Source organism: Lycorma delicatula, chromosome 4 (assembly GCF_047948215.1).
Source record: "Lycorma delicatula isolate Av1 chromosome 4, ASM4794821v1, whole genome shotgun sequence".
Taxonomy (NCBI): domain Eukaryota; kingdom Metazoa; phylum Arthropoda; class Insecta; order Hemiptera; family Fulgoridae; genus Lycorma; species Lycorma delicatula.
In genome coordinates, this window is record NC_134458.1 from 96,495,758 (window position 1) to 97,582,793 (window position 1,087,036).

A 1,087,036-nucleotide genomic window follows, 5' to 3' on the forward strand; every position below is an offset into this window, starting at 1 on the left:
ATTTAGTGTAAGCTGTTTTTTCTATTCAGCTCATTTATTTGATAGCATTTAATTACCTAAAGGTAAATCATAACCAGTTTTGTGTTGTTTATCTTTTACAACATAAACAAACTTAAATTTGCATAACTATGCGAGTGCAAAAGATATCTATGAATGAATTTAGACCGGTGAGTATTCTATAAGATATCGAAGTGATGCTTATAAAAGAAAAAAGATTAAGTTTTGATAAGTTAGATATACAGTATGACAGCATCATATACATATTTCAGTTCTTTTAAAGTAAGTGATCGGATCTGGTATAATTTAAAGATCAGTCGTTTAGTGGCCGGGAAGGGAAATGAACTGAAGAATTCAAACAAATGTTAATAAATAACCCGTTTTGATTACTAACTAAATTATTGCGGTCGATTTGTTGCTGATTGTATAATGGGTAACAGTTAGTGGTATGTTTTTTTTCCCCTTTTTTTTGGAGTTGTGGTGAGGTAAAGTGACGTGGACTCACTAGTTACTGTTGCCGACCTTGCCAAATACGGTCGAGACCTTGCAGTTCCCAAATAGGTAGTAACCCGCTGTGGCTTGTTAGATCAACTCCCTCACCTTTCACCAATGGCAGCAGCTTGGCAGGTGGTATGTGAGCAAACAGTGATGTCCTCAAATAAACCCTAGATCGCATAACAACAGTCGAGTGAATTCAAAGTCAACCTTATTTAACTTTTAACGTATGTTAAAATCGGCCGTTAATCTTTCATCGGTTCCGATCACACCGTATTCGAACTAATGTTCGTTTTAAAATTCAACGAATAAACTCAAGTTAATTGGCTTATACAAGTCGATCGATGTTCTATTGAATTACTATACTCTAAATCGATCCGTATAATTATAAATCGAAGGCGTACTACGAATAATCATGGGACGTTGCCGTTTAAAAACATGATATCGTTAAAAGTAGCATTAGTACTAATTAGTGTATATTTTCTTTTGTTGTAACGAAGGTTAAAAAAACAAAACAAAATTACAGAAAAGTTTTTTGTATTATACATTTATTGAGTAATTTCGCTTTGAAATGTCCCAACAAAATGTAGCTTGTCATAATTATTAAACATTTATTATGCCTATATATATTCTCGACTAAAATGTAAGTCGATAAACTAAAGTCAAAACGAATTATCGTTAAACAAAAGTAGCCTATCAGATCTTTGTTCGGTGCTGCAAAATATGAATGCAGATATATATACAATAACTTAACAATTCTAACTTATCCGTGAGCATATATTTACGAACGTACTATCTTTTCTAACAAAAGCAGAAATAAATAAAAAGAAATTTCCGTCGTCCAAACCGAGCACAAAAACAGAGCTCTTTATATAATATTACGTAACAACAAAACGCTTCGGCCTATCAGAAAGGGCCTTATTATTCTTCTTTTTTTCAATCAGACCATCATAAAGATCTTCTGACCGACCTGTTTTATTTTAGTTTTAACTAAATAAACCTTTATTTTATGCATCCTCTATAATACTTGCTTATAAATAATATTTACGCAAATATTTTCCTATTAATGTCTTGATAATTTACCAGATTTCTTTACTGATTTTATTAATTTAGTTAAGTTTCCACTTTATTTAGTTTTATATTTTCCATTATTATTATTATTATTATTATTATTATTATTATTATTATTATTATTATTATTATTATTATTATTATTATTATAATTATTTATATTAGGCTTTTTATTAATCATTACAGTACATTATTTCGCATATTTCGATGTACATTTTACAATAATTCTAAATTATTTTATTAATTACATAAAAAAATATTAATATATATTTTGCACTTAGGTATTTTCATGTATTAAAATAAATTATTTGCACAGTTCCGTGCAAGAAGACCGACTTTTCGTTATTTTGTTTTGTTAACTTTTGTCCCGCTTAAACACATACCCAGTCATCATGACTGGGTATACTACATACTAGGTAATGCTAACTGAATACGCCGAACAATATTGCTAAAAATAGATACCGCTGATAAAGAAACGTCAACGTCCCAACTTGCAACATCATAATAAACCTAACTTACCTAGCTCAAATTTTTTCGACCTTAAATTGAGTATAACTCAAGAAGGCGTCGACCGATCTTCATCAAATTTTCACATGTTCTGAAGTGCAAATTTCACAATTCTGAAGTGCATGAAACAGCATACAGTTGAGCAATGGCATGCTCTAGTACAGTATCTAAACACTGTACTAGAGCATGTCTACATTTCAATAAAATTGATCAAGTAGTTTTGGATATTTTCTAACCACAAAATTTTATACGTAGGCCTATAAATAAATACATAAAGAAACCACAATTTAAGTGAACGCTACTTTCATACCCCTCATACCTCAAAATGTAAAGAATATTTATTTTCACTCCCGCACTCCCACAATGCGTCCGAAAGTAATGCCGTTCTTTTATTTGATAAGTCTGTAAAACAATCTTCTTTTTTATTACAAATTTTATTTTGGTTTATATTTTATCGAAAGTTATAATTTTATCTATAAAATATTAATTGTATTTATTTACGTTTATACTTTGTAATAAAACACAGATTGTTGTTTTCATACGACTTTTCTCCTTTATTCCAGCCAAACGTTACTTCTGTTAAGCGTAAACTTACCTACCTATTCCTGATATGATTTATAAAACATCTAACAATATCTACCGATCTGATTAAAATCTGTCAATTTATTTGTTTGCCAAAAATTTCATAAAAAATTTGAAGCATCATTTCCTAAAAATATGGGTTCCATATTAAGAGTTTTATAATAAAACTAAATTATTTAAAAGAAAAAAAATAGTTGAAATTAAGATTTATTACAATTATGAGTTTAAATTCTGTTATAATTATTTTGTTGTATATATATATATATATATATATATATATATATTTACGTATATATTTACTTATATATACGTGTGTGTGTGTGTGTTTTAAATATTTTTAGCAATCATAAAACTATATAAAACCGAAAGTTTGTCTGTTTGTTCTCACACTACGTGAGAATCAGCCGACTGATTTCTTTTCAAATTTGAAGGATACATTCATGTCATCCCAGGGAAGATTTTAAGCCATATCCCCCCTTGGAGGTGAAGTTGTGAATTAAAGATATTCATTAAAAATATATATATATATAAAGATTTAATCTTTTTACTTCGTTATTATATTTCTGTCACCATGGCAACAAAAAAAAAGTTATGAATTTTTCGTCGTCAAAGGTGCGTCTACTTTAATTACTATAGTTATTACTATTCTGTATTTTGTAATTTAGTTTCCTTTTTAAGTCTGAATACTTTGTTATTTGTTAGTATTATTCTCACAACCATACGGGTAACGAACACTGTGGGGGTTAGGCAAGACTGTAATGGCGAACGAGCTCTGCGGCCCTGGGTTAGGACCCTGGAGCCCCTGAATCGGCTCCGGGGGTTCGCCTGGGCAGACTTGGGCCCTGGGGCCCAGCTAGAAGGGCGGGCGAACGAAGCGAGCCCCGACAGGTTCGTAATAATATAATTTACTTTTTTTTAGAAGTATTTTTATGTTTACGCAATAACTTTAACAAACACATACTTAAACATCTTTTAATAAACGAATTTTCGATGAATCATGCTTAGTTTCTACATTTTAAATTTAAAATTACTGTTAAAATGTTTTATACAGAATTTTAAAGAACAGCTTACCAAAATTCCTTAATCCTTCCGGTTCACCATCTTATAATGAAATTATTAAAATTTACTCGAATCTATAAGGTCCAGTTAATACAGGATTTGTGATGATTTACTATATTTATCTTATCGAATAAGATAATTACAAAATTCTATATTATGATTACTATTTAAATACTTATCTGAATAATATATAATTATCAAAATGTAATTTTTTTATAATCAGTTTTTTTTTTAATGAATGTTATTTTTAATACGAAATATGTTTTCAAACTATTCACTTCTTATCCTTTATTTACATATTTTAACATTTTCATGTAGTTTTTAATCTTATTACCAAATTAGATGTTTTAATGATTTTGAATAAATATACTTCATTTTTTCTCTGAAATTTGTAATTCTAACTTTTTGTAAAAAAAAATAGAAAAAACAATATAGATTGCAAAAAAAAATTCCGTAAAGATATTAAAATAATACACAAAGAAACGCACATGAATTATTGTTGGGAAAGATAACTTTATTTATATAAATAAAAATGTAAATGTTCGTTTGTTCAAAATCTTAAATCTCCAAAAGTTCTTCACCGATTGCTTTGAAATTTTGACACAACGTTGCATTCGAGTACGCGCGTGTTTTTATATACCTACTATTTATATACCTAAGATGTCACACCTTTGACAGGTAAAAAGATAGTTTTTTTGAAAAACATCGCTATCTGTTTGAAGTAAAAGCAACACACGCTACAATAAATATTTTACGATTCCATTTCATTGTTTCCGATATGTGTGTCCGCTATAGACAAAAAAACTACTGAACCAATTTACTCAAGGGGGGGGGGGGGTAATGGAGAAACGGAAAAATCGAAAAAGGTAACAGGGAAGAAGGTAAAAAAAAGAACAAGGGGAAAATGGAAAAAAGAAAAAAGGGGAAAACGAAAAAAGGAAATGGAAAGGGGTAAGGAAAAAAGTAAATAAGTGAAAGAGAAACGGGGAAAGGAAAGGAGTGAAATGGGGGAAGGGAATATAGTAAAAATGAAAATGGGAAAAGGAAAGGGGGAAAGAGAAAAAGTTAAATTTTGTGAAGTTCCGAAATGTTCATTTTGTTAATGTTTTATCAAACTTTCAATTGTGTTCATTTAATATATATATACTCAAATCTAGCAATACCGAAGCATTACCAGGTCTGCTAGTTAAAAGATAAAATTTAAGAAAACATATTTTGATAATTGTGTACTTTTGACACGCCACTATTATATGTTATTCAATTACATAAACTGCATATTTAAATAGTAATAATAAATTATTAAGTTTAGACATTTTATTAACCGATAAAAATATATTTATAATAAATATCCTGAACAAATTTATTTTTATTAAGTAAATTTTAATAATTTTATTATTAGACAAGGAACGGAATATGTTAACATTTCTGCAAAATACATCACAAAATAATTAGTATATAAATATTTTCTTTCTTTGAAAAATATAGATAATGACAGATGAAAAAAGTGCTATTCATTTTCTAAATAAGTATTTGAATATATGTGACTCCAGAAGTACAGTATCCAGCGCACAATGATGAGTGTATACACCCACTTATAAACAAGTTACGTACGAAAAGAAACAAAAACATACCTGCCCAGAACAAATACTAATACATTACGCTAACCTGCAGCAATAAAAATTCACACAAAATAATTGCCAACAGAAATGTTGGCGATTGAAATAAAACAAAAAGTAGGAGTATATGTTATATCAACAAATTTTTATTTTTATTTTTGAATCTTATAACATAACATTATGTTTGAAAAACAATATCATTCATAGGGCCTCCACGGCTTTGCTTGACATAGACAAGTTTATCAACAAAACCTTTCGTGGCTCTTTCGCACAAATCAATTTGAATTCCGCTAATAACGCGTCGAATATTTCCTTTTAAGTCATCAATCGTTGGTAGTTTATTGTTATAGACTTGTGACTTAACATAACCCTGGAGAAAACAGCCTCAGGGAGTTAAATCACACGATCTTGGTGGTCGATTGACATTACCGTTTCGTGAAATTATCGAATAGCAAACTTTTGACAGGATAACTGGCACCATTCTGTTGAAACCACATCTCATTCAGATCAAAATCTTTCAAATTTGCAAACAAAAAATCACTAATCATAGCTCGATAGCGTTCACCATTTACCGTAACATCTCCTTGCTCATTTTCGAAAAAAAAATGATCCAATGATGATAGCAGCCCGTAATCCACACCAAACAGTGACGTTTTTCGGATGTAATGGTCGCTGTTGAATCATTTGTGGATTGGAATCATCCAAAATACAGATAACTTTGCATGTTTACAAATCCACCAAGCCAAAAATATGAGCCTCATCTGAAAAAATAATTTTTTATGAAAATTTGGATCCATTTCGAGCTGCTCTAAGTACAATCAGCAACCGTCTGCGCAGAGAATGATCTCGTGATTTTAATTGTTGAGTTAGTTAACTCTTAATGGTATTGAACAATATTTTTACGCAAAATTCGCCACGTTATTGTTAAAGAAAGGCCCGGTTCTAATGAACAATGTAAAACCGATAAATCTCGTTTTTCACAAACGCACTTACAGCAGCAATATTCTCTTGATTCCTTGCATTTCCTTTGTGAATGAATCAGTGTTTCAACAACAAGTAGAGAAAACTTTCTTTGAATATTTTAACCAAACGATGGATTGTGCTTTTCTTTGGCCGATTATGCACACCGTAAATGTCGCGAAGCGCACGTAGCAGTAACCGATTCCCTATATCGATAATAAATGTTTAATTAATTTTTTAGTCTCAAATACATTTTCTTCTTTCCAAAACAGATTTTATCTCATATTTTACGTTTAAACGTTATCTATTGCAGCTGATATGCTTAAGTAATAATAAAATAAATAAGTTATTTTGCGCTAATAGCTCAAAAATATGTTTATCAATTTTTACTAAAATAAGTAGATTTAAAGTGGAGAGGATTTACGGTGGAGAGGAAAGCGGGGCTGGCGCTAGGAAGCGCCAGAAACGCCGCGACTCCGTGCCTCCTATGGAGACGGAGCCCGTAGCGGGCTGCAGCAAGGCTGCAGCAGCCGCCAACCCGCAGGCTGATGATGGGGCCCCATCACAGCCTGCTACCGTCAGGCGGGAGAAAATCCCGCCGATAATGCTGGACTGCCCGAAGGAGTGGCCAGCATTGGCGAGGGACATAAAGTCGAGGATTGGGGGGCACCTGGTGGCAAAAAGCACCGGGCTCTCAATAAGGCTGCAGCTGGGCAGCGAGGCGGATTACCGGGCGGTGCAGAGTTTCCTGCACTCGAAGGGAATCGCCTTCCACTCCTTTCAGCTCCCGAAGGACAGGGAGCTGAAGGTAGTTATACGGGGGTCCCCTATGGGGCTACCCCGGAGGAGATAAGGGAGGAACTGACCTCCCTTGGTTTTGAGGTGACTTCGGTCAAGAAGCTCCTCACGAGGGACGGTCGGGAAACCCCGACCTGCCTAGTGGCCCTTAAGAGGACCCCTAGCGCCCGCAAAGTTTATGACCTCAGCGATATTTTTTATTGCAAGGTCGGAGTGAGGGGGGCCGCCCCAGTGCCACAGATGCCAAAAATTTGGGCACTCTTCGAATTATTGCCGGAGAGCCCAGCAATGTGTCAAGTGTGGTGGGGACCACGACACTGCCACATGCGTTAAGCCGCGTGAGGAATCAGCCTCATGCGTTAACTGCAAGGGGCCTCATCCGGCAAATTACCGGGGCTGCCCCTATTATAAGGAGCAAGTCAACAGGGTCAAGGGTATTCAAAAGCCCGCGACTGTTGACGGCCGCAGCTGAGCCCGTGTTGCCGGTGGGGGAAAATCAGCCCCCAAACCGGAGGTGCCGGCAGCTGTGGCCAAGGCGGTAGTGAAAAAAGGGGAGGTACCCTCCCCAACACCGGCCAAGCCAAAACCGGCGGCAACCACCAAGAAGGTGGTAAAACAAAAGGCCGCGCCAAAGCCGGCCCTGGCGAAGAAGGCCAAGCCTTCCTCGACGGGAAAGGCAAAGCCTGCTCCGGCTGGGAAGGCCAAGCAGGCTGTTAAAAACACCGCGGCCCCTGTGGCCCCGCGCCCCACCAAAAGGGCGGCCGCTACAAAAGGCGCCTCCAGCGGCAAACCGAAACCGGCTACCCCGTTGGAGACCACGGGCATGGACTTCCTGTCACAGATGACAGTGAGGGATGTCCTCCCAGACATTATGATGGTTTTGCCACGCCTGCTCCAGGCAAAATCTCTCAAGGACTGTATTCAGTCCTTAATAGAGTGCCTCATGGCTGTACTGTCCAGGTATGGTTAGGCCCACCCTCAGACTCTTGCAGTGGAACGCCAACTCAGTAGTAGGCCGGACGGAGGAACTAAGCCGTCTGGCCGAGGATCTACTGATAGACGTGATACTGTTGTCTAAGACGTGCTTGAACCCAAACAGGCAACTGACCCTTCGGAACTATTTTACATATAGGACGGATAGGCCAGTTCGACCCGGAAATCGCACCTCTGGTGGAACTGCGGTTTTAATCCACAGACGCCACATGCATACGCGCGTTGTTCTTCATACAAACGTGATGGAGCAAACGTGTGTACATGTGGAGCATCTAGGCACGGTGTATCGGCTGGTTTCGGCTTATAGCAAGCCGAACGATGCGGTAACCGGCGCAGATCTGGATGCCGTGCTGGAAAATTGGGATGGGCCCATGATACTCATGGGCGACCTCAATGCCAAACACGTGTCATGGAACAGCAATCTGACAAATCCGAATGGCAGATTGCTGTACGAAAGGGCGAGAGCCCGCCGCTTGGTCGTCGTAGGCCCTGAGGTGCCCACGTTCGTTCATCGCACAGGCAGATGTAGGCCTGACGTGCTGGATATCGCAGTCATGAAGGGGGGTACCCTCCCGTTCATGATTGAAACGATAGAAGACCTCAGCTCGGACGATTCCCCTGTCCTGTTGGAACTAGGTCAGGCAGGGGGTGGCCGAGATCCCCCGCCTATACCCCGAAGGTCAGTTAACTGGAAAAGGTTCTACGAGACCCTCCAGTGGGAGTACAGGCCGGTATATCCTGAGCTCCTGAACACCCCGGAGGAAATCGACGACACTGTCGGGCGCGTCACGTTGTCAATGACCGAGGCCCTGGCAGGCAGCTCATCGGCCAAAACTCGAACAGTTGTTCGAAACGACCTCCCTCCTCATATCTCCGAAGCCATAACGGAGAAACGACGACTGAGGAGGAGATATCGAATCACCCTGTCCCCCGCTGATAAGCGGGCCTTTTATAATCAAACGGACAGGGTAAAACAACTGCTGACAAGCCATCGAGAGGATTCGTGGAACGAATACCTCGCTTCGGTCTCTGACGACATCTCCTCGGTGTTCAGGTTGAACAGGAGACTGCGAGAAGGGAAGAAGCCTCGCCATCCGGTTGTGGGGCAGCGAGGTTTTCTTGCCTACTCGGAGGCGGAGAGGGCCGAGGTTTTCGCCGACACCTTGGAGGAGCAGTTCACTCCAAACCCCCCTCCCTCCCCGAACGACGAGCACACAACCGAGGTGGAATCCTTTCTTGTAGATTATTTCTCACAGGTGGAGGACGCCCCCCTAGAGATTGACCAAGTCACTGAAGCGGAAGTTTCCGCAGCCATTAAGGCCACAAGCCCCGACAAGGCCCCGGGTGTCGACGGGATCAGCGCCCGTGCATTCCGGAACATACCGGCCTCCGTGATTACAGCAATTTCGGTGATATTCACGTCCATTTTGTACGTTGGATATTTTCCGAATTGTTGGAAAACGGCCAAAGTCGTATGTTTACCCAAACCGGGGAAAAGTTCACTTTTCCCACGGAATTATAGGCCAATCTCCCTGTTACCGGTATTGTCTAAGTTGTTCGAGCGAATTTTCCTCGAAAAACTGAGGCGATACATGGAGGGAGAAGTGCGGCCCGAGCAATTTGGGTTCAGGGAGGGTCACTCAACTACCCTCCAACTGGTAAAAATAATAGATGACCTTGTCGGAGGCCTGAACAGGAAAGCGGTGACTGCAGCCGTTTTTCTGGATGTGGCCAAGGCCTTTGACAAAGTTTGGCATAGCGGGCTGCTTTATAAGCTAGCGCGATCGGCGATCCCTTACCGCTATGTCAGACTGATGCGGTCATATCTGCTAGACCGACATTTTGTCGTGCGCGTAGGGGAAACGATTTCCTCTACCAGAGAAATAGCCGCTGGGGTCCCCCAAGGAGCAGTGCTCTCCCCGTTCTTGTACACTATGTACGTGAACGATATGCCGCTGTCGGAAGGGGTCAAAACGGTCCTTTACGCAGACGACACGGCATATTTCTACAAATCCGCAAATGTGGATTACGCGGTCCGGAGGCTCCAAAGGCAGCTGGACTTAGTGGAACCGTGGCTCGACATGTGGAGAATCAGGGTCAACGGTGAAAAATCGGTGGCCGTGATGTTCACATGCAAGACACGAAAACCGGCCAGACAGCTGGAAATCTCAGGGGAGAAAATCCCATTTGAGAAAACAGTTAAGTACCTGGGGGTGGTGTTGGACAGGCGGCTTACCTTCGGCGAACATGTAAATTATGCGACCCGGAGGGCTAAGGCCGCCAGAGCCTCGCTATACCCAGTGCTGAACAGTGCCAGCCCTTACCCACTGGCAACTAAGCTTCTCATTTTTCGGCTGTACGTACTGCCGATTCTAACATATGCTTACCCGGCATGGGGGGCAGTGTTGAGCTCCTCGCTTCAAAAGAAGATCGAGGCCGTCCAAAACATCGCGTTGCGGACGATCTTTGGAGCTCCGTGGTTCGTCAGGAACGCCACTCTCCGATCTGATGCGAGATTTCAATCCGTGTCCGAGGTGGGGGTGGCGCAGGCGCGCAGACTGTTCGGGAGAGCGGCTGTGTCCGAACACAGTCATCTTCGGGACATCTGCCGAGAGGACCCAACCCCGACAGTTGTAAGGAAGCGGCCTCACGCCGTACTGGACGAACCACCGTGATGGTGCGGTGCGGGAGCCGAGAATCGACAAACCAGGCTTAGGGGCCTCCATATCGCATGAGCCATAAACGGAATAGCGCGTCAGACGCGTTTCCGGGGTCGCGAGTGAATAGTTTTCGCGAGGTATACAATCAGAAGATAATACAGCAAAATACGGTAAGTCGCGCATAAAACAAAAACGCGGTCAAAATTGTTTATTTTTTATTTTTTCCGCAGGTGTTTTGTTCTGCTTCTCTTGTTTCAGAAACGGGAGAAACGTGGATGTGGAACGACTCGTCGTGCCGTCTTGGGAAACGGCCTTTCCTTCCTCTCATCCTGCCAGTCCAAAGGAAAGTAAAAATCAAATTTTTATTTTCTATTTGTATTTATTTATTTTTTTTACTTCTTTTTCTTCGTGTGTGTGTGTTCTGCTTCTTTTGTTGCAGATACCAACAGCCACCACAAAACAAATGGTTTCTTCACTGCGGCCACGCGGTCCCCCCAACCCCTTCTCGGACACACGTGTGTCTGAAGGTTAATAATTACGTGGAGTAAATAATTTCTGTTTACTTCTTCTAAGAAAATCGCCGCCCCAAAACCGCGATCGCGAATAGGTATCACCATTCTGTAGGTTCCCTATTACCTTCCTTTCCTTTCAAGAAAGAAGAAAGAGGGAACGAGCCCAGCAGCCATCAGCCCAGCAGTCACCTGCCCAGCAGCCACTGACAGCACGGAAGAACGAAGAAACCTGCACTTTCCCCCGTTCAGCCCTTTGGGGCCTCGGGAATTTCAAGGTTAATGGTATGTAACTTCGGTTACTACCAATTCTTGGAAAGTGCAGGCCAAAGAAGAACGAAGAGGTCTTCGGAAGAAGAGGAGGGAGAAGAAGAAGATGAAGAAGAAGGAAGACCCACCACTCGTCTCAACATCACGGACTGGAGTCCGGAACAGAGCCCAGCAGAGATGCGTCCTGAAGGGCAGCCATACCAGAAGCGGATGAAGAGCTTCTACACAACCTCTCCTTTTCAAAACTTACAGTAAGATAAAATAACCCAGCAATTGCGACTCCTCCGGAAAAGGAGACGCATTGCTCCCTACGTATAGGTAGTGCCCCGTTGTGGCGTATTCCTGCTAGCCTATTAAGAGTTAGCACCGAAAGGACTTCAGTGGACGGTCTGAAGGGGAATTACGTCGGGAGGACAGGCTTTATAAGCCTAGCCTTCCGCGGTCGGCCCATGAAATGGGTTCGATAACGCTGGTTCAACAACGGATTGGAATGCAATTAAATCCGTCTTAAATTCACTAAAATAATAATACACGAAACTTGAAAAAAATTAGATCCGACATATAAAATAACCCTTTTAAAAACCAAGCCCGATTAGAATCATCCAGCAGCAAGGGACTCTGTCCAGGTTCTGCGATAAAGTAGGGAGTAATAAACTCCCGCCAACTTTGCATTCCATTCCATTCCGAATTTTCAAAAGATCCAAACTTCCTTTTCCACCTCCAGAAGGTGAAGAAGATCGAAGACAGAGAGCGACGATCGAGAAAGAAAAGCCCAGCAGTCACCATCCGTAAGATAGAAGAGCCTGCACTTTTCCCCCGTGATGCCACGGGACAATACAAGGTATACGATCAGTATTTTACTTATAGCCGGTTTACGGAAAGACAGGCTTAAGAACAAAAGAAGAATGATAAAACGGCCCGCTAAAAAGAATGGAGTCTGGCCGAGATGCAGCAGCGAAGACAGGCCGAGGGAAGAAAGTCCCCTAACTTCACCTCACCAAACACCCATCAACCTTTCCTAAAACTTACAATTATGTACCAGCCAGCATATCCGACTCCTTCCGAAGACGGAAGCGCATTGCTTACTCCAAATTCTAGGGCCCTCAAAAGGAGTATTCCTGTTAGGCCGGAAGGCGCTAGCACCGAAAAGACTTCAGGGGACGGACTGAAGTTTAATAACGCCGGGAGAACGAAGCTCATATGCGCCTAGTCTCTCACGATCAGCCCCGATCAACAATTTCTCACCGGTCTAAAGGATCGGAACGCAAATAACAATTCTGTCCGTAAATAAAACAAAATATTTATAACCGCCACTAAATAAATAATGATCCCCACCCCGATAAACGAAAGACGCGAATCCGTTCCGAATTTTCAATTCGTCGCCGACCACCACCTGGAGAAGAAGTAGAAGAAGAAGATGGAAGAAGAAAGAAGTTCCCTGGCCGGCTCAACGTGAGACCTCCCAGCGGATGCCAACATCCCCGCCGGAGCAGCAGGCCTGGTCGGCCCCCCGAAGGAGCCGCAGGGCGCTGACGCTGCCTTCCCACACCAGCTTGCCGGGCTTCAAGTGCCCTGGCCAGCGGGCCCAGCAGCAGGGGTCGGCTCAGCGTGGGATCGCTCGGGGAGAAACGCTTCTGCCGAACCGGCGGAAGACGACCGACGCCGACCTGACACTGAGGGGCTCTGGGGACCACTACTGCCTCGCTGTAATAGGGACTGAATTGCCGCTGAGGGAAAGCTCGGTCCGATTCCAGCTGAAGAGCCGCAACTCTCCGACTACAGCTAGGCCGACCAGCTTCCGGACCCAACAGCTCTTATCAGGGCTACCTTACAAAACGCACAAACGGCCCTTTTCAGAGCCATCACTCCAAAAACCTCAAACAGCCTTTTTCAGGGCTACCATAAGGTTTTAATGTGCCACGTGCCGTCGAAACAATTTTTTAATTCCTCAGTTAGACGATGATGACCAAGACGAACCATAGTGAATGTTGGGTGACAAACTTGATGTGTTTTTCTATAAAATGAGACCTCAGCCGAATCTAAGTTAGCTAAATAAATTTTTATATGCTTTTAAATTTGTGAAATACTTTTTGAATCACCGGTATTTTAAACATTGGGACATCGGTGGATATTTTATCGGCAGCAACATAATTGATGTACGTTATTTTATTAATATTTATTTTTAGCTATTAGATTTCGCTACTACTAGCATCAACTACTATGCAACTATAATTTTTAAACTAGCAAGATATTCCCTTTTTGCTGCTAGAGAAAAAACTCTTTGGAAGACAGAAAAAAGTTAAATTACGCAATTGACTAAATATGTAAGGAAGTTAAGTAGAACAAGATCTGAGTAAAAGAGAAAGAGTAAAATCACTAATTTTCTGTGACGTCTTCGCAAAAGAAGAATGCTGCTGAATGTTTTTCAACTACTCCCTTCTTTTCGCTGTTTCTCTTTTATTATAAAACTTGTTATAGCTAGTTTACAAATTGCATATCTACAAATTATTCTGAATAAAACCTTTAAGTAATGCGGTATATTCAAAAGCACATGCTATTAAATCACAGTATAATACCATTTGCGACAATACAACGCCTACTGTGTTTAATACTCTTATTTAAAAAACAGTGATAAATTAAACATCTTCTTTTCAAAATATATTGAAATACCTACTACCATTATTTATATATTTATTATTATTATTATTTTGTTGAAAAATTATAAAAGAAAAGTAGGACAAATTAAAAAAAAAATCTTTTATCACTTAATAAGATAAATTAGAAATTATTTTTCACGAAACAGGTGTACGATTCTGTATATTCAATTTTTTTAAATAAAATAATGAGAAAAAGAAATCTTTATTAATCAAAATGATGGCCGAGCACGATTTATGTCTATTGTGTATAATAATGCTTAAATAAATGATTTTTTTTTTTATAATTAGAAAAGAAGGTTAAATCTTCAATTCTTATATTTATAAACTTTTCATTAGAATATTTAACAAAGAAATTTTTTTCAATAAAACTAACAAATACTTTCCGATTTATATTTTAATAAACAGTATCTGATATTTTATAATATAACAGAACGCCTTTATTAAAGTTTGTAATTTACAGTTCTTTAAAATTGAACTAAATTTAATATATGCCAAATTGAATTTATTTATTTGTTTTTATGTATGTTTCAGATAATTTGAGAGCCTATGAATCGATTCCACTTGGATCAATACAGATAGAGAAAAAAGTAAACCGTCGTCGTTCACTGAAACAAATATGATATACAGATATTCTCACGCGGTATCTAACCCGAAAAGATATCATAAAATATAGAAGTAAACAAATTTCTTATACGTTTTATTTTTTACCTCTGGGTCCACCGTTAGGCATTGCTTCAAAGGATAAGATGAATGATTTGTAGTGTGAAAATGCCATGCCTGACCGGGATTCGAACCCGGGACCTCCGGATGAAAGGCCGAGACTACCACTCGCGCCACGGAGGCCGGCATACATTTACTTAAAGCCAAATTATAATAACGAAAGGAATTTAAATTATTCCACCACAGAGTGAATAACATGAACAAAAGCTACTAAAATAATAAAAAGCGGACCCGTGCGAAAATTTCGCAATTTAAATTTTATAAAAATAAAAACAAATCGCGTTAACTGTAGCAATAACTTATTTCTAAACGGAGGAAAAGTAAGAACAATGACTGTAATATTACAGTAACAAACTGTACAGAAAACATGGAAAATATTGTTACTACGAAACATCACAGCGACCGGACCGTGGCGATACAAATTTGAATTTTAACTAAGTTTTTGCACTTTCAACACCTTTTCACTTTCTTTTTCGTCTTAAATTTGTTGCACACCCGGAGGATAATTCCCTATCCAGAAATACCACAATTACGGGAATTTGTGTTAGTGGCGTCTTATAAAGGGTGCAAAACCATCGTCATTCCTTAGCGTATTGTAAATAAATAGTTTACCTCATAACTGTTATGTTGACCTCCATTCACAACTTTAAGGAAAATCTTTATATTTAAGTATTTGTCACATTAATCATTTCACTGTAGTTTCCTCAACATTGAACCGACGATTAATTTTAGAAAAAAAGTAAATTTTGTCCGAAATACCTAATAGATCCATGTAAATATTTATTTCATTTTGTTCAACTTTTTAAAACAGCTGGCAAAGTATCGAATGACTTTCGTGGCTATTAATAATAAAAATAAAAGACTTACGAGTCAAAAAACAGAATATATATTTTTTAGAAGCGGGGAATACATTTTAAGGACAGTTTTCTAAAAATGTTCATGTATAGGCTAAGCTTCACTAATTTGCTTAAGTAAAGTTTTCTCAAACACCCCCTTCAATGAAGGATAAAATAAGAAAAAGAAATTTCATAAAACCTTTCTGGATTTTAGATCCGAGGTCTATAATATTAAAAAATTGTAGTTATTTCTTGGTAGCTCTATATATGATATAAACTTTCAAAAAATGTTCGAAATATATTTAAACCGAAGGGAGGTAGATCAAAAAAACAAAAACTTATTTCAATTCTAAGAAGTGGGAGTTGATTTCTTTAGAAAAAATATTTGTTGGATTATTTATATATGCATTGTAGGTAACAAATTTGCTTTATTAAAGTTTTCTCTAAAATGTCTATGAAAAAAATAAAAATTGGCTTTTTCACGTAATTTTCAGCTCCTTAACGAATTTTTTAAATAATAAATATGATCAATACCTCATATGTAGAAATATTTGAGCCAAATTTGAAGAAACTCGGTTCAGTTAATCCTGAGCTACAAGACCAAAAGCAGTGCGACGCATGCGTACATATTTTTTTTTTTGTTTAGCTGAACTAGTTGACTCCACTGCAAAAAACCCAGTACCCAATTTTTGACGCGATCACCATATACTTTCCCCTTTAATAGCTTTCCTTGTAATGCGAAAATTATTCGCCGGGAAAGTAAAATGTAGAGAATTTACAATGTTAAAGATATACCTGTATTAAGACTGAAAAATGTTCAGCGATTTTTGTCAGTTTAATTGAACTAACTAACGGGTATATGTACAGGTTTATTATCAAATTATAAAATTTATCTTTACTTTGTTTTGCATAACAACTACTAATATATATATATATATATATATATATATATATATAGAGAGAGAGAGAGAGAGAGAGAGAGAGAGAGAGAGAGAGAGAGAAAATTTAAAATTCTACCACTCCTACACATTTTGGCTCGCAGTAGATATACTTAAACGATTTTTTCAAAACTTTAACGGAAACTATTAGTTATTTTATGAGGTAACACACAAACGCGCACGCGCGCGCGCACACACACACATGTATTAATATGTAATAAACTCGTAGGTGCACAGTATTTCTACAGTTTTTTTTGTTCTCGATGAGTCGGAGAAATACCATTTACGTACCCTCATAAATGTGGGAGTGTCAGACTCGCACGGGTTCAGCTAGATGTTATTAAGAGCCTATTTGTTCCCGCACCCTACCGACTAAAACTCCTATCTCACCGTATCCCCCACCTGGAGCCGGATCAGCATTTAAGCACTTACTTAGCTCCGGGGGGTGGGGGAGCTGAGGACCAAGGGGGAGCAGCACCAGGCCCGGCTATGCCGTTTCCAGCCGCCCCAACAAGTGGCCGGGTCTCGGTCTTTTCCGCACAAGGGGTCGGCAGTCCCACCACTTCATTGCTGCCGCCCATCCTGGCAAGCCTAGACGAACAACAACTCCACGGAGGGCTGTCCCATCTCCCCTCGCTCCTTTCTTTCTTATCTGTATTTGGTGTTAATCTTCACCCCAGTTTCTAGCTTCATCTTCCTTGGTCTTCAGTATGTCAGCGGTTAACTTTTACACCTCCTCCCACTGAGCTCGTCCTCTTATCAAATATTCAACGGTATTACCTGGTGTCAGCCACCCCCAGCCCATAAAGATGCCTATTCTGATCCCACCTACGATAGTTGTAAAAGGTATGTTCAGCTCTATCTTCTAATCCGCAGTATTGACAATCAGGTGTCCTCCTTCTTTGGAACCTAAACAGGTAAGAGGAAAACACAGCTGTTTAGTGTCGACAGCAGGTATTCACTGATACCCCTGTCCCTCAATGAATCCATAACAACCGGCCATGGTACACTGGTAAATGCGTTTTTCAAGTCGAGTAAAATTATCAGCGATACCGCCAACTGCACCGGGTGCCCGCCGCCCTGTCTCTCACATTGTCCATCATACCTATTATTGCATCTACGGTGAATTTTCCCTTAGTGAATCCATATGATTCGAGGATAGCCCACCCCCAGCATCTAGCTCATCCCCTAGCCTCTCAGCAACCATTCTCTCGAACAACTTGCCTAAGGTACTAATTAGACACAGAGTAAGCAATTCCCCTACTTTTTTTGCTCCTGGTTTCGGGAGGAGGACCAATCTGGCCTCCTTCCAGCGTTCCGGGAACTTGCAGTCCGTTAATGCAGTATTTATGGTGTCAAGAACTGTCCAAAGGCACCTTTCAACTAGACCGCTTATCAACGCACCAGGAATACTATCAGGTTCCGGGCTCTTTTTCTTATTGATTCTGGCAGCAGCCCTGTTCAAGTCATCTATTGTAAAGCGCCGATCATGGGTGCAAGGAATTTCCGTTCTTTCTGTTTCCTCCAACGGAAAAAGGGACAGTACAGTCCTTAGCCTCTGGCCTCTAGACAGGCTTGGGAGTCGCCTACCAAATTTCTTTGTTACAACCTGGCAGGTTTTACTACATGGCTTATCATCTAACTCATTAATGAGTTCTTCCCAAGCATCGGCCTTTGCTTTCTTTATAGCCGCTTCAAATCTCTTTCTGGCCTTTCGGTATTCTTCAGCCTCAGCCTCTGAGTTTGCGTTTCCCCGTTTGGCTCATTGCATAATTCTCCTTAAACGCCATGAGGATTTTCTTAACGAGGTGATCTCCTCTATCCACCAATATACAGTCTTTTTTTATGGGTTTCTGCCCCCGTTAGCAACGTCCGGCGCGGTTAGTACTTGGATGGGTCTCTGAGCCGCAGTTTCCCTCTGACATGCATTTTTATCACTGCCATCAGTTCTTTTGGATCAGTTGTTCTGCGCTGGCCCATCTCCATTGCGACACGATCAGCTATTCTCTTAATATGAACTTCGTTGGGCCTTCATCGGCCTGAACGTAGACGGCGCTGTTAATCACAGTAAAAATTATTGGTCTGTGGTCGGAATGAAACTCTTCGTCCAAAACAGGCCAGTCTGTTATTCTCGGAACAATTCGTTCTTCAACAGCAGTTACATATACAACTGAGCCCTTACCTCTACCTATATATATTGACACTCCCTGGTCGTTCAAAACTGCAATGTCCATCTCACTAAATATATTAGTCAATATGTATCCTCTACCGGTAGACCTGAATCCCCCCAATTCAACACACTCCGAATTCAGGTCACCGGCAAGAATCACTGCCTTTCTTAACCTCCTGATATACAGCTCTAGTCCTGCTATAAAATCTTCATATCTTTCTAGATCACAGTTAGGCGATATATACCCTGAGATCAGTATACATTTGGTCAGTTCTAATACTACGAAACCATCTCTTGCTATTACACTCAGAACTGCAAATGCCCCAAAAACATCTATGACAGCATCTCCACACTTGCCCACTTGCTACGGTCCCGTAGAAACCATCCTGCTGTTCGGTTCCGACACTATTAAGAAGTCAACTCCGCTAGCCAGTGCTGCAGCCCAAACTAATTCGTGGGCAGCCACACACCTGTTCACACTGATCTAGAAGCACTTCATGTTTTCACCTTACAGACGTGGCTGCCCATCCGATGACCACTCACATTACACACCAGACATTTGATATGTTCACTGCAGTTTTCCCATTTGTGTCCCTCTGCTCCACAGTTAAAGCAGCATTGACTGCGGTCCGGACCATAACAGTTCGAGGTGGCATGACTCGACCCCCAGCACCTATAGCAGCGCTCATCAGATTCTCTGAGTTGGTTCCGGCAAAACACCCACCCGATCTTAATTCTATTTTCGATCAGCTTCCTGGCTACCTTCATGGAAGTGATGACCGTGGCATTCAAAGTCGCACCGAACGCCGATCCCACAGAAGTGACACTAAACTCTCCCACGTCACCAATGACTTGAGCGGCCGCATGCCGAAACTCATCCACTGTTGTCCCGGCCTCTATATCCTTTATATGGACTATCGCCCTGCGGCCTCCCCTCGACCACAGATCTACTTGTAGTTCCCCGAATTGTTGCGTATCACAATTTTAAGCTCCTCAGCTTTTTGGGAACCATTCACCCATAATTACAGCTCACCTTTAGAGCCCTTTCTGATAGACAGGATCTCCCCCGCCTCGTTCATGGAGACAGTTTTTTTCACTGCTTTAAGTAGGTCCGCATAGGATTTCCCTGCTGACTTGATTATTATGGTTCCACTGTTCTTTACCAGTGGCGATTTTTTAAGCACACCTTGTTTCTTTGGCTCATGACTAACCTCCGCAACGGATGGAGTATAGACACTGGCCTCATCTTCCATACCTTTACAGAGGTAACTCAATAGTTTCCTAATGGTTTCCTCCAATCGACCAGCCGGCATAACAAAGGTAATTCTCTTGCCTTCCATAACAATCCTCCTCAAGGCCACCAGTACATCAGTCAGGTACCTCTCCTCCTCGTTCTCACTGAGATACTGTGTAGTGTAATTATTTTTATGAAGTCGGAGACATCATCTCCTAACACTTCCAAATTTTCCTTCGTGATTACCCCAGATTTAATGACATTGCTTAATATGTCCCCCTTTGGCGAATCAGAATTATTTTTCATAGTGACCAAGTCACGGAATTGACAGACATTATTAGCAGCAGAAAGGTTTTTTCACAACTCGTATAGCCTTAGTCATCTCCGTCGGCCATCTCCTTAGGGCTATAACTACAATCTCCGCATCCGTCAACTGACCCTCTAACAATAATCGGATCCCGCTTGCCAGATCACTCTCTCGTCTGGGAATAATGGTCCACCATAAGTTTGGGGAAACACGCCTTATAGAGATCCTTACCCGAATCTTCTACACTTCCCGCTCGGTCACGAATACGCCTGGCACAGTACTTCAACTCCTGGTTTCCCCGGAGCCGGCCAACAAGACTGCACAAAACTCGAATCTCCTCCATTAATCGTTCTTTTTAAGATGTCTGAAATAGTACTGGTATTGTTAATGGAAGAGATAGTGTACTGTCAATAGACATCGTAGGTAGCAAGAAACCAGTCGCCGGTCCAGGAAATTCCTTCCCAACGCATCAATCAACTTGTTAAACTTTGACAAATAGTATAAATATTTATTAAATTTAGAATATATATATACAAATATATCTCCGAAAATGTTTTGTTATCGAGTTACGGCTAGCGAAAGATTCCCCCCCTCCCCGATTTCAGTTACCCCATTGAAATGAGATCATACTGAAATTTTTAAGGCGTCATAAGGGGTAAACTTGATGGTTTCTTACGTTTTTTAAACTGAAAATCTGATAAAACAGGTCCGAAAACTGTACCTCCCTTAATTTTCCTGATATCCAACAAAACACAGAAAAACTCAATTACAAAAAACAAGTTTTTTTAGGCTTGAAGTACAATAAATGACTAATAAATGCGTAAATGCCGATCTCTTTGGCGGAGTGGTAGCGTTTCGGCCGTTCATCCGGAGGTCCTGGGTTCAAATCCCGGTCAAACATGGCATTTTTCATATACTACAAAAATCCATTTTCATATCCCACGCAAAAACTTCAAGCTTTTATGGCGATACCATCAAGCAAATATAAATTTTATTATCAAAACTTGTAGAGAATTTAATTCTGAAAAATTTGATGTAATAAAGTCTATCAGAAACAAAAAAAAATAAACTTTTGAAAACAAAATAAAACTTTAACCGAAAAATGTTATGAATTTAAAAAAAATAAAACCAGCTGTTTTTAGTACAATTGGACTTTTGAAAAAATTATATTAGCAACACTAACTGTATGCTTTCAAAAATGTTAGAATACAACTCATTGTTGTCATAAAATTGTGGTTACGGGTTAATAAACACGTTAGGCGGGTAGGGTTGTTTTTGACATAATTTTGACTGTATTTAATTATTTTTGTGAATCAAATTAGTAGTATTTTGTGTTTTTTTTGTTTTTTTTAGTCTAAACTGTACCTATATGTTGCCAATTTAATCTGAATTTTAAAAAGTGAAATTCCATTTTCAGTTCTTTGTTTTGAAAAATGCCGCGTCTTTTCTTTCCCTCATGTAGAATATGCTGATATGATTTTTGTGTGAATATATGTATATTTCTGTGTATATGTTACTTAGTATTCCATGTAAAGTTATTAGATTATTACTGTTTCATTTTTATTTATCTTTTTACCTAAGCTGTTTCCGTCGTTATATCAATATCGTCAAGAATTTTCTGTTTAAAAAGAATAATTGTTCCAATAAAAAATAAATAAAGCATTAAAAATAATAGAGTTCGTTGTTCAGTAGCCCCTTAATTTATAAGAGGGTTTCGTACCAGTAAAATTCCTCGTAAACTAAGAAACAGTAAATTAAGTAATATGGTTTCTGTTTAAAAAAAGTCCCCTGAAGTGTACAAGAATTATTGTACTTCAGCATAATATACGTAGTGAACTAAAATTTTAAAAACTGAAGCATAATTTTTAATATTCTATCAAAAAACAGAAAGAAGAAACTAACTTAAAAGTTCCTGTTTCTCAAAATGGAACAGTTCCTGTTCCAGTTCCTGGTTATCGTCGTTCTTTTTGTCTCCTTTTATAAAAATTCTATTTGCAAATTGTACGGAGCCAAACCCTTCTAAATCTTTTACTACGGAAATTGACAAAATTTTGCACATCTATTAGTCATTTAACAAAGCTTTTGTATTAAAAACGTAAAAAACGTGTTTTAGACAACAAAGTTTTCTGTTTTACGTCGGATATTATGAAAACTACAGGGAATACGGTTCTGAGATTTATTTTATTCAATTTTTCAGCTCAAAATCCACAAGAAACTATCAACTTTACTCCTTAATTTGGGTTCCTAGAATTTCAGTATGGTTTTATTTCACTCTTTGCCCAGGGATCAAAGCGAAATCATTTGTAAGCTGCAACTCGCTAACGGAGGGTTTCTGGACCCATGTTTATGAACTTTTTCCATTATTTTTGTTAGTAGAACGAGCTCAGAAAGCGCCGGTAACACTACGTAAATCACTCCGTATATAACATAATTACCTGTTGCAGCTTATTTTATTTATGAATTTAAAGTTCTACTTTTTTAATTTTCTTGTGCATCGACCAAATCTTTTTAGATAAAGTAGGCGTTTGCTTAAGTGAAAAGAAACAAAGGAATTAAGAAAATGGATACAATAGGACGGCAGGTAATTTTATCGGTGAGGATAGAAAAAAGACACATGGGATCGGGAGTACCGCAGTAATCAAGCATTTATCTTCCCCATCACAAACAGGATTAGAAAATAATGAATTATATTGTATATCCAGCTGAACGGACTCGGAACCAGCATAAATAAATGAAACGGACCATTTCTAAAGCTTCAAATTGTAATCGAAAAGTTGCGCGTTGTATTTTGCGGTGTAATATAATAAAGGTTACTTTAAGAATAAATGAAGATAATTTTAATAATAATATTATTGTTATTTTCAGGAGTGCGTATATACAAAAAGAGTTTTCGAAAGGATAAAGGTATGTCATTTATAATGCATTTTACACGAAATTCAATTCTTAAATAAAAAATTCGGTCGATTTTTCATGAGTACGCATTATCGCTTAAAGTTATCGAGATGTCTAAGTTATCTATCTAGATATCTAAGTTTTAAACTGATGAAACCAAATCATGAGGATGAAGTTAAAAGCGGCGATAGATTTATAACAATCATTTTTTTTATAGAACTTTTTCAGTATAGAACCATGATACATTCTCAATCGACATGCGAGATACGGATAGTTTCAAGGTATGTATGAAGAATTCCTAGGACCATGGCAGATTAAAGATCTGGCAATAACAGCATTTAACTTACAAATATATAAACAAAAAACAAAAAAAAAACTGTAAATCACCAGAATATCTTTATGGTTCATCCAAAAGTTGATCGTCACTTAAAGTACGTAAAGATAAATTCATTATATCAGAACATACATAGAAAAAAATTATTATATCGATTTTTGTTTTATTTTGAATTCCAGATGATATTAATGTTATGTATATAATATTATGGAATTATATAATGTTATGGAATACGTTATATAATATAATATAATATGTTATATAATATAATGTTATGTTACACGTTTTATATTAAAAAAATAAATATTACAGATCAAATAACTTTTTTTTTAGATAGCGTTGTACAGAGTATATTTCCTTAATCCTTGTTCACTGTGAAGTTAAAACATAACTGCATCGATGGGATTCAATAATCCCTTACTACTCGACCTATCCTTATAAATTAGAAGCTAGTACTTAAAGGGCTTAAAACCAAGTATTTGTAATCATAATAATAATTATATTACCAACATGTAAAATTTAAGTGATTAAGAAAAACTTATCATTACAATTGTACAGCACATTATTATGAAATATTTATGTTACGAGAAAAAAATTACAAACATGAACAGAATAAACAAACTTTATTCCACACTGTATCTGAGATCCTCGAATTGAAAAACGATCTGGATGATAAGTATAAACGAATGTGAAACATGATACTCTCATACGTAACTATACGTACGTAGAGAAAAAAACAATTATTAATAGAAAATACATTACTAGAAAATTTAATATTGCGATAAACATTTGTTAAAATTAAACCAACACATTATTTCCATATAAATAAAATATTTTTGAACACTGAAGGGAAAAGGTTATTATAATAGATAGATGGATAATATAATCGTTAAAATGATTGTGCAATTTTTGAAAATACTGATAAAATCCATTATTTCATTAATAAATTACTTGATAACGACAACTGAAATAACAGAGGTATTGATGTAATGATGGTCATATAAGCTGTCTGTGATCGATAGATTTTGAGTTATGATAATTATCAGCGTAATGTGGAACAAATCGATAGACATCAAAAAAGAACATATGATTTTCTAACAACGGGATTCTTTCGTTTATCTTGCTTCTTCGATTTGTTAAAATGGCGTCCAATCCATCAAGCTATCGGCAAATACTTTATCTGTTTATTGTAGCATTATTAAGATGAAGTGCTTGATAACTAATCGATGTAGAAATTGTTATAATGGATGAAACCTTTTTCCAGTAACATGTTTTCATATGCTTAAACGTTAATGAAACAATAAAAGATTTCTTTCAAGAAATGGGCCGTGCTGATTTGTTGATCTTTAGGGTCAGTATACATGCACAACCGTTGATGGTCCGACGCAAAGCGTCGGACGAGAGATGCGCGATTTACAAGAATATTATTTTAGATTGTTCAATATCCGCGACATGAACATCCATGTCCGGGACTTGTAACGCCGCAGGACTGTTATGCTATCTTTACTACATCCCACATTACGGTTATGGCACTAAATAAATACGTTTCTAAGAAACGAGCATCAGTTTATAGTTAACCAGTCTAATTTTGGATATATATAACTTCGTACATTTAGACGCTTTTAAAAAAGGATTTTATGAAATATTTACGTTAGATATTTTTATTTTATCCAAAGGGAGTAGCAAACTAAGCTCTTCCAGCCGGTATCTCGATTTATTCATGAGATAATCAAATGATAGTATATTTAATTTAGTATTTCGGCAAATTGTTTTAATAATTTACGTAATACAGGTGATTCGAAAACTAATACTGACTTCACAAATTTATAAGCATATAAAAATTTACTGAGATAACTTACAGATTCGGTTGAGATCCCATTTCATAGAAAAAAACATTAAGTTTGTCACCCGACATTCATTTTGCTTCGATATGGCTTCCATTTTTAATGTGACATACATCCCACCTGAAGTCGATTTCATTCCAGACTGTAACCAGAAAGTCGTGCGTTAATTTTAAGTCTTAGCTAACAAGATCGGCAGACAAAGGCGGTATATAAACCCGATCTTTAATGAAACACCACAAGAAAAAATCAAGCGGGATCAAATCTGGGGGCGAGGTGGCCGTGCGATTGGACCTTCACGACCGATCCACCGACCTGGGAATCGAGTATCAAGAAAATCTCGAACTTTTAGGCGGTAGTGAGGTGGTACCCCTTCTTGCTGGTAATAATGGCGTCCGTCTTGGTCATCATCGTCTAACTTAGGAATTAGACATTTTTGAAGGGTGCCCAGATAAACGATACCATTTACGGTTGCCTCCTGGAAGAAGAACGGGCCGAACAGTCTTTGTTTGCTTAGAGCAAAAAAAAAAAACATTGACCTTAGGGCTATCACGAATGTGCTGCAAAACTTCATTAGGGTTTTCGCTACCCTATATAAGGCAGTTATGGGTGATCACCTTGCCACTGATGTGAAATGTTGACTCATTACAAAAAATTACTCGTCTAAAAACGTATCGTCATCTACAATTCTATCCATTTCTACACAAAACTCCAGCCGAGCAACTTTGACGCCATCTGTAATGTGTTGTACCACGGTTATTTTGTACGGCTTCAACTGCAATCGTTTACGTAATGCGCGCCGAACAGTCGTTCGTGAAATGCTAGTCGAGTTTGTTTCTTCGGATTATATGCAAAGCTTTCTATGAGTTCTTCTGCAGAAACTTTAGGGACGCGTGGGCGTCCTGGTGATTTTGTATGTTTAACAGAACAACCTGTCTCAATGAAGGTTTAGTCCCAAGAATAAATCGTACGCCTACTAAAAGACTTCCTACCGTACTCTCTACGAAAATTACGTTGAACTCCAGTTGCAAATAGTGAAACAAAAACACACAGCGAGCACGTTCCGCACTAGTAAATGTAGCCATTCTTAACAACACTGATGACAGCGCTGGTGGCCGAATTCAGTACTAATGAACTTCGCGAATCTAAACTTGATGTTTTTGCAATGAAACGAGACCTCAACCGAATCTGTAAGTTATCTAAATAAATTTTTATATGCTTTTAAACTTATGAAGTCCTTTTTGAATCACTCGATATAATGATAAGGCTTCAGGTAATTTTATTTGCTACGGTAATCTTCGGCGTAATATGAAGGAGGAAGACGCAACCGATTAATGGTGTTTATTTCATGAACATTTCAGTAGATTTATACAAGTCGGCATTTTGTAGTCTAATAAATAAAATTTTGTTCACAGTTTTCTAAGGTATACATTTTTTTACCCGAAAAAGTTAAATATTGAAACTTTGTAACGTAATTTTTTTTCTTGTTTTACTGAACTAGAAACTTATTTTTTGTTTATTTTATTACTTTTTGTTTAGTATTTAGTCCTATATTAGGATCTGGCCTGGAAAAAGAAATTAAAGCTACTACGAAAATGAATAAAATAGACAAATAATGTAGATATAATAAGCACCCAAACCGAAACGTTTGTAGGCGACCTGACGGGAGATAACAGTCACTATCGAATGCGGTGTAACAATCTTAAAAGTAACTTTCCAGGCCTTTTCGGAAAAGTACGGATAGAGTAAAGTACTTATCGTTTGCTTTCTTTATTTAGTCAACATAATGTTGCACATTGTCATATGCCAAGCCTACTGAAATTCAGGTATTATTGTGCCTTAAAAACAACATTTTTACTCTCTTCACTACAGACACTGGCTATATAATGAACATCATTAATTTCAAAGAAAGCAATTCTGCTTGTAATGCAGTTCAGTATAAAAAAAGTTATAAACCCACCAAGTTGGTCTACTGGTGAACGCGTCTTCCCAAATCAGCTGATTTGGAAGTCGAGAGTTCAAGCGTTCAAGTCCTAGTAAGTCAGTTATTTTTACACGGATTTGAATACTAGATCGTGATACCGGTGTGCTTTGGTGGTTGGGTTTCAATTAACCACACATCTCAGGAATGGTCGAACTGAGACTGTATAAGACTACACTTCATTTGAACTCATACATATCATCCTCATTCATCCCCTAAAGTATTATCTGAAAGGTAATTACCGGAGGCTAAACAGGAAAAAGAAAAGTATAAAAAAAGGTTATTTTTATTAAAAAAAGATTATACAATATTTAAAAACAATTTTTTTAAATTTTAAATAAAAAATGAGAATTGTTTTAAAATTTGTTCACGTCGACTGTTTAGTTAATAATATACTTAATTTAAGTTTAATTATCAGGTATTGAAAAAGTATAGGAAGGAAAGTTATGAGACAATTTTCATTAATTCGGTGTTTTATACGCTTTACAAACGAAAGGGGAAAAAATTGGAAGAAATATTTTGAAGCAACAAATTCTTTCTGTTGTAAATAAAGCGTTAAATAAATTGTCACCGATGTGAAGGGGGGAAAACAAATATTAAAAATTAATATTTCAGATTTACATTACGAAAATTAATTTAAAAAAGAAAAAACCGGAAAAAGTTTTTAACTACCATAACTTATTAAATAAAACCCAACGATTCTATTGTAGCGATACCGTAAGTATACCTGTAACTTCAAAACTAAAGTCTGGTGAACACATACACCTCCCGCGGATACCTTCGGTGAAATTTCTTCAAGAGATTTTATTTAACAAGTTTTTATTTCATCGAATCACAAGTTTAGCTTTCATAAAACAAAGCTGTATTATTTTTTATTAAATAAAAAAATCATCGATCTCATTCCGGGAAAACTACAATTTCAATAGATAATTGGAAAAACAACTAACTGGAAAGTACAATAGATCACGATCTATTGTAATTTCCCATTGCGTTTCACGACTTAATTTATTCTAACTGATTCCTTAACAATAAAATATCAGATTTTTTAAAAATAATATAAATAAAGAATAGATTTATGAAATACATATTCGTTTCTCGATCGAATTTAACCTCTGTATTTATATATACAAATAATTCTCACTCGTGCAATAATGACCAGAGGTTTTTACTACGATTAGAACTAATATCATCTGATTCTACTTTACCGTACTCCTTTAAAAAAATTTTAATTTTTTTTTTTTTTTTTTTTTTACAAAAAACCTGAATTTAGTTTGGCTTTAAGTAAAACCTAAGACCGATAATGCATAAACGTTAGCTTTTTATCTACCTATAAACGTACATGTTGATACGTCCAGAATTAATTAAGTCCGTAATATTAAAATATATATTCACATTTTGTGCAATACAAAAACGTATAATTTAGACCCTTATTTAATTACGTTCGGTAGAAGACGTAGGAGAGTAAAAAAATAATTATTCAAGTATTAGAAAAAAAAAACAAACAGTAATTCCATTTAATCAGAATGGATTATTCTATTCTATACATCGTCTGGCAACTTGGTATTTTACTTATGCCTGGTTCGTAAGAACCTATGAATTATGTGACAGAAATAATAAAAATATTTTATTATAGTATTAATAATATTTTAAAGGAAAATTATGCCTTACACACATTTAAGTCTATATGAAATAATGATACAGTATTAAAAAACGAATTAGTTATCTGTTTATTAATCTGGTTACATGGAGAACATAGTGCGTGCTGTAATACTGAGCCGGTTAGATCGATCAGTCCAATAATTCTTTAGTTAATTTGTTCATGGCCGATCGTATTAAATCAGAACCTTCAAAATATCTCCTTCAATGGCCAAAAATATTTATTAGGAAAATATATAATATATTTGATGCCAATTTAACTGACTTTTTCGATCCGCCCAATGTTTTATTTAATAATAATAATACATACATATATACTCTATAAATCAACTAGCAAGTCATTAAATTTTGTAAATATTCCGGTATTTTTTGTGGCTGTAAAAAAATAACTATTTGGTTTTGAATATTTTTTATTATGCGTAAATTTTAATTGTATATTAAATTTTTTATCTTCAATAAAAATAATGGCGTAATTCTACACAAGAATGTAAAAGAGTAAAGGATTTTGTCACTTAGATTAAAAACAGATCTATTATCAATGTAAGTTATACGCTATGTACATGAAAAATCGCTTGAACCTACATCAACGATAAAAAAAACACATTCATATGCTTGCATGCCAATATACACACGTATATTTAAGTAAAACGACACTACTTGAAATTTAGCAGAAAATAAAGCAGTCTGATTGAAACGCAAAAGCTATTTATTCTAATAACAGGCAAAACCTCCCTTTTTAAAAATTAATTTTTTATATTTACGAAATATAAATACACATTAACTGGATATAAAATAAATGTATTTTTTTTTTATTAATGTATAAAAAATATAAATTACACATTTAAAAATGTTTACTGATCACTCGCAAAAACTTAAAAAAAGAAATGAATATTAAAAAAAAATATGTTTTTTCTATGTAGCCACAAAGTTGTAGCATCATCTGAAATTACTGTTCAAAAATGTTTGTCTTAATGTAAAATTTTAAAACTGAATTTTTTAAAAAAGGTTCTTATGATTTTTATAAAATTAAAATGTGTCCATACCTGAGTATAATATTATTTTATTATATATATATATATAAGTGACATCACTTGCCGAATTATAAAACAATAAACCTTTTTATTAGATCGTAAATATCTCAACACAAGAACAAAGTCAAGTTTGATAAATAATATACCAAATAAATTTCAGTATGTTTTCCAAATTTTATTCTGGGTTATAGTTATGCATTACAGCACTTGATTTAGTTACATATTATTACTAAACAAAAAATAACTGTCATACGATTTTCTCTCGGTCTATCATATTGCACACAGATCGGTCCATCGATACCTCAGTTTTAAGCGAATATTTTATTTTCAAAAGCCGGTAAACATTTGTATTGTCGGGCGTATGTCAAGAAAGACTCAGAAATTCTGAATTATCAATAAATATCAATCTTATTTATTTTTACCCCTGAAGGCCGACCGTCGGAATAATGCGTTTCGATCAAAAATTGCATTCTTTGTTCCTCTGTTAACTTTTGAATGAATATATCGATTTTATGTGGTTTTCTCGAAATTATTTGTAACTCAAATAATTTCATAGTTAACAACTCTATAAGAAAGGTTGTCAGCTATTTAATATACGAAATTAAATTTTCACGTAATTGAATTTTGATAAGAGCACCCGTAAGAACCAGCCGTGACGCTGATTCTGATCGTCGCCAGAAAGCAATCTTTTACGAACGCGCATACAAACGATTTATATACAAAAAAAGAAGCTTTTTCCTCCTTAAGGGTTTTAAAAATTGAAATTTTTTCTCGTTTAATTAAATTATATTTTGATTTTTTATATTTTATATTTTATTGAATTATAGCATTTTACCACTGTACTCTTTCATTAACTATTAATTGAACCGACATGTATCGATCACAAAAAACCCAGAAATTTCATGAAAACCCAAAAAACTTAATAATCTATTTTCAGATTTCCAGAATCCCAGTATGCCTATCTGTGTCTGTATGAATGTGTGTATTCACAGAGCAATTCTTTTAAACCGATTTTTTTAATATATACACACACTCGCAGATGGATGCGGATATTCATCTGAAAGAATAAATTATCTATTCTAATAATTTCCTGACATTTACAGTCCATATTGACACAGTACATCAAAATAACAACTCTCTCTTACATTATTATGATACGATACAGTAATATAATTTTTCCAAGTAAATGTGTTTACGGTTCCTATCGAAGCAGATTAATATAATTTATGAATAGTGGAATAATTTAATTATATTTCACGCGTTGTGTGTGTTGTGCGTATGAGAAAGAGAGATAGAGATAAAAAGTGAGATGGAGAGAGAATATGTGTATTTGTGTAATAACCTTCGTAAATAGCAACTACTTCCATTGAAAACATCCCAGCGGCAGGTTTTTGTTCAAAATTAGTCATGCTGCTAGGCAAGGCTGTCATTTGACATTCCCTTTTTGGTCTCAATGAAGGCTAACTAATATCACCCGGTTATGTTATTAAACTCCTTATTTGGAGTCTTTAACTGCCCCTGAGACCGACTAGGCACAAACTTATATCTACAATCTTTTAATCACATGTGCGTGCGCTGTGTTATAGAAAATAATTGTGTAAACCTAATAATATTTATTGAAGAAATTTCTGAGTATGTAATTAGGGTTGTTGTGTTTTATATTGTATATACATGATATTGTAATCAAGACAGTCCCCAGATATTTTATAAAATATTTAATACAAAATATTCTATATTCTTAAGTTTTTGGTGCGTTTAGATATGAATTTATATATTTAATTTTGTAGAAACTAATTGAAAGGGAGGAAACAAAACAAAAAAAAATTAAACCGTGTTTTTATTTTCATTTAAAACTTATACATTGAAAAGTATAAGAATATTACACGTTGTTTGTTATTTTTTCGTAATAGTTTAGAAGATATAACGGATCAAATTTTGGCAAAAAAATGTTAAACGCTCATTTTTATAGTATTGAATCAAAATCTTATCTCATGTCTTGGATCAAGAAATAAATAAAGTACTTTTTAAAGTATAATAAAAATGACGGTAAAACGTACGACTGTGGAAAGATCTCAGTACGCTTGAGTACAGAAGACTAAAGATACACGAAAGCGCGAAGTAATTATTTCTTTTAAGATGTCAACTTATTAAGATTTATAAGAAAAATAGATGTCATAACACACTATTCGTCCAGTGAGAGTAGAAAGCCGCGGTTCTAAAAGCCATTGTTTAAGAGATTAATTACATTTTTTAAAGTCTTCAATTACAATTGTATTTCACGGCAGATTATTAAATAAATTTTTACCCTTATATTTTGGGAAGATTCAAACAACACGAAAAATAACAGTATATTTTAATAAATATTTTTTCTGATTAGTTAGACATCTTTTATTACTTCTAATGTAGCAGATGAGTTCAAAAATAAATTGCAAAAATGTTTAAATATTTAGTTTATGAAAGACATAGGCCGAATTATTATGACAATAACACTAAAACGTTTTATTAAATATAAAAAGTAGGCAATGTTTAAGTGATTTTTTTTCATTTTGTTTTAAACGGAGATTTTTAGCGATTTCGAAACTGTTTATAGTTTTATTATATTTTAACCTGTTTGTACCGAATACAAAAGCAATGAATCGGTTTTACAGTAATCTTTACAGTTACAAGACGAGGCGCGAAATTAATATACATTATTATTATTATAAATAAAAAAATAACAATATATACTTATATTAGTATAACAACATGTATGACAAACATATTTTATCAGACGCAGCTAAATACCTTTAATAAAAACACATAATAATAAATACATTTGAATTATACGCACAAAAAATGTTTATATTGTTATGGGGTTTTAATAATAATTTTATAATAAGTGTTTCTGTGACCGCAAGATGTATCAAATGCCAGTTCATTAAGTTTTGCCGCAACTGAATCTTTATGAATGAATTGAAAAATAAAAAATTATAGTCGAATTATTATTACAAATGAAGAACGCGTCGGATGTCCATCCACGGCCATAAGTATTGAGCGTGTACGTGACATGATTCTGTTAGCCCTACGAGTGATTATTAATGAAGTCACAAATTATATATAAATTAGTCATACATAGCCTGTGAAATTATTCACAATAAACTTGGCTTTAATAAAGTTTATGACAGATGAATCCAAAAACGACGCACAACATTACATAAATAGACGCGCTCAGATATCTGAAAAAAAAACATTTGGGTCGCTATGGTAATTTAAGTAACGCCTTTTCAGACAGAATCATCAATGTCGACTAACCATGAATCCAGTATTACAAGCCGAAGAGAATATGGAAAGGAACGTTTTCAATCGCCCAGCAAGACTAATTTTTTAGGGCTCAAAAGGCCCAATAATAAAGGATTATCACACGAGTGAAATTAAAAAAACCACAGTGCTTGTTGCTTCGAGATGTTTATCGGAAGATTAAACCCTGCATTTCGAAGCTGACGCCGAATGTTATCGTCGAAAGATGTTATGTACCAATACTGCTTCTCATGTTGAAACCCTCAATAAAATGAAATTTAATGTTTCGGGACATCCTCCGTATTGTCCTGAACTAGCCCCTTCAGGCTATCATTTACTTTGTATATTCCAAGAGATACGAACATGCCATCTGTTCGCTTCGGACCAAGAACTACAAGAGACCGCATGTATATTGCTCCCTGTTTAGCCAAAACGTTTTTTCTGAGAGCATAAAGATTTTAAAACGATGGAACATCTATTTTCAGAACCAACTATTTTAGGAGGAGGACAAGGCCGTAAAACAACCGTTTTAAGTACTTTAATTTTATTTACATAATATTTATACTGTAGATAATTTTTATATAGCCTCATATACAGAGAGTATCGTGAAGCTCCCCCGAGACTTTCATACCCTATTCTACTCGTGAAAATAATGGAAAAGGTTCATATAAACGTACGTCCTAAAATGCTTCGTTTGCGAGTTACAGCTAATGAAAGATTTCTGTTACTCCGGAGAAATGAGGTCGTACTGACAATTTTAAGACCTTAATTAACGAGTGATTTCTTATAGGTTTTGACCTAAAAAATCGAATAAAATAGGTCCTAGAACCGTATCTACTGTAGTTTTCGAAAAATCTGGGGTAAGAATCAATAAATTGGGGTAAAAAACCTGTTTTATATGTTTGACGTACAATAACCTTTAAACAAAACTAACTTGTAGAGAATTTAATTCTGAACAAAATGGTTTAAGATAAGTTGAATAAAAGAAAGAAAACTTAGAAAAATTTTAATTTTATTTAGAAACAGTGCATTACTACATTTGTCAGAAAAGTACTTATTTAATGCAAACAAAAACCATATTCTTTTTTGGTGATGTAAAAGATTTTTAAAAACAAAATTTACTGTTAAAAATTGCTGTTAAAATATTTAAAAAAAGAAACTGGAAATTACACAATTATAAAATAAAAATTACTTAGACAATAATTTTTTTATTAATGACAGAAACACAACAATTTGTCTGAAAAGTTATTATTTCAAGTTGGCAAAAAATAATAACAGCTGATCAACAATGCGCAATCCTGTATTAGTGTTTAAATCATTCTGTAAGATAGATTAAGTATATCGGGTACTGTGAACTGTGCTGTCGTTAGCAAAGGTTTTCTGTGAATTTTTGTTTGAACGTGATCGGTTTGCCATTGAAATAATGCTGTACTTATTTACAGCAGAGGACTACGCTTATATAGTATTTATTTTGGGTGTGTGTGATGGTATAATGATGTGCAATGCAGCTGCTGTTGTAGAATATGATAAACGTTTTCCGAATCGCAGGATTCCAGATCCTAAAACAATTTAGAACGACTTTTCGCAATCTTCGGGAAACAGTTTCATTATCTAAGTATTGGTACCAGCTACGAACGATCTGACCAACACGACGCTGTTATTGATGAAATTATAATCTATGGAGTTTACCGCAGTTCAGGCGCCAGTACACGATGTCTTTCTAACCGGTTCGGATTTTTGCACTCGATGGTTTGGAAGACACTTACACAAAACAAGTTTTATTCTTATCGTAAACAGCCAGTACAACATCTACACCCAGGAAACGGTCCGCTTCGCTTGGAGTTCTGCAACTGGTGGAGTACAAATCGAGATAGACTTAAAGAATACTTCCAAACGATGACGCGCCTCCCCGCTTCTCTTGTGCCGTTTCCACTCACTTAAATCATCATTTCCTAAAAAACGGATCGGTCTTGGAGGTCCACATTTCTGACCACCAAGACCGCCTGATCTAACACCTTTCGATTTTTGTATCTAAAGATGGATGAAAAATATTGTACACAAAATAAAAATACATTCTCGTGAGAAATTAATTGTCGTAATGAATTCTGTCGTAAATGGATGCGGCTGAGCAACTTAAAGACAGTTCTGAAGAACTAAAAAGAGTAACAAACGCAGTACAAAAGCGTGTAAAGAAATGTGTTGAAAATGGCGGGCTCATTTTCGAACATTTATTATAAAGTGGTACGTATAATGCATTTTGGTCTAGTGTACTCTTTCTAAATAAAATTCCTATTTTTCTAACTTTTTTTTGTTTTATTCAACTTATCTTACCAATTTTGTTTAGAATTAAATTCTCTACAAGTTTAGTTTAAAAGTTTAATGTGTTTATTACCCAATTAACAAGTTATAGTACGTCAAACAAAAAAAACAGGATTTTTTACACCAATTTATTGGTTTTCACCCCAGATTTCTCAAACACTACTGCAGATATAGTTGTGGAACCCATTTTAATCGATTTTTTAGGTCAAAAACCATAAGAAATCACTAATTCTGTCCCTTAATTAACGTCCTAAAAATTTCAGTGCACCTCATTTCACCGGGGTAGCTAAAATCCGAGCGAAATGTTTCACTAGCCGTAACTCGCAAACAAAGCATTTTAGGACATATATTTATACGATCTTTTGCCATCATTTTCACGAGTAGAATAGGTTTTGAAAGTCTCGGGAGAACTTCGCGATACAGCTTGTATAACTTACGATATCAGTTGTTACTCAATTACTAAATAATTTTAACCAATTTTTTATTACGACTCATTTAATCCAGGGAATAGTAATGAAATATGAACTACAAAAAAAATTATAATTGTGATTAAAAAAAACCACAAATCTTAAGCATTTGCACCACGGATTCTTTCTATAGAAGCATCAGATAAATACAGTCACCACCCCTAAATTTATCAGAAGAATCGCGTAACTGAACGGTTCTGATAAATTACAATACGCCACTTATACAACCAGATATCGGCTGACTAAAATAAATCACAAAATAACTCTAAATCACAAGACGGTTAAAATAAATCGTAAGACATATAAATCACAAAAGGTATACAACTCCCCAATCAGAAAACAAAATAAACAATCTTCTAATTATAAGACGTAATTATTGTACCATAATCTTCTGGATTAATAAGATTAGATCACAATCGTAGTCTTTTTGATTTTCTTCCAGCGATTCCTTTTTTTCTTCTAGCTTAAAAAGCTTGGAGAAAACATACATATTTCAGAAGACGTTAACATTTTTATACTATGTTTAATTCTTGTGCACTAATTTTATTTGCAATTTATGTTTAAAGTCTCTATTTTCCATGTTATCTTTATCTTACTATATTCTCACCTCTATATCTTTTGTTAATATCATCCATCCAATATTCTTTTTTTGTATTCTTTATATTATGTTCCTCTTTTCTCTACCTGAATATTTTTTCTTAGTTATTTATTTTTTTCGGTATTGTGATTATGATCGGTTTAATTTATCTTAATACAAGTATTTTCTAAGCGGTTGAATATTTGTTTAATTTAACTTTACCAGTTTTTATTTACTTATTTATTATTTTCTTTTGTTTTGTGACCAGATAATAAGTGCTAATTTATTAATAATAAGTTTGCTAATTTATTACATAATAGTCGTTTTAATGAATTAACTTTTTTGGCTGAGAAACAGGCTTAATAAACAGGTTTATTTGTCGAATGATAATTAGAAAAGTAAAGAAAAATAAAGTGAATACGTAAAGAACTGTAACGTTAGAAAAACTACTCAAAATGACAAGCAAGGAAAAATAACCCAATTATTTAAACATTTTTACCAATTTTATTACTTGTATTCTTCTGGTTATTAATCCCTTTTTCTTTTGCTGCTTTTTGTTTTACTTTGTAAGAATTATACAGATCTAGTACATAAATCTACTAATTTTCAAATAGAAATTGCGTATTTAGTTGCACGTACCGATTTGTAAACGATGCAAACAATGGGACTGCAAAAGTGCAGTGGCATTGTTAAGTTTTCTAGGAAAATATCAAAAAAATTTCACATTTTTTATACAATATTTAATTCTTTATAATAATTGTATTTGCATTTTATTTTTGATGTGTAAATAACAATGAGAATGTTGAACTTAAATAACCTTATCATCAAAAATCTATTTTGAGTCAAAATTTTACCAGAGTGAACTGAACTTATCTACCTACTAGTTGTCTCGTTTAATTTTAATCAAAAAATTAATTGTGGGTTGAACCCATGAAATATAGTATGTTAGCAAAAAAAGAATCGGTAGTCTTTACACATTTTAGCGTAGTATTTGTTTTTTCTTAAAAATACCAAAAAAATTGTAATAAGGATAAAATCAAAACCTAAACCGACAACGATTGTTAACGTCTATATGCCTACAAGCGCCCATGATGATGATGAGGTAGAGTGTGTATACGAAGAGATTGATGAAGCAATTAAACACGTAAAAGGAGATGAAAATTTAATAATAGTTGGAGATTGGAATGCAAGCATTGGAGAAGGCAAGGAAGGAAATATAGTGGGTGAATACGGGCTGGGCAAAAGGAATGAAAGAGGGGACCGACTTATAGAGTTTTGCACGAAGTATAATTTAGTAATTGCCAACACCCAATTTAAAAATCATAATAGAAGAATATACACTTGGAAAAAGCCAGGCGATACTGCAAGGTATCAGATAGATTATATCATGGTTAAGCAAAGATTTAGAAATCAACTCGTTGACTGCAAAACTTACCCTGGAGCAGACATTGATAGCGACCATAATTTGGTGATAATGAAGTGTAGATTGGGGTTTAAAAACCTGAAGAAAAGATGTCAGATGAATCGGTGGAATTTAGAGAAGCTTGAGGAAGAGGAGGTAAAGAAGATTTTTGAGGAGGACATCGCAAGAGGTCTGAGTAAAAAAGATAAGGTAGAAAATGTAGAAGAAGAATGGGAGAATGTTAAAAAGGAAATTCTTAAATCAGCAGAAGCAAACTTAGGCAGAATAAAGAGAACTGGTAGAAAACCTTGGGTTTCAGACGATATATTGCAGCTGATGGATGAACGTAGAAAATATAAGAATGCTAGTGATGAAGAAAGTAAAAGGAACTATCGGCAATTAAGAAATGCTATAAACAGGAAGTGCAAACTGGCGAAAGAAGAGTGGATTAAAGAAAAGTGTTCAGAAGTGGAAAGAGAAATGAACATTGGTAAAATAGACGGAGCATACAGGAAAGTTAAGGAAAATTTTGGGGGACATAAATTAAAATCTAATAATGTGTTAAACAAAGATGGTACACCAATATATAATACGAAAGGTAAAGTCGATAGATGGGTGGAATATATTGAAGAGTTATACGGAGGAAATGAATTAGAAAATGGTGTTATAGAGGAAGAAGAGGAAGTTGAGGAGGATGAAATGGGAGAAACAATACTGAGATCTGAATTTAAGAGAGCATTAAAAGATTTAAATGGCAGAAAAGCTCCTGGAATAGACGGAATACCTGTAGAACTACTGCGCAGTGCAGGTGAGGAAGCGATTGATAGATTATACAAACTGGTGTGTAATATTTATGAAAATGGGGAATTTCCATCAGACTTCAAAAAAAGTGTTATAGTTATGATACCAAAGAAAGCAGGGGCAGATAAATGTGAAGAATACAGAACAATTAGTTTAACTAGTCATGCATCAAAAATCTTAACTAGAATTTTATACAGAAGAATTGAGAGGAGAGTGGAAGAAGTGTTAGGAGAAGACCAATTTGGTTTCAGGAAAAGTATAGGGACAAGGGAAGCAATTTTAGGCCTCAGATTAATAGTAGAAGGAAGATTAAAGAAAAACAAACCAACATACTTGGCGTTTATAGACCTAGAAAAGGCTTTCGATAACGTAGACTGGAATAAAATGTTCAGCATTTTAAAAAAATTAGGGTTCAAATACAGAGATAGAAGAACAATTGCTAACATGTACAGGAACCAAACAGCAACAATAACAATTGAAGAACATAAGAAAGAAGCCCTAATAAGAAAGGGAGTCCGACAAGGATGTTCCCTATCGCCGTTACTTTTTAATCTTTACATGGAACTAGCAGTTAATGAGGTTAAAGAACAATTTAGATTCGGAGTAACAGTACAAGGTGAAAAGATAAAGATGCTACGATTTGCTGATGATATAGTAATTCTAGCCGAGAGTAAAAAGGATTTAGAAGAAACAATGAACGGTATAGATGAAGTCCTATGCAAAAACTATCGCATGAAAATAAACAAGAACAAAACAAAAGTAATGAAATGTAGTAGAAATAACAAAGATGGACCACTGAATGTGAAAATAGGAGGAGAAAAGATTATGGAGGTAGAAGAATTTTGTTATTTGGGAAGTAAAATTACTAAAGATGGACGAAGCAGGAGCGATATAAAATGCCGAATAGCACAAGCTAAACGAGCCTTCAGTAAGAAATATAATTTGTTTACATCAAAAATGAATTTAAATGTCAGGAAAAGATTTTTGAAAGTGTATGTTTGGAGTGTCGCTTTATATGGAAGTGAAACTTGGACAATCGGAGTATCTGAGAAAAAAAGATTAGAAGCTTTTGAAATGTGGTGCTATAGGAGAATGTTAAAAATCAGATGGGTGGATAAAGTGACAAATGAAGAGGTATTGCGGCAAATAGGTGAAGAAAGTAGCATTTGGAAAAATATAGCTAAAAGAAGAGACAGACTTATAGGCCACATACTAAGGCATCCTGGAATAGTCGCTTTAATATTGGAAGGACAGGTAGAAGGGAGAAATTGTGTAGGCAGGCCACGTTTGGAGTATGTAAAACAAATTGTTGGGGATGTAGGATGTAGAGGGTATACTGAAATGAAACGACTAGCTCTAGATAGGGAATCTTGGAGAGCTGCATCAAACCAGTCAAATGACTGAAGACAAAAAAAAAAAAAAAAAAAAAAAACCAAAAAAATTCCAACAAAGATTTTTTTGGCAGTAAATCTATAAAATTCCTGTCATTTCGTCCGATTAGAACTATCCGCTTATTTATTACTTCAGGTTCCGTAAGGTAAGCGCATGACTATAATACCGATAGTGATGCTACCAGTTCCATTTAAAGGTTGTCACATTGCCAATACGTGCGCAGAATTTTAATGCGTTCACCAACTATATCAGATTAAGTTAATCTGAGAACCTTTACTCACTGCATCTATTCATGTAATACCAGAAGTAGCAATAAAAGGAAAAGGAGTCCTCTTTTAAAGTGCCCGTATGAAGTTAAAAATAAACAGAGACATTCTCAGATTATGAAGTGTTAAATTTATTCGTTTAAATAAGGAAAAAAATCACAAATATTTATAGATTGAGAATTATAAAAAAAAGAGGAATTTAAAATATTGTTTTAGGTGAAAAAATCTCTTTTGGAATCGGCAAGGTGATGAACTCAGCGTATATTTATATACTCTTAACAACTAAAGGTCGATGCCTGATTTAAGCTACTGTTTTGTAATGAAAGATAAGAAATAGATTTTGTAGCGCATGAAAAACTGCCAATCTTACCGGAATTCAAATCCAGAACCTTTCCGATGAAAAAAGAATCTTTTATTAGTCCGCCGTTGAGGTAGAAATATTATGTTCTCATTTTAACATAGGAAAACTGACGACTCGACTGACAAATTACTTATAATTAACATTTAATTAAAAAAAGGAACGAAAGTCTGCACTGTTTTAATCTTCTTTAAAAAAATAAGATCATTTTTAACTTAGTTATGTTAAAAAATTTCAAATTAGAGATATAAAAATCAGAATTCATACTTTAATTTTTATTCCAGACCACCGATTGATTCGTACAATATTCAGGAAGTTTCCAGACACCGAGTGCATAATACAGGTTTTTTGATTCGAGATTTTTCGTTCGTGTATTTATAACTTCTTATATTCTCATGGCCAGCTAAGCATGTGCTGTTAATTAGAACCCAACAACAGAAAGATGGCGGAGAGATAGTATAGAAGTGCCATTAGTGTTAAGTATAATTAATCCGACCGGGCCTTGAACCTCTCTCTCCCAAACGGGAAACGCTAATCTTTTGTGTCCCTCCGAATTTCATTCGATATCATGTCGCCTTAGAACAGGTCAGAAGCTAATTACTGTCCGCGAATCGGTGCACTGAAATCAAGGACCCCCCCTGGAGACAATGTCATTAATTGCAACCCGACCAAAGAAATCCAATGTACTTCAGCCTGGTTCCCGTAGTTATGATAGAACGGCAGTAATAATAGGTAATCTGCGATAATGACCAATTCGCTCGACCAGCATCCTGAATTTCTCATTTCACGGGGCTAGAAGCGGCGTTACATATTAATACACTTATCAGTATACAGCTAGTAAATTTTTTCAATAATTATCTTTTAAAAATCAGAACTCTTTAAATATACTCGTATATAAAAAAAAAATCCCTTTCGGCATGCCGGAGGTAGATTTCATCGGTACTAAGTAGAGGATAAAAAAGATTTACACCTTAAAGTTAAGAAAAACTTACTCAACAAATTTACTCCATACAACAATGGTTACATGTGAAAAAAGTTTTAAATGTTTAGCATACAAGCCCCATCTTAAAATTCCAGCAACATTTTGGTCATCCCTTGCCGTAAGGGTTGGTCACATCAAAAATTGTTTCAGAAAAAAGTTTTAGGTAATGTATACAGATCTAACGATCACTTTAAAAAGATTCGATACTATGCCTATTAAGGTAGGTATGGTTATTTGTCTTCGAAACGTCACTTTTTCCACCCCTAGGGCCAATGGTTGGTGATATAAAAAAAATTTACTTACATAAATTATAGGCCCTTATCCAAAGAATAGTAGGAACTTTAAATGAATTCGATATTTTCTTAATAAGAAAGTTATAGCGATATTTTGTTTCTTCGAAAAAAGTCTCCCCATTTCCAACCCCATGGTCAGATTTTTGCCGTTAACAAACTCGACCGAGATTTTGGGAAGAGTTATTTTTAAGGAACAATTTGAAGGTGCTTGGCGCAAAATTACGGCAGTTATTGTGTTCACAAGAAAGTAGAATATATATGTGTGTGTGTATGTATATATATATATATATATATATATATATATATGTGTGTGTGTGTGTGTGTGTGTACATAAACGTTTGAGCTGACAGTGGTTTTGGGGTCTGGGGATGTGAAACGCGAAGATATGTCGAAATTTTCCGAAAGTCGGATCATGGTACCCATTAAAATACGTTTAGCTTTCTTATGAAGGGTTAAAGCTAGGTTAGCTTTCTTATGAAATCTACCTAAAATAACGACATCCAGTCCGCAGTCATTACTTTTATAAAATTATGTACGTTTTTTTTTAAAATTATTTGTTTGGGTGTGCTAATTTACATGTTATACTCACAAGTGGAATTTTTAGGACTCACTCGAATAGCCCTACATAACTACAGAACCTCCGGTACTTCGGAAACGATCGATATAGGTACTGACAAAAACCAACAATCCTATTTTGATGTATATGAAACACTTCTTTATCCCTTTGTAATTACATTGAAGATGCCAATTATTTGTTTAAGTTCTCAACTCTTTTACTGATATAGGAATTCCATAAAACATTAACTTCTAAATAGCGTGAATAGAACGTTTTTTTTGAAACTTGGATTTTCTGTACAACGTTGAATGATTACTAGAAAAATAAGCATTATAAGAAATTATAATATTTAAGCAGAATTCAATATAAATTTGTCCACCCATCGCCAACAAGTGCTTAATAAAAAAATAAAATAAAAAATGTAATTTCAGATTATCTAAACCTTTATTTTGACTTTTTATATGAAGGTCCGTGTGTGTAGTGGTTGAATTTACTCGTGTAGCAATTCTTTTAAACGGATTTTTATTTTTGAAAGGGTTGCAGTGTTAAAAATTTGATATTATTTCAAAACAAAATTCTTCCAACCAAAACGAATATTTCTAAAATGGAAATGGCAGCCGATAGTGTGGAAAAGATTTTAAAAAATTTTCATTTAAAAAATATGTTCTCAGTAATTATAACCGTCTGAAAATTATTTGAAGTTGGTTATCATATGGGAATATCTATTACACAAGCAACATAAAACTTTATTAAACTCGTAAGAACCGTTATTAACTTGAATTTTAACATTTTTATTAAATATAAATAAATAATTTTATGGGAATTACTAGCTAACAGTAAAAACTTGGGTAAAAATATGCTGTTCTACATAACCATAAACGCGCTAAAATTTATATTAAAATGTATAAACCGTTTTTTGATGAGCTCAGATACAATCAGTTATCGATGAAAAGTCTAGTAAGACTTTTCCAAACGAACATTCTTATTATTATTACTGTTTATTATTAATTAATTTCTAACAAAGTTTGCTATCACTAATTTTACTTGACTCAGATAACATATTACATGTCCGTGTAATATATTTGAGTATTATTGTTTGATTTCACATATTACGTTAATCATAATTTACAGTTTTATATAACTTTGGTTCCTTTTCGATGTCTATTACAATTGAAAAGTTATACATTTTCTATTTTTAAATTTGAAAAATTTTTTAAAACATCTGGGGGTTTAAAACATATAGGGGTCCTACATGCGCTAATTTAATGTAATTTATTTATCTCGGGTTTGGCGGTTTTATGACTTTTTTCCAATTATTAAAAAGTTAGCTTTCCCGCCGTTTCGAGATCTAACAATCGATTTTTAAAATTGATATTTATATATTTATGCATTTTAGTAAACTTTAGATTAATGCGTTTGAACCATCTCGATAGCTTACACCATTATCGCGTAATGATTATTACGAAATTTTTAATCTGTAGTGAATTCGACGGCTATTCGTGTATTTTTGTGTTCCTCTAAAGATGCTTAATCTGATTCTAAAATCAAAATCAGAGACAGAAAGTATTCACACACACATTGAATTCAATAACGAACTGTTCTTCGTTGAAAATTTTCAAAATACTTATATTTTATGTATATATCTATCCAAAATACGTATTTTATTTCCACTTGGTTTTTTTTCATTTGGTAGGTTTAAAATATGATAAATAAGTGATGATATACAAAGATAATAGTAAAAAGAACTTTTTCTATTTAAGATGAGAAAAAAATTGTCAGTGTGAAATTTTAGCGATGAGTGTACACATTAATTTAAACAGAAAAGTCAATACCTAGGACAGCAGAATTTAGGGTGACGGGAATCCCCATGAGTATGTGAAAAGTGTCCTACAACGCGTGTGCAAAGAGATCGACTCTAGTGATGAGGCATTTCCCATTATAACAAACAATGCTGCCGCTGAACTGTAAACAATAATAAAATGTTTTATTGAAAACGTATGTTTTAAGACGATAACCCGTCTCCATTGTTAAATATGTAATTGTATAAACATTCAAAACTATAAATTTACATTTCATTCTCATTGAATTTAAGTGTTAATTAATTAAATTAATTAACTTAAATTTTGTTAAATATAAATATAATTTTATAAAAACTTTGTATGTTTTAAAAACTGTTTTTTACATTTTTTAAATAAAAAATTAATCTAATAAGTATACAATTAACAAATAAATTTACGATCATAATTATGTAACTGATTTATTTATTAAATATATTTAAAAAGTAGACATATATAATTTTTAATATTTTGGCATTTTCACAGAGCTTAAATGTAACCCTTTTCCTGAATGATACAATTAAAAATTATTATCCATACGAAGTCTTATTTAAAATGAGGTAATTAAAAATATTCTAAACATTTTTTGTTAAAAAGTAAAAAATAATAAAATTTCAACAAATTTAAAACTTTTATCGATAACAAACAAATTAAAATAAATTATTAAAAACTGAAAAACCCGACTATCAGTTATACGCATCTACCTAGAATAATGATGAAAAACGAACACTTAACCTTAAATATTAAATTGGCCAGTTGTTAGGCTGAGTCCATAATTATATACAATAACCAGTTATTTAGTATTTAGTCAAAAATAATATAAATTACAATTATACAGTGCTGAATTACGAAATTATTGGTACTGTGTAACTTACGAAGGAGGTAAGTCGGCTGAAAGGGGTTTAAAACGAATAGTTTCAATTGTAACAAATAACTTAGGTCCTAAATAAGTTATATTCCAAATTTCATCAAAATCGGAGGTGAGTCCATAATTGTACATAATTATAAAAAAAACTTTGCGATTAATATTTCAAGTTAATCTTTAGCTATTATTTAAACCAGAGTTGAGATACGTTCATCCAAGCTGATTTGGAAGTCGAGAGTTCCAGTGTTCAAGTGCTAGTAAAGGCAGTTACTTTTATACGGATTTGAATACTAGATCGTAGATACCGGTGTGCTTTGGTGGTTGAGTTTCAATTAAACACACGTCTCAGGCACGGTCGAACTGAGACAAGACTAGACTTCATTTACACTCATACATATCATCCTCACATTCACCTCCGGGTAATTCCCGGAGGCTAAAAAAAAGATGATTTCATTTACCCACTGGGTTGGTCTAGTGGTGAACTCGTCATCTCAAATCAGCTGATTTCGAAGTCGAGAGTTCTAAGGTTCAAATCCTAGTAAAGGCAGTTACTTTTATACGGATTTGAATACCAGATCGCAGATACCGGTGTTCTTTGGTAGTTGGGTTTAAATTAACCGCACCTCTCACGATTGGTCCACCTGAGACTGTACAAGACTACACTTCATTTACATTCATATATATCATCCTCATTCAACCTCTGAAGTAATACCTTACGGTGGTTCCGGAGGCTAAACAGAAAAAGAAAGAAGATGATTTCGTTAAAATCGTTTTATTGCATGAAACGGAGAAACAGATATGATTCAAGATAATTGGCTAATCTGTTTAAAAATTTTATAAAACTTATAGGAATCATTTGACGAATATCGAAATATGATCTTCAAGTTCATATATATATATATATAGAGGATGGCAAGCCTAAGGAGGTAGCGATAAAAATTTTCGTTTATTCAAAATTCAGAGGTAAGATTTTTCCAAAATGTTTTCTTTATATCTAAAACAATTTACTGTAATATGTAAATCGTATTGTAATATAGGCGTATATTTAACGTAATATATAAGCGTGTAGAAATTGACTGATTCGTTGTCCAGTTATTAAGTTAATGATAAACAGGAAAAGTATGAGTCAAACTTATTTCTAAGATACACATCATAAATATGATACATATCATCTTTTATTACCGAAAGTCGTTTGGATGTAAAATTTGATGAATCACACTCATTTTTCTATTTACAATAAAATAAACAGATATAAAATAGTTCATATCAAAAACTTTTCTGACTAATAAACTAATTTAATCGATTCTACTCGGCCTTTTGAAGTTCTAATACATTGTTGCAAAGCTTTAAATTACTATTTTTTTAATTTTTTGTTTAAAAAAAATTGAAATTGAAACCATTCAATCCATTTTTACTGGTAACGTCACAAAATAATTAATGGTTAGACGTCCTAAAAATCTCCAAAGGTTTGACATTCCGTATTATTAGAAACAAAAAATATTAATTATATTTAAACTCTTAAGACACAATACGAGAAACACGTTGTTTATCACTAAACAACGTGATCGCTAATCAACGAAACTCGATGATTATCACTAGGCAACACAAAATTTGATCTAACATATTGCACAACTTTTCTCACTGTAATTTGGGCGCTGATTTCAAATATGCAATTGAAATTATGCTACCACGTAAGGTTTTACAAAATCGTAAATTTGTAAACTTTCTTTGTAATGCACTCACTTTGATCAAGTACTAGTTACAATTAAGAATAGTTTCTGTATTTTTACTTTTAAATTTTATGCAAACATGCTTCATGAAGAAGAAATAAGTAAGTATATATACACTGTATCATGAGACATAGACACGTACAAATGTATCTGTATGATGACATCATATCCACATCTGTTGTTGCCTACTAGAGATCTTAAAATTCTATTCAGCCTCTTTTTCCTGTTTAGCCTCCGGCAATTAACTTTCAGGTATTACTTCAGAGGATGATTTGTATAAGTTTAAATGAAGTGTAGTCTTGTACAGTCTCAGTTCCACCATTCCTGAGATGTGTGGTTAATTGAAACTCAACCACCAAAGAACACCGGTATCCACGATCTAGTTTTCAAATCGGTATGAAAGTAACTGCCTTTACTAGGAATTGAACGCTGGAACTCTCGACATCCAAATCAGCTGATTTGGCAAGACGCGTTCACCACTAGACCACAACCCGGTGGTTGTCTAGCTTCACTTGTCTATACTGTGTGTTGTGTTTCGCCGAGTTATTAGAGGATTGCTATATTTTCATCAGTTCATTATAATACAAAACGATTTTTCTCGTTTTTATTTGCTAAAAACAATTTTAGACCGAAATTTATCGGTCCTCAAATCAAGAAACTGCTTTAAGGATTCAACTTTTGACGATAAACTTAGCGAATATGACTAACTGCATGGAAGACCTTCAAAGACGTTGTTGGTGATTTTTTAGGCAACAGAAAAGATGAAACTGTATTTTTTTTTGTTAATAAGCTCTTAGAAAACGTTTAGGATGTAGGATGTCATTAAAAACTCATTTTCTACACTCCCAGCTAGACTTTTTCCCCGAAAATTTGGGCTCTGTCAGCTATGAGCAAGGAGAGTGTTTCCATCAGGATATTCTGACATGGAGCATCGGTACCAGGGAAGATGGGATCCTGGAATGATGAGTGACTATTGTTGGCCTTCGTTTAGAGAAACTGATCAAACATCGTACAAGCGAAAAAGTTTATCAACATATTTTAAAAATTAAAGGTAAAACAATTCCAGTGATTTAAACTTTTAAAAGCTGTTATATTAAAGACATTTCCAATTATTTAGACTTTTAGAAACTGTTATTTTAAAATTGTATTAATATATTTCAATTTATCAGTGTTTGAATAAATAAAAATTTAGTTGATTTAAACAAATGTTAGATGAATACACAATTTTTTTTTTTTAAATATTGATTTTACAATGAACATGTATTTATTGGTAAATAACTCGTATGTATCTAAAAAAACGTGTTACAAAAATGCTGAAAACAGTTTTGAATTCAGCTCCACAAAATTAATTAAAATCACCGTGTACGATTCCAGATAGACGAAACAGCCTTTTCTTTTTTTTATTGACTAGTTTATCAAAGTATGAAATTTTTAAAAGGAGCAAAAATCTTCTTTAAATATTGTTATATTCCATTCTGTCAGAATTTAAACAAAATAGGGATTTTATGTGAAATCAAGTTTTAAATGTTTATAAAAGTTTTGATTTTATGTTATTTCACACAACAGTTAAACATTTTTTAAATAAAAAATATGCTTTCGGTAAGTTTCATTTCAGTTAAAAAGACTTGAAAAATAAAACAATAAAAGTATAAACGGCGGCATAAAATGAAAATTTATTATTAATTAAAAATGATTCATTTAAAACTATACAAAGCCAATATATATTTATATACAAAGAAATTTACCTTTAAAATTTATTGGATATCTAAAACTGTTTACTATTTAATAATACTGCTTAAAAAGTTTTCTTCAGTTTTTTTTTCTGATAGCCGGTATATTTTATAAGGAAACCTTTATGGATCTTTAATTTTATTTTCAAGACATTTATTACACAACAAAACTGCAGTATATTACAAATTCACTGCCTTATTGAATACTATTAATAACATTATTCGCATAACAAAATTATTCGCATATGTATACTATTAATTTGTGCATAATAAACTATTCACGGACGCGCGCGCGCACACACACACAAAAACCATTATTCCAGCCATTTAATATTTTGCAATACTGTAAAGTTTTCATTCAGTTTTGCATAATTTCTGTAAGTACAAGAGAATAAAGAACCGGAGCCTTTTTATCTCGATTGCTGGTTGACTGGATACTATTTTCGAATGAATTATATAAGTTTCTAGGTAACATTAATGATTTTATTTTTTAGTATTAAAAGAAAAATGAGTATTGGTAAAAAATAAAACCGGAAAATAATCTCTTGATTACATTTCCAAACGGATGAAAAACAATTATAACTCAAATAAAGGGCAGGCAGGAGTAGGTTTCGTAATAAACAAGAAGATAGGGAAGAGAGTAGACTATTTCAAAAAGCTTAGCGATAGAATCATTGTAATCAAGATGACATCAAAACTTAAGCCGACAACAATTGTTAACGTCCAAATGCCTACAAGTACCCGTGATGATGATGAGGTAGTGTGTGTATACGAAGAAATTGATGAAGCAATTAAACACATAAAAGGAGATGAAAATTTAATAATAGTTAGAGATTGGAATGCAAACATCAGAAAAGGCAAGGAAGGAAATATTGTGGGTGAATACAGCTGGGGGAAAGGAATGAAAGAGGGACCAACTTGAGTTTTGCACGAAGTATAATTTAGTAATTTTCAATACCCAGTTTAAATATCATAATAGAAGAATACAAACATGGAAAAAGTCAGGTGATTCTGCAAGGTATCAGATGGATTATATCATGGCTACACAAAGACTTAGAAATCAACTCGTTGACTGCAAAGCATATCCTGGAGCAGACATTGATAGTGATCATAATTTGGTGATAATGAAATGTAGATTGGGGTTTAAAAACCTGAAAAAAGGTGTCAGATTAATCGGTGGAATTTAGAGAAGCTTGAGGAAGAGGAAGTAAAGAAGCTTTTTGAGGAGGACATTGCAAAAGGTCTGAGTAAAAACGATAAGGTAGAAAATATAGAAGAAGAATGGGAAAATGTTAAAAAGAAAATTCATAAATCGGCAGAAGCGAACTTAGGTGGAACAAAGAGAACTGGTAGAAAACCTTGAATATCAGAGGATATATTGCAACTCATGGGTGAACATAGAATGTATAAGAATGCTAGTGATAAAGGAGGTAAAAGAAACTATTGACAATTAAGAAATACTACAGGGTGATTTTTTAGTCCCGTTACCCAATTGTTAATGTCTGGTAAATTTTTTCTAAGAAAGGGAAATTTTGTTTTGTGACACGAAGTTGGTAGCGCTAATCAACCGGTATAGATACGGCAGTGTGAGGCTTGCTGAAATCAACAATACCGTACTTGAGGTTCCAGGAGGGACACAAATTGGCGCACAATATTCCTGTATACTTCATCATTTACTGTCTGTTCGAAGAATATGGGTCCGGCTATACGATGACGAGATATCGCACACCACACACCAATTTTTTCAGGATGCAAAGATTTGTCTTGTAAAGCGTTAGGATTTTCAACCGACCAAATTCGACTGTTTTGACTGTTCACATAACCATCAAGATGGATCCAAGCTTCATCATTAAAGAACACTGTGTTTAAAAACTCGATTCCGTTATCATTTAAACCACCTAAACCAACCTATATTGCAATCCGTTTAAATATATTGCAATCGCTTGTTTAAATCTGGAGGTTGAAGCTCTTGGACTAATCGTACGCGATACGGATACAATTTCAATTTTTCACCTTTCTGAACACTCGAATATGACAAACTAACTTGCGTGGAAAGTTTTCGTAAACTTTTCCGTGGAGAATTGAGCAATCTTGTTTTCACATTCTCTAAAACGTCATCTGTCAAGCGAGTTGGTCGACCACTACGTTTTCTGTCGCAAACACTACCTGTCTCTCGAAATCGGTTTGCTAGCCTAGAAATTGACATTTTTTCTGGCGGAGGAGCACTAACAAATTTAATTTGAAATGATTCTTTTACACTCGCGTACGATTTCGTAGCAAAATATTGTCAAAGAATGAAAACTCGTTGTTTTATGGTAAAAAAACATTCTGTTCGTAACACGACCGGAAACGGCACAAAAGTTTACACAGCTCAAGGAGAATCAGCTCACACTGCCGTATCTATACCGGTTGAGTAGCGCTACCAACTTTGTCACAAAACAAAATTTCCCTTTCTTAGAAAAAAATTACCAGCCATTAACTATTGGGTAACAGGACCAAAAAATCATTCTGTATAAACAGGAAGTGCAAATTAGCAAGATATAGGAAATCTTCCCCGAGGTTTTACATCATTGCAGGAAAATAAAAGATTCCGATCAATTTGATTTTTGAAGATTCTTACGGATAAAAACACAAACCAACAATAAAGTCAAATCGATCAGTGAATCACAGAATAATTATTTAATAAGATTGATTATTAAAACAACAAGAATGATACCGAAAAGTTTTAAAGATCACTCAACATAAATTGTTTATGATTTAATAATGAAAGGGTTGTAAAATTAATTATTGTCATATAGGGAAATAAAGCCTTCATTCGTATACCTGATATATAAAATTCCATATTCGTGATTACTGGCAAATTCAATTTGAAGGTTTACATGACGTTAAAATTGTCACGCAAAGTACGGGAGAAAAATACGCGTAGTCTTGAACTAAAATGAATTACAGTAATTTATTAATAATAAAAAAAATGACTTTAAAGGCATCTGAACATCAGTGATAAATTTTGCTTACTCTAAAGCACGATAATGAATTTATCTAATATAATAATTAAAAAATATATATATATAATCTGTCTATACATAATTTTTAGGTCGACTTCATAAGAAAGCTACCTACTGTAATGGGTACCATAATTCGAATTCCGGAAAATTTTGACATATATTCGCATTTCACATTCCCCAGACCCTAAAACCACCGTCACTTCAAAAGTTTATATATACATAAAATATATTCCACTTTCTTGTGGACACGATAACTGCCGTAATATTGCGCCAATCACTTTCAAATTAATACATAAAATATAGCGACTCAAAATCTCGATCGAGTTCGTTAATGGGCAAAATCATCCCATGAGGTTGGAAATGGGGGGGACTTTTTCGAAAAAACAAAATATCGCTATAACTTTCTTATTAAGTAAAATATCGAATTCGTTTAAAGTTTCTACTATTCTTTGGATAAGGGCCTAAAATGGATCTAGGTAAAGTTTTTTTGATATCACCAACCATTAGCCCGGGAAGTGGAAAAGATGGGCTTTCGAAAACCAAAAAGAAATCATTCCTTCCTTAATAGGCACAGTATCGAATCGGTTTATAGTGGTCGAGTCCGCTAAATATTACCTAAAACTTTTATCTGAAACAATTTTTGATATGACCAACCTTTACGTCAAGGGATGACAAAAACAAAACAAAAAACAGAGAAACAAAATATCGCTATAACTATCTTATTAAGTAAAGTATCAAATTCGTTTAAAGTTCCTACTATTCTTTGGATAAGGGCCTAAAATTTATCTAAGTACGTATTTATCTAAGTAAGCATTTTTTGATATTACCAACCATTGGCCCACGGGGTAAAAAAATGGAGTTTCGAAGAAAAAAAATCATACCTTCCTTAACAAGCACAGAATCGAATCGGTTTGAAGTGGTCGTTTAGTCCCCTAAACATTATCTAAAACTTTTGTCTGAAATATTTTGTTATATGACCAACCCCCTTACGGCAAGGGATGACCAAAATATTGCTGGAATTGTAAGAAGATGGGCCTTGTCGTATGGAAGAAACTAAAAAAAAATTCCACTATAAAAATGTAAATGCAATAAAAAATTACCATAGATTTAATTTTTGAGGGTAGGGGTGAATTATGATGAAATTTTATTATCATATTGTTACTAAAAGTTTATTATTTCAACTTTTAACTTTAAAAGTTTAAATAAACCCAAAAAAGTTTTGAAAGATTCAAAAATCGATATTTTTAAACTTTGATCATCTTCCCACCTCCAATATAGCCCCAAATTTATTTTTTTGATCGCTCGCACTATTACTACGCCAAGAGACATTAAAAAACAAATTGTTAAAAAATAAGTAATAAATAAACTGATAGCTTTTTTCGATTTTTGTGGAAGGGGGTATCTTGAAGAAAATTTTTTTTAAAAATGATAAGATAAACGTGCACGCATGTACTGAGCTTAATATAAAGTGAGGTTATGTTTGAAAAATTTTGAAAAAATTAACCCCAAAAAACCCCTCTACCCTCTGGAGATATTAACCCCAAAATGTTACCAATAAATTGCCCCAAATACACAAGTCTCTGTATCAAATTTCATCAAAATCGTTTTATCCCGTCAAAAGTTATCAAGCTTCAAACACGCCAACGCACGTACATACATAAAAACGTACGTATAACAAATATTACCCTCCGACTGTTTTTTGGGGTCCCTGGGTCATGTAACGTAGAGAAATGAAAAAAACCTCATACCCCATTTTTGGACTGATTACCTTACTATCCTAATAGAACGTTTTGCTAATGTTTTAATCAAAGAAGGACATCGTTTTAATTTTATTAATCAAAGTAGTATAATCTATTTATATTATAAAATAACATATATATTAACAGCGGTTTGAACTGATAAATAACAATGAACGAACAATTTAACGATTCGTGATGGTATCAGTTTATAAAACATAACAGAACAGATCTGATTATTATTAAATACATACCTTATCAACATCATTCTTAATTACTGTAGGGTATTTTTAAATTGTTACAGATAGATAAATAATCACTCAGAATAACTGTATGTATCAAATAAACATTTAAAAAATTACATAAACAATAGAACAGCTGATAACAATAAAGTTAATTATTCGACCAACATAACCTTTTTTTTCTGTTTAGCCTCCGGGAATCACCGTCAAGTATTACTTCAGAGGATGAATGAGAATGATATGTATGAGTGTAATCTTGTACAGTCTCAGTTCGCCCATTTCTGAGATGAGTGGTTAATTGAAACCCAACCACCAAAGAAAACCGGTATCCACGATCTAGTATTCAAATCCGTATAAAAGTAACTACCATTACTAGGACTTGCACGCCGGAACTCTCGACTTCCAAATCAGCTGATTTGGAAAGACGTGTTCACCACTAGAGCAACATAACCTAGCTTTAAAATAATCAACTATAGTTATAATTTTCTCAAACAGTTGCGTCATAGATAACGTCATCCTTTAGTACGTGAAACAGCTGTTTAAAAAATCAGTTTATTGTATGGATTATGATTTGTAACAGCGATATTCCAAATGTGTCTAACCTAAAATAAAAGAAACATAAATGATAAATATTTATTATTTGAAATGAATGATTTGACTATCAATATAATATTTCAGCGCACTTTAAAAATACTTTGAAACCTCCAAATCCAGATGATATGTGTTTCCTCTAAAGATTTCTAAATCCGTTAATTTGAGCACTTTTTTATTTGACCGAGAGACAGTGAAATATTTCTCTTTCATTGTAAAAAATTGTAAAAATTTGGAATCGAACCTGGGTACTTTCAGTTTAGCAGTAGGTAATGAAACTTAAAAGAGCCATGAATACCTAGTTTCAAAAATGTTTGTTAACGTAATGATTTAATTTTTTTTTTGTAAACATGATTTTTGGGTTATTAACGTAAGAATAAAATAAATAAACTGTATATGTTTTCGTGTCCCATAAATTACATCAGCAACTGTATCTGGAAAATTTCTTCACCTAATTTCATGAAATAACCACATTAGCTAAATGCAAAGTCGACAATAATTGAATAATTTTAGGCACTAACATTATCACAGATATATTCTACGAAGGAAATATATTCTTACTTAAAAATAAAAAATTAAAATTTAAGTATTGAAGAACACTCCACAAATTTCATAAATTTATGCACTATTGTGATGAGTGATACGTAATGAGTGGTACACTCATTAGACGAACTAGGAACGTATATAGGATCTGATTTAATACAGTGACATACTGTATCCAGTAATTTCCAGATTAGCATATGAATCTCAAAATCACATTAAAAAATTATAATAAATCCAAGAATTTCTATTAAAACAACTCAAAAATTGTCGTCTATGATACGGGTTCATGCATACTTCTCAATAACTATTGAACTAATTTTAATGATACAACGCCAAAATATTTGATTACCTATAACTACTGTAAAATCACTCAAATTTTCTCCAGGTAAACGTCTAAAAAATTGCTGAAATATTATTTTTATGTAGGATAAATAAAAGAGAAACTTTAAGGTATATTTATGGAAAGAGAATCAAAATACTAGACTAGAATATTTCTCAACCGATTTTAATTTAAATGAAGCTTTAAAATAAATATTCAAAATTTTAAAACATTTAAACAGAAAATGAAATTAGACTTTTATTATTCAAATAATTTTCATAATAAAAAGCTTTATTTTATATGTAAATTTATTTATTTTAAATGTAAATATAAAAACAGATAAGAACGGTATTTTGTTTTTTTTTATTGTATATTTTGACAACTGAATTCATCACAATTGAATCGACCTAAAAAAAAAAATCTTATTACACTTCTGTCGCCGTGTTCAGAAAATTACTGTACATTCTAAAGATCTTACAATAGATTAATTTAAAATTACACTTTAAAAATGTTTTTTTAAAGGGACATTTTTACAAAAAAAATACCTTTTACAAAAATAATACGATTCGGTCGATGAGTATTTAAATAACACTTAATTCATTCATCTTGAATCTTCTGTAAACTCGTTTAATATGTACAAATAATAATATGTATTCAAATACTTCTCAATTAATGACTCAAAATTACTGCATTATTCTATACCGAGTTTATTTATTTGATTTCCTCGCATAAAATCATTATTTAAAAAAGAAATGTATTTGTATGGATTTTAGCTATTTTTTGTGTACTAATTTTTTTTTTTTTTTTTTTTTTTTTTAAATAGTAATTTTGTATTCTGACCAAGTTTCTGCTAGATCTATTTGACAAACGCTAGGAAGCAATCTCCTTTTACTATCTGTAGAGTACCATATCTAGCCATTCCCAGTTGTAATTTATTTTCATACAATGTATAATTATGCTCTGATCCGAATAAAGTGTTTATTTGTTTATTCATTTAGTAAATCTTGTATCAATTGTTGTACCAATTATTCAAATGACACGCAAAATAAATTACGATAAGATAATAAAGCGTAGTTTAAAAGCTACAATATCATTCATTATATTTATATAACCGATAAACACCGTGAAAAACAAGGTAACATTTTAAAATCATTAAATATAAAATGATATATTAATACAAATTAATTCTTCTTTCAAAGCGTTTTAAAATCTAATTATAAAAATATTTTCAGTGAAGCTTCCGGTAGCATTAAAATGTTTCCTTCTTCTGTGCTACCGGAAACTTCGGTCAAGAAGATGCTAATAATTATCACCGAAAGGCCTTCGAAAGAAAAGGTACCGTTATTTCTTTGAACGAGTCATTTAATATCTATTCATCTTTATACCAAAATGGACGATGATACACGAATATACTTACAATTATATTTTAGAATGATTAAAATTAGATATTTTTTTCAGGGATTTTTTACGGGGTCATGCGTAATAATAATAATAATTATTATTATTTCACATAAAATGTTCAAACGTAATGTATATTTGTTATCGTGTAGGCGTTGAATGAGAATTTACTGGCCCAGGGTGATTTCTGTAACATAATGAAGGTTAGTTGCGACTAAATAAGGTTTTCTCTTAGTCTTAGTGTTGTTGAGGACAGCCGGACTCCAAATACAGAAATCGTTTAAACTATTGACTATTGTTAACCCCAAATACAGCCAACAGCTGAGGTGAGTCAGCCGAACCTTTTTACGCATCCGTTTCCCCACAACTAGACGTTAAATCTACTATAAAACAAAATTAAAGTAATGGTACCCCGATAATCCCACAGAAAAGCTATTTTCTCTGCCTACATATTCTCGAACTTGTTAATAGGAAAAAAATCCAAAACAAACTCCTACATATATTAATGTAATTAAATTTCTATTTACGTAAAAGTTATTGCATGTAAAAGGACACTTCATATAACTCATTTTGCATATCTAAACGCTGGCAAATCTATTTTTTCTTTTGCTTTTTTGCTTTATTAATCACAATAAAACAGTTTGTTGTTTACACGCTAAGGATCAGTACAACTGAAATAACGGTTTTCATATTTCTTTTATGCTACCTACTTATTTTCCATTTAAATAAAACAAGTTTCTTCATATTACTACAAAGAAAAATATAATAATCTATTTTTTCTAGGATCGGTCGTTATTAAGTTCGCGCGTGGTTGTAACATCAAATCGTATGAGTATCTTTTTTGCAAAATGTCCTATCGTATTTTATATAAATTATAATATTATTACATAAACGTCAACTCCTTAACATACGTTATTTATAAAAGTCAATTTTATCGCCTTATTTATCAATACTGTATTTAGCTATAGAATATTTCCAGTTTCTCTAAGAAAATTATGTCATTATACACACCATATTAAACAACAATATAAAAATACAGAATAAATAAAGCTATTGTGGCAGAAATAATCGATCGTGGCTTCTATTCGTTAGAACAACTTCTACGTGGTACGACAAAAAAATATTTTTTTGTTTATAGTTTAAATATCTAACGCTGATTTCTTCAAAATATTTTGAAAAAAAGATAAAAATACTAACTAAATTATTACAATAATATTTTTTTTAAAATAATAAACATCCTTAACTTCATCATATCTCTTTCCTTTCTTTTCAAAATTTATCAAAATTTTGTTGTAATCTTTTCGGATGTACAAAATTTAATTTTGGAAAAGGTATACGAAAGCAAATTTTCCAAACAATAATGATTTTTTTTTAATTTAGGAAAATTATTCGACATGTTATTTTTTTTAATTCTTGCACACTAAAATACGCATATTTCACTACATCCACTGATTCCGTAGGAAGTAAATAAAAAAATAAAAAATGAATTACATCCATCATTTACAGACATCTCCTGATTGAAATTAAAGAAAAATCTCATGAATATTTTTAAAAAATTAAAGTTTCTCTCTTTTAATTCTTCCCCGCTAAAATTCAGCCTAAAAAGTAAATAATAAAACGCAACTTATTATTTACTCTAATTTTTTAGCTCGGCTACTAAATAGTTCCGTAACAGGATATAAAAATAGAATTGTTCGTGTCACTAAGACAAAATGAACATTACCTTTTAATTATATCGGTATTAGAACGGTACGATATTATAAACTTAAAAAAATAAAGCGGTTAACCTACAGAAATACCTTCAATGCGCCCCAGATTCGTAACGTTTTGGAAATTACCTAAAAATACGATTTACATATTTGTATTTTATTTAAGAAAGGATTAGAAAGTCTCAGATTTTACCGACAGGAACATCAACCGTTACCCTTAATACATAGCTACCGAACGGGGAAGTCTAAAGATAGATCTATATTCCCGGATTACATTAATGACGTACCAGCTCCACAAATCTCTTCAAGATGAGCAATGACCTGGTGGAAACTTGATCTATGGCCCGTAGAACCAAAAGTGCGGGGAGGAAGAGATCAAGTATAAAGAGAAAGATATTAAGAAAGGAAAAGTACCCGCGATGGAGCTGTACACGAGTCAAATAATCTCATGAAAAGGATAGATTTATTTTCAAGGTAGCAATTCATCCCGTTTGTAACTTATCGGGGATCAGCGAAATTTTCCTGGAATGGTAGAGAAACATTACATCTACGGAATCAAATTCATCTACGGATGAATTTCAAGCTTAATAACTCGCTCTAAAATCATATTAAAAAACTGCGTTGACTTTTTTTTTTTAATTCCACACACTTTTTTTTAACCTACGTAGTTTATTTCATCTCTGAAAAATTTCTATAACAAGAAAGAAAAATGAAAATAACCATTAGCATATTCAAGTTTACATTCGATGTAAAACGAAAAAAAGTTCAAAATCTTATTCTATTAAGTAACTACCTCGTTTTTCAAGTAACTACCATTTTATTCAGTATGGATAATTTTTTAAAAAATGTTAAAGAGTTATATTTGTTTTAATACTGTAAGAAAGATAGCTTTTTCTATCTAGTAATGAAAAAAATTACCTCACAAATGAAGAGATATTTGAAAAAAAAAAACAGATTAAATATTTTACATCGGTAAAGACGATGTGAACTTTCAAATGAAAATGATTTATCAGCGCATCACCCTTTAGGTAAGAGTCCAAATTAGCAGCTATGTACAAATTTACCGTATAAATAAGACCGTTCCTGACTAAAATAGTTATTATTTAAAATGTAATCGGTAACTTAAAAATCGTTATTTAAAAAACATATAAATCAGAGAACGATAGTCAGAAGTTTTAGTTATTAGAAATATTTTTCTTCGATGTTTGGATAAAAAAATTTAAAAAGAAATTTTAATGTTAACAAAAAAAAAATATTGGGAATAAAATTCGTTAAACTTTGATTTTTACCACAACTATAAAGCAAGTTACGCATATTAATCTTCAAAATGCCGACCTTCACTGTACAGAGTAGTAGCTTCTTTGTCTATCAATCGTCAGGAATTCCGGTCAAGTTCTGCATTTTTCATACGCTACCAAATATTATATATCAATAATATTCCCACGCACAGCAAGCAGTGCGTTTATATGGTGAATTAATAATCGGATAAAAAAAAGGCTCATCACATAACGCGACTGATATAAATCACAGAACTTTATTTGATTTTTTTTTTAATCTTAGAGTTTTAACTAAATTATTATAGTACGAAACATTTAAATCAAAATAAAAGCGATAAATTTACTCAGATATTAAAATAGCGTGTTTTATGTTTTAATAAAATTAAATTCAACAGGAAATTAATCGATCCTTTTTTCAAATCAAATGACTAGTAGGAAGTTGTAAGGGAGGCATTGCCATATAAAGTAAAAGCAAGTAGATCAGACGTTGGCCTACAAGCTCTAGCTTTTTCATTAATTTGTTTTTTTTTTTATCAGGTAGCACTGAACATTAAACAAGTTTTTTTCTGTTTTATAATCAAAGAATATAAATTAGTCATATTATATTAAAATAAATATAAACTTAATAGTAATAATATTAATTCTAGGATTAAGACTGAATTTTAAAAATATTCCACAGTTTTATTTATAGTAATTTGTAAAATGAAATATTTTAAAAAAAATTTGTTTACTTATTTGTTCATTTATCTTTCTTTTTTAAATACAAGCCGCTTATTTTTACTATCACCTTATATAGTATTAAACGAATAAAAACTAATCTATAAAAAATAAACAAACTAAAGTTAAAAACTTATTCTTAATATATTGTATCACAACTCTAATAATGTTTTTGAAGATATTTTTTAAAAATAAATATTCCGAATGCATAAATTAATCTTTATTAGTATGAATTTATAGTGTTCCCGATTAGTATTCATGATAGGTTTGGAAATTAAAAAAGAATTAGCATAAAACATTAAAAGATCGATATATCTTTTTATAAAAAAAAAGATGATTGATTTGAAGCGCGTCTAGTTGAACATTAATGCCAATATATATATGAAAATTAAAATCAATTAAAACAGTTATTTATTTTAGATCTTCTCTTGTAAAGGATATTTAGAAAAGAAAGTCATGCGTTGACCAAACTCTTAAAGCTAAGTTTGAATAACGAAACAGAATACTTTATTTAAATACTAAAAAACTTACTTACTTTATTTTAATATTAAAAAGATTGCAAAGAAAACAGAATTATATTATACAAAAATTCTCCTTTATTTACTAAGAATAATGATTTAAAAATAATTCTACAAAGTGTGTCCTATATATCATTCATTTCGTTCATATATTTTTAGAAAACGTAGAACACGATCTTCAAGCACTTTTTAGATATATTCGATTTTAAAAGTCCATAACTTTGATAAAATAATTCCAGAATGTACGGGCTGTTCTACAGGATGAGCAGTTTAAGACCGAACCGAGCCGCAGTTGTTGATTGTCAACTTTAAAACACTTTGAGTGCCACCTATACAGGAAGTAAAACGATTTTAATGGCCAATTTTTTTCTCATATAGTTTCATTCAGTATCACAAAAAAATGTATTAGTAATAACTGTCACTCATTTGAGTAAAAAATACGTTTTTAGCGACTGTTTTTTTTGTGTGGTGACATGGCTTCACGCGGCCAGTAACAGTTAAAACCTTTTCCCATCACAATGATCCGCGGTTGATTAGCGCTCCGCGAAAATATGTTGGTATCTGATTGCCTCCCTTCATAGTCTTATGCTACCCTCTTGTGAAAAAAATTTCAAAAAATTACAGTATATAAAGAGATTTAACAGATTCTGACAAAAAAACCAAATCAAGAGTTATTGCTCACCTCTGAGACGTGGAGTGAAGTGGTACAGAAAACTTGCTGTAGAATTGCTTCTTGTTATCAATATAGTAAATGCGCTATACTTATACAATCAGCTTACAAGTGGAAACATGCAAATCATCGCATTCAAAGAAGAATTAGTCGAAGAACTGACATGAATCAACGTTAGTTCCTCCTCCTCCGACACCAGCAGACCAACCTCACCGCCTTGTCGATGTTGGCAGACAAGGAAGAAGGCGATGTCATAAATGTTATGAAAAAAAGTCAAAGGCCGAAGGCAGGAAGATTGCCATGCGAAAAACTACTCAAACCAAATATAAATGTGTGGTGTGTGAAAAACACTTTTGTTTGGACTGTTTTTTTGGTGTACATTAATATTTTGTCTGAAAAGTTAATTTTTTTTTATTTTCAAGTTGAAATTTTATTATCTATATTTTATTTTCAAGCAGATTTTCTGCAGTTGCTTTTGTATAGTTTTTGTCAATAAAAATAACATCATATTGTAATACTGATATTCTGCATTATTTCATTACATTTATCATACAGTAATAGCCATGTGACACCAGTGTGGACTCGCTATCAATAGGCCAATAACAGTTTCATGACATACTGGCCATGCTCTTTCACTTGCCATGTGTTTTAATAGGAACTATGAAACCAAAGCGGAGTTACACGGCCATATAACTAAACCTAACATGTGGTGACACATTCGACTCACGCGGCCATTAGATCTGTAATTCTGTGAATCCACGTTGGACTCTTGAAGCATGCTTCAATGATTCGGCATTTTTAACCGAATCGTGTATGTAAAGAGTAGCATACACGATTCAGTTAAAAATGCCGTACACGAGGATCGGTTTTAATGGACTCCAGAGGCCATAGGCGATAATCAAAGAATTTTTGCCGATCTTAAAAAATTTAGACGTAAATTACCACAATAAATTGGTGCAAAATATACATCTTCCACTAAAATTCTTTACAATTTAAATTTGAAACCAAGTTAAAAGAACATACAAATCGAAATTCTTAATTACAGCGAATAGCTTCTCATAAATATTGCCGATGGACAAATAGACCCGATGCTGAATTTCATATCAGACGAGACGTGGTTTCGTTTATTTTGAGATGTTATTTCTCATAAAATCAGATATTGAATGACTGAAAATCGTCACTGGATGTTTGGACGTCCACTTAATGATGATAATAGTACGGTAGGTTGTTTCTGGTAATCGTACAGTAGGGGCTAATATTTTTTGATCGGACTATCAATATAAGTGTTCCGTAAAATTACTGAACAGAAGAATTCTATGCTCGGTTAATAGATCCCGAAAAAGAATACGGCTTCTTCTAACAAAACGGAACAAGCAACGTGTCATAAAACAAACGATTCACTAGCACGCGTACTTGCGGCTTTTACAGAAGAATGAACTGTCAGTTGAGGGTGGTGGCCTCCGGGTTCCCCGTATTTTTCTAATGAGATTATTTCCTTTGTGGCTATTTGAAGAATACAGTTTGCTGCACAGGGAGCTCACTTCAAACATTTTTTGTAAAAATATGGTAAATATGTAAACTTTCCCTAATGTAAATACAGAATTTAGTTTATGTTTTCAATTTATTCATAAAATATTTCATGTTGCAACTATGTTTAGTCTGTAGTGGTTTTGTTTTAAGTTGCTCAGTAGGTATATTCTGAAATACACATTTTTATCTTTACAATCATTAAATTTTAAATTACCGTATCTGTATTTCAAAGATGGTAGATATTTAAACGAAAACTGATTTTCCATGCCAAGATTTAGCTTTTAGAGTTAGTATAGAGAATCAAGAATCTATCTATTTCTAAATTTGGGACGACAGAAAAAGGAAGGTTACTGAAAAAAGAAATCCATTAAAAGCCTTATTCGACTATCAACTTCAACGTAAAAATCTACCGCATTCTTGTAGCAGGTACAGTCGCTTCTTGATGATAGCAATATTAGCATAGTATTTAATATTAGATTGTATATTTTTTAAAGAAGATTTAATGGTGGAGTCTTGTTATGATATTAGATACATACTTAATCTTTCAGGCATATAAACATACCTCAGATTCTGTAAAGAAACTTAAACCTTGGCTTTTTATTTTTTAAGTAAATGTGATTTTAATTTTACTGATAATATTTTAAATTTCAACTGTAAAATAGTTTATTATTGTGACAAAAAAAAGTGTTTTTGATAACAACCTGACCCCCCGTAGGAGAAGACTCCCGCCTTGTGACGATCCCGGTCGCCATACCAACCCCTTCGTTCCTAGTACTGATGAACTTTACCGGAGATCATCTTTTAAACCCTCTAAACTTGATACCACATCACAGTCACCAGTTTTGCCTCTGTCAGAATGCCACCGATGCAAATGCCTCGGCAGATATTTCCATCAGTGTATTTACACAACCTTCTATCGCCTTCGTATAGCCTCTTCCAACCACGACCGCCTAACATAACTTATAACCCTCAACTATCATATTAACCGATTCGTGGAAGCGCGATCTCCGCGCCTTCCTCTAACACAGAAGGTTTCACACAAAAACTCTTCCTATATCTACCTTCAGTTAAGACTATGTACTCAGATTACTTGACTGAATCTTAAACACCAAAAATACTATCCTCATACCAACAAAACAAGTGCTGATCGCAACAAAGACAATTTTGTCCTACGATTCAATTTACTCATTTACTTAAAAATCAAGAAACAGATTCACAAATTTAATAAGCCTCTATTGAAAATATATCTTATCTCTCTCTGCTCTGGTCCGCTTTTGGGAGCGAAGTTAATGCCTACACCCTCCCACACCGCAACTCCATCATACAGTTCTCCACGCATCCATCTCATTCTAGCAGCAAATATTTCAGCTAACCGGGCTCGATGCCAAAACGTCTATCTTGGCAAAGTAAGCACCCAACCGGACCCCTAGCCACCCACGTTGCTGTTCTATCTACACATATATAACTCAGCCATCCTCCACAGGGCTAAGAATCTAGGGAAGCCAGTAACTATGTTCCATTTCCTTTTGTTTTTCCAGTTAACTTACAAATCAAAACCAGAATTAATCCTTGTACTTTAGTACGTTCAGCTTCATACCTGGGCCAGACATATAAGACATGGAATGCATCATCAATGACTCTATACTCTGGACACAAGCCTGAATTAATCAAACTAAATCTGGTCAACCTATCTTGAAAGGCACCATGTTCAGAAAGAAACTGTGTAATATGCCGATTGGGAAAATCCACCTAACTACCTGCCTACTTCTCACATCAGGAAAAATACCATGTGTGTAACGGCCATCGAACAATTCAGTCCACCTGACCTGCCATCAATGGAAACCTTGGTCATCTATTTCTTTTATGCACCCAGAGGTAAGTTGGCTTACCTTCTTACCATCAGAACGTAACTGGCTCTCAGTTGCAAGGATATCAATGAGCTTAATACCAGAAATAACAAGGACCACCTCTTCAAAGACAGTTCCACAGGCACCAATCACAGATAACAGTAAGAGATGTTGAGCTCTCAACAAAATATTACTATAAAATTTTTACCTCATTCGATGAACCCAGACAGGTGCAGCTTATAGCTTTGCATACATCCTTATATAGAACATGCATGGTTCTGAAATTAAGCCCCTGATTGGTGGGAACTGTTCTCTGAACACCCAAGAAAGCAGAACAAGTCTTTTTGGCAGCATATTGAAAGTGCTCCTTGAATCGAAGATTCTCATCAAGAATAACACTTAGATACTTCTGCAGTGGGACATATCTAATTTGATGACCTGCTATTGTTACACGAGGTTGTCATGTAGCAGCTAGTCTGCCCATGGGCTAAACATCATTTTATGTTGCAAACTCCACAAACAAGTATCTTGCAAGCCTGGGCTGCCTTGAATTCGATCTCATTCATAGAATCTCCTTTAACCACCCAAAGCCCATCATTCACATACACGATAATGTGACACCAGTGGGTAACCTCAACAGCATCAAAGAATCAGAATCCAACAAACCAAAGCAGGAGTCCTAAAACATTACCATGTGCACAACCTTTAGATGGGGTTTTTCCTACATCTGAGACGCCATCTCAAAGAACAACATCTTGATTGCTGAAATAGCTATATGACACGTTCAGCTGATTCTGTGGACAATCATACTACTGGAGCAAAAAAAGGGCAGAGGGTGACCACAAATTTTATATATAAAAGCTCCTGATATGTCCAAACAGATACCAAAGACATACTCAGACTGACTAGAAGAAGCAATATTCATAACCTTAAGAATAGCATCTTCTGTGCCCCTGCCTAGGCAAAAACCATACTGATCATCCATCAACAACTTTCTATTAACAAATTTAGGCCAGTCCGCCTTCCTGTGCAGGAAATGCCCCTGATGAACAGGTAAATTGCATCTATAAGGATTTCATAACTCTCTAATTGACTCAAAGATAATTAATTAATCGATGATCACTAGAACAATCATCAAAAACAGACATTACATCAACCCTACCAGGAATATTCCTACCAACAGTAATATCAATATTTGTTCCAGCAAACAATCTCCTTCCATTTAGCTGATAACATAACATTAAGTGAGGATGGAGATACACATTTTCTTTTAAAAGAACTATCACCATTGAAATAATGGACAAAACAACCTGAAACTTATTGAGCGTAGAAATAAAATCCTTATTTTAACTAAAATCTTCTGAAATTGTTTTATTGAAGTTATGAAGCTTGAAAATAACACATACAATTGGGTTTAAAAGTTATGTTTTTCTAAAAATATAAACCATATGTTTCTTGCGACTTACTTGGAGTTTTTAATAGATTAATGTTATTTCAGATTTCCTGTAAATTTCCCCATCATGCTTTACATGTTGATTTTGCTCTTATTATTTTCACAGAAAAAATAACTATCAACAAACTGTAAAATAAAAACTTACATACAAGGAAAAAATATTATTTTTTTTTTTTTTACAAAAACACTAAAAGAAAAATGTAATTACGGTTTTTATTCAAAATTAAACCAGAAGGCATAAAATTAGATACTTGCCTACAAATAATGAACTGAACATGAAATCTCTGTAAAATAAAATAATTTATGTTAGAGTATTTAAATAGGTTATATAAAAAAAAAAATACTTTTAGAAGACTATGGGAAGCTGCAATAAAAGCAAGAAAATCAAAGGAGGGAGATTGAAATGGGTAGAATCACGGATACAAGGATACATGGAGGGGGTAGTGAAAGCTGGTTTAAATTGCAAGATAATTCACAAAGAAAATATAAGATCTAATGATGAATATGTTTTTTTAATTTAGAAATACTTCCTTAAATTTGTAATAATATAAATAATTATAAATTATTATTATTATACTTGTTTGTACGTTCACTAAATTATTGACCCTGACAGTTATTTATTCGTTATTATTATTTTTTTTTATAACAATTCAGTAAAATAAAAGGTATAAAATTATACAGCTTATTGAATGAAAGAAAGCTTTTTTTAACCTTTGTATGAATAAGTTCTAGGCCTGTGTAATATGACCTAGCCTTATTGGGTTGTTAATAGCCCAGTTGTTTAAGCAATGTCATAATACAAAGTAACTTAACATGATGAAATGAACAATATACAAGGCTGACTCGGTCAAAAAATATTTTTTTCCATTTTCACATAGAGTAATTGAATTATTCAATGGTTATAATAACATGCAATGAAAGTTATACTTTAGAATTCATAAGTCTATTATTATCATAATAAGCATTTGGCAATCGGTTTAATGTAATAAAAACAACACGGTTTAGATATCATATAAATAGAATGATTGTAAAAGGCAACAAATATCGTGAATGATCTTAACATACTTTTTGTACAATTACAATACCGCCTTATATGTAAAAAACATCTTACATGTTCTTCCAGTTCATCAAATAAAATTGATGACATTCAGTAAGTAACCTGTATATTTTAAATAGTGCTTCAATAACATAGCTAAATATTCAGACATAAATTATTCACATTTTCTTTAAAACAAATTAAGTTGGCAATCATCTATAAAAAAAATCATTAAAAAATTAAAATTTATAGCTTTAAGAATATAACAAGATAGTGATACCTAACTCAGATAAGGTTAATAATAAATTGCAAAGAAGTTGAATGCTTCAATCATAATATGCTAGTCGACATTATATACCTTAAATATGCAAATATCAATTTTATTTGTTATCATTTCAAAGAAACTTCTGAAATATATAAGTGCTTTTAAAAAATGTTTTCATTAATAAATCCCTTTTATCAACGTAATTTTAACTTTTACAATTTTCTTTTACTTTTTCATTATTTCTTTATTGTACAAATTGTTCATGTAAGAAAAAATTTGATACTCAACTTATATCAGATTTTTACTGAATACCTTTGTAAAAATCAAATCTACAGTATATCCATATTACAATACAAAGCTAACAATCAATATTAATTTTTACGATTTATCTTTTCTAATAATAGATTTAGTTTCACAATTTTGAATGGCAGTGAGAGAAAAGAGGATAATTTTTTTTTAATGACACTTGATAAGTCAGTCAAAAATGCCTTAAATAATCTGTAAATTAAAAAACTATTTAGTAATATATAAACTTGTATTTTTCATATAGTTCTAATCACCACAACAAAACAAAAAACCTACCTAAGAAAAAACACAAAGTTGGGTGAAAACCAAACTAGATTTGGGTGGTTTGTTAGGATTTTTAAATTGGTTGGGTTTTATTTTTAATAGGTTTACTTTAAATGATTTCAGGATATGTATATATTTATTTATTTATGTTAACGAATTTAGAAAGGTGTGCTTCTTTATCAATAAATATATATTATTTATTGACAGTATTGTTAATCAACAATACTGTCAATCAGTTAAAGATGAAGTCATAATTTAAAAAAATAATTAAATGAAACAAAGCACATGAAGTAAATAAAAATAAAAATTTTCAAAAAATGATAATTGCATAATTTATTTATTTTATTTTATTTTAAAAAAACATATAATATAAACAGGTAGACATTTTTAATAATTTATTTTCATTAAGTTTTTATTTAAGTGATGATGTAATGTATTTTAATGATTTAAACAAATTGGAATAACAGGTTACATACATAAATAAAATGTTCTATAATTTATGATATATATATATATATATATTGTTTTTAGATGATTAGGGCTGATGATCAAGAAAATGGTGAAGGGAATTCAACCTTATATTTTTACTGTAACAGCCTTGAAATTTCAAATAATTTCGTAAAATGTGGTATATATTAAATTAAGATGATCTCATCATGTTCAAAATTAAAATACTTCAAAGGATTAATATAAATTTTTTGAAAAAAATGCATGCTTACAAACAGCATATTCATATCATATCTAGGTTCAAGAAATATTTTAACAATTTCTGTTGAATATGCAAGAATGAGACAAATGAATCAAAACATAAGAGCTTCACAAAAATCATTAAAAAAACTCAGGAAACTGTAAATATCAAAGCACTGTTTGAAACAATTATTAATGGTCTATTGAAAATAAACAATTATTAGTAATGAAGTAAATTCAATAAGAACAATAAGCAAATAAGTTGATCCTAACAGAAAGATCAGCACTGAATAAACCAGTTCATTTTACAATGAGGATTCAATTATATAGATTACTTATTTTTCTTCATCATCAGTAGTCACATCTTTCTTAGCTTTGTTTGTAATTTCTAAGTCAGACTAAAAGTACAGGAGGCATACTCCCATATCACATGCCCAATGAAAAGTGATTTCTTTCAAACACTGGTACAATAAATGGAGTAAATTCCAAAGTTAGTTTTGATTATTCACCCTTACTGAAACATCTTATGAATTATGACTTTTGGTAGAAATCCACAATCAGTTACAAAAGATTTAGATGATCAGAATAAATAATTACCTACTCTGTGTATCATTTCTCAAATGAGGTTCTCTCTATCCACAATGAAGAATTAAATATCCAAGAAAAGAACTCCACTTACCCCAGAACTAGGCACCATTTTTTTCTGTTTAGCCTCCGGAACCACCGTACGTTATTACTTCAGAGGATGAAATGTATAAATGTAAATGAAGTGTGGTCTTGTACAGTCTCAGGTTGACCGTTCCCAACCCACCGGGTTGGTCTAGTGGTTAACGCGTCTTCCCAAATCAGCTGATTTGGAAAGTCAAGAGTTACAGCGTTCAAGTCCTAGTAAAGCCAGATATTTTTACATGGATTTGAATACTAGATCGTGGATACCAGTGTTCTTTGGTGGTTGGGTTTCAATTAACCACACATCTCAGGAATGGTCGAAATGAGAATGTAGAAGACTACACTGCATTTACACTCATACATATCATCCTCTGAAGAATTATCTTAACGGTAGTTACCGGAGGCTAAACAGGAAAAAGAAAGAAAGGTTGACCGTTCCTGAGATGTGTGGTTAATTGAAACCCAACCACCAAAGAACACTGGTATCCACGATCTAGTATTCAAATCCATATAAAAGTAATTGCCTTTACTAGGATTTGAACCTTAGAACTCTCGACTTTGAAATCAGGTGATTTGTGATGATGAGTTCCCCACTAGACAACCCATTGGGATAACTAGGCATCCTGTCAAACAATGTCTTCATTACACTCTACATGAATCTTCTGTGCTAATTATGTAAGGTATGAAGTTTCCTACTTCACAACCTTTAATTTCCAGGATGATACTTTGTTAGACATTGCAGGTGTTGTGGAAAAATCAGGCTGTAAGGAATACAGTGGGCTGTCTAACCTAAACCACTTACTACCCTCTTCTTGAAGTTACAAAGTATAATATGTTATAATGAAATGCATTATTCAAAACTTTCCTTTCTGTATAATTGAGAAAAATTTATAAGTAATAGCATTACATTACATTATTTAAAATGTAGAATAATCATTAACCCTTTGGAGTTTACCAAAATAAATAAAAATAGTAGCTAAAATTATTTCAAATAACATGTTGAAAGGTAAGTGTAGATAATTTCATGGAATCTAATGTAAGGTAGTAGAAAAATAACTGGAAATTGTGAGTAATAAAAGTAAGGAGTAAGGTTAATTAAAGATAAGAATAGAGAAAAATGTTCTCTTTACAAAACACAGAAAGAAACTGACTGATGAATCATAGGTGTCAACTCATCAGTGAAGTTTATCATAAATGTGAAATATGGAATAAGAATTAAATATCATAACTATCACTAACATTTTAATACTTGTTCAGCAATACTGCAAGTTACAAAGCAAAGTCCACAGAATGATTTACTGATTTCATTAACTTTAAATTGAATTTGAATTCCTGAATGTAACTTGATTATGGATTCATTAACTGTTCAACATTATCATAGCATGGCTGGTTTGAAAGAAACAACTGTTTGAATGCACTATTTTGCAAGGCAATATAATGTAGAATAGAATAATTATGAAATATTAAGAATATAATAAAATAGGAGTAGATCTGAACTGAAAGATAAAAAAAAATTACAGAAAATGTTAAAATTACTTTGGTTTTAGGCAACCCAATCTGTATTCCCAAATCAGTAGTTCCTCTTTGGGTTGATTTACCCTTACTCTTTCCTTGTCTTCTATCGATTTTTCTGTGGAATCAATTATGGGATTTCCTGCCATCACTGTAGCACCATGATAGAACCTTCTAGCCACTAGCAAAACAGCTGAGTATTATTGGGTTCAATAAGGTGGTGACTCTGTTAGCAGGACTGTTCAGATATAATGTTCCTTGCTCCTGAACTGCGTAAATAGGAAACTAGTAGCTGAGATGTCAGTTAGACAAAGCTGGATCTTTTTCTTTTTTACCTAAATTTTAAAATAAAAAGTCTATTTTTAGTTGCTATTAGCAACTGAACATATTGAGAAATCACACATCGAGAAAATGAGATGTAAAATCAGTCAAAATCATGAACTGTAAAACTAATTTTTATATGAATTAGAGTACTGGTCATATTAAGAGCATAGTGGGTTCTGAATAACATGATAAAACGACCGCAATCTTCAAGAGCTCAAAATATCTAAATGTTATTTATCCTTATCCTTACCTTTTCCCTTTATATATTCTTTTCACTTTTTCTTCATTAGTATGAGAAATAGGTCACTGTTCCTAGAGTCTTTGGTTTCCTTTGTGTAATTATGTATGATGATGACAGCCTGCGAGGTTGTGTCAGGACTCATTTTCTCCTTTGGGAGTGGCACAAGGGATTTAACTGATCGGACAAAAACCAGCATCCTAGTCTTCCTACAGTCTACATGTTAGACTCACTAGTGTAACATACAGGCTGTTCTGACATAATATACAGGAAAACAAATAGCAAGCTGCATTGATAATTCAGTGATTTAGTTCTTAAACAACTACATTAGGTAAATATATTTAATTTTTCTAGTTTCTAGGAAACTCTGATTTTGGCAATATTTTACATATACCGCTGGCTAACAAGAAGTCAACTGTATAAACATTTTTAATACAAAGTTTCATTATTCCTTATTTATTTTCTGAACATTAAGAAAATATTGTTGATGTAAACTTCCTTTTGGCATACCTATATCAGCAGCCAAAAGATATATAATAATGTAGCAGGTAGTTAAGGATTAACAGTAAAATGTATGAAGACAAGAAATAACTAAAGATATCTACAAGTAAGCTAAATTCATACGTAGAATATATGTAATTAAACAACTCATGAATATATATTAGATGAATACAGTGAGACTGATACAATGTCAGGATCTGTAATGATTATTGGTATTTTTAGACTATTTTTCAACTTCTTAAAAAGTAGTTAATTAATTTCTTGTCTCACTTGGATGATTTATTTAACATAATGCCAAATGCCAGGTCTGTAATATGATAATCCATAGCTATAATACAATTACAATATATTACAATGTGTTTGTACAATACAATTTTCTAAATATTCTCTTATGTCAATCTTATCATTCTAGTCCTTTCTTATGGAGTAATTTTCGGTTAAGATCCATATTTTTATGGATTCTTTTCATTACTGGATTGATTAGTTCTCTCTTTTTTATTCAACATGTACTGGGCTTTTACCATATTAATTATGTTAAAAAGAATGACTTAAGTAGTTACCAAACAATTCCCCCCCCTCCCACTCTTTATTATTATTATCTGATTAGTTATAAGCTCTAAGCCGAGCTTCAGGTGATGTCTTACGTATTCAGTTTCTTCATAAACTGTATTCACAGATCGTCATATATGATGTTTTTATACAAACAACTTTCCTGTTAAAATCTTAACAGGAAAGAAATTTTTAAATAAAAAATTATTTGCAAAATGTTTGAAAAGAGAATTAATTTAACCCTGAAACCTGCCAAAAAATTTACACATTTATTACTGTAGATCTCTTTATCAGTAAATTAATACATCTTATGGGCCCATGAGTTTTGTAATATATTTTTCAAATTTTGTAGATTATTTATAAGTCACAGTGTTGCACACAATGCATGACTATGTGTAGGTTTAATATATATATATATATATATACACACACACACACACACAAAATATCCAGTTGTATATATACTGATTGATTTGAACATCACCATTGTGAACAATTTTACAAATATATTTCTTTTCCGTCTAATTTTAATGCATTGACTGATGAAATCATTAGTCATTGAAGAGGAACATATGACTATCCATCTGAAGAGCAACTGTAGACAAATGTTTTAACTCTGTTCATGTACAGAGATTTATTTATTGTATGCTGTCATCCATTGGTACTCATTCTTACTTAAATATCTATCTATTTTCATAATATTGGTGACTGAGATGTTCATACAATTGAAAAACAAATATGTGGTTATAAGGTGATGCAAAATAATGTTATGAACTGTTTAAGAAAGTGGAACAATTTACAACTGCTCAATTCCTTTCTCCTCCAGAGGAAACAATATATGTTTAATTTTGTAGGGGTAAACATGAGCAGATAATGAATCAACTTAACTGGATAAAAGCTTATTTTTGGAATTAATATACTTCCACTAAGAATTAATTTATATGAAGAGTAATAGTCAATTGATGTTAAATAATCAATCAATTGGTTAGGATCTTAACTGGTGAACTCAAAGGATACAATCTAGAATTAAAAAAAAAATAATAATATTAACCAATAATTGCAGTTTATTTGGATGCATGTACAAATCATTACAAAAATTCATCAGTTTTAAATTAGTTGCCGATAGAAAGGACCAAACCAAAAATTATAATTTTAAAAAGAAAACAATTAAATATAAATTAGTTCAGTTTATTAACCCATATATATGTAATATATATATATATATATATATATATATATATATATATATATATATTTAAATAAATTAATAAACGATTTTCATGCTCATAAAGTATAAATATTAATATACATATATATATAAATATATATATATAATTATGAAGTACTTATAATAAAAAATATACACTCAAGAAATTATAAATTAATGGTCAGTTATAAAGAACACAAATGGAAAAATCATACAAAAAAATGAAATCACAATATAATATAAAATACTTAAAAAAAGGGTTAAATAATATTAAAAAATGTATTAAATAGTTAAAATTACATATTAGTTTATATTAAGGTAAATAATTTTCAATAAAAATTAGAAAATAATTAAAGAAATTATGAAAAACAGTTAGTGTGTTATGATTATATTTTTCATATTTATTGAGCTCTATAAGCCCTACCGGTTGGCTATATACAGCCTAATATTAATTAATCGTAATGTATTTCAATAGGCACAATATTTCACCATTCTCTAAAACAAACCACGCTCTCATTCTTAGTCACATGTACATAATAAAAATTTACAAATCCCAAGTAAATAATAATAAAATAAAATGAAAATAACATTTATAAATGATGAGCAACTAATAAATGAATCCCTCGCACTCAAATATATTAATAATTAATCTTCTTACAATATTTGAAAATCAAAATAACAATAACTTAAAAAAAACCACAATTTGTTTTCAAATGTTATATTAATAAAATATAAAAAGCAATAACTCTATTTAAAAGATAACATCAAATGTAACAATAAATTTTAGTAATAATCATAATAAAGTAAAATAGTAACATATCCGAAACATTTCTCTTATTTATGAAAACAATTTTTAGCATACATAATCATGTCATTAACTGTAACAAAAAAATTTTAGTATTTAATATATTCTATAAGACTTAATAAAATAATAATAATCTTAGCACCAATAAATAATATGAAAAAATTATTAAATGACAACAAAACGTTTTTATTAGTTCAATTTATTAACCATAACACAGAACTGAATAATAATTATAACAATAATATTGTAATATAATAATAATAATAATTAATAATATAATAATAAAGCTAACATTTATATGACTTATAATTTAATAGCACCTATTAATATTACAAACTAAAGGAAGGTATAATAATAATGTTATGCTTGCTCTTTTCTCTTACACTTCGAATTCTTATCTTTTTCTTCATTCTCTCTACTTCACTATTTCTCATGAATCTAAAACTCATTCCTTTAATGTATGCTTGTATATTATGCAGTGTGTTGTGTATATATGTTTAAGCATTTAAATAAGAGCATATTAAGGATAGTGCTCCATGATATAAGGTTCAGTCGCTTTACATAAATATACATTTAAAAAGACGATTCAATTAATAAAAGATTACATTAAAAGATATGATTTTACATTAATACATTACGATGAAATAACATCAATTTATATTAGCTCTATAAATAAAATAGTTTTAGGCCTATTTCAGTCTAAAAATTAAAGAATTCATTACTGTTGACTGTACAATATTTTTTACATACGTATACTGTGGTCACATCAAGAAAAGTGATTATTTTAAAAGGGTGGGAAGCAGATGTGAACCGGCAAAGTGCACATCAAACAGTTCATTAATCCTTCTATCATCCATCTATCTGTAAGCATGTATACGATTATTGATACACGGGTCAACATTTTTAAAAACTATAATACAGTTCAGCCGAGAGATATATATTACTTACTAAATTAATCCCACTTATATCATTTTTTGTATAACCACATTTTTTTTTTTACTTTTCTTTTAAATTCTAAGTGTACTACACTATATAACAACAGCAAAGTACAAGGATAAAGTAAAATACTTTAAAGTTATACAAACTAAAGTTGTACAGTAAAATGTGTCTTCCGACTTATATGCTTTTAAATTTACAACCAAAGAATACATAGCCTGAAATTCGACAGTATGTATGCAAAGGACAAAGGACAGATTAGTAGTAAGTTTTTATCTGCTATTTATTAAAGTACTGTTATTGTTATTCATAGATGGAACAAGAAAAGATTTTCAATAGTAATTAAAAAAAAATCAGTTCTAAAGAACTTAATACTGAAGAATTGAGACAGAAAAGCAAGTAGAACTTAAAGACAGTTTACTGTAAAAAAATATATACGTGTATGTATATATATATATATATATATATATATATATATATATATATATATATATAAATAAAGAGTAAGGCATCTAGGTGATAAAAATAATAGTATATTTTAAAATTAAAAACAGTACTAGAGCAAATATTAATTGGGAAATTTTATAAAAAAAAATATATATATATATATATTAAGAAATAAAGTGGTATAATAATGGCAATTAAAATATATTAATTTTTTTTCAACGAATGATAATTTGAAGAATGTGTTTTATTCAAAAGTCATGGACAGTGAGTTCTGAAAGAAAGAAAAACTATTGTGGTAAATATTAGATTCTTGTCAAGTACACGAGTAATTTATTTTGAGGATTTAAATTCCCCAAAAAACTAAAATAAATAAGATTAATTTTGAATCTTTATTACATAGTTTATTTAATACTTTTGAAGTTAAAAAGTAAACAAGCTTTTAAAAGAAACAAAACGATAAAAAGAATAACAGAATTTAGTACACAATTTATTAGTCCTATTCAAGTTATAAATGGGAAGTTATTTACTGATATTTATACTAAAATTTAAAATAAAATCATTAATAGTTTCAAATCAAAAAAAAAAAAAAAATACACTAATAATGGAAAAGTCATAAAATATATAGAAATCAGATACAGGATCACATTAAATTATTTTTAAAGTCTACAATATGTTTGAACTAACGGTAAAAAAAAAAATTATTACACAGAAAATTGACCGAGTAATGTATAATAATAATCTTTGCACTGAATTTGAAAAGTAATTAATTCTGTAAAATATACAAGGTTATTCATCTACATAAGATTTATGATCGTAGACAGTTAATTTATTAAATTCATAAATTTTATTTAAAAGATAAAAAAAATTAAATATTTCAGAACACTGAATAAACTATTATAACAGTTCTTTTAGTACGCAATTAAAAAAAAAAAACTCATCAGAATATTTAATTACAGATATGCACACACATACTGTACATACATGCTCACAAACACACTCATACTATTAAATTGGCTGAAGCCATCCATACAATACAATTTATTAATATATCAATATAATAATTAAATACAATAATATATTAAAAATGATTTAACATAAAACACTGTTTTCCTTCCTTTAAAAAAAATACATGCAACAGATACAAGATGAATAATTAGCTTCAAATTTAAAATTTATAACACAATAATTTCCAATATTCATTCTGCTATTAATTTAAATACTTCATAATGAAGTATCATTTAAAATCTAATGATAAATTTTATACAAATTCATGAAATACTATTTACTCATTTAAACATCTAGTTATTGCAACAAACACAGTTTTCTATTTAAACATTCTAAAATGTATAAAATTATACAATTCTAAAAAGTTACACAAAATGTTTACAAACAAAAACAATATAATAAATTCATATTAAAAGAGACATTTTATATTCATATTAATTTAAATTATGCATAACATTAGTCATGTACATTTTGTCAATCTAGTTAAAATTTATATATTTTTCATTTAATATATGATTTATATAAAAACAAAAAAACTTAAGTGTTTTTCAAAACGTAAATCAAAATGTCTGTCTGTGTGTAAAGATATTCAATTATAATTCAGGAACCACAAGACCGATCTGAAAATAATTCTTTTACCGATAAACTCTAGGAACATTTTAGATATAAATTTATATGTATAAAACTTCATACTCGGGTGAACAGTATTATAGCTTAACTGAGAGCACGTAGTACTACACAGCATCATTTTTTTGCAGTGACATCATTTTGATTTACTAAATTACTCATTATAAGATAAATATTACATTACATATTTCCTTGAATGAAATTTAAAAAATTTAATTTATTATTACGAATAATTATTATAATCAGATATTATGTTCTGAAGTTATTATTGACTTAATGGAAAACTCTATTGTCTCAAATTTTTAGTAGAAAGCAAGCAACATAGTTTTTCATAGCAAGCTGAATCTAGATAATGTAATTTTATGTTTTGTCAATACACAATCTATAAATACATATGAAATCTATGAGAAAATATTTAATACATTAAACTCTAAGATCTAATTTTGTGCACTTTTCCAGGAAAGGGAACATTACAAAGTTGGGTATAAGTGAAAACTCCTGTAAACCCTACATCTGAACCACCCACCCACCTGACAGGTTAACACAGGGAAAAATGTGCGTGTTATACTTTAACAAACATAATCTACTTTCAAAGAAAAATAAAAAACTTAAGGGGACAAAGAGCTCCTTTATACCCCTAAACTCTCTATAGCCATCCGACTTCCACATATCATGGAGATTAGATTCCAAACGTTATGAAGATTCTCGGTAAACTATTTAACTGTTGATCATCTGATGGTCTTTTAATTAATATAAAACTGAATTTTGATGTACATTTTTCACATCTTAGCATGACTAAAAACAAAGTTTCAGATCGATCCATTATCCCTACTATCGGTTAATTTTTATCTTACCACCAAGCAATAAAAGTGAAAACCTATTTTAATATAGGTCTAACTAGAATAGGGAATTAATCTTAAGCATAACAGTAATATATTTTACCTTTTAACAGAAAAATAGTCATGGTGGTGAAAGGGGATTTAATATTGAGAAATTTACATTTAAACAAAGCAATTAAATAAAGTAAAAAAAAAGCTTTTTTCTAAATTTCAAATGAGTCTACTTTATTTTTAAACAATAAACATTATTTGTAGGTTTACTCTCAGGGTTTTTTTTTTATAAAAACTTGGTGAAAAAAAATTCAAGAGCACAAATTTTGGAACAGATTAAAAAAAAATTGTTTAACATTTCGAACAAGAGATTTCATTTATGTATAACAAAAATTATTAAAATTTATCTTTTTCATAAAAACTTTTTTTGTGGGTATATCACTTCTATGATTAGATCGTGGTAGTGCATGATTACCATCTGGATAAATCTGGGTACTACCACTAGTATACGTAGTACAACAGAATCAACTGTACAATATTTTAATTATGTACGTGTATGTGTGTGTGTTTATATATATGTATACACACACAGCACCAATTATTAAATATTTTTATTATTAAATAATATATAATGAAAATAATAAAACCATGCAGATTAAAATGTAATTTTTAAAGCTAGTTATCTGTTGTTGAACATACATTACTGAATAATAACTGAAAGAAGTCTTTTAATAATAAAAATTATGTTAATAATAATGTATCAAAGTAAGACAACCTGTATTTGGTAATACTGAAATAAAATTTTACAGAAAACGTTGATGTATTTATTTACTTTTTTTTTGCTGATATGGAATTTCAAATTATATATTTGTATTATTGAGGAATATGTTAAATCCATACAAAATATATTTATATTTGCGTATATAAATAGTTATTAATTGAAATTACCAGACAACTTATTGCTATTTTAAACTTCTACTTGTATGCTATATTTCTACTGATTGTTATTTAATGATTAATAATTTTCCTCATCGGTTACAATTATTTAATATTAAAAGTTCATTGTCTTTTAATACACTTTCTTGATTAAAAGTAAATTATCGTTATTATATATCGCCATTAATTAAATGACACTTCTAATAGATTAAAATTATTTTGCCTGGATTCATCAGAACTATTTTATTTATGCAGTAACTTAAATGAAAACTCGATATTTATATCGTCTACGTTCTATGAACCGGAGCAGGTATCCGTGTAGTTACACCGGAATCTGGTTTCGAATCCTTTCTTGGACTAGGCATCATAGCGGCGTACTGTTGCATAATATCAGCGACTTGTTGACAAAATGTATCCGCTGATATCGTCGGACGCTGTTTCCTACTGCTACCGCTATTCCACGTGTTTCGACCGTGCTGTTGCATTATCGGGGTATGCGAATGAGAATGTCTAGCAGAACGATTAGCAGGAGCATTACGCCTCGACGGGGAACTCTGACTGTCTTGACCGCCGACTGAACGACTGCGAACCGGTCGAGGAACCCTTACCGGCGAACCTATGAAAAAAAAAGTTAAATAAAAATTTTTAATTTAAGTTTCCTAACTCAAGGGGCATCAGTAAAAGATATCAAAAAATGTCACGATAGTTGGAACAGGAAAAAAGGGACTTACAATTTACTGGAAGTTCCTTTTTTCTATTCTGACACTTTTTGCTTTCAATAAAAACCAAAACCTATTCCAAATGATATGTACTGACCCCCTCTGTTAAACTATAGTGATTTTTAAAGGATAAAGGATAGAAATCCAAACTTAAATTATCAGTGTAATTTCTTAAATTTACATCATATTAAAGAATAAAAATTAATTGAAAATAAGTTCTATTCATATTTTTTCCGCGTGACAACGCCTCATTTAGGAAAAAAAGTAATACGAAACATTTCAGGTTGATAGGTCGAAACAATAAAAAAGTTAGAAAAAATTAAAGAATATTTAAAAAAATGGAGGGGCGTTTATATACATATATTTCAGAAAATTTTCAATGGTTTTGTATCAGATTTACATCTGAAATTATTTTTCTTTAAATCCAATTCTCAAAGAGAATTTATCACTCTCTCATTCAATTTTTGAAGCGTTTAATCATGATTTAAATAATAAATTACTTAAAAATTTTCATAAACAAAATAATTGTTTTACTCGTAATTAAATTTAAAAAAAAGATTTTAAAAAAGAAACAAAAAATGGTACCCACACAAAGTTATATCAATAATTATACAACCTGCTCGTATTATTTTGCCGATAAGTCTGAGGATTAACCTAATTCATAATTTCGATAAAAAATCGCGGAAGTTCTTATTTTGTGCCTCATTCAAATTTCTTCTAACCGGTAAAATTTCATCCCATTACTAAAATTTTTATCCAAAAAAATTTAAAAATAACTGAAGTAAAGCACCTTTTCTTGGCAATTAACTCGAATCTACCTATGTCCGTGGTGTTAAAGGTACAACAAATTTAAGGATGCCCTATTTATTACGTTTTTCTCATTGTTCTTAATCAATTTGAGAGAGTTTTGGGCCAAGTCAGTTAACGGTAATTTTTCAAAAATAACTTTTTCTGTTACGAATGGTTATTTTTAAAAATAAGTAATTATCATAATATTACTTTTGATAAGGCGAATAAGAAAACAAGAAATAATAAAATGGAATTAATAAGAAGCGGACAAAATGGTATTTGGAAAACATTACAAATTAATTGCTGCATTGAGGAAGGCACTGTAACAATTACACCCTATCAACTGTTATTACGCGCTACTGCTCATAAAACATTAGCCAGCTAATCACTTTCTAACGAAAATTGCTATGCGTCATCTACTCTGGTGCGAAATATTTGTAATTACATTTTTATTTAAAAATAATGTGCCTTACTGGCACATAATGTAAATAAACGATCATCCATCTATTTATATAAATTCCAGTGCTATTTTGGTATAGATATGAGTCGAGTAGCAATGTTTGTACTAACAGGAAAAAGACCGAGGACATTATAAAAAAAGTTATATTAAAAGAAAACTTTTGTTTTGAATATTAAAAAAATCGCTATAAATAACAATTTAAACAACATAAAAAATCCGTATAGCGCGTTTTTTATATTAGTCGGTAGGAATCTCCTTTTTGAACTAAAATATTTCCTAAATAATTTACTAAACAAAATAATGCTGATTTATAAATAAGTATCTTCATGGCTAACACATTAAAACCAGCCGATGTAAATTTAGTGATCAGATTCATATAATTAGATTATTTTATTAAAAAAAAAATTAGTGAATTCTATCAAGGGATAAGAACAAATTCCAGATATTGAAAATGAATATTATATAAAACCTGGATTAAATCTTAATTTCCACAACGCAATTTTTGTATATTCGTAAATTAGTGGAAATCGTTTAGAGATATCACATTCAACACCACATAATAAATAAAAGTCTTTTCTTTTTTCTTATTATTTTATCGAGAAATCTAAAGAAGAGTTACATATGGGTGATTAATAGTTCAATTCAAAATAGTGAAAAAAACAACATTTTTACGGCCTATTTTATACGCACGATGTTTAAGCTAATTATTAAAAAGTTTCCAAAAAATAAACTTTTATCTCTACCTTCACAAAATGAATGTCTGATTTCTCCATTATTTTAACCTTGGTACCTCTTAAAAAAATTTAAAACCAATTTTTTGACTGTTATAAACAATTTTATAAAAAAATTATTATATAAATTAAAATAAATTTAAAGAGTTATTAAATCAACTTTGAAGGAAACCACCTTAAAAAAGTAAAAAATATGGTTTTTTTTATTTTTATTTTAAATTTCGACTCTTGAAATTGGCACTAAAGTGATTTTCGATTCGTTGCAGAATTCAAAATACCCAAATTCAAAAAGTATTTTATATATATATATATATATATATATATATAAACAATAATCATAATTATTGTTGAATTGATGTGTGATGAATGACATTAATACCGTTGCACTATAACATACGAAAACTTAGCAAAGATGACGACAAAAGTAATACCTTTTTCATATCAAAAAAAGAATGCTGCTTTTGAGAAACTTGTGATTGAGTTAAGGCTCTTATAACTGTGAAGTATGTATTATTTTTTACTCTAGGTTTTTCATTTAATTTCCTTAAAGTTTTGCGTGTAATAATTTGAATTACGACCGACTATATATATCATTACGCCACAACAATAAAAAAAGAAAGAAATTTTCAAATTGTCTTTGTAAACAATGCGATTTATTTTTAAAAATCTTCCAATTAAATTATACGGAAAAAATCTTTCAACAGGGGACCACCAGCGCACTTTCTCTACAAAACAAGAAAATAATCAGTGAAATCCGTTAATCTGATGTATAAAACTTACAAGATAAATACACAAATAAAATAAAAAACCAATAAATACGGTCCCGTTTTGAGAACCATCCATTAAAGTTGGTTAAAAAGATGTTAAATATAACAAAATATTTGTATTAATTCTGGCATTTCCCCGTACACAACGCAGAAACAAGTCATTACGTGCACGTCAGAGTAAACACGGCGATAATTTTTTTTAATAAGGTAGGGAATATTTATAAGCAAGAAACTAATATTTTTATCACTGGGCAGTAATCATCATACTTTGGTAATAGAATAAACTTATTCTAAAAATGTTTCGAGACATTTTTTTAAAGGCATTTCTTTATCCATTTACAGCTCTCATTCTCTACAGCCCACCAACGTAAAACTTATGAGTTAAGTTTAACTGGCTAAATTTTTTAAATTACTAGAATAACATTGTTTATTACACAGACAAAACTATTTTTATACGCAACATGCGACTTTTTTTAGCCTTTAAAAAACAGTTTATTTTGTATCAGTGAAACGGTGCACAAAATGATATGAAATTTGATCATTTACTTTTAGACAACAATATAAATGACTTGTTTCTTCGTATTTAAATGGGTCTTATAAAAAAATTACAAAAAAAGGAAAAGACTTTTAATCTAGTACGCGATTTGATTCTTTCAACGGTTCTTAAACAAAAATTACGAAAATTCAAACTCATTTATTTTCTTTCTTTAACTAAATTATTTAAATATATTATAATTATTCAGATTGTTTCAAAAGTTTCTTATATTTGCTTTAAAACCATTTTAATAGCAGACGTAAAAAAAAATCGTAAGAGTATTTTGTCATTAAAGATAAAATTGGCTTACGTTTAGTATTTATTGCATCATATTCTCGTTATTTTAGTATTTTATCAGTTGTAAGGTTAATTAAAAACTTTTGACAGTTTGAGTGATAAATCGTTAAAAATTATTGACAGCAAAGGAGTTCTAAAAATTCTTTTAAAAGATCCGTAATCACGTATAAAACAAATTATCTGAAAATCGACGACTGAAATGAAAAACATAAGAAATTTTAAGTATCACGATATTGTTTAATTAACAGATTTAATACAACACAACATTTAATTCTATTAAAAAGGACAGATTGAGTATTCTGTCAAATCGTGAATTACCAGTTTTGTAGATAGAAAATCCTTTTAATCCTCGTTTTTTGGGAACGTAAAAAAGTTTGTTATAATTAATCCTTCTTGATCGTTTCGAAGAACGCAAAAATGAAAATCTGACAAATAAAACGACAAGACCTTGAGCGCTTTAGGCTTTCGCGAATTAAGAAAATATATAAAATATTACTTTAAAAAATATCTTTCATCATTTTCAAAAATTAATGTTCATTTTTGTTAAATATTTAAGAAAATATACCGATGATTGTGAGAAAATTAGTAGACGTCTAGTTTTACTTTTGAATAATTTTATCGGTGTGAGGTTAACTTAACGTTATTATTTAATAATATTAATTAGGCGGAGTGCTGGACGACTAAAAAAAGAATGAAACTATACGAAATGCATGTACCGAGATGGATAGGAGGAATGACGAAACTGGAAAAAGGAAACGAATATAGGAGAGGCAATTTCAGGGTAACATGACCGAAAACGCAGAAATTTTATATAATTTAGGCTTGCTATATACAAAAAGACCATATAAATAAGTAATTTCTGGAAATAAGGGGAGATAGAGAGGAAGGGACGGCTACCGATCGGATGTAGGAAAACGATATGAGGATTTTAATGTGAAATGGAGGATAAATAAAGATAATAGAATATTAGCGTTCAGAATTTGAAAGATTAATCCCAAACCGACGTGGGACGCGACGAGGGGGATAAATGGTTATATGATAATCCGGAGAATTCTAAAATATTTTTTGTAACTACATACACTCGAGACCGACCACGGTTAGCAAAAGAAGGTAATGTTATACTCAACCGTTTTCTGGCACTACTTCCGGCCTATATTAATATTTCTTGAATTGTTGCTGATCCCAATTTGAATCAGATCACTAAAAATCAGTAAATTATCACATGAAATGCTTGCATAATTATAAAAATAAAAATCTACAAAAATATTACTCAACATGAACATACCGTGCGGGGTGTTGCCGGCTGATAAGGAATTACTCGGTGCAGTGACAGGAGCAGAAGCCGGTGTGGTAACTGGTGTTGTGTTTACGATTCCCAAGCTTCTATAGCCCTCATCGGAAACCTCCGAACCACTGTCGTTGTTAGTTTGAGGATCAGAACCGAGCGAGTCCAACGCAGCAGCGCTACCGTATTTTACTATCCTTCTAACGTACTGCGGATCAGGTAACTCAAAATTATCTGATACTTTACGCGAAGGTGTCGTATCGACACCGGATGTAATTTCAGTTACGGGCGTAGGACTTCTACGAGGTGCAGATACGCTTAGACGTGTGATATTAGGTAGATTTTCAGAAACTTTATGTGCCGGAGACGTATCTACACCGCTTTCATCATCACCCAGTGTGCGCCAACTTTCTGTATGATGTTCTTGCTTACCGGAAGACGATTCGTTGAACTCTGGCGGTACAGTCAACGATGCGCTCCTTTCTTTAGATACTCTTAATAACTCCTCCTTGAAAGAATTCTCCGAGTTATTCAGGGTCACAGGCTGAACAGTGGGCTCTGGTTCCCTCATCGGAGTCGTAGAACGCGATCGGTGTTTTGAGCTAGCGCGCGATGAGGGCCGAAGATCTCGCCTCGGAGTAGGTGATCTCGATCTACTGAAGAATACATGTGTTAGTAAAATACTATAACAAAACAATATAAACGATTAAGTTTTCAGAAAAATAAAACAGGCAAACTACAAGTAAGTAACACCATAAATACGTCATAAAAATACAAGTAATATATAAAATTTACGTTTGTAATGAATGTTTGCATATAAATGATCCTAACTAAAAAATATTCTAATCCGTAATTAAGTTTAGCTATTATTTACACAAATGAAAGTAAATAAAATTGTAGACAACTAAAAAGATAAATAAAAAATAAACAGAATAAAATTTATCATTGAAAAAGTCATTAAAAAAATAAATAACAAAGAAACAGTTCGCAATATATTATCCATAAATCTGAAGATTTATTAATTATATTTCTTCTTTCGTGTCGCAACTACTGAAGCGGTGGGAAACGTTACTGGAGATATGCCATAATCTTACAGCAACAAGTGGTTTAAAGGTGGGATGTATTAAGAGTTGCACTCGTGTTTATTCGTTTAATTAAAAGTTGTACTAATGAGGTGTAAAATATAAATTTAAACTAAGGTTAACATGTTGGAAATTGAATAAATGTATTGTTATCAGAATTAATATTTTATTAAAATCTTTCTTAACCAATGATATTTTAAAGATAATCTTTTCAGTGTAATGAGATTTGAAAACTTATTTCAAATCGTAATCTTGTTCCATTGAAGCGACGGCAAGAGTAAATTTAAGCTAAAGGAATAAGATTTATTATACAAACCTTTATGAATAACGTTTTTTTAGTTAGTTCATCGAATAACTTCAACGGTATGACAAAAAATACATTCAATAATAGTATTTTGTAAACGTGTTCACCCACTCAGGATAAAAAAGAGAAGCCATCGCGAAAAAATATGAGATCAACCAGTCTCCGTCACTTCTTAACTCTTCTACTCTACTCAGAGATTAAGAATCAAAATACTAGTTTCTATCATACTTTTATAAAGTTACCAGTATTATCGGCTGAACTTCATTAAATTACAACTCGGTAAAAAATCACTCACTTCCTCCCGCAAGCTTTGTCAAGAGAGCTCCGTTTTGCCTCTCTCCATGAATTGTATAGACACCCAATAGACGACAACGTTTCTTCTTTTCATTTCAATTGAAGAGCATTTTTTTGCGGGTTTCGAGAGAATTTGGAAATCGCTACTGCGTCAGTCATGTTTATATACATATGTCTGTATAAGAGTTTTTCGTCCGCTCTATCGTACGCAAATCTTAATCGTTTTTGACGAAACTTGGTGGAATGATACAACCTATTGATAATAGAGCTATATTGATTTTCAAGCGAATCAGTTCACAGGAACCGGACGGAGTTAGAGCCAAAATCGGGTTTTTTTGGGTACAATGTTTTTCTCTTGAAAATAAGCATTTTCAGAGGTAGACTGGTTTGATGCTTATCAACTGTTCTATACAAAGCCTATGCAGTACTGGTGAAGCATACAAAATACTTTTATTAATACTGTCATAGGTAATATTCAAATAAATGATAATATATAATATATTAAATGTGTAATTATATGCCAATATATATCTTCTATGATTAAGTTTTGATATCAAAATAACGGAGAAACTTAAATACTTAAACAATAAGGGGTGTCGGGGGGGGGGGGACCAGCTTTTCTTTAAGTTTTGGAGTCTCCTGAACACTACTCATATGTATATGTAAGATTTTTCGTCCGCTCTAACGAACGCAAATCTTAACCTATTTGACAAAACTCGGTGGGGTGATGTAACTACATTGGGAATAGAGCACTATTGACTTTCAAGCAAATCGGTTCAGAGGAACCGAAGTTAGAGGAAAAAACTGGGTTTTTGGGTTTTCAAGGTTAACTAAAACCGGAAATCCGCTCTTCTGACGCATTTACAGCAACAGTTTTATTTCTTTTTTCTGTTCTCTACCGTCATTTGGTTTTCATATTAACTTCTGTCATCAGTTGCAGTTTTCTTATTTCTTTTTGTCTTGCTTAGAACGGTTCCGACTCTAATTTTCTTTAATGTGAAATTAATTTTGTAAATGACCCTGGAACTGATTTTTTTTAGAAATTTTTCTACAATTATTCTACTATTCCATTTTGTTTTTACCTTTCTTTTCTATTTCTATTCATTAATATATTTTCAATTTTCTTCTAGGTGATTACTTTAATTTTTTTAATATCCATTCTTTTTTAATTTCCTTTTTATGTGTTCATTTTTTAGCATTATATACAAACTTAAACAAACCTCATTAAAAAAAAAATTTTATTATTAAACAAGAAAATTTCCAACTTCTTAATACCAAAACCTACAGTTTTGAAGATGGTTGGTATTGAAGAATTACTTTTACATGTGTTCAATGTACTTTATTTACCAAGTTAAACCTTGATTATGGATAATTCAAGGTATAATGCAAAATTTTAATATAAAATACAGCTTCTAATATTGACATAATTTTTTTATTAAAAATTAATAAAATAATTTATTAAAGTGGTTAAACAAACAGAAAAGTTTTAATTTTTAAAAATTAATTAAAAATTTCAAATAATTTATCAGATTATCCGTTTAAGATACAAACAGAATAAATTATAACTAATAAAAAATTAATTGTTACTTGCGCATGCCAAAATTATTAAACTGTATTAAATCATGCATTAATATTTATTACAATCTAGCTGATCGCCTAAAGCAGAATCATTGTCTGTAATTTAAACCTGAAACTTATATAATAATAAATTTGCTGCAAATATTACTGCACTACTGAAATAGAGGTAGTGAATAAGCCATTACTGAAAAATTATCAAAATAAACGTGAAGCGACGACGCAACTGAACTACAACAAAAATAATATTGTAGTAATAGCAGCACGGGCGCATAAACACATACACACACACACACACACACACACACACACACACACACACACACACACACACAACACATGTATCAGTAGATCGAAAATATAATGTTATAGCACACTGTCAAACTGCTATAAAGGCACGCTTATCTATGATTTGAAGAGATGAGTTAACTCATTTTTGAAGCATTTAACTTTAATGTTGAACAAATTTTAGATCCTTAGGTTCAATTACTCATTCGCAACTGAACCATTCTGTTCTCGGTTGACGTAATGCGTTTTGTATTTTCTATAACATTTCAAGAATAAATAAACAAACACAAAAAAAACTGAAATAATCATGGGAAAAAGAATGCTCAGTTTAATTGGATTATTAATATAAATTTAAAATAATTATTCATATTTCTTTCAATTATATTTTTTCTTACACAGAAAAAATATTCAACTAATTAATCTTCATTGTTTCCTGAATACAGATCTTGCCTTATTCAGGAAAGTAAATTCTTAGTAAGTAGAGTGTCGTCTTATTTCATTTTTCAAACGTTTTCTGTTAATCTATGAAATTATAATTTTAGTATTTGACTATTATATATTTTGACTATTATTTTAAAAATTAAAAAAATAAATCTGTATATTCCTGTTTTAAAAGCTAAATAAGAAAACGTGTACAGTAATTAAAACAAACTATTATTAAGAAGCGGATAAATAGATAACTCTAAGCGTAAACGAGAATAAATATTTTGCGTCAGTGCGGGTGTTGTAGTATAGTACCTTCGTAAGAAAATGATTTCCCGGGATAATGTTTTATAAGCAACATTCCAGAACAAGAGAGCATGTAGTAAAACCGTAATATCTAGCCGCAGTACTTTTCCCTCTCAACAGTATTTAACATACCGGTTCCTGTAAAAGATTTTCTTATTTTTAATAACAGAATACCACACGTTTTCAGATCGTGGAAAAGAATAAACCAGTTATTTTTTAATTTTTAAAAATAAACCAGTAAAAATAGACAACCTTTTTTAAAAATAAATATTAAAAAAATAAAAATAAATAAATAGCTACTATTTGGAAAACAGCCGAAACCGGGTAACTGTTAATCGTAATACGCCCAAACTGGGCTCATATGATGGGTAAGAATTATTTATTAGGAAGCTAATAGGGTAAATTTTACGTAAATACTGTACATTTTAAAGAAATTTATTATGCCATTCACACGGACGGTAAATTCCTGTTAGGTTAAAAATTATCTAAAGGAGTAGTTTTATTGAAGACAAATTTAAGTAATGAAATAAATTTGGTACCGGTAAAAGAGGTATTAAAAAAAAGAAAAAAAAGAACGGGGAATAGAATAGAACCTGTATTACTGCTATTAAGAATCGAATTATTAATCTTGCAACTCATCGGTGGAGATATAACGCGATTAACATCTGATTAATTGTAAATTAATTCTGTTAAAGAATAATAAATTAAATTAAATCAATGACGTATCCAAGGAGGCTGTTTATGAATGTTGTAATTATATATATATCTCCTCTTAATTTGGAATAAAAATTAAATATACTTTATTCCACAAAATTTTACGCCGACAAGTAAATTCCGGATTTACAAGGCAAAAATATTAAGAATAACTTATATTAGAAAAGGCCCATGTAAGCTTTCTTACTACGACATAATTTTTTGACTCTTTTTTTAAAAAAAAGAGATCTAAATACGGCCCTAATTAAAATATGTAAGTGATATTTTTTAATTCGAGTAAATGAATCGATATGAAATGTGATGTTTACGTAGTAATTTAAATAAATTGTTTCGTAATTTGACTGTTTTAATAAAAAACAATAATTATTAAAAAAAAAAGAAAAAAGTTAACTGCATAAAAACGACTGCTAAACAGTCTTTTAACTTCGACTAAGCGCCTTCAAAATTTCTATTCTAAATTTTTAATCCAGAAATTGTATGGTTAAAGTAGGCTTTACAGCTGACTACCAAACATACCAATTTTTGATGAGAACTGTCATCGATGGAGGAAAGTAAAGTACGGTCAGATACAGTAGTAGTTGCCTCATCGATCCCTTGAGTACCATAATCTACTCGTACTAGACGAGGTAATCTGTCTCACATGTATAATTAATTACGGATAAATTTATAACGGATGGTTTGTAAGTAATACCTATGAACAACTGAATTCCATAATGACATATAAAAAAACATATATAACTTACTTTAAAGTCTACGTAATTAAATAAGAATGTAACAGTTAGATAAATGACATTCATTAGACATTTACCATTAAATAATGTATATTATAGTTCAAATGGAAAAAGGTTCAACTGCGCCTCTTCTACTCTTATTAGTGGAAATAATGCAACAGATTAGGATCGGAGAGATTATGGTCCTAGTCCTTGTTATCTGTGAAGGCGGCAGCACAAGCAATTCTCAGTCGCTATGGAGTTAAAGACTATGAAGGAAGATCTACAAAGGGCGGGTCCAGTAACAAATAAAGTGTTATATGTCCAGCTTAATTAATACAAAACTTTGCAAAAATCCAGGTTAAAAATCCGTTCACGACAAAAAAACGGTATATGAAGATTGAAGTGGAGATACAAGAAATTACTTACGGTTCTAAAAAACTAAAACTTCTGATAAAGACTAGGCCTCAGAGGAAGGCTGAAAGCGATCCTCTGATATAGCTTAAAATGAGACCGTTCAGAACAGCATTAAAAAAATAATACAGAGTTAAAATATCAATTGGCGTCTTTAGAATAATTTCCTTTGTGACCTACATTATCTTAATGTCGGTCAGACGAATAGTACGGTTCACGGCCTTGACAGCAGAAATCATTTTAACAGAGGTACATAAAAAGTTCTCAACGATGTGATTATGTATCAATTTATTTTCTAATAGGTTTTTGAAAAGATAATATCATTTATTTATTAATATAAATATAATATGGAGATGAGGAAACTTAAAATAGATGACCGAACCGTATCGGATATTTTGAGAGATATTTTTAAGAGGAAGGTACTGTAATAGTTTTTAAACCCAGAATAATGTTACTTCTAATAAAACTACAGTTAATTAATACCTATTTCTCGGGTTTATATCGATGGAGTCGTAGCGTCCCGGTGAAGGGGCAGTAGCACGAGTGCGTCTGGGAGTCGGTGAAGCGCTCGGGCTACGGCTGCGATCTACGGAGCTTCGGTGTCCAGAAACAGAAGAAACTCGTCGCGGGGACAGCGTGGTCATTGTAGGCCCGGGACTGATGCTTCTTTCTCTGTCCAACGAACCGCCACCGAATCCATGTCTCGAAGAAGGAGAACGGCTTCGGGTCCTCTGATAAGGAGCCAAACTGCATCCGCCTCCGTTGCTGCCGATACTGGAGGCCGATGAACGTCTAGTACGTGGAGGTGACCTACGGGTCACACCAGCTTTCAACCATTTTCGTCACATTTAAAATCCAACACCAATAAAGTCCCACTAAAAGCTTAGCATCGGCATGCATAAACTAACATTTCACTGTGCGTAAAAGTTAATTAGATATGTTACAAAATTAATAAATTAGTAAACTATCTCGATGACGATCTAGTTAAGAGTATGAAAGTACTAAGAAAAGTACAGCAAAAGGGTGAACTGCAGCAGTAACCGAGTCGATTACTTTTTATTTTATAAAATAATTTTAATTATCGCTATTATTATTACTATTATAATTTAAAACCCAACACCAATAAGTTTCTTACTTATAACTAAAGGAAACGGTAAAAGTACCAGCAACGTTCAGATACAAAACAAATTACAGTCTCCGATCGGTAGAAAATAACTTCATATATAGCTAAGTAAAGAAAGAAAGAAAGAAAAAGTCTGGCTTTGAGACCCGAGAATTTGAAATGGCAATAAACACTCATGTATAGAGCAGTACAAAAGGAAAAATAAGTGAATTTTATTTTGCTCTATGTAATGGATAATGGTAATCTCCAATAGATGTGGATTTCTTTTGTTAAACAATTATCATCAGTAGATGTAAAGAAGAAATAAGTAAATGTAAATTCACAAACATAACGTAAAATATACAAATAAAAAATTAACTATTAGCAATAAATAAAATATTTATAAATCATTATAAAAAGTATTTTTACCGATGTTTATAAACATAATTGTTAAGCGAAAAATAATGCAAAAAGGCTTTAAATATGTCAAAAGAGAACAGCAAGCTTAAATATATAGTAAACTACTTCAACTCCCCGACCGAACTGGCCACCACGGGCTTTTCTCACTTTCTAATACAGGTAGATTAAACGTTATCACAAAAAAAAAAACAGACAGAAATATTACCTTACTAGAAATATTTCCTATGAAAAATATTTTTTTTTAAGAATTGAACAAGGTATTTACGTTATGAAAAAAAAATAACAGAAAATTCTAAAATATTACTTTTTGGTTCCCTATCTTTATTCAGCCGTAAAATTATTGTTAATATATTAAAGGTCTCCCGACTATATTTTTGCTTACAATGGATATTACTTAAAATATTAGTTTATGACAAATGTTTATTTCTATCATCAATTATTTAGATTATATTTAAGCTAACTGTTCACTTTCAGCTTGGATTTTCCAAAGGAGCTTGGATATTACATCATTTTTTTTTTGTAACAAATGAAGATATCAACTTGATTTTTGGCGTGTGTAATCATCATGTGAATATCTAGAAATCAATTTGTAAATTATTTTTTGAAATTCGACCTTAAAAGGGGTGAAGAGAGGTAAAAAAATTTTAAACAATGATTGAAAATTTTCCCCATTTCAGACTATACAAAACGAGATATTCATTAGATTTGGGCTTGCAAATATTCTTAAGATAAATATCTAAAAACCATTCTCGATTTTTTTAAGGGGTTCGACAGTGAACAGCGCGGCGGCTCAACCAATACAATCATTGTTATTATATGTGCGACGCTATTGGCTGCACCTGCCTCCGGTTACTTCAGTGAAGAACATAAAATAAAAAAAAATTTGACAGCGTCGGGGATGCTAGTGTGTGTGTGTGTATGTGTAAACATCGGTAAAATACTTTTTAAAGTTTTATAGCCATTTTTAAAAATTATTTTTACTAATTGTTAATATGTATTTTACGTTTCCTTAAAGTATTATTTTTTAATTCCTATGTATCTACTGATGATGGTTGTTTAACAACCGAAATGCGCATGTAGTGTTTAAGATTTTTATTTTTTTAAGTGGTTTTTGAATACTAAGAGGTTTTATTTCAGTAACTTCACGTATCTCATTCTTTGCATTGAAATTACATTAATATAATTACATGTTTTTGCAGACTACGCAGTTTTTTTCATTTTTATTTTTTATAAATTTTAAAAAAGATTTTAATCATTTTAAAAATTATAAAATTTTGGTATTTATAAAATAAATTTATGAACCGGATGAATTAGATGTTTTGTTAAGCTGGTAGCTGCATTGTATTCATAATTATGAGTTGTATTAAAAAGGAAATACGTAAACGGAAATTAAAATTAGATATTTATATAAAGAAGTTTCATTTTCCGTCAAAAATACAAACATATTTTTTTTAAATAATAGTGCGTAATAATTTTTTTTTTTTTTGAAACAAAGGGATATAACTTAATGGATTAATATTTAATAAGGATGTAACTTATCAATAACAGACAGTAAAATTGGAATAAATACGCCGGTTCTATATTTAGTTTACTGTTCGCAAGAACTGAAACGTGCAATCTTTTTTTTATTTTCATTATTATATATATTTTTTAAACCAGTTGTTGACAGTGACTAATGGTCCAGTAAGAAGCAAGCGGATCCGTGATGACCTTGAATTAAGATCAGTGCACCGGAAGAGTGGACAACACAGTTGGGAGGTAGTTGCCCGCCGAACTGGGTACGGCTCAGCGAACCCAGAGTCACGAACTTAAAAGCAACAAGACAGTACATTATAATAAATTAAATTTAAATCTATGCTGATTTAAATACAAATTATTAACCGGTTTAAGCTCTTACTTTTTATTTCTCCACTTATATATATATATTTATTTTTTTTATTTTTTATAATGTAATAAATAAATGAAGCACGTAATGTATGAATGAAAAAAAAATGAACTTGCATTTATAATTATTTAAGTTAAACAATTTTATAAACATTTAGTATTCTACAAGCGTTAATATATATACATACAAATAAAATATAATAACAAACTTAACGATGTTATAAAAATATAAGAATAAAGAAACATGCAAATTAGCTCCATAATATATATCTTAAATAACACTGATATTTCATAATTAAAATTTATTTATTACATTGCATCGTGCATGAATTTAGATTAAAAAAATATACTTACTTATTTACAGATCTGAAATGATAAATTAATTAATAAAAATTATTATGTTTGAAAAAATAATTTGAACAACTCAAATCAACTTATAAGAAATGATACGTTGAAAGAAATTACTTCCCAACGATCAAGTAATTTACCGATTCGTTTAAATTGGATGATAAGAATCTGCATAATTTAAAATGACATGTATATATAGAAAGAAGAAAAGATAAGACTTGAAGTTATTTGACACGGAGGATTTAATAGGGAGCGCGCGTGTACGGCTACTAAAAATCTCCAGGAAAAATACTATAAAATGCGGTAATAATATAAAATTTATGGTAGAAGTAAATCAAATCAATATCGATGAAATAGAAGTATTTCAAAGAGGACTGAAAGTAGCAGATTAGCTCAAGAATATAGAAATTTCTATAAAGATATTTTAAAATTGGATTTCCCTTTGATATAGCACCTAATCTAAGAAAAATCCGACCAATAAATTATATAAACAAAATGAAGGCTTTGTCGGCCGTATTATTATTTTTTTTTGAACGACCATATTTAGAAAATTCAAGGTTTATGATCTATCTATGGTTACCCAGAAATGAAGCTTAATACGTGAAACCACACGATCGACAAACTATTAGCTTATTTTACATATTACAATATTTACTAAGGACAAACACAAATGAGAAAGCGTTATATCTCAAGTACAATATGATAAAATACCTTCTCAGGTTTAAAACAAGTGAATTTAGCATAGACGTTTAAGGTTGTATAAAAACAGCCTTTTCTCTTCTAGCTCCGCCACTGAGAAATTTATTAATTAGTGATACTGCAATAATCAGAACGCTTGTACTTATATTATAAACCGAAAAGAAGGTACTTATGTATAATGCTGATGTTACGCACAATTTCTAGTTAATATGATGGAGCAGAAGTCTACAATGTACGTCATTATCTGTTCAAACATGTCGACATTTAGGTTGCGTTTCCGTAAGAACTACACGTTTTCTCTTTACTGTATAAATCATGGACGAGTGACAGGAACGACATATTAGTGTAAAATCATAATTCAATACGAGATATAATTCAAACAACGGTTTAAAGCAGAATGAAACTGAAACTTGCAGCGAAATGGCAAGTAAAAGACTGAAAAAACTTGCATTATCGATAAACTAAGAATGAAAAGAATAGTTTCACTGTAAATACAGCATAATCTATCAAAAAATTCAGTTTTATCATAACAATAAATGTCAGTGGCGGAGTTCTAACAGAAAATAGCCAATTTCGTTAAATTTTAATAATCTTCAAATAAAATTATTTTTCTTCAATACCGCTCTTAAAGAAACGTCAACGTTCTAACATGCAGCATCATAACGAATCAGGCTTCTAACTGGCCCCGCTCAATATTTTCGCCCTTAAATTGAGCGTAACTAAGAACGACTCAACCAACCTTCATAAAATTTTCACATGCACAACTTCAGGATAAACTACTACAGCATAACTAAATTTCAATAAATAAATAAATATATAGGCCAATAAATAAATAAATATATATATATGCTCTTGTGTGTGTGTGTAGAAACCACAATTTACGTGAACGGTATTTTCGTAATTCTTATACCTGAAAACGGAAAGAAAATGCATTTTCACATCCATATTCATACCATGTAAGTGAAAGTAATACCGTAATTTTCTCCGAAAAGTCGGTAAAAACCATAGACAAGTTATTTAAATAAAGCTAGTATAATAATTTATGCTTTTGAATATAAATGGAATTTCAGAAAATATTGCGAAATGAGAGATAATTGAAAAAATTCAAGATATCGAAACGGTCGTTTAATTAATTCTCATAAAGAATTAAAAAGAATAATTCGGTACTAACCGTTACAGAGTGCACAGTATTATATATTTACTCAATAGTTTACGCTGGTAAACATAAACAGGGCGTTCCATTTAAAAACAAATAATAAATTAATTTAAAATAGTGTTAACCTTGTTTTAGTCAATGAACAAAGCATCATGTAAAAAAATCAAACACTACTACAGTTAAATAAAAACAAAAAAAGTTTTATACAGATAAATTATTCAAGATACGAATTTGTTTTTTAACGATCAAAAGAAACGTTAAGCAGTTAACAAGGCATAAATTGTATTTTACATGATGTCACTCACCTTTCGTAATGCACCTGAGTATGGGTTAAGTCGACAGCCGGTCCTCCCAAACGCATACCCACCACTTTTGCAGAAACTGGGGCACGGTGTGCTGAAACAGATAAATTATTTTCTTTAGTTATAAGAATATCAACCTCAAATAATCGGATAGTAAACAAAACTTTTAATCAAAACACGAAAGAAATTCAACTACCATTATAGTGGTTTATTTTGTTGGTTGCTATATTGGGATTATTGGTTCAATTCGCGTAGATAATTTTTTTTCCTTTTCTTAGTTTTAATTATATATATATATATATATATATATACATACATACACACACACACACACACACAAAGTCGAAGCTAAATGATCAATTATTCCTTGAAATGGCATAATGTTTCCGTATCCAATACATTCACGGGTCTTTGCATTTATACCTTTCAGCCGAATCTGAATTTCACCACTTACCTCAATAATGATGTCTTATTAGAATATGGTCACTTTGAATACCATAAAAAAGCTTTTTCTTGAATAAACCTCAACGTACTAAACACCGGTCAAGTAGTTATAGCCACCAGGACGCATCGGGTGTCGGCCAAATTCGAATCCAGCTAAAGGTAGGTTGATGTAGATAGCTTATTGGAACAATACTTTGCTATTTCGCTAGTAGAAAAACTAGCCGTTGCGTCGGTTTGGTGAACAAAATTTGTTTATATGAATCTGACTACATCAATAAAATATCTTCTCGGGATAAACAGATCCCTACAAAATTTTTTTGTGACTTTTAATCCTATTCCCTGCTTTTTAATTTTATAATTTATTTTACAGTATTTATTTTTTAATTTCAAAAATTGTTAAGTATTAATTTCACGATTTATTCAGTTTTAATATTGACAATTTTATTATTACAGTATTGTTTTAAAATAATTTTTTACATAACGAACGTGGCGTAATTATTATGAAATAATAGCATATCATACTGGTACTTTTTCGGAATCCAACAGCCTAATTTTTCCAATAGTTTCTTCCAAATAAGTGGGTATTTGTAGGTATTTGAAGAGAAATTATAAATATAATCTAACAAAACTTAATCTACGCTCACTAACCTATTTTTTTATTTCTATTCGTCGATTTTATTCAAACATGAATCTTCTTATGTACCTGCGAGAGGTCCAATATAAGCATTACGCTTGTAATTATAAATATACAATCTAACCAAACTTAACCTAGCTCGCTAATGAAGGTTAAGTTTGGTTGGATTATATTTATAATTTTTCTGCAAGTACCTCCAAATACCCACTGATTTGGAAGAAAAAATTGGAAAAACTGGCTGTCTGATTCCCAAAAAGTATCGTCATTCTTATTAATAATCAATTCAACTAAATAAAACATAAACTGTCATTAAAATATATAAACCGATCTTACATGAAAAATAAACATTTGATTAGTTACAATAATTTTGGGAGTATGTGGTGAACAATAACTATTTAGTCATTATACGAGGGTAAGTCAATTATTATCCGCAATTTAGTTACATTTTTGTTTATGCTGGTAGTACTGTCGTGTTGCATAGATGACGCATGCGTGGTTTAATTATTGTTATGTCTGTGTAGGTTTGATGCTGCTATGTTAGTTCCATTATCGCTGCCCTGCCGTTAATCATGGCTGCTCCGCTTTCTGTTTGCACCAGAGAAGAGCAACGTTCAGCGATCCGTTTTTTGTGGTCGGAAGATGTATCAGGGACCGAAATTCATCGAAGACTTTCGGTACAGTACGGGAACAGTGTGTTGTCGCAACGGAGTGTCTACGAATGGATTAAAAAATTCAAAAACGGTCGCAAAGTGTTACGCACGACGAAGGAGCCGGAGGACTGTTTACCGCCACAAATGAGGAAAACATTGAGCGTGCACATGACATGGTTTTCTTAGACAGACGAGTAACTATCGATGAAGTGGCACATCGTCTGCAAATTAGTCACGGTTCTGCCTACGAAATCATCCACAACAGACTTGGGTTTCATAAAGTCTGTGCAAGATGAGTCCCAAAACAACTCACAGAGTTGCATAAACAAACGTGTTGGACATTTGCCAACAACTTTTGGATCGCTACGGTAACGAACGGGATCTTCTTAGACAAAATCATCACCGGTGACAAAACATGGATCCATCATTACTAACCGGAGAGTAAACGGCAGAGTATGGAATGGAAACATCCAAATTCGCCCTGCAAAAACATTCAAGACCCAACCGTCCGCAGGAAAACTGATGCTTACAGTTTTTTAGGACTCACAAGGCCCAGTACTGGAATATTATGAGGAAAGGGGCACGACAATAAACAGTGCGCGTTACAGTGAGATTTTGGCTGCCAAGCTGAAGCCTGCAATTCGAAGCAAACGCTGAGGACTGCTGTCGAAAGGTGTGTTATTGTACGACAATGCCCGTCTACATACTGCTGCCCACATTGCTGAACGCTCCAGAAACTCAACTTTGAACTACCGGCTCATCCTCCGTATGGTCCTGATCTTGCCCCTTCTGACTACCACTTGTTTGGTCCACTGAAAGAGGCATTAATGAGCCGTCGATTTACCTCGGACGAAACAGTGAAAGAAGCGGTGCATTCCTGGTTTGCAGCTCAACCGAGAACCTTCTTTTATGCGAGCATCAGGAAGCTTGTTCAACGATGGACCAAGTGCGTTGAAATGCAAGGGGACTATGTTGAAAAATGATGTACATGTAAGTTTCCTATTTGTATTGCAATAAAATTTATAACTACATTGCGGATAATAATTGACTTACCCTCGTACAATTGTATAAATACACAAAAAGCGATTGTACTTCTTTTAAAAGACTAGCGCGCTTTAAACAGAAGGACAGCAGCACCCTCATCTACACTTAACTGTTTCCAAAGCCTAGAAGAATGGTCTTAACGAAGAATAATGTTCAGTTACAGTGTAATGTCCAGATGCACTGTAATGTTGAGTTACGCGTCTGTGAACATAACCGAATGACATGGCAATGGGGACCAATTATTAGTCAAGTATTTTGATGTATTGTCTTTTCCTTCTCTGCTAGATCGAAAAGCACTATCACCGAAAGGCCTTCACTGGTCGAACTGAGGAGGAATCGCGTCGGGAGATGGACGCAAAAAGTTTGCTAATTCCCGAAGAATAATCTCAGTAAAATGTTAACAAAACCACGATTTAAAAACGGATAGGAACCCGACCCTAAACTCCGTCGATCTTAAAAACAAAATATATAAAATATATAAACGACAGTAAATATAAATACCCGCCAGTTAACTAGAAAGATCCAGCAGCAAGGGACAGATATCCAGGCTTTGCAATATATAAGGAGAAAAAACATCCCCACAATATTCACTCAGTTTATTTCCTGCTATCACACATACAAACGTGCATTATTAAATCCGATGATAGGAGCGTACATATTTCGTAAATACCTGCGTTACTTTACTGCCAGTAAAGAGGTAACGAGGGAATCCGGAAATAGAGACGGGGGTTATTATGAAAACGAAAAAAGGATTAAGTTTGGCAAGAGCGGCATAAGATACAGACAGCATTGTCGTAAAATGTCGTAGTGCTACTTACCAAGCTTTGCGCATACTACAGATAAACACTTGAGCTTGTCGCATTACATATTAGAGAAAATTATGTAATATAAAATTATATTTTTGAAATGCCTAAGAAAATATCCGTAGAGATCTTCAAAAGACTAACACACTTTGAAGAATTCCGGAAATTTGGTTTATCAAAATATTCGTAATTCTTAGTATATAGTTACCGACTATTATAAAAAAATATTTTCATACAATTCTACCCACTTTTTAATTCCATATACCTTCCCTTACATTATCCAATGAATACCCCCTTTTAAGTGTACTTATCAGCTGTTTTTTTAACGATAACCGTAAAGCTTTCGATTTCAAAACATTACAGTCGTTTGCGTAATATTAAACTTTTTACGATGAAATAAAATTAAAAATTTTGGAAATAAATTTTATTTTCTTTCGATTAGTTCTAATGTAACTTCTATTCGTTCAAATATTTATCGATTTCTTTAGCTTTACTTACGATTATACTATCATACAAACAGTTTAACATCCGATTTCAAAAAGTAGTTTAAGTTATTCGGTTAAAATCTGACCGGTCTTTATGTATATTTTTCACCCGACGCTCAATATACTCCTGTAACTAGCATTCCATCAAACCAAAAAACAATAATGGAAAGCAAACTTATCTTATGTACAAATCTATCTCCACAATTATTAATTATTCGTTAAAACTTACTGTTTAATACAAAGAGAGAACTACGCTACACGATAATTGAAATAAAATGACAAACAGAAACTATCAAAAACCTTTAAAAAAATCTTTTACTAGATGAGCATATGCTTGTTAAATAATCATCAGAAAATACAAAATAAAAATAATAATAACTAAAATAAATAAGAATCCATTTATCATCATTGCAACATAAGTTGTAGAGAACAGTTTCAAGTCGAAAGTAAAGGTAAGTGTGGTATATACCTCTTAAACTTTCAAACCGGATGACGTAACAGACTAGCCGGGTAAATAAATTTATTATTTTTCCAATTTTGACTGTCCACAGCTAATATGTATTAACAGTTTTATTTATTTAATTCTATAACAGTAGTTTTTTTTTTATATAGCGCTTCGTAAGTGTTTATTGTTTATTACTTTGTATTTATCCTTTTCACGATTTTATTTTATATTCATATTTAATAAATTCCTCCATCTCTACCGGTTATAACTGTATATCGGTTGAAATGCACCTTTAGTAATAGATTCCCACTTTTTTTGTAAACGATTCTTGAATTTTTCCCCGTGTTGTTTTCTTAAAAATTATTAAAAACTGTTTAAAAAATTAAGGTAGAGAAAATTCAATACACTCCGCCTTATTGGTACTACGGTAAGATACCAGAAGTAATAACACACACAACACAGATATATATGTATATGCGATACACTTTTGGGCCGAGTTCGATGTCCGTATTAATAATGTTGTAGTTTAAATAACGGCAAGGATCGTTCAGAAATTAGAAGTACTAGAGTTTGAATCCTGAAATTCTCCTACCTGCAAAAATCATGAAATATTTTGTAAACTTTACGCACACATGTTACATTTTCTACGATACCAGATCACATCTAGTAAACATGTAGTTTATATGTAGTTAATATTAAACCGCCGTACTATTTTTTTATTTATTTTTTTTTTAAGCGATAACAGTAGATAAACTCAATCCTGTTCACCTCGAAATAACAACACTGCTGTAAAATTTATTACCATTTTTAGATATAAGAATAAATGTAATACGTAATTGAGATAAAACGTCTATATGTTTAATACGTGAAATAATTTTTTTTAAATACATTTAAAAAAATGTTTTTATTTAGTTTATCGGTTATAAAACTTACTAGAAAACTTATGCGTAATTTATTTCCTGAAATAACTTTTATATTTGTTTTTCAAAAGTAATGGAAGTCGCCGTCAAAATTCACAACTATTATTTTCAGTCGTAAAAAGCTCTAAACCTTCGTGAAACATACAAAAGTATTTCTTTAATATGACATTTATTAGTCCACCCGTGTATTCGTTTTTAAAGGTAAAATTTTAAATAACTTTAACAAAATGTCAGTTTTGATAATTCGACAATAATTCATTTATTATCTCTTTTATTTACGTTATTAAAAAAGAAATAAAATATATAATTATCAGAAGGAAATTGTAAGTTATAAGAAATTTTTCAATAAAAAACGTTTTTCTTGCACAATTCATTATCTTCGGTGGGGATCGGACTAAATTATTTATAGTTAATGGTCGGATATTTCCATACGCATCGGAATATCAGAGAAGAGTGACGTTATTTCATTAAGAAACTTTGACTTCTTTTTGAGAATTATTTGAGAAAAAATAATTTTTTTTGCGGTATTTATTTGAAGCGGTCGATCTAAAATCTTTGATCGGTTGCTGTTGTCATCGGTGTAAAAATTCCCTGATCGGATCCATCGAGGTTGAAATCCCGGATCTTTCTTCAGAATAAGATCGTATATCTACTTGGGTTACTGCGAAGGTCCTATTTCATCAGTCGTACATTTTCCTTATCCTTCATCCTTTCTTCTCTCTTTTTCCGTCGTTACGTCTTACTCGACTTGTAGTTGTTAAGATAGGTTCGGTATACCGAGATGCATAGAGCCATTCTCGGTGTGATTTAACGTAGGATTCGATCCGGTGATTTCGTTTCCTCTACGGTGGTTGTACATTAAGGTTAAAGCTAATAGTGCTTAACGGGTAAAGCTAGATCTTATAAAATTCTAACACCCACTGAGAACTTTACTGAGAAGCACCAGTGTTCATATAAAACGGGTCATACCTAAACGAGTACGGTAAATCCTAAATATTTTGAAAGGGTGAAAAATTTTACGAAGTTTTCCAGCAAATGAAACACAAAATGAATTAAAAATCATTTTCATAACTCGCGGAAATAAAAAGGGTTTTCTTGGTACTAGCAAAATGTAATACGAGGAAATTAAGATTAGCCAAGGTTTATTTTTCATATCGTAAAATTCGCTAAAGAGTAATTTAACACGCGGCTAAACAATAAACACAAAAGATGTAACTATAGCAGCTTTACTACGTGTTGTTATGTATAAAATTACAAAACACAACCGCTAAGTGAGCCTCCTTAGCTCAGTGGCAGAGCACTGGTCTCGTAAATCAGGGGTCGTGAGTTCAAATCTCATAGGAGGCACGTTATTTTTATTCCCCAAATTTTCATAATAAAAATCGGCATTAATTATTTGAATTAATGATACGTCTACGAGAGCTCTTCTATCTATTAAAAAAATTCAATTTTTTTTTAAGAAATTGATCTACAATTGTATATGTTGGGTACAAGAAAATATGTACAATTTTATCATATAAATGATTTTTTTTTCAAACCATCACATAAAAAAATGATGTAGAGTAGTTTTAAAAAAAATCCAATAAAAGGTTTTATTTTTTCATAATTTTTATTACGTATTCAACATCTAAGTAAAGCAAAATTTAAAAAAAATAAACTTTTTTCATGAAAAAGAACAGAACTAAAAATTAAAAACGAAAAAAGTTAATTTAATATTAAATACTCAATAATGATTATTTTTTTAAATTGTTGCTTCCTGAATAATAAAGACAATACTAGAAAAAAAATTTCGGATAGCTTGGTGAAGTGAAGTTATAAAGAAAATTAAAGCTTTAAAAAATATCTTGAAAATATAATGAATATATTTCAAACTTCTGTTTGAAGTAAATTTTTTGTTAAAAGATAGAAAGATTAAATATGTTTCGGTAGTCTTAGCCAAAATTATCTTTTGTGTATATCTGAATCATAGTAATAACCAGTAGTATACGAGTTTACTTAATATCATCGGTCAACTAAATGTATTTTCCATAAAAATATGGAAATTTAATTCAAGTATTTTGGGATGGCCATGAAGAGCACTTAAAAAATCAAACATCCCTGTAAACGGCGAGTTAAAAAAAATTAGAAATAATTTTTATGATTACAGAACCTCTTTTGGTTTTCTCGGAATTCGTAAATCAATTTGTTTTTTTAGAATAAAATGTTGCAGCAAGAACTAGATGTCGCTTTAGGCATTATGGAAGCCAATAATGTGGAAATTTAATACAAAATAATAGCAAGAAGAAAGAATATGCTTACATGATCGAACATACTGCCCGTCAAAAAAACATAAGATTTTTTTCTTAAATGTTTATACACAATAAATATAACAACAGTAATAATAATGATAAAATAAATTAATGTTTTTACTACTGTAATTCATTCATTTAGAATCATAGCAGATCTTAAAACACAACTATTTTATATACAAATAAATCAATACTGAAAATACTATCGATCTAGAATCGTAAATATGTGTTTTTGTGGCCTTTTAGTTACAAACATACATATACACATATTTATATAGCCTATGACACTCCCTGTAACGTAAGGATCCCAACCACCGTAGGGAAAGACATCCACTTTGTGACGATTCCGGTTGTCACCCCCACCCCGTTCCTAGCCCTGATGGGGTTTAACGGGAGTCGTCTTCAGACCCTCTAACCGATTACACCTCACAGTAATAAGCCAGGCCTCGGTTGGCATGCTACCGATGTAAATGCCTCGGTAATTTTTACACTCAGTATTTGCCTTCGCTGTAGACTGACTGCAGGACATCCCAACCCCTTACGGGAAGACACCAGCCTAGTGACGTTCCGGTCGCCACAACCCCCTCAACGTTCTCAGCCCTGTTGGGCTTTCACGGGAGTCGTCTATCGCCCTCTGACTTTTTACATCTCGTAGTAATAAGCCTGGCCTCGTTGGGATGCCACCGATGCAAATGCCTCGGTCGACATTTGCATCGGTGATTTAATAACTCAGCTTTTGCTTTTCGCTGTAGGCCTCGGCCGGACATCTTGAATGTCCTACATCGTATCCCTCTGAACTAGGTAACCGAGCTCGCAGAAGCGCGAACCCCGCGCCTAGTTCTACTTATTATGAGCCAATTTCGAGAATGCCTCGTAATTCGAGGCAAATTAAACACAACATACCACCAAAAATGTTGATCGCAACAACGGAATTTAGTCCTAGTTACCTTAGTGAACTCAACTTTAAATCAAAACCCAGACAGGTTAAATTATGAACTCCGGTCTGTTTCACTAGGGAGAGGCGGACAGACCTACTCCCACTCGGCTCCAGCACAGAGACCCGCGTGACATTCACCTCATAAACCATCGTCGAGATGCCGCTACAACTCACGGATGCATGGTATCCCATTCCCTCGGCAGTGAAGTCGCCGTTCCGCCGACAGTTTTTACAATCATAATCACCTCTTATCTAATTAACCGTGGCTCGCTGCCACAGCGCCTACCTTCGGTCAATCAAACTGTGCAGGCGGACCCCTTAGCCGCCCGGGTTTATTCCACTTCGGCCTATTCCACTTAATACCTTCGGTCGCCCTTCGTTGGGCGAGGAATCGAAGGAAGCCAGCCACGATTGTCCAATCTCTGCGAGTCCTCCAGTTGACTCGCAGAACTGACTGCAGGACATCTCGATTCCCCCCCGAGGGGAGAAGATCCCGCCAACGTAGCGTGTCACTACACACGAGGGGGAGGTGTCACTACACCTCCCCCTCCGTTCCTTGCCAGTAGTGGCTTTAACGGAGGTCATCTTCTTGCCCTCGTACTGATCACATTCCAGTGTTCAGTCCGGCCTCGGGAGAGATGCCACTGATGTAGATGCCCGGAGGGACATCTACATCAGTAATTCCGCCACAGTAAAAGTCCGCCTTCCGAAGAAGACTCGGACACCTAACGCTACTTCGTAGCCCTCAAGAACTAAGCTAAGAGTCTACACGCGGAAGCGCGAACCCCACTGCAGGACATCTCGACCCCCCCACCCACCGAGAGGAGAAGATTCCGCCAACGTAGCGTGTCCGGTCGCTACACCCCCCACCCCTCTGCAGGACAGTCAGTTTATATGGAAACAGCTTGAGATCACCGCTAAAATTCTTTGTAATGTACGACGAGATATTCCATTTCTCTTGAAGCTCGCCGTGTAAACTTCCCAAGTTACGTTGCATAGCATCTTGAAGTGCTTCGATATATTCCGGAGAACAAACGAAGCTGCTTTGGGTAGCTTTTCTTCTTTTATCCTGCCTTCTTCCTCATATTTACTTTATAAACGGAAAAATTGTTTTTGCTGAAGTCCATCGAGTGTTAAAATGAGCTCGAAATCGTCGCCGAGTCGCTTTTTGATTCAGCATAAAGAAGCAAAAATTTAGCGCGCTGTGATTTATGCAAACGTCCACGATCGGCCATAGCTCAACAATAACTGATATGTTGCGGAATCAGAAACGAATTTAAATCCTAGGCGACATCTACCGATATTTCCAAGAAATAGGGATTACGTACGCACAATATGAAACAACAAGTAAAAAAATATTTTTTTATAATCGACTTTATAAATGTTTCAACTTATTGTGCGCCACTCTATAGTATAATACTCTAAGGAAAGACAACGGTTTTGCACCATTTATAAGTCGCCATCGACACAAACCTCCATAAATGTAGTATTGTTGGGTAGGGAATTACCCTCCGGGTGTGCATCAAACAGATTTAAGAAGAAAGATCAAGTGAAAAAGTGTAAAAAAAATGAGTAAAAATTCAAATCTGTTTCACTGGTCCATTGATACGTCACTCGCCACCGTCCAGTCGCTCTGATACAACCAGAATCAGCATTAATGTTTTGTAGCAGCCATATTTTTCATGTTTTCTAATATTCTGTAGTTTGTGATTGTAACATTTCGATCATTGTACATATGTATATTTGAATCACTGTGCATAAGTATATTTTAATCATTGTATAGCTGTTATTTACATGCTTAATGTTCATAAATGTATCTATGAATGTAACAGTTAACGTATTAATGTTTTGTAAAGCTATATTTTGCATGTTTGCCACTGTTCAGTAGTTTGTTACTGTAACATTTCAATAATTTTACTTACTTTTCCTCTGTTTAGAAATAAATTGTTACTGCAGTTAACAGGATTTATTTTAATGGTTTTTTAAAATTTAAATTGCGAAATTTTCGCACGGGTCCGCTGATATTATGTAAAATACGTGTAAAAAGGAATTATTTCTAGCTGTTTAAAACAAATAATTTCTTTTTAAAAAATTACTTCCTATCTTCGAGTTAAAGGTTGAAAACTTATTCTATTATTCTGATAACACCTCATTAAAAAAAGAATAAATTGTACAGAAATACGAGAAGTATTGAATAATACTTTAATAGGTTTAAACAAATCGATCATTTTATATTTTTTTCTCAAATTATTATTCAAGGTTTCAGTAGTATTTTTCATTACAATGCTTTCCGACAAACTAAAAGCACCAGCAAAATTTTAATAAGCTTCCAAAATTCAACATTCGATTTTACCAACAATTAAATAAAATTAATTCCCCTAACAATAGTTATAACTGTAACATTATAACAATTATATCCTCATATATCAATAAACCCAAGTAGGTGTCAATACAAATGCTAACCCCGATGCATACATAACCAAGATTTTTTTAATTTTTCGACTAAAAGGTGACAAAATCTAAAAAAAATTAAGAAGTCAGCAATATAACAGTAACAGGCCAAACTACAGTACTGTTGTAAACTATAAAAAACGAAATGAAAAAGGTGTTTTTTAAACAATATTTTGTAAATTATTTGCAATTTCTCAAAGTTATGAGAAAAATTTAGCATGCCATACAATAAGGCATTTTATTCGAAAAAAACTGCTGAAATTATTTTTCATACAAGTACGAGTGTATATAAGTCAAAGATAAACATTGAATTTTATAAAAATTTTAAGACCCTTTTTCTGAAATTCAGCTTTAAAATGATTCTACAGTTATGGTGGTGCTGCATGCAAAAGTAGCGCCTAACAATGCATTTTTACGTTTTGATTACCGGTTTTGTTTCAAGCTCAGAAAATTAAAATTTAAAAAAACGATAGACTTAATTTTTATGATATAATAAACAGAATTAGAACTATACTTTACAAACTTCAGTTCATATGATTCCTTTAGGTAAATAATTAATTATTAAACATAATAAACAGTAATCTGTAGTTAGTCTAACCCCTACTATTTATTACGTAGGTTATACGCAACCCCTATTAAAGAAAGTTAGGGTATCTGGTTTTAATACAATTTTTTTCCGATTGTTTTTACTTTGTGTTGGTCAACTAAATTTTTGTTTCACGATGCTTCTCGAAACATAAATTTTATTTCAAACGTTTTTCACGAAGTTTATTTCTTTGTAAACACCTAGACTGAAAACTCATTTTAAAGAAAATCATCTCATTTTACAGAATGATTTTATCTCAGCCGTAATTAAACACTAGGCTGTTTCACATAAAACTGAAGTTTTTACATTAGTAGATACATACACTCGTACTTAAGTAATACGCGCTCGAACGCACGGATATATACTCAGGCTACTAATAAAATACCTAAAACATATTTCGGAATCATTCTCAGAACTGTACTTTTAAATAGTTAATTTAGTTATTGTACCTAAATATAATTCTTTAATAGTATTAAATATAATTTAATTGGGTCTATCAAATTACATCGTTTGAAGAATATTCATCGAAATTTCTGTGAAGTGGTGCAAGTGATTGTGGCATGGCGGAAGGTCCAGGTGAAACCTGGTCTACTACAGGAATTAAAAAATATTTTATAGAAATAATAAATAAATAAATAAAAATTGTTTATTTTAACTCCTTTTCAAGAATTCCATAAATCTGAATATCAATTCTTAAAATGAAAAAAATAGATAAGTAGAAAGGAAACAACTCAAGGATGTGACAATAGTTGATATGTATGCACACGCATGTAGATAGTAAACAAACTAAGAATTCGTCATATTTCTCTGTAATAACAACTATTTATATATATATGCATGTATGTAAATGAAACGTCTCTTTATGTCAAACATGCATCCGTAAAAATCCCACAGCAAATAAATTAAATAGATAATCGGTGATACAACGCTTTAAGCTTTTATTTTTATTTTATTTTATAATTTTATTTATTTTTCGTACGGTATAATAAACGGAGTAAGTAATTTCATTATGATAATGCGAATAATTTCTTTAAATCTTGCTATAAACTGATAAATTATATTAGATGATAGTACATGCTCGAGATATATCAATTATTATTACGTTACATACACATTTGCAGATAATAAATCTGAAAATTACATACTTAATTCAGCTAATATTTTACAATGTAAAGATTTTCTCCAAGAAAAGACCATTTCCGCTTATTTTATCCATTATTTAACAATTCCACCGTTCTAGTTCTAGAGGATGCAGGAATACCATAACTTATTAAGGAATTATTATTTCTGTTTCCTAGACATAGAGAAATAGTTCATATATAACATTTATTTTAATAAAAGAATGAATATTTCTTCCAGCCATCTATTTGGAAAAAATGATAGTTCAAATGAACTCAGATAGGAGAAAACATTCACAGTCAAGTTTGAACGGCTCTTATGTGTGGCTTAAGTTGTACAGTACAATGTATACTACTTAACATTGAAATATTTAAAAAGAAAGATATATATATATATGTCTGTGTGAGTGTGTGTGTGCACACGCGCGCACAAACACAAAAACACACTAGCGCGCGCGTGGGCGTGCATATGAGAATTTAAATATTTATTTTTTCCTTACAATTGATGCTTTCGTTGGTATTCCATATATTTAAGAGTATACTTAAGCTTAAAATAATAAAACATTAATATTTAAAGTAAAACAGTATCATTTTTAATAAATCAAGAACAAAAACATATTTTGAAAATTATTTTATTATTGGTATATTAATTTTTAAAATAACCTTGGTAATGTTGATGCACCAATGAAATGGTTAAGGTAAAATAAGTAATTTAATAATAACAATATTGTGTGTATATATATATATGTGTGTTAATTTTTATGTCTGATGCAATTAAGATCTATTGAAAAGAGCTATTTTAAATAGATAACTTCATTGATTGTTTTTCATTATCATTAAAAGTACGGTATTGGCATTTATCAGTTCACTTTCGTTTTTCCAACGTGGTGACCAAATCTATTTTTTAAAATAGAATCCCCCTAATGTTTTTTCAAGTTTTCTGCAGAAAATATAACTATTTCAAAAACCGTTTTTATTATTTTTCCCTAACTATAATCGTTCACAAGCAACACCTGATCTTTAGTCGGACCTATTTACAATATACATTAAACTTAAATTCAGGTTCAGTTTAAACTAAAATGAACAGCCTAAAATTTATAATATAACCATAAATTTCAAACTTAAAATGTATGCTCTATATATATATATATATATATATATACTCATACACACAATGAGAACATATGTATATGTTCACATATGAGCACGGCATGTATACACGTTTAAATGTATGTAAATGTATATAATAAATATATATATATATATACACACAAAATAAATAAGAAAAGTGCAATAACTAATTACCTTTTTTTGCACGAGACATCAATTTATTTAGCGGTAAGTAGATAATTTATATTTAACTCGACAGTCACTTACAAAAGACTGCTTCCCTCATATTATTTAAAACACTACGCTTCATTTATATACAAATAAATTTCAAGTTACTGTATCAGGCCGGTTCTAATACGTAGTCGTTCAAGTTATTATCAACGACTGAATTTTCAACAGAATTTATTTAAATGATTAAGTACAGAAGTAAAATCTATTTATTTTTTTTATAAATGTTTAATAAAGTTTGAAGTTATCGCAACACGCAGCGAACGACTACAAGATAAGGTGCAGTTAACTGCTAGCGCTGCCTCCCAGTCATCCCACAAGAATGTTTTTGTACATTGCAAGGTTTCCGCCCATATCAAACAGTAAAAAGATTAACTACCCGACCCGATTATGTCATATATTCAGTTACCGTTTTTATAAAGCACGGGCTACATCTGGCCCGTATATGATTATAACATGTAGTATAAATGGGCCGTGTAATTTATTGATATCTTATAACGGATTACTTCATACTTATTATTACGCTTCTTGCTAAAAACGATTCTATATTAATTTATTTACTTCGAGCTACAATATCTGTTTATCTTTTTAATAAGAGTCTAAACGGTTATTGAAATAATTTCGTAACGCTCAAATATTGTTAAAAAAGTAATGAAATTTAACAGTACTGTAGTCGTGCATGTCATTTAAAAAAAAAAAAAATATATATATATATATATATATTTTTAGAGGGTTCCAAAAAAATGTACTCGCTGTTTCTAATTAAATAATATCTAAACAAAAGACTTACACTCATTAATATAATATGTAGCATAGTGTAAGGTATTAAATTTGTAGTGTTAGGCGGAGTTGGCAATTTATGCCGCGCATGCATGGGTGGTTTAGTGGTGGAATGAGCCAGTCATATTAGCCGGTGCAGCAGAAGACAGTCGAATAGTAGCAATGGCTGAGGTTCGCGTATCATATCTTGAACGGAAGGATGTGTTGAAGTGGTACTGGAAGTAAGATAACATTCACGAGGTACAACAGCAGTGGCAGAGTTTGGAACACCGCCACCAACACGTCGAACAATGGCCCGTATTCGCGATAAATTCGAAGCCGACGGAACTGTTAAAGATGTGCACAAGAAAAGATCCGGCCGACCACGAACTGCTACAAGTCCGGCGTCCAGTGCTGTGGTGTTGCAACATTTCACCCGATCACTACAAAAATCAGTGAATCAGGGAGCGCGCGAAAGTGGGGTAAACCGGTCAAATGTAAGACGCATTCTGAAGAGTGGAAAGTGTACATTCCAAGACTGCTACACGCGATAATTGAGGACGATCCAGATCGAAGGATGGAGTACTGTGAATGGTTGGCGAGGATGAGGAATTTGCAGGGAAGTTTGTGTGGACTGACGAGGCGCAATTCAAACTCAACGGTACTATGAACCGCTACCAATGTGTACTGGGCTCCTGATAATCCTCATGCTCATGTGGACAGGGCAGTGAATCTACTGGGGGTTGCTGTGTGGTGTGGTCTATCAGTGCATGGTCTGATTGGTCCCTTCTTCTTCGAGGTACCGTAACTAATCAGGCGTATCTTGATATGCTTCAAACAAAGATTTTGCCTGCCATTCAAAACCTGACCTTTTTTACGTGTAACAAGACGGAGCCCCGTCTCACTACCATCGAGATGTCAGGTTTTACCTCTATAAAACTCTACCCGGACGATGGGTGGGTCGAAGAGGTGGTGTTCTGTACCTACCTCGGTCTCCTTATTTGACACCTCTGGAGGACCGTCAAGAATGACTTGTATCGAAAAAACCAGCAACAATCGACGAGCTAGGTGAATAAATGGTAGTCGTGTGCTGCCATTACGCCAGATACACTAACAGCCGTAATTCGGAGTGCAGTTCGACGCCTTAGGCGTTGTAAAGAAGCTGCTTGTGGCCATTTCGAGCACATACCATAACCCTCTCTCAGTGCCAAAAATTGTCACGTCAGATCAAATTTGTCGAGATATGAACTAGCAAACAGTGAATACATTTTTTTAACCCCTCTTATATATATATATACATATGTGGAGATATATGAAGAAAAAAATAAAATTACAGATGTGGATAAATGTTGGATATATATATAGAAATTAGTAAACAAAATTAGGTACGGTATTTTAAGCTAAAGTTTTGTTTAATTTAGAAGGTATCTGTACGGTAGTTGAAGTTTCAGTTGCTATGTTTTTCTTGCGATAAATTTTTATTTTAACCAGCCTTATAAAAGGGGCAGGTGTTAAGATTAAGATGTGATGTCCAGTCCGAACGAAGGGTTTAAGTAATTTAGACACCAAACTTTTCGCTTCTACTTGGGTTGACTAAAACGAAATAATACATTTGTTAGTCGAACGTTTAATTTTATTTAAAATAAATAAAAAATGTAATAATCAGCATAAGAGTACCTTTATTTATATAAAGAAAAAATATACATGGTGCGTTAAAAAAAAATAACGAGGATTTTCATTTTACGTAAATAGAAAATATTTTTCGATTTTTTTTCTAACGCGAGTGTAAAGTAAATTTATGCTAAAAAGAGCGCTTTTTTCTTTATTTATTTATATTTTAAGAAAGTTTCATCAATGAATTAAATAGATATAAGAAAATCGAGTGGAGAATAAAATAAATCCATCCTCAAGTTTTAACGTTATTATAATTTATTTTCTATTCCTAATGTAAACCTTGCGATCTGTTCAACCTGTGAACAATAAGCGACCCCATCGGTAAGATGAGGATGATATATGACATGTAAATAAGGTACAGTCTTGTACAGACTCGGCCCGAAAATTTCTGATATATGTGGTTATAATTGAACCTCCACCACCATCGTCAAGTATTCAAATCTGATAAAAGTAACTAACATTTACTACGATTTGAATTTCACAAACTTCGACTTCGAAAAGTCAGCTGTCAAACAGCTGATTTTAGACGACGATTTTTATTATCATACCGAAACGATGGTTGTTGTTGTTGTTGTTGTTGTTATGAAGAGAACTATTAAGTTTCAAACTCACCGGCAAGAAACCAACATGATTAGTAATTTGTGTATTACTTCTTTTAGGCCCTTTTTTTAAATAATAACAGGAAACAAAATTGTTTGAATCATTTCTGAGAAATTCAGCTTTTAAATTAAACATTAAAAAAAAATTGTGCTTGTCATATAAAGCTTTCACCATTCGACAGATTTATACTACAAACCTCATTAGAACGATCACAGAAGTCTAAAAAATATCTCTAAACACTAATGTAAAAAAAATAAATGAAATATTAAATCTTCTGCGTTAAATGACCTTAACAATCTCTTGCGAGTTTCAAAAATCAATAATGCTCACGTAAAAAGACAGCGACGCAATGTCTCCCTGAAATCAGCACCTTTTTATACTATTGTCGATTATGAATCCGACCTTTATCTTCCTCTCTAATATTTCTCGATATATTAATACTTTCACAGATGAATATTCCATATCTGTTCATAATAAATGTTTATTTGAATAATCAGAAATCGTTCTATACGTTAGGATATTTCTTCATACAGTACTTATGATTTTTTTTTTAATAAAAATAAAATCACAATATAATATTTTAAATAAGTACGGTCATAAACTACAAACGATTCATTGAAACTGTCTATAGTAATGGTGTAGAAACAATAAATACGCACTGTGAACAGTACGTGCTGTTTAATGGGATACGGTTATTCGGAAGTCGTATCTTTTGTTTTTTCAATAATGTTGTGTCTAGAACATCGTTGAAATAATCTTATAAATACCCCACGCTAGTAATCTGTAATTAGGTGAGTGGCATGCAAACAAGAAATCAGATGTTGTGCGTAGATTTAAAAAAAAAGAACATCTTCATAGCCTATCATAAGGATGCATGTAAATACTCCATAACATAAGAAAGATGTTCTTCAATACTTACATTTTATTTTCTTGGATGTTATAACGTATGTAACTAAGAGGAAATTGCAATCGATTAAAAACCATAAAGGTTCTGAACTTATTTTGAGACCAAAACCGATAAAAGTTTGATTAAACTATTCAGCGTCAATGAATTATACCGTTCCCTTTATATGAATTTACATTTCATGAAAAGTTTTACTTACAAACATGATAACTGTAAGACGTATACTTGGAGATTAATTCCATTATACAACAAACAAAATTTGTTACGTGGGGAAATTCGATGCACTGGAGTTATAAAAATTTAGTCCAAAAAACACAATCAATAAATTACGAAATCAAAGTTTAAAAAATCCCCGCACCCAAAAATTGAATTTTTATATATTTTTTTTTCTAAGATCCGACAGTTAGGTCCGATCTATTTCATTTCTTTTATTAATTTTTTATCTAAATAAAAACGCGGAATAAAGTGTTATCCTGTGTGTCTTCGTAACCAAAGAGACAGAAAGCCTGGATATATTTGAAATGCGACTGAAAAACTAACTGAACGAATGCTGTGTTGAAAGACAAATAAAACAATTTTTATTATCACAAACGTAAAAATATAATAAAATAAAAATTATAATAATACAACTAATTTAAATACAAACAGAATCGTTTACCTGTTTTACAACGACATGGATCATGTTTGTCTAAATAATGTGATAATGTGTCCCAACCACCACCGACTCGTACCATCACATGACTTCGCAAGACCTTTGTGAAACAAAGAATAAAAACATATTAAAACATCAAAAACAAATATTACAATAACTAATAAACAAAATTAAATTAATTAATGAATGATTAAAGCTAAAATAATTGGTAATAATTAATATCGGAATCTGATTCAATAGAATCAAAGCAGTGTACATTTAAAATTTTAACAGCTAAGTAGTAGACTAACGAAAAAGTACTAAGTACAGATATAATTTACCTTTCTTGTAGCTTTCTAAAGAATATTATTCTATATATTTTTTAATCCACGTCGTTCATATACAAATAGATTAATTTTATAACTAAAAAGTAATGAAATGTGATAACTAAAATCTATAATGAGATAAAATTAAGATGGAGAACGTTGTTTCAAATTAATGAAGAGATTTGCCATTTTAAATTTTCGGTAGGCTAGCTAAACGGTTAATAATTCCGTTGTTTACTCTTTTAAGTCAAACAACTCCGGAGTACTCGGATGTATTTTTGAAAGTCTACGGCTGTTCTTGGGTAACTCTTTAATTTTTGAAAAAAAAAAATTTTTGTTGCAGTATATATTGAAATACATTAACGCAAAATCGTTGATCAATAATGTACTGCTAAAATTCTAAGCATAAACGTCAAGCTCTTCCGAACGATTAAGGCTTCTAATGGTAATATCCTTTTATTGTTGTCCTTTACACAAGATTAACTCGTGACAAGGTTCCTAATGATTAATCATTTTTCCCGGAATGATTTCTACAAGTATAAATGCAGATAATCCTTCTAGGACTGCACTGAAGATGATGAGATTTGTACCGGTCGCTGCATTACTTTTGCGATCCGGTAGAGACAAGTTTACCTGTAGACATGTCTGAAAACTTGTGTTTCTTGTCCGATCGCTGTTCAATAAACCTAAGGTAATCATTAAAATTTAAAAGAATATAAAAAGGATGTTTAAAATAGACTAACGCAATAAAGTACAGCCTTCCTTTAGAGTAGAATTCTGATATTAAGAATTTAGGAAAATGAGAGTTAAAAATATCTATTGGCGCAAGAAGATTTATAGTACTGCGATAAAAATTAACGGAAATAATACAGATAAATAGATAAAAGGCGTTTGAAGCTGTATTTCAAATAAAATATTTTTCTAAAATCGATTAGAGAAAAGAAGATTAACAGGCAAAGTAATCAAGGAATAAACTGCTAGTTATTTTTGTAATGGAAAGAAATATACAAATTAAACCCTAAATAATCGGGTACATAAATCAAATCGCTGATGCGATTCTGATGAGATTAAAAGAATATTACAAGAAAATATAAAAAAAGAAGAAAAATCATCAAACAGCTTTCTGATAAGAAATAGAATTTTAACAATAGCAGTAATTTTTTTTTTAGATATACTGGTTCCTAATTTTCTTGTTTAATTTTTGAAAAATACTGTCCTACATAATCATAAAATTGTACGAAAAATGCTTATTTAAAGGGAATACAAGTACTGTACAAAGATGAAAGTACTTAAAAAAAAAGTCTATAAAAAATTCGATAAGGGCAATGATTTTTTTATCCCTCTCAATTTGTTGTACAATTCGATCAAACCAAACGGTATAAAATGAGAAGAAATTATGCGGTACAGAGATAAGAGAACACCAGTTGTATACTTATTTTTTCTGATGATGGTCTGAGAGAGAGAATTCTGAAGATAATGTGTTAGTTATACGGAATGAGAATAACTTTGACGGTTATCCTAAGCTGATTTCGTAATGAATATTAACAAAAGCCAGAATAAGTTAAGTCAGAAAGGAAGAAAATAGAGAAGAGAACTTTATTATAAAAGGGGTGGATAAATTTAAATATTTACTGATGATTTTTTAACAAGATGAAACAAATGAAGTAGAAAAAGGCAAAGAAATTTTTGGGATAGAAGTTTTATACAAGCGCTTAAGTCTACTTTTTGGAATGATAAAATAAAAAGGAGAAAAACTCTGTACATACAAGGAGTCCGTAAAAAAAACCCTTATGTTATAAAGTAGGGGAAGTCTAGAATAAAACAAAGAAGGTAATGCAAGTATAACTTGCTCGCTATAGCAAAGACCTTGAAGCTACTAGTGGTTTAAAAGGTAATTGGCGGTAGTGGGAGATTTAAAAATTACAGTAAAAATTCAGAATCTATGAAGTAGATATTGCAACCTTCTAATGTAGACTAGTTAATCCGTTACCATTCGTCGTCAAATAATTATCCCTTTACCCTCTCACATCTCTCCCCCATTGAAAGCATAACCACCCTTTTTTCAAGTATCATTTTAAATCAAAGGAACTATTAATTAAAATTAATCTACAGATGATAAACTGCGGATAAAAATAATGATCGTTATCCAAGGTTCACCCTATCACATAGTTTTAGAAGAGTCATAGTCGAAGTCCTTTCGTTTTAAGTCATCATAATTCGACATATATATATATATATATATATATATATATATATATATATATATAAAATGTTATAATAAATTATTATATTCTTCCTACTAGCTAGAATTCTTAAGAAGAAGAAAAATGTTATATTTATGTATAAAAAATATGAAATACAAAAGTTGGGAAAACAAATTGCAAGTACTTTGTTGTAAGATGTAATACGTTTAAATTAAAAAAAAAAAACTGGTGTACAAATTGAAATAAGATGGAAAAGCTCATCAAACCGGTTAATTAGTTAATAACAAAAAAGTGGCAACGGAGTTGCTATATCTTTACCAGGATTAGGATTAATAAACTGAATCTGCATTTCGAAAACAGGTTTTTCAAACGATTTCAAGATTTTTCCTTACAACTGTTTTCATTTAAACTATTATTTTTAAAAATAAATAAATTTATTATGTTCTACTAATTCGTTACATTTTTTATTTATTTTTTTTTTAACTACTTAAGTAAAATATCGAAAAATAAGAATTCCCCGCCCCATCCGAAAATTTGTACAAAATTTTTAACGCGAAAATTTTATATAAATACATACCTACTGATCAATTTTGAGCATTATCGGTTCATCTAGTTTGAAGATATTTATGGAAAACCAGTGGACATACATACATACGAACATATATCCATCACGAAAAATGTTTGTTTTTTTGTATTAATGAATTCCTTAGGTTAAAAAACCGTCGAGATTTGATAAAAAAAAACCCGGTAGGTGATTTTTTGACTGATCACATTTCGTACATAGCAGGAAAAGTAAAAATATTATTACGAATATTTTGAAAACGAAAAAGCGAATTTGTACCTTATTTGTAAAAATTTGCGAAATAATAATAATGGTTTAATAATTGCGGTATGTAACAACACTAATCATTAATAAAACGTTTATTATCACTGACGGAAATCCAAAATTGTGTAACTTAGATTTGATCAATCCCTCTACTTTCGAAATAATTACAGGGGTAGGTAACTGGAACATAAAATAAAGCAAAAAAGCAATATTACAAAATTAAAGGAGACAAAATTTCTCTGCTTAGTTATTGATCTTTTGTTCTGATATCTAACCACATCTTTTTTTGAAAAGTTTTGTAATTTTTTAAGTACAAAACAATGCAAATGTAATCTAAACGATTCCATGTAATTAAGTTTATAACGTACGGGGAATTATAAATAATTTTATTTAAATAAGGGGTTATATCATCTCCATCAATGGAATGAAAATGAAAAGAATAGTGGATACGATTCACGACAGGGCACAGTGCTCAACTGAATTGTGGTTAGAAGCAAATAAAAATGTACAACAGTACTACTTATATTATTTCCGCTTGACTCATGCGTTACTTTACACTACCTCTTATCATAACTATTTATACATTTCTACTTAGAAATTACATTAAATACATACAGCGAGAAGCTTTTAATTTATAACACCAAATAATAATGACTAGTAATTTTAATCTGGGAAAGCAGTATTATGTCCAACTGAACGATTACTTTTTAAGTGGGTTCACAAATAAATTCTGAAATTTTCCCTTGAGCTCTTAAGTAACAGTATTCGTTTGTTCGTATGCTATAACACTAAAATTTAGTTTTCGAAAATCAATTTTCCCGTGCAAAAATAAAACGATGTTTTTCATTCGAAAACAACAGTCTTCTTTACAATTGTTATCATAATTAAAACTGATAATTATGATTTTTCTACCTCTGATTACGAAAAAGATGCGAGTAGTTGTTAAACTTATTTCAAAATTAAGGAATTCGCTCATCGAAGCAAATAGAAAAGATACACATCGCTTCGGGGTTTGTTCCACTGGTGAACCGGCATGCTCATTATCTGTCGGACAATATAAAAAGGATTTACCCCGTAATTCATGAAAGTGTACGAAGTTCAACGAGAATAAAACATTTCGTTTCTTCACATTTACCAACCACCGTTTGAACCGATGAGAAGAGAAGCGTCAAAGATTCGTCCTCCGATTGTTCCTCAAAGTTTGTGACTATTCGTTATTTAGCATCTTTTCTTTTCGCTTAAGTCGACGGAATAAATTTGATTACGTATAAGGTATCAAGTAAAAAGTGTCCTTCACCTGAGCAGAAAGGATTTTAATATTAAAATGGATGTACAGTTGGAAGTTATAATTTGCAGTAAAAGCTCTACCTGCATAGAAAGGTAGACAATTATAGCCGTTAAAAATACTTCATTTGATAACTGATAATATATGAGGTTAAAGTACATTACTTAAAACCGTGTAAGGTATATAATTTACCATGACTGAAGTTGCGATAACAACCATTCACTTCTTGAAATATAAATAAATTCAATATACGGCCGGATTAATGAATTATTTAAGAAAATTAGAATCGGTCTAAGCCACAAAAGATTTGCACTTCTACATCCTGTCTTAAAAAGGAAAAAAATTAGCGTCAAGGTAGAAACGAGATCAGATAAAAGCAACAGTTTCTTTTACAATAGTATAAATAATTAAAAAATCTAATTTGAACTATATTTTCAAAAATATTGTTTTAAAAAGTACAATCAGATATACACTTTTTTGTTTAAAAAAAGTACTTACTTTTGATGTAAACCCCACAAAAAAATAACAATTCTTTTGTTGGGGTAAACCAAAAGAAAATGATTTTTTCTCTAACCCATAAAATTAGTGAAAATAAACAAATCGCATCGAATCATCCTTAGTACAAATATTTAACAAACCTCCAATACGAAACAGGAAATAAATATCAAACATTATTACAGCTATATGTGCTTAATAATATACTTAATTTGGACTTTACATGCGATGGAATTACACAAGTATAAACACTATTGAAAGAAAGCTGATATTATACAGTAGACTATTGTAAATTTATATCAAATGGAAAACAAATGAACTTACACTAAACCCGTATGTACCTTACCGAAAAAATAAAACTCAAATTTTAGAAGCAAAAGGAATAAAAATGCTATGCAAAAAAAATTTCCTTCCTAGCTAATATACTAGCAAAAAACAACGCATAATTTTCCCGTCATCGGCTGGTCAGTATTTAGTAAGAATAATACAACTTTCTTGAGAATATTTAATTAAATAGAATCAGGTCGTCCAGTACTTTCTTTAGCCCCTTTAAGAAAACTCCATTAGTACAACAGGCGGCGTAAAGCTCGGCATTTGTGAAAAAAAAAGAAATTGTGTAGTCAGTTGCCGGGTTCAATGATGCCCCGTTGAAATAACATCAAAATATATTGCTATAACATTTTAAGAGAGTATTGATGATTGTTTATTTAGTTACAATATCATTCTTAGGCGTACTATTGTTATAAGTATAACAAGCGTCCAGCAGAATGTGTGAGATAATTATAAAAAACACGAATAATTTTTTAACTAAAAACATCAGAATAAAATAAAATAATTGCATAATTTGTATACATAATTTACGTGAGTTATACAAGCAGTACATGCATATTTTGCATATATAAATATATATATATACACACACATACAGTTGTAATTACCCATATAATTACTCGCACTGCAATTTCGGAGGCGTCGCTTCTCAGACCCCACGTCTCCTGTTTGCTCTATTTTTGCGTACAGTTATTTAATATTTTCAAAATAATTCTTCAATAAACACATCTTACTGTATTGCTGGGTAATTTATAAGGGTAACACAACTAAATTGTAACTTAACTCAAAAAGGTAAGGAAAAAATGTATATTGTTAATTGTTATATTAAGAACTCGATTTTTTCATCAAAATGAAATCCGATGCAAACTGATTTTATTCACAAACGATAGACGAAGTATGAAATGAAAATCATACTAAAAAAGAGTGATTTTTTTTTAATTTTGTGAAAATTACCTGTAGATGCTAAAAGTACGAGCAAAAATTTCATATTCCGACTAAAGATAAATGAAAGAATATTATCGAAAGTCCTTGATAAATTTTAGTATTTATAAAAACATAAATGATTATTTTTTAACATTTATATTAAAACTGTTTGCACGAACAAAAAATATGTAAAAATGTATATATATTTTACATACAAATTAACACATTTTATCAATTGTTTTAGAAATTTCGAGTTAAAAGTTTATAACAGAAATGCAGTCTAGCATACTTTAGTGGTAGTAGATTCAGCAAGGACAGTTTTCATTTACTATTTTACTTTACTGGTCTTCATTAAAAATAAAAAAAGCCCAGTTCTTGGACGATCTACCTCGTAAAAAAACAACATAAATAAAAATTATAACAAGTTTCTTACTTCACCAAAATATATATTCTGCGAAGGCTATTTATTTTAAATTAGCAGGAGGGTCACAAACATATCGCTCGGCGGCGTATTTGTTCTCTTTTTTAGAATTCTTCTATGTATTAGTATTCCACCAAATAACCCGCTAAGCTTCTACTTCAGGGCCCATCATTTCCTTCCACGGTTTAATTATAACTTATAATAAAACCTATGAAATATACATTTTTTACTACGTTTTGAAAGAGAAGTAAGAAAACTTAGGGGATATTACAAAAATAAAAAAAATAATAAACCTCAAAAAATAAGAAAAAATTATTACACAGAATAAAGAGTAACAGACTTTCCCCGAGCCGCTCGTTTAAGATAACTTTGACGATAAGAATATTTATGAAAACCAGTATACTGGATTAATGAAAGTATCATATTTAAACTTTTTTAGTTAATTCAAAACCTGAATAAAAACTCCGGAGGACTTACATTATTTGATCTACATTAATGTATAGATCGATACGTTGATTACAAAATGATAGTATTTATTTATTTGTTTAGCGTATGGCACCAAAACATAACACCAATTACAGTCAAAATTACAAAAAAAAGATTTAACAAACTAATATATGCTACTGATTCTGGAGTCGCCATCAGGAACTCTTCAGGATTCATAAACCGTCCTTCATAAACTGTCCTAGGGCAAAATTCTGTGATATGTCTAACAGTTTGATTTTCACCACACTCGCAAAGGGGCGTCGGTGTATTACTAAAAGCCCGGAGGCCTTTGAGTAATACATGAGATTTGGTTATTCTGCTTTGTGGTCCATTCTCGACGCCAGGCGTCAGTTAGGTTAAATCCGTCCGCTGTGGCAGCAATTGCTGTTTTGATAGGTGGCTTTCCAGATCGAAGGCGACCGCGATTGGCATCCTCAATGTCCTCATGTATTGGCAGGTTTCGATTGTCCATAATCTTCTTGTACTCTCTTACAAGAGTGTTCATACGGCGCAGGTTCGGGGGTGGTATGTGGCTTAATACCGGGAACCATTCCACGGGAGTAGACCTGATAGCCCCAGCAATCATTCTCATAGTTATTAAGTTGAGCATCAATTCTATGAACATAAGGGCTGTTAAGCCACACTGGCGCACAATATTCAGCAGCCGAGAAGACCAGGTTCAGAGCTGATAAACGCAAAGTTGAAGCCGATGCTCCCCACGTCGTTCCACAAAGCTTATGTAAGATGTTGTTTGTCGCTCTCAATTTCCCTGCTGTTTTCATTAGGTGCTCCTTAAATGAAAGCGCTCTATCAAGTGTCACGCCTAGGTATTTCGGTGTCTTATTGTGAAAGAGCCATGTATCCTCGAATAGAATTTTAAGCTCCCTGTTAGCAAACTTGTTACTCAGATGGAAGCATGACACCTCTGTTTTACTAGCATTCGATTGGAGGCGCCATCTCCGGAAGTACCTTCCCAGTTTCTCCAGGTCAGCCATCAGGACCTCCTCCGACTCTTCAAATGATCTACATTTTATTGTTAGCACCCAGTCATCGGCGTAGCCATCCTTTTTAGATCTTGTCTCCGGCATGTCCGCAACATAAAGGCTGAAAAGGAGAGGCGCAAGTACGGAACCTTGTGGCAGGCCATTCTTGAGTTTCCTCGGTGAGCTTATATCGGATCCCATGATAACTTGGAACATTCTGTCGTTCAACATGTTATAAAGGAAGCGAGCTGTTAGTTTGCATGGGATTGCACGGAGGACCTTACAAATCATGCCTTCTCTACTGACAGTGTCGAAAGCGGCTGATAAATCAACGAATGCAGCAGAGGTTTTAAGATTTCTTTGGAATCCCGCTTCAATGTACGGTGTGAGGAGAGAACCTGGTCGGTGAACCTTCGTTTTGGCTAAAGACTGCGCGTTCAATTGGTATAACATCATATATCCTCTGACAGATTCAGCTGTAGATAAGCCTTTCTAGTAATTTATATGTCACTGATAGCACAATGCTATAGGCCTGTAGCTCTTAGGTAAGTTTGCTGGTTTCCCTGGTTTTAAAATGGCTACTACCTTCGATCGCTTGAACTCTCTAGGCACGCTACCGGTCTGCATTATGTCAGTGAAGAATCTGGCCAGACAAAGTTTTGCGTATTTTCCGCAGTTTAATAAAAATTCCGGATTGATACCATCAAACCCTGGTGCTTTCCCTGGAGCAACATCTTTCAGCGCCGACTCAATCTCTTCAAGTGTAAAAGGGTGAGTGTACTCAGTCTCTTCTGTCTTCCTCCTCAAGTTTCTTAGTTCACGTTTTATCTCAATTGTGTGCAGCCTGTCTCTTGGTGCTCTGGATGTTGCCAATATGTGGGATGCCACGGAGTTTGGGGAGACACCTGCTTATGGTCTCTGAATAGGGGATCCGCTTCCTAATTTTCTTAGCAGAGTCCATGCATAACGACTCGAGGTCTGAAAGTTCAGGCTTCGCACCGTTTCTGACCATTTCTGTTGTCTTGCAGCATCGAGGCTATGGAGAAGCTCGTCTGCCACCTCTTGATCGCCCGTCTCGAGGAAGCTTCGGTAGAGAGCTTCGCTATTTCGGGACCACCCTGCGATACACTCTCTGCGAAACCCTCTAGGGATGCACTTCTTAGCGGTATTTGTTACCGCTCCAATAAATCTGCTATAGTTTTTGCTGATTGGTGGTATCCAGCCTAGGCATTTATCCAGATCCCTATAAAAATTTTCCCAATTAGCCTTTTTTAAGTTCCATCTACGGCGGGGTACAGAGGTCAAAGAAATTTGGCTACCTACCTCTATAATAACTGGACGGTGCTGGCTGTGGGGAAAGTCGCAGAGAACTTTTCGGGTGACTAGCAGCGGCCGACGTTTGCAGTCAGTTTAGGTGAAACATAGATCAGGGTTATACTCCCGCCTCCTAGCCGCTGATTTAAAAGTAAATCGGTCTTTAACATCAAAGACAAGACTAATATTCTCATCCTCAGCCCATCTCACCAGAGCCTCACCCTGATAGTAAAATTAGGTAACAGATCATTTCAAAGAGATCTAGAAATATTTTAATTAACAAAAAAACGAGATTACGTATATATAGGTAGTCTAAAGAATATTGAGCCTTTTGCGCACGAGATAGCGTAAGCGTATTCCGGCAAAAATCGAGGAAAGTCGGCATGTAAGGAGTCATGACATCGCTAGTAACCAAATATCCATCACCAAACAGCGTTAAATCGTTTTGAGAAAGCTGGATACAAAAAGAAACTCGAAGTTTGGGAACCGCATGATCTGACTCGGAAAAACTTACTCGATCGAATTTCTTTCTGCGAATCTCTAATGAAACGTAACAAAATGAAGACATCTCATCACGAGTGATGAAAAGAGAAAACCTACGACAATAATGTACGAAAAATATCGTGGTCGAAGCGTCAGTGTGGTTTTTGCCACAGACCTCCACGGTCTGTAGGAAAAACCCACACTGACGCCAAGGAAGGTTATGCTGTGCGTTTGGTGGGATCGGAAAGGCATCGTGCATCACGAGCTGCTACCGCCAGGCAGAACGATAAACTCAGACCATTACCGTCGACGATTAGCGCGATTACACCTAGCATTTTAAAAGAAAAGGCATGAACCAGTCAACAGAAAGGGTGTCGTATACCGCACTGACCACGCCAGACCGCAACCATTTTTAATGACCCGTCAGAGATCGAGAGAACTCGACCGGGCGGTTTTAATGCATCCACCATATAACCCGGACCTGGTACTTAAAGTATCATTTGTTTCGGTCTCTGCAGAATTCCCGGAATTTTGTTAAGTTAGTTTCAAAAAAGGCCTGTGAAAACCACGTGTCACAATTTTTTGACCGGAAACCACAGTAGTTCTACGACGACGAGGTTATGGTATTGCCAGAAAAATAGCAGAAAGTCATCGAAAAAATGGAGCATATGTGGTCTCATAATGTTATTTTCCAGTAACCATGGAGATGTTCTCAATTTTGACCTCCAAAGGCTCAATACGTTTTAGACAACCTAAATTAAATTCCACAACGAACACTTTAAGGATAAATGTATTTTATAATAAAAGCAAAATTTATAAAATATATATTTTGTTTTTGGCCAGATCCTATTTAAAAAGAAAAAAATATTGGAAATTCTAGGTAAGACATTATGGTCCCAGATTCCATAAAGGGGAAAATACTTATATTCAACTAGCCGTAGAGATATCGACGTCTGGTTAACAATCGGCAAACTAATGACACTCATTGATCGTGAATTTCCTGTTCTGTAGGACGCATCAATGAACAGCAATTTTCAATTTTTCGGTGACGATAGATGGGCGTTCAGATCTTGGTATACCATATAAATCTGTTCCCTTCGTTGAATAACTGTCAACATATCCCTACAGATATGTTGACGGTTCCTTCATCCCACCTCATACGATTCGACTAATCGATAGATTAATTTCAGCCGGTTAAATGTTCTTTTGCGTTTAAAAACCAAATCGCCGATCATACCTCACAGTCAATAGGAACGACGATCAGCATAGTTTATGAAGTTTGATGCGTTCAAAAGCTTGCCGATACCCGACAAGTTGGACACGTTTCCTATAAGGTTACATTCTAAAGCATCAACTTATGTTGTCAATATATGCAAACAATTCTTACTTTAAAAATTTCTCTCATAAAAACGAAATAGGTTAGGTTATGTAAAATTATCTCAGATGGTAAAATTTCATCTTTTATAAGAGCAAAGAAGAATGAAGAAGATTCGCAACCAGTCGATCTTTCGATTTAGAAACAAAAGAGAAACCTAATGATTAACAACGCCTGAACGTCGCAGGGAATATGATTTAAAAACGTACGGATAGACGATAAGGATATCGAGTTAAATAAAATTTTATAGATATTTCACACCAGAAAGTGGTAGATAAATATGTCGGTCCAGCCTTTCTTACGGCTGCCGTGCGTATCGCTTATAAAACACTTGATGTACAAGAGGTACCGGTCTGAAATGTAATGATGTTCATTTCACAAATTCCTGTAGTGAACAGAATTATGAAGTTGATTATCACTTGCATTTCAATCGGTTTAACACTCCAATACAAACAAGCCTGACAAGAAGATACGGGTAATCATCGTTCTCAGTACACCTGACAGTAAATAATAACCCCTTTGTTAACAGTAAACATCGGATTATTATTATTCTTAATAACGTGTCGTTTCTTTGAATGTTTATAGAAATTAATATCAAATTACCAATAACCGTTATGTTACTTAATAAACAAGGATTGACATATACGTTCAAGCCCGCTTTAATAATAATCCCCTTGTTTTTATAAAATATCACTGAAAAATAACATAGTATAATAGAGAAATATAGTTGGTACTTAAAACAAGCTTTTTTTACAAAATAAAACGTGACCGTATGACGGTTGTATCTAAACTCTCGTAACTTCAAAAATCATAAAACCAGAAGAATGTAGTTAATTATCGATATAAGTTAAGTAATTTAGGAGAAAAAAAATGCTACCACGGTTCTTAAATTAGGGTCAAACTGAGAAGTATTCGATATTAAATTGTCACGGTCATTTAAAATATACTTAATATCAACAAGACTCAGCAGGAGGTTAGGCCGAGTTTACAACCTAGACGAGGTTTTAAAAATATTATATACGAGAAAGAAATATAAATAAAAAACACATTGTTTTTATTTCCCATTATATTCTTACATTTTAAATCCTTTTTTGTGTAATATAATGAAACACACATCACGTTTATTTCATCACAGGTGAATAATAATCATCTATAAAAAGCGCATAAAATAAAAATCATTGTATCGTAAAATATCATAAGCACAACTAAATTTGTTTTTATACGAAGAATAATATAACGTTGTGGGATTGAAAAAATTAATTAACTAACAAACGGAGGCCCATTATTTTTAATAGCCAATCTTCCACGAGAAGTTGAGTAAATTGTTATTATTTTCTTTTTATAATCTGTAGGATAGAATTATTTTTTTTTTAAATACCGTCCTACGGCGATACACATACAAACTACTTCTCGGGATCTGATTAAAAGGTGTAGTCTGAAAGGATTAATAATATTAAATATGTTGCAACATATTCGTACAAATATACCATAATATATCGATATAAAATAGTAGGTTGACTAGAATAAAAACGATATATCGATTATTTAAAGCCAACTTTCACGTTTCAATTTTCATACAGCACTTTTATTAAATTTTAAATCAGACAACCGAATAATAAGTGAGTCAGTTTTGAATGGTGGGCCGGTAAACAATATCTATTTATTATTTAATCATAAATATTTTATTTAAGACAGTAAATAATATCATTAAAAATGTATGTTCGGTACTACATAAACTAAAATAATTCAGAAACAATTTCTTTTTGTTTTGCATAACTTTACCGACCGTAAAGAAAAGTTGCTGGGCTGTTTTTAGATGAAAAATTCTTTTGGAATTATCAAAATAATTTCGTTTGAAATAAAATCTAACTTTACGTTTTTCTTTGAACTGTCTTAATAAAACAATAAACTTATTATTAAACATTTATATGTCTACAAATAATGCCATCTAAAATATATCATCACTTCCGGCTTGCTTAAAAAAGTCAAAAAGATTTTTCAAGTTATAAAAATCGACCGTCAGATTGGCGCCTACAAATATGGATCAAGTCGATCGATTTTAACTAAGTAAATTAAATATTTTAACTTATCTATATGTTCATATATATCAACTACAATCTTTGTTAGAAACAAATCGCTTAATTTAAAAAACAGAATAACAACAATAACCACATATAAAATCAAATAACAGATTTTGGTGTAACTAAACACAATACTTCAACTTGTGAATACGTACATTATCGTGCTTACGTTGCCAGTTTTAAGAAGTTACCGACCCGTTTAAAGATCTTCCAGACAATTTCTTTAAAACAAAATTAAAAGTTACTTTTAACGGAAACAATATTTCTCTGTCGATGATTTTTTTTCAAAATACGAACTAAACGTTAAAAAATCCTGAATTTTCTATATCACCATTCAACTTGTACATACGCTCACGCTATTTTCATTAACGCCTTCTAAATTGTTAATTACTTTGTGCAGTTATTTATATATTTAGTGTCTTTATGTATATACTTTAATATTATTTCGTGCTATAATTAAATGGGTCTTTCTTGACGCTGTTCTGAGCACGGTTTTCCTTGATCCATCCAGGCAAATGCTAGGACAGGTCCTTTTTTTTAGCACATATAACCATTCTTGATGCGATTTATATACTTTTAAGTGTCTATCGAAATAAAATTTTAATTTATTTATTTATACACGAGAGCTGTTCGAAAGGTTGTCGGCCTCAAAAAAAACACAAGATTTTTCTTTTTTTCAATGTGAAATTCGATACATTCAAACCAACGACTTTCCATCTAATTTAATACCTTCAGTATACCCTAGAATATCCAAGTCTACGAAATAAGCGGTTGTCTCAGCTTTGACCTCATAATTTTTAGTGAATCTTCGTTCATTGAACCATTACTTAAGGTTTTGGGAAGAGGAAGTAATCGCTGAGAGCCAAATATGGCGCATATGACTTCGCAAATATGACTTCGAATCGTAGGTCATAGAGTTTTGCATAACAACCCAAGACTTTGTGCAGGCGCATTAATGTCGTGAAACAGCACTTTTTTTTGGCCAGATGCGGACGTTATGCCTGAATTGTACCCTTCAATCTATCCAGTAGTGAACAGTAATACTCCCTGGTGATGGTCCTGCCTTTTTCCAGGTAGTCAGTCTATGAACACCACACTACGGGAATTAAAAAAAAAAAACGTACTCGTGACTTTTCCTAAGTTGTATTGGCACAGTTTTACCTGCCCTACCCACTGTTTGGTTTCCGAAGTGCAACAATGAATCCAAGATTCATCTACTGTTATAAAACATAGAAGAAACTCAATGGAATCGCGTTTAAATAAGTCTAAACATCTTGGGAAGTGTTCGGTCGAATGAGTTTCCGGTCGACTGTTAACAAACGCGGCACCCATCGAGCGGAAAGATTTTACATACCTAAAACACGGTGTATAATGTGGTGGACACGATTTATCGAGATGTTTGCGATGTCAGAAAGCTTGCGTACCTCCAGTCAGCGATCGTTTAATATGGCGTAGTGGATTTCTGTGACGATTTTAATGATCGCAGAGATATTTGGGCGTCCCAAAGGCCACTACAAAATAACCTTCGAAAACGAAGAAGAATCCTTTAAAGTGAATTAGCTTTTTTTTCTACGACTGCCGGGGTTAAACCTCTTAAAAAAAGTACTTTGTAACAACTCGAACTTCAATATTATCAGTTTTTCAGAAAATGTCAATAAATGTTTGCTTTACTCGATCGCCACAAACAAGCAACTTATTGAACCGTGTATGTAAAGGATCATTCTTGACAAATAGCACAGTCATTTATTTATATTTGCGCCATCTCTGTCTGTATCAGGCCAAGAATTTTTCGAACTCTCCCTATTAGTTATCTCTAGTAGTTATTCTGCTTGAGAAGTTCAAATTTTTAATAAAATACTAATTCATATAATTAAAATATTCTTTTCAAAAACATAATTACAGAAACGAAAACATGTTAACTCCACTAAAAATTATAAAAAGTACAGTTATAAATGATAATAACAAAGGTAGTAAATAAGACGCATGCAACCAAAACTAGGTTGGACGTAGTGACAGGTACAATAAAAACATTGTCCATGCTTTATCTGTAAACAAGGATATAAAGAGCATATAAAGTTATACTTTAATTCTGAAGATATCGATAGTAGTTTTAGAACCAGCCATAGGGAGATTTAACCAGAAAGAAACAGATGTTAACAACAATATTAAAAGATTAAATAACTTTTACTTCTTTCATAGGAAAGAAGGACTAAAAATCTATAATAAAATAAATGTTAGAAGTAAATAAGAAAAAATCAAGTTAGAAGAGAATAACAAAAATTAAAAATCAGAAGAGATAGTGGGTTTGAAGTGTATGTGAATTTAGATATAAGATTACCGGAAAGGAATAAAATTAAAAATGTCGGTAAAATTTGAATAGCCTGGATTTAGTAGAGCGAACTATAATTAAAGGTGAAATCCGAAAAGAAAAACAAACAAAAGTAATCGAACCAGTATGTAATACTGAAGTGTCAGAATAAATATTCTTTGCCTTTAAAAGAAAACTAAGTGTTACACCATCTTTTTACGTAAAATAAAAAGAAAAGAAAGAGACAACATTTGATTATGGGATGAGAACAGCTTACGAAGAACCATATCGGCAACATAGAAAACTAAATAAAAAGACATCTACTGATGACATAGTGTATACAAACAAAAACCCCGGTAGCATATAAAGGGGGCACTGGGGAATGATGTTTAGAAAAATCTAAAGGACAACACCAACATCTGATGTTAACAAACACGGAAGAAGAATATACTTTTAATGGTTGCATTAAATTAATTTGATCGTGGCAAGGACTAGTCGCATAAAAGTAGAAACTTTTATGCGACTGTTGACTCAGAAGTGAGAAAATGCCTCCCAAATTTCCTCAACCATCATTAATATGTAGTGAAAATACTCTAATTCTACATAATTATATGTATTTTATAATTTTTTTAATTAGATTTTAAATTATATAAAAGTATGTTACTTACACGAACAAATATGAGTACTTTGGTGTCACCGATTCTATATTTTCCTTCAGATACACGTATCATTGGAAACTGTGTTGGACACTTGCATCTCTCCACCAGATCTCGTACCTAGAAGAAAAAAGAAACTATAAATAAATCCGAAAAACATATTAAAAAAAACTATATACCTTAAGTAGAATTAAAAATTGAACAATTTTTTAACTAACGATGCAAAACGATACGGATAAAGTTCAACAATATATTTTTCCGTTGCCGTGAAAGAAAAAGTTCGTTTAAGTAGTAGATAAGAATGTCCTTGTAATATGTTATAACACGATCCTTAAAGCCTCCGGCAGTTTACTAATGACTTAAAAATGATCGCTCCGTGCTGTTATTTTTTTTAAGAATTTCAACTGGTTGTTGCCATAATCGTAAAAAAATATGCCGAACTGGTTACATTATAATTTTCTTTACCCATCATAACACAAGCGTACTAATACAAAAGTATTCAACTTAAAATACAAAAAAGGACATTTAAAAATTTTTTTCTATATTTTAGGTCTGGGATCCACAGTTTTAAAAAATCTGATGTGGACACTACATGACTTCCTTGTATTAAATTACATATACACATTTAAAAAAATGAAAAGTACATAAAATTTTATTTCATTAATAATTTCTGATATTTTTACATTTTTTTTTTTATTGTTATTACTGAATTATTATTTATTGTAAACACTTTTTTACAATCAGAGGTTAATCTCTATTAATAAATCAATATATTTAAATTAAAAAAAAAAAGTTAAATAAAAGAGATGAAGTCGTATTTGAACCGACGTATCCCTTGTAAGATCCAAATATTTCATTAATTAAAATTTTATTTGGCTATAACTCTGGAACCAATGAAAATAATTACCACTTATGATATATCGTTGAAAAGTTCTCAATGAGGGCTTACTACTACAGTTAAGAAAAAGTCCAAAATCCAAATATTTTTGATTTTGGGCTTTTTTGGACACTTTTGTAATAAAATGGGGAGGTGCCCAATTAGATGTTACAACAGTCCTAAATCCAAAATTTCAATATCCTACGGCTAATCGTTTTCGAATTATGCGAGATACATACGTACGTACAGACGTCAAGCCGAAACTAGTCAAAATGAATTCAGAGATGGTCAAAATGGATATTTCCGTTGAAATCTGAAAACCGAAATTTTTCGCAATCACAATACTATACTTCCTTTACTTCATACAAGGAAGTAAAACTGTAGACATTTCTTGATAGTTCTATAAATGAAGTATAAACTTTCAAACATTTTTGAAAAATATTTATACAGAAGGTGTTGATTTTAAAAAAAATTGTTTTGGATTATTTATTCGTGCATTTTAGGTAACAAATTCGCTTTAATAAAATTTTCTCTAAGATGCCTCTGAAGAAAATCGAAATTAGTTTTCCCCCCTTATCGAATTTTGAAAAAATTAATATGATGAATATTATTCCCGTATACACCCGTATATAGTAAAATTTGGGCCAAAATTGAAGAAAATCAGTTCGATCAATCCTGAGATAAAAAGCCAAAAGTACTGCGACACACCTAAGTACATAATATACACATAATTATATGTTTTTTTGGTCTAGATGAACTAGTTCGAACGAAAACGTAAAAATTTGTAAAAGAAACCGATACCCCATTTTTGATATGATCACCAAAATAACCATTCTAGCTACATTCGCCGGGAAAGTAAAATTATTTTTCTTTAATAAATAATTTGAAAAAAGTTATTTATTTGTTTTTTTTTTTTATATAACATTGATATAAGTCCAATATTTAGGAATTTATGAAAAATGTCTGCTGTATATTTTGATTTTTTGAATTCTTATTTGGATTTTTCTTCTATCGACATATATATATTACATACACACACGTGATAATAGAAGAACGCTTCGTAATAAAGTTGGTTTGTAGAAAAAGAAAAATATAGCATCTTGACAAAGTGTTTTTAACACTATAAACTAAAAAAAAGAAAGGTTGTAGCGAAACGGGATGGACAATGTAGCTCGTAACGGATAAGGAATGAGTGAGCTAATTATGGAGAAGTGTGGAGTGACAGGACACAAAAAAAACCACTTAAAAGAAGGAAACTGCTTGGTGACGCTGTCGATCGGCTCTAGTTTAAAATGACACACAACTAACAATGCGAACGAGAAAAAAGCTTTCCATTCTGTTTTTACTAACTTATCTCACCTTTCATTCATTATAGTTATGCTGTAAATAAACTCGTTCGAGTAGTTTTTTCTTTTTTATCTGCTGATCCCACTTCTAATACATTTTATTTTACACCTCTATCCACAATACGAATGCAACAAGAAAATGTAAAGTTATTTTTAGAATTTTACATAAAATAAACGAATTATGACATAACAGGTCGGTAAAAAACGCACCATGAAAGTGAACTAAGATGAATATTATCTAACAATATAAAAAAAAAATTGAATTTCATTAACCGAAGGAAAAAATTTAAACAAAATTGAGGTATTCTAAGTACATGTACTTAGCTAATGTATTTTTATCGACTCGAAAGATTATTTTAACTATTTATATTCATTATCGCAGTATTTATCAGACTACGGCGCAAATTAAGAAAAAAGTGGATTTGAGAAGAAAATTAATACATAATACGATTAATAAAAGTATTTTTTTTTAATTTTACATATTTAATAATGAAGAAAAATTATAGGATATAGATAGTTAACTATATAAATGTAAGTAAATTCAGGGATTAAATTTGTATTTTGTTTTGTTCACTACAAACAAATTTATAAAATGAAAAATTAAACCTTTTATATACGTTTGGAAAGATCGAGAGCAAGTGTTAAAATAAGGTTTTTGTGTTAAAATAATCTTTTATTTCTTTAAAATATGCGTAACTTATCCCTTAGGGGACTGCCGGGTCAGAAATTACGTCATACTATTTTAATTCGTTTCTAACTTCTCCCCTCCGTGATTTTTCATGTTTCTTCGTACCCTACCCTCCTCCAAACGGTATCATTACGTCATTATATTGCACATATTCCTCTTACAAAACAATCACGATATCGAGACAATATTTTGTAATTTTTATTAGATTAGAACTTAATGTACAACTATATTTCATTTGCTTTTAACATTTTTCCAAGTTTCAATAATTTTAAATTGATTTTCCAAGTAAATTTTTTTTACAGGGAAATTTCTTAAATCATTCTTATTAATTTTTGAAGTTATACATTTTCCCCTACTTTTAAATGACACATTCATATACTAGTTATAAACAACTAAATTATCTTCGGAATTAATATTTTAATAAAATCTCATCCAGAAAAATGTTTATGAACAGTTTAATAAGTATCTGTAAATAGAACTTCATTTCGGTTGTTACAACAAACAATTTTACAATAAATAGTATGAATTTATTGTAAAATTGACGATTAATTTGATAACAGAAATGCCCATATAGTTTAAAATTTTTATAATTGTAAACGGTCTTGACCCGTTTTCTCTCTAACATTTAATAACATCAACTGTTAGGTTAATTATTATTATTGTTATAATTTTTGTTGTAATATTGATGGTTTTAAAATTAAAAAATAAGAAACATCCCACTTCAAATTGAGGTAATAAATTCTATATAACAGCAAATAACGATAAGTATATTTCGATTAAAATATGACGTGTCACAGTCAAAGTAAAACCTAATATGGTAACACGCATGAAAAAAAAGAATAATTACCACTATTTTATTTTTTTTTAATTGGTTGCCGTTTTTAATACGAAATCAATTGAAATAATTTTTAATATTTTTATTGTTACATACTCGTACATTTTTTTCAATTAATATAAAAATATTTAATGTAACTTAAATTACTAGATTTCTTAAAAGTTTAATTTACTAGATGTTCTTAAAGTTTTCTTTGAATTAATTTAAGAAGTTTCAATAATTTTTCTCAGCTTTTTCTTTTGGAAAAATAAAGAACAGTTAATAAAAGATTTAATCTATTTTGCTCCAAACTTAAATTACAATTATAAGAAATTTCTAAAGGAAATCAACACAAAGAAATTACATAAGTTTCTTTTTCAATTCAAAAAAAAAAGAAAGCATAACGTATATATAACATAGGCTTCGCCCCTCAAACACAAAAAATAATTTTACTAATGACTCCAGTAGTCGTAAAAGGCACGAAATAATTTCTGAATGATCGCTTTGATATCAGAAAAAAGGCATAAAAATTAAATTTTTAAATTGTTTTTTTTTCACTTCTTTGCTGTGATATTTTTGTGTGTGATGTCTAAAAAAATAATTAGTTTACTGTTAACTTTTTTAAAAAATTATACTCATATTTACTTATTTATTTATTTAGCGTATGGTAACAAAACATAACACCAATTACAGTCAAAATTACAAACAAAGATTTAACAAACCAATATATGCTACTGATTCTGGAGTCGCCATCAGGAAATCTTCAGGATTCCCTTCATAAGCTGTCCTAGGGCAAATTTCTGTGATATATCTGACAGTTTGATTTTCACCACACTCGCAAAGGGGCGTCGGTGTTATACCCCATTTATACAGGAAATAGGCGCACCTACCATGCCGAGTCCGTATTCTGTTTAGCGTTGACCATGTCTTAAGTGGCAAGTCAAAACCCGGCGGCCTTTGAGTAATACATGGAAATTGGTTATTCTGCTTTGTGGTCCATTCTCGACGCCAGGCGTCAGTTAGGTTAAATCCGTCCTCTGTGGCAGCAATTGCTGTTTTGATAGGTGGGTTTCTAGATCGAAGGCGACCGCGATTGGCATCCTCAATGTCGTCATGCATAGGCAGGTTTCGATTGTCCATAATCTTCTTGTACTCTCTTACAACAGCATTCATACGGCGCAGGTTCGGGGGTGGTATGTGGCTCAATACCGGGAGCCATTCCACGGGAGTAGACCTGATAGCCCCGGCAAGCATTCTCATAGTGTTATTAAGTTGAGCATCAATTATACAAACATAAAGGCCTTATATACTCATATATCTATATATAAAAGAGAACATGTCGTGGGCGATTCATAATCAACGCCCAGCAAAAACTACTGAAGATAGATTGATGAATATTTGTATACACGTTCTTCTTACGGTGTAAGTGCACACTAAGAAAGGATTTTTTTAGAAATTCCGAGTTTAAAGGGTTAAGATGAAGTAACGTTGAAATTTACTACTTTTTAATTTCCCTGTAACAAATAAATATAAATTGATTTTTTGTGTGCACAATTTTCATGTGAATATCTAAAAACCGATTTCTACATTTCATGAAATTCCGAGTTTAAAGGGTCAAAATGGGCTTTTGAATTTTTTTTTGAAACCCAGCTATTTTTTTTAATTTCTCGGTAACAAATAAATATGTAAATTTATTTTTGGTGTGTGTAATCTTCGTGTGAATATCTAAAATTCATCTCTAGATTTTTTGAGATTCAACCTTGAAAGAGGTGAAGAAAGGTAAAAAAAGTTTGAACAATAATTACAAATTTTCTCCACTTCCCATTACAGCAAACGAGATGTTCACTAGAATTGTGCTTGCAAATACTCTTCAGATAAATATCTAAAAACCATTTTCGGGTTTTTTTAAATTTCAATTTTTTAAGAGGTGCAACCGTGTACTCAACGCTCAACTCAGGCGCGGCGGCTCAACCGACACAACTACTGCCACGTTTACTGTATGTCCGACGCGAGTGGCTGCACCTGTCTTCAGTTAAATGATTAAACAGCATAAAATTAAAAAAATAATAAAAATAACTGACTACGTCGGGAAACGCATGAAATCATACAGCGCGAGCGAAGCCGCGACAGGAATGCTAGTTATTATAAATGCTTCGCAGCAGCTTATTAAACATTTGGGATATTAGGATAAAGAGTAATTTATGGAATAAACTGTTCTAAATTTTTAAATTAAAAATGAACGGAAATAAATTCTAAATTATTTCAAATCTTTAACGTTTTCTCTCGTTTTCATTCATAATATTTTTTTTATAATACTATTATTTTATGTTTTCTATAATGTAAAAGCTGAACTATAATATCAATTTCTTTCAACTTAAATTAAATTATACCATACATTATTGTTGGTTAGCGGTAACGTAAAGTAACCGTGAAGTAAATTAAAGAGAATAAAAAATTAGGCTAAATTAACAGTATCTCATAAAACTAGAAATAAAAAAAACAATAGAATAACTTTCCAAAATGTGTATCTAATACCTGCAAATAATGGAATTATTTCGATATGATATTAACCATTTATAATTACCAATTCTTTATTTTCTGAAAGCAAAAAAAAAGTTAATCCTAATATCCTAAAAGGTGATATATCTAACAAATTACCCTAATAGGGATAATAACAAAAAAAAACTATTTCAGATTTTTTAATGAATAAAATTGAAAAATAAACTAATTGTGTACAATTAATTTTATTTAAATTTTAATATTAAATTATTATCTCTCTTTTGTACATGTCTTTTAATTAAAATGTTATAATCTACACTCCTAATATAATCTTTTGCAATTTTTTTTTTTAATTTTTAAACATTTTACTCCTGAATAATAATATCTTTGGAAAATTATTTTACATATTCTCTCAAAAAAATATTTTCTCTTCTATGGATTTTAATAAACTTAACGATTTCGCCTTGGTAAGAGTTTTAATATTATTTTCTATTTATACATTAAAAAACAACAAAGTAAATGAAACGATTTCCGACGGATTTAAAAGATTTAAAAACTTAAGGAGAAATCCATAATCGTTTCGTTGTCTACGGGTTAATAAAAATAAGAAATTCAGGAAGAAAACAAAAGTGTTTGAAATATGAGATAATAATCTTTTAAAAATTATATGTGATACAGAGCACGAAATGAAGAGGTTTTAAAATGAAAACAACATAATGCTTGCGAAAAAATGTTACGAAACTAGGATTCAGGTCGCACAGTAATATATGAAGGCACGTCTTATAGTAATTTAATTTGGTAATGGAAGGAAAATTATATAATAAAAACGGTAAGAAAGACAAAGATTACACTATACGAAGTATATTACCGAGCGAGTAGAATTAATTAATCGTAGTGAGCAAAAAAAGAATGAAAAATCACATCAAACCGGTAAAGTAAAACGTATCAGAAATCCTACAATAAATTAAAGATACGTATGACTTTTTACGTAATCAAAAAATTCATCTGATGAAATATTTAACTAAAAAAAAGTACGTGTTTTATTTTAACCTTAAAGTGGTACCTTTTTTTTAGTAAAATGGTGAATCTTTACTCATAATTACTGGTCTCGATGTTTATTTCTTATCTTGTAGGAGTTTCAGAATTTCTACCAGATAACTTCAATGGAGAGATTTTAACGAAAAATTAAGAAGTCACGTAGACTGTTTCGGTTATCTTTTTTTATTTATTCATAATCAATAACTAGTATCGACTATTTATATTGGTTGATATAGAGTATTGTACAGAGAGCCAAAATTCATTCTGAAATTTAAAGGAATTTCACGCGAAAATTTATAAAAATTAGTTGGGAGAACTTACAGTCAAAAAAACCATATATTTCAGACAACTTTCGTTCAAAGTGTTGTTGTTATGTAACAATCTTCCTTACCATTCCTTGTCTTACTTTTAATCAGATGCAAGTTTCTTCTTTTTTGTGTTCTTGCCACGGTTCTGTTTATAAGAATGAAAAAAAAACCATTTAAAAAAAAAATTTTTAATTTTCAATGAATGCAGTAAAAAAAAAAATCATTCAGTTGTTTAAATTAAGAGTTTATGAAGTCGACACCAATTGAAAGGTTAAAAAGATACTAGAGATATTCTGTTTTTAATTTAAAAAATAATTGAATAGTGTTATTTTTAATGTTAGCACGTTTTTAGAAGTTGATTTAATTTTTTAGGTTTGTTTTATTAACAGAAGATTTATTTTAAAATCTAGATTAGAATAAAAATTAATTAAATAATGCATTGTAGGAGCACAATAAAAAAACTTCTAATATTTTGTTAGCGTTTTCCCTGCATCAATATGAAAAAGGTTTATATAAAGTACAACTCCGAAAAGTTAACGTATTTTTTTGTTTCAGGGTTTTAAAAATAAATTATTATACAAAAAAATGGATCGAAATATTTTAATAAAACTTTTTACGTATATTTAAACTGAAATTCGTAACTAAATAAATACATTTTATGTAATTAAATAAAAAATAGGCGACCAAGTTAATTCTTGGGCTATTAAATTAATATATTTTAAATTATTATGAATGAAATGACCTGCGATTTTGTTCAGATACGAATTCAAAAAATTATGGGGGGAATTTTTTATAGTATATAAAGCTAAAATTCCAAAACTGTGAAATAATTCAGGCTACAAAGATAATTTTATACAAGATTTCTCTCGTCCAATAAAAAAAAAATTAATAAAATGATGTATTTACCCAGGAAACATTTGAAACTAATAATAATTCATTTCTGATTATTAGTAGGGAATAATCGATGAATTAAAATTAATAGTATATTAATTTTTGAACGATCTTTTTTACGCACCCAGTGTATACAATTTTATTAAAGCTATTTATTTCAATAAATAATGCTGAACAGGATGTTCAAAATGTTGTCTTATATTGCCAGTCACGATTTTAAGATCATAGATATTAAAGGTAAATACGTTGCGATTAGAATGCTAGTGAATTTTCTGGCCGGCCAACAAGTTGCCGACGAAGTGGCGTTTCTAATTCGCTTGTAGCAATCATCTCCTCTCTAGCTCGCGCATTTTTCAATAAATTATGAACGCTTTGAAGTTTCACTATGTAGATATATCACAAATAATTATTTACAATGGCCATTTAAAAATAATTAATTTTTTAATACATTTTTTTTTGTGAAAATAACTTGCTCAACAATTTTTTTTATTAAAGGAAACTCAAAAATATAATTTAATTGATGTAAATAATTCATTAATATGATTTTTCATCTTTTACCTATTAATTTAAAAACAGATATTAGAAGAATAATATATGATAAAAATTATTGATTCAAATTTTATTATTTCACGTTTCCCACTGAAATCTTTTAGTATAATGCATAAGAACGAAAGACCCTAACACATTTTCTAAATATGTTTCCTACAAAATTTATTGCTGAAAATCGTACTGGCTATAATTTTTGTAAAAATATTTTTTTTCTTTGGTAAATTAAATGTGAAAAAAAAGGTTTCGTTAAGGTAGTAACGTGGCCATCAGCAAATGTTATAAATAAAATATAGTTAAGATTTCAATGGAATTCATCCTGCAAGCTTCGTGAACATCGGTTTACTAGCGTGATAAAAATTTATTTTATTTTGTTCATTTTCCATTTATACACTTTAATTTATTACAATTATGTATATACTTACGTACGCGTTTCAGGTAACAAATACGAATGCACGTTAAAGTTATCTTACAAAATTTCCGTAGAGGAAAGAGAGTAGAGAGCCATTTGGTAATATACGACGGGAAGACTAGGTTAGCAAATTCCTTTCTAGCAGTGTGATCTTGTGGTGTAATGTACTGCAATATTTGTAATTTATAAAGACGCAATTTTAATCGTTTCTTCAAAACATCGTGAATGGTAGATCAAGGCAAATTTAACTCGCGCGCTGCACTCCGAGTCGACTTCCCAGAGCTGCGAACAAAAGGCGGACGAATGATATCCATTTTTTCATCTGATGTTCTAAGCCTGCTTGCAGACTTCTTATAATCAACGCTGCCAGTTTCTTTAAATTTATCATACCGTGACGATTACTTGCTCTAGAGGGTGGCACTAAATTATACCGAGTTCCAAAATTGCGTCGAATTTGTGTCTGATTTTGTTTTAATAAACCACTCTAAGCATTGTGTTTTCATCTGTGGATTCATGGCTACTGATATATGCGGTACATGCACGATCACAACGCAATCTAATACTTTCCGAGGAAAACTTTATGAGTTTCCTGTTAAAGAGAGCCTAACCATTCATTCATTAATAGGACTATTACATTTTTTTTTCTAATAAGACATCAAAGTTCAGATAATTCTCGGGCACCCATAATAATTCATTCATTGGTTTACGAGAACGGGTTGAATAACTTTTGAGAAATATTTGTGAATAAATATACCGAATATTTTGTGGATTCATGATATCTTAAAAATAAAAAACCCATCTATAAAAACAATTTTTTTTCTTTTGAAAATTCATAATGATAGGGAGATCTGAGAAAGCGGGTACATAAAACCCTTTCAGAGTATTAGTATGTACCCCGGTTTGTAACAAAATATACATGCTTTTAACGATTATGAATTTTTTTATCGATAGTAAATAAAAATAATTGATTTTAATTTTATTTTAAAATTGTATTCGAAGAGAATCCAGAGGAAAGGAAAGATAAAGAAAAAGGTTGATCAATAAAATGTGTCGTCATAATTTAAGAAGAAGAAAATAGAGAGAATACAGAAGACGAGAATAACGAGGAAAGAAGAAAAAAGAGATTACGATGAAACAAAGGGAATATAAGAAAAAAATATTACAGGAGGGTAAGACAGGGGAGGAAGAAACAAAAAGAAGAGATAGTGGTAAGGAAGAAATATGGATGAAGAAACGAGTTTTAGGGAGACTCGACGAAAAAGCTTTTAGCTTTACAATTTATTTGACGCTTAATAAACGGTTTCTGGCAAACCGGCAGAATTTTCTGAATACATAATTATGAGTATTTCCCAATAATAACGAATTAAACAATAAATAATTACCTCTTTGAAATTCTAATTCCACGTTTTACCGTTAAATTTTACAGTTATTTTTTTAATTATTACAAGTATAATAAATTATTTATTATAAAAATAGCTAAACGTTAAGCTATAAAAATAAATAATATGTTGTAAATTTAACATACAAATGGTACAATATATAGACAGTGTTACAACTTTAGCCTTGGCTCGAACAATTCTTTAAGTCAAAGATAAACATTAAACACACGTTACTGCTGATTGTCACTGATAACTTCCGGATGCATTTTATTTTATTGTATTTTTATGTCTGAAATCTTAATCATCTTTTAGTATAACCATAATTAGAATGCATGGTAGCCATAAAAATTAATACATCAAACACGTTCCGAAGGTTGCAAATTATTATCGATTCAATCGCTGTTCGCTTTTTGAAAATTAATAAACTTACAGTAAATATTTCAAGTCATCGGTAAAAAGTAAAAAAAGCTAGTTAATATTCATATCAGTTCTCTTATCACATACTTTAACAATAGTTCTAAAATGAGTAGTTATATCCTCTACTTTACACAATCTTTAATTAAAAACTATATTGATAAATAAACTGATATTTCCAAACAAGATAATAGTGTTTATAATATGTATTTTATAATGTCTAGAAAACAGTATTTTGCTTTAAGAATATAATTCGGTAATTTTGTACGATTTGGCTTCTACGAACCACTTTACAACCCTTATTTTGCCTTATCCTACTATTATCTCTTTTTCCAATATTTTTTCATCATTTCATTGTGGCATTTCTTTCTCTCTTCCGACCACTGGATTCGTTTTTTTTCACTTGGAGACCCTTCGATTTTTTCCTAAACTTTTCACTATATTGGATTTCCTGTTTAGAAATTTATTTTTCCCTGAAAGCTTTTTCTAATTTCTGAGAACTAAATCAATTCAGTCTTTCAGTTATTAAATAATCTGAATATCTTCTTTATCGATCTTATTTTTTTTGTCTATACTTAAAGATGTCTACAAAACATTAATCTTTTATAAATCATCAAATCGGAAAGGTTTTTATCAATTATTTGGTAGATTTCGGAATTATATTTTTCCTCTCTTTTGTGGTTCTAAATTCTTTTTTAATTTTTCTCTCTTTTTTATAATTTTCCTTTTTCTCGTATACTGCTCAGATTTAAGGCTCCGATTCGTAAAAATTTTCCGGTTTAATCGTTCTGTTATAATTTCTTATTTTTAAGTTTGTTGGTGAGGCATTTTTTTTTTAGGTATATCTTTTAGTTATTCCGTAAGGTTTTTCCATTTTCCGATTCTTTCATGAATCGCCAAATTCTGTCGGGATGTATACTAAATATATAATTGTATTATAATTTAGCATTCTGTTAATTGAAATAATAACATTTAATTTAGCGATTTAATCATAATCTTTTTTTTTATCATGAAATGATTTATTTTTTAATACAAATCGATGTATATTTTTGTTCAGAGTATTATATTGTTTAAAAAATTTAATAAATCTTAATTGTAGTTTAGCAATAATGTTACAGAAGCTTTAAAAATAAAAAAAAAACCTGTATTAGACTGAACTGAGAAACCACAGAACTATACAAAGGAGTTAATTAACAGGTAATTTTACACCATCTAGCCCAGAGTTTATTACGGCTGTATCGTAAAAAAGCATGAAATACAAAAGAGTTGACTTGTCAGTCACTTTTTCTGAGAGGAATAACGTACACAATCTACCCATAATGAAGGTGAGACTTGCAGGGCTGAATATCAGCTCCTCCATTTCGGAAACATTTCATTCTAGTATTTGACATTATAGTCGACTCATTGAAGATGATAATTGTTTAATTCACACTTGTCGTAGTAAAACCGAAAATGTATGTTTATAATTGGCATTTTCGGCAACGGTTGGTGATTCATATCAGATCGTTTACAATATTTACGGTTATGACATTTAAAATAAACACATAATTTGAAATGCACTGAAATATAAGTAGAAACAGTACATATAAAATATTCATGATGTAAATTACGTTAAAATGCGTTTAATTGTTCTTGCGTGATGAGAGACAAATAGGCAGAGTTAAATCAAGATTAATCGGATAATTTCTTATAATGACCTTTACTTTAACATTTTATTCAAAAAATTTAAATAAAATTCAAAGGCAAAGAGTTTATGTTAAATGTCATAGATATAATCTTTTATAAAAGTGTATTCTGAAAATGTATTAATAATAATAAAATATTTTTTTTTAAATCCCAGTAAAACAAAATAAACGAGCCAAAATTTCTCAGCTACCTGTTAACTTTTCGGAAATAATCTTTTTTGAAATTTTAAACCGGGCTACAAGTCTTAGAGAGACCATTTTTCTACTATATCATCTCCAAAGAATTTTATAAAAAAAGTTCAAAAGATTAAACTTAAGACAAAATTTGAAAAACTTCAAGAGAAACATTTATTGGAAATTTCACCACGTTTTCTCGTACTGACAAAAGAATTTATAATTAAAGGAATATTTGGTTATTCAGCTTGCTGATAACAAAAAAATATATATCTTTAAAAACTACGTGGAAAAGCCACTTAATAACTTTTTCTATTTATTTTTAAAAACCTTCTATAGGATGTATATATTCAGAGCTGTAACAGTTATAAAATATTAACTAAATAGATTAAAAATAAAAATCAGTAAAAATTTCTCATTTCCATAATTTATCTTCTCACAACCCGAACCATGAAAACGGATAAAGTACGTTTTAAACTGCAATATATAAACGGAAAATTCCACCGCACTGAACTTTCTGAGATCAGTAAAACTAAGAATTCGAAATCGTGAAGTTACGTACAAATTGAATAAAACTTTGACTGTCACGTGCCTGAAATTATTTATCGCATATCTCTTACTCGCTGTAATTTATTTTTTAACTGAAGAAAGAAGTATTAAATAATTTTACGCTATTCAAATTTTGAAGGTATAATATGAAAGGTAAAGAAAAAATAATAAATAAATCACGCCGTTTTCAGATTCTATTATTTTTTATTTTTTATTCGCTAGGCAAAATCTTAAAATTTAACATTCAAATACATAAAATAAATAAATATAAAAATGTGCCTCTTTATAAAAACCTTATTTTAAATACCTCAAATATCTTTAATCTCGATTGAAGATCAACTTTTTCTTTAAAACTCATTTTTAAACATAACCGATAACTCAACGGCAGTGACATCAAAACCAGGCTACTTTTAACCGATCGACTAATGTTGCCTCCACAAAATGCCCGGTAGTTTATGAAGTCTTTTCTTTTTCTTCTTCTGGAGCAGTAGAGTAAGAAAATAGCGAAGAAATTCAACTTATTAAAGAAGTACGGGCATTTAATCCAGAATGTTAAATTAATATGTAAGCATGGATATATTACACCAAGCGATTACGTGTAACTGGCAATAGTAAGAATAAAGAACCGAGTTAACGCACTCAAAAGACCAGAACGAGGAGATTATATGAGAACAAGGGTCATGAATGAATTAAAAAAGCCACGGCTTATGAAAAGAAATATTAATAAATTTTCACTAAGATTTTATAATTAGATATTTATTAGCTTTTAATAAATAAATCAACTTATAACATAAAAACAATTTAAATAACCGGTCAACAGATGTAAGTAAAAAATTCGCCTGTAGACTGCTCATTCGGTTTATCCTGGATTCTAGTCTCAGAATGTGCCAATCAATTTTCAACATTTAACCTTGTCATTATAAAATAATATGCCGTTATTATCGGGCGTATACTTATAGCAATAACAAACAAAGAATTTAAGTTGAAAGTATATTACGATACGATATTAAATTTAATGCGTTATACTGGTATTCCATCCTCCTGTACAATTCTCCTCGTTTTATATGTGCTTTCTCTTTTTGACGGCTAATTCGGCGAAACAGTACACTAGATTAAATTAATATCGCTTTAACTATTATTATTGAACATTACGCAATGTTTTTAAAACTACAGACCGCATATTGTTTTTTGGTTGTTAAACATCGTACTAATTAATTTTCCAGTTAATAATTCGTGTTTACTTTATAATGTATCCCATCCTGTTTTAGAAGTTTTATTTAAATTTTAGTTTTAACTTTAATTTATTAACATGAATACTCTAGTAGTTCTGCTGGACTTTGTCCAAACGCTATGGATGGTTCGCGCCTTCTCATATACTGTACAAATATAATTTAAACAGAAAAAATTTAGAAAAAACAAGCTAACTTTTAATTACATTTTTTAATGTCGTTTGTTATAATGACACTTAATTAAGTGAAAACTTACCGAATTGATTTCGGACACAGTAGGTCGGAAAGCATTATCTTCGAACCGGTTAGAATACTTACAAAGTCGAATGACGTCGATCGGTTAATCGCTTTGACTTCCAACATTAATATTTAAATATATATTTTTCATTATCATTTCTAAAAACCTTTTGAACATATTTTTTACAGTATTGATTAAACGGAGCGCGTAGTTGTCCTATTAAACACCGCGTAACGTTACTTTCATACTTAACTGTTATTACAAAATAGTATCTTTTGTAATTTCGTCCGCGTTCAGCGACTTACTTTTTAGTAATTTTTCTATCTTGGTACATTTTACATTTTATTGTTAAAAAATAAAAATTTTCTTTTAACTACTAAATAAACATCAAATAAACCAAAACTCACACAAAAACACATCAAATAACAACATTTTTTTATTGAGTTGAACTGCTTCAATTGTTTAACGGAACTCTTTTTTGTGTTGACAATATGATACACAGCACGATATCGTATATGATTTTATCATTAGTAATAATGATTTAGAATAGTACATTTAGCAGTTTAAAAAATTAATCCCAATATCTTTTTGCTTTTATATTTACAGTATACAGTTCATGTCTCAATTCTGTTCTCGTACGTGGGAGAGAAGTATAACACTTCTTTCTCAATAAATCATCTTAGAATCAAAATTATACTGCTGTTTGTTTAATACAGATCCGTTTCTCTGGAATTTTACATTACCTACATCTAAAGTATATAGATTATATATTATATTTTATTTCACATCCACATAAGAATTATTTTTAGAAATTTAGGTGAATTATGAAAATAAATGAATCCTCGGTATATAAAACAGCTATTATCGTTACGTATGCAGTTTATTACCTTACTACAAGAATAGAAACGTGCTTGTATTCTAAAAATACATAAAAAGTGATATGTTACTATAAAGATTCGGCAAATCTTTCAAGAAAATATAATTCAACGTTTTGACTGAGAATAAATTACACACTGCTATCAACCAACCGCCTATAACAGTGACAACAACAATAGATTTAAATTCCTCGCTATTGTTTTTAATTCGATATAAAATGTGTACGATAAATTTACTTTGGTATTTCAAAAATCACAATGAAACGTATTAAGTTTCACTTTTTTCCAGGGATTTAAGTTAAAATTATATTAATATATGCACGATAAATAAAGTAGCGTCCACCGACAACCTTTGTAGATACATTGTGCCGTTATCCAATTACGAAGTAGAACAGAAACGTAACGTATGTACTACAAAACCTATAAAAACTGATAGGGTACGTTAAAATTCAGTACACCATTAGGATTTAAAAAAATATTATTTTATATATTTGGACATTCTGGGATATTATATTCTGCATTCCAGCCGACCAACGCTCGCGTTAGAGGCAAACTGGATACATAAGTTCCCTTTTTATACTTTTATTCATATAAAATATGCGCATTAGAAACGGTCGATCTATTTTAAATGAAAAGTTATAAAAAAGATACAAAATTATTATTTTTTTTTTTACAACTAATTCGAGTAATTAAAATGAAAAAAGAAATAAATGGATCCACGTTTAAAAAAATGCTGACCAACCGATCGCATAGGAAAACCTTAGAATGTTATCATATATACTTTAATATTTAATGTTTCAGCGACAAAATCTGTATAACGTGATAGGCTCTAATAAAAATCACAAACCAAAAAAACGTTTTAAAAGATTTACAAAATATTTACATCATGTTCGTTTATGCATCACAGCCGATCAAAGGTTAAGTGTGGATAACTAGATTTAGATTTATAATTTTTTTTTTAATTACTTTATAGAATGTGCATGACAACAAGTCCATTTTGTTTGGAAAGTTATAGTATAAATAATTTTTTTTCCGAGTTAATTTCGATAACTAAGGTGAAAAAGGAAATTAACGAACAAGTGATGTGTGAAGCGACAACCGACCGACGACTTAGGCAGACCTCTGTACTTAAATACAAATATACGAGGGATATCTCTAAAGTAAAGACCGCTGGAAAATTTCTCTCGTTAAGGTTAGCGAACCTGTGTCGTTCATGGCCACGCTAGTAATGTACACACAGCATTGTTGTCTGCAAGTTGTCGCATTGTAGTATCTTTGATTACGTTTTAAATTGAATAGGAAAATCGATGTTGCCGCCGACTATGATATACATGGAGTAATACGTTTTTTAAGCCATCAAACATTAAGCCAGATGAAATTCATAGGCAGTTTGTTACTGTGTACGGTGATAATGTAATGAATGAAAGAAACGTCCGAAAATGGTGTGAACGGTTTAGAAATAACAGAATTAATTTGCACGATGAAGAACGTTCGGGGAGGCCCTCGATAATCACCGAGGACTTGTTGAAACGCGTCGATGATGAAATCAGAAAAGATTGTCGCTCAACGATTTCCGAGCTGGATTTTTCCTGATGTTTCAAGAACTGTTATCGGTCGCATTGTTCATGACCGTTTAGGCTTCATAAAGGTTTGTGCACGTTGGATGCCGCACGTCTTAACGGGAAGTCACAAAAAAATCCGAACGGGATCTGCTTTGGAATTCTTGATGCGCTACACAGTAAAAGGTGATGAGTTCATTAATTCAATTGTTACCGGCGATGGAACATGGATTTCGTATTACACGCCAGAGAAAAAACGGCAATCAAATGAATGGCGTCATCCTCAATCACCAACCAGACCGACAAAGGTGAAGCCACAGCCATTTGGACGTAAACTGATGGCCACAGTCTTTTGGGATCGGTTTGGCACACTGCTAACCGATTTCATGCCATGTGGAACGAGTATAAATAAAGAAGCCTACGGCGAAACTCTACGTAAGTTACGGCGCGCCATTCAAAATAGGCGACGTGGGCGGCTGATCGTCGTCCTGCTGATTATCGTGCAGCAGGACAACGTCCTGCTGCACGATAATGCACATCCACATGCTGCGGGTCCGACACTTGATTTACTAAGAACATCTGGATGGGAAATTTACGATCACCACCATATAGTCCGGACTTAGCTCCTTCTGATTACCATTTGTTTAGGAGATTGAAAGAATATTTGAGTGGTAAGCGGGTGACGATGGACTTACAAATGATGTTTATCAAAGGCTAAATGGATTGGCAGCAGAAAAATACGACGAGGGTATATTGAAGCTGGTGTATCGCTACGATAAATGTCTTAATTCATGTGGCGATTACATAGAGAAGTAGTATAAGGTATGTAGTTTAAGAGAAATAAAAAATATTTATAAAGTTTTCAGAATAAATTTTTTTACAATGAAACGGTCTTTACTTTAGAGATAACCTCTCGTACAAACGAAATTTATTCCACAAAATCTACAAAAGATGAGAGAAAATGAAAAAAATTCAGGAAGCCAATACGATGTTAGAAAATATTATTTAACGCATTCACGCTTTGTTACCGTCAATCGTGGGAATGGATACTCTTATCAACATTTTCAGTAGTTATATATTAAACTGATAGAAATGTCTATGAAAACATTATTCTGGTACAGAAAGTAACAGAATGAAAACAATTAAAAAATTGTTTCACAATTTTTTTGGTATATTACATGAAAATTAAAATGCATGATATAAGAAATGGTGACCGCCCAAATATCTAAAATAACCAAGATAAAAAACCAAGATGTTATGTAAAAATAGACAAGGCTATTTCTTTTTGAATTCTCCTCTAATCAAAATCTGTTCGACTATCGACTCCCACAAATACAGTTCTCTGCGTCGTCTTCTCATCCGATCATAATCTTCTAGTATCGTAACTGATGTAGTCAGTAATTGCGGATTAAATGCATATTTACTCAGCAGTGTGAAAAATGCTAGTATCACAGAGTAGGAGAGATGGGTGGAGTAACGTTATGACATTGACAATATTCTCTTTTAAAAACCAGACCTGATAAGAATGAACAGAGGGCATTACTCTGTATCCTAAATTACGTGGAGAAACAAAAATTCCAAAAAATCTATACAAAATTATATGCTATAACAAAATTCAATGAAACAATAATATTTCCAGAAAATGTTATTAAACAATTTAGTCTAGAACTAGATTGCGCATATCAGACGTCCAGCGATCGCGCTTAGGAGTTGAATATCTGGATTTAAATTTAAAATTCCTTTGAACATAACGGTTCATTACGATATTATTATGAAGTAGATGGGAACAGAATAAAATAGATTGATTTCCTCTAAGTATAATTAAGGGAATTATGAAATTAATGAATGTATGATATTCAATTTCTAAGTAGAGACCGCCTTACTGAATAAGTGAAACATTTATCTAAATTCATTTATAAAAACGTGATATTTGTTCAAGAAAAAATGTATACAATATGATATACTATGATGAAAATAAGTAAACCGATAAGATTTACGAAAAGTTATTCAACATTTTGACTCAAATTAGATAACAAATTCCAGCTAACCGCCGATCACTATGAAGTGAACAAATATCCTAATTTAGATTTCCCAGAGTTATATTTTATACAGATATAGAATGCGAATTATACATTTTTGTATAATAAGTTAAATTAGATCAACGGTTTTTGAATTTTTTTAGTAATATTAATGAAAATTGAAATAAAGTAAATCTCATCTAATTTTACATCGTATAAAATCTCGTAAGAATTTTATTTCTTTATTAGTATATTTTAGCTAGGGTTTATGAACTGTGATTTAAAGTTAGCTATAACTGGATTTGCTGATAATAAGGGCATATTTTTTTTATTAAACATTTGTTTGTTTTGTAATTTTTCCTTTTCTGAAAAGTTTAAAAAGGTATACTAGTATGTATATTACAATGTATTTTTTGCACCGTAATAAAGTAAAAGTAATCACAGAATTAATTTCAATAGATAGGTACGGAAGATAAATATAAGTATTCAAAGGTAATAGGTGTCAACAAGCAGATATGCTGATAGGATAATAATTATATAACAAATCTTCCCGATGCTAATTTATTTTTATTTAAGTTTAGCTCAAATAAATAAAAAAGCTGGTAAAGTATGGCATGACTTTACGGTTATTCCGGTCAAGTCATACAATACCTTGGTGAAAAATCTACTATAATTTTAATAGCCCTTTAATGATGAAAAAGATTTGGGTTGGGGAATAAAGTTTAAGGAACATTTTTCAAAAAAATATTCATACGTAGGCTAATTTTAACAAATTTGCTTAAGTAACGTTTTCTAAATCGAACATACCCTCTTCACTCTTCAATAAAGGCTAAAACAATAAAAAAATAAAATTTTCAAAAAACCTTTCTGTATTTTAGGTACGGGGTTTATAATTAAAAAAATTGTACACATTTCTTGATAGCTCTATACATAAACTATAAACTTTCAAAAAAGTTTTGAAAAATATTTAAAACGAAAGGAGATAGAACAAAAACCATGTATTTCAATTTTTAGTGGTGGGGGGCTGATTTTTTAAAAACATGTTTTTGGATTACTTATATACGCATTGTAGGTAACAAATTTACTTTAATAAAGTTCTCTCTAAAATACCTCTAAGAAAAACGAAATTGGTTTTTGACTTGAAACGTCTTTAAAATCACACCGAAACGTACGGGTACCAGAACAGAAATTTTTAGCGTAACGAAAAGGTCTATATCGTCCTGCATTAATAATTCCCTAACTATTAGTCTCAAAGACGTAAATGCGGTGTCATTTTATAACTTACATGGTCAGCTCGCCGATACGACTTTGAGTTAATATAGTATATCATAGTATGATCAATGCCCCATATATATACTCAAATAAATAAATATATATATATATATATTTATATTTGAGTCAAATTTGAAGAAAATCAGTTCCGTCATTCACGAGATATAAAGCTAAAAGCAAATGAGACACACATACGTATATACACATGTATTTTTGGTCTAGATAAACAATTTGGACCCTAATAAGATTTGAAAAAAAATCTGATACCCCATTTTTGACACTATCACCTTATACTTTCCCCTTTAATATAGCTATTCTAGATATATTAACCGAGAAAGTAATTGACTACAACATTTATAATTTACTTAAGTACTTTTTTTTTAGATGAAGCGAGAAAGCCACCAAAGATTATCGTAAATATCTATCTGTTAAAACTATAAATACGTAATTATAAATTCTAACTGTAAACGGAATGAATAATTATCCACCTATTTAAGTTTTCTTTTATGCGATACTTTAGGTAAATATCTCAAACGTTAATATAATATGAAAATTTGTAAATAACATTATCCTGTATAATTTTCTTGAGGATAGTTTTATAGGAAAATAATGAGGTTAATTTCCATAGAAGTTAAAAATGTTCAGTGTCTAATCAGCGTGTTAAAAAAAATCCACGGGAATAAGGAAATCCATGATTATTCTGTTTAATTCAACGAATAAAGGATTACTAAAAAAGCGCTGACTTTATTTTTAAAATTGTAGCTTTTATTTGAAATGGATCTCAAAATATACTTGAATAATTTTTAGGGACGGTTTAAAAAAGATAAAAAAAACAACCAATATTTTAATAGAATGTTAGAGATATGATATCAAGAATTTATAACCAGTTCAGAAGATAATACGGTGTAAGACAAATTTAATTCAGTTTGTCTCGCTTATGGGTGGTTTTAAGCTATATTTAATCATTTTGAATAAATATACATTAAGAATTATTGGAGTAAATATTCATTACAAAATTTGGTGTTACATCACAACTGGAATAAGGTAACAAGATATTTTCTTAAGATCATGCAGATTTTTAAACAAAGGAGACATATTTCATGTCACGTTAAACTCATTTTTGTTAAGTAAACCACAATTTCCAGTAGGATAGATATTTTTTTTAATGAAAATTAATACACGAAAAATTATATATCGACTATTTGATTGTGCATTCAAACTCGTGTAAACATATAAGTTGCTGTTAGGTTGATTCCGTGGTTTATTACTTATTATTCATTAAATGAAAAGAAACGACAGAATTTTTGGTTAACAGAATTCTCGTTATTATATAACAAGAATTCTGTTAACCAAACGTCTGTACAACGAAATCTGGATTAAACAAAACGTTAGAATGTGTAAACATGATGGTTAAAATATATCACCTGTACAAGAAGTAAAAATTAAACAAAATGTCATTTTTTTACTTTAAAATACATACAGGAATAAAGGAATTTTTTAATTACATTATACAGCTAACTTCAATGAAAATGTATACATAAATACATACATTTTCATTGAAGTTAGCTGTATAATGTAATTAAACTTCTTTCTATTATGACAGATGAAATAACAAAAGATGACCTCTCACTTGAATTTCTCTATTTTTCTACGATAGATTCACCCAAAAATAAAAATAAATATTAAATAAAACCTGTATGTAATATGTACACAAATGAGTGGGTGTGTTAGTATGAGAATGTATTATATGGGTGATTCAAAAAGGATTTCAGAAGTTTAAAAGCATATAAAAATTTATTGAGATAACTTACAGATTCCGTTGAGGTCTCATTTCATAACAAAACACCTCAAGTTTTGATCGCAGTTTTGTACCGAATTCGGCCACTAGCAGTGCCACCAGTGTTGTTAAAAACGGATATATTTGCTGGTGCGGAACATGCTCGCTGTGTGTTTTGGTTTCACTATTTGCAGTCAGGACTGCAGTTCGCAGAGTACTATGGGGAACCTCCTAATAGTTGTACAATTTACTCTTAGCACAAAACCTTCATTGAGACAGGTTGTTCTGTTAAACTTACAAAATTACCAGGACGCCCACGCGTCCCTGAAGCTGTTGTGGAACAACTCAGAGAAAGCTTTGCACGCAGTCCGAAGAAATCAACTCTACGTGCGTCACGTGAAACTGGCATTCCACAAACGACTGTTTGGCGTGTGATTGCACTTGAAACCATACAAACTAGCCGTGGTTCAACACATTACAGGTGACGATAAAGTTGCAATTTTGTGTGGAAATGATGCATAGAATTGCAGACGGCGATACATTTTTATACAATGTAATTTTTAGTGATGAGTAATGTTTCACATCAGTGGCGAAGTGAACACCCAAAACTGCCGAATATGAGGTAACGATAGCCCCCATGAAACTGTTTGATCGCAGCACATTCGTGATAGCCCTAAAGTCAATGGTTTTTCTGCTCTAAGCAAACAAAGACTGTACGGCCTGGTTTTCTTCCAGGAAGCAACCGTAAATGGTATCGTTTATCTGGCTGGACACGCTTCAAAATTTTCTAATTCCTCAGTTAGATGATGATGATGACCACTGCTATCAGCAAGACGGGACGACACCACCTCACTACCGCCTAGAAGTCCGAGATTTTTTTAATATTTGATTCCCAGGTCGGTGGATCGGTTGTGAAGGTCCAATCGCATGCTCCCTCGCTCCCCAAATTTCATCCAGGTAGATTTTCTCTTGTGGGATTTCATTAAAGATCTGGCTTATGTACCTACCGCCTTTGTCTGTAATGAACTTGTTGAGCTAAGACTTCGAATTAAGGCCGCAGCTGCAGAGGTAACGCTCGTCTTGCTGGTTACAGTCTGGAATGAAATCGACGTCAGGTGGGATGTATGTCGCATTACAAACGGAAGCCATATCGAACAAAAGTGAATGTTGCGTGACAAACTTGATGGTTTTTGCTATGAAATGAGATCTCTACCGAATCTGTAAGTTATCTCAATAAACATTTATATGCTTTTAAAACTGTGAAGTCCTTTTTGAATCACCGGTATTATAAAGAAAAAATATAATTTAAAATAATATTAAAACGCATTTTTGAAAAAAATAATAAACAACTCAAACATTCACCCTAACCAATAAAAAAAAATTGTTTTAAACATTTCGACTTAAAAATTGATATTTTTTTTAATGAAGGATAAGTTTTAGATTATTTGGTAAATTTTCTATAAGCTTAATATTTGTTATATCTGATTTCTAATAAATATTTCTTAGAAAAATTAAATTACACAGGTAGCCACAAAAATTACAATCATAACTATCAAGAAAAGGTAAAAATGTAATTTTAAATCGTTTTGTACGTTACAATGTTTCTTTATAGGACGAAGAGAATGGAGTATATACAAAAAAAAAAATAATAATAATAATAGTACTAAAAGTAGACAGCGGAGGATAAGAAATCTTTTAAATGTCTCACCTTACTGGAAACCAATCCCAACCTTTAAATCTGTAACAGTGTCCATAGTAACGCGCAATGTTGCCAAGATGATTACACTATTACGAAAAAGTAAGTGTGGGACGTGTGTCGCCACAGAGTTAATTAAATGTTTGTACGATATTACGTAATTTATTTGTTAATATTGTTGGCTTTTTTTTCTTTATTTTTATTAGACATCATGATTATCCTTGAGATTTTGTTCAATATTAATTACTAATCTATTTCCTACTTTTATTTTCAACATTTTATAACTATTTTTTCTCCAAAAAATATTAAATAATAATCTTAAAATCCATAGATGGTTTCATTATGTAGATTTTGCAAAAGATTTTTACTGAGTTGGTGATTTTTATTAACAAATTGTAATAATAATTAATCTAAAAATTAAACTGGGCGGTTTCATTATACGTAATAATAGACCGTGCTGCGTGACAGCAATAATCCTGTTTTCAAATATTAATACCATTCTAATTTTAATAGTATCATAAATAGTAAGATGATTCTTTAAAAAAAAATAATAATGCATTTTTATAAGCAATTTCTAATACTTTTTCATTTTAACATAATTTTTCAGTTATACATCATTGAAGAATGGTATTTTCAACTGGACTGTAGCCCAGTCGAGAGTTGAGTGGAAGGGCCAAAAAAAAAGTTTTCTTCATTAGCTTTTTTCTTTCTTTATTAACTAACTACTATTTAAAATTTATAAACGGTACATTTTTGAATTTGTTTTATAACTATTAATTATAAAAACAAATAGTTTCGTTACTCTTCCTGGTGTCGAAGATAACAAAATTATTTTTTAAAAGGTCGATTATCACTGAAAAAATACACAAAAAAGACCTTATGTTCATTGAGGAACGATATAAAATAAAACTCCATATTTTAATATAAACCAGTTAAATATTTTCATAAATTGTTTAAACGAAGTTACGGAACTTGAAAATCGAATAAACAGAAAAATTTTATCTTGCGTTTTTATAATAAAAAGTATTGAAGAAGTTTTTTGTAAATGAGTTCTTAATTAAATATAACAAGAAGTAAATTATTATATAAATTTATTTTTTTCAACAGTTTATTGGGTGGGAGATTTTAATAGTTGAAATTCAGGTGGTTTCTTACGTAGTAAGCCGACTGTAATAGTTTATAGATTATTGCTCTTCCGTCACAGGAATGAATGGCAGCTTAGAAAGAAATACCACAGTTCCGCCTTTGTACTAGTATTATGAGTAGGACCTCGAGGTTGTTCTATTGCAACGCCGACCGCAATATTTTGTGTCTAGATCGAATGTCACGTCAATTAATAGATTAATTATAATTATTAATCGACGTTCGATCAATCATTGTCCTGTCGGTCGGAGGCTCCTACAACAGTGTAAGTTAGCTCGAGCTTCTATTCCTGTGGCAGGCTCAATAACCAATAAACTGGAACGTCCGCGTTACCGGTAAACTTTGATCGTTAGCGTTTAATAACTGAAGTCTTTTGCAACTGGTCGGACCGAATATATAAGACTAACAGTCAATCTGTAATCGGGTATAATGCCTGCGCTGTGAGGCAGTACAGTGTAAAAATAAAAATAGAAAAACAAATGTACTACTTACCATTTCATCCAAACTTTTGAGGTCATTAGTAACAATCTGCGGAAGAGGACCGTACTGTGCGACGTCTTCATCGTCACTGAGGTCATCTTCTTCTTCTTGCTGATCCAGTCCGTAACCGCTGAGACCTCTTTGCATTTCCCTTTTATCAGCCGCAATTTCACGATCGATTTCTCTTTCTAATTGTACAAGCATCGGAGCTGGCATGCCTAATTTTGCACCACGACGCGCCACTTCTAATAAACAAAGTATTACGTGTTTCTCATTTTTTCTCATAATTAGATCATCCGTTTCAAACAGCAAACACTCAAACACTCCCAATCCTCTACGACACCAAGATATAAAATTTGAAACGTTATCGCGTGCAAAAAATGTACCCGGTTTTGCACCCGGAAGAAAACGCACCGGAGAAAGACGAAGAACAGAGCCGGCGATAGAAACCTGTGCTTTACCTTGCGCCTGACGACGCACTACGTATTCTTCCGCGTATTTTCTAACGCTGTTGGCATGCTGTAAACAAAAGAAGAAAAAAACTGAATTAGTGATAATAATAATAATAACAACGACTAATTATAGATAAAGAGTAAAAAAACCACGTAAATTTATAACTTAAGTTGCGTATTAGGAACGTTCCGATACTAATATAAAGCCATTAGAGATAGAAAAACCTTCATAGATAAACATAAATTCACGTGTTGAATATCCGACTCAATGATATTTATCAATAAATGAACATATAAATCCAACTTTTTTTAATGTTTAAAATTGAAATGAAGCGGACAAGCAAATTATGTTAACGGCATGATAGAGAATACGTAGATCGTACTTTTCTTCGAATAACAACGTAGATTATAGCAATAAAAATAAGCTCATAAAAATAATACGCTGATAACTGCAACATACAACGGGTTGATAACTTTTCATATAACTCAATAGGGTTTCGGAATTATATCTCTATGAAAAGTTTTAATACAGAAGAAAAAAATGATTTTTTAAGAAATAAGTGATAGCAATAACAAAGTACAAAATTTCGTTTATAAAAATCTAAAACTGATATTCGTTCCTTATTACATTTTTTTGAAATAATATTAACTGCAGGCCGACAGATTTAAAAAAAAAGAAGAATTCAGACATTCTAAACTCTTATTATTTTAATGTAAAAATCATCTTAAGTAGGCTAAAAATTGATGAGAAAATTATCGTATAATATCAAAACCAGTGAAAGAAAAAGGAATCTTTCGAAAAAAAAGACAAAAATGTTTTATTTCTTAGAAGAATACGCTTTCACTGACTATTAATAATTATTATAGGTTTAAGATTAAACCACACAATTTGTGAGAGAATCTCATGAAAAGAAAAACTAGACTGGTGAGAGAAATATCAGGATATAAAAATGTATTCTTGTTATTTAATAAGAGAGGAAAAAACTAATAATTTCTATTAAAAAAACTCTTAACGTTATGAGAGATGTTAAACTCTTTCAATTTAACATGTATGATTTTTTTTTGTTTTTAATAAAATACGAGATTGCCAAACAAACTGACAAACGGAAAGGGATTGGTTACATTTTGTCGTGGTCGTGGAGCACAAGTTTATTATCGTGGCTGGAGCGCACAGCAGAGGCCTGTTCGGAAAACATTATTTTAATTTTATTAAAATCGTGTTTGAAACTCTAAAGTGATTTATCATCTAATTTTATTTTGTTACTTATATTATTTTTTTAGTCATAACTATTATTATTATAGTGTATTTATATAAGCATATAAAACATAGTGATTTTTAACAAGGTTGTTGAATTTTCTTTTATACAATAATTACTACCAGAATTTAAATATAAAAGGATTGTCTTCCGTTATCCTCCCGCCAATTATTAATGAATCTTTCTGATATTTATTTTATTTATAATAATAATATTATAATACTTCAAATTAAAAGCTTTGTCAAAAAAGTAATACAGTGAGAATTTATTAGATATCTATTTATGCGAATTTCTCAGGCGCCATAAAGTAGATGTAAAGGGTCGGAATCTGTTCCAATCCTTTCTGGAAGACATTGCCGATTTTTGGCTGTGTAGTAAGTTACTAGCTGGTTTTTGTAAGCACAATAAAATCACTTTCATACTACAATATTCTTCTTAAAAATAATTTCTCTGAAAATATACATGATGTAAAAATATCATATATAATTAAAAAATATTATTTTTTTAAATAAATTCATTTAATTAATTATAATTATTATTTATTATTAATAAGAAAAAAAAATTACAAACTTTTATTGATAAAATCTGGTTGGAGATAACAGATAAGAGTTGTGATAACAATTTCATACTTTCGATTTAGATACTAAGAGAAGTTAAGATTCATTAGTTTTAACTATTGGTCTAGTACAGTATAGCTTGTTTGTTCAGTGGTGACCACTGATCTCTATGTAACTGGACAGAGTTCAATATTGAAGCATGCTCCAGCGCCCCAGAATGAGTGGCTGAGAACTAAAAAACCATTCTACGCTTGCGCGACTATAATCGTAAGGTAGGGCCCTACTCCTAAACTAACTCTGCGCATGCGCCTTTCATTTTATTAAGTTCTAATTACTCATTTGGTGGCGGTAGTTTATCCTTCAAATTTTACCAATTCCAATACACTGGATCCTCTCTCCAGTTATAAAGAGATCAGTGGTGGTAACAAAAAATTGGATGCGCCGTAGCATCGCAGCAATAGTTTTGTGGTGGGGGTAAACAACCTGTCATTTGTGATCAAAACTCCGAGCGTAAAACATCGTGTTAATGTACTTTTCTGAAAACATTCTATACGTTCTTTATAACCGATAACTGGATTTAATACTTAAATAATCGACCTTTGTTCGCAGCTGTTATTTGTTAATAACTTTATTAATACCTAGTATTATTAACGAAAAATTATTTTTTAGTTAACTTTATTTGAATCATTCGTAAATTTAATTTATTGTAGTGTAAACATTAACCCATAATGTCGGAAAAACCTGTAAAATTGGGGGAAAGGGGATTATCAAAAGTTAAGACTCGAACAGTTATTCTCATAATTTATGAAAAAGAAGCCAAGAAGGACAAACAAAAAATTTAAAAGAAAAACTGACTCGTGTTTCTAAAGCGACCGATGTATCCATTAAATTCCTTTAGCACATTTAAAGCAACAAGAACAACACGAAACCAGTGGAAGTAAATTCATTACTCCTTGTAAAAAAAACGGCCAAGGAAGAACTTGAAAAATGACCTGGAAGATTTCAGCAATGATTTATTTCGAAGGATGGTGAATGAGTTTCACTTACGGCATGGAGAACGTCCCTCTGAGTAAACTTTTGCCATTAGTAAAAAAAGCAAATAACGTTTGAAGGTGACATTTGGGCTCTTCGTTTAGTCATGAAAAATTTAGGCTTCCTGCAGAAAAAAGCTGAAAAAACAGAAAAAAATTTTGATCGAGAATGATGAAATACGAGATAAAATGTTGCCAGTACCTGCACTTTATAACGAGGTACAGAAAAGAAAATCGTCCAATTATATATGTAGATAAAACCTATATACATTCTTCCTACACGACGGGTCCGATGGTTCTTTAGAAAGGCTAAAAGCTCCCGTTTCTAAAAGGAGTCGAGCAATAATATTATTTACTGGGAGAAGACGGTTTTATCGAAAATGGTTTCCTAATATTTAAGTCGGGTCAAAAAACGGGCGATTACCACGACGATATGAATTTTAATAATTCTTAAAAATGGGTTGTGTCTCAACTGCTACCGAATCTGTCGCCGATATCTGCAATAGTCACGGTCAACACACCGTACCACAATGTTCAAATAAATCCTGCCCCTAATTCGAATTCAAAAAACAAGACATGGCAGACTGACTTATTAAAAATAAGACTCCATTATGACATAAAATGTTCACACCTGAATTGTATATGCTGTTAAAACTACACACACCTCGATTTAAAACCTACAAAATAGATTCTTTGTTTGCTGAAAAGGGGCATATTGTTGTCAGATTACCACCTTATCATTACGACTTAAATGCTATTGAGAATTTCTGGACATGTGTTAAAAATTGCATTGCCCAAGGGAACGTAACATTCAATTTTGAATACACAATAGATCTGGCGAAACAAACATTTAGAGAAATAAACGTAAACTTCTGGAAGGCAGTTTGCAAAATTGTAAGACAAATTATTAAAACTTGAACCGACGTTAGACAAAATTTCCGAGTGTTTTACTGTAAAATTACATGAAACTAATTTCTGTTCCACGGACAGCGATGACAAGGAGGGCATACCGAGTTGAGTTGAAGAAATATTGATACTTTGTAAGAAATTAAATGTTTTCTGTTAGGTAATGTGTTAATTTAGTGAATCTAGTAAAAATTATTTACAGAACCAATCTGTAAACTGTATAATATTATGTGATTAATTCTGGAATTCCGGTAAGTTGTTTGTTTATTAATAAGTTAATTTTTTACATACTATTAGCATCATGATTTTAATACTTTTTAATGATTTTTTTTTTTTATTATTATTATTTCGCTGACAAATAGTTTCTATTGACATCAAATGAGTTAAAATTTCTGAGATGATTTATAGCGTATATTTTGTTTAATATTTTTGATTTGTGTAGATAATCGTTAATCGTGTACGTTGGACATGTGGTAAATATTTTTGGAAATAAAAATAATCATGAATTAATGTCACCATCAACTATCATATAACTAAATATAGAACTACAATTACTAATAGTTAAAACAAGAACAAAAACCAGCTTTGTTTTACTGAAGAGCAATACATATGTGTAATATCATAGGGACAAAAGGAACTTGGGCGAAGGTGAAATTATGGACCCAAGTGTTCTTATCTACGACTGGAGATGAAAGTTTACTTTCTGTATTCCTGTCTGCAGATCGAAACTCTCCTTGTTACTGGATCGAGACAAATAAGAGTTTGCGCAGCTCATACGCCATCAACCGCCTAACAAACAGTAAGCGTGCTGAAGGTGTGTCCCCGTCTTTGTTAACTGAACTGTCGGCTGGGACGGAAGAGAGGGTTTGTTGTACAATCCAACCGGATGACATCATCCGATAACCAATAACTTGACACATTTGTATATAAAATGCAAACACAACAGACTACTAGACTAGACACAGCAGCTGACGAGGGGAAAACTTTCAGCTCACGCATTTTTTTAAAGGGGGTGGAAGTCAACGCAAAATTGGAATCTATACAAAAGAAAAGCTGAAAAACGAAGTTAATGGTTGTTTATTTACCCAGCGTATAACATTCTGTATAACAATATATATTTTGTTATCACTAAAGCCACGATAACGACATATGTCAAACGTATCAGAACCATTGTGCGCTCGTCTCATGTGCAGTTTACCACGTATTCGGCTACCGTTAAACTATACAATAAAATATTATGAGAATTTAAAAATCAATATTTGTCAATCACTCTCCATACAACCCTCTGCGCATAATGTTGGTTTTTGTTTCAGTTTGTTTTGTTTTTTTACTGAAATTAATGGTTAAATAAGTATAATTTAATACTCCATATAATGAATTGATAAGAACAAATAGAGGATGATATAAAACTTGTGCATCTCTTCGTGTTATCAAGCAACTGTTACGCAAACACTTCCGGAATTAATTTAACAGTCGTTAAATGAGCAAACGAGACAATAAATCTTTCAAAACAATATATTTTTTAATAAATGGATCGCATACTATTAACTCATATTGTTCAAAAATAATAATAAACGGGTATATAAGTGCACGTGTTGTGCGTGGTATTTATGCCCGTTAACCAATATGGAATGTGGATTAATGTATGTTGTGGGCAAGGAATGTAGTTGCGAAATAAGCTTTCCCTACTCACAGCTTGACGACAATCGGCCGAGACATAATTTTATATGTGTTGGTCGACTGTGTATGATAATCATACTATCGATCCAGATATTAGTGTAACAGAATTAAAACAAAAACAGAAAGAGAAAGAGAGAATGAATGAAAAGAGACGGATTGATTGGTCGATTAAATTTATTTGTTGCCAATCATGAAATATCTATGAAAAATAAATATACATGTTTAAATATAAGATAAATTCTAACGGTACAGAACAAGAAAACGATAAATACACAAAAATATTATTAAAGCGACGTAGTGTTAAGGCTCATCAACAAAAATAAGTTATTCTGAAGTAATCAGTCGGTGATCGGTTTAGTACCATTCTCAATTCCTTCCAATTCTATGCTAATTTGATATATTTACTACTACGCTACAACCTCAACTATCTCTTATTTATATTAAAAAACCGCATAAAATTGTAAAACATAATACAATTCAGTTTTTTTTTAAGTTTCTACTTTTTAGGTCGACGCTATATTGAAAATTATCTATTATTAACTTCCTATAGCTTGTTGTTTCTTTAAAAGAAAAAAGAAACTGAATAATATATATATATATATATATATATATATATATATATATATATATATATATATATATATATTAGATAGTGCTTTAAATTTGATTCATTAATTTAAAATTATTTAGTTTCATTTTTATATATAAGCCTAATAAAAATGAAATATAAAGTTTACCGATTAAATTTGTAGAAGATTAACGTGAAAGATCGTAAAAACTTCAGGCTATATTTGTTGATTATGCTACAATTATTTATTGGGTAATAATTAACAATGACGACAAACTAATACAAAATTACTTCTAATCATCTACTTCATCGTATGCATTGTACGTTTCACGAAAGGAAAATCTTTAAAACTCTAAACAAGTGTTTCTCACCCTGTCGGGCGCGCCTCCCTAGGGGGCCGTGATAACACTAAATAGGGGGCACGAGCATATCGAAAAAAAAAATTATTAATTCCCTAAAAGAAAAGCAAAACAAAATACATTCCGACATAATAAATAATAAAATAAACATTTACCCTAATATAATACATTTATAAACAGGATTGTATCAGTAATGCACAATGTATTTTACTTAACTTATCAATACTAAATCAAAAACAAGTTTAATAATTATTAGAGACTCTCTTTGGCCTGTCTTGCAGAGTAATGTTTTTTGAAGGAAGGTGTAATATTAGAAATACATTCGAGTTCTTTTTCTATATTTAGCTGAAATCTATATTTTGTCTTCAAAGCAGCCGCAGCAGAAAATCAGGTTTTGCAAAGGTAGGATGTTGAAAAAGGTAATAGTATACGAAATACTCTTGTTTGCAATGCAGAAAACTCATCTTCCACCCCTGCACAAAATTCAAAGAGTGATTTATTACCAAATTGTCTTTTGTTTTCGCCAGCTGCCGTGAAGTCTATGAAGATTTCTTCTTCGGCAATTGAGAGCCCTTCAGGAGTATTTTGAAATGGATCCCTAACCCACTCGTAACTTGCTACCAAGTTGTCAGCAAGAAAATACTTTTTAAAATTCTTTGTCAGCATGACTAAATAATTTTCAATGGTTATAAAAACAACTTTCACATGTTCTTCAGCCTTGAAATTTTTAACACATTCATCCGCATTTGCAAACATTTCTATGTTTTTTGCTTTAAATATTTACTCCAAAATATCTATTTTCTACAAAAAGCATTAACTTATCACTTGTATCCAACGTATGTGTATTTGCTCCTTGAAGTTGAAGATTCAAGGTATTTAATTTCTCGAATATGTTGACCAAGTTGCTCAATTCCATCACATATAAACACTCTCGAAACTTTTCGGCTTCCGGTCGGTTTTCTTCTTCTAAAAAAATGGCGATTTCATCTCTTAATTCACAAACACGTTGCAAATATTTCCCACGTGATAACCATCTTGCCTCGCAGTAAAATAGTACCGCTAAATGTACTGCTGCACCCATGTCTTTACAAAGTGCAGAAAAGATTCTTGATTTTAGGGTCTCAATTTTATTTAATTAACTACGGTTACAATCGTCGTTAGCACAATATTCAGACCAGGACTCATTTCTTTGGAAGCTAGAGCTTCTCTGTGGATCATGCAATGTGTCCAGACACACTGTGGCGATTTTTGTTTCACAAGTGCTTGTATACTCTGGAATCTTACAGACATTGAACGAGCACCATCGGTGCATATTTCGACGCATTTTTTCTACTCTATGTTTGCCTCGTTTATAAAATCTTTTAAGATAGGAAATAATGCAAGTGCTGTTGCTTTGAGATCTATTAGTTTGCAGAAAATAGTTCTTCTACTGCTGAAATACCATCACAAAATCGAACATAGACAACGAAATGAGCATCTTTATTGCTATCTGTTGCCTCATCAAGCTGAATTGGAAACAATTTGTCACGCAACTTCCCGAAAAGCTGATGCTGTACATCTTCAGCTATATCACCGATTCGATGGGAAATAAATCACATTTGATAGAGGTATGGACTGCAACTGTTTGGAAAAATTATCTCCAAAAATAGTTTCTGCAATCTCAATTGCAGCTGGAAAAATAAGCTCTTCACCAATGATGTGAGGCTTTTTACATCTGGCTATTTTATATAAAACCTAGGTAAGTAAACCTTTTTCATTCACAGACAGTTTTTTTTTAAACAATGTTTTCTCTTCACATGATTTTCATTTTAATTCGAAGAATTTTCGGAGTTTGTTAATGTACTCATTAAAAAGCGTTTCCAAATGTCGTTAAAGTTTATTATGTTTCACGCTGTCTACTGCCAAAAATTTTGAGCAATGAAACACAGGGTCCTTTCTTCTCCATTTACTTCAATACTGGAAAAACCCAAAATTCTAGACAATATTTTCATGATTTTATTTTCGGAACCACGCTCGTCTGTGCATTTGTTGATGCTTCACTATCGACTAATGCTAGTTCACGCCAACTTAAAAATTTATCCATGATTCTGTATAAATCTACTGCCGTGAATATTTAATACCGTTAATTGCAATTAACACGCAGATTACAACATATACATTCACAATAGATTCAATAGCGATAGAAGGACCGATTCGACTGAGACTAGCTGGAATTGAACGAGGTGCAGCATTTATAGATGTTTCCGCAGACGTTCCAGAATGTTCGAGACAAATCAGAACTTCTCGCGAAGCCGCGAGAATGCCCGATATGGTGGACGTAAAACAAAGAGCAATAGAGAGGCATCAATTCTGGTTCTGTCAATGCAACGGATCTGTTCCCAAATGTCAATAAATTAACTTATTCTTGGTAATTTTTAAGGTTTGTAATTAAGGTCGCTTTAGCGTCAATATACACAAAATACATTATTACTGTGCGAGAGGGGGACGCGATGAAAATTGGGTCGCAAATACTGAAAGGTTGAGAAACGCTGCTGGTTGAGAAACTGTAATTATTATCCAAAATATTTAAACTAGTATGCTCTAAACTATTAACACATTATCATTATAGTGTATTTCTTGAGCTTTGAGAGTTTTTAGATGTAAACTTATGTAAACAATTACATAAAACAGTACAACTCAAACAGAAAATGTACAGTGTCATTATCATTAAATAATCGTAAGTACTTTAAGTATAGTAAGATTACAGTGTTTTTCACTCAATATTTTCAGATTCTTATTAAATTAAAATCCTGACATATCTCGCGAATGAAATTTCAACGATTTCTATTTATTTACATAAATCGAACGATAAGTTCCGAAAGATTAAGGGAAATTTTTTCACATTTCTAAAACAGGCGATATAAATAAATTTTCGTAATAAAAAATTAAATATTTAAACATTTGAAGATGTACCTTAAATAATAAAACCCTAAACAGTAACATTCAAACTGTTACGTAAACATTTTTGTAAATTACGGTGCGATTTTAAAAAAATTCAAAACTTTAGAAATTACATTTTCTTGCCATGAAGCTAATTTGTTTTTACACTTATAACAAATTTTTGTACAATGTGAAAAAAATCAGATCTAAAATTACCGACACACACATAGACACTAAGAATTATTTTAAAAATGGAAATAATTAGCTTTAAATAAGCTTTGACCTTTAATGTTTTAACAATGAACAAAATAAATTTTTAAAATACTTAATTTTCCATAAAATAACAGTAAAAAAATTCAAGTAAGGTCAGTGGGTCTTAGTTTCATGAAAAAAAGGAGATAGCATCTGGTTAATTTCAGTAGGTAACTGATGTCAATTGTTAAATTGTAGGCTGGAGCATTTTTGTTGTACAACTTTACTGGTGAATATACAACATTTTAAATAACTATCAAAGTAAAAACTATATTAAAAATATAAAGCCTACATCTACTTTGGAAGAATTAAAAAAAATATAACCAAGTAGAAGTAAAGAAATATGGAAGAAAAAAATACAAATTTTAAAGAAAATAAAAAACATGGATTTCCAGTTGAAAAATTTTTTGTAACGGGTAAAGTGAAAAAATGTGTGATTGTTTATATGAAAATCAATTAAAATAGTTAATGTTATATATATTCATATCTAGTTACTCTGGCTACAGTTATTCGGATGAAACATAATGTCATGTAATGTCAGTATCGATAAGAAAGTAAATTAAAAAGGAAAAAATATGTCTTCGCAGTTTGTGAAACCCTATATTATATTGTGTAGGAGCAACCTACCTCAACCCACTGTTACGATACTGAAGCAAAAGATTTCTATAAAAGGAGATTTACTCGATGAAAAAAAAAATGTAACAGGCTAAACATAACAAAAATGGATATGATAATCCGATCCACACGAGACTTACTAACACATGGGTAAATACCAAAGTTTTTTTTAGTTTTTTTTAATTAATAATTTTTTAAATAAAAAATTCATCGATCATATTTAGCGATTACATGTATCTCGTCAATTATTACACATGAGATAAAATTATGTGGAACATTGGATAAATAATACATTTATACCAACTGACGTTACTAGGAAAATAAAATTAAAGTAGACACTCTTTGAAACCGCAAGATTGATTTCATGTAGTACTTGTAGACTACACAAACTTCCTTTCTAAAAAAACAATGGTTTTATTATCATCAAATACTTTTATATATATTATATATATATATATATATACACACACATACACTCTCGCGCGCACAGTGTATTTAATATATTATATATTAACAGATTTAGTAAAAATGTATGATTTTACAGTATAACTGACTTTTATAAATAAAACTAGATAGAACATTTTACCTGTTATAAAAGCAAGTTTAAAAAATTAATTTAAAAATTTTAAAAGCTTCCGTAATACAGATGTTTTTCTTCTTTTTTTAGAATTAGCAATATCGACTAGCAAAATGGACTCATATTTAAGAAATTCATCAAAAATCTAAAAAGACTGCTACGCCAAATATGTTAAGCATTTTATAGATTTATATAATAAAATATTCCCGAAAAAGGGAGAACTTCACGCAATCTAAGCTTATAGTTATAATCTGACCGGAAGTCACGGGGCGGGGGGGGGGAGAAGATCCTAATGTACTCCACATATTAAACAAGCCTTGATCTAATCTGCTTATAAGGCACCCGTATGGATAAACCTGATTAAGTGGATTTACTGTGAAAATAATTAATGATTCTATTTCATCCCATACCGTATGATGCCTGCGGGTACTTATCCATTCACCTCACCCGATTTAAGACGCTGAAACGTCCTGGTAACATTATGAATGAAAAACAGTTATGCCAAACAAGTTACCTATCAAATTAGCAGCCGTATTGACTTACTGAAATCAGAGAAATCCGTGCGGAATCAGAAAAACTAGCCTGAAACCTTTAAATTTAATAACTTCGAGGTCAAACAACGGTGACGAATGACTAGGGATAATAATAATTGTCAATGGTTCCAAGAGTAAACGTTCAGGTATCCGACTTTGATCTACCTAGAAACATATGGTGCAGTGGTACCAGGATTAAACGTATAAATAAGTAGGATATACTATTATCTACCGCAGTTTACGACTGCGTAGAACCTCTCCAAACGATGGAGCAACTTAACTTTGTGCTACCAACAAAGAGATTGCAAGACACATCAACTGAACGTGCACCATTCATTTCCAACTCGACATAAGATTTTAGATTGAACACTTACCCTTAAAAACATAAAATAATAAATTTATATTTTATAAAAATTTATTTAAAATACGATAAACAAATGAATAATCTTTCATTCAGTTACCTTAATTTAATACATTCTACACTTCATCAAAGGTGATTCTGTTTATTTCAACATTTACATCAACAACAACACAAATCACAAGGAGCAAGGCCCAGTGATCATAGAGGCCACTTGATTGTAGCACGCTTTCCATTAAACGAAAATATCATCCAACAATTGATAAATTATCCGTGAAATATTTGTAGAGTATTGTAGTGAGTATGTAGAGATTGTAAATACATACTAACTCCAATAAGTAGAACTTCTAACGAGTTAGATATATAAAAGATAATATATATATATATATATATATATATATATATAAAAGATTAAAAATCAAGATTTACAATTTGTATTGTTGTAAGATAATCTAAATGTCGTAGGTGAACTGAAAAATCGGCTTATTGTAAACAGCGCCGTCATTTTGCAATGCGCCCGACAAATGGGAAAATTATCTAGCAATTTCTAATCAGCCTGATATATTTCAAACCTATTGTAACGGGCCCGTATAAATTTAGGCCTATTAGAAAATGTGTAATTGTTTGCTCAAACAGCTTGGTTTCATCCAGGCTTATTGCAATAAGCTCAAGGTAATGAAGGCTTATTAAAAGGTAAGCAGGTAAAATAACTATGCTAATTAGTGCTTACTTTAGTGAACTTTTGAATTAGATATCAATTACTAAAGAAAGAAAGAGGTAATTTAAAAACTACGTAATAATATTCTTTTTAAGGAATTATCATTATTATTAAACAAAAATTATGTAATAAATGTTATTGTTCTCATAAAAAACGTTGTTAAATGAATAGTAAACTAAATTAGACTTAAAAACTACGAAACAATAATTTTCATTATTAATGATCATATTAGTAATCTGTAGTTGTCAACTCTAGATTTATTTCCATAAGGTGAACTCTTATGACAGTTCGATGAACAGTTGATTAGCCTTCTTACACGCGCACATTTTTGTTCGACACTGAGCACTCTCAACTGCCATACCCCTGGCCACCAAACTTCGATTCATTCAGTGCAGCTTCACCAACAGATATATACGAGTATATTTCTCAGACGTTTTCAAGGATTTGTGCACAGGAAATCGGGAAGTCATATCTAGCAAACCGCTTTTTAATAATGCCATTTTTTTATCCAATCTGGTAAACATTACCACCTTAAGAATTTTTGCAATTATATTTGGACAGTCTAAAGGACCACAGTCTACTTCCGGAACATTTAACAAAATAAAGTCTCCGACTGCAACAAGTTTCAATTTATTCCCAGTAATTTAAATCATTTTTTCTGCTGATCTCTTCTGGCCTTCGGGTGCTTTTTGACGATCCTTTATTATTTTTTCTTGTCTTTTGCAAATATCACAGTGATAATGGGCATAATTCTCCTCAAGAGCTTGAGGCAACGCTTTGACAACAAGTCGCGTGAATTTTCACACAGCATGATACAGATGATTTTTCATTCAAAGTGCGTGAACAAATAGAACACATCTCTTTTTCCAAGTTAGCGACATGATTTTCTTCTTCTTGAGCAATTTCTCTTTCCTTGCCGCCCTCTCTAAACCGTTCCAAATTTTCTTCGTTGTCAATTTTTTCTAATATTTCTGATGGGATATTCGTTAAACCTAATTCTAACTTTGGGTCTGTCCCAAAAAGTGCGGTGTACGGGGTTCGTCCTATTACTCTATGTATGAGGAGTTTTTTGCCACTGAACAAAACGGCACCCTGTTACTCGATCTAACCCTCCGTTGTCGTCCATCCAAGCAAGTAACATATTTGCAACATCCTAATTGTAACGCTCTACGCTCCCTTGTGACTGTGGATGTCGTGGTCTTCCGTGGAGTATTTTACTATCAGGCCGCACAACTGAACCCACCGGGTTGGTCTAGTGGTGAATGCGTCCTCGCAAAACATCTGATTTCGAAATCGAGAGTTCAAAAATTCAAATTCTAGTAAAGGCAGTTACTTTTATACGGATTTGAATACTAGATCGTGGATACCGGTGTTCTTTGGTGGTTGGGTTTCAATTAACCACACATCTCAGTCATGGTCCACCTGAGATTGTACAAGACTACATTTCACTTACTTTTTTTTTGTCTTCAGTCATTTCACTGGTTTGATGCAGCTCTCCAAGATTCCCTATCTAGTGCTAGACGTTTCATTTCAGTATACCCTCTACATCCTACATCCCTAACAATTTGTTTTACATATTCCAAACGTGGCCTGCCTACACAATTTTTTCCTTCTACCTGTCCTTCCAATATTAAAGCGACTATTCCAGGATGCCTTAGTATATGGCCTATAAGTCTGTCTCTTCTTTTAACTATATTTTTCCAAATGCTTCTTTCTTCATCTATTTGTCGCAATACCTCTTCATTTGTCACTTTATCCACCCATCTGATTTTTAACATTCTCCTATAGCACCACATTTCAAAAGCTTCTAATCTTTTCTTCTCAGATACTCCGATCGTCCAAATTTCACTTCCATGTAAAGCGACACTCCAAACATACACTTTCAAAAATCTTTTCCTGACATTTAAATTAATTTTTGATGTAAACTAATTATATTTCTTACTGAAGGCTCGTTTAGCTTGTGCTATTCGGAATTTTATATCGTTCCTGCTTCGACCATCTTTAGTACTTCTACTTCCCAAATAACAAAATTCTTCTACCTCCATAATCTTTTCCCCTCCTATTTTCACATTCAGTGGTCCATCTATGTTATTTCTACTACATTTCATTACTTTTGTTTTGTTCTTGTTTATTTTCATGCGATAGTTCTTGCGTAGGACTTCATCTATGCCGTTCATTGTTTCTTCTAAATCCTTTTTACTCTCGGCTAGAATTACTATATCATCAGCAAATCGTAGCATCTTTATCTTTTCACCTTGTACTGTTACTCCGAATCTAAATTGTTCTTTAACATCATTAACTGCTAGTTCCATGTAAAGATTAAAAAGTAACGGAGATAGGGAACATCCTTGTCGGACTCCCTTTCTTATTACGGCTTCTTTCTTATGTTCTTCAATTGTTACTGTTGCTGTTTGGTTCCTGTACATGTTAGCAATTGTTCTTCTATCTCTGTATTTGAACCCTAATTTTTTTTAAAATGCTGAACATTTTATTCCAGTCTACATTATCGAATGCCTTTTCTAGGTCTATAAACCCCAAGTATGTTCGTTTGTTTTCACTTACACTCATACATATCATCCTCATTCATCCTTTTAAGTAATACCTGACGGTGATTCTCAGAGGTTAAACAGGAAAAAAAAGGTCGCATAGCTGAAATTTCCTTGATCATTTCGGTAGTAAATTCACGCCCGTTGTCGCTCAGCAAAATGTGAGGTGCACCAAAATCTAAAAATATTTTCAGCAATTCAAATGTGACTTCAGCAGCACACTTTGTTTTTCAGGGGCGAAGAAGGCAAAATTTTGTTATACGATCTTGGTAGTTCATTTGTATTCTCCACAGGGAGTCGACTGAAAATCAACCAAATCAACTTGACTTCGAAAATAAAAATCTTTTGTAGTGATCGGTCGTACAACAATGTTAGATGTTGAGTGTTTTCGTGTTACACGTTATACAAAGCGATACAATAATTTCAACTGCTGGCCTGGGAACATAAAATTTATTTTTCAACGCAAACAACATTTTAATACTTCTGCCGTGTCCAGCGGCACAATGATACTGAAGCGTGTCAAAATATTCTGTAACAGGAATTATTACAACTACAGAATCCTTATTATTATTTTAATTAAAGCTCTTTTTTCACCCACCTCCATACTGTGTTGTATTTTCTAGTTAATGCATATTGCCTACTGGTCTTCTTTTTTCCGGGATTTGATTCTAAAATTTTACAGATGGCTTCTTCTACGGTCGCATTGGTTCACGGCCATTTAACTACATCGTCACTCTTATTACTGTATTCATTCATTTTTTTATTTATGTTTAACTTCATCTTATGAAGTTCTTCTTGGGGGTCACTCCCATCATTGTTACTGTCCTCCATACTATCCTTCACGTTTTTAAGTTTTTTTTAATTTGTTCGGACTTGATGCTGACACACACCAAGATGAAATAAATATAAAAATGTCAGTACGCAAACTGACAAATAAAAACACATGATATCACTAAGCAGATCGCTGTACAGAACGAAAACGCCAGCACGCTGAGACAATTCAAGTGCCACTGAGCAGTGCTGACAGAGGCTCTTGCCGTTTGAAGCTATGCATGTTTCGACAGGTCTCCGTCTATCGCTGTGCATGTTTCGATAGGCTTTTCATGACCGAGCTGTGCCGTTCTTTTCAATACGCCTACATAGAATAAGGCTTATTGCAATAAGCCTGGATGAAACCAGGCTGTTTGAGGAAACAATTGCACATAAAGTAATTGTTAAAGTAGCCTAAAGTTGTACGGGCTCATTACAATAAGCCTGATAAATATCAGGCTGATTAGAAATTGCTAGATAATTTCAAATTCGCCGGGCGCATTGGAGACTGACTACGCTGTTTACAATAAGCCTGATTTTTCAATTCTTCCACGACATAAATAACAGCTTAACATAACACATATTAGTAAGAATAAAGATTAACTTTGGTACTATATAACTGCTCTACAAAATCGGTGAAAACATAATTTATCGTTTTCCTTTAATACAACGTTCACAGTAAAGATATTAATAATAGTAAAGTAATTAAGTAATGCTACAGCACGCTGTCGTAAATTAACTAATTACGTGCATGATGTAAGGTTGAAATCTTTTGTACGGTTCAATTATAAGTGAACCATTCAAATTTTTTCTATTGTTTTTTTTCAATACTTTGTTACAATTATACTTAATAAGAATAAATAACACAAATACGTGTAACCGACTAAAAAAATTCTCGACACCACCCAAACCTACCTAACAATCAAAGTAACGTAGTCTACTTCACAACCGAAATACTAAGATGAACTGAAAATAAGTTTCGTATCATAAATGAAGATTTTTTGACAGCTACGATAATATAAGTTAAATAAAAGTAAGCCATAAACATGATATATTTTTTTTTGTTACAGTCTTAAAAGCATACTAATTTTTAGGCCGTTCATTAAAAAATGTATTTTAAGATTCGTTATGCAACGGATAAATAATGTAATTATATTCTATTTTAAACGAAGAAATTATGGAGGAAATACGGTTATCCGTTTAACTCGATATAACGCTGTACTGAGAAAATTTCCTGACGGCCGTACCTTCAGAATTTATTTTGAAACCGGCCGAATGGATTACAAAAAATGTATTGTATATAAATACTCATAATTAAAAAAGCAGTGAATATTTGTAAAACATTTTATTAATGCGTCCTATTAGACCTAGATTAGACAAAAGGGTTTAAAATATATTGGCTTGATTCGGTAACAAAAATTTAATCATAAAATACAAGAAATAATCTGAACATGATTTTTTTTTTCTTTAGGTATTAAGATTGCCCATAAATTGCGTTTTTTTTTTAAGTGAAATATACCAACAATATTTTTATCTTTTTCAAGCAATGATGAAATATCAGTTTACACTGCAACCAATTCCTTTAGGGTATGCTGTATTATTTTGTGAAGAAATCACTGCGTCTTTGCATGAGAAAATTATTGCTGCATTACTTTCATTAAAGGATACTATATATATATATATTTATTTATTCATGCGAGTATGCGCCCGCGCACGCGTGTATGCATGTGTACAATGAATGGCAAGTGGAAATGATAAATTAGAATCATCCGGTTTAAATCACTAAAAAGAAGTCTCATATTATAACCTCTTCTAAACCAGTTTCAATTCTCACTGAATAAAATTGATTACGTTCTTCGTATTAGTAGTAGAATAATTTAATTTGATTTTATAATGTAATTATGCATGGAAAAATCATTTCATAACCTTATGCAATAGCAATTTGTATCCAATATTATTAACTTTAATTACTATTAATTTTCCCAGGAATCAATCATTTTTACTAAATAAGAATACAAGGTAATAAATAATCCATACTGTTAATCTTATTTTCATTTTTGGGTTTTAACCCCTTGCCAGGAAAAGTGTTTGAGCAAAAACTATGTTACTTTTTAGTATTTTTTTTAAGAAACACTGTTTCTTGAACTTTTTTTGATCGCATATAAATTTTGTTTTTCTTTTTATAATTAAATCAGTCAGTTCTCTAATTAAAAAAAAAAAAAACTAAAACATACGGCAATTAAAGAAAAACATTTAAAAATAAAGTGCTGGAACAATTTCACCAATAAAGCCTGTGTTAAACACAGGTTTTATGACTAATACTGTTGCAACCAACACCCACAAAAGAAGTAGGTAAAAACGATGTTACTAATAACACGCTTCCAAACGCCGTGATAAACTAAGGAATTAATGCTTGTATAAAGGCTACCTAATATTTGAATAGAAATCATAAGAAAAATTTACGACGTAATAATACGTTAATGGGATTTTAGCTTAACTGACAAAAACGCAATAATGCGTCAGAGACGTATTGTTACGTCACTCATGGGAGTTAAAATTGTAGGCTTATATGTATTCAACAAAGCTGTGAAAATTTTATTTTAGGTTTAACTTATTAGATATTTTTACTTATACTGTACATCCTACTTAAAAAAAAAAAATTGTAAAGAGCCGCTGCTAAAACTTTAACAATCACTTGTAGGAAGCTTTACAGTCTTTAAGTGGTTTCTCATCATAAATATTATTATTACCGTGTTTTTTTATTTTATATAATGTCCTACTGAAGATTTATTGTACCTGGCTCGTATTAATCTTCAGTACACATACTTATCTATATAGTGAATCGATCAATAGTGGTGATGTATACTTCTAAAAAAGGAAAGAACAAGTTCACCTAATAAAACTGTAATAAATTTACCCCAATACAATTGTTTAATGATACCAGATTTTTTTTTAACAGTTGATGTAGTAATAGAGATCAAATCTGTCATCCGGTTGATAATATTTATAGCTGCTGCGTCTTTACAAAAGAAAGGTACTTTATTACTCATCTAATTGAAAAAATGTTAGAATACTATTGAAAAAAAAAATTTAAATAAGACTAGTTTTAATTCGAGTAAATATTCAGAAAAATTTGGACCCTCTTTGAAAACATGAAAATTACGGATGAAAGGAGTAACTTTTATGCTTAACTATCCGTAATTCATAGAGTTTTCCGTCAAAGAAATTTCAATTATCAACAATAATATATTTATATATATATATATATATATATATATATATATATATATATATAAATTTTAATATAATATTAGTTTTTGTCATAAAATAGTTCTCAATGCATATCTCTATCATTAGGACGACTTCACGTCGAGAAAAGTAAGCTTCAAATACACTATAGGTTTATGGTGGAATAATATTTATAATAAATTATAATCTTATTGTAATAAAAAATTTCGTAAAATTAGTTTAAAAATGTACATTCTTAAATTGTACACTGTTTTACTACACAACGTTGTATGCATATTTAAAAAAAGAAAGTAATTAACACGGGATACTGGTAGAAACAGCAATTATTTTCTCATTACAAAAACTCTTCTTAGAAACCAATTAACAAGCATACAGCGGAAGCTACTAAAATCTGGAATTTATATTAGTTGAGATCATTATACGAATCAATTAAGCTTGCATAATTACATGCACGCATTAAAATGCCGAAAGCATCATTTAAACATATACACACGCGCACTTAACATATACAAACCACTTTTTTGTAACGCACATCATCTTAAAGTTTTTGAATTTAGGTAATATATTTTCCAGCAATAATCTTTTCTTGTAAAATATTTACTTGAAAAGAACCTAAGTAATTGCGTAACATGTTAATAATATTTTTACGTCAAACATATTTTCTCTTAATTAATGGACAAATGTTTACTTTTAAGTTTTAGTTAACTGAATAAGTTTATATTGACATGTACATTAATGATACGAATATCGAAAGATAGGAATTTATTACAATGGACAATATAGATAAGCAGGTGATAACAAAGAAAATTATCTATATTAACAGATACAGATAATTAGATAGTTATTACAGCTTGTTGATATAATAGTATGTTATATAATTGATAGATAAAAGATTTTTAATAGTGACAATAAAAATTAATATAATTATGCTTTGCCGATAAGTTTAAATCTAAATAATCCCTTCATCATAAGGAAAAAATTGAGGTTGGTACTGTTTATTACCCGATTACTTTTCAGTTAACTAATCCAGTTTAAATAATTAATTTTGACATTTTTCTTCAAAAAATCGAAGAAAAGTATACTTTTGATTTCTTTTGAATTTGGGAAGACTTTATACCTGCGTGAATGCAGAAAACGTTTGTTAAATATATGCTATTAACTACCTAAGACTAATCTCTTTTCTTTGGTCTCCCTTCATAATGAGAATTTTTAGAAAAACAGTAATCAGGTTATCTGTAACATTTTCATATAATTATTATATTTTAAACGAACTTCAAAGTTCGTTAAAAATTTAATTTAATAACTTCCATAGTTAACTGCTGTAGAGGTGATAAATGTACTAAAAAAATCAAATAATAATAATAAAAAATACAGTCTACATTATGGACAGCTACTCATGAGTCAATGTTCCGGCTAATTATTTTCTTACATCAACAGCACTAACACGAAATATTGTACCTCATTTTTATTTCCAAATACCAATTTAATATAATTATGGTTTTTATTATTATTATAATACATATATATCAGCTTATCTAACAATACACCTGTCTATCTATACACATATATAAAACAATTCCTGATTGTAAACCCAGTAATTGTTACTTGGGAAACGGCCGATAACCGAAATAACGTTAGTGCTAAAAAGAATACTCAAACTGATCGAGGAAAATGAAAAAGAAAAATCAGCTATTAGGCTGTTAATAGTTTATATTTTTAGATTTGTTCGCGCGTTTCACTCAAATTAGACTGAATCAAAAAATTGTATTACTCATCTAAGATTATAATATCAATTGAAGCGCAGGATGGGGATGGATTGCTGGACCGCTGACTGGCTTCTTGCTACCTAAGATGTTCTGTTGCCGTACACTATCACAAGTAGAAATACTGCACATCTACAGTCGCCACCAAGTAACGGCGAGCTTGGAATGGTAACAATTACTACCCCGACGTAAGTCGCACCATGTTTATGCTACTAGGAGACGACTAATAACGGTGTGTCGATGTTTCACAGAACAATAGTATAGCAGTAACGTGCGGGATGATCATCCAAGCTCGCCTTTACGCGACGGCTACTGTACGTGTTTAAGCTTTTTAAACTTTGGTAGTAATACTTCTTATTTACATATAAATAAATGAAATTCAATCTTACCAACAATTCGTCCGCGTTCTCTTTTCTAGTACATTCGGTCATTCGACCATCCTCAGGAAACTTATTTTTCAATTTCAGATAATTAAAATTAAATTACGTAGAATGTAAATTTATAAAATGTTAAAATCACAACTGGTCGTCATAGTATAAAATTAGTCATGTCTGTTATATAAGAAGATCGCAGTTTTCATCTGCGACAGGCATGACTAACTTTATACCATGACAACCAGTTGTGATTTTAAACATTTTATAAATTTACATTCTACATAATTTAATTTTAATTATCTGAAATTGAAAAATAAGTTTCCTGAGGATGGTCGAATGACCGAAAGTACTAGAAAAGAGAACGTGGACGAATTGTTGGTAAGGTTATATAAATAAATTATTTATATATAAATAATTTCATTTATTTATATATAAATAATATTATATACCAACTGTGCCATGTTTAAAAACTTAATACTTCTTATTGGCTTTTCTTCATATTTTTTAAGTAAAATATTCCACTAATAAAATTAAATTTGAGTAGTTTAAAAAAAGACAAGACTGGAGAATAAAACAGGATAATCTGAGATTTTTTTAACATTATGAAGCGAATTATTAAATTTCAAAAGCATCGGCAAAGATATACTCTATTACAGTATTTTTAATTAAACAAGATTCCTAAGTTTACGGCGATTTAATTTTTAAAATGAATAAATTTCTAATAATGATGTAATAAATAAGAAAACAGAAGCTCGTCGGTGTTTGCTTCCGTTCTTTGTCGGAATCTACCGGTTCTAATCTCTTTGCTCCACAATGTTCTAAAGTTTTCCCCCTACTATCTTTCTCTGTAGTACCGATCGTTCAAAAGCATATGTGAAGTAGGCGGATTAAAGTAGATTCTCTCTTCTTGTTTAGTCCTCTACATTCAAACGCATTTTTCACTATTCTTATAGCGGTAACTCTTTTGTTTGCATGCACGAGAATATATGTGCACAAATATGAATTATCTTAAAAATATAGAGATAAAGTTATCATACACTAAATAAAAGAAGAAGAAAAACATAATGAACCGTAAATAAATAAATAAGAATGTTGTTTTTATAGTCAGATGAATACAATGATAACTGGAATATAAATTTCATACTACTTGTAAATAAACTTAATTTAGAACTCTTATAACCACTTCATTTCTGGTTATGGCATTACATTTATTTAGACGTTAAAAGTGGAAAGACGCTAGGGGGGGTCTTTATCCTAGCAAAAGATATTCTCTAGCTCACCTAGCCCCACCTCTGACACCCTGTGGTGTTAACCGCACCTCAAACGCGGGACTTAGTAAAGATAAATCGAAGATTTGTGAAATTACATTTTATTTTACAGAGTAGTGTTGTATATATAAATACGTATCAACTAGTCTACAGTGTCCAGGAAACTAGCTCCAAATCGGTTTTCGGTTAAACATAAAGCTAAATTTTTTTCGATGATTATTGTTATTATTATTATGTACTATTGTGAACTTCATTATCTGTTACATAATTCATACCAGTCTATATTAAATTTACGTTTGTATGTCCATAAATATTATATTTAAGCTAAATATACTTTTTTTTAATCTCCAATAATACTAGGAATAATAATAATATAGTTTTGGCTGAGAAATTGAAAAAAATTACAATTTTATTTTAATATTAAAAAACTCACGAACAATTTTATCGTTAATCAGCTGTTCTGGATAAGGCTACAAGTCTAATTAAAGATGTGTAGTTGATTTAATCGGATATTAACCCGCTTTTTATGCATATACTGATAAAATTCTTATTACCGATATACCGAATCTATTACTTATTTACGCATATTATACAAACATATATTTGCGATGTCTAAAGCAGAAAAAATTTCTTTTTTTTTCATTTTCTAATTAAAACCCTTGTACTATCATCAGTTATAAGATGTTAAAAGTTTTATATAATTAAAAATATTAATAAAGTTAAAAAAATCCTTAAACAAAGCAGGAATAGAAATTCCGGACTCGCAAAATCAGAAATTAATCAGGAAAAGATATGTCGAAAGAAGGATTTTTTAAATGAAGCTCAAAAACCAAACAAAGAGTAACAAAAAAGAATAATACAGGAAAAATTCCAGAAAAAGGCTTGAAAAGTACTGGCAGGAAAGGAAAGAGAGGGACGCTAAGAAAAGTGTTATACTTGGTACACAGTTGGCCAAAATGTAAGAGGGAAAAGTAAATATATATATATATATATATATATATATATATATATATATATATATATAAAATTAAAAAACCTACCTGGGACTATAAGATATGACAGAATCTGAAAATTAGAAAAATTAAGTACAACCTACTGAACTACTTATAGCGAAATTTTATTATTTGTTATTGTTATATTCTATAAAAACAGAGGTAATTTCATTTGTCTGTTTCTTAAGTGGTTTTTATCAATAATTTTTTTATGTTTTTTTTTTTTTTTGTTTATACTTATTTTTTTTATAAATTCTCTTTTTAAAACTAATGATGACTGTTTTATAATCGATATGCTAATCTAGTTAACCTTATAAATGATCTTAAATTAAACTTCTTTTTGAGTAGTTTGGCAGGTAATCGTTTAATTAAAAATTAAAAAAAAATAATTTTAAACCTTATAATATATTCGTAATTATTTTTATGAAAGAAAAATTCGAATAACTCGTACAAGTACCTTATAAGAAAAAGAATAATATATGCATATGCTATATAAGATACCATATAACTAACATATGATACAGCAGCATATGTGTGCATAATAAAATGTCTAATGATATTTAATTATGTAATATTTATTTATACATGCATTGTACGCACACATATACACACATAAGTAAATACATACATTATATAAGTATATTTACATACAAATATGAACAACTACGTGTGTGTGTGTGTGTGTGTGTGTGTGTGTGTGTGTGTGTGAAAGAACGCGCACGCCTATAAAAACGATTGCTTTATAAACCTTGCCGTGTCAGTCTTTTCAAGTTGGATATATATTATTTAATTTACTTAAATACAAGTATTAAATTGCCGGCCTCCGTGGGCGAGTGGTAGCGTCTCGGCCTTTCATCCGGAGTTCCCGGGTTCGAATCCCGGTCAGGTATGGTATTTTCACACACGCTACAAATCATTCATCTCATCCTCTGAAGCAATACCTAACGGTGGTCCCGAAGGTGAAAAAAAAGATAATAAATTACACTGATTTTTAGTTTCATAATGTGTAGACTACGCAAAATTTCAAAATAAGAAAGATATTTCCTCATCATCAAACACACATTCAAATATCTTTTCAATGCTAGAAAATTTATTTTAAAATTACGTCTTCACTTTTATTAGTCTATGTGTCTCGGCACTAATTAACTAATAAAAGACTGACTGTTTTAATCTCGCTGGTACTGCCTATTTACATTTATTGCATAATCTCGTTATTCTAGATTTTCAATTTTTGTATACTATTATTATTATGCGTTATTCTACATATTTTAACCCTAATAACCGCTCATTTTTTACTAAAAAAATAATATAAATTAACGCCATTTTATAGAATTAAACAGTGAAATTAAGTTTAACGTTATAAGAACTTGAAAATTATGTAATTTAAGGAGAGGTTTTCGTTATTCTATGAAGTAACTGATTCATTTTAACGATTACATTCGTCACGGTACTCGAAACCGAAAGCAAAAATGAATTTTATTTGATGACGCATGCCTATTTAAAATTATTATGCACAAATTACAGCAGTTTACATATAATATAGAACGTTAAATGTTAGTTACATCGTGTTTTTGTTTAAATAATTAATAAATATTCACTGTGCAAAGAATTTATCATACAATTTTTATGATACGTTACAATTAAAATTAATGAATGACTCGTTAAGATTTTGCAATAAAAAGAATCCGCTTCGGTTTAAAAGGTCATAACATTAATTTGTCAAGTCTAATTAAAAGAGTTATTTGCTAGCTCCTAGATATCTCGTCATTTTGAGTATTTATTCCATGAATACACTAAATATGAATCAAATTTATTGTAGTACAAAAATAAATATGTAGAAACTAATCAATTTATTGATATAACTAAATTTTAATAGTAAAATTGTTAATTAAAAAAGTTTTTTAAGCGTTTTATTTTGTTTACAACTGTTTATTTCCTTTAAATTATATTTGAGGTAACCTGAATTTATAAGGAACGATGGATTCGGGGCACCAGGTGACCTGATGAATCCGACATGCTTTCGATATTAAAGAAGCGTAACTAGGATAAATCTAATCTTATAACTTCAACATCTCAATAATATACACTAGTATCGAGGCTTGGTCCAACTTTGCCCGAATTTATTTAAGTGTTTGCTCATAAAATACTCCCACACAAAAACTTAGTCAGGTATTCAACCACTAACCAAACAGCTATGTTAGTGGCGCATTCATAGAACTTTGATCTAAATAAAGCCAAACACTTTTTTTCTTGATATGGTCGAAAACAACTTTCCCCAGAATGACACCCTCATACCTGTTACTACAAAAAAGTTCAATCCCAAAAGTTGACTACAGCTCTTGAGATCTCTACTCTAACACACTCAGGACTTTTACTATAATGTACGATATAGATCCATTTTCTACATTAGGTATTCTTCACTTGTTTCCCTTAGCGTCAGACCAAATTGATTTTTTTTTAGGGATGACAATTAAATATTCGTGGCATAAGAATTAGCGTCTGTGAGATCAAGTAATAATCTGTGTATATATATATTACGGACAGAGTAGTTTACTGAAATTTCCTCAAAAGTGATTCTAATACTTAAAGAAAAAGGTTAATAAATTAATAACGTGTATGTTAGATTACAACATGTAAAGTACTAAAAGTAAAATGTTTAATTAGGTTAGGTTAGATAGTTTGGGAACAGGAAGAGGAAGTTTACCCACCGGGTTGGTCTAGTGGTGAATGCGTCTTCCCAAATCAGCTGATTTGGAAGTCGAGAGTTCCAGCGTTCAAGTCCTAATAAAGCCAACTATTTTTACACGGACTTGAATACTAGATCGTAGATACCGGTGTTCTTTGGTGGTTGGGTTTCAATTAACCACACATTTCAGGTATGGTCGAACTGAGAATGTACAAGACTACACTTCATTTACACTAATATATATCATCCTCATTCATCCTCTGAAGTATTATCTAAACGGTAGTTACCGGAGGCTAAACAGGAAAAAAAAAAGGAAGAGGAAGTTTGGAATTACCCAGAAGGGATTTCATGTGCTAGTTCGGACCTGAATAAAATGCAGGCGACTGAAATGAGAAGATGTAAGTGAGAACCGAATGTGCACTCCAATATTCTAGTATATAAAGACAACATAACAAAGGACTGGACATATCCCTGCTTATGTTCAATAAGCTAAGGAAGTTGATGTTTTACAAATCTGGTAGGAAATACAAAGTTGGAAAACGCTTGAACAGAAGCTTTGGAGACAGGATGAGACAAATATCGTTAAGTCCTCGAAGCGGAAAAATGTCGTATGAGACGGAGTTTGGCAATACCCATTTAGTAAATTCATATTAATCGTTAGTACTTGAACATTCTGAGAGGTTAGCTAATCAACTCAAGGTAAGGAATTTCTAATAATTAAATAAAACTCCTAATCAAAATTGGTTCCTGTGAATCAAATTAAATATTAGTTAAAAGATATTTTTATTTTTCACAGCTGCGTTTAGATGTTTGAACGAAAACTCACTGTTGTACCTGTTTTAACCAAAGTTTATGTCAACGCCTACAAACTACGTAGGTTAGGACCAATTAATGGAATATTAAGAATACTTACATATTTCACGGGCAAAAAGCCAGCCATGTCATTATCCTCAATTACCAAGTACAAATGCACCCAACTCGACTCTACTTGTTAAAAAATGAAAAGTTTAATTACCACAGCTTAATATTAAAATTGTATAAAGGGATTACATACTACAGAGTCAGTGAATTACAAAATAAAATAAATCCTGCAGTGATTTAAAATCGATAGACCACCTATTGACATGATGCGTCTCAAGAAATTATTTTAAAACATGTAGAAGAAAATACGAAAAGAACAACCAGAACGCTTAAGAAATGTTTATAAAAAAGTTTTAAAACCTACAACTACCTGCATATTTTGCCAGTTAAAAAGCTCATCTTCAGTAGTTTTTTTTCGTTTCGACCGATACGGATATCGTTTGCATAGCTTTCACTTCTTTTTCTTTTCACAAAAGTTTTTCACTCTTTTGCTCTGTTGTTGTTGTCGTCTTTCTTCCGTCCTTTCTCTCTGGAAACTTAGATTCCCGAATCACTTTCCTAAATATGGTTACACAATTACATATTACACAAATCTTTACACAGATGCCGGTTTCATAAATTTTATTATATACTGGTATTAATTTTTGTAAGACATCAGGCACGTTTTTAAAAAATTCATAAAGTATTCTACCATCTCCAGGAACTTTATTATCTTTCATTCCTTTAAGAATACTAACCGGCTCAGAAAGTCCAAGAGGAGCATCTAAAACCTTGCCTAGTATTTTTGGCTTCGCGTAACATATTTTACATGACATAACCTTTGGATTCAGTAAATTTTCAAAATAACGTACCCAATCATCTGCTGAAATACTATTATCAGTAAAAAATATTTTCTTTTTAAAAATGCGAACCGGCTTCTAAAAATCACCTGAAACTCTAACTTCTTTTAAACGGTTTGTACAGACTTCCCAGTATTTTTTTCCTGCTCTCCTCGCACATTTTCTTGTAACGATCATTATTCTCCCTCCATATATTTAATTTTTACCATAGCTGAGTTAGTTCTGTACAGAAATAACAAGCGGAAACTTCCTTTCTGCTACTGTAACATTTAAAGTTAAACCAATTCTGCTTAAACACTAAATTATTCATGCCAAAATTTTGTTAGTAGTAGAGTTTAAAATGATATCAGTTATAAATCTTATATCCTCAAGAGGGTTATTTGTCCACTGCCTACCTAGTACCATCGTTATTTTATCCTGATAACATCTCTTTTTCTCAGCATCTCATTTCAACTTAGGAAGAATTGGCGTAACATTGTTACGCCTATTAGTGGGAACAGCAATTTTGTACCTAACATTTATCGGCAAATGATCCGAAAAATCTGCAATATCGACTTCAAAAAAATCTATATATGTCAACAAGTCAATATCCGACGAACTCTGAACCGCAATAAAAGTAAATTCACCATTAATGTCTCCAGTTATCCTACCATTCATATAACTAAGTTAAATTCTTCAAAAAGCGTTAACAATCATCGCCCATTTGCATTTAGTACCCAATTCCTTAGAGTTTTTTGAAAACTTAGATAAATAATGAATAGTTGTGATCAAAGTTTTTTTCAATAAATTGCTCATTGCTTATTCTATCATTGAAATTCCCAATTAGTAATATATTCATGTTACTAGATTCAATAAGAAAATTGTAAAGTTTATTGAAGTTTAGATTCCAAGCATTACAATTTAAGTATACTGGCAAAATAACACTGATTCAGAGTCATACTTCATCTTTACAACTACAATGTTTGACATTGTACGAAATTTTTACACAGAACTGTGTTTCCCTCCCTTCTTTATACCAAAACAGGAGCCTCCATTTGCCCTACCAAAATGGGCCGTTATTATAGCAGGTATCCATTTTAGATCATAATTAGAAAAAAAAGTTAAATAATTTTTTCAAATAAAAACGTTTGAAACAGAAAGAACACATTGTGCTCCTCTAAAAAGCATCGAAATTCTAGATTACATAATTTATTCTTAATATCAGATACATTATAGGCTATATAATACTTAAATAATCAGATTGATATGGCACATTAGGATTGTCTTTAGGCTTCAGTTGACTCAGAGGGCGTTGCAAGATCGGTTCTGCGACGAAAAAAATCGGCTATATTTGATCCTTTTTTTCAATGTTTTTGATATACGTCCCTCTCCTCTTTTTAACGTTTTCTTTTCCGTAGAATTTGCTTCCATTTCCATGTTAACTTCACTATTATATATTTCCACAAGATCATACGTATTAAATTTCCCATCCTCAAGAAGTCCATTTCGACGCAATTTAGAAGACTGCCCAGATGCATACAGCTTACTTCTAATACCCATCAACACCTTACCTTCTCAGCATCATAGTCCTGAGAAACAAAAATCTTCATACCCTTTCGTTTCACTTCATTGCTTAAAATCATTCCTTTCTTTATATTGGACACAAAGGAAACTATAATAGGCCGAGCCCGGTTTGATTTGACTCCTATTCTTGTGACATAATTAAGTTCTGTTTCAATTAACTCTACGCCCATAACAGTTCAACACAATTCAACAATTTCGCCTTTTAAACCATCCAGATTTTCACCTTCCGTCTCAGTGATACCATAAATGACTAAGTCGCTATATAGAATCTTTCTGCTGCTTGACAATCGTCTGCTTTAACTCAATATTTTCCTTGAATAACCTTTCTATCTTTTTATTTTGATCTTCCATAAAAGCAGCTATATTTAAGATACCTATTTCTCTTTTAACTACTTCCTCCATTTCAGGCATAATTTTATTTTTTAATTTTTCCAAAAGTGGTAACAATAATTCCATATCCACTGACGAAATGCAACATTTATAAATACAATATTAAATATACAATTCATGTTATTATTATTCCAGCTTACTACTCGATAACTTTAAAAGACACTGTTATCTAAAAGTTTAATTATTATTCCAATAGATGATATATGATGCAAAGGAAAAATGAGGCGTTGCCAAGACAGCTATAATATCATTGGAAAGGTAGGAAGCCTACTACATAATCGAGAAGACGGGATAATATTAATATAATAATCAAAAATAAAAAGAACAGAATGGCTAATAAAATTTAAAAAATTTTGAAAACTATAACAATAAAAATAAAAAATGTCACTGAATGTTGCTATGAAAGAAAGAGCATAAATCGAATTCTTAGGAACGTAAAAAACTAAATAAAAATATATTACAAGACATGTCACTAATTCTCAACTAAATCCGAGTTTTAAATGTAAACAAAGTGAGTCACACTCCACAGGAAAAAGCGTACGTGCTTTTCTAAGAACCCAACTATAATTAAATAACAAGAGCAGATTACTTTACTTTACAAACCTGTTTTTAGGTTATGAAGACTCCGCACGCTTAATTTAACTATAATTAACAATAAGAGGAAATAATTACATAGAAAATAACATCAACTAATACACAAATTTCACAGAATCATTTTAAACCAGAATTCAACCAGCAAAAAAAAAAAGGAGAAAAAACCAATCAAAAACAATAAAACACACAGATTAAACGAAACCACCTTCTAACTAAGTCCACGCAGCGCTGCCAATATCTCTTTTTTCCAATAATTCTTTAGTAAAACTCAATCTTTATAGAATAAAAGAAATAACGTAAATAGTTAATAAAGAATTTTTAACAAAACTTTTAACATTATGTGCAATTAAGAAAAAAAATTACAGTATGTATTCAGAACAACCACAAACTTTTAACAATTCTTCTCTTGGTCGAAGATATTTTATTTTACTTAGAATCCAAGGTAAAGGAATGAATTGAACTAATCAAGAAAATTCATCTCAAATTGCATCTTCAATCATTAGACTGGGAAAATGCATTTGACATATTAATGAAGAATAAACAGTGTCATCAGTTGTCATTAAATTTTACTTGAAATGTATTTTCATTCATTTTGAACTTTATTTTCATGTGGACTCTATTCAAATAATAATGTATTCTATATCTATATAAATTGTCTTCATTGAAAAACTGTTTATCTTTTAACTTTAAAAATAAAATTACTCCATTTAATATTGTTATTTTCTTCAGAAAAACGAGGTAATTTTTTCATGAGATTTTTAACAAGTTTCCTTTCTTGTTTTTTTTATTCAGTTGAAAAGTAAGGGGAAAAGTAACTTTTGCCATTAATTAAAGCCCATTTTAGAGTTAAACCTACAGGTTCAATTCTTCGGTAATGAAAAAACTTGTAAAACATTACTTTATTCAGTGAACATTAACAGAATGAACTTTTTTTTAATAAATTTATAATTTATTCCACATTATGCATAAGAAACCTAGAAAATTAGTTCAAGAATTATTAATATTTTCTGTATAAATAAAATTTGAAAGAAGTTAAAAAACAATAAAAGATGTATGTATATCTTTATTGCCGTAATAAATTACATCCTACAAAAATAATTCATTTATAAAAATATTATTTATTACATCACAACAAATAGTAATCAAAATTTAATGAGTGATTTAACAATAATATAACTTTACATTAGAACTGCCAGGTATTCTGTACCCTTTACGTTAATATTATGCCACACAACACATAGAGTAATATGTAAGCTCCCTGCTCTATATTGATCGTTTCGAGACGCCCAGTTACCGCTGCAACGCCCGACGTCACTTTCAACCACGCTGTTATATGTCTTATGACTCAATGTAAATGACACAGTATGCACGAAAAATGGAAACCCCACACAAAATATACATATTTGTCGAATAACGTAGGCCATGACTAGATTTGAATAAAAAAATAATTGAATATTAAAGAGACAAATAAAATAATTGTCAGTATTTTATTTTTAAATTATAAAAAGTTTATCGGCAAACCATAAAACTTTGTGTTAATTTAAAATAACTAATACAAAAAAAAAATCCTCTAAAATATGTCCCTTCTTAGAAGTTATAACAGCTTAATTTGAAAACCATAAAACCTTACCAATCTAGGAATAATGCCCAAGTCGTGCGCGCGCGCAGCCACACACAGAGAGAGAGAGAGAGATTCAGGAGAAAAGGGAAATAATTTTGGAAATGATTCTAGAGCTTGAAATAATGAAAAAAGTTCATACAAATATAGGTCCGAAAACGCAAGCTCTAGAATCAGTTCACAAATTATTTCCGTTTTCTCCTGAATCACTCTCTTTCTCTGTTTCACGCTCTCTTATATATTTACTTATATACAATGCCACTCATTCCCAAAAAAAAACAACGATGATATTTCGCCGACGATTTAACTTTATTTTTTCCATTTTTACTAAAAAAAAGGGGGTAATTTAAGGTAGAATTCAAAGTTGTTGTACAAGTAAATAAAAAAATAAAAATAAACAGGAAGCAGTCTAACTTACAACATGTTCTTGTATCCAAATACCATAACCGTAACGGTTGTAGTCGAGGCATAAGTCACTCGTGAAAACAGCAGATATTTTCAAAAAAAAAAAAGCATACCATGATAGATTTACTAGGGTTAATGAAGAATGAAGCAACATTCATGGTCTTCACGATGCTGAATATTGTATTGCAAATTGCTGAACCTACCGAAATCGGTTGAAATTCAACTCAACGATAAAACTGTCACACCATTCATCTCAAGAACCGATTGTACAGTGAACTTTGTCAGTCTTAAAAAAACTGCGATCAGCGCTTTTTGTATCTCACGTGCTTCACATTTTCACAACCGTTAAAAAACGATTGGGACAGTAGTTAACATAAATTAATTTATCTCTTTTTGTTGTGAAATAATGCATTATATTATCTCACATTGTTAAGTTTAAAATGGTGTACATGTACAATATTAATGTTTAGAGTATTATAATTAATGTATTTATACTTAGTTTAAAATTTTAAGTCACATCCTTTAATCATTTATTTAGCCTAACAATACTATTAGAAAGAAAAATACATAATAAAAAAAACAGCTGTTGAATTCAACTAGGATAACAAATTTATATGCTTTACATAAGAAGAAAAGAGTTAGTTTATTTACCATTAATAAGGAGGACATGAAACTGAACACTTATTTCATAAACTTAATTACATTGGATTAATATTTTATTATTGTATCATATTTTAAAGAAAGGATTTTTGTTATTCGGTTAAACTTTAATAGAAACTAGTGGCTCCTTGCTGTTCCGCAACCTTATTATTACAAAGTAATATTACATATTTAAAAAAATCGGCTAAAAACTTATTCCGACTAAAAACCTAGTAGATCCGTGCTGCTCCACAACGTTATTATTACAAAGTAATGTTGTATAATTTAAAAGACCGGCTAGAAACTTATTCCATTTACAACACGTCTCATCCCCAACCCCCTTGTTTTTCTCTTTCCTTTCGTACCACAAATAAAATGCGTGCACAAAACCTATTTCAAGTCCGTCCAGACGTTGGACGGATCGGGCTGATTTTTGTTTTATTCTGTTTGGAATGGCCCGCTGATAAGTCATCAAGTATCGACAGACCTTCAAAGTGATTTTCCTGTGAGTAATAACCTGGGAAAGTTCCTCAATTAAGTAACAAATGAGATATTTTTTTTGAAGAATTCTCAGACTCAAGTTTGGGGTCTGATGACGCTTGATGACATATCAGTGGGTCATTCCGACCAGAATAATAAAAAAATCAGCCCGATCCTCCAGTAGAACGCCCACCCGGGCGGGAAATTGGTTTTTAGCACGATTTTTAAATATATAAGATTAACCTTTCAGTACGTAGGTCAAGTACTAACCGTTATGGTGGTAGGTTACCTGCAAGAAAACATTCCTGTAAACGAAACAGGCATCCTAAATCATAATAATCATTTCACGCCAGACTTACTAAAGAAAGTGACGAGTAAATTGATTTCTCGTTACATATAGTAAAATATATAATTGTACTCAACATGTCACGTCCGTCGAAACGCAAGTGATTTTGAACTCTACCGTTGTCAACGTCACACGGTTCACCAAAGACTGGTTACATAATGATCATCATTAATCTCAGAGAGATCAATTTTTGATTAGCGACTTGTAAAATTGTCTAAGAAACAAAGGAACTTCGCGGAAACCTTTTTATTCTAACCGTGATTATTATTACAAAACCAGCCAAAGCGTGGACATTTCGTATGAAAATTATTAAAATATCAAGTAGATAATAAAAGTAATAAAAATAGATATTTCTTTACGCAACAGAAATAAAAGATGTATTTCTTTTAAAATAAATATTATTCGAACTGATATCGAATAAGACATTTTTACAAATACACTGCACATGAAATTTAGTAAAATAATTAAATCCACGATTTGCTGAAAGATTTTTAAATTTGGCGATTTGTTCATGCACGGGGAAATTACAAATGTCGGTATTGAAAAATTCGTACCACCGGTGCTTCGTGTCACTGACGTAAGAAGACAGGAACAAATATTGTAAATCAACAAATAATGTACCTGCTTTCTATCGAGAAATCACGCATTGCATACACTCCCTCTATTCATAAGAAGAAATCCTTTCATTATATATAATTAAAATACATGCTTTAGACATTTTTATAATTTCCATGACTCGGAGCTTAGGACCAACTGCCTACCTTGGAATACGGATAAATATTCATATTTTCACTTATTCAGTGTAAAGTTATTTATTAATTGTAATATGAATAATAATCTTACTTTCTAGAAAATATTTTATTTGGTTCACCTTATTCGAGCGTTTCGAAGAGACGCAAGTGGTTAAAGTTAGCAAACCCGCGCGGAAAATTGGCAGTTCGAGGACCGACCGAACCGCTTACATTTTAATGCTAACGGATTCTTCTTGTTACTATCCTCTGCCAAAATAACGCTGTTGGGATCTAATTAACAATACATCCTGGTCTAGTGAATAGAGACTTACGAGACATCAAATGAATCAACCAATTAATCGTTCATGAATTTACTCCGTAAAAAGGAATTTTGCTAATTAATATTCTACAACTTTTTTTCAATTTGAGTATAAACAAAAAGGAAATATCACAATAACCCAAATATCAAGTTCATAATAAAACATTATTATTCATATTAACAAAAAAAAATTATCGATTAAAAATCTGCCATTTTCCTAATTATTTAGTTTAATTTAAAAAAACAATTAATTATATAATATTTAAGTACATTATCTTACACAATAAAATCGGGAAACTTGAAAATTTCTGTAATTTTCACTGATGTATTTCGAAATGCGCTTTTGAAAGTCATACCTCGTAAACACATATAACTATGGCTAACGCTATCTGCGTCACTCCGAAACGCTCAAGTACGATGAACCAAATAAAATATTTCAAATATAATTATGGGTGTAGAAAAAAAATTACAAATATATGAAACTTTTATTTTGTTTTTTAGCCGAGGTATGTTTGTATATTTGTTTTTTGTAACTGCAATAAAATCGGTAATATTTTTTATTTTTATTATTTTTTTATGACTCTAATCCAACGTGGACTTTGGCCTCCTCGACAACTCGTCTCTAACCTGCGACAACAACCTCCAGTTCACAACACCCATGCTTCTCAAATCTCCTGTCACATCCTACAGCCATCGAGTTCTGGGTCTGTTTCTTCTCCTTGGTACTCTCATTTCTCCATCCAAGATTTGTCTCTGTTGTCGATATGCTGGCATTCTTTGTAAATGACTCAGCCAGCCACTCTTGGATTTAATCAATCATACAATATTTCTTTTTTGAAGTACAGTTTCTATTTTTTCATTACATCTTAACGTCCAGGTTTCCATCCTCATACATTCTCCATATTATTCCTTTCAAAGACTAGCGGCGATTTTATGTCTGCTGTATTCAGCATCCATTTTTTGCTGCCATTAAAAGTTACCATCGGTTTTAATAATGTTTTATACGGCTTATTTTTAGTATTACGGGAGACCGTTTTAGATTTTAAACACTTCACATTTGCAAAATGTGCTTTTTTACCCAGCATTATTTTTTTAAATTTCTTGGGACACTTTATTGTCCAGGGTGAGTTCAGGGATGTATCGACGACACATCCTTGTTCCTATCATCCTCATACACTTGGTCTTCCCTTCGTTCACCTCCAAGTCCATATCTCTTCCTTCATCCTCTAATATCCAGAAAGTCTCTCGTAGTTTTCAAATATTTCTAGCTACCAATGCTACGTCATCTGCATTTGTACGCACCTGAATCGTTCTGCAGGCAATTTTTTGGGTTTTAATTTTACCACCTCAAATACTGAAGAATACTCTTTGAAAAAAAATATACGTAACTGATAACGAATTATAATAGAAATAAATAACACTACATTAAAATTTTACACATATATAATTATATACATAAAATATAACATTTACATGCATATTTAAACTACTATATAAAAAATTATTATAATAATTATCAATTACAATATTTATTATATATATACGAGGTGCGACAATAAAGTAATAAGACTGATTTTTCTTTGCAAGATGTGGCAACCCTGCAGCTTGCGTAGGCACACTATCTTTGACCTTGGTCTATAAGCTACTTCTAGTCCAAGCAGCACATTGATGCAACTGCTCAGTCGTGAGTTGTGCTGTAATAAGTGAACACGTATTTGTGTCTCTCGTCACAGAAATGAAACCGCAAAATATTGCGCAACGGTATGCCATTAAGTTTTGCGTTAAATTGGGTGAAAACGCGACGACAACTTATGGTAACCTTCAGAATGCTTTTAGAGAGGAGGTTATGTCAAGAGCTCAAGTTTTTCGGTGGCATAAAATTTTTAGTGAAGGCAGAACGAATGTTGAAGATGAAGACCGCAATGGACGACCATCAACCTCACGGACAGATGTCAACTTGACCAGGGTGCGTGAAATCGTACGATCTGATCGAAGATTATCCGTGAAAATGATTACAGAAGAACTCAACATCGATCGAGAAACGGTTTGTATAATATTAACTGAAGATCTTGGTATGAGAAAGATTTGTGCAAAAATGGTCCCCAAACATCTCACACAACAGCTAGAAACACTGAAAAATGTGTCAGCCGACCTGTTAGAGCAAACTGAAATCAATCCAGATTTGTTGAGCCGTGTTATCACTGGTGATGAAGATTGGTTTTTTCAATACGATCCAGAGACAAAACGCCAAAGTTCGCAATGGTGCTCAAAGGGATCACCCAGACCAAAAAAAGCTCGCATGTCAAAGTCAAAAGTGAAATGCATGCTTGTGTGCTTTTTCGATTCCAAGGGAATTGTTCATAAAGAGTGGGTGCCTCCTGGACAAACAGTTAACCAATATTTCTACAAAGAAATTTTAGAAAGACTTCGTAAACGAGTTCTTCGTGTCCGTGCCAACATTGCTGATAATTGGATTCTGCATCACGATAATGCGCCATCCCATACTGCTCTGTCAGTACAGCAATTTTTAACCTCAAAACAAATTTCAGTACTATCACAGCCACCTTATTCACCAGATATCGCTCCGTGCGACTTTTTTCTATTTCCAAGAGTCAAAATGGCGGTCAAGGGACACCATTTTCAAACAACACAAGATGTCCAAAAAGCTGTGACGAGGGTTTTGGAGGATATTACAGAAGATGAGTTCCAGAAATGTTACCATCAATGGCAGAAGCGCTGGAATAAGTGTGTGCAATCAGAGGGGAACTACTTTGAAGGAGACAACACTAAACATGACTAAAACGGTAAGCAACATTTTTTTTCACATCAGTCTCATTACTTTCTTGTCGCACCTCGTATATATATATATATATATATATATATATATACACACACACACACACACGAGTATATATTTTTATATGGCTTTTTGAAAGTAAACTTTTCGTAGTATTTCCCATATTGATGAGCTGATTGTAGATGTGTTGAAAGAAAATATATATGAATAGATACAGTGTTCCATTCAACAAAATTCTCGTATATTCAGCAAGATAACATTGACTATTCGTTTAGTTCGGAACTTTGTAAAATATGATGTATGGAGAATTAAAAATAATTTACCTCCTTTAAAAACAAAATGTTAACTTTGTGGTTAATATTTATATACAGTAATGTTAAATTATTTTCAAAACTTTTATGACAAAGTAAACATCTTGTTAAATTTATTTAGAAGTAAACTAGAGTTTAAAATTAAAGCTTCGAGTAAGATATTAAGAATTGGCAAACAAATCAACCAACCGGAACAGAAATTCGTTCGACCTCAACAGATCGTAAATGGTAAATTACTGATAATATTATTTAGAGCAGTCTTTTTTTTCTTTCTTTTTTTAATAAAACTGCAAACTTAAATTTTTTAGTATTTATTAAGAAATTATCGTTTAATATTTCAACGAGAACAAGAGTAAAATAAGCTGGCCTGGATATATAAAATATAATTACGTATGTTATGACAGGACGTAGTTAGCTGATAAAGTAAAACAAGTGTATGTATTACAGGATACTGATAAGAAGTGAACCGTACAACCCAAACATAATACGCGATTATAAAATAACAGTTTCGTTCGTTAAATAATACGATTAGTTGTGTATTATAAAATGTTTAATAATTCACTCCTGTTTAATAATGCAATATCCAATATGAGTGCATCTATTACTAACAGAATACATAATTCCCATACAACATAACTTAAAGTGCCCCCCAAAAAAATCTTGAGTTCATCTTTTAAAATAATCATTACGAATATTTCGCTATTTTAAGTACAGAAGTAGTTAGATGTCACCAGACCCTTGAACTCGATAGCTACAGGTATCACTACGAGAGTCGGCACACTCGTAGTGATACCTGTAGCTATCGATAAAAATTTTCAGTTACTAACCTTCTACAAACATCAGCTGCAGTAGAGAACGAAATAAAAAAAAAAGTTATTTTCGTGAGACTAACACTATCAGTTAATGTTTTCAGTTATCCCGCTATCACATCCACATCGACATCTTGATGGCTAACTGAATCGCATATAACATTACTCGTTATAATGAGTTTTTTATTTGATATTGATTTCTCTAGCGGTTCATTAGTTCATACCCGGCCGGATAGCGTCTTATTCACGCTTCTGTATCAAATTAAAAAATTATTTCTATAATTTTAATACAGATAAAAAATAATAATTCATAATTCCGCTGGTAAATATCGCTGGTTATGATAAAAATAAAAAACGCATTTATTTTTTACGTAGGCATAAGCGATGTTTTTATATTTCCAGGAATTTCTTCAATAAGTTGAAAGGATGAAATTTTCACGAGCGTTTAACCTCTATGAGTTGGAACTCATAGATCGTAATGCGTATCCGATTTCTCTATTCAATTATATCTAAAATCCCCAACCGATTTTGAAGAATAACGGTGCAGTTTTGTAGAAGCTGCACCTCAAAATCTATGATAACGTAGAAATTAAATAATGGCAATAAATAAAATACTGGTCAGTAATTTATAGTAAAAATACTTAATTTAACCTTTTGTGCGAAATACTGAAAAAAAAGATAATAAAGCATCCTTTACGTAGAATATTTCGTCGATGTATATAAAAGATTTTCAAATGACTTGTTCGTATGTTTTAGACCGATTGTATTGTAAGTTTTTAGCATATAAGATTTTACACATAAATAAATTGCTATAATATGTAACTAAAATTTACTACCGATTTAGTAAAATTAATTAAAAAGAATAAAACCGATTGAAAACATAGAAAAATTGTTTTATTAATTTAATTAAAAAGTATATAGTTTTATTTTAATTAATATTTAAATAGGAATATTAAAATTAAATCGATGATAATATATTTTATAGTAATTATGTTACACATATTTTTCTTTATTTTAGTGCAAATAGAAACAAGTTTTTAAAAGATCAATGAAAAAAAGATAATCATCAAATTCGATGAGGCTTTCGGAAGGATACTTCATTTAATGAGCTGACAAAAGGAACTTAAAAGCGGTTCAGCGTACAAGACGTCATGTTATAAAAAAAATGATCAAAACTTTGCCGGAAAAAAATTGAGTGGTCCGATAGAATCGGACGTAACTTAATTATGTACGATATAATTACAGGTTACTTAAACATTAGCAAAATATGATTATTATGTTTATCAACATTTGACCGATGGCCTTCATGTTCAGCCACCCTATAAAACTAGGTCTTAAAATTATAACTTTGTTTAAGGAAACATAAAGTAGGCTGAGCTTATAATAAAATGTAATCAAAAATATGTAAAAAAAATTTAAAACACCACTCTTAAATTAAACGCACTAAAAGCTAAAAAATAATTTTAGGACGGTATCTCAGAATGGATTTGACAACGAGCTTTGATGGTGATATGTAAGATTATGTAAGTCATAGCTTCAAATAAAAAAAATTAATGTTTTTGCCAATTTTTCTTATGCGGGATGAATGGCCTAAAGAGTGGAGTGCTCATGTCAAAGTACAAATCTTTGCACCCCACTCTTTAGGCCATTCATCACGCATAAGAATAAAAATTGGCAAAAACATAAAATTTTTAATTCGAAGCTATGCCTTTTACATAATCTTACATATCATCATCAAAGCTCGTTGTCAAATCCATTCTGAGATACCGTCCTAAAATTATTTTTTATTTTTAGTGCGTTTAAGAGTGGTTTTAAAACGTTTTTTACATATTTTTACTTTTTAGTCTTCATAAGTTAATACTTTACAGCTGCGCAGCGCTCAGATTTGAGCGTATTTAACGAAAGATCGGATCGGCACGTTTTACGGTGGGCGAGTGCAATCAAAAGATAGGGCTAAACATTTTAATTTCCGGATAACCAACATCCCGTCGATCAAGAGTGTACCCGATGGGTTAAACAGATAGCGCTCGACCTCCTGATACATAACCCGTTTGAATCGTAAAAAAATCGGACGAGCGATTACCGAGATATTACGGTGGCATCCCATCGCACCCTCTCCACAATTTCCGAACTGCGCCCCGGGGGCATTTGAAATATTATCATCCGACGGACACCATGGGAGCGGATGGGTATTGTTAAGGGTATCGAACAAATTTTTCAGAGTGTTAGGACCGACCGTTTTCGAGATATTTGCGATTTTCGTTCGAAAATTCGGATCCGGTTAAAAAGTACTAAATTTTCCCAAAACTTCGGTCGCTCTTGTATAGAATTTCTAGTAGCAACTGTATATCCTAATATATATCTCACTTGTCTATAAAATAGCGTGTTATCATTTACCACCAGTCGGTTATTATAGTAGGTAGCGCTACGTTTTGGTAAAATTAAGAATTTAAAACGTTGCAAATTTTAGATCTAAATTTACTGAAACAGAATAGGTTATCTTTCACTAAGAAAATATGCATGTAAACGAGGTTGCATAAGTTCAAGAGACATTTTTTTCCACTTAGCAACTTAGGGGCATCTTACCAACTTGAAAATGTCGCTAAAATGTGTTATCAGGAGAAAACCTGTACGCAAAATTTCAGAGCGAATGTATATGCGGAAGTGCTTCAAAATTCGACTAAAAGGTACCGTAACGTGAATCTCACATACATACTCCAAGAGTGAGTTAATATAAGAGTAGTAATAATAACAAAAACTGCATTGTTGCATGAAATATATGTGCGATAATATATATTACATACATATTGTTTACTTCCTTGTACGAAGTAAAGAAGTATTGTGATCGCGAAAAATTTCGGTTTTCAGATTTCAACGGAAATATCCATTTTGACCATCCCTGAATCCATTTTGACTACTTTCGGCGTGACGTCTGTATGTACGTATATATCTCGCATAACTCAAAAATAATTAGTCGTAAGATGTTGAAATTTTGGATGTAGGACTGTTGTAACATCTAGTTAGGCACCTTCCCTTTTGATTGCAATCGACTGCACCAAAATTGTCCAAAAAAGCCCAAAATCCAATTTTTTTTGGATTTTGGACTTTTTCTTAACTGCAGTAATAAGTCCTTATTGAAAGCTTTTCAACGATATATCATAAGTGGTAATTATTTTCATTGGTTTCAGAGCTGTAGCCAAATAAAATTTTAATTAATGAAATATTTGGATCTTACAAAGGGAAGGCATATCGGTTTGAATCCGGCTTCATTTACTTTTTTTAACTTAAATATATTGATTTATTAATAATTATTAACCTGTGATCGTAAAAAAAATTACAATAAATAATAATTCAATAGCAGTAGCAGTAAAAAAAAAAATTATGAAAAACTATCAGAAGTTAATGAAATAAAATTTTTGTACTTTTCACTTAAAAAAAAAATGTGTATATGTAATTTAATAGGCATACAAGGAAGTCATATGGTGTCCACATCAGATTTTTTAACTTTGTTGAATTTAGGGAAAACCCATACGTAGGTAAAAATATCTGGAACACATTTTCAGCCATCGAAACATCAAACAAGAAATAAGGAAGACGATAGAAAATAATTCTCCCTAAAAATAATAGGACGACATTTTTCATAGATTGTTGTACAAAGCTATCTTCAACATACAGTGTATGAAAACGGTTATAAACTTTTTCTCAATAATTTTGTAGAAGCTAAATTTTAATTAAAATTTGTGGTCGATTGTTCTATCCTCCTACTTTATACGATCAGCAGCAGTTAGATTAATAACCGAGTAGCCTGTCAACCTTCTTTTCTCAATCCAGCGCAAATTCATAAATGACTAAACGATGGGCGATGGTTAAAAATAAATAGATTTCTGTCAGTCATAATACAGTAACACGCAATACATAAACACGTTCAAATCCTAGTAAAGGTAGTTATTTTTACACGGATTTAAATACTAGATCGTGGATACCGGTGTTCTTTGGTGGTTGGGTTTCAATTAACCACACATCTCAGAAATGGTCGACCTGAGACTGTACAAGACTACACATCATTTACACTCATACATATCATCCTCATCCATCCTCTGTTGACGATGATTTCCGGAGGCTAAACAGGAAAAAACTTTGTTCTTACCTCTTATTCGTACAGTGGCACAGCGATTTTTCGCCGCCGTCCATATTCAAACCGCCCGCATTCGCACAAGGCATTTTTTAAAAATAAGTACATAATTTAAATTATCTAAAATACTATTCTAATAAGGGGTTTCTTCTACAGGAAATGTACTCTTATCGAGCCTTGCTTTCACTGGGTTTTTTTAATAGACTTTATTGCAATTTTTATAGCACAAAAAATACGTAAATTTAGCCCTATATGAAACTACAAAATTAACTTATGAAAATATCAGTGAAGATGCATTAATCGATCGAACATGGACTAAGATGTAATGATTTAAATCCAGAGAAGTCACACTAAAAAGCTCAAGGATGTTTGTAGCTACGGATCGGTCGGATGGTCAAAAGAATGCGATTCTAGACAGATTCTTCGTTTAGATGATTACATCATCTTGCAACTCGTATAGGAAAATCAACATTAAAGAGAGTACAGATGTTTTTAAAGAAGAAATAGTGTTTTCAATCAAAAGTATATATTTTTATTATCGACTTTCATTAAATTTTATCCTACTAAACGTACTGTAATTACTTCGTTTTTTTTGTAATTTTCAAGAAATTATATTTTCTAAAAGATACAGGAACTTAACTTAATTTCTCTTCGATTAGTTTTTTGAAAGATTTTTCTAATATTTTTTTAATGTCTTTTACATGATTTTTTTTTTAAACAGTAGGGAAATAAATTTTTTATTTCTTACACATAATTTTTGTAAATTTTGATTTTTTATAAGCAATTTTTATTCACTGTCTTTTTTTTACGTTATATGTATATTTTGAATAGGTTTACCCATTAAACATTAGAATAAATCCAGAACGTACGATAAATCTTTATTAATTTTCAAATCATCCCGATTTGACCTTGCAAAGGTCAATCTGGATAATCGTCATCCCATTGTAATTTTAACTACGTGAAAGAGTCATTAATTACAAAACCCTAAAAATAAAATAAATATAAAAAATATTAATCGATAAAACAAAAAAATTACTTCTAAAAGGGTTTATAGAATAAAAGTAAAAAAATAAAAGCAGCACTTCTGGTTTAGATATAATCCCAATCGAAAGCGTACAAACAAATATGTAAATCAATAAAACCTCCGACAATTTTTTTTTCTTTTTTTAATTTTTACTTCTGTTCTAAAATAAATAAAAGTGTTAAAAAGATTAATTTGTATTTTTATGTGTTTCGTGTATTTTATTTGTTAAAAAAAGTTAATTGCATATATTACCTTTCTCCTTCAGTACAACTAATTTTTTTTTTTGTTAATCTATATTTTATTTATTACTTCGTTAACATGTATTAATGATAATAATTATTTGACGATCAGAATGAATATTTTAGATTCTAAGTAAAACATTTTTTGGTAACGGACCTTAATTTTGTCTTCTTTTTCAATTTATTTCAATAACCATTCCAGAACAGCTCTTCCTTTATAATTCTCATACGTTCTATTTGTATTACAAACTTGAAATCGCATAACATTAAATCTCTAAGAAACATATTTTTAAAACTGCTTCCGATAATGTAAAATAAATTCAACACGAACATTTTATTTATCGATTACAATTTTTTTAAATGTATTATACTATGAAATAATATAAACGTTTTGTAACTTAAACTCAGTTTTAAGCTTTAAGATAATATAATATCTGTCTCTATTATGTAAAAAATGGTCATTTCTGCGTTCGGCAAACTTGGTTTTTATATTGTGCCTCCCAAATTTTCTCACATCTCGGTCCACGAAAATGTATATGATATTCTTAAAACCGTAGTAACTTATATGAATAAAAACATACTACCGAGTGATACTTTACTCGAATGAATAGGGCTGGAGACACGAAGTAAGAATTTTTTTTAAGGATTTTTACTTTTATATGAGACGTTTCGATCAGCAGGATGGGTTTAACGACTGATGTCATCATATTTTCCGCTTTATAAATTGAAAAAAGTCGTTTTCTTCTTCATTGTTTTATTTTCCACTGAATTCGCAATATATTTCTCTAAATTTACTTCATGTATGTCAAAATAACTTATTTTAATTAATTCGTTTTTAAATCGACTTTCTGCTTCTCAAAACCGATCAAATAAGAAAAGAAAGAGAAAACCAAATATACAACGAGAATAGAAGATTGACACGAGAAAGATAGATGAAAATAATGCGGCGAAAGAATTTCTTCTAACTTCTCCCGAACTATTTTTAATGTACTTGTTAACGCATCCCCAGTTCGCTAACAAGAAAAACGTAGTGTAAGATTCCAGCGGCCGAGAATATCACTTGGGAGGGCGTCTGACATTTAGCACAGACTTTTTTTTTGTACAGTCTGCTACTGTATACGGTCAGAATATCTACTAGACGAGACAGGACTACAAACTGTACAGTACGTTACGACTAAAAATAGAACGATCCACTACAGTTTGGACGATCGACCCGACATGACTTTTCAACTACGTTTGGTCTGCAGTAATTTAACCTATGTATAACGTATGTTGAAAATCCACTCGGATGTCAAAACGACAAGGCGATATAATCACCAAAATTCTAGCGTTTAACGCGGGTTACCTAGACAAATATTTGTTAATTAATTCACGATGGAATACTAGTACTGTTGTATGTCACCTCGCACCTCGCTCGCACACACGCTTACGTATAACAAATACATATTCAAATATACGTAACCGCATACTGTAACTATGTAAAGCTGGAGAATTTAAACATAGTTTATAATATTCATCTCATTTTAATTCACATTCATTTCTAAAGGGTTAAAAGCTAAAATAAATTAAATGTAAAATCTGTTTTCTAATTAGTACGAGAACAACATCCATAATTGAACAGATCCGTTTTTAATTATATATACTGGGCAAGAGTAAATATCAAGCGAAACATACGAGCGATAATTAAATTCACAACAATTTTTTGAATATTTAAACTGATTTTAGTGAAACGTTCAAAGGTTTTGCGATTTTAACAAACTAGAAGAAAAATAAAATTTACTAAAGAATACGGTTATTTTATTTTTAGTTATAATACTAATTTATGTTACAAAAATTAATTTTTTTTCATTTTAAAGAAAATCCTACAGATTTCACAAAAGTATACGACGTGCAAAAAAGAGGTAATAAGCAGTCATGTACTATTTAAGCGGAATGTTTACACAAAATAAGCGATGCTAAGCAGAAATAATCGATTACATAAAAGTAGAAATAAAGTACTAAATACGCATTTCATATGTTAGGCAATTATCATCAATACTAATAATAAATAAATTCAGGTAAAATAAACTGCACATACTGCATAGAAAAAACGATCAACTCGTCATATTAAAAACAAAAAATTAAATATAATAAAAACAATGTACCTGTATTTATAAAGTAATCAAAATAATACGAGTAATAAAATATTTTTTTATACAAAATTAATTCGTAAAAAAAAATAGACATCCCGGTATTTACCGAAAAGATGCGCACACGGATAGATATATTATCAACGATTCTGTTCATTTCACGCAGATTAAAAAACGTTTAGAACGCGACGATTTTCACGGTCAGTAGGGTATCATTTAGCCTGGAATCTTATCGCATAGAAATGAATTATTTAAGAAAGAAAGAAAAAGAGATGAGAGAGAGAGAGACTGTGTGTGTGTGTGTGTGTGTGTGTGTGTGTGTGTGTGTGTGTGTGTGTGAGAGTTTAGTTCAATGGTTTCACTAGAGAAACACAATTTACAACATAAAAAGTAATAGAAATAGAAAAATTCTTAAAGTTAGTAAAACAACCTTAATCTAACATATATATATATATATGTATACAAATTTAGTGGCGTCTGTGAGATTCTGTAACTATCACACAAAAACTACCCAACCGATTGAGCTGAAATTTTTGCATGAACATAATTTTTATGGCTCGAAAAAACACAGAACTACTGCCATTACGAAAATGTTTTACCTTTTCAAGATTGGTGGCCGTTTTAATGGCTTGCGATAACAACCGGATTAAGTTCCTTGCCGATATTCAAAACTTGAGTATAGCCAAACCGTTGGTCAAATCAAATTCTGAGACCGCTTGCAGTATTGGAAATTGAATTTTATACCAAAAGTCACTTATGTATTTTTCCATACCCCTTCCGGTTATCAATAAAAGTAGTTTTAAAGGGGCGATGATGAACGGCGCGGCGGCTCAACTGGCACAGCCACTGCCACCGTAACAAACATTACCAAATACAGATTGAACATCTGGGGTTTGTCGGATAACATTAAGAACCGTGTAAAATACTGTTTTACCAGTAAGAAAGACAGGTAACCGGCTATAGCTACTATTTTTAAGATTGGAAGCGACTTATTCTGACACCCGCATTCTTCAAATCACTCAAAGTTTCGAATCGTGCTGACCAAATTCTTGATCTGAAGAAATTTCAATACACTAATTTTTTTTTTATAAATTGAATACGCTTTAATTGTTATTTATCAGTATTATGCTCAGAAGTATGAGGCTAATGAACAGAATGGGATGTCCTGTGGCCGTCTCGGGAAGGGCGAACGAAGCGAGCCTTGATCAGCTAGTTCTTAATAAAAGACAAGAAAAACTGTATAAATTGCCTACCGTTAAGTAATAGGTAAAATATATCTTTATATTAATATACAAACAAACAAATACATATTTTAGTATATAATTTCAAGATAAAAAAGAGACAAAACATTTTACGAAATACATTTTTCATTCTGTATGAGGTTTTTCTTTCGAGTAGTAAGTAAGAACTGACATCAGTAGAAACATAGGGAATTCAGTCTGTATACGAAAAATGAGAATACAATAAACTAATGAATTTAACTATTTTCGTTGAATTAAGTGATAAAACATTCTACACCTATTAGAATAAGTAAAACCAAACTCATCGATTTATATATATATTGGTGCATTATTCGCGTCTTTTAACCGTAAAAATAATTCATATTAATGCAATGAATAATTCAATATTCCATTCATAATGAAGGATGATCTTTAGCATATATTGTAAAAACGTTTTGGAAATTATAAAGTCTGGAATTTATTCCTGATTATTCAAGCGCTCAAATTATTTATAGCATGAATTTCTCCAACTTTAATGGCACCTTCATTCTCACTTCTATCTTAGATTAAACAATATCTCTTATTCCATTCGACTCCACTTTTCTACCATTATCTGTCATTCATGTGTTGTTTGGTAAGGCTCTATTTACACGCAAATCTAAAATCATCTACATATATATTTCTATTAATTACAATAATGATTGGCGGAAGAGTATTTTCAATAACTTAGTAATTATTGATTACCGTCTGTTTTTAAATCATTAAAGATTTACGAACGGATAACAATTAAATTTACGATGTTTGGCCAGTAGAACATAGAACATAGGTTTTTATTACGATAAATAATAAACATTTTATAATTCTCTGAACTGAAATTAAAAAATAATTTTAAAATATACTGAATCGGATTAGGGACTGATTGCCAAGGGAGCAATTTAATTTGAAATTAAATAGAAATAAAAGAAATGTAATGAAATGTCATAGAAAGGACAATATGCAGTTAAATATTATGACAGGAAAACATCATAAAATACAAAAGTTGAGAATTTTGTTATTTAGACAGTAAAATAAAGTCTGGATAATGTAAAGTAGATAAGGATAACAGTATACTAACACAAAAAAAAATAAAGTTTCTATAAGGAAAATAAATTTGATCGAATATAAATTTAGGATTAGAAAAGAAATAGTTTTTAGACTATTCTGCACGTAACGTACCGATTTTCCTTCTTTTTTTTGTATGAAGTACAGGAATTCATAAAAGTGAAACGCACATAATTGGAAACCTAAAAAATGAAGAATGCAGTTTTTGAAACTGTATTTTTATATAAGAACATCGTAAATTATGTGGTAGGCAGATTTCGAAGGGAAGAAATTCTAAATCGAATCGTAGAAACTCACTATTTGAAAAATTTTCACTGCCTGAACCGGGTCGGTGGGTTATGCATTAAGGCACTCAAGGATATTTAATTTATTAATGGAAAAGAGTGTAGAAGGTAAAACTATAGGGAAACAAAGATTAGATCATTTATATAAACCGACCGCTTACGTATGTATGTATGTATGTATGTATGTATATATATATATATATATATAAGATGTAACAAATACGTTTGGATTAATAGATTAATAAACCTAGCTGAGAATTTAATGTAACAAACGATCGAGTAATAATGAGAAAAAAATATTAAAAAAATATATATATGTATATAGGTACATATTTTCTAAGTTAGTACTGTAAATCAGGTAAGGTACTTTTCTAATATGCACAATTTTTACATTTTCAAGAACGAAATTGTTGAATTTCATGTCTAAAATGGGGTCGGACCATTACAACTCAAGCCAGAATTACCGGATGGCGTGACATAAATCGCTTCGTTCTCTTGAACCTATTTCAGCATAATATATTAAGATTATTGACATAAAAGTTGCAATCTATCATTATTAAATTATTTTTTTTAACTTAATTCTGTGATGTTCCTTACTTGTAACCGAAAAAAGGAAAAATCACAATTCAAAGAGTAATAAAATAAATGGTTGAAAAATGTACGTTTAATACAAAAATAAAAAAATTGAATCGCCTTCTTCCCTATTCTCAACAATAAAGAAAGTAAAAAATTATCATACGGTATTCTTTTAATACTTCTGGTAAGACGTGGGGTCTACGAGTCGGAGTACAATTTTATTATAACGTACAGTACATTTGTAATGTCTACATGAATGCATTATTTATTTAACAGACACTGTTATTTATTTGTTTATTTAACAATACTTTTTTATAAGTTAAAAAAAATTTGTATAAACTGGATTTAAGTGGCTTGTACCGCTCGCGGTAAAGAGAGAGTCCTGTCTATTTGTGTTGACATGAAAATAGTGTAAACAGATGACTACGCAAAACAGTTTGTACGTCGTAACTATTGCGAATATATTATTATCGGCTAAGGAATGGACATTTTTACACGAGTTGTACGTATTGAAATAAAAAATAAATTTTTTTTATTTATAAGATATTATTGGACTTTACTATTTTACTCTAAATGCGGTAGGGAACAAAACTGACGGGAAATTTCCCATGGAGAAGCAATTGGAATTATTTCTGCATAGCAGAATCAGTTAAAATCACTGTAAAACAATTTATACAAAAAAACTGAAAAATTATTATGTCGTTATAACTATTTTTGATAAATTACCATTTTATTGAAGAGGTATAAAACAAAAGCAGCAGAAAAAAAATTACCCGAAATGTCCTGAAATTTTCATAACAAAAACACTGGTCTACAAAAAGAATAAACTTAGTTCCAAAATATTAAAATCTTGAGAACATACATACGAATTTAAAACAAGTTACTTTCTTATCTAAAAAAAACAGTTTCATTCAAACAAAATCTGCATGAAAATGTGTGTAAAATTACTAATCAGCAAAATTGTTAAATTTATACGTTGATAGGACATCATATCGGACATAACCTCATTTCAGTTGAGTGGAAATAAGAAACGTATCAGGTACTCCAGAAATAAAATAAAATTTTGTACAAAAGTAACGCAGAATTTAATTGTTTATTCTTTCTGTACGGCGTGGAAGCCATCAAGAAGAAGCTACGTCTTTCCTTTCGTCGTCAAAAAAATTTCACGTCGAACGGGGAAATTTGTGTTGTATAAATGCATCTGCTATTTGATTTCATGAATTGATTTGGAAAAACTGAAATTGTAATTCAGGTTACAATATTGCAATTTATACTAATTCCCCAAGTAGCTGTAATATTAATCGATATTATTATACTTTTCGACTTGATAATTTAGATTGCATCTGGTAATAGAAGACTGAATAAGAAAGTACGAAAATTTGGCGAAGATTACATACATTTTCATTAAGAAGACTGTAAATTCCACTCAACACAAATAAAGTTTTAGAATAAATTAATGGTTTATGGTAACAAATAAACAAACAATACCATTAAAAAAAAAAACAAGAAGCCTAAAATACATAAATAACTACTCACATCCGTTTTATACAAGAACGTTAAGAAGAAATGCAGTTTTCTTTAATTTTTTAAATAAAATTTAAATGTGTTCTAAAAGATTTTTTTTTTTTTTTGAAGTCTCAAGTCAACTTTTTCATTTTTAGTGGTTCGGATTATAATGATTTTAATTTTGAATTCTAATTTTAACAAGCAATTTAAAAATAAATCCTTTTCTTTAATAGATAAACGGAAGACAGACAATAAATAAAAAACTGACATTTAAGTAAATAAGATTAAAACCCACGATGAAATAAACGTTGAGTAAAAAGATATTAATAGTCTTGAAAACATTCAAAAGCGGTTTTGAAGAAACATATCTACTGCAGCCGCCCTGGTGGCTTATAACCGTAAAAAAATCGAAGAACCTGCTCGGAGGTGATACCTACGTAAGGCAAAAAACAAGATCAAAATCGACCCAACCGTTTTAAAGAAACACATCTACTGCAGCGCCCCCTGGAGGCCTATAACTGTAAAACTAATCCAAGAACCTGCTCTGAAGTGATATCTATATAATGCAAAAAACAGCTCGAAATCGGTCCAGTAGTTTTTGAGGAGAATGAAAACAGACACACACATACACACCCAAAACCTCTTACCCCAAACGCATATACCGTCTCTGTTCCGTCGTGGGTAAAAATGCTTTTACAACAATTATATTAATCATGAAAGCATAAATTTGGTATCGGATTATTAAAACTACATAAAATTCTCTCATATTTCAGAAACTAGTTTATATTTTGTAAAATATGAGAAAAATATTTCCTCTCATATTTTATAAAACGACTGGGCCTAGTGGTCTAGTGGTTCACGTCATCGCAAATCAGTTGTTTAATTACTGATATACGAAGTCGAAGATTGTGAGGTTGAAATCCTAGTAAAAATTAGCTGCTTTTAAACGGATTGGAATACTAGATAGTGGATACCGATATACCTTGGTGTCGGGATTCAATAAACCACAAGTATCAGGAATCGTCGGCCTTGAGTCTGCACAAGGCTACACCTAGTTTACATGTCATATCCTCATGTCATTGGGCCGTGGAGATGGGGTTGAACAGATTTGTTGAACAGATTGAACAGTTGAACAGATTTCGACGTACAAATTAGTGAAATAAAAAAACAGATAAATATTTTAGAAGATTAGTTTTCTCCAATTCGTCTTACGTAAGATTTATTTTGGATATAATTTTATGGTAAAGGGTTAAAAAACACTGACTAATCATTTGTTATATATATCAAAATAATGAAACTTATTTAATAGGACTGTCAGTAGCGTAAACAGTACCAGTACTTTGTTTAATTTTTAAAAAACATAAAGTCATTAAATACGTCTACTTATAGTCAACATAGGTAAAACTGGTAATGAATAGTACAGCATTATAATAGAAGAAATAATTGAAATGAACAAAACAACTAGTGAAAAATTGCTAAAAGATTAGTATTACTCATATCTACAAATTATTTGAATAACCTATGAATCATAGTTATAAATATACATAAGCAAATATACGAGTATTTAGTTTTGGAGTCAACGGTCATTTGACTCGTTTCAAATTATCATCTTGCCCAAGGTACGCACAAATTTTTTTCAGTTATTTGCTATAAGAAGAGTGGCTAGAAGTACAATAATTAAACTTACAACAGTTTACATATCGACAATATTTGCCGTGGTTACTCGATCGCTTTTATTGGTCAAAACGACTGTTACAGCCACTATCACCACTCCACTTCTGTATAAACATTAACCATTCCGATACGTAAAAAAAAACTGTAGAATTAAGAAAAAATTGTTTTAAAAATACATTTTATCTACGTGACAAACTAGATAATATGCGCAATATAAATACTGAATATAAATACTGTCCATAGAACTGGTTATTATATAAAACTAGAGGCATAAAATATAACGTAATAGTATAAAAAAATAATTATTTATGCCATTTTAATTAAATATGTAATTATGTACAGTACACCCACCCAGATGTTGAATTTGATGTCAATATATATATAAAATACTAAAATAAAATTACAAAATCTTACATAATCTTATATAAAAGATTATCCTATAATAAGATTATAATAATGAAAAGATTAATAATTTTCCCTGAGTTAGATAATTCTTACGCCCGAAACACACCACCTACATTCCACGTCCAGGGCGACAACAGTTGTACATACGTACAATTCATATAGCTGGCTAATGGGGCTCCGAGTGTTTTCCTCGGAAATGTGATGATTTTTTTTCTTGTCTACCACTTTCAGGTCACTATGTTGGATTGGATTGTCTCGGCCACCTGCAGATCATGCACATTATAAATGATTTGGAAATGGACTTAATACACATTTAGACTTAAATGCTCTAAATACAAATTTAGGGCCGGCAATGTGGCGGCCAGGATCGATATTATTGCAGGTGTAACGGAGATCCTTCTATTGAGCACATGCTTCCTGCGATGGTAAGCATGTAGCGAAGGTGCCATATATGTCGGTACATGGGAGCCCTAAAGCTTTGGTGAATAGGGACCTGCACTCAGTGCAGAGATTGCTCATCCGCTCTGTGCCAGGACATATGGCGATTCCACCGGAGAATCGGATCGGACCTCCAAGATTAGTGGACCTGGAGTGGGGGTGTACCCAGACCAACACATTTAGTAATTACGAGAGAGAATGAAAACTTTCAGAAAGTCACCCCATTCTTAATCGCTCGAGAAATTACAAATTTTGCTGGTGGTCAAGGAGATTTTCAAAACTTTTAATGGTTTGTTCATCGAAACTGTAAACGATAATCAAAGCCAAAAAGTTCAATCTTTGAAGACGATCGATGAGTTTCCGGAGTCTGTACAACCTCACAGTACGTTTAATTCATCGAAAGGAGTCGTTGTTTGCCGTGATCTTCTCAATTGTACCGAAGAAGAAATAATAGAGGAAATGTCAAACCAAGGAGTGACTCAATGTCGCAGGTTAACCATACCTAGAAATGGTGAGGTTCTCCCTTCGGCGTCGCATGTGTTAGCGTTAGGTCTAATCTACCTCAGAATTTACGTGCTGGCATACATCGTCTAGATGTACGCGCACTCATCCCGCAATCTATGCGATGTTTTAACTGCCAACGTTTCGGTTACACTGCGGTCAGATGTGAAAGGCAAGAAATGTGCGTGTGTGGTACGGAAACTCATGAAGGCGATCTGTGTAAAGATCCTCCAGTCTGCATTAACTGCTAAGGAAATCACAATTGCCGTTCAAGAAGCTGCTCAGAGTACAAATTAAAAACAGCCATTCAGGAAGTTAAAACGCTGCAAAAGATAAGTTACCTTGGGCGAGGAAAATTTTTAGCAGTAGAACAACACGACCGACGACTTATGCAGAAGCAGCTGCTGTCCCTTCGTCATCAAAAGTTAACGTGGAGCAGTTGCTTTCTGCGATTGCGCCAAGTCTTGCTACTATGATAGAGAAAATCAGTGACACAAAGAAAGAATCTACTCGGCGAAAGGAACCACTAAAACTCGCGAAGACTCATCCACAGATGGACACTAGGATCGAATCTTCTCAACGAAGAGCCAGAAAACCCAGCGATGATGCAACCACCAATCGATGTTGTGCGTAAGGATAAGAAAACATCTGAAACATCCAAAAACATCATCCTTCAACCAGTCTTAAGGCGAAGGAAGGTGTGGAAGGGTGCAGAAAAAGTCTGAAATTAGTATGATGCAGGTGCAAGTAACAATAGAGAAAACACCGGATATAGAAATTACACAATACGCAGCTATGGAACCTCCAAAAGCTCAGAGGACACTTAAGGAGAGGACGAGTACGTCAGCCGCCCCAAATATACCACTGGAGAGTGCATCAAGTTTAGATTCAATAACAACCATGCTAACCGCTCCATCTATGTTGTCATCACCTGATGTCAGCCGCAGAATGTCACTGGTCTGAAAGGGAAGAAGATACCATGTCGGAGGACTAAGAAACTTTATCATAAGAGTTGAGGCCGTAAGGATGGAAAAAAGTTGTAAGAAAGGTTGGCCAAAAGAAAAGCCTAGGCGGTAAAGAAATGTGATATATTCAAGATTCTTAGCGTTTGTATTTCAGTATTTGTTTGCAATCAAGAATGAATTAACAGTCTTCATGACTGTTTCACATGAGTGTGAAAGTTTTTTTTTTTTTTATGAAATGGAGAGAGGCTTGACCAAAGTAGTCATGCCCCTAAATTCTCAACAAAAAAAAAAATAGGTTTTATACATTCGTAGAACAGATATAATAATTACATAATGAAGTAGCTTATATCTAAAACAAGCATTACAAGTAAAAGTAACAATTCTTGTAAATGCTAATGTTCATAGATCTATGTATCTGGACGGTAAAAAATTACGATACATATTCAACTAAATGGAATAAATTATCCAAGTTTTTAATGTGTGTGTGTATATATATGGTGTGTATGTGTGCGCGCGCGCTTGTGTGTTTGCATACATGACCCAACCAACGGATGTTTAAAAAAAAATGTATATAAGTAAACAAAACCTTGTCATTTACAACGGCTGTAAATTATCTCTAGTCTTATCATAAAAACCCTTTACGAACTGTATGATAAAAAAACTCCTTATAAATATTTGTCAAGTATTAAGTATGAAATACGTACACAATTATTTTACGTAGTTACACAAAACAAAAACATAAATGACTGTTATATGTACCATATTTTTTTTTTAACGTTCTATTAAACGTAGCAAATAAGAATTATTATAGAAATGCAGATTGTTAGTACTGGTACATTTAAACGTGAAAGTCAAATGTATTATATTAATAATAAAGAGTAGATGATATATATATATATATATATATATGTTACGCATATTTTGTAATGCATTTTAACTATTTACATACATCGTATGTATGTATATAGTTTAATGCAATGTATGGATATAGTTTAAATGAATTACAAAATTCGCGTAACTTATATAAAAAAATAAAAAACTCAAGGTCATTAAAACGTGTTGAACTAATTAAAACATACACTTATATTTAAATAAAAAAGTAACTGAAAAAGGTAAATATTATAAAGAAAAAGTAATATAAAAAGCATAAAAAAGTAGGATCGTAATATAAATGTTGAAATCGCCATAAAATAAAAAAAAGTGAATTGGCTTTCGCACGACGTTCTTCCCAAAATTAGGAATAAGAAGCACATGCGATAGGATACGAATAGCTGTTGTTAAAATACAAAATAAAATCCTATATTTTTAAGGTTTTGACAGAGCCAAGATGCACGTTAGTTACAATACAATAAGAAAAGCTTTTATTTGAATAGTTACATCTTATGAACAATTTGACGGGAAAAATTAATTTTATCCATATGAAACTTTCTTCTTTTCTACGTTAATATCGGAAATTCAAATTTACTTAAAGAAATCCCCTAGAAATTACGGAAAATTGTGCATGAAAATAGTACTCATTTTTCATAGGTTTTGCGTTGGGACGATTTTCGATAAAACAATTAATATTTAAGAACATTTAATAATAGAGTTTTACCTTTCCTTTAAGAATTAAAAATATAAATCCTCCAACGGTCGGTTTCAATATGGCAAACATTTAAAAAAAAACAGCTATTCTTGTCCTCGGTAAAGATAGGAAATTTTTAATGGACTGAACTAAGAGTTTTTATTTTTAACATTACTATCACGGGAACTATATGATTTCTATGTAAACAATGAAGAAAAATGATGTAAATGAAAAAATAATTTTTATGGAGAAACGGACGAGAACCTCCGGTAAGTGTTAGATAAAAATACAGTCCGTTTACATAAGGATGAAATACAGTACTAGCAATGTATTAATTCGAAGAGCTGTTTGGCTATACAGAAATAAGAGACGGGAGTAACATATTACAAGTTGAGATTTAGACGTATACTAACTCAGCTGGAATGACGGGTCCAGAGATTTTATAGAGGACAAACAGACCGATAATTTGTTTTTAATGCTATAATTAACACGCTATATAATAATAGCAACAGCTTACATATAAAAACATAACTCTTTTTATCTAATAAAATACATTTAATATTACATAAAATATACAAAAACGAACAATTTATAACTTTAAGAAGAAAGATTAAAAAGAAAAAAAGCAAGCACAATCACATCGCTTTTATATTAATCTTAGATTATCAAACAAAACACTACAATCCATTTGCTGAGGACGTGTAAGGAGAATAGGAAACAACAACTGAATATAAATAAATTAATCTGTCGCTTAAATTATCTGCCACAATCTTTCTTATAATTAAAGCGCCTGTAAAACATCTGAGATATACAAGCGGCACTATATGTTAAGTTCCTTTAACACTATAAGTTCTATAAGGCACTATAAGTTCCTTTCACTGAAAGTAATTATGTTAATTACACAAACAGCCTGTCTGTAAAGTGAACAGAGTGAAGATGCCACTTGCACGTTGAATATCATCAGCGTTCTGGTAGATCATGCTGATATGCCAATAGTACATTTTGCTCAAAGGAAAAACACATTTTTACTCACTTCCCTTAGTAAGCCTGGTATGGGATACTTGTTATTTTTAGGATGGTTCAGCCATTTTAGGGAATGACTTTTTTGAGAATTAGATCATTTAAAATCATTATGAATATGGACCTAACGCACATACAAATAGTTTAAGTAATGGAAAATACACCTATACGGTTTAAGTAATTGAATTTTTTTTCACGACCAAACATAGTATCTGTTTAAGATATTTAGCGATTTGAATAATTGAGATACGATAAAGTCTGACGATATTTACTAACATCCCTATCGATAACAAAACGTAGTCGCCGTTGAAAAAATAATAACATAATAATTTTCGAATAAGACAAAATAAACGAACGTATGCTAAGTACAAGAAAAAAATGGCAAGATATCAGATTATCGTGATGCATATATTGCGTGCGATAGTTCTTCTATATTATTATCATCAGATGTATATCCAAGACAATTATATAAAATATTCATTTTCAGATCACTGCCTTTAAATTACGACGGAATTAAATAAAGATTTCGCTATGTAAACAGTATAACTATAAGTTGCATTGTTTAACTAATGATCATATTCAAATAACATCATTAATTATTCATTTTATTTGTTAATTAGACCATCTCAATAGAACAATAAAAATTCATTATATAATACCGGTATTAAGAGCTGTTAAACAGAAACGGTACCTAATTTGAATGACAACGACGACAAAAATATTTAACTATGATACACCTTTATTTATGTTTGTTTGTATTAATTATATATGTGATATTATAACTACTAATTAGTTAAATTTAAATTGTTATCGTGTAAGTTTGTAACGTATAAAATTAAATATATCTTAAATTTCACCTAAGTTAAAAATCAAATTAACATAAATTTTTACTTGTTAATTGACTTGCCTTTTTGTTGTACGTCCCAAACATGTTTTTATGTCATCATTTGAAAATAAAAGTAATGACAACTTACTCTAAAATTATAATTTAAACCATTAGGTTAACGTACTGTCGATTGACGTTAACCCACTCTCTGGTATTCATTTAGTGAAGAGTACGACAAATAATAATTTTAAAAAGATGAAAATATCTAACGCAGGAAAATGTTGCAGACGGTTAATTAAAAATTTCGGTAGTGAAAAACGTATTAATTTTTAAAACATAATTTCTTAAATAAAATAACTAACAAAACTATTTAATAATTTGATAACATACGGAATTAAAATTAACATAAAAAATAAAGAATTAATAGTAACCACGCCTGCAATGACCAATAGTAGGCGTGGCTAAACATTAAGCCGATGGAAATTATGAAATAATGCAACCCACGTGATTTAGCAACCAATAAATATCGATTTCTCACGCTATCTCAATTCATTTGCTTTTTTTAATGTATTACTTGTAATTTCATTGATAAGCACAACATAAATGCAGTGACCCAATAGGAGTTGGCCAAATTTAAGGACTGATTCAGGATATGAAAATAAACAAAAGCGTTCATATAGACAAATGTCTTACCTCGCATTATATAACAATTATAATAAATCCCTTTGTTGCCATTTTATTTATTTTTCCAATAAAAATATTAATCTTAATAACAGATTGGCATATTTTAAAGATGTATGACGTATATATATATATATATATATATCCAATAACATTTTTTAAATAAATAATAATAATACATTTTTTTTTAAACAAATAAATTTGAGAATCTCATCTTTGAAAATTCTAAAATTGGGGCCGTTAAAATTTTTACTCATTAATAGCTCCATAATTATTAATTTTATCAAATAGTAAGCCTATTGTGAACAAAATATCATCTCATTTATTCAAATCAGTATGTAGACAAACAATTGAGATTTGGCTGAAATTGCTAAAGCGAATCGAAAATAATATGCAGTTACAAATTATTCGCCTGTTCTATTATTACTCTAATAACAGAAACTATTTTTAATTTAATTAGTAAAGAAAGTGAAAAAGTGATCGATACATCCTGGGTCAAACTGCATATTAAATTTTCCTTTTAAATTGTCCTGGTTAAGAAATTTCAGATAATTATTTTATTTAACTATAAGTTACGATTAGGTAAATATAATCCAATTATATAATTAGTAATAAACAGCGACAAGAAAAAACTTCATTTAAATTAACTTTATAACTAACGTCGTTACAATTTAAAAAGGACGGAAAATATGTTGCGAGATGAAGATGAGTTACTAACAATTACAAAAAGGCTGTTAAAACTAAAGCCTCAGACAATCAAAGATTATGACTGTTACGAAAGTCTGTTCAATTTTATTGCCTTCAATAAAAAAGACATGATAAATCCATTATGAACATAGATTAGCATCTTCTTTATTATATATATATAAATTAATATAAAAAATATATAGTAGGCTGTTATCGAAGCTTTTAATACGCGCCTTTGAACGCTACTTTAACCACATAATCCACATACAAATAGTTTACACACGACTGCACGAGATATTACAAATGTGGTTATTTGGAAATGCCTAAAATAGTAACAGATTTTTTTTTTACAATTTTAGACTTTTAGATATCAAATTTATCGTTCGATATTTATTCATTACTTCATTCGTATAAATTCAACAAATACATACAAAGGCTTATAAATTTTGGTTAATATACATATGAAAAAGAAGCAAAATTGTAATATTACAAGATTCAAATAGTTTTAAGGCGTGCCGAATAACGTAAACTAAGGTGACATTTTTTGCAATGTACTTTTCTTCTTTGTATGTTATAAATCGGTCACCTTTTAATTCAGTCATACTTTTCTTATCGGCTGCAAACGTAACAAGTTTGAGAAAACAAACAGCAAAGTGATTATAAAACAGCCAAAAACCAGCACATTTTAGGCATTATCATAGCAGAGGGTTTCTTTAAAATGTTTGAACTCTTAGTATAGAAAACAACAGAGTTTAATAAATAAATTAAACTATTCCTTTTTTTATCAAGTAGTCTTAAGAAATATCTCTTCTAAGATAAACTTTTTTTCTTCATCCCGAATACTTTACAATTTTCAAAATTAATAGAAAAATAGAAATTTATAATATAAAAAAATGTTAAATTAAACCTGAAACTATTGTTAATTTTATTATTTTATTAAAAAAAGAGCATATAAACAGATTAAGAATAAATTATCAATTAGTGGGCTATCTTGTCTGCCTTCACGAGCAAATTTTACGTTCGTACCTTAGTGTTATAGATCTTAGCATAAAGTAACCGAACTTGTATCCTCACCGAATCTTTTATAAACATGTTAACCAAAATTTATTTTTAAAAAAACCGGTTCACCGGTTAGGATATACAGGTGTACGAGCTAACACAGGCTATATATATTGTGTTTAACATTATTCCTTTGCGTGTAGCTATCCAATAAAAAACGTTTATGAAATCACAATACAATAATAAAAACTCCCGAAAATATTTTAGTATGACAGCGTAAAGAAACGACCAATATTTAACTAATAACTAATGATTTATCCATATAACTATCACGGGCAAACTACTCAAGTAACAATCATATCAATCATATGAGGTCGTTCACCTTTGGGATCTCATTCATTACCTTGTACGATGATGTATTTTTTTTTTTAATTTTCTATCTATTAATTTCATACCGTAGTTTATTATCGATTGTATTTACTGTGGCTGTCCATTGTCTATATCTCGACAATGTTGAGGTGTGTGGCGAGATTTATTTACTGGGAACTGGTTTTACCAATGTTAAAGGATGTTCGAAAGTAGTTCGGTTTTGAACATACTTGTGCAGCAATAAAATGTAATGTAATAATAGTAAAAATGTAATTAACTTTTTTCTTAATTTAAAATAATAAAAACTATTAAATAAATTGTTTATCGGCAAATTCTAAAAATACGTAATACTAACAGAACATTTATTTTTATTCTTATAAGAAATAAAAAAAGGAAAAGAGAATATAAAAATAAAAAAAACCACAAAAAAAATTTCTTATAAGAATATAAAATTTGGTCAAAAATAAAAATAAGGTTATACAAAAAAGCGCTAAGGGAAGTAGTTGTGGACGGTTCAATACCATGAAGGGAATTTTTTATGGATTAGAAAAAAAATTTTGAGAAAAAAATAATCAAATAAAAGAAGAAAATATGTGGAGAATGAACACATAAACCGTTCAAAACAAGTGGGAAATGTATAAGCTGCGATATGGAGCAGGATTTAATGACAAAACCAAAGCGAAAGAGAATAAGGTGGGATGAACGATTTTGATAAACGTCCGAGAAATAAATTAATAAATTGTTTAATGAAAGAACGAGGGAAAGATCGAGAAAGAAATGTGTCGATTACCTGTAAGTTGACCTACGATGGACATATAAAAGAAGACAAATGGCAACGACAACGAGGAGATATCAGTGAAAGAATTCAGTAAAAACAAGTTATAATATCGGTTAGCATCGATTAAGAACGAAGAAACACTTTTAAATATTAAGGTGTATCTTTACATCCTGTCAGCTTAAAATTTAAAAGCTATTATTATTATTCATCAAAGTCTAGAAAGCTCAATCGAATAACAGAATGGGGATGGATTGCTGGACCAGCAACTGGCTTCTTGCTGAATACGACGTTCAGTTGCGTTGCACTACCCCCTCCACTGAACTATTAGCAGTGCTAACACATTATATCAGACACTTTGAGTAGAAATACTGCATGCCCATGTAAACTTTTAAGATTACAGTACAAAATTTAAAAGAAACATACCAGATCTGGAGGAAGATGAAAGTTTCTACTAAAATTATTATTTTTGAATTTGGGAAAAGTTTATAATTCAAAATTTTCACTTTTTTTAAAAGAGCTCAACATTTTTTAAGAATAACATTTTGATTATGCCCGGGCTTAGCAGACATGTGGCCCCTTACTCTCCTTTGAGAGCCCCGACTCCAAACTTAAATAGCATCAATGTCCTGCATGTACAAGTGTCATCGTACCTAAATTTGAGATTTTTTATCTTACGGTTTATCGATTGGAGTTATTAACCCCGAAATAGACGCCAACACAGGCACTTTCGTAAACATAGAATTCACCCTACTTTTTTATTGTATTTCTAGACTTTCATGATCCTCTTAGCCCGAAATACCAAAAAAAAGAACGGACATTTTTGGTGCCATGATACGTTCCCCTTGTTATCGTATATACTATTTGTATCTTTCGGGAAAGTGAAATAAAAGGAGTTTTAGTTTTTATATTATTATTATCTGAAGGGGCTTAGATGAGATGGGTACATCCTCTAAGTAAAGATCGTGAATCCTTCCCTTGTTTGAAGTCACTGCAGATTTTACTTTATAATTGTTTTTTATTATTATGTACAAATAATTTTCTGGGAAAGTTCACAACGATGTGGTCTGTTTTTTTTTTTGTAAAAAATTGAGAGATGTATATAATTAATTTTTTTATGATAATTTTATCTTTATTTTCGGTAATTTAGTTTTGTTTTGAGTTATAAGAATCAACCGGGCCACATTTTTCTGTGGAAAACCTACTTATCACTATCCTTTTTCTCATTTTTGCATTTTCCAACGTAATCCTTCGTTCAGATATTTTTTTTCTGTTTTTGTATCTGTTTTCTATTTTTTTTCAATCGGCAGAGAACTTTCTACTGTTCCGCTGGACCCATCACAACTTCAAAAATGAGTGTCTACTAGTGGCAACCGTGCACATGTTTAACAATAAAATATATAATGGTAGAGAAATATTAATAGTAAAAACAAAATAATAATAATAATAGAAACAGAGGCGTGAAAAGTGTTTTTAGAAAATATGGTAAATTAGGTGGGTTGACAACATGAAAAGGAATAAGTTTTAATATATTACGACTTGAATAAGTTAATAAATTAATGTCGTATTTAACCAAATTATTATGTTAATTTAAATCAGCTTCTGAAGTAATTAACATAATGAAGTAAAATTCAGAATTTACGGACCGTAGAGAAAACATCTGTCCGCAATAGCTGATAGTCAGTGAAGTAAGATGTACATATAAAAGCGTGAATTTATTGATTAAAACATAAGTTTTACTAAAATGTATTACGAATTTCCTTATTTTTTTAAAAGTAACAAAATTAACATAATTTTTTATTAAGGATTAAATAAATTTGTTATTGTAAAAATGTAATTAAACTGCAAACAATATACTGAAAAGAAATCAGAAGAAACTTCTACGCATCACTACTACAAGGGCTGTTTGTAAAGATTTATTCCTGTGCTTATCGACTCGGTTTAGTACCTCTTACAAGACCTAATACCGTATCCATTAGGTTTGGATACTGCTCCTGTGAAGAAAGATAAGATCAGACGATCGACCATCTTCTCATCGCAAGAAATCTTCATTCCATCGTGGTATATTTTGCAGTCTCCACGAAATGTTAATAAAATCTACATGTGTGATCTCTATCAAAGAAACTTAATGTCTTTAAAATACTTCCTTCAATAAACAGACCCGTTTATCAGATAAATTTCCTCGATCGAATCTATATAAATTATCTTCATAGAGGATCTTATCTGGATTCATATTTAATTTGAATAAATTATATCTTAAATAGCCTATAAAATATTTCTCATCGTTTTTATTATAAAAACTGTTTAATAAAATACGAAGTCTGCAAGATTATTAATGGTAGTTTGAAGGGCTTTTTTCCCTTTATAAATAAAATAAAACACATTATTATATACATTTTTTAAGAAACACATTCATGTTACTTTCTGCCTACTTTTAATGATAGGATAAAAACCATATTTAGAATAATCAATGAATTTATTAACTTCAAATTAATTTTTAAATAATAAAACTTAATCATGGATAGAACAGAGAACTGTACGTTTCACAAAATCACTGTTTGGTATCATTTAAGTGGCATCGATCGTTATAAAAATTAGACCAAAAAAATATTTACCGCCCTATTATATGACAGTTATCAGCCAGCAGACTGTATATATAACTCAAATAAAATAAAATAGATCACTCTTTTAAATTTTATTAATTGATTATTAGTAATAGATGTTTTATTCTGAGTCGCGGCTTATTCACCGAAGATATAGAAGATTGTTTATTCCGATACCATTTTCCACACCTGCAAAATTTATGTCGTAAAATAAAATAGGCTGACTAAATATAGGCGCGTCAGTTTGTAGTTGCGAATGGGAATAAATAAATAAGCTATAACGCAGTATTTTCCTAAATAATTATCCTTTTCTTATTGAGGTGACCGAAAGGATATAACTAAAAATGGAAGGGAGAAATCTGAGGTCAATGGTTTTGTGGGATAGGCACCACTGATCTACAACATAAAGAATTTCAATGTACATCCGAACGTCTAAAATTTTACGAATAAATATTTTAATAATTTAAACATTATAAATAAATTTCCAACTTCTGTAGTCACGGCCTTTCATCCGGTAGACCCATGTTCGAATTCCAATCAGGCAATGTATTTTTCATACGCTACAAAATTCCATTACCTTATTCTCACCTATATCCTTTTCAGAGCTTCTGTAGCGAATTAATTCGTCAATCTAGAAAAACATTCATCCGAAATTTCAGTACTTTTATTAGCCCGTCGACCAATAAATTGCTAACTTTTGGGTTATTGTTAATATTACCCAGTATAGCCTATATTTCTATTTTTATAACCAATTATTTATTTTACAAATATAATTTAACCAAACTTAACCTACGCTCGCTAACCTTGACTAATTAACACGAGGTTAGCGAGCGAAGCGAGCGTAGGTTAAGTTTGGTTAATTTATATCTATAATTATAAACAATAATGCTTATATTTTAAATACGTAAAATATTTTAATGATCCCGTAACTTTGAAAATACTTCTAAGTTACGGGATCATTATGGTTATGATCGACAGGCTAATACGCAAGTATCGAAATTTCTTTCCGATTTATATTTATAATTTTCCGATCGTATTTGATAAATACTAGTCGATTTCTTTTTTCATGAAACATTTTTTTTTGCTTATAAGCCAATCTGCATTACTTCGTCCATCCTTTGTAATTTTACCATTTATACAACAAAATTCTCCCTTTTCAGGTATATTATATAATCCTATCTTAGCACGGTTAATGTAGGATTCGTTATAATATAAAATTAGTTTTTCGATGCTTTAATTTCTTTTTTTTTTATTTTAAACAATGATTTTCAATAGAAATATAATTTATACACGTTCCAACCACACCCATAATCGCATTTTTATGCGTTATTTTCTCCTAAAACTCATATTTTAGGAGAAAAAAAAAGACTTATTAAAGATTACCTAACCGTTCTTTTTTTTTCTGTAGATAGAATATTTAAAGAGAATTTCAAAAGAGAATTTTTTAAACAATATAGTATAGAATAAAAAAAGATGTACTAAAACTTTTATTTAAAACAGTTTCATCCTTTTGTAGTCAAATTATAAAAGCGGATAAAAAAGTCATTCGTTCTGTCTATCTCGCACTCAAAGAGTCCCCTCCCTAACAAGCTATACCAAATGCTCTCTTATCTGACATTATTATCAAATAAAGCGGTCTATCGAATGCTGCAACGGAAAAAAAAATCTCTCTTCATGTTTATAATAAACGACGCAAAAAAGACTACAATGCCTCCTACTGCAATATTTCTATTCGTTCAGCATAAATGGAATTTCAATTGTAAGAACAGGCTGCACAAAAGAGGCTTTTAAATTTAAAAAAATAAAATAAAATTGTCTTCATGAGGCATTTTAAAGATTTGAAAACATATCTTGTACTTTATTTGGTACTGACAGTCGTATTTTCTAGTTTAATCACACATTTATCGCTATTTATTTTGTTTACTTTCCCTGCTGTTATATTACGAGTATATGAGGGAAAGTATTGCCTTAGATAAAAAAAAAAAGACAACGCGGATTTTTGTACTTATTGATTACTTCAAGTCTTCTCAGTCTAAAACTATAAATCATGGTTATAAAATTCAGTATGTTTGCGTTGGCGTTTATTATTTTTTTTTACATCTACGGAAAGGCTAATGATGAACAAAGCAGGAGAAATTACAACTAGGATATTTATATATATATATATATATATATATATATATATATATATATATATATAATTATTTACGAGTGGTTCACCTATCAAGTGAAAAAAATCAAAGCTGGCGTTAGCGAAAGAAAAATGATGCAATAGTGTTACAGAATCTCAAGCGAATTTTTTCTGACAGAATCATGTAATATGGGACTAGAGGAATGTCAGAGGTTTATTGTGAAACAACGAAGAAGCTTCAGAGGTGAATATAAAAGAAAAGGCGTAGGATGTTTGTCTGGACGGCAACACACGGCCCACTCCGTAAAAGTACTTTTGCTTTATAAGCACAAATGTGATATATAAATCACATGTGGATAATAAATAGTCGGGTACCTTGAAGAAGGAGTTATTCGACAAGGGTCTGCAAAAGTAATTCTCGTGACACGATAATGCCTGAACGTGAATAGAGCGGTTTCGAGGAAAAATTAAATATGTGTATAAAATCTACTGGAGGACTGGTCTTCTATTATGAAGGCTAAGGACTTCACCGGCAGGACCAGTGAAGAGATAGCAATCGCTTCGCTCTGTAGAAGGAACGGTCGAAAATCTCCCGCTTCAACTTTTCAATTTTTTGTAAGGCCTCCAAAATGGAAAACGTATTGACATATAGACGAAGGATAGTTTAAGTCGTGTGTTTCGGATCGACATCTGAAATTTCTTCCATGTATTGTAATAAATTTTATTATTGTCCTAAGTTAAAAAATTCAATCAGAAAAAATGTCCGTGTAATTCCAAAACACTACAGAAGCCATTGCTGATTTTTTAACATTCTTTCCATTAGCTAACTAATCGGTAGTCGATTGTGCTATAGCTCTCGTAATAACCGAGAAATATGGGATAATAAAATAGGTCTCGAGTTATTAAAGATATGAATTAGTTCGTTTGTACGACGAAACAAGACCACGATCGTGTTTGAAAAAATCACAATGTTTTCTGGCTTCATCAAAAATGAGACTGCATAATAACGTTAATCATTGTAATTTGTTATTTTTTTATAAATTATGAAAAAGGAATAATCGATATAATAATTCAAAAGAATTCGTTTCTTTGCCGACAAGATCCAGAAGGTAAAACAAAAGGCAATAAATGAAATGCGACAGAGAAGATAGTTAAATATTACGTTAGATAGGTATTATAATAGAAGATAAAATAACAGTGATAAATTCAAACCAGAGAAATAAAAAATTAATGTTGCAGGATAAAGCAAACAATTACACTTACTTAAAAATTAGTAAACTTAAAAATATTTTCTTTTGCAGTACCCTGGAGAATTTTTAATGGGATCTCATATAGATTTCCAATACAAAAAATAAAAGCGCTTAAACTGATATCATCAATCTTCAATCAAAATGATGTATTTGTTTTACTAAAATCGTACTATTAATTCATATCATATTGTAAGTATTATCATACAAATATTTACCATGCCACACGAGCGCGCGCGCGCGCGCACAAACACACAATATACGCAGCCGTGGTCAACAAGCCAAATTATTTGGTTGTGTAATACAGCAAAAATCAAATACAGTTTTATTGTGTTTTAAAATTTGATAAGATACAACCAGCATAATTCCTTTGTCAATTTATTCATAATTCAGAATGGATTTCATACTTATGTATTTCCTCAACACCTTTCATAATTTATTCACGAACAATGAACTCTGCTTATTAAACAACACTGCTCGTTATTTTGTATTTTACAACGTAATTATTTCCTTGTATTACAGTATTAATATGAGATTTAGATAGCTTTAATAATGTAAAATATAATAGTAAAAATAATAATAATACAATTTCCATTAAAGCATTCTTGCTTACATTTTATTCTAATGATCCACTGAATTATTCATAATTTGATTTAGATAGATACTACTATTATAACAAATATTTGATTAAAAAAATTATATATCTGTGTGATGAGTTTGAAGTATAGTAACTCGCTTCATAATAACGGTTAAAACATTGAATTCTAAAAGAAAAGAAAAAAGTACAATTTAAACTACTGTACTTTTTAATATAATTCGGCTTTACTCGCGTTTTCTGTGTGAAAGAGGGGAAAAATTTTAAATACAATTAGCTGCGCAATAACTAATGTTTTCTTATTTCCCTCGCCAATTTGAGCGCTTTTTTTCTGACCAATATATTTCCATTTATAATCACTCTACGCATTTTTTTATTCAGCTTAACAAAACACCAATTATTAAAAAAAAAAAAATTAAAGTAATCGTTTCTAATAAAGTAACTCCTTGAAATACAAAGGTCTACAACTGGAAAACTATTGGGCGAAACACACTAAAGAGAAAAATTTGTTGTAAGTCAATTGATATGACTTTTTTTTAATTTTTATTTAACGAATGCTAATTTGTATTACATATAAAGCAGACAATAAAATGATACATTTTAGGTTTCTAATGAAATATAATCGTTTACCACTATCGTTTTTTTACTGTTACTGTGAACTGCGATTTTTAAGGAATTACAATCGGTAATTATTAAAAAAATATATACAAAAAAAAAGAAAATTTATTAATAATAAATTTAAGAAACACTACAAAAAAAATCCCTATTTGTATTTATAAAATTACTCGAAAACTGAAAATATAACCTTTTAGTAAATAGTTTAAGTCGAAAGCAAACGGTCGTTCCGCTATATTGTATTCCATCTAAACTTTTCACCGCGGCTGCCCACAACAGGTTATAGATACATTTCGACTCTCCTTTAATAAATTAGGTAAAGATAAAATTTTATCTCATGGAAGACAGGGAATAAAATATTTCAACCATCGCAGAATTATATCTCATCTTTAAAGAAAATAAACAGGATAAATATTTTAGCGACCGTAATAGAAAAACTTTCTGAAATAATTTTAAGAGATTTAAGCATTTTAAAAGGTACCCGTTTTAAAAATATTTCCCAATCGAGATTCAATTATATTTATATTATCTCTAATCATTGCAAAAAAAAAAATTCCTAAATATCTAATCTCTGTTAATTATAAACGTTCTGAAAAATTTAACTTCTAATAAATTTATTATTTTTAATAGATATCAAAATCTTGAGCCACAGCAAATTTCTCTACTTCTGTACATAGAATGAGCAAAATTCCCCTCCTCCCCGTACTGTGAATCCTTTTTCCGAAGCAGCTTTTCCTTATCTGTAAAACTGAAATGTAAAATTCCCGTTAACTAAATGATACATGAATTTAGCTTTATGTTTAATGTTTCCGTGTATGGGAATTAATAACAAACAAAAGTAACGTTAAAATTATTTTTTAAAGATATTTTTAAACCTTACAGCTATACGAATGTGTAATTGTTTCCATGCTTTATTTGTTTTTACTCCCATGTAAAATTTTAATCGCATTAATAATTTTTTTATTACTTTTTTGCCGATGGTTCATTAATAAAACAATTAAACTCAGCGTACACAATTCTTAGATATGAGTTTATATTAAAAAAAATAAAAATTAAAAAAAATTAAAAAGACAAATATTTAATCCTCTTTTTGACGAAAAATCGTCATTATAATTCTTTTTCTTTTTTTGATGTTAATGACTTCAACGAAAATTTTATGAAATAAAAATGAAACACTAAATTTGAAATAAATTATTCAGAGAATATTTTTTTGATATATAAAACAAGTTTTACGACTCACTTCTGATTGAAGCGTATTTTTTTATTATTGACCCAAAGAAATATACATCCTAAGAAAATTTTTTAGAAAAAATGAAAGAAAATAGGCATAAATGGAATCAGCTCTGCGAGATTAATTTATAAATTTTCAAACAGAACGGTAAATGTTTTTTGTAAAATTTAACCAAAACTTTTTTGTAGCAATTTTTTTGGGAAGCGTTAAAAAATAAGCAAATAAATAAGTAAATTAATTGTGTGTAATAACTGGGAAAAATGTTTTTACTATTTCACGCAGAAGTTTCACCTCGACTTGGAAATAACTATCGATGCGTTCACTGAAAAAATTCATTTTTAAAAAATTTTTTAAATATAAATCATTAATAGGGTAAGGTTATTTTACATTTTAAACTGGGATAAAAGTTCATACTTTTGGGAAAGTATCGAAAAAACTGAGCAGCAAGAATTGAAACACGAAAACCGAACAGAAATCATCGGATATATTTTTCGTAGAGAATTTCTTTTCCGATAATAGATAAGAACTAGCAGGGTAATTCGGCTGGTATTAAATACACATAATTTGTAATTTACAAATTACGATATTTCATATTTGAATAAAGATAAATTAATAAACATTAAATATATATTTAATAAGGTCAACGGTAACAAATTATTTTCTCAACGTACAGTTAATAACGATTTAAATTATTACTGATAACCCGGCGCATATAGGCCGATATTAGAAATACTAGTTTTAGAAAGTGTCTGAGTAATCGATGTACTATAAGATAATAATAAATATCTAAAAATATTGTTTCGAGTAGCCAAAAATAAAAGTTTAAAAACATAATAATAAGAGTTCGATTGCCAACGCATTAGAAATGATGGAAGTATTTAGTTTTTTTTTTTTGGAATAAAATCCAACAATTTGTAATTTTGTTTGTAAGCCTACAATATTGGACAGCATTTTTTTCATAGGTAAATAGAAATCGGCTTTTTTAAATATGTAAAAATGTAATTTTGGAGCAAAGCTATGTTTTTTTCAGATCGGAGTCCCGTAAAATAAACTCGGGTAATACATATTTTAATTAAAAATTTTCATCGAATTATATTTGAAAAAATACGTCGTCAGGATTACCGGTTAAAATATACATTTAACAATACAAATAACTGAATTAAAAGCCTTCAAAAAGACTTTATGGAGGTTAAGTAACTAATATTATTAGTATCAAACAAATGTACTGAATTAAATGAATAGATAAATTATAATTCAGAAACCTTGACGAATTATGTTCCTACATCACTAGTTGCAACACACGATATCAACAGAACGGCATGTAAAATCAATATCGATTAAAATTAAACGGTCCAGTTAAATAAACAATTATTTTTAAAGCAAATAAAAACATACGATTAAAAACATTTAGAAAGCAGTTGAAGAAAGAGAAGAAAATATCACAATTGTAAGCGAGACAGAAATTGTAAGTAATGAAAACATCGATTCAAAAACGAGTAAGACAAATATGTTGTTAATTTTGCGACTTGCAAATGGAAAAATCAAATAGAAATTCATATTTAGAAAAATGAGATCAGAGTAACAAATACAGTTAAAGAAAATAAAGACGTGAAGATTCGCTAAAGGGATTAATAAACGTTGTAAACTTAGGTTAATACGTCGGTATCATTTTTAAAAAAACAAATAAAAAAAAACAAAAATAATTAATCGATGGGTGAAGTCATTACTCGATGAAAATCCATCCTAAACAATATATGTTATTTGATTTTTCACAAAATTTATTTAAAAAATAACAGCTGTTTTGGCACACAGTACCTTCCTCAGATGTTATGTACATAATACTCTTTACAGGCGAAAATCAAATAAAAATTTTTTTTTCTGACAAAATTAATTAAATCTATGCCAAAAAAGATGATAGTGACATGTTAAATATTAAGTTACAACGAATTACTGTAGTACACCAGAAATAAAAGAATTTTGTTATTTAGGCAGTTCGGAAAATATCAAAGTAGATTAGCTGGTTTGAAAAATTTAACTTTTTTTGCAGAAAAAATTCGAGTAGTATGAATTACAAGTAGAAATGAATAAAAACTTGTACGAGTGGTAATACTATACGGCGGCGAAATATAAAAGAATGGAGGATTTGAAACGGACTGTTACTAAATACTGAAAATTTGGTGATCTCATAAAGTTCTAATAAAGAGATTTTGAAATAAATTTTAGAAGAAAGAAATTTGTCCCTACTAAATCGGTGATCTTTTAGTAGGAGTTCTATTTTGAATAGAACTAAATCGGTGATCTGTATATTAAAAGACATTTAAGTTTAATTAAAATGGTGTAAGTAATGAAGGGTAAAAACTGCGAAGAATAACCTATATAAAACTCGCAGTTACGATACGGATGTAATAGATATGTTGAAGTTGAAAGATTAACCCAGAAAATTAGAGAGCGATTAAGAGCAAATCGGAAAACTGATGATAAAAAATTGGTTGAACTGTATAAAATATAGGGTACTTTAATCGAACGCAACAACGATTTAGAGTCATTATAGGAAGCAAAAGAATGGAAAATGATCTCTTATCGTCAGCTAATTAACTTGTGATGTTCGATTTCACGTATAATTTACAATACACTTCAAAACTAAATAAGTTAAATTCAGTAACGAGCAAATAAAAACAGTCGTCAGTATAACGATTGTTGAAAACTGATATGTCTAATTAATATACATTAATCTTCTGATAAAGAGAACTATGATCATTATTTTCATTACAAACAGTAACCTTTTATGTTGAAAAATATAAAATAATTACTTCTTTTAAGTGTTTTCTCGATTTTTATTGCGTTAAAATTTTGTAGAAAAACCTAAAATGAACTATACAATTTTATTAACTGTCTTTTTTTCTTTTTTCCTGTTTAGCCTCCGGGTTTACCGTTCAGGTATTACTTCAGAGGATGATATGTATGAGTGTTAATGAAGTGTAGTCTTGTACAGTCACAGTTCGACTATTCCTGAGATGTGTGGTTAATTGAAACCCAACCACCAAAGAACACCGGTATCCACTATCTAGTATTCAAATCCGTATAAAAGTAACTGCCTTTACTAGGACTTGAACGCTGTTACTCTCGACTTCCAAATCAGCTGATTCGAGAAGACGCGTTCACCACTATACCAACCCGGTAGGTTATAATTTTATTAACTCAGCTGTCGTAAAAGTTATCGGTTACATTTTTAACCACTAGATATCGGTGAGATAAACAGTATTAAGATTATAGCAGTAACAACTAATATTAGGAAAAATAATGTAATTCTGACATAATTAAAGTGTACTTCACTTTAGAAAATGCATTCAGAAGTCGAGACAAATATTTATATTCAACTAAGACGGTTCCTTTCCATTAAATAGATATTATAGAGCTACACAAGACAAAAACGGTAATTTTATTTTTTTACAGTATTGATCTCTGAATTCATAATGGTTATTGACGAAATACAAAGGAATTCACGAAAAATATAAAAAACTTTCAGGACATATTCTACTCGTGAAAATAAAGAAGAAAGTTGTATAAACGTAGGTTCGATATCGAGCGTAGTTGGCGAAAGACTTCGTTCGCCCTGATTTCTACGCCTTCGGTAAAATTAGCTAGACTGTAATTCTGCGGAACCAAATTAAGGGATAAGTTTAGTGGTTTTATATGAAATGTTACCTAAAAAATTGAAAAAAAACCGGTCCGAGAACTGAATTTTTAGTAGTTTTTGAGTAACCTTGGATAAAACAGTAGGATCGAAAAACACACTTTCTAATGTTTGACGTAAAATAACTTTGTTAAATGGGTAAAAAATACAAAAATATATTTAAAAAAACTTTTAAATAATATGATTCTGAGTAAAATGGTGTGAATAAAGTCACAGAACTAAACACAAATGTAACAATCTTGAAGTTTATTAAAAACGAAACATGAATACGCGGCAATTTTATAAAAATTTTGTAGTAATATAATAAATTTGTTTATGTTTTTTTATATATCAAAAATGTTTAACGATTTTCTTTCAAAACCACTCGGAAATTGTAATTCAGGTCTTATCGTAATTAATTACGTAACTACACATTAACAGGCGTTGGATAATTTTTTGTAAGTCCTTCGGTATTCCAACTATCAAGTAGATATGAAAGTGAATCTTTAATTTCTTTTTTCACATATTTTTTTTAAAGTGTTGCTACCACTTTTCCACCAAGTCACATGGAGGAAATGTTGATCATTGTCAGGTGTTATTTTATGTAACAAAGAATAAAACAGGAACAATTTTTTTTCTGTTAAACACAAATATTGTTTTATAGTAAATTAAATGAATATTGCTATTCAGTGTGAAAGAAATTTAATACGGTATTGACTATGACAAGTTTGTTATTATCGAGCAATATTCTTTTTAAAAAAAATATTAAATACAAATTTTAAAAATGGATATTTTTTAATATTTTCCTTAAGAAATCAATCGATTACACTAAACATATCTTTCTTACAATCCTAAGATCTTTGATCGTATTATGCTCATTTTTTAAGTGAACTCTTAAATATTTGATGTTAGTGCTTCTGATAATGTGTCTGACTGTTGTTCCCAGTTAGAATTTTAGAAAAATCTATAAATTATTTTGTTTCCAACAGGTCTTTTGAATATGAAGCAATTAAATAGTCAACTTTACGGTTTACATATTTTCATTAACAATTTCAATAAAAAATATTGTCCCAAAACACTTAATAAACCATCTACAGTTGAAAAATTCAGACTACCTAATAATAATTCAGAGGTTGGATGTCGATAATGATAATCGGTATAATTTAATTTCAACGAAATTTCAATAAAAAGTAAACTTTTCTCAATATTTATTCAAAATATTATCGTGAATGATGTTGAATTTACGTGTATTCAAAAATGTCACTGTCAATCGCACCGATGCAAATTAAATAAGACAAACCGATTGAAAATAATTTATCAAACGTTAAGAGAGAAAAATTGAAATTTTTAAAGATTTTTGCCATGTTAAACATTAAGAAAATACTTGTTAAAGTTAAGAAAGCTCAGTTGACGCACACGGTGGAAATAGATCGCTGGAGTGGGAGTGATTTACTGCTACCGACGACTTAGTATCACGGTACACTATCCCCTCCGATGTACTATTTATTAGCAGCGTCAACTTACTTAAAACACCACAGGTAAAACTACTGCGCACCTATGTGTTTACGCTTTTTAAACGTTCACTAGGAATACCCGCCTACAGATACCGCATGCAACTCTCTCCGCGAAGGGAGATTGTAATGTACCCTCCAAAAACTAGGACCCGATAAGGCCCATTCCTACTAAACCGAAAGGCCTTCAGTGGAGCGATTAAAGAGGAATCGCGTCGAGAAAAAAAACGCAAATATCTCGCCGATCTCTCAAGGAATAACTCGAGTAAAAACATTTCAAAACCCGATTTCAAGGGACCGGAACTCAATCCCCGACTCTGTCCATCTTAAAATAAAAACAAATATATAACCGCCACTAAAAAATTAAATATCCGCAAGATAATTAGAAAGACCCAGCACGAGGGACTGACGTCCAGCCTCTGTGATGAATAGACGGATAAAATATCCCCCGCCGGGTTCCGTTCCGATTAGGAATGCAAAATAATGTAATATAAAGCTGCAAAATTTTATTAAAATTAAGAAAACACTACGTACGACTGATTATACCTAAGCGTTAAAAGTTCACAAATGTTTATTAATTAAAATAATATGTTTACCTATCAGTAAGAGATGTAGTCGGTTTTAGAGTATTCATTACAGGGGGGCATCATACCCTTAGACTACCAAGGGGGGTTCCAACTGCTCGTACCTTACAGTTTTATCGATTTTACAGGAACCGCTTGTTTTAAAATCATTTATTCTAAGCTATGTGTCAAAAACAGTTCTCTTTTGCGGAAAAGGTAGAAAAAAAAAAATGAAAAATGCACATTTTTACACGTGACAAATAGAAAAGTTACATGGAATCCCCACGTTGCTAATCGGTGTGACAATTTTTTAGGCATAAGAATGTCAACTTGTAAAACACTAGTTATTTTACTTCATTCAAGATGATTATTTTTTTTTAAATTCATTTTTATCTTTGTACAAATAATATTTTTTTATTTATAATTGCCCAGGAGTAGAGGTCAATGTTACATATGGAAAAAGGAAGCATCATCAAAAAAAAGCAAAGGATAAAGTGAGCAAACAATTTCAATATTGTTACTCTTGCAACAGACACGTGTGCAAGAAGCATTCAGAAACTGTAGTAAACTGCACCCGATAGTGACTCGGAATGAACGTGTTTCAATTTATAAAACAATGTTTTTAAAAATAAATACATAAGGTAAAAACATTTTTTAAAGTAAATTCCTGTGCAAGCTCTACAAAGGAATTTTTTAGTAATATGTAGATTAAACTGTATTAATTTTAATAAATTAGCGTCATAACCAGGTTAGTTTATATTTTATTGGTAAAATAAAACCAATGAAGCCTGACTGCTGCGGGTTCTAGGAACCCCCCCCCCTCAAAGGTAATCATTGTAACAAAAAAAGCTTGGTAGTCTAAGGGTTAAAGATATTTTACATTATTTTATTTTAGATCTCTGTAAATATTAACTCCCTAAAAAGGTGTATAATAACTACTCCATAATTCTTTCAGATATTTTTCAAAATATAAATTGTATTCGAGATATTTGTATATGAATCTCGTTATGATACCGATACGTATCGTTTCTCGCAATAAAAGGTATTACGGATGTGTGATATAAGTAAATGTGTGTGTGGACACGCCTTTAATATAATTATATTATTACTAAGACTGTTGAGAATTTATTACCGTGATTATTATTCATTAAATCGCTGAGATTAAATTATTATTTCGGTACCAAAAATAAAGGAAGGTCGGTTGAAACCAGACGATCGATGATATAAATATACAAAAACATAATACGCACGCGTGTAGACGAACAAAAAGCACTTTAACACGTACATAAATAACGGTTTATATTTTTTCAGCTGTGTGTGATGTGTAACGACAAAGACAGGACATGAAACAATACTAAGAACTCGACCGACCCTGACCGGTTAATTGTAAGCGAATAAGCAATAACGAGAGACGTATGGTACTATAGAAGTAACCTGTGAACGCTGGTTTGCAACAAACCGGTCCACAGTTTTTATTTAATTCCGCGATTATGTCCAAGGTCTCTGCAGTCACGGGCAACAATTTCTTCTATGGTTTTAAATTATCCGAGACAGTTAATCGAGTGACTCCTTCCGCCGTCTGTATTCTATTGTTACAACATAATTACAGGTCTTAACAAATTACTTTATATTTACGTTACATTTATTCATTTACAGTCAGGCTATACAAATAAAACAACATACAAAATATTAAATCGCTCTTAATTACCGATTAAGTTATAATTTGTTATTTTATATTTATTTATGAGACATTGATTTTAAAATTTCTGAATTTATATATTCTGAAGCCTGATATACTTTCCAATTTTTTTCCGAAAAATTATAATCGTAAATATGAACAAAATTTTATCAAAAAATAAAATATAACTGTACATCAGAAGTCGCTAAATTTGATACATATTAATAAAAAATTCAATTATAATCCTTACTTTCTGAAAGGACTTATGGAGTTGTATTCTTTACTAATGAAAAAAATCCCTTTCAGCACGCCGGAAGGCGGAGGTAGATTTCATCTGTATTAAGTAGGGGATAAAAAAGATTTTCACCTTTAAGTTAAGAAAAACTTCAAATTTACTAAACACGACAATGGTTGCATGTGAAAAAAAGTTTTACATGTTTAGCATATGACAAGCCCCACCTTACAATTCCAGCAACATTTTCGTCATCCCTTGGCGTAAGGACTGGTCATATCAATAATTGTTTCAGACAAAAGTTTTAGGTAATGTTTAGAGGAATAACGACCACTTTAAACCAATTCGATACTACGCCTAATAAGGGAGGTATGATTTTTTGCCTTCGAACCTCATTCCCCCCCCCCCCTGGACCAATGGTTCGTGATATCAAAAAGCTTTACTTAGATAAGTTTTAGGCCCTTATCCAGCAGAAGGAATTTTAAACTAATTCGATATTTTGTTTTTTTCGAAAAATCCCCCATTTCCACCCCCATGGTCCGATTTTGCCCATTAACGAACTTCACCGAAATATTGGGTCGTTATATTTTATGTATCAATTGTAAACTGATTGGCGCAAAATTACAGCAGTTATCGTGTCCACAAGAAAGTGAAATATACATATAAATATATACATATATAGATAACATTTTGAGCTGACGGTGATTTTGGGGTCTGGGGGATGTGAAACGCAAAGATATGTTGAAATTTTCCGGAAGTCGAATCATGGTACCCATTACAATAGGTAGCTTTCTTACGAAATCTACCTACAAAAAATAATAAACCCAGACCTAAAATGCAGAAAAGCTTCTAGAAAGTTTTTTCTTATTTTAACCTTTATCGAAGGGGGTGTTAGATTTATAGAAAACTTTACTTAATCGAATTTGTTAAGCTTAACCTATCTATGAATATTTAAAGAAGTTTTTTCTTTAAATTTATTCCCCACCTCTAAAAAATATATATTCTGTTTTTTGGATGTACTCATTTAATTTTTATAGTTAATAGCCGGGAAAGTCACGCAATACTTTGGGGGATTTTAAACAATATTGTTATTTTAATTCTCTTTTTGTACTAATTACGGGCCTTTATAAGTTTATTTAATAACCTATAATCTCAAAACCTAATAAAATGATTATTATAACGAAACATGATAATCTACATGAAACGAAAAATATTAAATTAAACGGGTTTTTTATTACGTATTAAAAATAAAATAATAAGTAAGAAACGCTAAGTTATAAAATCTAATTAAAACTAATTTTCAATAATATATTCTTTTTTAGACATCTTATCTACTTGACTTAATCTTTTGTAGTTTTTATTTTATTTTTTATCTGCAGGGAATAACAAAGAGTTTATAATTAAAAACTGATAAAATCTTATTGTAATCATATAATCAGTATCATAAATTAGACATATGCATATTAATGCACTTTCACGTTACAATGTAGTTAAGATATCTATCTGCTGCAACACAGTTTATATTGTTTATTTTCTAAGAAAAATAGCATTTAAAAATAATTATTTTAATAAGGAATAGATACTCACTAGATTATATACATATATATGTTGTTTTTAATAAATCTTATAATTATTTGTTTTCTCTGACACCAATAACTTTGTGTGTATAAATATATGTTCATCATTAAACAAATAACTAAGCACTGTAACTCAGATACACACTTATTTAGATACAATTAAACGGACTTCTTCACAGAGTAAGATTTTTAATTGGTGCGTTTTTTATTTAATATAAAATAATCACGTGATAGCACGATGACGTAAATTATGTAATGACCGACAACCCACTCTAATTATTCATTGTGCGTAAACTATATAACAATTTTCAGTTACCATCCAAGGAAAACATGAACGCTATATTGTATTTATATTGATAAATACAAAATATACTTATGAATATTTAATACTGATGGCTTACAAAATGGAATGGTCTATTATTATAAGTTAATTGGTAAAAACAGAAAATCGGTTTGTCCTAATTACTATATATTCGGGTATGATATTTAATAATTATTGATAAATTACGATAGTTTTTATGGTATATAAACAAATGTTACATTGCTTTTCACGCGAAGTGTTAAATTAAATATTAATAAGTCTTACAGATCTTAGGCCGTTTTATTCATACGATTTAACAATTATCTTCCAGCGCCGTTCATTCATTAAACCACCGTTTCGGCCGAATAACCTTTTAAACATATGATAAATGATAAAGTTATGTTGTACTATACTGGTGAAAGATCACGTACATAAGGCAGATCTTAGGTTTAGTTGAAGATTAACTATTATAAAATTCAACTACGTAAAAATAACTTCATAATTATCATGAGAATTTATAAATATATGATTATATATTCTCAGATTATACTCAGGGTAGGAATTTTTATAAGATCTTTATATTTAATTATAATCAGAGTCGGCTACATCAGACCTTATCCGAAGACCTTACCCGAGCTAGATATTCTGCACATTAGGGAAGTAACAGTCAAACTGAATTCGATAAAAATTACAAAACCAACTTATTTTAACGCCGATTGAAATTTTTGTTCAATAATTCTTAACCCAGAAAATTTGGTTCGTAACAACTTTCGTAAAAAAGTTTTTCGTTTAAAGAGAAAAAAGAATGTGACCGTGGAGGAAATATTTGTTATTTTCTTATATTACGAATGCAATGATTCCAACTATGAATAACAAACATCGACGAATCCCCAATAAAACTTTATAGATCAGGATATTATTAAATAAAACCCAATAAATTACGGCAAACTCAACTGAAATATTGATGTAATAATTTTGCACGTAAAATTTCACGACGATCCGGTAAGGTTTACAAAAATTACCGTACGGCTAGATTGACCGATTACTGAAAATTTTTTAGGGTACATGAGTTTTTTACAAGACAATTAAAGCTAATAACGACCGATTCATATTCGTATCATATAAGAACACTTATTTAACTTAAAAATCTAGTTATTTTTAGGAAGGCGACTCTAGAGTTAACTATCGTTACATAGGAAGTATAAAATTGGAAAGTTAAACAACTTCTTTAAATACATACTTCCCTTATAGTAACTTCCCTCCTGGTCTGAAGAGCTGAAACCGATCGACCGTATAATCTGTTTCAGTTAAATGTGTTATTTAATAATACTGTATCGGACGTATCGTACTAGATATTTTCAGTGAACTTAGGAATATAATTTTTCGATAACCGTGCAGGCCCTTTGTTTTAGTCTCTTGCAAAAACAGAACGGACTTTAACGGAACAGTGTAATCTTACATTTTAATCGACTCACATCCGTAATTAAAATGGACAAAGTTATTTATAAATATAAAAAAAATTGAGGGACAAATATCCCATCTATAAGACGGTTAGATTAGACTGAAATCATCTCAAAAGTTTTTGTGAAAATAGAAGTCTATACACCGTTCCTATTACAACAAAGAGGTAAATTTCGGTTGAGATTAGATCGTAATTTCGCAGTTGTATAGAACCAAACACAGGTGTGTATGTGTGTGTGTGTGTATACACACACACACACACACACACACACACACACACACACCTGACAAACATATAAAGAAATGATAATTGTTATTACGATAATAGGTATGATTAATAGATAAATATACGTGGAGGATATGATAAGAGGTTAAAGCCTCAAAAGATTAAGTATAACAGTGTAAAAGAAAAAGTCGAGATACAAAGATACCTATAAAAAAATCTATTTTGCTTCAAAAGATTGAAAAATACCGAAAATAATCTTGAAAAATTTGTAGTCGGCTTCAATTGTTTGAACTATCTTAATTATTTTAAAATTAAAAAATTGTATTTACTATTAAAAGGAAAGAAAATATCCTCGAATTCTAATAACATATATAATAATAATAATATATAATTCTAATAACAGTTAAATTTTAACATCCACAAACTGTTATTTACAACACCGTGAAAATACTTCGGATCGCTTTGTACAGATTATTATATAGATAGATAGATAGATAAGCTTACAACGTAAAAAAAAGTAATAATAATAACTACACAACAATGAAGAAAATACGCATTTTTTTAGGTGTGGTATGTTAGTAGTTTGTAAAGAATATTGATGTTTGACCTTCGTTTATGTATTCTTAGTTCTGTTACATACAACTGTTACTTGCACAATCATATTAATTTATGTTAGCTATCCTAATTACAAAATAATAAATAAAATTTCATCAAACAACTACTGCCGACTACAATACAGTCGATAAGCGAGTTTTTTTGAATGCCGTATATAACTGAACAGGTGTGCAGAGGCGTTCCGAACGAACCTATCCCCTGGCCCCGCCATTCGTACGTTTCAATTGCTTCGGCCCACACTCGTAACGCCTACCGACTATGAACGCAAGTATAAACGGAAAAACTATTCTAAATAAGAAAAAGAGATTCTATATAGCACAAGTTCGGATTTTATTTTAATATTAACCGGTATAATATATGTATAACGTAAAATGAAATTAAAAAAAAAAAAAACTTAAAACAGCTGCAATAACAAAATTCATACATTTATAATAACAAACAGGAAGTCAATAAAATAAATATTAAAGGTATGTATTAAACAAAAAAATTCTAAAAAAATAAATAATATAAAATATTGTTTCGCTGCAAAGAAGTCGTTATAACTAATTAACTTATACTGAAATAACAATAACAATAAAAATAAATTGAGAAAATTCAACGATAAAAATAATTAAAGTTTTTTAAAATTTAAGTAAAAAAATCTAATTTATCGAAAAATAGTACGATTCAAGAAAAACGTTACGGATGACGGAGTACTCAATGTGCAAACCAGGGTCAAGGACGAATTCAACAAGGAAGCGCAGCAGCACGTGCCCTAATAATCACCTGACGAAGTGTGACTTTTTTTCTTCACGTATTAATAATTAAAAACGCATCAATTTCTCCAAAAACGTTGTTAATAGTTTGTAATTTGTTATACACTAAAATATTTGATCACGGACAACTAAATCACGAGTTGATGGCAATACAGCATTAAATATCGATAGAATTTTCAAATCGAATAGTTAGTTTATGGGAATAATTGCAAAATTTATTGGAAAATTCAGTAAAAGATCCTCTAATAATAATTATTTCCACACACCGGTTCGACTACAATTGAATCAACGTAAGCTAGAAGGCGGTCGGAATTTCAGTGGAGAATTCACTTATAAAGATAGGATTTATTTCTACGATTTTTTCCATTGAAAAAATACTGAAAAATGAAAAAGAATACCTCCAGAAATTTTTTCCAAATTTGTTTTGATCTGGAATTCTCTTTTTTTTATAACAATAAAAATCGTTCAATTAAATATTTGAAATGCGACAATAATAAAGATACAAACAAAATTGATATTTCAGTATTTCGATTACAAGCGTCCAAAATTTCCGTTAATATATAACATTATTAGCCCTTCCACTCCTTAAAATAACGTTTCTAAATCAAAACTGTACTCTTAATATTTTTTAAAGAAATCGGCTAATAACGCTAGTAATATTTTTATTTACTTTTATCCTTTAAAAATATTAAGTATGATAAATATTGTACAAATAAAATACGCTTAAGATACATTAGACAAATCTTTTTAATTGTTTTATAGAAAAAATGACTGTACAAGATGCTGATGAATCTGAAAACCGGAAACGATTTCACCGAAATACCGTTATCAGTTTTTTAGTGAAGGGTATATGTCAAAGTTGACAGAAATGTAAATTGATGAAAACTGGCAAAAAAATTCTCATATCAGAACAACAAAAAAGCGTTAAAATAACTAAAATATCCTACGAAAGAGGCAAAATATTGATACAATGTTAAACTATATTGAAAAATAAAAGTAAGTTCTTGAAATGTATGTAGACATAACGATCATATTCAGCAAAAGTTAATATAAAGAAAAAAATATTTTGCTTAATTATGTTTAAAATATAATCTATTGCGTTTAACATTTTTAAATATGTACCTAGTCCCTCTTAAAACAGTTAAGCCTTTAATTTTCATAAAAATTAAAAACAAAAAAATGATTACGAATGCTCAAACGAAAAACTTACGAAAAGAAACCGCGAAAAATTCTGTAAGAAAATATATCCGATCCCGATTAGCCCAATCGGTAAAAAAATCTGCCATAGATATGGCTTAACTCATAATAAGATTCCTAAAAAATTATGTTTGGGTTCAACAAGAATGGAGATACGATAATTTTTTTATCGATAAATCTTACGCAATAACCTTAATTTTATAAACAGATATTTACAGGAATAAATTTTTGTTTCTCATAATCATGCATACGTCGTTTATTACGTTACAGACACACTTAGTAGGTTGTTACAATATAAAGCAATTTATGTAACAAACCAGTTTTTAAAGCAGAGGCTTGCTTCTATAAAATATTTGAAAATATTTATTCCTCAAATTGATACTTTTTTGATTTTTAAAATACCATCGAATTTTTTCAGGAAGGACTGTAAACTCATTAATTTCCTTATAGTTAATATGATAACGTAAGGAAGATTAGTATGTAGAGAACAAAGAGAAAATAATAATAATGCAATAAAATCAGAAAAAGTTCAACATAATATGAAAATTATACATCGAGTGTATCGCTGAAAATTAAAAATTTAATCTTAAACAGACTAGCGTATAGCAAGGCGAGTTAATCAGTATGCCCCCGACTACAGTACTAATATGAAACACAAATACACATGTTTAATTTTTTTTTACTAGTAAATCTGTAATAAAAGTTTTATTAACTTAATATCGTACGAAGAATGGACTTCCGATCAGCGACAGCGTGATTAATCATTATGTTTCAACTATAAACTATATTAAACACGTTATCACTACAAAGGTGTTTAACCGAAAAAAACGTGATACAGATTACCTTATATCATTAAAGAGTTTGATAACCGCATCTATAAAGTAATCAATCAATAGTTTAATCGATAAAAAAATAATAATAAATAATAAGTATAATTTCCAACAATGCTACAGAAATTATAGAATCGTTAAATTAGTAAAGTAATCGAAGACATTTCACAATCGAGACGTATTCTATTGACTGAATAGTAAGCTTTCGATTCTGACCCGGTTTTAATCGAATGCAGACAATTGATTTTCACTGATTTTGAACAACTGCCACTCAACTATTTTCCGATTGAGGGTTAAGGTCAGGTTTTCACAATATAATTACGTATTGTTGAAATTTCAGTGAAAACACAAGTAGTAAGGGTGATTATTTGGAGCAGCAAGTGAAAACTAAGTCAAACTGATTCTCACTTAACTTTCTCTTAAAATAATCTTCACTTTGAATTTTCTTAAAATAATTTCCACATGATCTCCTCTTATAATAATTTCAATGGACACAGCTCATTAAAATCTTTTCTTCGTCACCATAGCCATAACGTACAAATTTAATTTTAGTATCGGCAAGTTAAGATATCTAATATTCCATAATTTTCTTCTGGTATCATCCTTTTATAATCAAACCGAAAATTCTCTGAACTCTTTTTATTTAATCTTTACTTCTCTTGTGATTCGACTATAAGTTACAGCTACAGATTCGGTTCCTCTTTCGACCACTTTACGCGTAAATTCCAGCACCTTAGAATTTGTGTAGTTTAAAGTAAGCCCTTTTATCTTATTACCAGACTTGCCTTTTAAAGTTGTATAAGCGTAACTCTTACGACCCATGAAACTAATTCAAGTATTCTCCAAATTCATCTGTCCACACGCCAACCATACATCTAGTCTCTATTGTATTTTCACCATTGTTGATATATATATATATATATATATATATAAAACTGAATTTGTATCATCACATTAGCCTGACCTTCGAAATGAATTACCAGTTTTAACTACTTAAATAATTACACGGTATCTCTAATAATGCTAACAACACAAACAAAATAAAAATAAGAGGAAGCAAGAAGTAGTTAGAGTATAATGTAAAGGGAACAAGAGAAAATAGTTGGAAAATCATGAGGGGTGTTAAACAAATGTTTTATTGTAATAAAAAAATAAAAAATATGAATGAATTAAAAGTAGTTACAAATAATGTTCCTACTACTACAGAAACTACAATAAAACGTTTATTTGGAATGGACATAAAAAAAGCAACTGTTGCTGGAATAATTAATAGACATTTTATAGAAAATATGGGAATCATGTTACAGATATAGGGGATATAAACTATTCTGATAACTACCGTAAACAAAAAGATCCTTTAATCCATTAACAGACCCTTATTTCGACAACATAATTATTTTACAAATTTTACATGCAAAACTTAAAACGGAAAATTAATGGTTAAAAAAGAAATTTGCGGATCTTGTAACACGTATTTACCGGGTCAATCTTCCAAGTACAAGTTAGTAGGACATGGGGTTAACGCTAAAAAAAAAACCTAATATTATTGTAAACAAAAACATATAAAGTTAAAACAGATTTTAAGAAAAGAACTGGAAACTGTTTTCGACAGATACAGAGGCAGAAGGAAAATAGAACAACTTTCAGAAGATCTACCTGGAAATTTAAACAAAATTGGAAGAGATTTATTTTCTTTTGGATTCGGACGTTACACAGGATTTCACAGGGATATTTAGTAAAAGAGAAATGGAAACATATTTAACCGAAAATTACAATTTTTCCATAGCTTGGGATAAGTTTGATAATAACACCACGAAATTAATTGTTAAAAATGACAACATTGTATTATTAAATTTCACAACATGGCTTAATTCCAACACAAGAACTAAGATTTATAATAAGTTTGTTTGTCAGTTTAATTTCTGCTGGAATAAATAAAACACTAGGTAACCGCATCGTAAATTTCTTATACAGTCCGGGTAAGAGATTAGGAGAAACGATTAAAACGAAAAATCCAAGAGACATGGAATAACACATGGAAGCTACAATTTACAATTATAATAAAGATTTCGAAGTAGAATATTACTGATCAGTTAAAGATCATTTAAGATATTGTTGGTAGATGTTTTTAAGAAGCAGTCGAAAGTATTTTAAAGATGCTCCGTTTTATTTAGTGCCTCTTGCAGAACAGTGGAAAAATTTGCGATTCTTCAAGAAGGTGTTGTATTGTTTATAAAAAAAATTTAAATTACGGACATCGAGGGGTAACTGAATAAAAACGGGTAACATTGTTGGTTACAACATTAAGCTTCCAGAAAACACACAGCAAAGAGAAAAAATATTGTATTATTAACGCGTTTTGTTTTAAACTTTTATTGATAAATTATTTATAAATTTTAGATAACGCAAAAGATAAAATGACTATAACTTATGCGCAGATTTTACATTAAATCTAGTAGAACATATTTTTCTAAACCTACAAGTTTGATAGAACCTATACCAGTTGTGGATTTAAAAGAAAGGGACTTAATACATACAGAAAAATGCAAACCGTTTGTAAAATGAAAAAAAAACATAAACAGTAATCTAAGAATGAACAACTGCATGAAATGACCCCGCTTGTAGAACCTAAAGTTTCTTACTTAAATTAAAGAAAACAAGAAGTGGAAGAAGAAGAACTTTTAAGAAAAGAGTAGAAGAGTAAAAACACAAAATCTTTAGAATAAGCTAAAGAAGCTTCAGCGATAACAGAAAAATAAATGAAAATTGTTATGCAAGTTAAATCACAATGGAAGGAATTAATTTTTCATTCCAAATTCAATTTGTCCGTTTTTTTCGGTAAACGACAAGGCAAATTTATGTTAGTGTTTTATTAAAAAAGTAAGTAGAACAAGATTTTAAGGTGTGTTATCTTAAAGAACCATTAAAGCAGAAATTTATAGTGTCTCATAACAACTGACACTCTTGCTGAACTGACGTAATTATTTTTATACAATGACGATCAGTTGTTATGCCTTTAATATTTTATAATATCTTTAATTGATATTTTAATTTGTATGTTTTAAATTATGAAAAAGTTTTTTTCTGAGGATGGTCGAATGACCGAATGCGCTAGGGATATAATATAAACTGTTGGTAAGGTTGATTTTTATTCTATTTTTATATTATAATAAATTTGGTTTAATTTATTTTTATTTAATTCTATTATTTAAACTTACTTCCTAAGTTAGTAAATTTCAAAATTTACCCCGCCGCCATTTTAGGTACAGACATTGTAACAACTTTTTATTTATACATTTTTTTGTCTTAAAGAGACCTTTAAAATGATGTATCGCACAATACCATTTAAAATATCTTAATTGCAACCCCTTGACTACTGCCCCTCCGAAGGGGTTGAAATTCTATTCCTCGTCAAAACGTTAAGTAGTTGACCGACACCTTGTCCTAAAAATAACAATATTTTATCTCGGACGGTTTTACAGTTGTTTTGAGCGATTTTCATACTTTTAACTCGCTCTGTGTAATAGTAAAGATTTGAAGGACAATAAAACATGTATAACTGTTTAAAAGGACGTTGTGTTGCTTTTAATTATTAATTACTGTAGATCAATTAATTTACCAAACGATTGAAGATCTTAAAACGTATTAGTAATTTTGTTATATTGTCCCGACAAATGGTGTAATATTCTGTTATTATTTTTTTTCTTCTGAGTAACTATTTAGTACGTGTCTAAGAGTTTAGTTTTTTAAGTGTTCATTTAATGTGACAATAAACGTAATTTTTCTCTTTGCTAGAAGAGAAATTCTATGAATTAGTAGAAAATTTTCTATTTTATAAATAATTACGAAATACAAAATAAGATTTGTTTCAAAAGACGCATACAGAATAAGTTAAATCAAAATTTCATTTCCAACTTATTAAAATCAAATGATATTATCGAGCGATCAGTTATTAACGCCTGCGTAAAACTGAGTGAGCGGCATGCTTTCCAGTGGTTTAAATAATATTCAATATTTTGGTTTTATGGATAATCACTTTTTTAGATTTTATTACGGGCTTATAGATGATGAGGAGTATAATTTGGTTAAAAATACTTGGATTGAAGGAAGATATTACGAGCGGCATAAACAACTGACACGATAGCTATAGAATGTTAGGTAGAAATACTAGTATTTATAACGTGTATTCTACTGTAAACTATTAAGAACAAGGAGTATTTGATAATTATCGGACACAATCAGATAATCAAATATATTTAGAAAATTTATGTTTACCTGACAAACTTATTTCGGCTCTTTTGCATAATTATACAGATATTATTGCCGTTACTAAATTAAGCGCGTAATATGTTATTCTCTTGAAAAAATCAATTACTCATTCAAAACACAAGGAAGTGCATAATAAAGAGGTAAATTTGTATTTAAACTTTTTGTTAGACTTAGGTTACTTTACTGTCGTAGAGAAATATCACAGAAAAGGCAATATATATTACAATTTAACTATTCCTAATAATGCAGTAAAAAATGAAAATTTCGGACATGTAAATGATTTTAGAGTTTAAAAAAAATAAATCTGCGGTTTCCAATTTATTTATGTTTTGAAGAATTTGTAAGTGTATGTGTAGATTATTCAAGCAAAAAGATTTCCCGAAAAACGAACAAGAACTGCAAAATCCGTTGAAGGTATTTCTGTAGCACTTCGATAAACATTTTATTAGAGTGGAGAATAAGTATCCGACTGTTAAAAATACATTTACGACTTGTTGATCGCACGGAAAGATTTTATAGGCATAATCGTAAAGCTTAAAAATAAGGAAATTTCATCATGGAAAGCGCTTCAATAAATTGTTAGGAAGGAAAACACATATTTATGATGTATTCCACACTTATTAAGATTAAAAATAGAATATTAATAGTTTATATTTAGACAGAAAAGGTAAATCCAGTGTATGTCATTTGTATAATAATTTGAAATAAGTAATGCTAACACTATTATTATTTAGTATTATTTGTGTGTGTTTAGCAAAACTGGGTTATAAGTGTCCCTGTATAGGAAAGAAAATCATAACTATGAAAAAAAAGTATAACAAGATTGTTTAGACATAAAGATTTTTAATTTAAGCAAATGATAAAAGTGTGTTACTAAAATGTAGTTTTTCACTCAGTTTTTTTAATCATTTTCTAAGATAGTTGTTTTATAGCCTATACAGCATTTTTTATCATGAACACATACGCCTACTTTTTTACTATTTTTTAGGCTACCAAGTACTTTCTCATAAATCCAAATGTAAAGTGGTTTTTAAACCGTTTTTTTAACGATCGATTAATCTTTTTATTTTTATATACATTCGATTACGCATAATTTGTATCTGATTTACAATTGAGCTCCTGCTATTTTTATTTTTTATCAAAAAATAACAATAAATAAGCGTGTATAATTTTTTAGATGATATAAACGTTGGAAAAGATTTTTAATATCTGTGACAGAGTTTTGTTAATGTTATATTTTCCTTGGCGCTTGGCGTTTGTTAATATTTTGCTTTTAACTGAAATTAATAATAAAGGCTTAAATAGGATGTAATCATTTTCTTATAATGAAATATAATTTTCCTTTAGAAAGTTGCCAGTTTCTTCCTTTATAAGATTGCGCTTATTATATTTTATAAATTTAATTTATTTACCGGTAGTACTTTTAAATTTTGAAAGAAATAACAGCTTTTTCCTGTATTCCTAACACTTCTGACGTGAAACCATTAATCCATATTTTAATAGCATATACAATAAATAAGACTGCATAAAAACGAAATACACTTTTTTTAAACATTTCCTCTTTTGCCACATTTAAAGCTTTTAATTACTTTATCTATTTGAAACTTCAAAATCATCTTTTTATCCATTATGCTAGCTAGATACTTGTATGAGTCAACAGCTTTAACTGTTAGGCAGGTACAATTTTTGTCAAGGTCGTAATCATAATTATGTATTAGAATTCTGTTATCGTGTCATAATCTTAGAAAATTTTACATATTCTGTTTTGCTTAGATTTGAAGATAGTTTACTGGCTTGCAGCCAATTTTTTAAAAAACCATTTAAATCATTATTTGTTTTAGAAAATAAGTCCATGTCTGCTTAAACAATTAGAGCTGTATCGTCCGCAAAAAGTATAATTTTCCCATTTAAATTTGTAATGCTACTTACGTATATATATATTAAATACGTAATAACGGGCTTAAAAAGGTTCCCTGTGGAGTTCCGCAGGTTATTTTTCCCATTTTGATACATTATTTTTAATTTTAGTACTACAATATCTTTCGTTAAAATAAGATGTTTATCCATTTAATATAGAGATGTCGACTACAATAAATGCTTTCTGGAAACCTAAAAGTATTACAACGTGTTAGTATCGATTTTTAAAATTAATTTAGAGATAGCAATTTCTGTATTTGATTTTCTTCTAAAATCGAATTGAGATTTCGAGACAATTTCGTATTTTGTTACAAAAAATATAAGCAATTGTAAAAGCATTTTTCAAACATTTTATTAAATATAGGTAACAAGGAATGGGTCGGTAACTGCTTGGAGCACATTTTTTACATTTATTTTTGTAAATTGGTACAATTGTGTGTCTTTTTTTTAATCTTTTGGATATATACGTTTTTCTATAAATAAATTAAAAATTTATGCCACTGGTTTACGTAAATGTTCTTCTAGTATTTCAACAAGTGAGAAAAGGATATTATCTGGACACCAAGTTTATATATTTTTAATAGTTTTATTTTGTTTGAAATTTCCTGTTTTGTAACCACTTCCAGATATATACGAGTACTATTAATGTTAATTTTTTGTTTTAATTTTATTTTTAGGGGAATGGAATTAGATAAGTTCACGCTTAAATTTGCAAACTGAGAATTTAAAGAATGTATGTTGCCTGTAAAGGATGTATCCTTATCTGTTTTTCAAAATCTACTTCATAGGTTCCATTGCTTTTTGTTATTGTTTTTAGAATTTTCAATTTACTCTAAAATAATTAATTTTCAAATATTAATATGATGTCTAATTTTGGATTTGTAAAATTTATCTAAGCTATTCTTTTTTAGAATTAATTTGTTTCTAATTTTTTTGGAAGTAATTACACCATTGTTTGTTAACCACGGTTTTTCTCTTTATGAATTCTATAGATTATCTTATTGTTCTTTACAAAGTTATAGCACATTATTTTAGAATATGAGTTGTACGGTATTTCTGGGATTTTCTATAAACTACTTCTAAAGCTAAAACTAAATCACTTATCTTGGCGTCCATTTCGTTTTCTGTACAGTTGAAGTTAGATGTTCTTCCATTTGTATCCGCGTTAAAAAGTTTGTGTAACTTTTAACAGAAGAAATAGTTTGTAACACACCGTAGTAAAAAAATTAATAAATATTTTTTATATTGTATAATAGTTCTAACAGTTTTTTTTTCTCAGTTGTTAGCAATTTAACGGAAAACATTTTTAAGATTAATCTTGTTGTATTATTTGTAAAAGCCTTCCTTTGAATAATTTATTGATGTAAACTCGTAAAATTTGTGTATACTAATGTAAAAAATTTATTAAGTACTTCCTAAATTGTATAATAGTTTTTTAGTTGTTGAAAATTACATTAACTCTTTTTAAATTGTATAGTAATGTAAACAGTTCTTTTTTTTTGTAATTTAACGGAAATTTTTATTTGTTTATACGTAATATAAAAACGATTCCAGAAATTTTAGTTAACGTTTCTTAAATTATACAATAGTATAAATAGGTTTCTGTGGATAATTTAACGTAAATTTGTAGTAAACGAAATCTCTTGTAAATTATGTTAGATTTATTTTTGTAAAAGTCTCGTAATAAAAATTAAAAAAGAAACTTAGAGGTAATTTGTATAGATTAGCCATTAGAATTTATATACCCAGTTCATATCTTGTAAAGAGAAGATTGCAGATGTTGTAGATAAGCAGAAAAAGGTTGCCACTTTCTGTTATTAATTAACGCCAATCTGTTACTTATGAAATTTTCCAGGTACAAATGATTCTTCGAGATGTTAAATATTCAGCTTATGTACCAATTATTTTCCAAAAAAATTTGGAAAAACAGATTTAATCAAAAATCTTAGTGCGAAACATTTGCATAATGTGTCGTTGGATCTAAAGAATAAAAGTATTTCGCACATAAGGCATATTTGTAACCTTATGAATGACGTGATCTAAACAAGAAAGCTACTGAAATGTAACATTAATTGCTATAAAAATACATCATAAAGGGAAAATATGAGTAGACAAACACTAAAAATAGATTTTAGTAAGCCTATTATCAAATTATTTTTCCTACTATAAATTTATTCAAATCGGTCCATGTTTACCTCTGTTGCCCGATTAATTCGTCAATTACATGTTACATTTTGGCGTCATGAAATGGTACTTCGAAAGAGATTACCAATTTTGGGAGGATTTAGTTACAAATTGCGAATGTTTCAATAAGAAAAAAAATAAAAATAACTTTATAAGTTAAATGTCACTTAAATACCAAATCGGTGTCTAAGAGAAATATTACTAACTTCGCCAACATTATTAACATTTCTTTAATTTTTGTTGAAGTTGTTTTAAATTTGTCCTTTTTTATACGGAATTTAGAATTTCAATCTACAGAATCTCTTTTTCCGCCATTTCTTTTTCGAACCAATAGTTAGAAATAAATAAATAAGTTTTTTTTAAAAACATATATCGTGTTTTACCAATGTATTGTACTGGTTTAATTATTTCCCGTCTTCTACAGATTCTAAGCGACTACAATTTTTTATAGGATAAGTTGTATTTTTATTTTTAATAGCCACAACTTCAATCTGCTCTTACGCGTATTTAAATTCATGCAATTATTTTGGATCTTGGAATACTTCGAACTTAATTACGCACACTATATTTGGGAACAAAGCGCCCTTATAATTTATATCGCCTTTAGGTTCTATTTTTAAAAACGGTTTTTCTTTAGGCCAAAAATAAATTTGTAATCCCGAATTAGATTGCGATAAATATGAAACGTTAAAAGAAACCTTCTCGTTTTAAAATTTCAGTTGGTTTAGAAAATTCTATTAATTAATGCTTTAATGCTCCTTTAAGATAACAAACCTTGAAATCTTGTTCTTCCGTTTTTATTAGAACACTAACATATATAAATTTGCTCTTGTCGTTTACCGAAGAAACAGACAAACTGAATTTGGAATGTAAAATTAATTCCTTCCATTGTGATTTAACTTGTTTAACAATTTTCATATATTTCTGTTATCGCTAATACTTCTTTAGTTTATTCTAAAGATATTGTGTTTTTACTCTTGTACTCTTTTCTTAAAGTGCTTCTTCCACTTCTTGCTTCCTTTAATTTAAGTAAGAAACTTTAGGTTCTACAAGCGGGGTCATTTCATGCACGTTGTTCATACTTAGATTACTGTTTATGTTTAATCTTTTTCTTCTTACACACGGCATGCAATTTTCTGTATGTATTAAGTCCCTTTCTTGTAAATCCACAACTGGTATAGGAGCTAACAAACTTGTAAGTTTAGAAAAATATGTTCTACTAGATTTATTGTAAGATCTGCGCACAAGTTTTAGTTTCTTTTTATCTTCTGCGTTATCGAATATTTCTAAATAATTTATCAGTAAAAGATTAAAACAAAACGAATTACTAATAAAATGGACTATTTTTTCTCTTTGCTGTATGTTTTCTGGAAGCTTAATGTTGTAACCAACAATGTTACCCGTTTTTATTTAGATAACCGATGTCCATAATTTAAAATGTTTTTATAAACCATACAACAGCTATTTGTTAAAGAATAGCAAATCTTTTTCCACTGTTCTGAAAGAGGCACTGAATAAAACGGAGCATCTTTAAAATACTTTCGACTGCTTCTTAAAAACAACTACCAACAATATCTTAAATGATCTTTAACTGATCAGTAATATTCTACTTCGAAATCTTTATTATAATTGTAAATTGTAGCTTCCAAGCGCGTTATTCCAAGTCTCTTGGGTTTTTCATTTTTAAACCTTTCTCCTAATCTCTTATTCGGACTGTATAAGAAGTTTACGATGCGGTTACCTAGTGTTTTACAGTCGAACCTCTGTATAATGGAATCGAGAATCCTGGGAAAAAATAAGTTAAATATAGGTTCTTCGGAAAGATTATCGGTGAACTGTAGATATGTACTGAACAATAGAGAATTATGTGTTAAACGTTTTCTAAAAATTCTATTTGTTGTCTACGTACTGCACATAAATGTTATGTCTCGTTTCGATAAATGAATAAGAATTTGCAAAGTAATTTTAGTGCTCTGCGTTAGTTAATGGATTGCGGGAAATTCCGCTACTTTAATGTATAGAAAAACAGTAACTGCAGAACACGTGTTAAATTTTTTGTTAGAATTTTATTGTTAATGGGTTATAAGAGAATCTTGGTAATTTTCACTTTACCAGTTCAATCAAAACAACCTGTCATTCTTAACTATCGTCAAGAATACTTTGTGTTTGCATACAGGTACAATTTAGGTAGAGAAATCAAAACAATAACTACTTTACACTCACAGAGATGTCCAAAATACTAAATTTAATGCCGTTATTAAAATGTCACGATGCAGTAAAAAAGTTGTATAATCGAGGTTATTGCAATATCGAGGTTCGTTATGTAGAGGTTCAACTGTATTTACTCTAGCAGAAGTTAAACTGACAAACAAACTTATTATAAATCTTAGTTCTTGTGTTGGAATTAACCCGTGTTAAGAAATGTAGTAATACAGTGTTATCGTTTTTAACAATTAATTTCGTGGAGTTATTATCGAACTTATCCCAAGCTATGAAAAAATTGTAATTTTCGATTAAATATGTTTCCATGTCTCTTTTACTACATATCCCCGTACAATCCTGTGCAACATCCTAACCAAAAAGAAAATAAATCTGTTCTAATTTTGTTTAAATTTCCAGGTAAATCTTTTGAAAGTTGCTCTATTTTCCTTCTGCCTCTGTATATGTCGAAAACAGTTTCCAGTACTTTTCTTAAAATCTGTTTTAACTTTATATGTTTTTGTTTACAATAATATTAGGTTTTTAGCCTTAACGCCATGTCCTATAAACTTGTACTTGGAAGACTGACCCGGTAAATACGTGTTACAAGATCCACAAATTTCTTTTTTAATCATTAATTTTCCGTTTTTAAGTTTTGCATGTAAAATTTGTAAAATAATTATGTTGTCGCAATAAGAGTCTGTTAATGCATTAACGGATCTTTTTGTTTACGGTAGTTATCAGTATAATTTATATCCGCTATATCTGTAACAAGATTCCCATTTTCTATAAAATGTCTATTAATTATTCCAGCAACGGTTGCTCTTTTTGTATCCATTCCAAATAAACGTTTTATTGTTGTTTCTATAGTAGTCGGAACATTATTTGTAACTACTTTTAATTCATTCAAATTTATGTTTTTTTTTTATTACAATAAAACATTTGTTTAACACCCCACGATTTTCCAACTATTTTCTCTTGTTTCTTCTTACTTTATATTTTAACTACTTCTTCCTGCTTCTCCTTATTTTTCTGTTTATCTTGTTATTATTATTAAATCTCTGTGGTGATACTGTGTTAAGTATTTAAATAGTTGGAAATTGATAATTCATTTTGGTTAGATTTTTCCTTATCTGATACTAGAAGAAAAAGGGAGTAATTCATACCTACCTTGGCGATACTAAGATTGTATGTGCGTGTTATGTTTACGGCAATGACATAAAGGAATTTAATGGGCTGTGATCCATTGTAATTATTTTAACAGAATTCACATTGAAAAGAAAAACATGTGAACACTAAAGTCAAAATTACTTTAAAATGAAATTAAAGTGGAAATTATGTTAAGAGTAAATTTCAGGTGGTTGTTCAAAATCGTCACCATTACTACTAACACACACATACGCCCGCTCGCACGCGCACGCGCACAAACACTTTAAATCTTTAAGAAATGAGATTTATCATACAATTCGAATGAATAATTTTAGTAAAGTTAATTTTACCATAAATTATTTCATAATATATGAATTAAAATAAAATAATATTTTAAAATCATTTATTTGATTAATCTAAGTTACGATTTTATAGTTTATTTTAAGAAAAATAAAGATGAAAATCTGGAGTCTATTAGAAAACTTTTTCGAACTATTATTTATAAAATCTAACTGAGAAAGCATTAAAAAAAATGCTTAAGATTTTGCTTTGATATTTTTTCATTTTACTTTCCCGGCGAATATAGCTAGAATAGGTACATTAAGGGGAAAAGTACGGTGATCATGTCTAAGGTAGGGAATCGGGTTTTTGCAAATCTTTTATGTTTTAGGATCTAACCAGTCTAACTAGATCAAAGAACCATATCTATGTGTCGTACTACTTTTGCGTTAATAACTTTTGCTTCGATCAATCAAATTTGGCTCAATGATTGCTATAAAAGGGAGGGGGGTATGGCTAAAAAAACCAATTTCGATTTTCTTCAGAGATATTTTAGATAAAACGTTATTAAAGAAAATATGTTACCTACAATAGATAACCCATAGAAATTTATTTATTTAAATAGCCCCCACAAAAAATATTCAAAACATCAACCCCTTACAATTGAAATGCATGTTTTTTTTTGTTCTTTTGCTTTATTTCCCTTCGAAATTAAAAATATTTAATTTTAAATATTTTTAAAATGTCTACAATTTTTTAAATTACAGATCTCGGACCTAAAATGCAGAAAGGTTTTTTGAAAATATTCTTTTTCTTATTTTAACCTTTATTGAAGGCGGTGTTAGATTTAGAGAAAATTTTACTTACGCAAATCTGTTACTGGCGAAGCCGGCAGGATTGTGCAATGAAAAAGCTTTTCAAATTATTGTATGAATTGACCGACGTAGCCGAGAAAGTCAAGCGATACTTCGCCCCAGCTTTTTTTATTTCTCTTAATTCAAATCTCATTTTTCTATATAATTATGAAAATATTATAACAATAAATAAATTTTAAAAATATGAAAACTAAAGGATGACTCATTTTTGTCCGAAATGCTTGTTTCTTACATGAATCGCAAAAAAAAATTAAAAAACCTACAACAAACCTTACCACCCTACAAAAAATGAAACAATAAATTTATTGATTCAATGTTACGGTAATTTAGAATCGTTATTATTACAGATATTCATACAGATTAGACCGCGTAAATAAAAAAATAAATTATTATAATAGAAAAACACTGATTATACAATCGACAATAATTTGAAATTAAATAAATAAATAATACGTAATTATAAAATAATTTTGTAGACACACGCGAACAGAAAAAAAATGGTCGCGTGTTCGTGCGCGTGCATACAAAAATACATACAATCGAAATAATGTAATAATATTATACTAAAATATGCCATCAACTATTTAAAATTCATATTATAAAACACCGGCGGAAGAGGCAATAAATATTTCCGGCTTGCGAATAATAAAGTAATGATGTTACGCCTGCTGTTTTATTATTAAGTTACGAGAAGAAAAACTGTAAATGCGTATAAATATTTTATTTATTCATTTTTATTACATACCTTACAAAGTGCTACTCCTGTATCTAAACGATCCATAAAATTTTCAACATTAATGTACAGCTCTGGATATAAGTTGCTTAACCATTCTGCCAAATCTTCTTTCATAGCGTACAGGTATTCTTCGCTAGATTTAAACGGTCTAAAAGACCGCGATTCTAAAAGCACCGACATCTGAAACAAAAATATATTACAATTACATCCTTTTAAATATTAATAAAAATTAAATTTACAAATATATTTTAATAAGTATACAAACTATGAATACGGTCAAGTAAATGAGAATCAAGTAAAAAATAAGGATTTATATTAAAATTAAAAAATCGTCATGCATTCCTATAAACTGGTTTCCTCAACTCGATACATAAATATAATAATGGACATAGTATCACTTAATTTTTCATTTTATGATTTTTAGACAGAATTCCAAATTTTCGGACCGGTTTGATTTATTTAAATAAAGAATATACCGGTACACATACACGTTTAAACCAATACAATATGAATTTATATATTAAATATAATATAAAGACTGAAACGTTACGTTTTTAAATTTACAAATAGTGGTAATGTTAATTTATAAAAATTTATATCTTTGAAAACTATTTTTTAAAAAATTATATTTTCTTTTAAAATTTAAAACTAACTATTTTTAGTTCTGTGAAAGTGACCCCTAATGCATGCATGTAAATATTATTTCAAACTCAATTGCGGTGGATATTATCAAGTGACTTAAATTTCAAAACGATATATAATCTTTTGTGAAGAAATAATCTTCTCAGTTACAAACTATTTGAAGATTGAAATTTTAAATAAAATTGTTAAAACTTTAGTTATAAACAAAATGGCTAATTAACTTCAAATGGAATTATTGTTAAAAAATAAATATGTGAAATTCAATACAATATTGTTTGGCAAAAAAGGAAAATATTTTTATATACAGTAAAATAATAAAACTTTCATTTTTTAAATACCTACCGTGTAAGTTATTTCTCCTTTAAATTACCTATTTATATTGAGTTACTAATAACTGCTCTATCTAATAACAAGACAACATATATTTATATATATAAACAAATGTTTAAATCAGATTTACGTATGAAAAAGTATTTGTACATTAAATCAAATAAATTAATCCAACAATGTTAATCTGATGCAATGTAAAATAATAACCTTTATCAAAATAAAAAAAGAAACGAAGCAGTTCCTTCAAGAATAATTACTAAAATTCTATAAAAAAATCAAAATCTCTTAATACTTGAAAAAAAAAATTGTATCGGCTGAATTAAATTCAGAGACTGTTTAGTGAATAGCTATACTATCTCAAACAAAACCAAAAATTAAAAAAAATTTGAATAGCAGCTCGATTCAAAGCCGGAAAAGAAAATTAATTTGTAAGTAAACAAGAATGGAAAAGAAATATAATGATAGAATAAATGATAACAATAAATTGAGTATTAAATAACAGAATATACAGCTACCACTAATAGACATTTTTAAGTTTTAACTACGATGACAATGCGGGAAAGAAATTAAAAAAGCAAGGAAGTATTTATGTAACAAAAACATTTTTTCCGTAAAAATTAAATTGTATCTATTGAACATAGATTACTGAATTAAAAAAAAATTGATAACCTTTTGTGCAGAATATAGTGTTTCACAGATTTGTAACAATAAAAACTAGAACGCCTAAATACAATTCAAGAAATTTTGAAAATACGGTGGTTTTTTAATAAGAACATTGAAAATCATGACGGCTGATAAAGTGCAATATGAAAAAGTTGCGATACGAATTTGACATATAATAATTTTTTGGTTAATTTCCACTAGATCAATTATAGGTTGATAGGACTTATTTAAGGGTACGGGGGTTAATAAATAATCTTAGATGCAGAAAAGCGGAGAGAGGAAACTGCAATATGAACAAAGCGATAATTTAATCTAATATAAGAGTATAGTATTAGTAGAAATGAAGAAAAAAATATTCTGTAAATTAGTTCATAAACAACAGCGACGTACATGAAACTAGTGCGACTGAACTTATAATATCAACTAATAGATAATTAACGAATTGAATTTACTACATATCTGTAATTATATATGTATAATATAAAATATATAATAAATATAAAATAATATCTGTAATATAATAATCAAAAATAAATTACAAAAATTAATGAAATATACCACCACTAAAAATATTTGATAATAAAAGTTATAGGTAGATAAAAATCGGATTTTAAAATATTTACAAATAAATGAATAAAATATAAACTTTAAGTTGTTATATGACCTCTTTGTAATTTATAATCGAAACAGTCATGTTGACTTATAATAATCACGACTATGGATCACGTTTTCCCGTACGAATAAACGTATGGCGATTGTAATTTTACTTCCTGGTAAACATTATTATATTCATTAAATCAAAGAATTACCTAGTACACAAGCCTATCCCTAAGAACCACAGAATACAGCAACTCACATTACGCTTCTAATAGACTGTTTCGATTCGGCAGACCTAACCTAACAAACACAGTAACACAAAGTATTGAATATTAATAAAAAGGAAAGCAGAAACGTGTTTAAATTAATAATCTATTTTCACTGTTAAATTAAATATTCGTTTATGTAAATTTTCAGTTACAATATAATTAATAAAAATTTCTGATAATGCAACTTTTTTTTTAACTGATTTTTCAATTTTTTTTTTAAATTTAAAATTAAAGGTAATTCAATTCTCCATTATCTCTCTATTCTAACTCGCAAAAGAAAAAGAAGGCCGCTACGGTATACTAATCTTCTCGTCCTTGAATTATATTATACTACTATTTCTCAGTCGATTTATTTCATTTTATGTTACCAAAGCATGGAAATTGTACCGATAAAAAATTAAATACCTTTAGACATTAGCTACGTAACCGGTGAGTCACTAACACTAAATTCACCGCGGATGTATATACAGAGTGATTCCAAATTGCACGGCAATCTCTCGGGAGATAATTCTATAGCCAAAAGTAATGAAAAAAAGTTCATACAAACAAAGGTTAGAAAACAGTTCGTTAGCGAGTTACGGCTAGCAAAACATTTGGCCCTGCTTTCTCTCCCTCTGTGAAATTAAACCGTACTAAAATTTTGGGGGATACAAATCAAGGGATAAATTTGGTGCTTTTAGTTTTTTACTAAGAAATTGAATAAAAGTGGTCCCAGACCTCTATCGCTTTCTTTATTTTTCCTGTTTAGCCTCCGGTAATTACCGTTCAGATAATACTTCAGAGGATGAATGAGGATGGTATGAGTTTAAATGATGTGTAGTCTTGTACAGTCTCAGTTCGACCATTCCAGAGATGTGTGGTGAATTGAAACCCAACAACCATCAAAGAACGCTGGTATCCACGATCTAGTATTAAAATCCCTGTAAAAATAACTGACTTTACTAGGACTTGACGGCTGGAACTCTCAACTTCCAAATCAGCTGATGTGGGAAGACGCGTTCACCACTAGACCAACCCAGTGGGTAGACCTCTATCTCGCTTAGGTTTTAAGAAAAACGGAGTAAAAAAAAAATGTTTTGAAGAAAAATACACTTTTTTAGGTTTGGAACATAATAACTTTGTTATTTTACCAATAAACAATTAAAAATTTCTAATTAACTTTGTAGAGGATTTAATTCTGAGAAAACTGATGTAAATAACATCTTAATTCAATTTTCTTAAAATAATAAGCGAAACAGATTGTTTATATTGTAGATTTATATAATATAAGCAAATAAAATATGCACATTTAATCTGTACAAACATTTGTTAGTATATCATTGTCATAAAACTTGATTGAAAGATAAAACTGAGATTTCTATCATTTATATTTTTTTGATAGCAAATCATTGTTGTAACTTTTACAACGATCCAGTACGAGGAATCTCATATCCCATTATTTTATTTTCCATATAAAAAATTGTATAGCAAAATATTACATACAGAAATTATACTATTTTTAATAACATATTTGTTCTTCTGTAAAGTACAAAGACAGTTGAATAACTAATTATCACTTTATTCCTTTTTATCACTAATTATTCCTTTATCCTGGTATTCTGTAATGCATTCAAAACGATTTTTAGGTTAAATAATGTCATTTCAGGGCAAAAGGTAAGCAAATTAACTCTATTTTGAACATTTTTTCATGCATGAAACAACCAAAATTATGTGGTGATGTACTGGTTATCAAGAAATATGACTGACAACATGAAACTAGATAGCCGACAGGAAGTTTAAAAAGGAGCTTTGATAAAGTAAAAAAAAAAAAATGTTATTACTAAAAGGAGTTTGATCAGTACTGTAACTCTGATGTGGATGTATTCAACACAGAAGCTAATAAAACGCTAGCAATAAATTGCCAATATCGATCCATTTGTGTTTGATCGCATGGGGATTTAAAGATCGAATTACAGGGAAGAAGGTGTGATAATAATTATGATAACCGTGGTAAAAAGTGTCAATCATTTAGCCTGATACGTTCTCTGGGGTCAGGCATTCTCTGATAGCGGAAAGGCACGCCGCATGCGGTGGCTGAATTATTAGAATTGTAAAGAAGACCAATAATACTTTTTACCAGTAACACGGATGCTTTTGGCACGACTCTCCTACATGCTAGATATCAAACGGTCGATAATAATGTTATGTGGCTGAATTTAATTAAGTTTAAAAAGATTCGTGAATACATTAAGCGGATGAGGAAGATCAGATCACTGTTATCGATGTAGAGGAACACGATCAGGTTCCTAGTTATAAAACGATGAACGACAATCAATATTTCACGTCATACTAAGCAAAGTCAATCCTCGAGGTGAATTCATCAGGGGACAACAACAAGGTCTAGGTGAATACTTATGTAGGCTATGTAGATGTATATGTACAGCATAGTTATGATCTAACCGTCTTCTTCCTGGCAGGAAAACTTGGTAAATTTAAGAACCCGGATCGATTAGATCTTGCTCGGTATAAATTTTGTGCTTAAAGCGGTCTATGCTGCCTGTTAAAATCCTTTGAGTACCTAGTGTGCTTAAGAGAAAAATAGATTTTTCTGAGATTATTCACAAAGATGCGGGCAATAATCAGGGTCAACGTTTTAGAGAAGGTCTTAGAAATATTTAAAGTTTGTGACTTAAAGGACTATCCAATAAGCTGCTCAAGGGATACATCAGACATTATATTAAGATCAAGCTTCAATATGGAGACCTCACCTTGACAGAATGATTATAAAACCAAGTAGAAGCACATCGTGGAATAAATCGAAAGAATACATATAGAGCGGTATACGTACAAGACGGAGGAATAACATCGTTAAGTGAGCTATAACGAAGATACGCTTGAATAACTTATGAGTTAAGTTCGAAGGGACATTAATTAAATCGAGCATTGTATCCGAATGATTCATTTTACACTGTAACACTGGTCGATCATTATATATGACCGAGAAACCTTTTTATAAATATCAGGATGTAGAAATATCCAAAAAAAAAAAAATGAAGGAATTATTATATATGTAGGACGCGACTGCTGTGAACTTGGTCGAAGAAATGTTCTTAACTGATAATTCAAGACCGCCTTCATACGAGGTTTTTGACAAATTCGGAGAGTGTTCTGCATTCAAAAATGAACACTACGTCTTAAGTAGATGATGGGGTATAATCATAAAAGATAGGAAGTACGTCGAACGAGTGAGGTGATTTTATCGGTAAAGATGACTATATTAATGAATGAATCGGCACGGGACCCGAGAGTTATTCCTAAGAACTCAAAGATGATAAAGATAAGTTTAAGATCAAAGGATTCACTCTGAATTTCAGGAAATCTAAGAAGTTGAATATCACGTTTATGAACGATGTTGGTTAAAGAGGCGTCTAAAATTTTGAAAATTAATACATTAAGGGAATTAAATATTTGGTGGGGTAAAGCTAGTTCGACTTCAGAAAAAAATGTTGCCAAGGCGGATTTATTGCTATAGTCTAAAATTTGTTCCTCCTTATTACAACCCGAAGACCCACAGAGTTTAATGCGTGATGTTCATTTAAAGAAATTTGTAAGTAATCACTCGTAAAGGAGTTCAAGGTGGATTATGACGAGAGAATGATACATAAAAAGAAAATGTAGTATTATGGATGCACTACCTTGGGGATATTACGAACAACTAATGTTAACTAGCATGAGTGTAACATAACATAAATCTAAGTTCACAACAGCAGTACAACTTACACGGTGAACCTGTTTCATAATAAGTACTACATACGTAACATAAAATGCAATTCTACTTACAGGAAATCATAAATAAAAGTAAATTTATTTTTAATAAGCGTAAATTAAAAGCGGCTACAAATTTTCAGGATTTTAGCGGTTCAGCTTTAGGGGTCAAATTTTAGCGGTTCCGGATTTCAATTTTTAGAAAACTCTTCGGTGATTTCAAATTTTTTCCCAATAATTTTCGTAACGCATTTTGGAAAAACATAAGAAGCTTTTTTCGGATCGGAAATTTCTAGGAAAAGAATTTTAGAAAAAAAGGATTCCCTTAAGGTCGGTAGGGTAACGAGAATTTAACGGCTAGTCGATGTTCTCTATGTAAATATACTCGTAGATTGCTGAAACACACGTACATAAGACCGTAATTCCAAATTTTATTTCTGTGGACTAATTAAAGATGATATTTTGTCATACAATAACAACCGTTTACTATAACTCAATACTTTAATACATCATAGCTTACTAAATTAACATTATCACTGGAAATTAGAACTCATTATTAGTCTTAAGATTAGAAGTTATAAAAAATTAATTTAATTTTAATCAAACGAACAACTGAATCAGAAACAACATTTTTAACTATAAAAACGGCAGGTTGACTTGCAACTCAGACATAGAGAAATAGTAAGGTTACTGCTTTATTACTGGAGAAACATTAAATATTTGATGCGCAGTCAAGTAATCCAAGGATAATCAATCTGATCATATACTGAGAATTTCAACGCAACGTGAGATGTAGTATCAGAACAACAATTTCCCAACATTTCTTAACGCTTCAGTGACTCTTTATTTTTAATTCCTCCTTATAGCTAATACACGGAATTCAATCGATGGACTTCAAAAGTAAAAAAATAATTTCACATCAGTTGGATCTATAGCGGTCTAGGAATTATTGGATTTTTTTTAACTATTATATTTAGTATACGTAGTTTATTTACTACAATTTATAAAATCAAATTTAAGTTTCCATTTCTTCATGGAAAATAATTTTTTTTTAATATTTTTTACAACCCTTTTTTTGTTGTAAATTTTAGTCAATAAAACTCACCTCAAGTGGGGGTTTGGTGGTTTAGTTCAGTTGGACACTTTAACACGCCATTCAACTGCGGTAACAGGAAAGGTTGTTCGCTCATGAATCCTGCACCTGCTTTTACTGGCTCTTGAATTTCCGGTGAGTGGATGCCCGTACCTGAACGGAGCCTTAGCTTTCCACCGAGTGGAGTTGTTTATACGGACAGACGAGGGCAGTTTTTGAGTGCAGCGAAGGCAAAAGCTGAGTTATAAATCACTGATGTAAATGTCTACCCAGGCATTTACATCGGTGGCAAACCAACGAAGCCTGGCTTATTACTATGAGATGTAAAAAGTTAGAAGGCGAAATCCTACTCCCTTTAAAGCCCATCAGGGTTATGAAGGGGGGGGGGTATGTGGCGACCGGAAGCGTCACATACCTTCTGTCTTCCCCTACCTTCTGTCACATGTCTTCCCCTACGGGGTTGGGATGTTTATACGAACAGCGGTTCTTTAAAGGTGAATCATCTTCACCACCCACCGTTTTTCCTTATCATTAACCCTTCTTCCTCACTGTCGGTTTGATGGGTGCAGGTCGAAACCTACTAAATTCCATGCTGAGAACGTCATGACCTGAAAAGCCATTTCATTCTTGGTATCTGACTTGTGGGAGAGGCCTGAACAACCCACGGGTTGATTCAGGGACTCTTCCTGTCCGGTGGATGGATAACAAACCTAACGGTTGAAGTACCTTGTCGGTTAAATTAGAGTCTCCTTATCTTTTCTAAAATATCTAATACAATACAAAAAAACACATACAATTTAAAATCCAACATATCCGTACATAAATGCTGTAATTCACCACATAAACCTGAAATGTGTAAGTGGAAATTTTACGTCATTTTTATACGAATAAGAATACTACAAAAGCTGATAAGGATTTCAACGTAGAACCTTCCAGATGAAAACTGGAGTGGGTTTGGAATTATATTAAAGAATAGAATTTTTCGTCTAAATGAAAAGAATACATAAACCACTTCACTCCTAATTTTTCGAATACATTCGATATAGTAAAGCGGTTACCTAAAACAGATGTACCCTTTTCCGGAGCGATTTACGTTTAACATCAGTTCGTCTATAAATTGTGATTACGACAAATAACTGAAAACTCGGATCACGGAAAATTCAAACTTTTTTTTACTTAAAAATTTTAAGTTTACTGTACAAGCATATTATGAGAAAAACTGCATATGGTTATTTACAAGAAACTTAAGTACTGTCTGTAAATCACATAATATGTCCTAGTTTCATAAAAATTATAAACAAAAGTCAGTAATCTCGATCTGATCTGTACATCATGTGAATTAAGGTGAATCAAATTGGTTTTAAACAAACTTGTCGAATGGATTTATCCGAAACATTACTGTAATTCGATTTGCGTACTAAATTAAAAAAAAAAATCAAATTTTTACGCAATATATTTTTATCCTACAGATCTAGACAGAAAAGTATTCATAATTGACTTTAAGAAAAAATTTTAATTAAAAAAACGAAAGAAAATTAATTTTGAAACAGCTTTCGCTGCTAAGATTTTTTTTAAATTTATTCCAGGATTCTCTTCTATAAGAAAGAAGAATTTATAGCTTACGAATTGCGGGTAATTCGGTTAGCAGAAACATAAGATAAATACAAAGGTTGAATACTGTATTTGGATATGTTAGTTTTTTCATTCGATCATTCTTTCTTTCTTTAGATAATAAGTCGAGACGATCGGCACATAGACAGATCGAAGGTGGCAGCCGCTATCAGACCTTCAAGAGACTGGCTTGGAATTATTCAAGGACACCACTACCCGATTTATTATGTAAAATCCATTTACACAAACCTCCATATAAAGGAATACCTATCACGACAGGTTTCCTTTCTGTTTACAAACAATTTCAAATCATACTCAATGACTTGCGCACACACACACACACACACACAAACCTCACATAATACAGTACAACTTATTAATATAAGCAACACTCACGCTGCCATTAATATTATTATTGTGAAAATAATGTAACAATGCTATTACAAGTATTTCCTTATAACTCCTAAACAGAATTAATTATAGATTCCTTATTAACTAATGTCTAGAAATAGGGCACAGATAAACCATATCACCTTGTTAATGGGCTTATTTGTGTGAAATATAATATTAATTATTAAAAAAAATCACCGTTAGTCCAGCGAAACCCAACCTCAGTAAAAGTCATAATTTTTTATTTACAAAAGTTAAACATTTTTTAATAAGTTCTACTTTTTTTAAACGCCAATATTATTACGAACACGCCTTTTATCATTAACTATTAACTTTTGTTATTAACTATTATTAATTTTGACAAAAATAAATAAAAAATAACGAATTATTACGTTAACTACAAATTTTACAGCTGGTTTTCTTGAAAATTATTTGTACAATTTTACCGTTTATTATTATCTATAGTATAACTCAGTAAAGATGCGATAATAGCAAAAAATACAAATATGCAGATAAGGAGGTACTGATATGTGTATATGTAACTTCGTCATGAATTGTGAAGCGTCTCCTAATATAACAAACTAGCATCGGTATTGATATGCTAGCACTTAACAGTGCATCTGCTTACAAGTTTAATTATTATTGAATAAATGTTATTATCTTATTTATCTGTATAAATAAAAATGTAAATATTCGTTTGTTCAAAATCGTAAATCACCGAAAGTTCTTCACAGATTGTTTTGAAATTTTAACACAACGTTGCATTCAAATACGCGCGCGTTTTTATATACCTACTATTTATATACCTGTCACACCAGTGACAGGTAAAAACATGTTTTTTTTTAAAACAGCGCTATCAGTTGGACGTAAAAGAAACACGCGCTATATTAAATATTTTACAATCCCATTTAAATTTTTTTGATATGTGTGTCCGCTATAGAGAAAAAACTGTTGGACCGATTTACGCGCGGGGAAAAAGGGTGAAAGGGGAAAATCGAAAAAGATAAAAGGGAAGAAGGGGAAAATTGAAAAAAATAAAAAAGAGGGAAACAGGGCAAAGGAAATGTAAGGGGAAAGGGTAAAAAAGAAAGGGGAAAGGGAAAGAGAATGGAGGAGGAAGGGGGCATTGGGAAAGGGGAAGTGGGGGAAAGTGAATATGGTAAAAATGAAAATGGGAAAAGGGCAAAAGAGAAAGGTTACATTTTGTGATGTTCCGTAATGTTAATTTTTTATCAAACTTTCAATTGTGTTCATTTAACATATATATATACTCATAACTACCAATAGCGAAGCATTGCCGGGTCTGCTAGTTAATAATAAATAACTCTAATATTATAGTCAAAATGCCGAAAAGTAATACGACTAGTTTATTATAGTAATGATTTTAAATAAAAGTTTAACGGTACAAAATATGTACGTGATGTAAGAATATAAGTGATTTTAATAAAAATTCTCCAAGCAATTAATTATTAATTTTGACAAGAAATTATACCTTTATTTTAGGAACAATCGCGCTAAGTGTAAAATTAACTGCATCAACATATTGCAAGGAAGTATGTTATTTTATATAAGCAATGTCAACGTAATTCAGATGTATATTTCTCAACATATTTTTAGAATTTGTTTATAAAATTTAATAATTTATAGAATTTTTTTAATCGCTTTTTTAATTTTAGTTCTCCCCGACAGAGTGGTAGCGTCTCAGCGTTTCATCCGGAGGCCTCGGGTTCGAATCGCAGTCAGACATGGCATTTTTTAAACGCTAAACAAATTTCATTTCCATATTCCACACACAGGCTTCAAGCTTATGTAGCGTAATCATCAAGCTTAAAAAAAGTCGCTAAAATTTTAAGGACGATGGTAAACGGACCAAAGGGTTCAAGGGATCTACAAGACTATCAACAAAATTACCGTTTTTACGAATTTTTTTATTTATAAAAACCAAGATTATAAAGCCACTCCTCGTCATCATCTCTTACCGGTGGTTCCCATATTTATTAATTGACAAAGATTGAAAACTTTTTGTTAACATTCAGATTGGTCTATGTATATTTATCATCCCGTTCGGTCTGTTATTGAAACTGTTATGATTTTTACCACTCTTACATTAACTCGCTCTTGGACTATGTACGTGAGATTTATGGTACGGACCTTTCAATCGAATTTTGAAGCACTTCGGCTTATCCATTCGCTCTGAAATTTTGCATACAAGTTTGCTTCTGATGACAACACATTTCAGAAACATTTTCAAGTCGCTAAAATGCGTTAATTAGTGAAAAAAAATATGCCCCTTGAACTTATGCAACTTTGTTTACATGTATATTTTCTTACCTAAGAATTATCCGTGTTTCTGATATTGTCGTTTCAATTGATTTAAGTGAACGAAAGTATTTTTTCTACGGCTGATGCAAAAATTCAAATTTCATATAACAGTTACATTCAATATATATGTCAGATGATTCATGATAATTACGAGCTAGTAAATAAAAGTCATTACTCCTCTTCGATCATAAGTGAGAAGTGCGCATTTTCCCCGCGTAGACTAAAAATTAAGTTTAAAATCACCTTAAAACTGAAAAAAAAAATCATAAAGGTTCAAAAAAATAATTATGCTGCCGACTGAACTTCAACAATCGAACGCACACACAGTGAAATAAAATGCCCGCAACACACGCCGGCTGAACAAAAAAAAATTATATAAAAGTGCTGTGTGCGAGCAGGATGTGCTGAATCCAAAAACAAATTACTGCATGCACATCTACATTATGGGAACAATCAAATGCAAAAGAAAAAAACGATTTCTCCATCTTGCTCCAGTCAAGGGAATATGAGTATATACAGTAATATTTTAAGAAATATGAACCTTTAAAGTGCCTATACTCTTGTCTGCGGTATTGGAAATTGAAGGAATGTAAACTTCGAAAGATCGCTCAAACCTGTGCGCCAGCGCAGCTATAAAGTATAAACTTATGAAGACTAAAAAGTAGAAAATAAAAAAATATATAAAAAACTTTTTTAAAAACCACTCTTATATTAAATGCACTAAAAAGTAGAAAATATAAAATACGTAAAAAAATTAAAACACCAGTCTTAACCTAAACGCACTAAAAGGTAAAAAATAATTTTAGGACGGTATCTCAAAATGGATTTCACAACAACCTTTGATGGTGATATGTAAGACTATGTAAAAGTCATAGCTTCAAATTAAAAATTTGATGTTTTTGCCAATTTTTTCTTATGCGTGATGAATGGCCTAAAGAGTGGGGGTGCTCATGTCAAAGTACAAGACTTTGCATTTTGCTCTTTAGGCAATTCATCACGCGTAAGAAAAAATTGGCAAAAACATCAAATTTTTAATTTGAAGCTATGACTTTCACATAATCTTACAACACCATCAAAGCTTGGCAAGTCCATTCGGAGATATCGTCCTAAAATTATTTTTTACCTTTTAGTGCGTTTAATTTAAGAGTGGTGTTTTAAAACTTTTTTTTACATATTTTTATTTTCTACTTTCTAGTCCATTTAATATAATAGTGGTTTTTAAAGTTTTTTTTTTACATATTTTTTATTATTAAATTTTATCGATACAAATGCAAAAAAAAATGTGTACATGATAGATTGATGTTTGCCGTATCGGTCACTCATCCACCGCTTTTGACACCAAAACCCCAACACAACTCTTAAGTCTTAGCATCACCGTAATGAAATTTTTCTTGAGAAATTCTCAACGTTTTAAATAAAATTTTAACTTTTTTAACAGTAGGAGGTGAGTGAATTAACCCTATACGTACGTACACGCACACATTAATATACAGACTATTAAATGCCGAAATGTGACGTCTAAAAGTATTAAGTTAAAAATAATATATTTTTCAAGATAAAATATATTTAATAAATATTATATTTAATATTTTTATGAATTTATTTCCGACATAAACCGTAGAATTCGGCAGTACTGAAAAAATAAAAATAAATACAATTTCCCATGAGGCAAAAGTTATAAGGATCTCTCATCAGCTCAAGATAAAGTTCTTACATACTTCAATTCTAAAAGTTAAATTTTTTATTAAAAACGAAACAGAATGAAACTTAAAAAATGTTATGGATTTGTAAAAAGTGAAAACAGCTGTTTTAGTACAATATATAAATTCAGACCTTTAAAAAATTAAAATACTTTTAATTTACTTTAAAAAATATAATCACTGTGGATAATACTGTATTAATGTACAATAAATGTTCGAAAATTCCACCATTGAAATCGATACACTTTTCAACTCGTTTGCTTACATTTTCTGTCGCCAATCTAATGGTATCTTCGCGATCCTTGATGAGGGTATCAACATTGAGAATGCAAGGAGCGATCAGATCATCACGCGTGTCAACTTTTTCCTTGTATACCTATCATTTCATCCATTCCCATAAACAGTAATCTAAGAGAGTAAGTTCCGATAATCTAGGTGGCAGATTTACCGGCGCTCTACGTTCAACCCGTCCACCAGTAAATCTTTCATCAGAAACCATTAAGCTTATCCCTTAGTATATAAAGCCGTAAAAAATTTCAGTATGAGCTTATTTCACCGCGGGTACTGAAATCCGGGCGAAATATTTCACTAGCCGTACTCGATAACAAAACTTTTTCGGACATATGTTTGTATGAAATTCTTTCTTTATTTCAAGCTCTAGAATCAGTCCCCAAATTATTTACCCTTTTCTTCTGAATCGTACTATATATATTTATATAATTAAAATCTAAAAAAATAATTCCCGCAAAATAGAAGAAAAATCTTTCATTTCAATTTACAAAGCTTATTCAAATATTTATTGAATTCAAAAGGCCATTTTAAATTAAAAGAATTGAGCTGTTTCGATTCTTTACAATCTAAGGAATCGAATTGGCCGTCAAGATTTTATTTACATTTAAAAAAAATTTATTTGTAAACTGTTTACGAACATTTTCTATATTAGAATTAATCTCTATAAACGTTTATCGTAAATCTTTATTTTTATTATTTATTGAATTTTATGCTGAAACGTTTGGAATATAAATCGAGATGTAGCTGGCTGTTCAATCACTTTTACAACGATTTAAGCCAAATTATTTATTAATTGAAAATTTCGTTCATTAATTTATGTTCATAGAAATAAAGGAATGTCTATTACAAATCTGACTCAAAACATTGGGTAAAATTCTAATCTTTTTTCGACTTGAAAATAATACCCTGAAGTGTATAAGTTTCTTCAAACTGTACGTATAACAACGTGAACAAATGCAGCTAAATGTGCAATGCAATGTATATGAATTCAACTATTTTATAATGTAAAAGATTTAATCTTTTTAATTTTTTATTAATTTCAAAACATAATAATAATAATAGTAGTAGTAAACAATAAATTATAAGGTAAATAACGAATCATATCAGTGATATAATGTTCATTGTCGCGGTGAAAGCCAAAACTTTCTTTCTTTAGGCTAATCGTTAAGGCCAACGTGAAGTGGTTTTGTAATGTTGCATATAAAAATATATTATACAGTTACTCGGTTTCCGTTCAAGGCCTGCTGAAGGTGTCAACGTTAAAAGGTAGTAACAAATAAACTCATTATTACAATAAAGCCACATATTCTACAAAAAAAAAGTCACGGATATACAAATATATATATATATATGCTGAATATATAACCACGCGCGCGCGTAAACATAAAATATAAATGCAAACATGTTTTAGTATATAATATGCATACATTTTAAATTCATGCATTATATAACCTTCACATATTCTTTATAGAGGGGGGGGGGGTTAAGGTAACGCATTTTTATGCGGTACATTTACATAAAAAGGTATTTATTACGATGTAAGTATATACAAATGCATTTAAGAAAAATAAAACAAAGACAAATTATCTTTTAACGAAAATTTATTAGGATAAGAATTGTTTGAATAATTATTTAAATATTTGTTGCAGTTAAAATGGTTGATAATAAAAAACTTTAAGATACAGTAAAAGTATTTTTTACGTGTTATATTTTGTTTCCCACGACTGCTGCAACGTTATAATGTAGTATTTCAATACACAGTAGGATACCGATTATCCGAGCTGTAATCTCTGGTAAACTGTAAATGGAAAATTGTGGATAACCTTAATATTCAATTTTTCATGCATCGAACAGTATATAGGTTATTTTTTAAATAAAATGGACGCTGTATGGTGTGTAAAATTACGAAAAAATAGAAAACAAATTACAAAAAAACTTATTTCATTGACACAAAAATGAAAACAAACATATTTACTGTAATTACAAGTTTTTTTTGTTTTTTTTAAATACCTTAATTCGAATAAAAATTTAAAGAAAAACCAATCTATAATAATTGAAATGTAGATTATTTAATTAACAAAAACATATCAAATCTCTTAAAATCACAAATTATTTCTAGGTAGGAACCTTTAATGAATGTTAGCTTTGGATTTATCCTAATTTAAAAAGTGAAAAATAAGCAAACATAAAATCTGAGCAGATAATTATTCTTCTAGCTGCTCTAACCGGTTTAAAGCACTCCAGTTTTCAGATAATTGATATGGGACAAAAATATCGCTTAATTATTTGTCTTTTTTACTAGATTACAATGATGCGAGTTATTTTTATTAACATAGTTATTAAATTTTCCATATTATAATTGGAACAAGCGACGAGCCGTAACTAATTTATATTGACAAACAAGGTGGGCGGTCGAACCTTCCGGACATGGTAAATTGTTTCAACATAGATAGAGATGGCTTATAAATAATTTAAAATCGATTGCATTCTTGTACCTCATCTTTAAAGAAGTTTTAAAGAACTTCTACAAATGCGAGAAAACTGGCAAATCCTGTAAGGTACAAAAACGCGCACGCGCAATGTTTAGAGTTCGTTTATAGAAATAGTGATAAGATAAAACCTGCATTATGTTTTTTACAACTGTGCTGCAGCAGGGCTTTGAACAGTTGATACTGATATTCATTCAGCCATCTAAATAAACAGATTGATGTCACACGTACGATACAGAAAGTGATCCTGCAGCCATCTGCTAACATCATTGAAAGGGTAATATAACTTATTTGTTCAATCGCTTACCCTCAACCTCTCTTTCGTTATCTAGCTCACTTTAATAGATGCAGGCAACTTTGCTAATATCCAAATATTTTCTGATAGTAAATACTTGTAAAAATCAGGTAAACAGTTATTCGATCGATAACTTTAACATCGATAATTAAGATAGCGCATAGAATAAGTTTGCCGGTATGATGCACTAATCTTTAGAATTTATAGCGATAATTAAATTAGAAAATTTTAAAAATGAAGGTACACTGTTGAAATTCTGACTCATATAATTCTTATAAGAGATAAAAATGTTGAAAATAATTACAAAGCACACCGTTACTATATAAGTGAAACGTAAAACGATCCCTTAATGAATGTTTATCACGCCGAGTAAATTTTTACATCAAGTAAAACAATTTTATTTGGGTAAATGTTTTATGAACCCATAAACTGGATATAGGTAGAAGGTATACCAGCAATTCCATTCTAAAAACATCACTATTAAGGTGTTGATTAGCGCAATCGGTTCTTTTAGGATGATTCTTCAGGTATAAATGAAATAAATGTTTTTAGAACCGAGTAAAAGAAACTTAACCGTTATCACGCTAGACGCACAAGAATTTACTGGCGGATACTTGAATAAGCTATAATAATATTTACTTAAAGGCTTTACTATATTTATTAATATTACCACCCATAACGAATTCTCATCGAAAACAATAAAATGGAATATAACTGTAAAAAGTAATTTTAATACAGTAAAACAATATTATGAATAAATTTACAATTTATACTGCAGGATTTTATGAATACAAATTACATATTTATACCGACGTAACGACACGGTAGGAAAATATAAGTAAAATTGCAATGCACACATACATACAATTTACCTTGAATAAGTAAACTGTTAACGATTTCTTGCACAACTGAAAAGAAAAACAATATGGATCACAATTTTATAAAAAAGTTACTTAAGCTTATGCGTAATGATTGTTAATTCATTTTTTGCACTTCTCATTTAAAAAATTAAATATTAACATTTAAGTTAGTTTTTTCTTTTAAGTATTCTCTCTTTCACCCTAGTTTGACAGATGTGTATTTATTGACAATATAATTAGAGATGCCACACAATACATCATATTATTAACGGTTAAGCTTTTTAAAGCCGAATAAATTTAATTACTTCAACCATAAACCACAATTTAAATCGTTGGTTTCATCGATTGACATCTTGAATAAAATAATACCGCCGAACCGACTTTTATATAAATTTTAGCCGTTATAACTTCTAGTCTTCTTCCGATGCAGTGTTTACGATACGAGGTCCTAGTATTCAAAGAAGTAATTGAAATTTTAATTAACATAATTTCATATAAATTGAAAAGTTATTTTTTATTATTTTTTACGGTACTTAGTACATATTAGCCCGTCGACCAATAAATTGCAGACTTTTGTTGTTAATATCACCCGCTATAACCATTGTATTACCATTTTTATAACCATTTATATTTATTTATTTTATAAATATAATTTAACCAAACTTAACCTACGCTCGCTAACCTTGACTAATTAACACAGTAATGTTTTGAGTATTTAAATAATAAATTCAGTAATGATTGCTATTATTTATTATTTAAATAATCAAAACGTTACTGTTAATTAGTCGAGGTTAGCGAGCGAAGCGAGCGTAGGTTAAGTTTGGTTAATTTATATGTATAATTACAAGCAATAAACCTTACATTTTTAATATGTAAATATGTTAATGATCCTGTAACTTTGAAATTACTTCAAAGTTACGGGATCATTACGGTTATGGTCGACGGGTTAATACGTAAGTACCATTTTTACTTTTTCGGCAAATATAGCTATATTAAAGGCGAAAGTATAGAGATCGTGTCCAAAATGGGATATCGGATATTTTTGTAAATCTTTACGTTATACTGGTTCATCTAACCAAAAAAGAAAACATATCAATGTATGCATGCACGTACGTTTATCGCACTTCTTAGGATTGACCGAACCGATTTTCTTTAAATTTGGCTCATGTATATATATATGCGACTTTTATCATATTAATTTTTTTTAATTTGTTAAGGGGGTCGGGAGATATCCCGGAAAATTGAATTTTTTGAAAGGCATTTTAGAGAAAACTTTATAAAAGTAAATTTGTTACCTAAAATGCATTTATAAATAATCCAAAAAATCATTCCTCTTAAAATTGAAATATATGTTTTTTTCTTTTCCTTTATCTCCCTTCGGTTTACATATTTTTCAAAATATTTTGAAAGTTATAAATAATATATATTATAAATATACTTCAAATATAGCTCTATCAAGAAATATTTACAATTTTATTAAATTATAGACCTCGGATCTAAACTGCAGAAAAGTTTTTGAATTTTTTATTCTTACTTTATCCTACATAAGGGAGTGTTAGATTTAGAGAAAACTTTACTTAAGAAAATTTCACTTCTTGTGATGGTGATGATTAGTCTAGCTTCGCACGAAGTGTTTGCATCACCCCACTACTCTAACCTCACACTCAGTCCCCAATGGGACCATTATCGTTAAATAGAATTCTTTATATTTATTTAATATTAGTTTATTTTATTTGACGTAAATTTAATTCTATTATCTTTGTAATATTATTCATTCGGTTCAGAGCCAGATTACACAGCGATAAGAGGCTCGCAGTTCACAGTTCATTAATTCAATTCATTAAAGTTTGTGCTTCAACCGGCAAATCTCTACTACTGCACATATAGTTATATAAATATATATACATATTTATATAGCCTATGACACTCCCGGTAACGTAAGAATTCCAACGTGGGATCAAACATCTAAATCGGTTCGGCCAATGAGCTGCTACAGTGGAACAAACATACACCCTAAATACATTACAGTCTTTTTTGGGCAGTCGTGTAATTAATGAAGAAAAAAGATTACTCTATTAACTGAAACAGTGATGAAGAACATCGATAAGACTACAGTTGTTAGAAATAAAATCTCATATTGTATCAAATATTGCAGAAGACAACCGAAATGGAAAAGTTCTTAAAAACAGTAAGACAGGTTGAAAAATGTTGCAAAAGTTTTTAGAAGAAAGGAACAACGAAGACAGAAAAGAATGAAGTAGAATTGTTATGGAATCCAGCCAAAGAAAAATCGAGAAAATAAAGAGAAACAGATAGATATATATGTTTACACACAATACTATACTACTGCCTACATATATTTCACGATAACAATTAATTCTGATGAAGAATATTAAAAATATTTTTTCATTACAATAAAAAAATGACAATTAAATATTTACAAACTTAATCATAAAGTAAGTTAATCGAATATTTAATTCTACCTATATTAACTATCAGCTTTACATAAAATTTCACGCACTTAGTATGCATTAATACACGTGAAACTGTTAAGTGAATAGTAACGAGAAAGTTTATAGTAACCTAAAATAACTCTTAATAGCATAAAGTAAGTGAAAAAAGTGAAATCTTAAAACAAAATTTCCGTCAGGTGTGTTTTTAAATCAGTCAAAACTTCTTTTAAAAAATATTTTTCGTGTCAGGTTTTGTAGATATATAATTAAACAAATAAATACAAATGTATGTTAGCAAACAACAAGCATTAATTACAAGAAATATTGAACAAAAAATGAATAGCTTTTTAATAAATAGAAATAGAAAACACACACACACACACACACACACACACACACACACATATATATATATATATATATATATATATATATATATATATATATATATATATATATAAAATTATACGTCATGATGTAAAACTCTAATCACTTTCTTACAGTAAAGGAGGTATTGCGGAATTACAATAAATTTAAACGCACATAAAGGTCAGATTTATAATCTCTGCCCCTTGATCAGTGTGTGTCCGGGTCTGTATTTGTTTGTAGACATTTTAAAATTTAAGATTTTTAAAATGCGATATTTTGTGAACTAAGTAACTTTTTTTTTCACGCAAATTTTTTACAATTGTAATTATGGGCTAGATTCTAATTAATTAAGAGAAAAAGGTTTTTGAAGGTATTGACGAGAATTCAGTAGTACTATTTACGAGTATCATCAGAAAAAAATAAAATTTACGGAGAAAACTTTTAGCAGTTTCATAAAAGAAAAATTTTGATAAAATTATTAAGTTACAACTCTTTAAGATAGCCCAAATAAATTTATATACATAAAGCAAACAATAATCATGTAAATTATACTGCTTGTGTGTTGTTTCAATAAATCTGCTGTATAATTATCGAATGGGCAATAGTGGAGAGTTTTGTAGTATACTTAGTAAAGGAGCTCTGCTTGGATTTCTCTTTTATTCTCTTTTTGTTGATGTTTTGTTTTATAAATTATGTTTTTGTTGTTCTTGTCCTTGTTTTGTTTCAATGTTACTGTGTTGTTATTCTTCCCCATGTAATATTTTTATGTTTCGTGTTGTGTTGAACTCAATTTTGCCTTCTATGGGTAGGTAGTTCAATTCCTTTGTTAATTAGGTATTTTCAGTCTTGCTTAAGACATGATGAGCCGTGTGAGATTGTTTTGAGTTCATTAATTAGTAGTACACGGATGGGAATGTCACACGTGGCATTCGCATCGGTGGGATCCTGGCCGAGGCGGATTGGAATACGTCAAAAGCCGAGGTTTCGAAGATGACCTACGGTAAAGCCCAAGGGCTCGGAACGGAGGGGTTGGCGAAGAGTGTCTTCCCTGTCTTCAGGATCAGGATATATACTTATCACACCAGAAAAAGTTATAACAGAAGTAATACAGGTTGGCGGGCGAAACAGTTACAAAATACCAACATATCGATTTGAGTATTTTATCTGCCCTTCCTAGCAATGTCACTCTTAACAATCGTAGTCGACGCGTTTCGGAGTACCTCCATTCTCAAAACAACCTTAGCACCGAGTCTTCCTGGAACGGAAAGGAACTCAAGGATAACGGGGGATACATATCTCCCTAATAATCATAGGAATTTTCCTGAATCGGGATCGCCGAATAATCAGCTCCTCCCACTCACCATCTCTATTGTCATGATCGCTTTTGCTTTGTCCCTCCCGCTCTAACGGTTATACAATTTCTTGAAACTAAATTTAAAATTTTCAGACATTACATCGGATTGAATGGTTATTTGTTCATTAATTATGTTCTGTCTTTTAAACAATAGATATGGGGAGAGGGAGGAGCTTAACATCGCTATTTATCTGAGATCTCAACTCAGGAAGAATCAGTGCTAAACGTAGCTTTGAGAACGAAGGTACTCCGAAACGAATGGACTATGACTGTTAGAGTGACAATGCTAGAAAGGGCAGAAAATAACACTCAAATCGATTATGATAATCCTAGCGGAAATACAAAATATTCTGAAAAAAAAATAGCCACAATCCCTAGCAAAATTCTGTAGTACAAGAAACTTCTTGTACTACAGTGTACCTCTTGTACTTCTTCAGAAATTCTTTCTGAAGAAAGAATTCAGCCTGAATGAAATTACACGTCAACCTATTCATTTGATCAGTTCATGTTATTTTTGAGTCATTCTTTAGCCGATGTTTTCAGCATGAAACTTACGCATCTGTAATATAAAAGCTGAAATATAATAAAATAAATAAATGTCTTCCATAAATATGGAGTTTAATCTTACCTATTACGTCATCTACCGGCCAACCTAAATTTATTCCTAAAGTACGTATATGTGAGATAAATATATAAATTATCAATCTTTTCCTCTTCGAAAAACTGTACCCGTTTTAAAAACAAAACGCCTATTAATACGGCATGAAGACAAAGATCACATTCGTAGCTTGCAAGAGGATGTTATGCAGATGAAACTGTTTAACAACGCATACGTAATACGACAGTACATAACTTACCGCAACCACATTTAATAAATCCATATAACCTTTTCTACGATGCGCTCAATTTTTTTCTACTACACGTGTAGTGTATATGTGTGTCTGACAGCCTCAGAAAATGATGATCGATGATATACTCATCTATTCTTGTAGAAGAAGTGTCAACCGATCCGTTTCACAAATATCACATTAAATCGTGCAGGGTTCGCCTGCATTGTATTCCGCATACTTTGGATGCAGTAAAAAATTAATTAATAACATTGACGATCAGTATATATGACGTGTACGGAAACGATTGATGTTTTTCTTTCATTCAATACTTTTATTCGGTGTCTTGAAAAGTAGTTAAGCTACTTCTGCGCAACTATTTCCAATGATATTTTATACATTACTTCATACTTTGTTATAATTATTAATAAAATCAGTATTTTAAGAAATGCAATAATTAAAAATTGCCGTGCTAGACTCTAATTAAATGTGTCAGAACTTCGTTACGGAACAGTGTTTTATTAAGGTGATCTATCACATTTAATCGAAGATTTTGTTGTCACTAAGTACAGTATCATTAAAAATTTTCGACAAGTAAAAAATATTTAAAAAAAAATTTGCAGCATAATTCCGAAAATAATTATGTTAAGATAAAAGAACTGAAAACTAAGAGATTTAAATTGTTTTCTTTGTAGAATTTATAGCTAAATTTTGTCTTAAATTAACTTTTTTTTTACTTCTTTAATCAATGATAATCTGAAAATAAGATTACACATTATGAAAATTAAATAAATTCCCAGTAACTTTATTAAATTGTTGATTAATAATTTATACTTACCTTTCATTTCCAGGATATAAATTTCCAATTAATTACATTGAGAAAGGTATACTAAATGTGAATTTAATAAAACAAGGTCGAAATTAAAACTTTTTAATTTTTTAAATGCACACTTTAATTGAGTTTATAATTGTTTTATACTTTTCTGTAATTTCAATTTTAAATTAACCAAACACGAGTTTGTAATGTGAAATTTTACAGCGAAAAGGATTTAATTAGGCAATTTTAAATTTATATTATAAGATTTTTAATATTATTATTATTTTATTTATTTATAAACCACGCACTGAATTAAAAACTAAAATGGTAAAGTAAGATTAAATTGATTTTATGTTTACTTTTATGGTAATTTTTATTATAAAAATATTTTGAAAATAAATATTGTAATTAAATTCTTTTATTATAAAGTGATATTTCCTTTTTAAAATTAATTATTATTACTTTTTGGGTAATACTTTAAAATAATACGATGAAATTCTAAAACTGTCATTAGTGGGCGGTTTACAACAACAACAATAATAATGATCAGGAGAAACCCAACCCCACGTCCGTGCAATAACATCTACGCACACGTCCGGGGCGGGCAACGATATGGTACTTCAGTTCGTTCACTTTTTTAGGCCAACGGGGTAATAGTCTTGCGAATTGTCCGAGCTGTTGTGGTTGTGTTTCTCGGATTCGCTGTTTCCAGCGGGGGCAGAAGGCATGACCGTGATCTGTTTTGCCGACATTAGGCGGAGTGCGGACGGAAGGGCCCATCCTTTTTTCCTGTTGTGGAGCAGGGTTGAAGGTAGGCTGCTGTGAGGTTAGCTTTGCCGAAGACTTAGGTCGCTCAGCGTAAGTCAGTCACTTCGGCCCTTGTCAGGAATTGTCCTCTGGGTAAAGATATCGGAACCCTTACTGCTACGTGCGAGCCCTGGGATGTCGGTAGCGTGGGTTAGGCACCTGACTCCTCGACCCGGATTAAATTTGTGGGAAGCGGCTGACTGGGGGAACCCTGGCAGGATCTATGATCCTGGGTACGCCCAACCGTTTCTCCGCCCGAACCTTATGACACATTAACTGACGATACTATAGACTATGGAACCATTTACATCCACATCTTCCGTGATAAAGGGTCCAAAAACCCTCGTCTAGGAGAATCTTCGTCTTCGGAACGAATAGGTGGAAGAGCGTCGAGCTCAGTGAGAAAGAGAACAGCCGAACTAATTTTCGACCTAAGAGCTATGGACCGATTCCAAAGTATCTGGTGATAAGGAAGAAAGAAGGGGTTTTTCTAAAGTTAGCCTTTCTTGATTGCTCGAGGGATCACCGAAGTTGCAGAAGGACCTGTGAAAGAGACAAGGAAGACTGCTATGGGCTTGTCTGTGGAGACCGTCAATGACATACAGTCATCACGATTATTGAAAGCTACGAAGATAGGACTTATCAACGTTGAGATTGTACCCCATGGTACACTAAATACCTCCACGGGTGTTGTGTGTATGGACCTTCTAAATTACTCAGAAGAAATTCAGAAGCAAGGAATTGTTGCATGTCGACATTTGGATACCCAACGTAACGGAGACGTTGTATCTTCTGCGTCGCATGTTTTAATATTTAACAAACCTAAGTGTCCCGAGAAAATTATGGCTGGCTTTCATAGAGTAGATGTCCGTCCTTTCATCCTGACTCCATTGCGGTGTTTTGGTTGTCAGAAATTCGGACATACCGAGATAAACTAAGAAACAGATCTGTCCCCCCTGTGGTGATCCATTACAACCGGATGACTCCTGCATGGATCCACCGGTTTGTGTTAACTGCCGTGGATATCCTTCTAGATCGCGAAATTGTCCGATCTATAAGAAGGAAGTTGCAATACACGAGTAAAGACCATTCAAAAGGTCAGCTACTTCGAAGCCATAAAAACTGTCCTCAGCAGATCAGCGAAGCTTACGTCCTACGCTCAGGTTGCTGCGGCTCCTGCAGTTTCTTTTAAGCCAAAGGACGTAATTTCAGTACTGGCATCAGCACTGGCATGCATGATTGAAAGTATCATCGATCAAAAATTGAAGAGTCAACCAATTAGAGAAAGTAATCCAAAGACGATAAAGAAAGAAGCGGAAGTCTCTACACAAATAATTGTTACACAACTGAGGAATGAACCTTCGGCAAGTCAAAAGGCGGAAGAAAAGCGAAACCAAAATGAAGAAAACCGAAGCTAAAGCGGAGACAGAAAAAACTCAGGGACCTGCGAAACTAGAAGTAAATATTTTGGAGAAGGAAGATTTCGAAAAACCAATAATGAAGCCTCCACCAGTACGGAAGCCTTTAGGTGAGAGGGCGAGAATTTCGGCCGCTCCACACGCTCAAGCGGAGAGTCCATCGAGTCTCTACTCTGGTACACTGCTGACCGCACCATTCGAGCCGGTGTCATCTGATGCCGGCAGCAGGAGATCCTCCGTAATTTACTGCGGAGGATCGGAAGACTTCATCTCCGAAGCCTCAGATACCTTGGAATTCGACATCAAGGCCTTTAGAAAGATGGAAAAAGAAAGGATGGCCTAAGAAAAACCTAGACGATAGAATTAAGGATAGAGATAGCATTTTATGAATTTTTGAAGAATCTTAATCAAAAAAGAGTATTTAATTTCTTTTGACTGAATTTATTTTCATAGTATTAACAGTATAGTATTGATAGCATTTCGTTAGAAATGGTTTGAGATTTTTGAAGTATTTTTAGTGCGTTAATTTTAAATGTTTTTTAAGTGACAGGGGCCCTTTTCACCCTTGTCACGTTGTTTTTCTTTTGGAGTTTTTTAATACTCATTGACAAGTCTATTTTTGAATGATCTGTTATGACAAGACTAGTCTACTGACTACGTCGCTTGTGTTTAACAGGGAGAGGAAAGAAATTTTCCTTTTTTTTCTTTTTGATGTGGAAAGGGGCTAACGACTACAACAGTCGATGCTCCCTAAAACTTAAAAAAAAGTTTTAATAATAATAAATAAAGTATTATTATTATTATACAAAATCAAAATAGTTTTTTTTCTGTTAATAAGCTGACCTCATTTTAATACTGTTCATGAACATTGGTGTAAAATAATAATTTTAAACGAATTAAGATTAACTAAACATGAACACCCAATTCCCATAACTATAGAGAAAAATTAATAAAAACTGAACAGTACTCAACATATTAAAAAGCACAGATAATTTATACATAAAAAATTTTGTTTATCTTATTCCAATATGTAATTAAAATTATTTACAAAGTAATTCAATAATGAAATGAATATGTTTTAAAAATGAAAACTATAACCATCTCAATTGTATCTGAAAATAATGTAAACTACATCGAAAGGCTAAATTAATAACAACATTCCTACGTGGCCAAAAGAATCGTTACGTATCGAATGGCTTCCGATACAACCAGGTGTCGGTAGGTAGTAAAAAGGAAAATAATGAAAACATGTTATAAATAAATTAAGTAAATTATATTTTATGAATAATTTAATAATTCTGGGATGTGCCGGGGCTAAGCTTTTTCAGTGAGTTCAAGGACACAGCCCACCAATAACCTAGTAGATCGTTTATATCAATTCCAAAATTAATAGGAATGTATTTTTCAGTACTTGAAAAAAATTTCTATTTATTTAAATTTTTTCTTAAAACTAATTCGTTGTTTCCAGCCTACTTTAGTCCGACAAATGAAAAAATGCATCTGAACTTAGACTGCAATAATTTCTCAACAAACCATCGTAAAAAAAGGTAATATATACAAAACCAAGGCTTGTTCTTTTATTCAAATAACAATGCGACTTTACTATTATCAAAAAAACGGAGGGAACCACTTTTTTTTTTTAAATACGCAACTTCACCCTCTACACATTCGACAACAATTTTATAGAATGTGCGGTTTACTAAAGCCAAAATATGGATCATTATCTTGAACCTCATCAAGTTTCAGTTCGTTTCGTCGTTTTGGCAATGGCAAACCTTTAAAAATTACCATTTTAAAATTTATTTCTGCTAATTGTTGTTTTGAATAAATTCTTTATAAACTAATGTAGAAAGCAACAAGCTCTAGTTTGGTAAGTATTGCCATTTTTACGATGATTTACTGAAATTTTTTTTTTAATCAGCTCTAAAGTTCGACGTGGACCTTGGCCTCCTCTACTACTGTCTCCATTCGTCTAATCTGCGTCAACTCCCTTTAATTTACAATACCAATGCTTCTTAAATTACCAGTCACATCCTGCAGCCATCGAGTTCTAAGACTACCTTTTTTACCCTCTAATCTGCGTCCAAGATTGTCTCTGTTGCCGAAAGGCATTCTTTGTAAACGGTCCAGCCAGTCGATTCTCCTTTTCTTTTTCCTCCGGTAACTACCGTTCAGATAATACTTCAGAGGATTAATGAAGATGATATGTATGAGTGCAAATGAAGTGTAGTCTTGTACATTCTCAGTTCGACCATTCCTGAGATGTGTGGTTAATTGAAACCCAACCACCAAAGAACACCGGTATCCACGATCTCGTATTCAAATTCGTGTAAAAATAAAATGACTTTACTAGGATTTGAACGCTGGAATTCTCGACTTCCAAATCAGCTGATTTGGGAAGAAGCGTTCACCACTAGACCAACCCGGTGGGTTAGCCGATTCTCCTGGATTTGTTGAATTTTACAATATTTATTTTTTTGCAGTACAGCTTATTGAGACGTTATTGAATCAAGATATATTCTTTCGTTTGCCAGATTATAGACGAGGCCGATAAGTTTAAACGTTAATATCTCGCTTCATAACAATGTAAAAAAAAAAAATCTGAAGTAATCTTTACCTCATTACTCAATCAATATTCTGTTAACCGATGCAATTTCATCCGATTACTGAAATTCGTCTTCAAAGATTAAAAAAAAAACAGTTTCACTACTTTTTAACCTAAATCGACTATAAGTCCGTTTGAAATGCAAAAAAGTACCCTATAAAATGTGTATTAAGTAGTATTTTCTCATGCTGTTGGTTGAATCTGAATGTTTTTTTAAACCAATCGTTTTCTATTTACCAGTCATTTTTCGAGTGTATTCCAGGGTAGGATGATAGTTAGTAAAAATAAAATTAAAGAACTGGCATATTCGTTTTGATAAGATAAATAATAAATGAGGATTAAAAATGTGTAACTTCACGGCAGAACGGTAGCTTTTCAGAGTTTTATCCGAAAGGTCCAGCGTTCGAATCCAAGCTAGGTTTAAGATTTTTCATTACGCTACTAAACTTTCATTTCATATTTCCATGTACAAGTTTCAAGCTTATAAATTGTGAATTAGTTATCTTAAAAATAAAGTAAACATTGTTGCAGGTTTTAGAAAAAAAAAATTAAACTACTAGATTAACTGCATCGATAAGAATTAAGTACCGTGACAGCATTATAATAATATAGACTACATGTATCAGACTGAATTGCTGCTTGTAAAACGAAGCCGCCGGCTTATAATTTTCTTGAGAGTTACTTGTATTCCATCGGGGTGAACTATTTAAACACATTTTTATTTACAAATATCAATTAATCTACTACAAAACTTTTTCAGCATCTGTAACGAACATGGCAGTATTTTTATTTATATATATATATTTTTTTAATAACTATACGTACTTGGAAAGTGGATAATAACTAGAAAAAATTTTGCTTAAGTCGTCCAAATTTATTAAAATCAATGGAAAAAATTATTTATAAGTAACTAATCGGCCATACAATTAGAATTTCTGTTTCGCCATTTTACACGAGCGGTAAATTTGGGTAAATTTAAAAAGTAATAAAAAAAAGGAAACTTTTCCTCAATTTTCTTAATTTTGAAGACACTATTAGTAATGAAATGAAAAGTAACAAAGTAATAAAATAAGTTTAACCTATATTTTCAAGCTATTATTATGAAGTATGCATTATCAATCTTCAAACTCATTGGGAAATATACAGCAAGATTAGAATAAATTGAATTCTCCCTACCGTTCTGTTGAAACAGAACGGTATGTATTGTTCTATGTTTTTCCAAATTCCTAATTTATCTGATCCATTTATACTAATCTCTTACTATATTAACTTTTGTACCGTCAATTATCTTGGATATAGTAATGTTTAACTCACTAACCTTGTTTTTCTTTTAACAAAATTCCACAAACTGTAATTGGAAAGGGATAGGGGGTTTTCTGATCTACAAAATTTTCGAAAATTCAAAAATATCCAAACAGAATTAAATTTACCTTAAAAATGTCAATACCTCTTTCATGATAACTTAAAATGGAAATTTCGTAGTTTTTCATCTGATGATACCAAAATTTAACAAACATTACATTTTCAATGAGATCTAAAGTTTGTATAACTTATTAAAATACTTTCGTTTTTTTTTATCCCTCCTGATATTATCACAAAAATTTAGCCGAAGGTCATAAAGAAAAGAACAAGCTGTGAAAAGTTGCAGTAATAAATATAATTTAATTGTTTACCTTTAAAGGAAAACTTGATTATAAAAGCTACTTTGATAATAATAATACTAGCCAAAACACCTTCTTATTAAAATTTTTAGCCGATAAATTTTGTAATAACAAGGCATAAATACAGAAAATCGTTGTTTACCATTTAATTATACATAAGTAGCCTAACTTTGGCATTATATGCCGAATTACGACTGCTGTTTTGAGAAAACGTTAACATTCCTCAAAAACATTTTTATTTAATTTTAATTCAATAGTTACATATAATGCTTTTTTCTCGTAAAACTTTAATCCAACGGAGCAATTTTCATAAAATTATTGAAAAATAGTTACTTTTTATATATTTTAAAGGTTAATTTCTAAAAAATTTGTTCGTATAATTTTGATAAAGTTTTAATAAATTCATTCGTTTGTAAAATATTGGTTTTTTTTTCCTAAGCATTTGCAGTGGGTTGACACGTAACTAATGGCATATAAAAAACTTTTAATTCAACATTTATTTCAAGTTTTAATTACTTCAACTTAACGAAAACCACTTTAAAAATGTCACTCATTTCACATCTTAATGACGCAATTTCAAGTTATTATTAAAAAAAAGTTAATTTAAAAAATATAAAAGATTTTCTGTAAGTCCTATCAACTATTCGCACATTATATGGTTGAGTACTAAAGATATATCCCAGATCATTTGAAACGTTTTTTTTCTTCTAAACGATAGGAGGAGGAGTGCCTTATACTCCTCCTCCTATCTAAAGACGATAGTAGTGTCAAAAAAAAGCATTTACCTAAGTAGGGAATTGATATTTTACAATTCTTGTTTTTATTTAGTTTTCGTATAGTTACAATAAAATCTGTAGAATACAGTCGATTATACTTTATGTGGGTTTCTATGGTATAGGCTATAGGGTATTTATATTTAGGGCGTTTGTATGGTATAGGCCGTAGCTACACCGAACAGGGTACATTATAATATGCGAAATTTAATATTTCACATAATATATATATATACATTTTATATACACATCATATTTTTATATTTTAATTTCTGAAAAAAAAAAATTTTTTTTTAGTTACGTCATTTATTTTAATATAGGCCTACTTTAATCAAATTTTAAGAAAATTAATGCAAAATATCACGTATTTGAGAAATATTAAACTTCTCTTTTTCCTGTTTAGCCTCCGGTAACTACCGTTTAGATAATTCTTCAGAGGATGAATGAGGATGATGTGTATGAGTGTAAATGAAGTGTAGTCTTGTACATTCTCAGTTCGACCATTCCTGAGATGTGTGGTTAATTGAAACCCAACCACCAAAGAACACCGGTATCCACGATCTAGTATTCAAATCCGTGTAAAAATATCTGGCTTTACTAGGACTTGAACGCTGTAACTCTCGACTTTCCAGATCAGCTGATTTGGGAAGACGCGTTAACCACTAGACTAACCCGGTGGGTTAAAGAAATATTAAACTAGCGGGAGTGCTCCGTAACGGAATTTTTATAAATATTTTTAGTCCAATAACCAATAATAAAAGAAAATCAAAATTGTTGGAAAAGAACAATTGAGCTGTAAACTGAGTTAATATATACGGATTCTTTTGATGGTACAGTGACTACAAGGCACGATTCTTAATAACAGACTGTACCGGCCATATTTTAAAACGTGATATTTTTCATTGCAATAAAAATTAAAATGTTTCATTATCTTCTATATAATTTCTGAGAAATTCCATTTCAAATATTAAAACTGTGGTTCCGTCTATCATTAAAAAATAATACCTTACGCAATCGGCACAGAACGTTTGATTAATTTTTTTGAATGCCTAAAAATCATCCCTTTTTAGTAAATTATCTATATTACGTTAACAGAATAAAAAATTATAATAATCAATATGAAGATTTTTGTAATTTAGAATAAAAAACTGTCGCAGTAAGTGCGTCAGAAGGGCGGATTTCCCGTTTTCGTTAAGAAAAAAAGGATGTTGCAATGCTGTAATGATCTTTGAAAATAACATTGCTTTCGGTGTATTTTGTATTTCATTATATATCAGTATTACGTGTCCTTTTATAACATCGCGAGGGACTGTATTGTTCCAATAAATACATTATACTTCTATAAGTGTGATTTTCTTCATCCTTTTCACAAGGTCGTTCGGGTCGTAACTGGATCAACTACTACTTGCTAACAACCACTTTGATACTGCTATCCATAATTTATGGGTTTTAGAATCATGCTCACAAAAAAAAAGATTCAAACTGAACCAAAACAGACCCAACTGAAACTTCAAAAATGATTTTTTGACACCAACCATTTTCCTTCATGCCAGACCAAATTTTGGATTATTAGAAAAATAAAGTACTATAGCGAAAGTAGCTCCCTCCTGGCGGTGCTCGCAAACATTTGTTTTTGGATTCAAACAAGATATTTTAAGATTGAATCGTTTGCGAAACCAATTCACAAAAATCTGATTTGGGCTACAAACTTTATGTTTTGAGACCCCTGGGAAACCAGCTCGTACCTGGGGTGCTCGCCAAAATCTAATTTTGGCTTCCTAACTTGTCACCCAAGTTACAACATAAAAACCCAAAGAATCTTGAAAACGTAACCGAAAACCCAGTTTTTTGCCTCTAACTACGGTTCCTGTGAAGTAATTCGCTTCAAAATCAATAAGGTTCTATTTCTACTAGGTTTATGTCATCCTACGAAGTTTCATCAAATTGGTAAATAAATTCGCCCAGTAGAACGAAAAAATCTGAAAACGTACCTAAAAACCCTGTTTTTTGGCTATAACTCTGGTTCCTACGAACCGATTCGTTTGAAAATCAATAGGGCTCTATTCCCAGTAGGTTTACATCACTACACAGAGTTTGATCAAAATCGGTTAATATTTGCATCCGGTAGAGCGGGCGAAAAATCTTATACATACATACATAAGTAAACTGTGCACGATCAAATAATTAATTCTGTAGAACCTGAATAATACAAATTTAAAAAACGTACAATTACAATAAGTTACTGGAAAATTGTCTTACTTCCAAAATTATAAGCTTTTCTTTTTTTATTCTTCTTAATAATACCTAAAAATGGTTTTAATATATCGCATATAATAAATTCAATCCAAAAATATTTAAATAATAATAGTTTTCAAGAAATATTTTAAACGTAAATATTTTTAAGTATTCAAAATTGTTTAATAAGATTATATCTTAAAAAATATACAATAAATAAAAATATGATTTTAAAATTTAAAAAAAAAAAATTGAGATAAGTATAAAAATAATTTAATAGTTCAAGTTACATAATCGATACGAAGTAACCAACTCTTTATAAAATTTCAATTTCAAAAGAAATGGATCAAGCTGTTCTCAAGCTGAACATCTTTTCATTCACTTTTTACTTTCTTTTTTTTAACGGAGTAGGAAGATTACGTTCCATTCTAATCATTTTAAGGAAATAAAAACAGTTCTGAAAGGAAAGCAATTTTCTAACGATGAGTTACAACAACGAATAAAAAAATAAAAACGTCAATAACAAGAACATTAAAAAAGAAAAGGATTCTTTTTTCCTTAAATAAAAGTTTACTTCTAAAATAATGACAGTTTATATCCATTCACTCAAAATTAAGCGTATTTATAGAAATAAAAATAAATTGTAATTTTACAGAAAATTTTTAAAAGGATAAATTTTTTAAACTAAATCAATATAATTATGTGCGTACAATTTAAATTCAAAATGTAATATTAATAGCACAATAATAATAATAAAAATATAGAATCAAGTCATAATTCCAAACAAAAATCTGGTTTGTTAAAAAGAATAAACAAAATGAAATTTTTCCGGGATCTTAGTAAAAGATATTACAGTTAAAGAGAAAATAAAATGAGTTAGTCAATTCTTTGATTAAATATGATACGTTTTCGTGTAAACAATTAGCGAACCATTTTAGTGATTGAAAATACGTTTACGTCTTTTAGAGATGTTTCTAAGCAAATGAAAATAATTTTCCGGAGTAAAATATTAGCTATACACATGATTTTTGTATGTTACGTTGGGTTTTTGTTGGTTAGGGTAGGTTAGGAAAGAATAGGGTAGGTTAGCCTACTACAGAAAGAATATCCAGCTGGCGTCGAACTAGTGGCTTACGCGGATGACCTCGCGGTTCTTATACAGGGCAGATCTATAATGGAAGTACAAAATAAGACGGACGAGACCATGACTATAGTAGGACAATGGCTGGTCTTCCAAGGCATTAGAATTGTCGGTAGACAAATGTAAATATATAACATTTACTGGCAAAAGACACCTGGAACCGTTAAACATCAGAGTAAACGGAAGCGCTATAGAAGAAGTGTCATCTCTGAAGTATCTAGGAGTAATTCTACAAAATAATTGCAAATTTACAGAACATATAGATAGGGTATGTAAAAGAGCAGAAGGTACGGTTAAAGGCCTCAATCTAATTATGTCTATGCAAAGAGCGCCTAGAATATCTAAACGCAAGCTATTGGCTACCTTTGTGGTATCCTCTTTGACGCACGCGGGACCAGTTTGGTGGCCTGCGATAAACATAAAAAGAAATAAGAACACGTTGATAAAGATACACAGAAGGGTGCTTTTGAGGTGGCCTCAGCGTATCGTACGGTTTCGTACGATGCGCTGTGCGTGGTGGCAGGGGTACTTCCTATAGATCTAACCGCGAAGAAACACGTAGAAAAAGCGAACGGAAAAGGACGAACAAGAGATCAGGAATGAGGTCATGAACAACTGGAAAAACAGGTGGATGGAGGCGGGAGTAGCGCGCTGGACAACGGGACTCATCCCGGACATTAAGACCTGGATTGAGAGAAAGCACGGTGAGGTAGACTTTTTTGTTGCACAGTTCCTCACAGGACACGGTAATTTTAACCATTACCTGCACAAGGTAGGAAGACGAGTGGATTCTACTTGTATGTACTGTGAGGAACTCGATGACGTCGAACACACCTTCTTTGCGCGTAATAAATCCGCCACCTATAGAGTAACAGCAAATATCCAGGGAATGAGTCCCCTCAACACAGTAAAAAATATGTTGGAAAACGAAAATAAATGGAGGGATATATCTGATTTTATAAGGAAGGTTATAATACAAAAGAACGAGGATGAGCGGCGTCTGGGTTTTTAGTGCTAGGGAAGGGTGGATAGCCCCAACGGGAAGAGTCGGCATGCCGAGGTGTGCCGGTCTCGATGAACCGAAGAAAAAGGGCAATTTGAATGTCTCAAAAGATCTGAACCGGTAAGCCGACCTGCCATGCCGGTATATAGGCGGATAGCAGGTAGGCGGGGAGGCTTATTAGAGTCTATAGACGCTCCCCTGGGCGGCGCAATACCAACAAGTCGGACCGGCCCAGGGGAGTAGAGACAAAAAAAAATTATTTTGTTATAAGGTTAAGTCGAACCGTTTTAACTATTATGATAATAATAGTTTGTCTTACATAAATCAATTTCATCGAATTAATTCTTCGGACATATAAATTACATTATTTATTATCATTATGAATAAATAAATCAAAGAAAAGAAAGAAAATGCACGTAAAAAGGTTCAAAGGTTCATTCCCTAGTAGTTCAGACATTTAAATTTTAGTAACAGGTATAATTAACGGAAATCTGAAATTAAATCGAATCGATTAAGAACTATTTAGTACAATATTTAAAAAATCAATACAATTAAGAAAATATTGTTAAAATTAGGCGTACATTACTGGTATACTAAGAAATAAATCTTCATAATATTTACTAAGTAGAAGATTAAAAAAAATTAGGTTTATTGTTTAAAGTAGTTAATTTTTTTAAATTAAAGTTTTTTTATTTAGGACCCCATACATTTTTTTCAAATATACGTATCTTCTATTTAGAAACTAAAAATATGCTCTCAAGCAGAATTTCTAGTTTGGTGAACGAAGAAATTTAAATATACAAGAATTTAGAACAATGGAAAACCATAGTCATTAAGGTTCCGATTGAAAAATCGAAAGATATCATTTCTTAGATGAAAATAAAATATATAAGAAACTCTTTACCATTTTATACTGTTACAAGCCAGAACCTGGATCCTCGGGGTTCAGGTCAGCCCAGCCCAGGCGAATCCCGGAGCCAACTCGGGTCTCCCGAGGCCAAGGGGCCTACCCCACGGCTGCAGAGCTCGCTTGGCTCGCCATTCCCGATTTTCCAGTGGGGTTGGCGCCTTGGACACCCGCAGAGCTTGCTTCGGTCGCCAATCCCAACTACCCAGAGGGCTCCACCTCCTGGACCCCCGCACTATACGTTATCCTCATGGTTGTGAGAATAATATTGATAAATATTATAGTATTCAGGTTTTAAAAAAACCTGAAAAAGAAACTAAATTACAAAAGGCAGAATAACAGTAACTGCGGTAACTAAAGTGCATACACCTTTGACAACGAAAAATTCATAACTTATTTCTTTGCCAAGGTGGCAGAAATATAATAATGAAGTAAAAGCATTAATCTGTTTTTTCCCTTAATGACTATCTTTAATTCACAACTTCAACCTCCTTGGGGGCGAAGAAATAATGAATATTTTTAATATTTTAACCTTCAAGGAAGCTAGGGCCCCTGTCGATGGCTTAAACCTTCCCTGGAATAACACCGAATGTATCCTGTAAATTTGAAAGTAATCGGTCGGTTGGTTCTCGCGTGATGCGATAACAAACAAACAGACAAACTCTATATACGTATATACATTTCCGAATAACCTAGATCGAGATTGTATCTAATGCACGCAAAAGTTAGCCTTCAAGCCACTAACAAATACCCCGTTTGAATTTTGAAAATCGACCGACTGTTTGCAGAGATATTATAAGAGCACCCCCATTGCACCTCCCAAAACAGTACCCAGGAGCACCCCATTTGTTACCAGTTGATGGTGATGGTCAGTCAAGCCTCCCACTAGGTGCTCGCATACCTCACCACTCTAGCCTCACACACAGTCCCCACGTGAAGCCCATTTCAAACAGAAATTTTGTTAAAATGTAGTATTATTTTATTTAATGTAAATTTAGTTCTATTATTTTTGTAATATTATTCATTCGATTGATTCGAATCATTCAATTCACACAATGATAGAAACTCACAGTCTTCCCAGCCTTCTTAGTTATACCAAGAAACACGGGTAAAAATCTGGTTGCGATTGTTCGAATAGACTTTTTTGTTTATTCCGAACAAACAAAAACCCTCTTCTTCTTTATATGATAATGTAGATTTCATTCTTTTTTAAATACGTACAGAAGGTTATATATTTAAGATGTTTTATTAATCAAGCACAACATGCTTGAAATACATTAAGGTAAATAACATACCGTAGATATTTTTAATGAGAAAGAGAGATCGACATCATGAAAGCCGACTGTATTCCGTGCGTAAAATTACTTCAGGGATAGAAAAAACAATCCTGCAGACTCACGGTTGTATAAGAAAGTGAACAACACATTTTTGCATTTAACCCCACAACAATCTACACCGTATTACACGGAGCATACAAAGTTTGATTTGTTTTATGATAGCATTCCACAGGTGAAATTATGATTAATTCATTTAGATAAACACTAAAAACAATTGAAATATCTAATTTCAATATATTAAAAAGTAATTACATGAATATCTGATAAAAATAATTAAAAAATAAATAACATACATTTTTTGCGGTAAAACTATATAGTAAGCTGCATTGCTAGTTATAATAAATTATTTAACCTCAAAATCCTCAAACCAAAACGGTAATTATTTTCACAAAAATTACGGAAGTATAGTATAATTATATGAAAGTACACCAAAGCTAACGCAAAATGTAAATTATTGTTTCTCTAATTTTGATTTCCTTGACCTCCTTCCTCAGCAGTTAAATATATATTACTAATATAAAAGTGAAGAAAACATCCCTTAATCGTAGCTTTTTAAGATATCCACCTTCTTAAAATATGCCGACCAAAAAGAGTAATAATTAAATTCTGTATTTAATAATCAAATATTAGAACGCATAGTTATACTTCAACACTTTTCTTTATTAAAAAAAAAAAAATAAAAAAAATAAGGTAAATTTTTGTAAAGATTTATTGAAAATCTAGTACTAATAACAAAACACTTAACAAAATTCATTCCTTTTTTTGTGTAATTGTAAGTAACATTCGCACCTTTTATGGTAAAATCGAACAACATACGTAACGATAAAAAAACAATTATTACATAAAAAAAAAGTAAAGAAGACTAATATGAAATAAAAGCAAGGTCGATTGCCAGGTGTTTAGAAATAAATAAGAAGCATAAATGGTTTGTTAGGTAAGGTAAAATAAGGTAAAGTAGGGTTAAAATTGTGGGTTGGACGTTGTACTGGAACCGGACAAGTTTTACAAATAGGGCATTCGTCTTGGCGATGCATTCGTATATCCAAACGAAGCTTCATGCAACCTCTTCAAATACATTTGTCATTTATTTCATTAAAAAAAATGTTCACGTAGATCCTTTTAAGGATTTACGTGTTATTCTTAACACATTATTCTTGATTCTTTTTTAATATATGAAATAAGATACAATAAAACTAACTTACTAGTTTGAAATGTATGTAAACAATACTAATTAAAGACACTTCCAAAAACATAAATTATAATAAATAATTTATAAAGTTAAAACATATACAGAGTTGATTTATCTGTTATCGATTTTATAACAAACCCAAATTAAATGGCATAAAAAAGGTTTTACTTCTCGATTAGTATTTTGTTTTTAAAAGTTGAATATCTTTAAAAGGATTTTTATAAATTTTTAGTATACTTATTATCGATTAAAATAATACGTTTTTGCGCTTTTATACAAACTTAAGACACGTTTTTACGTATAATAATTGAAAAAAGTCAATTTTTTTCGTTTAAAGTTTATACTATAACGTTTTAGTAAAATTAAAGAAAATCATTTTAAAACAACTACGAAAGTAAATATATACATTAAATTCAAAGGTTAAAACTCTTGTAAAACTTATAATTTTTAATAAATTGTATTTTTAAAATATAGACTTCGTCATCCTCGTCTACGACAAAAAAAAATCCTAATACATCAATAGGTTTTTCTTTAAAACCGGAATAATTTTTAATTATTAAATCATAAAAAGTTGTTCAAGAATAAGTATAATATTTAAAAATTAAAAGCATTTTAATGTAAATAAATAGATGTAACTTAAAAATCCTTTATTTAAATTTGACAGAATATTAATTAAAATATTAGAAAATAAAAACTACTTAAATATAGAACAAATTTATTTTATAAGTAAGAATATTACAAGATTATTTCCCTACTAATTATAAAAAGAGTAATTTCGACTCGATTCAATTAGTGTCATAATTTTGGTACACAAAAAATGCTATCGAAATTATCAGCAAAGAAAAAAGGAACTTACAGATGATCGGGAAACTTATTTTTGATTTTTGAGTAACGGATTGAATCCGTTAGGAGTTGTATAGCGATTCTTTAAACTGTGGATCATTTATTATTTTAATGAATATTTGTAATAAAAATTTGAGATTAAGTGTAAATGAAATGTATTCAAGAGGAATATAGTCAAACCGTACTAGTCAAGTCAAAGTACTATGGCTGGAACCCACCAATAATCTTTTTTATTTATACTTGGTTACTTTTTCAAATTTTTAATTACCTTTTTATTCATTATTATTATTATAATTTTATTAAAGAACCTCGCTTCTTTGCTCGCGCTGTTTGATTACTTGCATTTCCTGTCGCGATCAATTTTTTTTATGTTTGTTAGTCAAGTAACCGAGGGCAGTTGTAGCCAGTCGCGTCGCACATACAGTAACAGTGGATATGTTGGTTGAGCCGCTGCGTCGTACACGGTCTCACCCATTAACAAATCAAAATTCAAGAATCCCGAAAAAACTGTTTTTGGAACAGCAAATGGTTATCTGAAGAGTATTTGCAAACCCAAATTTAGTGAATATGTCGTTTAGTACAGTCAGAATGGGGAAAATTTACAATCATTAATCGAAATCTTCATTCCTTTCAAGGCCGAATTTCGAAAAATCTAAAAATTGGTTTTTAGATATTCATATGAAAATTACACATACCAAAAACCAAGTTGATGTATTCATTTTTTACCGAGAAATCAAAAAAGCAGTAAATTTCATTTTTACTCTACTTTAACCCTTTGAACTTGGAATTTAAAAACTTTTCTTTCTTAATATGCACTTACACCGTTAAGAAGAACGTGTTCATAAACTTTCATAGATTTATCTTCAGTGTTTTTGCTGGAGGTTGATTATGAATCAGTCACATTTTTTATATATATAATGAATTGAAATTTAGTTAACGTGACTTTTTTTTTTTTTTTTTTTTTTAAAAATACTGTAATTCCATAAAAGTTATAGACAAAGAGGTGGCTCATAATTGTATTATTGTAATTTTAAAAAACATTCGTGTATTTTACTTACCTTAGTGAATGATATCGAGTAGATGCCTATCCAAAACTACAAAACTAAACTTTTAAAAACCAATAGAACGTAACGGTTATTAGTTTACATAAGCATATACAACATTATTTATTATGTTATAATACAATACAGTTTTTATAATCATTTTTAATGAATTGCAAACAGGCATTTAAAATATATCAATAAAGATTTACAGTAATAAAAAAAACAAAAATTTTATCTAAATTGTATGAATCTTTTTAAAGAAAATTAATTTTGAAATTTAGTTTGTAAGAAATATATATATATTAATCTGTAACGTGTGATCAAAATGTGTGAAAAAATAAAGTATTTTATGTACCAATAAACAAATTAAAATTGTATCCGATTCGTATGAATCGTATTTTTGAAAAAAATCGACTGAACTATTTTATAACAAACTGCTGTTTTTCTGTTTAATTCAAAATGAAATTTGTATTCGGCTTAAGCTTGTTTACGGTCGGTTCATAACTTACAGTTTAATGATATAATTTATAAGCCATAAATACTGCGTATATAAAAAAAAAAACACGGATTATTTGTTGTTTAACTTGACATTTATATGTAATAAATGTTCTAAGTTTTGTTTCCTTTCACTTTGTTTCATGAATCTAAATTTCTGTCACAAATTCGTATGATTTCATTTCGAAAATGATTTATTATTTGCCCGAGATGTTTAGATCCGTTTTAATTAAACAGCTTATAGTTCTGTAAATTGATATATAATTAAAAAAAGAAACCTATTACAAAAGGTCTACTAAAAGTTTCCGTACACTTAACTAAACGACATTACCTCCCAGTGCTAAACGGGAATGGTCAATAGTCAGCCGACGTTCTCCACAAACACGCCCTGGTTTCCACAACAATGCAAGTGGCCTGTTATAATGTCATACATCAATCGATAAAGAAATATATTTTACGACGTACCTAACCTCGTAAGAATTATAATTCGATAGGAAAATAATTTATTACGCAATTATAATAAATACAAAATATGTGAATTATTTCATATATTACTCGTAATATAACTTTTTAACAACCGCCTTCTATACTAATTGAACTAAAACTCGATTTAAAAATAATTTTCATCTCGTTAAATGATTTAATTAATGTTTCATAGGGGAGTTATTTTGTGTCGTGCAGTCTTTTTCTGAACGTTAAAAACCTTTATAAAGGTTAAAAGAACAGAGGTGAAGTTCTTTCCTTAGTTCAGCCCAAATATATGAAACAATGTTATTATTATTAATTGAATATCTAAAATCAGACTTTATAACGATGCAATTTTTAAGTTTTTATTATAAAAAAACTCATCGATAAAAAATATTTACGATTTGTTTCTGTATTTTTTATTTATTGAAGAAAAAATATATATATCAGTTTTTTTTTGTTGCATTCAAAAATCAAACCTTGCTATATAAAATTCCAGTTTTTAACAACTTAGGAAATTGTTTTTACATCGAAATAATTACCTGCTACAAATAAGCTGAAATTTCCAATATTCATTACGATGAATTTTTTCAAAAAAATTAATAATTATAATGATGATTATTTAAACTGAAGGTTATTCAAAATTAAAACTTAATTAAAGAAAAAAGTTTTAAAAATTGCCATGGCTTAAAAATGAATTACATTATACGGTATTTGTAAAATTTATTCTATAATAATTCTTTTTATATCTTTAATAAATAGGTTATGAGAGTATTCTCCTTCAATCAGCCCCATTAAGATAAAATTTAAAAAAAAGACAAAAACATTTTACTCTCGCGATCTTGATAACCATTGTAAAATTTCGGTACAGTATTCGATCCACTGATTGCATTACATCGTTTATCAGATTCAGTTTATTTGTAAAATGATCAGGAACAGTATTTTCTTGAAAAATAATAGGTAATTACTGGTAAAAATGCAACAATAATGTGATTATTTTACAGATTTAAATATCTATCAAATATTATGCTGTTGAAAAAAAAGGAATCAAAACAGAATAATTGGGATTAAGAATTTTCAACGTAGTTGAAACAATACGAAATAATCCTGATACATTAAGAATAACCATCCAAAACATTTTAAAGTCAAATTGAACAAGGAGAACATGGTGAATAATTACTGTAATAGTAAATATGTAAGCGTACGTCTTTATTTATTTATTTTAAGCAAAAAAAGGAATCAAAACAGAATAATTGGGATTAAGAATTTTCAACGTAGTTGAAACAATACGAAATAATCCTGATACATTAAGAATAACCATCCAAAACATTTTAAAGTCAAATTGAACAAGGAGAACATGGTGAATAATTACTGTAATAGTAAATATGTAAGTGTACGTCTTTATTTATTTATTTTAAGCAAAAAAAGGAATCAAAACAGAATAATTGGGATTAAGAATTTTCAACGTAGTTGAAACAATACGAAATAATCCTGATACATTAAGAATAACCATCCAAAACATTTTAAAGTCAAATTGAACAAGGAGAACATGGTGAATAATTACTGTAATAGTAAATATGTAAGCGTACGTCTTTATTTATTTATTTTAAGCAACTGATTTTGTTTGTAGATATTTTCCGAAATAATTCTTTTGCGGTCTGTTTTGTTTTTTTATAAAACCTAAATTTATTAAACTCTTCTTAAAGATCAGTTGATCATACTCGCAGAACTAAATTCCCTATAAATTTTGCAGAAAAATTCTATTTATTTACAGGCAATTTAACGAAGTTATTTATGTCAAACCTAACGAATTGTTTTATGGAACACCAATTTTTTTGTGTTTTATAATTTTCTGATAAATTACTTGAGATACAGTTCTGGAACCTGTTTTATTTAATTTTACTGATCAAAATCCATAAAATTTACTCCTTAATTTAATATCTAAGAATTTCAGTATTAGCTTAATTTTCTCCTCGGAGCTGAAATCAAAACAAGAATTTTTTCGTAATCTATAATTAGAAAACGAAGCGTTCCTACAACCATGTTTTCTTTATTTTCACTTGTAAAACACGACGTGAGAAATTCTTTTCGTTTCTTCTAGACACTATGTGTATTTGTCCGCGTGAGCGTTCGCATATATAATTTAAATGTTAATTTTCCGAGATTTTGTTTTCATTCTAAGAAATAAACTGAAGGTTTTTACAAAGAACGTTCCATTTTTTGTTTACCCCAAGAAAATAAAAACACCATCACGTGGTCGTATACATATAAAAATAACATTGTTTTACGAAAATATTAGAAACAGTTCTTTATAAATTTATATAAACAAAACATCTACACACACACACACACACACACACACACACACACACACATATATATATATATATATATGGCAATGCATGGCTATTGCTAGATTTCAATATGTACATATATTAAATTAACACAATTGAAAGTTGATAAAACATTAAAAAAACTGAAAATTACGGGACTTCAGTAAATTTAACCTTTCACTTTTACCCTATTTTCCTATTTCCCTTTTTTCAATTTTACCTTTCTCTTCATTTCCCTTTTCCATGTCCCCTTCACCCTTTTCCCCCTTCTCATTTTCCCGCGCTAAATCGGTCCAGCAGTTTTTTAGTCTACAGCGGACACACATACGAACATTGCCTTTTATATTTATATATATATATATATATATATATATATATATATATATATATATGTATATTTGTTTTGTACATATATCGACTCCAGCGCCACGTAGCGGGTCCATTTTTTGCAAAAATATTTCTTTTCGCGTAACTAATACATATTCTGAATACGAGCCAAATCAGACCATAATACAATTTTTTGAAATATCTCGACCCCCAGCGCCATCTAGCCGGTCCATTTTTTGCAAAAATTTCTTTTCACGTAACTTACATTCTTAACATGAGCGAAACCGGATCATAAATACAATTTTTCGAAATATCTTTAGCCCAGCGTAACCTAGCGGATTCAAACTTATTCAGAAACCTTCGCGAGCGTGATCACACTCACCTAAGTTTCATCGCAATCGGATTAATGGCATACGAACGCATACGGGACAAACAAACAAACATCAATTTATACTTTTATATATATATATATATAAAACATGTAGTGAGTGAATCATAATCAACGCCCAACAAAAACTAGTGAAGATAAATTGATGAAAATTTGTATAAACGTTCTTCTTACGGTGTAAGTGCACAATAAGAAAGGAGTTTTTGAAATTCTAAGTTTAAAGGGTTAAAATGGAGTAAAATGAAATTTAAAATTTTCTGAATTTATCGATAACAAATAAAGATATAAACCTGATTTTTGGTGTATAATTTTCGTGTGAATTTCTAAAAACTAATTTCTAGGTTTTCGAAATTCGACCACGAAAGGAAGAAGTGAAGAAAGGTAAAAAAAATTAAAATAATGATTGTAAATTTTCCCCATTCCGGACAATACAATAAGAGATATTAAGTAGATTTTGGGTTGCATATACTCTTCAGTTAAATATTTAAAAACCATTTTAGGGTTTTTTTTTTAATTTCGATTTTTTAACGATCCGACGGCGTACGGCGCGGCGGCTCGACCAACACAACCATGTCACTGTTACTGGATGTGTGACACGACTGGCTGCACCTGCCTCCGGTTACTTCACTAAAAAAATATAAAATAGAAAAAAATTGACCGCAACGGGAAACGGAAGTAAGTACATAGCGCGGGCGAAGCCGAGACGTGGATGCTAGTATCATATAAATGACATGTTACAAACATTTTAGGGAAATATTAGGAAAACAGTAGGCTACTTTATAAATTTAGATTAATAAAATATTCAAGTATATAATCGTTTTGTCAAATATAACATCCTATTTATTAATTATTTTATTTTTAAACATATTTAGAATTTTCTGAATTTCAAAAAATATTTTTTTTTAATATTATGTTACTCAAACTACTAACGGAAAAAATATATAAATTTATAAATACACAATAAGTATGTACTATAATCTGTTTATTCTTATAGCACACCTAAAAAATTAAAAATAGATATCATTGTTAAAGATAACAGTTAACCTTGTTCAAATGGGTGTGTCTGCGATCATAATTAAAATAGATAGGCTGCACACAGATTAAATATTTACTAAGGTGTAAATATTTATTATCAAAAGAACTACACGAAGAAGGAAAGAAATTGAACTCATTTTCAGATTTTACCATAATTTTTTTTTTTTTTTTTTTAAACTATGATAAAAATAATCGGTTTTCTTACTAACGTTATAAAAACAAGATTATAAGATAAAAAATTCTCAATAAGTATAGAGTTTAAATAACTTATTATCTCCGTTATTCATTTTTTAGTATAAAACGCTAGTCACAGATCATACTATTAAAATTGCACGACACGGCTGTTTTATGCCGTTATATTAAACATTATCAATATCACTTTGATGTGATATTATTGTTCGAGTAATAATTTGGTTAAGGTTATTGAATCTACGCATCACTATTGAGTACGACAAAATTTCTTCCGGTTTCGCCAAAAAATTAATACATAATTGGAATTTTTGTTTTTATTATTTCTTATTTTGAAGAGAGAAATAGATTAACGACGTAATAAGTTACATAATAGATAAAGAAAATTACTAAGTTACAGGAACGATTAAAGATCGAGAAAAAAGTATTTTTTAATTGTTCTGTCTTGAGTCCAATATTATTGACTGTTATAATAATAGTCAAACTAAGATGAAAAACAAAAATGTAGAGGCTTTAACTGACAGAGTCAGTTAAAGCCTCTACATTTGAGGCTTGAATGTTTGAGGCTTTAACTGACAGAGTCAGTTAAAGCCTCTACAAGAAGAGAAGATGGGCATTATTATTCTAGGTATTTTAGGTTTCTCACTTGCAAAAATGATATTCTTTGTTCGTCGGTGCTTATATATATATATATATATATATATATATATATACTATTTCAACAATGTGAGATACTTTGAAAGATCTTCTGTAACACCAGGGAAAATAATGAAGTTGAATTTATTACTTCTGAATTTTTATGTTTGAATCGAAACCTTGAATAATATACCTCGTATACTCCTAGGGATGTGTAATAATAAGTTAGGTCTCTTATGTGTAAATATACCTTTCTAGTCCTCAATGTTTTGCCGATATAATGTCGACAACACTGACTGGATATATTTCGTACATTAATTGCATATTTATTTAACTTTTATTTCTGTAAATATCATGTCAATAAGTTGTGAAAAGGCAGATAATTACATTTTTACAAAAAGTGCTAATATTCGCTTCGAAGCAGTAAGTTAGGTTTTTATAAGCATAAAATAAGTTACCGAGTGAACTGTTGAATGCGTAACAACATAAACAGTCGTACTGGATGCGTGTAAAAAAAATATCACACGTATATAAATAGAGTGTGTGAAACCGAGCGTAAATTTTAATGCAACTTTACGAATTCCAAACATAGTTTTTATCAGTTATCTTGCACAAGCAAAGAATGCAGCAAATCGGAGCGTCTCAGTACCGGCTGGATCAATACAACTTGTGAACGAGGTATAATATTGTCCTGAACCCTCCCTTAAAGAAAACAGCGAGGAAACGAAATCGTCTGCCTTAAGAAAAGTTAAAAATATTATTTTTTTAATAAACCTGCAGCTTTAAACCCCCCCCAAAAAAAATTAGAAAATTAACGTACACAAAACCGATGTCTATAGCTAAGATTCTTAAGTTAAATTCTTAGAAACACCAAAATTATATAATTTTTATATTCGTATGAATGAAGCGTGCATGTATCATATTTTACCGGAGTTTTGTTCGATCGACTGAAATTTATCTGTTATGATGTAAAAGTTTTAAAATTTCCTATTATGATCCCCCTTCAGAATGTTAATTTTTCCAAATCACCCGGTACTTAAAAGCGGGTAAAATATGTAAACTTTTAAGTTATGGATAACTTTCTTGAAACTGAAAAAAAAGATTACAAATTGGTAATAATTTCTGAAAACATTTCCATAAATTATTTAAATACGAAAAAAATTAGTATCTACATAAAAATACGCGCATTTTATGATGTTAATGATTTGAAATACTCTTTTTTTTAAATTTATTAATTTCTTTTTATGAAACAAGAAATAATGTTAGTACATATAATAAAAAAAAAAAAAAACATAATGAATCACACAATAAACTAATGTATTTTAAGTTACAAGACTGTTATATTAACATATAATTCACAATTTTTGTATGTTTGTTTCTTAGTTACGATGTTCATTTAAAATTCAAAAACTACTGGACCTATAAGAGATTTTTTGCAATTTTATTTCTTAACATTAGGAACAAATTTATCTATAAATAACCCCATCATGAAGCGATCAATAAAATACAATAAATACAGACAGAGTGTTTAATTTTAAAGTTTTACAGAGCTGTTTTTCGTGCAGAAATAATTTTAGTCGCCGACTAAATTACTTTCTAGAACTGAAAACGTATATGGTTCCTGTGAGTGAAATTTCATTAAAAAAATTAGATATTTAATTTTATTAAAATCGAATTAACTGTTCTCGAGATAACGCAATATTTTATTTATTACGAATTTCAGGTAGGCGGAAGATGTAATTGTTTGTAGCAAGCGCTATGTACTGGAATAAAAGTAGTTTAAACCTATACGTTCATATTATCTTTGCGTACTACACAGAACTAAAGCATAAGGACTTTTGCATCCATATCTATTTTAATTTAAATTTGCGACCTTTATCTCGATTTACGTCTGTTTTACTTATGTAAAGGATTATGCACGAACGGATTATCCTGTTTTAATAAAACCGGTTGAATGAATTTACTTTAACTAAACACAGTAATACCCGCGATAAAAATATTAGCAATGTCTTTTACTATGTGATATTTAATAACGTTCTATAAAAATCTCTTTAATAATCCTTAGATTACAACTGATTATCAGAAAATTAATTATTCATATAAATATTTAAAGATACAAACCTCTTTTTTCAATATTTAATTCAATATTTTATTATAAGAGAAAAGAATTTATTATTAAAAAAAATTTAATCAAATAAGTGACAAGTTAAAATTTTCTTTATTACTTTCTCCGCGATTATTATTAAAATAGCTATTTAAAGGGAAACGTGGGGTGATCATGACAAAAATCGTATGTCGAATTTTTTGCAAATCTTTTCGTTCATTAGTTCATCCGAGTCCGATTAGTTCATCTAGACCAAAAAAAAATATATGTATTTATATGCGTGGGTATGTACGTATGTGTCGCACAGCTTTTGGCCTTATATCTCAGGATCGACGGAATCGATTTTTTTTTTAAATTTGGCTCAAATAATTCTGTATATGGGACAACGATCATAATATTTTTTTTTAAATATCGTTAAGGTGGTGGGGGTAAATTTCGATTTACTTCAAAGGCATTTTAGAGAAAACTTTGTTTAAAGAAAATTTGATATCTACACTGTACAGGCGTGAATAATCCAAAAATCTTCTTTTTTTTCAAAAAATCAATCTCCAGCTCTTAAAATCAGAATACTTGTTTTTTGTTCTTTTGCTGTATCTCCCTTCGGTTTAAATATTTTTCAAAAATTTTGTGAAAGTTTATATTTCATATATAGAGCTACCAAGATATGCTACAGGTTTTTAAAAAATTACAGACCCTGGACTTAAAATGCAGAAAGGTTTTTAAAAAATTATTTTTCTTATTTTAGCCTTTATTGAAGAGGGTATTAGATAAAGAGAAAACTTTATTCTTGCAAATTTGTTAATCTTTATATGAATATTTTAAGAAAAACGTTTCTTAAAATTTATTTCCAACTTCTAAAAAATATATATTTCGTTTATTGTCTCAACTCTTTTAATTGCTGTTACCAAAAAGTATCTTTCTTCATCACTTAAAGGGCTATTAAAGTAACTTTGGAACTTATATTTCGGATCCAAAATGAGAAGCAATTCTTTTCATTATTTCATAAAATTTAAACTTGGTTTTTCAATATTTTTAAACAATTCTCTTTTAATTAATTTTTTTCGTTAAGGATGTTTCATCATAAATAATGTTTTCCTAAATTTTACAGAGTAAGATAACCTCTAAATTAAAAAAAAAATTGTATTCGAAATTTGGGAATTTCGATGCTTAAATCTTATTTTGGTAATCATCATATACAATAATATTTGAGTCCTTCATACTTGGGCTCCCAAATTAAAAAAATTACGCAAAACGTTTTTTTAGTTTTTTCATCTCAACATTTATAAAACTAATTTTGGGAACATTAGCGCAATTAAAAACAATTTCGGCAATATGGCAAAACTGTACAAGAACATATATGATTTTTTAAAGGCTATTTTATTAAACAATTTCGTAGAATTTCTTACGAATTTATTTTTTTCAACTTTGTTTTTATTTTTTTATAAATTTGTAGACGTTTTTATTTTAGAATTTTTTACGATCTACAAACTACTTTTGACCGGAGTTGCCGGGAAAGTCATCATGCAATACTTTGGCAGCTTTTTTTACAAGTTTTTCTGTATATTTAAATCATTAATTTTAGTTCATCAATTTTTCTCATCTCTAGTATGATTATTTAATAAGGAAAAAATTTTGTTCTGTTGTATTTTAATACCTATAATTAATTTAAAAAAAATTATTAACATAAAAAAATGATTAAAAGTAGTATTAATTAAAAAATTATGTTTCTTTTGGATAAAAAAAGGTTTTAATTAACTTTAAATCAAATTAATTTTTATTAATACGTGTTATGCGTACACGAGGTTCTTTTTACCATCTTTCTCGGGTTTAGTACATTTCGAGAAATTAAAGCAGTATTCCAATTTTTATTGATTTTTGTGATTTATTTACATTGTTTATTTTTTTTTTTTTAATTACTGATTTAATAAATGAATTAACTTATTATATTTTCTTTAAATAGATTAATTTTTACTAAATAGAATAAAATAAAAAATTAGCAACTGAAACAGAATTAAATAGTTATGTTAAAAAAAAGACATCCTTATGTTCATATAAAAAAAATCCTTATTTAATAAAGATAATCTTAATCAGAACGTAACATGTTCTGTAGTATATTATTATTCAGAACATAACATATAGGCCTGTAGATTTAGATAATAATCTATTACTTATTGTCCGTCAGTAACAGAAGGTGAACGATTCCACCGATAACGAAAAGTAATTACTCTAATAACAATTACAATGATCAGTGAAGCATAAATACAGATTTAGTAAGAAACTAATTACAGTAATCTGTATTTTATAGAAAATGAAACTAAACGCATACATTAAGAACTAAGCACACTTCATAAACTAACACAGCTATTTAATTACCGTTATATGAATAGCAACCATTCATATATGTAGCATGAATAAATAATAATGAACGATTAATATTACTATTATAAAGAAGATAAATAACAAAATTACACTAACAACGAAATGAAAGATGTTTAGAGATAAATGTGAAGAGCTCGTGGTAAAATCTTGTAAAAAGAACTAGGTTGGTAGGCCGTATATTACGACAAACAAAAGGGGTATATCGAGGGTAAAAACTATGCTGAAAGACAAAGATTGAAGAATATAAAATAGATAACCGGGGTGTAAAATGTAATAGAAATTTCGAGGTTAAAAATTAGCGTCAAATGAAAAGCCACGGAGAATAGCATCAAATTAGTCAAATGACCGATTCAAAAAATTATATAATTATTACGTTTATATTTAGTCAGGCGACATGATCAACGTATAAATTATATTAATTTAGTAGAGTAATAATATAATAGAATTTCCTTTAAGATAAACTAACATCAGGATAAATAACAAACTTACATTTTCTCACTAAAATATTTATTTGCGTCGAAGAAATCAAATAACTGCTTTCTTTTAATGTTGCAATCGACTGTTTTTAAAGGGTTTCTCAGAAGCAGGGATAATAAAACTGAACAAAGTATACTTTATACGCGTAAAAAAAAGTAAATTAAGTGTAAAACGCTATAGATCCAACGGATATTCTACGATATAACTCTTGTAAGAATGAAGGATTTTTTGTTAAAATAAATATTCAAAGGACTCGGTAGAAGTTTTAATAACTTATTATTGATTTAACAAAAAACGAATCTCTTGACAACAGACACTTTGACGGCAACAGATTTCACATATAAATTGCTTCTAACATTCTAATAACAAGGCGTTGGAATTTATAATATCTGTATTCGGTATAAGAAGTTATATCAACGTCCTCCTGAGAAATTTTATTTATATTGTTATATTTAATAACAAAAAATTTTTATCGGGTAAAAAATTAAAACTATTGCAAAGAATTTATTTAAATCAATATTAAAAAACAATATACGTTGTTTTTAATTCAAGATTCCACGAATAAAATTACACTTAACAAAATCGCAAAATATTGTAATTTGATAGACAGATTATCCTTTACCCAAATAAGTGATGAAATAAATAACAAAATCCTAAATTATGTTACGGAGGGGAAAAAACAACGGGGTTTATGAAATAAAGACTTTCCTTACGTCAAATAGTATTCTTAAACAGAATTTTTTTTTAATAAGAGGTTTGTTTGTGCTTCTCTTATCCTGGATAAATACTTCACAAGAAACTGGGAGACGAAATGGGCATCCAATACCCACCTATAGGATCCTTTAAATATTCTTTTCGATTCGATTATTTTATCTCCGCGGTTCTTCTTTGAGTAGATCAGCTTTTCTTAGTACAAATCCTTTCTCTTACCTTTAATTTTTTGGGTTGATCTGTGGATTTTGAGTAATTCTCCCGCTGGATCCGTGCTACGGACGTGGATATTATAAGATACCTCTCCACCCACAGACCTGTCCGAAGACTCTTTTTCCCATTCGGTTCGATGACGGCAGAAAAAGCTCAATTTCAAGTGATTACGGGGTAAGAGAATAGCTGTTCTCTGCATCTCGAGAGCGATTTCGTTTTTTTCTGACCGTATTTGATCTTAAACATCAATATTTCCTTAAGTTTGATACGGGTAATGCTCTTGATTTAAAATAATCCTAATACGAATTTAATCTTATTTTAGCTTTTATTTATTTCAGCAGTGCCCTTTTAATAAAAACTAATTAAAATGTAAACTTGAAAGGGATTAAAAAATTATTTAAACGTATTAGAAAAAATAAAAATTTTATGTATTTACAAGTAATTTTATTTTTATTTTGGAAAAACTGAAATAAATATTATTCATTGGAAAGTCCTGTAAACAAAAGTAGATAAATTTACCCGGGATACTTGAAACTGATTTTTCATATTTAAAATTAATATTAATCGCACACACTTTCAAATGCTTAAAATTAAAACAATTCATTTAAATTATATACAAAACTTAATATACCTATTTTTAGAAGTGAATTACAGACGTTAAAATTATATTTTTTGATATTTTAGACTAATCTTATAATTTTTCCTTAAAACTTAAGGCACAGTTTGTGTATTTGATTTCATAAATGTTGTATATTAAGAAAAATTGGGCTGAAAACTTATTTCCAGTCCGTATTGATATTTTACTGGACGAATCTTGCTAATTTCTTTTTTGTTCTTCTCCGAATGACCCGCAGATATATCATAAAGTGTCATCGGACCCCAAAAATTGAGTGTCCTCTGAGAATTCCTCAAAATAATTCTCATTTCTTATTTAATTGAGGAAATTTCCGTAGTTATTACTTACAGGGAAATCACTTTAAACGTCTGTCGGTGCATGATGATATATCTGCGGGCCATTCCAAACAGAATAAAAAAATATAAAAATCAGCCCGATCTGTCTATTATAACGTCTGGACGGACTGGGAATAGGTTTTGAGCCTGTGGTAGAAAGAAAAGAGAAAAACAAGGGGATTGGTGGTAAGACGTAATCTAACTGGAAAAGTTTTTAGCACAGATTTTTTTTAATATGAAATATTACTTTGTAATAAAAACGCTGTACAGCAGCACAGGTCCACTAGGTTTTGAGACGGAATGTGTTTTTTGTCGATTTAAAAAAAATACATAACATTACTTTGTAGTAGTAACGCTGCGGAGAAGCAAATATCCACTAGCAAAACGTTATTAATGAAATCATATAGACAAACAATAATTAATACTCACAACAGAAATACTATAATAATCGACAATCAACATAAAAAAATTAATACCGAATTACAAATCGTAAAAAAAATTACAAACTTGACTGAAATTTAAAAACTGTTTTCTCCAAAATAATTACCAAAAACTGATGGAAATTGTTAATGGAACTCGATGAACTCTCAGTAAACGTATGAAAAATGTAAGAATATTCAAAATAAACATATTAACCGGTTTACAAATTATTAAATTTCGATAATAAATATAATGACCATCGGTTAAGCGTAAACTGTTTTAAAAGAATTACATTTTATAGGATATAACGACGTAATCTTGGTGTTGAACATTTGACAATATCAAAATAATCCTACTCACATTTCCTATGAACACAAAAATAGTATTAAAAAAGGAAACTACCAAACAGAAAATAAGAACATACAAATTAGTAACGTAATCAAAAATCAGGAATAGTCCGGAATATGAAATAATAAATACGATTAAAAAACACTTTTCTGAATTCTCATCAACATTCAAAACGTAAGGGTAATGTTTAATGAACTTAAAATTATCGTTAAAAAAATAAACAATAATGACGATGCACTATTCACCGAGAAAATAAAAATATTTTAAGAATACTGCCAAAGAGTACGGAACGGAACGCACGCAAGGACATAGGAAGATACATGCAACACGCCTATTCATCGCAAAGCCCCGACATCAGTCCCTTGCCGCTCAGTCTTTCCTAATATCGGGCGGGTATTTGTTTACTTAATGGAGGTTGCATATTTGCTTTATTTGTGAACGGAATCGGGGATTGTGTTCCGATCCTTACATTCGGTTTGAGATCATTACTCGGGTTATCCTTGGGAGACTAACAAGGTATTTGCGTCGGTTTCCCGGCGCGATTCCCCGTAAGTCCGTCCACCGAAGGCCTTTTTTCGATCTAGCAGGAATGCACCTGACGGGATCCTATTTATTGGAGAGTGTGATGCGCTCCCTTCACCGGAGGGAGTTGCATGTACTACCGATAGTTCAAAATTTTAAGTTTCAGGAAAGAAGGATAATAGCATAATTTTTAAAACGGCAGACCTCATTAATTTGTAATATATTAGAACGTTCCTCGGAGCATACTAGTAAGATATTTACTTAAAAAATAGTGAAAGCTACGATTAATAATCATAAAATATAACAATTATTATACGAGTAATATTTGTCGTAAACAAGTTTGCGTTTGACGGATTAACAAATATGCACATTTATGCACGGTTGTGAAAGGAGAAAGGTACTATTAAATCATATTCCTTCGGTTAATATGCTTCATCAGCGTTCCAGAGCTCAATAAGATTTACATCAAATATGACGGTAGCATTAGTTACGAATGAAATCAACCTTCAAGGTGATAACTTATCCTTCAAGATCGTAGTAGAATTTTCAACGAAAAGCGGTCCTGAAATAAGTTCGTACAGTAGCACATAACTCACCCTCGTGGAGTTCCTAACTGAATAAAGGGTGACTATAATAAACAAATAATATAATTTTTTTAATCTGAAAAAAATTTAACAAAAACATTGCGACTAAAAACTCTTGTTTTAAATTTATTAATCTTCTTAAGCAATAATATTTCTCGCACATCAGTTGCAATTATAAAAAATATAATTTATTTTAATTCACTTCACAGAAATTAAAACTAAACAGAATTATGTACAACTTATTCCATAACTATCATCCGGTTAAGTTAATTATGAAACTCAAGCGAATAAATGTTACTAACCTTTACCGGGATTATCAACCTTAAACCTTACTCGTAATTGCCTATTAACAAAATTGAAAATTTTTTCCCCCAACTTCACATTTATTATCTTATGGAACCAATAAAAAAATAAAAGATCGTAAGATTTTGAAAAACCAGAACGAGTTACAAAAAACCCACCGGGTTGGTCTAATGGTTAACGCGTCTTCCCAAATCAGCTGATTTGGAAGTCGAGAGTTACAGCGTTCAAGTCCTAGTAAAGCCAGTTATTTTTACATGGATTTGAATACTAGATCGTGGATACCGGTGTTCTTTGGTGATTGGGTTTCAATTAACCACACATCTCAGGAATGGTCGAACTGAGAATGTACAAGACTTACACTTCATTCACACTCATATATATCATCCTCATTCATCCTCTGAAGAATTATCTAAACGGTAGTTACCGGAGGCTAAACAGGAAAAAGAAAGAAAGAACGAGTTACAAAAATCTTCACCGATCAGTTCGTATTTTAAGGCACTTTGTCCTAAAGCAACATAATATTCACTTAAAAGGTTACATCAAGTAACATTATTTTGGGCTACTGAGGTATATCATCTTCTACTCCTATCATAATAATGGTAAGCTGCACTCTGATAATACCTTGTAATAAAGAAAATAAAAATTTTCAATTCTACAGGTAAAAATATACAAAAATTAAAAAACTATACAAATTCAATTTTAAGGAGTATTTTTTAAAATCAATTAGTTGTACGTGCTTTCTACTTTAAATCCCTAATTTTTCTTTTATTTCTGATCAGCTAAAATACATTAACAAGTAGATTGCAGATTCTAATTTTTCAAAACTTATATACCTTATTGGCCACAAAAATTTCAGATATTACTAGGATAAAGCGAAACAGACGCTAAAATGTTTCAATAGTCAGAATTTTGTAATTAAAATTTTAGTATTTTTCAAATCAGGGATCTCAAAAAGATTAATAAATATAAAAACCCAAGGATATCATTTTTTACCCGTGGGAATACATTTCAATTATTATATGCACTAGTCGCGAAAGAAAACATATTAAAATTGCTACACAAATAATTTCATAATTTAAATGATTATTTACGTACGAAAAACTACTTTGCAAACATAATTTTTTTTTTTAATTATTGAATATACGTAAAATTAAGATAATTTAATAAATATGATATTAAAAAGAATTATCGTTATCCAACATATTGAACAGAATGCAAATTTGTATAATACAACATATTTTAAAAAAGAAACCCAGTAGAGGGCATGAAGCTAGCCCGGTTGTCACGGCAACCAGCGGCGTACGCTCAACACGATGGAAAGAGTAGGGGACAGTTGGCAATCGATGATGAAACAATTTAATCCGGGATTCCACTTTCCCACACCTTTACTAGGTTTCTGTGTTATTGTACAATTGTATTCTATTAAACACGATTTTAATTATTAAAACGTGTGGGAAGGGAAAGTTAACAGATCGCTTTTATTTCCTTTAAAACCGGAAAAGAATCACCACAATTAATTTTTTTTTTTTTATTAAAACAAAATATTATATATATATATAAAATAAATAAATATATATATATATATATATATATATATATGTCTGATTAACATTAAATATTAAGCGAGTATGAGGATTATTTTCCACAAAAACTGTTCAGTTATCTCGAATTAGATCTCGACTAAAGGTTCCGAACCCGATTGGAATATGCGATACGAGTAAATCTTATTAATAAGAATAAAACTACCTAATATTTAATGTTAACATCCGAAACAGTATAAACGAAATAACAATTACAGAACCTTTCAATTTTGCAGAATTTTCGCCGTTAAGAGGTGAAGAGATAATTATTTACCGATTCCACTTTAAAAGAGGCAAAGAGAAACATAAATTTACGGGAAAGAAGATGAAGAGAAATGAAGTTCTCGTGGAATAACTTGTAAGATCACATGATTCGTTATATATATGAAGTGTATTAAGAGGTTTTTTGACTCTCTTAATAGCTCTCCTCTTTCTCTACTAGTGCAAAGCGAAGAGAAACAATGAAAGCTTCATTTGTTTCCTCTTCATTTCGTCACTTACGATCCCGTTCAATATTCTGCGTGTCATTTCATAAAACAAGCTCTTGTATCCAATTATAACTTATTTTCCCAAGTGGAAAAAAAATTGTTTTTCTTCGCTTTATATTCCGATGTCTCATTGGGGAACAGAACATAAATGTAATTAATTTATATTAATACAGTAAAACCTGAGTTAACGGAACCTAGATTTAACGGAATCCTATCTGTAACAGAAAATTTTCCTGATCCCGTGAATTTTACCAAAGATATGATGTTAATTTTCCCTGAAATAACGGAAACCTGGCTGACGCGGAAATGGAAAAAAATCTCGCTAGTTAACAGAAATGTTTTTTGAGAATCGTGTACAGTACTGGAATTTATGCAAAAAAAAATACGTATACCCATTTAATGCTATACATAAGTGTTGTACAAATTTTTCCCACGATATAAAATAGAATACGTATACTGTACACAGTGTATTGTATGTTACAAATCATTTTGTATAAACAAAAATAAAAATACTCATGTCAACTGATAAATTCTCATTTAACACTACATAATTGTTTACATTTTCAGTAACTCATCGCATCATAATAAGCGACGACAGACAGATGTTAAAACCTTGTACAAGCGACGATAGACAGTCGCCGTTGTTTTGACAGTAACCAGCTTTTATGCCTACTGCCCTGTGAATCATTAACTTAACACACTCTCATCATTCCGTATCACGAGTCACAATTTTTATTTAAGTAATGCCAATATAAGTAACTTATCCATGTGTCGTTTTTGTTCATTACAACAGTCTTCTTTACTGTGCGTGCGTGCGTGCGTGCGTGCGTGTGTGTATGCATTTTTGTTTTCCGTTCATTTACTGAATTTACCATTTTAATATTATTTTTTTTTATTTTTACGGATCCATATTACAATTCAGCACCTAAGTGACAGAACTGTACAATGTGATTGTTAGTTTAGTATTCTTCCGGATACTGTGAATTAGTGAACAAGTGTGGCATCGAAAAAAAAGAGTTGTGTTGGAATTAAATGAAAAAATCAAAGTAACCGAAGCCAGCAAAAAAGACAAACTATCCGTTAAAAACTGAGCCGAAAAATTTGGCGTAGGTAAGACTCAAAATTATGAAATTTAAAAAATTAAAAACTGAATGGTTAAAAGGGAGCGGTTCAAATAAAAGGCATATGCGAAAAACTGGCAATGAAGAAATTAACAAAACTGTTTGGGAGTGATTTGTGAGTGCAAGGGTAAGAAATTTACCGATTTCAGAAGTAATTCTACAGCATCAAGCAAAGGAAATTGCAGAGAAATTAGGTAGCATCAATTTCAGCGCTTCAAATGGTCGGCTGGAAAGTTTTAAAAAGCGGCATCAAATTGTGTTTAAAGAAGTATGTGGCGAGGCTGGAGATGTGCGTGACGAGGCAGTAACTGACTGGAAAACAGAACTTGCTACTTAGACTTAAAATTACGAACCTAGAAATATTGCAAACAGGGACGAAACCGAATTTTTTATCGTGGACTACCGAGTAAGACTTTTTGCTTGAAAGGAGAACGTTGTACAGGAGGGAAGCACTTCAAGGAAAGGTTGACGGTTTTTGTTTGCGGTTTTATGTCAGGAGAACGGGAAAACCCGCTTGTTATTGGAAACGCTGATAAGCCGAGGTGCTTTAAAAATCTAATATAGATAATCTTTCTGCAGTATGGAGATCCAACAAAAAATCATGGATGATGTGTATTATGGAGGAGTGGTTGCAAGGGTTTAACCATAATAAAGCAGCAAAATAAACACGTTATTCTCTTTTTAGTTAACGTCATATGTCATCCGGATATTGCATTAAGCCATGTTAAATTAGCTGGGTTCCCACCATATTTTCGGACCTGCGAAATTCCGTTAACTCAAGTATTACTATAGAAACAATAAAAAAAAAAAACAAAAACGATTACACTGTAGAATGAATAGGGCAAGAACTGAGAATACGTTTTGACTGGGTCTCGCATATTTTTAAAGAGTATAATGAAAAAAAAAATAAAACAACTTTGTCAACGGCCAACTGCATTTCTTCATCGTATGTATACAATCAATATGCGTATCCACCATCCGTCTCTAATCAAATCCCAATAATAGATTTCAATAGGCATCCAAAGAATTCGATTACGACTCCATTCAACAGCTGTTGAATAGTATTAGACTTGAAACAAGAAACACACTCGCGGAGAAACACACTTGTACTAGGTCAAGTGTGATAGCCGAGTCGTACTGGAACCTAAGGACATTACCTTGTAGAAAAATTACCATAAAATATTGTCTGTTCCACGATTCCCCGTCTTCTTTAATTATGTATATGAACATTATGCCCGAGTCTCGATATAAATCTTTCATCGCTGTTGTTCATACAATGCTACATACACATATATTTCTTTAATTCATATTTTAAACGGCATCACAACGACATCTTTAATTCATATTTTAATCGATACATACAAATCTTATAATAAGATAGTAAAACGCAGTTCATCTGCCATCGTGGAAATTAAACAACAATAATTTCACAGTGCAGTATTCCATACGGTAAAAGTAACATATGTGAAGAAACTAAATAGGGAATTCGACCAAGAAAAAAACAACCTATAACAAAATGTAATAATAGCCGTTAGAAAACAGAAAAGTTACCTATTTTTTAATAATTAATATTAAATATTTAATTATTAATTAAATAAAAAATAAGGAACATAAATAGAGCGATCTATTCATGCAATGTTGCATATTTTTAGATGTGTTAATTATTATAATCTATTTATCCATAGATAAATTCAAGATGTAATTAACCATCATAAAAAATAATAATTATTGAAAAATGTTATTCCTCTCTTCTATTTCTTGTTTTAAAGTAAAGGTTAGCTAACACAAAACCTAAAAAGCTTAAAGATCCATTACAGAAAGAATGGAAGAAGCGGTGGTCGAGGAGTAATTCAATGAAAAAAGAAATCTACATCAAAAGCAAGAGATCAGACCAAATAATCTATATAATATACTGTTTAAATATCTCATATTTTTTGTACCTTTACGAACGGAATATTACATTTTTAGAACTATAACCTCGCTACCCTTTGTTCTAAAATCTAAATAATAGCCTCACTAATAATGCATATCGCATACTGTATTATAATTCTGTATAAAACGGAGTTTCTTTGCCGATTATGAATTCAAGGCACGAAGTGTTTCTTAAAGAGATATTAGTACTCATAATTACATCGTCGGAAAATAAAATTATGTTCATAGCTATTTACTTAAAAAAAAAAATTAAATAACCTCGTGGAAATAATAAAGAAGCAGTTTTCTTTTTTTAATAAAATAATTAAGAGGCTCTTGTCAAACAATAATTTCTATAGAAATATAACTTTTGTTACCCTACTCCAGCGCCTATTAATAAATCTAATAGGATATATCTTTACGTTTCGTACGTATAATCCATTATTAGAAAGTTTCGCAATCAATTTACTTAATTTTTAAATAATCTACACTATTTTAAATTTGATAAATCTTTTTCATTATAAAAAAGTTTAATTAACTAAAATGCATTACTTTATTTAACAAATTTAATAATCGGAGATATTTAAAAAAATAAAATAATTGCACATTTAGAATACATAAAATAAATATTTAAAAAAATTATCGATTAAAAACCTCACAATAAAATGTCAAATATCCGATAATAAAATGCAAATCGAAATTAAAAAATAAAATAATGATTTAATCGACGAATACCTTAAAAAAAATGTTAAAGATTATTTTCTGCACTTCACTTTAAATAATATTACACAAAGATTTCTTGACCTGCTCGCGCCTTACGAAGCACCTTCATACATTAAACGTATAACCCGCTTTAATCCGTCGGTGATAAAACCGTATAATGAAATAATGAGAAATTACATATTAAAATAGATAATCATAATATACCAGAAGTTGAGGAATACTCTGCTAACCGAGGAATAAAGAAAACATAAGATAAGCCGAGAAAGGTAGAAATAAAAAAAAAACTAACAAAGTATTACATGACTTTCCCGGCTACGCCGTTCAAGTCATGATTACCAAAATAAGATTTAAACCATCAAAATTATGAATAATTTTTTTTTTTAATTTTAGGAGCTTCCTTACTCTGTGGGGAAAATTTTGGAAAGATTTATTTTAATGAAGTCAACATTAACAAAAAAAAATTTCTTCTTATTTTTGATCCGGTTCCCGATAGCCCTTTAAGTAATGAAGAAAAATACAAAAAAAGGTTTTTTAATAAAAATAAAAAAATTATAAGAGTTAAACCCAGAAAGCAGAACATATATTTTTTTAGAGGCGGGTCATAAGTAAAAAAAATGTTTTAAACATATTCGTATATAGGTTAAACTTAACAAATTCGCTCAAGTAAAGTTTTCTCTTAATCTTACAATCCCTTCGATAGGGGCTAAAATAAGAAAAATAAAATTTTCAAAAAAGTTTCTGCATTCGGGGTTTAAAATTTTAAAAATTGGAGAATTTTTTGATAGCTCTACATATGAAGTATAAACTTTCAAAAATAGTTTTGAAAAATATTTAAACCGAAGGGAGGTAAGGCAAAAGAATAAAAACCATACATTTCAATTTTAAAAGGTGGGTGTTGATTTTTTTTTTTGAAAAACAGAAAATTTTGAATTTATATATGCAATGTAGGTAACAAATTCGCTTTATTCAAGATTTCTCTAAAATGCCGAGGAAAAATCGAAATTATTTTTTTGCGATAAAAAACCCCACCCTCTTAACAATTAATATGATGATTCCCCCATATGTAGAAATATTTGAGTTAAATTTGAAAAAATCTGTTTGCTTAAATCCTGATATAAAACAGGACTGACCTAAAGCAGTGCCACCCATACAGGCGCGCGTGCGTTTTGTCGGTTTATATGAACTAGTCGGATCCTAAACCGTAAAGATTTGTAAAAAAAAACCGTATACCCCATTTTTGACACGATCACCGTACATTCCTTTAATATAGGTATTTTCGCTATATTCGCCGGAAAAGTAAAAGTAGACTGGCATAAATAAGAAGAGCTTTCATACAAAAAGGTAGGTCTGTTAGTATCAGATATGGATCGATGAATTGAATAAATGTTCTTGAAAATAATTACATAGAACGTGTTGCTTTACGGTAATAAAACAAGAACGATATAAAAAAATTAAAAAAAAAGAATAAACGTATTTACAAAACATTATGTTACACGGGAGTATTGCAAATTAAACGGGTTAATATAATACAAAATGAAGCGTACTTAAAACAAATTGACGAAGAGAAGAATTTGTGGTAAAATATTGAAATAAAACGAACTAGATCGGAAGTAAATACGATAGGATATCCAGGTTCAGTTAAATCGGTAATAGGGCGATATTATATTGAGGGTAAAACTGTAAAGGAAGACAATATGTAATTTATATAATAGATAGCTGAGCTACCGGATATAGTAATTATGTACAGGTAATAAGAATCGATTAAAAAGAAATGGAGAAAACTATCAAACCGGTTAAATAACTAACAAAAAAAAAAAAATTATTCCGCTTATCTACTGATGTCTTACTCAAAATTATATTATCTTTGTGAAGAATAATACCTAATAATAATAAAATCTATATAACTATTAAAAAAATTCCTAATATCTATTTTACGAATAATATTTTTTAAAAATATGTATAAAAACAGTTTCGTATAATGAAAAATAAACTTTACCGGATTACATTAAATTCCCATACAGATTTAAGAAGATTAAATACCAAAGAAAACGTTTTTAGTGTAATATAGACGACCGCAATCAATGTGTCAAATCATTTAAAATATCGTAGTACAACATACCCGCAAATTGACCTTTCACAAAATAAAACAGGAAGAAATCGATGGGTCAAAAAAGGATGTCGACAAGCGTATACAATTTCGCCACAACAGGCGTAATAATTCATAATACATAATAGTCTTTATTTGTTTTAATCCGAAAATAAATCATAACTTCCTCCTCCAAAAAATATTTATCATAAAACAGATCCAAATATACTATCTGTTAATACCCTGGTAAGATTTTAGTTATGTGAATTTAAGACCGATTTTAAAATTTCGTAAAAACTGCTTAAGCCGATTACGCGTAACGTTTTACGTAATCAAACTTGACTCGAGATGAAATTAATTATTTTTTTAAATAAGATTAAATCGTACAGATTTCTTTTGAGGTAATCCAACGGTTGTATGTATAAATAATATTATTTTATTAACAACCCGTACTTACGTAAAAAATTATAAGATTCCAAAATCAAATAAAATATCTTTAATACGTAATGATACAATCGTACGAAAAAACTTTGTATTTAAAAAAAAAATAAACAGTTTATTTTTGTTAACAATAAGTACTGTACAGTTATTCCATCACACAGTTATAGGAAGGAGAGCAAGGAAAGGCTATTGTGACGTGTGAAGGAAAGAGATGAAATCGTAATGCCACTTTCATTACTAAAAATTATGATACCGCTGTTATTAATGAACACCATTAACTACTAAATAGGTTCAGGATCACCTCGGTCTAAGTGGAATCGACCCTAATAATGACTTCGTTTTCATCTTCAAAAATACACACTTCCTTGCTTTTTCCTGTTTAGCCTCCAGGTATTACTTCAGAGGATGAATAAGGATGATATGTATGAGTAAGTGAACTGTAGTCTTGTACAGTCTAAGGCGGACAATTTCTAAGACGTACGGTTAATTGAAACCCAACCACCAAAGAACACCCACCGGTATCCACGATCTAGCATTCAAATCCGTATAAAAGTAACTGTCTTTACTAGGACTTGAACGCTGGAACTCTCGACTTCCAAATCAGCTGATTTATGAAGACGCGTTCACCACTAGACCAATCCAGTGGGTCCAAGAATACAAACTGTAACAAAATAAAAAAACCTCTTAACGTAAGAAATAAATATTATTTTCTCGTTTACTTTAAATCATGAATCACCAGTTTATATACTGATAATTTATGAGTAAAAAAAAGCGTTCTTAAGTCTTTTAATTTCGCTTAAATTTTTGTGTTCTATTTTAAATCAGTCAGATGCAAATCTCAGCCACGATACTTCTTTAATTGTTTAACATGAGGGTTAAAATATAAATCTTAGCCTTAATAACTCGTTAACAATCTCCTAGACATGTATAACTCTTTCTAAAAATGATACGTCTCACCAAACTATATCTGTTTATGCCAAAACTAAAATGAATGCCGGCTACCTGAGACTAGATAAAAGTCAACTGAAAACATTTTCAATTTTCATAAACGATCATCCCGAAACAAAGCACTTTTTAGTGTAGTGGAGTATGTGAAAAGTGACGTGATTTTTTGTTGACTTCAATAGGACATATTACACTACACTAAAAACTTTCATTTTTACACTGAATTAGGTAGAACACAACAGATCCGGTCAAAGTTTTTTTTACTTCTAATTTCATTTCTAGATATCTTATTAACTTTAGATTAGTCTTTACAAGACGATTACTTCGGAAAAGATTATTTTTCAGTCCATACGTCTAACTCAGTATTCCGCATACTTCTGGGGAATTCCTAACCGCTATTAGAAATCCGGTAAACACATTCTAATTTCATAACTGAAACGATAGCTTTATTTATTAAAAGATTAGTATTGAATGAGATTTAAACCGTCAACATTTTAAATTAAATTGCATACACTTAAAATATATCAGTCGATAGTAAAATTGCAGGCTTAATTAATGAAAAAACAAATCGACTCGAAACCATTTATGTTAATTCAAGAGGCTACTTAAACGATCCTAAATGATTATGACTGTAATCGGTCTAAGATTAACCTTTATTGTTGAATATATATATATATATGCAAATAAATTAAATTCCCCACTAAATTTAATAATAATTCCATTTAGTACATTATTAACTGACAAGCAGTGAAATAATTGGGTATGAAGTTTAGATATAATGGTAACATGACAGCTTTAATATAACCTAAATACTGTCATCATCACGTATGCAAATGAGCACAGATAAACAATACGATTTTGAAATAAACAAAATACTGATGACCTAAAAAAATTATATTTTTTAATTATTGGTTAATCATTTTAATTTTTTTAATTTTGTAATTTTAAAGATAAAGAGAATAAAAAATAAAAAAAGTTTTAAAAAGTATCAGTAGGTCTAGAATTAATGAATCCATTGTGGAAATTTAATTTTAGATCATTGACCGATCGGTATGATATTCCAGAAGTCTACAGATGTATCTAGTGGAGTTCTTAATTCGGAGTCCTTAGTAATAAGCTGCATCATTTGTACGTGTACTGTTAGTTTGTTACGTTCATAGGTCGCCAGGCTAGGACATGTTATTAGTAAGAATTAAATAATAGAAAGGTGGCCGAAGACAGACAGTATCGAGGAGCCCGTCAGCGTTAAAATATGTAACTGGTCCGTACAATCCTTCAACTGTCAACCTCCCACACGGCAAGGCAAGGATTAACCGTTTACGCCGAACTTACATTAATTAATTTTATACTAAGTAAATTATGACAGGTCGATAATTCATAAATTTTCGAATAAAATTACGCAACTACAACATAATTCTCTTATACCGTAACTTTTTTCCTGTTTAGCCTCCGGGAATCACCGTCAGGTATTACTTCAGAGGATGAATGAGGATGATATGTATGACTGTAAGTGAAGTGTAGTCTTGTATAGTCTCAGTTCTACCATTTCCGAAATGTGTAGTTAACTGAAACCCAACCACCAAAGAACACCGGTATCCACGATCTAGTATTCAAATCCGTATAAAAGTAACTGCGTTTACTCGGATTTGAACATTGGAACTCTCGACTTTGAATCAGCTGATTTGCGAAGACGCGTTCACCAGCAGACCAAACCGGTGGGTTATACCGTAACTTAAATCACACCAACCGAAAGTTTAGTTCATTCGGATAATTTCCGTGGAACACTAATTAATTTGTAGAACACTACACAAATTTAGAGTGAAGTTTTAATTTCCGGAGGTAAAAGAATTTTTGTAGTACGTCTAATCTGATATAAAGGTAGAAACACTTATCACCCGTCACCGCTCCCATCCTAAGTTAAATGACCCAGATCTTCGACGGGAACAGGTAGAATAACCACATCCTCTGGATAAGTCTAATATTTCACGCTGTATTTTCTTCTTCCCCAGAAATCCTTCCTCAGTACTTTCTCGTTTTCCTTATTCTTGATCTTTTCTGTACTTTAATTTCTGTAGAATACGGTCAGATCCAGGTAGAATTCAGGATCCAGAGACATGTAAAATCATTTCATCTTTAGTAGGTTCTGATGAGGGGTAATTATCTCCAGATCTGTAGTGGATTTCCTGTTCGGTGGCGGCACGATAAGCTTAAATATCGCAAAAACCCGAATTCGATAACCCGGATAAACATATTAAAATATATAACAATAATTTTTATATCTTATACAATGATTTGTATTAAAATCGTCTTTAACACGGCTTATAACGCAGGCAATAAAAGAAGCCGAATAGACTACAAGAACCGAGCGAGTTTTAGGAGAAAAATTTCCGCCGTTTCACTTATGAAGTTATCAAAGTGTCTACATATAAGCAACATACAAACGGTAGTAATTTCAAAGTAGGACAATGAAAGGGTACCGCTTAAGCCTGGTGAAGTAAAAGGGAACTAGTTGAAAGAGGAAGAAACGTAAGAACTGCAACGAGTAAGAAAAATTCAAGTCGATTTCTTTTGTTGCCTACGGATTAGTAGTAATGAGAACAGTCTTTATTTATAAATGAATAGTTAATAAAGGAGGGTAGAATTACAAAGATCATAAACAAATTCGGATTCTACACACAAAAATATAAAAATATGTTAAATTATTTTATTTAGAATTCCGTTACATTTAAACAAGAATTTTTTTGCTCTAAACGAATAAAGAAAATTAAATAAAATATGTAATTTCTTTACACCCAGAAAAATGTGTAACGTTATACGAAGGATACACAGATTTAAGTGCGATGAACTTTTTCAAAAATACCCTCAATAAATCAACCCTAATTTAGATATAGGTTAATGTTATTCACGGTGAGGAAAAATAAAAAAATAACTTTGTAACTAGAATCAAGCGAACGGACGGGAATAAAATTCAACCCTTCGACTCAGAAATTAGTCAGACTATCTTTTATGAAAAATCGATAAGCTCGTAATTAAGTTTGGGTGCTTTCATTTTGATCGCGTCGACCGCTGACAGAACAGGTTCATTTTCCAGCATTCTCACTCGCCTGTTCCCTCTCGCAAATACATCAATAAATTTGAAGCAAACCGTTAATAATAAAAACATAGTAACACTTTTCAAAACGGCAGTTTGTATTTTGTAATCGGGATTAAATGCCTACGGCTTTATCTGACAGGCATCGGGAAAAGTCGATAGACACTTCAGCCATTAGGCTTATCGAACAGGAAAAAGAGTTCCCAAGTAGTTCTATAGGAAATTTCTCTATTGGATACCAACGAGACGCTGGCTCCCATCGTTCTCGAGACGGAGAATCCAACAGGAACAGACAGAGAGACCCCTTCATCCGCAGAACTAACACTGGGAAGGGATATGGAAAAGGACGGTCCATCCGGAGAGATCAGCGTTTATTGTCTTGCCCTAGACAAAAAACAGTAGTCACTTAAGAGTGATTAAATATATTAATAAAAAAAAAAACAAGTAGCTACGATAAAAGATATCGCATTTACCAATCCTTAAATAAGTACAAAAAGTTAACAGCATTAAAGAATAAATTATTAATCGACCGGTGCCACACATCTACCATTACCTCAGGACTTACATTTAACTCAAGAACTATAAAAAAATATGGATTAACCATAATTTACATTCTCAATCATTAAAATAGAATTTTTTAGTAAATCAGCAAGGCCAATCAGTGTAAAAAGAAATCATTCATTTCTTCACTTTTAAAATTTTATTAAAATTAAGTAATGATTCATAATTGCGAAAATACAAAACATTAAAAATAGGCAATTTTATACATTTAACTTGAAAATTTAGTCACCGAACATCAGTAACCAATACAATACTTCTTTGGATTGTTAATAACCATCTGAAAATTTATGTAAATTAGATTCAGATTTTACAAATTGTTTAAAAATGCCACTTATGAACTTTAATCGTATGCATTTATTAAATTTTTTTATATTTACTTTTCCTTATCATTTTCAACCGATAAAATTTGATTTTGAAAAGATGGATTTTCTTTTAATATAAAATAGTAAGTAAATTGAATACATAGAATCTTAGTTTTATTATTATTTTCTTGAAAACATAGAAAACGAACAAATTTAATAAACTTACAAATAATTTCGTCAATGTCAGTAGTCACTAAAATTGACAAAGTATTTTGCTAAAATCAAAAATAATGAAATGAGGTTAAATAAATTAAAAGTAGAGATATGTATTATCCAAAAACATTTTAGAATAGCAAAATAAATAAATAAAAAAACTAGCATCCCGGTCACGGCAACGCCCGCGCTATATTGTTACTTGCGTTTTCCGTTGCGGTCAATATATATTTTTTTATTTTATATTTTTTTAGTCAAGTAACTGAAGGCAGGTACAACCAGTCGCCTCGAACATAGAGTAACAGTGGCAGTGGGTGTGTCGGTTGAACCGCCGCGACACCGTCGTACCCGTTAAAAAAATGAAATTAAAAAAAACCGGAAATAGTTTTTAGATATTTATCTGAATAGTATTTGCAAGCCCTCATCTACTGAATATCCCGTTTAGTATACTCGGAAATTGAGAAAATCTGCAATCATTGTTCAAATTTTTTTACTTTTCCTCACCCCTTTCAAGGTCGAATTTCAAGAACCTACGAATTAGTTTTTATATACCACATGAGGATGACACAAAAAAATCAGATCGATCTTTATTTTTTATCGAGAAATTAAAAAAAATAGTAAATTTCATTATTACTCCACTTTAACCCTTTGAACTCGGAATTTCAAATACTCCTTTCTCAGTCTGCACTTACACCGTAACAAGAACGTGTATACAAGTTTTCATCAATTTATCTTCAGTAGTTTTTATCGGGGTTGATTATGAATCACTCACATGTTTTATATAAATACTAGCAGACCCGGCAATGCTTCGCTATTGGTAGATTTGAGTATATATATATATATATATATATATATATATATATATATATATATATATATATATATATATATATATATATATATATATATATATATGTTGAATAAAATATTAAATGAACATATATAATAAATTAAATAATAATAAATTAAATGAACACAATTGAAAGTTTGATAAAATATTAACAAAATGAACATTACGGAACTTCACAAAATTTAACCTTTCTTTAACCTTTCCCTTTCCCATTTTCATTTTTAACCATATTCCCTTTTCATTTCCCCAGTTTCCCCGCCATTTACTCTTTCCCTTTTTCTCTTTCTCCTTTCCCTTTTTCATTTTCTTTTCCCCTTCTTCCCTTTTACCTTTTTCGATTTTTCCCTATTTCCCTTTTTCCCGCGCGTAAATCGGTCTAGTAGTTTCTTAGTCTATAGCGGGTACACATATCGGAAACACTGAAATGGAATCGTAAAATATTTCGTATAGCGTGTTTTTCTTTTACGTCCAACAGATAGCGCTGTTTTTTTTAAAAAAAAGCATGTGTTTACCTGTCACAGGTGTGACATCTTAGGTATATAAATAGTAGGCGTATAAAAACCCGCGCGTATTCGAATGCAACGTTGTGTCAAAGTTTTAAAGCCATCGGTGAAGAATTTCGGAGATTTAAAATATCGAACAAACGAACATTTACTTTTTTATTTATATAGATAGTAATACTGTAAACCTGTTTATTTATAAGAAAACAATTAGTTTATAGTACAAATAAAACTGAAAAAAAACAACATACATTTCTATTTTGGTAACAGAATGAGAAAGAAATCAAGTGATTTATGCGGGTATTTTGTCTGTTAAAAAAATATAATACAGTCGGTTCAGCACTTCATGGTCAGCGGTTTATTGAATTAAAGCTCAACTGTATAAACTGAACCTTTTTTCTCAAGAAAAAAAAAATATATATATATAATTTTTTTTTCTAAACCAAGAAAATGAGCAACGCGATGGTCATTTAATTAAATTTTTATGGAATCGTTTACAAGTTGCGGTATACAGACAGGATTATTTAATTAGATATGTATTTATCAATGGAGCTTAAAATAAACTGAAATTTTTATGTTTTTTTTAATTCTTTATCAATTTCTGTTTTACTAGCGCTTAAAATGTGTATGCATGTGCGTGTGTGAGAGAGTGAGTGTGTGATGTGCGCGCGCGCGTTTTAAATCTAATAAACACATGTTACTGTAAATATATGAGAGAGAGAGAGAGAGAGAGAGAGAGTGACAGCGCATAGCAATTAATCATAGTAACAATAATGCGTAATGTTTTTTGCCTGAATATTAACAGATCTTAAATTTAAACAAAAATTAATTATTTAATTTGGATAGAAATTTAAATATAAAAACTACATATAGTTACTAATGCAGAAAGAGTATTGTGATTATTTTCTTGAGCAAATTCGAATAAATTGGAAGGTACTGGAATTAAATCTCAGTTAAAATAGGTATTTTTCAACAGCTAAAAATGTTGCATGTGAAATATTGTTGGTGTAAATACAAAAATAAAAATTACAAATATTACTTATCTGATAATTACACGGATAAGGAAGTCAGCTGGAAGGAGAACTTCTACCACAAAAACTAATTTTTCCCTAATCATGCGCATTCATTCCCTTTCAAATATTAGTTATAGTCAAAAACCGTCAAAACTACACTTCTGATAAGAACAAATGAATTTAATAACTTTCATCAGCCCTTGGATACTAAGTATTTCGATCATAAGACGACATCATCTTCAAAAAGATTTTAAATTAAAAATTACATATAATTCAACACTATAAATTACATCATATTACATAAAACTATTATTAAGCAGTATTTTTATTCCTTTGTAATAAAATAAACTACTGACCTATTATTACTTTTGCGTCATTTTTTTCTAACGTTACACTTAAAAACAAATGATGAATGAAAAATGAATATAGTCCGCTGACAATGAGATAGTATGACGATAGATGAACACACGACATACATTATAAGCATAAGATAATCTGTGTATAAATATTACGTATTACAAAGGGGGTAAGAGGAGGAGAACCATAAAGAACGCATGGTAATATTGTTTATCACACAGTAAAGAAAATGAAGTCGCAATATATTTAATGAAATAGTAATAAATTACTATTGTCGAATCAATAGATGTTATTACTTAATACTAAACTGTTAAAATTATTAATTTAATCAACACATTTTACTGTTTCTAAATAAATTAAAATAGCAAATAAATTCAGTTATAAGAAACAATTTTCATTCAGTCTCAATAAATATTTAATATAATTTCACGCTGAATTCAATAGAATCATTGTGATGTTTGAAATGATTGGAATCAAATCGAATTCGAGATCGAATCAAGATCGGTTACACAGACTGTAATACAACTAAAACCAAACACGACGAACGACTCATTGTGATAATTAATCGATTAATTTTTTTTGGGGGGATATAATAAGACTTTCGGGTACTTTTATCGAATACCGACGCGACTAACTATTTGTTTAAATATCCAATTTCTTTTTTTTAAACAATATAGGAATGTCTATTTAATTATACACCCCGAACAGAAAATATAAGTGTCTTTATAGCAATAATAATTCAACTCTGTATCTATATCTAATGTATTGCAACCGCTTACCTAGTTTTGCGAGTTCGTGCGATTATCGAGAAAGCGGTTTAATTTAGTTACCGACAATTAAAATGAATGTTTGGAATTTGCCGACTAATGAACACGATGCCATTTAGTTCTGGCGACCGCAGATGACAATGCCATTCTATCGAAAACAATGACATGTGGCAACAGACACGTTAAGCGTCTTTACGAAACTGGCGGTGTTGTATGGCGTTTGCAAATTGTACTTGCCGATCGAAAGTCAATATACGAGTCAGTACGCGCCTGAAAACTCATACGTTTTCAATGTTTTGGACGTTCGAACTATCAAGTATTGTCGCTAGATCGGGTATGGGTCCGAAATACAACGGTCAACTGAAGTAATTTCACTAGAGAAAAGTATTTCAACTGTACTAAACGACACAGACAAAGTAAAATTGGGGTAAATGGTATGGTCATCGAAATCGATGAGACGGTTCTCGAGACGCATAAATCATGCTGACCGGGTATACCCGTAACTTTGGGTTTACGGCAGCATTTATTGTGAAAACGGTAAGTATTTCGTTGTGAAAGTCCGTAACAGATTGATTCAAATCCTGCTGAATGCCACCAAAAATAACGTTAGTGATAGGAGCATTCTGGTATTACTGTATTGTACTCGGATTCCTGCCGCGCGTACCAAACCGATGCACTAGAAACGAAAGGGTATTGCCATTATACTATGAATCATCGGTACCGCTTTGTTGATCCCCACAGCGGTGTTCTTACTCAAATAGTTGAACGATTGTAAGAGTCGCTGAAACGGCTGAAAAAAAGCGCAGGGGAACTGCCAAGCACGACGCTGAATCCTACTTCGTCGAATTAATGTGGCGTCGCATGATAGGCCACGAGAACCCGTTCCAGAATATACCCGATACAATAAAGGAGACCTGACTGCCGGAAGTCGCTATGTTTACTTACAGTCAGCAAGTAAATTTCCATGATCTATAAGTTGAAGTAATGCAGCAGTTCGTAAATTAACAACGGATAAAAATTTGATTTGAAGGTGGCGTAGGTATGATAAAAGTACCGACTTTTGATCTTCAGATTTCTTATGCGATCTTTGTCGATTCGGTGCCTTTGGGTAGCTTTAATCGCTTATTCGTATAACGAGTTTAAATTTAGCCTGCTATATCCGTGGACTGCCAAGGTAGTTTGTTAATCAGAATTCGACAAGATAGTGGCTCGATCCTTCTGCGTACGTTCAAATGTATCGGGTGGTTGAACAATTTCTAAATCTGACGTTAACATTTACAACGGATTAAAATTACATTTAGTAAAAATTACAAGAGATTACCAGGCACTGAAATTACATAAAACATTTTGAACGTTACAAGTAAAATTAATTATTTTATAAATTGGAAAAAATTACATTCAAAAATCGTTTAACTTGAGGTATAAAACAAGATGGCATTTCAACTGTTAAACGATCACCGTTAGTGGATAATGGGGAAAGGTATACATATTAAAAATTAAAAAAAGTAGAAAAAGAAGAGATAATAATGAGGATTAATCGAAAAATAAACAATACTTGCGAAACATTACACAACGGATCTATATAATAATGTTTTTTAGACTACGAGAAATACTCATTTTATAGAGTACTATTATTAATATTATTTATTTATCGTCATATTTATTTATTTAGCGTCAAATAATGGGCAGGCAGGAGTAGGTTTCATGATGAACAAGAAGATAGGGAGGAGAGTGGAGTATTTCAAGACGCATAGCGATAGAATCATTGTAATAAGGATAAAATCAAAACCTAAACCGACAACGATTGTTAACGTCTATATGCCTACAAGCGCCCATGATGATGATGAGGTAGAGTGTGTATACGAAGAGATTGATGAAGCAATTAAACACGTAAAAGGAGATGAAAATTTAATAATAGTTGGAGATTGGAATGCAAGCATTGGAAAAGGCAAGGAAGGAAATATAGTGGGTGAATACGGGCTGGGCAAAAGGAATGAAAGAGGGGACCGACTTATAGAGTTTTGCACGAAGTATAATTTAGTAATTGCCAACACCCAATTTAAAAATCATAATAGAAGAATATACACTTGGAAAAAGCCAGGCGATAATGCAAGGTATCAGACAGTTTATATCATGGTTAAGCAAAGATTTAGAAATCAACTCGTTGACTGCAAAACTTACCCTGAAGCAGACATTGATAGCGACCATAATTTGGTGATAATGAAATGTAGATTGGGGTTTAAAAACCTGAAGAAAAGGTGTCAGATGAATCGGTGGAATTTAGAGAAGCTTGAGGAAGAGGAGGTAAAGAAGATTTTTGAGGAGGACATCGCAAGAGGTCTGAGTAAAAAAGATAAGGTAGAAAATGTAGAAGAAGAATGGGAGAATGTTAAAAAGGAAATTCTTAAATCTGCAGAAGCAAACTTAGGCGGAATAAAGAGAACTGGTAGAAAACCTTGGGTTTCAGACGATATATTGCAACTGATGGATGAACGTAGAAAATATAAGAATGCTAGTGCTGAAGAAAGTAAAAGGAACTATCGGTAATTAAGAAATGCTATAAACAGGAAGTGCAAACTGGCGAAAGAAGAGTGGATTAAAGAAAAGTGTTCAGAAGTGGAAAGAGAAATGAACATTGGTAAAATAGATGGAGCATACAGGAAAGTTAATGAAAATTTTGGGGTACATAAATTAAAATCTAATGTGTTAAACAAAGATGGTACACCAATATATAATACGAAAGGTAAAGTCGATAGATGGGTGGAATATATTGAAGAGTTATACGGAGGAAATGAATTAGAAAATGGTGTTATAGAGGAAGAAGAGGAAGTTGAGGAGGATGAAATGGGAGAAACAATACTGAGATCTGAATTTAAGAGAGCATTAAAAGATTTAAATGGCAGAAAGGCTCCTAGAATAGACGGAATACCTGTAGAATTACTGCGCAGTGCAGGTGAGGAAGCGATTGATAGATTATACTAACCGGTGTGTAATATTTATGAAAAAGGGGAATTTCCGTCAGACTTCAAAAAAAGTGTTATAGTCATGATACCAAAGAAAGCAGGGGCAGATAAATGTGAAGAATACAGAACAATTAGTTTAACTAGTCATGCATCAAAAATCTTAACTAGAATTCTATACAGAAGAATTGAGCGGAGAGTGGAAGAAGTGTTAGGAGAAGACCAATTTGGTTTCAGGAAAAGGATAGGGACAAGGGAAGCAATTTTTGGCCTCAGATTAATAGTAGAAGGAAGATTAAAGAAAAACAAACCAACATACTTGGCGTTTATAGACCTAGAAAAGGCATTCGATAACGTAGACTGGAATAAAATGTTCAGCATTTTAAAAAAATTAGGGTTCAAATACAGACATAGAAGAACAATTGGTAACATGTACAGGAACCAAACAGCAACAGTAACAATTGAAGAACATAAGAAAGAAGCCGTAATAAGAAAGGGAGTCCGACAAGGATGTTCCCTATCTCCGTTACTTTTTAATCTTTACATGGAACTAGCAGTTAATGATGTTAAAGAACAATTTAGATTCGGAGTAACAGTGCAAGGTGAAAAGATAAAGATGCTACGATTTGTTGATGATATAGTAATTCTAGCCGAGAGTAAAAAGGATTTAGAAGAAACAATGAACGGCATAGATGAAGTCCTAGGCAAGAACTATCGCATGAAAATAAACAAGAACAAAACAAAAGTAATGAAATGTAGTAGAAATAACAAAGATGGACCACTGAATGTGAAAATAGGAGGAGAAAAGATTATGGAGGTAGAAGAATTTTGTTATTTGGGAAGTAGAATTACTAAAGATGGACGAAGCAGGAGCGATATAAAATGCCGAATAGCACAAACTAAACGAGCCTTCAGTAAGAAATATAATTTGTTTACATCAAAAATTAATTTAAATGTCAGGAAAAGATTTTTGAAAGTGTATGTTTGGAGTGTCGCTTTATATGGAAGTGAAACTTGGATAATCGGAGTATCTGAGAAGAAAAGATTAGAAGCTTTTGAAATGTGGTGCTATAGGAGAATGTTAAAAATCAGATGGGTGGATAAAGTGACAAATAGAGGTATTGCGGAAAATAGATGAAGAAAGAAGCATTTGGAAAAATATAGTTAAAAGAAGTTGAGACAGACTTATAGTCCACATACTAAGGCATCCTGGAATAGTCGCTTTAATATTGGAAGGACAGGTAGAAGGGAAAAATTGTGTAGGCAGGCCACGTTTGGAATATGTAAAACAAATTGTTAGGGATGTAGGATGTAGAGAGTATACTGAAATGAAACGACTAGCACTATATAGGGAATCTTGGAGAGCTGCATCAAACCAGTCAAATGACTGAAGACAAAAAAAAATTATTTATCGTGAATATTTATTTATTTATTTATTTTTTTCATTTTTAACTTTACTTTCACAATATCTACTAATGACGATCGTCTAATAATCGAAATAGCAATCAAGTTTCCGATTTAAGAAAAATGTTTGCTAACGGTTTTTGAAGGTATTCTTGTTTTTCAATTTATTTAAATAACCATTCAGGATAGCTCTTTTTGTGTTAATTATTAAAACAAAAGTGTTATAGATTTTATATTTATGTAAAATAATATCATTATAAAACGGGTAGTATCAAGGAAGAGTTGGCACATAGAAACCATTACAATATAAGATAGCAATGAAGAAGAAAATTTATGATAATAGATATTAATTTAATAAACTTTTCTTATACATTTTATTGTGTGGATTGGCTAGAAACCAAATTACTTCTTTGTACTATTCGCGCTTTATCTTTATCGATGAATGTGTATCTTTAAAATAACGATTAATAAATCGAGGCTAGTCATATTTTAATCCTCAATTAATACAAACACATTTATAAAAAAGATTATCACATATTTCTTTTTATTATTATATACAGAATATATATGGAAGTCATAAACAAATACACGGTAACTGTTTAAAACTGTCATAACTCTTACGCGTCATAAAAAAAGATTACATCACTCATTTATAAAGAAAAAGAACTAAGCTGATACGAAGAATTAAACGTAAACTTACGTGTGATATTGAAGCGATCTGGATATTTTAAATGAGGTGTACACACACTTCTACACGTAATTTATCTGAGATAAATACAACAACTGATATTATGTAATATATTTAAAAATAATTGTTAGCTCGTAAGTGTTCTTGAAAACTGTAAAGTAATTTTAATAGGTTTACATATGCAAATACGTTACATTAAGGAAAACCTTTACCGCCTACGAAAAGGATTCTTTATTGTTCGTTACCGTACGTGTGTATGTGATACTGTGTGATAAAACCTTAAACAGGGCGCACTGTCTCAAAATATATAATTATATATTAAAAAAAAATAAATCAAAATTAAGTTCATAATAATAATATTAAAGGAACGAACGAAGATACTGATCAAATAAAATCATAACCAAACAATTTAGAAGGCGTTAAAAAATATTATTTGTTATTTGTATACGTTAAACAAAGCTATAAAAAATATTTTTTTCAAATTAATAATAATAAAAAAAAACCCCCATCTGCACAGTAATATTCATTCTATAAAAGAAAATCATTAATTTTATTTTAAAAAACTAACGCGGAAATTCTTAAAAATGTGCCTCTAATTCATTAAAATCGGTAGACGAAGCCATAATAAGGTCCTTTCTTGTAAGCCGAATTATCGTGCTATGTTATGCAAAAATGGTTTTGTTATTTGATTTTATAAGATGGAAAAAGACCGCTATTTTTTATCTTTAGGAACAAATTACGTTTTTTTTTTTTTTATGAAATAGTATATGCACCTGAAAAATAAAAATTTATAATTAATTAAAGGTTCATTTACGACAACAAAGAAAAATCTTGGCGCTTATTTATTTTTTTTCTACTAGCCCCAAGATATAATATTATATTTTAAACTGGTGCATAAGTAGTCATAACAAGGATTTAAAATTAATTCCGAGCTTAGAAATCGATTAAGATATTTTAAAGTAAAACAATATCGTTTTGTCTTTAAAAAAAAGAAGTTATTCTTTGATATTTATAACCAACTGACTTGGGGACCCCAAGAAAAATTTATGAATGGAATAGCGTTCCTAAATCGAATTATTCGTAACTTTCAAATGACTAAAATACGCGAGAAGGGTGTTTGCCTTATTATGTACACACAGTGCGCAGGCGCGCGCGCGCGCGCACCCACACTATTAATACTATCTATTTATTATACGTTCCTATTTAATTATATTCCCTAGAATAAAACTTTAGTTAGAAAAAAGGAAATAAACATTTAATAAGATATTACTTGCTTGGTTTTAAATTATAGATAGCTTAGTTTAATAAACATATATTTATGGTTTTATAATACACAGAAAAATAAATACATTATAAATTCTTCTTTTATTAAACTATTTCGTGTTCCGGAAATATAATTTTATAAAATTATTTACGAAAACCACAAATGTAAAGAAAATTAATAACGTAGAAGCGACACAAAACAACAATACAACACACGTTATTTACCGCAGCCGTATTACAGTACCACTAGGCTGGGAAACAGTAGTAACAGCTGACATTACAAATCCCCTCCGTTCGTTAAATATTAGTTAAATAAATGATATACGCTGTACTTCCTCGACACCGGACTTCAGAATTGGAATTTCTTATTAATATTTTGCATCCGCTGAAAAAGGAGTAATTTAACTTCAAACAAATCGACTAAAATTAATAGCAATATATTAAAATATTGTTATAATACTATCAACAAATAAAAACTTATTTATAAATTTTTTAATTTACAGGAGACGATCTAGGCTTGGTATAATCATACAAAATTGATATTTTGTCTGTACATTAATCGTATAAGTTTTTCTCGTAGAATTACACGTAAATCATAAGTAAATTAAAAAGACTATTCTAAAATCAACTTCCATCATTTTTTGTTACCGTTAAAAATACCTAACACTTCTGCGTTTGAAATTTAATTAAATTTGAAAAATTTTAACTATATGTTTACTTAAAACGTTCAGAATTGACCAACAACTTTTAAATGAAATAAGATTCTAAAATGTTGATCAGGTGTTGTCATTCATTCATTAAGAATAAACTATTTTTCTGATTTACTTGCCGACGACGTTAGAAAAATAAAATAAATAAAGGTAAAAGAGAATTTAAAATAAATATTTTAAAAGCATTTCAAACAGGGTTCCATCGCCTGCTCGTTTCCTCTAGTTATGTTAATAAAACTTACGTTATAAAAATTACTCGTAATTTAAACGACTACATTCTAGTTATGTAAGTAAAATCTTTATTACGAGGTAATATAACATGTTATAAAAATAAAATTATGAAAATAAAAACCAAGTTTTTAATAAACAAAACAGAGTTCAAAACAAAGAAATAGAAATTAATACTTTTTCAATTCTTTAAAATTCGAACTTTACAAATCATAGTCGATTTCAGAGTGAAAAAAAAATGTAACGTACAATTTCATTACTTTTTTTAAAAATGTTTGTTTATATTATTAATTAAAATGTACGTAGACCGCAAAAAAATTAGAATAGAAATTCAAATAAACGAGATAAAAGAACGGCATCTATCATGGGCTAACGTCGTTTGAAATGCAAACATTTTTATTTATCCGAAGTTTTCTAACTAATTATCTTATATTTTCGCGTGAAACTATTTTCAATATCGTAATAATTAAAGATTTAAAAAAATTTTCCATGTAATTTTTCTTTTAGAAAATCTTTTACTTAAATAATTTAGGGAAAAAAGTCGATCAAAAGGCTCCTCTACCGAACAAAAAAGGAATAATTGAAATCATTCCATTCAGTGATCAGTAAGCTTCTTTAAATCAATTAAAAATGAAAAAAATTACAATATTAAATTGGATCACAGTTGATGCTGAAATGGTATCCTTCACTTAGAAAAAAAATTATTTCGTGATTTTTTACCTCAGCGCGTATCTCGCCAATAAAATTAAAGCAAATTAAATATTAAACACATTACCAAACAATTTTTTTTATAAATTTTATAGAGTTTTGTTTTTATTATTTATATTTTGTGATTTAAAATCTCAGAGTAAAAAAAAAATCAACGAATAAAAATTAGTGTAATAACATTTTTAAAGGCTCGGGTGGAAATTTGTTTTAACTGTCTAGTTTCTCTCTTTGCAGCAGATAAAAGCAATTTACCCATGGAACGCCGAACAATTACGATAAATATAAATAATCTACAAAAAATAACAATTATTTTACATAATCTATACAAAACCTCCTTTTTTACATGTTTTCTCACACACACATATATATATATATATATATATATATATATATATATATATATATATTATATAAGCCCATGAACACATACATCAAACTGATGTTAACTTGCTACTTTTTTATTACTAAAACACATTGTGATTATCTTTTGACAATGCAATTAAATGAAACAACCGCCAATATATAAACAGCATTTATTTACACTCGTTGAGTGCAGATAAACCATAATAAATAAAACAAAATAGTTTTCTGAAATTAGATGGATCAAATGGTCGGTCAAATCCAATAAAAAAAAGAAGTTTTCGTCAGACATTTCAAACAAAAGGCTATTTTTCTCGATATCCGATCGGATTAAGTCGAAACCACACACGTAGAACCGCACGAAACAACCCCAACTAAGCTAGGAACCTTACTATCAAGTGTTCTATCCCTATTTTAGGACTAAAGATAAGAGAAAAGGTAATTGGGTTAGTCGATTTTTCTTTTTGTTTTACTACGTAATCACCGCCAGCTATCGTTTTCGGTTGTAACTGAATTATAGGATAAACTAAAACTTCAAGAAAAATATTTTAAAGCTTACTTTGACGTGACATCCTAAAATCACATCACAAAAAAATGTTAAAATTTTGAGAAATGAAAATAATAAAAGTTAGAGATAGGGACAATGGCTGTCGGATAGGGTAACTCCGCCTCTTCCCTTTTATTTTGTTTCAGATCTGTTACTGGTACTGCAGATATGACACCTTTCTCGCCTCGCGATCCCACCCCTTTTTAGATATACACGTTCAAAGGATACATTCGTTGCTCAACTTTTTTTTTATATTTCTGTACATAATCATCATTATGCGATCGCTTCCATCCTCGCATACGCGAATAATTTAATTTAATATTGAATTATAAAACTTTTCTGCACTCGTTATTCTTAATAATGGAGAAAAAGAAGACCACCATACGACAGCAACAGAAAAACCGAGAAGAAATTCAGCAACCGTCCGACAGAAAGAAAGAGGAGTCTTACACTCTTCGCTGTGACTCCCTTCTCGGGACTTACAGGTCTTGAGGTTATAGGTTGTAAATATTTACAAACCGACAAACACGGAGAAATAGATTCATACCAGAAGCGAGAAAACCTTCCCGCGAAAGCGGAGACAGCACAGCCCAGACCGCCAGAAGAAGAATCCCCACGAATCAGATTACCTTCCCTTCCTTCATGTTACGATATAAATAAGCGGGCAACCGCCTCCAGCCACCATATGCGACTCTCTCCGCGAAAGGAGAGTGTACTCCTCCGCAAAACTAGAACCCGACCGGGCGCATTCCTGCTAGACCGAAAAGCCTTCAAAGAACAGACTGAAGCGGAATCGGACAGGGAAAAAGACGGTAAGATATTCCAATTCTCCCGTGGAATAATCCCTGTAATGTATTAATAAATTCACGATCTGCAAAGGCTCGAAACGGAATCCCGAAATCCATCAGTCTTTAAAAATTAAAAATACATAACCGTCATTAAAAATTAATACCCCCCCCGGATAAATAGAAAGACCCAACAAGAGACTGATGTTCGGACTATATAATAAATAGGGGAGATAAAATATCCCCCAATACGCACGAGTTCCATTCCGAATCCAAAAGATATTACTTTCGCATGGATAGCACAAACAGTATTCTCAGCGCATCGTATTTTATAATTAATGTAAACTTTAATAAGATTTATTAAGATCGAACGATTAATTATAATATTAAGTTTAATGCAAATACGAAATATTCAATAAAATTTCTCATTTATTAAATACTATGAATTTCAAATATAAATTTCCCAGTTAATAGATTTTTTAAAAACTGTATTATTTTCATTATTATGTGAAATACTAAATTTATACTTCTCAACACTTACGAATAATTTTACCGAGAATTACTGTATAATATTGTTTCTTTAATTTTTAATCTATTCTTTTTTTGTATCGGTTATACGAAGAACACAGAGTTCTTTCTAATTCTGTAACCGATATAATATACAGTTACGAAATTATTTTTCTTATTTTATAAGAAAAAATTTAAGATCTAAGGTTTCATTTGTGAAATCACGATTAAATGTTTAATTTAATACAAAGGCAGGTTCATTTCTTTTATCAGCTTCTTTCATACATTAAGCACCTACGTAAAATATGAAAATTTGGATAAAAAAAGACAAAACAAAACGATCCCTTTTTTTATCTGTTTACCAGAGAAAAGTACAATAATAAATTCGTGCATATGTTAATTTAAAAATATATATATATGTATATACAGTCTCAAATAAACGTCTCGAATAAACTTCCGTCTTGTTATAACTAGAAAGCGAACAGGGACAGAAATGACAAAACCATACCGGCTGACAGTTTAAAACATCTGTTATCACTCTCGCTCATCTCTAGATTATATGTTTTTTATTTATTTTGTTATAAATATGGCCGAAATTCAGTTGTTTTTTTACCAAAGTAAGCTGCTTTTGAATTTTACTGGAAAACCGGGAATGTTAAAGAATTCAAAGACGTTCGGCAATGGAATATGGAATATCATCACCGACGAGAGTAACGACTGCAAAAATTCGTGACAAGTTTAAAGCTAATGGGAATAGTAGAAAATGTGGGAACGGTCTGGGCAAAGAAAAGCCTCTTCAGGTAATGAAAATGCCACTTCAGTAACGCATACCTTTACATGATCCCCAAAGAAATCTCTCAGGCGATGTTTTCGTAAGACCGGTATTAAAAAAAGATAGTATTTATAGGATTTTACGAGCTAATAAATGGAGACCGTACATCCCAAGACTTTCTACACGTATTAAATGAAGATGATCCAGACAGGCGAGTAGAGTTTTGTGAATGATACCGGAAAAGTAAGAAAAAAATTAAGGGTTTAAGTTTTAATCGTTTGGTAGGATGAAACCACTTATAACCTTAAAAAACAATTAACAGGTATAACAATGTTCACTGGAGTATCGCAAATCCACATATGTAACTGAACATAAAACCCGTTAATTTACCAGGCCTAACGGTCTGGTGCGGTTTATCTTCTAGCGGGATTGTCGGGCCATTCTTCTTTGAGGGGACTGTCACCGGCATTTCTTTCTTACATATGCAACAAAACATTATTTCTGCTCTATATAATTTTTTTTGACGATGAATAATTGTATTACTTTCAACAAGATAGGACTCCAACCCGCTATCACCGTGACGCGATGGAATTTTTTGACACACCTTTCCTGAACTCCGGATAAGGCGAAGAGGAAGTGTTTCGGAGTTCTCAGCTCCATCTCCAGGCTTAACGCCCGTGAACTTTTCGTCTGGGGTGTTTTAAAAGACATCGTGTACATTAAAAAACTAAGAACCCTGCAGAAACTGAGCCAGATAATAGAAAATATAGCTACAGTACAATTAGCATATCGCCGTGCATTAAACCGTTGCTTTAGGTGTACTGATGTTTTAACAGTGGTTAATTTGAACATTTATAAGTTAAAAAAATAACACAAGCATAATGTGTCTGTTTTCTTTAACAAAATGCTTTAATCGAACGGTGTATACACTTTTTGGAACACTGTACATATACAGTGTATATGTACAATTTATAATGCGCTTTTTTCATTTATAATTTACAAAACCGGAAGCCAACACACGCTATATCAGCAAGTATTCGGTCGTAAAAGTTGTTATAGGTTTTATAGAACTGATGTATGAATTCGCGTAAGTGCGATAATCTGTGATACATTTTTTCTTGTTTCGTTTTTTCGGTGGTCACCACGTACTTCCGATTCCCAGATTGTGAGCTCCAGTTTGAGGACCTACAAAATTATATAAATGATTAATCTTATGATGATTTCTGCGGCGAATTTTGATTCTCTATATATGCTTACCGTTCATCAAAAGTAACTTGAAACCGGAAAGGATACAGCGTTAAATTACAGGCAACAACTGATCCGCACTTTCATTTTCCACAGCTTATATAAGTTTTTCGTCTCACGGCAAGATTTAGGGGGTTCTAACGGCGAATATAGGGACAATATGTAGAGAAGGAGGAGATATTTCCTTAAGGAGAACAAACTTTCATCGATCTCAATTGTCAAACTACGATTACCTACGGGTTTTCTTAGTAAATATGACTTATACACGTCACCTAAGCGACCAGAATAGAAGACTACTATTATAATATAATTAAACTCAGATTCCTATTCACAAAATTACGCGGTTGAAAATTCCGTAGTCCGACAATAAATAAAATGATTTTTCTTAAGACAATTTCGATCCGGTTAGAAATAAGTCGTCATGAACTAGCTAGAGTTTCACGACACTCCCGTTTTCCACAGCTCCGCGTCGCCTATCATCCGTACACTGTGATCTCATCATGACCGTCGCTGTTGACACGAGGTTTATCTAAAATCCCTTTGTCTCGCAAATTCACACGCTATCGCACCTTTATCGGTATGAATCACATCTACCGAACGAATCAAATTAAACGATCGACCAGTTAACCCAGTATAATAAACGCCCGACATATAATTTTAAGCTATACCAAATTTAGCATTAAATTAGTCGTTTTATAACAAATAAAGCGACTTCAGTGAAGCCCTTCCGATGACAGGTGACAACTGTACGTGTGTATGTTTATATATATATATATATATATATATATATATATATATATATATATATATATATATATATATATATGTATAACTGTAAGTACACATTAAAATAAACAACATAAAAGAGATATACCGGTAAAGGGAGGAATCCAAAAGAACCTTTTCAGCATATTGCTCTCTATATTACCGGTTACAGTTTTGAAAATATTAACGACGGGAAGAGAATAATCCATGATAAAAAGCTAAGTTTAGTAAAAACAAATTAAAGAATAATCCTTTAAAGATTAGAAATTTTTTTAATGAAATAGAGATGCGGACTCTTTAATGAAAATTATATGCTAGTTTCTAACTATTATTCTACGTCGGTTACACCTTATTGTTGATAACACGGAACTAAACATTTTTTATTTATTGTTAAAAAAAGATTTATAAATTACGTATTTTAAATATTAGCATAACGGAAATCGTACTTACAGCATAATTATTACATAATAACGAAATAATAAATATTAATTTACTAAAAATTATCAAAATAGAATATTTACACTTAATCGGTAACAGTTAAATAAAAATTATTATTTTAATTAAGTTATCTTTATTTTATAATACAAATTATTGTTATGTAATGAGGAGAGTCGTTAATTAGCATTTTCGTAAAAATAAATAAATATATAAAAATATCATTAACTAATACTAATTTACACGTACATAGGTTCTTGTGAAAAAATGTGAAAAACAAACTACAAAAATTATTTTCTTTATTTAAATGAAACATTTTTCTGTCACGTTTCGTTCTATTTTTGTTTTAAATTAAAATCAAATCTTTTTAATTATTATTTTCTTTCGGTTGACTTTACGTATGCGAAAATTTCTGAGAATCAAATTCTCTAAAAATTTATTATTTACTGTCGATTTAATAAAATATATTTACTACGAAATTAAAAAAAAAGAAGTTTTCTCGATTCCAGTTTTTCAGGCTTTACAATATTTCTACTGGAGATTCGGTTCTGAGACCCTTATTTAAAAAATTCTCTAACGCCACGGACGTTAAAAAAAATAACGTACTATATTTACGAAATATTTCGGCTTCTAAAATCCTGTATAATACACGTGCGCTTGCAAACGTAAATGTGACACTTGCAACAAGAAGTTCGACCAAGACTCCAAAAAACAGAACTAACTAACGACTGACTGCTATGTTTCATTCGCTACGTTCACGCATCATTGAATATTATGATATTAAATCTGGCGATATCGTTGTCCGTAAGAACAATTTTTTTCTAATCTTTGCAAGCAGTATAAATAACAATAAAAAAATATCATATTGAAAAAAATTAACAAAATTATATAATTTTTTTTTTAAATTCTAGTTTACGTACAGTATTTATTAGTTTAAGAATACATAATAAAATGTTGAAATTTATAGTTTTTAAATGTAAAGACTGTATAGATGTAACAATTTTTAATACGATAAATTTATTTTTAAAAAGACATAACTGTAAGGCTAAATTACTTTTAAAAACGATTGAGGGGACGTACAAGATAAACAGTACAGAAATACTTGTTGAAACAGACGGCAATTGAAGATTACAATTTTACCGGTACGAAATTTCATTAAAAAAAATTATCTTCAAATAATAATACGACGTTAATAGTTCTGGAAAATTAGAAAAATTAACATCAACGACATATATTAACTATTTTCATGAACTAAAATTTATTATTTTATCCCGTTATTATAAATAAAGAAGTTTATAATAATTTTTTAATTAATCTTGATTATCTACTACGGTCTGCGATAACAGGTTACAATAAAATAAAAAATTATTCGTTCATACTTTCAAAAAAACAATAAATATATATTTACTACCTTCAGTACTGTGGTAAGAAATCTTTAAAATACGATAATTATAATCAGTATTGTCCGGCCGTTTTTAAAATTATTATTACAATTACGCGTAAACTACTTCTATTTAAAGGTGTAATGTTCCGCCTGGTTTTAATTATTTATTTAAACTAAACGAATGTGTAATTACGTAAACAAATTATTGCGTATAAAATTATTTTAGTGTTAAGGAAGTGTAAATATTAACAGGAAACAACCGTTCACATGTAAAATAAAGAATTTTTCCATTAGCACTGGTTTTTTTTCTACTATAACAATTTATAAATAAAAATTTAAAAAATACGTGTATATATATATATATATAAGATAAATGAAAATTTTTATTATATTTTCATAATGAAATAATAATTTTATTTATAAGCATTTTTATTTTACTTATAACTGATTTGTTTATTTGATATTAAGCGGGTGTTCGTAAGTTTTCCTAATCTGTAATGAGTAAAGAGGGTACTTAATTCACCTTACAACACATAAACCAGAATAATACATTTATCTTAATTAGGATCGTTCAAAAATCGGATGAAAGTAGTTTTTTTTTCGGGTATTAAAAAGAATGCAGAACACTAATATAATGTTTAAAAATAAAGTCGAGTATTCTTCAAAAAATTAAATTATGAAACTTCAAGAATAAGTCATCCTTGTTTTGTATTTAAAAAACGATGTTTTGTTAAATTTTTTATTCAATTTATTTTATAATACCCATTTTTTTATATTTTCGTATTTTATCACAACAAAATTTTTGTGTAAATTAGTATAATATACTTAGAAATTTGCAAATTTCAATTTTGATTTTTGATTTTGAAACGAGAATATTCTCACCTAATTCTTATTGGATATTAAAAATATATCGATTTTTGGCCGACTGGTTAAAAAATTAAGTGTTTTTTTTTTTTGAGGGGGGAATTCCGAAAAGTCTGATGAAACGAATAACAAAAGTAAAAAAAAAAAATTATTAATATTTACTAATTATTCATTATTAATGTAGTAATGGTAATGAATTCTGGAAGAAATTAACAAATTTTTTTCAGAATGTAAATGCAAAATAAATAAATACTTCATTCAGATTAGAAAAAAACTATACACTAAATAAATCACGTCGAAAGTGATGCGTATACTATTCCACAGAAAAAAAAGGAACTACTCCGTGAATTTTCCTGAAAAGATCAAGGAATCTTGGGGAATTTCCTTGGAATGATCGTAACTTAAATTTTAATCGAAGCAGCATAACAAACTATAAAATTAATAGGCAAAAATCAAGCGGTTGTAGTTCGTATTAATAAATACATATAATTAAACTAAATATTAGAGATGAAAATACGCGTGAAATTGATAAATAAAATCTAATATAATATAGAATAAAAACATAAAAGGTATTAGTCAATAAATTTGAGTCCATATTTACATATACGTTAACCAGATGAAGAGAATTCATGTTTATCTGATCATTATTAATAAAAAACTCTTCGATACAGTAAATATTGTAATTTGATTTAAAATAAATTGAACGGGGAAGGTCTTTTTAAAGCGTCGGATAGTTTATTAAAAGCGATACATTAAGTATAATAAGAACCTTTCACAAAGGCCAAAGCATTATTCTGCGTAACGCAGAATAATTACGCAGTATTATACTGCGTTAACAGTTCTGTTGTAAGGCACACGATACGACTGAATATCGTAATTGTTTAATATTATACGACAAAGTTTTAAACAAAAGCTGTAAATTCGTAAATATAGAGGCACGGAGCTACAAAAACGTTTAATTTATAAAAATGTATCTATACAAATCACATTCATTAATACCATACAAATTTCTGATAGTTCAATTTTGTAAGCTGAAAGGTAGTTTTGAATGTTTGAAGTCGTTCCGAGTTGTAACATTATACTGAATACGCAAGAAAAGATGTAAGTATTTTCAATATTACAAAGTAGTAAATAAAACGAACGTTTTTTTTTTTCTATTCTGAGAACCAAATTTCATAACTACATAATAAAATATATTTGATCGACAAATTTCACGTCACTAATTTCTGTTAAAAAAGAATAGTCCGGACAGAATTATAAATCAATCCAAAAGGATACAAAGGGAACATAAAAAGCTTTATTAAAAATTTAATATTTTTAATAACAATAACAAAAAAAAGCGACACATTTTTATATATCTTTTACATTACATCAATATAAAGTCCAAAAATTGCATTCTTTAATGTAATTTAAAGTATTTAAACTGAAAAAAGTTTCTTTAAAAGTAATAACGCAAAGAAAACAGGTCCTTTTTCGTATATTTTTAAAAATGTATTATTCCACAAAACAGAACTTTAAAACGAACGTTTTTGAAAAAATAATAATTTTCTTGTAAATTGTTTGAATGTATTAAATAAAAAAAAGATTCAAAAATATATTTCGTACATCGCATAAAATTGAGAAATTAAATTTTTAAATAATAATTAAACAATTTTTTATTTGATAAGATTAAAACTTCATCGTAAAAGCCGTGTATATGATAATCTTTAAATTATAAACGATTAAATTTTCTTTAATATTTTTAATTTAATCTTTAAAAATGTATCGGGAGATTCAGAACCGTCTTCTTTTAAAAAAAATCGTATAACGTAATTGACAAAATAAAACTTTTAATGGGAAATATTGGGAAAAATGTGATCGTGCTATTCATGCGAATATGCTTTTCGGTTTACCCTGCTTTTAGAAAGTATGTTATGAAACAAAGTCAATCGATGTATGAAAAACTGTATCTGTGTACTCATTCGTTCTATATAATCGTTAACGCGCGCTCCACGTTATTTCCACGACTCCAGTAGTAAAGAAAAAAAAAATCTGTTGTATATTTAACTGAAAGTTATATTTTATAAAAAATAGGGGAACAGCAGCTGCAATACAAACAAGCCAAGAAAGAATTAACGCATCTATAAGATAGACCAACGCACGGTTCAGTCGATTCTAAATATGAACATATTTCTCGGCAAGCGATTTATTTGTAAAAACACAAAGAACGCCGCTTAAAACGAATTAATTTTCGAATAAAAAAAAAACAAATTTTTTTACGAATTCGATCCCTTATTATATATATCTGAGAAGCGAAAATATCTAATATATTTTAAGAAAGATATTTTTAAAATATTTATTCATTAATTCCGTTAAAATTAAAACGAACAAAGGTCACTATTTTAATTATGTCGATAACTAATTAAGGAATAACATACAATATTTATGTAACCTAAATTTAACAGTAACACCTACTCCCTATACTTTACGATAGATAAAACATGGGAAATACAAAATTTTAAACATAAACAAACGTGGACTTAAAGCGAACTTTTTCTCTCTCCACGCTTGTTTAAAAAAACCCTCTGTCTTCAATACGAGGCTTTATTATTTAAAAATACCTTTGTTTTCCCATATATGAAGACTAAAATTTTACAATATTTTTTTTTTTTACAAATAATTCGAAACTAATGATCAAAATAATCCTAAAATATATATATATATTGTTACATATATAGTAGAGTGATAATGATTGTCACTGTGTTTATTGTTTTGAAAATGTCATCCGTTTCATAGTTTTTTGTTAATATAACAAACATTATTTTAATTATGCTCATTACCCAAAATAATTTAAAATTTTGTAAGACACTTGTTAATGTGTCCAGCTTATATACATATGCCAAATTAAATAAAAATAAATACATCGACTCACCCTGATAATATATTACTCAGACCCTTGATGATAATAAATGTATCATTTACTACACATATCACATGCGGGTGCGATCACTTTTCACGTATTATTATAATTATATTTTTTTCAGTCACTTCAGTTAGTTTTTTATTATTTTTTTAATTGATGGTGATAATTAATCGAATTAAGTTAAAATAAGGCACAATAATTATTTATTTATCACACACAACGGACAAATATCCTTTTATCTGTGAGGTCCCATACTGTATAACGTACACAGTTAATAAACATATGTACAAAAGGCACAACGTGCTAACAAAGCTGTTGTCCAACACAGCAGCAACATCAACAAAAACAAAAACAACTGCAGCTAGAATAGCTAACCGACTGACTGCGGGCTTCTGAAAACATTTCCAGCGAACTTGACATCGAATCTAAGAGGTGGGGGACGAAGGTCACAGTATTTATGATGCTGTGAAAGCAGCTGCCATCTAGCGGCTATTGTTGAACACTAGATTCCTTTTATAAGGATGAATGTGTAAAAGGAGTACAACGTTCAACAATTTACATTAACGAAGCATAATCATTCATTAGCGTCGCAAAGATTGGCTCGCGGCTACCCCGCGACGGTCGTGATAGCTCGGGGAAAGAATCTCGTAATGATTCTCAAAATAAACAATAAAAAAAATGTTGTTTATTTTTACATATACGGATTAATGTATTAACAAAATATGAATATTTATTTGTTTATTTATTGTTACTGGTCAAAGTTTATAATGCGTAAACACATAGTTGCGCATTACTTCTACCAGTAATTACTTTACCAGTAAGGGGGGGCGGTCTTAGGTAGTGAAACGCCATAATAGTACAGTAAAGAAGATAGTAAACCGCGACAGAATTTCGCAGGTATCAAGAAGCTTTGTTGCAATCGTGTTGCTAATTTTGTGATCTTAATTCCCACGTTAATAAATAGTATTTTTTAATACTTACCACACGCAGTTTTTATTTTTATTATTCATTCATTATTACCTTTGCAATGCCTCAGCATTGATTTAACTCCGGATTAAGACGAGAAGTGGTTTAAAAAAGTCAAAGCAAGTGAACAATTACAACAAAATAACTAAAAAAAACCCAGAAACGTTACATTCAGAAATTCAAACTTGCATAGTTGATCTTTGCGGAGTGTCTGACAATATAATAAATAACGCCATAACTGAAACAAACTAGAAGAAAATGAAAATGTCAGTACGCTTGGGCTTGGAAAACTTCGTAAAAGAATAAAGGAGTTGATAACTTTCAAAGATGTACGTTAAGAAATATTGTGTGCAATTTTCTGAAGCAGTATAAAAAAATACCGACATTAACAAAACTATTATTGACTCTACAAACCGAACATTCAAATTTCCACGCACGAAACTTTACGGAAAATTCTTGTGTGTGTTTTAATGGGATAAAACTGAAAAATAATAGGAAACTTTTTATAGAAAAACACGATATACATTTCAAACAAGTAAATTATTTTAAACAAATTATCATTTACAGATGGAAAGACCATTTATTTTTTCAAGAAGGCATACATTCACTAAATACAATTAAATAATTATGGTTGGAGCGATGATTCTATTAATGGCTACAAAAATACTTGTATCAAAAAGATTGGAGTTGATATTGGTGCACGTCGGTACTGTTGTAGAAGAAATTCCGGGTCTTATTTCGAAAGAGGATACATCCTTTAATTCTCATTTTCTGAATTACTAATACCGTTATGTAAATTATTTAAAGATTAAGTAATGATATTATTGACTGCTAATGTTTATCTTATCTCTTGCTGTTGTAGTAATTATATTTCAGCCTGTCTTATCTGATCATAGATATATCACTGAATATGTAGTTGGTGCAGTTAATTATTTCAATCGTGTACTGCGTGTATTTGTTGTGCTTGCCACTACTCATTACTTTCATCTGACATAGGTTTGATTGACTTAATCCGGAGGTGCCAGATAAACAACATGTTCGTTTTTACAAGCCAAAGGAATTTTACATATTCCTACGTTTTGCATGCAGGGTCTATAAAATGTCTTTATTGTTAAGTAACAGGAAAGATAAGTGGAGTTGTGCAAAGGTAAGTTGTCCCGATTCTGCTACTTTAAGGAGCGATACGTGGCTGCAATTCTGCAAACTGAAATTGGAAGTTGTTAATATCCTGTATGCGTGGAGTAGAGAATACGCCAGTTTGAAGTTTTGTAACAAAGAATTATGTACGAGTATGCCGCTGTAACTGTCTGGAAACATTTAGTAAGGGAAGTGTGGGTGGACATTGTAACTATATAACCCAGTAATAGGCGGGAACGGTCTGAACGTGGAAAGAGATGAATTTCTTTTTCAAGACGAAAATACAGTGTGGGGACAGTTTACCCTCAGAAGTGAGTGTTTGCGGGAATTTGCAGAGATACAGAAAAATGTTTCTTATATGCGATTCCCGATCGAACAAAAGACAAGTTACTAAGTGTTACAAAGGAGTGTATTAGACCTGGGACGAACATAATTTCTGATTATTGGCGGAATTACGATGACATACCTAATCAAAAAAGTTACAATTTTACACAACAATCTATTAATCGTTCGATTAATTTTCGAAATCCAGTTACCGGGGTGCGTACATATACAGTGAAGAGTTTACGGGCAGTAGCGAAAAGAAGGAATCGCAACAAGTATGGTACACCGATACTCCTATTTATGCGAATTCATATGGCGTCAACGTAATATGACAGGAATCGGTTCGATCAAATTTTGTAGGATATCACCTTGTTTTGACCTCCACAACAGTGAATATAAGTAAGACTTATGTTTTACTATTATAATAGTTATTTAGTAAATGTGTCTGCTTTCGAAAATAAGACCCGAAATTTCGAATACATTTTCGATTTTTAAATCGGATCAAAAGCAGGAGAATAGCGGAAAAACGTTAATTTTGAAAACTACGATAAGTTGCTAGAAACAAAGTTAATACCGAACCATTCACCTCGTTAAATTTTGGTTATTGACAACAGTCGTTATCATTACGTAAACCGTACAAGGCATCGAACTCACATTGTAGAGAACAACTTAAATTACTAACAATCAGAATTATTCCGCGCTCAGAAGATGTGTACAAAACTGAACTGTGTGAATTAGTGCGATTAAATGTATTCTGCGATGAAAAATACTGTAAAATTACGGTCACAACATTTTAAGAAAAATCAAGTCTTGAAAGAAAATTTGATACAACGGCAAATATGATAAAAGAAATAACTGAAGGAATTTTTTAAACTACCAGCTGAATACTGGAAGCCGTGTTGCAAACAAATCTAAAAATCAGAACAGAATTACTATGCCAACATATAAACCGAAAGTTTACAATTGTTAACAAAATGATAGCGAAAGCATAATTGTAATCAGAGCAGTGATGTAGCTCCAATGAATCTCAGTCATCATACAGTGACGGTCGGATAACATGGATGGGACAGAGCAGTTAAATAAAAAACAAACCTAACCGTTCCTTCCTACTTTTCTTTTGTTAAAATAAAGAAACAGAAATATTAAAATTTGAAAACAATAAATAAAAAGCAAAAAGAAATTAAATAAATTGAAATGTTAGAAAATTGAATGTAAAAAATAAATTTATTCGTATATAAATAGAAATGTAAATGTTCGTTTATTCAAAATCTTAAATCTCCGAAGTTTCTTCACCGATTGCTTTGAAATTCACAATGTTGCATTCGAATACGCGCGTGTTTTTATATACCTACTATTTACGAACCTAAGATGTTACACATGTGACGGGTAAAAACATGCTTTTTTAAAAAAAAAACAACGCTATCTGTTGGACGTAAAAGAAAAACACGCCATACTAAATATTTTATAATTCCATTTCAATGTTTCCGATATGTGCGTCCGCTATAGACTAAAAAACTACTGGACCGATTTACAGGCGGTGAAAAAGGGAAAAATCGAAAAAGGGAATGACAAAGGGAACATGGAAAAAAGAGGAAATCGGAAAAAGAAATGGAAAGGGAAAAAAGAAAAGGGGAAGGGGATACAAGGGAAAGATAAATGAGGGAATGGGAGGAAACATGGGAAAAGAAAATCGGAAAATGGGAGGAAGATATGGGAAATATGGTAAAAATGAAAATAGGCGGAAAAGGAAATGGGGGAAGGAAGAAAGGGTAAAAGGGAAAGGTTAAATTTTATGAAGTTCCGTAATGTTAATTATGTTAATATTTTATTAAATTTTCAATTGTGTTCATTTAATCTATATATATATATATATATATAGTGGTAATAAATATATATGGTGGTAACTATTCTGTTACTCTTTCACGCTAAAAACTACAGTAGTAGGAAAATAGGACTGCTACATTATCCGCTAGGAGCGCTAGTGTCGCAGCCAGCCGCCATCTTGGATTTACATACGAGAGGTGGTGGTGAATTCCTTTCCTTTGTGGTACATAGTTAACAGCGAGAACATTACTTTTTAGATAAGACGTAGTTAGTCTATTTAACGTAATCGTGTCTAACTGCATATTCAATGAATCGTTTAATTTAAAGGCCTTTACGCGTTTATCGTTCACCTCTTGGAAACCAGAAAATACTATTTATTTATTGCCAATAATACCAATCGTTCCCACATTCAAAGTCACAATAAAGTTTTTCATTATTCATTGGATCGAAGATCATCTTTATAATTACATTTTCACTGTCTTTATCAAAAACACGACCACTAAAGATCAACAATGTATACATAACTGCACTTCAATTTGAAACACATCTATGACAAATGTTCGTTTACCAACTGTAACATCTACCTGCTTAATTAGCTCCATAATGCACACACGAAGAGGTCGATGTTAACACTTCAAAGTCCAAACTTGTAATGAGATAATTTACAACTTCTTTTAAGGCTTCTTAACTAACTGTTACCAGTCATGAACAACCTTGAACATGTCCGAACAGGTTTATCAAATAATTCCAAGAAACGCTCGCACACAATTTTTACAAACTTAATTTTAAATCTTTAGCAACCCCATCGTCTTTTATACCCTAATAAGTTAGCTTCATCGGATGATGTCTTACAACTTTCATTTCGTCTTCGGTAAATATGTTTGTATATCTTCTTGGTAAATATAGCTGAAAACACTACGATTCGTTGTCCGAAGAATCAGAGTCGCATAAGATGACACATATGCGAACCTCATCGTATTGCGTAAATACCTTTTTCATATCCAACAATATGTAGCCCATTCCGATATGAAGATCATCCAACGTCTTGTGCGGTAGTTTCTTGAGAAAACGATCTTCAACGTTGGAAACGTTAATAAATGATAGCGCAACCATCATTACATTCGTAGAGCTCACACTCGAATGACTGACCAAAGGTTCCGTGTAGACATTTATTTCAACTTCTACCTTTCCCCCACTCCTCTCGGCAATTTTACAAAATAAACGGTACAGTTCGTTGTAATCGATAAATCTACAAGCGAACGGAGTACTATCCCATAGTAATTCAAATTTGTTTTCGCGCAACAATGCTTTAAGTTCCTTCACGTTACCAATAATCAACCCAGTGCTCGACAAGCATCATAAAACAATGGTTACATAAGTACGGTGCAACCAATCTCAATTCGTTAATCAAATCGGTAAAAGTCTTCTGTTTAATAACCATTACTCTAAATCTGATAACTGTTTGCACAAAAACATACGTCTTTGTAAACGTTCAATGCACAATTCGTCTTTATGATTCTATCGTTTGGCCTTTTTAGCTTCTTCTCCAAAAATACACGGATATCACACTCGCTCACCACAATCCAATCATTATAATTGATTATTCTGTAATTAGTATTAATAATTCAATAAATAAAGATTACAAAAACCAGAATTCCAATTTAGATGTATTTTAAACAAAAAAATTCGTAACTAGTGCTTGAATGTATTTTGTACTCGTAATTACACTAAATTAGACGTACAATTTTAATTGTATTTGTACGTACAATATTTAGAATTTTCTAATTCCTTTTTTTTTGTACGATTGTTTTCATTGTTGAGTGTATTATTATTACTAACACTTACTTGAAACTTGCATTATATGTCCAGTTGCTGTGCAAGTCCACCATCTTCTCTGTCTTTAACGGAACAGTCACTTTCACCAGCACTGTACATAAATGAATAATAAATTTATCCGTCACGTCGATTAGCGGTTCCATCTTCTTATACTCAGTTTCAACTTTTTTTATATGTTTGCAATACTGTTTCCAATCATTCTTATTCATTTCTTCCTCGGCTAAATTTTTAATATCTGACATTAAAAAAATTGTGTTATTACTACCGACATATCTTTTCAGACCCGACCATACCATCTCGATCGGATTTAAATCGGGATAGTAAGGCAAAAGTAGCAGAACCTGATACCCGTGTTTTTTTAATAGTTCATCAACAAAATGGTACTTTATTTTTTAATTTCTACGCGATTTAATTATGCCATACGATTCTGGTTTTAACATTACTTGATTAAACGGAACACTGTTATTTTTTAACCGATCATGCCACTTTTCCTATCATTTGGATTCGGAAACTTCTCTAGAAGTGAATTGTGGTATGGCGCATTATCGATAACAACCACTGAATGGAGAGGGAAAGAGACCAGGAATTAATTTTTCATCTGAAAAATTAATTCCCACTTCATAAAATTGTTTTGTTGACGCTGTCATAATAGTCACCGCTCTATATAACTAATAAAACTGTAACTATAAGTTATAACTAATAAAACTGAATACGGTAATAAATTAAACGTGCATTAATAAAAGTACAACGATTGTTATTGTCATATTAGATAGGTCAGGGCCGGATGTAGGCGGTAGGCGACTGCCTACAGCAGCAAAACCACCTGAACTGGAGCGCAAAAAAATATACACAACCCACAAAAATATATTTCAATTACTTGAATCTAAAAAATAACATTATTTACTATTTATTAGTACAATAATATTATTATTATATTAGTTTTGTTTATTGTTTTAAAAGTATATTTAAATTATCTCTGAAAATAGTAGGTTTTATTTTGTAAGTTCGTTGTTAGCTAGTTAAAAATGTAGATTTTGTTCTTCAATAAAACAACTTTCCGTAAACCTGTATTAGTATTATTGTATTTTAATTCAATTATACGTCATTTTTCTGATTAATATGGTTCTTTTATAATTCTGTTTTTTTTTTAATTTTAAAGCTTTTTGAAGCTTGAAGGGCGGCATTTTTTGTGTTTGCCAACGGCGGCAAAAACGCTAGGGCTGGCTCTGGATGAGTGTAAATGTTTTCAGGCTTGGTAGCAATGCAGTCTCGACCTTCTCCAACACAAACTTTTATTTTCATCGTACGCACTATACTAAACTACATTATAACAAGACTTACAGAAATGTCAAAAACGGCGGATACTAATGAACTTTATTCGTTTTCACTTACATACTACGATTAAGTTTAATCGATAATAAATTACTCGTAGTAAGAAACATTTGTAATAATAATATTATAATTACTATGACCACACTAATAATTTAATAATAAGACGTAGCTTACCTTTGATAATTCATCCATGCACTTCCACAAATAAATTTAAAATAGAGAAATTTGTTTTTAATTTACTGAATAAACAGTGGCGGCTCGCGTATAGGCACTGTGGAACTGCAGCACTCCGTATTTCCACTTGATATTATCGATAACATTTAATGTAATGAGTCCCTTTTTCTTTAATTCTCTCTTTATACTTGTACAATATATAATCTTTAAGCTTATGTCAGTAGCCATCCCCCAGTTTATGAAAAAGATACAAAAATCTTTGTAAGGAAGTGTGCGCTTCACAGTTCTAGCGGCGTGGTGTTTGGCTGTTGTGCGCATGCGCACATAGGAGCTGCACGCGAGAGAGCACTGTCGCTTCCGCAGTGTCGACCCTGGCGTGCTGGTGGAAGGTAGTTTTTTTTTAATCGGCGTGTGTATGGAACGTTCCTTGTTCGTTGCCTTTTCTAGTTTCGTCGCTGGAGGGAATATCAGAGCGGTTTAGTTTTTTTCAGTAGGGATAGCAGATAGTAAGGATTCTTTGATTGCTAAATCTGTCCAAAAACACGCTGGAAGGGCGAAAGAGAAGGTAATCAGTAAAAACTAATTAAGTATTTGTTTCTGTGTACATAGAAATTTAAATTAAGCACCGTTGGACTATAGTGTTTTTAAGTGGACATTTTATTAAGTTATCTAATAATAATAAAAAAAATTATCTATAGTGACATTTTATTTTTTATTCGGTTAAACCGAATACGGTTTTTAAGCAAAATGTGCTTAAAAACCGTGTACCATATTCTTGAATCTGATAAAGTGTAGAATTAGATTATTATCCTGCTTCCAGCTATTCTACTTGATTCATTTTTTTCGGTAGTTTTATTTTACAGAAAACTTTAACCACGGCCTTGAAAAGACTCAGAAAAAAATTTTCTGGAGCAGCACCCCCACTAATTTCAGTTACGAGCCGCCACTGTGATTAAAATACAGTATGTGTAAAAGCAGTGACTCATCTTAAAATTATCTATAAAAACTTATAAAAATAATGTAAAAATTGTTTAACAAGATATTTTAAAAAAACCTTATTAATTTTCACTTGTTTATGAAAGTCTATGATCTTCCGACCACGCATATGTTATTTATACAGAGTTAAACGCAGCTAATGGCTCTAGCAACCGACTCCATTACAAAAAAATTATTTTTTTGGGTTTAAGAAATCAATTAAACATATTAGGATCAGTCTAGTTTTTTTTATAATGAACTATAATTCTGTTAATAAACAAAATTCAGCGAATGAAAAATTATCACGATTTTTAACTCAAAACAAACAATTTTAACTACATAATTGCTGGATTCACACTAGATTAATAAAAGTCGAAAAATGTTCATTTACATTGTATAATAAAAAGATTGTTGTAATTAGCAGTTATTTTTAAACAAAACACACATTTTTCCCCACACTTAATACCAGCTTTTAAAGAACAATTGATTTTCTTTTTTTAAATTGATCAAAAAACAGACAACAATAGAAAAAACACCTAGTATCCAATTTTTACAGCATTACTTTGCTTCCTAAAATATTGAGTACATTAGTTATTTGTTTTACACTATCTATTCTAATTTATTCTACAATTGTGACACATATAAAACACCTGAAGTACAAGCAACACTACTGCAAATTGTTTTCTCTGAAAGTAATGAAATAAAAAACTAGTCCATATAGTATACAGAAAGAATATGTAATTTGTAGCTGAATACTATCTGCATGTTTGTAGGTTTTATATTGTAAATTCACTAAAAATCACTTCACTCATAACTTTCTCTAGTATGCATAGCACGGGAAGCATGCTATTCTCAAGAATGGCTACACTACTTTCAGGATTGTTGCATTGTTCAGATCATCCACAATCATTAAGTTTATTACAACTAACATGCATATAACCAAATATTACAATTTTAAAAGTACAGACTATTTTAGGAGATCATCAATGTCAGTTTAAAAAAAGTATTGACATTGTTTTTTGAAAAAGTATCATGATGTCATCGTTAAGAATTCCAGAACTAATAACTGCATGGTTTTGATTTTTAAAAATGTCAAGTCAGCATCATTAAAAGTTTGTGAAAATTTATTTAAAAAAAAGATTAATTTATCATAATACAGTGTTGTATCACGTATCATAATGCAGGCTTGCGCTGTTGTCAGAAGAGTTTCAACTTTGAACATTAAATGGTAATTTAACTGTTGCACAGATATACACTAAGTTATAAAACTTTAGTGTACATGTTTAAATATTCTCAATGCACCATCTCATTTTTTGAGTATTATAGTGTAATTGAAAAATAGCAGAGTGATATATAATGACAATTTTCATTTTCATTTTCATCTTTATCTCATGGATTTAATTAAACTACTTTGCACTTATTTTAAATTCTCAGTATCGGCTATGCGCAAACAGTTATAAAGTAAATAACCAACAAAGAATCCATAACAGTACTAATAGTTCTGTGAACATTAGACTTCATTTATTTTATACTGAATTTTAACAAATTGAGTGCTGCTATGAAATTGAATTAAATGAAAATTAAATTAAAGTACAAAATGAAATTTTAGGTATTCTAAGATCTTTATAAAGATTTTAAAGATATATAAGAAAAAATTGAAATATTAGTTGTAAATAAATACATGAACATCAGTAAATGGTAAAATTAATTTATGTTAGAGAGCAGTTTAATACCAGAGAATTGGTTAGTTATACTGACCGTACGGAGAGAACAAAAGCAGCTAAAAATTTTCATCGTATATGACTTCATTAATGATTTCAGTTTTATAAAAAATTTAATTTATGTGAATAACTGAAAGATAGTAGCAAAAAATCAAGACATACTAGAGAAAACATTATTATTTTCATTACAACTATAACTTACAAATATTTACTGACATATAAAGATCAACGGCACTCAAATATACTTTTTCCATTTTGTGTAAATTTATTGTTACTGAAAAATCCATTAGAAGAGCGAACACCTTTGTATTTTTGGTCTGTAATTAAATATACCTTTTGTTTATGGAGAACAATTCCAATTACGAGGTTGAATGCTTTAATTATATGTTTGACTAAGAAATAACACAATATAAAAAAACACTGTATTGAAATTTTATAAAATATTCGCTGTTGTACCTGGTCTGTATGGTAATGAAACATAGACACTGACTATAGAAGATAGATGGGGAATCTAGGCTCCATAAATATGTTTCTTGCAGCTGACATTTGGTGTGTTGAAGAGAGATTTACGGTATAATGAAAAAGTGAGAAATAACTGGCTTCTGCTAGTTGAATGTATAAAATTTAAACAACAAAGTTTGTTAGATTGTGAGAAGTAGTTACAACATGTTTGTCACAAAAAAGCTGTCAAACAAATTAGTGAATCTATTCCTAAAGGGAATAGTTGTATACGCAGACCTTTAAAATGATCATTTATCAATTTTAGTGAATAAAAATTGAAGCTTCCAAGGTCTAATGACTGAAAAATTAAACTTAAAAAATAATTTAGTGCTTAAAAATTCTACATTTTTGTATATAGTTAAGGTAAATGATTACTGATGTATAATAATTTTAAAAATATAATATATATGGGTGGGATCTTCTGCCATTGGGTTCTAAAGAAAAAAACCTGTACAGAGAAAATATTAAAAAACTATTTAAATAATGTATATCACTGTAATATAAAAAATAACTTATGTTACAAATGGTAAAAACCATAAGGTCTTAAAACATCACTTTTTAACTATTTTTAAATATATGAAATTAATACATATGTACTCTTCTACCTTCTAGTTTGCTCTTCTACTAAGAGCTCATTCTATTTTATAAACGGTTTCCAATGAGCCATGTTTCAAAGCCACTTAATATTTAATATAATTCTTGCCTACTTTTTGTTTCTAATTGTGACTATAACAACTCCACTTTATAATGTTGCTTCTTCATTTGGAAATTCCTGTTCTTAGATGATTCAAAACTCCTCAGATGCTATATAGTAGCCGGTGGAGGTTCTTTTATCAAAAGTATTTTATACAGATGCACTCAAAAACTGCATCCATACACACCGGATCCTATCTGATTTACAATATTTTTTAAAAGCTAATAAAATGCTAATTCTATGAGAATATTTTTTTTACATAAAAACTTCTTCAGTCATATTAAATATATGTGATAAAATATTCTATTCCTTATTTCCCTTATGCTTGTATTATAACCAAACAAAAAAAATACTTAAGCTCTTACAATTTGTATCACTTTTTTACATATCTAGTGCATTTTTTACCAGATTCTTCCAGCGATTAAACAATATTTTTCAAATCAGGAGCTTTAAAACACCAAACAACTGGATTTTTATGGCACATAATGTCATAAAATGATTAAATTGATTGAATTTATATTTTAATGTTAGCTTTGGTATTCATACAGAAACATTTAAACAACCATCAACATAGCAATTACCAAATAATTTTTTTTATTATGTACTATAATTAATAATAACTAAAAATGTTGAAACTAAACTATGGATACACAATTGACTATCATCTATTAGCTTTGAGCTAAAAAATTACACGTTTTCAAATAAAAATTTATTTTACAGAATATCATAAAAAAAAAGTTTTATTTATTTTATTAAATCAACCAAAGTACAGAATAAATAAAGTAGGATGTAATGTGGAATAAAGAAGGACCTTATTCCACTATGTATGGAGGAGTGCTTTCACAATTTATTCAATTGCTAACATTTACAGGAACCAAACAGCAACAGTAATAATTAAAGACCATAAGAAAGAAGCCGAAATAGAAAAGGAAGTCTGACAAGGATGTTCCCTATCCTTGTTACTTTTTAATATAGAACTAGCAGTTAATGATTTTAAAGAACAATTTAGATCTAGAGTAACAGTGCAAGGTGAAAAGGTAAAGATGTTATGATCTGCTGATGATATACTAATTCTAGCTGAGAGTAAAAAAGATTTTGAAGAAACAATGAATGGAATGCGTGAAGTCCTACGCAAGAACTACCACATGAAAATAAACAAGAACAAAATGAAAGTAATGAAATGTAGTAGAAATAATGTAGATGAACCATTGGATATAAAAATAGGAAGGAAAAGATTACAAAGGTAGAAGAATTTTATTATTTGGGAAGTAAAATTACTAAAGATGGATGAAGCAGGAGCGATATAAAATGCTGAATAGCACAGGCGAAACGAGCCTTCATTCAGAAATATAATTTGTCTACATCAAAAATTAATTTAAATATCAGGAAAATATTTCTGAAAGTATATGTTTGGATTAAATGATTGGAGTACCTGAGAAGAAAAGATTAGAAGCTTTTGAAATGTGGTGCAATAGGAGAATGTTAAAATTCAGATGGGTGGATAAAGTGACAAATTGATGAAGAAAGAAGCATTTGGAAAAATATAGTTAAAAGAGACAGACTTATAGGCCACATATTAAGACATCCTGGAAGAGTCGCTTTAATATTGGAGAGACAGGTAGAAGGGAAAAATTGTGCAGGCAGGCAACATAGGATGTAGAGGGTATACTGAAATGAAATGACTGGCACTAGATAGGGAATCTTGGAGAGCTGCATCAAACCAGTCAAATGACGAGGCAAAAAAGAAAAAAGAGAGTCTTATAAATAGATTCATCTTTTATATTCCATATGTCAACCACTTTCCAGAAGTTTTGAGCAGCTTAATGGATTGCTATCTAGATCTTTGAATCATTCCTTAATGATACATAACAGAATACATTTTCACTATATAAAATGACCAATCAAGTATGAATGTCACAAAAAATTAGATAACACAGCAGAGAAAATATTTATGATAAGGAAAAATAGATACAGTGTGTCCATAAAATAATAGTGGAGTTTTAAATGGTTATAGCTTCGGAACAAAGCATTATAGAGTGATGAACTACACATTAAATGAAAAAAAAAACACTCTGTTTATGTGTATGAACACATGCGTGTTGTGTTTCCAGTACACACAAGCATATTAGTGTCATCACGTTTGTGATGCAGAGAAAGGTTCAATGTGTGTTGTGGCATGCTATGTTTGAGTCAGTTACATCTGTTTGGCATGAATACCAACTAAAGAAACAGGCAGCTACTGAAGCAAACACATCCAGGATGGTCATCAATGTCTGATGAAATGATTGAAGCAGTGCGAGCAAGTTTCTTGTGTAGCCTGAGGAAATCCATGTGGAAATGTTTTATACAGTTGGGCATTCCTAAAACAACTGTTCACAATATGTTAAAAAGACAGCTATGTTTCACTGAAATTAAGAGAGGTTTCAATTTTTCTATCCCCGACATGTTCGCACCAAAAGAACTGTGATGCAGTCTTTACTTTGTTTCCCACTGTGACATTTATCACCTTTAAAAGTTAAGTTTTGTCAAGTAAACATTCGTAAAACAGTTCACTTTCATCACTGTTAAAAATATCAGATTCATTGTATGTGCAAATAATTTCTTTTTGCGTACAGTTTATCCACATATTACAAACTTCTTCATTTACACTGGTACTTTCTTTGTTATCACATAGTACAGGAAGTGAATCATGCTTGTTTCATATTTCTGAACTGAAAAAAAGATCAGTATTATAGGCCTAATGTTAAACTTCAGTTTTTTTTATTTTATTTTTTATAATAAACTAATCAAATTTTTACTTCGACTAATAGGATCTTTGTTTGAGTTAAAGGAATTATATCTCCGTATAATCTAATACAATATGGGCAGGAATTAAAATAAATTTTGAGTTACAGGAATTTGACTGTATACAAAAATGAATATTTTTTGTTTGTTTGTCCCGTTATGTGTATCTATACCATTCATCCGATTGCAATGAAGAGTTGTGCACATGCCTGCGAAGGTTTCTGAATTAGTGTGACCCACTAGTTGGCGCTGTCGAGATATTTCAAAATATTGTATTTATGGTCCGATTGGGCTCATATTCAGAATATGTGTTGCTTACATGGAAAGAAATACTTCTGAAAAAAGTGTACCCACGAGATGGTGCTGGAGTTGAGATATTTGGATAAATTGCATTTATGGTCTGACTTTGTTCACATTCAGATTATATATTAGTTACATGTAAAGAAATATTTTTGTGAAAAATGGAAATAGAGAAGATGGGAAAGGTTAAATTTTGTGAAGTTCTGTAATGTTCAGTTTTATCAAACTTTTATTTGTGTTATTTAATCTCTCTCTCTCTCTCTCTCTCTCTCTCTCTCTATATATATATATATATATATATATATATATACATACTAAAATCTAGCAATGGCAAAGCATTGCCAGGTCAGCAAGTATGAAATAAAGTTAATGGAACTAATTTAGTATTCTACCATTAGCAAAAGATTTCTCTGTAAATGTTTTTTATGCAACTCTCAAAATTGAGAAATCAGAGTTCAGCAAGCTTTTCCCTTGAAACAAAAGGTAGGCCTTTTCTTCCAAATTTAGAAATAAATTCTATTTCTGAACACCTCTGTCAGCAGGTTCATTGATTGACAGGTTATACATGCCATGGCATAATTTTTTTTAAACCAAGCAATTTTAATTCACCACATTTACTGTTTCTGTAAGGAATCTATGGATGACTATTCTTCTCTTAGCAATTAATATACATACTCCCACAGTTTTTGATCAGGCAGAGGCTATTCACATATGATATGTGAGTTTTCAGGTAACCATACATGTCATGAATGTTCAATTGTTTGAACATTCACATCATATAATAAATGAAACCATTGTCTGGCGAGTAAAAAAAATACGCAATCCAACATATTATCATTAGTGTTTGATAGAAAAGTTTGGAAGCAGTTTGTAATAAGATTTTCTTGGTTATTTATTACTAATTATTGAACAGCAGATCATTTTATAAGTAGTTTTTGTCAAACTACTTTGTAAGCACATATAAGCCAAATTTGTCTTGATAGGTTGAATACATAGCTATATGTGTCTAAAAATCTGTGTGTGTATAGTTGAAATGTGATAATGCTCTACTACAGTTGTTATTTACTTACTATAAGTTTCAGTACATGTACCGACTTGCTAATCTAAACTTTCGACAACTTTCATTTAGTAAAAAACTCTAGATAAAAAATGTTTAAAAATGCATTATAACAACACAAAAACAGTCACATGATGATAAACTAGGTAAAATATTTTATCTTTAATCTTACATCTTATTTGGATACGTAACATAAAAAAAAAAAAATAATAAAAAAAATATGAAAAAGGTTTTAAAGGAATAAAGAAACTAAGAAAGTCTGTTTATTATAAAAAGATAGAAAATAAAGTTGGTTCCAATGATAGATACAGTAAATAATTTATTTAATTACCTTTATTAAATTATATATTTACATAAAATACAAAATTAACTTTCAACAAAGTTTTAAAAATATTACTGGTCTATCACAAAGAAATAATTAAATTCTATTTTAAAACACAATGATTGTTATATTAATGTATTATTTGAGTGAAATATTTGTAACAGACCTGATTAAAAATTTGTAAAAGTTACAGAGTAATTTTTAAAAATAAGTATAAATTATAAAAACTTGCTTTCTAAATCTGAACAAAAACGTATTTCCAGAAGAAAATTTTAATCCTTTATTTTATTTTATTTTAAGCGGCATCACTGTGTTTTAGTCAGCTCCTACCAGCCACCTTCATGAACTTTTATTTATAAGAAATACTTTTATTCACTGCTAAAAGATTACATTAGAATTGTTATCGTTAATATCGATAAATGTTATCATTAGATTGTCTTACTCTCTTTATTTCTAATTATTCTGTGATCTATAAAGTATTTGTTGTAAGTAAATCTTTTATTTATTTTTCAGATTATAACATTGTACTGGTAGGCTCAGTGTTGGAACCTATACTATGGAATAGTATAAGGCCATTTGATAGGATCTTACGCCTAGAGCACCCAGAAGGGGTGAATGCAGTAGCATTTGCCAAAGACCTCGCTTTGGTGGTTGCAGAAAACAAAGAAGATGTTGTGAGGGCGGCAAATGAAGCTTTAGATATGGTAAGCAGATGGATGAAAGCCAGAGGCCTTCGATTATCATATGGGAAAACAGTGGCTATCTCTATGATGGGTAGGAGAATTATAGGACTTATACCGACTGTGACTAATGAAGGGCCGATCCAGGCAGTTAAGAATACAAAATACCTTGGGTTGTGGTTGGACCACAGGAGGTCCTTCATGTTTTATGTCCAGGAAGTTTGGGTAAAAGCCGAACAAGTTGTTCAAAGCCTGAACAGATTGCTGAGAATTTTGACTAGGCCGCGGGCTTCTAAAAGGAGGATTGTATTCACACATAGTAAATTCCATTTTACTGTATGGTGTACCAGAATGCTACAGAGCTCTGAGGTATGATCGTAACAGACGACAGCTGGAGGGAGTACAAAGGAGGGCAGCCCTGAGAATTGCGTGTGCCTACTCCTTGCTGTCCATGGAGGCTTTATTTGTGGTCGCCAGGGTGTTTCCACTGCAGCAGTTGGCTGAGTAGTGATGTAGCGGGAGGACTCCAGTAGCCTCTAAGCAAGTGAATGATACCAATGACCAAAAGGAAGGTAAACAGTGATGTAGGATATGAATACCAGCCAAAGTGAGTACAGTTGGTAAGTCATTATGTTATCTAGATTATTGATTAAACTATAGTTTTAACTAGTTGAAGCAGTGAACTACAACAGTCAGAGAAGAAACAGTAAGAATAATGTAGCTGTCAGAAGTAGCGTCAAGAGTCAGAAGGTGAGGGACACCCTTCAGTGGAGTTGTCGTCTGTCCGTGCTTGTGCGGGTGGGCAGCAGCGATGGAAGCTGCAGGACTCCTAAGCCCTCCTGCCTTATCACCCCCAGGGTTGTGAAATACTTAATTGCAAAACTGGCCCCGGGTGGAGAGGAACGGTTAAACTGGAGTTTTAGTTGGTAGGGTGCAGGCACACATAGGCTCTATAACAACATCTAGCTGAACCCGTGCGAGTCTGACACCCCCGCACCTTGTGGGGTATGTAAACGGTATTTCTCCGCAAAAAAAAAAAAAAAATTCTATCTTTCCCTTTCATACTAAACAAGCTTCAACGATTGTCAAGTAACCATGACAATTTGTATAGATTCCTTCAGCAAAATCTAAGTTTGGAAACCATACATGAGATAAGGTGTTACACAACTTTCTGTACACTATTCACCTGGTTGTTATACATAATGAGTATAAGTGACCGATATTTTTTCCAAGCTGCTGCTATCCTTCTTTGGGTTTACTTTCTTGTTCTTTCCTCACAGTTCACCGGTTGCTGTAACTAGATTGTTTTGTTTGCTTGATATATTCTCTTTCTGAGCAGTTTTAATTCTTTCTTAACCATTTGTTAGAAGAACAGTCTTTTATTCATTAATTATTAAATCGGCTGTCCGGCCTTGTTTTTCCAATTCATTCAACATTTCTTCTAACATTTCTGGAGATGAAGCAAATAGTACCAGATTATCTGCAAACCTTATATTTGTCAATTTTCTACTGCTAATACTATTTCTAAATTTTTTTCTGTCCATTTCAGTTTTATAAATACTTCCTCTAAGACTGCATTGAATAAAGCCAATGATAGGATCTCCCTGTTTTACTCCTTTTTCTGTTTTAAAATACAAACAGACTTATCATCACTATTCTGGCCTTACTTGATGAATGTATATATTTTACTAAATTGATGTATTTAGGAGGCTTGTTTTGGGAGCTTAATGCTGTGTATAGGAACTGGTGCTTTAAGGAATCAAAAACTTTATACTAATTAATGAATGCTATGTATATCTGTATTTGAAATTCTACTGTGATTTCAATAACTTGATTAATAACCTGGGTGTGATCTATTGTAGAGAATCCTGAACTAAATTCTACTCGTTCCAGCTGTTGATGTTTTTCCAATTCAGGTTTAATTTTGTTTGAAATAATTTTCATAAATATTTTTCTTATAGCAGAGGTAAGTGTTACAGGTTAGTAATTATTAAATTGGAGTATCTGAGATACTCAAGACTTAAATAATTTCAGACCAATTAAATGAGAAAATTAAAATACAAGTGGCCAAATCATTTTGGTAAAACGGTTGTGTTCATCATGGAAGTTATATAATACTGTTCCTGTTTGAAAAAGTGGATAAACATTTTGTATCTTCTGCTAGGTAATGGTTGCAACATTTGAAGCATCTTGAGACTAAAAGAAAAAAATGATTTTTAGCGGTTTTAATTTTTTATCACCTGAGCTTTTTTTTATTCCCTAAAACTAGAACGGATCAAAGGAATATTTTTATTACATTAAATACATTTAGAAGGCTCTCCTTTCACAGCGTTAATGAGTAGACATAAAGGTATGGTTATATGTATTCCTGTAGGATTGACAGGATACAGACCACAAAATGTGAACTTGGAAAAAATTACATTGAATTCATAACAATTAAACTGTTAAAACAGAATCAAAAAAATGTGTTATTAAACTAAATAAACAAACACACATACACAGACAGACAGAGAGAGAGTGAGAGAGAGAGAGAGAGATATTCCAGTTTTGATCAACAATAATACTTAATTCAATAAATCACAGATCATATATCAACTAAATACTGTAGTTCAAATGTCTATATACTAACAGATCCTTGAATACTTTTGTAGAAAGGTGAAGATGATTCAATTAAAATAACTGATGAACTGTTGTATGAGAATCTGAAATTTAAAAGAAAAAACACAATAATATTAGTACTTGCTATATCAAACAAATATTATTGTTTGATGCAAACAGAATAATTATAAAAACCAAAAAAAATAGGACCAATAGATATTATCTAATTGCTACTAAATGCTCAGAACTGAAAAAAAATTTCAAAGTAACAAAAAGTTATATTATGTATACATAAAATTAATATAATTATTAGAAAACATCACCTATGAACACACCAAAATCACAAGCTTAATATAAATTTATCAATTTATATAAGTTTTTTTGAATCCATGGATTCATTATCGGTTATAAATACTATGCAGGTATGTTACTTGTAACATTTATCATTGCTACAAGCAAAAACTGATAATTGTCACGATCAACTACTTAACAGCATAGACTAAAGATAATGCCTGCAGCCATGCTCCATCTCACAGTATACATACGATATTTGGTTCTTTTTTGTTGTAAATAACAGAAATATATAGATCACTGTAATTTTTAAGTATATATTTAGTTACTTTGATCACTAAAAGAGGTGTCTGGATAATGAAAGCAAGCTTTCATTAAATTACAACTTCGGTTGTGATTTAAATATTGTAACTGACAGATTTAAAAAAATACTTAGCTAGATGTTTACTGTGTTCTTTGATGAAAAGCTTTTAAGTTTGTGTAAGAAAAAAAAAACATGTTCAACTGTTATTTACTGTAGTTTTTTTAGTTTGGTGTTGTGTTGTAGGTATAATGTATGAAATGCTCATATGAATTTCAGCAGAAATTTCCCAGAGAACCTCCAGTTTCAAAAGGGAGTAGTGAGAACGTATTAAAAAAAAATGCATGGAAAACTGAAGTGAATATTTATCTATTCTTAACGTGATCGGAAAGAAACCAAGAGATTAAGACTTTCATGACTACAACAGGAGTCTTCAACATTGAGTCTTCCAGCTCATCTCTTCAAGCCAAAATTCTACCATATGTTAAGAAGCTTTATAGCTGGTTTCCTAAACATTTTTAGAAAAGAGGAAAGCAGTTCAAAGGGGCCCTGAAGAAATAGCCAATTGAAAGACCTCATTATAGAAAAGAAGTATGAGAACAAGGAATCTTACAATATCTTGCAATAAGCTTTCATATAGCAATGAAATGTTTGTGTAGAGTAATATAATTAATTCAGTAAATCGGTCAGTCTAGATGAATGATTTAATGAAATCGTATTAAATTATGAACTAAAAATAATAGTCATTTTAATTTTGAGAGGCTAACTGTAATATTGTTGTATCTTATAAGTTTATGTAATAGTAAATTAACAACAGTTTTATAATCTAAGAAAAATATTAAATAACGAAGTGGGTGTAGCTGTAACACTGCAGGCAGTTCAGGTCCCTACAGGCATTACTGTACTGTCAAAAGTTGACAGCTCTGAGGATACTACACAATTTATTTGTACATCAAAACCATCTTTATGTGAATGCCATAAACTTTACCCATCTGCAGAGATAAAGTAATCAGTGAAAATATAGAAACATAAAACACACTGACAATATTCTCATTGAATCACTTAGAAGGTTTGGTTTTGACAGATAGGCACCTTACTCAATAAATAAGTATTTGCAATCCCTGGAAGGAAAACAGAAAACACAACAGTCCAAACAAAATCCCAAACATTCCTAAAAGCATTATTTTGATACCAACCATTATTCTTTAATGAAGCACCACCTTATTGACTTACACGATGCCAGCATGACACCAAAGTTGGAGGTACCAATTTGAGGAAGAAATGCTAAATAGTAAGGGAGAGGATGATCAATCCATAAAGACAATTACTTCTGATCAAGGTAGTGTAACATCTCACCCAGAAATATTTTTATAAATAACTAAATCATATAGTTATTTTTTAAATGTAAACTGACACACAACAGTCAGAAGATCTACACAATTATTTTTCTTAATTACATAAATATTAGTTTTTTATAATTATTAATACAACTTACCTCAAAGTATTTTTGTAAAGTCCCTGAGGTTTATAATCAAGAGAAGAGGGTAAAGTCATGCCAAAACATTCAGTTAGATTTTTTAAACTAAAGAAAGTTCCGCATGATGTTTCTTTATAATAAAAGGCATATGCCATTCTATAACTGAAACATTCAAAAGGAGATATTGTTCTGCAAAACATGGAAAGGATACATAAATACTTTATAAAATTTATAGATCAGTTATTTAAGGAAATAAAACTGTTTTTACTAATTTGGTAGTAAGTAACATTTATTATTTTATTTTCAAGCAAGCATGGCTTAATACCAAGTTTTCAGGGGCAATACAAAATATTTTTAGTCAGTAATACAAAATATAATTCTCAGCTATACACATTAATTTCTAATCAGCTGATTATATTTTCCATTTTGAAATGAATTTTTCTTTTTTTTCTAAGTAATTTGTAAACAGAATCCTAGAGAAAGTGACTGAGCCCATCACCCTTGGAGCCACACCTGCTTTTTAGAATATGCATTATATGATTTAATAAAACTCGAATAAAATGTGTAGTCTACCATCTTTACAACATAATCTAAATTATTAAATTAAGGCCTAATGTGTATAAAATAAAGTTATATAAATAAAAATAACTTAGGGACAATGTCCCTTCATTGGGTAGCTTCGCTAGATTGCAACTATCTGATTTAGCTTTGCCAGCCAATGTCCTACACAATACTGTCATCTGAATAAACTTTGCTGAAGACTGAATGTACCTTCACAGATGAACTAATCCTTTTCAGATTTACTGATGAATAATAATTGAACAAAGCAACTTTATCAAGAAACTCCCACATAGTGCAGCAACTCATGCAATGGCAGTGAAGCTCACACCACGAAGCCTCACCATTAATGAAAGGCCAGTTTTCTGTCAAGGCCTTGAAGTTCCAGAGCATAACATGGTCTCTAGAACAGGACAGTCAAGCATAAGATGTTAATTTAATTTGACCATTCCTCCATAAGCCAAGATTCATTAGCCACTATGCAAACCTCTTTATACATTGCAAAATTACAGTGACTGGACAGTCTCAGCAACCACCAAACTTACACAAAATTTGGAAGTGTACCATCCCTCTAAATCTTAAAGCCTTAGATATAATGGATATTATGTTCGAGTATAAGTCATTTTTAATTTATACATGTATAATACCTTGAGCGCATTTGTATAATATCAGTGATCAAAATGTCATTATCAATCTGACATGTTGAGAGATCACTTTGTGATAAGTGAATGGATGTGCTATGTTGAATTATAGTCTCTAACTTCTTGTAATATGGCTCTTTCAGCAGATCTTGGCGATGTTCTATCCATGCTCCAGCATCACTAAATATGTAAAAAAAAGAAAAAAGTACATATTAAATGTCTTGCCCGATCTAGACACAGATCTTCACCAAAATTGATTTATTGAACAATTACATCAAAATTTTTAAGTATCAAAATACAGTTGCATCAAAGCATTCAAGTCTGAAATTGTATTTAAGATCAAACAAGCTATTAAGAACTGAGATCTGTGACTGCAGATCTGTACACTCATGCTAATAAAAGATATCTCCTTTAAACTTTACCTGATTTAAAGGACTATGAAAAAATTAACCACCTGGGTTAGTGCCACCTGCAAAAGCCAAACATTCAACATGCCAAACATTCAAGATTAATCTGCCAGGAGGTAAAATTATGATCAGAAGGGTATATAGGTGGTACAATTTTGTCTTTACACAGACCATCAAAATTCACTAATTATGATAGTTATTATTATTACTAAATTGAACAGACAGTTATACTGATAATGTTTAGCTAAACTGTACAGATGACAGAATAACAATACACAGTGTTTTTATATAATTCATTTATAAAAAAAAAAAAATACTTTGGATTAATTATTCACCCCAAAGGTGAACAAAAAATGTAGCTATTTACCAAAAAGTAATAAAAAAGTATATGGCAATTTCTACCCAAAAAGTAAACTAACAAAATATCACATTAGGCCCATATTATTTAAAAAAAAGGAATTATCACACAAATTCTTTAAAACAAATCTGAATTGGTGAATTGGCACTGGATGACATGAGACTCTTCCAATACTTCTTTCTTAAGTCCCAAGAAATTGCTTTAAAAAAATTCACCAATTTAGCTTGATAGATATTTTATTAAATAAAGTTGGCACAACTGATTTCTAATACAAGTACACTGACTAAACATTTACAACTATTTGCAAAAAAGAAAAAAAAAATCATTTTTACCTTACTATTATTATAATTATAGTATTAATATTTTACCTTATAATGATATTGTAACAGGACCGCTAAAATTGACCAGGTTAATGGATTCCTTCCAATTAAGAAGAAAAAATGAGAAAATAATAATGAAAGGATTCCTGAAGGAACTAAAGGGATCCCTTTTCTCAGGTGAACAGGTCCGTTTAACAATCTGTTCTTTGTAATACAGACAATGGTACTTCCAACAGCTGTTATTTGACAAGAATAGACTGGACTGGAATAAGAATTTATGGTTAAATGTAAGGTTGCGGACGATGAAAACTATTACGCTTTAATAGTTAAGGGATGAGGTGGGTACTGGTTTTGCAGGCCTGGGGATATAAAAACTGCCAGGACCAGCAGGAACCGTCAGTAATGCTGCAAGGCCATGTTCAACGTGATTGTGTGATTGGTGATATCAGTAAGTGCTAGTAACAATAAATGAAGAGTACGTCATAAGCATTCTGATGTGGACAGTGGCTAAATGCAGGAAGTTGTTTGGTAAGTTATTGGTAAACAGTAGTGAAAGTGATAATACTAAATTCATTCACAAAGTGTAGGGTAGTTTTATTGTAAACAGAAAAAGTAATAATATTAGCAGAGAATTGAATTGTATGAACTTTAGACTTTCTAATCTTATCTTGTTGTTAATGCAATATTAGGTATTAATATAAGCCATTAGGTAATAATATAAGGTCATTATAACATTATTAGTAATTAAACTATATTCTGATTTTTATAATTTAACTACCATTAAACAAGTCTTGTGCTTATTTGAATTTTGTGATATATTTATTATTATTATCGTTATTACTATTATCATTATTATTTATTTATTTATTTTATTTTCTATGTTCTAGAGTAATAAATTGTATTTATAAGAAATTTTTAGTTTGTTGGTTTCTCAATATCCTGGTCGAGCCATGAACATGTGACAACAGTTTTTTACAGCTACAGAGCTTTCTGACTGTCAAAAACACACTATTGTCATTAATAATATTATGATAATAGAAACTGCACTTATAAGCCTGTCAACACCTTGTGAAAAACAAAATGTTACACTCTTTTTCTATAAATAAAAAAATAATCAAATTACGATATTTATAAATGAAATACATAAAAATTAAACATTAAAAGCTAATACAACCTTCAAGAAAAATATTTAATATTTACTGAAATACTGTATTGCGCATTTGTAAAATAAAACTGTAAACACCATCAGCAAGTCAATATCAACTAGAAACAAAAAACTGAATCATCAACAAGATCATTCAAAATAAATAGCATTGTCTGATAATGGGTAAATATTATTACTGGAAACATCACAAAAGAATTTATTGAATTTTTCAGCTAAATGTATAAGATAGGAATGAAAGTACTTCTTTTTTCTAGTTTTACCGGGAATTCTACTTTCACTATATCCCACATGGATCGTTTTATTAATAGAATGAGGTATTAAATTATCATTTTATCCTTTAAACAAATTCTATTGTGATTTTTCATGGAACACTGGAAGTTAAAAAAAAAATTGATACTCATGCATATTCCTAAGTGCAGAGCTTGACTGTATATCTTCTTTACCAGTAAGTGCATTTCTCTCTTTGTTCTTAAAATGTTTCTTTATTTACTAAAAATAAGATAAAGACAATCTTTCAAAAAAGTATTAAGAAAATGAACAAATTTTTCATTAAGCCTAAATTATTGTTAATCTCAAAATTTGCTAGACGATAAAATGCTCAATTTTTTTATTGACTGTCCTTTTATAGAATAAAAGAAATCATTTCTCATAACTAATTCCCACCTATAAGTCATAGCTCAGTGACTTCTATTTGAGAACTGAAAGACATTAGCTTACATAAAAACCCAGAAATCAATTTGACTTAGATAAGCTAATATAAAATATTGTTAATAGAAGTGAAGAAGTACATGGGATTTAAGTTGGCTGGGAGATGGAATACTTAGCCATGCTAACTCAAGCGGAGTTAAAAAATGTAATTTACAAGATTAAAGAGTCTAGTTATATCATTAAATTGTCTAAAAAATTAAAATAAAAAACACCACATACTATGAAATTAATAGTAATATAAAAACAATTCCTAAGGAATTCCTTTATTTATAAAAGTTTTAAATTAACCAGAAGATGATGTATTAAATTGCCGTATACAAATGTAGTAAATAAGAGCCAAAAATGTATTTAAAAAAGTAAAAATATGCTTAAATGAAACAAAAAATTAAATATTTATCATTGATACAATTGAATCATTAAAATGCACACATGCACACTTACTTGCTCACACTTTAAAATAAAACTTGAAAATTAATAAAGAAAATACTAAAAATTAAAAAGGATGAAAACTTGTAAACTTATATGAAAACCAGTTTGCAAGTAAACAAGTCTACAACCACATGGAGAAAGAATGTTTTACATCTGATGATTTATATATTAACATTTTTAATATAAAAAATATATTTTAGTGTTTAAAAAAAAAAAATTAAAAATGTTTTCATGAAAAGAACAGTAAAAATACTAAAAACTGATGCTTTGCACATGTCATATTTACATCTTATTCATTAAATACAAGCAAAGTAAGACATGCAATAAAGTTTCTTCTTATTTTATACAGTAATATGATAGCAATAACAATAAATTTAACTAAAATTCTTACATGTTAGTAATACGTGGGATTGAAACCAAATCTACTAATGTTTCAAAACTGAATTGATTTTTCAATATATTTAAAGGTCGTAATAGAACTCTTGATACTTCTGGATAGATTATTTCACCTCCACTAGCTCTGATAACTTCTTCCCATCCCAGAATTGATCTGTACATAAAAAAAGCATTGATAAGATAATATCTATTAAATAATCTGAATGAATACAATTTAAAAAAAAAAAAAAATGAAAGATGTAATGGATATATATAAATACCTCATATTTTTCTTGCTTAATGTTTTTTACATTGAGAAATTCATATTTATTATTAAAAAAAAATATATGAATCCAAAGTTTTTTAACACCTATTCTGAACTACATTATCTATTCATTTAAAATGTTATATGAATATAACTGTAATGACAATATTGAATTTACATAGTTTAGAAATAAGAGAAGAGATTCATAATGAGGAAAACAATAAAGATAGTATAATAAATATATATTGATATATACCAGAAAATTATATAGAGATAAGATGTTTTGTAATAGAAAATGCTAAATAACTTTGAAGTTTTATTGGCAATAAAAATTGATTTGATGTATGAAAAAGAAATAACTAAAATGCCATTTATTTCTTCCCATGTTCTCAGTAATTAATTGTTTTATTAATCTAGTTTCAGGAACAACTGAACAATCAGACGCCAAATGTTGATTCTATTTTAATTTTTAATTCTCTTAATTAAAAATTATTTAGTCATCTACAACTTTATTTATTTTTGCTAAATTCTAAAATACTCTGTTGCTTTTGCTTAAGATCCATGGATGAATGGATGAAGAAGTCCTGGAAGTTTTAAGTGTAATACATAAGAACATGGATAGGTGAAAAAATGTCCTAGAAATTATATAATCACTAAAGATCACCCAGAAGAGATTGAAAGTATTATGCTGTATCTTTTAAAAGAATGCATTTAATAAGCGATTCAGTTTGTGGTTAAAAAATAAATAATTATATGTAAATTATTTTTCATGTAAACATTGTTGCAAAGTGCTTGCAGTTAACTGTGGAACAGATTTGATAAGCTACTAACTCATGCTGCAGATGGTTCACCTAACTTTTATTTAATCATTCAGTTAGAAACATGGTCAATAGAAATCTACAAAATTACATAATTCCAAGAAATAAAACTTATATTTCAGTAAGTTTATTAACCAAACTTTCAGTGTGATATGCTTAATTTAAGATGCTTCTTAAAATGCTTAAAGTGAATGAACTTGCTATGACGGAAAGTCCACTGTTTATTTCTGAAATTTCAACATCAAATATACGAATTTGATATTTTTATAACTATTAAGTTACATTCCCAGGTAATATAAGATTATTTAATCAAGAAATGAAGACAAAGTTAAATTGAAGACAAACTTTTTTTTAGAAATTATTTTATTGAAATTAATCTTTTTAAGATTTGTATCCTAGTACTGTAATGAACATTACACCATATCTATGGTTTTACTTTAGTGATAGAACATATTATTAATTTTTAATATTTTTATTTTAATGTGCAATTTAATAAAATGAATTCAATCATGATTGAGGATGCAGGATCTTGCAAAATACCATCATGATAAAATTAAGGTAAGAAATGTCTTATCTCAATTTTCTGTACTAGGTGGTTAGTGTTAACAGAATTTAAAATATAATTTTGTAGAAATATATTATTTATGGTATGTTACATTATAGACTAAGTTCACTTCATATTTTTTGCAGTCATTGTAGTCCATCTGCTAATTAATTTACATATACTAATACATTATGCAAGTATAAAAGAATGCATTACTCTACTCATATCTCTGTTATGAATACTAAAATATAATATTACTTTTTCACACCAACATACTAATCTTCACATAGCCTAGAAAAATAATACTAACCATGCTGTAGCCTAAAAAACAGTAGCATGGCATGCAAATCATTCTAACTGTATATTTTACATTATCTGGTGGCATTATTACTGTATTACAATAATCATTTAGATGGCATATGGAAGTAGTACCATTAAGCTATCTAAACATTGGTTATTGTGACTATTAGTTATAATGACCTAAAATCTTGGACGTCACTATAAACAATATCTACTGTATATATATAAAAATTACCTCAGTAAAATGGGTGAGTATATTTGTTTCCTATTTGAAGATTGTTAATAGGGAATCTCCTAATACTACAAGTCTTAATTTGGGTTAATTATTTTATTAAAATAAATTTCTAACACTTTTTTCTGAATCACTTTACATTCTAATGTAAAATATTATAGTACAATAAATATCTGAATGTAGAATATCATAATTGTTTTTGTGGATATGAATTTATTTCATTCTTTGTCAGGATCACCAAGCCAAGTTGATATTTATTTAATTTTGATTTTGGTAATTTTTTCATATTAATAATTATCAGGTTTTTAATACTATATTTATTTAATTTTTAATGTTATTATAGTGATAATTTAATGATAACAGTTAAACAAAGAATTTGGACGTTTAATCCTATTTAAATTAAAGGAATATAAATGTATTTTATCAATTCTTATAATTATTAAGCATCGGACAGACAGTTAAATTTTGGTAAAAATATTTGCTAATAGTACTGTTAATAAAAATAATAATAAAACTCAAAATTTTATTACTATTACTACAATTATTATTATTTTGGTATTCTGAACCCTTTCTTCTTAACTTGACATTATTAATTATTTAATTTTTTTTCTCTTTTTTAAATTTCTGGTTGTATAATGGTAGTGAATTCATTGTTTTGATAGTGTATCTTCAAACTGTAAAATTATTTTTAATTTTAAATTTATGTTATAGTTTAAGCATTATTTATATTTCAGTTGTGTACCAGTATATACAATAGCATATGTGTATATATATATATATACGAAATGTAAATAATAAAATATATACGAAATTATAAATATATATATATATATATATATACACATACATTAATTTATATTTAATAGATCAACCCTAAGTACCAAACAATTGAAATAGGATGATTTACCTTATTTCATTACATAACAGAAGCGCTTTCGCAAATTTGAGTTTTGAGAGTTTGTGAATTTTTTTTGTGAGTAAAGTAAAATCAGTGAAATGGCTAGCACATGATTTTGGTTTGCTTAAGCTTTTCTTTTTGTTTTATTTTAAAAGTTTTGATTTTTAATTATTTAGTCTTTATTTTTGTTTTAATTAGATTTTAATTTTGACTTAGTTAATTTTAATTAATTGATCTTTGTAATTTTAAAATATTTTTTTATATTTTATGTTTTTATCTCTTGTTATGATTATAATTTAAAATTCTTAATTTAAATAAAAGGTCTTAAATTTTTGTGTGGTTTTAAAGTATGATAAATTAAATTTAATTAGTTCAAAAATATTTTTAACATTAAGTTTAGTGAATGGACGGTATGGTGTCATGGACTGCAAGTTTTTGATGGTTTATATATATATATAAAATGTATGCAGCTGATGATGTGAATCAAATTCGCGAAAGCGCTTCTGTTATGTTATGAAATAAGGTAAGTCATCCTATTTCAATTGTTTTGTACTTAGGGTTGATTTATTAAATATAAATTAATTTGTATTGGTACAGAGGAGTATGGTTATTAAAAGAATTGCTTTTAAAAAAATAATATATATATATATATAATATATATATATATTATTTTACCGAAATTAATATTTTTAAGATTCATATTATTCCTACATTGTTATATTTCCTACACTTTTAAATTATATTTTAAATTCTATTAAAATAAACCACCTAGAACAGAATATTGAGATAAGACATGTCTTACCTTAATTTTACCATGAAAGTACTTTCACAGGATCCCACATCTTCAGTCATGATTGAAATGTTAAATTAAAACTGCATATCAAAAATAAAAATACTAAAATAATCATAATTGTGCATTAATTTATTATATGAGTGCTGCTATCTGTTGCAGTTTTTATATGACTGTCTCCCTAAAACACTGTCTGATGGTTTATAAAATTGAACTTTTGTTTAATTTTATACAGATCTCATATATTTATATATGAGGTCTGTAAATAAAGTAATGAGACTAGTATTTTTTGACAGCCAAAATGGCAAGACTGTAAAGTTACTAGTAAACATGGTTATATGAACAGCTGATTTATATTAGGTATTACTATTTTTTAGTCTATTGTTGCCACGCAAATAACCTTTTTGTGAAACGAGGTTTTGTTGTGAGTTACAAAAATGAGTAATACTAATTATGAGCAACGTTGTGCAATCAAGTGTTACTTTAAACTTGGTGAGAATGCTACTGAAACCTTTTCAAATTGAAAAGCGCATATAGAGATGATGCTCTGTTATGAGCTCAAATTTATATGTGGTTTAAAGCATTTTGAGATGGCTGGGAATCAATTGTGGATGATCCATGATCTGAACGACTGTTAATGCCAAAAAGTGACAACGATGTTGAGCAAATCAGAGACTTGAAATGGTATGACTGCGATTAACTGCCAGAATGATGGCAGAACAATTGAATTTGAATCATACCACATTCCATCAAATTTTGACAAACGAATTGAACATCAAAAAAGTTTGTGCAAAATTGGTCCCAAAAAACCTCACTGCTGAACAGAAAAACAACAGGGCGGAAGTGTGCTGCGATATTTTAGGGCGAATTGAAACCGATCCTGATTTTCTAAAAAGTGTTAATTCTGGTGATGAATCTTGGATATTTGAGTACGACCCAGAAACAAAATGCCAGAGCAAGAAGTGGTGGGCGCACTTCAAACTCACCATGTCCCAAAAAAACAAAAATGATCAAATCAAAAATCAAAACCATGCTAATTTGTTTCTTTGATAGTAACGGCATTTTCCATAAGGAGTTTTTGCCTACAGGACAGACTGTAGATCAATATGTTTATTGAGAAATTCTTAAAACACTGCAGAAAAGAGTTGCCCGCGTGAGACCAGCCATCAAAGACAACTGGATGCTGCATCACAACAATGCACCTTGTCACACTGCACTCTCAATTAATGAGTTTTTGACTCATTAATTCAGAGTTCCTTTTCATTGTACCTGGTCAGAGTTCCTGTAGTTCCTCAACCACCTTATTTACCTGACTTGAGAGTCCCTGCGACTTTTTCCTGTTCCTGACTTTAAAAAACACTTCAAAGAACACCATTTTGGAACAGCAGAAAACATTAAAAAAATGTAACCAACCATCTGAAGGATATTCTGGTTTCTGAGTTCCAACACTGCTATGAAAAGTGGGAAAACTGTTTGAAGTGTTGTGTGGCTTTTCAAGGGAACTGTTTCAAAGGTGTAGAGTCCATGTATAATTGGATTGTAAATAAAAAGTTTTTCTGAACCAGTCTCATTACTTTATTTACAGACCTCGTATGTAATATTTTTCTAATATATTTCATTTTAGGTCATTTTTATAATTTCTAAATTTATGTTAATATTAGATTAGGTAGTCTGCTGTAATTAGATAAAACTAATTTATTATTTTTGTAATTTCTACAATGTTCAAGAAATCTAGTTTTACAGGATCTATTTGTTTTTCCTGCATAAATAACATCACAATCATTACATTTAATTTAATAAATTTCACACAGATTATTTATTTTATTATTATGTTTATGTTTTAAATATCTTATTATGTGGTTATTAGGTTTGTATGCTAGTTTAAATAATATTATTTATAAAAAACAACTATCAAAACACAATAACAAAATAACTACCTTACAACCAATACATAGTAATACATAAAGTAAAAACATATACATAAAGTATTTATTTAATAAAAACATTGAAAACATTACTAAAATTTACAATAAAGAAATATTTAAACCAGCATACAAACTTCATTAATAACCACATAATAAAATAAAGAAGAAATAATAATAATAAAATAAACAATCTGTGTGGAATTTATAAAATAATAATACCCGAAGTAAAATAGTATATATAATACCTCTGTGAAATCCCTGTTGCAATGAACTAGCCTAAAAGTTTTTATTTATGATTTATGAAAGTTTAAATTCAAGGACAAGCGACAAAGCTAAGATATTTATTATAAAGACAAAGATTTATTTTTGGATATAAAGAAGCCATTTGATGCTGTTCAGCATGACTTGCTTCTAGACAATATTGATACTAGAAAAGTATTAGCTGAAAGGTATAGAAGGATATCAATAGTATTTCATTATTGTTTCATTGTAAGAAATAAATGTAGGTTGAATGTAATTAAAAGATTTTTTTTTTTTACTTTCACAATCACATGATTTTGAAGACCATTAAAGAATGGCAGAATAAACAGGGTAACTGTGATTATGATGACTATTCATAAGGTACAATGGAAAGGAAAAGATATGTTAAATATATTTAGGCTGTTGATAGATGAAAATATTTTTTGGCCAGAGCATCGCATAGCAATAAATTAAACATTTCAAAACACTTTCCCTTAAAATCATTTTCTATTAGAAGTTTAACTACCCCACTCGTTAAAGCAGGTTTATTTCATTTTTATTTAATCAAATTTGGACACTTTATGGGAAGATTATTTAATGAATTACATTAATACATAATACTTACAGTGAAGAACAACAGTTTAGAAAATTTCCATTTATGTATTTATCAAAAACTCGAACTGGTATCATAAAACCTGCTCCAGGGAAATCTTCTGCCCTAAAAACAGTATGAGGACTCATTGAAACTTTTTCATAACCTGTGAATGGAAAACAGTTTTACTGGAATTAAACTTTGCAATGAAGTTTAGTATATATATATAAAAATGCAATTATGTTATACTGTTCTACAAAATAAATATTCTTAATCCACATAATTTACAATTATCCATATTTGTTGAGCGATCCATTATTGTACAGTTCAAGAGTGCGTGCTAACAGTATGCTCTGAAGTACTGGCTTACTTTCTACCCTTGCTTTTATAAGTATCTCTATTTCATCTGATTATAATTTAATAATTGATTTAAATTACCATAAAATGTTACGTTGATATAATATTATTATTATTATTATTGTAAAACAAATTACCAGATGAAATAAAAGATCTATTCCATCCTATTAAAAAAAACTGAAGTATGCGAGGTAGCAACAAATTTATGTCAGGCTAAATTGCTTTCATTTAAAAATTTTTATTGTTTCATTATACCTGGTGCATTACAAGAAGTAGTACTGTGGACATTAAAAAAACATTTGATGGACAAAAATGTCAAGAATCAAACCGATGCTTAATAAGAGTTGATTGTAAGAATAAACTCTTACCTGAATATCAAGTTAAGCAATGTTAGGTTCATTTCCAATTTAATGGGTAATTAAGTTTACATCACAAAAGAAAAGGGTTGTCTTTTGAAAAGTTATCCTTTCAAACCACTCATAGTAAAATTTAAGTTTAATACTGTAATAAAGTCTATTATTTTCTGTCTTATTGGTGAGTTACAATACATTTAAAGAAAACCTCTAGCAATAACAGAAAATTATTCATTAAAATTATCCAATTTTTTTTTTTCAATATTTTTCCACTGAATAATGTTAAGCTCTGCAAGGTTTATCAAATTATCTTTATATATTGACTGATTTTTGGCATTTAAAGGAATAAACCTAAAAGAACAATCAATAGCAGCTGCAAGAAGATATTTAATATAACAAAACAACATAATATACATGTTATTAAACTTGATATTTACTGCACTACAATACTGTGTTGAAGGATGAAACTTAAGATTTATCAGTCAATAAATTTTATTTCACATTTTACAAAACCATCCAAATGCCAATGTATTACTAACTATCTGTAATTGAACAAAAAAATTTGTAAAAAGGAAATTCATGCAACATAAACAAATATTCTGGAAGCAATGACCACTGTTTAATTAAAATTCAAACAGAAATATTTGTGTTTTTACATTCTCAGAATATAGATTATAAATTTCACAATATTATCAAACTTAAGAATGATAAAAATAAAATATGAAATGATCGTCCGCAAGACAATTCTTGCTACTGTTAAGCTGTATATGGCTTATCAAAACCAGTATGTTAGCTACTGGAGACTCAATAACACAAAAAAGTGCTTCAAGAAACAGAAAACATATCAAAATATTATTTTTACATCACACTAATACTTACCATTAGGATTCCAAGCTGATATACCTAGAAGTGACTCATCATTTTCCAGCAAAGGTACCATCTGAGCCATATAGTACAGAAAATCTGGAGATAGAATTAACCCTTCATCTATGACGATAAAATATTTTTTATTAGGAAATTGTTCTTTTGCTCTTTTTATACCACAATAAATTTTTTCTGAAAATGAATGTAAAAGTAAAATAATAATGTAAGAAAGCAGAATTTTTAAAGTATGATACAGGGATATAGTGAATCCAATCCAAATCTATGATAGTAGGTTATGTTCATAAAGTAAATAATTTGACAAAGTTAATTGTTACAAATAAAATGTTTAATCATTATGTTAAAAATAAAAATAAATATTTCTCTAGCTACAAAAAAAACTGTTTGTTTCTTAATGAAGGAAATAAAAACTGAGAAAATACTTTTTTCAGATTGAATTTCTTACCTGTTTAAAAATTAATATTTACCCTATTACCTATTACCTTTAGCAAGACTCATACTTTGAAATCATATTTGAATAAATGAAAAATCATTCTATACACAATAAAGTACTTAAGACCTTAGTTAATGAAAAAAAAAAAAAAATAGTTACCAAAATATCAATGATTAAAAATTAAAAATAATCACTATTTGGCAATTAGAAAACAAAATATTTAAATATTTACTTCTTTTATAGAGCATATTGCTTTACACAATTATACCATATTTTATTAAAATTCTGAATCTCTTCTTGTGATATGAATTTCTAATGAAGAAATAGAAAGGTTCAACTTCCATGGTGAAGTGGTAACATCCATTCTTTTATTTGGAATGTCCAAGCTTTGAATTGTGGTCAACCTGACATATATATATATATATATATATAATTCATAATTGGTGTGATTCTCAGCTGATCTAAACATTTTAAATGATGTTTAATTAACTGTAAACAAATAGTTGTACTTGTATGACTCTATTAAAAGTCAACAAATGAGAGAATGTTGCATGCATACTCGGAATTGCGATCACAACACTGCAGAAGTGGTAGAAGGAAACTGTACTTACTTTCTGGATACGCATCATATAAAGATATAGATACAGTACAATAATATATAAGAACATACTATTAATATAATTCAAATCTCTAATGAAACTAAAATTGAATAAAATTATACGTACCACTAGCTGATGAAGCATTAACCAAGAAATGCTGAAACGAGTACAGATTAGCAAGCATAGGTATATTGACGTGTTCTGATCTTCTATCGTAAATGATTAAAACACTCGGTGTGTGGATTCCAGACTGCTGAATCACAGATTCTAAAGTATAAACTAGTGAATTTATTTCCCCAGCAATAATAATAACAGGGCTTGAATAAACAGTATTGCCTAATAAGCTACGGTTAGTCAATAATGCTGGAGTAATCACTTCATGTTTTGCTAATGCTGAAAAAAGTGTAGCATTGTGTTAATATAAAATAAAAATTAATAATGATATATAACAAAAAGATAATATTTAAATTAAATTAATGCATCAAATCTTAAAATTATCATAAAAATTTAACTTCATACTTAATATTAAATTACATTCAAAGTGTAATTCTAAATATGAATTAACTTTCTTAATTCAGGATTCAGTCTACTCAACTACACACAAGTAAATAAATACTTTACTTAATCACACCTTATTGAAATATTTATTACATATGTTACATCAGGAACAGTAACTGAGGTGCTGCATGGAAAAAAACTGCTCTAGTATTTGCTTATAAAGTTCAAGGAAAACTGTAGAAAGCACGATCTAGTTTTCCACTGTACCGATCAGAGCAATATCACAAACTAAAAAATAATGAATAAAAAAAGTGTTATAATAAAAATAATTATATGAAGTAATAGCAATGAAATTAACTAATGATAAAAAAAAAAAAATAGTCACCATAGAGTAGAATAATAATTTTGAGGGAATTAACTGAAAAAATATTGGGTACATACATGCAAAAATTTGATTTGATCTTTATATTTTCCAACAAAAACTGCAAAACAAAACTGACAAGCTAGAAAAATATTTCAGTAAATTAAACAGCAAAATCTGTTTACAATAAAATGCAATATTTATATACTTTAGCTAAATTTAAATTTTGTTATAAATTATAACATGTGTGCATGTATGCACCATTCTAAATGTATCATATGTATGTACCATTAATGTATGTATGGTATAATGAAATGCAATGAATAAACAGAAACACATTTAAACATTTTCTGCCAAACAAATTATTACGTCTGTAAATTGTGAAAAATTTTTAAAGCATCTTTTAAAATTACTACCTCTGAACTGTTTCTCCTGTAATAACTACCTTTTGTAACAAAACAGCACCCATTAGAAAAGGGCTGTAAGCCATCCTAGTAAATTCTATGTTTTCAGAAAATTATCCGCACTCCAGTATTGGTGGTATAAATGAGTTTTTCAAGTAAAAGTTAAAATGAGGTTTACTTCTAATAATAAGTACTGCACTACAAATAAGTAAACAGCAATCACATAATAATTTCTGGCAATATTACTACAAGTTTTTATCAAAAACCCTTATTGTTCTTCTGAAGTACAAGTACACTGTCCACCAACACCCAACATAATAACAGTAATATACCGCAGGATAAACCACACCATAACATGTACTTAATAACAATTCTGTATTAACATACCTACATGATGTTCTAAGAAGGTATACTACCTTTGAAAATCCAAATCACATCAATTTCAATATTTAAAAGTCGAGGAACTTGCACAAATACTTTCTTCTATCTAATGAATCTCTAAACTCTTCACAAACCATGTATATTTAGTTATTTTAATCTGGTTTTAAATTTCACAATTACTAATTTATATACATCAATATTTAACGCTGAATTAAACTGTCTGAATCAATGTTTGAAAATATGAATGCTAAAAAACTGATTATACAATTTTTTAATCTATAGTTAGATTAAAATATAATGATGTAAACGAGATAATGATTAAAATAAATAATGATGTAAAACATAATGGAAGAATGAAATATGAACAAATAACTTTAGAAGCCCCTACAAAACAGATACTGCAGAAAATGGATGCATGAATTTAAGAGAAATGAAAAACTCTTTTTAAAGAATCATAATGAAAAAGAAGAGGGTTTAATAAGTAAAATGTAAGGTAGTAGGAAACATTAGATAGCAAAATTTTTATACGTAGAATTAGAATTGCAATAATGTATATTATAAAATATAAATAAAGTATATGTAGGTACAGCAAAGTAGTAAAAAAAACAGAAACTACATCAGCTAAGTTTTCATTTATAGCTGCTTCTAAAAATGTGCTTACGAATAGAATAAATGTAGAAAAAATTATGGCATCGCCCGACTATCAATGCCAGTAGGCTGGTATAAATAAGATAAACAATCACCACATGTGACCAATGAGGCACTAAAATTATTATAATAATATAAAAAAAATTCAAGTTTCAAAATTCTTACCGTTACAAAATTCATGACATTTTAGTTGTGGTGTTTCATTACACAGTGATTCCCTTAAACTGTTTTTTCTTGGAAATGCATCTGGCGTAATTGTTACGGATGGTACTGAAAATAACAGGATAAATGGTATTATCAACTAAAATAATTAGAAGAATGTCAATTTTCATTGATTATAACAATGAAAATTTTTGATAAAAAATTTTGTATCCTGTTTTGACAGAATTATGTATTTATAAGGACTAGAATACAAAATCAACAGAATATATACTAAAATAATCAAAATTAAAAAAAATTATATCCTAATTCAAAAAATTATCTCTGTATCATCAAAATTAAACTGTAAATAATGTAAAATTACTAAAATAATTAAAATTTTCAATAAAAAAAAGTGTATACCTAATTTGAAATATGATGAATCTATAAGAAGGTGGATAAAAAAAATCTTATGCATACATATACTTAAATAATAAAAATATTAAATAAAAAATTTTTGTTCTAATTCAAAAAATTACCTCTGAATTACCAAGATTAAACTGAATGTAATGTAATATTACTAAAATAATCAAACTAAATGCTTCCTTAGACTTACAAACTACCATAACCTCTGCACAATCGAAGTCATTTACTACACTTTTGATGACCTTGAAATGTTCATTGTAAAACAGTACAGCTTCAATCTACGTTCCCCATCGAGTAACCATTGGTTCGGGAGGTAAAGGCACATATGGCAGCTTTTCTTTATAGGACTTACTGCTGGCAAGTGCCTTAAGAAACACTTTCTTTGTTGATGAAGACAGTTTATTTACATTCCCAAACATGGATCGTACTTCTTCGGCGAGTCAATATATTCTGTGAACAAAGCATGTCACATGAATCAAATTGGGATAAAATAATTGGAGGGCTTTGGCTACCTTGATCACATAGGGAGCAGCATCTGAGAAAAATATACACTCTTTCATCTGCAGAAGATTCAGGAAATATTTTTTTAGACCCTAATTCACAAATCTGGTGATCGTAGAATGATTTGCCTTTTCAAAGTCTTTGCAGGTCAACAAATAGGAAGAAGACAGCTCTAGTTTTAATGCACCGACAATTTAATTCGCACTGTAACAGCCACAACTGTTGGTAGTTTCGTCAGTTGAAATCCAAATAATGCTATCATTGCGTTCAGTGCATATTTCTTCTAGAACATGTAGGTAAATTGTTGGTATGTAATTTTTACGCAATGTTGATTAATCTGGTATATTTTGATTCAAACAATATTTTTGCAAAAACATTTTGAATGTAGAATCTGTAAGTTTGTGAAGAATATTACTTGTAAGCAACACTTCATGTAAATCCAAGCTAAAGTGGTTTGTTTGCTTACCTTTGGAAGTGAAATCACTGCTACTTGTTGCTGTTATAAGTTGTTGTTGTGGGCCTTTCTTTTGCAATTCAACGATATGAAGACTTGTCTTGACATGTTAGTCTATTTGAAACTTTATTGTGCACAAAATATTTTTCTTGCAAACTCAACAATATAAAACACTGCCGTTGTATGTAAATGTTCCAGGATAGTCAGCTATCCACAAAGAGACACTTTTTTTCGGGAGGCATAGTACACATTAAACTTTGCAAATATAAATAAAAAACTAAACTGATGCAATGAGCGCATCAACAGTAACATGCATTTCTTTAACTGCTTAGTGGGAGGACAGCTGCAGTAGGCGTGTACGACGCAGAATGGTATCATCTGTCGTTGTCTCACATGAGTCTGTGTTTTACTTAGCCTCCTAATATTTTTTTTCCTGTTTAGCCTCCACAAATCACTGTCAGGTATTACTTCAAGGATGAATGAGGATGATATGTATGAGTGTAAGTGAAGTGTAGTCTTGTACAGTCACAGGTTGACTATTTCTGAGATGTGTGATTAATTGAAACTCAACCACTAAAGAACAATGGTGTCCATGATCTAGCATTCAAATCCATATAAAAGTAACTGCCTTTACTAGGATTTGAACGTTCGAAATGTCAACTAAGAAATCAGCTGATTTGCAAAGACGTATTCACCACTAGACCAACCCAGTAGGTTTCTCATAATAATACTATTACTTACCAAAACAATAGACGCGCGGCTACTAAGGGCACTTTAACAGCCTTGCAGCTAATAGGTTTGGCCGGCTATAACATAAGATTTCATTTATTAACTAGGCACCCTACCGAAAAATATTGTAAATATAGCAAAAATATGCATCATTACTAGATTTTAAGGAAAATATGCAATAACCGGTGAGAATGGGTTTAATGTGCAAATGCATGCAATCCTGTCTCTAATAATGACATTAATAATAATTACAGTAACTTACTCTCTTTAGGCACACATATTCGCTCATCTATTACATCTCCCCAATGGTCATTCTTAGCAAAAGTTAATCTTTCTAATGCAGTAAACCCCTTTATTCCTTTCTGAGATATCATGTACCATTGTGAACGGAACTGAAGATCTTGTATTTTTCCACTACCTAAAATTGATAAAAAAAATTTATAATACTGCTAAGTTAAGAACTAAAAAATAACTAATAATACACAAAAATTGTGAACCTAAGTCTTTCTTGAAATCTACAAATGTTATCACTACGACTGTTTCTTTAACTGTTGTAATCCATTATTTGCTTGAGACTCATGATTTGGTCTCTGGATAGCTCCTCCAGGGTCTGAAACCTCCCTGGTACTCCACTAGTTTTTTCTCAAGCTGTGAACCGATCCTGTTGAGGATGATTCTTAAATGAATTTTGTATGCTGTGTAGCGAGATTCCCCTTTAATTGTTAGGATTTTTTCCCCCTTTTTTGTAGCAAATGGATGAGGGCTGTCGTCCAGTGTTCTGGTAGTTCTTCTTTCATCCAGATATTGACAAGCTGTTGATGAAGAGAAATTTTTCCTAACCTTCCTGCATGTTTTCAGATCTCTACAAAAGTCTGATCTTCTCCCATTGCTTGGTAAACTTCTTTTATTGTGGGAGTGTTGATGTTTTCTGGTGTGTTGGTGTTGAGGTTTAGAAGTTCTGTTGGTTCTTCACAATTTAGGAGTTTGTTGAAATATTTAACTAGGATTTCCACATTGTCTTTATTGTTGTGGGCCAGATTACAATTTTCATTCTTTATTATTAGGGTTGAGGGTTTAAATTTTCGGAGCTGATTTTTTAAGGGTTTGTAGTAGTCTCTTGACTGTATTTTAATGAATTCTTCTTCTATTGACTTCAGCATGTCTTTATGGTGTTGTCTTTTTATTTTCCTCAGGGTTCGGGTGGTTTCTTTTCTTTGTTTTACTAGATTTTGGAAGGATTTTTCTGATTTTTGAGAATGGTGAAATAGCCATGCTTGATGTCTTTTTTCCACGGTTTCATCACATTCACTGTTCCACCACTGATGTTTTTTACAGGATTTTATTGGGGCTAACTCTTCTGCAATTTGTTTAAGGTTGTTGACTAGATCTTCGTGTTTCTTCACAATTATTATTTTTTCGGTTGCTGTTTGGTAATTTTCATTGTTTAATAGTTGGGTAGGGTCCATTTTTCTTTTACTTCCAGGGGCTTGGTTTTGTTGCTTTCTTTGGGGAGTAAATTTAATTTTAATTTTGACTACATAGTGGTCTGAGCCTGTGTCTACTCCTCGGAGGACTTTTACATTGTAGATCTCCTTATGGTGGTGTTTGTCCATTAAGACATGGTCTAGTTGCCATTCTCGTTTAGTGTAGTTGGGGTGTTTCCAGGTTTTGAGTTTTTCAGGTTTCCTCTTAAAATATGTGGATTTCAAGATTAGTTTGTCGTTTCTGCAGAGATCGACGAGTCTCTGTCTGTTTTGTTTATTTTCATTTGGACAGGCCATTTTTTGATGATGTTGTAGTATCTTCTTTCTCAACCTAGTTGAGCATTGGAGTCTCCAATTAATTGTTTAACATGGTTTTTGTGGATGTTATTTATAGTCAGGTTGAGTATACACACACAAATTTATTTATTTAGCCACTAAAAATGTATGATTCACTGCTACATTTTTAATTTAAAAAAGAAGAAAAATTACTTTTTTATGTGTGAATCACCAGGACAGTACATTTATGATGATTATCACCAAACCAAAAGCACTTTCTGTATGTCCATGACATCATCAGTCAATAAGTATCTTATAAACAATTTATAACAAATACATATAGTATCCATACAATCTTCATCAGATAATACAACTATATTCAACCATGATCAAGAGTAGATTCAAACAGATTGTTATTGTGGGTATACTTAATATTAAGATGGTGGATTACTAAGTCACAATGCTAGCTGAAACAAATCACTATTTTTCATACTAAATTTCTTTAATATCTTTCTTACATTCAATAACAGTCTTTAAAATTGTTGTTTTTTTACTACATCCATATCATTCTCAGAATATGAAACGTGATGGTTTGCTATTAGGTGTTCAGCAAGATTTAATGATTAATGATTATCCCTACTCTTCTAAGCAGTAAAATAATCTGTAAATTTTAAAAATAATTTATTCATTTTTCTTAAATATGCAATTACAATCATTACAATTTATCTTTATAAACACTATTCTAATCATACTTATTACTTTTCTTTTATTTTCAACATATTTTAAGTAAATCTAAATTTTATTACATGTGATTTAGTGCGAGTATAATTTTATTAAACAAGTCCAGTGTGTTGCAATCAATAACGACTAACAAAAACCACCCACAAACATATACCAAATTATTGGCTAGCTCAATGCAAATTTACCAAATTACATTAAAAGCTAATAGATGTTGGTAGTTATTAAATATTAAAATATCTTAATTCTCATGAACGAATTTCTACTCTTTCATAATACAACTCTTTTAATAAGATAAATAATTAAATTATTATTACAGCAATGATATCCAATTTAAAACAAAGAAAAATAAAAAAAATAAGAAAGACCACTGTATCAGTCACTTATGAACCTCACTACATATTGATGCAATTTTTTTCCCTTTATTCTTTTCCCTAACTGTGTTTTTAAATGTACATTATAATTGAGAATTAAGATTGAAGATGATTTAAAGACTTCTCTCAGTTGATAAATTGTTTTATTACTCTTCTAGACAACTACTTTTTATTATTATTCAAAGAAATTGTAAACAAATGAAAACACAATCACCCCTTTCCAATCAATAAATTAGAATATCATAAGTGATATTCAGTCCTACATGTGGCATCTTTATTTAGGACATGGACTGGCTGGGTAGCAAACATCATTACTCTCAGAAAAAACAATTCTGACTACTGCCTCTTTTATCTCAGATGTTTTATACATATTCAAAGTCAAAAGAATGACCAAGTCAAACACTGTAAACATATTAATGTACCTATTCTATTTTGAAACAATGCATTACATACACTTCATCTACTATGTAGGGGAAACAAAATATATTAAGTGGTACTTGTTTTGATTCATATATATATCTTTCTAACAGTGACACTTTTTTTAACTTTTAAAGAAATTAAAATATGACTAATATTGGCTGCTCATTAAATGAAAAAGTCATCAATTTTTACAATATTAACACTAATAAAAACATTAAAAATTATTAACAACTGACTTTCAATTACAAGAAAATCACAATTTAAATCTTCTTTAGCTAGAGCTCCAAAATAATTAACTGGAAGAACAATTTTCATGTAATTTGAAAGTGATTATTAATCATTTTTAATACTGATAAAGAGTATAACATGTTGGCAAGCTAATTATGAAGTACATAAAACTTCATGATATAAACAAAGTTTATAACTACAGTTATAAACAAAAAATGTGAAAAATATAACTTTATAAACCCAACAACCATTCTTTGAGAAAAAAAATAGCTGTCAATGTTCTGTAAACAAATATAAATAAACAAAACCAAAGATGTAAATTTAATTTCCTACAAATAATTAAGAATAAATAGTTATCCTACAGATAAATAATATCCTAATACTAGTATCAACAAAATTTTAGTTTTAAAAATTGGAACAAATTAAGATAGTGATGTACAATAAAGATTTTTACAGCCTAATAATAACAAAAATGACCTGTTACTCATTGCAAGAACTTTGTTTCATGAAACAGAATAAATGTGTAATAGTAATTAAATTGGATACAAGTAAAATGGACCATCCTGAATAGAGATCAAAACAGATGAGTCATATATTGAGAAAAATAGGAGTAGGAATGTTTTACACAATATTCAGAACGATTTGTGGTTTGAAACTTATGAATTGGATATTTCTTGATTTTCCATTGAACATTTTTATACTGTGTTAATCATATACAACTTAAACTATGGAAACCAGATTCTCAAATAAGGGGGGCTCTACTTAGTATGTTTTTCAGCGTATACAAAAAACTGCTCAACATGAAAACATAATTTAAAAATGCAATTAATTATTGAGAAAAATTAATACTATGTTAACATTTACTATTTCTTTATGAATTGGCACATTATGCTCTCATATTGAGCATTCTGAAAAACATACAATATTGAGCAATGTCTAAAAACATATATTGCAAACATACTATGTCTGAAAAACGATATCATGTTCAGCATTCTGAAACACAAAGTAGAACCACTCTCATCTGAGAATCTGGTTTCTATAGTTTAAGTTATATATAATTAACACAGTAAATGTTAAATGGGAAATTATAAAAAAATATTTAATTTTTATGTTTCAAATTACATATTAAATGATCCACAGAAATATTCAAATTTCAGTCATACTACATCAAACATCTTACACTATCCTTTTAAGTAGTCATCATATAATAAAAAAAAATTATTAAAGAACATTAAAAATAAAAAACTAGAGACAACAAATGATTAAAGTACACTATGAGTTTGGACAATACAAATTCACAACTAAGTAAACGAGTACCAAATAATAGAGTAGGTAGCATGTTGGAAACAAACCGATAGCAAATCATACATTGAGTAAACTCAGCATTGAATATGTTAATCGTTAAATAAATGCTAAAGAAAAGAATAAAATCATCATCCAAGTAGTAGTTTATCATCACAGTTGATCCTAGTTGAAAAGAACTTAACAAATAAAAACTTGATTTATAAATCAACATAAACAACATACAGAAAAACTATAAAACTGACCAAGTTTATACAATGTTGTTTTTGCTTTTTTACTCAGTTCCTTAGAAGCTTCATCGAATGTAAATGCTATAATGATATCGTTTTCATGAACCTGATTCACCAACCACACCTCAAGTGTTGAACTGTTCTGACTGTAGAGGTCGAAATTCTGAACAGAAACAATGTTTAAGTGAGTTGATTCAATTATTGCTGCATTCAGCCCTCTTCCACCACCATTTATATTTCCCCCTATAATGCTGTTAAAAAAGCATTAATGTGGTTACAGCAAGTCATATAATTAAATAAACATTTTGGTTAGGAATTATTTTACATGCAACATTATTAATTTCTACCATCTAAATCATTGTAAGAAATTCTACAAGAACTGTTTTAGAAGTAATGACAGCAATTTCTCTTATATACGTAGGCAGTCCTCAAGCTTGGCTGATTTACTGTAGTTTATCACTTATTATATCTCCTTATCTTCTTTTATATATGAGTTATAAAGTTTTCAAATGTATACAACATAACACAGTCATAAAATACAAAATTCATTGGATTTTCAAAACATGATACCAGGTGAAATTCATAAATAATAGATTGCTGTGTATAATGTTAAAGTGATGAATCAGATAAATGAACAAAAATGGAGAAATATGTTTTAGAATTTTATAACTATTTGATGAAGATTGTTCCATGCAACCCACAATCATCATCAGTGATGTGAAGAAACATATTGACAAAGATGTCACAAACATGGATTTTAAATTAATTTTTCTGTATATTCTTGGTAAAATCATACACCAGAATTTAAGTTACAAAATTTGTGAATATTGGGTGCAGGACATGTTATTGATACACCATAACAAGTGTAAATAGAATCCACATTCTCAGGCGTGTTTGATGCCCAATACATAACATAATGAATTTAATGATTCAATTGTTATCAGTAAAGAATCATAGGTGTGGTGCTGCGAGCCTAAAAAAGTTAACATGAAGTGTCATCTGAATGGCATCATTCTTAGAGTAAAAAAACATGGACATGTAAGAAAATCCTATCTATATGCAACTAGATCACCATTAACTTTTGGGATCAATTTGGTTCCTACTGATTAAGTTCATACCTCAAGAAATAAGTTACAGCGCAATCCTATTTCAAAATGCTCCAAGAGTTGTACCATACTATTCGAAATCATCCAACAATGGCTGACCAAGCCATGTAATTACATGATAAATGTCTACATTTTATTTTATATTTTAATGTCCACATGTCATTTGCTGGGAAGGTTTTTATGCAAGATTTTCTGTCCCCCACTTTACAGTTTAGACTAAGCTCTAAATGACTTCCATCTGTTTAATAAGCTGAAGGAATTTTAAATGGAAAATAATCTGCAAATGATGATTAATTGAAGAAGCTGTCAAGTAGAAGTTAAATGAGCTTGTGGTAAAGATATAAAATTAAGGTAAATCTAATTTACAGATTGATACGACAAATGCCTCAATTATGGCAGAAATTATTTTTATAGAAGTAGACAAAGTGAATAAATTTAGTAAAAAAAAATATTTAATTCACATTAATTATTTTTAAAATTAGATAGTCTTTACTTTCAAGATAACCCTTTAACTTTATGAAACATTCAGGTTGGCAAATTCAGTGTTAACAGTAAAAGATGGAGACAAGAACTACTTGTATATAGTGAGGAATAATATAGTTTAATTACAAATAACTAAAATAAAACAAAGTTTTAGAGATGTTGTACACATTTATGCTGACTTTAACAATTAACTTCAAAGATTGAATACTTTTACACAGCTATAATCTCAGCTAATTTCTAAATAGCATCAATTAAAACAAAATGGTTAAAAATAAACAGATACAATATTTCCATGCGGTTTATTTTTCTGGATAGAAGAAAAACAAAACACCAGTAAATAAGAAAAGTAAAATATAGTTCGTGATTTTCAAATAATTAGCTACAGTGTAAGAATGAATGATAATGACAGACCTAGACTGAAAAAGCTATCCCTTTTATTCTAAGAAAACAAAAAAAGTACTGAAACTACAAAACAAATTACATATTTCAATCTGGATCTATCAAAAAGTTTACCAGATAGGCTTTATGTACCTAATTATTTTTTGTCAGCAAGGACTAACAAACCATAGACCCACACTATCATAACAGGACACTTACAACCAGAACATTTACAGAAGGGCATACAATATATTAATTAAGCTAATGTTAATAGAAACAAGTTGTTTACTTCTTAGATATCCATAAACAAAAGATCACTTGTTATCAAAAGCTACCCATGCATTATCTTGATTAACAATATTTATAACAACTCAAACAACCATTAATATATTCCAGCTTGCAGTAATTTATTCCATTAATATATTACAGCATGCATTGAATATAACATAGACCGAGTTGTGTTAAAGCTTCATATAAAAAAACTGCTTACTATTTTCCATGAACACAAAGTTTTGGTTGATCATCTTTATCTTGACCTGTATATATATGGACTGGAAAAGTATTTTGTGGACATTCAGATTGAATACCACAATTGGGTAATATCTCAGAAACTTCAATAAATTCTTGTATTTGGCGTTCATCTGAAAAACAAATTGGTCAAAAAAGAAAATTTAATAATAATGAAATAAATATACCGGGCGATCATTTGAAAAGTTACCACATTTATTATTCAACAGCTATCAGTTGCATCGTATTTCTGTTTGCAGGCATGCATACCATTCTTGGGGGAACTTTTTTAAAATTATTTTAAAAGGGGTTACCCACCCTCACCACTATACCTACCACAACTCAAAAATCTTAAATAGCAATGGTAAAATTTGATTACATTGACAACTCAAAAAAAAAAAAATGAATTTTGGTGAAAAGAAAATAAAAATCCGCCCACCCCTTCACTCAGTAGGAGTGAAAAACCATTTGGGGTAACAGCTTTTTAAATTTCAGTCCAACAAAAATAACTGTACAATTACATGATTTAACTTCTTAAACCATTTGAAATAATCATAATCTATGAAAATTATTTTAAAAATTACCAACCCAAAATTTCAACCTTAATGTTTTCTAAATTTTCAAGGTTTGAAAACTTATTTTTTTTTAAAATGAGACAATATAGCTCGTAACAGGTCATTGTAAGGCCCTTTGAATGACAAGTAATTTGGTAAAAATAGAATAAAAATTGGTTTGGTGGTACTGAAGTTATGATTCAAAATGTGGGTTTATTCGAATAATATTAATATTTTTTTTTTAGGTTATGTTGGGATACAGTGTTACTGTATTTTAATGTAGTGAAAATAGAACCATAAGAAACCCCAGTTTTTACAGGATATTTTACGAATTGAGCTCTGAGGACAAAATTACAACCATTTCCCAAAACTTCAACCATAGTTAATTCGTCTAAAACCTTTTGCCCTGCACATTTCTTATTCATGAAAGATTCTGTTTCTTGTAATTTTTTTTACAAATTTACAGTGTAAGAGTGTGAAAATTTTTTTATTTAAATGCTGTTCATTGAACGCTTGGACAGTTCTTCTAGCACATTTATTTTGTTCTCCATATGCAAAAATTAGTTAAGGCCTTTCTTCCAGATAGTAAGTCATCTTAGCTAGACAAATTACAAAAGACAAAAAATGAAAGGCAAACAGTAGAACAACAATACAAAACAAATGCCAATTTTAACTAAAGAACACAGCAATTTAATTAAACTATGACAATAAATTAAATACAATAATAGTTTATATACTTTTAATGCTAATTTAATTTAAATACTTTATACTAACAGAATAAATACTTTTTGCCACTAATTACATATAATATGAAAGAAAACAATTTGCAAAAACTTACCATAGAAACTAAGATTTCAATAATTGGCAGAAAATTATAACCTGTTATAACAAGTAAATACCAACAATGGGATCTTTAGCTTTTTAAAATTGCAGAGTGCAGTCGCCAACTTTTGAACTCAAAATATCCAATTATTAATTGAACTAAATTTAATTGTTTGCTTTGTAATAATGGAAATTTTACTTCATTAATGATGGTTTAAATAGTCGTTAGAATTTAAGCATTAATTTTTTTATTATTAAAAATTATTCATATGAATTAGTTTTTATTTAATTATTAAATTTATCTGGTAATCAATTTTTCAACATGTTATCGGTTTTTCGTATGTTTAACTGATGTTATAATGCTGTGTTTATTGGTATGTTATTTCAATGCTGGAGAAACATAAACCCCATATTTTTTAAGAAGAACAGATGATTTCAGACCTAATGTTTTGGGTCAGTAACACTGTATCCCAACATAGCCTAAAAAAAATCCTAATATAATTAAAAAAAAACACATTTTTAATCATAACTTCAATCACAGAGAACCATTTTTATTTTATTTGTACCAAATTACTTGTCATCCAAAGGGCCTTCCAATGACATGTCACAAGCTATATCATCTCATTTAAAAAAAGTAAGTTTTCAACACTTGAAAATTTAGAAAACATTTAAGGGCAAAATTTTGTATTGGTAATTCTAAAAATAATTTTTATAGATTATGATTATTTCAAATGGTTTAAGAAGTTATACCACGTAATTTTATAGCTACTTTTGTTGGACTGAAATTTAAAAAAAGTACTACCCCAAATGGTTTTATGTACCGACCGAGTGAAAGGGTGGGTGGAATTTTCTTTTCACCAAAATTTATTATTTTTTTCATGTTATCAATTAATGCAACCAAATGTTACCACAGCTGTTTAATATTTTTGAGTTGGGATAAGTGTAGCAGAGTCCTTTTAAAATAATTTAAAAAAAAGTTCCCTCCCTGAGAATGGTATACATGCCTGCAAACAGAAATATGATTGAACTGATAGCTGTTGAATAATAAATGTGGTAACTTTTCAAATGATCACCTGGTATTTATAATCTTCAGTATTATAAAAATCATTAAAATAATGTAATAATCTTAATAAATTAAACTATTATATCATATATATAATCATTATAAATTTATATAATTTTTACAGTAACAAAGATTATAAATATAATCATATCACTTTTGCGCTAAAATCACAAATTGTTATACTTCATACGATTCAAAATTATAATTTAATTTTTGGTGATAACTTTCATATTTACTTTATTAATTATTCAAAGTAATCAGTAACAGAAGTTTTATCCTGTACAAATTGAATTGCTTTTACAATTCATGAAGTTGTAATGCATAAGGGATTGCATTGAAAAATTGCAGAAAGAACTCTCAATTCCACCTAATAAAAACCACCACCTGCTGACATCTAGGTGTAGTATAGGCAGTGTAGATATGTTGTAAGCAATTCTTTTTCTTTCAACATAGACAGTTCATAGCAATATTTTTATATTTGTAGTTTCAGTTTTTGTTTAGTTCTATAAATATGGGTAATTTTATTACTGCTTCATATACATTGTTATTTATGCTTTATAAACACAACTACATAAAATGTAAAACACAATAAGTGTGTATAAACGCATTGTTATTTATGCTTTATAAATACAACTACATAAAATGTAAAACACAATAAATGTGTATATACGCAGTAAAATTTCATCAAAAAGTTGTTCAATATAGCAATAAATTACTCGAGTTCAGTTCAATTTTAAATCATCATAGCTCTTCTATAAAATCAATACAAAGGTCTTACTGAAACTACGTTATCTTGGATTATGATAGATCCCTCTATCTCCATATATTTTGGCTCTCAACAAAAAAATATTATGTATTGTAGAAGTTTATAATCTAGTGAACTCAGGTACATATGTTTCCTTTCAATAAAACTGGTTAATTTCACACTTAATAATTCTGTATAACATGACAAGGTGTTACAGCAGCACTAAGGTTATGTTAGTTCATATTCATCATCACATCATTATCGTACTATAGTAACTTTTAAAACTAACAACTAAATCAGCATATAGTAATTAGCAATGTCAGGTCACTATTCTTTAACAACCAGCTGGTCAATTCTTTCCTATCTGTCACTATTCTCAGCTCAAGCAAGCACATTTACGTTTTGCCATCACATTCTATTTGTATTCTATTATAATAATGAAATCAAGTTTAACAGTAATTCCTAATTAGCTGGCATAGTGATATCTCTCACCTGCCAATTAAGATTTTATTCTAAATGCCTGAAACATAGCTTGAGCGTAAACAAAACTGTCAATGCTAAACAATTTTGTTTCTTAGTCATCCTACAATTGCCAGCTATGGCAATCCTCACCTACAGCTTTTGATATTTGATGATCACAGTTGTTTTATTCCTTCATTTACAGTTATTATTCACTAAATATATATAGTACAGTACTCTAATTGTATTTCAGTGGTGATCTGTTACATATTTCAAATTATTATTCAGTTAATATTCTTATTGTTACAATATGATAAATATAACTACAGTACACTATGTTTCAGAATAAATTTTTATTTGCATTTCCATTTTATTATTATGTTTTAGCATATACACTTTCAAATATAAAAAGCAGAAATTGCAATAAGAGTTTATAATAATAAATGAGGTTTATTAAGCACAATATTTCTTGTTCAACTTAGAGTAACTTCAGGTTAACATCAAGCCAATATGATATAAAAAACCAAAGAGAAAAGTGGGGTATATAATACCATAACTATTTCTATAACATTATTTTAAACTAGAATCTAAAATATTATTGTTTTAGAGAGATTTCAATATATTTATTTTTATTAAATCTTTTATACCAATTGATAAAGATTGTTTAAAAATAAAAATGAACATTTATTTATATAAATTACTCATTGTAATGATTTTGGAAGGTACTTTTGGTTTGTTTTTAACCAATACATAATTAAACAATATTCCAATCAGTACTGAAATACACACATTTGTTTGTTAACATAATATAAATAAATGAATCTCAGCAAAAATCAACTCTATCACAATGAGAAACAAATTAAACAAAAAATAAAATGTATGACAACTGCCTATGTACTAACTGTGAAATTAAATCCATACAATAAATATAAATAAACATAGCTTCAATACAATTCTTAATATTTATTGTGTCTTTATGACTTAAGTTTTCTCTTTGCACACTTGAAAACTAATAAAAATGCTCCATAAATAAATTGACAGACTGATTTCTTCAGTATTCCACAAATCTCTAAATATCAGCTGAAGCCTTCATGATGTACAGCTTGTAGGCAGTTGGCTGTCACTTGTTAATGCAATGAGTGTATAATGTGTATAGAATACAAAGCCAGATGTGTAGTTAATTAGAACTCGACAAAAGAATGGAAGCCAGAATACATTATGAAGGAGCTATTTTCAATAATGTATAACTGGTTTGGCTGGGCTTTCGAATTATCAACAGTTCTCATGGGAATGATAGTGTTAACCATCTGTATCACCCCAAACACATCAAAGTAAACACATTTAGCACACTAATAAAAAAAAGAGATTGATAGATTAAGAACATAACTGTATGTATAACACACATATAAGCTGAATCTCATTTTTATATTTTTATATTCTAACATTAAATCACCATAGAAAACACAAGCCAACAAAAAATAATTTCTTGAAAACATTTTTAATGTTAATACCTGATTCTTGTTTTATTTGGTGCTGAACCCATATCTGAACTCAGGTTTTTCAATCACCCACAGTTTCATTGCAATGTGACTTTGTTATAAACTAGGAAAATAAGGTAACATAGGATAGGAATAAAAAAAAATTAATGTTACAATATGAATAAAGCTTATATTTAAGTATAAACACGAAAATACTTCTTTATTACAAAAGCTTTACGTGTACATTGGCTTATATTTCCTTTCCCTCTTCTCCTTAAAGCTTCTGCTAAAGCTTTTTCTTCTGTGCGTTGCTTGCTGAACTTTTTGGTGAAGTGATCAACAGTAGTCTCTCATCATATTGGCCCAGATACCCTCCTTCCACCACTGATATCTTTATGAAAATGTTCACCTTGCTCTTCACTGACATCACCCAAATTGTGGAAAAAGTTGGCTACAATAGAAATATAATGTGGGTACTTTTTTTGCCCAAGAAATTGGTAACAACCTGCTTTAATGATACCAAGCCCACCTTTAATTTAAAGTCATTTTTGATTTGAAGTTGGAATCGAATTCATTTTTCAGATGTCAGCCCCAATAAGGATGCCTTCTTTCAACTTAGCTTCTGATAGATGAGAAAATGTTTTGCAGAGATACCTGAAACGTTCTTCATCTTTGGGTAAGGCTTTCAGAAACTGTTTCATTAGGTCTAATTTTATGCAGAAGGGGCAGCAGAATGTTCTCTGGATCCACAAGGTTCTTGTGCAGAATGTTCTCTCCAGGCTTTATAAAAATTTTCTTGCAGGCCAGTTTTTTCTAGACCAATGTTGATCCCTTGCCCTACTGTCCCATTCACATAAGAAACATGAGAATTTGGTAAAATCACTTGGCTGGCCAAGGAACATGCATGACACTTTCAAATCACCACATATCAACCAAGCATGAGTGGAATAATCTATTTCATTTAAAACTATATCAAGGGTTTTGTAGCTTTCCTTCATAAGCACAGAATGAGCAACAGGCAATGATGCACAAGTGTTACCATTGTGTAACAGACACCCTTCAAGCTATTTTTAGAAGAATCTATAAACAGCCTCCATCCCTCCTTTCTATATTCAATTCTGAATTCATATATCAAACTGGCAATATCTAAGCAGTATACAAAATCACCTTCATGTTTGAAAAATTCAGAAAATGTTTGCTTTCTTCTTCTATATACATAAATGTTTGTTCCTGCTGCCTAGACGTTCTTTTCTTTGACTCTGGAGCCAAGCAGTTCAGCTTTTTCCTTTGTTAAGCCCAAATACCTGACCAAATCATTTAGCTTGGACTGAGTAAACAACTTAGGTTCAAAATTTTCTGTAGTACATATCATCTGCATCAGAATGGGTATCACTAGACATATCCAGGATAACATCATCAAAAATCTCTGGTGGTTTAGGGGCAGAAAGATCTGGACCATGGTGTATTGGCTGGATGGTAGACAGAAGGCTAGGGTGCCTTATTACTTTTTATCTTTTGAGTTGTAACCAGCATCATCAACGCTACAAATAACAATCACTAGAATGGTTTTGTCCATTGCACCAGAAATAATTATTAAAAATACTTATTTTTCAAATATGATGTAATATACTAATTACTAATACACAACCTATTCATTGTACACAATAAATGTACAAGTGTTAGTAGGTTTGCTTCCTGAAAGGCTTCTGGCCTTAACAATAAGCATAAAATAATAACTGTTCACTACCTTCAACTCCAGCAGTAAGAAGAGTAACATTGATCACATCGTATTTACTGCCGATCCCACTAATTGTATAATCAGTGTCTAGTAGATGACCTAACCAATACTGGGCTGTTGCTAACAATAAAAGTGTTCCAAGCAGAACACATGCCCAACAGATATGCACTAAAAAAAAAAAAACAAAAATAAATAATAGACGAAAATATTGATTAGTATAATATTTAACCTGGCATTAGCAGCAAGGCCAGTTACACACCACTGGTGAGTGTTTTGTTCACCATGGTCCATTTTTGTCTTTAGTTTTACTACTAATAACAATTTTACACCAATAATGACCAGAAATTTTACTTTAATTCCTTTAAATTATATTATTTTAAAAGAAAAAATACTTCAAGATAAAAGAAAATATAGAAATGGTTAAAATCCATATTAATAATCTAAATTATAAATATATGAAATAATATTAAAAACATGGAGATGCAAACTATATATAATTACATGCAAATCACAATTCAGAAGGCACTAACAAAAATTATTTGGGCACTTATGTAATGGAGATGCAAAAAATTCATGGGCGTTTTATTATTATTTTAATTAGTATTATTTAAAAAATAATTCACAGTGTTGTATTGTTTCTGTAAAAGATCATTTTTAAATTTTATTTTAAACAAATTGTTGGGAAGATCTTTTAAATGGTTTGGTAATTACTAAATATTTATATAAATATATACTTCAGATTGTTACTCACAGTTGTTTTTGGTAGAATTTTTGAAACATCATGTAAAACATACCTAATGGTTAAAATTAATTCTGGACATGAATACATTAAAAATAATTAATTACAATTTTAATTATTTGCCTGATAAAATAAAAATATTCACAGCATATATAACAAATAAAAACGTTCAATTAGTTATAGCTAGTATAATATGTTTTATAATAATTATATGAAATTTGGTATAAAATAATGTTAAAAAGAAGTAAAACAAAGCTAATAAACTTTTAGACTTGCGATTTATTTCTATGGTAAAAACAATAACACCAAAAAAAAATATTTTAAGTAAAAAGTAAAATAGACAGAAAGAATAGAGATTAGGTGTTTCAGAAGAATAGATAATAGTAATGAATCAAAATACTCAAAAATAATCATAAGTTACAAAGAAACAGGATAAGAGAATGTAATTAGCTGCTACTGAGTGTAGCATCAGAGGGGAAAATTATGATAAAAATAGATACAGCATTTACTATCCAATAATGATGGGCAAGTTAAAAGGCTTAAATGTTATACTTTCACTGATAGTATATTTATACAATTAAGTAAATTATTTGTATAAACTTGTTGGTAAACTGACAGTTTATTCTTTGACAGTGAAGAGGGTAGTCAAATAACTGTTATTCTGAAACATATAACATTGGCTAATAATAAGTCAAACATTATTGATAATTTATGTAAGAAATTCTTGGGTGTTTTATAAGATGATACATTTTTGTATATGATTAAACTGATTTTGCGACAAAAAATCAAACCTTTCTGTTTTGAAGTTCTTTAATGAAACATTAAACCTGTCATCACTATTAAATATGCATTAAGCTTATATATATTACCATCAAAATGTTATAATAATGTACAGTATCTTGGGACTACTTCAGAAAATCAGAATATGTTATAAGGACAAAAAATAAGTGCTGTCAGGTTATTAATACGATCTCCCCCCTTATAAACACGACTCACACAGACCAATGAGAAATTCTACTTTCCGTGTGTTCATATTTATAAGTGTTCAACCTTTGGTACAAAAAAGTAATTAATTTCCTAAGAAATAAAAAAAAAAGACAATTAATAATACGGTAATTTTACCAGTCTAGATAAGTAAACTATCACAATATTAGAGAGGACAATATTTCATCGTAATAGAAAAAAATCTTATGTTTTCACTATCCAATAAATCTGAAAATAACTACCACTTGCTTTATTACAATCAAAGATATTGACTAATTTATTTAAAATTAAATAACAGAATTTCCTATTAAAAAAACAATGTTACTCTGTTGATGAACTTTTAAATAATAATAAACAAAATAAACCAGAATTTTATACATCTATAGAGTGATCATAAATTATTTAGCACATTTTAGGTGCTAATAAAATTATTTTGATCTACAACTTACACAGAGATGGGTCTATCAGCCCCTTTTTTGTGTACTACACTTCGTGTATCCTTAAACTGCTGACACCAAATTTAATAGTCTTTATTAGGAGGATCAAGGCTATACTCTAAACAAAAACTTCTACAAACGGTAATAACAGATCTGCTTTCATGAAACCATAGTACACAAATTGTTTTCTCCTACACGGTAGCCACTGCTCAACTGATGATCCCCTGTCGTTACAACATGATTGCGCCAACATGTTTATTACATTAATATTTGAAAAAAATCAGTGCTCGCTACATTGCTTTGTTCATTTTTTATTAATCCCTAAAATGTACTGAATAATTTATCTTCACCCTGTGTATATATATTTAATACAATTAAAAGAAGTAAACATGAAGTCAAAATAGCAACCCGAATTAAATACCTCAGAGAAAAAAATAACAAACAGCCTAAATGAAAAAAACAACACTCCAAACAAGAACAAACACACTATCTAAAGCACAAATATTACCCTGGTACACCCACAGTACAAAAATTTCTATACATAAATGCAAAAATAAGACGCTACAATGCAGTTATAAAACCAGAAGCCACATATGCAGCAGAAACACTATTCCACCTGAATGACCTATCAAAGACTGACAGACTCCAGAAAAACAAAAGAAGAATTGGAAGAACCTACATCAACAAAAAGTACCAGAAAGACAGGCGGGCAGTGGTGAATTGTCCCAAATATAAGAAGTCAGAAACCATCACTATACCATACGTAAGAGGAGACTAGGATTGTTTGGACACATCATGAAGATACAAGGTTCGAAACTTCTGAAATAGTTGGTTCAGTATAATTTCAACTCATAAAACACCAAGACAGGATGCAGATGAATCAGAGAATCTGAAGGAAATCTACCTTACACCAAAGGACATCACAGATACTTAAAAATAAATGAAAAAATCAAGGACAAAACACTCGCAACATGAAGTTGTGAGTGTGAGGCGAGAAAATATTTATTGAAAAATAAATTATTTTCAGCACCAGAAAAGACACAGAGATCAGATCATATGAAAATGTACTGGGAGGGCTGCAAGACCCAAACAGTCCCTTTGAAGAGACTTGGATAATAGACTGACTAAAATCATCCTATTCAGTCACAAAAGAAAAAAAAAGAAAAATATATATATCAAAGACAAAAGTATAAAAACCATTTACCACCAAGAGCACAGGATTTAATAATACTTCTTACCTTATGCTTATTATTTTTGAATAGCGCTTTCGAGGTTTTCCCTCATCATCAGTTAAACTTTATACACATAAAACTGACAAAGTTGTAATACTTTCCTAACATTGGTTTCTTATTCTTATATACTGGAAAAATAATGATATATGAAAAAGTTATGTAAGATTTCTTTTCTTTTGGGAGAAAAAAAAATGTATGATAAAGTTTTATTGTAAAATTATCATTACATATTTAAATACACCAAAAAAGTTTAAAAAATTCAAAAATTGGTATTTTTTCTGCTGCTCCCCACCTCCAAATATCATCTTCCAAGAATATTTTTTGATTTTTCTATGTTAAATTGCAGAAACTAAATAAACATTCCACTGAAAAATGTACAACCAATAAAAAGTTACCTATGATTTCATTTTTGAGGGTGGGGATGAATTATGATATTATATGATATATTATATTATTGTTATATTAAAGTTTAAATAAACAAAAAAAAATTTTTTAATTTAAAAAATTTATATTTTTATACTTTGATCGGGTCTCCCTCACCACCAAAGTATATATTTTTTTTGGTCACTTGCACTACTATTATGCCTCGGCAGACTTCAAAAATATGCAGTAAATAAAAAGGTAGCTTTTTTCAATTTCTGTGAAGGGGATTTTTTTTTGATAATATTAAGGTAAAAGAAGATAATGATAATTAACCCATAAAACTATCTACCCCACCACTGGAGATATTGAACTCTAATTTTTACCAACAAATTGCCACATATACGAGTCTGTACAAATTTCCATCAAAATTGCTTTAACCAGTCTTTGAACCTCTTTAACACTCTCAGTTTTCTAATAACACTTCAAAAGCCATTAATATTTACATTGGTAAAAAGACAACTCAATTTCAGCTATGTTTATTATAGAATAAATAGCATATAATCTGGCAGTGAGTAACAACAATAAAAACAAATGTTTTGAATTATCAACTGATATGGTTTTGTAATTTCTATACCTGTTTGGTTTCTAGTTGTAACCATTAAAGATTGAATACATTTACTTGAGACACTCAGTGTACATACAAATGAATAAATATATATATATATGTGTGTGTGTGTGTGTGTGTTATTTGTTTAATATTTTATTTATATAAAGAAATCAATAATTATAAAATATTATAAATATTTTCTATTTGTTTTTATAAAATAAGACAAAACAACTGAAAAATAAAATTTATGTACAACCTCACTGAAATTAGACTAAGATGATGAAGGATTAAAGGGTTAGTGTATGCCATTAAAAATGATCATCTGGATTGGCCACCACACCTTTTCAAAATCCCTTACAAAAATCACACTTTGGTAAATTTTTTTCATTTACCATAGGTACAAAGTTGTTTCTCAAAAAATACAGATAATATGAATGTTTGTCTTAGAGATACCCTGTCTTTTAAAAAAGACAAAAGTTTAATTTTCTTGTGACAGAGAACTTTCACTTGTTTAATAAATTTTGTAATTTTAAAGATTAGTGGAAATTGATACCATATTATTACTCAAGAATGAATTTTCTCTGATATTGGAAATAAAGTTTCGAACAATTTATTTATTATGAGCATTTCTTTTTAAAACTTTAGTTTCTAATAAATCTCTTCTATAACAATACTGTAATAAGCAATATTGGGCTGTGGATGATTTATCTGGTCTTCTGAATTTTTAACGAGTCAAATGCAACTTTCAATCTTTTTAATTTTTCCATTACATTTAAATTGCAGTCTTTACAGATTAATTTATAGGTAAAGCCTTTCTCAGTGTGCGCATTAACAAATATTTGATAAAATCAATTTGGCAAACCCAAAATGAATGCAATGTATTATTCTATTAAATACTAAAAAGTCGACCAAACCTTTAATATGAGGGCCATTAACTTTACTATCAAGATGCTGCATAACTAACAATGAAAGGTCCTCTGGAGGATAATTTCATTTTAATTTGATATTTCCTATAAATATGAATTTTTAAAAGATCTCAATTTCATTTCTAGACACTAGAAAAACAATCTTTTTAATAAAAATTCATTCTGAAATGATTCAAAATTGGGTTGGAACTTATTAAATAAATATCTCATTAATAATGTTTTTATTTACAATATTTAATAGCTTTATAGGGTATTGTGTTTCATCACACTATGTAACATTTATTATATATTTTCTTTCTTTTTTTAAACTTGTCTGTACTTATATCTACTTTGTTAATTCTTTTCTGTATAATGACTGTGATTACTTAAAATCTGAAATGTAAACCTACTGAATATTTTTCAACAATTCTTGGACATTTTCTTTTTTCTATTTTACAGAATTATTAGATTCTATGTAGTCCATTAGACTACAATTTACTTAAGTGCAATCATTATAGGCAACTAACATTAAATTTTATATCTCACTATCTGAAAAAGGCTCAAAATTTACAATGGCAAAATCTTGTTAAGACTGTCATTCAATTGCTGAATTCAGTGCATCATTTGTGCAATAAAAATGTAAAGAGATTGTGAGATCCGTTGAAATATTAAGGAATATACAGTTGAATGTCTGTCTAAATAAGTGATCAACCCCTGCACTAATTTTTGCAAAGAATCAGAGCAATGGTTCTTCTTTTTTATAATCTAAATTTTAAATATATTCAAAAACTCTGCATTAATTAGGTAATGTAGTAATTAAATTTATGGAAAAAATACTGAAATACTTTTTAAAATTTATGTAAATTACCTAAGAGTTCCAAATAATAGAAGAAAATTCAAGTCTATACATCCCAAGTGAAGACTATAGTAGCTACATATTTATTTTTTTTACAATAACAAACAAGTCTCTCTCTTATGAGTAATTCAAAGGGAAATCAGGCATAACTGCTACATCAGACATTTTATTAACCCTCTTAAGTTTACTGGTTTACTGTAATTAAATATTAATCAATTTATGAGAAAATGTAAAAACTGAACATTTAGAAAAGTTAATGTCAAGATGAGAAGACAGTTACAGGTTAGTCAGATTGGTTTGAAAATTCAGTTTCCTTAGCAGTTTAAATTTATTTCATATAATCTACATAAACTTGCACTTTACAAAGGTTAAGTAAATACAAAATATTATATATATATATATATAAATATACATAATGAAAAAACAGCGAAATTGAATCACAGCTTAATATATTATATTCAACAAAACATTTTTCAGAAAGGAAAGTTCGATAAACAAATTACACAATAGGATATATTGATCAAAATAATACTGAAGTATGTTTCTGATGACACAAATAAAATGTAAAATGTTATCCTTTAAAAAAATAGTAAATAAAATGAAATTACACTAAGACTTTAAATAAATTTGGTATCAACTTGGCAATTGACAATTTGGTAATCAACTTTAAATAATTTTGGTAAGTTTGCAATAATTAACCACATATTAAGTTTTACTCGGACCATAGTTATCAGCAGTCTAAGCAAGCTCAAGCAGTAGTATACGTCTGAAAAAGAAAATGACGTAGTAGAAAGTGTAACCTCTTCGGTCAGTACGATATAAAGATCTTAAGTATATAAAAAAAGATTTCAAAAATGACAGAATCTTGAACGATTTCTTATCTGGAAACGTCAAAGTTCACTCTTCAATAGCTAAATTGAAAAAAAAAAACCACTCAAAAATGAAAGGAATCAACCTATTCCAATTCTTTCTTTACTTACAGAATACGGACATAATGTCATTAATATAAATCGAACTTTACGGCCCGTCAGTCATATCAGTTTACACGTTCCACATCGTAAACAAGCCCTACATCATAATTCTAATACATTTTGTTTGAATTGATCCAGACGATTCCAAAGAAGTATGTAACTTCAATTCAATGATCAGTAAACTATAATATATCAGATTGTGTAATGAAAAGCTATTAACTACAAGAGATACCAATATACTTGTGAGCGGTATTCATTTAGATATTATAGTCGGGATGCTTCTACAATAGTATTTAACATTTTTTCCCCTTTCAAAGTAAATAATATTTCATTAAATATAAAACTATTTTTTATTTTGTTTTATGAAAACGTAATTTTTGTGACAGTTATTAAAGTTTATTTACATGAAAATCTCTAACAATAAATGATATAACATTTTTATTTTGGAGATGAAATTCTAACGGCGAATGTAAAGTTTTGCGCGGCAAAGTCCGGTAAAATGGTAGGTGTGAAAGTGGGAACGAGTGTTTAGTGAGGTTGTGAGTATAGTGGGTATTAATTATGTATTTAAGTATATATTTATATATTATAATTTCAGATATTTTACATTGCTGCTTCTATTTAATTTTTCCAGCAATTACTGTAATTTCAGTTTAATTTAATATAACCTCAAACCTTTACAAAGTTCATTTTACTTATAATTAATTCATTGTAAAATGAATTTTGGAGATTCGTAGTTAATACATAAGTAGGTGAATTTTGAATGAATGTTAAGGTTTACTTTGTTTATTATTTGTTGTTTGCTAGGAACCTGTTCAGTCATGATCAGTCTTTAAATTCAATTTTGGGAATTGTGTATCCTCTTTATACCTGTGGATTTCTCTGGTATAATATGTATAATAGTAGCTGCCCTTTAATTTTTATAACATCTGGGTTATATTTATCAGTTTGTATTTTGTTATATTTTTCATGAGTTTGTTGTTTTGCCTGAAGAAAAATTAGCAGATATCTTATTCAGATCATTCCATAATTATAGAGTATGTGGATCATATTAGAAGTGACTGCTTCACTATTTCCAAAAGTAACTGTTCCACCATTTGCTTTAATGAATCAAGGAAAGCCATACAAAACCTTGATTAATGTAGCAAATTGTATACAAAAATTAATAATTAAAAAGGAGTGGTTGTAATTTACATATTATTCATGTCTTATTTCTGCTAGTCAGTATTTTGGTACAGTAATTATAAAAAGTATTCATTTTTGTTGCTTCCTAAGTTTATGCTTATGTCCATTGTCTACATAACGATTTTTAATGAAAATAACTACTGATTTATTTTCATTATTAACAGATTTTGTTTTTGGATTGTTTATTTTATCTTTTTGTTAATTCTATTTGTTTTCTTTTTAAGTTTATTTTTACTAATGTTTTAATACTCAATATTTATATTATATTTATCACTGTGTACTTTTATTCATGAGTTGAATTATTTCAGGATACATTTTCATCAAAATGAGAACGTGGAATAAAATTTTGTGTGGTTCAAGTATTGAACAAGAACAAACATGTGTTGGCACCCAAGCTGTTGGTGAAACTGCTACCCAAATTTATGAAGTCAAAACAGTTGCTGTTATTGGTCAATCCCAATCTGAAGTAGAGTCATCTAATTCAATGGTAATTATGTTATTCTGAGTTATAGTCTATTTCACTTGAATATTCATAAACATTTAATTTTTTAAAAGTGAGTTGAAGCAGTGTAAATGGTATGCTAATCTGTTGCTTTACATTATTCATCCCATTTTTTCTTGACAAATTTAAAGCACCTGAGGTATAAGAGGCCCAGTCAAAATCTCTTCTCTGAGAGTAATGTTCTACTATGCAGACAGTCCCTGTGGTGAGAAAATGAAGGTGAATCTACAGAGCTGTATGTTACCTGCATTTCAGTAGGCTTATTATGTTGATATATAATAAATATTTGGCTCTGTGAAGAAGGCAACAACAAGAAATCATTCATTCATTTCTTACTTTGCATTATAAACTTGGCATGGGATGATTGTTATTCATAAGAATGTCTGTGTCTTGTTCAGGAATGATTTATGACTCATGTCAGGTTGCCTACAACCATTATGGTTAAGATTACTTACAGGAAAATTAACCTGCCATACATTTATATGGACTTGTAAGTAATTTATTGTTTTTGCTTAGTAAATTTAAACTTTTCATAGATCATTACTGTGGCTGGTGTTTAAATTATAGATATAGTTATACTTTTAGTATGGACCAAACTACAGAAGATGTGATAATTAGCATTCTTATCTTTTTAAAATGTGTTAGTTAAACATTCCACAGAAATTTATGGCTACAATAAATGGTATATTTTTTTACTTTGAATTTTATTTCTTTCTTTAGTATTGGCAGTTACTGAACTATCTAGATTTTTTGTCATTTGAAAGTAAACTAATAGGTTTTTTGTCATGAGATTTTGATTCTGGCAATCATCTCAGTTAGGAATAGCTATATAGCACCAGCAGTTAAGAATTGTAATAAACTCTGATTGTTTACTGTTCTCTTTAATTTATTGAAATTGGGTAGCTTTTATTTAATATCACTTAGATTTATTGATAATGACATGGCATTGGTGTTTTGTTCTATTGTAAATAACACACTTTTGAATTATATACAGTGGTATCAGTGGCAGAATTTCTTTTTCTACACACCCATATCAGAAGGATCTTGTAGATTTTTGAAGTTGCCTAGTATGATTTTTGCCACCATGTATGAACTGAAGTAAAATTGTACTTTTTGGTATTAAAATTTACAAAAGAAAATCTCACCTGAGTTTACCTGACAATTGAAAAATCTGTTAGTTATCATAATACCATGAGTTGTTTAAATGTATTGTTCTGCCTTTAACTGGTTTCTAAATTTCTTTTAAAATTTGTAAATCTGTTTCTTTGCATTTTAGTATATTGAGGTAATTTGTGTTTTTTACTTTATATTCATTATTTCTATTTATTTAATTAGAATGAATGTTTCTGATTGAGAATATGTGCTTCATTTTCTCTTTCATTCATAAGAATTTTGCTTGTTCCAGGTTAAGTTATGTCAAAATATTACTGCAAAGCATTATACAAAAGAGGGTAATTTTATAGCAATTTATAATTCTCTTATTGCATTTGATGGAAAATGTAGTGAAAAGCTGATGGATATTCATTTACCTTCTTCAATAGAATGTTTTACTCTGGATGAAGGTGTTGTTTTTGTTGCATTAAAAAATGCTAATGTAGTGTGTTTATGTTTGTCATCATCTGGAATTATTCAAACAGAGAGGTAAGAATGAAATTATTTTAATAATTAATTTTGCTGAAGTTTGTGATACACACTAAATAGCTGTAGTAATGGTGTTAATTTAATTATTTTGAATGTAGTAATGATAATTATTGTAATGGTTATGGGACCAAGTTATTCCTTGAACCAAAGGTTTCTTGTATGTCTTTATTTCTAACTGTAATTTTTCCATTTCATTTTTGTAATATTTTTACAGATATTCACATGAGTTCTTATTGTGCCATACCAACCATCTGTCTTGTCTATGAAGACAAGTTTCTTAATTCAAAAATTAATAAACCTATGATAAATTGTTTTTCTTACAGTAATATTATTTATATTTTATAAATGACATCAATAAGGAGATATTACCATGATTCTTGAACTGTTAAATAATTAGTGAAAGAATAACTATTGGTTCAGTAGTTCCAAAGATCACCTTGGACAAACAAACTGTATCTTAATACAGTGATACAGTGTTCAAAAAGTGACACAACCTTATGGGAAAATGTATAAATTACAATAGTTGTTGAAAGTAGCCTCCATTATGTGATTCACATAACTGAATACAATGTTGCATGCTCTTGAATGCATATTGTAATTAATTTTATTGATCATGACCTGTTGGTATTGATATAATTAATTTATATAATAGTTTCCACTTACCAACAGTTTAATAGTATGTTTGAGTGCTTTTGGATTAGTAATCAATTCTCAGGAACATTGATGTGTTATTATTATAATTATTTACTTTACATACCATTAACTATACTAACTTGAATTTAAAAAAAAAAAACACAAAAATTATAACAATTGATCATAAAAAGGTAAAGTAATGTCAATGTTATCTGTCATGTCAGTATGAAGGTCTCAATTGTTGTGTTCATTAGTATGAAGCAGTATAACCAACTTAAGAATCAAAATTATTGTTTAATATTTGTTTGAATAATACATAATTTTTAAATTTTGTTTGCTCATTTATCAAATTTTTATTATTTAAGTATATGTAATATTTGTTTTATGAAGGTTATTGGAATATTCAAGAATATTAATAAAATTATCTGGGTTGTAATTATGATTATATTCTAAGATATGTCTAACAAAATTGGATCATTCTTTATTTCCCTTATTTATACAATTAATGTGTTCATTAATTCTAATTGAAAAAGATCTGTTTTCACTCTGATATATTCCAGATCACAATTTGCGCATTTTGCGTACTGTGGTTCTCCACAGCCTTACCCTGGGGGTCTAACCTGATGAACTGCTCGGAAGGTGAAGTTCATCCAAGATAAATTCATCCTCTGTTAACCTCCAGTCATGTATTCTTTGGCAATGACTCCAATGTGGCCATTACATCTACTACAAAACCAGCTCCTCTATCAATGTAGGTGGGAATTGTCTTGGATGATTGAGAACGACCATTTCTACGGCTCCAAACACGGAGGCCAATGAGTATACCATTTTGGTTGATCTGATGCTGGCTAGCTCAATGCATTTCATGTTGAGGTGATTGGCCAACAGAACTGGTCTTGTAGGGTTCCTTACTACTAACCTCTCGATATCATTTATGAATCGATAGAATATTTAGTCTCCACAGTTTGGAGAGACATACGCAGACACTACCAATATTTCGGACAGTTCCATCACCATGTAGCCACATCCCTTGGTTATTCCCAACATGGCCCAACGCTCAGAAATATTGCAGATTACGGCATCCTAGTAGTCATCAGAAATCCAGCTCTCTGCTGACACCTTGCGCCGGTTTGGTTCAGCAAGCAAGAGAAAATCTACCTCCTTGTCTGCAGCAGTTCCCAGCACCAGGTCATGTGCAGCGGCACACCTGTTACAGTTCAGCCAAATGAATTTCATTTCTAGCTCAGCCCACAATCTTGAGCCCCCATCTAATGGCCCAACAACCCTCAGACAATACATTTCTTTTGTTTTTGACCCTCGGCTAGCTTATGGCCCAGCCCCCTGCAGTAGTAACAATTATTAGACCTATTTGGACCTTTACATTGCCCAGCCCTGTGACCTGCCTCCCAACATCGGAAGCAGTTCATGTCCGGCTTCCTCAACTTGATCCGCGGCATGATTGCCAGCCTATCAAAATTCTTTTGTTCAATGTCAGGTGATTGGCATCCCTTGTTGACATCATCACAGTTGCATTCTGTATTTGACCATAAGCAGGTCGCAGCGACATTAGCCTGGCGGATGCAGCATCTCCAATGGTCCTCTTAACTGCAGTAAGCACTTCCTCCCCTGTGACTTCTGCATCCAAATCTTTTATGTGGAAAACCACGCTTCTCAATGCACTCTTCGCGGCCACCACCAAGATCTTCTGCCTTAGTGCCTGGGGGGGGGGGGGGGGCTTTACGTCCTTCCCTGAGGCGGACCTCCAAATCATCCCCTCCACCCTTCCTAACCGATAATATATTGCTGGCTAGGTCCCCTCCTTCAGATTTTTTCACATTCTTCAGCAAGTCTGCAAATGTGGTGCCTTGCTGGTGAACCATGATAGTATTTTTTAAGTAATACCAGAATATATTTGATTACGTTCCCAGGGTCAGGAAGTGGCGACCCTATTGCCCAGCACATTGCAGCTGCGTGCATCAAACAGTCATTAACATGTCCTGTTCTTACTTACATTTCCTAATTATTTTTTATATTAAAGGAGAAATATTCCAAATTGGAGTTAATTTTTTCACTGGTGAAACAAAAAATTGAAAAATTTAAAGGTTGTTAACTGTTTTCTTGAAATTTCTCTCAAACCACCATGCATTTTTTTTTTGTATTTTAGGTAATTAATTGCTTTCAAATGGCATCTAAAAAGACCGTTTAATGATCAATGTTTAGATATAAACTTACACCCAGAATTCAGTTGGTCGAGAATAGGTAGAGATGTGTATCATGCTTTTTGTAATGTGTGTAAAAAAGTCATTTTGGACTGGCAATGTGGCCCGAAAGGCAGTGACTTCACACAGTAAAGGAAAGCAGCATAATAAACTAATTGTTCGAATAACCACAGCCTTGGTGCAATATCTTGGTTATGTTAATTATTCAACATTGTTACTTGTTGCTGATTCATTATTTTTTGTAAATAAATTTCTTGTTCATGTATACATAAGCCTTTATTGGATATCTTTTACATTTTAAGTTAATTTAATCTTTCTTAGTAAATTAATATTACATTGTTTAATATTGTGTATACTAGCTAGTTACGTGTATGTATATTTTTAGGATAAACAATATAGAATTGTAAATTAATTGTAATAAAATATAATTGCAGCTGATCAAAGCTATAATGTAACAACTTACTTACCTTGTACGAGTAAGAAGAATGTGAGAATCTTATTAATTTATCATTATAGAGGAGATGATGCATGAGACTTAACAGTAAGGGATTTTCAGCTTTACTGAAAATGTTTTTATTTCCCACTGGTACTTAAGTCCAGCAGACTAAAACTTTGTTCAACAGTTGTGAGAATGGTGGTTGTGATACATCTGTGTCTTTGCCTGGATCTTGTTGTCAGAGTAATAGCATTTCAGCAGCAAATGATACATTTGAATTCTCATTTTCATTTACGCAAAGTGACAACACAATTACTTCTTTTTGTCATAAAGATGATATTTCTAAGGCGAAGATTATGTGGGTTCTCAATGTTGTACAAAATAAGCTATACTTAAGTTCATGGGAAGATATGATGTAACTTTTAAAATTATGTTTCCTGATAGTTGTATTGTACTAAAATTCCAGCTTGGAGCTACTAAATGCTCTTATGTCATCAATCATGGCCTTGCATCATACTTTGATGGCATTCTGTAAAATCAGCTGTGTTCTTGTGTAACGTGGTATGATTTGTTTTTGATGATGCATTAAATAAAATTATACAGAGGGGTCAAATGGACTTATTTGTGTGAGTTTTTGATGCAGAAACAAAGTATGAACAAGATATGAACAGTATATTTTTGGGAAAGTTCACTGCTCAGATCTTCTCAGTGGTTTCGTAGAAGGTATCTCCCCTCTAGATAAAAACAAAATATTACAAATATCTATGGATGGACTAAATGTGAATTAAGGTTTCTAAAAATGTTCAGTCATCAGCTGATAGAGGAATGCCTTAAAGGAAAGCGTTTGGTGAATATTGGTATTTGTGATTTATATGTTGTAAATAGATCCATGTAAACAGGGATTCAATCTCTCAAATGGAATGCTCATATGTTTTTAAGAGATCTTAATGAAAGCCCAGCGTAATGTGCTGAATTTACCTCAATCACAGGAAATAATAAATTTCCTTTAAAATAGTGCGCGACTAGATGGTTAGATAATGTGAAATGCTTAGAACAAGCCTTGCTAATTTTGGATGACATAAAAAAAATCTATTGTCAAATCAAAGAAACTTTAACTTAAGCGATATACTGGTGTTGTTGAGCATTATAAAGACAGATTCGTAAAATGTAAATTGGCATTTTACAAATTGATTTTGTCTGACTGTGAACCCTTTTTAAGGCAGTTTCAGAGCCCAGGTTCTCTTGCTTGTTATTTATTTTTCACATCTTAAGGATCTACTGAACACACTTCTTAAACATAATTAAATCAAGGTATATTAAATATAGCAGGTATATTAATACCTGCTATAAAAACTTCTTCAAAACTTCAATTGATCTTACTGACATAGAGAATTTATGTGAATTAAAGAAAACTGATCTTGGATTTCAAACTAAATATCTGAAAGAAATAAAAACATCAGAAGATTATGAATTGAGGTTTCGTAAAGAGTGCCAAACTTTATTAGTTAAACTTATCTCAAAGCTTGTTGTATAAAGTCCTTTAAATTATAAAGTTGTGAGGGGTCTATCATCATTAGATCCAGCTGTGATCCTTCATGAGCCTGAACTTTGTTGTGACAAAATGAAGTGTTTATTGGTAGCATCATATGAAGCTAATAAATTTACTGAAAATTAGCGCAAAAAGCTTAGAAACAATATTCTTTGCTATGCATGGGTGGGGCTCTGAGTAGCAACTTCAAAATATTTTCACCAGATACTGAAGATGACAGTAAAGCATTCAAAGATAAGAGGAAGTTGGATAAATTTAAAAAAAATTTAATTTTCTTCTAAGTGTGATCATATATATATTCTTTGTTAAATAGAAATCTGTGTTTCTTAGCATTTTTATCCAAACCAAGTTATTAAATATTGTTTTTTGTTTACTTTGCAAAGTAATGTATGCTAATTTTTGTGAAAATTTTTTAAGCAATCTTAGGTGCAAGCTGATTATTTTTTTAAATTGCTTTAGTTGGTTTTTATTTTTTACCTGTGTTACTTTAGTTACCATGATGTTCATTTTTATGCAAGATACTTATTAAACATTGTATTGTTTTTTTTTGTACTTTGCAAAGCAATTTACTGAAACAGTTAATCACAAAAATTAGCCTAATTTTAAATAGTGTATATTGTAAAATATCAGTAAAAAATAAACTTTAAAAATGAATATAATAATAAATAATAAAAAAGGTGTGAGTTGGGCATCTATGGTGATGGTGGAGGCTGAAAAAAAAAATATATATTTTGCAGAGTAAATGGCAGTAGTATAACATTATGAGAATCAGGACTTTTTACTAAATTGGTCAGGAAAAACAAAAATCTTAAAATTCTTGGGAACCCTGTGTGTTACTATAATGTAACTTATATCTCTGGATTAGACATTTACAACAGCTGTTCAGTTTTTCAAATTCATACTGCCATGATTATTGAGTTATGAATTTACTTATTACTTACCTATTTTTATATGAAGTAATTAATTGTGAAAGTTTAGAAAGGTATTAATCTGTTGAAAGGATTACCAAAAATAAAAAGAAACACAAATTGTACCTAAAAAGGTTTCTGTTTATCATCCAGTTTTTGTTTTCATCATGAAAATAGGATTTAGTTTTTAGAAGAATGATTCCTCTGAATGTCTTAATTTAAACTACTTTTTTTATCATCTATATCTATATATTTTTTTATGTACCTACATCCTATAAATATATGTGAAAATATGTTATTACAATTTATCTTATTTTTCTTTTACATTATGACTACTGTTATATTACATAAGTATAAGAAACATGACAGCGGATATTTAAAACAGATTTGTACTTAAATTGATGAGTGAATGTATGTTGATAATTATTATGGTTTTTATTTTTAATATGATTCTTAGATGTTTTCTGATTTCATTATTTAAAGAGTTTTAAATGTATATTTTATTTATATTCCTATCATCTTTAATAAATTTTGATACATATGGTTTATTAATTACAGTATACCTAAGAAACACCATGTGTGATAGAATAATAATAATTATAATAAATTAAATTAGTGTCTTGTAGAAAAAAGAAAAAAACTTCTCTCAAGAAGAACAGATATTTATTTGTCTACATTAATGTTATCCCCATCAAAATAGTCCCCATTAGATATTATACACTTACGCCAGCGCTTTTTCCAGTCCCCAAAACACTTCTGGAACTTGATCTTTGGAATAGTGTGTTGCTCTTTCAGCAATTTGCTTTTAATCTCATCTATGCTTGTAAAACGACAGCCCTTTAAGGTTCTCTTTATTTTTGGGAATAGAAAAAAGTCACACGGCGCCATGTCTGACGAATATGGCAGCTGGAGTATCACTAGTGTTGTTTTTGGCCAAAAATTGACGAACAAGCAATGAAGTGTGAGCAGGTGCATTATTGTGGTGCAAAAGTCATGAATTGTTTTGCCATAAATCTGGGTGTTTTTTCAGATTGCTTCACGTAAACGCCGTTGAACTTGTAGGTAAACTCCTTATTGATCGTTTGACCTTGTGGTAAGAACTCATGATGCACTATGCCATTAAAATCAAACACTTTGAGCATAACCTTCACATTTGACCATACTGGTCAAGCTTTTTTTCGGTCTTGGTGATCCAGAATGCTTCCATTGGGATGATTGAGCCTTAGTTTTGACATCATATCTGTATACCCATGTTTCATCCCCTGTTATAACATGTTTCAGTAGTTCTTCATCATTGTTGACTTCATTTAGCAACTCCTGAGCAACTTTCATTCGCTGCTGTTTTTGTTTGAAATTCAACAATTTAGGAACAAAATTTTCTGTCACGTTTCATGCCCAAAACATCTGAAAAAATTTCATGGCATGAGACAATTGATATCCCAAAATCATTGACTTCTCTGATTGTGATTCGGTGATCATTCATAATCATTTCTTTCACTTTTCCCAGTTTTCATTGACTGTTGTGCTGGGGCATTCAGGGTACTCGTAAAACCTTGCTTTACTCATAGCAGACTCACTAAAAGCAATATTTAACATTTTTAAAACATTGCTATACTTTATTCCATTCTTATAACAAAATTTAATGCAAATTCTCTGATCCATTATTTATACAAATAAAAAATCGCCGATTGTACCAAAACACATGTTATCCTTTTGACAGCTGACAACAGTCTAAACATCCAGCATGGCTAAAAATGTACAGATACTTTTCAGACATGTTTACCGATACAACAACAAAAAAATCCTGAGAATCGGGACTAATACAACGCGCAAAATTTCAAAATTCTCATTACTTTCTAATACACCTATATATATAGCCTTATTTACGAAGTTTGCCACTTGTATATGATGTAGCACTTGCAATATTGTATTTAAAAAGTATATTTATAAAAATATGTGTATTTATACTGATTATATTATATTATATACATTACCATTATTTACATTTATTTAATTATATGTTAATGCAAATTAATGGAAGTTTCGGCTCATTTTTTCCAGAAATATTGATGAACTGAAAAAATCAGAAGGTGTTGTCTCTATAGAACTTTATAATACCAACAGAGGTTATGAACTTATAATTGTGACTCAGAGTTTTATGTTAAGGTAATATTTATTTTATTTTGTTATATACTTAAGCTTTTTTTTCACATGTATAAATTTATAAGTTAATTTAATTCAAAAGAACAGGTCAAATGAAATATGTAGTCTTGTATAACTATTGTTCAATAAAAGATGTTGGATTTTTAGTGCTGATAACACTGATAAAAAAAAAAAAAATTTTTTAATGTTTCTGTAAGTGTGATACCATTTCTTGAATTGCTTTTTTGTGTACATTACAGATATGTAAATTCAATTTTTCTATCACCCTTAGTTTTAAATAAATTACGCTTAAAAAAAAATTAAGGGAAAATGTAGTTAAAATCTGTAAAATTTATAATTTTGCACGTAATACCTGTGTTAGAATGATTTCGCTGATGCTTTTCTTTTATAAATAGCCTCAGGCACATCGCTAATTAATATCCAACAGTAATCAGCTAGCATGTTAGTATTCCATTTCCCTTTAAAGCGGCTTTCCATCACCGAAATGTCTTGGTGTAAACATTCACCATGTTCATCACTTATGTCTCCAAGGTTGTCCAGGAAAAAATCCAGATGTGAGTGGAGGAAATGTATTTTCAAAGACATATTAGTATGTATGAAGTATCTGTATGAAGTAAGAAGTTGATTAACAGTATTGTCTGACTTTTGTTTGCCGAGAAAATTTTTGCAAACGTCTTTAAATGAAGCCCAAGCTGCACTTTCTACATTATTTAACATCGAGTTAAATACATCATCTTTGATCAATTCTCTTAATTGATAACCATCAAATATTCCTTCCATAATTTTTCCTTCACTTACATGTGGAAATTTCTGCCTGATGTACAAAAATCAGGGACTATCCTTCATTCCTTTTATAACATTTTTTATTAGTTCTAGCTTGATATAGAGAGGGGATAAAAATATTTTTTTGGGTTCAACTAAGGGCTCATGAATAATATTTTTCCCATTCGGAGTTAAGTTGTCTAGTTTCTTCCACTCTTTGGTAACATAATGTTTATCCCTAGCTCGGTTGTCCCATTCACAAAGAAAACACATGTACTTAGTATAGCCTAACTGCATGCCTAAAAAAATAGCTATAACCTTCAAATCACCACATATGTTCCAACTATGTTTTTTATAATTTATTTTTTCAAGAATGTCTTTCATTACATTGTATGTCTTTCAAATTAATACCATAAGCGATTGGTATCAAAGGATATTTGTTACCGTTGTGTAGTAGAACCACTTTTAAACTATACTTGGACGATTCTATGAAAAGACACCAGTCTTCAGGTCCTAAGTGCAACAAATCTTAGTTCTAAGTTCATCAATATTTATAAGTTCTTGTCCTAAGTTCACCAATATTTATACAATAAACCAAATTATTTTCATCAGTAAAGTACTGAGAAAGTTCTTTTTGTTGGCTTCAAAAGCCTGAAATTTTTATATTCTTTTTTTGAAGTAAATTCCAACCTTGTAGTCTTGATTCCGACAGTTCAGCTTGATTTTTTGATAAATTTAAATCCCTAACCAAGTCATTTAATTCACCTTGTGATATAAGATGTGGGTTATTGGAAGATAATTCAAAATCAAAATCATTGTCTTCTTCAGTGCTACCTGATTCTTCATTGCTGCTTTCAAAACATACATTCACAGGTGGCTCAGGAACTGGAATAATTTCACTATGAGGTATAAGCCTGATTGCAAATTGCAGTGAAGGATATTTTACAGTATTTTAGATCTTTTAGAAATTCCAGACACACTTGTTAAACAAAAGTAACAATCGGTTACATGATCCTTTGGTTCACGCCAAACCATAGATACACCAAATGGCAAAGCCTTCTGTGTACCTTTCAGCCATCCTCTTAAATATGCAGAACAATTAGTGCATACTATTTGAGGAGCCCACATCTTATTTTGATCACCAATTTTACACTGAAAGTACAAATTATATGCTGTTTTAATTAAAGGTGTAATGTTTTTTTTTTGTTCGATTTTATGGTAGACTCACTTCATAAATAACAAAAGGCATCCATATCATTTACACAGTTACGAGGCATTATGACACTGCACTGTCATAGTGCATCTGATCACTGATCCCAGATCTCTTATCTCGCTTAGGTTTTAAGAAAAACTGGGTAAAACACAAAAAGGTTTTTGTTGGAAAATACAGTTTTTTAGGTTTGGAATAAAATAACTGTTAATTTACCAATAAACAAATAAAAATTTCTAGTTAAGTTTGTAGAGAATTTAATTCTGAGCAAATTGATGTAAATAATGTCTATCAAACTTAAACAAAAATTTGAGAAGTTCAACTTTAATAAAACACAAACTGGATCGGAAAAGTGATTAGATTTAAAACAGAACATTTTACATACAAATGCTAAAAATGATAAAAATAAATTTTAAAGACATCCTTCTAAAACATAATAAAATTTTTTATTTTTTCATAGGTTGGCAATAACAGCTGATCAACAGTTGAGTCTTGTATTTGAATATTCATTTGAGCAGTGTTTGTGCTGTTATTGTTTAGTCAGTTATTCACAATGGGTGATACTACAAATTTGTTTTCATTTGGAGAGTTGATGGACATGGTATGATAAAGCAAATAGAAATGGATTGGCTGCTGTGTGAATACCGGGAAAATTATCCAAATTGAAGAGATGATCCAGATCAGGATCATTAAACATTTGAGGCTTTGGAGAGACGAGTTTGAGAAACAGTTGTGCTTAAACCACAACGAGTCGATGCTAATCGTGAATGTTTTGTGAAAAATTTCAATGCTGTAGAAACAATATTTAGTGTGGTACAAGTATCTCATCTCCCACCTTGCGCATTGGAAGACTGTCACATCGCTTCCATGTTTTGCAATCAAGTGTGGCAAATTTTATGGGAGCAGCAATTACCTGAATTACCCGAGTGGGGGATTCGAGTATCCCCCACTCCCTGAATAAGCCCTGCACCTCGATTTTCCGGACCGAAAATCTAAAAAAAAAAATTGAGTATATACCAGTATTTTAAAGTGCAACAGATATGATAAAAAAAAAACGTAAATACGAAAATATTCAGAAAGTGAAACATTTAATTCGTTTCTATAAATTACAATATCAATATTACATTAATAATTAATTACTGTAAGTACTAGTTTAGTTCAGAATCAGTAGGCCAGTAAAACGAAAAGAAAGTATCATGTTGAAAAGGATCATTTCAATACACTTTTTAATATGGTATTTTATTTTGAATTAATCACTGTCAATGTCTGTAGAAGAGTTACCGGTAGTCTCCATGTCGCTTTGCCAAAGGTCTTCACTACCATCAAGTTCATTAGATATTCCGCATTTTTAAAAACTTTTCCTTACTAATTCCCTGGAAATACCTTCCCAAGCATCTTTTATCCAAACACAAATCTGGTTAAAATCTGGGCGTTTGATTCTTCTTGTAGGCGTGAGAAAGAAATTTTCATCAGCCATCCATCTACTGTACAGTTGTTTTAATGCAGATTTGAACGGTTTATTAATGCAGACATCTAGTGGTTGCAATAGAGATGTTAATCCACCTGGAATTATTACTTGGTCTGTCATACCCTATTTAAAATGTCTTTCACTTTATCAGTCGTATGCCCCCATAACTATCCATTACTAGCATACTGGTATTTTTTTTATTAAGTAAATCTGATCGTTTTGCCATACACACCTGATCTAATCCAAAATTTAGAAATAATATAATAAATTTCCAACACACTTTTTTGTTTAATTTGTGGTGTGTTTAACTCCATTTAACCTGTACGATAGGAAGAGTTTTTCTTTTAAAAACAATGCACAGAGATAATTTTGATTCATCAGAAGTAATGCAAAACATAACACTACATCTTTGTTTTTCATTACCACCAGTGCAAATCGTAATACTTTTTTCACTTTTTTTGTTTACGGTTTTGTCAAATGGTATTTCAAAATATACAGGGGTTTGATCAGCATTTCCTATTTGAGAAGGCAAATAGCCTTTATCTTTTCTAAGATTTATTATGTATTTGTGAAAATGTAATATTTTTTGTTCATAAGCGTCTGCAAGTCGTTGAGAAATGGTCGTCTTTCGTCTTATTGACAAATCATTTCGTGCAAAAAATCGTGTTATCCATCCACGGCTTGCTTTAAAGTCAACTTTATTCAATGATTTAACAATTTCATGAGCATATGATTGACACATTTCTGTCGTGACAGCATAACCGCATTTCCTTTTTTCCATAACAGTCATACAATTTTTTTCTCTATGTCTGTATGTTGGTTTTAAGCCACGAAAAGCCCTTTTATTACCGGTGCCTTTTACCAGAAGTTGTTTCTTCTTACGCCATTCTCGAATGCAGCTTTCATCTATGTCAAATTTTCTTCCTGCCGCCCAATTTCCAATTTTTTCAGCCTCCTCTATAATGCGCAGTTTTTCATTTACTGTAAAAGATCGTAGACGCTGTCCTTCTATATTCATTTTAATGCCGTAATTAAAATAAATCACCGTATTAAACTTCACAAGATAAACTAAACAGATAAAATGCACATAACCGTCCACATTACAAACAGTACAGTGACTATGGCGAATAGACAAGATGACGATGGGTAACTGATACTGTAACTAGTGTTATTAGAACCGGATGCAGCCTATACAGAATGGATCAGTTTTATAAAAATACTGTAACTTTGTTCCTATCGATAATATGAACAAGATGTTTATAATTAAGGATGTATTCTGTATAAGCGGCATCCAGTACTGATAAACGAAAGCCTAATGTAACTATATTTGTGTTATTGAATTTAGATACTTCAAAGAAAACGTTTACTTTATATAAATTATCCTGGCTATGGGTATGTTTCAAGTAAGCCTCACACCCTTATTTTTTCTCTCTAATTCCAAGAAAAAAAGTGCGGGGGGTACTCGAATAAATACGGTATACCCATTCCATACAACATGTGTACAACAGTTATTACCACGGATGAAATTCTGTAGATGGTTAATTAGAAAATGTGAACATCATCATGATTTCCTAGGTAATATTCTAATTACTTTTGAAGCCTGTTTTACAAGAAATAGCATTGTAAATTATAAAAATACTCGCATTTAGGCGGAAGAAAATTCCCATGAGAATGCTACAAGTCATTTCCAACACTTTTTTGTTTAATTTGTGGTGTGGTCTTCTTGGTGATAATCTCATAGGCCCTTTTTTCTTATTGCCAAGGGTTAGTGGAGAGTGGATTTGCATTTTTGTAAACAAATCTGATGGAAGTCTTGGAAGATATTCCACTTGCAGGTAGATTGCATTTGTGGTTTTACAATGATGGTGCACCTGCTCACTGCTGTTGTGATGTGATGAATCACATCACATTTAGTAAGCAATGGATTGGTTGAAGTAGACCAGTAAAATGGCCACCTCGATCTCCCGTTCTCTTGCCAGTGGACTTTTCCTTTGGGGTTGGATGAAGTCTTTAGTCTATTCCGTTCGTTGGCACTCAAGAAGAATTGAGACATCGTAAAATAGAAGCTGGAGCTACCATAGGAATAATAATGATGCTATTAGACTTGCCTGACTAGCATGGATTCACCGAGCTGAACTGTGCATTGAACAGAATGGTGGCCATATTGAGCAACTGCTTTGAAGAAATGCTGCAGTTTTATCAAGAAACCATTTTGATATTCAATAATTTTTTGAAAAAAATGACAGTATGTGATTTTTATTTTTTTAAATGTATTTTTTATTCATTTTTTTCTGTTATTGATAAGTTTTCTATTTGTTTTCATTTACATTATGTTCAAACATTGATGAAAATTGTTTTATTTAAAATTGCACTTTTCCAATCCAGTGTGTGTGTTTTGTTTCTAATTAAAGCTGAACTTTACAAATTTGTGTTTAATTTTATTAGACGCTATTCACATCAGTTTTTTCAGAATTAAATTCTCCAGAAAATTAACTAGAATTATTATTAAATTAACTAAGTAATTTTATTCCAAACCTAAAAAAGTATATTTTCCAACAAAACCTTTTCATGTTTTACCCTGTTTTTCTTAAATCCGAAGGGAGATAGAGGTCTGAGACCACTTTTATTCAATTATTAGATCAAAACTGTAAGGAGGCACCAAATTTACCCCTTGAATTGTACTGCAAGAATTTTTCTACAGTTTAATTTCACAGAGGGAGCAGAAAGCAGGGCTAAATGTTTTGTTTGCTGAAACTCACAAACAAACCGTTTTCTGTTATATGTTTAACTTTTTTCTTATTTTTGACAAAGAATCATCTGAGAGATTGCCTTGCATTGTGGAATCATTCTGTTGTAAAAAAAAAAAATTACTTATTAATATGAAAAATTTGAGTATGGTGATTTGGTGACAAGATGATTATGACTCAGTAAAGTTAATTGCAAAAGTTAATTTATTTCTCTTTTGTCATAAATTGACTTTGTTGCAGGTTTGTAGATGTGGATTTAAAAAAGTTTCATTCTGCAGATGCTGAATCCATTCAAAGAGAATTGCTTGCTTTAAAATACTATGTTACTGAATTCAGTGTTAAGGTATTGTGTTTATGATTTTAATTATTACTGTCATTGTTATATCTATAGCTGCTTTAGTGGATTTTAAATGACTCACTCTGGTTATGATACTAGTATTTAGTCACATCTGGGCAAATGATGGATTTGTGATAGTTGATAAGTTAAATTATGTATATTTAGGTTTACTTTCAGCATAGTTGAATGCAACTGATTTCTATATTTTCTCACTGGATTGTCTGTTTTCTTTACAAATGTTAAAATGTAGTCTATTTTTTATGAAGATTTTGCAGATAAATAATAGTTGCAAACTTTTTTGATGCATGATACATTAATCTTCTCAGCATAAATGACAGACACTTTTCTGCCATGCTATGTACTCTGTATTTTATGGGTAGCTTAGCATAGCTGTGGTGAAATCCTTTATTTGTGAGTTTATTTTTCTGATTTCAAGAATGCTCTTTCCAGATATTTAATGGTTATTTTATTTATCTATTTATTTGTGTGTGTGTGCGTGTGTGCATGTAAATAAGATTTAATGCTATATGAAATATAAACCACCAAAACACAGTAATTAGATAAGTTAAACTTACCATATTAATTCCAATAGTAGGTTTTCTTAGGATTCCGCATCTTCAATTGGTATTGAATTCTATAATTACATTAAAATGTATTCTTGTTCAATTTGTCAATTTGTTGAATTGATTTTTTATTTTTTTAAATCTTTTGAAAGTTATTATGAACGTGTGCAAATTCTTCTGTCCAATACTGGAAAATCTAGTATTGGATTTAATATGGTAAGTTTAACTTATGTAATTACTAAGTTTTGTGTTTATATTTCATATACAGTGGAATTCCTATAACTCGAATATTCAAGGGAATAAAGGAAAGATTTGACTTATGGAAAATTTGAGTTGGAGAAACATACATGTTATGAAATTACCCGCTGTAAATTCACTCACATAAAATAAACAGCACTATTTATGAAAATATTGCATTTTTTCCATAAACAATCTTATTATATCACAGCAATATTATTACATGACATGATTCAGCATTATAAATACAGTATACAGTACATACTACTGGTTGGTATGTATATAGTTGGTAAGTTAAACTTAACTTACCTGAAGAGTATCCTATTACCACGGAAGACCCTAAACACAATGTAAGCTAATAAAAGTACACACGAAAATACTGTATATTAATCACATTTTTTTTCTCATTGATAATCAATTTAGTGCACAAAAATCATAAATGAATGAAAAATACAAAAGGCTATACTTGTTATGAATAGTAAAAAATATCGTTGTATTGTATGTATAAAAAACAGTTTAGTTTTAAACTCAAGGATTGGGTTTTTAAAGTTTTTCAGATAAAATAAAAACAATATTAAAATTATAAAAAATAAAGTAAAAAGTGAAGAGAAACTGGTTCAAAACACTTCAGTCTTACTCCCTAAAACTTTTAAATTTTGTTGTTGTCTGAATCATATGGCCAGAAAACAGTAAATTTAAGCTTTCTTTAATATCAGCTATTTTGAAGGAAAATCATTTTAGTATCAAGATGTAAAACTTAACGCAATTTTTTAAAGTAGAAATAATATTCTAATTATAAGTAACAATTTTTTCTAAACTGAATTACATCCTCTATTGGTCTTTTTGATAGGTTACTGACAAATATTTCAAGTCTTTTTTTTTTGCTAGTTTATTACATTATATCAGCAGATTAATAGTTTAAATATTGTAGAAATGTGTTTTTATTTTTTTTTTTTTTAGGTGAATAATTGCATATTAGACAAATATGATAACTCATGCTTTATGACTGGTTATAAAATTGATGAAGTAGTTAACAGTTGTAGTTTGTGTTTGCTGCATTTTGTAGATGGGCAAATTACAGAGTATCTATTGGAACCACTGTCTACTGAATCTGCTGAAAAAAGTAGTACAATAATTAAATTAGAAATTGTGGAAAATCTAGGGTAAGATGTGATATTTAGTAAAATCTTATGAACTATTGCGAATAAAAATTGACTAATTTCTAATTTTCCAATTAATAGATGTAATATTTTGTAATTAATAGAAAAACTATTTAATTTAAAATTTCTAAAATTAAAATCTGAGGAAACCAAACTTAATTAAATCTTCAGTTATAACATACAAACGGATATTTGTATGTTTCATGTTGACATACACATCTGGTGTAACATCAATGAAAATATCTCTGTAGATTTAACTTATCAAAAATTTAGTAGTTATGAAGAATATTTGAAAAATATCAGGGCCATTTCACACTTTACAACTAATTGGCTGGTGAAAATAAATTGTCATAGATAGATTGCATGTCTGCAATATCCACCAGCAATTTCAGTTGCAGTATATCATTTGTAATCTCAATATATGCTCATTTGCTTACTACTTACTCCATTGTCAAGCACTGAGCAAGCAATGCGCAAAAGCAGTCAATGAAATATTATTACTCTTGCCAATTGGTTCACTGTGTGATGTGGTTAGGTTTTGATAAGTGGAATGATATATCTCCTCTGATATCTGTAGGTGATTGTTCACAAATTTTGGTTGTAATAAAGGATGCTGAAAAAGTGACACAACCTTATGGGAAAATGAGTAAGCTGTAACAGTTTTTGAAAATGGCCTCCATTATGTGATCATATAATTGAAGACGACTTTGCATGCATTCTAAACACATATTGTAAGGTTTGTTGAGGAATTGTAGTGACACATCGTTCAGTTCCGTTCTGCAATTTGGCAGTGGTGTGAGGATGAGTTTTGTAAGCAGCATCATTAAGGTATCCCCACAGGAAAACGTCAGCAGGGGATAAATCAGGAGACTGAGAGAGCCACAATCTCTTTGAAATCGCTTGTTTATGAAAACACTGATCCAAGAAAGTCATAATGTTGTTAGCTGTATGAGCTATAGCATTGTCCTGCTGAAACCACATGTACTCTAGCCAGTCTGCAGGTATAGTGTTTACAAATTGTTGCACCATCTGTATGTAGTGTTCACTATTCACTGAGCCATGAAAGAATGTCATGAATATTTGCCTATGTGACATTGTACACCAAACACCTTCTTTTTGTCCATGTAGACTCATGCAGTTGATGTGGTTTTTCCATACACCAAATGCATGAATACTGTGCATTTACGTATCCATCAAGGAACTGTGCCTCGCCAGACCAAAACCAATCATGGAGTTCTTCCCCATCTGGCATTATAGATGACATGAACAACTAACAGAAAGCTATACTTTTCCAGTGTCTGCAGGTATGAACTAGTGAACAACACGAATTCTGTACAGATGCATCTTTAAACACTTGCATAACGCTATGTGGGCCCTACCATCGGAGAGACCAGACTGGCTAGATAGGCGTCGCACAGATTTCTTGGGACTGACAGAATATGCAGCTTGCATGTCAATCAACTTTTCTGGTGTTAGCACTTTCGGTCGACCACTTTTGGCTGAACCTGCCACATTCCCTGTCTCTTGGAACTTGTTGCCTAGCTACTTGATGGAGGACTTGTTTGGTACATCCATACTGTACTTTTCTGTTAAGACATTCTGGAACTGGGTGTAACTTGCACATCTAATGTATTGGAAGAGAATGAATATTCTCTGCTGCATTGTGTAACCTATTTTTCCTCAGTTAAATCTGCAACAAAAGAAAACATTCTTCCATAAGGTTGCGTCACTTTTTGAACACCATTATTATGAATGACAGTGTTCAGAGAAATTTAGATGTGCAGAAAGCAGGGATAATGTGACACTCAGTTGTGACTGTCGAATATTCAAAAAACTGAACAAATTGTTTGAGAAATTACATTTCATAATCTGATTATTAAAATGAATTTCCAAAAACTTTTAGAGGATTTTAAAATATTACACGCAATTTTACAGGAGTGTGACAGACAGGCTGGATTTACATAAGTATATAAAATGTATTTTACCAAATCAACTGATATGCACAAACAAAACTCAGAAGAATCCCTTGATATCCTTAAAGTATAAAGGGATGAATATTTTGATAGAATCGTGACTGGGGATTAAACATGGAATAAATTCATGGGTATGGAAACTAAGAAAGAGTTTGAAGAATGGGTGTGTATTTCTTCAGTTGACAAGTAAAATAATTCAAGCAGACACAATAGTTTTACAGTAGCCATTCTTTAAATTTTGATAACAAAATCTCATGTTTTGGAATCAAGGGAAATTCCAATAGAATTTCTTCCATAATGAGCTACTAATCTGTTGCATGAAAATGCTACATGGGTGGTGACCAAGTAGAGAAATAATGTAGACATGTAGGAGACAAGGTATAATAAAATTTTCTTAAATTTTTTTACTTCCAGCTAATAACATCACTAATTATTCAGAATTTCTTTTTCATATTTATTAACCTTTTTTTTTTTCTATATATGAGGTGTATTTTAAAGTAAGGTCCATTTTGAAATAAAAACAAGACTGAAAAATATGAACAAACTTTATTACTTACACATAAAAACTACATTTATTCATTACTTTTCTACAAAGCTGCCTTCAATTTGAACACATTTTTCATAAAGTTTCACTAGCTGCATTTCCTCGTCAAGAAATTCTGCCATCAGTGACTTAAATCGTGCAGTTATTCCATTTTTCAATTTGTCATCATCATCAAACTTCTGTGATGTAAGCTGCTGTTTAAGGTAAAGATAAAGAAAATAATTGCTGGGAGCTAATTCAGGGCTTTAGGGTGGGTGTTTGTAGATTTTCCAACAAAATCTCTTTAATCGCCTCACTGGCTGATTTGTCATGTGTGGTCGGACATTATCATGCAAAAACAAAATCCTGTGGGCTAGCATCCCATGCTGTTTGTTTTTATAGCTCTTCTAAAATTCTTTATTTTTTCTCAATAAATATTGGCATTCACAGTAGTTCCATAATCACTAAATTTGACAAGCAGGGCAACTTTTTATCTTTTCAACTTTTAAAAAATAGCAGTAAGCTTCTTTACTGAATGTTCTTGTCTGAATATTTTTTGTCTTGGTCAGAGGTTCCCAAACTTATTTTTCTCATAGACCACTTTCAAAATTTTGCTGGTTCCGGTGGACCCCCTGCAGCTACATTTCTACCATATTTTCAGTCGACGGAAAATGTGAAGATTAGATCTAACTATGAAAATTTGCGTTACGGCTGAGTTCCACGAACTAACAGCTTCCGAAAAAAAAGTGAGAATTGATTGTTTAATTTTTGATTGACTGTGCTGTGAGTGGATGTCAAAAAAGTAAAGTTGGCCAATCAAAAAAAAATGCTTCCATCCAACTTTACATTTTTGACATCTACTCACAGCACAAGAAAGCAATCAATTCTCACTTATGTTATTTAGAAAACTTCCCATTCAGAGTGGTAAGAAGCAAAAGAAAAATAGTATATTTTTTGTGTTGCATTTATTCAAATATGTAATCATTACACTATTAATTATTATTGTTATCATATTGCAATGTAATATAATAAAATTGTCGTAATATAATTAAAATTAAACATTAATAACGTAACTTCTACAATGACAATCACAGAATAGTTACAATTTTAATGGGAGGGATGTACTTGATGGATTGATAGCAAATTATCAATATTTGGCTTCAGTTTTGTTAGGAATAAGCGCAAATCTGTGATATTGAATCTGCTCCTTTTTTTTTGATAAAAGGTTTGTAACGACACTAAAACTTTTTTCGACAAGATATGACGAGGGAAACGCTATCAAAAGCTTTCTCGCAATTCCCCACAGTCCAGGTTATTTTTCTGGTATTTCTGCCTGCAGCCAAAATGTTTGATACCCTCTTTTAAATTTCACCTTCAGCTCCTTATTAGTGCTAAGCTCGAGTAGCTCCTCTTGTAATATCACATTCTCCACTTCCGTTTCATCAAATGGATTTATGATCCATGGTGGTATTTCCATCGTCAGAATATCTTCAAATCTGATTTTGAAGTCATCGTGCAGGGCAATTAAATGTTGAATGTATGTCTGAATATCATCATCAAGGCATTCTACCTGTGACAAGTTTGAAAACTGGGAAAATACGCGCCAACTAATATTTTGCTTCATAAATTTCAATTTTCCAAGAAAAGCTGAAATTACACCCTTTGTTTTTATTAAATTCAGATTGTCCCCTTGTAATTGTAAGTTAATGTCATTAAATTTTTTGAACAAATCTGTCAAATACGCGATGTCAGCTTTCAAAGTGATCAGGTTTTCTTTTAAATCTGAATCTGAAACCTTCCAGAAACTCTAAAACTGATTCAAAGTGAGTAAAATCTTGTTAAACATGCACCTTTCAACAACCAGCGTACTTCAGTATGTAAGAGCAATCGTTGGAAGTCTTCATCATTTTCATCGCACAATTGGGCAAATAAACGCGCATTCAATGCATTGCTTCTTATCTTGTTAACAGCATTAGTTACAAGTTGAAGCGATTGGTGCAATCTATCACTCAGATTTTTCGCTACTAGGTGTTGTCGGTGGATGACACAGTGAATTGCAGTTACCTCTGGTATAATTCTTTTAAGATGGCTTATAAACCCACGATAACCCATGTTCGTTGTACTGAATATGGAATATGTAAGTTTTTACAAGTAACAGTCACTGAGCTTCTCAAAACATTATCTGCCTAGATTGATACGCAAAGTCAAGCCAACATTTTAGTTCTTCACTATTGAAACCAGATGAATTTTCGTGGACCCCCGCTTACGACTTATGAACCCCCATTTTTTTGTCACGCCAACGTAGACTTTTTCCCAAAGTGGTCCAGGTGGACCCCTGGGGGTCCACCTGGACCACTTTGGGAATCAATGGTTTAGGTGATGATGAATGCTGTCATCGCATTGATTGCTGCTGTATCTTGTTGTTTAAATAGGAAATCCAGGCTTCTCCTCCAGTAATATTGCAATCAAACAATTCATCACCTTGATTTTCTCTAATGCCACAAAAATTCATGAACTGCAGCAAGACATTTTTCCTTGTGTGTGTGTGTGTGTGTGTGCGCATGCGTGCGTGCATGCATTCACACATTCACGCATGTATGTGTGAGTTTTGGTTAACATCATCATCCTTTTTTTCTACCCACAATTTTTTATAGCCCAACTTTTCAGTCAAAACTTCATAAACCAAAGACATTGAAACATCAAAGACACTTGTGACACTGTGAAGTCCCAGTTTTCTAATGATTTTTCAACTTTTTCAGTCAAATCATCTGTGTCACCGATTGCCGGCTGCTACATTCTTCATCATGAATGTTTATTCACCCTTCTTGAAATGAATGGCACCACTGTCTTATTTTAGAGTCGCCCATAATATTCGGCTCAAACAAATTTCCATGTGAATTTCAGCCGCCGAATTATTTTTTATGGTGATCAAAAATCAGATTATTCCTCGTACTTCACACTTTGCATAATCACAGATTGTAGCACTCATATAAATCAATGAATATAAACAACTAACAACAAAATGATTAAACTATTGTTACCAATAGCTAACTATTGATTAAAGTAATTGAGCTACACCATCTGTTTAGATTGTGTATATAGGCTGTAAATTCAAAACAGACTTTACTTTAAAAACACAACGTATATAACTATGACATTCTTTATTTGCCATTTAAGTCAAAATTTTAAAAGTAAATATTGTAGCCTTCTGTTGGCTTTTTATAACTAAATACAGTGTTACTTTTGTAAAAAAATAACTACTCTTTTTTTTTCTTTTTTAATTAACATTTAGTAATTTTATTGTAACTTGACTCTAATACTAATTTTACTGTATTATTGTACTTGAATTCATTGTTATATTAAAAATAATTTAATTCATGTAATGAATGCAGAGTTACTCATATTAAAGAGGAATTTTAGTATATAAACATAGTCTGGGAGTCAGGGCATTCTGTTTTCAGTGCAGTAGTTAAATTTGTTTGTAAAAGCAAGTATGAACTTAATGTTCACTTTTTTTTTGTAAATATATCATATACCTGAAGCCTGGCTTGATCTCTTAAATTCTACAACCAACCTGCTATTAATAGGCACTAATAGAACTACAGTGGTGTTTTTTGGTAAAGGTTTATGTGATAAGGTCAGTTGCTTCCTCCCTCAAAAGCATTATCAGCTGGGTATTGATGCATTAGGACGTTAAAATGTACTGGTCCTTGTTTCGTAATTAATAATGTATCTGAGGATATTTATTTTAGAGTCCTGTCAATTCCTAGGCAAAATGGTAAACTTGGGCCTTTCTTGATTTTTATTTTTTATCTTTCTTTTTCTTTTTTATCCTTGATCCGTTCCCTGGATAGATATAGAAATTGTGTCAGTCTCCCTGTCTGGTTTTGCAGCAGTACGTCGATATTGGTAGCTAGTGGGATAATTGCCCTTTTAGTGAGGCTTGGTTTGGTGATTTTACTTATGGGCTTGTCTCAGAGTTCTTTAAAAAAACTCAATTGTTTTTACAGGGTCAAAGTCTTTACAACAGGTTATAATCAGGCTATTTATGTGGTAACTGTTTGTGAAAAACTACAGGCTGTAGTTTTTCTTTTATTCTGCTTTGTTGAAAAATTGATCATGAAGACAGGTAAGTCTCTTACCTATTAATACTGATATTGCAGCAAGGTAATGCAGGTCTTAATGCCAATATTTTTATGTTTCAGGTTATTTGTATTATTGACTAATACAGGTGATTTAATCTTATTATGTCGTTACACTTTAATGATCATTAACAAAATTAATTCTGTGGAAACAGAAAGTGCTAAAACATTCACCATTTTTCAGAGTACAAGTGAACCATGTATTTTATTGTTTGGATTGAGTTTAATTTGTCTCACTATACCAAGTAAGTTTAAAAATATAGCATTTATTTGTTTATTATAATTAAAACCCAAGCAGTTGCCTTCATTTGTTAAAAGTGTGTTTCATGAGTAATTGGTTAAAGTTTTACTGACCTTTAGAGGTTATTGTTTTTTTTTTTAACTCATTAAGTCATCAATCAGATTGTACGTATTTCTTCTCTACTAAATTGATGTGTTATGATAATTTGGAAAAAAATATGTAATTCTCATTGCAATGAAACATAATCATTTTTGATTGAACAGATGTATTGAAAGCCACAAGTTATTAGACTTCAAATACAGTCAAATTCCTGTAACTCTAAAATTTCTACAACTTGAAAATTATTCTAATTCCCTGTCATATTATATTATGTTATATGGAAATATAATTTCTTTAACTCGGAACAAAAATCCTAACAAAAGTCAAAGTAAAAAATTTGGTTAGTTTATTACAAAAAATAAAATAAAAAAACCCAAGTTTAACATTAGGCCGACAATACCAAAGTTATTTTCAGTTCAGAAGTATGAAACAAGCATGATTCACTTCGTATACTGTGCAATAACAGAAAAGGATGAATCAACATACAGTAAAGATGGAAGAGAAATCTTATATGTCACATGTCAGTATTCACTGGAACTCATTTGTCATAAGAAGCATTGGTCAATGTGTCTTTATAACCGTCTTAGCTCGTATGCATAGCTTTCGTACGTCTGTTTGTGTTTATTTGCTGCTGTAAACAAGGGTGTTCTTATTCTTTCCTTACAGTGATTTTTATATGTTTACTTTTTATACAATTAGGTTTAGTTTTTATTCAGTTAGGTTACTTATTACACTCTTTTTGTTCTTTTTTTAAAATGTCAAATAGAAATTTAAAAACACTGTGATTAGATGATAAAATAAGGCTCATAGCAGAAGTAGACGAGGGAAAAAAGAAAAACATAATCACATCGGAATTCGGTATACCACCCAACATGCTTACAAAAATTTACAAAAACCATGAACAAATTTTGAAAGATCTTACTCTTAGTAGCCCAGGCGTTATCAAAACAGTAAAGTCTGTCAAGTATCCTGATGTTGAAAAAAGCATTTTAGAGTGGTTTAAAAACAGTTAACCAGTAAAAATCAGTGGACCAGTTTTACACGAAAAAGCCAAATACTTTGTGAGACAGTTCAACTGTACGGCTCCCAAAGATAGTGTGGATTGGCTTAATAATTTTAGAGATAGGCATGGAATAATTTTTAAAAATGTTTGTAGTGAAAGTGCCAGTGCAAATGAAGAAGTTTGCAATATAAGGATAAACAGTATGCTAAAAGAAATTATGAGCACATACAACGAATTGGACACTTTTAACCTTGATAAAAGTGGACTGTTTTACAAATGTTTAACTGACAAAACTTTAACTTTTAAAGGTGGTAAATGCCATGGTGGGAAACAAAGTAAAGACTGCGTCAGTTCTTATAGGTGTGAACATATAAGGGACAGAAAAGTTGAAACTTCTCTTAATTGGTAAAACGAAAAAGACCATGATGTTTCGCTAATGTTAGATTTTGCCTATTTGGTACGAAGCCAATAGAAAAAAGTGGGTTACTAGAGAAATCTTTGTAAAATGGTTATTCAAATTGGATCATTATCATTCAAAAAATAGAAAGATTGTTCTATTTATTGACAACTGTCCAACACATCCAAAATTGTTTCCTTAGGAATTGTTATCGATAAAATGGGTTTTCTTTCCACCAAATGTTACCTCTAAACTCCAACCAATGGATCAGGGCATTAGACAAAATTTTAAGCAAATGTTCAGGAAAAGGATTATAATGAAGACGTTAGAGGTGGTTGAAAAGAAGCAAAAGCCAGAAATTAATCTTCTTTACTGTCTATGGGAAGTTAAAAAATCTTGGAATGATGCGAATGAGCTAACAATTTTTTACTGTTTTAAAAGCTGGATTTAAAAACCCACAACCTATTATTTTGTTTGAATGTGAACAAACTAACAGTGAAAACCTTTGTTCTAGCAACAATAATGGTGATTGTGATGATGATGACGATGATAACGATTGGCAGTCAGTTACTGATGTTTTGCAAGCACCCAACTATGTAACTTTTTGGGATTATGTTTCTTGCTATAGATGAAGATCTGGTAGTAGCTGAATACCCTACTGACAAAGATATTGTGATGAATACGATTAACTCAAAGGCAAATAACAATGACAGCGTAGAGACTGATTCGGATAACAACAGTGATAAACTATCCTATGTACTGCCCCCAACTTTAATGGAAGTTACAGATTGTATAAAATAACTGACTTTACTAGGACTTGAACACTGTAACTCTCTACTTCCAAATCAGCTGATTTGTGAAGACATGTTCACTACTATACCAACCTGGTGGGTAAGGGTATCTAACCTGATCTTGAATAAAATTATGGTTTTGTTTATTCATTCAAGGTTCATTAAAGAAATCGTGGATGAAGGAGAAATAGATAAGAGTAGTACTACAGTTCTAAAAATTTTGGATGGGACTTTGTGTTCATCTAGGAAGTATGTCTTCAAGTCTTACTAAAATAATTGAGATCCAAGAACCGATGTGTTATGCTAAAAGAAGAAGGAGAATTGGTCACATTTCTTTTCCTGTGGAGCCCTGTGTGGCCTATTAAATGTTATTCTCCTGCTTTATTATTCATGTATTTTCTCAACTGCTGTAAATTCATCAAACACTTAGACACACAGGACAGTGTAACTTATAGAATAGGAGGGTGTTTATTAACCGGGAATGAATGAATGAAGTTAGTATTTTCTTCAAAATGGCCAACTAGTTGGGATAAACAGACAGACTGATCCAACTGGTTTCAACATTGATTCTTTTATATCTCAGACTAACTTGGTGCATTCTAACAAAAAATTACAAGAAGATAATAAAAATTTAAAAAGATTTTACTGGAATTATTTTATTTCTTTAGTGATCTTCTTGTATGCATAAAAGTTATTGGTAATACTATTTTGAATTAATTTGATTCTGTAAAATTTTTTTTGTAACAACATACAGTGACTATTAAGAGGTGTCGGTTGACTGACCTGGGTGCATGTAATTTTTAATTATTAGTATATATAGAAAAAAATTTGAGTAAACAATTTTTTTGTACAAATTTTAGATTTTGAAAAAAGATTTAAATTGAAGATATCACCGATGAATTTGCCCATGTTTAATCAGTACGACGATGATAAACATGAAGGTATTATGTTTTTAGAAATATGTGAAGTTGAACCTGATATAAAAACATCAGAAGTTAGATTAATGATGTTGGAAGAAGTACAACCAGAATATCGGTAAGTTACATTTTATCAGATTATAATCAGATAATTTTATATTCTGAAAGTTAATTCTTAATTTCTCATGAAATTGTTTTTGCAAGCAATTTGTATTTTATTTTGTACCATTAATATTAATTTCATAGTAACATTTAATTTCCCTTATATCCTTTTAACATTGTATTTTTGTACTGCTTTAACACTTCAGTAGTACAAAATACAAAAATTAATTCATGAAATGTGCTTTATTAATCTCTAAACAGTCATTTTTGTAGAAATCTGAAAGTAACTGCATAATTTTACTGCGATAATTTTTTTTGAGTTGAAGCCTATATGTAACTCCTCTTCTGGTGATCAAGAGAAACTAAAACAGTTGATTTAAAAATAGTTTTAGTAATGATTCTGAATATGTATTGTTTAGAGTATGAAGCAAATATTTTAAATAATTCTAGATAAGTTTATACTAATTATAAAGACAAAAGAAAGAAAAAGATTACATTATTAAAATTAAAAATGATGCAATGAGAATCTTACAAACATATGAAGATGAAATCAGAAAGTCATCAATTAAGATGTCTTCTTTTGACACCATTTCTTAAAAGCAAGTAAATATTTTATATTTTATTATTTTTACTTTTTATTAACAGTCTCTTTTTTGCTGATATATTTATATTTTTATAAAACATGTATATTTTGTTTATTTTTATTAAAAACTAATGAAATAGTGTTGGTTATAAATAAATATAAAAATTATCTTTTGCAATCTGTAAGGTTGCAACGTCTTTTAAGAAAGGGAAGATTTGTTGAAGCAGAAAGATTTGCAAATTTTTTTAATCTTGATGTGGAGCTTATTTATAAAGAGAATGTAAACCGCATGCTCAGTACTTTACAGCCATGGACTAAAGTTGAACCATCTCCATTAGAGGATTTGTTTGAAGTAATGGATAAAATAAAGGTAATGATTTATTCAAATTTTTTTTTGTTTATGCTGATATATCGTTTCTATTGTATAGTAATTATAATTTTAAGGATACTACTACATGGCTTCCTCAGACAGGAAAAGTCAGGAAATATAAATCTAGTCAGGAAAAGTCAGGAATTTTTAGAAAAAGTCAGGAAAAATTGCAGAACCTTAGAGAATGGCATTTTTGTTACTGAATTAAGCTTAGTTATTAATAAAGTATTTTTTAAGTAATGCTAAACTATATTTAATATACTTTCCTGGTGAAAGTGGAGACCTCCATTGCTCATTACATTGCAACTATGTGCATCAAGTAGACATTAAACTGTCCTTTTCTTACTTACATTCCCTAATTATTCTTTTATATTAAAGGAGGAATATTCCAAATTGCAGTTAATTTTTTTCACTGGTAAAATTTTAACAAAAGCTACCATTGAAAAAATTAGAGGTTGTTAACTGTTTTCTTGGAATTTTTCTCAAACCGCCATGAATTATTTTTTGTATGTTAGGTAACGGCCAACATGGTCAGAGTAATATCATTTCAGCAGCAAGTTATATATTTGAATTTTTGACTTCATTTATGCAAAATGACAACAGAACACTTCTTTTTGTTACAAAGATAATGTTTCTAAGACGAAGGTTATCTAGATTCTCAATGTTATACAAAATAATTTATCCTTAACTTCATGTGAAGATATTGGTGTAACACCTTATTTTGTATAGAAAACAAACGTTATTAACATTTACTTGAAAAATATTTTTCAATATTAATCTAGCGTATTTGCAGAGTGCCATCAAAGTAAGGTGCAAGGCCATGGATTAATGACATAAGAACATTCAGTAGTTCCAAGGTGGAATTTTAACTATCAGGAAACATAATTTTAAAAGTAAATGTTAATAACGTTTGTTTTCTATACAAAATAAGGTGTTCTGTTCTAGTTTTCTTATTTGTATTACTTTTAGTCACAGTGATTCTAGTTTTCCTAAGTTGTGATTGTATATATATTCTTTGTTAGATTGAAATTTGTTTCTTAGTGTTTTTATATGCAAACCAAGTTATTAAATATTGTTTTCTTATTTACTTTGCATAATAATGTATGCTAGTTTTTGTGAAATTGTTTTTAGCAATCTTAGGTGCGAGCCAATTATTTTTAAAAATTATATAAATTATATTTATTTAGTTAGTTTTTATTTCTTGTCTGTGTTACATCACAGACAAAATGAACATCATGGTAACTAAAAAGTTACCATGATGTTCATTTTTATGCAAGAAATTTATTGTTGTTTTTTTGTACTTTGCAATGTAATTTACTGAAACAATTTTATCACAAAAAATAACCTAATTTTAAATAAATGTAATAATAAAAAAAGGAGTGAGTTGGGCAGATGGGGCTGGTGGAGGCTGCAAATAAATAAAATATCTGCAGTAAATTGCAATAGCATAACATTATGAGATAGTGAATTTTTATTAAATTGGTCAGTAAAAGTCGGGAAACATTAATCTTAAAATTTGATGGGAACCGTGTACTAATGTTCCTAGGATTTATCATAGAAGTTTTCTATTAATTTAGTTTAAATTCATGAAGCAAATTCAGTTGTGTGTTAGCTAGCTTCTTTTGGTTTGGTTCACAAAATCCAAAGCCTGGTCAACTTGAAAGAAAGTGGAAAAATAGTAAATGAGCTTATGTGTGCAAGCAAAACATTTCTACTTAATTTCCTAAAAATATGAAATATAACAATAGTTTGATTAGGAATTCAGATTTTTAGGTTGAAAACCTAAAAAATACACTGTCTTCAGTTATCCATGACAGTTCCTGAGTAAATTATACCTCTCAGAGGTAGTCCCTCTATGGGTTGATAATTTCTAATGTACCCCTGTCCAATTGACCTATCATAATATTACTCTAGCATCCCCTTTCCTGTTTCCTTCATTCTTTCTTCAGTGTATAGGTACAGTGGAAATTAGTGTTTCTGCCGTAGCTCCACCTATAACACCTTCTTACATATGCTGTCGTGTGGTACTTTGCTGTATTGTTAGGGGAACCCCTTTTTTTTTATTGAGTTTTGTAGGGTAATAACTATGTGGAATTGTCCAGGTGTTAACACAAAAGCTGAAATTATGTCTGAAATGCCTGTCAAATTAGATTTACTTCCTACTCCTTAAGACTAAAAAATCATTGGTTATTATAAGAAAATAGCCTTGGTATTTATTAGGTATAAGTTAAAAACAAATTAAAAATACAAAAACTGTTAAATTAATAATTTTTTTGTTAAGTTCACTGAATAAAAATAATTTATCCTACAGATGATGAATACACACACACATACACACACACTTGTAGATGCATAATTATATTTTTATGTTTTTAAGGGGCTTGATTATGGAATTGGTCTTATTTCAAGTTTTTTTTTTTAATAGACTACAGCACTCACTTTCTTTGAAGCATTGTTGTACAATGTAACAGGGCAGATCATCTGCTTTGTCCAGTTAAATAAAATATAAATAAATATATGAGTAAGAATACAAGAATGAAACAGTTTTATATTTAGTAGCCAAATGATTTTACTTGATTTACTTACTTGAGTAATCCACTTTACTTTTGAACAATTGAAAGTTAACCTTTGAGATGGATGTTCCATTTTTTTATATTTCTTATTTTATTTATAGTTTTATCGTTATTTTTTTAAACTTTATTTTAAAAATTTATTCTGCTTAATGCCATTTTTAACTATATTTAAAGTCTTTAACTCTTTAGTCAATTGGTTTATAGAACTGACACTTGTAGGTTATGCATTTTATCTTAGCACATCAATGAAAGCCTACCTCTGAGCAGTACCATCTCTACTTTTCATTTAGAAGATTCTAGGTTCAAATCCCAATCGATCTTGGAAGTTTATTCTCACTACAAAAATCAGCTGTTGTAGGTAATTGTAATTGAATTTAAGTATCTATAATAACCATTTATGAATAATTTTTTAAATTTCACTCACCTTCTGTTAGTGGAATAGATATTAATGCTTTCCTATCAGTTGGAGTTTTCGTTTTAACTGAGTAAGTAGGGAAATTTATGAGTCATTACACAGTGTATTTATCATTCTTTCCAATTTATAGTAATCATTTACTTTTCTTTCTTTGTTTAGGATGTTCATTTTATTGCAAAATGTTGTCTTAATGTAATAGCTCCAGATACAAGCACAGTTAGAAGATTGCTAAATTATGGCATTGAAAAGATCAGATCATGTGAAAACAAAAATGTAAGTAATATTTCTGTACTCTAACCTTTATGGTTGTTTAATAATGTAAGCATCATGAACTTGTATTAGTCATATAAACTGGTATTTGCCTCCCTACATGTTTTAGCTGAGGGGATCAGCTTTAAAATTTGTGCTGTAAACTAAGTATCAACTATGACATTGATTTATTGAATTTTGTTGACATTATTTTAACTAGCTAATATTATTTTTGATCAATGTAGTATAGTAATATTACATATTTTGAAGTTAATTTGAATTATAAAATTTATAGTATAAGTGTTCTAAGTTAAGAAAGTGTAAACACAAGTCAATGCTCAGGGTGGGGATGGATGGGTATATATGGTGGAGGAATGGAAAGTTGGTAGCCATACACGTGCGTGTGCGCATGCACACACACACACACACACACACACACACACACACACACACACACATATATGTAAGTATTTATTTGTGTGTGCGTGCATACACTCAACAGCTCGCTGAATGCTCTCTGATACATAATGTTATTTTGTTATTTCTCTTTTGTTATTTTTATTAATATTTATTGTTCGTTTAATCTGCTACATTATTTTTTTTTTGTTTAAATTGCTAAAATATTTATTTTTTTTAATTTTACAATTACAATCTTTATTACTTTTTCAGATTTCATTTATTCTTTACAAGTTTTTTTTATTTATTTAGTTAACAGAAAGAAATAGGAAATTAGGATAGTTAAGGGTTTTTTTAAGCAAGTGACTCAGTTCCATCCATATCATCGGATCTCGCATCATCTGTATCATCCTCATTCGATGACTCTGATTCAACAGCGCTCTCGTTACTACCACTGTTACTGTCATTAATGCAAACTGTAACCTTTCAGTTTGCATGTCAGCAACTCGATCTATTTCATAATAATTTTTTCTTATTGTTAGCGCGTGCTCTCAATATTGCTTCCAATATTCCACTCAGTTCAGAAAATTTTTTTCTCTGCAATTTCTTTTATATCAGTTATATTTTTCTGACAAGAGACATTTTTGTTTGCTACCTGACTTTATTTTTGCCCAAATCAACTCATCAGGTTAATTTCAGGATGGTAGGGTGGCAATCTTATTATGTTGTGACCGTGTTCCTGCAATATTTTATCGAAGTAGTACTCTTCATACTGGAGCTTACTAATTTGCACTAATTTGTGCATTTCTGTTTTTAACATATCTGCTGAGCAGGGAATATTTCTGTCTCAAAGCCATTCTAACAGTTCATGTTTTTTGCTTTTGAATTTGGCGCAACTTGTGTAACTTTACGTTCTAGTATCAAGCATTATCGATTACCAAAACTGATTGATGTGGAAGATTTAGGATTAACTTTGTTCTCAGCCAATTTTCGTAATTATTGGCATTTATGTTCTGGTATTCTTTTTTTTTGGCCTGATGTAAAAATTAAAAGAGGATTTTGTATTTCTCCTGCATGACTGACAGCATCAACCAATATCAGCTTCAAGCCTTGAGATACAGGTATTTTATAGCCTTTATTTCAGCCATCGATCCAACCATAACTTTACGTCAATATAAGTATACGTGTTAAGTGAATATAAGATTCATCTGGAAAAATTATTAGTCTTCCTTCCTGTCTGTAAATGCTCATGTTCTTTAGATAATTTACTTGTTTAATACATACATGTTGTTTGTCTACTAAAATTTTCCTGTTATTTTCGGTTTTCTTCTATCTAAAACTCATACTCCTCAGAATTTTCCTGAGAATTTCATGATTGTAATTCATCTGCAGATCTGGGTGTTCAGTTTTTAAAACAAATAATTACTTTTTCAATGTCAGCAGGGCTTTATGTTGTATATAAAAATTGTATAAGATATGTAACATGCATCTTTGGAAGTTGTTGATGCTAACTTCATTTTCATTCTGAGTTTTTCCCGGCATACTAAAATTCTCATTTTCTCCCACTTTATTTGATTCTGTTATTACTTTATGCACAATATGAATAGATACTTCACAAAAGTCTGCTACACGAGCTTGAATTTCTCCACATACCATTGATGGACTAGTTTGCTATAGACATTCATTCTTATATGTTTACTTTGGCTTTTTAGAGCTATTCTTCTTCCTAATCTACAGTTGCATTAGGAAGATTAAGTATTTAAAAATTCTGTTAATGAAATAGAATTAGTATTGAAAAAAACTGTTTATAAAAAAAAGTAGTATTAAAAGATATTGCTCATAAAAATAATTTGTATTGAAAAATACTGATTATAAATGATGGTAACAATATACAGTGGGTCAACTAACCATATGAATGCGAGAAGGCAACTGAATTCCTGCCTCTACTCAGTCCTTGAATACATCACACCATCCCCCTACCGTACTAGCATTGCCCACACCACTTCAAATATTCCAGTTCAGTTTTTGTGCATCCGTGTGTTTATGCTTTCTTAAATTAGAACAGTTATAGTTATTTAGCTAATATTAATCATGTCAGAATTGGAAGGATAAAAACTTTAAATCTGAGAAAATAAATATGTTCTTATAATCAAGCTGGAGAGTTGTAATATAGAAATGGAAAAAGTGAAATGAAATATGTTTAAATGGGCTTACCCAGAAAAAGAAAAAGGAATTGGCTAAGATAACTGTATATACACAGTATGTGTGAAAAGTTCACAAACTAAATTAAATAAAAATACAGATTTAGTGATAAAACAAATTTACTGTGAGTAAATCAGCCCTCTACTTAGAACCCTCCTCTAGTTATACAGTCGTTACAGCACAGGTAGAGCCCGTCAAACGCTCTGGAGAAATTGCTTTGTGGGATTGCCTTCAACTACTCAGTGCAAGCTCTTTGGATGGCTGGAATGTCATCGAAAAAGCGGCCTTTCATCTTCAACTTGAGTTTTGGGAAGAGAAAATTGTCTGCTAGAGCCAAGTTGGGTGAATAGGGTGGGTAGGATAAGAAGGTGATTTGATTTGCGGCGTAATAACGTGTTAAAACTATTACAATCTGCTCCGGGGCATTGTTGTGCAAGAGTTCAACTGCCTGGATCCCGGTACTCGGGCCAGATTTGATAAATGCGATGCATCTGGCATTTCATTACTTTCAAATAGAATTTAGAATTCACGGTTTGACCAGTTGAGACAAATTCATGATGAATCAGGCCCTTTGAATCGAAGAATGCAATCAACATCGTTTTCACTCTTGATTTTTGCTGCCTGACTTTCGCCGGTCTTTATGCTTCAGGACTCAACTAAGCAGCGGATTGACACTTCATTTGTGGATCATACATGAAGCACCAGCTTTCATCCTCTGTTACAATTGTTTGTAAAAAATTCGGGTCACTATTGGCAGTTTTAACGAAGTCTTGAGTGCAAGAAAGATGCACCTGCTTTTGTTCTTGGGTCAAGAAGTGTGGAATGAAACAAGAGCACACCTTTCGGTGGTTAATTTTTTTCTGTTATACATGTACTTACTGGGTTAGATATGTACTTACTTAGCAATGTTTAGCTCTTCTGTTATGGCCCAAAGGGTAAGATGAGGAGGTTCGAGCAGGACTGTGCACACTTATGCTGTGTTTTGTCGTGAACAGGTGTTGATGGCCTTCTGCTTTTTTCGTCATCATCCAATGACTCTACCATCTTTAAACTGCTTCTACCACATGTATGTTGTTGTACGAGATGCGGCTTGATCACCGAATGCTTGCTGTATCATTGAATAAGTTTCAATGAAAGATTTTTGGAGTCGAACAAAAAGGTTTATCATGCTTCTCAGTTCCATGTTGTGAGCTCGCACAAGGTCACATGAACACAACGTATGTGGCCAAATATAACTTGAGACTGGAGTGACGAAATGTGATGAAATTTTGCAATACACTCATCAGACATTGTACTACATAGTTCCTTGGTTGTCCAAGAGATGGCGCTACTTTCCATCATCTACAGGAATTTAGTTCGGGAACTTTTCAGACCTATTATGTATAGAATGTAGTTTAGTTTGTGTATCAGTAGTTGTTACAATAACATTTTCAAAACACTGATCCATACAAAATGATACAGAAATACTAGTATTAGCATTTTCAATCAAGAATGAAAATAACAAAAAACATGCCATGACGTCCATCTTCTTTAGGATTTCTAGTATTAGAAAAGTTATAGAATTAATTGAGTATCTATTCCAACATCAGCATTTTGAACCACTCCAAATTAATAGGCTAGCCAGCATGTGTTTTCATACCATCAGCATTACTCTCACTAACATATACACCTGCTTGTTTGTGACTTTAAGTGCTTTAGGGACTGGTGTGCAATTTCTTAATGTAAAATTAATGAATATCAAGTCAGTTTCCAGTAAGAAGCACAGAATAAAATTTATACTACTGAGCTGAAGTTTACATTGAGAGAGTTTGGCAGTTATTATACATAATTCATATCTCGAATAATTTATCAACTGTGGTCTGTAACTAGTTATGTAAACAGATCCATGAAATAATATTATTTCAAGATTAGGATAACATTTTAAACGAACTCCCAGTTAAAAAAATTTTGTTTCCTATCAAAAATAATGATAGAAGCAGAAATTATGGATTGTTACAGTAAATTTTACTTATAAACCTGTTCATGTGAATGTTTTTTTGTTTAATTTAAACTTTGAAATATATTTCTACTTTGTATACATACTTATTTGATTGTACAAAATGGTAATCCTTTGGAATACATAATATTTTCAGATTTTTTATGTTCGGTTTTTATAAATGTTGATGGATTGGTGGTGGAGATCTTATGTAACTCTTCATGAATGTCAGCATTATCCATATTATTTTTTTACCAACACTGAGCCCAAAAACTCATTCTGTGTCTGTATACTTTGTCATTATTCTCATTGCAGATTAAAAAAAATGAACTGAAAAACAATTGAATGGTTATTTCAGCTATTAATACAAACTGCAAAATAACAATGTACTATATATTTAACAGTGAAGAGTATAGCATGATTTAAATGTAACAATCTAATAAAAATAATAATTGAAGAGCAAAAAAAGGAAAATTATAGTAAATGAGGTATAAAAAAAATAAGTTGTAACCAGTGCAATGATCTCTGTACAGAGTAAGGCTAATAGATAATGTAAAACAAGATATGCAGATGTTCAGCATATTGTATGTAAGATCATATAGAAATTAAAACATTAAATCATTTAACAAGAGTTGAAAATTTAATAAAGAACAAATGTTCAATAACTAGTATAGAAAATTATACGGTAATATTAAAAATAAATAATAATAATAATAATAATAATAATAAGGAAAAATAATCTAGAAGAATATATCTTTTTTTTTTTTTTTTTTGTCTTCAGTCATTTGACTGGTTTGATGCAGCTCTCCAAGATTCCCTATCTAGTGCTAGTCGTTTCATTTCAGTATACCTTCTACATCCTACATCCCCAACAATTTGTTTTACATACTCCAAACGTGGCCTGCCTACACAATTTTTCCCTTCTACCTGTCCTTCCAATATTAAAGCGACTATTCCAGGATGCCTTAGTATGTGGCCTATAAGTCTGTCTCTTCTTTTAACTATATTTTTCCAAATGCTTCTTTCTTCATCTATTTGCCGCAATACCTCTTCATTTGTCACTTTATCCACCCATCTGATTTTTAACATTCTCCTATAGCACCACATTTCAAAAGCTTCTAATCTTTTCTTCTCAGATACTCCGATCGTCCAAGTTTCACTTCCATATAAAGCGACACTCCAAACATACACTTTCAAAAATCTTTTCCTGACATTTAAATTAATTTTTGATGTAAACAAATTATATTTCTTACTGAAGGCTCGTTTAGCTTGTGCTATTCGGCATTTTATATCGCTCCTGCTTCGTCCATCTTTAGTAATTTTACTTCCCAAATAACAAAATTCTTCTACCTCCATAATCTTTTCTCCTCTTATTTTCACATTCAGTGGTCCATCTTTGTTATTTCTACTACATTTCATTACTTTTGTTTTGTTCTTGTTTATTTTCATGCGATAGTTCTTGCGTAGGACTTCATCTATGCCGTTCATTGTTTCTTCTAAATCCTTTTTACTCTCGGCTAGAATTACTATATCATCAGCAAATCGTAGCATCTTTATCTTTTCACCTTGTACTGTTACTCCGAATCTAAATTGTTCTTTAACATCATTAACTGCTAGTTCCATGTAAAGATTAAAAAGTAACGGAGATAGGGAACATCCTTGTCGGACTCCCTTTCTTATTAGGGCTTCTTTCTTATGTTCTTCAATTGTTATTGTTGCTGTTTGGTTCCTGTACATGTTAGCAATTGTTCTTCTGTCTCTGTATTTGAACCCTAATTTTTTTAAAATGCTGAACATTTTATTCCAATCTACGTTATCGAAAGCCTTTTCTAGGTCTATAAACGCCAAGTATGTTGGTTTGTTTTTCTTAATCTTACTTCTACTATTAATCTGAGCCCTAAAATTGCTTCCCTTGTCCCTATACTTTTCCTGAAACCAAATTGGTCTTCTCCTAACACTTCTTCCACTCTCCTCTCAATTCTTCTGTATAAAATTCTAGTTAAGATTTTTGATGCATGACTAGTTAAACTAATTGTTCTATATTCTTCACATTTATCTGCCCCTGCTTTCTTTGGTATCATAACTATAACACTTTTTTTGAAGTCTGACGGAAATTCCCCTTTTTCATAAATATTACACACCAGTTTGTATAATCTATCAATCGCTTCCTCACCTGCACTGCGCAGTAATTCTACAGGTATTCCGTTTATTCCAGGAGCCTTTCTGCCATTTAAATCTTTTAATGCTCTCTTAAATTCAGATCTCAGTATTGTTTCTCCCATTTCATCCTCCTCAACTTCCTCTTCTTCCTCTATAAAACCATTTTCTAATTCATTTCCTGCGTATAACTCTTCAATATATAACACCCATCTATCGACTTTACCTTTCGTATTATATATTGGTGTACCATCTTTGTTTAACACATTATTAGATTTTAATTTATGTACCCCAAAATTTTCCTTAACTTTCCTGTATGCTCCGTCTATTTTACCAATGCTCATTTCTCTTTCCACTTCTGAACACTTTTCTTTAATCCACTCTTCTTTCGCCAGTTTGCACTTCCTATTTATAGCATTTCTTAATTGCCGATAGTTCCTTTTACTTTCTTCATCATTAGCATTCTTATATTTTCTACGTTCATCCATCAGCTGCAATATATCATCTGAAACCCAAGGTTTTCTACCAGTTCTCTTTATTCCGCCTAAGTTTGCTTCTGCTGATTTAAGAATTTCCTTTTTAACATTCTCCCATTCTTCTTCTACATTTTCTGCCTTATCTTTTTTACTCAGACCTCTTGCGATGTCCTCCTCGAAAATCTTCTTTACCTTCTCTTCATCAAGCTTCTCTAAATTCCACCGATTCATCTGACAACTTTTCTTCAGGATTTTAAACCCCAATCTACATTTCATTATCACCAAATTATGGTCGCTATCAATGTCTGCTCCAGGGTAAGTTTTGCAGTCAACGAGTTGATTTCTAAATCTTTGCTTAACCATGATATAATCTATCTGATACCTTGCAGTATCGCCTGGCTTTTTCCAAGTGTATATTCTTCTATTATGATTTTTAAATTGGGTGTTGGCAATTACTAAATTATACTTCGTGCAAAACTCTATAAGTCGGTCCCCTCTTTCATTCCTTTTGCCCAGCCCGTATTCACCCACTATATTTCCTTCCTTGCCTTTTCCAATGCTTGCATTCCAATCTCCAACTATTATTAAATTTTCATCTCCTTTTACGTGTTTAATTGCTTCATCAATCTCTTCGTATACACACTCTACCTCATCATCATCATGGGCGCTTGTAGGCATATAAACGTTAACAATCGTTGTCGGTTTAGGTTTTGATTTTATCCTTATTACAATGATTCTATCGCTATGCGTTTTGAAATACTCCACTCTCCTCCCTATCTTCTTGTTCATCACAAAACCTACTCCTGCCTGCCCATTATTTGACGCTGAGTTAATTACTCTAAAATCACCTGACCAAAAGTCGCCTTCCTCTTCCCACCAAACCTCACTAATTCCTACTATATCCACATTCACCCTATCCATTTCCCTTTTTAAATTTTGTAGCCTACCAACCTTTTTTAAGCTTCTAACATTCCACGCTCCGACTCGTAGAATGTTATTTTTTAATTTTCTGGTGACCCCTTCCTTAGTAGTCCCCACCCGGAGATCCGAACGGGGGACTATTTTACCTCCGGAATATTTTACCAAGGAAGGCGCCTCCATTATTGCTATGTGAAAATGCAGAGTCACATTTTCTTGGAAAAAAAGCAGCTGTAGTTTTCCATTGCTTTCAGCTGCGCAGTACTCAGAGGACTGAGTGATGTTGATACGGCCGTTTAAGTCATTGTGACTCCCGCCCCTAACAACTACTGAAAGAGCTGCTGCCCTCTTTCAGGAATCATTCTTTAGTCTGGCTCTCAACAGATACCTCTCCGATATGGTTGCACCTTCGGTCCAGCTACTCTGTATCCCTGAGCACTCAAGCCCCCTCACCAACGGCAAGGTCTCATGATTCATAGAGGAGGAGAATATATCTATACTTACAATAATATATTTTACATAGAAATTAATAAAATATAATCACTTCACGTATAGATGATGAAAGGGATAAATTATAAAGTATAGATTACCAGAAGAGAGATAATTCAATCAGCTATGTCAGTAAAGATGGAAATGATAATAAATGAAGTTAATACTACTTACTGGCCCTGAAATATCTGATTTAGGTTTTGAGTAATTTTACATAAATTTTAATATTTTGAAAAATGAAGAGGCAATGAAGGTTTGGAGTAAAATCCAAAATGCATTCCTCATAAAAGAAAAAAAAATCCAATTAAGAACAAACTCTCTTGTTGTTAAATTGGTTAGGTGGAATTTATGTTAATCCTCTACCAAGTTTTAAGACATACTCATATTATTTTAAAACTTATAATAATACATTTTTCAGAGAGATGTTTTGACAATTGAAAGTGAGCTGGGTGATATGGTAATGAGACTTGATACGTATCATTTAATACATGAGCTATCATTAACCTCATGTAATACTGATGAATGGCTGGAGTTTTCTACTGTGGATCTGTTTGAACAAACACACCTGCACATAACTAAGGTAAGGAGTATGTGAGTTTGTGGACTTCTGAGTGTATTGTAAGTGCATACTTTGACTCATTTTAAATTAATAAAAATTGCCTGATATTAAATAGTGTTGACATGTAACAGATGTTGTTCAGTGACTAAGTCAAATGTTGAATAGTGGGTAGTTCCCAATGTTGCCACTTGATTAAAACGTAATATGAATCCCTGTAGTAGTACTTATTATACTTTAATTCAAAAGTTCTGGAATTTATATTACAATAATTGTGTGTCCATAACTTTTATGAGAAGAGATGTATATTGTATTTTAAATTAATTTATATGCAAAAATATGTTTTTAAAATACAGTCTTTCATAAAGATGCATTGATTACGTGCGTGATGGAATCAGTGAATTACTTTTCTCCGGACCAGATGATCTCAAAGATGATTGTGGATAGTTACTTGGCCAACATCAACTGTAATAGAGAATTCACTGTAAGCTGTTTGTTTTACACAAATCTCTTTGGCAGCAACTATTAAGTCGCAGTCAAAATTTTATTGTTTACTATACATCAAAATTATTTGGTAGTGCAGTAAGTAGTAACATTTTTCATTAAATAAAAAGGTTGAGTGAGAGACTTGATTTCCAGTCTTAATAGAAAGAGTACTATTCTAATTTATTTTTGAAAACTTTTTTGTCAATTTTTTATTTTCTTAAAATTGTCTTAGACTACTTGTAGTTTTAACATCTAAGAAATCATGTGTGTGTGTGTATGTGTGTGTGTGTGTATATATATATATATATATATATATCAAAAACAAAATTATAAAAACAGTTTACCACCAAGAGTACAAAATTCAGTAATGCTTCTTACTTATGCTTATTGTTTTTTTGTAATAGCGCTTTTGAGGGTTTCTCTCATCACCAGTTAAACTTTTTTCTCTTAAAAAATCACACATTAAATTCAAACCATTAAAATTATAAACATAAAAAAATATGTAGTCATAAATATTAAAATTTAATTTTTTAACAGTACATTTTGTTTTTATACATTTTTCACATCACCAGAAAAGAATTTTACATTTTATATTAATGATTTGTTGATTTTCAGTTTTAATTTACTGTTTATAATAAATAATTTTGAACTGAAGTAATTAGTTAGATGTTTGTGTTTCTGGCTGTAGGAAAGTATAACTTTGCTATGTGTTATTATTATGCATGATGTTTTTATTATTATATCTATTAGAGAGTTAAAATGTGGTATGATTAGTTAAAGTCTATCAGAAAGTGATTTCTTGTTAACAGCCATGAACAAGAGAAAAACATCTTTACTGTAGTAGTTTTTTCTTGTAAGATAAATTCTATATTTATATCATATTTAAGTGTACTGTATAATTTTATTACTCTGGCCTTACAGAGCATATAATAGCTGATATGAAGGATGAATTTTCTCAGCTACTTAAATTAATTAATTTTTACGTTAATGTTACATTGAATAAGTACTTCTCTGCCAAATATAGTAGTATACAGTTTCTAAATATTCAAATTTTTATAAATTTTCTTTGTTTTATTCAACTTACCTTCACCATTTTGTTCAAAATCAAATGCTCTACAAGTTTTGTTTAAAAGTTTTATCTGTTTATTACCCATTTAACAAAGTTGTATGTCAAACATAAAAAACAGGATTTTTTTTACCCCCATTTGTTGGTTTTCACCCTAGATTTCACAAAAACTACTGCAGATACGATTTTGGGATATATTTTATTTGATTTTTCAGGTCAAAGATCATAAGAAATCACTAATTCTGCCCCTTGAAAAAAACTAATATACATATATACATACTACACACACAGTACACTTACACAAACAAAACAATCATATTAAGTTCTTTACAGATTAATATTTTATCAATTAATTCATGCAGTTTATGTTTTAAAAATTAACTGTGAAATTAGATGAGAATTAAATTTTATCTTCAGTTTTTCTTTAAAAATCTTTGGATTATATGGAAGTATCTTTTCATTTATTTTAAAATAACTGTTTCATTTATATTTAATTTTGATTTTTAAGATAAACGAGATTATATATTTTAGGGTGAAATGAAGGAAGCAGCAATAATTTGGTGCCGTCATTCAAACTGGTTAAATCATCTGTTAAATAATATTGATACAGCTATGAAAATGATTGAAGATATTCCAAACTGGGTATCCGCATCGGTTTCATTAATTTGGCTCAAAGAATTCCTACCATCATTTGTCACCATTCATCCAAAAGCATTATATCGCTTTGTTAGCTGGATTTATGAAAAAATAAAGTATGTATTTAAAAAATATACATGATTCATTTTGATTTATTATTATTTATGTTAATGATTTGTTGATTTTCATTTTTAATTTACTGTTTATAATAAGTAATTTTGAACTGAAGTAATTAATTAGATGTTAGTGTTTCTGGCTCTAGGAAAGTATAACTCTTTGCTATGTATTATTATTAAACATGAGTTTTTTTTAGCTATTAGAGAGTTAAAATGTATGATTAGTTAAGGTCTACCAGAAAGTGACTACTTTGTAACAGCCGTGAACAAGAGAAAAACATCTTTACTGTAGTAGTTTTTTCTTGTAAGATAAATTATTTATTTAGATCATATTTAAGTTTACTGTTTAATTTTATTTCTCTGGCCTTACAGAGCATTTAATACCTGATATAAAGGATAAATTATTTTTCTCAGCTACCTAACCATTGTTACTCGTTTACAGCATTATTTTTTCTTCAGTATTCATTTAATAATTTGTTATTTTTACCACTATAAATTATTTCTGCAAGTATTATATTTATCCAGATTTTATCAAAATATTTCACTGAAAAAAATGTTTAAGTTAAAAATATATTGTGATGAAAAATAGTTAAATAATGTAGTAAAAATATATGAAAATTTTCAGTTTGAATGTCCAACACATTTAAAAGGGCATTTCACGAGATCACTGAAAGTTTGAGTTTTTCATATACATTTTCCTTGAACCAAATGAATTTGAAAAATAAAATAACTTTGTCTTTTTTCTAAGAGGGAGCTCTATAAGGGTTTTACAAAAGTGTTAATTTTTCAAATCCTTTTAATTTATTTGCTATATCATTTTTTTATTTTCATTTAATCGTTTAAAAGTAATTAAATTCTAATAAAAAAAAAATCAAGACTAATGATGATGTAAGATCCTAAAGAGCTCTTTAATCAGCAAGTTATATTTTATTTCTTAATCCTTATTTTCATTAATAATGGAAAGCCCTATAAAATTGCATTCTAAAGTAACACAAGGTTATTGCTTATAGGTTAAGCAGTTAGTAAAAACTTTTTACATGTTGTTTATTGAAATTTTAACCATACTAAGCTGGAGGTTCAACCACCAATACCAATATTAGATTAGAAAGTCAGTGCTGTACCTTGCTCACTTGTTAAAATAAAAAAAAAGTTTTTTTTTTGTAGGAATATGGAAGTTCTAGATAGAAAAACTTGGCCGGATGATGCTATACGTGTTTGTAGAGATGTAATTCATATTACTGAAAGCTCATATAAGAAGTGCATGTTTGGTGTAATGAGTATATCTTGTCCATCAGGGAGTCCTATTGGTGATCTCAATAAGTTTATAAGTGTTTTAAATTCTCTCAGTCATCTTAAACATGTTCATGGAATACATTTATCTTGTAATGAATTTGTTAATAAGGTGAGTTAGTTTTGTTTTTTATCTAACACTTTTGTGACAACCGGTTGAAAAAAAATTGTCATTCTATATTTAGCAGATTTCTCAGAAGTAAATCATCAATAAATTTAGATTATTTAAATGGTCAGTAAAACTTTGACCTTAATATGCCTTTCCTGTAGTTATACATAAAAAATTACAATTTATGCTTGCCTGATAAAGTTATTCAACAGATTAAAGTGAACAATTGAGATTGTCTTTATTGCTTGAAATAAATCTTCTAACAATATTTTAAAGTGAATTTTATCAAAAATTGTGTACTTCTCATGCTACTTATAATTTGTATTTTTTCAGAAAACTATTTTAAAATCTTTTATAGCAGTACGAAGAAAAGATTTCAGCAGTATAGTCGTGTAATTTTGAAACAAATTCTTACGATGAATACTACTTAGATAATTTGAAATTAAAAACTTATTTACAGTCGGTCACATGTCTGACCTAATATCACTATCATGACAAAACTCATTTCTTGTCAAAATTTATTATCAAATATTTAAAAGGTTATAGCATCTGTATAATGATCTAATAATGATGTGTAAAAAAATTGAGTGATCGGTTGAGTTATTTGACCAGAACTTAAGAACATATTATTTTTATACAGTAAACATTGGTCTGACAATCTTATGGTTTTGAAGAGTGGTTGTAAATTTAACCCCTTAGCATCTGTTCCACATTTGACTGCAGAAAAATCTTTTTAGAAAAATTTAATTAACTTAATTGAACTATCAGTTTTTATAATCCTCCATAGTTTTAAAAAGTAGTAATTTGGTGTAAAGCCAGTCATATTTTTTCTTTGGTTTGATACATATGTGAAAATAGTGTACATTGTCAGCAGAGGCATATTTGTTGATACTGACTGTCATTTGAGTTGGGTATAAGTCTTCCTCATTATTTTAGCTAGCGTGTAGGAATAGTCTTTTAGTTCACAACTCCCTGACTATTTTCTAAATATATCTATTCTTATTCTCGTAAACATTTTTGACAAATCAAAATATACACTAGTAGTTCTTTCCACTTTATCAAGGGCTGACAGCAGAAATTTCAAAATGAGCAGCTTCTAATGGTGATTCACATTTCCTAAAGCCAAATAATTTTTGATTAAAAACATAACCTTTGTTCAAAATCATTCTACTCTGTTATGAAAAATATTTTTGAAGACCTTAATTTAAAAAAAAGCAATAGCTACATAATTTTTGTAATAGCTACACAATAGATTATAAATAGGATCTGAAGACTATTCATGATTCTTTAAGCTAAGTTCATATGCTGTGAAAAAATCGTAACTACTGAATAGATCACCAAATCTTAACATGTTAGTTATTGTTTTTAAGTTATAATCTATTATTATAGATGCTGGTTGTAATTTCCTAACAGAATCTAATTTATTTAAAAATCCATCTATATTTCTATACATGGATGATGATCTCTGAACATTGTTATATAAAGTATTAGGTATTAAACCGTTCAATTTTCATGCCACTTGCTTTACATTCTATCTATACTGTAATTTTCCCATCTACAAAAGATATAAATACAACTGTATGTGTATCCCAGAACAAACTGGAAAAAGCATCGCTATTAAAAACATAATGCGCTTTATTATATGTTCTACTTTCACAAAACGTTCTTTTAATTCATCACAATTACCAGCCTTTATTTATTTTAACTGGTATCTTCTTAACCTTTTCCCATCACAATGATCCGCGGTTGATTGGCGCTCCGCGAAAATATGTTGGTATCTGATTGCCTCCCTTCATAGTCTATGCTACCCTCTTGTGAAAAAATGTCAAAAAATTACAGTATATTAAAGAGATTTAACAGATTCTGGCAAAAAAACCGTTATGATTGGATATTTTTTGTGCCTGTAACAAACAAAAAAATTGAAACAGTATAAAAATTATGATAATTTAATTGCAGAATTTTTTGTGGATTTCTACTGTGTTTTTTATTAGCAAATTTTTTTTTTTGCTTTGTGTTTATGAAACATGGTTTGCTGATTTTAAAAATAATACTTTCAAGCAAATCGGTTGAAAATTGGGCAAAATATGGTGAAAAACCTGTGTCATAAATCACAGATTAGTAACATATGTTAGTATAAGTGAAAGTAGATTCAGAAAACTACGTTTTATAAAAATTCCCACCACACAAAAGGCTATTCAGATTGACAAGAAACCATTTTTACTGTATACTGTTATTCATTACGAATTGATGTGTGTTACATGTTTACCGATATCATTTGTCAGAAAAGATATTTATAGACCTCAAGTAAAAGTGACGTATTTACGACCACAAATTCCTTCTTTTTTTTTTTTTATGTGCCGTATATCATAATTTATTATGTGTTTCAATACATAGATATGTTCCTGGTAAGATAAGCTATTTTTGTAAATAATAAATAAATCCGTAATCCTCATAGCAATTATAATACAAAAGTCACACACACACACACACACACACACACACAAGCATGTCTCTGAGAAAAAATGGTCATATTTTTTCTAGTTTAAATGAAACATTTTACATCGTATAAACGTCATTCAAATTGTGTAATAAAACTGATTCCTTTGTGAATATAAAACAATATAACTGACTTAGATGCCATATAAAATGATTTTGTAACAGCGTTTTAAAATTGACGCTGTACATAACCAGTTCCAAGGCTACATGATCTGAAAAGGTTAAAAGTCCAGAAAACCATCTTTTCCAAAATTTCACAACTTGGCAGCAATATCAATTGTTTTATTTGTTTTAAATTGTACTATACTGGCTCATAATTCATGTATACATATACATGTTATATACATTTATTTTATAATATTCTTTATTAGAATATTTGTTTTTAATGTGATGATTCAGATATGAAGTTTTAATTAAGACCAAAGATGGCCAATTCTACAAAGTTAAAATGTCATATTTTGGCCTCATTTGTGTAATTATAATCAGTGATTTAGTAATTGCTTAAGCTAGAAAACAAAAAGGTGATCTTAACTTATGTAGATTTAAAAATCAAGTTAACACATAACTGTTACCCATTAAAAAAATATCTGATTATTATGATAATTTCACAACAAAATGAATTAATTTGTTTATATGTTACTGTTTTTATTTTAGGATTTTCAAATGGTTGCAATGAATTTACTTGACAGAGTTTCTGTGGATCGTGTTGTTGATCTTGTGAAAGGGTTCTTGATCTCTAAGGCAAAGGAGTTGAAACTTAATTCTGATGGAATTCTCTTTTTTTATGTTCAGGTTAGAAATATTTTTGAAATTAAATAGTATGTATTTGTGGGAGTTTTTTATAATTACAGTTTTGCTATTTGTTTTGTGAATACATGAAAAACTGGTTTATGGTTTTAAAACATTTTCTTAAATTTACTCTAGTAAACCATACATATGTTTAAGGATAGCACTACTTGGTGCTGTGAATTTACATATCTGTGACATGTTTATTGTTATTCATTACAATGTAAATTAGGTTAGCTCTTCATAAAGTTTTTTGAGCAATTAACTGATGTAGTGAAATTGGTGGTGATTATTCAGTTTTCAACTGAATAATTTAATGTTTTGAATCACTTTTTCAGTCTTGATTTCTTTTGCTGTTACATTGCTTATCAGAAAGTTATGTTCTGATATATTTTTTAAAAAAAGTAAGAGAACAAACGTGCTTTCTCAGTTATGTTGGCTTAAAAAAAAATGAATGTTTGGTTTTACATTTCTTCTACTGCTAGTGTAGTCTTATTTCAATTATTAATTTTTGTTCTACTGTTTAATATATAAAGCCATTTGTCCAAAAAATGCACGTAGCCACAATAGAATTTCTAACTTATTTTTCCAGTTTCAAAAATTATTCTTCTCCTGAGTCTTCATTATCCTAACCTAAACATAGAGTGCCACATCTTTATCTAATAGCAATAAAAAAAACATCTCTTTAAACATCTATTAGTAACCCACCCTTAAAGGTAGGATATTTATTATCTGAGCATCAGCAATAGAGTGCGTGTTTTTTTTTTGGCACTCATTCTATACAAGATATATTTTAGAATTATTACGAAGGGCATTCAATAATAATTAAGAACAATACAGAAATACAACAATAAGGCAATAGCAGAAAACTATTTAATAGAATAAACTGAAACTGTCTGATATTCAAGCTGGCACCCCTGACATAGAAAATATCAGCTGTTTGAAAAATTTCCATTATTATAACCTTGTTTTTTTTTTTAAAAATGTTGGTTCTGCTTAAAATATGTATCGTGGAAGAATAGCATGCTGGGGTAAGATTTTTATATTCTGAAAGTGTAAAACTTGCTGAAATTCACCTGTGAGTGTTAAAACACTACGGTAAAAAGTGCACTAACCTGAACAGTTAAAATTGGACAGAACAAATATCACAGATTTTCATCATAGCAGAAGTCAGTGTCAACTGACTTCATAGCAAGTCTGACCATAGCAAGTTTCAGCTGAAGCTTTGCAAAATCACATTAATGATCTTATTTACAAGTGCAGACTCATAAAAATGTAGTAAATTGCTGAAATTTGTAGTGTGAGTATTTGCATTCCATTCTGTTGTCCATGATAAGCTGAATTACTGCCAAACATGCTCAAGGTAGGTTCTGAGACATCAACTCAAAATTCTGAGTTGAATAATCGCAACACAGAATTAAGTTTTTGCTGGGTCCCTAGCCACGTAGGGATTCCAGGTAATGAACATGCGGATTCTGCTGCCAAAGAAGCATGTAACCAGCCTCCTTTCACCACCCGAGTTGCTACTGCTGATTTCATTAACTATGTAAAACAATTTTTAAAAACAAGGTGGCAAGGTGATTGGACAGCTACCGTTGATAATAAACTCCGTCAGATTAAAGATTCTGTGTTACCATGGAACTCCTCATACAGAAAACCCCGGCGTGAGGAAGTAGTTCTCTGTCGATTGTGGATAGGACACACGAGAGTCACACACGAGTACCTGTTTACAAGAGGACAACCACCTCTATGCGCAAGATGCAACTGCCGCGTGACTGTGCGCCACATACTCGTGGACTGCATATGTTATGCGGCATTGCGTCGTAAATTTAAATTACCTAGTAACATCCGTGGTATCTTGCGTGATGATAAGGAGGTTTTAAACCGGATGTTTATGTTTTTACGTAGTATAGGGTTAACACAAAAAATTTAATACTGTTTCTTATATTTTTTAATACTTTTAGTTTTTTAATAAGTTTATTTTTTTTTATTATATATATATTTTTTTTTTTCTCTGAATGTTTGATATTTTTATCCGATTAGGAGCCTTTTACACTCCTTATCGGAATTTGTTAAATTTTATAAGTTATTTTTTAATATTTTAAAGACTGACTGTGATATTAGTTGTAAGATTTGTGTGATATTAGTTGTAAGTTTTATCTCCTTTTTTAATTTTAAGTTTTATTTAGTTTTTAACATAGTAGTTAGTTTTAAGTTACATGTTAGTATTTTTGTTATCCGAGAATTGGCCTTTTACACCCATTCCGGATTTGATTTCCTGTGATAGTAGTTTTAAGTTTTAATTAATTTTATTTATTTATCGATTCTCCGGGCGATGATAACGATCATTCGTTTTTCGCCCAAAAAAAAAAAAAAAAATCAACTCAAAATTAGAAGTAGTCCTGAATTCACATTTGTATGGAACTTAAATAATGGTTTCTAGCACAAGGTAATGCTTTTTTAGATTGTATAATTACTTGGTGAAACTTGGATTCATTATTTTGATCTGAAATTAAAACGTGTATGGAATAGAAACATCTAAGTTTGCTTAGCAGGAAAAAATCAAACTTATGCGTCAGTTGGTGAAGTGGCGCTAACAATATTTTGAGACTACAAGTACAAAGGCCCAATCTGTTATGATTATTTAGAACAATGTACAGTTTGTACTATTGTGACGTGCTAGAAAATAAAGTGAAACCTGCAATAAGGATGAAACGTTCTTAAACTTACAAATCATAAACCTGTATGTTTAAGACTTACAAGTTAATGTGTAATTCTTCAGCATGATAAACCCGCTCCCATACTGCTCAAAATTAACAGGAAATCATTCAATAATCATTTTGCCACATTCACTTTACAGTCCTGATCTTGCGCCATCAGAATTTTTTTTTAGGCTTCTCAAAGAGTTTTTGCATGGCACTAAGTTTGACAACAATGAGTAGGTCAAGAATGCAGTATAAAAATAGCTGAGACATCAAGGTCTAGTATTCCTTGTTACTGAAATTAGAAAGCTCACAGAAAGATGGAACAAGTGTCTAAATCTAGCCAGGGGTTATGATGAAAAGTAGCATTAGTTTTAATGTCATTGTACAAATATTATTTTTCTACTATCATTTGTCTCTTTAATTATTAAAAGAGACTATTTGTCTTGTATTATTTACAGAGTTTTCATTTTACAGCTTGATTATATGATCTCAAGTAGAAATTGTTGGAAAATTTACATTTGCGTTTGAAAAAACAGATATGAAGGGGGTACCCAAAAATAAGTGGAATTCTTTAAAAAAAAATTGTTTTAATTTTTTTTACTTACTGAAACTTTAATCTTCTTCAAAGTACTCTTCGTTTGAGTGCATTCACTTACTCCAACTTCTCCCAATGCGAAACATTTTTGAAGTGGAACGTTAGCCAAGGTCTGCAGTGATTTGTATTTGTCTTTTTCTATGGTCGTAAAAACATTTAAGTTTTTTTTTTTTGGGATCAAGAAAAAGTTGCATGAAATCAAGTGATTAGGGCGGGTGAAGGACACTATCATGTTTTTTTTTTGACAAAAACTGTTAGATACTGAGGGCAAGGGTTTAGTCTTGGTGAAGAAAGCAATCACCATTCTCCCATGTCACCAGGCATTTTTGTCATACTCTTACTCAATCTTCTTAACACATCCAGGTAGAAATGTTGATTCACCATCGGCTCCAGGTGGAACAAATTCTCTGTGAGCAATAATATTCACATTAAAAAACCAAATCAACATTGTATTTACATTTGATTAAACAAATAGTGTTTTTTTATCTTGGCAAACTCAATGATTTCCACATTGATTAAATTTCATTTCTGGGTCATAACTAAAGCACCATCATCTATCACAACTTAAAGAAAATGTAGATCATATCAAAGTAGGTCCTTCAGATCACAGCAAACACTAACATTACTGGTTTCCTGATTTGTGAATAACAGGCATAAAGTTTACAGAAACATGTTTCATGTTTAAATCATCGGTTAAAATTTGTTGGCAAGACGTTTAAGACTTACAAGTTATTCAGAAATCTCTTTAGATGTTTGACAATGATCTTAAATTGCATCAAAAAAATGTCAAGATTTTTGTCATTCTTAATTGTGGAAGGTCAGATCTTGGTCTTAGATGACATATCCCCGTTTCTGAAACATGGAAACCACTTGTAAAGCTGTATTTTATGTAAAACTTCCTCTTTAAAAGTATTTTGAAGCCTCAATACTGTTTTAGTAGCCAATATCCATAAAAATAAACAAAATATGATGTAGAATCTATCCTTTATGATTGCTTACCAAAAAAATCATGTGACATGTTTAACAAGCACCAATTAAAAATGATGCTAGTTGTAAATATCAGTGATATTGGTAATGAATGTTGTATTGTAAAAAGTGACTGCTAGTTTATGGCCATCCCACCTACACTTATGTGCCTGCAGAAAAATAAGGAAAAAATAATTAGTTACAGAACAAATTGCTTAGAATTTGATTTAATTTTTTTGTCTTTTCTTTTTAATATTTATTTATTTACTTTTACAGAAATTAATTAAATCATTACCAGCATGGTGTTTAGTACAAGAAGCTCCATGGGAAATTCGTGTTTCAGCAGTTCTGAACTGTATCCAGAATACTGAGGTAATTTTTCATTATTATTATTATTATTTTTTATTGAAACTTCAAGCTCAGATGTTCTCAATTTCAGTTCTTTGGACAGGATCTGAATTTTCTCTATAAGAAAACTTGTGTATCATGTCTCCTAAACACAGTGTAAGCTACATATTAGAAAAATATTAATTTATTTGTGATTTCATTAATTTTAAGGACATTGTTGGGGAGAAATGTAGTACGATTTTCTGAAGAATCTCATAAAAGTTATTCATCATTTTTTATTACATCGGAACAGTATTTTTATCACTCATTTGACTGGGTTTATCTATTCTTTTCTGTTCTGTGCTAATCTTTTCTTCCTACATTTTACATCTTCATCTATTTGTTACCTTTGCCTCCTCTACACCTTTTACCCAATATTACTAAATCAGTTAAATTTTGGTGTCATCAAGATATATGGCCCATCATCCTAGTTTATCTTTTTAAAAGATTCTGTCACAAATCTTTTCCTCTTATATTTATCTCTTAATTTAAAATGCTTCCTTTCTATTCTTTTCTAATATGCATGTTTCATTACCAAATATACTCAAGAATTCTTCAAGAGTTCCATTCTAATTCTTAGATATATATTTGATTCTACAGGGTGATCTTTTAGTCCTGTTACCCAATTGTTAATGTCTGGTAATTTTTTTCTAAGAAAGGGAAATTTTGTTTTGTGACATGAAGTTGGTAGTGCTACTCAACCGGTATAGATACGACAGTGTGAGTTGATTCTCCTTGAGCTGTGTAAAACTTTTGTGCCGTTTCCGGTCTTGTTACGAACAGAATGTCTTTTACCATAGAACGAGTTTTCATTCATGAAGAATATTTTGCTACTAAATCGTACGCGAGTGTAAAAGAATCATTTCAAATTAAATTTGTTGGTGTTCTTCCACCAAAAAAATGTCAATTTCTAGGCTAGCAAACCGATTTTAAGAGACAGGTAGTGTTTGCGACAGAAAACGTAGTGGTCAACCAACTCACTTGACGGTTGACGTTTCAGAGAATGTGAAAACAATATTGCTCAATTCTCCACGGAAAAGTTTACAAAAACTTTCCACGCAAGTCAGTTTGTCATATTCGAGTGTTTAGAAAGCTGCTAAAAAATTGAAATTGTATCCGTATCACGTACAATTAGTCCAAGAGCTTCAGCCTCCAGATTTAAACAAGCAATTGCAATATTGCCGTTGGTTTAGGTCTCTCGTAAATGATAACGGAATTGAATTTTTAAACACTTTTCTTTAGTGATGAAGCTTGGATCCATCTCGATGGTTATGTGAACAATCAAAACTGTCGAATTTGGGCTGTTGAAAATCCTAACGCTTTACAAGACAAATCTTAGCATCCTGAAAAAATTGGTGTGTGGTGTGCGATATCACGTCTTCGTATAGTCGGACCCATATTCTTCAAACACAGTAAATGGTGAAGTATACAGGAATATTGTGTGCCAATTTGTGTCCCTCCTGGAACCTCAAGAACGGTATTGCTGGTTTCAGCAAGATGGCGCTACATGCCACACGTCTTGAGAAACCATGGATTTTCTGCAAGAGTTCTTTGATGATCGAATAATAAGCAAGGGCTTATGGCCTCCAAGGTCCCCAGACTTCACATCTCCTGACTGCTTTTTGGGGGTTATATTAAGTCCGAGGTGATGATTCTTTTACATTCGCGTACGTTTTCGTAGCAAAATATTGTTCAAGAATGAAAACTCGTTCTATGGTAAAAGACATTCTGTTCGTAACACGACTGGAAACGGCACAAAAGTTTACACAGCTCACGGAAAATTAACTCACACTGCCGTATCTATACCGGTTGAGTAGCGCTACCAATTTCGTGTCACAAAACAAAATTTCCCTTTCTTAGAAAAAAATTACCAGACATTAACAGTTGGGTAACAGGACTAAAAAATCACTCTGTAGCAGAATTCTTTTTTTCATGAAAGCTCTTCCGCTGATCCCAGGCTGCTTTTGATATCTACCTTACATCATTCACGTTTGCAGTTTTATTACCTACATAAAATTTTGTAATTGTTCATAAATATAATAAAAGTAAAAGATAATTAAGAAAAGGATAAGTTAAGTTAGTGTTCTATCTTAATATTTAATTCTTCATTTTGCTCCTCTCTGTCAAATTTCATTACCTTTGTTTTACCCCTACTTATTTTCAATCTGAATCTTTCCTTACAATAAATCCATGCCATACTGTACTTCATCAAACTTTTATTTGACTTTTGGGAAAACAATCATGTCATCAGTGAATCTCAAAATTTTTATTTTTTCTCTTCGGATAGTTAATTTGTTATTAAATTTTTTCTTCAGTTCTTGTTATGTTTCTTCTATGTATAATTTGAAAAGCAACGAGGATAGACTGCAGCCTTAACTCACTCCTTTCTCATTTGAAGCTCCTCTTCATCTTGTGCTTATAATTCCCATCAGATTCTTGTGTAGTTTGTAAGTAACTTCTTTCCTTATGAAGTCTAATTTTCCTTAAAATTTGATGCATTTCATTTCATTTTAAATTATCAAATGTTTCCTCCAGTTCTACAAATGGCTTCCATTGATCCATTCGTTTTCTGAAACTGAGAGTTGGTCCTTGTCTAAATACCTTCCTCTCTACATTTTATTAATCTGCAAACTATCCTCATGAGTATTTTCAGTGCATGTAATTCTAGAATAATAGTACAATAATTCTCACATTTGTCTGCTCCTCCTTTGGTATGATAATAATTATATTTTATTAAATAGCAGAGGGAATTTTGCAAGTCAAATATTCTGCATACTAAAATATAAAGCTTATTCAATCCTACTCTTGGTCAGTATAGTAAATCAAATGTGGTATGTGTATCTTGTTTAACTCTTTTAAACTATTAAATTCAGATCATACTCTAGTATAGTATCCTCTTATCCTTTGAAATCTTTATCAGTTTAATTTTTCTCCATTGGCTGTCAGATAATTTTTCTGTTGAATACACCCCTTTGTTTTCCTGATCTTTTTTATAATAACTTCTAGGCGTGCGCCTATTATTTGTTCAGATTTTAACTTTACGTCAGACCTTTTTGACTACCCTGTTTCCTGGCTCCTATTTTATTTTTTTCTTTAATTTTTTTATAACTTTCAATCTACACTTCATCATTATAAAATAAATGTCTGCTCCTGGATATGTTTTGCAGTTAATAATTTGATTTTAAAACCTGCCTAACCAATATCTGATATTTCCCGTTCCAACCGAGGATCTTTTATGATTTTTAAGAAAGCTGTCAATTCGAGCTTGTTTATACTTCGCAAAATTTAAAACGTCTATAGTTCCTCTTTTCTTTTTTTTTTTACTTAGTTTATTCTCTCTACTTTCCTTTATTGTCCTACTACTGTCACATTTCATTCTCCCATATTAGCAAATTACCTTCTACTTTCCTTTATTGTCCTATTACTATCACATTTCATTCCCCCATATTAGAAAATTACCATGTCCTTTTAAGATATCTGATTAGATTACCTTTAATAAGCTCTTTGCCCTATATTCATTCATTTGTTCCATTTCTTGTTTCAAACCCTAGCCTAACCAATGCCTAACCAATATCTGATATTTCCCGTTCCAACCGAGGATCTTTTATGATTTTTAAGAAAGCTGTCAATTCGAGCTTGTTTATACTTCGCAAAATTTAAAACGTCTATAGTTCCTCTTTTCTTTTTTTTTTTACTTAGTTTATTCTCTCTACTTTCCTTTATTGTCCTACTACTGTCACATTTCATTCTCCCATATTAGCAAATTACCTTCTACTTTCCTTTATTGTCCTATTACTATCACATTTCATTCCCCCATATTAGAAAATTACCATGTCCTTTTAAGATATCTGATTAGATTACCTTTAATAAGCTCTTTGCCCTATATTCATTCATTTGTTCCATTTCTTGTTTCAAACCCTAGCCTTCTACTGTACTTTTTTTTTAAACCTGCACGTCCACTGTTAGGCATGCTTCAGAGTGTGTGAAAATGCCATGCCTAACCGGGATTTGAACCTGGGATCTCTGTATGAAAGATCAAGATTCTACCACTCATGCCACGGAGGCCGGTTTCTACTGTACTTAATTTTAAACTTCTAACTCTCCACGTTTATGTTTATTTTGATGATCTCATTTGGTTATTCCCTGCTTAGAGATCTAAACTGGAGTGGGGACTATTTTACCCAGCAGAAAGACATATTGATTTAATAAACCGAGAATGAATGATGAGAATTATTTCCTTTGAAAATAACAGCTTTTTCCATTAATTTCAGCTTGGAGTACTCAAAGCTTAAAATTTGCAGGCTCCAACTTTGTTGTTCAGGGCATATCAACTATCAGTTAGTCGGTGGGTTTAACAACTTCTAAAAGGGGTGCCACCCCCTTTTAGGATTACTTTTTGTTTGGGTTTTCCATTAGATACCTATCAGTTATAGTACAGCTATCTACTTCTTAAAGGTAAGCAAGCTTCTGCACAAGATGTATTTTGATTTATTTACAGACAGCTGATACTTGTCTTTGGCAAAAATCTTCTTTTTTTATTTTTAGATATACTTTCCCGCCATCTGAGAAGTACCACACCACACTTTTGATTGTTTTTGTTTTCCTGTGATTTCTTAAATGGACTTCTTCGTACTTAAAGCTTGTCACAATACTAATGGTCCTTTATCTGAAACATGGGGACTTGCCCTGTTGCCTGCAGCTAATGCTTTATATGTGTAGAACAGTAATCATTTTTATTGTGGGACATGTTTCAGAACATTTGTGGTTTTACTGAGCAGTACATAGTGTATTTATCAAACCGAGAGACTGATCATTTTTTAAGGGCTTTGGTCTAAATTCCAGCCATGATTTCATCATCAGGATACCTTGTTTAAAATCTCAGATTTCTATATTCAAATGGATTTTCCTTCATTATTACCAACAGCAGAAGATATCATGTATGTTCTCAGAAAATAGAGTTTGATTTAACGATTTATATTGATTGTGACAGTTGTTTGGTAGTCCACATATATATGACATAAACATTCACAAATTGAAATCAGATCGACTATCTGATGTTTATAGTTAAGGTGTATCTTTTATATATTTTTTAGAAACTATATTTGAGGTATACCAATTTTTTTTTAAATCTTCTTTGAGAATATAGAAGATTTCCTTTTTCTGTGTAGTTTTTAGAATTTTTTACTGAAAGGACGTCTTAAGTGATAACTAGGACTTAATGATTACAATTGTGCTCAGAAGACTTTAATGTACCAGATTATTTGTTATGAAAGTCGTCCTCTTTAGTAGGATAAAAAGCTGTTAAATTTTAGTCTCTCTGTGCCTACATTACATTTTCAAATGTATTTAAGAAAATAAAGAGAGGTATATTGGATATATTTTACAAGGAATGTGGTTTTTGCTGGCTTGGTTACAGGCATTATTTTTACCCACGACGGAACGGAGGCAGATATACATTTCTGGTAAGAGGTTGTGTGTATGTATGTTACCATTTTCCTCAAAAACTACTGGACCGATTTCAATTCGGTTTTTTGCATTACATATGTATGTATCACTTCAGATCAGGTTCTTATACATGTTTTACGGTTATTGGCCACCAGGAGGCGCTGCAATAGATGTGTTTCCCGGCTGGGTCGATTTTGATGTAGTTTTTCGCATTACTTAGCATAGATGTCACTTCAGAGCAGGTTCTGAAGCAGGTTAAAATTTTTAATTCTATCACTTGTTTACTTTTCAACTAGATTTTAAATGAATATTATTGTGTATCAAACAGAACTTTTACTTTTCAAGCTTGTTTATTTCTGTAAACTTATTTATTATTAATTAACTGCATTTTTGTGATCATACTTACAGGAGTTTATACAAGGAGTATTATGTGTAATCAGAAAGGCTGCTATACCATGGAGCAGTACTGTAAAGCAATTAGTTGACAAAGCATCTAATTTAAACCATCCTTTAACATCTGATATTGATAGAGAGCGTTCACTTATACCACAGAAACTGATACTTAAGAAGTATGGGTGCACCGGTGCGATTACTTTTAATAAACATCATGTAAGTATTATAATTTTAATTAAGTAATATAGTTATGTGTTTTCTATTATAATTGTACTACATGACCGAACTGTTATAAGATTATAACTATGGGTTGAGCTTGTTTCTGCTGCTGTCATAGACCTCAGGTAATTAATTAGTATACTGTATTTGTAATAATGTATATGTCCTTCAAAATGAAGTTTGACTTGATATAGTGGGATTACAGTATTTTGTGACTGATGGCTTTATAAAGTACAATTTTAAAGACCAATGATTCATTTTCTGTATTATTACACTCTTTATGTTGCATGTTAATAATTTTATAATTTATTTTAATTTTAAAAAGTTAGGTCTAAGATTACTTCCTGACTAATAAGTTAACTTGTTTTCTGTTAATGCAGAAGCTTAACTAGTGTGAACCTATGAAGCAAGTTTTTTTAGGCTCTTGAATATTTATCCAAAACTTTTGTAACCATTTTTACATTTGTCCTTTTTTTATGAAAATATAAAATGATTCCCTTATGAATTCTATTGGTAGGTAATGTTTTCTTTGTACCTTTACTATTTGTGGCAGTTTACCACACTGATGTGCCTATTAGTTCTCAGATAGAAAGACAGCTGATTGGGAGTGAGGGCTGTTGGGATACATTAAAATTTGAGTATATGATCCCAAGGAATTGTAGCATAGTATGTGATAATATGGGATGGGGTAAGTATAGTTTTAAGACGTTTATATATAATTTTTATATAAATTCTAATGTTGAAATCAAAATTTTACTTTGAAGTGTCATACAACTGCGTGAAACTGCTTGTTTTGCAAGTTTTAAGCTTGTAGACTAAAAAAAAGTGCATATTATTGTTCAAATTGCATTTTATCTTTTAAAAATACCTCAAAGTCCTTTCTACCAGAAAAAAATGCTATCCTGCATTTTGTGTAAAATAATTAGTAATCTTGTTTGATAGAAAACTGAGCTAAAGAAAATAAATAGCATTAATAAAGTATGCGTTATACTTTATCCAAGACATGTAAAATTTGCAACAAATATATTTTTAAATACTGAACCTTTTTTTCTATGAGACCCTGTGTAATTTTTATTTATTTAATGTAAATAAAATTGCATTTTGTTATATCTGTCTAGTTAAAGTGATTATATTACAGCTACTTCAACTACTTGTCCTCGTAAGAAGGGTCACTTAAATGTTCTAGGAGTTTGTAATTTGCTAAATGTATAGCTCGATCCCAGTAGGTGCATCAGTGAGAAAAATCTAGTTTTCCATCTGATATCTGTAAAGGAGTTGCCTATATATAGAATCATTTAAAATATAGTTTATTTGTGTTTCAAACACTGTTAATGGTATACTTTATTTCTCATCCATAAATGAAAAATCATATCTGAAATCAGCAATTATGGAACTTACAGAAGTTTAGTTGATGTCATTTTACAAGTAGTTAAAATGTTGAATGTTTTGAGTCTCAAATTGTTTAGTCTATTTTGTTTATCAGGGGATAAAAGGCACTAATAATATCAGTTAGTCAGATCTTGTTAGCTATTGCTAATTATATTCTTTTGTATGTAAATTTTTCTAATATATTTATTTTTTTGTTCTTTTTACACAGATTGAGAGGCTTGTATTACGTATTATTTATATTGACAAAACTGAAGCTTTAGAAGATGCCTTACAACTTGTTGCTGATAGTGATTTATATGATATTGTATACAGTAATTTTATTTTAAAACGTGTTCAGGAAAGGTAAATTAACAACCTATTTGAAATATGTTGTTTAAATTTTAAAGAGTGAAAAGAGTTATTTTAAGCCAAAGTATCTGATCAGACCTTAAGTTAATGATTACTGAAAATAAAAATGGTTTGGCTTCCTGGATAAATAGTAATACAGTTCTCTGATATCCATCTCAGGTTTTTTGCTTTACTAATTTAATTACTTCAAATCAATTGAGCAGACTCCACTTATGGTTTTTTTTATATAGCCTCTTTGAGTGAACTCAGATATGTCCAAACATAATGAAGTAGAACAGGTGCCCTTCCTTGCTGTTATGACTGCACCAGTGTATGGTTGAGGGTATTTTTTATTTCCATCGACAATGGTCAGAGCTAGCAAGTTAAGAAAGGTTTGTTAAAATTTACCATACAGAACTGTTTATATTATATTATAATGAAATTTGCTCTTAGTTATTTGCTGTATGCTTTACTAAAAGTTTATAAATTTTACAATATCTCTCATCAAGCAAGTTATTTTTTCAATTATTTAAGAGTTAAATTTGATAACTTAATTTTTGTTACATGTAATAGTAATGATGAGAGAAATAGTTGAAAAAACTTCTTCCTGTAGAAGCTGGTTGCTTAAAGAATAGTAACAGATGGTGAAGATTGCGAAAAGGTATTCCCCAAGTTATGATGGGAGATGTCTTTATATCTGGTAAATTTTCTCTTTCACATACAGTTCAACTGCCAAATTAGATTGATTTATTTTTCAGTGTACATTGTGATAAGTCCCAAGGTCTTAAAAGTGTCGGTAGTTTCCTACCCAGGAGACAGACTTAACTGTTACAAATTAAAATACAGTTGTTTGTATAGTTCAAGATACAAAATTAATATAATTTTTTTATGTATTTTAAAATATTTTGTTTTATTATGATGTATCTTTCAATTTTTTAGAGTAACTTCTGTTTTTCTTTTTTAAATAATCTCTCTAATCAGTAAAGCAAATGAGGTCATTTGTCTGTTAATGAAACTTGAACTTTCGGTACTTACGTATTAACGCCACCGCAGCTACAGCTTTAGGTTATGTTGACTTCGTGTACTGACAAATCGTACGTATATCAAAATAACCTAACTAAATATAACCTACGCTCGCTAACCTCTTATAATTAACATTAAATATGCATAATATATACAACATTATGGTTATTAATAATATAACCTTAATGTTATAGCACCAAAATCCAATTAATGTTAATCCACCGAAATCCGATTGACTACTTTGTTTTTAAATAAAGCTGTAGCTGCGGTGGCGTTAATACGTAAGTACCGAGGTTAGCGAGCGTAGGTTATATTTAGTTAGGTTATTTTGATATACTTACGATTTGTCAGTACACGAAGTCAACATAACCTAAAACTGCAGCTACAGTGGCGTTAATACGTAAGTACTTAGTTCTCTATTAATATGTTTAGATATAATATAGTGATTGTGAAGTTTAGGATGCCTACTCTTTTATTATATAATTGATTATCAACCAACTGAAGTACCTAATCCAACAATCATCAGTGGATGAGTGGTTACCCTCCTCTCGCCTCTTTTGAGGGCTTAGATGGAGTCAATTCTTTTACCACTCCTGTGTTTTTAACATTCTGCTGTTTGTTGCTGACTTGTATCTTTACATTTTGACTTAGAAGATTTCACTGGACATAATGGTTAACATATTAATTATTATTTATATTTGGGACCATATTTTTTAAATTTTATCTGTTATTGTTTATTAATAATATTTATCATAATTTCTGTGAACGTTTCATTCATTTGTCTTGAGTGCAGTGTGCTTCAATATGTTATCTGCATTAAGATTATTCAATAAGATTCAGTCTATACCTATTTTCTTTGCTTGGAGGAGCTGAATTCAATGCCAAGTTACATCCAGAGCTAAGTATGAGTTATTATATGCTCTGCTACATTCTGGACTAAATGTAGGTACCAAATTTTGTATTAAGGTCTTTTCTGTAAATTCTCAAGCCTTTACAAATTGCCTAATCTGTAAAACTAGATTTTATTTGACCGAGTTGTACAATAAACATCTAAATTTAGGGATTTTTTTAATATTATTACAATGAAAATTCCCTTGTCTGGGTAGCTGCTCTCTGCTAATTTTGGTGATATGAGAGCATAATTGTTTGGTCACAAGCATCACAGATAGAAAACTGATAATTTATAAACTGAGTTACTATTTAATATGTATATGCATTTTAACATAAAAAATTCTATTCTGTCATAAAACTTCTTTATTATTAATAAAACTAATGTAAAAAAAAATTTGAATAATGTAAATTACCAGTTTGATATGATGTACGAGTAAGTTATTAAAATACAGTCGTATAAAATATTTGCTTGAATTGTAATTATTTTTAAAAAATAAAACTTAATTATGAATTCAAATAAATTGAACTTAAATAAAATTGTTAATTAAAAACAAAAATAAATAGACTGCTTAAGCATTATAGTAGTTACATAGACTGTAAACCAGCTGCTGATATAAGTTTTGAAGTTAATTTTCAGTGGGTTAGTGTAGTCTACATTAATTATGGCATCATTTTTCTAAATATGTATTTATTTTTTTTTTTAGAAAATGGAATCTAGAACGAGTAGACCGTATTATGGAAGGATTGTCAAAAGAGCTAATGAACAAGATCTGGGTAAGAGTTTCTCAACATCTATCCTGGTTTTTGAAACGTCCCGATAGTAAGATAGAAAAATTGCAGCTGTTTGTGCCTTTCAAAAAGTATATTATTAATTCTGGATTCCCAGCAGAGAAGTTATTTTCAGCATGTTCTCTTCAGGTTAGTTTTATATTTTACATGTACTGTCAACTTTACATAATGTGTCCTCAGTGCTGATTAGTTATAATAATTACATAAATATCCCGATCTTTTCCAGCTACTATGAGGCCTTTGTACATATTAGGCTTTCCATCTTTTCTTTCCACTATTTCTCTTCCTTCAATCTTTATCAGATATGACTTCTCAAGATGTTATACTAAACTCCCTCTTTCTATCCTCTAGTTTATTGACTTAGGATCTTCTTCCATCCATCTCTATTTCTTCCATCATATTGGAAATCTTCCCCCCCCACATTCTCTTAATATATCCAAACCATTTCACATGGCTGTTTTAGTTGCCATCAGGCATTCGATATGATTATTTATTATTTTACTTCTTTTTATCTGTGATATATGTGTTGTTATCTGTGTTGTGTATCTGTGATATATGAATGAGTGAATGATTTTTTAAGTTAATTAAATATTTAACTTTATTTATTTTTGTTTATTTTTACCTTTTCATAAAATAATACACATTTTAAGTTGCTTACGTTTTTGTGTTTTGTTATTTGATTTATTTATATTTTGTGTTTAAATGGAAAAAATTAGGATCTGATGGTCCTAATTTTGCCTCATGAACAGACAATTGTCTTCCATCACTATCTCTTTGCCTTAAGTTTCTAAATTGCATATTATTTTTGTAAATTTGGCACTCTATCAGTAAAAATAAAAAAAGAATTAAGAATATTTACCAAACATTTCCTTTATTACTAACCATAAAACAAATGTGTATTCTAAATCCGTAATTGTTAATGTTTCCTCATCATTAGCCTAATATTTGCTTACTGGTAAGTAATATGCAAAACATTATGCCTCGATTCTGTCTTTGCCAGATGACAGCATTACTATTATTTTATTTATGAAATATCTCACACCAAAAATTACATCGATGAAAAAGTGTTTTTCTCTAATTTTCTAAAAAAATAAATTTTCCTTTTGATCGGAAAGTGATACTAGAAAAGAGGAAGATGAAAGTTTTAAATTCTCTGATAAAATGTTATTACTTTTATTTTATTTTTTACATTGCTTGTAAGCTACTCTGTGTTTGCAGGAAGAATTCGATGTACAAGTTTCAGTTTCTGATTTATGTAAGAAGTCTTCTCAGAAGAAGTTAATGGAAGAGATTGTATCTAATTCCTGTAAAGGTATTTATTTTACTTTTAAGTAGTATACATTTGTTTTGTATCAATACTAGACTGATATTTGAGATGTTTACAAAAAAAAAATGTTTAATGTGTTATACAGATTCAGGTGTTATTCAGTCATTTTTTCTGTTTCAGGCATTGAAAAAAAAACTTTTTTTTTAAATACAGTAGGAATTCTTCTTTAAGTGATTTTACAAGGTGTGTTTTTAAAGTTAGGTCTGTTTTGAAATAGAAACAAAATTGAAAAATATGCATTATTTTTGCATGTAATCTATATTTATTTACTATTTTTCTACATAGTAGCCTTTAACTTCAACAGCAGATTTTTCATAGTTTTCACTAGCTTCTTCATTCCCTTTTCAAGAAATCCTGCCGCCAGTGACTTAAACCAAGCAGTGATGCCATTTTTCAATTCGTCATCATTGGCAAACATTTGTGATGGAAACTACTGTTTAAGATGAAGAAAAAGAAAATAATTGCTGGGAGCTAAGTCAGCTATTGGATGAATGATTGAAGATTTCCTAACAGAATGTTTCCAATCACCTCACAGTCTGTTTTACCATGTGTGGGCCAGGCATTGTCATGAAAAAACCAAAATCCTGTGGAATAGCATCCCACGTTGTTTTTTTTCTAGCTCTTCTAAGATTTATTATCCTTTTGGAATATGTATTGGCATTCACGGTAGTTCCATAATCACTAAATTTGACAAGCAAGGGACCCTTTTTATCCCCAAAAACAGTAGCCATAAGCTTCTTTACTGAACGTTCTTGTTTGAACTTCAGTCTAGGAGATGATTAATGCCACCATTGCAGTGATTGCTGCGTTGTCTTGATGTTTAAATAAGAAATTCTGGTCTCATCTCCAGTAACAGATTCATCACCTTCATTTTCATAATGCTACAAAATTGCTACAGGAAGACATTTTTCTTGTGTGTGTCGGTTAATATCTTCATCACCCATATTTTTTTTATTCACAATTTTTATAGCCCAATTTTTCAGTCATCAAAATTCACAAATCAAAAATCATGAAACATCACAGAGAATTGTGACATGGTGTAGCACCAGTTTCTTAAACTTTTTTATCAACCTTTACAGACAAACCATCCGTTATCATAGATGGATGCCTGCTACGTATTCCATGAATGTTTGCTTGTTCTTCTTGAAATAAACTGCACCACTGTCTTACTTTAGGGTTTCATAATATTTGGGCCATAAACATCACAAATTTGCATATGAATTTCAGCCAAAGAATTGCTTTTTTTAATCAAAAATCGGATTACTCCTTGTACTTCACACTTGACAGGATCATGAATTGTAGCACTCTTTATAAATGGATGATTATAATAACCACTAACAACGAAATGTCTAAACTATTGTTGCTAACAGCTAACTATTGATTGAAATAACAGCTACACAAGCATCATTTGTTTACATCTTGTATATAGGCAGCAAATTTAAAATGGATCCTACTTTAAAAGTACTCTTATTACGATGTCAGGTTATTAGTTCCTTTAATCATTTTTTTCCCTGCAAGTATACATCCCCTGATGAGTTAAGTATACGTAGCAAGGTTTTATTTGTGTTCTTTGTACTTTTTTCACTTGATTAGAGCAGGTCATTCCATTTCCCTGTTTAGATAGATATTTTCATGTAGGGAAGTTAGAGGTAGCTGTAAGCTGAGTTATGTAGGTTAAATATAAAATTTATTATAAATATGACTTATACTAATATGTATAGTTAATGTTAAAGATTAATGTTGATATTTTAATTGTTTTACTTTATTTAAGTTCCAGATGAAGAGAACAATGTAATTTCATTTGTAACTGAAAGAAAAGTTAATAAATCTTCAGCCATTGCAAAAATTTTCTCTAAGATAATGCAGATTGCTACGTTGTTAGGTCTGCCTCTTCAAAATGCCATTTTTATAGCAGCTAGACAATTATTTCAAGATTGGAATCCAAAATACAAATATTTATTCTTACAGTAAGTAATTATTTGTTATTTACAAGAGTAACACATGGTAATGTTCTCATTTGTCAGAATTGTATCTAATCTTATTGTAAGAAATTTAGTATCAAATTGTGCATAGCCATAATTATGGCTAAGCATAATTTAATACTAAAGACTGATTAGATACTAGTCTGATACTAAGACTGATTAGTCTTCGTTCGATATAATACAACAGTAATTTGATCCTCATCATTAATATTTCTTCTAACATACTTGTCCCTGACATATGAAGATATTGATAATATTATAATACTCTCTTTGTGCAATTCTTTTGATATTTCTGTATCATAATTAGAGCAGTGCAAAATCAACTCATAAAAATGACTAAAAATTTGTTATTATTAGATTAAAGTCCAGTTATGTTGCCTTAAGTGATGGGGAAAGCATTAGTTGAATACATTTTTTGAGTATTTAAAAATAAAAGTTGCTTAAAATAACTGAAAATATGAGGCATTGGGAATATTTTGCCAAGTTAATCTTACTAAACATTATTAAATTTAATTTCAGTTGTTTTTCTGTATTTTTTAGGGTTTTAATGTTTGGTAAAAATTCAGTTCTTGAGCCATGTCCAATAAAGTTTCAGATGAATTCATCAACAATTTTTTGTTATAAATACTAGTCTGCATTAAATCCGACAACTTTTGATTCTGCTGAGTGTGTAGCGAAGGTCTACCATCTTTTTTTTCTCTGATACTAATTGCTGCTTTGGATGATGTAAGGTCTTGGTCCTAGTGAATTCTAATAACATGCTGTGAAGTAAAAGAAAATCATATTTTTCTGAAGTGAAGGCTGCATTCCATCCATGAATATGAAATTGGTACAGTTGCAGAATAATAATGGTTGTGTATTATTTGATGAAGTTGTGAATATATCAGTATACTTTTGAAGAATACTTTAGTGTAGCTTAAGCAATGGTCTTCATATTGCCCTAAGGCCTATTGACCAAGTAACCTTTAGAACAAACTAAAGTCCCACGACATTATCATCAGAAACTGAAATTACATGTTATTGACTAATGATAGAAACTATTTGTGATACTATTATCTGACTTAATAGATATGTTTGGTTGAGTTTGTAGAAAAATATCTCTGAAATGGACTGTAAAATTTCTTTGAAATGTATATAAAAATTTAGCCAGCTCACTTTTAACTTTGTTGATCACGAAAATGTAAATGCACAAGTTTTTCATAATCTACTTTTTTTATGAAACTGATCAAATCCAGAAATTTGTGTAATATTTTTCTTGCATTCCCAGTTTGTTATTTATGACTTTCTGACAGTACTCTGTAATTAACCTTGTTTTATTTAAATGCTTAATTTATTGTAACATTTAGCTTATATAAAGATAAGATGTATTCCCCTAGTAAGTTCAGGCATTTTATGTGGTTTGACAGTGACAAGTTTAAAATGTCTTTGATACAAGTGGGACTAGATAAAGTTGGTTTCTTTGATAGTAATGAAGTACATTTTTACAACCAGTCCCATTGGTGAAAGTTATCACTAGAAGGGCTGAATGCCACCTGCATTTCAGTGGACTTGGCGTGCTGATGTGTAACAACATGTTCAGTTCAGTGAAGAAGGTAATGGGAAATCAGCTGCATTGTTAGTTCCTCAGACTGGCATGGGAGGTTGTTGACAATGCTATTTTTGGAAGTGACTATCTTGTGTCAATCACTTACTACCCATGGTTGCAGCACTTAATGCTTATTCATACAGTGATGAGATAAAGTTTTGAAATTGCAATCCTGTAATTTTAATTTTTGTATATTACAAATTTATGTTTTAATTGATTTAATATTTTTTTAAATACAAATTTGAACCTTGTTTACGTATTGCTTGCTAGTTATACCATGTTAAAGAATTTAATATATTAAATTACTTTTAAGAATTGTGTATTTTTTCACATAAATTTAAATGCTGCAATAAAAGTAGATTGAAAATAAAATTATATTAAAGAATTTTATCATCTATGAAGCACAGATTATACAAATAATTCATGAGGCTTAGTATATTGGTTTCTTAACAGAATTTTATTGCCATTAGTTATTATACTTGTGATAATTCTACTTCTTGTGTTCCATTAAAAAATATATATATTTTTTTTTTCCAGTCATTTTATGGCTACTGAATTTGTTAACAGTACAGAGAACATAAAAGACAATGAACTATTTGAGGAATTAAGGCAACTTACTGTTCAGCTAATGTCAGAACTAAATTCATTTAATACCCAGTCATCCGAGTACAGCTTAAAATCATTTGCTCTTCTAAATAATCTTTTAAAAACATTTTTAAATGAATGTACATCAAAACGTAAGTCATTATGCACCATGTTTATTATTTTTTGTTTGTATATTTAAGTATTAAGTTAATTATATTTTAGGTTTTCATTGGATAACTCTGATTTTACATTTTATTATCTATGTGATGTGCGCACATTCATTAGAACAATACTTTGTATTTTAGAACAAGCATACACATCTTTGAGTGCTTAAAAGTTATCAGTTTCATAGTTTTTTAAGATCAAGAATTTCTTATATTCATAAAAATGAAGATATATATATATATAAGATATATATATAATATATAATATATTATAATATAATATATTATTATTATTATTATTATTATTATTACATTATTATATTATATTATATTATTATTATATTATATAATATATTATATATATATATATAATATATAATATATATAAGATATATATATATATATATATATATATATATATATATAAGATATATATATATATATTGTCTTTACATTTAATAATAATTATAGGGTATACTACATTTTTTGCATGTCAAACCTTTTTTAATATGATCTGTAATTTATTTTACACAATTTTTAATTCTGTTTTCCATGATAGTTAACAGCAAAAAAAAAAATTGATTTTGACAATAATGATGATCATAATCAGTAGTAATACCTGTACCTAAAAGATTATAATTTAATGGCAGGAAACACTACTACATACTACAATTGCTATGTATTTCTTACTTTACCTGATGACAAGGGGTTTTTTATGGTTTGGGTTTATTCATGGATTTAATTAACTACATTCGTACTAATTTCTGGTTTAATTTTCTGAATAGCTGCTGCCGTTTTTTTTTTAATTTCGTGTTAAACTCGCTGCACAGAAATAAAATGGATAGTAGAAAAACGATTGAGAAAATTATGTTCAAATAAACACTTATCTACATGTACGATACTAAACGTAAAAAAATTAAAACCATTAATAGAATTAGAAGAAAATTGGCATTTAAAAATAGAATACAGTAATGACATTTATATTGCTGTGAAAATTTATACAAAAAAAACTGTTATTGTAAAACCCCTGCCAAAAGAAGACAGCACTGTAAAATAAATCTTTACATGAGAAAGTACATATGGTAGAATATAAGAAGCTAAAATAAAAATATAAAATCAAATATTCTTATTTCTTAAATAAAAAAGGAAGATGAACTTCATATTCAGTGTAATTAATATCATTAGAAAATGAAAAAAGAAGAAAAATGCATTAAGAAGCATGTAACATGTACCAATTTTTAAACCCAAATTTGTAGCTGACTATGATTTTTTTTCCACCTATTAATATCTGCAAAAATTTAATCAGGAACAAGGTAGAAAGATTAGACTAAAGTAATAAGTTTGAAAATGAAATAAGGGATGGAAAATTTGATTTTTGGCAAGAGTAAACATTTAAGTTGGAATACGGCAAGAAACATCCACTTCAGTTAGTAGGCTAATGTACAAAACAGAAAAGGCAAGCTGACATAACAATTTACCTGTTTATTATAAATTATATCTTCCTACATGTAGACGACACTCTTGGCTGGAAAATATAATTTAGTTATAAACTTCCCATATCTAGACAATAAAATATCTTATTTGCATTTTAGTCATTAATTAAATTGGACTATCAGAAAATGAAGCAGAAGTGATTTTTATTAATTTTTGGGTGATGTTATCAGCCTGAGCGTTTAAGTGCAGGATTTTTTAAAAATTTTTATATTCTTTTTGGTTCTTTTTATTTAAATAGTTTTTATGGTTATTTTAATTATTTATTTTTTGATTTTTTATTAAACAATTATTTGATGTTTATTATTTTATTTTATTTTTTGATTAGGTTTCCTTTGTTTGGGTTTCATTTATGATTGCCTAGGGCTCATGTTGAGGCACCTACTTCATTCATTTTATCTGGAGTAATTGAATTGTGTTAATCATAATTTGAATCACTTATTTTTATTGTGCACATCAACATGATGAAAAATTACACTGTACATATTTGTCATTTAAATATTTTTAAGGTAATTAGGGAGGAGAGAAATATGTAGCAGAATCTTATAAAGAGATGAACTAATTTTATATTTCATGTATGAAGATATCTTGAGTTAGTTAATCTGGTGGTAATAGATTACAAGTTGAAAAAAACTGGTGAGGAATATAAAGGATAGATTAGATTTGTACACAGCAGATAACCGAGTTGGTAGGATGTAATTATTTTGTTGAGGTTGAAAAATTAGCTCAGAACAGAAAGGAATGGAGAATGGTATCAAACAAGTAAAAAAAAGATCATCTGTAGAACAACTTTTTAACATTTAAACAACTGTAAAAATGTTTAATATTTGATAGAAAACATAATTTGGAAAATTCCAGGTAAGTATCCAAAGTGGATATGCAGATATATTTATATGTTCCATATTATTGTTATTTTATTATTCGTATCAAAATTTATGTACATGTATACCTGCATAAAAAAGTCACAAGTGTTTAATGTATATTTACAATTAGAAAAAATAATATTGTTTGAATTATCATAGGAACTCTAAGTGTGGGATTGGATTTATCCGATTGGCTGCATTATCTCTCAGGTCATCATCTTGAGGGAAGTGAACAAATAAAACCTTTGCAGCATATTTCTATAAGGGTGCCTGAATTTATTAAAAGTTTGCTGAATGATTATATATCATTTGCAAGTAAGTATTGGTAACAATCAAGATACAATTTTTTTAAACCTATCATTTCATATTGTCATATCATAAGGTTTATCTGTTTTGAGGGAGGTCCCTTGAACCATATCTTTCTCCATTTTCCTATTTTAAGCTAAACTTGTCAAAGTTCATTGCAGGTTTTTAATTTTGTATCACTACTGTCTAAGATCTGTATTAAAGCTACTGGTTGTATTGACGACTATTTCTAGACAAATAACCAACTGATTAATCTCTATTTCCCTCCACCAAAAAAAAAAATATGAAGTAGGACTAGTTATTCCCTATAAGCTCAAACTAGGTGTATAAAATACAAGATTCTTAGAAACTCAGAATACAGCCAAAAATAATAAAACATATAAACTGAAAAAAATAACTTAAAAAATAAAAGGAAAAAGTAAATTAAACAATGTTTGACATCGCCCGTACAATGATTCATTCTGACAAATCAATTTAAATAGTCTAAGATGATACATTAGTTTCTTTTTTAATTTTTACTAAAAACAAATGGGAAGTAAATAAAAAATCTGATTGCTTAGTGATGTTGAAATACCCTGAAGCAAAAAATGCGACTTCTTGGTCGGTTCTCAAGTCTTTGTTCTCATGCAATTAAGACTAAGAGATTAGATAAGTGAATAAACAATTCTTCTGTTTACATTGGTTTCTTGAAGAAACAATGTAGATATCCTATTTTTTAGCTAGAGCTGTCCACAACTGTGACAGTAAATTAACTCATCTCTGTTTTATTATGTGTGATTTTATATTGCTGTAGGGGTACTGGAAGCCAAACAAGAAAATCCATAATTGAACTTTAGACCAAAACTTAATGCATCCATGTACTTGTAGATTAATGATATCAAATTATTTCAGATTCTCTGGCAGGTTTAGGATATACCTCCTTATCCAGCTTTTTTTAAAAATATTTAAAAACTTACTAGGATTGGTGGATTATTGAACAGATTTGTCCACTCACAAACTATTTCTTTTAACTATATTTTATAGTGTGTGGTGATATAGATAGTGTTTTAGTAATGAATGATATTGAAAGGAATAAGTTAGCTCTAACACCAACCCTGCACAATGATGTCCACGGATTCTCCAACAGACCCCGAATATTAGCTTGCCAGAAGGGTGTAAACATTAAGGGAATGTGTGATTTAGAAGTAATAAAAACTGAAGGTGAATTGGAAAACACTCATAAAGAGCTTTCCCTCAGAAGTACAACAGAGAAGCTTTTATGTGAACCTATGGTCTCACCCGAGACCTTGCTAGTAGAATCTGAAGATGAGCTGCTTCCTTGAAACGAGAGGTGAGCATCTCGGTTGAATACAAGTACAGGTATGATGAACTCCATTGGCCGAGTATCATGCCATTATGCAATCTCTAACTCTGAAGAATTAAAACTTTGTATAGGTGTCTTTAGGCTTTAAAGATGATAATAAGCTAGCTTGGGGCAAAATGGATCACACTCCAGAAAAACCATAATTTATCCAGAATTGGTAAACATTGATAAAAGTGTAGATAAAGGTGATGTAGAAACATCTAATAAATCTATCATTCAAATATTTTGTGAACAGACATCGGTCAGATGAAATTAGCTGTGTCTTATTTGCAAAGTAGTAATAATTAAATAGAATGCATGTAACAATTAGGAAGATGATAATGGCTACAAAATAATCTCTGTTTAAGAAATGATTTGTTGCCAAGATGTGAGGGTTATATTAATAAAAGTAATAAAAAAAAATTAATTATTAATAATAATTAATATTAAATGAAAAATAAAAACAAGCTACATCTCTAAAATGTATTATTTAAGACAGTTGCGCAATTAACTATCACTAATGTTATTAAAATTAGTGATAAAAAAAACTATACAATTATTTTTACAAAATATTTAATAATTGCAAACTTCATTTAATGAAGTTCATTACTTTTTAAATTTTGCAAACTCACTGATTTTTATTTTGTATTTTAAAGCATACTTTAAAATGTATATAAATACTTTATATATATATATATATATATATATATATATATATATATATATATATACACACACACACACACACACATACAGGGAGTATTTATAAAAGAATTCCTTGGTTCCAGAAAATCGTAATGAAATAATGGAATCAGTTAAAAGCATCCGGTTTTCATATTTATGTTCTCGTTATATTATTAAGTTTTTCATTGCAAATATTCGTTGCAGTTGGCACACCGTGTAACCTTCATTGCATATCTGGTTGGTTGTCTCGCTCAGTCATGATGACGCCACAGCAGATAGCTCAGTGCATGATTTGGTTTATTGAAACAAGATCGGTTATCACAGTTAAGTGTAATTATTAATGTGGATATGAGAGTACCACACCTACAGATAAAACAATACTCCTGTGGTATAATCAGTTTAAGGAAACAGACAGTGTCTTAAAGGGGAAGTTATAAGGCAGGCTGTCCATATCTGCCTAAATCTACAAGCAAGGCACAATTTTAAGTTAGAAATACCTAAATCTACAGTTTACAAAGTAGTGGGTAAGAACCTTAGATTAGTTGTGTTTAAGGTACAACTTTTTCATGAAATCAAACCCGATGACGAACCGTGATGAAAAGGTTGGAGTTTGCAGCTGTAATGCTTAGCAACATTGATGAAAATGAGGACTACTTGAAAAAATGTCATGTTTTCAGATGAGGCAATATTCCATGTTAGTTGATCAGTAAATTGACACAGTTGCAGATTTGGAGACTATAGCCACCATATGAAATTATTGAACATCAGTGTGACTCTCCCAGTCAGTGTTTAGTATGAGCTGTATGGGCTCATTCATTTTTGTAGAAAGCACAATTAATGGGGATACTTTATGTGATATGCTCAAATTGACATCTTTCCATGGATTCATTATATTGAAGAAGAAAAAGGATTAATTTTCTGTCAGCTAGATGGTGCTTCGCCACATTACAGCAACCGTGTTCTTTGCTGGATTAAACATTTTGTTTCAAAACAGGGGATTGGAAGAGGAGGGCTGGTCACATGGCCACCAAGGAGCCCAAACATGACCCCATTAGATTTTTTTTGTGGGGGCTTGTGAAAAATGTTAAGAGAAAATCCATAATACGTACAGGAAAGGATTATTGCAGCAGTAGCATCCATTACACCTGACATACTGGGAGTATGTGAGAAGAGCTGGACCATCTGGACATGTGCAGGACAACAAATGGTGCACATATTGAAGTATATTAAACACCAAAAAAAAAACTTCAGAATTTATCCTTTCAGAATATATACTCATGTAAGTAATACTTTAAATATAATACTGTTTAAATAATACTTGAAACAGAATTCTTTTATAAACACTCTGTATATAAAATTTAAAGGAAAAGGATTAATTATCAGTAGGTTAAATAATGATATTTAAATATCTATTAAATCAGTTTTTAACGTTATGTTGTTCTATAATATGTATTCATAATTCATTCTTACCCTGGTTTCAAAGGTATTACTCAAAACCGTTTTTTTAATTTCTATTTGTTTCATTTTATTTGTTATTTTTTGGTTTTAATACTTGTTTGTTTAAAAAAAAGGAAAACTACAAAGGAAGGATAAGGCTTTTTTTTAATTGATGTCTATTTCATCCAACATCTGTATCGTCCCTGTCTGATAACATATTTAATGGCATTATTGATTTTTATTTTATTTTTCCAACATGACCTGTTTTCTTCCACAACCTGATTTTGTTTTTTGTTTTTTTGTCTTATCAGGTTGAATTCAGAGTGGTAGAATGACATTCTTAACAGATTTTTATCATAATCCTGTAATATTTTGTACTCTTCATAACAGTAAGTAGTACTCTTCATAACAGAGCTTATTTAATCGCGCTAAATCACATGGTTCAGTTTTTAACATATCTATTGCGCATAAATTATTTCTGTTTTGCAGCCATTTTAATAGTTCTTTTCTGCAATTTTGAATTCAGTGCCTTTTATAATTTTATATTACGATACATGGTCAATTATAAAAACTGAACAAGGTTGCTATTAAGTTTGTATCTAACCATTTTTTGTAGTTCTCAACTTCCATGTTCTTCCTGAAATCTTTTTGTTTCTTGGTCAATTTAAAAATTAAAAGTGCATTCAGAATTTCTTTGTAGCACTGCCAGTAAGGACCAGTATCAGATCTGATTCTTTGAATACAAGTTTTTTGAAGCCTTAATATTCATCTTTTCAACCATAAATTTTACATGTGTTGGTTGAATGAATGACATATACAAAAATAATTTATCTTCTTTATTCATTCATAACGTCATCATATTTAGTTTTCTTTTATCTAAAACTCATACTCAAAATTTTTTGTAGTTTCTTGCATGCTATGTTCAGATCTATGTTCTGTTTTTAAAACTGCTAATAACTACTTTAATGCCAGCAACGTCTTTTGTATGAAAATTGCATACAGTATTTTTTTAACACTCATCCTTCCATATTAACTTCATTCTTTTATGGTGAGATTTTCTGGGTGCACTGAAATTTTCATTTTCTCAGTTTATTTAATTCCATTATAAATTAGCTCATTATATAGACAGATATGCCGCAATGGTCAGTTACATCTACTTGAATTTCCGAATGTAGCATTTCTGGATTTTCTTCATTATTTTGTTATAATCATTTATCATTATTATACATTTGTTCTGAAATTTTAAAGTTACTTCTTGTTCTAATATGTGCGTAGATTTTGGCTAAGGCATTGCATGAGTGGAAAATAGTATAAAAAATAGTAATGCGTATTGAAAATTAATGTTTATAAAATGCAGAAACAGAAAATTATTATTGAAAAATACTGTTTTTAATATATTGAAATAAAGAATGCAAAATTAACCACTTAAGTGCAACAAAGCAACTGGCGTTTTATTGTGTTTATGATGATCTGTCGCAGTGTACTGTCTGTTCCACTATACAACAATGTAATGAAGTCTGAAGTAATGTTGGCATTGCCAACATTACTTCAGACATCTCATATAGAGCTACTCTGCATATTTATATGTTTATGCTTACTAAACTTTGATTTGTAATAACAAATTATCCAGTTGTACTGTTATTTATTACTTGTTATTGTACTCAGTTTTATATTATTGGGTGATAATTATTTATATTTGTTCGTATTCTTTCAGATGTCACAAGTAATGAACACTTGTCCTTAACATTTAAAGGTTATCAGCTTGCTGAACAAGAAGATGATCCACAGCAGTTAGTGGTAATTGTTAACATTTTTATACTGTCATGTTTTTTGTAATGCTAAGAAATAAATTTTTATGGCTGTGTTAAGGAATTTATTAAGCAAGGAAAAGCCAAAAACTTAATAAAGTAAACAATTGACCAGTTAAAAGGATTAACTGGAATGGCCTTCCATGTTTATCATTTTCTTAAGAAACCAGTCATATAATTATTTTTAACAAAGAAATTTTTAAATGAATGATTCTACTCTCTTTCTATTTCAGTTCTAATTATCTTACAGTAAGTTAGATAAATCTTGAGCCAATATTAAATCATTTTTGCATTTTTTTTCTATCTGTCTAAACATATGCTTTTTGGTTTGATTATACAGATGAGCAACAACATAAAACCGAATCCATAATGAAACCGCTACCCAACACTATTTGTGAAAGACTCACACAACTAGCACGACTAGTGGATGTATGTGTTACTACTGATTGTTGCTGCCATTGTCAGGTGGTTACATTTCAGTGCAGTTTATGTTTTGTTGCAGTGCAGTTGTTTGTGTAAAATGCCTTATTCAATCCAGGAGAGGATAACTGTAGTTGAGGCCTATATTTGTTCTGGATCGTTTGAAGAATCACATCAAGTATTTGTAGAAAAATTTCAGAATGCCTGTATCCCAATGAAGAGTAGTGTACATGCTTTAGTTTAAAAAAATGGCATACAACAGGTCGGTTTCAAATGAAAAACGAAATAGGCAACCTTTCGTTAGGACTCCACAGGCCATTGCCAATATTGAAAGGAGAATTACTGCTAGTCAAAAAAAATCACTATGCAAGTTATCCCAACAATCTGGTGTTAAATACACATCTTGTCATAAAATTCTTCATGAATTAAAATTGAAACCGTACGGCGTTACAACTGTACAGTAACTGAAGGAGACAGACAAACTGAAACGATTTGATTATTGCAACTGGCTTCTTTAAAATATTGTTGGTGGACAGATAGACCCAATGTTTTATTTCATGTCAGACGAGGCACAGTTTTATATATTTGGCCATGTTAATTCACAGAACTAGATGGCAAGGAATCCTCACAAGATATTCGAGCATCCATTTCATGATGAGAAAATTGATGTTTGGTGTGCCGTTTCCGGTAATTGTATAGTGGGACCAATATTTTTTGACCGGACTGTCAATACACAAGTTTACCTTACAATTTTCAAAGAATTCTATATGCAATTAACTGATAATAATGAAAAAGAATACAGTTTCTTCCAGCAAGACGGAGCAACGTTTCATTGAATCACATTCATGCAGCTTTCAGAAATGAATGAGCCATCAGCAGAGGACGATGGCCTCCACGTTCCCCAGATTTGTCTGCTTGTGAATTTTTCCTTTGTGGCTACTTAAAGGAGAGAGTATGCATCTAATCCCCACAATACTGATTAACTGAAGGTAAACATTCAATGAAAAATCAACTCAATTGATAATAATGTTTTGTGTCAGACGACTCTCAATATGGTCAGTTGACACACAAAAGTGCATCGATGCCCAGGGTGGTCATTTTGAACATCTTTTGTAACAATAAGGTAAATAAATGGAACATTTAAATTAAGTTTTATGTTTTTCTTATTTAATTTATTCGTATCATCCATAAAATTTCATTCCAACATAACCTACTGATTCTGCAGCGGTTACTTTACGAGTATGGTTTTATGTTGCTCACTCTGTATTATACAATTCATTCACAGAATTGTAAAAAATATTTCAGAATTTTGAAATTACTGGGTAGAACTATAGTAAAAAATGAGCATTTTTCTTAATATTTCATAAACAAGACACAATATTTATTTAATTGTGTAACAGTACTTTTTTATGTTTTGTGATTATTGTTTTAAAAAAAAAATGAAAAAAATTATTTAAAGAAATTGAAAACACATCTGAAAGATTATTTATTTTTATATATTTTTTCAGATTACAGAATTCAAGTCTAAATTTAGCAATTTAGTGAAGTATTTGTTAAATTCAGGAGAAGGTCCAGAAGCTATAAATTTTTTATATTCTGTTTATTATAAACTATATGCAGCTTTCTCTTATGGACAAAGAAGTGAGTGCTCAGATAGTGAAGTGCTCTCTTTGGTAAGTTTATTGGGATATGTAATTTATGTAATTTAAGTCTATATGATAGTAAATTAAATTTAACCTGCTATGATCAGCATGAATTTAAGCTGCACTCAACAATATTTTTTATCAAGACAATAATTATTTGTTGAATACTTCTATAAAAATTATGTATGTCTGTTATTCCTTTATTTTCCAGTCTGTGTGAAAATGTGTATGAAGAAGAATGAGAAGCTAAAGGTATTAAAAGTTCTTTTTTTTTTTTTTAATAAATGTATACTAGTGCAAAACTAGTAAATAATGAATGTAGTCATCTACAAAATTAATTTACCCCAATGTTAAGCTTGTACAATTTCACTTATTAGCAAACTGTAATAATGCTTGCAGTTTATTTTGATGCAATGTAATCATAAAAAGAAACCTTTGCTCAAAAAGTGGTTTTTTCTTTTCATAAAATGAAATGTTAAATATAATTAAAAAAGCTTACCAGCTGTAAAATCTAGCAGTTCAGTTACTGATAACCATCTCTTCTTCAGTTACCCGTATTTGAATAACTGTTGTTGTGAATACTATATATAGATGTAGTTTTTTATGGTTTACCTGTAAATTAGAATAAGGTAGAAAGTTTTGTTTCTAATAATTTTTGGTTATAAACTAATAACCTTTTTTTTTTACAGCTATTTAATCATTAACTACCTCATTCTAATAGAATTTCTCTATAATTTGAAAATTATTATGAACCTGTAGGTCAATTGTTATAAACAGAAATAATAATTAACTCAAGACTATTCAGCTGGCATTTTTGTTTGCCAATCTCTGCTCTTTCATCAGATTTTTTTCTAAAAAGTTACATCCTTTATAATTTAACATGAACACATTGATAAGGGTTTCATTTATAAATTTGTTTAGTAAGCGTATGTATAAAATGGATACATAGTCATTAAGTATTTACTGGTTTTCTCATGTGCTTGATTTCCAACCAAGTGCGGGTATAACTTGCTGTTACTAACTCACAACACTAACAACTTGTCAATTATGTAACTTTTTAATAAGTCTTAAAAAGAATTTATAATTGTAAAATTTGTATGATTTAAGTACCTGTATACAACTTAGAGAATTTTATACTGCCACATAATGCTTTAGCATAATAGTGCATCACAAAAAGATTAATTCCTTAAAAATCAGATACATTTAATATGAAATGATGAGGACCAGTTACCTGTGTAGAATGATTCTTTTATTAACAAAACTGTGAGAATAAACTGCAGTGAAATGAAATGAGAGAGAAAAAAGTATCTGAAGCTGGTGAAACAAATATACTAATGCCAAACAATACTCTACAGTGAAATAGTGTAATAATACTTATGTAGTGTATTCATACTTACATATGTATGATTATCCTTGATATCCTTGTTTTATTTTGTTCTTGTGGTGTGGTTAATTTTTCTTAATATTTTTTTAACAGAAATGTTAATGATTTTATTTTCAACAAATTGTTAAAATTTCTAAAATTCAGCACTTAGTTTTCTAGTTAGACATAGCATCTAAATATTGTTGAACACTACTTATCAACAAACATATTGGTGACAGTAGGAACTGGTGATTTTTCACCACCATTATTTTCAGTTTTGAGTTCAGATCACCTTAAAAATTATTAACTGTGTTGACACTCATGTACTCATTCAAAGAAGTTGAAATATTTAATACAATAGATACACAATGAAACACTTAAGAAAGTATACATTCAGTTTCATTTTTATTAGGTTGTCCGATTTCTACATTTGAAGAGAATTCAGCATTTTTAAACATTTAAGGTTCTAAGCTGTTTATAACAAGTTGCAAGCATTCAAAACAGTAAAACTAACTATTATATTTTTTTCTGGAGTTGATTGATTGTACTTCATTAAGAAAATTTCTGCTTTTGCAAAAAGCGAAAAAAAATATTTTTCTTAGGATGAATTTTTTATGTTAAGCAGTAAGTTTTAGGGTATAACTTTCACATTATTCTTACAAATTGCTGTGAAATGTCAACATCAGTCAGGACCTTAATATTTTTTTATGTTAACTAATGTTTTATGTTGGTTATGAGTTTAAATGTTTTCCACTGTTTTTACCTAATTAATCCTCAATAGAATGAAGAATATTTGTGCCTCTATATATATATATATATATATATATATATATATGTGTGTATTTTTTTTTTTGACACCAGGTATTTTCAGTGATCAAGCACTATGTAATTTTTCCTTAAGTTTATTGTTATTAAAAAGGTAATTAAAGTTTGCTTTCCTCATTAAACAGTAGATTAGAATTAAAAGAGCCGGTCTAATATTTTTAAAGTGTATTTATGTAATCCAATTTTTCTTAATCAAAATAAATTAAACAGTTATTATTTGATTTCAAGGTCTAACAGTATTACATTTACTTAACTATTTTACTGACTTATGAATATTTTATTGCTTTTGTAATATAAAATTATTACACTAATTCAGATGTCTAGTAATAGGTTGTGCCACATGTAGAATAAATATTGCAAAGTTGAAAAGAAACCAGTATACTCATTACAACTACCGTGTTCATTTAAAAAAGAATTTGTTTACAAGTTTATGTTAAATCTTAAGAACTACAATTCTAGTTTAAACTTTTCTTTCATTAATGATAGAGCATACCTTTAGAATAAACAAAAGCACCATATCATTCTTTTACATTTTCTGTAGGATATGAGGGTAATAAAATATTATAGCAATACGTGTTATATTAGGTCTGTATTTCAGTTTAAGTTATGTTTTAAAATTTGAACTTTGCTATCTGCTCAAATATCTTTTGCCTGACCATCCTGGTCTTGAGGAGCTTTAGACATATTGAGTTTGAAGAGTTTCAAGATCAGAGGAAAACTGACCTATCATGTGCAGCAAGGCGTTGTGGCACGACCCTTATTGCCAGATCAAATGAGAGTTCTTTGATGCAGTCACATTGTTCGACTGTCATCAGTGAATTAGAGAAGCGAAGAGGAAAGTATTGGTTAATCAAATAAGCATTCCTGATGCATTAAATAAATGACCTGATGAATAAAAAAATAATTTTTGGCTCATCGTGATTCCTAGTGCAAAAAAATTATTAGCAACATATTTAATTCTAGTTTTGTATAGCATTTTCTGTAAGAATAAATATGTTGCCAAAAATTTTATAAAAAACTTATTTTGTTTGGTTATTATGATGAAAACTACACTCAGGTGAATATAGTTTTATAAAAACAAATTATTCATTGAAAATTCTTATTTTGCAGCCAACTACAGTAATTTTTTTTTTTTGTGTTTAGTGGTGTGAAAGCATGGGTGATCTTAAATTCTGGAATAAAATAGTGGATTTGTGCATTTATAGTACACTTCAAAAGATTATATGTAGACGGCGTATTAAAGGCCCATATATTCTGACTTTGCTGGATCATTTTCCGCTTGAATCTATTTATGAATGGCTTGTAAAATTTTCAGAAAAGTATGTATATAAATATATTTTTTCTAGATTATGAAATTGTAAACTACCTCTTCTTTTTAATTATTGTCTTTTGTATTGAAATGCAGTAAAACCTCTCTAATTCATAATCTTCCACATTTTATACCTTTCAATGTGTGTGGATGAGTGATTATTTTTTAATCCTAATTGCATTTGAAAATTAAAAAAAAGTTTAGTCAACATCATTTGGTCTAAATGTTTTATAATGTAATTTCGTAAGACATTTCTTTCATTCTTTCAATGATAAAAAAACATTATGTAGCAGTGTAAAGCTAACTAATATTATTTATATATTTAATTCTGTTTTGTTTATTAAATGACATTGTATGGGTTAGTTTAGACTTAATGCAACATTTAATAAAGTGACATTACCTGTTTTAAAAGGCATTCTGTTTAAAGAAAAAACGATTTGTTAAATTAAAAATAATCATGCCTGAATAAAGCTGGGACTGAAAACATATCGCACAAAGACTATAGAATAGATGAAAGAAGACATTACTCTTGTTGAAAATAAAATTTTCATTTAAAAGAGATCATTTGCTTATAATCAAAATAAAGGTATATTTATTGAATAAATTATAGAAAAATAGTGTGAGTTTTGACTTAGAAATGATGTAACAGACAGGGAAGCACATGAAATGTTGATAATAGTCTGATGGTGCAAAAGATAAATTGATGTGAATAAATGAAGTTAGTGGTACTATATTCACCAACTTGCCATAGAGTAGAACTTTTTTTTTTGCCAAAGTAATGTATTTCAAAAAATAACTGATAATGTATGAAAAAAAACAGCCAAAAAGGTAAACAGTATTACATTAATGAAAAGTCTTTTTCTTTTCATTATTATATTAGATTTTGTATATTTTTAGTTTTGTATCTTGTTTTTTTATGCGTTTGCAAATTGTTCACATTTTTTAAATTTCATAGGAGGTTTTTTATTTTTCTTCATTTAAAAAAAGATTGTGTAACAGATTGACTTCAATCTATAAAAAAATAATTGCACAATAATTTTCTGTTTTCTTCAAGGTTATAGTTTTTGGCTACATTATTAACATTGCAGGGATGTTATTTTCATAATTATCATAATTCATAGTTTTCCATCACCTTTCCAGCCCCAGTTTTCCAGCCCCCAAAGGTAACAGATTTTTTGATGTTTAGTTAAAAAATAAACGTATACACTATTGAATCTTTTCATGTATAGTATAAAATTTAATTATTGGAGAAACATTTTCTAGTTCAAAATTTATTTATTTTTTTTAATAAAAAAGTTACCTTTACCAATAGCTTATGAACATTTCTTGAATTGTGTTCAGAGTTTCAAATTTCACACAAGAACTTAGTCTTTTTTAAAAATCTATTTGTAAAACAAAAACAAAGATTTAAAAAATATAAAATTTCAGTAGTAGAATCCTGTGGGTTATCTACATCAATAGGTTACAGCTAAAATAAAAACAGATTAGATTATTAAAACCATTAATGATGTATAAATTCCTATCCTTCTGTTCCTAGAAATTTTATTATTGTTCTCAGCTGTTTAATGGTACACTTTCTTTTATCATTTTTATTTAATGCTATCCCTTTTCTAGTTTTAACCTTTACTTCTTGCATATTGTATAATAGTTTCTTTGGCAGTTATTAGCATCATTTTTATATTCAAACGTTATTCAGTTAGATATTTTATGTAATTATATTAATTCAAAAAATCTGAAGGTAATCTCTAATCTAAAAATTTGATGCCATAGAATGTGTCTTAATAGATAATGCTCAAAATTTATTCTTTGTTTCAAATAGATCACCTTTTCTTTATGTACTGGTTGTTTAATTATAATATTTTATTGATGATATGTGAAGTACTATACATAGTAATGAATTAAATAAATAGTTCATTTGACAAAATAAGTAACAGTCTGAATTTTCTCTTAATATATTGAACAGTCTTATATAAATTAGCCGGTTCATTGATTATTTAATGGTTAATCATTTTTTATTTGAATTTAACTTTGTGAATGTAGTATTTTTCCATTATTAATAACTCTTAAGTACTTTTAAATTATTTTCTCTATTAGTTTTTATTGTTTTGTACAAAGATTTTCTGCTGCATTATATAATTTTAAATTCTCATTCCTATGTACCCTAATGTGTTCAGAGAAACATTCTTAAATGCTGTCAGCATTAATAGTGATTCTGCTTAAATTGTATTTAATTTATTATTATTATTAAATGTTTTCTTATGCTTTAATTAATCCTGCATGCTATGTAATATTCTCCTTATCCTGTACATTATGTTCTTTCTTTTTTTTTTTCAATTATATTTGTTTGAAGTTTTTTATATTTTAATAGTATGTGTACATATTCTTTTATTGTAATAGCGTGTGTTTGTTATAACTTAAGTACTTGTTATTTGATATCTCATACTTGTTATTTTTATTTGTTACAAACTGTTGATTTTATATGTTAATTGGTGCATATGGCACCCACCTGCTATGGTAGCGTATACAGCATGACAATCTCTTCCCAAAGCAGGGGATAAATCCCAGTCTAACAATTCTAAAAATAGTATTATTCCGTGGATCATTGCATTATGTGCCTAACTGTTTGGTCTTTTTTTTTTTTTACTACTTCTCAGGGCCAGACCAGCTTTAATATGAACACAGCCCGAGGGAAATTTAGAGGAAATTATTCACTCCTGCACTTCCTCCACCATCTAGATTGTGACCGACATTGTGGACACCACATGCCATGTCTGTTCAGTCTGTAGCATAGTTCCCATGATATATGTGGGGTAAGCATGTCAAATTCTCTCAAGCACTTCCCTATCTTGCAGGAACAGATTGCACATAAACACTGTGCATTCTGCGATGTCCTCCTCTCCACTGCAGTCACATTCTACAGAGGATCTCAATGTCTGCACACACAGGTATGGTTTAAAACAACCATGACCGCTAAGGAACTGGGTCAACTCACATCCCACTTCCCCGAGTTAGAGGTCCAGCCATCTCTGAAGGTCCAGGATTAGTCTGTAGGTCCATCTGTCTTTCATCAACCTATCCCATCTCATCTGTGACAAGTGATGCTTCCACATCCGCCTTACTTCTCCTCGGATACGTCTCCTTCCTCTTCTGAACAAAGAAACCTAGGGGTGCAAGTCCAGCCACTACACTGGCAACATTGCTTGAGATGGTCTAGTACCCGCGGCATATCTGAAGGGACACCCTTGTGCACCCAACTAAGAATTCTTTCTCCCTTTCCAGTCCGACAGACACTGTTGGGTTCTGTGTTTTAAACTTTCTGGTGTAGAATTTTGAAACTGAAGATAATTTATTGGATAGATTTGTAGAATTTCCTTTTGATTGTAGTCAATAATCTTTGTAAGTTGGAGATTGAATCTGGATTACTTTGTTATAGGTATTGTGGAGATGTAGGAACTCTTAGTTATATTTCAATAATCAGTATGCAGTACTGTGAATATAAAAGAAAGATTGACCTATGGAAAGTGTTTTCAAAACAATATACATGGTGCACATGGAGCAAACAACTAACAAGATTAAACATTTCTGTAAAAGGTAAACTATTAATTTATGTTTATATTTGGTAGATAAGTGCAAGTATAAGATTAGCATTACCAAGGTGTATGCATGAATTTATATTTATATATATATATATATATACATATACACACACACACACACACATACATACATAAAGCATATGTGATTTATATTCAGAACAGTTATACCAACTAGATCAGTTAGTTATTCCTGTGTTCAAGTTATTTATTAATCCTCTTATTCAACATACATACATAATATCTTTTGCTATACACATGTACTGATAATATGAAAGTGTTTTACCTGGTAACTATCTCTTTAATATTCTGTCTTTTTAGCTGACACTTTTCAATACTTAAACATGTCAATAAATAAATTAGAATTTGTATTCTGTTAGCAGAAAATAATGATTTTAATTATAATATTCTGATGAAGAAGAGATATCTATGAATGTACTAAATGTGTATAACAAGCAAACTTAGCAAGTGGAAAAGAATGAATTTTAATAAATAGTTAAATATGTGTTAGATATAAGGTCATAAAATATTTTTTTCTGTTGTATTGAATATTGGTAGATGTATAATTATATTTATGTAGAGAGTAAGTATACTTTTTGAAATGCATAACTTCTGTTAATTTGAACATCTATAATACTGAAAAAAATTTTCTTAGCTTGATTAATAATTACCCAAACAAAACAAAAAATAAATACAATGTAATTCCTTTTCTTACATGTCACGTTGAAGCAAAATTATTAAATGATTTTTTCTTAACCCTTTGGTTTTTTTAGGTATATATGTTTTTAAGGAACCTGGGACTGGGTTTTTTTTTAATATAACTTACAAAAAAGTTCAACATAACAGTCATTATGCAACATATATACAAAATGATGAAACAAATACGACTTATTAAACTTTACCCATATTTTTAAATAGACTTGAAAACATTATGAACACTACATTTACGCTCTACAACACTACAATTTTTATGACAGTATTTTTTTGGGGTAAGATAAGCTTCAAATTAATTCTCTAAATATAAGGCAATTTTTAATTTTTTTTATTAATAAACACACCTTTTTTCCTTGGACAGTGTACATTTTGCACCTTTTTCATGGTCCAGCTTTACTAGTAGATGAAGTTTTTTTTTTTTCAATAAAGTACTCCCAAAATTTGCTTTGAGGTCACAACAGTAAATCTCTAGATGTTAGAGTTCCGATCTGAAGATTAATTTTGTATATGGAGCATTTTTAAAATTTACTTTATACTTTGAAATAATTTGTTTCTTTCTAATTATAATATTGTAAATAACAGTAGTTTCTTGTACCCTTTTATTCACTTCTGCTTGATTAGAAAGGATGTTTCTGATACTGTTTACCTAGACCATGAATTGTTGTTGTCAACAGCATCATTAAGTTTTAAAATTTGATTAGGATTTGCCTAATTTTTTCTTACTGAAGTAAAACCTCGAAAATTGTTCTTTCAGGTCAACATTGTTATACCTTTTCTTACATTCCAGTTCACACACAACATGCTATTAGAAGTACATAAATTCACTTTTTTTTTTATTTCTTTTTTTTAATCAAAAGAAATACTTTTTACTTCCTTGTATGAAGAAAGGAGGTATCGGGATTTTGAAAAATTTTGGTTGTCAAATTTCAATGGAAATATCCATTTTGACCATCTATGAATCCATTTTGACTAGTTTTGATGTGACATCTGTACATACGTATGTATCTCACATAACTAAAATATGATTAGTCGTAGAATGTTGAAATTTTGGATGTAGGACTCTTGTAACATCTAATTGTGCAACTCCCCTTTTGATTGCAATTGACTGGACCAAAAGTGTCCAAAAAAGCCCAAAATTAAAAAAAATTTGGATTTTAGACTTTTTTTTAATTGCAATAATAGCCCTCATTGAGAGCTTTTCAACGATATATCATAATTGGTACTTATTTTCATTGGTTCCAGAGTTATAGCCAAATAAAATTTTAATTAATGAAATATTTGGATCTTACAAGGGGAAGGCACATCGGTTCAAATCCTACTTCATCTCCTTTTTTAACTTTTTTTTTATTTAAAAATATTGATTTATTAATAATTATTAACCTCTGATGTAAAAAATTTTTTACAATAAATAATAATTTAATAGGCGTACAAAGAAGTCATGTGGTGTCCATATCAGATTTTTCTATTTACTTTGCAACTTCAACAGCTTAAGTATTGTACTAGTTCATGTACGCCACTGACCTCATAAAAGTAAACATTCACGCATATCAATAGCAATCTGTTCACTAATTAAAAAATTACAATCTGATACTGCTATGTTGCATCCGTGGTAGAATATATGTAAAATTGTAACAATAGCTGGCAAGAATCATACATTTGAATACTTGAAGGATCATCATACTTGAATACTTTGAAGGATTGAATTAAATGAATAACAATTTGTCCCAAAATGCCAACAAACTATCGCCAGTGCAAAATAATTCCTGGAAAATAATTTGTTTAAATGCAAGAAAGAATAATTCTACGGTAGGTCTGAATTTCCTGAACTTTCTTTCTCTAATGAGGAAGAAAAATAAAGGTATTGTGAAATTATTTTTAATAGGTTGAATTATTTTGTAAATGGACTCTGAATTTCTCTCTTACCAGACAGATTCTCATTTATATTAGCTTTTGGTTTTGAAATATAATTAAAGAAAAATATTTTTTTAGATCATATACTGAAACATTCACCCACTTTAAATTTCCATCATCAGCAGCAAAATAAATCACACAAAAACTGATTCAAACATCTAATTCAATAGATTGTGCCAATAACTGCTGTGAAGTAACAGGATTTAATCTATGCTTACCTTTAAAGTTAATATCTTCTTTTTTTTTACAGTGTTTACATGCAAACACAGTTAATTTAGAGTTAAGCCATGTATTTTCATCTTTGCTGCTTATGTAAACAGAAATAATTCATCATGAAACCCCATGGTCAAATATGATAAATGGATACATAAATCATGACAATAAGATTCCCATTGATAATCTCTGAAATCAAAAATAGAATTCATAATATGCTTACAAAGAAGTTAGATAATAAAAGATCTATCTTTACTGAGATATGCATAATGTTATCTGCTGTGGAAAATGTAAAAATGATGGTTACTGTTCAAAGACAGGCAGTGCCCATCTTCCAACATTGTGACATGCAACTTCGATGATGGGCAATGCCTTTCATCACCAGTGGGTTAATTGGTTTGAATTTTTATATTTCTTTTAAATATAATATTACTAATGTAATGTTTATTATAAATGATGCTGCAGCTTGTACAATTTTTTTAAGGAGAGCTCATACCATGTATCTCACCCATGTTAAATTTTGTAAAGTTAGGTACACTTTTTGAAAAAAAACCACGGCTAGGAAGGTGAAATTTTTACATAGAGTATTAGGCATTTAGTTATGCTTACTGAGTTTTTTTTTTATTGAAAAATCTAATGCAAAAAGTTATTTTTGAGAATTGTTTTATCACTCCTTTTTTATGAAGTTTTGGTGAATATTATTTTTTTGTAAGTTTTCTGCTGCACTTTCAATGTTATAAAAAAACTCGGTAGGTACACCTAGATGTCCTACAAGTTGTGTAAAAATATCACCTTCCTAGATGCAGTAGGTTTTGAGAAAAGTGTACCTTTGTTTTAAAAAAATTAATTTGCGGGAATATTAAAAATAAAGAATTTGTGGAATAACACATGTTCTTAGTGCATTCCTGCTTGATATTCAGGATCATCTGGGTCATCTTCTGTTAAACGAGTCTTCTCTTACATGTATTTGCTTCATTTCTTGAAAGTAACTTTTCCACTTCCTTTTCTGCTTTCCTCACCATTTGTGTATCAAACCATTCAAAGCCTCGCATTATATTTCTTCCAACTGCCAGTTCCAGTTTTTCTGTCACTTTCACCCTTCCCGCATTTCCATCATTGAAAGTTAATACAGAGTTATAAACACCTAATTCTAGTGTATTTTGTCCAACAAATATTGATTTTGGCACCCTTGATCATATGAAATTAAAACACTCATTAGAGTTTTGTGTTTTTCCATGTAGACACTTACTTAGAAGTTCATCTTGCGACAGTTGTCTTAATTGGCTTTATTGCATTCATGACAGCTGCAGGTATTATTGTGAATGTAAGGAACTCCATTAGCCAAACGTTTGTTATACTTGCACTACATGCACAGAAAGTGTTGTTTGTCATTTGTCGATTTTTTGTGCAAGTACATTGCCCAGATGTTTTTCTGCAGATTGTTCACATTATCTACATTTCTGTGGATGGCTAAACCATAATATTTTTGTAAGCTATCAATGGCTTTGTCTGGAAGCCTACCCTTAATGCTGATTTTCTTCCCATCCGATGGAATTTTTCCTTTTAATTCTTGCCGTAGATTACAAAGGCGAGTATCCGTGTGCTTTGCAATATGTGCTATGTATTCTAGATTTTTTATTTCTTGTGTTCTATAAGGAGCAATCTCAGTAACACTTTTGAATCCCTTGCCATCACCATCTTCTAAATATTTAGTTTAGCAAACATTGTGGAACTGTTGTGAATGAGCAAAGATTGCCATATCAACTTTTGCCTCCATCCCTCCTCTTACTTCAACAAAATCTTTTGAACACTGACCACTTTCTAAATGAACTGTAACTTTATCTTGATCCATATCTCTTTCACATACAGTACAATATTTAGTCAGAATTTCTACATCTAAAACCTTTCCTGTACTCACAGATGTAGCAGAAACAACTCCATTTATAATCAATATTACATCAATCTGTAACCCATATTATATAATCTATATTGCAACTTTATTTATAATCTTGACCACGCAAAAATACATACAGTGATGCATAGAAGAAAGAACAGAAATTTCCCTACAGTAGAAAACTTCCCAACAGAAATAAATGGAGTCAATTTTTTTACAAAAAGAAGTATAACAATACCTTAGTACCATACAAACGTAAATTAAAAAAAAAAAATTGCTTCTGTAAACCGAAAGTGCAGTGCTTTAAGATTTATATGTTTTTCTTGTTGATGTTATTTATGTAACCCTAAAACATCCTTTTGTTCTCAGTTATTGATTTCCATTACTTGCATATTACTTATTACATTAATCATGGATGTTTTAATTATGTTTCTGATTGTGTGATGGAGGAATTTTTATTATTAATTTTTGTCTTCATTATTTTATAATTATTATATATTTCAAAGAGTCAAACGATCAGGTGATAACATATAAATACAGTGGATCATGTGAATCCTAGACGGCCCGTATGGGCCATCCTACATGTGGTCATTATGGACTGTAGAGCTACATAATGGAGTTTATTCACTAAAAGTGTGTTTTACTGTGTACTGCAAAATGTCAAACTGAGAAAAATAATTCCAGGATTTCCTATATTTATTATTCATTAATTAGAAGGTAGTGAGTGAAGTTACTGGGTTTTTTTTATTCTGTTTCAGATATATTCGGTGATGACAAAAAGCTTGCAGTACAACATCTCATTAAACATGCTCCAGTTGAAGTTAACATTAATTTATTAAGAGATTTTTGTATCGATGTAGATTTTGATTTTCAGGAATGTATTCTTATGTACGTTGAACATCTTGTAGTATCATGGGAACCAGAAATTGAAATAAAACTTAATAGCAATGGCACTCATGGTATGTCTAAAGAATCTACTGTTTTGCATTATTTACATTAAAACCATATATATATATATATATATATATATATAGTATATAGATTGTATTCAAAAGTAAAGGTAAATAAGTACTGTTAATTGCATTAAATTATCATTTAAAATAGTAAAAAGTCTAAAATGAATTTTCCATTGGACACAAACAATAAAACATGTACTCATACATTTATTTAATTTGGGATGTTTTTGTTGATCAATTAGAAACTTTCACAAGTGTACATAAGTCCTACGTAAGAAAAATTATAGTAACTAATGTTAATAACATGTAAAAGCGCAAGAGGGGATAATGAGTTATAATAAAAAGTATGCTGTTTTTCTGATGTTTGAAATGTATTGGGATTGTAAGAGGCACTAACAAAAAATAAGTCAGGCTTTGTAGAAATTTCGGTTTTTTTGGGGTTTTTTTTTTCATAAAAGTGTAAAACTTGCAGATATTAAACAGCTATATTAAAACAAAAACTTAACTGTTCACACAGAGTACACTGCAAAAAAAATGAAGATAACAGAAAGACTCATAATCACCAAAAGTTAGACTTAGGTGTTTTGTTTTAGACACTATGGGTTGGATTACAAGTAGCAGTACAACAATTTGTTTATTCCAAGAATCAAAGCAGTCATTGTTGTCTTATTTGCGCAATATGAAGCTGCATAGCCCCACATCTTATCTTACAAACATCAACTTTTTTCACATGTAGATTTTATAAATCTGCAACTGGCTGTAGTCGAAGGCTTAACACGTGTTCCTGCAGCATTATGATGTATTCATCGTGTAAACACTTTCTGTGCCTTACAATTCTATTTATTTTCTTGATGTTTGTGACTGATAACATATTGTTGAATGAAAATCTTTTAAATTACAGTATAATCCCATTTATCCAGCTCCTGCTCATCCATAGATATAATTTATCCTCACCAATTTGGTAAATTTTTGGATGTTTTAAACAGATAATTTTTTTTTGTTATAAAACTTCAGAACCTCATTTCTTTCATAATTTGAGTCCAATTTTTTAATTTTCAAGTTTGTATAATATTAAATACACACAAAATGGATTTAATTTATTAATTTTCTTAAATATTAAGAAGATTTCTATTAACATTCACAAATAAATGAAAGCCTACATAAATTCTAAACTCAACAATTAAGTGTGTGTTCATATATAAATGTATGTTGTATGTTTTAGCCACAATAGCGCATTGAACTCGCACATCCTTATTTGAATAAATGTGAATGATGTAACAGCTATGAGGTCTTGTTTTTTTCCAAAGTTATACAATTTGTTTTAATAAAGTTTGAATTTCTTAATACATTAAAAATGATTCCAACTAAACTTTTGTGTTACACAATATATACTTAAATTAGTAGGCTATTATGACATTTTTGGATTATCCTGACTCATTCACATGTATCACATCTGATCCTGTCTTGTCTAGATGAATGAGAATATACTGTAATTCATTTTTTTTTAATCTAACATTATCAAGATAAAAAAAAATGCAGTAAATAAATTTTTAATAACAAGGTAGTGTAATTTTGTTTTATTATCAAATTTTTTTTCAGAATTAAACAAAAATTACATAATTTCCCCTAAACACAAATTGAAAAAATTAATTATCTAATTACTAAAAAACTTCCATTGAACTTGATGTATAATTGCAAATGTTGGCTCAATATTTGGTTTAAAAAATATAACTTAAATTATATTTACCTTATATTTAGAAAAATCTATTGTTTCATATATGTACCAAATTTATATATATATACAGAAGTATGTAAGTCATGTATGCATGTGTGTAAGTATGTAAGTCTTGTGTATATATATATATACAAGTATGGGCAGATGGCTAGGGTATTTACTACTTGGCAAAATCACCTTAAATTTTAGTCATATAAAATATTTCTGTGATGATTTTTACAGCTGTAGTTTTCTTACTAATTTAAGTAAGAACTTTAAAATTACTGTGTATTAAATTGCTTGAAATTATTGTTTTTAGTGCCGACTGTTAAAAATAATGGAGAACATCTTTTAAAACATCTTACGTGTGCTGTAAATGTTGCTGAGGATGTAAACGAGTTAATTAATCATTGTGTTAATACAATATGGCCCAAGGTTAGTTGATGTAATTGGTCCTGTATTGTTTATATTGTAATATTTCATTTTTAATTTTTTATATTGAAAACTTCAATATTTTTGTAGTATGTGGAAATGGAAATGTAAAACTAAGGTAGTTTCTTTTTGAAGTTAATTGGAGAATTACAGGTAAACTTTCTACGGAATGCACTTTGAACTACAACTGTAGATTCACATTTAGTAAACTGCAAAAAACAGGAGGCTTTCAGTTCAGGAGTCGCCATCTTTGCTAGTGGTACTATCAAGAGAAAGATAGGAAATCAATCTATGGCCATGTGTGCAACTAAAACTCCCCTTTATGTCGTTTGATTCTAGCTTTAAATCAACATTGTACACTTCATCCAAGTGATAGTATAACAATTTAAAACCTCAGTATCCTTTTTTTGTACACCAAGAATATGAAATGAAGTAAAGAAAATATATGAAAATAATTAGTAAAAAATAAAATAACATTCTTAAAATAATTCTATTAATGTCTTGTTAAGGTACATGCTACATGTACATTTTAAATGAAGATGGAAAAATTAATTTTTTATACAATTAGTATTATTTTAAAATTCATTAATAGAATAATATTGGTTTAATATAAAAATAAAACTTTTTAATTTAATTTAATTTTATGTAAATTGGTAGGAAGATTTTTAAATGGATCTCTAATTAATAAAAATAAAAATAGAAGCATTACAGAATGACTATGATGCTATTTATATTGGAAAAACAAATAGATCCTTTAAAACAAAATATCTTGAACGTTATAGAAATTACAAAAATAATAAATTAGGTTTATCTAATGTGGCATATCATCTAATAAACAATAAACAGTCTGATGTTAACATAAATTTAAAAATATTAGAAATTAATAAAGATGGTACAAAATAAAATTTATTAGAATAAAATTACGTACATAAATAGTAACAAAATTTCAATTTCATAAACCATCAAACAGTGTTTGAGGGAGACAGTCTTATAAAAATTGCAATAGATTACAGCACTCATATAATAAATTAATACGCAATTATCATTATTTTACTATTTTTATTATATAGCTTTAACTAAATTATTTCAATTATGACTGAGGATGTGGGATCCCACAAAAGTACTTTCATGGTAAAATAAAGGTGATATAATATCTTATATCAATATTCTGTACTTAATGTGAAGATGAACTTAAGTTTATTTCTGAAGATTACCTTTTTTAATAATTTAAAATCTGTTTTTTATATGTGTAAGCGCAGTGGAAGCATGCTGAAATACTAATATTGAGAATAATGATATAAAGTAGAAATAATTGCCAGTAAGATAGTAGTAAAAACACTAGTTACATATGTAAAAGAATGAATTATACAAAACAAAACCTAACTTCACAGCATACAGTGAACAAAGCAGTTATGGCCTGAAGCAAATTCAAGAGGAAACTAATTTGTATTCTAGTGACTTTTAACATCTAAGTTTTATTTTTTAAATTATAAACTCATTAATCTGGACAGGTCTGAACTTCTAATAATTTTAAAGAATAAATAACATTAGAGATATTGACTCACTAATAAATGCTACGTGATCAGGTTAGTTATTAGAATTAAATATTTTGGCATACATACCAATATACATATGCATTACTTACAATTGAAAAAATGAATAATCTATTTTCTGAAGTTTACTCATTTACCTTACATAAAAATTCTGTTTTACTTTGAACCTGATGGTCTAGAGTGAGTATAAACAGTTTTGATATACAGCTAGGCAATGCATCGAGTTTGTTCTATGTAATTATGCTGCTGTCACCTTTTCTACTGTCTTGGTTTTGACTATTTGGATTTGACTCATTCCACTCTTACAGGGTAGGCCATGTGAAATATTGCAATGTGATTCATAATGATTTATGAAATTAGCTTCTTACATTCTACTATTCAACATTAAACTTACAATATTTTAATTTATGCCTTCATTTTGTTGACGTTGTTCAAATTATTGCCCTTTTTTCCATAGTATCCTTTACAATTTATTTACTTACTTACTTACGCTTGGAGGTACAATCAGTGTTAATGAAGATGTTAACCAAAAGAAAAAATGTTACAGTAACCATGAAAAAATCTGAAGCACTATTTCATCTTTGTAAAGGAGAATGTTTGTGAGACAGTGCGCTCAGATTAGGGATCAGGTATTACTTTTATTCCCATTGGAAGAAAAACAGAATGATAATTGGATTGAAAACTTTGTTCAGAAATGGTTACCAAAATAAATATGCATAGGAAGTACTACTGTTTAGTCATGATATTTCTTATTCTTTTAATAAATTATACTCTATTATTTGGCTATATTGTAAAGTTTCTGATGTATGATAACAGTTTTGTTAGATTAAAATTTTACCGTAAATAAAAACAGCGAACACATGTCTTTATAAAATTATGATACATCCATAATTAGTCTTCTGCTGCAATAGTAGTACAGCTAGATCCAAAGCATTAAAATAGGAAGAAGTGTATTGCAGTTACAGAAATTCACAACACTTATTGTTTTATATTACTGAAATACATAATTTCAATTTTTTTCATTGTAGTACATTTGTCTATACTAATATGTAGTAAATCCATCTGTTTTATTATTTTAGTATATTTTATGTTTTAGTACATTTTATTTGATTGAAATGTGTATTATTTGTTTTAGTTATACATTTTTTTTAAATTTATCTACTAAATTCAATTAATTTTATTCATTTTTAGATCAATAGTTATTATTATGAAACTTATCTTGTGGTATTGGATTTATTAAATTATGCACAAACAAGAAAAAGTTTGTCACCAAGACAAGAAAATAAAATTAATGAAGAATTTGAAGTGAATAAGGAAAATCCACATGAATATAATGTTAGGCTAAGAAGTATTCTTTTATTTCTTCAGTTATACAAAAGAATAAGGTTTGTAAAAAATAATTTACATACATATGTATTCAAAAAACAACTTAATCACCAAACAGAATAACAAAAAAAACCTAAAATAACTAATACCAATAGTCGACTTTCACAGGGTCTTGAATCATCAGTCTGTACATAATTCTCTGTAATTACAACAACAAATAACAAGAAAGAAATAAAACCTTAAACATTTAGAAAACATAACACTAACAACCACAGAATTTGTAATAACACAACTATATTGCCAATATTGAAATGATGACTGGATGATTGTGTACCTACTGATGATGTGGGATCCCGCAAAAGTCAACTACTGGCGTTAGCTCTTTTTAGGTTTTTTTCTGTTACTTCTGTTGGTGGTTCAGTTGTTTTTTTTTTTTTTAATTTAGCACAGTGATCAATATGTATGTATATATATATATTCTTTTATTTAATTTATATTCTGGTAAATTATTCTATTTTTTAAATCCTTTCTTTGTGCTATAGTTTGTGTCATGAAAGAACTTTTCTCTGATGAGTTACATCTAAGGGAACTGCTTGATGTAAAAATTTTATACCACATTAATCCTTCTTATGTTCTGAATTATTCTTGAAAGTTTAATTTATCTGAAGAAAGCCTATAGGAATTAGCAAATTACAACTAATAAGTTCTATTTACAATCTCTTTTACTATAATGACCGTTTTATTTTACTAAAAGTAAGCAATTGGCAGATCACACTGACAAAAAGGGGGATAATAAAAAACGTTCATATATATGTCTATTTACATCTATCCAGGGATGCCTAGTGCCTTTAATGTAGTACAACCTTATCTGATTTGCTACTACATTTCCCAAGATTTCAATCAAAGTTAATTGGTCTAAAACCTTTTGTTCTGCATATTTTGTATTCATGACAGATCCTGCTTCTTGGAATTTTTTTACAAATTTTACAATGTAGGTGTGTGAAACATTTTTATTTGGATGCCGTTCATTAAATGCTTGGCCAGTTCCAGCACATTTATTTTGTTCTCCATATGTAAAAATTCAGTCCTTTCTTCCAGATTGTAAGTCATTTTAGCGAGACAAATTTACTAAAGACAAAAAATGAAAGGCCAAATGGTAGAACATCAACACAAACCAAATGCCAATTTTAACTGAAGAACACAACGATTTAAATAAATGATGAAATAAATATAATAAATACTTTTTGCCACTAATTATGTACAATATGCAAGAAAACAATTTTCAAAAATTTACCATAGAAACTAAGATCTCAGTAATGACAGAAAATTATAACCTGTTATAACAAGGTAATAAATTTTTCAACATGTTGCTAGCAAAGAAGTAGGTATCTTATTATTGCTTTTTCATATGTTTAACTGATATTATAGTGCTATGTTTACTGGTATGTTTTTCAATGCTGGAGAAACCTAAAACCCATATTTTTAATAAGAACAGACGATTTCAGACCTAATGCTTTCAGTCAGTAACAGTTTATCCCAACATAACCTAAAAAAATTTTAATCATAACTTAAGTACCAGTGAACCAATTTTTTTTTTATTTGTACCAAATTACTTGTCATTCAAAGGCTCTTCCAATGAGTTGTCACAAGCTACATAGTTTCATTAAACAAAATTAAGTTTTCAACCCACTGAAAACTTAGAAAACATTTGAGGGTGAAATTTTATGTTGGTAATTTAAAAAAATAATTTTCACAGTTTTAATCCACAGATTATGATTATTTCAAATGGTTTAAGAAGTGATAACACATAATTTTATAGTTTTTTTGAGACTGAAATTTAAAATATTACAAAATTAAAAAAAAAAATTTAAAACTTGCTTTACACTTTTTAGTCATACTTTAATCAAATTATCATACATTGCATGAGTTTAATTAGTAGGTTAATTTGGATTTCAAAAGATAACATCATATATTGAAATTTCTAATATATTTATAAAATATCAAATAAATTTTCAATCAAATATTTACTATACAAAGTAATGAAATAGGAAGTTTTTGATTACTGAAATACAATTGTAAATTAACAAAACTTTTTTTGTCGCTTATATACATTTTACAAATTTACCCCTATATGGGGAGATGTTTGTAAAAGTAATGGTGGAATATTGTATTGTCACCCGACCTTAGTAACTGCGCAAAATTTCATCAGTTGGCAATGTCAGGAAGTATGCAAAATTAAGGATGCAAGATTTGAGGACAAACATGAAAAAAAATTGAAAAAAAATCATTATGAGTTAAAATAAAGCAAGTAAAAGTTACTAACCCAAATGGTTTTTCACACCTATCAAGTGAAGGGGTGTATGGATTTTAATCTATTCACCAAAATTCATTGTTTTTTTGCATTTGTCAACTAATTAATTAAATGTTACCATTGCCATTTAAGATTTTTGAGTTGGAGTTGTAGTGGAGAGGGTGGTTTTCACCCCTTTGAAAATAATTCTAAAAAGGTCCCCCCCCCCTTTGAGAATGGTCTACATGCCTGCAAACAGAAATATGATGGGACTGATAGCTGTTGAATAATAAATGTGGTAACTTTTCAAATGATCATCCGGTACAATAACAATTACAGAGTATTTAAATATTTTTATTATTGTGCTTCTGCATTGTTATATGTAGTGAGCAATTATTATTCTACTTTAAAAGTTACTTCATATTTTTCATAATAATTTACAACTTCCATTTAATAAGTAACTAGCATAGTTAGAATTTATAAATCCATATAGACATATAATTCTTTTGTGATGTAATGACAGAAAATTTAATTCAACAATATCTTTAAAAGAAATCAAGGAAGGAAATTAGAAAAAAAAAACAAGGGATATTTAAAGTAAAATTACATCTAAAGTAGAAAAACCATTTTTATGGATCGACTACCAGATGCAATAAGATCTGAGATATCTCTTTATCAGGTAATTATTTCTGCAAAGGTATTGTCAATGTTTCAGACCACTAACAATGTAAAACTGAGGATTTATTCTGTGTCGGCAAAGGATGGTTAGATTGATTTAAAATATAAATGAGAAATTATGTAATGTCTAAAGTACTAGATGATGCTCAAAGTGGAAATATTTCAGCACTGAATAGCTACTCTTAACATTTACTAAAATAATGAAGGAAAATAAATACTCAGTTCATTTGATATTCAGTGTCAATGAAACAGCTCTCCTCTGGAAACACATCACTAATGTATTCAGCTTAAGAAAAAAAGATATTCTTAATTTCAAGACCATTAGAGACTATGTAACTGTGTGAGAGCAATACTGAATCTGTTCAATTAAAAGTATATAAAAGTAATCTCTACAACAGTATCGGTGTATGAGGCTGATTTGTTATATGGCTGCTCTCCAGAAATTAATTACATTGTTATAATGGGCATCTGCTACACTCTATTCTTTACAATTTACGAAGTAGTGTGGTATAAACATATTTTCTTCCAATAAATAAATATTGTTCCAAAGACATGTGATTAAAAAACAAACATTAAATATTTATCAAGTAAAATTGAACTGTATATGTAATCACATTTCAATTAATCAAAATACAGATTAAGAGTGTTCCTGCATTATTCCAGGTAAGAGTTATGGTTTAGGTCTGCAGTCTATGCCGCGACATGGGTGCGATCGAGGCAATGTCTTTTAGGCGGTTACCAGTCGCCCCTTGTTGAAAAAAAAAAAGGTAAAAGCTATGTATCCTCAGTGCTACTACTCCCGTAATAAAATAACAATAAAGAGCATTCAAGAACCATTTACAAAATAAAATCTGGAACTAGATTTGTGCATTTTGATTGTTATCTTTATCAAAAATAATTAATGAAAATAACTTTCAGCTTACAGTATTCACTTACAGTAAAAAAGCCTCCTCAATGAATCATGAGACCTTGCTGTTGGTGAGGGGGCTTGAGTGCTCAGTGATACAGAGTAGCTGGACTGAAGGTACAACCATATCGGAGAGGTATCTGTTGAGAGCCAAACTAAGGAATGATTCCTGAAAGAGGGAAGCAGCTCTTTCAGTAGTTGTTAGAGGCGTGAGTCTGGACGACTTAAACGACCATATCAACATCACTCAGTCCTCTGAATACTGCGCAGCTGAAAGCAATGGAAAACTACAGCTGCTTTTTTTCCAAGAAAATGTGGCTCTGCATTTTCATATAGCAATGATGGAGGCGCCTTCCTTGGTAAAATATCCCGGAGGTAAACTAGTCCCCCGTTCGGATCTCCGGGTGGGGACTACTGAGGAAGGGGTCACCAGAAAATTAAAAAATAACATTCTACGAGTCAAAGCGTGGAATGTTAGAAGTTTAAAAAAGGTTGGTAGGGTAGAAAATTTAAAAAGGGAAATGGATAGGATAAATGTGGATGTAGTAGGAATTAGTGAGGTTCGGTGGGAAGAAGAAGGTGACTTTTTGTCAGGTGAGTTTACTGAAATGAAGCGACTAGCACTGGATAGGGAATCTTGGAGAGCTGCATCAAACCAGTCAAATGACTGAAGACAAAAAAAAGACTACCTGAATTTATAAAATAACAGTAAAATATTTAAAAAAATAAATAATATGAACAGTCAAACCTGAAAATAACTGATGTAAAATGCAAGAATATCATAAAGTAATGGGGAAGTTTAATTAAAGTCATGAATTAAATAAAAACAAAAATACATACAGCTGTAGTACTGTTTTATTTGTCAAATTCTTCACCTCCAATAGTTTTACATAACCGGTAATTTCAAGTATGCATACCTTTCATCACTTTGGAAATATCCAATTGATATTTAGCATTTTTACTCATTCATATTACGTTTTCACCCCCTCTTGCCATCGGGTGCTGAAACCTAGTGGTGGCTAGGGTGCCCACGGCAATCTATGGTCGCCAGACCATCATGTCATTCTATGTCACTAGCTGCTCTCTTGAGCACTGTATGTGCATCTTCTAAACAGTCTCCACTCATACCTGACCCAAGGCGGTCGCATCCGGATGGACTCTCTCAATTCTTGTTCAGATGAATATTACTTTAAGTTTTATTTAGTTTATGTTTGCTATCTTTAACGTTAAGTTATGAGTTACAAGTGTTATGTTACAAAATTATTTCAAACCGCCAAGACGGCGTACAATTAAACAATCCTTCAATAATCAACAAGGTTTTGTCTTCATTCATCACCTATGAACACATACAGGCCAGCCTTGCTCTAAAATCTACCACAACGCTGTTAAACAAGGACATCCTGTTAACGTCGCAAAAATACATGATGTAACATATCTTCTGTTATGATTATAATTGCTTCCTTTATTCTTTCCTTTAAATGATTCGAATCATGTAATTTTTGCGAATAAACTATGCTTGTAATCCTCACAAGAAAAAATTTACAAGAGATTAGGTGTGAACTTCTTGGAGGCCAGAGTGTAGGACCTTCTCAGCCTATCAATCTGTAAATTTTTCATTCAGTGCCTGGCTAATTAATGTATTAAATTGTGGGGGTGCATCATCTTGTTGGAAATAAGTTTGATGAAATACATTTTCGAGTTCATTCAGTTGAAGAAAGTAGTTATTTAACATATCAAGATAAACATTTCCATTAATAGTAGTCTTTTCAGCAAAGAAAATAGGCTCAATTGTATGATTTTTCATTTAACTACACCAAACATTAACTTTAGGTGTGTTGTGTGGTTTCTTAAAAATTACTGTTTGTTTTCAGATCCCTGCATTATTGAATTGTGTCTATTAACACATTCATTAAGATGTAAGATAGCTTTGTCTGTAAAAATTAATTAAAAATGATTTGTTTTCTTTCACTTTTTCCTAAAGTTTCATAGCAAACCAGAAACGTTTTTATGAATCAGATGGTTTTATTTCTTGTAGTAACTGAATTTTGTGTACAACTGCAACCTTATTCATAGAACTTAATGAACAATATTTTTTTTGAATTGTAACTCAAGGCTTCGACAAGCGATGGATGTATTATAATTTCTGATTGCAGATAGTCTAATTTGTTCAACACTTTCATCTGATACTAGTGGCTTTCCAGGCAGTTCTTGTTTCTTTGAACTGATTGAATCATCATTATATATTGTTTTCATGTGGTGGTTCCTTTTCATATACACATGAACTACAATTATTGACTTCAGTTTCGATGCCACAAAACACACTCTGCTTTTTTTTGAACAGAAAGCATAAAAAACAAAGAAACACACCTCAGCAACAATACAGACTGATACAATGGTTAAAATGGCTGTTACCCAAATTGTTCGGATGGAGGCATTCAATATTACCAATATAATTTTTCAAAATGTCCCTTATGCCTTGATCTTTCTTTTTCCTGTTTAACCTCTGGTAATTACCGTTCAGATAATACTTCAGAGGATGAATGAGGATGATATGTATGAGTGTAATTGAAGTGTAGTCTTGTACAGTTTCAGTTCAACCATTCCTGAGATGTGTGGTTAATTGAAAACCCAACCACCAAAGAACACCGGTATCCACAATCTAGTATTCAAATCCATGTAAAAATAACTGACCTTACTAGGACTTGAATGGTGGTACTCTCAACATTCAAATCAGCTGATTTGGGAAGACGCGTTCACCACTAGACCAACCTAGCGGGTAATGCCTGCCTTGATCTGAGCTACTGAAACTCAACCATTCTTTAATGATGATCATATATATTTATAATATCTAAACTCTAAATGGAATCGTCACCATACTCTCGTACTACCCTTATTTAAAGTAACTTTAGTTCCTTTACAGTTGCAGAATGTATTGGAGAAATCACTAAAATAAGCTGGGTTTTAATAAGAAGTAGAAAGTTTTGATAAAACTAATTTTTTGTGATGAGATTCGAAACCAAGTGGCATCTAGTGTGCCTGGTAAAGTAGTACTGAAGACTGCAGTCTTGTTGAATATGATGAAAAGTATTATTGGTGATGTATCTTTTCAAGGTTCTATCAATTGTAAGCGTTTTGTGTAAATATATCAAAAGTAATTCTCTTTTTACAAATTAATTTCATGCAATGAAAACCAGATTTGACTTGAAATTTTGTTAACTATTAAAGTGTTCAACAGAAATCCAAATAATACTACCAACTGCAGAAAATTTGATTTTGATGAAAACAGATAAGATATAGAATTTCGTTTTAAATAATTTATCTAAGGTAGAAGGCAATTGTACTCTCTGGTATTGGAGCATGGTAACCCACTTTCATTGTATTAGTGTCATGCTCGCTCAAACAGCGTGTTTGTGTGATGGGCATATCACCCCTTTATAAGAATTCTCATGAAGAGAGTGCAAAAATGTAAACATCTCTTCACTATTTCAGAAAACCTAAAACAATTTATTAATTATTCTATTTTACAATGAATGTTTTATTTTTATTTTTCAGTCCACCATCAAAAGAAGAGCTGGAGAATACAAGTTCTTGTAAACAACTTGCTGCTGTATCTTCTTGTAACAACTGTCCTCCTATAGCAGAGTTTAGATTATCATTCACAGGCCTCGTGGAAGATAAACCAATACACTTCATAAGTAAATACATACAATCATTATTAATTCCGTTTTACTTAATACTGTCTGTTGAGTTCAGTACTTTTAAGTTATACTTTAAAAAAAAATTTCTGTACTTTATTGCAATTGTTTGTACAATCTTCCAATATCCCAAAAGCAGCTGATAGTGGAATGAGCTGAAACTTACCATAGGCTCATTTTTTGGATGCTTCTCGTGTTCTCAGTAATAATAATTATCTTTTTAACTTCAAACCATTTTTTTTTTACTGTACTTTATAATTATTTAAGTATTATGTACCAGTTTACTCAGGAAATAATAAAAGTAGAATTTACAAGAAAAAAATTATTTTGGCTCATGAAGAAAGAGAAATAATTTCAGGATATGTTGAACTGGTGAAAATAAAGTATAGGTTCATATAAACATAGGCCATGTTTTAGATAGCAAAAACGTTTACCCTGATATCTATTCTGATGGTAACGCGAGTCTTTAGTGAACTTGGGGTAAAATGGGTGGTTTTATGTTTTTGACCTGGATTTTTTTTAATGGGCCCCAATAGTTAATCTCCAGTAGTTTCTGAGATTGATGTAAAGTTAAAAAATTGCAGTTGAAGAAAACACTTTAGGTTTGGTATAAATTTACTTTGTTAAATTGCCAATAAACAAAAAACATTTGTGACAGAATTTATAGAGAATTTAATTCTGAGAAAATTGATGTAAATAAATTTAACTGAAAACAAAGGTTTAAGAGATTTTACTTTTATTTAAAACAAGAAATAGCACAAATATTTTATAATTTTAAATCTAACTAAAAGTCTTTGTTATTGCATAAAGATTATAGAAATTAAATTAACTACTAACAATTAATAAAAAAGAAAGAAAAATTAACATATCACTAGTTAATACCGAAATTATTAAAATATAATCAAAAAATGGTAAAACTGCTTGACCAAATTTGACATGTTTAAACTTAAAAAAAAGAAAAAAACTTTTGTTATACAAAAGCTGTATAACAAAAGATAACCAACCATATATGTAGTTTAGTGCACTAGGTTTTGTAAAAACAAGCTAAGAGGTCATTCTAAACTGTAATTTTCATCTGTTAATAATACTGATTGAAGCCTGAAAAGCTCTCTTTCCTCCATTTCCCTTGTTCTTGACATAGAAGCTCCTGCTGTAGACAAACATATCCCTTTTGGTTTCCCCTTTCCATTACCCTAGAATACATTATGTCTTGGAAAGGTGTCAAAAGATAGGGAGCTGAAAATCGATTATATTATAAAACAAATAGTCTATTATTTTTATATCAAAAAATGAAGTCAAAAACGGTATTAGATCATCGTCCAAGAGGAAAAATTCACTATTTCATCCTTAAGGGGGCTAGGGCCTTGATCTGTGACTTAAAACCATCCCTGGATAACACAGATATATCCTGAAAATTTGAAAGCAATCAGTTGGTTGGTTCTCCCACAAACTTTTACATTTATATATTTGTAAAGCCATGTCTGAAATTATACAATAAATTCTTTATCCATCACCTTTTCTTATATTAAAGATATTGTTTATACTTGTCATCTTAAAATAAAATATAAATAATTATTTTGAGTTAATTTAAAAAAAAAGAAAAGTTAAGTGGACACCACTTATACACAGCCTGAGTATTATAAAAATATGCTTCAGTAAGATCAGTATTATGTCATTGATTAGATATGTTAAATTTATCCAACATGGTTCAGTAGAATTACATTTAAAAATTAATAAAAATCACCTTTATAATTTGCAAAAATAAAATTATAAATAAAGATTGTGTTTATCATTATGAATTGTATTACTAATAAACAGAGTGATATATTTACTGCTAGAAAAAAAGGTAATCACCGCTTGCTTTTAAGTAAGAACAACAATGAATAAAACATAAAAAAAAAAATTCATTTAAGTACTCCATAAAAGTAAGAATATACCAGTACAGCTGCTGCCAAATAACAGCGAGCTTCGAGTAGTGATGATTACTACCCAGTGTAAGTTGCATCATGTTTATGCTACTACGAGATGACTAATCATGGTGTGCCAATGTTTCAGAGAACAGTAGTATAGCAGTGACGTGCAGACTGATCATCCAAGCTTGCCGTAACATGGCGGCTACTGTACTTGAATAGCATTCAGTTATTAGCATCAGGATAAATTTCTGACCGTGTATGTATATCTTTTCTTAGTCATCTGATGAGAAGGAAAAGATTGATTTTGCTACAATCAATTGTTTATGGAACTGAAATTCCTAATAAGGAAGCAAATTGCAAAATTATCGTCTAGAAACATGTCTTTTGAAAGTTAGAGGTATACGATTTTCAGTGTAATTAGGTTTTTTGGATCCTGCTAAGAGTAGGCACTGCTCAATCCTCAGACCATATGCCCAAACAGAGTTAAAACTTTGTTTTTGTTTTATAATGTTTTAAAAAGGGAAAAAGAATTATATCTATTAATACTACTAATAACTAATTACAACAGCTCTCTATAAATTAAAATCTTTTATGTTTACAACAAACGTTTAAGCAAATTACATCAGTATAATAATAGCTTTTTCTATTCAGAAATAATAGTTTATTTTTTTATTAATTTAAAATAGAATGTGTTATGCCCAAATTATTCATTAAATTCATGTTTGTGAAACCATTGCTATTCCTAGTGTCATTTCCAATCTCTCATATGGTAAACCAATGATTGACTATTATTAAATTCTGCATTTTATTAATTACATTAGATTTTGGCTTTGATATCTTAGTAGTATGTTGACCATTTTCAGCTGAAATTCGGCTGTTTTGGAACAGTTATTATTACTACTCTTTAATTTGTGTTACCCCCACAGTTTCATCCCTAAAAGCTGTTTGATCTTAAAAATTGTTTCACTTTGGGTATCACCAGGCTTATGACAGAAGTTCATGCAGTAATGTTGTTCAGTGGATTTCATCATTATATACAAAATAAAAATGTGACAACACCTGCCACACAAGTACACATAATAGCTGTGTGACAACTATGATTTCTATGAGATTATAAAAAAAAAAATATTCATCCACTAGACACTAGTGTTGTGTATTTTGGTAAGTTTTACCACTTGCATTTGAGTACTTCTTGATAAGAAACAGTCAAGATACTTTTTTGAAGCAGATGTAAGTGCTTTAAATTTGGAGTATAATTATGTAGTATTTTAGTTAGTAAATTTTGTTTTTATTTATTTTTTACTTTATTTGAATGTATGATTTTGGGTTATGTTCAGTTGTATTTTGTTAGATTTTTTAATCCTTTATAAAATATTTTTCAGAACCAGAATTGTCGCTTTCTACCTATGAACTTTGGCTGAAGGTCGCACCCCTTATACCTCTAGAAAAGGATTTAGTATGTTTTTATGCTATCCACAGATCTGTAAGTGTTCAACAGTTTGCATCTTAAAATATATTAATATTGCAAATTCTTGTTAATTTGTTTTAATCTATGTAGTTTATTATAAAACACATATTTATCATTACATATAATCTTTATATATGGTGCTAAAAGTGTGGGGTACAATGTTGATGGTCCGTGATTGTTGTGAAAGTCACTTTGATAATTTTTCAGTTTTGTTAGTGTGTATATTAAAAATGAGAGTTTTTACCAACATTGATTGTTTTGAAAAGGAAGATCACCCTTTCTTATAAGTACCTTATTATTTTTTGTTCATTTTATTATGATTACTGAGTTTTTCAATAGAAATATTTTCTATTTATGTCAAGAAAATGTTATTCTTCATATTATTATTATTGTACTTTCTCAGACAATGTTAAGTGATCTTGCCTTATTTTCATCCAACCCATCAACCTATTTTGAGTAATTATTTTTTCAATTCTTTTTATGGGATAGAAATCATTTGATATAGTTATTTGTTTAAAGAAAAAAATATTAATTACTTTGCATTAGTAATTAAGTAATTTTGTATTTCCTCACTTTGTATTGTTTAATTCTTTTTCTTTCTGTAACTTAATTGTATTTTTATAACTTATGTTTTGGAAGCAAACTTTCAGGAAAATTGTGCCTGCTTCCATTTGTAATTAAAAATGTATTTATTATTTAAAATTCAATGATACATTACTAAAAATGTAATATATATATATATATATAAAAACATTTATTTTTACTGAAAATTGGTAAACATTTATATTTTATAGAGTAAAATATATTCAATGAAGCGATGAAAAAAAAAAAAGATTATGTTTAATTACATTAATTCAGACATACTTTTATAACAGTTCAGAATTTTTTAATTTTCATTTATATCTTTTAAACAGAATGAATAATTCAGTTTTGGAAATTTGATTTTTATGCTTTTTGTAGTTAGGAAATACATTTATATCATTGTGTGGAGTGTATATGCCATTATATAATGTATAATCATACTTATTCATGCATTACTGCAGAAATATGCAATAGACTTAGAATTTTATTAGGTTAGATTCACAGTAAAAAGTCTACAAAAGTACAAAATTTTATATTTCCACCTCTTCAGCATAAGATGAAGAGATATAAATTATATATGATTAAAATATGCAAAAGTATAGACTACAGTATCTTTCTTTATTGTTTTTTTACTTCTATATTAAAAAAGCAGTATAGGAATTAAAGAAAAACTCTGAGAATGGACTGTCTTAAGAAGAAAAAACAAACATTTTAAAATTTATACATTTGTTTTTTGGACCAGATATGAGTTTAAAAAAATTTTGAACGGCATGGATTTATCAATACATAAGATATTAGAGAGACAATAATTATAAGTAAAACAAAGAATTAAATTTAGTTGACAGGAACATGAGGAATTAAATATTAAGATAGAGCAACATAGTATAACAGAAAATACAGTTTTATTATTTAGTTAATATAATTACAGAGTATAGACAAAAGAAATTAAAAGATCAAAAGCAGTCTAGTCCAAGCAAGGTAACTCAATATGAGCACTGTGTAAGCTTCTGGTCCCAGTTCGGGCGCCATTTTGTAAGCTTCTAAACATCAAATTTAGATTATTTACAAAATAAATAACCATAATTTTTATTTTGTGAAAGCATCTTATATTAAAACCATCAGGTGTATTAAGTCTGACATTATTTCTCTTTTTTTCAGTTTCAGAATGAATTTAAAGCAACAGATAGCAATTTAAAAACTGAATGGTTTATTCAGCCATGCAATGATACATTATTGAAGCTTGTTGAAAAATGTGCTAGCCATATCCAAGATATGGAAGTAGTTTCTGTAATATATTACTATGTATTTAAAAATCTACCTCCAGGTTAGAATTGTTTTATATATATTTCTTGCATATGTTAATTTAAAATAATCTTACACAGTTTTATATACTATTTAGATTTTTCTGCCATAGGAAAAATCTAAAATTAAATTATGAGATTTCTGTTATTTTTTAAGTTCACTTAAAGTTTTAGTACATAATTTAATTCTAAGTCAACTTCCAACAAACTAATTTTAATGATGTTAAATTTTTTGACAATTCCACGTATGCAAAACAAGTTTAAAGTAAAATATTACAGAATAGAAATTTTTATATCCTAGTTATTTCCATTTTAGGAAGTTCTACTGAATTTTTTTTTCTTTTAAATCTATTCATATGTATCCATAAATATTACCCAGAGGAGGCCACAATTTATCCTGAAATGGTCTGAACTTGAAACAATAATGACATGCACTGTTGCAAGAAACGTTATTTCAACATATAATATAGAAAAGATGGTTCCATCAAATGATATAATTAAGAACAGGCACAGCAGTATTGGTAGAGTGGTCATGGTAACATCTTGTGATTTTGACTGAGAATTGACGACACTGTTCATTCTACTGCTGTTGAAGTTATAGTATTGAATATATAAACTGCCCTTTTATGTATGTTTGTTAATGTTGAATGTGGTCAGTTGATATCAGAATTTGACAATCTTTACAGATTTTAGTAACTGTTTATTGATCGGTGGTATCTTTAACTCACGTCTGTTGTGGGGTTGTAGAAGTACACTTCTTCAGGAGATAATGTTTCACAAACATTGAATAACTTGGATTTTGCCTTGCTCAATGATCGTATCAATACAATTGTTACTATTCCACATACTTCAGTGTCTGTTGTTGATTTAATTTTTTTATCACAATTTTTATACCTTAAAAATTATGATTGGGAAACTACCTGTAAAATTTATTGTAGATAAGGTTTTACGAGCAAAATGGATTACCATAATGCCTCTTTAACTTTTAACTAATGGCACACTTACAGGTGCTAGGGTGCTAGTTCATACTTAAATAATATTAATGATGTTGCCCAGCATTTTATTTTAAGATATACACTCATATTCTTTTAATTCTGAACATAAGTGAACATGGGAATGATCTGAAGGAGTTACATACAAGCATTCAAGTCAGATTCTACTCCTTCTCTTTGTGTATTTTGTAATCAAAGATAGTGTTGTACTTCTTTTTTTAAAAAGAAACTAAGGGTTTATTTTATAGTTTTTATAATATATCTTTCATTCAGGGTAGATCTCCATTTTACTTGCAATAAATTTTAGTTTTATATATATATTTTTAGCTGAAATTTTGTCCTTCATATCAACTAAACAATAATCTATTATCTCCGTATTAGGGTTTTAAAATAACATATGAAGGTAGTTAACTTTCAACTCTACTGAACGGCATGTCAGCATTATATGAAATTACAGTGACACCATTTGGTGTCACAGGACTATTATTTAAACAACCAGCGACACTATTTGGTAAGAAACCAAACAAAGTTGTAGAATTTAGTGAATATATTGAGATTAAAAAAAAATTGTATAGAACAGACAGGAACAAAGATTATTCTGTTATCAATAAGTAGTTGATTTTTAGTAAAAATTTGTAATGCATAAACTAACCTTTTGTTTAATTTTTGCCTATTCAAACCCATTATTGTCAAAAATGTACACTTAAAAATTTACCGTACTTGTAATGAAGTCTTTATTATGATAATAACATTGTGTGTGTTTGTGTAGTATATATATATATAATATATATGTAATTTAAATATTATAATATTAAACCACTAGATACAATAAAAACCAACTTTTTTATTCAGTCAGAATAAAAAAGTAAGAATACTCACATAATTGTCAAAGTTAGTCTATCTTCAGCTGTCAAAAATATAAAGTACACATTAATTTAATTAAATTTCATCAGAATGTATATACTAAGTCTATAAATTAAAACGTCTATTATCTATCGTGGCATGATGAGATTTTTGTCTACTGAAGATGGAGTGACATTCTGAAAGCGCTACAGTTAGGTAAGTGTTCTTACTGTATCTGGTGGTATAATATTAATTGTTTATATTATTTTATTTCGTACATATAAATATAATGTTTGAAAATATATATAATGTACTGTAATATGTCCATTTTTTAAGTTTGCAAAAGCACCATAACAATAAAGTAAATTATTAAATATATTACTCTTGGATGATATTTTACAAAAATCAGAATAATTACAACTATTATTGGAAAGAATCTGAAATACTAAGAGTTGATCCTGGTTTTTAGAATTATTTTTAATTTGTAAATTATATGAGTTTAAATTGTTAATTCATTTGGCTGTTCACTGATAACTTAGTAATTCTATTATGTACTTGAGTTGAGACTTTTATAATGTAACATTTTTCATTACCTTTATATAACTTAACCATTTTGTTATTTATTGAATGGTTTACTGTATTATTTATTTTGGAAGTTATTAAGTGTAATGTATTTTTTGTTTTAATACAGGTGTTGACCGGGTGAAAGCTGCAAAACTCTGTTACCAAAGTGCTGAAAATTGGCATCAGATTACCAAATCTGAAGAATCACTTTCAAAGTTGTTGAGGGTATGTTTCATAAAAATATATTGCTTTAACATTTTTTATATTGTGTATATTTATTTAAGAAATTTTTGTTACATGAAATTTATTTTTCTGAAGGAGTTAATTTTTTCTAAGATCATGCTTTTTCTTATAGTTTCTGCACTTTTAATTGTTTTTAAAGTGATACTTTTAATTTCACCCCTTTTTTGCTTCTGTAGTGTGTTTTTACAATATTTCTAATGGAATACTTTTGTTCCTACTTTGATTCTTTTGTAATTTTGGTTTGTTTTGATTAGATCCTAGCATAGGTTAAAGTAGGTTTTGTTTAAGTTATTAGTATCTTCTTTTTTCTATTAAAGCTACTAGCGATAAATAATTAAATTAACTATTATATTATTTTACACTTGAAGCCCGATTACTGGACTTAAACAGTATAGGCGATGAGAGATGATATTACCTTTTTTTTTTTTTATTTGTTTAATTTCAAAGAATCTTCTCTGTTATCCAAAGTTCTCAGTTATACATGGTAGGATAGCTTGACCTCAGATAAATTACCTTACTTTAAATAGGTATTAACTAATGTAAGTTTATAACATGTAAAACATTAGTCTTAAATTTTGTTATTTATGATATAACATGGGATGAAATCTGAAAGAAGATAACATTTTTTATCTTAATTGTTTTTAATGCTGAGGCATATTTATGGGGGAATGATGTCAAAAAACATGTAAGTACCCGGTAATATTATCACCTAAGATATGATGTCAACAATGTGACTCCTACATGTTGCCAACAGTTCACCTTCATGGCTGACGAATGATACTTCCACAAGGTCTTCCTGTATTATAATTCTGAAACTGAATCTTATAAGAAATAGAAATAAAGTCTTTTTAATTTTCTACACGTTACTTTACTGCTACTGTACTCACATCCATTTCATCTTATTTCTTTGATTTTTTTATCCTTTCTTGTTATCATTGTTATTACTTTTAAAATTAGAATTGGCTTGTATTTATATATTTTTTATTAACATAAAAGTTTTCTTTTCCTGTACAAAATTAAATTGAAAAACATAACTGTAAAAAATTCATGAGAGTAAGTTACTACCAACCTTTGCATTCTCATGTTACACGTACTATTTTTATGTAATTATGATTTTCATACAGGAGCTTTGCTTTAAATTAGTATTACTAATACTGATAATAAAACTAAATTCTTACTGTCTTTGTGTTAACAGGTTAAAGAAAAGTATTTTACAGTCGCTACATGGAATATATTGTACAAATATGACTTAGCTGAACCACAGTATCTCCCGTTAGCGTTGGATCCAGATGAACTAATTAAAGTGCTGTATAATCATCCATCTATAATAAATCGTTCTTCGACTTTAGGCACCTTGAATTTTCCTGGTAAACTGTTATGTAATGTAATTTTATAGTAATTTGTATTTTCATAAACTTAAACTAGATTTTATAATAAAATCTACTACATGATGACGGTGTGTCTGTGTGTAATGAAATCAATTCCTGTTCAAAATTAGAATTAGATATTAATTTATTTTTTTACATCTTAGGTATGAATAAGTTTATAGATTTGACATTGAAAGAGTTAAAGAGAACAAAAGTTCTTTGCAAATTCATAATCTCAGTGCTGTCTTGTTTAACAGCTTCTCTAACTCCTTGACCAGACCCTTTTTGTACATTGCACATATTAAGTTTTATTATGTTTTTTAACGTCGTAATTTTAATTTTTAAATCAGTTTTAAAATATTTTGTGTTTCTTTAATAATGGATTTGTTCTGGTTTCAATATGGGTGCTGAAACTCCTTCCAATTACTTGTCCATTATGTAATCATTTATTTATAATACATTTAACAGGACATTGCTTAATAGACATGATGTTACATACACCTGACTGCTAACATACTGCAAAAATGGTTACTTTTAAAATTAAAAAAAAAAAACTGACATGGTTGTTTTTTTATAAGTCAGTTAATAAAATATCTAAATAAAAATCTGATAAAATAGTTTGCTTTTGTCCAAGCAATGTACAGTAGTAAATAATTCCTGCTAGAAAATGATTAGCTAAATACTGTTTTGTGAGCAACACAACAATTTGTGGTGAATAATATCATATGATGGTTACAGTACTTATTCCTCTCTGTAGCTGTTATAATAGTATTTATTTTAAAAGAATTATTAATTACCAAATTATTACGATTCATTTTTCATAGTTGTTGGTTAGTTAAGGTGATTATAATATCTGAGTAATTGTAATTTAATTAGAAATTGTTTTTCACATAAACTGTATTATTTTGAGATTAAATGCTTTCTATTTCCGTTTTATGGAATTATTGAATTTAAAACAACAATATATTTCTGAATAGAACCGATTTCAATATAACAATATTTTTTCCAGATCCATAAAATATTATGTAGGGGTTGATTGAAGTAAGTTTGTTATTTGTGTGTATACATTAATTGATTAATTTTATAAGATGAACTAAGTATACAAGGTGTCTGTAAAATATCTTTAAAAACAAATTCATAAAAATGTATTACATTTCTTACAATTATTCGGCCAGAATAAAGTACCTTGAAGTTTTTTCCTGATATACAAAAATCACAAGCATCCAACATGTTTTTCATCAGTAGAACATACAATGTTTAACTGGTATTAACTCTTGCTGAGTATGACTTATCTTATCAGGACTGTATTGGCAAATGTAATGTTTATCTTCAAATCTTGAATGTTAGTTTTTTGAGAGTTCTATAAGTGATCTTTGATAAATCCCCTCATGAAGAAATTACAGAGTAAAAACGAGGCTATGGGACCACCACTACCACTGATTAGGAAATTTGTTCAGAAATTCATGTCTCATTAAAGCCGAATTTGACAGGGTGCCATCTTGCTAGAATATGCTATCAAGCTGTAATTCTTATAGTGGAGGATATGCAAAGTTTTCCAACATGTGGCTTTTAATAAAAGACAAATGGTCCGTACATTCTGTCAACTGACATGTAACACACACTTAACTTTTAGATTATCTGACTTATGTGCTTAATAGTGAAGTGCAGATTTTCCAAGCCCCAAACTATGACATTTTGTATGATTACATTCCCTGAAGTATGAAAATTAGTTAATCAGAGAAATTCATTTTATAAAGAAAATTGTTATTATTTTCCAATCTAACATGGTGAATATAAAATTTCTACAAATAATACAATCATCTTATGTGATTTCCTTTGCTTACAGTCTGAAGTTAGTAAGAGTACATTTTTAAATGTTTCCACACCAGTTAATGAACAATCTAACAAGGAATGTTTAACTGGTTTTTACATTGATTATGTAGGCTATGAAGAAAACACTTGCAATTGTAACCTTTCCAACCTCTAACTTGCAACCTATAACATTTCCGTTGTTCAATTTTCTCATAGCTGTAAAAATCTGTTTTACCAAATGCAAATGCTAGTCCATTACAGCTATAGTGATGGATCTATTAAATCTATTTCTAAGCTTGCTTCTAATCACAGTATCAGATGTAATTTCTGTAAACCATTTTCACTAGGCCTTCTCTTAAGGATTCAGACTTCTGAATGAAATAAGCATAACTTCTAATTCTGCCACCAGGCTTCATGTACCAAATGTATATAACTACTAAGAACACCATCTGTGAAACTTTCTAAATTGTCCTTTTAATTTAAAAGTACAAACATTTGTAACCAAAAAAATGTTATATGCAAATGATTTTTATAAACTCTGAATTCAGTGACAGCAGTAGCTGAAGATGATTATAAATACAAGTGAAAACATCTTGTAGTAAGTTTTTTAAAAGCATTTTATTATAAAATTTGTTGCAGACATTTATATTTTTGATTGAACATCATTGACAGCTGTCATGGACAGAAGCATAGCAAACTTCTTTTCAATAAAATTGCAATTTATTAAAGATCTTCATCTTTATACAACAGTGGATTCAGATTTATTTTTAAATTTACGTAATGTGGTAGAAAGGAAATTTATTATATTTCATTTTTTGTTAATGAGTAATTTTAGTAATCTTACAGTTGTGATGCAAAAGTAGAAGCCTTATTTATTTCTAAAATAATTTTTTTTTGCACTTGGCTTATAAAATTATCTGCTAATGACACTTGTACACAGAAAAATAGTTATCAACAAATATTTCTTATAACTAAAAAAGTTCTACATTATAAGGAATTTCAATTTTGTGGACTAATAAGCTGTATTTCTGAAAGATTGCTTCTGTGATTGCATCTTACTCAGTGAAACACAGAACTGAGAGTTACTCAGAGTTGTCTCAGCCGTGAGCTAATGATTAAATATATTAATTGTGTATGATATTTTAAAATAATTTGGCAGTAATAAAGGTTGTATTTTGATTTTATATTATTATTTCACAGATATAAATTCAGCCGTGGAGGAAATTAGTTCTGTTCATAAAAAAGATATAAAAATATTGAAATGGAAACTTATATTTGATTGGTTGGTGCCTGATAACATTTTAGATATGGATGACACCTTTTTAGTAGATCAGTTGTCTGGTAGTCAACTTCACCTTAATCATTTGAAAAAAGATGCCGACAATTTTGATGGCAATGTCATAAGGTCTGTTTTAAAATCTTTATATTATTTCATTGTAATAATTTTACATTTACTGCTTGACTCATTACCTTTTGTGTATCGGGGTATATAGAGATATATTTCTTGCACTTCCTATGTGAGAGTTTAACACAGTCCTGAGGCTAAGGTGGATAGATTATTTTTTAATACGTTAGCTCCTCGATAACTCTCCTGGTCACCATTCTTTTGTTGGGTTCTAATCAGTAACTACATCCTGATCAAGTGATCCAGGGATATAAGAAGTAACAGGTATAATCACTAAATGTACAAGGGATGTGGTCCCTACAGGCTATAGTCTAGTAAAACAGCAATAAATATCCAGAAACACATGGAATATAATGCTAATTAATTGAATTGTTATTCCCTAAAAATGATTCTTGTTAATTTAGGGAGGATTGTAAATTGTTATTAATAAAGTTAAAAAAAAGATTGTCTGTAAATACTAATTAAAATAAAAACATGATTTTAATAATATTAACTACTTCAACAAGCTGTTTGCCTGTAAATGCTCTCCAGGGAACTAAACAGATAAGAGCAACAACTCGCAGATATCAGGGATGAATTTTCTCTTTTTAAACAGAGTTCAAAATCAACAAAACATTCAGTTAAGATTTGTTAAAATTTGTCATGGTGAAAAAATCAAATTACATAAATCAGAAGATAAAAAATTGAAACATCTTTGTATCCAATAATTAGATCTCAAATAAATTAATTGGTGACTATTCCTTTTCATTCTAGCTTTTGCTCTTGTGTTTTAATTATTATCTAAAGGAATTATATTTATTTTTTATACTTCCATATGGAAAGAAGAGACTGGATTCTTTTTTATTTTTAATAAAACAGTAAAAAAATCAAGGTCAATATTCAATCTGTCTAAAGAATTTCCACAGATAGGATGATAATTCAATCATAATAAAAAGTCCCCAAAATCCGTGGTTGTCTTATAGGATAGATACAAAAAAAAATTAGATTGAAATTTATATAAATTGAAACACATGACAAAACCTACAATGAAACTACAACATAACAGTGATAAAGGAGGCTTTTCCTTTATGTGTGCAACCACCAACTGCGACTGATTTTGAAAATTATTACAACTTATCAAAAAATCTATTATTATTTAAATATGCTATATGATAATACATTACATTGAAATAGTAAAACAATACTAATACAAAATAAATATTAAAAGTTATGTTTACTGAGCTGCTGAGGAAAAAACAGACAAATCGTAATTTTTTACTAGAACAGAGTAGGGTATGTTCACAAAATAGAATAGCCCATACAATGCTTTTTTGAAAAGGTCATTACCCGAATCAATGCGGATAGGACATAATATACAGTATTATCATCCAGATGACGATCACCGATCTAAATTAATTTCATAGACCATTGATAGTTTGGGAGAGGTCATCTTATAGGACAGAAATGCTAAAGCTATAAAACTTAGACAAACATTTATACCTCGTCTTATCTGCTGAAATACACAGTATTCATAAAATTTCCTTTTGTATTTTAATCAAAGAATTCGAGGCTGAAGAGAAAATCCAGCTTCATCTTGTAGTACCACAACAAACAATTGATTGAAATAATGTAAAATAAAAGATAAGCATATAAAAAAAGATAGTCGTTCTGCCTAAAAACTAAAGCAAAACTAATCAGTGGGGGAAATAGTCTCCTTTTATATTTTTTTGTTTTTTTTTCATTCCGTAGGATATCACACTTAATAACAGTTATGATATACATATAAGAAGGCTGATTACAAAATCAGTGTCTAATTTATAATGATTAAAAATAACCTATTCTATGCTATACGATTATTAAATCTTATGGTTAGATTAGTAAATGCAGTTTACATATCAGTATTTTAAAATAATTCCAGTACAGTATATGAATTTGTTTAATTAATTAATAGTAAAGAATGTTTTTTGTCAGTAACTAAACATATAATAATAGTTATTAATTTCATTACAATTTTAACTGTAATGATATAAAAATTATTATGAAAAAACTACGATAACATCACCAAAATGTTGATCCAGAAGTCTGCGAATGGGATTCAGGTAAAGAAGTTTTTATTATAATAAACTTCAAATATATTTATTAAAATAATAAAATATTACATTAATAAAATTTAAGATGAAGATGCTAGGTGGCTTCACAACTGTTTTATAATAATAAAGGTGATAGCTAGTTATAAATTATTAAATTCTGTTTTAGTTTAGTACTGCACTATTTTTCATTGTTGTGTTCAATATATTTAGGGCATGTTATGTGCTATCAACAGAAGACCAAGAAACAGCTTGTAATAATCTTACTGGGATTGCATTCTGTGGCGATAATAATAGATGGGTTGACAGGGAGCCAGACTATTCAGCTCGGTTAAGAGCACTTCAGTGTCTTGTTAGAATTGCAACTCCAGAATATATCCTTGAATTAACTGGCAGAAATGAGACTGAGATAAGGTAATTAGTTTTTGTGTAAATTTTACTGAATTTTTTCTAATTTATAATAAGCTGGTTATATAACAGTTGAATAAATAACTGTTTTGACTATTAAATAATAAGCATCTGTTCAGGATTCCCATTCTAAATTCATGACACAAATTACAATTACTGTATAAGTCCAGTGATCACCTTTGCTGTTTCTTTCATTTTACCATAATTTATCTTTTTTTTTCATGAGCTTATAAAGAGTTATGCATGAGGAGGCATAACTACATTAAATGATCGGCTGAAATGAATAGCTGGGGTGAAGGCAGGTTTACAGAGAAAAGAGATTTATGGGTGGGCTGGTCTCCAAACGTGTTGGTCAGAGCTGGAGTTAGAGTTATCTGGATAGTTAGAACTACTGCAGAGGTGCCTGATCTTGATAACCAGTTAAAAATTGTTAATTTTCCAACCTCAAAGATGGCAGATCTGTTAGGCTGACTGCTATGAATAGGGCCAGTTCCTCCTAATAAAAAAAACATTTCAAGGTAGATTATATACATCTCAGCCATTGCCATTTGCATGTATGGAAAGGACTTCAACTTATCAGTGTACGCTCCTAACAGCCTAATCGATGATCATGGAATCGCAGCATGCGGCTACTCATATAATGTTTGTTAAATGTCAGTTTATTTTCCTCATTCTCATAGTTTCTTGTTAAATGTCATAGTTACTGCTAATGCTAATCTTTGTTGTTATATGTAAATACAGTATGTTCATTTCATTTGTTAGATCATTATCAGTCAGTAACATGTACACAAGTTACTTCTGCTTTTTCACATTAAAATTATTTTGAAACTCAATTTTCATTTATCACAGGACTTTGATAAACTAGACTCAACAGGAAGCTATACGTCTGTAAACTAAATAATAGTTATTGGGAGGCGATAATTGCATTCCAAAGTTAAATGTGAAAACCGGGTATATTTTTACAATTTTAAGATTTCAGTTTCTATTTAAACTGAGCGATCTCTAGAGATTATTTTCAACAGACTAGTGAATCCTTTGTTAAATACTCCAGACAAATGTAGATTTTATAAATGTAATTACTACCCAAACAACACTGATAAAGACATAAATAAATCCTAGTCAACAAGGTATGAATCTGTAATGATATTATCAGAAGTATCAATTAATCATCACTTTAGTATTTCCTATTATGTTATCTTGAAGTCATAGCTTTTCAACTTCAGTTGGTGATAAGTAAAAACAATTTTACACAATCAAACGATAATATAATATTCAGAATCAAAAATGAAGTATTTATTTTGGTGTCGTTAATTCTGTACATCTATATTTTGAAATCTGTACATGCATTTAACAGTCTTTTTGCGTGTTTCATTGTTTTTTGTTTTTTTTTGTTAGTATAATATTTCATTTATAATAATGTACTGTATTCTACTATACTTTCAAACTTTTCTTTTATAAGAATACAAATTGTATACTTCCTTTAGATGGTTTATCTTAACATAAATTTAATGGTAAATATAAATCATACAAATTATCTTTTGTTATTTTAGTATTCGAGGGTCATTTAGAAAGTTCTTGGCCTGACAAGGAAAACAAGAATTTTCAGAAATTTAGTTTTATTTTTCAATGAAGTCATCTTGCAATTCTATACATTTAGACCAACTCTTCAATACCCAGAGTACAATGTGATCTGTTAAACTCTGCAAAATAAGCAGTTTTCTCAACCTTGATCTCATTTGAAATGTATCTTTGATCAGCAAGCCATTTCTGCAGGTTTGGGAAGAGGAAATAATTGGTGGGAGCTAAATACAGTGCATGTAGAAGCACTTCAAAAGGTAGGTCATGAAGTTTAATTTCACGGAAACAACCCCAGTCGTGTGAGCAGGTACATTATCAAGGTGGAAGAGCACTTTCTTTGCTAGGTGTGGATGTTTAACCTGAATAGTACAGGTTGGCGCACAGAATGATCCAACATTTGTTTTGGCAGTAATTGTTAAGGTTAATAATTATTAATGTGTTTTATGTTGACAGAAGTGACAGCAGTTCATGAATATTAGTTTTTTTCTGTTTCCGAGTGCACTGTTCCAAGATGTTTGACAAAGGAGGACTGACCATTGAACAGCGCATAAAGACTGTTGTTTTTTAATGAAATGAGAAGTGTGGTGTGCTTACACAATGACAGTTTCATGCACATTTTCAAACTGCGTGGTTGCCCACATTTAAAACAATACGTAGACTTTATGAAAAATTTAATAGTTATGGTTCAGTATTTGAGAGTAAGTGCAAACGGATTGCCAATGTTCATTCAAAGAATGTCGAAGGTGTCAGAGCAGTGTTGCTGAGGAGCCTGGGCAAATCAAGTAAAGCAGCAGCTTAACTTGGGATTTCTAGGCGATCTGTGCAGTGAATTTTAAAAACTTATTTGCATTTGTATCCTGTACAAAATTAATAGTTGACAACAAACATCAAAGAATGGCATTCACTGAAGAGGCTGTGAACCAAGACATATTGTTGAACAGTGTTAGGTTTTCAGATGAGGCACATTTACACCTAGACAGGGTTGTTAATAAACAAAACATGCGTTTTTGGACTTGCAAAAATTCACATGTGCTTTATGAAAAGGTGCATCATGCCCAAAGAATTACAGTACAGGCCACTTTCTCAAGTCATGGAGTAATAGGGCCATTCTTTTTTTTTACAGTGAACGTTATCTAAACATGCTGCATAATAATTTTTTCTCAGCTTCTTGCAAAAGGGTTTCAATTAGAAAACAAGTAGTTCATGCAGGATGGAGCCAGAACACACCACAGCTAATTTTGTTTTAGACACGCAAATGTCATTTCAAACCCATTTCCTAATTGTTTTGCGTGTGGACAGAACTGTCCCCCCCCCCCTCCGAATAGTTCTGATTTAAGCCATGTGATTATTTTCTTTGAGGATTTCTAAAGGAAAAGAGAGAAAAAAATTTCTAAAAGAACATCCTCGTCCCCGACGAGGATGTTCCATTACTGTCCGTCGACAGTAATGGAACTGCAAATGCTGATCATTGAGGAGTGCGACGAGATAACTGAGGATATGTGTAGTCGAGTTACTAACAACATAGGAATTCGTGTTGAAGTTGCTAGGCTTGATGATGGTGGTCATGTTGTACATATGATAAGCAGAACATAATCTGCAGGTATATAGTAAAAAACATGTATTTTATTTTTCTGTACTGCAATTCAAACAAATATTTTTTAACAAAACCAAAAGTTGGATCATTTCATGCACCACTCTGCACTTGGCAATTGGTCCAGAACTGAAGGGTAATACTACGTAGCGTTGGTCCTGCTTTTTTCCAGGTAATCTATGAGCACTACACAAGAATCCCCAAAAAACCATAGTCATGACTTTACCTGCCTATGGAACTGTTTTTGAATTCTTTGGCACACTTTCAGCTGTTCCCACTGTTTGGTCTTTTGACATGTAGAGGTGAATCCATATATCATCTACTGTTATAAAACATTGAAGAAACTCAGTGGAAACATGTTTAAATAAATGTAAACACCCTTCAGAAGTGATCAGTCAAATGTGTTTTTGGTCAACTTTCATCCATCAAGCTGAAATCTTTTTCTTACAAAAGAATTGTGTAAAATGTGGATACAATCTATGGAGACTTTTGCAATGTCAGGAAGTTGCATATCTTCAGTCAGTAATCATTTAATGTAGCATTGTGAATTTTTGCGGTGGTTTCATTGGTTGTAGCAGTTTTTGGTGTCCCAAGTGTTTATCATCTTCAATGGATGTACGACCACATTTAAATTCAGCAGCACACTTTTTTACCACCAAAAAAGATGGGGAAGAATGTTTTAAAGTACTTTATAACCGCTTGAACTTTAATTTTATTCAATTTTCAGAAAATAGCTTAATTGATTTACTCAATCGCCACAAACAAGCAACTGAACACATGCATATGAAACTTTGCTGCACACCATCTAATGGATCATACTTGACAAATGTCATAATAACCTAGTCTTACTTGTGCTACCTCTATGGAGTATTCCATTTTAATTTAACAAATTTTCAAAAATTTTATTGCATCACTATTTTTGATTTTGATGATATTTGGTATATGATAACTACCCACCTTGTAGTGGCCAAAAAACATAATTTTTATTTTAAAATTTTTTTCTTTAGTACTAGACTATTTTCTAACTTGCCAACAGGTAAAACCAGCCATTTTCGTCACTTTTTCCATGAGCTGTAGCATTCTTATTTTACATCATACAAAGGTCAAAAAGGACTTTTTGGAAAGAGTAAAGATGGAATTTCATCTTCGTTTACTCTAAATTCATTTTGTTACATAACTAAATCTTGTAATGTTTACTAAAGTTATGTTTATAAATTTTTTTTTCAAATTTTGGGCCCAAAATAAATAATGAAGGGCTTAGGGTAACAGGCCTGTTTTTTACCTTTTAACTCTTTGGTAACAGTATTACTGATAAAAAAAAACGACTATTACAGAGAATCCATTAAAAAAAATGACCACAAAATCATAAGATTTTGAAAATGTCTCATTTCCAAAACCTCTATGTGGGACAGATGGCAAAAATCTGAAAATTTTACAGCAGTAAGTACTTTTTATGTACTTTAAAACCATATAAAATTTATTTTGTTACTCAAAGGGGTTGACAAGTAATGAAACCATCAAAACCACTATAAACACCGTTCCTTCTAACCGTGAGCAACGTATCCAAAAAATTCTCAGCATGTATTTTTTCAGATAATAATGTAGGCCTACTGTACAAAAAAATTTTGATATGTCTATAATGAGATAGCTTATATTCTAGATTGATAGTTTGTTACTTAAAGTATGACTCATATACACAAACTCATGTTTAAACACTAAAATGAATAGACATGCATGGACATGAATGTTTGCGTATTCATGAATGTAAACATTGTAGAATTACTGTTTTGATTTCAATGTGATATGTTGTATTTTTGCTAGTGCTAATACTCTGGTTAGGTTGTATACACTTGTTTATATTATTAGCAGTGAACTTCTCTTTTATGTGATTTCTTTTATTTTTAATTTTATTAATTAGAGAAATTTTTATTTTAGCTGTAGAGAAACTGGGATAAGACAGAGTGAGGTGCAATTGGTAGTTTTATAATTTATTCTAACTATATTGTTATTGTAAGAACTCTTGCATTTTATAAAAATGGATTATGGAGTGTTCAATTGGCATTCATACTGAAACAGTATGTCACAAATTGACTTAGAATAGATCTTCAGCATTGCACGATATTTTAGAGTTTACTGAACAGCAAATAATACTGATATCTTTAAGAAGTGGATGTACTGAAACCAAAAATATCAGTATTTTTCATAAAACTGAATATTTAGATAAGTATTTTTATATTAATGAGAAAAGTTGCTCTGACCCATTTAGTTGTCACACTAAACCAGTTAAGAAATCTCTTCAAAAAATATCTTTGACACTTTCAACAAGCAATCTAAATTTAAAATTAATTCCAGGCAGAATTAATTTTGAACTGTACAAAATGCTTAAACAAAAAACAAAAACCACAAGATGAAGCAAACTGGAATGTCAAGATATATTTAAGCCTCAGTGTGTTATGGTCAAATCGGTAAATAAAGCTTGTTCAGCACTTGGCATTTCCCCCATTAAGGTTCAGCAATTATTGAGCAGTGCAAACAAACAAAGTTTTAGAAAATAAAGTTACAAAAATAGCCAAGTCAGTTACCAGTAAATTAAACGATTCCTTTGATTTAAATATTTCTGCAGAAGAAACCAGTTTAGTACCACAAAATTATGCTGATTTAGGTAGGAAATATGAAGAATTAATCATTAAAATAAAGGTAAAATGAAAACAGTTACATCAACCCAGAAAAAAATGAATATTTTAAGTTTATTACCAAGCAGCTGGAGCATTCAGAAAATTCAAATTGAGTTTAATGTTAGTCAGTATTTAGCCTGTCAATCCAAACAATTAGTTAAGACAAGTGGAATTTTGCCACAAATCGGAAAAAAGAAACTCAGTCATGTAATTGATGAAAATGTTATTAAATGTGTCCAACATTTTTACCAGAATGATGAGCACAGTCAAATGATGCCAGGCAAGAAGGATTGTGTCTTTGTAAGACAAGCTGACGGGAAGATAATTAATATTCAAAAAAGGCTTATCTTATATAACTTGAAAGAATTGCACACAGCCTTCAAAGAAAGACATAATTTAAAAATTGGTTTTTCAAAATTTGTTGATTTAAGACCTAAATTTTGTGTTCTGGCTGGTGGATCAGGTACTCACTCTGTGTACGTCACCCACCAAAATGTAAAACTCATGTTATCTGCTCTAAAAATGAAATTGATTATAGAATTCTCCTTCCAATCATGGTGTGTGATATAGAAAATGAAATGTGCATGCTGTCAACAGTGTGAAAAATGTCCAGGCACTAATGAATTGCTCAAATTACTAAAAGAGAGCAGAGATGATTTTAATTCTGAAATTGTCTTCAAACAGTGGGTTTTTGTTGACTGTTGTGAACTAACTACTCAAATTCTTCCATTTCAAGTGTATGTAGATAAACTTACTGAAAATTTAACTAACCTAAAAAGGCATCATTTTGTTGCAAAGAAGCAAGCTAATTTCCTCAACATTAAAAAGGAAAACTTGGGTGAATGTATTGTAATGGGAGATTTCTCCCAAAATTTCCTTTTGTGATACAGGATGAAGTCCAGTCATATCACTGGTCAAAAACTTATGCCACAGTACAACCATTTCTTATATTTTAAAAAAGAAGGAAAATTACAAAGCCAAAGCTACTGTGTTATAAATTAGTAATTGAAGCTTAATACTACATCATTCTTCTGCTTCCAAAAGCAAGTTATAAATAAAGTAAAAACACTGTTACCACAAGTTAAACAATTTTTTTATTTTTCTGATGGCTAGTATAAAAACAAAAAAAAATTCATAAATTTGTGTTACCATCAAAATTTTGAAATCGCAGCTGAATGGCATTTTTTTGCCTCATACCATGGAAATGGACCATGTGATGGTATTGGTGGAACTGTAAAAAGGACTGATTAAAGCAAGCCTATCAGGTAATCACAACAGTCCCAGAAACAAGAACCTTTCACAGTTATGTTCCAGCAAGTCAAAAATGTATTCTGAAAGTCCAGGTGACCTCTGAATCAGGAACATTTACATTAGTATCGGTACACAAGGACATTAGTGTTTCTGATTGCTTTATAGATTTACCAAAGCCAAAATGTAAAAATTATGTCTGCGCGTATATGATGATAAGTGATGGTTAGGTGAAGTCATTGAAATCAAAATACATGAAAATGAAGAGGAATATTTAATACACTTTTTCCATCTGCAGGGTCCTGGTACTTCATTCAAGAAATCATTGAGGGATAATCAAACATCGGTTCAACTGGAAATTATTTTAAAGATTCTCACGCCTTCAAAGGTTTTTCTATAAACTACTAGAAGAGGACAAACATTACACCTAATAAGAATGAGGATCTATCAATTCTACTTAGTAAAAAAATGGCAGGAGCACTAAGTTATGTTAGTTAAGTTTGTTATCAAAAAGTGCAAGATTTATTCTTAACTTATATTGGGAGGAGTAAAATAAGGTAAAAGTAAACTGAACAGCTTGTTAATCATTTTGTAATCATTCCGTGATTGACTATTTATTTATTAATTATCAATTTATTCATTCTAATGAATTTAGTTGTAATTTTTATAATCTGAAAAAATTACATAAGATCAGTATTTTTGGATACGTTTACAGTTAGAAGGAACAGCATTTTCTAATGGTCTTGACTTCATTACTTGTAAAACCCCTTTGATTACCAAAATAAATTGTATATGGTTTTAAAGTACTTACTGCTGTAGACATTTCAGATTTTGGCCACCTGTCCCACATGTGGTTTTTGGCCTCCACAAATGAGACATTTTTAAGATTTGGCAACCATTTTTTTTCATGAAGGACTCTCGGTAATAGTCCAGTTTTTTTATAAGTACTACTAGTACCTAAGAGTTAAAAGGTAAAAAACAGGCCCGTTACCCAAAGCCCTTCATTATTTATTTTGAGCCCAAAATTTGAAAAAAACAACTTGTAAGTGTAACTTCAGAAAACATTACAAGATTTGGTTATGTAACAAAATGAATTTAGAGCACATAAAGATGAAATTCCATTTTTACTCTTTCCAAAAAGCCCTTTTTGACCTCTGTATGATGTAAAATAAGAATGCTACATACAGTTCATGGAAAATGTGATGAAAATGGCTGTTTTTAACTGTTGGCGAGTTAAGAAAATAGTCTATTATTCAAGAAAAAAATTTTTCAAAAATATAAAAAACCACTACAAGGTGGGTAGTTATCATATACCAAATATCATCAAAATCAAAAATAGTGATGCACTGAATTAAAATGGAATATCCCTTATTTCAGGGTTAGAACTTTTCAAACAATCCTTGTATTCTCATTTACTCTAAACTGAATGTTGATTTTTATTTATTTTTTTTTTATAGAGAATTGATGCAGAATCTATGGTTCACATCCCGACTGGAACAGTATGGCTTGTTGTGGTCAATTGAATCATTTCATGCTTATGACAAAGAGACTCTTGTTAAACAGTTGGTGGAAAATTTATCATCAGAGTATATTGTTAAATTAACTGTTGGCTTATGTTTTGTATATAATATTTATAATCCTGATGTTTGGAATATTATTATCAGATTCATGGTGGATTCAAAAATGGTACATTAATATTTTACTTTCATTTTGTATGTATTAAAAAAAACAGGTTGATAAATGCCCTAGAACTCTTGTATAATTTTTCCTCTGATGGAAAAAAACTGCAATTTCATTGAAGTATAAGAACAAAGTAAAAATATTACTTGTAATATACATTTTATTCATAATTTCCTTCAAGAATCTTAATGAATTTGTGGCTATTTTTATAATCCTTTTGTTCAGTAAATTGAATAAAAACTAAAAGTTAGCTGTTACTATGACTTATTGACTTCCTTAGACTAAGTTAACAGCACCATAGTGATGCTTAGCATATTATTCATTCTTGTGTTAATTGTTTTTAACTTCAGGTTTTTTTTTAAACTAGCATATAAGTAAATGGGAATATTTTTCTATAGGTAGGGTTATTTACATGACTATTTTATAGGTAGAGTTACTGAACAGCAATTTCCCATCCATATGAAAAAATATATCAATTTTTTTTAAGTTTTACATCAATAAAATATGTTTCTTTATCATGCTTGATATGAAATTAATATGTAATTATAAAATTAAAATACAGGATTATCTTGATATTATTATAATTTCACTAATAACAAATCTACATTTTTCAATATTGTGTTTTCTGTACAATTTAAAAATTATTAAGATCATTTAAATTGAATTAACATGCAGAAGTAGAAAAATATTTTTCTCAAATTTTTATTATGTATCACTCAAAAACATTTCATAACAAGAAAGTTCTACAATTACATATATTTATTTTAATTCATGATTTTAAAAAAATATATTAAAAATTATTATTATTGTTTTCAGGAGAAACTGTTGAAAGAAATACTTCCAGAATTAAAAGTGGATTGGTCTAAACTAGATGCTTCAGTTTGTGTGGCAGCATGGAACTATTTAATAACATCAATGGTCTCCCAAGGTTCTTATTCTTTATGATTTGTTTGTTATAAAGTTTACTTTTTTAAAACTTCTATTAATTGTCTCAGAAATAATACAAGTTAGGATGTCTTTATTTTTTTATTTTGTTTATAGATATGTTGATATAAAAATGCTTGCTTTGTTATGATTTATAATAGCCAATGGACACTCCAAATACTTTGAAGTCTACTGTACAGTCCATGTGTTCTCACTGAATTATTGCTCTGAAGACCAAAATAAATTCCAGTAACTTTTGTTGGTAAAGTCGTTTAATAAATTTTTTTAATATACATTGCACCTTATTTTTAAACAAATTATAAGTTACTCTTCTCATGAGATCTATAAATCCCTTTAGATAGGTAGCGTTGTATTCCTTAGCTATATCTTAACTTTCTAACAGTTGCTTCTCATCTGGAATTCTGATAAGTTTAATTTCTTCAAATTATTTTTTTTCTGTATACTACATTTAATTTATCAGAAATTATTCTCTTTTCTACATCAAAATATTTCTCCTTCAGTTAGTCTTCTTTTCCTGATTTTACAAGTTTTTATTTTGTTTTTTTTAAATCACTATATTTTGTTGCTATTCATATCTCAGTAATATATTTTGTCACCAAAGTTCCTATCTTGTCTATTCCCATTATTGTGTTTAATTTTTTCCGTTTATAATTTTTCCATTTATTTTTTACTATTTCTGATTTTTTAAATTATTTTCTAAACCTGATCTTATAGTTTGCTCTAATTTTGAATTCAGATCATTATTTTTTTAATTTGCCTTATCTCATTTCTTTTTTCAGTTTACTTTTAATTTTTAGTGTAAATTTCAGTATAACTGTTTTATAGTTAGTTACTTTTATATATAACCATCGTAAAATAATTTTATAAATAGCTTATTAATTTATCATTGAATTTGAATACTGCATTCAGTAAAGAGCATTAACTTTAGTCATACATATGGGAACTGCTTGGTCAGTTGTTATTTCCTTATCCATGTATTTTTGTTACAGTGGAAGGTGCTTGTGCTGAAGCTAGTTTTACTGTGAAAGAATGTCTACGGCTTATTCTTAAGTATCCTCGTCCTGCTGATTTGAATCTGCTCTCATTCCTTCAATACTGTGAAAAACTTAACTGCAGTGATCTTGTGGAACTAAATATTCTGAAACATTACTTGAAAAAATAATTTTCATCAGTCTGTTAATAGAGTTTTTTAATTTTATAAAAATTATAATATGATATGAGCTCTATTTAAATTGTGTATTATATTATGCAAGCCAGTCAGGGCTCACCTAACCATCTAGCTAAGGGAATAAAGCCAGGGTCAGCTCTGAGGTTTGCCTGGACTACTGGGGCCCAGGCAAACCCCAATGCTGACTCAGGGGCTTCCTGGGGCCACAGGGGGTTGTTCTATCCCAGGTCTGCAGAGCTCACTTCTGTCTTGCCAGAGGACTCCATCCCTAGACCCCCATAGAGTTTGTTACCTGATGATTGTGAGAATAATACTGATAAATACAATTAAATTATACAGGCTTTATAGAACCTGAAAAAGAAGCTAAATTACAAAAGACAGAATAATAGTAAATAAAGTACACACACACCTTTGACAATGAAAAATTCAACTTATTTCTATTGCCATGGTGATGGGGGCTAGGTCCTCGGTGTATGGCTTAAAATCTTCCCTGGGATAACATGAGTATATACTGCAAATTTTAAAGCAATTAGTCAGTTGCTTGATTCTCGCCTGATGCAAGAACAAACAAACAGATAAACTTTCAGCTTTACATATAAGATTATTTAAATTACTGATAATTCTAATTATTCAAATTGCAGTTATGACTTATAAACTGTTATTACGTTTTCCTTTTATTAATAATATAAACTACTGTACATTTTTGTCAGTTTCTGTTATATTAAAATAAGTAAAAAAAAAATTTTGTAATGAAAACCCTTTTATCTGCATTACAGTAGAGTTTCAGTTATTTTAGTATTGGTTACCAAAAGATATGTTAAATATTACTGCCTAGTAATCTCAAGTGTTTCCATAGGGGTAAATGACAGATAATACATAACTATATATTGAGTTTATTTAATGTTTAAATTTAAGCTAGAAATTCCAGTTGAACATGTGAGATCTGGTTGAAAGGAAACTTGTCTCTGAATTAAATTTTGTGTAAAATTAGTAAAAACAGCCATCAAAACAGAAATGATTAAGATTGTGTATAGTTCTTTATTAAGAACTGTGTTTAAGTGTCATAAAGAGTGCAAAGAAGCTATTAATCATAAGATAATATGTCATGAAAAATATTAATAATGGTAAAAAATCATTAACACAATCAAACCAGATGAAATAACTGAAAAAGATAAAACAAATTAAATAATTCACAAAAACAAGGAAAAAGGATAAAAAACGGATAGCTGAATGTTTTGGTAACTTTTTCATAAATGTAAGAAGAGACTTAACTAATAAAATACCTACATCAAAATATAAATGCAAGGGCCTAGGGGTGGGGAAATCAATGTATTTGATTCCCACAAATTCTAATGAAGTAGCAAATATAACACAGAATCTGAAAACACAAAAAGCTCCAGGAGCCGATGGAGTTAAATGATGTACTAAAAACTGTAAATTCTGTTTCTGAACCTATTGCTGAATTAGTAAATGAAATGTTTGAATGCCCAAAAGCTTTTAGCTCAAATTATCTCCATTCAATAAATGGAGATGAATAACAAAAAATAGCTTACTTCAGACTGATTTTATTATTATCCAGTATGTCTATATTTGTTCATTTGGCGAAGGCTTTGATACTCTAAATCATTTGTTTTCAAAGTGGGTGATAACACCCCCTTGTGGGCGCTGGAGGCCTTTAGTGGGGTAGGCCCACAGAAAATTGGCGGCGTTCAGGCAGTCTAACAAGGTGATGGCTGATTAAAAAAAAGGCAAAAATGATGTTTTCCTGATATTTCAAAATAAAATTAAATACCTACTACTACAAAAAATTAAAGGGACACTTATTTTTTAAGATTAAAATTGATTGTATTCAAACTACTTTAACTTTGCAACCAAGAGGCTTACAGAGATGAACAAAAAAAATTATTAAAGCTTGATTACTTTACTTTTTGACAGTATAATTCAGATTTCAAAAATCAAATTCAAAAAATAAATTTGTGAAAAGATAAGTTTTAGAAATTTGAAAGTTTTTCTTCGTGTTTGATCGAGTGCATGGGGGAAATAGAATTTTTTCAGTAAACTGCATTAAAATTGTTTAAGAGCTTAAGATTAGCTTTAATTTCTCTTTTTGAATGTCGTACAGTTTTTTGAACCGAAATATTCCAAAGAAAAGGCCACTTTTGTCAATAATGTATCTCCTGATTCTAAGCAACATATTGATATAAATAAATACAGAAATTAAAGGGTTTTGTTTTAGCTTTAATGACAAATTGTGATATCTTTAATGTAGCATTGCAGTTTTTGGCTTGTGTTCATTTTGTGCAGAGGTATTGAAATCTTTGAAGATTGAGACTGCAACATGTATCAACCACTTTCAGCTTAACTCAAGATCATATTACAGTCTGTCATTACAGATTTCAATATCTCAGTATTAAAGACCTCACAATTTGTCATCAAAGCTAGATCAAAATCCTAATTTCCATATTTATTTGTATCAATACGTTGCTTAGATCAGGCGATATGCAGCACTTGAAAGTAGAATATTTTGGTTCAGAAAAATCGTACAGACATACAAAAAGAGAAATTAAAACTAAAGTCTTAAGCTTTCAAAGATTTTATTGCAGTTTACTGAAACAATTTTGTTTCCTCATGTACTCGATCAAACACGAAGAAAAACTTTTAAATTTTTAAAACTTTTCTCCTCAAACATAAATGACACATACCTAAATACAGATCAAGGGGAATGTTCTTTCCTTTGCAGATGATACTGCAGTCATTTACTGGAACATTTTGTTAAATAAAGCAAGTTCTGATTTTCCTCAATAGTAATTTGCAAAAAATCAGTAACTGTGAAAAAACATGATGTAATAAATCAGAAAAGTATTTAAAAATTGATTTTCTAATCAGAGATTCCCCTCTCAGGAACAGTATCAATCAGCTCAATTATAAAGTATTAAAACAAATTTTGTAACCTCACAGTCAAAACTGTAATCAAAAACAAATAAATAGAAATTGTATGTCATGAACATGCACTAAGGTGTAACAATCAATATCTGTTTAACATACCTGAAATAGCCAAAGAAATTTGCAAGAGGAGCAAATATATATATATATATATATATATATATATATATATATATAAAATATATTTTATATATATATATATATATAAAAATATATAGAGGCTTAAGCTGTGTAAATCAGTTAACAGCACAAATAAGGAAAAATTTTAAAGAATAAGAAATAAATGGTTAAAAAAGTACCTGAAAAACAATTAAAAGAAATATAGGAGTAAAACCAAAAGTCAGTGAACTGACTTTTGTCAGTAAAACTGAATAGAGGAAGTATTGATTTATTTTAACTATAAGTTTGGAAATAAGCTCATAGTTTTAAGTAAATATTATATTTTAATTTTATCTATTACATTTTTATAATGTAGGAGGCAGACAAGTGCAAATAAACGCTTATGTTTTTATAAATTATAATGTATACATGTAACTTATTCCAAACAAATAAATCCCAAGGGTAAGAAAATTATCACAGAGACCAAAAAAGGCACACAAAAGTTGTTCAGACACATAGGTGATGTTAACAGCCTTTTTTTTATATCAAAGTCATTTTTCAATGAGGTCTTACCTTCAGGGCAGAAAGTCAATCACTACTATTATTAGAAGTCGGATGTCTCCACGAAAATGTGAGGAAGAGATCTGAACGTTGACGTGACAAAATTCCAGCTCACTGCCGCTGCTAGTTTTATACAAAAAAGTTTAATCAGTATCACCTCTCACCTACCACACTCGCCCATTCTAGCCACTACTATTTTATTTCCAGATTAAAATTGCTGTAAAAGGATAGAGATGAAAGTCAAAAACATCCATAAAAGAAAATTTACAGAACACCCTAAAATTTATTGCAAAAGAGTGTTCCAGAGCTCCTTCTCAAAATGGAAGGGATATTAAAAAAATGGGAAGGATACTATTATAATGTGATATAAAATATAAAGGATATCCTGTCTAAATATGTTATAATCTATATAAATATGTGATAATCTATATACTAAATAAACATATATTGAACAGATTAACAGTGAATTTATTTAAAGATATAAATGATCCAGTGCCATAAAGGTTCAGAATAATTAAAGGTGCAATAAGGCATACTTATCTGAACGCTAGCAGACACTTTAAATAAATTTTTTTTACACTTTAAATATTATTCATTTATTTAATTCAATCACTCACTTGTGACATCACAATACTGTACTACCTTACATACATATTGTACATACTGTACTGCCTTCTTTGCAGATGTCCAGTGGCTGTCGCATCGTGGCTTATGCCGATGATGGGTTGCTGCTGGTTGAGGCAACCCGCGTGCTGAGATAAAACTCAGAGCAACACAGGCATGTAAAGTACTAAGGTTGTGGAGTCTTTAGCATAAGATGGTTTTCAGTGGAGAAAACCACTATGATGTTTCCTAAAGGTTGTCTAGCTGCAACCCGTCACTTGCGGTTCATGATGGATGGCCTTCCGATTAGGCATGTCACCATTCAGAAATATCTGGGTGTCATCCTTGATGAGAGGCTTCAATTCAGGAAGCACCTTCAGTTTGTCGCAAGGAAGGCTATAGATGCCTTCCTTGGTGTCCGTAGTCATCCACCCAGATTGGGGATTGAATTATTGTACCATGTGTATTCTTTACAAAGGAGTCTATGGGGCCATAATGTTGTATGCTGCACCTGTCTGGGCTCATCGTTTAGAATTCCAATGTTATAGAGGCATTTTATTGCAAGCCCAGAGTCTTTTATTGTTAACTGTTGGAGGCTACAGGACTGTCTTGAGAGAGACAGTCTCTGTGATCACCGGCATAAAACCCCTTGATATTCTAGCTAAAGTATGTTTCTAAGAAGGAAGGTCTTACTTCTGGATGTTTGTGACAGATTGTCCGGACTGTAGGGTTGATGACACTGTGGACTGTGTCCTTTATGTTTATCTTGGTATGAGGCTGAACATACCAGAGTTGTTAGGGAGCTCGAGAGAGTAAATTCTTTTATTGATCTGTGAGTAAACTGGAAGACTCACAGAGAATGGACTATCGTGACTGGCTCTGGCTTCCTCTGTTTCCACGCCCTGAGGGGGTATAAGTAGTGTAGCACCCTGGGTGGTTAGGGATCGCCTGGATAGTTGATTGGCTAGAGGTATGTGTGTTGGCATTGTGCCACAGGTAGTTAGAAATTGTGGTGATTATTACTATTGTTAGCTGTTGGTGGAACGACGACTGCAATGCCGAGGGTATGGGTGACCGTGCAGCCATGAGGTTAGTGTCATTTTGACGAGAGCAATTTTTAATAAACAAACATCACTGTCGGTGGGATGGCAACTGCCAGAGCATAGACTCCTATGCAGCTGTGAGGTGTAGCAGCATCTCGACGATGGTAGTAAGTAAAGTGAATATCACGTGGGACTCTGCAATGGAGCTGAGTGGGAGTAGGTCTGTCCACCTCTCCCTTGTAGACCAGACCAGAGTTCAATTAACCAAATCAGGGGTATGAACTGAAGTTGAGTTCACTAAGGGACTAGGATTAAATTCCATTGTTGAGCAACATTTTTGATGGTATGTTATTAATTCATTTGCACTGAATGACAAGACATTTACACAAAATAGGCTGTATAAAGAGGGCAACGATGTAGGACATTCAAGATGTCTGGACAAGGCCTGCAGCAAAGGCAAAAGTTGAGTTATAAATCACTGATGCAAATGTCTACTGAGGTATTTACATTGGTAGCATCCCAACAAGGCCTGCCTTATTACTATGAGATGTAAAAAGTTAGAAGGCGAAAGATGACTACTGTTAAAAGCCCATCTGGGCTAGGAACAGGGGGGTGGTGACTGGAAGCGTCACAAGGTGGATGTCTTCCCCTACAGGGTTGGGATGTACTGCCTTCTATGTTTCAAAATTATTACTATACTTAGGAGTAGGGTGCAATTTAGCAAAAAAAATTTTACACAAGTTTTTTTTAGTAACTTCACAAAAATATTTTTTAAAAAAGCGACAAAATCACCCCTTGTACTGACTGCCATATATAACTCTTCAAAATTAAAACCATTTTTAGGAGTGGGGGTGAAATTTAGCAAAAAATTTCTTTACAAAAGTTTTTTATTAATATTTAAAAAATATATAAACTTAATTATGCAAAATGTGGAGACAATTTTGTTTTCCCCTGACCTTTTGAATTGAAAATTTAATATCATCAATGCCCCTACTATAGAAATATTATAGCCAAGTTTGGTGAAAATTGGTCCAGTAGTTCTGGAGATATAAGGCAATTAACACGCCAACATACATACGTATGAACATTTTGTCGCAGAAATTTCAATGCTATTTTTTTCAGTTTCTAGGGTTCTTAAGGGATTCTGTGAAAACCAAATATGCCCAATGCCATTTTTTGGTTTTCTGGGGTTTTAGGGGTCAATTCGTCAAGATTCAGTGAAAAGTGGATGTGCCCACAATTTTGACCGATCATACGTTTCCTTCTATATAGCTATAGCTGCTATGTAGACAGGAAAATAATATTTAGAACATTTTTACAAGCCCGATTTTTATTCATTGCAAAAATTAAAATGTTTTAATGAACGAAAGTAAACCGAAATATTACAGAAATACTTTGTAAAATTGTTTCACCATGCAGTGCAATAAAACAGTGTGAAACACACACAACTTGATAAATCTTGATGTTCAATCAAATAATACTAATAGTTGTTCCATCATAAAATTTTTTTACTAAATTTATGGCATCACTTATGAAATAGTCTTACAAAATATTATATATGTATGATAAAACCACCACAACTAAAGAACACAGCAAGTCATACCAAGAGCTGAACTCGTACAGAAGAAAATTTCATTGTTGAATTACTCATTGCGTGACCCTCTGACATGTCTGGCTTGACATGAAATGACATCATTCGACTGTTATGCATCAAATATAGGTCTACAGCATGCTTCACAATATAAATCAGATGTGAATAAGGAAATATACAGACGTACTAACTTATTTGTATTGTTTGTTCCATGAATGATGAAACAAATAAATTTAAGGGGTTGTAACATGATGGGTTGTTTCAGAATACATATTCAGATACAGCATATACAATACTATATAGAACACCTATTCCCTTTTCAGTTCCAAATTTTATGTTGACCAGTGTAATACAACGTATTAATATTCAGAATTCTCACTAATGCAGTACTCCATAGCCTATTATATTTCATGAACTGCAACTGTCAAAGAATTCAATATGGTTGAAAAATTCCATCTGCATCAACTTAATAATTCTCTATAAATTCCATGTATTTTTCTAAATTTTTATTTATGATTTTTATATCTTTTACCATGATCATATAAATCAGATCAGTTTACTTACAAATATCCAAACTGATTGAACTTAATTTTAACATATTTAGGAAGGTAAAAAAAACACTTCTTTTTGTTGCAATTGAACCACTTTTGCAACAAGAAATTTTTACAATATTACTAGACGGTCCCCAAAGGGATTAAAAAAAAACCAATCAGTAATTTTAAACAACATTTTCAAAACACTAGAGTATATAAACAAATTATCAAATATATATGAACATTTATTGTATGGGACTTTCAGAGAATGCTAGCATTTGGTTAACTGTTGGCAGGAATAAGGACCAACCAGCACATCCCCTAAGAACACATTACACCTAATGACAATTTTGAAAAATAAAGGATTTTGGGCACTTGTTGCAGCACACCATGGACATTAAGCCATTGGCATTACCTCACCCTGGATGCTCATTGAAGTATCAGAACATTTATTAAAGCATAAACATACAACAACCAATATAAGTAATAAAGAATAATGTTAAAGAGCTAGAACAGTTAGAAAAATATTACATGCATAGATTTAAGAAGAAATTCAAACTTGCAAATACAGAAATATCTTATCAGGATTACAAAACTTGGACAAGTATATTAAGAAGGAAATTGTGTAATTTTACTGCCTACACTGATTAAAAGTTTCTTATACTAAATAAGCTAGTTATCATTGCATTTAAAAAGTACAGTCGACAAAATGAGTACTAGTTTTATTTAAATGACAGATTAATTTTTTAATAGACAACAGTAGGAGACTTAAAGATGGTGATTCCTTCAAATTTTGTTTATATAAACAAGCATAAGAATTATCTTATTATTAATTTAGTAGATTTATATATTTTATTTTAATAAATACAATAATGACATGAAGGCGACAGAAGTTTAAGATTTTGGAGATACCTCCAAAACAACTTTTTCTGTATAAACAGAAAATATTTTATAAAATGAATATACATATATATATATATATATATATATATATATATATATATATATATAAAGGTAAATAAAAGATTATCTGCAATGCAGTTGTATTTGGAGTTATGCTGACAGTTGTCATCCAATCTTGCATCACTAAGCAAGAATATTGTACAATTAATGCTTTTAAGGTTAGTTGAGTTAGGGCTGGCATAATGATAACAATATGTCTGCTTCAATTTATGCTTATCCCAAAGAACAATGTAGTTATTTTTTATCATCAGAAAGTGTATGAAGCAGAGAAATTCACTGAAGACTCAGCAGGAACAGTGTTCAGTTGCAATACTGTCTACAAATGGATTGAATAATTTTTAAAAAAATTTGTAATAGCAATACTCATGATGAAAGAGTTAAATACTCATTTACAACCAAAAATTTTTGAAGTCTCAGATAAGAATTTTTAAGAAAAATATAAGTAGGGAATATTTGCTAAGTTGTAGAACAGGAAATGATGAAATATGTTGCAGGACGGAATACCACTGTTGCTAAGTTTACACATTAACAAATCCCAACCATTTATCAGATCATCAAAAAAAATAAGTAGCTGTAGACCATTCACTAACAGAATATGAGTCACTGATTAGAAAAGGTATTGATATATTTTGCAAGTTATGTAGGGACTGAAAGAATGATGCTTGTATTATTTTTTATGGGCAAACAAAACCAGAAGGAAGCTTAAGACAAAAGAATATCACACTACAGCTTTATTAAATAGTTTCAGTTTGTAGAAATGCACAAAAATAAAATGTGATTTAGTAAATGTACAGTAAGCTTAACAATATTATTAAACATTTTCAATTATTTCAGGCATATGTATCCCTTAGTTCTCAACAACTGCAGTGTGTGAATCAAGTTCCTACACATTTTTATCTATTTACAAGCAGAGGAGAGTTGATTTACGCCAATCGGAGAATGCTCCTGCAGCTAGGTAATTATTCAGTAGTATATAAACTTTAAAGAATTCATAGATTAATTGTTGAAGCCTTGTATTCATATTATTTGCATGCATATAGTTGAAACTTATTTCTTTGTATGTCTATTAACAGAAGTAGTTAGTAAAAAAGGAATGATGGGCATATAATTTTCTGAATGAATTGTATTGTTTTAATTCTATGAGGGTTATTCAAATATAAACTGGAATTTTGCGCGGACTGAGGATGAGCAGTGAATGTGGTGGGACGTTGCATGTAGTTAGTTGGAAATGTGTGGAGGGGAGCAACCACCAGCCATCCGTTTCCATAATTCACATTCCCGTGACTGTAGCAGGAAGTACCATTGTCTATTGCACAATGAATTATTATCAGATTTTTGGCAATGAAGGTGTCAAATCCTCTGAAATTTTGACTTTGCTGCTTATCAGAACAAACGAACGCTGGCAACTGATTCGCAATGCCCTCCTTCATAACACATGGTGCTTACAGCAGCCCAGATTAGTGATAAACTCACTAAAATTCATTTAACAACCCACCACACAGTCCAACTTATCATAGCATGATTTTCACATGTTTGGTTTGCTGAAAGAAGCTTTAGAAGGGGAAGATTCAAAGACAATGCTGCAGTCGAGCATTATGTGCACAATTGGTTTTTGGGGCAGCCATCTTGTTTTTTTTTATGAAGGGATCAAAAAACTACTTATCTGATGGAGAAAATGTATTTCTGATGAAGGAAACTATGTAGAAAATTAAAGTAATTATTTGTAATTTTATTTAATGTCAATAAAGCTATGTAAACAAATTTCAGTTTATATTTGAATGACCCTCATGTTGCACATATCAGTTGGAAATCCATTAGTCTTACGTAAAATTTATTCCTATGCCAAAGCAACAAAAATTCCAGGTTCATGCCTGGTTATACACAGAGTACAACGTATGATTATAGCTGGGTTAAGATATCCTAATTGAATATTTCATCAAGAAGCATACTTTGTAGATCCAAATGTCTGCTTTTTCCAGTAAACGATTTTTTTTTGTTTAAAGTAACAAGAAATTTTATTTGTCATAGAGTATTTCCTTTTTGACTGTTAATAACAAATGTACATGAATAAATCCAAGTAAATATAAATAAATATATAAGACCCATATTTAGAAAAAAATTATTAATGTAATTACAATGCATGTAAACAGAATTACTTTTAAATTTAATAACAATTTATACTTAAAAAGTAACAGTTTAATAAAATACACACTGTACATTTTGAAAGCTATGTCATTAATATTCATATAACAACCAAGTAAAATTGAAACCAATATATATAGAAAGTCTTGGCCACCATTTCTTGTTCTTTCAATTATACAAAATTAAGTAACTGTACTTCATCATAAAAAATAAACATACCCCACTACGATCAACAAAGCCACGATACAACCAACATATAATAAAGAAAAATGATATTATGATTAATACATAAAAAAAAACAATTTGTGGAGAAAATTGACATTAGTTACTTTTATAAATATTTATTTTAAAAAAAACATTACTGCCCATAAATGAGGTTTCGAAAAAAAAAATGTTAAGCTACAATTAAGGCTGGAGAAGATATTAAAAATATATGTTTACACTTTGGCACGTAAAGAGTAAAATTTCACAATAAATTCAAAAAGGAAATTTTAAGTAAAAATTCATGAATAATTTATAAATTTAAATGTAATTATGGACATATTGATAAAAAATTGTTAACAAATATTTTGATAAGATTTATAGTACATTGCATTCTACAATGTACAATATATACTATGAATTTTTATTAATTGAATTGTTTTGTTTTAAACTTTCTTTTTTTCAATTTGTTCAATATTCAAATACATATAAAGTCTTTCAATTTTGTGGGCACATTTATAATTATCTATCTCTTATCTGTGAATACATGTGTAGTGTTATAAAATAATGGAAAATAAGAAAAAGTGTTGGTTTCAATGAGAAAAGGTTTAGCCAAATATTTTCCATTAATCAAGCAGAAAAATAAGAAAAGTGGAAGACTTTTGTTTAAAAAAGGTGGCCAAATTTGTTATAACAATACTTCAATTATTTTTTTCTTTTGATATACTATATAAGTAAACTACTTAATTTGGCCATATGATTACCTAATATTACAAGTTTAACTTTAAATTTTAAATAATCTAATAAACTAAATGAGGTTCAAAGTTTTTGAATACTGTAACTGTACATAACAAGTGGTAACTTCTGGTTAATACAGACTTTTGCATCCATACATGGTCCCAGATGTCAGGTTTTTATTGGATATTTAACTAACTGATTTTATAACTTTAATTAGATTACCTTCACAGTACTTATGTTTTCTGTTGTTTCTAATAGATTAAAATGACAACTTTTTTTTACAATAGCTGTTATTGGATAAACTATTTTATTATTGTCTGTTTGTTTAAACAATAAAACAATTATTTAAAGGTGTTTTAACTGAGTGACTAAATTCTAAAACTGGTCAAAAAATCTAATTTACAGGATACAAACTTACCAAGTTCTACATTTGTTTTATATCATTTCAGTAATGAATTATTTTTCTGAAGATATATTGAAATAAAGAAGTGATCTTGAAAATACAACTTTTAGGTTCAGACTATCACACAACTTTTAAGTTCAAACCACTGTCATGGTGATTATTAAGGGCACTGTTTTTTTTTAACATTTTTTTCATTAAAATATGGGCTGGTAGTTTCCTCTGATTTACGTTTACTACTTCCTTTTTCACCTTGAATTAATTTACGAAAAGTTAAATTGATTCTAACTCTAGTTATATTCTTTCTGCGAGGTATACAATGTGTCCAATATTTGTTAGAAGGATTGTTCATAAGTAACAAATCACCATGACCCAATGGTAAAATATGAGTTTTGCATTTTGCTCTATAACTAGTAAATGATTTCTGATGACACTTCAAAACAAAATCCCTAGTTTCACCAAATGACAATGAGGCGATTGGTGTATCAGGATCGAGTTCTAACTCGTCATCTCTGTGTTCACCCATGCAGTCGTTTCCATCACGGTACCTACAAAAAAAAAAAAACAAATTATTAAAACCATTAGTAATTACACATTCTTATTAAACCAAGAAATAGATAATATCTAAATTATAAATACAATAAAAATTAGAAACTGAAGAAAAACTACTACACTCTAAAAGCCCACTGATCGATTACATGAATCACAGTAACAGTTTTAATAGCAGTATTATCAAAATAATATATCAGAAACTGTAAGACAAATTGAGAAATAAATATTTTTCTTTTACAGAGTCAATTTGGAAAACACAGGATATCAAAACATATTGATATTCAAACTATAAAACTTAATTGAACTGCCTGACGTAATAGTTTCTGAATCCATACATTTTCTAAAGAATATCTGAGAACACAAATAACGATAATTTTTTTCTTAATAATTATCTACAAGGAACTGTATGATGCTCATGACAATTGGTGAAAACAATTATCCAAAACTAGTAATTTTTTTATAAATTAACAAAAAAAATTTCCCATGTGCAAGAGCATCAAGGAGTGTAATAAGGAAAATTCCTTGACACTCCAGTAAGGTTATGTGTGTACAATTGACTGAATGTGCTTCAATAAAAATAAAAAATTAATTTGGTTCTGTTTATTACAAAAACAGTTAATAGTTTTAGAAAAAGGAATTTTTAAAACTTGTACATGCACACTCTTATCACCAATAATACAATTTTAAATATAGTGTCTATAGAGTAATCCCATACAGAACATAATTTCAAATACTCACTAAATTCAGTGAATTTGAAAATACGTTTTGTTTATATATATTATGATTAACTATTTCCAAATAACCATATCATAACATAATTCCTCATTTTTTATTTCCCTTACATAACGTGTCTTCCCATAACATTTATGTTACTAGACACATTTATGATCTTTAAATACAGACAAGATAATGATTCTTGAATGAAATTAAATACTAAACAGAGATAACATGTATTTATAACTATTATGTGTCAAGTGTTTGAATTCTTAAACTTTATTCAACAATACACATTTGATATTACATCTGCAACAAGAACTATAAATCACTGACATAACTCATCATCGGAATCAATCACTTCAGAAACAGAGGAGGGTCTCGTTTAGATCATATGTGATCTTTTTACAAGTCTTACAAATGATTTCAATGATTTTTTTAAATAATTTCTTGAGAAAATTGTGACAGTTCTATAGTTAGTTTCTTCTAGATAATGGGGCAGGTTTTTAATGAAAAAGTTACATTTTCACAAAGAGAATTAGAAACAATTTTTTAAATGTTTTGTCATCTCTATTTAATATTGGAGTATTTTAGTGTAAATGACATATACCTGAAGAAATTCTGATATTCAAAGTATTTTTTTATGCAAAACTTCCAGATAACTGGTTGGAGAAAATCTTATTTTTGTATTCCCTTTTCTTACTTTTATTGAGCACAGGCTTCTTACTTTTTGTGTTTATTGCAAATTATTTTTTTACATGCAGGTGATGTTTTCTTGGCCCATCCGTATTTTAAATCAAAGTAAAAAGTTTTCTAAATAAACTATAAAAAAATTAAATAAATTTTAAAAGCATAATAAAAAATGGCATCCTACTGTTCAACTCTTGAAATTTTTACATTTTGAATTTGGCACCGAATGAAAAAAGAAACTATCGTTGACATAATAACCCTTAATTTAGTGCAGTTTTAATTTAAAGGCCTGAATAGTATCATTTTTACTTTTTAGTGTGTTTTTCCGAGTCTGTTAAATTTTTTTTTTTTAATTAATTTCATTTAGCTAAAATCTTTATTTGTGTAAGGGTCTATGAGCATATACTTTGTCTTTTACAACTCCCCTCATGAAGAAATCACATTCTGTTATGTCACATGACCTAGCTGGCTATTCTAATTCTTTGCTGACCAATCCACTTTGGAAAATAGGGAATTTCATCCAGTCTTATCAAAGTGTGATGATACTCTATCTTTTTGTTTAATAAAAGATAGTGTTCAAAATGATAACTATCAGATCGAGTAAAACAACATCCTGGAACATGTCTTAAATTAAGTTCTCTGATTATTATATTATATACCTCCTCTATGAATCATGAGACCTTGCCGTTGGTGAGGGGGCTTGAGTGCTCAGGGATACAGAGTAGCTGGACCGAAGGTGCAACCATATCGGAGAGGTATCTGTTGAGAGCCAGACTAAGGAATGATTCCTGAAAGAGGGCAGCAGCTCTTTCAGTAGTTGTTAGGGGCGTGAGTCAGGACGACTTAAACGGCCGTATCAACATCACTCAGTCCTCTGAGTACTGCGCAGCTGAAAGCAATGGAAAACTACAGCTGCTTTTTTTTTTCCAAGAAAATGTGGCTCTGCATTTTCACATAACAATAATGGAGGCGCCTTCCTTGGTAAAATATTCCGGAGGTAAAATAGTCCCCCGTTCGGATCTCCGGGTGGGGACTACTAAGGAAGGGGTCACCAGAAAATTAAAAAATAACATTCTACGAGTCGGAGCGTGGAATGTTAGAAGCTTAAAAAAGGTTGGTAGGCTAGAAAATTTAAAAAGGGAAATGGATAGGGTGAATGTGGATATAGTAGGAATTAGTGAGGTTCGGTGGGAAGAGGAAGGCGACTTTTGGTCAGGTGATTTTAGAGTAATTAACTCAGCGTCAAATAATGGGCAGGCAGGAGTAGGTTTCGTGATGAACAAGAAGATAGGGAGGAGAGTGGAGTATTTCAAAACGCATAGCGATAGAATCATTGTAATAAGGATAAAATCAAAACCTAAACCGACAACGATTGTTAACGTTTATATGCCTACAAGCGCCCATGATGATGATGAGGTAGAGTGTGTATACGAAGAGATTGATGAAGCAATTAAACACGTAAAAGGAGATGAAAATTTAATAATAGTTGGAGATTGGAATGCAAGCATTGGAAAAGGCAAGGAAGGAAATATAGTGGGTGAATACGGGCTGGGCAAAAGGAATGAAAGAGGGGACCGACTTATAGAATTTTGCACGAAGTATAATTTAGTAATTGCCAACACCCGATTTAAAAATCATAATAGAAGAATATACACTTGGAAAAAGCCAGGCGATACTGGAAGGTATCAGATAGATTATATCATGGTTAAGCAAAGATTTAGAAATCAACTCGTTGACTGCAAAACTTACCCTGGAGCAGACATTGATAGCGACCATAATTTGGTGATAATGAAATGTAGATTGGGGTTTAAAAACCTGAAGAAAAGGTGTCAGATGAATCGGTGGAATTTAGAGAAGCTTGAGGAAGAGGAGGTAAAGAAGATTTTTGAGGAGGACATCGCAAGAGGTCTGAGTAAAAAAGATAAGGTAGAAAATGTAGAAGAAGAATGGGAGAATGTTAAAAAGGAAATTCTTAAATCAGCAGAAGCAAACTTAGGCGGAATAAAGAGAACCGGTAGAAAACCTTGGGTTTCAGACGATATATTGCAGCTGATGGATGAACGTAGAAAATATAAGAATGCTAGTGATGAAGAAAGTAAAAGGAACTATCGGCAATTAAGAAATGCTATAAACAGGAAGTGCAAACTGGGGAAAGAAGAGTGGATTAAAGAAAAGTGTTCAGAAGTGGAAAGAGAAATGAACATTGGTAAAATAGACGGAGCATACAGGAAAGTTAAGGAAAATTTTGGGGTACATAAATTAAAATCTAATAATGTGTTAAACAAAGATGGTACACCAATATATAATACAAAAGGTAAAGTCGATAGATGGGTGGAATATATTGAAGAGTTATACGGAGGAAATGAATTAGAAAATGGTGTTATAGAGGAAGAAGAGAAAGTTGAGGAGGATGAAATGGGAGAAACAATACTGAGATCTGAATTTAAGAGAGCATTAAAAGATTTAAATGGCAGAAAGGCTCCTGGAATAGACGGAATACCTGTAGAATTACTGCGCAGTGCAGGTGAGGAAGCGATTGATAGATTATACAAACTGGTGTGTAATATTTATGAAAATGGGGAATTTCCATCAGACTTCAAAAAAAGTGTTATAGTTATGATACCAAAGAAAGCAGGGGCAGATAAATGTGAAGAATACAGAACAATTAGTTTAACTAGTCATGCATCAAAAATCTTAACTAGAATTTTATACAGAAGAATTGAGAGGAGAGTGGAAGAAGTGTTAGGAGAAGACCAATTTGGTTTCAGGAAAAGTATAGGGACAAGGGAAGCAATTTTAGGCCTCAGATTAATAGTAGAAGGAAGATTAAAGAAAAACAAACCAACATACTTGGCGTTTATAGACCTAGAAAAGGCTTCGATAACGTAGACTGGAATAAAATGTTCAGCATTTTAAAAAAATTAGGGTTCAAATACAGAGATAGAAGAACAATTGCTAACATGTACAGGAACCAAACAGCAACAATAACAATTGAAGAACATAAGAAAGAAGCCCTAATAAGAAAGGGAGTCCGACAAGGATGTTCCCTATCTCCGTTACTTTTTAATCTTTACATGGAACTAGCAGTTAATGATGTTAAAGAACAATTTAGATTCGGAGTAACAGTACAAGGTGAAAAGATAAAGATGCTACGATTTGCTGATGATATAGTAATTCTAGCCGAGAGTAAAAAGGATTTAGAAGAAACAATGAACGGCATAGATGAAGTCCTACGCAAAAACTATCGCATGAAAATAAACAAGAACAAAACAAAAGTAATGAAATGTAGTAGAAATAACAAAGATGGACCACTGAATGTGAAAATAGGAGGAGAAAAGATTATGGAGGTAGAAGAATTTTGTTATTTGGGAAGTAAAATTACTAAAGATGGACGAAGCAGGAGCGATATAAAATGCCGAATAGCACAAGCTAAACGAGCCTTCAGTAAGAAATATAATTTGTTTACATCAAAAATGAATTTAAATGTCAGGAAAAGATTTTTGAAAGTGTATGTTTGGAGTGTCGCTTTATATGGAAGTGAAACTTGGACGATCGGAGTATCTGAGAAGAAAAGTTTAGAAGCTTTTGAAATGTGGTGCTATAGGAGAATGTTAAAAATCAGATGGGTGGATAAAGTGACAAATGAAGAGGTATTGCGGCAAATAGATGAAGAAAGTAGCATTTGGAAAAATATAGTTAAAAGAAGAAACAGACTTATAGGCCACATACTAAGGCATCCTGGAATAGTCTCTTTAATATTGGAAGGACAGGTAGAAGGGAAAAATTGTGTAGGCAGGCCACGTTTGGAGTATGTAAAACAAATTGTTGGGGATGTAGGATGTAGAGGGTATACTGAAATGAAACGACTAGCACTAGATAGGGAATCTTGGAGAGCTGCATCAAACCAGTCAAATGACTGAAGACAAAAAAAAAAAAAAAAAGATTATTATAGTGTTTAAGATATAAGAACCAATAATTCCACAGCACCAAATTCCAGTCCAAACTGTAACAACTGTTAAATTTTATTCTTCCTGAATGATTTGATGAGATTAGTTTCACAATTCATTCAACTGGATGGTTGATATCCATTAAAAATATACCCTCATCTGTCCACAATCTGTTTAACTACATAACTACTTCATGACAAATTAAAAGTTTATACAATTTTAAATGTCAATCTAAATCATCTTCATGAAGAGCTAAATAAATGCGGTTTATAAGATCTTAAATTTAATTGCTTTAGAATTTTATGGTAACTCCTAGCAGTCATTTTAGATTGGAAACTCCCTTTAAACTATGATTTGTGGTAATTAGGCTTTCTAATTTGCTTGAGATACAAAATGTAAATTTCCTACATTATCACCAACTTTTGGCCTTCCAGAATATGGAAGATTAGTAACTGAACCTATCTATTCAAACCTTTTATTTAAATTATAGTCATTACTATGTCACGATGACATAGTAACCTCAAGAAAATTATTTATAAAAGCCAGATTAAATTCACTTGCACTTTTTCACATTTCCACCATTTTTCTAAAGGAAACACATTCTTTTAGGACTAATCTTTGATTTACTGAAACAACAAATAACAGTAAAAACAAAAAATGAATTGTTTACACTCTCCTGAACTGATCTTAGTTTACACTATACAAATAGGATATAAACTATTTTGAACCAAATAAAAACAGGCTGGCCAAATAACCTTACCCCACCCTGTATGCAAGTATAAAAAAATTAATTTTAGAAATTTAAGACAAAATTTCTGTCAATACTTAAGACAAAACCGTTTTTGATCTGTAAAAATATTTACAATTTGAAACTAGATATCATATGTCGGAAATTATGTTTTGCTTCTGCCACACAACTACTGTCGATCTGGTACAACTTCTACTGCACAGTTGCAGATTAAGACATTCTTGAAGAGAATTAATGGCTAAATAAAATGCTTAAGAACAATAAAAGTAATATTTGATTTACCAAAATCTACATTTTGAGATTCACCATGTTCAGTGATAAATAGTTAGAAGGAAATTTTTAATACATTGATCATACATAGACTAGACATAGAGAATAACCATCCGATTGAAGATCATAAAGAATATAGAAGAACTTAGAGAATAGCCAACCGTGTGTTACAATATAATTGTACTTTGGGGTTTTGTGTCACCCCTCTTTGTGTTAACATTGGTGTTTTTTTTTTCATTTATTATTATGAATCCAAATAGTAGTAAGTTTGAAAGTTTTGTGGAAGGTGAATTGAATGAATATCAGTGATGGTAATGACAGTTGTGATGAAGATGTTTTAGAAGTCCAATCTGATAGAGAAGATGAAATTTCATGTTTTAGTGATGAGGACAATATTCCAACACCTTGTGGTGCATCAATATTAGGAAAGATGGATATAGCTGGAGTATTGGTCTGCTACTTCGAAGCCGTATTCCTAAAAAAAACACAGTTGTTCATCTACCTGGAAATGTTGGTAAAGCAAAAAATATTACAACTGAAAAAAAAGCTTGAAATGTTTTGCTTCCAGGTCAGATAATAAGTTCCATAGTAAATTAAACAAATAATGAAATTAGAAAACAGAAAAAACATTACGCTAGAGTACAGTGATATATTGGAGAGACTAATGAAAACAAAATTTATGCATTAATCCATCTACTGTACATTGTTGGGTCATTAAAATGTGGTGGTCTTAGTACAAGTGAAATATGGCCATGTCAGTTTGGTAATCCTATATTTCATTACATTATGACTGAAACTCATTTTCAGTTTTTGATAAACTGTTTACATTTTGATGATAAGGAAACTCTAAACAAATACAATAATTTTGCTCCATTCAGATCAATTTGGGAAAGTTTTGTGTCATACTGTAAAGCCAATTATTCACCATATGAATATTGCACGGCGGATGAGATGCTTCTTGGTTTTCGCTGTAACTGTAAATTTAGGTTTTATATGAGATCAAATCCTGATAAATATGGTTTAAAAATTTTCAGTTTGTGTGATTCAAAGACATTCTATATGACTGATGCTTTGCCTTATGTAGATAAAAATCATCCAACTGAAAAATCAACACCAGCCAAAGTTGTTCAAGAATTAACTATGTGTATTAGTGGCTCTGGTGGCAACATTACCATGGACAATTATTTTACTAGTGTACCATAGCAGAAGAAATACTAAATCATAATATAACTGTTGTTGGTACATTACGAGGTAATAAAAGGCAGATTCCACGATTTTTTTTTACTGTCTAGAAAGACAGATCTTCAAAATTTGCTTTTGATCAGCAGAAAACTATAGTTTCTTATTGCTCAAAAAAAGGAAAAGCTGTAATACTGCTATCAATTTTTTCATTCTGACAAAACTATGATTGAACCAAGTGGAAAACCAGAAATAGTTAACTTTTACAACGAAACAAAAACTGGAGTTGATCTCATGATTGACTAGTTCATACCTACACTATTTCTCGAAAAACTAGAAGATGGCAATTGAGATACTTTTGTGGTATGCTAGACACTGCTGGTGTGAATTCTAAAATTCTATTTCAATCAGGTCATCATGTTAAAAGAACAACATTTTTGAAAAAGCTTGGCAAGCAACTGGCTTATGAATATGTGAAAGAATGGCTAAACTCTATCGATGGAACTGAAGTCAAGTATAATGAAGTCACTCGGTATCAAAGAAAACGTAGAAGTTTCAGAAACAAGAGGAAAACAAGGAAGATGTTCAATTTGCCCAAGAAATAAAAGATATGAAGACAAAATCGTTCTGTTTCAAATGTAAAAATAAAGTCTATGCTGAACATAAAAGAAATGTTTGTATTAAATGCTAAAAATAATAATTTTTTTCAGTATCAAATGAGAATTATTAGGTTATATGTATTTTAAATAATAGGTAAGTTTTAAAAATCAATAATTTTATTAGTAAAGTACAGTTTTTTTTTTAATAATTTGGGAACTTAACTTTATTAAATACTTCTGGGGTGCTCATGCATCCCAGGACGCATGATGCATCCCACTTTGCATACATATGTGTCAACTTTGCCTTTGCATTCCAGGATTAAGTTAAGTCCAGAGTAAATTTAAATGAATTTCAGTTCAAATTTACCTAGGTTTAAGATTAAGTTAGGTTATTGCAGAATACATTATTTTCAAACTAAATAATTGGTTACGACATATAATTAAGGAATCAGCCAATCTAATATTTAAGGTAAATTAAACAATGTTAGTGAGTGTTAGGTTATATCTGTATTGTACAAAGTTCAGTACATAGAATCATTAGTTACCTAACCTAACTAATGTCAACTGAATTTCACTTAAAACCAAGATAATTACTCTGAAAATAATATATTGTGCACTTGTGCACTACTGAATTATGACATTTTTGGTTAACTCGGGTGAAAGGCATTTCTGACAATAAATTTCAGTTGTAACAAATAACTTAGGTCCTAAATAAGGTATAATCTAAATTTCATCAAAATTGTAGTCGAATCCTTAATTGTAAATAAATACCCATCTTTATGTACAATAATACCAAATTGATAGAAAAACTACAACTTATGTGAGCATCTCCATTTATACACAATTACATATTTTTTTTGTCCAATATTTAAAATGTACTACAAGTTAGCAGAGATGGATACTTTACAGGTGATATAAAATTTAGGTAATTATAAAAACTTTACACATTTAACTAGTGGTATCTATTTCTCAAACAGCTATCACAGTAACTTATTAATAAATTTATCTCATTTCTAAAACTGAAATGCTTTTTTAGACTTGAAAACACGGGTTTATTTTTGCTATATATGATTGGCACAATTAGATTTTTGTTTATTGTATTTATATATACTTGTAAATGTGTGTTCCCCAGAACACTTTTTCAAGTTTCTATTTGTCATTTCTATGTAGAATTTTTTTTATAGTTTTTCGGCCCATTGCATTATATTTTACTGAGACCTGTTTTATTGTAAACATTAGAATTAGATTTATTGTTACTAATTTATTTCATATTTTTTCTTTAAAATTCACTTCAAGTATACTAGTAAGATTAATAGGCCAATGATCACATATAAATTTGGCAAGTATTTTGTCTGACAGTTGATGATAGCTATTTAAAACTATAAACAAATTTATATATCAAACCAAACAAATTTTATAAATAAAAAATATTTGAGTAGCACAGTTCAAAACATTTTCAATCATTCAAGCGACCATCTTCTGTGACTGGTACTGCTGTTCTTAACCTGGTGTCGGCTGACGTTACGGCTGGTGGTTTTTGAAGTAGGCAGACAAATACTTAAATTGTGGTGAAAATGTGTAAGTGTATTCTGCTATAAAGTGTAGTCTGTGATGTATTTTTTCTTTATTAATATTTGTTTGCATTATCTAGTGTTGCTTTGGTACAATAAATTGGCATTGTCTTCGTCATAAATAACCAATACACCCTGAATGCAAACAGGTCAGACTCATGAATTATGACATAAAAAAAAACTAAACAAACAGAAAAAATAGCATATACCTCATAAGCAAAATAAAAACATAATAATCCAAACATTACCATCGTTTGGCACAAAAAGCTGAAACTAGCTTCCCAGTAATAGAAGTCTTCTTCATTGTTAAAAACAAATTTGATTTTATAAAAATAAAACTTTGTCAATACCTGATGAGTTAATTTGTTTTTACTAACTTTTTCATAACTCACAGTAATGCAAGGCAAAACAAAATCATGCGTCATGGCTAGTTCAATTTAATCTAATAAAAATTTTTCAAATTTTGATATACAGTAAATAGTTCAATACTGGTCCTCAAATTTTTTGGGTTGAAGCGATGTGCCGACTTCTAATCCTAAATCATCTTAAACTTGTAAAAATATTTCTCTACAAACAGCCATAGATTTCAAAGAAATAAAGGCATTATAAATTAAGAGCTTGAATCGGCAAAATAAATTTTATAGTTCCATTGGAAAGAAAGGAAAAAAATAAGTTAAAGGATCTTTGATATCATGAAAAAAGTGTAATCTGTATTGAAATCACATTACTAGATGAAGATACAGGCAGTATTTCAGTTTATTAAAAAAGAAATCAATGGAACAGCAAAATAGATACAAAAAGAAGTCAGATAATGAGCAGTCCCTTAATACATTCTGAATATTCCTTTAAATTTTGCAACTAGCTGAAAATTTTATAGTTACAGAACATAAAGGATTTACACAAATCAAAGAGATGTTCTAAAAAGAATTTCAGGCACATATGTTCAAAAATTTTGCATGAATGTATCATTTAGTAAACAGCAGATAAAAACATAAGATGAAATGAAATATTATGATATAACTCATAATTATTAAAAAATATCATTGTAGTAAGAAAAACAATACTTTACTTGTTGACAAGAACAAAGTTATAATAATGTCCAGTGACTTCCATCAAAGTATTGCGTAACTGCTTGACAGAATCAGGCCATGGTAATGCAGGAATAGCATTCCCAGAATATTTATATTTCAGTCCTTCATCACCAAATGCAACCTAAAATAAAAAATAAGGTTAACTATAGGCATATTATGAAATAATATGATTCTTTTTTTTAACATCTGGGACCACCATTAGGTATTACTTTAGAAGATGAGATGAATAAGTTTTTTTGTGAAAATGTCATGCCTGACCGGAACCTGTGACCTTCGGATGAAAGGCCGAGATGCTACCACTCGCACCATGGAAGCTAGCATAATATGATTCTTAAAGACAGTTCTCAATCCACCAACAAAATTTTATAATTATTCCTAAAAAAAAATTATATGCATATTAAACATTAATCAGTCAACAGCACTTCCTTCTGTGGCTTCATCTAGAGCCTTTGATCATACTGCTGTAATACAGATTTATTTCTATAATCAGAAAGTGACAGATGACTTAAAGCTATAACTAACTTTCTGACACTATTTTGATTAACTGGGGGCCCTCTGTTTATCCATCATTATAGTGAATCACCCTTACTCACCATTTGTCCATAATGAATATTACAAGTATTCCTTGTACAGTAGCCAAGCAAAAAATTCCATAAACTTTAAAACTGAGCAGCTGTATTAAGGCCCAACTTTACAATATAAAAATAAGTAACAGGAATTAGCTCCTTAAAAAAATGCTGTGCATAACTGAATGTGGTACATAGGAAAATAATTTGGTGAGATGTGTAATAATATAAGCAAAGTGTACTTTGCTTATATAAAGCTCAGGGTAGTAAGACTATACTTGTCTTGTAAAGTCATAAACAATAAAATAGGCGATTACAAAACAGCAAAGTAATTGCAGCTTAATACAAATCAATATTATGAAGTACTGTTTATATATAGTAAATCTGGATGTTTAATTTGAAATTTGAGCAGAAATCTAACACAGACAACAGATAAATTTTGATAAGCACAAAAGCATTAATTTTTTATGATTACAACTTCCAATCAAATTCTGGAATAAGTTTAAACACTGAATTTGTCATTCAATTCAAAAGAACTGAACAAACAAAATACATTGAATGATGTGATTTAATCCTGACTAAAACCAAAAAAATAACAAAATGTTTTGAATTAAAAAAATAAAAATACTTTTATTGCAACCATACTGTTGTTCAAGAAACTGTTAATTAACTGATCAATTTTACTCAACTTAATTGTTGAAGAAAAGAAATAGTTTATATTAAGCAGATAAGGATTTTACAGTACTTGCTGACGAGGAATTGGATGCCACTTTCCGAAAACTTTAACAGTTGCCAAAGAACCTGTGAAGTATTTGAATTCCGATTCAAACTTCTGTAGAAGATCACTCGCTACCGTTTCAGGAATAAATTTTTCAGCATAATCAATGTTTAAGTTAGTATCAGTAATTTGTTTCCACTTTATTTTGTTTTTATTGATATCGCTCAGAGACATCGTAAACTGAAACTCACATGTACACGGCATAAACAATCAACTCGCGTGTGTAGATCTGTATACACTCTTGAATATCGGTACATTGCAAGAACTAATCGATATCGTATGAATATTTCGAAATATACTACAACGAAAGGAAGTTGGAAAATATCGAACAAATGTATGATAATAATAGTCGATTTTAAAGGCCTCACCTTCTGTTTTGATAAAACCCCAAAAAAATGAAGAATATTTTGTCAAAACAAGAGTTATGAAAGTGAAATTAATTATCGCAACAACATTACATCCTTCTGAAGTCTCATAAACGACTTCACTGTTCTGAAGAAGGTAACTTATACTGGTATTAAGATTTGTTTATGAAACATAAAATAAAGGTACTTAGAATCAATCACCTGTCGAAAAAGCATTACGCTCTGTAGAAGTCACTACCATCAGCGAGGAATTGGGAACACATCACGTTAAAAATTTCCTCTGATGAAGTTGCACCGAAGTTGTCATTATTACGCGGTTTTGGAAGAACATATTTAGGATGTAATGCTTTTGCAATAACTAATTAAACCACATTTATCCATTTCTGATTATCATAACATATATTTAATAAAAATTCCAGGTGAACTCAGTAAACCTTAAGTTAGGTTCCAGCCCGTCAGTATCTTGTCTTCTGAACAATATCTTAAGTCGACTAGTCCTACTTCAACGTTGTTCTGGTGGGGTCGCTCAAGCATACTTATTATATAACTTTGAAAGCTGCCTGAAACGTTCAAACTGTGACTGAAATAGTGTACATAAATCAACAGGTTTCATGATCAATTACAAACACTAAAAATAATTAAAGAATGAAACATTTGTGAACAGTATTAGATGTGATCATTGGCAGAGGAATAAAAGTTATTACTTCCAAATGTATCTGTGGATATAAATTAAGAAATTGAAACATTCCCTAACTCCTATGTAGAAATAATTTTTTCTGTTTAGGAGACAATTTCAAATGTATAAGTTTATTTATAGACACGTGTTAGTAATCATGCTAACCATAATTTTATAATTGTAATTTGAAGTAGAAAATTATGCTAAAGAGATAAGCCGAAAATATATATAAAATATTTCAATTAGAAATGGTCTGTAAAAAATTGCAGATCAATCTGTAAAAAACTGCTTACTGTAAAGTAAGCAATTTTTGACCATCTAAACTGCAATGTCTCCTATAAATATTCAGAGAATTAGATGGAAGATACCTTAGGAAATGTAAGTCACTGTGACAGTAGGAGAGTTCCCATTGCAAGACTATCTGTCAAAGAATGGGTTCTACACTAACACAAGAGAAAGTTATTCTAATGCAAAGATAACTTTAGTAACAAAAGCCAGTTTTCCTGCAGTAAAAAATGAAGTAATTGATAATGAGGAGAGTATTTTGTCAAAAAAGGAAGTAGAGAACATACTTTAAATATAACTCCATTGGTGTTCCAGTTGCAAGTACTTATGAAATGCAATTTATCAGTTTCAGTAAGACTAGTAGACAATTTGACAAATTACTAGAGCATCTGTTATCAGAGAAGCCTTATTCAAGAGGTACTTTAAAGTCTATAACAATTTGAAAGAACACAAACATGAGAGTGTTTTGAACAATCCCAAGAGAATTTTACGAGAATAAAACTGTCTTTTCATTTACTTAAAAGGAAACAAAGTACGTGAATTAACAGTGAAAGTGACAAATTAAATTGTTTATCTTCAGGTTAATGTTGATGGTAAAGAATACCTCACAATTTTAATAATAATAAACCAGGTGGATTATTAGTATCTCTCCTTGAGTCTTTAAATATGGAAAGATATGCTGTGTATCTAGAGTGTTTCAAAAGACTAGGGTATGGGAAAATCAGAAATTGAATGAGTAATCAATGCATTGAGTATGTAACAAATATTTTCTGTCTTTGCTTTGCAGATAGGGGAGTTAGTCTACTAGGTGTATTCTTTACTGATGGTCACACTGCACATGACACTTCATTGGAGTTAACTTTGTAGTAGGTACAAAACATTTTATCCCTGAAAGTAGCAATTTCAGAGGTAGCAGGTGACTTTCATAGATGTAGACTTTTCCTGGTATCCATTTGCTATAACTGTAAATGAAATTTGAGGAGAAACTTTGGTTTTACTACCAGCTATCTTGGATTTTGTTATTCAAGCCCAAAAATCCTCCTACAGGAACTTCAAGAATATATTGGATAAGAAAAAACAGATATATTTTATCATTGTATATCTGTTTGGATATTAAATTTAGTTTATTAACCTCTTTATGATATATAGAGAAAGTAAAAGTCTTTGACAAATTTAAATGAAGAGCAACATATTCAGTCTAAAACTGAGAAATATATATATGAAAGACAGAATTATGAACTAGATGTTTTTAAAGTAATAAGTGCAATATCAATATCAATGCATTAGAAAGTGTAAATAAAGACATTATACTAATTGTACCAAAGGAAATTACTGATTGTAGCATAACACACAGCCTCCAACCTCAAATTCAACAATTCTCGGTATCAAAGTTGTTGGATTTTTCTGTATAAAATGGTTGACAAATGTTAATACTATGCTCCTATAGATGACAATTAAATGTACATTGTAACTGTATCCTGTTATACTAATGTAGAAAACTATGTAGTCAAAAAGTTCAGTTTATGTATTCCAGAAACATTGCAATGGTTTGGTGTTGAGTTCAGTGTGTAATGATTTACTATGTTTTACTTGTTAATAAGACCACATTATATCCAATTGTTTGTCTGACAGTTACTTTCTGTTGAGTCTTTGTAATTTGTTTTGTTTATTTGCGTAAGTCTGCTATTATACCCACTTGAGTATGCTAAAAATTTTATAGTGCTGAAGCTTATGTAATCCTTAGTGATATGGTGTTAAGTTGTCTGTGGATCAAACTTCTAAAAGCTTAAAAATTTATATAAGGTAGGCATTCAAGTTTTGGTGAGTTGTGAAACTGTATTCCTTAATTTCTCTTTTGTTTTATGTTCTTAAGTTATCGTTTATGCAATATTATTTATAAGTTGGTTGGTTGTACTTAATTGACAGAGAATGGAGGTAGTAAGACAGAAACTTGCGTCATAGCAGATAACTATCTGATGATGAATTAATGAGGAGATATAGATTACACATATGTTCAAAAATTCATCTTAAAATTTCATTTTTTTTCCATGTCAGTGCATTAATTTAACACTATGTAATTTAAAAATAATTTCTATAGTATTTTTGCTCTTAGGTTGGTCAGTCATAATAAACTGGCCGAGTTTTTTGAACCATAACGATTTGACAAGATTTATACATTATATTAGGTAGATTTCATAAGAAAGCTACCTATTGTAATGGATACCATGATTCGACTTCCGCAAAATTTCGACATATCTTCGCGTTTCACATCCTCCAGACCCCAAAACCACCATTGGTTCAAAAGTTGATAAATACTCGTACATATACATATATATGCTACACTCTCTTGTGGACTCGATAACTGCAGTAATTTTCCGCCAATCACTTTCAAATTTATACATCAAATACAACGACCCAAAACCTCGGTCGAGTTCATTATGGGCAAAATCGGACCATGGGGATGGAAATGGGGGCTTTTTCGAAAAAACAAAATATCGCTATAACTTTCTTATTAGATAAAATGTCGAATTCGTTTAAAGTTCCTGCTATTCTTTGGATAAGGGCCTAAAACTTATCAAAGTAAAGCTTTTTGATGTCACCAACCATTGGCTCAGGGGGTGGAAAAAATGGGGTTTCGAAGACAAAAATCAATACCTTCCTTAATAGGCACAGTATCGAATCGGTTTAAAATGGTCGTTAGTCCTCTAAACATTACCTAAAACTTTTATCTGAAATAATTTTTGATATAACCAACCCTTACGGCAACGGATGACCAAAATGCTGCTGAAATTGTAAGAAGGGGCTTGTCGTACACGCTAAAAACATGTGAAACTTTTTTTCACATGCAACCATTGTCGTATTTAGTAATTTTGAAGTTGTTCTTAACCTTAAGGTGGAAATCTTCTTTATCCCTACTTAGCATCGGTGAAGTTTACCCAGCCTTCCGGCGTGCCAAAAGGGATTTTTTTGTTTGAAATATGAATCTCATTAAAGCTTAAAACAGTCAGAAGCTCCAAATTACTGATGAGTTTAGGTTTCATTAAAAGCAAAATATGTTTAAAATGCCAACATGTAAATTTGAAGATTAAAGTATGAAAGATTGATGAAAATGGTAATGGGCAGGTATTACTTCTTAAATATCTATAAGTTCTTCGACTAACACTCTAAAGAAATTGATCCAGCTATTTCCTGTGATGAAAAATTAATATCTTTCTTCTGATTCATTAAAAATTTTAATTGGTTTCAAGTTTTTTTTTTTTTTTGTCTTCAGTCATTTGACTGGTTTGATGCAGCTCTCCAAGATTCCCTATCTAGTGCTAGTCGTTTCATTTCAGTATACCCTCTACATCCTACATCCCCAACAATTTGTTTTACATACTCCAAACGTGGCCTGCCTACACAATTTTTCCCTTCTACCTGTCCTTCCAATATTAAAGCGACTATTCCAGGATGCCTTAGTATGTGGCCTATAAGTCTGTCTCTTCTTTTAACTATATTTTTCCAAATGCTTCTTTCTTCATCTATTTGCCGCAATACCTCTTCATTTGTCACTTTATCCACCCATCTGATTTTTAACATTCTCCTATAGCACCACATTTCAAAAGCTTCTAATCTTTTCTTCTCAGATACTCCGATTGTCCAAGTTTCACTTCCATATAAAGCGACACTCCAAACATACACTTTCAAAAATCTTTTCCTGACATTTAAATTAATTTTTGATGTAAACAAATTATATTTCTTACTGAAGGCTCGTTTAGCTTGTGCTATTCGGCATTTTATATCGCTCCTGCTTCGTCCATCTTTAGTAATTTTACTTCCCAAATAACAAAATTCTTCTACCTCCATAATCTTTTCTCCTCCTATTTTCACATTCAGCGGTCCATCTTTGTTATTTCTACTACATTTCATTACTTTTGTTTTGTTCTTGTTTATTTTCATGCGATAGTTCTTGCGTAGGACTTCATCTATGCCGTTTCATTGTTTGCTGGTTTAAAGTAAAATCTCTTAAATTTTTGATTAAGAGGAGCTGAAATCTTGTTACTTTAACAAAAGCTCATACAAACTGAGTTTTGAAATCGTGATTTTCATCATTGAGCATTTTTAATCTCCTTTTTTAATCCAATTATTTTATCGTGGTTAATTTCATCAAATTTGTTGTTTAATACTACTAAATGATATAATTTAAGGCCATGAATAGCAGATCTACTCTATACGATTTCAGAGCTGTCACAAGTTGTTAAATGTTCGGAAGTTCAATGTGACGATTTATTTTTGCTATCTGTTCCGCTCATTCATTTTGATGATCAATATGTCTTGGAACAGTTAAAGAAGGCAAATATTTTGTTTGTATTACTTCTGCTTCAAAGTTCGATTACTCATCGTGGTGTAATTCGGTAGTTGATGTCGAAGTGATACAACAAAACTCGAACAATCAAAATGTGTGGAATATATTGCACTGGTCTTTAAATTAAACTTGTCACTTTGCTGGCAAACTAAGTTTCATTGTTTTGCTAAAAAAGGTAAAATATTTTATTTCTGTACCTTTGGTCTTTCTGGAGTAGTTTGTACAACCTTTAGGTTGTAACTGTTTGTGGTGTTTTAACAACACAAACCAGAATATTTTAAAACCCGTCAAAATTAAGAACACTTTAAACGTAATCAGAAAGCACAATAGACTACACCAAAAATGTATATATATATTTACAAACACTTTTAAATAAACGCCACAAATAAATAGGATTATCCTGCCATCACGAAATATGTTTATTTAGAGTAGCAAAACGCCAGCTTCTGATCCACCATGCACATACGTCATGCGCAAACACAGACCGATTTAGAACTCCTACCTTACATCCTTATACCCCCACCACTAGTCAGTGATTGTATTATTACACTTTTTGAAAGCAAACTGTAAATTTGCGTTATTTATTTTTGTAATAATTATTATTTTGCCTATTATCAAAGAAAGTCTCAAAGTATAACGAAATTCACGGATAAGCGAATACGAGTAAGTGTAATTTATATAAAATAAGTATTGGTATGTTTCCATTAATATTAAGTAGATGTTTTGTAGGCCTTTATTGGTTAGACAGATTATCTTTATTTGGTGTGGTATAACAAATAATGTTGCGTAGAAATGTGATGATCCTGTATTCGAGATATTAAAATTTGTAGATAAAATAGAAAGAAAAAATCATTTATTCATATTAGAAACTGTGGTATAAATATTAAAATAACGGGTTTTGTAGGCCCACTTTTTTTTTAAATGTGTTGAACTGAACTGAAGAAAGTAATGTTATTTTTTTTATATAGTATGTTATTTTCTTTAAAAAAATAATCCCCGTTTTGCTATGCAGTTTCAACAAATAGTGTAGTAAAATAATCACTAGAACTATTAACAAAATATTTGACTATAATAAAGGATATCTGTAATACAAAGAATGCTTTCTAGAAACTTGGTTTTCTTTCAGCAAGAAACTGCAGTTCATATTTTAGGTAATTTGGTTTTTACATGAGCTCTTCTTATTCATTTTGTAATTACTTGATAGATTTAAACTATAAAAATTACTTTTAAGTATCAACAGATTTTTTTCATTGCCAAGTCCGCCTCAGTATATACTTCTAAAGCTTTTTAAATGTATATACTGAGAAGTTACTGAGTTTTGTAAACTATTTAAACAGTCTTTATTCATTTAATTTATTCCTTTAACAATCTTCATTCATTTATTTTCAAATATTTACTAAAATGTATAAATAATCTGTTAGGCCTGTTCTAAGTTCAAAAGGTTAAAAATCATTAACTTTTATATTTACCCTACGTATGCAACAGTGTCTGTTTACCCTCATTTTATAAATTTATAATTGTTTAAGCATCTAATTTAAATTATTTTATTCTGTTCTGAATACAATATTATTATTGTATTAAGAACAGTTATATTCTCTCGTCTTTAAAAATAAAGATACAATTGTTTAACACCATTTGGAGATTATAGTTACATGTATAACTGCTTTATCAACAGTAAATCCAATGGTTTTTATTTCTGTTTATTTTGATAGTTTATCAACTTTTACAAATTAAAACAATTCAATTCAGTTAATTTCTATAAACTATTAAAATTGTTTTAATCTTTTTTTTAATCCTTTTATTACTGACAAAAAGTTTAAGAATTCAACATCCAACATATTGCACATTTTAGTAAGGATTTTTATTGACAGAGAAAAAAGATAACAAAGACTTCTTAACATACAAAACTAAATGCATGAATAATTTGTGGACTAACTGAAATAATACTAATTTATCAAAACAGCTATAGCCTAGATTATTATAAGTAATTGAAAATAATCCTTATTTTGATATATACATAATAAATATTTGTAAAAAGAACTATATGTAAACAATTATGTTACTTAATAAAAAGTTTTTTTTTTTAATATTCTGTATAAAAAATAATATTAAAAAGAGGCTGTAATAAAATAATCTTATTACCTATCTGGTATTAGCCTATTTCTAATGAAGATAAATAGTTCACATCATGTTAGGTTACAAATAACTGTAACATAGTTACTTAATACCAACATTTTAAGATTGAATCAGTAATTACTTGGTATAAAAATACAGCAATATTGACTCATCATAAAAAAATAAACACACAAGAAAGAGAACAATTTGTTCTCACAAATTTATAATGAATATCATTTTGTCAATATTCAAACAAATGAACAGGTACTTCTAAATCAAATAATTATTTTACAACAAATTGTTAACTAAAAGTATAAAATTATTTACTTTATACTATTAATACAACAGTTACATCTATAAATTTAGGCATTTAACTTGAGTTTGTCTAAACTTGAACTTGAGTTCATCAAAAAATATTTAAAAAAACTAGTGAACAATTTTATTTTTCCTCACCTAAATGTGAATCATTTCAGGTGCATCTTCAGATTTTGGAAGCATCTTCACACATAATTTTTTTCTTGTTTATAATTGTTGAACTGGTTGGACAGTTGAACGTTGAACTAGCTGAAGTTAAGGTAGAACATGTTTTAAATATTTTAAAATATGTATGTTAATTTTTCTCCTTTTCCCCTCTATTACACTGTAAATTATGTCAGCTTCTTTCTGGGTATGAACTCTTAACAAAGATTTATGATCATTCATTTTTTTATCATAAAATATTTTCTGTTTTAAATGGAAAACATTTATCTGACCAAACTTTTAAGGTTTTAAAATCAGCATCTACTAATTCTTTCATTGCCCACATTAAAAAGCAAGCATGAGATTATTTAATTTTTCCCTTGTGCACTAATACTCTAATCATGTCATACAATTGCTTGATTTTTTCCTTTAACTAGGTTATGCATAGTATAATTTTGTCCAAAGTTTCCTTAAAATAATTTTAAGAATTATTTAATGAAGGTAAAGGAAGACATTTTTCTAGGTCTACTATGAATACTTTTGAATTTGCACAATTTTTATATATTTATACTCTGCTTCGAGCTTGTAACATTTTTCAATTTTCACCAAAATACTGCAGCTTTTTTATTTTATATTATTTTTCTCCTTTCTTCTGTCAATGACTTATTTTTTAATTGACAGTCAAATGCAGCATGACATGTGTCAACATGTGGAAATTTAAAAAAAAGATTATATTCATCATTGAAAACTATGGCCATTCCTTATAATTTAGTTTTCCTTTTTTTTTGCATTCTTCAGCATATCATCTGTGCATAACTGCCAAATTCAAATAGGCTTAAATATTCTTTCTCTTCCGTAATGACTGGAATACGCAGGGTATTTCTCTGTATGTGTCATAATATCATCTATTATGTTTTGCAGGTATTTCTTAATAGGTACATGTCTGCCTCTGATCACTTAAAACAAGTAAATAATAAATACTTTTGAAAGGAAATTTCCATCAGTTTCCATTGTTTCAATCATTTTAACACAAGAATTCATATTGTCTTTATTACTGTCAGTTAAAGGTGTAATCTGAGTTGGTTAAATTGAAAATATTTTTTCTAATCTACCCTGTAGTCATAGGAATGCATAGTTCTAATTTAGCACGTTTAGTTGATTTCTTTAGAGTCTGGATGTAGCAGATGACTTCGATTATCTTATCTATTACTAGAGGATCTACCCTGACCAGGCATCCTGTGTGACACCAGTTTCAAGAAAATTATTTCATTGTACAGTATAATCAGTCTTTGAGGTGGTTCTCTGTGATAACTGGCTTTGTATAACTATTCTCTAAACTCTTTGTAATTTAAATGTCTCGTGCAGAAGAGGCAAAAAAGTTGATGATGATCGCAGAACTTTAGTTTGCCTAATTTAACAGAGCTCTAAAAGACATAAACAATGATGTATGATACACCATAAGAATTATCATGTTGAGGAGAAGCAGAACTAAAATAACTGTACAGGATTTATGAGACTGGAGAAGTTCCTCAGAGTAAAAAGTGTTGTTACCACACCAAAGAAATCAAGAACTGAAAGATATGAAAATTACCTCACTATCATTCTAACATCTAATGTAGTGATTCTCAATCTTTTTAGCTCCATGATCCCCAAAAAGTTAAAAAAAATATATAATGAATATTTTGTGACCCAACCCAATGAAACCGAGTAAAACTATTTAGCTGCATTGATGGTGACGAGCTTGAACATGCATGTATGAAATGTACAAACATGAGCAATTTACAGGTTCAACTTGATGTGTATATGCTCCTTGTAATTTGATCTGTTTGCATAATTTAATATTAACTGCGAGTGTGTCATGTTCGAACATGCATTTATGATATGTTTGAACACGTTGTGTTCTCAGCGTTATAAAAGAGGTGTACAGGATTGCAGTGTCAGTTTAGTTTTAGTTTTGGATGCAAAGCATGCATCTGGTAAATTTATTTAAGTTTTTAAAAGCGTAGTTTCATTGAAAATAATAATTGATGGCGAATAAATGACATGAGCAAGTAAGTTCAAGTGAATTTTTTAGTATTAAATTTGATGAATCAACAGATGTGGAAAACATTTCTCAGTTCTTGTTTTGTGATATATAAAAGCAATAGGGACAGATCAATCAAAGAAAATATTTTATTTTGAAAATCAATAACTTGTGCAATAGGACAATGTCTTTTTGATGTTTTTTATAAAGCTACTAAATAACTATAACATAGAATAGACAAAATTATTGCAGTATGTAGTGATGGTGAAAGGTGATAACAGGAAAGAATTTGATTTTTGAATTCGATTTCTGAAAAAATTTAAAGTTTGTCTTATACCAAGGGTGGAATGGACACACTGCTTCCTTTACAGACATGCTCTTGACACAAAAAATATGCCAGAAAATCTCAAACAAATTCTTTGTAAAGCTGTAAAAGTGATTAATTTTATTAAAAGTATTTTATTTAAAATTAATTTTATTACAGTATAGGTTGTTTGCTAAACTATGTGATGTAATGGGTGAAAAGAAAAAATCTCTTCTTTTCCATGAGAATGCAGATAGTTATCACAGGGGAAAGTGTTAACCTGGTTATTGAAATTGTGAGATGACTTAATAATATTTTTCAAGGATAAACAATGCCACTTTCAATGTTTTTACAGAATAATGAGTATATTGTTCTATTAGCATACTTAGCTGATGTATTACGCATTCAAACAACTTGAATATGAATCTAATCTACAAGGACGCATAAAAACATTTTATTAAGGACACACAAAGTTCAGGCTTTCATTAAGAAGCTTATATCTGGATTATTTGCCTTCAAAGCAAAAATCTTGATATGTTTCCATTCACTTTCGATTATATTGAGAAAATTTTGGATGAAGAGAGGCACTATTATTAACCACAGTTTGGATAGCATAAAGATGCATTTGCGCGAGCTAAAAATCCAGTTGGTGGAGTATTTCCCAGAAGATAAAAATGATTTCCCAAAGGGATTGGTACTGAATCCATTTAGTGAAAATGTTGTTGCAGCTGCTAAGTTACCAGTTGAGATTCATGACCAGCTTATTGAAATGTTTGTCAATAAAACTTTACAACTACAGTTCAAATCTGAAGGTTGGAAATTTAGTCACAAAAGCATTGAAAATAATAATCATTTTTGTTATGTCAGACCTCTGTGAAAAAGGTTTTTTTTCTATGGCTGCGCTAAAAACTAAATATAGGAATCGTCTTTTATCACTTGAAAACAATTTGCTTTTGTGTCTCTTCAACACAGATCCACATACGAAGAAACTTTTAAATGAAAAACAAACACATCCATCTCATTAGTTTATTTTCTTGACATGTGTATTTATAAATGTAAGTAAAATGTTTATAATAAATGATTTTATTCTCATAAATTGACTTCATTACTGTTTACGTGTAAAGTTGTAGGCTAATTTTGGGATCCTGATTTTATGTCACTGCGACCCCCAGGTTGAGAAACGCTGATCTAATGCATTGAAAATACTCATTATTATGGAATTTGCTTGACACTGATCTAAAATGGAATTACAAGAAATAATCACTGAATTTTCAGAAAACCAGCGAAAGAATTAAAAGAAATATCAGTTCAACGACACTACTTAGTACAATTATTTTCCTAACTGCTTTAAAACTGATTCAACAACAATACTAACAAACAGTACTTTATTTAATCCAACTGGCAGATCACTGTATGGATGAAGATGGAACTATGTTAAGGATCCTGTTAAGAGCCTTTCATGTTAAAATGAAAGAAAAATAAATTTCACTTATAAAAAACAAGATTTATTTTTTTTTTAATTTACTACATGACATTGCTTAGTAAATTTATTTTTTTTTTTACTAAACATGTCACCTACCAAGTGAATTTCGGGCATATGCCGTGTTATTCATGATTAAATAAATGAATGAACCAATTGGAATTAAGATTATAAAAGTGGTGATCTTATTAATAATAAATGGACTTTGTATCTTTTAATGATAGATAATTTATAATTTTGGATTATTCATGAGAAATTTTATTTTAAGAAACGATTAATTTTAATGAGTTATTAAACCAAACTAAAACTTTTTTTACCTACATCAAAACACTTTTAACTACTTTTGTAGCTATCATATCATTGCTGAGTTACAAATTGTACAGCAGAAGTTAGCTGTTTGTTTTCTACTTATGAAAGCCATCCATTTGGGATGATAATGAAATGTGATTTATTAGACAATAATATGAAAGTGATTGGCGTTAAATTACAGTAGTTATTGTGTCCACAAGAAAGTGATATATATATATATATATATATATATATATAAATGTACATATCAACTTTTGAACTGATGGTGGTTTTGGGGTCTGGGGGATGTGAAATGCAAATATATGTCAAAATTTTCTGGAAGTCGAATCATGGTACCCATTTTGATAGGTAGCTTTCTTATAAAATCTACCTAATATAATAAGAAACTAAGCTTTTACTGTTGAAATGATGCATAATTGAATCCTCATTCTTATCTACACTCATATATGTGTGTGTTTTGAGATGAAACTAAAAACCGTGAAGTTCAGTCTACATAAATAGTTCCAACAAGACTATTTATAATTGTTATTAATTTGGAGTTAAATGAAGTTATATGCTAATAAAAAAATGCTATCGCCTTCTAACCTCAAAATCATTTTTAAACAACTGAAAATGGATTAATTTTTATATATATAAAGAGGCTGAATACTGAACTCAAATTTAATTAAAAATATTTTTTAATAAATTTAAAAGAAATTTTTCTAAAATTCAACAATTTTCTTAAAAACATTAACTAGTCCAGCAGTTAAAAAAATTATTTATCTTCTAATTTAAAAAAAAAAATATTAATATTTCTATAGATAAAAGTATTACAAAAAAAAAATCAATGACAAAAAAGCAATCTCTTACCCAAAAACTAAACAGTTTAAAACTACATAATAAATAAAACCAGTCAAATTATTATTTTTTTTAACTAAATTTCCCTCCTCTATGAATCATGAGACCTTGCCGTTGGTGAGGGGGCTTGAGTGCTCAGGGATACAGAGTAGCTGGACCGAAGGTGCAACCATATCGGAGAGGTATCTGTTGAGAGCCAGACTAAGGAATGATTCCTGAAAGAGGGCAGCAGCTCTTTCAGTAGTTGTTAGGGGCGTGAGTCAGGACGACTTAAACGGCCGTATCAACATCACTCAGTCCTCTGAGTACTGCGCAGCTGAAAGCAATGGAAAACTACAGCTGCTTTTTTTCCAAGAAAATGTGGCTCTCTGCATTTTCACATAGCAATAATGGAGGCGCCTTCCTTGGCAAAATATTCCGGAGGTAAAATAGTCCCCCGTTCGGATCTCCGGGTGGGGACTACTAAGGAAGGGGTCACCAGAAAATTAAAAAATAACATTCTACGAGTCAGAGCGTGGAATGTTAGAAGCTTGAAAAAGGTTGGTAGGCTAGAAAATTTAAAAAGGGAAATGGGTAGGACAAATGTGGATATAGTAGGAATTAGTGAGGTTCGGTGGGAAGAGGAAGGCGACTTTTGGTCAGGTGATTTTAGAGTAATTAACTCAGCGTCAAATAATGGGCAGGCAGGAGTAGGTTTCGTGATGAACAAGAAGATAGGGAGGAGAGTGGAGTATTTCAAAACGCATAGCGATAGAATCATTGTAATAAGGATAAAATCAAAACCTAAACCGACAACGATTGTTAATGTCTATATGCCTACAAGCGCCCATGATGATGATGAGGTAGAGTGTGTATACGAAGAGATTGATGAAGCAATTAAACACGTAAAAGGAGATGAAAATTTAATAATAGTTGGAGATTGGAATGCAAGCATTGGAAAAGGCAAGGAAGGAAATATAGTGGGTGAATACGGGCTGGGCAAAAGGAATGAAAGAGGGGACCGACTTATAGAATTTTGCACGAAGTATAATTTAGTAATTGCCAACACCCAATTTAAAAATCATAATAGAAGAATATACACTTGGAAAAAGCCAGGCGATACTGGAAGGTATCAGATAGATTATATCATGGTTAAGCAAAGATTTAGAAATCAACTCGTTGACTGCAAAACTTACCCTGGAGCAGACATTGATAGCGACCATAATTTGGTGATAATGAAATGTAGATTGGGGTTTAAAAACCTGAAGAAAAGGTGTCAGATGAATCGGTGGAATTTAGAGAAGCTTGAGGAAGAGGAGGTAAAGAAGATTTTTGAGGACATCGCAAGAGGTCTGAGTAAAAAAGATAAGGTAGAAAATGTAGAAGAAGAATGGGAGAATGTTAAAAAGGAAATTCTTAAATCAGCAGAAGCAAACTTAGGCAGAATAAAGAGAACTGGTAGAAAACCTTGGGTTTCAGACGATATATTGAAGCTGATGGATGAACGTAGAAAATATAAGAATGCTAGTGATGAAGAAAGTAAAAGGAACTATCGGAAAATAAGAAATGTTATAAACAGGAAGTGCAAACTGGTGAAAGAAGAGTGGATTAAAGAAAAGTGTTCAGAAGTGGAAAGAGAAATGAACATTGGTAAAATAGACGGAGCATACAGGAAAGTTAAGGAAAATTTTGAGGTACATAAATTAAAATCTAATAATGTGTTAAACAAAGATGGTACACCAATATATAATACGAAAGGTAAAGTTGATAGATGGGTGGAATATATTGAAGAGTTATACGGAGGAAATGAATTAGAAAATGGTGTTATAGAGGAAGAAGAGGAAGTTGAGGAGGATGAAATGGGAGAAACAATACTGAGATCTGAATTTAAGAGAGCATTAAAAGATTTAAATGGCAGAAAGGCTCCTGGAATAGACGGAATACCTGTAGAATTACTGCGCAGTGCAGGTGAGGAAGCGATTGATAGATTATACAAACTGGTGTGTAATATTTATGAAAATGGGGAATTTCCATCAGACTTCAAAAAAAGTGTTATAGTTATGATACCAATGAAAGCAGGGGCAGATAAATGTGAAGAATACAGAACAATTAGTTTAACTAGTCATGCATAAAAAATCTTAACTAGAATTTTATACAGAAGAATTGAGAGGAGAGTGGAAGAAGTGTTAGGAGAAGACCAATTTGGTTTCAGGAAAAGTATAGGGACAAGGGAAGCAATTTTAGGCCTCAGATTAATAGTAGAAGGAAGATTAAAGAAAAACAAACCAACATACTTGGCGTTTATAGACCTAGAAAAGGCTTTCGATAACGTAGACTGGAATAAAATGTTCAGCATTTTAAAAAAATTAGGGTTCAAATACAGAGATAGAAGAACAATTGCTAACATGTACAGGAACCAAACAGCAACAATAACAATTGAAGAACATAAGAAGGAAGCCCTAATAAGAAAGGGAGTCCGACTAGGATGTTCCCTATCTCCGTTACTTTTTAATCTTTACATGGAACTAGCAGTTAATGATGTTAAAGAACAATTTAGATTTGGAGTAACAGTACAAGGTGAAAAGATAAAGATGCTACGATTTGCTGATGATATAGTAATTCTATCCGAGAGTAAAAAGGATTTAGAAGAAACAATGAACGGCATAGATGAAGTCCTACGCAAGACATATCGCATGAAAATAAACAAGAACAAAACAAAAGTTATGAAATGTAGTAGAAATAACAAAGATGGACCGCTGAATGTGAAAATAGGAGGAGAAAAGATTATGGAGGTAGAAATATTTTGTTATTTGGGAAGTAAAGTTACTAAAGATGGACGAAGCAGGAGCGATATAAAATGCCGAATAGCACAAGCTAAACGAGCCTTCAGTAAGAAATATAATTTGTTTACATCAAAAATTAATTTAAATGTCAGGAAAAGATTTTTGAAAGTGTATGTTTGGAGTGTCGCTTTATATGGAAGTGAAACTTGGACAATCGGAGTATCTGAGAAGAAAAGATTAGAAGCTTTTGAAATGTGGTGCTATAGGAGAATGTTAAAAATCAGATGGGTGGATAAAGTGACAAATGAAGAGGTATTGCGGCAAATAGATGAAGAAAGAAGCATTTGGAAAAATATAGTTAAAAGAAGAGACAGACTTATAGGCCACATACTAAGGCATCCTGGAATAGTCGCTTTAATATTGGAAGGACAGGTAGAAGGGAAAAATTGTGTAGGCAGGCCACGTTTGGAGTATGTAAAACAAATTGTTGGGGATGTAGGATGTAGAGGGTATACTGAAATGAAACGACTAGCACTAGATAGGGAATCTTGGAGAGCTGCATCAAACCAGTCAAATGACTGAAGACAAAAAAAAAACAAAAAAAAACTAAATTTCAAAGGTAACAAATTTAAAGAATTTAATTCTTTTAAAACACACAGCAAAAACACGGTCTAATGGGTAGCATCCTAGTCTGGAAGATTTTTGCCGACCAATAAAATTGATTTTTCCATGACAATAAAATTGTCATGGAAAAATCAAACAACAAAATAACAAAAATTTGTAAAACTTATGTAGGGAAAATTTATTATTCTGTTTGTGTAAAATATTCTCTTTTTTGAGCAGAAGTTATTAAATATTATAAAATTATGAATTATTAAAATTAGGAAAAACAAAAAAATATTAAGAATATTTTATTTATGATAACAAAGAGCAATCTTTTTAAGTGGTTGTACAATTTTCTGCTTGTATTACAAGTGCTTCTGTAAAATAAACCAGAAATAAAATATTTTATTAAATCTAATAAAAGAAAATTGCTTTGAAGAAATGAAAATTTATTAGTTATTTAAAAAAGGGTTTTTAACTGATTTAATATTTTGAGAATGTAAAATAGATGTAAACATTTAGAAATCCAAAACATGATTTGAAATGTCTTGAAGCAGTATAGTATGGTCAAACAGTAAAATAAATCCAAAAAATTTCAATGAAATTGTAAACCGTACGGTAAGAGGATCGTAGATATTTCTTCCGATCAAAAACAAAATTCTGTAATATAAATAAAATTTAACATAACGATACTGATATCAAAAAAGGTAAGACACTACATTTTTATATTATCAAAATCTGTTAACTTAGAATTTTGTTTAAAAAACTACTTATTAAATATATGTAATAGACGATACATATACAATAACGGATAATAAACAAGTTTAAGCATTCCGTATAATAAGCAAAAATAGACAAATTTGTCAAAACTCTTACCGGCCCGATTTCATTTATATGTAATACATATCACATTTACCGAAATAATAAAATTCTGATGATTATTCTTTGTTTAAATAAAGCCCACCTTTTTGAGAAAACGTGACATCTTCGAGTCCGCGGTTCATCAAATGGAAGAAAAAAACGATGTCTAACAAAATTCGAGGTATTTTTTGAAAGTATTCTTTATTGCAAATCTGACTGAACTGAAATATAATGTTTTAATGCTTATTTTTTTTTCCATTTTCATTTCACTTTTAGGTTAGGTCATGTTTATAACTGTAAACATAGTTCGTTGATTCGCCGTACCGTCCAGTTCTGCGGACTCTTACCAACGAAGTTCTAACGAACTTCTTGATTTGAATTGAAGCAATCCACTAAGCGTAACAAATGCTCTGCATTTGTACGATTGTATTCTAGATATTAATAGTGTTCAAGTGTGTTAAATGTGGTTACTTTTGTAATGTATGTGTCATATTTGGATAGTTGTAAAACTCAGTATACTTGAAATCTATTGATTGTGGTTGGCAAATGCCAACTCTGTTTTACTGACATTTGATTTTATGTGTTTATTGTTTCTTCATTTGGAGCAGCATTCCATTTTCACCATGGACAGCTTTGGAGAGCCAGAAAAATGTTTTATTATGATAGTATGCTTTAATATAGCAGATCAGTAGTTCAGCAAGAAATGTCCAAATTGTGATATGTCATTCATCCTTGTATAATTCACTGAAGTGGAAGTAATTCAAATTCAAAGATTTTAAAGAGATAGAATAATTTTATGAAACTACATTATTGCTATACAATTTAAACAATTGAAGTCCACTTGTTATTTTTCATCATCTATTACCAGATGATGTAACAGTTTATAACAATTGGCTGCTATGACTAATTTCTTATTTTCTTTTAATTTTCTTAGCTATCATATTTATTAATTTTTTATGAGCAAAAATAACACTTCATACTTAATGAATTTAAAATACATTATAATGTAAAAAGACAACCTTAAAATGAAATCTCACTTGCTCAGTTTAATGTGTACACATCAATAAACTGATAATGATTAAGGCTATAAAATTAGAGTTAGTGGACAGAGTACCAAAGAAACTGGCTCAGCTACTTCATCAGCATCATCTGTAAGGCTGAGAAGGCATTAGATGATAGTGCAGTTACTTCCTTAGCAAACTGATGAGCAGGCAGTTTGTTTCCTATCGATGGGTTATCAAGCCTTCTATCACCTTATTTTTGTTAGTTTATTTTATAAGTATATGCTTGATATTACATTTTTATAAAAATCATTTTGTGCATATCACTTCCTAGATTAAAACCTCTTCAGATTTTACATTTCAATTGAAAATACGTGTTAGCTGCCATCAGTTTTGAGGCATTGTAGTTGAAAAAAGTAACATTAATGAAAATTTGTGATCACACAGTGAGTTATGAATTTAAAATGAGCCTAACAAATGCATATTTCTATTCACAGGTTTTATCACAAGCGCTAGCAGAGGAAAAATAATTATGTCTGGTTTACAAGGATCCTTGAGAGAAAACCAGCCTGATTCTCCTCTGACACCTACTCCGCTTCTGACACGGTATTATGTCAGGACAAATAATAACCCTTTAAGTCCAAGCACAAGCTCTATTTTACAGGGACAAAATTTAACACAGGAAGTAAGTCCTCAATTAAGAACTGGAGAGACTTTATTTTATGGTGTTGCTCCTAACTCACTAAATCTCTACCAAAGATTTCCAGATTCACCTTCGTTGCAGCTTCAGCCCAATTCAAGATTGAATTTTGGGTATATCCATTTTATTCCAGATGTAAACCTTTCTTTATCTGCTGGCCCAAGGATTAGCCAGTACAGACAAACATTACAAAGACCTATGGTTACTTTACAACCACAAGTGCAGATGGTCAGAGATTCTTTCCACCCAGTGGTCGCTCATAATGTGCAAAGGAAGGAACCACATTTAATATATTATAAATGTGAACAGATAAACCCTAGATCCACCACTCCAGCATGGACTGTTAGTGATTCTAGAGTTAAATTTGCAAGTGAAGCAGATCTTAATACTGATAAAGAATTTAAAAAACCTGATAAGCAGAATGTTTCTACTGAAAGAAAATTTGACCGAATACAATATGAGCAGTTGCATTCATCTAAAATGATTGAAACTAAGGAATTTGAACTGCGACCATCTGATCTGTGGAGGGAGTCAGAATCAATATCATCAGAGCTTAGTACTATAGAAGACATTGACTCTTTACCAATAATCAAACCAAGTCATACACCGGCACCAATGGATGTCTTTTTAAATATGTACTCCATAATATTTTACAATAATACTCCAAGCAATTTCTATGATGCTAATGAAATCTTTCCCAGATTATCTAGAGACATTTATAGATTACACATTAAAAATGAGCAGCCCATTAAAAAGTATACAGAAAAAATCAAAATCTGGAAAAACTTATATCTGCTCTTAAAAAAAAGGAATTCAGCATACAATTTATTTATAATGGGCTCAACTGTGTCAGGTCTCTCAGTGTCCAATAGTGACATGGATCTTTGTCTCACTGAAATGCCTGTGAGTGGAAGTGGAACATTACGACGTGATGTATGCTATCAGAAGCTTTGTAAGGTGTTACACATACTGAGGAAGGGTCCAGAATTCGGTAGAATTATATTAGTAGATGCAAAAGTACCAGTCTTAAGAATATTCATGAGAAAATATGAGATAAATATAGACATAAATTTTAGTCATATTATTGGATTATGGAACACTCCTCTTCTTTTTGCTTATACTAAATGTGACTGGAGGTTAAGACCTCTCTTCAGCGTAATAAAAGTATGGGCTTATTATCATAATATTAATGAACCTTTTAAAAAAACACTTTCAAGCTATTCTTTGTCTTTGTTAGTAATATTTTTTTTACAATATGGGACTCAACCACCAGTACTACCATGTCTGCAAGATATAAAAAGGGAAGAGTTTGAGTATGACAAACATGATATCACACAGTCTAACCAGACAAATATTTATGAATCATGGAATTGTGATTGGCATTCTGAAAGTCGAGACTCACTTGGAAAATTGCTGACTCAGTTTTTTATTTTTTATGACGAATTTAATTTTGAAGAAAATATTATTTCAGTAAGACTAGGAAAGTCCATTCCAGTAAAAAAAAATGAAGACAAATTGAAGGGTAACTTCATTCAAGTTGAAGAGCCTTTTACTCTGAAAAATGTAGCATATTCTGTGCATACATATGACAGTTATAAAACAATAAAGAATCATTTTAAGATGGCAAGACTAATATTATCAGAGTCTGAGACACTTGATGATTTGTTCAAATATTAATTCTGTAAATATTCAATCGTAACATGAATTTCCGGCATTAAGAAAAATCTTCAGTCATTTTTAATAACAACTGAATAAAATTTATTACGTATGTGTCTGCAGCTGAAAGTGGAAAACCCTTTAATTGGCGTAATGTAAATTAAATTTGTTGTCAAATAAATTTGCTAGGTGATAGTCATCAAAAAGTAGCTTCATTTCACAACCAGCTGATTACCAAACATACTTCACAGAAAATTATTTTAGAAACAATTTAAAAAAATTAAACGTCATAAGAAAACAAACATTTTCAGATTAAACAGGTATTTAGCCGTTTGTTCAGATGTAATTTTAATAATTAAAAAACTTTCATGCAGAATCCATACTAAGATTTATTATGTATTAAAATATTAGTTAACTACCTACAAGTAGCTAACAATTACTTTGTATATGTAGAAGACAAATTCAGAAATTACCATATTTACATTGCCGACAAAAAGCTTGTGAACCACTACAACTTCATAGAAAAAGTCAGTTTTTGAAAGAACCATTATTTTAGAAGAATTATGAAACTATTAATGATATGAAAAAAATGTACAATTTGAGTGGGTATATTTACATTTTTAATGTATGAATAACAAGCATATTATATAAAATGTGTATAATAAAAAAGGACCGTCTTTTTACTGAACAGATGATTAGATTTAGCTAATTTTTATTACATATAAAAAATATCAATCACTTGTTTCCTAATAATCTACTTTCATTTTTTATAAAATAATTTAGTGTTTTTGATTTGCTTTGTATTTTACATTTACTTTGATTTGTTAATACTATATCTTCAATTAACACTTGATATAAGTAATATTAATAAGTATTTACAAATAGCCTCTAATAAAAATTAATATATTTTGCAAAGAGAATTTATTTTCATAGTCTTTTTTTAAATGACTTATATAACAAATTATTGGGCTCAACAAAAAGAATATAGCTCATGTATTTAGTATTGCAGTTATCCAAGAAATGAAGATTTTTTTTTATATATGATTAATTTCATTTTCCTTTAAAATGAATAATATCATAATTAACGAAATACTGAGTTTCCTGCAAAATATATTTATTTTCTTTATAACAGGCATTAGTTTCAGATGAAAAAAAATTACTTTCTTTTTCAGGAAGAAGAGAATTAATTACTATTTATTTTTGAACTTATGTACAGTAAAAGCAAAATCCAATTTTATACAAGAAAAATATTTTTCAATTATTTGTATTATTTCCAAATTTCCTTTTTATTTTAAATACATCTTATGTTGTGATATTGTTTAATATTGCTAGTAGATTTATTCGTAGAATAATTAATGTTATCTTTAAGTAATAATTTTTTTAAAATATTTATTTATATATGATTGTTTCTTTCATCTTCTAATGACTATTGAAAGCAGAAACATCGCCTTTTTGAATCACAAATTACGTTCTTATAGTAAAATAAAGTACCACTGTGTTTTGTGTTCAATGAAATGCAAAAGGAAACCTAATAGTAAATTTACACTTATGTTGTGTTATGTATAAAAAACAAAAAAAAACTTTTTAAATTTTTTATATAACAAGAGGTTCCAATACATTTAATGACTTTCCAAATGTGTTAAATCTAATGGCTCTTTAAAAGCAGAAACATTGCGTTTTTGAAAAATTCATTAATTATGATTGAAATTTATAGTCTCCTGCTGATAGAGAATAGGTATAGCAGGCGGTATATTGCTATGTACATAGGCTGACGGCTGGCTTATCACACTATTGACTAAAAGATATAAGTTGTAACAACAATGTACTGCATACTGTGTAAGTATACGGAGCATACGATATGTTTTCATAAAGGAATGACTATCTAACTGTTCCACCTGTCCTATCAGTCTATCTCTCTCTCGCATGCAATGTGCACAGTTATATGCCACCTGCTATATCTGTCTGTTACGAATGTTTTCTCTTAAAGCATATGCACAATTATCATATGTAAAAAGCATCATCTGATTAGACATAATTTAACAAGACAATGTTAAAAAAGTGGGAATAAATAAGGGACTTGCTAAAACCAACATAAATAATGAAAAAAGTAAAATTAATAATCTATTTAGAACATTTTTAAGTATTTCTAGTTAGGAAAAAATACCTTAGCTACAGTTATTTCACTTTTGAATGTATTTTATAAATAATCTACACTTAGATATTTTGAGAGCAGAGGAAAATTTTGGTTTAGTAAAATGGTAGAAATTGAGAGGCACATTACTGTTTACATCAGTGCCGCAGTACACCACCATTTTTATTCTAAAGTACAAATTTATTACATAAAAAAAATTAAATTTTGTGCAAAAAAGTTTTACTGCATTCATTCATGTAATTTTTGGTTTAAATTGATGTTTAATTGTGATAATCCAGAAGACTGTTGTTTATTATTTATTATCAGTTATTACTTATTATTGTAATTTTTGCTGTAAAATAGAAAGGTAATGTTGTTTGTATAAAATATTTATTTTTGTACCATGTATTTTGTTGTTTCATTTTTTCGACCTTAATTTGAGCATAACTCAAGAACAATTCACCCAATCTTCATAAACTTTTCACATGCCAAACTTCAGAAACACTAAAGCAGTATAACTAAATTTCAATGAAATTGACTGAGTAATTTTGGAAATTTTAAAGCCACAGAATTACATACATAGATCTATAAATAAATATATAAGAAAACCACAATTTAAGAGAATGGTATTTTTGTACTCCTTGTACCACAAAATGTGAAGAAAATTCATTTTCACTCCCCACTCCCCATGCGACCAAAAGTAATACTGTACTTTTCTTAAAAAGTTGGTAAAAAAATGCTTTTTCATGATATAAATGCTAATACATAGCAAACCTTATTTCATTTTTATTTCATAAGTTCTTTTATAGTGGTGATCTCTTTATCACAAATATGTTTAAATAAAATGTTAAAAATCAGAGAAAATTTTAAATTTACAGGAAATTTAAAAATGTCCATTTCCTGTCTATAATCATTTATGACTGACTGTTGATACTGAAAAATTTATTGGTGGAATTAAAAACTAATTATTTATCTGTCTAGGGTAAGATTACCAGTGTAAGATTTCAATAGTTCATTGATATCATAATTATTTTTTTTTTATTGTACACAAATTTTGAAATGGATGAGGTCTAATTTTGTTTTAAACAACGTCCAGTTCTAGCATATCAATATTTGAAAATTAGTTTTTCTTAATGTGATCTGAATAGTCACAATTTTGTTTTAAAAATTTGAAGCTTATAAATTCTAAAAAAAAATACATTACTCTCTCTCACACACACACACACACACACACACACACTCTCTCTCTCTCTTTCCATGGTCTATTTTATATGCATCTAATTTGTTACAGATGTTATTTGAATTAAATTAATTTTTACTTATAATTTTCTACTATTTTTGTATGCAATTATGTAATTCTATAAATTTATAACAAAATGTTGTATGCTTTCTTATATTAGAGTTGTATGTAACGATTACTTACTATATTACTTACTTCTCTTCCTATGGTTTTCCTGTGTTCGAAATCATGTATAGGTCAAATTTAGCAACCGAAATTTGACACACTTCCCGTTATCCAATCGAGCTGAAATTTTGCACACAACTTTGGTTCTGATGGCAATATAGTAAAAAATAAATATAATATAATATTATAATCCTGTATAATATCGTGACAATGTATCGTAAATCCAATATGGCGGACATTGTGAAAACATATTTCTTTGTTTACATATGGACAACATATATATTTCGGTAACTAAGGGTTTGTTGTGGCAGCGAAACGATTTTGTTACGATGACAAAATGGATTTCTAACTTATAGTTACTGATTTGTTACTGTAAATTATCTGATTTTGTTACGACGACAAACCAATTTGTTATCGTAAGTAAATGAATTCTATTACTATAATAAAATCATTTGCCATCCCGTCTTTTGTTATTTTAACAAAATTATTTTTCTACACGTGAGGATAGTAAAGATTCTCGTCGGAACAATAAATGAAAACAAAAACAAAAGGAAACTGCAACACAACGTAAAAACGGTTGGAGAAAGCGCGTCAAAAATACCATGAAAAGCGAGCGATATCACTTAATTTACTGAAAAATAGGTAGTATCTGGCCAGAATTTCGTCGTGGGCAAATGTATGAGAGATGGACATTCCATCGATCCGCATAGACTTTGGTAGAGATGGCATATACAAAATTGGGCCAAAGTCTACACAGTTCCCTGCCAATCGAAGATATGGAATAGCTGAACGAAGAATGCTGCCAATAACTTTATCATGAGCATCAACAGTACAGAAGATGCAAGGATGTATAGAGGATTATGCAGTTGTGTACTTGGAATCAAAGCTTCGAAGCAGGCCAAGCATATGTTGCCTTAAGTCGGTGCCTTAAGCTTGATGGTTTAAGGATTGAAGAACTTGACAACACAAAGCTTACTGGAAAAAACCGTGCAATAACGTAGCGCTGGCAGAGTTAGATAGAATGAGAAAAAATTATGAACCAGTGTGAATGAATTGATGGCATTTGAATGAAGAAGTGCGGGCGGAAGACTAAAAAGTAAAAAATACATAATTTTAAAACAATCGTTTTCTTATAAAACGAAATTGCTCTAAAAAGTAGAAAATAATTTTTCAGTGATTATAAGATAATCAAAATAATTTTTAACATTTGTAAAAAAGAAAACCATTATGCGCTCATAAAATATTACTGAAGAATTCGAATAGGTATTCTGTGAGAATCCATAAAGGTAAAAATGTGAACATAAATTAAAATGATTAGTCAAATGGAATACTGAAGAATTCGAATAGATGGTCTGTGAGAATTAATAAAGGTAAAAATGTAAACGTAAATTAAAATGATTAGACAACGCAATATTTTATGAGCGCAAAATGGTTTTCTTTTTAAAATTGTTGAAAATTATTTAGATTATCTTATAATCACTAAAGAATTATTTTCTACATTTTAGAGCAATTTCGTTTTAAAAGATATCCACTGTTTTAAAAAAAATTATATGTTGTAAATTTATAAGTTCCATTTTCAAATTTAAGTTTGTGTTAATTTGTTACCATTATTCACTATAAATGTTATATTTAGTCCATTTAGATAGTTACCATCATTTATCTATTTTTTTTCTTACTCCCCTACGCCGGACCCGCAATTAAGCACAGTACAGCGTAGGGGGTGTCCTTTCTACTCTAACAGCCCTTCTCACCTACCGGCAGTATGTCCGGCATGGCAGGTCGGGTTGTCATGTCGATCTTTATTTTATATTATATTAATAAGCAACCCATTAGAGTACTCCACTTCCTGTGCAGTTTTTTAGTAGTGATCCTATATGAGGCTATCCAGCTTCCAGTTGTCATTATTCAAAAACTACCACAAGGGGTCCCCGATCGCTCATCAAGAACGGCCCACCTCGGCGAATCGTCCTCCAGATCGAGGCTGACCTCCCTAATTAAACACACGCATGGTTACACGATCGAGGTCCCAACCGTCACGGGATTTTGTCTTCAATATTCTAGTAGCTAGCTTCTCCACATTTCCCCAGGCCTGCTTACTAGAAAGCATATAACACATAGTCCTCTCGGGAGTAAGCCAGGTCAAACCCAGCTCCTGTTGAACATCGTCCCACCTACAACAGTGGTATATGGTGTGTCCTGTGATTCGTAGTATCTACAAACAGAGGTAGCGCGTTTACCAAACCGGCACAGGTACCCCTCAAACTCTCCATGCCCGGTTAGCAGCTAGGGGAGGTAGAATCCCACCTCCCAAAAGCCACGCTGAACCCACAGATCAATGCAACGTATAATGCGTCTTATCCATTCTCCCGTAGGAGAAGCATTCCAGACTTCCTGCCAATCTCTCAAAAGGATTTGTCTAGCCTCAACTTTAGGCATTCCATTATACACTCTGTACAGCATTTGAGCCCTCAGCAGAACAGGAGGGATGCCCGAAACCACTTCAGCAGCATTATGGGAAACAGTCCTGTATGTCGCAATAATTTTAACGACAATTCGCCGCTGAATAGACGATAGCCTATCAACGTTCCTTATACTGGTAAATGCATCCATCCAGGCAGGGGCCGCATACAAAATTATGGATAAAGCCACCTGCAGGATAAGTGGACGCCCGCGGTCCTTTATGGCTTCCCATAATTTGACCTAACCTGAAAACAACACTTCGGCACGCTCGGATGTTCTCATCAGATGTGTATTGAAGAGCCGATCTTCTCGATCCACACTCCGAGGTATATAGCGCACCCCGACGTGTTAACCTCATCATCACCAATAGTTACTCTCATCTCTCGTATTCGCCTCCTCCCAGCGACTGAGACGGCCTTGGACTTATGGGAGCAAAACTAAGACCTCTCAAATGTATCACTCACTGACTTTTTGCACAGCGGCATTCGCCGTATCCTCAACCTCTGCTTCAGTATAGCCGGCGACCAGGAGAGCCAGGTCGTCGGCATAGGCTACCAGTTTGATGTCTCCATCAAATTCAAGACGCAACAGCCCGTCAAAGACAAGGTTTCACAAGAGCGAGCCCAAGACCGACCCTTGCGGAACCCCACCAGATATATCAAAGGAGATCTCTCCATCCTCAGTCAGAGTCGTCACCTTCCTCTCATGCAGATAGCAGTTGACGATAATCAATGTATATCCACTGACTCCGCGTCCACGCAAAGAAGCCATGATCACTGGCCACAGAATGCTTCCAAAGGCATTCCTGACATCTAGGAGGACGAGTAACGGTATCCTCCGTCGACGCCAGGTGCCCGCTGCCCGATCTTTCGCCCAATCGAGGACACGCCTAATAGCATCCGTAGTCGACCTCCCCCTAACAAAATCATACTGATAGGGGAGAGGATACCTAACCCCGATACCTCCACCTCCTTCCAAAGCCTGTCGACTATTAGCCGTTCGATTAGCTTGCCAGTCGTTTTTAACAGCGAAGTAGACGATAGGCAACGCTGCCATCTTCCGTTACTGCTTTCTTAGGGATTAAGACCAGCAGCGTCTCTTTCCACTGTGCAGGGAAACAGCAAGCCTGTAGCGCACAGTTTAACACGCCAATTACTACCCAAGGGTGCCTTGAAACAAGCGTCTTAATAATGGACCCCGGGACCACGTCCGGGCCTGGGCTCTTATCTGGATGTAGGCGCGAAGTGACTCCTCGCATCTCATCGATGGTGAATCGGTGAGTGTGGACCACACGAATCTGTCTCCAAGGGGACTCGATGACTGTAAAAAGCTCGGAAATTCTACGAAGAGCAACATCTCTACTTAGTGGGGCAACAGGTTTCCCAAACCTGCTCATAACAATTTTATATGCCCCACCCCACGGATTGACGTCGAGGTCAGCCAGCAGTTTTAGCCAGGTCTTCGCCTTGACCTCCTTTATGGCCGCATTCAAAGCACGTCTTGCTCGCCGGTAACCCTGAAGGAGTTCCTCGACTATCCGGTCAACACGTCTATTGGCCCTCTGTAATCTCCTCCTGGCCGCAAGCAGCAGTCCGTTTCTCTGCAATGTCACTGGACCACCAATATACTCGCTGTCTACGAGAACCATTTAACGTCCCATCACGTCGACATTCTTCAATAACAGCTTCCGATAGGCTCTCAGGTGTAATTGGGTAACACTCTGTAATTTGGGTAAGTAACTCTGCAGCAATCCTCTTGACAACACGGGTGGCCTGGAGTTCATTCGGTTTCCAACGCTGAGGACGCACCATACATTCAGGCAACTCAGTTTGGAACTCGAAGATAATCGCTAGATGGTCACTTGCGATTTCATCAGAAAGAAGCTTCCAATCTCGAATCCTAGGTGCTATCTGCTCGGAGGTCGCCGTAAGGTCTACAACCCCGCCTTCGACCCAACGACCCACGTCCCCTACCAACTTAAGTAGGTAAAAAGCGCTCATTATGGACAACAAGCTTAAGTGCTGAGAACAGTGATGCCAGAATGTATCCTCTTGAGGTGGAAATCCTCCAAGCTCCAGACATTACGAGTTAAAATCATTACGAGGTATAATATAACTGGGTTCTCTGCACGTCGGATACAATCCTCCAGATCACCAAAAAAGCTTGATACCGTTCATCGTTGGAATTAGGTGAAACATAACCGGATATAAAAGTGCAATAGGTAAGATCCACCGATACATATCCATCATACCCGGGAGACAGCATATCGGCCCGAAACATTCGTTATGGCAGCATCCCCCGATCAATCAACAACCTACGAGTGCATGGCCACCCTTCTTCTCTTAGGCTCCGCAACAGCCAGGAATCCACATCATGCTCAATCGCAACACGCCAGACGAGATCATATGCTATGAAACACCTATTAGCGTTAACTTGCATTATGAAGCCTGCTTACACTCCTTGGACCCAACCCGATGTCCAACACCTCCACAAGCAGAACATCTTGCAGGCTCCTGACAATTTGCCCTAAAGTGGCTCTGTCCACCACACCTGAACCAGCACTTCGACCGATCTGGGCCCCTAGAGAACGCAGCCACGTGGCCGGTCTCCCAGCACCGGAACAGCGATCATCAGGCTCCTGAATGCTCACACGACAGCGAATCCAACCAATGCGTATTCATTGACCTATCAGCTTCTTAGCCACCCGATAGTTAGTGTGACAACTGTGGCTATCCTAGTGTCTCCAAAGGCGGACCGAACTGAGGACAATCCAAAATCCTCATTCTCACCAACAGCCTGCTGCAATGCGTCAGTAATCTCTTTCTCGGTTGGCTCCTGAAATATCCTTAATATTGAATATCGTCCGGCGACTTTCTCTTGATTTAAGGTCGGCCCGGAGTCCAACAACATTCGAACACAAAACGTTTCGAAATCCTTCAGCAGCTGTTGCTCCCTTGACTTTAACATGAAGATCTTCGCTGGTTCCTTTCCTGATGGAAAGTATTTCACCGACCTCGCTGGAAAAACCTCTTCTTAAGAGTTTTTTTACGCATAAGTACGTCCCTGTGCCTTAACTATAACTGTCCGACTATCAGAGACAGCAAGGGTAGTTCGTACAAATCTCGCTACAAGTCTATCAGAAGTAAATAAAAATCAAAATTAAATACTTGCCTCCGACACTAACACAGACACACAAAAGTAGCTAATAGTCAAGGCTGCTCACACAAAAAAAAGTTTCTTCAGTGTTATCAAGCACTGATAACTACAACGACTAGTTTATATGAAAAATAATTATTAGATAATCAATAAATCATTTCTATGCTTATAACAAGAGGCCTCCCAAGGAAGCACAACAAACAATAATAGCCCTTATTATTATGTAAAACAATAAAGCTATATAAAAAATCAATCCATTAACAAAACTCATAAAAAATGTTGTAATCCAACCATCAATGTCCATATAACAGTCCGTATTAAAACGAATAAAAACAATCCGAAAAAAGCACTAATAAGCAGGAGCAAAACTAGCACGACCGTACTCGATAAAAACACCAACTCGACTTTTTCATTTCTATTTATCATATTTTAAATGTTTTAATTTTTTTAAAAATATCATATGACTCACCACAAAAGCGCTCACATAGTTAAAGAAGAAAAGGTTTAAGCAGTACTACGGTTTACATGAGGTTGCTTTAAAACGGTCCTTCTGAAGAGTTTTAAGACTTTTATTGGAATATCTAAACTCAAACCTGTCTTGGTCATATCCATCATTTATTATTGTCTAAATAAAATCATATTCATTGTTGGCCCACACATCAGCATTTTCTGCATGATAATACAAAGCTTTTTTATTGAGTTAAGAGCAGTTTAGGCAAAGATTTTGTAGGTCTCTCCATGTTCAATAACACTAGTCGACACAAAATTGTGTCTAACATGTTACACAACTTTTCCCACTGTAATTTGGGTGTTGATTTCAAATATGCTATTGAAATTGTGTTACCATGTAAAAGTTTTCATAAATAGTAAATTGTAAAATCTTTATAATAAACTCATTTTGATCAACTACTGATTACAATTAATCATAGTTTCTGAATCTTTACACGACTGCCCAAAAAGGAGTATAATATTTTTAGGGTGTATGTATGTATGTTTGTTACACAGTTGCAACTCAACAGCCGAACCGATTTAGATGTATGTCGCCGCGTTGGAATCCTTACGTTTCCGGGAGTGTCATAAGCAATATAAATATGTGCATATTAATTAATGAGCTGTGAACTATGAGCCTCTATTACTCTGTTAGCTGGGTTTGAACTGAATGATTCAGATCAATCGAATGAATAAAATTATAAAAATAATAAAATAAAATTTACGTTAAATAAAATATGAAATAAATTTAAAAAAATTCTGTTTAACAATAATGGGGATCCCGTGGCTACTGCATGTGAGGCTAGAGGTGGTGAGGTATACAAGCACCTCGTGGGAGGCTAGACCAATCATCACCATCAACTGGTAACGAACGGGTTACCAGTTCAAATGGAGTACGTGATAGTAAAATACAAAATCGTGATGGAACCAAACCAAAACCAAAATTAACTGATATACGCGGAAAAATCGAGTGGCCTGCGCTAAGCCGAGACCAGCTTGAGTCCGGTGAGCTCCCACAAATGTCCTTTGTACGGTTTGATGACAGTACGATTAGAGGTAATATTGTTGGCATCGGATTGAGAATCCAGCTCGCTATTGTCGAATTTGGTGCTTTAGAGGGGCAGGGCAAAGGAGAACGGCGTATACTGCCGCTACCAACGGACTACCCTAGATAGAGCTGTCATAGATCTGAGTAATCACATCTTTTCCAAGGACCAGACCTATGTAGCACTGATTCGCGTGAGACAATTGAAGAGTTTAGCCATTAGTTGTTTGGATCCCAGAAAATTGTTGTATGATCCGCAGGATAAAAAGTTTTTCGACGGATTGAGAAATCTGTAAGTTTAAATTGGTATACGCAAATTAAAAAATAACTAAAACGTTTACAGTTTCTTAATTTGGCTCAGTACGTTAAATATGTTATATCAATAAGTTTTTCAATCGTGAATCTTCTTGATGATCATTAAAAAGTATTAAATAATAAAAACTATAATAATTAAAAAACACAACTGCCAAAAAATAAATAAACAATTTCAACAAAAAACGGCAATAAATCAAACCAAAAAAAAAAAGAAAACATGGAATGGAAATAAAGGACTAAACATCGTTATATAGTATTTGGTTAAATGAAAAATGGGTGACCAACCAACTTTTAGATAGTCATAATTTTTTAAAATATATTTTTCATGTTGTAGAAATAGCAAGTATTTAAGGTTGTCTAATGATTAAGTTCTCACCATGTCTTCATCGATAAGAAAATTTTGTCCTTCAACAAAAATATTTCAATGCAGTCAGGAGACTATGAATAGTAATTGTCCTACATTAAAGAGCTCTGATTATTAATTATCTTATATTAAAGAGTCCCTCTCACGACTGCTTTTAAATATTTTCGAGTCAACTTTTGACGTTAAACTTAGCGTATGTGAACCACCTGAATAGAAGTCTTTCAAAGACGTTGTTGGTGGTTTTTTAAGCAACAGAAAATATGAAAATTATGTCACTGAAAAATTCTGGCAGTCTTTCTCGGATTCAAGTGGCCACAGCTTCCTTCACCACATCGTCGATGGTGTAATGATTGCCTTTGAGATCCCTCTTGAGATGAGGGAAGAAGTGGAAGTCGCACGGAGCTAAATCCGGCAGTTTGGTGGATGCGGAATAGGCTCAAACTTCAGCTTGCGGAGAGCCATCAGAGAGTTTGCGCGGTACCCATCGTGCACAGATTTTACGGTGACCCAACTGCTCGATAATATTGCCTACTTATTCTTTAGATATGCCTAACTGAATAGCAATGCGTTGCTGGGTGTTTTGCCGATCATTTTGAAGCAAATAGTCCACCTCCTTTCAATTTTCTCGTCAGTTACAGAAACTGGTCGTCCGCTGCGAGGTGCGTCCTCAATTGTCGCTTTAGCAGCTTCACATTCGCGAAATTTCAACGACTACCTATTCACAGTACTCCTGTCAACAGTCTCACTATCGTAAACCGCTTTTAAACGATGAAAAATATTTGTAGAATTCACATCTTCTGCTGTTAAAAATTCGATCACTGCGCGTAGTTTTAACCGCGGACATATTGGCCCTACTCGACTCCATTTTAACTGCTACTGAAAACAAACCGGTAAACAGATTTCAACGCATTATCGCAGGTTTGTAGAGGGGGATTTTAACTATCATGTGCTGTCACACCCAAATCGATAGTGCCTTTTTTCTTCGTGTAGCAGCGTACAAAGTTTATCAGCCGAGCCTCTTATAAAAAAATAGTATTGCAAAATACTGATTTAAACGCCGGTAACTATGTACGGTGGATAAACTAACTACATGAATGCAAGAAAGCAACTGGATTCCCGCTTCTACTCAGTTTATGAACACATCGAAAACTATCCCCCCTCCCGTACTTGCATTGTCCACACCACTTCACATGCCACTCCCAACAGAAATTCTGCGCATCCGTATGTTTACGCTTTCGTAACTTAGAGGGAGTTGAATAAGAGATATTGAATAGTGAAAAAGTGCTGTTGAATGACCGCGGTTTTATTATTTTTCGTCGATGACTGTCTCCTTTTAGTTCGTGGCAATTCACGACCACAGCTAGAAGACTGGGCGCAGAGAAAATTTAAAGATTTCTGTGTCCAAGACGAAGTTTTTACTTCTCAAGAACGCAGAAAAATTATCGTACAGTCGTAACCCCCATATTAAATATAAAGTCTGTGTAATCAGCCGAGTGAGGTTCATAAGTACCTAGGTGTTTTGTTTGATGAAAAGTTGTTGCTTAGCGTTTGCTAATCTTGTTGTCTAATCTATGTTGTTTAGCGGCCTAATGTGGTTACAGTAGGCCAGTATCGGCGGACGCCGTCTCAGTGATGCGAAAACTTAGGAGGATTGCTCGGAAAGACTATGGGTTGTTGGGTCGTCAAATGTACATGGTGTACCGAGGTGTCTTCAAAAGCATGATCTCTTAGGCGGCGCCCGTTTGGGCTCGTAGGTTGGATATGAATAGAGCACTTCTTCAAAATTTAAGGATTGCCCAGCGCTCTGCTTGGAGAGAGCCTTAATTGTATGCACTGCTGTTTTTAAAATAACCTCCTTCGAGGCTACCACCGTATTGGAAAAGACTCTCCCAATCGATTTAGTGGTGAAATTTCGGGCAGCCATGTGGAGATTGCGAAGAGGCTGGTAGGCCGAGGTATTTGGGGATGCGGTTTCGAGCCGAGCCAGTACCGGAGCGGAACAGCGATCACAATGCACCGGATATAAGTTTCATTCAGTTGCCCATCTCCCTCTTCCTGCGGAAGAGGCTGCAGAGCCTTGCGATGGAACCATGGCAGCTGTAATAGGACACCATGACTAAGGGAAGACCCTTGTATAAGTTTATACAGGATTTGGGGGAATGGTATGCCTCGAGCTCGTTTTTAAGGGAAACGGATGCCTGGGTGCTCACCAACCACGCTAATTTGAACCAATATCAGTTCCGCTTTCGCGGGAGGTCCAGTCAAATGAACATCTGATGTTTGATTGCCCTGCTCTTGGGGGAGCCAAGAGACCGGGCCACCCTGGAACTTAGTCAAGGGGAAAATTGGCCACTCACAAGCGGCGAGTCAGTGTGGCGAGAGCCTCACTGTCGGACCATGTGGGTGTTCCTTGATGCCATTGCTTTCTTCAACCGGTATCAGTAGTTTATCTAAGGGAAAAACTCTTACCGAATTGCCGTGGAAAGCTAACCCTGAGTATGGCTGACCACCAGCTAATTATTATGGCTCCAAGCGCTATAAAGTGGTGGACAGGTACTTGGTGGTATTCAGCGACCTAGGCGTGGCAGCGAATTGCTGCCTAGACGTATCAACTACCCTTGAAAACACGAAAGAACGTATAACAAATGTCTGTAGAGACATCAAGAGAGAAACTTTATTAAATGTTCATAAAACGTATCGAAAAATGCATAGAAGTAGGACATTTTTTGGTGTAATTTATGTAGAGTAAGTTTTTGTAATTGTTTCAAATGAAGAGCATTAAAAAAAATTTTTAAAGTATTCATTAAGCCAAATATTTTCACATAGAATCGACATAACTTAACTGACTAAAGCGTGCAACACATGTAGTCTATGTACCATACCGGTATGTACTATTTGATTAAAAAAAATCGTTAAAACGTACAAGTATTTTATTTAGGTTAATCCTTTAATTGATTTTTTAAATTTAATATTTAACATCAGTAGATGAACTCGTCATTTGGGCCAGACCTAATGAAACTAAAAACACAAATTTAACGGCTACAGTGTTTTTGAAGATGAATAACTAAAAATCCATCAATTTCAGAAAAAAAGTCTGAAATGAAATTTTAATTTTTTTGCAAAGAATTCGATTCTGCAATAAAAAATATAGGTTCTTATTTAAAAAATAAGTTGACCTTGAAATGACCTATCAAGTACAATATAGGTTGTGAAAGTATTTCCCCCTTGAAAGGAAAAACTTTAATTGGAGACTTTTTTCCTAAAATGTGTTTTTCGAGATATAGATCTCAATTTAAATGCTAAACTGACGTTCTTTCTCATATAAATTCTTAACATTTTAAAAAGCATTATTTTGGCTTATAGCAGAGGATTGAAAAATTACCATCAAGTTTGATTTTTTCATTTTTCAAATAATTATACAGTTCTTTTACTTGAGTAACCCTATTGAATTGCTGCTGAATGCTTTTTTCAGCTCAGGTATTCCTGAGTTTTCTCTGAAACTTGATGCAGCAATACTGTTTTACAAAATCTGTCATCACACATTAAATGAGAACAATAAAGCAATTAACATGATCATAAATCAATTGAATGGAGCAGTGACCGATTTTACTGACATGGCTAGAAAAATTTCATGCATAAGTATATTTCTCATTCATGCATAAGTGTACTAGATGGAGTGAATTAAAAACAACTGGAGCCATAACCGGTAGCTAATGACTCCAGCTTCTTTCCAAGAAGAAAAGTCTGATGTGAACATCACGACTTCCTTGTATGCCTATTAAATTACATATACACATTTTTTGCTGCACTTTATTTAAACTTATTTTATTTGAAAATGAGATATGATCCTCCAATTCTTTAGTAAAGTGGACAGTTACACAATTTTTAAAATATAGTTTTTATTGACATCAAATATTTATACAATTATTTCAACAATCTTACCTGAAATATTAGGATAGACTAAAAGTCCCCTTATTACTCTTTAAATAAATGTAAGTCATATCTATCTAATACTTTTTTTTTAAATATGATGTAACCATCAACAAAATGAAAACAAAAATGAATAATCAGATGTTTCACCAAACCTGATGTGGACACACACGTGACTTGTACATCTATTAAACTATATATACACATTTTTTTTTAAATGAAAAATACATAAAATTTTATTTCATTAATACTGCTGATATTTTTTCATATTTTTTTATTATTATTGAATTATTATTTATTGTAAAACTTTTTTACAATCAGAGCTTAGTAATTATTAATAAATCAATAAATTTAAATTAAAAAAGTTAAAAAAAAAAGAAAGATGAAGTCTGATTTGAACCGTGTGCCTTTCCCTTATAAGATCCAAATATTTCATTAGGCTATAACTCTGGAACCAATGATAAGTACCACATGATATATCGTTGAAAAGCTCTCAATGAGGGCTTGCTACTGCAGTTATGAAAAAGTCCAAAATCCAAATTTTTGTCGATTGCAATCAAAAGGGGAGGTGCACAACTAGATGTTACAAAGGTCCTAAATCCAAAATTTCAACATATTGTGGTTAGTTGTTTTTGAGTTATGCAAGATACATACGTACTTACAGACAGACGTCATGCCGAAACTAATCAAAAGGACTAATCAAAAGGGGAGGACTGTTCAATGCCTGCACATTTGAGTATTACCAGTCTATTGTTGAACATTGGCTTTTGAAGATGGTTATGTAATCATGTGTAGTTTGTTAAAATGCAGTTAACTGTTGAAGAATGTGTATTTTTTGGGGACTTATTTGTAGACGAACTCGCATGTTGTGTGTCGGCAAAAGTTCAGGGAGAAATTTGAAAAGGAAGCACGAATGAAAAGTGTTATTCAAAAGTTAGTTAAAAAGTTTCGTGAAATTTTGGCGTTAGACCAGAAACATGCTCGGCACAGGTCAGTTTTAACAACACAGGTCATTAAAAAGGCTTACAAGATCTCCTCATACATCTTTGCAGAAACTACGCCAGGAAAAGAACATTTCACTAGGTTCAGACCGCCCTACAGCGAGGAGAATGCTGAAATGTTATCCATATTAAATGCAGATTTTCCATGAGCTAACTAATGCTGACTATGTTAGAAGGATTCACTACTGTCAACGGTTCAAGAACTTCATCAGAGGTAACTAGCATTTTAGATCAAATGTTTTTCACAGATGAAGCATGGTTTCATGTTGGTGAGTATGTTAATAGTCAGAACTACTGGACCTGGGATACTGAAAACCTGCACATTTTCTTTGAATGTCCCCTATACCCACAAAAATAGGTATATGGTATACGGTTTCATGGTGATGTAATGATAGCTTACTCAAAAACTTGTTTTTTAGAAAAAAACTGTGGATGCTGTCTACCAAGAAATTATGCAACAGTTGATAGCCTTATTGCAAGAGGAAGAACGTGACTGTTGGTTGTAACAAGACAACACCACTTGCCATAAGCTCAGTCTTCTATGGAGATGCTACAGCATTCTTTTTTCAATAGAAGAATCATTTCTAAAGGATTGTGGCCACCAAGGTCTCCTGATCTGACTAGTCCAGACTTCTTTCTGTGCGATTACTTAAAAGAAATTGTTTATAGGAGCAATCCACACACTCTACAATAATTGAAGACAAATATTACCAATGACATCCAGGAGATAGACAAGGTACAGCTAATGAGAGTAGCCTGGAACATGGTCAAACATGTTGACAAGAGCATAGAAGTGGAGGATGGAATTTTCAACACCTTTTGTAAGTGTTTGCCAATTTACCATGTAAGTGATGGGGTCTCTTTTAAGTTGAACACCCTGTACTTTTATATTAAATCTGAGTAGGAATTTAGGTGTGTGCTGACATTTCATGATGAGAATATGTGATGAATGTCTTTAAAAAACTTATCAAAGTTTTTTAAAGACAATTTGTTAATGGTACCATTAGTTAATGGTACCATTTGATTTGTTAATGGTACCATTCCATAATTTTAACTGGTACATTAGTACCATTGGTATTCATTACAAACAACGTACTTCAGTATTACTGACAAACTATTGGCCAGTATCAGTAAAAATGAACACTGAAATATATTCCTCTTTGAGCTAAATAACAATTTTACTTTTTTAAACAGTGCACAAAACTGTAGTGCAGTTGTTTGAACGGGTTAGACACAGATGAACTAAAAAGATTAAAAAAATAATAATTAAATAAACAGCAGCAACTGATGTTTTATTATATACTATACAATACACATTGTATTACATCAATAGCACAGGGACAACCTGTACCACTTTCATTGTGACATTGGTAACAGTCTTCCATGAATTACTAATTAATCTACATAATTTATACAGTTTAATATTTATATACAACTCAGTTAAATGTAATAATTAAAATCAATATTTTTTATATACATGTAAAAATTTTTTTTTTACAAATACAAAAATAACATATGTTAATTAATAACTTTATTAATCTTCAAACTTATACATGTTGAGTAATATCATACAAATAATACAAATGAATGCATACATACACACACACACACACACACACACACACACACACACTCTCACAAAAACAAACACAATTAACTGTTGTCAACAAAGTAAGAATGAAACAAAAGATTAGAATGTTTATTTAAATAGGTATTAAAATTTAATTTTTACAAGTACTAGACGTTACATTTTCACACATGATTTTTACAAGATTTAAAATATACTTATTAGTTTAAACAATTAATACTGATAAATAGGAAAATACTATCAGAAGTTATTTATCAGAGTAATGAATATTTTTTAATTATATACTGCAGAAACTGAGACTAGATAACTACGGATAAAATTATTATTTTACAGTAATTTATTAGTAGAGCACCAAATCAGTAAACAACCATCACCTTATAGTGTCTATAACATTTTCATTCATTCTCTGGCAGTGCATCTTCCACCAGTTAGAATTAAAATTTTATAAATTACATAATAAAATAATATGAGCTTATTCACAACTATTCTATTTATTTTTACTTTGGCCCAGATTTTAAACAGTTCACCGTATAAAAATCCTGGTAGTCAATAGATAGTAACAGTTAAATAAACTAAAAACAGAAATTGTAATTGAAGTTCCACACTATAAGAAGTTCTTTTACTGAAATGGTAGTACTACAAATAAATTATTTATTTAATCAGTGGTCGATAATGTTTAATAAGATTACTGAATAATAAAAATTTGACTAAAATATAAGTAGCAATAAAACTTGGTTCAGGAGAAGATTTAGTGTTCTATCTGAAAAGTGAAGCAGCCAGCAGAATACATATACTTCACCATTTACCAAAAGGAATGCTGCTCTAATAGTACTTTCTAAAACTAAGATAAAATACTCAGTTTGCTCCATACAAGCAATAATAGAGATTTAGTAGCACAATTAATAATTTGGTTAGTTAATGAGGCCCAAAGAACATGTAGCTCGGCTACTCTCTTACTAGGTCTTACCCTGGTTACATGAACTTTTGTTCATGGGTGGGGGACAAATCTGTCACCACATCTACTATTAGCTTGTTTAAAGATATATAAGATGTATATGAACTCTTTAGAACTATAAAATGATTAACTTTTAAATAGTGTGATTAATTTCTATTTATTATAGTAATTCTGGAAATTAAGTAAATAATAATAAATGTAAACTATTATGTTGTTTCATGGATTATCTTACAGAATAATTTGAATCCTATATTGTACAGAATAGAAAACAAAAGTTATTTTGTGCCTTAGGGCCCAAATATATGTGTACAGTTCAATGGTCTACTAAGCTTAAAATATGAAAATTTAAAAACATTAAAACAGCAGAATGCTATATGATAAAAGTCTTCAGAAAGATTACAGTAAACATCTAACATAAAATAAACTATCATCACTTCTGGAATAAAATATTCTGTTGGTTCAAACCAAACTTTGTAACATAAATTTTCACAGAAAATAGTTGAGTCCATGAAACTCCAGTTTACATATTTGCTGATTTCATGAGATTAAAATTTGCAAGATCTTTCCGAGACTTAATTCAAAAGGATAGCTGGAAGGAAATACGTGGCTAAAAAAATTCCCAGTTCATAAAAATGTCAAGAATCCAACAATCCTTACAGTGTCCTTGCTACTAAACAAATTTTAAATAAGAATCCCTACAATCACACACAATATGTACAATATTTTTTTTGTAACTCTCAATAACTAAAAAATATAAGCTATAATTGTAGGAAAGTAAAACCAAAACAAATCACAAATTTTTAATTGTTAGCATTAAAGTACATATGAACAGTTTCTTATGGATACTCCAGAAGAAGTTTTGTGAATACTTTGTAGCTCAGTTAGTTATTCTGCACACCATAATATTCTGGGGATGAGAGTGCAGTTTACTTAAAAAAGTTAACAGGTTTAGTCCTTAGTTTTTGGAGGAAAAGCAGTTTGCTGTAACATATAATTAATATGTATTAACAAATATTAAAATTAGTAACCAATTCAACTGATGCTTGTTACATGAAATTAAGATATATTTTATAGTTCATCTTTCACTTATCACAGTTCTTCTATGGCTCTTGTTGTTTCTCATCTACATCCTTTTTTTCTTTTTCCTTGGTTTGTGTATCGAGGAACTGAGCAGATCTTCAAGGGGTCTGTGATAAAAATGTGGGGGGCCAGTGTGTCTTCAAAGTAATCTTATAGGGAGCCAACCAGAGGACTCTTGTTTTTTATCTGGTGGCTGCACAAAAAACATAATGACTGAAATACCTGATTAGTAAGTTAGGACAAATAATCCCTGCTATAAACACATCTGTATGACAGGTGTTATCATCTTAAAAAAAATGAAGAGTTCAATAATAGTCTAGTAGAGTTCAGTAATGATCTAAAAGATAGGGTGCATGTAAAACAAGATTAACACTGAAAAAATACTGATTTTCATCATAAATGACCAAGACACGTTCCAACAACCAAAAGGAAATAAATGTTGGTCTAATGGAAAGATTTGTTCTGTTTGACCTACTCCATTATAAGCATAGAAAAATTGGTAGATTATGAACACAAGAAAGAAGAGTTGTCACAGGAAGAAAAATTAGCAAAAGAGAAAAAGTTTACATTTTTTAAAGAAAAATTAATTTACATAATTCTTCTAAGAATGTTGAGTACAAACCATAATCCTCAAAAATTTGAGGGTTAAGGATACTGTCAAGTTGTAAAGTGGAGAATTTTTTAATTTTCCAAACATTAAGAGTTGAAAGTCAGATAAATATCCTCAATTTATTCAAATACCTACTTCAAATTCTTTCCAATGTAAATATACATATTTTAGATTATTTTTTTCCAAAAAAAAAAAAAAAAAAAACATTTTAAGGTCTGAGCTGTATCTTTCTATATCAAGCGAGTCATAATAAAAATTTCTAAACAGGGTCAATTGCAATTTCCATCACTACTATGACAGTAACACATGTCACCAGTGTGCACAGAAATATCGTTTTAACAAAATATTAACTCTATCATGAAATCAAGAGAACTATTATATTTAGAGAAGCAATAAGCTCTACATATGGATATTTGAGAAATGCTACAAATATATTGCAATAGTATACTACAAGAAAAATATGTTTTGTCTTTTATGATACAACTTAGATCAAAGTTTTCTTTGATCCTTCCAAGAAAATGCTGGAAGTTCCTTTTTGTTATCCATGCACTTGCTGTACAACTGTACAAGCTCATTTGCACAGAGTAGGACATCTGAAGTAATCTTTTCAATGTATTAATTAAAGTTTGATCTGAATAAACTACTTATTAATGGTTTTATAGAAAAATCTTAATTTCAACATTTCTAAAAAAAAAATCAGTTACAAGCATAGTAAAAGTAATGATTTAACATTATTACATCACATCGAGGAAGCACTCTTTAATATTTTCAGGTATGAAAATTCTACATTCATGTCATGTACGCACATTCCCGATTATCTGTTTTAAACATAACAATCTTTGTCTTTTACAGTTTTTAAAATTTATTTTCAAGTTAACCAAGCTTGATGTTCTAAATATATAGCCAAATAACCCAATTCAGGGGTTTGTACAAGATTCAGCCTACATTCTTTCTTTCTTATTCAACTTAAAACCTCATTTCAAAGTTTATCGACACCCAACTAATTTTCAAGATCCTCCAACAAAATATTTCAAAAGCTTTCATTTTCTTCTCCTTTCTAATTTTCCAGTTGGTAGTTTTTGACCTTGAAGCATTAAATTCCACAAAAATATTTTTAAGTATATCTTTCTAATTTTTAGATCTATATTCGGACTTCTTTTTGTTACAAAAGCTTTCCTGACTTGTGCCAGTCTGCTTTTGAACTATCCAACCTTTGGAATTTTACCATCTAATTAAAAAAATCCTGCAATTTGTGGTATATCGTGTCCCCCATATTAAATTTAAATCCTCATTAGTCAGTTGGCTATATCACATTTCATTACTTTCATTTATTTTCAAATTAAATTTTTTCTTAGCAATAATAAATCCATGCCATACAGTATTTCTTTTAATAATTTTTTGTTTCTGGTTAAAGAAAAATGTCCTTGGTGAATCTTAACTTATTTATTTTCTCTTCTCCGGCAGTTATTCTAGTCTACAATTTTTCCTTCAACTCTTGAATTATTTCTTCCAGGTGAAATTTAAAAAGGAACAGAAATAAATTACGTTCTTTTCTCACTCCTTTCAGAAACAGAACTTGGCTTTCTTGATTCTGTACTCTTATTACTAACACTTTATAGTTGTAAAGGTTATTCTACAAGTAAGATCGAAGGTTTTACACAGTATGGAATATTAAAATTAATAATTTAAAATGTTATAAATACATTTTAATAACAAATTAGTGAAAAACAACTTGGCCTGCCACCATCCATATTTATAACTATTCCATACAATACAAAGATGTAGACTAAAATTTACTCTTTGTCTCTTTTAATTATGAGCACCTAATCAGGCTAACTGCTACTCTCTAATAGAGAACTAATGCAGGTAAAAAAAGAATTTAAACATATGTCAGTTGAATTTTTGAAGATGCAGTACATTAGAAAAGGATGCCTGCCTTTCATCAGAAAGGAATTTATATTGATCAAATGAATTGTTCAAAGACCTTACATTAAACCTTACATCACCTTCACCGGTGATTTAGTCAATTTATACTTCATTTGGATTCTTCCACAGCCCATATAATTCCAAGGTTGGGCAAGTATTTATCAAGACATTGTATGTGTAACCTGTACTTTAATTTCTGAAGGAAAAACAATTTTTGTTGTAACGTATATGTAACATGGTCAAGGCAAAACCATTTATAAGTAATATGCTATTCTCTACTGGGTAAAAATGCTTGACTCTCTTAGCAAATTGTGGACAGGATGAGTAACCACTGCTTGGAAATCTCCTAATCTTTCCTCAGAGTGGGTTTATTTATTTCACACTGCAGTTCATCCAAGAGTAGATCCACTTTCACCACCAGGTTTCTGTAGTGCAAGTTTGGGCCTGTTAAACCACAATGAGAATGTCAGAACATCCTTATTGTGATCAGGTGAGGGGATCCCAGTAATTAAGGGACTCTGTTACTACATGATGGCTGTATAGAAAGCATAACAACTTGCCTGTCATGTAAGGTTGCATCTCTTAACCTTTCCTAAAATACAAATATAAAATAATTTAGTATGCACTTATATTAAAATGTTTACACTCTTTTATAACTTCTGACAAAATTTAAAAAAAATCTTCATATGACCACAATAGAATAGAGTTTTATAGTCAGAAAAGAGATTTAAAGATTATTTTTATAGATTACAATGACATAGACGTGATTAAATTGAACTTAGACTGAAAACTAATATCAGAAATGCAGGTAATGAGGAACTAGTACAATCCTGAAAATAATAAGTTATGTAGACTGCTATGCATTTTTTGTTATGCTATGCATTTATGTATAAATAAAAAAAGCAAAGGAAAAATGTGGTTATTTAACAATTAAAAGAATAAAAACTAACAAAGTACAATATACATGAACTTAAGTGCAATAAAAGAAAAAAATATTTATTTTGATTCCAAATTTCTTTTCCCCCTCAAGTGTCTTCTGAAAATCCTACCACAAAAAATGATTTAAACCTTTAATCTGAGCAACAGTAATGACACTTGTAGAATTCTTTTTTTTCAGTAAATTATAAATACTGACATTCTGATATAGAACTCATAATAATATAATATTAATAAATAAATATTATATTACATTTTGGACAATATAAAATTTGTTAAAAAAATAAATGCTTTTTATTTTACCTTACAAATCAACATAGAGAAATGAACACAATAGAGAATTAGGGATATCATGAAGAAAATTTTCAATCGATATCAAATCTGTACGTTTTCAACGATTTCATACTACAAAAACAACCTTGACCTCTGTTACATTCATTAATCACAATAAAAACTAGAACTTGCACTACCATATTGGTTTACTAAAAAATTTCTTTAATAGCTAGCAAATGGAAAAAAAAAATTAACATAAATCATTAACAAATATTTAATATAAATATTCAACAATAACAAGCATACAATTTTCAAATTATTGTAAACATGGTTACATGAATACACCAACACTTTTCAGAATGTTATTTTTTATATTGGTACAGCTTGTTTTTTAAATTAGACAAACTTTACAAATACTAAAATGATTTACATAAAAATAAATCAAAAAATAACATTTTCAAAACAGAACATGAAGTACAATTTTAATAACACTTCATCTTTATATATAACATCAAAGAATGTAGTTTTATATATTTTAACTTATTAATACTCATTAGAGTCATTTATTTTAATGTGATTATACAATAATTACAATATTATGCTATTTTTATTATTTATTATGATTACAGGATACATCATTCAAAAATGTTTCTAAACATTCAAACACATGTGCATATTTCCTTTTTTGAAGTCTTTTTTAAAGTTACTTTTTATCCTATTGATAACAAAAAAAAATTCATGTTAATACATGAAAGCCAATCAACACGCTTACATAATATACACGCAAACAGACTCACAACATATCCAGATCACAATCATTAAAAATTAATAAAATTCCTACAACAGCCAAGTTAATAACAAGCTACTCCTAAACCACCTTTTTTAAGTATGACAACCATTTACTCATTTTTTCTTCTGTGACAAGAAAATGCACATGACAAAGAAACATATATTATACAAATATTAAAATGTCCAATAATAACAAAAGAATTAAAACTAAACTAACAATTGCAGATTAAAAATAATTTATCACACAGATGCTATCACATTGTATTTAGAAACATATCACCACAATTCGCTTTAAAAATTTAACCTTTTTCTACAAAAATACAGTACAATCCTGTTATTTCAAACTAATACAAATAAAACCTTGTTATAAAAACACTAAATCAAGTATAATTTTAATAAAATTCCACCTTGACACATAAAACAAAAGTATTTAGTTTTATACATTAATTTACAGTATTAACTATTTCTTAACATTAACACCTTCTGAGTTAAGGTATGTTTTTGAATAAATAAACAAGTAAAAATCATTAATTTTCTAAGCATGAGGGCAAGTCAAACATTATCTACTCTTTTGCTATAACACATCTTCAAAGTTGTCATACTGCTGCCTTCTACGCTTGTGTTAAGTTGATATGACTGTGGTCAAGTGTCCTAAATTTGACCCCAATCGCATCATTTGCCTTCCAGCTATTACAGTGTAAACACGTCTGTTCTGCTAGCAGTTTACACCTAGGAGGAACAAGCAGCGATTTGATTTCTCTGGTTGGAGGGTATGAAGGGGCCAATATTCTTTATAGACCTTTATCACAACACGGGGACAGTGCTCTATTATGTAAAAATGTTTTTTTGTGGATTGAGAAGTTTAAACCTCCACCATGGATGACAAGATTCAACAAGCTCAAGAGATGGTTCTGGAGTATAGCCAAGTTACCATCGATGAGGTAGTCTTTTTGGAAATCAGTCATGGTGTACTGCCCATTAAAACATCCAAAAAGTATTGTTGCTGCATGACACACTCGTCTGCACACAGCCCGCCACACTGTTCATATGATCAAGTTGAATTTTGAGTTACTGGAACACCCACCTTACAACCCAGTTCTTGCTCTCTCCAACTTTCATCTGTTTGGGCTGCATGCTTTGTGAGGTCATTGATTTTCCACAGACTCAGACATGCAGGAAGTGATGCAAAAGTGGCTTTACAACCGACTGAAAAACTTCTTCTTGGAAGGACTATCCAAGCTTGTGGATCACTGAACCAGTGCATTGACAAGGGAGGTGACAAGGGATGTAGAAAAATAATGTACATATTGAACCCTTATCTTTGAGTAAATAAATTTTAAAATGAAAAGTGTATATAATTTTTGACTTGCTCTTGTGTATGGGAATGTGCTTCCAGAATATTGTTTTAAAGTTGTTATACAGCTCTTAAATCAGTGATATTGCAGATGGCAGTGTCACTTATAGGGCTCATTTGAAGGAATTAAGAAAGCCAATGTGTGACAGAAAACTATTTACTGATTAAGGAGTTTTAACAATTTATTGTTTAACATTTCATATTATTTTATTAAAAAAAAAAAAAATACAAGAAAAAATTATACAAATTGTGAGAAAATAAAATTACAGCTGACTGATCATAATGATCTAAAGAGAACACACTTTTTTGTTTAAAATCAGTTGTCTATGTATATAAAAAGGAGATAGAACTTTTGAAATACTCAATAAAATGTTTAATTAATACTCTTAGTTATAAATAGAATTATAACATAATATCTACCAGGAATAGCATATATGAATCTCACATTTCAAAATATTTTTATATATGTATATGTTATTTATCAAACTCTATTACAATTTTATGTTCTGTATGTGGCATTGCTCAATGATTTTACAGTCATAAGTATTATGGCTCAATTAATTTTCATAACTTTTTAATCTAGAGAACAAAAACATAATATTGAATCTTTCAATACCAGTGCAACTCAATAAAAATTAATATTTAATGTAGTTTGATGTATGACTGTGTTATATAATTATTCATTCACATTAAAAAAAGACACCATTAAATTTAATGATTATACACACATGTTAAAACTGTTTTACTAAGGCATAAAATATTGATGCTCCAACCCATCACAGTAATCCTTTACATGCTGTTAAACATTTAAATTCCAAACGGGTTGATTAAAAGAGACAAGGGGAACATTTACCACCATGAATCTAATACATTATCCCTGTAATTATTTAATTGGGGAGGGGGCTTATAACATTGATATTCCACATAAGAGGATTAAAGTTGTAACAATGATTATAGTTGCAACCATGGTATGGATATGGGCAGAAATAAAAATCATTTAGACAACTTAAAAAATAATTGAATAAAAATTGAAAAGATAATATCCTTTCATCATGTTTTCATTTAAGAGAGATTTTATAATTATCATTAAATGTATTTGAAATCCTAGAGTAGTTATATAAGCACCCTGTAAGGGCTAAGTGGGATTCTTCCTATTCTTTACAAGAGTACAAATTATTGTTCTGTCTCCTCATAGTATGGTACTGCCAATACTGGACTCATATGAAAGTTAAATCTGAAGAAATATAACTGGTTTTAGATTAGGTCAGAATGCTTTATTCAAACTTGGAATATGAAATGATTGTCCTTTAATCAAAAAGAATAGGTTGAGGGCACTCCAAATGTTTATACATTCAAAACATGTGGAAAACAAAGGGATTAACAATTAATTTCATAACATAACAAAACACTATAATACATTGTACTCTTAATAAAATAATGATTTAAAAAAAATATTTAACTGATGTGGTACAGACTAACAAAATTATACTATAATAAAATGACATAAAATATACAATAGATAATAGTAAAAGCTTCATTTATGGTATTTAAAAAAGCTCAAACCGATGACAATCTTCATACAATTATTATATCTCAATATTAAAATGAGTATAAAAATTAATTAATCATTAAAATAATTACAATATTTCAATAAAGAGATCAGAATGTTGGAAAGGAAACAGTAAAATTCCAATTTATATTTTTGTTTTACAATAACACATTTTCACTTTAGTCAATGGCAGATGCCAGTACCATCTTTAAATATTTCCTTCTGGACCTTACTCATAACTGGTACACAACATAAATATTGTCTCTGAGGTTATGGCAGACACTTGTGTCTGCTATAGACACTGCTGTGACTATCTAAATCAGGCATGTCAAACTTGTGGCCCGCGGCCCTTAACGATTATTTGTGCAGCCCAATATAACCCAGCCAATATAACGGTATGTAAATACAGTGTCACCTTATGTGCAGGTGCACCAATTCCCTCTCCCTTCATTAACAGTGAATATTTTAGCAGCCAACTACCACATTCCAGAACAGTAGTTTAGTCAATAGTCTTGTACAAAGTGATTTCTTTGGTGGATGTAAAACAGGTTATATTTCATTTTTGGAGAATGCTTATTAATCTCTGAATATTCAGTATCTGGTAAGTTAATGTTCCAGAAAAAAAAAATTATTTATTAAAATGTTCAGTTATTTTAAACAATTTTAATGATTATTCATTTATTTCAGCCTTTGTATTCAGCATGTCTATCGAAACAAAGTGATATTAAAAATAAATGAAAAATTGCTGTCAAACATTGAAATATCCAAGAAAAGTAGGAATTGGAGTTTTTTTTTACTGTGAAGTAAATAATAAACTAATCTGCTTGATATGTAATAATGCTATTAGTGTACCAAAATTATACAACATTAGTTGTCATTATGAACAACATAAATCAATATATAATAATTACAAACGATTAATGAGGCAAGAAAAGTTGAAAGGGCTTAAGTTGGGACTGAAAAAACAACAGTTAGTGTTTGCTAAAAAAAAAAAAACATAAGAAAGTGAAGCGGCGGTGCATGCAAGTTACGTCTTGTCGGAGTTCATAACCAAACACTCAAAACCTTTTATTGATGGTGATTTCATGAAAGAATGTCTAATTAAAGCTGCAGAAATTGTTTGTCCTGGAAATGTAGAGGCTTTTCAAGCAATTCTTTTTCTCAGGATACATTTGCGGAAAGAGTTCATCTAGTTTCGAAGCTTTTTCCATTGCCTGTGACGAGAGTATGGACATTGGGGGCATAGCTCAATTAGCTATGTTTCTTCATGCTTGTGACAAGGATTTCAACATTTTTTAGGAATTGTTAGAACTAGTATCAGTGTATAACACTTATACAAGACAAGATATATTTACGTTTTTGAACTTCTGCAAAAATGCAATCAACCTCTGTCAAAATCAACTTCTGTAGCTACAGATAGAGCTCCTTGAATGACCAGAAAAAAACAATGGTTTCACTGAATTAGTGAAAAAAAGAGCAAAAGGAAATTTATAAAGAATCTAAGATTCATCATACACATTGCAAAGGTATCTAATATAGAACATATGTTAATACCTATCAAAAAAATCATTAATTTCATAAAATCTCTCAAGGTTTAAATGAGCGACAGTTCTCTGCTTTCTTAAGTGAATTAAGTACTGATAATTCCAGTTTGTCCTACTATATTGAGATATATTGGTTATCTTGCTCTAAGATTCTTAAACAATTCTGGGACTTAAAAGAAGAAATATGCTGGTTCTTAATAAGTAAAAATCAAGATACAAATCTGTCATTTTACACATATTTTTAAGATATATAGAAATACTAAAGTGCTTTTAAATTTAAAACTGCAAAGGAAAAGATCAGATCATTACAAATATGTGTGACCAAGTTAAAGAATTCAAATGTAAGCTAGTTGTTTGAGAAAAATGAAGATTTAACGTACTTTCCAACATGCAACATAAACAAATCAAGTTTATGTGAAACTGCATCGCATAAAGAATATGCAGAAAAACTTTAATCCTTAGAAATGAGTTTAAACAAGATTTGCAGATTTTAAATGATTGGAAAACAAGTTTTCTTTGTTCTCTTCAGTTTATTCAATAAATATAGAATCGGTACCTAATCAAATGAAAATGAAGGTAACTGAGATACAGTGTGATTCAGATTTGAAAGCAAAATTCAGTGAAGTTACTGTGCATGAATTTAACAAATATTTACCTGCCCGGTTTGAAAATTCGCATATGAAGTTATTTCCATGTTTAAAAGTACTTAAAGTGTGAGCAGTTGCTTTTAATTATAAAAGGTAATAAATCTCCTATCAGATCCATTATTACTGATATTCACCTTGGGTGAGTTTTGAAAGTAATCGCTACAAACAAGATTTCTCTTGAAGTAGGAAAGATATAGTAGCAGAGAAGATATGTCAAGTGTCAGTAAGAAAACATTAAAATAGTATCGCTGTTCTTGTTTTTTTATACTATACATTTCAAAATAAACCTACATTTCTATGAAAATTGATTTTTGAAGTTTTTATTTTTTTTTTGTGGCCCACATGAACTTCAACATAGTTTATTTGGCCCATGTCAACCTTTGAGTTTGACATGCTTAATCTAAACCAATGATTTGTAGCATCGCTGTATAACTACTACAATCCTAATATAGATTCCAGTTCATGAAGAAAAAAAAATATTTTCTTACATAATTTTTTATCTAGTATCCATTTTTGCATCTGAAGTTCATAAAGCTATTTTTTCCCTTCCAAAATACATTCTGTACAATACTTTTTTTTTGTATGCCAGAGTAATAAATCTACATGGAATGAAAACAAATTAATCAAAACTTTTTGTAAATTAACAAGAGTATATTGACAGAAAATAAAACTTGGACAACAAATAATTGTGGCACATTTAGGAGGTTTGCTTTATTTGACAGGTACCTCAACCGATTGTTAAGCTTTTGTGCAAACCCCATGATAGGCCATGAAGCCAGTCAATGAGCTAAGAGGCTGAGTCACCTTTCCACTAAAGAACAGGCTGCCAAATTGGCTACAAGATGGTGGCATTGGTGCATTATAAATAGAATGATTGAAGCAAACCCCATGGCACCTACTCAGACAAAAAGGGGTCGAGGATTAGAAAGAGAAAGGGTATAGCAGAATGGGTGATTAACCCACAATGATCTGCCAGATTGGAGTAGTTACTAACTTAAGCTGAGCAATAAACTTAGACATTCAATTGGGAATTTTTTCAACAATCAGTTAATTTTTTAATTCTTTTGTTTTTATTTTATTTTTATATGAGATATAAAAATAAGATGAGAATATTTTCTTAAATTTAAAATACTGAGTAACAAATTTCATGGCTAATAAAATAAGTATACACCAATGATATGCTACTAATATTAAGTAATGAAATAATTTCACAAAAATTTGGTAACATAAAACCTCATCACTTCGCAGAATCTGCTTTGGTAAATGCTCTGGCTTATGAGGCTGTTAATATCTATTTTATAGTCATTAATTCATAACAAACATTCTTTTTATTTCTGAAAATATATTATAATAAAAATGTTGATATATTGTTGCTATTAAAGAGAAGATTTAAAAATAAATAACATTTAAAATACATTATCACTAAAAAAAAAAGCTAAAATTAATTCTTCTCCTAAGAGGTCATGTGTTTTGTCACAATTAGAAATATTGGCACAAGTCTAATAAATCATGTAATTTTAACAATAACTACCAATGCTCTTACCAAAAATGTACTTAGAATGAAATCATTATATAAAATAAACATTCTGACAATCTGCTAACAGGAAAACAAAATGGGTCTTTTACATTTCAATAGAAATTTCACAAAATGTTGCTTTATAATCATTTGTCTAAACTAACATAATCACTACTCTTTAAAATTAAAATTATTGAATTACTTTGTACAATTTATTACAGACTACTATACAATAATTTCTAACATAAAAAAAACTGGAACCACACAAAATTCACATTAACCGAGTATCAGTATTATGCGACTACAGATAATTGGGGTCTATATATTAATATATACACAAATAACAAATATTAAACATCTGTTTACTTGTAATATTAAAAAAAAAATTAATAAAAAGTTGCTTTATAAACATAAGATGTCATAATAAAGTAACAAAAAAATACTAATAATTTCACAAAAAACTTATTGGCTACTAAAAGAATCTAATGTATATTCATATGAAAAGTGTATATATTACATTTGTGCGTTTGTATTTTCACTTATTTTCATAAAATACTACTCACAGTAAACTAATTATGCTTAATAAGAAAAAATCAAATAAAGACAAGAAGATAAACAACTAAAACAAATCTCAGTTATATTATTCTAAAATGCCTTAACTGTGGAACAAAATGTTATAATTAAATAAATAAAACACAAGTTGTTATAAAAGTAAATTTAGGAACCTAGACAGAGATGAGCTACAGTCATTCTCGATACATTTCTCAGTTCCACAAACTATCTACAATATTTCCTGTTTAAACTATACAAATGTACAATAAAAATAATATTATTATTTACTTATATACAAATCAAAAATATTAATCAACAGCTCACTAAATATTGACATAACAAACACAAATTTATATCAATAATTATAATTAAAATATTATGCCTCCTGTACAAATACATCATTAACTCGCAGACATACATATATATACATAACATACATAAACACGCAAGCACAGTCTTAAGTCCAATATGAATTTTATTCACCTAAAATCTGTTCTTTAAACTGGAATTCAATGTGATCTTTACTTATAAAATGCAATAAAATAAATTATTCAGAATGCCAGATTAAGTACTCATCTTTTTAAAAGTAAATTTAAATATTTGGGGGCAAGTGACCTCTTTAAAGGTGTTTATATTTAAATATTAAAAAATCACAAATATTTTCAATAATTCATCATAAATCAAAGTCACCTTTATATATATCCCTACAACCTCTTCACATTTTAAAAATGAGATGCTCCACTAAATGCCTTTTATCTCCTCAATTATTTTACATAAATATATGGAGTAGATGGAAATTAATTTTCAGTAGCCAGTGTCAACCTGTACTGGTATTTTATTACTATTAATTTTGTATTGGCATTTTGTGTAAACTTTAGTTACTATAGTAGTATCTGCTGTTATGTGTATGTAGTATTTGCTTTACATAAATATATCATGATTGTAAAATTTAATAGCCGACATCATAGTGTTTTCAGTTTATTGAACTGAGAATATAACATGACAGACAATAAATATAAATACATATTATGATTTATTAAAAAAATAAATAGATACTAATACAATATCAGAACTGCTCTCTGTGAGCTTTTACAGTTAATTTCCTGTCATTATATTGCAAAATTCAATGCAATACAATGTAGGGAAATCTGCATGATCATTTAAACATATATTAGGACTAGATAAGTTTGTCACACTTATGTAAATATGTGATGTAAATTTTTCATTTAGTTTAGCTGTTACTTATACAAAATGATATCACAAACAACTTTATGATATGTAATTTTTAAAAAATATTTTTATCCTTAAAAAATGTTAAGAAGATTGACAAAACTAAACAATATCCATACTTAAAAGCTAAAATAAAGTTTAAAAGTAAGCAGATATTAATATTAAATATTATATTCAATTTATTCATAATTTTGTTCTCAAAAAAAGCAATGCTAAACAAAACTATTTATTCTATAAAAAAAAAACAAAAAAAAAATGAAGGAAGGCGCAAGCTATTTCAAATAAATATTTAATGGTACAGGCTATTTCAAAATGATTTCTCAAATATAACGGGAAAATAAAAATATTCCTTTAAAATATAATGACAATTTAACAGAATAAAAAAAAATTAACTAAATAGAAAAACATCAAATTAAAAATGAATCAACCCTTCAACGTAACACATTACATTACCCCCTGGAGAAGGTAATATATATTACCTCCTGGTATTTGTTTTTTCTAAGAATATTTGTTTTTGCATTGACTGAGTTTTTTCATAAATGCAGCTTACTATTTGATGCTAGCATTCAAATAAAAATAAATTTATTTTTAATAAAATATTATGTTTTCATTTTACATGATTTCATATTTCTTACAGAAATAATGTCCAATAATGCACTGCTTAACTGTTTTACATTAAAAATTATATAAATTACATTAAATATATATATATATACACACACACAACTACTCTTTAAAACGAGTATTTTCAAACATAACAGTTGATTAATATTAATCAACTATTTACCATAAATCCTGACCACGGAATGGGAATAAGGAATACTTAAATGAAATGATATCAAGGCAATTCAATATATATCTTCTTTTTTTTTAAATAATAATATTTGGTAATGAATTTGCAACTGAGCATCATATCAGCATAATAATAAATTACTATCAATAACAGAAATTACACTTACTCCTTTTTTATTATGATATATGAGTGATTACTACTTCATCATATATTATTAAAAAAATTTTGTAGGCACCATTACACTATAACTGACATAAAATTTAATTATGCAGATCATATAAAAAATAATAAGCATAAATTCATTATTTGCAAGATATGGAAATATTAGAAATAAATAGTAAAAAACTTAAAATGCAATCTCTTGAAAAAAACCACATAATACAAAATAATAATATTATAAATGAACAATTAAATTTTGAAGATAATGAATGATTTAAACAAATGATAAAATTTATTTTTTATAAAATTATTTAATATAAGATTATAGAATAATAGCAGTATAAAATTGTTACCGATGATTTTTCATTATTCATTTAATTGTGATGTAGTAAATGAAATCACCATCACAGGAAATCTTTTTTTATTAATTTCTACTCCACTGACTCAAAAGAAAGACGTAAGTAATTGACAGTCTAAAATTTTTGTACCACAAAAATAACAATGTTCAGTAAAATAACATTAATTTTTAATTTTGGAACCCCCATTTTATGATTATAAATTAAATCCAATGCTCATTTTCTATGGGCATAATTTGAATAAAATAAATTAACTACTTTCAAAATGAGGAGGGATTAAATTTTGTTCTTTTAACACAACTGCCCAAAAAGGTGTGTAATGTATTCAGGGTGTATGTATGCATATATGTTTGTTCTACTGTAGCAGCTCAACGACTGAACCGATTTAGATGTATGATCCCACATTGGAATCCTTATGTTAGGTTATATAAACACATGTATATATTTGTGTATATATACACATATATGTAGTGGATAATGACTGGTTGAAGCACAACATTAATGAATTGAATAGCTGGGTTTAAACTGAATGATTCAAATCAATTAAATGAATAATATTATAAAAATAATAGAATTAAATTTACATTAAATAAAATAATATTAAAGAAATTAAAAAAAAATTCTGTTTAATAATAATGGGCACAGTCCTGTGGGGACTGTGCGAGAGACTAGAGTGGTGAGGTGATGCAAACACCTTGTGCGAGACATCTTTTACTTATGAATTGGTGTCATTTATTAATGTGATCTGTATATTTTCATTAATGTTATAACATTAGTAAAACTGTATGTGTTCTTGAAATATTTTCATCCAAAAAGGAGTGCAATGTATTTAGGGTGTATGTGTGTATGTTTGTGATTAAATGTTGTGCTTTTTGGGATGCTTCTGACATTCTGAGACTTTCATGATCCTATAGATAAGATATCCTGTTCAAAGAAAATATTCATATAAATTTGATACAATTGTCGCACACATATATCCAAAAGACAAATTTTGAGTATATATGCTAGACATACCACAGATAGCTTGATAAATGTGAATGAAACTGGCAAAATAATTTTAGAGTACAGAATGTACAAAAGCAATAATTTTTTTGTGTATTTATATAACAGACATGTACTTCAGTTAGTCATTAATCATTCAGTTAGTCATTATATTGCTATATAATAATTATTGTAGATATAATTTGTTATCACTAATTTTCAAGTTAAATATAATTTAATTGTCATTATTTTTTATACATTTATCAGAATATAAAATTAGTATGTATAAAAAATTGACAAATGTCAAATGAATTGATGTATAAATAATCTTTCTGAATTATCTACATTTTATCAAGCATTTTCGTTGGCTCTGAATTCAAATTTCCATCAAATAAGCAAGTAAATATTTTCTGATGAAACAGGTGAGAAAGTACAATAGCTTCATAATAATAGTAATAATAATAATAATATTATTATTATGCAAAAACAATACTTCACTGGAAAAAATCAGCAAATAGATTTCTACTGAAAAACTCACTGATCCTAATAAAGTAAATGGGAAAAAACAAGATGAGAGAAAAACACAAAACTGCTTTTATTAAAAATAAACTGGAGGTATAAATGTTGTTATGAATGCACTTAAGTACTTTCATTTTCACTTATACTAGAACTAATTTTAAGAGCTTACATAAGTTAAAACCCCATTATAACAGGTTAGAAATTCCAAGTGGTAATAAGTTTTCAGCTGGTGTCATATACTTATTTCTTTATTATGAGACTGTAAAAAAAACTAAATAATAAATGTGTATTAGAAAAACTCATCTGAAATAATAAATAAATACTACATAAAATTATGCCACTGTTATTCTGCCACTTGTCAGAGAAATACTGATACTGAGAAATACTAATTTTTTTTATTTTATAAATGATCTTTTAAACAACTTAACAAAGACAAGGTATTTGTAACCTTCCAGTCATACCTGCTTATGTTACCACTGGATCAGTTGTTTCATAGTCATGGCATAATTTTCTTCAATATGTGACAATGAAAATTACCCATCTTATTGCATTTCTTGGCAATCCTATCTGGCAGAAGGTTGCAACCCTAAACATTCATTCATTAATTTGTGCCATTCCATTTTTTGTGTTGACATTATTTTTTATTCTATATGGTTTTTTTAATTAATATATAATGTAGCAGTTTGTTTCGATCAGCAGCGACTGTAAAAGTTACAATTAGCTTTTCATTGTTGGTACTTTTGATACATAATTTCAATTCACCTTTAGAATTTATTATATAATTAAATAGCATGACAAAAACAACAGCCATTTTATTTACATTGATAATCTAGCACAGGGAGTATTTTTTGCATAAATCAATCACATGTTGTTGATTAACGCAAACTATGAAGTGACTTTTGTATTAGTCTCCAGGCACTTATTTTTACAAACTGTTCTTCATAAACATTTTTTTTTTATAAAATGTTCACAAAAATCATAGCTATCCATAAATGACATACAATTTTCTCTTGCTAATTCATAGCTTTCCTGTTTTAATAGATGGTCTTTTCATTTTGAAATACTTTAAATTTAACAAAATAGCACTGTATATTTCAGTTACAAATAAATATTATTTTAACTGTAAAATAGTTGAAATAGTGTTTACGTGAAAAATAATAGTTTTCATAACTACCAATGTTAAACATTTGCTTCAATCACTGTATAAGTTTTATCGACTGCACAGTTGAGAGCACATATATTCTTTGAAATTTTCACTATTACAAAAATCATAAAACATAAAAGCACAAAAGACAAGTGCCAGTTTAGCACAGGAACACAGTAAATAAATGGGTAAACACACATACCTATGGCAATATGTAACAAGTAAAGCTGTAATCAGAAGAAACTTCAGAATGTTTGGAAAGCAGGTAAAAATAACAGAATTTCAGGATACATGATTTCTGAAATGAAAATTTGTGAAAAAATATTGCTCTATTTTGAAATAATATTGTATATATAATAATTCTACCACCCCATAATCTCTGAATCGTATCTTTATTGCCTGCTACTAAATTATTGCTTTTTCATATAATCCAATAAATATGGTACATAAATTCAATAAAAAAATTATATATGACAATTTCTTCATCCATAAAATTTTGTGATCACCTGGTAAAAAGAACAAATTTTTTTTAATGATAAAGACAATTTTATCTTTAACAGTAGATAGCTTTGTCTCATGATTTTTAATTGCTAAAATATCAAAAGTTTTTAAATTGGAAAAAGAAATGAAAATAAAATTACAGTAGAAATGTTATCTAAAGTATAAATGAGGAAACACAATTCTTCCTACACCAAGCATTATATAAAAATTGTGAATGTAAGTAAATAAATAAATAACAGATAAACTGTAGTTGTAATACATATGTAGATAGCTATTTCTTCATGGATGTAAATAGTTAAGTGTATTGTACTTTGTAAAACAATCTTATTACAAACAAAAGAAAAAAAGTGTGTATATATATATATATATATGTGTGTGTGTGTGTGTGTGTGTGTATGAGAGTGTAGTATGTGTGTTGTGATGAAAAACCAAGATACAGTAGATTGTTCAATCAGTCTATCTATTTTCACAGCAACTGCTGTGAAGAGCCACCATTAGTTAGGCCTAAATAAAACAAGATACCCAAAACACATTTAGGTTTTAAGTTATGCCTCCTAAACGAACAATAAAAGTTATTAAATATGCAATCATAATTAATTAAGTAAAACTATTTATGTGATGTCAATATAACGTACTAAATATGCACAGACATGGATGAAATGGATACGAAAAAAGTTTCACCCTAAAAAAACTGCAGTAACAAAAAAATAAACAAATAGTGATATGAAATAATCTAATTATACAAAATTAATATTTTACCAGACATTTTATGAAATTTATAGGCTTTAAGTTAAGCATTTTAATAAACCTAAAAATTTAATACTATAACAGAACGTAATTTATAACATAATTTACTAAAAAAAGAAAGAAGAAATAAAATCAAATAACTTAATAAAAAAATACACGGAATTATACTTTCAGAAAAATTCTTTCACAGCTGTTATATGGCTTTTTTTATACTGGAGTTGCACAGAATCTACTGTGGGCTCCTGCAACTGTATTATCTACATATAAATCCAATGTCAAAAGAGCTATATAAAAAAGAAGATCTCTGGAAATATAATTCTAAGCGTTTTGATAGTGAAAAGTTAACTTTTTAAAAAGTTTTACCACATTTTGGCATGCTTAACAACAAATAGAAATATAAAAAAAATAAAATATTATGTCTTAAATGACGCATATACAAGGATAATGATCACAATATTAAGTAGAAAAGTTCAACTTAATATTATGCAGCATAATCTTTAGTAAAATAAATAATATAATGCTCAACATTTCAAAATCAAGAAACACTTTATTCAGAGGTAATGTAATTAATACCAGCAATCTTTTAACTGTCGAGTACCATATTGACTCGTACTTAAGACAACCTTTTTTTTTTTTTTTATATCACTCTTATCCCTCTGTACAAACATTCAGTAATATCCTTAGTATATAACACAATAAGGAATATCATGTACATATTCCATGAGTAGACATGATGTGAAGAACTTAATGACTGATTGTGTCATTATTTCAGAAGAAAGTTATACATTAGCACTACATCTAACATGCGTTAGCTAATAGACTTTTAAATTTTACTAAAAAGGGCATATATGAATTAAATCCTTTCAGAAGATACTTCTTAACATTAAGAAAAATTTAAAAGCCTTCCATTGAAATAATATAAATGAACTCAAGACAAGATATCAGAAGAATCTATTCGATACAATATATTTAAAAGTATACATCTGAAACTGTATGCATAATAGAAAAGATGATACAGTGTGCGAACATTTTTAAAATAACAATAACACTTCTGAAGAAGAACGTAAAACGATGAATCAAAGAGAAAATAGAGTGAAGTTTTTTATATACTTTATATAACTTTTAGTTCATTAAAAATCGTTTCTATAAAGCAGTAACTACTGAATTAAAACAAAATGTTGACTATGTGTAATAAACAAATACAACAGTGTAAAATAGCAAATTACATTAAAAGTGATCATATATTTTTTCTGAAGTCAATACTTATAAGACCCATATTCCTCTGTACCAATATAATGTATTTTTTTATAATCAAAAACCAACAACCCAAGTACAGAATTACAAAGTAAATGAAATGACACTTACCTTATTTTTTTTCTTTTCTTTATTCCAATAGCACTTTCGTGGGATCCCGCATCATCAGTTGTATATAAATTATGTAAAATTACATATCAATTTTTTTTTTTAGAATTAAAAATTAAAAGATTAAAATTACTATCATATATACAAAAAATGAAGTCAATTAAATAAAATAACTACATATATTTAAATATGACATCAATTAAGAATTAAAAAGTAAAATTAAATTTAAAAATAAAATAATTTAAAAATTTATACCATGCAACCTGGCCAGCCAATGTTACATTACTGAGTGGATTTGAAATTATTTATATACATTCTGATTATATCTATTTTTATGTAAAAACGTGCTGCCATCTGTTGCTGCTTTTTAAGGAGTCATCTTCATATTCTGTCTGAAAGCTGATCAAGTTGGAAATTCTTTTGTACTTATATATATATATATATATATATATATAATACTTATAAAAGCAGCAACAGATGGCAGTACATTTTTAGATAAAAATAGATATAATCAGAATGTATATAAATAATTTCAAATCCACTCAGTAATGTAACATTGGCTGGCCAGGTTGCATGGTATAAATTTTCTAATTATTTTATTTTTAAATTTAATTTTACTTTTTAATTCTTAATTGATGTCATATTTAAATATATGTAGTTATTTTATGTAATTGACTTCATGTTTTGCATATATGATAGTAATTTTAATAATTTTTATTTTTATTCAAAAAAAAATATTGTTATGTCTGATATGTAATTTTATATACAACTGATGATGCGGGATCCTGTGAAAGTGCTATTGGAATAAAGAAAAGAAAAAATAAGGTAAGTGTCATTTCATTTACTTCATAATTCTATACTTGAGTTGTTCAAGTTGGTTTTTTATTATAAAAAAATACAATATAAATAATAAATATATATATAATGTTGTATCATTTTCAAGAGAGGGACTTGGCACATACATACACAATATACATATGTAGAGTATACATATTTTTTTTAATTTCATTTGAAAATTGTAAAGTCATCTTATACTCAAACTAATCCTATCTACCAGTTAATATGGCATAATGTACAAAAATTGTTTCAGTAAAAGTTTCAACACTGTCTATAGGCCAATCAGTGCTAAATTTACTTTAAAATATTAAGCCTTCGTGAAAGATGAATAAACTGCTAAATGATTTCCTACAAAAAATAAAATGTAATGGAAGATATGCTGACATTCAATATTTTGATTAATTATACATGAAATAATAAATTACAGTAAAATATTTCCAATTATTTTCTTATTAAAACACTGCTTTCTAGGATATAGTAAATTTAAATACTACTACAAAATACTAAAAAATATATCAGAGGATGATACAAGAGGAATTCGAGTTGGCGCTAAACAGACAGGCACATAACACTCAGTACCAGCTGTTTTAATTCATTTTATAACTATACATGTGTGACATTATATAAGTCATTCTCACTCAAAGAAATAAATATATAGTATACCTTTAAGAATAAATAACAAGTATAAAGCATTTCTGTTAAACTGATTCTCTTTCAAGATAAAGATATTTATCTCTATGAAACGAAACTTAAATAAAATAAAGCTTCTACACTTTTTTTATAGACAGTGAGCAGTCGATGAATGACAATTATGATGCGTTAGCTCCAAGTTATATCATATCCTTTCCAGTTGGCATTAGGAGCAAGATAGACTCGACGATTGTTATAGAAAAAACTGACTACCCCTCTATAACCAGTACGAGGAACACCACTCTGAAATAAAACTGAATAATTAATTTAAGATAATGATAATTATCTTATTTTTATTATATCTGCAAGAAGCTTATGGTATTATATATATATATATATATATTGCTCATACAATTACAGAAAAAAAAAAAAACATTATAACTGCTAAACTTCTGTAAATCAAATCAGAAATAGAGTAACAGAAATGAAAGTGATATATTGAAAACTGAAATTTTTACGTTAAAAATAATATTTTGTACAAAGTAGTATGTCAATATGATAAATAAACCTAGAAATAAAAAAATGCAAAACTCAATAAGTTAGAGACATTTTTGATTATTAGATGATCTTGAGTCCCAAAAATTACAACTCATATACATTAAGCAGCAACAATATTAATTAAAAATAAATAAAAAGTACATATCAGTCCAGTTCTGTGTGTACTGTGAACCAAATTGTGCTGTTCATAGACTTTTTATCAGTTTACAGTATATGTAAACTAAACTTTATACATTTGAATTTAAATTTGTAAATTTTCACACAATTCTGATCTGTAATTGCTTTTTTTATTTTATTTTATTATAATTACTGTTAATCTGAAGTATTTCCAAATTATTATTCTCTACTGATAGAAATTAGACGATAATTACACAATTTAAAACTTTCATTTTTGTATACCCCATTATGTTCAGAGAAACATTACTTAAAGACTTCTCATGTGTACATTACTTAACAGACATCCACAATTCATTCAGTTTAGATTATATTTATTCATTTTTTTAAATATTTTATTTTATTTTTTTCATGGTGTATTTTTTCTTAATATATATATATATTAATTAATTTATTGACTTCATTATTTTTTTACATGTTATATTCTTTTTAATTTTTTTTCCTATTATTTTAAATAAAAAAATTAATTAAGTGTGTGTGTGTACGCATCTGCTAACAGTGAAAGAGGAAACATTTCCTTTGTGAACATTCAACCAATAACAAAAGTGTTTTAAACACACGTGACAAGGATCACTTATAAAGTGCAACAGAATCATAAACCAGAGTACACAAAAGAATGGCCGTATTTTATTTCTGGATAAGTTGCCAAATTTTGTATTATGCACATTTTATAGTTTCTGACATTTTTTTTTATAGCACATGGTGGTCACAATGATTACAGGAACATTTTGTTTCCATAATTGTGCACAAAGAATTCTAAAACACAAAATAGTTCTAAATCAATTACATATTTTATGGCAACTGGGACCAGTAGTGAAAACAAAAGTAGTCATTAATGTGAAAATGTAGTTTATAGATTTTACACTTGAACATAATCTGTCTATATTGTGCACTGACCATGACCAGTCACCTGTTTCACATTATATTCCTACATGAATTACTTATCTGTTACGAATATATTACTCACTGATCTTAGGATGATCACTCTATAAAGGTTGGGATCTCTGGAACAGTAATATATATTTTGATTATACAGTATGACAACTCTTTTTTGTTACTTTTATGTATTTGTCTAGCTTTTTTTTATTAGTTCATAACAATTATTTATACTACATTAATTTTCAATGTTCAGTTTTGTTTTAAACATCTTTTCTTAATATTCATAATTGTTTCAACACATATATATGCAAATTAAAATTAAGAAGTGGTCTGAACTGAATATTTGCTGAAATCGCTTAAAATTGATGCTTCAAAATAAGAAGGTATAACCTACCACAATATACCATATTAAAGGGTGGAGCAGAGGAAATGCATGTTTTTCACTACTGAATAACTTCAGTTGTTTTAATTATAGAAAAAAACTTTTACATTAAATAATAATATTTTTATTGCATTTTTTAAATAAACGTACCTTAGGTTTGGAAAATAATGTTAGTAAGATGATGTCCTTCTTGTCGGACACAAATTTGGAGCAACTTCTCAAAGCTCTGCATGGCTTTCTCCAACATTTCATTCAACACAGCTTCAACTTCTTGATGAGTGGAAATTTTCAAGTCTTCAATTGTGTATAGCTTGTGTGAACAAGGCTACCTGAAATCAAGAGTGTACTCAGGTACACTCTTGATTTTAGGTAGCTCCACAAAAAGAAGTCACAAATCAATAGATCGACAGAGCGTGGGGGCCAAGAAACATCGATGAATCGTGAAATGACATGTCAAGGAAACATTTGTCAAATCACTTCTTGTCGTGTGAGCTGTGGCACCAACCTGTTGAACAACATTTTTTTCATGTTCATCTAATGCTTTACCAGTTCTGGACGCAGGAAGTTGTTCAACATGACAATGTAGCGTGCTGATGTCACTACAACTGTGGTTCTCCCCTCTTCAAAAAAGTAAGGACCAACAATCCCTATCTTGGAAACACCTCACCACAAGTTACTTTTAAGCTGTGGAGAGGTTTTTGGTGTGGGTTCTCTGATGCCCAGTACTGATAATTCTGTACATTAACATAGCCATCCAGATGGAAATGGGCTTCATCACTCATCATTATTAGGGTGTTTGCATCTTCCATAAGAATGGTGTTCATTATGCCACAAAATTCTTTGCGTTGCACAAAATCCCTTTCAGTTAGCTGCTAGATGATCATTATTTTGTACGGGTGAAAATCTGAGATCATCATGTAAGATGCGATGAAGCAAACGACGTGACGTACCCAGCACTACAGCCTGTTGCTTAAGGGATCATTTTGGACTAGCAAGAACTGCCCTTCTCACTCTTACGTTTTCTGGAGTTCGGACTGAACGGAGAAGGAAAGGTGGTTTTTTCTTCATCACAGATTCAGTACTTCTAAACCTCTCAATCCATTTGAGTATGGTGTTTTGATCTGGAACAGCATCTTGACGTTCAACGTTAAAATTTAGACGTAAAAGATCTTGAACCATGACCACAGAATTATTGTTTCTAAAAAAAACTGCTAGACAGCGAATACACAATGTTCTATGCTCCAACATTCCATAGCAAGTGAAGCTGCATAATCTGAACTATCCACCAGAGGTCGCTGAAGATAAATATCCCCACTTGTTGCTGAGTACTAATGGTTTAAAAAACATGCGTTTCCTCTGTTCCACCCTAATAGTATTTCTCTACTGTTACATGAATGCTGATAAAAATGGGAGATTTACTTCTACTAAGGTCTACTAGGATACAGTTATTGCCTTTGGATGCATAATTCCAGCTATGACCAGAATAAAAAACTTTATTGCACATTATGTAAGTTACATAGACTATAAACAGTTGTGATTAATATATTTATGACTTTACTTGCAACAAACTGGATGTCAAGAAAGAGGGGTGGTGAGATGTTAAACAAAAGTGATTTGATACCAAATGTACAAAAGAAGGGGTTAGAATTATTTGGGGGGGGGGGGAATTAGGAAGTCTGAGTTTATATGAGATATACCTCTGCCATTACTCTTGTTATGCAGCTACCACACAATAAAAAAAATCCTGAGTTGGTCCACAGGTGGCTGTTCAGCCCCTTATCAGGTACCAAGGATGGACTTATTTATAAATTTTATATATAAATATTAACAAAGTAAAATTGCTTATTTAAATTTTTTTAAACTTTGATTTCCTTGATTTATCAAATTATTATTTTTTTATAAAAGATACCTCTGATAAGAGATGCTTCAATATAAAATAAAAGTGTATCATTTAGGTAAGAATATATTTCTTATTTTTTGCTACTAAAAGTCAAAATTAAACCTGATAACTAAAGTTAAACTACAATTTTATATTACAAACAGCTCCTTACTTAGAGCCCCACTAAATACAATATACCTAAAAGTTAAGACAAACAAATAACAAAATAAAAAAAAAAAAAATAATTACTCTGAAATCATCCATAAGGCCAAGCATTTTTGCAGTCCGTTTGTATTTATCTTTTGTGTAATATGGTATCCTTACAGGGCCATCAGTGACAATAGAATTTGCTTTTAATTCCTGGTATGTAACTACCATACTTTCATAAACAGACTTCACGAACTGGACATCATAATTATCCTATAAAAACAAATATAAATTTATAAGACAAACTAGAGCGAAAATTTAGAAATAAAAAATTCACATAAGTACTGCTTTTAAATTTTGCTGCTTCTTAAGGAAAGAAAAACTTAAAATTCTGTCAGCAAAATTTGTATTTTAAAACCCCTTTTTGGACTGATCATCCACTTTTTGTACATTCCCTCTTTACTTACCCATAATTACTTCTTCCTTGGATAGATATAAGGGGAATCATGTTAGCTGTTACCTGGCTTCAACTTTGGCACCATGTGATACCTTCAAGTAGCTGGCACAATGGTCATTTCTTAATTAGAATTCATCCAAATTTAAAAGTTACAATTACTTTTAATTGTTTTAAATTTCCATATATTTTGGACACTGGCGCTCAATTAAAATTTCTCTTGAGAAGCAGATGACTTGAGCCTGGACAAGACAAACTAGTAACTAACTGAAGAAGCACGTTGAAAAGCAGTACAATATCAATTTAAAAGATTCATTATCAACTTAACAATTTCCATGCACAGATTTCAAACTTAGGTGGTGATAAGTATTAAAATATAGGACATATACATAAAATAAAAGCCAAAACTTTTCCTTTGTCTAAAATCAGATCAGATTATTAAAATACAAGTAATAAAAAAATGTCTATTAAATGTATATTACTTACTCATATAAAATTAACTTTCATATACTACTTATCCAATTACCTAGTACAAGATATTTGAAAATCTAGGAATTAGGAATCTTAAATTCTATTCTGATCTCCCATGACGTTTCAAATGAATCAGCTACATACCATCAGTACCACTGTAGTAAGTCCATATACTTTAGATAAAAGCAGACCATACAGTTTTTTAACTGTTATTTGACTGGTTTGATAAAGCTCTCCAAGATTCCCTATCTAGTGTCAGTCATTTCATTTCAATATACCCCTTACATCCTACATCCTAACAATTTGTTTTCCATATTTCAAACGTTGCCTGCCTGCACAGTTTTTCCCATCTACATGTCCCTCCAATATTAAAGCGACTATTCCAGACGCCTTAATAATATGTGCCCTTTAAGTCTGTCTCTTCTTTTAACTATATTTTTCCAAATGCTTATTTCTTCATCAATTTGCCGCAACACCTCTTTATTTGCCACTTTATTCACCCATTTGATTTTTAACATTCTATAGCACCGCATTTCAAAAGCTTCTAATCTTTTCTTCTCGGGTACTCAATCGTCCCAAGTTTCATTTCCAAACATATACTTACTATGCTCCAAACATATACTTTCAAAAATGTTTTCCTGACGTTTAGATTAATTTTTTATGTAAGCAAATTATATTTCTGACTGAAAGCTCGTTTCACCTGTGCTATTTAGCATTTTATATTGCTCCTGCTTCATCCATCTTTAGTAATTCTACTTCCCAAATAACAAAATTCTTCTACCTTCGTAATCTTTTCCCTTCCTATTTTTATATTCAGTGGTCTATCTACATTATTTCTACTACAATTCATTACTTTTGTTTTGCTCTTGTTTATTTTCATGGAGTAGTTCTTGCATAGGACTTCATCCATGCCATTCATTGTTTCTTCTAAATCTTTTTTACTCTCGGCAAGAATTACTATATCATCAGCAAATCGTAGCATCTATATCGTTTCACCTTACACTGTTACTCTGGATCTAAATTGTTATTTAACATCATTAACTGCTAGTTCTATGTAAAGATTAAAAAGTAACAGGGATAGGGAACATCCTTGTCAAACTCCCGTTATTATTACGGCTTCTTTGTTATGTTCTTTGATTATTACTGTTGCAGTTTGATTCCTGTAAATGTTAGCAATTGCTCTTCTATCTTTATACTTGAACCCCAATTTTTTTTTAAATTCTGAACATTTTATTCCATTCTATGTTATCAAATGCCTTTTCTAAGTCTATAAATGCCAATTATGTTGGTTTGTTTTTCTTTAATCTTCCTTCTACTATTAATCTGAATGCTAAAATTGCTTCCCTTGTCCCTACACTTTTCCTCAAATCAAATTGGTCTTCTCCTAACACTTCTTCCACTCTCCTCTCAATTCTTCTGTACAGAATTCTAGTTAAGATTTTTGATGCATGAAAAATTAAGCTAATTGTTCTGTATTCTTCACATTTATCTGCTCCTGCTTTCTTTGGTATCATGACAATAACACTCTTTTTGAAGTCTGGCGGGACTTCCCCTTTGTTGTAAATATTACACACCAGTTTGTATAATCTATCACCTCCTCACTTGCACTGCACAGTAACTCTGCAGGTATCCCATCTATCCCAGAAGCCTTTCTGCCATCCAAATCCTTTAATGCTCTGTTAAATTCAGATTTCAGTACTGTATCTCCCTTTTCATCCTCTTTGACTTCCTCTGTAACACCAGTTCCTAATTCATTTCCTCTGGATAACTCTTCAATATATTCCACCCACCTATTGACCTTTTCTTTCATACTATAAATCAGTGTACCATCTTTGTTTAGCACATTATTAGAATTTAATTTATGTACCAAAAAATTCTCCTAATTTTCCTGTATGCTTCGTCTATTTTACCAATGATGATTACTCTTTCCACTTCTGAAAACTTTTCTTTAATTCACTCCTCTCACTAATTTGCACTTCCTGTTTATAGTATTTCTTAATTGTCAATTGTTCCTTTTATCTTTATCACTAGTATTCTTATTCTTCTACATTTATCCATCAGCTGCAATATATCCTTTGATACACAAGGCTTTCTACCAGTTTTCTTTATTCTGCCTAAGTTTGCTTCTGCTGATTAAGAATCTCCTTTTCAACATTTTCCCATTCTTCTTCTACATTTTCTACCTTACCTTTTTTACTCAGACCTCTTGTGATGTCCTCTTCAAAAATTTTCTTTACCCTCTTCCTCAAGCTTTTCTAAATTCCACTGATTCATCTGACACCTTTTCTTCAGGTTTTTAAACCCCAATCTACATTTCATTATCACTAAATTATGGTCACTATCATTGTCTGCTCCAGGATAAGCTTTGCAGTCAATGAGTTGATTTCTAAATCTTTGTTTAACCTTGATATAATCTATCTGATATCTTGCAGTATCACCTGGATTTTTCCATGTTTATATTCTTCTATTATGATTTTTAAACTGGGTGTTGGCAATTACAAAATTATACTTGATGCAAAACTCAATAAGTTGGTCCCCTCTTTCATTCCTTTTGCTCGCCCATATTCACCCACAATATTTCCTTCCTTACCTTTTCCATTGCTTGCATTCCAGTCTCTATTACTACATTTTCATCCCCTTTTGTAAGTTTAATTGCTTTGTCAATTTCTTTGTTTACACACTCTACCTCATCATCATCATGGGCACTTGTAGGCATATAGACAGTAACAATCATTGTCGGCTTATGCTTTGATTTTATCCTTATTACAATAATTCTATCGCTATGCATTTTGAAATATTCTACTCTCTTTCCTATCTTCTTGTTCATTTCGAAACCTATTCCTGCTTGCCCTTTATTTAAAGCTGAGTTAATTATTCTAAAATCACATTTTCTTGGAAAAAAACAGTTGTAGTTTTCCATTGCTTTCAGCTGTGCAGTATCAGAAGTTTTTTTTTTTTTTTGCAAATAACGCTTTCGTGTTATCATTGCCCGGAATAAAAGTTTTCATAAAGTACTTTTAAATAAGTATATTATCATAAAAAAATAAACATATATAAAACTCAACAAAAAGTAAAACTTTACAAACTCTGAGAAGGGGTGTAAGGGCCCCTTCTCAGACAACAGAAAAAATAAGAAATAAAATAAAAATAAAAACTATAACTAAACTAAAAAATATAACTAACATAAAAAAAATAAATATACCTAATATAAAAACAAACATATTAAAAATGAAATAAAAACTTAAAACTAATATCACTAAAAACTTATATCTAATATAATTAAGGACTTATAACTAATATCACAGTCAGAATTTTAAAATAGGATAAAATTTATCTTAAAAAAAATAAAAACAATATAAAATTTACATAAATGTAGAAAATTACAATACCCGAGAGGGGTGTAAAAGCCCCTTCTTGAATAACAGAATAAAAAACAAACACAAAAACATAAAAATTTAAAAAAAATCAGATATACTAAAAACTTTATCAAAAACAAAAACTATACACCACAATATCAAATTTTAGAAATAAGACCAGCACGATGAAAAAACAGAAACATTCAGTCTAAAACTCTGTTATCATTGACAAAAATTGATGGATATTTCTGGGCAATTTAAATTTACTACACAAAGCTGCATAACGAATGCAATCCACAAGAATGTGGTGTACGGTCATGCGGAAATTGCATCGTGCACATAGTGGTGCGTGTCCTGCTGACATCAGGTACTCGTGTGTGACTCTAGTATGGCCTAATCACAATCGACAGAGGACCACTTCCTCACGACGAATTTTTCTGCATGAGGAGTCCCAAGGCAACACAGAATCTTTAATGTGCCGGAGTTTATTAGCAAACCACTACGTAGAGCCATTCACCCATCGGCATGATAGTTCCCACCTTGGGTTACGGTTGCATTTCATAAGATGTTGCAACACCACCGAGTGTAAATGTAAGAAATATCAGTGAAGGATGTTGTTATGTAGTTGTGTAAGTGTATATGTTGTAATTTATTTAGTGCTCTTGGTGTAGTATATGTGTACAGTGTAAAGTGTTCTGCAGCTCAGTGAGTAGTGGGAAGAAAAGCTGCAGAGGCTAGGCCCGTGGGGACACCAACCTCCAAAGTCTTAAAGAATAAGACTCCTGGTCAGGATTGAGTGATGTTGATATGGCTATTTAAGTTCTCCTGACCTATGCCCTTAACAACTACTGAAAGAGCTGCTGCCCTCTTTCAGGATCATTCCTTAGGTTGGCTCTCAATAAATATTTCTGTGTATGGTTGCACCTTCAGTTCAGCTACTCTATATCACTGAGCACTCAAGCCCCCTCACCATCAGCAAGGTCTCATGATTCAGAGGGAGAGTTTTTTAACTACAGTATACAACTACAAAACCAAATGTCAAAAACATTTCAAAATAGTAATTATACACTAAATGTCTGAATGCTTACTTGAGTGAACTCAAGTTTAATCAGGTGATCAAGTTGTAGTCAAGTGAAGACCTAAATGTGTTATGCTTAAAAAATATAGTTTCCAGCTGGTGATATTTAGGAAGGTGCTGGGGGAGGAAGGAAAGACAGTAATAGAGAGATTTAAAATGACAAATGATTTTAAGGAAATGAAAGGCAAAAAAAAGGAAATTAAAGAAAATCCAGAAGGAAGGACCTGTAAAATCACAATTTATCTAGTTCTGCTTTCTGATAACAGCAGCCTATTTCTAAATATACTTACTTGTAATAAATATGTGAGGTTCAATTGAGTGAAAGGCACAAATTTATCGTTCAAGTGTATGTATTTCAAATACTTTTCATAAAACAAGCCACTGAAACAAACAACATTCCAATTATAATCAACATTTTCTGTACCTAAAAAAAAATTAACCATCACACAACAGTGATAGTTTAATAATGTAATTTTACTCACGCTTACTATCAGCTACTGCAGAATCTAAAAAAATAATTATATTCCTTTTATTAATAAACAAATATAATTAAATCAATAATAGACAGAAAAAATATACAAACTTTTATACACAATACATGACAGTACAATATAACAGTTCAGATTATGGTGGTTATAGCTGTGATTCTAACAAGAGTAGAGGCTGATGTGTAATATCTTTACTAGCAGTGTTATCTGTACCATTTCACTGCAACACAGCAAACATCCTTCATGTGCAAAAGTCATGTTAGCGAATCAGTATTTATCAAAACATAAGTTTTGATAAATACTGATTCTGTCACCCTAATTAAGTGACTTAATCCTATACTTTATTTTAGACTGAAGTGCAAATTTACAGTGTAGGATTACCAAAATATTTCTGGTTAAAAATTATACCAAAAAGAGTTTTACTTTAGAAAGAAAAACTTGTAACAGAAATGCAGGTTTGAATGCTAAAAATACTTAAGCAATCAGACAAATCATTAACAAGGCCTTCATGTTGTAAGCTGTTAAAGATGGTCTTGAGGAATACTGAAGAGAATTTTGTGTTAACCTAAAGTACATCCTAACATATTGATACAGAAGCTAACTAAAATGACAATACAACCCAAAATGATCTTACAAAACCCCATTCTTCAAAATCTCACAATGTTATTTTCAGCAATAAAATTTCCTTGTAATAAATTATAAATAGAATTTTCAACTCAGATCCAGAACAAGTAGGAGCTCCATAAATAATCAGTTCATAATCAAAATGTAATCAGTATCCTATCACAAACATAGGAATGGCTGACAAGCAATAGATTAAGAAAATTCCACCCTACATTAAGAAGAGAATAAATGCCTTTTGTTTATGCACATACAAGACCCCATCTTGTATGTGCATAAACAAAAGGCACAATCTTTTTTCAGCCCACATAACTGCATTTTTACCGCAATTTATAGTACAATAGGCTCTCTGTAATCCAACACATATTGGGCAGCCTGAGTGTCCGATTATCGGAATTAGCCTAATTTCAATGGAATAACCGACATAAAACATAACTTACTTTCATATGCATTTATTAATTTGAATAACTAATGTAAATTGATTAAGAAAATAACAATAGTACAACTAACTACTTATTTAACAAAAAATTCTGGTTAATAGTCTTTTGTTTTTTTTGCTTTAGTGGAGAATTTAAAATTACTTTCTCACAACGAATTGCTTCAGTAGTTACACGAATGTCTTATTATCAAGAGCCAACTGAAGTAATCTTATTAAAATATTGACAGTTGCCACTATCTTCTTCAGCCCCCTTGTTATACATGTTAAATGCACTTAAAGTACTTTCGTGATCTACAGTACTAATTGATGCTGATGATGTCACATTTTCGCTGTCATCTTTATCCATTGATTTCGCTGTCTTCATCTTGATCCAGCACATCTTCAATTATCTCCCAGTCGATCATCAATTGATAATTTTCATTTTCAATTCTGGTCAGCCATTCATTTATGTCGTCTTGTGTCAGTCCTTCTGAGTCGTCCTCAATATACAGTTGGGCTAGTGACTCCCTAATGTCGTTTATTTAAGCATCAGGACTAACATCACTACTTTCAGATGTTGTCGATGTTTGTTCATTTTCCACTGGTTTTTTTTTGCATTTTTCATACTAATGTAATACAGAAATGAGTTGGCCACAAATTTTTCCAAGAGCTCACTATTGCCAGGAATCTTCCCCTATGCTTGTAGAAGATCAAACATGATGTCTCTAAGATGTATTTCTTTTAAACATTTTAAAATAGGTGTATTTTCCAATTTACACATTAGACTTTTTATAATTTGTTTTAAGCATTTGGATTACATTTTGATCCATTGGCTGAATGATAATAGCTGTAACATTTGGCAGAAGAAATAAGACGTGGATAAACCCATCTTTACTTTCAAAGTTTCCTCATTTGGTGCCCTGTACAGTTGTCTAAAATTAGCAGTGCTTTTTCAGGTAATTGTCTTTGTTTAAGGAATTTTTTTACTGATGACATGAACCGCTCATTAAAACATTCAAAAAATATTTCCATTGTCATCCACGCTCGGCTTTGATTTTTGTATTTTATAGGAAGTCTTACATTTTTAAAAACCCACGATTTTTGGACTTGCCTACAACAAGCAATTCAAGTTTATAGGTACACTCGCATTTGAACAAGGCATAAATGCAATTCTGTTTTTTTGATATTTTGCAAACTGGAGCGTTCTTTTCAGCAGAATGAAGAATGTTTTTTTCGGTAGCAGCCTCCAAAATAACCCACTGTCATTGGCATTATAAACCTGGTCACGACCAAGACCCAATTCTTGGACTGTCTTTATAAATTTTTCTTCATATGGCTCGATGGCAGTAAAATCACAAGAAATGTGAATAGATTCCACAGTACTTCTTGAATTTGTCGAACCACCCATCACTTGCACGGAAATCTTCTTTCCTCTTCATTTCTTTATGAAAAAGTGTAGTTTTTTCTTTGATGATTTCACCAGAAAGAGAAGTATGTTTGGAACTTTCCTGAATAAACCAAACATAATATGCATCTTCCATTACTAGGTTCACAATGCCAGATTTTAATGTTTTCTGATCACTTTTACTACTGATATTATCTTTTACAAATTTTTCTACTTTTACCCGATCATTTTGCAAGTCATAAATCGTTGCACATCCAATTCCGTATAGTGAATCTACATCACCACTTTTTTCACCTTTGTCAATTCTTTTAAGAATTTCTGCTTTTTGAAGTAAACTTAGTGTGATGAGCTTACATTTTTGTGGTCTCAACATCTTCAAGGCTAAAAAGAAAGATGTTCAGATACTGTTTAAGAAATGAAAAACTGGACAATTTAAGATAAGGAAACCTAGATACATTAAAATGAATATGACAACTAAACATGACATACAATCATGCAATAACAAGACGTGTAGTAAGATACTGTAAGAAGTTTAATGCCATCTATAGACCCTGGTACTGAACAAGTTACCACTGGCAGCACCATGCTTTCAACTGCAGACACAGCTAATGATGTTGGCAACGACCAGAAGTACTACTGTATTGTAATTTATTAGAGTATTCCGTGTAACCACAGCCTACTGGGGAAAAAAAAAATTGTGGCATTAAACGAAGTGCCTCAGTAGTTACACGAATGTCTGATTATCAAGAGCCGACTGAAGTAATCTTATTAAAAATTATCCAAAAAGATGAATAAGTTAATTTTATTCATAAAATTATAAGCTGAACATTTTTTTCAGTAATATAAATATAATAGTAAATAAAACATTTTGCATTAGTCTAGAAATTAAGAAATTCATACAATTTTAAGTTTTCCTTTCCTATCTTATCATAATGTAAACATAACTAACTAAATGTATGTTATCAATTTTATATCTTACAAATAACCTAACTATGTTAAAAACATAATTTTTTCATTATGCTGACTTTTTTCAACCCAAAAATTACAAAAAAATGTATACAAATATTTATATATTTTTCATAACAAAAAAATTTGCTAATATTTTCATTTTTTTAAATTATTTAAAAGCATCAACAATTTTTTTCAGTAACAATAATCAAAATAAAAACGTAACTTCCAATTTACTTTAAAAACTTATATTAGCATATTACTACAATCACTATGCAAATCTTTAAAAAACATTTAACAAGATTATGTAATTTAAGTTATGAGAAACAATGTATATTACATTATACGCAATTACTTCTTATATGGTTTATAAAAGAATATTTTATGACTGCATCATAGAAAGAAAACAATTAAGTTTTTATACATTTACACTTTTATATTTACTTTATTTTTCCATTTAGCTTCCTAGAAGAATTAGAACAATTTTAATCCCAGGCTTCATCTTTTCATTGTTTACAGTATAATGTAACAAAATAATTAAAACATTTTCAATCATTCTAATTTTGATGATCACTAATATAAGGCACCAACATCTATATTTTCAAAATATTTATTTATGGTATAGAAAGTACTACTCTTTGTTTGTTTGTTGTTGTTGTGTGTGTGTGTGTGTGCGCGCGCGCATGCACGCGTAAAATTGTTTTTTAATATTTCAGCTTTTTAAAATCACAATGCACCTACAACATATTGAATTCAGCATAAAATTATAATGATATTTATATCTTTAAAAAAAAAAAAAATTTTAGAAAAGAATTAATTTATACAATATTTTGTTGAGATTACTATGAACTTATAAATTCTCTTAGAGAAATGTGTCCAAATTTTCTATTAAATCATAGATTTTTCTACAAGAGATTGCAAATAATTTTGATAAAGATCAAAACGACATGTAGATTATAATTTCATTTGTTGGAACAAAAAAATCTATTTTAGAAATACACAGAAGCAGAATAAGTAATTCAGATCAAACCAGTAATTCCTTAGATTTTAGATAACAGCACCCACAACATGCAGATATTTTACTTTATATGCAAACATAAGAAGCAAATATTTCATGTAGAACCTACATCAATTAAATAAAAGCAAGAAGTTATCATTTTATCAAAATTTCAGATTATGATTTACTTGTTAGAAAATAAAATTACACTTATTTCAAAAGAATGCGGTTTTACTGATTCACTAGCAAATAACTAGTTTACTGAATGACATTACCTGAGTTCCCAATACATCTATTTACCATTCCTAACATTTAATGGTGTGTAAAAGAATAAAAATAACAAATCAAAACACTCTTTGTAATGATGTGAGTGCTACTTTGAAAAAATCTGCCATCAGTATACAAATTTAGTAATACATCAATAGGTGTATTATTTTACATTAGGATGAATTATTTTCCTTGAAATATCAACGAAAATTAATACTAATTTAATAAATATATATTATTTATATATTTACTGATAGAAAATTAAATATGATAATTTAGTAATAAGAAGCAATTATCAAAGCACTTAGTTAAGAGTTTGGCATCTTTAATTGTTATATATTTTTCTTTACTGTTACTAAATCATGTCATATAATTACTATGAACATGATTTTATTCAAACATTTAACTTAATTTTATTATTATTATTATTTCAAAAATAACCAATCTAAGAAGTTGTATTCAGCTCCTTAGAGAAATAAAACTTAATAAACTATTCCGATTTAAACACACTAAGTACTCAAGGTTTCTTAATCTGTGTATTACAAGGTTCAGTATAACTTTTCTTCAGGCATTTATTTTTCTGTTATTGCAATCAACAAAGGCAAACTATGCTTTAAAGGTAAATTTAATTTTTTATCAATGTTTGTATAGCTTATAGAAACTGACAAAGTAAAAATATAATGTTTTTATTGATTTCTTTTCAGCAAAATGTTCATGAGTAAAATAATTAAATCACCTTTATAAAAAAATTTCTATAATGGTAATGCAGATTAAAAACCTACAAGAATTTCATTTTTTATAAAAATCAATAGAAAATGCTACATAAAAAACTACTCTTTAAAAACCAATTTCATCAGATATTTAATTTAAAGCTCTTTGAATTTCAGAGGTGAAGCAACACAATGTAGGTTACTGGTATCTGGTAACAAGTGTAACAATAAAGATTCTCTAAGAAACATTTCTGTTATAGCATATTTTAGTATTTTCAAAGAAATAATTTTTTAAAATTATTTTCTTAATGTTTCACTTTGTAAAAAACAGGTAAAAAAGATTTTTTTTAATTTCTACAAACTATTATAGTCTTATTTTTAAAACAATTTGCAGTTAATTTATCAGCTATTCATCAGCAAGACTAATGATGTATATTCTTTAACAGCAAATAGAGATAGAGATAATTTTACATTTTTATTGAAAATTCAGTAAATAAAAAGCTTAATACAATTGAAGAAACTTTACACAATTTAATACATGGTGGACTTTCAGGGAGAATTTGGATGAACCTATTTATACCTAAATATCAATACTTTTACCATTATTTCAACAGAAATAATTATTCGATACTTTATGAAGAACCACACACAGATTATTTTGACAAAAATTCAAAATTTGTTATGCAGTTCTTTTTTTTATATCAACAGCATTGTTATAAAGTCAGGAGTCTAAAACTGCACAACCAATAACAGTTAACATCATAATTTCTTTGAACTGAATGTGAAAACCCATGTTATCAATATTCTTTCACATTTTTAGAAATTAACAGCACCTTGTCAAGAATTTCAGCCTGAAACTGGAAAAGACCAACTGCCAAACTATAACTAGCCTTGCAACCTGCTGTGCATTTTCACTTTCAAAAAATCTAGATTTCTGCGTAATTTTAAAATAAAACCAGCTACAGTTGTCCACCTTAAAAAAAGTAAAAGGAACTCAATTCTGAAGACATCCCTGATAAAATAATACCTGTTATTGTTCTTAATCTTTAGGTTTTTATTTAACCATATGATTTGATAATGATTAGCTATGTTGTTAAACTGAAATTTAAAATAAAAATAACCAAATTACTGTTTAGGTCATCTTGATCAGCAGAACTATTTTGCTGAATAGAAAATGACATTAAATTTAGTCTTCTTTTATAAAAAATAATTTTTTTACTTGAAATACAAACACATTTGAGCTATCCTATGCTTATCTCAAGCATTAAATAACTATAAAAAAAAAACTCAACTGATCCACAAAGAGACTGAATGTTCTTTTGTCCTTTCTAAAGCAGAGAACCTTATCATCCCTATGTTTCTGGGGCACATAATGCCCTCCAAAAACAGGAAGCACAAGAAAAAAGATATTGTATATGGGGCTGCGTAATAAAATAAACTTTTTTTAAACAATCAGTAGAATAAAAAATCAAACAAGAGTCCTGTCAAATAAAATTTATACAAAAATCATGTAAAAAATATTCATTTTTTTTTTTTTTTTAATTTGGCAGAACCCAAAATATATTGAAATCAGAACATGTACTGATTTCAATGTATTTTGAGTTCTACCAAATTAAAAAAAAAATATGAATATTTTTTACATGATTTTTGTATAAATTTTATTTTACAGGACTCTTGCTATAATTTTTCATTCTACTGATTGTTCAAAAAAAGTTTATTTTATAAGTAAACACTTTTATTACCTGGTGTTTCTCCAGAACCAAATCTATCCATTGCTTAAAAGAAAACACTTCGTAAAAATTCATAAAAGTGTTTTAAACTTTTTCTTAATTTTTTATCTCCTAAAATCTTTTACACAATAATTCAAAAATAAAAAATGCTGAATATATTTGGATTACAAATTTATATAGACCATTTGCATATTCAGAGTATAAATACTATAAATATCCAAAAATTTATATTATTTATAATGAAAAATCAATGGTTTACCTTTATTACAAATACTATACCACATACTTTACCACTATAAATCACTACATACACTATTATTTAAGCTACTTTGCCTTTAAAAAATTGGTAGTTTATTTATTTATTTATTTTTTTAATTTTTAAAGAAAATTCTTTAACATATAAACATTGAAGTAGTGGAACATCTTCCAGTGGAAGATTGTTTTGATCAGCATAAACACTTGTTTAAGTTATCATAAGCAAACTGCGTCACACTAAACTTTTGTCATTTACCCTGCACCAATTAAAACCCATGCCAGTTACACTGTTGTCAAACATCATCTTTATTTTTATGTAACATGTGGTAAATAATTTTTTTGTCAATCAGATCAATTAGAAAATTCAAACTAACATTAAAAACTAAAACCAGCACAAAACAATCTCATTGAATTGTGAAGTTTTGAAATAGCCACAGAATAAGAGGTGTTATATATAACAAAGAATAAGGGCAATATCATAGTAGGAAAAAGTAAATGAGAAGAAATATTTAGAAATTTTATTTTTCTACTTACTTACTAACACCAATTTTTCCAAAAGTTCTTGTCCTTGAAATTTCTGGCCGAATACAAGCACGTCCTCTTCTTTGTTCCGGCTGACGTATCCAATCATCCCAATAACTAAAATAAACAAAGTTGCAGTTAAAATAATATTAACATACAGTTTTCAGTTTTAAAACTGAAAAATGAAATAAATTTAAATCTAAATAATTACTTTTTAAGTAATAAATGTACCTGTTAGCTAAACATATAAAATTATTAATGGATAAAAGTTTATAAATTCTATGTAGGTAACTAATTTTCAATATTTAATAGAAATTATGTTCGATCAAAAATCTTTAAGGCTATTTAAATGGCATTAAAGAAATATATGTATTTATTTTTCAGATAAAAGATAAATAACAAAACAAATATTTCAGATGTAGCAGTATTAACAATCTGATGAACTGATATACAAAATATTTAGTAAAATAATAACATAGTTACTACATACACCAATTCCTTATGCTATTCTTCAAAAAATGATAGCCTGCAATAAGCAGTTCATTTCATACAACTGGGTCTCTTAATGATGATTTTCAAGACATTAAACACTATCAAATGTACAGCTAAACCTAACTGCCACAAAATTAAATCCCAAAAACAAAAAACTGAAACAAGTCCACCTTCATTTGTAATCACAGCTTTATAAACAGACAATAATTTAGAAATAATACATGTAATAATACGAATAATAATAGTTAATCGTATTACAAATTTGCATTAAAAAGGTTGGTTAATAATAATATTACATTTATATGTTCATGTTATAGTTACATTGCGTTTATTGATAAAAAAAAATTTCTTATTTTAATGTTTCCTATTATTCCCACCTCTTTTCTTATCTCCCAACTTATTCTTCCCAATCCCTTACTTTTTTCTTCTCATGCTACTCATTCCTAATGAATGATCTCAATTTCAATTCAATTACTATAAAACACAGATGTTATCAGATTATCTTTGAACCTTAATTCTAAGTATATACATTATATTTTTCTCCTGTTCTCAGATATTTTTTTAAATAGGAATATTTAGTAATGGAGTAAACTGGGCAATAATAATTCAACAGATGTTCCACGCCTTCTAATTTTTGCTTCTTATAAATAGCTTTGTAATACTCTAACTATAAATAAAAAATGCTATGTTAAAGTAATTCTTTTATCCACTTTTTCTTTCTTTACCTGCAATTCTTTGATTATATATGCTAATGTCACACCTTGGATAGTTTTCAATTCCTGAATCGATCTTTATTAAATTATATGTAGTACTAGAACTAGATATGACAAATCTTACTTTTCATCTTCTAGTTTTTTATGGTTTATATCTAAAATATTTTCTTTACTATGAGTATTTTGAGTCACCTACAGATCTTGTGCTTCTCAGATCATTTAAAAATTAAAATAAATAAGAATATTCTTAAGTACATTAACCCAGCTATATTTTCTCTAATATCTGTTCTATTTCTTTAGCAGTGCTTCATTCTTCTCTCCATCTCAAATAATTTTTCCCATCAATTAAGTGCTTATTTCAATAATCAATATGAAGTTTTTACCACGGAGTAAAACAAAAAACATTATTCATAAAATAATATCCTAATTTCACAATTAAAAGAAAAATAAAAGTGAATAAATAATTATACATTAAAGCCTACCTACGAGGCCACTTTGGAGCTAGTTCAAGCCAGGTATTTTTAGTCAGCATCCACCCTAAGCCAGGGAAAAAATCAGTTCTATGAAGAAGATGAGGTGCATCCTGCTGTATCAAACCTAATTTACCATTGTCATTCCATGCAGAGACGCACCATAACGTAGGATCAGCCAGCAGAATCGGTAAAGTACCCAAAAAATATTCAAACAAATCGGGTGATACATCTAGATCATCTGTAACAAAGGGACATGCCCACTTTTCAGTTTGTTTTTTTACAATTAGCAAATCAAAAACAAAAATAATTATTTTATTATATGATTTCCGGATTCAATGGTACAAAAGAAAAAATCAGTAAATCTGGTAAATTGGATTAATGATTCATAAGTGTATGGTGTAGAGAATGGAGACCTATGACAGATTGTAATGCTACATTTTAAAAACAAGTATAGACAAAACTAAAATAAATTTGTTTATGATAAATTTTAAAATTTTCAGATAATAGATTAATATGGCAGTGATAATTAATGATGATAATGATGTAAAAAAAAAGTGGCAACATTACCTGCCTGTTCTTAACAGTAACAAACACCAAAATGTTTAATTAATATTTAGTGTTAATTCTACATCAAATTCAAGTTTATACATACCTCTAATTTCTGCATCTCATGTATAATTCAAGATCCTTAAAATTGGAATTTCAACTACAAGCTCTATCTTTAGAGCTGATGTTATTGTTTTGGTTATGTTTAGTTTCACAGTTATTTGCTTTATGAATTATATTGGTTTAAATATTTTGTAATTTAGGAAATTACATTATTGATAAAATGAAAGGAATTATTACAGGTTTGTAAAGAATTATATTTAGACTTTGTATTGTTGGTTCATGACAATATTTTTCCTCCTCTATGAATCATGAGACCTTGCCGTTGGTTAGGGGGCTTGAGTGCTCAGGGATACAGAGTAGCTGGACCGAAGGTGCAACCATATCGGAGAGGTATCTGTTGAGAGCCAGACTAAGGAATGATTCCTGAAAGAGGGCAGCAGCTCTTTCAGTAGTTGTTAGGGGCGTGAGTCAGGACGACTTAAACGGCCGTATCAACATCACTCAGTCCTCTGAGTACTGCGCAGCTGAAAGCAATGGAAAACTACAGCTGCTTTTTTTCCAAGAAAATGTGGCTATCTGCATTTTCACATAGCAATAATGGAGGCGCCTTCCTTGGTAAAATATTCCGGAGGTAAAATAGTCCCCCGTTCGGATCTCCGGGTGGGGGACTACTAAGGAAGGGGTCACCAGAAAATTAACATTCTACGAGTCGGAGCGTGGAATGTTAGAAGCTTGAAAAAGGTTGGTAGGCTAGAAAATTTAAAAAGGGAAATGGGTAGGACAAATGTGGATATAGTAGGAATTAGTGAGGTTCGGTGGGAAGAGGAAGGCGACTTTTGGTCAGGTGATTTTAGAGTAATTAACTCAGCTTTAAATAATGGGCAGGCAGGAGTAGGTTTTGTGATGAACAAGAAGATAGGGAGGAGAGTGGAGTATTTCAAAACGCATAGTGATAGAATCATTGTAATAAGGATAAAATCAAAACCTAAACCGACAACGATTGTTAACGTCTATATGCCTACAAGCGCCCATGATGATGATGAGGTACAGTGTGTATACGAAGAGATTGATGAAGCAATTAAACACGTAAAAGGAGATGAAAATTTAATAATAGTTGGAGATTGGAATGCAAGCATTGGAAAAGGCAAGGAAGGAAATATAGTGGGTGAATACGGGCTGGGCAAAAGGAATGAAAGAGGGGACCGACTTATAGAATTTTGCACGAAGTATAATTTAGTAATTGCCAACACCCAATTTAAAAATCATAATAGAAGAATATACACTTGGAAAAAGCCAGGCGATACTGGAAGGTATCAGATAGATTATATCATGGTTAAGCAAAGATTTAGAAATCAACTCGTTGACTGCAAAACTTACCCTGGAGCAGACATTGATAGCGACCATAATTTGGTGATAATGAAATGTAGATTGGGGTTTAAAAACCTGAAGAAAAGGTGTCAGATGAATCGGTGGAATTTAGAGAAGCTTGAGGAAGAGGAGGTAAAGAAGATTTTTGAGGAGGACATCGCAAGAGGTCTGAGTAAAAAAGATAAGGTAGAAAATGTAGAAGAAGAATGGGAGAATGTTAAAAAGGAAATTCTTAAATCAGCAGAAGCAAACTTAGGTGGAATAAAGAGAACCGGTAGAAAACCTTGGGTTTCAGACGATATATTGCAGCTGATGGATGAACGTAGAAAATATAAGAATGCTAGTGATGAAGAAAGTAAAAGGAACTATCGGAAATTAAGAAATGCTATAAACAGGAAGTGCAAACTGGTGAAAGAAGAGTGGATTAAAGAAAAGTGTTCAGAAGTGGAAAGAGAAATGAACATTGGTAAAATAGATGGAGCATACAGGAAAGTTAAGGAAAATTTGGGGGTACATAAATTAAAATCTAATAATGTGTTAAACAAAGATGGTACACCAATATATAATACGAAAGGTAAAGTCGATAGATGGGTGGAATATATTGAAGAGTTATACGGAGGAAATGAATTAGAAAATGGTGTTCTAGAGGAAGAAGAGGAAGTTGAAGAGGATGAAATGGGAGAAACAATACTGAGATCTGAATTTAAGAGAGCATTAAAAGATTTAAATGGCAGAAAGGCTCCTGGAATAGACGGAATACCTGTAGAATTACTGCGCAGTGCAGGTGAGGAAGCGATTGATAGATTATACAAACTGGTGTGTAATATTTATGAAAATGGGGAATTTCCATCAGACTTCAAAAAAAGTGTTATAGTTATGATACCAAAGAAAGCAGGGGCAGATAAATGTGAAGAATACAGAACAATTAGTTTAACTAGTCATGCATCAAAAATCTTAACTAGAATTTTATACAGAAGAATTGAGAGGAAAGTGGAAGAAGTGTTAGGAGAAGACCAATTTGGTTTCAGGAAAAGTATAGGGACAAGGGAAGCAATTTTAGGCCTCAGATTAATAGTAGAAGGAAGATTAAAGAAAAACAAACCAACATGGCGTTTATAGACCTAGAAAAGGCTTTTGATAACGTAGACTGGAATAAAATGTTCAGCATTTTAAAAAAATTAGGGTTCAAATACAGAGATAGAAGAACAATTGCTAACATGTACAGGAACCAAACAGCAACAATAACAATTGAAGAACATAAGAAAGAAGCCCTAATAAGAAAGGGAGTCCGACAAGGATGTTCCCTATCTCCGTTACTTTTTAATCTTTACATGGAACTAGCAGTTAATGATGTTAAAGAACAATTTAGATTCGGAGTAACAGTACAAGGTGAAAAGATAAAGATGCTACGATTTTCTGATGATATAGTAATTCTAGCCGAGAGTAAAAAGGATTTAGAAGAAACAATGAACGGCATAGATGAAGTCCTACGCAAGACATATCGCATGAAAATAAACAAGAACAAAACAAAAGTAATGAAATGTAGTAGAAATAACAAAGATGGACCGCTGAATGTGAAAATAGGAGGAGAAAAGATTATGGAGGTAGAAGAATTTTGTTATTTGGGAAGTAAAATTACTAAAGATGGACGAAGCAGGAGCGATATAAAATGCCGAATAGCACAAGCTAAACGAGCCTTCAGTAAGAAATATAATTTGTTTACATCAAAAATTAATTTAAATGTCAGGAAAAGATTTTTGAAAGTGTATGTTTGGAGTGTCGCTTTATATGGAAGTGAAACTTGGACAATCGGAGTATCTGAGAAGAAAAGATTAGAAGCTTTTGAAATGTGGTGCTATAGGAGAATGTTAAAAATCAGATGGGTGGATAAAGTGACAAATGAAGAGGTATTGCGGCAAATAGATGAAGAAAGAAGCATTTGGAAAAATATAGTTAAAAGAAGAGACAGACTTATAGGCCACATACTAAGGCATCCTGGAATAGTCGCTTTAATATTGGAAGGACAGGTAGAAGGGAAAAATTGTGTAGGCAGGCCACATTTGGAGTATGTAAAACAAATTGTTGGGGATGTAGGATGTAGAGGGTATACTGAAATGAAACGACTAGCACTAGATAGGGAATCTTGGAGAGCTGCATCAAACCAGTCAAATGACTGAAGACAAAAAAAAAAAAAAGACAATATTTTATTTTGTTGATTATATGAGGTATCTTCAAAGAGTCTCTGGAATTGGTGACTTCTGTTTGGAATAGTAAAATTGTAACAGGAAAAATTGTTTTATAGGCTGGTAATGCTCATGACATTAAAATATAACTAATGTGTCATGTTCTTATTTTCTTTCAAACATTAACAACACATATTAATTTACATAACATTGCTACAGTTCAAACTGTCAAATTGCATGTCTTACTTGAAACAAAAATACTACCAGATATATCTCATTAAAGTTAAAAAAAATCAAGTAAAACAACAATTACAAAATATAAGCTTATCAGTAACACATATTGAGGGTCATATTAATACTGTATTAATGCTATTCATAGCAGGCACCCAACAGTCACTATAAATGGTAAAAACAGCTTATTCTAAGTAGTAGAAGGAAATATATACATCATAAAGTTATAATTTATTAGTTAAATATTTAGAAATAAATCTATACAGGTGTGTTGGTACACATCTGGTTCAATTAAAGGTTTTACAGTTTTGTCAATATCAAATATTTTGGATTTGGCTTGAAATTTATTTTGAAGGGAATGAAACTGAAGTTATTAGCCGTAAATTCTTTAGTTTTCATTAATAATTTTAATTTTTATACAAATACTTTTTTATAAATATCAATTTAACAGATGCGGCTAACACTAACCTGCATAAAAAAACTTGTAATTACTTGCTTTAATATATTAATAGATTATATGACATCATTAAAAAAAATATAGTTATTTACAAATCCATTATAGGCAAAATTGAACACTATATTGTTAATAAAATTATCAATGAACTTTTTTTAAACAATAAAATTCAACCTTATGAAAAAGCTGGCAAAGTATTGCATGACTTTTCTGACTAATAATAATAAAAATTAAAGATCAAAAACAAAAAACAATTTATATTTTTTTGAAGTGGGGAATATATTTTAAGAAAAAGTTTTCTAAAACTATTCATTAATAATTTAAGCTTAACAAATCTGCTTAAGTAAAGTTTTCACTAAATCTAATATCCCCTTCAATAAAAACTAAAATAAGAAAAGGAAATTTTCAAAAAACTTTTCTGCATTTTAGGTTCAGGATCTTTAATTTAAAAAATATTGTAGACATTTCTTGATACCTTCTGTTATTTGAAGTTTATATGAAGTATAAACTTTCAAAAATTTTTGAAACATATTTAAACTGAAGGGAGATAAAGCAAAAGAACAAAAAAATACATTTCAGTTTTAAATGGTGGGAGTTGATTTTTTGACAAAAATTTGTTAGATTATTTATATATGCATTGCAGGTAACAAATTTTCTTTAATAAAGTTTTCTCTAAAACGGCTCTGAAGAAAACTGAAATTGATTTTTTAGCAATATCCTCCTACAACCTCAACGAATTTTGAAAAAATATGATCAATGCCTCATATATACAAATAATTGAGTCAAATTTGAAGAAAATTGGTTTGGTCAATCCTGAGATACAGGTCCAAAAGCAGTGCAACACACACATATGTGCATACATACATTCATACATACAGATCAGTTTTTTTGTCTAGTGAACTAGTTGGACCCAAAAATGTAAAGATTTGCAAAAAACCTGAAACCCATTTTTGACATGATCACCATACTTTTTCCTTTAATATAGCTGTTCTACTTATATTTGCCAGGAAAATAAAATTTACCTACAAGTAATTACATATAATAATTAAAAAATACAACAGCCTTTTAACAGAAAAGAATTCATAAAAATTACATATAACTGTGTGCATGCATGCCTGTGTGTGCGCATGTGCATACAGTTCAGTTTCAGTACATTTTAATTTATGGTAACAGTTATAAAAACTTTACCATTGTCTGAGCTAGCTCTTGCTCTGAATCATGCCTTTGCATATAATAGCACTAGGAATGCTGAGCATTTTGTGCAAATAGAAATGGTAAAGGTTTATTAGATTATGAAAAATTCCATGATGTGAAGAGAGTGTAATTTAAATTGTACTTTTTCATTTAGAATGTTTTGTGCGTTTATAAAGTTTGTATTGCTAAGTGTGTTTAGTTTTCATCTTTCAATGCACAGGTAAGATATTAATGTTTACACAGGTGCGACTTGATGTGATATGTGATAGCAAACAATAATAATAATACAAGATGAATAACAGAATATACCTTCAATTATAATAACATTGTTAAAATTGAAATTAAAAAATGTCTGATTTAATGCCCAGCCATAGTGTCTAGCAATCTTGAAATAACCTTTAAACTTTTTCTCCTTTGGTGGAATCTGAATTTCACTCTGATCTGGTTGCTAAAAAAAAAGAAAAAACAAGAAAAATGTATATATAGTAACAAGAGAGAAAATACAGATAAGTAAATTACAGAAAATAATTAAAGATAATTTTATATTAACAAAAAAATATTAATAGTTTTTACATCTTTAATTTTTTTTAGCTTCTTAGCTATAATTCCTTATTAGTAAATAACTAATAAGATCAACAAAAGTCAAGCAAATAAATGTGATATAAACCATTTTATAAGTGAACATCTATGTACCCTTTTCACTAAAATACCTAAGAAGTTACTACTAAACCTCTATACTGTAAAGAATTGCACTTTATTTTAAAACAATATTTTTACTGATGTTAACATGAATAAATAAAAAAAAATAACAGGATTAATAATTTAACTACAAGCACAAAAATGCTTAACAACAAATTACAAAAACAAAACCTTACAGAAATGTTTAATGAATTGACCAAAATATTATATCATTTTTATTTATTCCGACAAAATGAAACAAACTTTGTAATGTTAATAAAATCAGAATATTAGAATGTGGTAACTGTGCTAACATGAGAATGAAAGCATGTAATAAAGCATAGATAATGCTTTATGAATATGCATGAAAGCATTGTCTACCTACGTTTTATTGCATGTCTTTCCATCATACTACTAATTTATGGAATCAATCTAAATTACTTAAGAAGTTACACTAGATGTTTAATGGATTATTAAAATTGGACTTCAAAATAATCTTTAATTGGAAAGAATTTGCATAAATACTGACACCAAGGAATGAGAAGTAGCAAACTCATCTGACTGGGATCATTCCAAACAAAGTAAAAAAATGTTATTTCACTACTGATTAATATAGATCATATGATACTGATAAATAAACCTAAATGGCATAGCTATATATAGAGTAAATACCTGTATATGGAAGATCTGATCGCCATAGGCACGAATAGCATTAGCAGTGGCTTCATGCTGACAATCCTGGGAGACAATAATAGGGAATTTCTCAGGTGATGGCCGATATTTTAATAATTGATCAAGACAACGGACTACAGTCACTCGATTACAAGCAAATACTAACACAGCTATTGCCGAGTCACTGTGAGCACTAATTGCCTTAATCTGAAAAATAATTACACAGTGCCAAATAATTACAGACAATACATACTGAATTACAAGAAGTCTAATGTAAAACATTTTATAAATGCAAATAATACAAAAAAAAAGTATTTCAACGCTGTCTTAATTAACTGAGATAAGCTATACAAACTACATAAAGTAAATTACTCAAACAGTTATGACAACACTTTTATACAATTTGTTTTAAAATATTTTTATTTACATATAAAAAACATCAACAAAATAACATTTGAAATTTAGAAAGCTAAAAGTGATATAATATTCAATAAATATTCCAATCATATAACAGGAGATAAACTCAAGGCTGTTAGATTCATCTTAACTCAAGAGACTAAAACTCAAAAAATAAATCTGCATAGGAATAAATTATATATAATATAGTGATGAGTAATGGTTTTCAAAAAATGAAATAAAATAAAAATTAACAACTACTATAATAAAATAAAAACTTATCAAAGTAGAAATTTAATATTTAACTAGAATGATAAAAATACATTTAAATATCACATAATTTGAAAAAACATAGATAAGAGAGCATTAAAAAAATTAAGCACACCTTTGCAAAAGTGGAGTTGCTTATTCTAATTCAAAAATATATAGTATAAAATATAATGACTGCAGTTATATATTCAGTGGACAAAGTTATTTTATAAAAAAAATTTCTCTGCATTAGAGCTTGAGAAAATACCTCATGATTAAAACCACTGGGAGAAATGTGTCAACTCTGAAGGAGTTTACTTTAAAGGAAACTAACTTTTCACACAGTCAGCTAAACTATTTTTTCCTGATCTAATGTCCAATACTGTTTGATCAGACTTCGTACATCCTTAGTATTTGTCCGATTTCACGGGTGGGGGGGTTTCACCAATGGACTTGTCCGTTTCCTACTTGGAGGTAGTAAAGAAACCCTATCTGGAGTTGAAGAGCTTGTTAAATCAGTAGAAAATTATAAAAATTAGCACAAATCCAATCCCTTGCTTCAACATCATAAAAACTCAAAAATTTAGATTAAAAATTAACTAGTTAAACACCCAATTTAAAAAAAAAATATTTTATCAGTCTTTTTCATAAAGTTGAAAATTATTTCTATCCTCATAACTGTTTTTTTTTTTTTTTTTTTTTAAAGAATACAGCTTCAAGCCAACAGGCTAAAACAGTTAAAAAAGTTTATTAATGATAAAACACCTGTTTTCAGAAGGGGTTTTTATTATTTTTAACCTTCCAATAATGTTTGGAATTCTTAACATCCTGATACTGCCTAATTTAGAAAAAATAATAAAACATAATTATTCAAGATGATACATAACAGGAAAAAAGTTAAAAAATTTATAAAATCAAATTTTTTTATTTTTATCTGTAAAATCAAATTTTATTTTACAAATTTTTAAGGATATAGGTACGTTCAGGAAATTTTTTCAAAAATGTTGAATTTACTTCCAACACATCTGCAATATTATTTTTTGATAAGCTAAATACAAATACAAGTAAAACTATTAAAACACCATCCTCCATCAAGATACAGCACCCCTCACTTTTCAAAGATTTAACAGAAATGATCCCTTAATACAAAAGCAACATTAAATGTTATTACCTTTTAAGTGAAATTAACATAACCGTTCCACATACAAACCCAAAAGAGAAGACATACATATACGCATGCAAATGTACAGAATTTTGTAAAAATATTTTAACACTATAACCCAAAAGACCCCAAAATGAAAAGAAATAAATGACTCAAGGAATTTTTTTTTACAAACAGTTTTTTCTTTATTATACATCTAAGAAAAGTAAAATAATCCAATTAATTAGTTTAAAACCTAAAGAGAAGTAGGAAACACATAAAAAACGTATTAAACTAATTTCCGTAATCATTTTGTAAAATGAAGGGTACAGCAAAAAGTTTGCAATTTACTGAATTATAGGAAGTACTGAAACAAATTCAGATAAAAACTCGGCACGAATAATGAACGTCTTTGAAATTATAATTCTTTTCTAAGCAATATTTTTAACATCAGACTATGAAACCTGTATAAGACAGAAACTACATCCTCTTAACCTGTTGGTTTCACACCGTTCAGGAAATATTTCTTATCAACCAGGAGCAGTTAATAATGAAAATTGAAGTATGAGGTAAGGATAAATGCCAACATCCAAGGCGTTTTTGTTAAGAATCTTCAGATTACATTATCAAAGCTAAAAACAACTTGTTTTTTATTGGCTAATAACTTTACACTTGAAATCACTTAAATTCATTTAAAAAATGTTGAAAGCAGCTAGGAAAGGAATTTTTAGTACACAAACTGGTTTTTGTTTGGATTTTGATCTTTACAAAGTACAGACGTTCCATAAAATTAATTAATATATTAAAATGGTTTCTGCAACCACAGTTTAAGTTCAGATAACATCTAATTTAGATTTTGTTCTGTGTCTAGACATGACAATGAAAAGATCCTACACGTGATAATTTAACAGCTCAGAACATATGTTTTTAAAAGATCTAATTAACTTACAATGCTGTTTAAAACACGGAAAATTTTTTTAATAACAAAAAGGTCTCTTTAATAATATTGTTACAGTTGAAATGTTAAACTACCTTCTCTTTTTCAGCTGATTCCACTTTATACACTTCTTCGATTTGTATTTTTCGCTTCTCATCTTCAATAGCTTTTTCTTTTTCTTTTACTGAAATTAAACAAACATTTACTTTCATCAATACATAAATTAAACAAACAGTAATTGTTATAAACAACATTCTCTGATAAAATTTACTTGAATCAGGGAAATAAGCGATCTTCACAAATACAAGTCATGGGTGTTGACAGCAAGCAGGTGAACTTTTCAAGGTAGACAGAATACAATTGAGGTAAGAGATATGAAGAAGATATGAACGATATTAAAGAAGTACAGAAGAACATTCCACAAAAAACTCAGATCAAAGTCACAATCTAATAACCATAACCACACTTTGAAAGATTGCTGGATAATATCCAAGTAATTTCTATTTAAGGGAAATTTTATTTCAGAGAAATGCAATGAATATGGCAATAATATGATATACAACAAATCAGTTGCCTTTAGTCTACAACAGACTGGCAACACATGGTATCTTTTATACATCGAAGTTTGTTATCAACTGTAGCAGTCCAGTCACCTTGTCATTTTACACGAATAGTGTATTTTACACAATTAAAGTCAGATGTAGTAATACGAGCGGTGAAGGATGGTTGACTACCATCCTTCACATTTTTCAATTACATTGAAAAAAATTTGGATGAAGGATACACTATTATTCACCACAGTTTGGACAACATTAAGGTGCATTTTTCTGAACTAAAAATTCAGTTTGCATAATATTTCCTGGAAGACAAAAATGATTTCTTGATAAGATGGGTACTGAATCCATTTAGTGAAAATGTTGTTGCAACTGGTAACCAGTTGTGATTCACGACCAGCTCATCGAAATGTCTGCCAATAAAACGTTACAACTACAATTCGCATCTGAAGATTGGAAATTTAATTACAGAAGCACTGAATATATTAATCTCTTTCACCACATCAGATCTGTGGGAGGTTTTCACATATGGTTGCACTAAAAATGAAATACAGGGATTACCATCACTTGAAAACAATTTGTTTTTGTGTGTTTCTTACACACCTCCACATATGGAGAAACTTTTAAATGGAAAACAAATGCAACTATCTCTCTTTTATTTATTTATTTTTACATGTGTACTAATAAATGTAAGTAAAATGTTTATAATAAATCATTTTTTCTCATAAAATGATTTCATTATTGTTTACATGTAAAGTTGTAGGCTAATTTCACAATTACCCTTTCATATAACTATGACCCCCACAGGGGTCGCAACCGCCAGGTTATGAAATGCTGCTTTAGGTCATTTCTTTTTAACCAGTCATTTGTAACATCCAAATCAATATAAGCATTAGCTTTCTCAAGTATCTTTCAAAAATAGATTCATGCAACTGCTTAAATTTTTCAAGCAACCATCAAAGCCTTAAAATTTTGGAAACATGTTTCTGAGTAAAAGAATTTAATTTTTTAATACAATCAACCACCTACTGGAAAATTTAGATTCTTTTTTTAGTTAAAATAAGTGCAGAACAGCTAGATCAATTTGTTAAAATTCTCCTTGAGACTAAAACCTCTGTTATAAGCTTTAAGTATTTTATCCTTATTTTTCATGTTGTGCCTATCAACTAACAGGTTAAACTGAAATTGTGGCAAACCATCAGCTTAAAAACTTTCTCTAGCTTATATGAATAACTAATTGTTTCATACAAAGGTAAAATTTCATTTTTAGAAGGCACTGTTCTTAACAGCAAAAGAATTTGAAATATCCTTGCATGACAATATACTAACATCATGTTTCATTGTTCCACATTCCAAATAAATAATTTAATAAGCTTTTTAGTAGAATTCTATGCCTTCATTTAGGAACAAAACTGATTTCTCTTAATCTTTTATTTTCTAGGCGCACATGATCAAACTAATGAAAGAAGTTCAACAAGGAAGGGTACCCCTAAATAACTCCAGCGGGCCACCATTACTCTTACTTCAAGCTACACTCTGTGACATCTTAACATTCAGCAAAACCATTCAAAATGCACGGACACAGCTAATAATCAACTCGAGTACTGTTTTAGAGATGGTGAGACAAAATCACAGAGATGAAAAAGACAAATTGATGAAGTTAAAGAAGTTATGATAAAAGAGTTTACAAAATGTAAATGTCAAGAAGAGAGGAGATTGTGCAGTAGACAACCTACATAAAAACATCAGAGAAAAAATGATAAAAACATCAAAAGGTAAGGAAAACTATGTAACTAGTTTTAAGTAAATTTTAATAGAATTTCATTATTATAAGTAATCACAAAATACAACAGATTTAATTATACACTTACTTCTTAATTCAATTGCTTGATGAAGTTTGGAACGAACTACCTCATTTGCTTTTAGTTCTTCTTTGATTTTTTCTTCAAGCACAACCAACTTTTCATCAATATCTGGTGACTTTAACTATAAGAATAAGACAATCATAGTCTGTTAGTATAAAAAAAATGCATATAATAAGATTTTAAGTCATAAATATGAATCTTGTAAATTGCTATTTAAAAAATAAAAATTCTAACTCCATCTATTTATATTTACGAATACACTATTCTTTTTTAAAAATAAAGTTATTTCTTCTAAAAACAATTTCTTCTTTCTTATGAACGAGTGGATTGTTAGAGCAAGAACTGTTCTATTCGTACACATAAATTTTAATAGATGTTGGTCATACAACCCACTGGGTTTGTCTAGTGGTGAACACATCTTCCCAAATCAGCTGATTTGGAAGTCAAGAGTTCCAGCGTTCAAGTCCTAGTAAAGGCAGTTACTTTAATACGGATTTGAATACTAGATTATGGATACCAGTATTCTTTGGTGATTGGGTTTCAATTAACCATACATCTCAGGAATAGTTGAACTGAGACTGTACAAAACTACACTTCATTTACACTCATACTTCATTCCTGGAAGCTAAACAGGAAAAAAAAGATGTTAGTCATACAGGTCCAAACAGGGCGGACCTTTGTTTTAACTGTGGGGGAAGTGGCAACAAAACAGCAACTTGTAAGGAGAACATGAAATGCCTGGATTACGGGCTGTTGAATCATCACACTGGAGGCTTGGAGTGCAAATACAACAAACCTGATTAGAATCCTGTTAATGAATTCCAATAGAAGCTTGCTATCTCATGGCATAGCTGGTGAGATAGTGAGCAGGCGTGGACTGATTTTGTAGTGCTGACTGAGCCCAATAGGTACATTGTCGCAGGAAACAACTGGTGTGCAATGACTGTGTGAAAGACACAATGGACAGATTGTTGGTAATTCCTGCAAAGGAGGGATGGCAATGTATCGTTGGAATTGGTAGATGCAGTGGCAATTGGAGCCTATGTCTCCCTGAACTGTGCGTTGGCCGAGTATCAGACCTTCATAAACGATCTCCATGAGGTAATAACTAGACTGACTAAGAAGACAATAGTGCTGGGAGACTTCAGTTGTAAATCAGTGGCAGCAGATAGCGGATACACTAATCGTAGGGGTGAGCTGCTGACCGACTTGAGGGTAGTTAATGGTTTAAGTTGTGTAAATGACACCAGCCCCACATTTGAGGCTAGGGGTTACACTTCAGTCATAGATTTGATTATCCTGGACAGCAGATAGGACCTGCACCAGTGTGACTGGTGTGTACTCTGGGACGACATTGTCAGAGATCATCTGGCAGGCTGGCTGGAGATTAGAGATGGATTGTTCAGAAGAAGAGATCGGGGACTGCTCCCAAGACTGACTTACAGACAAGTCGAAACAGTATCCACAAATGTGGCCACAGCTGTCAATGATGGAATTCAGTTGATTCCTGAGGCCCTGCAGGCCACTATAAGACAAGAAATAGGCAAGATCCCAATTGGATGGGGAGCATGCAGATCAGCCTACTGGTGGACCCTGCAGATTGCCTAGTTGCACCAGGATATGCAGCATTACAATGGACTATGTGGCACCTCAGAAAATCAGGCAGGAAAGAGTGCCTCATTGCAATACACAGTTACAAAGAGAGCAGAAAGATACTCAATTATGAAATCAAGACAGAGAAACACAGGATGTAGTTGGACTAATGTGCAAACCTGATTGCGATCCTTGGGGGCAGGCATATCATATAGTAACAAAGAAGCTAGGAAGACGCCAGCCTGTACTTACGGAGGAGAGTGCAACAAGAGAGGTTGAAAAACTTTTCCTTGTTGAGAACAAGATGCAGACAGACCACAGGACTTTGAGGCACACAGATTCACGATGGATGAGGTGACCTGGGTAATTGGTAAACTGGGTGACAAACGGAGTCCTGAACCTGATGGGATTCCTGCACCAATTCTCAAAAACCTTGTGAGACGGATCCTGTGGGAGATCATGGATGTGGTTAATAGAGGTCTGAAGAGTGGCTCTTTCCCAGTTTGCTGGAAGGAGGCACGGGTGGCTTTCTCCCCAAGGGTGGACCAGCTAGTCAGTATCGTCCTATTTGCCTGTTAAATACCATGGATAAAAAGTGGTGGAAAGGATGCTAGCAGTACAAATAATTGATGAACTAAAATCTGGGGCGAGTATTCACCCAAACCAATAAGGCTTCTGTAAGGGGAAGTCGACCACCCAGACGATCTCAAGAGTGATAAACTGGAGTGCAACAGAAAGAGAAGTCACATGAAGAACGAGGAATATGTCGATGATGATTTTGCTAGATGTTAAGAATGCATTTAGTTCCATACTGTAGGAATCCATTATAGAGTCACTGAGAGAAAAAGCCAATAGTAATTACTTGTGCAGGCAGGTCAGAGATTATCTAAAAAGATAGGTGGGTCACAGCTGATGCACAACAAGGTGGCTACCGGTATCAGCTATTTGGAGGTGTTCTGCAGGGGTTGGTGCTGGGGCTCCTGCTTTGGAACATGGTTTATGACAGTGTGTTGAACCTCCATTTGTCAGCAAAGACAAAAACCATTGCATATGCTGATGACCTTGTGGTCCTTGTCAGCGGAAGGATGGAAGAGGAAATACAGGCAAGGAGCAATTCTGCATTATCTTTAATTGACAAGTGGATGCAAACACATGAGCTGAAACTGGCAGTTAACAAATGTGAGTTCATAACCCTAACTGGGAGATGCAAGGTGGAGCCAATATAACTGAAAATTGGTGACCAGCTAATGCATCAGAGGGATAAGGTCAAATACCTTGGTGTAATAGATAGAGCAAGTAAATTCAGTGAACATGTCACAGAAGTCTGTAATAAGGCGGAAAGATCAGTGAATGCTTTAGACTTACATCTTTATGGGGTGGTTTGGCTCGGCCAAACGAAGAGTAATCATGTCGCCATAGCCTCAGTTCTTCTGTATGCGGCGCTGGCCTGGGGCAGGACAATTAATATCCAACAAAATCTCAAAAAGCTCCGGAGGGTCTACCAGAGAGCATTACTAGGAGTTATTACGGGTTATACACTTTCATATGATGCTGCATGTGTTCTTTTTGGGGTTCCCGCCGTGGACTTGCTCATCTTGGAGAGAACGAAGCGGTTTGCAGGAGTAAGGCAGACACCAGATTGTCTGCTATTCAATGACAGAGTGAGAACTGGAGGGGTACTGTTAAAGCAAGCTGGACCAGAAGACTAATTCCTGACCTGGGGAAATGGCTCGCTAGGGAACACAGTTAATTAAATTACCATCTGACGCAGGTCATGTCTGGACATGGCAATTTCAAGGGGTACCTGTATAGAATAGGCAGAAGGGAATTGCCAACATGTAGGTACTATCATGAGCAAGACTCAGTGGAGCACAAACATCGTGTTCCACTGCCAGAAATGGCAAAATTCTCGGGTCATGGTGGAAGTCGCTGACCTAACACCAGAAGAATTAGTAGATTATATGCTGGCTTCAGTGGCAAACTGGAAAGCCATCGATGGTTTGGTGAGGACAATTTTGAGGGGAAAAAGATGACTAAGGACGTTGAAGGGGATTTCATTTAGGGCAAGGTGAGCAGCCCCAGCTGGGAGGGCCAGCATGCTGAGATTTATCAGCTCTGATGAATAGCCAGGGGACTCCTGGGTTCTGTAAGCTGGGGATCAAAAGATTGAGTCCCAGCTGCTGGGTAGGGCCTGGGAACGACATAATCGGGCCTGGTTCCCCCTCCCTAGTAGTTAAGAGGCAGGCGAGAAAATGTACAGACTGAGTCCCGCCTTTGTTGTGTAGGGGGGGGGCAGGAATGATGTAGTTGGACCTGGTTAACCCCTCCCTGACAATTTGAGGCAGGCATTGATCACAAAAAAGATCCAACCGGTGAGCCAAACATACTCATTGTATGTCTGGCCCAGGGGAGTGGGGGAGAAAAAAAAATGTTAGTCATAGGATTAAATTGAGGTATCATACTAATATTCTGCCAGTCTAATATGTTAACATGTTTAGTACTTCTGTTATAGGCTGTCTATTCAACAAGAACGTAGTTGAAATTCCTTTTATAAAGTAAACTGTAATAATGCAGATTAATACTAACAATCAAACTAATACAAAAAAAAAAGATTCAAATTCTCTTCATTTTAAAAAACATTCCTTTACTTGTATGAAATTGCTTGTTATTGTTAGGATGTTTAATAACTATTGAATTAACTCTTTTATTTTCATAAACTTCCTTATGTGCTCTAAAAATCTCTCTCTACATGTTACATTTCCCTAAGTATATTTTTTACAATAAAATTAAATTTAATTTTATGCAAATATGCCACTACAATTATATTTGCCTGATTTATGGATAAATACTACTATTTAAATATTTTACAATATTGTTTAGGTTTATTACAACTAAAATAACAGAATTTGATAAAATTCTTAGTGGTTTTTTTCTTTAATGGTGATTTCAGGTATTAAAATAATGTATTTGTTATTTTTTAATTATACACAACACAAATGTTCATTTATCAATTATTTTGTTTTTATTATATTTGCAGTTTTTTCTACCATAATATTGTCTGTATATATGTATTAGTTAAGCCATATGAAACCATTTTTATATTGTAATTAATACTTACATGTGGTGGTCGACTAAATGTTCACCTGCCGCCTGGCAAAACCACATCAATAAACTCCATTGTAAGCTGACCACCACTTGCCCTTGTTAATCTGTGTATTTTATCAATTAATTCAGGCTTATTTTTTTAGATTATATTTAATGCCAAGTTTCATTTTTAATAATAATATTTGATAAATTTTTTCAACATGAAACACGCAGGAACAGTTTTAAAATGAACCCAAACTGGTCTAATTGGATATTTAGGTTTATGTATCTTAACAATCCACTTAAATCTGGAATTATAAGTATAAATGAGTTTAGTCTACCATGATATTTTAGTTATAATTTCTTTCTGTTAATATTTATTAATGATTTAACTGTAGCTAAATGTTTCTTTGTGTAATTGTTGATTTGCAAATAATCATTTTCATAGATATACTGTTTTATCTTATTGTTACATTCAACCTTGTTAATTTTCAATAACAGAATTAATGTACATGATGAAGAACATTTGCGAAGGCCCTAGATAATCACAGAGGACTTGTTAAAACGCATAGATGAAATCAGAAAAGATCATCGCTCAACAATTTCCAACCTGGCTCTTCTTTTTCTTGATATTTCAAGAGCTGTTATTGGTCGCATTGTTCATGACCATTTAGGCTTCAGAAAGGTATGTGCAAGTTGGGTGCAGCACATCTTAACGGAACGTCACAAAAAAATCCGAATGGGATTTGCTTTGGAATTTTTGATGCGCTACACAGTAAAAGGTGATGAGTTCCTTAATTCAATTGTTACCGGTGATGATCATGGATTTCGTATTACATGCCAGAGAGAAAACGGCAGTCAAGTGAATGGCATCATCATCACTCATCAACAAACATCAAGCCACAGAATTTGTTTGGGATAGAAAGAATTTTTGAGTGATAAGCAATTCACAAGTGATGATGAACTTAAAAATGCTGTTAATCAGTGGCTAAATGGACTGGCAGCAGAAGAATACAATAAGGGTATATTGAAGCTGGTGTATCACTATGATAAATGTCTTAATTCATGTGGCGATTATACAGAGAAATAGTATAAGGTATGTAGTTTAACAAAAATAAAAAATATTTATAAAGTTTTCAGAATAAATTTTTTTACAATGAAACGGTCTTTACTTTAGACATAACCTCTCATATGTTGTTTTACGAGTTCGGTAGAAATACATACATATATATATATTTTAGATGATTAATTCACCACATTAGCATGAAGAAGCTTGTGCATGTGAATATGAAAATGAAATTTTATAGCATATGAAAAATGCCACCTGACTGAGATTTAAACCTAGTCTGTTTATTAATTAATAAAGAGAAGTTCATGTGTAAGTTGAAATGCAAGTGGAACACCTCCAGGTTATAAGCAGTTGGATATCTCTGTATAACATAACTCTTGGGATACCAAAGTTCACTTGTTTAGAAGCCCCTGTACCCGATACACATATTAAAACTGAATCTGGTTTACTTTAAATTAAGCTTGTGAATGTAATACCAGTGATCAGTAATAAGCTACTCTCATCCTGAGTAAAATGTCTAATTTCCTGAAAGACTGTAACCTGGAATATCCACTTTCTGTCAACCAAAGGCCTTGAGCTATCGTCTGCAGAAAGTTGTCTGTATGATACAATTTTCTCACCATCCATCTTTTATCTCTTTTTCCCTACTTTAGATTCTTTGGGTGTTGGTAAAATTCTGCCAAGATCAAGTTGAGGATACCAGGACCTACACAGCCAGTACATTCTTGTAACTAGGTTCAGAGGACCACTGGGTGGGATGGTTTATAGTCTCCATTTGGATGCACGGTTTCTTGCCCGGTGGCTGTAATATAATGGTTTAAGTACTAGTCAGTTAGAGCTGGGATCTCTACCCATTATTTCCAAAAACACAAAAACAAAGACCAAAATCAGAAGAATGATGATATTAAAATAATGAAACTAAATCATCAGCATCTGATAGACATCCCACCATTAATGCAGTGTTAACAGTAGAGTAATTAATGTTAAGTGATTGAATTATATCATACATACCAGACTGATTCTATTGCCATGAGGTCCTTCTAAAATGAAATAAATCACTATAGCCCAAGAAAGAAATGAGACCACAATAAGCCCAGTCAAATGGTGTTTCCGCATTGCAGGTCAAAACATCTGAGATGAAACTTTATCTTCACATCTGTATCAAATAAAAAATCATAATGAAAGACATGCAACAAAAAACACTGATAAGGAGATAGCTAAACAGAATTTAATATGTCGACTAACAAAAACAATAAGAGACCACAAAATTAGCAATAAAAAGAAGATAAGGATAAGAGCAACTTCAATCAAAATATAAAAAAAGAATTGTACATAGTGAACAGCTACAGTTCAACAGGTGTGTAACAAGTTAAAATGTAAAATAATTCATTATATTATTATTTTCAAAATAATAATAGAAGATAATAAAATCCTAAGCTGTGCTATTATATTTGTATGAGTTAAAATACTGTTAGTACCTCTCTCTGCAAGAAAAAGGGATTTTGCTGAAATAGCACATGAAAAGGATATCAGATTTAATACAAATTTGACCCGCTTTAAGGTTTTTAATTTTCTTTCATTTGAAGAGCAAAAATTCACAAAACAAAAACACAAATGGATATACAAGTAAACAAGGCTTCTTTTATTTATTTAGTAGCTCTTATAATTTACAACAGCAATGATGACTACAGGAAGAAAAATAAAGTTAAGTGTCTTCATTAGAGTTTTTTGTATTGATCAGGTATCTAATATTCCCAGAATATTTTAATATCAAATAAAAATAAAATTCAAATACTGTGATGCATTATTATCAGACAACATCTTAATCCATGTTTTCTAATCAATAATTTTATACAGTTATTTTGTTATTAATAAAGGCACACTGTGGATGGCACTTATTGTCAAAATCAAAATTGAATAAAATCTGTTAAAAGAAATTATAAACTTGGAAAGAGAATTTCAAATACACAATTATTAATAAAACTGAAAGTTTAAATTATTTAATTACTAAAATTAAAATGACTTAATAAATTACAAACATAGAAAAAGGACATTACATTTTTTTTGTTATGCATATTAAATATCACAAACATATATGGTTGTAGGTGACCTAACATGAGTTATAAGTTACTCCTGTAAATGGTACAACCTTTGTAAAGAATGCAAAGCATCTTATGCTAGGCTTACACAGGAAACCAAGAAGTAAAGTGGATTTCAATTGCCTTCATTGAGCCAAATATTACATATCTTTACTTTAATGAGCTAATTACTCCTTACTCTTGCTCAGAACTCATTTTTTTCTTGCAGTTTGCTTTACATATCCTGAATTGGGATTAATTACTGTACTTTTAATTTTATTTAAAGGTAGTTGCCTTTCAACAAATTTAGCTTTATCTTGGCTTCTCTACTGTGAGTCAGATGTTTCAATTGTTTAGATTTGTTTGGCTAACTTTATGCCTTCAATTGAAATTGCCTAATATGATACATCTCACATTTTGTTCAATCTGTCTTGTTTTTTACAAGAACTATTCATTATTGTTTTATTACTGCTATTATTTCTTTTACATCATATTTTTATATATTGTTATTTTTTTATATAAACTATTTTCTCAATATCTACTGATTATTTAAAATATGCATATCTAGATTTAAATTTAAATAATTTTTGTAAGTGGCCTTTGACTGTTTTGTTGTTTTCAAGTTTATTTTGCAGACAATTATTTTCATTACTAATTTTAATAAACAACACTTTTCCCATAATCATAAGGGATTTTCTGCACTGATTTCAGAATTTGTTACAATTAAATAACTTTAAATTTTTCTAGTATGCACTACTGATGTCAAAATTAAGTTTTTTTTTCGCTGTGAAATTACTATAGTCTCATTCCCATAAGATACATTTGAGTCCTCTTCTATAACTAATTAAATTTTTAACAAATAATATAAAGTAGCTCCAGAATTTACCCTGTGGAATACCATGATTAATTAGAACTAAATGAGGGCAACAGAAAAAAATTAAGTTGTTTTTTTTATAGTCCAATTCTGTACTTGTTTTATACCTTCAATAAAACTGGACAACAGCTCTAGTCCTGCATCCCTCATAACATACCTTTCAAGCTTTCCCAGTAATATTTTGTAGCGCACTGTACCAAAAGATTCAATAAAATCAAGGAAAAGGCAAAATACCTTATATAATATAATCTGTAAAATATCTGTAATTGCTGAGGCATGAAAGGATATTTCAAGACCATGATGAAAACTTTCAAAATGATTTACTTCCTTAAAAAACAACACAATTATAAGTAATGTTTTCAAAGAGTCTCCCAATGATTGAAATTAAAGTAATTGAGCAGTGATGATTAATCCCTTTTGTGATCCTTTTTAATAAACTGGCCAAGTTTTGAATAATTGTAAATTTACCTTATTTTATTGATATATCTCTTAAGAATGGAAGAACATACCGTTTCGGGTCTTTTCCATTTAAGTGGCAACATTTGCATTTTTTTGGGAATAGTGTAAACACGCTTTGGTATGGGATGGAATGATATAGACATATGATGTGTCATTACTGCACCGCCAAGCCATAATTAATTTATTTATACAGTGTTCAGCTAAGAGCTATCCCAGCTGTTGTTTTGTAGTAGTGAGATTTTACTGCAGCATGTGCAATTGTGTTAATGTAGTATGTACTGTGTGACTCAATTTGTTAGTCCTCACCAGTATTTATATAATACTTTATCTATTGTGTTTATATCAATGGTGATTTAACTTTAAGTACAGCTGTTATGTAATTAATTTATAAATAACTTGATTCAGTCAAGTCCAAATGATAACATGAAACATAAATCAAACAAAAAACATATAATTTGTATGTGTACTTTCAAGACTGTACATTACAATCCCATGTGGTTTGTAAACAACAGGATAGCTTTTAAAGTGAATTGAGTATACAATATTCCATTCCTCAGAAATCATTCATGCGAACTGAAGGCTTCATTCCATGTTGTCATTATTTTTATAAAAATGGAATTTTTATTGCCTAGAAAATGAATATACTGCAACTGATTGGTCACATTCACAATAATGAAACAACTACTCAGTTATTACAAAACAAGGGTGTTCTACACTATCTAGCTTATGCGCTAATGGGCAAAAAATAAAATTATACACTCAAGGTAAAGAGCGTTGGGTTTGTTCCAAAAAACACTCATGAGTCTAAACAATTGAGACAAGGAACGTGGTTCATCAAATCACAGGTCGAATTTTGCACTGTCATGTTATTCATTTACTGCTGGAGTAAAGAATACAATTTAGTCAAAATCTGTCAAGAAGAATTGGGAATGAACAACATGCATTGATTGGAAGTTATATGCGTGTGGTGTGCGAAGAGAATTTACTAAATAATCCATTGGTGAATGGTAGACCTAATATGCATGTCAAAATTGACAAAAGTTGTTTCACTAAAATAAAACATAATAAAGGAAGAGTATTGCCCTCCATCAATGGGTGCTCGGAAGAATTTTCCAAGAAACAAGAGACTCCTTTCTCGTAGTAATACCAGAGATACGCAGAAACTTTGACGCTATTCATTCGACAATATATTGCACCAGGGACTACTGTTTTGTCAGATGAATGGGCAGTGTATGGTGCTCTCCAGCAGCATTACCTACACCAGACAGTGAATCACACATTATATTTTACTGATCTCCAAACTTGAGCCATACTCAAACGACTGAAAGTATATGGATGAAGGCCAAAAATCAAAACAAGAAAACATTGGAGAACAAGCAGATCAATGATACAGTCATACTTGGCTAAATATATGTGGTGGTAACGGTATCAAAATGAAGATTTGAAAAAACTTCCAATATTCGGAATTTATGCCAATCGAATAAATTATTCTACATTATTATTGTTCTATATTATAGGCCTATAATATTCTTACTTCCTAATTTTGTTATTTTTTTATATTTCTTTTTATGTATGTTTACTTTTGTATAATGTACATTGATTACTATTGTATAGTGTACATTTATTTTTAAATAAAGTTAAAAATACCAATTTAAAAAATTTCAAGTAAGCAATAACATTGTAATTAACTGAATTATTATTGCTTTGATAGTAATCTGGCGCGGCCAAGTCACAGTGATGTTGCCAGCAATATACAACAATGATGTCATTCCAGCTCATACCGAAGCGCGTTTCCACTATTCCCAATGAAATGCAAATGCATCCACTTAACGGAAAAGATCCTGATTTTCTTTAATATTGTACAAGACACCACCTAAAACACAAGACTATTTATCTTCATGTTATCTAATATGGAATCAGTTTCTGCTTTTTGGTAGATATAATACAGAACTTCTATCATCACAATAACCACTAAAACTACCAAACTTGTAACTACTAAAATCATCACTATTATAACTCGTTTTACTGCACATTGTGATCTACATTTATAAAAAAAATTGTAAAATATAATGCTTATTGCAAGTGGGTCTTCAATATTTTAACAATTATAATTTTACAGATTGCAAACATAACACCAAGAAATTTTAAACAGTATTATAAAACACAACTCTTTTTAATAACAATCAACAACTTGCTTTCAAATAACACAGAAATTGTTTGTTCAGAAAATCTTTTCAAGAGCTAATAATCCAGTTGTATCACCATTGACATTGCTGTTAATAGCACCCATCTTAAGTAGTTCAGGAAACCCCTTTACTGCCATTTGGCTACACAACAACCTTCTTTACTGAAAATGTTGGCAATTTTGTAAGTGCGCTGGTTGATATACAGTAATGTTATGTATTTCCAGTCACTTGATTTTTTTTTGTTCAGTGTTTTAAGCAGCATGGTATGTTAGTGTAAGTTGATAAGATATTTTTTTACTGAATGAATTTCAGTGGTCGGCCAACAACTATACATCAAAATGATAAAACTGAACATAATACTGGTATACCAGAAATGACTGTGAGGGACAATATACTAAAGAAAATGTGTGCAAACTGTGATCTACAGATAAAAAAATTTTGCAAAAAACTTATTGCTTGCATATATGACTTACAGTCACATTTAATTTAATAAACATTACATCAATGAACACTTGCATATTTAATAACAACAATCTGACTGCAAAATATACAAGAAATTTCTTACAATCATTAGCTACAACAGGCTTATAATCTGCCTTATGATCACCTGAAGAAATGTGTATGAACACAAGTTATTAGATTATTACATAAATTCATGAAAATTTTTACATGAAACCAGGGCAATTATGACTGATTCTCTGTACAATTGATTCTTTGTACAATATGACAAAAAGAAAAACTGAAAACTAAGAAACAAGTGTTACACTTGCTTCACATTATGGCAATTTTTCAGGATTCTGGAGAAAATAATCATGTTTGCATAAAGTTTCAAACAGAATATTGTTTTTGTTTCACTTTATCTTACTAAATGCTATTTAATTTTTTTCTTTCATTTTTTTAATTGACAGTAACTTAGATTAAAAGCTGATGAAGCTTAATAATAAGTTTAAATATTTATATTACAACTGCTCTGTTAACTATAATGTACATAAGTGAATTTTGAATACAAGTTTATTTAATGTTTTTATTTTTTGTTCAAAAATTATATATACAACTATAAAGTATAAACTATACTTTACAAACATAAAAAGCATCGTTCTGAAAAATATGCCATTTTATAGTTATAACGTAAACAAAAATCTAATGGCTTAAAAGTCCTGTATAAGTAAACACATAACTGGAGAATGCAGTTCAAAACAAATGTCATGCAACATACCACTTCCATGACTGTTCTAACAGCTGACAACTCATTATTTAGCAATCTTCACTGCTTATATCATTGAAAGAGCAATTTAACAGCAAACCATCAATACCGTAATAAAGAATATTACTAACAACGCACGACTGATATTTAAAAATAAGACGCGTGTTTATAAGATGCATGTAAACAACACCCTACACTAAAATAAGGAAAATTTCTCAAATTTCATTGGACAACATAAAACTTATTATGCAAATATATTGACAAATAAAATATCTAACACTACTGTCTAACACAGTCCTCACGCAATCCAGTAAGCTTATTGTACAAAATAAGTAATTCTCTGTAACCAAAAACATTTCATCTCGGCTATCGGCATCAGCCGAAGGTGTACTAATATCCTAGACGTCATGTTGGCATGATTATCGTGTTAAGTCGGTAAATTTGCAGGTTAGCAAAACTTTTTAACAGATACTTACCATGTGAAGTACCATAAAGTCTGAATACATATAAGTAATAATTGAAAATTATGAAGGAATGAGCCAAATAACGTTAACAACTCATCATTCATGACGTTTGATAACACGTAAGACATACTAACGTGGTATTAATACCATTTTCACTTAACCTCATCGCCAGTGCCTTTTATATTTCGAGAAATGTAGTACACTAAAACTAATTGGAGCAGTGATCCTGCTGATCTTTGTCCCCAACGTTTTACGATTTTTTAATAACGCCTGAATCAAAGAAAAGCTAAGTGTTATATTCATCTACGTAACAAGCAACTCTTAAAATTATAACTGAGTTCGACAGTTATACCTCAATTCCTGAATGTTAAAGTTATATTATAAAATACAGCATAATTATAGAGATCTGTACCTCACTTAACAAGCTTGACGGTATCAACCACTTTCCTGAGCGAATATGTTTGGGTTCACTTTATTCTTTACCTGGGGCTTTAAAAAATGAAATATTTCTTGTATTTTTTTCCAGTAAAGGCAAGTATTACAGAAAAATTTATGATTTCGTTAGCTGAGTGTTCAAAACGCTTTACTAATTATGCCAGTTCCAGTCTTTTTTAATATCATCCATACTGTAGAAATCAAAAATTACCATTCTTGCTTGGCGATACGTTAAAATTAAAAATGAGTTGGTTAATGTAGAGGTTTATAAAGTACTTGCAGTTTCCCCTCAAGGTGAATAGCACGTTCATCCCATCTTTATATTGGAACATAATATTGAGCACAGTAATGAAAAATAATGTTAAATTCAACCCACCTTTATATTGGAACATAATATTGAACAAAGTAATTAAAAATAATATTAAGTAATTCTACAATTTACATTAGTGTTTCTTAAACTTCCTTAAATGCAAAGATTATATAAAAAATGTTAAACAGAAGTTGTTAAAAAACAGAATGCTGGTGTGATGTAATAATATATGATAAACAAATCAAGTTCCTCCAATTTTGATTGCCTATAAAATATTGCAACTTTGAAGTCTATGATTGAGCTGTATTACAGGCTTCAGATTATATCTTCTCTATCACTTGTATCAAGGTTATCTTTGTGGACTAAAAGCTTGTTTTACCTTTTGATAGGAAGTTTGATGAATTGTCAGTTTCAATCACTTTTTATTTCATAGCTCAATCTAGTTCATCTATTACAATATAATGGATACTTGTCCATATTGTAATTCCTGGAAATGACAAATACAAAAGCTGACTGGCTAAGATGACTAAACTTTACAGCTACACTTCAAGATTTCAGTTTAGGACTACTTTATTTGTTCTAATATGTAATTACAACAGGTTTACTTAGTTTTAACCAAATAATTTTTGTAAAAATCAATTCAGTTAAATATCATTCTAAGATTGCTTTATAGCTCAAAAATTAGTAAAGACTGGATTGTTATGGTAACTCAAAACTAATGATTCAAGTTTATAGGTAAAGTTCCATCTTCACTTTACACAGTTACTCCAGTGGTTTATGTCCTTAATACACTGCTTTAGTTAAGATCCAAAGAATGAAATACTAAATGAAAATTTTCGTTGACCATTCTTTAGAACAGTGCTTTTAGTGATGAGTATATTGAAATTTTTGAAAAAAATGTAAATGAAACAATTCTGCTTCTAATACCTGGAAATGTGCTTCCAGAATATATTTTTAGATCTTATTTTTTGGCTCCTATATATAAGCTGATAGAGTTTATAAATATGATTTATAAATACACTAAATTTGACAAAAACAACATACCTTGAATAATTATAACACAGATCTTAAGCAGGGGGTCACTGCTTATTGTACAACTCTCTCGATTTTTTTGGAGTTACTGGACAGAAAAAAGAGTTCATGAACAAGTCCACAAGCAGAGCCATGCCAACCAAAATAAAAAACTTCCATAAACAAAATACCTTCATAGGCTCCCAGATCCATAACCTGGATACAGTAAGAATACAGGAAAACCCCCCAAAAATACCACCAGAAATAGAGTTTAAGGGAAAAAGGTAGATTAAATGAAAGGCATAACCTACTTTCAGAGAGACCATGAAATGAGACAGACAACCTCACCTAATGGAAAAGACTCCTTTCAAGCAATAGGTGTCATCCCACCGCAATCCCTCAGGAAGTCAGGTTATCTTTACCCATGATGGATGCAGCAGATAACTGACCAATGAATTCTGTAATGACTAGCTTCAATATACATTGCAACAAATATTTTTCCTCCAGATAATATTTCTGGGTGTTTTATTTGCAGACAAGTTCTCATGGAATGATCAAATTGATGTGATTTGCAACAAAATCAAAGCATACTGCTTTGTTTTGAACTGCCTTAATAAAACATTATGCTTATCATCATTATTAAATATTTAGTATGCTTACATATATTCCTGTCTAAATTATTTACCATCTCTTGGGGCTCCCCCAAAAAGTTAAACAACTTTTCAAGATATAAAAATGGGCTATCAGAATTATTTGATTCCCATAAGTGTGAATTATTTAGACCAATAATTATAAAATTAAATTATCCTTGTGTTTATATATGTGCATGTACAATCTTTACTAAAAAGAATAATCACTTATTTTTTCAAAATAACAATACCCACCTCTACTCAACCTGACTTATACTCAATACTTCAGATTACAAGCAAGGACATGTTATGCTTCTGCTGTCATTTTTTATAAATTGCCTGACCATTTAAAAGATCTTGCCACCAATTTATTTAAAATACAAGTAAACAATTTTCTTTTACGGAAATAATATTACTTTGTTAATTTGAAATTTTTAAATAATACTAATGAAAAAGAATATACCCCTGAAGTTCCTGCATCCTGATCAACATGTACATAAATATGTACTGAAATAATTTCCTTTAATGCCTTCTGGTTTGTGAATTATTTTGTAATTTTTTAATATTTAATATCTTCATGCATTTTATGTATTTACTAGAATATTTCAGATAATTAATATGGATTTTAATTACATCTAATTTTTATCTTATGATTAATTGTACCCATTCTTGACATAATCTGTGTAATATATTTATTATTTTGTACTAATCCAAAAAACATTTATTTAATGCTATCACAGCATTTAGCACTCCCAGTGGCAGTTTGGGAATAACATATAGAAAAAGCCAGTTCAGATGCAGATGAATTTTTTTAATAAATTTTACCTTAAAAAAAGTGTTTCTATAACCAATTTTTAAAATATGCTTCATTATGGATATCAAAATTTAAAGTTTGAAATTATTCTTCCTGAGGGAATTATGCTGCTTTTTCAGGGCAGTTTTGGTGATACTGTTGTAAATAGTGTCCATCATAAAAAGATTAGGAACCTTTTCATTGTGCAGTTAAATAATATATTTGATATATTTTCCATTTGTTTTTTTATTACATAGTTTTTTCCCAAATTTATTGTGTTAATAAATATGTTCCTTGTATTTGTGGGCAAGTAGGAACCTATCCTTTACAGTGTTTAGTCAATTTACTCTCAACAGTTTAATTTCTATACTCCTAGATTACTTTTTTAGTTTAGATTAACCCGCATCAGATGTTTTATTACATTTAGTTCTTTAATATAATTGGTAACTGATGAAGGTGTGTGTATTTAGTTTGGTCTATTATCTTGTGTATTTATTTTTTGTCTTTAAAGTGACATACTAGACCTCTTTCCTAAAATTGGAACCAATATACATTAACCAACAATCTTATAAAGTTGATCTTACAATCATTTTCAGGTTAGAGGCTAATGTGTTGCTTTAAAGACAAAAATAAAATACAAGAGATCATAGACCAAACTAAATACACACACCTTAATCAGTCACCAACTAGATTAAAGAACTAAATGTAATAAAACATCTGATCCAGGTTAATGGGTACCAACACACATTTATACACAACATATTAAATAAAATACAAAATAAAAACCAAAAGCATACTTTATAAAAGAAAATTTAAAGTATTTTTATTAAAATTTTATGCAAACGTGATTTTTAATCAGGTGTACAATTAAAAGTGCTAATTATAATGTCAATAAGATTTGGTTATAATTTTGATAGTAACTTTGTTTAAGAATTAATTGTAAATTGTATTAGTATGAAATGTTAAAATTGCTTTTATTTCTGAAACTGGGTACACTTTTTGACTAAATGAAATTATATAGAATATGTCAACAATGTTCTTGTTTTCATTGTAAAAGACAGCTGATAAAAATGTAGTTTAATGTTATGTAATTTAATGAATGTTTAAATAATGAGTTTTAAAAATTTACAGTTTATATTCTCTTACTATTAAAATTGATTGAAGTTGGTAATTTCTGTAAAAATGCTTTGAGTGACTAAGTAAATCCTTAAATTCGGTTTCTATAAGTAACAATTTTTGCTTTTTAACAGTTAATTATACTATTTATTTTAATAGTGCAAGACTTCTTTTCCACTTCTTTCCTCAAGTATCATATAATGTCAAGAAATTATAAGTAGTAAGTGGGAGGGAAATAGAGCTACTTGTTTGTGTATGTACTTATTTATGTTGCTGTCTCTAGGTTTTTAACTCTGAATTGGCTTGACAAAAATCTTCAAAATTGACATGGTGCATATACATGGTACATGTATATACATAGGTATATATATATATATATTCTGATGTCCCATGAATGAATCTGAATCTGATGCCCCATTTACACGCACCTGTAAATGGGGCATTGAGTCTATTAAAGACTGTTGTCTGAGTCTCAATGAGGTGTGAAAATGGACGGATTAGGTGTCATATCTCGGGAAAGTTTGGTTAGCAACGCCGCGACGTTGCGATTTATTTATTTTCTTTAGATTGTGTGTTTTTCACATGATATTATGATGTTGTAATTAGAGACATTTTTTTATGAAGTATTCTTGTTATTAAACTATCAAAAATCTGTTCAGCATTACAGTTTCAGTTTGAAAATATAATATTTATCAGGGATAATGTATGGGTATTAATGCATAGAATATAAATTTTCTTTCAAAACTTAGGAATAGTAATTTTTAATGAATATTAAGGAAGCGCAGTTCAACAATTAGCGGTTTTGTATCGTATTTTTTTTACGCACGTTAGGGTATTGAACTGAGATGAAGAAAACAATGGTGGGACATGACCTTAAAGAATGCTTAAATTTGTGAAGAAATGCGAAATTTACTGCATTAATACAGTTCATGTTTGTCCATCGGACAAATTTCTAGATAAACTTATTTATAAGAGTAGAACAAGACAGCAGATAATATATGTAAAATAGACAGTGGCTATCACTATTAAATCAATGAGTAAATAAAATAATTTTGTTTTGTAGCCATATAGAGTGGATACTCTGTAAACAAAGTAATGCTATTTTAAATACTGATGTCATCTTAATCTTATTTTACTCGTAAAAACGGTGTTAAATTGTTCTTCGGTCGTCTACACAGCTGAGGTAAAACCTTGAATTTCAGGTATATATGATTGGGCACCGAGATCACATGGTATTATAACTTACATAACCACTTATGCAACACTAATGGATGTTAGTTTAGCATTGGTCACCGTAGAGGGCGATATGTTCTCCGTGTTGTTAGAAAGTTACTAGTTAAATATTTGTAACCTAGTGATTCAAGTACAAAGTTAGTTGTGAGGTATCAACTAGCTTTTGAATTTGATTTCAGATGTGTAGAGTTAACGGCAAGCCAATGAGAACGATTGAGGGGAAAGTTGTTGTTCTGGGATCGCAAGGTACGTTTTTGTTTTGTTTTGGATTTATAAAGATAAAAGTTAACTATTCATTTTAATGGTTATTTCATTCTGTTTAATTGTCGGAAGTAACATGTTGATGGGATTATTATTCGAACAAAAACCTAATGAACTACTCGTTTGGCAAATTCAAATTTTTGTTGTCCGCGAAATAGAAATTGGTTAATTATCATACTTTTTGTAACTATGATGTACTTCACATCGTTGGCTGTAATTTTTCTTGTTGATTTCGTAGAATAAATTCATATAACATAATCGGAAAAATTGTTTTTCCAGTGCTGCCGTAAAATTTGTGTTTTCTTTTACATTTTTTTAAAAACTGTAGTCGTTAATATAAATTAATACAGGTTATATGGATTTCATTGATAATACATCTAAGTGAATTTAGATGCATTCATCATAAACTAGGAAATAAGTAGGTGTAGTCAGTTAAACTTTTTGATTTGTCATGAAGTTTTGATATTATTAATTTTAATTAAAAATGCTACCTTTAAAATCTAACTTAAATGGATTAATTTGATTTTATCTTTATTTTAGAAACTAATTTGTTACTAAGTATGCATTTCAAATTAAATTGTTTAAAATGTTCAAACCTGTCTCCTGAGTTGCCACATAAAGAAATAAACATCAGATGTTTGCCATTAGTTTATTTAATATTTTGTACATAAAACTACTTTAAATTACATCTGTTTATGTCACCGAGTCCATTTAGACATTCTCTTCCATGTTGAAGGATCAAAGTTGTAAAAAAAGGAGGTTGCAGTTTTTAATTCCTCAGCATTCCTTAATTGAAGGTGGGACTTTTTTTTTTATTATGACCCAAAGAGAGCTGTTAAATCGGGACTTGTTTACAGCCACTGAATTTTGGAGGTTCTACTGATCCACTGGTCTTCAAAATGTTCATTTAAAAAGTCCCTTATTGATAGCTTAATGAGCTGGAGCTTCTCTTGCTGCAAAGTTGCAGTTAATAACACATCAATCAATTAAAGTTGAAGAATAAAATAATTTTCAAGCATGTTGAAGAATGAAATGCTGTTAACACTTCCTTCAAAAAGGGTACAGTCCTATCAGACATGTTTCAGATATCACTACCTGTTACCTACATATGGTAGTTGGTCTGTGATTGCCTCTTAAAAATGGGAATCTTCTTTACACCAAAAATACAAATTCCAAGACCTGTTACCCAGGTGTACGGTACACTTGTTAGAGAAGAAACCTGGCTTTAACGATTAAAACACCTTAGAATAGCTGTGCAACAATTTTCCCTTAAAGTCATATTCCACTTGTACAGTTAATTAATGTGAACTCAGATTTCATTGATGTGATTTGGTTTAGAGGTTTAAACCAACAATTTTTTTTCATTATTTTTGTAGAAGTGTTGAACAGGGAATATTTAGCTTTGAATACCTTTCCCTGGTTGACTTTGAAAGAAATTGTTAACAGGATTCCTATAGCATATCAGAGCTATTCAGTTGAGTGGAAGAATGCCCAGATGGTTTCAAATTGAGGACTGACCTGGGGAAAAAGACTTTATTTGCCACATTTGGAGTTCATCACTAGTACTTAAACAACCTTATCAAAATACTGAAAAAATCTATCTGATGTTTTCATTTGTTTGTGCGCTTATATTTTAACTTATACTGCAAAAATCAAAATTCTCACGGAACATAAAAATAACATCAACTTCTAATGAACCTGACACTTTGTGGAGTAAATAAAAGCAAATCCACTGGGTTGGTATAGTGGTGAATTTGTCATTGCAAATCAGCTGATTTCGAAGTTAGTTCTAAGGTTCAAAAACCAGTAAAGGCAGTTAATTTTATATGGATTTGATCATGGATGCTGGTGTTCTTTGTGGTTGGGTTTCAATTAACCACATATCTCAGGAATGGTTGACCTGAGACTACAAGACTACACTTCATTGTAGTTTTGACAACATCATGATGTATATTCATACATTTTACCTTCACTCATCCTCTGAAGTAATACCTTACAGTGGTTCTGGAGGCTAAACAGAAAAAAGAGAGTAAATAAAAACAGCTGATTAAACCTTTACGATCACCATGACATAATGTCGCCAACCCGTAAATCATGGAAAAGGACTTTGTGGGCACTCTGTAGATTACCTAGGCATCTGTTTATTATTTTTTTTCATTACACATACATTTATTTTTATATCTGTTATTATTGTCATAAGTGGTTTGATAGTATTGAAGATGCAGTTGATTTGTAGTTCAACCTTTTTTAGTTTTTGTAATCTCAATCATAGTAGCAGGTTATTGATATATTTTCTTTGTGGTATAAATTAAATAGATATAAATTAAATTTATCTTCTAAAATGTGTTAATTTGAAATATACTGGTATGCGTTGTCTGTGTTTTGTGTAGTAATCTACACATAAAATCATGTCTACCTTCATCCCAAATGAAAATGTATTGATTATGTATACATACTGTTCAGAAAAGATTCAGGTGATTCCATTAAGTTTAAGAGAGAATTTGAAACTGCTATGAAGAATTTGTACACCAGGCAGTAGCAGTGCAACAATGCCTATTCTTGACTCATTGTTAGAAGGAGAAGATTGAGCAAAATGTTATGCAAGAGGGATAATATTGCTTCCTTCTGAATCCCCCAGGATGCCACATAATTGCAGCTGTAATAAATTTGTTTATTAAAAAAATAAAATAATTACAATAAAAACAAATAAGTAAATATAGAAGATTAAGAAATGGTTTATTTAAAAACATTTGAAAAATTATCTATGGAAAGTTATATATGGGTACAAAAATCATTAAATTTACATACTAGAACACTAGAAATATTGCTTTTGTGATTTAAAATAAAATTTATATATATATATATATATATATATATATATTCCTGCAGGGTGTGTGGATTGCCCCTATTAATAATCTCTTTTAAATAACTCCACAGAAAGAAGTCTGAATTAGTCAGATAAGGGGATCTTGGGTGGTCACAATCCTTTAGAAAAGATACTCAAAATTCTGTAGCATCTCCATAGTAGAGCAAGCTGTACGGCAAGTGGCGTTGTACTGTTGCAACCAGAAGACATGTTCATAATCTTGCAGTAAGGGTATGATATGTTGAATGATTTCTTGGTGCACGGCAGCATCCACATTTTTTTCAAAAAAACAAGGGTCCTATTATTTGTTGCTTTGAAGCTGCACACCATACATCTATTTTTGTGGGTGTAGAGGAAATTCAAAGATAATATGTGGGTTTTCTGTATTCCAGATTCGGTAAATCTTATTAACCCACCAAAGTGAAACAACACTTTATCTTGATCCAATATGCCAATGTTACCTCTAGTGAAGTTCTTGAACTGTTTACAATAGTGAACCATTTTAGCATAATCAGCATTAGTTAGCGCATGAAAAACCTGCATTCGATACGAATAATAATTCAGCCTTCTCTTTGCAATGTGGGCTGAATCTAATGAAATGTTCTTTTCCTGGCTTAGTCTGCAAACATTTACAACATCTTGTAACTGGCGCTTTAATGTCCTGTATGACCTGTATTGTTAAAACTAACCTGAGCCAGGCATGTTTCTGGTCTTAATACTTAACCATTTCACAAAGTTTTTAAGTAACTTCTGAATAACACTCTTTACTGCTGCTTCTTTTTCAAATTTCTCCCTGAACTTTTCTCGACATATGAGATACACAATTTGAGATTTTGTCTAAATAAGTTTTCATCACGAAAACACGTTCTTCAACAGTTTACCGCATTTTATCAAACAACACACAATTACATAACCTAGTTCAAAAGCCAATCTTGATACAGACTGTCATTAACAGCCAATACTTTTTTTTTAGTGTAATCTTTTTACAGTAAAAAAAAAACTTTTTATTCAAACAGTACTTATTTCCTAAGAAAGGTAAAAAAAAATTCTACATACCTTTCCCACACTTTGTAATAATTATTTATAACTATACTCTGGCTGTTCATTAGAAAGTATGTTTGCTGATATGTAATAACATCATAACTCATTTGTATGGCAGGCTATGGTTTACTCATTTATGTTTATTTTGTTACAGGAGTTGGAAAAACAAGTATGGTTGTTCGTTATATTGGAAAAATGTTTAGTCATCATATTAGTCCAACTATAGGGGCATCGTTTTTCACTTGCAAAATAAACCTTGAAGATACCAGAGTGAAATTACAGGTCAGTATTTGTATTGTTCTATTAATTTTATTCATGATTGTAGAATTTATATGATCCCCATGTATTTTCATTTTTGTCATTTCTTTACGTTCTGTTTACATACGAGGTGTGTGAGAAAAGTAATGAGACTGACTTTTTACTTACCAAAGTTTTTATTTTTTTCAAACTACAATATTATCCCCTTCAAAGTAGTTCCCTTGGGCAGCTATACACTGGTGGAGTTGTTCCCACTCTTGGTAGCAACGCTTGAAGGCTTCAACTGGTAGGGCTTTTAACTGGTCAGTCACAGTCTTTTGAATGTCCTCCAGAGTTCGAAAATGATGTCCTTTTAAGACATGTTTCAATTTCGGGAAAAGGAAAAAGTCACAAGGACTCAAATCAGGTGAATAGGGGGGGGTTGAGGAACCATAGGAATGCGTTTTGAGGTCAAAAATTCCCTGATAGAAATGACCGTGTGACACGGGCCATTGTCATGATAAAGCATTCACTTGTCTGCAATGTCTGGTCTCACATGAATCACTGTTTTCCTGAGCCTTTCAAGGTCACCTTTGTAAAACACTTGGTTGACAGTTTGTCCTGGAGGAAAAAATTCTTTATGCGTGATACCCCTACTGTCAAAAAAGCAAATCAGCATTTTGATCTTTGATTTGCTTATTCGACATTTTTTCGGTCGAGGAGATGATGGAGTGTGCCACTCTTCGCTTTGCTGCTTTGTTTCAGGATCCTACTCAAATATCCAGGATTCATCATCTGTAATCACACGATTAAAGAATTCTTGGTCATTATCAGTCCTCTCAAGAAGATCAGTGCACACGTTTCTTCGATTGTCCTTCTGTTCCGTTGTGAGGTTCTTTGGCACCAATTTCGAACAAACCTTTCGCATGTCCAAATCGTCTGTCAAAATTTGATGTACGGTGAAAGTGTTTAAATTTAACTGCTCACTCATCATCCTTATTGTTAAACGACGGTCTGATCTCACAAGAACCCTCACACGCTCAACGTTTTCATCAGATTTTGAAGTTGAAGGTCTCCCTGAGTGAGGTTGATCTTCAACGTGTTTGGCCTTCCAAAAATGATTTGTGCCAGCACAAAACTTGTGCTCTTGTTAAGCAATGTTCCCCATAGGCGTGTTTCAACTTTTCAAAGGTCACACTTGCGGATTCCCCAAGTTTAACACAAAACTTGATTGCACAATGTTGCTCTAAATTGTGATGCTCCATTTTCATAACATAACAAAAACACAACTTCACTGATGGTGCTGTTAAAATTAATGTGTTGGCTGAATGGAGTTGAAACTCGTACTGAGCATGTGTAAGGGATGATCAAACCGGTCTAACACAGACCGGTAGATACAGCATTGCCAGATCGCTCGCAGTGTTACCAATCTCATTACTTTTCTCGCACACCTCGTATGTTATTGATATCCAGAAATTTCTATTAATTTTTATTTGTATGGGTGAAGAAAAAATTCAGTATTGAATTTTGTTATCAATAACATGTTCAAGCTTACTATATTAATATAGTATATTTTATTTTTTAGTGTACAATTTTCTTGCTGTGAAGCTCAGATCTAATGGAACTAAATTCTGGTTTTCAGTGGCATATATGTAGGTATTGAAAATTAATTTTTTTCTTTAATTTACTGATATTAGTTTCATTCTACCAGTAAATACCCTAAATCACAATAATCCAGAGAGAAGCTCTAACATAAGAATACCAGCAGTCTTATTGAAATTGCACCTATTCTGATGTATTGCAAAACAAATGAAAATGTTATTTGAGCATCTACTTGATCAGTATGCAGTAAATTAATATATAAGAATTTAACAATAATGAATGTCTGCACTAGTAGTTATTTCCCTCACTGTTAGATTAGGTGGAATATTCATTGAAAATGCAATTTTAAATTTAATTTTTTTTACACTTATAACAAATCTTAATCTGCTCTTTTATATGTTAGCTTTGTGTATGTGTCATATGTATACATCACGCACATCTTTTTGTGTCATTTGGTTCTGGATAGCACTGTAAACTTTATCCTCTACAGCATGATGGGTCTTCATCTGAAGTGTTTCAGAATACAGCTTTCCAGAAATTGGAGGGTTGAAGTAAGGATAAATATCATTAATTGAGGACACATTTATAAACAAATTTCTGTAAATCGTTGAAGTTAAAAATCTTGTGTAGGTTTTTACTTTTGGCATTTATTAGTAACTAATGATTACAGCATTTGATGCAAATTAAAATTATTTACTGTTTCAGTTATTATTTTATCCTCATTTTTCTTTCTCTTACTCTGTTTTGATTACCTGCAAGAGTAGCTAAATCATATTTGATAATTTTCTAATTTTTACATTTGTATTCATTGTTGGTCATGTTAGTCACTGGCATCTCTGTAGGCATTCAAAGAATTGCGCCTATTAATATGAATTATTAGTAACTTGCATTCTCATTATGAGAACCTGTCTGTGTAGTAACAATTCTGTAAATTTCTAAGTGTGCTAAAATGTACAGAATTATTTGAAACCTTTACTTTAAGATAAGTGTGAAAAAAGAAATGTTGATCAACTAAAAATGGGTTTTAGCTTTATTATGCAATGCATCTGGTATTTTTATAATTTTGCCTAGTACAGTGGTTTAAAATGTAGCTATATGTTTATTTTTTTTATGTTTTTTGTGAAAAGTTCATGTTGGATTTTTTAGAAGGCATTTTCTTAATAATTCCTTCTTAAATTCTAAAGTTTTTCTTTAGAATAAAAATTTTGCCAACATTTTTTCTTGAGTTATGTTTTATTAAGTTTTACAACAGTTTGTTTAATGCATTAATATTCTGCCTTAATTAACTAAAAGAAAGATAAAGATAAAAAAGTTTATAATTTTTTTAAATTTCTAAACTAAACGTGGGTTAGATATTGTAAATTAACATTGCTCATAAAACATTTGATTTTATACTGCTTTGGCAGTATAAAATTACTTTGGCAGTAGTTTATTTGCATTGCAGTTACTTTGCTTCTCTCTATATTTGTTTTGTTACAATTGAAAAATTTTAGTTCAAAGGGTTTATGTAAAACATTTTTTGTTCAAACCATGATAACTATACTATACTGAGTTTTTATGCTGTTTACAGAGCAATTAATTATCATGATTAATGTTGCTGTTGTTAATATGAAAGTTTTAATTTTTTTACATTATATCTTTGATTATAATTTCCAGGTTTGGGACACTGCAGGACAAGAAAGATTCAGATCAATGGCACCTATGTATTATCGCAATGCAAATGCTGCATTACTTGTTTTTGATATCACACAGTATTTTACATTCAATTCAATTAAATCATGGGTGAAAGGTATATATATTTTACATTCTTTTCTCTTAATATATATATATCTATAATATATTCACTATTTTTCAAACGTTGTATACCTAAGCATTGTTTTGTAGATTCTACTATTTATAAGTAAAACTCTAATATTTCCTTAAAATTCAGATGAAGGAAAGAATACTTATAGTACAAGATCCGACAGCTGATTTCTGCAGCTGTCTGTTTTTCTAATGGAACTTGATTTAAATGAATGATTAATGATAATTTAATACATTACTGCCGGGTTGCCTACCAAAAATTAGCCGCAATTACTTTTAATTAAATATATTATAATTAATTTATTTTAATGAATTGTAACAATATTTTTTTTAAATGAATTAAACGTCAATTGAAAGAAAATGATATAAAGAATGTAAAAAAAAAAAATGGTTGCCACTTCTCAGTCAGCCGCAACCTCAAAATTGCCAGGTGTAAACAGGCATTTTCTTTCTTGTTTATGCTCTTGTCTATCTATATTTTTATTTCATCGTGTCTTTCAAAAAAAATTTATACTAAATTGAAGTTTAATTTTTTCTGCACACAATAACAAATGGTTGTCTGTAAAAAAATAGCTGCAAATAGTGGTTGCAATTATTTGAACTAATTACTTTCATTCTGGATGAGTGTGAATGAGAGAGAAGAAATGCGCGTGCTGCTTCATGTTGTAAACAAGATTGCAATGTGACGTGACTATCATGCAGAGAAAAAATTAAACTTCAATTAAGTATATATTTTTTTTGAAAAACATGATGAGCGTAAATGATTAACAATAATATACCTGTTTACACCTGGCAACTTGTAGGTTGCGGCTGACTGAGAGCTGGCAACCATTTTTTTTTACATTCTTCACATCAACTTTCAAATGACGTTTAATTCACTAAAAAAAGAAAATATAGTTGCAATTCGTTAAAATAAATTAATTACAATATATTTAATTAAAGGTAATTGCGCCTAATTTTTGCTAGGCAACCAGGCAATAATGTATTAAATTATCATTTTCATTCATTTAAATCGAGTGTCATTAAAAAAACAAATACCTGCAGAAATCAGCTGCCAGATCTTAGACTATTATCAAATACCACAGCTCTGTAGAACAATTTTGAAAGCAATGTCAGCATTGCTTTAAATGCAGGTATATAAATTACATTTAAAGAGCAGTTTTCCACTTTTACATCAGATTGCACTTTTTGACTTGACTTTGCTGAAGTTTGCAATAAAACGTATCATCTTGAGAGATTCTAGTTGTAAGTTTAGAGAGGAATACCCCACTCCACTGCCTGAATTTCATAATGATTTAATCGCAAATCATGATTTGAAATTTCATGATGTTTGTTGTCCTGTTCCAGAAATATTAAGCAAAATAGATGCTAATCTACACATAAATACAAAGCAGTGTGCCCATATATGAGGGTAGAGTGAAAAGTTTCAGGCATGTATAAGAAAACGACATATTCCTGGGTACATTTTGATTTATTTTTCAACATAGTCAATACACTTACCCTAGCGTTCCACAAGAGCGCTTATGCCAATTTGGTACATTAAATTATCTAACTCCTTAAAATAACCATCTGTGGTGGCAATAACTTCATTATTGGTCAAAAATTTCTTCCCTCCAAGTCAATTTTTTTTAGGTTAAAGAGATTAGTCTCTGGGAGCCAGATCAGATGAATATGGAGGGTGTTGGAGCAGTTCAAACTGTAATTGTTGATTTTTGTCATTGCAATGACTGAAGTGTGAGCTGGAGGATCATCTTGATGGAAAAGCCCTTTTTTTTGCCAAGTGCGGTTGTTTTTCCTTAATTTCATTGTTGAGATGCTGCAATAGGCTGGCATAATATTCGCCATTTATTGTTTCATCCTTTTTAAGATAATTAAAATTATTCGACTTGCATTCCAGAAATCAATTGCCATAACTTTGATAAAGAATAAAGTTGTTTCCACTTTTTTTTGGGAGCAGGTTGACCTTTTTCAACCCATTGCTTTGACTGCTGTTTTGTCTTGGGAGTGTAGTGATGAACACGTCTCATCAACTGTCACAAATCGACGTAAAAAATTCCTCTGGATTGCATTGAAAGAGCTTGAGACAATCACTTGAAATGTTATTTAGGCACTGCTTTTGGTCAGGTGTGAGCAAATGTGCCACCCATCTAGGGCACAGCTTGTTCGTGCCCAAATATTTATGCAAAATATTGCACATGCATTTTGTTGACATGCCTGCAGACTCTGCTGACTCATTCAAAATGATTTTATGTACTTTGCTATCATTTTTTGTATAGTCACTTCAGAAGGGTGTCCACTGCGTGGTTCATTGCTAGTGCTTGTTGACTCATTTTAAACTCTGCGATCCAGTGTTTAACTGTTGTATTTTATGGAGAAGAATCTCTCAATGTCATATCAAGCTCTTTAATTTCTTTTGCACTTAAGTCTTTCAGAAAAAAGTACTTAATCACTGCACGAATTTCAAGTTTTTCCATTTTCCAAAAAATGCCTTAATTCTTCACTTTGATGGACTGTAAATACTATACTATGATACTGCAACTTGAAACTTTTATAGTAAACTAATGAAGAATGAAATCATGCGAGGCCGTCGAGAAGCTAGTGTACTAATGCCATCTTTGAATGAGGCCTGAATCTTTTGACCTCACCTTCATATACATACACACACATTCATATAGATATTTAAGGAAAGAAATGAACCTTTTCTGAATTTTTGGTCTTTAGGAAACTTTAAAAATGTTGAGAACTGCAAAAATCCAGGTTTCAAAAATGTTGACCAATTACAGTACTTTCTCTTATTAATAGCCCTGTATACTATAATGGCTACGAAAATAAAACAAAGTGGACATTATTTTTAAGAAATAAATGAATTAAAGCAAAAATTAAGAGAAAATAATTTTATTATTATAAAGTTTGATAAAATAGCCCACCAATTATAATAAATAAAAACCACTGCAAAGAGTGTTACGTTGATGTTAATGATAATAATTGCATAATAATAAAATGCTAATCTAGTAAATACATTAAACTACATTATAACCTTAGATTAAAATGTATTATATTCTTTTATATTATATTCAGTTATAATTAATCAAATATCTGTATCCCAAAATTCTCTACACTTGTGTGTAGTCAGTTGTGTTAGTATAGCTAATAGCAGTAATAGCAACTTTTTTAAAGGTTGGTAGGTAAACTATTAATATAAAACTGTTCAAACTTATTTCCATTACAGGAATTAAATTTAAATAAGTATTACCTAATTCAATTAGCTTATAGAGTTTAAGTAAACAGACTGCATGTACGACTGTTTAGGCAACCGATTCACAAATATCTCTTGCAAATTCTGTTGTATATAAAAGAATCTACTTGATGTTAATATTCAGTAACCATGCACTATTGTATTTTTCAAGAATTATGTATATATTTTAAATTTAAATAAATTAAGACATATTAAATGATCAATAAATATTTCTTACCTTGTTCGGTACATCTGATAATTCATTAGTATTTTATTCTTTAAAATTGTTTATTGTTGTATAGAGTTTCCTTGAGTTTTTTAAGAGTTATGAAATTGTCAATTCTCCACTAACAATAAAAGTTGACTAATATTTTAGATTAAATTTCTATGATAATAAACAAATAATAAATTCAATTTAGTTTTTGTCATCTGATTGAGAGAAATATTTAGTACTGTCAGTATTAAGAGATACAATGAGAGGCTTGATTTTGTTTTCTATTATATTATTCAATTCCCAATAATTTGTTTGAACAATATTTTACATGTTTCATACAGTTCTTCCATCCCTGCTGGCCTGTTCTATCAATGGGTTTTAAGCATAAAGTTTTAACATTAGATATTTTAAAAGTATTATTTTCTGACGCTACATAATTTTTGATTTGTTCCCAAATTAACTCAATTGGGTTGAGTTCACAATTATAGGGAGGATCAAAGCATCGAAACACAATTTTCCCTCTGGATCTTGCTAACTCATCAATTTTATACACATTAAAATTACTTTTAATAAGTGAAATCCTTTGCAATAATTGGACCTTAAGTTTATCCTCTTCAAAATCATTCCTTTTGAACTAAGCCAAGAGAAAGAATGATATCATTCTTTCTTCAAGACATGGTTGGAATTTTTTCCTTTTTACTTGAATGATACGAGGCGCTATCTAAGACAGTAACCGAATTATCTTCCATAAGAGGGTTCATATCGCTAAACCATTTCTCAAAAGATGAGCTGTTCATCTCGTTATGATATTTTCCTATAGATTCAAAAATCCAGAGACCACCATTGACAAACCTGGTATTACTGCCAATATAATTATGAGTTGCTTACCTTTATCTGATGGAGCCTTATTACCAGTTGATAAGCCACACAGAAAGGGTTCTTTTGACAATTTCACAGCTTTATCTTTCCAGAAAGCTCAACAAAACTTTTAGTGTGGCCTTTGTTGACCCAAGTTTCATCCATATAATATATTCTATGGCCTTCTTGTTTTATTTTCTTTATTTCATTGAAGTAATGTCTTCACCAAATAATGACATCATTCCTGTCAATTAAAGCACTTTAGCAGGTTCTTTTTTAATATTTAAAATTCATACTTTTTAACAATTTATATGAAGTTGTTCCTTGGAAATCCAGTAGATCATTATTGTTATTTACAACTCATAACACTTTGTCTATTGCAGGCAGTAAAATTCATATATGTTTTTACAAATCACATTTTTATAAAAATCATCAACTTTTTCTTTAATTACGGGTTTTTTTCTTTCTTAGGAGAACTTAATTCATTAGTAGATTTACACTCGTGAATCACATTGTACACTGAAACAGCACAACTTCCACTTATGTTAGAAGTTTTATTAGCAACATCTGAAATCAACGTTCTTAGATTACTTTGTAATTTGCTTTTATAAGCACTTAAAATGATATGTTTTTCTGCATAACTTAGGGTTTTTTTGTAATCTTTTTTTTGGAAGGAAAATAATAATCGTGCATTATTATTACCTGAAAATTGGATCAGACATGGTGTCAAAATAATGGTATAACTCAAGTCATACAAACACAAATCTAGGAATTAATACATTACACTCACATTTCAGTAAACTTAAAAAATTGCATACATTAACTTTAAATAACATAACTAATAGAAACACAAAAATTGAACACAAGAACAAAAGAGTGGTCATATGAAAAGATCAAGGGTTTTAATAGAACTGAGAAGATGTAACATTATGTAAACATTTGATTATATGACTACTATATGACATTACAAGGTGACTAATATGAGTAACGATTATAGTGTTGTATATAGATATGGCCAAATTGTGAATCAGCACTGATAGATGGGACATGAATCTGCAGAATCATGATGAACTTATACAAATGCAATGTTTGTTTATTCTTCATTCTATTTTTTTGTTTTGGTCTCAGTCATTTGACTGGCTTGATGTAGCTCTCCAACATTCCCTGTCTAGTGCTAGTTGTTTCATTTCGGTATACCCCCTACATTCTACATCCCTAACAATTTGTTTTACATACTGTTATTTTTTAATTTTCTGGACCCCTTCCTTAGTAGTCCCCACCTGGAGATCCGAATGGGGGACTACTTTACATCCGGAATATTTTACCAAGGAAGGTGCCTCCATCTTTGTTATATGAAAGTGCAGAGAGCTACATTTTCTGGGAAAAAAAGCAGCTGTAGTTTTCCATTGCTTTCAGCTGTGCAGTACTCAGAGGATTGAGTGATGTTGATATGGCCGTTTAAGTCATCCTGACCTACGCCCTTAACAATTACCAAAAGAGCTGCTGCCTTCTTTCAGGAATCATTCCTTGTCTGGCTCTGAACAGATATCTCTCCGATATGGTTGCACCTGCGGTCTAGCTACTCCATATCACTAAGCACCCAAGCCTCCTCACCATCAGCAAGGTCTCATGATTCATAGAGGGAGCTTCATTCTATAAGCTAGCCAAATACAGTATAAACCAGGGTTCAGGCACTTATGAATTACTCTGTTTATAAAACTACATAATTTAGTATGTGTTGGTATAATTTAGTTGGTATTGTTTATTTTCTTTCATATGAATTGTGTTATGATTTGGCAGAGTTACAAAGAAATGTTGAAGAACCATTAATTCTCTGCGTAGTGGGAAATAAAACTGATTTAGAGGCTCAACGAAAAGTTTCTAAGGAAGAAGCAATGGATTATGCTAATTCTATAGGTGGTACTTATTTTGAATCATCTGCTCTTCATGATCAAGGTAAATTTACTTCAGTTGACTGATATAGAAATATGTATATTGTTAGTTTAAATCTACAAAAGAGTAATGTGAAAGTTAGAAACTGTGTGAAAATTTATTTTGTAGCTAATGTGATCCTGTCATTTCTTCACTGAATTAGGATCCAGTTCTTGTTATACATGGCATGATGCATCTATTAGACTGTAATTAAACAATGAGAGTTGTTTAATTTACTGAAATATAAAAAGACAAGGGATATCTTTAGAACTAGCTACCTCAGAGTAATTTCTTTAAAAGATTTATTTATTATTTTATTTTATTTATTCTAAAGTTCATTCTATTATAGATTTATTTCTCTACATTATGTCTTAAAATTGTTAATTTGCTACTTTACTTCGTTTATTAATAAAATGAAGTAAAATCCTTTTTTTAGCCAGTTTTTCACGGTTTTATCTTTGTGAACATTTAGAGAATGCAATTTCCAACATAAAATTTGCATAAAATTTCCAATTAAATTTCCAACATAAAATTTGCTCTTTGGAAAAGATGTTTTTATTTCTATATTTTTTGAGTTTGTTGTCAAAGTTTCAGCCTTCTTGGGTGGGGATTTAGGTTTTTAAAAAAAATTGTTACCAGGACCATCCAGAAATTAAAGAATATTTGCTCAAAGTGCTCATGTAAGTGACATTCCACTTTTGATGCAGTGAGTTACTATCCTGATATACTATCTTAATCTGAACTAAGTTTTATAAGTATAAAATAGTACATTTAATTATTTTGTTGAGTGTTTAAAATATCTAAAAAATAGAAAATTACTGAATTTTCAATTCACTTATGATTTCAGCTGTGTAAGAAAAGTTGACCCTGTAAAAATTTATCAAGTAAGAGAAGTGAATGGTGATGTGGTTATGAGTGAATTAAATGTGAGAAAGTATTAATCATATTCAATGTAGGGAGATCCAATGTTTACTAGATGACTAAAGAACTGAGATAGGTATCAACAGTGAAATCTGTAAGGGTAGATGCAGTATTGAAGGAGGACAGAGCTGATTTTCCCAGAATTTAAGATTCTTGTACAAAAAAAAACTTGTGTCAGATAGCTTCCCTGACTACTGCCTGAAAAAGTAAACTGTGAAAAAGTAAATGGATGCAGCCTTGATTGATATAATCATATAAGAATGAATTTTGTTCATGAAATTGTTCCTGGTTAATAAACGTGGATCTGTCATATAATGGCTGTTAATAACAACATTGGATTGACATCATTCAGGAATGCCTTCAAGGCTGAAGAAAGTCAAGCAAATTAAGTTCTTAGAAACTGATTGTGAGTATGCTTTTAGGCAATAAAGACCTCCTGTCATTGATTTCATGCCGACGAATACAAAAATAAACTTTCATGTTTATTGTGAAGTATTAACCAGCTCCTCCATGCAGTATAAACAGTGTGGTCTGTTGTCAAGCAACATTATTTTATTTGATGATAACACTTACTAAACATGATTGAGGATCCTGATACTATTGCTTAGACCAAATGAAATATTTTTTTGGAAATACTTGCCAAAGCAATACTCTTCTCTGATGTTAAAACATCAGTTAGTGAAGTTAACTGAAAGTTTAAGTTATAAATCCCTGTTTCAACCTGAAAATGTTAGGTTTAAAATTTATTGGGATAAGAGGTATTTTGGAGCGTGAACTGATGTAAACTTAGGATAATATATTGTTTGTAGAAACAATATGTAATCCATTTTATTACAACTGAAGTTAATAGTTTCTGGATTTTCTCTTTGGGTGGGTGATTTTCACATTTGGCATGGTCAGCACAACAGTTAATCCCATAATAATAATGAATAAAAAAAAAATCAATCTTTTTAATGACACTGACTAAATTGTTCATCGTATGGTTTTTGTGTGCTAGTATCCTATATTACCCATCGGCTTGGTCTAGTGATTAAAACATCTTCCCAAATCAGCTGATTTGGAAGTTGACAGTTCCAGCATTAAGTCCTAGTAAAGTCGGTTATTTTTACACGGATTTGAATACTAGATCATTGACACCAGAATTCTTTGGTGGTTGGGTTTCAATTGATCACACATCTCAGGAATGGTCAAACTGAGACTGTACAAGACTGCACTACATTTACACTCATACATATCCTTATTAATCTCTTAAGTATTATCTGAAAGGTAATTATGGGAGGCTAAACAGAAAAAAGAAAGGAGTATCCTATATTAATATACTTATTCAACAATTTCATAAATCAGTTTATAACATTTAGGAAAATTGTTCATTATAAATACTTATTTATTTCCACATTAGGAATATATAGTGTATTGAATTTAAGCAAAAACAAATTTTGAAGATTATAACAATTAGTTGGAATTATGTTTACTTTTATATTGTACAACTTATTAATATTGCAGCTTATAGAGCGTTAAAACTTTTTATGAATTTTCAGTTTACAGATAGAAAAGGCCAATATGGCACTTTCTGTTAGCTAACAGACAGGAACGTCTTTATTGGGGCTCAGGGGAATGGCAACTATGTAGAACAATCAAGAGTCATTAAAAAAGCCAAATTAATAGCCGGTTGGGTAAAACTAGAATTCTGATTTATACTATCAGGCAAGTTATTCTAGGTAAATCACTTTCGAACTGTAGAGAAATTTATAATAAGAGATTTTTTTTACTTTGATACAATATTGTTTTTACTTCTTGAGTTATAATGCTGAAAGTCACTGCTGAAAAAATATGAAGAAAGTTATGAAATATTAAACATAGAACACTACATTATATCTTGATTAAGCAGCCTCCATAGCTGTTATGATAAATTCAAGATTGGGATGTATTTATAGTAATTTTGTTTAATGTTTGGCATTAAAAATATCACGATGCATGTAATATTGGAAGTAAAAATGTGAAATTATTTTTTTTTTAATTTTATACACAATTTTATTTGTTGTGATATATCATGTCATTTTGAATTATTTGTTTTCTATTCATTGTTTGAACCAGTAGTATGTGATAAGAAACATAATTTTTGTGATAATCATTGAAATTTTTATAACATCATATTTGTGATATTTTTGTCATCTGACAGATAAATCTAGTCTTATACCCTTTAAAAGTTCTTTAAAATATCACCTGAAAATGACATAAAAACTTTTAAACTTATTTGTTTTTAAAAGCTGTGCTGATTTTTGTTTTTAGTGTGATTCATGTAATATATATTTGTTACCATATTTGAACCTACCTATGTCTTTTGAAATTATTTTTTAAAGCTTCTGCCAATTATACCAATGTTTTACATTTTTTGTGCATTTTATTTTTTAAACTACTGCTTTATTATAAATATTACTGTTATTGGCTTTTTATTGGCAATTTTATTATTTGTTTGCATGCTGTTTTGTAATCAGATTTTTTAATCGTATAACTGTTATTTATTGCTATTTATGTTTTATTATAACAAGTTTTATATCATTTATTTTATTTGTATTAAGTTCTTTAGTTAATTCACTGTTATCATTTATATGATTTAAAATTGTGTTGGTGTTTGATGACAACATAGAATTCATAAGATTTTTAATTTTTTTAAATGGTTGAATTAAAAGTTCTATCAATCATAAATTTCTTGGATAACAGTAACACAAAAATAAAAACAAATTAATATAAAAGTTTACAGAAAACATTATAAACATTGTGTTAATTTTCTCTGAAATGAGTTTTCTTAGCATATACAGAAAACATTCAGATTTTAATAGACAAAAAATTTAAATATTTTTCAGAAGTTTAATTCTAAGAATATTTCTTTTCCCTTAAACAAGTATGTTGAATATATTGCTAATGTTTATTACATTACATTTTAGCTAGATGAGTGAACAGCATGGTTACAGCAAATGAACTGCTCAACATACAAAAATCCTTTTAATGGAGTATGATGTATTTGGTTTGACTTTACATGGTAGTACTAACCACACATCAATAAAATTCCTTGTAGCCATACAATTAAAAAAGGTGATTATTTTTTGAACAGACCCTATATACAGTTATAAAAATTTAATTAATTTTATTGTAAAGAAAAGTTTACTAGTTTTATTTAGTATTTGTTTTTCCTATTTAGAATTTTTCCTTACTGTATGTTTTAAAGAAATAAATATTTTGTATTTCCAACTGTAATTGAGCTCAGGAATTATAGTATATGTAAAATCTAAAGCTGGGTCCTCCCTACAAGCTGCCTCTATTGTCTCCTCTATCCCATTCCTATAAACTAACATGCGGAACAAGTGCTATTGGTTGCCACAAAAGTAAGACCTCCAAAATAATACAGACTTGTATTTATATTTTTATTATTGTTTATTCTACCATATTCATTTATTTTTGCTATTATTTATTTATTTAAATTTGTTGTTTTTGTGAATATGTGCTATTTAAAAATAATTTTCATAAATAACTACACCACATTATAGAAAATCATAACATTGTTATGATTTTAACAATAAATAAATAACTCATTTCATATACTTTTGTATTACATCATTATTACTGTTTATTTATTGCAAAAGCTTAGTTTAACATACTTGAAAAAAAAACAAAACACTTTCAAGAAGTAAATAAATAAATTACTTCATTTACATCTTGAACAAAATATTAGGCATAAATAATTTTATTTATAATTAACTACCAGAACATAATTATTTTATTACTGTAATAGTGACATCATAATTAGATACGGGGCAAGTCATTGAAAATTAATTGATGTTACTTTTGGAATATACTACTTTGGCTGCTGGTGTGAGCAGAAGTTGCTGAATGATGTTAAGAGCAGTTGAGGGGATGCCATAGCCTACTATGGATCCGCCTTCAGATATTACATACACTATAGCAGACTGAACATATCTATGCATATTGCTAGGAGTTTAGATTTTTTGTGAATTTTTTTATAATTTGATTAATTTTAAATCAGATTTATACATAATTCTATAAATAATATTAATATTCAATTACTTGATGCAGGTGTTGAAGATGTGTTTTTAAGTACAGCTATGGGTCTTGTAACATTAAGTAAAGATTCATTAGTGTCCAGTCTCCGTGTTTATGATTCAGTTGATGATAATAGTGTGCTCAGGACACCTTCACTGGACTCATCTGTACCTCTTCAATCTGCTTCCAGCAGTCGAAATCAAGGTAGAAATCGAAATGACTCTATAATAAGACCACATCTGTATTCACCATCTTTAGAGGATAAAGATAGCGAAGATAAGCTCTCATGTTGTCATCGTTGATGTCTAGGGTATGAGGACCAGTGCCAACAGGTGATGTGAAATCTCTATTTTAAATCTTGTTTATACCAATATTTTAAGACAATCTCTGAGTTTACATTATTGTAGAAATGTATTATAACTTTTATTTTTTTTAAATTAATACAGTATTAGCTAACAATAATGGAAAAGTTTTTTTTTAAATTTATGTTAGTTTATAAATGGGGAGTGATAAAGTTAAGTGGCATAATTGTATTTCGTTAACTTATATGATTTGTTTTGTTGCAAGTGTTTGCGTGCTCATGTATATACATATAAACACCACAAAACCCCTGTGGATTTAAGTTATCTATGTTTTATTGTAGTCTGAATACATTAAATAGTAAAACATTCCAGTAATAAATAATTCAAATTTCATAGTTTTATTTTATACTAATAATCAATAAGAAAAAATCCAGTTTCATTGATTTAATAGAAAAGTTATGTTGGGAGTTTTTTAAAAACTTACTTTATATGGTGAAAAAAAAGATTTACAGAGTTGTTAAAGACGTGAACTATTGTTTGAAAGGAATAATTAAGCTTAGGAGAAGGAAATTTCACAGCCTTTAGTTTAAAGGTAGATCAAAAATAAAACGGTAATTTGTAGGTTTTTCTTATTCTGAAAGTCACAGAGAATAGTGAAAAAAATAAAAATTATTATAATTGTGTAAGATTCTACGTATCCATCATTATGAGTGTTTGCACTAAATCATGAAATGTGTTTGTTAATCTTAGACCCATTTATAATTTTATTAACTTTTTCTTTTAAATTAAATTAAAATATTACTTTTATTAATGATGAATTAGGTATGAATAAGTATTGCATACTCTGATTAGAAGATTGAATTACAGAAGATTCAAAAGTAGTTAAAGATTAAAATACAACTGAAACCATATTTCCTGATATTTAATTGTTCAAATTTTGATTTAAGAATATTTGTATAGTAATAAAAACAATGTAACAGTTGTATTCTACCAAACAGGATAAATCAGTTCCTCAAAAATAAAAATGCAGATTGCAAATGACAAAATACAAAGTGTGTCCGAAATGCATATTAGGTTTGAGAACTATAATGATTTCTGTCAACGAACAAAAAGTATTAATTAATAAGTTTGATGGATATTTTTTATTTATTTTACTCTAAACATTATTTAACTCATAACTTTAATTAATTACTTTAAACTTTTTGAATTATAAACAACAGAGAAATCATGTGCCAATTAAAATATATATAGAATTGGAGATACAATGTTGATGGTAATGGGTGAATGCTTTCAGATTACTATATAAGCACTCATTTATACAGTTACCGCTACACATATTAAAGAAAAAGGTAGGTTCATTAATAAAAAGATTCATTATAGTTATTGTAGTTATAAAAATGGTTAAAAATTAAAAGATGAAGTTATAATTATTTTTGTTCTTTTTTAGTTGCATTACAGCTGGGTTGACATATTTTAAAAACATTTTTAATATCTTTTCTGATGTGCCAAAAAAAGCTTCTCTTGTTTCATGGATTTAACTAAGTAAAGGTGTATATTCATCTTGGGCAATAAAAAAAGAAGTTACCAAACTTATTAGTAGTATGTAGTTTTAATTCAAAAGAAAAAAATAAATTTTTTAATAAAATTAAATATTTATTAAAATTTGGAAGAAAGTTTCCCAAAGAAAAATTGAATTAGAAGTAAAAATATTTAGTATGCAATTATATTATACATACGTAACATTTTATGATTTCTTCGTGATTGTAATATATGGAGGAAGAGTTTTAGGAAAGATTTGACATTTACTGAAAGTTAAATAAAAGAAAATTAAAATTCTATGAATTAAAAAAAACAAATTTAAATTCAAATACATTACAGAAGAAAGTACCTTGAAGAATTTACTAATGATTTTAAATCTAAAAATTGACATCTTATGTTATTGACAAAAAAAAGTTGTGCTATATTCTCCAAAAATAATTTGAATTTTGGCTGGGTCCTTTGTGTTAAGAACTTAAATGTTGGTTAATTAGAAATTGAAGAAATGTTTCAAATAAAACAATAAATCTCAAGTAATTAGTTCTAAGAATTAATTAAATAAATATAGTAAAATATAATGTTAAAAGCCAATTTTTTATGCAAATCCAGATACAAAAAGATTGTGCCACTAACCAACCAATCCACAAGAATAGCCATGAAACTGAGGAGATCAGTAACATGTAATGTTGTTTCTTTATATCTGTTAATCTGGTAATTTATTAATAAGTAATTTGTGCATAAAAAATAAAGAATTACATATTTGGTAATAATAAGTTAGATCACAGAAAAATAAGAAAATCGCAAAAATCCTAAGTGTTAATATCTTTTCTGATGTGCCAAAAAAGCTTCTCTTGTTTCATGGATTTAACTAAGTAAAGGTGTATATTCATCTTGGGCAATAAAGAAAAATGTAATTTTTCATATATATATATATACTTTTACACGCATTTATGTGGCAATATGTTTCAGTTGCATTTTCTTGTGACAAGAGTGATGAAATTCAAACATTTTAAATCATTAAATAATGAAACTAAAAATATAAATTAATTAATAATATTATTTAAGTTGGCCTGCAATGATATCTCTACATCACCACTGGCTAAGGTCAGAAAAGTAAACTGTTGCACCATACATAATAATTTTTCTACATGTGTTAGTTTCTGTAATTTCTGTGTTACTGCCAATTATATCTGTCTCATTTACTGAAAACAGTACTAACAAAGGCCAGCTTTCTCATATATTGTTAAATCTACAAAGTTATTGATAGTAAAAACTATTTATTTAACGATGCTAGATGTACTTTTCTGTTTTTGTACAGTGTTAATATTATTATGCAATCATTATAAAGCATGACATTTTAGTATTAATATCAATAAGTTATCAAATAGGCTTAATTGAAGATATATCCAGAAAAATCAATTGGTGAGTGATCTTTTGAAAAGACAGGTGACCGAACTTTTTCTGTAAGCACACATGATGCTGGTTTAATATGTTGCAGTTGATAACCTATAAAACAGAATGACTAAACAGCAGGCTCATTCAGTAGGAGGGTATTTGGCAAGTCGGTGAGGTATTTTGTGTACATCATAATAACCTTTCCCCCATCAAATTCTTGAAGAGTATATAAGAACTGTCTACTCTTCAAGAATCTGTCTACCCAGGACACTTCGGTAGACATTACAGTCTGTAGACTATAATTTGTTCTTGATCAAATATAATACAATTTTTTAATTTTATGGTTTGTGTGGAAAATTAGGAATCAGAAAGCTTTGAGTGAACAGCATTTTTAATATGTTCTTAGAAAATGTGTGTGATATAAATTATTACTTTAGCAAATTAAAGAAACATATTTGTACCAAATCAGTCTTGATTAAAGAACTCTTCAGTTTGTCAAATAAGAAGTCCACATTATGTATCTTAATTATTCAGAATGGATTGGTAGAATGTATACAATTACTGTTAGCATGTATACTATACTGCGTTAATATATATTGAACTTAAGAAGGGTGTAATGGTTGTGTAAAAATAAAATTGCTGTTAAATGAAAAAGGATGGTAAATACTGTGATATAAAAATGTATTTTGCATGTACTAATTTTACTGAAACTTGTGCATAGTTAATATTTAAATGCAGTATTAGGAAGAAAATTTTGTAAATACAATGATTATTAGTAACAAACTATCTATATTTGTATGAAATCATTTTGCAGATCTCCATATTTTTTAATTAATATATTTTTATAAAATTATGTATTATATCTTTTTAAAGTTTATTATTAATCACAATAAATAAATTAAAAAAAGAAGGTTTTTTTCTTAACTACAAATTGCATTATTGTCTGCTTTATTCTTCCCCTTCTATCACTTCATTTCCACTTACTGAATTTAAAGAATTCAATCATTAAATTTTGATTTGTTTCATAATGGTATGGTAATCAATAAGTTTTTAAATGCATATTTGAGTTAACTGTCTTTGAATAAAACGTTTTTGGCTTGTTGCCCAGTTATTTGCATGTGTTGCCACTGTTAAGGTTAGCTGCTATAACCAAAAAGATTGTAGGCAAGCCATTGTGAGATACATGCCACTCCTGACACAAAAATACTAAGAAACAAAAAAAAAACAGAAGATAATCTCATGCCAAGGAAATGGAAGGGTGAAGCAGTTTTATTATTGTCTTCTTGGAGTCAAATATACTGTTCTATGTCAGTATGCAGAGTCCATCAAAATGCAAGAAATGTTCATCTCTGCACGTAATTCCTTCTCTTTGTTCACTACAGGAGCTGAATGTATAGTCAACATCATTATAATCAGAGAAAATAACTCTGATTAGTGCTTATATACCTAAGTGCTTTTCATTCGATTCAGCTGTTAAAAAAATTGTAACTTATAATATAAAGCAATAAATTAATATACTCCTATAGAGAAATGGACCATTATATGCACTGCTTATACTTAATTTTGAGATATTATTTATAGTAAAGGGCATGAATCTTGAAGCTTAGCGCTATTGTTGGTTCTAAAACCTAAAAATATTCATTTAGTGGACTGTATTTCCAAGAGTGAATCATCCGTCGGGTGGATAATAAATAATGTGCAGAGTTGCCCAAAATTTTATTATTGTTGTTCATTGAAAACCATTAATAGCTTAATGTTAACTTACGCGGAACTGTAATCTTACAATCGTGAATTTTAAATGTCGACATGAATTCTCTTGGTTTATGAAGCATAAGATTATAAGAAGAAAATCAAAGATGCATTAATTGAAACATATTAAATTTTTAACAAGCAATTATAGAAAAAGAGTTTACATTTTGTAGTGTCTTGTACATTAGATTGAGGTGAACTAATAAAACATGGTTTTAATATCCATAAACATATGAAATCTTAATAAATAATACAAAACTTATTACATTGCTAATACACAGCTACATAAATCTGAACGCCTATCGTTTGAGTAGCGGACTGATGCGAGCACATCCCACAGCAGAGAGTAGTACTAACTAACCAGCAGGATGCAAACCATATGTTTGGTAGAAACATGCTGAACAGCTATGTCAACTGAACCTTCTCCAGCTGATATTCTATTACCCATTTAGCGTAACTACAGTTTGCTACGGAACCATCTGTATTTTTATATACTACACAAAAATACAACACTACTAATATTTATTATGATCATAATTATTATTTCTTTCATGTTAATATTAATTGTGCCAAGAATTAAAATTGAATAATATTATTATTTAATTAATATAATTAATCCACTTTTAATTGATAATGTAGTTATATACCTTATGAAAAAATCCTATTGTTTTTCAGTTAATATTATGCTGATCCATTGATGAATTAAATGAAGTGTAATTAACTGAAGTTATAAAAATTATTTTATAAATCTTCTGAAAAATAAAACTCTAAGCTACTGCATGTTTCACACAAATTAAAAGAATACACTAACTGTAAAAATAAAAATATCATTTTAGAAACTATAGTGGTTAAACATCATCATCCAAACTGCTAAATTCTGAATTTCCCTTGTCATCACTTTCACTATCACTATCATCTTCCAAAAGAAATTTGAAAAGATTCTGTAGTGTTATCTATTATGTGCTCCTGTCTAATGTATTTATTTTCTTCTTTTTTTTACTTCTTCGCAATAAGGTTTCCAGTAAGATGCGTCTATTTTAGAGAATTTATCTTTGGCAGTCTGTTTAACATTGTTAAAGTCAAAAGTGACATTGTAGCTTCCACGTATCATTCTACTTCAGACCAAACCTTTACTGTAGAGTTTAAGTCTGGGTGGTACAGGAGTAGCCCATTTTTCTTGGCAAGTTCATCACATAAATACTTTTAATTTTTCTTTATTCATTTTAATTATCTTGTATAGGTTCTGCATAGTAGATGAGAATGGAATGCAATAATTACATAAATAGTCCTGCATTTCTTGTATTGGATGTGGGAAAATTTTCTTGCAATGTTTTGTGAAAGATGCGTTGTCTAAAATTATTACAGAATTTTCAGGAAAATTTTTCATTAATTTCTCTTCAGCCCATTTTAAGTAATTATTTCCATTCATAGAGTTGTGATAGTCGCCAGTTGCTGCATTTGCTTTCCAGGGCAATTTGTCCAGAATAAATCCCATTTCACCCCTAGCATGTGTAAGAAAATCAATCTATTGCCTTTAGAAATTGGAGTTAGAAGTCCTTCCCTGAAGCATTCGTCCATGATTTTGTTGAGGTATGACGACAAAATAAATGTTTCATCAAGGTATACAATCGGCGACTTGAATTTATAAATTTTTATATAAAAATTTATAAATTCAAATAATAATCATTGTAATATGTTGCAACTCATAAATATGAGTGTACTCTATAATTATAATTTTGTCTGTATAAACACAGACAGAATAATATTTTTAAACATTGTTTGTTGTGTTTATGTAATATCCAGTCCAGTTAATATAAATTGATTGGTTCCAATTAATATTACTATTATCTACGTTCAAAATTTATATACATAAACAAACTATTAAATACTACATTTATAAATTTTGCTTCAAAAAGTACATTAAAATTTAAGGTAATTTTTTACAGTGTACATGAATTCCAGTTTCGAAGAGTGGATGTGTCATCTGAACAAGAGTCAACAGTTTTTTGAAAGTAATTTAGTAGAAGGGAAACTTTTTATACACGTTGCTGCTGCTTACAATAGCTCTCCAGGCTCATTTTTTCAAAGAAGTTAAACAAGTGTAGCATTAATTTTTGGTCTAAAACTTTTCACCATTTTAAAGTACAAGTCTTGAAGAATAGATTGTACTTAAAATGGACATGAAAAAGTTCTTAAAGTCAAAATAATAACAGTTGCCTAAGAGTCTTTTTATAAACAAATTACGTCTCACCAATGAATAAATCAATTTTTTTTTGTGTAACCACTCAGTGAATTCAGAATTCCAAGAGTTAACTTTTAAAACAATATAAATAGTATAAAAGTTAATTTTGCAATAAATATTGGCTTTGCAAAAAACCGGCATATTTAATGGTTTTTTGGCTTTTTTGCAGTAACTAATTAATGAAAGTCAATTTTGAAGGGATTAAATTGCAGGTACTGCGAATGCCTGCTAGTTTTATTTGGAACTTTTTCTCCTAGGAAGTTTACATTGGCCTACAAAATTGAAAAAACCGATTTTCACCACCTTAAAACTGCCGCCATTTTGTCCAGTTAGAAAAACCTTTGTCCAGTCGCATATATACAAGTTATACATACCGTAATCTACAACCCCCATGTACTTCCCTAAACTCTACTAATTTTCTTCAAAAATCAACCTTTCTTCCCTCATAGAGTGGGAACTGGGTTGTGATGATATTCTAAGGCAGCTCTGTTGAGTTGATAGGAAAAAGGTAAACTACTTAAATTTATACTATACACCTGCCAGCACTAGGGCTGGTGGCAAAAGATAAAGCCAAAGCTTGCTGTCTCAAGCATTTTTGAATAAAACATCCCTGATAATTTCTGTATGATTACTGAATTTTGGTACCAAAAGAATTAAAGTAGGTTAGCATAAGCAAAAAAGTGTATAATATTCCATAAAAAGGCTATCTAGCATCATATATATTTATCTCATGATGGATTGTTTAGCTGTTTAAGTATGTTCCTTATACAACTTCTAATGTCAGTGTTTTATCTAGTGATATTTTAATTTATACAATGAATGAATATTTTGCATTACTGTGAAAAGCACTTCTCAGAAATGTGACATTGTTTATTTATAAAAATTATTCATAATAGTGATTATTATTTTGCTGAAGAAGGTAAAAGCCTGGAAAAGGGTACTTTATTTTCTCAGTATAAAAAAATTGTATTCCAATTTGAAATACCGTTAAATTCTCATGTTCATTTTTATCAGCCTCTATAACCAAACTATATTTGTTTTTTAAGTCATAAAATATAATATAGTATTATATGCATATAAGTTAATGACAATTCTGTGTAATAAAACAAGATTTATAGTTGATATGTCCCTGAATTATTCCGAACAGTGTGTAAATCGTTATTTTAAATGCAATAATTTGATAACATAATTTATTTGTTTGATGACGTATTGGTTTCTTATTTCTTTTTTATTACTTGCGTGCAAATATTCTGTACAATGAAAGAAGGTGCATGTTAATGTTAACTTCTCTTTCACTTGCGAAAGTTGAAAAGGTTTTTCATGGAACATGCAAACAAATTGGTCAGTTGCCTTTCTTATTATTATGTTTGTAAACAGCATACATACATTATTTAATAAATAAAAAGATTAATTTACAAGATCTCATTTCTGAAGGAATATTATATTCAATTAATTGTCTCAGGATTGCTTTACATTGTGTAGTATAATCATTCAAGCTGTATTGAAAAATCACTACCAAATGTACTTCTAATTATTTTTGTGTAAGGCTCCGTTGTAGAGTAGTCTGGTCATATCATTTGCTTTATCTTTATCACTGAAGTTACTTTCTACTTTCTTGTTCACTTATCATGATGTCTTATTCAAAACTGTATAAATATATCTTGTATAGAGAACAATTGTAAGAAATTTGTAAAACAGCTTGATAAAACATAAATACTTTAAAATTATTAAATTCTTAATGACTTGCTTTCAAATTAATGGAACCTTTATTCTAAGGCTTTTGGAGCTAATTAAATCAGTTCTTTTCTTAGTGTAATATCTGGTAGCATCTGTCTTAAAAAGGTTAGGAAATTTTATAAATATGTAATGAAGTAATATATATTCTATATATATTTTTGTCACATTTTGTATACCTTGGTTTCATATTGTTCAAGTGGATTGAGATCTTGGTTTTCTTGGTAAAAATTTACAGATTGTGGTTAATTACTTTTTTTATACGTCTTATCTCTATGTGGTATTTGTAAAATTTTACTCTTTTATTGTGTTTATGTGTATTCCTGTGTCTATGATTAAATCATACAGGATTCTAACAAAGCATACACTGATAGACAGCAATCCATGACTATACTAATTATACTGCAGTGATTTCACTAAATACTTTACTGGACAGACTGAATGCATATTCACCTGTAACACATCATTATCCACAAGAAAATTCAAATAGGGAAATTGATTGACTAAAGTAATGAATGAAAGCAAGAATGCAGATATTAGAGTTAACGGAAATTATTTTAAAAATCAACCACATATTGCCACATTTTTATAATTCATTCTTTTAATCGATTCAAAATATTAATTTTTGTCAATGATTAGTTAATTTAAATTATTGTGAAACAATATTAGACTTGAATCGCAGAAAGGAATTTTAAATTTTATTGCTGTTATGACCCTTAGTGGTTATGATGATATTTCAAGATTGATAGTCTGAGAAGAAAGTTCTAACAATAATAATGTAGTTGTATCAAATGCAAAGCCACAGTTTCACTTAAAAGTATATGAAATCTATATTTAAATGACAGTGAATTACTGGATAAAAATGATTGGTTTGCTAAGTTAAATCTCATCTAACATTTTTGAGAGATGCTTTCTGCATGAAAGATAAAGAAATACAGTTTATATGTGATACATTTAAATAGTCTTTTGTGTGTGTTGGAGTGGTGTAGATGATTAAGTGTTACCCATTCCTTGTGAGAAGTTGATATTTCAAGGCCTGATGTTAATAGTTCAAATATCTAGCTGGATCCCTAAATACCATTATGTTAGGTTCTAATTAACAATATATTCTGACCTGACAATCCATTGATATAACTATGTAATTATACTTATTAAATGAATAAGGGATGCAGTTGCCTATGAGCCCTGAGTTGAAGAAAGCTGTACTAGTTCTCTGGAGACTTCGAGAATATTGTACAAATCAATCAATCACTGAAATAAAGAAGCAATTTACATTTCTGATATACTGAATTCTAATTATGTGAATTATTTCTGATGACAATAGACATCTTCTAAATTTTAATTCTAAAAAATTCATCCTTTAATTCTTTTTTTTAATATTATTTAGCAGTTTGTCACAAAAAATTACTTTTCTCAACGTTTGATCACTTTCAGTCAGTTTCTTATTTACTCTTGATCTTTGAAAAGTACAGACTTGACTTCTTGCTTTGGGTTTTTTTTAACATAAATATAAATAAAAAGTTTTGTGCTTATAATCTAGTTTTATTATTATAATTTGAAGTGCATGTAACCAAAATCCAAAATTACTTTGAATTTAATAATAAGTTTTATTTAAAGTCAAATGCGTTACTAATGGGCTCTCCTTTGTCAGCTGTTATTTCTGAAATTAATTTACAAAAATTTATATTTTTATAAACAGAACTATGCACATTATACTGTTTAAGAGATGATGTGTTTATATTTTCACAACATACAATTCCTTATGTTTCTACAGGTAATACACCTAATGTTGAAAGAAAAATTAAACTTCTTCTACTTCAAATCAGTCAAAATGAATATTTGTGGGATTTTTTTTAAACACAGTAGTACACAAACTTCCATGTTGGGGAATTTAATTGAAAAATTAAACTTATAAGATACGGAAGTAATTTAGATATGCTAGAAATTTTTAACAATAAGAAATTAGAAACATTTTATATTTATAAAAAACAAATAAATTAATGAACTACTTGACAGAAATTGAAAGTGATGTCCTGTTTATGTTGGCTTCACAGAGATTGTATACTGTAATATTTAAATGTGCTGACCAAAGCTTAGCTGTTCTAACCAAAATTACCAGAAATTGTTCTTATCAGTCTGATATTATTCAATGCTGTAACTTGAAACTGACATTCGTATAGATTAAACTATAGGTGAGATTATGAACACCCTTGAAAATACTGCTGTGTTAAGGAGGTAAGTAAAAATACCTACTTTACCTATTTTACTCATCATTGTTGTTATTAATTATACATATATGTATCATACATTATTAAAATAATGTCTACACAAGATAAGTCTATAAAATTTGGTTTAAGTAAAGTTGTAATTAAAAAAAAAAATAAATATATATACACACACATGAAGATTCTTTTAATGTACACAAGTAGCAAAACCTAAATTACATTTGTGTATAATAAATTTGAATAAGTAGTACAACAAGCACATGGTTGTTACTGATCAAAGATACCATCCTTTTGAAAAAGTAGTAATTTTAATGTCAGTGGTTGTTAAATGGCCTGTACAAGAAAGTTTACTATCTACTATAATTGCTAGGAATCTGCAAATATAAATTTTCTAATTTTTCACCTTCATGCAACATATTCTTGAGGGAGTTCAGATTCAATATCTGAAATGGATGAATTAAGCAGTGGGGGATTTCAAAGTAGTTTTTACTATATATTTTTTATTTTATAATAGTTACTGACAAAAGGTGGATTCTGTCTTGTAAATCTGTTAAATCTTTTACCACATAAAATATTGATGACTGATATTGTCTATGTAGAGTTGTGCTTCTATAAGGAGTTTGCTTAAGGGTGTGACCTATGTTTGTGTTTGAAAGTTTGGATTAACAGCACCACTGAGAATGAAATTGATGCGTTTCATTGTCAAAAAAAAAAAATCTTGTGAATTTGCGTTTCTACTTATGTAGAGAATAAGATAAAATTCTTAATAATTTTAAAAAGTATCCTTTCAGGATGTTTATAATCAAGAGAATGAATTCTCAGTTTATATTAAAAGAATGTCCATGTTGTACATAGGATTATTTTGTATGGTAGATTTAACTCTTTTAACACCATTGCCCTGCTTTGATCATCATACATTCACTTCATTTGTAGTTTTATGTCTGGGAATTTGGTTAGGGATTTTCATTAAAACTAGTAAAAGCTGAATAAAGAATCATTTGCAATGTTGGATGTTTCTCTTCTAACCACTTCATTACTGGCATCACTAAGAACAGTGCATTTTCGAAATCCACTGACGAAAAAGGTGTATAATTACTCGGAAAATATCTTTTGAACTTAATTACGTATTATGAAAATAAGTAATTAAACAGTGTTACCAGATTTCGTTACGATGATCAATGTATTTCATAATTACATTTGTGAGAAATATTTTGTCTTCAAAAATTAATTTTATTACGATTATAAAAAACCTTGACTTCGGAAATCCCACTTGTTAGAGGTAAACCGTAAGTAACTAATGACATATCGGTACGGTGGAAAGAGATAATACACTGTTTTACTTCGAAAGTCAGATCGGAGCAGATTAAGTAAAACAAACCTTAGTGGGTTACCGAGTTCAACTTTATATTTGTTATACGCGCACGCTAACAGTTGCTAACTAAATAAAATACAATATATTTTATTTACCTTTTCACTTATTTTCGTTTAAGACTGTTTACCGTCACTGCTAAACTAGTATTATTTTCTATGTAAATTATTTTAATTTGTTTCGTAACTCAGTTTTAGCCGCATGGATTTTTATTAAGTTTCTCTGATTCAGGTACCACAGTTCATTGAAAATATCGATATATTTAAAACTATAGGTTGTTGTATTGTGATGTTATGTTTCAGTTGTGTTTTATATTATGATAAAACATAAAATTTATGAAAAAGTATTTTTCTGACTTTTGTTTGTGAGATGTTTAAATCTAGAGGTTACGATTAACTAGTCAGTGGTAACAAGCGGATTAACTATTGGTTATGTCTAACATAACGTGAATCTTACTTAGGTTATTTAGGAACGTGATGCAACATGTTTACTGTAGTCTTGTGGGGAGTTTATTATTGTTTATAGACGAATACGTAAAAGAAGCATTAATATTAGTGTAGTGTGTTTGATTTACTTTGTTGATCATTAAAATACGCCGAAATGCCTACGATTGACGTAGATGAACGCTTGGAAATGCAGCACTTGGTTGATGAAGAAGAATGTAAAGAGGAAGACGTTGAGATAACAGTTCAGCCGGCTTTGAGCAGGAAACCTAAACCATGTCCTTATCTCGGTTTATTACTAGCGGCTATCTCTTCTTTGTTTTTTTCGTTAGCATCAGTAATTGTGAAGTGGATGGTTAACGTTCACCCCACACAACTTGCTGCCTGCAGATTTGTTGGTGTTTTATTACCTGCTATTCCGATCGTAATTTGGCGTAATGAATGCCCCTTCCCGAAAGGAAAACGTGTAATGCTTCTTCTACGTTCATTCGTCGGAACAACAGGTTTAATGTTAAGCTTCTACGCATTCAGACATATGCCGCTTGCAGATGCTTCAGTGGTAGTGTTCAGTGTGCCTGTGTTTGTGGCTATTTTCGCACGTTTGTTTTTGAAAGAGCCATGTGGTTTGTTTCATGTTATAACTATTTGCTTGACATTGATAGGAATGATCTTAATCACAAGACCACCATTTATATTTGGCTCTAGTATTCCAGCGTTAGCTTCAGATCAGCAGGTAGTAGAAACCGATCTTTGGGGTGCAGTAGCTGCATTCTCTGCTACACTTTTTGGTGCCAATGCATATGTTTTACTGAGAGCTTTGAAGGGTCTTCATTTTTCAGTCATAATGGTGAATTTTGGTGCCTTTGCATTAATTCAGACACTTACTGTTACGTGGAGTTTAGGAGCCTTGTGCTGGCCTCAGTGTGGAACTGAAAGACTTTTAGTTGTTGCCTTAGCCCTTTTTAGTTTTGGAGGTCAGATATTGTTGACTTTGTCTTTGCAGTTGGAACAAGCCGGTCCAGTTGCTATTGCTCGATCAACTGATATTGTTTTTGCTTTTCTTTGGCAGGTCCTTTTTTTTCAAGAGGTGCCTAATCGTTACAGCATTGCTGGTGCTTTTTTAGTTACCAGTTCAGTTCTTCTAAATGGTTTAAGAAAGTGGGTATTAGCATTACCAGAAAATTCTTCTCTTCGTAAAACCTTCTGCATATTTGAAATGTGATTTTTTTTAATTTTGAATTTAACTATATTTAATAGAAATGAATGGAGTTAAGTTTCTGTTAATCATAGCATTTAAAATGCTTTCAGGTCATTATTTAGCTGACTGCACCTGCATATTGTTATAAGGCTTGATTTCTACACGGCTGTAATGTTCTCTTTTTTGTTGAAGTATCTTTGGTGTAAATATCTTTTTATATATATATTTTTAGAGTTAATTAGTGACACTTTTAAGATGTTTTCATTGTTTAATGAAAAGAGAACACCCAATAGCAATAGATATCCAGGTAATTGTTTACAGTTAATATACTATAGTAGTTCCATTTATTCTAGCCTAAAACAGTATCAAGCCTAAATACTTCATACATTTTATAAATATGTAGAGTGCTTATCTTCAGTAATAATGCCTGAAATAAAAAGTCCAAAACCTAACAAAAATATTGTACAGAATTAGTTGGTACTTTTATAAAATTATGACGAGTTTTTACCATTATACAGTATTTTTTTATCAAAATAATTAAGATCTTAATTATGTATGTGCACAAAAACTGAATAATATTTAACTTTGTTGCATTAAAATGAGTTTTTTACAGTTGGCTAATTTCTTAATGAAAGTTTATTTATATGTGATTTTATTGTACAAATTATACTGAACAATTACTTGACATTCATACTGACGTATGATTATGGTAACACAGAAAAAGTGAAGGTCAACATAAATTAAAACAAACATAGTTGAGGCATTGAATGTTGGTTTTAATCAAAATTATTTTGAATTTAACATCTACACTCCAAAAGAGGGTCTAATTATGGGTAATCGACTTAATCTGTTAGCTGGCAAAATTTTTATGAATGATTTAGAAAACAAAATTTCTGCTCAGCCTTTCTTCAAATATTTATAATTTTGGTTTAGATATGTGGATGATGTTTTTGGTTATTTTACACGGGTAGCTTGAGACTGTTAAGAATATTCTTGAATTTTATTAACATATTACAAAAAAATAATTGGAAGTTGAACAAAATTATTCTGTCTTCTCTTTGTATTTAAATATTACTAAAATCAATAAATAACAAACTGGATTTTAGCTTACATCACAAACCATCACATACTGATACTGTCATTCATAGTACATCATTACATCCATTTTCACATAAATTAGTGGCTGTTAATAGTTTTATTCATAGATTGTTAAATATTTCAATGTCAGATGATAATTTTGAGAAGGAACTTAACATTATAAAACAAATAGCTGTGAATAGTGGTTACCAAATGAGTCTTAACTGATTGAGTGCTTCAGAATAAATTATATAAAATTGCAATTAAGAAAGTTTTACCTTCTTAAGTAATTCATTCCAACAAATGAAATTTCTCGTACTTGCTTAAGTAAACCCACAGGATAATTAGTAAATTTTTCAGAAACAGATTTTGAAATTGCTTTCAAATCTGATAACTCCCTAGGTAAATTCATTATATAAGTTTAAAAAAAACAGGAGTTTACAAACCTGAATGTGGTTTTTGGGATAAAGTTTATATTGGATAGACTGGTAGATCATTTAAAAAATGTATAAGGGACCATTAATTAAGTTTTACCAATAACTGGAGGGTTTCTAATTATGCCTTTCATTTAATTGATGAGTATCTTGTTTTTAATGGTAATTTTAAAGTACTTCATATTGAGAACAAAGGTTTGAAGCTGAAACTTGTGTTTTAGTCATTGGAAATTAATAAACTTAAAAATTCTTATTTACTTTTAAATGATTAATTAAATTTGAATAGTACACTGTTATTAAACTTATAAGTGTAAGATGGGCTTTGTATTTTATTGTAAGTGGCACTCCCTTTTTGAGTTAATTGATAGTATTTACTGTTAAATTTATATATTATTGATATATGTGTGCAGCACTCCCTTTGTTGCTTTTTATGTGTTATTTCTTTTTTTTATGTATTTACCTTCTTCTTTGAATCATACTTTTGAGCTTTTGTATTCTGTATATAACATATGAGGAAGCTAATGAATACCAAAATAGCTGCCATTTTTAAAATAAATTCTGTGAAAATCAAAAAAAATATATTTTGTCTTCATTTTTTTTATTAGGATGGATTTTGATCAAGTTATTCCATAAATTACTGTAATTCTGCTATTTTTGTCCATATTTTGCCTGATTTTAGTTGTGTCTTGAGCCATGTGTTATGATTATAGTGCAAGATTATTCTATTGTATGTTTTTTGTTATTTAATTTTTGAACGTTTAAATATTTTTATCATCTTTTATTAGGCATTATTATTTTTGACTTTATAATAAAATTCCAGATGTTCATTTCTTATTGTCTTTAATACATTACTAGTTTACTATTAGTAGTTTACAAGTTTACTTAACTAGTTTAATACTTTACTTATCTTAATTCTGTGATATTTGGCGTTCAATATCTTATTGAATACATGTGTTGCATCCAATATTTGATTTGTGGTTGGGAGTAATTTTTCTAGTGCTGTTATGTTCTTTAAATCTAAATAATTGGCTTTTTATTTAACTTATCTACTTTTTTCATTTGTTTTGAAGCTGATTTCATTTGATGTTTTGTTTTTGGAGATTATTTTACTTGTTTTATATGATATTTTTTTTTTTTAGTTGAATTTTTAAAGATTTCTGTGATTTTTATTTATTTTATGGTGATAAATGAGTGTATAACAATTGTTATTATTGTTTGTTATTTAATTGTTATTTTTATTTCTAATTTTGTTATTCAATTTTTGTTGTACCTTGTTTGAGTTATTTGATAAATTATATTATATTATTCCTTATATCTGCATTTTATGTCTAGTAGTATTTTTAACATTATGTTAATTGCATGTTTGTGTGCTATCATTTGTTATTTATGAGGTTGGTCTGGAATTTTATGTCTATTTGCTATGGTTTTCAATATATTTTGTTTGATATTTTTTGTGTAGTGTTAGGTGTAAGAAATTCACATAGTTTTTTTTTTATTTCTATGTAATTTTTATGTTGTCATATTATTTATTTATTTATTCAGTCTTGGAGAAAGTCAAAATTGTTTTACCACGTTAGTTTAAGCAGTTAGTGTCCAATTAAGATATCTAATCTATGTTGTCTCAGGGTCTATTTTATTTATTATATTTGTGTTTTTAATTTTTCCAAACTGTTGTAGATAAATTGTGAAATTATACTAGAAAACAATGATCTCATTGCAGTGTTTTATAGGTAATCTTTATTTCTAAATATGAAGTAATTTTGCTTTCAAGATGTGTTTTAAGTTTTGTATATTTTTGTGTTTGTTTTATTATTTGCGTTCACTTATTTTTTATTTATGTGTAGATTCTTGAACTGGGATGTTTTTATTCTAGTTTAAAATATCAAAAGATGCAAAAAAAATTGTTTAACCCAAGCCACACACACAGAGAGAGAGAGAGAGAGACATACATACACACATTTAACCATAACTCAGGATGCACCCAAAATGAGGAAAAACATGAGTAGAAATAACAGAAATAATAGTACGTCACCAAGCTTACCAATAAGTATGTATACAGTCTTTAGCAAACGAAACTAGTAGCCGCACAAAAAATATTTCTTGAGAAGGAGGAACAAAATTAGTCTCAACAACAAATACAAGTAAATCAATTATAAAAAATACATGAACTGAGTGGAATGTAAATAACAATTTATATATATAAAAATGAAGGTCATGGCATATGTTTATAGTGCTTTCTTTAATTTTAATTGTTTAGTCTGTTAACCTTATAAAATATAATAATAAAATACTGCACAGAAAAAAGGTACTAGGCGATATAGTGCTGCGGCGATATAGTAATATTAGTTAATTCTTAGATGGCGCCACTGAAACGCTATATTGAAATAAGAAAATAGAATATAATCTATCCAAACTTAACCTGCGCTCGCTTTGCTTGCTAACCTTGAATATTGAGTGAAGCGAGCATAGGTTAAGTTTGGTTAGATTATATTTATAATTTTATTTATAAATATAGTGTTTCAGTGGTGCCGCCTAAGAATTAACTAACTACAGCGGTAGATCGCCTACTACATTATTATCAATAAAAATGTGAAATTATATAAAAAAAAATAATAAAGCCAAACAAAAATTAAGTTTAAGCTTACATATGTTGTTTTCTAAAACCATGGTCTTTTTCAAGTATAAAAACACATGCTTTGCTTGTCAAAGTAATTTTTGTTTTACGTTCTTATTTTCTCTATATTTCAAAATTTATTTTTTATGAGTCGGTTTTTTGTAATTGTATTTTGTAAGGCTGATAGCCTAAAAAATTAAAATTAAAGAGAAACACTAAAAATGTATGTCTTTATTTTAATTTATATAAATATTAATATACAAACAAGATGAATTTTAATTGAATTATATAAAATAACTTTTATTCCTTGATAAATTCAAAATTACCTCATCCTTGCTCAACATATACCCTATTTTGAATTATATATCTAAAAGTATTTTGAGTATTCCATTCCATTCTCCAGCTCTCATTATTATTTTCAGACGTGGTTCCTTGTATAAAAGTTATTAAAAAAATTATTCTTAAAAAGGAAAATTACCCTTGTATTCAAACTTTTAATACAGAAAATAATAACTTTTTCTTGGCCAAGGTAGATGTAAATATGGATAGAATATATTGTGGACTAACATATTAACACTACCAGGAATCAAAATATAACATAAGCTAAGTCAGGCATTATTACCTTCCACCTACATCTTGATTAGTTATTCTTGATATTGCTTACATAAAAAAAGAATGATTAAGAAAAATTATATGTTGATTTTATTGTTGTTAAAGGCTTGAAGCACCTCATCTTATATTAGATATAAGAATCATTGGCCTGGTAGAACATAAAATCTAAGTGTCTTTAAAGGAAAGGCTGGTTTTTTATGTGTATAATTAGGTTAACTTATCTGTTATAGTGTATCATTAAATTTAAGTTGTATTTTATGATTTAATGAACAGTTTCAGCTGTGTAGAACTTCCTTTATACATTTTTAACATGCAAGATGCATAAAAGTTGATCTAAGACTTTAAAGTATGTCTACCACTTATATTGCTGTAGTTATAATTTCAAAGTCAAACTTTAGGCAGTATTTTGCATACTGCATTTGAACAAGGTAAAGAAATAGTAAATCTGGTAATAGTACTATAATCTTGAAATTTTTTCATTAAAACTGTATTTTTTACATGATTTATTTTTTTGTTTTATCATAAGAATATTAATTTGTTATTGATATTTTTTAGTATGTATGTAACATAATTGTGAGCTTTTCCAATTCTTCCTTACAGTTTTTGTGATTGTTGTTTTTGCTTCTTTTCTATAGGATTACTTAAAAAATACTGATCTTGCTGATAGATTAGAAAAAAGTATTTAAATGATTGCTTGCGAGAGCTCTTTAATAGATGAAATTGAGTAAAAAGGAGGCTGCTAAATGATAGTATCATTGCCTAATCTGTAGCTTAGAACAAAGTTTGTAGTTAACTAATACAGAAATCAGTCCTTCATAGTATATCACAATATGTAAAATGTCATTGCTATTTATTTAACTCCATGCCTGATCAGATATAGATGTGAACATTAAATTTTTTCATATGTATAGAGCATAGACGAGAATGTTGGTTGTGTGTACTAGTGTGCTGTCATGTTCACTCTCATCTATTGCTGCGACAGCTATATCTATTGTCTGGTATCTGGGATTTATAAAAACAGAGTATTATTAATTACTTAGCCGAAATGTAATTTTTAAGATAAAGCCATTCTCACTTATCACTTGAGTACAGTTTTTGTTTGTGGAGTATACTATTTTTCATCATTCTTTCTTTCCATGTTTAATCCTTTTGCTGCTAATCATTTTTTTTAGAAATGTTTGTCACATAAAGGAAAATAGTTGGTCTTTTTTTATTATAAAAGTCTTATAAACTTTTTAAGGTAAGTTATCGATTGTTATGATAAAAAAATAATTTACCTATTTCACTGTACAAAAGGATATTCAGCCTTTTGCCTTATGTATAAAATAGATAATTCAAAAGAGTTTTATGGATCATGCTTTTTTATTTTAGGTCTAAGAAACATTAAATAATTTAAACAAATTTTTAAAAGTATTTATTTAAACTTATTTAGCCAGAGCTAAACTTCCATTTATATCTTAAAGATGAAAAAACATTAGTAATATTATTTAAAACAAACAATACATTTCAGCTAATAAAAACAGTGATTCTTTATTTTTACTTTTATATTACATGATGATGATATTTGTTATATTTCATACATTTTAAAAGAAGGAATTGATGTTTGAGAAAGCAAGGATACTGAGTTATCAGGTTACATACTGGAGATGAGAGTCCTCGCTTCAAGATAGAGAATGTGTAGCTTCACAGGAAGTATTCTCTGTCCCTTGATCTTTTATTGTTTAATAATGATCTGCCTCAAAGTCCTTAACTCATTCATTCTGGTGTTTGGACATTAATATGCTCCTATTGTGTTCTTTAATAAATTAGTGATCCGTTTAAACAAGTGTTCTCATCTATTTATTTAAATACAGTTAAAACATTTTTTTTTAACTGAACAGAATTACTCTGTTGATGAATTTTTAAATAGTACATATTAAACAATTAAAAAAAAACTGACTTTTCCACATCTGTGTTTAATATATGCACAAATAATTTTTATTCTAAATTGTTATTTATTTTATTATGTTTTATATTTACCATAGTATTATTTTACATTTTAAATAATATGAAGTTTAATCTGTTTTTTATATTATAATTAATTGTTTATTTTGTGATGCTATGATCAAAGTTTTACACGGTTTTCCTTTATCCATCTAGGAAAATGTTTCTTTTTTTAATCCATTGAATAGCAATCTATTATTCCTGACGTAATCTGTATATTTTGTTACATACTCATCAGAATAAAGGATTTATTTATCTATATTATGTGAATGAGAATAGATTGGCAAATTCATTTTGATTCAGGTATATACCTGCCTTTTATGTTGTAGATACTTTCTTATATTGCCTCTGATTGATCTTGTATGCTTCATTTGCAAGAATAGAGTCTCCATTTATGTGTTCTTGTACAGATCTGAAGAAGTAGCAAACTTAGATTATTGCTGTGGCAATTACTGCATGTATTAACTGTTGCCTTCCTCTCCATTATGTATAGTCACAAAATTTCAATTATATTTTTGGATTAGACAGAGTAACATGACTGATAACCACAGTGATAAGGGTCACATAATTTAAAACTATGAAACAGGAATATTTTGTTTTATCTAAACAGTTGTAATCCAGATATTTAAGAAAATTAAAATAAGACTTAACAATATAGTGTTCAGATCTTGACCTTTCTTAAAATGAAACTATATGATTAAAATCCAGACAGGCAGGTTAACAAAAAATTTGTTTAGTTGTACATCTGTTTTTCAAAAAATTGCCATTAGAAGAAAACTTTCATAAAAAAATTATAATACTGAATTAATAGAATAAACAAATACTGAAAATAATTACCATTAATATGCTTTCAAATAAAAGATTATGAACAAATGTTTTGACAAAAGCATATGATTTTTGTTTAGAAAGTGGAAGGTAGTGGAGTTATGCATATTAATTAAAATCTACAAACTCTATACAAAGATATGCGGCAGATAATTTATAAATTAATGAAATTTCACAATGGTAAAGTCAGTACCAAGTAAATTGACGTCAGTTTCTCATTGGAAACACTATATTAGCAATAAAAAGTTTAAGCCAAGAGGGTTTTGTTGATTTTTACTGTTACCAATACCTTTGTGTGTTCTCCAATAAATAAATACTGATGGCATGAATGTGAATTTTTTTCGTGCTAATTGTTATTAGTTTTGTTTTTGAAAAGTTGGCAATTATGATTTAAGTATTATGTGTATAATTTTTATGGTTTGTTATAATCAGTAAGATACGTGATATCCTAGTCTATATTAAACAGTTTTGTTGTTAAAAGTTATTTGCTTACTGAACTATTTATTGCAAGAACAGTAAAATCCTAATTATCTGATTGATATACTGAGTGGTCCAAAAAAATGTACTCTCTGTTTGCTAGTCCATATCTCATGACAAATTTGACTTGATGTGACAATTTTTGGCACTGAGAGAGGGTTATGGTATGTGTTTGAAAAGACCACCAGTAGCTTCTGTATAATGCTCATGGCGCCAAACTACGGTTTTTAGTGTATATAGTGTAATGGCAGCACATTTCTCTATGATTTTTTCCGTGTAGCTCGTCAATTGTTGCCGGTTTTTGTCGATACACGTCATTCTTGACGGTCCCCCAGAGGTTCAGAGGTGTCAAATCAGGAGACAGGTGGGTACTCAACAGCAGCTCTTGGACCCACCCACCATCCAGGTAGAGTTTTATCAAGGTACAACCTGACATCTTGATGGTAGTGAGGTGGGGCTCTGTTTTGTTGCACATAAAGAAGTTCTTCACCATACAGGTTTTGGATGGTAGGCAAAATCCTTGTCTGAAGCATATCAAGATATGCCTCACTAGTTACAGTGCCCTCCAAGAAGAAGGGACCAATTAATACCACGCACTGATAGACCACACCACACATCAACCCCCATTAGATTCACTGCCCTGTCCACATGAGTGTGAGGATTTTCAGGAGCCCAGTAGACAATTGTGGCAGTTCACAGTACTGTTAAGTTTGAATTGTGCCTCGTCAGTCTACAAACTTTCCTGCAAATTCCTCATCCGCGCTAACCATATGCTGAAACCATTCACAGTACTCCATCCTTTGATCTGGGTTGTCCTCATTCATTGTGTGTAGCAATCTTGGAATGCACACTTTCCACCTTGCGCTCTTCAGAATGCGTCTTACACTTGACTGGCTCACCCCACTTTCACAGGCTCCCTGGTTCATTGATTTTTGCAGTGATCAGGTGAAATGTTGCAACACCATAGCACTGGACGCCAGGCTTGTAGCTGTTCGTGGATGGCCAGATCTTTCCGTGTTCCAAACTCTCTCTGCCACTGCTGTTGTACCTTGTGAATGTTCTTGTACTTCCTGTACCATTTCAGTACAGCCTTGCACTCAACAAACGATAAGTGAACCTCAGCCATTGTTGCTACTTGACTGTCTTCTGCTGCACTGGGCTAATATGACTGGCTTATTCCACCACAAAGCATGCACGGCATAAATTGCCAGCTCCGCCTACCGTAACAAATTTAATACCTTACACTATACATTAGATTAGTGAGTGTAAGTCTTTTTGTTTAGATACTTTTTAATTACAAACAGTGAGTATACTTTTTTAGACCCCTCTGTATATTAAATAGTAAAGGAAATGCTCAGGAGCTATTAAAAGGTAAAATTCTGTGTATAAATTGATCATTTCAATTGTTAATCGATCATCATAAGTAGATATAAAAGAACCAGTGAAAGTAAATGTGAATACAATAATAAATATTAGAATTTAAGTAAATAGAGCCTTAACACTTATGAAACACTATATAAAATTTCACCTATATTTATGAAATAAACTGAAAACTATAAAATAATATAATGTTAAGAGCCCGACTTGAAAGTAAACAATTTGATAACAATGTAGTTTATACCTTCAAAACTTTCTGTCTGAATTGGTAATCAACTTCTAGTTTAGATGTTACTTCAAAAAAAAAAAAAGAAAAACGGTTGGAATCTTTCTTCTTAAATAAAGTAGTATTCTACTTTACATGTTTTAATTGAATTGTATTATAAGAAATATAGTAAGTCAGAGAAAATTTTACCATTTCTTGTTTATAATTATCATTAAATTATAATCTAAATAAAAAATGGCAAAAATCAGAACTTACGTTATATATTTGTTGATAGTCATTTCATGTTGAATTTTACAAATCTTCACCAGAATTTTACATTATTGTAAGCTACAATTTGACCATTCACTCTTGGTGCCATGGATTTCTAAAAATCAACATTAAATGCTCATCCAGAGGTATAAATAAAAATTATTTAATTTAATAAACATTTTATGTTTATTTGTAAACAGTAAATTTTTTATGACTATTTTGTCTTTATATTGATTTTTTTATATTAGTTTTAGTTATATAGTGTATAACTATATAACTATACCTATATAGGTATATTAGTGTGCTGTTATGATTTAAGTCTTTTTATTTTATTTATATTTAATGTTATGTTAAGTTTTCTTAACTTGAATTTTATTTTATGTCGGTTATCTGGTTAAATACAGTAGACTAAAGGAATCTTACTATTTTAGTCAGTCTAAAATAGTGGACTAGTTTTTTAGCCAAGTATCCACCAGCTATTGAGTTTCATTTAACTGTATTATTTAATTTTTATAAAACTCATATAGGCACAATAATTATTATTCAGTCTTGTTATATAAAAAGGTGTGCCTCTCTCAAATTTTTGCTATTCAGCTCAGAAAACTTATATTTAAAAACTAACATTTATTTCAGCTCAGAAAACTGTATTTAAAATTATAACAAAGATATCTATTTTAAAAATATGCATATAGCGAAAGTAAAATGTCATGTCCAGTGGAAGCCAAAATATGTGAAAATTTAAACATTTTAGTTTCGAAAAACTTATTTTTGCAAGTTTTGTACCGAAAAAATTAGTAAAAACAATAACATATCAAGATAAAAGAGTGGTCACTGATTTTTAGAATCTAACAGCAGTAATTTTACAGAATTAATAAGTTATGACATAATGTTAACTTCCTAGGAAGATATTTCTGGTGGTTTGTAATTTTCTGTTAAAATGTCGCACCTGAGTTCTGGGAACAATTTGTAGCAGTTGCAACTGTTCTACCTACTTTATTTCTGCTATAATTGTAAAATAAATATTATAAGAAGGTCTGTTTATACAAATAACCTTAAGTCAGATCTATAAATGGACGCTTTCTATCATTCAAATGTTGACTTGATCTAAACTACTTTTTCCCAGTTAATTGGTTTTTTCAAGTCTGCTATGTTGTTTTTTTTCATAAGGAAGATAACTGTGATAATTCTTGTTATTTTATTACATCAGTTAAATATATACTCTTACTGATAATATCATTACATTGTAATAATTTGCTTTAAAGGATTCCAGAGTAAAATTTTGTTATTGTGTTTTACGGTCTATCCTTCACGTCTGGAACATTTTGATTGTAATGAAATTGCAATTAGTTCAGAAATTTCAGTATTTTACACATTAAAATCATGCAACAACACTTCTCAAATGCTGAGGATATGGATAAAACAGTGCAAAATGGTCATCTACATATCAGAGTTCTGCTTGTGCTCGTGTTTAAACAAATTTATTTTAAGCTGTTAAAAATTGAAAAAAATACTTGCAAAGATTGCTGTACATTATTATTTATTGCTTTTTTTTGTTGTGTACATTTATTGTATTAAGAACTCAATGTTTTTTAATTTATTTTTCATCTTGCTGTAATATATAACATAATTTTAAAATGAACTAATGATTTGTCGGTAGTCTTAAGTTATTTCATTTAGTACAATTTTATTTAAAGCTTGTTTAAAGTTTATGCTTAGGAATATAGTACTGAACTGTAAATCTGAAATTTTAAAACCATTGAATGAAATTTCAGGTATAGTTTTCCTGTACAGTGCGCAGGCAGAGTAATCATCTTACTGTGTGCATTTTCCATGAAGATTTAATTTGATTTGAAGATTCAATTTATAGTGATTTATTTTATGTTGTTGATTACATTCTGTTATATGTTACAGATCTTATGTTTTATTTGTTATATTTTTCTGTTTTAATTTTATTTCATTAGATAACGTACTAATTTTTTTTAATTTGTATTAGCAAATGATGACAACCTTAAAAAAGATGTTGGTGACTATCGGACAAAACTTAACTTGCTATTGTGCATTTATAAAGAGGAAAGCTTACAAAAATAACACTTGAATTAGGAATTGTAAAACAAACTGTTTTTTTATTACAAGAACAACAGATTATAAAAAATTTGGTACAAAAATGGTGGCCAAAAACAATATAGAAAATGCTATTGTATATCGGTTTGTTGTTTTACTTTTGATGTACTGTATCTAAATATTGTGAATTTGGCGATATTATTTTATCTAATATTGTTAAGTTTTATTTCAGATTATGTCAAATGAAACAATGAATGAGATTAAAAGTTTTACTTGAACTATAAATAGAAACTTTGTTTTAAAAGTTAACTAAGACTTATTTAGTTATATACATTCACTGGATTATTTGATTTCTTCTGTACTTAAATTGTTATTCTTGTTTTTAATTTTATATTAATCAAATGTTACATTTAGCTCATAGTGACCAGCTTGAATAAAATAATTTGTTTTACTCTAGTCTGTAATACCATTTTATTTTCTAAAATTCATGTTTTTTCTTGTTTTATTGTTATCTCTCTTTTAAGATAATTATTTTCCTTTGAAAGAAAAAAGTTGTTCTTATTGTGTTGATTTAAAATATTGGTCAAACAATAATGTTTTTTTATAAATTATATATTTTTCTGCTTTTATGTAAACCAAATATAGTTTTTTAATGTTTTGGATATTGCAGTTACTTTCTGCTTAAATTATTACTAAATCAATTAGTAGTTTTTTGTTGAATTTTGGATTTGTCTTATTCTTTATAATTAACTAGTCAGTTATTAAGTTCCTTTTCTGTGTAGTATTGAAACTTGAACATAATTATTAGTTTAATTTAATTCATAAATGTAGAAGACGGCTGATAATCTAAAAAAATAAGGTTTTTAATTACAAGGGTTTTGGGTTTTTTTATATGCGAGTGTATTTATTTTATTTTTTTTTAATAAGAGACTTAAAAGGTTAATCCCATGTTACCTTTAAAATATTCATTTAATTTAAAAATTTTAACAAATAATGTGACAGCCTAATATATAATCTTTAGTATTTAAAAAAATAAATAGTTTTGGTATAATGATTTTTTTAAAGTAATGATGTTATGTGTTTACATTCATGTATGAGGGAGAGTAAAAAATTATCTACACTTTTAATTTTACAATTTATTTACTCAAAGGTAGGGGTTCAACATGTACATAATTTTTCTACATAGTCACCTCTGTTGTCGATATATTTTGTCCAGTGATCCACAGGCTTGCATATTCCTTTCAAAAAGAAGATTTTTGGTTGATTGCGAAGCCACTTTTGCATCGCTTCCTGCACATCCAAGTCTGTGAAAAATTGATAACCTCACGTAGCATCCTTGAGTGGCCCAAACAGATGAAAGTTGGAGGGAGCAAGATCTGTGCTATATGGAGGGTGTTTCAGTATCTTAAAATTTAACTTGTTGGTTTGAATGGTGTTGTGAGCCATGTGCAGGCAGAGATCATGCAACAACAACAACAACACTTTGACATTAGATTTTATGGAAGCCAAGCTCGTTGTGGATGATTTGATGGGCAGACCATGATCGTACAAAGATGTTATCTCATTGATGGTAACTTGCCTGTTCGCCAGAACCATCTCGAGCTTGCTGAATCTTATTGTCCACGGTGGAGGTTGACGGTTGTTCTGCTCCCTCTTTGTGCATCACACTTTTCTGTCCACTTTTAAATGTCTCGATTCACAAAGAAAACATTTATGTGATACTGTATTGTGATAAAAGTCTACGATGAATATCAGCCCCTGATATTAAAAATATACCTTTCACACCCTCCAATCAGAGAAAACGGATCAATGCTCATTATTCCTTCTTGGTGCAAACTGCTAGTGGAGCGGACATGTTTACACTGTAATAGCCAAGGCAAATGAAAAGATCTGGACCAAATTTTGTTCATCTGACTGCAGTTGTATCAGTTCTAAGCATGCATATGTAGAAGGCAATATGACAACCTTGAAGGTGTGTTATGGCGAAAGTGTAAATAATTTTTGAGTCGCCTTTGTACAATAAGGAAATATTTTTTTTATTATTTCTCTGTGTATTGGGAAAATATCATTTGAATTATAATTTAATGGTATATTCTGAAAAAAATTATTAATAAAATTATTTTTGGGTAATCTATTTAAAACAATTAAATCTTGTATGTACTTACTTATATTACCAAACATGACAGTGATTGTGTTCAGTATTTTTTCATTTTTTCAGTATTTTTTTTTAATATTGATTTACGATTTATGTATTTTTTTGTTTACTTCATAAAATTGTAATCGTAGGCTGCATGCATATGTTTTCTTAATAATATGCCATGATATTTACCAGTACTGGAAAGATCATATGTTTTTTAACATTTACTTTTTGTTAATTTGTGATTAGTATTTTGTTCTTTTTGTTCAAGTTACTTATTACGAGTAACTTTATATTTACTGAAGTAAGGTGTCAATTGTTGAAGTGTTGGTGTTTATTGTTTCTGTTACCGCTATTTAATTAGGTTTTACGATTACAAAATGTTCAGTGCAGAAATGTATTTATTATACAGTAGATTAAATATGACATAATATCATTTTAAACATAGAAAAATATTTATGTAGATATTGAAGCCTCATTTGATAATCTAATAAGTTGATTTTAATATCAATAATTCTATATTTCATTTCAGGTAGAAATTAAAAAAGAAAAAGAAAAAAAACATTTTATGTACTGAATTAAATGTAGAAAAATATTTATAAAATAGAAGATTTTATTGTGTTAAGCCTAGTATTTAATTGATGTTAATAAATTAAATTCTAGGTGTGGTAGGTAAAAACAGTAGTTGTGATTGTTATAGTGGTATTAATCAGTAGGTAGTTTTTGTAGGAATGAACAATGAGACTGGGTAAAAATGTGATTTACTCATTAATGGTGATATGAAGCTTTCATATAATAATTGTGAAAGCAGAAATAAAGTTATACAAGATACTAACTGGTAAATGCACTTATCTGTACAGTTTACTTATTGTGATCGCGCAAAATTTATCGTCGCTTATTTCTAACTTTCTAATATATCTTTTGAACTAAGATATTGTTTTAAGATTTGAATAAAATATTTAGTAATTGCTTATTGCTTTTAATATTTACTTAGGTAATTTTTATTATTATAATAATAATATTTATAATAACAATGAAAACCGTCTAATCTCTATTATTCACGTCATACAATCAAATTTATGTTTGTAAACATGTTTTTGTCCTTGATGAATTCACAGCTGTAGAAATTATATATTAGGCAAATTCTACATGCACGCAAATTATTATCTTGAATATGTTTAATAGTTGTAATATTAACTAAAATATTTTGTCACTATAATTGATGTTTCTGCCTTACTGAGGAAGTTCTTCTCATTTATACATCAAAATATTACATTTGTATTCCTTACTTAAAAGAAGTTATTTCTGGCAGTACTGCTGTTTTATCTAAGTTGGTAAAAATTGAAGACAGATTAAAGAGTAAGTGCTCTGTTCAGACTGGTGCTTTGCATTTGATGGAGTTGCTTTGTATTAACATTATTGTATGAGATGAATAAAATGTTCATTTTGTGGGATGAAAATTGTCATAAGTTCATGTATTATTTTAGAACTTAGTGTTTTTCTAATCAGTAAAAAAATGTATACGTTGTGTTTATAAATTAACTTTTAAAGTTAAGTATTAAGTCAGTAGTAGAACCATCTTGTCGAATATATGAACAAATTTATTATTAAAATAAAAATAAGTAATAAGTCTTATGATAGTCTAAAATTTTAGTATTATAGTTTGGTAACAGATGCAAAATTACTTATAAACTTACTTGAAAAATCAGATACTTGAAATCGGTTAAATTGTAAGGGGACAATAACTTTATAAAACTTCATAATTATTTGCAAATTTCATGAGCGTTGGTGGGAGAAATTTATCAAATTTTATACAGCCAGATGCCTTCTGATACCAACATACTAGAGGATGTCTGCAGCATGTTATGTAAATGAATGATCATCCGTGCAAATACTGATCATCTTGATGGTACTTGAATTCATAAAGATATAGGTGTATAATGATGTGTTCCCTATTACTAATGTGAAAGAAGGTGTTAAAATCATTGAAATATCTAATTGACAATTATGTTGTTTGTATATACTTATCCTCTGTAAATAATGTAAGCAAGGAGTCTGGAAATAAAAAGAGAGGACAGCATGGTATACTGATATAAAAATTTGTACTCAGTCGAGTTAAGATCTGTAGTACTTCAGTGTGACAGTTGAACATGCTGTATAAAAATGTTATCATAATAGCTTTTGTGTAGCTTAACATTAATCAAACTTGTCAGGACATACTGTGAAAATCAAGCAGGTAAACAGCATGTTATTGGAAAAAAAAATTATTTAAGGAACTTGTGTCACAATTCTCACTCTTAAAGATCTATTCGTGTCTTTAAAAAGATATATTTATTCGATATTTGTAATTTTTTTGGAAAAATTATGAAAGTTGCTTGACTGAATGTTTATCTTGAGAATTATTTTGTGCGAGTGTTTGCCTACATTTTTAGCATTACCGCACATCCATTGTCATTTGCCAAAAAAGTATTTGTTAATAAATGTTGATACTTTTATTGAATAAGTTTAAGCTAAAGTCATATTTTTATGTAGTCTTTCTTGCCATTTTCTCATAAATTGATTAAATATGTTTTTTTATTTACCATGGTGAAATTTACTTGTACTGATGAAGTAAAGGTGAATTATTTTATTATGCAGTTTATAAAGATATTCCAATAACAGTGTTTTGCAGTGAAATTGTAAATGTAACTTTATTGATCTTCTTAATTCAATTAAGTAGATCTCAAATCCTAGTATTAGTAAATAAAATATTATTATAAAAGTGAAAAGAACCAAATATTACTTGTGATAATTAATTACTGTTAAGTACTTACTATTTAGTCAATATATCGAACAATACGTATTCAATATTATAACTATAGTGCTTTTTTAATATGTATTACTGTTACTTCTTATTCCTATATACAGTTACTATTACTTAGTAATTTCCATGTTAATTTTTTTAGTGCATAACTAATCTTTCTGAATCAGAAGGTTAACTTAATTACAGGTATTTTTCAATATAAGTGATTTTTTAATACATTTGTAATTTTTTTCCATTCAAATGATAGCTATTTGTCTGTACATATGTACAACAAACAAAAACAAACACTCTTTTAACACATACATTCATACATCATGTGATGTTATCTCTTAATAGCAAATTTTTGTTATATTTTATTTTTACAATTTCTGCATTGAAAAAGAATAAATTGCATTATAAAAGTAAATATCAACTTTTACTTTATTCATTCCTTTTTTAAACTTGTCTGCTATAAGGATCCCTAGGCATCGTCCAGAAACTTTTCTACATAGGCTATTCTCACTAGCATCGACAGAGCCAGTTGCCTATGAATTAATGTGAATGAAGGACAGTTTTACAGCCCTCAGCCCCTTGAAATAGGTTTTCTTAATAAGACTAAACAACAGACAAAAATAATTTATGTGAATAATCTTTAAATGTATGGTAAAATAATTAAGATGTACTTGATTACACTGGTCAACATAAAATATGGAACTGGAAAGGGAGTAGGTGTTGTGTATAGGATTTTATTTGTTGAATCTGAATATGTATTCTGAAACAACCCACCACGTAACATTCTTAAGTTACAACACCTTAAATTTATTTGTTCCATCATTCGTGGAACAAACAATACAAATAAATTAGTACGTCTGTATGTTTGGTTATTCACATCTGATTTATATTATGATGCATGCTGTAGACCTATATTTGATACATAACAGTTGAATGATGTCATTTCATGTCAAGCCAGACATGTCAGTAAGTCAAGTAATGAGTAATTCAACGTGATGAAATTTTCTTCTGTATGAGTTCAGTTCTTGGTATGACTTGCTGTATTCTTTAGTTGTAGTAGTGGTTTTATCATACATATATTGTTGATTATCATACATATATACATTGATTGTTGCATAAGTGATGCCATAAATTTAGTGAAAGATTTTTATGACTGAACAGCTATTGATATTATTTTATTGAACATCAAGATTTATTAAGCTGTGTGTGTGTTTCACGCTGTGTTTTATTGCAGTCCATGGTGAAACAATTTTATGAAGTATTTTAAGTAATTAAGTATTTATAAATTAAAACTTAATTATTTTTATAATGAAGTAAGTTTCTGTAATATTTTAGTTTACTTTCATTTATTAAAACATTTTGAATTTTCCAATGAATAAAGATCAGGCTTGTAAAAATTTTCCAAATATTTTTGTTAAGTTTGCGGAGAATTCACGAAAAGTCAACAAAAACCAGTATCAAATCTGCTGAAAACTGCTTACAAACATTATTTTGACTGTCTGTTGGGAGACCAAGATAAATCATGAAGTGCTACATTAATCTAACCCAGTGGTTAAAAGGAAAAAAGAGCATTTGCCTTTTGGGGTATCTATGATTTGGCGAGAGTCTATTAACCATTATGTTATTTTTACTTAATGAATGTTACTGGTTTCAATTCAACCAATAAGAGCAGTATTGCAACCCAAACGTTCGTTCAGCTATGAGACCAGTATTTCATGGTGTTGATTTACTGATTCTGATTGCTCCAACTTTTTGGAAAGAGATTTTTGATTTCCCAGAATGCTCAACCGATGAATCCTCAACTTCATTCATCTAACAAGGATACTAAAATTTCAGTATATAAAAATCTAAACGAAAATTTACTAAAATACTTTAGAAGAGATGGTTTAGTGAGTCCCTGCCATGATGTTAGGGGGCTAATGTCTGAACTGGACATTGAATATGTTATTCATGATTGGACTCGTGAAAAAGAAGCTTAAAAGGTATTGTTGCATAACTCAAATAAGTTTTCTTTTATACCAGTAGCATATGCTGTAGGAATGAGAGAAACATGAAATTATGTATGTCAAAAATTTTAAAAGCTATAAGTATGATGAACACTCATGGTGAATCATTACCGACCTGCAAGTGATAGGAAGAGAGCTATGTACAGTACAGGATGGTAATGTGTTATATAAATTGTTTAATCTGGCAAATGTACCACTTTTTGTTTATTAATTATGTTTCTGGGAAAAGGAACTGGCCCTTCTGTTACATTATTTGGCTTTGCCATTGTTACTTGTCTAGCTTTGATTAATGCTACCTTGGTTTGGCATATGATAGCTAAGGATCAAACTGACTGATGTTTATGTACATATACTAGCTCAGTGCCGTCACTATACTAGTGGGGTCAACCTAATTAAGATGCCATGTCAAGGGGGGCGCCTAACAGAGTGCCCCTTCTTGAGGTGTCAAAACCGATAGGTATCACTTAAAATTTTTAAAACAAAAAACTACCTATTGCATAGACTCAAAAAAATGTTTTTGTTCTCCAATTTAAATGAGAATAATATGTAAATATTTTAATAAAACTTTCTTTCAAAGGTTAGTGCTCAAACAGATAAATCATACAATATTTATATTCACCGTTGACTATATATTTACATAATGTGTTTCTCGTTTCTCACTTTCAATTTATCTTCAGTTATATTCTTCCCCTTAGCACCTAAATTTCAATATTTACACTACTTGGTAAATTTGGCAGTGTGGGGGCCACCTCAGCTGTCTTTGACCCAGGTGCTTCAACCCCTAGGGATGGTGGTCCTGTACAAGCTTAAATGCATGCATGTTTGACAAATCTACCTAGTTACACTATATATTAAGCAGATGACTGCATAACTGTATATTCATTATTACATACATATTTTTCTTATAAAATATTGGGCCAGTGTTTTTTTTTTTTAAAGTACTTCACTGAAATGTTTCAAAATGCTTAGGAAGTACAAATAAATGGTAAATTCCGTATGTGTTGGGGTTTAAATTGTTTCTCATATTATATTTCTTTCAAGTTAGGTAAAAATTTTACACTGATTTTTTTAACCTGAAATAAGTAAATAAAAGAAATAAGTCTTACAATTAAGTTAAAAATTCAGTTTGATGGAATTTCTCTTACTCTTAATGTTATGAAATATATTCATCTTTTATTAACTTTATTGATAAAAAAAAAACTTAAAAGTAATATTTTGGAGGGAAATTGTGACATAACTTGCATGGGATAATGTAGGAAAAGTATGTGATCTAGTATAAGAACCTTAGGTACTATATCTTAATTAATAAAATATAAGCAAATGTCTAAATAAATACAATACTAGGGCCTGTTGCTTGGGTTTTATATTATAGATATTTTTTAATTGTTCAAGAAGGTTTTAATTTTAAACAGCTGTGTGTTTAATTTTACACACAGCTGTTTCAAATTAAAATTATTTTATATAATAAATTGATTTACTCTTATAAATTTATAGGACAGTAAATTATGATCAATTCATTTTTATTAACTGTATATAAAAAGTTAATATAATTAGAAATAAAAGAACCAAGAAGTCAGATAGAAGACTACTGACAGAACAACACTTGTGTGTAAAGCCTTTTTGTCAAACCCCTAGGCTGTGACCTAGACAAGGGATCTGACAGAAGTTTACTTTCACAGCAATGTCTGTGTGTTCGCCATGCTGTGAGGTCAAGTGACATGTAGTTTCAGATAGATAGGGATTCGATATAAGGTGACACTATGTAATCTACTCATCATTCTCTTTCTCTCTCTGTTTCTCCCTGTTTAGTCAATCAGTTTTGTTCCTTTACCCTTATTTCCCATGGGATTTCTACTGCGCTGAAGTGAGGAACTCGTGTAACTCGATAAACTTTGTCTCTAGAATATCATATTCTATATCCTGAGGATAAATTACTCTGTTTATACAATACTTCAGATGTTCTGTTCAGTAACTGCTTTCCAAAACATATTAGCAACCACAACGATTGCTGCAAAATATGTGATTGATCTGACTATCGATTAGAATTAGTGACTTAAATTATTTAATTTTTATTAGAATATTACCATGATATGAATTATATCAATTTGTTGCACTAAAGATGAGCCATCTATTTGCATCAGATAGTAAACATTTTTGAACAAAAAGAAACAGGGCTTATCTTTAATTCCTGACCTAGAATTCCATAATGATGCTGCCCATACTTGACATAACTAGTGATGGGTCAGATGAATTCAAAACTCATTTCAGCCTGATAACTTACAAATACATGACTGGGAAACTACGTTATACTGCAATTACTATTTAAAAAAAAAATTTGTTTAGGAATTAAACCTAGATGGCCATTTCTGTTGTTAAAACAATCTTCATCAATAGATACAACAGAAAATGGTATATGTAAAAAGTAAATGAATAAAACAAAAAATAAAAAAAATTAACAGTGCTTACAAAACACTGTAAAACTTGTATCTATATTTGGAATTTTAGAAGAAAAATTTAGCCTTTTTGTTGCTGTATAAATAGATGAGTATATCAAATTATATTAAGAATATCTTTTTTTGATTACTTTACATTCTGTGTAAAACATTTAACCGCACACATTATAACCTAAATTATTCCATACTATCTTTTTTTTATTGGAGGAGGGGAAAGCTCTCCCAGCTGCTATATAGATGCAAGTATTGGGCTCTCAATGACTAAAACCCCTCCCCCTTATATAACATACCCTGATACCTACCTTTCGGCATTACTCAGAACACGCTGTACACTTGTGGAACTCCTTGGGTGAGTCAGAGTCCTGAACACGTTGGCAGCAGTGATGACCCGTAGGGACCTCCAACTGCCTCTTTGGCCTGGCTGTCTTCCCATCCAATATGGTAGCAGTCAAAGCTGCAAGGTCTCTCTTGTTTTTTGTCATACTTCCTCTCTGTAATAAACAAGAGATACTTATAATGATATATATATATATATATATATATATATATATATATATATATATAATACACAGTCACATAATCACAGTGTAAAAAAAGAAAATAGCATATTGAAAATTTTATAATCTTCCATCTTCTTTTTCTTTCCTCTGTTATCCATCATCTTCTGTTGCAGTATTGTCCTGCTCATTTCTGCAACAGTTTTCCTCATTGCAAAGAAGAACATTGACCAAATTGTCAGTAGCCAGCCTCCTGGTGACTGCTGTCTGTTCTCTGCCCACCTGTTGCACTCCTACCTAGTCAACTCCTGTTGTTGAATCTTGTGGATTATTCAGGCCACAATATACACATCCAGTGTCTTCTCTTCTTTTCCTGCTCACCAAGTAGGCACTGAACGCTCCATGGCCTGTCAGCAGCTGGGTGAGCCAAACATTCACCTCCCCATGCCCCTGACAGACCCATCTACATACATGGAATGATTCCATACGTCCAGCGGCCATATTTAGCCTCATCCTATCCTTTTTTCCACCTTTCCAGTATCGCAGGATTTCTTCTTTGGACTGCCTATCCATCTGTCCACTCGCTCACGTATTTTTAGATCCATCGGAAGCATGCCTCCAACAACAAAGACCACCTCGCAGGACACTGTTCTACAGGCTGAGGCAACTCGTAATACTCCTTCGGATACCATTTAAAGTTCTTTTGTTTTGCGTATTTCATATCATCTCAGGAGCAACTGGCAGTCTTGAAATGATGTAATGGTTGTGAGGTAAAAAAAAAAAAAAACGCTGTAACTAACCTTAAAAAAAGGTTATTGTCTGTAGGCGTCAGCAGCGCTTATACTACCTTCCTATAAAGATAGTCCTGAGCGCCACGCTACTTTGAATTTTTGGCAGATTTTTATAATCTTACATGAGATGATTAATGTTACTGTTTGTTTTGATTACTTAATTTATATTGTACAGTAGTTTTTTTCTTTATGAAAAACTAGTGAATTCGCGTGTGCATTTAAAAACGTACAAGGATAAAACACTCGTTTTATAATTAATAGTATTATACTGTTACGTAAATAATTTTTATTGTAATTTGTAAAAAATGTGGTCTGGTATAATGTGTAATTAAGCGGCAATTTCGCTGTGTAAGGTCTATTTTACGAATGCCTTTCACACTTGATATTTGTGTTGTGTATGCAATTTGTAATTTTAAGAATTAGTTTTGGGTCTTAATTCAAAATCGGACATTCTAAATTGATATTTTAATAGTAAAAAATAAGTATTAGTTATATTCATTTTTGTGGAGGGCAAAGTAAGGCGATATCCTGCAAAATTTAATCGAACGGGTCCTCTCGGCGTTACTTTGGCGCCACATGAATTTGCATAAATAGGAGTCTAGCGTAGATTTCGATGTATCACATTCCTTGCGATTCCGTCTTTTCATGCTGCACATAAACACTCCACTGTGTTTGTATGCGCCCCGATAACAGGATCTCGAAAGTTAACCGAGTGATTAACTGTTCCATGAGAAAACTGTAACCTTGTTCTATATTATAATGCGTACGATGAAACTAAAAGCTTTTTGGACGAGGCAGACAATCGCTGTGGAGGGCATTATATTTCACTTTTCTCGTAACAATGGGCTTATTCAGAGATCTAGTATTCTGCAATACAGTGTGTTTAACTATTTTCATAAACAGCAATAATTCTTTCCACAATTAAAATTTACTATCATTCTGTTTAATTTCAGACAATAATTTCTTTAAAAAAATTTAGCGTACTTATAAATATTTCTTACTATATACAGTACAAAAACAAATAGTTTATATTCGTATTAGTAGATTATTATTACACTCGCTCTATCAAGTGAGGCATAAAATGAATGACCACTTTATACGAGTAAAGGTAATTAAAATATTTCACTTTAGTTATATTTATATGCACGTGTTGTAATGGGTATTTGTATTCATGATGCTTATTGTAATAAACATCATCATTAAATTTTTGGCATATACCCTACAAATTATAATAATTTATTAATAGCTTAGTCATTTTACACATTCATAGAATAGCTAAGTAATTTTTGTATCGGATTGTTGATTAATATTCAATACTAATGTTTACTTTTCATTTTTAATAAACTGATTTAGTTCAATTCATTGTATGACCCCGGTACAAATGGTAAAATTGTTTCCTTCTGTAATGTGTGGCGTGTTAGTAAATGTTTTCTGTTTGTTAATGAATGAGTATGTTTTTTTACGTTTTTGTGTTATAAATATTTGTTGGCAGTGGCCGAATTTAAATCATTTTATGGTATTGCATATTTGAGTATTACATTTTTTTTTGGTTTGAAGTGGGTGGCTGGTGGGCGGAAATTGGGTAGATGATTGCTGGAAAGTGGGTGGTAGGCGGGCGGATTTTGGAGGATGGGTGGAAGCTTTTTTTCCTGTTTAGCCTCCGGGAATCACCGTAAGGTATTACTTCAGAGGATGAATGAGGAAGATATGTATGAGTGTAAGTGAAGTATAGTCTTGTACAGTCTCAGGTCGACCATTTGTTTGAAGTGTAGTTAATTGAAACCCAACCACCAAAGAACACCGGTATCCACGATCTAGTATTCAAATACGTATAAAAGTCTTTACTAGGATTTGAACATTGGAACTCTCGACTTCGAAATCAGCTGATTTGCGAAGACGCGTTCACTACTGGATCAACTCGGTGGGTAAGGGTGAAAGCCTTGAACAAATGATATTTATTGTACGCGTTGTTTATAATGAGAATAAAACGCTCCGTAGTGAAGACACGTGAAATAGTTAATAATGTACAGGATTTTATGGAGAAAGAAGCTATAAAGTTACGAAAATTAGAAGATTATAAACATTTTATACGCATTCAAAGATGTAAAGAAAGAGCCGCTGCAGCTGCAGCTTGTGGGATTTCAAGATCACAAGTTCAAAAACTCCGAAAAGTAAAGCAGGATCTTCTTAAATATAAATCGCAGCTCTGCTCTTTCAGCACACCAAAAAAATATAAACAATGTTCAAAACTAGTTATTGGATTAGACAGTTTTGATTAAGACTTTGTAAGAAGAAAAAGTAACGAGTTTTACGCAAAACCTAATGAACTGCCTACCTTAAATAGATTGAACGTCAAAAGAGTATTTAGTTTAAAGGTTCTAGAACTACAATAGCAGTACCCTGAAAAAGTAAGGTTTTAAGTGGTGTAAAACTGGTAATAATAGGAAACGGTTGCTCGAGAAACAAGACATTCGGTGTAAGATAATAGAATATTTAAGGAAAATGACCGATTGCAGAAAAGAAAATTATGCGATAGTTTATTTGAAGGAATCGTATATTTTAACGTCCCATTCGATGACAAAATAGTGGTCGGATGACAGTGGTGCAGGAGTAAAAGTGCCGATTATTAAAAAGCGGTGACTATCACGACAGCGTCAACAAAACAATTCTATAAAGTGGACATCTGAAAAAATAATTCCTGGTCTTCCCCCCTTCAGTCAGTGGTTGTTACCGATAATGCGCCATACCACAGTTCACTTCTAGAGAAGCCTCCGAATTCAAATATACGTAGGAAAACTGGCATGATTGATTGGTTAGAAAAGAACAATATTACGTTTAATAAAACAGTGTTTAAAACCACAATTGTTTGACATAATTAAATCGCGTAGAAATTAAAAAAATAAAATACCATTTTTATGAACTATTAAAAAAACGCGGGCATCAGGTTCTGCGACTTTCGCCATACTATCCCGATTTAAATCCGATCGAGAAGGTATGGTCGGCTCTGAAAAGATATGTTGCGAGTAATAACACAGTATTTTTAATGTCGGATATTAAAAAATTAGCTGAGGAAAAAATTAAAGAACTGAATAAGGATGATTGATGATTGGAAACCATATTGCGAACATGTAAAAAAGAAGCTGAAACTTTTTCAATAAGAAGATGGTACAAGGATTTCTCGATTTTTTTTTAATCGACGAAATGACGGATAAATTTATCATACATCGAAATAGTGGGAGTGAAAGCGATTGTTATGATGAAAACAGAGAAGATGGTGAACTTACACAGGAACTGGAATATAACGCAAAGTTCAAGTAAGTGTTAATAATAGTAATATAATCAACAATGAAAACAATCGTACAAAAAAATAATTTGAAAATTCTAAATAAGAAAAAATTCTAAATACTTACAAAAAAGAATTGTACAAGTATAATTGTACATCTAATTTAATGTAATTACGGATACAATTACATTCAAGCCCTAGTTTTTGTTTAAAAATATAGCTACATTGAAATTCTTGTTTTTTCAATCTTTATTTATTGACTTATTAATACTAATTAGGTAATAATGAATTATAACTAATAAAACATGAAAACGGTAATAAATCAAACGTGCATAAATATAAGTACAACGATTATTGTTGTTGTTCTATTAGACGGGTGTAAATATTTTAAGGTTCGGCAGTAATGCAGTCTCGACCGTCTCCAACACAAGTTTTTATTTTCATTGTACGCATTATACATCATCGAAACTGCCAAAAATCAGAAATTATGTTCGCGTGCAGGTCTGATACACTCGTTTGTAGCACGTAACATGTCTTGTTCGATCGGGAAACGCATATACGAAACATTATTTGGTTCTCTGAAAATTCCCGCTAACACCCAACTGATAAGCGTAAACTATCCCCGCATTGTATTTTCGCCTTGAAAAAAGAGATCCGACTGTTTCCACTTTTAGACCGTTCCCGCCTATTATTACTTGATTACGGAATAACATGTCCGCGTACACTTCCCTTACAATAGTTTTCCAACCGGTTACAGCGGCATTACCCGTACAAAATTTTTATAATGAAATTAATAAGTGGTGTATTTCCTATTCCATGTGCTCAGGAAATAAATATCTTCCAATATCAGTTTTTTTTTTTTACTGCAGCCACTTACCGCTCCTTAAACGAGCAGAATTGTGAAAACTCGCATTTTCACAACGCCACTTATCTTTCCTGACGCTTAAAGAAAGACGTTTAAGCAAAATCTAGGATTATGTCTTGTAAAAAAAGTAACAGCGTGCTGTTATGTGGCACCTCACGGATGAGTCAAACAAACCCATGTCGGATGAAAATAACGAATTATGACTAAGTAGAGCAAATACACGCGGTACACACGTTGAAATAATTGACTGCATCGACTAGTACACAGCCAGCGATAAAATTATTACAAGATAAGGCAGGTTGAAATATAATTAGTATAACTTTTTCAAATTTATTTTTTGACACTGCGACATTCTGTATTCATCTTCCAGGCCTTCATTACCCGCATCACGCTTTCTCCTCAACAGATTGAACGTGTATCTTTCCGTGTCATCTGTCATCACGACCACTTTGCTTTCCATCTCGATACCTTTATTAAAACTTTTATTCACGTTATCCATCTATTGTAATACCTGATCGTCTCTTTTATTGATTTTTCCTCATTTCCACATAATGAAATTTTAACGAATCTGGTTTGCTTGAACGTTTATAAGAATGTAAAATCCACTTTTTTGAATGAGTACAGTATGTGGTTTCCAGTACGATGGATTTTCAGTGAAAATATTCAGATTGTCATTAACCTGTAAAAACCACCTATAATAAAATTAATCTAACTTTAGTTCAGAAATCTTGAAGTTTTATTGAAAAGTATCTGCTTTAAATAGCGGTTGATATGATTAAGCTAAAAAATTGTACTTGCTATTTTTTTGGAGGAATTAGGAAACTTTATCCGATATGTTCTTCAACTCTTGTGTGATCTGAAATTATTGTCCAGCCATGAAAAAAATTCCTCGGCTTTGTTCATAGAAAGTCCAGATCACGGTAAAAATGTACCGGTACTACAATCCTAGTACACTGAGCATCGATCCAGTACGATTCGACCTATACCTGACGAATTCTAAGTGGCAGAAAAAGCACCAAAGATAAGGAAATAGTGAGAAAAACAATTTGCCCATCATGGAGATATCACAAGACAGAAAATCCCATCTAGAAAGTAGATCAAAGCCTCTAGATAGCAAATAATGAATGGGTGGGCAAAAATGTGCCCGTCCTGCCCACACGCCCTTAGGAAATCGGGAACACGATACCTTACTGGATGAGAGCAGTACATTACTGGATTTGGGTTAACTCATTTAATTACACACGGTTCCAATATGCTTTATTTATTTTCCTCCAGAAATTAAAAAAAATCCCTTTCGGCACGCCGGGAGGCGGAGGTAGATTTCACCGGTGCAAAGTAGGGGATGAAAATGATTTCAACCTTAAAGTTAAAAAAACTTCAAATTTACTCAATATGACGATGGTTGCATGTGAAAAAAAGTTTCATATGTTTAGCATACAACAAGCGCCATCTTCTTACAATTCCATCAAAATTTTGGTCATCCCTTGCCGTCGAAATTTTCCGGAAGTCGAATCATGGTACCCATTACAATAGATAGCTTTCTTATGAAATTACCTAAAAGCACTCTTGAATAGTAAAAGATTCTAAACGAACAACGATCCTCAGAATTTAATAACGTGTGTGAACTAAATACCGAATTGAACTACATCTCTCGCCGTTGGTGGTAAAATAACCTGTAAGAATGTGATTCTTAAAATATATTTCTTTCTTTTTGAAGGTGTTTTGATATCGTCCCCGTCAAATTCATACTTTTGAAGAAATGTTAAAAACGTTTTTCAGATTTAACGGATACTTTTTAACACCTACCAAAACTGTTATGCTCATTATTGCGTGACTATTTTATGTTACACTTGCAATTAGGTGGAATATTGCTGTAAAAATTTTGTTTAATCCAACGTACTGCCATTCTCATTAACGGGAGAGGTTAAGAAATTAGTACCTCTAAATCCCTTTTTGTGTGTGACCTCTGTTTTGTTGAATAAAATACGTAACACATTTAGGGCGTGTCTTTTACAATCAAAGTTCTTTTTCTGTCAAAAATAAATCAGTGAAAAAGAATATACCGGTAGGTATTTATAGCAGATTTGCTGTGGGTTCTTGCAAGAGAGTGTGTAATTTATTAGCGATAAATCACTCAAAATAGTATATTTCCTTTCCTCGTCACATCGTTTTGTTTTTTCTTGTGCTATTTGTAAATTCTGTGTTAATATTATTTACCGGTATCTAGTGAGTTATTTATAGCGAATTTTGACAAATTTATCGGATTTATAAATGGGAAAGGATTTTAAAAACTAATTTCGACTAATTGTACCAGTCTACATAATTTACGTCTTTCACGCCTACACTATTCTACTACGTGCTTTCTGAATCTTAGTTATGAAATCTATTAACGTCAGTGAAATCTGTTTTATTAATATATATGAATGAGTTTTTTGTTTTTATTTAACGTACAATCACGTCTATACGCATATAAATTCAAAATTTCAGTTTATATTTCTTATGAGTATTATTACTTTCTGTAGTTAAGGATAACAATCATCCTTAATTTTTTTTCTTTAAAATGTAAGCTAGCACTAAAATACATTTATTTAGTACTGAAATTTAATGACCAAATGATCGAAATATTCATAATGATTCGTTTTTGTATTTCTATGTGAGCTTTTATTTGTCCGATGGTAATTTAGAAAATTCTCAACGGATTTATTTGAAACATTGCAGGATAGTTTCGTGAACTTTGGATTGCTATGGATAAAATGTTGAAAAAGTTCTTGGTTATAACAGTGGAAAGAATTCCAAAGTACCACACGATCATAAAAATAATTATAAATATTTTTCGAAGCAAAAGAGCGGAAGAAAATAATTGACAAAATGCTTTTCTACTATTCATTTTACAATAAAAGTAGTGAATATGAAAATTCTATATAATATAATTAATGCAAAAAGTAACTACCATTTGTAATGTTTAACTGATATTTGTTGGTTAAACATTAATTAACAGTTGTTTGTTACATTAACTGATGTAGAACTATAGTTGTTAATAGTGACGAGCAGCCGAAAAGTATAAATTACATGAGATCCATTGTTTGTAAGGACTAAATCGACAATCTTTCCGATTTTATTCCTTGCATTGAGATCCCAATACAAAATGTACCTTCTTTTTGTACTTGGAAAGGCTGCTAATAACGGAAGCCATCCCAGACATAAAAAAAGACAGCTATCATTTGATATATTATCCTACTCATACCTGGTTTTACACGAGTATGTATAACTGAAATACAGTTTATAGGGAGTTCAGATCCTGAGTAACGATAAAGAAGAGCCTGAAAATCAACCCTGTTTTGAACAGTTTTATATTACCTACGATGCGGTAGATAGACTAGAAGAGATGATAGATGCTTGTACGATCAGAGCCATCAACACCGATATGACGTCACGACTAATCTATTCCTCGGATTGATCGAACGAATTGAGGTTGGAACGATCATTTTGAAATCAGCCGCACGTATAAAAAAAGAACGAGATATCACCTAATGATAAAATCCATAGAAGTGATCGGACATAACGAGTGGCAGGGATTTTAAATGTAGAACAAGAAAGCTAAATATATCGGGGAATGACTGCATTGTAAGGAAATGGTAACGGATATTTGATATCAACCCCGCATAATAACTTATCATGTTTATTGTTGAAAAAAATAACGACTTTTATCTACTGAGGTCAAGCTTCTTTGATACCAAAACTTTTGCGGGTATTGAGTTTATTAAAAATGATTAATTAAATCGTATCTTTATCGCGTATTATACTTTTTCATAACAATTTTTCTCCATACGAAAAAGTTAATCCTTAGTTAATTTCAAAATGTTTTATCGAGAAAAGCCGTAGAAAATCCTACTGACCTTTACTAGAAAAAGTTTTAATTACAGTGCGAACTAATCGAGATTACCCGTATTTTTTAAAATTATTAATTAACGCCGTAAAATCAAGGCTTATAAGTATATATATATATATATATATATATATATATATATATAAACAAATTTATTGTATGAAATTGTAAGACAGAAATTGAAATATTATATAATTTCTGTCTGTCTGTTATAGCGCTGTTATAGTCTGTCTTTAGCGCTTCTGAAAACGCACTCGGTGAATTGTGAATTACAGTTTTGTGATATTTTATCATTGGTAATGCATTTTAATAATTTTGTAAAAAAAAAACCTTCACACCAATAAATAATTCTGTAATGGCTTCTATCAAGAATATTTTATAAATCCTAAATCAGAGACTAAATGTATTTTACACCGATGAAATACTCCGTTCACTCCCGGACGAAACGGGTGGTCTCTTCGTTTTCGTACGAAAATTCTTGAGTTCGAATCCCGATCAGGTTTGGTAATTTTTATCCAAAAAAACATTACATATGATATATATAGATAAGCCATTACAGAATTTAGGTTTTTTACCAAATTATTAAAATACATTATGAATGATAAAATATCACAAAACTAATTCACCGAGTGCGTTTTCAGAAGCGTTATAAGCAGAAATTGAAATATTATATAACTAAATTTTTCTTTTGTTTTGAAATTGTTAAAAAAATCTGAAAAATGGGGATGGAATATTCAAAAAAAAAGTTTTTTGAGTTTAATGAGTTTGAAACTTTTTTATATCCCCATTTCAAGTAGTGTAGTCTAAAAAAAAAATTTTAATTCGGCTACGAATCAAAACAGATTAAGAAAAAATCTGGCAAAGTACTATATAACTTTCCCTGGTACCCTGGTCGTCATGATTACCAAAATAAGATATAATCATCAAAATTCTCAAATTTCGAATGACATTTCCTTTTTTGATTTTAGCAGACTCTTTACTCTTTGGGAAAAATTCAGGAAAAATTTATTTATAAGTGATCCTTATTAAAAAAAATTTATAGAGAATTATTGAAAAATAAAGTAAAACTTTTATGAAAGTAATAAAAAAACTGCTTTTCATTTTTCGTCCGGAGTATGATATGGGTGCCAAAGTACTTTAATCTTAATAACCCTTTATTTAAGATATAAATAAAAATACGAAAGAAAAAAATTAATAATAAAGATTAAAAAAGTTTTAGCCAAAAGGCAGAATGTATATTTATGGAGTAGGAATAAATTTGAAGAAAAAATCTTCTAAAAATATTGTCGCGTGTTCACGGTTCGACAAGGATATTGAGAGACTAACAAAGGTAAAAAATTCATACAAATACAATTTATTACCCTAAAGATATATAAACAAAATAAATAAATAAATAATAATAATAATAATAAAGCCCTGAGGTAGGTAATCGCCACGTCCGGAACACAACATCTACGTTCCACGTCCAGGGCGGTAACAGCTGTACTTATGTGCAATACATATAGCTGGCTAACGGGGCTCCGAGTAAATTCCTCGGATATGCTTTTCTTTTGACTTGTTTCCACCTTCAGGTCCTCACATGGTTTGGATTTTTCGGCTACCTGCAGGATATGGAATAATAAACGATTTTGAAAATGGACTAATACCACTTTTAGAGCTGGCGATGTGGCGGCCAGGGTCAATGTTATTGCAGGTGTAACGGAGACCCTTCCGTTGTCCGCATGCCCCCTGCGATGGCAAGCATGTAGCAATGATGCCCATGTATGTCGGTGCATGGGAGCTCTGAAAGCTTCGGGGAATAGGAGCCTGGAGTCAGTGCAGAGATTGCGCATCCGCTCTCTGCCAAGACATATGCCGGTTCCACCGGAGTACCGGATCGGACCTCCAATGTTACTAGCCCTGGAGTGGGGATGTACCCCGGTGGCTAGCCTTGCTAGAGAAGGGATAAACGTTCATGAATATTGAACAAACAAATGTGGCAGAGGGTGCACGTAAACACCCTCGTTAGAAACCTCTGATTCGCCACAAGCGAAGAGGAAAAAGAGTAAGGAGTCAGATAAAATTAAGAAAGATGCTGACAAAATCAGCAAGGAATTGAGAAAGTCTTTGTTTGGAAACATTGCTCCCAAACCAAGATTTTTAATTATTACCAAGGAGAATGGCAACTTTCAAAAAGTTAGTCCATTCTTGATCGCAAGAGAGATAACTAATTGTGCTGGTGGTCCTGTTGGTCCTGTTAAGGAAATTCGTAAAACCTTTAACGGATTACACGTTGAAACTATCAACGACAGTCAAAGTCAAAAAGTCCAGGCATTGAAGAAGATCGGTGAATTTGCGGTATCAGTGCAACCGCATAGCACCCTTAATACATCCAGAGGAGTTGTTGTTTGCCGTGATCTTCTAAACTGTACAGAAGAGGAAATAGTACAGGAAATGTCGAGTCGAGGAGTGATTCAGTGTCGCAGACTAACAATGAGAAGAAATGGCGAAGTTCTTCCGTCGGCCTCTCATGTATTGACATTTAACAGGCCTACCCTTCCTGAAAAGGTGCGTGCTGGTATACATCGGCTTGATGTACGTGCGTTTATTCCGCAGCCTATGCGATATTTCAAGTGTCAACGTTTCGGGCACACTGCAGCTAGATGTGAAGCTCAGGAAATCTGCATATGTGGAATGAAGATACATGAGGGTGAACCATGTAAAGACCCTCCAATCTGTATTAATTGTGAAGGGCACCATAACTGCCGATCCAGGAATTGCCCAGTTTATAAATCTGAAACGGCCATTCAGGAAGTTAAAACGCTTCAGAAGGTTAGTTATCCTGAAGCGAAGAAAATTGTTAGTCAACGAACACCTCGACAATCGACCACTTATGCTGAAGCAGCTGCTGCCCCTTCTTCATCCAAAATTAACGTGGAGCAGTTGCTTAATACAATGACACCAAGCCTTGCAACAATGATAGAAAAAAATCATTGATGCTAAGATAGAGTCGACTCATCGTACAGAACCATCTAAACATGAGAAGGCTCAATCCCGCATTGACATCGTTGATAAAAGAAACGTACCAGCGCAGCATAAAAAACTAGCTAAACCTGCGATCATAACACCATCACCTGAAGTAGTAAATAAAAATCTTGATATGTCTAGAAAAGAGGAAAAGATCATTCCGTCGTGTAGTTACAAACCTAAGGAAATAGTGACAAGAAAATCCGAGTCTACCGAAATGGAGGTGCAAGTCGTTATTGAGAAAGCACCAGACGTAGACGATGTACAAACTGTAACAATGGGGCCTCCAAAAGCTCAAAGAACAGCTTCAGCGAGAGCATCTATTTCAGCTGGACCCAGCACTGCTGTAGAGATAGAATCCAGCTCATCAGCCGCGGAAAGTGCATCGCTTGCTAGTCTAGATTCAATTGCAACGATGTTAACAGCATTAATGAAGCTTTCATCACCTGATGTAAGCCGGCGAACGTCATTGGCATCAGAAAGAGAAGACGATGCCATGTCCGAGGCCTCAGACACACTGTCATCGGAAGTTGAGGCTGTTAGAAGAATGGAAAAACGGTGCAAGAAAGAATGGCCGAAAGGAAAGCCTAGAAAGTAATTTGTTGGATCAGAAATTATAAGAAAATGTAAAATTTTGATCAGTTTTTGACACATGAAAATGTGGAATATTGAACACTTTTATTATTTTTTTGAAGTGGGATGGGGCTAATGACCAAAGTAGTCGATGCCCCTAAAAACCTCAAAAAAAAAAAAAAAAAAAAATAATAATAATAAATCGTACAATATAGTAATTCAAATAAAAAGGACAAGATTGGTTAAGAAATAGTTAAATTATAAAACCCAGAATACAGTCTAATTTACTAAAAATGTTACGACCACAAGAAACCTGATGATACTGCATTAACAAGATAACACTAGAAAAGATTAAAGTTCATACATGCAATTTTCTGCATATATTATTACTTTTACTGTTTACAATAGAAGTACCCTACACTTCACGAATGAGTAGAATACTATTATCTATCAAATAACTCACCGAACAACTTGCTGCATTCACCCACTGTCCACACTGGAATCCTCGTGACATATTCTTCACTCATTACCACATGGCCACTGATTTCGCCATCACCGCAACTGCGTCAAACTCAAGCTTGCGAAACTACTCACTGTTGTCGCTTGTTATCACGACAACGCCGAACACGGCCTCGCAGAACTACTGACTGTTTCAACTGGTCCCTGTAAGTGTTTATATCCCCTGGCCTGCAGTGTCAGTACCCGCCTCATCCGTTTAATTGTTGAAGCGTAATAATTATCATCGTCCGCGCCCTTATGTTTTTCTATAGATTTTTTTCTAGTCCGGTAATCCTTCTGGTCGAACAACAACTTTTGGAGGTGCCATTGTATTACAAAGAACAGATTGTTAAACAGACCTATTACTCTGAGAAAAAAATCCCTTTTAGTTCCTTCTGGATTCTTTTTTTAATTATTATGTTCTCATTTTTTCTTTTTAATTGGAAGAAATCCGTTACGTTGGTCCGTCATACTGATCTTGTTACAAGATTCATATGTAGGTTAAGCTAAAAAAATTTGCTTAAGTAAAGTTTTCTCTAAATCTATCATCTCCTTTAAGAAAGGATAAAATAAGAAACAGAATGTTCTCAAATACACTTCTCCATTTTAGGTCCGGGGTTATTATTTAAACAAAATTGTAAACGTTTCTTTATAGCTCTATAAATGAAGTATAAACCTTCGAAAAAATTTTGAAAAATATTTAAACATAAGGGAGTAGAGCAAAGGAACAAAAAACATATATTTCAATTTTAAGAGGTGGTGGTTGGTATATTTATAATTTTTTGGGGTATTATTTATATATGCATTGTAGGTAACAAATTTGTTTTAATAACATTTTCTCTATAATTCCTCTGAAGAAAACAGAAATTGTTTTTATTTCACGATATTCCCCACCTCCTTAACGAATTTATATAAAAGAAATTAATGTGATCAGTTCCCCATATGTAGAAATATTTGAACCGAATTTAAGAAAATCGGTTTGGTCAATCATAATATATAAGGTCAAAAGCAGTGTGACACAGATGCGTACGCACATAATAAATATATACATATGTCTTTTTTGGTCTAATTGGTCCCTAAAACTAAACATTTGCAAAAAATGCGTTACCCCATTTTTGACATGATCACGATACTTTCTGCTTTAATTGATTTATTCTAGCTACATTCGCTGGGAAAGTAAAAATCTTTACGTTTTCTAGAAACCTCATAAATAGGACTCTGGAATCCTACCTAGACAAGTTTTTGTTTATCTAGTAATGCAAAGACAAAAAAAAGTAATGAAAGCTTCTATCTACTATTCTGTACTAAGATTCACAAAATTCTTAATTAATTCATATAATTAGTATTATAACTGACCTTTTGTGTGTGTGAGCGTGTATGTGTGTGCGCGCGCGCACGCACATACACACACACACACACACACACATACACTTTTTTTTTGTATGGGGAGCAATATGGTATTTCTGTCCATATTTTCTGTGGTTCTTTTCTACTGTTCTTGGTTTGCTGCATTTGTTTAATTTTTTGCCAATTCTTTATATGTATGTTTGTTATCTTTCTAATTAAAGCATTAAACTTAGCTCGTTCTTAAATAAATAAAATTAATTTCTCTGCGATTTATCTCCACACCAAGCGGCAACCGATTTATTCTATAAACCAACGCATTAAATGCTATGCTACCATATTATGTTACACACACGCGCGCGCGCACACACAGAGAGAGAGAGAGAGACAACACAGTTATGAAATAATGATAGATTCTAAAGAATTATTCTCCAAAAAAGGATTATGTAGGGATAGAGCCTCCTAAAATCTTTACCAGTCACTTCACCAGTAATACATGACTGTATAGCCCCCCGCAATGCGGCTTAAATGGTGTCGAGAACACCAGATCTTGGCGCTGTGCTTAGGGCTTGACCGTTCCGATAGCTACCGAACAATCGATGCCTGAGTGCAGACCACTTCTGATACTACTGAAATTAAGGGTTGAATAGCTGAACAAGATCAACCTACAACATTATGCGGTCAGAAAACCGATCATAGTTTCATGAGACCGCTATAACGCATCTACAGACATCTTAAGTGAAGGAGATTCACTTAAATTTAGACAGCAGCACATCTGATGGGGAGAGTCTGATAAATAAAATTCAAGTACACGATCTGAGATATTTTAAAAATAAATGATATAATACATTTCTCTACCCCTTATGTAGGAACCGTAATCCAAACATACTGTATTGTAACAAGGCCGGTGTAACGGACCTGAGTAACGGATTCCAGCCAATTAAGAAGAAAGTAGTAGAAAATATAAAAATGGGAGGAATCCAGAAAGGGGGTAAAAGAAACCCTTTCAGTAAAGGTTAGAAGTCCGTTTAACAATCGTCCTTTAATACTGCCCACTGACACACCTAAACAAATATTGTTCCGTGAGAAGAGTTACCCCGGACCCAAGTTTGGAATTTCATGGGAAAATGTGAGGGCGGACTATATTCTCACGCTTCGAGTTGGGTCCGGTCATGCAGGTAAAGAAGATAGGAGTATAAATACTCCGGGGAAGACCAGTTGACAATCATTTCTACGAGATATCAGTCTGCGAGAGAGTGCTACGATAGAGTTCTAAGCGAGGAGTTATGCGAGTTTGAAGAGAGAGTGTTCTGCGAGGAGGTCAGTGAAGGAGCAAATTTCTAGTGCGGGTCCATCAAATTAAGGTGACATTACGAGTAATTCCAGTACACGAAAACAAGAAATGGTTTGATGAGTTACTGTTAAACCATAAATGAAAGAGACAATTTACTAAATTTCATTTATAAATTGTTAGGGTAGTCTTATTTGTGAATAGCAAAGGTATTTGCAGTAAAAGAACTTTATACTTGTCTTATCTATTGTATTATTGTTGTTAATACAAGACTAGTTGTTAAAAGTGTTAAGATTAGCAGTCATGCTAATGTCTTTTGTCAATGGGACTGAATTCTGGTTTCCAGTATTTAACTACCTGTATATAAATCCTGACGATTAATTTAAATTCTGTTTTGTACGTAATCACTGTCTGTTATTAATATTATTATTATTGTTGTTGTGGTTGAGATTACTATGATTATAATTTGTTTATTATTGACATTTATTATTATTACTACTGTTGTCATTATTTTTATAATTGATTTGTCTTATTTTAATTATGTTCTTAAATTAATAAATTGTAATTATATAAACATTTTTAATTGTCAGTCTTTCAATATCCTGATCGAGCCGCGAACACGCGACAGTATATTCATTTACTGTTACGTATACTATCTCAGACGTACTTCTAAAAATATTTAACAAGAAATGTAGACTGAATGAATAATATTAAGAAAATTTCAGAATATTCCCGGCTATTGAGCAGGAGACCAACTGATGCAGAAAGCATTTTATAAACTAGTACCCCGGCCAGTCAGTAACAGTTATACTCGTATCATACATATCGTTTATTTTATAAATATCTATGTGAAACAATTTTATATTATAATTAAAATTATTATCAACGACCTTAGCTATATTAAATACCGGTCGGTATATATACACAGAAGTTAGATGATATTGGATTTAACTAGTAAATAAATGGGCGTTCGTTCGATTACATAGTACTAGTAATCGATAATATTTGGCGTTAGGAAAGGCATCCGACCGTAAAATTCCTCTACCTAAGCTTGAAAAACTCACAGGAAATTAAAACAAAAGTATTATTTATATTAGCTTTATGATTTTTAAGGATAAAAACGAACACGTTTCAGGTCAGCATCTTAAAACTTGCCGTTGACCTCGCCAAGTCGGTTAAATAAATTTCTCGTAATTCTAAAATAGAAACTAATCCATATAGCATAACTGGCTTTGAATAACCTTCAATGATATTAAAAAAAAAGGTGAAAACAGGTACCATCCGTTACGTTGTTTATAGTAAAACCGTATTAAAGTTTCTTAGATCGGTAAGCATGAACATTCAATTGACGTCATATGGTAATTCTAATGAATCTTTAAAAAATTACATAAATTGATCGCATTGTCAACTTGCTTTTTATTTACCTAGAGGTGGCGTAAATACGCCTATAATATTACATTATTTTTCATCATATTAAACAACAGAAACAAATTTAATTACCATAAAATTTACGATCATAACCTTATTAATGAAAGTCTGATCACTAAGTAACTTCTGAAGCTATCTGCCTGTCGATTGAGATTGAAAAAACATATTTGGATTGAATTTTATTGCAAAATAAGTTTGTATGGTACTTACATTAAAAATCAAGAAAACTCCTCAGCCGGTCTCCATGGCGTGAGTGGTAGCGTCTCCACCTTTCACCCGGAGATCATAGTTTCGAATCCCCGGTCAGTCATGGCATTTTTCATACACTAAAAATTTTCATTCGGGCTAAATGATCACAGCCGTCAATGCCCGCACATTTCATTAAATAAAAAAAAGAAAAGAAAAACCCTCAAAAACAGTTAGCAGAATTATATTTACTTAAAATCTGAAATTAGTTAGACACTTCGATTGTTGGATGATCATCAAGAATAAAATCCTTGGAAACAGTAAACTACACTTATGAACTTAATAAAACGAGTATTTCTAACAATGTTTATAGATTAAAAGTAAAAAATACAAAAGGCTATCCTTTTAGGCGATTCCGATCGAAAGCTTAAAGTTAACTTAAGAAAATAAATTTAAAAACCTGAAATCCCTAACTCAGATCGCCCACCGAGACCTTTGCAATTTCCTTACAAAGGATTGAAAAAATAAAAATTTATCACAAGAAATGCACAAATAATATTAATCTTAAACCGATTAAATAGATATCCCCTCCAATGAATAAAATTTAAGAGAAGGTAAACCGTTTATTTCTTATAAAAGAAAACTTTCACCTAAACATTTTAGGAATCATTACAGATTACTAAATTATTTTATTTCTATTTATTACGTACAGTTTAAAAAAACTTGTTTCTAATAAAATTAAAAGTTTCCAGGTAATGTTGAACTACCACCGATTTTCTCTGGTCTTATATATATATCTTATGTATATCTTATATATATACATATTAAACAAAATGCTCCCTTATTATAAGTAGTTAAATTTTTTTCCGTTTGCCTTAATTATCCTAAGTTGCAATTATTGCTCTTTAGAAACCAATTTATGTCCTCCCTCTAACGTTTATTTAATACGTAAGTTCTCTTAGCATTAGAAATGTTAAAGTTTACTTACACGCTTTACTTTTACTTTATGAATTCTGTTTTTTGGTAACGGGTAAAGAAGCTTCCAGAAAACAGAGAAAGAGAAATGAAGAAAGAAGAATCTAGAAGCGACAACAAAGGGATTCTTTCTAGAAAAATACTTACAGAAAAGCGTAGACGGTGCGGATAATGGAAATCATTGCGCTTGAACGGTGAAAGGATGGATCGGGTACTGGTGATGCAGGTCAGGAGGTATATAAATACAGGCCGAGAAACAGCGGAGAAACAGTTTTTGAAGTTTGAGTTCAGTTTGCGATAAAAGCGATTACGGGGTGCGGGAACATTTGGAGTAAGTGTTTTGGTAACAAACGAGTGAAAAGTGAGACAAGAGTATTCAATTTCGGACAGCGGTTGTTGAAAACAAGAAGCCGTTCTATGAATTATTTGTGAACAGGAATGAAAGTTACAGTATTCTATTCATTCATGAAGTGTAGGGTAGTTCGTTTGCAAATAGTAAAAGTAAATAATTCTTGCATCTAGAGAATTGTTGATTTTTATGTTATTGTCAACTCAATATTAGTTTCTATTAGTTATAAAGTTTTCAGTAAATCGGAATTGTATTTTGCTATTTATAATTTAATTGTTATTAAATTAGTTTTGAATTTAATATTTGAATTACTACATTGTGCATTATAAATTATTATGAGTAATAAACAGTTTGTAAAAACTTTTACGTGTGCTGTCTCCCAATATCCTTGTCGAACCGCGAACATCCGACAATATTTTTTATTTGTTAACTTTTATCACTATTTCTTCATCTATTTACTTTCTTTATGAATTACTTCCGCAGTGTTTGTTAATGATGAATGTTTGAGATATGAAATGGCTATTAAAATAATACATTTTTTGTAATCAATCCTAGAAAGTTTTTTTTTTGTTTTCCGATTTCGTTTCCTGTGGGCAATTCGAGTCCAGCCGGACCATCATATTTTAACGCCACAGGCTCATCCATACCTACTCCTGGCCACAATCTGTGTCGGGTTCTAATTAACAATACTGTCTCGACGATCTTGAAACAAATAGATTACTAAACAAATTAACTAAGCCGGGCTATGTCCCAGAGACTTCCGGAATATCACACCGACCGATCGAATATTTAATAAACTTGAAAAATTTCTGATCTATTATATTTATTAAATTTTTATCCGATGATGCCAATTTTTATTTTATTAATTAATTTTATCCAAATAAATCTATATTATATTAAATTAAAATTATTGCTTTGAAAAAAGGATTCTGTACATTTAACCGGCGGAGATCTGTTCAGAGATATTCATTCAGTAACAGATCTGAAACATAATTAATTAGTTCTTATTTATGTCTACTTCGAAATACATTATTTATTAGTATTTCTTACATAAATATAAACGAAATTATATTTATATTCAAGTAAGGTAAATTTGCATAAGAATTATAGAAAATTATGACAATTTTATACATTTTCTTCAATGCTAACATTAGCATAAAGAGTCGGATAAAATGTTCGTGCTCCCAATCAAACAAATGTAATCTAATTAACTGAATTTAAGAAAATTTCATCCGGTAATGTGTAATACTTATGTGTACTTAATAATATTCTTTTTAAGTAGAATGTCATTGAAATTTATTTTTAAAAAAGATTAAATTTTCTACCGGTTGTAATACTTACTACTGATAACCGAGGTCAATTTTTTCTCAGTTATCCGTCCTAATTGTTTTTTTTGTAGATTTTATTGATCGACATCCGGTTAGATTATACCGGTTTCGGTTTCTATTCTTCATTACGTAAATTTCATTAAAAAATTTATAAGAAATTTTATATAACATTAAATCTTTTATAATTACGGCCCGTTGCAAGAGGCCATCAATGAATTTGGTAGAATGATATCAATTATAAATTTTTATTTCAATTTACACCTACGGTAGTCGTTACGAAAAAACTTACTCTTGAAGAGTGTTAACTTCTACTCGATGAACTCGAAAAACGTATCAGTTAATAAATTTAATTCGAATAAATTTATATAATATTAATTGAAATGATTATTTTGCAAAAAGGATTCTGAACATTTAACCGAAAGAAGTCTGTCAGTCAATCTTTTTTTTTTTTTATTTAACCTTCGGATCCACCGTTAGGCATTCTTCAGATGATGAAGATGAATGATTGGTAGCGTGTGTGAAAATGCCATGCCTGACCGGGATTCGAACCCGGGACCTCGGGATGAAAGGCCGAGACGCTACCACTCGCGCCAAGGAGGTCGGCCAAATGTGAGTGACATTAACCATGAAAATCTTTCTCAGCATTTTAAAAATTTGGCCTAGCGCCCAATGAATTTTGTGGCTGTGGAGATATGATATTTGGCTGGAGTCGATCTGATATTTGACCACCTCGCTCTTTGAGGGGGCGAGATAACAATATAAGGCGTTGAGGGCTCAATGCCTTATATTGTTAACGGTGACGGGTGGTTACCGTACAATTTCACGGGAGGCGATCTTGTTGATTGCAGGCGTGAAACCAATAGATTTGATTGCGTCAGAGAAGCAACAGTATTATGTTGCAAAGAAGTCCGGTGGGCTGATTTCAGAGAAGATTCGAAAGATCGAACAACATGGCGGTGCCTTGTAGCAGGCCAGATGGGATGAGACAGAGGGTGGGCGTCATACGCATAATCTCTTTCCAAATGTTGTTGCTTTGCGGGAGGCCTCTTGGGTACACCCTAATAAATACGTGATGCAATTTCTTTCTAACCATAGCGCTTTACGGGACAGACTGCAGAAATTCGGCCTGGTAGACTCCGGAATGTGTCCTCAATGTGGACAACTAGAATACACTTACCATGTATTTTATGAATGTGCGAAGTAGGAGCTAATGCGCACGGAATCTATTTATCGGTTCGATATCGTCGGGTCGGCGTTAGATCTCCGTGCTAATTGGAGGACCCGGGCCGAATGGGCGATTGTGGATAATTTTATAACTTATCTTGCAAAGGAAAGGATTTCTGAGGAGGTTTAGGGTTCTGCTTGGGCTTTCCCGTTTAAAGTTTTGTTGTTGTTGCGTTATATTATGTTTATGTTTTATTGTTTTTGTTTTTTTATTTTGTGTTTAGTGTTAATGTTGTTACTGTTATTATATTTTAGTGTTCTTGTTAGTTTTTGTTTTGTGCTTTATGTTTTACGTTTCGTGTTGGGTGCTGAACTCACTTTGCCTATTTCGGGTAGGTAGTTCAGTTCCTTTGTTACCGTGTAGTCCATTCAGTCTTAATTAAGATTTGGCATGATGTGTTCTGCTTCTGAGTTCATGATAGTTGGTAGTAAACCGACGGGAATTTCACTTGTGGCATTCGCATCGGCGGCATCCTGGCTAGAAAGATGCCAGTGCTGAGGTAGTGAAGATGATCTCCGGTAAAGCCCACAAGGGCTATGTACGGAGGGGTTGGCGTGGCGACCGAAACCATCACATGGAGGGTGTCTTCCCCTACGGGTTCAGTACCTTAGACACATTATCGAATTGGAATTTCAAGGCAGGAAGAAAACTGGCGTTTCATTAACGAGTAGATTTTGTTAAGGCCAAATTTGATACAAACGACCCTAACGGTGTAGTGATATGGAGTAGGCGATTACGCAACTGAAAGAAGGATCGGCAGTCGCAAACTGATGTAGTTTTTTAACGAGGGTAGTTTATCCCGGAGTTTTATAATTTTAACATAGTTTATTATATTTTATTACTCGTAACTATAACACTGATTCCAAAAAAAATTTTTAATGTTTGTCTAAATGTCATACCATTTCTTGAATTGCTTTTTTGTGTACATTACACATCTGTAAATTCAATTTTTCTATCACCCTTAGTTTTAAATAAATTACGCTTAAAAAAAAATTAAGGGCAAATATAGTTAAAATCTGTAAAATTTATAATTTTGTATGGCCATACCTGTGTTAGAATGATTTCGCTGATTCTTTTCTTTTATAAATAGCCTCAGGCACATCCCGAATAAATGTTCAACAGTAATCGGCTAGCGTGTTAGTATTTAATTTTCCTTTATAGCGGCTTTCCATCACCGAAATGTCTTGGTGGAAATGTTCACTGTCACTTACGTCTCCGAGGTTGTCCGGGAAAAAATCCAGATTTGAGTGGAGGAAATGTATTTTCAAAGATATATTACATCCCATAGCTCTGTATGAAGTAAGAAGTTGATTAACAATATCGTGGTAATTGTCGGATTTTTGTTTGCCGAGAAAATCTTTGCAAACGTCTTTAAGTGAAGCTCACGCTGCACTTTCTACATTATTTAACATCTAGTTAAATACATCATCTTTGACCAATTCTCTTATTTGAGGATCAACACATATTTCTACTTTAATTTTCCTTTACTTATATTCGGAAATTTCTGCCTGATGTACAAAAATCCGGGACTATCCTTCTTCATTGCTTTTACAACATTTTTCATTACTTCTAGCTTGGTATGGAGAGGGGATAAAATATTTTTTTGGGTTCAACTAAGGACTCATGAATAATATTTTTCCTATTTGGAGTTAAGTTGTCAAGTTTCTTCCACTCTTTGGTAACATAATGTTTATCCCTAGCTCGGCTGTCCCATTCGCAAAGAAAACACATGTACTTTTTTTTTTTTTTTTTTTTCCCCTACTCTCCCCGACCGGATATCCAATTAAGTATACTCAGTCGGGGAGAGTGTCCTTTTACTCTCAAAGGAGGCGTCCCCCACCCGCCCGCTATACGTCCGGCACGGCAGGTTGGCCTCCCCGGTCTCGGATCTTTTGTTTTACATTGCCTGCCTCTAATCCCCCGCTTTAGAGCCAAGTTCCGGCTATGCCGTCCCCCAGCGCCTCAGCCGGGAACCGGGACTCGGTCTTTACACCTTTGGCCTCTAATCGACAGCGCCGACCCCACAAAGAGCCTAGGCTCCCGCAGGGACGACCCCGCCGACCGGGACTTGGTCTTTTATTTTAACCCAAATTCAAACTCCCCTGGAGTTCACCCCCTTCTCAGGTACCCGCACACCAAGGCGTACAGGCCCTCCATGGAGTGACTGTCCGCCCTACCCTACTGTTTATACTCCCATTCTTCTGTCTTCATCCTCTTTGGCCCGCAGGACCTCCCCGGCGAACCTGCGGAACCATTCCCAGTTCTCATTGTTGTACCCAAACCAGTTTATGAGATTTTCTGGTGTAAGACCATTAATTACTATTTGACCTCTGTTAACGGCCCATCTTGGACATATGAACAACGTATGTTCGGCATCGTCGTTCTCTGGACAATAGATGCACTGCGGGGTGGCTCTCTTCCCGATCCTATACAGATACTGACCGAAAGAGCCGTGCCCCGTCGGTAATTGTGTCATGTAAAAATTGACATCTCCGAGTCTATTGTTATTCCAGGTTTTAATATTAGGGATTAGGCGTCTGGTCCATTCTCCCACTCTGGACCCTGTCCACTCTTCTTGCCATTCTTGTTCTATAATCCCTTCCATCTCTTCTTTTGACATACCGCTGTGTCTGAAAGTTCTGGCTTTTATCTGAAGGTCTATGGGTACTTAGTATACCCTAACTGCACGCCTAACAAAATAGCTATAACTTTTAAATCACCACATATGTTCCAGCTATGTTTTTTATAATTTATTTTTTCAAGAATGTCTTTCATCATATTGTATGTCTCTTTCAAATTAATACCATAAGCGGTTGGTATCGAAGGATATCTGTTACCGTTGTATAGTTGAACCATTTTTAAACTATAATTGGACGAATCTATGAAAAGGCGCCAGTCCTCAGGTTTATGAATTTGTCCTAAGTGCAACATAAGTTCATCAATATTTGTGCAATAAACCAAATTATTTTCATCAGTGAAGTACTGAGAAAGTTCTTTTTGTCGGCTTCGAAAGTCCGAAATTTTTGTATCTTTTGAAGTAAATTCCAACTATGCAATCTTGATCCTAACAGTTCAGCTTAATTTTTTGATAAATTTAAATCCCTAACCAAGTCATTTAATTCACCTTGTGATATAAGATATGGCTTATCGGAAATAATTAAAAATCAAAATCATTGTTGTCCTTCAGTACTGCTCGATTCTTCATCGCTGCTTTCGAAACATACATTCACAGGTGGCTCAGGAACTGGAATAATTTCACTGTGAGGTATAGGCCAGATTGCAGATTGCAATGAAGAATATTTTACAGTATGTTTAGATTTTTTAGAAATTCCAGACACACTTGTAAAACAAAAGTAACAATCGGTTATATGATCCTTTCGTTCACGCCAAACCATAGGTACATATGTCATAATATGTGACTATGATATATTTAATTCTTTATCTAGTGTTGTTTATCTATAGCTTACAAATTATGTTAACAAAGTTAAACAGTAATAAATGAGTTAACAAAATACAATATAGGAGTTTAAAATGCTAACTATACGTTAAAAAATGAAAAAGTTTTCAAAAATGGTGGATGATAGAAAGATTCTGACTTCATAATCGTTTTCAGCATAAAAAACAGACTAAAATCATGTATCGCATGTTAGGTAACAAAAGTTATGTTTATCAGTGTAATTTTAGTTAGTTTTAAGCCAATTTTAGTTAAGACGCGAAGGCGGGGGCCACGTAAACTGGGCCCAGCAGGCCGTATCCACTCTCTAACCTATTTTATATTTTAAGATGTTCATTAATTAATTAAGTAATGATTAGTCTGTTCCAGAATATGACATGTCATCAGGTGATCTATAGAGAAGGTGAAGGAAGAAATGCCAGCCGACCCGTTATATTTGATGGAAAAATTGAGTGATAAGTCATACGAAATCCTGTTATTTTCTACTTTGTGAAAATATTCAGTTTGTTTAAGGAAAACCTGTAGGAATTACATATAAACCTACTTTTTAACTTTTTTTGAAATGCGATTTCTACGTTATATAACGTCATTAAAACCTATCATTACTTCTTTACTAGAAAGTAAACAGAGGTTTAAGAATTTAAACGTGCTCTTTTTTAATGATCACTATCGATATGGCAAAACGTTTTTTTTATTTTCCTAATGTGTACGTTGCAATCTGTTCAACTAGTAAACAATAAGCAAACCCCCTCCCTACGGCCCAACGAGATGAGAATGGTATGTATGACATAAATGAAGTGTACTCTTTACAGACTCAGGTCGACTATTCCTGAGACGTGCGGTTAATCAAACACCAACTACTGAAGTACATCGGTATCCATTGTTTAGTATTCAAATCCGTATTAAAGTAACTAAAATCTACTAGGATTTGAACATCAGAACCTTCAACTTCGAAAATCAGCTGTTAAACAACTGATGAACGACGAGTTAACCTCTAGACCAGCCCGGTGTGCAAAATTTGAAAAAGTAGCTATTAAGGCTGTAGGTAAAGGGAAGATTTTTTTTACTGAACTGTATGTTTTAACAACACTATACAATTCATAAATTATAATTATAATTTTAATTAATGACAAGGTGGAAAAACCCGTCGTGAAAGAATGAAGAGTTTCCATTACAACTATTACTTAAAACAGCTCGGCTTTCTGTTAGAGAAGAATACGTATAGTCATCTAAAATTGCTTTATACTGGAACAACTATTCAGACGAGCATAGTATTTCACGCATACATGAATCGACTGAACTGTTTCCTAACAATTACTGGAAGTTCCCGCCCGTGTAGATTGAAATTCTTTCTTTTACAATCCCTTATTACATTCCGTAGTTAATTGAAATTATAAAATTATCTACGTAAAATGATAATGTTGTTACAAAACATAGTTTAGTGTAAAAAATTCTTGTTTTTATTAAGAAACGAAATAAAAATAAATAAAGGCAAATAAAAAAAGCCATACTGAAACGGACCGTGAAACCTGGTTTTTTTATTCTTTGAATCGTTTATGTGTTTATTTGCATTTTAACAATAATGAATTGACAGAGTTAATGAAAGGTTGATATTTCATTACAGAAGAATACAGACAAAAACGAAGTACTTTTCATGAGTAATTTCCGTAATTCCTATAGGGGTTCTTTACAAAAGTTGAAACTCACATTAATAACGCAGAAAACAACATACTTTTAATTCGGTGTATAACTCCATTTATTGAATGTAGTTTGTAATAAATAGCTCTTCAAATTTGAAATACTTATTTTTGATTTAAAATTGTAACCAACAAATTGAAACAAATTTTGTAACAAAACCTGTGCTTTTTCTTTCTTTAGAATTTGTATAGATTTTATATTTTTATATAAAATTTCATCAAAATATGCTTACACGCACTTATTTTGTTAAAATAAACCGATCAAGTTTTTAACACTATCTCTTTTAATCTTTTTGGGAGAATTCAGGAGCAGTCTATTTTTTTATACGTGAAGTCGTTTCTGAAGTGATTTTTATGTGATACTTTTTATATCTTGTGGTTTGTGTGAGTCTGATACTCTTTCACACAAAAACTACTTGACCAATCGAGCTGAAAGTTTACTTGAACAGAGATTTTGTACCTGAGAAGAACATAGGACAATTGCCGTTACGAAATGTTTCACCGTTTCAAGATGGTGGCCATTTTAACGGCTTGCTATAACAACCGGATGTGTTCCTTGTCGATATTGAACTTTACTATGACCAAACCGTTGATCAAATCTAACTCGCAGACCGTTTGTAGTATTTAAAATGAAATTTTCTACAAAAAAGGTTTTTGTCTTTTTCGATGAATCGTTTAGTTATCGATAAAAATAGCTTAAAGGGGGAGTCTACCTTCACAAAAAAACTTCTTTTTTTTGAGGTTATAAACTTAACATTTTACACACAAAAGTAATGTTACTTATATATTAGAAAAATATTTAAAGATTATAATTTATTCGAACACGTCTCCGCAAACAGGAAGGGGGTAGAAAATATGAGTTTCACGATTAATGTTATAATTTTTTACGTATTGCACATATTGATGAGATTCAAAAACCATTATGAAGAGGAAGTTCTGCTCTATGCAACCTTGTTGGGGTTTTATTCTAAACACTTCCGTGAAAATGTTAATAAAAATTTTCTAGTTTTTTTCAAAAATTCTAAAGTAGATTTGATTTTAATACTTTTTGAAGTTATACTTCTTTTGGTTAGGAGAAAATGATCGGAGTGGATTTTCAGCAAGTTACGGAAGTTGCGCGCGCCGATGTAACACACCATGAAGATTTGCGCAAGCTCAAGTGAATCAGTTTGCACGCACATGCGTGTAGTGTCTAATTCAGTCAGCCGTTCAATGCAATTAAGTGATTAGCACGTGTTGTAAACATAACAGATATTGAGTCGTAATAAATATACATAGATTTCTGAAGACGGATATTTTAAACTGTGAATATTGTTGTTCATATTCATATTGCAGCGTATATATATATATATATTTTTTTTTTTTTGGTGAAAATTGTGTATCAAGATTTGAGGTTATATTTATGTAAGTATTATTTTTTATGAGTATAATTATATTTTTTAATGACAGAAAGTAGCACACATGAGGAAAATTCTTGAATTTGCATAAATAATTTTAAATTTACCAAAAACAAAATTTTTCATAAAATACACTATTATAAAATAAAACTATTTGTAGCATATTTTTCATATCATAAGCCGCTGATAACCATCGTACCTATTCAATCGTCATCCGAAAAATTAATGGAACTAAACTAATCGAAATATATTCGATGAACTTTATTTTATATGACAACGAATACTTCAGTACTTTCTAAACAATATAAAAAACTGCTAAAATAAATATTATTTAATTTAAGTGTTATTTATTCAAACTGTTATTCATGGCATTTAATGTCGTCTATCGATCGTTTGACTCGGTTCTAATTTGTTTGAATGCGTAAAAAAATTATTTTTTTATTCACGCCAATGAAGTATAACTTCTTACATGCGTACATAAGTACAAATGAGTTTTTTTACAATAATCGAGTTAAAATTTACTGCAAGTGTTAAGAATAAGTACAAAAAATATGGAATTTGATAAATTTATAAAGTCTGAATGATTCGATTTTAAAATTTAGTATTTCTAAAATACAACCTTTTTAAAAATAATTTTTTAAAGAGTTTTGCGAAAATTTCTTGTGATGGTTAAAATATAATATTTTTAGAAAGTAATAAATATATTAAATTTTTAACAAAATAATTTTTATCATAAATTCAAGTTTTTTAATAATGTTTATGTTAAGAATTAAGTTATGGCTGTACTAGGTTGCACAGAATATAGTGTTTCCAGCAATTAAAAAAAAATTGTCTCTAGCTCAAATAGAACTTAAGTTATGGAGTTTTTATTGATTGAAAATAAAATTTTCGGGAAATAAAGTAATAAAAAATGTAATAACTTTTAGTTTTTACTCGCTCTTAGAATTACCCTTTTAGAGATCGAAATTTTGGCGACATTATGGAAAACTAATAATATTATTACAAGTTAAATATTTTAATAACAAAGACACAAACAATGTTTATGAATGCTCCAAAGTAAATAATCTAACTACTTACAGGAAATAAGCACTAAAAATAATTTTTACCGCACATGAACATAACCTCAAACGTGACAAAAAATCCCTAAATATAAGAAAAAATTAAATTAGTCAACATAGGCATTATATAACAGAAATTTAAAACAGGCAAAAATTATAATAAAAAGTCAAAATGACCTAAAAGAAACTTATGTTTCAGAACGTAAACATTAAATACGTACAAAAAAATCATGAACTATTATTCAGTTTATTTTCTAACTAGGAATAGCAGCTACCTTGTGTACAAAATATGTACTAATAAAGAGTGATGTAAGCTTTCAAACAACACAAAAATAACCTCTGCAGGTAACATAATTCCTGAGATAATCGCATTCAAATTTCAAGTTTTTGCAGCTGGAAAAAAGAGCATTTCACTATGGCAATTTCATGCAAATAATTTTTTTATAATTTTTTTAGCCATAATTCTTGGGGAAAAATATATTGGTAAAAAGAAAAAGGTATAAACTATTAAAAGAGCAAGTAAAACTTTTTTTGTCGAAACATTTTTTTTTCCATTTGATTGGGTAGACTCCCCTCTTAAATGTGCGACGGTGTACGGCGCAGCGGCTCAACCGACACAGTCACTGCCACTGTTACAGTATGTGCGACGCGACGTACTGCACCTACCTCAGGTTATTCGACTAAAAAACATAATATAAAGAATAAATAAGTAAAATAATAGAAAATGAGAAACGAAGTTTCACGGTCACTTCCTCATAGTGTTTTTCGGGTTACGCTAAGAACCGTGTAAAATACATTTTTACCCGCTCGAGGAGGGTAACCGGCTGTAACTACTGTTTTTAAGTGGGGGCCGACTATTCTGAAACCCGCATTCTTCAAATCACTCAAAGTTTTGAGTACTGTGCTGACCAAACTGTTGCTTTGATGAAATTACAACACACTGATAGTGTTTATAAATTGAATAGGTTTTAATTGTTATTTATCAGTATTATTCTCACAAGCATGAAGATAATGAACACAACGGGGGTCCAGGCGGCGAAGTTCCGTCGCTAGACAGGAAGGGCGAGCGAAGCGAACCCTGACCGGCTGGTTATGTATATATTATATATAACTCGTTAATTTTTTTTCTATTTTTTAAAAATTAAGTAAAATTACTACGGATATTTTTCGCAAGAATTTTCTCCATAATAATATTCGTAAAGTAATTGTTAAAACTATTACTTTTATCAAACACGTCAGGAATAAATATATTTTTATAGTTTAAAATAAAAGTTTCAGGTGCTTTATTTAATTATATGCGGTTATTTTGCATTTTTACTATTTAATATCCAGTTTTAGCGATATATATTATTTAAACTCTATTTTTGAATAATTGCGCGTTCATATGTTTTAATAGGGTAATTCTTTTTCTTACGATCTGGTATAATCTTTTGAATAATTAGTATTTGAATTATTAGTATACTTTGTCGATATTTTGACCAAACTTCAATTTTTTTTAATGACAGCGATAATTAAACGATTTAAATAGGTTTTCAGTTAATACTTTTGTTCATGCGTATAAAAAGTTTAATTAAATATTTGGTAAAATTTATCCTGTTTACTGTTAATTAATTCCCCTAAAAATCGGGACTCTTATTTTATTTTATTTCTTTGATAACTCTGTTACTATTATTTAAAAAGATTTTACTAGTTTAGAAATATTAAATTTTTCGTAGTTGTTAAATCGTATTTGTCTAATGTCGACATTCAATATACAGTGAACAAATATGAAATTTTCTTAAACTTCTACAGAGAAACACGTCGTATTTTCATGAATTGCTATGCGATATCGTTCGTCATCCGTTTGATAATGTAGATAAAAATCACAAAGTCTATAAATGGTACAGTAGAATTGTGCCTTCTTTGCGTTGTATATATTTTTAGATTTCATACAAAAACCGTAGTTTGATGTTTGTAAAAAAAATGTTGACCGTTTACTTATTTACCGATAAAAAAAGAAAAGTATACACATTAGACCGAAGATCGAAACACACCTAATATAAAGTAAGTTTTATTATCAACATAAATTTCTACAGCTGTTAGCTTAAATAATCTGTGAAAATGATTTTTTTATCTTAAGTGAGCCATTTCTAAATATTTTACCATATCTCTCACCCTATTTTTCTGCCTTCCCCTCTTTCTCAGTTCTTAATTCTTTCACACTCCTCTTCTCTCCTGTAGCTCTATACTTGAGTTCAACTTCAAGTGTACTCGAGTATCGTTTAACTAATATATAATATTCTAATTTGTTTTTTATTGTAATCTTTTTTCCGAACAATTATAAATTTATCATAAGTATTATTTATTTACTTATAGATTGTTGTTATTTTGTCGTTTTAATTTTTTTATTTATATAAATTTCTTCTCAATAGATAGCGATTATAATTGTTTAACATTGAAATTTAGTTTTTATTTTTATTTCAATAACCGTTTAGCGTGGATTTTACTTTTTAGTTATATACATCGATCGATTAACACAGTTGAAATATTAAGATATTTTATCATAAATAAATTATAATCAGGTGTATTTATTTAAAAAAATTATCATTTTTTTAAATAAATTTTATTAATAATAAACATAATAGTCGACGTATTCTCAATAAAATAAAAAATTATAGAAAAAAGATCGGAACGTTTTCGGTTTACATGAAAACATATGATTAATTAAAAACAGATTTATTTTGTTACAGTCATTGTAATTTATGATAAATATTGGTCGTAAATTATGTTCGATAAAGACGGACGTAAATGCTTACGACGACAATGTGAATATTTTTTAATGTAAAAAAAATATTTGACTTTTTACTTATTTATCGATAAAAAAAGAAAAGTATATACATTAGACCGAAGATCATTCATTATCTTTATATATTTTCCTGATGATGAAATAAAAGCCAAAAATCTTCAAGAGTTTGTTTTAAAAATTTTATCGACATAATTATAGTTCATATTTTTTTTACAAAAATATTAAAATTTATTGCTTTGAAATACTCTTGTAATTTAAGAAATTAATTTTAATAAAATACTGTAGATTTATTTTAATAATTAAAAAATTATTTGTTGATCAAAAGGAAATTTCATTTGTATATTAACAGTCATATCATCTCTTTTTATATCGATTTTTTCTCTAGTGAAATAGTCAGACACAATAAATAATTCTGTACCGATTCCCTCGTTTTAATCGATTAATTGTAAAAAAAAATAATACATTTTAATAAATAAATGCATATACAGTGTCCAATAAGTTTCCATACACAGAATACATAAAAATAAATAATAATAATAAATTAATTAATTACTGAGTTAAGACGCTACACGCAGCACCTGCTTCCGGTTAGTAGACTAAGAAATACATAATAAAAAAATGAGAATCGCGGTCACTTTCTCGTAGTGTATATCGGGTAACTCTAAGTACCGTGCAAAACACTTTTTTACCTGTACGAAGGGCTGGTAATCGGCTGTCTACTATTTTTAAGCTGGGACCGACCGTTCTGAAACCCGCATACTTCAAATCACTCAAAGTTACGAGTCCTGTGCTGACCAAACTGTTGCTCTGAAGAAATTACAACACACTGATAGTTTTTACAAATTGAATAGGTTTTAACTGTTATTTATCAGTATTATTCTCACAAGCATGAAGCTAACAACACAACGGGGATCCACACGGCGGAGTCTCGTCGCTAGACAGGAAGGGTGAGAGAAGCGAACCCTGACCGGCTAATTATGTATATATTATTAAATTTCTTTTTCTATTTAAAAAAAAAAAATTAAGTAGAATTACAAATATTTTTGTTGTCCTTTTAATAAGTCAAAAGACGATCTCCGTTAAAGCTCATCAACGTTATGAACGGGGGGGGGGGGGGGGGGGTTGGCGCTGGAATCGTCACAAGGTGGGTGTCTTTCACTACGGGGGTTGGGATGTCCTTTTTATAATTATATTATAAAAAATTTACTATCCTACGGACATTTTACGCAAGAATTTTCTCCATAATAATATTCGTAAAGTAGTTGTTAAAACTATTACTTTCATCAAGCACGACAGGAATAAATATAATAAATAAATACATTGTTTAAAATAAAAGTTTCAGGAGCTTTAAGATTTTCAATAATAAATACGTAAAAATAAATGAAAATGGTTTTCATAAAAAAATGTTTGTTTTTCCTAAGTACACTTTTGAACATTCTGCATATTAAAATTTATTTTACTTTTTATTTTAAATAGATCCAAGTTTGGTAACGTTAACGGGATATTTTTTAAATTACAACATTTTGTAGTTTTTTAGTACTCCCATACAGAGGTCGGTTTATTGTTCACGTTTATGAATCTTAATATATTTTAATTTCATTAAGTTCTATGAATATTCATCTACGATGCTTCTTTGTAATATTTATAGCAGAATGTTGCTGATTTCTATTCAAGACGGTAAAATTACGTGGTAAAGCTAATATTTAGTGTTTTTCTTGTTCGCTATGGGAACATTTTCAACGAACGAACAGTTCGTTATTGAATTCAATATTTATCTGTGTATGTGTGAACACTTTTTGTCTCGGATTTTGATTTTGGATTCGGATTAAGCATCGTTAGAAGATTACAAAAATACAGAGAATGGCCACGATCGGCTGTCGAGTTTACCTCAAAATGGCCGCCAAAATAAAAATTTTGTAATAATTATTACCCAATAACGGTGTAAGCTATTAAGTTCAAACGCACTAATTTAAGGTGTTAAAATACATAAAGTATATAAATATCAATTTTTAAATCAAGTGTAAGACCCCTAACATGGCGGAAAAAACTAAATTTTTAATAATTGAGAAAAAACCCATAAAACCGTCAAAACACGAGTTAAATAAATTATATTAACTTAGCGTATTCAGAAGTTAGAGATAATACTTTGTTAGAAATCAGTTGATAATTGAGAGAGAACAGTAATAATAATAATAATAATAATAATATTAACAATATTTGTTCGAGAAAATCTTACTAGACTTTTAACCGGTTTAACCACATCAGATAACCGGTTTAAGTCTTAATTTAGCCACATCGACAGTGAATTCATAGTTGCTATCTTAATTATTTTGAATCGGTTCCATATTTAAAAACAAAATAAATTTTAGGTAGCGTCGACTACAACGGCTATTAACCATTAATAAAAGCCCTCAATAAGTGTGGAAACTGCACAAAATATTATCCTACTTCGGTTTTTAACGGGAACGGTTAATAAATCGTCCCCATAGAATATTTATTAAATGTTCATTAAATAAAATATGCGCTTAGCATTTTGTCTTACACGTTATACACCCGTAAGTTTCCAGGATGTTATTCTCTGAAACGTACCAAAGTTGCGGAACCATCAGGTTGTAGAATATGAAATTTACCGTCTTACTCTGAACCCGATTCAATATATGTTGTTTTAATTTTTTTATAATTACTTTCCCACGGGAATTTTCCGCAGAATTAGTCTGTCATGGTTAGACATTACTTAATCGCTATTTGAAACTACGTATGTACAAAATGGACTAAAATTCAGATTCTCCTGGATGCAGGTTTAAATTCTGTTACCGAGGGGAGATTTTGGTTTTGCAATAATTATTATCAGCTGATAATCACTATTCAACGTTATTAGGTTAATTTTTGTATATACAGTGTCCTTTAAAGGTGAGAACAAACTCTAGGAAGTGATACTACTTAACGTACTGAAGAAAATGTCCAGTGAATATAGATCCGAAAACGCATTTTTTCTGTCTGTCCGTCATTTTGTTTTTTAAGAAAAAAATAATTTTTCAAGAACGGTTGGAGATAACGCAACAAAATTTTGTACTTTATTTTAAAGTAACATTTTTTAATAGGAAAAAATAACGATACTTTTCGTTGACAAATTTCAGAATGGCGGTCGTTTCAATTTTTCAATCTTAAATATCTTGGGAATTATTAGATTAATAAAATGTGTTGTATAATAAAAATTTTGAAGCATTTTTTGGGAACAAAACGACTCCTTAGTCTTAAAAATCCGACGTTAAACAACACAGTTATTGCAAAACGTAGGCCTAAACCGACATGGCGGCCATCTTGCTTTTTTTATTATCGTGACTCACTTGATAACTAAATCAAATTTTTTGATTAAAATTGTCAAAATTAGCAATATTAATCAGAAACCACGATAATAAAAAAAACAAGATGGTCGCCATATCGGTTTAGGCCTACTTTTTGTAATAACTCTGTTGTTTGTCGTCGGATTTTTACGACTAAGGTGTCGTTCTGTACACACAAAAATGATTTATAATTTTTATAATACAACACAATTTAATAAATATAATAATTTTTAAGATATTTAAGATTGAAAAATTGAAACGACCGCCATCTTGAAATTTGTCAACGAAGAGTATCGTTATTTTTTTCCTATTAAAGAATATTAGTTTAAAATAAAGTAAAAAAAAATTACTGCGTTATCTCCAACCGTTCTTGGAAAATTATTTTTTTCTTAAAAAACAAAATGACGGACAGACAGAAAAATATGCGTTTTCGGATCTATGTTCACTGGAGATTTTTTCTTCACTTTGTTAAATAGAATCACTTCCTAGAGTTTGACCTCACCTTTAAAGGACACTCTATATATTAAAAATGACTTTAAGTATACTAAACAGAAGAAATTTTTACGGTTTAACTTTGGTAAAAATATAATAAAAATAATACCGCCGTTCGTGAAGAATTCCACGCGAAATTTCCTAATTTTCCTCTACCCAGTCGTCAACATTTGCATAAGCTGAATATAAAATTAAAAATCTCTGGAGGCACTAGCTGTACTCCACGATCAGGAGTTCTTGATGTAGTTGAGTTTTATAAAAACCAGCGACTTAACGGCAGCATTAATAAACACCTAACCGTCGACAGAAATAATTCGATTCGGTTGAAAATGTCCAGAAAAAGTTTACAAAAAATTTTAAGGATTATTGTATTCGATAACAAAAATTTGAACGGATATGTCTGAGATGATAAAAAGATTTTGTTTGAGCTGTAGTTTAGCCGAATATGACTGGCCTGTATAGAAACAATAAGTATGATGCGAAAGGTTGCGCTCCAACGCCATCGTATTAGTTTTCTTGAATATCGTAACGTTCTGCATTTTATCAAATCACAGAAGATCTTTGTACTATCTTTGTAAGATCGCTGTAAAAATGGTCTTACATATTTTTGTTCGATCGGAAGAACAGTTTGTTTTAGTTTTTGTAGAAGAAAATTACATTTTATAATTATTAAATTTCCGGTGTATGTTTTACTACTTAATTTATCGCTTTACACAATAATTTCCGGTTTTATTATGACTTTCTCTGAGTAATGATGCTGATCCCTTCGGTGAACAGAATGAAGGTGTCACACGTAGAACTGAATATCTCCTGTTTTTCGGTAGGAATGGTATGTCGATGTGCGTGCCGTATAATTGGATCGGTGAAGAAGGCACAGGAAACCATTTCATTCCCTACTTTCTATAATAAGTCTGGCATGGAATGCCTTGTTATTCTTAAGGATGGCTATGTCATTTTTGGTAGTGAATTTGTGACTTATTACGGTTTTTAGCTGTAAATAGTTACTAAATAACGAGGTAGTTTCTCGGGAGGGGCGATTTATGAGCCTTGCGAAAAATATTACTGTATAAAAACTGATAAAAGTATATAAAACCGGTTTTGAATCTATGTACAAAACTCGTGTGCGATCGTTAGCTAGGTGCCTCTATAAGTCGGGATTCCAATTTAATAATTTTTTTATTCCTTTTCTTTGACTGTTTTAAAAAAGGGTTACTTTTAAAAGGTTCTGCAAGATTAAGGTTTTTATTAATAACGTTTACCGGTCGTTTATAGTAATTATTTAGATAAAAATAAACACAGCAGTTCATAAATTATACTTATTATTTTTATGTGAATTTTACGGCGTTAAGTGTTGACGAAAGTAAATTAATTCGGAGTTAACGTGTTGTATGTTTATGAAAACGCGGTCTTTCATATTAAAGTAATATAGCGGAGCAGCATGCAGTAGTTCGGATCGTAACAAAGTAACGTAGTTTAAGGACATGCAACACGCTATGCTTTGTCCCTATTTAATTCTCCCCAGTCCCCTATAATTCCACTATTATTTCACTTTTATTAATGCTATTATCAACTAAAAATAACTGTTAAGCATTATTGCATTTTATTTATAAAATATCTCCTATTTGACTGCAAAAGAAACGCTATGTCGCGTTATCAAAATTAATTTAAAAAAATAAACTGACATTATCTGAAGATGTGATAAATCATAAAAAAGCTCTTAAAAATTAACTATTTTATCAGTACAGGAAAGAAATAAATTTAAAAAAAAATGTTTAAGATAAATACACATGAATTGTCTCATATCGACAAATAGATCGAGAGAAAAAAGAATTAAACAGAACTTTTATAAGCAGATAACATCTCACAATATATGTGCTATTGAAAAGTGAAAAATAGCAAGATTAAAATAAGAGAAAAAAGAATTTTTCAATTTATTTCTGAAACTTTATGTATAAATTTCTCTCTTCCTGTTTTCTTCTTTTTTTATAATAAAATGAGTAAAAACTTTTCCGAAATTTATAACTGCAACAATCAAACAAACAAAAATCTATAAAGATACAAAGCAAAGGATGTAAAAGTTAATTTTTTTCTTAAATAAACATTTACGGGCAGTAATATAGAAATTATTTAACAAATTCTTTGAAACCAGAAAATAAAAATATTTTCCTTTTCTTGTAACTTACTATGAAATAAACAATTTAGAATTTAACATATCACAGATTGATAATATTAAACCGTATAATTAGAATTTTTTAAGTGGATAATTCCGATACAAAATTTGTTTTGTGCTTAGGCTATGAAATTAAAATTAATTACTACAAAAATTTGTTGTTACTCCCAAACGGGAATCGAATCCGGGAATTTCGATATGTCAATTTTTTTACAAACATATCCTTTTTGCGAAGTATCTGACAAATTTTTTTTTTAAGAAATAGATTTAAAAAAGTAGTTAAAATTATTTTCAATATGATTTTTATTTTAACTTCCCCTATTTGAATACAAATAGGGTAAACTGAAAAATCAAATAATGATATAAAAATTTTGATTTGACTTTTTTTTTATATTTGCATAAGAAAAACGAACAGCAGATCGGTTAGGAAGGAGAAAATTATATTCCCTCGAAATAATAAATCACAATAAATCTTTGTTTTAAAATAAAAAATGACAATCTTTAATTTAATTTAATAAACTTCGGTATCTAATTTGAAATACAATTTTTTTTAGGACTGAGAGAAAGGGATAAGAAATTACCTGTTTTTCATTTAGCGTTAATAATTTTCTACATTTATTTATTTTTTAAATACCGCTTTACACTTACAACTATCAACGCGATTTAATGAACTGCGCGTATGAGAGTGTTCCAGGCCGATACGTGAGGCGTTGGCAGTCCTGTGGAAGGAATGCCGTGGTTTTAGTTGCTGGATTATTGTACAGAGGCCGCGGGTGTTGTTGTTTTTGCGTTATTGACGTAGCAGTCTGAGATAGCAGGCGGCGAACAGCGCCTTGCAGTCCGAGAGAATTGTGGATTTCATCCACTCTGTGACGTTCCGATGTTTTGGAGCAGGTGGTTTCGACTCGGTTGCATGATGTGTCATTCTAGTGTCGCATGTCGGTATTTTATTGTTATTAGTAGTGTTATTTAAACTATCTTAGTGAATTCTCAAGTGCTTTTGTGAGGTTATATTTTTTCCCGTGTTGAATGCAAAGGCAGCTGGACTGTCTGAAAATGCCTCTATTTGGAAAAAAAGATTCTGCCAAAAAATCCAAAAAGGATGGGAAAGATAGTGACAAGCAGCCCTCAGTTGAAGACAAGTATAATCTCAAAGAATTACTTGGAACGTGAGTTGTCCAATATTTTTTACTCTAGTTACAATAGATTTATATGTTAGCAGATTTGACCGTTAATTGGGGTCGTAATGGTACTACTACAAAAGATTGTGTATATATATATATATATTTTTTTTTTTCTTGTTTTTTTTTTCTCTATACGTACGTAAGTATGTTTTTTATGTCGTGCTAGGGTGTTTGTGGAGTGAATGTGAGCGTATATAACCTTCTTTTCTTTTTCATTTAAAAATTAGTACATCAGTATTTATATCCTTTTACGGATTTCTTGAAAAATATAATTTTATTTTTATGTTTTTATTAAGATATACCGTGTGCATTTATCAGATGGTTAAGCCTGTTGTTGTCTTAAATTATTTTTAATAGTAGGTGTCCTTTTAGCTATTGAATGACCTTAAGTGTGATTATATCTATAAAACAGGTTATTATTTTTATTTGGGACACGCGCACGCACTCGTGTGCAGGTGTGTTCGCACGTACATACGCGAAAGGATTGCGTCAAATATTTGGTGCTGTGAACACAGATTTTCATATCTTTATGAATGAAATAACCTAATTGTTGTTAAGACTGTAATCGTTTAATTAAATTGAGTTATTTCCTGAAAATTGTAAAAAATTGTTAAGTTGTTATTAATGTTAATTTTTTTTAAATGTTCGTTTACATGTAAAGATTACGTATTCATACACGCATATGTATGTAGTAGGTACATTATAACTTTCTCATATTTTTATCGGTAGTCGTTAAAGTCACGAAACATTTTTATTAAGATCTTTGGCGCGTAAAAATAACTTTTTATTCAGTTATGTCAGGAATGACGATTGAGTTGAACTGCTGTGCTTTCATATAAAATATAAGAATAATTTTAACTTCTTTTATATAATTTTATATTTTCTTTTATATATTTATTTTTTACTAAATTGTAGGAGAAATGTTGGATGTTTACAGGGCAGTCCGTTTGATATAGATTATCCGATTAATGAATTTAACAGCTGTACTTTTGAAAGTTACCTAATTTTCATTGCACCGACAACAATCTAGTTAAATTCTTTGAATATCAGTTTTTTATTATTATAGAATTTCAATTCAGTTCTTATTCTTTATCATAAAATCATTTATTTCAATTTTTTTAATACTATTTTCGTATAAGTTAGTGCTATTGTTAATAGAGTTCTGAACCGATAAGAAAAATCTGTTTCTGTAGATAGCTTTAATATATGCTACTTTTGCGTAAGTAGATTTCTTACCTTCGGAGCAGCTTGTGATAGTAAAAATTGTGCGTGGGTTATTAGCGGTTATATACTGGGTTATATACTGGCGATATTACGGAGAGTTAAAAAATTATTTTTTGTAATTTCTTCAGATATTTTAGAAAGTTTAATTACTGAACTACTGAGGGCCATTATTTTTATTTTACTATGAAACGCAAGTACTTTTATTAAATTATGTATGCAAAATGCTCTCTTTCATAAATATGATAATATCCCCTTGTCGGTTTGTCTTTTCTATTCGTTATTTACTTAAAAATATTAACATTTAAAAAAATTAAATGTAATATCCAGGGTCAAAATTGTGAAGTATTGTAAAAATCGATGATCATGAAATATATTGCACTTATCTTATGTATTATGTTTTAAGAATCGCATATATTCGTATGTGTATTCCCACACACACACTAACACACACACACACACACACACACACAACACTAACACACACACAACACTAACACACACACACACACATATATATAAATATATATATATATACAAGTGTGTGTATATAATATATATATACACACACACATCTAATACCTTATGAAGATATAAATAAGGCAACTATTTCTGATATTACGTAAATTTTTCCTACTTATTACTCTCGTTTGTAAGTATATTTGCATACAATTTCACCAAAATTGTCGCAGTTTTCGTACCGAATTTAGGCTATAATCCTATATTTTCGTAGCCATAAATAATTTTGTTATTAAGAAAAATCGTTTTAAGTTCATTAGACGTGAGTTTTGAATCTTCGTAGATGAATCGTTCAGTAGAAAACAATCTGATTAGACCAATTAGAGAAATGCCATTTTTTCATCGAAACAGGCTGCACGTCGGGAAAATTGTTTTACAACATATCTCAGAAAATTGTAATACCGTTTTTTGTAATTGCAAAATTATACAATAAATAAATAAAATGAACTTCGTATTAAATTAAAAAGTGGTCTTTGTAAAATTTCAGTGTTGAAATTGGTTCAAATTTATTCAATTAATTATGAAAAAAAGGATAATAGAAAAATTCTGGAGAGTCTAGAAGAACAGTCGGTTTTACTTCATTTTTTCAGCAATTAATCATTGATAAATCACATCATTTATATTTAATATTTTACAAATAAGTGTCCATCGTTGTTAGTATTATATTTTTTATAAAAAAGTATAAGATGTTCATTCGTATTTTTGTTTTTCTGGATTTAACGGATTTATTTGTATGTTTGTTTCAGTGCCCATGGCTACCGGGCTTTCATTTTTCTTGCCTTCCTGTGCGTTTTAAGTCAAAATAAATTTGTTGAAGTAATTTATGCGCTGATAATTTTTTTAAAAATTAGTAAATTATTTTTTGAATTTACCTGCATTCTGCGGTGTGTTCATTACTCTTTAAGTTTTGTATATAATTTCATGTTATTATGTATTTACCTCTCGAAATTCTTAACATAAAAAGTTAATTGCATCGCATGTGCTTTACTTTATAGTGAGCAAATATTTACGTATTTGTGTTTAAAACGATTAAAATCACGTATCGTGTCCTATTTTAAATCGGTAGTTCCGTCCTTTTTAAGATTAAACATTTCCTACAGGATGTAGCAACCCTTTTAAAGGAAACCACACCCTTAGGTGATCTACGGGTACCGGCTTTTTTTAAACGTAAAACCTACCTTCTGCAGTCGGCTTTTTGTTCTGGTTTTTCATCCTTTTATGTCCTCCAATTCTGTTTGACAAGTCACTGTAAAAGATGAAGTGAAATCAACACTTAAAGGGTTGGAATACTCCATCTTGAATTATATCCTATCTAAATTGGACTCCGTTTTAACCGGCCTAGCCGGGGTTGGATTTTCAGTTAGTTAATCTGTTTATTATGCATTATAAAACATGAAAGACCTCGTAAACATTTTTTTAATACACTATTTAAAAAAATTATATATACATACATATATATTTATTTATATATACTTTTCCGTATACAAAAAAAAATAAAATAATTTTTTTTACTATAATTTTATGTGATTATTTCACGTCGCCAATCATTTACAATTTTTTTTTTCACTGACACCGAAATCACGTACACATTTTACCGGTTTGTCTAACTCTTTTAATTTATGTTTTATTGTGTGGATTATACGTATACGCTTTACCCCACTAATTTTGATAAAAGAAAGAAAGAAATAAATAAAATTAAAAGGAAACTCAGAAATTAATAAGCTGTAGAACCGGACAGTCTTCAAAAATGAATTAAACAAAAACATAATGATTCGGTCAAGCAATCGAATAATAATGCGTCGATGAGTAACGTATGTTAACTTAGATTATAACGTAGCAGAAAAAAAGTAAATTTAGTTATATTTTTAAGTAAATCTTCTATTATTAAAATGTGTTTTTTTATGATTTAAATATCATAAAACGATCAAATATCGGTTAAAACATTTGTCTTTTATGTATTTTTTTCGTTTTTTAAATGCGATCAATTAGTTTTCTGTCATAGAAAAATGTAATCTCTTTACATTATTTAGTATACAAAAAATACCTTTATGCTACTTCTCCGTATACTAAAAATATTAATCAGAAAAAAATAATTTTACGGATATATCTAAGGACTTTGATGAAGTTCGTACGACGTCGAGTGGTTAGTTAAGAGGGAGGTCGACCTGTAGTTACCTAATATTCAGCATTTTGCTGTAACATTTTAAAAGCTGTTATTATTTCTGGTTTTATTCATGTTAATGCTTTACTCCCATAAAGCGCTACATAGTACGTACATATTGTTGAACAATTTCTTGATAATTCCTCTATCTATGATTGATACCAGTGAATTTCTTTACTGGATTAAAAAGCTTTTTCGGCTTGAGTCTGACTACTTCCAGTATTTTCTGAAATTCAATCCATTCTTTGACTTTTAAATTTTGTCTTACAGGTTTTACGTAAATTAAAATCCAAATTAATTATTTTAAAAGATTCCATTAAAAAGTTCAGTGTTACTGTACCGGTTCATCAATATTACAGAAAAATGTTAATGGTTATCCTGATTTTAATATCAATGAAACCTTTTTTGTGTGCATTGGTAATGGTTAATATTAAATAACAAATGATTAACTGAAATCGTTTTCTGATAAAATCTGAATTTCAATGTGGAAAATCTTAATAAATTAATTCTATTATAATTTCCATTAATAAAACAAAGTACTTTTTAAAAATAATGGCGAAAAGATTACAGAAGAGGTAGATAATTTTTTTTTAATGACATTCCCTGGTTTTTCTTGTTGTGTATAGGGTGAGATAGAGGTTAAAATGTAATCCTAAACCTATACATGAGTTAACCGATAGTTTAGTAAATTTTATCGTAGTAATAGAATAACTAATTATTTTATTAAAAATTAATTTTTTATCGTGTACTGCATTTGTTTGTTATTTCGTTAAGTTCAATTCAGAGATCCTTGCTTTAAGAGAACATTTTTTTTTTTATAAAATCTGATTTAAAGTGTAAATTAATACTGTAAATGTGTATATTTACTTTCTCAGTAAAGTTCAATATTTATTAATACGATAAAAATAAATATTTATATTAGTAAATATAATATTTATTTATTTAAAATTGATAATACAATTTAAATATTTATTTAATTCACCGATCGATGAACGTATACATCTATAGTTTAAACGTTTTAAATTATATTTTAATCGATTTTTATAAATGTAACTCTCTGATAAAGCAGAGTAGTAGAGTTTTTTAACATTTGTTTCTATCATCGCAGGTATAATCATCGTGTGAAAATTTTACCGTGAACTTTGATCCTCCACGAGATGGTTTGATTCATGAAAGATTGTTCTACGAACTTCCACAAAACTATTTATTCCGTTTATTGTATATGACGAATGTTTAATTGTCTCAAAATCTGCTTCTGTTTATCCCATATTTTTGTTTGTGGTTAGAAAAAATATTATCTAAAGCAAAAGTTTAATAACGTGTACTTTTTAAGTGAAATACTTCCCTTTGGTCCCTATGGAAAGAAAGGAATAATTAGTTTTGTTTGTTGCATACGATTAAGCTTCGATTGTGTTATGAGAATACACACATTTTTACGCGTTCGTTTAAAAAAAAAATTATTGGGAAGATCCTTTAATTAAAACATTTAATAAAACAGAAAAAAAGTGTTTATTAAATGTATTGATAATTTAATTTTATATTGTATCTTCGCTATATGTGTATAGAACTTCAAAGATTGAATATAGTTTTTTGGTAATTATGTATGGGTTCTTACTCTCACATTTATCGCTGTTCATAACTTAAAGATTTAGCGTAATCTTGAGCCTTTCTTATACGTTGCTCTTCCAAGTCTGTAAGAACTCTCTGGCGTAGATTCACGCGTTGTCTACGATCATGGATTTTAATAGTCCTGCAAGTTCTTCTTCCCATCTGTGACCTCACCGACCTAGGCGGTATGAAAATATTAATACCGAATTGAAAGTCGAATCTATGCCGATTATGTATATGGCTTAACCTGATGGGACTTCTTAATTCAGGATATAAAAATCTACAGAGTTCTGTTTTACTCGCGTGAGTTCTCGTGGGTCGCCGCCAGATTAGAAATGGCATTAAATTTTGTAAATTACATAACTATCTGAAGAAGTTGATTGAGAATTATTCATATAGACATTGATAATCGTTATAGACAGTGATATTAAATTTGGTGAAAGTAGTACTAGGTTATATTTTTTTTAGTTTTTTTATTCATAATTTATGTAGAAGTGAGATGGGTTAGGTTTGAACTGTGGTAAACATTCCGGAGATCATAAGAAAACTACAGTTAAAATTTCGTAATGATCCATCGCAATAGTTTGCGATTATCTGCAACAAACGAAAAAGTTGTCTCTTTATATAATAGTGAGATATAATTTCTTTTGCCCGGGGAGAACAGATCGTGTAGCGAAAACGTTTGAGGAAAAGTGTCATTCCACGACATCATAGAAAGTTGGAATTTGTTAGACACTTCAAATTCAAAGATACTTCCCAAGTATTTGGGAATAAAAAAATTGAGATTTTTCCGTGAGTTTCTAATAAAAAGGATTCTTAAAAAATTATAAATTGTGTAAAATCTATTTATTTTGTTTTCCAGAAGCTTCTAGTTTTATATACGAATATGTTTTTACCTGGAAAAATTCAGGTAAAAAAAACTGTTGGAGTAAGTACGTCAGAAGGGCAGATTTCCGGTTTTAGTTTAGAAAGAAAGAATGTTGCACTGCTGTAATGGTTTTTGAAAATAATATTTCTTTTGGTGTTTTTTGTATTTAATGTATCATGTATTCTTTTATAATACTGCGAGGTACGGTGTGTTGTTCCAATAAATACATTATACCAGTATATTTGTGTTTTTCTGTTTCTTCTTTTTACATAGTTGTTGAGTTATTAATCCATCGGTCGCTTAACATTGCTAATTGCCAACAACCTACTTTAAATCTGTTACCCATAATTTGTGTGGTTTTGGAGCCGTGCTCACAAACGTTGAAAACGTACCCGTTGAAAACGTTGAAAAGCCCAGTTTTTTCCCTCTAAATCCGGTTCCTGTGAACCGATTCGCCTAAAAATCAATAGGGCTTTATTCCCAATAAGTTTACATCACCCCACCAAGTTTCGTCAAAATCGGTTAAAATTTGCATCCGGTAGAGCGGACGAAAAAATCTTAAATATTGCAGAATCGTGTTTAGGAGACTCCTAAACGTAAAGAAAAGTTAGTCCCGCTCGACAAATCCGGAAGAAATCTGACCTGAATTCTTGAATAGATCTGTAGTTAAAACAAAAATAGAAAAACCCTATATAAGTTAATGAAAAATTGTAAAAAAAGTTATGAAATTATGAATTTCCTGAAGATCTGTATCCGTAAAAAAGAATGTTAAGTAGTTAAGGTAGGTAGGTCTCTTTGTTGTTTACTGATATTTCGTGAAAATAATATGTTTTCGGCTTTGGATACAATGTTATAAGTACTTATGGATGCGTGATCTTCTTGATTTTTTTTTTATCTTGATTCTATACGGAGGATAATATCCAATTTATATAAAAAATATTTAAAGTTATAATGTATTTTAATATAATCTTGTATTTTGAATTTATGTTTTTTTATGTATTTTTTTCTATCTGAGAAGAAAAGATTAGAAGCTTTTGAAATGTGGTGCTATAGGAGAATGTTAAAAATCAGATGGGTGGATAAAGTGACAAATGAAGAGGTATTGCGGCAAATAGATGAAGAAAGTAGCATTTGGAAAAATATAGTTAAAAGAAGAAACAGACTTATAGGCCACATACTAAGGCATCCTGGAATAGTCGCTTTAATATTGGAAGGACAGGTAGAAGGGAAAAATTGTGTAGGCAGGCCACGTTTGGAGTATGTAAAACAAATTGTTGGGGATGTAGGATGTAGAGGGTATACTGAAATGAAACGACTAGCACTAGATAGGGAATCTTGGAGAGCTGCATCAAACCAGTCGAATGACTGAAGACAAAAAAAAAAAAAATGTTTTTTGCTTCTTATTCACTATGCTCAATGGAATTTTAGATTGATTCATTTTTTATCTCATATTAAATTCAATATGAGAATTTATTGGTGAAAAATAAGAATTAATTCGAATAAAAAAAATCTGATGTGAAGACAATATGACTTCCTTGTACGCCTATTAAATTATATATACACGTTTTTAAAAGCACATAATATTTTATTTCATTAATAACTTTTGATTTTTTTTTATTGTTATTATTGAATTATTATTTATTGTAAAACTTTTTTTACAATCGAAGGTTAATAATTATTCATTAATCAATATATTTAAATTAAAAAAAAACGTTAAAAAAAGGAGATGAAGTCTGATTCCAATCGATGTGCCATCCCCTTGTAAGATGCAAATATTTCATTAATTAAAATTTTATTTGGCTACAATTCTGGAACCAATGAAAATAAGTACCGCATGATATATCGCTGAAAAGCTCTCAATGAGGGCTTATTACTACAGTTAAGAAAAAGTCTAAAATCCAAATGTTTTGGGATTTCTATTTTTTGGACAGTTTTGGTTCAGTCGATTGCAGTAAGAGGGGAGGTGCACAACTAGATGTTACAACAGTCCTAAATCCAAAATTTCAACATCCTACGGTTAATCATTTTTGAGTTATGCGAAATACATACGTACGTGCGTACGTCACGCCAAAAGTAGTCAAAATGGATTCAGGGATGGTCAAAATGGATATTTCCGTTGAAATCTGAAAACCGAAATTTTTCACGATCACAATACTTCCTTTACTTTGTACAAGGAAGTAAAAATATATCAAATTTGAAAAATTCAACTCTTTAGTTTAAACAAAATCACTTTTCTTGCTATTTTTTTAAGTTTGTTGCTAATTTAAACCGTAGAATTCAGAATAGCGTTTTTGCATTTTATTATAATTACATTTATTATTTTAAAGAGGTATTTTTATTGTAAAATAATCAGTTGTTTGTATGTAGACTAACCTTTCTTCCTTTGGTTTTATTTTTTTGTTTATTCATTCTTGGGAAGAATTAAAATTTTAATTATTTATAAATAATGCCCTTCCTTCTGACGTCTAACTAATAACCCAAGTATTTCATTTAAATTCAAATAAATAGTCACAGCCTGGAACCGTTGTATAGTTTAAACACCTATTAATTCTAGTATAGAATTAATATTTTTATAAAAAAAATTAGTGTTACATCTAGAATCATCTCTTAAGCATCCTTGATAAATCATTATAAGTTTTTATCAGTCAACTCATCGTTTTCAACTCGGCTATGAATAAATTAAGAGATTATAAGTACAAAGCGAATTAATATCCTACCTTAAAATTAAAAAAAAAGAAATTGTTCAAATAACTCGGTTATATCTCTTAAATGTAGAAGAAAAACCTCTAAAAATATTTTTTATTATTTTATTTATAGATATAATACAAAAATTCATTTCTCTAACATAGAGAATGAAAATGTTAACCCGTTTGCTTATATGTATTTTTATCTAATTCTTACTTTATAATTGATGACGTAAACCGAACTTTTTGGGTTTTTATAAAACCGAAAAGATTCGGCGTTAAACGATTTATATTCTATAATAGTATAAAGAAATGATAGTCCCTTAAATCGGACGGCAGTTTTACTGATACTATGAGATTTTAAATCCAGGTTTGATCTTAACAAGGAATGTACAGCGATAGTGGCAGCCATACAACAGTTCAATGTAAGTAGAAAATACTTAACGTAATTTAATTCGATCGTGTAACTCTTTGTTTTTTATTTACGGGTAGGTGAAAGATTAAGGCAGCCGATGTAGTTATGAAACTTAACCGGTTGAATCTAACCCTGCTATGAGTTAAAGGGTAACTACCTCCTTTACCCTTATTCGATTTCCATAAAAATAGAAAAATAGCGCGATACGCAAAAGGCATACTATCTGTGGCGGCTCGTAACTAAAATTAGTGGGGGTGTTGCTCCAGAAAAAAATTTTCTGGGCTTTTCAGGGTCAAGGTTAAAATTTTCTGTAAAATAAAAGAACCGAAAAGAATGAATCAAATAGAATAGGTGGAAGTAGGATAGTAATCTAATTCTACACTTTATCATATTCAAGAATATGGTACACGGTTTTTAAGCAAATTATGCTTAAAAACCGTATTCGGTTTAACTGAATAAATAATAAAATGTTACAGATAATATTTTTTAGTATTATTAGATAATAAGGTAATAAAATTTCCGCTTAAAAATACTATAGTCCAACGGTGCTTAATTTAAATTTCTATGTACACAGAAACAAATACATAATTCGTTTTTAATAATTATCTTCTCTTTCGCCCTTCCAGCATATTTTTGGACAGATTTGGCTATCAAAGAACCCTTGCTTTCCGCCATCTTCTGATCACTACTGTAAAAACAACTAAACCGCTTTCATATTCCTTCCACCGACTAAACTAGAAAAAGGAACGAACAACGGATGTTCCATACACACGCGGAGTGAAAAAAAACCTACCTTCCACCAGCACGTCAGGGTCAGCACTGTGGGAGCGACAGTGCTCTCTCCTTCCTCTCTATCTCTCTCCCTCACAGCCTCGCGTGCAGCTTCTTATGTGCGTATGAGCACAACAGCCAAATACCTCGCCGCTGTAACTGTGAAGCGCACAGTTTTACACAAAGATATTTGTATCTTTTTCATAAACTGGGGGATGGCTACTGACATTAAGCTTAAGGATAATATATTGTACAAGTATAAAGAAAGAACGAAAGAAAAAAGGACTCATTATATTTAATGTTATCGATAATATCAAGTTAAAATTAGGGGGGTGCTGCAGTTCCATAGTGTCTATACCCAAGCCGCCACATTACACAATACTGAATTCCATGAGTTACGGTACACATACGTATATAGGATTGTGACCTAGCTTGTTTGTGCAACTTCGGGCCAAGGTGAAGTAAAAAAGTCCGGAAATACGAAACATCAGGAACCCGATATGTCGACCTGTTACTATATATGTTCACTTTTCTATAATGTTGCCGGTAGAATAAAAATTACGGTACCTGTCGAGTGCCGAATAATATTTTTTAAAGAATGAGAATAAAATTTTCCAAATTTTTATTTTAAAGTTTGTCCGATCTTTTTAATTTTGTGTCTTTTTACTCGTTAACATTTAAGTATCATACAGATGGGTCGGGGGAAAAAAATATTTGTGATTTTAAAAACGAATGGTTGTAACGCAATATGTACAGCATATTTACAGTAGTATGCAATTTGTTAGCTGTAAAATCATTTTTTTTTAATGTTAAATTTTATTATGTTGCGTACAAAATGGCCGTAAAGTCGTTTTCTTTTAATATTCGTTGCATATACTGAAGATTAATGGAAGGATATTGAATGTTAACTTCCTTTGTTGTTATTAAATTTTCTTATTTATGTTAAATTTTTTCTCTCTCTTTACTTGGCTCATATTTATTAGATTTTATTTTAATTTCTTCCCTTTTCTATTCGTATTAATACTCGGTGGTCTATAATATTTTCAATTTCGGTAGTCGATTCAGATAAGTAAATTCGAAAATTTAACTTTCTGCATAATTATACAATAAGTTACATGTTATTAATAGTATATAATAAACTAAGGAATAAAACTTAATTGTAAAAAAACAAAAAAATATTTTCGCATGTTATCTTCTTTTATTTGAAGGCTGAAATGTTTTTTTTTTTTTTTTAACATTACTGCTTAACATTATACCTTAAAAAAGTATATAAAAGTTTCCTTGATTGTGGTATTATACACTTATGAGATTTTAATCGGTTAAATGTAATTTGTTTTGAAAAATTACTGTCATAAATCTTGTATTTTAATTTGTTTTGCATCAAAATTGAAGGTTAGGATATACTTCACATACACCCACACTCGCCTGCACATATACGTACACAACACATCTATTTCCGGAAAAAAATCATTCCTTAAGTAAAAATTCGTAAATAAAAAAAAAATAAATAAATTGTTTACGAGTGTGAAATTTGATTGTTTTAAAATCTAATTTTTTCTGGTTTTCAATTAAAATAAATCGATTAAAAATGTAATCCATATATCTTCTTCACATTATTTTCTAACTTTGTGACGTCCCGTCCTTCAGTCTTGTTTTAAAATCATTTCTTTCTTTTACCCTGGTAAAAGGGGTAGGTATAAAAAAACAATTTCCGGCTAATCAGGATTAGCCGGAAATTGTTTTTTTTCTTTTATACCTATTAAATCGTCGATTTATTTTCTATTCACTTATTGCACTGGATGCGGCGTCCTCCAGACACCTGAGTCGCAGTGGGTTGATATAAATTTATTAAGTTCTAAATTCAAACGTCTTTAGGAGTATTTCCGAAGCAGCTTTTACAGAAATAATTTCTGCGTCGGTTTCTATCACAATTTATATAAGGAGTTACATCTCCTTCTACCTAACTGGTAACAATCCTACACTTGTTAAATGAAACTTAATTTAGATAACAAATAAGAAACATTTATATATCTAAAAGTGTATTCTAAATATATATATATATTTAGGGGTCTGATGTCCGTCATCCCGTGGGAGATGACAGATATTGCGAGTTATGGGGTCCAGCATTGCTTTTTTCCTGCTTGCTGGAAAGCGTCAAGAACTGTTTTCTTGCCCAAACAACAGTCAGTTCCAGGGGCTCTCGAATATCGCCCTATAAGTCTCATTAATATTATGGGAAAAGTCGTGGAGAGGCTCATCGCTAATAGACTAATTGAGGAGCTGGAAAACAACAACCTCCTCCATGAGAATCAGTTTGGCATTAGGCGGGGGCGGTCAACTATTAACGCCATCAACAAAGTAGTTTCATGGGCTGCTGCGATGAGGGCTGGAACTTGGAGAACCAGGCGAATCCCGCTAATGATACTCCTGGATATAAGGAATGCTTTCGGTTCGGTACCTTGGCCAGCTATATTGAGGGCACTTCAAAGAAAAAAATATAAGTGAGTACATAGTGACGCAAGTAGCCAGCTATCTATAAGAGAGACGAACTGAAATCAATACGGTGGATGGTGTGATAAGTCATCAGATTTTCGGTGGTGTCCCGCAGGGGTCTGTACTCGGACCCCTACTTTGGAACATCTTCTATGATGAAATTTTCCGACTTCAATTCCCGCCGGGGGTGAATGTCGTAGGATACGCGGACGACATCTCGCTACTAGTGGAGGCCAGTACCTTAGATGAAGTGGAGGACAAGGGGAATATTACCTTAGAAATAGTTAATGAATGGCTCGTCAACAACAGTTTGGAGGTCTCTCCTTCCAAATGCAAGGGTATCCTCTTCACTGGTAGGAGGATACTCAGAAGATTAAATCTGCACCTGAGAGGAGAGGCAATTGTTGAGGTGGAAAGGGCTAAATATCTAGGGGTGTTACTGGATAAACATCTCAAATACTCCAGCCATGTGGCCATGATCTGTGACAGAGTGGAAACAACAATCCGTGCCATGCGAGGTCTCTTTGCGGGACAAGGAATTCCACGTGCGTCGAAGAGGCGGCTTATCACCTCGGTGATAACGTCGTCTCTGTTGTACGCCGGCCCGGTATGGGCTGATGCGGTTAATGTTCAGCGCAACAGAAGAAAACTGACTAGCAGTCATAGGAAGTCGCTTCTGGGGGTAGTTTCGGGGTACCGAACGTTATCGTATGATGCACTGTGCGTGCTTTCTTCGGTGCTCCCGATAGAATTGTAGATTAAAGGACGAAAACTAAGGGCGTCCGGTGTAGCCAAAGATGAGGCCAGTTCTATTATACGAGAACAATGGAAGGTGGTATGGGCGGGTTCAGCAGTGGCCGCATGGACAAGAAGAATTATCCCGGACCTGGATGCTTGGCTAGATCGCTCTCATAGTGAATTAGATTACCATACAACGCAACTCATGTCGGGACATGGTGCATTTGAACAATACCTGCATAGGTTTGGCAGGAGAGACCAATCTGTTGTTACTGCGATGCGGTTGACGATGCCGAACACACTATTTTTGAGTGCAGACGATGGGAGGAACAACGTATAAATGCAGGACTGATGCATACCCGACCGGAGCAGCTCTCGGAGTGGCTCTTGGCTATGTCCGGAAACTGGAATAATTTTGCAATATTTGCAAGAACAGTTATCAGAATAAAAGAAGATGAGGCAAGACGACTGGGATACTGAGGGGTGTAGTTTATAGTAGGGCTGGGCGGACAGCCCCGTTCCTGAGGGCTCACATGCCCTGGTGTGTGGGTTCCCGTGATGGAGCGGGGACTCCTGGGGTCCGATAGGTGCGAATGAATGAAAAGACCGAGACCCGGCCGACGGTGTGGGTTCCCGGATACGCTTTGGCGGCTTCGGCTCCTGCGCCGTAGGTTTGAGGCTGGCAAAAGGAAAGACCGAGACCCGGTCTCCGGCGGGGGGGCTGGGAACGGCATAGCCGGGCCTGGTTCTTACGTTGGAGATTAGAGGCAGGCAATTAAAAGATACGGAAAGGACACGTCCCCGAGTCGAGTATACTTAATTAGATGTCCGGCTCGGGGATGTAGGGCAAAAAAAAAAAGTATATATATATATACACATTTTCTTTTTACGTTAAAACAAAATTTATTGTACGGAAATGAAACGAAAAAAATTAATTGCACGAAGTTTTTCCTTGAGTTGACTAGTTGATGCTATTCTCAGTTTCTTTTTTTTCTATTCTCCGTTAATTTTTTAATCTTACGTTATATAATACCTCTTAAATCTTGAATTATCAGTTTCATGTAATCCGATATTTCTTCCTCTAAAGGGTTTCCTTCTACAGGTCCCTCTATTACTAAATTACCGAAACCTGAAAATTTTAACGCAAAGCCTTTCTTTCTTTTTCCTGTTTAGCTTCCGGTAACTACCGTTCAGATAATACTTCAGAGGATGATATGTATGAGTGTAAATGAAGTGTAGTCTTGTACAGTCTCAGGTCGACCATTCCTGAGATGTGTGGTTAATTGAAAGCCAACCACCAAAGAACACCGGTATCCACGATCTAGTATTCAAATCCGTGTAAAAATAACTGGCTTTACTAGGACTTGAACGCTGGAACTCTCGACTTCCAAACCAGCTGATTTGGGAAGACGCGTTCACCACTAGACCAACCCGGTGGGTTTAACGCAAAGCCTACCGGCCTAGTTGTCTTCTTACAGGATTCTGCCAAAAACTTTCTTTCACTTCTGTTCATATAAAAATCCCTTCGTTAGAGTTGTTATCTTCCCACCTAATTTTCAATCTCCTCCAGTAAATACCATATTTCTATTGTTTTCCCTTCTGATTTTATTATTAGTCACGTTGCGCTACCGTTAATCGCCACACTCGACGCAAACATTTATTTTTAATTCTTGGGTCTGTATTTGATAATAACATACTATTTATTTGCAAGAAAGCTAGAGAGCTTTCTTGAAAGCTAGAGTCGCTTTTGTCAGAACGCCTTTAATTTGTGCATTATTTTCTCTAGCCTTTACACTATATTTTAAAGTTTTGTGTATTTCAAATCGAAGCTAATAAATATAAAAAGGTCAAACACTGATGTAATTAAAAGAGACTTTGATTCTTCATTATTTGTACGTAATGAATAATTAAAGATTGAATTTCGGTTGAAAATTAAACAAAGTCTCGGCTCATCACATAAACTTACAGTTCAAGCAGAGAGTGGATTCCCTTTTTCTTTCTAAAAATTTTATTATCGCTCTCAGAATTCGAATCGTTCTCATCTTAAATATATCTGGCATGGTTTTTTTATCGAGAGATGTTTTTATTTTTTTGTGATACATCCGTAAACCGAATAGTAAATCAAAATTCGCAAATTCGCATTTAAAAAGTATGATACTTTAAAACTATAAAATTAAAAAACGAAAAAATCGCTTTCTTCTTAATATTTTGAAGACTTTTTGTCTTCAAAAACATTCGTAATCCGAAAGATAGGCGCGAACTTGTGTGTTCAGCATGTGCAACTTTTAGCGTGTAATATTTTTTATTTTGTTTTCTAAACCAAATGCATATTTAGAAAATTATTATATAATTGTATTTTTTTATTTATTTGAAGTGTATGCAGTTTTGTAGTTAAAAAAAACAATAAATTTTGAGTAAAAAAAAACTGGATTTTGTAGAACGCAGAATTGTCGGGATTACATCCTATTTATAGTTAAACGTTCAAATATTTGGTTGAAATCAAAAATATATAAATAGTATTGTACGCTTTTTAAAAGGCATATACATACTATGATGCGTCGTATTTTATCAATACGATACCGTTCTGCTGACATATTTTTTTTAGGTACCAGTAAAAATATTATACATAGATCTCAGAGAAAAATGTTTTGTAACCGGTTGGTTATGTTTTTTTATCTTAAAAGTGCGTCTTTGATGAATAAAATTTATCTTTGTATAAATAAAATACAATTAAAATTATCAATATGAAATATTGATAATATGGCGAGCAGAAGTTCTTATGATTGGCGGGTAAGTCATCAGGAATTATTGTCTTAACAGCCTACGGATGGTCGCAAATAAGAGATTGTGTTGTTTTATCGTTTTTTGAATACGCTTATGATAATTTTTACTTTTTAATACAAAATTGAAGCAATTAATCGATTTTAAAGTGTTTATTTGATCATGAAGGACAAAAACAATAATATGACTGAACCGATTTTAATGGAAGTTTGTAGATTAATTTCTTTTACCCTACATTTTAATTTGCTACATCTTAATTTTATTATATATATATATATATATATATATATATATGCAAAGTTAGTGTAGTAGTAGTCAGTACTAGTATCTAGATCGAAATATTGTGATTTCGATTCCAGGTATTGAAGTCTGGAATTTTTGTCGTGTAATTTCATGCTCACATACAAGTCGTGGCGTTTTTGTACATTTTCAGTTGAAAAAATATTCCAAATGATAATAATAACGATAACCAATCGCTTCTAACTGCCACGTAAAGTGAAATTTTTTTTTAGAAATATTTATAGATGTTTAATTTTGTTATGTTTATTTGCGATTAATGGCGTATAAAACATATTATTTTACTATTAACTGTACGGCATAGTGAATTATGACAGTATCAACTAATTAAAATATAGAAAGTAATTTGTGTTGCCAAATATGTAATAACAGGATCCCATATTTAATTAATTTTATTAATTGCAAATAAATATTAGAATTTCTGATCGAAGTAAAAATCACTGTTAATGAAATTGAATTAATTAAATAGTTTTATTTTAAATTATTAATTGGCCATCAAAGAAGTAAATTAAAAATAAGTTCAGGTTTATTGTGAAGGAAAGGAAATGTCTTTTGGTCCTTCCTTCCAAGCTGACACCAGATTTTAATTTCTATCAGAATTAAATGGGGTAATATCGTTCGATTAAATTTTAGTATACGTTAGGAAAAGAAAAAAAAATATATACAGTGTTTCTAAACTAGTGGACTGGCTATAATTTTTCGGATTTTACTTGCAAAACTAAAAAAAATATTCTTAGGAAAATGGCAATTTCTCCTTCGTTCTCCCCATGTCCGCCATCTTATATTTTTATATAAAAATTTATATCTCAAGTTCGGATAGATGAATCGTGTTAATATTTGGTAAGCGTCTTGGTAATAAAGTTTAAAAATTAGCAACGAATCAGGACTTAAAAAATTTCACAAATTACAAAATGGCGGCCATGCTTATTTTTCAATCTGCTATATCTCCATAAATATTAGTTTTATCAAAATTTATGTTATTCTAAAATATTAAGCCTTTTATTTTGAAGAAAATGATATTTGATTTTTTAAAATCGGTTAACAAATAGTCGAGTTATGGGAGAAAACGTATGTAATTTTGTGCCATAATTATTAGGTCTATTATTGTGAGAAAATTATTACTTAATCTGATACTAATTTACTGTACTGGAAAAAAAAAATTTAATGGAATTGAACGTAATGTGGAGACAGAAAACAAACACAAAATTACAACAACAATTTTCAGCCATAACTCGGGTATTTGTGAACCGATTTTAAAAATGAAACGTCATTTTGTTAAAAATAAAAGGTTTAATATTTTAGAAAATAACATAAATTTTGATAAAATGAATATTTATGGAAATATAACGGAATGTTCGGTTCTTGCAGCAAGGGGAAGCGTGATCATGAGAATTCGGCTCACCCCAAATAACATTACATTACGGCGATAGATCGGGCGTGGCTCGCGGTGTGCATGATGTCGGTCAAGATCATCTGTATGAAGATGGTAGAGGAACTGCAGAAGGGATGAATAATTCCTCCTGATTCTCCCTTTGGGCTGTGTTCATATTAAAGCCGGTCCGGTCTCAAAGTGGAGAAACCGATAAAAAAAATACCGACATGAACGATGGTTTTTTACATAATTTTCTTTCAGGCCGTTTGTGACTTCTAAAACTTTCTCTTTTTGCTTTTTCAGGTTGTCATGTTATGAAGTTGCAGATAGCGTCAGAATACCTTTGTACATATTAAACAGTAATTTGTTTTTCGTACTTAAATAATTTTTAGTTCAATTTCTGTTCTTTTGTATCATACCTTCCTACATTTTCTTCTCTTATTATTCGTCATGGTAGCGTCTTTATTCAGTACTAATTAAAATATACGCTTGTTTTTTTGTTATTGAGATCAACAAAAAAATAAAATACGGTATCGAAACTTTTTTTACTGGGTATAAAAAATAAAAAAAACGTGGCACTAAAATAAAATTAAAATGATCGACTCGTTGTACTTCTTGTTTTTGCCCCTGTGGAATGTTACATTATCCTCTTACGGGATGGAGATATGGCTGAACAGTTTTTTAGTTGATTTGATTACTTCCGCACGCAAACAACTCTTAAATCGGATGAAGCTGTAGAATCCACACTCTATTCTCAGGAGACTGGTTCTGTATCTCGAGGGAAAACAGTTTATTGTAGCTTATATTTGACCGGTCAACGTACGATTGATGATCGGTTACGTTCCGTTCAATTCTGTTCGGTTTTGCGAGAAATTTACGCGGGACTGATACAACTATCTCATTCGGTTAAGATTTTACGTCTCTCCTTTCGCGGACCCTTTTCGGGATATTATTCGTGCTTCTCCCTTAGCCTCGATCGGTTCGACCCCGGTAATATTCATAATTTTTGGCAAACTATAACTGGATTCGTGTTACGGACATCGGAACCTATTTGAGTTACCACGTCCTTGGTATTTTTACGGTTTTTTGGGAGCGGTCTGCCTGTTTACCTATCCAGAAGCTGTAAAGAAAGTCCGATCTCCTGCTTACAGGATAGAGCCGGATTTTCAAACCTCCTTTAGATACATAAAGGTCCTTGAATCGCTAGGCCGTGGCGTGTTGTTAATTAGAATACAACGACAACGGTGACTGGAAAATATGTATCGAGCAGTCGAGAGCATGAAGCTGTGTTTTTTACTTTTCGGCTGTGAAATCGTCGACCTAGGAATGTCTTCAACCTTCCTTGTGTTCTTTTTTTGTTGTATTAACAATTTTTCACGCATTACAGGATTGTTTGCGCCTTCTCAGGCCAAGAACCGACCATGTTAGAATAACAATTTTCGACAAGTATTTTTCTTTTGCTATATATCATTTCAATTCAAGGGAATAGTATCAAATACGAAATTAGTTTCTTTTATTTTTTTTTAAATATTGATAAAACAAGTATATCTCCATATATATATATATAACCTCTACTGATAATTCTTTCATTTTTGTCTACAGCTTTATCAGAGTGTGATTCCCGAGGGCAATTCAATAAAGCATATACGTCGATAAATAGGCATTTTAGTGAGTTTTAATTAATAGGAATTTTATATTTTTTTAATTTTACTATTATAATTCTTTATTGTCCGTTTAAGAAAAAGTTTTTTAAAGAAGATTCTTGACTTGTAAATCATTACTTTAAGTTATTATCGGGTAATTTAATAATATTTAGAATACTGCGGGTTTCCAAAGTTGCTTTAAATCTGATAACTTTTATATAATTTATACTTTTATTAAAAATTTTAAAAATAAAAATTCGGTAATTTAAAAAAGTTCGTAACTTTAGCTTTTTATCTTACTCTATATGTTTAAAGCGCTTTCATTGAACTTCAAAGCGCGTTTATTAATCCGGTTTAGCAAATACAAATGATTGTATTTTAGTTAAAAACTTAGCGATATTTACGTATGATATTGCTAAGCTTTAAAATAAAAAGTACAATTATGATGTACAATAGATTTACACTAGTGATTCTATTGATAGTCGCGGTAAAATTACATTAAGCACATGGAAATCGCACCTCATTTGCTTACTCGTATAAGAAAATTTGACTTAAAAGCAATTAAATCGACTTGAAGTTAAAATCATCTCTGAATATTCAGCGAAAAAACTGTTTTTTAAATAGTAAAATTTTAACACGTGAATAATTTTAACACCGTGTGCCATTGCACACAGTTTTTCATTAACAGCATTTACATATCAAAATATAACAATAATAATATGAAAAAGTAATCTCTATAATTAGATCGACCGCACAAATTACTTATAGAAATATATTTTACGGCCTATTTAAATTTTTACTGGCAAAAATAATTTAAAAATATTTTTAAGTATATAGGCACTTTTAAAGAACTCATTATAATGAGACCATTATTTTTTCGAGAACCTATTGTAAAAAAATGCTTTGGTTATCGTGCTATTTGATGTTGTTTTATTTTCTGCTTTAAAATAAATTACCTGTCAGCCCTTTATCTTTCTAAATTAAAAGTGTCGTCCTGAATAATAATTATTGTGGTTCTTTAACGAGAGATATAGTGTAGTAGATTTTATATAAATTCCTCGGTCTTCTTTTTTATAAGTGTTAACTTCTATGTTCAGATGACGTAAATTAGGAAGTTTTATGGCGTAAATGTAACTGATAAAGAAGTTTAAATATGGAATTTTAATTTTAAATTGATTTGAATATTTAGATTATAAACGAACGATAATTGAAACAAATAGATGTTCTTTCGGCTAATGGCGTAAATAAATTTATTTTCTTACGTCATTTAAGTATTTTGGTGTAAATAATAATTAGTTATGGTTAGAAAAATCACACTGACGAACGTTATCGGGTCATTATTTTGTAACCGACCTTAAACGGGTTAAAGATCGATTTCGAATTAACGTTATTATTAGAAATATTATCTGTGGAGTTATCTTTATTATATAAAAATAATAATTTAATTATTATAAGAACTATCGATTACTTCATTAAGTCGATTTAATGTCGCGTTCGATCCCTGAGTAAGTTTTAATAAACACTTGTTTAAATATTGTATTTAATCGCCTATTTAAAAACGCGTTTATTACAATTAAATGCTCGGTTAAAAAATCGTAAACAAGTGTTTTAAACTCTGTTTAACAATTCCGATATAAATTATGAACTTTATTGTACTTACGTTTTTTTGCCGATGAATTCAAGTTAATTTTTCGCTTGAGTTATAATAAAAAAATATCAATCTTTGTTTTTATTAATTTATTTTATTAAAAAATAAATCTAGCAAAACAAAATAACAGTCCCTTTTTTAGTTACCTAAGTCTGTATGAGAAAAAAAGTGTTAAATACTGATCATTTTTCTCTCCCGATTTTGTTATTTTTTAATCAGCGTTATTACGATTATCGTCAATTATTAAAATAATATCTGTTACTAAAATAAAAAGAGTGTTTATCTATTAAAATTAGCCGTTACTGGATGTAATGCGATTTGAAAAATAAAGTTAGTTATCTAAATATATGGGTTTATTACGGGAAATGTACAGTAACTTTCATGTAAAAGTGACTTAAGTCTTGGTCATGTATTTTTAACAGTCTGTACTAGCACGATCTAGTAAATAAATATTACATTAATAAATTCTATTTTATGATGAAAATTTAATTAATGTCTACAATTTTAAATGATATTTTCTGGTATTTTAGGTAGATTTCATAAGAAAGCTACCTATTGTAATGGGTACCATGATTCGACTTCCGGAAAATTTCGACATAACTTCGCGTTTCACATCCCTCACACCCCAAAACCACACCGTCAGCTTAAAAGTATATATGTTTCACGTTCTTGTAGACTCGGTAACTGCCGTAATTTTGCGCCAATCATTTTTAAATTTGCTACTACATAAAATATAGACCAAAAATCTCGGTCAAGTTCGTTAATGGGCAAAATCGGATCATGCGGATGGAAATGGGGGGGGGGGCTTTTTCGAAAAAAAAATATATCGCTATAACTTTCTTACTAAGTAAAATATCGAATTCGTTTAAAGTTCTTACTATTCTTTGGATAAAGGCCTAAAACTTATTAAGTAAAGTTTTTTGATATCACCGACCATTGGCCTAGGGGGTGGAAAAAATGGAGTCTCAAGGTAAAAAAAATTATACGTCCCTTAATAAGCACAGTATTAGATCGGTTTAAAGTAGTGTTTGATCCTCTAAACATTACCTAAAACTATTTCTGAAACAAGTTTTGATATGACCAACCCTTACGGAAAGGGATGAACAAAATGTTGCTGGAATTGTAAGAAGATGGGGCTTGTCGTATGCTAAACATGTGAAACATTTTTCACATGCAACTGTTGTCGTATTGAGTAAACTTGAAGTTTTTCTTAACTTTAAGGTGGAAATCTTTTTTCTTCCCTACTTAGCACCGGTTAAATCTACCTCCGCCTTCCGGCGTGCTGAAAGGGATAATTATTTTTAAATTTAAAATTACAGTGGATTATGCTTAACATATAGCCCTGTTAAATATTTTAGTTTTTTATTGTTTTTGTTTCAATAGTAGATATGAAGCAAAATAACGAACTATCAGTAAAATAACAAATATATTGTGTTCTTTTGCTGATGAAAATGTATTTCATTGTGTAAAATACTATAGATCATAATACAATAGACTATACTATACAATAGTTTTTAGTACGGACAATAATACAATTAATAAGTATATAATAAACGTTAAAAATGAAAAAAAATAATAATAATGACTTGTATGTGTAATTGTTTTCAGTATAAGAATTAAAAATAACAGTGTTACTTCCTTTTTATGCTAGTAAACTTTAAGTTTCATAATACATGCTCCTAAGCTTGGCGCACTATATCTTTGCTTAAAAGCTCGTTTCATAATTAGGATGTAAAATGGCGAGTAGTCTTTATTTTATCCCCCGATCAATTTTCCTTTAACTGATGCAATTTCATTTTATTACTCCAATTTATCTGTAAAAAATATTAATTAATGAAAAGTACTCTTTTTTTGTAACTTATTAACTTTACATGACTACACGATCGTGTGAAACCACAAAAAATCTGAATGTAAAACGCCATTTCGGGTGCTTTTCAGTCAGTGGTTTTCCATCTATCGGTCTTTTTAGCCATTTTATTCTGAAATATTTGTCAAATAAAAATAAAAAGAATGTATATTTGTTTTGATAAGAATAAGAAAATGTGAACAGCAATTAAAAGTAACTAAATTACGACGCCGGATTAGATGTTATTTGGGAGTCAAAATTCTCTTTAAATAATTGCAGTGCTGAAGATGATGTAAGATGTAACATCTTATATTTTGAAAGGCTGTTCATAAGACGATATACATTTTTTTTTTGCACAGGAGGAGGAAATGTCTTCGCCCAGACGCCCAGCAGCTCGCGTTACTGGGTGTGTGAGGTTCCTGTCAGAGACGGGGACTCGCTAAAAAAACTCCCCCTATGAAACAACACGCCCCAGTACCCGCCTCGATGGCATTAACCCGGGACGCGTTGCTCACCACACGGGTGACTGAAAACCGGGTCAGGAGTCTCACATACCTTATCGATGGCAGCGATCCGAGGACCCCTGCTACTTCCGCATACAAGCTGTTCTTTCCCGGCCTTCCCCATGTATACTTGATCCTTGTGCTGGACAGGATCTGTATCCTCTGTTCTTTACATACAGCGCACTCTGGTAGATGAAGAAGACAATCCGCTCTACCGCACCCTTATACCAATAGGCGATGCCAAACAACGTGCTCATCGAAGATCCAGGGAGCGGGAGTCCCAAACACTTTATCAGTGGTCCTCCATGACGATATACCTACCGGCTTATTTTGTTATAGCTATTCTTCGCGCGGTCTGAAACAAAATATTTAATAATGCTGTTTACAGATATCATTTATGTCGCAATAACGCTTATTTATTCATTACTATACAGATTTTAATTGGTCGCCATATCTAAACGATGGCTGTTATTTAGTTTTTAAAAATAAATATTCCTGACTGAAATAACTTTTTTTTGAGGAAGATAGTTATAGTTCGTTCCAAAAGTGTCAAAATTTGATAGAAACAATGAGAAAAATTCAGTTATTACATTTTTTTTCTTGTTTGTTGACTAAGTCGAGTTTAGTTAAATAGTAGTTATAAAAGGTTTTAATTTTGTTCTCTTTTTTTGAAAAAAAAAAGGCAAACATTACATAGTTTAAATAGATTAAATTAAAACCACTCTCGATTTTTTACCGTTATAATTGAGTTGTTAAACTTCAAACTTATCGGCAAAGATATGGCACGCCAAGTAGAAAAAAAAATTATACCTAAAAGTATGATTTTTTTTTTATAAGACTAAAAAAAAAATTAAAGCTATTATTGTTTTTTTTAATTTTTATTTTACAACACTCTTTGCTATAATTGTTTTAAAATATTCGTTACATTTCTTGTCTTTTCTCAGCGATTTTAAAATAATTTTTCTTTTCAAAATACTATTTCTTCGTCTTCGTAATATTCGTTATTTTTAACTATTGTATATGGATTCACACGTCAATAAAAACGTATCAGTTTTTTTAATATTATTAATTTTTTAAAAATAAAATCGTTTTGACCGAAATTGAAATATCTATTACTTTTTAAAATGTAGGAAAGGAAAACACAGGGTTCAAAAATATCCATCTAGTGAAGAAAATACTGGTTATATTTTGTTATAACATTTTTAATTAATTTTAAATTAGGTTAGGTTAAAAATAGAAAAAAACTAGACACTTTAAGGATTCCTAAACGTTTTGAAAAAAAAAGTAACGATATAAATATTTTTAGTTTAGCGCCGTATTTTTTTTTTTACCTTCATTTCGTATGTACAAAATAATCGATCGACAGTGATATAATGTTTTTATTATAGTAAATAAAAATAATTGTTAATTTGTATAAATCTCTCTTCATCTTATAAATGAAATTAACATTCGGTGGTGAAGTTTGCAAATAAACTTTTTTACCTTCGCCTTCCGGGGTGCCGAAAGGGATTTTTTTTTGTATTCCATGTATGCTAGTATCATTTGTTCTTTTATAATAATGCGAGGTATTGTGTATCGTTTCAATAAATACATTATACTTATATATTTGTGTACTTTTCTTCATCATTAATATCACTTATATTTAATTAGTAAATAACTACGGAATCAGTGCATTTATGATTATAAATGGAATAATATATTGTTGAAGTATATTAACCGTTATTTCATGGAGCAACACAAACGGCTTTGTTTAAAGTAACCGGTTTATTGTTATGCCATTAACACATATCATTGTTATTAATAACAGTGTAATTAACGTTGTCGTTATATTAAAACAAAACTAAAATGTCGTTTAGCAGTAGGTAGTTTAGAGGAATAATAAAGTCTGTATCTTCATTCGTCGATTTCTTTTTTTTTTTAGTGTGATTACAATAGGTCGTCCTCCTTTGCGATTCGTCATTCCAGTAACTTTCTCGTGAACGTGCGTTTTTAATATATCGTGGGACGTGTTGGTAGTATGTTGAGTAAGTTATTATTAATATAAATTGCGAAAAAGTAAACTCGGCTAATTTGAGGCGATTATTACTAATTATCTTATTTAAAATATTTTACGGTTCCTTGAATTACTTTTACCTTAAAAATATAATTATATATTTACAACTAATTTCAAAAATCGGTTTCTTTTTATCTTATACACTTGTCACATTACCTTTTCCTTCTTTATTAAAACTTCTTCTACTAAGCGATTTTTATTTTATTAAAAAAAAAGTTGTTAGGAACCGGTTCGTGTTTACGTGCAGAACACGTGAAAAAAAACACAGAATTTTACATATATCTTGTAAGTACACTCACACACTCGTAAACACGGTTATATATATTCTGAAGTATATTTTATAAAATAAATATTATAGTTGTCGGGAAACGCAAAGCTTGTCTTCGATGAATCGAAGCGATCGATAGAAAAGTTGAATTTTAAATCGTCGTAAACTTGTTTTACTTTTAAATACCTTTTAATTCCTTTAATACTTTTTAATTTTTTAATACCTTTTAATTTTTTTTGTTCTTTTTTATAAATCTTTTCTGCGGTACTTTTAAAAATTTAAATCTATTCAAAGAAAACTTGTAGGGATTACGGCAAATACTTATGAATTTTTCTGTTTTTTTTTGTACGAGTAGTAGTGTAATTTAAACGTTTCGTAATTTCTTTAATAGATTATACTTATATATAAATACAATTATAGTTTTTAAAAATAAAGTTTTATCGGTCTTTTAAGAGTTTAAAAGAATTTGTCGGATAGTTGATTTCTGTATGGCGGTCATTAAAAAAAAAATTTGTTTCGTTTCTTAGTAAAGATTGGAAATTTTTAAACTATAAATTTTAATAGCATATTTTTTCTGTATTGCAATATCCTGGAGAAAGAATATTATGCCCGCTGTTATTTGCAGAAATTTAGTTCGTTATTATGAAATCACTCATCGCTTCACGGGAGAGCTAACCAAGGATGAAATTAATAATTGTTTGATTCAGCAAGACGTAGCGACTGCGCACACGACCAGGGAGTCCATGAAGTTTCTGTAAGAGGTTTTCGGAGATCGAATCATTTTTAAGGGGTTGCGGCCACCTCGTTCTCCGGACTTAAGCCCACCGGTATTTTACTTCTGGGGTTATTCAAAAAGTAATTTTGATCGAGGAAACTTCCACAGCCTCCAGGAACTTCAAACTTCTATTCGTGATTTCACCGAAAACATTCCACATTAATAGTTTTGAGAGATTTCGAGAACAAGAAGAAACGTGTGGATGTTCATTGGGACCATTTCTCACAACTACAGTGAGGTAAATAGATATTACGAATTTGTATTAATGCACGACAGATGTATTGTTACTTTTCGAAAGCGCACTGTATTTATTGTGAATGATTAGTAACTCCGGCTTTACCCGATAATGAGCTTAGCTTCAGTTAAGGCTTTTCTTACAATCCAACAATTACGGAACAGGAAACAGAATTTCCGTAGATTCGCAGAAAGAGTCGTTTCAACTACATCGCTCAAATACCGCGGGCCAAATTCAAACAGTTTCCGCAATCTTGTCGCAGATCCGGTTACCGCCTGGCCGAAACTTACAAAAAATCAACAGGAATGGGTCTATGCATAACGGAACGGGTGGAACATATATATATATATTTCACTTTCTTGTGGCACGATAACTGCCGTAATTTTGCCCCAATCATTTTTAAATTTGCTACTACATATATATAGATCAAAAATCTCGGACAAGTTCGTTAATGGGCAAAATCGGACCATGGGGGTGGAAATGGGGGGGCTTTTTTGAAAAAAATAAATATCGCTATAACTTTCTTACTAAGTAAAATATCGAATTCGTTTAAAATTCTTGCTATTCTTTGGATAAAGGCCTAAAACTTATGTAAGTAAAGTTTCTTGATATCACCGACCATTGGCCCAGGGGGTGGAAAAAATGGAGTTTCAAGACAAAAAGAAATTATACGACCCTTAATAGGCACAGTATTGAATCGGTTTAAAGTGGTGTTTGATCCTCTAAACATCACCTAAAATTTTTTCTGAAACAAGTTTTGATATAACCAACCCTTACGGCAAGGCATGACCTAAATGTTGCTGGAATTGTAAGAAGATGGGGCTTGTCGTATGCTAAATAAGTGAAACTTTTTTCACATGCAACCATTGCAGTATTGAGAAAATTTGAAGTTAACTTTAAAGTGGATTTTTTTTTTATTCCTACTTAGCACCGGTGAAATCTACCTTCGCCTTCCGGCGTGCCGAAAGGGATTTTTTCTGTATTCCATGTATGCTAGTATCATTTGTTCTTTTATAATAATGCGAGGTATTGTGTATCGTTCCAATAAATACATTATACTTATATATTTGTGTACTTTTTTCTTCCTCCTTTTCACAAAATTGCGTTGGGACTGTATCGATCGCTTAACACTGCTACTTGCCGACAACCCGCTTTGATTCTATTATCTGTAATTTGTATGATTTTGGAGTCGTGATCACAAAAATTAAAAGATTTAAATAGATCCAAACCAATTTGAAAATATTAAAACTGATTTATTCGACATCTACCCTTTTCCTTCTTGCATTACATTTTGGATTATTGAGAAACTAAAGTACTATAGCGAAACTAGATCGCACCTAGCGGTACTCGTAAAAATCTGATTTAGGTTACAAACTTGATGTTTTGGGACCTCTAGGAAACCATCTCGCACCTGATGGTGCTCGCAAAAATCTAATTTTGGGTTTCTAACATGCCACCCTTCAAGTTACGACATGAAAACTTATCCGAAACCCAGTGTTTTTGCCTTCAACTTCGATTTCTGTGAAGCGATTCGCTTGAAAATCAATAGGGCATCTATTCCGGATAGGTTTACATCGCCCCACCGAGTTTTGTGAAAACCGGTTAAGACTTGCGTCCAGTAAGCGGACAAAAAATCTTTCAAAAAAACCTACATATTTATATAAACATTGCAGAATCGTGTTCAGGAGATTCCAAAACGTAAAGAAATGTTGGTCCTCTTTCCCAAGACAGCTCCTTAGAAAATCTGACGGCGCAGTAGCAATTTCTATAAATTCTTTGGAGATCCGTTAAAATATATTCTAATAAAAATAGGTTAAAAGTGATTTGGGAAAAAATATATAACATTTCTATATTCTTTTCTATATATGCACATATATATACTCGTGTGTTTTGTGTGTGTGTGTGACTTTTAATATATATATATTTAATATGAGTGTAAACTTTTAACCGACTTCAAAAATGGAAATTCTATATTCGATCCGTATGCCCTTTTTTGATGTGTGTTCAATCTATACTTAGAATGTAAAAAAATTGCCATTAATATAAAGTTTTTTTATACGTTGTTATTTACTATTGTCTGGTGCTCATATCTAGTTAATTAAAAATCTTAACTTACCCATGTGTTTATATTTATGAACGAGCAACCTTTGCTAAAATCAATATTCACTTTTATCGAACCAGATGTGTTTTCATATAACTCTGCTGAGTTATATGAAAACACATGTGAATATATCATCTTACGAGGTAGTGTTATATTATACTTCCGTTTCCATTTTTATTAAATTACCTACCCATTAAAAAAGATATTCTTACCAATTTATTCAAAGTAAAATTGAAAACTGATGCATTTTAAGTAGTAATAATAATTAGAAAAAAAATTTTAATCCTGAGATTTTTCCATCTGTTTTTAACATGTGAATAAGTGCTCAAATGGTTTTCATTAACGACTTGTAAATTATTTTTGTTGTTTATTTAATTAGCGTATTTTACTTACTATTATGCTATTATTTACATTTTAAATTATTAATATGGACTTTACCGATACTATTTTTGGTTTCTGTATTTTGTGACGCGGTGCTATGATCAAGTTTTTACCATAGTTTTCCTTGATTCATTCAGGTAATTACAAGAAACGCTCCTTTTACTTTCCTGACATCAGCTCTAGAGCTATGCTACAAGAAGGAAAGTTCCGTAATCATTCATAAAATAAGCTATGGGTTTTTTTTTTATTTCTAGTCGTTTCATGACCCAGAAAACAAAAAAAGAAAAAAGTAGGGGTTAATGTTCGTATGTACGTACGGCGTTGGCGTGTTTGAAGCTAAGCCGTGTGTATGGAGTAATTTTTTGGTAAAAGTTTAAGGTTAATATCTACAGGGAGGGGGGGGTCTTGGGGTCAATTTTCTTAAAATTTTGCAAACATAACCCCATGCACATGCGTGCATACGTATCGTACCATTTAAAAAAAAAACATATCAAAAATTCCCCTTTCACCAAAAATCGAAAATAGCTGTATTTTTATTTATGCACATTCTTTAACCGAATTTAAAAAAAAAAAACGTTTTCTTAGGTATAATAGCAGTGCAAGCGAAAATAAATACTTTGGAGGTGGAAAGCCGATCAAAGTTTAAAAATATAGATTTTTCAAATTTGTTTGTGGGTTTATTTAAATTTTTAGTACTAATATTACAATAAAATGTTATAAAAATTCACCTCTCACCACGAAAAAAGAAAACTTAGGTAACGTTTTATTGGTTGTATATTTTTTAGTGGAATTTTTTTAGTTTCTTCTGTTCAACATAATAAACGTAGAAAAATTAAAAAAAATTCTTGGAAGGTGATTTTGGAAGTGGGGAGCAGAAAAAAATACCGATTTTTTAAAATTCTTAAAACCTTTTTTTTTGGTTTATTTCAACATATAATGATAATTTTACAATAAATTACCCCCACCCCCAAAAAAAATTACGTAATGTTTTTCATGTATAATTATTTCTCCACTATATAAGAATAAATAAGCAATGCTAGGCGAGGTAAACAACTTTGTTGTCATATTTTTTTTAATCTCTTTATTCTTGATTACCTAGAATAAAATATATACTTATTTATATTTTATGAACGGGGGGAGTCTTTCTGGTGATCTTTTTGTAATTTTTTCTAAATAATTTTAATAGATCTTTTAAACGAATAATTCTACGGTCTGCGTATACGATTTAAAGATTTTTTAACTTTTTATCGTAATCATTGCTCATTATCGTTGTCATCAGTGTTGGATTGATTTAGAATATTAATATAAATACTTAATTTTAGTGTTGTTAAAAAAATCAAAATTGTTAGTCGGAAAATTCAAAGTTAAAGAAAAACATTCCTACATAGGAGAGAGATCTCATTGTCTGGTAGTAGTTTCGTACTTAATCTCTCTGTGTATTAATTTTTTTGTTTTAATCAAGAGCAAGTTTATCTTTAAAAAAATAAAGGTAGTTTTTTTTGCAGGAGTATATATGTATATTTTAAATAAAAATTAAATTAAAAAAAAAGTAAAATAAAAATATCCATGATTTAAAAAAAAAACTTGCAATTTAAAGGAATGAACAAAATTATTTTTGTACTAAACAGCTTATATAGCTTTTCTTATTCGTTGTAAGTCGTTATATTTATAAAACGTTTAAATCTGTTTTTGAGTGCCAAAAGGTTAAAAAAAAACTAAATAAGATAATTTTGTTATATTTTTTTAGTAGTAATAACAATTGGGCCAAGAAAATCTGACCCTGTTCCAGATTTTAAGCCGATCTGGAATTAATAAACGGCGGAAAAAATAAAAAGTAAAAGTTTTTCAAATCATTATTCTGTTATATATACTTTTTTTACCTCTGGGACCACCGTTAGCTATTGCTTCAGAGGATGAGATGAATGATTTATAGCGTGTGAAAATGCCATGCCTGACCGGGATTCGAACACGGGACCTCCGGATGAAAGACCGAGACGCTACCATTCGCGCCTCGGAGGCCGGCATATATATATACTTGTGTATTATGTACCATAAGTATAACGGTTCTAGGCGGTGACCTGTGCAATAAAATCAAGCCTCTCATGCCGGACATACTAGGAGATAATTGATTTTCTTTAGTCTGCTTCACACACTCGAACACGTTGCACGTACACGCATTCCAAACACGGATCACGAAACAACATTATATTAAAAACCGTGGTAGATAGGGTAAAGTACCTATATACACTTTCTCTTCGCAACACGGAAAATTTTATTCTTACGCATATAGTTTTAAAATTTACAGTCTGCAGTACAGTTAAACTACTACCACAGTAGTATTTTTTGCTTGTAGAAACATATTTTTGCCTTGAGAATTCTTTTTTTATGGAACATTTAATTTTTTTTATGTTGTAAAACATCAAAACTTGGGATATCGGATATGAAAATAAATAAGCTTTGAATCTATTGTACGAGTAGCAAGCGGTTGTTGAGGTAGTTTTAGTTCTGCTTACAAAACTTTTAATACCTTCGTTAAAATCTTAACAGTTTCTTTTGTATGATTTTCTCATCATTTATTAGAACAATATTCATTATAACAATCGACTAAACAATGCTGTTATCAGATATTCTAATTTTAAAATGTTTGTTAAGAATTTATAGTGAAATCTTATTATATCTTATAAAGGCAATCTTCTAGGTAATTATTAACCGCATTATTCACTGATAAATTGATTATACTTATGGTTGTACGTAATCTAGTGACTAATGCGATCGGTATTATTGCAGTTTCATTATAATAAATTACTCGAGCGATTATTATTATTACATGTTTCCAAATGTACTCGCAAACAACTAATCGCGTTTGATTTTTATACACTTTTAATCATATCGCAGAAATGAAATGCGCTGTCATTCTGCTCCACTTACAGCAGCTTGCCTCTAAGCGTTGTATGCTAGTTTTCTTCGTATAAATTCTAAAATTTGTTTCTCCGATTCGATAAGACAAATAATTTAGTCTGCAAAGTAATTTTTATTATATGATTTCCTATCTTTCCTTCACTGAACGACCGAGTATTTCAGTCTTAAAAAAACTGGTTTTTATGAGATGACATTTCATGATTTTACTAAATAACTTTTTTTTTTGTTGTAACTTTAAAAAAAATTGAGTTTAAATCAAGAATTTTTTACATTCCCTACATCTGAATTACATTTATAAAACCCGCTTCAATTATGTCTTCTGAAGAGATTAAAAATAAATATATGACAATTTAATTTCACAACTTAATGTAAAAGTTCGTAAAAACCCGTTTTAAAAGAGAAAACATAATAATTAAACGTAAATTCGTGTAATATATACAAATTTATCATACTTGTAAGAAAATTATAAACATAAAATAAACCGTCGCATTAAATCGGTGAAAATATAGTCGTAAAAATTTAAAAAGCTCAGTAGACGGGCAAGTCGAAGCTGGATTAATGGAAACCGGTGATTGCTTCTTGTTTCCTACCGAAGTGTATTATCCTTCCACTATATTATTAGCAGTACCGATGTAGAATTATCGTTCACGTATGCGTTTACCCTTTTTAAACGTTGACCCGTCGTCATGAATTATCCGCTTCATCGAAAAACGTTTTTTTAGTTTAAGGAGTGTCATCCAACGTAGGTCTAAACGTGTTAAATACTTGTAGAATACTTATTTTTCCTTTGTAGTCAAGTATCAAGTTCATAATGAAGTTAACCGAGTCAAATACTCGAGTTTTTTTTTAAATAATCAAAAAACATTTAGAGATTACTCACTTACAATATCTCTAGCGGTTTTCAGGTATGGTTTTTTACACGAATGAAAAACATCATACCTTCAGTTAAACATCTTATACGGCGAAGATTTTCATTAAGATAACTATTCCAAGCGAATAAAACGCGTATTAAAAGATGTATTAGTCGAAGACCGGTTCGTTTTCAAGAAAAGTTTGGGTACAAGATATTACGTTTTGGCCGTCGGATTAATTTTAGAATAATTTGGAAAAGAATAAGACATGACATTTGTAGGTCTGGAAAAAACATTTGATAATGTGTAATTGAATAAAATTCTAAACCGATTTATCTTCTTGCGTCGGAACCTCAGTTGCGTTACGCTGCAAAGAAGTCTGGTGAACTGACTGCGTAGCGTATTCGGGAAAAGAGGAGGAAGGTTTTGGTATTTGGCAGGACAGGTGGGATGAGACGGCAGATGGGCCGTATACACACGGTCTCTTTCCAAACGTAAGCACATTGGGAGTCGCCTCATGAATCTCCCCGAACCGGTATGTGACAGTTCCTTTCTAGGCATAGCGCATTTAGGGACAGGCTGGCTTGATATAGCTTGACTGACTCGGGTCAGTTTCCGCAATGCTTAGTACCGGATGATGCAATTGATGTGTTGTACGTCTGCTCAAAATATGAGTTCAGGCGTGCAGAGGTAGTCAGGGAGCTTAAGGGTTTCGATTCAAGTCTGGATCATCGGGATCTGGATATTTAGAGATGAATAGCGCATTGTAGAAAACAAGGGTTTTTAAGGTTTTTGGCGCTTGAAAGGATTGCAGAGAATGTTTAGTGTAGAATAATAGCCCGGGTAGCTAGGAACCCGTTCGGGTGCTTTTCCGGCAGGGTAGGCGCATTCGGCAATTATGCCTGGTTCTTGTTTGGTATGTTCGTGGGTTGATTTATAGGTAATTTTGGATGCTTTGGTGTGGTAGGTCAAAATTGCTATGTTGCGAACAATTTTTGAGGATATGAGATTTGTATTTTGTTATAGCTCAATTTGTACATTTTTATTGGTTTTCCGTTTTTTATTCGTATTAGGTGAGTTTGAAAAATATCTTTTATATTTTATTCCATACTGACCCCTAATTATCCCCTATGTTATATCTGACTCCTATTTTATATCTTTTTGTATTTTCTTTTTGAATAAAATATTCAAAATTTTAAGAGATTTCGAACTTAAATGCAGAGAGAATAAAGTTATAAATAGTCTGTACAAGAATCTGTAAGAGTGGAAAATGGAGATAAGCGAGCTCTGATTCAGAAAATAATGAGGTAATTATGTAGTCTGTTTTGAGTTTTTAACTCGATCATAGAAGCTGACATACAAGAATTTAAGGAATTTAAGAAAAATAAATATTAAAATTAACCGATGCCATTGTTCTTTTGCCAGAAACCAAAGTTGAGTTAGAAGAAATATTGAACAACATGAATTTATTACCAACAGAGAAATCCTTTTTAGAAGTAATTAAATATAGTGAAATGCGAGAGAAAGGGGTGGTAATGAGGAATTAAATGTTAAAGTAGAGGGATACAAAATAACAAAGTTGTGGAATTTTATTATTTTCGTTATGAAATGATAAAGGACGGACGAAGCAATGCTGACGTATTAAATGATACTTGCACAAGGAAGAGAGCTTTCACGAAGCAATATAGATCTAAGAATTACATAGAAGTATTTGAAAATATTTCTGTGGAATTTATCCCTTAACGGTAGCGCGACATAGGCAATAAGAAAAGCAGAAAGGAAAATTTTAAGCCGTTGAAATTTGTGTTACAGGAGGATATAGCAAATTAACTGGATCGATAAAAGTTCGAAATGAAGATAACTTAAGACGTAGAGAGAGATTTAGGGCAGGACGGTTGTAAGAAGACGAACTAGGTCGGTAGGCCTTGTATTAGGATATCCAGATTCAGGTAATTCGGCGATAGAGGGACCTGTAGAAGTGAAACCTTTAGAGGAAACCTGGGTTATATGAAACAAATAATTTAAGTTATAGATCGTAGTAAATATTTTGAGATTTAAAGATTACCACAGTCCATTAAGGATCGGATAGTGTCAAATCTGTGACCGATTAAGTCTTTAAACCGACTGATAACTCTGAAAGAGAACTGTTTAGAATATGAATAATCACTTTCCTGCAATAATTGGATTTATAATGATATAAAATTACCCTAGACAACTGTAAAATCAGTATTGTCTGTGTCTTGTCATTAAAAACTGAAATAACTTGTACTTTTGCTGATCGGGAACAGTATTACTTGGGATCTATAATAATTAATTTAAATATTATGACAGATCTGTAATTAAAACATTATTTCTATTATTTAAATTATGAGTGGGGAAAAAAACACACGAAAAAGAAATCGTCAATATCGGTTATTTGATGTAATAAAACAACACGTTTTTATTTGCATTATCATACCCGTATTACATAACCAAAGGGGCCGACGTTTTGAAGGAAATTTATCCGATAATATTTTTTGCTGTGTATCTCTTAAAAGGAGCTGTTGATGACTATAAATTCTGATAAGCTTGTGGAGTAGCTAGTCGTATATAACCAAACCCATCGGGTTGGTCTAGTGGTTAACGCGTATCTTCCCAAACCAGTTGATTTAGAAAGTCGAGAGTTACAGCGTTCAAGTCCTAGTAAAGCCAGTTATTTTTACACGGATTTGAATACTAGATCGTGGATACCGGTGTTCTTTGGTGGTTGGGTTTCAATTAACCACACATCTCAGGAATGGTCGAACTGAGAATGTACAAGACTACACTTCATTTACACTCATACATATCATCCTCATTCATCCTCTGAAGAATTATCTAAACGGTAGTTACCGGAGGCTAAACAGGAAAAAAGAGAGAGTCGTATATAACCAGGTTAGCTTTTGTACGTACGAAGAGAGCGAGATCGCGCGCTCACACGCGTTTGATTATATCGTTCATGGTGTCAAGACTTCTTATTTAAGAGTATTCATTGCGAGATAAACGTTTTAACTTAAAAATCTACGTTTGTTTTCAAACTTTTAGTCAAGTACTTGCCAGATAAGTATGTGTTTCCTTTATTAATGTTTGTTTCAACGAACGATATAATTTTAATGTAATTCGGCTTACTGATTGCAAATCTTAATTTTAATAATTAAAACATTGTTACTTCTTTGTAATCGGCTCGATCGGTTTTATGGGCTCGGTTGCTTTATATACTACGATAATTTTATATCGGCGTATATGTTTCATTCTAAATCTTAAATTATGTTTAATTTATGTATTCTGATTTTTGTCTTCCTCCTACGGAATGTACCCTCTCTATTTATTTATTTATTTTAAAATACGCCCTACCAATCTATGGTTGACGTGAAACGTCTTTAGAATCACACAAAAACATACGGGTACCAGAATAGAAATTTATAGCGTAACGAAAAGGTCTATATCGTCCTACCTTAATAACATCCTAAATATTAGTCTCAGAGACGTAAATGCAGTGTCATTTTATAACTTACATAGTTAGCTCGCCGGTACGACTTTGAGCTTGCGTCATTGGCGAGCGGGTTGGCAGGGAGGGGACAGAATGCAGATCGGCCAAAACTGGCGCTCTCGCTCATTTCCATTCAGTGTAGCTCACGACTTAGTCGTGATAACACGGTGATTCGTGTTTGTGTTTGGAGTTTGTCGAGGTAGATCGATTTAAGTAATAATAAGTGTATTTTGGACAATATTTATGTGTAAAAATGAAAGAAACATGTAAAAAGTATAAAAATTCAATATGTCAGCCTCAGCCGCGTAAAAGCCAGCCGGAAATAAAAATTACGCATATCATTAGAAACGGGAGGTTATGGGCTACGCACAGGTACCCCAGTGTCCGGTGCCGAGCGAGCGAGACTGTTTCCGGAGCGTCGCAAAGCTAGCACGGCGCGCTCAGTGAACGACGCCGACGGCGCGAGCACCTCTACTGCTGCTTATTATACTTTAGGTCTCTTACTTCTTATATCACAGACCAGTGTTAAACAAAATTCTCTTCTAATATTAGTTGAAATAAATGTCACGTACCATTTTTTGTCTGTTTTTTTTTGTTAAAATTTAATTTAGTACGCAGTCAATGTTTCGTTTGTATTTTAATCCGGTACACTGAAAGTGACTCGCTGATATACAGACCGACCAATTTACTTGTGGAGTTGGCCAAATGAAGGAACTAAAATTTTCCATTGGAGATTTTCAGTTTTGTTAAAAAAAATACAATGGTGGTTCTCCCATTTAACTCTACAGATAAGTTGGTCGGTCTGTAGCTCGGAGGAACCTGATCCAAGGTCCGTAACGTTTCAAACTAACGGCCGTGCGCCCTGACACAGCCCCACCCGATATTTTCTGTTTCATTTTAGTCTTCCTTTTTTAAAGAAAATTAATTAATTAAAGTAATAATTAATAAAAGTAATTAATTAAGTTTTATGACCTTGAGTTAAGACGATTTATCGATTACTTCTAAGTTTCCAAAAAGAGAGATTAACAAATAAGCTACTTAAGTGCAGTCTTTAAAAGGGTTTTGTAATTTTATATCACTTTTGATCGGCAGTTTTCAAAAGTGTGTTTTTAAATGTATTTGGTGGTAATACAGCAAAAGAATTGGATTCTCTATCTAGTTACTTTTTAACCACCAAAGGATGACCCTGGTCATCCTTTGTAGAGTAAAAGAAGAATAATTGCTTACAAAGTGGATATTCTACAAAACAGTTTATCTGAAATCTTTAAAGTTTTTAAGATTAAACCTTTATAGGGAATAATTTTCGGTAGAGAAAAAAAATTATCAATGTTTGACTTAAAACCGTTCAGAAATTGCAACTTGTTACGCTTTTTCATTTCAGATTCCCTTCTTTACATACCTTCTCACAAGGAATTAATTTATGTTGATGCTAAAACCTTTTTTAAGATTATTTTCTTTTCTTTTTTTTGAAAGAAAATTTCAAAACGTAATTTTTAAGAAAGTTTTTAAATTGAAATTAATTTTTGTGATAAAATATTTACTTGTTAAATTACAGCAAACAAAATAAAACATAAAACATTCGCGTACTTTTTTGTAGTTTACATTTATTTTAGTTAAACTCATTTGAAATTTTTTTTAGTATATGAGAGAATACATAGATATTTCAACAAGAAATTGATTGCCGCAGACATCACAAGGCGAACTATTCAATATTTGTGTGCGCGTGTGAGTATATATGAAAGTTTTTAAGAAGTAAAAATATAGCGACCTATTATTTGATTACTTCAAAACTGCGTCGTAGAACAACGAAGTTTATAACTACAACGTAGTTGTAATGCGGTACTCATTTTTTTCTTATCAAATATAATAATACTTTTCCTGTTTAAAAAACTTAGTTTTTTTCGTATTTTAATGATCTTTTCCCTTCCTTTTTATGCAACTTTCTTTCTTCCTTCTTACTCCTTATCGTCATTTAAATCGGAATATCCATTGCTATCTAATACTGCAATATAATCACGTCCTTTTTTATAACGGTTTCCACCCGTGTTTGTTTTGCTTGCCTCTTCCGTTGTAGTTCCAAGGTTTTTATCTCCTTTTTCATCTCAGTTTGGGTCTACCCAAAAGTATATTCCTTTGATTTGCCGAAGTACATAAACTTTTTTTATGAAGTCTTCATATTTTGAACGATCAAATGTTTTGTAGGTATAATATTTTTACTTTAAATTTTTCTTGTTATATTTTAGACTTACTTTCTTTTTTATTAAATTTTATTAAGAAAAATGAGTTAAAACATTATTTATTTTCTTCTAAATTTCAATAAGAATTGCATAAAATTTTGGTACTTTTATCGAATACTAGTGTCGCCAGTTTCCTTCAAATAGATGGCTTTATCGAACGAATCTCTTTATTCGTTATTAATTTACAGGCTGCTCTATTATTTCAACTTAATCACAGATATTTACATACTGGCTAGCAGTCCAACACCTTAACCACTCGGCCACCTCGTCTGATAAATTTAAATAATGACTGCTACATGGCTACTTCCAGCAGCCAGGTGTCCCTTATTACATTGAGTATTTTCTGGAACAGGTTCTCATCCTCTACCGTGCGACGCCACATGATTTCGGGGAAGTAGGATTGCACTTGGCGCTTGTCTGTTCCCCGGTGCTTTTTATTCCGCCAATTCAGCAACCTCCACAAGAGTTCAAAGGTTTGAGTACGAACACCGCTCTGAGGATCAAAGTGGTACCGATGATTCGCAGTGTAATGACGAAACACTTTCGTTTCCAGCGCTTCGGTTTGGTACCCACGCCAGGAATCCGAGTGCAATATGCTCCCGTCGTTAACCTTGTCTTTGATATCATTCAGCAGGACTTGAATCGATCTGTCGGCAACTTTCACAACGAAACACTAGCCGTTTTCAAGACAAATGCCCCGAAAACTTATAGCTATGGGTAGTCGGGACCAGCATGATTTTTGCGCATCGAGAACAGCGTCTCATCGATTTCGACGATTGTACTGTATCCCCCGATTTTACATTCCCTGTATCGTTCAATAAAGTCGATACACACTTCTCTAATGAAATTATTCAAGTCGATTACTGTATTCGGGTCCACACCCGGAATACACTTGATACAACAATAACATTTGATAGTTCGAACGCCCAACTAAATAAAGTATGACGGTAGCTGAGTTTCGAAATTTTCAGCCACGTACCAACACGCGTATTGAATTTCGACTGATAAGTACGTTTGCTCCAGCGCTATAAAACAGCGCCAGTTTCGTAAAGACGCGTAGCGTGTCCGTTTGCGAAATATCCTGGTTCCCGGTAGAATGCCACTCGGTTGCAGGAACTCAATAGAATCGTGTTTGGTCGGTAAATTCCAAACTTTGTTAAATGTCGATAGGGAAATTAAAATCCTTTCACAATAAACTAGGTAACCGGCTGCAGTACATTAGAAATAGATACGGAGTTGAATTTACGTCATTGTGATAAGGAAATTTGCTGTTGTCTTATCCTTTCCGTTCGAGGCATTTATTCTTTAAATAGCATTCCTATATCGTTAAAAATAAATAAATCGGTTATTTAAACAGGTAATAAGTGGCGCCGGTATTCGATAAAAGTCAAAAACGTTTTATACACACACAGAAAATAAAATCCTTTGAGGATTTGTTAAACACAATCCTTAAAGCACGACGTATGTGTTGCACAGATCTCCCGCACAGCAGATCATTATTTCACCGATAGTTTTTAACAGTAGAAGCACGACGCAGTTTCTGACCGAATATTTACAAGAATGTATAGCGGAATTCTTCGGCGGAATGTTATATGATGATTTCACGTCCTTGTAGACGTGTTAGTTAAATTTTTACAGCGACACAACTCAATTCATTTAAAATGTTGTCGTTAAGATAATAATTACTGTTATCTTTTCTGCTAAGATCACTGTAGTTTCTATGTTTAATACCGCTTAACTTTCTTATCTTCGTTCTTTTATCACTTGTTGACGCGTTTCGGAACTACTTCGTTGTTGAAACTTATTGTACTGGTACTTTTAAATTTTGTTAATCTTTTTATAGCGTTTAGTCAATGTCCCTCCCTGCATTTAACGTCACGCCTTATCTGACCTTCTTCTAGTTTATTTATTATTTACGGATATACTTATCTTTTAATTTTGTTTATCTATTTCCTGTTTTCAATAATTTGAGGTTCTTGAAAAGGGCATCCACTTGATCGTTGACCTGTTCATTTATGATTGTTTTATTGTTACTTTTTAATTTAAAGATTTCTAGATTTTCTAAAATGATCGTTCTTCTTTCTTTCGCACATTTGTGAATTAGTTTCATTGATTCTTTCATTTTCATCGGGGTATGTCCGTTTATTAAATGGGTTGCATAATTAGAATCATTTTTATTTTTATTTTTATTTTTAAAAGAGCTCGTGTTTTCGTTACATCTTTTCATTCGTTTAGTTCACCTATAATTTATGGAGGTAGAAGGAGTAAAATTACAGACTATTATTTTTTGTGATAAATAATTGTTGACTTCTTTTATTATAGTGTAATTATTGTTTATTTAAAAAAACATTTTTTTCTACTATTTCCGCGATGTAATTTGCAGCTTTACTACAGTGTAATTAGGAAATTACTAAGTGTAATTTCCTAATGCTGATTATAAATTATCAATTTTATTTTGTTCATTACAAAAAAAAAAAGAAAATGGAATTGAAATATTTTTTTAATTGCTTGATTTTTAGTCGAATCATGCTTTTGTATTCGTATGAAAAATGTACGAGTACGTTTTATTTTTTTACTTTATCGTGTTATTTATGTACATCTTACGGTTAGTAATATCGGAGTATCAATAATAAGTATTGATAAAAGCTATAAATATATATCCGAATAAATATGTTGTGCATTACTCCATGTGTCGACCTATATGCGTAATATCGATATCGTGTCGTTACGGTGAGCGTTAACCGTACATCATTAACGATGTGTATTGCGGTGTGACCGGCTCATTATAATGTATACCTGTGTGTCGTGCCTTTAGAAAGTTGAGAATATTCATAGGGCCTGATTTATTAATCGATTACGGAACGTTAGTGTCGGTTAGACCGACCGATACGAATAAAGGACGAACACTGCTACTCGCGTACTGTTAGTTCCGCAAATTCTGTTCGCAGCTCGTTCTTCGTTCGATTCTTCGAAAAGACGGGTTTAAATTATATCTCCGGCGTCTGAGGAATCTTGTCTTTTAACTAACTCTGCTAAAACATTCTTTGCGCATACTTTTATTTAATTTCTGTCGGATTATAATATTAACTTCAGTTTTACTTTATACGGCGTATATTATTTTATTCCAGTTACAAAACTATGAAAATTATATTGTATACAAATTCTTTCTTTTTTTTGTTAAATATTTTAGATTTCATTAACATGTCTTCTTATCACAAAAATTAAACATTTTTTTTCCTATGATGTCATCTGTTAATATATATCATTTGGTTAAAGATCACATTTTTTTCATTTCAACTACAATTTTTATGAATTCCGTTCATTAATAAAATCGATGCAGTGTAATTTTAAAATTAGTATTATATAGTTATTCGGAATTGAAACTTGGAATACTCTTACGGCTGGTGTGGTCTTGTATTTGAAATATCGTTCGATTTCATATAATACATATGCAAGCTATTGTATAATACATTCATTTTCAGTAGATTAACTAAAACATTATTAATACAATGTTGCGTGAATAATAATTACAAGAAAATCACTGTTTATTTTTTCAATTTTTACAGAGGTAAATGACATAAGCCAATGACTTTCAGTTACTCGATGAAAAACAACAGTTGATAATTATTGAATTGGTAATATTGTAATAATAATAACAATACCATTTTCCTATTTTTAAGCCACCAGTCAGTCGACTGGTTTGATGTTAGTATCTATTCCGTACTGCTTAGCGCTAATATTTTAATTTCAATGTATAATTCCTAATTATTTGTTGTACATATTCCTATTTATGTCTTTGCAGATTGTTATTACACCTTTTTCTACGGCTAAAGTTACTAAAGTTTTATGTTTAAATACACGATCGACCTTATTCGTCTATAAGATTCTCTTAAAAGATTCTTTCCTTTCGTAAACGCTATAAGACTTTTTAATTTCGAATTTTATCGACCTACAAAATTTTTAAATTCCTCATGTAACACCGCATTTGAAAGATCTTCATTTTTTCATTTCCTTTACAATTATGTAAAAATAGAACTTTAAAAAATATATATAATAAAGATATCAGATACACTCTACAAAAGAGTACATTCATTACATAGCCGCTAATTAGAAATTATTTTTTTACTTGAAACCAGAATGTTAAGATAAAGTAATTTATGTATTTTTACACATATGCACGTGTGCATATGTAATAATCATTACTGTGCATAATTTAACGATATTAATATTCAGAACTTATGATTATAACCTAACCTTAAAAATGAAAACACATCGTGAGCCGATGTTGCGATTATGTGTCAAGCGTATTCGAAATAGTTATTTATGTAACAGCGTAAACAAGTTTAATAAATTTTACATTCTTTAAGTTATTAATAACGATTAATTACCTTTTTTACTCATAAATCCGTATTCGAAAGAGGTGTAACGGCGAACGTATCCGCATATAACATTACTGTCAAGGAAGTAAACTGCTGTTAATTAAGGCTTATATATTAGCCGGCCGTTCTCTTCGCTTGCTGTCAGATAGGCCTACTTCATAACCGTCAACCAGTACCCGATTCGAAAGTACTCGTTTAACAGTCTCCGTAAACACAAATATTTTCTTAAACTGGATCGTTACTTAATACTGTAGTAAACGAGATTTGAGATTATCGATTACCTTATAATGAATACGCTAATTACACGCATTGTATTCGTGCTTTCTAAGCTGTTATAGCAGCCTATAAAGCAGAGACAATTATGTTGCTATCGGTCAAAAAATTATCTCTTTCCGATATATATTTTAAGTCCATAAAAATATAGTACCAAAGGATGCTGCAGATTTAACACCCGATTTAATTGATAATTTTTAATTTACGGTGAAATAAAAATAATAACTAAATGTACAAATTTTATGTAAGCAAAAAAGGTCTATTTGCTTATAAGGAGGGTAGATAAAGTAATTAATGATGAGTGTTTACAATTTATCTATCGATTAAAACCTTTTCCCCTACCGTAAATAAAAAAAGTCATGGAATTTTGAAACGTAATGGCATTTAACTAATTTAATCGGCCAGGAAATACTTTAGATTTAACTTTAAAAAAATAATATTTAAAACAATTTAAAAATAACTTTCGATGCTCTTGCAGGGTAACTATTTTATCGGACTGAATTTTTAAACTTTTTCAAGTTTTAATGGATGTGGAATGTGAAGTGTGTTGATGTGAAAATTATATTAGTCGATCGGTTTTGAACTTCATAAAATATTTATTTATAATGTTTACCACTTGTTTCCTTTAGAAGAGGTGTTATTAAGTCGGGAAAAATTGATGAGAGTAGTCGGGGGAATTCATACCACTTCTGAAAATAAAAGTATACATTTTTTCTAATTCTAATTTGTTTCAACATATTTTATATATATATAATACATATTTAATATGTATATATATGTATGTATATACATATATTGTATATATATATATATATATATATATATTGTATATATGTATATATTGTATTAAATATGTATATATTTAATACATTTATTTTCTTAATGAGATGTTCTTATGAGAAAAATATTTTATTGTGTTTATCATAAGAGTAAGGAATAACATTTAAATAGTTATAAAAGTATTTTATTCTTCTAATAAAACCCAAAAATATTGTCAACAGTTTATAACTAAATTTTATAATAGCTTAGTAGAAGAAATTACTGTATTAATAATATCATAAGAGCACGTTGAGGTTGTTAAAATCTTTTGTTGTTATACCAGCAAGTTAATCTAGAACATAATTTTTAATTTTTTTTTATAATAAAATAGGTAAGTTTGTAAGAATAAAATTGATTTTTAACTTCATTATTGAAGGAGGGGTATAAGTTTACTATCATATTTTTTTAAATTTTATTTCTCTTTAAGGAGGTATTTTAAAGAAAATATTGCGTAATAGAAATTAAAACGAGTTTTCTTCCATTTTATCTTGTATATGAACAAGATTTTATTTTATGTAATAACTTTGGTCTCTGAGACAGTTTTTTTTGTGGAATATTTTCTGATGCAAGATTTATAATGAAGAAAACTTTAGCAAATTTTAATGAAATTTGAAACAGTGTTTATTTAAAAAATATATTACATTTTACGACTCGACTTGTTTGTCGATAAGAAGTGGTAGTTTGATGTTATAATATTTTAATTTTAATTGATTTTTGTAGGAAGGAAATTAGTTATTAAAAAGAAAAAAAAAAAAAAAAAAAAATATATATATATATATTCTAACTTGCGTATAGCCTAAATACACAGCATTTCGCAATTACGTTATTTATTTTATTTATCACACAAATAATTAGAATAGGCACTATGCATGCCCATATAAAGTACAACAATTTAAAAAAACTCAATTTTCCTAACAATTTTTTTTTACTTGTACAATTCTATTAAAATTAAAAAAAAAAACTACAAAATACTACTTCTTATTTTGCCTTTCGATAAAATGATGTTCGAATGTAAAAAAATTGATTACTGAAACTATTTGGATTTAATTGAACGTAGTATAATGATTTATTGGGTAATTCTTTCTAGGGAAGGAATGTGGAAAACGTGTCTTTCTAATCACTGACTGCTGATGTCGTAACTCCCTACTTTAGAGCTCCGCTGAACGAGCGCTAATACATTTATGCTAATAACTGGAATTTACAAAAATTAGCCGAGTACATGAATATGAACGCTATTACAGAGGCATTCTGTATATATCTTCAATCGGTTCCATAAAACATCTCCATTAATAGTACTCGTCTAGTTCAGACCTCAGAATTTTTCAGGTTTTATAATCGCTAGATGATGTTTCTTGTTAATTATGTTATTGATTTGATATCTGATCTTCGCTATTATTCTAATTTTTATAACGGATGACATGTTTAGCTAACACTTTTTTTATCAACTTTTAGAAAAAAAGTACGGTATTACTTTCGGTCGCATGGAGTGTGTGGGGGGAGGGTGAAAATGAATTTTCTTAACGTTTTGAGGTATGAGGAGTAGGAAAATACCATTAATTTAAATTGTGGTTCCCTTATATTTAAATAGGCCTATGTATAAAATTTTGTGGCTCAAAAATCTTTAAAACTATTAGATTAGTTTCATTGAAATTTAGATATTCTGTTCTGCTATAGAGCATCTGAAGTAGTGCATGTGAACATTTTATGAAGATTGGTTGAGTCGTTCTTGAGTTACGCTCAGTTTAAGGACGAATGATTTGAGCGGGGTTTGTATATAATTTTGTGGCTCGAAAATCTCAAAAATTATTAGATCAATTTCATTGAAATTTAAGTATCTGAAGTTGTGCATGTGAAAATTTGATCAAGATCGGTTTAGTCATGCCGAAAAAATTTGAGCGGTGTACGTATAACTTTTTGTGGCTTGAAAATCTCCAAAACTACTGGCTCAATTTCATTGAAATTTAGATATGCTGTAGTAGTGTATCTGTAGTAGAGCATGCGAAAAATTGATCAAGATTGGTTTAGTCGTTCTTAGTTACGCTCAATTTAAGGTCGAACAAATTTGAGCGGGGCAGGTTAGAAGCGTGGTTCGTTATGATGCTGCAAGTTAGAAGGTTGATGAGGAGACACATATTAACTGTGGCGACATCTAATATATATTATGCTGTGCCAGCATGGGCAGATGCTTTTAATAAGAAAAGAAATGTGGACATAATAGCAGCACTGCAGCGAAGAGCGACAATGAACATTGTTTCTGCCTACAGGACTGTATCGCAGAACGCTTTAAAGGTTATATCCGAGGTGTCCCTCTGGTTAAGTTAAACGCAGTAATATTGCAAAAGATATGTAGTGGTATGCCAAGAGCTGAGACTCGCAGAACCATGCTGGAGGAGTGGCAGTTGGCTTGGGATGCGTCAAGCACCGGAAACTGGAGATTGATCCCACGGGTCGACAGATGGGTGCAGAGGAGTTTTGGTGAGGTGGGCTTTCACCTCTCCCAACTGCTTATCGAACACGGCGAGTTTGAGGTCTATCTGCACCGGTTTGGCCAGTGAGCAGCTACGCCGACATATAAGTATTGCGATGAAAATGATACGGCCGAACATACAATCTATATTTGTAGCAGATGGGACGAGATTCGTTAAAGAACGGGATTTCCTAACATAACACCAGAAGAAACATTTATGAAAAAAAAGGTAGACGTGAATGGGAGCAGGTTGCAACAATTGTCACAAAAATAAGCAAAGGAAAGGTTACCTAAGCAAAGAAAGCTAGGGAATGGGATGGTGAGTGATCTGCAGGTAGGAATTTCCGAAGGCAGCCCTGCTCATGAGAGAATGGTTCGCTGAGGTGCGCCTCCCTTTGTGACTTACCGGGGACCCCTCGTATTCGTGGGTAAATAAAACCCTCTCTGTATGCACTATCATTAATCGTGTAATGTTATTATCAAAACAATTCTACCGATACAACTACTTTTTGTGACGGGTCAGTTTACATATTTTGGGTTCAGAGCTACCTACATTAACGTTTCTTTTTTTTCCACGAATAGATTTAATAATATTTATAAGCGAAATATTAAGAAGTAACTTCGTATTAAAGTGAATATAAAGAAACCTGAATAAAATTTGTAGTCGACTCTGAACCAGAGTTAAATTAACAAGTATGTTAATTTAATAGGTAAAGTAACTATTTAACAGGAAGTAAATTAGTAATAATGCTTTTAAATACAAATAAACGATTTTATTTTATTTTAAAAGACACTAAACTTTAATTTCTTGACCCGTTAAATAAGGAAATGAGTAACCTGCTTGTAGGAGGAGTAAGGGGAATAAAATTTGCAGGAAGTAGGTAAAAATGTATAACTTTTTTATAATTATAAATGTATAAGGCATAATAATGTCTTGTAATAAAAATATATTGGTTTATTTTAGTGATTTTTAAAATAAAATAAATCGGTATTTTTTTTATGTAGCATTACCATGTCTGTATTTCCGAGAATATATACTTCCTGTAAACTACATATTATTTACTAATTTACAGAACGTCGGTTCAAATTTTAACTAAAAATTTCATTTGTATTTTTCTTATATTTGCTTTCTGAAAATTTCAACAAATAAAAAAAAATCTATATCGGTCCAAATCTACATCCGGTAGATGTATCGATGCATATTTTTTGGTAATACTATTATTTACAATTAATGATCGTAAATGTAAACAAGTTTCTCCATCTTTAACAGTTTTGATTTTATACATAAACCACAATTATAATTAGAATAACTATTGTTTAAATGAATAGTTTTAAATTGTAATTATTACGTTAAAAAAGAATTAAAAATAGCCAAGATTATTTTATTTGAATTTTTTACATTTTCTTTATGTTCGAAGTTTATTATTGTTATTATTATTATTTTTTAATCGTGTAATAAATAATTCCGTAGTTTTATTTTTATTACCTTTATTTTTCATTTAGAAAGGAAAATGTTTTTTCTATGTCCTAATGCAGACTGAAAACGGTTAATCATAAAGTGATTCGTTTTCATTTCCGTACGATATAACCCACCACTGATTGCGACTACAAACGTGAGTTGGCGACTCCGATTCAGTATCCGGTTACTGTTTGTATCCCGGATAGTACTGCCTTATTTAGTGACGTCATTTTCCGAGTCGATCACAGGTCCACCGAATCGGATCGGCAGCATGTAATAAAAAAAAGAAATGGATTTAGTAGATTAATTTTTAATAATATAAAATAACATATGAAATACTTTTTTGGTTTATTTGTATTCACATTATGCTTTTATTCGTTTACATAAGATATTGTATAGTGTTTTTTTTTTAATTTAACGTAAATCTCTTAGATTTATTGTATCTTTTTGACATTATTACGGCTGAAATGGAGCCAATTTCCGGGTGGCGACTGCGCTGCTTAAGGGGCATTAGAAAAACTACGTAAAATCTGTATCTTCCGTAGACGTCGAAGTTAAATATACTGATTACTCAGACTTGGTACGAGTGACTGCATAATGTTAGCTCTCAGTAAATACAGGATTTAAAAAAAAATAAACAACAATAAATTTGCTGGTTATCTTTCTACTAGAGACATATACAGTCGTCTTACATCGTTGCGCAGCAAAAAAGGTGTTCCAACAAGTCTTATCCAGAACTTTATATCGTTTACGTGAAGTGATTTTACTCTTTCCTAACGATCAGCGGAGGTTCCTGTCTCTTTTAATAGAAGTTTAATTCCGTCGTTAATTAAAATTACGTACATAACGTACGATACATTGTTAAAGTATCGTACGTTAGTCTCAAAAAAAGTTGTATTTTTAACAAGACCCAAATTAGTAAGTTTTTTTAAAGGAATGCCTTGTTTAAACCACTGTAGGAAAGGAATTATTAAAAGTAGGATAAACGTCTATCCTAAAATATACCGAAGCGTTAATTTTTTATTTAAATTCTTAACAAAGTAAAGGAAAGTTGAAATTGCACCTCCATAAAAAACGAACAAAAAATGATATTATTCTTCAAAGTTTAGAAAGTCTGAACACATGGAAGCGTGGTAGTTCTAACTGAAGTTTCTGAAGTAGTGACGGAACCGCTATTAGAACGTGGGAGGAGATAATGTACCGTAACATCGTAGGTGGTAAGAAGCCAGTCGAAATCTGTTCCCTTTCTGCGCGTCAGCGAGACGTTTATAGACTTTGACGAGTAATAACTTTTGGGGTTGATTCGTATAGGTTTTCTTTAAATAAATTGAAATTCTAAGGATTAACGTAGGAAAGAACAAATTTTAATTTTGTATAGAACTCAACTTTTTCATTCGAGTTTTTACAATATATAACTTCAAATACGAGTTTTTTATTTCGTAATAATCGTATTAGCGTTGCCTTTTAAAAAAATGATGGACCTATCAGTGCTTATCGAAGTCTATTTTATTATAATCTTAGGAGGAATTAAAAGGTTACATGTTCTCCGATACGAGCTTTGTTTGCAAATCGAAATATTGTGCTGCCGTCTGAAGGGAGCGTCTCCACCAAAAAAAGTCTATGGACAGTCCTTGTCGAAACATATCACAAAACGGTACCCTGATTCCGGCTTCGTAGATCCACTACCCTCGACTGAACTTAGCGAGAGTTTACCTACGATCTTAGAGCCTCCATCGACAAAGAAGAACTAAAGCGTAAGAGTAAAGGGAAGGGTAAGAAAGGACTCCTACTTATGAAGAAGGAACAGGGGCGCAATAAAACTGACTTCAAGGTGCGGCCATCATCCCACCTGAAACCTTTTGGAAATGTGGAATTTCTACTCGGATCATCGTTTTATTTATCAACGATTTTGCTTCGTCTAAATAAATGTATTCCGTAACGAAATAAATTTTTTTGTGCTGAAATTAAAATGCCGATCGCGAATAGAGGTTCTCTAAAATGAACACCTACGGCAACAAGGGCGTAGCCAGAAGAATTTACCGGCCTTGATTCGCTCAAAACTATAACACCCAGAAAAACATTAAAAAGTTTAACGTTGGCATATGCGCGGAAATTATGTTATGTTCGAAACATATGAATATTCTAATGGAATAATTTTATCCTCGTTTACGGAGTGAAAAAGTAATCTTGTCGAAATACGTGTAGTTATCATGTATTTATTTTACTTCCCTGATCGGTCAAAGCATTGCATATATGTCCCGGTTTTTCTTATGGCTGTGACGGATTTAAAACACGTAATGTACAAAAGCCACCGGTAAGAGCTGCTTTCTCCACGAAAAGTATTGTAAACATTAAACACAGCCTTCAATGTGACTAGAGTGAAGGTATCACGTGTACGGTCGAATATTATCAGCAACCTGATACGCGACAGTATATTTGGCACGGTGAAGAAGCCTGCGAAAAACCACTTCACTTTCCTTAATAAGCCTGGCACGAATTGCTTGTTATTCTTGAGAATCTCATTTTTTTGGAGTGACTTGTGATTATGTCTGGTCGTTTACAACCATTACTTATCGCACTTAACATACGTACATATTATTTTATATATGTATTTATACGTACATACATTTATTTATGTACAAGTTAATTTTCATTTTATTTACCTTTAAATTAATCTCGTGCATAAAATTCAAACAATATATATATACTTTTTTTTTTGTGAAATATTGAAAATAAAACGATATTTAAAAAAAAGGTTTTTAGTAGGTTATTAAATCGCTTCAGCATATTTAACCATCCGCTGTAATCGTCGATAAAAATTGGTTATAAATAAAAGTATAAAAAAGTTTTAGTAAATAATGTTATATTTTATTTTTCATTTAAATCTTTTTTTGCCGTCAGTCGTTTGATGCAATTTATCTCTGTTCTCTGTTACCCTTTTTATATCGTTTTGTATATAGTACGCTGCTCTCTGGATTATTTGCTTTTTTATTATTATTATCGATAACTTCATTTAAAAAACTGTTTTTTTCTTTAACAAATCGACTTTTTGCTATTTTAAAAAAAAAATGTAATTCTGCTAAAAGTTTCTCCGTTATTGAATTTGTGCAATTTAAAAATTCTCCTGTATCGCTACCATTAAAACAATCTACTAATCCTTTCTGGTTTTTCCATAGTTTATGTTTTGATGCCGTACTACTATGCCCCGTAAAATATTGCAAACATTTACTTATTCCTGAATATAATCTATTGACGACTACAATTTTTTCCTGAATTAAAGATTTGTTTTCTTGTGCTACTCTGCATACGGTTTGTTTTCCTTAATTTGTCAATATTTTGTTAATTTGATTAGATAAACTAAAAATTCTTCAACTCTGACAGCATTAAGTTTTTCTATCTTAATACTGAAGTCATCGTTATTCTGTTAAGTACCGAATTTCATAATTGTTACCTTGTATTTTTTATTGCTTTACACGCACTCGTACATTTATCGCATGCGTTAAAAATGCTAAGTTTCAGTAGTTTAAGAAGATAACAAAAGATAAGTTATTGTTTCTGTCTTGCGTAATTACTTATTTTGTTCTCCGAGAAGTAGAAACCAGGTGTTATGTGTTACCCAAGCGGGTTGGTCTAGTAGTGAACGCGTCTTCGCAAATCAGCTGATTTCGAAGTTGAGAGTTCCAACGGTCAAATCCTAGTAAAGGCAGTTACTTTTATACAAATTTGAATACTAGATCGTGAATATTGGTGTTCTCTGGTGGTTGGGTTTCAGAAATGGTCGACCTGAGACTAGAAGACTACACTTCACTTGCACTCATACATATCATCCTCATTCATCATCTGAAGTTATACCTGACGGTGATTCCTGGAGGCCAAACTGGGAAAAACTAAGTGTTATGTGTTGGTTTAATAGCACTACGATTCATTATATATTTCATTATTTTTCTTTGTATTCAGAACATTTTTGATGTTTCTGTGAGATCAGTGAGATACATGATTGTTTCTTATACTTCTGTTATAATTTCTTTAAAGGTTTCGTTTATTTGTATTCCTAATTAATTTTGTATTTATATTTACCGTTCTCAGAATATAATTTTTCTTAACTATTACGTGCCCGCATTTATATATAACAGCTATTACATAAAAATTAACTCGCTTTTTTTTTACTTTTTTTATCATTTATTATAATTTTTTAAATATATTTCACCATTTTCTATGTTTTATTTTAGTATTTCTATTCTAACACATTTATTATATACAATCGTATTAGATATTTATGTAATAAAAGAGAATGACATGTATTCCTAAAAATTGTGCTTTTTAATATGGGCGGAATTTTTTGTTATCGATCCGACGCGGTCTGTAAGTGCGTGTTCAGCCTGTTCATCCTGAAAGGGCTGCTGCAATAGCTGGAACGGTGTTGTCTTGTACCTTTATCCTATTCCTAATGGTTATTCTCTTTTTTAAATATTTTAGAATATTAATGTTTTAATCGATTACAGTAATTATTGAATTTCTTTTGAAATCGAGTCTTATTTTAAATATAAGTTTTACTTAAGAATAATTTAAAATGTATTTCATTTTAACCGTCAATATTATGTATTTTTTTAGCACTATAAACTATTTCTATAGTTTACGTTAGTTTCAGCAACGAATTATTAAATTTAAGTTGTAAAATAATTTAATTTGTAAGTTTCTTTATTTTGCTTGCGGTTAATAAAAAATACGAACTATCATTTTTTACATTATAGGCAATATTTTACTAAATTTCAAAGATTATTTTCTAAAAAAATAATCCCTTTCGGCACTCCGGAAGGCGGAGGATGATTTAACCGGTACTAAGTAGGGGATAAAAAAGATTTCCACCTAAAAATTAAGAAAAACTTAAATTTACTCAATACGACAATGGTTGCATGTGAAAAACGTTTCACATGTTTAGTATACGACAAGCCCATTTCTTATAATTCCAGTAAAATTTTAGTCATGCCTTGCCGCAAGGGTTACTCATATCAAAAATTGTTTCAGGCAAAGGTTTTAGGTAATGTTTTGAGGACTAACTACCACTTTAAACCGATTCGATACTGTGCCTATTAAGGGAGGTATCATTTTTTTGGTCTTCGAAACCCCATTTTTTTTACTTCCTGGGCCAATGGTTGGTGATATTAAAAAACTTTACTTACATAAGTTTTAGGCCCTTATCCAAAGAATAGTAAGAACTTTAAACGAATTCGATATTTTACTTAATAAGAAATTTACAGCGATATTTTTTTTCTCGAAAAAGCCCCCATTTCCATTCCCATTTTGGCCGTTAACGAACGATTTATTTTTAAGGAACAATTTTAAAGTAATTGGCGCAAAATTACGGCAGTTATCGTGTCCACAAGAAAGTAAAATATATATATCAATGTGTATATAAACCTTTGAGCTGACGGTGGTTTTGTGGTGTGGGGGATGTGAAACGGGAAGATATGTCGAATTTTTTGGAAGTCGAATCATGGTACCTATTATAAAGGTAGCTTTCTTATGAAGTCTACCTAAAGCATTAGATTGTTCACAAATATAATGAAATAATTTGGGGGTTTTATCCATTTACAACCCCTTAAAATCAAATAATTCATTCGGTTTGAAAAATAAATAATTTACATAAAAATAAAAAAAAATAATTTATTTTTAATTATTAAAGGTTTTTTAATGATTTTGAATAAAAGTCCATTTAAAACCATGACCTCGTTTATTAGAGTAAGCATCGGGACTTTAATTATTAAATTTCACGTCATCATTTTCAAGTCATTTAAATATAAAGAGATGTATTGATATTAAAGTGTAAGCTGCCCTATCCTATTCGTATTGTATTTTAATGTAATATATTATTAAATATAAACTTTTCATATTTTAATTTATTATAAGCATGTCATTACACGTGCATTACTCGTATTTTTTTTTATAAATTTTGTTTTTATAACAGGCATTTGTAATATTATTTCGTTCTATTAAATGAAATGTTTTATCTCTTTAATTTTTAAGTAGATAATTTAATTTTTAATTAGCAAATGTAATAATATCTTTTATTACTTTAGACCGGAACACTCATTTATAATTCTATTTTGTAATACGTCGACATTAGAATATAAACAACAAATATATATATGTAAACTTTTACTTCAGGGTTATCTTTTTTCTGTTTAACTTCCGGAACTACCGTAAGGTATTACTTCAGAGGATGAATGAGGATATGATATGTATGAATGTAAATGAAGTGTAGTCTTGTACAGTCTCAGGTGGACCATTCCTGAGATGTGTGGTTAATTGAATCCCAACCACCAAAGAACGCTGGTATCCACTATCTAGTATTCAAATCCGTAAAAACGTTATTCTTGCCTTTGCTAGGATTTGAACCTTAGAACTCTCGACTTCGAAATCAGCTAATTTAAACGAAATCTTAGGAACTTTAAACGAATTCGATATTTTACTTAATAAGAAAGTTTTAGCGATATTTTGTTTTTTTAAAAAAGGCCCCCATTTCCACCTCTGTAATCCGATTTTGTTCATTAACGAACACGACCGAGATTTTGGGTCGTAATATTTTATGTAAAAACTTGAAAGTGACTGGCGCAAAATTACAGCAGTTATCGTATCCACAAGAAAGTGAAATAATATATATATAAACTTTTGAACTGACGGTAGTTTTGGGGTGTGGGAGATGAAACGCGAAAATATGTCGAAATTTTCCGGAAGCTGATTCATGGTATCCATTACAATAGGTAGCTTTCTTATGAAATTACCTAAAAACACGACTGCCAAGAATTAAAAAAATAAATAAATTGAACTAAAAAAACGACAATAAATCGAACTAAAAAATGAAAAACGGTATGGAAATAAAGGACTAAAAATCGTTATGGAGTATTTAATTATATAAAATAATGGGTGACCATTCAACTTTCAGTCAGTTTTAATTTGTTTAAATAAATTTTCATGCTGCAGAAATATCTGGCATTTAAGGTTATCTAATGTTTAAGTTCCACCAGGTCTTCTATATATATACTGTATATACATATTTATGTAGCCTATGACATTTCCGGTAACGTAAGGATTCCAGTGCGAGGTCGTACATCTAAATCAGTTCGGCTGTCGAGCTGTTACGGTGAAACAAACATACATACATACAACCTAAATACATTAAATTCCTCTTTAGGCGTCAGTCGTGCTTAATAAACTAAAGTAGCATCGCAAAATACGCATTACATGAAATAGAAAACATAAATCGTTACCATTCATATAAATAAACTAAAAAAATATTAAAACAAATATATCACGATATTAAATATGTAAAATAAATTTTAAAAAATAATAAATTTCAAAAGGCGTTAAAGAAAATCTTTACTTTCCTCGAAATGAATTCAAATCCTGGAAATTCTTCACAGCTCTAGACCTATGTTGCAAGAAAGAAATTATGGTAATCAGTCAAAAAATGGTGTATCGGCTTTTTTTTTTATTTTTCGATGTTTCATGACCCAGGGACAACAAAAAACAAAAAGGGGGAACAATGTACGTGTGTCGGCATCTTTGAAGCTTAATAATTTTTGAATGGATAAACTAATTTTTGATAAAATTTCGTACAGATTTTTTTTACTGGTGGGTTGTGTATATGGGACATCCCCATACACAAGTTTATTCTTAGTTCTTTTATTTTGTAAAATTAGTTAATACCTTCACAGGATGGGGTAGATTGTTTCTTGGGGTCAATTTTCTCAAAGTTTTGCAAAAATAACCCCACTCTATATTAAGCTCAGTACATGCGAGCATGCTTGTCTTACATTCTTTTTTTAAAAATCTGCCCCAAAAATCGAAAAAAACTATCTTTTTATTTATTGCATATTTTTTAACCGAAGTTTTTTTATGTCTTCCTAGGTTTAATAGTAATGCAAGTAACCCCAAAAAAGATTATTTGGGGGCAATATTGGAGGTGGGTGAGCCGATAAAAATTGTAAAATATAGATTTTTTTTAATTTTATAATTTAAAAATAAATAACCGGTTCTAGGAAACTATAATAACTTTGTTGTCAGCCTTTTTAATTTTATTTTATAAAATCTGATGAAAATATCTTTTAAACGAATTGATAATTTACTAAAAATGGTAACTGAAACATAAAAAGCACTTTCTCAGAGCCGAAATATTGAGTTACACGAAAACAATTCTGTTGTCTGATTTACTGGAGATGAATTTTTTTTCTGTTAAATTGGTCTACAGAATTCATTGTTGTGCGCCAAACAATGATCTGACTGATATATTCTTTTTGTACCTTGAAAACTCTTTTTGATTCGGGAAAACTACGAAATGATGTTATATTTTAAATGGAAATAAACGTAGGGGGTAATAGATATTTAATAATGACAAGTGCTTCAATATTTTATATTATTTTATTTTATATTAAGATGCTTCAATAAAAGCAGTATGATTTGATTTTTTTTAGAAAACAAAATCAATTGGCTCATTGCAGTAGAATTTTTTATAAAATAACAATAATAACCAAACATTACGCATTATGGAAGACAGAAATATTTACGTTATCATTAAAAGAGATTCCAGCCGTGCGATTAGGAATATTAGGTCCACCTAAGAAGAATAATAAAATAGTTTTATTCATAATTAAGGTTAAATAACAATCCATATCGCAAATCGCTATAGTAGAATTTTCAAGCCCTTTTAAACATACTAGTAATAATGTTTTATCTCATTTTCAGGCACGACCACTAGATAACAGGAGTACCTCGATTATTTTAGCATAAAAAATGGATTTCCTTGAAAATGGGTTATTTAAAAAAACTATTTCCGATTACGTTGGACTTCCCTTACGTGAACTTTAACTCTGTAGATTCCATATATTTTTCGACTACTGCAGGAATTATTTTAGCCAGATTGTTTCTTGTAGATGGAAAACATTAAAATTTGAAATAGTATTAAAATTGAAGTTCCTTATTCCAATATTTCTAAAATGGCAGACGATAATGTTAACTACTAAAAATGAACAATATTATTTTTAAAATCATTTTTTGAAAACTGTTTATAGGTAGTAAAAACGTTTGCAAAAATAGCATATTCGATAAAAAAATCGACGAATTCAAATTTTTGGTAAAAGAAAAAAATAATTACGAGCTGTTTATTTTAAGGTAGATTTCATAAGAAAGCTATCTGTTGTTCATATTTTCGGCTATTTTCGTATTTTATAAATTCGTTCGTACTGATAATAGTTTTCAAGTGATAAATTCTTTGAATTATTAAACGCTGTGTTTCAGGACCGGTAAACCTGGCCACGCAAGCCGCACCTATCAACTGTTTCCGGAAATTAATTCAGTTTCGGTAGCGCGCTGCTATGATTCAGTAAAAATTTACATATGACGTAAAAAAAATTACTCGACGCGGTACGTTCACAAGTTTTTCATAAGTAAATTTTTCGTGAAAAATCAAGTTATATTTGTTTTATTTTTAAATATTAAAGTTTAAAAATTAATATAATTTTTATTAAAAAGCATACTTTATCCTCTTCGTATGATATTTTGGGTTGTATTAATAAACATTATTATGGATGGTTTCTTACAAGTCGACTAATATGTTAGTAATGATATTTTTTTTTAAATTCATTTTTGGAAGGATGATTTTTAATTTTTAATTTTTTTAATTACTACCCTTATTGTGAAGACATAATCCTCAGACGCGTTCAAAGCGTCCTTTTTCCACTGGATCGTAAAAAATACATGTGGATTCCTTAACTTTTTTTTTTTATACATATTTTTCCACCTACTCCTCTGGAACGGATCTACAATCAAGTTTGACTCGAACCAGAGGAGTGTCCTTTACTCTAGCTCGTCTCCCCACCCACCGGCTGTATGTCCGGCACGGCAGGTCAGCTCACCGGTTAGCTCTTTTATTTATTTTATAGATGTTCATCATACACTGATTACTGAGAGTCCACCACCCTTGTTCTCTGGATTCCTTAACTGGATGGGTTGATCTACACCGACAGAACCTGAAGCGGGTAAGAAGCGATCAAAGATTAGGAAAAGGCGTGAACGGTATAAAAGATCCTTCCTGTTGTGAGAAACAGTCGGATCGAGAAAATTATATCAAAGCCTACCCCAAGCATCCGGATCCATTCCGCCCACGACCTAGATCGTATCATTTTTACTGAGGATGGGATTAGTACATTGTATAAAAAAGTTTAGCGTCGGTCGGTTTAAATAAATAATGAAACAAAATTATTTTCTCTAGAATGTAAAAAGCCGCCAGGTTATTAGCTCGATCTGTCTAAAGTTTGTAGAGCGAAAAAAATAAAGATAGACAGACAATTCGGTCTGTAACCACAAACATCCCTAAATTGTAATATTATAAGGCAAGGAGAACAAGAACAGGGGTTCAGTAAGAGCATGAAAGCATTTTCTAATCGATACTTGTACCAAAGAATCACAATAAATTTTTTTGTTTATTTAAATTCACAGTTATATACAGCGTTTCTTTCTAATTAAATAAAACTTCAGTAACATGGCGTATCTTATTACGCCCATGTTACTGCTTATCACGCCCGTTATTGATAAATGAAATATGTGGGGTCGGACAGTGTTTGACTAAACTATAAACGGTTCGCCTAGAATCTCACACCGACTTAATTGCATCGATCTTATTTACTTATGTAATCTCAAAATACCATCTAAAAATAATATCCTTAAAATATTTTCAACATTTAAAATATGCGACTCGCATTCCTTTATTGTCGATTACGTCATATCGGCTAAATCGTTAATTTTTTGGAGGCCATCGATGATGCCGATTGAAGAATATTCATATACTGCGGATCGTCGATAATTAAGGTTTAATACGTAATAATATGACCTTAATTATTTTTATAATGTTATAATACTATAATTATAATAATATACTTATAATATAACCGTAATAATATTAAGGCTTAAGTTTGGGCAAAGGTTAATAGTTTGTGAATCGGATTCCTCTAGCGACACCTCTTTTCCAAGTTTGACTATTTGACTAAACGACATTACTATGTCGAATAATATTATATGATTTTTGTGCCTGACTTAGCTGAATATATAATTATAGTTTTCTTGAATGTCGATACAAACACACATATTTTTGTATCGCAAAGATGCGAGATGCCTCGACAAGATTTCCGATCGAAACAAGTATAAAGTAAATTCTGAGCACTGTCCGATGATCGTTTACCCGTGTAATATCCCGATAAACCGAGTTAGAAATTACATCGACCGACTGTCTCCGATATTATATAAATTCGTCCACTCTTATTTCCTTACCTAAATGAATGCGATTTACTCTGAAGTATTATCACCGTTTCTGTCTTTGACTCGAAGAAGGGAACGTCTATATTGGGCGATATCTCCATCCAGTAGGGTCATTCCGGATCCCGACCGTTCCTTCTTGTTTAGCGTACTAATGGTAATAGTAATTTCCTTTTTTTATTATAATATCGGTTTTCTTTTCGCTTTGTAAAGTGAAAAAAAAAGATAGCCGATTCGGTATATAACCACAAACATCCCTAAATTGTAATATTAAAAGGAAAGAAGAACAAGAGCGGGGGTTCAGTAAGAGCATCAAAGCGTTTTGAAATCGATACTTGTACCAAAGAATCACAATAAAATATTTTTATTATTTACTTAAATTCACAGTTATATACAGCGTTCCTTTCTAATTAAATAAAACTTCTATCTGCGTGCATATGAAGTACGAATACAAACGTGTTATCTGTCGAAGTGCGACTATTTAAGTTAGTTTCTTTGTTGTTTTCCAGTCTTTGTAATATCTACCTGAATTAAAGAAATATTCATCAGATTAATGAAAATACCTTAATCAGTTATTCAACTAGAAATCGGCTCGATGAAAATTATATTTATGTTCGGTGCAATTCTATTTTACACAAGTAATCTCTGTTCAGCTACCCGCCGACTCCCAAGTAACAGAGTTCAACCGTCAATCTGTTGCCGATCATCGTAATGTTATCCATAAGCGGAAGTTAAATTACCGTAATGTACCGGAGGCTAAACAGGAAAAAAAAGTTTCTTAAGGGTACAATTGATGGATTGATGACGTTAGTTTAGTAGTAGTGTAGGAGTGGGGACTTAAGGAAAACTTCAAGGTCATTAGATGCTGCAGGGTTAGGTGCCGTTTGTGTGAACACCTGTGTGAGGCAAGGCGAGCACTCTGTGCGAGGCTAGACTAATGTATTAAGCGAGTACTCCAAGCGAGACTAGACCATGAACCATCCCCTGTGCGAAGCTAGTGCAAAACACCCACACACACACTTGCGCGCACACACACACACACACCGACCCCAACCACCTTCCAACAAAACTACTCCTTACCCCCACCACTCCCATTTCACACACCCCGTCCATAAAACAACCCATCACACCCTCTCGACCCAACACCCACCAGGTGAGCGGGAGAATTAAAAAATATATCCATTACCGCTCTCCTCTCACCCTGACCGTCCTTTTTTCCTGTTTAACCTCCGGGAATTACCGTCTGGTATTACTTCAGAAGATGAATGAGGATAATATGTATAAGTGTAAGTGAAGTGTAGTCTTGTACAGTCATTTCTGAGATGTGTGGTTAATTGAAACCCAACCATCATATAACACCGGTATTCACGATCTAGTATTCAAATCCGTATAAAAATTTCTGAGATTGTGGTTAATTGAAACCCAACCATCAAAGAAAACCTGTATTCACGATCTAGTATTAAAATCCGTATAAAAATAACTGTCTTTCCTAGGACTTGAACGCTGGAACTCTCGACTTCTTAATCAGCTGGTTTGCGAAGATGCATTCACCACGAGACTAAGCCTGTAGGTTCCTCTCGCCCTAACCTAACCCTCCCTGAGGGTGACCTGGAAACATTGAAGAACAAGTACATTATTAAAACGATTTAAATGAACTGCGAACTATGAACTAAATGACCTGTGAACTGTGAGCCAACTGTGTATGTGAGCTGGGTTTGAATTGTGAAATAAATGAACTGTGAGCTGGGTTTTAATTATACTAATCAGTCGAATGATTGATTAGTACCTACCTATATCTCGGCAACTGATGGTTGTAGTAATAGGTATGCTTGTGTGTTTAATAAATACAACATTTATTTTATTCTTTACCATCAACCATAAGGTTACGAAGGATCTATCAATCAGATCAGTTGAAACTAGCTTATCATCTACACACATCATGTACATACATACACACACACATACACACACACACACACACACAACGCATAAAAACACACACACACATTCGATCAACCTTGATCATGTTTACCCCAGCCACGTCTTTTAAGAAACGTAACCGGAAACTATTTACCTGGTATTATACTAAATAGTACGGTGTTCATCAAATTAATTTAAAAATCGTTCATAAACGAACAGTATACAATCATATAAACAACGTAAACATGTACTTTTAATGATCGTTTATCATTAAACAAACATAAAAAGTACATGAAACAAATACAAAGGGGTTAGAGTGTTTTTGTTTTGTGTATGTATAAATGTGTTGTAATCGTGAAAAGGACTTCTTTAGGTGACCTTACTCCTTCCCGGTAGATGGTCAGAAACAAACAAAACAAAAAAAAATAACAAACGCAGAAAGTATGTTTAAAATAAAAAACAATTTGATATTATTTAAAATATATACGTTTTTATTTAAAATATTTTTTTTTTATTTACATCAAGTAATCCAGGATAGTTACGTGCTCATATCGACACACCCAATATCGTCATAGGTTACATATCATCAAAACGATTATGATACAAACATGAACGTAATTCATAAATTAAACATATGCCAAACGAACATAAACGATCATAAATCGAATGTGATGCCAACATAACCGATCATATTCGAGCATAAAAGATGATGAGAGGAACATAAACGAATGTGATACAAACATGAAAATAACATAAACGATTATAACCAAACATGAAACGAATATGATTAGTACACGAAACGAACATGTAAACACGTAAACCTACATAAAACGATAAAAAAACGAACATAAAACCATCATAACATAAACGTAAAAAACATCGTAAACCATCAATCATAAACTAAATGAAACAACGTAAACGAACATTTAACAAACATTATTCAAACATTAACGAACGTTAAAAATAACATGAAAACAAGGTAAACGAATTTATACGTGCATAAACGAACATGATCGATCATACGCAAACGTTAAAACATCGTAACCATCATAAACGAACATGAAACAACATAAACGAACATTAAACATAATGAAAGGGACATAAACGAACATGATACAAACATAAACGAATATGAAAGGAACATTAAAGATCAAGAAAGGAACATAAGCGAACTTGGAAATAACGTAAACTATCATAAAAAGAACAAACGATCATGATACAAACATAAAAACCTCGTAAACCATTATAACCAGATGTGAAACGAACATAAAAACGACTTAAACGAACATAATACAAACGTAAACGACCATTAAACAAACATGATACAAAAATAAACATACATGATGCAAACATAAACGCCCATAAAAACATCGTATACGAACATTAAACAGAGATGAAACGAAAGTGATACAAACATAAAACGTACATAAAAACAATGTCAATGTTCATTAAACAGACATGAAACGAACATGATACAAACATAAATAATGGTATCATTGGCCTAACCTGGAACGTGGTCTTTAAGTGAATCTTTTTTTGTTGTATTAAATTATTAAAATATTGTGTTTTAAGTATAGCGAAAATGATGTAATCATCGATGTAGTTGAACCAGATCCAGACCGTACATTTTTGGATAGCTTGCACTACTGCTATGGCTAGAACATAGATAAATAAACATAGCTTTTATCAATTTTTATAGGAGGGGAAATTTAGAGGAAATGTTTTTTTTAAATGCTAAGATATGCACGCATACACGAACTGAGTTTAATATAAAGTGGATTTATGTTTGCAAAAGTTTGAGAAAATTGACCCTCAAATACCCTCCCACCCAGTAGATCTTAACCTCAAACTTTAACCAACAACTTGTTCCTTACATACTCTATCCGAACAAAATTTCATCAAAATTGGTTTATATAATCCAAATTTAATTAGCTTCAAACACACCAACACGGTACATATGTACGTCCTTTTTTTGAACAGAGGATTAAGAATAAAAGGTAATCCAGAAAGCTGTTTCTTTTTAGAATTTGTTCAGTTGTTAGTATTTGGCTCCTTTCATATTTTTAATGAAAAAAAGTAGATATCTCAAAATTAAAAAGTAATCAATATTCAAGTCAGGTGTTTAACATTCGCCAACCGAGCTGGTGTAGTGGTTAAGTAGTAATCGCAAATCAGCTGATTTCGGAGTCGAGAGTTCGAAGTCGAGAGTCAAATCGTAGTAAAAGCAGCTACTTTTATACGGATCTAATTGGGATTCAATTAACCACACAAATCAGCAACGGTCGATCTGAGACTGTACAAGACTACACATGATTTACATTCATACATATCTTTCCCATTCAACCTCTGAAGTAATATCTTACGGTTGTTCCGGAGGCTAAACAGAAAAAGATAGAGAGAGATTGAGGGAGAGAGAGGGAAAGAAAGAGAGAGTGAGTGAGAGAGAGCGTGAGGGAGAGAGAGTGAGATTGAGAGAGAACAAAAAATATTGTAATGGAACAGAAAATGTTCAACATTCAGCGAGCGTACTAAACAAAATAATTAAATGTACTATAAAAGCAAAATCGTATGTGAAAACAGTTTTAAACTGCTTGATGAAAATATTGAATAATATCACTAAAAAAGCCGACAACAAAGTTGAAGGACTTTTCCGCCACGTGTCTTTTTTCTGATGCATGGCTTACACACACATCTTAATTTAAAATATTTATAATTTTATTTAAATATTATATTTTTTCGTTTATTTAATTCAATGACTTTTGGTGCCGCTAACTACTGTTAACAAGGCGTTTGAAATTAGTTTTATTTCCGGAAGTCCCGAGAGGTAGCAACATCGATACGATACTTCCGATGCCGAAGCTGGAATATAAGAATGGTGAGCTGGATAAAGAAGAACAGAACCTATTTTATAATGACGTGCTTATTAAATCCCGACGATGGTGAATAAAGTTATACCATGCTTTATCTGTTTAAAAGCTAGATAACAAATGATGTAATCGCACAAAAGTTGATCGCATATATAGCTTTTATTGCAAATGTTGCATCTAATTTTAATTAGCACAACCTGTCGAAACCAATATTGGGTGTGTTAATATGCATGCGCGTAGATAAATATCGATTAATTTAGGTTAGGACGATACGATTTTGGATGCGACAATTGTGAAAATTAACATCGAATAATTCAAGTTAGGATGATATTTTGAAGTAGGTATAACCAATACGATAAATTTTAGTTAGGTCAATACTATACGATATTCCATGTGACGAATTGTGAAAACTATCACTGAATCACTGATTAATTGTGGTTAGGACGGTATATCGAAGTATAACCGACACGATTAACTTAGCTTAGAACGATATAAAACTTAGTCATATCTTACATTAATTGATTTAATAATTATAAAAAGCAAGAAAGTCCTTTTACGTTATAGGTTTATTGTTTAACAATATATTTCTTTTAATTTTAGATTTTTCATTTATTTTTATTATATTTATATTTTAATATTATTTATAACCCTTTCACTCAACTTTTAATTTAATGTGAATATATTTAATATTAAGTGAAAGTAATAACTCATTTTTCAGTTTTATACTGATCTTATGCGTGTAAGAATTTTTACGTCATTGTTATACATTTATAACAATGACGTAAAAATTATATCACATATTCTTATCTATTTTTAAATACAATTATCAAACTTATATATTTTTTTCAGGTTGTTGTTACAAAAGACGTTGGTGTAAAAGCAATTTGTGCAATGCTTAAGACAATCGTAATGTGAAAAATCAAAAAATATTTATTTATAATTTTTTTACATATGTCTATCATTTGTATTTTGAATAAAGAAATTTCATTTAATTTTTATCGTATCCTGTCACGATTGTCAGTCTGTGATACATAGTCATTCAATAATTAATTACATACTTCTTTTACGTTCCATTGTTTTGTTAATCATATTTTTTGTGTACTCACTAAATTACATTAAATATCTCTATGTATTATTATTGTATTGTTATTATAAGCAATGGTATTACATTTTTTTATGGTAAAAATTAAATCCACAGTTAAGAATAAAAACTGCATAGTCAATAAAAGTGAAAATGTTGGTAACGTTTAATGCCATTATAATATATTTTTTAAAATAGCGATGGAATGCAAAAAATTCATTTCTGCACTGTTAGCGCGCAAAACACACCATTTCTTTTAAATATAACTAAACGCGATTGATTGATGTTATAATGTGAACGTGAAAATTAAATGCCCAACATAGAAAATGCAAAAATATATTTTTCTTGTTCCAGTTTATTTATGATAAACAATTGCAATATTAATGGCTAGCTTAAAACTTAACATACGACATAGTCATAGTTGTAAGAAATGAAATTTTCTATAATAATAATTTTTATGTACGTATTAATTTCACTTGTTCAGTTGAAAGTTTTCGTGTATTTTAAATTATATTTGATTCTGGATAAACAAATATTTTATATATTTTACCCGATAATTTAGATGAATAATAAATTATACACTGTTTCTTTCTGAATTTATACAAAACAATTAAAGTAACGACTATCTCCAGAGTCCGAGTTAGTTACAGGATCCCGCGTTTTACTTTAGATAATTGCCATTTCATTTGTTTCGTTAGAAAACTAAGGAATAGTCATAGAAAATACACTTATTTAAAAAAATAAGTTCAAAATGGGTTTATAAATTTTAAGTCGATTGACATTACCTTTAATCATAAATTAGAAAAAAAATTACAAAAACACAATTACATTTATTTGTAGAAGTATGTAAATTCATTTCTAAACTAATTTAAATACCCAATTTTTAAGCCTTGTAAATTCTAACCATATAGTATATATTGTTCTTTTAGAGCCTTTAATCGTTGTTATCCTTTTTTTGTTCTTTTTTTTAACATTGGACTAAATGTTGAAAGCTGAAAGAAAATGGTCGATCCCCATGTGTGAGTTAATGTCATCATGTTATAATTATTCTGACTCTGTATGTGTGCTCGCGCGAATGTTCATAAAGATTTATAGATATTTGTGAAATATAAAATTATTTTACATACAAAGTTGTGAGAACGGAAATAAGTTGTTAATTATTTCATCCCAATCTTAATAGAAAAACACCTTAAATAAATGACCACCTAGCTTACTCACCTAGAAAATTAAAATGGGACTAAAACGAATCCAATACCTATTGTATGCTGCTTTTACTTAATAACCGATTGTGATTTTACTGATTTTTAATTCCTTTGATTATGATTTTATGACTGTTTAGTGAATACGTAAAGATTAATTAATTTACTTTTATCGATTTAAAAGAAAAATAGAAAAACACAAAAACAAAATTATTAAATACATTTTTTCCAGATAAAAAATATTAGTAAAAACAAAGTACATGTAAATTTCCCTTCACTCAAATACATATAAAAGAGTATACATTGATAAAAGGAAGGAAAATAACGTATCATTACTTTTTAGAAAAATTCTCTTAATCAAAAACTGGAAATTTGTCATTTTTTTATTAATACCTAATTTTTTTTTTGTTTTCTAGATAAGACAAACCAGAGAAATATTGTTATTATATAAATTGAGTTCTTTTTTAAAATAAGCAAAATATTTATTTGTTGTATTTATTAATAAATGTTATTTTTTCTAGTTTTTATTATACACATTCATCCACAACCCTAAAATTATTACATAATTTTAGTGATTTTTTTGGTTATTTTTCTTTATTTCTATGTTAAATTTAAAAGCCTCACAGTTTTTCTCATAGATCTTACCGTAATTCCTTATTGGTCACAATTCACATTTAGGGACTTTGCTTACGCTACGTATACATTTAAAGGTAGTTCTGTGAAAATCAGAACCTAAAATAAAACGTTCTATATAAAGGAATAAATTAATCGGTAAAAATAATAGTAGAGATGATATTTTCTAAAACATCTTTAAACGAAAATATTCTAAAGAACTAAAAATTATATCTTTAAGTTCAGGAAAAATTAGGATTAAGTACAGGAATATTTGCAGATACATTACATTCTTTTCCCTTATTATTTTTTCTTGTATTTATTTGACATTATTCATAGTATATTTATTTATTGTATATTAATGTACTTATTTAAAAATGTTTATCGTTTTTGTTTATTTAAAAGTATTTAACCTATTTATTTAAAAAACTTAAGCAGTTAACTTTAATATTCTTTATCTGTAAGTTACACGAGTTTGGTTTGATTTACGCCTACATCATAATATAACAAAAACAATATATAACAACATGGTAGTATTTAGTCTAATACACCATCTAGACCAACTCTATTAAAACTAAATTCTTAGATGGTGTTTGCTTTAAGTTAAATGATTATTTGAGAACGGTTTTAGTCGTAAATGTATTCATTAATGGGAGAGCAGTAAAGCATAAACAGAGAACCTGTTTTATTTTGTTGCGTTATATTTTGGATTACTGACGAAATCATATTTTTTATAAGTTGTGATTCGTTACTTATGTATATGAAATTTACGGTTACAAACAATCTATAACATTAGATGAAATTTATATGAACATACATAGTCATTCTCTTGCATTCGATTGACCTTGAACATGTTTACCCCAGCCGCTTCTAAAAGAAACGCTAACTATATATTCTAGCAAATTGCGCGAAAATATGATGGTTTTACATTATTATTGTACATTTTTTTATAATTACTGCCTTGTTAATAAACCTAAATACTAGACGACTGTTTTTTTTTGTTTTTTTTTTGCAATGTTTTATATATTTAAAAAAGATATATAAATAATAGTTAATCTGATTTATGTAATAAAATGCTATACGACTGTTACCTAATTTAATTTTTTAAATAGTATTTTAACATTCACATAATCATAAGAATCCCTATTATTTAAATAATACAATGAAAATAAAATAAAAAAAATGTGTATAGATTGAAAACAATGAAAATAAATAATTGGTTGGGGGTTAAAATACAGTCCAGTTCCAATAACTCGACAACCACTTATCCGATTTTCATGAGTAATTTGATACCGGATGAAACGTTTGTTAGAAGCTGTTGTGGTAAACGTGATCAAAAAAACATGTTTGATCACATGTCAAATCATGTCATGTCAAACATATCGTTTGATCGCATGTAACTGAGTCGATCAGTTACATGCGGCAGTAAATTCTTAAGAAAAGTTCTTATTCAATTGTTATTAGTGTACGTTCATTCAACCATGCCACAACTATTTTCACTTGCTACCTTCGCCTGGTTGTATTTATACATATTTTTGTATTTTAATTTGTACATATTTTTGTATTTGCTGTGGTGCGTTGTCAGTAAACGTTACTGACAATTTCACTTTTTTTTTTGACTGTGCAGTTTTTAATTAATTGTGAATTTAATATTAAATAAATTCAAACTAAATTAAAAGTTGAGTGAACGGGTTACAAATAATATTAAAATATAAATATAATAAAAATAAATGAAAAATCTAAAATTAAAAGAAATATATTGTTAAACAATAAACCTATAACGTAAAAGGACTTTCTTGCTTTTTATAATTATTAAATCAATTAATGTAAGATATGACTAAGTTTTATATCGTTCTAAGCTAAGTTAATCGTGTCGGTTATACTTCGATATACCGTCCTAACCACAATTAATCAGTGATTCAGTGATAGTTTTCACAATTCGTCACATGGAATATCGTATAGTATTGACCTAACTAAAATTTATCGTATTGGTTATACCTACTTCAAAATATCATCCTAACTTGAATTATTCGATGTTAATTTTCACAATTGTCGCATCCAAAATCGTATCGTCCTAACCTAAATTAATCGATATTTATCTACGCGCATGCATATTAACACACCCAATATTGGTTTCGACAGGTTGTGCTAATTAAAATTAGATGCAACATTTGCAATAAAAGCTATATATGCGATCAACTTTTGTGCGATTACATCATTTGTTATCTAGCTTTTAAACAGATAAAGCATGGTATAACTTTATTCACCATCGTCGGGATTTAATAAGCTCGTCATTATAAAATAGGTTCTGTTCTTCTTTATCCAGCTCACCATTCTTATATTCCAGCTTCGGCATCGGAAGTATCGTATCGATGTTGCTACCTCTCGGGACTTCCGGAAATAAAACTAATTTCAAACGCCTTGTTAACAGTAGTTAGCGGCACCAAAAGTCATTGAATTAAATAAACGAAAAAATATAATATTTAAATAAAATTATAAATATTTTAAATTAAGATGTGTGTGTAAGCCATGCATCAGAAAAAAGACACGTGGCGGAAAAGTCCTTCAACTTTGTTGTCGGCTTTTTTAGTGATATTATATCAATATTTTCATCAAGCAGTTTAAAACTGTTTTCACATACGATTTTGCTTTTATAGTACATTTAATTATTTTCTTTAGTACGCTCGCTGAATGTTGAACATTTTCTGTTCCATTACAATATTTTTTGTTCTCTCTCTCACTCTCTCTCTCTCTCTCTCTCTCTCAATCTCACTCTCTCTCCCTCTCGCTCTCTCTCACTCTCTCTCTCTTTCTTTCCCTCTCTCTCCCTCAATCTCTCTCTATCTTTTCCTGTTTAGCCTCCGGAACAACCGTAAGATATTACTTCAGAGGTTGAATGGGAAAGATATGTATGAATGTAAATCATGTGTAGTCTTGTACAGTCTCAGATCGACCGTTGCTGAGATGTGTGGTTAATTGAATCCCAATTAGATCCGTATAAAAGTAGCTGCTTTTACTACGATTTGACTCTCGACTTCGAACTCTCGACTCCGAAATCAGCTGATTTGCGATTACTACTTAACCACTACACCAGCTCGGTTGGCGAATGTTAAACACCTGACTTGAATATTGATTACTTTTTAATTTTGAGATATCTACTTTTTTTCATTATAAATATGAAAGGAGCCAAATACTAACAACTGAACAAATTCTAAAAAGAAACAGCTTTCTGGATTACCTTTTATTCTTAATCCTCTGTTCAAAAAAAAGGACGTACATATGTACCGTGTTGGTGTGTTTGAAGCTAATTAACTTTTGGTTGTATAAACCAATTTTGATGAAATTTTGTTTAGAGACGGGTACGTAAGGGGCAGTTTGTTGGTGAAATGTTGAGGTTAATATTTCTTGGTGAGGAGGGTATTTGAGGGTCAGTTTTCTCTAACTTTTGCAAACATAAACTACTTTATATTAAGCTCAGTTCATGTATGTGTGCATATCTTACCATTTAAAAAAAAATTTTCCGCAAAATTCCGCTCCTATGAAAATTGATAAAAACTGTGTTTATTTATGTCTTCCTAGTCATAGCAGTGGTGCAGGTGATCTAATAAATACGGTCTGGATCTGGTTCAACTACATCGATATTACATCATTTTCGCTTTACTTATTTACAATATTTTAATAATTATTCATAATTATTTTTTAATACTACATAATAAAAAAGAATCACTTGAAGACCACCTTCCAGGTTAGACCAATGATATCATTGTTTTATGTTTGTGTCATGTTCGTTTCTTATCTGTTTAATGTTAGTTTACGATGTTTTTATTTACGTTTATGTTTGTATCATGTTCATTTCATGTTTGTTTCATAATCGTTTATATTTTATATTATGTCCGTTTACGTAGTTTTTATGTTCGTTTCATAAAATTGGTTATGAAGGTTTACGAGGTTTTTACGTTTGTATCATGATCGTTTATATTTGTTTCATGATTGTTTTTGTTATTTCCATGTTCGTTTATGTTTCTTTTATGATTGTTTCATGTTCGTTTATGTTTGTATCATATTCGCTTATGTTCTTTTCACGATCTCTTATGTTCGTTTCATGTTTGTTTGTGTATGTAGATGGACATTTCATGTTTTTTTAATGGTAGTTTATGTTGTTTATTTGTTTGTATAATGTTCGTTTATGAACGATTTTTAAATTAATCTGAAGAACACCGTTGTATTTAGTGTAATACCGGGTAAGTAGTGTCCGATTACGTTTCTTAAAAGACGTTGTGGGGGTTAACACGTTCAAGGGTGATCGAATGTGTGTGTGTGTGTGTGTGTGTGTGTGTGTGTGTGTGTGTGTGTATGTGTGTGTGTGTGTGTATGTGTGTGTGTGTGTGTGTGTGTGTGTGTGTGTGTGTGTGTGTGTGTGTGTGTGTGTGTGTGTGTGTGTGTGTGTGTGTGTGTGTGTGTGTGTGTGTGTGTGTAGATGATATGTATGGGTGATAAGCTAGTTTCAACTGATCTGATTGATAGATCCTTTGTAACCTTAGGCTTGATGGTAATGAACAAAGTAAATGCTGTATTTATTAAACACACATGAATACCTTTTACTGCGACTATCAGTTGCCGAGATATAGTAAGGTCGATTCCAAAAAAAGCCTCGCTCGGGGTGCTCGCACCAAGCCTTACACGCAGTTCCCACAGAAATTTATTATTCATTCAATCGAGTAATATAAAACCCAGCTCACAGTTCATTTAGTTCACAATTCAAACCCAGCTCACACACACACACACACACACACACACACAGGTGGCTTACAGTTTACAGGTCATTTAGTTCACAGTTCGCAGTTCATTTAGATCGCTTCAATATTGTAAAGAACATCGAGGCTGACGAGACAGAACAAGAGGTAGACCCTGCCATTACGCCGATTGTTGGAACTACAGATGAATTTAAAATTACATATTTTTGTCCGGTGTTTGAACAGGCCAAAAATGGAACCATCGTCACTAAAATAATTTGAGAGTAGCAAAGAAGCTAATAGAGCAGAGACTACGAGTAGGGCAGGGTACATTGCTGATTTTAGATCAGTGAGTGGAAATCAAGATGCTTCCGTTGCTGAAGCATAGGACATGTTTCGGCTGGTTGGAAAAGGGTGGACCAGTCTAATTTGTCTTTTAATTGCGGCAAGCCTGAGCACAAACATGCCTAATGATAGGTGCCTTCGACTCGTGCGATAATGGTAGGGAGGGTCAGAAGACGGAGAAATGTGTGGCCTCCAAATGAAATAACTCCAGATCAATACGAGGAGAAGTAGACTAACACAGGATGTCTATTGGAATACTGCGTTGAGAGAGCATGTGAAGATAATATTGTCAGAACCAAATGTGTCAATGGGCCTGCGTGGCTCGTGGATCGTTCCTTTGTGGCAGTGATAGGTTTTCCGGTGCCTGGTGTATCGGTTGTTAAAAGTGGAGCGAGACATGGCTTTGTATGGGCTGACTTGGGCAGTGTGATTGTTTGTTCATGCTATCACCCGCTCAATACGGATATCGCTGCAGAGTTTATTATCTTTCTTGACGAATTTAGTAAGGAAATTGCTGAACACAGGGGGAAGAATATATTAATTGCTGGGGATTTTAATTCTAAAAGCCCTGAATTTTCTGGTGAGATAAGCAACATACGAGGCCGACACCTCAGTGACAGGATAATTACACTAGGGTTGATATGTATTAATGGAGGTGGGCGACCATCCGTAGAGGGCCTTCTCATTCAGCGATTGACCTTGCATTTGCTCCAATAGAGTAAACGATTACGTGAATTGGTCAATTCTAGTAACCAAGAGTTTTTTTTATCACCTGTATGTAGTGTATGAAACAAGTATAGGTGCGGTTAGTTCTAACCCGCCAAGGATGATGGTTACCAGGAAATGATGTGTTGTTTTTAGTGAACGTTTTCAAGCCAGATTGACCAGGATCACATCTCTAACAGAGTTGGTTACGGTAGTGCAAGATGAGTGTAAAAAATCCGCTGTGTTGGTCCCTAAAAGGATAAACAAGCACGCATATTGGTGGACTCAAGAGACCCTTAGGAAACAGGCATGAAAGATACGAAGGGCATACCAACGTTCGATAAGGAGAAATGCCTCTGATATGGATATGGCTTGCAGTAATTTTATTACGGCAGGAACTGTATGTAGAGCAACGATTAAAAGTTCCAAAAAGAAGTGTTGGAAGATTTTGTACGAGAGTATTGATCAGGATCCTAGGTTTCCGTTTGGTTACTGGTAGGCTTGGAAGAAGACTTCCGTCGCTGAAGGAGTATCAAGCGAGGGAGTTGATGGCTTCGCTATTCCCGCGGTGTGATGATCCCCCTCGAGAGGAGATAGTGGCAAATGATATGTAGTTGTTTGCAATGCGTGACTTAATGAGGCATCTAGAAAGATGAAAATTAGGAAAAGTTTAGGACCTGACGGTATGCTTGCTGAGATCATAAGAATACTAGTTGAAAAGGTATCGGAAGGGATGCTTGGGATCATGAACGGGATGCTGCTCGATGAGTATATACCCGGTTTTTGGAAGGATGCGAGAGTGGTCTTTATTAGGAAACCGGGAGCTGAGATTTATTCAGGTGGATGTAGACCGATTAGTCTCATTAACAATATTTGCAAGTTCCTTGAACAGATACTGGAAGCCAGGCTCAGAATAGATGTAGAAAACAAAGGAGGTTTGAGTGATCAACAATACGGCTTCCGTAAAGGTAGATCCACCACTGACGCAGCAAGCCAGGTGATGAGGATAGTAGACAAAGCCATAGAAGGTACTTGGCGTACAAGGGAGGTGGCAGTCGTAATATTATTGGACGTCAAAAATGCATTTAATTCTCTATGCATTTAAAATTACCTCTATCGGAGGGATACAGGTAATTTTTCGAGAACTACGGGACGGAGGGGTTGCAGATTACTTGAGACGGTTGGTGTAAAAGTATTTGGAGGATAGGGAGTTAATACTTTGCGTGGAGGAAACGCAGAATAGATTCAGAGCCACTTATGGGGTGCCTCAGTGCTCTGTCCTGGGCCTCCTTCTTTGGTGTCTGGTCTACGATGGGGTGGTAAGGTTGGACTACCCTGATGGAATTGTCCCTATACACGTTACGTTCCTATACAGGATACCCATACATGTTGAAGGCCGTCCTGTACGTTCTGAACCTAAGATTAAATACTTAGGAATTTGGTTTGATCAATGAAGAAATTTCCCGGTACACGTGAAGGAGACATGTATGAAAGCAGAACTAATGGTGAAAACCTCAGTAAGCTTCTTGCGAATATATCGGGTGCACGAGCATCTAAGAGGCGGTTATATGTGCATTTAGCAAATTCAATTTTCTTGTACGGTACCTGTTTAGGGTAGAGCCATGGCTGTTGACAGAAATAGGCGTGCCCTTGCGGGGTTCCAGAAACGGATGGCTGTCAGGGTTGCAGCCGCATATTCGTCGGTTTCGTCAATTTTGTCATTGTGGGAGTTCCACCGGTACAACAATTAGCCGAAATGAGGATGAAAGTCAGTAGGGGTTAAAGCAAGGATGAGGCGTACAGAGCCATGATGACTGACTCAGAACAGGTGGAACAATTCAACGAAGGGTCACTGGACGTATCGTTTGATTACGGATATTAGACCATGGGCCGGAAGGGTTTCGGTGAACTTAATTACTGGTTCAGCCAATTTCTGACTGGTCACGGTGTTTTTAGGACATATCGTCATGAGAGAAGAAGAGCCGATGACGAGAACTACCTTTATTGTGGACATCTTGATACCCCGAAACATGTTATTTTTTCATGCCTGAAATGGTTAGGGGACAGGGGATGTGAAAGCATAACGGGAGTTATGACTGTAAAGAATATAATTGCATGAATGTGTTCTGGAGTTAGACAATTTGAAGCTGTCTCCAAATATATTACTGGGGTAATACAGTGTAAGGATCAGGAGGTGACGGGGTGAAAGACAGCTTCTATGGAGTCGCCGTTCGTTCAGGCTTGCTTGGAAGGGTGGTGGGAAGGGGGAGGACTCTGAATCCACATAGTTCTGAGGATCTTGGCGACTGTGAAGAGTGACAGGAAAGATATGAAAAGACCCGAAACCGGCGGGGGGAAGCCAGGAATGATGTACCCCCATTAGAATGATGTACCCCCATTGCACGACATGAAAAGATCCTAAACCGGTGGGGGAGCCGGAAACAGTGTACCCCCATTAGAGTGGGCAAGGAAAAACAAAAAAGATCCAACTGGCGATCCGACCTGCCATGCCGGACTTACAGAGCCGGTACATGGGACGGGTCGTTTGAGTGAAAGGACGGACACCCCCTGTACTATGCGATGCCTAGCTGAAGGTCCGATGCAGGGGTCAGGAAGAAAAAAAGGGTGAGAGGAGTGCGGTAATGCAAATATTATTCAATTCTCCCGCTCACCTGTAAGGGTAAAGGTGAGAGGGTTTGGTTGTAGGAGCGGTGGGGTAGGTAGGAGGGTTGTTCATGGGAGTGGATTTTGGTGAGGGGTATGTTGTTAGGGAAGCGGGTTGGTGTTTGTGTGTGTGTGTGTGTGTGTTGGTATAGCCTCGCATGGTGGGATTGTTCATGGTCTACCCCCGCATGGGGTGCTCGCTTAATACATTAATCTAGTCTCGCTCAGGGTGTTCGCCTTGCCTCGCACAGGTGTTCACACAAGCCGCACGTAACCCCGCAGCATCGAATGACCATGATCTTTTCCTTAAGTCCCCATTCCTACACTACTTTTAGTGAATCGTAAAAATAGGTTAACTCATAGGCACTGCAACAACACTATGCGGAGAAGCTCAGTGCGGATTTAGTTATGCAATAGTTGCGCCCGAAAAAGCTATTCCCAATAATCACCGGTTAAGGCTTCGATAGTGTTATTCGATTCTGCACTTTTATTTATTTATTATATCTACATTGTGGAATCGTTATTATCTCATATAATAATTATTTTTATGTAATATTCACTATAACAAATTTTCTTTTTTATTAAAATGTTTCTTTTGTAATAATACTGGTCTAATCAAAAATGTTTTCTACTTTTACTCGATTTGTCCAGCAAACGTTGGAGTAGATCCCCTTTTTATTATCCGTGGAACCACAAATATTATGTTCCTGATATGACCTATATATGTTAAGATCTGAATAACCGGTTAGCCGAATAACATATTTATTTATTTTGAAAATAGGAATGATTTCATTACGTTAAAAATTTTACGAATTTTTTTTTAAGCTTTTGCACGAAATGTGGAATAGCGCATGAAAAACGCCATGCCAGACCCGTGATTCGAATCTTGGACTTACTTGATAAAAGGCTTTGGAATAAGGATAAAATACAAATTACCTAAGCCTTATCTAGTAAACTGGTTCAAATAAATTTTTTTTAAGTTGCAAGGTTTCGTGACACTGAATGGTGTTAGTGTAACTTTAGTGTAGAAAAAAAAACACACTCGGTGTATTTTTAACTACACTTAAGTGTAATTTTGTAGTGGTATATTACTATAATAATTAATTTGACTAATAATGTAAAAAAATAGTTAATAATTGTAATAATATACAATTTTTTCGTTATATTACATATATCTATAACGAGTTATAGTAGAATCTGTAATATAGGGTATAAAAATTAAACTCTCAGTAACTGATTGTACACTCAAAGAAAAACTATACTCTTTATAAAACTCCCTGTAATGTTACTGGTATTTACACTTTTGTCAAAATTTAATCACAACTACAAAGTAAAATGAAAAATAACCGTTTCCTTGATCGTTCGAGGCAAATTCTAGAGTACTTCTTTTTTATTATCCTTGGATTAGCATATACGTACTTTTATTTCGTGTTTAAAGTGTATTCTGATCCGAGCAAAGTACGTATTCATTTATTTATTTAAAATTAATACAGTAGCAACGGCGAATAATATATTTTCCTTTGATATATAATAACTTATAAAGGAAATTATGGAAATCTGTCACTCGCATATAGGGAACAAATGAAATTTTCACTTTCAGGATAATCTTAGAAAAGTTAGGAAAGTATTCTACGCACGTTCACTATGCTGGTTTATTTTTTCCCGACCTGTAAGTGCCTTTTCATCTTTACCTTACGTCATCATCACAGAACGATCTACGAAGACGGATTTAAAAAGACTTTTTTGTTTAACCCTGATTGGCTCACTAGTCAGAAACGTTTTCTTCGTTTTTGTGTGTAATACATCAGGTAAAGTGCACTTTGATTTAAGCAACACTGCGCTTGAATTCTTCTATATTAAAAAAGGATCGGTGGTTAATCTGTTATCGGATGAGTTACGTTTCTCGGTTTTAAGATATTTAAGCGGATATTTAGTAGATTTATGTTCTTTAGAGCAGAGTTTTCCAAAATTTTCCGAGTCGCGGCGCCCTTTTCAATTAAAAGATTTCCATGGCGCCCTACCCTAAGTAAAACTTCTTACTTACGAGTAGTCACTCGTAAGTAAGAGATAAAAACAAATAAAACTCGTGCATCTTCATTATTTCTTTACTTTATTCGCCGCAGATGTCTTGGTTTAATTAATTATGAAGCTTTTACACTATTTTGCAGCGCCCCTATGGAGTGGCCGCGGCTCCCCGGGGCGCGGCGGCGCACAGTTTGGGAATCATTGCTTTAGGGCGTTCTGGATAAAATATTAATAAATTGATTGTCGTTTATCCAAAACAAGGGTATAGACCTAGCAGTTTAAATCTTACAAGTTTGTTTGGTTTGAGTAAAAATTACTGGATTAACAATATAAGCTAGAATAATACGTACGTGTTCATGTTGCGTTCTGCTACTAACGTTAGTTATTAATTTGTACTCTACCCTATGATAATGTAACGTTAAAGATTGTAACGGAAGTAAGCGATAAAAACAATTCACGATACCCCTTCCATTACTTGTTACGGTTTAAGGTGTAATTCAGTACCGGTTAAAAAATCATCTTTGTGGAACAGATTACTTTGTAATTTACACTTTTATATTCTTAAGTAAGCTCAGGCTCGAAAATATCCGTTTCAAATAACTGATCGCGTTATTTTTTTATTTTATGTATAATAAGTTTATTTTTTGTAAATAAAAATAATTTAAATTCTACAAAAAATTGTTTTTGCATAGTGCTTACATAGTGCTCGATGTGACCAGTTTGTAGTCTTCGTTGTCAGTCTTTTATGCTAGTTTAAGATATAAATCAACTGTCTTCTTCGTAACCTTACGAATAAATATAAACACGCATACAAGTCACGCGAGAAATATATGAATAATAGCCTTATTGATTATTTTATTAATTATAAAGTAATTGAATCTTCTTATAAAAACAGCTGTGAAGGTGTATATAATAAAGGACTTATCTAATTACTTAATTAAATAAAGTTTCTTAATAGTATTTTTACTTTCTGCCACCCCGCGGTGATAATTTGATTTTCAATCCTCCTTGCATGGAATTTTTTTAACCCGATAATAATAATAATTAAAAAAACTAAACCAGAATAGTTATTTTTGAAAATATGTAATTATTTTCATTTAAAAAATATACGTGTTGAATCCAGTAAAAAATTAGTCTTTTTTAACAAAGGAGTTTCAAATTGTTTTTTAACCTTAATATCAGTGGGATCCAGGCCTTTTTATCAGGGAGAGGATCAGGCCATTCCGATCTGGTCCTATCCTATATAAATATATATTTTTAAATACTTATTATGTGTAACTTACTTGTGAGAATCCAGTATTATTTCGAAGAATTATAATCAGATAGTTTGGTATTATAGGATATATAATTTAAAAAAATTCCCGTTTCTTAATGGTATAAAACCAGTTGATGAAATAGATATTAATAAAGTTTGATTTGGAGGAAAAAAGTTTTTTATTGTTAGAAAGTCAAATAATCTTTCTTTTCATTGTGAGGAGGGTGAATGGTTCCCTTACACCATTACTATAAACTTTGTATATTTTTGTTGAAATGCAATTTAAAAATTAAGTAAATAAAATAAATTGATATCTAAATAAAAGGTTAAAAAATTACAAAATTGTGATTTTATTTTACTGTTTTAGAGTGGCGAAGTGATATTAAAGGAGAATTATAAATTCAAATTATTATGAGAGTTCTAACACAAAGAAATAATGTCGGAAAATGTATTTTTTTTTTTTTTACCGACAGGGGCTGAGCACTAAGAAAAATTTTGTTATAAAGAAATTTATAATTTTTATTAGATTAAAATAGGTTTATCTATTTTTAAACCAGTTTCGTACTCAACATGCGGATTAATAGAATAAAAATAATTTAGATATGTTTTATATATATATATATATATATATATATATATATATATGAATTAAAATATTTTATTTAACGACATTAAACGAACTGAAACTAATTAGTACTGCTTGTATTGAAGCAGTATTTAAAATTGGAATTATTAACTACTACTACTACTGCTGCTGCTACTACTACTGTTATTACTGTAACTCCACATATTAAATCTGAAGTTGCAAAATAAATATCTGTATTAAAATAAGGTCATTTGTAAAAAATAAGTTTAATATGTTTAATTTCATTCAGTAAAAAAATGTATGGAAGACAAAAAAAAATTGCAAAACAAAATTGGACTCATTAAAATCCTTAATATAGTTCATGTATTTAACTGGTTGCGTTGTTCCTCCCTTTTCCATCTTACACTGAGAGTTACCGTAGCAACTAAAATTCACCAATTACATTCGCTCATCTTAAAACTACATTATTACATTAACCACACCTTCCTTTCAATCATCCAATCATGTAAACCGTTTATGAAACAACGGGTGTGAAAAATGTTTTCGTAAATCGCACAAATGAAAAAGTAAATATTGTAAAATTGTCCAGTGCGTATTAAAAATATTTAATATGAAATTGAAGCCGTGTATATTTGACAGATAAACTGTAGTATGATCTGAATAATAGCGATCTGTTCACATGTTTAAATGCGATAATTTTGGTTTAAGTAAATTGCCATAGATAACTTTTTTTTTTATAAAAAAAATTATTCTGATCTATAATGACCATTCATTTATGTGTAATTAACGTAAAAGTCCCGTGATGGTGCTAGTATGTTAGATAAGAGTAGTTGAGAAAAATCTTAAAAAATCTGACAACAAAGTCGTGATACTTTCTTTTTTTTTCCTGTTTAGCCTCCGGTAACTACCGTTTAGATAATTCTTCATAGGATGAATGAGGATGATATGTATGAGTGTAAATGAAGTGTAGTCTTGTACATTCTCAGTTCGACCATTCCTGAGATGTGTGGTTAATTCAACCCAAGCACCAAAGAACACCGGTATCCACGATCTAGTATTCAAGTCCGTGTAAAAATAGCTGGCTTTACTAGGACTTGAACGCTGGAACTCTCGACTTCCAAATCAGCTGATTTGGGAAGACGCGTTCACCACTAGACCAACCCGGTGGGTTCGTGGTACTTTCCTGGAATTTGTTATTTATTCTTTGTCGCCGAAAGGCTTCGACGGCACGTGGCATTTACTACCTTATGGTGGTCCTGAAAAGGGCCATTTTTGTCATCGATTGTCTTCGACAGCTCGTTTTAATTGCTAACATTGTGGTAAAAAGGGAAAAATCGAAAAAGGTAAAAGGGAAGAAGGGGGAAATGGAAAAAAGTGGAAAACGGGAAAAGGAAAAACGGGAAAAGGAAATGGAAAGGGAAAAGGAAAAAAAAGAAAAGGGAAATGGGGAAAGATAAACAAGAGAAAGAAAAATGGTGGAAGGGAGGGAAAGGGGAATGGAAAGGGAAAATGGGGACATGTAAGGGTAAATGGAATATGGTAAAATTGAAAATGGTGAAAAGGAAAAGGTTAAATTTTGTGAAGTTCCGTAATATTCATTTTGTTAATGTTTTATCAAACTTTCAATTTTGTTAATTTAATCTATATGTGTATATATATACTCAAATCTTGCAATAGCGAAGTATTGCTGGGTCTGCTAGTATTATTAATAAAAGTTTATTATTATTTAAACTTTTAATAGTAGTAAAAGTTTAAATCCAACAAATTTTGAAATATCCAAAAATGCATGTTTTTAAACGTTGAATGGCTCCCCGGTCCCCAATATTGCCCCCCAGAGTATGTTTTTTTGTGTCGCATGCATTACTATTATGTCCAGGAACATATTGGAAAAATCGTTTAAAAATGGTGCGATAAATAAAAAAGTAGTTTTTCGAATTTTTGGGAAGGGGAGAATTTTGGGACAAATTTTTTTTTATTGGTAAGATAAGCATTCACGCATGTACTTAGCTTAGCTTTAAAGCTTTAAAGATTTATGTTTGCAAAATTTTGAGAAAATTGAACCTGAAAAACTCTCACCCCCACTTCCTTGAGATATTGACTCAAAAACTTTACCAACAAATTACCCCACGTACACTAGTCTTTGTACAAAATCGATTTATTCAGTAACATTTTATTAAGCTTCAAACACGCCAACACTCGTACATACGTACGAATATTACCACCTACTTTTTTTGGTTTTGGGACATTAAATATCGATAAATGAAAAAAAACCATACCCCATTTTAAGACTGATTACCATACTGTGCTTCTTGCACCATAACTCTTGAGCTATGAAAACTAGAAAGTAAAAATATAGTGGAAGTACTTCCTTGAAAACCATCAATCGGTGATTTATTTATTTATCCTTGAAAATAATGTTTACGATGTTGCTAATATAGTAAGAATATTTTTGGAATCGAATATACTTTACGCAGTCGACTGCGGTCGATAGTTCAGGTTTTTAAGTTATTTTAATTTTTTGTTTATTTATTCACTTTCATTGTAGAGCCCAATTTGTTAAATTCAATACAAAATGAGCCAGATCTACTATTCAAGACCTACTGTTTAAAATAAAATGAATAATTAAATATATATGAATATTAAATCGCATTTTAAACAATCTATAATATCTTACATGCAATGAATTTGCATAATGGTTTTAGTATCATGAAAAAATGCTACCGATAACAGGATGTTCTAATTTTTCTGTATTAGAAAAAAAAATTATATGTTTTATTAATTGTACTGAATGATTTTTAATTAGCAAGCGATAAACATGAAGGGCCTATTAACTGTCAGCACTGAAGAGACTAAAAAAATATATATAAAATAATTCTATTGTACAAAGTACTTGATTTTCCCCTTCATAAACTATAAGTACCGTACGTAATTTTTCTTAAAATTCATCTATTGTATTTAAAAAAAAAATGGTTTATATATAAAGATTTACATATAATTAGTGATATTTTTTTAGGATTTTACTTGGCGAAGGGAGGGGTTATGTTCCTCTTGACCTGCGTTACGCATTTTGTATTTTGTGTTAGATTCCTGAATTCATTCCTGTCTTCAGTTCAGTTTTATGTAATGTGATTTTTAAATCCATCGTCTTTTATTATAAATTAATTTTACATAAATCTTCATATTTACTCGTAATAATGAACGTCACGAAATCTGTATTTCGTTACTTGATTGTGGTTAATAATCCGTTTGTTTTCAACGTAAAACGTTGTTTTTCTTCCGGCATAAAATTTTATTCCTTTTAATCGACGTAGATTCATTACAAAAAACGTTCATCCATGAATCGGTTGCGATAATAAGAGAGCATAGCCTATATTGAAATCAACCTACTTATCGATCGATTAAAAAAAATTAAATGCAGTAGATAACTACCGATGTGTATAGTAAGGTAGTCGGGGAAGTACTACATGACATTAATTAAAAAAAGCACTTTGTGTGCGTAGAGAGAGACAAAGAGAAAGAAGAGAGAGAGAGAGAGAGAAAAGAGTTTTCGCTTCAGTTAATGACAATGAAAGCATTTGAGATGATAGAATGTCATGTTACAAGGGGCTTTTCAATAGGTACATCGATTTGCGTAGAATAATGGTCGCTCTGTGAAAGAAACTATACCCCAACTGCAGTAATAAAATGTCTTTACGGAGTTTTTATGTTATTTTGTTATGTGATCGGTATCCAGTTTTATCCTGTATGTTTGTTTAGGCAATGTTTTTAATATTTCAAGAGAATTTGAAAGCAAGAATGCATTTAAAAAATAATGCTAAAACCTAGTCGCAATAAACCAGAAATAGCTAATTTCGAATTCAGCTCAGTTTATCGCAGCCGCCTTTTGAAATTCTTTGAATTCTCCAAGTTAAATTAATAATTTTTAACATTGTTGGGATTGATTTGAAGCAAGTTTTTTTATAAAATATGTCTGGAAGTGCGTTGTTTGCTAATTATGGAAAGCAAAACGTTTGCCCGATTTCTGTTCTAAAGGTAAAATAATGAATGCTGTATTAACATTCTCGCGAATAAAGTATGGGACTAAAATTGTTAGATTTGTATGATAAAATAAAACAAAACTCGTCGTAGTGCATCTTCAGTAATTTTGTAGAAAATTGGAGTGAAAAAACACACTTTTTTTGATTTGGTGAACATTAATTTTGTTAATTACCAATAAAATTTTAAAAATTTGGAAAGAATACATATTTAAGAAACTAAAATTTGTAATTTGAAGATAAATTGTAATTTTAAATCCTGTTTAAAAGGATTGTTATAAGAAAGCTAATGCAATGTAAAACGTAGAAGATCTGCATTCATAGTTTTTCTCAGAAGTATTACTAATTACTCTTAACAAGTTAGAGTGCGTCAAATTTATTTGACGCTGCCGTAAATTCAATTTGTTGGCCTAATAAAATAATCAATATATAATATTATTATCCTTAATTAATATAGTATCGAACCCCTCATTTTTCTTTATAACAATGAATGTTTAGGTATAGTCATTAGTTTATTTGCACCAAAACTTAGGGCGAAAATTTACGGTTTTGTCGTAACTTGAAAATAAGCGCGTTCCCGGACACATGCTTAAATGAAGCTCGTTTTAAATCACTCCCAGAAGTGTGCTCCAGAAATATATAGATTGGAGAAGTTAAGGTGAAAAACTTAATAATTATATTTTGATCTAAAAGAAAACAGTGACTGTCCTTTTTCTAAACGATTCTTTCGTGAACTATAACATCGTTTTTTTACTTTTTCGTTTAGATTATTCTGTTAAAGTGTACTGTATTATTCGATATGTTAATTGTGTCGTTGTGATGATTGAACCTGAACGATCACATCAAAATAATGATAGACCAAGAAAAAACATTTTTAAATAAACTTATATATATATATATATATATATATATATATATATATAAGTTTATATATATAAACAAATGATTTATGCATGAAAGCGTTGACGATGTGGCTAACTGCCACGTGCGCACGGGGAATTCTCATCAAAATTCAGTCACATGAAAAATATAACTCAAAAGCGGTATAATTTTGTCATATTTACGAGAAAATACTCTTTAGGGAATTACAAATCGTTTCGAAAAGCTCATTGAAATTGGCGGCCAATTCTTTAAAAATTTATACAGGAACAAAAAATACAGTTTCCGGTCGAAAAACATTTAACCACTATGGCGGCAAAAATAATACATAAAATATGAAAGCTGAAATTCTGACGAAATTTATATAGATCTCGTTTGAGAGCACATTCTTCATTCAAGATGACGAATGTACGAGAAAGGATTTCATGTTTTTCACTCGGCTAAAACAGATTCTGCTGTAGCTTTCAGAGGATGTTTATAGTACCGTGTTTAATGGATTTTTCAGACGGTAAATATTTTTGATATTTAATTAAAATGAGAAAAATTTTAAAAAGGGAATACTTTACTTCGTAGTTTTAGTAAATATGCTGACTATTTATCGGGTATCGTGTGCAGTTTGAACTAGCAGCAGTTGCTAGTAGTGCGGTTTAAGTCATAATTCATGCTTAGAATTATGTTTTTACGATCAACAATATAATTTAGTTTGTCCATTGTCCTCCAAAAGGTGTGTTTATATATCACAAAATAACTCCAACACACATCCCCCCACACACATACACACACACTAAGAGGTGTTTATTTCTCCATTTTAAAGTTAAAATTAAAAAAAAAATTAAAAATTTTTCCGAACGGTTGTTTTTTTTAATAAACTTGATAACAAAACGTTACATTTTTCCGACATCATTCCTTATAACATTACTATTTTTGCTGTTTGTAATCTCTTCTATTTTTCATTAAAAGCTGTCAGTTATTGATGATTGTAGAGCTATTGCGTGTCTTACTTTGTTTTAAAATAGTACATAAACGAAAACGGATGGAAATCTAATGATGTCGTTCATTCTAGGTAACATAATCATTAAAATCAGCGTTAAATCGTTATATCCGTTTTTATTAAGTCGTGAAATATAATAGCTATGTAATATTTTGATTGTAATCGTTTAACCATGATTAGATTCTTAGGTTAGTGATTAAATACTTTTTTTTTGGTGGGGGGTCGGGGGCGGGAATTCGCTATAACTGTGTGATTTGGATATTTCTGCATCGATCATGGAACATGAATAATAACTATAAAAGTGTTTAATGGTGTTCCTGAAACCAGTTTATGAGATTTCTATAATAAATTCTCGATCGTTCAGCGGTTTATTTACTATTATCGTTTCTAGGTTATATACTGTACGTTATTATTTAATTCAAGTTTGATCTGGTACTTTTATATTTGACTTTCCGATATTCACTTCGTACTCCTAAGAACATACCTCCCTGGATCCGCGACGAATTATCCGATTGAGGAGCGGGGAAGGGATCTTCTGCTACAAAAATTTACGTAAGGTTCTTCCTGTCAGAGTAATGCGAAGTCATCGTAACCGCAATCGAGCGAGGTCACTTCTTTCAAATTAAAAGTCGGTGGATCTGTGAAGGGAACAGCTTGAGTTTTGAACTGGTTACTCTTCGTACATTTCCGGTTATCTCTGGGGGAATTCCGCTAAGAATGCGTCGCTTGTTATCGCCACATTCCTAAGGATACATACTTTTGAATAAGGGTACTTTTCCTTTTCCTGGAGAGGTTAGTACGTTCATTCCATACCGCCCCGAGGAGTTTATTTTCAGGCGTCATTTTTTTCTGTGTTATTTAACTTTGGTGTTCGTATGAGGATTTGTAGACTAAAGAATGCGGATAAGGTTCTAGTGCTAAAGCGGTTGAGGAGGATTTTTAAAACTTTTAGTTTAATACACGGTACAAGCTTAAGTAATCGGCCACCATCTTGGCAAGATTTCAAAATACGATGGCAATATTAATTATCGGTGTTAGATTAACAACATTGTCTTATGAATAGCAGCTTGAGTCTTTTTTCTTTTTCCTGTTTAGCCTCCGGTAACTACCGTTTAGATAATTCTTCAGAGGATGAATTAGGATGATATGTATGAGTGTAAATGGAGTAAGTCTTGTACATTCTCAGTTCGACCATTCCTGAGATGTGTGGTTAATTGAAACCCAACCACCAAAGAACACCGGTATCCACGATCTAGTATTCAAATCCGTGTAAAATTAACTGGCTTTACTAGGACTTGAACGCTGTAACTCTCGACTTCCAAATCAGCTGATTTAGGAAGACGCGTTAACCACTAGACCAATCCGGTGGTTTAAGCAGCTTGAGTCTGTCTCGTAGTTAGTTACCGGTGTGTTTAAAATAAATATTATATTTATGTTACATTTATTTTATATGATTATAGATGGTTAAAGCATTTGAATTAAGATAACTAACGAATTACTTTAATTGAGAAATTATGTTCGAGGTAAAGAAAATCCGGTATTCGTAATTAATAAAAGTTATTTCTTAACAGTTACATATTTAGAAATGTTAAGAGTGCAAAGAAAATGTTTTAAATAAAATATACAGCTTATAAACGCAGATTGTTAAAGCGGTTACTGTATATTACAAGTGCATACGATACTGCTGTTTAGATTATATGTAAATGCACATGTTATTATGTAAACAAAATCACGTTTAATCGAGTTATAAGATTCTTATTACTGACATTTTAATATATGGTTTAATTTCTTTGGTGAAATCACGAAATATTAGATTTCTTTTGTAAGAAAGGTATTTTGATAAATTATGTAATTAATCCGTACATATTACAATATATTCGTACAAATACATTATTTTATAAAATTTTCGATATTTAGGTTTACCGTTTGGGTGATATTATATCCGCAGATATTATTTGTATTTATTACATTGTGTTATTGATTCTGTCTTGGTTTTACCCTTTATGAATACTAATAAAACAAAATTTAATCAAGAGCATGCCGTGTCCTTGAAACTGTAACAAGGACGTACTTTGAAATTATCTTATCCCTATTTTAACGTACTTATACAAAATATATTTTACCTAAATGGTGCACCAAATTTGGAATTCATGTATTACAAAAAATAGGCACATTCTATCACAGAAATATTTTATATTAGGTTTTCTAATTATTTTTTATTTTTAAATTTTCTCTACCAATTAACATTGGTGAACATTTTCATTTAGGCCAGTATATATATATATAATTTTTAATCTTAAATATCAGTTATTTATGCAAATTTACCGAGTTATACTTATTATTAGAAGTAATTTTTTTTATTATTTTTAACTACAAAAGGGGTAACAACTCGGTCACATGACCCCACATGATTAATGTTCTTGCAAATCATATTTGGCTCACGTTTTGGCCCTACAATGAATTAAATGATGCAGAAATAAAAAACAATTTTCCACGGAAAAATTATAATTTAGTTGCAATAATTTTAAATTAAAACCTAATAACATAACTCAATATATCGTAAAAAAGTAATCTAATTTTTTTCTTATCAAAATACATGAATCAAATTTCTAATTTTGTCCAAATTTCAGCGTAAAAGAATTGATTTATAACGAATAAAAGTTATAATAACAATATTAATACGAAAAAAAATCGTAAGATAAGGATATGTAAAATTGAACTGTAGATTAAATGTTTAGTGTTATTTTACAAAAATCTATAATTTATGAAACAATGAATATCGATTAAAAATACGTAAAAACAACTCTGCTCTTCTGTGAGGCCGTGGCTTTCGAAGGATGTATACGTTGAAATGTGACGCAGCGTTGTAGCGCAATATTTGGAATGTTAAGTGTTGATCTGTGACTCGTTTGTTTACGAGATTTGCACAGCCCACCCGTAGTCAAGGGTGATTCATAAGGAATGTGACGCACGGCAGTCGACTCGTTAAAAGATTAGATCTGAGAAAACCCCCCCATTTAATTTGTATGTTTTTATAACGTTATTTTAAAATATTAAAGTTTTATATTTCTTACGTTGTAATTATTATATTGTTCAATGAAAAATATTGTAAGAGATTTACGTAAATTTTTAACACCTCATTCAGATCAGTCTGGCTTTTTTATAAAATGGCCCTCTTGTAAATCGGATAGAAGTGGCAGTTTTTTTGTGTTAATACTATCGCCACCATCTTTTCTAAGTACAATATAGTTTTACGACTAACTATAAAAAAAGTCAATGAAAAAACTAATTAAAATTTTTTTGAAGAAAGATTAGATAGTTTCTGTAGCCGCGGAAAAGTATCTATGAATAATAGGTAATAAAACGATATGTGGGTTTTGACATTAATGATTCATCTAAAGCTTACTTAGAACGCAGCTAATTATAATATGTACAATCTTATAGCTAAATTAAAAAAAGGCAGCAATTTGATTGAACTTTTTTAACGTTTACACTAAGTTTAAGGTTTAACTTTTCTCTAGGGGTCATATTGAAAATGGATTTTATTCTTACGGAATTTTTTTAAATAAAGAAAAATAATAGTAAAATTTGTTTTTATATCAATGTTTTAAATAAGGTAAAGGCTATAAAATTAGATTTAAAAAAGGTAATTCTAATTAAAAAATTACGATTTAAAAAAATGGTATTTCTAATCATCTCGAATGACAATATTTGGGCGGGCTATTCGAACAAACAACTTTATTTTGTCATAGTTACCCTCCCTCTATCACTGTGATAATGGTTAAAAATTACGCTTATCTTGACAAGTATTATTTTTTTGTAAAAAAAATAACAATTGTAGCAAGTTTCATGTCGATGGATTGAAACAATAAACATTTAGAAAATTTCATAAAACTGCCATATTTTATGGAAGGAATATGCTTCCTCTAAAATAAGACAAAGTTTGCATACTATTTTTCCTTTATAAGGGGTTAATTAGAGTGATATATTCATTTAAAAAAAAAAAAATTAATAAAGAATAAAATAAAAAATTGTAAATTTTTAGGATCAGGAGTATAGTTTATAAAAAATGTTAATAATGTTATTTTGAATGGTTGGCTGATTTGATTACATTTTCATAATCGAAAAGAAAAATTGTACATTTTACTGACCTATAGTTATAATTTCGCTTTGTTAGCCGGGTAAGTAAAATTATAATTTTTACTTTAACGTTGTCTGTTAATAAGATCGTCAACATTTTAAAAGACTTTATTGTGCTTCTTTTGTGTGTAAGGGACTTATACATAAAAGAAGCTTTCCTCCAGTACTGCAGCTTCCCTTTCCTAATACAGTTAGATGTATTATTATACTACGTTATAGATGCTTGATTTTATATACATCGTAAATAGATTTTTTTGTAGTTTTATTTCAACTCTGTATTTATTTATTTTTATCTTTTAAAAATCTGCGGGTATACTCGTCGCTCCATTCACGGCGCTCTTATGGTTATCTGATGATTATTGTAGAAATGTTTATAATTTTGATACATAATTTTCAACTATAAATCGTTGCGTATTTTTTTTGCAGGCTACCTAAATCAACCCACCGGGTTGGTCTAGTGGAGAACGCGTCTTTCCAAATCAGCTGAATTGGAAGTAGAGAGTTCCAGCGTTCAAGTCCTAGTAAAATCAGTTACTTTTATACGGATTTGAATACTAGATCGTGGATAAACGGCGTTCTTTGATGGTTGGGTTTTCACTTATCCTGACAAGTACTTTTTTTTTTTTTTAAAAAAAGAACAAATGTAAGTTTCATTGCCGGTGGATTGAAACAATAAACATTTAGAAAATTTCGTAAAACTGCCAGATATTTTATGGTGGGAATGTGTTTCCTATAAAATAAGACTGAGTTTGCAAACCATTTTTTTTTAACCACTCATCTTAGGAATGGTCGAACTGAGACCGTAAACGACTACACTTCATTTACACTCATACATATCATCTTCATTCATTCTCTGAAGTAATACCTGAACGATAATTCCCGGAGGCTAAACAGGAAAAAAAGGCTACCTAAATCACCTCAGACTTTTTATATTATTCCTGATTCACTAATGTAAGCCTCATTGATATGTATGACATTTTTTTAAAAACGCATCGTATGCTAGCCGATTTGTACATTAATATCGTTTCCCTTCACCGATTTCAATTAAATTCCTTTTGTTCCTTTTTACTTTGTTACGTACATGTTTTCAAATATTAATTCTGATACTCGTCCGCAAATTAAAATCGTTCGGGTTACATACACCCATCGCGGTTTCTGTATGTCGTCTGAACGACTGGCTCCGTACGTAGGGTATTTATTAATAATATACGACTGGAATACGATGTGTGAGAACGTGATAACAGCGGAAGCTTTTAATGGAATGTTTATTTTTATTTGTTATAGCTGGTTGTAGATGTTTCGTTTTGTTACTACATGATGTCAATTAGGTAAAAGTTATTACATCTTTTTTCTTGGTTCCGTTGAACTCATTTGTTTATTTTTACTTAAACTGATGTTTTGCGTAAGTCTGTTCAATGACCTAACACAGAATGTGCCACTCACGGGTTAAATAAAATCTTTGTAACATTACTTTTTCGGTATTCTGGATAAATTAGTGTTATTTTTTAGTTTAAATAAAAAAAACAAAACAATAATAATAATAATAAAAAGAAAAAATTCTACAAAATAAGGGACAATATATTTTTTTTTCATGTCAGCTACCTTTTTCTTTTTTTTTGTTTTGTTTCCGTAGGGGGGGAAGCTCTGCCAGCCGCCGTCAGGCCCGCACTGAAGGCAGTGCGGGGTTCTCGCTCGCTAAAAAACCTCCCCTCTTATCATGCAGGGGCCGGATATAAGCCATATGGTATGTACAGCCCCTATATTATCACACAGGCACTCTACTATCCGAATCCGGATGAGCGGAAGGCGTCCCCAGGGGGGCGATCGACGAGCGACAACTGCGAGGAGCCCTCGCCGCTAACCTCCAGAAGCTGATCACCCTCTTGAAGGGGGTGATCAGCTTCAAGGGGGTGATAAAGGGGGGCCCAGAAGGCCCCCCTTGATCACCAGTCATCGAACTCCATGTCTCTATCGATCCGCATCTTCTCAGCCTGTCGTCGCCTCTCCTCATTGGCCTTCTTTCCTATCGTTGATGTGATCGAAATCGAGATACATTCGCATTTCTCGCTATTGCTGAGCATCACCTCGAATATATTGTTGGCCCCCTCCACATTCTGATCCTCGAGCACTAATCTTAAGTCGCGCCATCTAGGGCAAAAAACCCCCACATGTTCTGCTGTATCCAGTCTCCTGCAATCATGACAGCGACTTGTATGGCATCTGCCCATCCTGTACAGATAGTCCCGAAAACATCCATGTCCAGACAGGAACTGGGTGAATTCGTAGCCTGTCTTACCATACTTTCGCTACACCCAGTTCCTGACGTCGCTTATGAGCCCATAGGTTCACCTTCCTTTGTCCGAATCCCGCAGTCTGTAACGCCAGGCCATGTAGAGACCGCCAGTTGCTCTCTTTCTGTCCCATCCGGCCACTATTGAATCGTCTAGTTCTGTAATAGATTTTCTTTATCACGTTTTTTTTTTAAACAGCGACGGTGTTTGATGTTCTGTTTTAGAAATAGGAATAATGCTTGGTCCAGAGACGGTTTTCCTTTCCGTGAAACGAACCGCATACTACTAATAAAGGTTCATTCGCATGAGTATGAAAAACTTTTCCTTTAATGTTTTATTATGTAGCTGGGGTTTAATTAAAGATTAAATAAATAAGATTACTATATTTTTGTGTTGATGATCAGCGATGAAAATTACTTAAAACTGTCAACTTTTAAAACGAAAAACCGGATCTGATTACAGAAATAAAAGTTTTTTAAAATGTTAGTAGATGTTAGTGTTAGCCAACAATGCCTCGTACCGGGTCTAGTGAATAGATAAATGGATTCCCCAAAAGGGTGACGAAGAAGACTCCTGCAGGCGCCAGGAGTGATGAAAATGGAAAAATGGCAAATAACGAAAAGAGAGGGGCAAACAGGAAAGGGAAAATGGGGCCCAGGGAAGGCCAGAAGACCGGCTAGGGCGGGAGAAAAAAAAAGTCTTGCCTAGTAAAGAAAAGTTAAGTCGATGTAAACAAACCAACCGCAGCAACGCGACAAAACCCTGAAATAAAAGTATTTGCTACTAACAGCAATAAAATAAACAGTAAACTTAAGTAGGATTATATACTAAACGTCAAAACAACAAACAACAAAAACTTAAAATAACTTAATTATTAAAAAAAGCTAAAACTTGTGCAACGTAAACAAATAACTCCCTAGTAACGCAGCTTAATATTAACTAAAAGTGGTAAAAAGGACCCAAAGTGGGATTAAAATAAAACTAGCAATAAAACTAGAAATGCAGGAAAGAAAAGTCCAGGGGGTTTAGGCCCCGTAAAGCCAAAAAAAATTAAGTAAATGAGAACGCTTGTTAACCCAAATTAGGCTAGGCAAGACGCCCACTGAAAAAGCAGTAATTAACACAAAATACAAACTAAAAACACAAAACTTAATACAAATCAACTAATAACAAACTATAATAAACACAACAAACACAAAACAAATTAATAAATTGTATTAAATTAATAAAATATATATTATATTAACAAATAATACTAAAACAAATAACTAGATCCATAACTAACTAATCTACTAGATCCACAAATATCTAACATTATGACATGATGTCATTTCACTTAGCCCAGCACATTTTATAAAGTCAACCAGTCGACTCTCGATAACTCGAAAGCCAAGAAACAAGAAATTACTTGGAGTTATGTAGAGTTCGAGTTACTAAGGTTAATTTTCAGACTTTTTTGACTTAAAGAGGTTATAAATTATTTCGAGGCAGAGATGTAAATGAGGAAATTTCGAGATGCAGAGGTAAAATCTTTTGTGCTGTAATGCATTTTCTTAAAGCGACTAAATTCTATGAGTACTGTACTTACTGTACGGTACATTAAATGATTATAAAACAATTTTCAATAAACAATAAACACAATAATGTACATTGTTGACTTATAAAAAGTGTAATGTAACTTTGCTTTTGGTTACTGGCAACGTGCGAGTCTTTCATTTTCTCAATAGAAACAACAGCAGAAAATATACTGTCCGGAACTTCATTAGTTTTTTTTTCTAAGAAAATGTTATGTTTTCAGAGTTATGTTATTGTCTCTGCTCTGCTGGAATCGCTCAACCGTACACTTTTCAACATCAGAAAACTCAGCCTATATTGTAATTGACTCTTTTCAAAATCTCTGCCTCATTCTTCAGCATTGTGGACAAAGTACTAGATTGAATGTTAAACTCATCAGCGATGTCATTTTTTTCTTTTCCCTGCGAGAAACACATAGACATGATCACGCACAAATGAGAACACGCTTTACTGACAGTTGTCGGCAGAAATTGACACACGTTACAAATATGTTTGTTTACCTGATTAAGGATTCAAGATAGCCAGCCTCCACTGCAAGAACTTCGAGATATAGAGGTAACGCTGTGTAAGGTTTCAATTTGACATGGTTTTTCGAATTATAGAGGTAATCATTTGATCACTTCGACTTATAGAGATGAGATACAATTTTCCACAATAGTTTATTTGAGCTATCCACAGTTTTTTTTTCGAGTAAGGCAGGTTTTCTCAAGGATTTGAAGGATTTCCAGTTATTTAAAGTTCGTGTTGTCGATAGTAGACTGTAGTTTTGTTTTGCATGTGGTACAAGAGAGTCTTGGCGGCAGTATTTAGCGGTCACGAACGGCCAACCTATATAATTTCAACTACATCCTTTGTATTATTAAACGTTATGGTACATCGTACATAGGCTCAGCAGGGGAAATAATTGGCAATTATTAATAGTCAGTAATACAGTCGGTAATTAACAGCTACAATATAATTAATGGATTATTGCGATACAAGATCAGGCGCGTAGGTATGCAAAAGCAGTAGTGTGAAACATTCCTCGGATCGGTTTTGAAATTCTTGTCGAGTTTAACATTGTAATCGATTTCTACATTTATTGCAGTTGGTGATAATTATAATATTACTTCTGCTTTCTAGTATTTTTATATGTTCTAAGAGTGCACCTTTTGAAAGAAATAGGGGCTAATTTCCGACTAACAATTTGCAATGGACCCGCCATGAACCTGAATTTCTAATTTTTTTTTTAGCATAATGTTGAATATATCTCATATCTGGATTGAAAGTGGTTATAGTTTGTGGATGCATGTTGCTTTCAGTTTGAATCGTAATTTTAATCTTTTTACCCCACAGATTCATTAATTAGATTGTTATTAATCCCTCCTTTAGTGTGGAATTTGACGGATTTTTTCTTATTTTTTTATCTCTTAATATATATTTTTTTAAGATTTAAATAATTGTAAACTTTATTTAAATATGCAAGCCCGAATCGAGGGTATGAATCATCCGCCTTTCCAAAAAACAATTTGCTGATTTTTATTTGAGATATAAAAACCGGTTAGAATCTGTGAAATTTCTGTTTGTAACTGTTCTTACATATGGGGCTAAAATTTATTTTAGTTAATAAAGTTAGAATGAAGTTGGTACAGGTTTAGTGATCTCGAATCGATTATAAATTATCTTTTTTTTTAATAAAAATGTGTTGCGCGATAATCTTTATTAATGGTCGCTGAAGAACCAACAACACGATTTGAATAAGTTTCGAAATAAACTCTCGGTACCGTATATAAAAAGTTTTGTGAAATTTTGAGTTCTTTTTTCAGTAGTTAACTGCTCACCAGTCAATTTTAATTAAACTTTTTATAACCGTATAACCATTTTTCGATGGATTGCTTATTACATTTTTTTTCATGAAAAATATTTCAGTAGCTAGATTTAAGGGTTTTTCTTTCATGTGTTTTACCGTAATAATAAAGGATATGTGTACTGTACCCTAGAGATATGCATGCTGGATATGTATACTGTATACTAAATTATAAAAATGATTAATGGCGTCGTACAAAATTATAAATTTCAGTATTTATGAACACCGGTTAAAGTAATATTTTTCTTTTTTATCCCTCCGAGTCACATAATAAAACTTAGTCGTATGTATAAATCAATGTTCACTTTAACCTCAGGAAATGTTTGATTGATCTAATGATTTTTTACCGCTGCTTTTATTGAACTTTGAGGAAAACTGTAACCGCAAATTTATCTATACAGCTTCATAATTGTACGTGTCGAATGTTAAATATATTTAAGTCTGTTAGTATCATTATTATTCCTAATAGTAGCTCCAGCTTCTATTATACAATGTCTCAATTGTTCCTGTGTGCCGGTACAAGCAGAATAGACTAACGACTTTGTCCAACTCCAAAGGAAAAAGTCCGCTGCCGTGAGATCGGGAGGTTGAGGTGGCCATTTTACTGGTCTGTTTAAACCAATCCATTGCTTACTAAATGTGTTATTTAAATGATTTATCACATCGCGACGGTAGTGAGCCATTATTGAAAATCCACATTTGCATTGGTATTTGCAAGTGGAATATCTTCAAAGAGTTCCATCAAATTTGTTTGCAAAAAATGCAAGTACTGCTCTTGATTGAGTTTTGGTGGTAATAAAAAAGGGCCTATGAAATTATCGCCTAGAATACCACACCAGACGTTAAACGAAAAAGTACGTTAGAAATGACTTATAACAGTCTCTTAGATTTTTCTTTTGCTCAAGTATGTTTCGATAATTTACAATGCCATTTCTTGTAAGACAGGATTCATCAGTAATTAGAGTATTACTTAGGAAATTGAGATGACGTTCACATTTTCTAATTTACCATCGACAGAATTTTATCCGTTTATCAAAATCATGTGGTAATAACTCTTGTATACCTGTTGTATGGAATGGGTATAACTGTTGCTCCTGTAATGTTCGCCACACACTTGATTGCGAAACATGAAAGCAATGTGACAACCTTCTGGTGCTTGAGGCGTGGGAAATAATTGTACTGCGTACAATATTGCTTCTTCAGCGTTGATATTTCTCACAACACAACCAGCATTGAATCGTTTTGATTTAAGCATACCTGTATCTCAAATTCGCCTCTCTAAAGCCTTAAATGCTTTACGATCTGGTACTCTTCAATCTGGATAATTTTCAGGGTATTCACGTACAGCAGCAAATCCATTTTTATTTACTTTACCATTATTAACAAAATGACCATCAACTCTCCAAAGGAAAAGAAGTTTGGCTATCACCCAAACCCGGTCAGTGAATGACTGACCGACTTGCTAACGAACCGTTTTCTGAACTCTGTTTATTTTTTTTCTTATTCTTGTCTATAGAATCATCTCCCAAGAGATTACCACACAATTTGGAATCACCTGTATTATTTTAAATGCAACTTATTATGATATTAAAATAATATATTCCTTAGATCTTTTCTCAAAAGTATGTTTTATGATGCACAGAGTCTGAGTAAATATTGATGATGTGTGTAAATATGTTTGTATTAAAACAAATAAATTTTCTTTTATCAATGAAATAATTTTTTCATATTGTTTTCTTAAATATGTTAACCTTTTAAACTGTTTAAGCATTTTTTTTTTTAAAAAGCTAAATTTTTTGTTTTTAGTCCGGAGATTCACTTTGATGTGTAAATAAGTTTGATGAACTAGTGAATAAATAATTAGTCTTTTCAATATTAATTATAATTAGTATTGCTTATATGTATAACAACTATTTTGTAATTTTTTTATGAATAGTATTTTTTATAGTACTATCCAAAAGAAAACAATCCAGTTATTTTTTAATTGTTATTTAACTGTTTTAATTGACTAATTTTCTAGTTAGTTATAAATACTGAGTTTTTCCAATTTAAAAAAAAAAAATAATTATTACTCCAGGAATTCTAAACTAAGTAAATTGAAATTTTGAGCACATTGAGAAAATATTCTGGCAGATTTAAAAATATTTTTGTACATTATTTACTCAACTGATGAGATTTTAACATATTTATCATTTAAATAAAATCATGTTTGATTGTATGGATTAATGTTTGTTAAAAGAATGTTTTTAATGTTATTAACATATGTAAATATTATAAATAAATAAATATATATAAATATATTTTTTTTATTATTTATTTGCATAATAATATAAATTGTATAAGTTGTATCATGTACCACAAGGTGAAAAAAAAATAATAAAAAAAAATATATATATTGCTTCTTATTTTATTTTGCCCCCTTAAAGAACATTTGGTGTATCCACCCCTACCATCATTCATATTAATTTCTAACTGTATATACTTAAGCTAATTTATGGTTAATTCTCCTAAAATTTTGTAGACAGCAATTGATTACAATGAATGTACCTCCTCTATGAAATTTACCTGTCACAATCACACTTCTATCAATTCTGTTTTCTACCTACAACATATGTGAGTGAAGTGATCATTGTTGAGCGACAAATCACTGAATGAATATTCAGCAATTTTGACTTTATGTGAACCTTGGACTTTCTAATGTAAAATTTTTCATTCGTTTTCACTTTAGTTTATTCAACTCGCATTTCTTCTACTCACTCTCATCTGTGAACAGATCATTCAAAGACTTCACAGTTATATCGTTAGCACTGAATGACATACTTTTTTGTCTTTTTACTTTACATAAAATGTTAACTAATGCATTTTGTCAGCTTTCGTAAGCTGTATATTAATAATGATAATTATAAAAATATGAAAAAGTGAATGTTAATTATATGAATCCTTAAAAAGTGTTTATATTTTAATAAAGTACAAAATCATTGAGTCATGAATAAATGAGTCTCGTATGTACCCATAATGTAACAAGATTCAGTTAGTAAAAGTATTTACTTGTGTTGAATGAGATATGTATCACATGAATTTCATATTTATTTGTTGACACATTATTCCTTTATAATGTGTTGAGATTGGATTCCTTAAAAATCAAAATAGCAAAATTACAATATGGAGTACGGCGTGCAGTTAATAAATCTTTCATAACTCGTTAAAGTTAATCTAAAGAGTTACATTAAAAGATATTATTAATTATAGCAAGCAGTTAATGATATCGGAGTAACTTGCTAAATTTGACTGAAAATGCATTTTTATATGAATATAATAACATAATATGACATTCAGTGAATATAATATCACATTAAATTCAGTTTTAATCTGTTGTGTAAGATAAATAAGCTGTAAAGACTTACGAAATACAGATAGACTAAGATGATCTGTACAATGACAACATTCATATTATATTGAGTAAACAGGATGTTTAGGTTGTAAAAGTACAATGGTTTAATTTATTCCTACATTATGTCTCGAATGATTATAAATTTGAATCAATATCTATGGTAACAATGATTTGTAGTATCAATTACATTTAAAAAAATATGCTTATTTGTTATCGATGATGCTAATACACTTTATAACATGACAATGTTGGCTTGTACTAGTTACAGATAGCATAAGCATTCGATTATGTTTTATTATTTTAAATCATTATTATAACATTTCATTCTATGTTACTGTATGTATAATGTAACACTAACTTAGTACAGTAACATGATGACGTTTATTTTAATTTTGTTAGAATCAGATTGATTTTTATTTAATAATAAAGGTAAACTTGTTCAAGAAACAAGAATGTACACATTCATCAACATATCATATTTATATACATATAAATACACACAAATGCACAGCATATATTCACTTATTTGTTTGCATCATCACTGTTAGTAAACATTTTAAAAATATTTTCTTTTCAAATTTCAATAAAGATAAAACTATTTCTTTTTCTAAATACATTCTTTTAATTGTCTATGTTAAGTTACTGTAAACATAATTTCTTTTATAAACTCTGAGCTTTTTTTAACTTTGAATTTTATTGTGGTTTACCACAATAAACCTAACTGGAAAATTTCAGAATAGCGTTGATATTTTCTGTCAGATCTTCCTTTCATTTCACACAATCTGTAAAATTTATTTCTTTTTCAAAATATTTAAAAAAAAATTGTATTTATTTTAAATTTAACAAATTTCTTGTAAAGATTTAGGATAGCAGTGCATATTGTTTGGAGAGGAAAAAGTGTGTGAAACTATTTAATCATATTTATTTCCCTTGTTCTTAATTAAAATTTCTTTATTACATTGTGTTGTTGATTCAGAGGCCTCTCTTGATAATCTAATATGGTGTGAATGATTGCTATCTTTGTATGTGTAAAACAATTTTACTGAAAATACTGGATGAAATAAAAATTCCGGTTATTAACATCAAAAGTATTATGTTATTTATTTATATTTTTTACATTGACACTATAGTAATGGCCATAATCATATGATCACATGAGGCACATGGTTGTACTAATAACTGGAATAAATGACAACAGCATGCATTGAACTACATCATGTATGGAATAATATTGACACCTAAAATATTATTCATAGGAGTAAATATTCTTAAGAAATTTACATGTTGCTTTTCAACTGGAATGAGATATACTGATATTGGAAAACAAGTTTTCATTTTTTTTAGCTTCAACAAGTAAGTGAGAAAATATTTCTTCTTACTTATAACTTACTACCAAAGGGAACATCTCTGCTAAGTTTCAAGTTTCCAGCACACCTTTTCAATCACTTTTTTAATTTATCCTCTTCAGGTTGTTAATCAAATTAGTTTTATCTTACTTTTTCTAAAGATCTCTGTTGAGAATAACTATGCCAAATTTCAGAAAAATAAGTGATAATTGATTAAGCAAGTGTTTTCCCATTTATATTTAAATACATTTTGTACAGAATATATATAGTGTGTGGGTATATATATATATATATATATATATATATATATATATATATATATATATAGTTAAAATTTAAAGTACAGAGGAATTAAAGGTTATAAAAATATTAATTTAAATGAATTTGTGTGTGTATTTTTTTAACTTTTCAAACATTATCTGGCATTCTAATTCATAAATATAATTAGTTATTAAAGTTTTTTATTTAATTGGTATTAGACATCAGGTTTGGTAAAAAAAAGAAAAGAACACTTATCTGATTTTTCAGAAGTGCTTTTGTGAACTTGTCATAATCTTCAGCATAAACCAATATTTAAAAAAAAAAGATTAAAAAGATTATGTATTATTATTATTTTAGTATTAGCCATATCATTTATGTTGGTTTACTGAATAAAATTTCCTCTCCTAGTCATGACTTCTGCAGGATTTGGCTATATTATATATATATATATATATAGATCCAATATTTTCCCTTGACCTTTTGGAAGATGGTGTAAATGTACAAAGGGGGAGGTGGGTAAGGTGAATGCAGAGTCATGCTTGTTCACTGGTAGCAGGAGAGATGGGAACAGTTGATGAAAGGCAGATGGATATACAAACTCATCACTGACTTTCAGAGATGGCTCTACTGAAAACACAGGGAAATGGGATATGAGTGATCTAGTTCCTTACTGCTTGGTGGTGTTTCAAGACATGTATATCTATGCATGTAGTCACTGAGACCCTCCGCAGAATGTGATTATTGTGGGGAGGAGAATACTGTAGAACACATGGTGTTTATGTGAGATCAGTTCCTGCAGGATAGGCTAGCATGCTGGAGAGAATTTGACTTGCTTACCGCAGAGAACATCATTGGGTCTATGCTGCAGGCTGAACAGGTGTGGTATGTGGTATCCACCATGTTGGTTAAGATCATCCAAATAAAGGTGATGGAAGATGCCCAGGGGTGAATAATGCCCTCTGATTCTCCTTTGGAGATGTGTCTGGTCCCAAGGTTGAAATAAAAAACTGCAGGACTCTGATGAGTTTGAGGTATTGGACTAGCAACATGGATATGAATGGAGACAAGATACTTGGGGTGCTGTGATAGTACTATAAGGTGGTCCAGAATCCTATTTTGTAGAGGGGGAGGGGTTTTAAGGGAGAGTCCCCTACTAGGATGTGGGTTCAAGTCGAGATCACATTTTGCCTATAAAAGATTTCCTCTCCTTTGAATAAAAAAAATTATTAACCTTACATTGTTGATATATCCTTACAATCACTTCTATTTTATCAGTTTTTTCAGTGATTTGAATTTATTATTGTGGGTATAATTAAACTGTTAAAAGAAGTAAAACAACAGTCAGTTTTATTCAGTGTTTATGTTAAAGAGTGATTTTCTGAAATGTGTATGGTAATAATAATAGTGTTTTTGTTATACAAGTTGTTAGGCTTTACAAGTAATGGTATTTTATTTGCAAGTAGAACGGCCAAATTAAGGATAAGGGAGGATTAAGGATAAGGAGAGGGGGAGGGGTTTTAAGGGAGAGTCCCCTACTAGGATGTGGGTTCAAGTCGAGATCACATTTTGCCTATAAAAGATTTCCTCTCCTTTGAATAAAAAAAATTATTAACCTTACATTGTTGATATATCCTTACAATCACTTCTATTTTATCAGTTTTTTCAGTGATTTGAATTTATTATTGTGGGTATAATTAAACTGTTAAAAGAAGTAAAACAACAGTCAGTTTTATTCAGTGTTTATGTTAAAGAGTGATTTTCTGTTAACAGCACGTGCTAAAAAAATTCAAATTAAGAAAAGAAATAGTTGTTCCCCGTACGTAGAATAACTAATCCTTCCTCCTTATATCTAATGCGCTGTGTAATTGCCTCATTTGTCCCCTCTTTATTCATACCATTATTTTTATCCAGACCTACAATATGATATAAATATCTCTCTTTTAAAACTTAAAGTTTTAGATTATTTCCTACATTATTATTTTTTAATTGGCTTGATTACACTTACTTGTAGTGAAATACCTTTAACAATCAATTAGCTGATTAAAATCTTATGTTATGAAATTCTTTCATCCTTTATTTTTTTTTGTTGATTTAGTATTTACTATATTATTTGTGGTATGGAAGAATTTCCATTGAGCATGATAAGGAATCTCGCACAGTTATTTGATTTTTTTTGGCATGTACATGTCATTTCAATCAATAACAGTGCCAGTGAATCAAATTTCTAGTGATTACATATTCAGAATATTAATTTATTTGGCATATGTGTTCACATTGAAGTCAATCTCAAGTTTCTGTTGTGAATAATAAAATATTAAATAAGACTTGTAAAATTATTTGTATATTTTGAAATAAGTTTTATGGTACCCATTACAATAGGTAGCTTTCTTATGAAATCTACCTAAAAATCTAGGCTTTGATACCGACAGAAGATTTGTCTCTTGCTGAAGGAACATGCATAAATATTACACAGGTAATATTTCAATTAGGAAAAATTTATTAAGATGAGAAAAATAAGTTTCTGCTTTACAATGGTAACAAATTTCCTTCTGTATAAATCAATTATGATATTAATATGAAATTATGTTAGTTGCTATGAAATTTGTTACGGAAAGAATAAATTATTAAAAAAAAAAAAATTGAAATGTGTATGGTAATAATAATAGTGTTTTTGTTATACAAGTTGTTAGGCTTTACAAGTAATGGTATTTTATTTGCAAGTAGAACGGCCAAATTAAGGATAAACATGTGTAGTAAAAGAGCATATAGTTAAATAAAAATAAGAAATCTTACAAAAGTTTTGTAAAAAATGGAATCTATAAAAGACTTTATAAGAGCCATGACATAAGACAGAAATTTCCAGACATGATGGAAAAAATAAAGAAGAAATTTTCATAGGTCCACAAAAACTTGAACTGCCAAAGATTAAATGTTTAATTGTAAATTTGGTGATATAGAACTTACTGCTTGGATGTTACTTAAAGACACATGCATCAAGTTTCTGGGTGTCAATAAATCCCAAAATATCAGGATGCCATGGAAAATCCTTATTAGGTCACTCAGAGTTATGGAATGCAATATGTCCTGTAAAATGGCTTTCCTGCATTTATATTTTGGCTTTTTCTTTGCAACCTTTTAACAATAAGTGATGATTCTGGTGAAAGTTTCTGTCAGTGAAGGAAAACTGTTGTAAAAATAAATTGAGTGCTAACGTTTTACCACTAGATCTAAAATCAGTGTGAAAATTCTACTGCAGATAAAAATTTGTTGAACAATCATTATTTTGTTTAACAATGGTTTTTAACTTAAATTTTTATTTAGTATTTAAAATATTGATTTATCTGAAAAACATTCAGATATGGTATTATCTGAATAATAAAAATTAATATATAATATTTGTTAACATAAATATTTAAAAAAATAAACAGAACTTAAGCTTAGCAAAAATGCATTATGGTTTCTCTAAGTAAAATCATCTCAATCTAGTTGATATATCTAGTTCTAACTGATCTGTGCCCTGATGGATAGATTATCCTTTTTTACAGATAATCCTTGTCCTTAACCTTGATCCCTCATTTTCTTCTGTTATCAGTTCGGTGAGTATAGGTTTGACCCCCATGCTGAAGAAGCCACGACCGAAAAAGTCTATGTGTTCTTGGAATCTGATTGGAGGTTGCCTGTGAAAAACTCAGACCTTTTTTCTTTTCTGGTAGCTGCTCGGTAAGCCTTTTGGGTAAAGAGCCTGTCCTCCAAATTCCTAAAAAATAAAACCTCTGTTGTTAGTTTGTTAACGGTTAAAGATTCTATCATTCAAAGCAATCTATTAACCAGCCCTGAACATTATATTTATATTTTTGTATTTCTTTTTATCATAACAGATGATACATGTTTGTATTCTTTTTGTTTCTTAGTTAAGTTTGTATGAAATTTATTCACGTTCAGTAATTTTACTGTAAAAGATTTTTTATTTTACATGAATATGCTCATTAACAACTTTATTGTTTTGTAATTTATTCTTACTGGGTTTGATTAGTGATAAAAATTACAGTTTTTAACTAGTTTTGTTAATAAAATTTCTTATGTTTGATATTGGTTACAATTTTTTTTTACGTATCATAAATATTTTTACAATTATAACAAGAATATAACTTGAACAATTCCCAGTATTGGGACATTTGCTTTTGCTTTTCAGGGTTGTTTGTTCAATTAAAACATTAATTTATTTTTTAATCTTTTAATATTGCATAGTATTGGATTTTTTTAATGTTATAAATTGCTGTTGGCCGAGTTTACTAAAGCTATTTTTTACAGTTATGGCACTGGAAAGCTCTCTTTTATAGGTATCTAGTTTCTTTGCTAGTATCATGATTGATCTGATCTAGATTTCTCAATTGTGATTTTGAAACTTGTTAATTCTACTTTATTACTGATTGTAACAGATGATATTCGGTTTTATTAACAGATGAATTTCTTATTTTTATAATTTTATAATTTAGTTGGAATTGTTTCTTTAGTCTTCGTAAAACAAGAAGTTATTTTTACATGTTTTAAATGTCCTAGGATAGCCATTTGGCCTTAGTTTTAAAAAAATCAGTCACAGTTTTGGTGTACATGTTTCTGAAATAATTTTTTTTTTAATACGGTTTTCCAGAATTTTATTTTTTCTTCTGTCATGTGGTCAAAATATATTTGAAAATTTAGTCACATGCCAAATGCCATTTTTATATTATAATGTTCTGAAAATCTCTTCTTTGATGATTTTATCTGTTATCATAAAATTTAGTAATGTTATTGATTGTACTGTCATGATACCTATATTTAATATGCGACTTTTTTGTATGTTTACATTCAGTTATTTTTTATTAATGTTATGCAGATTTGCTTTTGTTAATATTTTCATTATATTCAAATTTTTTTCTGTATAATTTGTATTTAAAATAACAGTAAGTCATGGTATTTCTGGTATACTATTTACCTTTTTTATCTTCATTATTGTTATGGTAAATAACTGTTCTATGAATCATATTATTATGTAGGATGGTTTGATGTATGAATGATATTATTATTACCGTTAAGCTACCTATATCTAAATTATAAGTTATATGTTACCTATCTAAATATATAAATATTTGTAAATTACAGCTGCTTCTGTCAATGGTTATACTGAAATAATTGTTCTGGATTTCAGTGGTGCCTTTTCTGAAGTGCGGTTGGCTGAAAGTAAGGAACATGCTGGTCAGATGTTTGCTGTTAAAATAATTGACAAGAAAGCATTAAAAGGCAAAGAAGATTCCTTAGAAAATGAAATAAAGGTTCTTAGAAGGTAAAAATTCTGTAACATTTATTTTTTTAATATAATAATGTAATATTGATGTAATGCAATGTATTATTATTATTAATATTATTATTATTATCATTATCATCATCGTCATCTTTATTATTATTAGTATTATTATTATTATTATTATTATTATTATAGATATGGTAATAATGTGATGCTGCTTATATTTTAAATTGTATATATGTTATTTAGCTTGTTATTTTCTGTTTGGAGTGAATTATTAGTTTTGGTCTGGGTAATTGTTAGAAATATAATAGGTAATGTTGTGTACAACATTTCTTTTCTTCTGTAATTTCTGTGAATGTATTTCTGTAAGTGTGTCTACACCAGCTAACAAAATCATCTCTTTATGTCATTAAATGTTTGTTATATTTGTAGTTCTAACTATGTGTTAATATATTTGTGTATGTGTGAGTGTGTGTGTGTTGTGCCTGTAATTTATAAATATATGAATTTGGTAAAAAAAGAAGCTATTGTTCATCCAAAATAGATATTTTAATATTTTTTTTAAATTTATTTAAGTATAGTGTATGTCTAGTGTGTTGAATTATTACTCACTTTAAGTACAAATAAGTTAAAATTATTGTCTTTATAAATATAAATATGTAAATCACATAAATGATGGCTAACAGAACAGACCTTACAGCCTAATTCTAGTGAAAAGGTGACAGTGGTTATAATTATAACTTCATTATTATCATTACCATATTCATCTCATAGTATAAATGCTTAGAAATATTTCCTTGTATTTGGGTGATTGCTAGGCTCTTGATCTTGGCCATGACTACTTGTTTCAAATATGTCATTTAAAGAAAATACTAGAGTAGTCCCAAGGTCATAGTCAACTGTACTTGAGTTAAGTCTCTAGAAGTGGTATATTCCTTCAGTTTATTATACTCCTAAAGTAAAATTTTTTAAATATTTTTATTATACTTCTTTTATTTTATTTATATTTCTTTATACTATTCAAATTAGTTTTGAAAATATTTTGTTTGTATTTTCATACCTTTGATCTGTTGAGCCAGTTTATTAGACCTCTATCTGTATTGTGTTACAAATCATAAATCATGTTTACAATTGTACACACTAGAATAAAAAAAAAAAAAACAATTACAAATAAGCTATAATTTGATTTATCAGGTATTAATTGGATTTATTTTTTAAATAGAGCTTCATCTGTAATAGAAAAACAGAGGTGTCTTCATCATCTGAAGTGATTTTTTCCATATGAAACCTGTTTCTCATTGGATGGTCCATCAGAAAACTGACATTCAGTCTGTCTTATCATTTGCACCTATCGTATAAGATATGTGATTAATTACCTGTATTCAATTCGATCTGTACCTAACAGATAAGGGGTTGACTAAATTTTGAATTTGGAAAAACACTACCAGTACAGTGTTTTGGAAATAGTGACCGCAATATTAACTCGGTCACTAGCACTTGAAAAGCAAATTTTCTAGGTTAAATTTCTTGTTAGTCTGATCTCCAAACTTTTTCAATCAAACCCTTTTTTAAAGCAAATATTATTACATTATCTCTCTTCCATAGAGGTAGTAAAAGATTGACCGATTGATATGTATAGTATTTCTGAACAGATATTCTGTTCGGCTTAGCCAAATCAGAGTCAATAAATAGTTGTGTTCTTTGTTCATGTAGTGAGATTGCCTGTAGCTTGTTACATTCCAAAATTGCCAGGTGAGAATGGGTTGATAATTAGAACTAGCAATGGAATAGTGGTTAACAGATAGTATCGAGAAGCTGGGTGTTAAAATGATAATTGATCTGGCTTGGCCTTTAATTGTCAACGTTCCACATGAAAAGACAAGCAGTTACTGTTTGTGCTGTCCTGATACACACAGTCAGAAACGAGCCAAAAACTGATAACTAATCTAATGTTTCTTATAATAAATATTTAAAATTGTATCAAGTAATAAATTTGTAAGTTTACTTTGGGAGTTTATACATAGTATGTTTGATGTTTGTGAAGTTTTCTCAAAATGCTCATATATATTTATATATCAAATTTACAATTTTTTTTTTTAAATTGGTCATCGATTCAACATGAAAAATATTTTGTCTGAAAAGCTGAATTTACTTTACAGAAATTTGAAGATCAACTATATATTATTTATTTAGTTATGATTTATATTGATTAAAACTATCAGCATGTTTCAATAAAAAAATTCTTCAATTTTAAATAGCCCTGTTGTAAACAGTAACCTAAAGTTTATTAGAACCTGCTTTGGGAATCATCACTCTAATGTAACATGTTGGTTATATACTAAATAAAGTAGAAATAGTTAACGTAAATTGTGTGAGATGCTTTTCTTTTCTGATTAGATGCACACTATGACTCGAACAATACATTTAGTCACTTTGTTAAATCTGTTCTAGCAAGTTTCTGGGAATGTATTTGTCGGAGCAGTGTAGAAGTCAATAACTTGTCATATGGAAAGTTGACAGATTAAGACCTAGCTATAAAAATAAAATTTTAGTGCTATCAATACCTCAGTTCAGCCACCTAGTCAGCATTTATTGTTGGGTTCTAACTAATGAGATATCTTGGCTTAGGATGTAAGAAAATTACACATATAATTGTTTCATTAGTTAGGGATACAGTTTATCTTATGATTATCTAATTATAAATAAAGCCGCAACAGAAAACTTATTTGCTGGTATTGTTGCTCATTGTTTGTACATGGTACGTATAATGTAATGCTAAATTTTAAATGAAAACATTAAAGATGAAGTTGTAAAAACTCTGAAACTAGTTGCAGATTAATTGTATTGAAGATGAATGAGATATTAAGATAATTATTTTAAATTTCAAAATCTGTAAGTTGATAGCTTTTGCTTACATCTACCGTCACACGGATACTTACACTGTGTTTGCATACTTGTTTTACTATTATGGAAGTTTTTTTTTTTAATTTAACTATGATTATAATTAGTAATATTTTCAGTATTTTTCAAATGTAGCCTTCATTACTATTTAACCTGAATTTTGCAGTTAGTTTTACTTACTGAATAAGATTTTACATAAATTTTACATATTTTTCCACATTGTTAAGTGGCATTATTTGATAAAATTATTATTTTTTGAATATGTAATTCCAGTGAGCTGTAGTCATTTAATCAGATTGTTGCAAACCAGTCAGTCAGTTGTTATGTTTCACTTCTAACACGCAGTTAAAAAAAAAAATTGTTTTATGTCTTAATGCGATTAAATCCGGTACTTTATGGTCACGTTAAAAGAGTGAAAGGTACTGATTTTGCATCGCAAGGTTAATAGTTATCGATATCAATCGCTCAGTGAGTTCAAGGAATTAGTTGTAATTATCATCTATATTTATACTTTCTAATTATTTTCTAATGATTGTATCTCTCTTATTTTTTACCGCAGAATGATTATCTTATTCAAATCATATCGAACGTATAACAGTCACATGTTATAAAGTCTATGTTTTAACATAATAACTGTTAATACTTATTAATATGTGTGACTTTCAGAATTAATTTCTAACTATAAATTTGCATTTTAAATGGAACCAGTTAATTAACTGAATCAGTTATGTGAAAATCTATTACATTTTCAGGAGCATTGTCCTCTAAATCTTGTGTTTAAAAATGATTGGTAAAACGTTGAAGAATTTATTGTCATTTAGAAATTAAAAAAGTAAATAGAATATAATTATAATGAATATAATAATAAAAATAATATGTAAAAATAAATGACAGAATGGTATCATCTTCTTCTTTCACTTAGGCGGTCCTGGGTTCAAATCCAGTTAGGTTTGCCATTTTTCATATATTTCAAACTTTTCACACCACATCCTACACACAAGTTTTGAGTGTATCGGTGAATTAGTTATAAACAAGAAAGAATCTGTTGTAATACTAGTTAGTAATCTAAATGTTGTAGTAATATAAAATGAAAATCAAATAATTAATTAAGGACATTAATACAGTATAAAAATCAAATTAAGAGAATTATTACCCAGAATAAGCTACTAATGTCTTATATTTGCTTTAATTATTCCTCTATATATTCTATTATATTCCTCTATTTTTTTTAAAGATATATTCATACAGAAAATACATTACAGATATAAATATTATGTTAATAACATAATTATACGCTGCAATAAATATTTTTTCTCACCTTGAAAGTAACCTTCTTTATTCTACCAAGTACTATGATTTTCCAGTTATACCAAAAATGTAATGGTAGAGGACTTGTGTTTTATAACAGTATAAAAAAAAATCTGCCTTTTTTAAACTTTGCACTACTATAAATTTATATTATTCATTGATATTACTAAGTAACATAACATATATTATTCATTACTCTTTGTACTTGTTTGTTATATAAATGACAATTTAGTATACTGCATACTCAAGATAATGAATATATTCATTTAACTTTATACTTGCGAATGCTAAATCAACAATATGGGACATATTTTGATCAGAATTACCTTTAAAGCTTAAAATAACCCTAACTATTTGTGTTAATTCCTTTGTGCAATCTGCTATTCATACAATGCTTTAAGGATTTTTACCTGAAAATGATTTTTTATTAAAAATTTATTGTTGAATTTTATATACGAGTGCAGTTTGTATGATATTGTTATTATTTTTTCACTTCAGAATTAATATGCTTAATTCCAGTTTGAAAAAAATATATTAGAATTTAGAAAATATTCAATAAATAAAAAGAAGTAAAAAAAAATCTTACTATGTCTGCATAATAATGTGAGTGCAAATTTATAGAGGTAACATTGTGGTAATATTTTGGGTATTATATACATTAAAGGTGTCAAAATGTGTACAGTTCCATTAAAACTTATTAATATGGATGCATATGTTAAATTTCAATACTTTGAAGCAGATGGTAATTTGACATTTTACTGGTATAATGACAACTATATAAATGTTCAGCAACTCATTTAATATTTATTTTTATAATGACTGTGGAACATCTTATAAAGTACATAATACAGAAACATTTTCTTAGAAATATAGGAATATACCTTGACCTACATTGTAATCCAAACTTTGATATGGTTAGCTTTATTATAACAGGCCGTTATTGCATTATATGGATTTTATTTTATTTCAGTATTAGCTAAATTGAAGTCAGCAGTTACAGTGAGATTTTTTATGAATATCAAAAGTACTAGTACGATGTATATATACAGCATCTTGGAAGTAGGAGTAATGTTCAACCCACGTTTAATAAAACACTTCCTGTAGTTCACCAAAAATAAAGAACTCTGGGTGCAAATTTCACAATATGTTATCGGCATTTATAGTGGCTAATGTCCATAACAGTTGATGGCACTTAAAAAATAAATGTATATAGCAACAGAGCAGTAGCATCTGTGCCTTTCATTTGGGTGGTTTACGATTCCAATTCCTTCAAGCTTGGCGGTTTGTACAGGCCTTGAAGTAAATCTTTTGTCCTTATCGTAAAAAATATATTAAACACAATGAATTTAACCAGGTGTCAGATTATATTGTTGAGTAAATAAATATATATATATGTACATCTTTTTTAATTTTACTTCAGTTTCTGAAGAAAAATGAGAAAAAGGATATTAAGTACATTACTAATGACAGACCGTCAGCAATTTTATCCTATTGTAGAATTTTTATTAAAATTTGCTTGATATCTTTTTGCCGTAATTTTGAAATTCATGATATTCACTCATTTATTGAAATATGATAGCATATTGACTTTGGGTAATTCATTTCTTGGTTCTTTTGTAATAAATTAGTAACCATTGATTTCTCTGGTGGAATAGTAGCATCTCTGCTTTTAATCTTCTTAGTCCTGGGTTCAAATCCCAGGTAGGGTTGGCAGTTTTCACATGTTACAGAAATTCATCCCCCATCAGCTGTTGTTGCTGCAGGTGGCTAGCATGTAGTTGCTTAAAAAAATAACTAACTGTCGGAATTAGCTTTTAAAAAGTTACATTAGTTTTTTGACATTTAAGATTTGTCATTTTAATATTTTTTGTAATTTCAGTTTGGGGAGTGATTTGTACCTTAGATTGCCTCTCTTCCTATTTATTCTATGGGTAAAGTTTTAATCTTGTTTTTCAGATAATTTGAATTGTAAGTCAGAAAACATACTGACTTAACTAAATGTGTGTAATACTATGAAAATCATGAAACATTTTCACGTCATTTAAATAAAAACCAACTCTTAGATAATTTCATTAATAACAAAATAACTCTTAAATGTATTGCTTTTTTTGGGGTATCTTTACTTAAAAAGATACCTATCTTTAGTTACCTTTAATAGCTATCTATCTGAAGCTACCTTTGGTTAAGAGGAATGTATTATAATTCTTGGCATCAACAGAAATGAAGTTTTTTTTTGAAAAATTATCAATTTATAAAAAAAGTTAGATGTGAGAGGTGATTTGGAATCTCTATTAGGTTACTTTTTAGTGAATACAGTGTATGACCAGTCTTGTAATAGTTCTTTTTGATTGATTTTGATAAGTTTTTTTAAAATTATAACTTAACATTGTACTTACAAAAAGCTGCTTTTGGCGTATACTTCTAAAATAGTAGCTCTTAACATAATCCACTTTTAACTGAAAAAGTGATTTTATTTTCAATATTATAAAAAATGCACAGCTATTAAAGATATGTAAAGAGTTATTACAAATAAATAAAACTAAGTTTATTAAAATTTGATAAAAAATTGTATTGGCCTTTTTCGAGAAAATCAGTTTTGAACTTTAGTGTTTTTATGAAAAATGAAAAAAATTATTTAGTCTTTATTGATTGTGAAAACTGCCTATTTGATAACAAAATATGAATAACATTGAGTGCTCTATATAATATAACATAAAATATTTTGCAAATCACATTAACTTGTGAGAAATCCAACTTTAAAAGTACACAAAATACTCTTTGTTTTTCGGTTGCAAAAGCATACCTTTTTGTATTCAGCTTAGATTACATGTACTGTAAATAGGTGTCCATTGCTTAATTTTTCTTTTTTTGTTGTATACTAATTATAATTAATAAGATTCCTTTTGCTAGTAAATAAATTCTATTTTTTTTTTTTCTGTTTATAATTATGTAACATAATTGTCTGTGATAAAAGACTTTGTGTTGAAGTAGTAACTAGCAACTGATTATTTTAAATGACTGAATTGGTGTAAGAGAACATTGATCTGTAAAATATGGAATTTAGCCTAAAACACTCAGCAATTGACTCTTTGAACTCCTTGTGGTTATCATTACTATTATCTTGTGGTAAGCCTGATACTGAGGTTCTGCTCATATAATATCTAGTAATACTCATTAACACATTCAAATTTTTAATATTTACCCATTTTTAACTTTCTCAGTACATTGTTTATGTTTAAATTTATTATATTAATTTAACAATTCTGATATCTAAATGGCTTCTTGGACAGATTGTTTAAGGATAGAGGTGTAAGTTGGGGTTAGATGCTGCAGACCAAGTTCCTAGTTGATTAATTGTCAGTACATGATACAGGTAAATCACATCTGCTTTATTGTTAGCACTGGCAAGGATCAAACCACCCTTTTGGCTGACAACTTATATACATAGTTGGATAAACAAACCTTTCTATCTATTGGATAGTGATTATTTTTTCTTGAAAAAATTAATAAAATACATTAAATAAATAAATACATTAGTGTGTACTTGTACATTACATTTAGCATTTATAAATATGTTCTGCTAATTCTTTTCATTTTACAAAAAAAAAATTTGTAGGCATAGAATCCTTCAAAAATGTTGCCACTGGTATATAATCTGATGTTTACTTGGTCTTATATAATTCTATTTCAAGCAGTTAAGATTGCCAAGTCCATTTATTTTGATGATGTAATTAGATGTTTTTTTTTAATGCCCTGGTTAAATGTATAGCTAATGTTCACATAAATATAAATATGGTATATGAGTAAATATATTCTCATACATTGGTATGAGCTTTTACTTAATTTTCTTTCAACTGATCTTAATCGATATCTTCATTAATTGCAGTGGATTTGTTCTAATTATGAACTGAACTATTTTGTTGTTATATAAACATTTTTTTAAACTCTGATTTAGAATATAATTCCTTTCTTTGAAAAAAGTGCATGGATTAATTATTATTTAACTAAGCCTTATTTTGTTATACCTCATTTTTTTCTGTGATGTTTAATTTAGTTATACATGTATACACAGCAATAAGTTTGGGTTATATGCTTTCACATTTTAATTTGATTTTTACTTAATTTTTCAAATTAACATAGACACACGTAGACTGGTTATATTCGATTATAGACTGATATAACCTCAGTCTTAAACCTCTGATCAGATTTAGCTCTAATTCAGTGCGCGATAAGTAGTCTGTTTATTATAAAATTATTCAACATATTTGTATGCGGAGTTTTTCATTGAATTGTATTCTCTGTGATGTAGATATATTCTTTTCACATCATGGGTTATTCTATAAATTCAGTTATTAAATTTGAAATTATAGCTTGCATGTTACTGGTAAGACTGTAATTTTGCTATCCTGAGATTAAAGATGTTTAAAACCAGTTTAAACATAAAAATGATGCATACTTTCTTCAACAATATATGTTACGATAAGGACATCTCAATTTCCCCCCCCCCCTTCGAGGGGAAGAAAACCCTCCTTGTAGCTGGTCTGGTCGCTACACCACCCCCTCCATTCTGAGCCATGAGTGGCTTTAGCAGAGGAGTTACGATAAGGACAGAAGTAATGGGTGAGATTTTTGCTTGAAGGACACAACAGCAGTATTAATTGCAAGGTAATTCATGTGGAGAGGGTTCCTTCATTAGCCTGTTAAAAATTATTATAAATACAAACTGACCATTTAAAGTTACACCATTTAATGTCACTGGTGTAACTTTAAATTAAAATATCTGATACAAGCTTGGATCAGTGTGCAGTTCTTCTCACAAACAACCAACCTCTATGCTTATTGGCTCAGTGAAATAATCTTATTACAAGTACATTGTTTTACCAATATTTAATTAAAGATTGTTAGTACACGATTGAATTTATAATTAATAATCATTTAGGAACCCATATCATACAATAAAAATGTAGATATGAGAGAGAATCAAAATTTGACAATCAGAACTTGTTAATGCCATCAGGACTTGCTGAAACATAAAATATCAGGTTGTACTTTTCATTTAACTCTTTCTATATTTTTTTTGTTAATCAGAGAAGTTAACTGTCACCTAGGTTATGTGTCAAACTATTTTCAACTTGAGCTTTTCTTTTTTAGAGCTAATATTTTATCAGGAGTCTTTCAAGGCTTCTGATAAAGGTAATCATAAGTGAGAGCTAATAAATTAATAATCAAATATTTATTTCCAAACAAGGGTACAATTCACAGAAGTATTGGGATCTCATATGCTGCATGTACAATCTTAACCTTTATCTCAATATTACTTGAGATAGGCAGTTAATTTATTTTTTCTTTCAGCCTTAAAAAATAACAAATTCTTAATGTATGTTTCTAATATAAAAAGTGTGTTTGGTAAGAAAAGCTAATCTTATTATGGAGCTGTTTGAAGATCAACTGTAAATTGCTAACTTAATTACAATTTGTACAATTATTCAGTTTATCAAAATATTTAAGTTAAGTTATTGAATCTCAAATAGCTTTATGTGAATGCGGCTACAACCACCATGTTGTCCAGTGCTCCCTTAAGTCTTCTAGTGTCTTTAAGGGGATGATATTAAATGCAGTTTTTAAAATTTTTTTCTTTATTCCCTTACTCTTAACTATCATGAGCAGTATTAAAAATGATAATTAATCATTATTTTTTACTGACAGTACAAGTTTTATCTTCTCAAGATTAGAGGTTTTAATTTTGATATACTAATATCACAAATCAGTGTAGTACTGTTGTGTTTTGTTATTTTAATGTTATAATGATATTTATGCATTACTTAAAGAGGATGATTTGATTTTTAAAGTATTAGATTTACAGACAAATTTAAAAAAAAAATGATGGTATAAATAATATTTATTACCTTTACATAAATATATTTTTGTATTTTATTCTTAATTGTATTTTACTTCGCTTAAATTATTAGTAGAAATTAGTTGTTAAATTATTACAATATAAAAACAGTTACAATCTTATTAAAAAAAAAATTATAAAAATAGAAATAAATTATATAATAACCATAATTTTAAACTTGCATGTATAAATATTATTTCACTTGTGATATATAAGACAAAGGGTTGTAAATGAGAATGCCTTTTTGGGAATCATGGCTGAAGTTATCAGAAAAAAACTATGGTAACAAACGTGCGCGTGCGCACACCCACATGTGTACACACATACACACGCACAACAAATACTTTTGTAGGCAAGATTTGTAGAATATTTTGTAATCTATAACAGTAATTGTCAGTGATCATATGACTGTATTAAAGAAATTGAATTTATATAACGAAAAAAAATATAATCCAGATTGAAACTGATGAAAATATTAACTTTTATAATTACATTTGTGCTTAACAAAAACAGTCATATTCAGACCTTATTTGTTGTAATCCTTCAAATAACATTTTAACCATTCATAAAAAGTAAAATCATGCAGTCAAGTAACATCAACATATATTTGATTAATAGAACTAATAATCTGACAAGAAGTGATCAAAGAATTACAACAAATTAAATGTACAGTGAATGAAAATGGTTATAACAAAAGACTTTGTAGATTTATATATATATATATATATATATATATATATATATACATACATTATAACTTTTTGAAAATTCAAATAATTCATATTGATCACTGTACTATTTAAATAAAAAAAAAAAAAAAAAAATTAACCACCAAACAGTAATAGAAAAACCTAAAAAAACTAACACAAATAGTTGACTTTCACAGGATCCTGCCTCTTGTGTCAGTTGGTACACAATTCTATAATTACGTCAAACAAACAACAACAAAAATAAATAAAAACTTAAAATTTTAAAAGACATAAATGCTAAAGTGGTTTTTAGTGTATATGTTTTCTAAATTTTTAAGTTTTTATTTATTTTTTGCTATTTGTTGATGTAATTATAGAATTGTATGCAAACTGATGATGTGGGATCCTACAAAAGTAAACTATTTTTATTAGTTTTTTTAAAAGTTTTTCTGTTACTTTGTTGGATGGTTAAGTTGTTGTTTTTTGAATATATATATGGTATTAAATAAACAGTAATACCAAAAAATTATCATAATGTTTTTAATCAAAATAATAGTAAGAAATAATAAAATATTAATTATTTTCTAAATAATGAAGTTAATAAAGAATTACTTATAAAATATTTGAACTTTTTTCAAAATGACATTTTGAAGCTTATTAGCAGCACCTATTTAAAGGGGAATTAGCAGTAGCACTATTGCTAATGGCCTTATAACAGTGCTACTAGTAACTAAATTGGAGATGGTGCTGATAAGTAGCTGTGAAAGGTCCTTTCAAAGAAAGTTTTCCAGTATTTTAAAAGTGAAGTGTTTCATTTGTAATAATTTTAAGTGTTATCACGTTTTGTCATGCTGTTTCATTAAAATTAATAAATTTGTAAACGTGCATGATAAAAAATAGCGTAAAACCAAATAATATTTAAAGAGTATAATCAATATTTATGGTTTATTCCTTTTTTATATTGATTATTGTTGTGTACTAATTGTTGTAACTGTAATGTTGTTGCAACTCGACACGAGTCACAATTCGCTCATGAAAATGACAACCATTATCAAGGAAATAAGCATCATAAGCTTGCTAGGAAAAATGGTTTTCTATTGTCTTTGTTACTGAGCTGAATTACAGTTGCTTGTACTGTAAAATGCCAAGCCCACCAAAATGTGGGTGATATTCAACTCTACTAGGTCACATCTTCACTCTTACACCATAGGGACTAGTCCATCCCAGGGACTGGCTGTATAATTAACATCATTATTTTGAGAAAAATCAACTGACTAGTACCTTTGAACCTCAGGGCTTTTTATATGTCACAGTCATAACAAATACTGGGACAGATATTGTAAAGTAATATACCCTTTTCTGTTATAAAACTATGTTTTATGTGGGCTCCTTTGATTCAGTAAGGGACACATTGGATGCTATTATTGCATTAATAATTAGTGTTCTTTATGGTGGATGGTAGTATTTCAGCTTATTACCTGTAAGATCTAGTGTTTGAAACTTGTCTGCCTTGGCATTTTTCATACACTAAGAAATTTCGCACCTTCCCCACATACAGGAAAAAATCAACAAACGTTTTTTTTTTAACTTTTTAATTTAAGATTTATTTATTTATTTTTTCGTTAAATGTATTTGATGTTAATTAGATTTGTTGATCTAATTTTTATCATATGCCATTGTGATAGGAAATACATTCGCCTTAGATTTTTTGTCAGTTTATATCCTCAGTCAGTTAAAAATTATAATTACTTGCAATTAGAAATTCACATTGTGGTCATCAATATTTTAATAGTTAATATGTTTCTTCATGAGAGGTTAAATTAGATATTTTGTAGTTAAGCTATTATGCTAATCTAATTTTTAATAAATACTCTCTTTATGGTTTAATATAGTACTTATAAAATTTAATGTATATTAGATCAAAATGGAATTGTTTCTTAAAATGGGAATTTCATTGCAAAAGGAAAAAATTCCATAATAGAAATTTATGTAGACTTTTTAAAAAAAATTATTTGTATTTATTTATTAAACTATTGTAATAATATCTATTTATACATCATGACAACACTACCACTTCTTTACTGATTGTAAATCAGTATTACAAATATTTTTTTCAGAATATTCTGCTAATATGCATTATAATAATTATACAAAGCAAAAAAAAATTATATATAATTAAATAGAGTTCCACTGAGTCCAGCCTTCTGCATGGAAAGATATGAGTGGGAGAGGTTAAATGCTATTTTTTAATAATTGTAAGGTTGAGTATAGTTTTTAATTTAATGTCTCCAATTAAATTATTATTCATGGAATTCATTGAAAGTGATTGAGCTGTACCTTGATCCCACCATAAGTCATTATAAATTCATTGAGTATTCATTTTATGATTCATTTTTTTTAATCAGAGAAGAAGTTTGCCACTGAAATTTTATGATTGTAACTTTTATCAGCTATTTATTATAATAATTAGTGATTACATACAGTTTTTTTGTACTTTATGAATATGTTGATTGTGTTAAGAGTGATGGCTTGCAGTCATCACCAGTATCTGATTCATGCAATGGTAATGATTTTCCCTCAGGTTCAGTGAGTCTGCCAAGAAGAGTGGACTATCGAGTAACGAGGATGGGTCTGAAGAGCCAAAATGGTGAGTTGATGGTGTGTTTTCTGAGGTGCAGGGTATCGCATGACTAGCAGCCGCTGGCCGGTCATCATGTTCATGCCCGTATCATGGTTTTTCTTCTCTACTAGCATTCAAAACATGCCCCACCCATTTGCCCTTTCGGTATGACAGCCTCATCATGACAGAGAAATGTTTTGCTGCATCAAGCTAAAAACTGTTTTGATTCTGGTGATGGAGTCCTGTCAAGTGTGTATGTGTGTGAGTGGTGTTATGCAGTATTTCCAGCCGACTGAATTAATTTACCAGTTATTTTATATTATATTCTTAAAAAAAATAAAATAACAGAGCTTTATAATATGAGATAGTAATATGCGTGTATTTACCTATAATTTTCAGAGTTATAAATTTTATCAAGAAGAATCCACCATTATAATTTTTTCAAATATGAAGGAGGTATCTCATTTTTCCTAATTCAGATATTTAATATTATGCCTTCTTATTGTTAAAAAAAATATATTTCTTAATTAAATGTGCCATTATACTAACTCGTGTATAATTTGTATAAATTGTTGGTTTGTTAGCTTGCAGCGTTGTAGTGTACAATTGAGTTTTATTATTTTCTTTGTTTATGCTTCATAGAAAAATATTATTACGTTGAATGGAATTACTAAGTGCTGAAACACCATTATTTATGAATATTAAACATACACTGACCCCTACAATATATTTACAGTATTACTTTATAGTTCATAGCATGTCTGTATTTACACATCAGTACTAATATATATTTTATGTTAATTAGTCTTTCTTCTTTTGACAGGTGTTTAACCATTTGTTCCCTGTTATTTGTAAATTTGTTGTGTTGTATGAAGTATGTCTGTTCATGTGAAACTATTTTGAAAGTCATTGGAGAAAATAGTTCTGAAGTAAATTTTATTTTTATTTCTATGAATTCATTTAATCATACCTGTGAAGGTCCCATTTCTGTATAAGTCACTGATCATATGATAATTTTATAAATGCCATCATATTTTCTTCTTGATTGACTTTTACTAATTTTTTTATTTTGGTTTTAAAAACTGGTGCTGCTGGTATTGCTTGCATATGGATTGTGTTTGGGCATTAAATTATGTAAATATCTGATGGAATAAGATTTACTGTTACAGTTTTCAACTGTTGTATTGTTCACTATACATGGTTTACTGTAAAAGGCTGATGATTCAAATGAAGGCTCTTTGTTACTTTTGATAGTGGGAACTGCATTTTAATGTTTTTTTTTTTTTTTTTAATGGTAAACTAAAATTTTAGTCTTGGTGCGTTATATCATTTTAGACTACCTCAGTGCATGTGCATTAGAGTCTGGAACAAGCAATGCTAGTACATTTATATATTATGTAAATGGTGTTAGAATATGGCATAATTTCTAGACCTCATTTTAAATAATGCCTCCTCATATTATGTTAGTAATTTAGTAATTACTATGATAAATATTTTTTTTTTTTTTTTTTTTTTTTTTTTTTTTTTTTTTTTTTTTTTTTTTTTTTAGTTGACTATAAAACTGGAGAGTTGTTGGTTGATTAAAAAAAGAAATCAGAATCTACTTAACAAAAAGTAGAACTTTTTTAATGAAATTTGAGAAATCAGATGTACATGAAGAAAATGTTTATAAAGAATTAATTTTTTAAAGTAATGGTTAAAGGTGATGATGTTTCTAAATTTATTTCTTAAGGTATTCTAGATAATGTAAATAAATTTTTTTTAATATTCACATCATATTGTACCAAATAAAGGGCAACCCAATTATCTGATGCTCAGTTTATGTGCCATAATTTAATAAAAATTAAAAGAGAAAATTTATACTAAAAAATAAGTTAAATTTTCATGATTCACTTTTCTTAATTGTTGCATTCACACTTTGTGATGTACATTTATATAAAGGAAGAATTAAAAAAAAGTAGCTTCGCTTTTCAAATTTGTCTCTTGCAATATCTCCATCATCACTAATTTTTTATTCTCTTTTCTCATTTTGTTAAGTCTGTCATCCTAATGTTGCCTTTTGTTCCATCCAACATGGGGTAAATTTAGTTATGTATATTTTTAGGAAGGGACATTTGAAACTAAAAGGAAAACTAGAAACATGGGCATTTATAGTTTAAATTAGTCTGTTTATTTTTATAGTTGAGTGAGTTGCATCACAAATTCTAAAATGTGTTTTTTGTACAGTAAGTAATAAAGTTATGCAAAAATTGGTAGGAGTTTTCTTATTTTTTGTTTTTTGTAATCATATCCATTACCTTAGCTAATATAGAACAATCTTTCAAATTATTTAATATTAAATGATTGACTTTCAAATTACTGGAACTTTTTCTCCTAAAAGATCTTTAGCAGCATCTTCTTCAGAAGATTTGCCGATAGGGTTGTCGTTACTAGCACCCATTTAATATAGTTAGGAAACCACTTTGGTATAAGGTGTAAAATATATTTGATCCATGTTATGTTTGTTCATTTATTATGTTGTTTTTGCCAAATTTTATTTATTCGAAGATATTAAATGAACAAACACAACATAGATTGGTATTATACTTAATACCAACAACATAGATTGGTATTATATTTAAGAAGTTTCCTAACATTTTTAAAACATTGCCCTCAACAACAGCTCTACTAGTAACTCCACTGTAAAGGGTGCTAGTAATTACTCCAAAGGTTTTTGATAGAAAAATTTCTTGTTTAAAATTTAACAGTTTTATCATTTTGCCATATTTTAATGTGCTGTTCAACAAATTAAGTTTCATTATTGGGTGTAATGTACTATTTTTTATTGTCTGTTGGGTACAAAAAACACAGCTGTAGTCAACCTGATGTGAGAGGTTAATTTGTTACAAAAACGTGGTATCACCATCCTTAAGCATAATAAGTAGCCTATGTGATGAGTGAATTGGTTTTCTGTTAATGCTTCAGTTTGTCGATTATACTACTGGATTGCACATCAGTTTGTCAAGCCAGTTGATATTCTGTCTTAGAAGTGACATCATTCTGATCATTATAGAGACTGGCTATATAATTACCATTATTACTCTTAGAAAATTTAACTGATTCTTCTTTATGAGTGTCACAGTCATAAGAAAGACCAGAATGGGTAGTGTCAAGTGACAAATTTTTATACAGCCTTCCACCTTTCTGTCTTGAAAGATTATTTTATACTTAGATGTCTAAAAAAAAAATCCCCCTGTCAATATGTCAGGGAAATATTTTTTTAGTTTTGAGAACAGTTTGCAAGTAAATGAAACACAATAAGTAATTTCTATATTAAGAAATTATGAAGATTTAAATTTATAAAATGCTAATAACTATAACTATAATAAAATAATGAATTTTATTATAGTTACCCCTTTAAACTTTGCAAAATGCTTTAATATTGTATAAAGGTTGAATTCAGTAGGTAATTTGTGATATACACATAAATTATAAACTTTTTTTTGTTGTGCTACAAGTTTTAATTTAAGGTTGTTAAAAGAAATCTTATTTTCTAATGATTATGAAAAGGAATATAATAATTTTGATTAATTGATGAAAGACATTGCTTTATATTTGGTACAATGCAGTATATATATATATATATATAAACTGAATAAATTTGTACAAAACTTAAATAGATATATGTCAGACCCTTAAATTGATCATTTATTATGAGCAAATTGAAGATTTTTGTGTAAATCTGTTTTTTTCCAGACGATTATGGTTGTTTTAATTTTTTATTTAAAGCATGTTAATAACAATTGTTGATGACGATACTACCCTGTAGCATGATATAACCATGCCAATAGTCGTATGTTTGATCCTATTCATGTTTTGTTTTAACACTGTATTTATTAATCAAGCTTGATGAGTTAGCTGAACACAGACAGGGTTTGTCCGAGTTTAAGTTCGTGTATATATATTTTCTAATATTAATTTCAGAACTTATCAAGCTATTTTTGCAGTGATTATTCTAGAAAATATGGATGCATGGAAGCTCATTCATTGTTATTTTCTGCCATATTAGTGATATTTTATTATTGATTGAGTAGGAGTTATTGTATTTTTTATATTATTATGAAATTTATATTTGTGTGTGTATGCTTTGGGTAAAAATTTTGTTAGTGAAATTAAAATTCATATATACTCAATGATTTCCTTGTATTCATTTATCAAATTAATATTCAATTTTTGGTGGTTTCTTGTTGAAGAACTCTTAAAGTGTTACTTTTACTTTATAAGACTATTCCAAAATGCCAGTGTCTGAATTGAAATTTAAGTTATTTGATGTTTAGTATTACCCTTATTAATATAACATTATTAAACATTTATTTTATTTATTAAAGGTATTAAAATAAAAATTCATGTTTGCGTTTAATTGTTAATACTTAAAAAAGTGAATAATAATTATAATAATAACTATTATAATTTTAACGTGCATGAATGAAATTTCAAAAATCTATAATTTTTCTAAAAGATTTTCAAAAATCTCTTTTTCTACTTTATGAAATAATTTTGTTTTCTTCTTACTGTTGGAACTTACTTGTTTCATTCAAGAACCTTCATAAGAATGATAATTTTCATTAAAGAAAGCAAGTATTCCTTTTAAAATGCTTACTTAGTTGATAGGATTTTGCAGTGATAGAATTTCATTGTTCAGAGTTTAATCCTGAACTGTTGTAAAAAGCTTTTTTTTTGTGTTAGCAAATAATAAGTGGAATAGCATTTTTACTATACTGGAACTTCTGTACAGTTGTAAGGACCCACTAAATAGAAACCACTAACTAGATAAAAAATAAATATGTCTTTTATTTTTATTTGTCGCCTAACAAATTTTTAATGTATTGTATTTTGTTATGTAAGTAAATATTTGATATTTTTGCTCCTAACAATCAGTTGTGAAAATTGTATATAAAACTAATAATCTTTAATGACATAATGAACCAGATTTGTGGCCAAAATCTATTTACAAAATCTTTACTTAAGAAAAAATGTTTACAAACAGTTTCGAGTATATTTTTTTTTACAGTTTATTTCAATAACTGTTCAGCATATTTCTATATTTATATAAATCATATTTAAGAAAAATGTGTAACAAATTTACATCATAATATTTTCAGTTGCTTTTTTGGACATCTTCAGCAACTGGTGCTTTTTATCAGTCTGGTATCAGCTGATACTTTGATGGCTTTCTTGAGTTGGTATGACGTGTATTTAAAATGTAGCCAAAAAGTGCGTTAGGTTTGAATTGTTTCTGTTCATTTAGAATATCATTGTTTGTCTTAAAAGTGACTGAAATTTGACTGAAAGTGACTGAAAAGTGACGGTCTGAAATTTTATTTCATAAATCTGACTATATGTTAAGATGTCATTTTTTATTTATGAATAGAATATCAAGGTTTTGTTAATGATGATAGATCTCTGATTTACATCTTTGATATTGCTGACAAATATTGATTATATGTTGCTAAGGAGGGCTTTTAAGTATTCATTTATCTTTGATGTGTGCTCTGACTGATGTAAAACTTGTGTAGTGGGAGCATTTCAAATCAACGTAATTCATGTTTACTGGCAACTAGATAAATGCAAATCACAAATCTATTATCTGTAATAACAGCTTTAGTATTTTACGTGTGCACAAAAATGACCATTATTTAATACATTCTTACATTATGAATTATACAAGTATAATATTCTAGATGAATTATTACAATTCAAATTTAATACATTTTTTTGGATAAATTCAAGTACATATAATACTAATTCAAGAAAATAATAACAAGCTGGTACCAGTATTAAAAGCAGAAGCAACATTCAATGAAGCTGACCACTAAAAGTGTTATGAGTTTTTAAAATGTAGCATAATAAATCTGACATGGTTTATCATTAACAAAATTAATAGTTTTACATAGTAAATACATTTAATATTTGATAATGATTTTAAACTTATTTTTAAAAATTGTACCACCAATAAAAAGAAAGTTGAAATTTAATCAGAAATTTCACCAATTTTGCATTAGCAAAATTATTATTTTCAATAGGTTTTCAGACCTGATAGCTGATCTGTCAGTATAATCATTAAAGAACTGAAAAATCTCCATCCATATTTGTATAGTACTAAATCATAACCCAGCCATAAGTGATGGGAGGGGGGTTTCTAACTGCCCCAAAAATGAACACTCTTACTTTTTTTAAAAATGAATGCTTGATGCTCCAGGGAAGTGTCCTTATTTTCTTGTTCTTCTTAGTATAAATGATCTTTGCCAAAATATCATATATATAGTTAGTTATTCTCTAGCAATTTAAAAAAATAATCCAAAGGATGGGCTATAACTACCAGACTTAAGACATTGACACCAGTCCATTTTATTTTGGCAATACTACATTGTTTGCTAATCACTGTGGTAATTGTTTATGTCACCACAGTGTTATGCATGAAATTTTCATCCTGTAGTAATGATGTATTCAATCATCCATTTTTTTTCTTACTGGAATTAACACACCATCTAACATTTATCATATTATATTGTAGCTATGTACTGCTATAACCAAATCAACATTGCTTATTTGTTGTACTTGTGTAGTTTTCTTTCATGAGTAATGTTGTAATCAGCACCTTTACAAATATGAGTAAGATTTATAAATATCAGTGTGTATTTGCATATGGGGATTATTTATTTTATTTTTATGCACGGATATAGCAGTAATATTTCAGTTTTATCCCATAAGATTTTGTTATTACTTTGTAAATATATCTTTTTATTTCATTAGTCTTATTCATGATAGAAATGTTTACTTTAATTGTGGTATTTTTGTTTTTTATTGCTAAACCCGTTGAATACTAAACTCATTTAAATAAGAAGTTTGGCAGTAGTACAACTTGTTGGATTAACATATGCTGGATTTGTTTAATGCTTATGTCCTTAGTTCATGGATTGCTGTGCAATTTGAATTTAGCCAGTAGACACGACTTTTACTTTTGTTTTCAGGCAGATAGGTAGAATACGAGAAATAAAGTAATGTGTTTATTATTATTTAAACATAGTGATAAATAACATTGTGTTTATACCATCTAACATTCTGACCCTGCTTGTAGCAACATGCTAGAAACTGATACTCTCTGGTAGTCATTTAGTCAGCTGATTTCTTAATGAGGTGATAATTCCTCTGTGTTCATCTAAAGATTTTGTGTCCTATCTTACGAATAGCACACTAAGCCTGCTTAATACCTGTGATGGCTTTTAGATAAAGTTGAGCCTGTTAATTCTACTATCAGTCAATCAATTCCATAACATAAGAGATTAAAATTTCATTAAAAGGTTAACTGTACAGAAATGCACTCATTCTTTTTTCATTTGTAGGATCTGTTCTGTAAATACAATAACTGTCAATCTATTTATGTACCTTAAAAACATTTTTCAACCTTGAATCAGTATAACTTAAAATTCTTTTTCGATTTGTCATTGAAACATATCCATTCATTAATTAGATTTCACTTAATTGGATTATGCAGCTGATGTCTGTTTAGCATGATTATAAATACTCTTTTTCTTCATTTTTTCAGTGGTCTTAATAGTGAAGACCATACATCATCTCTGAACTGCTCTGAAAAACATGAACTTTTTTGAAAATTCTTTTAATATATGTTAAATTATAAAACCTTCGTAAGTTGAAATTTGGTGCTTATACCTGAACATTTGAGAAAATTTGGAAAAATGAAAATGGAAAAGTTAACAATTTCTTGCTTGTAAATCAAGAAAAAAGATTGAATTTTTAATATTTTAAGATATTACTAATAAATCTTCCATTAAATTTAGAAAAAAAAACAAGCCAGTGCAACCAAATTCGAGAAAAATTACATAAATAAGTGGATAAATGAAATATATCAGAACAAAAAGGTATTATTATTCTTTATGTAGTATATCTAAATATTAATAATATTTCAATTTTTTTATTAATTTTTATAGATAGATACTAGTGAAAATTTTGCCACGTTTCACCACTGCTTTTTGTGGAAGGTGAAGCATAACTGAGAGTAGTTTTTCTACATCTGAAATTTCACCCACATCCAATTTACATATGCAGGATATGATTTTAAATAAATTTTCAGACCTGATAGTTGATTTATTAGTATAATCATTAAAGAACTTAGAAATTTCCGTCCATGTTTATATAACCATAAACATAACTGTACTCTCAGTAAACATTTATTTTGGATGGTTTTGTAAATCGCTGACTACATTATTGCTACTGTAAAAATCTGTCAAATGCCAGGCTTATTTTATTTAAAAATTTTTTATTTTGATAACATTTATTTCACTCAGTTTCAGCTGAAACTTGACTTGTTAATTACTTTTATGAAGCTCTAGCATTCTTAAAACGAACATTTTTTGAAAGGCTAAAGGAAATTTTTTCTTATAACAATACCTTTTTTAAAAAAAATGAGTGGTCATTCTTAATTGCAGAATTTTGTGGATTTTATTTGCTAACATTTGAAAAAAAATTATTTCTGTATTAGGATGCAGGAAAAATTATGTACCTTCAGCAATTTAAAATTTTTTTGAATAATTACTACTGAGGTTCTGGGTAAAATGGTAAAGAGCAGTTTTACAAACTGATGGCTTTGTAGCACATGGAGTGTCCCAGGGAGTAATATTCTAGAAATTAAACTGTGTGAAATAAAGATAAATTGCCAATAGCCAAAGCAATGTTATTCTATGATTTCATACAATCATTGAAGTTGAAGAAAGTATGACTTCTTATTAACATGTAACTTAAACTTGCAAACATTTCCAACAGGTAATTTTTTTATTACAATTTGCCTTAGTGTTTTTCTAAGAAAACATTTTAAAAATTGCAGCGGTTCCTGTAAATTTGGACTGTTGTCTTTTATAAATTTATATTGCTATGTTTTTGTCAGTGATAATCAGCGACAATATTAATTTAAAGATTTGCCACCACAATTAGAATAAAAGTTTTTAATGAAATGTTTCTATAAACTTACCAAAACATGTTTTCAGTCTCCTTTGCAACCATCCGCAGTGACTGGTGCCTCTGATTTTACACTGGTGTCAGCTGATTAAACTACTGTCAGTTATTTTATTAGCCAGACTTGTATTTTGAGTGTGCTCGTAAATTATGTTGAACTGAATCATGTCTATTCATTTAGTATATTGTTATACACACAGAACTGAATCACCAAAATAAACACAATGGCTCTGTAATATATAAACATAATTCACCATTCTTATATTTTCTGGCTCTTCTATACCCTGTTTATTTATATTGTCACTTTTTGTTTCCTGTATTTTAGTTTTATATCAATCAGAATCATTATGTGTTTTGTAATTGCATTCTGTTGTTGGCTGTAATCACTCCAGTTTATTTTACATTTAGCTTTCTTCAAAGAATGAATGAACTTCAGTTATCATAGAGTGAATTTGGGTTTTGTTTCTGACCTCATAAGATATATACTGTGTTATATAACTATATATATATATATATATATATATATATATATATATATATATATATAACTACATACATAAATATATATATATATTTTACAAAAAATGGACATATACAGTAAGTCACTTGTTAGGAATAAGTATTAAGTTAAGAGATACTTATTTTTGTTAGTGGGTACTTAATGTAAAAATATTTTCTTCTGCCTATATTTAGCTACGAGTTCTTTCTAGTTCTTTAAAATTACTTTTAATCATAGTGCAGAAATAAAATTTCTAATTAGATTTCTGTTAAGAATTCAATATACGTTTTTGAATATATATAACATTAACAAATACAAACAAAGAGCTAGTGTCATTGATGTTCTATCCATTAACAGAATAAAGTTGCTTTTGCTAATGCTTTCTTATTAGAAAATGAATAACAGAATTATATGCTTTAAAATTAGGCTAATACAGCTAGCTTTTATCTGTTTTAGTGAGCTAAGTTGCCTTTGTTAGGTATTGTTTTTGTATTACATTAATGTAAGTTGCATGTTGAGAGGTATTGGTAATTGAATTTCTATGTATTTAATAACATTTGTCTGTGATGTGCCATATATATTGTACTTCAAATCATTATCAATAATGTATCCATAATGTATGATGATTTGGCTCTATACATTTTCAACATTTTTTTAAATATTTTAGTGTGACAATTAAACATTAAATATATATTAATGTAAATTATAATTTTTGAGTCTGTTCATTTTTATACCAGCAATACTGATTGTTTTAGTTTAACTGATGATTAATTTATACATTTGGTTGTAATAATATATTATTTTTATTTAGTGTCATCGTAAGTTATTTAAAATATACCTATATAAACTTAAAAACAGATTTTATTAGAGTATTAATACTTTTTATAAAATTTATATAAAAATAGTCTTATGTTGTTACCAGTTTAACCTTCAATTGTTCATACTTTTATTGATTTTTAAAAAAACATTTTCAATAAAAACAGTAATAAAATTAATATTAAAATAATCTTTTGTGTAACATAAAACGTTTTGCTGCATTCATTGGCTGTGTTGGATTGCATAAAAATTTATGAAATTTATGAATTATTGATAATTACAACTATGCTAAAGTGAAGTCACACCTTTAAGATAATAATTACAGTATAAGTGTTTGCAAAAATTCAGATTATTTTAAGTATATTTAAAATATATATATATATAAAATTATGTATAAATAATTAAAATTATATATAATATATTATGTAAAATATATTTTGTAATGCTGCTCTTAACAAGGTTATACCACATTTTTCCTTGATCCATCCAGGTAATTGTTAGGACAGTTCCTTTCTTTTCTTATCTGTGGAGTCACATACTTACCTATTCCTAATGTGATCTATTTAATGTATTGTTAAGCACCAATCAGAATAAAAGGTTTATCTGTTTAAGTTGATCCTTATCATAATGAATTCCTTTACTAGGAGGAGAAAGCGTGTTAAATGTATTATTTTCCACAGAAAAGGCTACATTACTTTTTTGCTTTACACAATTCTGTGATTATCTTTTTAATGACTATGACACATGTAAAGCATCTGAAAGAAAAAGTAGCATTAATTATTAAATAATTTCTGTTAGTAATAAAATAATTACTGTTAGTAATAAAATAATTACTCAAAAAAAGTCTATTTACGAAGAAAGTGTGTGCTTTCTTCACTGAAATAAAAAAAATTTTTTGTGTAACTTTGACACAAAGACTGTTTGTGTTACATACAATTTTGTTCATATTAACTAGTCTTTTTGCAAAAATGTTACTCTTACGTAATGTTTTAGCATTTGTATTCTCACAGAGTTCTATTTGTTTCATTTTCTTCTACTTTGACATTTGGTCAACATTCCCAGCTACCTTTTGCTACTGTGTAATTTCTCTGATCATGCAGTCTGTTGATTGGTATTAATTAGTCGGTATTTATTCAATGTATATTAATTTTGTTTTAAAAACTTTCATCAGTTATCAGATGAGATATATTTACAAGAAGAGGAAACAAACTATCATCTCTGCAATTCTTTACTTAATTTGCCTTAACATAATGGTCTTAAGGTTTTGAGTATCAGCTAAGAGTAGCATCGGTGGGAATTAAACAATCTTTTTGACTATTTATCAAGTTGGTGGGCCCAGTTTGAAAATTTGTAAATTAAATTGTTAGATATTAGGCATATATTAAATTGAAATTACACATTTTACTGCAGTCGAAATTGTTTCATAAATGTAGGATTCATTAAATTAATATCAACTTGTTTTGGCTAACATTTTCATTTAGAATGCAGTTGTCAAAATGTAACTTGGGTTGAAAATTAGCTGTTTTTTTTAATCTGTAAATGAGTTTATAATTAATCTTTGCATAATTTTTTTTTAATTGATTGAATATCTGGTGACATCATGTTGGTATAGTGGGCACAAAAAATTATGAAAAGTTAATGAACAATTTGGCAAAAATGTAATAATATTGTCATATTGTTGTAAATTGCGTATATAGTTTTGAATCTCTGTGCTTGGTAATAACCAGCCTCAAAAATAAATTTTGCTGTCCCATTTTATAACTTAGTGACAAAAAATTTGAATACAAGCATCACAAGCTGTTTAAAACAAGCTACTATTCAACCCCAATTGCTATTAAAACTTTTTGTGCCATGAAGAAATGGTTATATCCAAAATTCCCACTTTAAGGGTTTAAAAAGAAATTAAAATTTTATAAACTCTATATTATATATATATATATATATATATAAAATATTTAATAAATTTAATAAAACTTAATAACTATCTTACAAGTTTATTTTGACTTATATTAAACGTGATTAATACAATTAATTTAAAATTAGTTCTATTTGATGATAATTAACACCTGTCAATTTTGAGATTAAGACCTCAATTTTAAAATATTTAAAAAATCAATTTTTTATGGAAATGCTTCATTAAGAAAGTATTTTTGAGTGTTGTAATACTTGCCCTTGCTTCTCTTTAAAAATTATCCTTTTATTCCTTAAATGGATAGAAAATAATTTCATGAGATCCTACACATTTGATTACTGGTAAAGTATTTCACACCAAAGCTATGACAGATCCTTAAAAAAATTAAATCATTGTTTAATTTACATTACATATTTTTTATTCTTAAATTCATTATTTATCTTTCCGCCTTAGTTTTCATTTATACTCAGTTGTTCATTTTCACATATAATTAGATCAAAACTAATGCATTAGCACAATTAAATGCAAACATGACCTATCTAGATCATCTATAATCTTTGTCAGCTTCATTTCCAATATGTCCAAACTAAATGAATACTGCAACTGTATTATATTAAATAATAATATTTTCTACTTTTATAAAAGTAAAAACACACACATAATAAAATTGTTGATTGGTTTAGAGTTGATTTTGAACAGAAGAGTTTGGATACAGGAATTAGTAATTAATTAATGGCAGACTTTTCACCCCCTCTTACTAGATTTACCAAGGCCACATCCTCTTCTTCAATGCCACTATGGCCCAAATTGAGCTCTGACCTCCTTAATATTTTGGTCAGTTCATTATGATCCATCACTTTTCCTCCTCAACTCCTAGCATTAAATATCACTGTCAAATCTCTTACATTAGTATCTGCCTGCATTTCTATATAGACTCTTAGCATTTTAAGTTCTAAAAAAACATATTTACATTTTTATTCATTTCTTCCTACTGATGTTTCGGTCCAATTTCTGAAACTGTACTCTTGTTACAAAGCACAAGTTTTTTCTAGTTCATGTGCTCAATCTCCAACATGGGATTATTCTGTTAAGAGACATCATATATTAACCAAATACTAAATGTTTTAAAGCACTGAGAATTTGTTTTTTCACCTTCTTCCATCCTGTTCCTTCCTGATGGAAGGATCTACTCCCAGAGATCAAGTCAAGGACTTTGGAAGTATGATTTACTGGCAAAGATAAACAACTACAAGTATAGAAGGCTCTGTCCTATTTGACAGCTACAGCAGTTGCTGTCAAACTGATTATCATTAAGTAATGAAATACATTTCACTACAGTCCATCCCATCAGTGCCTTTTATGAACCTCAAATTAGCAATATATTTTATAGTACACAATTAAAAAGTTATATTTTTGAGACAGTGAGACATAAATAAAGAAATACTATGAATTTATTTTGAAATAAACACTTCAGAGCTTTAATTATAATAATGAGAAAATTATTGTTTGAACTGCAGACACATTCATGACACAAATTACTTGTCCTATTTTTTGTTATGTAAATTTTCATGATTAACCAAAAAATTTTAAATGAAGAAATGAAAACAAATTTTAATTGCTTTAAAAAAAATATGCTATTTAGCATTATTAGAGTACTGTAAACTGTAAATAAAAAGTTAAAATGGTGTAAAATATATGAATAAAGAACAAAAGTGTTTAATATATTGTGATTGTAAAAAAAAAGATGAATTAGAATTTAAATATTAACAAAAATTGATTATGTTCTATATTCTATACAACTGGTTAAAGTTGTTTGAAACAATCTTTTGTTGAAAGACAGTGCTTGTTTTGATTCTGTGTGATCTCTAGGCGTTTCAAGGTCAGTTATCTGTTTAATGATGCACTAATTAATTTTTTTTTAAGTTGGCTTTGCTAAATACATTTAATCTTTATTAAAACATATTGAATAATCTTTATGTATCATTATCATCAAATGAAGTTTGCATATTAACCAGTTATTTCTGACATGAAGTATTACTTTAATTACACTGATAAACATTATTTTTATTTCCTAACAAGCGATACATGATTTTAATCTGTTTTTTGATCCTGAAAACGAATATGAACTCAGAATCTTTCTGTCACCCATCATTTTTGAAATATTTTGAAATTTTAATTAAAGGATTTTTTCATTTTTCAATGTGTAGTTAGCATTTTAAAGCTTCTATATTGTATTTTGTTAGCTCATTTTTTATTGTTTAACTTTGTTAACATAATTTGTAAACTGTAAATAAACAATACTAGACAAAGAATTAAATCATATCATAGTCATATATCATGACATCATATCTAATACTGAAGAGTGAGCCTTCATGGATAAGATTGATCATGTCTGTGCAGGTCAAAACATATAGCTGAAAACACAGCTGTGTTCTTTGTATTGTATTGTAAGCACTGAATTTAGGAATGAATTAATTTTGTTCAGTCTTATTGCTGTGTTAAATTTGTTAACAGTGCAGTGTCATAATGCCTCGAAATTGTGTAAATGATGTGGATGCCTTTTGTTATGTATGTGGTGAGTATACCATAAAATCAAATAGAAAAAACATTACACCTTTAATTAAAAAAGCATATCATTTCTACTTTCAGTATAAAATTTGTTATTAGGATAAGACGTGGGCTCGTCATATAGTATGTAGTAATTGTTCTGTATATTTAAGAGGTTGGCTGGAAGGGTACACAAAAGCTTTGCCATTTGGTGTACCTATGATTTGGCATTAACCAAAGGATCATGTCACCGATTGTTACTTTTGTTTTACAAGTGTGTCTGGAATTTCTAAAAAATCTAAACATACTGTAAAATATCCTTCATTGCAATCTGCTATCAAGCCTGTACCTCACAGTGAAATTATTCCAGTTCCTGAACCACCTGTGAATGTATGTTTTGAAAGCAGCGATGAAGAATCAGGCAGTACTGAAGAAGACAACAATGATTTTGATTTTGAATTATCTTCCAATAAGCCACGTCTTATATCACAAGGTGAGTTAAAGGACTTTGTTAGGAATTTAAATTTATCAAAATTTCAAGCTGAATTGTAAGGATCAAGACTGCAAGGTTGGAATTTACTTTAAAAAAATACAAAAATTTTGGGCTTTCAAAGCCGACAAAAAGAAATTTCTCAGTACTTTATTGATGAAAATAATTTGGTTTATTGCAGAAATATTGATGAGCTTACAATGCACTTAGGACTGGCGCCTTTTCATAAATTCATCCAAGTATAGTTTAGAAATGGTTTTACTACACAATGGTAACAAGTATCCTTTGATACCAATCGTTTATGATATTAATTTGAAAGAGACATGCGGTGTGATGAAAGCCATTCTTGAAAAAATAAATTATAACAAAACATAGCTGGATCATATGTGGTGATTTGAAAGTTATAGCTATTTTCTTAGGCATGCAGTTAGGCTATGCTAAGTACATGTGTTTTCTTTGTGAATGGGGCAGCCGAACTAGGGATAAACATTATGTTACCAAAGAGTGGAAGAAACAAAACTTAACACCAATTGGGAAAAATATTATTTATTAAACCCTTAATTAAACCCAAAAAAATATTTTTACCTCCTCTCCATATCAAGCTAGGACTAATGAAAAATGTTGTAAAAGCAATGAAGAAGAATAGTATGGATTTTTGTACATCAGGCAGAAATTTCCGAATGTAAGTGAAGGAAAAATTAAAGAAGGAATATTTGTTAGACCTCAAATAAGAGAATTGGTCAAAAATAATGTACTTAACTCAATGTTAAATAATGAAGAAAGTGCATATTGGGCTTCATTTAAAGAAGTTTGCAAAACTTTTCTCTGCAAACAAAAATCTGACAATTGCCACGATATTGTTAATCAACTTCTTACTTCATACAGAGCTATGGGGTATAATATGTCTTTAAAAATATATTTCCTCCACTCACATCCGGATTTTTTCCTGGACAACCTCAGAAATGTAAGTGACAAACACTGTGAACGTTTCCACCAAGACATTTCGGCGATGGAAAGCTGCTATAAAGGGAATTGTACTACTAACATGCTAACCAATTACTGCTGGACATTAATTCGGGATGTGCCTGAGGCTATTTATAAAAAAAAAATTATCAGTGAAATCATTCTAACACAGTTATGGCCATGCAAAATTATAAATTTTACAAATTTTAACTCTTTTTCCTTAATTTTTTTTTGAAGTGTAATTTATTTAAAACTAAGGGTAATAAAAAAATTGTGTTTACAGACTTTTAATGTATGCAAAAAAGCAATTCAAGAAATGTTATCATACTTAAAGAAACATTAAAAAAACTTTTTTTGTCTATCACTGTTATTTTTCATTTAACAGTGTAACTTTTATGTTTATTGTATTTTTATTTTGTTTTTTCTAATGCTCTTAACTGTTGTGGCAGTAGCCAAATTATTTTAAAAAAATGTGTTACTGTACTGGTAATATTGATTTAACAAATAAAAGTAATGAGAGAAAAAAGAAGAAGGAAGAAAATATTTTAGCTTCATTATTCTCCCAGAAATGGTGAGGCTTGGGTGGATGGCCCTCCTAGTGTAGGAGAAAATGTGGGTTATGTCATACAGAAAATGTTAAAATTAAAAATAACATTGTTATTATATACCTGCCTACAGTTTATGGTTGTAGTCAGCTTCTGTACTAACATCTAGTTTAGCCTTTCAGTAATGTTCTTCTTTATATATAATGAATCTACTGTAGTTATTTTTGAATAAGAAGAAAGCAATTAAAAAATAATCCTTTTTCTTCATTCATGGAAATTTGTTTACAGGTCTTGTCAGATTTAGATGCATTCAGAAATTGAGTCTTTTCTTTAATTTTCTTAAAGAAAATTTTGATCATATTTCATTGTGCTGATCAAGGCAATGATATTATATACAATATAATATTGAAAATTTGTTATATATTATGAGCAAACTAACTGATACAAAAATTTTGTGAATAGTGTTATATCGGGTCCTGGTAAAGTAATAAACTGCATCCTTTTACAAACTGGGTGTTTCTATTATGCTAGAAACATCTTAGGGAGCATTATCCTGAAAATTGAAGGACATGAAGTAAGGATAAACATCACTGAATGAAATAAATAGTGTTTAATAAATCGGTTTGAGTATATCATTTAAGTTAAACAACACCATATAAAGTTTCACTGCGGTATCCTGTTCATATCTATAATTTTCTGATGTCAGTAGAAGTTGATACCATTTAAAATTTATAAAAAAATAGATTTGTTATTTTGTGTACACACACATATATATATATATATATGTGTACACACACACACACACACATATATATATATATATATATATATATATATATATATATATAAAGTATTATAACTTTATTGTTAGTAGACAACTTGATGTGAGTCAGAGTCACAATATTCACTTCTTAGAATGGCAGCCATTTTCAATAATAACAAGAATCTCATGCTACAGTTGCTAATGAATGTGAGGAATGAAGTGAGTTCCCATTACTTTTTTCACTGGGCCAAATGTATAATTGCATATCAGCATGCCAAGCCAACCAAAATGTAAGTGATTTACTTGTGCAAGTGATGACAACATCTTCACTCAATTATCCATTGTTGTATAGTAGACATAATTATTTTCAAAGAAAGTAGCCATGACTTCTGCCTCTTGTACCTCAGTAATGTTATATGGATCGTAGTAATAGAAATTACTGACAGATAGTATAAAGTAAATATATATCCGTTTCTGTTGTGAAACAAAGTGTTATATGCAATGCTTCAATTCAGCCAGGGAAAACTGTATAAATAACGTACAAAAATTTGATTGTCTGTCTTTTGAAAGTCCAGGCCACTTAATTTATATGAAATAATTGCTGTGAGAAAATGTACGTTTCCATTTCTGGTAGAAATTGGGTTTCTGTTACCAAATTGTAAACTGTTTTTCTTTTTTTACAATTTTTTAAAAACAAAGTTTAATCCAAACCATTTGATAAAAAAGTTCATTTGTTAGTATGGCAATATTGTTAGTTGTTTTGTGGCATAATATTTTCACCAGATTTACTTTAATCCTGTTGAAAAGTGTTAAATTTTTTTCAAAAAGATTTTGATAATTGCTCTTCAAAGTACTGATATTGTTACAAAACAAAATGCTCGTATGTACTTATGTACGCACGTAAGAAGTTATACTTCTTTGGCGTGAATAAAAAAATAATTTTTTTACGCATTCAAACAAATTAGAACCGAGTCAAAAGATCGATAGACGACATTAAATGCCACGAATAAAAGTTTGAATAAATAACACTTAAATTAAATAATATTTATTTTAGCAGTTTTTTATATAGTTTAAAAAGTATTAAAGTATTCGTTGTCATATAAAACAAAGTTCATCGAATATATTTCGATTAGTTTAGTTTCATTAATTTTTCGGATGACGATTCAATAGGCACGATGGTTATCAGCGGCTTATGATATGAAAAATATGCTACAAATAGTTTTATTTTATAATAGTGTATTTTATGAAAAACTTTGTTTTTGGTAAATTTAAAATTATTTATGCAAAATCAAGAATTTTCCTCATGTGTACTATTTTCTATCATTAAAAAATATAATTTTACTCATAAAAAATAACACTTAATAAATATGACCTCAAATCTTGACAAAAGTTTCACAAAAAAAAATATATATATATATATACGCTGCAATATAAAAGTTTTATGAATATGAACAACAATATTCACATTTTAAAATTTCCGTCTTCAGAAATCCGTGTATATAAATATATATTTATTACGACTCAATATCTGTTATGTTTTCAACACGTGCTAATCGCATAATTACATTGAACGACTGACTGAATTAGACACTACACGCATGTGCATACAAACTGATTCACTTGGGCCTGCGCAAATCTTCATGGTGTGTTACATCGGCGCGCGCAATTTCCGTAACTTGCTGAAAATACACTCCGTTCAGTTTCTCCTAACGCGCCAAAAGAAGTGTAACCTCAAAAAGAGACCTACATTATATACATTGCTATGTATGTTTCTTGTATAATTAAATGTAAAATTTAAAAACGTAATAATTTTTCTGCTGATAGTCTCATATTTTAGTATTGCCCTTCATTTTTCACTTTCTGGGTTGTTTTTTTCTTTTAAACTTGCTATGCATTAGAAAAGAATTTGAGTTAAAAGTTTTACAATTTACTATTTATTAGTTTTAATTTACTGGATGTCTATGAAAGTTTTATTCTGTGCGTGTACGCGTGCACGCGAATGTGTATATAAATACAAACAACTTTAATGTAATTTACTTAATGCATAAGCATTATTCAGATTGACTCTTACTATATATTTTACTTATGAATAATTCCTTGTAAAAGTTATAGTTTAGATACCCACAGAATCCCTTAACTATTGGGTCATAACTTTATTTGCCAGTTTTTCTGATTTGCTTTTGGAAGGTTTCTGAAAGTTGTTAACTTTCATAATTCTTCATAAAAACTCTGATTTCTTTTGAAAATTATGTACTCTCGTAATTCATAATATTTTTCTACAAGTATTAAATGACTACATTAAGAACAAAATTTTTATTTTGGTAAAATGATGGTTTCCAGGGTAGCAGTTTCAGGAAGATGTCTCGCATTGTAATGTACTGTCATACTAATATCTTTGCCTTACAGTATGTAATAACTGTATTTTTTAATTAACAGGTACTATTTTAAAAGTGTACTCCTGAGATCAGAGTAAATAAATTCAATATTTCCTATGAAAAACAATATTTATGTTTGAACATTTTAATGAAATAATCGAAATGTAAATGGAAATAAAAATAATTTTTTTAAGATTATTTATACCAATTTATAATACAGCTGAAGGTTTTAAATTATTACTGATGGTTTTTCCTGAATTAAGAAAACTTTTATGTGGGATGTGGTAAAATAACTAGTTAAGATTTGAACTGTTTTAGCTTTTGCTTTAATAATTAATACATTTTTAGTTTTTGAAATTCATTTAGAATCAATTTAAAGTACTGAATTTGAATTGTATTGGCACTTTTTTTAAAATAAGAAATACGTAATATGAAATTGCAATTCTTATAGGTTGAAAATCTCTGCATTTTTTTATATCTTAATATTATTGTTTATATAACTTTTCAGAAAAACTAGCTATTAAAAAAAAAACTATGCAAAAGAAAATAGCTGCTATGCAGAGTGTATATTTTTTAGTTAAATTTACTGTTATAGTATTAAGCTATAGTAGTAGTATAGCTAGTAGTTCATTCAGATGAGAGAATTTTTCTCTCTGATAGCTGCTGTGCTGGCATTTGTCAAGAGCTGATTAGATCTGTTTATTGAATGTTTGGAGCGGTTTTAATTAAATTATGTAATTTTTTAATTCAGATTTTGATGATAAATTGTAGTTACCATTCATTATGTTGATTTTTGTTATTATTTATTCTTTAATTTGTTTGCTTTTTGCAGATTTAATTTATTATTTATTTTAGAGCTTTTATTTATATTTTGCCTTGCAATGAGAAAATTTTCACTATTTAATCTATTGTCCCTTTGACAGTTTAAAATTTTTAATTTTACAGCCATTAGTTTAAAAAAAAAAACATTTTGCTTACAGATGTTATCATTTCACATTGAGTGAGCAATATAAAGGGAGCAGGTATATGATGTCATTAGTAGTAAATTGTATTGTGGTACTTAAATATTTTTCACTGTTATTATATTGTTCAAATGTTTTAAAATTATTGAATTTTCTAATCTATGATCAAGTGCTTCCATAAGATCAGAGCTATTATGCAGGTTCTTTATTTGTAATATTCTTGGTAGCACTTTATAATGATCATCTTGCAGTTAACTCAGTTATGATCAATTGTTCATAACAAATGTATATATACAGTTTGTAAATGAAACACTCTATATAAATAAACACACACACACACACACACACACACACACACACACACACACACACACACACACACACACACACACACACACACACACACACACACACACACACACACACACACACACACACACACACACAGCACACACACATACACAGAGTGTTTCATTTTAATCACCCCAGGTGATTTTTTTGTAAACTATGCACAATACAAAAAATGACCTAAACAAAAGTTACTCAGATTGAATAGGGGGCACCTCATGTGACCTTGAATTTGACCTTGACCATTATTTCAAGGTTAACATGGGTTTTCAAACTGAATGACCTATTTCTGACTCCAACAATGAAAAGAACAGACAATTTTACATTGAATTATGTGGTCACACATATGACCTTGGACTTTTTTTAAGGTTATACGGCTAACCATCAGAGATAGTGTTATATGACAGTGTAGTCATTTTCATGCTCTTTCCTATAGTTTGTGAGGTAAATGCCCTGGAATATAAATATTCCAGGAATATTGTATGATCTACAGAAACGTGTAACTCATATAACACTATCTCTGATAGTTAGCCATATGACCTTAAAAAAAGGTCCAAGTTCATACGTGTGATCACATATTTTAATGTAAAATTTTATGCCCTTTTCATTGGTGGGATCAAAAATTGGTAATTCAATTTGAAAAAAGGAAAACTTGTGTTAACCTTGAAATACGGTCAAGGTCACCGTGAGTTATCCCAATCTGAGTACTTTTGTTCAGGTAATTTTTTTGTATTGTTCATAGTTTATGAGAAAATCGTCTGGGGCGATTAAAATGAAACACAATTTATATTTTTGTATTTGGGTGTAAGCTGATTAACTGATACATATATGTATATTATTTTACTGAAATTAATCTTTTTAAGATTCACATTATTCCTCTGTAAGATTGTTAAATTATATTTAAATACTATCAAATAAACCACCTAATACAGAATATTAAGATAAGACATATCTTATCTTAATTTTTCATGAAAGTACTTTTACAGGATCCCGCATACTCATTCATGGTTGAAATAGTTCAGTTTTTGTATAATAAAAACATAAAAATACTAAAATAATATTAAATGGTATTAATTTACACGAGTCCTCAGTTAAACAGTAGAGCCTGCAAGAACATAGAAGTGGAAGACTTTAAAAATGTTTTCTGGAAGTGTATATCCATATGTTTAAAAATGTAGTTGATTTTTTAAAAAATAAATTTCAGTATATTTTACTATGCTCATCCATGGCTGTATTTAAGATTTTAAATATTTAAAAGTAACATTAATTCTAGTTTGAATCCTAATTCAAAACAAATGGAATTTGGGTTTACCCTTACAGAATTATGATATTAGGAAATAAATCCTGCTCTTACTTTTTTATTTATTATTTATGTACTTTCTTAATGTAAATATTGTTTCAATAATTTTTACCCATATTTTTACTTGCATATTAATTTTTAGCAGTACACAGCCCTAATTCTGTTTTTGATCTATGGGAACAACTATCTGTAATGATGATTGAAATTGTCTCAAATTAAATGAACTAAAAAGGAATACCACTTTATATAATTTATTTGGCAACTAGAATTGAAGAAATGAAAACCTGTAAAATAAGGATATTTAAATTGAAAAAGTATAATTTTTTTATATTAAATAGGAAATTAGAATAAAGGAAACATGAGATAAGTAATGAGTGTTATCAGGGATAAGTGATGCTTGTTTTCTTGTTTACCTGCATTTTTAATGATCTTATTCGTTGTGATTTCTTTCCTAATTTTCTATTGTGTTTAATAGACAAAAAATTTCCAGAAAAAAATTGTGTTTGTGTGCATGCATGCAATGCAAGTTTACTGAATATTTTTTCATAATTTTATTTAAATCTCAGTTTATTTGCAGTTCTTACGTTTTGGGTATGGAATGGTGAGTTAAGCGCATTGTGTAGTGCAATCTACAATGTTATATAAATATACTGATTCAACCAAACCAAGAAATGCAGAGCGTTCAGAAAGTCACTGTGCATTTGACTTCACACGGTAGATGTAGCGAGTACTCATTACAGATTTGAAATTAGGAAAAGAATTTATAAAAAAACTGTGATTGTAATTTAGTTGTGTTGTATAGTCCTGGATAGAATAATTATGAATAATTATGTTTTTTTATACCACTTATGGAATGCTTTATATCTGAGAATTAATTTCTTTGAATCTACTTTGTTAGTTGCAGCATCCTTTGAGTTCCAGCTTCTTTGATTTCAGTCCCGTTGGGAGTCAATATGATAGTTAGGTGATTGATTAAAAGTTTTTAGACATGATCTAGTCTTTAAAGGCTACAAAGAATATTTCTGTCCTGCCAGTTGCAGAAGTGTGGCACCCTTTTATTGGAATCAAACACAATTGATCTTCATTTCTGTGAGTTGATCAATGGAACTGATTACAGAATTAAAGAAAAAACTATCATTGTTAACAGTCTTTTCAAAGAAGATAGGCCTGCAGTACAATTTTTGTAAAATCCAGCCTATTTGTCAAGAAGCCTATAATTGAAAGGAAATTTTAGATGCAAACTGTAAGACATCTCTCTGAGATGTCTTACAGTTTGCATCTAAAATTTCCTTAATAAATAAATAAATAAATAAATATAAAAGTAGAGCAGGACTGTCCTGCTCTTACTTTTATATTTATTATTTATGTACTTTCTTAATGTAAATATTGTTTCAATCATTTTTACCCATATTTTTACTTGCATATTAATTTTTAGCAGTACACAGCCCTAATTCTGTTTTTAATCACTGAAGCAGATTTATGAGAACAACTATCTGTAATGATGATTGAAATTGTCTCAAATTAAATGAACTAAAAAGGAATACCGCTTTATATAATTTATTTGGCAACTAGAATTGAAGAACTAGAATTGTGTGTATTCACATTCTGTGAATTAATAGATTCATCAAAGGAATTAAAGCTTTCACTGTAAATAATGTGACATCACAGACATCTTTGAAACTTTATAAAGATAAAGCAAAACCTGCAAAATAAAATTAGTTTTATGAAGAATAAAAACTGCGGTAAGTTATTAATAAGTACATTGCATAGTAACTTTCTGAATACAGTGTATTTATTGGAAGATACAGTGTTGATGGGTGATCCAGGCCATGATTAAACTGAAAAGCTGTTGAATCTTAGCTGGCAAGAGTTAATATTAAAGCTGCCATTGTCAATTGTAACAGTACCAAGAATAAAACATTTATTTTCCAGTGCTAATGGAGATAGTTAAAAATCATTTCTGATAGGTACTATCAGTTTAGTTTTTTTTTTTTTTTTTTTTTTTTAATTTACTAGCTTTCACTTGTTGCCTATCTACTTGCACACCAAAATATTTTTAGTTTTAACATTTTGAGAATGTAATATTGTAATATATGTTTAGGTTTATTGATGTTCTATATCTAAAAATTAGTTAAAATCTAGATGATCTTTTGTTTTAAATAAGTGTTGGGTGATTCAAATTTGACTTCCTATGAAAACTACTCTAACAGGAAGGTATATTAGGCATGTGAATGGTCAGCAGGTTAGGTAGCATTTTTGACAATAATGGTTGATTTTTTAAGTTAAATCCAATATTTTTTAAGAAAACTCTATTTCATAGATAAATTATTTAAAAAAAATATAAATAGACAAGAATATTATTAAAAAAGTTGAAACATTTATATTTTTGTATTACGTTTATTTTCTATTATTGTATGTTTATCTGTGAAAACACATGATTAAATTGAGTATTATTCAACAAACTGCATTATGTTTGCAATGAGCTTTTAAAATTGTGTCTATATTTTTAATTGTGCCTGTATATGTTTTGATTTATGCTATGTACTTTTTATCTTTATTTATTTAATATTTTTATTAATTTACTATTATAACAATGATGCATTTACTATCTTTAATTTGCTTCTTTATGGTTGTGTTTTTGTTTGGTTGTTTGTTTGTTTTTTAAATTAGATAATGTGTGATCTTTTACTTTGGGCATGATAATTTAAATTTATAAATTTTACTAATTTGGGTGTTTTATGACTTATTTTGAGATGTTTTTAGTTTTATTTCTTTTATTTTAGATAATAATGTTTGTTAATTTTACTGTAATAATTTTATTTTTCTAATTGTTATTATTTGTTTTATTTCTATATAAGTTGTTCTATATTCTTTGTACAATTTATAATTCTATACAATTATAAATTGTAAACATCTCATTTTGTTATATTTGCTTTCATAAAATCTCTTTTGTTTAATTACACCAGTGGTAATTAACTGGTTTATAGCTGTTTCTAAGAAATAATTTGTTCTTTTTTTCAACAGCTTATTTTTGCTTTACTACTGTGCAGGCACAGTCTAAACACAATGTACTAACAATAAGATTTACTATTTCAGTAAATTTTATTCTTCTTAGATTAGGTAATATGTAAAATATTTTATAATTTTCTGTGTAATCTAATTAAAAAACTTTGAAATGAAGCAAAAGTAAACAGTTTGAACTCAGTCTATAAAAGAAACAAAATATTATTTATTAACGTTTGTGCCCATTGATGTTAACAGCAACTGAAAATTAACACTCATCTAACCAGTTCTGACACTTTGTTAGTGTAACAGCTTTCAAGAAGTTTAGATAAATGTGGTATAGGATTAGATTTTTTTAGAATATGGTTTGTCTGATAGGTACAGTAGTGATTGAAGTAATGGTGGTGCTTGGTATTTGGTTGTAGAACACATGTTCTTAGTTCATACTGTTGTAAATTCTATTTTTTGATGTTGAATTATTTTATCATTAGATGTGTGTGTTTCTGCTCAATCTGTTTGGCTGAAATTTTCATTAATGTTTCTACTGTTTAAGAATCTGTAGGTAATTGCTTATGCAGAAAACTCATCTTAGCTTCATATTGCTTAAGTCGTATGAATTTGCCTCAGTCTTCAGAATTATTTGCAGCACTGCGCAATTAGAAATAAATTTTTCAGATGTGCTACACATAAATAATGCACTGAAGACAGCTTTTTACCATCTTGCTTATTACTGAATTGTAGTAAAGAATTCTGAAGTACCATTTGCTAATTTTTTCTGGCACCAAAATAATTATTATATTTACATAAAGTTATAAATTTTTATGTTTGTTATTATGTATTTATGAATTATCTGAAACAAGACTACTATAGATACCAGCTGAAGATAAAATGTTACTTTTATTATTTTGATCTGTTGTATGAAACATGTTGCATGAGTTTTGACTATTAAGCATAAATTTTTATAGCCATGTGCTAAAACTTATGAACATTACCGTTACATTATTAATTAATTTCATACATTAATATTTCACCTCTTTTATTGTTACAGGTTAACACATCCAAACATTGTACAACTTCTGGAAACTTTTGAGGATAAACACAAGGTGTACCTTGTTATGGAATTGTAAGTTTTATAGCAACTTCTCATTGTGTATATATATATATATGTACTGTTTTAATTACAGAAGACCATCATTGATATATGGCAGTAAAACATGGTTAGAATTAGTGAAAAGTTCATACTTTTGAAAAGAGAGCAAATAAGTAAACAAGAAAAATGGAGCAGAAGACTCAAGATCCAGGCCAATTAAGGGTCCAGAAACATACGTTTTTCATATAACTAATTAGCTGCCTTTTAAGTTGGTTATTCTTGAATTGAATTATTGGCAAAGATGCATTCTTTCATCTAACTCATCTTCCTCACTAAATTAAAAGTAAAAAAAGGTCATCTGAAGTTATAATAAAAGAAAAAAGTAATATTAACAGGAAATTTTTGTTGGAAAAGGGTACATTTTATGTGACTATGAATGTAGAAATATTAAAGTTAATTATATTTTAAGATAGTTTTGTGATTTTAGAATTTTAATTTTTAATAAAAGCTATTTTTTTCTTGATAGATTCAAATTATTGAATTTTTCAAACTAAAGAGTTATCTTTTTTACTAGAGTAAATTCTTTTAGATGTTTTTTAATATTGCATTTTACCAGAATGAACAAATTTGTGATTAATTAGCAAGTGATGTTAAAATTGGTCTACTTCACTGTTATATAAATTATACATAAAAAACCTACTTTAAGCTGTTACATCTTTGATTTTATATTTGTTAATATAATCGAGATTGGAAGAATAAAAATAAAGTTTCATTTGGAGGGGGCTAAAATGATTGGGACTGGTGTTATAATTCTTGTATCATGTTAATATTATGTTAGAACAGTTTATAGCCTAAAGATACTACTTAAACCAACATTTATGTTGGTTTAAGTGTTAACAAAATAGATATTGATAGAAAAAACTAGGCAAACCCATCATTCCCATCTAGTGTGTTAGCAACATGATTTAAACTTTTTTAAAAAATTAATTATGGAGTATTTTCTAATTAAATATTTTTCACAGCCTTATTACTTTAAGCAGACATATTGAAAGCAAGAAAATACATTAACTAATTCATGTTACAGATCTTACATGATAATTGTGCATATGTATAATCAAAATTACATACAGTAGCAGTTACAGTTAACAGTGTAAAAACAACAATAAACAAAAGTAATGAAAATAAATTGTTGTAAGTTTTTATAATTCTAAACAGGTGTTTAACGAGTATATAACTTCATCTTGAAGCATTGATTCCACCATTTTTAATGAACAATAGATTATATCTTATGAATGGAAGTCAGTATAGAGTGGTTAATAAAATATCAGTTCAGACAAGATACTACATTTGAATTTAAAAGTACCTTATTTAAATTTAAAAAAGAATGAATAAGAAAATATTTATCATTGTATTATAACATTTTGTGTGCAACTGTAAATATTTTAAATGTTTAAACATGTATTCAGTTGTAAATAATTGAATATAATGTAATTTGTACCTGAGAAACTGAATGAGCACATGACGAGGAGAAATGGAAAAGTTCTGGGTAGGTCTTTTAAAACTAGATTTTTGGAACGCATTAGAAATTATAAAAATGGTAAATTGGGTATATCTAATGTTGCTGACCACCTTAATAATAACAAACATGATATTCAAGCAAATTTGGAAGTAGTGGAATCAAGAAATTTAATTTAAATAATAATAGTAAAGGTTTGAACATTTTGGAGAGATTTTATATATATAAATACAAAAGAATTTCCAACTGGATAAACTTTCAAACAGAATATGAAGATGACACTCTTATAAAAGCAGCAACAGATGACAGCACATTTTTAGATAAAAATAGATATAATCATAACTTATAGAAATAATTTATTTCAGATCCACTCAGTAATGTAACATTGGCTGGTCAGGTTACATAGTATAAATTTTCTATTTATTTTATTTTATTTTTAAATTTGATTTTAATTTTAAATTGTTTAATTATGATGTATTTATATATATGTAGTTATTTTATTTAATTGACTTCATATGTTTTTGTATATATGATTGTAATTTTAGTCTTTTAATTTTAATTTAAAAAAAAAATTATGTTTGATATGTAATTTTATATAAATATATCTTATACACAACTGATGATGTGGGATCCGTGAAAGTGCTTTTAGAATAAAAAAATAAGTTAAATGTCATTTCATTTACTTAGTAATTCTGCACTTAGGTTGTTCAAGTTGGTTTTTAATTATAAAAATACAGTTTATTGGTACAAAGGAATATGATTCTTATAAGTATTGACATTAGAAAAAACACACATATATATATATATATATATATATATATATAAGCAATTATAGTGGTGTATTATTTATGCATAATATATTTTCCACCACAGATGAAAAAATGTTTAGAAATGTTGGTAAATGAAATATCTTAATTTTTGCATTCTGAAAGTTAATGCTAGTATGTGTTAAATCACTGACTACCAACATATCATATGTTTTGCACGTATCTTTTTAATTTCTGTCTATACTAAATGTTGCAATTATAATAAAAGGCAGATAAAAATGATCAAGAAGTAGACTTAGAAAAAAGTGACTAGTGGAGTGTTGGAGGATGTCATTCGGAGAAGATATGATATTGACCAGGCATTTGATGTGGGTTTGTAGATGGAGTGGCAGAGGTAGAGGTTATCGGTTTACATACAACTCAGAATTAATTGGATATGGGAGATGATAAATATGTAGATAATAGAGCTAGTATATAGTATCTGGTATTAATTATTTATAAGCAATTAATACAAAAAAAATTGTTCTTTTTTTCTAAGATTATAATGTAAATTGTTTTGCTCGCTTATAATGAATTCATTGATATAAAAAGAGCTTAAATGAAGTTGACAAATGAGCACTGATAATGAATTAATAATTACAATATTCATTTGAAATTTTAAGTTAAAAAACTTTAGTTAAAGGAATTTCATTGGACTGTCAATTTCCTTTAACATTTGTTCTGCTTTATTATTACATTGGTTCTGTTGTTGGAGCAAAAATCGACATTATATTTTTATCAGTATATTTGGAATTGGAGAGATGTTTTTTTATGTACATTATTCCACTAAATCCAGGTTTTGTTGTCAGAAGAGTTTTCTGCATTAATTAAACATATATTTTATAATGAATTTTGTTTTCATTTTAGGGTGACAGGAGGTGAGCTGTTTGATAGAATAGTTGAGAAAGGTTCATATACAGAAAAAGATGCCTCAGATTTGATTCGACAAGTGTTAGAAGCAGTTGATTATATGCATGAACAAGGAGTTGTTCATAGAGATTTAAAGGTAATAATGACCCTTTTGAATTTTTACTTTTAACCATTAATTGTGGTGGAAGGCTCCAGAATGTAAATTCTGGATTAGCCAGAATGGCAGAGTTAATGACTTGGCAGAGTTTATGAAAACAGTATGGCATGCATTGTCTTATTTTCCTCTTCAACAATAGTAACAATGTCTTTTTATAATGTTTATATTTGACATCAACACTGTACTAAATCACTATCATTAAATAACATACAAATGTCAAATTTTGTGTTTTTTTTTTAATTTAACAAAAATTGCCATCATAGATATTAAAATTGCTTGAAAAAGTATGTGGTAAAAGTAATCAATAAAACAAAATTTATAAATACACATATTTCAGGTAAAAGCCATATGTTGCTGTTGATATCTATTGTGGATGCCTGTGCATCGACTCAAGTGATTAAAACATTGAGCATGCATACATTATATTAGTAATAACAAGAAAATTTATTGAGAGAACAACATTAGAAGGTAGAATATCAGTGGAAAATTGTCACATATTTTCCATGATCTGAAAGTGCATTGCATTTGTCAACCCATTTCTTTGTTTGTGGAGAAGTATCTTGTATGGTATAACATAATATCACTAGAGGCACCACACTCTCCCAATTTGCTACCTGTTGATCTTTATGTATTTTCTCACTTGAGATTGACTCTGAAAAAAAAGCAGTGCATAGATGCTGATATAAAAAAATAGCTAAAGGAGATTTCCAAAAATGAATTCCAAAAACTTTTAAAAAAGTGAAAAAAAAATATGTATGTACTTTTAATATACATAGTTTTTTTAAAAATAAATGTATTCCAGAATTTTTTTGAAGCTATCAAGAAAGGTGATATGTACCCCAAAAAAGTTTCATAAGAAACTGAAAAACCATTTTCAACCAACAGAATTCAATTTATGCACATAAAACTGATTGTCAATTTTTATTAACATAACAGATCTACTTTTCAATATATTTAAAATAGAATTAACAGATTTTTTTTTATGAAACCCATAATTCTGTTTACGAGACTTTAATTAAAGACTGTTAAAAAACTTAAATTAACTGCATCTTCATTTAACTTGAACAAATAGTTTCAGTTAATACTTTCATAATTTATATTTAATATGAACTGTATTTTTTTTATCTTCAAATTTATATTTAATATGAACTATATATATTTTTTTTATCTTCACATATTCCTGTCACTATTAGTTTTAACTAATAGTGATAGTTAAACACGTATAACTACATAGTATGATTTTGTAAAATTATATTATGTAGTAACATGGACTGCCCTTTATTGTAACCTCGTCTCTTTATTTTACTAATTTTATATTTTGAGATCCTGTCCTTCCCTGTAGTTTTCCTTGGCCATCAGGCAAATTCTGGGACAGTTACTTTTGTTTAATCAATGGAGTACACCTACCCATTCCTTACATGATTTATATGAAGTATAATTATGTAATGATCTGGATAAAATATTTATTTATTTTTAATTAATTGCCTGAATCTACAGTATGAATGAGGTTTTTAAATACTGTATAACTTTAAGAAGGTTTTAGCATAAATTAATCCAGATAACTCAATAATTGGGTGAGAAATGCAATTTAAGGTATACTTTATATATTTTTAATCATTTCTTAACTGTAGAATTTTGAGTCTGATAAAATCATGATCTATAAAAGACAATCTGCTCTGCTTTTGATTTTTCTGCTCTGGAGATATCAATTATTTAATAAAATATTTCTTTTTTTTTGAAGTGGTTTTCAATTTATTAATCTAGGATACATCACAGGAAGAGCCTAAACAGATAAAAATCTAAGCACTAAAGCCTTTACCTGTGTATTTGGGTGAAAAATTGTATGCGATTTACTCAATTGGAATGGATTCTAGCAAAGCAATAAAAAGAGTAAAAATTGAAAGCAAATGAAACAGTTTTTAAGCAAAACTTTTTCAAAATTCTTGCCTGGTGCTCCCTTTCTATACTTGTAAAGGCTTTAATATCTTTCCTGGGAACAACATTTAGCAAGTCACAAGAAAGTGTTGCTGGATCAGTGAGCAGTGTGCCTGAGCAGTCCATATTATAGATAGATATTAATCCATATTAAAAAACACTTCCATATCGTTAGTGCTAAAAATATAGAAAGCTCTTAAAGCAGGTGTCATCTATGGATTACTGTAAAAACTAATGTTAAAACTAAATGTTAGCTTTTCATCTTTATAGAAAGCTTTGATTGCTATAGTCATTAGTCTCGAACCAACTGTTTGCATTTGCAATGGCATAAACGCTATGTTGGTCATTGGCATTTTATTGTTTTCTTTTTACTCTATTACTCTTTGAGATAATGAATATTGTGAAAATGGTAGTTGTAAAGATACCATGTACCATTATATCCTTGAACTTAAAAGTTGTTTATATTTTGTTTAAGACTTTGTTGACCTGGTTCAACTAGTGATTGAAATATTGTGTTTAATACATACATAGACAAAATTAATTAAATACATAGATAAAAATTAGTGTTCAAAATACATTTTTCAGTTTGCTGTAAAAAATTTCAGGTCTCCATTAAAAAAAAATATTATTTTCCCTAACTTCAGTTTGATGGATTTCAGACGGTCGGTCATTCCTCTGCTGTGCTATAATAAACAAAACATAAAAGAACTGATATTAGATTAGGTTTAGTAAATTTTGTATTCTTACAGTGTACAAATTTTTACAAAAATATTACAGTTATTGTAAAATTGATTATAGCTATTGTAAACTGAACTAAACTAGCTTTTAAAACTGTTTTCTGTGTAAAAATCTAAGAATGACACCTTTGTGTATATTTTTAGCCTTTGATGTGAGGAAGATAAATATTTTCTTGAACCATGACTTACGATGAAACATGGATTTCTTACTTCTAGTTATAAAAACATTGCACACTCACATTATTCAGTTTCATCAAAGGGAGAATATTCAAGTTAATCCAGATAATGGCCACTTTTCTGGGGCCAAAAAGCTGTCCTTTTGATGGATTTTATGAAGCCTGGAATGATTATCAGAGTAAAGTTGTACTTCCAATTTCATAATTGAGGGCCATTATATTTTTTAATGTGCCATTCAGAATTATTGACAAAAGATATTGATCTCAGGAAATGTTCTTATTTATCACAATGTGTATCCACACACAATGTTCATGCTGTTGCAGAAAAGTGTATATTTGTGATGGAGATTCACTGACCAACCCTCTTCCTACCCAGACCTCATATGTAGTGACTTCCATGTCTATAATTTGAGTGAGGAGTTAAAAACAATAGTGCTGAAATGGCTTGTCAAGACAGGCGTTATATGCTCAGGATATAAAAGAATTTTTTCCTTAGTATGAAAAGTGCTTAGAGAATAGTGACAACTGTTCAGTTAGCATAACTTAATTTAGATCTAATAAATGAACATAAAGTAGTTAAATACAAATACTGGACCAACAATGACTTTTTCTTTTTGTTTTGTTTTATAATCTAATGAGCATTGTTTTTTATTTATCCTCATATCTAAAGATCATGTTTTTAATCAATATCTTTTCAAAATTTCAATAATTCTTTCATTTTGTTGAGCTCATTATCTGTTACTTATTATTCACTGTGTATATAAGATACTGTTTCTTGATGAAGAGCTACATTAACTTGTTAACATTATCTATTCCAGTCTTCTTAATGATCTAGTTCATAGAAAGTACCTGTAGATCAAGAGGCACTACAATTGTTTTCTCTTAGATTAACAATGTTTTCTACACATTCAATTCCTATGAAGGTGCTGAATTTTTTCAGCATTTTGAGGGTTAGATGCTAATGTGCAGTAATCTATTTGGCTCACTGATAAAAGGAATGAGAAATTACTTTGATCCTCATTTCCCTCATTATGTCTGGCATCAGATGCTTTTTAATTTTTAAGCAGAACCTTTAACTGATTGATTTTTATAAATTTTTATATATTACAACAAAAATAGTGAGCTTTTTTGTATTTTTTTTTATTTATTAAAAAAAAAGTAACCATGAAAATAAGTAAAAAAATGTAGCTGTGAAGATATTTGTTAATTTAAAAATATTTTGTTAAAATGTTTGTTTAGATGATAATATGTCATTTCAGTTGTTTTCTGGATTATGACATGATCTTTATTTCCTGAAAATCTTGTCTGAAGAGTTACTTGTTATTTAGAACTATTTTCTGTTTCCTCTGTCTTCATATGTATTTAGCTTCTTACAAGTCACCAGTTAGTAATATATTTAATATATATTAAATATATTATAGGTATGGTGAATCAGTAACATATAAATTGAGGAAAAGTGGGAAAAATCACATCTGGAGATCATTATTCTGTCTCCTTAGTTGTTGATGTGTGATTTCCTAAGTTCTTTCTCATGAAAGGTTGATTGGGATTCATGCTGTTTGATGAGATATATGTTTTCAAGGGAAGGCTTTCAGAGGAGTTTAGTACCATCCATGCTTCTTTTACATCATATCATGACCAATGATGTGAGGTTATTAAACACCATGGATGTCTGAATCCAGCCTGCTCTAGTACATAAATGTCAATAGTTTGGAGTCTTAACCCTGAGACATTCCAGTGAATTAAAACTGCAGCTTAACTTTGTTTACCAAAATATAATCTCAAAATCTTATTGAATTAACAAAAAATGAAAATGTGTTTTGAGTGCAGATTATTTGGTTCTCATCTATAGCTTTAACTGTAAAATGTGTATCTATGTTTTGAGTTAGTTATTCTATACTAAAAGAAAACATACCAATTGAAAATAAAAATCACAGAACAAGTATTTTATTTTTTTTTAGACTTCTGAGGTCTAAATATTTTATTCTTTAAGTCAGTCTTTATAAGTTATTCATAATTTTCATAACAATTTCTAATTGGTTTAGGGCATTGTAATAAGAATGAACTTTTTCAAAAAAATGTGAGATTTTCAAAAATTTTGTTTAATTTATGTTAAATTAATTGCAGCTTTTATTTAATGCTGTTACAGCCAGAGAACCTTCTTTATTATAGTCCAGATGAAGATAGTAAAATAATGATTAGTGACTTTGGTTTGTCAAAAATGGAAGATTCTGGTATAATGGCAACAGCTTGTGGTACACCTGGATATGTAGGTAAGGGAATGTTTTGTGTATTTAATTAAATTTTTTATTATTGCTATTATTTACTTATTTAAATACAGACCTTATCAGCTATGTGTACTATCAACCACAAAGTGGTGTTTTATTGGATGTTTTGTTGCGATTTGATTGTAGGTTATGATTTTTCTCTTTGAGTTTGTTATGTTCCATCATAATTAAAATCAGAATTCATAATCAGTGACAAAAGTTTTTTGATAATAAAAACAATAAAATAAAAGAAGTAACCAAAGACCTATGGAGTGCATTAAATGAAATATACAAAAGGTATAATAATAACAATAAATTAATGCAATGAGTAAAGGCTCTACGAAAATAAGTGCTTAATTTTTTGATTAGGTATACATTACATTATTTTTAAGAAGGTTCCAGCAAGATCTACAAGATTATTTCATCATATTTAAATGTTGAAGGGAATATATATAGTTAAAAAATTAAAATTATTCTTTTGTTGCGAATTAATAACACCACAACAAATCAATTTAATATACCATTCTGTTTTGTCTCGTTAACCAAAATCTTCTTCCTTTTATCCATCTTCTTTTCAATTATTATTGATCAAGTTTTCTATCGTTCCTTTCTCATTTGTAAAATAACATTTTGTTATCTTTTTATCCAGAGGAATTTAATCTGATTATTTTTCCACTCGGTATAGTTCCTTTGTATATTTCTGCCATCCTTTAACTCTTTTTTCTTTTCCTAACAATGTGTAAGCACATTCTATCTTTATTCCTCAAAGTTCTCTTATTTTTTTTTTTGTGTGCTACATCCTCATTTCCAGTAGTTATAATTATGTCTGTTCTCTTCTTTAGTACATCTACATCAAACAATTGTCCTTTTTTTATATTGAACTTTCTATTAATTTTATTTCTAAAGTGCATGTGTAGTTTCTTGTCCTCATCATTTTTAGAATTGTTGTGCTGAAGAGCATCAGTTAGTGAACAACAATTATCCAAGTCACCACCAGGATTACATTTGAGATTTAATTATCCCATGTGTTGTTCCTGAGGTGATGAGAAGTTAATTATATAGTGTTCGTGGTAAAGACACTTGTACATTGTCACACTTGCAGTGATGGCTTGTAGCTAAAATTAGTGGGGGTGCTGCTCCAGAAAATATTTTCTGGGCCTTTTCAAAGCCATGGTTAAAGTTTTATGTAAAATAAAAGAACTGAAAAAAAAGAATCAAATAGAATAGCTGGAAGCAGGATAATAATCTAATTCTACACTTTTATCACATTCAAGAATATGGTACACAGTTTTTAAGCACATTATGTTTAAAAACCGTATTCGTTGTAACCAAATAAATAACTAAATGTCAATAGAGATAATAATTTTAGTATTATTAGATAACTTAATAAAATGTCTGCTTAAAAACACTATAGTCCAGTGGTGCTTAATTTAAATTTCTATGTACACAGAAACAAATACATAATTAGTTTTTACTAATTCCCGTATCTTTTGTCCTTCCAGCGTTTTTTTGGACAGATTTGGCAATCAAAGAGCCCTTGCTTTCTCCCATCTTCTGATCACTACTGAAAAAACAACTAAACCACTTTCATATCCCTTTCACTGACTAAACTAGAAAAGGGAATGAACAAGGAACATTCCATATACACGTGGAATAAAAAAAAAACTACCTTCCTCCAGCACACCAGAGTCAGCACTGCAGGAGCAACAGTGCTCTCTTTCCCTTGCAGCCTTGCATGCAGCTTCCTATGTGCGCATGCATACAACAGCCAAACACCACACCACTGGAACTGTGAAGCACAGAGATCCATACAAAGATTTTTGTATCTTTTTCATAAACTGGGGGATGGTTACTGACATTAAGTTTAAGGATTATATGTTGTACAAGTATAAAGAAAGAATTAAAGAAAAAAGTACTCATTATATTAAATGTTATTGACAATATCAAGTGGAAATAGGGGGTGCTGCAGTTTCACAGTACCTATACGTGAGCCACCACTGCACACTTGCATACTAATGCAGTTGCATCTTTGGTAGAAAGTATGCATGCAGGGACTACCTACAGGTCAAATCTGTGATCTTACTAGTGTAGTAATGACCTTGATATTGATTACGTTTGGTTTGTACTTTGTCAGTTGCTGTACTCTTTATTACATAAATCAAACTGATGTCAGGTGATTCTAACTGACATCAGTTATAATCACTAGACTGTAGTTGATTCTAACTGTAGCTGATAAACTTAGGATTGTAGAACATCTAAAAAAGGGAAGCAATGATAGTGGCAGAACGTAAGAAGTTGGAAGGATCATTGTATACTTGGTTTAATTCATGGAATATATTACTCCATGGATGCCAACATACTGATTTCTAAATAAAATAAGAAGAAAGAATAGGAAATGCATTTCATCAGAAACATAGCTACAGTTTTCCATTGTTTTCATCTGCATGTTATTTAAAGCATGTATATAAGCTTTAATTTTGCTGTTCAAGTTCTATCAATCATCAATTAGTGGCACCCTTAACAATTAATGAACGTGGTCCTGTCCCCTTCCAAGGATAATTCTCTATCTGGCTTCTCCACAGATAACTGATGTAGTGGTTGTAGCACAATATATAGTATAGTGGTTGTGGAACAACCATCATTTTCTCAAATGAGTGCAAGTTACTCTGTGAGGGATATACAGTATCTACTTATTTTTACATGCAATTGTTTTTTACCTTTAGCACAGTATTCTTACAGACTTTGTAACATTTTTTCAGATATACTATCTACTTCATCACACCTCAGATCATACAACTGCTTATCTAATTATTAATTTGGATTGCTTGTTATTTACAGCTAACCATTATGTTAATGATGTTTCCTTGTCTACAACCTGGCGATGTGCCTAGTTACTTTCAGCTAGGGTCCAAATCAGGGAATAGAATATAAAGATTTTCCAGTTATCTGGATACAACATGGCAGAAATGAATCTGTGTTCTACAGTATGAGGTCTGTTCAGAAAATAACAGAACATTTTACATTACGTGCCAGCAGAGATATTTAGTGATGTGTGGTTGGCAGCATTGTGTTCTGCATAACCTCCTTTGTAACCACATATTCTTGGATTGTTGATATCTCATATAGTTTTCATGTTATTGTTATTTGAGTGCAACGTGTTTAAGTGTTAGTAGTGATTTTTGTAATATGCGTTTTTTGGGAGCAATGATACAATGTAAAATTTTGCGTGATACTGGGGAAAACTTTCACAGAAACATTTCAACTTTTGAAACAAACTTACGGAGATGATTCTCTGGGTTATACTCAATGTTACGAATGATTTTCACGATTTAAAAGTGGTCTTCATTCAATCGAAGATAATCCTCGACCAGGAAGGCCTTCAACTTCAACTGATGACACCTGCATTCAAAAAAATCTATGATCTGGTGCTTGCAAATTTTTGATTGACTGTCAGAGAACTTGCAAAAGAGGTTAGCATCTCATTTGGATCATGCCATGACATTTTGACTGAAAAATTGAACATGCATCAAGTTGTAGCAAAGTTTGTTCCTTGTTTGATGACTGAACAGCAGAAACAACATCAAGTGGATGTTTGTCGGCAACTTCTTGACAAGCGGATGATGATGATGAAACATTTATGCAAAGGATCATAACAGGAGACGACAGCTGGGTTTATGGCTATAATATTGAAACAAAAGTTCAGTCATTTAAATGGGTTGGCTAAGGATCTCCACGCCCCAAGAAAGCATGTCAGTTTCAATCCAGTGTCAAAGTGATGTTTTCTGTTTTTTTCAATTTTAATGAATTGTGCATTTTGAATTCTTGCCTCAAGGTGAAACAATGAACTGTGCATACTATCAAAGTGTTTTACAATGGTTATGTGAAAATATCTGCAAAAAGAGACCAGAGTTGTGGTGAGACAACTTATGGTTCTTCATCACGACAATCCTTCATCTGCACACTCAGCGTTATCAATTCGTCAGTTTTTTGCCAAAAATCAGATGACTGTCCTCCTTCAGCCTCCCCACTTGCCAGACCTAGCTCCTTGCGATTTTTTCTTATTTCTGAAATTAAAATCAGTGATGAAAGGGCCCTGTTTTGAGACCGTTGATGACATTAAAGCAAATTCATCACGGACCTTAAAGGACATTTCAAATGAAGTTATCCAGGACTGCTTTGCAAAATAGAAACACCGATGGGAAAAGTGTGTGAATTGGGGAGGGGAGTACTTTGAAGGGGATAAGGACCAATAATCTGTAAAATTAATAATAAAGATTAAAAAAATAAAGTTTGGTTATTTTCTGAACAGACCTTATGTAAGGAATTCCTTTTTTAAATGTACTAGTAATATTAAAAAATTGGAAAATATACAAAAATTGATGAAATAAGTCAAATATGCATTGATTGAATAACATTATACAACAAATTGTAATGGAATGATTGATCTAAAATAGGAAATTGTAAGATATGTATACACAGTTGAATGGACTAACACTAATAAGTTTTGATGTGTGTAGAAATAGAGGATCAAAAATGTGTATGACTGCATCAGAGCATTAAAAATAAAAGTAGTCTCATAGTTTGACGTATTAACACTGAGAAGACTCAGTAAGAGTAAATATGGATTGTTAAGACATTACATGTTATGAATTAATAAACTATGAGCTGACTTAGGCATTAATCTAAGCACACCATGTTTCCGAGTTATTTTCAGGTTTATGAGGAAAGCAGTTAATACTCATTTAAACGTTTAAGTTCTGTTTGTTAATACTTACTGAGATATCTCATCTCAAGTGCTGCTTCATGTCAGAATTAAGATGTACATTATTTACAATTTTCTTCTAAACATGTCTTGACAGCTGATTACTGATATTGAACTGTGAAATCCCCTATGTTAACAGGTAACCACTGTTAATTATGTACTATAATAATGAAGGATTTTTTTTTGTTGTAAACATAGTGAAACAGATGTTTGTGTATTATTTTTCAGCTCCTGAAGTTCTGGCTCAGAAGCCATATGGAAAAGCAGTAGATGTATGGAGTATAGGTGTAATATCTTATATTTTGTTGTGTGGTTATCCACCATTCTATGATGAAAATGATGCTAATCTTTTTGCTCAGATTTTAAAAGGTATGTTTTATCTGTAAATTTTATACTAGAATTTTAATAATTTTAGTCTTACAACTTTTAATCGGTTTTAATTTTGAATTATAATTTCACTTGTTCAGATAAGTTAAATTTCTTCTATCAAATTTCACTATGCATCTTCAACACGTCATGTCTATTTTGTAATTATAATACTTTTAAATATGTCATTCATTTGTTTAATATTCCCAAAATTTCATCACCATCATTATCAGTTTTAATTTGTTCATTTTTAAAAATTTAATTAATTATTTTGTTGCAGGTGAATTTGAATTTGATTCACCTTATTGGGATGATATCAGCGATTCAGCAAAGGATTTTATTAGACAGTTGATGTGTGTTGATGTTGAAAAACGGTATACATGCCGGCAAGCACTTGCACATCCTTGGTATGTAAATTTATTTTTATCTTTGTGTCATTCAAATCTGAAACCTTACTTTATTCTGTATGAAACTTAAAAGATTGATAAATCTTAATTGAGTCAATCTTTTAGATTTTAGGTTCATCTGTTTTTTTTTGCACTTTGATAATTTTAAATTCGGATTCAGGTCTGTGTTATAACAGGAGTCAATAATAGTTTGAAGTAATGTCATTATGACAAATTATCATAATTAAACTCATCTACTGGTTATTCATTGTTGTCACTGTAACAAAACTGAACCCTCTGTACAACTGGTTGTCTGTTACATGTAGCCTTTTTTTATCATTATACTATTCATTCATATTTACTGATACACATGTCATTTGTACATTTAATTTGAAGACAGTGAATTGAATTTAGAGTTGGTCTATTTACTTGTAACTGTACTTTGCTATGTTTTAAAGAAGCAGAATTTCTGACAGCAAACTATATGGTTATGTTATTGTGACTTAGTAAATACTTATACTTTAATAAATTCTAAGAATTGCAATAATAAATGGGATTTTTATATAGATTTTACTTTTAATGATTTAATTTGTGATTTTTATTTTTACACTATAAGAAGTAATTCACAAACTCATATGTGATTTATTTGTATGGTGGAAGGTGTACTAGAAGAAGACCAGTTAGGTTTCAGAAAAAGCATGGGTATAAGGCAGCCCCACCTGCCTCTTAGAACTTTGAATGCAGGTGTCTAGATTGAACTAATCTATCCGTGCAGTTGATCTTGTGGATCTAGAAAAAAATACATCATTATCCATTTGAAAACTATAGCTTCACTCATTTGATTACTTGACATATGCCTTTATGTGAAATTAACTGATACGGGTATTATCCTTAATCGTATGTGTATATAAATAATGTTAAATAGGTATGGAAGATGTGTGGACTGTGTATTTCAAATTCTTTTCAATATTTTGTTTTTATTCATTTAAGGATTTCTGGCAATGCAGCTAGCAACAAAAATATCCATGGCACTGTATCAGAACAACTTAAAAAGAATTTTGCAAAATCACGATGGAAGGTGAGTCACATCTAACATATTGAAATTGTGTTTTATTTTTTAATTAATACTTTTAATTAACTAATGTAAAGGTTACAGGTTTTTTACAAAAATAAATGTATATGGAATTCAATGTACATGTACATTCATTCCAAATTAACATTTATTAATATTTTGTAAGAGGATTACGTGATTTTTTCTAATAAATTTTGATTTTCCTAATTCATTTGACAGATAAAATTAATAATTGATCTAATCACATTCTTATCTCATCTAAACACTGTATATATCATATGATAATGGAAGTGGAAATGAGTATACAGATTTTTCAGTTAAAAAGATATTTGTAACTGAATATGCATTAGAAAATAATTTTGAAAACTAACCTCAGATTTAAATAATTTATATTGCTTGTTTTTTTAAAAAAAATATATATATATATATATAGTAATTTAGGATTACATGAAAAAATTTGTATTCTTAGTTTATAGTGAAGAAATGAGTTAGTCATACAGTAATGGTGCTCATGGATTGTAAGTACAGTACTTTCTGATTGCAAATTTTATTCTGATTTACTTACATTTGCCATTTGTGTGTGTGTGGGTATATGGTGTGCGCACGCGTGCGCTCAAGCATGCACATGTGATTATTTTTTTTATTACTACATACATACAAAGATTTGTACATGTATGTGGTATCATTTTTTTCTGGATTTTTATTGAGATGTGAGCGAGTTGTTTTTTCTGCATAAATTAGATCATAAGCAATTTTTTTCATTATACAATTATTTCATAATATAACTATTATTTCATTATTTTTATCTAATTCCCATCAGTTTCCATTATACACAGTTAGCATTATTACATATTCCAAGCAGATCATTTGTCTATGTAAATATGTGGAATGATTGATATAAACTCTGGTTGACAATTCTCAGTAATGAACTTCATACTGGATGTAAATGACTAGGAGATTGTAGAATCTTAAAGCATGTAGAAATGGTTGTTTAGCAGAACTATTGATAATCATTTCATTCATTGCTCACACCAGTCATCATCTAAACGAATTCCAAAATTGTTTATAATTTGTATAAACAGGTTTAAAATTAAAAGTACACCTATTTCAGATTGATGGATATAGTGGGTTCTCAGAAAATCATTCCTTACATGAAAATTTTGTAACCAGAAAAAGAGTTTACTGCTAGATTGTCTAGAAAGATGATTAATTTGCTATTTGGCTGAGGTTTACTTCCAATTTTTTTTTTTCAAATAAGTCTTATCTGTAGTGGATTTGAGTGGAAGTACAGTTTTAATCTAAATATGTTATTACTATTATTAGTAACATGATTTTATTATCATTAAGATGATAAAAAAAAATAAATAAAAAAAATAATAAATAAATCCTAAGAATATTTAAAGTACAATTATTTTTTACATTACGAGTATAGTAGTACCATAAAAATATAACTAGATAAAAAAATTTGTATGCATACATTTATTTTAAAGTATATTTTAAACTAACAAACATTAACAAAAAGAAAATATGAAGTAATGATGTAATTGACAAAATTTTTGCCTTTGATTTCATTCCTTTAATTTCTTCTGAATACTTAAAACTTAAACATTGAGACAAGCCTCAGCAAACCTCAGGAAATCAGATGAAAATAGTTGTAATATAATATTTAAAAGTCACTATTATTTTTATCTCTGTAGATAATAAAAAGTACCAGTTTTTACAGTTACTAAAGTAACAAATTAAATAATTTTGTTGACCACTTAATGGACTTAAAAAAAAGAGATTCATTTAATCTACATATATTTTTTTCTGTGTGAATGTTTAAGCCTCAGTTATGACCAAATAGACTGATTTTGATGAATTTTTCTTTTAGAGGAAGTTCTTTTGGTAGTCCTGTAGTAAGTTTCTTCCAGATTATTTAGTGTAAGAAGTTTTTAAACAAAAAATTGTACGATCATAAATGAGTTCAAAATATTTTCTATTTGTTTGTTTTCTTTGATTTTTAAATAGTGAATTAAATATCAGTAGATTGTTATACTGAAATGATAATACAGTCTGAAATCACTTTGATATTCAAAGTATTTTCACGTGGAATTTCAAGAGAATTAGCTGGAAAACTTGAAGTAAAAAGTAGTCAATTTTCTCATATTTCAGACAGAAAAAGCTAGCAGTTATAGGTAGCAGTTATTTAGTGTCATTATGCTGCATTCTTTTTCTTTTTTTTTTATCATGATGTGGGTTTCTTTCCTTCTGTGTTTATTTTTTTCATACAAGTTGCATTTTTAAAAGATTACCCATATTTTAAATAAGATAACCATTAAAAAAATAATACTGACTTAGGAAATATAGTAAAAAATAAAAACAAAGATTATTACTTAATTTTCTAATTTCAGCTTTTTGCAGACTCAAATTAACAACATACAATTACAAAAAAACTTATTCTTAATTTTGACACTGATTAAAATTTTTAATTAAAAATCAGTTGAATAGTATTATTTTGTACTTACTCTACTGGTACTTTAATTTTTTTTAGAATTTTTTTTATAATTTATAAATTTTGAAAAGGGTTGGAGGAAATCTTTCCTGAGAATCAGACAGAATGGAGGAAGAAAAAAATAATAAAATATTGGGAAAATACAGTTTTTTTTGGTATTAATGTAGTAGGTGATCTACCACTGTAGCTAGTTAGTTCTTAGATGGCACCACTGAAACGCTATGTTGATATATGAAAATAAATAAGTAAAATTATAAATATAGTCTAGTCAAACTTAACTTATGCTCGCTTTGCTCGTTAACCTTGATTAGTGAGTGAAGCGGTTAAGTTTGGAGAGATTATATTTATAATTTTATTTATTTATTTTCTTATTTCAATATAACGTTTCAGTGGTGCCATCTAAGAACTAACTATAATGGTAGGTAGCCTACTACATTAATACAGTTTTTTAATCCTATATTATAGTGTTATTTAATATCATTCAGAGAAAAAAAAGTTGCTTTTTGTGAAAATGTAAAAAAGAAATTTGTTATAGAACTGTTAGGATTGTATAGGTTTGTAAAGGATAAATTACTGTTTCTTTATTCTCCTTTTTTAGAGCAGAAAATGTAGAATTTATCTGAAAAAAGTGCCTGTGATTTCATTGTAGAATATTTTAAGTAATAATTGATTTATGCATGAGATTAAAACAGAGTAGAGACATTTAGCTCTTATTCTTGTCTCTGTATATAAATAAAACTTCATTCTTATCTCTGCAGTAACCCTAAATATACTATAAGTAAGCACTTTATTCATCCTACCACTTGATGTCTCAGTCAATGCAGTGATAACAGTGCAACAGAAAGTGTCATGTGTTTTGTTCTGCTGAGTTAAAATCAACACCTTTGAATACAACAACACTATTCGTATACTTATAACCTTCCACTTTAAATTGATTGAAGATGCTCCTATTGACAAGATCATAACTTGATAGTTTACAGAAATAGGAAGTATGGACATTAAGAAATCTTCTGGCTAACCTAATGTGTAGGAAGAGAATGTGTGGAGTGTCTCGGACAATTGTATGTATTTACTCCCCAATAGAAATCTATGGCTCATTGCAGCTTGGAGCTTAGTGTTCCTAAAACAACCATACAAAATCTACCTGAAATTGTATGCCTAGAAAATACAGCTAAATCATTAAATCAAGGCTGACAGTTGTCTCAAACTACCTGAATTCAGTGAATATGTATTGGATAGAATTGATTGGTGAATGATGATGAGTTTTCTTTAAAGCAGTTTATTTACTGATGTGGTAACTTTCCATAATAACTGGTGTGTCATCCTCTCAACTGTAGGATATGGGGGTTGATAACCAATGAATTTGTTCAGATTATTTAAGCTATCCAAGATAAACATTTGTTGTGAAGTAATGCAAGATCATGTGGTGGTTTCATTTATACTCATTGAAAAAATAGTCATAGATATTCTTAAACATTTGTTTTTCTCAAATTAATGTTATTAGAAGGGATAAAGGGAAAGCAGTCATCTTTCAGCAAGACAGTGAACCATTCTATTAGAGTTCCAAAATTTGAGATGCACTCAATGATAGGTTCTCAGTTTTTTGAATTGAAAGAGGCACAACATTTTTGTCCTGGCTAAGAAAAAGCCTTGATCTGACCCTTGCAGATTTTTTCTGTAGCTATAACATTAAAAACATAGTCTGTCCAGTCAATATTGATGATCTGCAACTCTTAAGAGAGAGAGTGAGAGAATGTCATCACTGCTGTAGCAACTGTAATGCCCGATATGGCTGATCACACCTGAACAGAGATGAGTGCTATTTAAATGTTAGTTGAGCAACAAAGGGTGCTTATACTGAAACATGCTAGGGTATATGACTAAATTTGCAGTGTAGTGTTCAGCTTTATATACAAATAAGTATTTTTAAATTGATTAAACATTTTATTATGTAGTCATAAAATCACGGTTGCCCTTTTTGATTTCTTTATGATGAATCAATAAATAGTATCAAGATAAATCTATATAAATAATTATCTTCTAATTTAGTTAGAGAAACTCTAACTAAATGGAAATTATAAAATATCGTATATTTATAAATTAGAATGATGGGAAAGGGAAAGCTTATGAATATTTCATTCATTTAATTTAAACGGTATAGTTTTCAGTTTGTAGAAAAAAAAATTTTTTTGGGAGGATGATAATTATAAACTTAAATTTTTTGTTAGAGAAATTCCCCTCCACCCGAAAAAATATGGACAGCTTCTAACTTAGATACATTAAAATGTTCTACAACTTCATTCAATTTTGATAGATAAAATATTTACTGGAAACAGTTTAATTTTGAATTGTATCTTGTTAATTTCATGTGAAGGTAGTTTGTCAACTGAAAGTGTCAAAAATTTGTCTTCTGCATACCGTTAAGTTTGTCTTATCAAAAGTATAGGAATATTTCTTAACGATGTAAATTATATTAGCATCACATTTTATTTTGTAATAAAAAATCCAGTCCTTTTGTTTTTTTATTTCTTTTAATAAAAAAATTGGTAAATTAAAAAAACAAATTCATTCCTGTAATTGTTTGACAGCTTGGTCGTATATCAGTTATTCACTTTTATATGTGTGTATTGTTTTTTGTTTTTGTGTTTTTTATTAATTCACTGAGATCATCACATTGCTTATACAACTGAATGTTACAGTTTTAATTATTTTAAATCTTACCTTATTTTTTATGGCATGTACGTGGTTATATTTACAACATATTTTTTTATATTTTTTAATATACAAGTTGGTGGATAATTGTAAAGCTAGGTTTTATTTATTGGTATAAATAATTTTTTTAATTAATACTTAAATTTCCAATAAAAATACTTTCTGGTGTTAAAAGGAGTTATAACACAGAAACCAAGAAGTTATGTTAAAAAATTATAAAATAGCCTAACTGAGTAACATTTTTTTTTAAATGTTTAAAAACATTTATTACAATTTGTAGTATTGTATTCAATTTATCAGTGTGATAAAATAAAGGTAAACTTTAAAAAAACTCAATTTCTAAATACATGTAGATTGCTGCCAGAAGATATTTTAAGACTTATTTTGTGTTCAGCTTCTTCATCATTGGTGTTGTAGGCCATTTAAGTTAATAGCACCCGGCTATTAAATGGCCTAACTAATTTTTATCAAACAATTAAGGTAACAACATAATATAAATGAAAACAAATAGAAAACTGATCAGTAACAGAAAAAAATTAATAAAAAATAGATTTAAAAAATAAATCACATACTTTTTGGTTTTTTCTAAAAATGATTAAATATCAAAATGGTTACTTGATAAAGCTGCAAACATTTCTTCAAAGCAGTTGCTCACTGTGGCTGCCATTCTGTTCAATGCATAGTTCAGCTCAGTGAATCCATGCTAGCCAGGCACATCTAATAGCATCATTATTATTCCTAATAGTAGCTCCAGCTTCTGGTATACGATGTCTCAATTCTTCTTGTGTGCCAACACAAGCAGAATAGGTTAACGACTTCATCTAATCCTGAAGGAAAAATTACGCTTGTGTGAGATCAGGAGATCATTAGATCGAGGTGGCCATTTTACTGGTCCATTTCGACCAATCCATAGCTTACTAAATGTGTTATTTAAATGAATCATCACATATAACAGTAATAAGCAGGTGCAGCATCATTGAAAAACCATATCTGTACTCTTATCTGCAAGTGGAATATTTTCCAAGAATCCCATCAGATTTGTTTGCAACTACCACTCTCCATTGAGCCTTGTTGGTAAAAAAAGGGCCTTTGAGATTATCACCAAGAAGACCACACCACACATTAAATGAAAAAGTGTATTGGAAATGACTTGGTCTCAACAGTCTCATGGGGATTTTCTTCTGCTCAAGTATGAGTGTTTCATCAATACTTCACAATGCCATTTCTTGTAAAACAGGATTCATTAGTAATCAGAACATTACTTAGGAAATTGGGATGATATTCACATTTTCTTATTAACCATTGACAGAACTTCATCTGTTTATCAAAATCATGTGGTAATAACTCTTGTACTTGTGTTGTATAGGATGGGTATAATTGTTGCTCCTGTAATATTCACCATGTACTTGACTGTGAAACATGAAAGTGATGTGACATCCTTCTGGTGCTTGAGGTGGAAGTTTCTTATACTGCATTCTGTATTGCTTCTTTAGCATTGGCATTTCTCACAAAATGTTCACAACCAGCATCGAATTGTTGTTTCTGATTTTCAAACTTGCCTGTCTAAAGCCTCATATGTTTTATGATCTCTTTGATTTGGATAATTTTCCTAGTATTCACGCACAGCAGCATTCATTAAATTTTAATACAGCAATCCATTCTTATTTACTTTACCATAAATTATCAACAAGTCCGTCAACTCTCCAAATGAAACAGATTTGTGGTATCGCCCATTGTGAATGACTGACTGAACAATAAAGCACAAACACCACTCAAATAAATACAAATTCTAGACACTAAACTTAATTGTTGATCAGCTGTTATTGCAAACCTATGAAAAAATAAACATTTTTAATATGTTTTTGAAGGATGTCTTTCAAATTTTTTTAAATAATTTTTTGCATTTGTATGTAAAAATCGTTTCACTTTTCTGATCCAGATTGTGTGTTTTGTTTCTATTTAAACTACTCAAATTTGTGTCTAATTTTAATAGACGTTATTTACATCAATTTTCTGATTTATTTTCAATTCTCTACAAAGTTAACTAGAAATTTTTATTTGTTTATTGTAAATTAACAAAACTATTTTATTCCAAACCTAAAAACGTTTATTTTCTGACAAAAATTTATTGTGTTTTAACCTGTTTTTCTTAAAACCTAAGTGAGATAGATGTCTGAGACCACTTTTATTCAATTTTTTAGATAAAAAAACATAAGGAAGCACCAAATTTACCTCTTGGCTTGTACCCCAAGATTTTTAGTTTGCTTTAATTTAACAGAGGGAGCAGAAAGCAGGGCTAATTGTTTCATTAGCCGAAACTCGCTAACGAACCATTTTCTGAACTTTAAATGAACTTTTTTTCTTATTTTTACTGATAGAGTCATCTCTCGAGAGATTGCCGTACAATTTGGAATCAGCTGTATATATTAATGAATATAGTGTCTGATTTTTAATTAAATAATATATATTGTTTTTTATTTCAAAATTTATTCTAGATTACAAAAAATTACTCTTAAATGAAAAGATTATTTTTGTTGTACTGTAATGCAGAAGTATAGAAAGTGATAATGTTTGTGACTTACAAAAAATATGTTGCATTATTATTCTGTTTAATTGTTTTATTTTTTTTTATTCAAGATTACTTAATAATTAAATTATTTTCATAATTTAGGACTGACAATTTTGAAGTAATGTTGGGTATTAGTTTAAAATTGCTATTTTGAGTTTTATGGATTTTGTAGTGTTTATTGACATACTCAGTGCAGTTTGAGTACTCAGTACTGGTTTCTAAAATTTTTTTTTTTTTTTAACTTATGAAAATTAGCAAGATTTTGTTGTTAAATTGTGAACGATAGGTTTACCAAACTATAAATATATTTTGTTTATTTGTAGAGATAGTTTTGGAAATATGATCCAGTTTTTTTACTAAGGGTAATTTTCTTTGAATACATATGGCTGGTAAAAATATTTCTTTTTATATGTATTCTGATAGAATACTACACCCTCTGTGTTTTTATTAGATAGTATCAATAATATTACTATCAACAGTACCAAACAGAGTGTTGCTTGGGCATGTGATTATCTTGGAGTTAGTAAATTGAAAGCTTACTTAAGTCCCTCACTTATAAAAACCTTCCTGCAAAGACAGGTGACCATTTTAACTTACTGGCTTACTGGCAATTTGTTTGAAAATCTTGGAACTTCTATTTAAAAAATCTGTTGTCTTAAATCTATGAATCTGTTACTATATGAGGCGGTGGTTAAATTAGCTTATGTAATGAACATTTTGTCTGGGGACAGAGTGCTATGCAAGTTTTTGTTAGAGATAGTTTAGCATATTTACAAGAACTGCCTATCTTATTAACTTATTACTTCTGATGTATTTAAAGCCAAAACAGTGGATCTGGAAACACTAATAGATTTAACTCTCTAATAGGTGTTCCCTCTATTTTAGCTTTGGCAAGATTGATTGCTTACAGAATTTTCTGTACTAGAAGGGATTATCTTAAGAATGGCATTTTTCATTATAAAGTAGGGTGGCTGTACAAAGATATCCTTCAATGTTGATTAAATTATAGAATTTCATTACTCTACAAGGTCACAGTTGAGAATAATGAATGAAGGAGTTCTTGACTGAACTAAAAAAGACTGCTTAATCTTTTTTTTTTGTAGATTTTTTTAGTGTCAGTAGTTCAGTTGAGTTAGTAGCTACTGTATATTCTGTAACACTAAACTTAGAATCAGGCTGTGATTGCATATTCTTAATCTGCTCTTAAATTTTCAAGGTGAAAATTTTGTAGTTTTTACATACTTTTACTGTGATTAGAAAGAAATTGTGCTGATTAACATGTAATCAGCTATTAGCTATTAGCATGTATTATATTAGCTATTATAAGTCAGCTATTAATGCACTAGTTCAAACTAATTGTATTCTTTATTGGTTTGGGAGTGCTATTTATTTCTGAAAGAATACACATACCCAAGGCTGTTAGACATTTAATTTTTTAACAGACCTGTATCATGATATGTGTGGGAATACTCTGAGTCAGAATTTAATGAGGGTAAAAACAGTTTTTTATTTTTTTATAATTCCTTTAGGTTTTTTTATAAAAAGTTTTTATTATTGTACATTACTAACATCACATGGGAATTCTGCATGAACTTCCTCCTTATGTAAGATGGCTTAAATTCAGATAATAGTTGTTCTATGAACTTCCACAGAATTAACTACTTTGTTTCTTATGTTGTGAAGTTCATTTAGAATAAATTTAACTTAGTTCAGCAATAACAAATTAATAATTTTATTTAATCTTTGCTGCCAACGATCATGGATAATGACATTATAATTAATGATCATAACTAAGAAGTTATTTGTTGTCAGAAGAATAAATTTATTGTCATTTTAATTCTATAAGTTCTTTTAATACTAAATATATTTATAAATAAAATAAATTATGTTTTACATTTAGTGTTTATTAAACACTGAAGTGAAACATTTCAGTAAGTTATTGAAAATAGATAGTATGGTAATAAATGCACAATTGGCTTTTTGGTATTTTATTGTATTTCTGTATATGTTATTTGGTTTTGAGTTCATGGGTTTTTTTAATTGAATTCGTTACTATGTGTATTTACTTATGATGCTTTCAGCGATGATAAAATTGTCAGTGACTGATGCAGTGAGATTGCATCTTATTGTTATTGACTGATTTTGTTGAATGTATCTTGTTTTCAGCAATTAATGAATGCAATAGCTATGGTGCACAAGATGCAGAGGTTAGCTCTAACTAGTTCTAGTAACATGGAAGTAGATAAGTGTACAACAATTGAGGAGGAACCTGACAGAGAAGCGGAAGGTACTCAGGATAGGCTAAAGCATAGTGCCTTCTTCATAATTCATTGATTTATATGACATGATTTACAGAATGATATGTTGCATGGCTTTTAAGATTTTGTGTTTCACAACTGTTATTGGAAGTATGACAACTGAAATATTCTGTATATGTGATGTATTATTGGCAGTATCACATTATGTGTTAAATTTTTAATCAACAGCTATAACTTTATTGAATGAAATATGTGGAATGTTTTGCTCTTATCCACAAACTCTTAAATTTTTTTCCAAATTTTGATAAATTATTTTCACATTTAGGTGTTAATCATTGTTAATTTTTGGCACCCGCAGTTGGGGTTGGAAAACATGGATTGTAAGATTTAAATTATGATCTGAATAGAAGATGCAACCCAGAAGTATCTGAAATCTGATAAGTAGGCTTAACTTATATTCACCACTATCTCATAAGTGTTTTCATGTAAGGAACACATGGATCAATCCCATTTCTTCCTGTAAGATGCTTGAAAGTATAAAAACATTCATTTATTCAACTTTGTTTTTGATTTTGGGAAAGAGTAGGAAGTTGCCGAGAGATAAATGTTGAGTATAAGAGTACAGTGGTAATTTTCACGTTAAACAGCAAAAGTAGAGTTCTAAGATGCATACTGAGTTAAAGAACCATTTTTTGTGTAACAATTGTGAGGCTAATTCTGTTTCACATCTTTCCTGAGTTACCTTGGAATCTTATTGCTAACTTTGTTACAATGATCATTCCTGAAAATGTTGTTTATAGACAATTCTGTTGATGACATAAATGACTGAACATTTACTAGACATTGCTCAAATCAAATACAGATCAAATTGAATGTTGACATCAGTATAATTGTAGGTTTGTTATGTTGCACCTGTAAGCCTAACTTTGTCTGATGATATAACTGTGAAGAAGCTTGTTTTTTATCTAATCCGTGAATTCCACATAGTTCTTTATGTGAGTGTATTTCTTGTTCAAGAGTCTTGATACAGACTTACTTATAGTCTGCTGCTTGTTCAGGTTACCCAATGTAATGGACTTATTTTACTGGTTAATCCTATAATTTCCGAAGCATTGTGGACTATCAAACTGTATGAACTGTATGATTGCATATCATCTTTAGTACTTGTCATTGTAATGATTTTTAAATATTATATTTGATGTACTTCTCGTGTCAAATAAAAAGGTATTTGATGCTTACTTTATGTTCTTCATTATTAAAGCATCAATATCATTTATAAAGCACTCAAAAACTTCAGATCTGTTAACAAAGATTAAATGTGCTGAGAATAATTACTGTAAGTAGAATGGTTCATGCAGCTTTATGTAGCAGTGCAAGTTCATATTTAAGTGTAATAACCACCACCATAGTTTTATATTATTCTTTAATGCCAAACAAATTTCAGAAACTTTTGGGTAGCTCTGTGCAACATGAAGATAAGTGATTTTTGTTGTAGGCATTCTCTTTTTCAAAGTTTGAAAGGTATTTAACTGTAATAAATGTTTTAGCTTTTTGTTAAAAATTACTAAGATTGTTTGTATAAAATTGATATCGTGATCATGATTTTTATTAAGAAAAATTAAGGTAGACTAATAAAATACAATCATTTTATATTTGTTACAGTTTAATTGTTAATATTGGACTAAAATTTATTATGTCTCTCTGACATATTCAATTGATTTAACATATCAAATTATTCATTTCTAAAATTATAGCTTTTAAAAAAATTATTAGTTTGTTAATTGCTTATAATTTTGAAGTCTTAAGAATATTGTTAATAATTTGATAAAGTTTAAAGAGGTATTTTATGTGCTAAATACTTTCATCCGCATCTGTATGGGTTTGTACATTCCAGGATCAACTCACTTTTCGTGCTAAGAGTAGCAGTTAAAAGCATCTGTGTCGGTACTATTGTTGCTTTGAAAAAAAAGAAGCAGTTATTTTTATTTTTAGGTTATGTATAGGCCTGTAGGGGTTTGTTTGGAATGAAATTATCTTTTCTTTATTCTTTGCATGATTTTTATTTGTTTTTCTCATCTTTCAGTTTTCATTACTTATTGTTTTTGTAGTCAGGGTTGAAATACTTTGTTTTTAAAATGGTATTCTGTTATTTTACTACATGCTGAGGACAAAATATATTCATTCACTTCCTTATATATAACTAAACATGTGCAGATCCATGTTTAGTATTTGTTCACTAACTTTTTATAAATCTAAACATGTGCAGACCCATGTTTAAGTAATTTTTTTTCTAACGTTTCAAAAATTGCCAGTTGAAATGTCTTTAATATTTCTGCCACAGCATCACGTTAATCTACTTTGAACCTGTTAAAACAACCAGCTGTTATGTTACAGGACATTACTTTTTCCAGTATAATGCACCTTTAATATTCTAACATTATAACAGTCCACTTGTTATAAACTTAACTATTTAAATTCAAAAATGTTAATTATCACTTTTAAAATATTTATGTATTGAACTGTAAAGATAAATAATACTGAACATCCTTTGTGTTACTACTTTTTAAATAAATTTCTGTTTGTTTCAAAACCACACTTCCATCCTCAGAACATTATATATTAGTCATCGTGTATTGTTATCGTATTGAAATTATATCTTATAAATATATTAAATAAAATAAATATTAATATAAATATTTTACTTTGTAGTTTTTAAGAACAATTTCCTTGCATGAGCACCAATATTAAGGCGCACACTGACATGCAGTTGGTACTAATTTCATCTTTGTTACGAAATTCATATGTGAAACTGAAATAAGTAATCTTATGTTAAATAGCAGTGTTACCAACTGCCTTAAGGCTGATTAAATTTGTCAGCCCCTGATTCCAGTCATTTCTTGTATAACATGATTTGGTGGTGTAATGACATCTATGATTCCATTGTACCTGGAATGTCTCGGGGGAAAAACATTTCAAATAATAAAAGGATGTGATTTAAGGATAAGTGCTTGAAAGCTGAAGAAATATTGTTTGAACCTGTCCTCATAAATAATTCAAATTAAATAATGCCAAATGTTATTTTCTTCTAGGTAATGACTGCAAGATATCGATATTTAATGACTAGTGGTTTTAAAAACTGAGTTTCTTAAAAAAACATATATTACATCAAAACTGACTTCTTATTTTCTAATAATCAAAGTTGTGTAATAGATAACTCAGGAACACAGAGAAAATTAATACAGATTTATCAATTGCACTGAGCACATTTTGTTGTAAAAGAATCATTAGTAAATAACTAACTTACTATTGTAATGTACATCAAGTAGTCTTGTTGGTAGGTAGATTTGCATCGGTATAATGGTTGAAGAAACATTTACTATTTTGTAAGGTCTCATTCACGTTCTACTGCAAATATTGTTCTATTACATCAACTGAAGCAGAGCTGAAAATTAATATTCCCATTCACAATTTACTTGATAAAAATAAGGATTTTTTATTAAAGTAAAATAATCTATTATATTAGTGTGATATATTTTTTATGAACATGTATTACACTGTTGTGGGCATGCCAAGTCTTTTCGTTGAAACCAGAAAGATTTGACATTGAGTCATGTTATTGCATGATGATTTATAAAAGAAAGGTAACACTTTAAAACATGCTATCTCATTCCTGTTGAAACTATTACAGACTTTGTTTTAAAATTGTTTGTAGTCTCTTTTGAATATTATGTTATACAATTTTTATTACTGTTTTATTATTATTTACAGTGTCACTTCTATATATCACTAATATTATAAATTTAAAAAAATTATTTAGCATGCATTTTACTTTACTAAGATATAGTTTTATGTAAAATTAATGAATTGTTTGAAACATGTTTTGATTTTGTTATATATAGTAATTTCTTAAATTTGATAAACAATTTTTTTAATGTTGTATTGTTCTTTTGTTTCCTGTTTAATTATATTTTGTATCCATTTCAGAAAAGTTTCAAAATATCATAAAATTATCACTTTACAGATGATAAAGCTTTAGTCAGCTTTTCCTGAGCTGTATCTTACTCTCAAACATCTATTACTCAGAGCAAAAATTAAATCTTGGATTTTGTTTAATGTACAAAGAATTAAAATATATTTAATATCGGTTGAATGTAGAATAAAAGAAAAGCTATTTGATTAATTATATGACTACTTTAGCTGTGATATTTTGTTGTTCAGATTTCACATGTAGCACATATAAAGCGTGAACTCAGTACAGTTTTACATTTACAGTCACTCTAAATTTGATAAAAACATGTTACACAATTAAAGAATTGAATATTTTCCTAACCAAGTTAAAATGGACACAATTAGCAAAAGAATCATCAGTATACTTCTGATGAAAGTAGCTCTGGACAGAGCTTTTGGAAGGACATTCTATTATTTTCAGAAATAGTAACTTTTCTACATTTATTTTTTCATACAATTACTTTATAACAGCATATACAAACTTGTTAGTAGTAAAATCTTAATTAGGTTAGGATAATAATCTTTGATAATACCCATTAAAGATTATAACACAACCTACTTCTGTTAACAGTTTCAACAACTTCATTTCACCCTTCAAAAAAAAAAGTGAAAATAGAATTGTGCACATACACATATGCACACACACACACACACACACACACACACACACACACACACACACACACACACACACATATATATATATATATATATATTTGTACAAAACATATAGTGTGAAAATTAACTATGGATTTAATGGGCAACAGACACTGAAAATTTTCCCATTTCTGAATATATTTATATTTAGCTTAGGAAGCCTAACTAAAATTCAAGTTTTCTTCTTGTGTTTTGTTTTCATATATACAGGAATTATTTTCTTTTTATTTAAGTTATATTTTTGGTTGAAAATTTTGTTTTGTGATTGCCTTTGTATTTGATTTCTATTGTATTGTATCACATTCATCAGATAATCCTTAAATGTGATTATGTTTTCTCTCAGTTCACACATATATATATAATTATTTATTTTGTGTGTTGTGTGTGTGTGTGTGTGTGTGTGTGTGTGTGTGTGTGTGTGTGTGTGTGTGTGTGTGTGTGTGTGTGTGTGTTTAATATTATATGAAATATAGACTATTAAAAAACAATAATTGGATGAGTTAAACTTACCATATTAATTTACAGTAATTGATTTTCATGAGATCCTGCATTTTCAGTTGGTTTTGAATTCTATGATTACATTAAAACATATTCGTTTACAAATTATAAAATGAATATATTTTAATATAGTTATGTAATATGGTAAGTTTAACTTATCTGATAATTATTGTGTTTTGGTGATTTATATTTCATGTAATACTAAATGTTATTGACTATGGTCAATATGTTAATGAATTTATTTAAATGTAAAAAAAAATTTGATGCATATATGCATGACTGTGCTTCTGTATACATAATCAAAAAAATTCCTATAGCAACATGTTGTGTGCATCTGAGTGTGTGTGTGTGTGTGTGTGGCTGTATCGTTTATTTAAAATTTAAGTGAAAAGTATGTTTTTTTAGTTTTATAAATATATGAGATACAGATTTATGCATTAGCGACTGTCTATTTTATAACTAGTATAACTTTTTTATTTATTGACCAAAATTAATAATTTGTGATTATTAGTCTATCTTATTACTACAGTGTACTATGAATACAGAAATTGCTTAAATATCTTTGAAAAAATTTTTAATTTTTTACCCACTTCATAGCTATACATCACTTCCTACACAATATTTTCAGCAAGGCCTTTCAGAATTCTCCATTTTCTGACTGCACATTCTGATACTAATGATTTTGGTGTGATGAAATTAGAAAGTTAAGTTTTAAATTTTAATTATGTAAGTTCATTTTAATATTAAACTGGATAGCAGATCCTAAGTAATACAGTAAACTGCATCCCTTCCAACCTGGTGGTTCTACAACATTCTAATTGTCTTTGTGAGTAACATTTTGGAAACTAATGAACATGAAGTAAGATAAAATGCCAGTGGCCAAAGCCATGTTAAGGTGATTTCTGTGATGACCAAACTTAAACATGTTTTTAACATTTATTAGTGTCTAATGAATATAGTGGATGTTGAAACAAAAAATAAAATAAATTATGAATGATTGAAGAATGAAATGATGAAAAAATTAGATAGGCCTCACTAAAGATTGTATAAAGGAATAATGTTATATGGATGTGAAGTAAAGATAATTAAAAAATTTTCAGCTGGAGAAATTTATTAAACGCAGCATGTTTGGATTGATATTATTTTAAAACTTTTACCATCTGTATATCAGATATATTTCTTTTAACAGAGTATTAAATTTGCCTTCTTTAAAAAGTTAGTGAAATAATCACATTGCTAATTTTTCTTGATCTTATTTTTTTTTCTGATTGTATATCATCTGTATATAATATAATGTATATATAATCAGCTGCTCAGAAATGACAGTTACAGCAATTAAAAAAAAGTCATCTATATGAAAAAAAATTGCCATTTAAGAGCAATACTAATACACATGTTAAGTTATTTTATCTTTCTGTGAGTACTAAAGTATAGCTGGGAATCCTTTAATATCACATTTAATTACTCAATATGGACAAGAATGTAGTGCTTTATATTATTATTTTGAGGAAATCCTTTATTTCATAAGTAGTTTCAATTTATTGCTTCATTATGATTTCTCAGGTATTTTTAATATAAATGAACATGTCTTCTATTAAAAAATTATAGTTCTACTAATTTGAAGAGTATTCCAAAGTCAGATGGCCATTTTCAGAGGGTTAAGAAAATGTGTCCAGAATGTAGAAGTGTGTGCTAAGTTGGAAAATTACATTGGGCACAATCTGTTATATTGTAACACCAGCTTCAGTAAACTAATCAAAGAGTAGAAAAAAAACTGAAGCTTGTTGCAAAACACAATAAGTTTGTCCTTAAAGCATTTCTATAGGGACAAACACATTTTTGGTGGTTGGAGTATGCAATCGTTCAGTTGCTTCTTCACTGTCGTAATGTGTTTGTTACTCTGTTATATGAGTGTGTTTGTGTGAGTGTATTATATTAACTATATGAAAACTTTATTTTGTTTTTGAAAATTATCAGTGTTGTTACAAGCTTTTATTTTTTTCATTTTCTGTAGTTAACAGATTCTGTTTCTTTAAATTACAATAAGTTTATTGAAGGATAGTATTATAATTCCACTTTATTATCATGGAAGGTGAAAGTAGTGTGGCATACAAGAAAAAATTGGGGGTTGTAATCTTATCCATAGCCAGATGAGAGAGATCATGTTTAATGTCTTTAACTTTATGACAAAGTAGGTACACGGTGGATCAATTCTTTTTAAACAACTTCAGAAACGTGTCGCACAAGCTGCAGGAATTTCATTCAGTAGTGTTCAAAAAATTTTAAATGAAGCAAAAATTAATTCCGACAAAGGCTTTAGCACTCCTAAAAAAAATTGTAACACTAAAAATCCTAAAGTGTTGGTGGATAAATTTGGTAAAAGTATCATTCGTGAAACGATTTATTATTTTCTCAATGATAAAAGTGAACGCATTACTCTTCGACCATAAAAGAGAAAATCAACTTTCAAGGAAGCCTTTTTTCTTTATGGCGCATTATCAAAGACAAGATGTTTAAATGGAAAAACACTATAGCTAATAGAAATTGTTCAGTAGAAAAATTAGAAAATTGGGAACTGAGGTTCCTAATGTAAGCTCTTACGTTACTTAAGAGCTTTTAAAGAGTACCGTAATGAAAACAGCTCTATAATTTACATGGACAAATCCTATGTACATGCCAGCCATACCAAACCAATATTGTGGAGTGATGGCTCTGACCGCAACCTTGCTGCTCTGATTTCTAAAAGCAAGCGTGCTTGCATTGTTTATACTGGTTCTGAGAATATGAGTAGTTTTGTCAAGAACGAGCTTCTCATATTTAGAACTTGTAGCAAAACAGGAGATTATAATAACAGTATGAATATTTTTAATAACAAGCGGTGTGTAAAACAATAATTAATTTGTAATCTTTCCTCCAACTCAGTCATCGTCATAGATAATGCTTCGTATGATACATATATCTCAATCGCGATCTGAATTCAAACACGGGAAAACTAGACATGATTGATCAGCTTATGCAAAGTAATGTGTCATGAATGAGTTCAATGTTGTAACTAGTCATATATAGTTTTATTAAACTCCATAAGCCATGTGTTAAATTATTTAAAGTCGATTCAGTTTTAGTCAAGAAAGGTCACAGTGTTTTGAGATTGTCTCCTTATTCTCTGGAATTAAATCTGATTGAAAAGGTTTGTACTGTTTAAAGAGGGTACGTCGTGAAAAAATGTTAATTTTAAATTAACCACTGATGAGTTACCAGCTATTGAAACATGATTTGATTTGGTAAGTAGTAGTTCACATCAATGTTCGTTCATAGTGTAGTACTTTCCCACACCACTTATCCTCCTTTATTCTTTCTTCCTTCTTCTACCTCAATCGCTTCCTCTTCAAACTTATTTTGGTTTGCAACAAACTCTACCAAAGTGTCAAAATAGAAATTACTGTTTACTGTATTCTTTCCAGTATGAGTATGTAAATTTAAAGCCAGTAGAAAAGGGATTGGTGTAGGTAATTTGAATGAAGATATGACAAACTGTCTACAAGTTAAAATTGTGATGTAAAGGTTACAGTGGTAAAGTTTAATGCAAATTATTTAGTAGTGATAATATTAACTTCAGTTTTTTCAAAACCTTGTTTAAATATGTAGATTTAAGTCAGAATTAGTTTTTAGAATATTGAATTAAGTCATCGTTTCATTTCCTACTGTTTTGGAGGATCAGACAAATTGTAGTAAGACAGTCTTCTGATTTATCAATTTAATCTTTTTTTATAATATTGGTTAATATTTTCTAGGCTATTACAATTCCATTATCTTTTTATGGTGATCATTTCAGAGAAATAATAATTTTTTCATCAGTTAAAAAGAATTTTCAAAAGTTATTTTGTTAGATTTCAGTGGTTCCACTTTTTTCTTTTTTTTTTGAGTGTATATTATCATTTAACCTGTAGCAATACAAAACACTTCAGATAACTTTCTTCTTCTGTAATAACCAACGGTATTTTATTTGGCCTTGTTTCTGATGTTAGCAAGGAGTTTGAGTATAAAATTGTATACATTTGTTGTAACTTTTGACATGAAAAGATATATAAATATATATACTCGTATATTTCATAACAACAAAATAACTACCAAATACAGTAACAGAACCTAAAAAACTAATACCAAAAGTTGACTTTTGCGGGATCCCCCATCATCAGTAGGTACAAAATTCCAAAATAAATTACATCAAACAAAAACAAAAAATAAATAAAAAAATAGAAACTAAAAATTTAAAAAACATAAACCCTAATAATCACAAAACTTGTACAGTATAACTCAATGCCAACTGGAATGATAAAAAAAAATCACGATTATCATTCCATTTGGCACTGAGTTATGTAGTACAAGTTTTGTGGTTTAGGGTTTATGTTTTCCAAATTTTTATTTTTTTATTTATTTATTTATTGTTTTTGTTTGATGCAATTTTGAAATTTTGTACCGAATGTTGTAGTATTCCATGAAAGTCGATTTTGGTATTAGTTTATTAGAATCTGTTACTGTGTTTGGTGATTATTTTGTTGTTGTTTGAGGTTATTTGGCACAGTGCTCAGTACGTTGATGAATTAGTTGAAATTTCACAAAGTTATTAAATAAATATATATATAAATATACTGTTCAGTTAGATTAGATGCTGTTAAAACTGATCAGATGTCAAAACATAATACCACAATTAGAATTATTGTACCAGTTGATACAAACTTAATAGTAACTGTCTCAAAAAGAAGGGATCTAAGTTAACAAAGGAAGCTGGGTGTAGGAACTGCATTGGCAGTCGTAATCGAATATTTATCTGAGGACAAAGAAGATGTCCTCAGATAGAGATTTATTTAACATTTTATCGTGGTCCTGTTATTTCATTAGTGTGCCTTCATTTTGTATGGCAACTAGTGTTACCTCAGACAGTTCAATTCAGCCTCTTAGTCAGTGATTGTATCCACAAACTCTTTAAGTATATATGTTTATTTTAACTTAATATATATATCTTTTCAAGAGACCTGAACCAAATTTGAAGTCAATTTCCTTACTGATATTTTGCATTATTATTTATCTTCTATTTCAGGAGTATTATAATTTTATTCTGCTTATTATGAACAAAAGATGAAAAAGAAGTGTTTGTAATACCCAATGAGGCATGGAACTAGTCTAAATAAGACTATTGCTTATTATCATTTAAAACAAAAAGGGTAATTATCCCAGTAATAATGGCTGATGGTCTAGTTTGATTTTTAATGCCATAGTGTTAGTGAAATCAATGTGTATCAATCAGCAGTATTATAAAGTTTTATCCATAATTTTGTTTTTAATAATGTAAATATCAGTTATTGAAAAAATGTGTGTTATAGTGATGTAATTGCATTTTTTATATTACTTGAAATTGTCTATTAAATGATATAATTTTTGTAAGTTTTATTTTTTTTATTCTTCTCATTTTGATAGTTTATTTTTGCTTGATTTTATGTAGTTGTTCCTGTATGTTGTCATTTATAGTCAATCAGTATTCTATGTTAACTTCAAAACTTATTACAGTGTTTGTTTGTTTGTTTTCCATGTATCCTGCCTGTACTGCATTTTAGTAGATTAGTAAATTTTATATGCTTGTTCTATTCTACCTATACTGTTTTGTCAGCAATATTTTTTTGTTTGAATCCTAATTTTACTATTGTTTACAAACTGGTTATAATTTTTTATTATTGTTTTTTTTTTATATGACTTACATTTAGGTAAATATACTTTTGTCCATAATAATTGTTCTAAGGAAAGTCAAGGAAGTGGAATATCTTATGCTATGTGACTCCAGTTTATATTTTACTATTTTTTATAAGCTCTTTTATAACAGTTAATTTTTTCTAATTGTATTATTTATATTTATTATTAATAATAAATATCTATTCTTAAATACTTATTTTAAATATTAATTAATATTTATTATTTAATACAATAAATTAATTTTATTAGAAAACTGTAATTATTGAATACACTAACTCATACATTACATGCTCTATGTAGTCTGTGCATTAAATATATATATATATATATATTATCTAAGTGAAGATGCTGTTTAAATTTGAGTTTCATTATTACAAAATTGTTTCCATAATTTTTAACTTCATCTGTTCATGATAAACAGTTAAAGATTTATTTTGTTAATTTTTATCCTTGTTAAATTAAAATTTCTTTTACTTTAATTGAATTTTACTGAAAGGATACCTTATCACTATCTTATAGTGTGTTTTTGCTGTGTAATACAAAATTACCTTTGTACAGAGCATGTTTGTAAAATGCTATGTTTTGGTTTGGTTTTTTCTTTTTGTTTCATTTCCAATTTATTTGGGTTCCTTATTTTAATTTTGAGAATTTTTAGGCATATTATTTACTTAAAGGAAAGAAAGAAAATAAATTTAACATCAGAACATTGTCAGGCCTTATTATATAACAGAACCTATTATTTGAAAATATTTGAACTCTGTATCAGTAATGAATGATTTTGGTACAGTCAAGGTGTCTTCAAAAAAAAAAAATGTAATCTAAAATATTATTTTATTGTTTCTGTTTTAGTTATGTTATAGTGTGTGATAAATAATTTAACATTATGAGTATTTTCTAAAAAAAAATTAATTTATGTACATAAAACAAATCTAAGCAAAGAAGTTTAAGAAAATTACTCTACAACATTATTTTTGTGACTATTCAATCAGAAGCTGTAGAAATAGTTACCTAACTTTTTCACATCTTTTTAGTTTACAGATTCTCTAATATATGTTTTCTTGCATATTATAGTGAAATTTTATGTAGTCAGGTTTAGTTCTGATCTATTGTAGGAGTATAAATTATTACAAAATAAATTTGTATTTATTCTTTTTGTGTTCATAAATACTGTTGGACTTTATTTATCCTTTAGTATCTATTTTCAATAAATTTTGTCGTGATGTAAAATACCATAAAAAGTTTTATGGTGAAAAGTATTATAAAAATTGTGTTAATTTTGTTATTTCTGACCATAATTAAAAAAGTATAAAAAAATTATGGACAACAGGTTTTTTTTGTAAGATGGTAAACTGCATTCCTAACAAAACCTTCATGGTTCTGCAACATCTGGAAGTAAAGGATAATATTTTGGAAATTGAAAAACTGTAAGTTAACTTAACAAACTGGTTCCAGTAGATACTGAAGTTATGATTGTATAACATCGCTTTGTTGCTGTTAGCAATTTATTCTTTAGTTTGTTTACTAATAGTATTTTTACTAGTATTTTTTTATTATTTCACTCATCTAAAGCAAATTACATCAGAACCTGCAATGAAGGAAGTAAAAATTAAACTCAGTAACTTAACACACACAACACACATAAAAAAAATAGTTTTTAACTCCCCTCTACATAGCTATTATTTAGATTTTATTAAAAATTGATCGTAACTACAAAGTAAAATGAAAATTAGCTTAAATAATGTGTATATCTGTTTTATGTGTATAATTAGTGTAATACATTTAATGTAGTTTACTACAGAATACTAGAGAATGTCTAAGGTCATTTAATTGTTGTCAACACTTTTCAAAATTGTTAATGTCATAATTTCTCGTATTAATCTAAGTTTTCTTGTAATCAGTTTTCAAAAGTGATTTTTCTGCATTTTACTAGTTAAGGTTGGTATACTAGGTTAAGGTTTTAAGGTTGGTCTACTTACTGATGAGCTCAGAACAGTACAGTCATGATACAGTGACATTTTGCCTCTGAGTGTTATCTAAAAGCAGTTAGTTACCAGTGTGTAGAAATTTATTTAACAGACAAATTGATTCACTTGGGTCATTTTATATGTGTTAGGATGTATTCTATCAACATATATTTTTAACTTTTTTGCTACATATTTTTTTCTACATCTGAAAAAATATTGGGATTATTGATTTAAATCAGTGATAGAATACATTGTTTACAGAATATTTTTTTTAATTTTTAAAAAATATATTAAACAATGCATTTCTGTGGTGATAGGCTATTAATCATAAGTTCTGCGTTTTCTTTAATATCGATCAGTGTTAATAACATTTCTTCTTCAGTATCTGACATAATTACCAAATGGGTAAACAGTGTAATATAGAAACTTTGTTACCTATTGGTGTAATTTCAAATTAACCTCTGCTTGCTAACTACTAAATTGGATTAAATTAAAGTAAAAAAACAGTTGATGGTTAAACAATACCTGTTTCTGATTGGTGACTAGTTGAAAAGAGTAGGCTTTTGATTGGTTGAACACCTGTATCATAATGAAAATTTGTTTCATAATGACCCTCATTATGATACAGGTTCCAGCCACATAATTCAAATGTTATATACAGCAACAAAAAAAAAAAAAATAAGTTTATGACGTCAAAGTAGCCCTTACCTTTTTATTAATCATTTGCTATTTTGATCTTTCATCTCTTCAGTCCCAAAAACATTATTTGCTGTTTACTGTTCAGTCAGACAAACTTTCTGAATGATTATTGATATTAAAGATAAAGGACTCAGTGACAGTTTCAATCAGTTCCTGGATTGCTCTTATGCCTTTTTAGCAGGACTGCATTTTTTGCTGCAACTTGTTTCCTGTTTTTTGTATATTTCATCCTTGCACAAACAGATGATGTTTTCTAAGTTGAACATCATATTATATGATAGCATTCAATTTTTGAGTTCAGCACAAATTAATTCAATTGAGTTAGATTCCAGTGATATGGAGGAAGACAGACATATTCTATATCTTTTTGTCGCTAATATTTCATCAGCAACATAGAGAACACACTGTAGTTTGTACTTCATTTCTATCATTTCTTTTTTGAATGGAATGTAATTTCTTGACCAATTTTGGATACCTATTTTTTGGAAAATGAAGTTGATGCTTTATCTGTCTGGACATTGTGATAGGATCACCAATTCATTTTATCTGGTAAATTGTGAATTAATTTTTCTTGCATCCATTTCAAAATAGTAATCGCAGTACTTGAGCATTATTTCCACATATAAAACAGTCTGGAATAAAATCTATTTCACCTCTCACATGATATATTACAAGCCGTTGTTCTTTTCAATTAGGAACTTTCAGTTTTCCAAAATTCTTATTTTATGTAACTAACGTTTATTGTGAGCATGAATGCTGCCAATGTAAGCTTGGTCGTCATAGATAACTGGATGACCTTCTTCCCTAAGCTTCTGAATTTGCTAAAGAGTTGAAACCTTTTGTACGCATATGCCTTCCTCTCTAGTAGAATTGACCTGCTTGTTTATGGTTTACCACCTTAATCCCACTTATTAAAAAAATTTTGCTTAAGCTGTCTTTTCCTATTGAAAAGATTCCTTCTTAATCTTCAGAACCAGTTTTTAAAGTGTAAGAAGCAGAAACATAGGAAGGGATGCAGCCCCCCTCACAAGTGAAGTAAAAATTGAGAACTATTCATCTGATAACAGGCTTTTCAAAATTCTCTAATTGTTTACTTTTTAAATATATTATGCTTTTTGTAAGGGAAGCTGAAAAAAAGATAAGTTATCTTGTTTTTTCACAGAATCCTTAATTCTTTTTTAACAACCGAGACATTTTACTAGTTTTTGAATCCCAGTAAGATCTTTTTGGGATCAGTCAGAAATGTCTCATTACATGGTTCCTTAGTCATCTTACAATTGATTTTTAAAGAAACAATTTTCTTTTACTTGAAAAATTGTTAGATTGTTAAAAAATTGCTGATCGTATTTAATAAAGAAATGTGCTATTTTCTGTAGGTATGCACTTTTAGTGTTAACCAAATTTTTCATAGTTGTTGCTGCCATTTTGTAGGACATCATTTTTTATATATGGAAAATTTATATTATTAATTAATTAGAATAATTTATTAAAAATCTTTTATTTAAAGTTATTTTTAAAAAACTTCTACTTACAACAAGATATTTTTTACCTGTAATTTATTTTTTACTTGCTTTTATTCCTTTTGTAATTGTGTAATATGACTGGTTTAATATGCAAATGAGTGTTATTATTTATCATTTATGAGCCATCTGAATCCAATTTTTAAACTTAAAGAACTGAATTTTACTTTCTCTGGCATTTAGAATGAACTAAAAAAATTAAAACGAACTGAAAAGTAACTAAACTATGAGTTACTGTTCTCTGTTTTAAATTAATGGATTTGCTGCTTTCAGATTCTTTTACAATTATTGCGCTATACTTAAGATCTTATCAAATGTTATTGTTGTTCTAATTTAATGAAAGTACACTTTAACTACAGTGCTCCCTTAAACCGTACAACAGGTTAATTGGCAATAATCAGCTAGTGAATAGGGAAGGAATATTACTGTTCTCTTACTGCTTCTATGTACCTATCTATAATTCAGTTGCATATACTTCTGTAGAGGAAAGAATAAACTGTCCAATCAATACTTCTTGCCCTAATAAGTCATCAATGTTGCTGGGCTTTGTCAGATTTTTGGGGTCTAAGGATCAAAGCAGCCTCAGTTGTGTATACTGTTTAAATAAACATTTTTTTTTCAAATATATAGCTTTTTATACCAGAAAAATAGTTAATTATTAAACTAATTAATATTAATCACCACATTCTATAAAAAATTATAAAAAAATAATTTTTTTTAAAATAAAATGTTTTTAAGAACATGTCATACTCATATCTTTAGCTTTATTTTTATTTATTTTTTTTTTTGTAATTGTAATTATTTTAAATAACATGTTAATTTTAAAATACTGTATAATTTGAAAATATTGAACAGAGCAATGTGATAAATTCATGAAAAAACTCTTTTCAAAAATAATTGTAATGATTTTTTCATAGCTGATTTATATATATATGATTAAGTTAACTCAATAGTCAGAATTAATCAAATGAATTACCTAACAGATTAGTAAAATAGAAGTTACCAATCTAGAGATGCCTTTCAGTCGTTAGATCAGTTTTCATTCTTGATTTCTGAGTCGACAAAAATTTACTTTAAAAATTAATTATTTAAGCAGTAATATCTAATGTAAAAATTTCAACTTATCATTAGAGTCTTGTAGGTTTCATGGTTTTAGGTTTTGGGATCAGAATGTAGAATATCCTAAAAGAATGCTAAATTATCCAACTGCCACTCTATTGGTTTGAAATTTTGTTTAATATTTTACTTAGGTAACATGAATAAATTATGTTCATAAATTAATCGGTGGTTCAGGATTTTATGTTTGGATTGAAAATGCCATAACACTGCCAATAATGAGACCACTTCTGTTAATGGATAGTGAGTAAATAGGTACATCTTATTTAAGTGCCTTATTTTGTATATTATATTATGAATAATCTTTATTTTATTATTTTTATTAACAGATATTATTATATTAATTATGAGCTATGATTGAGTAACATATTTTTCTTTTTATACAGCAAGCATATCATGCAACAACAGTCATTAGACAAATGCAACGAATGGCTTTGGGAAGTGGAGCGACTTGTATTAACTCACCCGATTACAATGGCACCACATCTGAGCGTCCACCTAACATGTAACCACTGGCCATCAGGTTATAATGTCATCTGTTAAATGAAGAATTAACAACTGTCTGTAAACAAGCATACACACACACACACACACACACACACACACACACACACACACACACCCACATTGCATCCATGCATTCAAAGAAAAAGATGTGAAGTTGTAAGTATACAGCAGAAATATAAATTGATAGTTATATAAATATATTCTGTTGGTATATGGTAATGATAATAATGATGTTGTATTGTTGCCATTATTTTTCATTGTTATTATCATTATCTTAGTTAAATTATATTTAGTTGCTGTTTTTACTTGTGATAAGGGATTGTAATGAAATTTTATAATATTAATAATTAAATATTAGTTCTTTTGGCAGTAGCTATTTTTCTACAAAATATTTTAATGGTTAATATTATAATTGTAATAATAATTAATAATACATATTATAGTATATTATGTGTTAATAATGAGTAGTGTAATAATTGATGAAAAATATTTTGTGTAGTGTATGGTTACTTTTTATTCATATTTTATGTCCACATAAATGCATATATTATTTTTATTGAAAGATGTCAGTATCTTATTATTATTATCAATAATCTGGTGCGTGTGTGTGTGTGTGTGTGTGTGTGTGTGTGTATGTGTTTGTGTTTTTACACATGTATGGGTGTATTAAATACTTGTATATGAATTTATTGAATACTTGTTGATCAACTATTTGAACAAACTCCTGCTCCTGACTAAATTTAATTATTATAATTCATAACTTTATGTAAATTTATTAATCTTATCTCCAGACTTGTATAACATTGAAGCTGGTTTTAATTATAATATACTCTAAACAACTAGTATATTCCCTATAAAACTTATCAATATTGCACTCTGAACTTATTATGAATACTAACATTTTTATGTATTTTTTATTTTATTAAATTAGATTTATTTTGTTTTATCATGTATATTCTGTATTAATTTTATTGTAGTTATTTAATAGTACAATTTATTTGTATGTATAGTAATTTACTAATTTTTTTTTTTGTTGGAATGTTTAATTAAAAGTTTTTGATGGCTAAGTAAAAAATAGTGTTATTTCATGCGATACACCACTGTTGCTGGACTTAATTTCTCATAAAATTTAATTACTTGTAAAACTTGGCATTAGGTTAGGAAGACTGGTCAGTATATTTTAAAAACTCTGTACTAAGTTATTTTCAGGAACGTAAGAATAGGTGACATTCTTCTGTTGATTACAGAACCAGTAGGTGTTAAATTAAAAACAATTAACTGAAAATGAAATTGAATGGCATTATCAATTACAAAAATTCTTTACGAAAACAAATTTTTCCTAGTGTTTTACATGTAGATTATATATGATAAGATTTTAATTTTTTGAAAGAGATTCTGGATCATGTAAAGATTAGGCTATTCTTTTATTTAAGTTCACATCCTGCCTTAAGAACTCACTGAAAATTTAACATTAAATAATTAAATTTCTTATTGAAATAAAAGTAGTTAATTTTCCTTATGTAATACATAATATGATTTATCAGATTTTATTTTATTTTTAAATCAATCATAAAATCCTATGACTGTGTTTCCTCTTATTCCAGTTGCTCAACAGAGATATCCTTCCATGATATTTAGTTTTCATGATAACCCACCCCTTTCCCAGCCATCATGCATTTGTGAAACTATACTCCAACAACTACAGCAAATTAATTGTAACTTTTCTGTTTTAATTTATAATTTTATACTGAATCTTGATCTTATGTATGGTGTTAGTTAACTATTTTGAGGATATACCTGTACCTATGTGAAGAGATACTTGCTTTTGGGTCTGCAAGTCTGTATACTTAAGTAAATAATAGATATTACTTCTAGCTGCTTATGCAGGAATATAGATTCACTTTTGCCATTCACAATTTAACACTGATTAAAAAAGTAAACAATATGGAATACACAGTTATAACTGACTAAATTATACATAATTATTGTGGCCAGCCAGTTACTCGATGCACTATGGAGAAATAATATCACCATTTCAATAGTGTACTCATTTCAAGGAGAAGCAGTGAATCCATTAAGCATTTTAGATAATTTAGTTTACTAAATTAAGAGAAAATTTACAATGTATTAAACAATTTTATTATTTGCATTATAGATATTATCTGGAGTCAGTGTGGTTAAGATATTTTAATTTAATGTACTGTTATAGATATTTAAAGTACTAGTCTTCAGTGGTGCAATTTTAAGTTTTCTATGTTCTGTGTTGGCTTATTAGAAAAACTGCAATTTTATCTACAAAGACTTATTATGTATCTTTTATCATGCATTTGTGTTTTTCTCAATTTACATGTATATTTACTGTATTATTTTTTTATATACTTTTTAAATATTAAAAGTCTATATATATATATATATATATATATATATATATATATATATATAGATAGATATAGATATATATATATATATACACACACACACACACTTAATATAAAAATAAGCTCTGTGTGTGTGTGAAAATTATATTAAAAGTTTTTATTAAAAAGTGAAACAAACACTTTGATCAAAGTGTGATATCATTTTAATAACATGGTATTATGTCACTCTTGTTATTTATAACACACACAAATATATGGAAATGCCAACGCTAGAAAATAAAAAATTATTTGCTGCATTAAATAAGATTTATATTATTTACTTTTATTGTTACATTGCTTCTGAAGATTGTTAATATTTCAATGGAAAAGGAATAGTTTCATTGTTAAATTGGGTTTAAATTAATATAAGTTTTATTTTTATATTCTTTGTTGTGTTGTTTTATGTTATATGTATATTTACACTTATATAAAGCATAGTGTGTACAATATACTATGTTTGAATCTTAATATAATCTACTAACTGTATGTAATAGTAATTTTGATTATGAATAAAATTACTTATATTGAAAAAAATGGTAATAAATTATTCACTTAGTTGGGACCCAAAAGATTTTCTTTGGGAGAGTGTTTATACTCTAATGTTATTTGTTTGTTTGTTTTTTTTTAAATTCAAGTAATGAATTTAACTGTGTAACAAATTGATTAAATTTTTTTGAGATGTTGGCTGTCTCCCATATAAATCTTGCTGTCCCTGTTTTACTCATTGCTACTGCAAAACTGGTTCATCAGCTTTTGCTTTTATAAACATACGGGTATTTTAATATTTATGTAAACTGGAAACAGATTTCATATATTTAGTTTTTTTTTTATATATGTAAGTGTGTATTTTAGCTAAGAGATTTGGAAATATGTTGATAATGTTATTTGTACATCAGTACTAAATGACAAAAACTTGTTAAATAAAATTAATGTTATGATAGTGTTGATTAGTCTTTTATGTGAAAATGTGTCAACCACTACTAGCATTTATTTCTGGCTATTCACATTTACATACACATTCATGGAGATATGTATTTTTTCTTTTCCCTCCACTTTTTCCTTCTAGATAGTAAGTATATATTTTATTGCAACACTGTTTTATTTAATGATTGTATTGATTTAAAAAATCTTCTTTCATACAAGAGACCAAATTATCAGTCTGTATTGTTACCTTACTTCATTGCCATCATCATATGGTTATTTGCACTAAGACCAGGTCTCCCTTGCACAACATTTTCTTTTTACTCTTCTATTCCAATTTTTAATTTTGAGCTCTGAGTAGTTTCCATTTCTTTTAAGTTGTCTGTAACTTTTCTCTTTTCCATCCTCTCTTTGCATCTTTTACTGATTCTTCTAACACTATTTTAATCAATCCTCCCCTCATGGTATTCCCATCCAGTTGGCTTTTCTATTCTGGATTATTCTGATTACATTTCTCTTCAAATTCACTCTCCTCATTACTTCTTTATTTTTCAACCAGGCTTTAGATTTAATTTCCCTCATGATCTTCTACATGTCCACATTTCAAATGCCTTAATTTTTTGTTTTTCTCTTTTCCATTTGGTGCATATTTCACATACAAATACAAAAGTACTCTCCAAATATATAAGTTTACAAGATGGTTCTTCAAACCTATCTTTGCCATACTACATAATCTCCATATCATCTCTCATCATACTGAGCAGTTCTTTTATTCAGTTTTTAGTTTCTTATGGTAAATGTACACAATTGCTAACTTTTCCTATTTTTCCAAGTATTTTGTAATTTCTGAATGTTTTATGATTTTAGAAAACATTTTTGTATCAGAATTTTTTTATTCAAAAACCTTAAATATTCTTGTTTGCTTTTAAAACAAGTGTGATTATTGATATAATTTTAGGTACTTCATATTAGCCCGTCTACCGTAACCATAATGATCCTGTAACTGTGAAAATACTTCAAAGTTACAGGATCATTAACATATTTTACATATTAAAAATATAAGAACTGTTGCTTATAATTAACTAAACTTAAATTAACCAAATGTAACCTATGCTAACTTCACTCGTTAACCTCCACTAATTAACAGTAATGTTTTGATTATTTAAATAATAAATAATTCCAATAATTGCCGAATTTATTATTTAAATACTCTAAACATTACTGTGTTAATTAGTCAAGATTAGCAAATTTAGGTTAAGTTTGGTTAAATTATATTTATAAAATAAATAAATATAAATGGTAATATAATGGTTATATCGGGTGATATTAACAATAACCCAAAAGTTTGCAATTTATTGGTCGACGGGCTAATTCATAAGTACATAATTTTATTTATATTCTTAACTTTTTATCTGTTCTGTTCTGTTTCTCATGGGAATTTTATTTGTTGATTACATGTATGTGCTAATACTATATCTATACTTTATCTTTATTATAATACTTGTATGAATTGCAAAGTAGTCTTCTATAGCACCTATTGTTAGACTTTCTTTTTTTTTAAATACTAATAAATATGGTTAATAACATTCTATAAAACCAAGTATATGAGTTCTGTGTTCATGGTTTCATATTACTAAAGTTTTATAATAGATTCTATGACTAATTTTTTGTAATGCTTTATTAAAAGTATTGCGTACACCTTATAGCACCCTACTCTTTATCCTTTATGTTTTAACCAAAAATATTTCAAGCTTATTAAATTTATTTCTATAGTTGTAAGGAATTTGGTTTTATTCATTTTTACTGTAGTTTTTTTAATGATTTCAAAATGGATTTTTAACTTCAGAATGGATATTTTGTTAGTTGCATCTACTGTTTGTCTCATCTTAAATATATTTTATGAGTTCAAATAAAACTCTTAAAGAAAGAATGGAAAGAAATTATGATAGAATAATAAAATAATTATTTAAAAATAAGAAAGTAGAAAATCTTGATTTATGATACCCTGTTTTTTAGGAATAATTAAATTTACAATTCCTTTAATTATCATGTGACTGTCAAAACATGTTGATATGAACACTTTGAAATATATGCTCCGTCATTAAATTTATTAGACTTAACTCCATGGAACTTATCATAATATTAAAACTGTATTACATATAATGTATAACTAAAAATTATAATGCCCACAATGTTACAAGTGTCCACTTTACTAACGCCAAGAATGAACTGATTGGTTTGTCTTTCTCGTTGTGTATGTTATATACAGCAAGCATATATTATCTACAGCTATATGATATAGTAGTTTGGATTATAAGTTTCATCATTTAATGATTATTGAGAAGGATAAACTGGTTATTGCCCTTTCGGGATTACTTGGGTACATCTGAAACATCCTTTTTGTGAGCTTTATAATATTAAGTTGTGCTATGGATATTACATATTAGTTTTAATACTATGTATATTTAATTTTTACTATACTGTTCATATCATCTGTAGAGTAATAATATGGTAATGGAATATGTATTTCAAAATCCATTATTTTAATATATTCTTCATTGAAGTCTTACAACTGATGAATTGTAAAGTTTTTATTAAAACCAAGAATATAAAATTCACAGTTAATTAGCATCTTCTATATATTATGCTAATCGGGCTTTATTAAGGCTAAAAAGAATGTTCAAAGTTAAATGAATCCCAACAACTTGATACAGAATACATATGCATTATGTAGCTTGAAGTTTTACTGTACTCTATTTCTTCTTACAAATCAATTTTAGTTATATATTTTTAGAAACTACTTATATTAAGTAGTTTCTAAAAATATATATGATTTTTTATTTTTATAATGGAAAATCCTGAAATTTTATTTTAAAAAGTATGCTAGTACTAATGCTTTGATATATAATAAAATTTATCTTTGAATTTTATTGCAATTATATTATTGTACTACTGCATAACTACGTTATTGTATAGGTTAGTATTTGATGTAACAAAGTAAAAAGTACAAGTAATCAACTTTTTACTTTATAAAAACTAAATATATGAAAGTAATATTATTTATTAACAGGTGTCCCGGTTTTGCATCAGCAGCTAAATGTATTTTCTGCTGTTCTTATTTAAAGATTGCTTTATTTTTGTTGTAACACTGATACTGATATTTTTATTTATGGTTTGGGAGAAGAAACTAAATAATATGTGCCTTTACTGGATCGTTTATAGTTAAGTTTTTGAGAGTAGTGATAAAATTTACTTTATTTTATTCTATTCTCTAGTCAGTAAAATTCTCCTTGTCAAGCAATGTTTTCATTTATCTTCAAAGAGATTGAAATCAAAATCTAATGGGGAAAGATCAAAAGAGAAAGATGTGTGGTTTACAATCCAAGAGTTGGTGATACTGTTGATATCTAATTATGTATAGGTAATGCATATATTTGTACCTGTAAGACATCGGTTGAGTTAATCATTGGTCAATGATAAATATCTGTTAAGAAATTTTAATTTCATTTTGCTCACCTTCAAGTGGTTCTTCTCTTTGCCCACAATAGCACCAGTTGTTTTTTCTTCTGTAAGTCATGCCAAGCAATATTTTTCTTTTTATTCATTATTGCTAACAGTTTCAAGTGATCAGTTATAATTTTTATATTTTAAAGTATCTTGTTATGTTGTTAAATGAATTCATAGACTTATTTGTATATCCTTGTTTCTAATGTATATAACTATCCTCTCTCTTTTTTATGAAACCATCATAATCTTACATAAAACAGTATGTTTTAATAGTAGTGCTTCTTAGGATATTTCTTCAATTTTAATTCTAATTTTCTACTTCAGTTTTTTCTTTATTATTATTATTATTATTATTATTATATGCTCTTGTTAATCTTGTTCAATCACTCTCTCTTTTTTATTAATTTTCTTTTAATTCAAATTTCTGATCTGTGACTAATTTACTCCCATAAGTAATAACCACTGTTTCTTAACTTTACTATAATTGTTCTATCTATTACTTAATTTACATTGAACAGTCTAATATACTTCTCTAAACCATATATATATATTTTTTTTTTGTATGTATGTTTCTACTGTAGAACTCGCCTCTAGATTTTGCTGGTAAATGTAGAGGTGAGAACTGTAATCAAATTAAAGCACAAAAATCAGAATCAGTAAATATGGTGATAGTACAACTAAGGATTAAAGACCAGATTATAATTTTATTTTATGTTCAATTGGCACAGAATTAATTAATATTTTTTAAATATCAGTCAGTGTATTTTTTCTAATGTGTGTAGAGTAATTTTCTGAAAGTAGTGATTTCATTGTTAACTGTATTGTATGTTCAAATAATTTAATTATTGTGTACTGTTTTTTAATAATAAATTATTTTATTTGTGAATATTTCATGTTTGTCATTTTTAAGTGACTTGTACTCATTTAATCATATAAAACTGTTAATGATGCACATTCAGGGGCCACTTTTAATGTTATCTATGTCATATGTGTTTTTATAATTTTCATTATTTGCTGGTTTGCATTGTACCATGGTTATAAGGTTTTAAAATTTTCTGTAAGTTTTTTATGTTGTTTGTTCATGTATGTTCTGGAAATTTACGAGACTATAAATTGCTATAGGTGCTTAAAATCTGACTCAGATTTTAGTTGTACCAACATATAGAATTGATTCCTTCCAAAAATATCTTAAATTTTGGCCTAAAAATTTGAATAATTGCTGTATTTTTAGTGTAACATACACAGAAATATATATATATGTATGTACCATGTCAATGATATTGATTTCTTGTGCTGTAAAATTTAGATAAATCATTAATCATTAAATTGATATATTAAAAATTTGTTTTGATTCTCAAATATGAACATATTGTTTCTTTTTATTTTTTTATTAATTTTTAATGTAAAGCTAATTATAAAGTAAGACTGTAGTCAGCTGTAGTAATGAACTGGAAAAAAAATAGCCTATTTCATATTAAAAAGAGGTTTAAAAGTTATTTTGTCTGTTAATGTGCTCTTAATTAAATTTGTCTCAAATCTATTTCCAAACATATTTGAATTGTAGCTGCCTTTATTATGTAATTCAGTTTGTACAGATATTTCCCTTTTGAAAAAAAAAATAGATAAAGTGTCTTAATAAAGAAGGACAAATGACAGCTGAAACATTACAGTTTATAATGCTTTCTCTATTACAGATAAGTTGCAAGTGAGAGGAAAAATTATAATGAATCATAAGAAAAATTATGGACTGTTTTACGTTTAGAATTGTTGTACAATGTATTGAAATCAAACAGTATTTTCAGTTTCAACTACCATTAAACTTTCGTTAGCAGAAATTAAATTTTTATAGACTGACAATGTTGTAAGAAAGAATTGAAATTTAGTCAAATTTTTTGCAATAATTAGATTAATTTAACACTTTAAAGTATGAAAGAAACTGGCAAATGTGTCAAGATATATATACAGATTTAATTGTTTTTTTTAGTATCGGTACTCTGAAAACTGAGAAATTTTACTTTATTACATAATTGCAATTTTGGTTTTTCGCACATAAATGTGTATTGTTTTTTACTTAAGTTATCATAATTTAATTATTTTTATTTTGTTCATCAAGAAGCATCTTTGGCTATATGCAGTTTCTGTTTCATTCCTGACAGCAATTACTGAGACATTTTAATGGTCTTTGGAGATTTTTAGTAATCAAAAGGCCAACATATTTTGTATCTAATGAATTATTTTACAATAGAAAGGGTTAGTTAATTTGTTGCTTAACAATTAATTAAGCAACAAAATAACTAACCCAGTCATATGTAAGACTTGTATTAGTCTTTCATGTGACTGATATGTATAAAGCATGCAATAGAAGAAACACCAGTCAGTTTCTTTCTTTGAGTATAATGATTTTTACCATTCATTCAGCCTCTGTGGGAAGTAGAGTGAAGGTTCCAATTTTAGGGTTGAATATTACCTGCATTTCAGTGGGCTTGGCATATTGATATGCAACAGTATGTTTGGCTCAGTGAAGAGGGTAGAGTAAAACATTTCACTCCCCACTTTCCCTTGTAAATCTGGCGTGGGATCTTGTTATTTTTTGTCGTAAATATGTAGTTTTTAGGAATGACTTTGATGCATGTCAAAATGCTTACAACTGTTACAGTTATGACTTAATATACATATTTAAAAACAAACAACACATTTTATGAAAATATTGCTTCATTGCCGTAAAAATATGATGAAAACCTACATTACAACATCTCATCAAACAAAAAATAAAATAGTGCAGGATCTCCTTCAGATTTTTTTAGTAAAACTACTTTTATATATATGAGGATAAATCAAATATAAACGGGATTTTATTTTTTTAAATATTTATTTATTGTAAAATAAAAAGTAAATATAATTTATTTTTCTAAATAGTTTCTTGCTTTAGAAATATATTTTTCCCAGCAAGAAGGAAGGTTTTTTATTGCAGTATCATAGAATGAAGCTGGTTGCGTCAGGGGCCAATTGCACATGAATCCCTCCATGCCCTTGTCATCTTCAAATGCCCTTGTCCTTCTAGAGCTTCTTTAAGTGGTCCAAACAAATGAAAATCACAGGGCAGTAGGTTTGGGCTGTAGGGAGGATGATCAAGTTGAGTCCAGTGCATTTCTTCTAGTTTTGAGATGGCTAAAGCTGCAGTATGGGGTCTGGCGTTGTTGTGGAGGAGGATGGCCTCTCAAATCGGTTGGTCTCATCTTTTGCGATGGTATGCATTCCCTCACCTCATTCAACAGCACACAGTAGTAAGCAGCATTGATTGTGCATCACTCATGCAAAAAATCAATGAGCATTGATTTTTGCCTTGCCAGTCCAAAAAAAACGGTTGAAAGACTCTTGCCGGCTGACAGTTGAGTCTTGGCTTTAACTGGGGCTGCTTCCCTTTTCCTCTGCCACTCCATACTGGCTTGTTTCGAATGGGGAGTCTAGTGTTGGACCCACATTTTGTTGCAGGTGACTCAACAATACATCATCTGACTCAAGAATGCATCACCTTCTTTTGCAAATCTTGCTGTAAGCCTCTGACAGACCTCCAAATGTTTCAACTTCTGATCTGCAGTCAAAAGGTAAGGGACCCATCTGGCACACACGTTACAAAACTGTAGGTCATTTGTGATGATTGCTTGACAGCTCCCAAAAATTCCGACCTGTTCTGCAATTTCAGATACTCTCACTCGTTGATTGTCTTTGTTCGTCATTCATTGTCTCGAATCGTACAAATTTTTTAGTCTGTAATGCTGGTTCGAGGATGGCGATCATGTTCCTGATTTTCCACGCATTCTCATTCTTCCTTGAACTCTTTATGCCAGACAAGCACATGAGTCCTTGACAATGTTTGGTCCCTGAACTGTGCAGTCAATCTCCAGAAAATTTCTGTCGCTTGAACTCCTTCATTAGCAAGAAATTTTATAATTATGTGTTGCACAGTGGAGGGGTTGCTCCAACATCGTGAGGGTTACTGATGAATTGGTTGGGAGTGGTGAATGGCTGGCTCTCACCACTCCTAATGACCCCGCCCAAGCATAATAGAAGCGCGATGCTCCACCAACCGTAGATGATCAGGAACAAAAATCCCGTTTATATTTGATTTACCCTCATATGTATGTATATATTTTTTAAGAGTATATCTAAATATGGTCTAAATTTAAAACCAGTTTACAGGCTTTTTAAAACACAGAAGAAATTGAAATTTGAAGCAAATGTAAATTAATAGTAAGTTCACTAAGAAGTTATTAAATAATACTGCCAGTTAATATGCAAAGCTGTCTTATTAGGCAACATGTAACACCCAACAAGGAAGCCTACATTACTATCAACTTTTGTAATGTTCTGCGTATGATGCCCAATGGCATAATCAGATTTTGACATTTTGTAATAATCATTAACTATTAAAAGATCTCTTGCAACAAAAATGCATTTAAATTGCACCTTTACTTAATTTTGTTTGTTCAACATAAGGAAGTGAAGACTTATCTGATTCTAGCCCAACTTGTTAATACTTTGCCAAAAGAATACTATGGGTACTTATTGAACAAATTTTGTAAAATATCAAATTAGATTATCATTAACCCTTCTGCTAAACCTTATCTTGTTTTTGTGATGGTTTTTATTTTATTTTATTTTTTCTATTCTGGATGTGTTTAAAATTAACTTTCATTAACAGAGTTTTTATGCATTTTTTTTACTACTTTAAAAATTGGTTTTATGTATATTTTTATATAAAATTAGAAATTAACTGTTATGTTCAAAAATAAGTTCCCAGGTGGCACAAAAATTTTTATTAAAATATCTTAAGAAATTTCATTATTATTATGCCACTGGCAATGGTTTTTGCAAAATTGAAACAATTTATTTATTACATTTACAAACATAGAAGTAATTCAGATTTTTAGAATAATATATTTCTTTTAAAACCTACCTGAGAATTATGAAAACTAGCATGCCATAAAAAATACATTTTTTAGTAAAACTATTAATTACTGAAATTTTGTTTTTATCCTTTTCATTGTCTACTAATTTAATTTATGGTTATCATTGAATTGGACTATATTTATTACCTGTGATTTAACAGAAAGTATTGTGAATATCACTTTATTATATTTTATTTATTAATGTTATAACAATACAGTAAAGTGTATCTTATAATTACACTTTTCTTCCGAGGTGTACTGCAAAAAAATCATTTGAATTTTAATTTGTTAGTACATGTCCTTGCTGCTGAATTTACACAGCTGAGGTCAGATTCAGCATTTATTAGTACAGATAATTCACAAATTATCTCAAAATTTTTATTTTTAATCATTAATGTAAAATTTCATGTACATGTGTATCTCTTCCAATAGAGTTCTGTTTCATATTCAGATAAATAATATATTATTTATACAATAGACATCTGATCATTCTTTCAAAGTTTGTTGCATACCAAGAAAATAAAATGTGAAATTATTTTAAAATATTGACTAAAATAATAATAATAATAATTGTTTATTGTTTTAAAATATTGACTTATTTAATCTTTTGAGTAAATCAAGTAAAATATTAATGTTTTTTTGATTAGTGTGGCCAGGTACATGTGAAGATGATTACTTAGCACAGACAATCCATTTTATATTTCTTAAGACAGGTGTACTGTTCAAGGATCAAACAGTTAATAAATAGGATTAGAGATGGTTTGTATAAAAAAGCTTTTACAGCAGAGAATACACCAGTATCAATTACCTTACTTTAAAACCTTAGTTTAAATTGTATTAGTGAAATTGCTGTAAAATGTTATGTACCATGTAAAATTTTACAACTACCTAAGGATGGCAGTTATGGTATCAATAAATTATTTATGTGAAATACCAGTGAATAATTATGAAAAAATTTGGTTCTTGGTACTTAGATGCGATCAGTTAAATTTATTGAATGGATTTATAAATTGACTCCATGACTATTATGTATATTGAATTATTAGCACAACTATTGTTTTAATACACTTGGCAGTTTAAAGGATGGATAACAAAACTAAATATAAAGTATAACTGTTTTTTTATTCCGTTCAAAATTATTTATTCAGGATTAAATTTCCTTTGACTTACATTAGTTTTTCCATGTTCATAACTCAATGTCATAGTGACAACTACATGGCAAATATATCACTTTGGTAACAAAAAACTAAATAACTTTTCTTAAGTAATATAATTACTACCTTTTTTCACGACCTTATATTTTTTTACTTTGATTATTCACTATTCCTATTACTTAATACCAAACAGTAATCTGATTCAACATTTAATTAATCACTTAATCTGGTATGTGCAATGATGATCAAAGTATGAATTCACCAACAGTTCTTTCATAATACTATATGAAAGTTATTATATAAAGTGCACTTTAGCCATTGTTGGTAGTTTCACCATAATGTGCTATAGATTAATAATTGTTAATACATCTTATTTGTGCAAATATGGAATAACTTTTTTTTTTTATACTATTTTATCATATATGTTATTACTGTTGTTTAATGTCATACAAACAACTTTAAAACAATATATAATGGTTATTCAGATGATCATTTTTTTTTTATACATTTTTATAAAGAAACTTTATATACTGTAATAGCACAATTTATTTTTAATATAAATTATGAATTTTTAGTTTCAAGTATAGTACTGAGTAAATTACCCAAAATTAGTAAGTTGCTAAGAGTTATGCATTCCTACTCTTGTCTGCTATGTGACTTAAACCCTTGCTATATTAAAATCAAGGTTACAGCAGTTTCATTGTAGGCAGTATGTTTAATTTATGAATTGCAGCCCAATAAGTATACGATTTCATTTTAACATTAATATTCTTAGCGTCTTCCTTTGCAATAATTTTTCCATGTTTCCTGGCAATGTGGTGTAAATATATCTTGAGTTTAAATATTTCAGAACCACACTGTTTTTATTGCAAGAACAGAAAAAAGCTATAAATACTGTTTATCATAAAGTGTTTATGTCAAAAAAATCTTTTGAAGAAATTTTAATGTTTCGACATGAACGTGCTTATTATTTACTTACTTATCAGTTATCCAATTGGATTGTAATCATGATTAATATATATGTTCAATTAATTGGATTTGTGGAGAGTTGAATTGGTAACTTCAGTGAAATTCATAAAATTGTTATATGCTGATAATGGTAAGTAACAAACTGGATGTGAAATAGTGACAGATAGCTATAAAGAAATGCACTATTTTAGCAATATTTCTTCTGGAAGGTAATTGATCTCTTTGCAATCTGAAACTGATGCTTCCGTTTAGGCACCTCCAACATAAAACTGAAACATACAAAGAGGGCTTGATTGAAATTATGTTGTTTTTGTTGAGTGCATTATACTTGATTTGTTACAATATATTATGATTATATATTTTTTTTATAATTGCCTAAACAAAACATTATTATTTATTTATCAAGTAATCTCCAGATTTTAATTCTTTGGATGATATGCCTTTTATTGATCCTTAAATTAAAGATAGTTGTAAAATCTATAGACTTTGCATAGTTTCATAGACAGTTAACAAAAAGATTTGTTTCAAGAGCTGATTAAGGAATGTGGCTTTATAAAATATTACAACTGATGTTATAGAAAATCTATTTTTCCTTAAGCTGTTAATGATAACTGAAAAATGTGGCTGAATACTACATATAGAATAATTTTTTATTATTCACTTATTATTATATTATTTTACTATTATACACATATATAACATTTATTTGTGGTATCCACCAGTATATCTCTTCTAGTTTTGTTCATTAGATCTCTGATGTGTAGATGATTTTCTTTAAAAATTTTGTTTCAAAAATCTAGAATTCTATGTTTGAAATGATTATCACTAAGTAATTAAAATTATTATATGGTTTGCTTTTTTTGCCGTCTACAGAAAAAAAAATTATACAAACGTAAGAATTATAATTCTTTAGTAAAAATAAAAATAGTAATTAAAGCAAAGATATGCTTTTAAGGAAAAAACATAGAAAAATGTATTTAAATATCTTACTTGTAAATTACTAATAAAAAATTTACTGGATGCAAAATTTCCTTTTTTTTTGTTGGAAGAAATTGGGGAAAAATTTCTGTAGTATTCCAATAAAATATTCAATCTTGCTTTTCTAAATTTGTTATAAACTGATTTTTTTCTCTTGGGTATCATAAGTATTTATTTCTGTCTACACTTCTTCTAAACAGTATAAAATTGGAGTGAAAAATGAGGTAAGAGATCGTTGCAAATTACAATTAGTTTTTTTTTCATTGTTGTGTGCAATGGAAGGTAAGAAAATTGTATGTTTATATTAAAGTATGTCAAGTCCACTTTAAGCAGAGCAGTGAAATATTATATAATTACAAATCAGTTATTTCATAGTTAAGTTGAGCAAAAAATGTTGAACTGTTTACTAACAGAAAAATACTTAATTACTTAAGTGAATTATATTTATTGCCTTGTGTTATTCAGTTTTACGGCATCACAATTATACTGCATTATGTTGTTCATTAAGAGAATATTTTGTTTTATCTACTAGACCACTCATTACATGTACATGTAATATTCATATGGCTATAAAGCAAAGATAAATTAATTTTTTTTAAATTTTAAATTAAGTCTTTATAACTGTTTATAGGTAAGGAATTAGCTGTAATACTAATGACACTTCCTTTTGTAATTTCTTAACATCAGTTACATTACATTATTCTTCACTTAAGTTGGGATACAGATATGCTTAACTAACCATGCAAAACATTAGGGTTACACTATGTTTATTAAATAATGTCTGTTATATGAACAAGCTAAGAAAACTATATGAGCTGATTATAAATATATAAATCTAATATAGGAATCAAATTTATCAATGTACAAAGCAGTAAGTCCCATGTCATATTGTAATAATATCTGTATATTAGGGAGTAATTAATATATTATAGTAATAATTGCATATATATATATATATATATATATATATTTTTTTTTTTGGTGTTCTATTCAGTGTATATATCATATTTATTTTAGCTGTTACTGGTAGATAGGTTATTTAACCATTTTTTACTATTATTTGATTCATCAGATGCAGGACTGTACTTAGGCTGAGACATTATCCGGGCTTTTTGAAAAAGTACCAGTGTAACAGGCCACTTTTAATTCATAGGGGCCCTACTTCAATGCCCTACCCTGGTACTTTAGCTAGTCTCAGTATAATCCTGTTTACATGTGTACAAATATTGATGTTAACTGAATTATAAAATATATTGTCATTTCAGTTGTTAATTATTAGGTTAGGTATGTTGGGCTGTTTGAGTATATTTCTGACTGTATATGTTAATTAATAATTATGTGAATTTACTAGTACCATCCCTAGATTGGCTAATTCATAGAATTTTTTATGTTAATGTTAAGTGGTAAAATTAAAATCAACTTACTGCCTTTTTAACTGTTTTTTTTTTTTTTTTTTTTTTTTTTTTTTTTTTTTTTTTTTAACGTGGGTCATTTCTTATTTTGAGTGTGATTCAAAGATACAACATATTTTTATAATTTCTCTTACTGTAGTATTAAACGAAAATATCAGTAAATAAGATTTTTAAATTGTAATATTTGTTATGTGTTTATTAGTGCTTGAATCAGGGGTGTTCAACAGTTAACTATTGATATTGTTGTCTGTAAATTAAAATAAATCAAAAAGGTGTTTGAGAAAATTTTTGGAAAATGTCTAATCGATAAGTACTCTACAAGCAATATCTATACTAGCACGATTAGGTATTAAAGATAGTAATTGTTATTGCCTGTTTATTTATTATTATTGTTATTGTTTTTATAATAGTTAATTCTATTTTAATGTTTATTACACAATATTTTTCATTATCATCCTTAATTATTACATCCATCCGTCCATCTGCAGTGCAATCTTTGCGAAAGATAGATCAGTGATTTATAGGACTTCCTTATGTGTATTAATGTATTAAGTGTTTTTTCAAGTGATGCGTCAATTTAAGTGTGGTATTCATTCTGTTTTATATTTTATTACTAAATTGTTGCATACTTTATGCTTCCTGTCATAGTTTTTTACATGACACCCATAAATTTAAACATTTTCCAAAGATTTTCATGCATTCTAGTACTGAAATATTAAAGTAAGTTGACTTATGATTTTTTACAAATTAAAATGTAAGTAAATAAAAATCTGATAAATATTAAAGTAAATAACAAATTCTTATATGATATTACAGCCTTTAATTGTTTATATATGGGTGAATATTATGAATTAAATGTTTTATGTAGATAAAATTAATAATTTATTTTAGCCATTTAGTGGCAAATTTGAATATGTTGTTAATATATGTTAGTTTTGTGCATATGTTCTTACTTAATTAACTGTATAAAATGTCCATTATTCTTGAATAGTCAGCGTTGTAAAACCCCTGTAATTTTATAACTTTGTGGGCTATAACATTTTTATGCTCCAGGACTTGAACACTTGTTTATTTGTAAATATTAAAATCCTTTTTGTCTGGATCAAATGAAATCAATGACCATCTATATGACTAATTCAGTAGAATATGGATTAATATTATTAATACAAAATAGTATGTTTATTAAAAATAATAATTTACTTTTATTGAAATTTATACAATGGAACTTTAAAATCAGTAGGTTATGTGGTTAGTGATCAGTGTACCCAGTGAGTTAAAGTAGGGACAGTGAAACTTATTAAATAAAATACATTATATATTTATTTAAAACATGTTACTTTTATTAATTAAATTCAATGAAAATCATATAAAATAGTTTTGAATCTTTGAAGTAGCTAGGACATATGTGACCCAAGCTTCTTGATAATATTTATATTATTACATGTTCTAAAGAAGCTTTTGCTATGAAATGTAAACTTCTGTTTTCATTTTGTACTTCCTTATGTTTTTAAAATTTATCTAATTCATTCATTCTAAATATAATTATTTTTTATTAACTTTTTTATGTACTCTTCAATGGAAAAACTTTGATGTAGCATTGGGTTTTAAAATCACTTATAATTTCTTCAAAGAATGTGTATAGTATAATGTAAATAGTATTTTTAATTTCTTTGTAAAAATTTAAAGTATGTAATGACGATAGTGCTGTAAGCTATCCTGACAATCAATTGGTTAAGAAGAAGGCTGTTAAAATTATTTTCAATTTCACTACCATTTTAAATGTAGCTTATTGAACATTTTTTTTACAGACGTTAGAATATGAATATTTTTCTAGGTAAGAAAACCTAAATAAATAGACTGGCAGAGCCATTATTGTATAAAATTTCACAAAGGAAGCAGTTCCTCTGCACTAGCTATGAGATACTGTCATCATGATATAAATGAATTATTGTGGTGGCTTACCCAAATTTCATAATCAGAGAAAAAGGGATCAAGTATCAGAAAACATGTTGCTGAAGAAGACAGTCAACATACAGAAGGATGATCAAGGGTAGTTTATCTCCTTGCCTGAGATCTATTGGAAGATATAATGCTGCTTTTTACATGCTAACTTTGTGGTCCATTATACACATACTGGTAAAAACCACTGGTTACACTGATTACACCTGTTTTTAAGAAATATTGAATATGTAACATTTATTTCAATGTAATAATTAATAATAATCATTGGACTAGTACGGTTTTAATTAATTGAAACAAATTTTAATTAGCATTTGGTTTTACATTTTGCTGTAAAGATCCCTAACTTAGAAGACGCTTTCATGCCATATAAAAGTGATATTTATTTTATGTTAATTATATAATGTATTTACACAGGTTACATAAAAGTATTACAGGTGATATTACAATAGTTTACAGAGTAGAAAGGGATGAAGAGTCATATAAGTTTGACATAAATTTGATTCTGATTTTACAGTAAAGTTTTCTTTATATTATTATTAATGAGATACCTAGAAGAAATAATATTGAATATATTGTTGGTCCGAGGTTTAAATCTTGGTCAGGCTTGACATTTTTCAAATGCTGCAGATATTCATTTCTAATATCATATTGCAAAATAAATACAAACTTTAATGAACTATCTGCACATGTATGAGATTAACTACTCTGAATATTTAAAATAATTCATTTATAACTGTAATTAAACATATTGTTTATAGGAATAAATTAGTAAATAATACTTATTCAGTCTAAGACCAAACGACTATGCAAAATTCAAATTTGAGTTCAGTTTTATTAATATATTAGGCAATTCATTTATCAATAATGATAATAATAAACAGTAAATTAGAAGACAATTAGAAGATACTGCGTTTATATGTATAAATTATTTTTTTAAATGTACATATATATTTATAGTCTTTTTATATAAACCTAGTAGTACGTATGATGATTACTGTATTTGCTTGAATAAATCTCCTATTCTTGGAAAATGGCTATAAAAATAATAGTATAGCATTTACTGGAATTGTGATTAATGATGATTTGGCTAGATAGTAAATTAAGATTATAGATTTATTTATAAAAAAAGGAATGACTGAAGGACTTCTAAGTAGTTACAAACATTAAAAAAAATAGAACCCTAAATTTATTTTTAAGTTCCAGAAAACCAACAGATATTCACTTCATCAAATAGGATATTCACTTTCACAAATTACTCTTGTATTAAGACAGTTGTTTTAGAAAATATTGTTTAAGCAATAAAGATTCACTCACAACAACTACACTGGTCGACTAATTTCAGTAAGGTAAGGGTAATTTACAGTAACTGGGTATCGGTTTAAATGAGAAAACTGGCATATGCAATGGATGGCTATGAAAATTAAGACTTCATGTTATAAGAATGGATAAAATGCCAGTGTGAACAAAATCTGTTCATAGATTAAAATTGCCCAAGAAAATACTGTTTCAGTTTAATGTACATTTTCATAGAATATACTGGCGTTTGATATAATATCAAAAATTGTTTTTTTTCCTTTTCAGAATTCTTAATATCTATTCAAACCTAAGAAATATATGCCTTCAGAAAAATATATATAATGTAATGTAAATATTAAAAAAACTCTAAAAATATTTTTTTTAATCACCATCCTAAAAATTTGATCCATGATTTACATAGACAAGGGTTCTTGAGTAAATACAGTACTGTCACCAAGCACTATGTACAGTACTGTTTTCTTTTACATTATCAGTCAATAAAAATTCACGTCAAACCAGAAAAACATCAGTATGAACTTTGTTGTACAATAAAAATTTTAGTTACAGTAAACACAGAATGAGTATAAAATTATAATAATAAACATATGTAAATGTGTCAGTTTTTACAAATTGTACTGTACATTCTGTCTGTTGATTTGTAGTTTGCTTGTACTGAAGTACTTACAAATACTCAAGAAACTCAGTTATCTTGAATTAATGGGCTACACTTAGTCATGATCAATAAAAGTCTGGATTAAGCAGATGTTAAGTTTAATATTCCAGTTTTAAAATTTTAACCCTCATTACAGTAAACTCATTGAAATGGCATTGTAAGAGTCAAAACCATTTAAGAGTGTGGGAAGCTGGAAGAGTACACATAAGTCTAAACATTTTATCTAGCCATACAGTCATCAGATTTGTTTTTTCTTTCTTAAGAATAATTTAGCCTAAAGTACAGCAGTGAAGCATTTATGGAACTATAAATAAGTAATTTTTAGAAAATACACAATACGTACTACATGAACTCTTTGATAATGTGTTACACAGCAAACCAATGATTTTTATTTGAATTTTATTTTCACCATACACAAGTTTTTTTTATTTCTGTTCATTATTTTTTCTTCAAAATTGTTAGAAATTTACGTAACTAGTTAGTACAAATTAACCAAACATTTTGACTCAAAATCTGGACAATCAGGTCTGTGTTGTACATTTTTTCATCTGAAATGTACTGTTTCATCAGTGTTAAACGTTCAGTAATATGTGAATTATTCCCCATTCAGAGAAGTCTGTAAGTGTTATATAGGATAATTACAGGTTAAATAGTTATGCAGTCTGAGTAGCCTTGGTAAGGTAAGAGTTAATTTCATAATGATAGTGTAATGATTTGCTCTTATGTTGAAAGATAAGAAAGAAAAGATAATTACAGTTGTTTCAATAAAACAGGAAGAGTGATGCATTTTAAAATTGCCAAAAACCCATTTATGTTTGGGGGGGTCCCTCAAACATAATTAATTCATGCATAATCCATTATCTCAGGTGAATACTCCACATTCTTATCTCCTAATTATAAAAATATACTTTACCATTCAGATGTAGCGTGGCTTTGTCTATAAGCACAATTTTTTAAATGGAAATTTTATCAGTTTCCATTCTTTCAATAATTTCAACACAAAGTTCACATCACTTTTCTTTGTCACTCCTGCTTAAAGCTTGAATCAATTATATTCTGAGTGGCTTAAATGTAAATATTTCTTCTCATCTTCTAATCATTTCTAACTTGGACATTTAGTTGATTTCTTTGAACTCTCACTCAATCATTTCGTTTGTCAATAGACATCTATCTTATTATCTTTACCTGTTTTCCTGTGTGCTTTACATCAGTTTCAAGAAAATAATTTTACAATAAAGTAAGAGTCAGTCTTTGAGGTAATTTGTTGTTTTTTTATTATTGATCCTCCTCTGAACAGTGGTGGTAGAGTACAATTCTTGAAAACATAAATAACACAACTACAACTTCATATTACTCCATGATAATAAATCAGATTTTAAACAAGTTTATGCATGTGTTCAAGTACTGTCCAATGAACAGGTTGTGAACTAATGGCTAAAGAGATTGAACACTTGAAAATAAATTAACATTCACTGCTATATTAAACAATTTATTAAAATTTACTTTCTTAATAATTTAATATTACTTTCAAATAACTAATCAATAAATAGATAGTTCATTGGTGTTCTTCCTTTTATGAGAATTAATGTTTTTATTGGAAGAAATATTTTTTTATTTTGATAATCTTATTAAAATTTATTCATATGTTCTCAAATAACTTGCTGAATAAAAATATTCATCATTCTTTAACAGTTAGTATCATATTTTTAAATTAGAAGACCTGTTTAAATACATATGGTAAGCAATAAGTATTTCATTAAACTAATACAGATCATTTGCTGTTAGCATCTTCTAATAGGCTGGCATCCAATGGGACAATAGCTGTCCAGTCTCTTCTACCTAAGCCCTGAGAAACCTTTGAAAATCAGTTATAAAAGTAAAAGAGTGCAGATAATACAAAAAAATAATCCTGATGAATGTGATTCAGATAAAGAGGGTTTTACTATGTAACAAACAGTAGAGTACAGATACAAAAAAAAAAAAAAACAAATATTTCATTAGTTTTGAGTAAAACCTGGTGGAAAGAGATAACATCTAGATTATCTATTATAAAAAATTTTTGTCAAGTGTGGTGAATTATAATTCATGGATTACAATTACTTAGAGTTTTAAATTTACTTTTTGATATGTTTGGGAAACAACATTTCATTTCATTTTATGTTAATGGTAAAAACATTTTAATTTTGCACTAAACATCTGTAGAGACTTTTTTTCTGTATGTGAACATTATTCTTCAATTGTATAATTTTCATTCGAATATCATTGGTTTTGCATTTTTGCATATGTGTGTGTGTGTTTATGAATTTATAGGTAATAAGTTGCATAAATTTTTTTTTTGGCAAGACCAGTGATTAATTATATTATTGATCAGAAATATTACTATAAGAGTACATCGATTTTATCCCGGCCAGTTTAATTAATGCCACCTTTAATTCATGCGTAAGATTTCTAAACATTAGTTTTATTTTATATATTATCCTGTATTCTTAATACAGGTGTAGTCTTTCCACTGTATCACGTCACTACAAATATAATATACTTGTTCATAATTACTGCATGTATTTGAGAGCCCAATGTATGCCAATATTGAGAGTGTACCTTATCACTTTTTATGTAGAACTAGTGCAAATATTTAGAGAGAACCTACTTTTAGTGTGGGTTACATTACTTGTTTTATTAATAGGTATGAAATTAGTGCTTGTTTGTTTGTATTTATAAATATAAGCATCTATATTTATAGACCATGCTCCTTATGCTTAAAAATAAATAAATATTAAGAAGTACATAAAAGAAAAATCATTTGCAAGAAGTAAAATTAAATCTGTGATGGTCAGCAATTTAAATTATTCATTTTTAATGACAAACTCATCCAAATTTGGTTTAATATAGCATATTTATATTTATTTTAATAACACTTTCAATTGTTTCTGCAGCCACTGTTAATGAGTGCTGTGATTCAGAGCTCTGGCATCAGCAAATGTTATTGTTAGCATCTAAAGAAAACTGATTTCTTTTTTTTTTTAAAGAAAGACATTTAGAACACAACTGAATAATACATTAAATTTGAATTCTATCAGTCCAGTTAGGGTTTCTTTTTGGGTCTTTTTATATTCATAATGTTCAAAGTACATAACATTTGGACCTTTCTATATGTGCAGAATGTCAAAGTTGTTAATGTAGATAAATTTGTAATTTGCTTCCACAAGATGTTTGATAAATCTTATGCAGTGCTGTTATGTTTTTGTATTTTTGTTTGAAACTGCATTGACCAATATAGAACATTACACAATTGGGGCAGTTTAGTTAATAATAATAATATTAATTATTATTATTATCTTCTTAGATTGGTCTTATAATTTCATAACCACAGTAGCTGTATTAAAAAATCTACTTAAATATTAACAGAAAAATATTTTAAAATATTATTACACGTATATCTTACAATATTCGATTATAGATATTAGACACAAATAAAATATATTAATTACTTTTAAGTCTAGAAACATTCTCAAAAAACAACACCATTTTCAGAAATAATTATATAATATTACATTAGTCTTATATATTTTTAACAGTGAATTAATACATTGGCTTGTCTGAAAAAGCAATCTAAAGAGTAAATGAAGTACTTTAATACTTGAACAATATTTAAATGCATTTTTTATAACGAATATGTAGTTTCATACAAAGATAAATAAACTCATAAAAGTAATCCATAACAATATATAATCAACATTTACTAACCATATTTGAAACAAATCACAGATACAAAAACATTAACATCATCATTGATATTATTCTACATATATACAAAAAAAGTCACGTTAACACAGTTAAATATTATGAAATATGTAAGCACATAGAAACTACACTAAATGAACAAATAAAATTCAAATCTTACACAGTTTTCAAACATGTCATAAATATGCATTCTTCATTACCTAAAAAAAAAAAGAAAAAGAGTTCTCAAACACTGAAAGTATGCTTCATTCGACTTTTGTCTAGTAATGACCTTCCCCTTTAAACAACCCAGTCATCTGCACTGTCTATCTCTTCTTCAGCTATATGATATATTTATTCTTTAGAAAGCATCTAATTTGCCACTGGTTTGCATTAATGCAAATAAATTAATTGTTACTTACATTTTTGTTTCATTGTTTTTGGGTACAGTGGTATGTTATTTATGGATAAGTACAATGTGATATTATTTCTATAAGATATAATATATCTTTTTCTTATAAGAAAACTGTGTGCTATTAGAATGAACTGTATAAAATTTGGCAGTAATAAATTAGAAAGGAAACATTGACTTTATCAGCTGTCACTTCCACAAGCAGTACTAAATGTTAGGTTATAATCAGGAGTCAAGGTTACAATCATTCATAGCTGCTAACTTTAATACATCACTTTATTTCCATCAAAACCAGTTTCAGAATCTGGACTGCTATTTACATAGGAAGCACTTCCCTTTCTTCTTGTTAGAAATAGCTTTTCATGTAGACAGAAAAAATATCTTATCTTAGGAAAAATATTTTCATTTTTGATGAGTTTCAAGAAATTCTCTGCCAAAACTTCAAACTTATATAAGGTTGAGTAAATGTTCATATTGTTCAACATTCACTTTCTGCACAACTGTAATATCATATACTTTCATGAGCTCAGATACAAAAACATCTAAAGACCGTTTTAGATTTGCTGTGATACAAACTTTAAAACTTTTTTTTACTTTCATTAATAAAAAATAAAAAAAAAATCTTTCTGTTTATGCTTATGAAAATCAGTATTTACTAGAAGAATTAGCAAGTGCAAGTGTTTTCCTAAGAAGTAAAATTGCTTATTTTTATGCAGATTAGGTAATGAATTCTGTTCTTTAAGTTGTCATCTGTTGATTTTTTTAATATATAACACTGATAACTGGATTTTTGCAGTATCGCAAACGTACAGGAATCCTTTGAATTTTCTTTTTGGAAAATTTGGAAGCTTATGATTGATTTAATAATAGTTTTGTTCTGTGTGAAGTACAGCTGAAATAGAATATATATTTTTAACAGTTCTGAGAATCAGTCTATAAGTCTAAAAAAAGTCTATATAATATAAAAGTACTATTTTTGTTTGCAAATATACATGGATTTCCATTTGTTAGGAATTTGTTTCCATTTGTAACTATCAGCAGTTATAGCCATTTATACTGGTTCCATCAATAGTGATAGTAACATTAAGTATGACTATTAAATAAATGGCTACTGTTCATCATGTACGGCTGATGTCCTCTTGTTTTCAAGAAGGACATACCAAATTCCTCCCTCATAAGGCCAGAGAACTGGGAAAAAGAGGCATAAAGAAAAACAATATACATCAGCTTTTGTTATATTTAAATACAATAGAAAAAAAAAAGTAATGTAGAATTCAAATTTAATTGTTTCAGGATGAATTGTGGCAATTCTACTATAATATCTGTTTCTGTTATTATCTGCCTTATTTATTAAGTCTGTCATTAAAAATTGACTTTTCTTCAAGTATAGTTTTCTTATATTTCTTTAATTGAATTTAAATCAGTTTGCTTTAGCAGGTTATTTTTTTCCATTTATTATATTACCAACTTGAATTTTTTTTTAGTATATTACGATGGATAGTTTTGCTGAAATTATAAAACTCTTTGTATTCTTTGAGTTAGATTCTTTAGATTTAAATAGGTAGCCAATGAGTACCCTGCTTAAGAATCAGTACATTAATGAGTTGAATTTTGGTTGTCACAAATGTTAAATATCTGGAGATTAAAAAAAAGGGTAAACTGCCTTTTTTGTTTCAAGGAAAAATGTTTTCCTTGTTACTACAAATGTATTTGTACTGATTTTTGGATAATTATTAATATTGTTTTAACCTTGTAATTTCAAGCTTATAACATTTTAATAGAGTCCTATTTGTCTAAGGTAATGTAGTATGGTTGACCCTACTTTGGACTGAGAATTCAAATTATATAGAAGATTGTTTTAAATTAAATGTATAAATTATATTTTAATGACTTTATTGTTAATTTTTCCACGTGTACATAAATCACACACTAGAACAATACTGAAATAACAGTTTATTTATTGTTTGTGTAGTTATATTTTTATTAAAAATAAAAAAATACAATGTGGAATCTTTAAATAAATTTTCAGCAGATACTGCAAAACAAATATTTTAGACTCTCTTTTTTATTTGAATGCTTCTTCAAAACTATAAAATTATATTTCTTATCAAATAAGATAAGGTGCTTAATGCCTCCATTTCTCATACACATTTTAACTATTCAAACTTTCTGAATATGTTCCTCATAATCCAATTTTCTGAATTCTACCATACTCTTTATGCTTAGTATTTATTTATTATTTTCTTAGTTTTTTATTTATACAACTTCTTTTTGAATGCTTTTCCTCTAATTGTATTAATCTTTTTCACAGCTCCTGATGATCTGTATTTAATTCTTGACCTGCCCAATTTATAACCATTAGTTGATATATTCATTCTCATTTTATGATTAGTTTTTGCAAAATATCCTTGTAGAATAACCTCTTGTCTAACTACTTTCTGTATTTTATCCACAATTTCTATCAATTTCTTTGAGCTCTTAGTATATGACCTTATTACTCGTTAAGAAAATTTGATCCATTTTGATTGTTTTCATATGAAATTATATTAATCAAAATTTCAATTAATTGTTAGTGTGGTTGAAGACTATGATGATAGACTGATCATTAAAACCCGAGTGACTACAGAATCTAAGGTTGAAAAAATTATAATGATACATTAAATTTCAAGAGTGTAACAATTGTACGTCAAAGTTAGTTTATATTCATATTATAAAATAAAATAATTTCTACCTAAACTGAACTTCTTTCCATCATCTTCTGAAAGAAGATTTTATGAAGGATTATTATACTGAGCAAGAGACAAATAGATCAATGATAAAATCTATAAAGGATCAACTATGTAACTTATAATTTTGTTAGGATCAGTAATGATCATTAAGTGCAAACTGGTTGTACGGTTAAGTTTTTTAACCAACCAGCTAGTGGTTAGATAATACGGTTTATGCACCTAATCTGCAGTAGTACTTTGTCTCATGTAATTGTTGCACACTCCATCTTAGCTCAACTATCGCAAAACAGTAATTTGGTAGTAGCTGTGCTTTTTAAATTGTATTTATTTGTTTTAGGTGCATGAGAAACCTACTTCAATATAACTTTTGATCTATTCATTTATTTTCATTAATTAACTGATCAAAGCGAAATGTTTTAATTTGACCTTTTGGTCTTTCATCTGTTTGTGCTTTGTTTGATGTATTTATAGCCTAAGAATTTTCAACATGTTATCTCATCTCCACTTGATTTTCGACCAACTTCTGATGTCACACATGACTTCCAGTATGACATTCAGCAACTGTGTGCAAGGTACTTCAATTTTTGTTTTACTACATTTTAAGTCAGATGCCTGCCTTTGAGACTATTTTCCTATTATTATACAGCATTGTACCTTTCTCTGCCCCCTATTAAATACTTCAAATTACACTTATAAACTTACTTATATTGATAAACTTTCAATAAACTTACTTTTCATTTTCCCCAAGACACTTTATTTGCAAATAAATTTGAAAATTTTTTTTTTTTATATATATATATATACCCACACACATACATACAAGGGCTGTTCAGAAAGTAATTTACATTTTGAAATAAAAAACCAACCAAATAAAAAAAAGAAATTTTATTATATACATTTGAATGGGACAATCTTAAACTATTTTTCTACATAGTTGCCATTTAAATTGAGGCACTTATCATAATGATGCACAAGCTTTTCAATTTCTTCTCTGTAGAAATCTGCCAACTTAGATTTTTGGCACCCATCTTGCACAAAACTTGTGATAGTCAAGCTTCCTCGATACAATTTCATGCAGTAAACTTCGTGAAATTTGGGGGAAATGAAGCGAGAGTTTCGTAATCATAATGCAGTGATTTTCATAAATTTTATCTTTAATTTTCATCATCAGTCACAAGGCTAGGCTGACCACTGCAGTCCTCATCATGAACACTGGTCTGGCCATTTTTAAACTGAATGCACCACTTCCTCATTCCACCTTTACTCATTATTCCATCTCCATACACCTCACAAAGTTGCCGGTGAATTTCAATTGGTTTGAGGGTTTTTGCCAGTAAAAACATAATCACTGAATGCACCTCACAAGTCATGGGATTTTCTATTGAAGCGCACATCTCAATAAGTCACAATAAACAAAGTAGAAAAATCACAGTCCACACGCTACAACAGCTTAATGCATACTGAGTGTAGAAATGTTTTGACACCAAGTAATAAAGTACAATAAGAATAATTTTGGTGGCTGTATCCCCACCCATCGCCACGCTAGGCACAAACGTAAGTTACTTTCTGGATCACCCTCGTATATCTATATTAAAAGATGCACAAAAAAAGTTGTTGTGATATATTGGGAAAGTACTTCTTTGACAGTCCATAGTAAATTGGTTAAATAATGCCACCAAATATGATAAAGTTACAAGAAAGATGAGATTTGTCACTCTTTATCTATCAACATGAAACCTGAATAATAATCAAAAAATGAATATAATTTACAGTATTTATCTTATAACAAGTTTTGTAGGTTGTTTTTTAATATTACTAATAAATGTGTTGCTGTTTCATTAACCTAAAGAAATCATGAAATTTCCAGTTTCTTCAAAACAAGTTGTTGAGAAAGTAGATTTTTATTTACCCTTTTAAACTTACAATGCTTTCCTCTTTTTGTATGTTATTTTTTTCAACGAAGCATACCCTTGTTTATAATTTTAAATTACAAAAAAGATTCACTGAAATATCTACCATAGTAAAGTTGTGCATTTTGCTACAAGTACTTAGCAAGTCAATTGTAGACTGTATTGTAGTTGTTAGGTGGTGATTTAAGAGGAATAAAGCTCTCAAATTGCAATACTTAAAATAATTTAAATTTTAACAATGTCTTTAATGATTTACAAAATATTTTCAATTTTGGAGTGTTCTTTTAATGATATCCTTCACAGTCTGCAACAACTACAAAATCACTGTCTCCACTTTACTGTTAATTAAAATTATACCATATTTTAAAATGCTTCTTATGAAATCATTCAGATGAATTTTTTAAATGTCTTCTGTAAAAAGTTCTGTTTTTGAAGTAATTTGTAAAATACAACTGGACAACTTATTTTAAAGGTTACAAAGTATTTGTGATTTGTTATTGAATTAATGAATGCATATAACAAGATCAGACATATACATATGTGAAATATATATTGCCAAATACACACACAAGTATATATATATACGTGTGTGTGTGTGTGTGTGTGTGTGTGTGTGTGTGTGTGTGTGTGTGTGTGTGTGTGTGTGTGTGTGTGTGTGTGTGTGTGTGTGTGTGTGTGTGTGTGTGTGTGTGTGTGTGTGTGTGTGTGTGTGTGTGTGTGTGTGTGTGTGTGTGTGTGTGTGTGTGTGTGTGTGTGTGTGTGTGTGTGTGTGTGTGTGTGTGTGTGTGTGTGTGTGTGTGTGTGTGTGTGTGTGTGTAGTGTATGTATTGATCACTAAGAAGTAGTTAAATTATTTCATGTATATTTATTTACACATAAATTCTTCAGTTAGAATTGTATGACATTTAAATTTATGTGTACTTAAAATCTACCTTTCCATTTTGAATGAAATGAACGTAGGTTGTAAATCTATTTCTGTGAATAATGTGATGGTTTCCAAAAACTTTGTAGTTATATATTTTATTATATAATATTTTGTAAATATCATTTGTTTAATAAATACAATGATAAAAATGTTATAAATTATATATATATATATAAACACACAATATACATACATAACATGTATTATGTATTATGTACATACATAAACTACTCTATATAGTAAACCAGACTATATTTTTAAACAAATTGTAATATTAATATGCTGCTTACATATTTTAGATAATAGTAAAAATTATTATTCAGAATATAATTTCAAATTATGGTATTAAAGTTTGTACATATCTGTAATATTTTAAAATATATATTGTTACTTTATGAAATGGATGTTATTGAATTATTGGATATATATCTAATATATAATTACATATTGTTATATTTTTTTTATAAATATATGTATATAAAATATATTGTCATTAATTAAACTTATAATGTAATACTCAATCATGTATTGAAATGTGTGCAATAACATTTTTAAATACTTTTATTAATTATGATATTAAATTGTTTATGTTTTGAAATGGAGTAGTAAAATAATAATTTATAAAATATATTACATATACCTATAATTTACTTTCTTAAGCTATATTCTCTTGTCCATTTGCCTAACTACTGAATTTGGCTATATTATAACTATAAATTAATTATTTATAAGTAAATTTATTGCATTATAAATATGGCTTCTGATAAAAGTTCTGATACATTAGAACAGTATCATAATTATCACTACTGCTCATATATTTCCACTTTTAAAATTATTCTGATTGCTACTTATATTGAGGCCTGTTTAAAAGTTGTAATTGTGTTTTGTATCGAAATATGTGATAAATTATTAATAAATTTGCTTGTATAATTTTCTTAATTATCAATGATTTTAGAAGTTATTTAAATTTTCAACTCTTGCAAATTATATTTGGTATGACTGTTATTTCTGTAATACACACTTAATTCCATATTTGAAAATAACTACATGACATTATTAATAAAAACTTCTGTTAATTTAAATATTTGTAAATTTAGTATTTTCTATTGTTTGTAGATTAATTTCTTTAAATTCTGTATAGGAAATTATTATTGTTATAATTATTATTTGTGAATGATATTAAAATAAAATTATTTTAAAAAACACCCACTCACTTGTTTTAATGGCAATTTCATTAATAAATTTCTGTCACCATTCAAAAATATTATTGCAGATTTATTCAAAATTTCTTAGATATTTCTGAACTCCAACAACGAGCAAATCTCTCAAATGACCAATATATTTTCACGATTCACATAGTCAGAAAGATTTAAGATTGTAATTGTAAATCACAGGAGGAGAAAATCATATTTAAGTATAAATGTGAGAATTCTTACTTTATTAGCTTTACGTGGGACTTTTGCAAAAAGAACCAATTATGTATTTGATACTGGTGTTCTGAATTGTTTTAAGTAATTTTTTTAGTCATTTTGATGCTGATACACATTCATCGGCTGCTGAAAACAGCAGCCCCATAATCATTCTTTGATTGTACTAGCAACATATTGGGCTGGCTTTGTAACTGGACACACTTGACAGGGGTCAGGTCCTGAGAGTGACATGAGATAGGATTTTAGTTTTACAGATTATCGATTGAGTAAAAGGAAGCAGTTCAAGCATATAATTTTAATACATTTAATTATAAACACACTTCTGCCAAAGTTTATCATATAAAAGTGGTTTTTGTATGTGTGCATTGTACGATTGTGTTCACCAATGATGATGGTGAATTAGTAAAAGGCTTCTTAGCCCAGCATGGTCTTCAGGTATTTAATGCACCTAGGGAGTTGCCCACCTATGGGTAATAGTAATGATGGGTGATGGTTGTTTAGAGGAATGAACATCGATGTTACCATTGGTAGGTGTATTCTGCCTTTGTAACTGGGAGGTAGTTGATTGCTCAAGCGATCATCAATTTATTCTTTATGAGATTGCTGGTGGTTTGGGTGAGCGCTACCAATGTACTGTTCCAGTTCAGCAGGGTTGTTTGCTGCACAGGCATGCGGACTGGAAAAAGTTTGTTGATTTTCTTTCAACCAAGCTTTGAATTTTAGATTGGAGTCTGGAGGTTCTAGATTTGGAGGACCTGGCAGTGAGTCTGTCGGTGGCCTTTATTGACACCACTGAAAATTCAATTCCTTGTAGTTCTGGTCAAGAGGAGCTTGCTCCATGGTGGAGCAGGGAATTATCAGAAACAGGCTGCCAGTCATTTGCGGAGAGCTTCTCAATGTTGGGGAGATTCGGAACAGTGGGCAGTTATTGTGACTGAATACAGAGATTTTAGATCTCAATATTTTCACAAAGTTCGGATGGTGAAGAGGGATTCCTGATGTTCCTTTGTGCATGAGCAAAGAAACAAAGATCCCTGGGGAGTCGTATATAAAGTATTTGGACACAAACGACGTAAGTACGTTCTTCTGTCTGCCCTCTTGACCTGGTTTGGCATAATTTCAGACATGTCTGAGATCTTACATAAATTACTTGATGATTTACTGCCTGATGACAGTGAAGCTGGAGAAACCGCATACCATCTGTGGGTGTGGCATGAGGTGCTCAGTTTCACAAGGGTGCAGTATCTTTGGAGATAACTGATGCTGAAGTGCATCAAGTTATCTGCAGTTTAGGTAGGGACAAGGCCCAGGCTTTGATGGAATAACTGCAGAGCTCCTTGTTTGCTCGGTTGAAGTTTGTGTGAAAACAATCACATGTTTGTTTAAAAACTTACTGTTTGGTGGATACTTCTTGGTATGTTGGAAGAAGGGTATTATTAAATTGTTGTTTAAAGAAGGTGACAAGGATCTCGTTGTTACTTCATTGTATAGTTCCTTGATGTTGCTGCCGGTTATTGGTAAGTTCTTCGTAAAGGTTCTTTATCTGCTTTATCTATAAATGAGAGGCTCACAAAGCTTATTGATGGAAAATCAGTACGGGTTTCATCCTGGAAAGGGTACCGAGAACACCATACTCCACGTGATGAGTGTGGCAAGAGCTTGCAAGAGGGAATATGTCCTGGAAATTTTCCTGGACATCTCTGGTGTGTTTAATAACCTGTGGTGGCCTTCTGCCATTTCTCAATTACAAAAGAGACAATGCACTGATAGTGAACTGCTAGTAATGCAAAGTTACTTCAGACATCAGGATGTGCTGCTCTGCAAGGGCGGGCATGAGGTAGGCAAGATGCTGTCCAAGGGTTGTCCTCAGTGCAGCTTGTTGGGTCCATTGTTGTGGATGGCGGAGTTTGATTCCCTTCTGTGGCTGAGATTGCCCAGCAGGTGTCTCATCATGGCTTATGCCGACGATTGGCTCCTGCTGGTCGAAGGAAGCTTGTGGAGGGAGATTGAGTTCCGAGCCACCCAGGCGTGCAGGATATTTGAGTTGTGGAGTCATAAACATAAGATGATGTTCAGCCCAGAGAAGAGCACGATGATACTTCTTAAAGGCCTATTGGCAGTGAGATGTCAGGATCATGTTTCGATGCCAGGCCTTTGTATTAAATATGTTCAAGTTCAAAAGTACCTCAGGATGTTTCTTTACGAGAAATTGCAGTTCAAGAAGCACCTTAATTGTGTCGCGGAAAAGGCCTGTCGTGCCTTCTTTGGTTTTTGATGAGTGGTCAATCCTGATTAGGGTTTTAATTTTAAGATGATGAGTATCCTGTTTGAGAGCGTGTGCAAGGCAATTATGCTATATGCAGTGCCTGTTTGGGTGGATAGGCTAAAATTTAAAAGCTATCTGGCTATATTATTAAGAGCTCAACCCCTTATATTATTAATGGTAATGGGAGGTTACTGCACCATTTCATGGGAGGCAATCTTGGTAATTGTAGGCGTGAAACCAATTGATTTAATTGTGTCAGAAAAGCAGCAGCATTATGTTGTTAAGAAGTCAGGTGAATTGACTTCAGAAAAAATTCACGAGATAGAATAGCATGGTAATGCTTTATGACAGACCAGATGGTATGAGGCAGTAGGTGGGCATTATACACATGAGATGAATTCCCAGACGTTGTTGGTTTGCAGGGTGTCCTTTTTTTCTTTACGAGGTGGAGAAATCCCATTTACGAGCGCCTATGCAATGTTGGACTCGCTAACAGGTTCTGCAAGGTGTTAATAAGTGTGTATGTATTCCTGAGCAATACTGACTAAACCTCCACCCCTGGTTATCCACCCTTCTTGGTACAGTTTAAAGAAGCATTATTTCAGGAAGGGCGAAATCACCCCCGCACACAGTGATACTCCAAATTACTATGATACAATAAAATACAATACATCATAATATACAGCTAAGTTCATACAGCTAGATACATACATCAAGAAGCAGCGTTGACTTACAGCATCAGTACACCCTATCATCAAACAATCATATCAATAGGAAAATAAAATCAATCATTGTAATACAAAACATCAAAATAATAAACATTGTAGTTCATACCACAAATACATATTTACAACAAGAAGCAGCGAAGACCTGCAGAATCAATTCACACATAGTCATGATCAGGCTTCCTCATGCATAATCAATACCTAATAAGTGAACATAATGATAAAATCAGATACAGTAGCAAAACTTAATATAAATCAATACAATATTACAAGAACAGTAAAATAAACGGTAATAACATAATACACATAAATCATAAAGCAGGTAAAAAATCAATGATATAGTACATCCACAATGCATCATACTTACATGATACAATATATCATATTTACTGGGGGGGCAATCATCAGACAAGAAGGCAGAGTGTCCATAGTTTCATCATGTCCAGGCAAGACCGACACACATGGGGACCCCTTAGTCACTCAGCTGTGAACTTATCTGTCCTCGAGCCCTACGATGCCACATCCTAGCACGTGACTCTTCCCAGATCATTAGGTTTGGCATGATTGACTTGGAATAGTCTGCAACAGCCTTCCAATGTCTCTCTGAGTGGAGGAGAACATCCTCAATGTCTTCAGGTGCAAACATATTCACCCTGTGTAGTAAATCCAGTAGATGCCTCTTTTCCATGTCATACCTGGTGCACCTGAAGAATATATGATGGACAGTTTCTTCATCATGGCACACCAGGCATGCATCAGAGTGATCAAGGTCAAAACTGAAATAGATAGTTTCTAAAACTGCCATGGGCCGTCAGGAACTGCGTGAGGCAGTAATCTAATGAGCCATGGTGCCTGTTAATCCAACGCCTGACATCACCTATTATACGGTGTGTCAAGCATTGTTTTTCACTATGGGGCCACCTCTGTTGCCAGACATTGGTCATCTCCTCCAATATAAGAGTATATTGCCTCTTTCTGTCTTCAGGAGGAAGAGCCCTTATATCCCAGTTTCTCCTCTATTGCTCCACGACAAATTCCAAGGGGAGATGCCACACCAGAGACAATTCTATATGCAGAGATGACATGGAGGCAGCAACATCTGTGATGTGCCTCCACTGCTCCCTTGTATCTGGCAAACACCATAGCTCCCACCCACACCTTTGCACCATATAGGAGTGTGGAGGAGGCCACGCTGATAAGAAGCTGTCTCCGATGTTGTTTCGGCCGTTGCAATTAAGAAGTAGGCCAGCAACTAGTCCCATGACTCTGTCCGCTTTCTTACATGCCTCTTTTGTATGTGTCCCGAAACGTAGCCTGGCGTCAAGTCAAGCCATACCCTCAAATATTTTATGGCTGGTTTAGACAAGATGCGTTGACCTTCCAAGGTAATTATCAATTTGGGTCATCGTTTAACCGCAGTTACCACGACTACTTCTGTTTTTTCAGGTGCGAGTTGAAGCCCAGCTACTCGCATCCAGTCGCTGATACTACCATAAGCGGTATCTATTTTCTCCTTCGCCTCTCTCTTGGTGGCTGCTTCTACCACCACGAGGTCATCCGCGTAGCCAGCAAGAAAGATACACCTCGGGGAAGCGGGAGGCGAAAGACCCCGTCATAGGCAAGGTTCTAGAGGGTCGGTCGAAGGGCCGAACCCTGCGGAACTCCTCTATCCAGCGCGCGCTTCAGGACTCTTTCTTCACCTTCACAGGTTAATATGCGTCCGGTCAGGTATGAGGTTACAATCCTGACTATATATTCAGGTACCCCATGCATGTGTAATAATTATACAATAGCCGCATGGGTAATGCTGTTAAACGCGATTCTGACGTCTACGGAGACAAGCACGCACATCCTACCGGTGGACTGGCCACCGTCATTCCGTATTACTCAGTGTGCCGTCTCGCAGACGGCAGATATCGCATCAATGGCAGACCTGCCCTTCCAGAAGCCGAATTGACTCGGAGAGTCCGCCCGATTCTTCAACAACCTCAACTATTCTGTGTTGGAGCATGCGTTCCAGTGTTTTGCCAGTGCATCCAGCATAGCAAGCGGCCTGTAGGAGGAGGGGAGCTCAGAGTCTTTCCCGGACTTGTTGACGAGAACTAGTCTTTGCCTTCTCCACCTGTCCGGAAAGACTCCTTCTGCCAGGCATACATTGTAAACTTCCAGAAATGCATCAGGGTCAGCCTGTGCTGCCGTCTTGACCACTAGCTTTGGCAGTAGGTTCGGACCGGGAGACTTGTCTGCTGGCATGCGCGCCGCAGTAGTTGCCAGCTCTTCTTTGGTGAAAAAGGGTGGAGGCTCCTTGTCGTCTCGCTCACCCATCGTAACAGGTTTCCCACGGAGGAAGAGCGAGGGGCTCTTCCTCCGAAATCATTGAGGGAATGATTTGACTTATTTCGTTTTTATCCCGAGTAGCGGGTACCCTGGGTCGCAAGGCTCTTTTAACTAAGATCTGGTAGGGTTTACCCCAGGGATCTGAGTCAACCTCAGTTAGTAGACGTCGCCAGCAGAATTTCTTGGACTCGTGTATGAGCACACCGAATTGTCTCCTGCTCTGCTTAAATTGGGCGGTGTATAGTGCCCTGAGCGAATCAAGGCGTGCGCATATGGCCAGTCTCCTAAGTCTGTGAGACTCCTTCGGTTTCTCAATTATGTCATGGGTCCACCAGTAAACAGGTGGATGACCCTTACCACAATATCTACTTAGAAGCATTGCATTACAAGCTTCTTTGATAATGTCACTCAGATGAGAGGTTTTCTCCTCCGCTGAGGCTACTCCAGCGACACCCCACAAGTCAAGAATCTCAGCCAATACTCCTACATCGAGAGTCATAACACTCCAAACTGCTACCGTATTCACACCGAGCTCGCGATTTTCATTATTAACGAGAGTCATAACTATGGGTTGGTGGTGGAGAGGGCTGGCAAAGCTCTCTCATACTCGTCAGCCACGGATCCGTGCAGCCAATCCCGGTGAAGCGAAGCTAAGGTCGACTACAGAGCCAGTCGACTCCCTCCTGAATGTGTGCGCAGTACCGTTGTTAAGGCACACCATTTCCAATGCCACAATAGTCTCCACTATTATTCTGCCTCTCACGTTCGTTCTGATTGATCCCCATGTAGTAGACCAAGCGTTAAAATCGTTTACTAAAATAGCCGGCCGGTGTGCAAGCAGGTCTCTCGAAATAGACGTCAGGATCTCAGTGTACCATTCGATGGATGTATTAGGTGAAATATAGAACGCATAGAAGTGCACGCTTCCTACCCGAATCCTGACCCTTGATGCAGCTCTCTAGCTGCTGTTTCTTTGCTCATCCATATGACAGCAGTCTTATCCTCTGACAGGATCCATCCTAGTCTAGGACGAGAGAATTACGGCTCTGAGATGAGTACAATATATGCACTCATCTCTAAGGCGTATCTCACCAGCATATCATCGGCCAACCTCGCATGGTTTAGATTAACTTGTACAATCTTAAGATTCATTGTTGTGACATAGTCCAGCCGGTCCTCCCCCGGTTGGCACCGTCAGTCTTCCTCCCAGCCCCGCTAGGACAGATGAGGGAGCCGGTACGGTGGCCCTCCGTATCACAGGTCACGCACCTTTAAGTTACGCCACAATTAATCGTCCTATGTTTCGCACCTCCACAATTAAAGCAGGCCCCGGATCGGTCTACTCCGCAACAGTTCCTGGCAACTTGACCCACTTCAAAACAGCGGTTACATCATAGGGGTTGCTCTCTAACATCGACTCGACAGGAGACGAGCCCGATCCTCACACGGTACTTCTCTGCAATGAGGGCAGCCACAGGGGCCGGCAATCGGCAGATGGCAATCCTAGTCTCCGTATCCAGTCCTCAACATGTCTTATATGTTATCAGGCAGTTCGGAGCCAACATCCTCGCGTAATTCTGCTGTTATATCGTCTTCTTGTATATCGTGATCTAGGTCTCTAATGCGCAGGGCAGGAGTTCTAGTTTTTATCGTCACACTTCCCTCCATGATAATAGCTGGCTGCTTAAATTCTTCCGTATTCTTCTTGTATTTTTGTCTCCATTCGTTCTCCCGTCCTTTGAATGGAAAGAATCTCTGCAGCACCGTAATCCCGGTACGAACTATCTTCAGCAGTTCTGCGTATGTAGCATTAGATTTCAGAATTATCGTTTCTGTTTTGCGTTTGTGAACAGACTGTGCTTCACTAACCGCGAAGAGGAGTTTTCCTCTAGGGGCAATTATATGAAATCTTTCCCCCGTTTTTCTCCCTTCGCATTCCAATATCTTCCTGTGTGAGGGTGTATTGCGCCCAACTTCCCGCCGTTAATCCTCCTAACCTTGTCAACAACGTCTATAAGAACCTGCCGCGAGGTCGTTGCTTCCTCCAGAATCCACATACGCCAGGTGGAATAAGTTCTTAACGGGGACTCCTTCTCCCATCTCTTCTCCAATGAATTTAGCCTAAGGGAAACTGTCTGAACGTTTCCAAACTTAATTCCTGGACCGTTAAGTAGCCACACAATTTGCGGGTGCCTTGCTGCCAGTTTCTCAAGGTGCTTATTCTCTGATATACTGATATACCTTTATATCAATGCTCGCAATGGCGTCCATTGCACCATATCTTTTATCTGGTAGTCCAGAGAAGGTATAACGGTACGCATTTTTAGGTCAAAACGTTTTAATGAACTCCGTCACTTGTGCATCAGGAATTCCTTCATCTAGGCCGTCTAGGATAGGGTAGCTGGTAGCAAACCAGTGTTTGTGTTGCCACCTCCACTGTCTGTTTTTTCCCTCGTATGAGGATGCTATCGCTCATCATCTTTCTGAGTTCCTTAGCAGTTTTTCTCAGCTCCTCGTCAACCTCCTTGATGCTCCGTTTGATATTTTGTCAATAGTCTTACGGAGATCAGAAGCCAACCTTTCTAAGCTCAATACTATGTTCTCAAGTTCCATAGTGCAATCTCCTTTCGCGAATATTTGCTTCCCTTTGGGTCTTTTCACCCTTTTTTACTGTCCGTGTCAGCTCTAGGGGACAGTCCAAGCTGTTCAACAGTCATCGTCGGACTAGTGCTAGCCCTTGCAGTTGCGTCTTCTATGTCGTCCCGACGCTCAGAACTTCACTTTCATTTTGTCAGATTAGACGGTTTCTTTGGGGAAACTAAAGTCTGAATATAAGTCTAGGCCTCACTCCGCGTCTGGGATACCCCACACACCGTATTCTGAAGGGCAAAATACAAAATATTTGAGGGTAGGAAGTTGTAGAAGATAAAAAAAAATTTTTCGGAGGTTGAGGACGCCGGGGAAAAAATAAGTCAACTTGGCTCGATTTGAATTCAACGCCAGAGCAAAGAGATGTCTTGAAAGTGTGGATCTCGTTGATTGGTACAAGAGTTGCTAAGTTGGTAACTCCGAGTGTACTAGAAATTAAACCAACCGACCGGATGCTAACCTAGTTACCCGAGCACGTGGCTTTTATAGGTTTGCAATGTGCTCCCTAAAGTCTTACTTAAGTAAAAATCGACTATTCTAACTTTAAAAACTACAGTTTACTAATCCTAACGACAGTATTTAACCACAATTGGTACTAACACAGTAAATTAACAGTGTATAAGTAAATCTAAAGTCACCTCATTTGAGTTCGCCACGTGGTCCTTATAATTAAAATTAAAACACTAATTACTTAAAAACGAACCGTTTTTTGAAATTTATGGCCCAAAATACTCAAAACACAGAGCACTATTACATAAACCATATTCGGAAACCAAAAATCCAGAAAATACCACTCAAAATTACCAACAACCGACTAGCGTCACTTAATCAGTCACAACACTAATCATTTTCTCGACCATTGCGGGGCGGTCCTTGGGTCAACCCTAACAAGTATGTGACGCAATTTCTTTCTGTTCATGGCGCCTTCCGAGACAGACTCCAGCGATTTGGCCTGGTTGGATTCAGGTGTGTGTCGAGATTATGGATAACTAGATGACACATACCATGTAATTTACGAATGCGCGAAGTACAAACTTTTGTGTACGTTGACTATTTGTCAGCTCTACATTATCGGGTCGACATTAGATCTCCTTGAGAATTGGAAAAACAGGGCCGAATGGGTAATTGTTGAAAATTTCATCGGGTACCTGGCAAGAAACCGGAATGCCTAAAGAATTTTGGGTTCTCCCTGGTCTTTCCTGTGTCGTGGTTTTATTGTTCTGGTGTTATGAGGTTTGATGTTTTTGTGGTGCCTTGTTTATTTAGTTTTATTTTTAAGTCCATTTTTATTTTTGTTTTGTGCTATGTTATGGTTGTGTGTTGAATTCAACTTCTAACCTATTGGGTAGGTAGTAGTGTTTTTAATTTCTGTTCCTTCATGTAACTTAGTCTTGTTAAAGACTCAACATAGCTGTGTTTTGTTTTAATGAGTTCATTTCCTAGTACTACACCGATAGAATTATCATGCATGGTATTCACATCAGTGGCATCCTGACTGAGGCAAGAACAAGCCTGAGAGATGCCTTTTGTTGGGATTCTGAAGATGATCTCTGGTAAAGCCCATAAGGGCTAGGTATGGAAGGGGTGGCATGGTGACCGAAACTGCCACATGGAGGGAGGGTGTCTTCCCCTATCGGGTCAGAATGTAGCATTGTGTCTTTAATGTAATTATGGTCATAGTCACCTTATTGCAGTCGTGTTTTTGTTTTCACTTTTTTCATGGTAGGACTATATAAGAAATTACTAGGGTGTTATAGTAGGATGTGGGTGTTTGCTTGTGAACCCATCTTTGCTCAATTCATTTTGAAATGAGTCCCATATGCTTTTGTAGTGTGGAACTTGATACTGTATTGATTTTTGTTGCATAATGAAATATCATTTTCCAAAATATGGACAATTGATTTTAAATTGAAATACATTAATTCATAAATGGAAACTATAATGCAGTTATATTTTGGACCTCAACAATAATATACAATGTACACAGGAATCAAAAGTTTACAATTATAATCTAGTGTTCAAGGAGAAAGATAGGATGGGTAGATGGGGCAAGGGAAACTTATAAACAATGACTGGGAGTGGTAATATGCCTATAAGCCAGTCCTGACAATCTACTGTATACAATGAAAAAAGCAGTCTATGCTGTATTAAATGTTGAACCTCACTTAATTATAATAACCATTTATCACATACAGTAGTGTTGAAATTAAACTGAACACATGTGTTATTTAATAAAAAGTAACTTTATTTAGAAAAAAAAAATCATACCTGTATAATTTGTGAATATGTCTTCCTTTATTCTTAATCACTTCACGTACATGATTTGTCCTCGATTCAACAAGTATATTGGACATTTTTTGATTTCTTTGTCATGAAACCATAACAATGTTATTGCTTTAATTAGGTCAATTTTTCTCGTAAAATTCATTTTTGAATGACATTTTTGACTATTGTCCAAAGATTTTCAATTGGTTTTAAGTCTGGAGAGTTGTCTGGCCAAAGAAGTCTGAACATTAATCGTTCTTTTTCCACTTTTTTGGTAGTATGGCATGGTGTCAAATCTTGTTGGAACACTCTGTTACCTTGTGGGAATTTTGTTTGAAATTATGTCACAAACCTTTCCTTCACAATCTTGATAGATCTGTCATTTTTCAACATACCATCTACTGGAAATAATGAACAAGGCCCTTCAAATGCGAAACAACTCCAAAACATTCTTTTCTGGGAGTTATGATTGTTGGATATGAGCTAGTGATGTATTTCAATCTGATGTTTTTCTAACATATGGAAACCTTTGCTCCTGAACATAAAAATGTGACTTGTCGGAAAACTAAACATTTTTCCAGTCTTCTTTGCTCAAGTTAGCATGTGCTTTGACACACGAGAGCCTTTTTTTGCACATTGATAATGTTGCTTTTTAGCTGATCGATAAGCTGCAAGAAGTCTGCATCTAACAGTTGTTACTTGTAAATTTGTTCCACTGGTGACTAATTCTTGATTTAAGTCCACAGCAGATAAGTTTGGATCAAGTTTACTTTTTCTCACTAATAACTGATACTGTGTTGGAGTAGATTTTCTTTTATGGCCACATTTGCCTTTCCTTTAAGATAGAAAGGAATCAGTTTCTATAGAATGTTTTAAAATAGCATTTATTGTCCCTAGTCCAACACCACACTCAAAAGCTATTTGTTGTTAAGTCATACTGGAGAAACAATTTTCGATCGCTTTCATTGGAGTTTGTCAGTTTTTATGTATTCAAGACTCACAAAACAAAAAAAGATTTAAAAAAAATGAAATAAACTTTCACAAAACACTATTTATTACATAAAAATTGCTAAATAAAATTGCACTATTTATAACATGAATAATTAAAGAGTAATAACCTCACATTACACAGACAACTTAAAGAATGTGTGTGGTCAGGCATTGTAGCCACAACACAGAGGTAAACAAAAAAAAAATTTCCCGTGTTCAGATTAATTTGCACGCTACTGTATGTGGATGGCATGTAAGAGGTTGTTAAAGATTTACTTTACCTAGTATGTTGACATCCTTCTAATGTCATATTTTAACACCATTTAATGTTAACTGTGGATGTTGGTATAGTCAATACAGTCTAAAAAAATTGAAACAAAATTTCTTCTTAGCAGAAATGGGAAAGCTATGTTTGATACAAGCCTACCTCATCCACTACTGCTGATCACACAGCATAGGCCTAACTAAACAGCCATTTTCAGGGTCTGTAGTCAAAGTGCCTCTTATTACTCTACAGTGACACCCATTGTCCAGTGGAAAGAAGATTATTTTGTTATTTTTGTGCCCTCTTCATACACCTCAAGAATTGCTGAACTAATTTTTATGAACCAAAGGTTTATATAATCAGAATGGTCTAATAGACAAATTTCTATAATATACATATAACTAATCAATGGTGTGAAAGTTATTTAAGAAAATATATTTTTAATTATAATCAAACTAATTTAATGATAAATCGTAAAAGTTAAAAATAACTCCTAACAATACTGTGATTGTATATCAAAATAAAATATTTATTTGTAGTTGTTCAGATGTATTAAAACAGTCAAAGTACAATCTACTAAGTCTTACACCCTTGCTGGAAATAAAGTTAAATTCCAAGGTTAACAGCCAAATTCACATTCATTGAACTGGCTTCTACAGAACTTTGGTTTCAAAATTAAGAATGCTGGGTGCAGCTTCCTGCATGTTATTGAATTTTTAGCATCGGTTTTTTTTTTTTGCATAACTCAAGAAAAAACAACAAAGGAATGTTACTTTCTATTTCTTCTTAGTGTCATATGTGTGAAACTTAAAACCTTAAAGTTTCAGATGGTTATCTCTGCAAATATACTGAAGTAAAACGTTTGTGTGTGGTGTTATATAACAGGGGTCTCCAAACCTTTTAGCCTAAGGGCCATACTGACTCCTCTACTAAGTCCCAAGGGCTAAGACCTAGCTAGCTCATCATACCAACATACTGTAGTTTTGAATTACGCGTAAATTTTCGTTTCGGAACTAGCCGGCGAGTGGTGACTTGACCGGCCGCTGGCGATGATAGTCGCCTTAGCGAAGGTACTAGAGCGCATGTTACAACAGAGAATAACAGGAGCGGTGGAGGGGGCGGGCGGACTCTCCCCCTATCAGTATGGATTTTGCAAAGGCAGGTCTGCCTTGGATGCCGTGGCCGATGTTTGCGAGGTGCTAGAAGAAGGATGTGCTTCCTAGTAACGCCAGACGTCAAGAACGCATTTAATTGCATAACCCATGCTATTATAATTGACTCATTGGAGAAATACGGAGTTCCGCGGTATTTACGGGAAATGGTGCGCTCGTATCTTGTTGGACGCAGATTGGAGTGCCGTGTACAGGATAGACTGGTGGAAAGGATACTTGACAGGGAGGTTCCCCAGGGGTCGGTCTTTGGACCGACTCGCTGGAACCTTGCCTATGACGGCGTATTTCGGGTGGCTCTACCACGAGATGTTAAAATAATAGGCTCTGCTGATGACTTGGCCCTGGTCGTCAAAGCGGGAACACGACGTAAGGGTACGGAAAAGATTGCCTACTCTTATACGGCAATAAGGAAATGGATGGCTGGAGCAGGGTTGACGCTGGCCCCCGGAAAAGACAGAGGTGGTGGTGATCTCCTCCGCCAAACACTGGCGGGCCGACGCAGCAGCGGAGGAAACTACTGGCCGGAGTGGCTTACTCCACCCTGCTGTATGGTGTGGAGCTGTGGGCAGGTGCAGTTAGGTATGCAAGATACCGTGGCAGACTGCAGGTGTTGCACAGGAGGTGCTGCCTCAGGATAGTATCAGCATATCGAACAGTCTCTAAAGAGGCTGCAGAGGTTTTAACGGGTCACCTCCCAATCGACATTACGATATCGTTGCAGAGAAGATTGAGGGAACAGGGGACTTTGCCACCTGTGGATAAAAAACGGCTAGCCAATCAAATAGAAGAAAAACTAATGGACGAATGGCAGGAGCGATGGGAGCGGTCCATAAAGGGACAGTGGGCGCACCGGCTCATCGGGGACGTCAAGGGTTGGTATAGGACGTCGCGTGGCTCGTTGGGTTACAGTCTTACTCAGTCTCTGACGGGCGATAACGGATTTAGGGCATACCTGTTCCGATTCGGTCTAGACCACACCGACCTCTGTCCGGAGTGTGGAGAAGAGGAGAGCCCCAGCACGTCTACTTCAGATGTCCACGTTTCAAGGAAGAGCGAAAGGAGTTATTAGATACCCTGGGCTATGGAAATATGTTCCAGCCGGAAGATTCTCAGCGATTATTAATGAGCGGAGAGGAAGAGTGGACAGCGGTGGATCGATATGCTAGGAAGGTGACAGACAAGCTCCATCTATAGGAAAGGTTCTGGCAGAGACGAAGACGTCGGGGGTGCCGGGTTGGACAGGCCTGCAGCTGAGTAACTGGAGGACTCCCACGAACGTGCAGGGGTTGCCTTGGCGCCTTGAGGCCGTGGACACTCCGTTCCCGGTGCCTGAGCGTGTTGCCCTCATAACTGAAGCAACGATTGTTGCTGTTACGGGTAAGTATGTGAGTTAAGTGCATGTTTTGCTAGGCGTCTGTGAGTGTGTAAGCGCCGCGAGTGCATGTGTGGTTGATGGGTGCCTCTTCCAAGAGTGCTTTTTTAGTGCTTCTCTCCACTTGAGTTCTTGTGATGTCTGTGCGTTGGCGGGGTCTGTACCTGTGCGTGTGAGTGTGTGGTGTGTGTGTTTGAGGAGGTCTCATATGCCTGTGGGAGTGTTTGTGCTTGGGTGGAACTGTGTTTGATATCCTTTTGTTATGTGCTGTGTTTTGTGATGCGCGTGATGATATGGCTTTGATGTTTCCTTGTGGTGAGCAATTGTGTGTGTGGGGGTGTTAACCCCCCCTGAAGTAATGCTCTACCAGCTGTTCCTGGGGGGAGGGTTGCCAGGGATAGAGGTTTAGTTGATAGAAAGCAGGTATACATAAGCACTTAACATACTTACATAACATCCTGCGGAACCTGTTAGCGAGCCCGACACTGATTAGGTGCTCCGGAAATGGGGTTCCTCCACCTCTAAAAAAAAAGCCGACAAGTGAGATATCCATTGCGTGGGGGGGGGGGTCGCCTCCGCTCCGTTCGCAATTTCGGTTGGTACTTGCAGGCAAGTGTCAAGGATATTTCATTGCGGCGGAAATAGCCAATGTGCATGCTTTGCATTACGTATCGTTACGACTACTTACGACCATGCTAAATGTATAGTAGTGACATCTTACGGATAGTAAAGAATTTAAGTGCAGGACGTGGAAAAGCTACAGTAGTACAACGACCTAAAAAGTGAAATATAGTGCGACTAATGTGTTTTGTGACTATAGTTTCTTAGTGAAAATACAGTGTGTTTAATTTAATTAAAAAAGTGTCTTCAAGATAAATCCAGTGTATTTTGTTTACTCAGAACACCTGCTCTTAATAGTACGTCCCTTTTGTTGGATTTGTATAAATATGGAAAAGAAACGAAAGATAGATAGTGGATGGAGAACATTTAAAGAGCAATGGGGATATCAATATTTCATGATTGAGTAAAGTTGTAAGGCAATGTGTATAATTTGCAATGAAACAATATCAGTCCTCAAAGAATACAATAAAAAACGTCATTGTGAGACTAAACATTCTCAGAATTACTCCAAATTTACAGGAAGGTTACGGTTAGAAAAAAATAAATCTGTGAAATGCAGGTTGAAATCTCAGCAATCGTTGTTTAAGAAAGTAAATGCTGAACAAGAAGCAGCAACTCTTGCTAGATTCCGCGTGGCTCATCCAACTGCGAAACCATATACTGACAGCGAATTAATTAAGGATTGCATGGTAACAGCAGCAGAAGAAATGTATCTAGAAAAAGCTAATTTACTTACAGATATCAGTTTGTCAGCAAACACTGAATCTTGAAGAGAAGATTGTAGAAAATATATTAACTCGATTGTCTGACAAAAATCGACTCTTATAGTGGTTCTCTCTGGCCCTGGATGAGTCAACAGATGTTTCAGATACTGCTCAGGTATTACTTTTTATTCGAGGGATAAATCAAAATTATGAAGTGTATTTAGAGCTTCTTATTAATAGGATAATATATAAATATAAGATATCTATGATAAGATATTTTTAAAAGAGTTGAAAATGTTGTTCAGAAAAATAATCTTCAGTGGAAAAACTTGAAGTGTATCACTACTGATTGTGGCAAAAACAAGTGTGGAAAAAATAAAGGTGTCGTTGCTCTCGTATCAAAGACAATGACAATCAAGAAAATGACGGTGGTTCAAATCCATTAATTGTACATTGCATCATTCATCAACAGTCTTTGGCGTAAAATACTTGAATATGTTAGAGTTTTAAAGCCAGTTACGTCAGCTGTAAATTATATCGGATCTCATGCACTCAATCATTGTCAATTCCACGAGTTTATTGAAAAAAAAAAGGTAGAAAATGACTTACCATATTATACTGCAGTGCGCTGGCTTAGCTGCGGTAAAGTTCTAACGTGATTTTTTGAGCTCCAAGCAATAATTGAATTTTTCTGAATGAAAAGATTTGTCCTCTGGCTGGATTACAAAACAATGAGGGGTTATGGAAGTTATCATTTTACACAGATTTAACTTAACATATAAATGACCTTAATTAAGAATTACAAGGAGAAAACCAGCTTCTGCGTGATTTATACACTCATATTAAGTCCTTTCGACAAAAAATTGTTTTGTTTCAACCAAAAATGTTTCACGTATTTTAATACATGCCAAACATTCAGTCAGCAAACTGAGACTCCATTTCCGGTAGATTTCGCAATTTGGGTGCTGTAAAAATAAAAATGATTCTCGTTTTTCAGATTTTGATGTAATTGCAAACGATATCAAGATTTTTTTAAAATCCTTTTAACTTCGATATAAAAACCTTTGTCCCAGAATTTCAGATGGAAATGATTGATTTGCAGTGTAACCATATTTTTAAAGAAAAATATATAAATATTTTCATAATTGCTGGAATTTTATAAGTCTTCCACTCACACAGTTTGATTTGTTGCATAAATTTGTTCGTGTTTTTTTCCGCTTTCGGCACAACTTATCTGTGTGAAAAAAACATTCTCCAAAATGAAATATACAAAAAATATTTTCAGATTCAAATTAACTGATGAGCATTTGAAGTCGCTGCTGATAATTTCTACTAGTAAACTTAATCCACAATTGCAAACAGGTGTCTGTGGAAAGTTACAGCTACATAAATCTCATTAATCGTAATTATAATGTTTCATTTCCTTATGTGAATTACCTATAAATTAATGTTAAAATTTTCAATTTCATTATGTATGTCAGTTATTGTGTTTCTTAATCGGTTGTTAAATAAAAACATCTGATTATTATTTCGTATGATTTAGTTATATTGTAAATTTTACAATGTAATCAAAATAAACTATGGTGGGCCGGATACCGGGCATGTCCGTGGGTCAGATTGGTGATGCTCACGAGCCGGTGTTGGCCCGTGGGTCGTAGTTTGGAAACCCCTTTTATTTAAGATTCTGTAGTGCTATTGTAAAGATAAGGAAGAATTCGAAACAAATTAAAGCGGAAGAGATTATTGCCTCCCTATTAGAGAGGTTACATAAAATCTTACGTGATTACAAATCAAACAATGCATCTGGAAAATTTTATTTAGAATGCATTCATATAACACATTGTAGAAGTGTTCTGTAACCTAAAAAATCCTTTTAATATGAGATTATTAAACAACTTCATCAATGGAATTTATAATCTTAATTTTCAGCTACCTGTCTAAGGAAAAAAGTAAAAGTAAGAGTTAATGATATACATTCATCGTTAGGGATCTGAAAAATGCAATTTTCTATGAATCTTCATTTAGCAGAGCCTTTTTTCTAGTCATCATAAACAGACTAAACTTTTAAGCACTCAGATGTAGGTTCATGATTTACAATTTTTTAAAAATAAACATGTACAGCGTTGTCCACCCTTTTCAAGTAGAAATAGTCCATAAATAAGCCAGTCATTTCAAAAGCTCTCAAGAGCAATGGCTGGGGCAGCCCGGCAGTTCTAATCTCGATTTGATTCTAACAGAGTCGAGTTGGTGCTTGCAAGTACCAAAATAACGGCAGTAGTGAAGCTATTAAAATCTTCTGTTTGCGCCGCTGATCCATCATCTTTCCTAAAATGTATTCTGGGTCTCTGTCAAAAGCAGTGCAGCAACGATCTGTACATAACTGTCTATTTATGTGAGGCTCGTGGTTGGTCTAGTCGGAGCATCTGTTGGTTAGAATAATGGTCAGTGTTTGCCTAGGAATTAAATTTTAAGTGCTTGATCTCGCTTTTTCTCCAGTCTGTGGGTTAGAACGAGGTTATTAGTTTGGAGCGGTCCATTGTTGCGTCATAATGGGAATATTATTCCTCTTCAGATTTTCATAGAAAAAGTTATACATTTACATGTTAAAGGTTCTTTCTGAAAAAATTATATTCTTTTTATTTTATTGTGATTATCTCATGTGGCAGATTCCCACAAATTTTGTAAAAAAAAGTCAATTCGGTCTGTATATTTGCCAGTGCTATGACATGGATATTTGTGTAGATAATTGATAGATAAGTGTGCAATATTTCTCACTAATTATCTTTGGCACTCTTAAAATTTCGTGTCGTGGTTAAGGCAAGCCTGGGCCTCGTATGCAGTCGTATGAATACTATTCCACAGTTACTGAATTATTTAAAATTTTGAAATCATTCTACTCTTCAGAGTTTCCCATACTCATTTTTTTTATTCTTTTGGTTGCTTTCATTTCTCTTAAACATTGAGTGTGGTAGTACCAATCATCAATCCCCTTTCAGGTTTTTCTTTTTTCAAACAATTATATAAAAGTAAAATTATTACAGATTATGAACAAATAGCTTTCAGATTAATGAAATTCTTTCAGAGACTTTCGAAGCTAATTATTATATTTTCCAGTGGGGTTTCGGTAACTTTATATTGTATCTCAAGGAACCAAAATTAATTGGTGCTAATGAGAATTTTGTATTGTTTGTTTCCATTCTATCTCGTAAGATAGCGTTGCTCAATTGATGTTACAGATTAACAGTAGGTTTGATGAAATACTGATATTTTGTGTGAAAATAAAACTTTAAAAATTCTATTTAAGTTACACACTTCTGAAATGAATTTAAGACAATGAAAGATTATAATTTGTTTATAAAAATGGAAAACAGCTGATTAGTAATTTAGCTGCAACCAATCGATTAGTGTCAGCTGTTAGTAATGTGTGTTGTGTTTTTTACTTTGCAGTACGCGTTGTCGTACTGTTTATGTCGTAAGGAGTTATTCCGTTTTGATTTGTTTATTTGATAAGTAACAATTTTGAAATGGAAGTTGTAGTTGATACGAGTTCAGCTACCTCATCAGTGAATCTGTTGGAAGAATTTAAATCTAGAGTTTGTAAATTTTTCTACTACATATTTAATTTTTTTTCATTGGTAGCTAAGGTGTATTGTAGTTGATTTTTGTTTTTTTTTTCAGTACAAATCGTTCTAATTGTATTAATCTGACCTTTTTTTGGATATGTGATTGGTCTTAGTACTGGTAGTTCATTAAAACTGTGATCGATTATTTATCTATTTCAATTACTTAGTTTAAAATTTACCCCTATTTATCTTCGAATGAATTCATTTGAAGGGTTATTCCATATACCTTCATTAGGTATACAAATTATAAATTAAAAAAAATTGTTTTTCTTTTTAAAACTGAAGGTTTCGTATATCTTACCAGTTCAGGTAATTTATTTTGTAAGTGATGTATGTATTCAATTTCTGTATTCATAAAAGTTCAATAATTATCACACTAAGAATAGTTTTCTTGTAAAAACTACCTTATTAATATATTTGCGACTGTTTTCTTCAATCTAGTGATAAAAATTTTATTAATCTTATTACATTATCAACCAGTGATTTGATAAATAATTTATTGCTTTATTTATATGCACTTTCACACTATTATAGTCATCTTCACTCAAATATAATAAATTTTGTTAACTACAGAACAAAATAACTAACCAGTTATATCACCAGTCATACTTAAAAAAAATTATAAGTCAATGCAATGTAAGTATGTTAGTGCTACCAACTTTATAAGATAAGTGGTTGTTTTTCTGATTTATTAGTTCTACAGATAAATTATTGGAAATTTTTTATTGTTACACATCTCCAGGTTGTAGACATTGAGTAGTCTGCAAGTAGAAAAGATAAAGCTCTCTTTATACAGCATTTACTGTTGGATTAGCTAATGTGATCTAGAAATCAGCTGAAGGCTATGTTTAATGTGCTGAAAAATGTTTACTTCTTTATTTACATCTTTTATTTCTTTTTCAGCAGATTATATGATAATATAAAAGCAGGGAAGAGTTTTCTTGAATTATTCATGTATCTGTACTCTTAAGAAAAAAGAAGAATTATTTTTTCAAGTTTTATTTTATGTTTGTTGTAAATAAACATGTGCTTTGTAAAATTATATTTGCAGTGATAAATTTATCATTAATACATTTAAGTAGTTTGAACTTTAGATCAGGTAACTGATCTATTGAAAGTTGTGTGTATATTTTTATTTTATTTAAAGATATATTGTACTTTAATGTGACATATATTAATTTTTGTTTGCTGCTGTAAATAAAATCTTTCTCAGAATGTGTGGAAAAATTTCTGTAAATTTGCTTATAATTCATACACCATTGTCAGGCATTAGTGATGCTTTCATTTCTTCCTTACAATTGGGTACTTTCTTTCCTTAGAAAAATCTTGTCTAAGCTACTGAGAAGGTGTGCATACCTACCTCTCCCCTAATCACCTTACAAATTTGTTATGTGTAGCCGGTTAAGGCTTTAGAATGCATAGTCAGCAATCAGGTTCAGTGCCATCTGTAACAGCACAACATCCTTGATTTATTTCAACCTGGGTTGAAATCCATTTATTGTACTACCTTTTTAAAAGAGGTAATGTTTAGCAATGACCACAAGAAGGATCACTGAAAAGTCAGAGTTCTTGTTATTTTAGATTTTAGTAAAATATTTGGTTCTAATCCACAACTTATTACTGGCCAAATTTCACAAATAGTTTTCAATCCCAGCGGTAGGTAAAACGGTTTGTCTTGTTATGTGGTAGACAACAGAGTGTGGTTAGTATGAACTAATGACATTCTGCTCTCTTTTGGATTGGTTGTTACATTTGATGTGCCGCAAAAAATCATGTTGATCCTTTTCTTTACTATCAGTGTTAATGGTATTTCAAATGCATTTAATTTATGATGTAGATCTACCAACATATTGATGTTGAATTGATTGACCATTACATGGTTATCATTAGTAGGTATAATGCTTCCTTATGCGTATGGGCAAATGATTTTCAAAAAAATGATACTAAAACAGTACCAGTTATAATTAGCCGCAGAAAGATGATTAACTCTTTGTCTTATCAGTGTTAATCAGATTGTGTTCGCTTCAGATATGATTATTACTGCATCCTTTATAGTTTCTTATAAGAGGAGTTAACACAAGTTTTAACACCAGTGAATCATGAGTTGCAGTGTTTAGTTTATATTTAATGCAAGAAGGGAGGGACGTATTACTTTCTATATCCAGCAGTTAAATTGGATATGCATGAAGGTCAGATAATTATTTCACTAATACTAATGTATTCTTAATAAATAAAAAAATAAACTATTCAAATATTTATGTAATAATTTCAGAATCGATAATAATATTACTTCTAGAAACATATACTCCATGAATGGGATTTATTTTTACACATTTTGATCCATCAATGGTGTTACATAACATTCTTTTCAGTAAGTGGTAGCTCCATTTTAGGAAAGACTTCATCAAATAATTATCAAGGAAGAGTACAAGGAATCACAAATATACAGTGACAACAAGACAGGCTTATTCTGGAAAACTCTTCCTGAAAACACTCAATTCTTTTAAAAATGAAAAATGCACACCCAGTCATAAAGAATCAAAGCAAAGGCTCTGCTTTTTTGTGTACGAATACGGTGGGTAGCCACGACTAATACCAACAATTGTTGGAAAATCAGAAAAATCACGAAAACTGAAAGATCCTATTTTGGTGAATAAAGTGCCCATTCATTACTACGCATCAACAAACGCATGGATTATGTAAAGGGTTTTTCATCTTGGTTTCATGATAATTTTGTATCCGAAGTTTATAGGTTTCTAACAGAAAATCTGAAAGTTACTAAGGAAGTTGTAAAAGCATTACTCTTACTAGATAATTGCCCAACTCATCCAGACCCATTAGAAAGTCATGACGGGAAGATTAAGTGTCTATACTTGCCATCTAATACAAGTTCTCTTATCCAGCCAATGGATCAAGGGGTGATAGAGGCTACAAAACGGGCATACTGAAAAATAATTAGATAAGCTGTTGGCTATTTCGGAAGAAGATGATGATTAAGTTATTAATGACCCCTGCAGGGAGCGGACACTGAAAAACATTGATTCGTACAACATAAGATCTGCAGTTTATAACTTTTTAGAGGTCTGGAAGTCTGTAAAAATTAGAACTGTTTGGAATGCTTGGAAAAACTGTTACTGATAACAGAAACGGAGATAGCTTTTCAACAACTAGAGAGAGACTGGTGTGACAAAAGTGATCCTGTAATGCAAGTGCTTAGCGAAAAGGAGATAGCAGATGAAGTGATAACAATCCAAGAAAATAACAAAGATTGTAATACTGAGAGCGATGAAAGTGATAAGGCAGAAAATGTCTATGTTAGACGTTGGGTTGACGACATTCTTGATTTTATCATGAAATCAAATGATAATTCATTTTACCAATTCTATGATAACTTTTGTATATTTTCGTTATGTTGTTATAGATAAATAAAAAAAGCAGTGAAACAGAAAACAAAATAAGTGTCTAGTTCACCAAAATTCCTACTTCAAGTAGAGAGCTTGTAGGTAATGTGTGTACATCTTCGGGAAGTGCAACTAATAGTAAACATAGATGTAACAATCTAGAGGTGGTGTTGCATCAAATGATGGACGACAGCGATTAGCAAGATGTAAAAATGATCTGTATTAATTTTTTTTGTTCTTAAGATGCAAAGTTCAGTACAGTATCAAACTTTTTTTATTTCTTCTTAATTACTTGTTGACAAATTGAACTTTTAATTTAGGTTTTAAAATCGTAAACGTGAGAAAGTTATTTTTTTTGTTTGTTTTATTAATAAAGTTATTTGGATTTATGAAATTACATACAATACAGTTATTTCTTATTTGAAACTGCTCCTTGGCTTCTCTTATGGTAATTACAAAATAGAGAACATGTATTTGATTGAATGTTTTGTTGTCAAAAGGCTTCTGTACCCGTATACAGTACTAAATGTACGGTATTACTGTATACTTGATAGGCTTATCAAATTTGTGGTATTAATAATTCATTCCCTTCACTATCCATTTTTTTAAGACCAATTTTGCTTTAAAAAAAATTTCTTTCCAGTTCAATACTTTATTTTGGAAGGTTATAAAAAATCCTCGATTATCGGAACTTTTTGGTAACTGAACTGGTTTCTCCTTCATTTGGTCTCGATAATTGAGGTTTTTACTATATATATGTATACACACACACACATACATGTTAAGTTACAAACTCAACTAGTTATGTTTTAAAAAAAAAGAGCTTTTTATATAATTAACATTACAATTTATATTCGCTAAATTTTTATGTATTAACTGTTTTAATATATTACTGTTTTGCATACATGCTAACAAATTGTTATTGTATATATTTGACGTACATGCTAATGTAATAATTAAGACAATACATAGTATTGAATGATTATCTATAATTTCAGTCCGTACATGGAGAAGTCTTATGTAGAATGTAGAATTAAAGAATTATTATTTGTTAGTCACAGGCTGCAGCTGCATTGCATTCCTGATTAATGCCAGGAAATTAATGAAACCAGATGCATGTGGCAATTGGAATGTGACGATTCATCAAGCTATTGTCTTATAATTTATATATATATATATATATATTAACCATTGTATTTAGAAAAAAACAGCTTATTAACATTTACCTGAATTTTTAAGTATCATTTAAATTACATTTTATTTACTAGTGAAATGATTCGTTAAAATATTACACTTTAAATGATATAAATCAAATCTGTTTATGATGAAATTCCAGCTGTAAGATTGCCAGCTTATTTTGCAGCTTTTATCCTTTCCAAATTATTGAACAGTTTTTTGGTATTATTTTCTAAATTACAAAAGTTCTTGCAAGATTGTTCCCATTTATAAAACTTTTTTTTTGGGTGGCCAGTATTTGTAACGTAAACCCACTGGGTTGGTCTAGTGGTGAACGCGTCTTCCCAAATCAGGTGATGTGGAAGTCAAGAGTTCCAGTGTTCAAGTCCTAGTAAAGTCAGTTATTTTTACACAGATTTGAATAGTAGGTCGTGGATACCGGTCTTCTTTGGTGGTTGGGTTTCAATTAACCACACGTCTCAGGAATAGTCGAACTGTGAGACCGTACAAGACTACAATTCATTTACACTCATACAATTCATCCTCAGTAGTATTATGTGAAAGGTAATTACTGAAGGCTAAACAGGAAAGAGAAAGAAAGTCTTTATAACCTCAACAAATTGAATGTAAAAGTTTAAAAATATTGTTCATGATCATCTACTTCGCATTTCTTTTTATAATACAATATACAACATTTTCTGCGAACTTTTTTTTATAACTGTAATTTTGACAAGATTTCAGTTTTTATTATTTTTTTATTGTTAATCACTATTTTAAAGGAAGATTACATTGAATGATCTGTTGAGAAAACTTTTTACATGAGTACATTTTACAGAGGAAGGAGCAGGGATGTGTAGGAATTGAGCAAGTTGTAGTGAATTTTATCATCTTGTAGATGAATTCAGGTATGAAAACTGGAATTCAGATTTGTAATTAATCTGATATTGCTTATTCCACATTTTAATCATGTACTTGTTAAAAAAATACACATCGACTGTTACCATTTTGGAAAATTATGTCTAGACTATATTTGTATCTTTAGGTGGGAAGTTGCAACAATTTTTTTTGTTTTGTTTTTTTATAAAAACAGATCATGTGCAGTGAGTGCATGTGCAATATGTGAATCAAATATGGCAGATAGTTTATAAACTTATCTGCCTGAAAACATATTCCAAAATTAAACATTTCTCTTTTTAAATTATTGGTACAAGAAAAGATAAGTTAAAATTTTGTTAAATTCTTCGGGATCTCAGGGAGAGCAGCTGGTGTTTCTGGTGCAGGTGATCTCAGTTCACAAGTTCGAGCCCATGCTGAAAATTCCAGATTTTAAATCAAGTGAAAGTACACTTACAAAATAGTCATCAATAGTGCTTATAGTCTTAGCCAAAAAATTGATATACAACTTGAAAAAACTTACACACCTGTATACATGTTGATTGGCATGCTCCCAATGTAACTTTCCATACAAAGAGTACACGATTTATAAGTTTTTTTGCTGAAAGAAGTTTTCCATTTAAATCTTCTTAGGGTCATATTTGACATATGGAGTCGAAATAAACGTTACCATATTTATTTATACATACACAACATACATGTAGATGTGAGCATATAAATTCAATTTTTCTGTAACTTATTTCCATATACAGTCTACCCCTAAGTACTTACATGTATATTCTTTTAATTCATGTCAGAAGCTGTATGGAAAAATATACTGATTAAAATTGAACTGTAAATAATAATTTTAATAAAGACCTGGTATTGTTTAATGTTCTTGATTACCACCTGTAGAACTTATAGAATTTCTTTTTCTATATCTTAGAATTTGATTTGACTTTTCAGTCATCATAATTAATTAATTTTTGTTATCGTTTAAGAAAGAAAAAAAAGAAAAATAACTTGCATTTTTTCAAAATGGGAAAAATCATTTATACCTACATAACACAGTTTATTGAAGACCAAACTGAAATGTACCAAAGTAAAAAGTAGATGGTTAGTTTATTAGCTAGAAAAAAATATTTTGATTTTTATTAAGCATATTATATAAAAATTAAAGTTTTGTGAAAAACAGCTGGATGAAATCTATTTTAATTTTGTTGTTTTCTTTTAAGGTTGAAGAAGCAATGGATTTAGTTGCAAGAATGAGTGCAGAAGATACGGTTGAAGCTGTACAATATTGGAATGTGTTTTCTGAAAGATTACAAGAATTAGTTTATCATACTGCTGAAGTGGCTGAAATTGAAGCGATTGAAGCCATGGCTCTAGACTTAGAACAAACCAATGTTCCATCAAATTCAGCAGTTTCTTCTGAAGCAGTGACCACCAATTCTGATTCATTACCAATAATAACATCAAACATTGATCAAGATAGCCGTTGCTCTACAGTAGCAGGTAAGTTGTTATATTTATATTAAATTAATATTGCACTGTTTGTTTATTACTCTTTCCTGGGTGAATACCATATATGTTATTATTGAAATATTTCTGTGTGAGTTTAAGGCTCATACATAAAAAAATTTGATAGATTTTTTATTGGAATTTATTTACTAGGAGGTATCCAGCAAAACCCTTTATGTGTATTTCAGTTGCTAAAAAAAGATGAGTACATGCATGTGAGAAATTTATTGAGTTTTTTCGGTAATTACATTATGATCCTTCTCATGTATTCTTATTTAGAAAAAAACAACAGATTTTGATGTATACAGTCATTTTACCAGAAGATGTAGTATATTCCATATTGATGGTATCAATCTTGATAATCTTCTGTTATGTGTCGAGAAATGTTATTAATTAATCTAATTATAATCTAATCTAGTCATAATATTCAAATTATTAATTTATCTAGTTGTTTTATTAACATTTGTTATTCTATTTATATGATATTAAAACATAGTTAGTCACTGTATATACCTCTACAGGTGTTCACACAGGTCCGTATCTTACTGGTTATTAATCCATCAACAAAAAAAAACCTATCAGATTCAATTGAATTGAACAGTAAATTTACTTACTATAAATAAAAACCAAAAATCTGTTCTAGATACACTTTCCAGTACATCTACTTTATGACTTATCTCTATAAGAGTGACAGGTGATATGTACATAATTAAGAGCTGAATTCAAAAAATTAATTTAAAAAAATTACTATTAATTCCAAATTCAAACTATTAATCAAAATAAAAAAATCCAAAATAAATAATTAGTGTAACCCTAATAACCAAAACCAGTTATTGTGTACATTTTGTATGACTTAGAAATCAATTACAATCCTTTTATCAGCTGTAGTAACTATATGTGCGAGGTTTGTGCTCATGATATCGTTAAAAATGTAGTAATCGGCAGACCTGATGTGACGGTTAAAATTGATGAAAGTATGTTCATGCCACGAAAACATAATATTATGAGTTCTATTTTGTGAGTTGTTTTTCACACATCATCCAGTCTTGTTTTCTCTTTCCATCATGTTATCATAAATTTTGTGCTTTTTGTTAAATACATTACAAGTGAAAATTATGCTGTCTTGTTTTTTTAAGGAACATGACATTCTGTAGAATCCCTGTAGCTGTGAGTGAGGTTACAACATGATTTTATGAGTGGGTACGTTGTACCGGTGAACATGCGCCAAGGAGAGGAGATAGACAGAATTTAAACAATTACATCAAAATATATTTCTGATCGGTTCTAAATTACCATTCTGGAAAAATAATGTTCTTCATTTACGCTTGGGCAAAGGGCCTAGCATCAGTCAAGCTTTGTGAACATGAGTTAGAAATCAATTACAATACTTTTATGGACTGGAGTAATCATATGCATGGGGTTTGTGCTTACAATATCATTAAAAATCTGGTGGTAATTGGCAAACACCACAGACAGTTGAAATTGACAAAAGTTTTTTCATGTGACGAAAACATAATGTTGACCATACACTGCGTCAGAACCATGTCAGATCATGTACTGTCTTCGGTGGTTACTGCCAAGAAAGTAAAGACTTTTTTTTAAGGATTTTTTGGTCTCAGTGCTGGACAGAGGTATGCAAACTTTAATATCTTTAATAAAAAATTATATAAAAGCAGGATCAATAATTATTCCGGATGAACGGCGAGCATATCGGGGAATTGCAAACCTGCCGGGAAACTGTGTCTACCAAATTAATCATTCATAAAATTTTGTAGACCCAAAAACAGGAGCCCATACACAAACTATAGAAATATATGGAAATTAGCAAAACACCATAACAAAATTCAGTGTGGTACAGATAGGTCAATGATATTCATATCTTGCTGAGTTCAGATGGTGTCACCATCATAGAGATTGTGATTTATTTTAGAAAATCCTCGCTGACATGCCACTTACTGACCTTCTGAATAAGAGAAAGTCAGTATTTAAGATTATACAATTGCTCAAAAAAGGGATCAGCCAAAAAAACCATCAGTTCAGATACCTTAACACATGGTAACAGTAGCATTTAAAAAAAAATTAATCAAATTCACAAAATCAGCAAAGCATTATTCTACGGGCCATGATTCCATGATTTAAGGTAAACCAGTTGAAAACTAACATTAGTGTTTCTTGACACATAATGGAAGAGCACCTCAATCTTCATTTCATTGAAAATAACCCATTAGAAAAAGGATGAAATACTTCATCCTACTTATTTACTTTTATGTGGAGTAGCCAGCCAATTGGTTGGCTACTCCACATAAAACTATTGACTAAGGAAAGTTTAAGAGTATACTAAAATAGTATTTGGTAACAAAGTGTATTTACTGTACAGAATAACTGTAATTGTAGATTATTAATGTGCAGTATATGATAATTTAATTTACTTGTACTTTATTATGTTTTTATTAATATGTAATTGCGGTTGTATAAGATTTTGTAAACTTTAAAAATATTAATCCTTCATAACTATTAATTAGTTACTAAAATTGAAAATTTTATTTTCATGACTTGTTGATTTACCATGTATCAGGCTTTACTCAGTAAAGTAAAATAAATTAATTAAAAAAAGATCTTGAGTACTTCTAGATGCCCTGAAACCATGCTAAAATTCCTCCACATTTGTTTTGTGCGATCACAACCTCCTTTTCAAGATTCTGGACCAAATCTTTCTGGCAGTTGAAAGTAAATGTATTCTTCTCTGGTTTTTGTAATCTCAGTTTTCTTCCTAATTATAAATTACAATTGTAATACTGACTATACAGTCCTTTTTGACACCTTGTTTGGTTTCTTAACAACACCTTTTATAGCACATTTAATAAATTTTTTTTTTTCAACTTTGTTCCTAATAAATTTAAGAGCCTATTCTTTAAACTATCACATATTCTTTAATGTCATTTTCTATAAAACGATCAATGATTTTTGCAAGTATTCATCCATTTTCTAAATTCCTTTCAACTCCTTTGCCTAGCTTGTATCACTTATTCGACTTTCTTCCTTTATGCCTTCTATATTTCATATGCAGTTACTTAATATTCTATATTCTTGTTTGACCGACAGTTCTTCCATAGAATTATCTTCTCATATATATTCCTTTAGATATCCATAGAGTCCTTTTCTTAATTACTCTCCTTTTATGACATCTACAGGTATCTTCAATTTCCTTTACCCTCAGAGCTTCCCTATAACTTTCCACCTGCTTTTATTCCAGACCAATACCTCCATTCCAGTCAGCTGACTGTAGAATGTCAGTAACTCCCCTCTGGTATTTTGTCTCTACTTGAAGTTTCTTTAGTTTATATTTTTTAATTAAATCGCTTTGAAGACTTTTTTCCTAACATCTTCCCTTTCTACAGTCCATTTTGCTATCAATCTCATAATGCCATCATTAACAGATAGTGATGTATTTCCAGTTTTAGGCTATGTACTTATCACTTTCTATATTCATAATTTTATTATTTTTCTTTATTTTAACATTTGATCCAACATATTTAATATAGTTGGCCATTAAACCAGGATATTTTTTTTTTGTTTTCATTTTATAGTTTACATTTTATTTTATTCTGTATACTGTGCAATATGATTTTCTTTAAGGTTACTCATGTAAAAAAAAAAATAAATTTTTCTGTAATTTGTATAAGCAAAATCTGTTTTTTAACAAATTTTTAGTTTTAGTCAATTTTCTGTTTAGGTTATTAATTTTTAGTTGTAGGATGTTGAAAATCAACCAAAATAAATGTTTCTTTACAAAACAAATAAAAAAAACTCACTGCAACAGAAACGTCCACGTAAACAAAAGTTACTGATGCCAAAAAGAGAAATGAAACTTCTAGAATACCAGACCTGTATTGATATAGGGGGAAATGGAAATGCTCCGTGTCCTGATATAATTTCTAAAAATTGAACCAAAGTGAAGGAAGTACTAAAAATAAAATTATCGAATTCCATTAGTCTTTACTTGAATGTAGAATTGCACTGATTTATTATGCTTTAATATGAATGTCAGGGTTATTCTTAAGTTTGGAATGCCTATTTACAAAAATAAGGTAACAGGGAAGGTACTTACTAAATAATATATTTTTGTCATGTAGTAGGTGATGACTTCTCCCAGAGGTATTCCGTTTGCCTTCTCTTTTACAAAGACTCTATTCTGACTGGCAACACATTTTCCGACTATTGAACTGATTTATAAATAGCTGTTTTACAAGAGCAAAAGCTCTCTGAATTTTATAGATGCAGTTTATTTTTGAAAACTGTGTTTATGTAATTTTACAATGATTCTATCACTATGCAATTTGAAATACTTTACTCTCTTCCCTATCTTCTTGTTCATTACAAAACCTACTCCTGCCTGCCCATTATTTGAAGCTGAGTTAATTATTCTAAAATCACCTGACCAAAGTCATTTTCCTCTTTCCACCGAACCTCGCTAATTCCTACTACATCTACATTTATCCTATCAATTTCCCTCTTTTTTTTTTTTGTCTTCAGTCATTTGACTGTTTTGATGCAGCTCTCCAAGATTCCCTATCTAGTGCTAGTCGTTTCATTTCAGTATACCCTCTACATCCTACATCCCTAACAATTTGTTTTACATATTCCAAACGTGGCCTGCCCACACAATTTTTCCCTTCTACCTGTCCTTCCAATATTAAAGCGACTATTCCAGGATGCCTTAGTATGTGGCCTATAAGTCTGTCTCTTCTTTTAACTATATTTTTCCAAATGCTTCTTTCTTCATCTATTTGCCACAATACCTCTTCATTTGTCACTTTATCCACCCATCTGATTTTTAACATTCTCCTGTAGCATCACATTTCAAAAGCTTCTAATCTTTTCTTCTCAGATACTCCGATTGTCCAAGTTTCACTTCCATATAAAGCGACACTCCAAACATACACTTTCAAAAATCTTTTCCTGACATTTAAATTAATTTTTGATGTAAACAAATTATATTTCTTACTGAAGGCTCGTTTAGCTTGTGCTATTCAGCATTTTATATCGCTCCTGCTTCATCCATCTTTAGTAATTCTACTTCCCAAATAACAAAATTCTTCTACCTCCATAATCTTTTCTCCTCCTATTTTCACATTCAGGGGTCCATCTTTGTTATTTCTACTACATTTCATTACTTTTGTTTTGTTCTTGTTTATTTTCATGCGATAGTTCTTGCATAGGACTTCATCTATGCCGTTCATTGTTTCTTCTAAATCCTTTTTACTCTCGGCTGGAATTACTATATCATCAGCAAATCATAGCATCTTTATCTTTTCACCTTGTACTGTTACTCCGAATCTAAATTGTTCTTTAACATCATTAACTGCTAGTTCCATGTAAAGATTAAAAAGTAACGGAGACAGGGAACATCCTTGTCGGACTCCCTTTCTTATTACGGCTTCTTTCTTATGTTCTTCAATTGTTACTGTTGCTGTTTGGTTCCTGTACATGTTAGCAATTGTTCTTCTATCTCTGTATTTGAACCGTAATTTTTTTAAAATGCTGAACATTTTATTCCAGTCTACGTTATCGAATGCCTTTTCTAGGTCTATAAACGCCAAGTATTTTAATTGTTCTACTCTATTACTCTTTTTTATTGTTGGGTTAACAGATATTCAAAATGGAGTTGACTGTTTGTTGTCAAATGGTGTATTAGATTCACCAGTAAGTATTGATCAAAGTATTAATGTCAGAAATGTTAGTGAAGAACAAATATCAACAACTATTATAAGTAGCCTTGATAATAGCAATATTACTAAATCCAACAAAACCAATTCAGAGGAGCATTCTGCTACTTCATTGTGTAACAAATGTGAAAAAATATTCTCTAATAACAGTGAACTGGCAGGTAAGTAATTTTACCCTTTTTTTTATTTAATATTAAATTAATTCTTTTGGTTCTGGACAAAATAATAATTATTCTGATCAGAGGCAGTTCCTCTTGGCTCAACTAGTGACAAAGGTGTCTGTTGGTAAAACTATTTATTACCTTGAAAAAATTGGTCTGTTACTTTCTGTCGTATTTGATTTTAAGGACTTTATAGTAATCGGTGACTCTGAGTTTTTATTAGATGTTTTAAGTATTGGAATTCATTTTTTTAAATTTCCTCCAACAGCAGAAGAAATACAATTTCTTCATAAATTTTTCTTATGAATTGAGTGCTGGTTCTTGATACTTGAACATTTCATCTGGTTCAGAAACTGTTAAAATTTAATACTGATCATATCTCTAAAATTTCTCTTTTTCTTTCTTTCAACAGCTCTACAGTCCAGTATGAAGCTTGGCCTCCCATATACGATACGCCTTCAAACCCCTCTCTGTCTTTTACTTTTATCTACCACTGTCTGACACCCAGCACTTGCAGATTGATCTGTATATCCTCCATCCACCTTCTTCTAGGGCTTCCTTGTCTTCTTGTTCTGAACATTCCCCTCTGAGGACTGCATTAAGCATTATAACACTCTCCATCCTTGTCGCATGTCCCAACCATCTTATCCTGCCTTGATGTCTCGCACTAAATTTTCTTCACCAATGTAGCAGGTTATCTCTTCATTATTCCTTATACGCCACCCATCCTCAGTTCTTGCATTTCACATGCAGGTCTCACATTTCTTCTTATGATATTTCTTTCAAAAACCCTACTACAAAAAACCCTTCTTTCAAAAAAGTTACTACAGGCTTTATACCTGTATAGCTTTAGTTCTATATTGTGTGCTGCAAACTTTGATTTGAAAAATTTCAGGTTGGCAAAATATGCTCTATTTTCAGCTGCTATCTGCCTTTCTATTTCAACTTGTAACCTATTCTTATTATTCAGGATAGTTCCTAAATATTTAGACTCCTTTACTGCTTCAAGTGTCACATGGTCAAATGATATTTCTTGAATCAGTCTGGACTTCTAGACTTCTACCTTCAAAGGAAGGTAAAAGAAAGGTAAAATGGCAACAAAGGTTGCCATTTTAAAATATTTGTCTTTTTCATATTAATTTCCAGACTCACTGTCTTTTCTTCATCCTGCAATACCTTAAATATTTCTATTTCAGTCTGAACATTTCTTGAGATGGAAACCAAATCATCAGCATGAGCACACACCTGTTTCATTTTATCGAAAACATTCGCATCTGCTTGCAGAGTTTTTAAAACCTTATCGATAGCCAGATTGAAAATTACTGCAGCCAGTGCATCACCCTGACTCACGCCATTGTTCACTTCAAAAGATCTACTCACTGTATTTCCTACTTTTACACAAACCATGAAATTTTCCACGGTCATCATAACAAGCTTTACCAGTTTACGTAACCCATTTTTGAGCATTAATGTGCAATTACTCCTTGTTTAATCTGCTCTGTCCTGACGATCTTATTTCCTATAAGGTGACTATCTCCACTTGAAACTTAATAATTTCCCTGATGATTTCATACATCTTCCTGGATTGTAACATTGTCCTCACATTCCATGTAGCCAGTTTTATGTCTGTTGCTTAAATCTTTTGCAATGTTCATTTCCAGTGTTTATTTCAACAGTCCTATCAATCCGTTGCTTTTTGTTGGGTTTCTTAACAAGGTGCTTTTCACGGGGTAGAGCTGTTAACCCCAAACCCAATCCCCAACTCGGAGGACCAGGAAATTTTCTTATAAGAGTTCTCTGATGCTAGTTAAACCGCTTTCTCTCCAGCTTACATAGGTCTGGCTACCCTGAATTTTATTCAGGTTATCTTCCTAGCTTTGTCTGCCCCCTCTGCTGTTGGGAATGTCTTCCGCCTTCAGGGCCGTTGAGCATCTTCACTGGTTTTGTCCACCCTGGGTATTTTATTTCCCCAGTATCCTCCAACATTCGTTTGCGAGCATACCCCCTCGCCAAGGGTGGCACCAGATAGCTGATCCAGAAACAGCCATGGAATCTTGAAAATTTATTAAAAATAAAAAGATTTTTTTTTAAACATTTAATCTTAACTTCATCTGTTTGTTTGCCAAGATGTTACATTTTAATATCATTGACTAACTTAATCACCAGTAAATTCCAAGGCCAGCATTATTACTGATTATGTTAGCCAAATTCTATGCCTGTATGTTCTTACCTTCTATTGAAAAATCTCATTTCATCATCCACTAATATCAAAATGAACAATACTGGATTTTATTTATCCATTCTTTCTATTTACATAAAAACAACATAATTGTTTTAATGCAATTCCTGTTTGTTTTATAGAATACTTTGTTAAATAATGGCACAGACTTCTGTTTTATGCTATGAGTTACAAATTGCACTTTACTAGCCCATAGAATCAGAAAAGTCTTCCATGCAAGAGTAGTGAAAAATGATAACCATATCCTACCATATTGTTACTAAACGTATGTGAAATAAGTTGGCACAATTTAATTGGATATAGTGTAAACAATTTAAAGGATCTGAATAATTTTTTTATGATTGAATTGTATTACGGTTGAAACTAAATTAAATTGTCAACTTGGTATAAAAGATGATTGATTACTTTCTCTTACGTAAAGGATTAATGTAAGTCAGTCTTGTCCAATTCATGCTTCGTTTTATCCAATAAATTAGTGTACAAACTTAAAAATTCTCAGAAACTGCCAGTATCTGACAGAAATTAATTAAACAAATTATTAGTATTAAACTTTTTTTTTTTAGTTTAAATGTTTTTATTTTTAGATTTTTTAGTATGAAACATTTTTTTTTTCTATGAAGAAATGTAATTTACTATAATTTTGTAGAAAAATAATGAATTTCTGATTTCATGAGAAAATTTACTGTTGATAATTCCTTAACATAACTACTGGTTGTCATGTTATCCTTATTATTTAATTAGTTTTGTTTTATTTACAGGGAAAAGTAATCACTTTAAAAAATCATAAACTACAGTTTTTTTAAGGCCTTCAATGCAGTTTACCATTTCATATACTGTATGTGTACCATTTACTTAAAAAATCATAAGCTTTAAATCTTCTGCATTTTATGCTGTTCATTTTACATAGGAATACTGGTGGTAAAGAGAAAAAATAGTAAAAGAAGACAAATAATAGAGTAAATAGTAAATTGATAATACAGTAAACATGATACTGAACATGAAGGCATATGATCTCTTGCTTCTAAACGATCGTTTGATTTAGATTTTGTTCTTCTGTATAAAGCTTGTAATGATGTTCTTGTTTAGCAGTCTGTTTCTTTATTCCTTATTTCAACAAATTCACAAAATTACAGATAATTGAAAGAATTTTATTTTATTTTTATTTTTTTAAAAAGGTTACAAATTGGATATAAGTATGTAGACTTCTAGAGCTCTTGTAACTATCAGCAAAAATATTTGAATGGCTGCAATATAAATTAACTATTATTCATTAAATAGAAAGTTATATGAATCACTATGACTTTTTTCAGTAAGAAATTTATTATTATTTTCAGTTTTTTTGTTAACATTTTGTCTAAGGTCTTTAATAAAGTTTATCGTTTACTATTGCTGAGAGATCTTAATTAGCCTCTCTGATAATTTTGTAAATTTTATCTTTCACATTTAATTAATGGCATAAAATATATCCATTATAAGGGATTGTAAAGTCATAAATTTATTGTACAGTCAGATATTCCAAATTCCATTATAAGGTCTTTTTTTCATAAGCTACATAGTTACATAAGAAGTGTATTTTATAGAACATGGTATCCATGTAGCAAATATTTTTAAAATAAATTTCTGTTTTTCAAACTGTTTTATGAAAACTTTCCAAATGTTCTTTTTCTTTGATGTAAACTTTCTGCTTAAAAATCACATTTTCCATCCTGCCAAAAAGCTACTTATTTTTAGATCTTGAAGTCAGTTTAAGTTCATAAATTGTTATAATTTTATATTACTCATTTACTAGATAAATGAGTGAGATAAATGAGCGAGTAACTAGAATATGCCTCTTTCATCTGAGATCTCATATTTGTTTCACAAAAACATATCATTGAAGTGATCCAGAAAAAGGTTTTATGGTATGTCCATTTTAAAATACTTCATTAATTTTTAAAGATTTGTTGTATTGCATAGAAATTTGATATCATGGTATTGTGTGAACTGAGTAGAAGTTATATGAGGGTGAGTTTTTTCTCTGTAAGGTGGTTAAAGGAAAGGTGATTGATTTTCCGGCTTTAATTTAAAAAAAGTTTAATATCTGTAGTCCCATTTTCTTTAGCTGTTTATGATTTACTTTTTATTGTGGTCTGATTTGAAGAAGTTATGCTTTAAATTCATTTAATATTATGATATGTTTGTATAATGATACTGGCTCAACTTGCAAAATTGAAGTTTCACTTACAGTGAAACTGTGCTTATCATTTTTTTTTTTTAATAGTGAATATGTAAATATAAAAATTCTTAATGTAATATTGTACATTGTCATTTGGCTTTATGGAGCCTGTTAGGTCTAATTGAATTATATAAATAAGTATTAAGCAGGTAAAGACTGTAGATGTAAGATGTTAAGAGAGTGGCACAGAGTACAGAAGTACATCAAACATCTTAAGGCAGAAAGTAAAACCTAATTGTATTTGTACACAGATATTCCCTGGTTTATATGTTAATATAGTGAAAAATTTTATAACACACACTCATATTTATATGTTTGACTAATTAAAGTTTCCATATTTACAGCTCATGAGCTTACATGTCATTCAAAGTCATTTAGTTGCTCAGTATGTAAAGCAAAATTTTCAACAAAAAATAATCTTCTAGGTCAGTATTAGTTTCATTTAAGTATATACTATATTTTTTAATTACATTATGGTTGTTTTTTTTTTAATAAGGTAAATTGCAATTCTTAATTTTATTCTTATGATTAATGTTGTTTAGGTACCAATATTTTCACTCTTTCCTATATTTTTAATACAGCTGGGTAGGAATATGTGAAGCAGTAGCTAAATGATGTGCAGTATAGCATAATTTTGAATTTTGAGGGGAAACTTCTTAGTCGTTCCGGTTTCTTTGTCCTTACAACAATTCTATTATATGTATTTACAGTACTATTACTGCTACTACTACTAGTATTAGGCATTTATACAGCACATGCTAAAAAAGGAAATATAAATAACATGAGACATGTTCTACATTACATGCAGTATGTTGGCCTGTGGCATAGTGGTCATTCAACTACTACATAAAGGTTTTGAATTTGCTTCCCAGTACCTGGAATTTTTCTTTAAAAAAATCCATTTCCTCTAGTTTTGTTTACCAGTGAAATTAATTCTACTTAGATTGGAAGAATATAAATTGTAGAACTAAGTTTTATAATTTGATTAGAATGTGATGCCTTTAACTTTTTGAACTTTTGTGAACAGTAGTATAAGGAATTTTCAAAGAGAGGCATCAGTAATTAAGAAGTGTATCTGTTTATTCAATGCCATTGCTCCTGTTTAAAAATTGGATTCCTTAAAACCTAAAGGTTTGATTGTTTCACAGAGTAGTGTTCTGAAAATAAAGGATATATATGAAATATAAAAAGCTAAATCTCTTTGCTAATCAAAGGTTTCCATTGATCATTGAAATTAAACAGCACTGGGTAATGATTCAGCGTGGTCTAATGGTTATTGTGTTATTTCTTATCGGGTCAATTGTTCTGTATTTGTGTAGTATTTTTTTTATAAATAAAAAAATCACTTTTCTGAAGCAGGTAAAGTTATGAGTTAAAAAAAAACACAAAAGTAAAATTATTTGTTTTCTTGTCTTGTATTAATGGAATATAACTATTGGATGTCAGAGGGAATATAGTTTAAATGTTTTATAATTCAGACGGGTACTTCTATATATCTCATAAATCCAAGGGTCGGTGAGGGTATTCCTTTATTAAGTCTTTCTCAGCTGGCTCTTTAGTTTATGGATGAGATGTTGTTTCTTGAGTATGTTTCTACATGTATCTAAATTGGCCAGTGAACATCAGCCAATAAAACATTAATCAATAACATGCCACACGTATTTTTGATTGAAATGTTTCGAACTCTTTAAATCTTGTAAGCGTGAGAGACAAGCACAGTTTAAAAGCAGCCTTAAGCTAATCTGTGGATGGGATTTTTCTTGTGCTTTGTTTCCACCTTTGATGAAATTGTTCTTCTTACCTTCAACCCATCTTTTTTCTTTATCATTTTATCTACAGTTTGGATTCTGTCGATCTGGGATACAATCTGCTTGGTTGGATTTAGCCTGTCTGTCAGAACACTTCCTGTCTTATGATTGTACAACAACAAGCAGAATTGGCTGATGTACTTATCACTTAGCCAAACTGATTTTGCATTGCTTGTCTGCATATTTAAGAAAATGGAATTATTTCCATTAAGGTGAAAATACTTCTTATAAAAAAGTACATTTTTATATTTATTTTCTTAAGACTTGTACTTATTATTCGTGTAACTAATATTTCTGATTTTGTAATTATTTTGTTCTGTTTATTTTGTAGTGCATGAAAAAAAACATAATGAACAATTTTATACATGTCAAAAAGTCGAATGTAATGCTAAATTTCATACAAAAGGTAATTTGTTACGTCATACTCGTACCCATTCAGGTAATAAACCTTGGGAGTGTTCTATATGTCTTAATAGATTTACTGAAAGAAAATCCCTCAAAGTTCATATGAGAAAACACACAGGTGAACGACCTTATAGGTAAATAATTCATTAGGTAATTTATATTTATTATTTACAATTATAAATGTCATGTTAACAGATTGTCATTAAATTTTAATTATAATAGTGAAGTAAGAATATGGGGGGAATTACTATGTTTTGGTGGAGTAGGACTGAGTAAGCTGTATACATAGTGTACATAATACAACATCTATGAGACTGGAAAGTCACTTCAGAGTCCTCAAAAAGTATTATTTTTATCATTCTAAAGAAAGCAAGAGCAGATAATATGAGAACGACCACATTATAAATCTAAAACCTCCTTATACTTCTAAGAGGCTTGTAATAACAGTATGTGGAAAAACTAATTGAAACTTAGAGTGTATACTAGATGAAGAATGATTTGGTTTTAGAGAAAAAGCATTTGGACACACTAAATAATTTTAGCTTTCTAATTAATTTTAATACATATTGAAAAAAAAATTATACTTGTCTGATATTTTTGTATCTTCATGCGTTTGACAATATATAGAATGTTGAAGATTTTAAGAATAATTGGATTGAAATATAAAGTTATTTATACTAGAATCAGGTAGCTTAAATAAAAATAAAAAGTAAGAAAAGCTTAATTGCAACATTTATACATAAATATATATATATAACAATATTTTCTCTCTGTAATTTACATTTTTATGTTAACATACATAAAAAAAATAAATAAATATTTTACTCTGTTATACTTTATTAACAATACATGTCTGTACTTTTAAAAATACATCAACCTCAAAGATTTTAACACCTTTATGAATTTAGTTATTTTTGTACAATATTTTCACAAAAAAAAATACATGTTACCAGCAATAACCGAAATGTAGGCATTGTCGACAATGCCTATTGGTTTTAGGCAATATTGACAGTGCTGAGCTGATTTAGGCAATGTCCCTACGCATAATATCTTACAAGACATAATTACCACAGTTATCAATGTACATACTTATTTATATTTACTACAAAGGTAATTATATACTATTATGAACTCATTCCAATTTTGATGAAATTTGGAATATACCTTATTTAGGACCTAAATTATTCATTGTAATTGGAATTTCGTCGGAAACACCTTTTACTCAAGTAATGTCCCTTGTATGTTACTTGGTACCGTCACCAAAAATCTCTTAATTCAGCACTGTAAAAGTCTAATATGCATCATTTTCAGACTAAAAAATTGGTTATTCTGTAACAGTATTATTGTATAACAATTGGCCAATTTAATATTTAAGGTTAATTAGACGAGGTTAGCGAGAAAAGTGTTAGGTTATATATGTTAGTATTGTATAAAGATCAGTACACAGAATCATTAAGATACTTAACCTAACCTTAATCTTGACCTAAACCTAACTAGACTCAGTTAAAATTCACTTAAACAAACTTATTTACTCTAAATAATGTATATTTTAGATTTACCAAAACCCATACCTTAAGCTTAACCTAACTGAATATAATCTTAAGTGAATCTAATCTCATTGTTAACTTAATTTCACAAAAAAAATTAAAACTAAATTATCATTTATAGCTCTCTCCTCATGAATCATACACGAATAAATTAATTTTTGTAAAAAAGACATTGCTTAGAGCACTTTGGACTTAGTCAACAATATCTAGTCAATGTCGGAGTTTTTAATATTTCGGCATAGTTAACAAGCATTGTTGGCATTTCTTAGATGTCATCATTGCCTGATTTCGATCATTGCTAATAACATTTATAAATATGATTATTAATTTTTAAACAATACAAAAATGTATTTTATCTTGTTTTCTGCTTTGAGTACTTTAGTTATGGTTGTTACAAACTGTTGAAAAAATTTTAACATTACTTTACATAGTTAAGTGCAAGTAGTTAAAAACAACACAAGGTAGTGAAGAATATTAAATCTTATTACTTATTAGTGGTTCACTGTCTATAGTGTTTTTCCTGCTGAAATTAGGAATAAATTAGAAGTACTCAAAAGTGTGGGTTCATTGCTGGGGAAAAATGTATGTGAAAGTAAGCAACAGAAGACAAAGGTATAACACAAGGGAGGATAATGAGCAGTTAAATGTTAAGGTAAATTATAATAAATCAGAGAATTTTGTTATTAGGTAATAAAATTGTAATGGGTAGAATTAGTTAATTAAATCTTAAAGGCAGACTTACTAACCAGGAGACTTTTTATGCAGAAAAGAAATTTGCATGTATCAAATGAAAATTTAGGAATTAGAAAAAAAATCTAAAAATTACTAAATTTTATGAGGTACAGTGCTTTATGACATTGAAATATGATCGGTAGGGAATACAGAACTACAAAAAATAATAGAATCCTTTGAAATGAGGTGTTATAATAAAATTAGCCAAGTTGTTAGAATGTGAAAAGAAGGGCTTTTCTTATAAACTAGAAGAGCGAAGTTTGTGGCAGAATTTTATGAAGAAGGTTAAGGTTGTTGGGTCATATGCAGTAAAACTTGTTTTCAGTATTACCAGTTTTAATGATTTTCTGCTTTTAAACGTTTTTGCCTATCCAACCAAAAACCTGTATGAACAATATAATAAAAACTCACATCTGTTATATCATTTTTATCCCCATGGCATAAGGTTGTAACATTTATTTTTCAATGACCATGTTGAATTTTTCATTTCCAGGAAAGAAAAGTGAGAACTAAAAGGGTAGAATAACAAATTACATTTCTGCAATGGTATGAGTCTTTTAACATTTGACAATTGGCAGCAGCAGTAATGCTTGGTGTACATCATGTGGTTTGGCGAAGGTATACGCTGCATGCGTAATAATCGCTATGTTTTTGCTGTTCATTTTTCATGTTTGTTGTTAATTAGTCCATTAAATAAATGGTGGTAATCATCAGCAGGAATGTTTGACATATAGTATAATACTTAATTTTGTTGTGTAGGTGCAATGTTAAGTGTTTACACTTAACATCGGGATTTTTTTTTTGCACAAATATTCAAAAAGATATAAGTTGTACTTCCAAATTTGTATGGCATTGAAATTGAATTTTTTGTATTAACATAAAAGTATTTTGTTGAAAATATTATTTCTCAATTATTATTTTTTTTTTAATGGACTATGGGAATTAATAATGGAGTACAAAGTAATGTTTAAAATGTGTTTGTTATGGTCTTGAATGTGCTACACTAGTATTTTAGTGAGGGAGATGAGATGGATGGTATGATTGGAGAAAAAAAAAACAAGATCCTTGCTGGAAATCAAACCCAGGACCAGCTAATGTAGAAGCCAACATGCTAATTACTCTTATCTGGTAAACCAGACAATTGTATATGGAAAAAATAAATGTTTTGTGAGAAACTTGTAAACGATTGTTCAGAAGAAGAGAAGAATTTTTTCTCACTCATCAGTTGCATGTAAAAGAATGTATTTTTTGTACAGAACTTTGAATATTTATGGATGATGGGTTCTTTCCTTTTAGATCAGATATTTTTTTTTGAGAACTAGAACTTTCACTTCCATTATTTGTATTCATTGACCTGGAACTGAATTTAGTCTTCACTAAGCCTTTTCTTTGAGGACTAGTAATGTTTTAATTTTTCTTTACTCACATATAGTGGTATTAGTAAATAGGAAATTTCATCAAATTCTTTCCATGTTTTAAGTTTAATAATATGTATATCCTTGGTTGAATGTCTCTTATTTTAAGTCACCCCATATACTTAAATCCATATGAAACAAGCAGGAACTTCCTTTCCATAAGCTGTGATGTTTATGGATGGCTTCTTTTCACTGAAAGCTGATGTTTGTATTTTGATTGTTTACTGTTAGTTGACCTTATTGCTGGGGGGTACTCTTCCACAGCACCCTTTTTTCACAGCAATGTTCATATCCTTAATTGACTTATCTTGGTGTGTGATGACTATCTTCTCAGTCATATGACAAGGAATACATCATTATCAGTTGATTCTCTTTGTATTAGAGAGTTCTGCTAGAGCAGATGTATCTGGTGCAGTTTATTATTATGTAAGACATACTGATATTACACAGCATTTAATACCACCAGTTTTTAAATGTCGTTGTTGTAAGATGTCATGATGTACCTTAGGTACATGACACCTTCAATTTTTCCATTACCATTCTCCATTTTGGTTTTATGTTAGTAATAGCTGTTGTAATTGTTTTATGTTTTACAGTTGTACGATATGCAATAAATCATTTGCTCAGTCTGGAATATTGAGTAGTCATTTAGCTATGCACATGAATTCAAAATCATTTTGTTGTGACCAGTGCGGGAGAGCATTTCGCCAGAAATCTCAGTTAAAGCTACATTTACAAAGACATGCTGGTATTAGAAGGTTTTCTTGTCCACAGTGTGATTATAAGTTTTTAACAAAAGGTAAATACAAATATCATTTTTAGATATTTAATTACTTCTTATAGCTTTTTCTGCATTTTGAAAGTTAAGTATAAGTTTTATGGTTTTTTTTTAATTTACTGTTTTGTGGTCTCTTTTTCAATGGTTTTCTTATGTTTGAAATCCTGTATGGTCAAATTTAGTAATTGAAATTTGACACACTTCCTGTTATGCAATCAAGCTGAAATTTTACACACAGCTGTGGTTCTGATAACAATATAATATAGTATATTTAATATTGTTCTAAATCCAATCTGGCAAACATTATTTAATATTGTTCTAAATTCAGTATGGTAGACCATTGTGAAAACATATTTCTCTGTTTACATACGGATAACAAATCATATGTTTCTGTAACTAAGGGTTTGTTGTGGCAGCAAAATGATTTTGTTACAATAACAAAATGGATTTGTTACTATAACCTATTGTTACTGCTTGTTACTGTAAGTTATGATTTTGTTATGATGATAAACTAATTTTTTATTGTAAGTAAATGAATTTTGTTGCTATAACAAAATCATTTCTCATCTTGTCTTTTGTTATTTTAACAAATTCATTTTTCTTTGTGTGAGGATAGTAAGGATTCTTGTGGGAACAAAAAATGAAACCAAAGAACACAAAACAAAAAGAAACTGTAACATAATGTAAAAAAACTTTTACATAAAAATAACCATGCAGTAATACAACGCTAGTAAAGTTAGATAGAATGAGAAAAAAATATAAACCAATGTGAATGAATTGATGGCATTTGAATGAAAAAGTGCAGGCAGGAACCTAAAAAGTAAAAAATAAATAAATTTAAAAAAGTTTTTTAAAACAAAATTCCTGTAAAAACTAGAAAGTAATTTTTCAGTGATTATAAGATAATCAAGATAATTTTCAACATTTGTAAAAAGAAAACTATTCTGGGCTTATAAAATTACGTTGTCTAATCAATATATTTATGTTTGCATTTTTACCTTTATGGATTCTCACAGAACACCTCTATGAATTCTTCAGTAATATTTTATCAGCACACAGTGGTTTTCTTTTTACAAATGGTGAAAATTATTTTGATTATCTTGAAATTACAGAAAAATTAGTTTCTGCTATTCGGCATTTTATATCGCTCCTGCTTCATCCATCTTTAGTAATTCTACTTCCCAAATAACAAAATTCTTCTACCTACATAATCTTTTCTCCTCCTATTTTCACATTCATTGGTCCATCTTTGTTATTTCTAATACATTTCATTACTTTTGTTTTGTATTTGTTTATTTTCATGCGATAGTTCTTGCGTAGGACTTCATCTATGCCATTCATTGTTTCTTCTAAATCCTTTTTACTCTCAGCAGGAATTACTATATCATCAGCAAATCGTAGCATCTTTATCTTTTCACCTTGTACTGTTACTCCGAATCTAAATTGTTCTTTAACATCATTAACTGCTAGTTCCATGTAAAGATTAAAAAGTAACGGAGATAGGGAACATCTTTGTCGGACTCCCTTTCTTATTACGGCTTCTTTCTTATGTTCTTCAATTGTTACTGTTGCTGTTTGGTTCCTGTACATGTTAGCAATTGTTCTTCTATCTCTGTATTTGAACCGTAATTTTTTTAAAATGCTGAACATTTTATTCCAGTCTACGTTATCGAATGCCTTTTCTAGGTCTATAAACGCCAAGTATGTTGGTTTGTTTTTCTTTAATCTTCCTTCTACTATTAATCTGAGGCATAAAATTGCTTCCCTTGTCCCTATACTTTTCCTGAAACCAAATTGGTCTTCTCCTAACACTTCTTCCACTCTCCTCTCAATTCTGTATAGAATTCTAGTTAAGATTTTTGATGCATGACTAGTTAAACTAATTGTTCTGTATTCTTCATATTTATCTGCCCCTGCTTTCTTTGGTATCATTACTATAACACTTTTTTTGAAGTCTGACGGAAATTCCCCTTTTTCATAAATATTACACACCAGTTTGTATAATCTATCGATCGCTTCCTCACCTGCACTGCGCAGTAATTCTACAGGTATTCTGTCTATTCCAGGAGCCTTTCTGCCATTTAAATCTTTTAATGCTCTCTTAAATTGAGATCTCAGTATTATTTCTCCCATTTCATCCTCCTCAACTTCCTCTTCTTCCTCTATAACACCATTTTCTTATTCATTTCCTCCGTATAACTCTTCAATATATTCCACCCATCTATCGACTTTACCTTTCGTATTATATATTGGTCTACCATCTTTGTTTAACACATTATTAGATTTTAATTTATGTACCCCAAAATTTTCCTTAACTTTCCTGTATGCTCCGTCTATTTTACCAATGTTCATTTCTCTTTCCACTTCTGAACACTTTTCTAGTGTAGTTATGAACACTTTTCTAGACTAGTTTACCTCCAGAATATTTTACCAAGGAAGGCACCTCCATCATTCCTATATGAAAATACAGAGAGCCAATGTCCATATATAACGTCAATATTCATTATCGACACTGAATTATTTATTAATGGTTAACATTGTGTATTTAAGAAATAAAAATTTATGCTAAATTCATATAATTTTCCATTTTTCTCTGAAATTGATTACCGAATTATTTCTGGAAAAATTGTACTGGTGGTGATATTTTACAAAAAAATTACTAAGCTAATTAAAATTGATGTAAAATACTACTACTATGTAGTAACTAATATTTGTTTACTCTAAATTCACTAAAGTGAAGGTTCTTTCACTTTGCTCCATGAATTGCTTATAAAGAATAATAATTAAAAGAATTATAAAATTAATGCTTTACCATATAATAATTAATTCTGTATTTTAAATAACCTCTTTTTGCTGTTTTATTTAATCAGGGTTGAGAATGAGAACTTATTTTTATCAGAGATTCATTAAAAAGTAGAAAGGTTTTAAAACAGACATGACTGAAAGAGAATATTGGATTAATATTTTATACAAAGAACCCATGTGATGTCAAGTAAATAGTAGTAAGAATTAGTTCTAAAAGTTAGGTATACTAGATATGTAAATATGTAATTACAAGTCTTATTCTGATGCAGTTTCTAATGTTTACTTAGAAAAATGTTGAAAATGGTGTTTATCATTACTGATATTTTATTTTTGTATAATTCTGTGTTTATTAAAGGTGATATGGAGAGACATCAGAGAACTCACACTGGGGAACGCCCATTTAACTGTAAGTTATGTGGAAAGTCATACACCAGACAACAATCATTGAAAGAACATATTAATAGGCATTATGGGCAGAAACCTTATTCATGTAAACATTGTTTTAAAGGTAAATATATTTATTTCTATTTATGTTTAGTTGAACTTATTTCAGTTCTAAAGTGATGTTTTCTGGCCATATCCCATTATTAGTTTTCATAAAATAAATGTTGCAAATAAAAATTAGAAAAATTAAAAAAAAAACAAATTATAAAAATGATGGTAATATTCATTATTCTGTCTATTGTTTAAAATTGTTATCCCTTATCAGAGATAGTTCTGAATTGAATAAGTAATCTTATGAACTTGTTATCTATTCCAAATTATTGCTGCCGATTTAATGTTACATTGAAAAAATAGTTTTAGAAATATTGAAAAAAAAATAAATAAATAAAAATCATGAAATTAATTTTATTAATCATGGCCCATTGGTATTGATATATAAATAAATTAAAAATCATGAAACTAGAACCGTGGAAAAAGGCCTATCAGTGTGATCTTAAAATTAGAATTATTTTAAATTACTTTAAATTATTATTTAAGAACAATAATGTTTTTTTCTGATTTTTAACTTTTTAACATATTAATACATTTACATAACAGTTAATGTTACTGAGAAACTAATGTAATTATAAAAGCCCTTAAGAATTAATTAGAAATGTATACTAAAACTATTTCTGTTTTTTTTTTTTTTTTTGAGACACTATATACTATTCAAATTAATGAATTCATCTTTAGCAGTAAATATAAGTAAAATATGTTTACCTTTTTATTTATTTTTTTTCAAATTATGTCAACTTTCTAACAATAACTTATAAAAAATTAAATGTGCTAAACTTTATTTATTTACAACACATAATTATGTTTGTATAAAAATTAAACGAAATTAAATTTAAATGTTCTGTTGCTTTACTTATAGGAAATCTGATAAATATTCAGCTAGAAGGAAGACAATGTCATGTAATTCATTTTTATTTTTATAATATATGCATTTTCTCAAATTCAGTATTTTAGAGGAAAGGTAATAGAACTACTGCTAAAAATATTCTTCCTAAAATAAAAGAGATATAAAAAAGTATGCATATCATGTTTACTTTTACAGTTTAAGATTAATTCATTGATTTGAATAAAATTAAATAATGAAGCAATCATAAAGAAGGAAATATATGTATGCCTAGTATATTTATCCATTGCTGAGGGTTTTTTAAAATAAATTTTATGTGCTTATTATAAACAGTAGAAGTGTTATCATTAGGAGACTGTCATCACATTATGTAATTTTCTGTTAAAAAATAAGTATTATTTAATTGCAAAAAAAGTTTAGGAAAAAAAATGTAAACATAGTCTAATTTTTAAAAAACACTGCATTTTTACCTAATCTGTTAATTAAGAATGACGAATTACACTATGGTATAAGCAACATGAGTGTTCTTACTTTTTTCCTTGTTTGTTTTTTTATTTCGGATGAATATGTTTTTAGTTCTACTCAATTCCTTTCCTTTTTGTTTTGGTGTAACTTTTCTCCTTTTGATTTAACAAATAAATTTTTTTGGAAAATTATTTATCAAAGTATACTTTCACCTTATTGGCTGTTATTATGGTGGTGCACCAAACTAATTAATTAGATGGCAATGATTTCTTTAATCAATGGCTATAAAAAATGGAGAAACAACAGTTTTCTTTTTTTTCAGCTTTTGCAGAAATGTCAGCATGTTATAAACATATAAAATCTCACAAAGTAAGTGAAAATACTACAAAAGATGATACAACAAATGCTGATGATATATCTACATTAATTGTAGAAAATAATTTATATAAAGATGGAGGAATTGTATTGGTAAGTGTTTATAGTAAATCATGTTTTTATGAAATTCAAGAACATGAAGACAGAGTTTATGTGTCTATCATTTATTAATACAAAATTTTAACATGATTTTGCTTATGATTTTTAACTCTTTTGTAGTATGTTTCTCAGATAAGTTATAAACTTCTACCTTGCCAAAATAACATAAACCAAAAGAAATTTAATGTGTTTCAGTGTTCTGCTTAATAAATACCATGAACGGATGTGAGCAAATGTTAATTTAAAGGGGTAATTTTCCCTCCAGGAAGAGATCTTGTGATTGGTGAGGAACTGTATAATTTCAAGAAACAGATAGCTGTACTGCAGTTGCTACCATAATGATTGGGGCATATAGGTAGGATAAAGAAATGGTTCCTGAAGATGAGCAGCAACCTTTTCAGTGGGTGTTATGAGAATAACATTTGATATCTATTTAACATCAGGAATTTAGCTTAATCTTTGAAGGCAAGCTGCAGAAAAACAGATCTATCAACTGGGTATGTGTAGAACTTGAGAAGACATTCAGTAATGTGAAATTGAATAAATTGTTTTCAGTTTTAAGGAAAACGGGGATAGATGTAGAGAAAGAATGGTTATCTATGATCCCTCCAAGAGTCAGGTAGCTGCAATCAGAAAAGAAGTCCAGGGAAGGCATTTTTTACTGTAGAAAGGTGTGAAACAGGAATTCATTGCTTTTAAACTTATGGTACATATAAGGATTTACCTTTCGTAAGATTCAGTGACGAATCAGAAGAAACAGATGGTTAACTTACTCTTATTTAAATGATTTGATGGTGACTACTACTGATACCGGACTGAAATAAAGATTTTTGTGTTTTCTTTTAAAAGTACAATTTTTTATATACAGCTATATATAATATTTTATATTATGATGTTTCCAGAATCTGAAGGCTCAGATCCAAGTCAGTTCATTGTTTAGCGCCTAACAATTTATTCTTTAATGTATTAAAATAGTATTCATTTCTCCTTTAATTTTTTTATGGCAGTCACTTGAGTTTTCTTAAAAAAAATTTTGTAGAGTGACCATCCAAGGAAAAAAGTGAAGATCTTAAGATTCATTGATGAATTGAAATAAATAAATTGTTAATTTGCCCTTACTTAGTGCCAACTTCAGAAGTCAAATTTAAAAACAAAAAAAAAAACTTAATATTCATTGTATTTTTAGTGAAGTTTTTAAAAGTTGGTCTCATTATTCACTTTTTGGAACATTTTATTTTATATTTTAGCTGCAATTTAAAATATGGTTTGGGATAAAAAACAAAAGATTCTTAAATGCAAAAGGAAGACCTGAGTAGTTATTGAGAATTATAAGAAAAGGGATGCTGAATTTGGCTCATATATTATTGAGAGTGAACTAAGACTCTTCTAGAGCATGAGAATGCATATTATTTTTTACCCTTATTTTCAGGATCCACCAGAGGAACTCCTACAAAATAAAATAAATAATCATTTTTGATGAGGTTTGAAAACACTCTTACCATATTAAAATTGAAAACCTCTTTTTGTTAGTCTGTTAAAAATCAATTTCAGTTCTTTACTTCTGTTAAGATATGCTGGCACTGATTCTATGTCAAAAATATTTTTGTAATTATTTTTTTTAATATGTAAATATAATTACATTTTAGATCCATTTTTTAATTTCTCTTATGGTAATGATTCTGGTTTTGAAAATAGAGTTTTGAATAATATGTATTTTTAGTAGAGTAATAATTAATACAAGTATATTTCTGTGTTTATGGGCTAGCATCTGGGAACGTTGGTACATTAATTTGTTGTTTTATACTAGCTGCTGTAGTCTTTCTTATGATTGTGAGTATGTGAAGAACCTGAAGTATAAGAGGACAGTTAGGGAGTTTTTCTTCAGAGTAATGTTCACTTTACATACAGTCCATGTGATAAACAGAATGAATGTTTCACTTCTAGGCCTAAAATATTACCTACAATTTTCTGTGGGCTTGGCATGGAATAAATGTTATTTCATTTTCATGAGTAACTTATGACCTGTGTCAAGTTACCTATAACCATTATGGTTATGTCACGTATATATACATGTGTAAACAGGTCATTCAGATAGGGGGAAAAAAAAAAAATATATATATATATATATAAATACACCGTATTTGTTCGAGTACCCCCCGCACTTTTTTTTTGGAATTGGAGAGAAAAAATAAGGGTGCGGGGCTTACTTGAAACATAGCCTTTAGCCAGGATAATTTATGTAAAGTAAACATTTTCTTAGAAATACCTAAATTCATTCACATAAATATAGTTACATTAGGCTTTCGTTTATTTACCGGATGCCGCTTATACAGAATACATCCTTAATTATTAACATCCTGTTCATATTATCGATAGGAACGAAGTTACAGTATTTTTATAAAACTGATTCATTCTGTATAGGCTGCATCCGGTTCTAATGACACTACAGTTACAGTATCAGTTACCCATCGTCATCTTGTCTATTCGCCATAGTCATTGTACTGTTTGTATATGTGGATGGTTATGTGCATTTTATCTGTTTAGTTTATCTTGTAAAGTTTAATACGGTGATTTATTTTAATTACGGCATTAAAATGAATACAAAAGGACAGCGTCTACGATCTTTTACAGTAAATGAAAAACTGCGCATTACAAAAGAGGCTGAAAAAATTGGAAATTGGGCGGCAGGAAGAAAATTTGACATAGATGAAAGCTGCATTCGAGAATGGCGTAAGAAGAAACAACTTCTGGTGAAAGGCACCGGTAATAAAAGGACTTAAAACCTGGCTTAAAAGTCAACATACACAGACATAGAAAAAAAATTGTATGACTGTTATGGAAAAAGGGAAATGCGGTTATGCTGTCATGACAGAAATGTGTCAATCATATGCTCATGAAATTGCTAAATCATTGAATAAAGTTGACTTTAAAGCAAGCCGTGGATGGATAACACGATTTTTTGCACGAAATGATTTGTCAATGAGACGAAAGACGATCATTTCTCAACGACTTGCAGATACTTATGAACAAAAAATATTACATTTTCACAAATACATAATAAATCTTAGAAAAGATAAAGGCTATTTGCCTTCTCAAATAGGAAACGCTGATCAAACCCCTGTATATTTTGAAATGCCATTTGACAAAACCATAAACCAAATAAAGTGAAAAAAGTATTATGATTCGCACTGGTAGTAATGAAAAACAAAGATGTAGTGTTATGCTTTGCATTACTTCTGATGGATCAAAATTATCTCCGTACATTGTTTTTAAAAGAAAAACTCTTCCTATCGTACAGGTAAATGGAGTTAAATGGAGAAAGCTTAATTTTAGATTGGATCAGGTGTGTATGGCAAAAGCGATCAGGAGATTTACGTAATAAAAAAAATACCGGTATGCTAGTAATGGATAGTTATCGGGGGCATACGACTGATAAAATGAACGACATTTTAATAAAGGATATGACAGACCAAGTAATAATTCCTGGCGGATTGACATCTCTATTGCAACCACTAGATGTCTGCATTAATAAACTGTTCAAATCTGCATTAAAACAACTGTACAGTAAATGGATGGCTGATGAAAATTTCTTTCTCATACCTACAGTTAGAATCAAACGCCCAGATTTTAACCAGATTTGTGTTTGGATAAAAGATGCTTGGGAAGGTATTTCCACGGAATTAGTAAGGAAAAGTTTTAAAAAATGCGGAATATCTAATGAACTTGATGGTAGTGAAGACGATCACCTTTGGCAGAGCGACGTGGAGACTACTAAAGTGTATTGAAATGATCCTTTTCAACATGATACTTTCTTTTCGTTTTACTGGCCTGCTGATTCTGAACTAAACTAGTACTTACAGTAATTAATTATTCATGTAATATTAATATTGTAATTTAAATGAGCGAATTAAATGCTTTACTTTCTGAATATTTTCGTATTTACTTATTTTTTTATCATATCTGTTACACTTTAAATTACCGGTATATACTCTAATTTTTTTTTTTAATTTTCGGTCTGGAAAATCAAGGTGTGGGGCTTATTTGTGGGTGGGGAGGGGGTACTCGAATAAATACAGTACATATAATTTAAAATTAGTCAAACTGGAGAATTTGGATATCATTAGAAATAGCTATACCTTTCTTAATACATCGCTTTAATAAAACTGTTAAGAACGCTAGTAGTTTAATGTAAATAACAATCTTAAACAGTGAGAATATTTTATGAAAAATATTTATTTATTGTTACGGCACTAAGGCATTAATCATGAAATGTTGGAGGACACACATTATGTTCGAGTTTTTATTTACTGATCCAAAAGTATTATTATGTTTTATTTTTATTCTGTTAATGTTAGTCGCTTATATAATTATCTTCTTTGTAGGTATAATAACTCACCTTTTCCCCTTATGGAAACAAGGTTTAGCTCAGTTTATGATTATTATTCAACCGTGAAGGTAAGCAAAATAATTTATAGTAAATATGTATTGTGAATATTTATGGATTTAGTCATGTGTGGATGTTCATCATTTTTAGGTGCCATTTTATAAAATCCTTTGATAAGCCTGTAATTTCCTAAATTTAAAGAAGCCTTTGCATCACGTGTCCTGAAAAAATACAAAATCCAATGATTTTATCCATAGAAATTTCAGCTTCTTCACTTCTGTTTCTAAGGTCTTATTATTTCTTTTAGGCCTGAACCTCTTGTAGATTAGACCCACAAACATGACACATTGTAAGTTGCTTCTAGATCTTTACCTGTAAGATCTACTTTTAAGAAAAAACCTGTATCTTTTATTATTCTTCTCATTAATTTCACCCAGACAGGCAAAAGTTTAACCTTAAGATCTAGGCATAAGATTTAATCTTATTTAAAGTATAGATCATTTTGAAAAAAATGCTGAAATAACCTTACAGAGTTATATTCAGATTGGATGTAGACTGTAGTTTGAAGCTCTGTACCAGGAAACTAACCATTAAAAATAGCAAGCTTAACTTACAAATTTATGTATGGAAAGCTTTTTGAATCCATAGATTCATCATCAATTATAAAATCCTAAATCAAATAATCGTTACTATTACTACATGCAAAAATTGATAGTCGATTGTAACAATTGTTAGACCTACATAATTATTATATCTATAATTTTATAGTTTATCATAACCTCAGATAGTATTTTATAATGATGATGAGCCCATGGATTCAGAAAGTTTATTGTATAAATTAAGTCTAAAAAAGCTTGCTATTTTGATGTGTTCGTTTGTGGTTTTTGTTAATTAAGTAATAAGTTTAATTAAAATTTTTACATTGGTTTGAAATAGACTGAAAAGGATGAATCAATTCAAGAATTTGTTTTTTAATATTTGTCATATATGCCCAATACATTATTAATATTTGTCATTTATGTACAATATGTTATTAAATATAATTTTGTTTTCTTTTTGATAATTTTTCTTCAGTGTTACTGTAAATCCTGTGATTGTGTACTGAATACATTCTATTTCTATATACATAAATTGTATTAAAAATTTAAAATAAAAACAGAATTTGCATTAACATAATTTTCTTCTTCTTATTCAGATAGATAGGCATGTGAAAAACAGAAATATTTAATGTGTGAAAAGATTAACCTAATTTTAATGAAGAAAATGCATATGCTGTTGTAAAATTATTCTACAGAGACTTTTGTTATGTTTCCAAATTATGTTTGAGATTGGGCGTGTAGTAACAAAGTTATTGCCTTTGGTAATGTCCATTTTCACGTATTTTAAACATAAAATGGTAAGTAAATCAGTTCTATTTGTTTTTAATCTAAACTTTAATATGGAACTTAATGATTAGTTTTCTTTTTTTTTAATTACAAATGCAGTGTCATAGAAATATTGTAATTTATTACAAACAAATGAAAAATGAGCCGTTTTTCTAATTATTAGTGAACATGCTTTGAGCATATTTCTTTTGAGCTTTTAGAAGAAGAGTTTACATTTGTTTTGTCTAGAGTATCCATGCAGTACACATCAATGAATGTTGGTTAACACCTGTAGTTATAAGGCAAAAAAACATCTACCAATGTAAATGTAATTTCCCTGATTTAGGTGAGCATTTTGTTTTTAAAGCTGTTTTGTAATATGGATTTTGTAGTAGTCAAATGCGAGGTATAATTTATGTAGAATTTACCAATAAATGCTGCTAAATTTTATATTTTATTGTACTTCTGTAATTTAAAAATGAAAGATTTAAAAACATCTGTTTTTTATTGTAAGAGTTAATGTAAAAATCCAAATAGTTACTCTTTGTATCTATGTGTTAATAGGTAATATATTCCACATTAATTGATAGTTATATGTAGCTACATGAGTAAGCTGTATACATTAACTATGTTTGTGACATTAGCAACTTACCTAAGTTGCTGTACTGTTAGCTGGTGTAATGGTTACGTATTGTTGATGTGCTACTACCAACAGTTTGTTAAAATTTTATTTTATGATACTCATTCAGTACTCATGGGAACTTGATCTTGGTCACTTGATCTTAGGGATCAGGTAAACCTGATCCTTATTTGATTGCTGATAATTAATTATTTATTTTAATTAAACGTGTAATTTCATTAAAATTTAATCTGCTTTATTTAAATTTATTTTGTTTTAAGGTAAAAATATATTTTTTAGATTTAATTTACTAAGCATTTGTCACCGTTGTTATTAATATAATTGTATAAATTAAATTTCCACTTACCAGCAATTTCAAAAATGTAAATCCTAGTACTTTCAGAGCTGTTACTCCATCTTCAGGGATTTTCTAATAGACGTTAATTTAAATTCAAATCAATAATCATTTTTAAATTGAACTGTTATGTTCATAATAGTTGGTCGTCAAGAATAAAATTAATTTGTACGTCAATAAGATAGTAACGTCATATTTGTAAGATGTTTGTGACTACTATCATAATAGTAATAGTTATAGTAGTATAATTTTATTCTTGACGACTGACTATTATGAACATAACAGTTTAATTTAAAAATGATTATTGATATGAATTTAAATTAACATCTTTTAGAAAATTCCTGAAGATGGAGTAACAGTTCCGAAAGTACTAGGATTTACACTTTTTAAATTGTTGGTAAGTGGAAATTTAATTTATTAAAAATATATTTATTTATTAACCAGTCTGTTTTTATATTTAAATATATAAACCTTCAGGCCTATACATAAGTATAATTAACCTCTTGATAATGTAGGGAATATTTTTAGTAGTACCATGTGTTTGTACAAGGGTTATTTTTTTCAAGGTCCGATCGGTCGCAAAATAAAAACCCACGCAAAAATCGGATGAACCTTTGTCTCTGGTGTGGCCTTCAATCATACCGCGTCACTTCGTTTAGTTCTGAACGTAAACAGCTAGCACGTAAACATGTCTACAACAATAGCATCTCCTGCCAAATGTGAGGTGCGTGTGGTAATTCGATTTCTTCAGGCTGAGGGGTGTAATGCAACTGAAATTCATAGACGAATAAGTAATATGTACGGTGAAACTTCAGTGAGTGACAGCAAAGTGCGACAATGATGCAGGAACTTTAAAGCAGGACGTACAGATGTTCATGATGCAGGCGGTCAGGGAAGGAAGCAAGTGTTAACCGATGATCTCATTGAGGGAGTGGATTAGGCAATTCGAGAAAATCGTCGATTCACAATTTCTGTATTGATTGATTAGTTTCCTGAAATTTCAAGGTCAGCTCTCTACACCATTGTGAGTGAGAGACTTCAGTACTGCAAACTGTGTGCGAGGTGGGTTCCCAAGATACTGTCTGATCATCACAAAACAATGAGAATAGACTCCTCCCTAACGTTTCTCCAGCGCTACCACAATGAAGGAGAAGATTTTTTGAACAAAATTGTCACAGGGGATGAGACGGGTCCATTTTGAAGTTGAAGAAACGAAAGAACAATCCAAAGAATGGATGCATTCTCATTCTCCCAGTAAGCCAAAGAAGTTCAAGCAAACCTTCTCCAACAGAAAGTGTAGGGGTACTGTGTTCTGGGACCGGAATGGAGTTCTCTTGGTGGAATTCATGGAACGTGGCATGACCATCACTGCAGCCTCGTACTGCGTGACTCTTCAACGTCTATGAAGGGCAATTCAGAATAAGCGGAGAGGAATGTTGTCATCAGGCATTGTCTTTCTCCTTGACAATGCTCGGCCGCACACTGCAGCTGTAACAAAGAAGCTCCTGCAGCGTTTTTGTTGGGAAGTGTTTGATCACCCACCATACAGCCCAGACTTGGCTTCATCCGATTTTCACCACTTTGCTCACATGAAACACTGGCTAGGAGGACAACATTTTGGCACAGACATCGAGCTGCAGACCAGCGTAGAAACATGGCTGAAAACACAGGTGGCTCCGTTCTATGACGAGGGTATTGGAAAGTTGATACCACGCTATGACAAATGTCTAAATCGGAGTGGCGACTATGTAGAGAAATAGCGTAACTATGTAAGTATTAGTTACAAAAAAAAATTTTTTATTTTCACTTTGGTTTTAATTTCGTGACTGATCAGACCTTGAGAAAAAAATAACCCTTGTATTTCTGTATTGTTACACATGAATAAAGATTATTATTTAATAAAAATGATTCAGAATATACAAGGAAATATTATAATATATAATATTTTTAAGAAAATAAACTTCATAAAATATAGTACTCAAAATTAAAAAAAAAAAAAAATCATTACAACTTAACTTTGCTACAGTTTCAGTATATTTTTAATATATGTGATTTTCATATGTTACAAGTTCCCATTTACTGGTATTTGCGTTTCCACTGATACGTTGCAGGACACCCATACCTTGTAATCTTTCTCCTCTTCTAATGCTGTCAGTCGGTCATTAATAGAACTATTTGTGAATTTTATATTTAAATGGTGCGGTAAGAATCTAATTCTAATGTCAGAATTACTTAGTACAGCATAAAAAATAAATGAGGAAAAATGAAAATTCACCTGCCATATAAAGGGAAATTGAAAGGGAGAATGGAACATCTTATTGTTAAGTGCTCATACAGGACATATGTAACCAATAATGCAGTCATCATGTTAACTATAATATTGTGATATAATCTTGAGTTTATTCCCCTCAATGACTTAATTAGCTGTTGAAGTGTGGTCATAAATCTGCCTGTTAGCATTGTAGGCCCCCATATTATTGCCAATTCCTTGCTTGAAAATCTCCATCAGTGTATTAATTTAGATGAAATTAGATTTTAATGCTTTAATTGAACAATCAGATTCTGAATTGCTCTACATCATATAAAAACATGGTTACATTATTTGTCACGGCCTTAAAACAAAGCATAATTCTTTTCTTCATTGGCTATATGTATTTATGATTGTATATATTTCCGTGAAGGTTTGTTTTGTTGAAACTGAATGCCAAATTTTCTGAGCATTTGTCTTATTTGTTACTTAAGCTTATATATCAGTAATTTTTTATATGTTACGTAAGCTAACATTTTACAATAATCATTGGTAGTTAAAACATCTGCTTCCACAGATTCATCTCTTCTTCCTCAGATTCTAGTAGGTTCATCTGCTTCTGACTCATCAGATTTGTGTAAGTAGAAGGTAGAATCTTTTGAATTTTGTTCATAATAAAATACCTAACATCAGATTTCTTTGTGTTATAAGTACTATTTTATTATCGTGACAGGTGGGCTGTGAAGTGAAATTGGATGTTTATTCATTTCTAGTTGTCGTATTTTACCTTACCTTGGAATGAAGAGTGTTTGTATATACATATTCAATATATTTCTCGATATTAATGATGTTATTTGCCAGTTTTTTTATGATAAACTGAATGAGTAAATAATATTTTTAGTTGTAGTGTGTGTTTTTTTTGTATGATGATTTTGAGACTTTAACTTCATCAAGAGATGTTAAGTTATATTTACATACAACAATGCTGATTTTGTGTATTTTTTATTTCAGTATACATACTGACTACATTTTATGGTACGTTACAAGTTGTAAACAGTCACTTTGTAGCATCATTGCTAGCTAAATAGATTTGTAGATTAGCTTTTTGGGAAGGAGTGGATTTTAGTTACAAGATCACGCAGAGCCTACTGACTTATGGAATGCATTGACTAAACAGAAAACTAGTTGTGAATGATCTATATATATATATATGTATATATATATTCAGGATAAAATAAGTAAAAAATTCAATGGATATAGAAGTAAGCACAAATATTTTTTCTGTTTTAATACTTAATAATCTTAATTTTAAATAATTTTATTGCTGTTGGTAAAAGAATAATAAGTAATAGTTGATTAAGTGAAGTCACTTTGTAAACTGCTTTTAAATTACCTGATTGATTTCAAATAGCTACTGATTTCAATGCTACTTTATACTACTGCGAAATTAGCTGAAAAATAATAAAACAACTTTCAAGTAATCTGTCATTATCTAAAATTTCTTTAAATGAAGTAAATGAATTAAAATTTTTCTGGTTTCTGTTAAGCGATAAGAAATGCTAACATATACAGGATGTCCCATATAAAACGCAACCCAACCTTATATTGGTAGGTATTGAAATAATAAAAAGGCATGTGTAAATGTAATTTTTATTGTTACCATCCATTACCTTACATTTAGAGTAAATGTTGGAAGTGGCCGCCATCTTATTGAATAAAGCTTCAATTCTTTTTACAGCGTTTCTTGCAACTTTTTTCAAAGTTTGTGGCTGGATATTTAATACAGCTCGTTCAATATTCGTGGTTTGTTGCTGTAGGCTTTTTCTTTGAGGTAACCCCATAGAAAAAAATCCGCCGCAGTCAAATCTGGAGATCTTGGTGGCCACAAGCCTCGACCGATAACACGATTGCCAAAGAATTCCTCAACGAAATCAGAAGTTGAACCTGCGTAGTGCGATGTCTCACCGTCATGTAGCCAGCAGTGTCTGTCTTCCTCTTCCAAGAGTGCAATGAACTGAAATAAAATATCCTGATATCGTTCTGCATTAATGGTGTACTCAAAAAAAATAGGACCGATTATTTTCTTCCGCGATATCGCGCACCACATGCCCAACTTCTGCGGGTGTAATTGTTTTTCGTGATAAACGTGGGGATTTTCAGCACTCCAAATTCTACTGTTTTGGCTGATTACGTAGCCATCCAAATGAAACCGTGCTTCATCTGTGAAAAATAACGAATCCATAACATTAATTCCCTCATGCAGAAATCGACGGAACCGTTGACAATATTGTAGCCGTTTTTCTTTGTCGGGCTCAAGAAGTTGATGAACCGTTTGAATGCGATAAGGTCGTAATTGTAATTGTTTGGTCGCCTGATGAACAGTTGATTTAGACAAATTAATTTCAGCAGACAAACGTCTGACCGATTTATTTGGCGAGGCGAGTAATCGGCCTTTGATTTCAGTGACTGTATCTGCATTCAACACTGACGCAGATCTTTTGTGTTCCTTGTTATTAACAGAACCAGTCTCTCTAAATGTTGCAACTAACCTTAATACTGATGTTTTGTTAGGAGCTGGTTTATCTGGGTACTTATGGCGAAACAAATCTTGCACTGCAACCATGTTTGATTTCGTCTTGAAGTGTGACTCAACAATGAAAACACGTTCATCTAGCGAAAACACCATCTTGTCTCTAGCAATACACTGAACGTTATGATTGCATTGTTGTTACTATCGGTAGTGTTCTACTGCGTCGCTGCGATGTTCAGATGTTGGACGAGTCCATTTCAGTAACGAGTAAGGGAGTAAGCTTGACTTTTGAAATTTCATGGATGAGTGATTGATGGGTTGCGTTTTATATGGGACATCCTGTATAAGGTTCATCACTAAATAGCCCTATAGATTTGATTTTTGTAAAGGTTTTCAGCATTTTTAATGGTATGAAAATCCTTACCAGGAGGTATATTAATCCCACTGCAAAAAGCAAACGTGCCCTAATGTTTGGCATGAATATACTGTTAATCATCTGTTTTTAACAGTTCATTTTTCTCATTGCCCATATATTGTTATTGGTTGTTATTTTAAAATTTTTCATTTGATTTAGGTGTATCTCTACATAACTTTAAAATTTTATTTATCTTATGAACATCATTTCTAAATATTTTGATCATTGTTTTGGAAATAAATAGAAAAAAATTGTAGAAAGTTATACTTTTACTTATCTAAAAGACCATAAACTGAAAAAAATCATGTTATTCATTCACTGCAAATTAATAAACTAGAAGTATTTTTTTATATTATAAAATAATCTTGTAGATTCTTAAGAAAAAGTGTTATACTCAAAGTTTTAAATAAAAATAATAAAATAGTATAATTAAGGAAACTGCCATAAATTCCAGTTAGCAATGTTGTTAATAAATTATGAATAGGTATATTCAATAGATTGTATATAATCTGTAACAAGCTTAAAAACAAAAGAAAATAGTATCAATTAGACCTATAGATATGTTTGTCCACTTAATAATATGTAATAACCTGTTAAATGCCGTTAACCCAATAACGTGGATTTGAAAGGCTATTCTTTTGCCACCTGTAAAATATGAACCGATCGTTCTATTCATAAGCTGTTATTATCGTTGGAAAGAACAGATTTCAATCTTTAACGTTATGTAGTTTGTATCTGTACATTGTAAAGGGAAATTTTGTTATAGAAATTTGAAGTTGCATCACTGCGGCCAGCGGAGGAAGCCGGTCGTGTGAATATGCTATGAAAAGCATCTCCCACTGCAACCTCGTACGTTAGCTTTGTATTCAGTTTGAATCGTTCGTTTTCGTAGAGCGTATGGACATCGGGATCATTTGGTTAGTGTTATTTCTAATAGAGTTGGTCGAGTTACAAGTGGGAGGGGGATTTTTTGTCAACGTTTACGCAAACTCTTGTGTAGGCTTAGCCTGTTGTCCAAGAAGCTTGTACCGTTATTCAATGTATAGAACAAAGGTAGGAGAATGAGAATAAATTGTCACTTTATATCGCTCCAGCAGGGTGGGGCTGAATTCCATCATTTTCGCATTGTTGCCAAGCAACCCCACGCGTCCCGGTCTCGCCATTCACGTTAGTTTTCATTTTATCTTACTCAAATTTGGACCAAATTTTTTTTTTTTGAATCTGCGAAATGTGCTTTGTATAACTGTGTATAAAAATTTATTTCCGATAAAAAAATTTTACTCTGGAAAGGGTTAAACAAAGAAAGTCACGTATTGTTTCTGAATATTTTTATGCTTGTCGGATTTTCAGCTGTAACATACGTAAAAAAATCGCACAGACATACGGTTCAGTTTTTTCAAATCTATGAATCTTTTTCTATAACCTGTATTTTTTTCTATTTTTTCCGACTATAAATGAATGAGTAGTGACAAATTACAATTTTTCACGCACGTAGTTAGTAGCTCGTGAGAGAAGACTCGCGACCCATGCGGATTTAGAAAGGTTAAGAAAGGTCCTAAGTAAGATGATAACAGATGCCTTGGTTCTGTTTCATCTGAGACATTTCAAGCAATAGCACCTTGGAAATTGGATGATATGAAGAAGGGTAGATGCAGACTGTCAAAGTAACGTGTAATAAACCAGTCTGCACAGGTCACCTGAGTAAAACAATGCTGTATACAGCTTCATTTCATACTGTTGGCATTTATTAGTGGCTGCTGCAGCAGTCTATATCCGTTAAAAATTTAAATCAAATAAGCAATAGATATAAATAGATAATAAACATTTTTTTTTAAATGTTCATGAACGTTTTAATATCAATGGTTTCTTCATAGATATCTGTGTTAAAATATCAGAAAATAATTAACTTTTAAAATATAAGAAACATAGGTCTGTCTCTAATGAACATTTTATTTAAAAAATTGAATAAAACACTTGTACTAAATAGTTTTAGCATTTTCATTAAATAGCTTAATGCTAATGATTTTTTGTAGTGTTTTGTTATTATTTATGTAATTGTTTTGGAGTAGTAATTGCTGTGAAAGTAGTCATAAGAAACATTTAACATTTAAAAAAATTAATAATTTTAATATTATTCTTCTGTTAGGATGTCTTACCATCAATTATTCATTAATAATTAAATATGGATGAATTAAGATGAGAATTTTCATGCTTGTAGGTGGATTTTTAAAGATGCTTGTAGAAGGTAGATATTGCTTTATGTCCCAGCTTCAGCTGGATAAGAAATTAGATTTATACATAATTTCCAGATATATATTATGTTAGTTGATTAATTTTCCCATTATCAGAATAATTGTTAATATTCAAAATGAATTAAAATGTTTGTTTTGATTTTAATTCATATGTAGTATCCAAGTTGATACTATGAAATGCCTGCCTTGCCATATAGAAGGGAAAAAGATTACAGAGCCTACCCTAACCAGGTAAATGTTAATGCTCTCAGATTTTTTTCTGAAACTAGGATGTAACACAGCATTATGTATACTATCACCAAATTATGAATACTATCTGTAGCTGGTACCTATGAATATTGACTAATCAAAGCTGTGTAACAAATTCTGGAGATCTCAAAATTTTTGTGATGGCCACTCTTACTTTTAATTAGGTATAACAGATACAGTTTTAATAAAATTACCAATTAAGTCTTAATAAATAAATTAATAAAATGATTGGTAAGGAAAAGTATTCTTTTGATTGTGTTATTTTTTATTTCAAAATTAAGGTGTAAAAGAGAAATAAATATAGTGGAAAATAAAATATAACACTCTGAAATCATAAGTTTCCACAATATTATTCTGAAATGGACAAAATTAGGAGAATATGTGAAGAAGAATTTTCTTTATGACACATATAGTAAAAGATGTTTCTACTTATATAAATGTTTATAAACAAGAAATTGAAAAAGAGGGATGAAAATCAAGCCTTTTTATTATTAGTTATCCCCCTCTCAATAAATTTGTTAAGAATTGAATGCTTAATAAAGATAGTTGTGCTTTTTAAGTTTAAACTTTTGATAAATTTCAACTTGTTTATTTCAGATGTTTGTCTAAATAACTTGAATGTGAAAAACAAAAGAACTTAAAGTCAACCATTATATGTGTTTCATTTTCAGTTAATTGAAGCAAACGCTAATTGCAGGTATAATTCCACAGTTGGGCATTAATATATAGTATGTATCAAAAAGAATGACCCATTTCAAACATATATATTTCATATTAAAAATGTGTTACAGTTGCAATATAAATTACATACTATTCAAAAATATTTAAAATTTCACTTACCAAATTATAAATGGTCTATATGCCCTTCATCTGCTGCACTGTTAAAATCAAGATGATAGCTGAATTCTTCCACAATGTGTTCCAGACAGTCTTCTTTTATAGAAGCTACTACAGCTGTGATTCTGTTTCTCAGCTCATCCAAATCAGCAGGTAAAGGTGGAACACAAAACACTTTGTTTCACAAGAAACAAGAAAAAGTCACAAGGTGTAATGTCTGGGTTATCTTGGGGTCGAAGAGTGTAGTGCCAAATCTTGAGATCCCGTACACCCTATCCAGAGTTGAGGCGATGTTTCATTTAGAACTCAGTTGTGCTGATAAGATGGGCCCCATCTCATTAAAAAATGGAGTCTTAATTTAGTTGTGGGAAAAGCCATGAGAATAGCTTTTGTCACATTTAAGCCATGAGAATCCTGAAGCATCTCTAGATAAGAATGTCCTGTTACTGTGTTTATTCAAAAAAAGGGCCATCGATTTTTGTAAATGAAATTGCCCAAAAAAAATTAACTTTCGGCAAATCTCATTCGTGCTGCATGCTGTATAATCTTGTGAGAATTCTCAAGTTCCCACATGCGAACAGTGATGTGAAACTGTATTGCTTAAATGAAATGTTGCTCCATCATAAAAATTAACCTGCATTGTGATCTGTCATCTTATATATCAGCTAAGGGGATATCAAAGAAATCTTTACAATTTTCTTTTGTCGCTTACACAAGATCTTATTTCAGTTGTAATCAGTATGCCCTAAAATGCAAGCATTGTATTGACACCTACTAACCGTCATATGATGAGGAATTGTAAGTTCTTTGCTAGCATGATGAGTGAACTTTTTCGGGTTTTGCTGAAAAGCCTCGTGATTCGTTGTACATTTTCCTCTGAAATGTGTAATCGCCCTAGACCGTTCTCCTTACATAAATCCCCAACTCTTCAAATTTATTATACCAGCAAGAAATGTTCTTAGCCAATGTGGATCAGTACTGAAACAATGTTGAAATACGCGCTGAACTATTATTGTGGACTCTGTCTTGCTAAATAGTCAAACCAAAACATCTTCTGTTGCATAGTTGCCATGTTATTTATAACTGAGATTAGTGTGCGTTTGAGCACTATTATTGCAATCTGGTAGGTATTTGAAACTCTCAATTGTGAAAATTTCATTAACTGACCATGCATGGTTGCAAAGGTGTATAGTTTTGAAATGGGTCTTTTTTTTGATACTGTGTATCTAAACCATTGTTTAGACTTCCTTGATATCACTCTTGAGATATGGTGTGTGTACATTTTTTTGAATAACTAAAAACCTTTTAGATATTTTTAAGTATTTTGTGCAAATATAAAATACTAAATGTATACTGTTCCCAATAAGAATCAAACATGAAAAACGATGTCAGTTGAGAGTGAAAAATCACTTAATTGTTGTATATCATGCAAAGTTTGCCATTAGTTCCTTGTTAGTAGCAGAGGTAATGAAATCCTTATTGAAATTGAAGTAAAGCACTGTGTTACAAAGTGTAGGTAGTAAATGGCCTTCAGTAAATTTTTAAAAGAACTATTGCATCATTTATTCCCTACATCCTACAACAGCATCACAGCTTTTTTTGACAATTTGATATACAAGTTACGTACAACAGCATGATTGCTCTGAAACAATCATCGAATATTAAAAATATTCAGTTGAACGAATGGCAGTAATGTGGTAGAGTACAAAGTAATCTAATAAGCAGAAGAATGTTGATATTATGATTCAAGGAAGGTTTAGATGATGCTTCTTGTTCTTTATAAAGAATAAAAAAAATTTTTTAGAAAATTTCACGGAGATTCTGAGGTATAGGTAGTAGAAGAAGTGTTTTGTAGATATCTAATTTAAATGAATTTCAAGAGCTTAACCAAATGGATTTTAATAGAAACTAAACAAGATAATCGAAGAATTTATAGATCAGGGAAGTCCAGAAAAATATAACTAAAACTCACATTTGAAAACTTCAAAGATAAAATTACAGAAGTAAATTCTGAAACTGCAACAAGATTTTTCCAAGGTGACAGGAGATTATACAAAATAACAAATAAAAAAGATAGAAAATTAGAAAATGCGCAACAGAGTGAAAAATAAAGTAGACAAAAAATTACAAAACATACATTTGATTTACAATGTTTTACCTTACAAAAAAAAATACTTCATAAAAATTTATACCTTTTGACAGCAATATACTAAAGGAAAACGTAAAAACTACCTATGAAATCCTAAAAAATAAGTCCAAATGCTCAGATGGAAGATATCTACTTGTTTTCTTCATCTTATTTTGTTGTAAACGTTATTGTATACCATAACTTATTTAACCTACTAAATTTTTGCTTTTTTATATGTAAGTTAAAAAACTTTTCGAATTTTAACCTTTGTAAATAAGCAAAAATGCTGATAATTAGTTAGGACTTGCGTGTATTTTACAATTGTATTTTATTACAACTATAATCATAATGAATAGTGGTGGTTCTCGTAACAAAATTGCTTTGGAAAACTCTAAACTTAATTTTCATACAAAGATAGTATAGAATGAAACTAAAAACAAATACACCTTAGTGAAACAAATATGCATTAAAATACTAATATTTATTGTTATAAATAATAATAAAAAAATACTTTTATTTACAGAATTACGTACAATCTGGCATTATTTAAACCTTAATCTCACATATATGCAACCAATGCTTAGAAAAATTAAATTTGTTTATAATGATATTAGTATAAAGAAATCCCGCCAGGTTGGTCTAGTGGTGAACGCGTCTTCCCAAATCAGCTGATTTGGAAGTCAAGAATTCCAGCGTTCAAGTCCTAGTAAAGGCCTTTTATACGGATTTGAATGCTAGACTGTGGATACTGGTGTTCTTTGGTGATTGGGTTTCAATTAACCACACCTCAGGAATGGTCAAACTGAGAATGTACAAGACTACACTTCATTTACACTCATACATATCATCCTCATTCATCCTATGAAGAATTATCTAAACGGTAGTTACCGGAGGCTAAACAGGAAAAAAAAAGAAAGTATCACGACTTTGTTGTCAGATTTTTTAAGATTTTTCTCAACTACTCTTATCTAACATACTAGCACCATCACGGGACTTTTACGTTAATTACACATAAATGAATGGTCATTATAGATCAGAATAATTTTTTTTATAAAAAAAAAAGTTATCTATGGCAATTTACTTAAACCAAAATTATCGCATTTAAACATGTGAACAGATCGCTATTATTCAGATCATACTACAGTTTATCTGTCAAATATACACGGCTTCAATTTCATATTAAATATTTTTAATACGCACTGGACAATTTTACAATATTTACTTTTTCATTTGTGCGATTTACGAAAACATTTTTCACACCCGTTGTTTCATAAACGGTTTACATGATTGGATGATTGAAAGGAAGGTGTGGTTAATGTAATAATGTAATAATGTCGAAGACAATCGATGACAAAAATGGCCCTTTTCAGGACCACCATAAGGTAGTAAATGCCACGTGCCGTCGAAGCCTTTCGGCGACAAAGAATAAATAACAAATTCCAGGAAAGTACCACGAACCCACCGGGTTGGTCTAGCGGTGAACGCGTCTTCCCAAATCAGCTGATTTGGAAGTCGAGAGTTCCAGCGTTCAAGTCCTAGTAAAGCCAGCTATTTTTACACGGACTTGAATACTAGATCGTGGATACCGGTGTTCTTTGGTGCTTGGGTTCAATTAACCACACATCTCAGGAATGGTCGAACTGAGACTGTACAAGACTACACATCATTTACACTCATAAATATTATCCTCATTCATCCTCTGAAGTAATACCTGAATGGTAATTCCTGAAGGCTAAACAGAAAAGAAAGAAAGAAAGTATGAAGAAAATTGAGATTCTCATGGAATTTTAATCTTAATAGATTTATCTATACACCTTGTACATTGTAGATTTACCTTGATTTTGTTCCATAACTCAGTCCCGATTGAAATTAAATGACACAACTGCAAATATCAAGAAATCTCTGTTAGCTCATGGGGCAAGGGGACGCCACACCCTTTCAAGCTTCATTGTTTTCAGCCTCAAACTGGAACAAAAATGTTTAACCAAGCATTGTGGGAAATTGTACATGCTTCTCTGCAATGTGACCTGTACATTCCTCACAGTGAGAAAGTGGCAAGTAGTCATCTGTTATTAATAATTTGCACTATTTGATAAAATTATATTTGTATTATTATGTGAATAAAGGTATGAACTGTGATAAATTTATATATACAGTTCAGCAGTTGTATTATTGGTTACGCTGATTAATAATTTACCTTTTTGTTCAGTCATCGACATGCTTGATTATGAATTATGATAAGTAATATCAAATGATGATGAATGGACCATCATACTCGAAGACTATAAAGAGCTTGTAGCTTTGTAATTATATTACATTAACTTGTAGGATTTTTCTTTGTTTTTACAGGTTGAAATGAACGCAGAACTTGTTATCTTTTAATATTGCAATTTTAGTAGTAACAGGGGTTGATATAATTATATCAATTTTACAACTTAACTGGTATATAAGTAGTCCTCTAATTGTTTGTGTTATTCTGTTCTACAGGCATTTTACTGGTCGCTGGAGCACTACAAAAAAACTATGAATTCGTTTTCGACTGAGAGCAAGTATCTGTTTGCAAAGAAAGTGGATAAGGAATCTACTGACGAAGAGACTGCTTCCGAAACAGAGTCTGATATTAGCAGCGATTCATGGATCACTGGTTTCGTTCAAGGAGGAAAAATAGGATCAATACACCATTTAATGTTTAATTTTAAAGAAAAAAAATTTTCCGTTACCATCGATTGAAATAAAAAAAGAAAGGAAAATATTTTGGTAATAAAACTGTAATTATAAAAGTAATTCTTCCAAATGTTATTTATTATGAACATTTATGTATGAGATTAGAGGAATGGAAGTTTTATCTTGTATACTATTTTTAAAGCCATATTTATTGTAAACCTAAGAATTGCTCGATAAATAATTGAATGAGATAAAATTATTTGTTTTTTTTACCCTTATAATTTCTTTTAGTATATAATTGTAAGTTAATATCATAGAATTAGTTTATAATAAAACAATAAATGTTAAACAGAAAAAAAGAGGTTTACAAAGAAGCTCGTAGTAATTTCCTGTTGAGGGCGAAGATATTTTATATTCTCACACTTATAAATTGTTTTCCAAATATGCATTTAATTTTGTAAATACAAAATGAAATATTTTCAATTAGATAATGGAAGGGGAATGATTTAATTCAAAAATGAAACTTTCGCTATTAAAGTATGGTAACAGTCATTATTAATATTCTGATAAAAAGGCTTCAGCGCTCAGATTAATAGTAGAAGGAAGATTAAAGAAAAACAAACCAACATACTTGGCATTTATAGACCTAGAAAAGGCATTCAATAACGTAGATTGGAATAAAATGTTCAGCATTTAAAAAAAATTAGGGTTCAAATACAGAGGCATGGAAAAGGATGTGGAGACAACAATCAAAAATGAATTCCCATACAGCAAAACTAAAAGGCTCAGCAACATCAACAGGCAATTAGAACCACAGTGGAATGAAATTGTGGACGGGATTAACGAATACCTGAAGAGATGCCTCCAAAGCGGAAGCGGATGGAAAGTAAGTAAACTCATTTTTACATGACTGTCCAAAAAGGAGTGTAATGTTTATAGGCTGTTTGTATGTATGTTTGTTACATCGTAGCAGCTCAATGGCTGAACCGATTTAGATGTATGACCCGACGTTAGAATACGTTTCCGGGAGAGTCATAATCTACATAAATAAATATGACATATATTATATAAATATATATGTTTAAAAAGATTTTAAAAAAAATTATACTATATACAGAATTTTCACCCACACACTTTAATTATCCTATATTAAAGAGCAATGTTTGTCAGAAATGATTTTTCTGGCAATTGTGTTTTTAATTTTTAATATTTTCAATTAAACTATCAGTTAAGTAGGAATCTAAAATAGTAGTCCACAATAGTATCTGCCAATAGTAAGTTTTGCTTAACCCATTGGGTTGGTCTAGTGGTGAACGCGTCTTCGCAAATTAGCTGATTTCAAAGTCAAGAGTTCAAGTCCTAGTAAAGGTGGATACCGGTGTTCTTTGGTGATTGGGTTTCAATTCACCACACATCTCAGAAATGGTCGACCTGAGACTGTACAAGACTACACTTCACTTAAACTCATACATATTGCATCCTCTGAAGTAATACCTGACAGTGATTCCCAGAGGCTAAACAGAAAAAAAAGAAGTAAGTTCTGTTTGCCTGGAAGGTGAGAGCAAATTATTTTTCAATCTAAGGAAAATCAGGATTTTGAAGCAGGTAAAAAAAAAATCTGGAAAGTGGGTCTTCGGAAAGTTAATCAACATTCTGTTTATCTGTATCACTGTGCTCCGATCGAATGGTGGATAATAGCAAATTATTGTGGATCCTAAGAGGAAAAAGCATTTTTGAGTAGTTAAATCAGAAAGAAGGAATCCAAAAAAGTAGTAAACACATTTTACTTACCAGTACGAAGTACTTTCTGCTCGCTTGGTAGACAGTGAGTGGTAAATTATTGTTGATTCCGTGAAGGAATCAACAAGCAGTTAAAGTATCAGGAAATTATGAATATAAAATGTTAATCAATATCGTTGTATATAATTGCACAGTGTGGTCTGATCGACTGGGGAATAACAACAATTATTCTCTATCCAATGAAGGAGAAATTGACTTTTTATCAATTAAAACACCGAAAAGTAGGAATACTAAAATATTTGTTCTAATAAGAACAAATAAATTATATATAAAAAAAGCCACCAACTTTACTACTTAATTTGGGTTCCAAAAATTACAGCGGGGCCTCTTTTTATTAGAAGAGCTGAAATCCAGATGATGTTTTTCGCTAGCTGTAACTAAAAAACAAAGCCTTTCCAGATCTACATTTATGTGAAATTTTTTCATTATTTTCACCAGTAAAGCATGCCCTGAAAGTTTCTTTGTGGGACATTGTATATATTTTCAGGGTCCAGAATATCTGAATTCGGATTCTGGCTATGTAAGATGTCAGGGTCTGGTCATGTCAGATTTAGGATTTAGGGATATAGCAATTTCATATTTTGGGGTCTGGCCATGTCAGTTCCTGGGTTCAAGCCATGAGAGGTCTCGTCTTGCCATGAGACATCTAGTGGTTAGGAATGCTGAGGTCTCAGAGTCTGGCAGGATCACATCTCCAGGTTTGCATGTTCAGATTTTGGGGTCTCATCATATCAGATGTTGGGGTCTGACCACGCTTGATGTAGTAGTCTGAAATGTGAGGTTTCAGGTTCTGGCCATGTATGTTCTCAGGGTTTTGCTATGAGAGGTATAGTGGTCAGGTCTCCCATTCGGGCATTGTCAGGTATTGGGGTTTGGTATGGTTAGATGTCGGGGATTGACATGGTCACACCCCATCAGATGTAGAGGTCTCACCATGTCAGTTCTCGGGATCCCAGTATCTGACCATGTCAGGTCCTGTCTTCATTCAATGACAAGTCTAGTGGTCTGGCATGGTTAGGTCCTGGAGCCTATATACAGGTCTTGATGTTTGGCATGATCGTATTTCGGGACTGGGCATGGGTAAGTCTTGGGGTCTTGACATATCAGATATGGGTGTGGCAATGTCAGTTGTCCGGATCTGGTCATGAGAGGTCTCAGTCTAGCTTGGACACATCTCAGAGTTTGACCATCTCTGATGTTGGAGTCTAGTGATGCCATGCCGGGGTCAGGTCATGTTGGATGTGGGGATCTGGCAATGTCAGTTCTCGGGTTCACTCCATGTCAGTTCCTGGAGTCTTGCCATGAGAAGTCGAGTGGTTTGGCATGGTCAGTTCTCTGTGTCTGACCATCAGATGATAAGATCAGTGTCTGGTCATGTCAGATGCTGGTATCAGGCCATCTCACATGTCGGGTTCAGGTCAAGTCAGATGTCATGGTCTAGCCATGACATCTGACATATAGAGGTCATAGCTAGGCCATGACCTCTATATCAGATGTTGGAGGTCTGATATAGAGGTCGGATTTTGGGTTCTGGCCATATCAATTGTCGGGGACGAGCCATGTCATATCTGAGGGTCTGGTCATGAGAGATTTTGAGGTCTAGTGGTCAGGCATGTTTAGGTCTCAAAGTCTGGCATGATCAGATGTTGGGGTATTTTATCACACCTGTTACGCATATATTAATGTCAAACCAAATAAACCCTCCTTTGGTAGCTTCAAGCCCTTTTAGTCCTCGTAGGATTTGACAATTCTTCTAAAAAGATTTTTTAGCAAGAAAATATTTAAGAACAACTTGTCAAACTTTAGCGTCTTTGGTTAAAATAAAAAAATAATAATTTAAAGCAAGTTGTTAGGAAAATAAGAACTGACAGTTATTCAGCAATGATAATAATAGTTTATAATAAAACTGGATGGAAAGCTGATAATCAAATGCATTGAAGAATGTAATTGGTTTTGTAATAGAATCCTCTGCATCATCAAAGAACAGCTAATTTTTGTTAATGCTAAACTCATCCTTGTGATAACAAATCAGTAATAATAAACAGTAAGTGCTGTGCATGATAGGAAACTCATCCCATACAACCTTATGATTCTATAAGATGTAGAGTGTTATGGGGAGTAAAATCATGGAAATGGCATGTTTTGAAGTAATTAAATCTCCAGTTGTCAAAGCCACATATAATGAACTGGTTCGTACAGATTATACAAGAATGTTGGATGCAATCCACTTAATGCTGTTAACATTTTTTTAGTAGCTACGTCCATAACAGTAGATGACATAAAAGCTATCCATCATTTTTATTCTAAATTGCAGACAGATTCAGATTAGAAAAACATTAATTTTTTTTTTAATGAAAACAATTCGTAAATTATTTTCAATCTTCTGAAGTGTAACATACATGATTTCACAAGATTCTGATTATTACTCAATCTAATAACACTGCCCAGTAATGAAAGTGTTTCAGGCTCAAAAATAGCTTATTCTTACGTATTTCCATCTGCTGAATTCAAACTTCACAATAAAAATGACCGACTAGCTCTTGGTTTGGAGATACAGTGGCATATCATTTTTTTTTTGTTTTACGTAGGAGGAGGGAAAATCTGCAACCAGACACCAAGCAGCCTGTACTCCTGGGTGTGTGAGGTTTCCTGCCGTATACCGTTAAAGAATAAGATGGGTAAAGAGGTCGCGTTCGCTTTGCAACCGATATTTGAAAAGTGTAAAATAAATCATTTTCAAACGGATCAGGGAAAGGAATTTCATCATCCACTAGTGAAAGCCCTGTTGAAACAATACAATATAAATCATTATTTCACATATTCAAATAGAAAAGCTGCCATAGTTGAACGTTTCAATAAAACGTTGAAAAAGAAAATGTGGACTAAATTTACAGAACAGGGAAGCTACAAGTTGATTGATATGCTACAAGCCCTAGTTGACGAGTATAACAATACCATGCATTCAGTTACAAAATTTAAACCAAAAGATATAACTAAGACGAATGAAGTGCAAGTCCTTGCAAATCTAAACAAAAAATATGATAGAAAAAAGGGTGTTGTAAAAATTAGATTTAATGTTGGCGATTACGTTCGCATAAGCTAACATAGAAAAATATTCGAAAAGGGTTATTTACCGAATTGAACGAATGAAATATTCAAAATACATACGGTGCATGCTGAATCTCGACCAGTTACATATGAACTGATCGATAGTAGAAATGAACTTATAAAAGGACGTTTTTATCAGCACGAATTACAAAAAGCTAAGCACAAAAATGTATATCAAACTGAGAAAATACTCAAGCGAAAAGGCAACAAGGCGTATGTAAAATGGTTAGGATTCGATAAAAGTTACAATTCATGGATGGGCTTGAGTGATGTTATTTAATGCCAATTTTTATTATTGTGAAAGCAAATTAAAACAAATACATTACTGATAATACATCTTTTCTGTATATATCTAGATAATAATATGGAGCTTTTTGATAGTAGTATAGAATCTAAATTTAAGACTCGAAGAAATATGAATATTAAATTTCATTTTGCCCATCTAATAAACCAATAAAACGGGAAATTAAAGATTGTATTGAAAACTTTGCGAACAATAATGAAAAATATTTTCATTGGGATACAATACATATAAAAATAATTCTTCATGGTGATGGTTTTTGTGATTTTGTTGTAATACATGAGTTTTATATTGAACCTGATGGAACTTTATGCTGGTTTGTCAAAAACATCCAAATCATTTACTTCCAGTTAATAAAGTTGTTGTAATCATATCAACCTCGGAAAAAGATCAATAGTTTATTGATATAGATTTTTTATCATTTATATAATAGATGATAAATATATCCACAAGAGTTGTAATTGACAACCCTCACACGTATAGATTTAATATTAATTATTCTTTAAGGTAGGGAATAATCAAACAATAAAATCTCAAATCATTGAATTTACTGATAATTTTAATAAGTTTCTTGATCACTATGATTATGATGAATTATATGTAAAAATAACTCTTCATATTGATGGTAACCACGATTACATGGTATTAGATATATATTATGATTATGATAATAATTTTTAAGATGATTTGGCAAATTGATCTTGTAATTTATTTTCGACAAGTTCAATTACACTCACCATATCAGCCTTGGGAAAAGATCAATAGTTTATTGATAATCACTTTATTAGTTTTTATATACAGATTCACACATAATGTTTCAATTGTATAAATAAGTTATTTCATACTAATTTGTATTACACCTGTAGAATAGATATATCAATAGTTTAGTTGCGCGTGTTTTTTTTTATCTATATACACAAGTTATTGATTTTCAATATCAACAATTTTATAAGAGATGTATGATGATAAGGAAGTATTGAAAGGCTCAGAAAAAGAGTGATTCCATGAGACTAGACATTGCAGACAAGTGGATGCTTCATCATGACAATGCCCTGTGTCACACGGCCATTTCCATCACGGAATTAAAACGCATTCCTACGGTTAAGGACGTCATTTTGGAACTCTGGAGAACATTCAAAAGACTGTGACCGACCAGTTAAAAGCCCTACCAGTTGAAGTCTTCCAGCGCTGCTATCAGGAGTGAACAACGACTCTGCCGGTGTATAGCTGCCCAAGGGAACTATTTTGAAGGGGATAATATTGTTTAAAAAAAATAAAAACTTTGGTAAGTAAAAAGTCAGTCTCATTACTTTTCTCACACACCTCTTACATATGTATCTCACATACCTCAAAAACGATTAGCCGTAGGATGTTGAAGTTTTGGATTTAGGACTGCTGTAACATCTAGTTGTACACATCCCTTTTAGATTGCAATTGACTGTACCAGAAGTGTCCAAAATCCAAATCTTTTGGACTCTTAACTGCAGTAATAAACCCTCATTGAGAGCATTTAAACGATATATCATAAGTGGTACTTATTTTCATTAGTTCCACAGTTATAGCAAAATAGAATTTTAATTAGTAATATATTTGGATCTTACAAAGGGAAGGCACAACGATTCAAATAACTTCATATACATATATTTTTTTTTAACTTTTTTTGTAATTTAAATATACTGATTACTATAAATTAACATCTGATTGTAATAAATTTCTTACAGTAAATAATAATTCAATAATAACAATAAAAAAGATATGAAAAAATATCTGAAATTATTGGTGAAATAAAATTTTATGTACTTTTTCAAAAATTTTTACAGAGGTTATTAATTATTAATAAATCAATATATTTAACGGAAAAAAAAATTTAATGCCTATGTATGAAGTTGGATTAGAACCGATGTGTGCATGGTTATGGATCCGACATGTTATCACTTGCACCACATAACTACTTGAGCGACGTGAAACAAAATTAATATATAAACTAATATAAAAATGCTGATATGGACACCACAAAAAAAAGTGATGCAATGTGGTGTTAACCACAATGCAATTGTGTAAATGAGCAATTTATTAAAGAATTGGTATCTCACTTTCAAATGAAATAAGTTTAAATGAACTGCAGCAAAAAATGTGTATGTAATTTAATAGGCATACATGAAACTCATGTGTACACATCAGATTTTTAATCCTTACAAATATGGATTCCATAAATTTTTTTGGTCTTGTAAATTTTATCCTATGAATTAAAAGTGTTTAAATTATTTTTCTATATAAGGCATAATCAGAAGAGAAATAATTTTTCCATACATCTGTGACTATGTTACTTGTAGCTGTAAAAGTAATATCATAGTCGAGGTGTTAGTTGCAAGATTTGATTCAAAAGATTATTCTTTTTTAAACTGCTGGAGCCTAAAGCTGATGACAACTCTAGCTCAAAATCCTAAGTAAATCTTAATATTATTTATAAAGACTTTTAGAAAATTATCTTGTGTACCTTAAATTTAATTTACCATATTGTAGAACAAATTTTCCTGTTTAATTAAAAAAAAATAACGATTTTGTTCAAATTTTTTGAAGTTAACCTTTTTTCCAGTTTTTCTCAATTATTTTTTTTCAAATTGAACAAAAAATGAAATTTGCATTTATACATGTAATGTGTAAATATCAACTTAGGTATTACAAACTTACAATTCAATACTTGATATAATGTTAAGGGACAACATTGCAACAATGCATTCAAATCTTATCGCAAACATTTTACTTCAAAAGCTAACAAGATTTATAAGCAACATAATGTCAGCTATTATTCTACATCTAATTTTAGACATTGTTTATTCTGTAACTCTAATCATCAATTACAAGCTTGTAAAGAGTCTTTTTAGAACATAATAATTGTTGTCTCATATGCTTTCATAAAGATCATTATACCAATGAATGTTACTCATGTAACTTATGTAATTTCGGTCATAAAAGACACAATACACTCGTTCATACTTATAAACTTAATGATTCTAAATTAAGCAATGATAAATCTGGAAATGATTATTGTTCGCAATCAAACAAAAATGTAATTCTGTCTACTGCTGTACGTGATGTAGATGACATTTATATAATATACAACATATCATACTCATTTACATAGAATCTTTTTAGTCTCAGGCAATCAAATTTTTGCACATATAAGTTTGCTAGAAAATTAGGACTTAAACTTACTGAAGAGGATTTGCTTATTTCAGGCACAAATAATGCATTAACTAATTCTGACTGCAGTGTAGTACTTACATTGCATTCACAATACAAAAATTTTTCATTTAAGGTGCACTGTGCTGTTTTGTCAGACAAAACTATAACCTTCCATTACATAGTTTGAAATTTCCCATCTTAATTTACCTCAAAATTTATTCTGAGGTAAAAAGAAATCCAAGATATCCTATTATTCAAGCTAGGATGTATTCTTAACGGTTGTCTTTCAATTAAAGTTAAACATGAGAATAATGTTACATCCCCTTCTTACAGGTGACAATAACACAAATCTTTCAACTCGAAAACTTGAAAACTTTTGGAAAATTGATGTAATTGATTCTGATGTTTTAGTTAATGAAATTTCTACATGTGAAATGAAATACTAGTAGAAACAATCAAGGCAGATTTATTGTATTGCTACCACGTAAATCCGATAAATTGCGGCTGGGTGATTCTTTTATCAATGCTAAAAATAGGTTCTTCTATCTGGAACAAAGATTGCAACAATTCTAATCTTAAAAGGGAATATTCCACCTTTATGTAAGAATATTTAAATTTAGTCACATCTCATCAATCAATTTGATGATTTATTAACTAACAAATCAGACATTTATTACTTACCTACTACCAAATATTTAAACCTACAAGTCTAACGACTAAAATGCCAGTCGTCTTCAAATGGTCAGCTATGATTTGTAATGGTTTATCTCTTAATGATACCCTATTAGTTACCTGTTGTCCAACAGGATCTATTCTCAATAATACTTGGATTTAGAATCCATAACTATGTCATTACATCAGACATAGGAAAGATGTATCGTCAAGTACTAGTTAAACCTAATGACTAATTTATAACGCATACTGTGGTGTGAATCTCCAGATCAGGAATTAAAACATTTTGCACTAAGAACTGTAACATATGGAACTGTTTGTGTTCCATACTTAGCCACTAGATGCCTAGTTCAAATATCAAATGAAAATCAAGGGGATTTACCATTGGCATGTGATACTATTAGAAATGATTTTTATGTTGATATCATTTCAGGTTCTGATGATCTAGATGAAGCTGTTCAACTACAACTTTTGCTTTTAATTTATTGTAACATTATGGTTTTCCATTCCAGCAATGGTTTTCTAATAATAATAACATTTCTACTCCTGAACATATTCCTATTCTTAATCTTATTCTGGCGGCTTCGATTCCTTTAACCCAGGAACATGATTTACGAACCTTAGGCAAATTAATGGAACAACTCTACAGATACATTATCATTTCAGATTACTTAATCTGTTTGTACTAAAAGAACTATTCTTTCTGTTATTGTAGAAGTATGTAACCCATTAAGTATTATCGGTTCTATTGTTTTCTATCACAAATGGTTATGATGCAGTCTTTATGGCAACTAAAAATTAGTTGGGATGAAAGATTACCCACAACAGTGTTATCGCAATGGTGTAAGTTATACAATCAGTCACATTTAATCGAATTAAGATAAGTCGACCAATTAAATTCAACAATGGCGCTAAGGTTAACTAAACCCAAATACACAGATTTTCTGATGCCTCCATAAAGGGTTGCGGATTTTGTATCTACATTCGAACATCATTTTCTAATCAAACAATTTCATGTAACTTACTTTGTTCCAAATCAAGACTTGCTCCCCTTAAAGCATATAACCAAGACTTAAATTATCTGGTTGTTTATTACTCGCATGCTTATTAGTGAAGGTAATCAATGCTTTAAATATACATATTGATGAAATACATTTGTATACAGATTCGGCAATAGCATTGTCCTGAATTCATGGACATCGATCTAATTGGAAGGTATATATTAGTAATAGAATTACTGAAATTCAGAGAGATACCTTAAATGCTAGACGGCACTATATCACCTTTGAAAATGCAGCTGACATATTGTCCAGGGGTTGGAATCCAACTAAATTAATTGATATGTCACTTTGGTGGCATGGTCCTCCTTGGCTCTCACAATTTTCATCTCACTGGTCAAATAATCATATTACCTTTAATAGTCATAATAAAAATCCGGAATGTATTATAGAAAAATGTGAAAATATATCAAAATTTTTTATACACAGTTTTATTTGATTATACACAACAATTTTCATTTTTACATAAGTTAATTCGTGCATTCAGCTTCTGTTTCCAATTTATTCACAGTCTTAAATTAAATAGAGTTGAACAAACCATTCGTCATTTAACAAGGGAATTAAATCAGACCCTACCTTTTTCATAAAACAATCTCAAACCGTACATTTTAGTAATGAAATAAATAATCTTAAAAACAATTAAGCTACTATCTCTAACCAAAGTAAAATCATTTCACTTGATCCATTTCTGGATGACTTTGGACTATTACGAGTAGAAGGTAATTTACAACACTCTTTATTATATATTTATATTTATATTTACAAAGGCAAGCATAACAAACCTACATATTACTACTGAGCATTTGCAACTTTTACATTCTGGTATACAATTGACACATCATTCATTACACCAGAAATACTGGATCACAAATGCTAAAACAAGCATTTCATCAATCATTAATAAATGTTTGACTTGTTTTCATTTTAACGCAAAAACTGAAGTCCAACAACTTGATCAGTTACCATCCCTTTCAGAGTAGTACCATCTTGTCGATTCTCTGTCTGTGCAATAGACTATGAAGGTCCACTTACGATTAATCATGGCGGACAGCAGAAAAAATCTTAAATAAATCATATATCGCACTCTTTATATGCCTCGGTACTACAGTGATACCTTTAGAATTAGTGTCAGATTTGACTACACAGTTATTGATTGCAACACTCAAGAGATTTATTTCATGAAGAGGTACTTTTATCCAAATCTTTTCAAATAATGGTTCTAATTTCCATTCTGCCATTCTTTATGACTTATTTAAATTCTTAAATTCAGAAAATTTAAAATCAAACATTCAAAACTATTAATCCAAATAAAACTTATCATGGTCATTTATTCCACTTCCTTTGCCCCATTTTGGGGGCTTATGGAAGAGCACCCATTATAAGCATAAAATATCATTTATGTTGTGTTATAGGACAAACAACCCTGAACTTTGAAGAACTGTAAATGGTTTTGAAGCCTGTCTTAATTCTCGTCTCATTTTCACTGTTTCTACAGATCATAGGGACCCAGAACCCCTATCACTTAGACATTTTCTTGTTGGCTGTCCACTTATGTCTTTACCTGAGCTCAATTACCAAAATATTGAAATTAACCACCTGGGGCATTGGCATCTATTCCAGAAATTCATCCAATCCAAATGGAAACGATCGTCTAAGGATTATATTCATTATCTTCAATGGAGAAATAAATGGCATTTTCCTTTGCGTAATCTGTCTGTTGGAAATTTAGTATTAATCTCCAAGGGAAACTCTTCACCAATGCAGTAAAAATTTGGAATTATCATTCAAGTTTATCCAGGTCTTGATAAATTAGTAAGAATTGTTGTTGATTTGAATACTGCTAATGGTCACCTACGAAGACCTTCCCATAAAATATGTTTGCTTCCAGTATCTGACAACCGTATATTATTTATTAAAATAAAAAAAAAACTTTTATGACATATTACCAAATGATAATTTTAAAGTAATAGTTTCATTGATTTGATATTGTAGTTTATTCATTTACTATATTACTGATATTGTACTTTAATGAAATCCTAATATACATGATTCTAGGTACACAAGTTTATACAAGAATATGTATATATATTATTAATGTAATTGATAACAAAATTGAAGTGACTGTGAACTTTATGATTATTGTTATTATACATTATCATTATTAATTTATGATCATTATTGTATAATTCTTCCTCTATGAATCATGAGACTTTGCTGTTGGTGAGGGGGCTTGAGTGTTCAGTGATACAGAGTAGCTGGACCAAAGGTGCAAACATATCGGAATGGTATCTGTTGAGACCCAGAATAAGAAATGATTCCTGAAAGAGGGCAGCAGCTCTTTCAGTAGTTGTTAAGGGTGTAGGTCAGGACAACTTAAAAGGCCATATCAACATCACTCAATTTTCTGAGTACTGCGCAGCTGAAGGTAATGGAAAACAATAGCTGCTTTTTTTTTCCCAAGAAAATGTAGCTCTCTGCATTTTCATATAACAATGATGAAAACACCTTCCTTGGTAAAATATTCTGAAGGTAAACTAGTCCCTTGTTCAGATCTCCGGGTGGGGACTACTAAGGAAGGGGTCACCAGAAAATTACAAAAATAACATTCTACAAGTAGGAGTGTGGAAAGTTAGAAGTCTAAAAAATGTTGGTAGATTAGAAAATTTAAAGAGGGAAATTCAGAAATCAGATTAATAGTAGAAGGAAGATTAAAGAAAAACAAACCAACATACTTGGCATTTATAGACCTAGAAAAGGCATTCGATAACGTAGACTGGAATAAAATGTTCAGTATTTTAAAAAAATTAGGGTTCAAACACAGAGATAGAAGAACAATTGCTAACATGTACAGGAACCAAACAGCAACAGTAACAATTGAAGAACATAAGAAAGAAGCCGTAATAAGAAAGGGAGTCCGACAAGGATGTTCCCTATCTCCGTTACTTTTTAATCTTTACATGGAACTAGCAGTTAATGATGTTAAAGAACAATTTAGATTCGGAGTAACAGTACAAGGTGAAAAGATAAAGATGCTATGATTTGCTGATGATATAGTAATTCTAGCCGAGAGTAAAAAGGATTTAGAAGAAACAATGAACGGCATAGATGAAGTCCTACGCAAGAACTATCGCATGAAAATAAACAAGAACAAAACAAAAGTAATGAAATGTAGTAGAAATAACAAAGATGGACCACTGAATGTGAAAATAGGAGGAGAAAATATTATGGAGGTAGAAGAATTTTGTTATTTGGGAAGTAGAATTACTAAAGATGGACGAAGCAGGAGCAATATAAAATGCCGAATAGCACAAGCTAAACGAGCCTTCAGTAAGAAATATAATTTGTTTACATCAAAAATTAATTTAAATGTCAGGAAAAGATTTTTGAAAGTGTATGTTTGGAGTGTCGCTTTATATGGAAGTGAAACTTGGACGATCGGAGTATCTGAGAAGAAAAGATTAGAAGCTTTTGAAATGTGGTGCTATAGGAGAATGTTAAAAATCAGATGGGTGGATAAAGTGACAAATGAAGAGGTATTGCGGCAAATAGATGAAGAAAGAAGCATTTGGAAAAATATAGTTAAAAGAAGAGACAGACTTGTAGGCCACATACTAAGGCATCCTGGAATAGTCGCTTTAATATTGGAAGGACAGGTAGAAGGGAAAAATTGTGTAGGCAGGCCAAGTTTGGAATATGTAAAACAAATTGTTAGGGATGTAGGATGTAGAGGGTATACTGAAATGAAACGACTAGCACTAGATAGGGAATCTTGGAGAGCTGCATCAAAACAGTCAAATGACTGAGGACAAAAAAAAAAAAGAGGGAAATTGATAGGATAAATGTAGATGTAGTAGGAATTAGCGAGGTTCGGTGGAAAGAGGAAAATGACTTTGGTCAGGTGATTTTAGAATAATTAACTCAGCTTCAAATAATGGGCAGGCAGGAGTAGGTTTTGTAATGAACAAGAAGATAGGGAAGAGAGTAAAGTATTTCAAATTGCATAGTGATAGAATCATTGTAATAAGGATAAAATCGAAACCTAAACCAACAACAATTGTTAACGTCTATATGGGTGCTCATCAAGCACGCATGATGATGATGTTGAGGTAGTGTGTATACGAAGAAATTGACAAAGCAATTAAACACATACAAGGAGATGAAAATTTAATAATAACTGGAGACTGGAATGCAAGCATTGGAAAAGGCAAGAAAGGAAAATATAGTGGGTGAATACGGGTTGGGCAAAAGGAATGAAAGAGGCGACTGACTTATAGAGTCTTGCACGAAGTATAATTTAGTAATTGCCAACACCCAGTTTAAAAATCATAATAAAAGAATACACACATGGAAAAAGCCAGGTGTTACTGCAAGGTATCAGATAGATTATATCATGGTTAAGCAAAGATTTAGAAATCAACTCGTTGACTGCAAACCTTACCCTGGAGCAGATATTGATAGCGACCATAATCTGGTGATAATGAAATGTAGACTGAGATTTAAAAACCTGAAGAAAACGTGTCAGATGAATTGGTGGAATTTAGAGAAGCTTAAGGAAGAGGAGGTAAAGAAGATTTTTGAGGAGGACATAGCAAGAGGTCTGAGTAAAAAAAATAAGGTAGAAAATGCAGAAGCAAATTTAGGCAGAACAAAGAGAATTGGTAGAAAACTTTGGATTTCAGACGATATATTGTAGCTGATGGATAAAGATAGAAAATATAAGAATGCTAGTGATGAAGAAAGTAAAAGGAACTATCTACAATTAAGAAATACTATAAACAGGAAGTGAAAACTAGCAAAAACAGTGGATTAAAGAAAAGCTTTCAGAATTAGAAAGAGAAATGAACACTGGTAAAATAGATGGAGCATACAGTAAAGTTAAGAAAAGTTTTGAGGTACATAAACTAAAATCTAGTAATGTGTTAAACAAAGATGGTACACTGATTTATAATACGAAACGCAAAGTTGATAAGTGGGCGGAATATATTGAAGAGTTATACGGAGGAAATGAATTAGAATGTGGTAATATAGAGAAACTCAAAGAGGATGAAAGGGGAGAAACAATACTGATATCTGAATTTTAGAGAGCATTAAAAGATTTGAATGGCAGAAAGGCTCCTGGAATAGATGGAATACCTGTAGAATTACTGTGCAGTGCAAGTGAGGAAGTGAATGATAGATTATATAAACTGGTGTGTAATATTTATAAAAATGCTAAGTTTCGTCAGAATTAAAAAAAAGTGTTATAGTCATGATACCAAAGAAAGCAGGAGCAGATAAATGTGAAGAATACACAACTAGCTTAACTATACATGCATCAAAAATCTTAAATAGAATTCTGCACAGAAGAATTGAGAGGAGAGTGGAAGAAGTGTTAGGAGAAGAGCAATTTGGATTCAGGAAAAGTATATGGACAAGGGAAGCAATTTTAGGGATCATATTTATAGTAGAAAGAAGATTAAAGAAAAACAAACCAACATACTTGGCATTTATAGACCTAGAAAAGGCATCCAATAATGTAGACTGAAATAACATGTTCAGCATTTAAAAAAATAAGGGTTCAAATACAGAGATAGAATAACGATTGCTAACATTTACAGGAACTAAACAGTAACAGTAATAATGGAAGAACATAAGAAAGAAGCCGTAATAAGAAAGGGAGTTCAACAAGGATATTCCTTATCCCGGTTATTTTTTAATCTTTACATAGAACTAGCAGTTAATGATGTTAAAGAACAATTTGGATAACAGTACAAGGTGAAAAGATAAAGATGCTACAATTTGCTGATGATATAGTAATTCTAGATGAAAGTAAAAAAGATTCAGAAGGAACAATGAGCAGCATAGATGAAGTCCTATGCAAGAAGTACCTCATGAAAATAAACAAGAACAAAACAAAAGTAATGAAATGTAGTAGAAATAACGAAGACTGAATTTAAAAACACATACAAAACTGTACTGTGTGTTTAATGACTGTACTATATAACAACTTAATACCTGTACTTACTTTGTTGCACCAAGGCTGTGATTATAGTACATTACTATAGTCTTAAGAATAAATTATGTTTTCAATTATATGGAACAAAAGGCTGAAGAACTCCTATGTGGGTGAATAAGAGGAATTACAATTAAATATTGCACATAATAACAAAAAACTAATAACTACAAAATGTTGAATTATTTTCTTTAGAAAATTAAATTTTAGTTTTATAACAATATTTTCTAAAATAAGATTCTCAAATGACATAGAACATCCAAATCTTTAAAAAAGTGAGTTTGACAAGACAGCTATTCTTCCCCTTCTGACAATAATTCTGATTTTAAAAAAAAACTGGAAATGAAACCTGAAAAATAACAGTGCATGATTGGACTGAGAGGAAAAGTGTGATTGACTGACAAACAAAAATCAGTAAATAATTTAAAAGCCAAAAATCACATGTAAAATGTTTCACTTTATTGTATAAACCACAAAATTAAAATACACATAAATACATATAGATAATAAAATATAAGGTACTGTAATAAATACTTTAGAAATTAATGGTAGATAATTAATTAAAATGTAAGAACTTATATTGTTTAATTTTGATATAAATACTAAATTTTGAAATTTTACTGTCATAAAATATAAACTATATACTAACAATTCACTGTCAACAACAAAACAATGGTAAAAATGTTCTGAAAACGAAAATGAGAAATAAAAACATGTTAACAAATAAAATAAATTTTTATGTTATTTGAGTAAATTTCACTGGTGTATCCATTAACTGTGAAATATTATCCAAATCTGAAAAATTGGATTACAATTTCTGCATTTTTAGGTGTAAATTTGTTTAAAAAAATTAATAATTTTTTTATAATGATTACTTAAAATAAATTAACTTGAATTTGGTATAATTTAAATATTATAATATAAAATTAGTAACACCATACTTAATTTAGTTCATGAACACATTTATTTGATTAGTTTTTGTAGTTTCATGTTTAAATGCAAATAATGGGTGTTTCAAAAAGGACGCAACACCTTTGTTTGTTGACTAATTTATTACAAAAATATTAATGTTAATAAAATACTTATACAACAATATTAACATTACTTTTAATTACTCTATAGTAGATGTTCAAAATAATTTCCTGTAATCCCGATGAAGGTTCGTACATATTTCTTAACATTTGCAGCCACTTTTCATAATGTTTGATATTTCACTTTCAAACTTTTGGTATTGAATAATGGTAACCTGTAAAAATTCCTGTAAAATATTGAGAGCCTCCATTGGAGGTGAAGTTGTGAATTAAAGATATCCATTAAAGAAGAAAATGATTAATCCTTTTACTTTTTACCATCAAAGGTTTCTGTACTTTTGTTATCATAAATACTACTACTCTCTTTTGTAATTTAGTTTATTTTTCAGGTTTCTATAAAGCCTGAATACTTTCAATTGTTACTTATCACAACCATCTTTGGACTGTATTACGCTAAAACATTACAAGGCCATTTTTTCATCAAATTCTTCCCTTAAATTTGTTCCTTTTACATTAAAAGCGTTTAATAAGTGAAAATGATCTCTCCCATGTAAAAATTTAAAAGATTCTAGTTTTACAACTTAAATTTGCAATTAAAGTACTTCCTTGTAAATGAGAAAAATTAAGTTTAAAAAAAAATTTAATGGGTAAATTATTATAGTTATTAAATTTAGTAAGATAAGTAATTGAAATTAAAATTTATTATATATTTGCTGTTAGATTTTTCGAGGCACGTACAGATGCTTAAGCATCTGTGCTGGGTTCAGTGTGTAATTATGTGTTATACTTTATGTAATTATGAATTGTATCTTTTTCTGTAACCTGTAATGATCAATAAATAAATATTTATTTAGAAACTTAAAAAACTGTTTTATTTAAATAGCTACTCCACTTACTGAAATTACTTAATTTTTTTTTAACAAATCAAATAAACACTTATTTTGCTTGATAACTCCAGACTGGAAGATCTGATTTGGATGAAATTTGACACAATGATTTCTGTATATGGAGCCATTGATCGCATTTAATTTTGGTCACAATAAGTCAATAGACTGATGATGTGGATCTCATCAGTCCCATATTTAAAAGTTGGGAAAATCTTTTCAAATAATCTTTTGCTACTTATCTAAGATACTTTCTGATGGATTTTGGTCTTATTCGATCTCTCATAATGGATGTAAAAAGAGGTGTGAGAAAAATATTGTTTACAGATTCAAAATGGATTAAAAATCATATTCTTATGATAACTCACTTTGGTTATATATTTGGACAACTTATTTGTGGCTGGGGAATAACAAGTTTGATTTTCTTTTTGTCAGTTGTTTTGCCTAATATCTTCGGACTGGATAAACCAATTTAAAAAAAAAAAATTGTACGATGACTTCTTAATGTGTCATTGACAGCAATTTTAGTTACAACTGGTTACAAGTGAAAGGGAAGAAATGGTCACCAGAATCCCATATCTCAAAATTTTTCTCAAAGAGCAGAATAATTGGTTTTATTCAATTCTTTATTTGCATACTTACATACTTTAATGTTCCACATAATTCTCCTCCTAAGTAGTGGTGTATAAAAGGTGAAATTCTCTTAGTAGTCATGAGTTACCAGTTTGGGAGAGCGTTAAACACTTTGCAGTAGAAATTATTAATAAAAGTAATCATAAAATATAGAAGTAAGAACACATAGATTTTCCCAAAGTAATATAGAAAAACATACTAGGATTTATAAAAAATACAATAAAAATAAAAAGCAATACCATTTTTTTATAAAATGTAAAAGGTTCAGACATAAAACAAAGATTAGCTTACTGTTAACACTCACTCTCCTTCATATCATGTCGACCATGCAAGTGGAGATTTTAGGTAGTATATAGTACTTGAAAGTTTTACTTTAAGGTATAATGATATAGTTATATTATTACATATTTCTAGATATGATTTCATATATAAACAAATAAATATATTATGTTCATTGGTAAATAAATCACATCAATACAAAAAATTATAAATATAAAAAGTTTACAAAGATAAAAAATAGATGTAAATAAAGTTTATATTAATTATTCAAATAAGAAACACATAAAATAATGCGGAATTAAATATGAAAATATAGTACAGGTAAACCTTGTTTATACACTGCTTTGAAACAGTATATAAACAAATTTTTTTATATATTATTGTTCAATTTTTAACTAATTCTTAATTTAAATTTATTATTTATATATAACAAATATTATTATTATCTTTTACGATTGCATAGGATCACTTTAGTCAATCCATTATCTAAGTCTCTTCGATAGGACTGTTTGGGCTTTGCAGTCCTCCCAGTACCTTTTCATACGTTCTGATCTTTTTGCCCTTTCTAGTGTTGAAAATGTTTGTGTTGCGAGTTTTTTCTTGTGAGTGTGAAATAAGTATTTTTTTCTTGTTTAATTTTATCTTATTTGTGGTGTCTTCTGGTGCAAGAAGGTTGGGCAGTGGGTACACAATCCACCACTTTCTGGTAGTTTTTATTGATGTAGGTTCATCCAATTATTCTTTAGATTTTCCGGAGTCTGTCTTTGATTGTTCGTTCAGATGGAAGGGTGTTTCTGCTGCATAAGTGGCTTCTGGTTTTGTAGCTGTGTTGTAGTGTCTTATTTTTGGGTTTATTGACAGGAATTTTTTATTGTAAGTATACCAGGATAATTTTTGAACTTTATCTACTTTGTTTATTCTTATTTGGATAAAGTTTTTTTCATTTAGTTTGTTTGTTATTATTTCTCAATATAAGAAATTTTAAATATGGATTACTCTTTGAAATAATAATATTAGATATATTATAAATAAGAAATCATAAATATTAGGTTACTAATTTGATTTTATTACAGTTTATGTTTACTTCTTTTAATCGTGTTGATTTTTGAGACATAAATTCCGTCTTTTTGAATGATATTTTGAGGCCAATTTTATTTACAATGTTTTGAAATTATAATATTGTATTTTCTTTTCGAAATGAGTTATTGTTAAATCCAAAACGTTTTTACTATTGTTAATCTTAACTTCCTTTGTAAATTGTATATGTTCATTAAATAGGTTAAATTCTTTTAATATTAAATCAGTAACCCGTTCATGTGCACTTATTAAAATGTTATCTATGTATCTTTTGTTGAGTGAGACCTTAGTATTATTTAATTTCTCTAATACTTTATTTTCTAAATATGTGCATTGTAAAGGTTTCAATACACAGGAAATAGCAATCAGGTTATATAAAGACATATAATTATCGAAAGATAAGATGAGTCATGTATGAGTAGGGGGATGTATTAAAACAAGGATGGGGATAAAATATTGTTATCTAGGATGGGTAGATAATATGGAAGAGAATAATACATAGAAAAATTATAGCAGAGATGATTTATTCTAAAAGAAATAAACCAATGCTACATTTCAATAAGTATACATATTATTCCCATTCATTTAGTAAAGATGGTTTACAACGGTATTGGAGATGTGAACAACAAAATTCCTGCAATGCTAGATGTACTTACTAATGGAAGTGACCTTGAAGATACAAAAGTACAGAAGAATGGTACAAGAGGTCATCAGCATGGAACAGGTGTGCAAGGGGAAGTAAGGAAGGTAATGGACAACTTAAAGGGCCATGCAGAAAGAAATCCACATGAACCTCCAGCACAGACCATGAGGTTGATTTTACGAGACGTGCATGAGGAAGAACTGCTTTTAATGTTACCTGAAACAAACACGTTGCGATGACAGATTAATCGAAATCAAAATAGAAGCCGACCTGCCAATCACGCTTCATTGCAAGACATTGATATTTCCGATGAATACGTGTTAATTGTGCTGGAGAGAGATTTTGTATGATTCCAGACCAGAAGATGAGAACAGAATACTTCTGTTTGTCACAATGGAGAACCTGAGACTGCTCGCTGCTAGCCCGATAATGATTGCGAACGATACTTTTAAGACGACACCAAATCAATTCATGCAATTACGTACATTACACGTGTTTTCTGAGGACACGTCTTCCTCTTTGTATACGCTCTGACTCCACTGGAAATGGAGGACACATATTGATTGCTGTATGAAGGTGTGTTGGGTACAGCACGAGAAGTAAATATCCATATACATCCTGGAACTATCATGATGGATTTCAAGTTGGCAAATATTAACGCAGCTCAACAAATTTTTCCAAATGCAAACATAAAGTGTTGCTTATTTCATTGGTCTTGATCTGGTGTCAAATTTAGTCAGTGGGATTAGCAGCAGAATATAACACCATAGGGAGTGAAGTATAGAAGCAAATTTCATTGCTGCTGGGATTACCATTTGTTTCCGTGGAAGATGTCTTTGATGACATTGTTGAAATAATGTCAGAGGATCTGGATGGTCTGGTGGAATATGTCGAGCGGCTATATGTAAGAAGAAGTTGAGCTCGGGGCTGATGAAGAGCTGAGAATGCAGTCATCTCAGAAGTAGATGACTGTTCACCATCCCTCCCTATAGAGATTCATAGATACAATGATAGATGAACAGAAACAAAATCAACAAGATATCATCCAGCTGCTAGGAGGCCACATTAATATAAGACCACCTGTGAACAAAACATATTTAGCAAACCAAACACACATTGCTGAAGTTGTGCTACGACATCAACAATATAAGGACGCACAATGCGTGTCAAGTTACCTGAGGGCAGTTGCATATAAACTAAAGCTGAACTCTGCAGAATTAATTGATGAATGATCTCTGTAACAACTAATTAATAGGTATGTCATAATTATTTCTGGGATACATACACAATAAATAAATTAAAAAAATTATACTTCTCTTTTTTATTTATCTCAGTAAATGGACTAGACAAATATGTGATTGACTTCATTTAAAGGTCTTCTAGTGGACAATATGGTAAATACACATTACCTGGAGTGGATATAAGTGCGATGAATGAAGATGGAATACAGACTAAATAATTAATGGACATTGGACTTCAGATGGACCTGACCATAAGTGGACCTTACAGGATGTTTGCTTCCTGCAATGTTTGTTGTCCTGGGTTCTGTTTTTTCTAGTTTTCCTTTTCTGATTAGATAGTTACGAAAGAAATCTGTGAGGGTGGGGAATGTTAAGAGTAATCTGCAGTTTTAAAGAGCGAATGTGTGTTGTCATTGGTTTTGTTTTTATCAGCATTCCTATGCTGATTAGATAGTTATGGAAGTAATCTGTGAAGGCGGTGAATAATAAGAGTAATCTACTGTATTGTGAGAGAATGTGTGTTATCATTTGATTCATTTCCTATTCTGATTAGGTAGTTATGGAAGAAATCTGTGAGGGTGGGTAATGTTAAGAGCAGTCTGTGGTTTTGAAAAGTGAATGTGTATTGTCATTGGTTAATTTTCTATTTTGATTAGATAGTTATGGAAGTAATCTGAGAGGGCAATGAATGTTAAGAGTAATATGCGGTATTGAAGAGTGAATGTGTGTTTTCATTGGTTTAGTTTTTATCGGTTTTACTATTCTGATTAGATAGTTCAGTAGTAACTTGTTAAGGCGGTGAATGTTGAGAATAATATTCGTTATACAAGAGTGAATGTATGTTGTCATTGGTTTTGTTTTTATCGGCTTTCCTATTCTGCATAGATAACTACAAAAATAATCTGTAATGGCAGTGAATGTCAAGAGTAATCTTCGATATTGAAGAGTTAATGTGCGTTTCACTGGTTTAGGTTTTATTAGCATTCCTATGCTGATATGATATTCCATATATGTGTAATATCGATGCAAAATTAAAACTACAATATAATATTGAACATTACGCTATCAAATTTTGTGTAAAACTCAACAAATCTGCCACAGAAACATTAGAATCTTTAACCAAAGCTTATGGAGATGCCATTCTATCGAGAACTATGGATGTTAAGTGACACAAAGCCTACAAAAGAGGGCCACGAAAATGTTGAAGATGACCCTTGTTCTGGAAGACCAACCTCGTCAACAAACGATGAAAATATGGAAGTGGTGTGCTTTGTGCATAAAGAATTACTACCTCTAGGACAGACAGTTAATAACACCTTTTACAAATATATCTTTAAAATATAATTTTTATAATCTTATAAAATTCCAAATTGCAATTGTCCCGTACGAGTTATTGTGGTATTTTCTAATTCTGTTCAGACAAGAGAGTTTAAATTTACAACACATTTACGATGAACACGTAAACGTCAACATGTCCTTTGGCGACTTTAAATCTTTATGCGAACATGTTTGGAACGCTAATCAGTATGGTTTTCTAGTTATCGATAAAGAAAGCGATAAAAATAAAGGTCTATGGATAAATTTATCAACATCGATTGAACCCAGCGATGCTATATTGAACGCAGCGATGCTATATTGAACGCACCGTCGAACGCAGCGATGCTATATTGAATGCACCATCGAACGCCGACGAAACGACACCATGTAAATCGCAATTTGGAATTTTATAATTTTTTATCCGGTTTTACTGTTATATTTTTTATTATACAATTGAAATAAAAGAAAAATGAAAATAAAATAATAAACAAAAATAAAATGCAGCATAAAAATATTTTATCTACTGTTATTTTTTTATTATAATATTCTTTGATTCTATTCAAATATAAATCCCATGAATCTTGTGATGATTCGTTTGTCATTTTTTATAGTCATCTAATTTCTGCATATTTATCTTTTACCTTATTCTATTATAAAAAAACGAATAGTTAAATGAAATTTATTTTTACATATAAACTGTGAATAAAACGGTACAACTATAAAATATATTAGTTAGATAAGCATCTCAATTGTATATAAAAAGGATGTGATATTAAATTAAAATCAGTATTGTACATTAAGTCGTAAGGAAAAATGGAATATTATACTAATATTATGTTATTAGTGATAGTGCTCATTGGATTTTCTGTTTGTGGTAAAATTGATTTAAATACAATTAATGCGGCGTGTGTGAATTATAAAGATGGTTTTATAAATTTAAAAAATGGTATTTATACATATAAATTGCTTTTGCATTTTAATTTTAATAATTCAATATATAAAAACAATTCAAATGTATCTACACATTATAGTTCTTAAAGTGTAACACTTCAAATAGATTCAACAATAAAAGAGTCCGCATTTATCATTACACTTGAAGATAATAATGGTACATGTATAAAGCACAAAACAAACATTAAAAATTATAGCAATACCATAACTAATGTAACTTATGAAGATGTATATTGTGAATTTATTATAAATCATTACGAGAAAATTTTAATATCTGGATGTTATATGCCTTGGTATATAAGAGTTGATCCTGAAAACCATGCGTATGAACATATAAACGGTTCTTGTATAATTTTTACTATATATGATGTTTGTTGAAGTTTGGGTGTCAAATGAACATTTAATATTGATTTTTAATAATAGATCAACACAAAAATTGTTAGTTTTAATGGATCTGATATATTCTCAAACACAGAACCATCATTTTATCATCGATTTTTCATAAATAAAGTTTCATCTACTGATTTTGTGTACTATATGAAAAAATAAATTCTACTTTGTATCTATTTTGTTCTTGCAGACGAACCTAAAATTTCAGCATTACAAGCACAAAATATACCCAAGCATACTATAGATCATAGACGATTTTGTGAATTGTACGGCAGATGCAAATTGAAATAGAACATATAATAAATCATAGATTATGTTGTAAATTAAAATAGACAATTAAATCGTAAATTGATATTTTAGTTGAAAAATCTTCAAATAAATTAATATTTAATTTATTCATTATATTAATCCCACATTTAGAATACTCAATCATTCTCACAACAATTTCAATATGCCGTTCTATATCAGAATACAAAGTATTTAATGTAGTTTTAATTTTGCATCGATAAGTCATTTCAGGACTATAAAGCGTGAACAATTTACAATAAACATTCAAAATAGATGATATTTTGCTTTTAGGATCGTACAACTCAAATGGTAAATTCTTTTTTATTATTAATGACTAATGGTGTGTTGTATGTTAAAGATGAAAAACATGGCACTTTAACATTAACCGATACCGGTTTTACTGTTGAAGGTGTATTTAACAAATTTCCATGCATAAATGAAGTGTTAATGCGAGATTCTACAGGACAATGTACTATTCGACCCATTTGTGAAAAAACGGTTACGTACACAGGAATCAACATATACCAATATGAAGAATATATAAACAAATCAAACGTGTTAAGTAAACCTACAAAATTAAATAAAATAAATTTACATTCTACCGAAACTAATTCCGAATCGTCATTATATCATAAAAAATTATACGCAAAATGCGATCACTTTAAGATTCCTAGTATTTTTGTATGTAACGAAAATGAAATGTTCGACGCATCTGTAACAGATTCTAGACCGTGTAAAATTTACAATATATGCATTGAATTACCTGACAATTATATACATAACATAATATATGAAATATATATGTTAGGAAATAGATCCTAACATAACACTTACAAATAAACAGTATTACATATGTCTTAATAAAAAATCACAATTGAATACTTGTGAATCTGAATTGGTATTCAGTATTGCAGCTAAAGGATGTATAAATGTAAATCAATGTACATCGAAAATTGACGGAACTAAAATCAAAATAGATGCTAATCATTATATAGTATGTAGAGGAGGTGTACCAGAAAATTCTGCCCTTATAGATTGGTCGGCTCTGAATCTGAGCAAACATTAACATGTAAATCTCCTAAATGTGGTCAATATTGGGTGTCGAAAAATTTCAACGGACCATTTGATACATTCGAATATCCTGTAGAATTATATACGTATCCACAATACATTCCTAAAATAAATAAAATACCTCATTATAGATTACAAGTCGTAAACTACGATAAATTGCCAAAACCTTCGGTATTATTGAACAGATGCACTCATTTTTATACGGCACCAATAATGATGACAGAAAAATATATACAATACACTGGATTAGGGTATTCTTCTGTAGAAATAAGAAGTATACAAATTGGAGATTTTACATTTGAAAAAATTTCATACAAAATAAAACATTTGATGTATCATATGATTATTGTTTACCCATTATCAAAAATCAATGGATCTATTGGATCAATCCAAACAATATAAAAACACCCTTCGATAGAATCTCATTCGCTGACGATTTTACATATTTCAATTATTTAGGTGTTACTTATAAATCGGATAAAATCTCAACATTTAATCAAGGCGATTATTTCCCAGTTGGAGTGTCAAAACAAATATATAAATTGGATGCTGATGCCGACTTCTATTTATTTGATAGGGAATTTACTCTATATAAATTTATATTTGTCAAATGAATAAATAATACATATAACATACAACAAATTACTAAATTCATAGGTGCTTGTTATCAAATATACGATAATTCAACTTTTTACAGATTAATAGTATATGGACAAGTAAATACATTATTTTTAATAGATGTTAAATCTATTCTTTTTGACTCTTTAAAGGTTCGTATAACTTCAAATCAAATTCCAATTCCTAATTATTTACCTACAATAAATTGTACCGATATTAAGACTAATAAATATAATAATTATGATTGTACGTTTTACACGAACATTAACACATCGTTAAATTCAAAGTGATATTTTCAATAAAGGTTCAGATTGTAGAATTCCTCATTGGATATCTATTTTGAACGTAAAATCTAGTTTACATCTTTTACATTCATATGTAATTTCTGCAATTATACCCATAAAACCCAACGATTTTTTTACATTTGATTTTCTTTCAAAGAATTTACAAGTAAACAATTTAATGACATATCCTAAATTAGACTTTATAACGAAGTTAGAAACCGTTGATGATTCTATTATTGATAGTTGCTATTAATTCATTCAAAGATGAATATGACATTTACCATATAAATGCAAATTATAATACAATTTGAATAGAAATGCTAATATTTTTGCGTTTAGTTTAAAAATGAAACCCATACATCCTATAGATTATAAAGAAAAAGAAACGCTGTGAATGTGATTTTAATAATATAAACGATAAAGATTCTATTGTACGATGCATTTTACAAATGTATTATAATTATTTAGTAATGAGAAATTTTAATCAAAAAACATTTCATTTATAAAAACTTTATTAGAGTATAAAACTTTAAGTTTTAGTAAGCAACATTACTGTCATCTTATAAATTGATGGTTAATGAAAAAAATCCACATTTTTATAAAAGAATTTCATATCAATAACTGTTTATGTAATCATCCAATTACAAAATAAATGGAACCAATCACAAGAGGTCAATATGATTGGGGAAAGGTATGCCATAAGGGACATTTCTTAAATGAAAATGAGTGCAGCGAATTGAACATTTATGTGATACAACAGAATGATTCAGTAGCACAACAAAAATATAAGATATTTAAAAAAAAAAATCATTGCCTTCCCCACTTTCCACTAATGATGTACAATTCCAATTCACTCATATCCCCAACTGTTGGTTTTTTTAATTTAACGTGTCATAGGATAGGAGTACCCCTTCTGAAACATGTAAGATGTTATTCTGGCAAGCCCCTGATGACATAAGTCTTTGAATTTTTAAAGTCACCCACTCATTTCTGAGTTATTCTTATTTTTGAAATTGTTCTCTTTTGGTGCACCCTTTCTTTTTCCTGTTTAGCCTCCGGTAACTACCGTTTAGATAATACTTCAGAGGATGAATGAGGATGATATGTACGAGTGTGAATGAAGTGTAGTCTTGTACATTCTCAGTTCAACCATACCTGAGATGTGTGGTTAATTGAAATCCAACCACCAAAGAACACCGGTATCCACGATCTAGTATTCAAGTCCGTGTAAAAATAGCTGGCTTTACTAGGACTTGAACGCTGTAACTCTCGACTTCCAAATCAGCTGATTTGGGAAGACGCGTTAACCACTAGACCAACCCGGTGGGTTTTGGTGCACCCTACCTCAACCAAACCCTCTCCTTTTGATCCACCTCGAGCTCCTGAACAAAATGCTGTTTAAATTTTTACACACCACCCACCTGTTTAAATTTTCTGTTTCCCGCCCATTCTTGAGA

The 1,087,036-nt window shown here is 30.5% G+C and overlaps 10 protein-coding genes and 1 non-coding gene across 31 annotated transcripts; 7 read left to right on the forward strand and 4 right to left on the reverse strand.

Annotated features, from left to right (window-relative positions):
- Window positions 1-76,375: 76,375 nt before the first annotated feature.
- Window positions 76,376-348,144, reverse strand: LOC142323661 (GAS2-like protein pickled eggs). 5 transcript variants are annotated; one of them, XM_075363711.1, is made up of 9 exons: window positions 347,760-348,144; window positions 257,326-257,496; window positions 158,394-158,900; window positions 132,487-132,594; window positions 116,005-116,098; window positions 97,270-97,360; window positions 91,839-92,147; window positions 85,246-85,901; window positions 76,376-80,278 (listed from the first exon to the last, which is right to left on the reverse strand). In XM_075363711.1, the coding sequence occupies exons 2-9, from the start codon at window positions 257,494-257,496 to the stop codon at window positions 79,950-79,952; spliced, it is 2,265 nt and encodes a 754-aa protein (XP_075219826.1). In that variant the 5' UTR covers window positions 347,760-348,144; the 3' UTR covers window positions 76,376-79,949. The 5 variants fall into 5 exon arrangements, with proteins under 5 accessions (XP_075219826.1, XP_075219824.1, XP_075219823.1 ...); XM_075363709.1 differs by having other exon boundaries at window positions 85,246-85,898; window positions 91,839-92,165; XM_075363708.1 differs by having other exon boundaries at window positions 91,839-92,165.
- TRNAT-CGU (transfer RNA threonine (anticodon CGU)) lies at window positions 103,967-104,038 on the forward strand. Its single transcript has one exon. It is a non-coding gene; the product is annotated as a tRNA-Thr (tRNA).
- Window positions 348,145-363,783: 15,639 nt separating the features above from the next.
- On the reverse strand, window positions 363,784-409,445 carry LOC142323662 (protein O-linked-mannose beta-1,2-N-acetylglucosaminyltransferase 1-like). 3 transcript variants are annotated; one of them, XM_075363714.1, is made up of 13 exons: window positions 409,262-409,445; window positions 402,168-402,326; window positions 395,283-395,433; window positions 392,841-393,076; window positions 388,036-388,191; window positions 385,691-385,795; window positions 383,360-383,626; window positions 382,199-382,375; window positions 380,643-380,775; window positions 374,022-374,180; window positions 370,250-370,423; window positions 369,063-369,233; window positions 363,784-367,079 (listed from the first exon to the last, which is right to left on the reverse strand). In XM_075363714.1, exons 1-13 carry the CDS (start codon window positions 409,272-409,274, stop codon window positions 366,995-366,997), a joined length of 1,986 nt encoding a protein of 661 aa, XP_075219829.1. In that variant the 5' UTR covers window positions 409,275-409,445; the 3' UTR covers window positions 363,784-366,994. The 3 variants fall into 3 exon arrangements, with proteins under 3 accessions (XP_075219829.1, XP_075219830.1, XP_075219831.1); XM_075363715.1 differs by having other exon boundaries at window positions 369,063-369,206; window positions 409,262-409,444; XM_075363716.1 differs by lacking the exons at window positions 392,841-393,076; window positions 409,262-409,445 and having other exon boundaries at window positions 402,168-402,312.
- A 290-nt stretch (window positions 409,446-409,735) lies between these two features.
- rod (kinetochore component rough deal) lies at window positions 409,736-544,563 on the forward strand. Its single transcript, XM_075363717.1, has 39 exons — window positions 409,736-409,791; window positions 410,746-410,924; window positions 412,345-412,580; window positions 420,387-420,491; window positions 426,916-427,018; window positions 428,773-428,975; window positions 435,674-435,855; window positions 439,002-439,176; window positions 439,930-440,113; window positions 443,261-443,374; window positions 452,382-452,543; window positions 454,603-454,823; window positions 455,988-456,225; window positions 459,373-459,510; window positions 464,047-464,142; window positions 470,011-470,211; window positions 471,812-471,945; window positions 474,549-474,762; window positions 475,852-475,945; window positions 477,732-477,927; window positions 480,065-480,264; window positions 482,790-482,945; window positions 488,114-488,196; window positions 490,136-490,300; window positions 493,602-493,777; window positions 497,201-497,358; window positions 502,851-503,051; window positions 505,082-505,197; window positions 507,939-508,132; window positions 515,501-515,643; window positions 518,939-519,039; window positions 520,765-520,930; window positions 523,434-523,531; window positions 524,745-524,916; window positions 527,929-528,133; window positions 530,413-530,613; window positions 539,157-539,385; window positions 540,196-540,307; window positions 541,314-544,563. The coding sequence occupies exons 2-39, from the start codon at window positions 410,763-410,765 to the stop codon at window positions 541,484-541,486; spliced, it is 6,207 nt and encodes a 2,068-aa protein (XP_075219832.1). The 5' UTR covers window positions 409,736-409,791; window positions 410,746-410,762; the 3' UTR covers window positions 541,487-544,563.
- Window positions 541,354-566,242, reverse strand: LOC142323665 (DNA oxidative demethylase ALKBH2-like). Of its 2 annotated transcripts, XR_012756148.1 has the most exons (5): window positions 565,982-566,242; window positions 564,649-564,791; window positions 553,328-553,857; window positions 545,108-545,312; window positions 541,354-541,462 (listed from the first exon to the last, which is right to left on the reverse strand). XR_012756148.1 is itself a non-coding variant. In XM_075363720.1 (3 exons), exons 1-3 carry the CDS (start codon window positions 566,216-566,218, stop codon window positions 553,473-553,475), a joined length of 765 nt encoding a protein of 254 aa, XP_075219835.1. In that variant the 5' UTR covers window positions 566,219-566,242; the 3' UTR covers window positions 552,106-553,472. The 2 variants fall into 2 exon arrangements, 1 of the variants encoding a protein (XP_075219835.1); XM_075363720.1 differs by lacking the exons at window positions 541,354-541,462; window positions 545,108-545,312 and having other exon boundaries at window positions 552,106-553,857.
- Window positions 566,243-572,243: 6,001 nt separating this feature from the next.
- On the forward strand, window positions 572,244-587,464 carry LOC142323664 (poly(A) RNA polymerase gld-2 homolog A-like). Its single transcript, XM_075363718.1, has 2 exons — window positions 572,244-572,348; window positions 584,937-587,464. Exon 2 carries the CDS (start codon window positions 584,972-584,974, stop codon window positions 586,814-586,816), a length of 1,845 nt encoding a protein of 614 aa, XP_075219833.1. The 5' UTR covers window positions 572,244-572,348; window positions 584,937-584,971; the 3' UTR covers window positions 586,817-587,464.
- Window positions 587,465-626,867: 39,403 nt separating this feature from the next.
- Window positions 626,868-672,783, reverse strand: Mgat1 (alpha-1,3-mannosyl-glycoprotein 2-beta-N-acetylglucosaminyltransferase). Of its 3 annotated transcripts, none has more exons than XM_075363721.1 (11): window positions 672,641-672,783; window positions 666,375-666,519; window positions 659,624-659,738; window positions 657,294-657,382; window positions 654,476-654,682; window positions 653,435-653,573; window positions 647,096-647,324; window positions 645,421-645,525; window positions 637,338-637,428; window positions 631,791-631,961; window positions 626,869-627,972 (listed from the first exon to the last, which is right to left on the reverse strand). In XM_075363721.1, the coding sequence occupies exons 2-11, from the start codon at window positions 666,477-666,479 to the stop codon at window positions 627,859-627,861; spliced, it is 1,365 nt and encodes a 454-aa protein (XP_075219836.1). In that variant the 5' UTR covers window positions 666,480-666,519; window positions 672,641-672,783; the 3' UTR covers window positions 626,869-627,858. The 3 variants fall into 3 exon arrangements, with proteins under 3 accessions (XP_075219838.1, XP_075219836.1, XP_075219837.1); XM_075363722.1 differs by lacking the exon at window positions 672,641-672,783 and adding an exon at window positions 672,177-672,567; XM_075363723.1 differs by lacking the exon at window positions 654,476-654,682 and having other exon boundaries at window positions 626,868-627,972.
- A 5,389-nt stretch (window positions 672,784-678,172) lies between these two features.
- On the forward strand, window positions 678,173-701,342 carry RabX1 (RAS oncogene family member RabX1). Of its 2 annotated transcripts, XM_075363725.1 has the most exons (6): window positions 678,173-678,401; window positions 682,478-682,605; window positions 685,819-685,951; window positions 692,073-692,228; window positions 697,218-697,516; window positions 698,934-701,342. In XM_075363725.1, exons 1-5 carry the CDS (start codon window positions 678,335-678,337, stop codon window positions 697,484-697,486), a joined length of 753 nt encoding a protein of 250 aa, XP_075219840.1. In that variant the 5' UTR covers window positions 678,173-678,334; the 3' UTR covers window positions 697,487-697,516; window positions 698,934-701,342. The 2 variants fall into 2 exon arrangements, with proteins under 2 accessions (XP_075219840.1, XP_075219839.1); XM_075363724.1 differs by having other exon boundaries at window positions 697,218-701,342.
- Window positions 701,343-710,025: 8,683 nt separating this feature from the next.
- On the forward strand, window positions 710,026-712,280 carry LOC142322904 (solute carrier family 35 member G1). The gene has a single exon (XM_075361996.1). The coding sequence runs from the start codon at window positions 710,337-710,339 to the stop codon at window positions 711,399-711,401; it is 1,065 nt and encodes a 354-aa protein (XP_075218111.1). The 5' UTR covers window positions 710,026-710,336; the 3' UTR covers window positions 711,402-712,280.
- A 59,149-nt stretch (window positions 712,281-771,429) lies between these two features.
- Window positions 771,430-967,007, forward strand: CaMKI (Calcium/calmodulin-dependent protein kinase I). Of its 3 annotated transcripts, none has more exons than XM_075363726.1 (10): window positions 771,431-771,793; window positions 877,343-877,477; window positions 890,817-890,882; window positions 917,436-917,510; window positions 920,667-920,805; window positions 925,824-925,947; window positions 930,932-931,072; window positions 931,350-931,476; window positions 932,446-932,533; window positions 959,154-967,007. In XM_075363726.1, exons 1-10 carry the CDS (start codon window positions 771,654-771,656, stop codon window positions 959,274-959,276), a joined length of 1,158 nt encoding a protein of 385 aa, XP_075219841.1. In that variant the 5' UTR covers window positions 771,431-771,653; the 3' UTR covers window positions 959,277-967,007. The 3 variants fall into 3 exon arrangements, with proteins under 3 accessions (XP_075219842.1, XP_075219841.1, XP_075219844.1); XM_075363729.1 differs by lacking the exon at window positions 771,431-771,793 and adding an exon at window positions 791,348-791,404; XM_075363727.1 differs by lacking the exon at window positions 890,817-890,882 and having other exon boundaries at window positions 771,430-771,793.
- Window positions 967,008-1,009,445: 42,438 nt separating this feature from the next.
- LOC142323669 (uncharacterized) lies at window positions 1,009,446-1,058,983 on the forward strand. Of its 9 annotated transcripts, XM_075363732.1 has the most exons (13): window positions 1,009,446-1,009,597; window positions 1,016,313-1,016,592; window positions 1,022,249-1,022,485; window positions 1,027,284-1,027,364; window positions 1,029,079-1,029,286; window positions 1,033,443-1,033,645; window positions 1,036,785-1,036,937; window positions 1,038,559-1,038,704; window positions 1,043,093-1,043,165; window positions 1,044,290-1,044,490; window positions 1,048,692-1,048,942; window positions 1,053,724-1,053,823; window positions 1,058,579-1,058,983. In XM_075363732.1, exons 1-9 carry the CDS (start codon window positions 1,009,529-1,009,531, stop codon window positions 1,043,096-1,043,098), a joined length of 1,383 nt encoding a protein of 460 aa, XP_075219847.1. In that variant the 5' UTR covers window positions 1,009,446-1,009,528; the 3' UTR covers window positions 1,043,099-1,043,165; window positions 1,044,290-1,044,490; window positions 1,048,692-1,048,942; window positions 1,053,724-1,053,823; window positions 1,058,579-1,058,983. The 9 variants fall into 9 exon arrangements, with proteins under 9 accessions (XP_075219847.1, XP_075219846.1, XP_075219848.1 ...); XM_075363731.1 differs by lacking the exon at window positions 1,053,724-1,053,823; XM_075363733.1 differs by lacking the exons at window positions 1,053,724-1,053,823; window positions 1,058,579-1,058,983 and adding an exon at window positions 1,051,392-1,051,524.
- Window positions 1,058,984-1,087,036: the final 28,053 nt, after the last annotated feature.

Excerpts from the sequence above, each read along its gene's own strand:
- LOC142323661 (XM_075363708.1), bottom strand. The coding sequence starts at position 257,496 with ATGTCGGTGCTTTTAGAATCGCGGTCTTTTAGACCGTTTAAATCTAGC. Across the intron at positions 116,099-132,486 it reads AAGTACTCATATTTGTTCGT|GTCTTGCGAAGTCATGTGAT; the intron begins GTAAGTAACATA and ends TGTTTCACAAAG. Across the intron at positions 92,166-97,269 it reads ACTCAGGTGCATTACGAAAG|GTCACCTCCACGTACTAGAC; the intron begins GTGAGTGACATC and ends TGTGACCCGTAG.
- LOC142323662 (XM_075363714.1), bottom strand. Across the intron at positions 383,627-385,690 it reads ATGTCATGAATTTTGTAACG|CATTAGCAAAACATGAAGTG; the intron begins GTAAGAATTTTG and ends CACTTTTTTCAG. Across the intron at positions 367,080-369,062 it reads CTTTACAAAAATACTTTGAG|ATTCTCATACAACAGTTCAT; the intron begins GTAAGTTGTATT and ends TTTAAATTTCAG.
- rod (XM_075363717.1), top strand. The coding sequence starts at position 410,763 with ATGAGAACGTGGAATAAAATTTTGTGTGGTTCAAGTATTGAACAAGAA. Across the intron at positions 508,133-515,500 it reads CAGTTATACAAAAGAATAAG|TCCACCATCAAAAGAAGAGC; the intron begins GTTTGTAAAAAA and ends TTTATTTTTCAG. Across the intron at positions 524,917-527,928 it reads AGGCACCTTGAATTTTCCTG|ATATAAATTCAGCCGTGGAG; the intron begins GTAAACTGTTAT and ends ATTATTTCACAG.
- LOC142323665 (XM_075363720.1), bottom strand. The coding sequence starts at position 566,218 with ATGCCGTGTACATGTGAGTTTCAGTTTACGATGTCTCTGAGCGATATC. Across the intron at positions 564,792-565,981 it reads ATCCAATTCCTCGTCAGCAA|GTTGCATTTGGTGATGAAGG; the intron begins GTACTGTAAAAT and ends TTTTTATTTTAG. Across the intron at positions 553,858-564,648 it reads AACTTTGTTCTTGTCAACAA|GTACCGTGATGGAAACGACT; the intron begins GTAAAGTATTGT and ends TTTTTTTTGTAG.
- LOC142323664 (XM_075363718.1), top strand. The coding sequence starts at position 584,972 with ATGTCTGGTTTACAAGGATCCTTGAGAGAAAACCAGCCTGATTCTCCT.
- Mgat1 (XM_075363721.1), bottom strand. The coding sequence starts at position 666,479 with ATGCGGAAACACCATTTGACTGGGCTTATTGTGGTCTCATTTCTTTCT. Across the intron at positions 647,325-653,434 it reads CAATGTTATTATAATTGAAG|ATGATCTAGATGTATCACCC; the intron begins GTATATTCTGTT and ends CCTTTGTTACAG. Across the intron at positions 627,973-631,790 it reads GCCTTATGGATGATTTCAGA|AGTGGTGTTCCTCGTACTGG; the intron begins GTAATTATTTTT and ends GTTTTATTTCAG.
- RabX1 (XM_075363724.1), top strand. The coding sequence starts at position 678,335 with ATGTGTAGAGTTAACGGCAAGCCAATGAGAACGATTGAGGGGAAAGTT. Across the intron at positions 682,606-685,818 it reads ATACCAGAGTGAAATTACAG|GTTTGGGACACTGCAGGACA; the intron begins GTCAGTATTTGT and ends TATAATTTCCAG. Across the intron at positions 685,952-692,072 it reads AATTAAATCATGGGTGAAAG|AGTTACAAAGAAATGTTGAA; the intron begins GTATATATATTT and ends ATGATTTGGCAG.
- LOC142322904 (XM_075361996.1), top strand. The coding sequence starts at position 710,337 with ATGCCTACGATTGACGTAGATGAACGCTTGGAAATGCAGCACTTGGTT.
- CaMKI (XM_075363726.1), top strand. The coding sequence starts at position 771,654 with ATGCAAAGGCAGCTGGACTGTCTGAAAATGCCTCTATTTGGAAAAAAA. Across the intron at positions 877,478-890,816 it reads GAAATAAAGGTTCTTAGAAG|GTTCAGTGAGTCTGCCAAGA; the intron begins GTAAAAATTCTG and ends ATTTTCCCTCAG. Across the intron at positions 932,534-959,153 it reads TTGCAAAATCACGATGGAAG|CAAGCATATCATGCAACAAC; the intron begins GTGAGTCACATC and ends CTTTTTATACAG.
- LOC142323669 (XM_075363730.1), top strand. The coding sequence starts at position 1,009,529 with ATGGAAGTTGTAGTTGATACGAGTTCAGCTACCTCATCAGTGAATCTG. Across the intron at positions 1,027,365-1,029,078 it reads AACAAAAAATAATCTTCTAG|TGCATGAAAAAAAACATAAT; the intron begins GTCAGTATTAGT and ends TTTATTTTGTAG. Across the intron at positions 1,029,287-1,033,442 it reads ACAGGTGAACGACCTTATAG|TTGTACGATATGCAATAAAT; the intron begins GTAAATAATTCA and ends TATGTTTTACAG.